At 41.6% G+C, this 1,127,269-nt stretch overlaps 3 protein-coding genes across 6 annotated transcripts; 1 reads left to right on the top strand and 2 right to left on the bottom strand.

Annotated features, from left to right (window-relative positions):
• Window positions 1-8,876: 8,876 nt before the first annotated feature.
• On the bottom strand, window positions 8,877-68,578 carry ppp2r2d (protein phosphatase 2, regulatory subunit B, delta). Of its 3 annotated transcripts, XM_043712588.2 has the most exons (12): window positions 68,221-68,578; window positions 67,955-68,041; window positions 51,145-51,329; window positions 43,388-43,593; window positions 37,038-37,135; window positions 26,576-26,741; window positions 24,323-24,435; window positions 23,320-23,497; window positions 21,958-22,122; window positions 17,501-17,670; window positions 13,650-13,741; window positions 8,877-11,972 (listed from the first exon to the last, which is right to left on the bottom strand). In XM_043712588.2, exons 4-12 carry the CDS (start codon window positions 43,476-43,478, stop codon window positions 11,693-11,695), a joined length of 1,353 nt encoding a protein of 450 aa, XP_043568523.1. In that variant the 5' UTR covers window positions 43,479-43,593; window positions 51,145-51,329; window positions 67,955-68,041; window positions 68,221-68,578; the 3' UTR covers window positions 8,877-11,692. The 3 variants fall into 3 exon arrangements, with proteins under 3 accessions (XP_043568523.1, XP_043568522.1, XP_043568524.1); XM_043712587.2 differs by lacking the exons at window positions 43,388-43,593; window positions 51,145-51,329 and having other exon boundaries at window positions 68,221-68,508; XM_043712589.2 differs by lacking the exons at window positions 51,145-51,329; window positions 68,221-68,578.
• A 247,136-nt stretch (window positions 68,579-315,714) lies between these two features.
• On the bottom strand, window positions 315,715-1,089,224 carry tcerg1l (transcription elongation regulator 1 like). 2 transcript variants are annotated; one of them, XM_043712591.2, is made up of 14 exons: window positions 1,088,793-1,089,224; window positions 1,085,334-1,085,756; window positions 1,067,108-1,067,242; window positions 1,041,225-1,041,414; window positions 992,289-992,483; window positions 933,062-933,205; window positions 605,351-605,427; window positions 603,941-604,029; window positions 547,216-547,370; window positions 496,771-496,837; window positions 464,192-464,327; window positions 434,622-434,711; window positions 425,673-425,791; window positions 315,715-318,440 (listed from the first exon to the last, which is right to left on the bottom strand). In XM_043712591.2, the coding sequence occupies exons 2-14, from the start codon at window positions 1,085,652-1,085,654 to the stop codon at window positions 318,284-318,286; spliced, it is 1,875 nt and encodes a 624-aa protein (XP_043568526.1). In that variant the 5' UTR covers window positions 1,085,655-1,085,756; window positions 1,088,793-1,089,224; the 3' UTR covers window positions 315,715-318,283. The 2 variants fall into 2 exon arrangements, with proteins under 2 accessions (XP_043568526.1, XP_043568527.1); XM_043712592.2 differs by lacking the exon at window positions 1,088,793-1,089,224 and adding an exon at window positions 1,087,903-1,088,514.
• Window positions 442,741-446,348, top strand: LOC148145976 (uncharacterized). The gene is made up of 2 exons (XM_087999247.1): window positions 442,741-442,812; window positions 445,659-446,348. Exons 1-2 carry the CDS (start codon window positions 442,741-442,743, stop codon window positions 446,346-446,348), a joined length of 762 nt encoding a protein of 253 aa, XP_087855373.1.
• Window positions 1,089,225-1,127,269: the final 38,045 nt, after the last annotated feature.

Below are 1,127,269 nucleotides of genomic sequence, written 5' to 3'. Positions count from 1 at the left end.
TCTCATTAAATGGATGAGCAGATTCGATGGGCTGAATGGCCTACTTTGGCTCCTACACCTTACTTGATCTGCCAAGTAGTTGACAGAAGCTGTTTGTCTTCTTAGAAATATTGCATTTAGGTCATTGTCAAAAGGACTTTCTGACCCCCATTTAAAAAAATATCTTCACAGTACTAACTAAAACCCAGCTGCCTTGATTTAAAAAAAAAGTCCAAATTACAGCAATGATAATAACCTATTATACACCCTTATCACAATTTTCAAAAATAACTTTCATGGTAGAAATAAGAGCCTTGCCTACTCACTTCACCTACCTATAGCCCTTGCAGATTTTCAGTGTCCTCTGCACAATTTGCTCTACTACTTATATTAGCAAGATCTACGAACTTTGTATTAGTAGTTGTTTCCTTTCATCCACCCAAAATAGCATCATTCAACAGCTGTGCAGGAGTCTGCAAGCTGTCAGGAGATCTTAGTGAGTTTGAGCAGATTTGTAGCTCAGTTTGAGGTTTTGGATGTTGGTTTGCTCGCTGAGCTGGAAAGTTCATTTCCAGACATTTCGTTACCCTACTAGGTAACATCTTCAGTGGGCCTCAGGTGAAGCAATGCTGAAAAATTCCTGCTTTCTATTTATATGTTTGGTTTTCTTTGGGTTGGTGATGTCATTTCCTGTGGTGATGTTATTTCCTGTGGTGAAGTCACTTCCTGTTAATTTTCTCAGGGAGTGGTAGATGGGATCTAACTCAATGTGTTTGTTGATCGAGTTCTGATTGGAATGCTATGCTTCTAGGAATTCTCATGCATGTCTTTGTTTGGCTGAGAAATCGCCGGACTGTGCTCATTGGGTACCCATTTTCTTTAGGAAGCAATCATCCCAAGACCCACAAATGAAGCTGCATCAGAGCATTATTTCAACGAGCGAACACACTGCAGCACAGAGGAACTACGCAGAGCAGAGGACAATTACCTATACCGTGTATTCAAAAAGAATGGGTACCCAATGAACACAGTCCGCTGATTTCTCAGCAACAAACTCAAACAAGCAGACAAAACATGTCCAGAAACCCTAGCCACTCTCCCCTACCTCAAAGACACCTCGGAAATGACTGCCAGGCTACTCAGACTCCTTGGCATCATGGTAGCCCACAAACACACCAACACACTAAAACAGCAGCTAATGAACTTGGAAGACCCTTTACAGGCAACAAACAAAACTAATGTCATTTACAAAATACCGTGCAAGGACTGTAACAAATACTACATTGGAAAAACAGGCAGAAAACTACCCACCAGGATACATGAACACCAAACAGCTACAAAAAGACATGACACTCTCTCACTAGTATCCTCACATATGAATGAGGATGGACACCACTTCGACTGGGACAACACATCCATCCTAGGACAAGTCAAACAAAGACATGCACGAGAATTCCTAGAAGCATAGCATTCCAATCAGAACTCAATCAACAAACATTGAGTTAGATCCCATCTACCACTCCCTGAGAAAATTAACAGGAAGTGACTTCACCACAGGAAATAACATCACCACAGGAAATGACATCACCAACCCAAAAAAAACAAACGTATAAATAGAAAGCAGGAATTTTCAGCATTGCTTCGCCTGAGGCCCACTGAAGATGTTACCTAGTAGGGTAACGAAACGTCTGGAAATGAACTTTCCAGCTCAGTGAGCAAATCTACATCCTGTCAGCAGATCAAATGCTTTACAAATGTCATAGGCCCAGCCAGTGACACCCACATCCCCTGAGTGAATAAAATATATCAGCTTTTGTAAGCAATAGGAAGCCCAAAAATAAAAATAAAATATTTCTAAATACCAAATTCCCTAGTTCTAAATTGATAGTAGCTTCTGGCAACGATGTGCCATGTTTTGAAGGGTGCTTAGATGGATTCAAAACAACTGAACCAGTGCTGTCTTCAAGTCACCCAGCCCATTTCTCCTTTTTTTTTCTCAAAATAAGACCATTGAACAAATTTGCACTTCATTCAACAAGGATTAGATATTCAGCTGACAGAGGTTACACACAAGCTGAATTAAAGAACGTCTGCTACTGTGAAGTGTTTTGAGGTGCTGTGGCGAGTTCCTAGATTTGGCAAGGACTGTTGTTGCATCCACACAGAAAGGCACATGAAAACTCTAACACATCTATGGCCTATAATTGTAGTTCATTGTGGTTTGCAGTAAGACAGCAAAATGAAGAATGTGCTTCAGAAAGTCTGTACAATGCCCTCTTTCAAGGTGGAATGATATTTCCTCTACCACAATGACAGAAGGGCCAATACACTCAATGTCTCAGTATGCCCAGAGTTACCCGTTGAAGTCCTCACTTGAGTGCTCTGCAGCAGTACTTGTTGCAACATCTCCTCCAATGAGGTGGCTCACAAACCATTCTTTCCCTGTGTCCTGGCTGTAGGTCACACACCTTGTGAATTATTATGTGGGGATCCGAGCCTCCAATGTATATTTGGTACCTACAGCTGAGCTTGTGGCTGCAAGCATCAGAGTTTCATTGTGGCATTGCACTCTACTCCTGCCCTTGGAACTACTATGGCTGGGCAGGTAACAATTCCTGGATGTCTGAAAATAATAACATGGAAGAAGAGAAGTTGGCACAAGGCAAGGGAGGATTGGAAAGGGCTCATGGTTGCAACAATTGCCCTTTGATCATCATACCAAAAACAGTAGAATTATGACCTTTGAGGAATTGACAAAAATATATTGGACAAGGAATAACATAATCCCCAATGTTTGGTGACAAATGCAACGGGCTTTAACACAATTAAAATTGAGATGTTGAGAGCTATCTCTTCTATTAGCCTCCAAACATCAATGGTTATTTAGCCCCTACAAGTCTGTTCCTTCCCATTCTATTGTGCGACACCTTATCCTGAAAGGTGAACAGTGGCAAACGTGTGGTAATGTTTTGGGTGATTTGCAGCGACAGGAGAGTGAGAGGGTAACTGCATTGTAATGTGAGAGGGTAAGGCTTCTGGATGTTAGTTGCAAATCTGGAATGCCAGGAACTTCTGCTGGAGGAGCAATTAAGGTTCAGTGTTTGACCAGCATGAGCATTTGGTGACATGTGAAGTTGAAGCCACATTGCCTAACCTTGTCCACTCACACATGATCAATTCCACTTTTTGTGGCATTCCCTCCTGTAAGAGCTTCTTAAAATGAAGCACTTTGGTGAAGCTTTTCTGAGGATTGGAGTCAAACTATGCTGTATTAACCCCTGCAACATTTTATTAAAATCAAAAATGCAAGCTGTCAGTAGACTGTACTTAACAGTTTCAAATCATGTGTCTGTGGCTACCATGGTGAGATTATTCCAGTTGACACAGAGTTTATCAGCAATTGCAGTTAGTCACCCCAACTCCATTGGAGTCGCAAAATTTCTCAGAATCAGTTTCCTTAGCATGTTATAATTCTTGTACACTAAATATCAAAACTAATCAAATGGGTCAACACTGGCCAGTTCAATAGCTGATGGACACTTCATTCTTAGCAGCATGAGTCAAGTCTCATGGCTGACCCAGTTGTACAGGGGTGGAGGAGAAAGAGTGGAAGAGCAATATCGATAGATTCCATAGTCTGGGAATCAAACAAGAATTCCTGTGGCAGCAAATATAACTCCAAGCAGCTTTGTTGCTTCTCTAGTATCAAGGTCCAGGATATCAAGCAGCTGTTGCAGAACATCTTTCTGGGTAGGGTGAATAGCTAGAAACCTTAGCTCACATTGGTACCAACAATTTAAATAGGAAGAGAGAGGAGTTCCTAAAAGCAGATTTTAAGGAATTAGGAAGGAAATTAACAAGCAGTATCTCAAGAATACTAATCTTAGGACCACTCAGTGTCATGTTCTAGTGAGCATAGGACTAAAAGAATAGATCGATTGAACAAATGGCTGGAGGATTGGTGTGGCAGGATGAGCATCAGATTTCTGAAGCAGTAGGAAAGGTTCTGGAGCAGGTGGGACTCCTACTAGCTCTCCAGGTTGCTCTTTTAAAGGACCGGGGCCAATATCAAATTGCTTTTGCTGACAGACAAGGTTTAAACTAGCTTGTCTGGGGATGGAAACCTGAGGAGTAGCTCAACTTGGAAGGATTAAAGCTCTTAACAGGATCTAGAAAAGTGGCAAGTGAATTTAGAAGGCATGCAAAAGCATTAATAGAGCATGGAACAATCTCAAAAATCAACCTGAATGTATGTCAAGTTATTTAGAAGCACAAATCAAGGTAAATGGACATTATCTCATTGTTGTTACAGAACATGTTTGTAAAGTAATCCAGATAGGGAACTGAATATTCAAGGAAACTCAAGATTTATTGTGGATTTGTGAACCAGAAAGTGAGATGCTGTTGCACTGATAAGGGTTCCCATCAGCAAATATGGAAGGGAGGATTTCAGAAAGGAAAATGTGGAATTTGCTTGGATGGAGCTAAGAATGAGAAAGGGGTACCAAATATTAGTAGGAATTATCTCTAGGCGAAAGGCATGGCAGTGTGGGCATGGTATTAACCAGAGGATTAGAAAAGCATATAACATGGGTAATAAACTTGGGCGATGTCTGTCCACATATAGACTGGGTGAGCTTCAAGAACACTCATGCTGTGGATGATGAGTTTTTTAAAAAGAATGTATTAGGGATTATTTTCTAAAGCAGCATATTGAGAAACTAACTATAGAACATGTTACTTTTGACCTAGTATCTTGGCTGATTAATGATCTAATTGTAAAGCAACCTTTACGAATGAATGACCATAATATGCCAGAATTTTACATTACATTTGAAAGTGATGTGCTTCAATTTGAAGCCAGGGTTTTAAATTTGAACAAAGTTAGTTATGAAGGTATAAGGGGTAAATTGGCTTAGATGATTGGGGAAATACATTAAAGGGTATGTAAGAAAAGGATAGTCTTTAAAGATTTACATTAGTTTACAGCAATTATACTTTCCTTTAAAGAACAAATTCCTCAAAAAGCCAGCCAATTGTATCTAACAAAGCATAAATAGTAAATCAAGAGTTTTCGAACACACCAAAAGAACACCATGAAATGAAAGCAAAAAAAAGTGAGGAATGTCCCGACTTTAACAGGAAGACAATGGTCTACTCCATCAGTCATTGAATTGATATGCCTGGGGCTTGGGGTGCAAAGAGAATTAAGGAGTTAGACTGATGGATTAGTGGGAATGTAGGGAAGTCCAAAGATGATGGGATGACTTGCCTCTTAAACCAGATTGACTTTTCTATTAAACTATATTTTATTTCCACTTAATCATAGTAGTTACGTATAACAACCTTTATATCCTTTAATAACATTATGTGATAGGAGTTATAATTTAAAGTTGTCTAGCTGCAACACCTGTAGGAATGGAGTTCTAGATTTCTAATACACCTTGTGAAATGTTTCCAGGATTAGCTATAATTTAAGGTAATACCACTTTTCTCTGGACCTCTATCATCATGAGAAACTAAAATGGGCCTCACATGCACTCTAGAAGCAGTAGTTACAAATCTCAGGTGTGAATAATATTCCTTACAATTCAGCATTCCTGCCACTCCTACAAAAAGACTCCTGTCCTTTATAACATGCAGGTTACTGGAATAATCCATTTATCACACCTCTCAGCTTGCCACGAGCATTCACTTTTCATTGGAAGCGAAAGGCTACAGACTAAGTGTAAATTAAATTGGCTTATTTCTACATGAAAAAGTAATTCAGTGGCTCATGGCAAGAGTTGCCAATTTTCTATCATTTGTGTCAAAGTAACAGAAATGTGACTTTGCACTGTGTAATTAACTTGTATAGCCAAGTGAAACACTTGTAAACTCACTGACATACTGACAAAGTTTGCTTTTCTTCAGTTGTCTTGAGGGTTATGGTCAAACTGCCAGCTATTACCTTAAACTTGGAACTTCTTCTTGATGCAGGAGCTATACCAAACTTTGCTTTAAGTAGTGAAATTAAATTATTTTGACATTAAAGGTGAAATAGTTCTAGCTCGTTTCAATGTTTTATATTGTCTCGTCACTGATGATATACATAAAATATACACTTTTGACATGAGCAACATTACTCCAATTAAAATTTATCCTAAACAGCTTTCTAAACAAGTAACAAAAATTTGGGAGTTGATCCTTCTAAAAGTGAATAAATATCAGATAACTTAAATGTAAAACTTTACTGGAAAATGGATGACGGGCTCAAAATATTACAATGGCATCAAAATCAAGATTAAGTTTAAAAAAGATTTTAGGTGAATACTCGGAACACTTAGTATGTTGAATTAATGTTAAGCAATGGACAAAAAGAATACTGCATTACATTAACAAAATCGGAAATGGCTGCAAAAACTCAGGAGGTCTGGCAGCATCTGTGGAGAAAAAGTAGAGTTAAAGTCGAGTCCAGTGACCCTTCATCAGAACTAGTTCTGGCTAGGAAAAGGTGATGTATATGCTGAAGACAGGGGATGGCAGTTTGGTGGGTAAAGGAGTGAGGGGATAGGTGAAGACAGAACCCAGAGAGAGAGCACACTTAGGCAAACAAAGTGATGGATGATGGAATGCCAGGGAAGAAGAAAAGCTGGTAATGGGGACCACACTTGGTGAAAATGGGTTGAATGTTCTGAAAACAACTCATGTGATGACAAGTCCTTGAATGTGGGGGTGGTTAAAGGACATTGACTTCTGCCCAAAAATTAATGAACTCTATATTGAGCCCTGAAGGCTGCAGGGTTTCCAAGAAAATGAGATGCTGTTCTTCCAGCTTGTGCTTAACCTTCACTGGAGTACTGCAGTAGACAAATGTTGGCTCGGGAACATAGTGGTGTGTTAAAGTGGCAGATAACTGGGATCTGGGGATCAGTTTTGCAGACAGAACATAGGTTGTTCAGCCGGTGTTTCGTTTCCCTAATGTAGAAGAGACTTTTTCAGATTTCCACAGTTCTTGGTTTTTATTTAGTTCTGCATTTCATTTTGCAAGCCAAAGAACACCATACCTTTTGAACATTTGTTATATTTAAAGCAGACCAAAGAAATATGAATATCATTTTGAATGGCTAATTGGGGAAACATGAGGTTGGTTGCGAATTTTTCAAATCAAAATTTGGCTGTTGAACAAAGACTGGAACATTGTATCAATGATGAGGTAATCCAACAGATTTTACAAAAAATGTGCGACATATTAGACAAAGTGTATTGAGAAGTGTTCTCAAACAGATCCTGAGCAAGATCCATCCTAAGGTTATATAGGATACACAGCACAGCATGCAGGGCATTCGACCCAATATGTTTGTGCTGGCGCTTATGCTCTACTTGAGCTTCATCTAAATCTACAAATCATTACCATCTAATTCCTTTTTACTCAAAAGCTGGTCTACCTTCCACTCTAATGTGTATTTACACCACTATTCTACAGTTTCGATTTCCATTCTTCCCGCATTGCAGAAACAGAATTTTCTTTCCGATTTTTCAATGGGTGATGTATAATGACAGCCTCATGTTGGACTACTTCCCCAAACAGGAAACATTCTTTCTGTATCTACTCTATTGGAACCATACATAATTTTAAGAAACTCTAGGTCATCTCTCAGCTTATAAATATATACCTAACCATATATGCCCACATATTGCTTGTATTATCCATATGAAATCTTCTTCAGATTCTTTCCAGAGTTTCTCTCCATCATTTTTAATGTATGTTAACCAGAACTGCAGAGTATTCCAAGTACAGTCTGACCAAGATTCAACAAGTTTAATGCTACTTGCTTTTCAATTCTAAACCGAAATAAAGCTTAGTGTTTGATTTACTTACTTTTCCAAATGGCCCAGCCATTTCATTGTGTAACTATTAGTAAAGGATGTATTTGCACTGAGGTTCCTTTGTTCTTCTACCCCAGCTTAACTCACTCCATTTCACGTAATCAGCAAAACCTACTGAATTTCACTGGTGTTTTGTTTTTTATTTCAGATTTCTGGTTTCTGCAATACTTGGCTTTTGTAGTAAGTGACATCCCCATTCTTACCAAAATGCATTCTCACAATTATCAGTGTTGAACTTCATTTGTAACTATAACTTTCATTCTGCAGGTTGATGGAAGCCCTTAGTATTGGTTATCTCCTGCAATTTGGCATCATCTGTGCATTTAAAAATTGCATTTTTGATTCCAAAATGAACTGTGAATTGCAGTGAACTTGTTTCATATCTCTGACCAATTTGCAACATGGGGCAAGATTGGCTAACACTGATTTACAGCAGAACCTCCAAGTTAAACCAAGGAAATTCAACTAAATTTCTTAGGGTAAAATAATTGAAAGGAGAACTTAGGACATCAGAAAAGGCTCTTTATAAAATATTTGATATGGCCTTCTGGCTGGGGAAGTTCATTCAGGAGAGATGGCAAGGAAGGTTGCTTTTTTTTTTCCTGGACATACAAGTTAAGTAGTCTGAATGACTAATTTGGTGCAATCTACATTAATTGTAGCACCAATGACCATTACTTTGGCTCCAAAAAGCACTTACACAAAAGTCTACAGTCCTACTTATACCCCAGGAGCAATAACTGACGGCAATAATAAAAATAATAATAATCGGTAAGCACAACAAACACAAATAAAATTATTAGAAGCAAAAGAGAACTCACTTGCCAGATACAACTGGAGTATGCTATTTGTACTATGTATGAGTCATATAGACGATTTAACAGTAATCTTAAAAAGGAATTGGATGAGCATCTCCAAAACGAATATTTGAATTTTGCCATCGCACAAAAATTGCGCAGAGGTCAACAGTATTCTAGTTTCTCACTCTTTAGTGCCTGAAAATATTAAATTCATCTGGAAGAAATTCATTAGCTTAAAAAATGGTTTAGACCATATTTTTGTTTAATGCATTAACATTAACTAGACAAGATGTAGAAAATGCTTTCAAAATAAAATGCTTCACAAAAATGAACTAAAATTGTAAAAGTGAATACAAGATTTGAATATAGTTGGAGATTTAATTACTCTGACATCTGAAACTATGAAATATTTGACATATCAATGAAATAAAGCTTCAAACATTTTTTTTTGATTTCAACATAATGAGAGAGCACTACGTATAAAAATCCGGACGCATGAAATAGCTTTTGTTCAGTAAATTATGAGGTCTAAATGAAATTACATGTTGAAGTAACTAGCTCTGGAGGGATAACTACCCAGTCTGTTAATCTAGTAAGCTGAAAGATAACCAAAGCCAGCATGTTTTGATGAAAAAAGTGAAAGAACAGCCTTTTCATCCTATACTAATTTTGCCAATTTTAATTCCACCTTGACAACTTTGAAACTACAAAACTAATTACTCTCACAAATCTTGTGCCATACATTTTTAAAAAGGATCCATGTACACCTTTAAATTTAAACAGATTTTATACAAACAATTAGAATGTATTAAATAATTCTATGTATAAAAATAAAGAAAAACAATAAAAGGCACATGCAAATTACTGCTTTAGCACATTTGAACTTGTTTTGGCACCAGGTCAAACTTAATGCTCAAGTGCTAAAATGAAGCGCATTTTAAATTGAATATGGCATTATAACTCTTTTACATTAGTAATACAATGTTCCTACGTATATTTTCAAAGCATTTCAACATTCAATAAGTTAGAACACATAAGTTGTAATGAAGTATTAAGAATACCCATCCATGGACAGTAAATTCATTGCAACATTGATTCATACAGTTGTCTGTACACTTCATGCAAATGGACACAGGATCCTTTGAAATTATTGCTTTCAATTTTCTTGGTTTCAAAACTTGTCAGAGTAGTTTATCATTAACACCCTTATATTCTTGCATTATAACCTTTGAAATGCCTAAATATACTGCTAGCTAGTTATTTGGGATTAAATGAAAATGTTGTACATGATATTGAATAATATTTTGACAGAAATTATAGTAAAATGTAGTTTCAAAAGCTACTTCAACAAAGCTGAAATAAATTAAAACAAGAAATTGTATATCACAAGTACTTTCTCTATTAAAGTTTAAACAGTTTCTGACAGAAAACCTTGAGCATGGGGGAATAAAGAAAGAAAATCAAACTTGCAGAGTGAAGAGGGGAAGTAACAGGCTAGCTGTTCTGAAACTAAAAACATGATGGAAAGAAACGAACCAAAACTATTGTGGGAAATGAAAAGCATGCTCACTTGAATGAATGCCCGCTCAAGTTAATGTTATTGCATAAAATTAAGTGAATTCACATCCAGCTGTATTTACACAACTGGGGGTTGGAGTAGAAATAAAACCAAACTGAAGTGATGCACGAATATAAGAGCTGTTCCATTTTTTTTAAACCAAGATTGATTCTTAAATTTTGTATGAGATGCAGAGGCAGAAAAACAGAGGAATAAACAAGGTGTGATCAAAAGATAAATTAGTGCAGGGGATGCTGGAATTAGAATTTAAAACAAGAAATGCTGTAAGTATTCAGCAGGTCAAGCAGCATCTGTATTTAATATTTCAGATCAACCATCTTACATCAGAATGGAGGAAAGTTCATTGACTGGAAACATTAATTTGGTTTCTCTATAGCTCATAAATGTAGCATCAGAGTGTACAGTACAACTTTCCATTGCTCTTCTATTGTGGATGTAACATTGGAGATATTAGGTACATATTCTTTGATCTGAAGAGAACAGTCAGATAGGACATTATCACTATGCAGTAATGAATAATCTGAAATGTATTATGAGATATACGATCACTGCTGATTTTCAGTAATGTCACAGTTTGGAGAAGCGCTCTTCAGATAGTCACTTGCAGGAAGTGTAAGACAACCCATTATCCACTCCACTTCCATTTAAATTGGTTATCTTGATAAACTGAAAAAAATGACTATAAAAATATAATTTATTTTCATAATAATGGAGATCAGTTTTCAGCTCACGTTTGTGAAATGTTGCAAATTGAATTTCTGCCATGCAATAACATCACTTATTCTGCTGTGCAGAAAAAGTGCATCGTGCACCACTTCATGTTAAACTCAAATTATTTAAAGTTAGCTTTCTCAGTACACATTGCAAATTGTATCACAAAGCCACAGTACATACCTTCAGATTTAAAAACATTTTTTCATGATTTTTTTTTACACCAGGAAGTGGTTATAGATACAGTGTGAGTATATGTTATTAAACAAGAAAAAAAATGGCCTCTGACTCTGCTCAAAGCCCACTGAAGTATTCAAACTTAATACACTTGAATCAAAAAGACAGAGGAGGAATGTTTACAGGCAAATTGAAGCACAGCTCATGTTCAGGAAGGCCAAAAATTACACAGCAAGGACAAACCTCATAATGCATTCAACTCTGTGCTTTGTGTTTCACTTCTGGTCTTTTTTTCATAATGCAAAGCTCAGACTTGATTAAGGAAATTGAAGAGAAAGCCATATGTGACCAGCACTGTCCACCCAAGTCTCCTTCTGGTGGGTTTCTCATGTTTAGGGAATCTAGGCCATGGAAAGTAATGTCTTGACTGAAGGCAAAAGTGCATCATCAGCACAAATGAACATGTCAAATCTTCCCTTGTAGACGTACTAATTTTGGAGAACAATATCATTATCTTCAAAGAAAGATTACTAGGTTTACCTGTGCAAAACCTGTCTTGTCCTAAACTAGGCTAATTTTAATTTACTTTGTCCTGGAATATATACAAGTTGTTAGTTGCAGCAACAGCTATGATGTTCTCTTTAGGATGCCAAGCTGTATGCAGAATCTTCTTGTTGAAGTCCAGACTATCGACACTAATTTCATCTTTTCTCCTTTTACCACCTGTACAAACCTTGCGTGGCTTCAAGATGGCACGCGGCTTACTGCTTTCCCTGGATGCTTCAAGTGTGATGTCCCGTTTGGTATTTCTATCAAACATCCGGAAGAAATTGTTGTATGAACCAGTCATGATGGCACTGTTTATAAATAAGAATGTAAATAAGTTCAACATAAATATTCAAAATACAGCATTCAAAAAGAGTGAGATTCAGACCATACTGACGCATGGTCAGGCATTATGACAATTATTGATGTCATTATGGAAGGAAATGCCATTATTAACATCTCTACATAATTTTACTGCCAAGTTATGCAGTAAACAGGATTAGTGAACAAAGCCAAAATTTTACTAGAATTGCAATAAGCAACAGTTTAGATACCATTACATTGCATAAGAAGAATTTGCCTATTTTCCTTATGCATTTCTTGATTTAGACTGGAATTCAGATTCATACTAATAGGGAATTCAGTCTTCTGATTTTGCTAAGAGAACACATAACCTCTCTATAAATGAATTACAGAGCAGTCTGACTTTCAGTGGTATGGCTAAGTTCAATTTGTGTAACAGGAAATGAGCAGTAGCTATGGAAAACCATTAGAACAACAGAATTCATGCAATACTGATTTTTCAATGTTGCATCTGATTACAAACAAATTTATAGCCAAGTGGGAACATTCATATAAACATGAAAATCTTCTCAAAAGAAGGCAACCTAATATTTTGTGCACATCCAAGTACAAATAAATTGCATCACAGCAATACAAGGAATAGAGCAATTAACTTTAACTCACCAGCAACTCCAAACACAAGTACTAAAATAATTGTGTTTCAGATTAAGACAACAATAATTAGTAACAGAATTATGACACAGGGGACAATTACTAGAAGAAATTGTTAAAAGAGGCCAATCGGTCTCTGTGTCACGCTGAGATGTGCAAATCATGGAGATTAGCTGAAAAGGATGATGTTGATAACTTCTAAAGCTAAATTTTCAATAATTTTTGAAAACTGAACTATTGGAATGGTATGTCACTGCATTATGTCATGATTTAGAGAAGCATAACTGTGAAAGTGTTTTTTTTATTTTTCACTGCAAAACTGAGTCACCAGAGGAAACATTAAGGCATTATCTAAAAAGGAGAAGCTGTCTGCACTTCAATAAGGCAGCACCTGTTCAAAACGACAGTACAAGGGAATGGGTCTCTTTATAGAATCATGTCCCTAGGTAATTCGCCTCCATGAATGACAGCAAAAATAACAAGAAAGTTTAAAAAATTAGACATAAAGAACACATTTGTTTGAAAAGGAATTTACAAGTTAGGACACAGCTTAGATCTTACAAATCTCAACATTGCATCAGATTCTTATAAACATGCTCCAAATCAGATTTTACTCTATACACAGATGAATGACAAAAGGTTCAAACTAGCTACTAATTTGGAACAAAACAGCTTTTGAGACTAACACCAATATTTCCATTCGTATAGTACTTTTTCACATGCCTCAAATGTCCCAGATTTTCATAGCAATGGAGGTGAATGTTTGCCAGGTTGAGTAAAGGAAGAATAATGATGAAGTCAGGAGGGAACTCATTATTCTTCTTTCGTAGACAGAATACCCACTGAATGGTTGCACACAGTTAAGTTTAACAATTCATCCAAAGAGCAGAATTTTCTTAGACAACATGAGATCCCAACTGACATTGTACGGATTGTCAACCTAACCTAACTGCTTATGAACTGAGACTTATATCCATGCAAAATTTCTAAATAATTGACAATGAACAGCAGCACATCAATACGTAACCGTTTACCTGTCTGAACCATTCCAGCAGCACTCAAACTTGTCAAAAATGCAATCATTCTCATACAGGGAACAGAGTTTGCTCCGTAGGTACTCATGCACCTGGAAAGTGGGCATCAAAAACAAAGCACAGTCAAAGGAACAGAACTCTAAACAACAAATAGTTTGAATATTGTTGATAAAAAAAAATGCCAAAATTTTTTGTTTTGCACTGAGAGCAAATACTCAAATGTCAAATTTCAAGTGTTCACAACTGTTCATACTACAGATGAAAAAGGGTGTTGACTGGTTGGCAAGTTAACTGACTGGCCAAGGTGTTGTCACTGTTTCCAGTCGTTTGTAATTACTCAACAAGTCAGACTCCAGAATGAAATGTGGCCTGAGAAATCATTTTTTATTGTTATTTTAGTTAACGTGGTAGCCACTCACTAAAACATAAGAGTCTGCAGAGTTTCTTTAACAGAAGTTTATTATACAGAAGTCAAAAAACCCCAAAAACTTTAAAACATTCAAATTATGCTTCAATGTATTTTCCAACACCATCTCTTCACAGCAATTCAAATTCAGATAAATTACATCAATGTTAATTCTATAAATTCTGTGAACTGTGGATGCCTTATGTTAGATTTCCTCAGCACACAATAACCTGCAGATTTCTAACTAAACATTCTTCACCTGGATATTCCACAAACTAAATTTTTCACTTCAGATAACTTATTCCCTTAACAGCTCCAAAAAAAATATTTCTAGGAGAAATAATTTACTTGTTTCTAACTCTAATTGGGTCTCTCTAAACAGCCATAAAAACTTTGAATTTCGAAGTTTCCTAAAGCCAAAAAACTTTGTGATAACTAGATGCCAAAAATCTGAATCAAACAGAAAATCCTGGAGAAATATAGTAGGCCCATCAGCATCAGTGAAGAAAGAAACAGAGTTCGCACTTAGCATCTGATGACAATTTTTCATGTATAAGAGTCATATCATGCTTGTAACATTAACTGTTTCTTCCTCCACATTTGCTGCCAGACCTTCTGAGTTTCTTCAGCACATTTTGTATCTACCTTCGGTAGTTAAAGTACTTGTCATAAACCACTCCCCAGTATAAACAATTTTCCATTAACATTCCAGCTCTCCAATACAGTGAATTAGTTCACTGTTCTGGAAGGATTGTTTGACCCAGTTAATGAATTATAAAACATCCTTCATAAAATTAACAAACTACCATATTCCATTATTTTGAAATCCAATATTCAAAGTTTTATTAAAAACTGCATGCAGTACTCAAAGTGTGGTATAACTATGGCACTGCACAACCGCAGTAAGATATCCCTACTTCTGAACTCAATTCCTTTTGCAAAGGTGGCCAACATACCATTTCCCATCCTAATTGCTTGCTTCACCTGCCTGTGTAATTTCATTGACTAGTGCACATTTTGCAATATATCATTTAAATAATACTTTGTTGTTCACACAGAAGTGTATGAATTCACATTTAACTGCACCTGCCATGCTTTTGTCCACTCAATTTGTCTGAATCACCTTGAATCCCCTTCATGACTCTCAATCCCACCCCACTTTGTCATTAGCAAATGTGGAAATATTATTTTCACTCTGTCAACCAAATCTCAATCTATATCAATGTATTACTCCAATCTTAAATGCTCTAATTTTGCCCACTAACCTCTTTTGAGGGACTGCATCAAAAGTCTTCTGAAAATTCTTCTGGACCACACATTCATGAGTTTTTTCTTACCTATTCTACTAGTTAAATCCTCAAAAGATCTCCAGGAGATTTTGAGCATGACTTGCCTTTCATTTACCCATGCTGGCTTTGTCCAATTCCATTAATGCCTTCCAAGTTTTCTGCTAAAATGTTTTTTATAACAGACTATAGAATCTTCCTCATTACTGAGAGTCTGCAATTCTGTTTTTGTCTGCTTTTTTAAATATAGTGGGATTACATTTACCATACTCTAATCTGTAGGAATTGTGCCAAAGTCCACAATGCCGACTAATGCATCCAATAGTTCCAGGGTCTTTTAGTCTCTGGGTTGCAGATAATCATTCCCTGCTGACTTGACAGCTTTTAACCCCATTTTCTTAATAGGGATTTTATTTGATTTCTCCCTCTCACTAGACGTCCAAACATTTCTGGGATGATATTCTGCCCTCTTTTGTGAAGGCAGAACAAAAAGCGTGTGTTCAATTCTTCTGCATTTCTTTGTGCTTCCCATTAAAATTACCCGAGTTTCTAAATGGCAAGGACAACATTGTCTTTACTAATCTTTTTCTCTTCAAAGATTTAGAAGAACTGACTGTAAAAGCTTTTATGCTCCTTACAATTTTATGCTCAATCTATTTTCATCCATTTTGATTAAACCTCTTGCTGAATTCTAAAATGCTCCCAATCCTTTGTGGTGCTGCTTTTTCTGGCAATTCTATATTTCTCTCTGAATTTCATTCAATCCCTAATCTCTTTCGTAAATCATGGTTGAGCTCCCTTTTCTCTTATTTTTTTAAGTCAGAAGTCACAACACACCAGGTTTAGTCCAACAGGTTTATTTAAAATCACAAGCTTTTGGAGTACTGCTCCTTTGTCAGGTAAAGTGACTTCACGAACGATAAAGCAGCGTTTGTGATTTCAAATAACCTGTTGGGACTATAATCTGGTGTCGTGTGACTTCTGACCTGGTCCACCCCAGTCCAACACTGGCATCTCCACACTATTTATTTTTGCACCAGACAGGAATGAATAATTATTCCAATTCTTCGAATTCATGGCACATTCTGTAAATATTAGCCATTGTCTATCATAGTCAACTTTCCAATAAGATTCCCCAACCATTCCTTGCTAATTCGCAACTCAATTTCATTAGTTCCCTTTATTTACATTCAGAACCCTAATTTTGGACTAGTCAAGTTCTTCTTTTCATCTTAAAAAGAACAATACTGTCATTTTGTGGTTGCTATTAGCCAAGGATTCTGCACAATAAGACAATTTATTTTCATTTTACAGAGTCCCCAGTTGAGAATAGTCGATACTCTTTTCTTAGACAAGGAAATTGAAGAACCAATCACTTACAAGTCAGGAAATTTTCCTCCACAACACCATTGCTAGCTGGTTTGTGCAATCGCTACTGAAATCATCCAAGATTACAGGTGTACCTTTATTGAATGCATCTGATTTCTTGTTTAATGCCTTTCCTTACATCTCCACTACTGCGCGGGGGCTGATAGACCATAACCAACATTTTCTGCCCGTTGGTGTTTATTATCACCTCCATCCATCAGCTTTCACATGATTTTACAAACCATTATTCTTTCACACTACTGCATGTATTTCCTCCTTCACTGACAATGCTACCCACCTTTCTCGTTTTGTCTGTCCTTCCTAAATATTGAACACACCAGATGGTTTAGTTCCCATTCTTGGTCTTCCATTAACCATATTGTGAATAATCTGTTTATTATTAGATGTTTATTACAATATGGAATCAGGCCCTTCGGCCCAACAAATCCACACTGACCCTTCGAAGAGTAACCCTCCCAGTCCCATTCCCCTACCCTATATTTACCCCTTACTAATGCACCTAACACTATGGGCAAATTAGCATGGCCAATTCACCTGACTGCACATCTTTGGATTGTGGGAGGAAACCGGAGCACCCAGAGGAAACTCATACAGAGAATGTGCAAATTCCACACAGACAGTCACCCGAGGCGAGAATCGAACCCGGGTCCCTGGCGCTGTGAGGCAGCAGTGCTGAATACTGAGCCACCGTGCCACCCTAATGACTTTTTTAAACCGTGCCTTTAAGTGGGGCAGTACCAAGCATCCAAAAGTCCAACTTAATAACTTACCTGGTAAGTTTCTAGTGGTCGTGTTTCCATATTAACATCCCACACCTTGACAGACAAATAATCTCGTGTCATCATGTATCGACCATTATGGCTGAACTTCACATCTGAAATTGAGGAGATGATTTCGGAAAAAAATGATCGGCTGCTTGGATCTTCTGGTTCTTCAAAAACTGCAAATTGAAGGAAAAGTTAGAAATATGTATATTCTTACCACTAATTAAGTACAATTAAAGCAAGATTTTTTAAAAAAGAGACACAGCTAACTAGATGGAATGTTACAAAGAGTATCAATTGTGAGCAGTTTCAGCAAAATATCTTAAATTAAAATAACATCGTATCACAAAGTACAAAAGAATATAAAAGAAATAAGAGTGTGGTAACCTTTCAGCAAGGTCCTGGCTGACGATTAGTCACCCTCACCACTCGAATGAACTGGATCTGTGCCAGGTGGTGAGGGAACTAACAAGAGTGAAAAATTATTTTGCATCCTCCTAATTCTGTCTGCATTTGTCCACAACAGTACCAGTAAGAGTGGCCATCGCAGGGGTGAAGGCCTATTCATTGATAATAGTTGCATCATGTTGTTTGGCACTATCACAGTGCAAAATGGAACAAATTTCATACTATTATCATAAAGCCAGGGATAAACTCTGGTTCAATGAGAAGTGCAAAAGGGGACTCAAGTGCACCACCAAGCATACCGAAAAATGAGGTCTCAACTTGGTGAGGATACAAAACAGGACTAACAGCATAAGCAAGTGATTAAACTAAGTAATTTCACAACCAATGGCTCAGATCTAAGTTCTGCACTCCTGCCAAATACAGTCCTGAAAGATGGACAGCAATTAAACAACTTGTTGCATGAGGAAGCTCCATAAATTTTCCTTTCCTAAATGGGAAAGCCCAGTACAATATTCAGCACCATTCATGACCTGTCAGGTACCAAAGCAGTCCATTCCCAAATGCTGGCTTGGACTAAAAAGTGGCATGAAACATTCATACCATACAAACTTCAGATAATGTCTAGATGAATACAGCTCTTACAATCCTCAAGCAGCTTCATACCATCCAGGAAAAAAGCAACTGCTTGATTGGTGCCATATTCACAAACACCCATTTCCTCCACCAATGTTCTGTAGCAACAGGGTACATCACCTACAAAATGCACTGCAAAAATATTCACCAAGGTTCCTTACACAGCACGTTCCAAACTCTCAACCACTTCCTTTTAGAAAGACAAAAGCAGCAGATATATAGGAATGCAAGTTCCCCTCCAAGCCATTCACCACTTTGACCTTGAAATATACCGCCATTCCTTCACTGTCGTTGGGTCTAAACCCTGGAATTCCCTCCTGAACTACATTGTGCATTTACCCAGAACACTTATGGAGCAGTTCAAGGAGGCAGCTCATTACCACCTTCTTAGAAGGAACTAGGAACAGAAAATAAATGCTGGCCCAACCAGCAATGGCCAAGTCTCACCCCACAAGTGAACTAAAGACTCCACTCCTAGATTAGGTTAAAAATCACACTACACCAGGTTATAGTCCAACAGGTTTAATTGGAAGCACACTAGCTTTTGAAGTGCTGCTCCTTCATCAGGTGGTTGTGGAGGACACAACTGTAAGGCACAGAATTTATAACGTGATGTAACTGAAATGATACATTGAAAAATACCTTGATTGTCTGTTGAGTCTTTCATCTGTTCGAATACCATGATAGTTTCACTTCTTTCATGGTATTCTACCAGTCTTAAGTCTTATTGCTCTCTCAGGCTGTACCAGATAGTGGAGAAAGTGAGGTCTGCAGATGCTGGAGATCAAAGTTGAAACTTTATTGCTGGAACAGCACAGCAGGTCAGGCAGCATCCAGGGAACAGGAGATTCGACGTTTCGGGCACAGGCCCTTCTTCCTGAAGAAGGGCCTGTGCCCGAAACGTCGAATCTCCTGTTCCCTGGATGCTGCCTGACCTGCTGTGCTGTTCCAGCAATAAAGTTTCAACTGTACCAGATAGTGGTCTCATTTGCTTGGAAAGGATATCCCTACCTTGGTATTCGAACATATGAAAGACTCAACAGACAATCAAGGTATTTTTCAATGTATAATTTCAGATAGATCACACTTTAAATTTTTGCTATAAATTTTGTGCCTTATAATTGTGTCCTCCACAATCACCTGATGAAGGAGCGGCGCTCAGAAAGCTAGTGTGCTTCCAATTAAACCTGTTGGACTATAGTCTGGTGTTGTGATTTTTTAACTTTGTAAACCCCAGTCCAACATCGACATCTCTAAATCATGACTCCTAGACTAGCCCTTTTTTGAGGGCTTCAAAAGTTTGGGTCACAAGATGAGATTTTGGGGCTTGATGTTTGAAACAGCAATGACTACTGTAAAGCAATGACTCTTGATCAATACCCAGAGCTGCACAGCCCCTTTAAATCTTCATGGTTTCATGTTGCTGGGCACACTGAAGCCCAATGCCTGCAACCTCAAAAAGCTTGTGACAAGTTAGCGTGCGTTTCACTTTTTGCCTTTTCATCAACTGCCTCACGAGGATGGTATCAGAGGAAGAGAGTGACGGGGTGAAGGAGCAGCAAAGGCCAAGGCAGTAGAGGGTGGTAGTGAAAGAGGGGTGGGAGGTGACAGGTATGTGGAGGAGGGGATTGAAGATGAATGGGATGAAGAAGCACACACAACTCATTTTACCCCTGTACTCCAAGTGAACTCTCGACGCCACACCCTCTTCTGCCCCTCCCTCCACTAACAAATCCTGAAACCTCCAAATTTGCACACAGGGTCAAGTGGAATCGGAGGCATTAAAATTCAAATCACACCATAAAAAGGTAGGGGTAGCACTGCCAAATCCTTTGATTTTCCATAACGCCCAAATAGTTATCACTCTTGAATATATATGTTAACTATATAACCACAGCATTTCAGTGTAAGAACTCCAAACATTCAGAACCATCAGAATTCTTAATCCTAAGGTGGCTGACCCATTTCAAAAGGCTTTCGAACAGAGTTCTCCACTGGGAAGATGGAAGCGTCTCTTGGCTTTGACCCCATCAAGTCAGAGTGTTTTATACTTTACAATTAGATATTTTGATTTTTCTAAACTCCAGGGTACAATTCATTCAAACTCTCTTCAAAGAGTACTCCTCCAATTCCAGAAACCAATCTGATGAATCTTTATTGAACCATTCTAAGTAGGGATATCCTTTCCAAGCAAAGGAGACCACTATCTGGTACAGCCTGAGAGAGCAATAAGGCTTAAGACTGGTAGAAACTTCACATGCTGAAAAAGACTGGTTGTTTTGGCAGTGTTGATCTGATGTTCTGTCAGGTGGCATAAAGTGTTGGCAGAGAGCCAAAACAGTTTTACTTTTTCATCACAAAATAGCTGCCCACACCTTAGCATTTGCAGTCCTCATCAGCTACTCGAGACCCATTCAGTTGAATAAATATGTCCACTCGAAGAAAGCAGTGATAGGCTTTCGCTATTGATATAAAAAAAGTGTACCTGGTTTCTGAGCAGTTAACTTTGCAACCATTTTCCTGAATAATTTTGATAGCCTATCAGACTAGCAAAAACTGTTATTCATACTTCACGGTTACAGATCATTTGGGAGTTCTGAGCAGACATATGTAGCATATACCCTTCATTATAGGGAATCACATGGTCAAGAATTATTTGGCTGGAATTTGTAAACCATGCATCAGCTTTGGTGTATGACTTGTAGGCAGCTAACATATAATTGGTGCCTTGAAGATCCTTATGCAGAGCTTTTCCTGTGGGGGAATGGGGCTAGAGGCATATTTTAAGAACACAGCACAAATCTGTCATAGCCTCTTACATAGCATATCTTCTGGAGGAACAGCTACTTTGAAATGTTGAAATACATGTTGTCGAATGCTGCTCAGAGGATACTACATGATGCAACCTTGTGCCAGTAGTACAACCTGAGCTAGGAGGTTTTCCGCCAGGAGCCAAATACAAGTTCCACTGAAGAACTGAGTCCTTGCATTTGTAAGACCAAAACTGGGATTCAAGCACAAACTACTTAATAACAAGAAAAGGGACGGTGGAGAAACAAAGGTCCGGTTATACTGACAGCAAGAGAAATAAGGGATCAAAATAATGTCAGCTTTTGGCAGGGTAGCATGTAAGTGTACCATCATTTCGTTTGGCCAGATATTTTTGAGAAGCTAGAAAAGCTAATTTAGTAATGCTTATGCTAAGAGTGTAATAATCAGCTGGGCAAGAGAGAACAGTTAGTAGAAGTTGTATCAAAGGCAATTGTATTATTAAAAATAGAAACATTAAAAATAAAGTGGCCATTAACAGAAGTGCTCAAGAATTGCATTGACCAAAACAAATTATACACTAAAATAAGTCCAGACATTCTTATAGATGAAGTACCTTGTTTCTAACACTTTTCCAGATGATGAATACTCACATTTTGAATGTTTGTCACACAGAGCGCCAGCACGCATATCACATAGTCGTATAGTTCCCTTACTACTACTATAAGCAAATACATTGCATTGATGTGGATGACATTCTGCTGCTGTAATAACTTCTGTCAGCTCTTCCATATTAGCAGGTTTAATATCTACAATGTCTTTAGTAATATTTAAGGAATTTTAAAAAATATAGACAAACATTTAAACATATAATTTTTAACAAGTTCAAAAGTCCAATGTAAATTGTACAGATACAAAATACATCCTCAAAACTTTCAAAATTAGAGGCAGGCTAGATGGGAAGGCAGGAAAATTACTAATGCTCACAACATTGGAATAATCAATGTGCATTTATTATGTTCAAAAGATAAAGAAATTATGAACAGTTAGGTTTCTAGGTACATTGCTGGTCAGGGATAAAATTAAAAAATAAACTAGACTGAATTGAAAGTGGTCTTCATGCATCCACTAAGTATTGTTCTGAGAAACGAACTAGCGAATGGTTGTCACCTATTTTGCAGAACTGAAATAGGCTCAATGTTTACATGTTCTTTTTGTCTGTAAGAAGCAGGGCATGTATGAATATAGGTAGTTTCCAATACAGAAAAATTTGGCACACTGCAATCCCAACAGACAATCCTAAATTGATTATCAGTAAAATTCTTCTCACACCCAGAATTATCCAGCAAATACTATCTAATTACAGAAACATATTTAATGTTGAACCATGTGCTGCAAATTATGCAAATGCGCATTGGTAAGCTTTGGTCTGCCTATCACACAAATGATTAAAGTTGTTTATGAATTTCAGGGCCACTGTGATACTCAAGTGTACGGCATACGTCCCAAATCAAAAAGCATACCTTTTAGGCTGTTGACAAAAGTAATTAAGACATTGATCATACCAAACTCCACTGCTAACCAACGAGCACCCTACCCTCTTGCAGTATAATATTTCCCCCCCCCTCATGAATTGGTATTCTTGCAAATTGTCCTCAAGTGAAATGCAAAAAACTCTGAAAAACTGTGCTGCTTTTAGTAATACTTAAGTTCTGTATTAATAAACAACTATTTGTAACCCATATTATTCAAGACACTTTCAAAAGCAACCATATTAGTAAATTTGACAGGAGGGGGACCAACATTTAAAAGAAAATTTACACATTAGTGAATAATGGTGTCAGATGCAATACTGTTCACAAATCCCAAAACTGGGATTATATTCCTTGTATCTCAAATACTAAACTCAAGGCTCTTTTATTGGGATACCACAAGTGAAAAGTATATTTGGTAAATAGAAACAATACCGAATCAGTCACAATATACTGCAAAGGATTGTTGTTAAAAAAGGATACTAAAACTCCTATCTGTGATTTCTAAGTGCCACAGGTTAATTCTAAGATCATCTGCTGAAAGATAGGTTTCATTGTCACTATTTACTGAAATGGAGTTAATGTGATATGTGTGTGCATTTGCAAATATTCTTCGAGGGCTTGCTTCTACCATCAAATCCATAGGTTTCAATACTGGCACCTATTAAGCAAAAAAGAGAAAAAAAATCATCTTCAAATAGAAAATTAAATATTTCTACTCATTTAGCTACTTTGCATTTTAGAAGTCAGAATTTCAGAAATTTGCTAGCATCTTGCAAAGTACTTTATCACTTTCCTCAACACTCAATACTAAACTCAGGACTATTTTATTGGAATACCATAAAAGAAAGTTAAAATATATTTTATGAATAAAGTTTCAAGAAAGAAAATTCAGTTTACTTTTGATGATTTTGTAACTGATATCTAGTTCATGAGTGAATCAACTTATTGTCAAGTTTGAATTTATTCAGTCTGAATTATTAAGTGTTGACAAATATGACTTAGTCCAATATGGGTGTATAAATGGGTTTAAAAAACAATTGGTCTATATTAAAAATGTTGATTTTAATTAACTAGTTAGGAGATTTGCTCTTTGGGCTTTCATTAATAGTCAATTTTCATACACACTTCAAAAATATCACAACTAGCAACACCTAAGTAAATCATGGATGACCACACCTCAAATCAACCCAGTTTACAAATCACACAACACAAGGTTATAATCCAACCATCTAAAAATTGAGAGACTTAACAATCCAGGTCTTTTTCAATATGTAATTTCAGTTGCATCACTCTGTAAACCTTGGCCATACATTCTGTGTCTTACACTCCACAACCTCCTGATGAAGGAGCAGCGCTCCGAAAGCTACTGCTTCCAAATAAGCCTGTTGGATTATAACCTTATGTTGTGTGATTTTTAACTTTGTACACCCCAGTCCAACACCGGACCCTCCAAATCAAATCAATCCAGTTAGTACTCTCATACCCGTAATGTGGTTATTCTGACAGGATTCCTATATCTTCCGTCTTCTTCCTTCAAGTTATAGCCTTCTGCTCGTTTGTCCCTTTCACTGATCTTCCATAATTTAATAGTTTTATCTGTAAACCATATGTTAAAGCAGAAATTTATATTATTTCCTGAAAATTTCATTCCAGGACAATCTATAATTCAGTAGTTCAAGAATTTCTTTTTCATATGGTTCAACCTGAGAATCAAGGTTAATGACGAGATAGTTTAAAATCTCAAGCAATATCATTTTAGAAACAGTTTAATATCTTCCATCTAAAATGGATATTCATTCTGGAAGAGAGTCTTCCTTGCTGGCTGTAAAAGTACAATATGAATTTAACTTGCGTAATTTCAACTGGTTTAAAAATTAGATTGGGCACATAGCATGGAAGTGTCCTTAAATCAGTGTAAATTGTCAGAGGCCATCAAGTGGGCGGCACGGTGGCACAGTGGTTAGCACTGCTGCCTCGCAGCGCCAGAGACCCGGGTTCAATTCCCGCCTCAGGCGACTGACTGTGTGGAGTTTGCACATTCTCCCCGTGTCTGCGTGGGTTTCCTCCGGGTGCTCCGGTTTCCTCCCACACTCCAAAGATGTGCAAGTCAGGTGAATTGGCCATGCTAAATTGCCCGTAGTGTTAGGTAAAGGGGTAAATGTAGGGGTATGGGTGGGTTACGCTTCGGCGGGTCGGTGTGGACTTGTTGGGCCGAAGGGCCTGTTTCGACACTGTAAATAATCTAATCTAATCTACATCAAAAAAAAAGTGGCTGGCATGAAATGGAGGAAAATTCCATCCACTGTACTGTGCAACTGGAATCTACATTCAAGCATCCAATGCTGGCACAGATTAATTTGACACCTGATGTGTAGGCATTTGATGCGGGCACTGGGTATTTGAAATAGGAAGAGTTAATTCCATAGTACTAACATTCCTTATCCTGATAAATCCACAAGTTGAAGTAATACAATGCAGACCATAAACCTTGATATAATAGTCACCACAACAGTACTTTTTAAAAGTTGGAAAAGAATTATGATCAACATGTTTTTATTTAAAAGAAACAGTATTTTGTTAAATAATCTTCACAGCACCCAAATCCAGCAAAAGAAATGAAATCAAATGAGACAAAAATAGGATAATGAGCAGTATGTCAGCAATTACTAGAGAGTTGATTGAAGTACAGAAATCCTCCAACATCTAAGTCTGCCTTCTCAGGTGGACACAGGAGATTCCATTACATTATTCAAAAGAAAGATTTTCTGACAACATTATGGCCCATATTTAATATTCAACAGCATAAAAAAAACCAGATCACATGGTAATTATCGCATTGTTACAGTCTTTGTTATATGCAATTTAACTGTTACCTTCCGTGCAGCACGATAGTGACTGCACTTCGGTTATTCTTCATTCACAGCAAAGTACTTTGAAATATTCTAAAATAATTGAAGGTACCATATAAGTGCAACATTTCATTTCAAACATGCAAGGTAATTCTACTCACTGTCATTATTTTACTGAAACTACTAATTAATACTTTCAGATAGATTAAAATTAAATAAAATAATTTCTACAAGAAATTCACCTCATGTTTGAATTGTTATTTATTCAGGCCAGACTAAATAATGTTCATTATATAATGCAGTTTTACCTTTGTCTTAGCAAAATTATTCAGTGATAGCATGGTTATAGATTCATCAGTGTAAACATTAAAACTGGTTGTTTTTGTTCATATCACCTTGAATGCTCTCCCTCATCTCTGAACACACTGAAGCTTTATAGGACTTGGTTCTAAATGTGTCAACAACCCTTCAACGTCTTGTACCCAATGTCGATCTTCTTCATGTGAGCAAAGACAGTGTCTGTTGGTGGGTTCTTCAGGCATTATAGTGAAGTTGGATCATGTTGCTGAACACTTACACACATACCTTCTCTTTTAAGACCACTTATTATTAAGGAGAATCCCTGGTAGATGATTGCTATCTTCTCTAACCTAGGGTTCCATTGATAATAACACCCAACACTACTTCTTAGCTAAGTTAACCAGTCATATATAAATTAGGAATACATGGCACATATATTCTATGTAGCACCAATTACACCAGGCCATGAATTTGTTTCATGATCGAATAGATGAAAGTATACCGCTTCTGCTGGCGAACTAAGGTCTATAGAAATATTACCCAAGCAGTATAAAAGACAAATATAATTATGCAAATCGGAAACTCACCATTTGTAGATAATAAGAAATGAGCAGCGTTTTGTTGGGGTAACCACCTGATTTTGTTTATTTTTTCCTCAATTTCTAGACTTTTCAAATAATCAAACTCCGGTTCATGACTCTGAAAGGTACTGTAAACATTATATTCGCCTTTGTGATGAGGTCGGTTTTTACTCTACAAAAAGCAAGAAAGATTATTTGCAGTATAGTATCAAATTAGCTCTATCAATATCAATGCATATTTAGTTTGTTAAATTTACCACAAAAATGTTTCTAATGAAAAGCTCCAATTTACTGACCTTTATACTATACCTGGCTACATGAAGTCCAATATATCTCTACAAAGGCCTAAACAGAATACAACTATGCTAAGCAACACTATTTTCAAATCATTCAAAATTTCCATTTTGAAAGTTACAGAATCAAATAAAGGTGAATTCTCTGATTAAACTATACTTAACTCAAACAGAACATGTATAGTAGATGACTGATAGAAATTAGAAAATCAATGAAAACATTGCAAAATACTGTAATAAATCTTGCATGAAAATTAAGTTCATGATTTTCTGTGGACATCAACATTTTAAATTACTATTGCTTTGCTATGACTGAGATGGACACTGCCTTTCCCCAATTTCACTATTCCACAAGTCACATCAAACGCAAACATTTTATCTGGTTGTGATATGGCCAAATGCATGCTTTTACTACATTAAAAACTCATCAGCCTGATGCTATTATTTCTTGCAAAACAAACTATTTAATGAAATGTCAAAACTAGTTAATATATTTTTATTTCCATCAAACTGAAAATGTTAAATTTTCTAAATAACAAAAAGCACAGACAGTGCAAGGAAAACTGATTTCTCCCTGCAGATTCACCATTTTCTAGGTGGTGGTTTTGGGGGCTGAGGGTAAGGAGGAGGAGGAAGTGATTGTAAAGCTCTTAAAGACAAAATACATTGGTGTCAGCTATTCTAGTGCACACAGCCAGATGTTAATGGGATTTTTGCAATGTAGCTTGCTTCGGAAATATTATTGCTCAGTCTTCCAGTTGCTCCTCAGGAGGAGAATTAAAGTTCAGGCTGAACCAGGGCTCCAGATTATACTCTGAACAATGACATTCAGAAACAGGACAGCTGGGCTGGGAAGTTTGCTTTCTTCACCAGGATGACTATCCACAGAAAAATTTAAACAAAATCTCAAATCAGAAGCTGTACCCAAAGTTGTAAACAAAGGCAGGAACTCAGTAGTTATCACAAGATTTGGGATTTTCAATGAGTTTGCCTTTGTGAAGATTTTAAATAAATGTTAAACCACTTTTCACAGCTATATAAAAACCCTATCTCTTGTATAGGTGACTTATAAGCAAAGCTGGTAGGGGGCTGTCCTTCACTAAGCTGGAGATGAGCCATACATACTCAAGTGCGGTTCGAAGAGGAGGATTCCCAGATGTAAGCTACAATTAGTACCCAAAAGGGTTTGTGCCAATATAGGAGACTGCCAGCTGGGTTATTGTCAGTCTGTGATATTTTTCAGGAACAATGGAGAATATTTTACAAGGTCTACTCCTGGTCACCATTTATCTCAATGAAGTGCTAACAACAGGGAAGACCAATAAAGAGCACATAGATAACTTGGACATAGTCCTTTTGTCCTAGGAGTGCACATTTTAGAAGGGAAAAATGTGTTCCAGGTACCCTAACTATCCTACCTGGGCTACGGAGTTGACAAGAGTGGGTTACACCCATTGGAAGATAAAGTGAGGGTGATCAAAGATGCCCTGGCTCCTATGTCTGTTTCGGAACATAGGCCTTTCCTCAGGCTGGCCAATTATTATGGAAAATTCATACATAATCTTGCCTCTATTCTGGCATTTTTGCATCAACACTTAAAGTGTCAACTTTGGAAATGGTCATGTAGCCAACCCGTAGCTTTCAGGGAAATGAAGAAACAGTTATCATCCTCTAAGGTGTTAATACACTACAATCCCAAACAAGATCTGCTAATGACATATGACGCCTCCTCACATGGCACAGGCTAGTATTAGTGGCCCACTGGACAGGAACAATGTATGCATCCACAATTTTGGCTAATGCAGAGCGCAAACAGACCCAGAAAGGTAGGTTTGGTGGTCATATTTGGAGTTAGCAAGTTCCATCAATACTTTACAAACCTAAATTTGTAATAGCAACACACCAAAAACCTCTGCTAGGTCTTCTTAGAAGAGAGGGCAGTGCCACCCATAGCTTCAGGCCAGGCAGCATCAAGTGGAGAAGTCAATGTTTCGGGTGGACCCTTCCCCAGGGCTAGGGGTGGGTGTAAGGGGAGCTGCAGATGGTGGTGGTGGGGGGGGGAGAGAGAGAGATAGATGAACTCAGGTAGAGGCTATGATCTGCTTGATCAATGGGAGGAAATAATCCAGTTTGTAGCTGGAAGAAGGGTAGATCAGAGGAATGGAAGGGGAGGGGAGGGGCTGGGAAGGGAGTTGGGATACGGGAAGGGAGATTATTTGAAATTGGAGAACTCAATGTTGAATCATCTGGGCTGAAGGCTGTCCAGGTAGAAGATGAGATGCTATTCCTCCAATGTGCAGTCTGATTCGCTGTGACAATGGAGGAGACCAAGGATGTCCATGTCGGAAAGGTAATGGGAAGGCGGTGACTGGAGATCAGGTCGGACCCTGCAGGCCCAGCTGAGACGCTCAGCAAAATATGCCGGATTTACGTTTGGTCTCCCAATGTAGAGAAGACTACATCGGGAGCACAGATTACAGTAAGCAGGTTGGAGGAGAGGCAGATGAGGTGGGTGTGCGCAGGCAGATTTTGTATCTTTTACGGTTGCAGGGAAGGTACCTGGGGGTTTGGGTGAATTGTCGGGAGAATGGCATGAACCAAGTATTGTTAAAGGGAACATCCTTGTGGAAGGCAGAGAGGGGTAGGGAGGGGAAGATGTTCTTGGTGGTGGGGTCTAATTGAAGTTGTCTGTGGTTTCAATTTAATTGCCAATGGACTTTGTGGAGTCATCGCTCAGGTCACTACACATGAAGAAAAAATTTCGGGTACCTTTCTCTGTAACTGTTCCATTTCATTGACCTCACGTGGACTTTGGTAACGGGACAAGAATTAAAGGATCGGTTTAGAGGAACTGTTAAATGGCAAAAGCAGCATCATTAACAACAGCTGCCACCTTTAAAACTTGGGGCAGCGGTTATGATCTGAAACAGTTAACCCCAACATTGAGACCAGAGTAAGGTTTGAGGTGGTATTCTTCAAACTTATGCTGAGCTTCTTCGACGGTCAAGGACCAAGAGTAAAATGGGAGCGACTAGGAATTAAAATAAGAGACAGCTGGATATTCAGAGTCCTCCTTCAGACTGAATAGGAATTGTGGAAGTGGAAATTTCACACTGATTTCCATCATGAGTGGCAAAGAGTGAACAAAACTGTATGCAAAAACTTGAGGAAACATTTGGATTCCTAGCAGATAGGAAGAGTAAGAGGGTAGCCGGTTGCATCTCCTGTACACGTTTGGGAAAGAGAGGGTTGATAGGATGTGGGACTGAGTAGATGACGAGGGAATGGGAAATGCTGAAAGTAAGGAGACTATGAAGATGGTGAAATAGGAAATCAGATCTTTTAATAAACAAAGCCTTTTATGCATGTTACTTCAGGAATGCAATATTACAAATGCCTGCTCTTTCCTAGGTAAATGGGAAGCGCCCAGAAAGATCACTTGATATATGGTCAGTGTACTTAACAATGCCCTTCATCTGTAAATTTTTAGTCTTCATAATTATCATGCCGAACAAATCTCTGATTTTTTTTTTGAAGTGACAAAGGTAGTGGACAGGGGAATGTCAATGGATGACCTACGGGAGGCATGTGATGAAGTCCCACTTAAAAGGTTTTAGAAGCCCATGGAATTCAGGGGAAATTACTGATATGGCTGGGAAATTAAGCTGTAGATGACAAAGTTGGGATAATGGTTAAGAACCCAAAGTGGTAGGATATGGCTACGTAGATGATAGCATAAAAGTACACATATCCACAAAGTGAGAGATTATAGATCAGGTGAATGGGCAAAAGTGTGGCAGACTAAAAAAGTGTAAGGTTTGCATTTTGGGCTAAAAAGGGATAGATCAGAGTATTTTCTAGTTGGTAGCAAGGAAAATACAATAGATGGCCAAACAGACTGGGGAATAAAGATGCCTATATAGTTTTAAAATGCCATTAGCAAGTGCAGGAAATAATTAAGGCAGCAAATGGAACACTGGCCTTTATATGTACAGGGCTACATACTATAAGAATGCAGAAGTTACACTTGCAATCTGATGCAAGCGATGGTGATGCATCGAAGAAAAGGAAAACGATCACGATGGAAACAAAAGTGAAAATAATAAAGCTTTCAGAGAGAGATGAAATGCCAACAAGACCTGGGTTAGACCCCAGTTGGAATACTGTGAGGAGATTTGGGCACTATACTTTAGGAAGGATATATTGGCTTTGGAGGGAGTACAATGTAGGTTTACAAGAATGACAACTGGATTTCAGGGCTTAAGTTATGAGAAGAGATTACACAAATTAAGCCTGTTTTCTCTAGAATTTAGAAAGTTAAGAGTTGATCTAAGTCAAAACATTAACAGGAAAAAATAGCTTTGACAAAGATAAATTATTTCTACCGGTTGGAGATTCTAGGATTAAGGGACAAAGTCTAAATATTTGGGCCACACCATTTAGGAGAATGTGAAAAAGTACTTCTACATACAAAGGGAGTGGTTTGGAACTCTCTTCCACAAATATCCGAGGATGTTGGATCAATTGTTAAAATTAAGAGAGATAGGCAATTTTTCAGTGGTTTGTTGCCCCAAGGGAGAACAGCGCACGCCGTTATCGCTATTTTAAGTCAGATCATGTAAATATTGTTCTGTGCATTCTGATTTTACTTCGTGTGTTTACCTTCGTAATCACGGCTTCAAAGTGTAAATCTGATGCAAGCGATGGTGATGCATCGAAGAAAAGGAAAACGATCACGATGGAAACAAAAGTGAAAATAATAAAGCTTTCAGAGAGAGATGAAATGCCAACAAACATTGGAAAAGCATTAGGTTATAGTCGATCAACAATCAGGCCAATTATAAATGACAAGGGGAAAGTAATGGAGCGTTTAAAAGGCTCTGTCCCAATGAAAGTGACAATTATCACTCAGCAATGCAGTGGCTTAATTATCAAAATGGAAAGGCTATTGGTAATTTGGTTAGAGGATCAAAATCAGCATAATATTCCTATTAGCCTTGGCCTTGTGCAAGAATGCTTTCCTTTTATTGGTCAAGAGTATTGAATACAGGAGTTGGGTGGTCATATTGTGGCTGTACAGGACACTGGTTAGGCCACTTTTGGAATATTGTGTGCAATTCTGGTCTCCTTCGTATTGGAAGGATCTTGTGAAACTTGAGCTATAGGGAGAGGTTGGGGCTGGGGCTGCTTTCCCTGCAGCGTAGGAGGCTGAGGGGTGACTTCATAGAGGTTTATAAAATCATGAGGGGCATGGATAAGCTAAATAGACAAAGTCTTTTCCCTGGGATGGGGAGACCAGAACTAGAGGGCATAGGGTGAGAGAGGAAAGATATGAGAGATCTCTAAGGGGCAACTTTTTCATACACAGGGTGGTGCATGTGTGGAATGGGCTGCCAGAGGAAGTGGTGGAGACTAGTACAATTGCAAAATTTAAAAGGGTGGGTATATGAATAGGAAGGGTTTAAAGGGATACGGGCCGGGTGCTGGCAGGTGAGACTAGATTGGTTGGGATATTTGGATTCGTGGTGCTGGAAGAGCGCAGTTCAGGCAGCATTCGAGGAGCAGTAAAATCGACGTTTCGGGCAAAAGCCCTTCACCAGGAATTAAGGCAGAGAGCCTGAAGGGTGGAGAGATAAGCTCGAGGAGGATGGGGGTGGGGAGAAAGTAGCATAGAGTACAATAGGTGAGTGGGGGAGGGGATGAAGGTGATAGGTCAGGGAGGAGGGTGGAGTGGATAGGTGGAAAAGAAGATAGGCAGGTAGGACAAGTCATGGGGACAGTGCTGAGCTGGAAGTTTGGAACTAGGGTGAGGTGGGGGAAGGGGAAATGAGGAAACTGTTGAAGTCCACATTGATGCCCTGGGGTTGAAGTGTTTCGAGGCAGAAGATGAAGCGTTCTTCCTCCAGGCGTCTAGTGGTGAGGGAGCAGTGGGGAAGGAGGCCCAGGACCTCCATCTCCTCGGCAGAGTGGGAGGGGGAGTTGAAATGTTGGGCCTCAGGGCGGCGTGGTTGATTGGTGTCCTGGAGATGTTCCCTAAAGCGCTCTGCTAGGAGGCGTCCAGTCTCCCCAATGTAGAGGAGACCGCATCGGGAGCAATGGATACAATAAATTTTATTGGTGGATGTGCAGGTAAAACTTTGATGGATGTGGAAGGCTCCTTTAGGGCCTTGGATGGAGGTGAGGGAGGTGGTGTGGGCGCTGGTTTTGCAATTCCTGTGGTGGCAGGGGAAGGTGCCAAGATGGGAGGGTGGGTTGTAGGGGGGCGTGGACCTGACCAGGTAGTCACGGAGGGAACGGTCTTTGCAGAAGGCGGAAAGTGGTGGGGAGGGAAATATATCCCTGGTGGTGGGGTCTTTTTGGAGGTGGCGGAAATGTTGGCGGATGATTTGGTTTATGCGAAGGTTGGTAGGGTGGAAGGTGAGCACCAGGGGCACTCTGTCCTTGTTACGGTTGGAGGGGTGGGGTCTGAGGGCGGAGGTGCGGGATGTGGACGAGATGCGTTGGAGGCCATCTGGTAAATTGCGGTCTCTAAAGAAGGAGGCCTATCCACTCCACCCTCCTCCCTGACCGATCATCTTCATCCCCTCCCCCACTCACCTATTGTACTCTATGCCACTTTCTCCCCACCCCCACCCTCCTCTAGCTTATCTTTCCACCCTTCAGGCTCTCAGCCTTTATTCCGGAAGGGCTTTTGCCCGAAACGTCGATTTTACTGCTCCTCATATGCTGCCTGAACTGCTGTGCTCTTCCAGCATCACTAATCCAGAATCTGGTTTCCAGCATCTGCAGTCATTGTTTTTACCTGGTTGGGATATTTGGACGAGTTGGACCGAAGGGTCTGTTTCCATGCTGTACATCTCTATGATTCTAAAAGTCGCAAAGCCTTTTCATTGATTTTAAAGCTACACATGCAGCAAGTGAAGGTGCTTGTGATGAAGAATTTATTGGAAATAGGGGTTGGTTCAACCATTTCAAAGGGAGAGTAAATTTACACAATATTAAAGTGCAAGATAAAGCAGTGAGTGCCAATGTTAGTGCTACGGAGAGAGTTTCCTGAAATGTTGAATAAAATTATTGAGGGGGGAGGTGACATGCCTGAGCAAATATTTATTGTAGATGAGACTAGCTTATTTTGGAAAAAAATGCCTGAAAGGACATTCATTTCAAAAGAGGAAAAAAAATGCTCCAGGACATAAGGCATCTAAGGATAGGCTAACGTTATTGCTTGGTGGTAATGCATCTGGGGATTGCAAGCTTAAGCCTATACTTGTGTATCGCTCCCTAAATCAGAGGGCACTTGGGAGAATCTTCGAGGCATCTCTGCCCATTATTTGGAAGGCAAACACAAAGGCTTGGGTAACAAAGCTCTCATTGAAGATTGGTTCCTGAACATTTTTGTTCCTGCTGCTGAATGCTATTGCTTGGTCAAGCAGATTCCTTTCAAAATTCTCCTTGTATTTGACAATGCCCCCAGACATCCAAGCACTTTAGATGACCTTACCCCAATGTAAATGCCATCTTTTTACCACCCAACACCATATTACTACTTCAGCCAATGGATTAGGGAATCATAGCCTCCTTTAAGGCTTACTATTTACGCTGGACCTGCTCACAAGCAGTCAGGGCTACCCAAGATGATGCAATGACCTTAAAGGAGTTCTGGAGGAATTACAACATTGCAGGTTCATGGGAGGAAGTGAAGAATAAAGGAGTCAGGAACAAATTGTGCCCCCAATTCACGCAGATGGTTTTAAAGTGTTTACAGCTGAGGACATCGCCAAAGCCAGGCAGGTTGTGGATGATATTGGTAACAATCAACTGCAGTTCGACATCAATGAAGGTGATGTCTTGGACTTGCTTGAATCCCATGTCGAAGAACTGACCAATGAGGACCTTATGGAGCTGGAGCAGTGGATGATACTATTTGAGGAAGACGACTAGGACAGGGAAACCCCAGAACCCAAGAAGATTTTGACAAAGGAGTTAGCTGAAGCTTTTCATCTCTTTAAAAAAAAGGGATGATAAAGTTAGAGGAGCAAGATCCTAATGCAGACAGGTTCATCAAAAGTTTACCAGATAGTTACCAATGGATTCAGCTGCTACAAGGCCATTTATAATGAGAAAAAGAAAGGCCCTGTTCAAGCCACCCTTGATGTTTACTTTCAGAAATGACTTCAGAAGTACTCCCCCACTCTCCAGCAGCAGAAACAGACCCTCACTCTCCAGCACCAGAACCATCATCCAATTAATAAAGTCATCTTTAATTATTAATTAAGGCCCCAACCGGTATGCAAGGCATCAATTGGAATGAGATCAAGTGTTAACCTTTAATCATTATCTTTTCTAAACTTTAAAAAATGTTTTTTTAAAATGTTTTTATACCTATACACAAAGACACATTCTCAATTATAAATACTGTAGTGTAGTTACATTTATTATTATATTTAAAATGTTTTCGGTAAAATATACACCAAGACAAACATTTGACTAATTAACACTAGATGTGAACCGTACGTAATTGTTCTGACTTACATACAAATTAGACTTACAAACAGCCTTAAAAACGGAACTCGTTCGTAGGCCGGGGAATTCCTGCATAATACTTGAAACAATCGCACTAAAAAGATTCATTGAGCTATTTAACATGGATTCATAACTTGATGCCAAGTATGCTATCCCCAAACTTGAAACAGTAGAACTTTAAATATTCCCTGACATCACTTTGACCCTTGAGCGAACCTAAGTAACATTTTAGCTATTTGTTCCAGGCACTATCAATATGCAAACACTAACACTGTACAATTAGACTAATCCAAGAATATTGCAAAAATAATTGTGCCTAAAGAGTGTCTTGCGAACAGTATAATTTCCTCGATCAAACATAAGCACCTTCGACTTCGATATTCTGTGCTGATTTGTCACTTCAAAATCCCTGCTGTTTTGCTTTGGACAGCTCAATGTATAATAATTTTTTTGAGTCATGTCTAAAGCACCAGTTAATTGTTTCCCAGGCATTTCTTGTCTACTACCACTGCACCAATCCTGCTATTGGCTATGACATTCAGATCTGGAAAACAAAAGCCATCATTCTCATTACTTCTGTAAGTCTTTCTGTTGCATAAACACTGGCACCCTGCATTTCAATAATCTTGAAAAGCCACAATCATTAATTTCTCCATCCTTTCTAACACTGCAATTAGTCTGATGGACATTGTCTACCACTGCTTAGATTCTCTTCAGTAAAGATGCAACCTGTAACCACATTCCACTTCAATATTCCACTGGTCATTAGGTACAGATTTAGAGAACATTACTGGGTAGTCACATCCTAACTACTACTCTCCATACAATTAACTCAGATTGAGACTCTATGAAAAACAAAACTTAGTTTCCAATCTTCACCTTTGCTGCTATCATGTGAACCTTCTGACAGCCAGATACCAAAGTAGGAAACCAGAGAAGAATGTAACATTAAGTTTTCCTTCTTCCAAACTAATACCCAGAATCTTAGAAATCTCGCATATGAGCTCAAAGTTCTTTAATGCCTTCCAGCTATAGCTCCTTAACATTAAATATTAATGATAGAATTAATATACCATTAACAGAGAAGACACAAGTAGCATCATTTCAGAGTTGACATAATTTATGCAAGATGATCAACTGAATGCAGAAGTTAGTGTGGTAGAAGTTGAGATCACAAATAATCCCCGTGGGGCTACTGAGAACGAGGGGTAAGATTTATAGTGTTAGTGTACAAACTGTGATAGGATCGCAAGCCATCAACCACCGTTGATTGTGAAATTCACAATTCTGCCTTGTGAATCAAACTAGCATTATTTGCATTGCCAATGCACCAGAAGCTTCAGCTGATATCAGCAGCCTCCACAGTATTTTTTTTTAAGCTGAAACATTCTGACTAAGCATGCTTCGAGTATCATGAATTCAGTAATACATAATGTTGCAGTTGAAACCACAATTCAATATGGAAGTTTATACAAACACAAAAGCTGACACTTAAAATGTATGTTAAAGCAGCAAAGCATGACACAAAACACTGAATAACATCATTCGCCATCTTTCCGAAGATACAACCACTTACTTTACTAGTCAACATTAACTACTGATTTTAGTTACTAAGATTGGGTTTTAGTGCCAAGTGCAAATTCAGTACCAACCTCTTGCTCCCGTTGAAAGATAACAACTCTGCCACCTTTATCCCCAGTCGCTAACAAGTCTCCAGAGTAGTTGAATTCAACAGTTGAAATGATATCCGCTGTAACAAGAGAACAGGAAAAAAAAAACTTAGCACTGAATTTTTTTCTTTCAAGAAAATCAGGAAATTTAAATTTTGGTGGTTTCAGGTGAAGCTTGAAAACAAATGAAAAATATCAAATGATTAGCTTCTAGTAGGAGCAAAAGAAAATTTATACTTTGGGAAATCATAAATATGCAATATTTTCCATTTACATTGATTTTTCAACAAACTTCAGGAAATACAGATTTGCAATATTGATCTCATTTCTGTTGTGAACCTTGCTATACGCAAATGATTAAATGAACTTCTTTACGTGACAGTGACTGCTCTTCAAAGCTAAATGACTAAAGTGCTGGATCACCCTGGCACTCAAACTGAGTCAAGCAGAATTAGTTAATGACAGAAAAATACACAATTCTACAGATAGCTACACAAACCACTACATAAGAAAGTGATTTTAAAAAATTTATAGTTTACAGATTGGAGAGATCATGTGCTTTCTTTTATACCCAGTGTACTGGCGCACTCAAAATGAACCATCCCTCTAGAAATACGGAACAGTCATGTCAAGGTCATTTGGCCCATCTGGTAGGGAGGTTAAAAACCAAATGCAACTAGAGAAAATGTGATGGTTAATTATTAATTAGGGTATAATTGGATAAGCAATTGACTGGGTACAACCTTTGAGCCATGAGGTCTGGGTTCAAGTCCTATCTGCTCCAGAATTATGCAATAATATCTCTGAACAGATTAATTAGAAAATATACAACTGGGTGAGCAAATGACCCGATATAGATATTGAGTTGGGGGTGGATGAAGGTGGTGTGGTTCAGTGGTCATGTCCCTACTATGATTTAGCAGACCAGTTTCAAGTCTCATTCGCAGTAGAGGTGTACAGTAACATCTCTTAACAGGCTTATCTGAAAATATCTAGATACAGGGGATTTAGGGAGTAATCAATGTGGCTGGAGTTTGTGGCTTGAAGGAAATAAAACTGACCAGGAAAGTATTTTCTGACCTCTAACTAGCATTTAACCTTTATCATTTAACACCTATGTCAGCTGCTTCAAAGCATCGAAGATGGTGAGAGTGCATGGGAGACGAGAGAGGAGAATAGGTAGAATACAATAAACACAAGAGTATGTCAAACATCAAGTAAATGAAAAAAAGGTGGCTTATGTTACCTGTTTTATTAACAAGTGATTTTTATTCAACATATTTTGATTATTTAAGTTTAATTTCTTTAATCATATAGGGATTGCATCACTCATTGACACTTATGTAATGTTTGGAAAAACATAAATCGTATAAACTCCTAGAATGTGCTCTAATTAATTGCCCTTCACTAGTGGGATCCCACAACAGAACAATCAGTAAACTGCAATTACAATGAAATTTCACAAAAAATGTAGTAACATTTTAAATAATTATTAAAATCCCATTCTTTATCACTACTACAATCCCTACTACCCAGCGAACTGATTATACTCTCCAAAAGATCGATTTCACCTGTTCAGACTATTAACTCCTGAAAATGAATCAAATGGTGCAATGACCACACCTTACCTTTCAATTTGTGACAACTCGTCCTCAATTTTAATCTCATGAACCAAATGTCTTTAGTGCACTAATGCTTTCACAAGACAAACTGTTCTCACAATTCTGTTCATGCCCCCTTCTGCAAACGTTCACACACATACCAACAAGAAAATAACTGAATATTTGTGCTTCACGATCAATAATTTGACCACTCAAAACAAATCAGGTAGAATATTTTGTAGTTATATACACTATGCTTTATAGGCTCACAAAGAAAATGATACTTTCACGAGAGTTGAATTTAAAAGAAAAATTGCAATGTTCGCCTGAAGGAAATACCTTTTCTTGAAGGGGATTCTAACAGCCTTTGTAATTTAAGTAATGAAAATAGCCTCACTTCCACATGTAGTTCCACCACAACTTACATGGCAGAGATTACGATCACAACTCACAACAGCAATCCATTTAATCAGATAACAACTCTCAACATGAATGCAAATACATTGCTATCTTCCTGTGCATAAGCAGGGTCTCAACTTGATATGTAGTAGAAACAAAACAATCATAAGCTGATCCAAGTGTCTTAAAATAAAATTAACTGAAGACACACTTTCTGCAGTAATGAGAAACTCCAAAACTCTTTATGGGATTAAGAATATTTAATGAGAAACTAATCAAAACACTTTTTTTAAACAGTAAGAAAGCAACTATACTTCCCTCACTGAAATTCCACTGCTTCCCTTCCGATCACCCCACAGCATGGCGGCTCAGTGCTTAGCACTGCTGCGTCACAGAAACCCTGTGACTGCCTGGGTTTCCTCCAGATACTCTGGTTTCCTCCCACAATCCAAAGATGTGCAAGTTCGGTGGATTGGCTCTGCTAAATTGTCCAGTGTCCTGGCATCTGAAGGTTAGCTGCATTAGATATGGGAATTGCAGGGTTACATGGAATATGTAGGGGGTGGGTCTGGGTAAAATGCTCTTTGGAGGGTCAGTATAGACTTGATGAGGCAAATGGCCTGTTTCCACACTTTAGGGATTCCATGATCCTATCGCAGGAAATAGCAGCCTGTATTTTAAGCTCAATGTGAATGCTACCACCAAGTTTCAGTTTTCTCTCATTTCATAATTTTGTTTACTGAGAGACTGGGGTTCGCTATTTGTAAGAAATTTAACTGGATTATTGGTCTGTTACTTTATGCTGTTACTGCAATACACAAGGTCTATAAAAAGCTTGAGTGAATTTCATGATAACAAAAGCATCGAAATACCCCAGTTCATGAACAATGAATAATGAAAGCATTCCACATGAATATTCAGACAGCATTCATTTCATGGATAGGACCCCAACACTGAACGCTCAAATCCTCATTTGGGACCACACTAAAGTCAAACTCCTGTTTTGGATTCAAATTCACAGAATATGGTATATGCAGATAGAGGAGTCTCTAACTGGTGAAAATCATTTGAACTTGCTGCACTTGCATAAGCATGTACTTATAATTTGAGCCACTTCTGAGGTCCATTTCAAAACATGGGGCAGAACTTTTTATTTAAAGAGCAAGCATGGAGATGAGCCTAAAGTCAGAATGTACCTCTGCTTGTGAGTGGGTTGGGTTTTCCATTCGATTATGTCCTTCTCAGGTGCATTTGTGGGTAAAATGCTAAATTTTATGGGCAGGAGGTTGTGAAGCCCTCCAGGACCATTTGGACTTCCAACACCTGGTTGCCACGTTTAAAAGGTAACTGAAAACACTTCATTCTCTGCAATCCAGAAACATCACTTAATATTTGTTCATCACCCCATCACCCGAAAAGCAGCAACAAGCATTAGCCATGTCTTGGCAACGTATCGAGAAGTGAAAGCAAGTTCTTCCCCTATTAGCATTCATGACAGGCTCAAGAGAACTAATCTCTCGAGCTGCAAAAAGGTGAATGATCTGCCGTGTTCTACAAGGGTATGTACTACTAATACTCAATTTCATATGCACCAATGTGGGTAAACATTGGAAGGTTGCCAGTGCAGAGGGAAAATGGTGCTAGGCAACTCCATCAGATGCCTCATGTATAATTTATTAGTGAGTTTTGAGGAGATGTGTAGCTCAGGTTGAGGCTCTGGATGTAGGTCTGCTTGCTGAGCTGAAAGGTTAGTTTTCAGACATTTAGCCACCATATAAGGTAACATCTTCAGTGAGCCTCCAAATGAAGCACTGGTGGTGTAGCCCGCTTTCTATTTATGTTTGAGTTTCCTAGGGTTGATAATGTCATTTCCTGTGGTAACACCATTTTCTGTTCTTTGTCGTATCCTTCCATATGGATGAGGAAGGATACCACTTCGACTGGGACAACACATCCATCCGAGGACAAGCCAAACAGAGACATGCATGAGAATTCCTACAAGCATGGCATTCCAACTGGAACTCCATCAGCAAACATGTTGATTTGGATCCCATTTACCACCCTGAGAAAAAGAACAAGAAATGACATCACCATAGGAAATGACATCACCGAAAATGACATCACCAACCCTAGGAAACTCGAACATATAAAACAGAAAGCGGACTACACAACCAGTGCTTCATTCGGAGACTCACTTAAGATGTTACCTAATATGATGTCGAAAATCTGAAAACGAACCTTCCAGCTCAGCGAGCTAACCTACATTCACAATCAATCATTGCTGTGTTATGTCACCGCAGCTACCAATACATCTGCCAAGGTTCACACTTAAAACATGAAAGGAACTTTAACACTCAGCAGCTCACAACGTCAGATTACTGATTTTTCATTACAATAAGGAGAATGTACATATCTGATAGCTTTTAAAAAACGTATGGGAAAAAGACAAAAATGGCGTTTTGAGTTAAGCCCTCTTTAGCAGGTTTGCTTGTATCAGCAGTAAGGCTGCCTCAGGCATCACCCTAAAGCACAGAGTGATTTAACAACCAGCTAGCCTGTACATGACTGACACTTCTAAGGAGCTGATCAACATGGAGGGCTTCACTCCTAACACAAGCAGTGGTGATGTTCCTACCTCTGTGCCAGAAGGCCAAGGTTCACGTCTCACCAGATGTGGAGTTGTTCCAATAATATGTCTGAGCAGGTTGACTAGAATAACTATATGCAAAGAAATGTTTGGTTATGAAGGAGCTAAATCCATGAAGTTTGTATGCACTGGAGCTTCAATGAAGAAATCTGCACTGCCAGCTACAAGCCTCATACATAGAATCAAATTTGCGAACCACGTGCTTTTTGTTCTTGGCAAACAAAATGACACCCATAAACACAACCGCAGCAGATTGGGTGTTCATGAGTATTCATGACATAGTAACAAATGCGAATCAGGATTCTAACTATGAGGTTGGGAAAATGTCCTGCTTGAAGAATGCACTAACCTAATAGCAAAACATTAATCAGCTGTCAGGGACCTTATTTTTTTCCTCCTGTCCACCCTCCCTCCTAAAAGCTCTGGATGGGCACAAAAAACTCCTCCCCATACTGCTCAAATTTGAAACAAAATATTAATAAAAACAAAGACCAGTTTAATGATTCACAATAAATATATATGCATGTATTGGCTTGCCTCAGTTGTGAACATCCTGCATTCAATTTCAGGGCTATAATTTATAGGCAAGCAAAAATTTCCTTCTGCAATATTGTTCATCAAAACAATGGAATCCAGTAAGCAACATTTAAAGTATCACAGGAGAGCAAGCTCCAGACTCACACTTACTGACAGCTGTGAAGCAGAATGCAAGGAGTTTAAATGGAGATTAAACATGCAGGTTTATAATACTGGCAATAACAGAATTATTTTTTCATCACTTCGTTCAAATAATTTTCCAAATTTGATGCTTAGATAGAAGCTGAAGCCTTTTGGTAAAGTGAGAAGATAAATTTAAAATGCATGCAATTCATAGACATTTTATTCTCAAAAGACCTGATGAATGCGAAGCACCTGCATGCATTTTCATTACCTTATACAGACATTTCAACATACTCCAAGTGTATCGAGTGCATACAAGCCTGATCACAATATTTTGTTTACATATTTGTTGCTAGTAATCTTTACTTGCCAAAAGCCAATGATATCTACTTTGTACTACATATCCCTGGTAAACTCTTACTTACAGTAGGAATTGATACAAGAAAATTGATAAACTTATAGCTACTGGCACTAAAATTCACCAAGTAATCCAAGTAATATTATCTACATTAATGCTTATTAAAAGAATAAAGAGGATTGTCGCTACTTCAAATGATCAAAAGCAGTAGTTAAAATAAAAATCAAACTGCCAAAATGGTGAAGTTAAGGAATTGAAATTAATTTATATGTCATTTTCTGGTGAGAAGTATATCTTAAATAATTAATAAAGCAATTTGTTTTGCAGTAAGAGAAATAGGTCATATATACGAAGTCTCTCAATTGAGAGCACAACATTTAGCATTTACAACATATATTGAAAAGAGGTAAACCCATGCAACTCAAAAGCAAGTGAAAAATCATGAAAATATTAACTACCAAAAACACGATCCAAGTAAAGTTTAAATTGTAATAATACAGCTGAATGAGATTCTCTTCTGCAGACTTCCCCTTTGATATGCAATTTGGGGAAGCAGCATGCTGCAGAACCTATGGGAATGGAAGTTTAAAAATCCGCACAAAATCTTAACATATAGTTATGAATTCTCAAGATGCTAGGATTTGAATCCTTGGTATATATTTCATACCTTGATCAAAAGATGATGTTGACATCAGTGAATTAGTACCAGAGGTAGAAGTCTTAAACACCTGAGAGAAATTGCAAGGAAAGCATTTCATCTTCTGCAGTATGCAAATGCAGCTTTAATTTCCTCATTTGACACTTCCACAATCCAAATGGCTGAGCACCCTCGTCTTTTACAAGATTTCCTTTTGCTATAGATTTTCCAGATGCCTGCATTGCATAGAACAGTCAAATGTTTTAGATCAGAAAGAATAGGCACGAGACGGATGGACTCTGCATTTAAACATGACAGCGCAGGCCTCATACGCTATTCTTAAGTTGCTGTTAACACATTGTATTAAGAGCTGTCCATTTCATTGCCAACAATTTAAAATAAAACCAATGCAACTGTCACCTTGATAAACAATCAAATCCTAGCTTGGCATTAGAACAAATTCTTATGAATTAAGCAAAATTCAACTGCGTTTGACAATAATCCAAAATGAAACCTAAATTTTGCTTCATCTTGCAAGCTATTAGTATTTAAAGTGCAGCACTGATTTTCCAATTCAACTCAGCAGCATGACAGTGTCCAATCAAAAGATACTAAGCATAAGCATTTTTTTGGGAATACTGCAGCGTGTTTGCTCTCAGGACATGGTAAGCAACCAAGGTCAGGTGCTCAGTAAATTATCCTTCAGCCAACCACAGTCCATTTCACAAATGCACAACTGATAAGTCAAATGATTTAAATTTTCCATTTTTAAATTTAACTACAGTGCTTATATGTGCATTTTACAACTTCTGTTGAAGTCTGCAGTCAAAATGATAGTTATATTTTCCTTTCAATATTTATTATCTTTTTGAAGAGAAATCAGATATCAAAACTAGCGCATGATCACATAATCCGCTCACATTTTCTGACTTCGCTTATAAAGTGTGTGCATATGTGAACATGGCAGTGATGGGTGATTGGGTTCAGAGTGGGGATGGGAAGGAAGAGTGGAAATACAAAAGGAAAATAGAACACTATTCAGTAGCTAAGCATCTTTTTCAGTCCCCCCCCAGCTATTAGGAGGTACAGTACACCACTCAAAATATATACACTTGAAACACTTACATCAACCAATAAAGTAAAAAGCAACATCTATTTTGAGCAATTTCGAAGTTGCCAGCTGTAGTGTCAAGTCTTTTGTTTTTACTTACTCACTCACAGATCTCACTTTCTTCTCTGCTATTCAACAGCACTGTCCATTACATGAAATTTGTTTTCAATATTTACTTGTGTTGATTAATTACTTTTCACTGACAAGAAGCAATGATACAAAGCACATTTGGCAGGAATCTTGCTCCTCTCCACTGCATTCGAACATTTTGTCTCCTCATAAATTGATGACCATCCTTCGAGAATGTTATGCTTGAATTGCTTAAAACAAGTCTCCCCTTCCTACCACAGTACTGAAACAACAAAATCTCAAAATTACATCATATGGGAACACAACACAAATAACATGACTTTCCTCCTCAACCTGTGTGCAGCCTTCAAATGAGCGACTACATCATCCTGCTTCAAAGCCTCTTTCAGCTGGGAAGGGCTGTGTTTAGCTGGCTCCATTCTTAGCCAGCTAAGTGTAGCCAGTAAATTATCTGTAACAACTTCTTTCCCCACTCACCCCAATTTACCTCTGTGTTTCCCAGTATCCATCTCTGATATGATCTTCCTCTCCTGTCAATCGGGGTCAGTTTGGCAAAGTTAGTTGCAATGCAGAGAGATGCCAACCAGCATGGGTTCAATTCAGCTGAGGTTACCATGAAGGACTCTCCTTCCCAACCTCTCCCCTCAGAGTTGTGGTGACCCTCAAGTTAAACCATTATCAGTTATCTCTCTGACAGAGCAGAGCCCTATGGTTGCCTGGAAAATGGTGATTTTACCTTTAAGGCCCTACAAGCACATATATGCTTTCCTTCACAAAGTAGTTATTCTCCTGTTTGAGGTTTTGGTGGCAACATCTATACCAGCCCCCCAGGACTACTTTTTCTTTCTTCCAGGAGAAAGTGAGGACTGCAGATGCTAGAGATCAGAGTTGAGAGTATGGTGCTTGAAAAGTAGGTGCTTTTCAGATCAGCAGGTCAGGCAGCATCTGAGGTGCAGGAGAATCGACATCCTGGGCATAAGCCCTTCGTCAGGGCTTCATTCCTGAGGAAGGGCACCTGCCCAAACTGTCAATTCTCCTCTCCTCGAATGCTGCCTGACCTGCTATGCTTTTCCAGCACGACATTTCTTAATTCCATCCAAAGTAACTAATCGTGAAGCCTATTCCCCATCATTATAGAACTAATTTTTTTTTTACAAAAAACTACTAAGAAGTTGGAAATCACATACAAACAAAAGAACGTTTGAAGTACTCAATATGCCTGGCAGAGTTTGTGGAAAGACAAACAGAATTAACTGAAACTTGAGAGATTTTCTCTCTCCAACAATACTGCCAAGCTTGCTGAGTGCTTCTGGCATGTTCTCCTTTGCAACTGACCGTTACAGGTCTACTTTGTCCTCTGAAGACCAACAACGTTCTAATTATTTACATTGGGGGTTAACCAGCATCTTGAGACCTCTACCACAAAGCTTCAATGTCAACCAACCTGTAACACTTGTAGCATACATTTCTCTATGCTATAGTAGGTAAACCTATCTTTATTTTGCTAGAGGGAGAGAGGGAGAGAGAGAGAGAGAGAGAAAAAAAGAGAGAGAGAGAGAGAGAGAGAGAGAGAGAGTGAGAGTGAGTGTGTGTTGGTGAACACATTTAGAGTTCATCTGGGAACACACCTTAATTTTCCAGCGTTTATTAGTAGCATACAATGTGCCTAAGTGTGAGCAGATATTCAACTGTCCAACAAGGCTTTGTGGTTGTTCAGCCAAATCCAGAAGGAGAACCCAGTGCTATCAGAGCACTGCTATGCACAGTCCCCATGAAATTTTATGATTTTCCTTTTGTTTTACAGAAGCAGAATTTTCAAAACACGTAATAAAAATATTCTAATCTAAAACCTTCGGAAAATTACAAAGGACATCACGTTTCAATTATACATCTTAAGCAACAAACAAGAATGCTGTTAGGTGCAAAGAAATATCAATACAAAAAAAAGACAAGAAAAATTGGAGTGGTTTTTGGAGATGAATTTTGAATGAGATCTTTTAAATATTTATCATCAATAGCGGTTAGGTAGAACAGATTGCTTCCAATGATCAAGGGAGCTATAAAGGCATAAATAAAAGAGTAATTCAAAAGATTTAGTACAAACAGCAAGGAATTCCAACTGTCCATATCTGCCTCCATCAATGCAATGACCCCACCACAAAGGCTGTGGTGTACACAACTTGACTTAATGATTAGATATACCCACAATTTGTATTCAACTGCACAGAAAAAAAAAGGATGCATAGATACTGCTTTGAATAAGACTGCTGCTCATATGGAGGCTAAACATTAATACAAAGTAATTAGGTCAAAGAATGCCTTGGGTTGGGACTTCTATGTAATTATAGTACAAATAAATGCTCTGCTTAGACTTTTAAGTTGAAAAATAATGCTTTGACACTTCAAACAAAGATAACTATTCAAAGTTAGAGTCATTAATACAGATCAGAGAAATTTATTGTTACAAATACACATTATTCTGGGAGGTACAAAGAATAGGAGCGTATCCCTTGGCCCTTTGAGCCTGAACATCTGAAACTCAACATTTAGCAACTCGATGATAGGGTTTGTGTTCCCACAAAAAGGCATTTCCTCAGCCACACTTTCTTCAAAATGCCAAAGGACTCAGGTTTTTAAATGTGTGACTTATTAGTGCAAGCAAAGCAGTAAAACAGCACATCATATAATCCTATAAATAAGAATATCCAATTTCAACCCACTTCTGAAATACAGTAGTATTCAAATTTTTAATATATTAAAATTAATCTCCTTTGGCACAAAACATGAAGAATTGAGATGAAATGTAACATGCACATCAGGCAGAATTAAAAGTGAGCAAGATAAAACAGGCAAGAATAATAGATAGGGAGGAAATCTGAAAAAAAAATCATTGTTTTGGAAGTTGGGGGAGGACAGGAAAAGGGTGAAAAAAGAAAAATTCTTCAAGGGAGGCGGTTGTCAGGAAAGGAGAGAGATTGGGGTAGTAAGTGAGTGAGAAAGATGGAACTACTTTTAAGGAGAGAGGATACAGTGACGAGAAGAGTCCTTCAAAGACTACCTGTTATTTGTATAGTCATTGTTCATTTAACACTAACAGAAGGAGGACATATCCAACAAAATATTGTGGGGTAGTGCCAGGCATCCATAGTTGTGATTGAAGTCAGGAGATAGCATATTACCCATACAAAAATTTGAATGAACACCAGCATTAGACCCTGGTTTCATTATCTGACTTCTTCATTGGTAGTCTCTTGCTTCACTTGTCTCTGCTGAATAAGCTTCCTCATTTTCCCTTTCATCTCAACCCTACCATTCCATAAACTCACTCTAACAATACTTATAACTGCCACTGTGCCTGTCTCTGCATTTAATTAACTTTTGTGATCAACATACTCTGCAGACAGAGGAGCGATTCAGCTATGAAGGACTAGATATGTTGAAGATGCTTTCCCTCGAGTAGAGGCGGCCAAGGGAGTAGCACCTGAATGAAGCATACAAGGTTATGAAGGCACTGATAGGGAGAAATCATTCCCCTTAGTAGAGGGGCCAAAACTAAAGGGCAGAGTTTTAAGGCAAAGAGCAAAAGATTTAAGGAAAAAGATTTTCATCCTCTGAAACCCTGTCTAAAAAGGGTGGGAGAGCATACAAGGTTACAGGTCAAGCGCTAGAAAATTTGATGACAGAAGATGTGCAATGGCTAACATGGACACAGTAGATCTTTTATCATACTGTAAAACCACAAAACATGGTGGATGAAGTAAAAGTCCGCTCAAGTGCCAAATTTGTATTTTGATTTAAAACAGGCGAAGGAATTTTGTTTTTCATTTGTGGATATGGGCATTGTTGACTTGCCAGCATTTATTGCTCATCCCTAGTAGCCCTTGAGAAGATGGTGTCACACTGTTTTCTTCAACTGCTGCAGTCCACATGCTACGGGCTGATACACTGCCTTAGGGAAGGAATTCAAGGATTTTGACCCAGCGACAGAAATGAAATGGCAATATATTTCCGAGTCAGGATCGTGAGTGACTTGGAGGAGAGCTTGCAGGTAGTGGTGTTCCTTATATCTGCTGCCCTTATTCTTCTAGATGGATGTAGTCGTAAGGTTTGGAAGATGTTGTCTAAGGATCTTTGGTGAATTTCTGCAGTGCATCTTGTAGATACTACACACTGCTGCTAATGAGCATCAGTGTTGGAAGGAGTGCATGTATTACCAATCAAGCAAGCTGCTTTGTTCTGGATGATGTCAAGCTAGTGGAGTGTTGCTGGGAACGCGCCCACCCAGATAAGTGGGGAGCATTCATCACAGTCCTGACTTGTGCCTTGTAAATGATGGACAGAGTTTGGGGAGTCAGGAGAGGAGTTACTTTCTGCAGTATTCCTAGCCTCTGACTTGCTCTTGTAGCCAGTGTTTGTGGGGAGTCCAGTTGAGTTTCTGGTCAATTGTAATCCCTTACGATGTTGATAGTGGGAGATTCAGTGATGATAACATGACAGAATGTCAACAGCTATTAGTTAGGTTGTTTCTTATTGGAGATGGTCATTGCCTATCACAAAAACTCATGAGTTTAAGTTATTTTCTCACATTTCATTTCAGTGTCCTTCCTGAATCCAGATTTTCCCTTCTGATTCCAGTGCTCATCCTTAATGCTCCCAAACCTTAGATTAAATTCCTGATTTCATGATCAATATGGTCAATCCCTTATCCACTCCCATCCCACCCAGCCTTCTGGACTTCCCACCCACAAAATAAGAGCAAACCACAAGTCCCTTCGCATTGTTTATTGATTTACAACTGTGAAGTGTCTATCTTAGGGCCTGATTTACAGTTCTCATTTAGTACTCTTCGCAAGCTTGAATCTCTAATGTAGTGGCACAGTAGCATGAATTGCATACTTTGAATACTCTCTAATCAGTAATATTACAGCCATAACACACATGGAGGAGGGCAAGTTCAATTGAGACATTCAAGAGGGCATTGGACAATTATCTTCAGAAAAATCAGGACAGTGACATGAAGAGGACACTTGAAAAGCTGGTACAACACAGTGGACTAAATGGTTTCCTTTGGTGCTGCAAGACTTCTGTGATAGCTGTTGGATTTACCTGTTGCTTTTATTATCTGTCTTGTATCTTTCCTGGCTGCGACTCTCAGGAACTAAATATTTGCAAAAGCCAAACTAATTTTTTTTTTCACTTCTAATACATTAAATAATTAGATGGTCGAAATGCCAAAATCCTTTCTGAAAATTCAGTGTTAAGAAACCAGTTTAGGTAAAGCTCTAAATCATACAACAAAGGCGAGGGGAAGGATCCTTTAGTGGCATACTGGGATCTCAGTGCCAAAATAACACACCTCGATCACAGAAGAAGCGGTATCAGACAAAGTGATACTAAAATGGCCTTAGCTACTTTCGGACCATGTGATACCATTCTTCACCACCAAATTCTCATCTGCCAGCAACCTCCTCTAACCCATTCAAAGCTCCTTTTGTACATTGGGTAGCCTCCTTGAGAAGTTTGTCTTTTGTTGCAAAATGACAAATACTGGAAAAAGTTATAATAACCAACACATGCAGATTGACCTGCTCTGTGCTTTCAATGGTTATTTTTAGTTAGTTTAATCTTGAAATAATTTAGCACGTAACAAAGTACATCAGAAAATTCTGTGCTATGAATCTTTATTCATTAAAATGGAAATATGCAATTAAACAACCTTTAATTTCAAAAACAGACAAAACATTCCTCTCAACTATGCAATTAGAATTTAGTCATTCATGGTCTTCAAATGAAGAAATATTCATGAATATTTACAGCTCAAATATTTCAGAATCTTAAAATAACTGTACATTTAAAAATATTAATTTGGCAATTCGGTGTGGAATTGAATTTGCAGCCAAAAATTTGCAGCTGACTGTTTTGAAGAAAATGTACATTAGCTGTACTGGTGAACTTAAGTGTAGTCTATGAGTGCTTATGATAAAATAAAGTATATAATAAACTTAGATTTAAAAAGTGTGAATTCAATGAGTCTCTGGAGGAGAAAGCTCTCAAACCATGACAAAGACACATTTGGTATCAACAGGCCAATATGGAGATTGCATGCTGGAATTCCCTAAATGACACACACAGTAAGAAATGGTCTTCAACTGGAGATGAAGATTTCCCACATGATCTTTTGCTTTTGAAACCGGCTGAGCACTGAATCATTATGAAGTCCACTGTAACAAACATTTATTAATATCCTTTAAAAAAAACTTTAATTCTCAAATTTTCCAGTGTACAAAAGGTCCTTTTATAATAAAGGGTTTGAATGATTCAATTGTTTCAAAAGTGGCAATGTTTTACAATGCTTATTGGCTTAAAAGGCTTTATGCAAAGTAGTTGAGGACAAGCTATAGCTGTGGTCCATTCATAGGAGAAACCAGAATGTGTTTTTGACATTTACAGCCATCTTGAATACCAGAGTTCACCATTCACTTTGATTCAGTAGGTTTTCTGCATCCATGAACAAGGCAACAACATTACACACCAAACCAATACTAAAAGATATAAGCCTCAAATATTTATAATACCAATTACCTACCATTTACAAAACTTGCTTAAGATGCAAGTAACTGCTTTTCATGAAAATGTGTCAATTTTATTCTTTGAATGTCTGTCAGTTTCTTCTTCCGAATTGTTAAGACTTCAGGACCACTCAGGAAGTATTTGAGGGCATCTGAGCATGGGTACTCTTCAGGGAAGAGGAGTTCTAGGACTTCAGTTGGGCTGCAGTAAAAACCAAAAACCGCGGTCAAGGCCCAAGACAACCCGTGAACAATGCCACAGGAGATTGACTACAACATATACGACATTAAACACACTTAACTGAAACATGCCCAAAAGAACTGAAGTTAATACATTGTTTAGTCATCCTTTGTATACAGATCTAATGACCATAAAAATTTAGTTCAGTGTAATAGAAATATCAGTATTCCTGAAAGAAAAAATAATCAATGTACAAAAGACAGGCTTTGGAAGTCCTTGGAACACAAGATCTTTTGTAACAGAAAAGGCCAGATATATAAAACTTTTCCCACTAACACCCTAACTCTCAAAAGTTTCTCTTGCATTATTACTTCACTTATAATTTTCCATGCATTTTGTTAACTTTGATAATGCAAATACAATGAAAACAATTCCTGAAGTGTGGGTCTGCTTATAGGCTTAGTTAAATGTAATGAAAAAAATATTTTTAAGCACATTCAAGAATGGTGCTGATGGACTTTCAACTAAGCAGTTATAAAAAATGCATTAAAACAGAAATAAATAGGAAGTATGCATCACAAATTATATTGCTTTTAAGTCAATGAATTTATCCCAAGTTACTCATTAAGTCTTCAGTTGGAAAAATGAATATTGTTTCAAATATGATGATACTTAAAAATTTAATTACAAAATACATCTTTCATATTTTGTGATTATTGAAAAGAGATGGAAACAGTCACTGAGAACTCACACATTAAAAGTTTACGTTTCATGCCTTAATGTGAATTGTGTCCCCCAACTTCTAAAATCATTCTCTCACACACAACCATCTAGCCACAGGGTTAAACACAGAAAAATACTCAAAAACCTGCAGTTAGGCAGCATTTGTGGAGAGAGAGGGAGGGGGAGAGGGAGAGAAAGAGAAATAAATCAGTAGTTAAATGGTTCAAGTTTGTGACATTCGTTAGAGCTGGGAAGAACTTAGAGATGCAATAGATTTTGAGCTTAGAGGATGGGTGGAACAAAGAAAAGAAAGTTGTTAACGTGTGATATCAAGGAAGACAGAGCAATTCAAATGACAGAAAAAGTTTAATCCTCTAGGATCAAAAGGAATGGTGATGGGTCAAGAATAAAAATGTATCAAGACACGTCTAGAGCATGTGCGCTACTAACTGAAAGAAATAAAATACAAAACAAGCAAAGGAAACAGACAGGGACGGAAGTTTACAGTCTGACATTGATGAACTCAGTACTGAATGCAGAAGGCTATACATGCGTCTGAAAAACGGCGTGCAGTCCTTGAAGTTTACATTGAGCCTCACAGTATGCAGAGGACTGAAACAGCAGCACTGTGAGCAAGTTGAAGAATTAGAACAGGCCACCATAAAGCTCAGAATCACATCTGCACTCAGAACGACAATGTTTTGCAAAGCGATCAGCAAAGCTCCATTTGGTCTCCCCAGTGTAGCAGAAACTATATTTGCAATAGTAGATAAAGTAGATTAAATTGAAAGAAATACATAAATTGGCACCTGACCTGTACAGTGCATTTGGGGACTTGGGTGACCAGAGTAGGTGAAAAGGCAAGTGTTACATATGCATTTGCAAGGAAAGGTGATGGGGGAAATGACTCAATTGGGAAGAGTGCAGCAATAACTGAAGCCTACAATTCCACAAGTGTGTAACTAACTAATTAAACCACAAATAAACAATTCCTGATTGACTACATTTCAAGACAAAAATGTAATTCAAACCAGGTTCCATTATAAACAAGAATTGCCTATTCATTGTAAATACACATTCTTTCGCAAATTGCCAAAAAAAATTATGAATTCACTATTTGACTTAATAGGCCTTTAAAACCTCAAACATACTCCCATTCACAAATAAGACAAACATTTCTGACACAATATTATGGGCTGAGAAACAGAAAAGGAAAACACACCAAAAAAAGGAGAGTGTTATTTCGCAGTTCTTTTGATGTGAGCAAAGATGACAAGATATTGTCTGTAGAGAAATGGATGATCTTTGATTCAATTGCCATTCAGGTTGTTCTAGATCTTTTGTCATATCAGAGTTTCTTTTTTAAAGAGTTTGTAAACAGTTTTTTCTTGTCTTTTCACTCAGAGATACATGGGACACTCCTTGTTTGTAGGCTGATGGATATCTGAAACAAACAGCAGCAGGAGCAATCTGAAGACTGCTACGGAGGTGTTTTTCCTTTTCCTTGGCTGAGAAACTAATAGTGCCACTTGCACAGTTGACAAGTAGGCGAAAGTGAGGACTGCAGATGCTGAAGATTAGAGTTGAGAGAGTGTGGTGCTGGAAAAGCACAGGTCAGGCAGCATCCAAGGAGGAACGTCAACATTTCAGGAATTTTGCCCAAAACATTGACTCTCCTGCACGGTTGACAAGTAACTGAGTCCAGGGTTTACCTGGCCAGTCCTACTGACGTGGGAGAGCTACTAGTGGTGATTTTTGTCCTTGTTAGTACCTTGGGCACTGCACCAAAGCAGCTAAATCTGCATCCAAGCCTGGCCAACAGACAACCAACATTTTCATTTTGGAGACCCCTGGATGACCCTGGTGGAGCTCAGGCAGTATCTGGTGGCAACCTTTGCTCAGGACGATCTCTCTTGCTTCCCATAATATTATGCCATCCTGTACTATTGTTTGGTCTCTCTGGGTCCAGAAAAGTTTCAGTTCTGGTGGTGGCGGCCTTCTGGTTTCCCCCATCACCATCAGCTGAGTGTTTTGCCAGGTCCAAAGACTGATACTGTCAGCTATGATTGCAAATGTGTCCAGAAAATGTAAAACTATATGGTCTCTTTGCATGGTAATACTACTGGTGGTGTTTCTGCCAGTGGGAGGCAGCTCAATGCATCCACATTTACTACTTGGACTCCTGGAGAGTGCTCCAACTTGTAACTTTATGCACTTAGCCTGGAGCTGTTGGCTATACAGCCTTATCATTTTAAGGAGAACTGGCAGGGTATTGTGATATGTTATATTACAAATTTACGTCTGTAAAATATTGGTGGAACTTCCTGACTCCTAATATGACTGCCAAAACTTCCTTCTCTATCTGATCGTATTTACGCTTTGAATTAGCCAAAGTCCTGGCTGCATAAGTTATTGGTGCTCCTTTCCGTTGGGCCACCTAAGAGTTAATTCTATATGGGGAGTCATTGTATGCCAATACTAGATCTTGCTTGGGATCACAGTGTGCCAACACCTCAGAGGATGATAGCTGTTTCATCACTTCCCTAAAGGCTTGGCTACAAGGTCATTTCAATTACAGATGTAAGAGTGCCAGGAAGGAGGCCAGGTTATTTAACATTCCATAATAACACACCAGCCCAAGACAAGACTTGAGCTCTGGGAGCTGGGGCACCTTTGACTGCCCTCACTTTAAACTTCCAACAGGTGTAACCTGCTCTTGTCGACCCTGTAGCCCAAGTGGACAGTTGGGGGACCTGCAATTCATTTTACCTTCTTAGTTGTTTATTCCAGGCATGCATACGCCTAAGGATTATCCAAGTTCTAAATGCTCCTTATTGGTCTTCCCGGTTATCAGCATGTCATTTAGGTAGGTGGAGACTTGGTGTAGACCTTGCAAAATGTTCACCATTGTCTGCTGAAAGTTGCACTGGCTGACGATAACCCAAGTGGCATTCTTGTATATTGGCACAACCCTTATGGGTATTAATTGTAACATTCATCTGGGAATCATCGAACCACAACTGCAAGTATGCATAGCTCATGTCCAGCTTTGTGAGGGTTAACCCCACTGCTGGGTTTGTGTATAGCTCCTCCATGTGAGGGTTTAGGTATTTATCCAGCTGCAAGAAATAGTTTACCATTTGTTTAATGCTCCCACAAAGGTGAACTGACCCAATGGACTTCAAAACTGATATGAGCAGTGCTGCCCATTCTGCAAACTGGATTGGTTTGATGATTCCTTAGCTTTCCAGCCTTCTGATTTCTGCCTCAACTTTTGCTCAAGGCAAGCGGCACTGGGCAGTTTGTAGAATTGCTTCCAGGTCAACATGCATGGTGGCCTTGGCTCCTTTGATAAGTCCCTTGACCTTGTGGAAATCAAAATAGGACTTCACTCAAGCAGCCATTTTCTAAATCGAAAAATGCTGTGCTAATCTAGGTGAATCTCTCTCAACCAATCGTGCCACATCAAGGTTGGGTCTGAGTGTGTTATGATAAGTGGTAACTGAACCAGCTGTTCCTTTTAAGAGATCGGAACAGATGTCGCACAGTTAAGTCAGTAAAGGTTCCTTAGTATAGGTTCTCAGTCTAGCTAAGGTCTTGTGCAAACTTCAGGGTTGGAATCCAGACAAATTTTGTTAAAGATTAGTTCTTCAATCACAATAGGTCATGCCAGTATCAACCTCTGTTAGAACCAGGTAGCCAAACTGGTTCTGATTTGGATGTTACTAAGCAATTTAACTATTCCAAACCAGATGTATGTGGACTTTCCAGGATATGTACTCTCCTGGATACTGACTTATGAGTCCTTCTTACTCGATTTAGGCTTAGTAGGACTCTATTGCTATCTCAAGTCCACATAATAACAGCAACTACAATGGCTTGCTGGCTCAGACCTTGGAAGAAAATCATAACCGTTTGGCTGAGGCTTGGCTTTGTTTTGGGATTTTGCTCTGGGCTGACCTAGAGTCCCTCTGTTCAGGACACGCCCTGAGAGAGGCTGTGCAATTGCCTTCACTCAAGTGGTGTTTCCCAAGATCAGCCAGACTGACAAAGGTGTTCCCTTCCATTAGAATACCCTGCAACTCATATGTTCCACTTGCCAAATTTACCAATAATAAAGTCAGTTGCACAACGTGTTTGAAGACCAACTGGACTTCAGCTAGTAGGCACTTTTGCATGATCACATCATCAATCCCACATACTAAGCAGTCCCGCAACATCTCTTTAATGGTTAAACCAAAGTCACAGTTGTCTTTAACCCAGTCGGCAATTCTGATAAATTCCCTTGGTTCTCAAGTTGGTGAGTGAAAACAATAGCGTTTCAGAATTAGAGACAGCTTGGGGTCATAATATTCCTTAACGAAATCTGTCAACTCTTGCAAGGTTTTAGTATTTGGTGCCTCAGGAAAAGGTAGGCTCCTAATAAATGAAAAAAGCTGCAAATCCACAAGCTGTCAGAATCACTTGATGCTTTTCATCGACTCCAATGTTGTGTGCCCAGAAAAAATAACATTCTTTCTATATATTGGGCCCAGTCTTCCAGGGCAGGGTTGAATAAGACATGCTTCCCAAGTAACAGCATGATGCGAGAAATGCTTATCCCAACTCAAAGATGACTGTTGCGAGCGAGTTTCTTCGGGAACATGCTCCCACTATCATTATCACTGAAATAACTTCAGAGGTTGGTACGCCATCACCAAGTCACTATTTATTTAGACATGATCAGTCTTTGATTCTGATCCAGCTGTGTCAGAATGTATGACACTCCTATCTGCCACACAGGGCTCTCTGATTGGACCAGATTAACTCTAATCAGGGAACTCCTATGAGGTTCACCTCGCTGACCTTGTTACAATCACTACACCATCACTTGATGTATTCATATCCTGGCAAACTACCCGTCAAGAGTGGCCCAATTCTCCTCGACCTCTTTCAGAATTAAATAAAACAATTTACCTTTGGAGCTGCATTTTTCCTGTGTGTTTACTGTACAGCAATGAAATAAAACAATGGCTTGCCAATGCAGACAATTCATGGATATAAAGTCCTTTGAAAATAACGTACCCTATTTCTATTAATCTGGTGTGTTTAGTAACCGTTTACTTAGAAAGAAAATATTTGAAGTACCAACTAGATAGACCTTATTTTCCCTCACTTTGGATTGTGATTGGAGTATAGCAACAAAAGTACAAATCATTCCAAAAAAAAGTAGAGGGAACAGAAATAAAACTCAAAATGATAATATTAAGCAGCATTTTATGACAAAGCATAGTCAATCTCTGATTCAAATGCAATCTTTACTCACAATTTTGTGGAATTTCCAGTGTTTCCTGAGGGACCTACGAAATTTATGTACTAAGATTAAAACATTTAATCTTAATGAAAAGGGGGTTCAGTGCTCAAATGAAATTGACAACATTTTGATCCCCAGAGAACAAAAGCACTAACGGAATACCAAAGAACTAAGAAAATCCAAGATGCAAGGAACTAAATGCATAACAGCAATAAACGTTTGAAAACCTCTGAGCCAGACAGGACAGAAAGTTAAATATGGTGCAGAATAAACACTTCAGCAAGTAAAGTCAAATGACTTAAGCTGCCAAAGTCATTATGTCTGTGATGTTCCTGAGGACAACAATGCAATATGTTCGTCCTTATATTGGAAAATATATGCGTCTTACCATGGTTTAAAGAAAAATAAAATTAATCTTCTCTCATTCATTAAAGTACTACAAATATTTTGAAAAGCCCTAACCCTAAATCAAAACCTGCACAGAATCAAATAGACCCAGCAAATTATGACAAACTGTTGTATACTGGGCACTTTCACACTTTGATATGGCTGATATTCCATACAATTATTAATAGACTGTACTTCGGGACTGAGCTCGGATTACTAGCAGTTTATGACGTGATAACTGTAACACATGCAAGTCAAAGTTTCTGTACTTTTGTTAACATAGGAGACAAGTTGCAGTCACCTACATTTTAAGTATAAACAACTTTTCTAATCATCTTAATTCACATTTCAAAATTCACTCAAATGCAAACCTGAATGAACAGCCATTACAAAAGAACATTCACACAAATGTATAAGTTTAAACAGATGTGCACTTATGGCTCCATTTCAGCAAACGAAACTGCCTCATTCACTTACTTACCAGTGTATGCATTCAAAACTGGAATACAGAAAGTTTGAAGTGTAATCATATGCAAAAGATTCTCTGCTAGTCATTAATTTGCAGCTGTCTTAATGTCACTTTAATACAAGATATAACAGATTTTTAATGGCATAAAACCTCTCAGCAATATATTCACAACTTTAATCAGACTTGATGCAATAATCTGGCTAAACAGCCTTTTAAAAAAAACATGCAACCATCACAGACTCTTTCCATGGTGAGAGACTTAATCCATAGGTAGCTGAATCAAAGATCAGAAATATTATCAAACTTAATCAGAGTGCATGCTGAGTTAGCTGGTCACAGCCAAGACAGAATGGAATTTAAAACAATTATCAGGACAACTAGATCAAGGAGAAAAGAACTTGCCAAGATTCATTTCTTATAGTAGGCTGTGTGTGTGGAGATCAGGCAAGTAGAGGGTTGGATTTGACTATGATAACACATGCATAAATTATTTGCTAGGTTGGCATTTAGTGGAGAGGTTCATACCTTACCTAAATCAAAGACTGCAGAAGTTTATCACATTAAAAGATTCAATTACTTTAGGAAAAATGGAAACCTGTCAAAGTCAGCTTAAGAAAAAAAATTCATTTGATTAACAGTTTGTGATTATTGAAAATGTCGGTGGAAAGTTAAAACTGTAATAAACAAGTTTTCAAATGCAACAGCATTATGTCATTTACCCACTGTTGTCATATGCCGTATTTTCTTTTTCCAACTGATTATATTAACTACTGCAACTTTTGCAAACTAAAAGATGTAGCAGTAGCAAATGAGATCACCTGTATGCTGAATCTTTAAAATATCTATCTGCTTTGGGATATATGTTTTTTAAAAAAACAGATACATGGTTCTGCAACATCACTGGTATTAAGGAACTTTACTACTAAAACAGGGATTCACTTTTGCCAATGACCTCCCAGATTATGAACTGCAAAGGAAATACTCGCAGCTGAGATTTTTTTCCCCCTCCAACTCAAATTTTGAACAGTTGGCTACTTCATACAGCAAGTGTCAAATCTTGATATACAATGTGCTGTTTTGTTTGGCTTTAAAGTACAGATCAGGCAGCCAATACTAATGCTTCTACTGTGGATGTTGCAAGTTTATTTTGTATTTTCTATTAGAACGAGAAGGTCATAGTTGACACACAAGTAGAAGAATTCCATTTGAGCTTTACTTTTCAATGTCTTATAGACAGAGGTTGACTGTCAACATTATGTGATTGCACCGAACTCTAGCATGAAATAACTCAAGGCTAGTTTTATAATTTGTGTAAGTTGACAATAGAGTTGATTCAGATCATAAACACTGCTTACATTGAATATACCCACTAGTGTGGTGGGTCTCATCTGTCATTCAGAGGGGAACACTCATTCTGGGAAACCATCGCTGTACTCCCTCCACAGCCAGCACATCATTCCACAGATACAGAGAGCCCAAGCTGCACACACAATACTCCAGGGTGTGGTCTCACCCTGTACAACTGCAGCAAGACATCTCTGCTCCTGGACTGGTCTGGTAGATGGAGTAGAATGTTGGTAAATGTAAGGCCATCCAGTTTGGAAGCAAAAATAATAGGGCAGGGTATTATTTAAATTGTGAAAGACTGCAGTGTTGTTGTTGTGCAGGCAGACTTAGGAGTACTCATACGTGAATTGCTAAAAGTTGATTTGCAGGTGCAATAGGTAATCAGGAAGGCAAATGGAATATTGGCTTTCATTACTCGAGGGACTGAATTTAAGAGGGAGGTTCTGCTGCATCTGTAGTAGCGTGCGCAGTTCTGCTCTCCTTACTTGAGGAGGACCTACTGGTTTTGGAGGCAGTGCAGAGGAGGTTAACCAGGTTGATTCCGGAGATGAGGGAGTTACCCTTTGAGGAGAGATTTGGTCACCTAGGACTGTACTTGCTGGAATTTAGAAGAATGAGATGGGGATCTTATAGAAAGATAAAATTATGAAAGGTATGGATAAAATAGAGGCAGGAAAGTTGTTTCTGCTGGTAAGTGAGACTAGGATTAGGGGACAGTAGATTTAGGACAGAGGCAAGGAGGAACTGCTTTTCCCAGAGAGTAATAAATCTATGGAATTTTCCATCCAACGAAGCAGTAGAAGCAGCTTCAGTAAATATATACAAGACAATCTTGGATGGTTTTTGCATGGAAGGGGAATTAAGGGTTACGCAGATAATGCAGGTATGAGGAGCTGAGACAATGAATAGATTAGCCATGACCTTAAATGAATGGCGGAGCAGGCTTGACTGGCCAAATGGCCTACTCCTGCTTCAATTAAGATGAAACTATGAGTTACATAATTGAGTAACATTAAGAAGGTATTTCAGTGCTAGTACATCCCAGCAACTGGCTGATCAAATCAAACACTACATTCCTTCAGCTGTTCGTACCAGGCACAGCAAACAATATGTGAAAAACCCAAACTGAAACTTCTATTGTTAAATATACTTTTGAAATTGGGCAGCACTTGCTGAGAGTGCCAAGTATATACAAACAACCAATTTATGATGATCACTCAAGCTCAGAACATTGTTCACTTATGTTTGATGGAAGCACTTGTTCATTTGCAGGCACATTTCTTTCTGCAAACAAAAAGGAACAGTTTAAACCTTGTGCCTTTTTGAATCACCAGGGAGCTTCGGAACCTAAAATTACATATTGTTTGCTCTCTAGTTATGGTGTGCCAGTGTCAACTTATTACAAGTCAGTACTGATTCATTCTATAGTACAGACTGATTTTTATAAATTTATTTGCTAATGGGATGTGGGCAATTACTGCACTTCATTAATTGAATAAGGGTAGTTGAGAGTCAAATATGTTTCTGTTGGTCTGAAGTCACATGTAGGACCAGGTAAAGACAGCCAATTTCCTTCCCTAAAGGGCATTAGCAAACCAGATATCTTTTAATAATAGACATGAGGCTAGCTTTTCCAAACAGATTGTTATTGAACTCAAATTTCACCATCCTCTATGATGCGATTCAAACCCATGCCCACAGGACATTAGCCTGGGGCTCTGGATTACCAATCCAGTGACTCTAATCCACTACACAATCACCTACCCATAAATTGATTGTTTGAAATTTGGAAGTGTTTGTCCTATGAGTGAAAGTTGAAAAGTTGCACTCAATTTGTCACCCTTTACAGCAACACAAGTTCTGCAGTATCAAACAACTATACGTACATTGATACAAATTTTGACCATACTGAGATACTGCTGCTCTATTGGAACCTCACTCTTTTTGGATGAGACATAAACTCATGCAAGTATAAATTACAATAACAATTTGAACAGCAGGGGAGCAAGCCCAGTGGCCTGATCAAAACCCAATTTGCAATCAAAATTACAAAACCCCATTTAACCATCATCACTTGCTGTCTGTGGATCCTGGTGTTCAAATCAGGTGAAGGGTTTCCTTGTCATGGTGTGACAATCAATTAAGTATTTCTGAAATTTAGTTGAAGTTTTGGGGTGTGCTAAGGTTGTGAAACAAGCAAAATAAATGCAGTTGTTTTTTTTTTTAATTTGGCTTGGTTTTTTTTTCCCCAAAAAATTCTAGATATTTTCATAATTAAAATGTGGATACACACATTTACCATAGACAAGATTGTTAGGTGCTGGTACAATTACAACCATTTAAAAAGGCATCTGGATGGGTTTATGAATAGGAAGTGTTGAGAGGGATGGGGCCTAATGCTGGCAAGTGGGACTAGAGCAGGTTAGGATATCTGGCCAGCATAGAAAAGTTGGACCGAAGGGTCTGTTTACATGTTGAACATCTCAGAGTCTATACACATTAGTGCAAAACAATAATTTTCTAGTTTTTTTTCCTTGTGTTCAGATGAATTGTCATGTGCACCAAATATAAAGTAAATCTGGATGCAGACCATCAGCAGAAATAGAAGGAAAATCAGATGCTTCTTTTAAAAAGTTACCATAGATATGGAAGGAAGAATATCATCTCAAACCCACAAACTGCTAGATTTGCAGTATTTAATTTTATATTCATCATGCTGGTATTTAAAAACTTACAACCTCACATTTAAGTTCAATGCCATAACCACTCCAAATGTCAGACAAGAGATGATGCATTTGCTGGATTTTATAATATAGATGATACTTTTGTCATTGGACAGAAGACAAGTTCTATGGGTAGCGACAGCCCAAGTCAAGAGAAAAATTGTTCCAAATTGACAAGATCAAGTTCAAACGAACCAAGCAGCATTGCCTTTTCAGTTGACAGTAAGCATAAAAACAAAAAGGTTTCCTTTTCTAAACAGCTGAGTTCCCCACCACCCACTTAAAACTGTTGTGAATAATGAGGATAAAAGCTCACTAATTTCTTCAGAATAAGACAGGGTTAAAAGTGTCAATAAATTTGGAAAGTTTAACTCTTGTAAGCTGGAAGATGAACAACAGGCAAACTAAATCATGAAATTTATGAATACTGAAAGGGAAAAACCACATTTAGACATTGAGGTGGAGAGAATTATGCCAAAGAAAAAGAATTTCTGGAGGCTGAATGACTCTTTTGAAAATACTTTGCTTTCTTCCTACAGATGCTGACATGCCTGAAGTTCTCCAGATATGTCTTTACTTTGTCAAATATCTTTACAATGGTTCCTCCTTTAATAATTCTGCAAACTTTGCTCAGCAGAACAACTAGAACAGTGATAGTAACTGGTCCACAATTCTTCCTAACTGTAAAATTTTCTTCTGCTAGCTATTCTTCCCTGGCTTGCTACTTCCTGTCCAAATGCACAAATGTAAAATTTAGTCATTCATTCTACTAATGTGCAAGAATCAAACTTTGACCTTTTGCACACTGTTCAGTTGGAAAATTTCACCAATTTGATGACCTGTGGGGGGTCAAGAACTAGAGGGCATAGGCTTAGGGTGAGAGGGCAAAGATATTTTTTTTAAAAAGAGACCTCTGGGGCAACTTTTTCACGGAGGGTGCTAAGTGTACGGAATGAGCTACCAGAGGAAGTGGTGGAAGCTAGTACAATTACAACATTTAAAAGGCATCTGGATGGGTATATGAATAGGAAGGGTTGAGAGGGAAATGGGCCAGGTACTGGCAGGTGGGACTAGATTGGGTTGGGATAGCTGGTTGGTATAGACGAGTTGGACTGAAGGGTCTGTTTCTGTGCTGTACATCTCTATGACCTACGCAAGACACAAAAATATGGCAATTCTTCAATCTTACTTATATTTTTAAAAATGGACCATGTCCAGATGCACTGGAGGACATTCACTTAATTCACCTAACATCTCAAAACAGGATAAGCCGGGGGTCTGCTGATTACTGGTTATCTAATAGCTGAAACCACTGATTTAAAAAAGCATGCAAGATGCGTGTGCCATTTCGAAGGGCAATATTTACTGTTGATAGATTTCTCAGTCAGGATTTCCTGATGCACAGGGTACCTTTATATCATTTGCCTGGACAATTACAGCTTGCAGAGAACAACACTGAACACCCTGAATGGTGCCTTTCCAAACCGCAAAACAGTAACTCCATGTGGATCTCAATGGGGATATTCATCAGAATGGTGTGAGGTAGAGAGGGGCACTTGCAGGTGGCTGTATAGTCCCCAGTCATTTTCTGGAATTGTCCTATGTGGTAAAAATAACAAATTTAGCATGTGCTTTTCAAGAAAGATTTGGGAGTGCTGCAGAGCATTAACGTCGATAGTCTAATGCAGTCTTCTCTGTGCAGTTGGTGAAGGAATGGATATTAAAGTGATGAAACAGGTGTTAATTAAGTGGGTTGCACTGTTTTAGATATGATAGGCTTCCAGAGTTTTGCCAGAACAGCACTTATTGAAGCAAACAGAGTATTCTATCACACTTGTGATTTGTCAATCACGGAGAGGCTTTGTGAAATCAGGAGTTGAATGACTTGAAACAGACAACCCAGCACGACGTATTCAGCAGGTTGTGACACTTGAGAACGTGAAAGAAACTACAAATGTGAGGTCTTTCTTACAAGGTAACATTAAATTTTCTTCCTACCCAATGCCAGCACACAATCTTATTTAAATTTGGCTTTCCCACTTAGCAGAAAAGACAGTAAACAAACTCATCCAAACAGCAACAGTTACACAACAAATCAGCTGCAATAGACTGCAAAAGAAGAAGTTTTATATAACAAAATTACTGGAAGATTTATTAAGATTGTAACATTGTACATCACCTCAGCTTTTCTCAGATTAGAATCATCAAGAATACCTGAATACTTGACTTTCATTACCTTCCACAGTAATGCACTGAAAACAGTTTTTTAAACAATAAACTTATGAATTATCATAAGTGAACTGAATAAATTGAGAAATATTTAAAAAGCACAATAATTTCACCTTAGTCAATGTCAATTTCTATTAAACTCACTCCCCTTAATATTTCTATGCTTCACAGTGGTTAAGCAGTAAATAATGTATTGTTACAACTTAGCAATCAAGTCATACAAATGTCAAACGTGTTCTTCAGAAAAAAAAGTGCTCATAAATCTTTCATCTTTCAATTCAAATACTAGCTGAACAGTCCACATAAAACAATAGATCGCAAAGTCAGAGAAGTATTTAGCTCAGAAATCATATTACATTAAATGCATAAAAACAAATTCTAGGATTTGAGAAGATTTATAGCTCAGGTTGTAAGTTCGCTTGCTGACCTGGTAGGTTTATTGTCAGACATGGTGTCACCATGCTCAATAACATCGGTGAGCCTCCAGTGAAACACTGGTGTTTTTCTCACTTTCTATTTGTGTTTTAGTCTGTTATGGTGGGTGATATCATTTCTGGCTTTTTTTCTCAGTTTGGTAAATGAGGTCCAAATCGATGTGTTTATTGATGGTGTGCCAGTTTGAATGCCATGCTTCTAGAACTTCCCGTGTGTCTTTGTTTATCTTGTCTTAGGATGGATGTGTTGTTCCAGTCGAAGTGGTATCCTTCTTAAGTCTGTATGTAAGGGTACTAGTGTGTTGGTAGATTTGTGGGCTACCATGATGCCAAGGGAACAGAGTAGCCTGGTCGTCATCTCAGAGATGTCTTTGATGTATGGGTAGAGTCTCTGAGTGTGTTGTCTCTTCTTGTTTGGGTTTGTTGTTTAAAAATCAGTGTGGTCGGTGCTTATTGTGTACCCGTTGTATAGGTATTTTTCTTCTGCTGCTCAAAGTTCCTGGGTGCTGCAGTGTGTTGTAGCCCGTTTAAATAATGTCCTGATGTAGCTCAGTTTGTGGGTGTTGGGATGATTGCTCCTGTAGTTGAGTAGACAGGGAAGCAACACAAAGAGCAGATAGTGGAAAGGGAGGTCTGCAGATGCTGGAGATCAGAGTCGAGAATGTGGTGCTGGAAAAGCACAGCAGATCAAGCAGCATCCAAGGAGCAGAATTGATGTTTCGGGCATAAGCCCTTTTCTGATGAAGGCCTTATGCCCGAAATGTCAATTCTGCTGCTGCTCGGATGCTGCCTGACGTGCTGTGCTTTTCCAGCACCACATTCTCAACACAGAACAGATACTCAACTACAGGAACAATCATCCCAAGACCCGCAAACGGAGCTGCATCAGGCCATTATTTAAATGGGCCACAACATAGCGCAGCACCCAGGAACAATGGACAGAAGAAAAATACCTATACAACATATTTTAGAACAACGGGTACCCAATAAGCACAGTCTGCTGATTCTGAAACAACAAACTCAAACAAGACACAACACACCCAGAGACTCTAGCCACATGACCATACAAAGACATCTCGTAGACGAGGACCAGACTACTCTGACCCCTTGGCATCATGGTAACCCTCAAACCTACCAACACACAAACTGCTACTGATGAACCTGAAGGACGCTGTACCAACAGCCAGCAAAATGAATGTCATATATAAAATACCCTAAAAAGGACTGTAACAAACATTACATTGGACAAACAAGCAGGAAACTAGCTACCAGCATACACTAGCACCAACTAGCCACCAAAAGACATAACCAACTATGAGTATCCTAACACAGAGAAGGAGGACATAACTTCAACTGGGACAACACATCCACCTAGGACAGGCTAAGCCAGGACACGCACGTGAATTCCTAGAGGTCTGGATTTCAAACTGGTACTCCATCAATAAACACAGATTTGGACCCCATTTACCAACTTCAAAAAGAACCGGAAGTGATATCACCCAACATAACAGAGCAAGACACATAAATACAAAATGGGAAAGAACACCAGTGCTTCACTGGAGGCTCACTGATTATGTTACCGAGCATGATGACCAAACATCTAAAGAACAAACCTACCAGCTCAGCAAGCAAACTTACAACCACAAATTCGAGGAAGCAATTTAGTAACAGTAATTTGTTCCGAGGTGCAGAGATTTTTACAACTTTTGAGATTTACTATATCCAAACTCTCATTGAATTACTGCTTGGGGATTTCTGTACAGTATTGCTGATCATATGGAGTAATCATAGGTTACGTAAATCAGAATTTTTATGTGGTCTTTTAACTGATGCAATGAGTTACAACTATATATCTATTTTCAGTGATTTCTTACATTTTCCTCTTTGCCTATTATCAGCAACAATAAGTAAATAGTATGATTAATTTCACTATTTCAAACAATGCATTCTAACTAAAATAACATCTTGTACATAGCACATTATCCAGTGCATGGCCACTCATCTTGCTTTTAACAACAGATTCAAACTGAGGTCCGCAAGCAAACAAAAATATTGCATTGTAGATTTTGTTAATTTGCTTAAAGTTGTAGAAAGATCTGAAGCCTCCAATTTAAAACCATGCTTATGATGCAATATCTACCCTGCTGCAGAAAACTCTCTCTTAGTATTGTAACTTAAGTGGAATCCCGCTGCTTTTGAACGAATTAATTTAGATTATCAGCTATGCATACAGGGAATAAAATGCTAAAATTACCTTCGATAATTAGATGACTACACAACATTTGCAATAAAGCATGTTCATTGTTTTTGATGGCATTAAGAGAGCTGCCTTATGATCAGCCTATTTGAAATATTGGACATATTTATTTAAGCACAAAAGTGCATTTGTGAAAATAGCCGCCGGCGTATAAGCGACCTTGCAGCAAAAATCCCAAACGACAAATCTATAAATTGGCCGCTTCAAAACGCTCGGCTTTCAAAATATCGTGCGGATGAAAGCGCCAGAAATTCCAAACGAGGCTATGAACATACTGAAAGCATTTGCAGCTCGACGTTTGTTCCGAGTAGCTCCCGGGAACACTGTACCTATTTTTAGCATTCCCCCTCGGGACTGAATAAGTAGATGAGACGGGGCAGGTCACACTTCGGTTCAAATCGTTTCCCCTTCCTCCTGCAACACCAAAGCCCGGCCCTGAGTCCAAGGGCGGCACACCACATCTGCGGCAGCAAGTTTCATCCTGCCCGCTGCTTGGACACAGAGAGAGAAACCTCGGGGTCTGTGTAGACTCGGTCAGCAGGCACAGCCCCCAGAGCACACTGAATGGGATCACATAGTGTGTGTGTGAGAGAGAGAGAGAGAGAGACAGATGACCGGCGTGGGCACGACCGCCTTCTCTCCGGGATGTAAAGACTAGGACACAGACATCACACTACCCCCGCCCGAGGGGGTGGGGAAAGGTGAAGGGCCATTCTCTGCGCAATCCCCTCCCGACCCAGCCCCTCACCCCCACAGGGCCCAGGGCCAGGCCGGCGCCGCTCACCTTCAGCCACATCCTCGTCCACGGCACCTTTCACCTGGGAGAAACACCACTGCAGGTCGTTAGCGCCGCCGCCGACTACACCGACTCCTGCAAAGTAAACCAAACGGAAATCGTTAAAGAAGCAGCAGCAGCAGGAGGAGGAAGAGGTCGGGGAGTAGGAGGAGGAGGTCGGGGAGTGGGAGGATCCGAACATTCCCGCCCGCCGCCGGGACACCACTTCCTGGGGAAAGGAGACATGAAGCCTCCATCCCTTAACCCCCACTCACCCGCCATGCCTTCCTGATTAAGGCGATTGCATTTGCCGGCCCTCACCCCCGGGGCAGAGGCGAGCGGGGGCCCTGATCCGCCCCGCGAATCTCAGCCGCGTCCAACCGTCAGCGGGAGGCCAAGATGGCGGACATGGCGAGGCAGCATGGTGCCGCGACGTCACGGGACGCGCTCGTCATCGTCGCCGCGAGAGCGCGCGCACGCGCCACCAGCTCCTGAAAGGAGCAGCGTCAGAGGACACAGGCTGTACTCTTGGCGCAGTCTGCTGCCAGTCTCTTAAAGGGGCAGCACCACAGTGCACTGCAAGTTGCAAGCTACTTAAATGGGTAACATAAGAGTGTGCAGGAATTATGTGTTGCAAGCCCTTCATGGCAGCATCAGGGCAATAGGCACAAGGACAGCATATGCTGCATTGCATGCTGCAAGCTCCTGAAGGTGCAGTGCCAGAGTGCACAGGAGGCACTTCCAAAACCCCGTGAAATGGTAGCATCAGACTGAGAGGCACCCATGCAGACAGCACTTACAGTATCTTGCATGCAGCCAAGTATCTTGGCTGCAGTATCTTGGCAATTAGAACGCAATCTGTTCTTAACTGTATTGAACACTGCCAATTTACTTCTCATGAGGCAGAACTTAGAGCATTCGGTGCAGATGGCCTTTAAAGGACAGCTTTAGTACAATGGACAGACGAGCAATGCTTTACTGTAATAGAAACAGAAAAAGCTAGAGAAACTATCTGTCAGCAGAAAGAGAAATAGAGTTAAGACTTTGTGATGATGCTGCTACTTTAACAAGTTTAAGTTGTCTTGGTCTTTTTTCAGAGGGGTCATAAATGCAGAGATACCATTGTCTGGTTTGGATGGGTTTTAGGGCAAATTTGATTAGAGCTAACAGATTGTGAATTAGGCAAAAGGTTTTCAAGTTTCAGGAAAAAACTTGTACAATGAAAGGGGAGTGGCTAGGTCTCCCAGCTCAGCTTTACTGAGAGTTGGTTTGATATTAATGGTCTGGCAGTTCCATGCTGATCCTCTCTCTCTCTCTCTCTCTGGATCTCTCCAAGAACCTGTGTTTGATTTTACCTTTTTTTTTGGGAATGTTGCAAGTATTTGGAAGAGCATCATTAAGTTGAGATAGAGTCAATTGTGTTTTTAAATAGTTATGTTATTCTAAATTCAGTTTTCTTTTGTTCATGTGTAAATGAATACTGTTTTGTTTAAAACAGAGTGGTTGAGCCAGCTGCATCACTCCTGGAATATCCACTATGCATCTACTCGAAACAACTAAAAAAGTTAAGGTCTGGGCTACCTTCTTGAAATGTTTTGAGGGGATCTGGCCTGGTCCACAACAATTTCAAGTCTGATATGATTCAGAAGTGCACTTTCTGCATTGAACTGCCAGACTCTTAAAAGGGCAGCTTTAGGACAATTGGCACACAGGCAGCACACAAATCACTGCACGCTGCAAGTCTCTTTACAGATTGCTTTGTTGAATGCAGAGAACTATTATTGTACACTATAGTCTTTCAGAGTTTCAAGGCAGTTTTCTTATTACTTTAAAATGTCAAGGACCCAAAACCACAGTTTCTTTGAGCTGTGGATAACATAGTTGCAACTAAGGAACAGTACCCTTAATGTATCTGAATAAAGTGGACTGTATCCAAAACTAGGAGATAGTGAGGACTGCAGATGCTGGAGATTCAGAGTTGAAAAGCATGATGCTGGAAAAGCAGGTCAGGCAGCATCCAAAGAGCAGAAGAGTCAACATTTCAGGCATAAGCCCTTCATCAGGAATATACAAAATCTTGTAGCAATGGGAAGGTGAAGAATCAACTTTTGAAAAGTGTAAGAACAGTAGCCATCATCCCACCCTCCTATTAGAAAGAGACATGACTGTAGTGGTTTGATCTGGGAGTCAATTCAGACAAGGTTAAGAGGTTAGAACCTTCATGGTAATCTCAGCCAATTCAAGAATTGAATCCATTTTGATGTTGGTATTATCGTGCATCACAGCCATCCAGTCTACTGAGCAAACCTTCAGAATCTAGAAAAAAATCCCTGCCTTTATGGATAGCATATGTGGGACAGCAGTAGAATGGATGTAGTTGAGGTAACATGAATATTAATCCCTTTCAGAACTATTATCTTATGTAACTAAGGGCATTTGAAGGATATTATTCAGCTAGAAGACAGAAACAGGGGAATATATTACGGGGAACAAAGAAATGGCAGAAGAATTGAATTGGTACTTCAGATCTGTGTTCACTGGGGAAGACACAAGCAATCTCCCTGAGGTAACAGTGGCTGAAGGACCTGAACTTAAGGGAATTTATATTTGCCAGGAATTGGTGTTGGAGAGACTGTTAGGTCTGAAGGTTGATAAGTCCCCGGGACCTGATGATCTACATCCCAGGGTACTGAAGGAGGTGGCTCGAGAAATTGTGGATGCGTTGGTGATTATTTTCCAGAGTTCGATAGATTCGGGATCAGTTCCTGCGGATTGGAGGGTGGCTAATGTTGTACCACTTTTTAAGAAAGGTGGGAAAGAGAAAGCAGGAAATTATAGACCAGTTAGTCTGACCTCAGTGGTGGGAAAGATGCTGGAGTCTATTATAAAGGATGAAATTACGACATATCTGGATAGTAGTAACAGGATAGGTCAGAGACAGCATGGAGTTATGAAGGGGAAAATCATGCTTGACTAATCTGGAATTTTTTGAGGATGTAACTCTGAAGATGGACGAGGGAGATACAGTAGATGTAGTGTACCTGGACTTTCAGAAAGCTTTTGATAAAGTCCCACATAGGAGGTTAGTGAGCAAAATTAGGGCGCATGGTATTGGGGGCAAAGTACTAACTTGGATTGAAAGTTGGTTGGCTGACAGGAAACAAAGAGTAGTGATAAACGGCTCCATTTCGGAATGGCAGGCAGTGACCAGTGGGATACCGCAGGGATCAATGCTGGGACCGCAGCTTTTTACAATATATGTTAATGATATAGAAGATGGTATTAGTAATAACATTAGCAAATTTGCTGATGATACTAAGCTGGGTGGCAGGGTGAAATGTGAGGAGGATGTTAGGAGATTACAGGATAACCTAGACAGGTTAGGTGAGTGGTCAGATGCATGGCAGATGCAGTTTAATGTGGATAATTGTATGGTTATCCACTTTGGTGGCAAGAACAGGAAGGCAGATTACTACCTAAATGGAATCAATTTAGGTAAAGGGGCAGTACAAAGAGATCTGGGTGTTGTACACCAGTTAATGAAGGTAAGCATGCAGGGACAGCAGGTAGTGAAGAAGGCTAATAGCATGCTAGCCTTCATAACAAGAGGGATTGAGTATAGAAGCAAAGAGGTTCTTCTGCAGCTGTACAGGGCCCTGGTGAGACCACACGTGGAGTATTGTGTGCAGTTCTGGCCTCCAAATTTGAGGAAAGACATTCTGGCTATTGAGGGAGTGCAACGTAGGTTCACGAGGTCAATTTCTGGAATGGCAGGACTACCTTATGCTGAAAGACTGGAGCGACTGGGCTTGTATACCCTTGAGTTTAGAAGACTGAGAGGGGATCTGATTGAGACATATTAGATTATTAAAGGATTGGACCCTCTGGAGGCAGGAAACATGTTTCCGCTGATGGGTGAGTGCCGAACCAGAGGACATAGCTTAAAAATATGGGGTAGACCATTTAGGATAGAGATGAGGAGAAACTTCTTCACCCAGAGAATGGTGGCTGTGTGGAATGCTCTGCCCCAGAGGGCAGTGGAGGCCCAGTCTCTGGATTCATTTAAGAAAGAGTTGGATAGAGCTCTCAAGGATAGTGGAATCAAGGGTTATGGAGATAAGGCAGGAACAGGATACTGATTAAGGATGATCAGCCATGATCATATCGAATGGTGGTGCAGGCTCGAAGGGCAGAATGGCCTACTCCTGCACCTATTGTCTGTTGTCGAGAGAGGGTTCAGGAGAGACTTACCAGGATGTTAGCAGGTATGGAACTTTTGAGCTATGAAGACAGACTGGAACTTTTTTCACGGAGGAGGTTGAGAGGTGGCCTTCAAGAGGTTTATAAAATCATGAGGGGGTATAGATATGGTTAATGGTAGGTGTCTGTTCCCAAGGATGGGGAATTTTAAGACCACAGGGGCATATTTTTAAGGTGAGAGGAGAGAGATTTAAAAAAAAAGACATGGGGGCAAATGTTTTTCAAAGCATGGTTCGTGTGTGGTATGAACTCTGAGGAAGTGGTGCATTTGAGCACAGTTACAATGTTTAAAAAACATTTAGATAATTTTATGAATAGGAAAGATTTGGATCAGTATTTACTGTGGAAAAGGATATGGAAGATATAGACTGTAGGGAAATAGATGGTGACATCTTGCAAAATGTCCAGATTACAGAGGAGGAAGTGCTGGGTGTCTTGAAACGGTTAAAGGTGGATATATCCCCAGGACCTGATCAGGTATACCCGAGAACTCTGTGGGAAGCTAGAGAAGTGATTGCTGGGCCTCTTGCTGAGATATTTGTATCATCGATAGTCACAGGTGAGGTGCCGGAAGACTGGAGGTTGGCAAACGTGGTGCCACTGTTTAAGAAGGGTGGTAAGGACAAGCCAGGGAACTATAGACCAGTGAGCCTGACCTCGGTGGTGGGCAAGTTGTTGGAGGGAATCCTGAGGGACAGGATGTACACGTATTTGGAAAGGCAAGGACTGATTCGGGATAGTCAGCATGGCTTTGTGCATGGGAAATCATGTTTCACAAACTTGATTGAGTTTTTTGAAGAAGTAACAAAGAAGATTGATGAGGGCAGAGCAATAGGTGTGATCTATATGGACTTCAGTAAGGCGTTCGACAACGTTCCCCATGGGAGACTGGTTAGCAAGGTTAGATCTCATGGAATACAGGGAGAACTAGCCATTTGGATACAGAACTGACTCAAAGGTAGAAGACAGAGGGTGTTGGTGGAGGGTTGTTTTTCAGACTGGAGGCCTGTGACTAGTGGAGTGCCACAAGGATCGGTACTGGGCCCTCTACTTTTTGTCCTTTACATAAATTATTTGGATGCGAGCATAAGAGGTACAGTTAGTAAGTTTGCAGATGACACCAAAATTGGAGGTGTAGTGGACAGCGAAGAGGGTTACCTCAGATTACATCAGGATCTTGATCAGATGGGCCAATGGGCTGAGAAGTGGCAGATGGAGTTTAATTCAGATAAATGCGAGGAGCTGCATTTTGGGAAAACAAATCTTTGCAGGACTTATACACTTAATGGTAAGGTCCTAGGGAGTGCTGCTGAACAAAGAGACCTTGGAGTGCAGGTTCATAGCTCCTTGAAAGTGGAGTCGCAGTAGATAGGATAGTGAAGAAGGCGTTTGGTATGCTTTCCTTTATTGGTCAGAGTATTGAGTACAGGAGTTGGGAGGTCATGTTGCGGCTGTACAGGACATTGGTTAGGCCACTGTTGGAATATTGCATGCAATTCTGGTCTCCTTCCTATTGGAAAGATGTTGTGAAACTTGAAAGGGTTCAGAAAAGATTTACAAGGATGTTTCCAGGGTTGGAGGATCTGAGCTACAGGGAGAGGCTGAACAGGCTGAGGCTGTTTTCCCTGGAGCGTTGGAGGCTGAGGGGTGACCTTATCGAGGTTTACAAAATTATGAAGGGCATGGATAGGATAAATAGGCAAAGTCTTTTACCTGGGGTTGTGGAGTCCAGAACTAGAGGGCATCGGTTTAGGGTGAGAGGGGAAAGATATAAAGGAGACCTAAGGGGCAACTTTTTCATGCTGAGGGTGGTACGTGTATGGAATGAGCTGCCAGAGGATGTGGTGGAGGCTGGTACAATTACAACATTTAAGAGGCATTTGGATGGATATATAAATCGGAAGGGTTTGGAGGGATATGGGCCGGGTGCTGGCAGGTGGTACTAGATTGGGTTGGGATATCTGGTCGGCATGGACGGGTTGGACCGAAGGGTCTGTTTCCATGCTGTACATCTCTATGACTCTATGTGTATGGGCCAGGAGCAGGTTAATTTGGGGTTATAAAAGCCCTCCTGATGAAAAGCCCTCCTGATGAAGGGTTTTTGCCCGAAACGTCGATTTCGAAGCTCCTTGGATGCTGCCTGAACTGCTGTGTTCTTCCAGCACCACTCATCCATAATTTGGGGTTATGTTCAGCATGGTCTGGTTGGATTGCAGGGTCTATTTCTGTGCTGTATGACTATGACTTGAAGGGTAAAAGATTCAAAATGCATACTGAGAGAATAAAGACCATTTCAGCTGTAATTACTACTGTACTAATTATTAAATGCCCATTTTACATTTATGCGTATATGCACATTGGTTGAAAGTTGTAAAAGAATTTGCCCTAGTGCTTTGTGCAATCAACATTTTTATATTATGGCTGCTTTGCTGTGGTTTCATTTGCTTGTTTTTGGTTAAATTTCAAAAATTCAGTCACTTTATTTTATAATCACAGATGGAATACATGAGTTTCATCAGGATTATTGTTGAGCTGCTAGCAAGTTGTGTTCTCTGGTCAATTAGTTTTTAAAAGTTGACATTAATGTAGGATTGATACACTTAAGAAGAGAGGGAGGAAATATGTTTTAGATAAAATTCCAGAACATTTTCTCAGAAGATTGTATTAGTTGCAACCCGTGACAGTTTACTTTTTCCATGTTGTTATAGAAAGAGGGAATGGATGACTGGTAACACCTCTGCGCCAGGACGCCTGAGTTTAGGTCCCACCATTCAAAAGCTTTTTCTTAGTATCTCTGGACAGGTTGATTTAAAATATCTGTAATAACTGTGGATATATCATCGCAGTATTGAAGTGTATTCAAAAACATTTTATAAATTCCACAGTCGTACCCAGGAACATCAGTTTCTCATACCCTTTGTCGATATAACATAGCCTGTGTTAGCCAAGATTTTCAAAACAATAGAATTTGAATGTATACATGCAATAAGTGTGGCTTAATATTTAGTGATATCTTTATGTTTATTTTTTGATGTCCTGCCTCCAATCAAAATGGAAAATACTGACTGACCCATCTGAACATACTTTATCTTTTTTCTTCTCCCAATGGTTATAAATTTGGAAAATTCTTTGGAAGCTGGTTATTCAAGCTGCAATTACACTTTCTTGACAATGCAATTTTGATTCTCCATAGAGTCTTGAATATTGCTTGTATTCTGCATCATGTGTATATGAGTAGTACCATGGCTACTGCAATTGCATTAATCCACCAATGTCACAGCTAATAGCAATAATAATAGAAACATTTTCCCAATATATCTTTGTAATGCTATTTATTATTGAGGTACTAGCAACCACCTTAATACAAGCTCACTTTTGATCTGATCCATTGCAAAACAAGGAACTAAAATTTAGGGTGTTTGGAGAAACTCTTAATATCATAAGAACTAGGAATTGATTTGACACGTCAAATGTGTTCTGACATTCAAAGAGATCATGGCTAATCTGATAATCCTTAACTCACCATGCAGCCTTTCCCTATAACCCTTGATTCCCTTATTATCATCAGAGAAGAAATTCATCCTCATCATGGCCTTAAATGGGTAACTCCTTATTCTGAGATTATGCTCTCTATTCCTAGACGATCTCAAGAGGAAACAAATCAAACTCTCCAAGAATCTTGTATCTTTAAGTGAGGTCACCCCTCAGATTTTTGAACTCTAATGAGTACAGGCTCAGCCTACTCCTACTCAACCTCCCCTCATGAGAAAATCCTCCACACCAGGGATCAACCTAGTGAACTTTCTCTTGGCTGCATAATTTTCCTTAGAATACTGTGAATAGTTTTGGTCTTCTTATCTAAGTGTGATCTACCTATAATTTAACAGTGTGAGATTACTGACAAAATTGACAGCAATAGTATGAGACAACAGTTCATCACCTTCAAGGACCAACAGAATTGGGCAATAAATACTAGTCCAGCCAGTGTTGCATACATCCATGATTGTATAGAAAAAGATTTTTATACACCATTTCCTTTCAAACAAAAGCCAGTATTATATTTTCCTTCTCTGTCATAATATTCAGATCCTCTGTTCTTCCTGCCAATGTGTATGATCTCACATTATATTCCATCTGTCAAGTTTTTGTTCACTCTCTAGCCTGACTATATCCCTTTATTAACTTTCAGAGTCATCATCACCACTTGCCCTCCCACTTATTTTTGTGTTACTGCAGACTTGGCAATACTATATTCACTTCCCTCATCAAAATCATCAATATACATTGTAAATAATTGTGGCCCCAGCAGTGATCATTTTTTAAAATCCTCTAGTTACAGGTTACCCCACTGAAAATGTCCCCTTTATAACAATTGTCTGTCTTCTATTAGTTAATCAATCAGTCTTTTATCCATGTTAATACACTTTCCCAATACAATGGGGTCTTATTAGGTAGCCTTATTTCTGGTACTTTATTGGATGTGTTTTGGAAATCCATATATATCACTAGTTCTGTTATCTATTCAACTTGTTACCTGCTCAAAATATTTGAAAACATTTGTCAGGCATGATTTCCACTTCTTGAAACCATACTTTATTTAATAAATGCTCAGTTATTACATCCTTTAAATAGACACTAACATTTTCACAATGACAGTTGTTATGTTAATTTGCCCCTAGTTTTCTGAATTTTTTTGTTTACCTCCTTTTTGGAATAAGAGTTTTACAAAGAGGATGGTGGTAGAGGATTGTTTTTCAGATTGGTGGCACACAGTGGTATTCCACAGTAATTGATACTGGATATACTTTTGTTTGTCATATTTACAAATGATTTGAATGAGAATATAGGAGACATGGTTAGTAAGTTTGCAGATGGCACTAAAATTGGTGGTAACGTAAGGAAGGTTGGCTAAGATTACAAAGAGGTTTTGACCAGTTGGGTCATTGGGCTAAGGAGTGGCAGATGAACTTAATTTGGATAAATGCAAGGTACTGCATTTTGCTAAAACAAACACAGACAGGACATATTCAGTTATTGGTAGGGCCTTCAGTAATGTTGTAGAATAGAGAGACCTAGGTGTGTAGGTACATAATTCTTTGAAATTTTGCATCATGGGTAACCAGGGTGGTTAAGATGGTGTTTAGCATGCTTACCTTTATTACTCAGATCTTGGAGTATAGGAGTTGGGACATCATTTTGAGGTTGTACAGGATGTTGGTGAGGCCTCTTCTGGAGTAGTGTGTTCTGTTCTTGTCACCCTGATATAGGAAGGATATTGTAAAATTGGAGAGGGTTCAGAAAAGATTTACCAGGATGTTGCCAGGAATGGAGGGCTTGACTTATAAAAATAGGCTATGGGCTTTTTTTCCCCCTTGAGTCTAGAGGTTTGAGGGGTGACTTTATAGACATATATAATCACAGGGGGTATAGTTAAGGATTGATAGCAAGAGTCTTTTCCTAAGGGTGGAGGAGATCAAAAGTAGGGAGCATGTTTTCAAGTTGAGGAGAAAGTTTTAAAAAGGACATAAGGGGAAACATTTTTACACAGTGTGGTTCGTGTGTGGAATGAGCTGCCAGAGGAAGCGATGGATGCAGGTACAGTTACAACATTTAAACAACATACGAATAAGTAAATGAATAGGAAAGGTTGGGAGGGACATGGGCCAAATGCAGGCAAGTGGCACTAGTTTGGGAACATGGTCAGTGTGGACTAGTTGGACTGAAGGGTTTGTTTCCGTGCTGTATTATGCTATGACTCTATGACAGTTTTCAATCCTCTGAGGGCTTTCCCAAATCTAAGAATTCTTGAAAGATTATTACCAGTGCATCTACTATCTATCTACTTCCTTTAATATCCTTGGATGCAATCAGGTCCAGAGAACTTAGGCCTTTATCCTCATTAATTTCCTTAGTACTTTTTGATTAGTGATAGTTATTGTATTTATTTAGTCATCATCCCTTTTCTTCTTTATTATGTTGGAATGCTATTAGTATTTGGAATGCTATTAGTAACTTCCATCATGAAAACTAAGGCAAAATACTATTCATTTCCTCTGTAATTTCCTGGTTTCCCATTTTTACTTCCAAAATTTCATTCTGTCTCTTTTTTATGCAGCTAAAGAAGCTCTTACTATTCATTTTCACGTCACTTGCTAGTTTACCGTCAAAGTTTATTTTCTCCCTTTGGTTGGTTTTTAAAATTTTAATTTATCATAGGATCTCTACAATGTGGATGGAAATGTGTTGCTGGAAAAGCGCAGCAGGTCAGGCAGCATCTAGGGAACAGGAGAATCGACGTTTCGGGCATTAGCCCTTCTTCAGGAATGAGGAAAGTTGGTCCAGCAGGCTAAGATAAAAGATAGGGAAGAGGGACTTGGGGGAGGAGTGTCGGAAATGTGTTAGGTGGAAAGAGGTCAAGGTGAGGGTGATAGGTCAGACTGGAGTGGGGGCGGAGAGGTCGGGAAGAAGATTGCAGGTTAGGAAGGCGGTGCTGAATTTGATGGATTTGACTGAGACAGGCTGGGGGGAGAGGGAATGAGGAAACTGGTGAAATCCGAGTTCATCCCTTGTGGTTGGAGGGTTCCTAGCCTTCACCAACACCTTCCACCCCGACCTCAAATTCACCTGGACAGTCTCAGATTCCTCCCTCCCCTTCCTCGACCTTTCTATTTCTATCTCAGGCGACCGAATCAACACGGACATCTACTACAAACCAACCGACTCCCACAGCTACCTGGACTACACCACCTCCCATCCTGCCCCCTGTAAAAACGCCATCCCATTCTCCCAATTCCTTCGACTCCGCCGCATCTGCTCCCAGGAGGACCAGTTCCAAAAACGCACATCCCAGATGGCCTCCTTCTTCAAGGATCGCAATTTCCCCCCCGACGTGGTCGACGATGCCCTCCACCGCATCTCTTCCACTTCCCGATCCTCCGCCCTTGAACCCCGCCCCTCCAACCGCCACCAGGACAGAACCCCACTGGTCCTCACATACCACCCCACTAACCTCCATGTATAGCGCATCATCCGCCGTCATTTCCGCCACCTCCAAACGGACCCCACCACCAAGGATACATTTCCCTCCCCTCCCCTATCAGCATTCCGTAAAGACCACTCCCTCCGTGACTCCCTCGTCAGATCCACACCCCCCACCAACCCAACCTCCACTCCCGGCACCTTCCCCTGCAACCGCAGGAGGTGCAAGACTTGCGCCCACACCTCCCCCCTCACCTCCCTCCAACGCCCCAAAGGAAACTTCCATATCCGCCACAGATTCACCTGTACCTCCACACATATCATCTATTGCATCCTTTGCACCCGATGTGGCCTCCTCTATATTGGGGAGACAGGCCGCCTACTTGCGGAGCGTTTCAGAGAACACCTCTGGGACACCCGGACCAACCAACCCAACCACCCTGTAGCTCAACATTTCAATTCCCCCTCCCACTCCACCAAGGATATGCAGGTCTTTGGACTCCTCCATCGTCAGACCACAGCGAAACGACGATTGGAGGAAGAACGCCTCATCTTCCGGCTAGGAACCCTCCAACCACAAGGGATGAACTTGGATTTCACCAGTTTCCTCATTCCCCCTCCCCCCAGCCTGTCTCAGTCAAATCCATCAAATTCAGCACCACCTTCCTAACCTGCAATCTTCTTCCCGACCTCTCCGCCCCCACCCCAGTCTGACCTATCACCCTCACCTTGACCTCTTTCCATCTATCACATTTCCGATGCCCCTCCCACAAGTCCCTCCTCCCTATCTTTTATCTTAGCCTGCTGGACCAACTTTCCTCATTCCTGAAGAAGGGCTAATGCCCGAAACGTCGATTCTCCTGTTCCCTAGATGCTGCCTGACCTGCTGCGCTTTTCCAGCAACACATTTCCATCTCTGATCTCCAGCATCTGCAGACCTCACTTTCTCTCTACAATGTGAAAACAGGCCATTCAGCCCAACATGTCCACACTGAGCCTCCGAAGACCATCCCACCCAGACCCACCTTGTCCATGCAATATCCATGGCCAGTCCCCTAAGACACACATCCCTGGACACTATGGGTGATTTAGCATGGCCAATCCACCTAACCTGCACATTTTCGGACTGTGGGAGGAAACCGATACACCCAGAGGAAACCCATGCAGACACTGGGATGATGTGTAAACTCAATAGAGAATTGAGATCCAAGGCTAGAATTGAACCTGAGTCCCTGGTGCTGTAAGGCAGCAGTGTTAACCGCTGAGTTGCCATGAGGCCTGATATCTTCTGGCTTACCACTAATCTTTGCCATGTTGCTTCTTAAAAGTCTGTCTGCGTTCCATGACTATCTCTTCTGCTAAACTCCTTTCTCAGTCCACTCCAGCCAACTCTGCCCTCATTCCCTTACAATCATCTTTATTTAAGTTTAACACAAGCATTTCTTACTCATTTTTCACCCACAAACTGAATGTAAACTTGTAAGTTATGATCACTGTTTCCTATGAGATCTTTTAGTCTGTGAACATTTTATAGCCTGCCTCATTACAGATGATCAGATACAAAACAGCATTTCTCTGGTTGAATCCACAACATATTCTAGGAAACTGTTGCAAATACACTCCATGAATTCTTCATTGTGCCTCCCTCTGTCAATTTGATTTTCCCAATCTACAAAAATATTAAAGTCACCAATGATTAATGTACTGTCTTTTTATGGGCCAACATTGTCTTCTGATTTATTTTCTTTTATATAAGACCGCTACTCTTCGGGACCGATAGATTACACCCATCAGTGTCTTTTTCCTATTGTTTTTACTTATCTCCACCCATGTGGATGTTATTCTTTCCCACCTGAGACAATTTCTTGCTATTCAGTGTTATATTAACAAAGGTACTTTGTTTTTCTGAGGGCCCTGTACTTGTCCAGGGACATAGTACCTCATCTGGATATGTCCTCAGGATTCAAAAATGTGTGACCATCCTAATTTATAATTAATTCAAAAAGTACATAGAATTTATGATTTGTTTAAAAAATTATAACAGTTTGAAACATTCAAAGTGACATACAATGATTTTTTTTCCCTTCCTACATTACTATAATGAAGGCCAACACTTTCTTTTCTCCCCCAGTCCAGTGTGTTGCTTCCAGCTTCTCCATATTTGCTCTGAAAATGTATTGCTCTAACTTTCTGCCTTCTTTCCTCTCCATTCATTTACCCTTATATTCTTATCCATTCTCTCCCCTTTATTACTATCTTTTCTTGACTCTTCATTCCCCCACATTCTTTCTTTCACTGCTATCCATTCCCCTCTTGTTCCTTGACATCCCTAGATTGAAATACATATTTCATAGTTACAACATCAAAACAGGCCATTCAGTGCAACCAGTCTATATAAATCACAATACAAACAGAAAGTGCTGGAGAAACTTGACTTGTCTGGGAGTATCTGCAAAGAGAGAAGCAGAGTTAACAGTTCAAGTCCTGTGATGGATCATCAGACTATGTATATCTAAGTGTTTAGATCTATTTAAGTATTCATTTTCCAAGTAAAAGAAAACAAATAATTTCCACCTCCACCTATCCAATCTAACCTTGAATGTGATGTTGCACTAACCTCAAATATTAACCGCAGATTGAATCCCAAAGCCTCAAAACTCTTCATGCAAACACGTTTTTCCTTCCCTTTGCTCTAAATATTTTAGATTTAACCTTGTGGCCAATGGTCAAAAGTACAAGGAACAGATTTTTTTCACGTTCATTAGCTAATCTGTTCACAGTAGAAAACTCTTCATTTGTATTTCCTCATACCGGACAATATTTTAGCCAATCCGTGGTGTATTTATCCTCGATATAAGCTGGCAATTCACAACTCAGTAACTAGGGGTCACAATTTGAAGATTGTCAGTAAGAGAGCTTGGAGTGATATGAAGAGAAACTTCCTTACTAAGAGAGTTGATAGGATTTGGAATGTGCTGTTTGGGAGAGTGGTGGAGGCAGGTTTCATATGAGGTTTCAAAAGAGAGCTGGAAATATGTTTGACAGTGATGAAACAGAGGGTTGTGGAGATAGGGCTGGAGAATCGGACTAGCTGGGTAACTCTTGAGAGCCAGTACAGACACGATGGGTCGAATGGCTTCCTGCTGTACTGTAAATTCTCTTATTATGAGATTGCTTTTGATAGGATGTGAGACTTAGAGACACTAATATCTGACAGCACTCCCTTTTCAAATTCGTTCCTCAGCCAATACCAACTGAAAGCACTGTTTGATAGACACAAAATGGATGCCATGGTTGTGAACAAAATAACAGGCTAAGCGAATGAATTGTGAAGAAGAAAAAAAATCACTTGTAGACTTTCTGAATGCAGCTCTAATGAAAGAGCCACAGTTTAATCTTCATTTCATGAATAAGCCATGTCTCACCCAATACAGGTATTTTTCTGATGTAGTAATAAGGAACCCACAAAAGAACTGAACTGTAATAAAAAAACTAGCAATTAAGAAAAATAACGATTATCATCTATTCTTATTGCTGTATAATTATACCAAATCATTAACTAATTCCACAGGAACTGTTTCAAGATTTTTAACATGATTGTAGGGTGTGCCTGATGTATTAATTTGTATCAAAACAAAAATCAAAAGATTATCCGTACATTTTAGGCTGGAATAATTGTTTAGTCCACTATTGCAGTGTTCCTATTTCTAATAAAAATTCCTATTTCCTACAGAAATCTACAACTAAATACGAATAAAGATAGAAAAGAAAAATAATTTAACTCACTTCTTGTTCTATTTCCTGCAGTTATGAAATATCTCCTCACCAGTGCCCTTCTACTTCAGAACATTGGGGCTGATTTTTCACCAGGTGCCCTGCTGGTTTTTATTTTTGGCATGAAAAGCAGAACCAAAATCAATGACACCAGAATTATGGTGTCTACCATCTTCCAACTATTATTTGGTGAATTGCATTTATGGTACTTGAATGACTCATCAAATGAAACAGCTCATGAGGAGGCCAAATCAAGAAAGTACCAATACTGGCAATTAGTCCAACTACTCTACAAAGCCAGATTACAAAGAACAAGCTAGAACCTGATCTTTATGTGCTCTCCAAGCTTTTGTTTGTAGCAAACTCATAGCAATCATACACCTACTAACCCAACCTATAGTTTTAGTCTGCTGTTATAACAACGAGGACCAGTAAACTTCCAATTAATGCCTACCACATGAATGAAAGCAAATTCTCAATTATTAAACAATCATTTCTCTTCTAATTAAAAATCACACAATACCAGGTTATTGTCCAACAGATTTAATTACAAGCACTATCTTTCAGAGCGCTGATCCTTCAGGTGATTGAAGGAGCAGCGTTCTGAAAACTAGTGTGCTGCCAGTTAAACCTGTTGGACTATAAACTGGTGTGTGATTTTTAACTTTGTACACCCCAGTCCAACACTGGCATCTCCAAATCATAACTTCTCTTCTACTTATTCTGAATGGTTGTTAAAATGTTTTCCATCAACTATTTGTACAATTCCCTTGTGAAGGATGTTAAAGAAACTGCTTTCCCTTTCAGGAAGTGAATTCTGTACTGTAATGATTCGTCACAAAAGGCAGAATCTATTAGGGGCCTGAATCACATGGGCTATGTCAGATTTATGGTAGGTTTGAGTGAGATAACAGGTTAGGCCTATCACAATGTTGGGAGCAGCTTGCTGCATGTTTTAGACCATAACACAATAAGACACAGGAATAGAGTTAGGCTATTCAGCCCATTGAGTCTGATATGTTTATCAATCTCATTGTCATGCCTTCTCACTGTAACCTTTACCAATCAAGAGAATATCTATCTCTGTCCTATGCATTTGCCAAGCAATGAGTTGAGATTCTCATCAGGTAGTAGTAAGTTGCCAATTACAGGAGATCATTGCTTGTTGGATGCCTTATTAAAGCACAACTCGCTTTATTCTTATTCTGTTTCCCTTCTTAAAAATATGTCAAACAAGGGAGGCATCAAGAATTCTCGATATGCAAGTCAGAGCATGTATCTGATGAATTCAGCGCACTGCTCAATGTGACCAGCCTCCATGTTGCTCAGCACCACATAGCACCACAGGTAAAGATCAAGGAGCATCAGCTACATGCAACCTTTGTTCACTGACATTGGCATCTGACATTTGCCAGCCTCTCATTATCCCTATGCAGGCCACTTAGGAAGCACTGATCTACATTGCAGACTGCACCAGTGAGTAGTTTTGAAAGGCAGACTCAAGAACCCTTTGTCAAGACAGGCACCCAGCTCACAAATTAGACCCGAGGCTGCATCTCAAGGTTACTCATTTGCTCTCTTAGCACCATCTCGGGTAGTCGAGAGTGCAGTGCTGGAAAAGCGCAGCAGGTAAGGCAGCATCCAAGAAGCAGGAGAATCGGCGTTTCAGGCAAGAGCCCTTCATTAGGAATGACACTCATTCCTGATGAAGGGCTCTTGCTTGAAACATCGATTCTCCTGCTTCTTGGATGCTGCCTTACCTGCTGTGTTTTTCTAGCACCACACTCTTGACTCTGATTTCCAGCATCTGCAGTCCTCACTTTCTCCATCTCAGGTAGTGCCTACCTGTATGCTCACATCATCCATACCTTGCCTTGCGATATCTGTTGGGAAGTCGGCACTCTGGTCAGAGCTAAAGACTATCGATACTACCATGTTAGCATGCTCTTTTGTGAAGATATACACACACAAAAACAGCTGGCTTGTCATGAAGGAACAGTCTTGGAGAGTGGAGGGATGGGGACGGGGACACATCTTGCTGTATAGCACATCGAGATATCAATCTCAAAGCTGCAGCATGTACCAGCTGCCTGCTTGGAGAATACACTGCACAATTATTCTATAAAATCCCCTGTTGGAAAGTGGATGGGGGCGAGTCTTCAATCCGATTAAAGTGTGGACGGCGGCAGTGGGTGATGTTTGTGAGGGAGTTCCAGTACTGATTGTCACAGGCACAGTGTGCACACAGACAAGGAGCTTCTCCATGGTCAGTCAGCTGCTCGAGCCATTCAGGGTCATGGGATCTTGTCCAATTGCAGTCCATTAAATAAGGTCATCACCTGCAGTCAGCGGAATTGTGAATTTTCTGTCGGGAAGCTGCAAACATAATGGTCACAGGGTTTGGTCATTCATGTCTCAAGGCTGTTTTAATCATAAGGAGAAAGTGAGGTCTGCAGATGCTTGAGATCAGAGCTGGAAATGTGTTGCTGGAAAAGCGCAGCAGGTCAGGCAGCATCCAGGGAACAGGAGAATCGACGTTTCAGGCATAAGCCCTTCTTCAGGAATGAGGAAAGTTTGTCCAGCAGGCTAAGATAAAAGGTGGGGAGGAGGGACTTGGGGGAGGGGCGTCGGAAATGTGATAGGGGGAAAGAGGTCAAGGTGAAGGTGATAGGTCAGACTGGGGTGGGGGCGGAGAGGTCGGGAAGAAGATTGCAGGTTAGGAAGGCGGTCCTGAATTCGATGGATTTGACTGAGACAGGGTGGGGGGAGGGGAAATGAGGAAACTGGTGAAATCCGAGTTCATCCCTTGTGGTTGGAGGGTTCCTAGGCGGAAGATGAGGCGTTCTTCCTCCAACCGTCGTTTTGTTGTGGTCTGACGATGGAGGAGTCCAAAGACCTGCATATCCTTGGTGGAGTGGGAGGGGGAATTGAAATGTTGAGCCACAGGGTGGTTGGGTTGGTTGGTCCGGGTGTCCCAGAGGAGTTCTCTGAAACGCTCCCGCTCCTCCGCCCTTGAGCCCCGCCCCTCCAACCGCCACCAGGACAGAACCCCACTGGTCCTCACCTACCACCCCACCAATCTCCATGTACAGCGCATCATCCGCCGTCATTTCCGCTACCTCCAAACGGACCCCACCACCAAGGATATATTTCCCGCCCCTCCCCTATCAGCATTCCGTAAAGACCCCTCCCTCCGTGACTCCCTCGTCAGATCCACACCCCCCACCAACCCAACCTCCACTCCCGGCACCTTCCCCTGCAACCGCAGGAGGTGCAAGACTTGCGCCCACATCTCCCCCCTCACCTCCCTCCAAGGCCCCAAAGGAAACTTCCATATCCGCCACAGATTCACCTGCACCTCCACACACATCATCTATTGCATCCTCTGCACCCGATGTGGCCTCCTCTATATTGGGGAGACAGGCCGGATACTTGCGGAGCGTTTCAGAGAACACCTCTGGGACACCCGGACCAACCAACCCAACCACCCTGTGGCTCAACATTTCAATTCCCCCTCCCACTCCACCAAGGATATGCAGGTCTTTGGACTCCTCCATCGTCAGACCACAACAAAACGACGGTTGGAGGAAGAACGCCTCATCTTCCGCCTAGGAACCCTCCAACCACAAGGGATGAACTCGGATTTCACCAGTTTCCTCATTTCCCCTCCCCCCACCCTGTCTCAGTCAAATCCATCGAATTCAGGACCGCCTTCCTAACCTGCAATCTTCTTCCCGACCTCTCCGCCCCCACCCCAGTCTGACCTATCACCCTCACCTTGACCTCTTTCCATCTATCACATTTCCGACGCCCCTCCCCCAAGTCCCTCCTCCCCACCTTTTATCTTAGCCTGCTGGACAAACTTTCCTCATTCCTGAAGAAGGGCTTATGCCCGAAACGTCGATTCTCCTGTTCCCTGGATGCTGCCTGACCTGCTGCGCTTTTCCAGCAACACATTTCCAGCTCTGTTTTAATCATAAGAATCATAGAAGCATTACAGTGTGGATGCAGGCTATTCGGCCCATCAAGTCCACACCGACCCTCCGAAGAGCACCTCACCCAGAGTCACCCCCAACTCTAACCCTGTAACCATGCATTTCGCATGGCTAATCCAGCTAACCCACATATCCCTGGACACTATGGGCAATTTAGCATAGCCAATCCACCTAGCCTGCACATCTTTGGACTGTGGGAAGAAATCAGAGCACCCAGAGGAAACCCACACAGATATGGGGAGAATGTGCAAACTTCACACAAACAGTTGCCTGAGAGTGGATTCGAAACTGGGTCTCTGGCACTGTGAGGCAGCAGCACTAACCATTGCTTTTTGAAGTCGGTCAGAGGTATGAGGTGAACACAGTCCTGAAATTCTATCCATGAATCATTGAGGAGAACCCAGAGTTGGGGGGCTTATAGGGGCAGCAGGAGAATCACTGCCAAAGGGTGTGGAGATGTGAGGCTGGATTGGGAGGGGTGGAATGCGTAGGGTGGCAGAGGCATGAGTAGAGGTGGGGACAAGGATGGTGACAGGGGAAATTTAAGGTAAGCGGGGGACATGTGAAACAGAAGTGGAGGGCATGCTAGGCTCTAGAAGGCATAAGGTTAGAAGTAAGTTATTCAGCCCATCGAGTTTACTCTGCCACTCAATGAGATCATGGCTGATCGATTAATCCTCAACTCCACTTTCTTGAGTTTTCCCCATAGCCTTTGATTCTCTTACTAATTGGAAATATCAGCCTTCAAAATACTTAATGACCCAAACTCTATAGGCCTCTGTGGAAAACAATTCCAGGGATTCACAATCCTCTGAGAGAAGAAATTCTTCTTTACCTCTGGTTTAAACGTGCGACTACGTATTCTGAGGGAATGTGGGATTTGTTGTCAGTGACCACCTCCATGTTCTCTTCTGGGGACAGGGGGCAGTTGCGTAGAAGAGCAGTGTAGACATTGTTAAGGTTTAATGTTGGGGTTGGGTCTCCACAAGATAGGGATGGGTGAAAATCTGCTGTTGGTGTTAAAAGTGTACATGGAGACTCTGGGGAGTAGAGCCCCTTACTGATGATATCCACCGTGATCTATATTCACTGCCATCACTTGCTATTGTCTAGATGTGAGATGTAACTGGAATCAGGATGGGATAATTCCCAGGGTGGAATTATTGTCAGTTTTACGGATGGATGTGCAGGATCCATATCACAAGACATTGAAGGGGAAACTACATGAAGCATGTGTTTGTAAACTGCAGCTACAGTTAATATGAATGAATGAATTATTTATTATCACAGATATCTAGGGAGATACAGTGAGAAGTGTTCTGTCGCCACAATCTGGTGCCATTTTAAGGGACAAAAAAATAAAAAGGAAGTACGTAAATAGAGTTCATCTTCATCGGTCAGGGTCCCAGACATAGCTCCAGGATGCAAGCAAAATCTCTGCAAGGTCCCTGCTCAAGGCCTACCCCAACTAGGAGTCCCCACTGCATTACTGTAGTTGATGCTTTATCGCCAATTCCAAGAGTCCATGCATTGGGCCTACGAAGCCAGGAGTTCCCACTCTGGTCATTGCCGACACCGCTCCGGCCTCCCTGTGATATCAGGAATGTGAAGAAAAAGAGAAAAGATGAGAAAAAAAGAAAATGCAGCCAGCTTGGGGCAGACCGGCCTATTGTGTCTGTACTTTTATCTTGAATGGCAGGGCTCACTCGCTCCTCGATGTTGCACTATCCATTCGCTTCTGTTCCGCTGCTGCCACACATTTTCTGGAGGCCAGGGGCAGTCACAACCTCCCCCTGATGCTGAGAGATTCCTGTATCACACATCCTGTATCACACAGCATGGAATCAGATGCTGTGTTTGGGAGCAGGACATGGCACAATGGATTAGGATGACTGTTCATGTGGATATTAAGAACCAGAAATCTCCCCTGACACTGAGAGGCTCCTGTTTCAAACAACATATTGGAATCAGATGCTATCATTTCTTCATCCAATTTCAATGCACACAGAGTGAATGTGCTTCCGTATCAAATGCTGGACAAAGGTAGATTACACCATGCCATTAGAGCCTGCAATTCCATTACTATCATCTCAGTGATGCAGGAGTTAGTGGAAATAACCTGAAGGGATATAAATGAATCATTTCCAATGGTACTGTGTAATGAGGGGAATGTCGCTGCGTCATATATCATGAAAGTATGACAATGGGCTCTCCTGAATTCAATAACTTTCATGGTTGATGTAGCTCTGAGATGGGAAGGGGGTCAGAGTATCAAGGCGTTACTTTTTGATGTAGTTTATTGGTTACTCAGCTGACGTGGCACCTTCACCAAGTTGTTGCACATGCTGTGACTAGGGCAGTACTGCAGCCGACAATAGGACTTCTGAAGCTGTGGTTCTGCTGCCTGAAGCAGACTCGGTGGCCTCTGGTATAGTTCAGACAGAGTGCATTGCTCTACCTTGGCATGCTATGTTCAGCACAACTGAAGCAGGCAGTGAGACAGTTGTGACACATGCTGAGGAACTGGGGGAACAGGAGCAGTCTTCTGAGGAGGAAGACAAGGACATTGAGGAGGAGAAAGGTCTCCTTGTGCAAAAACTGAGCTCAGCTGTTTTGTGCACTAAGGAGCAGACAGAACCCATAGTATTAAGTGTTTGGAGCGGGCAGCTTTCTTGAAATGTTCACGAGAGATTTGGATGTCAATATGTCAATGGTCCTATAAGGGCAGTGCAGAGCTGGATTTAATTCTGGGGAATAAAGCCTGACAGAAGTTCAAGGTGACAGTGGGGAACATTTTAGTGATAGCCACCTCAACACTGAATGTCTTAAGTTTGTTATGGAAAAGTAGAAAAATTATCTGCAAAAAAAACAGTTTTCGATTGGGGTAGGGCAGATTGAATTAAAATAAGAGAGGATATGGCACAAATAGACTGGGAACAGCTACTTGAGGGTAAACCCACAGCAGAACAGTGGGAGGTGTTCAAAACCAGGGGGAATACAGGCCCAACATGTTCCCTTTCGGGTGAAATGTAGAAGCAACAAGCCCACAGAATCCTGGATGTCCAAGAATATTCAGGACTGAATAAAAAATAAAAGAAAGATGCATAACAAGTACAAAGGGAGCAAAACAACAGAGATCCTAGAGGAATATTGGAAGTACAGGGGGGGCTCAAGAAAGCAATTGGGAGAACAAAGAGGGGGCATGAAAAATATTGATGGGCAAAATTAGGGAGAATCCCACGATATTCCATGTCAAAGGGAAGAGAATAACTAGGGAAAGAATAGGACTTATTAAGGACAAGAAGGCAATCTGGTAGGATGTTGATAGAGTGTTTAATGAGTAGTTCACTTCTGTCTTGACTGAGGAGAAGGTGGATGCAAATACAGATGGACTGTGAAGTTTTTGAGCTGATTGATTGAGAGTGAAGAGTTCTTGGAGGTTTTGGCAGATTTAAAAGGAGACAAATCTCCAGGTCTGGATGAGTTGAATCCCAGGCTGTTATGAAAAATGATGGAGGAAATTACAAGAGCTCTGACCTCAGTTTTTAAAACATCTCTGGCCACAGGGAAGATGCCAGAAGACTGAAGGACAGCAAATGCCATTCCACTTTTCAAGAAACGTGATAGAAAGACCAGTGAGCCTCACATCAGTCTTATGGAAACTATTGGAGAAAATAGTGAAGGAGAAAATTAATCTCCATTGAGACAGACAAAGTTTGATCATGGATAATCAGCATGGCTTTGTTGGAGGGAGGTCATGCCTGACAAATCTGGTGGGAAGTTTTCAAGGAAGTGACCAAGTGTTTGGATGAGAGTAGGGCATTTTATATGGATTTCAGCAAGACATTTGACAAGGCCCCACTTGGGAAACTGATAAAGAAGGTGAAAGTTCATCAGATCCAGGCTAACTTGACAAGATGAATACAAAATTGAGGATGGTGGTTACAGGCTGTTTGATTGAAGCTCAGTGTGCAGTGGCATACCATAGACATCAGTGCTGGGTTCCTTATTGTTTGCGATATTCTAATCTGACATAGATGAGAATGTGAGAGGGACGATAAGTAAGTTTGTGAATGACACAAAGATTGGCTTGTGATTGACAGGAGGAAGGTGTGAGGTTATAGGAGAATATACAGTCAGATTAGGAGCTCAATAGCTGATGGAATTTACCCCTGATAAACATGAGATGCTGCACTTTGGAAGAACAAACAAGGAAATACCCAATGAATGGCAAGACACTAGAAAGCTCAGAGGTTCAGAGGAATCTTGGATTGCTTGCCCACAAATCCCTGAACACGGCAGGACAAGTTACTTGGGATGCTTGCCTTTCTAAGTCATGGCATTGATTATAAGAGAAGGGAGGCCATATTGGAGCTGTACAAAACTTAGGTTAGGCCACAGTGGAGTACTGCGTTCATTCTGGTCTCCACACTATAAGAAGAATGTAAGTGTACCGGAGAGAGTGCAAAAAAGCTTAACCAGGATATTGTCTGGAGAGGATGAAGCGTTTTAGCTATGAAAAAGGTTGGATGAGCTTGGGTTGATTTCTTTGGAATAGAAAGGTTGAGGGTGGAGCCTGACAGAGGTGTGTAAAATTACTGACATGGTGAATATAAGTCAACTGTTCCCCTTAGTTTGAAGGGTCACTAACAAGGTGGCATAATTTTAATGAGGAAGGTTTAGAAGGGATATGAGGAAAAATCTTTTCACTCAGAGGGTGATGGGTATCTGAAATGCACTGCTGGGAGGGCAATTGAAGTGGGAAACCTTACAATCTTTAAAGAATACTTGGATGATAACTTGATGTGTCATTACATTCAAGGCTCAGAGCCTAGTGCAGGAAGGTGGGACGGATGTAGGTGGCAGCGTATTTTTGATGGTGTAGACCCAATGGGCCACTCTGTACTGTACGATTATATGATAGTATGATTCTAATTTGAAGGCTCTTTAATTAAAAAGGCTCTTGTTTTTTCAATGTTTTTAATACTATGAAGTTAAATTCAACCTCCAGGCAAGTACTCTGAACTTAGTTCTAGGTTTTCAAAATTGATCTTTCCATGAGATGGTCATTTGGCAGAAAGTCTAACTCATGAGTAATCTGGCTTTGTGCTTCTTATTGGAAAACTTTGAGGAAGCTGAAAAGAAATAATAATACAACCAAACTTCAAATCGTTTCTAAAACAATGTGGTTGGCCCTGCAACTTGCCAGTTCAGAAACAGAACATTTTACAAAGATTATTTCCACAGTAAGGAAAAAGATTAGACTTTTTACTGAGTCTTTGGACTGAATTTTCAAAGTCAGATTGGGATAATTTTCAGGTCTTTACCCTACACCACAACTGCATTCCTCATGCAGCACTATTTTGAATGTAAATGCACTAACTGGGCTGGATGCAATGGCCCCTAAAATAACTCCATGAAGGCTGGTGTCACCAAGTCACCCTTTATTTACATGTGAATAGTCATGACTCTGATCCAGCTAGTGCACAGCCAGCTCCTAGAGTGAACAGTACCTCTGACACTCCTGTTTATATCTGCCAGCCAGGTTGGACCAGGTTAACAGCCCCAATCAGGGAACTCATATTCTATGCGATCCACCTGGCTGACATTGCTCCAATTACTACAGCTGATTAGATTAGATTAGATTACTTACAGTGTGGAAACAGGCCCTTCTGCCCAACAAGTCCACACCGACCCGCCGAAGCGCAACCCACCCATACCCTTACATTTACCCCTTTAACCTAACACTACGGGCAATTTAGCATGGCCAATTCACCTGACCCGCACATTTTTGGATTGTGGGAGGAAACCGGAGCACCCGGAGGAAACCCACGCAGACACGGGGAGAATGTGCAAACTCCACACGGTCAGTCGCCTGAGTCGGGAATTGAACCCGGGTCTCTGGCGCTGTGAGGCAGCAGTGCTAACCACTGTGCCACCGTGCCGCCCCTAAACTCCACACAGAGAGTTGCCTGAGGCGGGAATTGAACCCGGGTCTCAGGCGCTGTGAGGCAGCAGTGCTATCCACTGTGCCACCGTGCCGCCCGTGCTGCTTGTGGACCACTGCAGTAAAAGAAGATTGAAGCCATAATAGGGTCTGCTGCTGCCTTGCCAGAGAGAGCAGGCAGTATCTAGATTGCCAGACAGCAGTGTTAATGCCTAAAAGGTACACATATGTCCAAATGAGAAGTAATGCTCAGAATCCAATGATATAAGATACCCTGTGTCCCATTCTGCTCACCACCAAGAAATCTTTAATTCGGGCTACCTTGAACCTAATAACTGTGCACTAATATGCACTAGACTGCTCATGTTCAATGAAGTCACTACTATAAATTGCATTCTTATCTTAGTAGTGCTCTTGTGGTGCAATGGTAGTGTCCCTATCTCTGAGCTAGAAGGCCTGGGCCATGACCCATCTGCACTGAAAGTGTGACATAATACATTTGAAGAGATTGTTTAATTTTCATTCCTTATCCTTTTTGCTCCATTAACAACTCCTCAAGGAGCGTAATGGACTGTTAACAAGAACCAATTACTTCCCCCACCACCATACCTTTGAAAATTGGAACATGTCCCAGAGCTGTTAGGATGCAGAGAGACCTTCAATGATTCTTAAATCACACCCATATCTGTTCCTGACCCCACTGACATTTGAAAGTCTGGCTCTTTAACTTTGAAAGCAGCCTTGTTTAATATTCAGACTTTAATATTTGACTCTCCTCTCTGATTGGTTACCTTAGATTAAATAAGATTTGACAGTATTTAGCCTTAAAGGGTTTCATACCAGCTGTTAACTATAAATTCCGCTGAGTCATTCAAGAAGTTGTGGGCGGCATGGTGGCACAGTGGTTAGCACTGCTGCCTCACAACGCCAGAGACCTGGGTTCAATTCCCGCCTCAGGCGACTGACTGTGTGGAGTTTGCACATTCTCCCCGTGTCTGCGTGGGTTTCCTCCGGAGGCTCCGGTTTCCTCCCATGCTCCAAAGATGTGCAGGTTAGGTGAATTGGCCATGCTAAATTGCCCGTAGTGTTAAGTGCAGGGGTATATGTACGGGAATGGGTCTGAGTGGGTGCGCTTTGGCGGATCGGTGTGGACTTGTTGGGCTGAAGGGCTTGTTTCCACATTGTAAGTAATCTAATCTAAACAGAAAAGGAGAATTCCTGGGATAGTCATGCAACATTTGTGGAGTTGTAGATGAGGGAATGTCATTAATGAAGCAGCTAAGGATTTGAATCTCGGATGTTACTCTGAGGAACTCCTGCAGCAATATCCGAGGCTTAGGAAAATGTATTTGAACAACTTCAGATATTTTCCTTTGTATTAGTTCTGATACCAGCTACTAATGTGATTTAGAAACCGATGAACATAAATGGGTGATTCAGGACAGTTTGCATATCCTGACTGGTAAAAATCTTAACTCCAACTATTCACTTTGATTTGAAACTTATTACCTCACTTAAGAAAACATTATCAATACCAGTTTTGGAATTTTCAATTTATCTAACCTCAGCAATATTTTCCTAATTATTTCACTTTTTTGATACTGTATTTGATTGCATGATGCCTTGATGTCAGTATGATCAGCACAGTTATTGGCAATGCAGATGAAATTACTACGTAACATTATAAATCACACCATAATTCCTTACAAGGAATTTGTCTACTGATATTGTATCTTATTTTCTTACTGCATAAATGTGAAAATGTGTGCTTAGCAAGGAGGGACATGGTGGCTCAGTGGTTAGCATTGCTGCGTCACATCACCAGGACCTGGGTTCAATTCCTGCCTTGGGTGACTGTCGGTGTGGAATTTGCACGTTTTCCCTGTGTCTGTGTGGGTTTCTCCCACAACCCAAAGATGTGCAGGTCAGATGAATTGGCCATGCTAAATTGTCCATAGAGTTTGGTGTATTAGTCAATGGTAAATATAGGGTAGGGGAGTGGGTCTGGGTGGGTTACTCTTCAGAGGGTCGGTATGGACTTGTTTGGCCGAAGGAATCAATGCTACCTAAACACCCATCTCTGCAAAAGAGAATAATGACTTTCATCAAGTAAACACTTCAAAATTACTTTTGTAACATCGAACCTCAGAATAATAGAATATTACAGCAGAGAATTCAATGATTCAGTGCTCAAAATTCCTCTGATATTCTTTCTTCCCACTTACCTCTTCCTATTTCAACTTTAACTTAACCGTTGATGCAATCTAAGTTTAACACAAAAATATTTAATCTCAAATTGTAATTACGTGTTTCAAAGACCACCATTCAAAATGTGTTAAATCATTTCTCCGTTTATCTCCAAGGTTTGAATCCCACCATGGCAGATGTTGGAATTTGAATTTAAGAATAATAATAAAATCTGGAATTAAGAGTTTAATGATGACCACAAATACATTGCCAATTGACAGAAAAATCCACCTGGTTCACAAAAGTCCTTTAGGGAAGGAAACTGCCATCCTTACCTGGTCTGGTCTACATGTGACTCCAGGCCCACAACAATGTGGTTGATTCTTAACTGCCCTCTGGATAATTAGGGATGGGCAATAAATGCTGGCCTCAGCAGAAACACCCACATCCGTGAGTGAATAAAAAAAGGATGGGAAATATTTTTAATTGTTATGAATATTTCACACAATTGATAAATTGGTTATTTATGATTTTATTGAGGATAAAAAGGTTACCACTTTTTTTGCATCAACTATTATTGATGCTAATGCAAGATTTGCAGGGAAAATTTCCCTCCCCTTTTCTTTTCTTCCTTCTCTCATACACAGATATATAAAAATACAAGTCCCATTAAAGTTGCTCAAGCAAGTATTTGGCCATATTTCACCTTTTTAATTGCATTTTAGCATGAAGGCACAATAATAGATGATACAGTTTTGGTTAGTGTGTGTTAATTATGATATTTTAATGAAATGGTCATTGGCATTTCGTCTTTAATCCATTCCCTAGTATAAAACAGATTTGCTCTCAAATGAATTGTATTTGCTCATGAGTAAGGAGAATAGATGGGAGGAAAACAGAAGAATGAATATAAATCAAGCTGATGCACTGATGGAGGCAGCTTTTTTTTCAAAGACCACTATTCACTCTTAATATTTAAACTTATAAATTTATAAATAATTTAACAGGTTATATTAAGCTATTGTAATAAATGCATAATTTTGAGTTTTCACAAGAACAATTTAGTGGGATAGATCCATTAGCAGGTCATAGTTGATACAAATTCCTTGAGACACAATTGTGTCAAAATTGAGCAAGAAGACATGAAGATTTTATTATCTAAGACTGGAGTAAGTAAGTGCAATATGCTATTTGGAAGCTCATTGTGAACCAACTCCAAATGTATAAATTGATGCAAATTGCTGTATGGGCAATATACAAAATTGGACATCTGGAGCCTTTTCAGGGTAGTGTGTGGCAGGAGGAGTCCTGACTCCTCTGAATAATTCCATACTTGACTTAGGTCTTCTGAATTTAATCAAACATCAGAAAATGGCTAATTATCCTTCATTAAATTAAATTGTATAAAACGAGAAAAATGTTATTAAACAAACATTTCTCCATGAAAATAGACTTGAAAGTATTGAAGTAGAAACTAGTATATAGATGAGAAAATGGTTCAAGGCAGCCATGCATGTGGGAAGGTGTGCATTAGGGGTAATATATAGTGGCACAGTGGTTAGCACTCTAGCCTCACAGTGCCAGAGGCAGTAATTTGATTCCAGCCCTCAAGTCTGTGGGAGCTTGCACATTTTTCCAGTGTCTGCCTGGGTTTCTACCGGATGCTCCAGTTTCCTCCCACAGTCCAAAGATATACAGGTTAGGTGGATTATGGGTAGATGCAGGGATAGGGTGGGGAGGAGGTAGTTCTGGGTGGGATGCCCTTTGGAGAGGCAGTACAGACTGTGTGGGCCAAGCAGCCTCTATTTGCATTGTAGGGATTCTGTGATTCACTTTTGAGAGTCACACCCCACTCCACATATTTAGCTCAAACTATAGATTTGATCCTTCATTACAGCACTGAGGAACCATTGTCAGATGTGCACCTTTTGGCTGAGATGTTAAACTGAGGCCTCATCTTTATACTCATGTATCACTTTTCTGGTGGGGCTATATAGAAAATGTAGTGTCTTTTCATAGCAAACTAGGGGTACTTGCCTGTCACAAGCTAACATCTGTATTAATTGAGTGGAGCATATAGGGCAACTCTGATGATGTATGCCACCAATAATAAAAGGCTCACTATTTTTGAGGGATTGCTACTCGTTGTGTGTAATTGTGAATTCAATGAAGGGCAAGGAACTGAGTCGTCCTATTGCTCCCCATTAATGAAATTGGCTGTGTTTTGGGATCTTGGAAGCAAGGCTTTTAGTTACAAATCTGCGCCATTTTGCCCTTACTTCTTTTGGAAGTGCAGTTTGGTGATGTATTACAAAACATTCATTATAAATTATTGTTTCCAACTCCCAAGGAGTTGTGTCAAATCCCTCACTACTGTCCCATTTTCAGTATTGACACAAACTTTCTTTAGTTTCAGCGAACAAGTGTGAGGCAATGGGACCAGGTGAAGAAAAAAAACATAAATGATGAAATGACCGGAGAGAAATCACCAACTAGGCAAAGTCTACAGATGTAATTGAATCCCAACTGCAATTTTAACTTTTACCTTGACAGGAAAGAAGAAAAGACACAAAGGAAGAGAGTCTATGGCTGGATCAGGCCTAAACATATAGTTTTTAACTTTACTTGGTACCATTCACTGGGACCCATAAGGAGCTATGCCCCACAATGAAATCCTAGGCCTCCCTTGCCATAGGCCTCCTTGTTCCTGGCTGTGTAGTAGTGAGTATAAGAAAGGCTATGAATGCAGTTGTCATGGAATGTTGTTGAAACAAAGGGCAAACCTGAGAGTTTGGTGAGTCTGGGAGTATGGGGAGAATGGAAAAGAGAAGCTGATTTCATTGTCTAATTTCGACAGCCTCTGTGAGATCAGAAATTGAAAAATTACAGGAGGGCAACAGAGAGCCAACTGTGTACTGAGAGCTGGGGAAGAAACCAGTTGGTGAGTAACTGGTAAATTATTCTATTTATTTTCATATTAATAAGCAGTTTATAAAATTAAGATGCACCAGGTCAGCTCAACCAAATGGAATGTACATCCTGCGGTATTAGGAGTCATCTATCATAATGTATAAAAAGAACTACATATAATAATAATCAGCATAGATTTGTACTTTGGAAATTGTGTTTAACAAACCTGTTGGAATTTTATGAGGATGTTACTAACAAAGTTGATAAAGGGGAGTCAATGGACATTAAACCACATGGAATATTCCAGTATGCATTAAGGATTTGCTAACTACTAAAAATAGAGCGTAAGAATAAATAGGCCAGTTGCCTATTGGCAGGCTGTGATTAATGGGGTACCATAGGGTCAGAATTGTGTTCCAACTGTTCACAGTGTATATCAATGATTAGGACATGGGGACTAAATGTAATATTTCCAAGTTCCCAATGACACAAAACTAGGTGGGAATGTGTTTTGTGAGGATAAACAGCAGTTTAAAGAGGACTTGGACAGGTTAAGTGAGTGGTCAAATACATGGCAGATGGAAGAGAATATGATGCCATCCACTTTGAAGGGACAAACAAATGTCTGGAGTATTTCTTAAATGGCTAGACATTAGACAGTCTACTTGTACAAAGCAAACTTGATGCCCATGTCATAAGTCGCTGAAAACTAAACACAGAGGCACAGCAAGCAATTATGAAAGCTAAAGGCATGTTAGCTTTTATCACAAAAGGATCTGAGCACAGGAGTAGTGAAGTCTTTTTTTAATTGTATGGAGCTTTGTTTAGATTACACCTGGAGCACTCTGTGCAATTTTGCAACCCCCCAAGAAGCGGGTAATTGTCATACAGTGAGTGCAATAAAGGTCCACCAGACTTGTTCCAGGGGTGTAGGACTGTCCTTTGAACAAAGATTTGCAACTGGACTTATATTTTCTTGAGTTTCATTTCCATGTTCCACCTTCTGAGTGCTTTTCCAGTTCTTTTTGGTCCTTTTCCTGGCTCCCTGCAGTCTAGAATTACACTCTGAATGTCTAGTCAGCTTCTGCTTTCTGTTTTCACAGAAGGGCAGCTGATTAAATGTAATTCTGCTGTAACCTGTGAGTTGAGATCTCCCGGGCCCCACTCTATTGTGATCAGGAATAGTTGGTACTTACCTCTCTGAATGGGGGCCCTATTCCTAGGCCAGGTTAAAATCTAACTGCATATCTCTTACCAATTTGGCATTTAGAAGGTCAATTGATATTCAATAATTTTATTGATCAAAAGACTTCCACATTGTGAACTGAACAGAAAATTTAAATATTTTTTGATATTTGGGGAATGTTTGGTATCTTAGATATTGGTCTCCATGTAAATTGAAGTAAATATATTAAACTTTATTCTTGATAGCTAATTATTCATTTCTCAACATCTCTCAAGTATTAGCTATGCATACATCATTCTGCTTAATACAACTTTACTGCACCACCTGCAGGTCAATATTATTAGCATCGTCAGTGCTGAGGTTTATATTGTACAAAAATGTTCTATTGAAGAATATCCACACAAGACTAAAAAATGTCTTTGTTTAATTTGCATGACTGACAAAAGGCATGCAAAGAAATCTACGTTCATATTAATTCAACACAGGACAAGACCCACAGACAATGGCTTCCTGTTTGAGTTGGATGCACAAGACTACACAAACAAGCTTCATTGCCAATTGAACATATTACAAACACATTCAAATACTAAGCATTCACATTTCAGTTTGAATAAATGTATATTGTGTGGTTAGTGCAAACTTTGATCATTTATCTTTTGGATAGAAATATACAAATAGAAGTTCTTACAGGTGCGATTATGCAAAACAAAAAAAATCTGAGTGATGAACCTCAACTCTGTAGATAATCAACAGCCCAGACCTTCTGGTCTCTGAATCATCAGAGACTGAACATATGAAGTTTGTGACACCCTGATTCCATGGGAATTGTCCAGGTGGACCAGAGAAGCTTCATTAAGCTGATACCAGGTATGGAGGGACTGGATTGAAGGATCTGTTTCCGTGCCGTGCATCTCGATGACTCTAAGTTGGGCCTGTGCTCCTTGGAATTTAGAAGAATGAGTGGCAGCTTTATTGAAACATTTAAGATACTTATGGGGTTAATGACCAGAGGGCATATTCTCAGAATATGGGATTGGAAATTTGAGATGAGGAGCAATTTCTTCTCTCAGAGGGCAGTGAATCTCTGGAATTCTTTACCAGAGAGCACTGCTGAAGATGGGACACTCAGTGTACCCAAGCTTGAGATAGACAGATTTTTAAACAGTGAGGGCATCAAAGAATATGAGGAAAAGGAAAGCAGAGTGCAGGATTATGATTTCATTGAATGATGGAGCAGACTCAACGGGCAGAATGGCCTGCTTCTGCTCCTGCGTCTTATTGTCTTAAGTTTGAAATTCTGATGGACAATTTCTTTTCTGAGTGTTTAGTTTTGAGATTGTTTTGCATTGTTATTCACTGAAAATAATTGTGTACAACTTTTACAAAGAAAGCCAAGCTACTCGTTAGACATTAGATACAGACCGTCTCAGTTGATCCTATAAAGCGAAGTACTTTATACGCTCCAGCATGCTCTTAGATTTATTGAGGACGTAGGAATATGACATCAGCCAACAACCCAGCTTGAACCTGCATGCATAGGTAATTGTCCCTTTAGAGAATTTGGGTCAGCTGGAGTCAGTGTGACTGGCTCCCAAAGCAGGCTAAAGATAGCCATGGGCAGATAATGAGTGTGGCATTACAGGAGACCGACCTCTGTTCACTGGGATATCATCCCAGCACTTAATGATTATTGAGCCCCTTAACCCTTACCCCTCATCTTGCACCTCTCACCTACACCTATACTCCCCTCTACAACCATGCCATATTTTCTATCCCCTTAATATCCCCATGTTCCTCTTAATCCTCCATACCCACTCACTCAGTATCCACTATTGAAAGAGGTCATGAGTCTTAAAAAACAATGGGAAGTCTTTAAAATGCTCTTGGAATAAATAAAATCATCCATTCAAACCTTACTTGAATAAAAATTCTTTTGGAGGTTCATGATTCTGTAAAATAATTATTTAGCAATGCTAAAGGTTGTCGTGGTTGCGGGTATGTTCGCCAAGCTGGGAAGTTGTCTAGGTGACATCTTCAGTGCTTTGGAGCCTCCTGTGAAGCGCTGCAGTGCTGTGTCTTCTGGAATTTATTTGATTCCATACAACTAAACACCACTACCAGCTGTCCCTAGTAGCCATGCAAACAGATGACAGGGGCCACAAATTCGACTGGGACAAACAACAATCATAGGACAACCTAAACAAAGGACAGCCAGACAATTCCCTGGTGCTTCCAGTAGCCAGATCTGGTTGTTCCTTGTAGTGGCTGGTATATTGGGTACAGGTCAATGTGTTTGTTGATAGAGTCTGTGGATGAGTGGCATGCTTCTAGGAATTGTCTGGCTGTCCTTTGTTTAGGTTGTCCTATGATTGTTATGTTGTCCCAGTCGAATTTGTGGTCCCTGTCATCTGTGTGTATGGCTACTAGGGACAGCTGATAGTGGTGTTTAGTGGCTAGTTGGTGTTTGTAGATGCAGATTGTTAGTTGTCTGCCTGTTTGCCCCATATAGTGTTTTGTGCAGACTTTGCATGGAATCTTGTCAATTATGTTAGTCTTGCACATGATGGGTATAGGATCTTTTGTTCTGGTGAGTTGTTGTCTGAGCGTGGCCGCTGGTTTATGGGCTGTCACGAATCCCAGTGATTGGAGAAGTCTAGCTGTCAGTTTTGAGATGTTTTTTGAAATAAGATAGCGTGACTAGTGAATTAGGTTGTGGCATGTCCTTGTCATGCTGTTTGTCTGTTTGGCATCTGCGGCTGATGTTGTGTGGATATCCATTCTTGGTGAATACTCTGTACAGGTGTTCTTCATCTTCTTTTCATAGGTTTGGAGTGCTGCATTGTGTTGTAGCCCTTTTGAGCAGGGTCATAATACAGCTCCTCTTGTGTGTGTTCTGGTAGTTGCTGTTGTACATGACCTGGTCAGTGTGTGGCTTTTATGTACACGTTTGTGGTACATTCACCGTTCTCTGTTCTTTCTACCGTCACATCCAGGAATGGGAATTGATTGCTGGCTTCCTCCTCTCACCTAAATCTGATCCCCGTGAGTATGATGTCATTGATCCGGTGTGTGTTCTCGATGTCTGTGCTTTTGATGATAACAAAAGTGTCATCTATATATCTGATCCAGAGTTTCAGTTGGATTTGTGGGAGAGCTCTTTGTTCCAGTTTTTGCATCACTGCTTATGCTATGAGCCCAGAGATGGGTGTGTCCATAGGTGATCCATTGGTCTGTTCATAATATTTGAATGTGAAGTGTGTCATCAAGCACAGGTCTAATAGATTGAGTATGCAGTCCTAGTTGATAGGTTCTCCGTCATGTTGTCTGTTCTGCCTGTCCAGGAGGTTGGCTTTTGTCTCTCTGGCTAGAGTTTTGTCAATTAAAGTGAACAGTGCCATTACATCAAAGGAGACCATTGCTTCATCCTTGTCTATGTTTATGTTCTTGATGTTGTCTAGGAATTCCTGTGATGACTGTATGGAGTATTTGGATCCACTGATAAGATGTCTTAGTTTTTGTTGGAATTCTTTTGCCAGTTTATGCCGTGGCATTCCCAGTACTGCTACAATATGTCTAAGTGGTATGTCTGAATTGTGTACTTTGGCTAATCGGTAAAATCTTGGAGTGATGTTGCTCTCTGGTTTAATCATTTGTAGGTCAATCCTGGTTATTAATCCTTTGTTTTGAAGGTTCCAGAGTGTGTTGTTTATTCTAATGGTTAGCTGTGGTGTGGAGTCAAACTCCCTCTGTAGGTGCATGTCCATATCTGCAAGTAGTTTCTCAGCTTTCTGAACATATTTGGTCTTGTCTGTGATCACCATCATTCTGCCCGTGTCCGCTGGTACTATGCTTATGTTCTTGTCACTTTTGAGTGTTTTGAGTGCTCATTCACTCAAACTATCTGTATCTCTTTGCTGATTCCTCATGCCCTCATAACAGCATGCATCCTCAACTATATCATCAGCAAATGTGGATACAATAACTTCTGGCCCTTCCTCCAAATCATGAAGTTAGATGGGAAATAATTGAGGCTGTGGGACTTATCCATGTGGCACTCTGCTAGTTATATCTCTTCAAACTGAAAAAAGACTCATTAATTCCAATTCTTTATCTTCTGTGTGTTAACCAATCCTCACTCCATGCTAGTACGTCACATTCAATATGATGAGCTCATGCTTGATTAATCTAATTGTTTTTTAATCAATTAAAAGAGAAGAGTGAATATGGTGCTTGTTTTTTTCTATGGATTTTAAGAAGGTTTTTGGTAAAATACAACATTAAATGCATATTAAAAAGATTGAACCTAATGGAATAATGAGGATTACTGCCCAATTGGATTTGAAAAACTGGCTTGAAGACAGAAAACCATGAGTCATGGCAAATGGTTGTTTTTCAGATTGGAGGATGTTAGATATTGCTGTTTCTCAAGGGTCCGTGCTAGGGCCATTGCATTTTTTTTGCTGTATATAAATGACTGGAATATTGGAATATAGAGTGGCTTTCAAAATGTGCCAATTTTGAATAGCAAAAAAAGGGTGACTTGGTGGCTCAGTGGTTAGCACTGCTGCCTCACAGCACCAGGGACCCAAGTTCGATCCCTGCCTCGGGCAATTGTCTGTGTGGAGTTTGCACATTCTCCCTGTGTCTGCGTGGGTTTCCTCCGGGTGCTCTGGTTTCCTCCCACAATCCAAAGATGTACAGGCCAGGTGAATTTGTCATGCTAAATTGCCCATAGTGTTAGGTGCATTAGTCAGGGGTGAATATAGGGTAGGGGAATGGTCTGGGTGGGTTACTTGTGGACTTGTTTGGCCAAATGGCTCGTTTCCATACTGTAGGGAATCTAATCTAATTATATCTACTTTGGAAGAGTGGCAAACAATGAACATGGCACAAATTGCCTGTTAATGTCAAAGAGAAGCCAATAGATTTTACTTACAAGTGACAAATGGAATCTAAATATGAAGAAGTGGGAAGAAGGAATTGAAATAGGCAGTATAGACTTAATGGTATAGATCTAAAGAATGTACAGGAACTGGTGAACTGGGGTGAATTGACCTTTGAACGTGAAGGGACATATTGAGAGTGTGGTTAGTGAAGTACTTGGCATCTTGTGTTTTACAAATTGAGGTGTTGAATACAAAGCCGTGACATTATGCTGAATCTTTAAAAAGTTCTGTTTGGACCATAATTAGAACAGCATGTCCCATTTTCATCACCACATTTTAGGAAGGATGTGAGAGTCATGAGGGGTGCAAAGTGAATGAGCAGAATTATTGGAATTCTTTCCTCAAGAGGGCTGTGAGAATTCAATCGTCGAAAATGTTCAAGGCAGGGATCAATGGATTTCTAGATACTAATGACATCAAGCAATATGGGATAGTATGAGAAAATGGCATTGAGGTTAATGATCAGTTATCATCTGGAATGGTGGAGCAGGCTTGAAGGGTTGAATGACCTAGTGCTGCTGCTACTGCATTCTGTATGAAACCCGCTGGCAGCTAATAATCCTGACTATTCATTTCTTTACTTCTCTAATTTTTTTTGACTCTTAACATTTGATCTTAAGTATCTACACCTCAGTATCTTTTTCCCTAACATGGTGCTGTAATGCAGCAACTGTAAACTTTTCTCTGTACTCATTTGAGTACATGTGATAATAAATTCAATTCAATTCAATGCAGCACGTACTGGTCTGAAAAAACCTGTTCATCAAATACGAATGCCTTCCCACCACAGCCACAGCTTTCACATGCAACCCCATTGCCACTAATGCACAGAGAGCATTGGATTTTTCACAATAAAATTTCATGTGTAAATACTGCGCATGAAATTAATTCCACTTTACTCATGTACGCATCATCATTATTTGTTGAGGCGAGCTTCGTCAAGGAGCTGATTGCAGTGGCACACCTCATGGATGACACGTATTGACAGTCACATGAAGTTAGGACCATTTCCTTCACTTTGGAAGAAGCAGAATCTTCGCTAGTATTGAATGATGTGAACATTGGCAAGAAAGTTGGGAACTCATGACAGATAGAAAAATGAGGAGATTTTTGATGTCAAGAGCAAGAATCCAAGTGTTGAATGTTGAGATGAGATTGTCACTAGTGAACAATAAGAGACCTGTTTGTATGCATTTATGTGCATTAACATCCTTATCATTACAACATCTGCCTCAGTTATATATAGGTTCTTATTCTCCCAACCCCTCACACAAATACTAGATTATAACATGAAAATCAAAGCAAATACCTGATGGTGCAGCTTGCTGCTTACTCTTCTAGATCTCCAACAGTGACCTCAGGATATGATCCATAGAGACCAACAGTATGTAACTCCTTCTGCAGAAACTTAATTCCTCATTGGCACAGTGGGTTGCCAATTACCACCTGTCCAACATATTCAGAGCGAATAAAATGAACCGTGCAGGGACAATTGCAAATTGTAACCACTTGACTGGGTGCACAGCAGGGCTTTAAAGATGGTGCAGATGCCAGGAATCCCAGGAGGTCCTGGTAGTGGCCAGTACTTTTGCCTGTTGCCTGTGAAAGTGTACAACAAGCAGGCCACCATAGTGGCCTGGTGCCCACAAAATGAAGTGAATTTAGGAAGTTGCATAAGAAAATTTGCTCAGGTTCATGAAGTGAAGCCTTCCATGAAACTTGCTAGAAATGTCTTATAGCCAATTTTCAGCCAAAGAGATTTTTGTTCATTCCTTTTTGAACATTCATATTAATGTCTTAGGTTGTACACTTGTAAATATTGTTACCCTTGTAAAATTGGTCAGCCGTTTCTCTAATGAATTGTAAAGGACATTAGTCAAGATTACATTTCATGAGAATAATTGAACTGGCATAGACTGAGTAAAGTGATGGAAGTTGTCATCAACAGCACTATCAAGCAGCATTTGCTTAGCGATAACTTACTTACTGATGCCCAGTTTGGAATCTGCCAAGGCCACTCAGCTCTTAACCTCACCCAGCGGTGACGTGAGAGTGACAGCCCTTGACATCAAGGTTGAATATGACTAATTGTGGCATCAAGGAAACCTGGTGAAAATGGAGACAACAGGAATTGGACGAAAGCTCTCCAATGTGAAGTGACACTTGGCACATAGGAAGATGGCTGTAGATGTTGGCGATCAGTCATCTCAGCTCCAGGACTGTGCAGGAATTCCGCAGTATAGTGTCCTAGGCCCAACCACCTTTATCTACTTCATCAATGACCTCTTTCCATCATAAAGTCAGAGTTGGGAATGTTTGCTGATGATTGCACAATGTTCAGCACCATTTGCAACTCCTTGGATACTGAAACAGTCAAATTCAAATGTAGCACAATCAGGACAATATCTGGGTTTGGGCAGAAAGGTGACAAGTTACATTCACACCACACAAATGCCAGGCAAAATGCATCTCGAAAAAGAGAAAATCTAACCATTACTCCTTGACATTCAATGCCATTACATCACAGAATCCTTACCTTATAACAATGTGGGGGTTACCATTGACCAGACTCTGAACATTTAAGTATCTGTTACAAGAGCAGATCAAAGGCTAGAAATCCTGCAATGAGTAATTCACCTCCAGACTCCTCAATGCTGCCCATTAATCATAAGGCTTGAGGAATTGATGGAATATCCAAGACAACATCCCAGACAAAGTAGCCCATTTGATTGGCACCATATGCACAAGCATCCACTGCCCGTACCAGTGATGCTCAGCAGCAGCAGTGTGTACCATTTTCAAGATGCATTGTAGAAATTCACTAAAGTTCCTTCGACAGCACCTTCAAAGCCCATAAAAACCTTCAACTCGAAGGACTAGGGCAATATATACACGGACACATTCCCATCTAAACCAGTCATCATCTGATTTGAAAATATATTGCCATTCCTTCATTGTTGCTGTTGAATGAGGGAGGGAAGGAAAGAGCAGGGGTGCCTGGAAGACAGGTAACGTAGCTCAATTATTCAAGAAGAGATAAACCAGGAAACTGCAGGCCAGTAAATCCAACCTCTGTGGTGGGAAAACTTTGGGAAGCAATTTTGAGGGACAGATTTAATTTGCATTTGGAGAAGCAGAGATTAATCAAGAACAGTCAGCATAGTTTTGTTAAGGAAGTAACTTGGTTGTATTTCTCAAAGAGTTGACTAGGATAATGCTTTTGATGTAGTTGGATGCCAGTAAGGCTTTTGATAAGGTCCCACATGGGAGACTGATAGCAAATGTAAGAGCCCATGGGATCCAAGGTAAATTTGATCCACAACGAGAGAGTGGCAGGAAGCAGAGGGTGATCTTTGAGAGGTGTTTTCTCAATGGAAGTCTGTGTCCAGTGGAGTCTCACAGGGGTCAGCTTTGGGGCCCATACTGCTTGTGGTTTATGTAAATGATTTAGACCTGAATCTAGGAGGGTTGATCAGTATGCTGATAAACATTTGGTGGGTTTTAAATCATGGAGAGGTTAGCCTCATCCTACAAGAGGGTACAGTTAGATGGGATGATCAGTGGCAAATGGAATTCAATCTAGATAAGTGTGAGGTTAGGCAGAAGAAACAAGACAAGGGAATACACAATGAATAGTAGGACCCTGGGAAACACAGTGGATCAGAGGGACATCATTGTGCTTGTACACCAGTCCTTTAAGGTATCAGGACAGGTGAGCAAAGTGGTTAAAATAGCAAATGGTATACTTGTCTTTATTAATTGAGGCATAGAGGTTAAGAGCAGAGAGTTTATGCTGGACCTGTATAAAATATTGATTGGGTATTGTGTGCAGCTCTGGAATGGACATTAAAGGAGGGATGTGATTGTACTGGAGAAGATTTTCCAGAATGTTGGCTGGACTGGAGAGAAGTTGGACAGCCTGGGATTGTCTTCCTGAGAGCAGAGGAGATTGAGAAGGGATATGATTGAGACAGATAAAATTATGAGGGAAATGAATTGAATAGACAGGAAGAAACCTTCCCCCTCGATAGAGGAATCAATGACCTGGCGGCATTGATTTAAGGTTTAAAGGAGGTGCAAAGATAAACTTTTTCACCCAGAGTGTGGTGGGAATCTGCAACTGTATGGTAGAGGCAAAATCCCTGATAATATTTAAGAAGTATTTAGATATGCACTTGGGATGCCAAGGCATACAAGGCTTGGCACAATTGGTGGAAAGTGGGATTAGAATATTTAGATTGTTATTTCTGACCAACACAAACATGATGGGCCAAAGGGTCTTTTTCTATGCTGTAAACCTCAATAATTCTATGACTGTAAAATCCTGGATATCCCTTATAGACAGCATTGTGGGTCTACCAACAGCAAACCGACTTCAGTGTTTCAAGATGTCAGCGCAACCATCACCTTCTCAAGGGCAACTAGGGATGGACAATAACTGATGGCATTGCTGGTGCTGCCCACATAGCAAGAGAAACTAGGAGCAGGAGTAGGCCATTCAATCCTTCGAGCCTGCTCCACCACTCATTCTGATCATGGTTGGTCCTCTGTGTCAATGCCACATTTTGCTTTCTCTCCATACACCTTGCTGGGGTTCTTCAGCTCACACAGAGAGACTGCAATAAAACTGACCTTCTTGAAGCAGAGAAGAATCAAAGGATTGCTGTGGTGCAAAAAGAGGCCATTCGGCCATTGTGTCTGTACTAGCTCTCCAGTGAGCATGACAGCTTGATGCTATTCGCCTGCCTTTTCTCCACTACCCTTCCCTATGAGTGAATAAAAAAAAATTCTCATGATTTTGTGCATGAAGAATAGTTCTGTTAGGAGGATTAAAAGTTAAAAATATGATAGTAGACTGTAGGTTTAATTATCAGCTTTGTAGGGCAGCATAGTGGCTCAGTGGTTAGCACTGCTGCCTCACAGCACCAGGGTCCCAGGTTCGATTCCAGCCTTGAGTGACTGTCTGTGTGGAGTTTGCACATTCTTCCCGTGTCTGCGTGGGTTTCCTTCGGGTGCTCTGGTTTCCTGCCACAGTCCAAAGATGTGCAGGTCAGGTGAATTGGCCATGCTAATGTTAGGTGCATTAGTCAGAGGGAAATAGGTCTGGGTGGGTTACTCTTCGGAGGGTCGGTGTGGACTTGTTGGGCCTAAAGGCCCGTTTCCACACTGTAGGGAATCTAATCTGAAGAGCACACACAAAGACAGATATTGTTTGATAACAGACAAATCTCAAGACTTGTGATCCAATATAATGTTGAAATCAGCCTGCTGCCACATGTAATGGAAACACCTCACTGCTTCAATAATTTTGTGAAACAATTCTTACATGAATCAGAATTATGCATGAACTGTTTCTGTCAGTTAGGTTGAAAGTATAATGTGCTTTTTTAATTGCATTCACTTATTTTGAAATCAAGCCAGTCTGCATCAAAAGGACACAAAATGAGTTCCAAGTTCAACATTTGTTTTAAAAACAATCTTTTATAAAAGCCACATTTGCAGAATAAAACGATCATGGGTGGAATCTTCTTCGCCTCTAAAAGATTGAGATAATGAGAAGTCAATTGGGAAAAAATGGCAAGAATGAAAATTGGGATTGTTGATGTTGAGGCATAAAGGACAGATTTTCCATCCAAGGTTTTACCAGTGAGATGAGAATCTCGCTATCGAGCAACAAGAAACCTATTTGCATGCATTAACATCTCATTATATTACCTGCTAATTTATATGCAGTTTATTCCTTTCCCAGGCAGTGGAGAGGAAGTACATGGCAACAATTTCTGACATGGAAGTCTGATTGGATATCTTGTGACTGTGACTCATTCGCACTTTCTTCAGGCATTCACGTTGGCTATTGTTCCTCAACACCTCAGTGCCTGCCTTCACCCTCAGTCCATAGACATGAGCATTGGCAAGGCACTAGCCTCACCATATCAACTGAGTACCCTTGGCATTCATTTATAATAAAGTTCACCACTTTAATACTGCATTTCCGAGCTCTCCCAACATCTTATATCTTGCTGCTAGCCTACATTCCACACAGGGACAAGCACGCATCTCATACATTTGAATAGGGTACCTCTCAGGGTTGAAGCTTGCTTTCTTGGCATTCACTCACTTTGTGCGTATTTAGATGCTCAGAGCATCTCTGCCTTGCTTTGACTTTTAATGCAGAGAGATACCCAAGCAGCTTGCCATGTTTGGCAGCAATGAGCAGTCAAGGAAGACTAGCTTCAATCAGGTTGGGTTGGTCCTTCGAGATTCAGGTAAGGTGCGGAAGTGACCTGAATGAGTGAACAGGAAGCACAGAAGACAGGAAGGGTTTGTAGTTTGAGGAGATGGGATGGATGACAGCAGTTTAGGAAAGATGCCGCATGAAATATTGAGTGTAGTAAAGTATGAGCTTTGGTGGGACATGGGTGCTGTAGCAGAGTTAGACTGAATGTGAGATATTGACACTTACATTTGGAAAGTGCAGAAGATTGCTAACTTAAGGCATTACTGCAAGATCCCCCAGACTGTGGACACCACATTGACCTGAGTGGCTACTTCACAACAGTCAGCAATGTCTGGCATTGTGTGCGGCAGAACTTTAAATATGTCACTCACAGTGAACCAGAAAATCCTGACTCCAACAAGCATTTAACTGCTGCTGAGAGTAAGGTAGTATAAGAGCGGTGCTATAGGGGTGTGGGGTGTCCTTGATGAATTGGAAAATTGTGAGAGATAGCACGATGAAACTCAGACAGCAACCCACCTTGAAACTCCCCATGATTGGCAATTAGGTAAAATTAACCCCAAATTTCTTATGTGCTTCTGTCTTATGCACCAGAGGGTGCCAATAATTGGGAGAAATACTACACTTGAGTGCAAATTATATAATTCCATGTTATAAATTAATCAGGCATCATAAATCATGGAACAATTTTTATAAATTAAAATTCTGTACTTTTGAAAAATTTGACTGTACATATAATTAGAATTTAAATAGGTATTTTAGCCATCATCTAAGAAACTATTATTCTCGTATCAAGCTTTCTTTTCCTGCAATCTGACAATTATACAATTGTACAATTCTGTTGTCACATTGTACTGAAAACCTTTCTCTAGCTTGAAAACTAATGCTGAATACCACATACAAAAACACTTAGTAATTCTCAGTGTTTTAGATGATAGAATATATGGTTGCTAACGTCGAAGTGTAGATAAGATCCATTTCAAAATTATGTGTTTAGTGTTGGATTACATTACCGATCATCTTGTTTCATCACAATTAGTGTCAGCCTAAAAGTTTGTTAGAGGTACGTGCTAAGAGGTTTTACATCAAAGTTCCTTTACCTCCTTTTTCATGGAAATTTTAATCTCTTTCAAATGAGTTAACAGCTCCATTACAAGAGTGAAGAAAAAAGTCGCATGAACATGCGAGGGGCTTGAAAACTGATGCTGAGAATAATTTAACTGGTATTTAACTTTGCTATTTTTTTTACTGTCAAGAAAGATCCTGGTTAATTACAACTCCTGATACACTCTATTAGTTTAGTTACACATGTTTGGTGATTTCTGAGTCCAATTATTCATTAGTTGCCTATTGGTTATTTGCTTACATTTTTTCCAGGATATATTTATGTCTACTTCAGTCACCTTCTTGGAAGATAACTGTGGTTCTAAACAGACATTTATAGAATTAATCATTTGTTTTTGCCCTGCAGCATTGATGTTTGTAATGGATTTATTGAATAAAATCTATAATGTATTATCATTTTTATTACTGAAACCTGTGGGGAACTAAACTGCCTGTGTCTCTTTACATCATTGTGCCTATAACAAGATCAAATAACTTTTATAACAAGCAAAACATTTACTCAAAAACTTGTCTTAATGTGGATGACATAAAATAAGATTTTGTGTTGTAGTTTAACAACTCCATCCCAATCTCAGTTAAATCAAACAAGACATTTCCAGAGCACAGGCTACAGATTTGCTAGTGCGATTAGACAGAATTGTAGTTCAAAGTTACACCCTCACAGTCCTAGCTGGCTCCAAAGCATAAATGCCTGAGGGCTGGTGAAGCCTGCACCTAGGCCTCTAGAATCTGATTGTCATAAAACTCACAGAAAGGAAGAGGTACAAAACATACAAAAATAACAGGGAAGATATAATCTTACAATGTGCAGATACCATTTTAAATGAATGAATTTGATTGGAGCCATCATTCAACAAGCAAGATAATGAGGCAGTGTTTTAATTGTAGCAGGTAATTTATTGCCCAGATTTTCACTCCAAAACAACCTATCTTACAATTTAGTGGCAAGAAAGTGCTTGTTGTAATTAGAAGGATACTTGTAATATGCAATCCAGGATCTTTAGGAAACTAGATTAATTTCAGGATGCATTTATGTGAAAGATATATGTTTCAGTTTCTGAAAATGCTTCTCAATTTGAGTGACCTAACTGCTTTGCACCCAGTGAACAGTGTTGTGTATAAATACTCACAAGTGAAATGGAAGGATTCAGAATGCCAGTCAGTATTAATAGGTACAGCTCAGTAATTTCCTTCCGATTGAAGTAAAGCTTGCAGAAGCAGACTTCTTGGGAATTGTGCCTGCACCTACAGACATAAGGGTAGAGACGAGTGCACACTCCACCTCTAGTGTGAAAGCACTAATCTTGCTTTTCTCTTTGAATCATTACCTCTGTTTACCAAAATACACAGAAAATGTAAGGACAAGCGATTGATGTCTGTATTCTGATTTCTTGTTGGATCACCTTATATTGCAACTTTCAGAAAACTACAAATAGAAAAAGCAGGCAAAAGTAATCATCAGATATGTGTGAAGCTGTGAAAAACAAATGTAGCAAAATTGATGCAAAAACAAAAAATCGGCAAGCAAAATTATGGCACGTCAACATTTCTTTAAGAATTCAATATCTTGAGTTTTCTGGCTGGCTTTATTTTAGTGTTAACCTTTACAGCCTGCTGGAAAGTTGTGTTAATCAGAAAATCCAAATTAAACACGCAAAGGACAAGAACATCAATTCACTTGTTTCACATTGGGTTTTGCGGAACAAACCATTTCTAGCGAAGACAGCTGGACAGTCCAAACTTCAGGAATTGTAAAATGGAATTTTAAGCATAAGGGTAGCAGATTTAAAACAGAGTTGAGGAGAACTTACTTCTCACAAAAGGTCATGAATCTGTGAAATTCACTACCCTAGAGTACGGTGGATGCTGGCACACTGAGTACATTTATGGAGGAGGTAGACAGATTTTAATCAATAATGGATTGAAAGGTTATAGAGAGCAGGCAGCAAAGTGAAGGTGAGGCTAAGATGAGATCAGCTATGGTCATATCATATTGGCAGAACAAAGCTGACAGACTAAATTGCTTACTTCTATCCCTCGTTCTTTTGTGAAAAGCAAAACATGGTGGAAATCTGAAACAAAAACAGCAAATGCGAGACAAACTCAGTAGGTCAGGCATCATTTGTGGAGAGAGAAACCATGTTAACATTTTGATCTCAATCACTCTTCTTTGGGAACTGAGAAATGATGGTTATCATACTATTGGAAAAGGGGGAGGAGGAGCAAATGAAACAGATGTTGGAGGTGCCCAAAACAAAAGACAAAGGGAGTGCAAATAGTGGTAAAGGAGGGATTGAGATGAAAAATAGGCATTAATGATAAGTTTGACCTAGGAAGACCTGCTCCTGATCCAGCCTTATAATACTAGGTAATCTCAAATAACTTGTCTTGTGCATAATTCTCTCAATCTATTGCAGGATTAATTCTGGTAAAGTTTCCATAACAGGTTGACTTTTCATTAATTAAAATAATTTAAAGGAATGCTATAGATTATTCATTTACTTTTGTCTCAATTCAATACTCCTAATTATAACAGTTAATACAGACTAGGAATATTAGTATATTTTGACATTATTTTTAATATAAAATCTACTGTTTACTAATATTCCTTTGCAGTTTAGAAGATGGGAACTTTTAAAATTATTTAAAGCTAAGACTATTCTCTTTACATTTCTTTCAACATTAGAATACATGTAGAACATTGCTATAATTTCAATATAATTTTTACACATTAAAGTGTTATTCAGAAACAGTAAAGCATTATTGGTTGATAAATGTGTTTAATTAAAGTTTGTGATATGGTTTTTGTGAGTCATTCATATAAATGTCACCACTGTTAACACGGATATGTTCTGTCCTTGCAATGTCCCATGGATGCAGTGATGGACATATTATCTTTAACAGGGTGTTCATATATGATAAGCTAAAACGTATATTAGTTTTGTAACATAAAAATTAGATAACATCGTACTGAAGGATTCAATAGATTTTTATTACAATTCTTGGTATCTACATAAAGTAAAGTCACAGACACTTGCTTATCTGGGTCAAGCTAAACAACTTGAATGTGACCTGAAGCATGTTTTCCTCATTGTGTTACGCCAAGAGGGAGACTGAGATCTTTGTACGATGAGATCACATGCTATGATATCATGACCATCTTTCTTAAAGGTATATTGCATGTTAGCTATTAGGAACATCATAACAATTTGTCTTTAACACTTCTATAAAATTACAATATTTGGAACAAAAAATTATTTGTCAGTTTGGAGTGATGAATAAAAGTAGATTCAGTGTTAAAAAACTTCTTCTTGTCCAGAACCTTACAGTATTTTCATTAATAACAATTGATTGTAGTTATGACATAATCTAATTGTTTTTCACCCAAGGTTACCACTTATTGAACAATGTTGACATATTAATTTACACTATGATGCAACTAAGTAAAAAGCTAAAAGAAAACATGTTTAAAAAGTCAATTATTTTCAATGTTTGTTCTGTAAAGAATATCAGATCCTGAAAAGTGAGTAGTTTGCAATTTGGCTATGCTACAGATTAAGAGAATTAGACTGTTTATATTCAATATCTAATCCAATTAGGTTGTTGTTGTTTCCACTCATAATTGACTGAGCTTCTTAGCAGCATCCATGGGTTAATGCTTTTAAATCTCCAAGTTATTAGCTGGAAAATTAGCTGAATATCGTTGATCTTTGCACTCCTTGAATTATTTATACCCTTTGAGATCTTGCAGCAGAGAAACTTAAATGCTTTGCATGAAACAGCCAAATGCAAGGATGATAAAGAGATGCCAGTTCAGCAGCATCAGGGTTGATTTAAAACAATGAAATAAAAGGATTGATTCAACAGTAGCTATCTCACATTTGTGATAATGCACTCCAACTCTCTGTCTAATGCTGTATCTCAGTTACATAGTAGTCAACCCACTGATGAAATAGATATAAAAGAACATTACTTTCCCTATCCAAAGTTAAAAATCACACAACACCAGGTTATAGTCCAACAGGTTTAATTAGAAGCACACTAGCTTTCGGAGCGACGCTCCTTCAACAGGCGATAGTGGAGGGCTCGATCATCCACGCTGAATGATTGAGTTAATGTGTGTTGGCAGTGGTGCAAAAAAGTTCTTGGATTGCTCTTGCTTATGCTCTCAGGGATAGGCAAGTATTAAAGAAGGAAAATAGTTATTAGTAGTTTTAACTTTGAATTTTGATGAACTATAAGAGCAGGTTTTATTTCTGTTCACCCTGTTTTTTTAAGTACCCATTATGCATTAACTACTAAATTCATAACTTAGGCTTGATTTCAAAGTGGTTCCTATGAACTGTTGTGCCATGCAGTTTCTTCATTGATGGAGAGCACATTATTTTGGTTGCTGATACTTCACTGAAGCAAGAAGAGCTGCAGTAAGCACATTTATCTTCTACATATTGTATTGGCATCAATGCAGATGCTATAAAGAAATATACAGGATAGCTGTATATAGGTGGCAACACTGGTACTGATGGAAACCATTGTCATCGACGTTCAGAGGAATTGAATGGCAATTAAGGGTTGTTTGGAGAAATGGGGTAAGCAGGAAGTGCAGTGTTTATAAAATGTCCCACTTTAACTATGGTTTTGGCTTGTTTTTAAGATTAATTGTAGATTACCATGATTTAAGTATGCCTGGAGGCACAAAATCTGAGACTGATAAGTTTTACTGGATCATGTACACACTTTCAGTGAAGGTGTGGAGTGCACTGACTGTCATATGATAATGTGTAATAAGATGGTTCAAGCACAATGGTGAAGGGATACAACTTCTTGGGATGACATTGGAAATCTGTTGGAGGAAATACAGTGAAGGAGTGACGATATCTGTGGGAAACGAAGAATTCACAGAGTCAGCTATTATGGCGGCTATAGGAGAGAGTGTGATGTCCTAGTCGTATTATCACTGGTCTGTTGATCCACAGACCCAGGGAATGATCTAGTTTTGAACCTCACCATGGCAAGTGATGGAATTTGACTTCTGTAAATATCTGGAACTAAGGGTCCAATAATTGTCAGGAAAACCCATCTAGTTTGCTACTGCCCTTTAGGGAAGGAAACTGCTATTCATATCTGGCCTATGTGTGACTCCAGACCATTGCAATGTGGTTGACTCCTATCTGCCCTCTAGGCAATAAATGCTAACCTAGCCAGCGATGCCTTCATCCTGTGAATGAATATGTTCTTGTTCCGATTATATAGTTTACAACATTCGGACAGATTTCTAGCGAATCTGGTTCTGTCACTCTCAATCTTGTTACCTTAAGGCCTTCACTTCTTCCCTGTTATGTTTTACTGAGCATGCAAGTATTAGAGAAACACTTTGCAAAATATTTTTAATATATCCTGATATTAGCACTTGGAATTTAACACAACCCCAGATGCTAATAAAAAGAATAAAGTAACTATATAATTATTAAAGTTTGCATGTTAAAGATCAACATATGGTGCATTATGTATCAAATACATATTTATGTATCAAATAATGTTACATGTACATGAAAATCCATTTTTAAAACTACTTTATAAAATGCTATGATTTAATTTTTTTTTAATCAACCTGTTCAGAGGTGTAATTTCGCATTTCTGGATGAGGTGTGAATTGTGCTCAGGCCTCCTGGGTTCTGCAAGAGTCCCAGTGCTATTATTTTATGTACTTACCAGGCTTAATGACATTCATAAATATGCATGTTGTGACACAGTTCCTTAGAATCTGATTTGACAGGTCAGTATGGGCCCTCCCTGGATTTGATCTTAGAGAGGAAGCTCACTGTCATCATCATTTTCCAACCTTTGCCTGTGAAGAGAAGACCCCCTTGCATGAGAATTCTTCTGGAATACTGTGTCCAGTTCTGGGCCCCCAGTTATAGGAAAGATACAACTAAGCTGGAGAGGGTTCAGAAGATATTTACCAGGATGTTGTCAGGTATGAAAGGTTTGAGTTATAAAAAAAGGCTGGATAGACTAGAACTTCTTTCACTGAAGCATAGGAGGTTGAGACGTGACCTTATAGAGGTTTATAAAATCATGATGGGTATAGATAGGGTTAATGGTAGTTGTCTTTTCCCTAGATTGGGGGTTTTAAGACTGGGAAACATTTTTATGATGAGAGGAGAGAGATTTTAAAAAGACCTAGGGGCTAATTTCTTTACACAGTGAGTGGTTCACCTAAGGAAGTGGTGGATGTGCGTACAATTACAATGTTTAAGACACTTGGATAGGTATATGGATAGGAAAGGTTTGGAGGGATATAGGCCAGGAACAGGCAGGAGGGGACTAGTTTGGTTTGCGATTATGTTCAGCATGGACTGGTTGGACCGAAGAGTTTGTTTCCATGTTGTATGATTCTATGACTCAATGACTTAGATTTCTCTCATTTCAAAGGCTGTGGAGTTGCAGATCAGGAGATTGCAAGGCTCCACTGCAGAAGGAGGGAAAGTGGTTGAAGGGCAACCAAGAGCTAAGCTGCAAAGCCAATACAAAAGAAAAGAATGGCAATAGAGGATGGGAAAGGGGAAACTGACTAGAAGAACAGTGAACTTACTAGGCAGTAGGTAGTAGTGATTCATTGAGCATGGGGGGGAGGTGAAGCTGTCTTTGGAAGATCAGTGAACATCGCGTGCAGGAAATGAAGCTGTGATTGAGTATGAGGTCATGAATGAGTCACTACAGAAATTTTCAGAACTCTGGAGAGACTGTAGATCATGGCACAAAATTGCTGCTCGCAGTTATGATTTCACAATGTACTGATGTGGGCTGTTTCCTATGGAAGAAATGCTATTCCAGTATCTGCAGTGACATTTAATGTCCTTTAATGTATTACACTGCATGGGATTAATATGATTTTATTTCTTGTGATTCCATTTGCTGATTCTGCTACACTACTTTGGACAGTGACCCATAGTTTGAGAACTGTTGTGTTAGAGGCTCCTATCTGAGTGAAACTGGAGCTTTGATTGGCAAAATAAATTGTCCAATTGAAATGAGAATATGAATGGGGCTCAAGTCATTCAGAAATGATTTTAACTGTGTGACTATCCAATTGCATGGAAAAATTGATTTAAAATCAGTCCCATTTGCGTATCAAGTCAGTTTTCCTTTAATTATTATGTAAAATACCATGCAAACATTTCTGTCTTTGTTTATACTCTTGAAAATATTGTACAATATGTCCAGATGGACAGTTTGTGGAATCTCCACTTTCTCATCATAGAGGTTAACATCACCAATAATACTAATGTGTGTGCATTGAACAAACTCGCTGCAGAATCGAGTTGCTGCAAACATAGGTAGGCCAACAGGCAAGACATCTAGATCTATGCACACTCCTTATTGTGCAAATGGGCCTCACAGTATTCCTGCAACTAATTCACCATGACCGCAAGTAAGAGACAATGTGTGAGGAATTCTGCTGACAATCAATTTGAGGGCATTTACGTGCACTGGAGGCTACATATAGCAATACACAGGGCCTTGCTCTTTACAGATAGAGAGAACACGTACATGAACTGAGCCTATTTCAACTCAACAAAATAAAGTGACAGCCATTTGCTGGTTCATTTCTTAGAGAATGCCCTGACTAATCTGAATCAACCTGCCTTGTTTAAAATTTAACAAAGCCCTGCTGTTAACCATTAATCATCATTATTGGGTGCACTCTCCAGAGCAATGTCTCGATCAATCAGAGTCTACTTGCCAAACATCGGTCACTGCTCATGCAGCATAAATGTTGGTTTTCACAGTGAATTTGTACTCTCGCAAAATATCCTGATGGCACAAGACAAAAACCTTCAACAAAATACATCTTTTTTTCCCAGTGATAGCCAAGTGGAGTTGCTAAGAAAATGAAGCCTCGGATTCTCGAACAATGTTTTGTCTCCCTTCCCTTGTGCCAGTGATACATATCCTTAATCGATTTTCAGCAGTAATCTGGTAATTCTCTTGATCATATCTCATACCAGATTAAAGAAAGTTTAATCGCTGGATTCTGGAAGGCATCTTTGCAAACTCCTTTGTGTTCTATAAAGCGATCAATGGCTTGTGGACAGTTTCAATACAGACGAGATGGTCTAAGATGTACTAAGAGAATTTTTTTTACATGCCCAGGGTACTGATAGAAATGTTTTTTCAATGATTACACAACTTTGTTCCTGTATGAGTTCTGGAAACATAGTAGACCACCATCCAATCCCATAACCGAATCTGAAATCAGATTGCTCCTGGATCCGTGATACGTTCACCACCATATAATTGGAAGGCAAGGAATTTCATTAAAATTAGCGTGTCTTTATTTGAAAAAAAAGTTTGCTATTCATGCTTCATCCAAACCACCTGACCTTGTTGCAAAAATTACCCAAGAGGTTTATTCAGCCAGTCTAAATGGAGTGAGTACTTTCCCACCTGGTTCAAATGGTGGAAATGTCTAGATAGCTCCCGTCTTTTGCAGTTTTACCATAATCCCTATTGCCTCAACCACATGACCCAAAACATTATCCATCTCATTGTCATTGTGTGTCAACATAACATTCTGTAACTTTCTCAAACCCCACCTCACCCTGTCATCATATTGTGCTCAAGTTGATTCATAGGTGAAAATGTCACCCATGTGGCATGTGATGCCTTCCATAACTTTGAGCATATTAGACGTCATTCATTGAAAGATCTCAGGTGCGGGCATGAGGCTAAAGGACAGGTGGTTAAGACAATAACATCCAGATGATGTTGTGAGCATGGTTAGCAGCTTGGCTACCTCATCCAGAGAAAACTTCCAGAAGTCATTGTTCACCTTCAGTTTGGTGAGAAGTTGAGATCTATGTGTTAGCCACAGATTGGTCCAGTAATTGGGTTAGCCTTGAAATACTTCCACTGATACTTTCCACTCCTGTATAAGTTCTTCCCTTCTCTGTGTAAATTGCAGTGTTGGTCTTGTCTTTCACCTACTGTTTTGTACTGCTGCTGGGATTGACTTTTGCACTGACTTGCTGCTTATCTGTAGTTCTGAGGGTCTAGTCACCAATTGTCACTATCTGGTAAGATTAGGTCTACATTCAGGTGAGTAAACATTGACAGGCTTTAATAAATATAATTATGTGTAAAGGAAATTGATAGAAAACATTGTCTGTAACCTGACAGACATAGTCTCCACTTGCATATGATCCTACACCACTATGACATGTCTCCTTACCCACATGCAGAGCAGCTAGTTTTAATTCAAAGGTACAGTTAGACCTTATACTCTACTCAAAATGCTCCTCAAATTTCCTCTATACTCCTGTTACTTCTTTTTTCTCACTTCTCCTTTGAATATTCTAAACACACAATTGTATTTTCCACTCAAAAACGGTCAAATGGCTATTTTTTCTGCTCCATCTTACTCTGACACTATTATCATCTGGGGAGGTCTGGATTTGTTTGAATATGTCTGTACTTTGACTAAACTCAAACTATTGTCTCTTTGAAGACATTTATGACTGAGCACTTTACAGCCTCTGAACTCAACATTTAGTTCAATGATAGCAAATCATCGTCTGTCTCCCTTTATTGTTTTGTGTTTCATTATTGGTTTGTTTTGTTTCTCTCATTTTTCTTACTTTCTTTACTTTGCATTTGGATAATACTGTCCTGTATTGTGCACCTCCTCTCATGCTTTTTTAAGTCACTCACTACTGCTCCTTTTGGTTTTGCGCCATGAAATCCTTTCATGTTTAATCTCTCCTGACCTCCACCTGCTCACAGATGCTCCATTTTATTCTTCTTCATATCACCCCCTTCACTTGTACAAAATTTAACATTTCCATCTTTTTCCAACACTCTGATGTGGGTTTGAAAGGTTTACTCTGTTTTTTTACCTCTCCATAGATACCCAAGTAAATATCCAGCTGAGTATTTCCAGCATTTTCTACTTTAATGTCGGATTCTCGCATCCACAGTGTTTTTTCACATTGCTGTTTGTGGATCCTTGCTGTGAACAGATTGACTGCTGTTTCCCTACATTAAGACAGTGATTACATTTCAAAACATATTTCATTAGATGTAAAGTGCTTTGGGACATGCTGAGGTTATGACAGGCACTATATAAATGCAAATTATTTTATTTCTTTCATGCTAACATTCCTCGGAGTGTTTTGCCGCTGTGCTCTTGATTCAGTGAACAGCTTGCAGGCCTCCCATTGCCTTTATTAAATGGGTGCTGAAAGCCTGCAAGCTGTTTGTTGAAGGAATCCACCACATAATGGCAAGCTGCCATTTTCCAGGACTTGCATTCTGACGTATATTTCAAGTTGATAAATTATGTGTTGTACTTGGTGCATATTTTCCCTTGCTGTTTGCTGCTGTTTACCTTCAACTCAACACAGCTTTTGGTGCACATCTCCCCATATTGCATTTTTATTAGCAACCTGCTTATTTGTATGCCTCAAAGAATTTATGACCACAGCCCTGTCCACTGGCCCTGTGCTGAAACTGGTGTCTGAAGAAGTACCACTACCGATGGTGAGTTAGGTTTCTTAATAAAAATGTTTATAGAATGTGGGCATCAGTGGATAAGCCAGCATTTATTGCCCATGTGTAACTGTCCTGGGGAAAGTGGCAGTAAGCTTCCTTCTCAAGCTGCTGCAATAGTTGGAATGTAGCGATGTTAGGAATACAGTGCCAGGAATTCAATATAGCAACAGTGAAAGAATGATGATTTAATTCCACAACAGGATGGAATGTGGCTTGGAGGAGACATTGCAGCTGGTGGTACTCTCCTTACATCTGCTATCCATGTCTCTAAATGGTAGACGTTGCAGATTTGGATGGTGGTGTCTAAACAGTGTCAGTGAGTTATTACAGTGGTGCTCACAGATAGTACACAGTGCCTACCAGTATGTGTGGGTGGCAGATGGGTTGAAGGTGATGCATGGGGTGCTGATCAATTGGGTTGCTTTGTTCTGGATGATGTTGAACTTCTGGAGTGTTGTTGAAGCTGCACCCATCCAGGAAGATGAGGAAAATTCCATTACATTCCTGTACCATAACACCTAGGCTCAACCAATGTTGGCTTTAAATGAATGAGTAGCATGACAATTCACTTCAATGTTGACTTTAATTGCAGCAGACAATGCTCCACATTTTATCTCTAGTAGATAACACATCTTGTACTTGGATTTACCCTGGGTCACATGACATAATTCTTGCATTGAGACTCCAGACACATGCTGTGCCAGACCCAATCATTTTAAACTGCTTCATTAATGACCTTCCCTCCATTATAATGACCTTCCCTCCCTCCACATTAGAAGTGGGATTGTTCACTGATGATTGTACAATATTCAGCAGATATTGGACAGGCATTGAGGAGACGGGGGTGAGATATGCACTGCAAAATGTCTAGTCTCTGAACTGCTCTTATAGTCCCTCTATTTATGTAGCTGGTCCAGTTCTGTTTCTGATGATTCGTAATGCTCAGGATGTTATGGGTTCAGTAATGGTAATGCCATTGAATGTTGAGGAATATTGGTTCGGTCCTCTCTTTTTGGAAATTATCATTGCCTGGCATTTATATGATACAAATGTTGCTTGTCACTGGTCAGCCCAAAGTTTAGTCTAGGTCTTGCTGTATATCGACACAGGTTGCGTTAGTGTCTAAAGGGGTGTTAATGGTGCTGAGTATTGTGCAATCATCCACAAACAAACCCACTTTTAATCTTATGGTGGAGGGAATGTCATTGATGAAGCAGCTGAAGGTGATTGGGTCGAGTACAGCAAGTGTCTGGAGTCTCATGTGACCCTAGGCAAACCCAAATAAATGATGTGCCATCTACTGCAGATAAAATATGGAGCATTTTCTATTGCAGTTAAAACCAATATTGAAGTGAATTGTCATGCTGCTAATTCACTAAAGCCAACATTGGTGGCATTTATCGGAGAAAACCTGCATTGATACACCAATGCATCAAGTGATATTGTTCCCTTTCTGTCCCTTCTGCAGTCCTTCCAAGTGCCCAGATGAGAGTGTCATGTTTTTTATGCTGACAGATGGTGTCCTTGTCCATCCACCTTCTTGTTTTATCCAATCTGCCTTTTAGACTTGAATGGGGACAGATCCTGAGCTGGTATTAAACAGCATGAAGAGGGCCATCAACGTTTTCTCAAACTGATCCTCTAGTTGTCAAGCAGTGATGAGAACTTTCTGTAAGTTGCATCCCAAGGTCCCAGTTGTGGCAAACAAAGTTTTGTCAAGAAAGAATGCGCCATGTCTATAATCCTTGGCAACTGTGCAATAGGCTGCTTTGTAATTGCCTCTGTAATTTTTATTAGGAGGGAATATAATTGAGCATTCCATAAAATTTACCATTTTGTAGCAAGTGTGATAGGATAATCAGGGAGCACTCAATTCATTTGTGGAAATGAGTTGGTAAAAAATATGCCAAAGATGCATATACTATAGAAATTCTATCTCTTTAAAACTCACCAAATTAGTGTTGCAGCTTCAGGCACTTAGGTTTCAGATGGGAATGATGCTGCTTATTAATTGTGGGCTGAAGTATGGGCTAAAGTGCTTGCTATATAATACAGATTTTGTAAAAAATTTAACAGACACCTGTTAGACTCTCACACTTTTGTTTTCAGTGTGACAAACCCTTTAGACATTTACACCCATGAATGATACAGTAAGGAATCAGCTTTCATAGGTTCAGTCACTTCCTACAATTTTTGATTCATGTGGTTCTGTTAAGAATATTTTGCTCCTTCCCAAAATTGTCACTTTCTTGAGGAGAACCACTTCCAGTAAAGGTTTCAGATTTACTGAAGGGGGCAGTCTGGGAACTTCTTCCAACCACATTCTAATACCTCTGGCTTCTAAACAAGCTGCTACTTCTCATTAAGGTTATAAGATTAAGGGGTTTTGAGGTATAAAAGACACCTTCTGAAAAATTCAAAATTATCTTTTCTTAATTCATAACAAAGGTCCTCAGCTGTGCTGGACTGACGGGAACGAATAGCCAATATTCATGAATTATAAGAATATAAGAATTATAGTAGGGTTATAATATATAATGTATTATTTTTATAAATTCTTAAAAATTACGTAGCAAAGGCAGCACAGAAGTTTCTTATCCTTCAAAGTTCAGGATCCCTTTAGAAATCCCAGCACAGAAAATGACTTTATTCTTACTTCTGAAGTGAAATTGTTCTGAAATTCCCAGAATTATTAACAGAAGTGGTAGCAAAACTGTGCCATGAAAGAACTTGAGTTTCCAAATTCTGAGGGCTGTGCATTCCTCAATCGGAAATGGTTCAGGTTCACTTTTTTCATTGGCTTAAACTAAATCATCAGGAGTTATCTCACCTCCAATAACTAGAGGCATGTCTACTAAATAAATGACATCACTAAACTGGGATTTGAGGTTTGTCCTCATGTCCCTGTAAACTGTTTGAATGGTAGCGTTTGGGGCCTGGCTTTGCTGCTCCTCTCCCTTGTAAAATTGCTGTCTCTTGTATATAGCTGTAAATGTAACTGTTTGTTGTAAACTGTTTTTGTAATTTGTTTAATAAAATAAATGACATCACTATCCCCTAAGCCTACTGAGCTAACATTTCAAGGTGTGAAAAAACGAAACCTCTTTTTAGATATAGACAGTTGAATAAACAATATTGCATCCTCTTACCAATAATGAGTACTGATAAGAAAATACTTATTTTTAGAAGCATTTACCTTGCACTCATCAGGACATTTGCAAAAATAACAATATAAAGGGGAACAATATTCAAGACTATTAGAAAAGTGCTGATTGGTTGGCAATTGGATTGCGATTGGTTAAGGTAATGCTATGGAGAATGCATCACTGTCAGTTAACTGCCACAATTTGTTGAAATTTGAAACACCTTGACTCTGGAATGAACCAGAGAATGGCTGCTGCCTACTTTGTTAAGTTCGGACAGATGTAATATGTATATTTGTTATGTCCACAAAGAACAGGGTCTTGTGTCTTAATGTATTTCAAATTTGCACAGAAAGGGAACCAAAGAAATAAATAATGTCAATGATCTTAGTTCTTCTTTCTTCAAAGTATCTTTCAACAAACTGAAACTTAAACTGAAGGAAAAGTGATTCTTTACGAAAAAAAGAAACAAAAGTTTAAATTTCCAGTAACAACATATTTTACAGCCATAGGTAAATTCTTAAAGAGATGGAATGTTACAACCTCAGAAATCATTAATCAACTTAAAAAAAACAGAATTCTGCAATCTATTTCAATTTCTGATAAATGATCCTTATTTTCAGTTACACTAATTGTAAAATATAATTGTGTACAGAATTAAACAAACACCAATTTTAAAACCTCATGCAGGTGGTTTTGCTATAACATGACAGCTGTGTTCCTCTGCAACCTCGTGCTATCGAAAATTGTGCTCTGGAAAGTTGTGACAGAAAATCACGCTGTGGAAGATCGATAATAGAAAATCATTATACCCATTCAGTAGAAAGTTCACCTGATCCAAACAGCATCCACAATTTGTCAATCGCATTATAGCCAATTTGTGCTAATGAAATGCGCATTAGAACAAAATAGCCTGTACAAAAGTAGGCCTTGGAGTTTAAAGAATATTTAGGTTACACAGACACCGGCTCCCAGACTTACAAAGAACTCAGAGGCAAAGAAATTACCCCTCAATAAAATACACACCCAATCACAAACGCAAGATGCAATTTTCCTTTTCCCACAGCATTGTAAAGCTCGATAGACTTTCCAACTTCCTCTAATTATTTCTATTTAAATTATGATTAAAATCAGCAAAACTTGGAAAAGACAGCAGTGATCGAACTTGTCTTCTACATTATAATATAAAACTCCAGAATGGACAGCATCATCATTTTACTGGCTTTTACTGATTTTTTTTTCTGGGCTTCTGAACTCCTGACATCCCACCCTTCTACCTTTTCATTGCTCACTGAACTGTGCAAAGAGATGGTTTAAATAACACAAGTTAGCTGACCCCATGCGATACAGAAAGATTGGACTATCAGTCTGGTAATATTGGTAGGCACAATACCAATCAGAAGTGCATGCTTATTGGATTAACTAGAGTCATAGGGCCATATAACACTAAAACCAGCCCTTTGGCCCAACATGTCCATGCTGATCAGGTTTCCTAAATGGTACTGGTCCCATTTGTCTGATTTTGGCCCATATCCCTCTAAACCTCTCCTATCTGTGTACCTATTCAAATGTCTTTTAAATGTTGTAATTGTACCTGCCCCTACCACGTTCTCTGGCAGCTCATTCCATATATGCACCACCCCATGTGTGAAAAGGTTTCCCTCAAGTCCATTTTAAATCTTTGCCCTCTCAAAGTAAAGCTATTTCCTCTTGTTTGGACTCCCCTACCCTGGGGAAAATACCTTGGCTATTTACCTTACCTATGTCCCTCATGATTTTATAAACTGCCATAAGGTCACCCATCATCCTCCCATGCTCCAGGGGAAAGAAGTTCTAACCTATCCAACCTCTACTTATAGATCAAACCTTTCAGTCTTGGTAACTAAAATTGTCCTTAATATTACTGGAAGAGATAATTTTAATAAAATACCAATATTCTAGGCTGGAATTGATAACCATGATGATTCACACTTAACTTCTTGTCCTAACTTTCTCTTGTTATTCCTTATTCTTTGGAAGCAGGAAGTATAAGTGAACATTCTATAGATTATGAGACCCCTAAGATGATGATGTTTGTGCTTGAATGAGTGTATGGATGCTCATGGATAATGCTGTCATGAATCATCTTCACTGGTTTGAATAACTTAACTTTAAGCTTTATTTGAGAGATTAGACGGTAGATAATATATCTGTTTGACTTTGTTCTGGTCACAGATTCTTGCCTCACAACTGGTAGATGCGTGAACTGTCTTGTCTCTTAAATGTTAAGTTCTTAATTAATGAATTCCACTTGTATCTTTTTCAACAAGATGAAGAATAACTTTGGCATTTACCAGCATGACAAAGCTCTCTCAGACATCCAACATATACAGCCAGCTTGAAGATAACGCAACAAGACAAATTATATGCTAAAGATTTAGAAGTATCAAGTTTTCTGAAGAAAAACACTGCTTTCTTGTGAAACCATTTCGCTAAACTGGATGAGAGAAAAACATTAAAGTTTGGAAGGCCAATATATTGAATATTTGTCCCCGCATTCCATAAAACAATGAGGGTTGTTGAATCTTCCCTGTTAACCGTACAATCTGACTACTTAGTGATAGATCTGTTATTTTGAAACCAACAGCGATTCCAAAGGGCTTTCTGAGGAGTGCAGCAATAGCTTTACTGACAACTCCCCCTCACCAGACCCAAGGCAGGGAGAGAGCAATGGGTAAAAACAGAAAATTTCCTAAGCAATTATAAAATGAGAGAAAGCAAAATTATAGGCCAAACAAACAGGTTTGAGGGAAGTCTCGCATAAGAAGACCAATACTGCAAAGACAGTCAAATTTCAAAGAACAAATGACCATGATAAGTGAAAAGTTTCACCTATAAGGGGAACAATTTGGTAAAATGGAGAAACATAGAACCTGGGAGAAGAAATAAGTCATTCAGTCCTTCAAGCCCGTTCTGCTATTCAATATGATCATGACTTCACCTTAATGGCTATGCATTAATACCATATTTCTGTTTTCTCCCCATACCCCTTGATGCCTTTAAAATCTCACAAGTTACAGTAAATCTTCTGTATATGTGAAATCAAGAATCACAATTTGACTACCTGTGCCAAAAAATAGTATAAACAAAATTCAACCTCAGCGGGCAAAACTTGCATATTCATGATTTTTAGCTTATTTTTAATGATCGCTGCATTCTCGAGTTTTATCATTCACGGAAGTTCTCAGGAATGGAACTCTCACTGATATGGAGGAATCACTGTATCCCTCCTTTTCTTGAATATATTCAGTGAGTTGGATTCCACAGCTTTCTGTTTAGAAAATTCCACAGGGTTGCTACCCTTTGAGTGAAGGTATTCTTCCTCATCAGTTCTGAATGATCTACCCTGTATCCTGACACTGTGTTTCCTGGTTCTAGACTCCACAGCCAGAGATAATATCCTTCCTGTATCTAGTCTGTGCAACCCTGTTATAATTTTATATGTTTCAATCAGATCCCTTTTTATCCTTCTAAGCTCTAGTGAATTCAGGTCCAGTCAAACCAATTTCTCTTCACAGGACAGTACTGCCATTCACAGTATCAGCCAAGCGAACTTCTATAGCTCTCTCTCTATGGCAAGTATATCCTTTCTTAGGTAGGGAGAACAAAAGCAGCACATAATATTCCAAGTATAGTCTCACCAAGGCCTGTGTAACTGCAATCAGACATCTGAAGGCAGAAGTGGGGACTGCAGATGCTGGAGATTAGAGTCAAGATTAAAGTGCTGCTGGAAAAGCACAGCATGTCAGACAGCATCCAAGGATCAGAAAAAAAATCGACATTTCAGGCAAAAGCTCATTCCTGATGAAGGGCTTTTAGCCACATTGTACTGTATCTGCCATGTGTTTTCCCATTCATCCAACTTGTTTAAATCACCTTTAGGTTTTGTTGCCTCCTCTTTGCAGCTTATAATTTTGTGTCATCAACAAACTTGGAAATGTTGCATTTACTTCCCTCATCTAGTTCATTTATATGTATCATTAATAACTGAGATCTAAGCACAGATCCCCCTTGTGGTATCCTTTTTGTCACTGCCTGTTACTCAGAAAAAAAAAATTATTTTCCCAGTCCCTGTTCCTATTTGTCAATCAATTCATTATCCATGCCAATATATCACTCCCTATTCCATGAGCTTTAATTTTTCCTACTGGCCTTAACAAAAGCCTGCTGAAAATCCAAATACTTCACATCCACTGGTTTGCTCTTATTTATTCTACATCCTTAAAAAAATTTGTTAGGTACAATTTGTATTTCATCATCTAATTCTGGCTTTATCCAATTCCATTGTTGCTTTACAAATGTTCTACATAGAACATAGAACAGCACAGCACAGTAACAGGCCTTTCAGTCCTCTATGCCTGTGCTGTCCATGATGCTATTCTAACGTAATCCCATCTGACTTCATTTGGTCTGTATCTATCTATTCCCTGCTGTTCATCTTTTGGTCTAAATGTGTCTTAAAACATTGCTATCATTTCTACTGCTACCACCTTCCCTGGCAGGTATTTCCAGGCGCCACTCATCCATCACTTGGCTTGCATATCAACTTTAAACTGTTCTTCTCTCACATTAAACCTATGCATTTGACATTTCCACCCTGGTAAAAAGACTCTGACTATCCACTCTGTCCATGCTCTCATAATTTTATATGCTTGTATCAGGTCACCCCGCAGCAAAAACAATCCAAGTTTGTCCAACCTCCCCTTACAGCTAATACACTCCAATCTAGGCAAATCTCTTTTGCACCCTATCAAAAGCCTCTACATGCTTCCTACAGTGTGGTGACCAGAACTGCACACAATACTTCAAAGGTGACAAAAGTAAAGTTTTATACAGCTGCACCTTGACTTGCTAACTTTTATATTCAATGTCCCAACCAAAAGCAAGCATGCTGTATGCCTTCTTTACCAACTTATCCACTTGCAGGAATGATGATGCTGTACCCCAGGATCCCTCTATATCATTGCTCTGAGCTGTCCTGTAATTTACTGTATACATTCCCATTGCATTTGACCTCTCAAAATGCATTAGCTTACATTTGTCCAGATTAAATTCCATCTGCCATTTTTCCACTCAACTTTCCAATTGATCTTTATCCTCCAGCAGCCTTTGACAACCTTTCTCACCATCCACAACTCTACCAATTTTTTTGTCTTCTGTAAACTTATGAATCAGACCACGCATGTTTTTGTCCAAATCATTTATATATATATTATATGCAACAGAGGTCCCAGCACTGATCCTTGCAGAACACAACTGGCCACAGACCGTCAGTCAGAAGAATGCCCCTCCACAACTATCCTCTGTCTTTTATCATCAAACCAATTTAGCATCCAACTTACCAACTCAGAGTGGAACCCATGTGACTTATTCTTCTGGATCAGCCTACCATGAGAGATCTAATCAAATGCTTTATAAAGTCCAAGTAGATTTCATCCACTGCCCTACCCTCATCATATTCATCGCTTCCTTGAAAAGCTCAATCAAATTTGTGAGATAAGACCTCTCCCACACGAAGCAATCCTGACTTGCACGGTGGCACAGTGGTTAGCACTGCTGCCTCACAGCGCCAGAGACCCGGGTTCAATTCCTGCCTCAGGCGACTGACTGTTTGGAGTTTGCACATTCTCCCCGTGCCTGCGTGGGTTTCCTCCGGGTGCTCCGGTTTCCTCCCACAGTCCAAAGATGTGCAGGTCAGGTGAATTGGCCATGCTAAATTGCCCGTAGTGTTAGGTAAGGGGTAAATGTAGGGGTATGGGTGGTTTGCGCTTTGGCGGGGCGGTGTGGACTTGTTGGGCCGAAGGGCCTGTTTCCACACTGTAAAGTAATCTAAAGTAATCTAATCTAATCTTCTCCAATAAGCCCATTCTTTTCCGAATGCAAATTAATCATGTTCCTCAGAATCTTCTCCAATAGTTTCTCTACCACTGGCTCACTGGTCTTTAATTTCCTGGCATATCCCTGTTGCTCTTCTTAAACAAAGGAACAACATTGGATATTGTGGCTAGACAAAAATACAAAGATCTCCTTCTGGCCCCAGCAATATCCTGCATTGCTTCCCTCAGTATCCTGGGAAATGATCCCATCAGGCACTGGGGACCTACCTACAGTAATGTTTTTCACGACACCCTGCTTCTTAATAGCGACATACCTACAATGTCAGCATAACCCTTCTTAATCTTCTTTGTCCTTCTTCTTGGCGAATACTAATGCAAAGTACTCATTAAGCCACCCCCACCCAATCTAATTTCTTCAGTTCCTGCCTAATACTGTTATAATCAGCTTTCCCCAAGTTTAGCAGTTTCACTTGAGGACCAGTCTAATCATTATCCATAACTATTTTACAACTTATGGAATTATGATCAGTGTTCCCAAAAAGCTTCACCACTGAAACTTGGATCAACCGCCAGTCGTTTCCCAATACAAACTCTATTATGGCTCCTTCCCAGGTCAGACAATCTCCATATTGTTTCAAAATGCCCTTCTGGATGCCCCTCACAAATTCTGTTCCATCTAAGCCCCAGCACCTAAGGGAATCCAAGCCAATATTGGGAGTTAAAATCACCCACTACAATAAACCTGTTGTATTTTACATTTTTCTACTTTTTTAAAATAATAGATTAGCATTTTCATGACTACTGATATTCAGATAACATGTCTGTAACTGTCTGCATTTTCTCTCCCTCCCTTTTTAAATACTAGGGTTACATTTGCCATCCTTCAATCTGTTGGAACTGTAGCAGGTCCACAGAATTTTTGTTACCCATCAATGCATCCAATATTTCCAGCGTCAGTTCCTCAATCCTCTGTGATTTAGTTCCAGCCCTAGTGATTGTCAGTTCTTAACCCCATTCATTTCCCCACCACATTTCTTACTAATATAGATTTCTGTCAATTCATCCTTCTCACTAAGATCTTTGGCTCCCTAACATTTCTGGGAGGTTATTTGTGCTTTTTGTGAAGACAGAACTTAAGTATGTGTTTAACTCTTCTGTCAATTCTTTTGATCTAGACATTATCATTGTGTTTAATTTTATAATTATAATTTCCCAAGTTCCTGATTACAAGGTACCTAGATTTGTTTGTACTAATTTTCTTCCTTTCACATATTTATAGATACTTTTACAGTCAGTTTCTATGCTCCCTGCAATTCTACTCTCAAGACTCTATTTTTCCTTTGGAGTTGCTGAATTCCAAAAGCTCTCAATTCTCAGGCTTGCTGTTTTTTGAGCAATTTTATATGTTTTCTGTTTGGATCTAATTCTACCTCAAATATTCTTTGTAAATCATGATTGAGCAACCTTTAATCTTTTGTGTTTGTGCCAGACAGAAATGAATAATTGTTGTAATTCATGTACATTTCCTTTAAATATGAACCATTGCCTATCCCTCGACAGTCCCCAGGGTTCCCCAATTCATCCTTGCCAATTCAATTTATTTAGATTCCGGACCCTAGTTTCAGATTCGACTACTTTTCTCCCCATTTACATGAAGAATTCTACTCTGTATGATTGATCTTCTGCAAGTAACCTCACAAAGGAGATTATTGGATATATTTCTTTTCAGATAAAATTAGCTCCCATATTCAGACAAGCTTTTAAAAGTTTCAAGCTTCTCAGTGAATGATGGGGAGTGTAAGTGAGATCTTGGGTGAGTGGGTGGGTGATGGATGAGTGAGCCGGCAAGTCTGTAGTTGAGTGAATGAGTGCGTGAGGGAGTGAGTAGGTGAGTGAGTAGGTGGATGAATAGCTGAATGAGTGAGCAGTTAGGTTAGGTCAGGTTGGGAGTTGTCGTCAGTGAGAAAGTTAGGTTGACTTTGGGTAGAGGAATGGGTAAGGGTTGGTTGTGATCTTCAGTTCAGTTACACTGGCTGAACGCTGTGAGAAAAGGTATCGACTGATGTAACATTTCCAGGACAATCTAGAAGGTAAGTCACACTTATCTGGCCCAAATCTCTGAAGAGCTTAGTGTTGTTGGATGAAATATCAAAGAGGAGTCAGCTCTGTGTTCAGCCCTACAAGTGATCTTTATTCCAAGCTCTTTTACCACATATGTGGGAGAGGCCAGAGGCATGTCAAATCTGGTTTTCACATGAGGCTCGGTTCGCCTCTTAATAACACCCAGATCAGAGGAGAGGTCAATGACACTTAGGGACAACCTTTTCACGCAGAGGGTGGTGCATGTATGGAGTGAGCTGCCAGAGGAGGTTGTGGAGGCTGGTACAAATATAATATTTAAAAGATATCTGGATAGGTATATGAATAGGAAGGGTTTAGAGGGATATGGACCAAATGCTGGCAAATGGGACTAGATTAATTTAGTATTTATGGTTGGCATGGATGAGTTGGACTGAAGGGTCTGTTTCCATGCTATACATCTCTATGAGTCTAAGACTCCATGGTCTCATTGTTAGCCACATCCCCTAATCTAATCATCCAATCCCGTAAACTCACAATCTATAATGGACAATTCTATGGACAGTCCTAAATCCTCCCATAATCTCATGATGTTTACCAGATACATCCATCATCTGTCTTTTGGATTTTTCAATGCATCTGACAGTTAATCTCCTGCCCAGTCATTGTCAGCTGTACCACATTATTTGCCAACAACCTAAATACTTGCTTATCACTGAAGACTCTTGCAAATTCTCTACCAAATTTAGTACATAATATTAGGAAGTATATTAATTTCTACCAATTGTTGTAAAGACTTTAAAATCAAGTGATATATATATAGTGAATATATGGTGACTACAATTCTGTGATACAGCTAATAAATTGGGAACATCACCTCTCTCATTTCAAACTGAGAGATTAAGCAAACTGTCCCTCTGACTTGCAGTTGCCATTACAACCCCTGTTATTTGCATCTGTAAGTGAGTTTTAACCAGAGTTTAGTTCTTGAGTGAATCTTTACTGTTTCCATTCTAAACACTTTCCATTACCATTTTCTTTTCTTAATAGAAAGCATTTAACTAAATTCCACTGATGAGGATGAAATTCAATCACTTTACAATTTTACCAGGTTTTAAAATGAAACTTATTTAGATTCGGCTAATAACTAGTGAACATAACCGCATCTTCACTCTGCTGTTGTAATCTGTCTCTGGAACTCTTCCCTTGATCTTTGCATGTAAAAATCTGCACTTTAAGGTGCAGTTGTTTATCTCTCCTCTTTTGTTCTCTTAAAGCTTATCTGTTACAATATTTATTGCTCCATCTTCCCTCCCAGTGAGGGGGCATCTTTTAATGTCTCCAGTTGACTGCTTATAAAATTCAATTAAATCTCTGCATGGATGCTTTTGAATTGCATTTCCCAATACTCATACTGATTATTATATAATGACAATTACCTAAAGAGGCTAAATTATTGTGGGATTATGTTTTTTTACTAAATTGCAAAATTGGGACTTTGGCTTATCTAGGCCTTTCAAAAATGCCCCTTAATAAAATGCTTCTGGTTGTAGAACTGCCTGTTTGCAGATACCAAATAAGTTCCCTTATGTTTCTTCTCACCAGGACCCTTTCATGACCCTCATGGGAGCTTTCATTATCTTATCCAATAACATGGATGGAGGCCACAAGTCTGGCTGTGAACATTTGCTTTATGTAGCCGCCAACACCTTTTGTCCATCTTGTGTCAGGTAAAAAAAACCCAGGCGGCCATCTTGTCAACTTTAGTCATGGGCTGCTATAACATTCATATCACAGACTGTTGTAGAAGGTCTAAGGAAGTGGAAATCATCCACTTGGGAGTTTAACTTTGCCAGGGTTGGGCACTTGAATTAAAAGCAAAACAAAATAAAAGTTCAAACACTCAAAAACATTTGCCTATCATTGAACTGAAAGAAGACATTATGTGTCATGTCTTCAGATTGCGGTATCGAACTAAGTGTGGATTTACTGCAACTGCAATTCACCACGTGACCTCTCTATTCACTTTGCCAATAAAATAACCGCAGCTGAGAGAGCAAGTTCTTGCAAGATGCAAAATTTTGGCCATTATTATAGAACCTAAAAAAAAATCTGGGGCAGGCCTGACATATGTAACACCTGTAATAAAACCATTGTAGGAGCATTTGCAAAAGAAGCGTTAATTTTTTTGATGATCCAGATCTTTCTTAATAGAGTTAAAAATCACACAACACCAGGTTATAGTCCAACAGGTTTAATTGGAAGCACACTAGCTTTCGGAGCGACGCTCCTTCATCAGGTGATAGTGGAGGACACAATTCTAAGGCACAGAATTTATAGCAAAAATTTACAGTTCGGTACCCATAGGGAGGGCCTCAACCGGGACCTTGGGTTCATGTCACATTACAGGTGACCACCATTGCACTATACACACACACACACACACACATGATCTCACACACACACACGGACACACATATACACAGACACGCACACAGACACTCACACACACCCTTACAGGCACACGCACTCCGACACTCACACAGGCATCCTCTCAGAGACCTAGACCACTCTACACTCACACATATATACTGTCTCTCACAGACACTCACAACCCCCCACCCCAGACATGCACACACACTCCCACACTCACACATGCACCCCATCACAGACTTAAGACACTCTACACTCACTACACACACATATACACTCTCTCTCACACTCACAACCCCCAACCCAGACAGACAGACACACACAGATAAACAAAGACCCAAATCAATCTAAATATCATGGCGTAGTCTGAAAACACAGAGGGCTAACACCTTCAACATATTGTCTAGCTAACATCCATTGTTACAGCTAACCTGAGAATGCAATTTAAAAAAAGGTTTTGTGATCTACACATGAAAGAAGTGAAACTATCATGGTATTTGAACAGATGAAAGATTCAACAGACAATCAAGATATTTTTCAATGTATAATTTCAGTTACATCACACTGTAAATTTTTGCTATAAATTCTGTGCCTTAGAATTGTGTCCTCCACTATCAGCTGATGAAGGAGCATCGCTCCGAACACAGTCCAACACAGGCATCTCCAAATCATTTCTTAATAGAGTTTGTTTCATAGAAGCACTGCACTGAATAGGATGCTTCAGATTAAAGACAATAGATGGCAGTGTAGAGACATTAAAGATATCTCATCTTCCATGTTGAATGTGAAATTGCAAAGTTCCTCCTCTTTATGCTAGTTATATGTTACCGAGGGGAAAAAATATCTGCTGATTACTTTAAATAATTGATAACAAAGTAATACTTTAATCTGTACACTAACACCACAGTGCATTTGCAGGTATTTAAATCAACTTTTTTCTACAATCAATTTTTCCATTTGAAATTATGAAACAAAAACCCTGCATAAAATATAGGCTCAAATCTTCCAATCAATGTCACAACAACTGTGTTCGATGCTCATCAGACAGAATACTGAACCTAATATGTTTAAATATGTCCACCTTTCAACACTACAGAAATAACTCCCCAAATGCAGGAACACACTCAAAGGGTACAGATAAAAACCAGTGCAGAAGATTCACCCCTTCATACAGCATGGGTTGATATCAGGTAAGTTTAAATGTCCAGTGTAACTATAGTGACAGGGTGGAATGAGTGAATGTGTGGAGTGATAGGGTGTATTGATGGGTGAGAAAGTAGATGAATTCAATGGGAAGGATGGCAGCTGAGTGAAGTGATAAATGGGTAGCGAGAGGTGAGAGTGATGGCAAAGGGGTAACATGATAGGTTGGAAGGGTCGCAGATGATAGAGTAGTAGGTGGATATGGTAACAGAGGGGTAGGCTTTTAGGGTGGCAGGTGGATGAGGTGAGTAGGTGGATGAGTGATTAGGTGGATGGGGGGAGTGGAATCTGACAGACTAATAAGGTTGTGGACAATGGTCGCTGCTGGAAGTGCAAGCATGATATCAGTTTAAGTGTGGAACCTTCAGTGCTAGGTATGGAGGTCTTCTGTTGTGGGAGGCTAGACACATGCTGGGGTATGGGGTTTGGGATGTGTGGGCATCTGCTGGCAAGGCTAAATGAGGAGACCTTGGTAAAGGTGGTGACTGATTAGGAGGTCTTCCTCACCCAAAGTACAAGAAGCATGAGTTGCCAGGCTTTCCTCAGTCCCTGAGGCTTCTGACCTCAAAATAGGGGCTGGGCAGGAAGCAGCACTTACATTTGTCAATTGGGCAGCATGTAGATAAGAACTGGAGAGGCAGGATAGATCCATGTGGGATACTAGTCTTTAACATGTGGGAGGGAAAAGTCAATCTATTGCAGGTGATTCTCTCTGGCTGAGACAGGATTGTTAAGAATGGAACCAAATAAACACAGTCCTACATGACGGATGGTGTGGGGAGAAGCTGAAGTAGGACTCTGGCCAGCTATGTTAAAGGTTGCTGATAGATTGAGAAGGATGAGCAGGGATCATTTATCTTTGCAACAGCCACATACAAAAGTTGGCTCACAATTTGCATTTTTCCCAAATCCTTTAAATCACTTTGTGTGTTCTGTTTTTATAAGTTCAAAAGTTTCAGCAATTGCTTCATGATTTTTTTTAAAGAGATATAATTGAAAATGACCATTACAAAAGTTCATTGTGTGGTTTGAGATTCAAATTCCAATACAGTGATGAGGGCCTATGCTGCAGTAATTTCAATGAGATGTTGTTCATGTGGTGTATTTCATATCGATCTGTGATTTTGTATATCTTAAATGATTTTTTTTAAGAGTTTGGATTTTCAGCTAGTGGCATGTGAGTATTGATATATTTGTGTGACAGGGTTGAATAATGAACGAGGAGAAAGTGAGGACTTCCTGAAGAAGGGCTTATGCCCGAAACGTCGATTCTCCTGTTCCTTGGATGCTGCCCGACCTGCTGCGCTTTTCCAGCAACACATTTTCAGCTGTGAATAATGAACGAGGTCAGTCTATCCTGAACTATGATTTGAAGCCAGCGTATATCAGAGCACAGAAGACTCAAAACCTCCTGGAGTTTTTATGATGAGGTTTTATCATAAAAGAGAGACAACTTTGAAAGACATTAGTTTGAAAATAATCAAGGAACAATGTTAACATAAAAGTTCCCAGAGACTGAGAAGTTTTAGAATAGTTTGAAGAAGTCTTGACTGGCTTCAGATGCAAGAATAGTTTTTTTTTCGAGAAGAAGGAGATAGTTCAGAGTTGTTAAGGATTGAGTTACCTCAGTGAAGGAGTTTTTTTAAAACTTCCAGACCAGGAGTATTTAGAGTCAGAGAGTCAAAGAGATGTATAGCATGGAAACAGACCCTTCGGTCCAACTTGTCCATGCCGACCAAATATCCCAACCCAATCTCGTCCTACCTGCCAGCACCTGGCCCATATCCCTCCAAATCCTTCCTATTCATATACCCATCCAGATGCCTTTTAAGTGTTGCAATTGTACCAGCCTCCACCACATCCTCTGGCAGCTCATTCCATACATGTACCACCCTCTGCGTGAAAAAAGTTGCCCCTTAGGTCTCTTTTATATCTTTCCCCTCTCACCCTAAACCTATGCCCTCTAGTTCTGGATTCCCACTCAGGGAAGAGACCTTTTCCATTTATCCTATCCATGCCTCTCATGATTTTATAAGCCTCTATAACATCATCCCTCAGCCTCCAACGCTCCAGGGAAAACAGCCTATTCAACTTCTCCCTATAGCTCAAATCCTTCAACTCTGGCAACATCATTGTAAATCCTTTCTGAACCCTTTCAAGTTTCACAACATCCTTCCGATAGGAAGGAGACCAGAATTGCACGTAATATTCCAAAAGTGGCCTAACCAATGTCCTTTACAGCCGTAAAATGACCTCGCAACTCCTGTGCTGAATACTCTGACCCAGAAAGGAAAGCATACCAAACACCTTCTTCACTATTCTATCTACCTGCGACTCTACTTTCAAGGAGATATGAGCCTGCACTCCAAGGTCTCTTTATTCAGCAATACTCCATAGGACCTTACCATTAAGTGTATAAGTCCTGCTAAGATTTGCTTTCTCAAAATGCAGCAGCTCGCATTTATCTAAATTAAATTTCATTTGCCAATTCTCAGCCCATTGGCTCATCTAATCAAGATCCTGTATAATCTGAGGTAACCTTCTTCGCTGAGAAAAAACTGAGGACTGCAGATGCTGGAGATCAGAGCTGAAAATGTGTTGCTGGAAAAGTGCAGCAGGTCAGGCAGCATCCAAGGAGCAGGAGAATCGACGTTTCGGGCATAAGCCCTTCTTCCTGAAGAAGGGCTTATGCCCAAAACGTCGATTCTCCTGTTCCTTGGATGCTGCCTGACCTGCTGCGCTTTTCCAGCAACACATTTTCAGCTCTAACCTTCTTCGCTGTCCACTACACCATCAATTTTGGTGTCATCTGCAAACTTACTAACTATACCTCTTATGCTCACATCCAAATCATTTATATAGGTGATGAAAAGTAGTGGAGCCAGCACCGATCTTTGTGGCAAACCACTGTCCTCAGGCCTCCAATCTGAAAACCAACCCTCCACCACCATCTTCTGTCTTCTACCTTTGAGCCAGTTCTGTATCCAAATGGCTAGTTCTCCCTGTAATTCATGAGATCTAACCTTGCTAACCAGTCTCCCATGGGGAGCCTTGTTGAACACCTTACTGAAGTCCAAATAGATCATGTCCATCTCACCTGTGAAAATCTAAGATTTAAGTTTTGTGATTATTCAGTGGAAAAGGCTTCATTGCTCATAAGGCTGGAATTGAGATTAAACAGTTAAGTCAAATAAAAGATTTGAAGGAAGGAATTTCTTTGGATGAACTGTAAACTAATCGTATTGGGCTGCAGACGAGATTTTGTTTGTCCATGTGTTTCAAAATCTTTCAAATTGTATTATATGTGGATAGCTTGATTTGCTTCACTTTATTTTTATTCCAAATAAGTTTTTATTCTTAAGGAATGAAAAATAATTTTAAAATGGAGGTGGGCACCCTGATGACAAGAATAACTGCCCATGGTGATTGGCTGAAAGGGTTCAGACAGGTGATTGGCACAGCAGAGATTAGATATGCATTAATTTGTACTGTACTTGGATGTTATTCAGTGCTCCAAAACATAAAACAAAATCCCTTTGTATCAATAGTATTAGTAAATAAAATTGAAAAACTTTTTTGTCGATGTGAATATGCTAATAAGAAAGTGATCAGCACAAAGCACAGCTGTTTAAAATTCTTGCATTCATTAAGACAATACATTAGAAAGAAAATATGTTGATGAATTTGGCACTATCTAGTGATCTGCAAAAATAATGGATCCTTTCTGTATTATCATTTTAGGTGCAATTAGTGACTAATTGCACAAATATGTGGTTCTGTAAATCATTGAAAGTTATTCTGGCTTGTCTCTCTTATGTTTAAGTACAAAGGCTATCACAGCAAAGCAGCTCTAATATGAGCAGCTGTGGATACCATTTTTCATAGTAATTAATTCTGCATTTTAATTAGATCATTATCAGAAGAAATTATGCTTTATCCACATCAATCAGAAATACATATTAAATGCATTAACAGCTTTCACCATCCTCACATGCCAGGTCGCATTTCAAAAGTAGCAAAACATAACTACCATGTGCAGGTAAAAACAATACATGCGCAGCAAGGGTGTGTTAACATAAGAAAATGTTTTCTTGAAAGAAAAGTAATGAATGCTGGAAACACTCAGTAAATGAGGGAGAATTGGAGGCATATGCAACAGAGTGCAACCTTTCATCAAAACTGAAAGAGAGATTTAACAGTTTCTAAGCAAGGTCAGAGCAAGGAACAATGGGGTATGGATGACAGGGGGATCAGGTTTGAAGGTTAAAAACAAGAGAATGATCTCTGAGATGAGGTAGGATAGGAGGGTTTAAATGACAAAAGGGATGATGGTGCAGGTTGACTGGGAATATGGGACAAGCAAGAAAGGAAAGGATCCATCCAGATGAGGTGTAAATGCTCATAGAAGAACTTATACAATGATCTTTTGTCCAAGCAAATGAGAGCAGTGATGAACTAACGTTATTGAATTTAGTGTCAAGGCTGAACTGTACCTAATTGCAAAAGAGCACATGGAAGATGTTGGTGGAAAAGAGCTGATGTTAGGGGCATTGGAAAAGAGTACCAGTAAATTGTCAATTTACAATGCACAAAGTTGGGTGGAAAGGAAGATGGAGAATGTTCCATCACACTGCAGCTGCCAAAAATGTTGAAGGATGATCCATTGAATGTGGAAGCTGATGGAGTGGGAGATGAAAGACCAAGGAATGAAAGCAGAATAGCAAGGAATAGGATGGACCTGATGAAGGATCCTCAACCACACTTGAGAGGACTTCTCAGTTGAGGCAAAAAAAGGACAAATTGGAAGCACTGATGTGGAAGGTGACCTTCTTTAAGTAGATGCAACAGAGATGAGGTAATTGTGATGAATGAAATACAATCCTATGGAAACATGACAGAAAGAATTTTAGTCAATGCAGCTGAGACTAAATAGTAGTAGATAGTCTATCCCAGAAATGGAGATGAGGATGTCCAAAATGGAAGAGGAAAATCAGAATGAATGCTAAGGACAGAGGCTTGGAAATGAGAAGCAAAGTTGATTAAGTTTCCAGTTCAGGATGAGACCAAGAAATCACCTAAAATGGTCATCAATATACCAGTAGCGTGGATGAGGGAAGTGAGATGGATAGGACTGGGGCAGAGACTGCTTCCCTTATCCTATTGTAAGACATAGCTATGACCCATAGGGGCTTCAATAGTAAATCAAGCTATATGGAAGAAATTAGAGGAGTTCAAGAGAAAGTTATTCAATGTAACAGCCTGTCCAGTCAAACAGAGTAGAGTGGTGGGAAGGAAAAGAAATCTCTCCTTGCAGAGGTTGGGGGTTAAAAGACATGGACTGAGGCCAAGAAATTGTAAACAGTGATAGTGGCAGATAGCGCTAAAAAGCTGTTGTCATATGTCAGAATAGACTAGACAAGAAAACCAATGGTTGAGGTAGGAAGAAATAATTTCCATGGGGTGGAAACTAGCTGAAATAATGGGTCTACCCAGGTAGTTTGTTTCTGAACAAAAAAACAAAGAACCCCCTGAGGATACTGGAGATCTGAAACAAAAAAAAAGAAATTGCTGGTGAAATTCAACAGAACTGGCAGCATCTGTGGGGAGAAAGCTGGGGCAACGTTTTGAGTCTGATGACTCTTTATCTTAACTGTTAGCAGCTCAGAAACAGTGGTATATATGCTGAAGATGAGGTGAAGGAGAGGGTTTGTAGGGGGAGAGGTGAACCAATAGATGAAGACAGAGCCTAGACAGATTTATGAAAGAGGTAGGCAGTTGAGGGGATTATTCATAACAGGCCAAGATAGAAGAGAATCTGAATAAGAGGTAAGGAGAGTAGCAGAGAATGGACATGGTCTGCTGAAAGATTTTCCTGCTCCTCAGATGCTGCCTGACCTGCTGTGCTTTTCCAGCACCACTCTAATCTTGAAAGCAAGCCATGTCATGGCAGAATCAGGGTTGTGAGGGTGGGCAATGAAAAATGGAAGGATGGAATAAAACTCTAAAGTTCTTGAACTCAATGTTGAGTCATTGAGTCTGCAGGGTTCCCAAGCAGAAAATGAGATGCCGTTCTTCGAATTTCCAGTTGCCTGCCACTTCAACACAACACTGCATTCCTGGCTAACATTTCTGTTGCAGGCCTACTGCAGTGTTCCACTGAGCCTCAGTACAAGCTTGAAGAACAGCACCTCATATGCCTTGCATTGGCTTTTGTGTATGTGGCATCCACCTCCACCTTCTAGAGCTGCTGACTGGCCATGGCTTCAGGCCTTCAATAGGCTTCCTGCCCCAGGAACCTGCCTGGCAGATAATTAGGAGCTTATCAGTGGACACCTTGATGATGAGCCTGAACTCAGGGCCCACATATGGTCCCAATGTCAGGCTCTTGGTGCCCAAGAGAAGGTTCAACTCGTATACCACGTTCTTTCTCCACAGATGCTACCTGACCTATTACATATTATCAGCATTTTTCGTCTTTTTAAAAATGATTTCCAGCACATGCGGTTTTTTTAAACATTTCATTATGTAGCCGATGAAAAGTCTGTAGGATGGCTTTAACAATTTAATTTCAAGCATCTGGAAGGGAAGAATTTGACAATGCTTTTCAGTAGATGTAACAAATGTACGTACTATACAGATATTACCTGAGGCTTCCTGCAGTGAAGATAATTCAGAATTCCCTGATGTGAAGTCAACATAATATGTATACATTAACATTTACTAAACAGCTGAGTCACACTTCCTTTATGGCTGCAAAATTTAACTATTTGAAATTCTTACAAACACTAATGGCAAGTCTCAAGTAGCCAATATAACTGCTTAAATGAGAATAATTCAAAACGGTATTATCATTACAGGAAGAAAGCATTGATAATGAATATGCATCACATCTTACAAGTGCTGCTCACACTCTTAAAAGGAATCTCAAAAGTGGTAGAGAAGGTTCAGAAGCTTCTTTTAAAATTGACTTGCAGCCTGTGAATAAAGACTCTGTTGCATTTCAGAGAAATATCTGTGGAATACAAAGGATAAAGTCAAGTTGACTCGCGTTCACTGAGGAGATTTTGTGATTTATTGATTAAGCTGCTGAATGAAGAATTTTGTGGAAGATTACAATGTTATCTCAGTGCTGAGGAAAAGGTGTCAGAAACATCCCAAGCAATTGCTGCCAGAAAACCAGAGACATATGGATAAATGTTGAAAATTTCCTTGCCTTAGTGTGTTTCATATTCTTTCTGAATTATTTTTGCTTTTCCAATCAAGGACAAGAGAAGGGCTATGAGACTACAAAATTTATACTACAGGTCATCAAAAGATGGAAAGGAGGTCAAAGAGTAGATTTGAAAGTAAGTTGAAGAAAATGCAAGAACTTTGGAGTAACAATAACAGAAATATAAATTAATCTAAGTAGGTTGACAGAAATTTCCAAAATGTGCACAACTGAACATTCCTCCAATTCCAGCTTAATGTGGAAGCACATAGTGCTGCATCTACCTTTGAAAATTGCAGTGGGACAAGTGAAGTATGTTTCAACAGGAGAATATGTTGGAAAAATGATGGTATGTTTTATGTAGTTATGGAAAATGATGAAGAAAATTCAAAAGTAAAAAGATGCATCAAGAGGAGGGCTAATTTCAATAATTTAAAAGTGATCTGATAATTTGAAATCAAAGATTAGATAAAACAGTAAAAGAGCAATGGGAACTTGTAAAGAAGAGAAAGATGCTAATGTTACAGTAAAGGAGAATGAAGTAGGGAAATTGGATAGGATAAAAATGGATGAAGAATGGCAGCATTCAAAGGAGGAAACTCACCCAGTCTGAATGGAATTCATTCCTAGGTTACTGACAGCTGACAATGGCCATGATTTCCAATAGTGCTTGGAATTGGGAGTGTGTCAGAGGATGAGGGCATTGAAAATGATGCTCTCCTGTTCAAAAAAAAGGAAGAGGGTTAAAACCAGCATCTACAGTCAATTTGTGAACAGTGACATTCCATAAACAGCAATGTGATGATGAGCACTTACTTTGTATTTTTCTTTCAATTGATCAATGTTTGAAGAATAAATATCGGTCAAGAGTTCAATACGATTGTGGGCAGGTAGTCAGACTGAGTGATTGGGTTTCACTGTGTGTAATTGGGGGACTCAGTGCAATATGATGGGGAGAGAAAGTGAGGACTTGCAGATGTTGGAGATCAATGTCGAGAGTATGGTGCTGGAAAAACACAGCTGGTCAGGCAGCATCCGAGGAGTAGGAGAATCGACGTCTCAGGCAGAAACCCTTCATCACGAATGAGGATTCTCATCTCCTGATGAAGACCTTATGCCTGAAATGTCAATTCTCCTACTCCTTGGATGCTGCCTGACCTGATATGAAACGAGGGTTTAGTGAGGAGGAATGAGGTAGATGCATGTGGGATCAGCGTGTGTGTGTAAGTGATTGGGAGTTAGCATGAGTGATTGGGAATTAATATAAGTGATTATAGGGTGTCTGTGTGAGTGATTAGGGATGTCAAGTATGGATGATTATATTGCAGGTTAGTATGAGCGATTGAGGGTTAATGTGAGTGATTGAGGGTTAATGCGAGTGATTGGGGGTGTAAATGTGGATGCTTGAGGGTTAATTTGTGTGATTGTGGTGTGTCAGTGTGGGGTGTCAGTGTGGATGAATGTTGGGGTATTAGTTTTATAGTTGACTGGAGTTAACATATTTAATTGCTCTCATGTTTCCTTATTAACTATTATGGTAAATAAGTTAGAATCCTCTGAAGCCAACAACTCTACCTTTGATTTGTGGACTTTTTCAGAAGGATACAGAAGGATAAACGAATACAAAACCTTGGAATAAAAATGCTTAGAAATGAACACAGTTGTCATACTAGGCCTCCATTTTGAAAACCACACGTCAAGCAAGTATGTCTTATTTACTAGTTTTACTGCTTTTCTCTTTTATATAACCATCCTTTGGAATTTCAGGATTCCAAGAGGTCTTTCAGAATGTGTCCACTCTCTGACTATTCAGAAATCAGAAGATCTTGGTCGATCTGGATGTTTAAAGAAGAATAAACTTGTGCATTCTTGTTTACAAATACAGGTTCCAAAGGTGAAAAGAAATGCAGAAATAATGCAGAAGCAAGTGCCTTCCTGCGTCTAACTCCCACTGAGAACATTTGAATGCCTTCATGTAGACATTTCCACCTAAATATTAAGGGAAATGCATTGCCATCTCCAATAAATTAAAGACAGGGGAATTAATTAGAATTATTTGATAAATATTAACAATAAGGGTTGTAAAAAATCTCTATCACAGATTGGGTGTGAAATGGCAAAGGCTACCAATTTAAATAATGCTAGCCAAAATATATATCTATAGGTTCCTCACATCAGGATGGGAATTAGTACCTTGCTCATCATTCTGGTAAGATAATGAAACAGTAACAGTTACAAAGTGAGAATAAAATCATCTCATATGGAGATGAAATTGCTAGTGTAATGCTTCTGAGCTAGATGCAGAAGAACCTCTAGTTTGGTAAAAAGTTGTAGTATTTTTTTAAAAAATTCTCATTGAACACAAACAACAGCAGACACCATCACTCATAAAGGTTTGGCAAATTCAAAGTCAACCCTTTCTGACAGCTTTGAGAAGCAGACAACTTTGAAGTGAAGTTTAGAATTTCTGACTTGTTTAACCAAAGGCTGTGAATGTAATAATGTGAATGTAAAGTCTAAGCACTAATGAGAATTTCAAAAATGCATGAAAATGTACCTGCTATCATTGCAACAGTAATATTTCTGCAGACAAAAATGAACCAATTACTATGATAGTGAAAGTACAGGACATAGTAATAATGTGCAAGAACTTCCCTTCCCCCATCTTGCTCCACCCACTATCAGCTAAAAGTTGGAAAGTAAGTCACAAATTCCCTGTGCCAGGAAGTAGGCAGAGGTAGACTTGTTTCATAATGATAACATGATAGAAATTTTAAAATTAAAGGTGAATTGATCAAAGTTATCAAAAATGAAAAAGAACAGGTAGGTTACGTCGGAAGTTCAAGATTAAGGGAACCAGTTTCATGATGACACATCAGGCATATTTGTTTAAAGGGGCTCTGTTAACTGTACAGCTGGTTTGTAATGTAGAGTGATGCTAACCGTGTGGGTTCAATTCCGACACTGGCTGAGTTTACCAAGAAGGACTCTCCTTCTCAACCTCTCCCTCACCTGTGGCATTGTGACCCTTAGGTTAAACCTTCACCAGTTGTTTCAGTCTAATGAGGGAGCAGCTCTATGGTCTTGTAAGACAATGGTAACTTTACCTTTATTTGTTTAAAACAAAGATTGCAAGCCAGGCCTGGCAACTTTGTGGAATAGAATTAACTGACTTTTGAAAGATTCACCATGTGAACCCCTGCAATGTGGAACCTTGTGGGGTGCCAAGGAAGTTTCAAAGAGAAAGACTTCAAATGCAAAGATGTAAGGCAACTTAATACCTCTGCTCAGCAAGAAAACACCTCCTATGGGTTATATTCCAGACTATGGAGAACACCTAAGAGACATGTTTGTGTTTTACCCTTCCTGGAACATTTTAAAAAAGGGGGTTAATAAAAAGATCTGCAACCTATTCTGTATGTGTTAGTGAGCTAATGTGCTAGGGTAGTCTAGTGAGCTGCGAAGGTTACAGATTGAATACTATTAAACACCTTGCATCGCGGTTAAAAAGAAAAACAACTAGCTCTGAATGTTGGAAAGTATAAAGAATTTCAGGTAATCTACAAAGCCAAGACTGCTATTCGACCAAGATCAATGTAACGGGTGTCACCCAATGTCACAGAGAGCAAAGATAAACAGCAATAGTTGGAAATGAATGTACTGCTTATATCCATTTTGAAGTATAAAAGAGGGTTGGATCCATATGTCTTATTCGCATTTTTACAGCTTTATTTGCTCTGATAAATGGTCACAATATACCAGCATCTACACTTCTTGAACAACTCAGACACTAATCTGTGTATCTTTTTTTGGACTTGTTTCTCATTTCTCATCTGAGTGTTGAATTATTATTCCTTCTCATGTTCAGTAACTCTTAACCCCCTCTTTTTTCTCAAGAGTGACTTTAAATTGGCTACTTTTTAAACATATAGTCTGGCGGAAAGGTTTCAAATTGGGGAACCTCACCTCAGATTGCTCATAATCATAAATTAATAGTTATAGCTAGACCATTTGGGATTGAATTGATCAAACTCTTGCACAGACAGAGGGTAGTAGAAATCTGGGATTCTCTTTGACAATGAGGAATTGAGACTACATGCAATGTTAATCTTATGAGTTGATTGATTTTATATCTGATCAAATGTTTAAAATGTATGAAGCAAAGATAGCTACATGGACTTTGAAAGAAGTGTTACAAAGCAGAAAGATGCCATTTGGTCCATCGTGCCTGCACTGACTCTCCAAATGAGCACCACGACTTGGTTTCCAGTTTTCTCCGTGCCCTTGCGCATTGTTTTTGGATAAATAATCATCCTCCGAAATACCTGCCTCCACTATACTTCAAGGCATTCTAGGCTGAACCACCTGTGTGAAAAGCTTTATTTCTCACTTTGCATTTGCTTCTTTTGCAAATCACTTTAAATTGTTTTAATCCTTTTGTCCTAAACAGTTTTGTCCTATCTATTCTATTGAGCTCTATCATGATTTTGAAAACTTCTATCTGATGTCCTCTTACCCTTCTCTCTAAGGAAAACAGTCCCAACCTTTCCAATCTACCTGATAATGGAGGTTTCTCACCCCTGCATACATGCATAAATCTTCTGCACTCTCTCCAATGTGTTCACATCTTTCCTATAATGTTGCATCCAGAACTGTTGTCAATACTCTATGCAAAGTCTAAAAATGTCTTATACAAGTTCATTTTCATCTCCTTGCTCTTGTACGCTATGTCCTATTAATAGTACCCATGACACTGTTGGATTTAGTAACTGCTCTCACCTCCTGTCCTACTACCTTCAATTATATATGCGCATACACATACACTCCCTCTAGCCCTGCACCTCTTTTGAACAATATCCTTTATGTTATATTGTCTTTCCATGCTCTTCCTGCTAAAATGCTTCTCTGCACATTTCTTGCACTGGGAATAATTGGAGATTACTACAGTTGAGGTCCTGCTTAACAATTTTCCACCTATCTCCCTAAATTCTGATTGCAAGACCACATCTTCCTTCCTACCTATGTAATTGATATCAGCATAGTCCATGACCTTGTCATAGTCATTGAGCTGTACAACATGGAAACAGACCCTTTGGTCTAACCTGTCCATGCCGACCAGATATCCCAACCCAATCTAGTCCCACCTGCCAGCACCCAGTCCATTTCCCTCCAAACCCTTCCTATTCATATACCCATTCAGATGCCTTTTAAATGTTGCAATGTACTAGCCTCCACCACTTCCTCTGGCAGCTCATTCCAAACACGTACCACCCTCTGCATGAAAATGTTGCCCCTTAGGTCTCTTTTCTATCTTTCCTCTCTCACCCTAAAACTATGCCCTCTAGTTCTGGACTCCCCCAACCCTCCAGCTGTTTACATTATTCCAGAAGAACCTCTGCAGTCTCTGTGTGACATCTTTGTTCCTCCCACCAAGGATGCGACAAACCATCCTGAAGTCACACAAAAAGGCCCATCTGTTCTCCAGCTAATGAAATCCCTAATCACAGTTGCTTTGTCTTTTTTTTCCCTCTCCTCAGTTGACCTGCTTGTGGTGTCACAAACGTAACTGTTACACTCCCTTAGAACATAGAACATAGAACATAGAACAATACAGCACAGAACAGGCCCTTCGGCCCACGATGTTGTGCCGAACTTCTAACCTAGATTAAGTACCCATCCATGTACCTATCCAAATGCCGCTTAAAGGTCGCCAATGATTCCGACTCTACCACTCCCACGGGCAGCGCATTCCATGCCCCCACCACTCTCTGGGTAAAGAACCCACCCCTGACATCTCCCCTATACCTTCCACCCTTCACCTTAAATTTATGTCCCCTTGTAACACTCTGTTGTACCCGGGGAAAAAGTTTCTGACTGTCTACTCTATCTATTCCTCTGATCATCTTATAAACCTCTATCAAGTCACCCCTCATCCTTCGCCGTTCCAACGAAAAAAGGCCGAGAACTCTCAACCTATCCTCGTACGACTTCCTCTCCATTCCAGGCAACATCCTGGTAAATCTTCTCTGCACCCTCTCCAAAGCTTCCACATCTTTCCTAAAGTGAGGCGACCAGAACTGCACACAGTACTCCAACTGTGGCCTAACCAAAGTCCTGTACAGCTGCAACATCACTTCATGACTCTTGAATTCAATCCCTCTGCTAATGAATGATAATACTCCATAGGCCTTCTTACAAACTCTATCCACCTGAGTGGCAACCTTCAAAGATCTATGTACATAGACCCCAAGATCCCTCTGTTCCTCCACCTGACTAAGAACCCTACCATTAACCCTGTATTCCGCATTCTTATTTGTTCTTCCAAAATGGACAACCTCACACTTGGCAGGGTTGAACTCCATCTGCCACTCCTCAGCCCAGCTCTGCATCATACCTAAGTCCCTCTGCAGCCGACAACAGCCCTCCTCACTGTCCACAACTCCACCTATCTTCGTATCATCTGCAAATTTACTGACCTACCCTTCGACTCCCTCATCTAAGTCATTAATAAAAATTACAAACAGCAGAGGACCCAGAACTGATCCCTGCGGAACTCCACTTGTAACTGGGCTCCAGGCTGAATATTTACCATCTACCACCACTCTCTGCCTTTGACCGGTTAGCCAGTTTTCTATCCAATTGGCCAAATTTCCCTCTATCCCATGCCTCCTGACTTTCCGCATAAGCCTACCATGGGGAACCTTATCAAATGCCTTACTAAAATCCATGTACACTACATCCACTGCTCTTCCCTCATCCACATGCTTGGTCACCTCCTCGAAGAATTCAATAAGACTTGTAAGGCAAGACCTACCCTTCACAAATCCGTGCTGGCTGTCCCTAATCAAGCAGTGTCTTTCCAGATACTCATAAATCCTATCCCTCAGTACCCTTTCCATTACTTTGCCTACCACAGAAGTAAGACTAACAGGCCTGTAATTCCCGGGGTTATCCCTATTCCCTTTTTTGAACAGGGGCACAACATTCGCTACTCTCCAGTCCCCTGGTACCACCCCCGTTGCCAGTGAAGACGAGAAGATCATTGCCAACGGTACTGCAATTTCCTCTCTTGCTTCCCACATAATCCTAGGATATATCCCGTCAGGCCCGGGGGACTTGTCTATCCTCAAGTTGTTCAAAATGTCCAACACATCTTCCTTCCTAACAGGTATCTCTTCTAGCTTACCAGTCCATTTCACACTCTCCTCTTCTACAATACGGTCCCTCTCGTTCGTAAATACTGAAGAGAAGTACTTGTTCAAGGCCTCTCCTATCTCTTCCGACTCAATACACAGTCTCCCACTACTGTCCTTGATCGGACCTACCGTCGTTCTCGTCATTCTCAGGTTTCTCACATACGCATAAAATGCCTTGGGGTTATCCTTGATCCTATCCGCCAACGATTTTTCATGCCCTCTCTTAGCTCTCCTAATCCCTTTCTTCAGGTCCCTTCTGGCTATCCTGTATCCCTCCACTGCTCTGTCTGAATCCTGTTTCCTCAACCTTATGTAAGCCTCCTTCTTCCTCTTTACCAGACATTCAACCTCTCTCATCAACCAAGGCTCCCTCACACGACCATTTCTTTCCTGCCTGATAGGTACATACATATCATGGACACGTCGTATCTGCTCTTTGAAAAAGTTCCACATTTCCACCACATCCTTCCCTGACAGCCTATGCTCCCAACGTATGCTCCTCAAATCCTGCCTTACAGCATCGTAATTTCCCTTCCCCCAATTATAAAATCTACCTTGTTGTGCGCACCTATCTCTCTCCATAACCAAGGTGAAAGTCACAGAATTGTGGTCACCATCACCAAAATGTTCACCCACTAACAAGCCCACCACTTGTCCCGGTTCATTACCGAGTACCAAATCCAATATGGCCTCCCCTCTGGTTGGACAATCTACATACTGCGTTAGAAAAGCTTCCTGGACACACTGCACAAACACCGCCCCATCCAATCTACTTGATCTAAAGAGCTTCCAATCAATATTTGGGAAGTTGAAGTCGCCCATGACTACGACCCTGTGGCTTCTGCACCTTTCCAAAATCTGTTTCCCAATCTGTTTCTCCACATCTCTGCTGCTATTGGGGGGCCTATAGTAAACACCCAACAAGGTGACTGCACCTTTCCTATTTCTGACTTCAGCCCATGCTACCTCCAGAGGCAGATCCCCCTCAAACTTCCTTTCTGCAGCCAGAGGAACCAGCTTGCAAAACAGAAAATCGATTTGTGAGTGGGACCTCCGGGGACTCCTGCATTACTTACCTGTTTCTCTTGGAGTGCCTGGTGGTCACTCCTTTCCTTTCTGCCTTAAGATCCTTAAACTGTGGTGTGATCATCTCTCTGAACATACAATCCGAATAACTCTCAGCCTTGAGGATGTGCCACAATGACTCCATTCGCTGCTCAAGCTGCATTAGCTGGAGCTCAGGTTTCTGCAGCTGGCAGCACCCTCTCCTCATGTGGCTTTCTTGGACAATGGCAGGATCCATAACTTGCTATTCATTACAGACTGATTCAGGGAGACAGTAAAAACAGCATAAATTGTTTATAGCCCACAAGCTCTTGCAGAAGTGCAAACATTAATGGTTAAATAATGATTCACACCAATTCCCCTCCCGCAAATAACGTTTTATTTTAAAATTTTTTAAAAAGCCATTTTTTCCTCCTTATCTGTTTCATGTATTCCTTCTTCCACCAGCACCTAAAGTATTGAGTTAATGTGGCAGATTTCCTCTACATTCAATTTGTTTCTTTCTCTATTAATTAAGTTCTGTTCACAAGAAAACAGTCAATGGTAAAACATGAAGGAATGTTTAGGATATCTTGGCCTGTACATTAAAACATTGTGGGTGGCACAGTGGCACAGAGGTTAGCACTGCTGCCTCACAGCGCCAGAGACCCGGGTTCAATTCCCACCTCAGGCGACTGACTGTGTGGAGTTTGCACATTCTCCCCGTGTCTGCGTGGGTTTCCTCCGGGTGCTCCGGTTTCCTCCCACAGTCCAAAGATGTGCAGGTCAGGTGAATTGGCCATGCTAAATTGTCCGTAGTGTTAGGTAAGGGGTAAATGTAGGGGTATGGGTGGTTTGCACTTTGGCGGGTCGGTGTGGACTTGTTGGGCCGAAGGGTCTGTTTCCACACTGTAAAGTAATCTAATCTAATAATTTAGTAAGATGACTGATGGCTGGTGTAAAGAAAAAATTGTTCTGAGTATTTTGAAAGCACATCTGCTGATGTGAAAGCTGAAAATCTAAATTCTTTATTTTTTAATATATCTCTAACAAACATTGAAATGGTTATCAACAGAAATTTCATTGAAATTGCAAAGAAATGATAGTAGGCCCACACAAATGCAATGACATCAACTTTGTATTCTTAGAGCCTGAGACATGCTTTGTGCTAATATCTTTGTGTGTCTACTAATAACCCTTAAAATTGGATGGTACATTTCCAGAATGCCCTTGATGTCACCTCACTGTAAGTATCAAGCAGTTTTTGGTTAGTTACAGATTCTGTATTCATTCATCATGTGCAGATAACATTTGTGAGTATAGCTGAGCTACAGGAAGATTGTATCATTATCTGATAGAAGTGGTGATTGTGCAAAAGCAAAAGCAAACACACACATGCTGTGCTATTTAAAACTTCAGGAGAGCAGTCTAGTGTAGCACTCAAACAAGCACAACGACTGTCTCTTGTGATTTACGTTCACACAATGTTACATGTGGCAGTGATTGAAATATTCATTTTATGCACCACATCATTCCGAATACCTTTTTCCACTTTGTGCAAGATCTTGCAAGTAATTTAGCGCATGTAAATAGTGCAATATTAATTAAATTCTCAAGGGGAACAAAACCCCAAGAAGAATCATGTCAGTTTCACATTATAAGCAGGTTGTTGCTATGCAATGCACCATCTGAAGCTGCAAGTTAACTGTTTTCATTGCAGGTTAATTATACCTTATAGATTATAACGGTTACTAAAATAAATTATGCTTTAGGTACAGACCCGAAGGAAATATTTAAAAACAATGGTGAAGCTTTGAAAACTTCGTGTGAAAAATATTTGAAAACCAGTTCAAACAATTTGTTTAGGCCAGCTATTTGAATATCTCAAAGGTAAAATCAGTATTCGGAATAACAGCATTCCTAAATTAAGTGCACTCCAAAGAACAGTTACTGAATCACGAACAGTTATGTATTATAGCAGGAGACCAGTAGGATCCAGAAAGAATTGTAGCCTCACAATTCTAAAAATGAGAAAGGAAAGCAAAGCTACTAATGGTAAAAATCAGAAAGAAAACAGCAGTAAATTCTGGAAATAAACAACATACCCACTTATATATTAAGGACATCGGTCTCGCCTGCAATTTGGAGAGCCTTCATTAAGGAAGATCCACTGAATTACATTTGCATTAGTCACTTCACCAGCAAATGAGGCAGCCAGAGAACCTACTATTCAGGAAGCCTGAAAAGGAAGCCCTTTGAGATTTTCCAGTTGGTTCCCAGGGAAAGGAGCCATTATTTAAAGGCCAATTGGCGATCAAGGGAGCAGCATTGGGAACATGGATTCCCCAAGGATTTAGAATGCCAGAGGCGCACATCTCACTCCTTGAAAAATGCTGGCTGACCATAGGTAGCCAGCTCGTCATTGCTCAAGGGCGCCACTGGGAGATATGGCAGCCACTGGCAATGCATCCATGGGAGACCCAGTATTATTGAAGCACCTGACAACAAGGGTCACAGAGAGGATGTTTCTGGCTGAGGCTTGTGGGGAGAGATGAATGGGCAAAGGAATGGCTTTCAACCAGCTTCTCCCCACCACCGCACCTCCCCCCTCCCCATTTCCAATGCCATATCCCTTGATCAGACGTTGTGCCTTTAAATGAGGGCCCTTTTCCTTGGAAACCCACTGGAAAATCCAGAAGGGCTTCCTTTTCAGGCTTCCTGAATAGCGTGTTCCCTGCCTGCTTCTGGCTGAATAGTAGCCCTAATCCTAGCTGTAAAAGCAGCAGGAAACTCAGTGCATTAGTAAGCTGATTGGTTTTAATGAAATGACCTTTGAAAGTGATTCTGTGTTTAGGTTCAGTCTTTGGTTTAATAATCTTATGCCTAATCTCTCTATTTCATGGTATGTGTCACATTTAGAATAGTAATGTGCAATCATATTTAGATCTGCAGAAATTCTGCAAGCATGAATTTCTGGATATTTGATTTCAATGCTCCAAAACATTGTCGATCTTAAGTCTAGATCTTTAGCGATGCTTATATGGGTTTCCCAGACGACCTATAGAGACATTCTTTGAGAGCTGTCTTTCCAAGACTTCCCACCCAAAATGATGAAGAACACGACTAATTTATTTGACTAAATATGGGTGAATAATTCAACTCAAAACACAGAATTGCATTCACAACATATTTCCTGTGAATTTAATCTTTGTAATTATGGGTTCGACAGACATTTCTGTGTCCCTGAAGTCCAATGATTTTAAATGCATTGAATGAAGATCTAAAGACCAAAAGACCAGAAAGCCAATGCAGTCAATTATAGGAATTTGTATTTTTTTCAAAGAAAAAAGCCCTCAAGAAGCTGTCAGCCATTTTATAATAACTCCATTAAATAATTTTGTAATTTCCCAAATTTACCTAATCCTTGGTCATTTCTCCTTTCCCTTAGTTACCAAAGGAACATTTCAATTGAACTTCAATAGAAAAGATATTTCCAACTTACGTCGCTAATTTGTTTTAATGTTTTCCTTCTGTGGAGATATTCAATTCTGGTGATGGCAATGCCACAGTTAGCAGGGTGTTTTAAATCCTGAAAATCTGGCAGCTTTGTCTGCTGCAAATGTTGTAAATTTGTGTATGAACGCAATTTGTATGTTAATTTAGCAATCTGTTCAGATTCCAAGTTAGTATTTTCCAGATCAATCTCACACTGGTTTTTAAATTTTAAAATGCATTGAGATTCTCCAAGACAACATCAGCTTTCCACTCCCTGTCCTAACCTTATTCAAGCCATGCAGAAAACAATATTTCTGCTCAAATCCTTCCCAAGTTTTCTTTTTAACCTGAAAGATCTAAATTGCCTGTAACATTCAGACAAAACCTGCATGGATCCAATTCAATATTGTTCAATGTAGCTAGAGCAACAATATCCACCACAATTATGTTTTGACATTTTATTGAACCAGCAGATAGCTTTCATGTCAAGGCTAGATAGCCAGGTATGGACATTGTTTCACCAAAATAGAACAAACAGCACGATTTTCTTCAAAATGAGAATACCTTGGCACACAATTAAAAATTAAAATTTGATTATTACACACAGTTGGAGTAAATCAGGATGGTGACTATTAATTTTTTTCACGATTGCCAATAGTTTAAATTGTTGAATTGAATTGAATTAAATTGAAATAAATTTATTGTCATGTGTACCGAGCAATGCAGGCAAATCACAGAGTTATGATTTGGAGTAGCATAGATAAGTAAATAATAGGCAAACAGTGGCAAAAACAAAAACACAGGTACAGGAGCATGTTAAGAGTTTGTGAGTCCATTCAGTATTCTAACAACAGTAGGGTAGAAACTGTTTCAAAACCGGCTGGTGCGTGTTTTCAGGTTTCTGCACCTTGTTTGGCTTTGGCTGTTAATGAGCCAATTATGTTTTTGCTTAGCTACTTCCTTTTTAATAATAGCCATTTCTCCCCTTGAATGTATTTTAAAAATGTTCAGCTCCTTCCCAATCTTCACATCCACTTGACTTCCAAATGAGTCACCTTATTTGCTCAAGAACACTATTTTCAATTATTAGCTGGAATTTATTTCTGAGATCGTTTCATTTGAAACATTTTTTGTGATTTCAGCTTATAAGTGAATAGTTTCACATGGGGTTAGCACTTGCCTATGCACAACATAAATCAGGATAAATATTTAAGGAGCAAATTCAAAATTTGTAACAATTTTTAAAAAATACATCCAATTTAAAATAGCGGATTAAATTGTGATGCAGGCTGTTGGAGTTGCTGGTTTCATCAAATCTTACTCTGAGTCAACAAAAGTAAGTTTTATAATGCATAACAGAGCCTTTAAGCTGCTAACAAAGCTCCTTAAATGATTACAATATGTTTCACTGGAGTGCATAATTTGTGCTGGGCATGAAAGTTCATAATTTGTACAGAAATGCAAGGTTCGGTAATTAATGGTGCCATCCACAGTTTCATAAAGAATAAATTTTCAATATAGAGAAAGAAACAATGATAAGTGGAAAGCAAGGTATTGAATGCGAAATGCGAAAGAAGATACATGACCTTAAGAGAAGTGTGAAAATGGTTAAAATTATCATCAGAAAGCTGTGATGGTCTATTTGTACCATGAGTATTTATCATGTGTATAGCTATATCCCATCAACGTTATTTTTAGCCTTACTTTCTGCTGCAGGAAACTTCCACCACCCAGGAGAGCTAAAACCCACCTAGCTTTTAACCTTCTTATGATCATGAAATGCCAATACTGCCAATATATTATTGAGTAGAGTGCTGCCCCCACTATCTTTTCTCACAAGGTCTACAGAGCCTACTTGTTCGAAAGTGGTGGAAGAAAACCACTAGAAAGTCTAATGAGAAGAGACTTTTGCTTTCAAAGGCATCGTTTATTGCATGTTAGCAGTCTGGTGCAAGTTACATTCATAAGATAGAGGGTCTCATAGCATGTGGTAGTATCTCTACATCTGGAGTAAAAAGATCTGGATTGAAGTCCAACCTGTTTCAATGGTACGTTGTAACATGTAAGAACAGGTTTACCAAAAATTCTACAGTAATAAGATAGACTTTGTTATGAAAACTATAAGGAACCCAGATGATAGGTCTATCTTCCTGTAGCAGCAGAAACTTTGATTAAAAAAATTGGCATAAATCTGGAAAAACAATGGTGCCATTGCCAATCCTTGAGGATATTGATGACAAGTCTTCCTTCAGCCCAAAAGTATACATCAAACTTGACTCTGTTTCCTATCACTCAGCCATTTTTGTATCTAACTTGCTAATGTCCTTTTTATTCCATGAGTTGTAACATTCTTTTGGCATCACAGTATTGAACACCTTTTGGAAATCCATGCACACCACATCAACAGAATTACCCTCAACAATTCTCTTGGCTCCCTTTTCAAAGAATTCTATCAAGTTAGTTCAACAAACTTTCCATTAAGAAATCCATTCCATCTCTTCCATTATAAGCCAATTTTTCCATATGGCTATAAATTCAATCCTGAATGATTATTTCTAGAAGTTTCCACATCATCAAATTTAAACTGCCTGTAATGGTCAGGTTTATCCTTACCAACTTTGAACAATATACAATGTTTGCAATTCTCCAGCTCTCCGGCACCACTTCTAAATCTAGGGAAAGTTTAAGTATTGGATCTAGAGACCCTGTCTTTTCCATTCTCATTCCTTCCATACACTTGGATGCATTTCATTGAGTCCAGCCCTGTAACAATTCTCTGATTCTGTGATTATACCTTGGCAGATAGCTATAGATAACTATACCATGGCAGTTTTATTTTCAGCCTTGCTTTTTACTGCAAGTAACTTCCACCATCCATGCAGAGCTAAAGACATACCCCTGGAATAAAACTTCAAAGGAAGCAGTTGTTACCCAGGTCATGGTGATAAAGAAGGAAACTTGATTAGAAGAGTAATTGAACATTGATAAGAAGGACGTGTTGGATTAATGAATCCAAGCAATGAAGGTATAGTCATTGTGTGCTGAAGGGCGCAAAGAGCCCCTCAATACGGGAAGATATATTGACTCAGATACTCCAATCAGAGTCATAAACCCGATTTCCAACCCTGATCAAATTAAAATGTAGCCACTTCCTTTTAGATGTTTACTACCAGGTCAGGAGCCCTTTTTAATGAATCTGTCCAGAAATCCAGCTGTGAGGAAAATTTTCATAGATACCACATTGTTTTGCAGAAGCTGTATCCTGTGGTTTAAATATCCCTCAGCACAATCATCCACTTTGAAAGCTCCTTTGAAAGGATAAGAATGTAAGGTACATATGGGGTTAGTGTGCGGTCAAGCAAGGGATTAGGCTGTCAGGTGGATAGGGTGCTAAGTAAGTAGGACATCAGTCAGTGTTGGTGTTCTTGGTGTGTATGTGTTGAAAAGTTAGTTGGCATGAAGTGTGTCAACTTCATTAATGTTGTGAAGGCGCTTTCTTTCCCTAAAAGAAATTAACAAATTAGATGGGTTTCGATGCCCCCTGTCTCTAGCACTTATCAATATATCCTGTTTCTAGAAGCAAAAGAAAATAACTTGAAGCACAGTTCAATGAAATCTCATGCCATGAGATTGTTGTGGTTGTTGGAGGTCAGTCATTTCAGCTCCGGGGCATCTCCACAAGAGTTCTTCAGTGTAGTGTCCTAGGACCGATCATCTTTAGTTGCTTCATAATCTTCTGATGATTTTCCCTCCATCATGAGGTCAGAAGTGGGGATATTTACCAATGATTTCACCATGTTCAGCACTATTTGCAATTCTTCAGATACTGAAGAGTTCAAATGCAAAAAGATTGGGACAATCTCCAGGCTTGGGCTGCAAATGGCAAGTAACATTCACACCATACAAATGCCAAGCAATGACTATCTCCAATAAGAGACAATCTAACCACTGCCTCTTGACATTCAATAGTGTTACCATCACTGAGTCACCCATTATCAATATTCTGGGGTTACCATTGATCAGAAATTCAAGTGTACTTGCCAGATAACCACAATGGTTACAAGAACTGGTCAGATGCTAAGAAAACTGCAGCATATATTTCATGTCCTGACCTCCTAAAGTCTGTCCACCATCTACAAGACACAAGTCAGGAGCATGATGGAATACTCCCCACTTGCCTGTTTGGGTGCAGCTTCAACAACACCCAAGAAGCTTGATGCCATTCAAGGCAAAGCAGCCAGCTTGAAAGGCACCACATCCATAAACACTCACACCCTCCACCACTGACGCTCAGTAACAGCAGTGTGTACTATCTGCAAGGTGCACTACAGAAACTTAACAAAGATCCTCAAATAACACCTTCAAAACCCACAGCCACTTCCATCTAGAAGGACAAGGACAGCAGATATACAGGAACACCACCATCTTAAAGTTTCCCTCCAAAACACTCACTATCCTGACATGGAAATATATTGCCGTTCCTTCACTGTCACTGAGTTAACGTCTTGTAATTCCCTCCTTAAGAGCATTATGGGTCCACCTTCAGCACATATCTGAAGCAGTTCAAGAAAGCAGCTCACCACCAGCTTCTCGAGGGCAACTGGGAACAGGCAATAAATGCTGGACCAGCCAGCAATGCCCATATTCCAAGAGTGAATAAAAGTAAAGCTGCATGGAAAATACAAGCAAAGGCTCAAAAGCATCAATTTTAAAGGGACTTTCAAACAGCTTTCTGGTTGGATGAGGGGGCTGGCTCACTCGGAGGGTGAGTCAGACCTGCATGGGCTGAGGGCATTGACTCTGGGGGGTGTTGTCCAGATTGGGAATGGGAGAGGTGGTCCAAGAGCTGTTGGACCTGGATTATCAGGATCCAGAGGGCATAGTGGGTTAGGGAGGTGTAGTAGGGAGACTTTCAGGTGATCAATTAATAGTTACCCAGGAACTCTAACTTTTCCTTGTAACTATTAATTTGCTTTTGTTGGAATCTTGTGACTGTCATGGGCTCCTTCGCAGAACTCTGGAGGCAGGGAAATTGCCCACAGGAATCTTCAATTTTCTGGGCAGTTCCCATAGAATCTGCTGTGTCTGGGATTCAGCATGGTCCTGATGTGCAGTTCTAGAAAACACTACTCCAACAATTATCTCGCGATTGGAATGTCGCGGCTAATGCGTCCATGTATTCTGGAACCTATCTTGAAATGGGAAATATTATTTTGCATCAAAATAAGGAAGAGGGTTCAATATGGCAGTTGAGTTATGTAAAAGGTGTAAGATAAATATCAGTTTAAAAGCAAAATTAGAAATAAGTAAGCTAGTATCTGCAAAATAAAGTGATCTCAAAGCTGTTTGATTGCTGTGAAAACCAAAATGCTTCACTAATGTCCTCTGAGTCTCGGATAATCAGGAAGATGCAGGGAATCATGGAAAGACAGCTTTATCTGTACTGTTATTTCAAGTTACCAAATTATACAATTAATTAAACTTAGTTCTTCTTAACTGTAATAAAAAGTGACTGAATGCAAAATCATTGATTTAGTTCTTTTTAAGTTTTTTATCACAGTGTAAAAAAGGTAAAGTACCCCACCTCAAAGTCTTTTTCTGAAAACAGAAAACTTAGTGCAAACACGATTCACAGGTCTTTTGTAATGCTCATTAATGTTTTCCTGGAAAGAGCCTCTTAAGGGTGAAATACCTGCTGCAATATATTGTGTGTTAATGTTGATGGAATCCTACAAGCTTTGAGACACTAGGTGTCACTTGAACAGAGTCTGAACTAACAACAGAAACACATCCTGCCATTGTGATGGTAGGCACACGCTGTTACTTCAGTACTCTGTTTGAGCATAGAGTAGTGAATTGAAATCCCTGTATCCCTCATTAATTGCGATCCTGTTCCAACTTGTCCAGCACTGAAGCTGGTAATTATCACATTTTGGATTGCTGTTCACGGTCAAACAGAAACAACAGGGTGAGCATCCGTTTGAGAAGCATCTGAACACATTCAATCTGATTCTTCTCAACCCCATTGAGAGATGCTGCTTCATCAGAAGTTCAGGGCTGGAGTTTTATCTTTGAGATGCCTAGTGGGAGCTGAAATTTTTTTTGACTCTGCAGACCTTGATAGAAAGTGCTCTGTAAAACCAACTTTTCATTCAGGAATTGGTGGTATGAGGGGAAAAGGGATGCAGGATGGAATCAGGGATATCGCAGAAGCAGATCTGAGGTGAACACAGGTGCAATTAAGTATGGAGACAGTCATCAAAAGGCCCGTCTGAGTTCGCTGGGACTTCATCTCACTCATTTACTTGTAATTTAGGCCCTCTAGACCTTGTCCCACCCTTACCCATATTAGCTCATGCCCTCTCATCCATTCCGAATGGCTTTCATATCTTCCATACTAAATCATTGTAATTCAATTTTCATTTGACCATTATGTTACAAAATGTTTTGCCAGATACAGTTAAGGCTGCATTCTCCATCCAGTCTGTTGGAAGAACAATCTGCTGAGTTTGAAACTGTAAACGGGACAATACTGAATGCTTACTAAATTGTGCCCGAAGCTTTTCATTTAAAATTTAGGACTGCAAGATAAGAACCTTATCGGTCATTTGTGGAATTTGGAAGGGTGAAAGAAATGTGGTGAGATCAGTGATTTAGATCACACAAGTTAGAGAAAACAAGAATGAAGATGGAAGGGAAATTTTGATCATGGAAGAATTTAGAAAGAACATTCCTGCAAACCTTAAGACTAATTAAAAATTAGAAAAGCAGCAGTTCTGGCAAATAAATGCTTGAGGGACATTGGCTCAGTGTGGTCAGGTGGGACTAGTTTAGTTTGGGATTATGGTCGGTATGAACTGGTTGAATCAAAATGTCTGTTTCCATGTTGTGTGACTCTGACTCTAGAAGGCACAGGTTTAAGGTAAGAGGGGAAAGATTTAAAAGGCATATGGGGGGAACCTTTTTTACACAAAGGCTGATGCATGTATGGAACAAGCTGCCAGAGGAGATGGTAGAGGTGGGTACAATGTTTACATTTTAAAGCCATTTGAAGAGGAACAGGGATAAGAAAGGTTGTCTGGGCCAAACGCAGGCAAATGGGACTAGTTTATTTTTGGAAAACTTGTTAACATGAATGAATTGGGCCAAAAGGCCCCGGTATGCTGAATGCCTCTATGACTCTATAGCTATGGTGTCTTGCATAATTACAGGAGTTGAGATGATCATTTGATATCGATAGGGAAATTGGAGGAATAGGAAATCGATGGTTGGAATAGTTATCAAATGTAGGGAACAAACAGAAGAATGCCAAAGTAATAACAGAGTAAAACTAGCACCAGGAAGTGATATAAAATGATATGAAGAGATTAACTTACTTCCATGAACTCGGATTTCACCAGTTTCCTCATTTCCCCTCCCCCCAGCCTGTCTCAGTCAAATTCAGCACCGCCTTCCTAACCTGCAATCTTCTTCCCGACCTCTCCGCCCCCACCCCAGTCTGACCTATCACCCTCACCTTGACCTCTTTCCACCTATCACATTTCCAACGCCCCTCCCCCAAGTCCCTCCTCCCTATTTTTTATCTTAGCCTGCTGGACCAACTTTCCTCATTCCTGAAGAAGGGCTAATGCCCGAAACGTCGATTCTCCAGTTCCCTAGATGCTGCCTGACCTGCTGCGCTTTTCCAGCAACACATTTCCATCTCTGATCTCCAGCATCTGCAGACCTCACTTTCTCATCAAAGATTTCAAACTACTGCGAATCCTCTTACAAGGATGCCTTCCTTGAAGAAGCTCTCTTTCTCCCTCTACAAAGGTTTCAGTGAGTCCCTCTCTCACTGCACCCCCCAGGTCATCTCCTCTGCACAGAAGCTCTTCAGCCACATTCTCAAACAGACTCGCTACCACAGCCACATCTCTTTCCTCAGCACCTGCCTACGGAACCGACTGATCCCACACGGACTCCGGACTACGTTCCGACCAACAAAACTTGGACCCAACCAGGACAACCAGTACCTACAACAAATCCGAAGCCTCCAGCAACAGACCTCCCTCCAGATCCTCCGCTCCACGCTTGCAGCCATGCGCCGCTATCTACATTCCCTGCAACTCGACCTACCCCAGCTCAGGACAACACTCTCACAGACCTGCAAAGGACCTCTACTATTCTTAATCCACAGAAGGATCCATAAACTAACAAACAGTTCTTCCTAGCCATATCGGAAATCAAAGACAGTAAGTACCAAGAACTTCATGTACTTACCCCCACACTCCGGATTCCTCAACTGTTCCAGAATCTTCCATCGGCCTCCGAAATCAGTCTGGCGCCATTATGTACGCGGCCGCTACATCGCCCGCTGCAATACCTGCCGCCGACGATGACGTCACCTCTGCCCCCACCGACCTCGCAGACTCCGCGATCGCCGCCCAGACAACCGCCTCCGCGATCGCCATGAAGACAATCGCCGGCAGATTCGCGACCTCCGCGGCTATGGGGAATAACTCTGTCTCTGCGGTCGCCGCAGCCACTTCCGCCCCCACTGACGTCACTAACGCCGCATGTGTCTCCGCCCCCACGCCGATCTCCACGCCTAACCCCGCCCCCCGGCGAATTCCGTCACCTCGCCTAACCCCGCCCCTTCGCCGATCTCCGACTTCATGCCTAACCCCGCCCCCACGCCCATCCCCGTCACCACGTCTAACCCCGCCCCTTCGCCTATCGCCATCACCACGCCCGACCCCGCCCCCACGCCGATCTCAGTCCCCGCCCCCAGACCTAACCCCGCCCCCACACTCAGCTCCAGCCCCACACCAGGTCCTAGCTCCCAGCCCTGCCGTGTTTTCACCATCCCTCCAGACCTACCCCTCTCTGAGGATGAAAGATCAGTCCTCAGCAGAGGCCTCACCTTCATTCCCCTACGCTCCCGGATTGATGAATTCAACACGCAGCGTGACATCGAACAATTCTTCCGCCGTCTTCGCCTCCGTGCCTACTTCTTTAACCAAGACTCCCGCCCACCCTCTGACGACCCCTTCTCCCGCCTCCAACACACACCATCCACCTGGACACCCCGTGCTGGCCTCCTACCTGCCCTCGACCTCTGCATAGCCAACTGCCGCCGCGATATTAACCGCCACCTGAACTCCCCCACCCCTCTCACCCACTCCAACCTCTCACCCTCGGAACGCGCAGCCCTCCACTCACTCCGTTGCAACCCCAACCTCACTATCAAACCAGCAGACAAGGGAGGCGCGGTAGTAGTTTGGCGCACCGACCTCTACACCGCTGAGGCCAAACGCCAGCTCGCAGATACCTCCTCCTACTGCCCCCTTGACCATGACCCCACCCCCCACCACCAAACCATCATCTCCCAGACCGTCCATAACCTCATCACCTCGGGGGATCTCCCATCCACCGCCTCCAACCTCATAGTCCCACAACCCCGCACCTCCCGCTTCTACCTCCTGCCCAAAATCCACAAACCTGACTGCCCCGGCCGACCCATTGTCTCCGCCTGCTCCTGCCCCACCGAACTCATCTCCGCATACCTTGACACCGTCCTGTCCCCCTTAGTCCAAGAACTCCCCACCTACGTTCGGGACACCACCCATGCCCTCCACCTGCTCCATGATTTTCGCTTCCCCGGTCCCCAACGCCTTATTTTCACCATGGACATCCAGTCCCTGTACACATCCATCCCCCATCACGAAGGACTCAAAGCCCTCCGCTTGTTTCTTTCCCGCCGTACCGACCAGTACCCTTCCACAGACACCCTCCTTCGACTGACTGAACTGGTCCTCACCCTGAACAACTTCTCTTTCCAATCCTCCCACTTCCTCCAAACGAAAGGAGTAGCCATGGGCACCCGCATGGGCCCCAGCTATGCCTGCCTCTTCTTAGGATATGTGGAACAATCCATCTTCCGCAACTACACTGGCCCCACCCCCCACCTTTTCCTCCGCTACATCGATGACTGTATCGGCGCCGCCTCGTGCTCCCACGAGGAGGTTGAACAGTTCATCCACTTCACCAACACCTTCCACCCCGACCTCAAATTCACCTGGACAGTCTCAGATTCCTCCCTCCCCTTCCTCGACCTTTCTATTTCTATCTCAGGCGACCGAATCAACACGGACATCTACTACAAACCAACTGACTCCCACAGCTACCTGGACTACACCTCCTCCCATCCTGCCCCCTGTAAAAATGCCATCCCATTCTCCCAATTCCTTCGACTCCGCCGCATCTGCTCCCAGGAGGACCAGTTCCAAAAACGCACATCCCAGATGGCCTCCTTCTTCAAGGACCGCAATTTCCCCCCCGACGTGGTCGACGATGCCCTCCACCGCATCTCTTCCACTTCCCGCTCCTCCGCCCTTGAGCCCCGCCCCTCCAACCGCCACCAGGACAGAACCCCACTGGTCCTCACCTACCACCCCACTAACCTCCATGTACAGCGCATCATCCGCCGCCATTTCCGCCACCTCCAAACGGACCCCACCACCAAGGATATATTTCCCTCCCCTCCCCTATCAGCATTCCGTAAAGACCACTCCCTCCGTGACTCCCTCGTCAGATCCACACCCCCCACCAACCCAACCTCCACTCCCGGCACCTTCCCCTGCAACCGCAGGAGGTGCAAGACTTGCGCCCACACCACCCCCCTCACCTCCCTCCAAGGCCCCAAAGGAAACTTCCATATCCGCCACAGATTCACCTGTACCTGCACACATATCATCTATTGCATCCTTTGCACCCGATGTGGCCTCCTCTATATTGGGGAGACGGGCCGCCTACTTGCGGAGCGTTTCAGAGAACACCTCTGGGACACCCGGACCAACCAACCCAACCACCCTGTAGCTCAACATTTCAATTCCCCCTCCCACTCCACCAAGGATATGCAGGTCTTTGGACTCCTCCATCGTCAGACCACAGCGAAACGACGGTTGGAGGAAGAACGCCTCATCTTCCGGCTAGGAACCCTCCAACCACAAGGGATGAACTCGGATTTCACCAGTTTCCTCATTTCCCCTCCCCCCAGCCTGTCTCAGTCAAATTCAGCACCGCCTTCCTAACCTACAATCTTCTTCCCGACCTCTCCGCCCCCACCCCAGTCTGACCTATCACCTTCACCTTGACCTCTTTCCACCTATCACATTTCCGACGCCCCTCCCCCAAGTCCCTCCTCCCTATCTTTTATCTTAGCCTGCTGGACCAACTTTCCTCATTCCTGAAGAAGGGCTAATGCCCGAAATGTCGATTCTCCTGTTCCCTAGATGCTGCCTGACCTGCTGCGCTTTTCCAGCAACACATTTCCATCTTCCATTGTAATAAGACTGGACATAATAAATGGAAATGCTGGTAGTGAAATGGGAGACTGTTTGTAGCACTGGCAATAACTAAGTGATATTCAGTAAAGGGGACATCAGGAAGGGAAATAAGTATTTAAACTGCAGTGTGGTGTGGAGAGAGCATGTTTCCTTGGAATGTACTAAAAATAGAGAGTTGGATCAAGACACATCAATTAACAAGGAGAATCAGATCACAGGTGGTCTTTTTTTGTAATATTTTATGGGACATGGGCATTACTGGCTGGTCAGCATTTATTTTCTGTCCCCAGTTGTCCTTGAGAAGATGGCAGTGAACTGCCTTCTGGAAATGCTGTATTGTAGATGGATCCACTATGCCCCTAAGGAGAGAATTCCAGGATTTTTACCCAGCAACAGAGAAGAAACAGCGATAGAGTTCCAAGTCAGGATTTGTGCCTTGTAGATGGTGGACAGACTTTGGGGAGTCGGGCATGAGTTACTCACCGCAGTATTCCTAGCCTCTGACCTACTCATGTAGCCAATGTGTTTACGTTGTTACGACACGGGGTAAACTGTCCTGCTTAATTTAAACCAGCTACACAGAAAAGATTTATCCCATGCAGTAATCTCTGAAAATTTGGGAGGCCAAGAGCTATTTAAATTAAAAATTAACAACTTTATTTCTTCAAGTATAACAGAGAATAATTAACTAACAACTATTTACAACTCCTTCCTTTAACCTATCTTTTACTTTCCCCTCTACAATACCAGTCCAATAATAATCCTGATTAAGATTTACAAAACAAAACTTCTTATCTCAAAACTAGACAGCTTTTGGTTCTTCTCTGTATTCCTGTCTTCTTTTCTTCTTGGGAATTCTGCTTCACAGGTTACTGATTGATAAAGGTACCTTTAAGAGAGCTATTTTTCAGACAGTCTTTACATGCTGGTGGCATAGCAGTTCTCCTCCCAACTGCTCAATTTTCCCTGGTCTTATACCCACAAAACGTTAGATTGTATCATTGGTTTTTAAGATTATCAATATATTCAATTCAAACTTGATTGGAGGTTGATATTTTTTGGGGTATGATTTAAACTAATTAGCCTAATTCAAATCTGTTTTTGTCTCTAGGCAACCATCCACACTAACTCCTCAACCAAAAGGTTACATTATATCTTTTTTCAGAACACTTGGCACTGTCAGGTAATTCTCTTTTAACTCTTTTTTAGGTACATACAGTCACATCTTCACAACAATGTGGTCAGTCCAGTTGAGTTTCTGATCAATTGATCAATGGTAAGCCCCCAGGATGTTAATTGTGGTGGTTCAATGATAGTAACACCATTTAGGTGTGGTGGCTAGATTGTCTCTTATTGGTGATGGTCATAGCCTGGCATTTGTGTAGCATGAATGTTACTTGCCACTCTTTGAATAAGAAAGCCTTTCCTCATCTCAGATCTAAATGGTCTACCCTGTATTATTCTGAGACTGTGCCCCCTGGTTCTAGACTCCACAACCATGAAAAATTTCTTCCCTGCATTTACTCTGTCCACCTCTGTAGGCATTTAATATGTTTCAATCAGATCCCCTTTCATACTTCTAAACTCAAGTGAATACAGATCCAGTTCAACAATTTTTCAACATACAATAATATTGTCATCCCCAGTAATCAGCTTAGTGACTCTCCACACACTCCCTCTTTGGTAAATATATCCTTTCTTAGGTGGGGAGACCAAAACTGCGTGCAATAGCCCAGTGCAGTTTCAACACCCTATATTACTGCTGTAATACATCCCTACTTCTGAATTCAAATCCTTTTGCAATGAAGGCCAATATACCAATTGCCTTCCCAATTACTTGCTGTACCTGTCTGGGTACTTTCATCACCTGGTCACAAGGACATCCAGATCTCTTTGTGCATTCACACTTCCCAATATATCATCATTTAAATAATTCTCTTAGTTTCTGTTTGTCATAGAATCATAGAGATGTACAGCATGGAAACAGACCCTTTGATCCAATTCGTCCATGCTGACCAGATATCCCAACCCAATCTAGTCCCACCTGCCAGCACCCGGCCCATATCCCTCTGAGCCCTTCCTATTCATATACCCAATCAAATGCCTCTTAAATATTGCAATTATACCAGCCTCCACCACTTCCTCTGGCAGCTCATTCCATACATGTACCACCCTCTGTGTGAAAACGTTACCCCTTCAGTCTCTTATGTACATTTCCTCACTCACCCTAAACCTATGCTCTCTAGTTCTGGACTCCCCAATCCAGGGAAGAGATTTTGTCTATTTATCCTATCCATGCCCCTCATGATTTTGTAAACCTCTATAAGGTCGCCCCTCAGCCTCCGATGCTCCAGGGAAAACAGCCCAGTCTACGCAACCTTTCCCTATAGCTCAGATCCTCCAAACCTGGCAACATCCTTGTAAATCTTTTCTGAACCCTTTCAAGTTTCACTACATCCTTCTGATAGGAAGGAGACTAGAATTGCATGCAATATTCCAAAACTGGCCTAACCAATGTCCTGTACAGCCGCAACATGACCTCCCAACGCCTGTACTCAATGCTCTGACCAATAATGGAAAGCATACCAAACACCTTCTTCACTATCCTATCTACCTGCGACTCCACTTTCAAGGAGCTATGAACCTGCACTCTAAGGTCTCTTTGTTCAGCAACACTCCCTAGGACCTTACCAGTAAGTGTATAAGTCCTGCTAAAATTTGCTTTCCCAAAATGCAGCACCCCACATTTATCTAATTTAAACTCCATCTGCACTTCTCAGCCCATTGGCCCATCTGATTTCTTCACCATGCCCTGAATTTATCTACCTTCCCTGTTAGGCCTCTTGCATTGAACTTAATGCAGTTTACTTTAACAGTCCAACTTGTTCTACGTTTTGTCCCTGCCTGCCCTCATTGTTTGAATCATTCCCTTTCTCAACTGTACCAGTCTCAGATTGATCTCTTTCCTCATTACCTCCCTGGGTCTGAGTCCCCCATCTTACCAGTTTAAATCCTCCTGAGCAGCTCTCGCAAATCTCCCTGCTAGTATATTATTTCCCTTCCAATTTAGGTGCAATCCGTCCTTCTTGTACAAGTCACTTCTACCCCAGAAGAGATTCCAATGATCCAAAAATGTGAATCCGTCCTCCATACACCAGACCCTCAGCCATGCATTCATCTGTTCTATCCTCCTATTCCTGCCCTCACTATCTCATAGCACCGGGAGTAATCCAGATATTACTACTCTCGAGGCCCTCCTTTTTAAGGTCCTGCCTAAATCTCTATATTCTCCCTTCAGAATTTCATCCTGTAATTGCTTCCAATGTGCACAAAGACCACCTATTGGTCTCTCTCCCCCTTGAGAACGTTCTGCACCCTCTCTGAGACATCCTTGATCCTGGCACCAGGGAGGCGACACACCATTCTGATTTTTCACTGCTGGCCACAGAAATATCTGTCTGTGCCAAGGACAAGAGAGTCCCCAAACACAATTGATCTCTTGGAACCCGATGTATCCCCTTATTGCATTACAGCCAGTCTCAGTACCAGAAATATGGCTGTTCATACTACATTCCCCTGAGAATCCATCATCCCCTACATCTTCCAAAACAACATACTTGATTGAAATGGGGATAGCCACAGAAGACTCCTGCATTACCTCCCTATCTCTCTTACATTTCCTGGAGTTAACCATCTATGTGACTGTATCTGTGACTTTTCTCCTTTCCTATAACTACCATTCATCACCTCCCCTTACTCTTGTAAATTCCTCATTGCCTCTAACTGTCTCTCCTACCGATCTATTCGATTTATTGCAGATGTAATTCTCAGTGACAAGTAAACTTTCTATAAACTCTCACGTCCGATGAGAAGAGCTTATCACTCTACTAAGGCCATTTTTACTTCTTTCAATCTACAGACCCAGAAAATATCACTGTCGTATTCCTCACAAAACACTGCTCTAGGCTAACTAAATACTTATGGCTTGTATTTTTAAGTTTAATCAAGAGACATATCTCAATAAAACATATAATCAAGAAAGAACCCATTCTACTCACTACTGCATACTGACTGTAAGACCACACTTAAAAATATTCACTTATCTGTTTCTGTGCTGTGACCTCTCCCAAACAGGCTCCTCCAAGATTAGTTGTGAATTTCACTGTTTGTTAATTTTCCCAGACGCACTTCAATGTCCAGCGATACATGAATTCAAACTGCAAAGGCAGTAACTGTGCAGGTTCACACTGATGTATACAATTTAACATTTAGCCATGTTATGCTACATCTGCCATGTGTTTAACCACTCGCTCAACCTGTCGAAATCACCTTGGTACCTGCTTGCATCTTCATCACAGCTTGCAATCTCACACTGTTTTCTGTCAAGAGCAAACAGCGTTGCATTTATCTCCCTCATCCAGGTCATTTATACACATCATGAATAGTTGAGCTCCAGGCATTGATGTTTGCCTGCCACTCCTACTCTTTGTTTTCTGTCTTTCAGCCAATTATAGATAAAGCACTAACCAAAGCGTGAAGAATGCATGTTCTAATTCTCGAAATGAGAGGTGGTGCTGATCATTCAGAAAATTGATATTGTTGGGGCTCTGGCTTGCATCAGGGCTCAAACATTGAAGAGATGAGATATCTTTATACAGTGTCTAACTCCTTCTATGACATTGCATTTCTCCTCATTCCACAATTTCTTTTAAGATTCTGTTCCAAATTACAAACTGCAGATGACATAAGCAAGCAGATCTTACTTTCTCCACTCCCCTTCATAACCATGACCTTACCTTTGTGCCTTTTTCCATTCAGGTGCCCAGGAAGTGAAACCTGCTCAATCAATGGAGGAAGAGCCAAGACACCATAATGATGAAGATATCCGGTCAATGATTTCAGACTAGAAGCTATCAAGTCTGATACGTGACACTCTATGTAATTTAGAGGATAGCATCGAGATGAGATTCACTGTCATGAGGCACAAGTGGGCTGCAGTCTGGATAATAGCTACCAACTCATTAGAGGAAGAGGTCACTCATGACTTCTGCTGCAGAGGAATCAAAAGAGAATTTTGATCAGCTGGATGTGTACACACTGAAATGCTTGGTACATTTGGAAACTAGCCAGATAATTTATTGTTGAGGAGCATCTGAGTACCCAGCAAGAATGTGGCATAGGGCTTTGCATAGAGCTTCAAGATCATTCTTTCTAGCATGGAACTGGTAGCAAAACCCATCTGCACATCTGCATTCCCACCATCATACATCACCGCTGAAGGCCACTGTTGAATTTCCTTTGCCAGTCAGGAGTGGAAATTCAATCTGCTGAAAAGAAGGACCTAAGGAGCTTCCAAGAAATGACAGCAGCCTAGCAATCTGTCCTCAAACAGATTAGTGGGGTTAATGCAGCTCCAGAGTGTGATAGTGGCACAAGGGGAGGGAAGCATTATCCTTCGTACCCTTTGTTTATTCCTGTCAACTAGCTGACTCAGATCACTGTTACTCATTCCAAAATGGTACTGGCCCTCTAGACCTGGACTTGCTGTGGTCTTTCCATTCCCTCTCTCTCCTACCAATCAAATTCAGCAACTGTCTATAGTTTTGAACTGAAAGGCATCAGCCTTTCACCAGCCACTGGGGAACACTTGGACGACATGCAAGGAAATGCAATTAGTTTCATCTGACATGTCTTCATGAACATAGCTGATTTAGAATGTAGACCTTATGCTAATTTTTTATTTTCACATTGCATGCCATAGGACACTGGATGACCCATGGCAAGCAGATGGTAAGAAGCGTGGGACCTTTGGTGAATAGGAAATTATTCAGTGGTGTGACACTTGAATTAGATCTTCTAGTAAAACTGAAGTAGTAAAGATTTTCTCAGTTGCAACATCTTCACTTCTTCAACCTACTTTGCCTCCTTCTATTCATCATCTTCCTTTTCCTCCTGCTCATCTTCTGCTCCTCAGTTTTACAGCTGCTTGGAAATGCCAGCAGCTTTTTCCTCAGATTTGGCAAGCTTCCTCAGCATGTGGCAATCCCCCACAGGCAATGGAATTGTTATTTCAAGATGTCAATAACCTATTCTAATAGGCTTTCTTGCAGTATTCTGACTCTTGTTGTCTTCCAGATGTGTATATGAGTGTGGCATGTGAACTGGATTCTGGGTTTTAAAAACAGAGACATAGATTAGTATGCGAGTGCCAGACAATGATAATCTTCCACAGGAGGCAATCTCAAATCCTTAATATTAAATGCCCCACAAACAATATTTTGGGGCATACATTGATTAGCACCTTAACTGAACCAGCTATATAAATACTGTAGCAATAAGAACAGGTCAGGGATTGTATTTCTGAGACATGTAATTCACCTTTTGACTCCCAAAGCTGTCCGTAAAGCTTAACATTCAGGTTAAGATTGGGATAGAATACACATCATTTGTTTGAACGAGTGCATATCCAATACTGCACAAGTTGCTTGAAACCATCCAGAACAAAGTAGCCCACTTGACTTTTATTCCAGTTTAAACCAACTTAAACCTTCATTCTGTCCAGTTCAGGCACATAGTGGCAGCAGAGTACATTATCCACAAGGTGTATTTTGGCAACAAACCCAAACAAGTTCCAAGGACAACACCTTTCAAAGTCAGGACCTCTGTAAAGTAACCATGAGTAACCACTTGAAGCACTTCCTAATTATAGAGGTCAGAGCCACCGGATGGTTGTCATTGAGGTATGCTCATGATTTTTCTTTGACACTGGGATGATGGTGGTCTTCTTGAAGCAGGTGGGGACTTCAGATCTTCGTAAGGAAAGGTTGAAGATGTCTGCCAATACTCATACCAAGCTAGTTTGCATAAGATCTGTGTGCATGGCTGGGGACTCCATCTGGGCCAATCGCTTTCTTTCCTGGCTTTGAATAAGGTCTCCTTGGAAAGGATGAAAAGCAATTCTCTCTGATAGCTGCAAGGCCCCCAAGTCTTAAGCAATTAATTTTTGCTACTTTCAACTTGCTGTTGGGTTTTAATCTCACACAGAAACATAGAAAATAAGTGCAGGAGTTGGCCATTTGGCCCTTTGAGCCTGCCCCCACCATTCAATATGATCATGGCTAATCGTACAATCTCCCTATACCCCTTGACGTCCAGCTCCCTCTTGAGTATATCTAATGACCTGGCCCTAACAGTTTTCTGTGGGAGAGAATTCCACGGGTTCACAACTCTCTGAGTGAAGAGACCTGAATTGCTTTTCCCTTATCCTTCGACTGTGACACCTTGTTGTGGACTTCCCCAACAATGGGGACATTCTTCTTGCATCTAGCCTGTCCAGTGCCATCAGTATTTTATATTTCTATGAGATCCCCCCTCATTCTTCTAAATTCCAGTGAATACAAGCCCAGTCAAAGTAGCCTTTTCCATGTTAGTCCTGCCATCTTGGGATCCAGTCTGGTGAACCTTCACTGGAATATCCTTTCTGACGAAACTGTTCAAATGTTGATACTAATTGCCAATTCATCAATAGCTTCAGAGAGTCTGAAAAAAAAGGCTGGGGTAGTTATGGAATACAGAGTTGAGAATGTGGTGCTGGAAAAGCACAGCTGGTCGGGCAACATCTGAGGAGCAAGAGAATCGACATTTCGGGCAAAAGCCCTTCATCAGTTATAAAACGCAGACTGCTTTTTTAAAAATTGTAGTTATAGCATGCTGTTGAAACAAGACAGAAATAAATATTTCTTCCATCTAGCTTGTTCTGTACTTGCCCTTGAAAATGCCTGATTTTGCATTTGAATCTAAATATGTATATGCATGTTTCTTATTCATATGGGGCAGATCAAATCAAAGTTCACATTGAATTTTTTATACTGCTGCTTTGAACCATATCATATCTACATGTATAAGAAAGCCTTTCATCTTTAGTTAGACTTTTAAAACAAAATAGTTTTTCTACCAGCTTCACATGGTGTACCAAATGCAAAAACTGCTTCCCTGCTGTAAAATGTCATGCATATTGCCTCCAGGCCCTTCCTATCAACTGTGACTTTACTTCTTCTGAGGTCTGCACAAAACTCCTGAAGCAGCTAAAATAATAAAAGGTGCAAGTCACTACCATTCATCAGTATAGCATTGATTACTGAGAATAAGAAGTTGTCAAAGTGATCACATCAGACAAATACTGGCCTTCTTTTTCTGCCCTTCTGAAGTAAGCTCTATAGACTCAGTCTGTTCTGCCAGTTTTAAATCAAACTGGAGAACTGATTCCTGCAAAACTCATGAAAATTAGGTCATTAGAGTAGCTGAAAAATACTTTCCTTTCAATTTAACACATATCATTGTCACTTAGGTCAAAATCCTTACGATCAGAACCTGGTTTTCTGTTTCATGGAGAAGAATTTTAATATCGACTTGAATCAATTCCTTTTAGCCCTCCACTCACCCCTTTTATAATTTTTGATAACAAGCTTGGTCCCTGTGAATAGCCCCCAGGATACTCCTATCCATCAATCAGTGAACTCCCTATGAGACTTGTATAGCTTAGGGAGCATACTGAATATATTTAAATGTGATCTGACATGTTGGAAGCAATAACACAAAGATCTTTGCTTAGAATTCAATGCAAGGGTCCCAAAGGTCTAGATTTTTGACTGGATGACAATTTCGCAGAATGGATGCATGTTCTTTAGAAAATACCACCAATTTTCATTCCATTAATTTCAAGGATGCACAATTTGGTCTAGCAGCATTATTGCCCTGTTGGTGATTAGATTAGATTAGATTACCTACAGTGTGGAAACAGGCCCTTCGGCCCAATGAAGTCTACACAATGCATACTTGTGCTGCATAATTATAGAACTTGCAGTGCAAATACACACTATGGATCTGTTTCACTGTTTTACCTCCTGGTACGCAAGTAAGATGCTTTCTAACATCTTTTGAATTTATATGAACATTTCTTTCTCCTCAACTTTCACAACTGAGTGAAGAAGTAATTTTGTTAGAAAAGCTTTAATATTCCTTTATTCTAACATTAAATTATACATTCTCCTAATGTAAATAAGCACTAACAAATAGTAAAGAAATATAGATGAGGTAAAAACAACGACTGCAGATCTGGAAACCAGATTCTGGATTAGTGGTGCTGGAAGAGCACAGCAGTTCAGGCAGCATCCAAGGAGCAGCGAAATCGACGTTTTGGGCAAAAGCCCTTCATCAGGAATAAAGAAATATAGATGTCTTGTCTCCCTTGTGTTGTTGAGGTCACTTTCCTTTTTGAACAACACTGCCACAAACATTCCATTTGCTCTAATGTTATTGAGTGAAAGCTAAAGCTTGTGAAATATTAATGCAACTGATGGAGTCATAAGCATCTTTTCAAAAATTTACTCTCAATTCCTGTATGCACGCAAACAACTGGGTCATCAACAATAACCTGTTCTACTTCAAGATTCATGAATATGCTTGCCCCTGTTGAAAGATGAATCCTCACTACTGTCATTGTGTTGTATCAATTATCTGGTAGATTTGCTGTAACCATCCTGTTTCCTGGTAAGGGCCTAGATTATCTGCTTGATATTGTGTGGGTAAAAACAATGACTGCAGATGCTGGAAACCAGAGTCCAGATCCACCCCTCACATCATCGCTGATGTCACACGCTCAGTGACTTCCGCCCCCCCCCACTGCCATGTTTGCCACCACTTCCGCCCCCACCAACGCCACTCACCTGCATTTTGCTGACACGACCCCACAAATCCCACTGTCACTATCCCCGCCACCTCCCAGAACCCTGAGGGGAACACCACCCCTGCTAATGACTCTACCCCCATTCCCCCCACCACCACACTCACTCCAGTTACAGGCTCCGCCCCCCACTCCCAGCTCCACACCCACACCAGATTCCCAGTTCCCAGCCCTGCTGAGTTTTCACCATCCCTCCAGACCTCCCCCTCACTGAGGACGAACGATCAGTCCTCAGCAAAGGACTCACCTTCATCCCCCTCCGTCCACGCATCAATGAATTTTAATACACGCCGTGACGTCGAACACTTCTTCCGCCGCCTCCACCTCCGAGCTTACTTTCACAATCAGGACTCCCGCCCACCTTCCGAGTACCCCTTCGCCCACCTCCAACACACTCCATCCACCTGGACACCCCGTGCTGGCCTATGACCCGCCCTCGACCTCTTCATTTCCAACTGCCGCAGGGAGATTAAACGCCTCAACCTGTCTACCCCCCTCCCCTACTCCAACCTCTCACCCTCACAACGCACAGCCCTCCAATCCCTCTGCTCCAAACCCAACCTCACCATCAAGCCAGCGGATAAAGGGGGTGCAGTAGTAGTCTGGCGCACTGACCTCTACACCGCTGAAGCCAAAAGCCAACTCGATGACACCTCTTTCTACTGCCCCCTCAACCATGACCTCACCCCCCATCACCAAACCATCATCTCCCAGACCATACAGAACCTCATCACCTCAGGAGATTGCCCACCCACAGCCTCCAACTTCGTAGTCCGGGACCCCGCACTGCCCGGTTCTACCTCCTTCCCAAGATCCACAAGCCTGACCACCCTGACCGATCCATTGTCTCAGCATGCTCCTGCCCCACTGAACTCATTTCTACCTACTTTGACACTGTCCTATCCCCCCCTAGTCCAGGAACTCCCCACACATGTTCGAGACACCACTCACGCCCTCCACCTCCTCCAAGACTTCCATTTCCCCGGCCCCCAATGCCTCATCTTCACCATGGATATCCAATCCCTCTACACCTCCATCCGCCATGACCAGGACCTCCAAGCCCTCCGTTTCTTCCTCTCCGAACGCCCCCAACAGTACCTTTCCACCGACACTCTCATTCGTCTGGCCGAACTGATCCTTACCCTTAACAATTTCTCCTTCGAATCCTCCCACTTCCTCCAGACCAAAGCGGTATCCATGGGCACCCGTATGGGCCCCATCTATGCCTGTCTCTTTGTTAGCTACATAGAACAGTCCATCTTCCGTAATTACACCGGCACCACTCCCCACCTCTTCCTCCACTACATTGATGACTGCATTGGCGCCACCTCGTGCTACCGTGAGGAGGTTGAGCAATTCATCAACTTCACCAACACATTCCACCCTGACCTTAAATTTACCTGGACCATCTCTGATACTTCGCTCTCCTTCCTGGACCTCTCCATCTCCATTAATGATGACCGACTTGACACTGACATTTTTTACAAACCCACCGACTCCCACAGCTACCTGGATTACACCTCTTCCCACCCTACCTCCTGCAAAAATACCATCCCGTATTCCCAATTTCTCCGCCTCTGCTGTATCTGCTCCCAGGAGGACCAGTTCCACCACAGAACACACCAGATGGCCTCCTTCTTTAGAGACCGCAATTTCCCTTCCCACATGGTTAAAGATGCCCTCCAATGCATCTCGCCCACATCCCGCATCTCCACCCTCAGATCCCACCCCTCCAACCGTAACAAGGACAGAACGTCCCTGGTGCTCACCTTCCACCCTACCAACCTTCGCATAAACCAAATCATCCACCGACATTTCCACCACCTCCAAATGGACACCACCACCAGGGATATATTTCCCTTCCCACCCCTTTCCTCCTTCCGCAACGACTGTTCCCTCCGTGACTACCTGGTCAGGTCCACGCCCCCCTACAACCCACCCTCCCATCCTGGCACCTTCCTCTGCCACTAGAGGAATTGCAAAACCTGCACCCACACCTCCTCCCTCACCTCTATCCAAGGCCCTAAAGGAGCCTTCCACATCCATCAAAGCTTTACCTGAACATCCACCAATATCATTTATTGTATCCGTTGTTCCCGATGCAGTCTCCTCTACATTAGGGAGACTGGACGCCTCCTAGCAGAGTGCTTTAGGGAACATCTCTGGGACACCTGCACCAATCAACCACAACATCCTGTGGCCCAACTTTTCAACTCCCCCTCCCACTCTGCCGAGGAGATGGAGGTCCTGGGCCTCCTTCGCCGCCACTCCCTCACCACCAGACGCCTGGAGGAAGAACACCTCATCTTCCGCCTCGCAACACTTCAACCCCAGGGCATCAATGTGGACTTCAACAGTTTCCTCATTTCCCCTTCCCCCACCTCAGCCCAGTTCCAAACTTCCAGCTCAGCCCTGTCCCCATGACTTGCCCTACCTGCCTATCTTCTTTTCTACCTATTTACTCCGTTCACTCCACCCTCCCCCAACCTATCACCTTCATCCCCTCCCCCACTCACCTATTGTACTCTATGCTACTTTCTCCCCATCCCCACCCTCCTCTCACTTATCTCTCCACCCTTCAGGTTCTCTGCCTGTATTCCTGATGAAGGGCCTTTGCCCAAAACGTCGATTTACTGCTTCTCGAATGCTGCCTGACCTGCTGTGCTTTTCCAGCACTATTCTAATCTAGACTCTGGTTTCCAGTATCTGCAGTCATTGTTTTTACCTAGATTAGAGTGGTGCTGGAGAAGCACAGCAGTTCAGGCAGCATTCGAGGATCAGTAAAATCGACGTTTCGGGCAAAAGCCCTTGGGAAAGCCATACCACTTATTTTTCTCAAGAGAAAAGTATGTTGTCTTAAACAAGTTGTAGTTAGAATAGAATAGAAATAACACTCAGGTATAAGTTATACTGATGTGATGGACATTGTTACAGAGACTATGAGGAAAAGCCAGACAGTAGGTCTTTCTCCTTCAAGATCCTAAGTTGTTCTCCCTGCAAATCCATATGACATCATCATAGAGGGTGGTGCTCAAGGCATCCCTCAAAATTAACTCTTCCAGATCCTTACACCTTATGTAACAATCATCTCCCAAATTTGTTCAAGTTTTCCCTGAACCTCTCGGTTTAAATTTTTCCAAATAGCTTTAAATCCCTGCCACAGTGATAGATCAGCCCTTACGAAAGTTACAACTGATTTCCTCCCTGTGACTGTCTTAATGGCACATTATCCTTGCAAGTTCTACATCTCCAGCTCATTTCAGTCTTTGACATGGTTGATCGTAATTCTGTCACTTCATTGAAGCTGAGTGAAATGACCTTTATGTCATTTCAAAATTACATATCAGATGGTATTAGGAGCATCTTCCGTATTGCAACAAAGTTTCTATGTGTCCCACCCCTGTAGGACGATATCACTCAGACCTCTCCACCTTCGACCTTGACTCTTTTAGTGGCCCGTTGACAAATTGGTAATGTACGAAATGTATTGTGCTTTGCACCTTGGACATAAACAGAAATGAAATATATCAGGCTCCAGTGTGAATGGGACATTATCACAAAGATTTTGAAATGACACAAACTTTCTATTTCTGTGTAGCCACAGGCTTCACTAATAGCAGACAGCACAGAAAGTAATCTGCATACATACAATCAAATACTGAACAATTGATCACAACACAAAGAACTCTCCAATTTAAACATTCTGCAAAAACTGGTGAAGTAGTTTTGGTCACAGTATATCCAGCCAAGTCAAAACTGAGTCTAGTGGTTTTCTTAATCCACACCAATAGTTTGCAAAAGGCATTTCAATTGTGTATCTAAAGTCATTGTCTCACAACTCCTGCTACAGCTCTTTGTTCTGTGATAGACAGCAATTTGTCCTCTGCCCTTTGCAGGGTCTTGGTTCAAGTACTTTCTCCACATTTTCCACATTCTAACAGTTTATGCTAAAATGCAAGTACTATAAATTGACACTCGATGGGTAACAGTGGATCAGCAGGCAGCACAGGGGACCTCTACCCATGATATCTTGATAGCTCAGCACTCACTTCCTTTGCTACACTACCATCAAATGCAAATGTACTGCACCCTGTGGTTCTTTATCCACATTAATGTTTCAGGCATTAATGTTGTCGATCTCTCAATCATTGCGTATGCCAGTATGAATGACAATACAATACAAAGTACTGTTTGCTATTTTGTTATGCACTGTTTTACTATTGGCCTGTGAAGAAAAGAAACATAATCTTCTCAGCAACTTGTCAATTTAATTCATTCCTTTTCAGTACACAAGATGCATGGTATCCATCAGCACTTCATAAATATAATATAGAGATGGAAATTATTGTAAATGTTTTAATGCATTGTGATATCATAAATATGTTTAAAGCAATGTGTCTGCGGAGATCCAAGATGGTGGGGATCCAGTAGGTCTGCCCTGCGGAGATCCAGTGTCTCGGGCAGCGCATCGTGGAGGTGGAGCAGTGGCTTCCAAAACCGTGCCAGGTGGGGTCCAGGCCCTGGAATGCCAGGTACAAGCTTTAGTAGAGCAGGCCGACGACCTCAAAAATTGAGGCAGTCAGAAGAACATCCGTCTGATTGGGCTGCTGGAACAGGTGGAAGAAGGCCAGCTAGTCAGATTTTTGGAGCAATGGCTCCGGCAATTTTTGAGGCTGGAAGTTGGAGCGGGCTGGGTGCGGGTCACGTGGGCCCACCGGGTCGCAGTGCGCAGGCCCGGGTTGGACCAGCACTCCCGCCTAATCCTAGTGCGACTCCAGCACTACAGAGATAAGCAAGCGGTGCTGAAAACTTCCAGAGCACAGGGGAAGGATCCACAGGCCCTGATATACATGGGATCAAGAATTATGTTTTTCCAAGACTTTTCTGCGGCCGTGATCTGCAAGAGAAAGGCCTTTGATGAGGTAAAGAGGAGGATGAGGGGCTTGAATATTCAGTACTCTGTAAGATATCCGGAAAAGGCAAAGGACTTCCTGGGCACCTTAAAATAGACTGGCTGGCTCAAATAATATGGGCATTAGTGTTCACTTTGTTTTCTCTGGGGTTTGCCTGGTTTACTGGTTTGTTCTTTTAATATGTAGGGGTCCCCTTTTTCTTTTACTCTCTCTTCTCCCCTTTCATTGTCTTTTGTTTTTCTATCATTCCCTTTTCTTTTTTCTCTCCTGGTATGGGATGGGGGTGTGTGGTTTGGACGGTGGAGGGGCGAGTTTTTTTTACCAGGATTCCCTCGGGTCAAAGTATGGATGGGACGGGCTGAATGCCCACTTCTAATTTTCTTGCTATAAGATACATGTAATTTCTTTTACTTTGCTTTGCCTGGGTTTGGGGTGTGGCTTCAGCTAGAAGGAGCCATGGAGGGGTAAGTGGGTAGTGTGAGTGCCCCCTGTGGGAAAGGGGGAAAGTCTCCTCTTATTTGTTTGATATGTTGGTTCATTTTCGAAGCAGCTATTAGACATTTTGATTTGGTGGTTTTTGTAGTTGTATTCTCAAGTTTATACTGTTTTCAATTGGCGCTACAAGCAGAGTTCTTCCTCCCGGGTGGGTGGAGCACAGATGGTTCTGGACGGCTAATAGTTCATTTAAATGGTGCACCTGGAATATTAAGGGGAGTCATACGAGAAAGAAGATATTTTCAAGCCTTAGAAAAGAAAGGGTAGATGTAGCCTTGCTGCAATAATCACATCAAACCGGTAAGTAACATTTAAAGTTACAGCAGGGAGGATTTGGCTTGGTGTTTTTCTCATCTTTTAATTCTAAAAGCAGAGGAGTTGCTATACTCATCCAGAAGAATATCTCATTTCAGCTGTTAGACCAAATTAAGGACAAATATGGGTGGTTTCTGATCCTTAAAGCTTTAATACATGGAGAGGAATACAGGATTTTGAATGTGTACTACCCCCGGCACACCCACTCAAATCTTCAACAGATGCACTTTCCAGGTTGATGGCCCTTGGATCGCATCATATTATTATAGGGGGAGACTTAACTGTCTTATGGACTGCAAAGTGGATAGGATGCCTAGGGATCTTGCGGGCATATCCCCGCAATCCAGGTAACTGGTGGACCTGAACAGGGAGCTGGGGTTGGTAGATATGTGTAGATGTCTTCACCCTGAGGGTATGGATTTCACCTTTCTCTCAAACTCACATATATCCTACACTAGGATTGACATGCTTTTTGATCCATTGGCCTTTTTGAATTCGGTGCTGTCCTGTAGGATTGGGAACATAGCCATTTCTGATCATGTGGCAGGTTAAGGTCGGTGGTGATGGGACAGGCTTGTGGCATTGGTGCATGGATCCTTTCCTCCTGAAGGATAACAGTTTTACTGAGTATTGTTCATGGGAATTTAACATTTTTTGGGACATTAATTTGGGTAAGGCAAGTCCATTGGAATTCTGGGAAACTGCCAAGATCTATGCAAGGGGTTTGATTATTTCTTACTCGGCGACTCAGAACCAGCAGAGGAGAGAGCATCAGCGTATGCTCGAGGCCCAGCTGAAGGCAGCTGAGACAGCATACTTTGACAGACTGTCTGCGACCAAGTTGCAATAGATTCCAGCCCTCAGGGCTACTCTGAATGCTGCGCTCACCCAGACAACAAAGAGGGAATTTTCCTTTGCAAAACAGAGGTTATTCAAGTATGGTGATAAACCAGGTAGACATCTGGTGTACCTGGCCAGAAAGAAGATTGCCCCCTAGTCTATCACATCCATCAGATAATGTGCTGGTACTCTTACTTGCGATTTCAATAAGATTAACTTGGCATTCAGGAAATTCTACTCTGAGTTGTACCGGTTGGAGGGCTGTGAGGACAGATTGGCGAATACGGAGTCCTTTTTTAAGACCTTGGACCTCCCAGGTGTTACTTCACAGCAGGTGTCTCTTTTGAATGCCCCTCTGATAATCTAAGAGATACAGGAGGCGGTGAGGCAGCTCCAGAGTGGTAAAGAGCCTGGCCCAGATGGATTTCAGAGCGAGCTTTATAAGGCATTTATAAACATGCTGGCTGGGCCAATGTTGGTTATGTACAATTAATCGTACAGTCAGGACTGCTTCCCATCCTCTCTGAGAGAAACAAATATCTCCCTTATTCTGAAGAGAGGGAAAGCCCCAGAGGACTGTACTTCGTACAGGCCCATATTGCTATTAAATATGGATTTTAAAATTTTGTTGAAAATGCTGGCGTTGAGGTTGGAGAAGGTCTTGCCTTTCATCGTAAAAGAGGACCAGACAGGTTTTATTCAGGGTTGCAGGTCTTCTAACAACATTAGAAGAGTACTAAATATGGTTCAGGAATGCCAGCAATGGTCGATTCCAGGCTTGGTAGTCTCCCTGCATGCAGAGTAAGTATTTGACCGGGTGAAGTGGTCATACCTCTTCTATGTCCTGGAACGGTTTGGCCTTGGTGGGGTCTTTGCCAGGTGGGTGGCAGTGTTATATAGTGACCCTAAAGCAGCTGTTCTCACTAATGGTATAAGGTCTGACAATTTTAGAATTCACAAAGGCAGCCGACAAGGGTGTCCCCTTTCATCGTTAGTATTTACATTAGTGATTGAGCCATTGGCAGAGGTTATCCAGAGGGACCACAATGTAATTGCCCCAGAGGTAGGATCAGGAGGGCTTAAGATCACCCTGTATGCAGATGGTGTTCTTCTCTTTCTAACTGACCCAATGATATCTGTGCCCCATTTAATACAAATGATTGATCTATTTGGTTCTTTCTTGGGGTATAAAATCAATTTTATGAAGTCAGAGGCCATGCCTGTATGGGGTTTTGTCAGAGTACCTGATCTTAGGGATGGAATCCTATTCCTTTCCAGGTGGTCACAGGGAGGTTTCCTGTATTTAGGCATTTTTATCACCCTGGCCTTTGATGAATTATATAAAGCTAACTGTGCAGTTGCTAGAGAAGATAAGACAGGACCTTCAGCGCTGGGAGGATCTTCCGATATCCTGGTTGGGTAGAATAGCTCTGGACATAATAAATGTTCTTCCTCGTTTATCATATCCCATGTGAATGCTCCCTCTGATGTGCCTGGGCGAGCACTACAGAGGCTTAACAGTTGACTCGGTTCTTTCATCTGGTGTCTTATTAAGCTTGCCAAATTGCAGCTTTTGTGTGGACTTGCCAGATTTTAAGAAATATCAATTAAGTTTCCAATTTCCTATGTGGCTGATTGACCACAGATCCTGGCAAGCCCAATCTGGCTGGACTTGAAGGTCTCCCAGGCAAAATGCCCCCTCATTAATTTGTTGTTTATGGACAAGATGTGGACTGTAATGAAGCATTGCAGAAATCTGATTGGCCTTAAAACGGTTAAAGCCTGGAGAATGATGCTGCAAAGTGAGGGCAATTTACAAAAAACTTCCCCGTTTACTCCCATAGTAGGAATGTTAAGGTTCTGGCTAGGATCAATGGATTCTGGCTTTTGGCTCTGGGAGTCTAGAGGAGTTTCCTGTTTGGGAGATTTATTGGAGGGGGAGGTCATGATGTCTTTTGAGCAGTTGAGCCAGAAATATGAACTATCTCAGAAGGACCTCTTTCACTACTTTCAGATTAGGGACTTTACAGAAAAAGACTACATTAATGTAAGTCCCTATAGGTCGGATGTGAAGAGGAGAGTACTTCAGTCCACGGGCGCTCTCTCGGTCAGCATCCTCTATCATTTATTAGGAGGTAGTATCTCGAAGGACATTGAAGGGCTGTGCGAGATTTGGACTCAGGAATTGAGGCTGGAGATCTTGTCAGAGACGTGGAAGGATATTTTGGAGAGCATAAGGAAGATTTTGATTTGCAGTAGGATGCAGGCTATGCAAATGCATTGGGCTTATTAGGCACCAGAGCAGCTTGCTAAATTTAAGACAGGAGTGTCTCCAATGTGCCCCAAATGTAAAACAGATGTTGGTACTCTTACTCATGCCACAAGCTTTGTAGATATTGGGGCACGGTAGCCAGTGTCTTGGAAGGGATCTTGGGAACCGAGGTCTAGGTAGATCTGGTGTCACTCCTCTTGGTCTGCTGAATCTCCTCTCTTTTGCCATGCATGGGAAGAACCTGTTTAATATTCTTTCATTTTGTGCGAGGAAGAACATTCTGAGGAGTTGGGTGTCGGAAAATCCCCCAGGAATCTCGGGGTGGCATGGGTTAGTTATGGAGCACATTTGCTCACAAGTATGGTGCACCAGAAAACAGAACTCTTCTATAGGACGTGGCTACCCTTTTTTGAACTATATAGATGTAGGCTTGTCGCCTATATTGGTCAGGGCCTTTGTGTAGTTGCAAGGGCTGTATCTGGCAGGCCGGGAGCCCCTGGGAGGAGGAACTCCGAATAACTACAGGTATGCCAACTGATGGTCCCGGTGAGGAGGAGCTTGGTGGTGAATGTTGTAACTTAATTTAGATTAATTTGGCTTGGTTCAACTCAGTTTAATTGAGTTTTTTAAATTTAATTATTTATTGAATTATAGTATGGGTGTTTTTCTCATTTTTTTCTTTTCTTTTAAACTGACTGTGGAGTAGATTAGTAATTTATTTACTGTTATTGCTGTTATAAGATTGTTATACTATTTCATAGTAATTTTATAATTTTGTAAAAACTTCAAATCTTTTTCTCAATAAAAATATTTACCAAAAAAAAACAATGTGTCCCCTATGGTTATAAGTATTGCAGTTTTACTGACAGCACAGCTGGATTTTTGAAAAGTATGTTATTTGTTGCATAAAAGTTAATTTATCAAATGAAAAGGGTATGATTGAAAGTAACCTGTAATTGGTCAGGTTAGTTCCATTAATGGAAGACAAACTGAAATCAGTCAAATGCTATGACCTTCGGGTTGTCACCAATGCAATTGCTTATAAAAGATAGTGGGGCAAGGGAGAGTGGTTTATTGAGATTAAATCTCCCAGCCTGCATGTGAAACTTAGTATCAAGGGGGAACTAAAATCAAAGCGTTTTTCTCCAGTCCACTGCTATTTTCAAGACAGACCGCTGACTCAGACAGGAACCTTGCATGCTTACATGAATTGATGTCCTATTACTTAGCTGGGGGTCATACAGTAGCTGTCATGTCTTACAAATGGATCCAATTGCTGAATGGAAGGTATAAAACCAGACAATCCAAGAATGACTTCTTTCAAAAAGCTGAATGTTATGTGATCCTCTGCAGATATCCACTAGTCTCTGGCTACCATTTGTCCCCACTGTCTGTCTTCTGCTAGTCAACCAATCCTCTATCCATGCCAGTACCTTTCCCTCGCATCATGGGCACTTATCCTATTTAGCAGCCTCCTTGTGCAACACCTTGTCAAAGATAGATCATACCCACTGGCTCTCCTTTGTCTAACTTGCTTGTTATCTCCTCAAATAATTCTAACAGATCTCTCAGGTATGACCTCCCCTTGAGAAAGCTCTATTTTACCACACAGTTCCAAGTATTCCACAATTTCATCTTTAATAATAGACTCTAAAGTCTTACCAACAACTGTCAGGCTAACTGACTTATAATTTCATGGCTTTGGCCTCCCTCCCTTCTTAAGAAGGGCTGTTACATTGGGCTATTTTCCAGTCCTCTCAGACCTCCCATGATTGCAGTAATTCCTGAGAGATCACCACACAATACCTTCACAATTTCTTCAGCCATCTCCTTCAAAATCTGGGGATATAGTCCATCCTGCCTGGGTGATTTAAACATCTTCAGACCTTTCAGCTTTCAAAGCATGTTGGCCTTCGTGGTGGCCAATATACTCAACTCTGCCCCCTGACTCTTGAAATTCTGGCATGCTACTGGTGTCTTCCACTATGAAGATTGATGGAAAGTACATATTCAGTTCCTCCACCATTTCTTTTTTCCTCCATTACTACTTCTCCAGCCGGCTCCTTACAAACCCCAACATTGATACTCTACACCTACCTACCCCAATAGTGACCTCTAATACCTCCCCCGACTCTATCCATGATGCCTAAGACTGACTGTGGAGCACTCTCTGGGTTATATTGATACGGTCTTCCTGTTTGTGACTGTTCTAAGTGAGACCAACCATGCACCAGCCCCTATATTGTGCATGGATACTACAGGTCGTTCTGCTATAATGTACATATCATTAACACAAATTGGCTATAACGTGATTGACGAATTGTGGGCAATGTTTGGATAAGGCAAACTTTCTACTGAACCGAGTATAGCGATCTTCTAAAGCGATTTTCTACAGCATGATTTTCTATTTCAGTTCCCCATAGTGCAATTTCTATAGCACGAGGTTGCAGAATAATGCAACTGTTGCATTATAGCAGAATGACCTGTACTGTTGGCTGATTGCACCAGGATCTTCTGAATGACAGAGTCCTTCTTGACATGACTGACTCCCTGTCCCTTTGACTTAGAGACATAGCCATCCGGTTGATGCACATGCAGCTGTCTAAGCTGCTAGCATGTGCTGTAGGTTTGAGATTGATGCAGCACTGTGCAGTGCACCAACATGTCCAACTCTTTGACTATGACTGCTGTCAGCATGATAAGCTGCCTGACTTTGTGGCAGCACTTAGCAGCAAGGAAAACCATTCAACTGTGCTAGAAGCACCAAGGCACAGAAGGCAAGGCAGGGCAACGTTGATGTGATCACTTAGGTAAGTCCTAAATAAGTAAGCGCTAAGAGGGCAAGTAAGTAACTCAGAGATGCAACATGGTTCAATCAATGAGATGTGTACTTGTCTTTATGTGTAAAGTGTCCTCATAGCTGCATTTCTGTGATAGTTGCTGGTGTGCCCTAAAGTGCAGCATTACAGTGCAAAAATGTCCTGTAAGTGGATTAGAAATGTGCAATGATAGTGTGGAAAGGCGTGGGAATGTCAGATGCCAGTGTCCACTGACATGGGGGATTATGCAACCACTTCCCATGGTTCATGCCCTGAGACCTTGGTGATTGCTGAGCAAGATAGAGAGCTGGAGGACCAAGCCATCAGCTGGAGTTGCCGGATATGTCAGGAATTCTCAGCATCCAGTTTCTATCTGGTATGCGGTAGATTAACACCCTGTATATTAATGAGACAAGATTTGGTGGTAATGAGGGAGACAGTGAATGATAATCCCTCTTAATAGGCCCCTCAATGCTCTCTAGTGAGAATCTCATCTTGGTATCCAGAACTGGGTTGGGAAATGTGACTTGATGCTCCATACGCTGCAATGCAATTCTCTCAGTATTCTCACCAATGCCCATATCATTCAGGGCCTGGGAAGATTTATATACCTGTATTATGTCTCACTGACCAGAACTAGTATAATTGTGGTCCGAGTATAGCATAGTACAATTTAAACATAAGATCCTCAAGTTGGTGTTGACTATATAATGAAGCACTTCATTCTGTTGATCACCACTTCACATTGATAGTTTGTACTTGTGCATTTTGTTGACATTCATGCACCTGCACATGAATTTGGAAGGGATAATGCAACTTTAGCTGATTTATAGCAAGTTAAAGCACACTGGACATGTCACTCCCTCCAGTCAGGAGCAATAGAACCGGAGTACCAGGTGACAGTGACAAGTTACTGGCCAAGTAACATACAAGTTTATAATTCAAGGTATCTCAGAGCTGCATTGGTGGAGAAGGAGACCATGTGGCCCATCAAGTTAATACTGGCTCTCTGAGCAATTGAACTTAGTCCCAGTTACCTGCATTCCCCCCATAGTTTGTTTCTATTTGAATAATCATCCAATGATCTTCTGAATGCCTAAACCGAACCTGCCTCCACCACACTTCCAAACAGGGCATTCCTAATCCTAACCACTTGCTGTGTGGAAAACGTTTCTTCTCGCCTCATGTTTATTTTGGTTGAAAAACATCGTAAAACTGTGCTCTCAGGTTCTCTAAACTTTTATGAGCAAGGACAGTTCCCCCTAGGTACTTGGTTCAAACCCTTCATTATTTTGAAAATGTCTATCAAATTTCTTTTCCATTTCCTATCCAAGGAAAAGTGTAACAATTTCTCTAATCTTCACTCATGACTGAAGTGTCTCGTCCCTGGAACCATTCTTGTGTACTGTTTGTATATTCATATCCTTCTGGTGCCCAGAACTATAATCAAAAGTCCAGCTGAAGTCTCCATCTGGCAGCAAAGGCATGGGACAAAGTGTGAGGGGAAACAGGGGTGGTCACACTGTGGTTCTAAATGGCCATACGTGGCTGAAGAAACGTGTAGGTCCTGCATCTTCTTCATAGGGTGGGTCTTTTGGTACATGCTATCAATAAAGAACACCTCAGGAACATGAGGATCGTTGGTCAGCACATCAAGTAACATGCAGTACTGTCATCCTATGCCTTCCATTGCTTCATTTTCTGACCCTATTGAGTATTGTATTTCGTAAAATACACAAACCTCATTCAACTTCACCTTTAGTTATTTCAACCACACATGAACGACTTGTCCTGCAAATTTTGTTATTATGCAATACTTGCACTTGTAATTTGGTAGTGCTCAAAAGTGGATAAATGGAGTTGATTTGATTGGATTGTTGCACAGGGTAGAGGGGAGAAAGTAAGGACTGTGGATGCTAGAGATCAGAGTCAAGAAGTGTGGCGCTGGAAAAGCACAGCAGGGCAGGCAGCATCCGAGGATCAGGAGAGTCAACATTTTGAGCATAAGCCCTTCATCAGGAAAGGGTAGAGGGCTGAATGGACTACACCTGTTCCAATATTCTTTGCAAACTGTTAGATTTCACTGCATCCAGTAGGGTAGCATCATCTGTGAGTTCACATTTACCGCAATAGCTAACATAGATTGGAAACAAAATTACTACACCATATTAACAGCAACAATGGATTAATTTTGTTGATTCCTATCAGTCATTCTGTGGCAGTTGAGGTGAGGCACTGGATAAATTGGAACCAGACTGATGAGGCTCTTGTTTTCAAAAATAGTCTCAGGCAGTTACATAGTAGCAAAAGGAGAAGAAATGTCAGCTAATTAATTGGATTAAAATTGAGATCTACCTGTATAATGATCCAGTGAAGAGAAGAAAATGGGTTTTCAGGATTCTTACATTTTTACAGATTGCATCTTTGTTTCCTTTGAGGATACGGCACCCCAGGTACTTTGCATGAAAAAAAACTCTTTAAAAGTTCCTAACCGAAAGTCTATTAATAAAGCTTAAGATGTTTGTGTTTCATGTTTATAAATTCAGAACAGAGAGAGAAATATTTTGAGGGTAGGAAGCATTTTTTAGCTACAGGCTATTTCATATGTAAAAAGCTCTTGTGCCATTTTAACAAAGAAAAGTATTGAATTTGTCTCCTGGGATGTCCTAATTAATTGTCTTTTCTAAACCAACAGCACAGAAATAGATAACTCAATAATTATCTTTTTTTTTGGGGATGTTGGTATACAACAATGAGCTGCTGCTTTTGACGTCACTAACAATTGTGATTACACTCAAAACAAAAACATTTAATTGGCTGTGAAGTATTTTGGGACATCCAAAGTACATTAAGTAAGTTTCATGAATGAAAGACTTTTACAGAAATATTAAATTATATAAAGAAACATAGAAATAGACCTTTGGTCCAACCCAGTTTCGATTCATATCTACTCAATATAAAAGTAAGCAGTTGCAGTCACAGTTACTTCATCCTGTTCCGAGTCCTTCATCTTCTGATACAGGAAGAATTTTTATAGAATCCCTGCAGTGCAGAAAAGAGACCATTCTCCTACCATGACAAAACTACATATCCCTGGATACAACAGGGAATTTTTAGCATAGCTGGTCCACCTAACCAACACATCTTCAGATGGAAACCCACACAGACATGAGGAGAGCATGTAAACTCCACACAGGCAGTTATCTAAGGCTAGGATTGAATCTGGGCCCCTGGTGCTGTGAGGCACCAGTGCTAACCACTGTGCTATCCAATCAATTGTAATCACACTTCTCCATCAGAGTAGGATGCTTGTACAATTATGCAAGTATGTTACAACAGAGACTGCATTTCCAAGTATTTAATTGTGAAGCATTTTGGGACATCCTGAGATTAAGATATTGTATAAATGGTGCACAACAAAAATATTTTCATTAAATTGCATTCCCATTTCTACTTAATTGTTGACCCCCCGCTATCCTAACTATGTTAAAAATCATACAACACCAGGTTATAGTCCAACATGTTTAATTGGAAGCACACTAGCTTTTGGAGCGACGCTCCTTCATCAGGTGATAGTGGAGGGCTCGATCGTAACACAGAATTTATAGCAAAAATTTGCAGTGTGATGTAACTGAAATTATACATTGAAAAATTGACTGTCTGTTAAGCCTTTCATCTGTTAGAATACAGTGATGGTTTCACTTCTTTCATGTGTAAATCACAAAACCTTTTTTCTAAAGTTGCATTCTCGGGTTAGCTGTTAACAATGGTGATAGCTAGACAATATGTTGAAGGTGTTAGCCCCCTGTGTTCTCTGTCTATGACCTGAGGTTTAGATTGATTCTAATCTAAAAAGTGAGATAACAGAGTTTTACATAAATTCATGCAGTTTTGAGCTCAGAGTTCTACATGAATGTATGCAGTTTTTGAGGAAAGTGCAATGTAACTCTGCAAATACAAATTCACTCCACAAAATATATGTGTGCATGTGGGTCTTTGTCTGCCTGTGTGTGTGTGTCTGTCTGGGGTGGGGGTTGTGAGTGTGGGAAAGTGTGTATATGTGTGTGTAATGAATGCAGAGTGTCTTAAGTCTGAAGGGGTGCATGTGTGAGTGTGGGAATGTGCGTGTCTATAAGGGTGTGTGTGGGTGTCTGTGTGTGCGTCTGTGTGTACCTGTGTCCGTGTGTATGTGAGAGTGTGTGTGTGTAGTGCAATGGTGATCACCTGTAATGTGGCATGAACCCAAGGTCCCGGTTGAGGCCCTCCCTATGGGTACCGAACTTATCAGCCTCTGCTCGGCCACTTTCCTCTGCTGCCTGTCCCGAAGTCCACCTTGGAGGATGGTCACCCGAAGGTCCGAGGCTGAATGTCCTGGAAAGCTAGTGTGATTCCCATTAAACCTGTTGGACTATAACCTAGTGTTGTGTGACTTTTAACTTTGTACACCCCAGTTCAACACCGGCATCTTCAAATCATATCTTAACTACGTCCTTTTTTAAAAAGCCAGGCAACGTTTCTGTTTTGTTCAGCTGGCCAGTGGATTGTAATTCAGGCTCAACTATTAAAATCCCCCAGAGCCTGCAATGGAGAGACACTGTTGGGAAGGTCAAAGTGAGGACGGCAGATGCTGGAAACCAGAGTTTAGATTAGAGTGGTGCTGGAAAAGTACAGCAGGTCAGACAGCATCCGAGGAGCAGGAAAGTCGATGTTTCGGGCAAAAACTCTTCATCAGGAAAGGAGCTAAAAGGGCTTTTGCCCAAACTGTCAATTTTCCTGCTCCTCGGATGCTGCCTGACCTGCTGTGCTTTTCCCGCACCACTCTAATCTAAAAACTGTTGGGAAGGCCATCAGCTTTCAGAATGCAGGAATCTAAGTAAGTTCAAATCCATCCCATCATTTTTGCCTCAGCCACTAACCCTGGAAATGAATCCCACAGATTCACAACTTCCTGTGTAAAGGCACAGCCACTAAAATACTAAAATATTGATTTGGAGGTGCTGGTGTTGAACTGGGGTGTACAAAGTTAAAAAATCACACAACACCAGTTTATAGTTTCCAAATAAACCTGTTAGACTATAACCTGGTGTGGGGAGATTTTTAACTAAAATACTGCTTGATGAAAGAGTCCTGAACACACTTTAGGAATTCTAATCCCTTTTCTCCACATACATAGTCATATAGCATGGAAACAGATGCTTCGGTTCAACTCATCCATGCCGACCAGATATCCTAAATTAATCTCGTCCCATTTGCCAGCATTTGGCTCATATCCCTCTAAACCCTCCCTATTCATGTACCCATCCAGATGCATTTTAAATGTTGTAACTGCACCAGTCTCCATCACTTCCTCTGGCAGTTCATTCCATACTCACAACAACCTCTGTGTGAAAATGTTGCCCTTTAGGTCACTTGTAAACCTTTTCCCTCTCACTGTAAACCTGTGCCCTCTAGTTTTGGACTCCCCCAACCCAGTGAAAAGACCTTATCTATTTGCCCTATCGATGCCCTTCATGATTTTATGAGGGGCAATCCAGGGAAAAAAAAGCCCCAGCCTACTCAGCATCTCTCTGTAGCTCAAACCCTCCAATCTTGGCAACATCCTGTAAATCTTTTCTGAATCCTTTCAAGTTTCATAACACTCTCCCATAACAGGGAGACCTGCACGGCCACTTTTGGTCATGGCTGACAATGGGTTACATCCTCCCTGTTCTAGCTTCCTCCTTCCCTGAAACAATATCACTTGTGACTGAAGAGACCAATACTGGAGTGACAGTCCTGGTCACAAAGGTCACACCTTTATGTGATCGTTGATCTGCTAGAGCTGGTGCACTCCTTCCTGTGTGTCCATTTGTCTGCTGCAGCACTCATCAGGGAGACCAGATCTTTGCTACTCCAATTAAAAAGTGATCATTTAAAATGTCCGAGAATATACTTTATGATATCTCTACTCAGCCCCAAAATCTGATAGCTGACTTCTTTCCTGATCTTTGCATTATTTGAAGGGCTGGAATACACCTAACTTATGTAATAGGCTATGTTTCATCTTTGAAATTTATTGCTTCTGTCAGTACTATTTCCCTACTTAAATATAATTTTGACAGTATGTAGTCCTCTTGTTTTATTAATATTGCCACTCTGCCTTCCTTTGTAGTTTTTGTTTCTCCTCAATATATTATGCCCTGATGAGGTTTGTTTTCTTCTTTTGTCCATTTTTTGGTTAGTTGGTGTAACTTTGTCCACCCTTTAAGCATGGAGGAGCTTAAAAATGTGTTGCTGGAAAAGCGCAGCAGATCAGGCAGCATCCAAGGAACAGGACAATCGATGTTTCGGGCATAAGCCCTTTGTCAGGAATGAGGAAAGTGCGTCCAGCAGGCTAAGATAAAAGGTAGGAAGAAGGGACTTGGAGAAGGGGCACTGGGAATACGATAGGTGGAAGAAGGTTAAGGTGAGGGTGATAGGCCGGAGAGGGGGTGGGTACGGAGAGGTCGGGAAGAAGATTGCAGGTCAAGAAGGCGGTCCTGAGTCTGAGGGTTGGGACTGAGAAAAGGTGGGGGGAGGGGAAATGAGAAAGCTGGAGAAATCTGCATTCATCTCTTGTGGTTGGAGGGTTCCTAGGTGGAAGATGAGGCGCTCTTCCTCCAGGCATCGTGTTGCCATGGTCTGGCGATGGAGGAGACCAAGGACCTGCATGTCCTTGGCGGAGTGGAAGGGGGAGTTAAAGTGTTCAGCCACGGGGCGGTTGGGTTGGTTGGTGCGGGTGTCCCAGAGGTGTTCTCTGAAATGTTCCACATGTAGGCAGCCTGTCTCCCCAATGTATAGGAGGCCACATCGGGTGCAGCGGATGCAGTAAATGATGTGTGTGGAGGTGCAGGTGAATTTCTGACGGATATGGAAGGATCCCTTGGGCCCTTGGAGGGAAGTGAGGGGGGAGGTGTGGGCGCAAGTTTTGCATTTCTTGTGGTTGCAGGGGAAGATGCCGGGAGTGGAGGTTGGGTTGGTGGGGGGTGTACCTGACGAGGGAGTCACGGAGGGAATGGTCTTTCTGGAATGCTGATAGGGGTGGGGAGGGAAATATATCCTTGGTGGTGGGGTCTGTTTGGAGGTGGCGGAAATGACGAAGGATGATACGATGTATCTGGAGGTTGGTGGGGAGGAAGGTGAGGACCAGTGGGGTTCTGTCCTGGTGGCGATTGGAGGGGCGGGGCTCAAGGGCGGAGGAGCGGGAAGTGGAGGAGATGTGGTGGAGAGCATCGTCAACCATGTCTGGGGGGATATTGCGGTCTTTGAAGAAGGAGGCTATCTGGTTTGTTCGGTATTGGAATTGGTCCTCCTGGGAGCAGATGCGGCGAAGGCGAAGGAATTGGGAATATGTGATGGCATTTTTACAGGGGGTAGGGTGGGAGGAGGTGTAATCTAGGTAGCTGTGGGAGTCAGTTGGTTTATAGTAAATGTCCGTGTTGAGTCGGTCGCCCGAGATAGAAATGGAGAGGTCTAGGAACGGGAGGGAGGAGTCTGAGACAGTCCAGGTAAATTTGAGGTCGGGGTGGAAGGTGTTAGTAAAGTGGATGAAGTGTTCAACCTCCTCGTGGGAACACGAGGTAGCGCCAATACAGTCATCGATGTAGCGGAGGAAAAGGTGGGGGGTGGTGCCAGTGTAGCTGCGGAAGATGGACTGTTCCATATATCCAACGAAGAGGCAGGCATAGCTGGGGCCCATGCGGGTGCCCATGGCTACTCCTCTGGTTTGAAGGAAGTGGGAGGATTGGAAAGAGAAGTTGTTCAGGGTGAGGACCAGTTCAGTCAGTCGAAGGAGGGTGTCAGTGGAAGGGTACTGGTTGATTCGGCGGGAAAGGAAGAAGCGGAGGGCTTTGAGGCCTTCGTGATGGGGGATGGAGGTGTATAATAACAGAACCAGAACTGCCCTTTGATATATGGACAATTTCACAGTCATCCTCAGAGTCGCTGTATTCAGTAAAACATATCTAGCAGGGCGGCCCCTGCTTTCAGCTTCTATGACGGCTGTTATGCAATTCACCAACTTGTAGACCATTCCTTCAAACTCCTCCACTATCTTTGGACATTTCCTAGCAGCTTCAAACAGCAGCATAGTCTAAATCAGCCAGCTAACATCTGAGAGATTCAGAAGGTGAACCAACACCACACCGAGATGCCAAGATCTTTACCAATATACTGCACCAATTGCATTTTCCTCCCCTAAAGTCTGGCACTGTAGATAAAGTTATGTAAAAAATATTTAACTTTGAAAGAAAATATCCATTCCTTATTGTTAAGTTGATCAGGGCCAGAAAGCATAATGACATCCAATCACATTCAATCAGTTACAATGTCACATGTCACAAAAAGAAGCTCATCCATTGTTTGTAGACTTTTAGTCTTTATGCACTGGCACATAAATTTTAACATATTAATGTATAAAATGCCAAACATTCCCAGCTGTATAAAAAAGATAAGGAAACAAGAAAGGTTTGCTTTTCCACAATATATTATCACATTTCTCAGAAACGTCTAACGAGTTGCAAAAGCAATCAATTACTTTGATGTACAGTGACTTGTATTATGTAGGCAAAAATTATACTGACATAATAATGAGCAAACTCTTACATATCACCTGAATATGGCTGACCAGTTGGCATTCTACTTAATATAAGCTTCCCAGAAATTACAAAATATAAACCATGAATTAAAAAGTGCTAAATTTTGTGTCTAAATATTTATTTTGATGTTGTGAGGTGCATTTTCTGTGGGAGATGAAAGAAAGCAGTGAATATTTCTAGTTCACATCTAAAGTTATTGATGGGATTGGAAATGAAAGTGACTGCAGCTGTGGTTTTTCCCACTGATCAAGATTTCCACTTTCTGAACTGCCTGTGTTATTCACCTGTCCATAGATATACACATGCTGTCCTTGGACAGTGTTGGACAGGTTCACTGACAGAAGAGATTGTTTCAGGAGGTCATCTCACCTGACTTAGCCAGTCTGGATTAACATCACAGAGACAGTCAGTGCTACTGGCTTGTACCAAATAACTAGAGATCACAGCAAGACAAAACTCAATAATCTCCTAAACACCACAAGGGTGAGTGGCACCATCTTCTCACTGCTAGCTCACATTCACAGGTACATCACTCAATTAAATAGCATCTCATGAAGTCTTCCCTTTGGACTGCAAACCTGAACATCATAAGCCTGATATGAACGTGAATGTTACTTGGCGCTTGTCAGGCCAAGCCTAAAAGTTGTCTAGACCCTATTACATTTGAGCATGGACTGCTTCAGATTATGAGGAGTCACGAATATTGCTGAAAATCATGCAACCTTTGGCAAGCATCCCCCCTTCTGACCTTATGATGGAGGGAAGGTCATTGATGAAGCAGCTGGAGATAATTGAGCCTAGGACACTACCCTGAGGAACTCCTGCAGTGATGGCCTGGAGATGAGATAACTGACCTCCAACAACTATTACCATCTTCCTACGTGCCAGGTGTGACTCCAACCAGCAGATACTTTGCCCCAATTCCAATCGATTCCAGGCTTGATAGGGTTCCTTGAAGCCACACTTAAGCACATGCAGCTTTGATCTAAAGGGCTATAGGATGAGGCTGAATAGGTTAGGCTGCTTTCCCTGGAGCATCGGAGGTTGAGGGGTGACCTTATAGAGACTTATAAAATTATGAAGGGCATGGATAAGATAAATAGACAAGGTTTTTTCCGTGGGGTATGGATGTCCAAAGCTAGAGGGTATAGGTTTAAAGTGAGAGAAGAAAGATTTAAAAAGGACCTCAGGGGCAACCTTTTCACGCAGAGTGTGATGTGTGAATAGAATGAACTGCCAGGGGAAGTGGTGGAGGCTGGTACAATTCCAACATTTAAAGGGCACCTGTTTGGATATATGAATGGGAATGGTTCAAAGGGATATGGACCAAGTGCTGGCAAAAGGGACTAGATTAATTTGGGATATCTGGTTGGCAGAGTTGGACCAAAGGTTCTGTTTCTGTGCTGTATATCTCTATGACTCTATGACTGTCACTCTCACTTCATCTCTCGAATTCAGGTTTTTTTGTCCACGTTTGAACCAAGGCTGTAATGAGAACACAATCTGGGCGTGACTGATTATCGCTGAGCAGGCACTACTTGATAACATTGTTGATGACATCTTCATAACCTTACTGATGATTGACCATAGAATGATTGGGGGTAATTTGCCAGGCAGGTTTTGCCCTACTTTTTGTTTACAGGACATACCTGGGTAATTTTCCACATTTTCAGGTAGATGTCAGTGTTGTATCTGTACTGGAATAGCTTGTCTATGGGAGTGCAAAGTTCTGGAGTATATGTCTTCAGTACTATTGCCAGAATGTTGTCAGGGCACATAGCCTTTGCAGCATCCAGTGCTTCCAACTTTTTCTTGATATCATGTGGAGTGAATCAAATTGACTGAAGACTGGTATCTGTAATGATGGGGACCACTGGAGGAGGCCGAGATGGATTGGTTGATTGCACAATTGATTTTCAGATCAATATGCAAAGTTTAGACATTACATTTGCTGCTGTGACTTTCAAGCTCTGCCTGTGACCCATGAAATACCTTTAATACTTTGCATACTTTATTCTATAGTGCTGTCTCTGCCCTGATGACCCCTCAATCTCTCCTCGCCTCAGCTGAGCGCCATCACGTGACCATTCATGTTGCTGTTTTACCATCCTTAACTTCTGAGGTGCTGATGGCCTTGCTGTCTCTGCACCTTTCCCCAAATGGAAGTCAGAGGGACAATGATTTGTCTTGACCTCTGATGTCTGAAACTATCCATTATTCACTCTTTCAAGCAGCTCCCAGCCCTTTATATTCAATAGCTTTCTGTGACTGTGGCCATTCACTAAGCCGTCCAAAACAATCAGACCAATCCCCCTTAGACCTGAGCTGCCTGCAGCCTGGACATACCAAGAACTAACCTTAAACCTCCTTCAGACTATGTGTGAAACCCTCTCTCCTCCCCCACCCTGTATGGCCCACTCTTGAAATGAGTTTTCAGACATCCTTGACCGAATGATCAGTAAGACTTGAACTGATTTTTTTTTAGATTGCCTGACTGACCATGGCTTAATTTCTGGATGGAAACAGCAAGGGTTGCTGTTGGGCCAACCTGCCTAATTGGCTGTGGACAATTCCTATCTCCTCCCTCACCAACCTGGCTCATAGACTCATGGACTGACTGTAGTAGGACCCTCGAGTGCCTTCATCATGCACTCCACAAAACATGCCTCCTGTTTTCCTTTCTCACACCACCACACTCTTGATGCACATGCAGTGTGTTTGTTGCATGTGCTGCAGCTGCATGCATCGCCTCTGATGCTGATGCAACACCATGCTGTTCAGTGACATGTGTTCTTCCCCTTTTACATTGATTCTTCACTGTTTCCTAAGGACACAAGCTCTTGCCTTGCCATCAGCTCTAAAGTGTCACCTGAGAGTTGTTGTCTGAATCCTCAGCCCTGAAGTGCCACTTGAGAAACTGATGTTGGTGCATTGCTGTAGCCCAGTTGGATGCAGCAATGGCCCATGCGACACTGTAAGTTTGCCAACATGAAGATGTTTATTGCTGTTGTTGCAGTTATGGTGAAGATGAGGAGCATTGTGAAGGTTGTCATTGGATACAGTGAATGTTGTGCACTCACCTCGATTGGAGGTAGATGGCCCACATTAGCAAGTACACACTTGTATATGCTATTGGGTTTCTGAAGTATTGATTTAGAAGGAGAAGTTAATTCGAGTCAGTAAGGAATTACTGAGATGTAACTGCTTATATATAGGCTTTTTGCCACCTTCAGTGAAGGAGGATTTAATTGCAAAAGTTTGAATGTGATTTTGGATTCTCGCTCAATGAACTTATTACCATGTCAACTATCCCTAATTAGTCCTTGCCTTTCCATGTACATGTAAATTCTATCCTTCAGGATTCCCTCCAACAACTTGCCCACCACCGGTGCCAGGCTCACCGGTTTACAGTTCCCTGGCTTTTCCTTACCAACTTTCTTAAATAGTGGCACCACTTCAGCCATCTTCCTGTCTTCTGGCACTTCGCCTATGGCTATTGATAATACAAATTGCCAAAATATTTTTTGTTTTACCAAATCCAATTTATTTTTCATCATCAGATTTTATGTTCAATCATTGTCCTCATCCATTTCTCCGTCTCTAATCACTGAATTGTACTTTATTTTATTTACACTTGGTTGGCTCTCAATTTGAGACCTGTATCTTTGCCCACACTCTCCTGCCTAGCGTGTGACTCTCAGATGCTGAATTTCTGACAATGATTCATTTTTTATTTCAAACGTAAGTAGAAATAAATCATATTTTGACGTTACATTATTCTTCATTATTTACAAATGCACTCAAGGGTCTTCTGTTTAATTTGGTGACATTTGTAAAGTGAGCCAATTGTTTCATATGTCATTAAACAAAGTCAGCACTCAACATGGGGAGATTTGCTGGCACTATCCTCATTATGTGTAGGGAGCTAAAGGAGCCAGCTTGGGCTTCTGTGGGAAAAGAAAACCACTTACTAATCTAGCTGGGAAGATGATTTGATTGCACGCTAACAAGTTCATTGAATGTTAGCAACTAGTTACTGACTACATTGATATGATAGAGATTATTCTAGAAAGTTAAAAATCACACAACACCAGGTTATAGTCCAACAGGTTTATGTGGAAGCACTAGCTTTCGGAGTGAAGGTAGACATGACAATCAAACAAATTTAAAGGCTTTGAGCATTAATGCTCAAAGCATTCAGAACTAGGTAGACAAACTGATGGGATTCTGTCGAGGGAAATCAAGGTCAAAAGGATGTGAAACTAGTTAAGGGGGGGTACAGATGCTCAGCAGAAGTTAAAGTAACAGGACAGAGAGTTTGGTAAGGGTTAGGAATCAAACTTCAGACACAGCAGACAAAATAACAACAATGAGAAGGGGTCAGTCAATGCAGGACTGAGGGTAGTGGACTTAAATGCACACGGTATATGAAATAAGGTAAATGAGCTTGAAGTGCACATTGAAATTGACAGTTACAATGCTTTGGGTATTACAGAGACATAGCTGCAAGTGGATCAGGGCTAGGAACTAAATAGGTGATGGATTCTCAGGGGAAGGTAGCACGAACAGCCATGTTTCTGGTATTGAGACTGGCTGTAATACAATGAGGGGTATGTTGGGTTCCAAGAGATCAATTGTGTTAGGGGACTCTCTAGTTCGAGGCACAGACAGATGTTTTTTTGGCCAGAAACAAAAATTCAGAATGGTATGTTGCCTCCCTGGTGCCAGCATCAAAAGGGTCTCAGAGAGGATGCAGAATGGTCTCAAGGGGGAGAGAGCCCAGCAAGAGGTCATTGTACCCATTGGAACCAACGACATAGGAAGGGAAAAGGTTGAGATGCTGAAGGGAGAATACAAAGAGTTAGGCAGGAATTTAAAAAGGAGATCCTTGAGAGTAGTAATATCTGGATTACTCCCGGTGCTACGAGCTAGTGAGGATAGGAATAGGAGGATAGAGCAGATGAATGCATGGCCGAGGAGCTGGTATATGGGAGAAGGATCGACATTGGAATCTCTTCTGGGGTAGAAGTGACCTGTACAAGCAGGATGGATTGCACCTAAATTGGAAGGGGATTAATATACTGGCAGGGAGATTTGCTAGAGCAGCTTGGGAGGATTTAAACTAGTAAGGTGGGGGTTGAGACCCAGGGAGACAGTGAGGAAAGAGATCAATCTGAGACTGGTACAGTTGAGAAAAGAAGTAAGCAAACAGGGCAGGCAGAGACAAAGCAGAGAACAAGGTAGGACTCATAAAATAAACTGCATTTATTTCAATGCAAGGGGCCGGAAGGCAGATGAACTCAGGGCATGGTTAGGAATATGGGACTGGGATGTCATAGCAATTACAGAAACGTGGCTCAAGGATGGAGAGCACTGGCTTAATGTTCCAGGATACAAATTCTACAGGAAGGACAGAAAGGGAGGCAAGAGAAAGAGTGGAGTTTTTGATACGGGATAGCATTACAGCTGTATTTAGGGAGGATATTCCCAGAAATCCATTCAGCGAAGTTATTTGGGTGGAACTGAGAAATAAGAAAGGGATGATCACCTTATTGGGGTTGCATTATAGACCCCCAAGTAGTCAGAGTGAAATTGAGAAACAAATTTGTAAGGAGATTTCAATTATCTGTAAGAATAATAAGGTGGTTATGGTAGGGAATTTTAACTTTCCAAACATAGACTGGGACTGCCATAGTGTTAAGGGTTTAGATGGAGAGGAATTTGTTAAGCATGTCCAAGAAAACTTTCTGATTCAGCATGTGGATGTACCGACTAGAGAAGGTGCAAAACCTGACCTACTCTTGGGAAATAAGGCAGGGCAGGTGACAGAGGTGTCAACGGGGGAGCACTTTGGGGTCAGCGACCATAATTCTATTAGTTTTAAAATAATGATGGAAAAGGATAGACCAGATCAAAAAGATGAAGTTCTAAATTGGAGAAAGGCCAATTTTGACAGCATTAGGCAAGAACTTTCGAAAGCTGATTGGAGGCAGATGTTCACAGGTAAAGGGACGGCTGGAAAATGGGAAGCCTTCAGAAATGAGATAACAAGAGTCCAGAGACAGTATATTCCTATCAGGGTGAAAGGAAAGGCTGGTAGGTATAGGGAATGCTGGATGACTAAAGAAATTGAGGGTTTGGTTAAGAAAAAGAAGGAAGCATATGTCAGGTATAGACAGGATAGATCAAGTGAATCCTTAGAAGAGTATAAAGGCAGTAGGAATATACTTAAGAGGGAAATCAGGAGGGCAAAAAGGGGACATGAGATAGCTTTGGCAGATAGAGTTAAGGAAAATCGAAAGGGTTTCTACAAATGCATTAAGGACAAAGGGTAACGAGGGAGAGAATAGGGCCCCTCAAAGATCAGCAAGGCGGCCTTTGTGTGGAGCTGCAGGAGATGGGGGAGATACTAAACAAGTATTTTGCATCAGTGTTGACTGTGGATTAGGACATGGAAGATATAAAATGTATGGAAAGAGATGGTGACATCTTGAAAAATGTCCATATTATAGGGGAGGAAATGCTGGATGTCTTGAAACGCATAAAAGTTGGTAAATCCGCAGCACTTGATCAAGTGTACCCTAGAACTCTGCAGAAGCTAGGGAACTGATTGCTGTGCCTCTTACTGCGATATTTGTATCATCGATAGTCACAGTTGTGGTGCTGGAACCTTGGAGGTTGGCTAACATGGTGCCACTGTTTAAGAAGGGTGGTAAAGACAAGCCAAGGAACTATAGACCAGTGAGTCTGATGTCATTGGTGGGCAAGTTGTTGGAGGGAATCCTGAGGGACAGGTTGTACATGTATTTGGAAAGAAAAGGACTCATTAGGCATAGTCAACATGGCTTTGTGCATGGGAAATCATGTCTCACAAACTTGATTGAGTTTTTTGAAGAAGTAACAAAGAGGATTGATGAGGGTAGAGCAGTAGATGTGATCTATATGGACTTCAGTAAGGCGTTCGATAAGGTTCCCCATGGGAGACTGATTAACAAGGTTAGATCTCATGGAATACAGCGAGCACTAGCCATTTGGATACAGAATTGGCTCAAAGGAAAAAGACAGAGGGTGGTGATGGACGGTTGTTTTTCAGATTAGAGGCCTGTGACCAGTAGAGTGCCACAAGGATCGGTGCTGGGTCCACTACTTTTCATCATTTACATAAATGATTTGGATGTGAGCTTAAGAGGTACAGTTAGTAAGTTTGCAGATGACACCAAAATTGGTGGCGAAGTGGACAGCAAAGAAGGTTACTTTGGATTACAATGAGATCTTGATCAGATGGGCCAATGGGCTGAGGAGTGGCAGATGGAGTTTAATTCAGATAAAGGGCTAGAATACAAAAGCAGGGATTTACTGCTGAGGCTGTATAAGACTCTGGTCAGACTACATTTGAAATATTGTGAGCAGTTTTATGCCTGGATGTTGCCTGGACTCAACGATCTGAGTTGGAGGGAGAGGTTGGACAAGCTTCGATGTTTTTCCTTAGGGTATTGGAGATTGAGGAGGGACCTCATAGAGTTATATAAGATTATGAGAGGCATAGCTAGGGTGAATACACTCAGTCTTTTTCTCAAAGAATGTACTGGACTTGGACGGGGCGCAGAGGAGGTTTACAAGAATGATCCTGGGGATGAAAGACTTGCTATATGAGGAGTGGTTGAGGATTCTGGGTCTGCACACAATGGAGTTTCAAAGGAGGAAGGGGGAATCCTCATTGAAACTTATAGAATACTACGAGGCCTGGATAGAACGACCATGGAGAAGATGTTTCCATTTGTAGGAGAGATTAGGACCTGAGGGCAGAGCCTTAGAGTAAAGGCACTACTCTTTAGAATGGATATAAGGAGGATCTTCTTCATCTAGAGGGTGGTGAATCTATGGATCATATTGGCACTGATGGCAGTGGAGCCCAAGTTACTGAGTGTATTAAAGACAGAGATGAAGAGATTCTTGATTAGTAAGGAGATCAAGGGTTGCAGGGAGAAAGCAGAAGATTGGGGTTGAGACATTTATCAGTCATGTTTGAATGGTGGACAGACTCAGTGGGCTGAATGGCCTAATTCTGCTCCAATATTTTATGACTTTATTATCACCTGCAAATTATCTCTGGTGCCCTCCTTGTGTCACCAACATTTGCCATTTGGCAACTGTTTCATGTGTCCATGTGCATTGATAGCATTCAGTGCTACTCTTAATTAATTCCGTCAACCCTTAAATAGCTCTGTTTTTTTCAGACTACTTGTTTGTTACTGAGAACTTAGGATCCTGTTAAACCTGTGTTAACTCAGCATGCCGTATATGGTATTTCCTGTGTAGCATGAGACCTCATTTAATGGTATCACACTGGTAACTAGCCTTCTGCAAATATAACAACTCTCTCTATGAGGAAAGAGAAGTCATAAAATTCATCAAGGTCTTGACTCATGCCTCAGCTGACTCTATAATCAATGTAGTGTATTGCAAATAAGAAGGCTTTGGTCTTAGAGTCATCGAGACCGGCACGGAGACAGGCTCTTTGACCCAAACTGGACTATGCTGACCAAAATGCCCATCTATGTTAACGCCATTTCCCTGCACTTGGCCCATATCCTTCTAATCCTTTCCTATCCCTGTATTTATCCAAATTCCTTTTAAATGTGGTTAATGTACCTGCCTCAACCACTTCCGCTGGCAGGTCATTCATATATGCCATATCTGAACTTCTGCTTCTCAACAATCTATCAAAGAATTGCAATAAGCCATCAACTGCCTATATTAGGTAAGTGTGATCACAAACCCCTGAAAATCAGCAATGTCCAGTCTTGCCTGAGTCTTAAACCCTGAGAAGACAAAACTATTTGTTCTTTAAGGTCTCGCCCCATTTTTCAATTTCTTGATGGTCATTTATTTTCCTATTGCTGGAGCCCCCTCCAGCCTTACAACATCTGTGAAACTCTTGCTTCCTCTTGCACTGGCCCTTGCAAATCCCCACCCCATACTTACTTTTATCCCTGTACTTAGTGAACACCACCAAAAACAACACATACAAACACGCTTTCTTGGATTTATGACTGACAGTCCTGACATTGGCTGTCTAGTATTGTCAGGAACTTGCTTTCTCCACTACTTCACTTCATGTATTCCTATAGCACAATCCCTTAAAACTCACATCATTATTCAAAATGTAGACCAGTCCTTCTAATAGCTCCTTCTTTGACTCTGCATCTACATTTATCTGATTACACCTCTATGAGATGCTGGATGTTCTCCTCTGTTAGTGGCACTATATAAAGTCATCTCGGTGTGAAAATAGATCTGTGCAAAGCCAATTGTCAGTTCAAACTTGAAGTCCACTTTCAGATACAATTAATGATCTTTAATTTACCAATGTTAAATAGATTTAAAAAATTACGTCGTTGTAAGAAAGTTTGCATTAAACATAAGTTACTTTTTATCATAACAATCACAGTAAAATTCAGATAGTAATGCAACTTCTTATTTGTTGTTGATGAATTCCTTACACTATGCAATATTGGAATTAATTTAAAAGCTACTGAATTACCTGGCAGATGTTCTTAGACAAATAGATTGCTTTAAACAAACTGTATCTCTGCAGCATTACAGAGAGCTGGGCGTTCTTTCACTGTGGGAAAACTAGTCATTATTCATGCACTGTGAAATACACACAGATTTTGTCTGTTCCTTGTGAAGGAACCACCTTAACTGTTAGGCACTGAGCCAACCTATTCCCTTCACACTGAGCTGAAAATGTGTTGCTGGAAAAGCGCAGCAGGTCAGGCAGCATCCAAGGAGCAGGAGAATCAACGTTTCGGGCATGAGCCCTTCTTCAGGAATGAGGAAAGTGTGTCCAGCAGGCTAAGATAAAAGGTAGGGAGGAGGGACTTGGGGGAGGGGCATTGGAAATGTGATAGGTGGAAGGAGGTCAAGGTGAGGGTGATAGGCCGGAGTGGGGGTGGGGGCGGAGAGGTCAGGAAGAAGATTGCAGGTTAGGAAGGCGGTACTGAGTTCGAGGGATTTGACTGAGAAAAGGTGGGGGGAGGGGAAATGAGGAAACTGGAGAAATCTGAGTTCAGCCCTTGTGGTTGGATGGTTCCTAGGCAGAAGATGAGGCGCTCTTCCTCCAACCGTCGTGTTGTTATGGTCTGGCGATGGAGGAGTCCAAGGACCTGCATGTCCTTGGTGGAGTAGGAGGGGGAGTTGAAGTGTTGAGCCACGGGGTGGTTGGTTGGTTGGTTCGGGTGTCCCAGAGGTGTTCTCTGAAACATTCCACAAATAGGCGGCCTGTCTCCCCAATATAGAGGAGGCTACATCAGTGCAGCGGATGCAATAGATGATGTGTGTGGAGGTGCAGGTGAATTTGTGGCGGATATGGAAGGATCCCTTGGGGTCTTGGAGGGAAATAAGGGGGGAGGTGTGGGCGCAGGTTTTGCATTTCTTGCGGTTGCAGGGGAAGGTGCCGGGAGTGGAGGGGTGTGGACTTGACGAGGGAGTCACAGAGGGAGTGGTCTTTTCGGAACGCTGATAGGGGTGGGGAGGGAAATATATCCCTGGTGGTAGGGTCTGTTTGGAGGTGGCGGAAATGACGACGGATGATACGATGTATATGGAGGTTAGTGGGGTGGTAGGTGAGGACCAGTGGGGTTCTGTCCTGGAGACAATTGGAGGGGCGGGGCTCAAGGGCGGAGGAGCGGGAAGTGGAGGAGATGCGGTGGAGGGCATCGTCGATCACGTCTGGGGGGAAATTGCGGTCTTTGAAGTTACAAGGTATCTTGGATGGTTCATCTATCTGATTGTATTTTTAGAATCTACTATGTCTTGTTGATTTTATTCATTGCATTGTTACAATATTTGGTGATTTATTTGGAAAATTCAGATTTATTGCAAAGCTCCAAGATGATGGTATGAAGAGACTTGAATACCTTTCACATTTAAAGGTTCCATGTAGTTCTGCATTGGCATTAAACAAAGTTATTTATAATTGCTTTTATAATTGTTCACGGGTGCCACTAAACAGCCAGCAGTTATTGACCATCTGTAATTGTGCAGAAGACAGTTAAAAGTCAAGCACATTGCTGTGGGTCTGGAGTCACATGTAGACTAGACCAGGTAAGGATGGCAGATTTCTTCCCCTATCGGAGATTTACCTATAATGCCTGAGATGTCCAATTCATATGGCATATACTTCATGCACAAGTCTTATACAGTTCCAATGAACGTTGATAAAAAACAGGAAAAAGTACTCGAGGGTCTTACAATTCCAGTGCTAAAGTGACAGATAAAAGACCACTCAGTATCAGAGCACTTTCTGACTTTAAGCCTTGCAGAATACAACAAGAAGCTTCTCTGGACTAGCTCAAACACTGTGAGGCTTGAGAGGCTAAGCAAGTATGAAAGTACTTAAGAGTTTAAAACCTGCAGCTGATATTTAGAGGGATTAATTCATTTTTTTTCACAAAGGAATAAGAACTTGCTACATGTCAGTTCCACATCAACTGAAGCCTTTTGGATTTTTTTTCTTTTAACTAAAAGTGCAGCACAGTTACCCTTTTGGGTTGTTGCTGGATTTTCCTCTGCAATGAAGTGAGCATATAGCTGCATGGGAGGAGCTGTCAAAGTGCTCACTGTCTTCATCTTCCAGGAATAATAGGCAAACCAGTTCCCAGCATCAGGATAGATGTCAAAGTAAAGCCAGCTACATTGCACTGTGTCAAGCAACCTTCACAGGACTATTGTTTTAAATATCAAATAGCATTATCACATTCTATTTTCCAAGCTTGACATGTGTGCTCACAATGAGCAAGACATTCTGTTCTACTGCCACATAAAATCTATATAGTCATCACTTGACTACTTAGAAAGCAAACTCCATGAATCAAGCTTAGCCATCCATCAACTCTGCACTGCATGTTCACTTACTGGCAAACAAGTTGAAACTCACTCCACTCTGAGCTTTGCAAACAGGAAACATCACAGAATTTTCCTGAGAGGTATAATTGAACTTATGGGAGTTTGTTTTGGGGAATGGGGCTTGTTGGAGGGCAGTAGGCTGGTGTGCTATCCTAATTTTGAAGCTGCTGCTCCATCTGTTCAATTTTCTGGTTACCCGTGCTACCTGGTTCTGCAGCAGGTTCACTGGGGTTCCTGGTCAGGCCTGAAGCACATTCAGGACAGCTACACAACTCTGTTTGTAATCAATCCCTGCTCTGCAGTGCCAATGTCTGGGTAGATGTCACTGCAAGAAAAGTCACCTTTGGGTTTTATATGATTTTCCACCTAGCCCTGTACAATCTTCACCTTCCAGAGGACAAGTTGAATATCAGGGCTAAGATATTCTTCAGAAGCAATGGAAGAGGATCAAGAGGCAGAAATAGGTACATTCAGAACAGAGAGGTGTGAACCTGCATATTAATGTTTAATGTTCCAGGAAGCATAACATTGCTGCATTCTCTTACACAAATTGAGGTATATGCTTCCATCAGATTTACTTAGATTGCCGAAATAGGATTTCATTGCTAAGTCAGAATACACATCATTGCAATACAATGTTTCACATTTTGGTTCATCGCATTTTCACAACCTTCGCATTTGGTCAGCTGATCACTATTTTGAACAATGAGCAAGTAACACTACAATGTAACAAAGAGGTGACAAAGCACTGTGTAGCATAAACCAGAATCCTTGGGAGAACTACTAAAATTGACATTGGAATCTCTCTTATACTACTGCTCTGCAATTGCTCCTGGAACTGCCACTCAAATGTTGCCTGCATATTTTTGATTCATCCAAAATTGATGGAATCAAAAGTGGGATATTATTTAAAACGAGACAGATTGCAGAATGTGGCAATACAGAGGGATCTGGCTACATAAATAAGAAAAAGTCAGCATATTGTTATAGCATGTAACTAGGAACACAAGTGGTATGTTGACCTTTATTGCAAGGGGAATGGAGTATAAATGTAGAAAAATTATGCTAAAACTGCACATGGTACTGGTGAGATCACACGGAGAGTAATGTGCGCTGTTGTGACCACCTTATTTAAGGAAGGATATTGGAAGCAGTTCAGGTGAAGGACACTAGGCTGATTCCTCGAATGAGGGGTTTCTGATGGGGGACGGTTGACCGGGTTGGGTCACACAAGTTGGACATCATCCATCAGTGCTGTCTACATAAGATCTTGAGCATCACATGGAGAGGCATCATCACCAACATGGATGTGGTAAAGAGGCTTATCAGAGATATCCATGGGACATTGTGACAGAGAGAGATGATTGATATTGGCAAGACACATATTTTGCCTCTTTGATGTACATTGTGCCGGAGTTGTAGTCCAGCGGTTGCCACAAGACTCATAAAGATGATTCAATGAGGTACATTTAAGGAGGATCCTTAAAATGAGAGATTTCAAATAAGCAGGGCCGATGGTGGGAATCTTGCTGCCTATTGTCCTGTGCAGGACCAGAGGAACTAAATCCAATTCTGAGTATGTTTGCCATTCCACTCACGGTGTGGCACAACTTCAGAAGACTGCAACAATATATTGTATTCTTTTCTTAACATTTTAGCCAGGGAAATTTGGATTAGTGACCTCTCCAAGCAATGTTTAGTGACGTGTTTCCTACTTCTCCTACTCACTTGTGTTAGTTGATCAACCTATACATTATTACTATGTCAATTCCTCAAAACAGAAATTTTTGTATTGAGCTTTGCGTAAGGAGATGCATTTTGACCATTCTCTGGCAAAGGAACCTCTTCCAAATTCCATATTAGATTAATTAGTGAATGTCCTATATTTATGAACTCTGATTATTGTCCCCCTAGCAAGTGAAAACATTTTATTTGCATGTAACCTATTGACTCCTGCTGTGATCATAATAATTTCTTCAGGCCACTCCTTAGTTTTCTTTTCTCAAGAGAATAAAGTCCTGTCTGTTATCTCTTTCCCAATAGGTTTAAACTCGGTTCTGGCATTATTCTAGTAACTTTTTGTTGTACCTCATTCGATGCCTCTATATTCTTTCTGTAATATGGAGTCCAGAACTGTTCAATATTCCAAAGGTGATCTAATCAAGGGTCTATACAATTGTTATGCAATTTGTCAGGTTATTGAACATTTTTCTAATTGGCACTCACATTATCTGGATGTTGCTATTGGCATTAATCCTTTGGTCCATCTCCTACTGTATTCTTCTTCATCCAATTTTGGACATTTCAGAGGCTTGCCATCAAGCAGCATTGTCTGCTTTGTTTGAATCCCTGCAGCAAAATCTCATGGTTGCCAGTAACAAAACAAGAGTCTACTCCACTCCCATCCTTCCCATCACAACCTTCCCTCCACGTCACATCCCCATCTACCTCGACATGATATTCTAGAGAAGGCAAGATAAACATTCACAAAATCAGAATTGCAAATCAACTTGTCACAATACTCACACACCCACCATAATTTTGTCATGTGCAACATAAAGACTTCTTCCTGTATGATGGCATGTTCAAACGTGGGATGAAATGTGCACCCAGGGCCTGAGTACTCTATGCAAAATATCTGAATGTGGAAACACAGGCAGGTACACTGAGGCAGAACAAATTTGGGTATACAGCCAAAGGAACTTAGGTTCTTGTGATCAACACTAAGAAATTTTGTTTAACAGCAATAGTAACAGGTTAACTTGAGCAGCTTCACTCCACTGTAATTTATCAACCCTGCATGAGGAGCCCTACAGCAATGTCACTGAGTAATGAGAGGTTACTCCACTTGTCACACCAAATAGGGAATATTATCTAACTTCCAATGTCAGACTGATACTTTATTTAACAAAGGTTAGATAAGGCTGGGGGAGGGTATGACATATAGAATAACCTAATTATCCCACAGCCTTTTTATCTCTTAAATGAAGTGACATAAATTTAAACCTCCTGGTGTGAATATAATTTGATTTGGCACAAATTTTTGACAGAAATTTCTTATTGTGAGTTTCATGCTGATAATGTGGGGATGAAAGACATCTTAAGCTTTGTTTTATATTGGTACATAGGTAAAGAACTCTACATGATTTTTTTAAATGACAGATTTCTTTCCACAGTAAATTAATTATGGATTCCAGATTTAGAGCCCTTCATTGGAGTTTACAATAAAAAAACTAAAATAAAAACATGCAATTATTAGTTAGTAGTCATCTGAAATGGCACAGATTGGGTACCAATGACATCTCTTTTCTTTAAGCCTATTAAACACTCTCTTTAGTGATGGTAAAATTTTACAGTCAGATACAAAACTAACCTCTCTGTGATGAAACTATTCAGAAAGGGAATTTGGTGCAGAAGAAATTTGAAGGTACATATCTTTTAAAAAATGTTTTTGTCATTCCCTGTGGGCCAGGACAAATGAGAAGGCAGAATCTGTCATCTTTGTTTCTGAACACAAGTATTGCACCTTTCCCATCAACTCCATTCATCTCTCTGGCAACTATCTGGAGATTTGACCAGACTAATTGCCATCTTGATGTTATTTTGGACCCAAAGGAAGTTTTCAATAGGTATCGCGGCTGACACTAAGACTACATCCACCTCCATAACATCATCCAACATGGCTCTTACCTCCACCCTTCTGCAGCTGAAACCCCTATCCATCTCTTGACTTGACTATTGCAGCACATTCTTGACTGGCCTCCTACATTCTATCTTCTGTAAACTTGTGGTCATCCAAAACTCTGCTGTCCGTATTCTTCCTTACAGCAAGGCCCTCTCACATATCACTCCTGTGCTGCTGACCCGTGTTTGACCCTGGTCAAACAACTTAGTGATTTTAAGATTCTTAAGCATGTTTTCAAATCCCTTCTACTTTTGCAAACTTATCCATAACCACACTCTCATCACATTCCAATGCCCCCCTCTGAAATAGCTGTGCTCATCTAATTCTGCTCAGTTGTGCATCCACCTTTGGTAATGTGTCTCCAGCTGCTTAGGTCTGAAGCTTTGCAATTCCCTCCTTCAAACTTTCTACATCTCTAACTCACTTGGGATCCTTTAAGATACTCTGTAAAGTCCACCTTGTTGGCAAAGCTTTAGGTCAGTAACTCTAATGTTACCTAATTAGGTTTGCTGTCTCACGTTGCTTTGGATTGCTCTTATGCATTGGGACATCTTATTTCATTAACCGGTGACAAAAATGTAAATTTGTCATAATAAACTGAACCTTGAGGTTTTGCACTGAAAGACATTAACATTCGCCTGGCAGCAAATCATCTCTATAGCAACAGTGTGAGGTCGAGGAATTATTAACTTCTGGGCCTCAATGGCAAAGTCTCCTTTCCAAAAGCAGTCAGAGACTAACACGTGGAAGGAGGCCACCAGCAGGAATTGAAGGAACAGTCAACACCAGTGATAAGATGGATGAAATGTAAACATTTTAAGAAACATTTTATATATTATCAGCTAAAAGGTCCAGACAATCATATCAAGGGTATCTTTGCCATTGGCATATGTCAGTTGTGGAGATGAAGAAGAACTGAAAGATAGGATTGATCACTGACTCCAACTAAATGATGTGTTATGAATCAATCAGATACTCTGGCAACTACAGTCTGGAAAACCTGGTGCCATTTAAATCTGTTACTGATCACTTATTTTTGAAAGAGTCAAAAAAAAACTGCAGATACTGGAATCCAAGGGAGACAAGCAGGAGGCTGGAAGAACAAAAAGCTAGGCTTATATAAAAAAAAGGATTACACCCGAAACGTTGACTTCTCCACCTCCTTATGCTGCTTGGCTTGCTGTGTTCTTCCAGCCTCCTGCTTGTCTGCTTAGAGCAACAGAAAGATCATGTTCCTTTTGTAAGTGTACAAAAACCTACATTACAGATGTGCTAGTTCAATCAATTTCAGTCTCTTGGGTTACTTATTGAAATTCTGCTTCTCTAGTAAAGAGGACTTTGCGTTTGCTTGAACAGTTAGGCAGAAATTGTAAAAGAAAAGAAACAGAATATAAATAGAAGACAAAGACCTCCCAGTTTCACTTTCTTGCTTCCAGTTTGTAACACAGCACTACATCAAAACGCCTCCATCGATTTTTAGTCCCGCACCCTGTCAAAATTGATTTTTTTCATTTCACCACATCAGTAACCATTACCTCCCTCCACTATTAGTACTGCAGACAGGCATTACCTGCCCACCTCTACTGGATCCATGAGCTTCCAGAGTATTAGTTATTTATCTTTATCCTCTTTATTGGGTTATTCCATACTTTGATAGTCTACAATGCAATGTTTATCTCTGAGTAAATGCCACCATTCATGGAACTATGATTTTGAATCGTTGGCCTCATTACGAACTCACTTGATGGGAGGGAAAGGATTGAAGGGTGAGTTAAATTTTGAAATGGGATAAATATCTCAAACTGGATGCATATCCTCAGGTGGCAGCAAGCTGATTGTGTGTGAGAGACGGCAGGAGACTTCACTAACATAGCAACGCAGAGCTGAATCTTAAGCTTTTTGGCTAAATGTCGGTTTTGTTGCGTTTCACGGTAGGTTTCTTGCCATGAGGCCTATAGAAAGCTCTCACTGCATCTTACCAACCTCACCTCATTAATTAACTACCCCACTCTTATGGTGTCACTCTAATCCAATTTACAGTCCTGCTATACTCGCTGTTCCCAGAACAACTGGATATTCAATGAAAATCTGGAGTCCCTGGCACCCATGCCAGCTTAAAAGACCACTGTGCACCCAGACAGGCATTAGCAATCTCTTCTTGCCCCTCACCAGTAACAATGCCATAGTAGCCTGAAACCCATGTGGCTGACACTCCATTGCACATACAACACCATTCTCTCATCCTCATCACTGTTTAAATATTAGGCCACAGAGTTCACTGGCCCATAGCTGCAACATGTCTAAACCTCTTCTCAGTCAATGCTGCTCTTAGTCCCCAGTGTTCACTGTGGAACCACACTGTATCATTGTCCAACAGGGGACCGTCACATACCAGAAAGTAATCAGACAGTTTTATTTACACCCAGCAACAGTGAACACAAACAAATGAATAGTGGCTGCAGTTTGCCTGCAAAATGCAATCCAAAAGCAGACATTTTGACCAATGACTATTTGACAATTGATGATGATTTGCTGCAAATCAGTGGCAATCTGGCCTGTCGTGACTGGTGTGGCTGAGTTCTGTAATCCCAAGGCGAGCTTCATCCTCCCCTAGTATCCTTGTCCAGCTTCATGGAAGAGAGCTCCCATTCCACCAGTTGCTAGGCACTCAGCACAACACCTCGTTGCAAACTTCAAATGTGCAGAATACAGCTCACCGGGATGATGTGGTGTGCTCTGCTGAGACTGTACTGGAGGTACTCATTCCCTCAACTGCATCTTCAGTAACTCCATACTCTGGACCACCATAGCTTTGGTGAAAGCATGTATTATGGACCAGGCCAGACTCCTCAAAATATTTTAAGAAGGTGGCTTAGACTCTAACTTTTTCTTATTCTTTCTTTAAAGGTGGATGTGAAGTACGTGTTCCTGGTGCGATGCAACTTGTCAAATCTCTCGGCTTTAAGCAAAATTTATTTAAACACTACTGTTAAAATAGGAACCAAAGAAAGCCATATTTAGAATAACTATTGGAAAACTTAACCGAATACTTGTTACAATAGCTTAACTAATTAACTGGTCCAATATCATAACATCCAATAAATACACTCCTTGGCAAAAAGGTAAATTCAAAGACAGATTCTTACAGGCAGGAGGGAACAATATCCAGACAGAGATTTCAGAGAATGTCAGTTAGGAATCATTTAATTAAACTTGCAACCTTTCTGGTACTCAAAACATCTTATGACTGCTACAGCTAAACAAAAACTCGGAAGCCTGAACCGAGAGAACTGGCCACTCCCCTTCCATTGTACAATTGTACAACTGTTTTAAAAACTTGAAAGGCCTCCTCTGATTGTTGACTTAAGGCAGTCTCGCATAGCTATTTCAGCACCTCTGCCTTTACAACCTCTCTTCAAAGAAAAACAGGACATAAATAACCTTTTTAAAGTGACAGCATTGTCACAATGGACAGTATTTTATCTGTACTCTGGGGCTGGGGTTGCTGAGCAATGGTTCTAATTTTCTTCCTGAAGTCAATGCTATGATCTGTATTCTGATGCCAATCACTGTGTGTGGTACCTGGGGTTACTGCATGTGTGCACAGCCTTGCAGCTTCGGGGGAATGCGAGTCATGAGCCATGATCTTCATGAGATTAAATTTACTTCTTAACCTCTTGACGTAATGTATTCCATAACCTGACAATGCCACACTTGGAAAAAGTAATCCGACTGAGCTTCTGCTATTTTTAATCTCCTTCGAACTAATCTACTAATCTATAATCGAACATGTATTGAGTGTAAGTAAATATGTGAACATAAAATCTTGAGCGCATATTATCCAGATTTGTGAGCAGTCCCTCAAAGCTACTTACCAAGAACACTGTACTGCTATTAGTTTATATATAAATTGATTAGATTCTCTACAGTATGGAAACAGGCCATTCAGCCCATCAAGTCCACACCAACCTTCTGAAGAGTAACCTACCCAGACCCTTTCCCCTAACTAATACACCGAACACTATGGGCAATTTAGCACAGCCAATTCACTTGGCCTGCGGGACGAAACCAGAGCACCCAGAGGAAACCCATGCTGCCACAGGGAGAATGTGCAAACTTCACACAGACAGTCATCTGAGGCTGGAATTGAATCTGGGTCCCTGGCACTATGAGGCAGCAGTGCTAACCTCTAGCTGCTGCGCTACCCCTGACCAAACAAGCAATTGACTGCACTCTGAGGTATAGCTGCAGAACATAACATCCTATCTTAAATGACAAGTTGCTTTCGAAAGATGCAGGCAATCCATAGTTCATCGGTGATGCTGGATGTTGTCATCCAAAATATTGGATCTCTTCTAACTTCTGCACTCATGGCGCAGCATTAGTTTTTATGTCAGTCAAGAGCCACAGCTCTAGTGCCCTGGTCAGGAAAAAATGGAAACCATTTGTACTTCGATATTTTTTTTGTCATATGCTATGTAGGTTATTTTAAGTTATTGAATTCACTGATATATTGATTTCATGCCCAGGTGAGGAAAAATAATCACTTTTGAAATCTCCTCATTTGGTTAATCGGGTGAAGGAATTTTGATGCCTAGTGTGTAGTGACTAGGTAATTCCAGAATAGTTTTGTTTGAGTTTGTGGAATAGCACACATTCCTTATCTGAAGACACCACTGATCAAATAATCATTTCATTTGTCACCAGATTTCTTGCATATTACATACTACCTAATTTTGACAGTGTCCCTGCTGACTGTATCTATGGAAAGAGCACCCAATTCCAGCTTCTCAAAAACCACGTTAGGGAACTGGAGCTGGATGAACTTTGGATCATTCGGGAGACAGAGAGGGTTATTGCGAGGAATTACAGGGAGGTAGTCACAAGTTAGGTATAAGAAGAAGGTAGATGGGTTATCGTCAGGGGATGGAAAGGGAATCAGCAGGCAGTGCAGGGATCTTCTGTGGCCATTTGCCTCAACGACAAATATACCATTTTTGATACTGTTGGGAGGGAATGACTTAGCAGGGGTAAGCAATGGGGCACAAGTCTCAGGCACAGAGTCTATCCCTGTGGCTCAGAAGGGAAGGAGGAAGAGGAGTCGAGCATTAGTCATTGGGGACTCGATAGTTAGGGGGACAGATAGGAGGTTCTGTGGGAATGAGAGAGACTCATGGTTGGTGTGTGCCTCCCAGATGCCCAGAGTTCGTGATGTCTCTGATCGTGTTTTCAGGATCCTTGAGGGGGAGGGGGAGCAGCCCCAATTCGTGGTCCACGTAGGCACCAACGACATAGTTGGGAAAAGGGATGGGGATTTAAGGCTGAAATTCAGGGAGCTAGGGTGGAAGCTTAGAGCTAGAACAAACAGAGTTGTTATCTCTGATTTGTTGCCCATGCCACATGCTAACGAGGTGAGGAATAGGGAGAAAGATGAATTGAACATGTGGCTACAGGGATGGTGCAGGAGGGAGGGTTTTGGACACCTGGATAATTGGGGCTCTTTCTGGGGTAGGTGGGACCTCTACAAACAGGATAGCCTTCACCTGAACCAGGGGTGTACCAATATCCTGGGGGAATATTTTCTAATGCTCTTTGGGAGGGTTTAAATTAATTCAGCAGGGGGCTGGAAACCTAAATTGTAGTTCGAGGATACAGGAGATTGAGAGTAGTGAGGTCAGAACTAAGGTTTCAAGGTTGTAAGACGGCACCAGCAAGCAAGAAGATGGTTTGAAGTGTGTCTATTTTGACAGCAGGAGCATCCAGAATAAGGTAGCATGGGTTGGTATCTGGGACTTCGATATTGTGTCCATTTCGGAGACATGGATAGAACAGAGATAGGAATGGTTGTTGCAGGTTCTGGGATTTAGATGTTTCAGTGAGAACAGAGAAGATGGTAAAAGGGGGTGGGTGGATGTTAATCAAGGACTGTATTATGATTGCAGAAAGCACATTTGAGGATTTATCTACTGAGGTAGTATGGGCTGAGGTTAGAATCAGGAAAGGAGAGGTCACACTGATGGGAGTTTTCTCTTGACCTCTGAAAACTTCCAGAGATGTAGAGAAAAGGACAGCAAAGATGATTCTGGATAGGAGCAAGAGTTACATTGTAGTTGTTATGGGTCTTTAACTTTCCAAATATTGACTGGAAATACTATAGTTGGAGTAATTTAGATGGGTCAATTTTTGTCCAATGTGTGCAGGAAGGTTTCCTGACACAGTACGTAGACAGGCCAACAAGGGGTAAAGCCACATTGGATTTGGTACTGTGTAATGAACCTGGCCAGGTGTTAGATTTGGAGGTAGGTGAGCACTTTGGTGATAGTGACCACAATTAGGTTATGTTTACTTTAGTGATGGAAAGGAATAGGTATACACTGGAGGGCAAGAGCTACAGCTGCAGGAAGGTTTATGTTAGGATGAGATGAGATAGCTCAGTTAGGGCCCTTGAGAGTTACAAGTTAGTCAGGTAAGACCTAAAGAGAAAGCTAAGAAGAGCCAGTAGGGGTCATGAGAAGTCATTGGCGGATAGGATCAGGAAAAACCCTAAGGTTTTCTATAGGTATATCAGGAATAAAAGAATGGCTAGAGTAAGTTTAGTGCTGAAAATGTGTTGCTGGAAAAGTGCAGCAGGTCAGGCAGCATCCGAAGAGCAGGAGAATTGATGTTTCGGGCATAAGCCCTTCTTCAGGAATTCAGGCTCATGCTCGAAATGTCGATTCTCCTGCTCCTTGGGTGCTGCCTGACCTGCTGTGCTTTTCCAGCAACACATTTTCAGCTCTGATCTCCAGCATCTGCAGTCCTCACTTTCTCCTAGAGTAAGTTAGTGCCAATCAAGGATAGTAGTGGGAAATTGTGTGTGGAGTCAGCGGAGATAGGGGAAACGCTAAGTGAATATTTTCACCAGTATTCACACTAGAAAAAGACAATGTTGTCGAGGAGACTATTGGGAGACAGGCCATTACACTAGATGGGATTGAGGTTCACAAAGAAGAGGTGTTAGCAATTCTGTAAAGTGTGAACATTGATAAGTCCCCTGGGTTGGATCAGATTTACCTCGATTCTCTGGGAAGCCAGGGAGGAGATTGCAGAGACTTTGGCTTTGATCTTTATGTCGTCATTGGTTTCAGAAATAGTGCCAGAAGACTGGAAGATAGTAAATGTTGTTCCCTTGTTCAAGAAGGGGAGTAGAGACAATCCTGGTAATTATAGAAATGTGAGCCTTACGCTGGTTGTGGATAAAGTGTTGGAAAAGACTATAAGAGATAAGATTTATAATCATCTAGAAATGAATAAGTTGATTGGGGATAGTCAACATGGTTTTGTGAAGGATAGGTCAAGCCTCACAAACCTCATTGAGTGCTTTGAGAAGGAGACCAAATAGGTGGATGAGGATAAAGTGATTGATGTGGTTTGTATGGATTTCAGTAAGGCGTTTGGTAAGATTCCCCACCTTAGGCCATTGCACAATATATGGAGGCATGGGATTGAGGGTTTTTTTTAGCAGTTTGGATCAGAAATTGGCTAGCTGAAATAAGACAGAGGGTGGTGATTGATGGGGAAAGTTCATCCTGGCGTTCAGTTACTAGTGGTGTACCGCAAGCATGTGTTTTGGGGCCACTGCAGTTTGTCAATTTATAAATGATCTGGATGAGGATGTAGAAGTATGGGTTAGTAAATTTGCGAATGACACTAAGGTCGGTAGAGTTGTGGGTAGTGCTGAAGGATGTTGTAGGTTACAGAAGGACATATATAAGCTGAAGAGCTGAGCTGAGAGGTGGCAAATCAAGTTTAATGTGGGAATGTGTGAGGTGATTCACTTTGAAAGGAGTAACAGGAATGCAGAGTACTGGGCAAATGGTACGATTCTTAGTAGTGTAGAAAAGCAGAGAGAGCTCGGTGTCTGTGTACATAGATCCCTGAAAGTTGCTACCCAGGTTAATAGGGTTGTTAAGAAGACGCTTGGAGTGTTGCGTACAGTTCTGGTCACCACATTATAGAAAGGATGTGGAAACTTTGGAATGCTTTCAGAGGATGATGCCTGGTGTAGAAGGAAGATCTTATGAGGAAAGGCTGAGGGACTTGAGGCTGTTTTCATTAGAGAGAAGGTTGAAAGCTGACTTAATTGAGACATATAAGATAATCAGAGGGTTAGATAGGGTGGACAGTGAGAGCCTTTATGCTCAATGGTGATGGCTAGCACGAGGAGACATGGCTTTAATTTGAGAGGTGATAGATATAGGACAGATTTCAGAGGTAGTTTCTTTACTCAGAGAGTAGTAGAGGTGTGGAACGCACTGCCTGCAACAGTAGTAGACTCGACAACTTTAAAGGCATTTAAATGGTCGTTTGATAAACAGATGGATGAGAATGTAATAGTCTAGGTTAGATGGGCTTCAGATTGATTTCACAGGTTGGTGCAACACCGAGGGCTGAAGGGACTGTACTGCACTGTAAAGTTCCATGTTCTTTAATATCAGTTTCTTTCATAACTACTTAAAATGAGGTCAGAAGTCACGTGGCACCAGATTATAATCCCATGGGTTTATTTGAAATTACAAGCTTTCAGAGCGCTACTCCTTTGTCAGATGAAAGGAAGAGGAGCACACATGCACACAACTTGTAGGCAGAAAAATCAAAAAAATCATAAACACGGTGTGAGTGGAGTGTTGACAGGTTGAATAATAAGTCGCTGCAGGTGATTAAAAGTGTCAGACAGTGTGAGTAAAGTGCTAACAGCTGAATATTAAGTGAAGGGATGAAGTATAATGTGACTAATCGAGGCAGAGAGATAATTACAAAAAATTAAAGATAAGGTGCTGTTGGAAACAAACCAGATGGCTAGAATAGCATGCTAGGTATAAGAGTCACAAACTGAGGGTCTAACCAAAGTAACAGTAATCCAAAACTGGACAAACCAATTAAGGTAGAGAGATTATACCACGTTATCAAGGTGATGGTGTCAACACAGGACAGTAAGGAAGATTTTGCAGACACAGAACAGTGCGGTGGAGCTACATGAAGTGTGACATGAACCCAAGAAGTGTGACATGAACCCAAGATCACAGTTGAGGCCATCTTCATGGGTATGGCACTTGGCTATCAGTTTCTGCTCAGTGATTCTACGTTGTTGTATAAGGTAATGGACATAGTGCAACAATCACCAGACAGGAATGTTCCCTCCCAATTGGGGAACACTTCAGCGGTCAAGGATACTTAGCCTCTGATCTTCGGGTAAGCATTCTCCAAGGTGGCCTTCGAGATACACCATAACGTAACTGTTGAAGGAATGGTAATGCATTTCCAAGTCCTAAGGGGAAATGATGATTTAGTGGTATTGTCACTACACTGTTAATCCAGACACCTAGTAATGTTCTGGTGATGTGGGTTTGAATCCTGCCATGGCAGATAGTGGAATTTTAATATCTGGATTTTGGAATCAAATGATGACCATTAAACTATTGTTGACTATTGTTGACTGTTGGAAAAACTCATCTGGTTCACTAATGTCCTCCAGAGAAAGAAACTGCTATCTTTACCTGGTCATAGAGTCATAGAGATGTACAGCATGGAAACTGACCCTTCAGTTCAACCCGTCCACGCTGACCAGATATACCAATCCAATCTAGTCCCACCTGCCAGCACCGGACCATATCCCTCCAAACCCTTCCTATTCATATACCCATCCAAATGCCTCTTAAATGTTGCAATTGTACCAGCCACCACCACATCCTCTGGCAGCTCATTCTATACACATACCACCCTCTGTGTGAAAAAGTTGCCCCTGAGGTCTCTTTTATATCTTTCCCCTCTCACCCTAAACGTATGCCCTCTAGATCTGGACTCCCTGATCCCAGGGAAAAGACTTTGTCTATTTATCCTATCCATGCCCCTCATAATTTTTTAAACCTCTATAAGGTCACTCCTCAGCCTCCGATGCTCCAGGGAAAACAGCCCCAGCCTTTCAGCCGCTCCCTATAGCTCAAATCCTCCAACCCTGGCAATATCCTTGTAAATCTTTTCTGAACCCTTTCAAGTTTCACAAAATCTTTCTGATAGGAAGGAGACCAGAATTGTACACAATATTCCAACAGTGGCCTAACCAATATCCTGTGCAGCCGCAACATGACCTCCCAACTCCTGTACTCAATACTCTGACCAATATAGGAAAGCATACCAAATGCCTTCTTCACTATCCTATCTACCTGCGACTCCACTTTCAAGGAGCTATGAACCTGCACTCCAAGATCTCTTTATTCAGCAACACTCCCTAGGACCTTATCATCAAGTGTATAAGTCCTGCTAAGATTTGCTTTCTCAAAATGCAGCACCTCGTATTTATCTGAATTAAACTCCATCTGCCACTTCTCAGCCCATTGGCCCATCTGATCAAGATCCTGGTGCAATCTGAGGTAACCCTCTTCGCTGTCCACTACACCTCCAATTTTGGTGTCATCTGCAAACTTACTAACTGTACCTCTTACGCTTGTATCCAAATCATTTATGTAAATGACAAAAAGTGTAGGACCCAGCACCGATCCTTGTGGCACTCCACTGGTCTGAAAAACAATCCTCCACCACCACCCTCCGTCTTCTACTTTTGAGCCAGTTCTGTATCCAAATGGCTAGTTTTCCCTGTATTCCATGAGATCTAACCTTGTTAATCAGTCCCCCATGGGGAACCTTGTCGAACACCTTACTGAAGTCCATATAGATCACATCTACTGCTCTGCCCTCATCAATCTTCTTTGTTACTTCTTCAAAAAACTCAATCAAATTTGTGAGACATGATTTCCCACACACAAAGCCATGTTGACTATCCCTAATCAGTCCTTGCCTTTCCAAATACATGTACATCCTGTCCCTCAGGATTCCCTCCAACAACTTGCCCACCACCGAGGTCAGGCTCACTGGTCTATAGTTTCCTGGCTTGTCCTTACCACCCTTCTTAAACAGTGGCACCACGTTTGCCAACCTCCAGTTTTCTGGCACCTCACCTGTGCCTATTGATGATACAAATATCTCAGTAAGAGGCCCAGCAATCACTTCTCTAGTTTCCCACAGAGTTCTCGGGTACACCTGATCAGGTCCTGGGGATTCATCCACCTTTAACCATTTCAAGACATTCAGCACTTTCTCCTCTGTAATCTGGACATTTTGCAAGATGTCACCATCTCTTTCCCTACAGTCTAAATCTTCCATATCCTTTTCCACAGTAAATACTGATGCAAAATATTCATTTAGTATCTCCCCCATTTTCTGTGGCTCCACACAAAGGCAGCCTTGCTGATCTTTGAGGGGCCCTATTCTCTCTTTGAGGGACCCTTTTGTCCTTAATATATTTGTAAAAACCCTTTGGATTCTCCTTAATTCTATTTGCCAAAGCTATCTCATGTCCCCTTTTTGCCCTCCTGATTTCCCTCTTAAGTATACTCCTACTTCCTTTATACTCTTCTAAGGATTCACTCGATCTATCCTGTCCGTACCTTACATATGCTTCTTTCTTTTTCTTATCCAAACCCTCAATTTCTTTAGTCATCCAGCATTCACTATACCTACCAGCCTTCCCTTTCACCCTGATAGGAATATTCTTTCTCTGGATTCTTGTTATCTCATTTCTGAAGGCTTCCCATTTTCCAGCCGTCCCTTTACCTGCGAAAATCTGCCTCCAAACAGCTTTCGCAAGTTCTTGTCTAATACTGTCAAAATTGGCCTTTCTCCAATTTAGAACTTCAACTTTTAGATCTGGTCTATCCTTTTCCATCGTGATTTTAAATCAAATAGAATTATGGTCGCTGGCCTCAAAGTGCTCCCCCACTGACACCTCAGTCACCTGCCCTGCCTTATATCCCAAGAGTAGGTCAAGTTTTGCACCTTCTCTCGTAGGTACATCCACATACTGAATCAGAAAATTGTCTTGTACACACTTAAGAAATTCCTCTCCATCTAAACCTTTAACACTATGGCAGTCCCAGTCAATGTTTGGAAAGTTAAAATCCCCTACCATAACTACCCTATTATTCCTACAGATAGCTGAGATCTCCTTACAAGTTTGTTTCTCAATTTCCCTCTGATTATAAGGGGTCTATAATACAATCCCAATAAGATGATCATCCCTTTCTTATTTCTCAGTTCCATGCAAATAACTTCCCTGGATGTATTTCTGGAATATCCTCACTCAGCACAGCTGCAATGCTATCCCTTATCAAAAACGCCACTGCCCCTACTCTCTTGCCTTCCTTTCTATCCTTCCTGTAGTATTTGTATCCTGGAACATTAAGTTGCCAGTCCTGCCCATCCCTGAGCCATATTTCTATAATTGCTATGATATCCCAGTCCCATGTTGCTAACCATGCCCTGAGTTCATCTGCCTTCCCTGTTAGGCCCTTTGCATTGAAATAAATGCAGTATAATTTATTAGTCCTCCCTTGTCCCTGCCTGCCCTGACTGTTTGATTCACTTCTGTTCTCAACTGTACCAGTCTCAGATTGATCTCTTTCCTCACTATCTCCCTGGGTCCCACCCCCCCACCTTACTAGTTTAAATCCTCCCGATTAGTTCTAGCAAATTTCCCTGCTATTATATTAGTCCCCTTGCAACTTAGGTGCAATCCGTCCTTCTTGTACAGGTCACTTCTTCCCCTAAAGAGATTCCAATGATCCAAAAATGTGAATCCTTCTCCCATACATCAGCTCCTCAGCCATGTATTCATCTGCTCTGGCCTACATGTAACCCCAGACCCACAGCAACGTGAGTGACTCTTAACTGCCCTCTGGGCAATTAAGGATGGGTAATAAATACTGGCCTAGCCAGTGACACCCTAATCCTACAAGTTAAATTTTAAAATATCAAGATGCTGTGTGTCTTGCAAGGTGATTTGCAGCGCATGGTGTCCCCATGTACCTGCTGCTCCTGCCCTTTTAAATAATACATACAAACATAAGAACTCAGAGATTAAGTCAGCCACTCAGTCCCTTGAATCTGCTCCACTATTCAATCTACAGTGTGGTTGATGTGAATGCTCTAAGTTCCTGCCTATCTTCTTATGATCTTCACTTTTTTTTAAATATCAAGAATCAATTTATTTCTGCTTTAAACATTTTCACCCCTTTGAAGGAAGAGAGTTGCAGTTCTCGTGTTTCAACACCAAGTGTTTAGTTAGCTTGAATGGCTGATTTGTAATGCAGAGTGATACCAACAGCATAAGTTCAATTCCTGCATCAATTGAGGTTATTATGCAGGGCTCTCCTTCTCAGCCTCTCCCCTTGTCTGAGGCATGATGACTCTTAGGTTAAATGACCACCAGTTGCCTCCCACTTGACTGGCTTTATCTTTACCATTACATTAACAAGATGCATTGTAGCAAACACATAACTTTTGCCTTATAAATAGAGGGAAAAGTCTGGCAAATCATCAGGTGAGTAACTCACTGAGAGATATCAAACATGTGACCTGTTCTTGTAGCCACAGTATTTCTGTGATTGTTCCAGTTATTGGTGACTCACAAGGACATTGATGCTGGCTGTCAAAATGAGGTTATGAGCTTCAATAATAGTAATTTAATTGAACATCAACAGGAAATTATTCAATTCAACACAGACTGCTTCAGCATCTGTGGAATTGTGAATTGAAGTGGACATTGCTGTTATGGTCATAGGAAACATGAACTACCGATATTTAACTTATATCAAATGATTTTAATATCTGAGGCTTTCATGGACAAAAATGATTTCTGGAGAGGATAAATACAGACCTAAAATGGCTGCTGTGATCACCTGGTCACAGATTCCAACATGTCCTAAGAGCCCATGTGGAAATTACTGAAATCCACCTCCCTAAATTTACAATTTCATCCAAAAATTGTGAAGAAAAATCATTAAATCAGCATCAAGAAATCATGCATGCATAGTCAGTTCATAGATTGGGCGTTGAAAAGCTGGTTGTGGAACATTCAGTTTTGAAAGGCAATGGAGCTAGACTTGGAAATATGAAAATGAATCATCTTTTAGTTGCTTGTTTGGCAGTGCTGCAGGAGAAGATTATGGATTCATAAGAACAGAAACGATAAGACTTGATGTCTGTCTTGCTGTTTCTAACAACCTGGGAGGTCAGTGCCTAGAGAAAAAGCAACTTAAGAAGGCAATAATTCATTGAAAATGCCAGAATTGTACACATTGAAATATTGCTGAGGACCAACACAACAGCCAAGGAGCTACAGACTCAGGTTTTACTTTTGTAATTCAAGGATTCTTGTACTAACCCACTCCCCCACCCCTTTGTCTCAACTTATTACTTGTGTTTGTGCATGCTTTTGTTGTTTTCTTTTGGATTAGTAATAATTTTTTATTTAAGAACATCTGGTAATTGACTCTTCCATTTCTTAGCGAATAATATTTTAACTGAAGTGTCACAGTTGATTGCTAAAAAGGAAATGCAAGTTATGAGCTATAAATGAGTGAGAGGAGTTCAGTAGGTAGAAGCCAACTTCCCTTGCACTTGCCTGGTCACAACATTATGCAATCATCAGCAAACATTCCAATTTTTGACTCTACGTGGAGAGAAGATCATTGGTAAAACAGAATCATCAATGGTTCTCTGACACTGTAATTGGGAACTCCTGTAGCAATGTCTTGAAGCTGAGATGATTGGTCATTAACAACCACAACCACCATCTTTTATGCCATGATTCCAATCAGTTTTCTCCTGATTCGCATTGATTTCAATTTTACTAGCATGCTTTAATTTTACATTGAGTCAAATAGTGCCTTGATGTCAAGCAGAGTCATTTGAATCTCTGAAATTTAACTCTTTTATCTATGGATGGAGCAAAGGCTGTAAAGAGCTTGAAGTGGTCCTTGTCAGCACTTATTGGTAACTACATGGCGATTGATTGCACAGTTGACGCCACGTTCTGCCATTTTTATGATGATTGAGAGTGGATAGATGAGGAAGTAATTGGCTGGATTGCAGCTGTTTTGCTTTTTGTGAACAGCACAGACGCGGACAATTTTGCAATTTGTTGGGTAGATGGCAGTGTTGTAGCTGCACTGGAATAGTTCAGCTTGAAGTGTAGCCATATCTGGAGCAAAGGAACCTTCAGCACAACAGCCAGGATGTTGTTAGAATGTCTAATGGGCTCAACTCCTTGATATTACATAAAGTAAATCAAATTGGCTGAAGATTGGCATCTGTGATGGCACAGACCTCAGGAAGAGGCTGAGATAAATCATTCACCAGGTGCTGCTGGCCAAAGATAGTTGCAAAGTTAGCATTGCTGACTGGTTGTTTGTTTTTGCCTGTGAGGCTTCTCTTATCATTATCCTGAGAATGTCATCATAATAGCCTAGCAACCAGTGAGATGGCAGGTCTTGCAACAACATGATTTGGATTTATTTCCTCATCCTTTAGATTACATTTAATTTGCACCAAGACCTACTGGAAATGCAACTTGATAACATCACAGTGATTTCATTGTCACAATGGGACCTTGTGAACATTGACTCCAATACAGCATATCTCCTTAACTAATTAAATTTCAGGATGAAAAGAAACCTAGCAAATGATAGAGGAAAAGTGTAGAGCACCTGAGAGAAATTAGATACAGAAAGAGAAAGTGAAGAGAGGAAGAGAATAGATAAATATAGTGATAAAGAGACAGAAAGGAAAAGTAAGAAAATGATTAAAAAGAACATGCAGAAGAAGAGTGCACTGTAATCCAGTTGCATTTGATAATTGCTGTATCATCTTGAAGAGGTTCTTAGAATAGTAGGATAAATGCGAGAAGTATAGATCCTTCTCTGCAACCTGTAACATTTTAGAACATAGAACATTACAGCACAGTACAGGCCCTTCAGCCCTCGATGTTGTACCGACCTGTGGAACCAATCTGAAGCCCATCTAACTTACACTATTCCATTCCCGTCCACATGCCTATCCAATGACCATTTAAATGCCCTTAAAATTGGCGAGGCTACTACTGCTGCAGGCAGTACGTTCCACCCCCCCTACTAATCTGAGTAAAGAAATTACCTCTGACATCAGTCCTATATCTATCACAATGATATATTTGATGTTAAACTATCCAACCACAAGTATAATTTCATTGCAGTGACAAATATAGCAGATGTCTTCCAAAAGGTCAGTTTTTGTTGTCTATATATTGCATATACAACATTTGCAATGTAAAAGCTTTCTCGTGAACATTTAAAAAAGTGAAGCTATTTAAAATTGAAGTTTGACTTAATGTAGGGCTAAAAATGACATGAAGCTTGAGAAATGTGATTAGCCCATGCCTTCTGATGTAGGGAGTGCTGAAACTTCATATTGCCTGGTCATTTAAATTATTGCAGCAAGCCTGAGCACAAGATCAAAATCATGAGGGCTAGCATGAGTTACAGCTCACATGCAGCAAGTATGTTGCAACTTTGAAAGGGGAGGTACATTGTAGCACTGAAGCAGATGCTGGAGCTCAAACTGAAGGTGATTCTAATCTGGGCAATAGTCCCACTGCATTGGAGGCTTTAGTGCAAGTGGTAGAAAGCAGGATACATGTGATTGATTCACCGTTCCACATAACATTTATAAACACAGTTGGCTATGGTGGTCAATTGACTAACCCAAAAGAAATGGATGCAATGACATAAAAAGTTCAATAATCTGACTGACTGGTTTCTCAAAGAAATCCAAATGATTCATACTTCTGAATGCCCAATCAATTTTTTGCCCTTAAAATTATAGCATTCCAACAATAAGAAGAATGTGAATGGAATAACTTCAAAAAATGCTGCAAAGCCAGATAAAGAAAAGGACTAAAAATCTCTAGAACATGTCACTATCTGCTGGAATTCATTCTACAGCTTTATCTGTCCTCTTTCTGGATTGGTTTCTTGTTGAGTTTCATGTTATGGATCAAAATCATTTAGAATAATTTAGAAGTTCCTTAAGACATAATGACCTGCCCCAAATGATGGTGGTGTTTATAGCACAGATTTGGAAGTTCGAAGAACATCACCCCCCACCCTCACCCCCACCCCCACCCCCACCTCCACCTCCACCCCGAGCTGATTTCAATGGACAAGCTCATAGTGATGTTTAAATGAAGTTAACATTAACATGAATAGGAAAAGCTGTGGAGCCAAAATGAGGAGTCACACTGTTGAATTAAGGCAAAGGGTGAAGGATTAAGGCAACTAAATGAGATAATTGACATACTGGATGCTGGACTTTACCCAGAGTTAAAGTGGTGATAGAGATATTTATCCTATTCTATTAATATGCACATTTGCATTTTTTTAACATTTTTGTCAAGTGAAAGTTACCACTGTTTCAAAACTGTGTCATCTTCAGATGATTGGAAAGAATCTAAAGAGCTTTGGTACACTATTTTCTATAAAGCAGTTTATATTATACAATATACTTCACAATTTTAATGATAAAATTTAAATCATGTATTGCATACTTTTATTTAGAATACATTTTTATGATATAGTACTTTTACATTCTCTTCATGCATCAGAATGTCATGGATGTAGGAAAATGAAACAGCCAAGCATAAATGGTATCTTCAGGAAGAACCTTCCCACTTTTAAAACAACTGTAAAGTCTTGAAATAAGAAAGGAAAGAAAATTCAGAATGATATTGAAGCACACAAGATGTGTGGAAACATGGGGTGCTCTATCCCCTCATGGACAAGGGACAGAAGAAGTGTGCATCATTTATAAGGTATGCTGCAGAAATTCTCCAAAGCTCCTTAGGCAGCACATTCCAAACCCTTGATCACTGCCAAGGTCAAGGTCAGCAGATACATGGGAACACTTCCACCTGCAAATCCCCTTCGAAGCCAATCACCATCCTGACTTAGAAATATATCTCCCTTTAGTAATGTGGGTTAACATGCTGGAATTCCCTCCTTAATGGCATGTGGGTGTACCCAGCACATGAACTGCAGTGATTCTAGAAGGCAATTCACCAGCACCTTCTCAAAGTCAACTAGGAATGGATAGGTGAGGTTAATCTAGGGAAATATATTGGCTGATTGGACTGACTGCCATTGTAGATATGCTATGTTACTTCATATTATTCGATCTTGAGTAACTCTCATTTATATTTGAGAGACAGACAAATTGGAACAGTTTAGCAGTTAAATAGCTTTTGTTAAAGGCAAGAAGCTGGCTTACCTTAATTATTGAAAATTATCTTATTGTTTGGTCATTTCAAAGTTCATAAAGTATTGACTCAGATTAGTGAGAAATCCAATAAATAAAAATCAAAAACTATAAATTGGAAAATGCTTTGAAGAAATTGTTAATTAAACATAATAACATCTTAAAATAGGTTGTTTTCTGACAAATACACCAGTACATAAATCTACTGAGAATTGGAAGCTGCAACTTACTTATCACCAGTAAAATATAAATGTTACATTGTTGTCGCTTGACTGTCTCATTAACACATAACAGAATCCTGTAAGTTATGCAGAGCTCTTTACACAGTCACGAAGTTAAACATGTCTGATTGCCGTCAAACCACAGAAAGTCAAGAGTGAAAGTTTTATATAAGTCTTTAAACTGTGCTAAAAATTGGTGTAAGCCTCCTTTCAGTTGCTTAGTTAAGTGCAGAAAGAAGTAGCAAGTATGATAGCTTTGTTACTATCTTGGCAGAAATCTCACTCATTATCACCGTAATGCTCCATAATGTGATTTCATGCACTTTGCTTTTACTCCAAGACTTCAGCCTCTCCACAAACATACAACATATTCCTATATCAGAAAAGCGGCAGATGGTGGGTGTCTCACTGGAGCCTTAGACAGACTTTCTTGTTTCTGTTTGATTTTATTCCCTGCAAATACCAATGTATGTTGAGATAAAAAAAGACACTAAAGGAACCATACCAATACGGGTTTTTTTTTAGCTAGTGGCAAAACAGGTAAATAGACAATGTGATACGAACGTTATTACTGTATTAAACAAAATCAGTGACCAATATGCTGAATATCAAAGGTCATGCAATGGCTTTATCATTTATCCCCATGGATTGGAATGCCTTTCGAACAATGAGGTCTCTCTTGCAGTCAAAACCTGAACGTAGCTCATTTATATAAGCGAGTTATCTCAGTCTAACACAAAGATGTTCTCTTTCCAATGGCACTTATAATAAAAACTGAAATATCAAATTTTGTTATGAATTGTACATGCACACAGAGAGAAATGATAAACAATTACTGTGTTTGGGCACAGAATTGGGCTTTGTCGTGTTGTATCAAGTATTATTTCTGAAAGACTTAATGTTCAAGAGTGCATTGAACTCCAGCCAATCAGATGATGTCATACGTCTTCAGTGAGGAAAGGAGATGTCTAGCTCAAGGTGATATGTGGGTCATCATGTCGCTGATCATCCTAAGTATTATTTCTGATGAGCCAATGTATCTTGTACCTACTGCTATCATGAAATAACTTATACCAAGTTTTGTTATGAGGAACACTTGTAGGTACTTGTGTTCCCATGTATCTGTTATCATGTTCTTCTGGGTGCTTGAGACTGTAAGCTTGAAAGATATTGTTGGAGGAGGCTTGATAAGTAGCTGCAATGTATCTTGTATATGTTGCAGACTGCTACCACTATGTGTTGTTGGTGGAGAAAGTGAATGAAGCGATGAATAGATTGTTGATTAAATAGAGGTAAACGTCGATTTCGCTGCTCCTTGGATGCTGCCTGAACTGCTGTGCTCTTCCAGCACCACTAATCCAGAATCTGGTTTCCAACATCTGCAGGCATTGTTTTTACCTCGTTGATTTTAACCCTACTGCGAATTCTCTTGCAAGGATGCCTGCCTTGAAGAAGTTTTCCTCCTCTCTCGACAAGAATCTCAGGGAGTCCCTCTCCCACTGCAACTCCCAGGTCATTTCCTCTGCCCTGAAGCTCTTCAACCATGTCGTGAAACAAACTCACTACCACAGCCACATTTGCTTCCTCAGTGCCTGCCTCCGTAACCAACTCATCCCACACAGACTCCGGACCACCTTTAAACCAGCAGAGTTCGGACTCGAACAGGACAAACAGTACAGACTACAGATTCAAAAACACTAGCAGCAGTTCTCCTTCAAGATCCTCCACTCCACGCTTGCAGCAATGCGCCGGCACCTAACATCTCTACAGTCATCCCTGCCTCAGCTGAGGGCCACACTCTCTCAGAATTGCAAAGGACTCACTCTGTACTGCATCCTCAGGAGAATTCATACTCTCAACAAACAGTATTTCAATTCCATCTCAAACATCAAAAACTGTAAGTACAACAAACTTTTATCTACCCACTTCCATAACCAGCGCTCCTCAAACATTCCAGAAGATACCCCTGGCCTCAGAATCTACTCAGACACCATTAGCCATGTGTCTGATGCAGCTGCCACCCCCACGCTGATTGATGATGTCACTTCTGCCCCCATCATGGCCACTCCCACAACCACTTCCACCCCTCACAATTCCTCCTGCATCACACGTGACATCACTTCCGCCCCTCACATCATCGCTGATGCCACATGCTCAGTGACTTCCGCCACCACTACTGCCATGGTCACCACCACTTCCGCCCCCACCAGCGCCACTCAAGTGCATTCTGCTGACACGCCCCCCACAGACCCCACTGTCACTCTCTCCACCCCCCACAGAACCCCGAGGGGAATACTACCCCTGCTCATGACTCCACCCCCATTCCCCCCACCATCACACCCACTCCAGTTACAGGTTCCGCCCCCACTCCCAGCTTTACACCCACACCAGATCCCAGCTCCCAGCCCTGCTGAGTTTTCACCATCCCTCCAGACCTCCCCTTCACTGAGGACGAACGATCAGTCCTCAGCAAAGGACTCACCTTCATCCCCCTCCGTCCACGCATCAATGAATTTAATACACGCCGTGACGTCGAACAATTCTTCCGTCGCCTCCGCCTCCGAGCTTACTTTCACAATGAGGATTCCCGCCCACCTTCCGAGGACCCCTTCGCCCACCTCCAACACACTGCATCCACCTGGACACCCCGCGCTGGCCTATTACCTGCCCTCGACCTCTTCATTTCCAACTGCCGCCAGGACATTTACCGCCTCAACCTGTCTACCCCCCTCCCCCACTCCAACCTCTCACCCTCACAACGTGCAGCCCTCCAAACCCTCTGCTCCAATCCCAACCTCACCATCAAGCCAGCGGATAAAGGGGGTGCAGTGGTAGTCTGGCGCACTGACCTCTACACCACTGAAGCCAAACACCAACTCGAGGATACCTCTTCCTACTGCCCCCTTGACCATGACCCCACCCCCCATCACCAAACCATCATCTCCCAGACCATACAGAACCTCATCACCTCAGGAGATCTCCCACTCATAGCTTCCAACCTCATAGTCTGGGAACCCCGCACTGCCCGGTTCTACCTCCTTCCCAAGATCCACAAGTCTGACCATTGTCTCAGCATGCTCCTGCCCCACTGAACTCATCTCTACCTACCTCGACATTGTCCTATCCCCACTAGTCCAGGAACTCCCCACATACATTCGAGACACCACCCACGCCCTCCACCTCCTCAAAGACTTCTGTTTACCCGGCCCCCAACACCTCATTTTCACCATGGATATCCAATCCCTCTACACCTCCATCCGCCATGACCAGGGCCTCCAAGCCCTCCGTTTTTTCCTCTCCAGACGTCCCCAACTGTACCCTTCCACTGACACTTTCATTCGTTTGGCCGAACTGGTCCTCACTCTTAACAATTTCGCCTTTGAATCCTCCCACTTCCTCCAGACCAAAGGGGTAGCCATGGGCCCCAGCTATGCCTGTCTCTTTGTTGGCTATGTAGAACAGTTGATCTTCGGTAATTACACCTGCACCACTCCCCACCTCTTCCTCCGCTACATTGATGACTGTATTGGCGCCACCTTGTGCTCCCGCGAGGAGGCTGAGCAATTCATCAACTTCACCAACACATTCCACCCTGACCTTAAATTTACCTGGACCATCCCTGACACCTCCCTCCCCTTCCTCGACCTCTCCATCTCCATTAATGACAACCGACTTGACACTGACATTTTTTACAAACCCACCGACTCCCACAGCTACCTGGATTACACCTCTTCCCACCCTACATCTTGCAAAAATGCCATCCCGTATTCCCAATTCCTCCGCCTCCGCCGTATCTGCTCCCAGGAGGACCAGTTCCACCACAGAACACACCAGATGGCCTCCTTCTTTAGAGACCGCAATTTCCCTTCCCACGTGGTTAAAGATGCCCTCCAATGCATCTCGTCCACATCCCGCACCTCCGCCCTCAGACCCCACCCCTCCAACCAGAGCAAGGACAGAACGCCCCTGGTACTCACCTTCCACCCTACCAACCTTCGCATAAACCAAATCATCTGCCGACATTTCCGCCACCTCCAAAAAGACCCCACCACCAGGGATATATTTCCCTCCCCACCCCTTTCCGCCTTGCGCGCAAAGACCGTTCCCTCCGTGACTACCTGGTCAGGTCCACGCACCCCTACAACCCACCCTCCCGTCTTGGCACTTTCTCCTGCCACTACAGGAATTGTAAAACCTGCGCCCACACCTCCTCCCTCACCTCTATCCAAGGCCCTAAAGGAGCTTTCCACATCCATCAAAGATTTACTTGCACATCCACTAATATCATTTATTGTATCCGTTGCTCCCGATGCAGTCTCCTCTACATTGGGGAGACTGGGCGCCTCCTAGCAGAGCGCTTTAGGGAACATCTCTGGGACACCCGCACCAATCAACCACACTGCCCCGTGGCCCAACATTTCAACTCTCCCTCCCACTCTGCCGAGGACATGGAGTTCCTGGGCCTCCTTCACCGCCGCTCCCTCACCACCAGACGCCTGGAGGAAGAACACCTCATCTTCCGCCTTGGAACACTTCAACCCCAGGGCATCAATGTGGACTTCAACAGCTTCCTCATTTCCCCTTCCCCCACCTCACCCTAGTTCCAAACTTCCAGCTCTGCACTGTCCCCATGATTTGTCCGGACTTGTCCTACCTGCCTGTCTCCTTTTCCACCTATCCACTCCACCTTCTCCTCCCTGACCTATCAGCTTCATCCCCTCCCCCATCCACCCATTGTACTCTATGCTACTTTCTCCCCACCCCCACCCTCCTCTAGCTTATCTCTCCACTCTTCAGGCTCACTGCCTTTATTCCTGATGAAGGGCTTTTGCCCGAAACGTCAATTTTGCTGCTCCTTGGATGTTGCCTGAACTGCTGTGCTCTTCCAGCACCACTAATCCAGATGTTGATTAAATAGACTGTTTTGTCCAAGATGATTGAGCTTCTTTAATGTTGTTGTAGCTCCACGATCCAGGGAGGTGATTCAGTAGGAGTAGACAGGCTGTGAGGATTACGTAGTTGAGTAACTTTCTGTAAAATTCCTTGCCTCTAACCTTGCTTTTGCAACCAGAGTATTATATGAGTGATCTCGTTTCTGGTCAATAGTAACCTGAAGAATGTTAAGAGTGGAAGACCTAACAGTGGAAATGTGATTAAATATCAAAGGATAATGCTTAGATCTCTAACTATTTGGAGTGAACACTCCCCCAGCACCCTCGCTTAACTTTGCATACCTGATGAAAATATGTCAAGCAACATGATGAACTACCACTAGCACTATTTAAAATAATTATTGACTACAGATATGTTAGTTGATTTCTCTTGGCTATTGCAATGATTGCACAATTATTCAGTCCTTTCCACACATCTTCCAAGTTGCAAAATGGTTCTACAGATGTGATGTGGCAGATGCTAAAAGAACTTCTACTAATTTCAAGGATTCTACTCTAATCAGTTTCTCCAAACATCAATATAGTAGTAGACATTCCCCTTTGAATACAACAATGAGAAAACACCATGCAGAGCAGGCAAGTCAACATCCGAGGGAGGAGAAGGTGTAGGACACCCCTGATAGGAAACCATCCCCTTTATTTGCTATTTATGACATTCAGGGAGAAATTCTCCCTTCTGAAGCTCAGTGAGGAGCAACTTGTGTAATGTGTGAGCTTCAGTGAAGATGTCTTCATTGAAATTTGCCACTTTATTGCTACAGTCACTCTGCAACCCCTGAGCAGGCCAAGGGCAGCACTATGAATGGCTATGACTGTAATAGTGTAATGTTTTTGCACCTGGACTTTTTCAGGCTGAAGATATTTTTAAAATCTTGTGGTTTGCCACCTAATATTGTGTAAAGGAAGTCACTGACGCTCCCTGCAAAAAAGAAAACTAACTATGTGTAATTATCTTTTGCTAGAGACCAACAGGTTACAGAGTCAAAGAGCTGTACAACATGAAAACAGACCCTCCAGTCCAGCTCGCCATGCCGACCAGATGTGCTAAATAAATCCAGTCCCATTTGCCAGCATTTGGCCCATGTCCCTCTAAGCCCTTCCTATTCATAGGCCCATGCAGATACATTTTAACTGTTGTAATTGGACAGCCTCCACCACTTCCTCTGGTGGTGCATCCCATGCACACATCATCCTCTGCATGAAAACATTTAAAATGTCCCTGTTAAACCTTTCCCCTCTCACTTTAAACCGATGCCATCTAGTTTTGGACTTTGCTATCCTGCCGAAAGGACCTTAGCTATTCATCCTATCTATGCCCTTCATGATTTTACAAACTTCTATAAAGTCACCCCCTCAGCCTCCAGAATAAACACGTGGCCTTGCTCAGATTGCAAGCTTCCTAAAGAGTAGGGTACAGGCAAAAAAAAAACACAGATGTTATTTTGTGGACACTACATGTCAGCTCTACTGTACTCCAGAGGTAAAAGATTTTGTCAGAGTCTAGACTGTGTATGATCAATGGTTGTGAAATGTGCAGGTCAATGTATAATATTCTGACAGCAGTGAAATTACTCCTGCTCCATGTGATCTGAGTGTCCTTCTGAATTTGAGCAACTAAGGCAAACCAAAGGGTGACTATTGAATGCCAGTGAAATCACTGATGAATCTTGTATACAAACCATATACTGAAGCACGTTCTCCCCGTGTCTGCGTGGGTTTCCTCCGGGTGCTCCGGTTTCCTCCCACAGTCCAAAAATGTGCAGGTTAGGTGAATTGGCCATGCTAAATTGCCCGTAGCGTTAGGTGAAGGGGTAAATGTAGGTGAATGGGTCTGGGTGGGTTGCGCTTTGGCGGGTCGGTGTGGACTTGTTGGGCCGAAGGGCCTGTTTCCACACTGTAAATAATCTAATCTTATCTAATCTAAACATGTGTACGGTGAAAGACATGCTACCATATGTATGGCAATAGATCAGACACCTGGTATAAAACAGCTAAAACAACACTTCTCCTACATGGACCAGCTTGGAGGAGTCCGTGCTGATTAGGTCTCAAGGTTTATGTTGTATGTTGCACTATCTTGGCATCATAAAAGAACAGCACTCACCCTGTAAGGTGTTCAACTCAAAGGAGGGCAGAGTGAGGAAATAGCCTATTCAGCACCTCATTTGCATTAACAAATAAGTCTAAGTGTAATTCCAGCAATGGCAGCTTGAATGTTTTTTCAAAAGTTTCACCGCAATCCTTCACCCTGTCACTGACCACTACAGTGTCCACTTGGCCACACTGGCAAAATTGGAGAACCCACATTTCAAACTATAATTAAATGAAATCAATCCACTTTGTACACAAGCATAAACTAGTTATTTTGGACATTTTCTTACTGTCTGCCTTCTGGATGCTTTTGCCTGTTTTGCTGCTGTAATATTTTTAGTACTTTATTAGCTGCAGCTTGGTTTGTGGAAGGTGTTTGACATGCTGAGCAAGGCACAGTGGAAGGACTTGGGGATGATTTTAAGGTTAAAAGGTTTGGTTTAGACTGAAATTTATGAGAGGACAAATTGTTGGACTGCAGTGACACCTTGCACGTTCCTGGGGGCAGTGGTGGGAAATAGCATTTGATGATGTATTCATTGACCATAATCACTCATGTGAGATCATTAAACTTCTTGCAATACTGCATCCAGGTGCTCAGGGCTTGACTCTTCACTTTGACCTTCACAGCTCTCAGTGCCTTTGGCATGTCTGGAGGGCTTTCCAGTCCAATGAGGAATTGGTACATCTCTCCAACATTCCATCACATCCAGAAAGACATCCAGCGCAGAGTCTGAAACACTTGGCATTCACTTTCTTTCCTGTAGCATTCCATGTTATTTACTAGCATAGAATCACTTTCTGCTTGACACTAACTACGTAACTAGCCACAATGCACCTTCTCTTTAAGCTGTTCAGGTGAATTTTTGTGGTGCTCAGATGTTATATTATTTGCCCCCTACCGATGCATTTGCAAATAATGTATTGGCTTATTGAAATCATTATAATAAAGCAGCACTAAATTGATGCTTTATCTGTGCTTCAATCAATTGCACAGGTTAATCATGCAGCGTATTCCCTCACTGTAATCAGGGCTATTCAATTTAGACACCCTTTGTATTTCCATCTTGAGCACTTCCCAACCTGAATCCAGGATTATAAAGGACACAGGTCTATAGAATTATTTTTATTGAACTTTCTTGCTAATGGGTCACATTGAGACATTAATTAAATAGCTTCTTGTTGTGCGAAGGTTTATAATTATGATTCTCTGCAGGGGATTAAAAATGACAAAGTCTTAAATGCCTCATAAAAATGCTGAGAATTCTTTTGTAAATAGTTTTCTTTTAACCTTACTGGAATGCTGAACCATTTTATAGAAAAACTTAACCGTACTTAGTTTCCGCTATAATTGCTAACTCAGAATTCTACTGGACTGGTTGTGTATTGGAAATGATTAAATCATCAAACTGTAAGAACACATGTTGTCCCACCCTGAACACAAGAATAAAACCTACAATTTCCGAACCCGGTGTGCTTATCTGATTATATGTTTCTTGTGAGTTATTCATTTTTTCTAGTGCATTTGAGGATTGGGGTTTTGCAGCTAACCATTCTAATTGTGATTCTCCAAAGTAGGTAAATTGGGAGACAACTGTTGGTAGAACTATTTGGCTCCAGTAGGAGGGAGGCTGGGATAAACAGAGGCAGAAATAATCTCCTCAAAATGTTGGGGAACCAAGAGTCTAGTGAGGTGGAGGAATTGAAAGAAATGAGTATTAGTAAGAAAATGATGTTGGGGAAATTAAGGGGGTTAAAGGATATAAAATCACTAAGGCCTGATACTCTACAGCTGAAAATGTGTTTCTGGAAAGCGCAGCAGGTCAGGCAGCATCCAAGGAGTAGAAGAATCGATGTTTTGGGCATGAGCCCTTCTTCAGGATTCCTGAAGAAGGGCTCATGCCCGAAACGTCGATTCTCCTGCTCCTTGGATGCTGCCTGACCTGCTGCGCTTTTCCAGCAACACATTTTCAGCTCTGATCTCCAGCATCTGCAGTCCTCACTTTCTCCTGATACTCTACAGCCACAGTATTAAAGGAAGTAGCCTTAGAAATATTGGATACATTGGTGGTTATCTGGAGTAGTTGCTATAACTGGGAGGTGACAAATATTATCCCATTATTTAAAACAGGAGGGAGAGAGAAACAGAGAACTACACACTGGCTAGACTAATTTGAGTGGTGAGGAAAATGTTGGAGCCTATTATAAAAAAAACGATGACAGAACATTCGGAAAGCATTAACAGGGCTGGATAAAGTCAGCATGGGTTTAGGAAGGGCAAATCATGCTTAACAATCTGCCAGAGATTTTAGCGGAACAGATAAGGGAGAGCTAATGGATGTGAGGTGTTTGGATTTTCAGAATGCTTTTGACCATGTCTCTCAGAAGAAGTTAGTGGGTAAAATTAAAATACATGAGATAGAGGCTAATATAGTGGCACGCATCAAGAATTAATTAACAGACAAGAAACAGGGAGTTGGAATTCCAAGTGGCAGGCAGTAATTACTGGGCCCCGGCTGTTCACTATATATAAAAGCGACCTGGATAAGGGAGTCAAATACAACAGTTCCAAGTTTGCTGATGACACAAAACTGGGTAAGATTCAGTTGTGGAGAAGACATTTAGACAAGTTGAATGAGTGGGCAAACCCATGGCAGATGTAGCACAATGTTGCTAAATGTGAAGTTACACTCAATGGTGTTAGAAACAGAAAGGATAAGTATTATTTAAATAGTGAAATATTGAGAAGTATGGATATACAAAGGAGTGTATGCACGTCAATGAAAGCACCCAGACAGATGCAGAAAGCAAACTGGGAAGGCAAGTAGTATATTGAACCTCATTGCACGAAGGTTTGAGTTCAGAAGTAGGAATATCTTACTGCAGTTATACAGGAGCTTAGTGAGACCACATCTGGAATGTTGCTTGCGGTTTTGGCCTCACTACTCAAGAAAGGTTATACTTGCCATAGGGAGAGTGCAGTGAAAATTGGGGTCGACAGGATAATCATATATGGAGAGATTGGTGCAGTTGGGGCTATATTCACTGGAGTTTGGAAAGATGTGAGAAAATCTGATTTCAAACAGGATTGGACAGATTAGATGCAGGGAAGATGTTTTCCCTGTTTGTGGAGTTTTCCCACCGCAGAAGACTATGGAGGTCAAGTCACTGAATATATTCAAGAAAGATACAAAACCAGGAAAATACAAACCAGGAGCAGGATTTGGCCATTCAGTTCCTCAGGCCTTATCCACCACTCAATATGATCATGACTGATCCATTATCTCAGTGTCGTATTTCTGGTTTCTCCCCATAACCCTTCATGCCTTTAATATCTAAAATGTATCAAAGTTGCAGCCCTAGAACTTGGCAAGGCGAGAGATGTGAGGTCAGAATTTCAGTAGGAAATGGAAGTCAGGGGATCTCTCACTGTTATGAGCCTACCTCTTACCCAGTAGTGCATGGTGCACTATTTTCAACCAGCTGAGGCAGGGACATTCTGGAGTTAGGCCTACTACTGGAGGTGAAAGTGAGGGCTGCAGATGCTAGAGATCAGAGCTGAAAATGTGTTGCTGGAAAAGCGCAGCAGGTCAGGCAGCATCCAATGAACAGGAGAATCGACGTTTCGGGCATAAGCCCTTCTACTACTGGAGGTGGCTGGGTTAAAGGCGCAGTTTTTTTGGATGCGATCAGCTTAGTTCTGAGATAATTGTAAGGCCTCATAATCCTCACCCTCTAAAGTCTCCCTTCACCCAGTATCCACTATAAACAGAACTCACAATTCTTTTCATAAGATTGGAATGACATTAAGAAGCTAATACATTTGTCAGAATAATCAAACAAAAATTGAGTATTTTGCAAAATAGGGTTAATCTTTTATCACCTTAAAAATTGTGAAAACGAGCAAACATTACTTCAGCAATGATTTAATAAAAGTATCCTTTTACCAGCTCACAAATTTATCAAAATCAACGAACTCACACTCCCTTAACAGCTGTGTCAACAACTTCTGCTATGCAAAATAACTGAGGAGCTGGGAATCAGCCAAGCATTTAAAATGAAATTCTATTAAGCAACTGTATCAACTGTTGCAAGTCAGCCAACCATTTATAATAGGATTTCGCAGTATCAACAAACTCTCCTGAGGACAACACATTAAATCCTTTGAAGACAGACGGAATTTGAGCTATCTATTGTAAATTTGAAATGCAACCAAACAGATGACTAATTTTAACTTCAAAGTAGAAGAAATCAAGGTTATGAGGTGTCAGAGAGAAAATGAAAATAAAAACTGTGAAGAATAAATTTAAGTAAGGAGGCTAGTGTCATTCTGAACATTTAAGACAGCCACTTTATATTCCTTCCCAGACATAAACATTTCATTATTGACACTTATCCTTCCCTTCTCTTTATAAGTGTAAGGGCTGCCCATGGTTCTTAACATAAAATGGCTGTCCGTGGTTTTTAGTTGACACAAAAATGGCCAAAGAAGATAGTTAGCTGAAGCAGTAATTTTCACAGTCAGAATCATGGCCTTCATACTTATAGCAATCAGATAAGATATAAAGCCTCTTGTAAAAATCACACTACGTGATGTTGTTATGAAGAAGCAAAAATGTAGTCACTGCTGACATAGAGATGATTTTGATAAGAGACATCTGTGAGAAGTACCACTAGAAGCCTCTCTCCACCTCACCCCACCCCCACTCCCCTCCCCATTCCCTTGCAAGCTGATTCAGAGTTTGCTATTTATTTTGGGATAGAAGGTGAAAAGCTGGACTCACATGAGTTAAGATCCTTTAGGATTGTAATCACACATACAATTACAGATACACAGGCAGATGCATTAGTAAATAATGGAGTTTTAAATGTGGTGGATATTAAGGAATTTAACTGAGTTCCTGTGGATAGACAGCCTTAGGCAGTAGGGAGAAATCCCCAGCAGTATTGGAATCTGGTTGAATAAGATGCATTGTGAAAGCTAAGGATAGGGATAAGGATGTCTGATAAACATAATGAGATCATGGCAAGATCTATAATGGCCCATCAACTCATCATGCACATGATTGACCTGATTGGATGTGTATGTAATCAATGAACAGCACGATCAGTTTGCAGTTGTAAACACTCAGGTGGGATGAACCCATATGTAAAGAAGTTTATGTCTTTCCTTTGTTCAATGAAGAAGATTTTGAGCCCCCTGAGGTTTTCTTCCCACTGGGGTAACATCGATAAACTCTCTGATACTGGAGTGGACTCCAGTGTCGAGTGTTTCATTTAGTCATTCCGCACCACATGATTAGAAATGGATTTCATAGTTATACAGTGCAGAATAGTGCTATATCGAATAGAAAATGTACTCTAAGGCATCTGAAAACCTACCCACTTTTAAAATACTCTTCTTTCCCTTGACAACTTGCCAGTTGCCAAAGGTAGCAATGAGGCAAGCAGAGTGTTTAATGATTGCCACTCTTTTCAAATAAAAGTCCAATCATCACTCATCAGATTCAGAACATTCATAACTTATGCTGTAGTTCATGATGGCATATGAAGTTAGCAGCAACTTTTGTATTTACATTTCATTAGATTGCTGACTCCAAATTATGTTAACCTATGGTTCATGAAATCGTTGTGCTGATGCACTTCACTCCCAACACAGGCCCAGCAAAATCAAAATTGTGGAAGATCTAAAATACTCACTTCTACAATGTTGTCAACACTTCCAAGAAAGCAGAGGAGAACACCAATGCCCGGCAAGGCTGTTTACTCACTTCCTTTTCCTCTCACAACTGCGTGGCCAACTTTGCTCTAACTACATTTAAAAGTTTGCTGATGACACCACCGTAGTGGGTCAGATTTTAAACAAGCTGACAGAGTACAGGAAAGAGATAGATAGATTAGTGGAATGGTGTAAAGACATCAATGTCTCCCTCAATATTACCAAAATGAAGGAACTGGTCATCAATGTCAGGAAGCAGAGTGGAAGATGCACCCCTGACTGTATCAATGGCGCTGAGGTGAAGGTGTTTCGAGAGCATCAAGTTCCTAGTAATAAATATCACCAATGATCTATCCTGTTCCCTCCATGTCAATGCTACAGTCAAGCAAGTACATCAACACATTTACTTCCTTAGAAATCTAAGGAAATACAGTATATCCAAAATGAGGAGAAAGTGAGGTCTGCAGATGCTGGAGATCAGAGCTGAAAATGTGTTGCTGGAAAAGCGCAGCAGGTCAGGCAGCATCCAGGGAACAGGAGAATCGATGTTTCGGGCATAAGCCCTTCTTCAGGAATGCTATATCGAAGAAGGGCTTCCTGAAGAAGCCCTGAAGAAGGGCTTATGCCCGAAACGTCGATTTTCCTCTTCCCTGGATGCTGCCTGACCTGCTGCGCTTTTCCAGCAACACATTTTCAACTCTATATCCACAATGACTCTTACCAATTTTTATAGATGCATCTTAGAAAGCATTCTATCCAGATGCATCACAGCTCGGTCTGGCAAGTGCTATGCCCAAGCCCAAAAGAAATTCTAGAGAGATGTGAGCATAGCCTCATCACGAATACCAGTTTCCCATCCACTGACTCCATTTACACTTCCTGCTGCCTCAGGAAAGCAGCCAACATCATCAAAGATCCATCCCACTCCAGTTATACTCTCTCCTACCCTCTTCCATTGGGCAGAAGTTACAAAAATTTGAAAACACGTATCAACAGATTCAAGAACAGATTATTACTTGATGTTAGACTTTTTAATGGACCTCTCATATATTAGAGTTAATCTTTCTCTGCACCTTCTCTGTAGCTGTAACACTATAGTCTGCATTCAGTTCTTGATGTACATATGTAAGGTATATTTGCCTGGATAGTATGCAAAACAATAATTTTCACTGTATCACTGTATATTTGACAATAATAAATCAAATCAAAACCAAAATCAAAATTTGGGTCCTGTCCATCATTCCTGAAATTCACATCATGCCCTTTGACCCTATGTGGGGTCAGGAGAATCAAGCCCATTGAGATGTTATTGATATTAATGACAGCACCTCAGCTGAACAATTTCTGCCTGGCCAGTGGGCAGATGTAGAAGGGCATATTGCAAGGTTGTGGGACTGGTCACAATTAGGGTCCATCAGTATAGGGTGTTGTAGAAATTTCAGAACCAACCTTATGAATCGCGAAGTCCAAAATTTTCCTTGAGGCCTGGGGAAAAGGGTACTTGCTCTTCCTAGCCTAAGATCTTGCAAGACGTTTTGCAGATACTTCAAGTCTGTTATGGGGAAACCAAAACTCAGACCTCCCCTCTGAGGTGCAGTTAAGCTAATGCATGTGACTTTTGAATGTTAATTAGGCTGACTTTCATAGCAGCCATGTTGATGGCTGAGTGTGTTTTTAAAATAATTTATCAAGTGGGTATGGGAATGAATTCCCCAGATATTGTAATCTTCCTGACTCTGTTGGAGAAGGGGTATAAAATTAAACCATTAATGTTTCTCATAGGTGATACACATCAACTAAAACCTACTCCTAAGAAAAGACAGTACCGTGAAAGCTAACATGTTGAAAAGGTGATGATGTCTTGAGAATTATCTATCTTTGCTGATTCTGTTTAATTGGTAATAGGTAAGGATAAGTCTGCATGAGACTTGCTTATAATCTCAGCTGAGTGACTCTGTGCTCATAAATTGTTTGTTTGCTCCTGGCTACAGGGTAATCTTCCATTAAAAGGTTCCTGTCCTGGATAGGAGTTCATTAATGAAACACCATAAAAAATAAATGACTTTACAATAAAATGTTTCCCTATATAACACAGCACAGGTACATAATATGTTCAGCTTACTTAGACAAAACACATCTATCACAGTTTGCTAAGTCAGTCACACTCAGAATAATTTTAATTCTGGAGGTAGTAAATTCAACCTTCACAACTCACAAAATGAGGATTCCTCTTACTTGCCCCAAATTTTGCATGAATTAGCCCCAGAACACTAGGGCCCAGAAGGGCATTTCCAAATTCAGTTCCAGGCTTTGAGAGTAAGGACTGGATTCTTCTCTTTGAGCAGATTTTGACAGGGGAGTTTTTTGCCCATTCCCTGCTCTGGAGCTGGTGGCTGATTCTGAAGAATCTTTGGCTCTTTTTAGATCCCAAAAGCTTTTTCAATGGTTGCTTTAAGAGTGCTGCAGTGACACCAAAGGAGGAGACAGAGAACTTTCAAGAGGCAGTAGCAACTTCAGTGTGCTCTTCACAGAGACCCCAGGCTCCTCTTGGTTAGTGCTGATGACAATGGGAGGGAGAAGGAACCATTATATGTCCCACTCCAATCATTTCCTAACCTCAGGATTATTAACTACGTTTCTTGAAGTCTATTTTTAACATGGCAGCCCTCAGAAGCAAATACTAAGTTGATAATCTTAGGAGAAATCCACTGGGCCCCGGCCATAGCCTGTCTCAATGCATTCCATCCCATCATTATTTACTGACAGTGGATATATAAGGAGAAACTGAACACAAGTAATTTGGGCAGGGAAAGCCTGGTCAGACAGAAAGATGGGGCTGATTTACAGTTCAAATTTTCCACTTATTCCCTGTTTCTTTTGGGCAGAACTTGCAGAGCAAAATCCGATCCTCGTAATAATAGGATTCACAAAGCAGGTGTCTTTTATATATAGTATCTGGACAGCACCAATCCTACTTCTGGGTGGTGAAGAATGGACTTGATCTGGATCTCTAGTCAGCAAATTGCTACTTCTTCTCACTAATGCCATGTGTTCCATCAAGAGCTTCCTCCCGGAGCTAGCCAACTGACTCCCCTCCAGTATATACATTGCCACTTGTGACATAGTTTGGTGGGAGGTGCTGGACTAGCTTTTGGTAGCAGCAAAACATGTTACCCAGCATTATTGATTAGGCAGTTTACAATGTTCTCCAAATGCTGCGGTGCATTGGAAAATATGGCAGTATGGGGGAAGAATAAATCCGCAAATGTAATGACCTTAAGTCTGAAGCAAAGCAGATTCCTCTAACATTATTATCTATTCTCAATGTTACTTTACCCAAACCCCTTACACAGCAACCCCTTCACTTACCTCACACACTCACCTTTCCACAGTAGCTTCCCAGTGGTTTGAACTGAAATATGGTGGAAAGTACGGTAGTGAGTGAGGTTGAAAGGTTAGGGTGATGGGTGTTTGAAGGCTAGTGTGGCAGGTGGGTGAGGGGCTAATGTACCAGATTGATGTGCGGTTAGTGTGCCAAGTGAGTGAGGGGTAACACATCCAGATAAGTGAATGATTGCCCAGGGTAGTTTGAGGGGGATTTGACTGAAGATGCTTGGCGCAATGGAAGCTATTGGTTTAAATACTAGAGGTTGAGGCAAATCTGGAGTGATCAGGGAGGGATGATGTCAGTGTTGGCAGTGTGGGAGAGGTGCCACGTCCAGTGGGGGTGTGGCAGTCAGGCTAGAATGAGGGTTGGTGCCAGGTTGGGATGATGGGAACTCTAGTTGGATGAGGGTATGAGGAAGTGGGTCCAGAGGGGGTTTCAGTTGTGAGGAGGGTTCTCAGGTCAGGGTATGTCAGGAGTTGAAGAGTATCATTAGGGATGTCAATAATGAGCTGTGCTGTTTAATGGTTACCCAGGAGTTAGAATGGGTTTCAATCCTCTAACCGTCTAAGTGGGTCAAGACCTTCAATACTCACCCTGAGGTGGTTATTCAAAGGACTCCAGATGAAGAGGAATTGCTAGATGAAAATTTTGATTTGCTGATCAATTTGGACTCAACCGCAGTGATATTTCCACATAGTTCCAACAGACAACCCTAGCCTACACCACAGAAACTGTTATCTGACCACTGGAAATTCCCAGCTGTTGATGTGCAAGATTGTGTGTCCTGAGTAGGAAACATGTTCCTGCTGCTACCCAATCTGACAGCTCATGGGGAGACAATGGTCTAATGGTGCTTTTGTAGCCTATTAATCCAGAAACTCAGTTCTGTGGATCCCGGTTAAAATCTAGCTGTAGCAGATATTGGAATTTGAATTCAATAAGGAATCTAGAATTAAGGATCTGATTAGAATTGAATATTATTTATTATCACACGTACTCAAGTGTGGAAGTATAGGAGTACAGTGAAAAGTTACAGTGTCGCTCCAGATGCCGCCATTTCAGGTACAAGGTACGCAGGTACAGATCGTAGGTAAATAATGTAAAAATAAAGGGAAAAAGAAAGGAAAAAAGTTACATTGCTTACTATTGTTCATAGTACAAGTTAGAAAAATGAGAATGAAGTTAAAAAGATATATATTGCAGTCTTTCAGTAGATCAGTGCAGGGGGCTTTCACTTGTGGTCTGCCTGGACTCACAAGCTGCTGACCACCCACATCGATCCCAGTCCAACAACCCACCCCCTCTGCGTTCAGGGTGCGAGCTCTGCTCCATGCTTTCAGCCCACTCTACCTCAGGAGAGAACACCAGGAGGAGAAAAAGGGAAAAAAGAGATGAAAATGGGAAATAAACAGAAAGAGTGAAGGAGTCTGGTTGGACTGTCCTATTCGATTGCCATCTTGACATATGATGATGATCATGAAACCATTGTTGATTGTTGGAAAAACCCATCTGGTTCACTGATGTTCTTCAGAGAAATAAATCTGTCGTCCTCACCTGGTCTGGCCTGCATGTGACTCCAGACCCACAGCAATGTGGTTGACTCTTAATTGTCGTCTGAACAATTAGGGATGGGCAATAAATGCTGACCTAGCCAGAGACATCCACATCCCATGAGTGAATTTTAAAAAAGCACCAACTCTAAGTAAATTTCACAAAGTAGAAGGAGGTCCACTCATTACAACCAGTTATTTCTGGTGCTCCTGATTTAAAAGTACTATCTGGAGAACATTTTTTTAATGTTCAAAATAAGAAAAATGTAAGTGATTTTCAACTACCATTATTAAGGTAAAAATAATTGCCAGCAAGGCATTGATGTTGTTCTTTCAAAAGGTCATACAAACAGAAACAAGTGTGAAAATGAGAAAACCCCATCATATGGACATGCAACAGATAGATTAGGAGTAGGAATTTGCCATTCAGCCCCTTGTGCCTACATTTAATAGGATCATGGCCTTTCTGATCATAACCTTAAATATCCATTCTTTTCTACCCCAATAACATTCCAACCTCTTGCTTGCCAAGAATCTATCCACCTTGGCTTTAAAAATAGTAAAGGACTTGCTATGTCTCCAGCTTTATAGGAAATGAGATCCAAAGCCTGTTCATCAGGCTTGTTGTTACTGTTTTATCATTATGATAATTTTATTTCCTTATGAAAAATCCTGCAAAAAATTCTCTCTAAGTCCCAAAACTTGATGAGCAAATAATTCACTGTTTGTCAACATTGACCAATTGTCACGACTGCCATTCCATGGAGTATCAGGGTTATTTACAGATTAAAGAATTAGCTAAGGCATTCATAAGGTGACATCATGGGGGTATCCGGGCAGCACAGTGGCACAGTGGTTAGCACTTCTACCTCACAGTGTCAGAGGTGGGTTCAATTCCTCTGACTGTCTGAGTGGAGTTTGCACATTCTCCCGTGTCTACGTGTGTTTCCTCCGGGTGCTCTGGTTTCCTCCCACAGTCCAAAAATGTGCAGGTTAGGTGAATTGGCCATGCAAAATTTCCAACAGTGTTAGGTGAAGGGGTAAATGTAGGGGAATAGGTCTGGGAGGGTTGGTGTGGACTTGTTGGGCCAAAGAGTCTATTTCCACACTATAAGTAATCTAATCTAAGTCTACCAATTGTGGTGTTCACTTGGGAAAGGTAGTCAAAGGAATGCTGCCAGAAATTGTATTGGCTGTAGTTTTAGCAAATAAAGAAGAAGCCTCCAGGAGATGAACAACACCCAGAATTAATTAGAAATGAAATAATCATTTACCTTAAATAAAGTATGGAAACATTACTGATACATTTTGAAGTGAACTTTTACATTTCTGCAGCATAAGGCAAAATTAACAGAAAGCAAGATTAAATCTTTATTTTGGTGACAAATTGGAAAAGCACACTTACTGGGATATTTTTGTAATGATTTAAATCAAGATTACAAGTTTACAAAGTAGTTCATATTTAGAACAATGATTATGTATATAGGCAAGTTGAAAAATCAGCAGGACTTAAGGGAATACAACATTTTAAAATGTATTGGAGTTCTAATTACTGCCAATTTGAGACAAAAGTGCCAAACGTATTAAAATGATGTTAATCACAGTCAGAAAGAATTGTGGTAAATACATTTTACTGTAGCAGTTTGGAACAGAACCTACTCTTCACCAAAATGAAAACAGAAATTTCTGAAGAAATTCAGCAGGGTCTAGCAGCATTTGTGGAGAGGAAAAACAGTTAACATGCGGGTCCAGTGATCCTTTGTTGAAACAGAAAGCAGCTGGGAAAAGATGGTATTTATGCTGATGATGGGGTGGGGGTGTGGCAGTGCTGAAATAAAGGAGTGAGATGGAGAAATGGAGACAGTGCCCAGAAACAGAGAAAAGGAAGCAGAGAAGAGGATTGTTGAGAGTAAGCCAGGGAATAAGTAAATGCTGCCTGGATGCTTAAAGGAAGTATGAATAGTTGAAAGCGCTGTGAACAAATCATGCAGAATAGGACCTGGGAATCTGGGGATGTGAATGAACATAGAGGACAGTACTCTGACATGGGTAGAGAATTGGTTTGCAGACAGGATACAAAGAGTAGGAGTAAATTAGTCTTTTTGTTTCCAGGATCCAGGGGTCACAGGTCGCAGGTCAAAGATATAGGGTGGACCATTTCAGACTGAGATGATGAGCAAATTATTCACCTGGAGAATGGTGAGCCAAAGAGACTGTCTTACAATGTCTCCTTTATATGTGTAAAGAGAACAAATTATTAACAAAAGAACTGCATCTATTATTCAGTAAAGTGGTTTGGAAAATTGATGCTGAAATTTATCAAAGTTTATGCTGAAGTTTCTGGAAGTTTACTTGGAAGCACATGCAGAACCTTCCCATTGAGAAGTGAAAATGCAAAATAATTTGGACTCAGTGGATAATGTTCAATGTTTGTAGTTGCACACTATACACTGGCAGAAGAGACAAAGTTGGTATCTTGTAAAGTTTCTGAGAGATAGGAATACTTTGGATTGCACCTTCTGTGCTGTTCCTAGGGGAAGAGGAAGACCTCCTTCTGCATCACCCCTGTTCTGCCATGTCTGGGACAAATGTCAGAAACTATGCAGGGCCATTCCAGACTGACAAGGCCTTGTGGGGGTACACAGCAGCCCTTAAAGATGGTGTAGGTATAAGGGACCTTGGGGAATTGTGGAACTCCGATTATAGCAGATTGTTCTGGAAAGGATATGTGGTAAGATGGGGCCAGAATTGGATCAAGGGACACCACAGAAATAGAGTAGATAGTTAATGAAGCAAGTTTGGTAAGATACACCAAGAAAGCCTATTTACACAGCATGTTGAAAATTCCTCCAAAAAGCTCAACATAACTTGGACTTAGCCAAAAAAAACTTCAGTTTCTTTCAGCCCTCTGTCTTTGTGTCTCTGTCAACCTAGAAGTCAATGTTCAGGGAAAGCCAACTTCGGATTGCAACCATTCACTGAGAATTCAAGATCTACAAACTTTGCCAGCACTGCAGAATACAAGTTAACTATTGAACAACTGGCCTCAGGATTAAAATCTGATACTTCAAACAATCTAAAAGCTTTAAATTGCAATTAACTTCTCACTTTTCAACATATCCACCCCATGTTTTAAGCTTAATACCTATGTTTGTATGTGTATTTGATGTTTTGTTTATACTATTTTTATGGAGTTATTAGGTAATAAAATTCTGCTTACTTTCACTCAAAAAGCAATGTAATGTAGCTTTTTAATTTTGATCTAGTTAATTATATTTTATTTGAAATGTGATAGCTGCATGCCATAAGGAAGAAATTAAAAATATTTTTTTGTGACCAAAAGGGCTATAAAAAGAGGGAGAAGCTGGTTTCCTTTGTTCCTTGGTTGTAACAAATTGAATGTAGGAGTGTAATGCTATAGAATTTATTGCATTGCACAGCATGGATTGAATAATCTAGGTTCTCTGGAAACATGGTAATATTTGGAATTTCCAATTGTGAAAAGGATATTTTAGCTAAAGGGTTGTTCATCACTCCTACAAGAATCTTGCTCATCCATCCTTGTGGTGCTCTACAAACCTGGTGCTCTAATATAAGTTTGTCTTAAGGCGAAATTACTTTGTGTCAATTTAACATGAGCTACACTTGATTTATTTTCATTCCTGAATAGTTAGGTGAATTATAAAAGTGAAAGATTCCTGCCAGTCACACCTTGTAGGTTTTAATTTAAATACTAATGTGTGTTCTTATTTTAAACCAGATGTAAATTTATCTGAATTCAAGAAGGAGCTAGATATCGTTCTCAGGGCTAAAGGAATCAGAGGATATGGGGACAAAGCAGAAATTTGAAAGGTCACTTTCTTTTTTCTCAGATCTCCTCTAACCCACTTAGTCTTAGACATGTCTGCCATAGGGACTAGATTCTTATGATCTTCCCTGCCTATGCCTCCATAATTTTGCATCTGATCCCCGCTCAGCCTTCTCTATTCCAAGGAAAACCAACCCAGCCTATATAGTTTCTCCTCATGACTGAGACTTCTCATCCCAGGCAACATCCTGGTGAATCTCCTCTGCACCCTCTCCTGTGCAATCAGATCCTTCCAATAGTATGGTGACTATACTGTACTCAGTACTCATTCCTCAGTACTCCCTAGGCAATTACGACTCATTTTGCAAATCCTTCCTTTATTAGAGCTCCCAAAATGCATCATCTTGTAATTATCAGGATTAAGTTCCATTTGCCATTGCTCTACTCAATTTACCAGCTGAACAATATCAGACTGCAGCCTGAGACCATCCCTCTCACTATCTACAACACCAATTTGTGTGCCACATGAAAACTTACTAATTATACCTTCAACATTCACATCCAAGTCATTAATACTTAACAAACAACAAGGGTCTCGGCACTGGTCCCTGTTTTATTTGCTACTCACAGCTTCCAATTCCAAAACAACCCCCCATCTATTTGGAAGCCAATTTTTGATCCAGTTTGCCAACCCACCTTGGATCCCATGGGCCCTTGCCTTTTGGATAAGCCTTTCATGTGGGACCTGCACTATTCTTATCAGTATATTTAGTTACCTTTCAAAAAACTCCATTAAATTAGTCAGACAGGATCTCCCTCTAACAAATCCATGCTGACTATCCCTGATCAATTCTTGCCTTTTCAAGTGTTGATGAATCCTGTCCCTCAGGATTTTTTCCAATAGCTTTCTGAGCACTAATGTCAGACTAACTGGTCTGTAATTATCTGGCCTATCCCTGCTGCCCTTCTTGAACAAAGAAACCACATTAGCTATACACTATCTATCTGGCACTGTGGCCTGTGAGGTGTTGAATATCTCTGCCCAGCAATCTCTTCCATTGCCTCCTATGGCAACCTGGGATATATCTCACCAGGTCCTGGAGATTTATACGCCGTATCATCACTGAAACCATCTAATACCATCTCCTTATTAATCTTAACATGTACTAGAAACTCACCATTCCATCTGAAATCCCTGGCTATAAAATCTTTCTGCTCTGTGAATACAGGTGAGAAATATTCATTTAAGACCTCAACCATATCTGCTGGCTCCATGCACAGGTTGCCCCTTTGGTCTCTAATAGGTCCCATTCTTTCCTCTTACTCTTAATGTATTTATAAAAGGCTTTAGGGTTTTCCTCAATCCCATCTGTCAAAGATAGTTTGTGGACCCTTTTTGCTTTCCACATTTCCCTTTTAAGTAACATCTTATATTTCCTATACATTTGAAGGGCTTTGCCTGCTTTTAATGTGCTGTACCTGAGATATGTTTCCTTCTTTTTGTTTACCAAACTTGCGATGTTCCTTGACATCCTGGGTTCCATGAACTTGTTGCCCTTTTCTTCATTCTTAGAGGAACACACTGGGCCTGAATTCTCATGATACTACTTTTAAAAGAGTCTCATTTTTCAAATGTAGACATAGCTGTTCTCAGTTTATATTTGTATTGTCCTGTCTAATGATAATGAAATTAGCCTTGTCCAATTTGGACACTACTATCTTTATTCCTTTCCATACTGATCTTGAAGCTTACAGATTGTCCACTGAAACTTCAATCACCTTATCAACTTAATTCACCAGAATTAGGTCTAGCATTGCCCCATCAATAGTAGGGCTACCTATGTAGTGGCACAACAAGAGCTTTAAAAGTTCCATGCTATCTAATCCTTTCACACTAAGTTAATCCCAGTTAATGATGGCAAAGTTGACATTCCCTCTAACTATAACCCTGTATCTCTCACATCTTTCTGTGATTTACTTACACACAGGCTCCTCTATCTCCCTCTGACTGTTAGGACGCCTGTAGTATTGTCCCAGTTGAGTAAACACCCCTCTTATTTATAAGCTCTTTCCAGGTGGCTTCATTTGAAGACCTTTCTAAGACATCCTCTCTCATTACGGCAGTGATGGGTTCCTTTATCAATAATGCAATGTCCCCACCTGTCTTACATTGTCACCATCCCCTCCTCCCTCACTACCGTCAGGCCTGTGAATGAATCAGAAGTAGCTATGTTTGAGGTAGGTAGGAAAGGATCCTGTGATGAACCAGCAAGGAGTTCATTATTCCTCCTTGACCAAATCATTCTAAACAATTATTGGATGTAAAACAATCAATCACCTTCAGACATGGATTCACTCTCACCATTTTCTAGTGCTGAAATGTCAATGATGTGTAATATTTACAATAGTCCTTTAATTTCCAGATTCTTGAGATTGTTCATCTGTCTGTCATCTAAAACAGACAAGTGTACAAATTAGGAATAGGAGTAGGACATTCAGCCCCTCAAGCATGCTCCACTATTCAATAATATCATGGTTGATCTCATTACTCCATATTTCCAACTACCCCAATAGCATTGCACCTCTCATTCATCAGAAATCTAACTACCTCTGCTTTAAAACTGCTTCCCTTGCTTTTTCAGGAGAGAAGTTCAGAAGGCTCACAACCACCTTGTCTCTGTCTCAGCCAATTAGAAGGATAGCATTTCTGTTCCTGATAAAATCAGAAGCTTCACTGATGCAATAAATAAAGTTTGGAGTATGAGAAACTTGACTTTATTAAATTTATGTATAGCCTTTTTGAAGAAAGTCCAACTGCGAAGTACAGTAGCTGACAATGTAGAAGGCAAAATAACTTCTCCTAAGCAGGCTATCTTATTTTGAGAAGTATTAAAACTGTTTAGTATGGGCTCATTTATTCAGAAAAGTTCAGGTCAGACCTCAAGGTGATTCTTCAAAAGTAGCTATGTTCAGGTAGAAAAAAACACCAGTGATGTGCAAAGAATGAGTTAATCAAGCAGTATTTATATACAATACATATATGATGATTCGGCTCTTAGCATCTATGCCAGGGATTGCTTTAGATCCAACTTTCCAGGACAGTCTCAACTATATAGGACTATTGAGGTGACAGCAACATCACAGCATACCTCAAAGGTTCATCTGCACATTCATTTAACCCTATCACTATATCGCCACCCAAATACATTTTCCATTTCCATATTTCTTCCAGAAACTTTTTTCCAAACATATCATTAACTGAAAATGTTCCCACTTAATTGAAATTGTTTCCAGCCCTGGAATCTCCCCACAATGTTTGCTGTTCCAAGATTCAACTGTTGTGGCCTCACCGTTCTCTCAAATCTTGTCATTTGAAATAACGTAGAAAAGTGATGGTGCTATACATTGACTCAAATGATGCTTTCATTCTGAAATTAATTCATAACTTATTCCAGACGTTATGATTCTGAAAAAAAATAGTTCATCTCTGGGGGTTTTTTTAGTATCAAAACTGTTGGCCATGTCCCCAAAGGATACCAATTCCTTTTGACTGGACTTGGAATCATCTTATTTCTTTTATGATCTCTCATGTTAAAAAGTTCATTTGACAATGAAAACACATGAGAAACGGTTAATGGGTTGAAGTGGTCCTTTACATGAGCAGTATATTGATACATTGAGCTTTTTGCACTTTACTCATGGGTTGAGGAAGAAGAGATGACTGAATCATCAGCAAGAAAGTAGAGCATTGGTTTACGTCTTCAAAAGACTTGTACAAGGAATTATTGACAAAAATCTTTGCTGTTGGGACTATTGGGATCACAACTTCAGTTGACGGAAACATCTGGAAGAGAAATACAGTGTGAGATGAGTGTGACTTTTGTCTGCTAACAGTTCTGACAGAATCCCCAGAAAACTAGATGAAGTTGATGAATCTGCAGGACATTCATACAAAAATAGGTTATCATTCTATCTGTTAACTACTGTTGATGGACTTCCCTGCAAATGTGGAGTTTGTTGCTCTCTATGATTCCTCACTATGTATAAGATTTCAACATGCTCCCGTTGCTTGTCTTTGATTGAAAAAAGCTTATTGTGACTACTCTGCAGAGTTGAAGGCATTGATACTTCTATCACAACATAAATAACCTTTTTCTTCATTCATTTATTGGACGTGAGTGTCACTGGCCAGGTCAACGTTTATTACCTGCCCCTAATTTCCCAGAGGTAGTTTTGTCAACCACATTGTTGGGGATCTGGGGTCACATGTAGGCCAGACCAGGTAACGACAGCAGTTTTTTTCTCTAAGGGACATTAGTGAACAAGATGGGCTTTTCCAACAATCTACAATGGATTCATGGGTCATCATCAGCCTCCTAATTCCAGATACTTATTGAATTTAAATTCCACCCTCTGCCATGGCAGGATTTGAATCCGGGTCCCCAGAACATGACCAGGGCCTCAGGGTTAATAGTTTAGCAGTAACGCTACTAGCCCATCATCTCCCCCCTAACTTGTTGTTTGATCTTCAATTGTTTGTCACATAACTTAGCAGTAGGCAGAGGATTCTGCTCATCCCACTCTAAAGGAAAGTCAGAAGGATTTTGAAGAACTACATTAATGCCTGGAGAAAGACACCATAGAGCTTTCTTATTGAAAAGCTGAAACTGTGCCTGATAGTGGCACATTCTCTGGTTCACCCACTGGATGTTTCTTCCCTCCAGGGATTTCAAAAGAAATAGATTCATCCTCAATGCATGATGGATGAACTTTATCATGAGGCTGACAAACTCTGAGAAAAGCTGATGCAATTCTTGTCAATAAAAATCACCCAGACTTCTCAGAATAAAACTTCAGTTGTCTGGAAAAGGTAAGATAAATGTTGACAAAATCTCTTGATTCAAAAGTGTGTGCATTCCTGAGGAGATTATGACTATCCCTAAGGAAATGGAATGTAGCCATCAGTATGGAGTGTCCAATACCAATTGTAGAAGACCTCGTTGTATGCTAGCATGCTACTCAATCTGTTCTGATTCTGTAAGACATAAATAACCTCAGTAATAGCTTTACCATTTGTGGCTAAGTGCTGCTGAAAAAAAACCTTTAACTGGAAGAGGTTTGCTTCTTTGACCTTGGATTCTGCTATCTGATGGTTAAGGGTTTATACTCGATGGTACTTTCTAAGATATCAGTTAGAACCATAATGGTTGCTCCTGAGCTCAGATAATATTTAGGATTGGAATTTTTGATTTTAAGCTAACTGATCAGCTCCTGCCAATGATTTTCACTAGACAAAGAAAGAGTCTAATTTCCATGCTCTCTACACTTTGGTTAATTTGTTCGGATTCTTCGTTAATCGTTGACTTTAAGCAATAATGTTGAATTATAAAATTATTGAAAATGACTGATTCTAAAGAATCACTGAATCACAGAAGAAGTGTAATGTGCCTGCAGCTGCATAATTTTGTCACCTGCATTACAATCTGGCACCATAAAACCAGCACTTCTAACCAGGTCTTCCTGCCTTTTCCCCAACTTTAGATGGCTTCTTGTTGGATGGAGGGGACATTGTTCGATCTAACCAATTGAGCCCCAGAGAAGCACTGTATCACATTTCAGTTTTGCATTCTTTGCTCATCTTGCCTCTCATGCTCTAAAATTAAGTCTTCTTCAGACCGGAAAAAAAATCAGAATGCTTTTTCTTGACAACTAGGACCATTTTAAATAAAATCATTCTTCAGTGTGCTGTAAGTGTGTGAACTAACCAATCTATACACATCATTAAGAAGGTTGCTTTCCAATTCTCCCAGCTTCTGGAATCACTGGTTAAACTGATATACTCAATAATGAGGTTCTTCGTGGGGCTAAAATAGTGGTAACCATTGCAAAAACTGACTGAAGATCTCATAAGATTTCTTTAAACCATCTGATAAGGACATCATCCACACTGGGGCCCACTGCATATAAGGAAGTATTGGCCTAGAGCAATTGCTGCTGCTTATGGAGGTCATAAGCTGTACTATCCCTGGGCAAGTGTATCTTCTGCAACTCCCAACAGAAGGCATCAGAAGGCTGTGGAAGGTGTGTAGAAGTTGCTTAGCAGGCATGGACTTAAGGGCACAGTCCTCACTTCAGCTACGTTTTCAACTTAAAACACTCGGAAATTCTTCTCAGGATTTTTGCCATGATGTTTTGCCTTCAGATTCTGTTGAGGAAAGCATCATCCCCAACATGTTGGTCTCTACAACATGTTTTAATGTTGCTTCATCTGTTAATGTAAACTCAGGGAAGACCTCAAGGCATTTCTTGAAACAGTATTTGTGCATATTGTATTTATGATGATCTAGTTGATCTGGCTGGAGCAGTTCTAGTTCCAATCATCTAGCAGAGTCTCCATCATATTACTCTATCATAATACTGTGATCAGAGAACATAAAATATTAAACACAGAACGTTATAGTGCAGTGCAGGCCCTTCGGCCCTCCATGTTGTGTCAACCTGTGAAACCAATCTGAAGCCCATCTAACCTACTCAATTCCATTTGCGTTCATATGACAATCCAATGACCATTTAAATACCCTTAAATTTGGCGAGTCTACTATTGTGTAGATTAGAGTGGTGCTGGAAAAGCACAGCAGATCAGGCAATATCCGAGGAGCAGAAAAATCGACGTTTCGGGCAAAAGTCCTGCTCCTCAGATGCTGCCTGACCTGTTGTGCTTTTCCAGCACCACTCTAATCTAACTCTGGTTTCCAACATCTGCAGTCTTTGTTTTTACCAAGTCTACTATTGTTGCAGGCAATGCGTTCCATCACCCCTACTACTCTCTGAGTAAAGAAACTACCTCTGACATCTGTCCTATATCTATCACTCCTCAATTTAAAGTTACGCCCTCTTATGCTAGCCATCACCATCTGAGGAAAAAGGGTCTCACTGTCCACCCTATCTAACCCTCTGATTACCCGTATGTCTCAATCAAGTCACCTCTCAACCTTCTTCTCTCCTGATTTAATTGATATATAAAATCAGTTATGTCACTGCATACCTCAAAGCCTCATCTGCTCATACACTGAAGCCCATCTCTTACATTGGAAAGAACCTTTCTGGACTCCCTGTAGCAATGGATTTAGATCTTGTTAATCAACCTGTTCAAACATGTTGCAGCTCATGCTTGCAACAAATGAAACTTTAACTCTGTCCCTCTGGCCGGGGGCAGACTACCATTGTGCTACAATAGCCCTTGTAAATCAATGTATGACTGCCTTAATTGAAATAACATTTTACTTCACTGTATTTTATAGTTAGTGGTCAGCAGAGAAACAATAACCAGCACCTACACTTCCCTGACTTAAGATTCCCCGTATCTGAAACTGCAAAGTCAGATTTCAGACGTTCTCTGGGTAGTAATAAGAGTAACTAATTCAATCAAAGCACAAAAAAATCCATAATAACAATAAATATATGTAAACTTGTATCTTACTGAAAGATTTTAGCAGAAAATCAAGATATTTCCCAGAAGAAGCATGTGGGTGTGGGCAGTGTGTTTTTCTGCTGAGTTTAATGACAGGCTGTGGTAACAAATTTTTTGACTCTTACCTGGCTGTAGTCATTCTGCGGCTCGATTGTGGCCAGAGTTAAACTTTTGACATTTGGAAAGCAGCAAGGACATAGTGCAAAAAAAGTCAAAACGAAGGAGGAATGAAATGGAGATCAGAAAGTTGAGATGAAGGGGGAGGGAAGATTACAAAGGCCCAGGAAGGGAAGAACAGTGGTGGGGCAGGGTGTGGAAAGCATCCATTATGTCTCTGAGGGGATTGGGGAAGGTGGGAAATTGGATAGCGGATTAGGAGAATAATGTAACATAAGCATCACAAGCAGGAATAGACAATTCAGCCTCTTCAGGAATTTAACCCACCTTTCTAATCAAACTGCTCAAACACATTATGACATACTCCTGGAACAGGTGGGACTTGAACCCAATCCAGGGCAGGGACACTACCACTGTTCCACAATCACGACTGATCTGGTCTCAGTCTCTCCTTCACATTCCTACCGACTACTCATTACCTTCAACCCATTTCTAATTAATAATTTGACGATCTGCTCCTTATACCCCAATGTGTTCTGGGGTAATGAATTCCACAGACTGACAACTCTTTGAGAGAAGTAAGTCCTCCTCGTCTCTGTTTTAGATCTGCCACCCGTTAGCCAAAAACTATGACTAGATTATCTCACACGGGGAAGTATCTGCTTTACAGTTACATTGTCAATCCCCTTTTAACATCTTAAATACCTCAATTAGATTTCCTCTCATACTTTTAAACTCAAGCAAATACAGACCTAATCTGCTCAATCCCCTCATTAGATGCTGATTTTGATTGGAATGCAGTGTGGAATGTGGTCCATTTGTTGCAATGGGTGAGGAGAGTTGAGGGAGAGCATGCCTTCTCCAGCATAGCTATACCAGTTCCGATAAGGCACTTACGTTCCTCAGGTTTTACAGGCTTAGTGTTTGAAATGGAGGTAAAAGCTGAGTCACAAAGCTTCATTAAAATATTTAAAGGAGGGACTTTCCGGCTGATAACAGGTTGCCTTCTCTCTGCTCCCCTGTCTGTTAAAATTGACAGCGGCTGAGTTCAAAATCGGTCGGATTTGAGGTTAGCATTACAACAGCACCAACCTGCCTGTTTTTAGAACTGGAAATATCCCCAGTGTATATGTTTTGAACCAAATACCTGCATTGTAGGCAACACCCCTAGTTTGTTTGAATAATGCCAAAAAAAAACAAATGGGTGATAAACTAAACGCCAAAAAGAACAAGTGGAGTATATTGATTTTCAGTGACTTTGAAGGAAGAACTTGCATTCCTTTAATCATTCTTCAAATCTTTGGGATCTCTTTTAAGCAATTTTGCAACTAATAAATTAAAGGCTGAGAGACAATTGTAGAGTGCAGGATATTGAGGTTGTGTGGTCCAGAAAGACGTGGACCAGCTAAATATTCTGCCCTGCCAAAGGTCACATGATTCACAAGAGGACAACATTTGGTAGGCTAGGGGATGTAGATGTGAGTAACCCATGTCTTTAAAAAGCTCCTTAGTGCAAGGTGAAGAATAATTCATTACAAATGCATCAAAATCACAGCTGTGCTAAATTACTTTTGAGATAGTTAATTTCCTGCAACATTACCTACCTTGTGATTTAATTTTACCATGTCACTACTGCTGCTTTACATTCAGGTCCTTACACCTCCAAATTTGCTTGTTACAAAACAATGTTAGCTGTCCTCATGAAATTCTCATTGTTACAATGAAGATTTCTTGTTTATTAGTTTTTTTAATGAAGTGATGAACATATTCAACATCTTCAGTACTTCTGATTTTAGTACAAATACCAGGCAGAGAAAATTATTTTCAAATGTGCAGTAAATGGCTTTAAACAATATAATAACCATTACTGACATGACTTCTAATTTGTAATAAATGCTACCTCATTATGCTATTTTAAAATTGCATTTGTCACCCCTCACTGAGGTAGCCTGCTGGAAATTGAGCCTTGTTATTTCCCGAGTCATCATGTAAGTTAAATATTTTATGAAGTATGCGAAGTTCCTTAATTTACCTAATTTCCAGATCATGATTGATAGAAAGCACAGAAAAGGGTTGTATTGAACAAGAGATATTATTTATTACAAGTAATTAGACTCTAGCTACAGATAAATAGTGAGAAAACATCAGCATATAACACAACTAAATAAAATTGTAACCCCTTTATAAACTCTCCCCTTATAGACTGTCCCTAACGCACAGATGGACAGGCAGAGAAAATTGATCATTGGGCTCAGGGGAAGTCTGGAAAGACCGGTTCAGTAGTCTTTGTTCCTAGGTTCTGTGGTTGAGAGATCTTCATGATTCTTCTGCTGATCACCAAATTGCTTCATTTGCCTTTCTCTGAATGATTGCACATATTGAGAAGAGACACAAGGTGCCCAGTCCATTTCTAAAATAAAGTTTCTGACTTATCAGATAGAATTCATAATATACACCAACTGTTTCAGGAAAGATAAACTGATTTTCTTTAGTTTTATAGTGAGGTTTGAAGACAGAGTTTATAGAGATTGTACCCGAGCTGGGGAGAAACTGAAAACTTCTCTCTCTCTCTCTCTCTCTCTGTAACTTGTTCCCAGCTCCAAGCTGTTCAGTTATTTGACAGCAATCTCACGGTTGTTGGCAGGCAAAAAAAGACATTGTCATTGATAACTGGATGCTAGTCCATAGACCAATCAATTTCTTTTCATCATCAAAAGCTGTTTCTATGCAACCTCAGCTACAAATGTTCTGCAACTCAAAATTCAATTACTATTTACTCAAGTAATTGTTTACACAATGCCTGACATAACTGTCAGGTTACTTGCTATTGAAAATATACAGCCACTCTTTCCGATGCTGATTCTAAAATAGCTCTTTCACATTTCAGTCCACGTTCTTTTTTTGATAGAAGACACAAAGCAAAAATAGACATACTCTTTACAGATTGCAAACAAAACTACAACCATCCTTAATGCTCTTCATTTGAAACCATATTGCTAATTGTCCTAGCTGTGCTCCTGGACAATGGTTGGATCTACATATCAAGAAGTAAAAGGGCAGAAACTTGGATCACCAAGTCTGCCATTTCTTAACATATCTCTGAGCCTTCCTGGGACTCTAAATCTAACCTGAACCTCTGTTAAAGTACATTTATATTGACTTATTGTAAAGATTGGGAAAATAATCTGTCTAGGTCACTCATCTGCTTCACCTAATCAAACATTGATGGATAGTCAGGTCAGAAACACTTCAGCAATTTCACACCAAGGTCTCTCCACATTAGTCTCCTATTGATAAGAGTGACTGTGGGAGTTCCAGATCAGATTGAAGAATTACAGTTGAGAAATTGCCTTCCTGCTTTCCCATCAGCCCACAATTTTTTAATGTATATTTTGTTAAAGTCAAGCCCTTTCAGGTGGGAGTAAAGAATCACCCCAGGAATTATTACTAACATCCTTGTCAATCTTTATCATTCAATCAGCATCACAAAACAAGACTATTCTGTCATTATTTGAGGGAGCCAACAGTTCACAAATTGGATACGAATTTTTTTTAACATTAACAACAGTGAATATACTTCAAAAGTACTTTAATTGATTGACCATGTAAAGTTCTGTGTTACAGAATGTATTTCATAATTGCAAGTTCTTAAAAATTTCTTTCAATTGAGACCTACATGAACAAAGAGTGAAAATCCATGTAATTCAAAGGCCGTGTGGGAGTAAGATATTTCATGTGCTCTATTCCTATGATTTTCTGGTTTGAATGAAGCATAAATATCAGCCTTAATTTTTCTTTGTGCAAAACCAGGTAATGTTGCAATTTAACATATAATGATGAATTGGATGTATCCTGTCCCATCAACACAATTTTCTTCTTCCTCTTAGAAGTTATTTTTGGTTAGCAGACTGTTGAGAGAAAGACTTCTCCAAATTTAAGTTACTCAACAGTAACTTCACAACTATTAAAATAACTGAAGCTTCTGTCATATTTTTCCTTTGCTGGAATAAGCTATTATGTGTAATTGAATGTTGCATTTAACGTGTAGTAATGTGTTCCACACTAAGACTTTATCATGTCAATTTGAAAGTTTGCCAGAATTGAGCAATATTAAGCTAGTGCAAACTTAACAACTCTGTGGGATACAGTGAATGTCTAAGAATTATAACCAGATTCCTGATGAAGTGCTTTTGACCGAAGCATTGAGTTTCCTGCTCCTCGGATGCTGCCTGACTTACTGTGCTTTTCCAGCACCACTCTGATCTAAACTCAGAACTATAACCAACAGTTCTGTTTATCTAAATATTTAGCTGTAACTTTACAAGTATATATCTGACAAGACTTTTTGACAAAATACTGCAAAGGACCCATATTGTATCTAGGTATACAGAGCTGTGTTATAAATTCTATTGTTCCATAACAACCAAATATTAATATTTTGTTTGTATGTTTGCATTTTCATATTTTGATATCTAATCTGACAACCAAAGTAAAAGTTTGCATAGTTGAGTTTCTTTCTAGGGTGGCTGATTGTAGCACTGACAGAACATAGAACATAAAACAATACAGCATAGAACAGGCCCTTCAGCCCTCAATGTTGCTCCGATCTGTGACCTAAGCACCTTTGTTTTATATTGTGTTTATATTTGCAAAATACTTTAATACATAGAAGCAAACTTCCTTCTTAAGCAACCAGACACAACAACATAACAAAACCTGACAATCAAAGTAGATTTAGGCACACGATGCTCTTAATTTCCTAGTCATTTTGCAATCACCAATGGTATTCAATGAGGATGTGCACTTTCATCAGCCCCTTGTCATCTATTCCATAAAATGAGGCAAGCCACTTGGACATTGGCATTCATGACTAATACTGTACTTCGAGGAAACTTCAACTGAACATCAGCCTCAATAAATACCACAGATTCTGTATATTGCATTGTTTGTAAATGAACAGTATTCTAAAGATATATATTCAGGTGCCTTTACTGAATTATTTTGCACAGCAACAAAAAAGGCGCCTGTTGAAGAAAGAAAAAAACACCTGAATGCACAAAAGTAGAAATGATCATTTTGGTTCCAGCATTCAAAACCTAACATAGGAAGCATCTATCAATCAGTCTGATGAATGGACTAATAACAAACCGCCACAGCCGAGCAGATTACTGACCCTGCACAGCACAATACTAATAATATCAAATTAGTAAATGAACATGTCATAATAAATGACGATATGTTATCCTAGATCGGATCACACTTTGACCAGAGATGGGGGAGGTGTGGGATTAGGGTCATGAGAAAACTTAAAATAGAAGATTGTTATAATTAGTGCCCTTACGCACAAATGTGGAAGATAGATGTGCTACCGTTATCATGTTTGACAGCATCAGAATTTTTACCTTCAACACTTGAGATCCTTCAAGCACAGTACGTGGCAAGCAGAGTTAGCAGTTACAGAATCATTCAGTACACAATGTGGCTGTGCTGCACTGGTCAGAACAGATCACTCATGTGGCAACTTCTGTATGCCAAAAGGATATTGAACACTGAGTTTGAACAGATCCAATAGAAGCAAAGTACACAGCAATACAAGGGCACACTCTATCACAGCTTCATCTTATTCAACAACATTGCAGACAGCTGGAGAAGCTTGCTTCTGATCATAAGGTTGTGAGCAGTGGTACTTCTCAATATTGTCTAACTTGGGCACCAGGAGAGTAATATTCTGAGGAAATCGTGAGACCATGAATAATATGAGAGCAGCAGTCCGTCTAATTAGAAGACATTAAAAGGAGGAAATATTCAACAATATGGAAGACTTCTTCTTAGATTTGAGGAGGCTAAGGGGTGGCCTGTGAATTATTTTACAGGATTGACAGAGAGAAAATGCTTCTACTTGTGGGTGAAACCAAAACTTGGAAACATGTATACAAGATAGTCACTTAATCCAAAAGGAAATTCAGGAAAAATTTCTTAACCCAGGGATTGGTTAGAACAGGTGAAAGCTTAGGTGCATTAAGAGGAAGGTGAAGGTGATTTTGAGGTGCAGTGAATAGCGTGTGAGTCTCTGAATGCAGAAGCTCCATTCTAGGACATAATGAGCATAGAAGGTGTGCTCATAATGTAGCCAAAATAAGTTTATTATCAATCTTTAAACTCTACCAAATATGTCTTTGACAAGTAGTAAGAATGAGAACATTCACAACTTGACTCAAACTGTAGCCTCTGGTGACAGACTGGTTGCCTGTTCCTGGAAAACTGGCTATGGAAACATTTATAGGAATTTGATTGTCTGTCTCAAATGTCACCGGACCTGAGATGGAAAGAAAAATAAAGAAAGAAAATAAAAACGTGATGGAGAATATGAAGTAAAAATATGAAATGTGAGAAAATGAGAATTGAAGAAGTTGCTGATAGATGTAGATGACGAAGGATAGAGAGAGAGTCATATAAAACATGAATAAGGACATAAAGTTGTTGAGATGAAGACTTGTTTCGATTCTGTGAATTCAATGCCATTCTATGTAAAAATCTAGACCAGAGGCAGAACAAATTAGATGCTGAGTAAAGCTGTTTTTACACTGCCAAGTATGCAGGAGAGCACACTCTTCTCATATTAGCACTGACCTAATCAGTATTGACATCAAGATTCATTGAACCCAAACATTCTCTGACTATTATTAACTACAGTAGTGCCAGGCTCCACCCAAGGAAAGAGGAACCTCTTCCATAGATCCTGCAAGAATATGTGGTAAACTACTGGCCCCTGCCCCCACTGACTTTCATTGTCTGGGAATTGAGAAACTTTTGTATTGATTCTGGGAAATCCAGGTCACAGCCTATAGCTAAACTCCCAGGAGGGCACTGCCTCTGCCAATCAGCTGACCAGCAGGCCTGATTTCATTCATGCCCCTAGAGAAGGGGTCAGGAAGTCTGCAAATCTATCTCATGATTCTTTACACATGCATTTATGCTAGTGATGTGTTGCACAGGCTGCCAAGTTTCACCTTCCTTCTCTTTGGTTTCATGATGACCTTTAACAATCAATGGTCCTGGTTTCTGACCTATCCCCTTCCAGGATATTTTTTAAATGGCAAAAGGCACGATATTGTTTGCTCCAGAAAACTCTCATCAATCTGGAAAGTCAGGCTCATATCCTGCAACCAAATGTTAGTTGTTTACAATATATTTTAGAGAACATTGCTGAGAAAAAGACACATTTTATGGGTGGCACGGTGGCTCAGTGGTTAGTACTACTGCCTCACAGCATCAGGGACCTGGCTTCACCTCCAGCCTCAGGCGACTGTCTGTGTGGAGTTTGCATACTCTCCCCGTGTCTATGTGGGTTTCCTCCAGGTGCTCCGGTTTCCTCCCACAATTCAAAGATGTGCAGGTTAGGTGAATTGGCCAGCCTAAATTGCACATAGTGTTCAGGGATGTGTAGGTTAGGTGCATTAGTCAGGAGTAAATATATGGTAGGGAAATGGGTTTGGGTGAGTTACTCTTCAGAGGGTTGGTGTGGACTTGTTGGACCGAAGGGCCTGTTTCCACACTCTGGGGATTCTAATTCTAATTCTAAAAAATTCTATTTTGTTGAAGCTTCAATGGAAGAGGGTGCTAATTAATTGCCAAATGAATTCTGGTTGAGGTATGCAATGGAGAATGCACAAATAATGACGAATGACAGTTAACTGCCAGTTTGGGTTTAAATTATAAACCTTTCAGTTTGTGGTTCATTTGCTGGTTCATTTTTAGAGGGTAATGTCCTGACCAATCAGTGTAAACCTGCCTTGTTTAAAATTTAACCAAAGCCTCAGAGTTACCTGCCAATCAACATTAATTGGTGCATTTTTCACGGTAACACCTTTATCAATTAGAGTTCCCTGGACAACAAATCAACACTCTTTTCTCAAGCAGTACACATGCTTTGAATTGATATTCTGGTGAATTGTTTTGGTGAGTGCAAGAGAAAAGCATCTACAAAATGTATACTTTTCCAGAAATACACAATTATGTATGACCAACTTACTTTACTTACAATAATCTAGAGGTCCAGAGGGGCACGAGAATGCCACTGGTTCCCACCTCAAATGAGCTTAAGCCTCCCTTCCCCAACATCTAAACTCAGAAGTACTACCCAACCGTCCAAATCCCTCCACCTGGGGATGGTGAGCATTGCAAATGCTGTGAAGTCAGAGTCGATACAGCATGGAGCTGGAAAAAGCACAACAGGTCAAGCAGCATCAGAGGGGCAGAAGAGCCAACATCCCAACTGGAAACATCGACTCTCCTGTTCCTCTGATGTTGCTTGACCTGCAGTGTTTTTTCCAGCTCCACGTATCCTCCACCTTCCTGATCGATAATATCACCCAACTATCACACACCAAGCCTGGTCACCCAGTAACGCACTCCCCCAACCTTCTATTTTTCCCCTCCCCTTCCTTACTTAACAGGGGGAGTATTACAACATCGGCAACTCTCCCATTATGAATGCTACACTGTTAGTCAATTGTCTGATACTTGCTGCAACTTCCCAGCTCAGTAAAAATATGATCCACGGCTCTCAGAATTTGCAACAATCTAAATGTTGCTTCTTCTCCCTTGCTCACAAAAGGTAAGTGTGATCTCATTTCTCAGTAAACCTGTTTGTTTCTAATCATTCATTGCACAATATTACTCGCTACTTGCCATGAATTCATCCAGAATTATCAAGGCCCACATTTCCGACCAGTTTGGAAATAAATCAAGTAGTTAAGTGCATTAGGAGCTGGTGAACAGAAAGCATCAATCCAATCTCAACAATATCCCACTGGAAATCTGCTCAAGGGCTCTCCAGTTCAGTTGTCTTAACTTCAGAGAGAGATAATACCTCTCTGGCTGTTCAGAGTTTAATCGGAGAAAGTGAGGAACTGCAGATGCTGGAGATCAGAGTGCTGGAAAAGCACAGCCAAGGAGCAGGGGAGTTGACATTTTAGGCATAAGCCCTCCATCAGCCCTTCACCTGATGAAGGGTTTATGCTCGAAACATTGACTCTCCTGCTCCTCGAATGCTCTCGGCCCAGCTGTGCTGTTCAGAGTTGACACAAATCTTACAATTAAGGCAGGTGATTCTGCATAATCTTGAGACAGTTCTCAATGGTAGCATTTCTTCTGATTCTACTGGACCTTTTTCTCTGCATCTGTTAAGGTTGCTCAACAAACTTTAATCAGTTTGCTGGAGTCATTAATCATTCTACTTTTAAAACAATGATGAAGAATGTCCTTTCACAGGTAGAAATCCAAAGGTGCTAGAATCACTTGGAAAGCACTTCATGGTAATCCTAAACAGATTGAAAATGAAATTCAGATGAGAATGATTTCAGGAATTGTAGTTATACAAGAGTTCAAATGACCTCATTCGGATTATCAAGTATTTCCAGTGACATTTGAAATTCACTAGAGATGGTTCTTGTTCTAAGCAGATCTGGTGTTGTCACATATCTTGCAACTATGATTATTTCAAATGCTAAGGACACTATTCTTATTGCTGTAGTGTTTTAACTTTCATATAAATTAATGCAATGGATTTAGATAGAGCCATAGAGTCATAGAGATGTACAGCACAGAAACAGACCCTTCGGTCCAACTCATCCATGCCGACCAGATATCCCAACCTAATCTAGTCCCATTTGCCAGCACTTGGCCCATATCCCTCTAAACCCTTCCTATTCATATATCCATCCAGATGCCTTTTAAATGTTGCATTTGTACCAGTCTCCACCACTTCTTCTGGCAGCTTATTCCATAAACACACCTCGCTGTGAGAAAATGTTGCCCCTTAGGTCACTTTTATATCTTTCCCCTCTCACCCTAAACTTATGCCCTCTAGCTCTGGACTCCCCCACCCCAGGGAAAAGTCTATTTATCCTATTCATGCCCCTCATGATTTTACAAACCACTATAAGGTCACTCCTCAGCCTCCAACGTTCCAGGGAAAACAGCCCCAGCCTATTCAGCCTCTTCCTATAGCTCAAATCCTCCAACCCTGGCAACGTCCTTATAAATCTTTTCTGAACCCTTTCAAGTTTCACAACATCCTTTCGATAGGAAGGAGGCCAGAATTGCACGCAACATTCCAAAAGTGGCCTAACCAATGTCCTGTACAGCCACAACATGACCTCTCAACTCAATACTCTGACCAATAAAGGAAAGGTTACAAACACTTTCTTCACTATCCTATCTACCTGCGACTCTACTTTCAAGGAGCTATGAACCTGCACTCCAAGATCTCTGTTCAGCAACAGTCCCTCGGGCCTTACCAGTAACTGTATAAGTGCCGCTAAGATTTGCTTTCCCAAAATGCAGCACCTCGCATTTATCTAAATTAAACTCCATCTGCCACTCCTCAGCCCATTGGCCCATCTGATCAAGATCCTATTGAAATCTGAGGTAAGCTTCTTCGCTGTTCACTACACCTCCAATTTTGGTGTCATCTGTAAACTTATTAACTGTACCTCCTATATTCACATTTATATAAATGACAAAAAGTAGTGGACCCAGTACCGATCCTTGTGGCACACCACTGGTCACAGGCCTCCAGTCTGAAAAACAACCCTCTACCACCACCTTCTGTCTTCTACCCTCGAGCCAGTGCAGTATCCAAATGGCTAGTTCACCATGTATTCCATGAGATCTAACCTTGCTCACCAATCTCCCATGGGGAACCTTGTCAAACATCTTACTGAAGTCCATATAGATCACGTCTACCGGTCTGCTCTCATCAATCCTCTTTGTTACTTCTTCAAAAATCTCCATCAAGTTCACGAGACATGATTTCCCACACATAAAGACAAGTTGACTATCCCTAATCAGTCCTTGCCTTTCCAAATATATGTAAATCCTATCCCTCAGGATTCCCTCCAACAACTTGCTCACCACCGACATCAAACTCACTGGTCTATAGTTCTTGGCTTATCGTTAACACCTTTCTTAAATAGTGGCATCATGTTAGTCAACCTCTCGTCATCCAGCACCTAACCTGGGACTATTTATGATACAAATATCACAGCAAGGGGCCCAGCAATCACTTCCCTAGCTTTCCACAGAATTCTACAGTGCACCTGATGAAGTCTTGGGAATTTATCCACCTTTAAGACATCCAGCACCGCCTCCTCTGTAATATGGACATTTTTCAGGATGTCACCATCTATTTCCCTCCATTCTATATCTTCCATATCCTTTTCCCCCATCTTCTGGCTCCACACATGGGTCACCTTGCTGATCTTTGAGAGGCCCGGTTCTTTCACTAGTTACCCTTTTGTCCTTAAAGTATTTGTAAAAGCCTTTTGGATTCTCCTTAACCCTATTTGCCAAAGCTATCTCATCTCCCCTTTTTGCTCTCCTGATTTCCCTCTTAAGTATATTTCTACTGCCTTTATACCTGTCTGAGGATTCACTCGATCTGTCCTGTCGATACCTGACATATGCTTCATTCTCTTTCTTAACCAAATTCTCAATTTCTCTCATTCCCTACACCACTAGCCTTTCCTTTCACCCTAACAGGAATATACTGTCTCTGGATTCTCATTATCTAATTTCTGAAGGCTTCCCATTTTCCAGCGTCTCTTTACCTGCGAACATCTGCTCCCAATCAGCTTTTGAAACTTATTGCCTAATACGGTCAAAATTAGCCATCTTCAAATTTAGAACTTCAACTTTAAGATCTGGTCTATCCTTTTTCATCACTAATTTAAAACTAATAAACTTATGGTCGCTGGCCCCCAAGTGCTCCCCCACTGACACCTCAGTCACCTGCCCAGCCTTATTTCCCAAGAATAGGTCAGGTTTTGCACCTTCTCTAGTAGGTACATCCACATACTGAATCAGAAAATTTTCTTGTACACACTTAACAAATTCCTCCCCATCTAAGCCCTTAACACTATGGCAGTCCAGTGTATGTATGAAAAGTTAAAATCCTCTACCATAACCACCTTATTATTCTTACAGATAACTGAAATGGGCGGCACGGTGGCACAGTGGTTAGCACTGCTGCCTCACAGCGCCAGAGACCCGGGTTCAATTCCCGCCTCAGGCGAATGACTGTGTGGAGTTTGCACATTCTCCCCGTGTCTGCGTGGGTTTCCTCCAGGTGCTCTGGTTTCCTCCCACAGTCCAAAGACCTGCAGGTCAGGTGAATTGGCCACACTAAATTGCCCGTAGTGTTAGGTAAGGGGTATGGGTGGGTTGTGCTTCGGCGGGTCGGTTTGGACTTGTTGGGCCGAAGGGCCTGTTTCCACACTGTAAGTAATCTAATCTAATCATATGAAATCTCCTTTCAAATTTGTTTCTCAATTTCCTGCTGACTATTAAGGGGTCTGTAATACAATCCCAATAAGGTGATTATCCCTTTCTTATTTTTCAGTTCCATGCAAATAACTTCCCTGGATGTATTTCCAGGAATATCCTCCCTCAGCACAGCTGTAATGCTAACCCTTATCAAAAACGCCACTCCCCATCCTCTCTTGCCTCCCTTTCTATCCTTCCTGTAGCATTTGTATCCTGGAACATTAAGCTGCCAGTCCTGCCCATCTCTGAGCCAGGGTTCTGTAATTGCTATGATATCCCAGTCCCATGTTCCTAACCATGCCCTGAGTTCATCTGCCTTCCCTGTTAGGCCCCTTGCATTGAAATAAATGCAGTTTAATTTATCAGTCCTAACTTGTTCTCTGCTTTGTCCCTGCCTGCCCTGACTGACTCGCTTCTTTTCTCAACTGTACCAGTCTCAGATTGATCTCTTTCCTTACCATCTCCATGGGTCCCACCCCTTCCCCCCCCACCCCCGACCTTATTAGTTTAAGTCTTCCTGAGCAGTTCTAGCAAATTTCCCTGCCAGTATATTCGTCCCCTTTCAATTCAGGTGCAATCCGTCCTTCTTGTGCAGGTCACTTCAATCCCAGAAGAGATTCCAATGATCCAAAAATGTGAATCCTTCTCCCACACACCAGCTCCTCAGCCACACATTCATCTGTTCTATCCCCTTATTCCTACCTTCACTAGCTCGTAGCACTGGGAGTAATCCAGATATTACTACCCTCAAGGACTTCCTTTTTAAATTCCTGCCTAACTCTCTGTATTCTCCCTTCAGAATCTCATCCTTTTCCCTCCTTTGCTATTGGTTCCAATGTGTACAATGACCTCCTGCTGGTCCCTCTCTCCTTTGAGAACATTCTGCACCCTCTCTGAGACATCCTTGATCCTGGCACCAGGAAGGCAACACAAAATTTTGATTTTTCACTGCTGGCCACAGAAATGTCTGTCTGTGCCTCTGACTAGAGAGTCCCTTAACACAATTGATAGCTGGAAACCCAACATACCATTCATTATATTAGACCCAGTCTCAATACCAGAAACTCAGTTGTTTGTGCTACATTCCCCTGAGAATCCATCAGCCCCTACATTTTCCAAAACAGTACACTTGTTTGAGATGGGGATAGCCACAGGACAGTACTGCACTACCTGCCTACTGCTCCAACCTTTCGTGAAGTTAACCAATCTACATGACTGTATCTGCCAACTTTTCTCCCTTGCCATAACTGCTATCCATCACACCTCCTTCCTCTTGCAAATTCCTCATTATCTCTAATTGTTGCTCCAACTGATCCATTAGATCTGATAGGATTCACAACCAATGATATTTGTTGCAGATATAATCCTCAGTAACACATAAACGCTCGCTGAACACCCACATCTGACAAGAAGAGCAAATCACTCTACTAAAGGCCATTTTTGCTCCTTCTAATCTACACAGCCAGAAAGTAGCACTGTCTTATTGCTCTACAAAACACTGCTGCAGGCCAACTTAATACTTATGGCTTATATTTTTAAAATGCAATCAAGAGACAGATCTCAATAAAAACATAAAATCAAGCAAGAACCCACTCTACTTGGTATTGTGGATTTACAGCAAGGCTACACTTAAAGTTATACACTGATCAGTTTCTGTGCTGTGACCTCTCTCAAACAGGTTCCTCCAAGGTCAGTTGTGAATTTTGCTGTTTTGTTAAGTTTTCCTTGATGAACTCCGATGTTCAACAATACATGAATCCAAACAGCAAAGGCAGTAACTTTGCAGAATCACATTACAATTCTCACTTGCAGAAAACATTGACCAACTCCTGGAGATGTCATCTTTGGAGCATCCAGTAAAAATTATCGTTCAGCAACGGCAATTATTCTATATGCTCCTAATAAACCATCAAACATCTGCGTGACTTTATATTGAATATATTTGCTTTATAATATAGAATTATATGGGGCAGTTATTTATAAACATTTCATTATTCTTTCATTGCTATGTAGTATTAACACATTCATGAAAGGAAGAAAAATCACCAAGATAACCATAAGCCATGTATAAAATGGAAGAATGCAATCCATTTCCTCCCATGTTAACAACACTGAATAACTTCAATGTTTGTTGAAGATTCATCTCGACTCAAAACATTAGTTTGCTGTCACCATGGATGCTGCCTGACCCCCTGCGATCTCCACCATTCATTGCTTTCAGTATAGGTTCCAACATCCACAGTAGTTTGTTCCTACTTCAGTAATTGCCAAGATGAGAAATATGTGAATGTAATGCAATGCAGACATTTTGTCAGCATGACCCAGAGGTAAAACTCTATTGTTCTGAGAAATTATTCTCAGAAAGTTATAAAACATAGCAAAACAGGCATTGTTCCTCATGAACCAGGATTCGGGATGAGTTTAAGTATCATTTTTTGTCTTTGTTTTTCCTTGTACAATTACAGAAGCACCTCAATTATCTGAATCTCGATTATCTGAACATCGAATTATCAAAAGAAGATTTCAAGGTCCTGCAAAAGCGTTAGATCAAAGAGGTAAGTGTAAGCAGTTTACCTGTACTGATGAGGATGTGAACACGCTGGCAAAAACAAAGAAACCCAAACAGCTCAAGCTAGCAACTGGATATTTTTTAAGTAAGGGTTGTTACACAGCCCTTTTCAAAAGTAAGCGTTTTACAGTAATCCCGGCAATTTACTGGGTCATTCATTTAAAAACAAGGCTCAAGTATGTAAACGCGTGCACGAGGCAGGACTTCCATCTTTCTGTTGCAAGACTGAATTCCCAGAAACTGATATTGTGAATGGTTGCGATTGTAGAAGCTGTTCAGGACCTTGTTTAATGCTGGGATTAGATTTCTCATTTTAACCTGTAATTTGCAGACTACAAAGACTAGTTTGTTTGAATGGCAGACTCATTAAAATTATACATTTAAACAAATTCTCTGGTAGAGTACAGCATTAGATCAGTATTGCTTCCCCTGTTTGAGTTAAAATCAATTATCCGAATAATCAATCATCCAAACAAAATAGTGCCCGCCCATCTTGATCAGATAATCAAGGTTCCTCTCTGGTTACCTGGGAAGAGCCCTTTGGTTGGATCAAAATCCTGAAACTCCCTTCCTAGTAGCATTGTGGGTGGGCTTACATCAAATGGACTGGAGCAGTTCAAGAATATAGCCTACCACCACCTTCTTAAGGTCAACTAGGGATGGGCAATAAATGCTGGCCAAGCTAGTGAAACCCACATCCCTTAAATGAATAAAACAACATTGTTTTGGACCAATAAAGCTATTTTTCTTAATGTTCTCATATTTTGATCATCGCAATATATTACTACCTTATAATGTTTAAATATTTATGCACTTTAATTTTGCTTCACCATAGTCACAACACAGACATGGCTATGAACAAAACATCTCAGACAAAAAAAAAATTTCCAACTGGAAATTTTGCAGAATTCACTCAGAATAGGCATAACTGAAGGAAAGTATAATTGTATTTTAACCGCAAATTGTGTCCAGCACAAATCAAGCTTCCATGATCTTTTGTGCTAATTTAAATGTCATTGCAGTCGAAGCAGACCCTATTCACAAATCATGCCATGGCCCCAGTACCATCTAATCACCACTGGCAGTTTCCATTAATTGCACTCGTCTGTAGGCCTTTCAGGGGGTTACAAAAATAAGCTGGATTTCTAACAAGAACAGAAGAAATAGGAGCTGAAGTTGATGATACAGCTCGTTTAGTACAATTGTGGTCGATATTAGTCTTTAACTCCACTTTCCTGCCAGCTCCTCATATCACTTGATGTACTCTGATAGCAAAAGTCTGTCTAAAACTCAGTCTTAAATTTACAGTTGGTTCTATTATAACTCGCTTTGCTTCAATGCTAATTGGTTATAATGCGATTGACGAATTTAGATCATTATTTGTAGAAGCAAGAACTTTCCTTTCCTGTCTCATTGGTTTAAATGGTACTGCTATTACACGATTTTCTGAAAATGCAGGATCACACAGGATTGGAACTATCGCTCTGTGTCAGAACAGACTGTACTGCTGCCTCACAGTGCCAGAGACCCGGGTACAATTCCCGCCTCAGGCGACTGACTGTGTGGAGTTTGCACATTCTCCCTGTGTCTGCTTGGGGTTCCTCCGGGTGCTCCGGTTTCCTCCCACAGTCCAAAGATGTGCAGGTCAGGTGAATTGGCCATGCTAAATTGTCCGTAGTATTAGGTAATTGGGTAAATGTAGGGGTATGGGTGGGTTGAGCTTCGGCGGGTCGGTGTGGACTTGTTGGGCCGAAGGGCCTGTTTCCACACTGTAAGTAATCTAAGAATTATGGAACAATCAGGGGCAGGGAATTCCAATGATTCAAAATCTTTTGGATGAAATAATTTCTCCTCATCTCAGTCCTCAGTAATTAGACTCACGTGCTAATCTTAGGTTCCATGTTTTAAATTTCCTGTCCAAGGGATCACTGTAGTGAACCTCTACACTTTAAAGTTTATCAATATAATACGTTCATTTAAAAAGGTTTTGGACTTCTTCTTAAAAAGGCCCAAATAAGTTTTTCTTAACAGTACACAACAATCTCAAGAGAAAATAGCTCTGTATATTTTCCAGGGTGATTTTCAGTCATTGGACATTGGATTATTCACAGGTGATAGATTAATGCCTTGGCTAAAAATGCATACATTTTGTGAAAATCTCATTTTTGGCTGGTCTTCAAAACATAAGGAATATACTTTAAATCAAGGACTGTTTTTTTTAAAAAGTGAATAATATTTCATAGGCAGGATTTGCATTTGGCAAGATGCAAGTAGATTTCAGGGCAAACATGAAAAACATTTGCAAACTTTGTACAGCTTGTGCTGAAATTGTGAAATATAATCAAAACAGAAACTCTGCCCTATCATACTTATTTATCTCTTAATGCAAGTCTGCATGCTGGATAACTTGGAAATTGGGTAGTTAACCGTTCTTAAAGGGTCATCGCAAGCTATAAAAAGTTCTGTGTTTTGGGGTCTCATTTTGAAACGGGGGCTGAAATCTTAATTTGGATTAATGAATTAAAGATAAATAAAGATCCACTTCTCCAGGCATATTCATTCTTCTTTTGTAGAAATCATTTTCCTTTTGTAGCAAATTGTGTGCATACAACCCAATCTAGTGGGGGAACTAATAAGGTAACACATTGTACAGAATAGTTCAATTTGCAAAGAAAATAATCAATAGAAAACTCTACAGACTCACTTATAAAGTAATGACAGGTGGAAAAAGCTGATTGGGACAGATGGCTACTAATGTCTTCCTGAATGTGTTTAACTTAAATACTAAACCAGCACACAACCTGAAAGAAGAATGAGGACCAGCTCAGGGTATGGCACGAGGAGTTGGGTCTAGATCCATGGTTATCGATGCAAGCAGGAGATTGGTGAGACTTGGACCAAAGTGCCACTATCTAGCAAGGATCTTTCCAATATTTCTATTCATCCTAACACTGATCCATATAGTACAATGGGGACTGCTTCTGCAAGTCTGGCAAAAGACACATAGAAAGCCTCACCTTCTTACTTTTCTTTAAAGTTTTATGTCGGAGATGATAAATCTTTTCATTTTCTCAAGATGAGAAGACTAGTGAAATCATAACACTGATCTTGGAGCTTCACAGTACATCGCATCAAGTATTCTGCTGCTGTTTGCAAAGCTTCGAGCGCTTTAGAAAATGTTACAAAATTTATTTAGAAGTTAAACTGGGTGATTGACAATTCACAGCCTCAGGGAAATAGGTCAAGAGCTGCAAAAGAGAAAAGTTGCCACATTAAAGACACGAGTTCATACGATTGGAGATAAGGTATTAGTATGGATGAATGATTAAGACTAATGATTCTTTTTTACATTGGCAAGATATAACTATTGGAGGGCCACTAGGCTCAAAGCTAGGGCCTCAATTACTGACTATCTATATTAATAACCTAGACGAGGGGCATCTTATTATATCCTCTTTTACTAAACACACAAAAATAGGTGGAAGAGCATGTTTTGATGAGGACATAAGAAATCTGCAAGGGGACATCAGTTGAGTGGGCAAAAACCTAGCACATGGAGCTTAAGGCAGAAAAGTATGAAGTCATGCACTTAGGTAGGATGTATCAAAAGACAGACTATTATGTGAATGGAGAAAGACTCTAAAATAGAACAGCGCAGAGAGATTTGTGTGTTCTTTTGCACAAAACTCAGAAAGCTTGCATGCAGTTGTAGCAATTAATTAAGAAAGCAAATGGAATTTTAGCCTTTATTGCTGAGGATTGGATTTTAAAAACAGGGAACGCTTATTCCGACTGTACAGGATATTTGGTGAGACCACATGTGTAGAAATGTGTACAGTTTTAGTCCTCATATTTAAGAAAGGATATATTAACACTGGAGGCTGTTCAAAAGAGATTCATTTAATTGATTCCTGAGATGAAGGTGTGGCATATCAAGAATGGCTAAACAATTTAGATTTATTCACGAGAGATTAGGAGAATGAGGGATGACCTTATTGAAACATGCAAGGCACTGAGGCGGCTTGACAGAGTAGATGTTGAAAAGATGTTTCCAGTAGTGGGTAAATCTTGAACTAGGGGATACAGATGCAGAATATGTTGAGTTAGACAAGACCTTCTTCTCCAAGAATGTAGAAAGTATCTGGAGAGTTATGGAGCTAAATTACAGAAAGCATTGAAAGTTGAGGTAGGCAGCTTTCGAGGCCTGGGACAGGTCAACCATGATCTTATTGAATGGTGAGGCAGGCTGAATGGCCTACTCCTGCTCTTATGTCATAGGTTCTTACCATGTTGACTGGAAGAACAATGGCTTGTTAGAATAATGAGCATGACTACAGTCAGGAGCGATAAAAGAGCAGAAAGGATTTTCCGCATCCATCGTATTGATCATGAGAAACCTGCAGTAAATAGCAGGGTGTATGTAGAAGTGATTCCAGCATTCCTAAACTTCTACGTAAGGGAGTTATGGATATAATGAAAAGGGAAGTAAAATATTCACAGCCATCTCTACTGGAATCATTAAACACAGGGAAAAGCAACAACATGCTTCAAGAGCGCTGAAGCTGACATCTCTGAGAACTCCCGTATCAGTGATGCTGGTTCACAATGTATTATCTGGGTTCTAAAGTGGACAAAACCAAGAACAACCTTACATTTGATCTGTATTTTTATATTCTGTGGATTAAGAAAGGAAGACCATAGTTTTAGTGTCATTTTTGAGCTCTGTGAGTGGTCACTGATTGTCTGGAGGTTTGTTTTTATGCATTTAAATAAAGCTTTTAAATAAAGCTGGAGATGAATAGTTCAGTCTTATAGAAAGCAAGGAAAGAAGAGAAAAAAAAGGCTAGCAACAAGGTTTTGTATGACATGGGGAGACAAAGATACAAAGAGGGTTTTTTTTTAATATAAAGTATTATGTCCAAGTTTAGGGAACAGGCTGGTTTATTTCAGAGAAAGAAGTGAGTCAGTCAGAAAGAATAGGCCTGTACCAGTGGCAGTGCAGTTAAGCAGTCTCCAAAACATTCCGGGTCAGAGGAAAGACTCCTCAGTACCTTCAAATTTGTAAGAGCAAACTTCGAGAAAAAGAAAGCTTAACGTATCAGAGAGGAAGTCATCCTACAAGCTTGTTAAATATTTAAGGTTAAGGAACACATGATAAGGAGTATGTGAGCTGTGTTCGCAGTCGAATTGTCTCAGAAAGAAATATTAACTAAAGAAATTGCTCTGAATTATTGCAGAAATTTGCTTAGAAAAATCTGATTATTGCTGTGCAAACTGAACAGGGAACTCTAAATTGGAAACAAGCTGACCCTTTCACAGGGGTTTGAATGGCTGAAAGCTTGTATTAAAGATAAGGTTGATTTTTTTTTCCTGATATTCATAATATGATTGTTTAAACCAGTTCTTACATTTTGTAAATTGGGCTGTGCTTTTGTTCCATTCATATGCATTCAACTTTGATATTGTTTTGTTAAAAGTACATTAACAGACTCTTGTGAATAAATACAATGTCTGAATACTACAGTAAGCAAATTGCAAAAATAAAGTCTATTGTCTATCAAGCCAGGTTTCCCTCTGGGAAATGACTTATCCAGTTTTACAATCAATTGGGATCACATTGGTATCTGCTCCTGCCAAATGTGATCGAAAAGAACAATGTAGTACTCAACTGTTTAAGATTTGTTATGTTTGCCTGCTGACTCTTCATTTTTCTGGGGCTGTTCGTCGTGATTTATGGGAAAGAATCTAAAATCAAGCATCAAGTTGAGGTTTGTATCTGTTGCAGACAGTTTAGAAGCACTAGAAGTCAAACTCTTATTCAGACATAGAAATTAGTATCAATCAACATATCTTTTATAGGTGTACAACACAACAGTTAAAAAATCACACAACACCAGGTTATAGTCCAACAGGTTTATTTGGAAGCAATAGTTTTCAGAGCACTGCTCCTTCATCAGGTGGTTGCAGAGTATGGGATCGTAAGACACAGAATTTATAGCAAAAGTTTACAGTGTGATGTAACTGAAATTATATATTGAAAAAGACCTGGATTGTTTGTTAAGTCTCTCATCTTTTAGAATGAACATGTTGGTTTTTGTTCTTTCATATGTAAATCGCAGGACATTTAAAAGTTACATTCTCAAGTGAACATTAACAATTTCAGGGACGCAAGATGGCACCGGCAAGCAAGAAGTTGGTTTCAACGCCAGGAGCATCCGGAATAAGGTGGGTGAACTTGCAGCATGGGTTGGTACCTGGGACTTTGACGTTGTGGCTATTTTGGAGACATGGATAGAGCAGGGACAGGAATGGTTGTTGCAGGTTCCAGGATTTAGATGTTTCCGTAAGAACAGAGAAGATGGTAAAAGAGGGGGAGGTGTGGCATTGTTGGTCAAGGACAGTATTGCAGTTGCAGAAAGGATGTTTGGGGACTCATCAACTGAGGTAGTATGGTCTGAGGTTAGAAACAGAAAAGGAGAGGTCACCCTGTTGGGAGTTTTCTATAGGCCTCCGAATAGTTCCAGAGATGTAGAGGAAAGGATAGCAAAGATGATTCTCAATAGAAGTGAGAGAGACAGGGTAGTTGTCATGGGGGACTTCAAGTTTCCAAATATTGACTGGGAAAACTATAGTACAAGTGTTTTATCTGGTGTGTGCAGGAGGGCTTCCTGACACAGTATGTAGACATACCAACAAGGGGCGAGCCACATTAGAAGAAAGTGAGGACTGCAGATGCTGGAGATCAGAGCTGAAAGATGTGTTGCTAGAAATGCGCAACAGGTCAGGCAGCATCCAAGGAGCAGGAGAATCGACGTTTCGGGCATAAGCTCTTCTTCAGGAATGAGGAGGGTGTGCCAAACAGGCTAAGATAAAAGGTAGGGAGGAGGGACTTGGGGGAGTGGCGTTGGGAATGCGATAGGTGGAAGGAGGTTAAGGTGAGGGTGATAGGCCGGAGACGGGGTTGGGGGGTTGGGGCGGAGAGGTTGGGAAGAAGATTGCAGATCAAGAAGGTGGTGCTGAGTCCAAGGGTTGGGACTGAGAAAAGGTGGGGGGGGGAGGGGAAATGAGGAAGCTGGAGAAATCTGCATTCATCCCTTGTGGTTGGAGGGTTCCTAGGCGGAAGATGGGGCACTCTTCCTCCAGGCGTCGTGTTGCCATGGACTGGTGATGGAGGAGGCCAAGGACCTGCATGTCCTTGGCGGAGTGGGAGGGGGAGTTAAAGTGTTCAGCCACGGGACGGTTGGGTTGGTTAGTGCGGGTGTCCCAGAGGTGTTCCCTGAAACGTTTCGCAAGTAGGCGGCCTGTCTCTCCAATGTATAGGAGGCCACATCGGGTGCAGTGGATGCAGTAAATGATGTGTGTGGAGGTGTAGGTGAATTTGTGACAGATATGGAAGGATCCCTTGGGGCCTTGGAGGGAAGTGAGGGGGAAGGTGTGAGCGCAAGTTTTGCATTTCTTGCGGTTGCAGGGGAAGGTGCCAGGAGTGGAGGTTGGGTTGGTGAGGAGTGTGGACTTGACGAGGGAGTCGTGGAGGGAGTGGTCTTTCTGGAATGATGATAGGGGAGGGGAAGGAAATATATCCTTGGAGGTGGGGTCTGTTTGGAGGTGGCAGAAATGACAAAGGATGATACGATGTATCTGGAGGTTGGTGGGATGGTAGGTGAGGACCAGTGGGGTTCTGTCCTGGTGGCGATTGGAGGGGCGGGGTTCAAGGGCAGAGGAGCGGGAAGTGGAAGAGATGAGGTGGAGAGCATCATCAACCACGTCCGAGGGGAAATTGTGGTCTTTGAAGAAGGAGGCCATCTGGGTTGTTCAGTATTGGAATTGGTCCCCCTGGGAGCAGATGCGGCAGAGGCGAAGGAATTGGGAATATGGGATGGCGTTTTTACAGGGGGCAGGGTGGGAGAAGCCACATTAGATTTGGTACTGGGCAATGAGCCCGGCCAGGTGTTAGACTTGGAAGTAGCTGATCACAATTCTGTTCTGTTTACTTTAGTGATAGAAAGGGAGAGGTGTATACCACTAGGCAAGAGTTACAGTTGGGCGAAAGGCAATTACAATGCGATTAGGCAAGATTTAGGAAGCATAGAATGGGGAAGGGAACTGCAGGGGATGGGCACATTAGAAATGTGGAGCTTATTCAAGGAAAAGCTTCTGTGTGTCCTAGATAAGTATGTACCTGTCAGGCAGGGAGGAAGCTGTAGAGCGCTGGAGCCGTGGTTTATGAAGGAAGTGGAATCTCTGGTCAAGAGGAAGAAGGCTTATGTTAGGATGAGATGTGAAGGCTCAGTTAGGGTGCTTAAGGGTTACAAGGTAGCCAGGAAAGATCTAAAGAGAGAGCTCAGAAGAGCCAGGAGGAGACATGAGAAGTTGTTGGCAGATAGGATCAGGGTAAACCCTAAGGCTCTAGCAGTCCTTGTTTTTATCTAAACCCTAAGGCTTTCTAAGGAATAAAAGAATGACGAGAGTAAAATTAGGGTCAATCAAGGATAGTAGTGGGAAGTTGTGTGTGGAGTCAGAGGAGATGGGGGAACACTAAATGAACATTTCACGACAGCATTCACTCTAGAAAACGACAATGTTGTCGAGGAGAATACTGAGATACAGGCTACTAGACTAGGTGGGATTGAGGTTCACAAGGAAGAGGTATTAGAAATCCTGCAGAGTGTGAAAATAGATATGTCCCCTAGGCCAGATGGGATTTATCCTAGGACCCTCTGGGAAGCCAGGGAGGAGATTGTCGAGCCTTTGGCATTGATCTTTAAATCATCATTGTCTACAGGAATAGTGCCAGAAGACTGGAGGATAGCAAATGTGGTTCCCCTGTTCAAGAAGAGGAGTAAAGACAACCCTGGTAATTATAGACCAGTGAGCCTTACTTCAGTTGTTGGTAAAGTGTTGGAAAAGGTTATAAGAGATAGGATTTATAATCATCTAGAAAAGAATAATTTGGTTAGGGATAGTCAGCACGGTTTTGTGAAGGATAGGTCGTGCTTCACAAAACTTATTGAGTTCTTTGACCAAACAGGTAGATGAGAGTAAACCGGTTGATGTGGTGTATATGGATTTCAGCAAGGTGTTCGATAAGGTTCCCCACAGTAGGCTATTGTACAAAATGTGGAGGAATGGGATTGTGGGAGATATAGCAATTTGGATCAGTAATTGGCTTGCTGAAAGAAGACAGAGGGTAGTGGTTGATGGGAAATGTTCATCCTGGAGTCCAGTTACCAGTGGTGTACCGCAAGGGTTGGTGTTGGGTCCACTGCTGTTTGTCATTTTTATAAACGACCTGGATGAGGGCGTAGAAGGGTGGGTTAGTAAATTTGCAGACGACACTACGGTCGGTGGAGTTGTGGATAGTGACGAAGGATGCTGTAGGTTACAGAGAGACATCGATAAGCTGAGAGGTGGCAAATGGAGTTTAATACAGAGAAATATGAGGTGATTCACTTTGGTCGGACTAACCGGAATGCAAAGTACTGGGCTAATAGTAAGATTTTTGGTAGTGTAGATGAGCAGAGAGATCTCAGTGTCCAGGTACACAGATCCTTGAAAGTTGCCACCCAGGTTGACAGGGTTGTTAAGAAGGCAGACAGTGTTTTAGCTTTTATTTACTGAGGGATCGAGTTCCGGAACCATGAGGTTATGTTGCAGCTGTACAAAACTCTGGTGCGGCCGCACTTGGAGTATTGTGTACAGTTCTGGTCACCACATTATAAGAAGGATGTGGAAGCTTTGGAAAGGGTGCAGAGGAGATTTATTAGGATGTTGCCTGGTATGGAGGGAAGGTCTTATGAGGAAAGGCTGAGGGACTTGAGGCTGTTTTCGTTGGAGAGAAGAAGGTTGAGAGGTGACTTAATAGAGACGTGTAAGATAATCAAGTATGGTGATGGCGAGCATGAGGGGCATAGCTTTAAATTGAGGGGTGATAGACATAGTACAGATGTCAGAGGTAGTTTCTTTACTCAGAGAGTAGGAAGGGTATGGAATGCTTTGCCTGCATCGGTAGTAGATTGGCCAACTTTAAGTACATTTAAGTCGTCATTGGACAAGCATATGGACGTACATGGAATAGTGTAGGTTAGATGGGCTTCAGATTGGTATGACAGGTTGATGCAACATCGAGGGCTGAAGGGCCTGTACTGCGCTGTAATGTTCTATTTTCTATGTTCTAATTGGTGTCACATTGGCCCAGATAATGCATTTAACATGTGAGCTGCCCTGTGGGAGACTGCCTGTGCCACAATGGTCAGACTGATTCTAATCTAAAAAAATGGATTTACAGAATCTTACATGGATTCATGTAGTTTCTGAGTAAAGTAAAATATAATTCTACAAGTATTTATTGGGTATTGTTAGTTTAAGGAACAAAGTGCTCATACAGGATTAAACAATGGAAGGAATATCATTGTGAGCTTTCAAAAACAATGCGAACTCACAGAATATGATAATCACTTAAAATTGTTCTGAAAAATGATGATCCATTCTAATAGCTTTGACATACATTTGTTGCCTTTGTCATTTTCCAATGACTTTGTAACTCCATGGTGTCCTCTTCATCCTGCTCCATGATCCCTTCCTTTTCGATGGTGTGTTATGGACCAGGCCAGACCTCCTCAAAAATGATGATGTTATCTAGTATGGTGATGAAACGTCTGAAATCGAACCTTACAGCTCAGCGAGCAAACTTACATCCAGCTCCTCAAAACATTTCAAGAAAGTAGCCCAGACCCTAAATTTGCTAGCTGTTTTAACAGGCGTAACGTGGATATTTCAGAGGGATACAGCTGGTCAAACCACTTAGTTTTAAGTAAAACATAATTTATTTGCAAGATTACTAAATGAAATACAAACAAAAGAGAACGGAATGCCAAATAATTTTATCTGTCTGAAAACACAACAGATTATCCCAAATCAATGATGCTGTTCTAAATACTCGCAACAATCCCCACAAAAATGTAAAATCAAACAAAGGGTCTTACAGGAGAGATGCAGAGAGAGAGAGAGTACCAGCATGAACCTGCTTAGAGTCATAGAGTCTGGTTAGATTAGATTACTTACAGTGTGGAAACAGGCCCTTCGGCCCAACAAGTCCACACCGACCCGCCGAAGCTCAACCCAACCATTCCCTACATTTATCCCTTTACCTAACACTACGGGCCATTTAGCATGGGCAATTCACCTGACTTGCACATCTTTGGACTGTGGGAGGAAACCGGAGCACCCAGAGGAAACCCACGCAGACACGGGGTGAATGTGCAAACTCCACACAGTCAGTCGCCTGAGTCGGGAATTGAACCCAGGTCTCTGGTGCTGTGAGGCAGCAGTGCTAACCACTGTGCCACCGTGCCGCCCATGAGTCATAGAGATGTACAGCATGGAAACAGACCCTTTGGTCCAACTTGTCCATCCTGACCAGATACCCTAACCTAATCTAGTCCCATTTGCCAGCATTTGGCCCATATCCCTCTAAACCCTTCCTATTCATATACCCATCCAGATGCCTTTTAAATGTTGTCATTGTACCAACCCCCACCACTTCCTCTGGCAGCTCATTCCATACATGCATCACACTCTGCATGAAAAAGTTGCCCCTTGGGTCCCTTTTAAATTTTTCCCCTCTCACTCTAAATCTATACCCTCTAGTTCTGGGCTTCCCTATCCCAGGGAAAATACTTTGTCTATTTATCCTATCCATGCTCCTTATGATTTTATAAACCTCTGTAAGGTCACCGCTCAGCCTCCAGGGAAAATAGCCCCAGCCTATTCAACCTCTCCCTATAGCTCAAATTTCCAACCCTGACAACATTCTTGCAAATCTTTGTTGAACCCTTTCTGGTTTTACAACATCCTTCCAATTGGAAGGAGTCCAGAATTGCACACAATATTCCAAAAGTGGCCTAACCAATATCCTGTACAGCCACATAATGACCTCCCAACTCCTATACTCAATGCTTTGACCAATAAAGAAAAGCATAGCAAACATTTTTTCACTATCCTATCTACCTGTGATTCCACTTTCAAGGAACTATGATCTTGCACTCCAAGGTCTCTTTGTTCAGCTCCCCAGGACCTTACTATTATGTCTATAAGTCCTGCTCTGATTTGCCTTTCCAAAATTCAGCACCACATATTTACCTAGATTAAACTCCATCTGCCACTCCTCAGCCCATTGGCCCATTTGATTAAGATCCTGTTGTATTCTGAGGTATCCCTTCTTCACTGTCCATCTTTGGGTCCAGCAGACTCAAACACTATCTGACTGCTTTCAATGAATAGCCAGACTACCAAAACCAAATCAAACCAGAGAAAAGCTGAGCTGGGAGGACAGGCCATTCCCCTTTTTATCCCACTTGTACAATAAAACTTGAAAGTCTTTTGCCTGAGACAGAATCTGTTAGCTTTTATCAAATTGGCCTTAAACCCTGTCGAAACCCAGACTTTTCAGGATCTTTGTTTTTACGACCTCCTGGAAAAAGACCAAGGACAACATAACCTTGTTAAAGGAACGGCTTCATCACACCTTCACCCTTCAAAGAAATCCATCAATATTCAATGATGGCTTCATTTTTAAAGCCCTTAATGCTAAATGGTTAGTACTCTACAACACCCATATACATTACATTGAAAGGAATCATGCAAACATGCACTACTACATTTTGTTTTAGTCTGTTTATTCCTGCCACCGAACGCCTTTGTTTGTCATTTAAGTCTTGACAATACGTCGGCAATCATGTTTTCATGTTCTGCCACCTGCACAATTGTCAAACTGAATGGCCGTAAACAACAAGCTCCATCTAAACAATCTGGCATTTTTGTCCTTAAATTTTCCCACAAACCTCAATGGGTTATGATCAGGGTAGATGATTGTCTCAGATACGTTACTGTTAACATAAACATTGAAATGCTGTAATGCCAAAACCAAGCACAAAGTCTCCTTCTCAACTGTCAAATATTTCTGCTGATGAATACTCGATTTCCTAGAAAAATTCCCGATAGGTCTTTTTATCTTCTCGTCATCTTCTTGTAAGAGCACAACACCAACACCCACATCACTCGTATCGATTGAATGGCTTTGTGTAATTAGGTGTGGCTAACATTGGTGCAATGGGTAACACAGCGTTCAGGCTGTCAAAAGCCGTCTGACAGCCCGCTGTCCACTGAAACCTCTTGCCTTTCTTTAGCAATTCAGTGAGTGCAGCAGCCACACTGCTAAAATTTGGAATGAATTTTCAATAAAATCCATTCAATCCCAGGAAGCGTAATACTGCTTTCTTTGTCGGTGGTATGGGAAACTCCCCAAATAACTTTGTTGTTGCATCCTGTGGGGCCATTTGTCTGTGTCCATCAACAAGGCTCAGGTAAGCGACTTGGGCTTGGCAAATTCACTTTTAGCCAGGTTTATCAGCAAGCCTGCCTTCTGAAGTCAATTGAACAAATCTGACAAATGTTGCAAATGTTCCTTCCATGTGTGATAAAAATCACCAGGTTCACTTCATGGAGCTCAATATTTTTGACTAAAACTTGCTCTGCCTCAAACACAGCTGCTTCTCTCCCTTGGTAGGCATTCCTGCAGCACTGGTGCCACTCCAGTGTAAAGGCAAAAGGTGGCCATGTACATGGGCTACAATAATCAGACCATTTACATGGGCTACAATAGTCAGGCCATTTACATGGGCTACAAAGCTGGTTCCTTACCACCACATCTAATTAGATGGGGTTCCTAAAAGCACCAATTAAGATGCTAACTCCACAAGGTCCTGTGGCACAGTCAACCTGTCCCTACGATTGGGCCAGAAGATCTGGGTTGAAGTTCCACCGCACATTGATTAAAAAGAAGTTGCCTCTGGAAGACTGCATCTGATGTCCTGACTATCATTTGTTCCTGAGCCAAACCTTTTCCAACATTCAGACTGGCAGACAAATGGCAAATTTCAATCTATTAATTATTACTCAGAATTAATACAACTGGCTGTTCTTGGCAGGTTAGTTAAGATATAAACAACAGCAGCTTTCTTAGAGGATCTATAACATATTAAAATATGCCACAGGAAGTCACTGCTGAATCCATTGGAGCCAATGACTTGTTTATCTGTACCTGGCTCTGTGTTGGTCATCAGACACAGTAATTGGAGCAGTGTGTACCATGACAATTAATATATATGATAGTACTTCTGCAGAACATCCTATGAATGATGATCTTTTAGGAGTATGGATCATGTTCTGTTTAGCTAAACAAACTAAAATCAAGTTTAGGGAGCTCACTTCCACTATGTGCGGTGCAGCTCACTTATCTGAACCAGTCTTCTGGTAAACTGATGCCCTGTTAATTCCACTTTTACCTTCACAGATTTTGCCATACATGCTGAGTATTACAAACATTTCTCCTTTCAGTTCAGATTGTCAGTATCTGCTTTTTGCTTCTGCATTCTTGGTGTGATATGTTGGTACATGTATTTGACTTAATCTGAACAAGGATAGTTTGTACCATGCAATATATGTGCCTGAAGTGAACTTTGGTTCATCAATGGAATTTACATAGATTTTTGTAATGAACTGAGAGTGGGAAGAAATATTAAGAGGTAGATAGAACATGGAATGACTTGCTGGGAATGTGGTTGAAGTAGAGCATCTTCACCTTTTAAGAGAAATTTGAATAAATAGCTGAAGTAGAGGAGGATGATAGAGGAGAATGTAGAGCTGTGTGATTAGTTTTAGATTATTCCAGCAAAGAAACAGTACAAATGTGATGGGCTGAATAGCCTTTTCATGTACTGTAAATTTCTGAAGCTCAATGGTTCTGTGAGTGATTAGGATGATACCTAGTGAGGAAGAGTGAACGTCTTTTAATGGTTAATTTGAAATATCACTTCTCATCACACCTGCATTTCATACATAGGAGCGAGTTGTAATAGACATGTACAACTTTTAAGAGGAGTTCTAATTATGAAACAAATCCCAAACACTCAGAACAGATATTAAGAAAAATGATAAAAATCTGTACTGCAACAGTTGCTGCTTAGCGACAGCCTAGCTCGGTGACTCCTGACAGTGAAATGCATATGGCATAACTATCATGCTATTGTTAAATATCAGACACATGAGAGCCTGTTGGAAGACGTGTGGCTATGCTTTTCAAATACTCATCAAAGGCTTAGAAAAAAAGTGAACGTGACTGTACTGCATATCCAGCTAATCCAGTTTATGTATGGTGAGCTGTGTTCTTTTATTTGATTAGCAATTTTCTTTCCTCTTGTCTTTATGAAATCTTTAACCTTCTTAAAGATTGTGTTGCATGATATTTCCTCTGTTCTGTATTAAATACTTGAAGGTCCATCACATTCAATCAATATGAATTTCCTCAGTTGTAGTCCCAATTGGTTATCAAAGAATTTGCAGAAACCCTGGATACATTGAATAATAACTACAGGAAACTCTATTGTAGCAATCAGTACAATTTGCAATCTGGACTGGGAGCCCACTACAAATACTAATGGAATGACTGCCAAGTCAGCAGGTACAAGGAAAATTTGGATAAGCAGTAGTGTATGGTCAGTACAATGTGAGGATGAAAAATGTTGTTGCCTCCATTTAGTCTCATCTGAGAATTGTTCTAATAAAAATAATTTCTGGCAAAAGTAAAAGATTGTTTTTTAAAGAACCTAACAAATGGGAGTAAGCCATATTGCCCCTCAAGCCTGCATGTTCATTCAATAAAATGATAGCTGATCTGATTTTGACCTGAACTCCATTTTTCTGTTTTTCTATTATTACCTCCATTCTAGCTCAAAGCTCTTCTCTATTTCAGACTTGAATATTCAATGAAAAGGCAGTACTGCTTTTGAAGTAAAAGAAATCCAAGGATTAATGACCATTTCAATGAAAATCCTTCCTCCTCATCTCAAGCTCAAATGGGAGAGTAACTCTTCGTAACTCTGTTCCGTTGTTCTCTAAACCCCCACAAAGATGAAACATCCTAACAGTATCTATCCCGTCAAACCATTTGTTTCTACTTTTGAATTTTGAAATAATTTTTTGTTTCAATAAGATTACTTCTCATTCTCATAAATTCCAATAAGTATTGGCCCAAACTGTTCCTAGTAAAACAACTCCTTCATCCCAGGAATTAATATAGTGAACCTACTCTGGACAGCATCCAGTGTAAATTTAGCCCCCTCGAAGGAGAACAAAAGAGTATTTAGTATTACAGCGGTTTTCTCACCCATCCAGTTGTAGAAATCACCTCTGATTTTTATACTTCATCCCCTTGGGATAACAGCCAATTCAAGTCCCTAATTTCTTGCAGTCCCTGAATGCCAAATTTTGTGTTTCATATACAACAATACCCAGATCGCTATGTGCCACACTGTGCTGCAGTTTCTTTAAATAATTTGTTCTGTTTTATTCTTCCTATCAAAGTTTCAATCTCATATTTTCTTAAACCAAGATGAATCTTCTGGCCACTCACTTAACTTCAAAGAATGTGGTACTGGAAAAGCACAGCCGGTCAGGCAGCATCCGAAGAGCAGGAGAATCGACATTTCAGGCATAAGCCCTTCATCAGGTTGATTCTCCTGCTCCTCGGATGCTGCTTGACCAGCTGTGCTTTTCCACTGCCACACTCTTCAACTCTGATCTCCAGCATCTTGAGTCCTCACTTTCTCCCACTCACTTAACTTATCCGCTTTATATCCTCCTCACAATTTACTTTCTCAATTCTCTTTGTAGCATTAACAAACTTGGCTGCAAATTAATTTATACTTATAAATAATTGAGGTCCAGCACCGATTCTTTTGACACACCATTAGTTACAGCTTGTCACCCTGAGAGAGACTAATTTCTATTAGCTAATTCTCTCTCTTGCACAGTAACGTTGCCTTGTCAAAAGGCTTTTGGAAATCGACCAATCTCTCTTTATTCCCATCACTTGTTAAATACACAAACAACTCACACGTGCATATTAGCTACTAGAATGCTAATAAAAGCCTTAATAAAGATAGTCAAGAGCAAATTATGCAAATTTATAGGCTCATTAAAAACAACTTCTGTAAATTGCTGGAGAGGGTGTAGAGAAGGCTCGCTAATAATATTAAAATGACTATTGGATTCCAGGTCATACTTATCAAACTTGCCTCATAAGGAGGTTTTGAAAGATCTATGGGAAAGTATGAGATACAAAGACTTTAGCATCTCCTGCTTCCAAAGCTATGAAGCTGCTTTAAGACATGGATGTAACTCCACATCAGCTGACAAGATGGATATATTTCTAGTTCCTTTCAGGCTGTTTTCAATGGTATTTATCAGATCAATCTATCTCCGTACACCATTCATTGTCAGTCAAGACCAAGGAATAGATTATGGGCTGGGTGCTGGCAGGTGGGACTGGATTGGTTTGGGATATCTGGTCGGCATGAGTTGGACCGAAGGGTCTATTTCCGTGCTGTACATCTCTATGACTCTACGATTACAGCTCCTATGAGGATCATGTATAAATAAATGATTTCAGCTAGGTGGCTAATTTTTAAAGTTAATGAATCAGATGGTTGTAAGAATCATGAGTTTCCCCAATTTTCTGAGTTCTTTTCACATCCTCAATGGATTTTATCATCTGGTCGAGAGGGCTCATGAAAATTCTTATGTTTCTGCCCTCTTTCCTTCTCCCATTTCCCAGATCCAGAAAGGGTTCTCCTTGTGCTTCTTTACCAGCCTCACTTGGCATATCGTCTTCTGTCAGTTAGGGATGGAGTAGAGGGACATCATATAGTTGAGATGGGAAATAAGCTGGGAATATAATTAAATGATGGTCAGGCAGGAGGAAGGTGAATTGTTAACCACTGTACCTATTTCATACATAAAATCTACCTTTACCAGTGTGATACTATTAAACATGTAGTCTTGTCTTCTTTTAACAGTCAGAAGGAAATGTTCTCTTCATAACAACTTGGCCTACTTTTCCATGGCATTCAAAGTCTGTTCTTATTCTCTCTGCTCTCTCAGTGCAAGTAAATGAGATGTCTTTCGTTCTGATACTAATGGACAAAATGCCACATTTGGGGTCAGAGATGGTTAAAGTCAGAAAAGCTTTAATACTAGCATATAGATGTAATTCAAACTTTGATGTCTTGTTAAGCCTTACAATTTCTTGATGCCTCTCAAAATCCCTCTTTTCCTCTTTCTCTAAGTCCCTAAACTTCTCTCTTTTTATATATCAATCAGCAAGGCTCATTTATTGAAGCATGATTCTGAAAAGAGGAAATATATGTGGCTGCAACCATTGCCTGGTACCTGGTAAGTACCTGGCAAAAGCAGCTCATGACCAACTTGAAACAACTGTGTTGCTTCTGACCAAACTGTATCTCGAGGTATGATCCATGAACACAAGCTGCATGCTCTCCATCTCCACAGATATTGGCTTCTGTCATGTGCCAATATTTCATGGCCATCATGCACCCTTTCTATTATACTAGCAGGTGGCTAAAGAAACATAGATCTGCATGGCAGGGATCATTTAGTGGGCATGGACAAGCACCCAGCTTCCAGATTGGACCAGCTAGCATCTCAGGGTTGTTCGTTTGCACACATAGTGCTCACTCACTTAACGCCTACCTCCATGCCCGCAGTATCCATGCCTTGCCTTTCCTTGCCATACCTGTTAGTGCTTTGAAGTTTCAGCCAGATCCAAAGGCTATCTGTACTGCCACATTGAGATGTTCCTTAGTGCAGACACACATGCAGACTGCTTTGTATACTTGACAGTAGGGATCTTGATGAATAGCATACTGATATATCATAACAACATCTACAACAGGTACCAACTGCCTGTGGAACAAACACACTGCATGAGTATTCAATTAACTGGACATGTCAGAAGCTATTTGGGTCAGTCCTCAGTCTATTCAGGTAGGGGAGGGAAGGGGAAATGCAGGGGTGGGGGTGCTGCTCTTGCTGAAGAGGGTCTGGTACCGTCAGTCATGGGCAAAGTCTGCACACATCCCAGAGGCTTAGACATGATCAGTTGTCCACTTGGCACACTCATGGTCAGGGGATCTATCCATTACAGTTTGGAGAGTAGGCAGCAGTCAGTCCTGTAGGGTTATCACAAGCAGTAAATGGAATCACATATCATTAGTCGGGGAGCTTCAAAGACTGCAGTCTAGTATCTGGTCAGTCACGTCAAGTTGCTTAAGATCTGGGATGATTCCAGTCTTGGGGTCCCTGGATTTAATATTGCCTATGCGTCAACCAGGACCGTGTGGAGCAGACAATGGAGTGATTAAAAATGTGATTCCACTGCTTAAACCAGTCTGCAGGCAAAGTGTGCACTGTCATCCTGTTGTGCTGCGCTCTGCATAATTGGAGCAGGCAACAAGGTGGTGTGTTGGGCGCTGGGGTACTGAGGGAATAGGAGCAGTATTCTGAGGAGGAGAAGGAGGAGGAGGAGAAGGAAGTAATTTGGAAGGAAGAAGTTCTCCTTGACAGAGCTCAGCTATATTGGGTGCGAGAAGCCACACAGAAACTCCTAGACACTTACTTCCAATAAGCTAAGAGCTGAGTGCAGCAGACGATCATGGACTGTCGCAAGTTCATTGTTCATGATACGGAAATATGCATTGCATTGTTGGGGCAAACTCCAACCTCTGTTAATTGTTTTTGCATTTGGTTTTGCTGACTGTAAATAAAAGTTCATGTGTGGGATTATCCAATTGCTTGCCTGTATGTGGTATTCCCGTTCTGGGCATTGACAAGATGCACGTCTACAATGGGCACTGACCATAGGGTGGTACTGAATTAGAGAGGGTGTTCAGATGGGATATAATGTGTAGTGTGGTGATTAAACAATGACGAGAGTGAGAGAATGGGGTTTTCTGTGTGAACGAATGTCAGCCATGATGTCTATAGTGGGCCAAATGCCCTACCCCTACGCTATACTGTTCTATGTGCTGTGAACAATGTGGCTTTGGGGCTGCTGTGTTATTACACTGAAAGTGATGGACAGCACTGGATTGTCAACACTTGTCCAAGTGCACAATGGCCTTTCAAAGATGGCATGGTGCAAGGATACAGTCTTTTGGTAGATATCCGTTGGCTAGTAAGTTGTTCTGGAAATGGCATGTTGTGAGATGGGGATGGAATCAGACATGACAAGTGTTATGCCACGGCGTAGGTAGAAAATGAGGGATTTTGTAATATAAAACTCACTGGGCCTCACCACAAACATCCCTCCACACAGCTCACACAGCCAAAAAAATGTAAGATTCAGTTTCATTTTTTTTTCCCTGTGTCAGTCCTTGCCTCACCATTATCTCCTGGAAAACATAGGGCAGACAGCACATCACATTTCACACAAAGAAACAAGAAGGAGACAGGTGGAAGAAAGTAGAAAGGAACAGTTCTGAAGAACAGTCTCATCAGGCTTGAAGCATTAACTCTGTTTCTATCTCCACAGCTGCTGCCATATACTGTTGTTTGTTTAAGATACTAAAGAATTTGGTGAGTCATGGATGTTTTGATATCTCTGCAGTTCCAGTCTTCTCCTGTGAAGGCATGGGCACCTTTTTGATAGGGGGTGAGAATTCAGATGTTAGGCACCCTCCCACCATAAGGACTTGTTTTGCTTTATTAAGGACTGTCTTCTCCTGTAATGTTAAAAATCACACAACACCAGGTTATAGTCCAACAGGTTTATTTGGAAGTACAAGCTTCCTTCACATCATTCTCCTGTAATGACAGAAAAGGGCTGGGGTTGGCATGACTTATAGCTCTGCTGCATGTGGGAGAAAGGTGGTATCAAAGATATGAGGAGGCAGTGCAAAGGACATGCAGGTTGAATCATGCTAGAGGTTTGGAGGGAATGACAGTGAGCGCATGCAATAGTGAGAGCAGCAGAGCATGAGCTTTTGTGGGAGAGATGGAGTTAGTGCGACGTGGCAGAGTGAATAGTGTGGAACTGATTCTGGAAGCGTGGCACTGCTGGTTGTTCCTCCACAGCCTGGAGCTGGCATTTACTCAGGTCGTAATCTGGGACCGAACTGGCAGAGTCTGGAGGCAGAGCCTCCTGTGCTAGTCCCCCATGAGGGAGAATCGCTGTGCCAACTTCCCCTTTTCTGACGTATTCCAACTCTACTTTTCAACGAGCAGGAATGTTTTGGAATGTCAGCACTCGTACAAGCCTCATAAAGGGACGTTGATTATTTGGCATATAACTGTTGAGTGGCAAGTTGTGGGAATGGCGCGTGCTAAGATGGAAGTTGGAAGTGAGAGGCATTATATGTGTGTGTTTAGTAATTAACAAGAAAACATTGGTAAGATACACTGATAAAACTCACTCAGCTCTCCAAAAAAAAGTCCAGGCAGCTCAGCCTAAGACAAAAACAGTAAAAATCATTCCATTCACTCTAGTTTTCATTCCAGCAGTGCTGAAAGTATTCTGGATTAAATACATGCAATCTATAAATTAATGGCAGTTAAAATTAGAAGACTGTTTCCAGCATTTACACTTTATATTGGCCCAAATCTTCCAAGAGTGGCAATGGCCAATGTATTGGTGCTTTGGATCTTACATTTTTCCAGGATGATCAAGTTCCATATCTCCCGGACTTCCAATCCCAGTTTCTACAGAAATGCAGACAAAGGACATGAAATCGGAGCCCTTCTTTGCTGCACTTTCTTGTCAGTGCAAACAAAAAAAAGCACCACCCTTTTTATTCTGTTAGTTGTTGCATTCTGCTGAGCTCACCAGTGAACAGTTTTAAACATTAAGTAGCTTTTCATTGTGTTCCTCACCAGGTGAGGAAAGTTGACAAGGGGTTAGAGGGGGTGAAGTAAATGGGTAGGATGGCAGATGATGAAAGTGGCAGGGTGGGTAGGCAGTGAGTGGGTTGGTGGATTTGAGGGTGGTTGTGTTGCAAGGCCAGAGTTGTCAGGTCGGGTCCTAAGTGGGGTTGGGCACGTGGGGTTCTTAGAAGCTGAAGGGATTTGGAGAGTCGGGGGTTAATCAGAGAGGTTGGGAGAGAGGTCAGGGAGGGTGATCAGGAGCATGAGTCAGTGGGTTTAAGGGTTAGTTAGAGGCCTTCAGAGTGGTTAGTGACATAGGTACCAGGAATTAACCATGGTTTAAATCTGTCTAGTATCTTTTGGTAAATCATTCAGCAAAATAAATTAGAACTGACCTGTCTTTTTGACTCTAAATCAGGGTCAGAAGGAGAGTCCCAGGGATCAGTGGAATTGCCTGTTTGAAATGCAAACTTGCTGGGCAATTCCTACACAATTAATGCATCTGAGGGGTCCCAACGTGTGTCTTTATGCAAGTCTGGTCTCAGACTCTCCAGACCCTGAAAGATCAGGACCAATATGTCCAAATGATTGTTATTGAACCAGTATTTTGCTAAGTTGTGGTATAACTATTCTCATTTTGTATTCTACTGCTCTAACAATATATCCTACCTTGCATTTTGATACTATTTTAAATTATTTCAGTTCGTTGTCTGGACATTGAAACTGACATTTCTATTATTGTCAAGTACTGTACAAAATCTCCCTCCCAGAATTAATTCAATTCTATTATTTATTATAGACTTTTGTCTCACATTTTTAATCTATTTATGAGATAGCACATTTATCTGTTACAATGAATTTGTCATTTGACTTGCCAATTGAATGACTAACCTAAGATATTGTACAGATCTTTCATCCACAGATGGCAACATTGAATGTGTTCTTCCTTTATGTGGTGTACTTTTTCAGAAGCATTCTGAAGCTTAAAAATAAGTTCAATTAAAGCTGAGACTATTGTTCACTTAATCTGAAACTTCAAGGACCTTTATTAAGCAGATGTGTTAATTACAATTACCAATTAACAATACTATTTTAATAAACCAATATCTTGGAATGATAATATTTTACAGTGGTCACATAATGTGTGAAACAAGCACAACTTTTCTGTTAATGTACAGTAATCATCGCAGTTTTGAATACGTGTGCACAGTGCATTGGCATCACCAGCAGATTCATCATTGTACCAGAATCTATGAGTGGACCATCATCATGGGTAAACTGCAACAAATAATCAAATGGAGGAGAAACAACAAAATATGGGGCCCTCCATGGATTCTGCTTCACATTTGGAAAGAGAGAGAACTCATGGCCAATTTTAGGAATATGACAAATGTCATTATCTTAAAGAAGCAAAATAAATCTTACTGTAAAAATGATTGGAATATGTTCCCCTTGTTCATAGCAGAGAAAATCCTCACACACATTCTCCTGAATCACCCATTTCCCATGGCTGACGAGATTCTGCCAAAATACAGTGTAGCTTTCAACCTTACAGAGATGTGGTCTCTGTTGCCAGACAAACCTAAGAAAAATGTCAAGAACAACCCCAGAAACTCTTCATTGACCTGACCAAAAGATTTCATTCAGTAAATTGTCTGATTTTTCTCCAGAGATTTTAATGTTCAAGGAACGTCTTCACAACCCTGCGGCTGCATCATGCTAATGTGAGTACAACCATCTTAGGGACATTTGAAACAGGCACCGTCAAAACTCAGTCTGGTGTCAAGGCAGCTTTATGACAGTATCCCTACTACTCACAGTCTGCCTGATGGGAGTCTTCAGAGCACAACCTAGCCAAATTCGAACTTTAGGCTCAAATTGAGGGACAGCCGATGATAACAACAACTTATTGGTTCCACTTCAAGTTATAATCTGGATTTGTTTTATTTACTCATTCAGCAGAAATAGTTTAAGTACTTAAGGATATGCTTTGCCAGTTAGATCACTTTGGATGCAGCAGATAAACATTCTTTGTACTATGGTGGAAGACACTTGTTCATAAAGGGAAGGAGCCTTTTATTACCTCAAGAGCAAGCACCAGGATGTGGCTGCAGAGCAATGATAATTATGTATTTACGAGATATTGATATGGAGCTGCAGAAATCCTGTGATAAGTTGCTATAGGATAATATTACTTTACTTATGGCTTGTAAAGCATGTGACTTTGATCTGCTGAATGCAAGATCACTATAAAAGTACATTATGGTGCACAAATCACACCTTGCATATATTTTTTGTTCCATCCTCTGACACCATTTCACCATTTAAAATTTATGAAGGAAATAAAAGATTAACTGGTGTTCATCAATTTATTTATCTCTCAGCTATCCAGCAAACATGCTATCATTTCAAGGTAGAGGTTCACAAAGTATATCAATTCTCAAATGCAGATTCCACATTGTGATTCAGTTTGTCTTTGAGATTTTTAAAATTCATTGATGGGTGGGAGCCTTCAGTGAACTGGCCAGCATTTACTCTGTTATGGACCATGCCAGACCCCCTCAAAACATTTCAAGAAGATAGCCCAGACCCTAACTTTGCAAGTTGTTTTAAACAGGTGTAAGGTGGATATTACAAGAGTGATACAGCTGGTCAAACTTCTCAGTTTTAAACAAAACTGAATTTATTTACAGACTACTGAATGAAACACAAACAAAAGAAAACAGGATTAGAATAACAACTATTTGAAAACTTGACCAGCAAGATATCTCCCACAACTTAACAAAGAGCTGTTGCAATTTTCTACAACATGCTATAAAAATGCCCCTTGGCAAAATGATAAATGCAAACATAGGTTCTTGGAGGAGAGAAGTCAGAGAGACTTCACTCCAGCAGCTATTTCTCTAGGTCCCCAGATAAAATTAAATCAAACTAGAGAAAAAAGAATGATCTGGGAGAACTGGTCCCTACCCTTTTAGTGTACAGCCTTTTAAAAAAAAACTCTAAAGTCTCCTCTGTTTTGTTGCCTTAGGCAGTATCTGTTAGCCATTAAAAAAAGTAGCCAGTTTGGCACCTCTGCCTTTACGACCCCTCTTGAAAAACAACCAAAACCATAGGCAAAATGACCATGTTAAAGAAGCAGCATTGTCACAATTCTCCAACCCTAATTGCCCCTGAGATGGTCACAGTGACCATCTTCTTGAACTACTGCAGTCTATTTGGTATGGGTACATACACAAAGAATAACAGGGGAAAATTTCAGGATTTTGACCCAGAGATAGTGACGCAGCAGTAATATGTTTCAAAGTCCAGATGGTGAGGAACTTGCAGGTTGTGATGGTGCTCCCATATAACTGATGCCCTTGTTCTTCTTGATAGTAAAGGTTGTGGATTTGGAAGTTGCCACCTTTGTATTTCTGTGAATTTCTGTTGTGTAACAGCTACACAATACTGCTATCAGTTGTGGAAGGAAGTGAATATTTGTGGATGTGATACCACTCAAGTTAACTGCTTTTCCTTAAATACTACTAAGCTTCTTAAGTACTGTTGGAGCTGCATTCATCCAGGCAAGTAGGGAGTATTGCATCACATTCCTGATTCATGCCTTATAAATGCTGGACAGGCTTTGTGGGGACAGGAGGTGAATTACTCGCTGCAGGGTTCCTATCCTCTGTTCTTGTGCCACATTATTAAAGGTCATTTCTAAGTTTGGTCAATGGTAACATCTGGGATGTTGATGGTGGAGGAAGTCAGCAATTGTAATGCAACTAAATCTCAATGGCTAGATTCTCTCTTGTTGGAGGTGGTCTTTACCTGACACTTCTGCAGTGCGGATGTTACTTGCTAGTTGTCAGCCTCAGCTCAGACATTGTCCGGGTCATGCTGTGTTTGGATATGGACTGTATCCAAGGAGAAGCAAACAGTGCTGAATGTTGTGCAACCATAAATGATTATCCTCACTTTCCCTGTGAGATGACAGATTTATTCACTTTCTTTTAAGTAAACAGTCAAGTTGTTGCTCCAGCAATAATACTCTTCTAATTTAATTGATTTAACCAAATTAAATCCCATATTGTTCAAAATACACATTTCACTGAAATGCTGTGCCTGAGGTGACTTGCCTGAAATCAGTAAATTTCTTTTTCACTTCTTTGATGATGTAAATACGAAATGCAATAGCATTTCATCTCACACAGAAAGTTATTGTTGTTGTGTGCCAGCCTTCCCCTAAAATGAATATTTGCTATCATGACATCATGAAACGCACTTAGAAAAAAAAAGCATTACATTTTCAATACTAACATAACTAATGTAACAATTTCACCCTCTTCATGAATATCAGAATCTAGCATGATTAAAACTATAAATATGTCAGTCATTTTTTTGATGGATTTTTACTTTGTTTATTGTTTTTATGCACTTCACATTTACATGGTGAATCTTTTCCGAAGAATGATATTCACCACAATTCTGCTTGAATCTTTCCGAATTATCTAAGATTACGAGGCACGTATTGAGTCATCAGCAAAACTAACACTCCAGAGTCTTCTGTTTAAACCTTTGCTGATCTGTGTCAAAGGACAACAGTTTTGGTACTTATGTGTGTTCTTGTAAATTGAATGTATTACAATTTGTGCAATGCTCATTAAATCTAAGTGATTATAGTTTGATATGCTTTAGTAATGTAATTCTATTCAAATATCTTCCAGACATAAAATCAATAATGGTTATGTGACTCAAATTTCAGGAGAGCAAGAGATTAGATATTGCAAACTGAATTCAGATGTGGACCAATAAAGTGAAAAAGGTGCGATGGAAGTAGTATAAGATCCAGCTAGAACAAATAACTTCTAGTCCATTTTATAAAACTCAATTGTTATGTCCAAACACAAGGAGCAGGCTGTAGGTGCTACAAAGTGAAAATGTAAGTGACTCAGATTACCGCAATATTCCTTTGCAGAACCACTTGTGAAAGTGGCAACACAAGTGGACAAGGTGGTCAAGAAGGCACATGGCAAACAGTTGGCTCTGACATAACACAATAGTTCCATTCCCGTTCAATCTTGCGTTATAAGAAAACTGTGTAATCGCTGCGCCACTTAAACTAATGGATCAGAATTGCATTATAGCCAGTACAGGAAAGGAAAGTTTGAGTTCTGCAAATAACGGTCTGAATTCTTCAATTGCATTAAAGCCAATTCATGTTGAAGAAACATGTGCTATAGCAGAACCGATGGTATATGCCATCATCGGTCAGGGCAGAGGGTATAAAAATTGGCAAGTCATCTTGCAGCTGTACTGACTTAGTTAGGCCACATTTAGAATATTGTGTACAGTTCTGGTCACCATGCAACCAACAAGATGTGGAAGCTTTGGAGAGGGTATTGAAACAGTTTGCCAGGATGTTGCCTGGTTTGGAAGCTATTAACTACAAGGAGAGACTGCACAAACCTGGTTTTTTTCACTTGAATGTTGACGGGTGAGGAGTAACCAGATAGAAGTTTCACAATTATGAGAGGCATAAAAAGAATGGATAGTGCAGATTTTTTTTTCCTCTAGAGTAGTAATGTTGATTATGAGGGGACATATGTTTACGGTAAAAAGGCAAAGTTTAAAGGAGTTGTGAGAGGCAATTTGATTTTTACACAGAGGGTGGTAAACGCCTGGAATGCCAGAGGATGTGGTGAAGACAATAACAATGTTTAAGAGTCATCTTGACAGATATATGAATAAACAAAGAATATAGAGGCAAAAAGGTTTTTTGTTTTGAAAAACATCATATGTCGGTACACTCCTGGTGGGCCGAAGGGTCTGTTCCTGTGATTTACTATGCTTTATTCTTTGGCCACACAGTAAACTTGCACAGAGCAGTATTTCATAGTTGAGTACCACCAACCTGCTGAACAATTGAAGTGGGTTCGTGGTCAATGTTGCTGGCTCAATCAGCAGCATCAGCAACACAACCAGGGGCAAGTCAGGAACCTGAAGATTCCTCAACATGGGGAGATCCTCATGAAGATCAGTAATTTTTTTAAAAATTATGTTTCCAAGGGCAGTGAGCACCACTGTTCAGAGGAAAGCTCAACAAGCTGAGTCTTTGAGTCATTGGTCATTTTTCCCAAATTGGCTGCTTGCCTCCGGTTGTTGGACAGCTGATGTAATGTCCTTGCTATCACTGGGAAACTTCCCCAGTACCCTGACTGTGCCAGGAAACCATCGACGGTGCTGTCTTGACACTAATTCCCTGCATTTTTGACACCAATTCCATTGTCCCAGAGCTGGTGTAATCCCAGCCAGAATTATCGAGTCACTTAATAGTGCTTCAGAAACAATACACATTCCTCTTATTCAGATCTGAGGTCCATGGTGCAATAAATCAACAGATCTTTACAAATTCATGTCCTAGTCTGACAAAAGATACAGCAACACTCAATTAATAATGATTAACATCCGACTGATTTGAAACAACAGCACTGAGTGTGAGAAGCAGAGAAAGACACTTTAGCATTTGCTAAGAATTGATTGCTTTAGAAAGAAGTAAACTGAAAACTGGTCTTGACATGGAGAATACTGCCAATCCTGCAAAATTGAGAAAAGACTGATTGTCCGAGCCAATGATTGTCTGACAAACTGCGTTCTCTCAAGCACTGTACATGTGAACCCAGGAGACCAATAAATACCATCTTGTGTCAACAAAATTAATTGACTTTATACTAAGTTAAGGACAATCTTGTTTAACTTATTAGACTGGAACTAGCTGCCTGCATTAAACCCAATGTTCATGGTAATATGGTGTTGTGAACAATAATTTAGTAAATGGCAGCTAGTCTTCAGTTATCCTCAAGAAATCCAATGTTGTTGTTGAGAGAAATTGAATCCTGACACTATTATATTCAAGAATTCAATTTACTGCTATTGTAAGAACACAATAAATGGTTTTCTAATGCTAACATACTAGATGTCCAATACACTGCAATCTTCATAAAGAACCATTATTTCTGCCGATGCTAGTCAATCAATGATCTGGAGTCTTTAATTAAAGCTGAACCAGAGTTTTATTTAGAGTTATAGAATCATACAGTACAGAAGCCTTTCGGCTCATTGAATCTGTACTGCCAAAAATACACTACTACCTACATTAGTCCCACTTTACTGCACTCGGCCCACAGCTCTGCATTTTATCACACTTCAAGAATTCGTTCAAGTTTAGAGGTAGTTATTATGATTGGGATCCAGGTAAAAACATAAATATAACCCAGGTTTTATCAGGGATTTAAGTTGATTGATCGATTTGGGTGGAGGATGCAAGTATGTACCCTTTGCCTCCTCTTCATAGGGGCTACTGTCCAATGACTGAATCTAGATTTGAACAGTGTTATCTGCAGAAAGCTGGGCCTGTATTAAAGGAAGCTGCAATAGATTATAAGTGGTAGCGTACAGGTAGCTGAGAGCTCATCCCTGCTCTCTCGCTAACTGGTCTTTGCAGCCAAAGAGAGATTCTCATAGATCACCAACTGATTTAGCAGAAGTAGCACTGTAACAAGACAGTCACTGTAGAAATTCAGTCTTTTCATCGAAGAACAAGACTCTCCTTCAGTTATCACAAGCTCAGAGGATTACTGCATTATTTCACTGAAACTTCAAAAGTTTCAAAATTAATGGTCCCACCACCTTTGTGCATATTCCAGGATGTGCCGTCTTGCTAAATGTTGCACAGTAGGAAGATGTATTACAATTTTAATCAGATGAACGTATATATGTTAATAGAGACAGATCTTAGAAACCATCATGGTGAAGAGGCAAACATTCCAGCCAAAAGTCTTCCTTTCTTGTATCTCTAGTTGTTTTTCTTGTCTCAGTGGCTGTTGGCTCCCCAGTGCTGTATTTGATGGTAAAATCCTTTCTAATGTTGTCTATACATGACAGTGAAAATAATAGTTTATACTATTTCATTGGCTGGCCTGTTCTGCAGTTATCAAAGATAACCTTTTGGAGGATCAGAAATCAAAAACAAAACTTCAATTGCACAAGCAGCATAACTTTTAAATTATTTGTGGTTATTTTCAAATATTTGAAGTAACATGCTGTGTGAAACTACTTAATTCAATAGTTTGATCCGAATCACTAAGCAATGCATTACATACTTAATGCCACACAACCAGAATGGAGACAATTTTACTTCCAGCATAGTCAGTAAACTGACTTTGCCTAGCCAGCTGTGTTACTCTGCTTTCAGTTCCATTGAAAGGAATGATAAGGAAAATCGGTCTGGTCATGTAACAAAAACAGATGTTGCCAGAGACATTTAGCCGACCTGGGAGCATCTGTGGGGACAGAGTTAATGTTTTGAGTCCAGTGATTCTTCGTCATCAGTCATCAGTCTTGAAACGTTCATTTTGTTTTCTCTCCACAGATGGTGCCAGACCTGCTGAGTTTCTCCAGCAATTTCTGATTTGTTTCAGATCCCCAGCATCCTCAGTCCTTTGTTTTATTTGGTTATGTGATGGGTGACTGCTCCTCAACAATCAGTTTATAGCCCACACTGAACATTCATGTTATTCCCAAAATTATTTCTTACATCAAAATAGATTGGCTGCATCCTTCAGAGGTGGCAAGCATCACTCATGCTAGTTTTTTGATCAGAATGACAATAAAGCCATTTTAAGTGGTGTCCATTTAGCTACGACTGGCCCAAACTGTTGAATAAGGACAGGTTGACATAAATGTACTAAAGTCGAGAGTGTGGTGCTGGAAAAGCACAGCAGGTCAGGCAGCATCCGAGGAGCAGGACACTCTCGACTCTAATCTCCAACATCTGTAGTCCTCACTTTAGCATAGCATAAATGTACTAAATATAGGTTGACTTGAAAATTTTCTCATGCAGCATCAGTAAATCACAAACTCTGGGCTAGACTGCAGCTACTGATAACAGTCCAATTTGACTATGTTTAGTGTCTTGACAGAAATGATTGAAGTTTATATATACTGCTCTGAGTTATCAGTTTGAGACCAGTGTTCATAATGATGTACTGAAGCTGTGCTTCCTGGAAAATGTATTTGGTGTAGATTCAGATTATTTTCCCATCTCATTTTCACCAAGTCAGAGCCTACACCATTTTGTTGGCATGATGGCTACCTGTTGGGAGGCATTACTACCTGGTTTCTTGAAACATTAATGCAGCAGTTAACCCACTGAACTAAATCCATTCTACGTGTCCTGAATCACAAATTATATAAGATTGCATGCAACTTGGTGAAGGTACTGGGTGACAAACACATTACATCCAACGGGGAGTGCCTGCTGTCCTTTGATCCACTTCCCATCCCAGACCCATCTCTACCATTCCACTTCTGTTGCATTTGTTAGATTCCTTCATCATACTTACATGGCATATGACGTAGCGATGATCCCCTTGTCTCACAGCTTCCTTGGAAATTTCACAAGTGACCAGCATTCACCTCCTTTTAATTTATTACCTCAAATTCCTAACAATGTTAGATTAGCTAACACCAATTGTCTGTTGCACTCTGCCTTTGATCAACATTTGACAAACAAGCATGTTCATTTTGCATACATTACAAATGTGTGAATAAATGTTTATAAATGAAATGTAACTGGAGTTATTGAAACACATCATTCATGCATTTGTTCTGACAATTTCCCAATATCCTGCAGATGTGAATTTCATGCTTTTGTCCATTAAAGTGACACTGACTCTGCAAATATTTCTGAATACACAGGGTGATACATTTCAACAAGTACAAAAGGGACAAACCAACAGTTTGTGGTTAACTAGAAAAGTTAGAAAATTCATCAAACTTAAAGAAAAAGCATTTCATAGCACGATAGGCAAGTGGCAGGTCAGAAGATTAGACAGGATATAAGAAGCAAAGAATAATTACAAAAATTAATAGGGATGGAAAATAAAGTACAAAAGAAATGAAACAAAAGATAGTAAGAGTTCTATAAGCACATTTAAAAAGTAAATAATTAACAAAATGAATGTTGGTCCAATAGAAGGTGAGTCTGGAGAATCGATAATGCAAAGCAAAGAAATGGGAGATGAATTAAAGAGATATTTTGCATTAATCATTACTATATATGATATATCCCTACATAGGTAATATTCCCAAAGGAGCTATAAATAAGGAAATGAAGGAGACAGAGAAACTCAGGAAAATTACAATCACGAAGAAGAAGAAATGAGTAAATTCTAACAGGAGTCAGAAAGCAGGCGGAAATGAGAAATTTTCTGTTTGGCAAGTTGTAATGAGTGGTGTACAGTATACAAGAACAGTGCTTGGATTTCAATTGTTTACAATATGTATAAATGACTTAGATGAAGGGATAGAATGGTATGAATGTATAAAAAACGGAAACTGCTGGAGAAATTCTGTGACTATTGGACTCAAAATATTAATTCTGCTTTCTCTCCATTGATGCTGCCAGGCCTGCTGAGTTCTCCAGCAATTTCTATTTTGTTTCAGATTTTCAAAATCAGCAATTCTTTATTTTAGTATAAATGTATAGATTTTCTGATGGCACAAAGGAAAGTGAATTGTGAAGAGGACATAGATGACAAAAAAATTATTGATAGATTGGGTGAGTGGGAAAAAATCTGGAAGATGGAGCATAATATGGAAAAATGTGAAATTGTCAATGTTGTTAGGAAGAATAGAAAACATTTTATCTAAATCTATCAATAGATATTTCTGGGCCCTGAGATGCAAAATGATCTGGGTGTCTTTGTGTATGTATCACAGGATACAGAGAGTGATTAGGAAAATTTATGGTGAGGGGAATTGAATACAAACGTATAAAAGTTACACTTTAGTTATACAGGGCACTGGCGAGGTCACATTGAGAGTATTGTGCACGGTATGGTTCATCTTATTTAGGAAGGAAGACAAATTCTTTGGAAGCAATTCAGAGAAGATTTGTCAGACTAACACAAATGGGGTTGTCTTATGAGGAACAGTTGGACAAGCAATGCTTATATCCACGGGAACTTAGAAAAGTAAGAAACTACTTGACTGAAGTGTATCAAATCCTGTAGGTCATTAACAGGGTAGTTGTAGAGAGAATGCTTCTCTGAGAGAGTTGTGAGTCTTTGGAACTCTTTTCCTGAAAAAGATGTTAGAAGCAGAGTCTTTGAGTATTTTAAGGAGAGCAAGGGGTAGCAACATTATCAGGGATACATGGGAATGTGGACTTGATATTACAATCAGATCAACCATGATCATATTAAGCTGTGAAGCTGAATGACCAACTTGGATTTCACCTCATCTACTGTGTCCGTTCCTCTCGATGTGGTCTCCTCTACATTGGGGAGACAGGATGTGAACTTGCGGAGCATTTCAGGGAACATCTCTGGGACACATGCACCAAACAATCCCATCACCCTGTGGCTGACCACTTTGACTTCCTCAAGGACATGCAAGTTCTGGGCCTTCTCCATCGCCAAATCCAAACCATCAGACAACTGGAGGAAGAATGCCTCATCTTCCACCTTGAGACCCTACAACCACACTGTATCAACGTTGATCTCACCAGTTTCCAACTCTCTGCTGTCCCCACCTCAGCCTAGATCCAACCCTCCAACTTGGTACCGTCCTCTTGACTTGTCGTATCTTCCTTCCTATCTATCTGCTCCACCTTCCCCACCAACCTGTCACAATTGCCCCCACCTGCATCTACCTATCGCCTTCCCAGCTACCTTCCCCCCAGCTTCACACACTCCACCTATTTATCTCTCAGCCCCCTTCTTGCCCCACACATCCCCTCCTACTGATCTCTCAGCCCTCGTCCCCTCCCACATTCCTGATGAAGGGCTCATGCCCGAAACGTTGATTCTCCTATTCCTCGGATGCTGCCTGACCTGCTGAGCTTTTCCAGTGCCACACGTTTTAGACTCTGACTCTCCAACGTCTTAAATCCTCATTTTCTCCTTGAGGACTAGAGGGCCTAATATCTTATAACACAACTGGAACAATATCCCAGAGACCTGAGGCAGCCTTCTAACCTGCCCTTTCAATGCCTGACAGCCCCCGAGGTTACGTCGTGCCTCCAGGGTCAAAGAACCTGTTTTGTAAAAAAAAATCACAAATGTCAGCAATTTTTTAACAAAGTGGTTGGGAAACATCTTGAGTTGCCAGTCTTGGTAGTAAAAATTGAGGCTGTAGAATAAATGTGCAAAACAAATCTGGTCCCTCGAATTTCAGGTTCCCTCCTCTCCTACCTATGGCTTTTCATGAAAGCCTTGCCCAAAACTCAGGACAATACATATAAAGTGTAGTGATTGGAATGAGGTCATCACACAGTATGAGTGTCCTGATCGGGCCTGTTAATTGGGTCCAATTAGGGAGCCCTGGTTGACAGGTATAAACAGGAGTGTCTACGTTAGGGCCCGGGTGTCCTTGGAGAAGGAGCACGCGGTGTCGACCAACACCCTGGAGTTGTTCAGGGAGAGGTGGGCGCCGCAGGGAGTGGAGTGCATTATTTCTCCCTCCAATTCTATTTTGATTTAGTCCCTACCCTCCCCTTCACTGTTTTGATCACACAGCACTGCCCTTTGATGTGAAGGGCAGTGCTTGTCACGGGCCACCCGGGTGTTTTCCTATCTGTCTGGTGGTGGAAATTGAATAAAGATTCGTGCACTTTGTGTCTTCCACTGTGTCTCCCACCTCCACACACACACCATGGGTGCTGGGAAAAAAAAAAGGGAAAAAAGATAAACAGGAGTGTCTGCTCCCTCTAGAGCTAGCTGGGTCAGTGTCATGTACTATGCATGTGTAAATAAAGAGTAACTTGGTGGTGGGATGCTGGCCTTCATGGAGCTATTTCATAAGGATGCAGCTGAAACAAATGGTAGTAATGTTAGGAGGACTCAGAGTTTGTCAAATACATCAACCAGCAGGTCACCAAAGGCTATCATTTTACTGATTGAACTTCAGATGAAATCTTAAACTTCAATTAATTGAAGAAATTGGATTTTTGACAGCAAAGCATATATTGATTTTCCTCAGGATGATAACATTTTTATATTAATATTTATTGAGTTTGTTAACGTGGATTACAGTCGGTAATGAAATATGGCTGAGGATGACAGGTAGATCAGAAGACAACTTCTTGAAAATGAGTCCCTTCTTAATGCCTATATTTCAGTATAAACAATCAATCAATATGCTGTGATCAATTCCACATGACTAGAATGGAGTCATTGCTTGTAAAATACTTCCTGTTAAGTAACCTGTTATCCTGGTCTTCATTGGGCAGCATTATCTTGAAATCAGTCATTGGATTCATCATTCCCATTCCATTGCTACGCTGACTGAGGCATATTCCAGCCAGCAAGTATCAAGTGAAATCCCCACTTGAGGATCTGGGAGCAGAACAGTTTAACTTGGGGCACTCATCACCAATATTGCTTTGTTGCTAATTTCCAGCCATTGATTTTCACTTAACAGCTCAGATTGTCCATCTTGTTTCCTCAGTAACACACAATTTGTTCCAGTGAAACACTTATCAAAGAGTAAAATAAATGTTAATAAGACTAACTATCAGATTCTTATACCATCTTCTGTTAAGTAGAATATGGTTTGTTCAATGGAACGGCCTTGCAATATTTCTGGTGTGCTGGACTAACCCTGACAATTGAACAGGAGGTAATCCTGAAAAGTTAATTTAGTGCAACAAATTCTTAAATAATGCAAGACTGCAATTTGGGGGTTTAATCCAGAAGAATTGTTACTTGAAAATGTTATTTTTGTGAGTGAACCCATGGAAAGCGACTGGCCCAGATGGAGTCCCCGGCTGTGTGCTAAGATCCTGCGCACACCAGCTGGCAGGAGTATTTGCTGATATTGCTAATCTCTCCTTACTACAATCTGAAGTCCCCACCTACTTCAAGAAGACCATCCCAGTACCAAAAAAAACCTCACGCAGCGTGCCTCAATGACTACTGTCCAGTGACTCTGACCTGCATAATTATAAATTACACAACACCAAATTATAACTTTGTCTACCCCAGTCCACATCGGCACCTCCTCATCATGGCTTCATAATTATGAGCTGCTTTGACCGGCTAGTCATGGCTCATTTCAACTCTAGCCTCTCAGCTTGCCTTGATCCGCTACAATTTGCGTATCATCGCAACAACTCCACGGGAGATACCAACTTCCTTCCCCTACACTCATCCCTGGAACATCTGAATAATAAGAATACCTACGTCTGCCTTTAACACTATAATTCCAACCAAAGTAATCTCCAAACTCTGAGACCTAGATCTCTGCTCTGTCCTCTGCAACTAGATCCTGACTCCCTGACCTGCAGACTGCAATCAGTGAGAATAGGCAAGAACTGCTCCATGGTAATCCCTAACACTAGCACCCTACAAGGCTGCTTACTCAGCTCTTTACTATACTCCCTGTACATACATGACTGTGTAGCCCAACTTCATCATAACTCCATCTATAACTTTGCTGACAACACCACCATTATGGGCTGGATTTCAAACAATAACGAGACGGAATACAGAAAAGAGATAGAGTACTTGGTGGCATTGTGTAAAGATAACAATCTCACCCTCAACATTAGCAAAATGAAAGAGTTGGTCATTGACTTCAGGTAGCAAGGCGGAAGGCATGCCCCTAACTACACCAGTGGAGCAGAAGTGGAGGTGGTTGAGAACGTAAGTACCTAGGAGTGACAATCACCAACAATTTGGCCTTGTCCATCAACGTTGATGCTATGGTTAAGCACAATGTCTCTACTTCATCAGGAGGCTAAGAAAACTCAGCCTGCCCATAAAGACTCTTCTCAGCTTTTATAGATGCACCTTAGAAATCATTCTATCTGGATGCATCATGGCTTGGCATAGCAACTGTTTTGCCCAGGACTGTAAGAAACTGCAGATAGATGTGTGAACACAGCCCAGTACATCATGCAATCCAGCCTTCCTTCCATTGTCTCCATGGGTCCCAGGTTCGATTCCAGCCTCGGGCGACTGTCTGTGCGGAGTTTGCACATTCTCCCCGTGTCTGTGTGGGTTTCCTCTGGTACTCCGATTTCCTCCCACAGTCCAAAGATGTGCAGGTTAGGTGAATTGGTCATACTAAGTTGCCCATAGTGTTAGGTGCATTAGTCAGAGGGAAATGGGTCTGGGTGGGTTACTCTTCAGAGGGTCGGTGTGGACTGGTTGGACTGTAGGGAATCTAATCTAATCAAGTCTAATCTATAGTTCTTCCTGCCTTGGGAAGGCAGCCAACATCATCAAGCATGCCTCCCACCCTGGTTATAATCTCTTTCAAACTCTTCTATTAGGCAGAAGATACAAAAGCTAAAACACACAGACCACCAGAATAACTTCTTCCCCACTGTTATTAGACTTCTGAATGGACCTTTAAAATTTAATATTGACGTTGTTCTTTGTGCACCTGCTCTGTAGCTGTAACACTCTATTCTTCAATTCGTTCTATGACCTTTCTGCACTTTGTGTGGTGTGATCTGCCTGTATTGCACACAAAACAAAACTTTTTACTGTACCTAGGTGCATGACAATAATAAATCAATTTTTAAAATTATTTGGTATACATTTACAAAGTGATTACAATACTCATTAGCAAAGCATATTAATGTAGATTGTTAAATTTGTGGTTTGATTATTTTGGGATGTTTAAGGTGAGAAATGTCAACATTAAGCATGACCATCTTGGAAATGGTACTGTTTGGATACAAAGCAGAGCTTCTTTCCTTGGCTTTGGACTTCCACTTCAGTGTCATTCCAGATGGATATCATACAGCTCCATGCAGAGTCTCCAACTTTATTCTTAGGTTGCCCATAAATTGAATGCTCGTGCTCATGCCCAAAACTTTTGTAAAGCTGGGACACATTCATTATGATGCAATTTTGGATATCTTGAAATCATTACAGTATTATCTATTTCCATATTCATTGAGTGCAATCGTTACAACTAGTGTCAACTTACACTGAATCAAAAGCATTTTTGTAAAGTGTGGGGTTGGCATTTTCATATTAAGCAGGGTTGGGGTCTCAATGCCTGGATAATTTCCAAGAATATGCCACCTTACCACCATCCCATCATTCTTGTGATGCTGTTTTGAAATGGTAAAGTCCTAATAAAGCTAAAGGCAAATTTATTGTCCAATTAACATGGCCATGATTCAACAGTTACTTTTGAACTCTGTGCTAGGAAACAGGTCTAGTATTAAGAGTGGTTAGTGATGGCAAACACCAGGAGGTGAGCTGCATGAAGAAGGATGAAGAAGTGGAAACAAAATAATGAATGGGAACAGAGGTAAAGATAGGCCACAAGGACCCAATCTGATAATCTCCAATGCCTTCATCTCTATCGATGCAAAATACTATCATACTGCATTAATTTTCCCATTCCTCTGGTCTCACATAGCCAATTTGAGTGCCAATTTTAAGCTACTGCTAATGGATAGCTCTAAATTTCTATTCCTATCTGTCCCTGTCTTTCAAGTTCTGTTGTTACGAAAATATAAACAAGGAACAAGACGAGGCCACCTGACCCTTTGAGCCTGTTCCATCATTCAACAAAATCATGGATGATCTGATTTTAACCTCAACTCTATGTTCCCGCATACCTCCCATAAACTTTCATCCCATTGACACTCAAGAATATATTCAACTTGGCCTTGAAAATATTTAAACATTAGCCTTTCTAGCCTTTCCTCACAAGGCAGTCCACTTATTCCAGGTATTAGCTTAGTGGATCTTCCTTGAATTGCTTCCAATACATTAACATCCTTCTGTAAGTAGGATGACTAGTACTGTATTCAGCACTCGAGATGCAGTCTCACCAAGGCCCTGTATAACTAAAGCATAACCTTCCTATTGTTGCACTCAGTTCTCCTTACAATAAAACATAACTTGCATTAGCTTTCCTGATCACTTGCTGTACCTACATATTAACCTTCTGTGAGTCATGCAGTAGGACACCCAGATCTCTCTGCGTCTCAGAACTCTGCAAACACTCACCATTTAGATACTCTGCTTCTTTTCTATTCTTTCTTCAAAAATTGACTATTTCATACTTTTCTACATTATAATGTATTCGCTAAATCTTTAGCCACTGACTGAAACAACCCATATCCCTTTGTAGGCTTTTGTCTCCTTCACATCTAGCTTTGTGTCATCAGCAAATTTAGCTATGATACCTTTGATCCCTTCATCCTAAACACTTATCTAAATTGTGAAACATTGAGGCCCCTGCACTGATCACTCAGCACTTGTGACATCCTGCCAGCCTGAAAAGCACTCATTTATTCCTACTCATTGCTTCCTATTAGCCAGCTAGGGGAGGTGATGGCCTAATGGTATAATTGCTTGATCCAGGTAATATTCTGGGGACCGGGGTTTGAATCCCACCATGGCAGATGATGGAATTTGAATTCAATATACATGAAAAATCTAGAATTAGGAATCTAATAATGATCATGAGTCAATTGTTGGGGGAAAAACACAGCTGATTCATTCATGCCCTTTAAGCAAAGAAACTGCCATCCTTACCTAGTCTGGCTTATGTGTGACTCTCAGTTGGACTCTGGGCAATTAGGGATGGGCAATAAACACTGGCCTAGCCAGCAACATTCACATCCACGAATGAATTTTAAAAAAACTAATCTTCTATCCATGTCATCTCCAACACCATGAGCTTTTATTTTCCAGAAGAACTAGATTCACAAACCTAGATGGACATTGGTACCAATCAACAGGAGACGATATAGTGAGCATTGGTTTGGAAGGTCAAATGAAGACAAGCAGTAAGTTCATGGAGATGAAGAATCTGAGGTCTGGACTCTCTTCTCTGCAAAGGAGCTTCTGAAGTAGACAGATCAATAGAATAATTTGTCTTTGCCAAATGCTGCAAGGTAACTAATTGCAACTGGATATATCCTACCAACTGGCTTTAAATTTTTTAAAATTCAGTCATGGGATAAGGGTGTCACTGGTTCAGCCAGCATTTTATGCCCATCCTTAACTGCCCAGAATCAACTATGTGGATGTGGGTCTGGAATGTAGGCCAGCTCAAGAAAGGACTTCTGCATCCTTGTACTCTTGTTGTCTAGATATATGGGCCAGCATTCCAATAGCTTCCTAATTATTTTCGGCACCAGTAGCACATTTGTACAAAATCTTTATGCATGTTAAAAATAGCTAGACATTTTCTAGAATTACTCACTGACCTTCTTAATTTTGGCAGTTGAAAATAATATTAGGTTTCTTTTCCCCAATTGAGTGGTATTACCATGATTAAAATTTTATATTCACCAGTGGCACAGTGTATTTCCTTAATTTGTCCTGAGGATGGTGGTAAAATGTTCGTTACCATTGCTTTTACTTGGTTTGGAGAAAGAGTCCTTCAACACTCATTTTTATTCAAACTTGAGTCCACAATAAGTGAAAATGGCTGATCAGCACCAATGAAGATTCCAATCAACTACTGATTCATTCATTTTCCCCACAGGATAATCTGTATCATGTAGAAGTGTATTCAGATCAATTATAGCAGGATAGAAGACATAACCTTCGGCACCCTAATTCCTTGGGTATTAAGGCCGCTTTTCTTTCAGATAAATCAAATCAAGCATTAAGTTCTTAAGTGTACAGCTTACCTGCAACTCTTAAAACAGCTAATAACCCTTAACATTCTATCTGCTATTGAGGAAAGTACATAGAGAAGTCAGTATTTTTTCTAATTGTCCTTAAGAAAAGTCTTCTATAATTATTGCAAATACTTTTGGTGCACCTCCCCCCGGGTTGCCATCAAAGCATTTAACTGGCAGACAACCCACTTCACATGGAATTGTAAGTGACCTCAGATTATGCTCAGATATGTTCAACTCCCTGTGTCTCAGGGTAGCTTTGTGAATGCCTGTTCCAGTACTGATCTACTCAACTTTAGTCGATATGAAATTCAAGCTCTGAATTCATAATTATGTTGCAATTTGGTGAACAAAATGCAGTGATTTATTATATATTCACATCTGGATAAGCACTGCACTTGGACAGACATTTGTGATTTTTATATTTTTGACAGTTCTTCCACTGATTTAGCACTAAACAAAAACTGCTTTTCTTCCCATTGTTGATGTCAAAAAGCATTGGTTCCTAAAAAAAAAGAACTGTACACACTGGGATGGTCCAGACAGATCAATATTTTCAATGTTTATACCACTTCATAAGAAATTATTTCAACACCACCTCCTGGTATAATACTTAAGTCAGCTTCACCCCATTTGTCATCAGTTCCCAATAAGGAATGGATGGCTTGCATATTACTATATCCTATGGGGAGGAGAAAGTGAGGACTGCAGATGCTGGAGATCAGAGCTAAAAATGTGTTGCTGGAAAAGCGCAGCAGGTCAGGCAGCATCCAAAGAACAGGAGAATCGACGTTTCGGGGACTCCTATGGGGACTCCTGCTCAAGGTATATCTGAGTCCCACAGGAGTTTGCAAAACTGTGAGAAATGATAAAACTCACGGAATAGCTTTGCAATTTCAGCCCTAAATAGTTATACTGTATGTTGAAGTTATCAAAACAGATTTCCCACAATACTTATTATAGCAACATTTTTTCAACACATCTGAAGCATAAACATCCTGATGTTTCATGTGATTAATTTCTTAGGATGTTAGGGTGAATTCATGTAGAATTATATCAATGAGAGGACAGACTTTTCTTTGGCAGAAATAGCATCTATAGTCATTAGATTTCTTAATTTCAGCCATTATTTTGTCTACTTTAAACAGAGTATTTCCTGTTTACATTTTTAAGATGAATTAATTCTTTTAACCTTCTTTCCACATTCGCATTTAAATTCATGCAAGATCTGGTCAATGATGTCATTTAAAGAAAAAAATCCTTTCACTTCCCAAGGGAAAATTGGTTTAAAAAAAAAACTACAATTCTTGAACACAAACAAGTAATTTTACTGGATGTCCATTTTACAAGACAAGTTGAGTCAGTGAGGTTCATTTGCAATTTTTACTGTTATTTTCACTTGGGGATGTTATAAATGACAATATTATTATTTGTAATGTTGGTGGATGCTGTATTGTTAAACATTTAGTGGAAATTAAGTGCTTTTGATAAATAATATCTTGGAATAAAACTGTGATATATTTATTAATGAAAAATTGTGGATTATGTACATACTTTCAAAAGAAGTCACTGAACTTATTAAATGATAAATATAATGGAAATTGGTATTCCTTGTGATAAAATTAAAATACTGATTAATTTTTTTAGATGGTTGCAAAAGCTACTCAGGTGTTGTCTGAAGTCATTATACTACAAATCTGTACTGGAAATGGATTACTTTACCACAAGCACAGTTTAAAATCATCACATTATAAAAAGCCAAATTTTAGAACGTTCAGTCTCGTCTAATGCTTTAAACATCAAGCTAGCACTACTAATTAGGCACTCTGCACTTCATGAGCAATAACTCACTAGAAGCAAAACAAATAAAGAGCATACATTAATTAAATAGTTTGTTATACTGCATGGTTTTCAACCTTTCCATCACTGTTTTCATACACTAATAAAAATACAGAATACATAACTGAACTAAACTTACCATATCATTTTCTTAAATACTGCAATTATAATTTTAAAAGTGCAATTTAATAAGCTGGTACTACTGGCAGAACCTATTCCTGCCCCACTGTTAGTGTGACTGGACGAATACTGCCACATTTGTCTCGATATTCAGCAGCAAAGTTATCTGTTTGTGAGTTTACTGCTAAGAACTGAAGGCCCTATTTTTGCTTTTTAGAACTAGCTTTGTTAAAATATAAAACAATAACTAAAATAATGGCGTTCAAATCATGTCACATTATATTAATGCCTAAAAACACAATATTCTCAATCATAATTTGCAATCTCTGCTAGTTTAGAGGTAAAAATTTATGTGGATGTCACTATTATCACCACAATCTGCAGAGAATAATTCTACACTAAAGTGCCAGTACACTAATTTTGTACACTAGTTATTCACACTGTCATCTGAAGGTCAGTGGGTTTAATCATTAACGAATGAAATTTCTTCCATCCTAAAAGAGAGCATTTTCAATATCATGGAGCTAATTCACTGTTACAGTGTACTGATTCTGAACAATTGATGAGTATTCACAGAAATTAAATGACATTCTCTACACTTAGCTTAATTGACAAGAAAAAACGTGATAGTTGTGCTTTAAATAACAATACAACTTTAGTAGAAAGTCAACACCGATGTTAATGTTTATAATGGAGGCGTGAACTGGTATTACCTGCAACTTTAAATTCAAAATATTATCTTGAGTTGTAAATGTTTTCATAATGTAATTAGCCAAAGACCACACAGAAAGGACTGTCTGAATTCCTTATTCAACAATTCTGTCACAGCAGCTCAGTTTGTTCAGTGAAGCTTTAATAGAGCTTTATCTGATTTTCCTCAGTCGAATCCTGTTTTCTTTGTCCCTCTTTTTGAGAATATTTATGAATTGATTGAAGAAGTGTTCTTGATCTTTCCTTTTTTGCACCAGTCTAAATCGATGATCCCTTCCATATTTTTCTGCAAACTCCTGGAAAATGGATCTTGACAAGAAAGACAAGAAACATAAAATGGTGAGCACAAAGCATCAAACCTATGAACTCACTTGGTAAGGCACAAAAAAAAGCTGCTGTTGGCTCACATTTTTGAAGGTTTGTATGAAAGAATTTGCTTTAGAAGGTGAAGACTGTTACCAAAGGGCTGTATTAAATAGACTGAGGAAGACAAAGAAAGCTTTAATCTTTTCCAGTGAAGCAAATTGCGATGAACACTATAACAGAGTGACAGTGAGAACCATTTTATTTTTTCGTGGGTTAGGATTATTCAAAGCTTTGTATACTGTCCTTAGCATTTTCTAAGGAATGGAATAGTACTCATTCGATTTTATATTTCTTTGAAAAAATAAACTCAGTAGATTGGTATATTGACTAGTCTACATGGACAATAGAAAGTATTGTCATCATACATACTTGAAATGTGACAATATTCCAGAAGATAGTAGTCGTGTCCTTGCAAACTATAGCAACCATCGACCAGGGATGAATTATAAGTCTGTCATGCGTGGTTGGATGAATCATGTTAGAATGATACAAATCTGACAGAACAGATGGAAACTCTCAAAACAAACACACCATCCCATAAAAGCGCAATCCTAATCTGCCATTCAAAAACTAAACTGTTGTTGGCTTTGAAACAAATTTAATATCACTACTGTACCTTGAAAGCTTACTCACAATTTTTGCCCAGTTATGTTATAGGCTGAGCCACATCAAAATATGAAAAATTAATGCATTTGAATCAGATTCTTCAGTACACTATTTGATTAGAGGTACAGTATAATCATTTAATAGAACAGTATCCCCTGTTCTAGGGAGCTCAATGTAATGTGCGTTATGTGTACCTCCCAAAGCATTGCTCATTGTAACTTTGAAGCTATATTTGTTCTCAGTTAATTATTAATCTGACCAGCAGGGATTATGGGAAAGGAAGGTGTAGGGTGCAGAAACAAGAACAAAGTTATATTTCAGACTTTTACAGTTGGAAATAAGTATCTGCTAATAAGTGAAATGAGAATGGTAACCCTGATGAATGCAAATTACAGAACTGCAACATTAATCTGGACAGGGTCACACAAAGAGGCCTTAACTGTCAGAGGGATGAGCACCGGCTGGTTAAATGCATATATCAAGAAAGTCATATATTGGCTTTAACCAATTGAAAAGCACACAGGAAACAAATCATCAACAGCAAAATGTTAAAAGAAGACCAGAGAGAAAAGTAAAATGGATTGTGAAAAATGTCAAGCCAATGTGGGAAGAGGAATTGATTCTCCAAGAATTGACAAAATTTATGTTGTTACTAATCAATGTGAAGAAAGTATAACTGGAGAAACTAATGGGGCCTTCACATGTGATTGATACCCAGAACACTCCTCATGTCATTACTTCTCAATTTGTTTAAACCAATAAGAACTATTAAATAAAGGGATAGAAGTCAGGATCTGAAGCTCAGCAATCTAACCCGATTAAATCTTCATCAAACAGATTGCTGAAAAGATCAAGCATCATGCCCTTTAATGTCTTGTCAACACATGATTCAGTTTGAAAATTAGGCATTGAACACAATGTGTGTAAATTTCTCTTCCCTGGAAGTGGTGAGAGAAGACTTGAGAAGAGGAAATAAAGGGTGAGTTGGCCCTCAAGAGTTACTCATCCCCTTTTTACTGCCTCACTAATTCGATGCTGAATGCCAAGATCCCATTGGGGCAATTAAGGAGCATACCTGGTTGATTAACAGCCACCTAGGGGCTTCAGCTTGCCATTGGTGAGATTACCTACCTACACTTCAGGTCAGAAAAGTGACTGGTTTCTTGGGTGAGAATACAGGGTGACCTGTCTGATGAGTTTGGCCTCTATTTGCTCCAATCTGGGGTGATGGGGCAATCAGTGCATGGATAGAAAGGCAAATATTTGGCCTCTGAAAGCCACCACTACACGTTTGCCACCAACCTTCCTGCTGCTCTTCTGAAACTACTCCACAGAGGCCAGTATCGTGTCATCAAGTCACCCTTTATTCATACAAGGCAAATCCCTGACACTGATTCAGCTCCCTCAAAGCCAGCTCTCAGAGTGAACAAAGCCTTTGACACTCCCATTCTCTTTTTTCTTTTATTTTTCTTTTTTTTTAGTGCTTATTTTATCCCCAGCACCCATGGGACACTCCCATTCTATATTTTTTTTTCTTTTACACAAAGTGCACGAATCTTTATTCAAATTCCACCACCAGGAAGATAGGAAAACACCCGGGTGGCCAGTGACAAACACTGCCCTTCATCTCCTCTTTATATTTTTTTTTACAAAGTGCACGAATCTTTAACACACTCCCATTCTATTTATATTTTATTAAACAAATTACAAACAAACAGTTTACAAAAAACATTTACAGCTGTACATAAGAGACAGCAATGTTACAAGGGAGAGGAGCAGCAAAGCTAGGCCCCAAACCCTACCGTTCAACCATTTTACAGGGAGAGGAGGACAAACCTCAAATCCCAGTTCCACATATGACAAGACAGTGACAATGACATTTGTACATTAGACAATACCGTTACATGCAAAAGTGCAGACAATACAGACCCAGCAAGCCCCCGCCCCTCCCACCTTCCGACTACTCTAAGGCAGCCCGCCCCTACCCACCTTCCGGTTCTCGGTCCACCCCATGCCCCTTCCAGTTCTCGGTCCGCCCTGACACACCTTTCGACCACCTCTAGGACAGCCCGCCCTGGTACCCGCCCAGGGTGACAGCAGTCAGGACGGCCTACACACTCCCATTCTAATCTGTCAACCAGATTAACAGGACGGCCTACACACTCCCATTCTAATCTGTCAACCCTGATTGGACCAGATTAACAGGCCCAATTAGAGAACTGATATTCTATGATGTCCACCTGGCTGACCTTGTTAGAATCACTACACCTCTCTCCTTGATCCCCTTTTCACAAGAAATGAAAGAAAATAATTTATCATCCTGCCACTGAATCTGCTAAAGACCAGGCCTTGACAGTAGGCCTTTCGATATCTAAAAGCTGCTTACCTGTGGCTAGCCATCATGTGATGTTGGACCTCACTACAGTGGCCTTTGATAAGCCATGCCATTCACTGGTCAGCTCTTAACAAGCTGTTTGGCCCATGATCCAGTGGGTTTCCTTGGTGCTGCAGGTAGCGAGTTAGTTGCTATGGAATACGACCACTCCAAGTCTTAGATGGGAAAATGGAAACTCCTGGCCTATATCCTCATATTTAAGGCCAAACAGAGAGGAATTTCAAGTCACTGCACTGACCTTTCTTTTAACCAAGGTTATTTAGCTGAGGAACCACAAACCAATAAACTCGAGCGCACCCAAAACTCCAAAAGGACTTAAACCAAATTGTGTTTACTCATCATTCCTGGATTTGCTGACCTACACTTGTTGCCTAGAACATTTAAGTTTTAAAATTGCCCATTTTGCCATTCAGATCCCTCTGTATTCACTTCTCTTCATAACTGTTCATATCTCCCAGCGTTTCTGCACCTCTAAGATGCTGTGTTTCTCCAATTCTTTTATGCATTTTTATTTCACTCTGGGTCATCGCTGGAAGTTTTGCTTCAGCTGTGTACACTCTCTCTGGAATTGATTCTGACACCTCACTCTTCTCTGCAACTACTCTATAAAACATACCTTTTTGACCAAGCTTTTGATCAGCAGTTTCAATGTCTCGTTCTTTGACCTAATGTCAATTTTGTCTACATCCTGTGAAGTGTCTTTTGATATTTTCCTGAGTTGCTTTAGACTTAGAGGCTTTCTTGTGTCTAATCACACATGAGACAGACAAAGCCTGTGCTTATGTCTGTTTCCAAAGCTAGTTCTTTTTCTTAGAACAGGATACCAGCCTTTCACCAGAGGTGATAGCTTGAGGGACATTACTCCACGTCAGGCATGACTGACCAAGTGTCTCTCCTGCTCTTACCACCTTCTCCAGATAAAGTGGAACTATTTACAGGATGATAGTCTAGCTGTTTGGCTATCTGTTAGTGCTGACGATGGCAGTATCACTGCAGAGTGGCCACATCCAGGAGTCACTGAAGAAACCCTGCTGCAGAGAGCTCAGCTGCCACCAGTTTAGACACTGTTCTTGAATTCGATGGGTGACGAACATAGTTCGTCTTTGTCACTGCAGGAAAAGAAGGCTCAAAACAGTAAGGAAAGGCAGTGTTTTTGTTTCTTAACACCTTTATACAGGAATTATTGAAATTGCATGGCCCCTGCGCAGGGGCTGAAATTATGGGACAGCTTCAGCAGCCAGTGTGGATCATAGTCAGTGTGGTGGCTGCCACGAGGTCTGCTGGTGACATTTTCTAATCAATCTGCTCAGGAATGTTATTACACACCTCTGAAGCAGGTGGAATTTGAAACCAGAACTCCTTGCCCAGATGTAGGGATACTACCACTGCACCAAAAGCACCATTATCGTAATGTTGTAAGCTTCCAACAATGGCCATCCAAACTGCGGACCAGCAGCTCATTAGTGTCAATGGCAGTAATGGCTACAGCTCGAACTATACCTGGATGATGCACTTGATAAAGGAGCAGCACTCCAAAAGCTTGTGAGTTTAAGTAAACCTGTTGGACTATAACCTGGTGTAGTGTGACTTCTAACTTTGGATGATGAAGGGCATTGGTGGCTGTATACCTTCCACAGTAGGTGCGGACTTGATGTTTCGAGGCCATTTAAGCAGCATCCGGTGAATGGTGTGTGGATGACTAAAAGCAGTTGTAGCAATGCCACGGGAGGTCCAAAGGGTGCCAAGAAGAGACTCTCTTCTGAGGAGCTAAATATTCCAGGATACAGGACTTTATTTTTAAAGGCTGACAATGGACAAAAGTATGGAGGCAATATATGTCTGACAATATATGATGATGCAAGGACAGCAATGAGGAAAGATGTAGTCCAGAAGATAAGGAATTAAAATTAGTAATTGTGAAAACAGGTAGAACTAAAGAGATAACAATGGAGTAGTTTATGGATCTCTGAGTAGCAGCTAAACTATTGGACAGAGTATTAATCAAGAAAGAATGGGAATTCGTAACAAGGGATTTTAATAATCATTGGGATCTTTAATCTCCACATAGACCAGACACATCAAATTTGGAGGACAAGTTAATTGACTATATTCAAAACAGTTTCCTGGGACCAGCCAAGGGACAGGCTATTTTAGATTTTGCCATGTCTAAAGAAACAGGTTTAATTAATATTCTTGCAGTAAAGGATCCTATATGGAGCATAGCGATCATAACATAACAGTGTCAGCTGGAGCTCAGTTGGCAGCACTGTTGCCTTTGAGTCAGAAGGTATGTGTTTAAGTTCCACACTGCAACTGCACCACAGGGACCTGAACACAAGAATCAAGCTGACACTGTAGTCCAATGCTGATCGAATACTTCAGTCAAAGGTGCAATCTTTTAGAAGAGTTGTTATAGTGAGGCCCCATTTTTCCTTCACGTGAACATAAAGATCCCAAAATACTGTTTAATAGAAGAGCAAGAAATTATTTCCAGTGGCTTGATGAATATTTATTCCTCAATCAATATTACAAAAACACACTGTTCATTCATTATTAAATTGATGGGTCTGCAAGTATACTGTGCAAAATTAACTTCCATATTGATAGTTTATATCTAATCTAAAAGTGTTAGCTATAAAAAAAAGTAATGCCCTTGTTATGTGCAGGAATTTTGGCAATTAATTTTACACAATAAGCTCTCAGAATAATCAAAAGTGCTTCATCAGCAGTAGGATCTCTGGTGATTGTGAAAGGTGCTACATAAATAGAACCTAAGGGGCAACCTTTTCACGCAGAGGGTAGTGGGTATATGGAATGAGCTGCCAAAGGAAGTGATGGAGGCTGGTACAATTACAACATTTAAAAGGCATCTGGATGGGTATATGGTTATGAAGTGCTTAGAGGGATATGGGCCAAGTGCTGGCAAATGGGACTAGATTAGGTTAGGATTTCTGGTCGACATGGACGTGTTGGACTGAAGGGTCTGTTTCTGTGCTGTGCATCTGTACGACTCTAAGTTATTTTTAATGGAATTTCATTCTGAGCTTGAGAGGGATCTACTTAGCCTTGGAATTGCAGTCCTAAACTTCAATGAAATTAATTACATTGGTATGAGAGTTAATTTGGCACTCACTGAGAAATGAAACAATTACATCTGCCCTGGGTTGAAGGATTGTAACAGTGTTCATAACACCTAAAACAGGGAACTGTGGGCTAGTAAGCCCAATAGAGTTGAATGAACAATGCTGGTGTCCATTGTTATTGAGGCTGGATATAGTCACAAAGAAAATCACAATATGATTAGGCAGAGTCCAAAATGGTTTTATGAAAGGGAAATTACATTTGATACTTCATTTGTTTTTTGAGGATTCATTTATAAGAGAGATAAAGGGATTTAGTAAGATACCACAGAAAACATTGTTGCATAAAATAAGGGCTCCTGGAATTGGGGATAATGTATTATCAATAGACGATTGATTAAAAGACAGAGAGCTGACAGTAGGAGTAAAGGGGTCATTTTCAGTTGACAGGATAATACTGGTGTGGTGTCCCAATCTATAATAATGATTTAAATAAAGGTGGAAGTGTAATGCCATCCAAGTTTGCTGACCATGCAAACCTAGTGAGAAAGAAAATGATGACGAGAGCACAAAGAGGCTGCAAGGTCACAATGACAGATTAAGTTAATGCACAAGAAAGGTGGCCAATGGAGTATAATGTAAGTTATTCATTTTGCTGGAAAAACTACAGTTTTAAATCTTGTTCAGAGGGATCTAAATATCCTTGCCCACAAAAATAGATGAATTTAACATATATGTAGCAAGACATATGTGTTGGTCTTTCTTGGAAGGAGTTTAAGGTAAGGAGAATAAGGTACTGGCTACAAGGATAGTGCAACAAATACACAGTAGAATGGTTCCTGGGAATGTTAATGTAGATGACAATAGATTGAACGAATGTACCTACATATTCCAGCGTTTAGAAGAAGGTTTAGAAACATGAGAGGCCTTAACAGGGGAAATGTGAAAAAGCTGTATTCCCTTGCTAGAAAATCTAGGACTAGGGAGCATGACTTCAGGATAAGGAGTCAGTCCTTGGGAGTGAGATGAGAAGTTTGTTTTCCCCCACATGGATGATATTTACTCATTGGAATTCTCTACCCTCCTCGGCTGCTCATCTATTGATTGTTTTCAAGGCGGATTTTAAGAAAGTAAGGGGAAATGGGGCTCAGGCAGACAAATAAAGCTGAAGTCTATGGTCAGGGTCAGCCATGATTCTATTGAATGAGAAAACTCTCCTATTTCTGAAGGCAAAAAGAAACGTTATTAAATTAGATTATTCTTTTTATTTATCTGGGGCTGACAATCTGGATTCTATTTTCTGTTCAATGGTTAGAATCTACCTGACAAATTGTATGTTTGACTGGTGCTCAGGGTGACAAACTTCAAATGTCAATTGTGTCTCTCCACAGATGCTATCAGACATGCTGAAGGGTTTTCAGAATTTTCTGTTTTGTTTCAGAAGTCCAAAACCCATTCACAACATTTTGCCATTCCTCCCAATTTTTGGGCGGGTGGGGGAGGGGGTTTGAAGAAGGTGCCAAATAAACATTTTGGGTCCACTTACTCCACCAAAGAAATCAGTTTTGATCCAAGTAAGATCGAGGGCCTTAACAAGTATCAACACTACAGAATAAAGAGGATCTGCAATGTCTTGGATAAGGGATAGCATTACTGCTGTACTTATGGAAGATTTCCCAAATAAATCCAGGGAAGTTATTTGGATGGAACTGAGAAATAAGAAAGGGATGATCACCTTATTGGGATTGTATTATAGATCCCCTAATAGTCAGCGAGAAATTGAGAAGAAAATTTGTAAGGAGATTTCAGCTATCTGTAAGAATAATAGGGTAGCCATGGTAGGGGATTTTAACTTTCTAAACATAGACTGGGACTGGCATTGTGTTAATGGTTTAGATGGAGAGGAATTTATTAAGTGTGTACAAGAAAATTTTCTGATTCAGGATGTGGATGTACCCACTAGAGAAGGTGCAAAATCTGACCTACTCTTGGGAAATAAGGCAAGGCAGGTGACTGAGGTGTCAGTGGGGAGCATTTTGGGGCCAGCGATTATAACTCTATTTGCTTTAAAATAGTGTTGGAGAAGGATAGACCAGATCTAAAAGTTGAATTTCTGAAATGGAAGAAGGCTTATTTTGACTGTCTTTGGCAAGAACTTTCAAAAGCTGACTGGGGGGCAGATGTTTGCAGGTAAAGGAATGGCTGGAAAATTGGAGTCCTGAGATAGAATATTCCTGTTAGGGTGAAAGGAAAGGCTGATAGGTGTAGAGAATGCTGGATGACTAAGAAATTTGAGGTCATGGTTAAGAAAAAAAAGGAAGCATATGTCAGACATAGACAGGAGAGATCGAGAGAATCCTTAGAAGAGTATAAAGAGAGTAGGAGTACACTTTAGAGCAGGAAAATCGACGTTTCAGGCAAAAGCCACACCCACTCCAGTTACAGACTCTGCCCCTACTCCCAGCTCCACACCCAAACTAGATCCCAGCTCCCAGCCCTGCTGAGTTTTCACCATCCCTCCAGACCTCCTCCTCACTGAGGACGAACGATCAGTCCTCAGCAAAGGATTCACCTTCATCCCCCTCCGTCCACGCATCAATGAATTTAATATGCGTTGTGACGTCGAACACTTCTTCTGCCGCCTCCGAGCTTACTTTCACAATCAGGAATCCCGCCCACCTTCCGAAGACCCCTTCGCCCACCTCCAACACACTCCATCCACCTGGACACCCCGTGCTGGCCTATTACCAGCCCTCGACCTCTTCATTTCCAACTGCCGCCGGGAGATTAACCACCTCAACCTGTCTACCCCCCTCCCCCACTCCAACCTCTAACCCTCACAACGCGCTGCCCTCCACTCCCACTGATCCAATCCCGACCTCACCATCAAGCCAACAGTTAAAAGGGGTGCAGTGGTAGTCTGGCGCACTGACCTCTACACCGCTGAAGCCGGATGCCAACTCGAGGACACCTCCTCCTACCGCCCCCTTGAACATGACCCCACCCCATCACCAAACCATCATCTCCCAGACCATACGCCAGATGGCCTCCTTCTTTCGAGACCACAATTTCCCTTCCCACGTGGTTAAAGATGCCCTCCAATGCATCTCGTTCACATCCCGCACCTCCGCCCTCAGACCCCACCCTTCAACCGTAACAAGGACAGAACCCCCCTGGTGCTCACCTTCCACCCTACCAACCTTCGCATAAACCAAATCATCCGCTGACATTTCCGTTACCTCCAAACAGACCCCACCACCAGGGATATATTTCCCTCCCCACCCCTTTCCGCCTTCCGCAAAGACCGTTCCTTCCATGACTACCTGGTCAGGTCCACACCCCCCTACAACCCACCTTCCCATCTGGCACCTACCACTGCCACCACAGGAATTGCAAATCCTGCGCCCACACCTCCTCCCTCACCTCCATTCAAGGCCCTAAAGGAGCCTTCCACATCTATCAAAGTTTTACCTGCACATCCACCAACGTCATTTATTGCGCCCATTGCTCCCGATGCAGTCTTCTCTACATTGGGGAGACTGGATGGCTCCTAGCAGAGTGCTTTAGGGAACATCACTGGGACACCCGCACCAATCAATCACATCGCCCTGTGGCCCAACATTTCAACTCCCCCACCCACTCAGCCGAGGACATGGAGGTCCTGGGCTGCCTTCACCGCCGCTCCCTCACCACCCGACGCCTGGAGGAAGAACGCCTCATCTTCTACCTCGGAACGCTTCAACCCCAAGGCATCAATGTGGACTTCACCAGTTTCCTCATTTCCCCTCCCCCCACCTTATCCCAGTTCCAAACTTCCAGCTCAGCACTGTCCCCATGACTTGTCCTACCTGCCTATCTTCCTTTCCACCTATCCGCTCCACCCTCCTCTCGATCTATCACCTTCATCCCCACCCCCATTCACCCATTGTACTCTTTGCTACCTTCCCCTACCCTCCTTCCCGACCTATCATCTTCATCCCCACCCCCATTCACCTATTGTACTCAATGCTACTTTCTCCCCACCCCCACCCTCCTCTCATTTATCTCTCCACCCTTCAGGCTCTCTGCCTGTATTTCTGATGAAGGGCTTTTGCCCGAAATGTCGATTTTCCTGCTCCTTCAATGCTGCCTGAACTGTTATGCTTTTCCAGCACCACTCTAATCCAGAATCTGGTTTCCAGCATCTGCAGTCATTGTTTTTACCTCGTACACTTTAGAGGAAAATCAGGAGGTCAAAAAGAGCTTTGAGATCGCTTTGGCAAATAGGGGTAAGGAGAATCCAAAGGATTTTTATAAATACATTAAGGGCAAAAGGGTAACTAAGGAGAGAATAGAGCCCCTCAAAGATCAGCAAGGCAGCCTATTTGTGACGCTGCAGGAGATGAGGGAGATACTAAATGAGTATTTTGCATCAGTGTTTTTTGTGGAGATGGACATGGAAGATATAGAATGTGGGGAAATAGATGGTGACAATTTGGAAAATATCCATATTACAGAGGAGGAGGTGTTGGATGTCTTGAAACACATAAAAGTGGATAAATCCCCAGAATCTGATCAGGTGTACCCTAGAACTTTGTGGGAAGGTAGGGAAGTGATTGCTGGGCCCCTTACTGAGATATTTGTATCATCGATAGTCACAGGTGAGGTGCCGGAAGACTGGAGGTTGACTTACGTGGTGCCACTATTTAAGAATGGTGGGAGGAATAAGCCAGGAACTATAGACCAGTGAGCCTGACAGACATTGTTGGTGGACAAGTTGCTGGAGGGAATCTTGAGGCACAGGATTTATATGTATTTGGAAAGGCAAGGACTGAATAGGTATTGTCAACATGGCTTTGAGCAGGGGAAATCATGTCTCACAAACTTGATTGAGTTTTTTGAAGAAGTAACAAAGAGGATTGATGAGGGCAGAGCAGTGGACGTGATCTATATGGATTTCAGTAAGCCGTTCGACAAGGTTCCCCATGGGAGACTGATTAGAAAGGTTAGATCTCATGGAACAGAGGGAGAACTAGCCATTTGGATACATAACTGGCTCAAAGGTAGAAGACAGAGGGAGGTAGTGGAGGGTTGTTTTCAGACTGGAGGCCTGTGACCAGTGGAGTGCCACAAGGATCGGTGCTGGGACCACTACTTGTCAGCACTTATATCAATACTTTGAATGTGAGCTCAAGAGGTATAGTTACTAAGTTTGAAGATCACACCAAAATTGTAGTGGACCAGCAAAGAAGGTTACTACCAGATCTTGACCAGATGGGACAATGGGCTGAGGAGTGGCAGATGGAGTTTAATTTAGATAAATGTGAGGTGCTGCATTTTGGAGAAGCAAATCAGAGGAGGATCTATACACTTAATAGTAAGGTCCTCGGGAGTGTTACTGAATAAAGAGATCTTGGAGTGCAGGTTCATAGTTTCTTGAAATTAGAATCGCAGGTGGATAGAATAGTGAAGAAGGCATTTGATATGCTTTTCTTCATTGGTCAGAGCATTGAGTATAAGAGTTGAATGGTCATACTGCAGCTGTACAGGATAATGGTTCAGCTACTTTTGGGATATTGTATGCAGTTCTGGTCTCCATCCTATCAGGAGGATGTTGTGAAACTTGAAAGGGTTCAGAAAAGATTTACAAAGATGTTGCCAGGGTTGGAGGATTTGAGCTGTAGGGAGAGGCTGAGTAGGCTGGGGCTGTTTCCCTGGAGTGTCGGAGGTTGAGGGGTGACCTTAAAGACGCTTATAAAATCATGAGGGATAAATTGACAAAGTCTTTTCCCGGGGGTGGGCAAGTCCAGCACTAGAAGACATAAGTTTAGGGTGAGAGTGGAAGGGTATAATAGAGACCTAAGGGGCAACGTTTTATTGCACAAGGTGGTGCATGTATAGAATGAGCTGCCAGAGGAAGTTGTGGAGGCTGGGTGGATATATGATGAGGAAGAGTTAAGAGGGATATTGGCCAAGTGGTGGCAAATGGGACTAGATTACTTTAGGATATCTGGTAGGGATGGACAAGTTGGACTGAAGGGTCTGTTTCCATGCTGTACATCTCTATGACTCTATGACTCTATTGCCTCATTTCCTCTTGCTGCATGTCCCAACAAATTCACTGACAAGTTATCTCCTCCGATAGATTTGTAATAAGGGGACATTCCTTACGGGTGGCAAGACAATCGCCAATACATCATTGAGAATCTCACTAAGTCTTGCCAACAAAATATTGCCAACTGCAATACTATGAGCCCAGGAAAACCATGATTCTTGAAGTGGATGCATCACAGCACGACCTCAGTGCATTTATTTTGCAAGCCAAAAACCTTTTGCCTTTAGTTCAATAAACCTATCATCTGCGGAAGCCAACTACTCTAATATAAAGTGTGAGACATTAGCTCCGTAATTTGGAATTATGCTGTTTCACACCTACTTATTGGCAAGAAATTCACCATTGAAACAGATCATGAACCATTAAAATGATATATTACAAACTGAAATGAGTGGCCCAGGAGGCTTACATCTGACATATTGAGCAAATTACCAACCGTACAGACAGCAAAATACTTCCCTTGATCTGATCATTGATGCCCTCAACATCAAACTTCCTAAATTATGCAATGGGCCCAGTTTGTACAAAATCATTCAGTAAGACTGAGTCGTGTGTTTTCAAGCCCAACTTCTACTGTCCAAAACTCCAACAGGGGAACAACATTGGAAACAATATGATAAAATTCTGAAGAAATTGTTTTGGCAAATAAAGTTTACATCTCGCTTTCTCAAAAGTGTGAAAAAGGGATTGAGCCATCACTTAAGAAAACGAGTAGCAAGATTTTTATTTTTTTTTAAATGTTGAATTAATTTTCTTGTATTTTTTTGGTCACAATTTAGTAAACTGCTATATCACACAATAACAGGAAAACCTGTAAATAATACGCTTTCCTTAAACTTAACGGTCTTTATTATACAGCTATCTAATGCGCATGTTACTGTATTGTGGTACATTCAGCAAAGAAGAGAGCTTTACATTAATGCATGTAAACATTGATTCAACCTTCCCTCGTATTGGAAAAGAAGTTGAAACCCCACCAATGTCTGCTGCTTCTGGGATATTTAACAAACTCCCACACAAAAGTGTACATAGTTAAGTATATAGTAGTGATGGAGAAAGGTCATTCATCGTACTTTTCATCAGAAGCACACTGGATACTCAGTAATGCCAGCACATCACTAGCTCCAGTTTTACCAAGGCCTTGCATAAGACCATGTAAAATTAGAACCCCTCCGCAAGGTGCAAAGGATTGCTGGGCAGTTGATTCATTCCATGCTATGGTTCTACGAACCTTCTATGAACTTGTTGAAAAGGCACCTCTGTCACAATCCAGCCCTAAAACCAGGCAGTCCTGCTCGCTGCTGAATATACTGAAATCCTGCTTGGAGCTTGCCTGCCTGATACAATAATTGCAGGAATCTGCTGGATCAGTTTCACGGGAAAGGTTCATCCCCTCGTGCCAGTGGACAGCACGGTGGCACAGTGGTTAGCACTGCTGCCTCACAGCGCCAGAAATCCGGGTTCAATTCCCGCCTCAAGTGACTCTCTGTGTGGAGTTTGCACATTCTCCTCGTGTCTGCGTGGGTTTCCTCCCACAGTCCAAAAATGTGCAGGTTAGGTGATTTGGCCATCATAAATTGCCCGTAGTGTTAGGTGAAGGGGTAAATGTAGGGAAATGGGTCTGGGTGGGTTGCGCTTCGGCGGATCGGTGTGGACTTGTTGGGCCGAAGGGCCTGTTTCCACACTGTAAGTAATCTAATCTAAACTCCAAGAGTAAAGCTGCCACTGAGAAAATAAATAATGGAACGGCCCACTGCCAAGTACATAAGTACTGAGGTGACATTAGTAAAATATTAACAACTGTGAAATAAATATCTGCAAATAATGAATAACGTAAACTAAATTTAAGAAAAGATGAAAGTGAATTTATCAGTAGTACACAGCAGCTTTCAAGAATCACTGATTGCCTAGGGTTATCAGGTTTGACTTGGAGTATCAAAGAATTAAAGACTGACCTCCAGGACCCCATGGAAAGCAATCAAGGAACTAAAGCTTAGAGAAGTTTTGTAAATTGTTGTTCAATTTTTTTTCAATTGTTATGGTGGGTGATTAAAATTGAATAATAATTAAGAATCATTGAATGAGGTGATGAAGAATTTGGTTATGTTCCAATTGGATTGGGAAGATGATACATGGTGGGCAGAGATCCCTTCCAGCATCTGTGGAGAGAGTGCAGAGCTAACACTTTAGGTCCAGTGACCCTTCAGAACTGTTCTGAAGAAGGGCCACTGGACATGAAATATTAACTGTTCTTCCTCTCCACAGATGTTGCCAGACCTGTTGAATTTCTCCAGCTATTTCTGATTTTGTATTAGATCTCCAGCACCAGAGTTCTTTATTTTATTCACTTCTGGTACAGTGCTCATCAAGAATTGTCAATTTTAATGACCTCATATTGTGCTGTGGGCAATATTGTGGACGGTGGACTTTGACACTGTGTGCTGTTAGATACTAGTCCTTGTTGTCACATTGCTGCCTTCAGGTGAAGGCTGTGGGTCACGTTCTGCCTTTGTCTTCCCCATGACCACAATATTGTTAGCAATGTAAATACAACTGAGTACATTCTCAATAATCTATCCAGGTGCAGTTGAAATGTATTTTGTCTAATTGATTGCTCAAGTTGCAACTGCCAAAAACTGTTGCATCCAAATACAGTCCTAAATATTCTTGGGATTCTTTAGCTAAATGGGCAGACTAATATTCATGTTTCACACTCAGCTTTGAAAAGAATCTTGCTGGAGAAAATTTCAGAGCTTCAACATTTTTCAAGAGAAAGGCTGAGGTACCGGTCATTGAGGCACACGCATGCAGTGATATTTCTCTTTAAAATACATGTGCTGGAGCTACACCAATCTTCGTGTGGTTCACTTTCCAAATTAAACTATTTCACTTCAACTTGTTCAGTGCCACATAAAGCTTCTCTTGAGTGTGCAAACTGCATTTCTTTGGAGGATCATTACGTGGACTTGCATCGATACAATACTATCTCTGTCTAGGTAAAGACATTTGAACTATTGGCTGATTGCACTGTATCAAATGTCATTTGTCCAGCACAATGCACATGCGTTGATCTCATGAACTGTGACTGACCTGAGGTAGGCAGCTTTGCCACTGCTGAACTGTTGATATCTATGAAACAGAAAACTTCAGAAAGCCAAGTGAGTATGCACAGCGGCTCTACAGTGTGATTCTGCTGGGAAGCAGTGATCCATCAAATGCTGTACGGAGCTCTCTCATCAGCTGTACCATAAAGTGCCACTTTCTAAAGTACATGTTTGTTAGAAATTGTGCTGGTAATATGTTGGTGTTAGCTGCCACATTGATTTTAGCTTTCTGAGTGTGTTGTCCTAGTTTTTCAGGAGATGGGATGTTAATGTTTCTAAAACCTCTGATCACCTTATATTGTTTCTATACTGGTTCTTGTCTTAGAAGATCCCAAGAATAGAGTTCTAAACATCTTCCTTGCTGTTAGCAATCAGCGGCTTCATATAATTAAAACATCCTATATATCAATGAATTTAGGGTGTAGGTTTGCTCGCTGAGCTGTAGGTTTGATATCCAGATGTTTCATTACCTGGCTATGGAACATCATCAGTGGTGACCTCCAAGGGAAGTGAAACTGTTGTCTCCTGCTTTCTCTTTATATGTTTGTCCTGGATGGGGTTCCTGGGGTTTGTGGTGATGTCATTTCCTGTTCGTTTTCTGAGGGGTTGATAGATGGTATCTAAATCTATGTGTTTGTTTATGGCGTTGTGGTTGGATCTAGATACCATCTATCAACCCCTCAGAAAATGAATAGGAAATGACATCACCACAAACCCCAGGAACCCCATCCAGGACAAACATATAAATAGGAAGCAGGAGACAACAGCTTCGCTTTACATGGAGGTCGCCACTGATGATGTTACCTAGGCAGGTAATGAAACGTCTGGATATCAAATCTACAGCTCAGTGAGCAAACCTACACCCTAAACCTCAACCTGAGCTACAAACCTTCACAAACATTGCAAAAATTTCAATGAACAATCAGGAATATCCAGAAAAGACCTAAATGGTTCTTAAAGATCTGTGCAAGATAAAAATAATTTAGGATTAACCGTGTTATATAGACAGTAACCCCAAATGTCTACTGACCGGTACAACATTGAGATTCCCAGAAGGCATACAATAAAGTGCCGCATCTCAGGCTATTGTAGGAAGTGAAAGCTCATGGTTTCAAGATAAAGATTGATAGAAGATTGTTTGGCTCATATGAAGCACAAAGTAGGCATAAATACATCTTTTTAAAGTTGGCAAGATGTAAGAAAAATGCCACAGGGTTCATTGCTGGGACCTCAAACTGTTTCAAATTTATATAAACTACTTAGATGAAGGGACAGGAGGTGTGGTTGCCAAATTTGCTAATAACATAAATATAGTTTGGAATGTAATTATTTTCTAATCAAACTGTTCAGAGATGTTATCTCACAATGCTGTGAAGAAGACAAAAAGCTAATAGATACATTAAATGGGTAGACAAACATCTGTCTAATGAAGTATATTATCTAAATAGTGAGAAATTGCTGAGCTCTGAGCTGCAGAATGACTTATGTATCTGAGTGCCTGAATTATAGAAGGCCAGGATGTAGATTCAGAAAGTAATTAATGAAGCTCATATCATGCCATTATTTACAGTGAAGGGAATTGAGTCCAAAGGTTGGGCACTGGTAACAGCACATCAGAACATGACTTATAGATTTATAGTCATAGAGATGTATAGCATGGAAACAGACCCTTTGGGTCCAACTCATCTGTGCTGACCAGATAAACTAAATTAATTTAGTCCCCTTTGCCAGCATTTGGTCCATAGCCCTCTAAACCTTTTCTATTCATACACCCATCCAGATGTCTTTTAAAATGTTTGGAATTGTACCAGCCTCCACCATTTCCTCTGGCAGCTTATTCCATACAAGCACCACTCTCTATGTGAAAAAGTTGCCCCTTGGGTAGTTTCTCCAATCCTCTAATATACATGCTGACCCTTCTCATCAATGGATGGCCCTCATCCTTCACTTCACTTGGAGATCATGCAATCTTTTTTCTTACTCTGTCATCTCAGAAGGAAAAGCCAGTAAAACCGGTGAATGAAACGTAGATGGAGTTGTATTTTGATAAATGTGAGGAAATGCATTTTGGTAATGCAAATCAGGGTAGGCATTTGAATTAATGGGAGGGCCCTGGGGATTGTTGCTACCCAAAAGAGACTCAAGGGTGCAGGTACACTGTTTCTTGAAACTGAAATGGCATGAGGAAAGGGTGGTGAAGAAGGTGTTTGGCATGCTTGCCTTCATTGGCCATAAATTGAGTCCAGGAGTTGGGATGTTCTGTTGCAGCTGGAGAGGAAGTTGGTGAGGCCACTTTTAGAATACTGCATACAATAGTGGTCACCCTTATATAAGAAAGCTGTTGCTAAACTTGAGAGGGTGCAGAAAAAGATTTACAAGGATATTGCTGGGACTGGAAGATTTGAGTTATAGGAAGAGGCTGAATAGACTGTAGCTTTTTTCTCTGGAGCATCGGAGACTGAGGCTTGATCTTATAGAGGTTTATAAAATCATGTGGGGTATAGAGAGGGTGAATAGTCAAGGTTTTTTTTACATAGGGTGGGGGAGTCTAAAGCTAGAGGCCATGGTTTAAGCTGAGAGAGTAAGGATTTAAGAAGGACATGAGAGGCAACTTGTTCATGCAGCGGGTGGTGTGTGAACAAAACCAAATGCCAGAGGAAGTGGTGAAGGCTTGTACAATTCCATTTAAAATTCACCTGAATGGGTACATGAATAGGAAGAGTTTAGAGGGATATGGGCCAAATGTAGGCAAATGAGACTAGGTCAGATTAAGATGTCATCTTGGTGTGAACAAGTTGGACTGAAGGGTCCACTGCTGTGCTGTACATCTCTATGAATCTATGATTTTATATGGTCCAATTGGTCCAATAAAATCCAATACTTCAAAATGGAGCTCCAGAATGACCAATACCTTCATTTCTAAAGATTTTTTAAAACTAGCTTTTACTTCCAGGATTTCTGGAGTTGCAGAAATGTGGAATTTTTATAATGCAGAAGGAGACCATTTGGCCCATCCCTATGCACCACCGAAAAATTCTTCATATCTTTTTGAGGCATTCACCTTGCAATTCATGCTCCGTATTGGGTTTGATTTCCTTCCCCCTTGTTCAATGTATTTTCATGGTCCCTTCCTCCCAATAAATTCTCATCTACTAAAGTCCACCCTGCAAATGAAACTTTATCGGAAGATTGCATTTAACACCATTTGCAATACCATAGGAGCTAGGCAGAGTACTTTGTACAGCATTGGTCTCCTTATTTAAGGAAGGACATTAGTATGTTGGGTGCAGTTCGGAAAAAGGTTGCAAAGCTATTATAAAACAAAGAACTGCAGGTGCTAGAGATCTGTAACAAACAGAAACAGAAATTGCTGGAGAAACTCAGCAGGTCTGGCATCATCTGTGGAGAGAAAACAGAGTTAAGGTTTGAGTCTGGTGACCTTTCTTCAATTTTTAAAACAGAATGACCTAAAATTTTCATTAAAAGTGAGCACAATAATCTGGTCATTGAAAGCTGCATCATCACAAGAAAATAAAATTAATTTTCAGTCTTTGGAGTGAGGTTGACTTAAGGAGACAGTTTGTGTTCAGAACATTATTCCCATCTTTATTTACTCCTCTGCTTTCCATTCACACTAAGCATATAAATGATGAGCAATTCTCTGATTTCATCTAGTATCAATGTTATTAATTACTTTAGGTTACTTCCTGGAACTTGTAGCTTAGCTTGCAGCCATATCTTTGAAGCCTCATACCTAATCCACTTCTTAGTAATCAGATTTGATGACAGTGATGTGATATGTGAAGAAACTCTCTAATTGCTGTAGTAATAGCTAACCACCTTTAGTCCAACCCCTCCAGCACTTACGATCTAGTCAATTTTCTGATAACTTTGATGCATTGCACTATCCTCTGAACAGCAGATCAAATTTATTATTGGTATTCCAATTACACATCTGATATATATTGCTTATTCTGTACACCTCTATCACATGAAGCATTGCATTTTACTGTTAGTCTCAAGGGTGACATATAAATACTTTAAAAAGTTTATGTCACAGTTGCTAATGATTTTCTCAAATTCTGTAATGCTGAACAACAACACGTTATAACTATAAACGTACAGAGTATGTAAATGACTGTAAAGAAAGAGAGAGCATAGCATCCAATACCAAATTTCTTTGAATGCTACAAATTAACTTGAGAAATCAATGAAAGAAAACTGAGCAATTTAACTATAGAAAATCCTTTTGAATATCCTTTCATGTTGCTTTCTTCACTAAACTGTGTACTTTATCCATGTAATTCTGTATATAATTGCATCACAAACAAAATTCACAAGCATAATGCTATCTATGCAACTATATTTTATATGATTTGCTAGTCATGGGTTTCTTGTCAAATTTCTGCTCATATATGAATTATTGCCTGAAACTCTCTGAAATTCCCAGAGTCACCACCTTAATTGAGGAAACTGGCAAGTTATTGGTCTAAGTGGTCACTAGCATTGAGAAGGTCTAGAATAATACTCCCAAATGTTTTCTCATCGAGATCCTATTTTGAACGTTGAAAATTATTTGATCCCAGAGTGATGTGATGTTGTGTAAGGATCTGAAAGGAGTACTGTTGAGGAATGCATTAAGCACTGCCCAATTATGGTGACATCTCATGCACTTGAGCAAGAGAACAGCATTGGACCACAAAGGAGTAAGGCTGCTAATATCAAGGTTCCCCTCATTATTTCAGTAACAAAGTCTATTACAATGATGTAACTTGTACCTAGTTGCTGTCATGCATATAATCGAAATCTTGTTGAAGAGAAGAGTCTCTTCTCGTTAGACTACGAAGTGTTTTTCCCCTTGCACATTTGACCACCTAGGCCCTGTGGATCCAATTAGCCCTTACTCCATTGATGAACTGTGTTGAGGATGCATCGGCTATAGTGTGGTGTTCTAGAGCTGTGGGCATGGAGAGGGGATTGGGGGGAGGGAGAGTAGATTTGTAAGAGTGAAGGGTTCAGAGATTTGCAAGAGTGAAGTGGGGATGGGAGATTTGAGTGGGAAGTGTGAGATTGAGCATAATAGCAAGTATTTAGATTGCAAAGTTTACAAAAACACTCTACCTTTTCAAAGTTTATTTTGCAGCAGAAATCAGGCCCAGGTGATGCTTGTTAGGCAGTGCCTACTAATAGAAATGAAATGCAAGGACTTACAGAGACCTTGATAGCCTTTGCTGCCCCAGAGCTTGCAGTTCAAAGGTTGCATCTCATTGCCCCACCAAGAGGTCCTGATCCACATTTGGGAAGAGTATGGTGCTGGAAAAGCACAGGAGGTCAGGCAGCATCCGAGAAGCAGGAGAATCTAAGTTTCAGAAATTTTCATGTACATACCTACTTGACCATTCCAGAACCTTCTCCTGGCCTCTGGAACTGCTGTAACACCATTAGCCACATGGCTACTCCAGCCACAACCACTGCGGCAAATTATGACATCACTTCCAACCCCGCTGCCCCACAGTCCGCAGCCACTGCCAACCATTCTGCTTCCGTGACCATCGTCCAGATAACTACTTCCTCGATCACCGGGAAAATGACCACCTCCACAATCACCGGGAAGACGACCACCTCCGTGATCACCGGGAAGACTGCCACCTCCGCAATCACCGGGAAGACGACCACCTCCGCAATCACCGGGAAGATGGCCACCTCCGCAATCACCGAGAAGACGACCACTTCCGCAATCACCGGGAAGACGACCACTTCCGCAATCACCAGGAAGACGACTACCTCCACGATAACTGGGAAGATGACCACTTCCACAACCACCAGGAAGGCAACCACCTCTTCAATCACTGGGAAGATGAGCACCTCCGCGATCACCGGGAAGGTGACAACCCCCACAACCACCGGGAAGGCAACCACCTCCTCAATCACTGGGAAGATGAGCACCTCCGCGATCACCGGGAAGGTGACAACCCCCACAACCACCGGGAAGGCAACCACCTCCTCAATCACTGGGAAGATGAGCACCTCCGCGATCACCAGGAAGGTGACAACCCCCACAACCACCGGGAAGGCAACCACCTCCTCAATCACTGGGAAGATGAGCACCTCCGCGATCACCAGGAAGGTGACAACCTCCTCGATCACCGGGAAGACTGCCACCTCCGCAATCACCGGGAAGACGACCACCTCCTCGATCACTGGGAAGATGAACACCTCCACGATAACTGGGAAGGTGACCACCTCCGCGATCACCGGGAAGGTGACAACCTCCTCGATCACCGGGAAGGTGACCTCCTCTGTGACCACCGCTGCTAGATCCACCGCCACCGGCACTGACATGATATATTAACCTGATGAAGGGTTTATGCCCAAAATGTTGATTCTTCTCCTCCCCAGATGCTGCCTGACCTGCTGTGCTTTTCCAGCACCACACTCTCAACTCTGATCTCCAGCATCTGCAGTCCTCGCTTTCTCCACATTTGGGAAAGTATGATCTAGAAGTTGGTCATTCACAGTGTGTGTCAGGACACGTGGACTATAAACTCCATCCATTAATAGTAAATTACTAGGATGCCAACATCTCTGAGTTAATAAATGTTCAAAAACTTAAGTAACCAGTATTTGTTTTTGCAAATTGCTGTCACGCACAGAAATGCCTCACTTTCGAAATAATTTTCCCTCTTTTGGCTTATCTTTAAAACAATTCTGAAAATCTAGATGATTTCCTCAGAAGTGAGTGTTACTCTGAAGTTATCAGTTCTAAACAAGAAACCTCATGGTACCCTGGCAGCAAGCTATTATGTAAGTCAAATCAGTGATCATGTTTCAAGATTAACTTTTAAACTGAATGTTCGATATATTTATGTCCCAAAGAGAATATGTAAGTGCATAGCTACTGCAAATCTTTTATTTTCTCTTGATTTCAGTTAGGTTTGTTTCCTGGTCAATATAGCTGACTGGCAGCAAATAGCCTACACCATGATATAATAGCATCTGCAATCTTAAATCCTTTGAAAAATCAGAAGCGATAAGCAAAACATCGCAGCAAGTTAATACCTATTGGCACAAGTTCTCTGTTCCAGTTCTCTGAGTTTGCTACAATTATTAAGATTTCGGTCAGTAAAGATTTGTAGAAAGTGGGGGTTGTGGGAATGGGTTCTGATACCAAATCCAAGAAAATGCCAAATATATAAAATGCAGAAAAAAAATGAGGTTGCAAGGAAGAGAACTATTAGTAATAACATTTAAAGAGTTACTTGGGAATAAGTTGAATGGTAAGGAACAATGAGAGAAATTCTATGCTGGTGGTTTCCAGATGTAAGACTTGTACTTGTCTTTCAGTTGTGACTGGAGAGGTAGGCGAAGTAGAGAAAGCATCAAAGAAGAAAATAAGTTGTTCACAGACGGAGCAAGAAGAAGAAAAGAATCCATGCAGGAGGCCTCATCTACATGAGGGTGTTCTTCAACGAATCCAGAAACTCACCTAATCCATTTATACTTTATTAATGTTGTGGAGGTGCCTGTGTTGGACTGAGGTGGACAAAGTTAAATACCACACAACACCAGGTTATAGTCGTTGTGGACTTGTTGAGTCAAGTGACCTGTTTCCATACTGTAGGGATTCTATGATAGGTCCAACAGGTTTATTTGAAAGTACGAGCTTTCGGAGTGCTGCTCCTTCATCAGTCTTAACCTTTGTAGTTGTATCTCACTATTGATTGCAGCACTGAAAGCTACATCAGTGTAGGTGGTGGCACCATATAGAAGTCCGCTATCCTGGCAAAGCCACGTGCATTGTTCTTGCTGCTTCACCTTGCTCAGTGTGAACACAATGAGCTCTCTCTCCTGGCAATGAAGGATCTGTCCCCTTGCCAATGCAGCAGGGGTACTGTAGACATTTGTTTCAGCTTAGAAAGATCCTAACATAAGAAACTCCTTCATCAGGAGCACCGCTCCAAAAGCTAGTGCTTCCAAATAAACCTGTTGGACTATAACCTGGTGTTGTGTGACATTGTACTCCATTAAGGAAGTGCTCAGAAAACTTTGCCACACCTTGCAACCAGACTTCAGACTCAGGGAGAGCGAGAAGAGCTGCCAGTGATTATGAAGGTAACTGTGGCCATGAGTTTCTTCATGTTAGGATCTTTCTAAGCTGGAACAAAGGTCTACAGTACCAATATTTTTCAGCTTGCCTTCCCCTGATGCATTGGCAAGGGGACAGATCCTTCGTTGCCAGGAGAGAGAGCTCATTGTGTTCACACTGAGCAAGGTGGAGCAGCAAGAATAATGCATGTGGCTTTGCCAGGATAGCGGACTTCTATATGGTGCCACCGCCTACACTGACGTGGCTTTCAGTGCTGCAATCAATAGTGAGATACAATTACAAAGGTTAAGACTCAATGATTGTATGGTTGATTGTTGATTTAATATGTCAGGCAGGGATCACATGTTCAATGCTGAAATGAGATGCATCAAAGAGCAGAATATTGCAGTGTTCATGTAATAACTCTGCCATTTCGACTGGTGAAATAACAGCAACTGCAAAATAACAATTTTATACCAACCTGGACAAACCATCCAGTATTCCATACAAACCTCAAAAGCCTGCCTTGTGGATTCATCTGCCTGTACAAACCTCTAGTGCGGCTGCACTTGGAGTACTGCGTACACTTCTGGTCGCCGCATTATAGGAAGGATGTGGCAGCATTGGAAAGGGTGCAGGGAAGATTTACCAGAATATTGCTGGGTATGGAGGGAAGGTCTAAGGAGGAAAGGCTGAGGTACTTGAGGCTGCTTTCGTTAAGAGAGAAGGTTGTGAGGTGACTTAATAGAGGCATACAAGATGATCAGAGGATTAGATAGAGTGGACAGTGAGAGCCTTTTTCCTCAGATGGTGATGGCTAACACGAAGGGACATAGCTTTAAATAGAGGGGTGATGGATGTAGGACAGATGTCAGAGGTAGGTTCTTTACTCAGAGAGTAGTAGGGATGTGGAATGTTCTGCCTGCAACAGTAGATCACTTGCCAACTTTAAGGGCATTTAAAAAGTCATTGGATAATTATATGGATGACAATGGAATAGTGTAGGTTATATGGGCTTCAGATTGGTTTCACAGGTTGGCACAACATAGAGAGCTGAAGGGCCTGTTCGATGTTCTATATTGTTCTATCTTCTATGTTTAGTGCTCCAATGCAGTTCTACTCTGGTGATTGCAGCAAGGCTGGTGGGTAACTACAGTACTGCCTTTCAGTGGGGAAAACTGCAGATAGTCTTACTGGAAACCTTGAGCAAGTTGCACCCTTAAAAGCCTGGCCTCAGACTGCAACACTTTATCTAGTGATAGCTAATGGGAACAGGGATGCTCTCATTCTGAGAGAGGACAATAGCTTTGAGTTTCATGAGGTGCAGCACCTCAGCCATCCTAGCAATCTACCAGAGGGGTTGCTGATCTGCTGTGAGATATCGAGAGCCTCTGTGATGATAACATTACATGGCATCAGGCTGAGTTCTTGTGACCTTAGTCTGAGGGTTTACTGCAGCACTCAGGCATTGCCTGATTTCTGCTTTAACTACAATGAAAGCTGAGATACTGGCCATCCGATATTGCGTCAACATTCTCATGGATTTCACTTCCAGTCCTTCCTGGAAAGGGTGGACTCCAAGTTTTGCCCAAAGCCCAATACCAAGATTCTGCCAAGCTCTTTGACAGAGGCAGTTCCACCAATACATTAAGCTTCTCCATGATGAGAATTTAGGAGTCATGATTAGTAAGTTTGGGGTTGACATTAAAATTGATGGTATAGTCGACAATAAAGGAAGTTATCTAAGATTACAAAGAGATCTTGATCAATTCAGCCAATGGGCTGATAAATGGCAGATAGTTTAATTTGGATAAATGCAAAGTATTGCATTTGATAAAACAAAAAAGGGCAGGACTTATGCAGTTAATGGTAGGGGCCAGCGTAGTGTTGCAGAACTGAGAGACCTAAAGGGTCTGGTATATAGTTCTCTGAAATTTGCATCACAGATAGACAGGGTGGCTAAGAAGGTGTTCAGCATGCTTGTCTTCATTGCTCAGACCATTGAGTGTAGAGTTAGGACATCATAGTCAGGTTGTACAGATGAGGGCACTTTTGAATACTGTATACATTCTGGCTGCTCTGCTATAGGAAGGACATTGTTAAATTGGAGAGGGTTCAAAGAAGATTTGCCAAGATCTTCATGGGACTGTAGGGTTTAATTTATAAGGATAGGTTGGCACTTTTTTTTACTGGAATGTAGCGGGTTGAGGGATGATCCTGTAGAGGTTTATAAAATCATGAGGGGCATAGATAAGGTGATTAGCAAAGGTTTTTTCTCTAGGGTCAGCAAGTTCAAAATGAGGGGGCATATTTTTAAAGTGCGAGGACAAAGATTTAAAAGGGACCCAAGTGGCAACGTTTTCACACAGAGGGTGGTTTATATGTGGAATAATCTGTCAGAGGAAGTGATAGATGCGGGTACAGTTATAACATCTAAAAGATATTTGGATTGATACACGAATAGGAAAGGTTAGAGAAATAGGGGCCAAACGCAGGCAAGTGGAACTAGTTTAGTTTAGGAAAATTGGTTGGCATGGACAAATTGGATCGAAGGGTCTGTTTTCATGCTGTATGCCTCAATGTGCATACATCCATCATCTCTCTTCTCTCCAACTCCTCATCTCCGTCCTCTGCAGTAGAACTTGTGCACAATCTTGTCCTCCAGAGAACTGGCACTCACTCTTCCCTCACCACCATGGCTACAGGCCACTTGTACCAGGTCACTCACTGTAACTGTGGTACACATATGTACCGTGCCAGTATCTAAGAAGTAATAGTATTTCTCCATTATCAATGTCCTGCAACACTTGGCCTTCAAGCCCTTACACTCCTACCTGCGCATGTGGCATTTGTTCTTAGTACCTGAACAGCCAAAGACAGGAAGCTCAGATTATAGTGAAGGAATGATGCAGGGGGTTGGAAGACAGGGCACTAAGGAAATGACTATTGAGTAATTCGTAGCTTCCAGGTTATATGGTGAGGAGAAGTGTCAGAAGAAGGTGGTTGAGGTAAAAACACCTTTAGTGATGACCACCCCAATGAGCCGGTCTCAGCTTACCTGATACTTAAACCTTAAACTAAGCTTCTGTTGCCTTTCTACTGTCCTATCCCTATGCATTCCTGGCTCTTGAATAAACTTTAACTCATCCAAAACTCCATTGACCACCTCACTCTTTAACATCATGTTTGATGCACTGGCTTCCAGTCAAGAATGGCTCAATTACAAATGATACGTCGGTGAAATGGATTTCAAAAATTATATATTTCATTGTCTGAGAGAAATGGTGACTTCAACAGAGAATACAGATTGTAACTCAAATAAAGCATTCATCAGTATGCGTCAGTACCAAAGAAAATAGTCCATGATAGCCATTATCTCCATAACAAGATCTTAAAATGTGTTTGGAATATTTTCCATGGATTGTAAATTGTGTTAATTTTCATAATTAATTTCAGGTTCCATATCCCAATAAAAGAGGGAATTTACCTGGCATTGTCAGCAAATGTACACATGAAAACAAATTTAAATTTAAAGAAATGCAACATGTAATTTCAGAATTCACAAGGCAATCATTAATATTGAAATGAATTTTTACTCAGATATTTTAACCATTTTCAAAACACCTAAATTGAAGTTTGTTAATATGATTAGATGTCTTCACACACCAAAATTTGTCACATTCAGACCAGACAGCCTCAATTCATTAAGGTTTCAGATGAGATAGTTGGAATTGTTAAGCTCAAAGGTAAAGAGGGATGAACTGACTCCCCTTCTTTACTCACCCATGGTTGGCTGCCACAAAGTTCACTTTAAAATGATCCCTTCTATTGTAGACTTCTTTCACCCAGGTCACATTAACTTATGTTTTGAAAGCCAAATTTACCAGACCTTGTGGCGTTCATAAGAAGCATGAGTTTACTTCATGACTAACGCAACAGACATACAAAGAGAGTCAAATAGGTGGTGAATTGAAAGAGAGAAAAGCTTTAAGAAAAGGTTACATGGATCAGCCTCTGAATTGTTTGTGAAGAGCAGATAATTGAACGTTGCAGCTATTGCAGTGAAGGTGACTGGTAGTGTTGTTGATAGGTTTCATGATCCTTAGTTTTGTAGATTGGTTTAGATTTGATTGTTCTGCTTCATTTCAACAATAATTGAATTCCAACATTCAAGTTTCAAAAGAGACTTTTTGGTGACCTATTTGAGAGAGTGCAACATCAGGGTAACTAGGGGATAGTTCTTTGACTGTGACCTTTCTGAGAAAGAAAAGCTCCATGAGAAGGATGCATTATCTGTGGATAACTATGGAAGGTAAGGTTGGCATCAAGCTGAAGAAAAGAAATGTACAATGCTGCAAAAAATAGTGATAGAACAGATGATTGGAAAAGTTTCAAAATCCAACAAAAGCAACATTCTAACAATACTACTGAAGACTTGTGTACAGAACCTGCCACTCCTCTAGCCAAGCTGTTCCAGTACAGTTACAACACAATGTGGAAATCTGCCCAGGTATATCCTGTATACAAAATGCAGGACAAATCCAACTCATTCAATTACCACCCTATCAGTCTATTCTCAATTGTAAGTAAAGTGATGGAAGGTGTCATCAATAGTGCTGACATATTGTTGTGCTGTAACTGTATTGGAACAGGTTGGCAAGGGGAGTGGCAATTTCTGGACACAAGTCTTCAGTACTATTGTCAGAATGTTGTTTTTGCTGGATTTTGAAACTTGCCCTATCTTCTGCAGCATTGTACGTTTCGTTTCTTCAGTTTGATACCAACCTTACCTTCCAGTTATCCACAGATAATGCATCCTTCTCGTGGAGCTTTGCTTTCACAATAGTGCTGTCAAGCAGCATCTACTCAGCAATAACCTGCTCAGTGATGTCCAATTTGGGTTCTGCCAGGACCACTCAGCTGCTGACCTCATTACAGCTTTGGTTCAAACATGGACAAAAGAGCTGGATTTCAGAGGTGAGGTGAGACTGGTAGCCCATGACATCCAGACTGCATTTGACAGAGTATAGCATCAAGGACCCCCAGTGGGAATCAGGGGGCAAACACTCCACTGGGTAGAGCCATACCTAGCACATAGGAAGATGGTTGTGGTTATTAGAGGTCAGCTATCTCATCCCAAGGACACCTCTGCAGAAGTTCCTCAGACTAGTGTCCTGGAACCCAACCGTCTTCTGCTGCTCCATCATAAGGTCAGAATGGGAATGTTTGCCAATGATTGCACAATGTTCAGCACCGTCATGGCTCCTCAGATAATGAAGCAGTCAAAATTTAAATCCAACAGGATCTGGACAATATCCAGGTTTGGACTGACAAATGGCAAATAATTGTTGCACCACATAAATATCAGATAATGACCACCTCCAATAAGAGAAAATCTAATCACCGCCCGATGGCATTCAATGGTGTTACTATCACTGAATAATCAACTATCAACTTCTTGGGGGTTACCATTGATCAAAAGCTCAACTGGACTCACTACATAAACACAATAGGTACAATAATAGGTCAGAGACTAGGATTACTTTGGCAAGTAACTCACCTCTTATCTCCCCAAAGCTCCATTGCCATCAAGGCACAAGTCAGGAGTATGATGGAATATTCCCCACTTGCCTGGATGGGTGCAACTCCAACATCACTGAAGAAGCTTGACACCACCCTGAACAAAGTAGCCTGTGAGTTTGGTACAACATCCATAAGCATTGACTCCATCCACCACCAATGCTCAGTAGCAGTAGTATGTACTATGTATGAGTACAGTCTGTAGAAATTCACTAAAGGTCCTCAAACAACACCTTTCAAACTCATGAGCAATTCCATCTTGACAAAGGCAGCAGATACATGGGAACACCGCCACCTTCAAGTTCCCTTCCAAGCCACTCACCATTTTGACTTGGAAATATGTCGCCATTCCTTCACTGTCGGGTCAAAATCCTGGGATTCCCTCCCTGAGGACATTTCACAGGGCAGCACAGCACCACCTTCTAAAGGGCAACTAGGGACAGGCAATAAATGCTGGCCAGCCAATGACACTCACATGCCACAAATGTATAAATAAAAAAAAGACTTAATGATGGAGAAAGTGAAATATTAGATATAACAATCAACAATTACATAAATAGAGAATAAATGCTTCTGCAAGTATATATATATAAAGACATTTATAGCAAAAATAAGCATTGGTCCCTTAGAAGATGAGACAAGAACATTTATATAAGGAAACTAGGAAAGTGAAGAGAGTTTCAACTAGCAACTTGTATAAAAATCATCCCAAGATTAAAGGAAAATCAGAAGGAAGGACTTAGGAAGATCATGAAAACTTGAGAAAAAGTACCTGGAAATCTTATAAGACTAAAGATTCACAAGTACCCCACAAGGATCGGTGCTGGGTCCACTACTTTTCGTCATTTATATAAATGATTTGGATGTGAGCATAAGAAGTATAGTTAGTAAGTTTGCTGATGACACCAAAATTGAAGGTGTAGTGGACAGCGAAGAAGGTTACCTCAAATTACAATGGGATCTCAATCAGATGGGCCAATGGGCTAAGAAGTGGCAGATGGAGTTTAATTCAGATAAATGCGAGGTGCTGCATTTTGGTAAAGCAAACCTTAGCAGGACTTATACACTTAATGGTAAGGTCCTAGAGACTGTTGCTGAACAAAGAGACCTTGGAGTGCAGGTTCATAGCTCCTTGAAAGTGGAGTTGCAGGTAGATAGGATAGTGAAGAAGGTGCTTGGTATGCTTTCCTTTATTGGTCAGAGTTTTGAGTCCAGGAGTTGGGAAGTCATGTTGCAGCTATACAGGACATTGGTTAGGCCACTGTTGGAATATCATGTGCAATTCTGGTCTCCTTCTTATCGGAAAGATGTTGTGAAACTTGAAAGGGTTCAGAAAAGATTTACAAGGATGTTGCCATGGTTGGAGGATTTGGAGCAGGAGTGGGCCATCTGGCCCTTTGAGCCAGCTCTGCCATTCAGTAAGTTCATGGCTGATCTTTTTGTGGACTTAGCTCCACTTACCCGCATTCTCACAATTTCCCTTAATTCCTTTATTGTTCAAAAAAAATCTATCTTAGTTTTAAAAACATCTACTAAAGTTTTGTCAACTACTTCCCTGGGCAGGGAATTCTATAGATTCACAATCCTCTGGATGAAGAAGTTCCTTCTCAATTCAGTCTTAAATCTGCTCCCCCTAATTTTGAGGCTTTGCCCTCTGCCACCTGCAGTGGAAACATCCTCTCTACTTTTATCTTATCTATTCCCTTCATAATTTATGTGTTTCTATAAGATCTCCCTTCATTCTTCTAAATTCCAATGAATATAATCCTAGTCTACTCAATCTCTCCTCATAAGCCAAGCCCCTCAACTCTGGAATCAACCTCATGAACCTCCTTTGCACCCTCTCTAGTGCCAGTACATCCCTTCTCATGTAAGGAGATCACAACTGCTCACAGTACTTCGGGTGTGGCCTCACCAGCACCTTGTACATCTGCAACATAACTTCTCTGCTTTTAAACTCAATCCCTTTAGCAATGAAGGACAAAATTCCATTTGCCTCCTAATTCCTAACGCAGACCAACTCTCTGTGACTCATTAAAATAAAATTTCAGGTCTGGGCTATGTTCTTGATATATTTGAAGGAGGTTTTGTCTGATCCATAACACAGTACAGAGGGATCTGGGTGTAATTGTACATAAATCATAAAGTAAGCATGAAGGTTCAAATGGTAACTAGTAAGGCAAGTGGAATATTGGCCAGGGAGATGACAACTGCCTTGGACCTAATGTGATGGTTGGTGAATGATAGTGGATCAAGGCGATCTTGGAGGCTGGCAATGATGTGTACCATTACCAGCCTTTGAAACCTATCAGAGCCACTGGGCAGTACTCGCTAAGACAGGCTGCTTGATTTTTCTATGGCACCATGATGATAACGGTCTCCTTGAAGCAGATGGGAATCTCACATCGGAGTAAGGAGAGGTTAAAGATGTCTGCAAATGCTCCTGCCAGTTGGTGTGTGCAGGATCTGAATGCATGGAGGACTCTTTCCGCCTAGTCGCTTTCTGTGCTTTAACCCTGACATATGCCGAACTGACATCTGTGGCGGTGACTGCGGGTACAGGTGCACCTGAGGATGTTGGGGCAAGTGACATCATTTCACTGACCTTCTTTTCAAAATGAGTGTACATTGAGTTCATTGGGAAGGGATGCATTGTTGTCAATTCTACTCGATTTTACTTTGTTGCCCAGTATACAAGTGTCACATCAGTGGTTCCTTGACCTTTCCTGCAATCAGACCGACTAGTTGAATAGGATCCTAATTGAAATGCTGCACTGAGTAGTTCAAAAGGATTTTGGTGAAGATTTTGTTAGAAATGAAGAGGAATGAGATTCTTTTATGATTACTGAAGAATAATGAGTTCCTTTCTGAGCATACTGGTGGATAACAGAAATGTCTTTGTATTCTTGCAGGGTAGTTCCTGGCTCTCACATAAACTTTAATAACTCAATGAGCTTCTTCACCAAGAATTGGCCTCTGGCCTTGTGGAGATTTATCACTCAACAGCATTTGATTGAATTGTCATTTCTAATAGCATGTAGGGAGCCAACATAAGAACAGTTAAAGGCAACCTATGCAGCTCATTGATTGCTTCTTCTTTGACACATAAAGGCTAATTGAGAATGTTATCAAAGTGTTCTGCATATTCTTCTCAAGTATGGGCTTTTTCAGTGTTGGCCTATTGAAGATTGGTGATAAATCAATAGACTGGAGCCTGTTGGCAGATTTCACATCTCTCCTGATCTCTGTAGTCTGCCTATGGCTTTCTAGTGTCTTGCATCTCTCTGACCTCATACTGGAGAATTATCTGAATGTTTTGGTCAGCACCTTGTTGATTAATGATGACTGCTGTTGAGGTAAAACCTCTAGAGGCAATGCCTCTCCTGGTGTTTGGATTACTTCATTGTTTTCATCAAACTAATCTTGATGCTTACGCCAGGGAACTATAGAGCAATGAAGCACGCTACATCCCTGGATATTTCTCAGTCATCCTCAGTGCAGTAAGGCTGCATTGTCACTAAACACAGACAACTCTCAATCTCTTGGTTAAACCTTCATGTCCTGGGGTCATCTTGGGGCAGAGATCTTTCATGTTTAGGTTTGAACTGATGAGATTGTGGTCAACCTAGCATTCAGTGCCACATGTGATGCTTGTTACATATACATCCTGACATCCCTCTACTTGGTAATAACATCGGCGAAAGTGAGGACTGCAGATGCTGGAGATTAGAGTCAAGATTAGAGTGGTGCTGGAAATGCAAAGCAGGTCAGGCAGCATCTGATGCTGCTTGATAATAACAGAGCTGTTTCAATGCCAATATATGGAACAGGGCTTTTTCAAGATGTCTTGATCCAGTTAGAGAGTGGAAAACTGTTGGCAACTAAGACTACACTTCAGCACAAATTTTCAGCAAGAAGAAGCCACTGCAGTTACAATGGCCAACACCATTTTTATTCTGGTGTCCCTCTGCATTCTCTTGCACAGCAGAGGAGACAGGGTCATTGAATTTCAAGGCCAAGTTGGACAGACACTTGATCTGTAAAAGAGCCTGGTGAAGGGCTCCTGTCTGAAATGTCGATTCTTCTGCTCCTCAGATGCTGCATGACCTGCTGTGCTTTTCCAGCACCACACACTCTCGACTCATTGCTGATGTTGTCCATTGTAAAGTGCAGTCACGGCCATCACTTTCAAAGTGTGATAAGAAAACGGATGTGTCAGTACCAGAGTGGGTGGAGTCCATGACACTTTCATGGGCAAAAGCATGGAATCCATGTTTGTTGGATGCTAGGACACTGAAGGCACAAATGCATGGAACAGGCAATTGCAAATCCCAGCTACATTTAATTTGTGACCATTTCATCACCCATTTGCTATGCATGTGGTGTGAGGGTGCTTGGGGTTAGAAGCTGGTCATTGGCGATTTGCACCATGCCATTGGTGTTCGCACATTGAAAAATGGCATCCCAATGACATTGGAAGTAAGCAGCAATGACATTAAGAAAGGCCAATGCTGACCAAAGGTGCTGCAAGGATGCTATAGGAACTGCACACAATGACTTTGTTATCTGTCATTTAAGTGTAATAGTAGTCTGCACTGAAAGCTGTGAGAAAGTGAATGGTTCGTGTCAGTCTTCGATGGAAGGGGTCTCAGTGTGCAGCAGCCACTCCTTTTTTAATGAAAAAGTGTTGTCTCTCAGTCAGCATTGCACTTTCATCAAGTTGCTGCACGTTGAGGCTGAAATTAGATGGATGATGGAGACATGTCCCTCATCATTGGGACACTGTCTGCCTCACTGTATGGACAAATGTGCACAGCTCTCATCTGCAGGGCATGCCACTCAATGACATTCCTGAGATCTAAGAACTCCTTATGCTCCTTGTGCTCCCAATGTAGGTCAGTCCCACTGAGTGCCTGATACCCTGCTGCTGGTGGCATGTTGGTCACTCGGGCAAACTACACAAAAAGGACCAGGGCAACAGCAAGATCAGGAGCAGCAGCAGGTGAGTGCAGATGATGAAGAACATCCAGCTTAGAGGCAAGATACTGTCACAGAATCCCTCAGGATGTGTGGGGCACCCAGGTCAGTCCTGACTCCATTTCCTTGAGATGAGCGAGGTGCAGGTTCCAAATATCCCAGGACATCTGTGGTGGAACTGTGTGACATGCTGGAAGCCTACAGCAATAGGAGTACATCTCTGGCAGCCTACAGCAATAGGAGTACATCTCTGGCAGCCTACAGCAATAGGAGTACATCTCTGGCAGCTGTGAAAGTGTCAGTGACTTTGAACTTCTATGTGAGTAGTTCAAAGTCTCACAGGTGTGGGATCTCTCAGCCATACATCCATCTGTGCAAGATCTCACTGGTTCACCTCTTTTCCGCATGCTGAGATCACTGCTGCAGTCAGGAACATAGTGATCTAGGATCACTGCTACCATGTTCTAGAGATGATGGCCCATTACCCTGGGCAGTGCCATAACTGCTAAACCCTGCAGCAGTCTTGTGCACTTGGCATTTTTTGCTTTCCGAGGTTGGTTATTGGGGACTATGGTCCAACCCCTGACTGATGAGTAGCACAGGTATAATGTCAGCTATGCATTGACAAGGGCAGTGGTGGAGCAGAGTGTACAGCTGTTAATATGTGATCCTGCTGCTTGGACGAGCTTGGGGTGGTCCTCCAGAATAGTTCTGACAGTGTGCAACATTATCTTGCAGCCTGGCCCAGTCCATGAGTTGTGTTTGTGCTCCTGATCGTAAAGTATCCTGCCTGAGGTGAAGCATAGAAGTACAGAAACATCCTCCAAGTGATTCAAAGATGTGCCATGAGGGTTCCTAGAGACTGGCAGATGCTCATGTCTGTGGATGTGAGGTGCATGTGGTTGGTGCCCTTGGAGCGTGCCCGAAATGTTGTTGCTCAGTGTTTAACATGAAGGCTCTTTGTAGCAAGCAAAATGTTGAACCATCAGGTGCTCACTCTGGCTTCCATGTTGAGTTTTCCCAATGGCTAATTGTTACAGCGCGTTTGGTAAGATTGCAACCAGTGGCAAGCTGGGCTGTTAACAAGCTGTTTAACAAGCAATAAAGAGTGTCAATTGGGAGCTTGCTGCCCCTTAGAGAGAATCTCGCCACTTTATCTGAGGAAAATAAGGACGTTGTGGCTAGATGATCTCGATTTCAGGATGACCACTTGCCCATTATATCAATCACCTCATTACAGACTATTTCGCTCTGAGCCTGGTAAGATTCCATCCAGAGATCTCCTGTTTGTGTAATATTGTAAGAAATGTGCTGGCTAATCAGCAGACTTCAATCGAAATAAAAATTGTAAGAGATTTAAAATGGGCTGTTGAGAGTCAAGATTTCCATCTTCAATAATTTAAACTGACATGGTGTTGGAATAGGCATCTAAGTGCTGCATTTGAGATTTGAATGCTATGATAAAGTGACTGCAGTAACTGAAAGCTTGCACTAATTTAAATGCAAATTTATGATTCTATTAATTCTATATCATGTTTCATATCTGATGAAACTTTCATTTGCTCAAAACATCTGACTAAAGGTATACAGAATCTCTTTTCCTATTCCACTAATCCACAGAATCCAAACCTCAACCTATTGCCTCAATCCCTTCACCTATATCTTCTCACTGAAAGTATAGATACATCAAAATGCAATTTTACTATAAATATATGCAACTAAAATGTTCAATTACTTCAGCTGGAAATTGAATTCTGTTGAGGCTCTTCAGTATTTTTACCAATAGTCAGGATTTGGCTTCCATGCAAAGTACTTTCCACAATGTATCAATGCAATTAATGTATTGTAACAGCGTATCGTTGAAACAATTTTGAATTCCAGTGCAAAGTTGCTGAAGTAAAATTTAAGCAATTTAAAAGTACTTGATAAACTCCTCTCACAGTTGTTTTGCTTGAGTTGCACGATAACAGAAGTCTGTTGTGTTTCCAGTAGCACACAGCCACAAAGTTCTTTTTTCATGGTTACAGCATGATATAGATCCTGGAGAAAGATTGCTCGTTCATCCGTCATGCTTCAGTTTAAGCAAGTATCAATATTAAACTAAAGGCAGTGGCACAACTGTGCCTCACTACAATTTTTACCCATCCCTGAAGTTACAAAGACTCTTTGTAAGATAAATAAGCAGAAACAAATTTCAATATTATGACATAATATCTGCTGTTGCTTACAGGTACCAGTGAATATTTTTTTTGAAATTGAATCTCTTATATGGTTATGAAATTCTGATGCAGACTCTGCAGGAACCAGTGCACAATATCAGCAGTAACTCTGACTTTCTTTCATGTATGAATGAAATTAGAGGAAGGAAGATACAGCAGCATGAATGATTCAAACTTCTCATACATAATTTTTCAAATTTCCATTAAAACCAATTGTTGTGTATTTCATCTCTTGAATTGACATTACAAATTCTTCAAGTCCCATTGTTTTGTTCCACGATAATGTCCAATTCATGCTGAAGTGTTCTTCATTCACCTATCACTCTATCCTGATGTCACTTTTCGGTGTGCCTAGCAACTACCTGAGGTCAGCAAAGGGCTCAGTTCGAATTAACTAAGGCTCTTTGATTAACTTTGGGCCCAAATTACTAACTTGGTTTGGCTGCTAGGAGATTGCAATGTACAAGTTTTAACTGGCATTTTAGTCTTGAGCTGATTAACCAGTGATCCTTAACATTATTGCTGTAGGCTGTTTGGAAAAGGGCACCAATTCACAACTGGCTCGAGTTATTCGCAAGGATGAAATTACTTCAGTCCTTAACTTTCTCCAGTGGAGTGCACTTTCTCTGTATGCTGCCAAATCATGCGGATGTTAGGGCACTAAGGAATTCAGATCTCTCTATATTTCATTTCAAGTGAACATAAATTGGACAATCAGAGATGTATGTGTTGCCTGTTGTGCCCTTTTGGGGTTGGGTTGTTAAATAAAATAAACACCAAAAAAAAAGTGTGATTTTAAAATGAAAGGATTAAATATATTTCTTAACTAATCATTAGTACATGTTGCTTTTAACATGAAGTAGGGGGAAAGACTTTAACAAACAATATTTACTTGGAAATTCCTTTAGTATTGCTGTGGAAAAGGGAGACCGCTTCCAGGTACAAACAATGACATCAAGCTTTTCTTTATTCTGCTGTGTGTGTGAAATCATACGGCAAGTATCCCCAACCATGTATCATTTATGAACAGTTCATGAATAACAATTTCATTTTCACTCATGGGTTGCTCAAAACTCTATAAATAAAGTGGAGTCCAGAAAGGGAAGAGAATTGGTAGAGAGGTCAGGCACAGTCTGAAGCCAAAGATAAGATTCTTGGACCACTCATCCTCTTTGTATATAATGTAGAACATTTGTTCAAATGTCTCCCTGGTGGCTTCGGGGCTGCTTGTAGCTGAACATCCCATGCTGACTACTTTGCTTGCACCTAAAAACAGATGATGATAGGATGAAAATCACTCAGGAAACATCAGTACCAACTTAGCACTTGTTGGCAGTCCATTTCTACTTTGGGGCAGTCTGCAATGTAGACCGTCAGGTGCTCCAACCAAGAACAGATAAAAGGTGGGTGGATCTCATGTGCAAAACCAATTGGGGTCAGATATGGAAGACACCATTCATGATGCAATTTTCCTAACTCTCCATGTTGTTCCTGATTCTGCTCACAAAACAAGTTATCTGAATTGGCACTTAAAGGCATCAGCAGCTTCTCTTGCATAAATGTTCTTTGATAAGATGCCAGATAATAAACTTGCCAGCATAGTTGAGGTACATAGAATAAAGGGACATAGCGACATGGATACAATGTTAACTGAGTGACATGAGTCATATATTCAAGGTGAATAGTTGTTTTTCAGATGGGAGGTTAGTATACAGATGGGTTTGCCAGAGATTATCACAAAGATCTCTGCTTTGCTTGGTGTTTATTAATAAACTAGTCTTGGATGTCCACAGCAAAATTTGAAAACATGACGAGGATTTATAGACTTCAAGAGACGTAGAAATGCTGATGGTTGGGAAACTCACAACAGATTAAATTTAATAGTCAGGTCAATGAGGGGAAGGAAAATAATATAAATGGTACGATTCTAAAATGGATACAAGAACAGAGAGACCTGCTAGTATATGCGTGCAAATAATTGAAAGGGGCAGGGCAGGTCAGAGAAGTTGTTAAACAGAGATTTTGGACTTTCAAAAGAAAGGCATTGCATATAAAACACAAGGAAAAACACCGGTTTGGCCTCAACTTGATATTGTGGGTAATCGTGAGTGGCGCTTTTGGAAGAATGTGGATGTTTTAACATTTGTGCTGAAAAGATTTAGAAGAATGGTTTTTAAATTAATTCATGCGAGTAAATCGATGAAGCTGGGGTTTGCACCTTAACAAAGACAGGTGAAGTAGATATTTGTTAGAAATGTTTAATATCATGGTGGGGTCTTGGCAAATAATTAGGGGTGTTGTTGATCGTGAAGAGTGTGGTCTCTGGCTACGTCTGATATTCAGCTGGTAAACTGGGCAGGGCAATGGCAGATGGATTTAATCCTGAGAAGTGCAAGGTGATACATTTTGGGCAGCCTAATAAAGGAAAGATATACACATAAATGATAGATCTGTTGGGAATACTAAGGAAGAAAAGGACCTTGGTGTACAAGTCCATAGACTCCTGAAGATGTCAGTATAGGTACACAGGGAATGTTTGCCTTCATTAGCAAGGGTGCAGGATATAGGAGCAAGGAAGCCTTGTTGCAACTTTATAAAACATTGGTGAGGCCACAGATGGAATTCAGTAAGCAGTTCTGGTTGCCACACTATAGGAAGGAAGTTATTGCACTGGAGAGGGTGCAGAGGAGATTCACCAGGATATGACCTAAGATGGGATAGTCTCATTTATGAAGAGAGACTGGATAAGCTGAGTTTGTTTTCCTTGGAGCATAGGAGGTTGCGGTGGTCTGATTGAAGTATAAGAAATTATGAGAGTATAGACAGTGTAGGTGGTGAGAATCTTTTCCCTATGTTAGATGTGTCTAAGACTAGACAGCATAAGCTGAAGGTAAGGAGTGAGTAGTTTAGAGAAAGGTGAGAGAAAAGATTCACCCAAATAGTGGTAGAATTTTAGAACACATTGTCTCAAAGGGTGGTGGAGGCAGCTACTCTTGCAATATTTAAGAATTATCTCAATCAGTGTTTAAAATGCCAGGGCATAGCAAGCTATGGACTACGTGCATAGATTAGTGTAGTTTGGTGTTTGTTTGTCTGTTTCTATGCTGTGTGACTCTATGATGCCGCCCTGACTTGAGGAGAAGTTAGATGCATTATATTAAATTTAATAGTTTACTGACTGCAATTAAACAATACATTTATGAACTTCTCATTTCTCTGGATGTTACTAATCATCAAGCATAGATTTACACTTATTGTTTGCATGAATTAGGATAAATTAAATATCCGTATTTAATTTAATTAATTTATACTTTGTTGGAATAAACCTCTCAACATTAGATTAAAATCGTATTACATTTATTAATAAAATGCTTAATTAAGCTCACATAAATACTATACTCAGTTAAATCAAGAATAAATGAATTAAAATATAATCTGAATTTATTTTCATTGTCGTCATGTAAATATAAAATGGAGAAGTGGAGGAGACATTTTTGGAGATCATGTGGAAAAAATAAGAGATAATTTAAGGGAAATCTTACTTTTGAATTAAAGTTGAGTCATTAATTTTCTTCCTCCACCAGAGTCACATCCTGACAATAATGCTTAGCTTTATGCTAACATCACTGCCTTGCTCGTTACTCTAACTGACTGTTATTTGCCTCTGAGATGTACAATATCTCCCTCAGTGGCTGCAGGCTGTTTTGAAGTAGTAACTGCTCTGGTGTATTTTCTGTACTCTGTCCTAATCAGTGAGCTGTCTTTAGAGAATGTGATTAGCACTGGAAGGCTGCTGATTCAATCTAGATTACATGCAGTCATGAAAATAGCATGTCGCTATGCTGATTCCCAATTGGTAACATATAAAACACTTTTATATTTAATCCCAGTGCAATAGTCCATTGAATATTAAAACTGCAATTTTCTTAAAACTTCAATTACCCCATTTTGTATTTACATGACGACAATGAAGATAAATCCAGATTATGTTTTAATTCATTCGTTCTTGATTTATCGGAGTATAAAATTACAAGGGCTATAATTAAGCATTTTATTAATAAATGTAATGAGGTTATAATCTAATATGTTGAGGATTATGCTGGCAAGCTATAAATTAATTTAATTAAATATGTATATTTAATTAAACCAAATAAATGCAAACTACAAGTGCAAACCTTTACTTGGTGATTAGTAACATAAAGAGAAATGAAACGTTCATAAAAATATTGTTTAATAGCAGTCAATAAGTTTTTAAATTTAATTTAAATTTAATTTAATAAATCAACAAAGTTTGTATTATGCTTACTTTACTGATGAGAATATATAAAATATATTCTTGGTTGAACTATATGCTGCAAACTCCTTTACTAACTCCTTTCTCCCTGCTGTTTCTCATCTATATGTTACCCCCTTGACAAGATCATCCAAAGATATAGCATTAGTTTTCACATGACAGTACCCAGATCTGCTTCACTGCCATTTCTCACAATTTCTCCAATTGTTGCTCAATGATCAGACTATTTATTTATCACCCAGTGCTCGATGAGCAGGAGTTTCCTCCACTTAAGTACAGGTAAAACTGAAACTGTTATTTTTGATCCTTGCTTCAAACAGCAACTATTGATTCCACCCCTCTCCCTGGTAATAAACTGAGATTAAGATTGTTCTCAAACTGGGTGTCACATTTGATCCTGAGATGATCTTCCAACCTGATGCATGAATATATTCATGACATCCCTAAGATTGCCTTTTTGTATCTCGGTAATATTATTCAATTTTTTTCATATCTCACTGCTTTGCTGCCGCTGATCTTGTTACCTCAACATTTGATTATTGTATTCCATTACATTTCTGACTCATCTCCCACATTTTGACCTCTAAACTTGAGATCATCCAAAGCACACAACAATGATGTTTTAAATACAATGATGTTTCATTCTGATGAAAGGTCACCGATCTGAAGAAGTCCTCATGATTTTGATCCCTCAATGTTGGGGTGAAATGAGAGGGCAGAATCTTTTTGGGGTTGAGATCTCCCTCACAGCCAGTGAGTGAGTTGGCCTGCCTCTTCAAGTTAAACCAAATGCCAAATAGGAAGTGGCAAGGATAGTGACAGATACTTCTCTGGAATTGAGACGCTGGGGCTTGAAGTCCCTCCTACAAAGGCCTGCCAGTCAATCAGAGACCAGTAACTCTTGTACTCAGCAGTGCCACTGAGGAACCTGTGTGGCTGCTGTCAGAAAGGATCAAGTCCTTCCATCTCCACACCCCAGAGAGACCCATGGTTACAGATGATGTGGGGAGGAGGGGTCTTACAGGGTTCATAAGAAGCAAGTTAGATCAGGAGTAGAGAATGGCTCTCATCAGGACTCCTCTTACTGAAGTATTTTGCCATGATAAGACACTGTATTTGATCAAGGCATTTTACCCAATTTCTCTCCTCTCCCTGAGGTAACAATCAGTCTGCATAGTTTGACCTTGACGTTGTGCATGCCACATCATAAGAAGTGGGCTTACCACCAGGCTAATCTTAGTGATGGCAGCTTGATGCTCTTAAGTGCTTCTTAATTAGCAAAGTAAAGATTTTAACAGGATGCAAAGGTCAATTGAGAAGGTGGAATGCATCGCCTCCAAGTGACGGTGCACAATTAATTGAGCCGTTCAGTCGAGCATTAGATGATTATTGAAATAGAACCAATATTCAGAGCTATGGGGAAAAGGCAGGAGAATGGCACTGAGCCATAATGCTGACTGACAGAGCTGGAGTATACACAATGGACTCAATAGACTCCTTCCACACTGTAACCATTTGGAGATTCTGTGATGTGACTTCTGCCCAGATCGTTACTTGAGTGGAAGTGGGAACTGGCGTGTTCGGATACACCACCACCTTGCCCATTTTAAATCCCTTCCTCAACTCCAAGCTTGCAACCAGTGAGAACAGAAATCTTTCTCCAAAGGGACACAGTGACCAGGTGTGCCTTTTCCACAAACTGGCAAATGAATGGGAGTAGGGCAGCGTTTCCATTCAATTAAGGATGATGGACAAGCTCTTGTAGCTGGGGAGCCAGTTAGACACCTTCCAGACTGGAATTAGCAGCTGCCAGCTGTTACTCAGTTAAGATCGACGGAGACACAGAGAGAGAGAGAGAGAGAGACTGCCTTCATCTTGAGATATCCTCTCTGCAATTTTTATAAGTATTAAATTAAATTGAAAAATGTCCTCATATGTCAGCTTCCCAACACCTGGCAATTTTTAATACAGATTCAAAATTTTAAATGTATAATTCCAAAAAAGTGTTATATTTATACAATTGATTTGAGTGTGATTCTGACTGTTATATATTAACCACCTCAAAAATATTGTAAGTTCTCTGATATTCCATATTAGCGGTAGATTCTGAAAACATTCACAATTTTGCAACAAATGTTAATCAGAGCAATGCTTTCCTGTTGTCCCTTGTACGATAAACTGGGCCAGATGAATGATACAATGGAGAATACTTTAAGTTCAAAATTATGTGCAACTTAAAAACATTGAAATATTGGTCATCATGTTAGTGAAATAAACATTTACAAAGGTCGGAAGATGCAGGAGAATGGAAAGATATTTTAAGCTTCTTGGTGACACCCTAACTACATTTACAGTATATTACTGCCTCCTCATCTAAACATGGATTGCAGTTCAATTATTAAACAATACCTTATGTTGAGGAAGCAGTTATCGTTGTTGAGATTAACAGTCAGCAACTTCAGCTGTGAACGGTTGTGATGCTATGATTTATGAATCTCTCAGGTCAGATGTTCAGTTTATCGATGATTGCCTGACTTAGATGGCCACTGTCACAAAACAAAATCTTGTGCTGATCCAATAGTACGTGGCTGAAGAAGAACAGGGATTCTTTAAAAATAGATTTGTGCCTCTCCTGTGCAATAGGATTCACAACCAAGAACATCAATAGTTATACTATTACTGTCAGATTGAATAATATTCATGGTTCCAAAGCCAGAATGAGAAAGTGAATCATGAGCAAAGACAGAAATTCATTATGCATTTGAATTGATCACAGAATCCGTACAGTATGGAAGCAGGCCGTTCCTCCATCGAATCCACACTGACCCTTTACCTAATCCCTGTAATCCTGCATTTTCCATGGCTAATCAACCTGCACATCGGACACTGTGGGCAATTTAGCATGGCCAATCCACCAAACCTGCACATCTTTGGACTGTGGGAGGAAACAGGAGCACCAGGAGGAAAACCACACAGACATGGGGAGAATGTGCAAACTTCACACAGACTGTCGCCCGAGGGTGGAGTCAAACCCAGGCCACCGGAGGGTGGAGTCACACCCAGGCAAGGCAGCAGTGCTAACCACTGAGCCACTGTATGTCATAATTCTAGAAGACTGGGAAACAAGAACAGAAGCAACATGCACAGCAGCCACTAACCAAATAAGTTAGGCCAAAAAGGTGACCGATAAGATCTTGTTGGAGGTACAAGAGATACTACGTTTAAATACAGAATCCATGTCCCAGAGGTCAGAAGTCTAGGGGCTTAGGAACAAACAGTACTGAAGGAGAAAGAAAATTAATTAGAGTTCCTAGCTAAATTACTGTTTGGAAGTGAGATTAAAAGCTGAGAAACAGAATCTGATGAAGTGGGAAGCTCAGGAAAGATTGGCAGAGCACAAAGACAAAAGAAAATCCAGTTATTTAACTGAATTAAATAGAGAATTTGGCAGCAAAACTTGGTTTCTCTGGATTCCTGCCCTTTGCCTCCATTCAATCAGAAATTCTAATTGAAGTTGGGATGGGTGTATTATAGCTATGTGTTCCTTGTTTTAGGATATTTAGATAGTTATAAAAGAAAAGGGTGAAGAAGAGGGTTAAAATGTTTTCCATCCATAAAAATTCTCATATGGTTAGCTTCTCATATAGTTACTTGAACTCAAATTCCTACTGCCTAGTTTTGCATGTCGAATCATGTTTATACCTATTGACAGAGGTGAAAAGGTAAGTGTCTACTGGGACAATACTAGGTTCATATGGCCCGCATCAGCCTTGATTAGCAGCCTACTGAGGAGAAAGAATCCTGCATTGACACCCAGCTAAGAGTTAAATAGTAAGATGACAGTGCAGAAGAACACAGACAGTGCCAAAAGAATTGGATGGTAACATAGAAAGGATAGGTGGGCTCTCTAATTCACATAGCAGAGTATCTAGGAGGAGTACAACCCCAAAATTAAAACCAGCCTCCTTTCATCTACTGCACTGTGATATACATTGAAGCAGTAAGTACCTCAGATGAGAGGGTAAGAATGTGAACAAACCTCATCACCGTTCAAAGTGGAGGTTGTTTCAAAGGTGCCAAGTCAGTCTACCAAATCCTGTCATGATGCAGACATTAAAAAGAAGAGCTGTATGAGACTTTGAACGTTAACGCTGTTTCTCTCTCCACAGATGCTGCTGGACTTGCTGAGTTTCTCCTGCAACATTCTATGTTTGCTTCTAGTATCTGCACTATTTTGATTTTATTTGAATGTCTAAAAACCTTGATTTTTCCAAAGAGGAGCTACGAGAGAGACGCATTGAGGTAATCATCACACTTACACCCGAAAAAGCCTTTAGAAAGGATCGGTTGGTAAAATTATTATTGACGCAGTACTTGAGAATGAAGCATGAAGCCATATGACAGGCAAACAACAATACATGCTTTATGTGCAGCCAACGCTATCGCTGCAGGCACTAATCTGAAGTGTGAAAGTTCATTTTGGCTTTTGGAAATTTTTTACCTGGTATATACCAATAGTCCAGCAGTGGCAGGACTTCTATTATGCGCAGATCTCAGTACAGTGCATCAATTTGCGAGATCTAAACCACAGCCAATGAGGCAGAATGGAACACAAGTGACACAATCAAATCAATCAATAATCTGTGAGAATATGAGTTTGATACGAAATATAAGCCAGGTATCTAGATCCTTCTATCTGACACATTGAGCAGTATACCCAACCCAAGATATTCCTCTTGATCTACATGTTGACGCTCTTGATTATAAAGTTGAAGATATTCTCAAGGTTGATCTGTTACACTGTGGCCAGAATAAATGATCGCAGTTACAATCAACAACTGCAGAAGTTGAGTACTCAAGGAGATCATTATCCAAGAACACTCTGATAGTATTAAAGAACTACCTGATAAGATTTGAGCATTTTGGCTATACAGCAACAAGATTACTGTATCATGACAAGTCATTTTCAAACACAACCTCATCCTAATATCAAAAGCATTATATCATGCTATGTTCATATTGCATCAGGTACTCATGGGTATTGAATGCACAAGATAGCCAGCATTGGACTCTGTGTGCGGTCCAGGGATGAATCGGGATATTCATTGACTCTTGAATTAATGTGAAGCATGCCAAACATATTGACCCCAGCAGCAAAGAGAGATTTTACATTCACTCAATGTTCCATCTGTCCTTGAACAAAAGTTGTAACAGACAAAGTCACCTTGCATGGGAAGATTAAATCCATGTGACAGATTGCTCTTTAAATTTCCCACACTGGATGATTTACCATCACAACAAGTTTAAACCTTGTTGACACAATGAGCATTCTTTTCAGTTTATTCAGAGTCCTGGATCAGATGGTGTCAACAGAGCACAATACACAGGCAAAACATTTCGAGACAATTGCACTAAGTAGGGAATGACCCATAAGCATGTTCAAACAGCTAACAGAACATTTGGTGTGTATTATCAAATCAAGGCACATTAAATGTCATGCAACGATTTAAGATTTTAGTACTGTATCATTACATTTTCATGCAACATCAATGGAGAAGGGGCTACCATCTCAAGCACAATTTCTGTTCAGAAGGAAAGAGCAAATGACCTTTTCCTGTGTAACTATTCCAAGGCATAAGATATTCTTCTTCAAAGACAGAAGAGAAATAAAGAGATACATGATGAGTGAGCAAGTACAGAAATAGCAAAACTGTGCACTGGGGAGAGAGTGTGAGTTAGAAAAACAAATACAAACACTTGGATACCAGAAAAGGTTTCTCAAAAAACCAGCCCAGATCATACAAAGTATTTCAATATTGTACTTAGATTTCCAGAAGGTTTGTGATAATATGTTACAAAGGTTCAAAGGCTACAATAACTGAATAATAACTAGAATATGACAGAAAACTGGCCAGAAATTTTAAAAGACAATTAGAGGTTTGATAAATATTTGAAAAAAGAAACAAGCAAACAAAGTTAGCATCAGTCCTAAAGAAAATGAGGTTGGGGGAAAATGGAAAATATGAAAATGGCAGATGAATTGAACAGACATTTTGCATCAGTCTTCACTACAGAGGATCAAAGTGGAATCTCAAAAGCAGTATTAGATCAGAAAATTGAAGGGAGGAAGACCATGGGATAAATTGTTGGAGCAGTGGGCTGACAAGTATCTGGATTCTGATGGATTTGATTCCCAGGGTTTAAAAGAAGTGACTATGAGATAGCTGATGCATTAATTTTAATTTTCTAAAACACCCTTGATTCAGATATGGTGCCTTTGGATTAGAAAATGTTGACTATAACTTCTTTATTCAAAAAGATAGGAAGATAGAAAGTAGGAAGGTACAGGTCAGTTCACTTAACACCTGTCATAAGAAAATGTTAGAGGCTGTAATTAACGCTATTAATTTCAGGCTTTTAGGTTGAAGGTTATAGGCAGAGTCAACATGGTTTTGTGAAAGGGGAATTATGTTTGAATCATCTATTGGAGATATTTGAGAAGGTACCATTTATTGTGCATAAAAGGGAACTGGTTAATGTACTGTATTTAGATTTCCAGAAGGCCAGACAATGTGTCACACCAATGACTATTATGGAAAATAAAAGCTCATGTTGTTGGGGTACCATGCTGACATGTCTAACCTTCCTGAAGAAGGGCTTATGCCCGAAATGTCGATTCTCCTGCTCCTTGGATGCTGCCTGACCTGCTGCGCTTTTCCAGCAACACATTTTCAGCTCTGATCTCTAGCATCTGCAGTCCTCACTTTCTCCATGTCTAACAGGAAGCAAGGAATTGGTATAAATGGGTCTTTTTTGGGTTGGCAAAAAATAATGAGTAATGTGCCACAGGGATCAGTGTTGGGACCTCAACATTTTACAATCCAATCAGCCAATTAAACAGCAGAGCAGGTTTGAAGGGCTGAGTGGCCTACTCCTACTCTTTATTTAAAAAAAACCCATCAGGTTAAAATCCCTGACACAGAAGTTCTTACAAGGTTCCTTAAACCTGTTCTTGAGAGCATATTTATCAGAGCTCAGCTGGGTCAGCTGTGTGTCTCATAGAGAGGATTTCTGTATAGCAGAGGCTAACCTTTACAGGCAGCTGAACATAGTAACATAGTACCATAGGATGCCCAACATGGATATAAGGATATTCCAAAAACTAATCTCAATGCCTATAACTTGGACCCCACTATGCCTGTAAAGAAAAATAACAGAGGCAACTAGAGAAGTGATTGCCATCAACCAATTTCAACATTTGAGGAAAACCAAGGACAAGTGAAAGCACTACAAAGACAGTGTACTCGCTCATCCCTCTAATAGTGACTAAAAGCTATACCTGCAATTCAAACTGCAAATCAAGGTTTGGTTTAACATCACATATGAGACAACAACAAACTAGTTGGTGAACAGCTGGTCTCTGTGCTGACCTTCCATCTATCCAAATGATGTGAGAATCCATATAGTGATGCAAAGGAAACAAAGGAAATACATCCTACAATGCATTCCCCTTCATTTGCAATTGCATTGTCTACAGATGCACTGGAGCATCTTATCAAGGCTTTTGTTTTAAACAGCACCCACCAATCTGCAATATCTACTACTTACAAACAAACTCACCACCATTGTCTCCGGAGTATTGAGAATTCGATAATAAACACTGGCTTTGCAAGTGCTATGTACAACCTACAATTGTGTAAGATAAAATAACTGTGCACTAGCAATACTAAGCATAATTTTCATTTAATTACCACTGTAATCCAGCATTTAGGCGGATTTAACTTTTTAAAAGATCCTTTAAGCAAGTTTATTACAATGCTTTCAGGGAGGTGGCCTAACTGGAAGACGGCAGTAGTTAAAATTATCCTTTAGCATTTCAGTCTGACACTTCAGAGCCACTCATAATTCAGCAAGAGATTACAATGAAGTTTACTCCCTGTCCACTACCCAGCAAGAACCTTTACAGTTTTATTGATGACTGTGGATGCCTGCTCACAATCTGTAACATTGCTAACCCCAGGGTATTCAATACAGCCAGGCATACATTTACCTCTACATCTCTGCTTGCAAAAGGTATCCACTGGAACTTGTTAGCTGTTTTGCCAAGTATTGCACTTAACCTTCTTCTATAGTTCCAAATCTTTTCTTTGTATGTTCATTGTTTAGTGGCAGGCTCGCCAACCTGTTGTGCCAGAGAAAGCTGATTTTAAATTAACATTCATCATGCCAGGAACTGAAGGGACATTGGAAAACTGAAATAAGTTAGAAAATAATAGAATCCCTACAGTGAAAGCAGGCCATTCATTCTATCAAGTCCACACTGACCCACCAAGGACATTCCACCCAGACCCACTCCCTGTAACCCTGCAATTCCCATGGCTAATTCTACCCTCCCTGCACACTATAGGAAACTTAGCATGGCCAATCAACTTAACCTGCACACTTTTGGACTGTGGGAGGAAACCAGAGCACTCAAAGCAAACCCACACAGACATGGCAAGAATGTGCAAACTCCACACAGCAGCCTGAGTGTAGAATTGAACCTGTGACCCTACTATTATGAGGTAGCACTTCTAACCATTGAGCTACAGAAACATTGGTCAATACCATTTTGGCAATAGTTTTCTGGATGTCCAAATTATTTTAAATAAAGTGTGAATTTGCTACAACATTCACAAATAGCTTTGGTCACTATTAGGAATATATATTGCCAAGGATTGAGAACAATTTCATAGATGTCTTCCTTTTTTATGAGTGTACACACCAATTGTTGATGACTCAGTGCCATCTATATACATCACACCACAAAAGAAAACTCCTTTTAAAACTTACACAGTTTTATTGTGAACTCACTCATCTTTAATGGCAAATGTTGAGCGAATTACTGTATCAGTCCTGTCATTTCCATTAAAAATATTGATCTGAACTTTGTAACAATATTCACTTGTGAAATCTTCTGAATTCATGGAGCAATGAGAAGTCGTAATAGGAATTTCACTTATCTTCTCAGAGGATGATTGTTTAAAATGATAAAATGAAGCTTCTCCTCAAATACCATCACTTGCTGACAAAGTGACAGGAGCTTGTGATTTTGGAAAAATAGAATTTCTCAGAATGTGATCCTATTACCAGATTGTTATTCATGGAAAAGGAGACATAATTTAAAGAAGACTTTCACTGACTGTCCCAAAGATTCTAGGCTGCAACAATTACCTAACTATTGTGAGATGATGCTAAAAACCAGGAATAAATTCAGAAAATGTAGGAAATGCTTGTCAATTCCATCAGAAGTTCTGATGAAAAGCCATAGACTTCTGTTTTTCTCTTCACAGATGCTGCCAGACCTGATAATTGTGACAGCATACTCTCTGGTCTAACAGGAATTTGACCCCCTGGTTTCTTCATACAGTACGGAACCGTGAACATTGACTTGCCTAAAATCTAAAGACGCATTACCAAGAAGTTTTGGATACCAATCAAGGCAAAGAAGGTAGTACAATTTTGGAGATTATTCACAGCATTAATACTTTAAATTTATTATAAACGTTATTAGGGACAAGCAGTATTATTGTAATTGTACAGAACTTAATGGGATTACACCTGGAGTACTCCATAAAACAAAGGCTACAGTTACCTTACAGTGAGTGCACAATGTGTCACGAGATCGATTCTTGGGAAATGGGAGGATTTACATTTGTGAAGAGATTGAGCAGACCAGGTCTATTGTCCATAGAATTTGTAAAAATGAGAGGAGATCTCACCAAAACAAATAAAATTCTTGAAGAAACTGACACGGTTGTCCTGATCCTCCTCATCAACACCTAATGCCTGCATTTGAAAAGGTTGTTAGATAACGGCCCTACTTGGAAACGTTCTCGTTTGTCTTTTTGTAGCATTTTTACTGGCATCCTGACAGAGGTCACATAACCCAATACAAACTGGAAACTGAACCAGGGAATTATCTGGATAAATTTGCTTCTCAAGAAGTGGCTCATGGATGCCACAGTGGTTAGCACTGCTGCATCGCAGTGCAAGTGACCTGGGTTCAATTCCAGCCTTGGGTGACTGTCTGTGTGGAGTTTGCACATTCTCCCTGTGGCTGCATGGGTTTCCTCCCACAGACCAAAGATGTGCAGGTTGGGTGAATTAGCCATGTTAAATTGTCCATAACCTACACAGGGCTGTATAAATTTGGAGCATTAGTCACAGGAAATGTAAAGTAATAGGGTAGGGGAATATGTCTGGGTGGGATACTCTTCAGACAATTGGTGTGGACTTGTTGGGCCAAATGTTCCATAGTGTAGGGATTCTATGAATGAATTAACATTTATACTGAGTACCTACGTGCTATCCTGTGAACAGACTTTTTTTTCATTTGTAAGGAGTGGATTTCCATGGCAAAGCCTGCATTTACTACCATCTCTAATGGAGAAGCACAAGGAGGTAGCAGTGAGACACCTTCTTGTTAACATAAAGTGGTGTGCTATTAAGAAGGGAGTTCCAGGATCTTGATCAAATGAGAATGGATGACAATATATTTCCAAATGAGCATAGTATGTGGCTTGGGTTTAAGTAGGCTGGGAACTAGTAGAGATCACACTTTGGAAAATGCTGTTGAACAAGAGAATGCTGCAGCCACTGTATGCTGTGAAGAAAATTAATATTTAAGGTTGTGGATTTGGTGACTATCAAGCAGAGGCACTTTGTCTTGGATGGTGTTGAGTGTTGTTGGAATTGCACTCATTCAAGCAACTGGAGAATACTCCAACACACACATGACTTGTGCCTTGTTGTAATTGGAAAGAACTTTGTAGTATTTCGTAATCAGGAAGTGAATTACTCACCTCAGAATTCTCAGAGTTTAGCCTGTTCTTGTAGCCACAGTGGCTGGTCTAGTTAAGTCAACCATGACCCTTAGAATCTTTTTAATAGGGGATTCAATCAAAGTAAGGTCACTGAATATCAAGGGGAGGTGATTATATCCTTTATTTTGAAGATGGTCCACAAGCAGTTTACTATTCCAGTATAGTGTATAATTTGTTAGGGTTGACTGCACAATCCTGTTTTCACTGTGGAAATGGTTCTGCAAACCTACACTCTTTACTATGGCTGAAGGATTCATAAATCAAAGAATTGGGGCTCTAATGTGGTGATTCTATCACTGATCTAAGCTGAAGGAGAGCACAATTTCTCTGAAATCAATGTGGAATAACATTTTCTACTGTGCACTCTGGCAGAACATTCTGGTGTATTTCCACTGCCTCTCCAATGTGGTTCTAGTGGAAGGACCTGGAATTTGGTTTGATTCTGGATGTACAGTGCATTAGTTTACATTGGGATTTCTTACTGGCCCATGTAAAGAATGCAAATTGGCTTCAATGCCTCTCCACCTTGGTGCCAAATTATGACAGACCAGATATCAGTGACATCAAAAAGTGAAGTTAGAGGCAGCTCCTCACAGCTTGGGACTTTAGTATTTGCAGGAAGCATGGAGAATGGGATGTTGAATGATACAAAGCTAAGTGACCTTCAGATGGGTGTAAGGAAGCCTGACTGTGACATTTTAAACAAACGCAGTTTGCATCCCAAAGAAAGGTAAGAATTAGAATCCCTACTGTGTGGAAGCAGGCCCTTCGGCCCAGCATGTCCACACCAACCCTCCAAAGAGTATCCCACCCAGACCCATTTCCCCTACATTTATCCCTGACACATGCACCTAACTGACAAATCCCTGAGCACTATAAGCAAGTCAGCACAGCCGATTCACCTAACTTGCACATCTTTGGACTGTGGTAGGAAACCGGAGCAAATCCACGCAGACATGGGGAGTGTGGGCAAATTCCACACAGACAGTTGCTGAGGCTGGAATCAAACCTAGGTCTTTAGTGCTGTGAGGCAGTAGTGCTAACCACTGAGCCACCGTGCCACCCAATGATTATAGAATCCCTACTGTGTGGAAACAGGTCATAAAAACAAGCTCTGACATCAACAAGGTACCAGGGTTCCTTTCAACGTGAGGAAAATGAACACTGGACATGTGCCCAATAGTAGCATGGCTACTGCTTATAAGATATTCTCCTACTTATTTATTTAGTTCTTTTCACAACAACTGAAGAATTCAAAGTGCTTCATTTTAAAGTCTCACAACTGTCGTCATTGTTGTAATATAGGAAAATGCAGCGTTAATTTGTGTTTAGATGCTCACAGACTGCAATGTGACAATGTCTGGAAAATTTGTTGAGGGATAAATACAGGCAGGCTACTGGGATCTTTCACACGGATCCAGTTTAACATCTTATCTGGAAGATATCACCACCTTAAACAGTGCAATACTCCCTCAGCTATACATTGGGTTATTAGCTTTGAGTTACGTACTCAAGCCCAGAAATGGGATTTGAATATAAAAACTGTTTGATTGGGAAGCAGGTATGTTACCAACATAGGTAAAAACAATGACTGCAGATGCTGGAAACCAGATTCTGGATTAGTGGTGCTGGAAGAGCACAGCAATTCAGGCAGCATCCGAGGACAGGCAAATATTGCAGTATTAAAATCTCAAGTTTTTATTGCAATAATAATCCTGGATACTGAGCAGTTGGGACCTGAAATGAGATGGCTATGCTAACAGCACAAAAAACATTTTTGAAAATATCATCCATGTGTTAGTCAAGGTCAAAACACAACAGCAATCAGCAGGGGCTGGATATAATGCGATACAGCATGGTTAACACAACAATACTTTGAAGACATCAGTTTCAGTTCACAAGAAACTGGAAAGAGTGACAGTCAATTAGTAGCTGACAGACATTCTCCTTCTGCAGCCTGATTGTTGTTTGCAATGATACATAGTGGTCTGCAAATTCATTGCTGTCTAAGCATTCTACAACCTTATTGTAATTATTAAGCATGAGGTCTCATACCCAGACAGAATTAAAGGTCATAAATCTAATCTATTTTACTAAACGTGAATAATGGCATGCAGATATTTCAAATATGACCAATAACCTCAAAGGAGGAAGTGAAAAAGTCAAGATGCAATGTGTGTATGCCAATTTTAAGCTCTTTCATACATAAATTGGTAAACTGAACTGTATGTTTTAGAATTAATTAAAACCACTTCCAAATAAACAAGTACAGATTCCAGCTAGATTTTGATCCTGTTTTAAAGGAAGATGTTCTGTAGACAGTGAAGGCTCAACATGTTAGAGAAAGAGCCTGTCCATGATCCCAATAGTTGAACTGCAACAATTTAACACTGGAAGAAATGTTAATGCATTTACAGTCATAACCCAGCCAGATACCTTTTAAATGTTGCAATTGTACCAGCCTCCATCACTTCCTCTGGCAGCTTATTCCATCCACGCACTACTCTCTGCATGAAAAAGTTGCCCCCCTTAGGTCCCTTTTAAATTTTTCCCCTCTCACTCTAAACCTATGCCATCTAGTACTGGACTCCCCCATCCCAAGGAAAAGCCCTTGGCTATTCACCAAACCCATGCCCCTTATGATTGTATAAACATCTATAAGGTCACCCCTCAACCTCTTATGCTCCAGGGAAAGCAGCCCAGTCTATTCAGCCTCTCCCCATAGCTAGAATTCTCCAAACCTGGCAACATCCTTGTAAATCTGAGACTTCTGACTTTATCTTGATAGGGACCAGCTGTGACCAGTCAGTGGGTGTGTGAGGGGTGGCAAGGCTACCTGGCAGATATTTCTTACCCTTCCCACCAAACTCGATCTTCAAATAAGTTGGTGAGAGAGTGTAAAATCCAGCCTCAAATCCTATTTAAAATCAATGAAAAAGAGTCATTTACAAGGGCCTGATTATGCACTAAAAAGTAATGGTGAAGGTTCAACGCTCATTATTCTTTAACAGTAAAGTTTAGAGTAACCTCAAGTGACTGTGTATACACAGTTAGACATGGAAACCAAGAATCTTTCCTGCCCCTACAGAAGGCTAACATACTCGCATTGCCCTGGAAGATTCAACATTCAAATACATAGAAGGGTGTGTAATAGCTATACCTGTGTGATAAATACCCATTGAATTCAACAACAAAAACCTTAGCGCTTGTCTATTCCAGACAAAATTAAATGTTAATGCACAATAATGACAAGCTTTAAAGGCAGAATTTCTGTTGAGAGTAAAAGCCAAACAATTTCCAGACACTAAAACACAACTTTGCCAAGGATGGAATTCCATTGCTTCTGTCTTTAATTATTGATGGAGATTATTTTTTTCTCCCCTTTTTATCTTTTTTAATCTCACCTTTCCTATTTTATTTGGCTTTCCATATCTGAGTTTGCATTGAATTGAATATTCTAACTGATGCTTCCTCAGACTCAGATTCTGCACATCTCAGTAAAGCTTCTTCAATCTGATATGTTCAAGGTTACTTGCCCTGTTCACTGGAGTCTCAGATTCCCTGCACACTATTTCTGCAGTTATGTTCTATTTGAAAAACAGTAGGTCATAACTTTCTGATATTAAGCTCCTCTAATATTTAAGAGCATATATTATATAATTTGATATATGACTCAACAAATTTACAATCTATTATCAATAACAAACAAGACTTTTATACTGAGTTTTTATCTTGAATAATATACATGTTGTTATATTTGCAGTTATAATATAGTAGCATTCAGTTTGTAATTGTTTAGCCTATATCTAACCTACAAAGAAAAGGAATAAATATTAGCAATGTAATGAATACCAAGATATGTCTTTTGACTGGATTATTTAAACAAACCATTGCAATCAAAAATAAAGCATATGCTTACAGATCATAATGAGCATTAGTTTTTGCTTTTTTGGGTTATGTCACATGTGTAACTAAACAATCATACATATACCTGAACAAAGAAATGCAGAAATTCTTGGGTTTTCATAACAATCTCCCAGTTCGAGGATCATTTACTATATTCCATTAAACCCTGACAAAATGTCAAAGACAACCAACTAGGACCAGCTACAAAATAACTGACTGCAGTAATGGATCTGAGGCACAACTCACATAATTTGCATGAGTCCTGTATTCATGCAAAAACAGATTTAGAATTGTATTAATTCACTAGGTGCCTTATTCTATGTGATCATGAGGTTCAGTGCATTCAAAATGATGCATGACACTTCTTTATTTCCATGTAGTTTCTTTGGAAGAAAATGGGATTGGCTGTAACTCTGTATTCAGACAGTTAAAATCGCTGTTATTCAGCACCCAAACATCTAGAATTCTCATGCAACCAGCCAAAAATTTCAAAGAAAATTTACCATTTTTGTACAGATTCTTTAAAAACATGCATTTGAATGAGGCATGCCAATTTCTGATGCACATTTGTTCACCTGTTTCCAGAATTTCCAGAATCCAGCAAGTAAATTAAACTGTCCTTTTGATATTTAGTTTTAAGATTTTTTTAAATTTAAAGAATACTAGATTGAACTGTATTGAATTTCAATAAGAATATTTCTCATGCATCCAGGAGATTCATTTAACCAGGTAACACCATTCCTTGTATGTTCTGGATGACAGGACCAAAAGAGGGAGAATACTGCATGAGGTGGGTGGTGAAAGGAGCTTCATTCTAGTTCGCTGAGCACTCTTTGGGTTCTAATAAGGTTAAGATTACATACTGGGGAGAACAGAACTTCTGATAGCTACTAACAAAGTGAGTCGGAAATGTTCTTTTTGTGTGGGAAAGTCAATTGTAAGAAAATGTAATTGAAACATGTTTTGCCCAATTAAATAAAATCAAAGTACTGTGGATGCTGGACATTAGAAATAAAAACTAGAAATAGAAACTCTGTAAAGAGTTAACATTTTGAGTCCAATATGACTCCTCTTTAGAACACTTCAGTTTGGGAGAAGTCATATTGGTCTTGAAATGCCATCTATGTTCTGTCTCCAACATACTGCTGAGTTTTTCCAGCACTTAATGATTTTTATTTTGTGCTCTTCCCATTGTTACCTCAGAATTGCATGCAGTGCTGAGTTGTTATATTACATTGCTGACACATGGCCATTCCTGTTAAAGACAATGAGGTAAATAGTTGCAGCCATCCCAAATGAAAAGACAGGTTGGTAAAGAAAAGGTCTAACCCTTAAAATGTTTATGTTTACAAAAAGCAGCTACTCATAGACTTATATTCAATGATTATTCATTTATGTCAATTCTAAAGTTATTTACATTGAAATGCTATTATGTATAAATATCCTTCTCCTGGTTTGCCATAATTGCATAGCATCAAGAGACCGGCATGATTTAAGGACTATATGTACAATGCATTTGCATAGACTGATGTGAATAATAAGGCATGAGAACAGTTGTGTACATATTTGGTAACTTGGATAACTCAATATATACATGATAATGAACGTTATCATCTGCTTTGTACAAAAGGGGGAAATATTTGGATTGAAACGCAATAATGTACAAATGTCTCTCCTGGTCATGTGATCATGAGGCACATACACCATGGACAAACATCTTAAGCTCACTTCAATAAAGTCCTCATGTTGAATACACTGCCGAGTTGTGCACTTAAACCAGTTGTAGCATCGTAGGTGGTCTAATTATTTGGAGAAAGGAACAACCATGTTTCTAAAACTGCCCCATGTTAAGGAGTACTGAAAAAGTGAACTAACGTTGGTAAGTAAAAATAACATCCGGTAGAGTTTTATGTCCTTACTCCTTCTGGCAGTTAAATAAAGCTGTAAAATGGAGGGAGTTATTCACTGGTTGCAGGCATTAATGGGAAGATGGATACTGCGAATGGCTAGTGCTACTTAACTGCAGGCTGCATCTCCTAAAGAGGAATGCAAAGAATTGTGATAGTTTTATCAAAAAATCATCTGGGCTGTGTTTCTTTTGGCAATGACTGAACATCTGAATATTTGAACAGGTTTTCAAATAATGCTCTGGAGGTTTTGTTGTAAACATTGGAAAGGAGAAAAATACCTCATAACTATAGAGGACAGGAAGTCCTCTGAATCTATACTTATAACACTCACTGGCACACATTTTCAGTTAGGAGGCGTTGCATCACAGTAAGCAGCAGGAAAGTCCTCAATGAGGAAAAATGCATGTGCGTGTTTATATCCAATTAACAGGATGATATGGGAAGAAGCATTGCTAAAGCCAGAGTCAGCGGCAGAGTTGGAGAGGTGACTGATCAGAGTATCTGCTTATACTCGATCCTCTTTCTCTTGTTCCAATTGCCCTCATTCCTGAATCTCTTCTGACTTGTATAAGTATATACTTCTTACATTCTCCTCTGCCCTTCTTCATTACACACACCTCAGAACTGGAACCCTCCTAGTTAATGGAGGAAGTGAGAGTAATGATGAATACACACTGTGACTTGATTTTAAACTAACAGCCACTGTTATGTAATGACACTTTATGTATTTTAAAAGCTTAGACAGAAGAAGGATTTGCACAGAGACAAGTTTGGTCAGGTGATAGGGGAGAGCAGATAGCACAGCTGCCAACTTGCCAGAATGGAAGTTTGCATCGTAGTTCTGTTGAAAGATATAGTGAACAGTACTTTCGGTGTCAGAATGAACCTTACCTCTTTAATTTGTTTCCCATCTAAATGGAGGAGATTGTAAATACACTTAACATAATTAAAGAAATTCCAAAGAAGAAAGTGACCTTTTCCAGGTCACTTTCCACTTTCCACTTCACCTTAGTACAATGGTGACAAATGTTTGTGTGTGCCTTTGTTGTTCTGTACAATGAGCAGGGAGCCAGTGTCAGTTCAGCTTAGTCTGCAAGGATAGGTGACCTCCACAACAAAATACTTTATTTTTAATTCCATAAGGATCAACGTTAGATTGTTTGCTCACTGTGGCACAGTGGTTAGCACTGCTGCCTCACAGCGCCAGAGACCCGGGTTCAATTCCCGCCTCAGGCGACTGACTGTGTGGAGTTTGCACATTCTCCCCGTGTCTGCGTGGGTTTCCTCCGGGTGCTCCGGTTTCCTCCCACAGTCCAAAGATGTGCAGGTCAGGTGAATTGGCCATGGTAAATTGCCCGTAGTGTTAGGTAAGGGGTAGATGTAGGAGTATGGGTGGGTTGCGCTTCGGCAGGGCGGTGTGGTCTTGTTGGGCCGAAGGGCCTGTTTCCACACTGTAAGTAATCTAATCTAATCTAAAAAAAAAGTTCGGATGTACTTAAACTGCACTGTCTCATTACAGTGGTTATCATGTATAGTAAGCAAATCAGGTTGGTATGAATTACGGTGCCTACTATGTGCTTTGGGACTGGAATACACTATGATTTTCTGTCTGCCACCATTCTGGTCCCATCAGGTGGAGACCAGAAAAACATATCACATCAATGTGCATTAACCATTTGTGCAAAATCTATTGACTTTGCTCATTGAATACTTCACAAAAAACAACCTTATTGATTTTTAAAATATTTTTGCTTTTAGTGATTTTTGGTTGTAATCTCCTCATGAAATGGTCTTAAGTAAGCTTTAATTCGGTCCTTAAAAGTTGCTTCCATTTAGCCTTAATTCAATACTTTTATTATCCTTGCCTCATGAAGAGTAAATATTAATCAGAAGACCACAATATTAAAACAAATGAAAACCTCACAATTCCGTCATTCACAATGATTCCATAACTCTTCCCCAACTATACTCAACGATCATTAATCACCTATTTTGTAAATAGTATTAGGACTTTCAAACCTTTAGTCTGTTTTAAACTATTGATCCCTTGTCTTCTGTCATAGTTGAAGTTGAGATGCTGTTGTTGATTTAATTTTTCATTGATATCATTGAAAAATTCCATTTAAATCATGCAGGCAATGGTCCTTCCTGCACCAACAGTATCAAGGTAAGTTTACATAGCTTGAATTAGCTCATCACAAATTAAACTTGCCTCTTACATAAAATATTGTAGGTCTGTTCCAAAGAAGTCATACTGGTCTTGAAACATTAATTCTGTTTCTCTATCAAAAGATGCTGCCTGCCCTTTGAGTTTCTCCAGCACTTTCAGTTTTCATTTCAAATATTTAATGGTTCAATTAAATGTTCCATCTTAGCCTTCTCCTCTACAGGGAAAATATTCCAACTTCTCCAATTTGTCTTTACAACTGAACTTGCTCATCTTTGGAAACACGCTCATAAAGCTCGATCACATATTGTCCAATGCAGTCACTTCTTTTTATTGAAATGCAGTGCCCAGAATTGGTGGCCACAATACCCCAGCTGAAGTCTGACCAGAGTCATTTGTAAGTTCAGCATAACCTCCTTGCTCTTGTACTTTAGAAAAGGACAATTTATAAGTTTGTGGGTGATGCAAAACTTGGAAGCCTTGTAAACTGCGCTGAGATCAATGCAGAAATCCAAAAGTGCATTGAAAAGTTGGCGAAATGGGCTAGGGGAAGTTCAGCATGGAGAAATACAAAGTGATCCATTTTGGTAGAAAGAACATGGAGAGCCAGTGCCTCATAGAAGTTTGTAAGATTGTGAATGGCATGGATAGGCTTTTTCCCAGGTTGGAGGGGTCAATTACTAAGCGACACAGGTTCAAAGTGCCGGGGAGAAAGTTTAAAAGAGATGTGCAAGATAAATGTTTCACACAAGGGGTGGTGAGTGCCTGGAATGAGTTGCCAGAGGAGGTGGTGGAAGTAGACACAATAGCATCAAACAAAACATACCTGGATGAATACATGAATGGGAAAGGAATAGAGGGACACGGATCCTGTAAGTGAAGACAGTTTTAGGATGGAAGGGCAAAGTATATCAGCGAAAGCTTGGAGGGCTGAGGGGCTGTTCCTGTGCTGTATTGTACTTTGTTCTTCTTTAAGTCCTTATTAAGATTAATAAAGTCTGAAATACTGCATATTTAATTAATTGCTCTCTCCACATGTCCTGCCACCTTGCATGATGTAAGCATAACCGGGTCTCTCTTCCTCTATGCACCCTTTAGAGTCATACCAGTGCAATGGCTCTCCATGTTCTTTCTATAAAAATGTTGGGCTGTATCTGTGGACAGACAGTAAATGTTTAAGGTCAGTGACCTGCATCACAACTGGGAAAAGTTAGAAATATAATTTGTTAAATGGGGTCAGTGGAAAAAGAGTAAAAGGGACAGGCGCTGGTAGAGGGGCGAAAGGAGATTAAATGGCAAGAATTTTCTGTTGTCTTGAGAGATGTGGCAGTAGCTAGAAACATGGCAAGAATGAAAAAAAATTGAATTCCCAATGTCAAGAAAACAGTTTCTGATTGAGCATTCCATCCAGAATCAATGGGTCACTGTGTGACACCTTGCTACAACAATAACACATCTCTAGCATGAACCAATAACTTCTGTGGAAAATACACTGCATGTGCTTCAACCAAATGGCCCATGTCTGAAAGTCAAGAGGGACCCAGTCCTTGGTGGAGTGAATGGACAGCAGGGGCTAAAGTCAGGCAGGGGCTGCCACTACAGTCAGTCAATGGGATCTGCTGATGCTACAATGTTGGCCCAGTCCAAAGCAGAAGCAGTATTTATTACTCATCCCTAAATACCCTTAAAGTGGATGTTAGTCAACCACTTTCTTGAACGACAGAAGGCATTGTGTCTTAGTTCAACAATGTGGCTTGTTAAGTCATTTTCAAAACAGGTATGCATTGTATTTAAGTCATGTCTCTGTTAATGCCATCATACATGCATCATTCCATGCTGCAAATCAATTGCAATGCCTGGAATTCACAAATTTATTATACTGTTATACAACAAGCTTTGATGTCGATACAAGGTCAGACCCACTTTACCATTTCTGCTATGTTTCTCAATCTGATCCCTGCAAAGATTGGTACACTTGAACCTTACTCGTGTTCATGTCTGTTTGTCATCTGGTCTCAATGTTTTTCCTTTTTCCAATTTGTAAACCTATTATTTCAGCAGTCATCATAAAAGTTAGAGATATTATTAAAATACACAAATTTCAACAATTTATCTGTCTTTTAGACCCAGTTTGACTGAAAGCCTGGATCAAGTATTTTTTGTACTTAACAAGAATTACTTTTTTTAAACAAATAAATAGATTTTAGCTATAAATAAACAATGGGAACCACCTACATATAACTAATCATTAAATGCCTTTATAAAATTCCCTCTCTACACACACATACAAACAGACACAACCAAAAAGGGTAAAAACAATGACTGCAGATGTTGGAAACCAGATTCTGGATTAGTAGTGCTGGAAGAGCACAGCAGTTCAGGCAGCATTAGAGGAGCAGCAAAATCGACGTTTTGGGCAAAAGCCGTTCATCAGGAATAAAGGCAGAGAGCCTGAAGCGTGGAGAGATAAGCTAGAGGAGGGTGGGAGTGGGGAGAGAGTAGCATAGAGTACAATAGGTGAGTGGGGGAGGGGATGAAGGTGATAGGTCAGAGAGGAGGGTGGAGTGGATAGGTGGAAAAGAAGATAGGCAGGTAGGACAAGTCATGGGGACAGTGCTGAGCTGGAAGTTTGGAACTAGGGTGTGGTGGGGGAAGGGGAAATGAAACTGTTGAAGTCCACATTGACGCCCTGGGGTTGAAGTGTTCCAAGGTGGAAGATGAGGCGTTCTTCCTCCAGGCGTCTGGTGGTGAGGGAGCGACGGTGAAGGAGGCCCAGGACCTCCATGTCCTCGGCAGAGTGGGAGGGGGAGATGAAATGTTGGGCCACAGGGCGGTGTGGTTGATTGGTGCGGGTGTCCCGGAGATGTTCCCTAAAGTGCTCTGCTAGGAGGTGTCCAGTCTCCCCAATGTAGAGGAGACCACATCGGGAGCAACGGATGCAATAAATGATATTGGTGGATGTGCAGGTAAAACTTTGATGGATGTGGAAGGCTCCTTTAGGGCCTTGGATGGAGGTGAGGGAGGAGGTGTGGGTGCAGGTTTTGCAGTTTCTGCGGTGGCAGGGGAAGGTGCCAGGATGGGAGGGTGGGTTGTAGGGGGGCATGGACCTGACCAGGTAGTCACGGAGGGAATGGTCTTTGCGGAAGGCGGAAAGGGGTGGGGAGGGAAATATATCCCTGGTAGTGGGGTCTGTTTGGAGGTGGCGGAAATGTTGGCAGATGATTTAGTTTATGCGAAGGTTGGTAGGGTGGAAGGTGAGCACCAGGGGTGTTCTGGGTAGGGTGGAAGGGCCCCTGGTGCTCACCTTCCACCCTAACAACCTTCGCATAAACCAAATCATCTGCCGACATTTCCGCCACCTCCAAACAGACCCCACCATCAGGGATATATTTCCCTCCCCACCCCTTTCCACCTTATGCAAAGACCGTTCCCTCCGTGACTACCTGGTCAGGTCCACGCCCCCCTACAACCCACCCTCCCATCCTGGCACCTTCCTCCGGATGCTGCCTGAACTGCTGTGCTCTTCCAGCACCATTAATCCAAAAACAACCAAAAAGGGACCAAGGGAAAGACTGAGAAAGCAGTTCACTGTCCACAGGGTCACTGAAATGATCCTTCTGGCTGTCAGGACTTGCAGCAACTTGACATTCCTTCTCCAGGTACTTTCACTTGCTTGCACGAGGCAAAGTATGAATGGAACACACTAATTCTGTCTGTTACTTATCAGTTAAAAGTCACAGCTCACAGCAATTGATGAGGGAAATAAACTGGCTTTCTTCAGACTTGACGTGGTGTTTACTACAAAGAAAGGACAGCTCCTTCCTTCTGGAAGTATGATGCCTTCTGCCTAAACATTCACACCCACAAGCTGTTCAGCTTTTCTGTCTGGGAGCCAGTCATATAATTGTTGGTAGTTAGGTGGCCTTTGTCATCAACAAGAGGTCACCATTCCACAGACCAATCGGTTACTAGCTGAATCTCCATTTGTATACACTCCTTGCTCCAGCCTGTCTGCAACTGGACAACTCCCCCCACCCCACTGCTTGAACAAACAGCAATGTAAACAGTACTTACAATGAGGTCAGGTAACTTGCTTTTAATAAATGCAGCAATCTTTGGTTTTTGAAACAGACCTTTCTTGTTTTAGTCAACAATCAAAAATGCAAAAAAATCAAAAAAAAGACTTGGTCTTTACAGATCATCTAGTTCCGTCAATCATATACTGTTTGGTATGCAAGTACTGTGTTGTAGCTTCATCTGGTTGACACCCCATTTTTAGGTCAGTCTGGTGCAGTTCCTGCGTGTCCTGCATTTTTTTACTGAACCAGAATTGATTTCCTTGCTTGATGATGATAGCAGACGAACACACATTGCCATAGACTTTTTTATACTCTGCCTATGCTAAGTATTTTATAGCACATTCATTGCTTTAGTTGTGCTATATGAATCTCAATAACACACTGACAGCAAATCACTCAGGTAAAAGTTGCTGCATCACTGTCTCTATTCCCTTTTTTCACAGTATTTTGCCAGTCAAATGGGAGTAACTGTGTGGGAGTGACAACACAACAGCTTGTCCAAGTTAAAAGTCTCTAGGCACAGATTCTTGCCATGAGCAAATGTTGTCCTCATTCCAAGAGGCTACCAAACACAATGCAGCAAGATAAATGGTCTGCAGAGTAGCAGCTGAAAATTCACCCAGCAGCAACATGGATTTGCATTTGCCAACAGAGCAAAATCATTTTTCTTGCGATGCAACATTTATAGAGCTCAGATCCTGATGAAACATAATTTCTTTTTGATTGGTAAGCAATTACATTTCAAGAGATAAAAAGTTATGATTTATTAAATATTTGCTTTCACTGTTCAGAATGAGGCCATTTTGAATCCATGAACTGCACTCTCATTAGAGAGCATTATCACATTCCAAAATGTGAAAGGATATTATTTGTAATCACACAGCATTTGACAACTCCGTCTAAAAGGGTACTTAGCATAAACTTTCACTTTTGATGAATGTTTATCTTTGGGACATGTTGAAGAAAGCAGCCAATTTATTGTTCATGTGTTAAGAATTCTAAAGTTTGCCAGAAGCATCACTGGTAAAGAAACGCACGATTCTGATCATGAGGAATGAGAACTGCAGGGAAACAATGGTTCGCATCAGCAGTTCCGGTGATCATTTCTTTAAAATTGGTTCAGACAATTTGATCTGGATATTCCGATAGCAAGACAGCAGTCTTTTCTGGGTGTGGGTCGTTGTATAACAGACTCTGCATGTATTGACTGGGAAATTGAAGATTACACTTGGAACCTCCCAAATGTATCCATTTAAATTGGAGCAATCGGAGAGTTCAGTTATAGTTAACTAGAAGATCACTCAGGAAAAATTGGAATATTAAATTCCAAGACTAACGCCTGAGTAACTATTAAAAAGACTCCAACAAACTTTATCTCCCCTAGACCACAAGCACCAACTCAGAGTCGAACCCTTGTCTCTGACAGCACACTTCCCGTCCCTGACATTCTCTGGGACCTGACATGAGAGGTTCAAACTCTATGAACATGGTCTCACACTCCATCACCACCACCTCATTCACCATCGCTCTGACTGCCCCCATTCTCCCAATGACCTGCCTCCCCTTCCCCTATCGCCCTCACTGCCCCCATTCCCCCATCGCCCTCACTGCCCCCTTCTGCTATCACCCTCACTGCCCCCTTCTGCTATTGCCCACACTGCCCCCATCCCCGATCGCACTCACTGCCCCCTTCTACTATTGCCCACACTGCCTCATTCCCCCATTCCCTGACTGCCCCAACTCCCCCATCGCCTTCACTGTCCCCATCCCCCCATTGCCCTCATTGCCCCCATCCCCCCAATCGCCCTCATTACCCCATCCCTCCATGATGGGCGGCACGGTGGCACAGTGGTTAGCACTGCTGCCTCACAGCGCCAGAGACCCGGGTTCAATTCCCGCCTCAGGCGACTGTGTGGAGTTTGCACGTTCTCCCCATGTCTGTGTGGGTTTCCTCCGGGTGCTCCAGTTTCCTCCCACAGTCCAAAGATGTGCAGGTCAGGTGAATTGGCCATGCTAAATTGCCCGTAGTGTTAGGTAAGGGGTAAATGTAGGGGTATGGGTGGGTCGCGCTTCGGCGGGGCGGTGTGGACTTGTTGGGCCGAAGGGCCTTTTTCCACACTGTAAGTAATCTAATCCAATCACCCTCATTGCCCCCATCCCCCCATCACCCTCACTTCCCCAATCCCCCCATCGCCCTCATTGCCCCCATCTCCCCCATCGCCCTCAGTGCCCCCATCCCCCTATCACCCTCAGTGCGCCCATCCCCCCATCACCCTCATAGCCCCCATCCCCCCAATTTCCCTCACTGGCCCCATCTCCCCATCACCCTCACTGCCCCCATCCCCCCATCGCCCTCAGTGTCCCCATCCCCCATCACCCTCACTGCCCCCACCCCCCATCCCCCTCACTGCCCCCATCCCCCCAATCTCCCTCATTGCCCCCATCCCCACCATCACCCTCACTTCCCCCATCCCCCATCACCCTCATTGCCCCACCCCCCATTGCCCTCACTGTCCCCATCCCCCCATCATTCTCACGGTCCCCATCCCCCCATCACCCTCACTGCCCCCATCCCTCCATCGCTCTCACGGTCCCCATCCCCCCATCACCCTCACTGCCCCATCCCCCCCATCGTCCTCACTGCCCCATCCCCCATTGCCCCCATTGCCCTCACTGCCCCCACCCCCCACACCCCTCACTGCCCCCATCCTCCCATCCACCTCACTGACCCATCCCCCGATCCTTCACACTGCCCCCATCCCCCTCACTGCCCCATCCACCAATCGCCCTCACTGCTCCCATCCACCCATCCCCCTCACTGCCCCCATCCCCAATCGCCCTCATTGCCCCCATCCCCCTCACTGCCCCCATCCCCCCATTGCCTTCATTGCCCCCATCCCCATCCCCCATCGCCCTCACTGCCCCCATCCCCCTCACTGCCCCCATCCCCCTCACTGCCCACATTCACCCATCGCCTTCACTGCCCACATCCCCCATCGCCCCATCGCCCTCACTGCCCCCTTCCCTCCATCGCCCTGATTGCCCCCACCCCTCCCAATCACCCTCATTGCCCCCATCCCCCAATTGCCCTCATTGCCCCGTCCCCCCATCGCCCTCACTTCCCCATCCCCCCCATCACCCTCACTGCCCCCCTCCCCCCATCTCCCCCAATCGCCCTCATTGCCCCATCCCCGCATCGCCCTCACTGCCCCATCCCCCATCGCCCTCACTGCCCCCATCCCCCCATTGCCCTCATTGCCCCATCCCCTATCCCCCTCACTGCCCCCATCACCCTCACTGCCCCCATCGCCCCATCGCCCCCACTGCCATCTCTGCCCCCATCCCCCATCGCCCTCACTGCCCCATCCCCCATCGCCCTCACTGCCCTTCCCTCGTTCACCCCAACTTCCCCCTTACCCCATCACCCGTATCGCTCCTTACCCCCTACACCTTGAAATCAGCTCTTTGGAAACTTTGAGCATTCAAAAAAAATCAAAGTGATAAAAAACCAATTAAGACGACTTCAAGCTGCTGTGAGAGAACGCATCTCTGAAAAACTAAAGATTAAAGTCACGTTTTCACATCAGCAAATTATATATTGTCTAAATATAGAGGAACAACTGACAGAGATTACTGTTTTTAATGAAGATCTTTTTGAAAAAAGGCGAATTTGCCTGATTTTTGGATGTGTAAATGCACTGATGGATTAGTTTTTATTCAGCTTCTTTTTTAAAAAATAACTAGTTGCTGAGAGAAAGACGCAGGTGAATGCCAATGACTTGCTTGGCAAACTTTCCATTCATCTATCCTTCTTCTCCAGTTCTGTGGCTGAAGGCAAGTCCTTGACAATTATTTCTCTCATCATAACAAAGTGCCTGTGAATTTTACAGCAGGTAGGGCAAGGAGGCAGACTGAGTCCACTTCAGCAGGGACAGGAATTGAACCCTGCACTGATCGCATCAATATTGTTAGCTTTAACCCAGCATCACCCTCCCACTGCTTTATTGGCAGTGGCGACACATTAATATCACACCAAAACACATCATCAGTTCACTTGAGATAACAATGTGAAATTAATGGATTGCTCCTCTGGCTTTCCCAACGAAAAAAAGTAATAACATTTTCTGATTTCTTTTTGGATTTCAGCGGATATTTTCTAACTTCAAGTATCTGGAGTATTTTCCAGCTTTATTCATTGATTTGACACAAAATGGTGAGGTTGGCAGTATAACAGCAAATTTACATAACCGAATTAGATGCAAAGTGATTTCAAATTTGTACCAACATTAAACATGCAGCATAAATCTAACTTGAGACTCCATTTCAACAATAAATGGGGTGTAAATGCAGTACAAAATGTTGGATTGATCCTCTTGGATGCTTTTAAAATTTCTATGACAATCAATTTGAGTGTTTAGAGAGGGTGAATTTAAATTTTACTTGCTAGGGTTTATTGCAGGACAAGTAAATTGAGAACATCATTTGGCCAGTTTCTTTTTGCCATTCTCCCAATAAGGCAGACAAAAAGCACACACATGTGGGCGGCACGGTGGCAGTGGGCAGCACGGTGGCGGAATGGGTAAATGTAGGGGAATGGGTCAGGGTGGGTTGCGCTTCGGTGGGTCAGTGTGGACTTGTTGGGCCGAAGGGCCTGTTTCCACACTGTAAGTAATCTAATCTAATCTAATCAAACAAACATTTCCGTTTGAAGTCTGTCACGCGGGATAACACTGATGTGCCACTGGCAGGAACGAATGCCAGAAACATTTTAAATGCTGAATGTTGCAGTTCTATTCCCCATAGGAAAGGCAGTGGCACAATGCTGGTGTCACTAGACTAATATTCTGGGGACATGGGTTCAAATGCCATCATTGTACACGGTAAAATTTGAATTCAACAAAAAATCTGTAGTCATAAAAAACAATCTGGTTTGCAAATGCCCTTCAGCAAAGACAAGTCTGTCATCCTTACCTGGTCAGGCCTACATGTGACTTCAGGTTGACACTTAACTCCTGGCTTAGAGAGCTAATCAGGGACATTCCATCAAGGTGAGGGAACAGGTCAATTTAAACAGCCAAGATAAGCATTCTTACTTATCTTGGCCCACAAGCAAAACTGGAAAGGCACTCATGTATTCAATGCAGCAATTTATTGACCAGGGGTTTGTTACAGTGCACAAGAAGACTATTGTGTTTGTATCAATGCTCCAATGAGTATTGTCTTGTGCTTTGACCAGTTTATGTATTAAAACTACTTTACCCAAGCGCACTTGTCGATAAAGCAAATAATAGGCTATAGAATTCAGTTTGCAGTTCAACTTGATTGTATTAACAAAATATTCCTTATTAGAAACACTGGGTGAGCATTTGCCCAATTCCCACAATATTTACTCTCTCTGTCTCTTTAGCTCTATCCATCTGAGAAAGGATATTACCCTCAATGACCCACATGCTTGAGCTGGGCAGTCAGAATCTCCTTCATCTCTGATGTAGAGCTGGCTCTCTTCCATGAAGGTGGATCTTGCAGGTCAGGGCAGATCTTCTCCAGGGACTTCTTGGATTGCCATACGGTCTTATGTCATGAATCTTGCTGTGGGTCTTTGCTGGGGGGATGGCTTCCAGGTGTATGTTTGTATCCTCCTTGCCCCAGACCTTCCAGAATGTTCTATGGCCTTTGGCCAATAAGGTCATGAGCAGGATTCAAATCATCCAATGGGGTTGTGCCAGTCCTTCACTCTTGCTATGCCAGGGAGATGGAAAGTGCACCATGCTCAGATACTGGCTGGAAGTCAAGATGGCAAAAAGGCTGATTGAAACTTCTCCAACACACAACCCTCTGTATGGTTGTAACTGGTTTCCCCTTTGTGACCTCTTTGACCTTGGCTTGTACTGTTCTCTGTGCTGATAACTGCTTGCTGCTGTTTATTTGAGTTTGGCCAATCTTCTGTCAAGCCCAATTTCTCTGGCTGTGGATCACATGAGCAATTTACTTTAATAGAGATTACAGAATTTAGTGCATTATTATCCTGGATGATCGTAATATTGGACATGTCAGATCTTAGAGTGAAACGTGGTTTGATAGATTATGTTTTATTTTTATGGTTTGGTTACCATGGGGATCACTGAACATATTCATATGAGGCTACAAAGATACTTTTAACAAAACATCCTAAGTTTATTACACAAAATGAATTTTTAAAAGAAAACTAAGTTATGCCTGTACAAGTCAATTTGAAAAGATCTCATCTTAAACAGCAAAAAGACACAATTCTTTTCCCAGCATTATGTTTATAAACATTCATTCCCAAGAAGTATCAATCCCTTCTTCACTTTAAGATTTCTGACTTTCTGCACATTCATGAGATGCAGTTTTTCCTGCCTCTAGATCATAACTCAACTTTGTAAACGTTCAGCAATTAACTTCCCAGGTCGCTGATTGGGTCAATTCAGGTTAATCCTCTTGTTTTATTGGAAAGGCTACCTTTATTCCACTGTCCTAAATGACTTCTGACCTTTCACAAAAAAAGTCACCTTAACAGAAATGGAAACTAAAATCTCTCTGCCGGACCTGCTGAGTTTCTCCAGCATCCCATGTATTTGTTTCGGATTTCCAGCATCCACAGTATTTTGCCTTATCAGAGATGAGGAAAAATGTTTTTTTCTTTCAGAGGAACATCAGTCTGTGGAATTCTGTTCCCAGAAACCACTGAAGGCAGGATCAGACAGGCAAAGTCAGACGGAGTTTTGATAGACAAGAGAGTCAAAGGTTATGGGAGGCTGTCGGGAAAGTGGAGTTGCAACAACTATCAGATGAAATAGAATTTTATTGAATGGTGAATTAGTTTAAATGGGCTAGACAGCTTATATCTGCTTCTAAATCCTGCATTTCTCTGTTCATTATATTATCTTCTATGAAGGTTAGATGCTTGGTTAGGTTAAGGTTTGGAGGTGCCAGTGTTGGACTGGGGTGCACAAAATTAAAAATCACACAACAACAGGTTATAGTCCGATAGGTTTATTTGGAAGCACTAGCTTTCGGAGCGTTAGTGCTACAACCACCTGATGAAGGAGCAGCGCCTCGAAAGCTACTGCGTCCAAATAAACCTGTTGGACTATAACCTGGTGTTGTGTGATTTTTAACTTTGGTTAGGTTAAAACTTTTATTTTAAAAAATGCATATTTAACTTAAATTTTTACATCCCACCCACTTTTGGTCATTAGAAATTCCTTGTCTAATGAGGTAAATAAAGATTTTTTAAAATAGTGCTGGCTTAAGCTCAGTAGTTATTTTGTCTTACATTCTAAGATAGTCGACTCGTGTGCTTGGATCTATCTAACTAAATGAGGAAATTTAGCTTCACAAACTGGTTGCTAAAGCAAAAGCAAAATACTGAGCACCCTGGAAATCAGAAACAAAAATCTGAAGAAGAAACCTACTTGGCTGGGAATGCTGATATTGTCTTCCTCTCTCCATAGATGTACAGCATAGAGTCATAGAGATGTACAGCACGGAAACAGACCTTTCGGTCTAACCAGTCCATGCCAACCAGATGTCCTAGCCTAATCGAGTCCTATTTGCCAGCACTTAGCCCATATCCCTCCAAACCCTTTCCATTCACATGCCCATCCAGATGCCTTTAAATGTTGTCACTGTACCAGCTTCCACCAGTTCCTCTGGCAGCTCATTCCATACACACACCACCCTCTGTGTGAAACAATTGCCACTTAGGACCCTTTTAAATTTTTCCCCTCTCACCCTAAACCTATGCCTTCTAGTTCTGGACTCCCCCATCCCAGGGAAAGATCTTCTCTATTTACCCCTCATGATTTTATAAACCTTTATAAGGTCACCCCTCAGCCTCAGACGCTCCATGGAAAACAGCCCCAGCCTATTCAGCTTCTCCCTATAGCTCAAATCCTCCAACCCTGGCAACATCTTTGTGAATCTTTTCTGAACCCTTCCAAGTGTCATAACATCCTTTCGATAGTGAGCATTTCCAGCTCATCTTTGATTTTATCACTAATCAACCAACTTTTGCTTCTGAGCAGTATCTGACCATAAAATAGGAAAGTGATTCCTCCAAGCAGTGGTCATGTTCTTACATTCCAGCATTGATTAACTGTCTTGGTGCTGACCAACTATAGTTTCACCTTTATCCGTTGTGATGGAAGGGCCATACTGACTGCTAAATGTGTGGTTTAATTTGCTTCAGTCACATTTCTTTTGAATGACAGGTCATGTTTGGCTAACCAACCAATTCCAACACACCAAACACATTTCACCCTATCATGTGCCTTTTCCATTGCGTTTGCTATTCATTCAGGGATCAAGCCATTTATGGATCATTTCTTTTACATTAATTCACTTTGCTCCACCATAAGTTAGAATTAGTTTTTCTTTTCTGTAGGTCCTAGTTTTGACCAGTTCAGATAATGGGGTACCACATATTAATTGGGGTTTATGGGTTGGGGTGGGGCAGGGATTAAAATTGGAAACATTTAACCTGGGTGTTGTCTACATTTCCATTTTTTTTACCAGGATCACTGCCCAGAAGACAGGCTGAGTAAAATTTAGTTCACAGGCATTCTAGAACAAACTATGGTACCAGGTAAAGAGCCTGAATCTGGGAGCGTAGCAGCAGCTGTGGTTTGTGGGTGCCTGATCCAATGATGGGGTTCGGGCCAGGGCTCTGATAGCATAATCTCAAGGAGTATTTGTATTGGGAGGTGGGGAGAATGTCCAATGCAAGGAACTAAGGAACAGGGTGTCCCCCACTTATGAACATCTGACTTATGAATGGTTGTATTTACAGATCCACCATCCAAACATTTCTTGTTTTTAAACCATCCTGCATTTTGTTCTAACCTGTGGACAAATCAACTTGCAAACATACTCCAGAACACAGCAAGCTAGGGATCGCCTGTAACTTGGGAACTGTGGAGACAGATTGCAGCTGTTCTGGCCTACAAGCTGAACTATTGGACCTTGTGCCGAAAAGGACAAATAATCTGCTGTGCATAGGTCGGGTAATTACTACTGTCTACTGAAAGCTTCATGACCTGATGAGTAAAAGGAACTAACACTCAGCAGTTCATGCACTTCCAGCTCACTGACCTTTCAGCTTATTTGTGAGAACTGACAGATTTGATGGCCTTTGCATGAGTCAAGGTCACAATCACAAAAGCTATCTTCAAGATGAACACCTCAAAGGAATATCAGGCACTCACATCATATAAGCTTTATTGATTTCCATCAATTCTCGCTCTTTGACAACCTTTCAGTCAGAACCATTTTAACTCATATATTCCCCCACACCACAGTATGCTTACAGGAACTCACGTGGACAATCATCACTGTGGGGATTCACAGCTCTGATCTGTACCCATGCTACTGCATCGTAATGCTTCTTTCCTTCTGCAGAAGGATGCGCAAAATAACTGTGAGACAATGGTAGGGGGATGCCAGAGATCAGGCTCCTCACCCACTTTGAGGAACAGACTGCTGAGGGCTGGCAGGCAAACAAGAAAAAATGTGCCTATGCTTAAGGGGAAATTGGATACTTATAGCTATTTCATGAATAAAGCTTCCCAGTGGCCACTTGCACCTGCACATCAAGTAGCAAACTCTTAATAAAACCCTGCATAAGGATGACTTGGAGATGCCTGTGTTGGACTGGAGTATACAAAGTTTTAAATCACACAACACCAGGTTATAGCCAACAGGTTTATTTGGAAACACTAGCTTTTGGAGCGCTGCTCCTTCGTCAGGTGTTTATGGAATATGAGATACTCCACAACCACCTGATGAAGGAGCAGCGCTCCGAAAGCTAGTGCTTCCAAATAAACCTGTTGGCTATAACCTGGTGTTGTGTGATATACTCCACAACTACCTGATGAAGGACTAGTGCTCCTAAAGCTAGTGCTTCCACATAAACCTGTAGGATTATAACCTGGTGTTGTGTGATTTTTAATTGGGTAAGGATGGTGGCTTATCACACTAATAGACATTCATGTTTTTCTCTGCCTAATCTCAAGTCAAGATGAAGAGAACCAAAAAAACCCCCAGCTTCATTTCTAACAGCTCCCCACGACACACCCCTGAGGAGAAACAACTGGGTTCTCTGGAGGAAGGACTGTAAAGACATTCCAGTCGAGAGTGTGGTGCTGAAAAAGCACAGCAGGTCAGGCAGCATCTGAGGAGCGGGAAAATCGACATTTTAGGCCAAAGCCCCAGGAGTGTAAAGACATTCCACCTCATCCTCCTCCATTGAAGACCCGTACATCAGGTGACAATCACCTGATGAAGGAGCGTCGCTCGGAAAACTAGTGTGCTTCCAATTAAACCTGTTGGACTATAACCTGGTGTTGTGTGATTTTTAACATTGCAGACCCATACATCTTGGTGGGTAATGTATCTAATGTAGGCTTGGTTAACAATCTGGTGAGCACAGTACTGACATACAACTGAGGCCTAGTAGAGGAAGAAATGATCTTTGACATTAGAGGACTGATGCTGAACCCAGTACTGGGGAGAGAGAGCAGCGCAATGTCACTGGACTAGTCATCCAGCGCACTAATGATTGTGGGTATGTGGTAGAATTTCAATTCACTTAACATAGCTGGAATTGAAAACTAGTCTCAGGAATGAATCTATCACTGCTGTCATAAAAACCTACCTGGATGACTTGTTTCCTATTGGGAGAAGAAATCTGCTGTTCTTTCCTCATCTGATCTTTAGGTGACTGCAGATACACAGTAATGTGGTTGATGCTAATTGTCCTCTGAAGGAATCCAACAAATCTTTTAGTTCAAGTCCAATAATTACCTTGCCAGCAAAATCCATATCCCATGAAAGAAAGTGAAAAAAGAATGACACCCACTCCTCCCCACACTCCCCCCCCCCCCCCCCCCCCCCCCCCCCCGCCCCCATTAAGGAGCTGATGCAGTAAGATGACAGCCCGCCGCTCCCCCACCCCCACTAAGGAGCTGATGCAGTAAGATGACAGCCCGCCGCTCCCCCACCCCCACTCCCATTAAGGAGCTGATGTAGTAAGATGACCCACACCCCCACTGAGGAGCTGATGTAGAAAGATGACACACACACCCCGCTCCCCCACCCCCACCCTCATTAAGGAGCTGATGCAGAAAGATGACACCCCTCCGCTCCCCCACCCCCACCCTCATTAAGGAGCTGATGCAGAGGCAAGCAGCAGAATTTCCACCAGTGGTGTCAGAGATCATTCACAGACTGGGAGCAGAGGGAGTGAAGTCAGCTCACATTCTAGCTGATGTTGCAGCTCCAGGATACAAGCACATTGCAGCCTCCATGAACCAGTTGGTGGAGAATAGTCAGGATCTGGTATGCACCCAGTTTACCTCTCCATCACTCAGTTCGTGGATGCTTTCATTCATTATTGCAAAGACAGGGGCTAGAGGAACACTGACCTCCTTCCAGGTCCCCCATTCCTTCAAAGAGAGAGGCAGCTGCCACAGTTCACAACATGGGGGAGCAGCATCAGACTGGCACTCAGAAATTGTCAGCTATTTTTCCTATGTTACACTCAGTCTCTTCATCCAAGTCATTAATATAGATTGTAAGTAGTTGAGGATCTGGCACTGATCCCTGTGATGTGCCATTAGTTATACTGTGCCAACCTGAAAATGAGTCATTAATCCTGACTCTCTGTTTTCTATTAGTTAGCCAAAACTCCAACCTTGCAAATATATTACCTCCCACACTATGGATTCTTGCCTTGCACAGACATTGTTAATGTGGGACCTTATCAAATGCAATTGGAAAAATCCAAATGCAGTACATGTACTGGTTTCCCTTAGCCACCCTGTTTGTTACATCCTCGAAAAACTCGAATAAACTTGTTAGACAGAATTTTGCCTTTACAAGAACCCATTTATATTTCTTGCTTGGGTTATAATTTTCTGAAAAGTCCTGCTCCCTGAATAATGGAGACCAGCAGTTTCTCAAATGTGTGTCATAAAATTACCACCTCTAGGTGGCACAGGGAGTACAGAGGCTCAGAAATTCCACCCAGCACTGCTATGTCACTGTCAAATGGCAGATGTAGTTGCCTTCCAACCAGAAAGTTAACCTACTTAGCCAGCCATCAGGTGTTCAGTGAACCATGAGTGAAGTCCCCAATGCTGACAGCACTCCCCATCACCAATTCACTCTTCCCCACAACTAAATTCAGCCTGGAGTTCATGAGGAGCTTCCCAGGTGTAATGCTCAATGGTCAGTATTAATTTCCTGGCCTTTTCTTCCACTCTTGGATTCTCAGATCCAGGCTCCCTTGGACATACAGAATTTCGGTCTCAGTAGAGCCAACTGCACATGCTCAGTCAGTGATGTCACTACACATAAAACATAACGTCATTGATCGCGCTACACTGACCCATTGGGCCATAGGATGTCTGTTGCCAGTAACTGATAATACTGGGCCTGTTTGAGCAGGCGGCTATTTTGACAGCCACTTTGTGTTTAGACCAATTATTCCATCTTCCCAATGACAAATGTTAGACTAACTGGCCCATGGCTTTCTGTCTTCTTTTTTATGCTCACCTCCACCTCTCCATGCCTAAATAAAGGTTGCTGTTAGTGTTGCAGTGAATTGACATCTACATCTACTTTGGTGGCGAGCTGCATAGAAATAGGCCCACTGAGATCACTGGTCTCATTAAAATGATCCCGGCCTACTGATGGAAACCAATCTATGAAGACATGCAGATTCCTAAGAGAGAAAAGATTTCTTAAAAACACATTGCTAGGTCCAGTCTGACGTTTACTGAGGGTTGCTGACTTCCATTGACACTGCTGCTGAGCAAGATCACCACCTTGTTCAAGCTTGCACCAGAAACTCCATTATCATCATGCTGTAGTACAGGGCTAAATATAAATTTACATTCCTTGTGGTCAGAATCATCTGTGGAAAATGTTGGCCCAAATAACATAATCATAACTTTGATCCTTAAAACCAATGCTGACAGTATGAAATCCATAATTAACCATTCCAGTCACTAACATAGTTCAAAAAAAAGGAAACCTATGTAGAATTAGTAATGAGGCCAAGTGAAATGTTCACACAAGGTGGAGGTCTCTATCCTATGGGCATGTATAAATGAACAGATATGATTTGTATTGGGATATCTATATGAATATTTCATGTACCAAGGATGGAAAATACATGGGCCTTTATCTTTAGAAGGTCCAAGTTTCTCCTACACTACAACGTGAAATGGATGGAACCAAGCTTCTCTCACTCAGTGGAAATGACAATCAAATATTAGGGCCAATGAAGTGGGAAGCCGGCGTTGGCAAATCCTTTTCGATATAAATGGCCCACAAGGTAACAACTTTACTCCAGGAGACTGGGGTGTGATCACATCCTGAAGTTCAGTGCTGGTGCAATGTCAAACAGGCAGGCTGCATGTCCCAGTGATTGTCTTATTGAATCAAATGATACGTTCCTGTGGTTGTTTGTAATCGGCAGATTACAGAATGTACTCAACAAGGCTGCAAATAAGAAACACTAAACAAAACTTTGACTGCAGTACTCTGAGATGTGAGCCTGTGATTACAGTATTGCTGAGCAATTCTGAGTGCAGTAATAGCTAGACTAATGATCAGTTTAAGATAATCAGTCAAGCTCATTATGTGCTACAGTCATGCTCGCTTGAAGCAGCACACATTCATATATAGGGACTAGTTCTCTGCAACTGAAAGGAATAGGTTCAAGCCTTGCGCCTTTTTCAAATTATCCAGGAGTTTGGAGTGCCTATAGTTCCTTGGTGTTGTTTCCATGGTAACTTCTTAGCCAGAGTTGACTTACCAGCATCATTTTCCCCAATTTATGGGTTTTACATTTGACATCCTTGTATTGCTCTGGTGAGTGCAAAAAAAAAGCTTTAGTCTGTTTATATCTTAACTACATGTTTGGGATCCGACAACCGCAATTTGTTTACCTCAGGAGCTGAACTCCTCTTTTCAATGGATATTCTGTAAGCTCAAAAGAGCCCACGCCAAAATAACATTAGTACAACTCAAGTTGGAGATAATTAAACCACACCAGATAACAACATAAATTTGGGACAGCATAAAGAAATTATATGTGTTGAATTTCTTCCCCATTAAAACAGCTTAAGCACAATGAGGCAGATATATATATATCCCACGTTTCTAAAATCACCATTATTTATGAATGAATATAATAATGATTCAAACATATTTCATGCTGGAATAAAGGACCAAATACTTTAATCAACTGAAGGTCCCCTATTCAGGCATAAAATATGCTGCAATGCTCATTATTACCATAATAATACTGCAGGGAAGACATTTCAAAGCAATTACTGAGATTTTTGATGTGATCTAATGGTACTTAAAAAGCATCATTCCTACAGATGCCATATGCAGTTTACTTGGGTGTATAAGTTGTAAACATTACAAATATAACAGCACATCCTGAGAACTGATGGCTATGAATTTGTCATACAGAACATTAAAATGAACGACTGCTTAGTAATGAAGTAATCTTGGCTGTTCACCCATAAATCTCAATCTCATTTGTTTCTTTAGCCAGCTGATTTTCATTTTTTACCTTTCTTTAATCCCATAACTTTCACAATTTTTCCACAAAGAATACCTTTTCTAATGCTACATTTAACAATGTAATGTTTTAATTTTTCAAATTCAGCTCTCCCCCAGGTGTCATTAGTCCAATTTCAGCACACTCGAAATGGAACTCTTCATGTTCATATCTTTTGAGCATAATGAACTGACATCCCCTTAAAAGTAACTCCCTTTCATGTTCCTTCTGCACCACCAACCATTCCCTTCATCAGAATCCTCACCCGTTTTTTAAGGCTAATTGTAGCAATTTTCAGTCCCAGTGATTAATAGTGATCAAACAAAATGAAAATCCCCATAACAAAATGGAAATAAAATATATATGTGCAATATTTTTGTATTTATTAGCATGTAGCAATTGTAACGAGGTCAGCTAAACGGACTTCATAGAATATGAGTTTCCTGATTGGGGCTGTTAATCTGGTCCAATCAGGGAGCCCTGGCTGGCAGACATAAACAGGAGTGTCAGACATCTTGTTCACTCTGAGAGCTGGCTCTGAGGGAGCTGGTTCAGTGTCAAGGACTCTCCACGTGTAAATAAAGGGTGACTTGGTGATGGGATACTGGTTTTAGTGGAATTATCTCAAGGTGATGAGAGAAAAGCACACTCCTGAAGAAATTCACTTGCAACAGTTGTCTTTGAGTTGGGCTAAGCATTTCTGGCATCATGTCATTATTTGGGAAGCTTGACTCATTTGATCCTGCCAGGAAAGACTGGGCCCAGTATGTAGAAAGAATATGTTTTGTTTTCAGGTAAATGACATTGAGGCAGATGAAAACAATAAGTAATTCTCCTGACAGCGTGTGGACCTGTCATCTTTTTGGTTATTAGGAGCCTAACTTTCCATGAGGCACCAGACACTAAAATCTTTCAAGAATTGATGGATTTAGTTAAGAAATATTATGACCCCAATTCTCCTCTGATTCGAGAAGCTATCTTTTTTACTCGGCAATTACAATCCGTATTGGAATTTTTGACTAGGTTAAGATGACTGGCAGAGGTATGTGACTATGGTTTAACCCTTAAGGAAATGCTGAAAGATCATTTGGTGTGTGGGATTAATGCTACAACCATGCAAAAGCACCTATTAGCTGAAGCCCAACTGGACATTAACAGACATTCCAACTGGCTTTATAATTGGAAAATGCGGGAAGTGGAGCATAGGAGTTGCAGGGTATTCAAATGGAAGTGGATACCCTCACAGTCTGATTGAGTCTGTGGAACAACAGTTGAGTGAAGGCAATTGCATAACTGAATAGACGGACTCTAGGTCAGCCCAAACCAAAACCGCAAAACAAAGCCAAGCCTTGGCCAAACAGTTAAACTTTTCTTCAAGATCTGGGCAGGAATGCCATTATAGTTGCTGTCAGTTTGCAGACATAAGACAGCAAGAGACCTCTATTAAAGCTAACCTGAGTATGGAAACTCATAGGCTAGTTTCTAGGAGAGTGCATACCCTGAAAGGTCCACTTACATCTGGTTTGGAATAGTTAAGTTGTATAGCAATGTCCAAATCCAAACCAATCAAAATAAACGTGTGGTTAAGTGTCACCCAGTTCTAATGGAGGTCGATACAGCCTGGCTCTTTCAGTGATTGCAGAACCAGTCTTTAACAAAATTCACTCTGGACTCCAACCCTGAAGTTGCGCAAGACCTCGGGCAGGCTGAGAACCTATATGAGGGAGCCCCTACAGATTAAGGTGACAACTTCAGTTGTGGTGTCTTATGAGAAGCAGCTAGTTCAGTTCCCACTGATTGTAGTAAAAGGCTTGGGTCCAAGCCTGATGGGGCAAAATTGATCGAGAGAGATTCACCTAGATTGGCTCCATATTTTTCAATTAGAAAATGGCTGCCTGAGTGAAGTCCTAATCAAATACTTGGAAGTCTTTCAGGAAGAAATAGGGACAATCGAAGGAGCAAAGGCCTCTTTGCAAGTTGACCGGGAAGCAATTCCATGATTCTGCAAAGCCCATACAGAGGCATTTGTCTCACAGGCAAAAGCAGAGGCAGACATCTGAGGGTTGGAAAGTTTGCAGAACGAGCAGCACCGGTTGCATCAATTGTGAAGCTCCAAGAGTCAGTTTGCCTTTGTGAGGATTTTAAACAGTAAAGTGCCAATAAATAACCAACCCCTTAGCTAGAGGATGTAAGTACAAAGCTGGAAGGAGGTCTATCCTTCACAAAGCTGAACATGAGCCATCTGTACTTGCAATTGCAGTTAGATGAAGATTCCCAGAAGTATGCTACAATTAATACCCATAAGGGTTTGTACCAATATCCGAGATTGCCATTGGGGTATCATCAGCCTCTGCCATTTTCCAGTGGATGATACAGATCATTTTACAAGGTCTACCCCAGGTCATCATTTATCTGGATGATGTGCTAGTAACAGGGAAGACCACAAGGGGCACTTAGAGAACTTGGACATATCCTTAAAAGAACATCCCAGGGAAATTATGTTTAGTGGACATAATTAGAGTCAGGAAGTTCCACCAAAAACTTTGTGAACATAAATTTGTAATAATAACAGATTACAACCCCCTGCTAGGTCTATTAAAAAGGACAAGACATTGCCACTCATACCTTCAGGCCAACTTTGGCAACGCACTCAAGTACTAAGTGTGTATAATTACAAGTTGGAACACAAGTTGGAGGCCAAATAGCAAATGCGGATGCATTGAGTCATCTCCTGCTGCCAGATACACCACTGGTGGTACCAGCAGAGGAAGAGTCTGTAATGGTTTTAAATTTTCTGGACACCCTTCCAGTCACAGCTGACAACATCAGACTTTGAAGCAGAAAGATCTGATCCTGGCAAAACAGAAACCACTGCTGGTGATGGGGGGAATGCAAGGACCATCACAACCAAATTGAAACCTTTTTGGACTGGGAGAGACCACATCATAGTAAAGAATGGCATATTATTATGGCGAGCAAGAGTGAGTGTCCTGAACAAAGGTCCCCACAAGATACAGGTTGAACTCCACCAGAGTCATTCAAGGGTATCTAAAATGAAGATGTCGGTGAGAAGATATGTCTCTTGGCCAGGCTTGGATTCATACATAGCTGCATTAGTGGGGCAGTGCCTCAAGTACCAACAAGGACAAAATTACCGCCAGTAGCTCCCCCACATATGTGGGAATAGCCAGGTAAATCCTGGACTCAGTTACACGCTGACTATGCAGGTCCTTTCATGCGATCTATGTTCTTAATCATTGTGGACACCCACTCAAAGTGGCTGGATGTGAATAGAGTTCATTTGTCAAACACTGGGAGACAATAGAAAAACTACTCGCATCTTTTGCAATGCACAGACTCCCGGAAGTATTGTTTACAGATAATGGACCATTGTTTACCAGCAGTAAGTTTGACTATTTCCTGAACTTGTATGGTATTCATCATATAAGTTCAGCTCCATACCATCCATCATACAACCTGGTGTTATGTGATTTTTAACTGTGTAAATAAAGGGTGACTTGGTGATGGGATACCTGCGTCTGTGGAGTTATTCCAAGTGTGTTGACCCTTTTTCTGAATGTTGACCTTATTTGGCCAAACAGATGTTGAAATGTTTGTCAGAGATGCTTGCTGACTTACATATCAGTGGGTAGTGAAACAGGAAAGGATACCCAATTAAACATCAAGCCCAAGCCACCAACAGCAAAGCAAGTGAAAAAGTTTCCCTCGTTCATACATTCAGGTCTAGGTCAGGCCTATCACTGTTCTTGCAGCAAACACCAAAGTAAGAAGTGCAATTGCGATAATAAACAACATCCAAATATTTGCCGACTATTTGAATTAAGCATTTTCACTTCTGTCACAGGTGATCAACCGCAATGTGGGGGAATCAGTAGAACCTTACATAGTCTGACCTACTTAATGGTGCACACAGGACCACAGGATTAGGAAATGGATCCTACTGGGGGCAGCAAGGACCTCAACCTAAGAATAGAACCACCTTGATTACAACCTGAGTCATGAGCAAATTTTACATGGGGTAATTCGGATCAGAAGCTGAATGTCTGGCTCAAAGAGTGGTGTGTGTGAAATAAGTTTATATTCATGATACACTATCATCAGTACTGTGGATAGAGGGAGCTGTACCATTGGCATGGTCTTCATCTGAACTTCACTGGGAGCAGTGACCTAGCATGTTATATAACTGTTGAGAGGTTTTAAACTGATGGGGGGTGGGGGTGGGTAGGAGTGGGGAGGCTACATGGAGGAAAATTTGAAAAGTCAAAGAGAAAAGACATGGCCTTCGTGCAAGGTACTGATATAGGTAATAATCAGAATGTGATAGGAAGGGACAAATTGCACAAACATAAGAATGCATCACAGATTAGACAGTGTGTGGAAAAATGGCTTTAGACTAACAGACAGTAAGGAGGATACTGGTGAAGGCAGATTTAGAAATCCAATGGTAACAGTAGAGGCAATATGAAGGTGTATCTTTGTGGGTAAAACCAAGCTGTTTGTGAAAGGGAAGGACAGTGTTTAATGGCATAAGTCCATTAGAAAATGAGGTGAATGCAGGGAATGATATTTTTTAAAAAAACTGAAGTCACTTTATCTCTACATGTGAAACATCTGCAGTAAGAATGCTGAACTAATGACACCAATAGAGGTTCAGAGCTAATCACCATTATAAGGTAACCAAGCGGAATACACCAGGCTACACATTTTGAAAAGGTAGATGAAATGGAAAATGAAGAGCGGTCACCTGAAAATATAACAAATTGAAACAAGATTCTGAAGCGCTGTGACAGAGTAGACATTGAAAGGTTGTTTCCACTGGCTGGGGAATCTAAAACCAGTGGGGTAGGCCTGGGGAACAATGTCACAATAAGGAGATGGTCCTCTATGACAGAAGTTAGGACAAACACCTTCACTCAAAGAGTTACAAATCTTTGGGATTCTCTACCCCAGAAGGTTTTTGATTCTTCACCACTGAATATATTTAAGGTTGAGATGGATAGGTTTGCCGTCTCTCGATGGATATGGGAAGTAGGTGGGAAAGTAGAATTGAGGTTCATGGTATGTATCATCATACTCATTTACAGAGCAGTCTTGGTGTGTCATGTGACCTGCTCCTGCACCAATCTCACGTGTCCTTATGCATCTCTTCATTCTTCTTAAACTATTTGCAGGTTTTTAGATGGTTGACCACACCCTCCTCCACTAATGCCAATCCCCCTCACCATCCAGTTGGGTAGGAAGCAATTTGACTATTTCCATTCTCATATACCGGTATCTAAATGTGCGAAGAATTCTGCGTGCATGTGTCTCTTCATGGTTACCTCTAGAGTTTTCCAAGGATTTATCCTTGCCTCCCTCCTACTTCTCATTTAAGCACTACTGTTTCATGACATCATTGGAAACACATCAGGTTCCACATGAAGAGTGAAAACACCTAGTTGGATCTCATCATCGCTTCTTGCAATTCTGCCACATACCTGCGATTTATGTCACCACTCACCTGTAAGTCAATACTGAACAAGCAGAAATTTCCTCCAATATTCAGTCTTCAGTTCCTGGCATAAGTCCAATCCCCAGAGAGAAACTGCATCTTTCTCTTAAATTACTGCCTAAGGCTGAACCAAAACATTTGCAACTTCACCTTCCATTTGACCCAGTGATGAGCTTCCAACTACATACTTGCTCCAGAATCAAGACCACGTACACTAATTTCATGCACCTAGACTCCAACCGCAGCTTATTTTCTGATGGTAATCTAATCTATACCTTTGTTACCTGGGTCTGGCTGAGAATGAGGTGTTTGTTGTGGGGATCGGGGTTAAGGGTGGGGAAAGGTAGAGGCAATCTGGTCTTGGCAGCTTGGCGGGCAGAGTTGGGTTTGGGATAGACGTCGTCAGCTCCGTTGGAGTCAAGGGAAGTAGTCATTGGTTACGGGTTTCTAAGGAGTCAGGCTAAGGTCAGAGGTCAAGTCTGGAGGGGGCAGATCTCAGGCCCAGTGGGTGAAGTTGGCAACGGTGCTGGGTGTAGGGTCGAACTCAGTGGGAGTAGTCGGAGAGTTTTATAGCTAGCCAGGAGTTAGGGGGAATAGGTTTTAATTCTTTTAACATTTCCTTGCTCGCTATTTAGATAAGTCAGTTGGAGCTATGTAAAGTCTCCAACTCAAGCTCAGTATTGGGAACACTTTTCAGGTGATTGTCTATTGGAAGGTTCAGCTTCCAGGACAATTCTGGCAGTGTGGGTTGCATCAAGAGTTGTAGTATTGGGACTTCTGCATAATCTGAACGCATAATTCCTGTCTTCAGCCCCCTTCACATAGCAACAATTATCTTTCTATTGAAGGATTTGGTCTTGTGTCGTCAGACCAGCTTCACCGTAGCTTTAGAATTCTGACCTCTCTAGCTTCATCTGCTCCTTGATGACTTTGTTTAAAACTGACCTCTTTCCTAACACTGCACTCTAATGTTGCTTCCCATTCTGTATGATAGCCTTCTGGGAAATACCCTGGGACATGTTACCACGTTAAAAGTGCTGTAATAATGTAAAGTTATTGTTGTCTCTTTGAACTACTTAAATTGCGAGTGTCATAAATCGGGCAGCTTATTGGATAAAAGCCCTTCCTTGATCTGGGAAATTTAATGCAGCTGTGTTCATTTTCTTTTCAGAGTTGAACCTGCCTTGGATATTTCTCTTGAGTTTCAGTGCTGTAATTAACTTTTTCTCTCTGCCCAAGGCTACATTCATCACCATTGCTTCTTAACTACAACAGAGCAACAAATAGACTACTGTGCTGCTGACAAAATAACTCAAGTTCTGGTTCTTAAAAGTCTCAGTTCAAGGATAAAATGAAACACATATTGCCTACAGGATCAGGCATCAAGGTGACTCAAAAGTTATAAGGATTGATTCTGTGTTCTTCTGCTCCTGGTGGAGAGACACGTTCATGAGGAGTGTGTGTGTGTTCTCCCTTTGAGGCTGATTTCAGAATGAAATGGCCGAATATTTTATTTCACCATGAGGAGTTTGATGGCTGACGGTGGGGCGGGGGGAACATTTAATCAGGTGGAAGGGTGCTCGGTGGGAGCCCTGGCAACTTCCCACCTCCAACTTGGTTAATGCCCATCTGACTGCCTCATCCCGTAGCTGTTGGCAAGACGTGCTGGTCCTTTCCACAAAGAGGTGACTCAGTCTAGCCAGTGGGTATTGCCTCCACAATGATTAGCCCAAAGTTACAGAAGACTCATAAAACTGCACGTGAGTTACAGTCCAACTATTATTCAAACTTCCCTCTATAAGAACAGTGATGCCTTCTTTAATGTTTAAAATACAGCAGGCTAACAATCTTATCTAAAACAGTTCAGCACAGGAAATGTTTATTTAGCTTAAGTACAGTGAGCACGATGCATAATCATCCTGTACCCAGTCCTACTGAGGCAGACAATAAGCATCTCTTATTCTAAACAAGTCTGACCCCTTTGCTGACTGGATGTACATTGAAACATGGGCCCAGAAGCCTCAGTGGTTTACACTTATTTCAGCTGGTTTGCAGATTTTAAAGACAGTCTGTCCTATTTAAAAGTGAAGCTGCCATCTTCTTACAGGATTCATTGCAACTGCCTGAGGAGGCAAAAACACAGAAATTGGAGCAAAACCAAAAAAAAAGCTTTCTGATGTGACACTGCAGGCATTATGACAGGCACTGGAAAGGAGGAAGAAAATGTTTTTGCAAGGGGTCAAAGCAGATCCTGAGGAGGGAGTGAAAGTAGTTGACCAGAGAGGTCAATTATTGGAGTCTAATTTTCAGAACCTAGCAGCACGGCTGCAAGAAATACACTGATCATATACATGTGGTCAAAGTCAGAGAATGCACCTCGACATGTCTTCACCCAATCAATGAACCTCTCAAAATGTTCAAAGCACCACAGCTCCATCATTCTTTCATCAGGCTAGCAACCAGAGTAACAACCTCATATTTTGAAATTCCATCTTGCACCCACACTTTCCAAGGTTTCCAGCTTCAGACCTACCTCTCACTGCTTTCATGTATCTCTAGCCTTCCTGCTATGACAGGGACATCAATCGAACATAATGCAACAACACCTAGTGACATTCCTCCGTCTGTCATGTGGGACAAGGTGTCACACACCAGGAGGAAGTTGAGCAGAACCAGAGGAAAATAGATCGGCCTCTATCACCTGAACCTTTTGGAGGGAACTGCTTTGAACCATGGTCAAGCAGTGATGGAGGCCATTTCATACGGTATCATTGAGAACAATCAGGATCACAGTGTATTCCTGCCTTAGCATCTTCTCAAATCCCACCTCCACTTCACTCAGCTAATTGGAATTATCTGAAAGCTGTATGTGGTATGACCATGGTCTTTTCGTTGTCCATTCCAACACCATTCAATCACCCCAAAAATGTCCTTCTGCACTTCTGCTCTCTGATATTGAATAATTGCTGTAACCAGCCATTGCAATTGCATGAAGAAGGGTGACAGTATTAGCAAACATCTAATGTAGAAGCAATCAATTTACCAACGTACAACCATGTCGCAGGCAATAATGTGGACAATGGCAGTGTATGTGATGATTCACTATGCCTTCGTGGGTTGCAACAAAGTATGGTCAATTCGACAGCTCTCTGGAGATCTGCTGCAGGGGGAATGATGATGCGGGCTTAAATTTTCCTGATGGAAATGATAGAGTCATAGAGTCATGCAGCATGGAAACAGACCCTTCAGTCCAACTAGTCCATGCCGACCATGTTCTCAAACCAAACGAGTCCCACTTGCCTGTGTTTGGTCCAAATCCTTCCAAACATTTTCTATTCAATGTCTTTTAAATGTTGAGACTGTACCCACATCCTCCACTTCCTCTGGCAGTTCATTCCACACACGAACCACTCTCTGTGTAAAAAGGTGCCCCTCATGTCCTTTTTAAATCTTTCTCCTCTCACCTTAAAAAATATGCCGCCCAGTTTTGAACTCCCCCACCCGAGGGAAAGGATCCTTGCTATTTACCTTCTCTATGCCCTTCATGATTTTATAAAAGTCTCTATAAGGTGACCTCTATAAAGCCACCCCTCAACCTCCTACGGTTCAAAGAAACAAGTCCTAGACTATCCAGCTTCTTCCTCTAACTCAAACCTTCTGGTCCTGAGAACATCCTGGTGAATCTTTTCTGTACCTTCTCCAGTTTAGTCATATCTTTCCTAAAGTAGCCTCACCAACATCTGTACAATCACAACATGATGTCTCAACTCCAATACTCAAAGGTCTGAGCAATGAAGGTAAGTGTTCTAAATGCCTTCTTAACCACTGCCTACATGTGACGCAAGTTTCAAAGAATAATGTGCCTGAACCACGAGGTCTCTCTATTCTTCAACATTACCCAGGGCTCTTCCATTAATTGTATAAGTCCTGCCCTTGCTTGTTTTACCAAAATGTAATACCTCTCATTTATCCAAATTAAACTCCATCTACCATGCCTCAGCCCATTGACCCAATTGATCTAAATCCCTTTGTAATCTTAGATAACCTTCTTCACTGACAACTATACCACTGATTTTGGTGTCATTGCAAATGTACAAACTATGACTCCTAAATTCTCAACCAAATTGTTGACATAATGATAACCAAAAGTGGACTCAGTGCCAATCCCTGTGGAACACCCACTGGTCTCAGGCCTCCAGTCAAAAAACAACCCTCCACAACCATTATCTGAATCCTACTGTCAAACTAATTTTGTATCCAATTGACAAGCTCTCCCTGAATCTCATGTGATCAAACTTTACTAATTAGTCTACCATGTGGAACCTTGTAAAATACTTTACTGAAGTCCATGTAAGCAACATCTACTGCTCTTCTCTCATCAATCTTTTTTGGTTACTTTCTCAAAAAAACTCAATCAAGTTTATGAGACACGATTTCCCTTGCACAATTCCATTCTGACTCTCCTTAATCAGTCCTTGCCTCTCCAAATGCATGTAAATCCTATCTTTCAGAATCATTTCCAATAGTTTACTCACCACTGAGAGAGAAGCCTGATGGTCATGCACACTGAGATGTTTGGTGTTTCAGCAGGCAGGTCTACCTGATAACATGCTATCACTGTCAAGGATAAACGAGGATTTCCATTCCAGTGTGGCTCAGAGCATTGTGTGGAGATGTACCACAGAGATCTGTTCCTTATTGCTGAATCACACAGTACAGAAGAGGCCCTTCCACCTATTAAGTCTGCACCGTCAAAGCTGCACTTCATCGACACTAGTCCCACTTTCAAGCTCTAGTCCTGCAGCCTGAATTTTATAACATTTCAAGTTCTTGTCCAAGTATTTTTTAAGGATTGTGGAGTTTGCCACCTCAACTCCCCTCCCAGGAAGTCCAGATCTCCTGTCACTTTCTGGGTTGAATCATGTTTTCTCAATTTCCTTTCACCTTAAATGTATGTCTGCTTGTTCTTGACCGTTTGACAAAGGGGAACAGCTGCTTTCTATTCACCGTGTTCACACCAATATTATACACCAATCTGTTCATATCCCTGTAACCTTCTTTCTCACTGTCAATCACCCAGCCAATGTTCTTGTCATCTGCAAACTCATTCACCATCACCTCAACACTCTCGTCTACATTGTTTATATATATCACAAACAATAAGGGACCTAGCACCAATCTCTGTGGTACACCACTGGACACTGGCCTCCAGTCACACAAACAGCTGTCAACCACCAGCCTCTGCCTTCTGCCAATAAGCCGATTTTGGATCCAACTTGCCAAATTACCCAGGATCCCCTGTGCTTTTTTTTAACCTTATCTTTCACTGTCCCACATGGGACCTGTCAAAGGCTTTGTTAAAATCTATATAAACTACATTAATTGCCCTTCCCTTCATGCACACACATGGTCCAATTCGAAAAAGTCAACCGGGGATTTTAGGTATTTTAGTGGGGGGGGGGTTGGGAGAGGGTGCAGTTGGCAGGGATGGTAAGTGAGTTCACAGATGACATGGATTGACAGAGTAGTTGACAGTGAGGAAGAGAGGAAGACAGTCACAGGACGATATAAATGGATTGGTCAGACAGGCGGTGGCAGATTGATTTTAACCCTGCTAAGTAAACTGTCTGCCAAAATCCAGTTTCAAACAACAGCATTACTATTTTGTTCAACCAAGAGGACTACGAATTTCATTGGAATTTATCGTGATAAATAAATGAAGCAGCTGTCATGTCAAAAACAAAGACTTTGAAGGGATGGGGCAGCCTGAGGAATGAATGAACAAATAATCTTTGGAGACCTTCAGCATCAAACAGCTTGTGCTGAAACTATGCAAAGCTGACTAGGCTGGTTAGACAAAGTAATAAACATGGAACTAAATACAGTGAAAATGAAGTTGGCTTGCTATAATCTACGTTATGTTGATTTTACCATCATTATGGTTAATGTGCCAAAAAATAGTTGATGCATGTCACCACCAGGATGATAATGCCATCTGTCACTGTTGGAGAAAAAAATTCAACAACTACATAATCCTTGTGGCCGCTGTTATTCTCACAAGCTATTGCCAGTACCCTGTAACAGAATTCATGGTTGAACTGCAAAAAACAATCAAATGGATGAGAAACGATAATATTGATGGCTTCTATGATATTCCAATTGAGATCTTCAAAGCTTTTGGTCTTTTTTTATTCTATCCTGTGATGTGTCATCACTAGTGAGGGCAGCATTCGTTTCTTATTCTTAATTGTTCCTGACAACACTTAAGAGTCCAATACATGGGTTCAGGTCAGGAGTCATACGTAGACCAGACCAGATAAAATAGCAGATTTACTTCTTCAAAGAAAGGATGTTACCAAAGCAGATGGATTTTTATAAAAATCAATAATAACTGCATGGTACTAGTTTCCAATTAATGAATGCAAATTGTATTCAATGTTCTTTCCCAATGCTCTCACCCCAATCATCACAGGGGCTGCTTTCATCATAGCCAATCCATTTTCACCCACCGATACATCCATGATCAATTTTTCTTACTCTCCAGTTCACCATTACCCATTCCTTTGTCTGCCTAACTACTGTTCTCATTCTCTGGGTTCCACCTCCAGCTATCATTCACTTCCTCCCCCTGTCCCTTTCTCCTTCCTCACCCTAGATTTCTAGCATAAATACAACCTGTTCTTGCTACCATCAGTTCTGAAGAAGAGTCAATGGGCTTAAAACATTAACTCTGCATAGATGCTGAGTGATCTGCTAAGCTATTTCTGTTTTTTGTTAATCCTTCTGAAGCCTTAAGTACTGACACAGTCCATTTCCAAATGTAGCAAGACCTGGTAATAATCCAGGCTTGGACTACAATTGCTTTATGATGGTACAAGTGCAACTTCCTTGAACTGGAGATCTGAATCAGGAGTATTAGAATCCCTACAGTGTGGAAACAGGCCCTTTCACAATGACCCTCCGAAGAGTAAGTCACCCAGACCCATTCCCCTAACCTATATTTATCCCTGACTAATGCACCTAACCGACACATCCCTGAAGACTATGGGCAACTTAACATGGCCAATCAACCTAATCTGCATACCTCTGGACTGTGGGAGCACCTAGAGAAAACCCACGCAGACATGGGGAGGCACCTGGAGAAAACCCATGCAGATACGGGGAGAATGTGCAAACTCCACACGGACAGTCGCCCGGGGCTAGAATTGAACATGGGTCTCTGGCGCTATGAGGCAGCAGTACTAACCACTGAGTCAGCATGCTGCCCAGACACTTTCAAAACAGACACCTTCAAAATCCAGATCATGATCAAGAAAGGCTATGTGAAAGCCCCCTTACTAATGGTTAGTCATTCAAGGTCAAGAAAGAAAGACAGTGACATTTGTTCAATGCTCCTCCCATTGAATTGGGAGGATTGGCTGGAAGCATTATTGGTGGAATGTCTTGGCTTATTTGTTGCTGAATCACAGCTCAAGTTTTAATGTAATACAGGACTGCTGTATATACAAGGACATTAGTTGAATTGGGAAATCTTTGTTGTCAAACACTCACTGCCATAGGTCATAGAAAAGATTGAAAGAACAGCTGATAGCGTGTTGGATCTACTCATTATAGTGGTCTTTTGACAGAGGTCACTTCCAGCAAATGGAAGTGGTTAACATAAATAGGAAGTGGAAAATTCAGCCGATAATTAGATTGATATTAATGTTTTGTTTAGCAGTTCAAACACGGTCTCAGTTTCTTGTGCACAGAATTGAAGAGATCAAAGTGTATCAGTCCTAATTACTACCCAGATAGAAAACTCTTTAACCTCAGTTGTCTCTGTGCCAAAACCAACTGACTACCATAGTTAGACATGACCTCTAGTTTGCTGATGACTGCAGGATCATTGTTCACTCAGTATCAGAATAGCAAGCTACCCTTTAAAGACACACCTTCTCTCTTTGAAGTACAGCACTATTGACATTAATGATGAGATGTTTGTTACCAATCATTCAAGACAACGAACAACTAATCCATGAAGTTACATACACTTTGAGCCATAATGTCTTAATGATGAAGCACAGCAGCACTAGCACTGCCAATGATATTGAATCGTTGACTGACACCATGGAACACAGATTCTGACATGGCACAAATATTTATCTTTAATCTTTAAAGGCATAGCTACATTGTGGGCAAACATTGCACCAAGTTGTAGTGTTGAGCTTAAAAATGATATCATCAAATGAGACCATTAAGGGTTAATGGTTATGGGCTAACTGGATGAGCAATTGAAACAAAATGGAAAATTACATGAAAACAGTCATGATCTAAAAAAAAAGCCAGTTTTGGCTGGGAGGTAACCGCATAACCTTGACTGGCTGTGGAAGCCATTTTTAATGTAATTAAAATGGAGGCTGGAGATGCTTTCACCTTATCTTCTGTATAATGGAATGTTTGGAGAAGTACTGATGTAGTACAAAATGGTGATACAGCACACAACCAGAACAGTATTAATGTCAGGGACTCTGTCTCACTTCATTGGATTTTCCCCATCAGACTTGGTTCTTGAGACTGAGGACACGGAATCTGAGATAGAGCTCCAAGTGCCAGCCATCCAAAGTCCTCAGCATCAAGGCAAGGCGGTGAGACCCATTAGTTTGCATACATACATATTAAGTAGTTCAGGTAAATAGATTCGCTCACTGGTTCATATACACATTAATTTTATTGTTTGCTATGAACTGAAGTGCACACGTCTTCTTGTAATCATTTTGTTTGAACTTTAAAGAACCCGTTATATATTTTCAGTCTAACAATATACCAGTACACTATTATTTTTAATGTACAGGTATTAGAGTGTAAAGAGTCCTTAATATTATAGAGTCATACAGGACAGAAACAGACCAATTGGTCCAACTTGTCCATGCCGACCAAGTTTCCCAAATAAAACTAGTTCTATTTGCCTGCATTTGGCCCAAATCCCTCAAAACACTTCTGAAATGTTGTCACAGTTGTAATGCAGGAAATGCAGAAACCAATTTGTGCCAAGTAAAGTAGCCAGAATTATACACTTTGAACGTTGCACAAGATGCCAATAAATGGGGCACTGTTAGCAGTGAGAAAGAGGAAGCTATTCCATTAGGATGGAATCCCCTAAAAGCAGGCTGGAATCAATACCCTAACAAATGAAACAGCTGGTACAGTAGACAGGGCTTTAACAGGAGTGATAGTTCAGTAAGGGTACAAAGTCAAGGCTGGAGAATAACAATGAGTAAAATCAAATAAATTGGTTGGGGGTAGTGTCAGAGAGTTTAATAACGGTTATAGGGCAGTGGTCTTTAAAGTCATATGAATAAAGATTAGTAATGTTAAAATTATTGGTGCCAAATCTGACTCTACAAGTCATTGTAATGATATGCAGTAAACCCTTGGTATCCACCAGTTCACAACTTGTGAGTTCCAGCCACGCCAAAAAGTAAGTAGCAACAAAATTCAACAAGTGCAGGCAAACTCATGCAGCTGGGATTTTTAACCCATTTTTAATGGGCTCTACACTTGCAAATTTCATTATTTGTGGGTTTTCTCAGAAGAGGAACCCTTATACATATGGAGAAATGACTGTAGATGAAATAACAGCACAATTAAATAGTAGGGGTATAATCCAGTAGTTGTGACTGAGATGTAGTCGCAGAGTAACTTTTTCAAATATCAAAAATGCCACCAACAGAAAAACAAGCAAAGCAAGACTGTGTCTCACTGCATGCTGAAAAGCTGCAGAGAAAGGTTGGGCCAGTCATTATGGCTTGACATATCACTAAAATCTGAGAATCTACAAGATCATGTAGACAATGACAACACTGCAAAGTCTTAGTTTTGACTTGGAGATGCCAGTGTTGGACTGGGGTGTACAAAGTTAAAAATCACACAACACCAGGTTATTGTCCAACAGGTTTAATTAGAAGCACTAGCTTTCGGAGCGCCGCTCCTTCATCAAGTGGTTGTGGAGTACACAATTGTAAGGCACAGAATTTATAGCAAGAGTTTACAGTGTGATGTAACTGAAATTGTACATTGAAAAATACCTTGATTGTTTGTTGAGTCTTTCATCTGTTCGAATACCATGATAGATTCACTTCTTTCATATGTAAATCACATAACGTTTTTTAAAAGTTACATTCTCAAGTTAACTGTAACAATTGGTGTTAGCCAGATAATGTTGAAAGTGTTAGCCCCCACACATAAATCCACATACACACATATACATATACGTTTGTGGGTGAATTTGAACTTGCAGAGTTACATTGTACTTTGCTCAAAACCTGCATGAATTCATGTAAGACTCTGTTAACTCACTTTTTAGATTAGAATCAGTCTAAACATTATGGCACAGACAGAGAACACAGGGAGCTAACACCTTCAACATTATCTGGCTAACACCAATTGTTACAGTTAACCTGAGAATGTAACTTTTAAAAAAAAGTTTTGTGATTTACATGTGAAAGAAGTGAAACTCTCATGGTATTCGATCAGATGAGAAACTTAACAGACAATCAAGGTATTTCTCAATGTATAATTTCAGTTACATCATACTGTAAACTTTTGCTATAAATTCTGTGTCTTACAGTTGTGTCCTCCACAACCACCTGATGAAGGAGCGGTGCTCCGAAAGCTAGTGCTTCCAATTAAACTTGTTGGACTATAACCTGGTGTTGTGTGATTTTTAGCATCGTCCTAGAACCCAGAACATTACAGCACAGTACAGGCCCTTCAGCCCTCGATGTTGTGCCGACCTGTGAAACCAATCTGAAGCCCATCTAACTTACACTATTCCATTCTCGTCCATGTGCCTATCCAATGACCATTTAAATGTCCTTAAAGTTGGCGAGTCTACTACTGTTGCAGACAGTGCGTTCCATGCCCCTACTACTCTCTGTGTAAACAGAATATGTTAAACAAAGTTGTGTTCAGGCTTCCAAGGTCTTTGTAAACAAATAAATTCAAGAAAAGTGTCAAGAGCAACACCAGAATTCTTCACTGCATTCAGTGAACTAAGCAAAGGATTTGATTCAGTAAATCATGAGGCTTTGTCTATTGTTCGGTAAAGATTTGTTTGTCCGAGAAATTTCATTGTAATCTTAAAACTGCTTCATGATGATATTACTATAACTTTTATTTGTTAAAAATTTACTTTATTTATAAAAAGTCTTTACGTACATACACAGATACTAAAGCAATTCTATACAGTCTTTGCGTATCAAGAAAAACAAACATTGGAATTTGACAATTCCTCTGATTGCAAAAACAAAAGGCATTTCTTACTCATGCAGGACACTACTTACACACGTGGAGGCAATGAGAGGGTCTGTTAATTATGATTCTTAAAGGCAAAGAACAGAGAACCTCAGATGTAGAGTAACTAAAGTAGCTGCAAATAACCTTACCCAAGACTTTGTCTTTGAGCTTACACAACAGTATCCTTGCACATGGTGGGAAAATTCTGTGTACTTACATGATTCTGAATGAATAGCTTGGACAACTCTGATACCCTGCTTGGAAGGCAGCAGTCTGTCAGGCCAAACCAAAGCTGGGTTTGGAGCAGAACCTTCAAAGTTGTTTGCATCCAGAGGAGCCAACCTTTTCACATCATTCTGTGGATTTATACATGCAGTGCTCCCAGTAGCAGTTTCCAGACTTTGTCCTGGCCACTTGGTGGGTAGCCTGGACCAATATAAGATGTGATGGATTTCTGACGTGGAATTAACATCCATGAACTACACAGCATGTTGCACGCTCAGCTGAAAAATAAGCCCTTTGTGATCAAACTGCAAGTTTACGCTCTTTAGCTGACGGGAGACACCTGGCAACCATCAGATTCATGATTTTCCTAGGGGCTGTACGGAAGTATTAGCTGTGCCTAGCAGTAACCCTTTGTCCACCAAATTCTTGTGATCTTATTTCTCGCTCATTTGTGGAAGGCTGCAGTGAGGACCATAAGATCATAAGTCATAGGAGTGGAAGTAAGGTTATTTGGCCCATCAAGTCTACTCCGCTATTTAATCGTGGCTGATGGGCATTTCAACTCCATTTATCTGCCCTTAATTCCTTGCGAGATCAAGAATTTATCAATCTCTGCCTTGAAGACATGTAACACCCTGGCCTCCACTGTGCTCCATGGCAATGAATTCCACAGGCAAAAACCAAGGTGTTGGTATCAATATGACTCACTTTCATAGCTGGTAAAAGGGAATTAAATACACAGCATTGGTCTCTTGGTTGTGCCTTATAATGCACCACAATTTAGACTTCACTGTCCAATCTTACTGCACCAGCTGATTTCTAATGCAACAGTTTTCCAGAATCTGTACTAGAACAGCACTGTGGAATTAAAACTCAAATCCACAAAAAAACCATAATTTTCCAGACCTGCTTATTCATTCATGTAATGTGGGCATCATTTATCACTCATCCATAATTGCCCAGAAGGCAATTAGGAGTCAACCACCTTGCTGTGTGTCTGGAATCACAGGTAGGCTAGACCACGAGAAGATAGCAGATTATCTTCCTTAAGAAGACATTAATGAATTAGTGTGGGTTTTCCCTGACAATCGAGATTATTATTGAATTCAAATTCCACCATCTGCCATGAACTTGGTTTTGAAACCAGGTCCCCAGCATATCACTTGGCTATCTCAATTACTCGTGTAACAATAATACTACTTGGCTATTACCTTCCTCCATTGTCAACATTAGAAAAACCCACATCAAAATGCAGTATTAAGCAATGTAAATCAAGATATAAATGATATAGCAAGACAAAAATTAGTTTTAGCTTTGCAACCCAAAATCATTCTTCAAAAGCATGAACATTGTGTTCACGTTGATGGGCTACTGAACCAAATGACAGAATGAGTACAAGAAAACTAGATTAATTTTTCACCTCGTTACCCATAACATGCATCAGCTGACTTTCTGATTTTATCCTGTCATTTAGCTTTAGCAGTCAAATAGATGATACATAGGAACAAGAGAAACAAATGATTTGATCACACACTTTGTACCCAATATATTAGGTACTGAGTCAGATTATCAAGACAATGGATATGAATGCAACTTTATTCAATCATTTTCTCAATGTGACATCATATTAATTTCTATTTATTCATTCAACTGTTTCAAAGTTATTATGCAATTTTCCTTGTGAAAAGACTTCCAATGCATTTGTCTGTGCTTTATGGAGACATTTTGTTGTATATATGGAGTGTTTGCACATAATCGGATGAGCTTCGTTTTGTTTGTTTAAGTGGCTTGCAAGCACAGTCACATGTTTATTCCTGTAAATTACAGACTACCAATTTCAAAAATCAGAATACAGTCAGAATCAAAGTATATCCTTATATTTGTATTATTTAACATTAATAATATTCAAATCAGATCTATGTTCAGTCTACTAAGTTTCCATTGCAGTGTGAGTGAGTTATAATGCAGGCCTAATGGCAGGAATTTTATGAGTGAGTTTCAGTGTTGACAGCAGGTCAAAACAGCTGAAACTCCCAGCATGATTTGGAGCAGCAGGAACTCACGAATATATTAATCTGAGTCTACTCTTCAGCAGATGGGAAATCCTGTGAGACAGAATGGTTTGCCATTTAAATATACTAAATAACTCAGAATTCTGACTTCAAGTCGAATGTGCACAGGTTTCTCAGGCTCATAGGACTCACGTGGGATAACAAGGCAGATGATAACAGAAATGAACAGAGTTGAGAAATTGATGGGCAAGAAAGGCTTTGAAAATGGAAATATGCTTCCTGGCTTAAGTGAGAGGCTTTTGCTAATAAAGCTTTAGGTGTGCTTTCCAGGACATTGATGGTCATTGCTGCTCCCTTAAAGTATTTTGCCTTTGATTAGCACTTCCCAGTTGTCAGCCTTTGCAGCAGAATGGGAGTCTGCAAGAATAACACTGACAGCAGCATTCTTTTCAACCACCAGCTACTGCAGAGAATATAAGGCTCAGGAGGCGATAACCGCAATGCAAGGTAATACAGACAGAACATAATCACCTTGGCCATTACTGAACACAGTGTATCAGGAAGGTTATTGATATGTGTAACTTCCTCAAAGCTCAGGTGATAGTGGTTATCTAAATCACCAATTGTCATGAACCAGACCAAACCCCTTCAAATTATACTAAGAAGATACCCTCGACCTGAACTTATTCTAATTTTAAATGTAAGTGTAAGGTATTGCATTCCAGATACAAATTAATTGGTCAGACTACTCAACTTTAAGCAAAACACATTTTGTTTTACTTTACAGTTAAAATACAGACAAAATAAAATAATTGGCTTAACTGTCACTCTATTGAAATGTTTAACAAAATACACCTCTTATAGTCACTAGACTTATTGTCACTAAATAAACAAAGAGCATGTCAGAGGGTAGGAATACTGCAGCAAGTAACTCACCTCCTGATTCCCCAAAGCCTGTTCACCATCTACAAGGCACAAGTCAGGAGTGTGATACAATATTCCTCACTTGCCTGGATGGGTACAGCTCCAACACTCAAAAAACTTGACATTATCCAGGACAAAGCAGCTTGCCTGACTAGCACCACCACATCCACAAGTATCCATTCCTTCCATCACTGATGCTCAGTAGCAGCAATGTGCACTATCTACAAGATGCATTGCAGAAGTTCATCAAAGATTCTTATACAGCACTTTGCAAATCCATGACTACTTCCATCTAGAAGGACATGGTCAGCAGATATATGGGACCACCACCACCAGCAAGTTCCTCTCCAAGCCACTCTCCATCCTGACTTGGAAATATATCTCTGTTCCTTCACTGTCACTGGATCAAAATCTTGGAATTCTCTCCCGAAGGGTGTTGTGGGTCAATATACTGCACGTGGACTGCAGCAATTCAAGAAGGCAGTACATCATCACCTTCTCAAGGGAAACTAGAGACAGGCAACAAATACTGGCCAGTCAGCAATGCCCACATCCCACAAGTGAATATAAATAAAGATTACATAGAGAAAGTTGAAAGTTCATGTTCCAGTCCAACTTCATGAGCACACAATCCAGGTTGACATTTCTGTGCACTCCCAAGGATGTGCTGCACTGAATAACAGAAATGGTATTGTATGCAATAATTATCCCTAAGTCAGTATTGTGAAACACATTATCTGGTTATCTATCTCATTGTTGTTTGTAAGACAGTGCTTGATGTAAATCAAAATTCAAGCGTAGCTTTAGCTAAGCAGTACTTTGGATCCTGAATCCTGAAAGATGCTATAAAAACACAAGATCAATTTAATTTTAAAAAATCCTTAAGGCAGTCCTAAATATCTCCTTTAACACAGCTGCAAACTCTCCAGTGTAAAATGATGAGATTGTGCTGATTAGTAGAACAAAATATCCTCAAAACATTTCTTGGATACATAACTTTGACTAGAAATTAATCAGAACTGGAAGCATGCCATCCACCATATTGGGAAAATAATTCTCCCAGTTCCACTGTGGTGCAGAAGACGAATATTTGCCTCTCACCTCAGCTCAATCACAATTGCCCAAACCCTCCTAATCACCATCCATGGATAGCTGACTGTGACAGAGTGGACATAAAGTCAATTACACTTTGTTGACCCAATGCCTGGAGATGCCAGAAATTGTCCACAACTTGCCTGTCTCATTGAAATGTAGGCTGTGTACCTCCATATAGGGTGTGCCTCAGATTTACCAGTTCTGGTGCAGGGGAAACTCCTTCAATCTAATTTCTTGGGGTTTAGGTGAGATGGGAAAGGTTAATGAAAGGCTCTTGCCCAAAACATCGATTCTCCCGCTCCTCAGATGCTGCCTGACCTGCTGTGCTTTTCCAGTGGCACACTCTCAACTCTGATCTCCAGCACCTGCAGTCCTCACTTTCTCCATGCTTATGCCACAGTACTAGCAACTTAGGGACCAGGCCTAATCCTCTCAGGACAAAAGATTCCAGTCATTCTATGGCAGCTGCTGGAATTTAAATTCTATAAATCTGATTAATTTAAAAGATCCAGAGTTGAAAAGTGGTATCAAAATTGGTAAGTGTTAAACTATTACTGATTGTTATAAACACCCATCTGGTTCATTCATGTTTGAGAAAGAAAATTGATCACCCTTGCCTGGTCTAGCTTACATGTGATTCCAGATGCACAGGAATACAGCGAACTTTCAACTGCTCTCAGGACAATTAAAGACGAAGAAGTAACGCTGACCTTGCCAGCAATACCTACATCCCATGAGCAAATAAAGTATATTTGGCAGAAAGAGCTAAACAATAGTCAATTCATCACTTTTATTGTTTACCAGATTGTAGAGATTAATCATTCATGCTCTGTTTAGTGCAGTGCACTCTCCTGAAGTTTAGCTGGAACACTTTCTGCATATAATTTAACAGCATTATAACAGGTACAATTTGCTCTAACTGTATTCCATTACTTTCGAAATATTGTATTTACCATGATGAGCACTGGGAAATGCATCAATTTTCTTCTTTGGGTGGATAATAAGGACTTTTGTAAAACAAACTAAACATAAGCAGCAAGCAAACAAACAAAGCACTACGGATGCTGTAAATCCGAAACAAAATCAGAAATTGCAGGAAAACCTCAGCAAATCTGGCAGTATCTGTGGAGAGAAAGCAGAGTTAACGTTTCAGATTCCGTGACCTCTTCTTCAGAATGGTTCTGAAGAAGGGTCACTTGACCCAAAACATTCACTCTGCTTTCTCTCCACAGATACTACCTGATCTGATGAGTTTTTCCAACCATTTCTGATTTCATTAAACATAAGTAGCTTTCTTCACGATCAACTGAATTCACAACAGGTGCTCAATGCAAAGAGAATCTAGTACACTCATTAGCACATGGCACACTGTTAAATTCTAAATTTCATGTAAGTTTTCTCTTAATTTGATCAAATATATAGAGGGAGCACTTTATTCTGTACAACTATTATTCACTTACTAAAGAATACCCTTTGGTGGTTCTTGCGGTGCAGTGGTAACAATGAATTTAACAATGTGCCATGTGCTGATGAGTGTATTCTGGTGGTGTACTAGATTCTATTTTCATTGAGCACCTATTGTGAATTCAGTTTACATTGATGGTGAGGAAAGCTACTTATGTTTAGTGAAATCAGAAATGGCTGGAAAAACTCAATAGATGCAGTGGTAGTGTTCCTAATTCTGAGCTAGGGTAAAGTCCCACCTGTTGTGATGTGTGATACCATCTACTAACAGGTTGTTTAGAAAATATCTATAACAGAATTAGATAATGAACAAAGGTGAATGTATCAAGTTCTAGAAACAGATTTGCAGGGCTGAGATATTTGTGCCAATCAGAAGCTGAAAGGGTACAACACAATCTGTTATTCTACAAAAGATCTGTCAGAAAGGTAAACAAATTCTTGTGCACACTGTTTGGTACTTAGAATGTATTTTATTGAGAAAGAACCCCTAAAGCCCATAGATTTCTCATATGTAACAAAATCCATAATGTTGTTTTGTTGTTGCTTCAAACACAAATTATTCATGCAATGGTACAGGATATTTTTATGTGAACACCTCAGGCACAATAATAAATCATCATTTTCTAGAACACTGTACACTCGAACTTAACTCATGCATACTATCACACATAAGAGGAAACATGATGACACATTCTAATTAGGTTCTATATGCTGAAGTCTTTGAAATAAGCCAAATAAAAAATATCTAAATCACAGGAAGCAGCAATTCGATCATCAACCAGTTTCATAAACTAAGTCTCCGTCATGAATACTGTATTTGTCAGCTCAGGTCTCTGAAAGCTAAATCTGCTGTGTAGCTTTGCATTAGATTTCCTGAGAATGTAATACAGAGGCAAACGATTGATTTATTGATTTTGCTTTACAAATATGATGTATACTCGCATTATAATGATATGCAGAATGTCATTAATGCAAGCATAATGTCTTGAAATGCTTTGATTACAGCTGTGTAATCTATTAAGAATTAATTTCTGATAATCCTGCAGTGATTAATTACATAATTTTAAATTTGCAGTGAGGATATCAACATATATCAAGAGGGTATTATATGGCCTACGGCACAACTATGGAAAATGTTCCATCTGTATACACCTCCTTTCTATATGTCTTTTATTCCTATTGTTTCTGTAATATCTGTCACACATTCATAACAACTTTGCATACCATAAATTCTGATATCTATATTTATAATAACAGCTGCCCTGGCAAACATGCTATACAGTAAGTACTCTGTCCTTCCTGACATCATAGCTCCTCATTATGTTTCTTAAGCTCCTCAGCTAAAATGGGACTGAAATACACCATCATGCTCAGATTCAATGATCTCTTGGTCTTTGATCCAAATCTATGAAGGGTACATTTATCCATGACCAAGTGTATGTAATGGCATGGAAGATCAATTGTTTTAAATGAAACATTTGGATTCATAACGAGCTTTTATAGTTCCAAAGATGATCAACCTGGTATCTTCCCAGCAGCTTTACGAACAAAAAGAGGAGTAAATAGTTCTGCATTTGGGACCTGCTGCAATAAAGCATTAGTATTTGGCATCACTAAGGATATTCAGGATGATGGTGTGTTCTAACTCTCACCAATCTCTTCCTGCTGTAATGGCATCATAAGAAACTCAGATGGCGCCATGGTGGGTCTTTTGCCCTCCACCTCAACTCCAGAATTTACTTTCTCATGTTAACCTTTTAGGTTCCATGGTACTGACACTTGGTCAGCCACAGCAGGAGGTGGAGAGGGAGAGAGAGAGTTGCATCAGATTTCTAAGGAAGATGTACTGCCACTTGGTTTAACACATGCTGCCACTGAGGCTAGTCTAGAGCCAGCATATACACCTGGTAAATCACCAGGATTGATTAGGCTGCAGCCAGACCAGCAGAAAGGACAGCACACCAGAAACCAAGAGCAGACATGTGTACTGCTGCAAGTGACTCAGAAGAGGACTGAAGCAGGGAAGAAAGCTGATGAAGATGCTCAGCAAGATTCTTGGAGCATTAGCTGGCATGGGAACCAGCACCTTGTCATGAAAATAAAACAAAGAATGGCAGATGCTAAGGATTTGAAACATAGAGAAATCACTGAACTCAAAACATAAACTCTGTTGTCTCCCCACAGATGCTGCCAGACATGCTGAGTTCCTCCAGCAATTTCTGCTCTTGTCTCAACCTCTTGACATTGCCAAGAAACATGGAGGATTCTAGATGCAATAAGGAAAGGAGACAATTCAAATCTTGGACTCCTCTGTGGAGGTGATAGCTAACTCCTTGATACCATATGAGGTCCTCCTGTGATACAGCACAAAGTCGTAGGCCAATATTTAAGTGTGAAAAGGAGCTCAGGAGATCTATGCTTGCTGTCATGATTAGATTAGATTAGATTACTTACAGTGTGGAAACAGGCCCTTCGGCCCAACAAGTCCACGCCGACCCGCTGAAGCGTAACCCACCCATACCCCTACATTTACCCCTTACCTAACACTACGGGCAATTTAGCATGGCCAATTCACCTGACCTGCACATCTTTGTGACTGTGGGAGGAAACCGGAGCACCCGGAGGAAACCCACGCAGACACGGGGAGAACGTGCAAACTCCACACAGTCAGTCGCCTGAGGCGGGAATTGAACCCGGGTCTCTGACGCTGCGAGGCAGCAGTGCTAACCACTGTACCACCGTGCCGCCCACACGCCGCACCGTGCCGCTGCTGGTTCAGGTAACTGTCATCATGTCTGCATCGTTCATGTGTAAAGGCTATGGTCTTTGTTCCCAAGCAGCCACACACAGGTTGTTCTTGAAGTTGCAAGCATGATGCAGTGGCTGACATACCTTAACATGAGGACAATGTGCCTTCTGCCAGGATAGCAGGTATTCATCATACGCTCCACTGTGCATACGCTCCATTGTCAGAAATGAGAAGGGGAGGTATGGAGAGTGCTACATGATCACATCTGCACAAATGATGGCAGTTCTGCATCATAGGGATCCAGGAGGTTTGCCAAAACCACACATACATTCTCATTCTACCTCTTCCCGTTGTGGGGAAAAATGATAGATTCACTTCCCCTGGTGTAGCTGACCTTTAATACCCAGTGAATGGAGAGATGGATGGTGTACTGGGAGATGTTGGACATGTTGATCATGCCCATCTGATAAGATCCAAATGCATAGAAGTTTAATATCACTGTGGTCTCTATGGCTACTAGCCCTGTGCAAGGTTGCAACTAATGTTTAGGGTGATGGCATGGTTCTGTGACTAACTGGACTTGTGTCACCTCAGTTTCTCTTGGATTAGATAGAAATATGTGTGCTCTTAAAAACCATTGGCCAATATGTGTAGAGGCCTTAACATCCTCCCACTCGATGAACATACCCTTCTCTGCAGCCTCCTCTCTAATTCTCAATCCTATTGAGACCCACAGAAACTGCTGTGCCAGAGTTGGCTAAATGAATCCTCTGGCCTGAATGAATGCAAGCAGCCGCTCACAAGAAAGGCTCTAATAGCAAGTCACTGGCAACTCTTCCAAAACCTTTGCCAGAGCAGAACTAAGTTAAAAGCAGATCACTTGCAAGTTGATGACAAACCTTTAAAAAACATGAGTCAGGAATCAATCATGCTACTGAATGCCTGTTCGGGTCTGAGTGATTAACACAAGCATTCAGTGTGCACTCTGACAATGCTGCCCCTTTAACAAGGTTATTTTGACCTTGGGCTTTTTATAAGAGAGCTTGTAAAGGCAGATGTGCCGAAATGTCTGGGCAAGAGCCTAGTTTAACAATGGCAGGTAGTGGTCAGTTCTCCCAGTTCAGGTTTTTTCAAGTTTCTTTTAGTTGCAACACTGTCCAGAGAAAGGTTCCAAGCTTCGGCAGATGATTCTTGATTGGCTTCTCTCTCTGCAATCGCTCCTGCCTCTTTGAACCTGTCTACCTTTTGCCAAGAGGTGTGTTTATGGTATGTTGCGGGGATTGGACCAGCTCCTTAGTTAAGTTGCTATATCGAGTCAGTTGGGTTTTCAAATAGTTAAGTTATTCTAAATTATGTTTTCGTTTGCTTGTGTTTCAACTGTAGTGTTTAAATAAACTCCGTTTTGCTTAATGCTGAGTGGTTTGACCAGTTGCATTACACCTGAGATATCCATTTCACTTCTGCCTTTAAAATAAGAAAAGTTAGGGTCTGGGCTACCTTCTCAACATATTTTGATGGGGCCTGGCCTGGTCCATAGCAACACACAGAGATCAATTTTCTGACATGTGAATGAAATCAGCTGGAATAGCCAGGTCTCACAATGGGACCTCTCCTTCAGCTTCCAGTGCATGTGCAGTATATACATATGAGCTCTTATCAGAGCATGTGGAGTCACACTGGAAGTGGTTGAAGCCTTCTGTTTCAGGTTTCTGTCATAACACCACCAGCAGCACTAGTGCAATTTCCCAAGCTAAGATTTCAAAAACTTTAAATATGGTTTGGATTTTTAAAAATAGAATTTAGTGTAGGATTAGTAGTAAAACTAGCATTTCTTAATTTAGTTACAATCACACAAAGTATATTCTTTGATTAATCTAATATTTGATTCTTCTGCTTAATAGCAGCCAGATTTCAGGAGAAAGTGATGACTGCAGATCAGAGTCGAGAATGTAGTGCTGGAAAAGCACAGCAGGTCAGGCAGCGTCTGAGGAGCAGGAGAATCAATGTTTTGGGCATAAGCCCTTCATCAGGAATGGTTCCTAATGAAGGGCTTATACCCGAAACGTCCTTTCTCTTGCTCCTCAGATGCTGCCTGATCTGCTGTGTTTTTCCAGCACCACACTCTCAACTCTGCAGCCAGATCTTGGCAAGATAACACCATGTGATTTACCTCAGCCGATATTGACAAAGAAATGCACGATGGGATTGTGAAGAGTGAAGTTAATAATGTTTTAGGGGTTTCGGCTACGAGGCCAGTCAAACAAATTATCTCTCATATCCGAACCATGAAAATTGAGATTTGCTTCTCAAGAGTGGCAGATGTAGCTGGCAAGTGAATCATGTCTGGATTGAAACGGAAGTAGGACAGTTCAAGAAAAACACGGTATTACTGGAAGTTAAATAATTTATGATGTCCAATCTACTCATCCATTTTTGTTTTTGCATTTTTTTCTTCAATTATCCCAAATTTCATATTGTAGTTTGTTCTGTCAACTTGAACTTTTTCTGCAAGTTCAACAAGTTCAGGAGTGGTATCCCCTCCCACTTCTGTGATATTTGTGACATGGTTCACTGGGATCTATAATCTAATTGTTGAACACAAAGATGAATTTCAATTTATTGGAAACGGAGGCTTGCCAACGCAAACATACTTTTGCAGACATCACAAGTACACAGTACTAGGAACTAGCATGACTTGAAGCATCCATCTAATCTTATTAACACCAAGAGAACTGCGGATACTGTATAAATCAGAAACAAAAACAGAAATTGCTGGAAAAGCTCAGCAGGTCTGGCAGCATCTGTGAAGAGAAATCAAGAGTTAAAATTTCGAGGAAGGATCACCGGACCTGAAACATTAACTCTTGATTTATCTTCACAGATGCTGCCAGACCTGCTGAGCTTTTCCAGCAATTTCTGTTTGTGTGCCTAATCTTATAGTTTGTAATGGAAGTCCTCAAGATGGAGTTCATGTACTCTCTAGCTATTATGTGAGAAATGCAGGTGAGCACAGTGAATTCAGCAGGTGCTTACTTGCCACCTACCCACCCACTCTTAACTCCTGCACAATTGTACTAACGGCTGGTGCAATGACCTGTCCATCAGTGTGCCAATTTAGACCCTTAAGTAGGTAATTAATGCCAACCATAGGACGTCATCCTGCCTCTGCTTCAACTTCTGTGTGTGGGCTGGGACAGGGATTACTCCTTAATGAGCCCAGTGAGTCCATCAAAGTTCATACCAAACAAAAACAACATGCATGAGATTTGGAATTTAACAATGTAACATGCTGATGAGAGTATTCTGGTGGTGTAGTATATTGTATTTTCATTGAGAACCCATTGTTAATCCAGTTTACATTGATGAGAGGCTCCCACTGCTGTAAAGCATGCCAGCTCATTAGTTTGTGGTTTTGTACTTTGAGAATTCAACAGACTTTTCTGATCTATTGTGCCAAGGTTGATCCTCTCCTCTGAGGGTTGTTCTGTGTTGCTTCCAAATTCTGGGTTCATTCACCATCTGAATGGTTTTCTCGAGGTGAGAGACTTTTTTGACCACAGTAAATCTGACAAAGACTCATCAGCAATTCCTAAAATAATTTTGTCTCTTATGAATTCTGACTTAAAGTCATCACACTTTACTCCTCTGCTGAGATCATTAAGAAAGAACAAATAAGGATACCCCTGGATGCTGACCTCTTCTATTAAATCTCGCTCTTTCACAAATGTTATTAGTTTTGAGGTTGAAGTAATTATCAAAGGCTTTGATTACCTTTAATCATCAATACAATATTCAATTACATTTCAAACTATATGTTGGATTATCTTCCTGAAAGCAAGATGTTAGTTCACTGAGGAAAGCAAGATAGCTATTTTCCTGGTGGAAGAGATAATTCATAGTTAAATTAAGAAATTGAAATTACCATGTTCTGTATATGGCATTTAGAAATATCGTACCTGGGAGTGAGTTTGGATTCTTCTAGAAGTTTTCTAAATTCTTCTTTGGCCTGAAGAAGTTTGTTCTTTTTCTCTTTATATTCTTCTTTTATTCTTGCTTTGATAAACTGTTCAAAAATCTTTAGTTTAAAAGGAATGTAACATGAGTTGTAAGCTAAAGGCCAGACACAGTGTTTTCTAATTCAATACATGTCAGAAACGTTAATTTGATAATTTATGATGTTACTAAAATAATCAATAATTAAATGAGTATTAATTATAGAAAGCAATTTTAATTGAAGCATTATTTTTATGAACTACAAAGATATTTTCATTGCTCTTGTAGTTGCTCGCAGCATACATATGTCATTTCTGACTGAATCATATATATTGTAACTTTATTTGATATTAACTTTCTCCCTGATTTTTAACCTGCCAAAATACACCAGCTTCTGATTTAATTCATATGAAATACATTTATTGGATATCTACATAAAAGTCCTCAATGTGCATACGAATGACCCCCCTGTAATGAAAGCAAAGGAGTAGCATAGAAAAAGTATGTCATTTTAAACAAATGTATTATCAGGAAACAATTACCAGATTATGGAAACTAAATCACTCTTGACATTGACCACATAATTAATGGTTATTTTGTTTACAATGTGGCTTGGTATCCATTGATGGCATTGATTTTGTAATCCAATATACCCTACAGTGCGCTATATGCACTCTGTTTAACTTACTTTATTCAGACTTAGCCTGTCAATAGGTGAATGGCTGAGAAGAGGAGACTCCATGATAGACTTTGAAAGGATTAATGGACTGCATGGCTCTTCCTTACTCACTGATTTCTTATGGTCTTATTGTTATAATAAAATTCAGAATGACAATTAAAATCAAAACATGATCAAGATGTAACAGCCAAAGAATAATACACTAGTATAGTCCAGTTTTTATATAGATTATAGAACATTCTAAAAAAAATGGTCAATTTAGATTGTCATGAGGAGCACATTGTTCTAATAGGCTCACTCCTATGTTGCATTGAGTTTTTTTGGAGGAATTCTCACCGTGAGATTTTCTCTACATGTCTTAGCAAACTCACCAGATTAACTATCTACCCTGCCCCTATAGTGTCCCTCTCATCTTATTCTATCCTTATCCTACCCATGTACTGTAGCTGGAACAATTCACATGGCTGGGATATCTCAGAACTGACTTGCATTCTTTGCAGTAATGTCATCTTTTTGTGCACCTGGACACGCACTGTCAGTGTGGAGCTAACTGCACAGCTCCTGACATTTACCCCAGACATAGCAAAAAAGGGAAATCTGGCATGTTGCTTTGCCAGGAGGGACTGGTAGGTCACATTGAATGAGACTCAATCTTCCTTTCTGCACCACCTACTCACTCACTCAGGATATCTCCCCACCTGTACCAAAAAAGGCAAGTCAGGGATCAAGCATCCAGGTAAGTTCAGGGTGTGAAAAGATGTCATCAAGGTAACTGTGAGAGTTATTGAGTTGATTGTGGATAACCCAGCTGCAGAAATAGAAACAGTAAAAGGGAAAAGTCAGAAATGGACCAGTTGAAGGTGAGAGAGGGATGGAAATTGGAAGCCAAACTGACAAACTCTTCCATTCGGGATGAGAACAGGAAGCAGCACCGATGACATCATTGGTCTATCAGAGAAACAGTTGTGGGTTGGGGCCCTGAGTAGGACTGGAACAAGGAATGTTCAATACACCCCACAAAGAGACAGGTGTAACTGGGATCCATGAAGGCACTCATAGCCATATCCTTGATGGGTCATGGAGCATGCCTTAAGATTTGGTCCTTAGTGTTCCTAGTTGCCCTCACGAATGTGATGGTGAGCTGCCTTCTTGAATTGTTGCAGATTTGATGTTGGTAGACCCACAATACTATAAGGAAGGGAATTCAGGACTTTGACCCAGTGACACTGAAGGAATGGTGATATACGTTCATGATGGGGAGGTTCCCATGTTGGACTGGCATGGACAAAGTTAAAAATCACGCAACACCAGGTTATAGTCCAACCAGGTTTATTTGGAAGCACTAGCTTTTCAAGCACTGTTCCTCTGTCAGGTAGCTAGTGGGGCAGGATATTGACAAAAAAGCAGCGCTCCGGAAGCTAGTACTTCCAAATAGACCTGTTGGACTATAACCTGCTGATATATTTCCAAGCCAGAATAGTGTGCAGCTTGGATGGGAACTTGATGGTACTGGTGTTCTCATATATTTGCTGCCTGTGTCCTTCTAAATACTAGTGGTAATGGATTTGTGCTATCTGAGGAGTTTGGTGATGTTCTGCACTGCATCTTGAGGATAATATCTACTGCTGCTACTGAGCGTCGGAGGGGAAGGGAGTGGCTATTTCAAGATGCTGTGCCAATCGACTGAGCTGCTGTATCCTGGATAGTGTCAACTGGGAGCAGCACCCATCTAGGCATATGGGGAGTATTCCATCATGTTCCTGACTTGTGCCTTGTAGATGATGGACAGGCATTGGGGAGATAGGAGGTGAGTTACTTGCTGCAGAACTCCTAAACTCTGTTATTTTATTATTGCCAGAAGAACTTATCAATACTTATTGATATATCTAACCAACTGTTCAAAGATGTTATTACACATCTCTAGGGCAGATGGCAGTGAACTGGGCTTCCTGACTCAGAGGCAGGGACACGACCACTGCAACCAAAGAGTACTTGTACATTTAGGAGAAAGTGAGGACTGCAGATGCTGGAGATCAAAGTCAAAAGGTGTGGCACTAGAAAAGCACAGCAGGTCAGGCAGCATCTGAGAAGCAGGAAACATCAACTCTCCTGCTCCTCAGATGCTGTCTGACCTGCTGTGCTTTTCCAGCACCACACTTTGACTACTTGTACACTGAGCTCAGTTCAGTTTCTGGACACTGGTCACCCCAGAATATTGACAGCAGGGAATTCAGTAATGATCATGCCACTAAATTTCAAAGGTGATAGTTAAATTCTGTCTTGTTAGAGATGGTCAGTGCCTGGCACTTGTATGACATGAAGTTTAACTGGCACTTGACTGCCCAAACCTGGATATCTTCAGTAATGGTGCTATCATGCTCCTCTTGAAGTCTCCCACTTACAGTCCGTTCTGCACGCATGCTACCCTCAGTACTTCCTCAGTGTGCTGTTCAACATGGAGGAGGGCTGAGTCACCAGCTGAGGGGATGCAATACATGATCATCAGTAGAATGTTTTCTTGCCCATGTTTGACCTGCTGCCTTGAGTCATCATGGGGTCCAGAGTCAATGTTGAAGACATCTAGCACAGTTCCCTCCTAAATGTGTACCACTGTATTGCCACCTCTCCTTGGTCTAGAGTGTGGTGCTGGAAAAGCACAGCAGGTCAGGCAGCATCCGAGGACCAGGAGAATCGACATTTCAGGCATAAGGAATGAAAGACTTATGCCTGAAACTTCAATTTTCTTGCTCCTCGGATGCTGCTTGACCTTCTGTGCTTTTCCAGCACCACACTCTCGATTCTGATCTCCAGTAACTGCTGTCATCAATTTCTCTAACTCTCCTTGGTCCATCCTGCTGATGGGACTAGACATAGCCAGGGATGGTGGTGATGGTAGTGTCTGGAACATTGTCTGAAAGACGACTTGAGTATGACTATGTCAGGCTGTTACTTGACCAGTCTGTGAGACATCTCCTAATGTTGGAATTAGACCCCAGATGTTAGTAAGGATGATTTTGCAGGGTTACCAGGGCTTTGTTTGCTGCTGTTGTTTCTGTTGCCTTAGTCAGTTATGGCCAGGTGGTCCATTAGATTTTATTCTTTTTTTACTTTCTCGACATATGATACAATTGAATGGTTTTCTGGGTCGTTTCAGATAACTGTCAAGAGTCAATGCATTTCTGTGGATATGGAATCATATTTAAGCCAGACCACGGAGAGAGGCAGTTTCCATCCATAACTGCTACTTGCAACATGGTGTTTTTAATGGCAATCAACGATGGTTTCATGGTCATCATTAAAATTTTAATTCCAGTCACTTTATTCAAAATCTGCCATCTGATTTCAGACCCAGGTTTTCAGAATGGATGGATCTTTGGATCAGTAAAACAGAAATTGCTGGGAAAAATGAAGATTTTCAAGAAGGGTCACTACATATGAAATGTTAAATCTGTTATAGAATCATAGAGTCATAGAGATGTATAGCATGTAAACAGACCCTTCGGTCCAACCCATCCATGCCGACCAGATACCCCAACCCAATCTAGTCCTACCTGCCAGCGCCCAGCCCATATCCCTCCAAACCCTTCCTATTCATATACCCATCCAAATGCCTCTTAAATGTTGTGATTGTACCAGCCTCCACTACTTCCTCTGGCAGCTCATTCCATAAATGTACCACCCTCTGTGTGAAAAAGTTGCTCCTTAAGTCTCTTTTATATCTTTCCCCTCTCACCCTAAACCTATGCTCTCTAGTTCTGGACTCCCCGACCCCAGGGAAATGACTTTGCCTATTTACCCTATCCATGCCCCTCATAATTTTGTAAACCTCGATAAGGTCGCCCCTCAGCCTCCGACGCTCCATGGAAAACAGCCCCAGCCTGTTCAACCTCTCCCTATAGCTCAAATCCTCCAACCCTGGCAACATCCTTGTAAATCTTTTCTGAACCATTTCAAGTTTCACAACATCTTTCCGATAGGAAGGAGACCAGAATTGCATTAATTTCCCAACAGTGGCCTAACCAATGTCCTGTACAGCCGCAACATGACCTCCCAACTCCTGTACTCAATACTCTGACCAATAAAGGAAAGCATACCAAACACCTTCTTCACTATCCTATCTACCTGTGACTCCACTTTCAAGGAGCTGTGAACCTGCACTCCAAGGTCTCTTTGTTCAGCAACACTCCCTAGGACCTTACCATTAAGTGTATATGTCCTGCTAAGATTTACTTTCCCAAAATGCAGCCCCTCGCACTTATCTGAATCAAACTCCATCTGCCACTTCTCAGCCTATTGGCCCATCTGGTCAAGATCCTATTGTCATCTGAGGTAACCCTCTTCGCTGTCCACTACACCTCCAATTTTGGTGTCACCTGCAAACTTACTAACTGTACCTCTTATACTCGCATCCAAATCATTTATGTAAATGACAAAAAGTAGAGGGCCCAGCACCGATCCTTGTGGCACTCCACTGGTCACAGGCCTCCAGTCTGAAAAACAACCCTCCACCACCACCCTCTGTCTTCTACCTTTGAACCAGTTCTTTATCCAAATGGCTAGTTCCACCTGTATTCCATGAGATCTAACCTTAGCAATTTCTGTTTTGTTTCTGATTTCCAGCATATGCAGTTTTTTCTTTCCCCGTCTGGATTGCCAGTCCAGCAACAATACCACGAGGTCATTGATTGGCCTGGTCCTTTTGATTTGTAGGTTATATTAAGCACATGACCGCAGGATTCTGTTCACACATAGGACAGAGCAGGAGAGGGCTCTTGTGGTTCCGTGATCAATGAAAACATTGGTGTGCATTGTAGAAAATAAGTCAGATCCAGTCTAAAGGGTATTTACAAACCAGATGGGATTTTTACAACCATGCTTTCATGATCATTCTTAGACTTTTAATTCCAGACTTTTGAAAATTATGTTCAAACTCCACCATTTGCCTCTGAGCCAGGAAGCCTGGGTCCAAGTGCAGAGGTGTGTAATAACATTTCTGAACAGGCTGATTGGAAAATATCTACAGGCCAGACCAAGAGAAGGTAACAGACATCCTTCCCTTAAGGACAGCAGTGAACTGGATTGGTAATTGCAATAATCCAGTTATTTTAGGGTCAGCATAAATGATATGAGATCTTTATTCAGTCTTTTAGATTAACTACTTAAATTCCTCACTTGGAATGTTGTAATTCAAACTCAAGTCTCCGTATTATTCATCCAGCTACCTGAATTATGTTTTCTGGTGCTGTCTTCCCTCACATATGAAAAAGAGCTGAGATCCTAATAGTGATCTTCTGCAACATTTGAGCAGTCTGAAAAATGATATTTTAAATCTTGCATTGACCTAACCTAGCTCACGGTAACAACACCCTCACTACTGTGATGTACTGCACTTTTTGTGCAAAGCTACAATAATTCTTGCCATAATCCAGGTCGTTCAGGTCCCTATAAGCACAATTTGTTCAATGAAATTATTTAAAGTTTAACAATATTTGGAACCAGGTAACTCGGGACAGCCATAGTCCCCCTGATTTGGGAATTCAAAGGTTGCAATAAACAAATATAAATAAAATATGAAAAAGATGGCAATTGGGAAGGCCAAGTAGGATCACAAGGTAAAGGTTCATCATTAATTAAAATAAAACAATCCATGTAATATCATCAGTCGAGAAGAACTGAGTTTTAAACGGATAGACCCTGATTTTGCATGGCAAATAATAACAAAGCAACAGTGTTCTGCTTTACTGTGGAACCAATCGTACAGCAACATTTTGGTGAGCACACACAGACTTAAATGTGCAAATTCACAAGTTGTGGTCCATGTTCTCCTGCTCCTCCACAGGCTCCTACAACAGTACTACCTCAATGATAGACTGAAGATTCATGAAAGATTGCATCACTTACCTGCAGGTTTTCCATTAAAGAATATTAGGGTTGATTCATTCAGATTTCAGTGAATTTTTAATGTCACAGTAAGTCATAATTATTGCCTATTAACCTTTCTCTCTCCATGAAAGCTTACTTTTTACAAACGTGAAGTCACACCTCTTCAGAATTATTTAGTATTGGAGGTGCTACAAAACATAAAAAATGTAAATATTTTGTTCTTATTTCACCAAAGTGGTGGCAGGCTTGGAGAAGGAGGTGATGGAGATAGGTTACATCATGACGGGCAAGGCACGATGGAAGCAATGGAGAATGAGTCGAACAAATGCTGTAGTTATCATTCTTTTGACCCTGTGTGAGCTGTGTGGGTCTTGAAAATCACTGGAAACTCATCATTAGGGGGAGCAACACGTTTGGTTGATAGAGCATCTGTTTCACTTCAACTATGCCTCTCCAGCAGTGGATATGCAGAAACAAGGGCTTCTGTTCTGCTGAATCTGTGAGAGGGTTACAGCCATCAACAGCACTTTATCCAGCACACCCTCCACAAGTGAAGATATCCTTGCACAGTGAGCACTCTCATATCATGTATGTAGAATAGGAGGCAACAGCTTGTGACCAGGACCAGGTAGTGGAGATTGTGAAAGATGTGGCCACTCCCTCTTGGAGGATGAGGATTGGCCTCACTGTGCTCAGCTCTGTGCAGGTAGTGAGCTTCAGTTAACAACAGCAAAGTGGTAGATCTTAAAATGAAAGCCTGAAATGTGACAGCATCTGCCTGAGTTTCCAAAAGACCATTTGCTCTGGTTGTGATTGGTTTGCCACCCTGTCTGTGGCACATGATCTTAACAAGGTAAGGTATCAGGAGTTAAGTGTCTTTACAGCACTGTTTGAGAGTGCTTTCTCTCAGGCCAACAAGCTACCCAATCTGCTCTCCTCGGGGATTAAAGAGGACCAGCCTCCCCATCTTCATGGCTCTCTGATCCTTCCGACCCATAATCTGCTTGCACACCTCTATGATCAGACCAACACTATTACCAGAGCCCTCACTATCATCTGCTACACTCCATTCCCCACCTTCCAAAACAGCACATTCTGACCCCCAACCACTAACTCACTCTTTCTCCTCCCCATGGTCTTGCTCATGTCCCCTCTCAGTCTGCCGTCCCCCACCAAATCCCTGACAGTAATCTCCTCTACTCTAGGTAATGGGGCTGCCTGTCAGTCCGAAGCCCTTCAGAAGCGATTTTCCTGATGATCTCTTCTAACCTATAACTTCCAGGTTTTGTTCCCTACCCTAACATCTCTCCCAGCCCGCCCTGTACTATTATTCCAAGGTAACATTGGAGTTTACATGTTTAGATAAAGATTCTTCAGTCAGATTGATTGAATAGGCACATAGTTGCGTGCAGTGCTCTTGCTGTTACTGCAAACTGAGGACAAGTCTTAGCTCAAAGACTTGCAAAAAGCTTGAGGGCAGTTGCCAGTTTGACAAACAATGAGAGATGCTCCTTTGTCACCGTCCACAACATTTGTGCCATATATTTCTTCAGAAATTAACCTGAGTAAAATGATGATTGTAATCTTTTGTCTCTCTCTCTGGATCCGTTATCGCAAGATATTTCTGTAACATGTATTTCAGAGCGAAACTCTCCATGGGTTGCATTCTTTTCCAATCTGTAGATTGGAACTGCTCTAGTCAACACAAACCTAACTATGGTTATCATTAACTCCCCATAAGTAGGCACAATTTAAATAGAATAAGTCTAAAACTCTTTCCGGTTTAAAATGGAAAATTCTAGTGCCATGTTGCAATCTATCTATTAAGTCAACCTGGTCAAAATAAGCATAACTCACCTATGCACTGCTACTAAGTTTAAGTGATATATAACTTGGCTACTCAGTTATGTTCTTCTAAGTGACAATCAAGTGCTTGAACTAATGTGTCATTTTACCATAAATAATTTATAAAACTTCTTGAAGTTTAACTTATTTGGTTAAACATTATAAGTTTAAAACAAGACAACCACTCTGAAACAACTGCCTGTTGTTTCAAAATAACTAATTATTAAAAGAAACAAATTAATGACAGTGCTTTAAGGAATTGATGTCAGTACAAGGTTTAATTTACAATTGCTCAACTACTGTTGTAATGTAAGCTTCATCCATTTGCATCTTCCTCTTTATGAGAATATTTGTAAAAAACAGGAACCTTCTTAGATCACTTTTGGTTGTTTTGTTTGCTTCATAGAACATTTGCCCATTTATAAAATATTTACTTCCTCATTAAAGATTTATCTCACTTGTTTAAACATATTTCTGGGCATTTAATGCTGATAAAAAGAAATACCTGTTTACGTTCCTCAGGGTTTAAAAGGAGATAACGAGGGTCAAACACTATTTTATGCAGCTCCTTTTCCCAAGTAGAAAATGCAGAGACCTGAAAAAAAAATTAAACAGGTTTATCTTTTATCTGGCAGAGTGCTTCCGAATGACATCACAATTCTGCAGTATTTGTAACTCATTCACCAGAATTTGGCAACACTGTTACAGAAAAGGGCAGTGCATTCCATTCAGAAGGAACGCAACAAACAGGATACATTAAGAAAAGTTCCTTTGTACTGTGAGGCATTAATGGATTATTCATAGGTATAGGACTAACGCAAAGGTAGCAATTATCTTCCAATCTAACCACAACCATTCCAAGGATGATGCAACATCAGCATGAGAGCAAAGTAAAAGCAATTAACTCCAGTACAAATCTGAGATACATCACTGCCTTGAACTGCAGTTCAGCTACCGTTACTATTTGTAATAACTCAAAGACATGCTTTTATTACACTTGTGAGAGTTTATTTCTGGTAAATAGGTAAAAAGAACAGTAAGTTCCCATTATAAAATTGTGAATATTACTGTAAAAAGACACATTTTGTTGAAGCTTTTCATCTTAACTCATCAGGACAGATCACAATAAATACTATGCTATATGAGAAGCGAGTGCTGTTCGATTGGAAATGGACTCTGACTGGTTGAAACACTAGTATGGAGAATATATCAGTTAGATGATGAATGACAGTGAACTGCCATTCCTTGTTCAAATTTCAAACCAGGCAGGTTGACTGATTGGTCAATGCATTGTTGTTGAAATTAATTAGAGAATTGCTGTTGAGTTGACGTACGTGGAATTTGAGTTCATCTTCTTTTTGTCTACAAATAACAGGGCTCTGTGTATTAATATATGCATTTTCAAGTATTTGCAAGCATGCTATTCTGTGAACCTGACTGACATGCTATATTGTTAGTCAGCTTAATTCTTAGCAAATTCAGGATTATTCAGCAAACATTGTCTAATTGCAGAATCACATGTGATATGAATATTGGTTTTCCTTTACATTGATATTTCCTGGAAATATTTTTATTCAGCAATACTGAGATTTTATGATTGGATTAGCATTTTACTGTCTGTAAATATTAGCTGTCTGCACTTGCCAGAATTATCAGAACTAGTTGGCTTCAATTGTCCACAGTTTTAGAAGCAATGGTCAGTTGTGCATTTGGATTCTCACAATTCCACCTGAAGTGGATCAAATAACATTGGATGTGTAATGTTAAACCCAAAGCCTTAACTTGCAAATGCTCAGATTGTTCATATTAACATTGCTTGGTGTGACAATTTTGTATTCATTAACCCATGCAGCAACATCATTCTGTACAGTTCCATCTAAATCACTCAGTCATGAGATTCAAACACATCAAACAGCAAATAACATGAGCATAAAAAGGATGGAGTTGCTTGGGGTTCTGGCCAGATCTTAATGCTTAGAGGTTACAAACTGAATACTTCTGCCCTATGAACCTGCCTCTCATATTCTTGTGTTGTATTTCTTAACAGGTTTACCACTCTCATGCCGATTGGTAAGTGACGTGGGTTCAACTTACTTTACTAGAATATCACAAACAAGTTTACTTAACAGACAAATTGATAACTTGCAGTTACAGAGCAACTAATATGCACATCCTCAGAGCACTGCTGCTTGGTGTCCTCATGGTACTGGTCATGTGGTGTCATCCTGGCCCTTCATTCATTAGTGTACTCAGCTCTTAAACAATAATACAACAGTCACAACCAGAGTAATAGAATAAGACAATAAAATCTTCCAAATCAAAGGATCAGTAAATGTTGGCTTTACCTGCACCGAACTACATCTTCTACTAGTGGAATTTCAGCTGACTATATTTGAAAGCACTGCAGTGATACATTCATCAAAACTTCACAGCTCAGGCTATTGACAACATTCTGTGAAGTATGCATAATCTGTATTTCAATCATATAGGACCAATTTCAATAAAACTTTAGCAATAATAGCTAAAATATATGAGTCAATATGCGATAGATGTATATGGACTGCCCCTTTTCACTTCCTTCTTAATGACTTAAATAAAACACTTTATTTTTTGAAGTAACAAACAATCTCCATTTTTCCTAAAATAAAAGCAGTCCTCCAGAATCAGAGTAAAGCCCTCGGTTGTTAACTACTTTTCTCTGGTTGATGCATTTCAAGGGATGAGGATACTTCTGTTTGCTTGGTGAGAAGAGTGATTGTTTAATGTAGAATATTGGAATATAGTATCCATTTTGCAAATATTTATAACCTGTCAATCAAGAGAACAATTGAGGAAAATTCAACCATGTTTAAGATTAATCATGTCTCTCAGTAAATACCTGTGCTCGCTTTGGAATTAAGCAAATTGAAAGACACATGAACTATGTAAGTTTGCATTTCTATTTGATTAACCCAATTTTCCAATACTGCAGTGCTGTATCCAAAGAGCCATTGTTTAAATGTCTCTGTATCTTGTTATAAATTGTTTCAAATTGACAATGGAAATCCTTTTAAAGTATGCTTTTCAGTCTTTGGGTCCCTTGATGACATTAATCTTCTTCCAAATGTGTCAATAAGAAAGTGTTAGGGTTCAGCTAGATTAATGCTCTCAATTATTTTGTTTGCTTCTCTATACCTGACGGACTTTATTTGGCATCTACACTGAACAATGAATTCTAGGCACTGTGTCCTGTTAGTCCGGGGCATAATATGTCAGCTGGCTAACATCTTTGTCATCCCAGTGATTATTAAAATCAACTAACTTTTATATCATAAGTTAATTCTGTAATCCAGCTCACCCTGTAGGCCTGCAATGCCGTAGCGCTTTTTATAACTAGCCCACATTTGCCTTTTGATTGTTGCTCTTACTTAGAAGTTTGTCACAGAATACAGTAAACAAGCAGTTTCGTGCAAATCTGAAACATATTTTAAAGTTTACTTTAAGGGCTTCCATTAAAATTGTTACATTTTCTGGGTCCAACAATAACATTCTTACTAGCTTCTAAGTTTTTGCAATATGAAGGAGTAAGCAGCAAATTGCAAAAGAATATTGATCTAGTGAGTGGACAGAATAATGTAAAAATTGCATGAAGCAGCACATAAGATTACAAGTTTGAAGTACAGTCAGAAAGGACTCACATTCACGACCGGGGATACAGTTTTAAAATATTGTATACTTAATTCAGAAGGATGTTTTGTATCTCATTGATTCAGCTACCAGTTCAATTTAGTAGGGGTCATTGAAAATTTATGCTGGTGGATTTCACATTGGGAGAGACACAATGGCTACAATATAAGCCATCACTAGCTTGGCCCAGAAGGTAGTTAAGAGTCAACTACATTGCTATGGGTCGAGAGTCACACACAGTCCAGACCAAGTTACGTTGGCAGATATCCTTCTCTAAAAATCATTAGTGAAACAGAGGAACATTTTCCTGACAATTGGGAATGGTCATCATTAGACTCTCAATTGAATTCAAATTCCACCTCCTGCCATGGCAGGATTTGAATCTGGGTCTCTAGGACACTGTTTGGGTCTCTGGATTAACAGGCCAGCAATAATACCACTAGACTGCCACCTGCCTTTTTGAAACAGAAAGTCTGTCAGAGGCTTTCATTGAGGTGAGGAAGTTAGAAACGCCAGTGTTAGAAGATCCCTTGGTTAAAACAAGTGAATGAAACATCAATGATAGTACACCCATTCTTCATTTTATATCATTATGCAAAAACAGATAAATGAATTAACTAAGCAAATTTAATCATACCTGTTGCTCTGTATGTTCATTACCTGTTAAACAAGGCAACTTAATGATTCACATCAAGCCTTACCTTAACAATTGTCTGCACAGTTTGCCTTCACAGATTGAAAGAAGAGGGCATAAAAAGGAATGCTGTTACTCCATCTTGAGTTGTATTACAAGATGATGTGGGCCATCCTGAGTCCATTTATGGGAGCTATTGACACTTCTGAAACAGAACTTGAACTTTGGAATTTCTAACAAACTGAAAACTTCTAAATATCTGGATATTTCTATTTCAACTGTTATGTAGCTATTTTATTATCAACTATGTAAAACATACAAAAAGGTTTAAATGTTATCATGCCTGTCATATCTTGTCAATAGTAATAGTAGTTTAACACAATGGTTCAAAATTTCTGAAAGATGTAAAATCTTGAGGAATAACAAGACATAGCATTTAGAATCCCTAACGTGCAAAAAGAGGCCATTTGACCCATTGAGTCTGCACCAACTTTCTGAAAAGCATTCCACCAAAACCCAGCCCCTGTAACCACCACAACTAACCCATCTAGCTACACACTGTGCATAATTTAGCATTGCCAATCCACCTAACTTATAGATTTGTTGATTGTGGGAGGAAACCAAAACACACCATAGAAACCTAAATACACAGGGAGAACATGCAAACTCCACACAAACAGTCAGCTGAGGCTGGGATTGAACCTATGTCATTAGTGCTGTGAGGCAGCCATGCTAACCACTGAGCCACTCACTTACACAGCACTTTGACAGCAATAAACATTCCAACATGCTTCAGAAAAGAGTTATTAAATAGAATTTGACACTAAGCCATGTGATAAAATGTCAACACAGATGACCAACAGATTTATGGAGCTTTTGTTAAATGATGAAAGTTGTGTAGAGAGGCTGAGAGATGAAGGGAGGGAATTGCAGACCTTAAGGTAAAGGCAATTGAAGGAATGGTCGCCAATGTAATCATTAATATCAGGAATACATGACATACTAGAAATGGAGGAAAGCAGACAACCTGAAGCACTGTAGGGCTGGAGGAGTTCACAGGAAAAGGCTGGAACCAGACCATGGAAATACTTTAAAAAGCAGATGAAACATTTGTAAAGCATGGAGCCAAGAGATCTCAGCCAGCATATGGGAGCTGAGGGAATAGGACAATGTGAAATGGATTACAGAATATTAGCTAAAGTTTAGAAGGTGCTAGCTATGAAGAGAGTTTGAGCAGGTTAGGATTATTTTCATTAGTAAAAAGGAGATGGGGGGGGGGGGGAACCTGGTTAAGGTCTACAAAATCAAGAAGGATATAGACAGGGTGGATAGAGATAAGCTTTTTCTAGGCTGAGGAATTCAAAAATGAGAGGTCACATGTTCAAGGTGAGAGGAGAAAAGTTTAAAGTGGATACACGCAGAAAGTACTTAACACAGAGGGTGGTAAATGCTGAGAACGTGTTGCCAGCAGACGTAGTACAGGCAGGCACGGTAGATTCATTTAAGGTGCGTCTGGACAGATGCACGAGTATGTAGGGACCGGATGGATACAGATCCTTAGGAATTGGGCGATAGGTTTAGACAGTGGATTTGGATCGGAACAGGCTTGGAGGGCTGAAGGGCCTTTGTTCGTTGTTTAAATTCGGGTGAGGTGGAAGATGGGAGGCAAATCAAGATATAATAATGGTGTGGAGCAGCTTATCTTGGGGTTATTATAACTGCAATTTGCAAAAAGTCAGGTTTAATCTTAAACAACTGCTAGGTAGAGGGAAGGATTTAGTGGCAAGGGAGGCGTGTTTGTGACAAGAGACTGCATATTGGCCTTCCTAATGTTGAGTTGAAGGAAATTTCTGCTCATCCAGTATTATAAGTTAGACATGCAATAAGAAATTGATTACAGTAATGGATTAATGTGAGGCAGTGGCTAGTTAGAGCTTGGTGCAAACAGCAAATCTGTAAAATCTGATCTGATCTTTTCAGGTGACGGGGAGCAGGATATAGTCTAGAAATAGGAGGGACCAAGGATCGATGCTGGTGAACTCCAAGTTTAATGGTGCCCAAATAGGAAGAGAAGCTCTCAAAGGTAAAGCTCTAGCTCCAACTGGATGGATAAGAATAGAACTGGACAAATGCAGTCTTATCCAGGTGAATGGAAGCTAGGTTTTTCAATAAAATGATGCAGCTAACAGAAACAAAGGCTTCAGAAAGAGCAAAAAGGACACAAAGCATTGCTTATCATGTTTATCATCAAGTAAGATGTAATTTGTAACTTTTATAAGGGTTATTTCAGCGTTTAACCTATCATTGGATAGATTAATAGAATTTCAGGGAAGCTCAGCATGATTTTATGATATGCAAAGGCTTGGGAGAGGTAAGGAAGATTGGAAATGTAGCAACAGCTTGCAAAGACAGAAGAATCAATTGAGGTTTCTTAAAGATTATTGAGGATGGCAGATATGAAGAAATGGCAATACTTAAGAAGGGAGACACACGAAGAATATCAGGTAATGTGGAGTCCAAAAACAATAGTTCAATGATCAGCTGTTTGCTGAGAATGTTGTTCATGAGACAGGAAATAATGCAGAAATGAGAGAAGAATGTGTTTCAAGGTGAGGGCAGGCTGGAAGGAAAGTTCAGGCTGGTGGAATAGTACAAGGAAGATGGACCTGAGCACATGATGTTAAATCTGAGTGAAAAGGAAGCCTTTGAACTCCTTGTACATGTTGGAGGAGCCGCTGATTCAAGGTGGTTTCGAGTGGTGAACAGCAACTAAGGAATTAACCTTGCATTCTCAGTATTCTCTTGGAATAACAAACAGTTTTTGTGAAGTGGAATAGGTCCAATACAGCAGGACCCAAAATTTCTTCTATCATTTTGTCAGATTTGGTAATAGATGACTAGCTGACCGCTCCCTTATATTCACTCTGTGACCCTTAGACCTATGGAATTGAGATAAATGCTGCATGAGAGAATGACCAAGGGACAAGAAATTAAGATTTTATTGGGGAACAGGCAACAGGAGGTCAGAGTCTGATTGAACATTTTGGTAGCTGCAGAATTGACAAGGTGAATGGTGGACTAAACCCAATAATTGAGAATTTGAAAGCAGTTCTTGGAAATGCTTTGTTTCAGGAATAGAGTAAGCTGGTTTGGATGCAGAAGTGCGCTTGATACAGGGAACAGGGTCAGTGTGGGTGGTCATGAATATGTCTTGGGAAATTTATATGGAAGGAGAGATTTAGGGATGATAGTGGCATAATATTGGGCCTCTTGCAATTCAAAACTTGGTTGCAGAATCATAATTTATTTCCTAATGTTAAGAACATAATTTCTGTAGATCTCTTCATAGTTTCCCAATAGACTGACCATTGCCACATTTTTTAGAAGCTGGGAAGGTTCTGCTCTAAGTCCCAAAGTCACCAAGGGCCCTAAGTTGTTTGGTGTTGTGGGCTAAAGTAATGAAGAAATCTCTTTTTTTTTCATTACATATAGGACTGTGGTATGGAAAAACTATTTTGATACAGAGTTTAGAACGTATGAACAAGGTGAGATATTTGGGAGAAGAAATGAATAGAAAAATAGACAGTAAGATCAACTGTGAGGTTGTGAAGAAAGACATTAGTGTTCTCTACAGAGACTGCCTTATAGATTTAGTGTTATGGGAAGGGAAATCGTAATCAAATAAACTAATTGAATAAAAGTACATTTTAGAGTCTGGGAGTCATTTTGGCCCATGGAGATCGTGTATATTGATACAATATAGATTAGACCAGAAGATGTAAAGCAGATGCACTGTAAACCTTAGGGCACATGGTTGGAATTGTCATGCAGTTTCTGTACCAGTGCATTGCTAGAGCTCTTGGAAATAAACCGTGTAAATATGTAAATGTTTCTGAGCTGCACTGTGTCACTGTCCCCAACAAATGTATGGCAAATACAGAGACACTTCTTAAGAAAATTTCTTAAACTACTTTTTCTCAATTTGAGTGCAGCATCTAGAACTGTGCTGGTTAACAACTGGTGGGAATGGAGGGGAGCAGCGGCTTTGCCTAATAAAGGTTCAGATGGGAAGGCTGCCATTTCATGGAAGGGCCGTCCTGCACCAGTCCAGGGAGGGGACAAGAAGGCACAGTTGAGTCAGAGATTCCATGAGCTATAGATTGGATAAAGGCAGAGGAGAGCATCCGGTTGCTCTGATGGGCCACCCAGAGGAGTGTGTCAGTCTGGCCACCTGAGTTGTAATTGCTAATTACTTCCCTGAGATCTCTCAATCTTCGAGTGGTTTCAGCAGCACCCACCTCTCACAATACTCAGCCCATTTAGGATGGCCACCTCTGAGAAAGCTGCTGAGCTGATTCCAATGCCAGTGAGTGTCGGCTCGAGCTTACGCATCTGGGTACCAAAGCCAATGGAAAAATCCTGCTTGAGGACACCAAAATAAATTAAGCTGGAGCGTCACTGATGAGGGATATCATCAACACGACAACACTGCAGGAGAGCACCTTGATTCTCTAACCTGAAGCAAGTTCCATTTTTTGGCAGAGTGAAGTTTGATGAGAAATGCTCATGTTTGGAAATGGGAAAATACATGTTTGCAATATGCAGTCCCAAGCCCATTTATTTATGATTACTCTCAATAATGAGACACGTTGATATTAAAAAAAAATGCATTGGCTACATCTCTTCAACAAATTCTGCACAGAAAATTGCACACTAAGAAATAATCCAATTCTTTTCCCATCAGAATGCAAAAGATATGCTACATATTATATTGAGGAAACTTTGCAATCTTCCCAAAAATACATTGTTCTAGTTCAATTGCTATGAAATCTATCAGAAACTGGATAATTCATTTACTTTTATTAGGACACCTGATTTATTTTTAATTGCCTATCCCATCTGATTTAATTGTGTCATCTGTACAATCCAGTTTGAAAAATCAATGCAGATCCCTGCGCGACAAAAGCAGATACAAATCTCTCTGACTGTGGGTAATTATGTGGATCAATTCAGACTTTAGTTCCTGTTTTAAACCACACAAAAGCTGGATAACCCAAATGCAGGAACTGTTATTTGTCATTCAAAATATTTTCTCGTGTATAGATCAATGAAACTGTCCACAATGAATGTATTAAAAAAAAGCAGGGATCCTGGAAATCGGAAATAATGTGGTGCCATGGAATTGAAAGCATGGATGACCTTGCTCTCTTGAGCGGAATTCTTTCCCACAACCGACCCTCAACCATGAGCTTGGAACAATTTTCTAATTGGTTCCATCATATAATTAATATCTAAAGCCAGTCCTCCAATATACAATAGCATAGGTGAAAATAAGGGGCAGAATATCATATCGCATCTTGTGATGCAATGGTAAGATCCCTGCCTCTGAACCGGGAGGCCTGGGTTCAACTTTCACATATCCCAGACATATGTAAGAACATTTCCGAACAGGTTGGTTGAAATATTTATCCTCCATGTTTCTGGAGACATGCACAGTCATTTTAGAAGGCAGGGGATGACTTAAGATGGGTTGCTGGGGGTGGTGTTGGTTTAGGACCCAAAGACATTGTGGCAATATGTTCTCAGGGGATTTTGGAAATGCCTTGCTCCAAAACTCCCCTCTGCCTTGCCCTCTTTGCCTCCAGCAACCCAGGAGGAAGAGAGTGCAGTCATATCCGTTCAGCTCCAAAGCCAGAAGACGATGGCCAACCACATCTTCAAAGTCATCAGGGCATATCACTCCAGCTGCAGATGTTGGGCTTGCACCTAGATATAATGGGAGGAACAGAAAGGAAGAAACTTTTGACAGTTCTATCGGTGACATGGGTGTTCAATCTTTGTATATAATCTGCACTACCTTCATTTGCATAGTTGTAACAACTGTTGCAGACTTATTCTCCCAATAAGACATGAGAAAGCGGTGGAACATCTTCAACAAGTAAAGGATGTTCTGAAGAAGAGTCATAACAGACTGGAATAGTTAACCGTGTTCCTCTCTCCACAGATGCTGCCATTCCTGCTGAGCTTCTCATGCATTATCCGTGTTTGTTTCAGATTTCTGGCATCCACTGGATTTTAACGTTAACTAAAAGGACATGCTCTTAACGGGTTTTGAGAAGATTTGTAGCTCAGATTGAGGCTCTGGATTTCTGTAGTTCAGTATTTTCAGCGAGCAAATCAACATCCAGAACTTCAATCTGAATTACAAATCTTCTCAAAACTCGCAAACACCTCTGGGTGCAATACGCTAAAACTGGCCCAAAAATGGGAAACCAATGCCATCCGACAGAGCACCACCCGCGAACAGCTGTACTTCCTGCACGAATGCTTAAAGAAATAGGGACTATCTAAATGTCTTAAATACAAACCTCCCCTTAACAGCTCACTAGCCAAAAGAATAGCAGAGCACAATGGCAGCAAAATGCTTAGAGAAATGATTAATGATGCCCACAACAGACTCAGTAAATACAACCAGGAAATTTCATACCAAAAACCTTTACTCATCAATGCAACAGACCATGAATGGACAGACACAGTACAACAAACCATAGACATTAGACGGCAACAAACACAGAAAATGAAAAAAACTAGACCTGCAGAAAAAAACCCGACAAACTTACACAAAATAGCAACACAGACAACACAGAAGCATAGATAAGAAAGTTATCTGACCAACCTTTAACAGACACTGAAAAAGCCATTTTAGTAAGAGGATTAGATTACAACTTCCAGGATGCGGATAAGAAAGATTTCTTAGCGGCATTGGAAAAAACACTAAAAGACAATCAACTCACAGACGAAACCCAGCAAACCATCAGACAGACAATCACACCAACATTAAGCAGGAAAAAGGAAGGAAACACATTCAATACACAAGGAAGGAAAGCATTAGAAAGACTAAAAAAATGATAAAAACATTGTTATCCTACCTGCAGACAAAAGATGCTTGACAGTCATTTGAAATCAAAGAGATTACAGTGAGAAAGTGAACGTACTACTTGCAGATATCAACACTTACCAACAAGTGGCAATAGGCCTGTACCACAATTAGAGAACTAAATCACAGCCCTACTCAAAAAATTTCAGAAATCTGGAGAAATAAATAAGACCGACTTCCAAAAAATGAAATCATACGGATCCAACCCACCATGCTTTTATGGATTACTCAAAATTCACAAACCAGGAGCCCCCCTCAGACCCATAGTTTCACTACCTGGAACACCAACTTACTGATTGGCCAAGGAGCTACAGCAAAGACGAAAACACTTAGTAGAAGACTCACGCCACTCCATCCACTCCACCCAAGAATTCCTGAAGACCATCAAAGACACCAAGATAGAAGAGGATGAAATAATGGTCTCCTTTGATGTAACAGCCCTGTTCACATCCATCAACATCAACCTGGCTAAGAAAACACTGACTTTATTATTAGAAGAACCAAAGACACATCTACCAAACACCACCAACTTCATCAGCAAGGACAGTATTGTCAAGCTAGTGGGTCTATGCCTTACCACCCACTTCACCTTCAACAACAAAACCTTTAAACAAACCAACAGAACACCCTTGGGATCTCCAATATCAGGGTTATTAGCAGAGGCAGTAGTGCAGAGACTCAAACAAACAGTTCTGCCAACCATCCAACCCAAACTTTGGGTCCGCTACATGGATGACACCTTTGTCATCACTAAACGAAACAAATTAGAGGAAATTTTCAAGACCATAAATAATACACTTACTGGCATAAAATTCACTAAACAGGAGGAAAACAACAACAAACTGCCATTCCTAGATGTTGCAGTAGAGCGAACAGCCAATGGGAAACTTCAAAGCACCGTCCACAGGAAAACAATGCATTCGGACCAAATACTGAGCTACAGAAGCAATCATCCCAGCACCTACAAACAAAGCTGCATTAGAACATTGTTTTAACAAGCCACCACACACTGCAGCACAGACAAAGTATGCAGAGCAGAGGAAAATCACCTGTATAGTGTATTCAAAAAGAACAGGTACCCAATGAACACAATCTGCTGATTTCTCAACAACAAACCCCAACAAGCAGACAAAACACGTTCAGAAACCCGAGCCACTCTCCCCTACATCAAAAACATCTTGGAAATGACTGCCAGACTACACAGACATCTTAGCATCATGGTAGCCCACAAACCCACCAACACACTGAAACAGCAGCTAATGAACTTGGAAGTCCCTATACAGACAACAAGCAAAACTAATGTCATTTACAAAATACCACTCAAGAATTGTAACAAACACTACATTGGACAAACAGGCAGAAAACTAGCCACCAGGATACATGAACATCAGCCAGCCATAAAAAGACATGACCCATTCTCACTCGTATCCTTACATACAGATGAGGAAGGACACCACTTCGATTGGGACAACACATCCATCCTAGGACAAGCCAGAGACTTGCACAAGAATTCCTAGAAACACGGCATTCCAACTAGAACTGTATCAACAAACACATTGACTTGGATCCCATTTACCACTCCCTGAGAAAAAGAACAGGAAATGACATCATCACAATAAATGACATAACCACAGGAAATGTCATCACCATCCCAAGGAAACCCAAGCACATAAATAGAAAGTGGGCCATGTCACCAGTGCTTCATCCAGAGACTGACTGATGATGTTACCTAACATGGTGACAAAACATCTGAAAATGAACCTTCCAGCCAAGCGAGTAAACCTACATGCAGGACATGGTCTGTTTTAATCGCACACCTCAAACCTATTTCAAAATTAGGAAACAGAGACTAGAGAGAACCCCATCGACTGGAAAGCATACACTAATAAAATGACACCAGGTTATAGTCCAACAGGTTCAATTGGAAGCACACTAGCTTTCGGAGCGACGCTCCTTCATCACCTGATGAAGGAGCGTTGCTCTGAAAGCTAGTGTACTTCCAATTAAACCTGTAGGACTATAACCTAGTGTTGTGTGATTTTTAACTTTGTACACCCCAGTCCAACACTGGCATCTCCAAATCATGACTAATAAAATGGGCATTGTTGTCAATGTGCTCCAATTTAATTGTGAGGAGTCTGAGGGTAATGGTAAGGCTTGGACCAAAGCCTAGAATTGTAATCCTTGAACTGACAATGGCAGTACTCACTTACTGACGAGAGTTTACCCTCGCCCCATTAAGCTTGTCTCCAGTTTCCCTTTAACACACTCCCATGCTCTTCACCCACATGCAGTGCATTTGCTGTGTAAGCTGTAGCCACATGCACCATGTCTAACAATGATGTAGTCCTGTGCCTTCCAGCAACATGCAACCTTCTTTTCACACTGGGACTTCACTGTTTCCTAAGCCACATGCTCGGGACCTGCTGTCAGCACTAAAGTGTCCCTCTCAGCCACAAGCAGTCTCATATGCCTGCACCAAAGTCCTATTCTGTGACAAAAGCTCTGCCTGACCTTGTCTGACCAGTAAAAAATTCTCCAGTTGGGATGAGCAACACTCAAGGACATATCCTGCCTTAGCCCACATGGAGACACCTGCCTGTGGAGATTGCAGTGAAAGAAAAAAGAAAGACAAATGAGATGGTTTCCATAGAGACTTCCAAAGCTATGTACTCATGTGGACTGAAGGTTGAGTAGGGAAGTTGAGGAGAAAGTGAGGTCTGCAGATGCTGGAGATCAGAGCTGAAAATGTGTTGCTGGAAAAGTGCAGCAGGTCAGGCAGCTTCCAGGGAACAGGAGAATCGACGTTTCAGGCATAAGCCCTTCTTCAGGAATGCCCGAAATGTCGATTCTCCTGTTCCCTGAGTAGGGAAGTTGCCAGGTACATGTATAGTTTCTGCATTGTTTATCTTAGTTGGGCAGAAATTAATTGAGATTGGTAAGTTAATTCCAACGAATGGTGTAATTAATGAGATGTATGGATTTAGAGTTCTTCTCACCTGATGCTGTGAAAGTCATTTCCCAATCTAACGAGGAAGGACTGAATTGTGGAAGATTAACTTAATGGGTGGGCATCTGATTTTTTTTTACTCTTTTCCAATTAATTTGTCATGCACCATTATTCTCACCACTGTAGGGAGTAGAAAATTATGTCCTGTGAGCTGATTTATCTTGGTTGGGGATCTAAAACACTTGGGAAAACCCTCAAGATAAGAGGTCAGTCATTTAGGTCTGATAAGAGGAGAACTTTCTTTACACAGAATGTTGTGAAATTACTTTAAGTTCTTCAATATTATTAACTTGCTTATCTATTATTTTTGGTATGTCATTTGTGTCTTATACTGTAAAAGTAGACATAAAATATATTGTTCAATATTTCTGCCATTACTTTATTACCAAGAAGAATATATTTTATCATTTCCCTCAGGAACAAATATCTATTTTAGTTTCTCTGTTTTTTGATATGCCCATAGAATCTCTTGCAATCTGTTTAATTGTCTTGGATAGATTGCTCTCATGTTTAACTTTACTTTTTATCAACTTTTGGTGTCCTTTTGCTAGTTTCTAAAACACACTCCATCTTGAGGTTTATAGCTATTTTTCATATCATCTTATCATCTTTAGTACTTTCTTCAGTTACCCAAGATGGAACTTTCTTGAGGAGTTTAGTTTTTTAACGTAATGGAATCTTGTTAAACACAGAGTTATTCCCTTAAATATTTCCCATTGTTCATTTATTGCCTTACATTGTAGACTATTTTTCCAATTAACATTCGTCAGATTTCTCCTCATATTCACATGATTTACTTTGTTTGAAGTTAAGATTCTTAATATTGGTGGTTTCACATTGGACCTCCCTCAAATTCTGCCAAAAATAATATTGTAGCATTGATAAAGTAATTAAGTTGTCCAAGTACATTTCAATGAGCTTCTGGACTAACTGTAGCCTTTACTCTAACACCACAAATAAACCTCATGCAGAGCATATAATGGGCATGGATTCACTTTTGCCTGTTTTATGAACCCACTGGAACTGAACTTGATAATACCTTACATTGATATTTATGTGTGCTATGAAGTCTCTTTTTTTTTGTACTTCCAAGACAAAGATAATTGAAAGGGACTTAGCTGTTCACAACATTATACCTTTTCATCATTTTTGCAAGGTCAGGTAAAAACATTCATGCTTCTTCTCAACCCACGAAACTCTTTCATCCTCCTGCTTCCCCTGAGATCCATTCCATACTCTGTAGCCTTTAACAGTCCATACATACCAATCATCCTCACTTTCATCTGGATGATTTTCTGCTGTATCTGGCTGGCACAAGTTCACAGCTCAATGTTAACAATTAAATGAGGCCGAGCCCAAATGTAGTTTGGGTTCATTGTCTGTGACCGTGGGCAGCCATAGGTGCCCAGTTTAGGTCAGGTTTGATAATCTCCTATTTTTGTAGAATGAAGAAGAAAGAATTGTTGATAGACTGAAGAATGCAGACAGTGATGATAAGGAGGAGAAAGGTATTGATGAGTTTATATTCATGAAATGTTGTTTGCTGAGTTTAAAAACATGTGAAAATTAGGTAGCAAACACAGGGGAAAACATCACACATCTGAGGATTACTTCAGCAATGTAACAGAAAGTGAATTATCAAGGGATATTGAAATACAGTAATATCAACACACCTTCTGTAAAACAGCAAGAGATACTTGTGAATCCATAACTTACCAAGTTTTTGTTTGATCTGTAAAGTGTTGACATGTATATTAATACTTAACTTTTCAACAGATGGTATATTCTCCTCATGGCCACATAAACATATCAGGATATTTTTGTATTCCTCAGTATGACATTCAGTAAGCATGCTCACTAATGACCAGAAAAACCAATGACACCAGTGACATATATTTTGAAACATCAACTATGTCTAGGTGTTTACCCGTCAGTTTTTGGCATAGCTCTTATTTATTTGGCATTACATTGGGAATTGAATTTTCTCTTTATTACTCAGCTCCATAACTGGTATTTTCAGACCCCAGAACACTCAGATTTTCTTTCTAAAACGTTTGACATGAATTGAGATGTTGTTTGGTGACAACTTAAAATCAAACAACAAGAGGAGTACGGTGAAATATATTACTGCTCCAGTAATCCGGAGACTCAGATTGATGATCTGGAGACATGAGTACAAATTTCACTGGGGAATTTAAATTCAGTTATGCAAATGTGGAAGTAAGTGTTGGCATGAGTATTGCTGGCAATGGAACTACAGAATTGTTTTCAAAAGCCATCTGGCTCACTAATGTCTTTTAGAGAAGGAAATCTGCCCTCCTTACCTGGTTTAGACTATATGTGACTTGACTGAGGACAACATTGTTAACTCTTGATAAAGCTTAAACTGCAGGATTGTGCAACAACCTTCAACTCCTTGCACAGGCCATAAAGAGTTTGGTCTATTTAAGTTACTGTTTGCACAGCCATGCGAAAAACGCAATTAATTAAAAGGGCTGCACAGTTAAATAAATCACTGGAGCACTCCAAAATAAAAGTACAAATGTTGCTCTTTATGGCCCTCTTAAAATTTCTGGCAGTAAACCGTGACAAAAGGTCTATAAAGAATCACGGGGGCTCTTCTGGTGCAGTGGAAGTTTCCCTACCTCAGAATGAAAGGACCTGGGTTTAAGTCCCACCAACTCCAGAGGGGTGTTGCAATACTTCTGAACAGTTTGACTAAAAATATCTGTAATAAGAATTAATTCAGATCAACTACCACCAACAACTCAAAAATCAGATTTGACAAAGCCATAACAGTCACTCCTAACAAAATCTTGCTCGACAGCAGATGGGAATGTTTGATTAAAATTGGGAGAGCTGCCCCGCAAACTGATTTTTGTTTTCTTTCATTTGCATGGGTGTCAACATGCAAATAGTTATAGTTTGGTGTCAACAGGTAGAAATCTGTACAGTGGCTTCAGTTGATATGTGTAAATGGTTGTGAGGCCACCAGCAATACATCTCCCAGTGGGAAAGGTTCTATATATGGGCAGTACTCTGACTGGATGGCCACAGTCAAATTTGAGCTCTTCCTCATGTTCCATTTGTGGAGGAAGTGGCCATGTCTTGCCCAGTATTTCTATATAAGGTTGAAACCCCGGACTTCACCGCTCAACCAGCTATCAGGTCATGATTGATGATGCTTACAGTTGAGAGTTGAGGCTGTTATCAGTTTGTAGATTGTGCAGTATGTTTCAATGGGGAATACTGGATTTCTGATTAACGTGTGGGATTTCTTTTGAGGCCACATGTTAATGGGAGTGCTTTTTATAGCTGCCATCAGCAATGCTCTTTGAGAGGATGTTTTTGCGGATATCAGGAGGTTCAATATGTGCCAGCACAGGAAGACACACAAACTGTGCTGGGTGCAACATTTGAGGAATATACTCATGATTTCCTGGAGTTAGATAGCTACCATGTTTCTGTGATGGTCCTGAGTCAAGTAAAGCAGCAGTACTCGGTTTCATAGACCGGGGCAACTGAAGTATAGTGTGTAGAGTGGTATCTACTAATTTCAACTTGAGATACATTCTGAAGGCGAGGGATCAATGTAAAGAGTGACTCCTTGGTACTTTGAGTTGTGGGTGAATGGTCGGCCAATGAACTGATTAAGAAATTCTTTCCTGGTTGTTGAGTTGTTCTGATTATGAAATGGGTGAAAGGTGACCTGGTTAGTTTACTCTGTTTCTCTCTGCACAAATGTTGTTAGCATAGATGTCCAGCACCAACAATGGCTCAATAACCCCACTATTAATTGATCTGGTTGCATTTTGATTTAGTTGGTCATCTGTACCTTGTAAGGTGGTAAGGAAGGGAAACACTTGCTTGACTTTATTGTCACCAATCTACACATGTCATATATGCAACTATCTGTGACGTTACTCGTAGGAGTGACTATGCATCGTTCTTGGGAAGCTTAATTCTCACTTTCCCGCTGAGGATAGCAAAGTCGCTACATGTTCCAACACATTACTCACCCTACCATTCCCATCAAGTAGGTGACCAACACAGGTTCAATACGTATGTCATGAACAACACCAGATGCACTTAAAAATTAGCTGTAAGAGGAAGCTGTAACAGGAATAGAAGATTTTCTTATTTCCAAACTTGTGTGCAGCAAATCATTTTGTTTCCCAGACCAATACTACTTTCTCTGCCAGGGCAGCTAACTTGGAGAGTGAAAGCAAACAAATCACAAAAAAATGATTCTCTCCTTTTTCATTTCTTCCCCTCACCAACTGAATAGGTGCTGATTAAACATAGAATTTGCACTATAGCTTGTCTAAATGTAAAATGTGAAGAAAAAAATACACAAAATTGCCTCTATCAACAAGCTCCATCAACAGGAAGGAACAAAAGCTTTATTTTGATGCTTTGCATTGTCTTAAAAAAAGACAGCCACATTTATGATTACAAAGGTTTATCACAGCATTACTAATCTAAGCCCAGGTGTTCAATGCATCATACAGTTAATGGAGCTGAAACACAACAGCTTTGATCCCTTTTCTCATTTATCCCTTTATGTGAAGCTTGCTCAGGAATGGAATATGCCTCATTAGCCTTTTCAAAGGATTCATTTGTCTGTCTACACATTAGAAATATCATGCTATAAGGGAACATGACAAAGGTCTGGCTTAAAGCACTCAAACAACCTAGCTGCTTTGGAAAGTGAATGTTTCTATCTGTTAGATGTTGGTAGATTCATAAGTATTCCTGAAAATTTACTATTCTGTTCATGATGAATTTTAAAACAAATCACACTCCGTACTCTCACTACCTGTCCATAAACAGATTATGATTTAATTTTTCTTCTTTTTATTTTAAACAGTCAAGGCTTTTGCTCCCAGTTCTTCTGTTGGTGGATTCTGACTTTGCAAGGACCATAACAACACTGTGGTAAAGTTAAGTCAGAGGTAGTGTTTAGTTCATACACTCCTAGTTGTGAAGGAACTTTTGCAATGCAAGTACGCCTACAAACATACAAGGCAATATAGAATCAGAACAAATAAAGAATCATTCAATTAGTAATGATTTAAATGCAATTTATCAATCTCCTTGCTTTTAAGATGGAGCCTAAGTGGCTGAAGTTTAGTTTGCAATCTGGCATTCCTTTGTGAGGGTGGGTTTATTGACTAGCCAGCAGTTGAGGAGTTTTAGATTAGATTACTTACAGTGTGGAAACAGGCCCTTCGGCCCAACAAGTCCACACCGACCTGCCGAAGCGCAACCCACCCATTCCCCTACATTTACCCCTTTTACCTAACACTACGGGCAATTTAGCATGGCCAATTCACCTAACCTGCATATCTTTGGACTGTGGGAGGAAACCGGAGCACCTGGAGGTAACCCACGCAGACACGGGGAGAATGTGCAAACTCCACACAGACAGTTGCCTGAGTCAGGAATTGAACCCGGGTCTCTGGCGCTGTGAGGCAGCAGTGCTAACCACTGTGCCACCGTGCTGCCCGAGTTGTAGGCTGTTTCTTTTTCTCTTTAAAAATCTCTTTCAATATCTCCTAAAGAAGTTTAGGATGGAATGTGACTTGTTTTGGTGATGGGTTTTTTTACTCGTAGAATGCACAAGATGGCTGCTTTTTTAGAGCAGTGTCATTTTGTTTGCACACAAGAGTTAGGGCTGTTGGTTTTGTCTGTGGGTGTGGTATGGAGCAGTGCTGCTTTTTCAAAATTGTACAAACACAAAGGCAGTTGGGTTCACCCCTGTATGAGTCATGTTATTGAGCATTGTAGAAGAAAAGAAACTATTATAATCAAGATAACAGCTTGCATTGCAGATAGCTAACTGACTATGGCTCGTTCCAGGGGTTAAGTGGATAGTCATTAACATATCTTCTTGTAACATGGGTATAATTTGCAATTCAATTGTGTTAGGGTTTTACTTGGATGCAATCATTTCTTCAGCCATTTCTGACAGAATATTTGCATTTCAGATCCATGAGCAGATACCTGAGTGTTTATTGTCTGGCTGTTGTTAACTTAGAGAAAGTTCTGGAAGGTTGCTGTTTACAATCACCACTGTTGAGCTGTTTCCTTTGTTGTTAAGAACAGAACAGCAGAGGGATGTATTAATTTTTTTTGCTCCTTCTGTGGCACGTTTTGTCATGAGGAAAGAAAATTAATTCTACTTTTCTTTCACATATGTTCAATAAAAAGAAGAAAAACAGAAAGAGATATCCCCTGATTCTCTCATTCACTCAAGAAAATCAAATGCACCCATTTAGTTATTTGAAGCACTTGAATGTCACCATCGCAGATAAGGATTTTTATTCTGGGGATTGGGAGGGGCAGGATGGTAGGGGGTGGAGGTATATTAATTTCAGAATTCTGTGGAGATCTTGTTCTTTGGGAAACTGAACTGCAAAGCCCATGCTCAGTTTGGCTGCAGATAAGAGTCTTCATGGGATTTGTGTTTAATTCAGCAATCGTATTGAACTGTAATGATGGCTGTCACAAAGATGGTCAAACCTTAGTAAAGTTAGTTTGCCTAGTCCTGTTGCTTTGAGTAAGGGTCTGCTGAAACCTGTCCCCATTTTGATTGGGTTACCCCTGCATTCAGGTGGCTGTCTACCCCCTCTTCTGTACTGCACTGTGGCTTTTCAACTGAGTGAGGCATCTCCTTCATTCATCTTGTCTGTCTGGGAGAAGGCTCTCGGCAGCCTGATATCTTGTTCAGCCAGATAAAGATATAGGCTCTCTCTCATTTCAAAAGTGGATGAGATTCCAAACTCTGCTTGGTTTGGGCATTTTCTGAGTCCCTAGCAAATTCTGGAAAGGGGACACCAGCTGACCACTCTTGCTGGATATCCCCCGATCTTTGCTCCTTCAGCTTTATTGTCCTTGGCTTCTTTTGGTCCGAGCTTAGCCCTTTTAATTTCTGAGGTTTTTACCCTGGCTTATTCTATCCCTTCAGGAAACTGCTGCCCCCTGCAGGGCCACGGAAGCTTATCCAGCTTTCTGTATCTCTGCAGAACCTTGCTGAAGCTCTGAAGAAGGGTCACTCGACCCGAAACATTAGTTTGCTTTCTTTCCACAGATTATGCCAGATATGTTGAGTTTTCTGTTGTGATTTTGCTGACGTAGTTCATTTTGCACAACTCCTTTCCTTTCTCTGGCAGCAGAGTGGAATATCTTTTACTCAATGGGTCTCTTTTTGCCATATAAAGTATTTTCTGAAGGTAAGTTATTGCTGGTGTCTCAATGTAAGAAACAGTTGGCAAGGCAAATACATACATCTATGTGACAGACTTTCCTTTACATTTATAATATTTAGAGATTTTTAAAATTAATAAGTAAACAGGAATGTAATCCATCTGGATCTGAATCAAGTTAACTCAAATATTATGTAATTAGTCTTTGCTATAATTTTTGACATCTGCAATTTCTTTTGCCTCTGAGTTGATGGATTGTAAAAGCAGTTATTTTATATATATAAAATTATTTTTCATCATGTATACATAGGTGTCAAGAGCTGGTTTGGAGTGAAAGACTAGTAGCAGCCATGTAAATGAAAGTTCCCATTAGATGATTATTGGAACAGAAACAATGTAAAAGGGAACAAGAAGAAGGCAGGAGAACAGTATTAAGTTGTAAAGGTCATTTTGAACATCAATACAAACAAGATAGGCCATAAGGCCTCCTTTAGCAACATAATGCTTTTGGAAATCTATCACTCACTGTGTGACCACCTCAAAATTCTGGATAGTCTGTGGTGTCAATGCACAATGAACTGAAGCAGCTTTTACCTGATAATGGGAGGAATTCTAAAAGGAAGCCTTAGCACGGATGTTTGCAAGGTTAAAAGGCACATTAGCATGTGTAGCCAATCCATCATGCCTGTGACACTCAGGCACATGTTAGCTTGTTCACTTCTTTTATTGTATTAAAATAATTGGAAGAATCTATGTAAGGAATATAACTTAGCTAGTAAAATGATTAGCAGTAATCAGTAGGTTAAATGCACTTTTGTTAGCCTATGTTGTTGGCTGTGCTTTTATGTATCTACACTTTACAATTGGTGGCGGGTGCAGAACATTGAAATCAAAGTAAAAGCAGTACATTAGCCTGACTTAATCCCTATCACTTAGACAGGAATCATGAATATAATGATATGTTGGTAAATGCCAGGTGCTGCATTGCCACGGTTTAATGTATGAGTGTGAATAATCTGTTACTTAAGGACAAAACAAAGCAGTTGCACATCATGGTGACACTGATGTGATACTTTCAAATTTTATTCAATTTGGAAACAGTTGGTTCAAAGGTGCTTTCCACTTGCCAGCTCAAGAGCTGAGTATTCTCTTAACTTGAAGACATCTCCAGTTAATAATGGGAGGATCATTCTGAATGAGGTTCATTCATTTCTTAATATTTACGTTGAATGGCAAGGGGGCCCTAGTAAGAAACATTAACAGTGAAACAGAGAGAGGCACGACAGTGCACGATGAAGAGTGTCCAGTCGAAAGTGGTAGACAGATAAAGCTATTAGTGTTAAAAATGGTAAAAAGATAAAAGCAAAGGTATTACACTGTTTAATGCTGGGATTCAAAGATTAGGAGAGGTAACTGAGTCAAGAGATAAACAAGTTTCAATACTTACTAAGTAGTGCACAGAAGTTAGTGAGCAGCTAGTCACAGTCAGGGAAGAGCCAGGTGATTTCATACACTTGGGGTGACCAGGACTGCCATGACATTGAAACAGCATCATGCAAAGAGCAAAACATGAATTATGACCTACAGGCATTGCAATATGAATATCTGGTGGACATCTGACTGTGCATAATAGTTACAGTGGCTCTTATCAGCACACTTCCTCAGAATGGGGATGGAATGGGAGAGTGGCAAGTAGTGCAATTATGTAGAAATAATGTGATCTGGTGAGGTTCCAAAGGCTTCACTTCATTCTGAAAGTTAACTTTCTTTCATTATATTTGTTATCTTTGCAGCCACTTGCAAAGACACATGAAGAAATAGGTTACAATTAACGTGCTATTTTATCATTTCAATTGTGTTTGGTAAATAAAATATAGGCTTGATTTAAATTAGAATGACTGAATTAATTACCTTAGTATTTGTTTATTAAATTCACAGAGTCACAGAAATGTTACAGAACTTTGGAGGCCATTCAGCCTATCATGCCTTCACTAGCTTGTTAAATGAGCATCATCATCTGGTGCCAATCTCCTGCTTTTTTCCCAAATCCTTACAGATTATTTTTTATTCAAATAACGATCAATTTTCTCTTGAATGCATCAATTGAACCTGCCTCCACCGCACTTCCACTTACTGAGTGAAAATGTTTATCCTCACTTCACCCTTACCTGTTTTGCACATCACTTTAAATCTGTGCCCTCTTGGTTTTTGATTTTCCTATCTATTCTAATAAATCCACTCGTGATTTTGAAAACCTCCAACAGATCTCCTCTTGGCCTCTGCTCTCCTAGGAGAATCGTTCCAATATTCTTCAATCTACTCAAATCAATTAAAAATTTTGAGCAATACAATACAAACCGTAATTCTGTTTGCTACATACTGTCTAACATCTCTAGTTCGGAAAATAAGACTAGGTCAGAAGTCGTATGATATCAGACTATAGTCTAACAGGTTTGTTTGACATCACAAGCTTTCAGAGCGCTGCTCCTTCATGAGGTGGAGTGACAAGAGCTCCACATAATGAAACAGCAGTAATTTCAAGTAAACCTGTTGGACTATAACCTGGCGTCATGTGACGTCTCACTTTGTCCACCCCATTCCAACACCAGCACCTCCACATCATGAATATGAGGCTGTCAGACAAGTGATTGGCAATTTTTGGAATTTCGGACAAAACCAAGCAGTCAGTTACTTGAAGTGATTCTGATTTTATAATTAGCAAAGTGGCTTTAGATTGTGTGACAAGAAGGAAAAGGATTAGCGAATGCTACTTTTGTCAAACTGTATTATAACAGACTAAAGAAACTTGCAATTACATTGTACCATAGTTTTGTTTCAAAAGATGTTTGGGTTTGTGGTTGTATTGCTAATTTGCCTTCTAACGAAGAAGTTGTGTTTTTATGGACAACTGCTTTCATTTAATTTTACCAATTAGCAACTTTTATTTTGCTGAAAGGCAAATTCATATAATTGGTATCAATAAGATAAATTAATTGATGTTTCAAATACTTAACAAAAGAAGTTTAAGTACCTGAAATTTAAGAAAATTGTTAATATTCTTTTGGAGTGGTCTTTCTAAACTTGTAATTATATCCCTATGTGATTTCTTGACCATGAGGAGAGACAATCTTTCTAAAAGCATTCCCTTTCTCATTCTATTAATCAATAGATTGATCCAAGGTAATTAGTTTGAATAATAGCCAGGCAGCCTCCTTTGGTAACGTCACTCACTGGCCCAATAACCACACCTCCTCAAGCCACAGTCTCTGCCCCCACCTCGAACTCCAGCCCCACTCCAGGTCCTAGCTCGCATCCCTCCCCAAACACCAGCCCCACTCCAGGTCCTAGCTCCCATCCCTCCTCAAACACCAGCCCCACTCCAAGTCCTCGCTACCATCCCTCCCTGAACTCCAGCCCAACCCCAGATCCTAGCTCCCATCCCTCCTTGAACACCAGCCCCACTCCCGGTCCTAGTTCCCATCCCTCCTCGAACACCAGCCCCACTCCAGGTCCTCGCTACCATCCCATCCTGAACTCCAGCCCAACCCCAGATCCTCGCTACCATCCCTCCCCGAACTCCAGCCCCACTCCAGGTCCTAGCTCCCATCCCTCCCCAAACACCAGCCCCACTCCAGGTCCTAGCTCCCATCCCTCCTCAAACACCAGCCCCACTCCAGGTCCTCGCTACCATCCCTCCTCGAACACCAGCCCCACTCCAGGTCCTAGCTCCCATTCCTCCTCGAACTCCAGTCCCACTCCAGGTCCTCGTTACCATCCCTCCTCGAACTCCAGCCCCACCACAGGTCCCAGCTCCCATCCCTCCTCGAACTCCAGCCCCAGTCCAGGTCCTAGCTCCCATTCCTCCTCGAACTCCAGCCCCACTCCAGGTCCTCGTTACCATCCCTCCCCGAACTCCAGCCCCACTCCAGGTCCTAGCTCCCATTCCTCCTCGAACACCAGCCCCACTCCAGGTCCTAGCTTCCATCCCTCCTATAACACCAGCCCCACTCCAGGTCCACACTACGATCCCTCCTTGAACACCAGCCCCACTCCAGGTCCTCGCTACCATCCCTCCCTGAACTCCAGCCCAACCCCAGAGCCTAGCTCCCATCCCTCCTTGAACACCAGCCCCACTCCCGGTCATAGTTCCCATCCCTCCTCGAACACCAGCCCCACTCCAGATCCTCGCTACCATCCCATCCTGAACTCCAGCCCAACCCCAGATCCTCGCTACCATCCCTCCCCGAACTCCAGCCCCACTCCAGGTCCAAGCTCCCATCCCTCCCCGAACACCAGCCCCAGTCCATGTCCCAGCTCCCATCCCTCCTCGAACTCCAGCCCCACTCCAGGTCCTAGCTCCCATCCCTCCTCAAACTCCAGCCCCACTCCAGGTCCTCGCTCCCAAACCTCCTCGAACCCCAGCCCCAGTCCAGGTCCTCCCTCCCATCCGTGCTGTGCCTTCAACGTTCCCCCAGTCCTCAGTAAAGGGCACCTTTAAATGTCTGTGTTCCCAGATTAGTGAGGTCAACACACGCTGCGACCTTGAATGTTTCTTGCTCCGCCTCCGTGCCTACCTTTACAACCAAGACACCCACTCTCCCACCGAGGATTCCTTCTCCCACTTCCGACACACCCCATCCATCTGGACACCCCATGCTGGCCTGCTACCCGCCCTTGACCTCTTCATTTCAAACTGCTGCCATGACGTCAACTGCCTCAACCTGTCCAACTGCCTCACCCATTCCAACCTTTCACCCTCACAACACGCAGCCTTCCACTCTCTCCGCTCCAACCCTAACCTCACCATCAAACCAGCAGATAAAGGGGGTGAGTGGTAGTTTGGCGCACTGACCTCTGCATCGCTGAAGCCAGGCGCCAACTTGAAGATACCTCCTCCTACCGCCCCCTCGAACATGACCTCACCACCCCCCCATCTCCCAGACGACACCCAACCTCATCACCTCAGGGGATTTCCCACCCACAGCTTCCAATCTCACAGTTCAGGAACCCCTGCACTGCCCGATTCTACCTCCTACCCAAGATCTATAAGCCTGACTACCCCGGCCGACCCATCATCTCAACCTGCTCCTGTCCCACCGAACTCAGCTCCACCTACCTCAAGACTGTCCTACCCTGATCCAGGAACTCCCCATATTGTTTGGGACACTACCCACGCCCTTCACCTCCTCCAAGACTTCCATTTCCCCAGCCCCCAATGCGTCATCCTCACCATGGACACCCACACCCTGTACACCTCCATCCGCCATGACCAAGGCCTCCAAGCTCTCCGTTTCTTTCTCTCCTGATGTCCCATCAGTACCCTTCCACTGACATCCTTTTTGTTTGACTGAATTGGTCCTCACCCTCAACAATGTCTCTTTCCACTCCTCCCACTCCCTTCCGTGGATACCCTCATGGCCGCCAGCTATGTCTGTCTTTTTCTCAGCTACATGGAACAGTCTATCTTCCGGAGTTACACTGGCACCATTCCCCATCTTTTCCTCCGCTACATTGATGACTGCGTTGGCGCCACCTCGTGCTCCCACCAGGAGGTCCAACAGTTCATCAACTTCACCAACACATTCCACCCCGACCTTAAATTCACCTAGACCATCTCTGACACCTCCCTCCCCTTCCTAGAACCTCTCCATCTCCATCCACAACGACAGCCTCAACACTAACATTTTTTACAAACCCACTGACTCCCACAGCTACCTGGATTACCTCCTCCCACCCTACCTCCTGCAAAATGCCATTGCGATTTCCCAATTTCTCAGCCTTTGCCGCATCTGCTCCCAGGAGGACCAATTCCACCATAGAACACACCAGATGACCTCCTTCTTTAAAGACCAAAATTTCCCCTCCCACGTGGTTGAAGATGCCCTCCAATGCATCTCATCCATGTCCTGCACCTCTGCCCTCAAACCCTACCCTCCAACCGCAACAAGGACAGACCCCTCCCCCCGGTCCTCACCTTCCACCCCACCAACCTGTGCATAAATCACATCATTCGCTGACATTTCCTCCATCTACAAATGTACCCCACCACCAGAGATATATTTCCTTCCCCAACCCTATCTGCTTTCCGCAAAGACCGTTCCCTCCACGTCAGATCTACGCCCCCTAACAAGCCGCCGTCCTCTCCTGGCATCATCCTCTGCCACCGCAGGAATTGCAAAACCTGTGCCCACACCTCCCCCCTTACGCTTGTCCAAGGCCCTAAAGGAGCCTTCCACATCTATCAAAGTTTCACCCGAGCTTCCACATGTCATTTACTGTATCTGTTGCTCCTGATGCGGTCTCCTCTACATTGTGGAGACTGGATACCTTCTCGCAGAACATCTCCGGGACACCCGCATCAATCAACCCCACCACCCCGTGGCCGAACATCATAACTTCCCTTCCCACTCTGCCGAGGACATGCAGATCCTGGGCCTCCTCCATAGCCACTCCCTCACCACCCAATGCCTGGAGGAAGAATGCCTTATCTTCTGCCTCAAGACTCTTCAACCCCAGGGCATCAATGTGGACTTCACCAGTTTCCTCATTTCCCTGGCCCCCCACCTTACCCCAGTTCCAACCTTCTAACTCAGCACCATCCTCATGACCTGTCCCATCTGTCAATCTTCCTTCCCACCTATCTGCTTCACCCTCCTCTCTGACCTATCACCTTCACCCCCACCTCTATCCACCTATTGCACTCTCAGCTACCTTCTCCCCAGCCCCATTCCCCTTCCATTTATCTCTCCACCCCCGAGGCTCCCAGCCTCATTCTTGATGAAGGGCTTTGGCCCGAAATGTTGATTTTCCTGCTTCTCAGATGCTGCCTGACCTGCTGTGCTTTTCCAGCAACACACTCTCAACTCTGATCTCCAGCATTTGCAGACCTCCCTGTCGCTTAAGCATAAAACTTCAGCCTTAGTAATTTGCTGAAGCCCTCAAAACTGAGGTGACATGTCTTAATGGCATTGCTGACTTTGGCGAACCTTCTTCAGAAGCACCTGTCTTACATTTCCAAGGTTTACTCGGGCAATATCACATCCATTCAAAACAAAAAGCAATTAAGAGAGAAGATGCCCAGAGCATCTGTAAGTATGAGTAGCTGAAAATAATGGCAAAAAAAAACCAAGCCAGCACATCTCATCAGAAGTAACAGAATTAACTGCTTTGGGCTAAGAAGCTTAGTGACCTGAAACACAGGATCCAGTCTTGTCCCAAGCAACCAGGAAGCATCAATCTTATGTCCAAATAGAGAAGACATTTTCTACTGATGTGTTACAGTGTTGGTGTTGGTACATTAGCTGGAGAGACTCATTACCCAGTTCTGCGCCATTATGCTTACTCAACAACAGAACATCACCTGCTAAGTATGGCAATGCAGACAATGTCTCATGATAAGCAATAAATTGACTGAGGATTTTCTGAGAACAATTATGATTCCATAACCACCTTGTTAACCCCTCAACAGCAGTACCAGATAATGGAATTGCTAAGTCATGAACTGTTACAGGTTCACCTGCATCTCTTACCAATACAGATGAGATGTATTGACCACAAAACCCGACCAGGGACACTTCCCAAGAACATATGCAGGATCATAACTGTTGAACAGTTGTGGAAATTAGATAAATATGGTTTAAATATGATGCCTCTCCCACTAATTGTTGTTGGCAACTCCTGGAGGACAGCTTGTATAAAAGTTTTTCTTTTGATTTGAATCATGAAGCAACATATTGAAACATGAACAGCTATTGAGTATCGCCACTCAAATTATTGATGGAGGCACTGCCATAGTTGAATTTGACCTGCCTGATTTATCTAGCTTGGCAGTTAACTGTCAATCATTATCTATTTGGTGCATTTTCTATGGTAACTTCTCCACCAGTCAGAGTGTATTTGTCAGGCAACAAGCACTTTCTTCTCAAAGAGTATAAAATGGTGGGTTCCCTTTGCATTGGGATTTCTTGTGAATCTCCTTGATGAATGCAAATCAAAAGGCTTTGAAAAAAAAGGCCTTTTTTTCAACAATATCAAGTTCTGAGCTATCCAACAACAACAGCAAACATTGTTTTAACCAGCACCTTATGAACTGGCACTCTTGATAAATCAACAAAAATGATCTACCTCAAATACTGTGGAGTTTACTGCATTATTCTGTCCAATTATTATAGTTTTTTAACTTATTTACCTCAATGTAAATATAGTTGTTGTTGAGTCAAATAGCTATATGCAATATCAACATTCGATTCAACTTCAAGTCAATTTCTCCTGAAATGCCACAATCTATTGCGATGTCTGAGTGGTTAGTAGAAGGTACCAGTGAAATGGTTCTCTGCTGATAAGTTTTATTTAAGGCAAAGTTGTACCATTATTTAAGAGATTTATGCTATAAATATAGTATAACAGTGACATGTAGATGCCCCTGCATTCTCTCTCTATTACTTAGAATGTGCCTTTACATTGATTATGAGGATCTCTTGATTATCCAGAATATTTGATCAATTTGCACATTCCTGGTCTCATAGGTGCTGGATAACAAAAAGGTTTGCTGGACTTGCAAATGGTTTATGATTGAATTAACAGATTAGTGAAAGAAATTGCTTTTCTGTGCTCTTCTTACCCCTCTCTCCAGAAGCATATCCCGGAAATGATTTATACGTTCTTCTAACGGGACCATAGTCCGGTGTGGAGTATTTTCCAAACTTTTTCCATTCATTTCTTCCTTTGCTGAATTAGCAATCTCTGGCTGTTCAGTTCTTTAAAAAGAATTTTAGTACATTGATTTCATTTAATGGTAAGAAGGATGCTTGGATTTTGTGCTTTTAGAGACAATAACAAATTGGAATCTTGTCAGTTTCCATGCACTACAGGAAACATTTGTCCAACAGAGTTTCATTGACTTCAATGTTGGAATCCATACCAATCACAACTTGCTCATTTCATGCTAAACAATCACCTAGTCTTCTGGGCTGAAAGATCTAAAAAAAAAGTTGCAATTTCAAACAGACCATAGCGAGCCAATGGCATTTCAATGATATGAACCTACTTTACCATAGGTAAGCAACAGGCTTGCACTCTTTTTGCCAGGAGTAGTATCTTTAAAGATCTCTTAAAAAAAAATCCTAATCCTCAAAAAGTAAAATTGCTCTTCATTCTTTGTGCAGGACAGTGAAAAGTATGAGACATCAGTTGTGTGCAGTACTGTGTGAGTTTGCCAGTTTTCCAACCCTTCAGGACTGCCCTGGAATATCCAGGAATTAAAGACTGATTTTCAGGACATGATTGCATACAACCCAGATGAGAAAAATGCACTAATAAATTGTGGGTGTTTTAAAATTCTCTGAATACTTTCATTTATTAGTTATAAAAATATCTGACATGGGGAAAAAATAGCTGTTTGGATTATCCTCATTTCACAATCAGCTAATGAAGAGTTTATTCATTTTCTGATTAGTGTGATCAGCCAATGCAACATTCTTTGTCTTTTCCAAATGAAACAAAACCTCCCAGCTGTTTTCATCCCCCTCAGCCACATCTGAAAAATCTTTCCCAATAAAACAAGGCCCCAACAGGTATCAGATGATACAGGTAGTTGATGGTAAAGGTTCATCTTGGAGTGCAGTTACTAGCGGTGTTCCGCAAGGATCTGTTTTGGGACCATTGCTGTTTGTCATTTTTATAAATGACCTGGAGGAGGGGCTAGAAGGTTGGGTGAGCAAGTTTGTGGATGATATGAAAGTCGGTGGAGTTGTTGATAGTGAGGAAGGATGTGTCAGGTTACAGCGGGATATAGATAAGTTGCAGAACTGGGCAGAAAGGTGGCAAATGGAGTTCAATGTAGATAAGTGTGAGGTGATTCACTTTGGTAAGAGTAACAAAAAGACGGGGTACTGGGCTAATGGTCGGATACTTGGTAGTGTGGATGAGCAGAGGGATCTTGGTGTCCATGTACACAGATCTCTGAAAATTGCCACCCAGGTAAATAGTGCGGTGAAGAAGGCATATGGTGTACTGGCTTTTATTGGTCGAGGAATTGAGTTCCGGAGCCCTGAGGTCATGTTGCAGTTGTATAAGACTCTGGTGCGGCCGCATCTGGAGTACTGTGTGCAGTTTTGGTCGCCATACTATAGGAAGGATGTGGAGGCACTGGAACGGGTGCAGAGGAGGTTTACCAGGATGTTGCCTGGTATGGTAGGAAGATCGTATGAGGAAAGGCTGAGGCACTTGGGGCTGTTTTCATTGGAGAAAAGAAGGTTTAGGGGTGACTTGATAGAGGTGTACAAGATGATTAGGGATTTAGATAGGGTTGACCATGAGAACCATTTTCCACGTATGGAGTCAGCTATTACGAGGGGGCATAGCTTTAAATTAAGGGGTGGTAGGTATAGGACAGATGTTAGGGGTAGATTCTTTACTCAGCGAGTCGTGAGTTCATGGAATGCCCTGCCAGTAGCAGTGGTGGACTCTCCCTCTTTATGGGCATTTAAGCGGGCATTGGATAGGCATATGGAGGATAGTGGGCTAGTGTAGGTGAAGTGGGCTTGGATCGGTGCAACATCGAGGGCCAAAGGGCCTGTACTGCGCTGTATTTTTCTATGTTCTAGAAGTTCTATGTTCTAGAAAGCAGCAACTGTCAGTCCACATTCTTGTTATGGATATACTGGAAATGTGGAATAGAGGTCATAACGGAGTAAACTGCCTCTCGTACCTGTTAATTGCTTTCTGTCTTTTTAGCATTTAGCAGTTCTCCACATATGGAGCATGTTTTAAATTTTGTTGGAAAATATAGCCATTAGGTTATTAGATTAAATAGAAAAACAGTAAATTAGTGATAATCAATTTCTAAATTAAAGATGCGACCAGAAGCAGGCAAGTTGAAACCATGGTGATATCATAATATGCTAACTATCTTTAATAACAGATACTATGTATTCGTAAAACTACAGAATAGGGCTTGTGCCAATAAGCTTCGCAAAATTGTAGCATCTTTATGCATTATGTATCTTTGTACCATTTCAATTCAACATAATGAAACTTCATGACAGTGTCACTATATGAGGAAATTTTCTTCATTTATAACAGTTGTCTTGAGATTCATTACAGAAAATCTAACCAAGATAATGTGTAACAGTTTCAAATCCTGCTGGATTTTCAGTTTCAGATCCAAAAATACCACTTTATACACGATAGAGAAGTGCATTCTTACATTCCTATGGCTGAGCATTGAATTGTCTACGAAAAAAATACTCTGGAAACATCATCCAATTTAAGGTTGAGATCCCCATACACCTGCGTAAAGATGCAGGGTGAAATCTTATTGAGACAATAAGGGTCTAAGCCGCTGGATGGACAGTCAACAAGATACCTATGCTACCTCTTTGGAAGAAGGACAACTGCACTGTGTGCCATTCAGGCACTTAACTGGTCAATAGAGGGTCCTCGACAATCAAAGAATGGAGTGCTACCTATTGAGAGCTGTCAGCCAATCAGATGCTGGTAGCCTTTCAGCAGTGCCTCCAGGGGGTGATGGTAGCTGCTGTTGATGCTACACCAAGCCATGGCCTCACGCTGAGGAGGCTCTCAGGCATGGGTGAGGGTCACAGGGTGAGGGTGGAGCTCATTAGGGAACAGAGTTACTCTTAAATGGAGAGTGTGGCTTTTATCAGACCCCTCTTATCAATGCTGGAACCCTGAAACAGGCACACAAAGCAGCTTTGAATGAGACCTGCCTGGAAGCCCCTGAAGCAAGGGTATGCTATTCGTTCGTCCTACTCCGTCCTGGATCAATATGCTGGGTCACTATTACTCCACTGCTGGGTCAATATCAAGGTAATGATGAAGCTGTTGAGTGGTTATGTCCACTTAAATATCACAAATAACTGTGGGATGGGAATCAAAAGTGTGGTCCTGGAAAAGCACAGCCGGTCAGGCAGCATCCAAGGAGCAGGAGATTTGACATTTCAGGCATGAGCCCATCATTAGGAATGAGGCTTGTGGGCGAGGGGCTGAGAGATAAATGGTAGGGGAGTGGGGTTGGGGGAAAAGTAGCTGAGAATGCAATAGGTAGATGAAGGTGAAGGAGAAGGAGAAGGTGATAGGTTGGAAAGGAGGGTGGAGCAGATAGATGGGAAAGGTGATGGACAGGTCAAGAGGGCAGTGCCGCATTGGAGGCTTGTGACTAGTATAATTTGGGGAAGAGAAATGAGGAAACTGGTGAGATCCACAATGATCTCATGTGGTTGCAGGGTGCCAAGGCGGAATATGAGACGCTCTTCCTCCAGGCGTTGGGTGGTTAGGATTTGGCTATGGAGGAGATCCAGGACCTGCATGTCTTTGGCAGAATTGGAGGGCAAGTTGAAGTGTTCAGGCACGGGTGGTGGGGTTGGTTGGTGCAGGTGTCCCAGAGATGTTCTCTGAAACGATCTGCAAGTTGGCGTCCTATCTCCCTGATGTAGAGGAGGCCACATCGGGTGCAACGGATACAGTAGATAACATTGGTGGAGGTACAGGCAAATTTCTGTCTGATGTGGAAGGATCCTTTGGGGCTTTGGATGGAGATGAGGTGGCAAGTGTGGGCACAGATTTGCACTTCCTGTGTTGGCTGGGGAAGGTGCCAGGAATGAAGTATGGGCTGGTGTTGGGGGGGAGGGGAGGGGAGGGGGGAGGGGAATGTGGATCTGACAAGGGAGTAGCGAAGGGTATGGTCTCTCCGGAATGCAGATAGGGGTGGGGAGGGAAATATATCTCTGGTGATGGAGTCCATTTGTACATGATGGAAGTGTTGGAATATGTTGCAATGTATATGGAGGTTGGTGGGGTGGAAGATGAGGACCGGGGGGGATTCTGCCCTTTCTGCATTGTGGGGTGGGGTTCATGGGCGGAGGTGCGGGAAGTGGACGAAATGCACTGGAGGTCATTGTCGACTAGGTAGGAGGGGAAACTACGATCTTGGGAGGCCATATGGGATTTTCTAAAATGGAATTGGCCATCCTGGGAACAGATGCGGCAGAGATGGAGGAATTGGGAATAACGGATGGCGTTTTTACAGGAGGTAGGGTAGGAAGGTCATCCATGAGCCTCCACATTTACTCCATCCCTCCTGATGAAATGCACCCCTTCTGACACCAAACCTGCCACTGGGAAGATTTTACCTGCACTTAACCTGTGAACACTGTTGAAGCATACGGTCATGAGAGATCAACCTCAGTTTGTGAAAAATACCCATGAAACTGCCTGTACAACTAATACTAATTATATGACTACTAATTCCAAACTTATATGAATAGCTGTAAAAGCTTTTGTTGTTAATATTCATTACATCAGCAAATCTATGACATTCTTAAAACTTGACCTCATCAAACTCTAAATTGGGCAAGCATTTTAATTAAGTGCTCCATTCTATTGCAGTAACTCATTATGTAGAGGAAATAAATGCTTCCTGCACTCCACAGGCATCTAATTCAACAAATGTTCTGTGCAATTAAAACGTAGTTTTGGTCAGAGGGCAGGTTAAGATACTTAAGATGAGAAGTGTTATCCATAACAATACAAAGCTAATGTTTAATTCATTACCAGACTACCTCTGGTCATCAAGATGCTTTCAGCACCACACTGGGTCAGATTATTGTCAAATTGTTTTCATTAATTTATGACAGTTTTCATTTCTTGAAAATCTGTCATTGTCCAGAATCTACATTTTAAACAAAATGATAGACAACTCGAACATTCAATTTCTCATCCAAAACAATGCAAACACAAAAGCATTTTGAAGTGATTTTATTTTCTTGAAACAAATATAGACTTTGGAAATGGTAAGTACATGTGAAGCAAATTTTGGTTGATTAGCTAGTTTTAATGGTGCATTTTATGATGTTGCCTCTTTTCAATTTATCTGTAAAGATTACATTGGTTTACCCTGGTGGCATTAACATGGAACATACTTTTTCTTTTAGTTTTAGGAGGCATAATTAATGAAAGCAACTTATAAAAGATATTCTGATTGTAATACCTGTGAACTGTCAACAATTCTCACCACTTCTGTATGCCAAACTGCCATTATGTGATCACCTTTAAATGCCTCACCCGTTAAACTTACCAAAACTTTTACCAAACTCTAAATTGGGCAAGCATTTTAATTGAGTGCTCCATTCTACTGCAGTAACTCATTATGTAGAGGAAATAAATGCTTCCTGCACTCCACAGGCATCTAATTCAACAAATGTTGAGGGGTGGCACGGTGGCTCGGTGGCTCGCACTGCTGCCTCACAGCACCAGCGTCCCAGGTTCTATTCCATCCTTGGGCAGACTGTCTGTGTGGAGTTTGCACATTCTCCCCGTGTCTGTGTGGTTTTCCTCTTACAATCCCAAGATGTGTGGGCCAGGTGAATTGGTCATGCTAAATTGCCCATAGTGTTAGGTGCATTAGTCAGAGGGAAATGGGTCAGGATGTGTCACTCTTCGGAGGGTTGGAGTGGACTGGTTGAGCCGAAGGGCCTGTTTCCACACTGTAGGGAATCTAATCTTAAAAAAAATGCAGACTGGAGATGTCGATGAGACTAAAATATAAACTGCTGCATTAGATATTTCTGATTGACAAATCCTGATTAGAAATTAAAAAGGAATGGGTTGTGAAGTATCAAAGAGGTCTTTACTGACATTCCCCAAGGGCTAGCACTGTGTCATTATGAATTCTTAGCTAAATTTCAAACAGTGAATTATCTCAGGAGACAGTTCCGACTTGACATTTGATTGACAGCTTAAAAAGTCTTTGATTTGGGGTCTGAAGAGAAGTTTGTTTTCTTTTCAAGTGATTAACCAGTTGAGGAAATTTAGAAATTTTATGTGAGTTTTATGTTTGGGCATTTTTAAAAATACATTAGACCTCTTCCTATCTTGTGTGTTTTTTTCATTTCACCATCTTGGATTCTGGGCGAATGGTGACATAATTTGCATCAAGGGTACAAGGCACCAGAAGGGGCTGATTGGGACCAAGGTCTACTATTGAAACGATGAGTTGCCATGTAGTTTAAGGTGTCATGGTGGGGGGAGCATAAATTGGACCGGAGTTGAAATGATGCATTTGAGGGCCATAGGTTGTTGATGGAGGGGGAAGGTGTTGGTGAAGGGGGAGGTGTTGGTGGAGGGGGGAGGTGTTGTTGGAGGGGGGAGGTATTGGTTGAGGGGGGAGGTGTTGGTTGAGGGGGGAGGTGTTGGTGGAGGGGGGAGGTGATGTTGGAGGCAGGAGGCGTTGGTGGAGGTGGGGAGGTGTTGGTGGAGGGGGTAGGTGTTGGTGGAGGGGGGAGTTGTTGGTGAAGGGGGAGGTGTTGGTGGAGGGGGTAGGTGTTGGTGGAGGGGGGGAGGTGGTGAGGGGGGAGGTGTTGGTGGAGGCGGGGAGGTATTGGTGGAGGGGGGAGGTGTTGGTGGAGGCGGGGAGGTGTTGGTGGAGGGGGGAGGTGTTGGTGGAGGCGGGAAGGTATTGGTGGAGGGGGGAGGTGATGGTGGAAGGGGAGGTGTTGTTGGAGGCGGGTGATGTTGGTGGAGGAGGGAGGTGTTGTTGGAGGTGGGGAGGTGTTGTGGGAGGTGGGGAGGTGTTGGTGGAGGGGGGAGAGCTGTTGATGGAGGCGGGGATGTGTTGGTGGAGGGGAGAGGTGTTGGTGGAGGGGGAGAGGTGTTGGTGGAGGGGGAGAGGTGTTGGTGGAGGGGGAGGTGTTGGTGGAGGGGGGAGGTGTTGGTGGAGGGGGAGAGGTGTTGGTGGAGGGGGAGAGGTGTTGGTGGAGGGGGAGGTGTTGGTTGAGGGGGGAGGTGTTGGTGGAGGGGGGAGAGCTGTTGATGGAGGGGGGAGGTGTTGTTTGAGGGGGGAGGTGTTGGTGGAGGGGGAGGTGTTGGTGGAGGGGGAGAGGTGTTGGTGGAGGGGGAGGTGTTGGTGGAGGGGGAGAGGTGTTGGTGGAGGGGGGAGGTGTTGGTGGAGGGGGAGGTGTTGGTGGAGGGGGGAGGTGTTGGTGGAGGGGGGAGGTGTTGGTGGAGGGGGGAGGTGTTGGTGGAGGGGGGAGGTATTGGTTGAGGGGGGAGGTGTTGGTTGAGGGGGGAGGTGTTGGTGGAGGGGGGAGGTGTTGGTGGAGGGGGGGAGGTGTTGGTGGAGGGGGAGGTGTTGGTTGAGGGGGGAGGTGTTGGTGGAGGGGGAGAGCTGTTGATGGAGGGGGGAGGTGTTGGTGGAGGGGGGAGAGCTGTTGATGGAGGGGGGAGGTGTTGGTGGAGGGGGAGGTGTTGGTTGAGGGGGGAGGTGTTGGTGGAGGGGGGAGGTGTTGGTGGAGGGGGAGGTGTTGGTTGAGGGGGGAGGTGTTGGTGGAGGGGGGAGGTGTTGGTGGAGGGGGAGGTGTTGGTTGAGGGGGGAGGTGTTGGTGGAGGGGGAGGTGTTGGTGGAGGGGGGAGGTGTTGGTGGAGGGGAGAGGTGTTGGTTGAGGGGGAGGTGTTGGTTGAGGGGGGAGGTGTTGGTGGAGGGGGGTGGTGTTGGTGGAGGGGGAGGTGTTGGTTGAGGGGGGAGGTGTTGGTGGAGGGGAGAGATGTTGGTTGAGGGGGAGGTGTTGGTTGAGGGGGGAGGTGTTGGTGGAGGGGGGAGGTGTTGGTGGAGGGGGGAGGTGTTGGTGGAGGGGGGAGGTGTTGGTGGAGGGGGGTGGTGTTGGTGGAGGGGGAGGTGTTGGTTGAGGGGGGAGGTGTTGGTTGAGGGGGGAGGTGTTGGTGGAGGGGGGTGGTGTTGGTGGAGGGGGAGGTGTTGGTTGAGGGGGGAGGTGTTGGTGGAGGGGAGAGGTGTTGGTTGAGGGGGAGGTGTTGGTTGAGGGGGGAGGTGTTGGTGGAGGGGGGAGGTGTTGGTGGAGGGGGGAGGTGTTGGTGGAGGGGGGAGGTGTTGGTGGAGGGGGAGAGGTGTTGGTGGAGGGGGGAGGTGTTGGTGGAGGGGGGAGGTGTTGGTGGAGGGGAGGTGTTGGTGGAGGGGGGAGGTGTTGGTTGAGGGGGAGGTGTTGGTGGAGGGGGAGGTGTTGGTTGAGGGGGGAGGTGTTGGTGGAGGGGGGAGGTGTTGGTGGAGGGGGAGGTGTTGGTTGAGGGGGGAGGTGTTGGTGGAGGGGAGAGGTGTTGGTTGAGGGGGAGGTGTTGGTTGAGGGGTGAGGTGTGGTTGGAGGGGGGAGGTGTTGGTGGAGGGGGAGGTGTTGGTGGAGGGGGAGAGGTGTTGGTGGAGGGGGGAGGTGTTGGTTGAGGGGGGAGGTGTTGGTGGAGGGGGGAGGTGTTGGTTGAGGGGGAGGTGTTGGTTGAGGGGGGAGGTGTTGGTGGAGGGGTGAGTTGTTGGTGGAGGGGGAGAGGTGTTGGTGGAGGGGGAGAGGTGTTGGTTGAGGGGGAGGTGTTGGTTGAGGGGGGAGGTGTTGGTGGAGGCGGGGATGTGTTGGTGGAGGGGGGAGGTGTTGGTTGAGGGGGGAGGTGTTGGTGGAGGGGGGAGGTGTTGGTTGAGGGGGGAGGTGTTGGTGGAGGGGGGGAGATGTTGGTGGAGGGGGGTGGTGTTGGTGGAGGGGGAGATGTGTTGGTGGAGGGGGGAGGTGTTGTTTGAGGGGGGAGGTGTTGGTGGAGGGGGGAGGTGTTGGTGGAGCGGGGAGGTGTTGGTTGAGGGGGGAGGTGTTGGTGGAGGGGGGAGATGTTGGTGGAGGGGGGTGGTGTTGGTGGAGGGTGGGAGGTGTTGGTGGAGGGGGGAGGTGTTGGTGGAGGGGGGAGGTGTTGGTTGAGGGGGGAGGTGTTGGTGGAGGGGGGAGGTGTTGGTTGAGGGGGGAGGTGTTGGTGGAGGGGGGAGATGTTGGTGGAGGGGGGTGGTGTTGGTGGAGGGGGAGAGGTGTTGGTGGAGGGGGGAGGTGTTGGTGGAGGGGGGAGGTGTTGGTGGAGGGGGGAGGTGTTGGTGGAGGGGGGAGGTGTTGGTCGAGGCAGGGAGGTGTTGGTGGAGGGGGGAGGTATTGGTGGAGGGGGGAGGTGTTGGTGGAGGCGGGGAGATATTGGATGAGGGACTAGAGCTGTTGGTGGAGGTGGGGAGGTGTTGGTGAAGGGGGAGGTGTTGGTGGAGGGGGGAGGTGTTGGTGGAGGGGGAGGTGTTGGTTGAGGGGGGAGGTGTTGGTTGAGGGGGGAGGTGTTGGTGAAGGGGGAGGTGTTGGTCGAGGCAGGGAGGTGTTGGTGGAGGCGGGGCGGTGTTGGTGGAGGTGGGGAGGTGTTGGTGAAGGGGGAGGTGTTGGTGGAGGGGGGAGGTGTTGGTGGAGGGGGAGGTGTTGGTGGAGGGGGGAGGTGTTGGTTGAGGGGGGAGGTGTTGGTTGAGGGGGGAGGTGTTGGTGAAGGGGGAGGTGTTGGTCGAGGCAGGGAGGTGTTGGTGGAGGGGGGAGGTGTTGGTGGAGGTGGGGAGGTGTTGGTGGAGGCGGGGACTTGTTGGTGGAGGGGGGAGGTGTTGGTGGACGGGGGAGGTGTTGGTTGAGGGGGAAGCTGTTGGTGTAGGTTGGGAGGTGTTGGTGGAGGCGGGGAGGTGTTGGTGGAGGGGGGAGGTGTTGGTTGAGGGGGAAGCTGTTGGTGTAGGTTGGGAGGTGTTGGTGGAGGCGGGGAGGTGTTGGTGGAGGGGGGAGGTGTTGGTTGAGGGGGAAGCTGTTGGTGTAGGTTGGGAGGTGTTGGTGGAGGCGGGGAGGTGTTGGTGGAGGGGGGAGGTGTTGATGGAGGGGACAGGTGTTGGTGGAGGGGGAAGGTGTTGGTGGAGGGGAGGGGTGTTGGTGGAGGGGGGAGGTGTTGGTGGAGGGGGGAGGTGTTGGTGGAGGGGGAGGTGTTGGTTGAGGGGGGAGGTGTTGGTGGAGGGGGGAGGTGTTGGTGGAGGGGGAGGTGTTGTTTGAGGGGGGAGGTGTTGGTGGAGGGGAGAGGTGTTGGTTGAGGGGGAGGTGTTGGTTGAGGGGGGAGGTGTTGGTGGAGGGGGGAGGTGTTGGTGGAGGGGGAGGTGTTGGTTGAGGGGGGAGGTGTTGGTGGAGGGGGGAGGTGTTGGTGGAGGGGGGAGGTGTTGGTGGAGGGGGAGAGGTGTTGGTGGAGGGGGAGAGGTGTTGGTGGAGGGGGAGAGGTGTTGGTTGGGGGGAGGTGTTGGTTGAGGGGGGAGGTGTTGGTGGAGGGGGAGAGGTGTTGGTGGAGGGGGAGAGGTGTTGGTGGAGGGGGAGAGGTGTTGGTTGAGGGGGGAGGTGTTGGTGGAGGGGGGAGAGCTGTTGATGGAGGCGGGGATGTGTTGGTGGAGGGGGGAGGTGTTGGTTGAGGGGGGAGGTGTTGGTGGAGGGGGGAGGTGTTGGATGAGGGGGGAGGTGTTGGTGGAGGGGGGGAGATGTTGGTGGAGGGGGGTGGTGTTGTTGGAGGGGGAGAGGTGTTGGTGGAGGGGGGAGGTGTTGTTTGAGGGGGGAGGTGTTGGTGGAGGGGGGAGGTGTTGGTGGAGCGGGGAGGTGTTGGTTGAGGGGGGAGGTGTTGGTGGAGGGGGGAGATGTTGGTGGAGGGGGGTGGTGTTGGTGGAGGGCGGGAGGTGTTGGTGGAGGGGGGAGGTGTTGGTGGAGGGGGGAGGTGTTGGTGGAGGGGGGAGGTGTTGGTTGTGGGGGGAGGTGTTGGTGGAGGGGGGAGGTGTTGGTTGAGGGGGGAGGTGTTGGTGGAGGGGGGAGATGTTGGTGGAGGGGTGTGGTGTTGGTGGAGGGGGAGAGGTGTTGGTGGAGGGGGGAGGTGTTGGTGGAGGGGGGAGGTGTTGGTGGAGGGGGGAGGTGTTGGTTGAGGGGGGAGGTGTTGGTGGAGGGGGAGGTGTTGTTGAGGGGGGAGGTGTTGGTGGAGGGGGGAGGTGTTGGTCGAGGCAGGGAGGTGTTGGTGGAGGGGGGAGGTATTGGTGGAGGGGGGAGGTGTTGGTGGAGGCGGGGAGATATTGGAGGAGGGACTAGAGCTGTTGGTGGAGGTGGGGAGGTGTTGGTGAAGGGGGAGGTGTTGGTGGAGGGGGGAGGTGTTGGTGGAGGGGGAGGTGTTGGTGGAGGGGGGAGGTGTTGGTTGAGGGGGGAGGTGTTGGTTGAGGGGGGAGGTGTTGGTGAAGGGGGAGGTGTTGGTCGAGGCAGGGAGGTGTTGGTGGAGGCGGGGCGGTGTTGGTGGAGGTGGGGAGGTGTTGGTGAAGGGGGAGGTGTTGGTGGAGGGGGGAGGTGTTGGTGGAGGGGGAGGTGTTGGTGGAGGGGGGAGGTGTTGGTTGAGGGGGGAGGTGTTGGTTGAGGGGGGAGGTGTTGGTGAAGGGGGAGGTGTTGGTCGAGGCAGGGAGGTGTTGGTGGAGGGGGGAGGTGTTGGTGGAGGTGGGGAGGTGTTGGTGGAGGCGGGGACTTGTTGGTGGAGGCGAGGAGGTGTTGGTGGACGGGGGAGGTGTTGATGGAGGGGGCAGGTGTTGGTGGAGGGGGAAGGTGTTGGTGTTGGCAGGGAGGTGTTTGTGGAGGCGGGGCGGTGTTGGTGGAGGTGGGGAGGTGTTGGTGGAGGGGGGAGGTGTTGGTGGAGGGGGAGGTGTTGGTGGAGGGGGGAGGTGTTGGTTGAGGGGGGAGGTGTTGGTTGAGGGGGGAGGTGTTGGTGAAGGGGGAGGTGTTGGTCGAGGCAGGGAGGTGTTGGTGGAGGGGGGAGGTGTTGGTGGAGGTGGGGAGGTGTTGGTGGAGGCGGGGACTTGTTGGTGGAGGCGAGGAGGTGTTGGTGGACGGGGAAGGTGTTGATGGAGGGGGCAGGTGTTGGTGGAGGGGGAAGGTGTTGGTGTTGGCAGGGAGGTGTTTGTGGAGGCGGGGCGGTGTTGGTGGAGGCGGGGAGGTGTTGGTGAAGGGGGGAGGTGTTGGTGGAGGGGGGAGGTGTTGGTGGAGGTGGGGAGGTGTTGGTGGAGGGGGGAGGTGTTGGTGGAGGTGGGGAGGTGTTGGTGGAGGTGGGGAGGTGTTGGTGCAGGGGGGAGGTGTTGGTGGAGGGGGGAGGTGTTGGTGGAGGGGGGAGGTGTTAGTGGAGGGGGGAGGTGTTGGTGGAGGCGGGGTGGTGTTGGTTGAGGGGGAGGTGTTGGTGGAGGGGAAGGTGTTGGTGGAGGGGGGAGGTGTTGGTGGAGGCGGGGAGGTGTTGGTTGAGGGGGAGGTGTTGGTGGAGGTGGGGAGGTGTTGGTGGAGGCGGGGAGGTGTTGGTGGAGGAGGAGGTGTTGGTGGAGGGGATGGTGTTGGTGGAGGCGGGGAGGTGTTGGTGGAGGCGGGGAGGTGTTGGTGGAGGGGGGTGTTGTTGGTGGAGGTGGGGAGGTGTTGGTGGAGGCGGGGAGGTGTTGGTGGAGGTGGGGTGGTGTTGGTGGAGGGGGAGGTGTTGGTGGAGGGGGGAGGTGTTGGTGGAGGGGGAGGTGTTGGTGGAGGGGGGAGGTGTTGGTGGAGGTGGGGAGGTGTTGGTGGAGGCGGGGAGGTGTTGGTGGAGGTGGGGTGGTGTTGGTGGAGGGGGAGGTGTTGGTGGAGGGGGGAGGTGTTGGTGGAGGTGGGGAGGTGTTGGTGGAGGGGGGAGGTGTTGGTGGAGGGGGGAGGTGTTGGTGGAGGCGGGGTGGTGTTGGTTGAGGGGGAGGTGTTGGTGGAGGGCAATGTGTTGGTGGAGGGGGGAGGTGTTGGTGGAGGCGGGGAGGTGTTGGTTGAGGGGGAGGTGTTGGTGGAGGTGGGGAGGTGTTGGTGGAGGGGGGAGGTGTTGGTGGAGGAGGAGGTGTTGGTGGAGGGGAAGGTGTTGGTGGAGGCGGGGAGGTGTTGGTGGAGGTGGGGAGGTGTTGGTGGAGGGGGGAGGTGTTGGTGGAGGGGGGAGTTCTTGTTGGAGGTGGGGAGGTGTTGGTGGAGGGGGGAGGTGTTGGTGGAGGCGGAGAGGTGTTGGTGGAGGTGGGGAGGTGTTGGTGGAGGGTGGAGGTGTTGGTGGAGGCGGGGAGGTGTTGGTGGAGGTGGGGAGATGTTGGTGGAGGTGGGGTGGTGTTGGTGGAGGGGGAGGTGTTGGTGGAGGGGGGAGGTGTTGGTGGAGGGGGGAGGTGTTGGTGGAGGGGAGAGGTGTTGGTGGAGGGGGGAGGTGTTGGTTGAGGGGGGAGGTGTTGGTGGAGGGGGAGGTGTTGGTTGAGGGGGGAGGTGGTGGAGGGGGGAGGTGTTGGTGGAGGGGGAGGTGTTGGTTGAGGGGGGAGGTGTTGGTGGAGGGGAGAGGTGTTGGTTGAGGGGGAGGTGTTGGTTGAGGGGGGAGGTGTTGGTGGAGGGGGGAGGTGTTGGTGGAGGGGGAGGTGTTGGTGGAGGGGGAGAGGTGTTGGTGGAGGGGGGAGGTGTTGGTGGAGGGGGAGGTGTTGGTTGAGGGGGGAGGTGTTGGTGGAGGGGGGAGGTGTTGGTGGAGGGGGGAGGTGTTGGTTGAGGGGGAGGTGTTGGTTGAGGGGGGAGGTGTTGTTGGAGGGGTGAGGTGTTGGTGGAGGGGGAGAGGTGTTGGTTGAGGGGGAGGTGTTGGTTGAGGGGGGAGGTGTTGGTGGAGGCGGGGATGTGTTGGTGGAGGGGGGAGGTGTTGGTTGAGGGGGGAGGTGTTGGTGGAGGGGGGAGGTGTTGGTTGAGGGGGGAGGTGTTGGTGGAGGGGGGGAGATGTTGGTGGAGGGGGGTGGTGTTGGTGGAGGGGGAGTGGTGTTGGTGGAGGGGGGAGGTGTTGTTTGAGGGGGGAGGTGTTGGTGGAGGGGGGAGGTGTTGGTGGAGCGGGGAGGTGTTGGTTGAGGGGGGAGGTGTTGGTGGAGGGGGGAGATGTTGGTGGAGGGGGGTGGTGTTGGTGGAGGGCGGGAGGTGTTGGTGGAGGGGGGAGGTGTTGGTGGAGGGGGAGGTGTTGGTTGAGGGGGGAGGTGTTGGTGGAGGGGGGAGGTGTTGGTTGAGGGGGGAGGTGTTGGTGGAGGGGGGAGATGTTGGTGGAGGGGGGTGGTGTTGGTGGAGGGGGAGAGGTGTTGGTGGAGGGGGGAGGTGTTGGTGGAGGGGGGAGGTGTTGGTGGAGGGGGGAGGTGTTGGTTGAGGGGGGAGGTGTTGGTGGAGGGGGGAGGTGTTGGTCGAGGCAGGGAGGTGTTGGTGGAGGGGGGAGGTATTGGTGGAGGGGGGAGGTGTTGGTGGAGGCGGGGAGATATTGGATGAGGGACTAGAGCTGTTGGTGGAGGTGGGGAGGTGTTGGTGAAGGGGGAGGTGTTGGTGGAGGGGGGAGGTGTTGGTGGAGGGGGAGGTGTTGGTGGAGGGGGGAGGTGTTGGTTGAGGGGGGAGGTGTTGGTTGAGGGGGGAGGTGTTGGTGAAGGGGGAGGTGTTGGTCGAGGCAGGGAGGTGTTGGTGGAGGCGGGGCGGTGTTGGTGGAGGTGGGGAGGTGTTGGTGAAGGGGGAGGTGTTGGTGGAGAGGGGAGGTGTTGGTGGAGGGGGAGGTGTTGGTGGAGGGGGGAGGTGTTGGTTGAGGGGGGAGGTGTTGGTTGAGGGGGGAGGTGTTGGTGAAGGGGGAGGTGTTGGTCGAGGCAGGGAGGTGTTGGTGGAGGGGGGAGGTGTTGGTGGAGGTGGGGAGGTGTTGGTGGAGGCGGGGACTTGTTGGTGGAGGCGAGGAGGTGTTGGTGGAGGGGGAAGCTGTTGGTGTAGGTTGGGAGGTGTTGGTGGAGGCGGGGAGGTGTTGGTGGAGGGGGGAGGTGTTGATGGAGGGGGCAGGTGTTGGTGGAGGGGGAAGGTGTTGGTGGAGGGGGGAGGTGTTGGTGGAGGGGAGGGGTGTTGGTGGAGGGGGGAGGTGTTGGTGGAGGGGGGAGGTGTTGGTGGAGGGGAAGGAGTTGGTTGAGGGGGGAGGTGTTGGTGGAGGGGGAGGTGTTGGTTGAGGGGGGAGGTGTTGGTGGAGGGGGGAGGTGTTGGTGGAGGGGGAGGTGTTGGTTGAGGGGGGAGGTGTTGGTGGAGGGGAGAGGTGTTGGTTGAGGGGGAGGTGTTGGTTGAGGGGGGAGGTGTTGGTGGAGGGGGGAGGTGTTGGTGGAGGGGGAGGTGTTGGTTGAGGGGGGAGGTGTTGGTGGAGGGGGGAGGTGTTGGTGGAGGGGGAGAGGTGTTGGTGGAGGGGGAGAGGTGTTGGTGGAGGGGGAGAGGCGTTGGTTGAGGGGGAGGTGTTGGTTGAGGGGGGAGGTGTTGGTGGAGGGGGGAGGTGTTGGTGGAGGGGGAGAGGTGTTGGTGGAGGGGGAGAGGTGTTGGTTGAGGGGGGAGGTGTTGGTGGAGGGGGGAGAGCTGTTGATGGCGGCGGGGATGTGTTGGTGGAGGGGGGAGGTGTTGGTTGAGGGGGGAGGTGTTGGTGGAGGGGGGAGGTGTTGGATGAGGGGGGAGGTGTTGGTGGAGGGGGGGAGATGTTGGTGGAGGGGGGTGGTGTTGTTGGAGGGGGAGAGGTGTTGGTGGAGGGGGGAGGTGTTGTTTGAGGGGGGAGGTGTTGGTGGAGGGGGGAGGTGTTGGTGGAGCGGGGAGGTGTTGGTTGAGGGGGGAGGTGTTGGTGGAGGGGGGAGATGTTGGTGGAGGGCGGGAGGTGTTGGTGGAGAGGGGAGGTGTTGGTGGAGGGGGGAGGTGTTGGTGGAGGGGGGAGGTGTTGGTTGAGGGGGGAGGTGTTGGTGGAGGGGGGAGGTGTTGGTTGAGGGGGGAGGTGTTGGTGGAGGGGGGAGATGTTGGTGGAGGGGTGTGGTGTTGGTGGAGGGGGAGAGGTGTGGTGGAGGGGGGAGGTGTTGGTGGAGGGGGGAGGTGTTGGTGGAGGGGGGAGGTGTTGGTTGAGGGGGGAGGTGTTGGTGGAGGGGGAGGTGTTGGTTGAGGGGGGAGGTGTTGGTGGAGGGGGGAGGTGTTGGTCGAGGCAGGGAGGTGTTGGTGGAGGGGGGAGGTATTGGTGGAGGGGGGAGGTGTTGGTGGAGGCGGGGAGATATTGAATGAGGGACTAGAGCTGTTGGTGGAGGTGGGGAGGTGTTGGTGAAGGGGGAGGTGTTGGTGGAGGGGGGAGGTGCTGGTGGAGGGGGAGGTGTTGGTGGAAGGGGGAGGTGTTGGTTGAGGGGGGAGGTGTTGGTTGAGGGGGGAGGTGTTGGTGAAGGGGGAGGTGTTGGTCGAGGCAGGGAGGTGTTGGTGGAGGCGGGGCGGTGTTGGTGGAGGTGGGGAGGTGTTGGTGAAGGGGGAGGTGTTGGTGGAGGGGGGAGGTGTTGGTGGAGGGGGAGGTGTTGGTGGAGGGGGGAGGTGTTGGTTGAGGGGGGAGGTGTTGGTTGAGGGGGGAGGTGTTGGTGAAGGGGGAGGTGTTGGTCGAGGCAGGGAGGTGTTGGTGGAGGGGGGAGGTGTTGGTGGAGGTGGGGAGGTGTTGGTGGAGGCGGGGACTTGTTGGTGGAGGCGAGGAGGTGTTGGTGGACGGGGGAGGTGTTGGTTGAGGGGGAAGCTGTTGGTATAGGTTGGGAGGTGTTGGTGGAGGGGGGAGGTGTTGATGGAGGGGGCAGGTGTTGGTGGAGGGGGAAGGTGTTGGTGCTGGCAGGGAGGTGTTTGTGGAGGCGGGGCGGTGTTGGTGGAGGTGGGGAGGTGTTGGTGGAGGTGGGGAGGTGTTGGTGGATGGGAGAGGTGTTGGTGGAGGGGGGAGGTGTTGGTGGAGGGGGGAGGTGTTGGTGGAGGCGGGGTGGTGTTGGTGGAGGGGGAGGTGTTGGTGGAGGGGGCAGGTGTTGGTGGAGGGGGAAGGTGTTGGTGTTGGCAGGGAGGTGTTTGTGGAGGCGGGGCGGTGTTGGTGGAGGTGGGGAGGTGTTGGTGGAGGTGGGGAGGTGTTGGTGGATGGGAGAGGTGTTGATGGAGGGGGCAGGTGTTGGTGTTGGCAGGGAGGTGTTTGTGGAGGCGGGGCGGTGTTGGTGGAGGTGGGGAGGTGTTGGTGGAGGTGGGGAGGTGTTGGTGGATGGGAGAGGTGTTGGTGGAGGGGGGAGGTGTTGGTGGAGGGGGGAGGTGTTGGTGGAGGGGGGTGTTGTTGGTGGAGGTGGGGAGGTGTTGGTGGAGGCGGGGAGGTGTTGGTGGAGGTGGGGTGGTGTTGGTGGAGGGGGAGGTGTTGGTGGAGGGGGGAGGTGTTGGTGGAGGGGGGAGGTGTTGGTGGAGGTGGGGAGGTGTTGGTGGAGGTGGGGAGGTGTTGGTGGAGGTGGGGAGGTGTTGGTGGAGGTGGGGTGGTGTTGGTGGAGGGGGAGGTGTTGGTGGAGGGGGGAGGTGTTGGTGGAGGTGGGGAGGTGTTGGTGGAGGGGGGAGGTGTTGGTGGAGGGGGAGGTGTTGGTGGAGGGGGGAGGTGTTGGTGGAGGTGGGGAGGTGTTGGTGGAGGGGGGAGGTGTTGGTGGAGGGGGGAGGTGTTGGTGGAGGGGGAGGTGTTGGTGGAGGGGGGAGGTGTTGGTGGAGGTGGGGAGGTGTTGGTGGAGGGGGGAGGTGTTGGTGGAGGCGGGGTGGTGTTGGTTGAGGGGGAGGTGTTGGTGGAGGGCAATGTGTTGGTGGAGGGGGGAGGTGTTGGTGGAGGCGGGGAGGTGTTGGTTGAGGGGGAGGTGTTGGTGGAGGTGGGGAGGTGTTGGTGGAGGGGGGAGGTGTTGGTGGAGGAGGAGGTGTTGGTGGAGGGGAAGGTGTTGGTGGAGGCGGGGAGGTGTTGGTGGAGGTGGGGAGGTGTTGGTGGAGGGGGGAGGTGTTGGTGGAGGGGGGAGTTCTTGTTGGAGGTGGGGAGGTGTTGGTGGAGGGGGGAGGTGTTGGTGGAGGCGGAGAGGTGTTGGTGGAGGTGGGGAGGTGTTGGTGGAGGGTGGAGGTGTTGGTGGAGGCGGGGAGGTGTTGGTGGAGGTGGGGAGATGTTGGTGGAGGTGGGGTGGTGTTGGTGGAGGGGGAGGTGTTGGTGGAGGGGGGAGGTGTTGGTGGAGGGGGGAGGTGTTGGTGGAGGGGAGAGGTGTTGGTGGAGGGGGGAGGTGTTGGTTGAGGGGGGAGGTGTTGGTGGAGGGGGAGGTGTTGGTTGAGGGGGGAGGTGGTGGAGGGGGGAGGTGTTGGTGGAGGGGGAGGTGTTGGTTGAGGGGGGAGGTGTTGGTGGAGGGGAGAGGTGTTGGTTGAGGGGGAGGTGTTGGTTGAGGGGGGAGGTGTTGGTGGAGGGGGGAGGTGTTGGTGGAGGGGGAGGTGTTGGTGGAGGGGGAGAGGTGTTGGTGGAGGGGGGAGGTGTTGGTGGAGGGGGAGGTGTTGGTTGAGGGGGGAGGTGTTGGTGGAGGGGGGAGGTGTTGGTGGAGGGGGGAGGTGTTGGTTGAGGGGGAGGTGTTGGTTGAGGGGGGAGGTGTTGTTGGAGGGGTGAGGTGTTGGTGGAGGGGGAGAGGTGTTGGTTGAGGGGGAGGTGTTGGTTGAGGGGGGAGGTGTTGGTGGAGGCGGGGATGTGTTGGTGGAGGGGGGAGGTGTTGGTTGAGGGGGGAGGTGTTGGTGGAGGGGGGAGGTGTTGGTTGAGGGGGGAGGTGTTGGTGGAGGGGGGGAGATGTTGGTGGAGGGGGGTGGTGTTGGTGGAGGGGGAGTGGTGTTGGTGGAGGGGGGAGGTGTTGTTTGAGGGGGGAGGTGTTGGTGGAGGGGGGAGGTGTTGGTGGAGCGGGGAGGTGTTGGTTGAGGGGGGAGGTGTTGGTGGAGGGGGGAGATGTTGGTGGAGGGGGGTGGTGTTGGTGGAGGGCGGGAGGTGTTGGTGGAGGGGGGAGGTGTTGGTGGAGGGGGAGGTGTTGGTTGAGGGGGGAGGTGTTGGTGGAGGGGGGAGGTGTTGGTTGAGGGGGGAGGTGTTGGTGGAGGGGGGAGATGTTGGTGGAGGGGGGTGGTGTTGGTGGAGGGGGAGAGGTGTTGGTGGAGGGGGGAGGTGTTGGTGGAGGGGGGAGGTGTTGGTGGAGGGGGGAGGTGTTGGTTGAGGGGGGAGGTGTTGGTGGAGGGGGGAGGTGTTGGTCGAGGCAGGGAGGTGTTGGTGGAGGGGGGAGGTATTGGTGGAGGGGGGAGGTGTTGGTGGAGGCGGGGAGATATTGGATGAGGGACTAGAGCTGTTGGTGGAGGTGGGGAGGTGTTGGTGAAGGGGGAGGTGTTGGTGGAGGGGGGAGGTGTTGGTGGAGGGGGAGGTGTTGGTGGAGGGGGGAGGTGTTGGTTGAGGGGGGAGGTGTTGGTTGAGGGGGGAGGTGTTGGTGAAGGGGGAGGTGTTGGTCGAGGCAGGGAGGTGTTGGTGGAGGCGGGGCGGTGTTGGTGGAGGTGGGGAGGTGTTGGTGAAGGGGGAGGTGTTGGTGGAGAGGGGAGGTGTTGGTGGAGGGGGAGGTGTTGGTGGAGGGGGGAGGTGTTGGTTGAGGGGGGAGGTGTTGGTTGAGGGGGGAGGTGTTGGTGAAGGGGGAGGTGTTGTTCGAGGCAGGGAGGTGTTGGTGGAGGGGGGAGGTGTTGGTGGAGGTGGGGAGGTGTTGGTGGAGGCGGGGACTTGTTGGTGGAGGCGAGGAGGTGTTGGTGGAGGGGGAAGCTGTTGGTGTAGGTTGGGAGGTGTTGGTGGAGGCGGGGAGGTGTTGGTGGAGGGGGGAGGTGTTGATGGAGGGGGCAGGTGTTGGTGGAGGGGGAAGGTGTTGGTGGAGGGGGGAGGTGTTGGTGGAGGGGAGGGGTGTTGGTGGAGGGGGGAGGTGTTGGTGGAGGGGGGAGGTGTTGGTGGAGGGGGAGGAGTTGGTTGAGGGGGGAGGTGTTGGTGGAGGGGGAGGTGTTGGTTGAGGGGGGAGGTGTTGGTGGAGGGGGGAGGTGTTGGTGGAGGGGGAGGTGTTGGTTGAGGGGGGAGGTGTTGGTGGAGGGGAGAGGTGTTGGTTGAGGGGGAGGTGTTGGTTGAGGGGGGAGGTGTTGGTGGAGGGGGGAGGTGTTGGTGGAGGGGGAGGTGTTGGTTGAGGGGGGAGGTGTTGGTGGAGGGGGGAGGTGTTGGTGGAGGGGGAGAGGTGTTGGTGGAGGGGGAGAGGTGTTGGTGGAGGGGGAGAGGCGTTGGTTGAGGGGGAGGTGTTGGTTGAGGGGGGAGGTGTTGGTGGAGGGGGGAGGTGTTGGTGGAGGGGGAGAGGTGTTGGTGGAGGGGGAGAGGTGTTGGTTGAGGGGGGAGGTGTTGGTGGAGGGGGGAGAGCTGTTGATGGCGGCGGGGATGTGTTGGTGGAGGGGGGAGGTGTTGGTTGAGGGGGGAGGTGTTGGTGGAGGGGGGAGGTGTTGGATGAGGGGGGAGGTGTTGGTGGAGGGGGGGAGATGTTGGTGGAGGGGGGTGGTGTTGTTGGAGGGGGAGAGGTGTTGGTGGAGGGGGGAGGTGTTGTTTGAGGGGGGAGGTGTTGGTGGAGGGGGGAGGTGTTGGTGGAGCGGGGAGGTGTTGGTTGAGGGGGGAGGTGTTGGTGGAGGGGGGAGATGTTGGTGGAGGGCGGGAGGTGTTGGTGGAGAGGGGAGGTGTTGGTGGAGGGGGGAGGTGTTGGTGGAGGGGGGAGGTGTTGGTTGAGGGGGGAGGTGTTGGTGGAGGGGGGAGGTGTTGGTTGAGGGGGGAGGTGTTGGTGGAGGGGGGAGATGTTGGTGGAGGGGTGTGGTGTTGGTGGAGGGGGAGAGGTGTGGTGGAGGGGGGAGGTGTTGGTGGAGGGGGGAGGTGTTGGTGGAGGGGGGAGGTGTTGGTTGAGGGGGGAGGTGTTGGTGGAGGGGGAGGTGTTGGTTGAGGGGGGAGGTGTTGGTGGAGGGGGGAGGTGTTGGTCGAGGCAGGGAGGTGTTGGTGGAGGGGGGAGGTATTGGTGGAGGGGGGAGGTGTTGGTGGAGGCGGGGAGATATTGAATGAGGGACTAGAGCTGTTGGTGGAGGTGGGGAGGTGTTGGTGAAGGGGGAGGTGTTGGTGGAGGGGGGAGGTGCTGGTGGAGGGGGAGGTGTTGGTGGAAGGGGGAGGTGTTGGTTGAGGGGGGAGGTGTTGGTTGAGGGGGGAGGTGTTGGTGAAGGGGGAGGTGTTGGTCGAGGCAGGGAGGTGTTGGTGGAGGCGGGGCGGTGTTGGTGGAGGTGGGGAGGTGTTGGTGAAGGGGGAGGTGTTGGTGGAGGGGGGAGGTGTTGGTGGAGGGGGAGGTGTTGGTGGAGGGGGGAGGTGTTGGTTGAGGGGGGAGGTGTTGGTTGAGGGGGGAGGTGTTGGTGAAGGGGGAGGTGTTGGTCGAGGCAGGGAGGTGTTGGTGGAGGGGGGAGGTGTTGGTGGAGGTGGGGAGGTGTTGGTGGAGGCGGGGACTTGTTGGTGGAGGCGAGGAGGTGTTGGTGGACGGGGGAGGTGTTGGTTGAGGGGGAAGCTGTTGGTATAGGTTGGGAGGTGTTGGTGGAGGGGGGAGGTGTTGATGGAGGGGGCAGGTGTTGGTGGAGGGGGAAGGTGTTGGTGCTGGCAGGGAGGTGTTTGTGGAGGCGGGGCGGTGTTGGTGGAGGTGGGGAGGTGTTGGTGGAGGTGGGGAGGTGTTGGTGGATGGGAGAGGTGTTGGTGGAGGGGGGAGGTGTTGGTGGAGGGGGGAGGTGTTGGTGGAGGCGGGGTGGTGTTGGTGGAGGGGGAGGTGTTGGTGGAGGGGGCAGGTGTTGGTGGAGGGGGAAGGTGTTGGTGTTGGCAGGGAGGTGTTTGTGGAGGCGGGGCGGTGTTGGTGGAGGTGGGGAGGTGTTGGTGGAGGTGGGGAGGTGTTGGTGGATGGGAGAGGTGTTGATGGAGGGGGCAGGTGTTGGTGGAGGGGGAAGGTGTTGGTGTTGGCAGGGAGGTGTTTGTGGAGGCGGGGCGGTGTTGGTGGAGGTGGGGAGGTGTTGGTGGAGGTGGGGAGGTGTTGGTGGATGGGAGAGGTGTTGGTGGAGGGGGGAGGTGTTGGTGGAGGGGGGAGGTGTTGGTGGAGGGGGGTGTTGTTGGTGGAGGTGGTGAGGTGTTGGTGGAGGCGGGGAGGTGTTGGTGGAGGTGGGGTGGTGTTGGTGGAGGGGGAGGTGTTGGTGGAGGGGGGAGGTGTTGGTGGAGGGGGGAGGTGTTGGTGGAGGTGGGGAGGTGTTGGTGGAGGTGGGGAGGTGTTGGTGGAGGTGGGGAGGTGTTGGTGGAGGTGGGGTGGTGTTGGTGGAGGGGGAGGTGTTGGTGGAGGGGGGAGGTGTTGGTGGAGGTGGGGAGGTGTTGGTGGAGGGGGGAGGTGTTGGTGGAGGGGGCAGGTGTTGGTGGAGCGGGGAGGTGTTGGTGGAGGGGGGAGGTGTTGGTGGAGGCGGGGTGGTGTTGGTTGAGGGGGAGGTGTTGGTGGAGGGCAATGTGTTGGTGGAGGGGGGAGGTGTTGGTGGAGGCGGGGAGGTGTTGGTTGAGGGGGAGGTGTTGGTGGAGGTGGGGAGGTGTTGGTGGAGGGGGGAGGTGTTGGTGGAGGAGGAGGTGTTGGTGGAGGGGAAGGTGTTGGTGGAGGCGGGGAGGTGTTGGTGGAGGGGGGAGGTGTTGGTGGAGGGGGGAGTTCTTGTTGGAGGTGGGGAGGTGTTGGTGGAGGGGGGAGGTGTTGGTGGAGGCGGAGAGGTGTTGGTGGAGGTGGGGAGGTGTTGGTGGAGGGTGGAGGTGTTGGTGGAGGCGGGGAGGTGTTGGTGGAGGTGGGGAGGTGTTGGTGGAGGGGGGAGTTCTTGTTGGAGGTGGGGAGGTGTTGGTGGAGGCGGAGAGGTGTTGGTGGAGGTGGGGAGATGTTGGTGGAGGTGGGGTGGTGTTGGTGGAGGGGGAGGTGTTGGTGGAGGGGGGAGGTGTTGGTGGAGGCGGGGAGGTGTTGGTGGAGGTGGGGAGGTGTTGGTGGAGGTGGGGTGGTGTTGGTGGAGGGGGAGGTGTTGGTGGAGGGGGGGAGGTGTTGGTGGAGGTGGGGAGGTGTTGGTGGAGGGGGGAGTTCTTGTTGGAGGTGGGGAGGTGTTGGTGGAGGCGGAGAGGTGTTGGTGGAGGCGGAGAGGTGTTGGTGGAGGGGGGAGGTGTTGGTGGAGGGTGGAGGTGTTGGTGGAGGCGGGGAGGTGTTGGTGGAGGCGGAGAGGTGTTGGTGGAGGGGGGAGGTGTTGGTGGAGGTCGGGAGGTGTTGGTGGAGGCGGAGAGGTGTTGGTGGAGGCGGAGAGGTGTTGGTGGAGGTGGGGAGGTGTTGGTGGAGGGGGAGAGGTGTTGGTGGAGGCGGAGAGGTGTTGGTGGAGGGGGGAGGTGTTGGTGGAGGGGGGAGGTGTTGGTGGAGGTGGGGAGGTGTTGGTGGAGGGGGGAGGTGTTGGTGGAGGTGGGGAGGTGTTGGTGTAGGCGGGGAGGTGTTGGTGGAGGTGGGGAGGGTTTGGTTGAGGGGGAAGGTGTTGGTTGAGGGGGAAGGTGTTGGTGGAGGGTGGAGGTGTTGGTGGAGGTGGGGAGGTGTTGGTGGAGGAGGGGAGGTGTTGGTGGAGGTGGAGGGTGTTGGTTTAGGGGGGTGTTGTTGGTGGAGGGGGGAGGTGTTGGTGGAGGTGGGAGGCGTTGGTGGTGGTGGGAAGGTGTTGGTGTAGGCAGGGAGGTGTTGGTGGAGGGGGGAGGTGTTGGTGTAGGCAGGGAGGTGTTTGTGGAGGCGGGGCGGTGTTGGTGGAGGTGGGGAGGTGTTGGTGGAGGTGGGGAGGTGTTGGTGGATGGGAGAGGTGTTGGTGGAGGGGGGAGGTGTTGGTGGAGGGGGGAGGTGTTGGTGGAGGCGGGGTGGTGTTGGTGGAGGGGGAGGTGTTGGTGGAGGGGGCAGGTGTTGGTGGAGGGGGAAGGTGTTGGTGTTGGCAGGGAGGTGTTTGTGGAGGCGGGGCGGTGTTGGTGGAGGTGGGGAGGTGTTGGTGGAGGTGGGGAGGTGTTGGTGGATGGGAGAGGTGTTGATGGAGGGGGCAGGTGTTGGTGGAGGGGGAAGGTGTTGGTGTTGGCAGGGAGGTGTTTGTGGAGGCGGGGCGGTGTTGGTGGAGGTGGGGAGGTGTTGGTGGAGGTGGGGAGGTGTTGGTGGATGGGAGAGGTGTTGGTGGAGGGGGGAGGTGTTGGTGGAGGGGGGAGGTGTTGGTGGAGGGGGGTGTTGTTGGTGGAGGTGGGGAGGTGTTGGTGGAGGCGGGGAGGTGTTGGTGGAGGTGGGGTGGTGTTGGTGGAGGGGGAGGTGTTGGTGGAGGGGGGAGGTGTTGGTGGAGGGGGGAGGTGTTGGTGGAGGTGGGGAGGTGTTGGTGGAGGTGGGGAGGTGTTGGTGGAGGTGGGGAGGTGTTGGTGGAGGTGGGGTGGTGTTGGTGGAGGGGGAGGTGTTGGTGGAGGGGGGAGGTGTTGGTGGAGGTGGGGAGGTGTTGGTGGAGGGGGGAGGTGTTGGTGGAGGGGGGAGGTGTTGGTGGAGCGGGGAGGTGTTGGTGGAGGGGGGAGGTGTTGGTGGAGGCGGGGTGGTGTTGGTTGAGGGGGAGGTGTTGGTGGAGGGCAATGTGTTGGTGGAGGGGGGAGGTGTTGGTGGAGGCGGGGAGGTGTTGGTTGAGGGGGAGGTGTTGGTGGAGGTGGGGAGGTGTTGGTGGAGGGGGGAGGTGTTGGTGGAGGAGGAGGTGTTGGTGGAGGGGAAGGTGTTGGTGGAGGCGGGGAGGTGTTGGTGGAGGGGGGAGGTGTTGGTGGAGGGGGGAGTTCTTGTTGGAGGTGGGGAGGTGTTGGTGGAGGGGGGAGGTGTTGGTGGAGGCGGAGAGGTGTTGGTGGAGGTGGGGAGGTGTTGGTGGAGGGTGGAGGTGTTGGTGGAGGCGGGGAGGTGTTGGTGGAGGTGGGGAGGTGTTGGTGGAGGGGGGAGTTCTTGTTGGAGGTGGGGAGGTGTTGGTGGAGGCGGAGAGGTGTTGGTGGAGGTGGGGAGATGTTGGTGGAGGTGGGGTGGTGTTGGTGGAGGGGGAGGTGTTGGTGGAGGGGGGAGGTGTTGGTGGAGGCGGGGAGGTGTTGGTGGAGGTGGGGTGTTGGTGGAGGTGGGGTGGTGTTGGTGGAGGGGGAGGTGTTGGTGGAGGGGGGGAGGTGTTGGTGGAGGTGGGGAGGTGTTGGTGGAGGGGGGAGTTCTTGTTGGAGGTGGGGAGGTGTTGGTGGAGGCGGAGAGGTGTTGGTGGAGGCGGAGAGGTGTTGGTGGAGGGGGGAGGTGTTGGTGGAGGGTGGAGGTGTTGGTGGAGGCGGGGAGGTGTTGGTGGAGGCGGAGAGGTGTTGGTGGAGGGTGGAGGTGTTGGTGGAGGCGGGGAGGTGTTGGTGGAGGCGGAGAGGTGTTGGTGGAGGGGGGAGGTGTTGGTGGAGGTCGGGAGGTGTTGGTGGAGGCGGAGAGGTGTTGGTGGAGGCGGAGAGGTGTTGGTGGAGGGGGGAGGTGTTGGTGGAGGGGGGAGGTGTTGGTGGAGGTGGGGAGGTGTTGGTGGAGGGGGGAGGTGTTGGTGGAGGTGGGGAGGTGTTGGTGTAGGCGGGGAGGTGTTGGTGGAGGTGGGGAGGGTTTGGTTGAGGGGGAAGGTGTTGGTTGAGGGGGAAGGTGTTGGTGGAGGGTGGAGGTGTTGGTGGAGGTGGGGAGGTGTTGGTGGAGGCGGGGAGGTGTTGGTGGAGGTGGAGGGTGTTGGTTTAGGGGGGTGTTGTTGGTGGAGGGGGGAGGTGTTGGTGGAGGTGGGAGGCGTTGGTGGTGGTGGGAAGGTGTTGGTGTAGGCAGGGAGGTGTTGGTGGAGGGGGGAGGTGTTGGTGTAGGCGGGGAGGTGTTGGTGGAGGAGGGAGGTGTTGGTTGAGGGGGAGGGTGTTGGTTGAGGGGGGTGTTGTTGGTCGAGGGGGGAGGTGTTGGTGGAGGTGGGAGGTGTTGGTGGAGGTGGGGAGGTGTTGGTGGAGGTGGGAGGTGTTGGTGTAGGCGGGGAGGTGTTGGTGGAGCGGGGAGGTGTTGGTTGAGGGGGAGGGTGTTGGTTGAGGGGGGTGTTGTTGGTGGAGGGGGGAGGTGTTGGTGGAAGCAGGGAGATTTTGGTGGAGGGGGAGGTGTTGGTTGAGAGGGAGGGTGTTGGTTGAGGGGGAGGGTGTTGGTGGAGGCAGGGAGGTGTTGGTGGAGGCGGGGAGGTGTTGGTGGAGGTGGGGAGGTGTTGGTGGAGGTGGGGAGGTGTTGGTGGAGGTGGGGAGGTGTTGGTGGAGGTGGGGAGGTGTTGGTGGAGGTGGGGAGGTGTTGGTGGAGGTGGGGTGGTGTTGGTGGAGGGGGAGGTGTTGGTGGAGGGGGGAGGTGTTGGTGGAGGTGGGGAGGTGTTGGTGGAGGGGGGAGGTGTTGGTGGAGGGGGGAGGTGTTGGTGGAGCGGGGAGGTGTTGGTGGAGGGGGGAGGTGTTGGTGGAGGCGGGGTGGTGTTGGTTGAGGGGGAGGTGTTGGTGGAGGGCAATGTGTTGGTGGAGGGGGGAGGTGTTGGTGGAGGCGGGGAGGTGTTGGTTGAGGGGGAGGTGTTGGTGGAGGTGGGGAGGTGTTGGTGGAGGGGGGAGGTGTTGGTGGAGGAGGAGGTGTTGGTGGAGGGGAAGGTGTTGGTGGAGGCGGGGAGGTGTTGGTGGAGGGGGGAGGTGTTGGTGGAGGGGGGAGTTCTTGTTGGAGGTGGGGAGGTGTTGGTGGAGGTGGGGAGGTGTTGGTGGATGGGAGAGGTGTTGATGGAGGGGGCAGGTGTTGGTGGAGGGGGAAGGTGTTGGTGTTGGCAGGGAGGTGTTTGTGGAGGCGGGGCGGTGTTGGTGGAGGTGGGGAGGTGTTGGTGGAGGTGGGGAGGTGTTGGTGGATGGGAGAGGTGTTGGTGGAGGGGGGAGGTGTTGGTGGAGGGGGGAGGTGTTGGTGGAGGGGGGTGTTGTTGGTGGAGGTGGGGAGGTGTTGGTGGAGGCGGGGAGGTGTTGGTGGAGGTGGGGTGGTGTTGGTGGAGGGGGAGGTGTTGGTGGAGGGGGGAGGTGTTGGTGGAGGGGGGAGGTGTTGGTGGAGGTGGGGAGGTGTTGGTGGAGGTGGGGAGGTGTTGGTGGAGGTGGGGAGGTGTTGGTGGAGGTGGGGTGGTGTTGGTGGAGGGGGAGGTGTTGGTGGAGGGGGGAGGTGTTGGTGGAGGTGGGGAGGTGTTGGTGGAGGGGGGAGGTGTTGGTGGAGGGGGAGGTGTTGGTGGAGGGGGGAGGTGTTGGTGGAGGTGGGGAGGTGTTGGTGGAGGGGGGAGGTGTTGGTGGAGGGGGGAGGTGTTGGTGGAGGGCAATGTGTTGGTGGAGGGGGGAGGTGTTGGTGGAGGCGGGGAGGTGTTGGTTGAGGGGGAGGTGTTGGTGGAGGTGGGGAGGTGTTGGTGGAGGGGGGAGGTGTTGGTGGAGGAGGAGGTGTTGGTGGAGGGGAAGGTGTTGGTGGAGGCGGGGAGGTGTTGGTGGAGGGGGGAGGTGTTGGTGGAGGGGGGAGTTCTTGTTGGAGGTGGGGAGGTGTTGGTGGAGGGGGGAGGTGTTGGTGGAGGCGGAGAGGTGTTGGTGGAGGTGGGGAGGTGTTGGTGGAGGGTGGAGGTGTTGGTGGAGGCGGGGAGGTGTTGGTGGAGGTGGGGAGGTGTTGGTGGAGGGGGGAGTTCTTGTTGGAGGTGGGGAGGTGTTGGTGGAGGCGGAGAGGTGTTGGTGGAGGTGGGGAGATGTTGGTGGAGGTGGGGTGGTGTTGGTGGAGGGGGAGGTGTTGGTGGAGGGGGGAGGTGTTGGTGGAGGCGGGGAGGTGTTGGTGGAGGTGGGGTGTTGGTGGAGGTGGGGTGGTGTTGGTGGAGGGGGAGGTGTTGGTGGAGGGGGGGAGGTGTTGGTGGAGGTGGGGAGGTGTTGGTGGAGGGGGGAGTTCTTGTTGGAGGTGGGGAGGTGTTGGTGGAGGCGGAGAGGTGTTGGTGGAGGCGGAGAGGTGTTGGTGGAGGGGGGAGGTGTTGGTGGAGGGTGGAGGTGTTGGTGGAGGCGGGGAGGTGTTGGTGGAGGCGGAGAGGTGTTGGTGGAGGGTGGAGGTGTTGGTGGAGGCGGGGAGGTGTTGGTGGAGGCGGAGAGGTGTTGGTGGAGGGGGGAGGTGTTGGTGGAGGTCGGGAGGTGTTGGTGGAGGCGGAGAGGTGTTGGTGGAGGCGGAGAGGTGTTGGTGGAGGGGGGAGGTGTTGGTGGAGGGGGGAGGTGTTGGTGGAGGTGGGGAGGTGTTGGTGGAGGGGGGAGGTGTTGGTGGAGGTGGGGAGGTGTTGGTGTAGGCGGGGAGGTGTTGGTGGAGGTGGGGAGGGTTTGGTTGAGGGGGAAGGTGTTGGTTGAGGGGGAAGGTGTTGGTGGAGGGTGGAGGTGTTGGTGGAGGTGGGGAGGTGTTGGTGGAGGCGGGGAGGTGTTGGTGGAGGTGGAGGGTGTTGGTTTAGGGGGGTGTTGTTGGTGGAGGGGGGAGGTGTTGGTGGAGGTGGGAGGCGTTGGTGGTGGTGGGAAGGTGTTGGTGTAGGCAGGGAGGTGTTGGTGGAGGGGGGAGGTGTTGGTGTAGGCGGGGAGGTGTTGGTGGAGGAGGGAGGTGTTGGTTGAGGGGGAGGGTGTTGGTTGAGGGGGGTGTTGTTGGTCGAGGGGGGAGGTGTTGGTGGAGGTTGGAGGTGTTGGTGGAGGTGGGGAGGTGTTGGTGGAGGTGGGAGGTGTTGGTGTAGGCGGGAAGGTGTTGGTGGAGCGGGGAGGTGTTGGTTGAGGGGGAGGGTGTTGGTTGAGGGGGGTGTTGTTGGTGGAGGGGGGAGGTGTTGGTGGAAGCAGGGAGATTTTGGTGGAGGGGGAGGTGTTGGTTGAGAGGGAGGGTGTTGGTTGAGGGGGAGGGTGTTGGTGGAGGCAGGGAGGTGTTGGTGGAGGCGGGGAGGTGTTGGTGGAGGTGGGGAGGTGTTGGTGGAGGTGGGGAGGTGTTGGTGGAGGTGGGGAGGTGTTGGTGGAGGTGGGGAGGTGTTGGTGGAGGTGGGGTGGTGTTGGTGGAGGGGGAGGTGTTGGTGGAGGGGGGAGGTGTTGGTGGAGGTGGGGAGGTGTTGGTGGAGGGGGGAGGTGTTGGTGGAGGGGGGAGGTGTTGGTGGAGCGGGGAGGTGTTGGTGGAGGGGGGAGGTGTTGGTGGAGGCGGGGTGGTGTTGGTTGAGGGGGAGGTGTTGGTGGAGGGCAATGTGTTGGTGGAGGGGGGAGGTGTTGGTGGAGGCGGGGAGGTGTTGGTTGAGGGGGAGGTGTTGGTGGAGGTGGGGAGGTGTTGGTGGAGGGGGGAGGTGTTGGTGGAGGAGGAGGTGTTGGTGGAGGGGAAGGTGTTGGTGGAGGCGGGGAGGTGTTGGTGGAGGGGGGAGGTGTTGGTGGAGGGGGGAGTTCTTGTTGGAGGTGGGGAGGTGTTGGTGGAGGGGGGAGGTGTTGGTGGAGGCGGAGAGGTGTTGGTGGAGGTGGGGAGGTGTTGGTGGAGGGTGGAGGTGTTGGTGGAGGCGGGGAGGTGTTGGTGGAGGGGGGAGTTCTTGTTGGAGGTGGGGAGGTGTTGGTGGAGGCGGAGAGGTGTTGGTGGAGGTGGGGAGATGTTGGTGGAGGTGGGGTGGTGTTGGTGGAGGGGGAGGTGTTGGTGGAGGGGGGAGGTGTTGGTGGAGGCGGGGAGGTGTTGGTGGAGGTGGGGAGGTGTTGGTGGAGGTGGGGTGGTGTTGGTGGAGGGGGAGGTGTTGGTGGAGGGGGGGAGGTGTTGGTGGAGGTGGGGAGGTGTTGGTGGAGGGGGGAGTTCTTGTTGGAGGTGGGGAGGTGTTGGTGGAGGCGGAGAGGTGTTGGTGGAGGCGGAGAGGTGTTGGTGGAGGGGGGAGGTGTTGGTGGAGGGTGGAGGTGTTGGTGGAGGCGGGGAGGTGTTGGTGGAGGCGGAGAGGTGTTGGTGGAGGGGGGAGGTGTTGGTGGAGGGGGGAGGTGTTGGTGGAGGTGGGGAGGTGTTGGTGGAGGGGGGAGGTGTTGGTGGAGGTGGGGAGGTGTTGGTGTAGGCGGGGAGGTGTTGGTGGAGGTGGGGAGGGTTTGGTTGAGGGGGAAGGTGTTGGTTGAGGGGGAAGGTGTTGGTGGAGGGTGGAGGTGTTGGTGGAGGTGGGGAGGTGTTGGTGGAGGCGGGGAGGTGTTGGTGGAGGTGGAGGGTGTTGGTTTAGGGGGGTGTTGTTGGTGGAGGGGGGAGGTGTTGGTGGAGGTGGGAGGCGTTGGTGGTGGTGGGAAGGTGTTGGTGTAGGCAGGGAGGTGTTGGTGGAGGGGGGAGGTGTTGGTGTAGGCGGGGAGGTGTTGGTGGAGGAGGGAGGTGTTGGTTGAGGGGGAGGGTGTTGGTTGAGGGGGGTGTTGTTGGTCGAGGGGGGAGGTGTTGGTGGAGGTGGGAGGTGTTGGTGGAGGTGGGGAGGTGTTGGTGGAGGTGGGAGGTGTTGGTGTAGGCGGGGAGGTGTTGGTGGAGCGGGGAGGTGTTGGTTGAGGGGGAGGGTGTTGGTTGAGGGGGGTGTTGTTGGTGGAGGGGGGAGGTGTTGGTGGAAGCAGGGAGATTTTGGTGGAGGGGGAGGTGTTGGTTGAGAGGGAGGGTGTTGGTTGAGGGGGAGGGTGTTGGTGGAGGCAGGGAGGTGTTGGTGGAGGGGGATGTGTTGGTTGAGGGGGAGGGTGTTGGTGGAGGCGGGGAGGTGCATGAGGGCTAGAAGGTCGAAGAATTCCTAGAACAACTGGGACCAAATTCCCACAGTCCAAGGTATGCGTTCTCACCAGCCCGCCACAGCAGCTGCCCACACTCTGCTTTCAGAGTCAGTCTGTCTGATGCTACTCTGCCTCTGGATCCAGCCCTCTGAATGAAAGCTGCACATTTTGGGGTACTTTTTCCCCGAGGTGGGTCTGGCAGGACATGAACTTTCCTGACTTGAACTATCTTCTTCAGTGCCCAAGTTCCACCCGATAAAATCGGTTTTGTAAGTCATACTTAATTCTATTTTTCTAATCTCAGGAAAAATGAAAGGTACATAAGTATTCCATGAACTATACGCTGTTTTTTTGCCTGGGAGCATTCCCATTAGGACTGTCAAAAAACTGCCCTGACACACTTATTGGCTAGATTTTCATAAAGGATGCAGGATCCCAATGGCAAGACTAAACAGGAGTCCTGAGCCCCTATCTGCAGTGGTGGGACAAACTAAGCAGTTTCGTTGGATGCAGTCTCCTGATTGCTTGTCCAATTAAAGAAGCAGATGGACTCATAGTGCCCTTGGCATGACCAGAGCACCATCAGCTCTGAGGCCGCAGTTATGAGATAGTGCGACTATAGCAGAGCAAGAACTGAGAGGATACGACAGAGGGATATATGAAAAAATAATAAAATCAGAGGGACTAAGCAGGCAGTTTCATTCAAATGGCCGAATAAAGTTCCAGGGTTGGCCCTCTATATCTGTGACCGCAGATTGAACTCCATTTTTTGGGGCATGGACTACCAAGCTCTAATGGCTCCGAGACAGTCATGAGGTCATCTTCATAAAGATATCAGCTTCGCCAAATGGCAGGAAGCAACTCTGCCACCAGTAAAATGCCGATGTGGCCAGAGAACTGACCCTATTTAAAATGGATGCCTGCAATTTAGTGGGCAGTCATTGGGAAACTTGCTCAACATTTGGAATATACTGGCAAGTTGTCTTGACACAGCTCCCCAGCCTCAGTATTTATATTACTGCCCAACTCCTACCCTCTGCTTCCCAGCCTGACATTCCAGGATTGAGACAATTCAGCCCTTATGAGCAAGCTGAAGATGTGATAGAATTAAAATAGTAACTTGCCCAAGCACAACACAGAATCATAGAAACCCTACGGTGAGGAAAAGAGGCCATTTGGCCCAACGAGTCGTAATCGACCCTCTGTAAAGCATCCCGCTCTTCCCCTGTAGCCCCACATTCACCATAGTTAACCCACCTTGCTTATGCATCCCAGGACACGATGGGCAATTTAGCACTGTCAATCTAGCTAGCCTACACATCTTTGGTTGGAAATGGAAACACCCAGAGAAAACCCAAGCAGACAAAGTGAGAATGTGCAAACTCCACACAGAGGCTGTAGTACGGATGTGCTTGTCACATATTTCAATGTTAAAACCCTCAACCAATAGATTAAATATAAATAATTGTTATTGCAAATCATATTTATGTATAAGTTCATTTGAAATTTTTCAAATGAATAAGAATGTGCTATTTTAGAAAACAGCTTAATAAACAAAATTAGATATTGTGCATTTACAGAGCAGGTTGTACAGTAAAAATAAAGAAAACAACGTACAAATAATATCTATCAATACAAACAAAATAACTGACGTACTTGTTTCTCTTTGTTTTCAAAAGGTGTTCCTCATTTGCCTCCTCTTGATTAGAAGTTTCATCTTTTGCTAATGAAGTAGAACAATTCAAATTACATATTTTGATTATGTCAGAGTTCATTTTTAAGGAGACCATTATAATAATTAATGCAAATTTTTGATAGACTATAATTACACATATATTTAAGACAATATTGTTTTACACTTGATAATCTCTCAAGTAAAGAACATGAGATTAGTCGCAAAATAGATTTTAAAATTATCCATCGATGGTGGGCAAGTTGTTGGAGGGAATCCAGAGGGGCACGATGTACATGTATTTGGAAAGGCAAGGACTGATTAAGGATAGTCAACATGGCTTTGTGCGTGGGAAATCATGCCTCACAAACTTGATTGAGTTTTTTGGAGTTATTTTTCCTTCGAAAAGAGGATTGATCAGGTCAGAGCGATGGACGTGATCTATATGGACTTCAATAAGGCGTTCGACAAGGTTCCCCATGGGAGACTGGTTAGCAAGGTTAGATCTCATGGAATACTGGGAGAACTAGCCATTTGGATACAGAACTGGCTCAAAGGTAGAAGACAGAGGATGGTGGTGGTGGAGGGTTGTTTTTCAGACTGGAGGCCTGTGACCAGTGGATCGGTGCTGGGTCCACTACTTTTTGTCATTTATATAAATGATTTGGACGTGAGCATAAGAGGTATAGTTAGTAAGTTTGCAGATGACACCAAAATTGGAGGTGTAATGAACAGCGGAGAAGTTTACTTCAGATTACAACAGGATCTTAATCAGATGGGCCAATGGGCTAAGAAATGGCAGATGGAGTTTAATTTAGATAAATGCGAGTTACTGCATTTTGGAAAAGCAAATCTCAGCAGGACTTATGTACTTAATGATAAGTTCATAGGGAGTGTTGCTGAAAGAAGAGACCTTGGAGTGCAGGTTCATAGCTCCTTGAAAGTGGAGTCGGAGGTAGATAGGATAGTGAAGAAGGTATTTGGTATGCTTTCTTTTATTGGTCAGAGTATTGAATCCAGGAGTTAGACATCATGTTGCAGCTGTACAGGACATTGATTAAGCTACTTTTGGAATATTGCATGCAATTCTGGTCTCCTTCCTATCAGAAGGATGTTGTGAAACTTGAAAGGGTTCAGAAAAGATTTACAAGGGTGTTGCCAGGGAAGCAGGATTTGAGCTATAGGGAGAGCTTGAATAGGCTGAGGCTGTTTTCCCTGGAGGGTCGGAGGCTGAGGGGTGACCTTATAGAGGTTTATAAAATCATGAGGGGCATGGATAGGACAAATGGACAAGTCTCTTTCCTGGGGTGGGGGAGTCCAGAACTAGAGGCCATAGGTTTAGGGTGAGAGGGGAAAGATATAAACGAGACCTAAGGGGCAACTTTTTCACACAGAGGATGGTATGTGTATGAAATTAGCTGCCAGAAGAAGTGGTGGAGGCTGGTACAATTGCAACATTTAAAAGGCATCTGGATGGGTACGTGAATAGGGAGGGTTTTGGAGGGATATGGGCCAGGTGCTGGCAGGTGGGACTAGATTGGGTTGGGATATCTGGTCGGCATGGTCAAGGTGGACCGAAGAGTCTGTTTCTGTGCTGTACATCTCTATGACTCTAAACATCTGAGAGCTTGATCCAGAATGCATGCTACTTTGTACAGATCTCGTACCAGACCTCCATTTGACCACTTGGAACCAAAATACTTGAGAAAAAATATAAGAACTAGGAACAGCAATAGACAATTCAGGCCCTTGAGCCTGCTCCACCATTTCGTACAATCATGGCTGATCTCACCTTGACTCAACTCCATTTTCCTCTTGACTCCTCATAACGTTTTAACCCATTATTAATTAAAAATGTCTATTTTTTCCTTAAATTTACTCCGTGTCCCAGCATCCACCACTTTCTGGTGTAGTGAATTCCACAGATTCATGGCTTTTTGAGAGAAGTATTTTCTCCTCTTTCCTACCCCTTATCCTAAAACTATGATCACCCATTCTAGACTGCTTCACAAGAGGAAACATCCTTTCCACATCTACTTTGTCAATCCTCTTTTGCATTTTACGGACCTCAATTCGATGTCCTCTCGTTCTTCTAAACTTCAGGGAGACCAGACCGAAGCTGGTCAATCTCTCTTCATGAGACAAACCCCTCACCTCGGGAATCAATTTGGTGAACCTCTTCTGAACTGCCTCCAATGCAACTACAACCCTCCTCAAAACTGTATACAATACTCCAGATGCAGTTTCACTAATTCCTGACACAGTTGCTGAAACATTTCCCTACTTTTATACTCTATTCCTTTAGCAATAAATACCAAAATTCTATTACGTAGATTAGAATCCTGACAGTGCAGAAAGAGGCCATTCTGCCCATCAGGTTTACGCTGATTCTCCAAAGAGCATCCCACGCACACCAGTCCCCTACCCTATCCTCATAACCCCAAGTTTATCATGTCTAATGAGCCTAGCCCACATACCACTGGACATTATGGATAACTTAGCACAGCCAATCCACCTAACCTGCACAACTTTGGACAGTGGGAGAAACCAGAACACCTGACAGAAACCCACACAGACATGGGGAGAACGGACAACTACCACATTGTCACCCGAGGTTGGAATCAAACCCAGCTCAGTGGCATTGTGAGGCAGTGAGTCACTAAGCAACCTTGCCTTCCTTATTACTTGCTTACTAGTTTTCTGCGATTCAAGCACAGATCCCTCTGCTTTTTCCAACTAAAAGGGATAACCCACACTTATCCATGTTAAACTTTATGTGCCAAATATTGGCCTATTCACTTGACCTATTCATATCCATTAGTGAAACTCTTATTTCTTACTGCAACGTACTTTCTATGTATTTTTGTGTAAATTTGGCTATAGCACCTTTTATCCCTGCCTCCATGTCATTAATATAGATGGTAAATATTTGAGCCTGAGGACTAACCCTGTGGCCCCCAAATAGTTACATCATGTCAATCAGGAAGAAGACCCATTTATCCTACATCTCTGCTTTCTGTTGGTCAACTAATCCTTTATCCAAGCTTACAAATTATCCCAAACTCCATACGATTGTGTCTTGTGTATCAATATTTTGTCTGGCTCCTCACCAAATGTCTTCTGCAAGTCCAGATATACTGCATCTACAAGATCCCCATTATCCACTTTGCTTGTTACATATTTGAAGAACTTGAGCAAATTAGTCAAGCATGATTTACCCTTCATAAAACCATGCTGGCTCTGATGGATTGTGTTTTGACTTTTTAAATGTCCTGTTATTACTTCCTTAATTATCGATTCTAACAATTTTCTAAATGATAGATTTTAAATTAGCTAGTTTCCTACTTGTACCTCCCTCCCTTTTTGAATAAGGCTATTATATTCACATGAAAACGTTTTCGCATCCAGGGAATGCAACTGGTGGATTCACTGTGTGTGTTGCCACTTCCTTTAAGAGCTTAGGATGTAGGCTACCAGGCCCTGAGGACTCAGCTGCCTTCAATCCCAATTGTTTGGTGAGTAATTTTACCTTGCGTGATGATAATTGTTCTCAGTTTTGTGGGCACTCACTGCAATAGGAGGGGATCTATGTCAAGAAGCAAGGCTGAAAGGCCGGAAAATACGATCTCACAGGTTATAGTCACAGTCCTAAGATACCCTATGGGTGTTAGAATTCCCTGCCACAGGAAAAGTATAGGCAGGCTGTTGAGATGTACCAAAAATGGTTCAGGGGTTCACGGTCCCTCTCCAGAGGAACTGTTCTCTTAACAATTCAACAAACCCTGGAAGGATCAGTGCTGGAGTGTGAATCAGTGTGATTCTCCCAATGCCCTGAATTAAATCCTTATTTCCATCCTCTTCATTAAATTGAAAATTGATACAGGTTCATTTCTAACGCTTTATTAATGTCAGCATTTACTGCGCAGTATATTTCACGAGTGTATTAACCCACTTTCAATAATCCTTGCTGAATTTCCCTAACGTTCACCATTCTCAATGTAAGTTAGGAAGACATCCTGAAGGAGTGCCATATAGGAGTTCAGAGAGAGCCCGTAGAAATGTCAGGAGTTGGTAAGTCAGCATTTGCTGACAAATATTAGCAATTACCAAGTCTGTTGTCACTATTCACATTTGACTGTTAATTCATTTCCAGAGCCTACTTTCTACATTCAATTTCACTTACCTGTTTTACAGTTTTGGATGTTTTGTTTCTATCCTTCCAATGCCAGTGAAAACATTTTAAGGGTACTTTCAGATTTAGCAACAGATACCTTCTTGGTTTAAAGTGGTCGTACTATTGTCAATTTGTTGCCATCTTTTGAAATCGTGAGGATAAAAATTGGATCACTTCAAATGAACATGTATATACAGAAGAACCTCGATTATCTGGCATTCAAGTATCCAAATAATGGATTATCTGGCAAGATGTCAAGGTTCTGATGTTTGGCTAAACTACGTTATCCGATATTCGATTATCTGTAATTCTCCCCGCTCGTGTCCTTCGGATAATCGAGGTTCATCTGTCTACTCTCAGCAGAAGATTTGAATGATGTTAAGATAGATTTCAACTTCCCTCCCACTTTGAAGCAAAGGCAGATTCTTCCCTGACTACCACCCATAACATCCTCAGGGACGTGGCTGAAAACCTTGGAGAAGGGGGATAGTTCCCCTCATCGTAGTCATCTTCCACATGCAGCACACAGATAACTCAGAATGAAAACATTGTTGGAATTCAGCAAGACTAGAAGACTATAGGACATCACAGCAGATGTAGACCATCTTAATTTTCTTTTAAGAAAAATGCTTTCACCATCTGAACATGTTACCTCAGAAATCCTGCCACAAATCATCAAGAGAAAGCAGCCGCATCCCACTGCTGACATGGTCAACCCACCAACCCTACTATAATTTGGTCCCAGTGCTTTAAATCACTGGTTCTTTGTGTTGCTGGTATTTCTTCGGCATGCCATAAATCTTTACATCTTCATAGTGTCATAGAAATCTACAGCACAGATAAAGGCTGTACCTGCTGGTCAGAATCAATCACCTAACTATTGTCCACCCCATCATGCATCACTCTGATTGTCTGTTAAAATCAATCCCATAAAATATGGATGCATCATTAATTGCATTATGTTCAGCATATACCTTCTTAGTTTGCAAACAGGCTGCCTGTATCTTTATCCTGGACTTTCACACAGTAATTCTCATTAATAATTCCCTTTATCTTGAATGATATTTCCTCTTTCAATGATTTCCCACTGAGAATAGATTTAATTCCTTAGCAGCTCTTCATCAATTAGTGATTTAAGATCTGGAAGCATTCATTTACATTTCGTTTGCTTTGGCATCTGCTGCTTGTACTAAGACAATTTGTTTAATGCCAGACTGACTATTGTACATGGAAAAATTCCTTATTAATTTTCTTTATTACTTTTGTAAAACTTAATATTTTTAGTGTAATCCTGCAATTATTTTTAGTGAAATACCATTTGTGATCCTTTTGTACACAACGAGATACCTCCACTGTTTACCATTTTCCTTTGAACTTGCAGTTTTCCTGCATACAGTACCTTGGTACATTCTGCACTTTAATGGTTTCATCAGATTTATTTTACTCAGAAGAGCAGAGGTTCTGGAAAGGTACCCTGGGACAATCTGTTTATTGCAACTGTCCAAAAGAATTACTGTCATTTACCTGTTTTTGTAACTTAATATGCAATTGACAATTTTCTCCTTTATCCCAACAGTTTCCACTTTAGGTAAAATGCATGTCACCAAAACATCTTCTGAAAGTTTGATTTTGTATGTTTCCACCAACTTGGTTACAGTTGTGAGGGGCCAGAATATATTATCATTTTAGAACTTGGGTTTTAAAGTTGGGGAGAAATAGATGTATTCATTTTTCAGCTTTGTGAAGTTTATTCAGCTTTACTTTTAAAAAGGCCAGAAAGACATGTAGAATTTTCTTTTCTTGTTCACTTGTGGGCCGTGGGCATCACTGGTGGTCCATATATACTGCCTTTCCTGAATTGCCCGTGAGAAGGTGGTGGTGGTGGTAAGTTGCATTCTTGTGGACCCACAAAGCCTCTAGGGAACGACTTCTGGAATTTGATACAGAAACACTGAAGGAACAGCGATGTATTTCCAAGTCAGGATGGTGAGTGGCTTGGAGGAGAACTTGCAGGTGTTCCCATTTATCAGCTGTGCTTATCCTTCTAGATGGTAGGGGTCACAGGTTTGGAAGGAGGTGTCTGAGGATCTTTGGTGAACTTTTGTATACGTAGATAGTACACACTGTTGCTACTGGTCATCGATGGTGGAGAGAGTGAATATTTGTGGATGTGGTGTCAATCAAGTGGGCTGCTTTGTCCTGGACAGCATTAAGCTTCTTGAGTGTTGTTAGGGCTGCACTCATCCAGGTTAGTGGGGAGTATTCTGTCACACTCCTGACTTGAGCCTTGTAAGTACTGGCCAGGCTTTGGGTAGTCAGGACGTGAGATACTCACTGCAGGATTCTTAGCCTCTGACCTGTGCTTGCAGCTACTGTACTGATTACAACCGGTCCAGTTCAGTCCTTGGTCAATAGTAGTCCCCATCATGCCAATAGTGGGTGTGTCTGTGTTGATAACACCATTCAATGTCAAGAGATGGTGGTTAGATTGCGTATCATCAGAGAAGGCCATTGACTGACATTTGCCTAGCATAAATGTCAGTTGCCACTTTGCAGCCTTGGTCTTGTCTAGTTCTTGCTGCTTTTGGTTAAAAATCACACAATACCAGTTTATAGTCCAACAGGTTTAATTGAAAGCACTGGCTTTCTGAGCGCCGCTCCTTCATCAGGTGGTTGTGGAGGACACAATTGTAAGACACAGAATTTATAGCAAAAGTTTACAGTGTGATGTAACTGAAATTATACATTGAAAAATACCTTGATTGTTTGTTGAGTCTCTCATCTATTTGAATACCATGATAGTTTCACTTCTTTCATATGTAAATCACAAAACCTTTTTAAAAAGTTACCTTCTCAGGTTAACTGTAACTGATGGTGTCAGCCAGATAAGACATTAAGATGTTGAAGGTGTTAGCCTCCTTTCTGCGCCATAATGTTTAGACTGATTCTAATCTAAAAAGTGAGTTAACAGAGTCTTACATGGATTCATGCAGTTTTTGAGCAAAGTACAATGTAACTCTGCAAGTACAAATCCACCCACAAATGTATACGTGTATGCGTGCATGTGGGTTTTTGTGTGCGTGTGTGTGTTTGGGGTGGGGGGTTGTGAGTGTCTGTGAGAGAGAGTGTATGTGTGAGTGTAAAGTGATCTAAGTCTGTGAAAGGATGCAGGTCCAGGACATTCGACCTTGAACCTTCAGGTGACCATCCTCCAAGGCGAGCAGAAAAGGAAAAGTGGCCAAGCAGAGGCTGATAGCTAAGTTCAGTACCCATAGGGAGGGCCTCAACTGGGACCTTGGGTTCATGTCACACTACAGGTGACCACCATTGCACTATACACACACACACACGCACTTCTATATACACACAGATACACGTATATACAGACACTCCTACAGACACACACACTCTGTATCCTCTCACAGACTTAGACCACTTTACACTCACACACACACATATACACTCTCTCTCACAGGCACTTACAACCCCCCACCCCACACACACACACTCCCACACTCACAGATGCATCCTCTCACAGACTTAGACCACTTTACACTCACACACACACATATACACTCTCTCTCACACTCACAACCCCCACCCCAGACACACATACACACATACACAAACCAACATACTCACATACACATATACATTTGTGGGGTGAATTTGAATTTACTTTGCTCAAAAACTGCATGAATCCATGTTAGACTCTGTTAACTCACTTTTTAGATTAGAATCAGTCTAAACATTATGGCACCGACAGGGAACACAGGGGGCTAACACCTTCAACATCTTATCTGGCTGACATCAATATTTACAGTTAACCTGAGAATGTAATTTTTTAAAAAAAGTTTTGTGATTTATATATGAAGGAAGTGAAACTCTCATGGTATTCGAACAGAAGAGAGACTCAACAAACAATCAAGGCATTTTCCAATGTATAATTTCAGTTACATCATACTGTAAACTTTTGCTATAAATTCTGTGTCCTACAATTGTGTACTCCACAACCACCTGATGAAGGAGCGGCGCTCCGAACGCTAGTGTGCTTCCAATTAAATCTGTTGGACTATACCCTGGTGTTGTGTGATTTTTAACTTTGTACATCCCAGTCCAACATTGGCATCTCCAAATCATTGCTGCATTTGGATATGGATTTGAACATTGTGCAATCTCTGGTGAACTTCTCCACTTCTGACTTTACATTGGATTGAAGGCCATTGGTGAAGCGGCTGAAGATGGTTGAGCCTCAGACACTGCCTTGACAAACTTGTGTTCGAACAAACATTTATCAGAAGCAAAGTGACATCAGTGAAAAAACCAGCAGCCCACCTTGGGACATAATTGCTAAGGTATTTGTTGTCATATGTTTTATGACTACCAGAGAAACAGAAAAAGGACCAAAAACAATTGACAATAGAATCATGGTCATCATTAGGCTCTTAATTCCAGGTTCTTATTGCATTCAAATTCCACCACCTGCTGTGATGAGATATGAACCCTGGTCCCCAGAATATTACCTGTATCCTTGGATTAATATTCTACTGATAATATCACTAGGCTTTTACCTCCCTGAAGAGGGTTAATGAGAAGAAAGTTCTAGATGCAGTTGCTCTGAGGATACAGGAGATGAAGACATCCTTTAAAGCTGTTGACGACATAGATTTAGGGAACCCATGTTAAGCAATAGACAGCTGAGTTAGCAGTTTATTTTAATGTTCCCAGGGACAGATATTAACTGAAGAAAATAGCATCAAGTGAATGTTTAGCAATTATCTAAAAAGGAAACCAATCACAGTCATGCCAACAGAGTAAGAAGCTTCAGCATGGAAATAGGTGTGAATTTTCACTGAGGTTCGAGCATCTGTACAGCCATTGCTGAGATAAAATGGAAGAATCTTTCCTTCTGATGTTCAGAATGAAATTGTTCCAATAGTTCTTGTCAGGGTAATATTGTTTGTATTTTTCTTTTTGTAATAAGCTTTTAGATTATCTTGCTGGAAGTTAATTGAGAGCATTTTGTGAATACATTCAGTGACTGTCCTCCATCATAAACAAAGAGAAAGAAAATGTATGGTCTACTCACCCAGTTTCACTCTGGGCTCAGGCTTCATCAATATTATTATCAGTGGGGATCCTAACATTTCACTATCAAAAGAACTTAAATTTGATTTTTAAAATTTACTGAAACTGAAATGATTTCATTGATCACAATAAATGTTTTTATCTCTTCTTTCTTTATACCAGACACAACAATTGTCCAACTTTCAGTGTTAAATTAATGGATTTAAAATTGGTAATTTTTAAAATATTTTGCATTAATGTTATATTTAATCAGGTATAAAAACTTCAACAAATTTTCTTTTCTTTGTACTTTTTGTGGACACAATTCAATGATTCAAGCTTTTAAATTATCATTTATCTCATAAAGAAAATCTCTCATTATCTCACCTTCAAAACACAGGAAAAATTTAATTCACAAAAAAGTTTGCATGAGAAAGAAACCATTGTGAATTTGTGGTTTGAGCAATTTGTATTCCTGGGTGCATTCACAATTGCTTAAACCAAATGTCTATTTATATTGAACAAGCACGGATTGGGTAGTCCACAGTCAAAGGACTCATCCTAGTGCAAGATAATACAGTAATGCAACACGCTGGAACAGTGGTTTACCATTATTCTAGCCAATCTCCAATGGCTTCTCCATCATTTAATTACCGTCCTGCTACACATCTGAACAGACTTATCTTTGTTAACCTAATGAACTTGATAACATTCTTCTGACATGCAAAGGGATCCTTAGAGTTAAGAAAGTGTTACCTGTAGCCTATTGCTTCCAATTTACCCAGGCTGATGTGTCGAAGGGCTCTTTGCTGCTACCCCAACTACTGTATACCTCCTTTCTCTAATTTGATCAGCCAGACATTTAGATCAGCCCCACAGGTGGTGAGGTGGTTGCATTTCTTCTTTAACACTGACAATTCTGTCTCTCTTTCAATAATCCACTCAATCCTATAGTTGCATGGAACCTCATCTCACCGCACTACTGCATTTTCTGAGCTCCCCAAGTGCATCTGCTTACCACCAGCCACACTTGTCCTATCGGAATTATTTAAATTAATTGGCTACAGGATTTCTGACTGGTTGGTTAGCCCTGATTTAAAAGGTTTAAGTCTCACTCCAGCACATTTACAAAACCCCATTGGAAACCCTGGTACTTTCAGGGGTATTGAACATTCTGTCGATATAAAAATAATATTGTTCTTGTAGACAGGACTATACTTTGTACTAGGAGAAAGTGAGGACTGCAGATGCTGGAGATCAGAGCTGAAAATGTGTTGTTGGAAAAGCGCAGCAGGTCAGGCAGCATCCAAGGAACAGGAGAATCGACGTTTCGGGCACAAGCCCTTCTTCAGGAATGAGGAAAGTGTGTCCAGCAGGCTAAGCATACTTTGTACTAAATTAGATTCGACACAGCCACTCTCTTCAATTCTAGTGTATTGGCTACTCAAAGATGTATCACTTGCAAAGTAAGCAAATAACATTTAATGAAGGCTGCTCTTATGGAATGTCATCCTTTACATCAAAATTGCAGCTGACTTCTCTTCATCTTGCGGAAAAGTTGGATAAATTTTCTGCCTGACTCATCAAATCAGGAAATAATTGAGCTCGCAGTTTTTAAATGCCTGTGACGTTTATATGAAATATCGGCTTTGACTGAAGCAATTTGAAAAAAAAACCTCTAAGCAGTGGTAACACGAAACAAAAATTGCAAGCTTTCAGCAGTTTATTTGAAAGAAATGCTTAGCTTTCCACCATTTGTCATGGAGCCCCCTTGAATAGGGTCCATTAGGGAACTTCTATTTTAAAAATGAAGTTATTGTCTACGCTCAATTATTCTGCGAAGGTGTTTGTTAGTCTCCTTAAGCTGTACTACAGCACCATGGTAGTTGCTTTTCCTACATCCTAAACAGGAGCAGGAGGAAGAGGAAAAGATGGAGGCATGTGAGATAAAGCTAAGTTTTAGTAGAAACCATAAGCACAACACAAACATACAAATTTGGAGAAAGCAATGGGCCACTTAGCCCCTTGAACCTGCTCTGCCATTCAATAAGGTCTGGTCTGATCACTGCACATTCCTGCCTATCATGAAACATCAACTGGTGGCATATGTCTTACAACTAGTTAAATAAAGGCACTGTAGATGCCAGACTGTTTGTACAATAAGCCTGTAACATGGTGTCAGAGGTGGAGCTGTGATTGAGTGTGTTGAGGGGCTGAATAGATGCATAGCTACTAAATGACGGATACAGGAATATTCAGAGCTGCTGAGAACTTCTAAAAGCCACTGAATAAGGACAAAGAAGAGACCCACAGCTGAAATATAGGATGAGGCACAATGGTTGCAAAAACTCCTCTCCTAGTGCTGGTCAAAATGAGAGATAATAGGAAACAGAACTGGCAGCTTTTTGATGTGCAATGGCAGAAGTACAAAACTGCAACAGATTTAATTAACAAATTGGAAAGCTATGAATAGCTACACTTTTATCACTGTTGGGGAGAGGCTGTTTCAAAATGCTTTCCCTCTACACCTTTCCAAATAACAGAAATGAAACAGACCATAGAAATTTAGAAAGCCTTAAAGGCAGGCTTTGAATCACAATTGCACACAGCCTATATATGGTTTGTGCTCAATATTAAGTCCCAAGATACCCAAGAGATTGATAGTGTGGTATTGCACACTAAACCATTAACTGTGAAACAGCTCCTAGAGGAGTGCATACAACAATGTGATTACAGATTTAGGATGTTTTCCTGGAGAATATCATCTTGAGATGAATTAGAATGCAAGACAGAACGTCAGCATCTACTGAAGTTCCAGTTGCCCTTAAGGTCACAGAAGAGAAGAGAAAATAATTTGAAAGGAGGGAGGAACAAAAGAAGTGATAACTCTTACAGAATGGATTAGCAGAATGGTAATAGAGAAAAAAAGGTGAAACAGCCCAGAAAGCTCAGAGAATGCATTGACTGAAAGAATCTGAATAAAACTCTGAAGAGATCTCACCAGATCATGCCAACCATCAAAGGAATTTTGTCACAAACAATGAAAATATCTTTACTACACCAAATGGGAAGGATGGGTACTAGAAGCTGGAAGAAAGCATCAGCTGTAACTCCATTCTGGACTCCCTAGCAGGAAAGTACAAGATATTACAACAGATTGTAATGTCTTCCAGATCCAACTTGAAGCAGCAGCTCAACATGGTCTGGAAGTTATCAATCCAGCATAAATAATAAACACAAAGTACCTTGCTGAAACCAAGCAAACTATACAAGTTGCAGCTCTCCGAGTGTTGGTGAAATCAGTAGTGATGAAAGAATGGCCTGAAAGCATCAGGAACTCTCCATGATCACAACATATTGGGCACATAGAGATGAACTGACAGCCCAGGATGGCATGCTGTACAAAGGAAATAGATTTGTTATCTCTAAGCAGTTGAAAAACGAAATGCTAAAGCTTATCTATTCGAGGAACTAAAGAATTGAAGTGAATTTAAGGAAGGCAAGAAATGTGCTTTACTGGCCAGACATGAGCAATTCAATCAAGGACCACAGGGTGGCCCAGTGGCTCAGTGGTTAGCAGTATTGCCTCATAGTACCAGGATCCCAGGTTCGATTCCAGCCTTGGGTGACTGTCTGTGTGGAGTTTGCATGTTCTCCTGTGTATGTGTGGATTTCCTCTAGGTGCTCCGGTTTCCTCCCAGAGTCCAAAGATGTGCAGGTCAGGTGAAGTGGCCATTCTAAATTGCCCATAATTTTAGGTGCTTTAGTCAGAGGGAAATGGATCTGGGTGGGTTACTCTTTGGAGATTTGGTACGGACTTGTTGGGCCAAAGGGCTTGTTTCTATACTGTAGGAAATCTAATCTAATCTAATCACATCTGCATATTACAAGTTTATGTTTTAAAAAAATCTGCTTGAGGTGGTAATCAAGCAGTTTGTCCCCGTTTGAAATCTCCAAACGTCTTCTTAAATGCAACATAACTAAGAACAGTAAGCATTTTTTATAATTTCTCTGCTCACCTCTGCTGTTAATCCTATTATGCAAGGATACTGAAGATCTAGAGGCAGTACTGGAATTTCACTGTAGTGCAATATTAGAAGCATGTTGGAACTGGTGAGTGGTATCTCAGGCTTCTGCTGATGGATCAGCATTCTCCAACTGGCTGCGTTACTAGTGCAGCTTTATCCCGTGTCATAACACATACATGAACAACAACCCCAGGGTCACATAAGTTGTGTTCAAGAAAAATCATCATGGCAAATGGATTGAGGTGCATTACTTAGGCTTACCCCTGGATGTACATGCCAGATCTGACAGCATCAGCTAGGCCCTTTGATAAGACCATTTATCATTCTTCCCAACTGTTCCTCTAGGTCTGAATGACAAGAGATTAAAAAGCATACCTTGTATGGTCCAATTAGTTTGGACGTTGAGATGGATGTAGATGCTCATAGTGTTGTATCCAGCATCGGGTTGCAGTACTGTGTGTTACCTCCTTTAACAGAGATGGTATTGGACTCTGAAATCCCCTGTATCTTCTGTGTTAACGCCTGTCACCTGCTATTTCCATATTTTATTGCTCTGAGACAAAATGAAGGAAGGAAGACCACAGATACGATGATACTGCAAAAGATACTCATGGCTAACAAGTAAACTATCTTGACTGTTCCAGTGATGTCATTTAGTAAACCTGCAAATGAATTGTGGAATCCAAGAAATTGGCAATCTTCTCTCCTAAACGTTAGGTGGGTTGACAGGCCCTGCATCTTCTTTCAGAGGTCACGCAAGTTCAGCACTCCGACATCTGCAGTGTATATCTTTGATCTGGTGAATGAGGTTGTCTGCTTTCTTCAGTGTTGCTATTGCTCCTTTAACAGGTTTATCTTCTCCCTACTGCACAAGGTATTTGCCTCTTCTTTAGCTGTTTTCCACTTACAGTGGAAAGTAGTCTGAGCAGTTTTCGAAGTGTCAGGCAGATACCTACTAGAAGTGATCCAACTGGATGCTTGTCCTTTTTACATAACATCCTAACAAAGAAAGATTAGTTGAGGAATAAGATAGTAAATAGAAAGTACCTGTTAGGATTAGACAAGGAGAATCTGGGCTGATGGTTTTGGGGAAAAAAAGACATAGTTGATTTACTTTCCAGATCCTATTCAAGATAAAGATTCATCAATACATGAATGAAGTACAAGGCTATTTTGAATTTTAGAAGCCAATAATCAGGAACTTACAGGAAGGGCTGTATCTGCCAGCAGAAATCTTAGAATGATTAGTCAAAGGATAAAAATCACAGAACACCATTTTTAACTTAGCCACCCCTGTCCAGCACCTCCACATCATAGATAAAAGATGGTTGGCTTAAATATATTCATATATGTTGATAATATATTGACAAACCTTACAAAGAGAACTTTCAGTAATGGATTGCTAGTGACTGTGCCAGGACAGATTGTCTGTCACAATGAAGAGTGAGATTTTTGACTGAATCCATCAAGGGTTGATTAATGATTTGGAATAGGAAGTCTTATCTCCATGGTAACCAATCATCAGCTGCAGTACCAGAGAAAAAGCCTTTGATGACCACACTATTAATTTGAACAGGAACTGCCGTGGAGCTCAGGCATTAGAAGTACCTTTTAGTTATCAACAACTATTCAAACAGGCCCATGTGTTAGATCTATCAAATCACTATGTTACTGAAAGGCAGAAGAATATTTTCATTCTTCCAGGATATCCCTGAGGAACTTGCCAAGGTTAACAGACACAGTTAATAGTTTCCGAGGATCAAGCATTCATGATTCAACATGGTTTTACATATAGGGTTCTCATTACATGCAAGGTAGATGGAGGAGGTTACGAAGGCAGTAAATATTGGAAAAGGCTCATAAAACTCAGGAGTCCTTATTTTTATCACCAAAGTTACACAGCAATGCCAAAAGCTGCTGCATTAAAAGTTAAGTTCATGATGGGATGATGAATTGAAAAGTCAATTCTGCGCTCACATTGTTAAGATAAGCCTCCACTCATCACAACATTTTACATGGATGTTTAGAAAATCTCAGGCTGCATATCCAAGTTGTGGTGTCTGTATGTGGTAGAGATCATGCCAGCACCAAGCTTGAATGTTGAGCAAATGTTTTCGATATTATTTGCGAGTTTGCTGATAGGGCCATTCTAATAGCACATGGAGCTGTCAGAATGCCAAAGTGTTTGTTGCAGTTCTCAAAATACATGACAGCAGTGGATGAACTATAACTGAAAAGCACCCAGAAAATCTTGGAAGTTTCAATCAGAGGAACCACTAATCAGAAAGAAGTCATCCTGAGGACATGTTCATTAACAAGTCGCAAATGCAAGAGGGAAGCAACCAGCGATTGGAGGAACAGTGACCAGTTGGAAATAGCAACAATGACTTGCTTGCAGGAGGAAGTTTTGTTGCCAAAGTGGGGAGGGGTGTACATGTGGTGAATGAGACTGAAAATGGGGAGGGGAGGGTTGTTCATGAGGGCAAGAAAATTGCAAGGGGATGTTGTAAGTGGGATGTGAGTCTCTTTGGTGAGTTGGGTTTAAGATGAAGACTGCAAGAGAGCTAGGGGACTGGACAAGAAGGCTGCAAGAGGGGTCTGAGGGTGTAAGCTGACCTCAAAGGATGGGAGGCAGTGGAGAAGGAGGCAGCAATTGGGAAAGAGGGAAAAGGCAACGGTAGAGAGGGAAATAGTAAGGTAAAAGACAATGGCTGTGAAGGAAACAATAGTTTTAAATCTGTCAAAAAAGGAATACTTGGTATACTGCAGGTCAGGAAAACCTGAAATCACTGAGGTCAGGAAAACCTGAAATCACTGAGGTGATTTCCTTAAAAATGAATGTGGATGCCTTAGCTTGAGGCTGCATCAGTTCAAAAGTGAGTGCAAATACAGTAAAAATGTATTAAATGCTACTGTATTAAATACTACATCAATTGTTGAACTTACAGCTGAGATTGAGATTGGAAATGCAGTAAAAAATAACTGACTGGTTAAAGTATTCCAGGCTTGTGCTTGTGCAAGGGAACCACATCAGCACAGACCTCACTTCACAGTCTGTAGAAGGTGTATTGAGAGTGATGGCTTTTGTGTCTCAAAAGTTTTGCCAGCTATTTTGAAAATGTATCTAAGAAATTAAAGCCAAAACACAAGGAAAACATTAAGTTTAAAGAAGGGTGATAATTAAGAATATTGATGGATCTTTCTCATTCTATTTCTGGTCAAATCCAACTATCCTGCCTGGCAATACAACTTAAGCCATTGATACTACATGACAAGAGAAGAAAATAAAAGTATCCCTGAAAACCAAAATGTAGCCTCCAAAATCAAAAAAAGTGTGCCTTGAGCAAATCTTAAGTAGAGCCTTCAGGGAAAAATAAAATCCAGCTCTTGCTAAGTTCATCAGTGAAGAGTGGGAGAGAATTTGAGTAATGGTAAAATTTATGGGTCTCTATGAAATTCTTCAGGATATTGTAACTGGAGTGTGACACATCTTTAAAAATTTGCTCATTATCAGTAAGAATATTCATGAGACACCCTCGTTCTGTATTTTAGAACTACACTACTGAAGGTACCGATGTGATTTGGAAAGTACAGTGAAGTGTTCCAGTGCAGTTTGCACTGCAGAATGAGAACATGAATTCATAGATCCAGGTAATGGGGAGAATGTGAAACAAAACCTAATATTTCCAATGTATTTTGCATGGCCAAAAGTGATTCATCTCCTCAAATCATATTCAATCTTCTTCCTACATAAATATCTAAAAGATCTGAACCTCTGGAAGATAAATCAAAACAGGAACTGCACTGGAAATTTGGCCAGCAGGTACTTGGCCTTGAGCAGCCAATAGCTTCCCAAGCTCAAGCATCTTGCATTAATATAACACTTTCCATGATGTCAGGATGTTCTGAAGTGCTTTATAATTATGATACACATTTAAAATGGAATCCCCAAATGAATGTGACAACAGAGCATCCCTCTTTCTTCAAAGAAAACTATAATGCCTCAATATCAATATAACTACACAAATCATTGACCTAATCTATCCAAACTAAAGATTAAGGATTCAATTTTATTAATAAACTGAACACTTTGGGGAGTCTTTTTTAGCTTGTTTCTCATCCTCAGATGTCTACTTGGTGCTTCTGTAGCAATCTAATAAATTTTTTTAGACTTCAGACTTCTTTACTTTGTACATCATAATGAACATGAATCTGAATTCACCATAAAGTGTGCTGTGGCTGAGTGGACCTGTTCATTTCTACACCCCTTCAAGTCCTGTTGAGAAAAGGAGGCATTCTGTTGAATCCGTTCATCTTGCACTCATCAGGAGATGCAGGAACATCAAGTTTCAACACCGTATATTGCAGGATACATATTATGAGATGTTGGGATGCCTCCATCTTGTGGTTTTGGTGTTCCTTACTCAGTTGGCACAGGAGACATGGGTGTCACTTCTTGTGTTATGCTGGATGTCGTGTCACTTGCTGGTGATACTATTGGTGTTGTTTTGCTGGTAAGTAAGGTTGATGATGTTGTTGATGGCCTTTGCTGCTTTTCCAGCACCCACGTGGAGGTCAGATACATGTTGATTTTCCTTTGCTTACCAGTTTCAGCTTCAATAATGTATGGCTTTGGAGTCTTAGCTCCACATGGGTGACTTTGTCCTTTTAACAGCTCAGACTTGGATTTTGCATGTTTGTAGAAATGTTTACTTCTTTCTACTTGTGCAGAGAGATTTTGTCTTCCTTCTGGTCACTCACAGGAAACATCTTGCATACTGGAGTTATCTTAGAATTTCTGCCATTCCACTGCTTTGCAGGAGAATTCATGTAGATTGGACTGACAGGTTCCTCTTCGTGTACTATGATAGGCTGTCTCTTTTAGACTACCCTTCAAGTAGGTTGAAGCTCCGTATGCCAAAAACATGATGAAAATCATTTCAGTTGCAGGATACCACTACAGGAGTTCCTCGGGATAGTGTCCTGGACCCAACAATTTTCAGCTTTCCAATAAGTGGCAAGTTACATTCATGCCACACAGTGCCAGCAAACGACCATCTCCAACAAGAACATATTTGATCATCTCCCCTTGGCATTACCATAATTAAAACCTGTGCTAACAACCACCCAAGGGTCACCATCGACCAGAAACTGAACTGGATCTGTATTAATACAATGGTTACAAGAGCAAGTCAGAAAATAAGAGTCCACTGGTGAATAATACACCTCTTGATTCCCCAAAGCCTGTTCACTATCTACAAGAAGCTTAACATGATCCACAACAAAGCATCCCATCCAGCACCTTCAATTGTCATTCTCTCCCACACTGGTGCAGAGTAGCAATAGTACATACTATCCACAAGCTGCACTACAGAAAATCATCCGAGGCTCCTTTGATAACACCTTTCGAACCAGTGATCTCTATCACTTAAAAGGACAAAGGCAGAAGATTCATGGAACACCACCACCTACATCTTCCCCTTTAAGGCATTCACCATCCAGACTTGGAACAATGTAACCATTACTTTGTTGCCACTGGGTCAATATCCTAGAACTCCCTAACAGCATTGTGGGTGCACCTACATCGCAAGGACTGCAATGGTTCAGTTAGTGGGTTCACTGCAACTTCGAGGGGTAATAGGGATGGATAATGAATGCTGACCTAGCCAGCAATGCCATTTTGACTAAATGAGTAAAATGTGGTTTGAATTATTTACTCATTAAACTTAAAATTCTGTTGCTTCATCAAATGTATTACCTGCTGCTCTTCGTTTGGATAATGATCTTATAAACGTACACAGTCTCATCATTTAATAATGTAACACTCTGAAATATAACAGTTGGGGTTTCCCAGTCTTTACACAGTCTAACAGTATAATCCACAGTCTTGGTTTAAAGTCTCAACCAAATGACAGCACTTGCTCATTACAACAATAAAATGTCAGTAAAGATTTTTTGCTGAAGGCTCTACAAATCTCTAGAGTGGGACTTAAACTCAACCTTCTAATTCAGAGGCAGCAGTTCTACCAATAGAGCCACAAGTGACACAAAACATATGGGGATCCATCTATTCATCATATTCCTCCGATGTTGCAACAGTGCTGATATTTGACAGATAATTACATCTGACCCGCTGATGTGTTAATTTTCTAGTGAATACTGAATATAGCTTATGTCTTTTATGTCAGTCCTTAAACAACAGGACAGAATCATAGAATTGTTACAGATGGAGACCATTTGGCATACCTTGCCTGCACTGGTTCTTCAGACAAACACTATTAATTAGTGCCAATCTCCTGCTAATCTCACTTTTGAAACATCACATAAATATTCCATAGACTTCCACTGCCTGAAAGTATAGAGCTGAAATTCTAGGGATTCTGTTTTTATGGCACAAATGTTGTAGGCACTGAACTAAGAATTGATTGTCAACCACACCAGATGTTGAGAGAGCAGTTCACAACTGCCCTACCTGGCATGTGATTCCCCTCTTCTGGAATGTAGGAATATCATATAGTTATAGTTTTAAGCAACATTTTATTCCGGATAAAAAATAAACAATCCTTTGATCCCAAAGTCTAAGTAACAATGTTCTCACAATACTTTTTGACTTAGTTTTTTATGGTCAAAAAGTGTGGTATTGGAAAAGCTCAACTGGTCAGGGAGCATCCGAGGAGCAGGAGAGTCAACGTATGACAGGCTGTGCTTTTCCAGTGTCACACTTTTTGACTCTGATCCCCAGCATCTGGAGTCCTCACTTTCCCTTAGTTATTTTATGACTAATCTTTCATTTGGAACCTCATCACACATCCTTTGCAAACCCATACATATATTTACCATAATCTCAGTATGTATACACAGATTTCTGCAACTGATTAACTTCAGACAGTAAAGCATAAAAATTCCTTCACAAATCTATCATGATTGGCCTTAACATTCTGCCCTTGCTTTTTAAAGCCTAATTGCAAGTAATAATACAAGCTTAACTCAGTTGGTGCTGGCCTGGCATGTTTTTGTGACCATTTTATATAGCATGAGAAGAAGGTGCTGATTGGTCAGGTTATCATTGGCATGCAGACACAGCAGAAACAGTTAACTGTCAATCTTAATTCACAGTCCAAGCAGATAGATTTTGATTGAGCCATGGGATGCAGCAGAATTTCAAATGCAAACAAGGTCAGCTCCCTAAGATTCACTAACCCACAGATGCCACTCTTCTTCCTCCACTTCATACAATCATAAGATCATAAAACACAGGAGTAAAAGTAGATTATTCGGCTCATCGATTCTGCTTGGCCACTCAATGAGATCATAGCTCACGTAAACATTCCCAACTCCATTTTTCAGCTTTTTCCCCATAATGGGGGAGGCGATGACCTAATGGTATTATTGTTGGACTGTTAATCCTGAGATCCAGATAATGGGGACTTGGCTTTAAATCCTGCCATGGCAGAATTTGAATTCAACAAAAAATAGTTCTGGAATTAGGGGGTGTAATGATGACCATGAATCCATTGTCAAGTGTCGGAAATACCTATCTGGTTCATTAGTGTCATTTAGGGAAGGAAACTGTCATCCTTACCTGGTCTGTCTCCATGTGACTCCAGACCCACAGCAATGTGGTTAACTCTTAACTGTCCTCTGGGCAAATTAGGGATGGACAATAAGTGCTGCCTAGCCAGCGATGCCCACAGCCCATGAATGAAGAATTATTTTTAAAATCTTCGATTATCTTACTATCATAGCCTTGAATATATTTAACAATTCAACATTGACAGCCCTGTGCAGTAAAGAAATCCACAAATTCACTATCTCTGAGAAAAATAAAAATCTTCTCACCTGTCTTCAATGGGTGACCCCTTAATCTGATTCTCTCACGAGGGGAACCAATCTTTCCACATGTATCCTGACAAGCACGCTAAAAATCTTTTATGTTTCAATATAGTTGCTTCTCATTTTGCTAAACTCCAACGAACACAGGCCAAAACTCCTCAACCTCTCCACACAAGAAAATCCCTCCATAACTAAGATCAACCTCATGAAACATGTCTAGACTGCCTCCAATGCCAGTTTATGTTTCATTGGATAAGGGGACTAAAACTGTTCACAGTATTCCAGGGTTGGTCTGATTAGTGTCATTGTCCTTAATTTTACACTGTATTTCTTTTGAAATAAAGGCCAACATTCCACTTGCCTTCCCTATTACCTGTCGAAATTGTATGCTAGCTTTTGTGATTTATCAACTAAGAGAAAGTGAGGACTGCAGATGCTGGAGATCAGAGCTGAAAAATGTGTTGCTGGAAAAGTGCAGCAGGTCAGGCAGCATCCAAGGAGCAGGAGAATCGACGTTTCGGGCATAAGGCCCCCTCCCACTCCACCAAGGACATGCAAGTCCTTAGCCTCTTCTATCGCCAGGCCATGGCAACACGACGCCTGGAGGAAGAGTGCCTCATCTTCCACCTAGGAACCCTCCAACCACAAGAGATGAATGCAGATTTCTCCAGCTTTCTCATTTCCCCTCCCCCAACCTTATCTCAGTCCCACCCCTTGGACTCAGCACGGCCTTCTTGACCTGCAATCTTCTCCCCGACCTCTCCGCCCCCACCCCCTGTCCGGCCTATCACCCTTACCTTAACCTCCTTCCACCTATCGCATTCCCAATGCCCCTCCCCCAAGTCCCTCCTCCCTACCTTTTATCTTAGCCTGCTTGGCACACCTTCCTCATTCCTGAAGAAGGGCTTATGCCCGAATCGTCGATTCTCCTGCTCCTTGGATGCTGCCTGACCTGCTGCGCTTTTCCAGCAACACATTATTCAGTTTGTGATTTATCTCCAAGGGCCCTCAAATTCCTCGATGTTGCAGTTTTTATCCATTTAAGTGCAGCTCCTCTATTGTCTGCCAACCACACATTTTTCCCTCATTATATTCTACCAGTTAAGTTTTTATTTGCCCACTTGTTTAACTTTGGTTAGAGACAAAAAAACCCTGCAAATGCTGGAATCCAAGGGAGACAAGCAGGAAGCTGGGTGAACACAGCAAACCAGGCAGCATCAGGAGGTGGAGAAGTCGACATTTTAAGTGTAACCTTTCTTCAGGATTGGGGTTGGGTGTAAGGGGAGCTACAGATAAAGGGGGAGGAGGGGTGGGGATAGGTGAACACGGGCAGAGGGCATCCCTCCCATCGACCAACCAGGTCATACCCTCTACATGTCTTCACCTAACCCCACCTCACCACCATGCCCCCGTCATACCCTTTATCTGCAACTCCCCCCCACACATCCCCAGTCCAGAAGAAGTGTTACACCCGAAACGTTGACTTCTCCACCTCCTGATGCTGCCTGGCTTGCTGAGTTCTTCCAACCTCCTGCTTATCTCACTTGTTTAATCTGTCTACAACCCTCTATAGACTATATATCATCAGCGCCATTTACATTCATACCTATTTTTGTGTCATCCACAAAATTGGCCAGAGAAATTTCACATTCATCATCCAAGTCATTAATATATGTTATAAATAATTATGGCCCCAGTGTTCATTCTTGTGCCATTCCACTGGGTGCAGTACATTATCTTTATGACCCCTTTATCCCAATTTTGTCTTCAATTAGTTAGTCAAATCCTTATCCATGTTGATATATTACCCCCAATACTGTGGGTCTCAGTTTTTTAAGCAGTTTTGTGCGTGTAGCTCTACTTCATCACATTTGGAAATCCAAATACACAACATTTACTGGTTCCCCCTTTATTGGTCCAGCTTGTTAGCGCTTGTTAGGGACGGTCTACATTTGAACCAGACCTGAACCAATGTCCTTGGGGAAGTTTTTGCTACTGCTGTTGGGGAGGTTTTAAACTAATGTGGCAGGGGACTGGGAACCAGAAGAGAAAACAAGTAGGCAGTGAGGTGGAGACTGGAGACTGTAAGAATTATGAAGATAACATTAATAAAGGGAAGAATAGGCAGAGAGCAAGTGAGTGCAAAAGAACTGGTGGCTTGAAATGCATCTACTTTAATGCAAGGAGTATAGTGTGTAAGGCAGATGAACTTAGGCCTTGGATTGGTGCCTGGGATTATGACATTATTGCCATCACAGAGACTTGGTTGAATGAAGGGCATGATGATTGGCAACTAAATGTTCCAGGGTACAGACGCTTCAGACAGGACAGGGAGGGAAGTAAAGGAGAAGGTGGAGTTGAATTGCTGGTCAGGGACGATATCATGGCTGTGCTAAAGGAGGACACTATGGCGGTCTTGGGTAGTGAGGCATTATGGGTGGAGCTGAGAAATAAGAAGGTTGCAGTTACATTGTTAGGGCTGAATTACAGACCTCCCAACAGTGAGCGTGAGGTAGAAGAACAAATAGGTAAACAGATTATGAATAAATGTAGAGGCAATAGGGTGACGGGAGATTTTAATTTTCCCAACATTGACTGGGATACACTTAGCGTCAGAGGTCTGGATGGAGTAGAATTTGTACGAAGAGTCCAGGAGAGTTTTCGAGAGCAGTATGTCAATAGTCCGACAAGGGAAGGGCCATATTTGGCCTGGTACTGGGGAACGAGCCAGGACAAGTGGTAGAAGTTGCAGTGGGGGATTTCTTTAGGAACAATGACCACAATTCTGTAAATTTTAGAATACTCATAGATAAAGAAGAGAGTGGTCCTAATGGAAGAGTACTAAACTGGGCCAAGGTCAATTATTTCAAAATTAGGCAGGACCTGGGAAATTGGACACAGCTATTTGAAGGGAAGTCCACATTTGAGATGTGGGAGGCTTTCAAAGATAGGTTAACGGTAGTGCAGGATAGGCATATCCCATTGAAGGCAAAGGATAGGAAGGGCAAGATTCGTGAACGGTGGATGATAGGAGAAATTGTACGACTAGCCAAGAGGAAAAGGGAAGCGTACATAAGGTCTAGGCAGCTAAGAACAGAACGGGCCCTGGAGGAATATCGGAAGAGTAGGACAAGTCTTAAACGAGGAATCAAGCGGGCTAAAAGGGGTCATGAAATAGTTTTAGTAAGCAGAATTAAGGAAAATCCCAAAGCATTTTATTCTTATATAAGAAGCAAGCGGGTAACAAAAGAAAGGATTGATCCACTAAAAGATAATGAAGAAAGGCTGTGTGCCAAACCTGAGAGAATGGTTGAGATTCTGAACGATTACTTTGCATCAGTGTTCACTGGGGAGAGGAACATGATGAATCTTGAGATTAGAGATAGAAGATTGATTAATCTGGATCACGTTGGCATAAGTAGGGAAAATGTGTTGGGTATGCTAGAGGTTATTAAGATGGACAAATCCCCAATACCGGATGGGATCTATCCCAGGTTGCTGAGGGAGGCGAGAGAGGAAATGGCTGGGGCCCTGACAGATATCTTTGTGGCATCCTTAAAAACAGGTGAGGTGCCGGAGGACTGGAAGGTTGCTCATGTTGTCCCTCTGTACAAGAGGGTAAGTAGGGACATTCCGGGTAACTACACACCAGTGAGCCTGACAGTGGTGGGGAGGTTGCTGGAGAGACTACTGAGAGATAGGATCTATTTACATTTAGAAAAGAATGAGCTTATCAGTGATAGGCAACATGGTTTTGTGAGGGGGAGATCGTGCCTTACCAATTTAATAAGAGTTCTTCAAGGGAGTGACCAAGTTGATAAATTAAGGAAGGGCTGTTAATGTCATATACATGGACTTTAATAAGGCGTTTGATAAGGTTCCCCATTGTAGACGAATGGAGAAAGTGAAGTCACATGGTGTGCAGGGTGTTCTAGCTAGATGGATAAAAAAACTGGTTGAGCAACCGGAGACAGAGAGTAGTAGTTGAAGGAAGTTTCTCGAAATGGAGAAAGGTGACTAGTGGTGTTCCACAGGGGTCAGTATTGGGGCCACTGTTGGTTGTAATATACATAAATGATCTAGAAGAGGGCACTGTTGGTATGATCAGCAAGTTTGCAGATGACACAAAGATTGGTGGAGTAGCAGAAGTCTTAAGGGACTGTCAGAGAATACAGGAGGATATAGATAGACTGGAGAGTTGGGCGGAAAAGTGGCAGATGGCTTTAAATCCAGGCAAATGTGAGGTGATGCATTTAATTCTAGAGCGAATTATAAAATGAATGGAAGAGCCTTGGGAAAAGTTGATGGGCAGAGAGATCTGGGATCGCAGGTCCATCGTACCCTAAAAGTTGCTGCACAGGTGGATAGAGTGGTCAAGAAGGCATATAGTATGCTTGCCTTCATTGGATGGGATATTGAGTATAAGGAGAAAGTGAGGTCTGCAGATGCTGGAGATCAGAGCTGAAAATGTGTTGCTGGAAAAGCGTAGCAGGTCAGGCAGCATCCAGGGAACAGGAGAATCGATGTTTCGGGCATAAGCCCTTCCTGAAGAAGGGCTTATGCCCGAACGTCGATTCTCCTGTTCCCTGGATGCTGCCTGACCTGCTGCGCTTTTCCAGCAACACATTTTCAGCTATTGAGTATAAGAGCTGGCAAGTCATGTTAACAATGTACAGGACATTGGTTCGGCCGCATTTAGAATACTGTGTACAGCTCTGGTCGCCACATTACCAAAAGGATGTGGATGCTTTGGAGAGGGTGCAGAGAAGGTTACGAGGATGTTGCCTGGTATGGAAGGTGCTAGCTATGAAGAGGGGTTGAGTAGGTTAGGTTTATTTTCACTAGAAAAAAGGAGATTGAGGAGGGACCTGATTGAGGTTTACAAAATCATGAAGGGTATTGACAGAGTGGATAGAGACAAGCTTTTTCCCAGGGTGAAGGATTCAGTAACGAGAGGTCATGCTTTCAAGGTGAGAGGTGGAAAGTTTAAGGGGGATACACGCGGCAAATACTTCACACAGAGGGTGGTGGGCATTTGGAACACGTTGCGAGCAGAGGTGGTAGAGGCAGGCACGGTAGATTCATTTAAGATCCGTCTGGACAGATGTATGAGTAGGTGGGGAGCAGAGGGATACAGATGCTTAGGAATTGACCGACAAGTTTAGACAGTACATTTGGATTGGCTCAGGCTTGGAGGGCCAAAGGGCCTGTTCCTGGGCTGTAAATTTTCTTTGTTCTTTGTTCTTTCAGAAATTCTAATAAATTTATCAGGCAAGATTTTCCTTTGAGTGAAATCATGCTGAATCCACTTGGATAATAAAATGTATTTCTAAATGCTCTACTCTTGCATCCTTTATAATAGACACAAAACATTTTTCCAATGATAGATGTTAAGCTAAATGATTTATAGTTACATGTTTTCTTGCCTTCCTGCCTTTTTGAAAAAGAGAATATTGGCAGTTTTCCAATCCTCTGGGACTGCTTCCAAATTTAAGGATTCTTGGGAGATTAATATCAATGTATCCACTATCTTTGTGGCCTTTTCCTTTAATAACCTAGGATGCATCACTTCAGGTCCAGGTAATATATTGGCCTTTAGCCCCATTAGTTTCTTGAGCACCTTTTCTCTAGTCATAGTTATTGCATTTATTTCCTCCCCAACTCTTACCCTTGATTTATTAGTTTTTTGAATGCTATTAGTGTCCTCCACCACTGATTAAAAATAAATTCAACTCCTCTGCCATTTTCTTATGCCCCATTAATATTTCCTGAACCTCATTCTCTAAGTGGTTAATGTTCATATTTTTATATGTTTAAACGTCCTCTGAATGTCCAGTTGTATGTTACTTGCTAGCTTACCATTGGATTTTGCTCCGCATTTATAACTTTTTGGCTTTTAAAACTTGCCTAATGCTCTGGTTACCACTAATCTTTTTCTTCAATATGGATATGCTGCTTAACTTCCTTGGTGAGCAACAGTTTGTTTATCGCCTTCCTAGAATCCTTGTTTCTCAATGGGATATACATTTGTTATGAGTCATGAACTCTTTCCCTAAGCGCCTGTCATTTATTTTAGCACAGTGATTTCTGTCCCAAGTTTCTCACTCTCGAACTGAACACAAAATTCTATGATGTTATGGTCACTGTTTTCTAGAGCAGAGTAAAATACCAGAGGTGAAAATGTGTTGCTGGAAAAGCACAGCAGGTTAGGCAGCATCCAAGGAGCAGGAGAATCGACGTTTCGGGCATGAGCCCTTCTTCAGGAATCCTGAAGAAGGGCTCATGCCCGAAACGTCGATTCTCCTGCACCTTTGATGCTGCCTGACCTGCTGCACTTTTCCAGCAACACATTTTCAGCTCTGATCTCCAGCATCTGCAGTCCTCACTTTCTCCTAAAATACCAGAGGAACATGGTCAGGTTGACTCTCATGTTGAGGGCACAGTAGACTCTCTAGTACTTTTTGAAAGGTTCAAAACAAAATAAAAATGTAGTTATTTCAAAAGGTACGAGAATTTGAACAAAGAATCCAATCAGGATAAATGTAAACAGATTGCAATGTGCATTACAATCCCATATTTTATCAGGACCTGAAATGCGTGGTGGTCCAGTACCATGCTATTCCTCAATTTCTACAGGGAACATGAAATCAAAGCACTGGAAATTTCAGAGGTATAAAGTGGCTTCTTCTGGAATTGTACAGGAGCTACAATGGGAATCCAAAATAGGGAGCTGGATTCTGTAAGAGATTTGTTGTGATTCCAGTGGACCTACCAAGTGAAGTTGATGGCTACGTGCATCAGACAAAAAGATATTGCCCATTTCCCATTATACTGTCAAGGTAAACTGCCCTCACACATTTCTTTATAAGTCTTACTATCACTCTTTCTTAAAATTTCAGTAACAGCTCTTTTATTTGATAATAATCTCCTGTGGGAGGTGAAAACAGAGATAAGATTCTATTTTTGCTAATGTAGTGAAGAAATATTCTGAGCAAATGTTCTGTGATTCCCAAGTGCAATTGTGCGAATGTCCAAGAGATTACTACACAGGAACATTAATTCAACATCTGAACATGTGTTATATTTTAGCAGAAATGACAGTTTCTGCTAAAAATGAAACACAGTGTATTCTAAACAGTAAAGCATTTTGCCTTTGGGTACAGGGGCACACAGTCCCTTTACAAATAGAAAAAGGCATATGGATAGCTTCCTTGTTCTTGACGGGAAATGTAGTTGCTGCAGAACAGGTAAGCAGAGACAGGAAAATTGCATGGTTCATCATCAGCACTGCCCCAGATCTCTATCTTTCAGCAGATTTCTTTCCACTTGTGTTGCAAGCGATGTTTTGTGCTCCATTGGCTCTCACTTTGAGAAATAGCAGCTAACTTTCAATATTACTATGAATGGTGAAGCTTCTTAACTGGATGGGAACATAGACTATGATGTCTTCCTCTGCATGAACTTGCTGCATATTTTGACTGGTCATAATAGGTGATCTGAGCTAGAATGACATCTTCATTGATCGTGTGCAACAGCTACTTTTCTCCCTCTTCCTCCTAAGCCTCTGCACAGGTTTTGATGCAGTCAATACGCAGGCTGAACTAACTCCAAGAAGATCGGTATTCTGTCACCAAGTCACCCTTTATTTACACATGCATAGTACATGACACTGGCACATCTAGCTCACAGCTGGCTCCTAGAGTAAGCATAACCTCTGATATTCCTGTTTATATCTGTCAGCCAGCATTCCTTGATTGGACCTGGTTAACAGCCCCTATCAGGGAACTCATATGATGCCTGAACTTATCCCAATCACTATACAGTCCTCCTCCACTGCTTCTCCCATGTTAACGTCCTTAAGTGGCACCACTCCTGTTACAGTCAGCACTGAAAACACAGTATTCCATTCCTACACTGTTTCTGATTTCTCCCAAGGGTCTCTAAGGAAAGCTGCAACCACGGGCCTATTTTCAGGAGGCAGGCTTATTGATGCTATACAGATCTGACAACCCATGTGATAGGGGATATTAAATTCAGTGGTTATCAGATTCTTATATTTTTGTGCTCCAGTTAAAACCATCATAAAGTCAATCAGCAAATCCAAAGAATCAAGATTGAAACAATAGATTATTGGCTCATTGGTACAGTTTTCAAAACAATAAATAATCTAATCAAAAAGCACTGGAAACATTCAAGTTAGTTCTGATGAAGGGATACTCCTGAAATAGCCAGCTGGTTTTTACCATCCCCTGATTACACATTTGATAGTGGGGCGGGGGAGGATCAGTAAATTCAGTGCACAGCTTTCTGAATGACCTGTCTTTGATTTTACAGTGAGTGGGAAAGACGTTAGGTAGTCCATAGGCCAGCTGCCCGGCTGCTATGAGAAGACCTGTGCCTGAGCCTGGCAGCTTTCACTGAGAGGACATTTATTGAGCAAGAAAGGGAGATACGTAGAATCTATATTAAATCCTTCCACTGACCTCGAGCCCCCCACTCTCTTATCCTGCCTCAAGGATAGGAGGTAATGGAGGAGGACAGTGTAGCGATTGGAATGAGGTCAGGCCTCATATGAGTTCCTTGATAGGGGCTGTTAACCTGGTCCAATCAAGGAGCTCTGGCTGACAGATATAAACAGGAATATCAGAGGTTATGCTTCCTAGTAGGCTGGTATTGCTAATACCCTACACTTACAATCAAGTCCATCCACATCACATGCGAAGGGTGCATGTAATCTCAGCTGTAGGCATACCATAAATCTGGTAAGCACTGCTGGGAATAAAGAGTTAGCAGCCAATCTGACTAACTGGCAGCTTTCTACAGTGGTGCTTCCTTCTCATGGGACCAGAGAGCTTGATCTTGGGAAGTGAACGCTTCTTCCACAATAAGATGTCTGAGGGACAGCTGGCTTTTTGATGGGTGGACCGGGGCTCATTTTAGTTGGGTGGGTGGGGGTTTGCATGGGGGAAGTACTCTGTAAGGTCCAGCCCATTGTTAACTTTCCCTTGTTCACAAATGCGAACCGACCTTTGTGTTTCTGATAATTCATGTTACTTTTCCAGAAATACTCCAGATTACTTTTTATAACAACTTAATCAAATTTCTTCACTGCCTGCTGTACCTGCATGCTTGTTTCATTGACTGGTGTACAAGAACACCCAGATCTCTTTGTACTGCCCCTTTACATAACTAGACTCCATTTAGGTAGTAATCTGCCTTCCTGCTCTTGCCAACCATACATTTATCCACATTAAACTGCATCTGCCATGCATTTGTCCACTCACCTAACCTGTCCAGGTCACCCTGTAATCTCCTAACATCCTCCTCACATTTCACCCTGCCACCCAGTTTGTATCATCAGCAAATTTGCTAATGTTACTATTAATACTATCTTCTATATCATTAATTCATATTGCAAAATGCAGCGGTCCCAGCATTGATCCCTGCGGTACCCCACTGGTCACCGCCTGCTATTCCGAAAGGGAGCCATTTATCACTACTCCTTGTTTCCTGTCAGCCAACCAATTTTCAATCCAAGTTGGTATTTTGCCCTCAATACCATGCGCTCTAATTTTGCTCACTAACCTCCTATGTGGGACTTTATCAAAGGCTTTCTGAAAGTCCAGGTACACTGCATCCACTGGACCTCCCTTGTCCATCTTCAGAGTTACATCCTCAAAAAATTCCAGAAGATTAGTCAAGCATGATTTCCCCTTCATAAATCCATGCTGACTCTGTCCCATCCTGTTACTGCTATCCAGATGTTTCGTAATTTCATCCTTTATAATTGACTCCAGCATCTTTCCCACCACTGAGGTCAGACTAACTGGTCTATAATTTCCTGCTTTCTTTCTCGCTCCATTCTTAAAAAGTGGTACAACATTAGCCACCCCCCAATCCGCAGGAACTGATCCTGAATCTATCGAACTCTGGAAAATAATCATCAACGCATCCATGATTTCTACAGCCACCTCCTTCAGTACCCTGGGACGTAGACCATCAGGCCCTGGGGACTTATCAGCCTTCAGACCTAACAGTCTCTCCAACACCAATTCCTGGCAAATATAAATTCCCTTCAATTCAGGTCCTTCAGCCACTGTTACCTCAGGGAGCTCTGAAGTACCAATTCAACTGAAGTACCAATTGTGGGCGGCACGGTGGCACAGTGGTTAGCACTGCTGCCTCACAGCGCCTGAGACCCGGGTTCAATTCCCGCCTCAGGCGACTGACTGTGTGGAGTTTGCACGTTCTCCCCGTGTCTGCGTGGGTTTCCTCCGGGTGCTCCGGTTTCCTCCCACAGTCCAAAAGATGTGCAGGGTTAGGTGAATTGGCCATGCTAAATTGCCCGTAGTGTTAGGTAAGGGGTAAATGTAGGGGTATGGGTGGGTTTCGCTTCGGCGGGTCGGTGTGGACTTGTTGGGCCGAAGGGCCTGTTTCTACACTGTAATGTAATCTAAAAAATCTAAACTCTTCTGCCATTTCTTTGTTCCCCGTAATATATTTCCCTGTTTCTGTCTTCAAGGGCCCAATTTTAGTCTTAACCATTTTTTTCTCTTTCATATACCTAAAAAAGCTTTTACTATCCTCCTTTATATTTTTGGCCAGTTTACCTTCGTACTTCATTTTTTCTCTGCGTATTTCCTTCTTAGTAATCCTCTGTTGTTCTTTAAAAGCTTCCCAGTCCTCCATTTTCCCACTCATCTTTGCTATGTTATACTTTTTCTCTTTTAATTTTATATGTTTCTTAACTTCCCTCATCAGCCACGGCCACCCTTGCCTCCTCCTAGGATCCTTCTTCCTTTTTTGAATGGAATGAACCTGCATCTTCTGCATTATACCCAGAAATATCTGCCATTGTTCCTCCACGGTCATCCCTGCTAAGGTATTGCACCATTGAACTTTGGCCAGCTCCTCCCTCGTAGCTCCATAGTTCTCTTTATTCAATTGAAATATTGATTGTATCCTCTCCCTCTGAAATTGCAGATTGAAGCTTATTGTATTATGGTCACTACTTCCCAATGGCTCCTTCACTTTGAGGTCCCTGATCAATTCTGGTTCATTGCACAATACCAGATCCAGAATTGCCTTCTCCCTGATAGATTCCAGCACCAGCTGTTCAAAGAATCCATCTTGGAGGCACTCCACAAAGTCTCTTTCTTGAGGTCCAATACCATCCTGATTCTCCCAGTCTACCTGCATGTTAAAATCCCCCATAACAACTTTAGTAACATCTTTGCTACAGGCCAATTTCAGCTCCTTATTCAACTTACACTCTACATCCATACTACTGTTTGGGGGCCTGTAGATAACTCCCAAGAGGGTCTTTCTACCTTTAGAATTTCTCAGCTCTATCCATACTGACTCTACATCCCCTGACTCTAGGTCCCCCCGCGCAAGGGACTGAATCTCATCCCTTACCAACATTGTATAAAATACCTGCACAAACAGATGATGCACCTAGAGGAAAATGTCGCAAGTATGAGTTCCCAACTATATCCATTATCAGACAAACTGTTCAATATTCATGTCACAAAGTGTTTCCTTTTTGCCTGTTTACTGTTGGTTCAAGTTAGGCTCTCTCACAATCTAATAGCACGTTTTTTTCCACTTAATTGGAAGAACAAATACTTTCAAGCTGCAACGTGCAATTGCAAACTAAACATCATAACGGGCTTCCCATTTATAACTATAGATACATTATAAAGCATAAAACCTAGGTGCCTGATTCATTACCGAAGCAGAGAGCTGAATGTTGGTTCAGCAGGTTTTTTTTTCTATTTCAGTATGTCAAGTCTATAGCGGCAATATTTAACTGGCACAGGGGATGGGATTGAAAGCAAGGCCTGACTGGAAAGTGTTACATAACAGGGGTGGCACGGTAGCTCAGTGGTTAGCACTGCTGCCTCACACCACCAGGTCCCAGGTTCGATTCCTTGGGTGACTGTCTGTGTGGAGTTTGCACATTCTCCCTGTGTCTGCGTGGGTTTGCTCTGGTTTCCTCCCACAGTCACAAAGATGTGTAGGTCAGGCGAGTTGGCCATGCTAAATTGTCCGTAGTGTTAGGTCAGAGGAAATGGGAATGGGTGGGTTACTCTTCGGAGAGTCAGTGTGGACTTGTTGGGCCAAAGGGCCTGTTTCCACACTGTAGGTAATCTAGTAAAATAACTCCTTGAAATGAAAACCAGATGTGTTCTGGCCACTGACAAGTAATGGGTGCACAAGCTTGCTTGGTGACTGCAGGCACACAATTAAGTCTGTTATAGGAACAAACTGAATGGTATTTTGAGGAGCTTCCTAGATTTTGCGAGAGGTGTTTGTAGTAATATGAGACCTATTCTCTTCTAAGTGACACCAGCAAGCCGTATTGATCACAACAATGCATAGAAGATGGTAAGAGAGGACATGTTTTCTGCACCTCTGTAGAACCAGGCTCCAATTCCATGTCAGAGTCATAGAGAAGTACAGTACAGAAACAGGCCCTTTGGTCCAACTCATTCATGCTGACCAGATATCCTAAATAAATTTAGTCACAGTTGCCAGCATTTGGCCCATGTATCTCTAAATGTTTCCAATTCATATACCCATCCAGATACCTTTTAAATGTTGCAATTGTACCAGCCTCCACCACTTCCTTTGGCAGCTCATTTTATACATGCACCACCCTCTGCCTGAAAAAGTTGCCCTTAGGTGCTTTTTATATCCTTCTCCTCTCATCCAAAACCTATGCCCTCTAGTTCTGGACTCCCTGACCTCAGGGAAAAGATCTTGTCTATTTACCCTATCCGTGCCCCTCATGATTTTAAAAACCTCTAGAAGGTCATCCTCAGCATCTGACATACCAGGGAAAATAATCCCAGTCCATTTAGCTTCGCATTATAGTTAAACCCTCCAACTCTGACATCATTGGAAATCCTGTCTGAACCCTTTCAACTTTCACAATATACTCCCTATAGGAAGGAGACCAGAATTGAACGCAATATTCCAAAAATATCCTAAGCAATGCCCTGTACAGCCGTAACACGATCTCCCGATTCCTATACACAATGCTCTGACCAATATAAGCAACCTTACCAAGCACCTTCTTGACTATCCTATTTACCTGTGACTCCACTTTCAAGGAACTATGAACCTGTACTGCAAGGTCACTTTGTTCAGCAACATTAAGTGTATAAGTCCTGCCTGATTTGCCTTTCCAAATGCAGCACCTCGTATTTATCTAAATTAAACTCCATCTGCCATTCCTTGGCCCTTTGGCCCATCTGTTCAAAATCCTTTGTACTCTGTGGTAAATGTTTTCGCTGTCCACCACACCTCTAATTTTGGTGCCATCTGCAAACTTCCTAACTATACCTCCTATGTTCACATCCAAATCATTTATATAAATGACAAAAAAAGCAGTGGACCCAGCACCGAATCTTGTGGCACACCTCTTGTCACAGGCCTCCACCCTGAAAAGCAACCCTCCACCACCACCCTCTGTCTTCTACTTTCAAGCCAGTTCTGTATTCAAATAGCTAGTTTTCTTCTATTCCGTGTTATCTAACTTTGCTAACCAGCCTACCATGAGAAACCTTGTTAAATGCCTTACTGAAGTCCATGCAGATCATGTCCACTGCCCTGCCCACATCAGTCCTCTTTGTTACTTCTTCAAAAAACTCAATCACGTTAGTGAGACACGATTTCCCGTGCACAAAGCCATATTGACTATCCCTAATCGGTCCTTGCCTTTCCAAATACATGTAAATCCTATCCCTCAGGATTCCGTCCGACAACTTGCCCACCATCAATGTCAGGCTCAGTGGTCTATTGTTACCTTGGCTTTTCCTTACTACCCTTCTTCAAAAATGGCATCACTTTAGCCAACCTCAGTTTTCCATCACCTCACCTGTGGCTATCGATGTTATAAATATCTCAGCAAGGAGCCCAGTGATCACTTCCCTAACTTCCCATAGAATTCTAGGGTACACCAATCAAGTCCCAGAAATTTATCCACTCTTACGCATTTTAAGACATGCAGCACCTCTTCTTCTGTAATGTGGACACTTTTCAAGTTGTCACCATCTATTTCCCCACATTCCATATCTTCCACATCCCTCTCCACAGTAAACATTGACACAGAATACTCATTTAATATCTCCCCATCTCTTGTGCAGCCATACATAGGCTACCTTGCTGATCTTGGAGGGGCCCTATTATCTCCCTCGTTACCTTTTTGTCTTTAATGTATTGATAAAATCCCTTTGGATTCTCCTTAACCCTATTTGCCAAAGCTATCTTATGTCCCCATTTTTCCCTCCTGGTTTCCATCTAAAGTATACTCCTACTGCCTTTATATTCTAAGGATTCACTCGATTTCTGCTGTCTATACCTGACATATGCTTCCTTATATCCTTGACCAAAATTTCAATTTCTCTAGTCATCCAGCATTCCCTAAACCTACCAGCCTTGCTTTCACTCTAACAAGAATACACTGTCTCTGGACTCTCGTTGACTCATCTTGGAAGACTTTCCATTTTCCAGCCATCCCTCTACCGATGAACATTTGCCCATGAACTTTTGAAAGTTTTTGCCTGGTACCATAAAAATTGGCCTTTCTCCAATTTAAAACTTTAACTTTTAAATCTGGTGTATCCTTTTCCATCACTATTATAAAACTAATAATTATCATCACTTGCCCCAAAGTGCTCCTCCACTGACACCTCGGTCACCTGCCCTGCCATATTTCCCAGGAGAAGTTTTGTACCTTCTTCAGTAGGAACATCCACATATTAATCAGGAAATCATCTTGTACACGCTTGACAAATTTCTCTCCATTCAAGCCTTTAACACTATGGCAGTCCCAGTCAATGTTTAGAAAGTTAAACCCTATTATTCTTATGGATAACTGAGATCTCCTTATAAATTTGTTTCTCAATTTCCTGTGGAATTTAATGCATCTATTTTGTGTAAGTTGTGGGGGTGGACATTGTTGATCTAAGTATTGGGTGGAGATTGGGGTGACTACATACAATCCCAATAAGTTGACCATACCTTTCTTATTTCTCAAGTCCACCCAAATAACTTCCCTGGATGTATTCCCAGAAATATTATTCCTAAATACAACCATAATGTTATCGCTAATCAAAAATGCCACCACTTCCCCACCTCTCTTCCCCTACTTTTGATCTTTTCTATAGCATCTATAGCTTGGAACATTATTCTACCTGCCCTGACTTACTCATTTTTCCAACTGTACAAGTCTCAGTCTGATCAACTTCCTCACTATCTCCCTGAATCCCACCCACAACCCCGCCATCCCACTAGTTTAAATCCACCCAAGCAGCTCAAGCAAATCTCCCTGCCAGTAAATTAGTCCCCTTCCAATTCAGGTGTAATCTGAGGTCACTTGTGCCCCAGAAGACATTCCAAGGATTCAAAAATGTGAATTCTTCTCCCCTGCATCAGCTCATCAGCCATGCTTTAACTTCCTATTCCTGGCACTGGGATTAATCCAGATATTACTGCTCTGATGTCTCTATGACATAAGTCCGTTTGCAGCTGCTCAGTAGCTTTAATAAGAGTAAAGTATAATTCTCTTTACTCTAAATCCCCCCAAATTCTTTTACAGCATCCTTTCTTTTTTATCATTAACATATGATTGTTAACTTTTAACTTTTACTTTCCTCTTGTCCTATCAAAGTCTCTTTTATTTGCGTAACTAATCCCCACCAGCATTCTCTTAAAGGACATCCACGACGAATGTGCTCTCCTGTCACTTCCATGAAGAGTCAACACTTTGATCAAGTGGAATGACTGCTTCTGGCCATGTCTGATCTTTGGACTGTAACACTCAGAAGACTTGAGTCTAGCTGCAGTGAGGATTAATCAAGGAGAAATGGATTTGAACAAGAAGACTCCAGGTCATGAATGATCACAGCCTCTTGAAAAGGAATTAAAGTTATCATTCCCTTTTCTATCTGCTCTCTGATCTGGGATGAGTGTGACACAGGACATACTGACAGCAATTTCTAACTTTTCAGCTTGAACCTTGTTTGATGCACTCTGTCATGTCAGTAAAGTTACTACCCGTGTAGGGATATGCAAGTTTCTCAAACAGATTCAATAAACACCATACATAGTTGGAACACATGGTAGCTCTGTCTCAATTGAATGCACAGTTCCTCAGGTCTTGTTACAAGTCTCAGGATCCCTCATCAAATTTTCAGACAGCAGCAATTCAAACTTTTGGTCTCATTGAATTCCTCACTGCACAGCTCACAGCTGTCACTCAAAACAGAACGGAACAATGGCTGACATGGCTGGTGTCACTCCTTCCCCACAATGTCACAGAGGCTGAGTAAAGGTGTTAATGCTGCCTCATTGCACTCTCACAGCCACCATCCTCTGCTCCATGAATTCACAGCAGTCAGGCTGAGCTGTCCCCACAGGAACAGGAAGGCTGCAGCATGAAGCCATTGTAGTTCTCAGTGATCGAGAGCCAACTTCAGTCCGGCAGTTCTTTCTTAAACATCATTTGCCATGCTGTGGCTCTGTTCCTGTCTCTGGGACACTACGTAGGAGAAATATTACATTGCATGGCAGTGCACAGACAATATCCCAAAGGAAATTCAAGGAGTGGAAGGAGTTAATTATATATTGAACAGGTGGATTTTCTGAACAATAACTGAAGTGACATGACAGTGTATGGTTAAAAAGAGAGGTAATTAATTTGTCATGAAGCATGACACCTTGATTTCAAACTGAATATATAAACCTGGAGTAACATGCTTTTTTGGCTTTGATATTTAAAGAAGAGTATACATATACTACAGGCGGTACAGAGAATATCCATTTGATTTATCTCTGAGTCAAGAGGGTTGTCCTATGTTGAGATGTTAGGCTCATGTTCTTCAGAGTTCAGAAGAATGACAAGGATTATGATTGACACATGCATTACCCTGAAGAGGCTTAACAGGATAAACACAGAGAGCTGTTTTCTTCTAGAACATAGAACATAGAACATAGAAGAATACAGCACAGTACAGGCCCTTTGTCCCTCGATGTTACGCCGATCCAAGCTCACCTAACCTACACTAGCCCACTATCCTCCATATGCCTATCCAATGCCCGCTTAAATGCCCATAAAGAGGGAGAGTCCACCACTGCTACTGGCAGGGCATTCCATAAACTCACGGCTCGCTGAGTAAAGAACCTACCCCTAACATCTGTCCTATACCTACCACCCCTTAATTTAAAGCTATGCCCCCTCGTAATAGCTGACTCCATACGTGGAAAAAGGTTCTCACGGTCAACCCTATCTAAACCCCTAATCATCTTGTACACCTCTATCAAGTCACCCTGAAACCTTCTTTTCTCCAATGAAAACAACCCCAAGTGCCTCAGCCTTTTCTCATACGATCTTCCTACCATACCAGGCAACATCCTGGTAAACCTCCTCCGCACCCGTTCCAGTGCATCCACATCCTTCCTATAGTATGGCGACCAAAACTGCACACAATACTCCAGATGCGGCCGCACCAGAATCTTGTACAACTGCAACATGACCTCAGGACTCCGGAACTCAATTCCTCTACCAATAAAAGCCAGTACGCCATATGCCTTCTTCACCGCACCATTTACCTGGGTGGCAACTTTCAAAGATCTGTGTACATGGACACCAAGATCCCTCTGCTCATCCACACTACCAAGTATCCGACCATTAGCCCAATACCCCATCTTTTTGTTACCAAAGTGAATCACCTCATACTTAGCTACATTGAACTCCATTTGCCACTTTCTGCCCAGTTCTGCAGCTTATCTATATCCCGCTGTAACCTGCCACATCCTTCCTCACTGTCAACAACTCCTCTGACTTTCGTATCATCCGCAAACTTGCTCACCCAACCTTCTAGGCCCTCCTCCAGGTCATTTATAAAAATGACAAACAGCAATGGTCCCAAAACAGATCCTTGAGGAACACCGCTAGTAACGGCACTCCAAGATGAACCTTTACCATCAACTACTACCCTCTGTATTCTTCCAGCCAGCCAATTCCCAATCCAAACCTCCAACTCACCCTCAATGCCATACCTCCGTATTTTTTGAAGTAGGAGAAAGTGAGGTCTGCAGATACTGGAGATCAGAGCTGAAAATGTGTTGCTGGAAAAGCGCAGCAGGTCAGGCAGCATCCAGGGAACAGGAGAATCGACATTTCGGGCATAAGCCCTTCTTCAGGAATGAAGGGCTTATGCCCGAAACGTCGATTCTCCTGTTCCCTGGATGCTGCCTGACTTGCTGCGCTTTTCCAGCAACACATTTTCAGCTATTATTTGAAGTAGCCTACCATGGGGAACCTTATCAAACGCCTTACTTAAATCCATATACACCACATCTACCGCTTTCCCCTCGTCCACCTCCTTAGTCACCTTCTCAAAGAATTCAATAAGGTTTGTGAGGCATGACCTGCCCTTCACAAAACCATATTGACTATCCTTGATCACATTATTCCTATCCAGATGTTCATAAATTCTATCCCTTACAATTCTCTCTAAGACTTTGCCCACAACAGAAGTGAGACTCACCGGCCTATAGTTACGAGGGTTATCCCTACTCCCCTTCTTGAACAAGGGAACCACATTTGCTAGCCTCCAGTCTTCTGGCACTACTCCTGTAGACAACGAGGACAGAAAAATCAAGGCCAATGGCTTTGCAATCTCCTCCCTTGCTTCCCAGAGAATCCTAGGATAAATGCCATCAGGCCCAGGGGACTTATCTATTTTCACCCTTTCCAGAATTTCCAACACCTCTTCCCTACATACCTCAAAGTCATTCATTCTACTTATTTGTGACTCAGTATTCACATCGGCAACAATGTCCTGTTCCTGAGTGAATACTGACGAAAAGTATTCATTCAGTGTCTCCCCAATCTCTTCAGCCTCCACACGCAACTTCCCACTACTATCCTTGACTGGACCTATTCCTACCCGAGTCATTCTTTTATTCCTGACATACCTATAGAAAGCCTTAGGGTTTTCCCTAATCCTACCAACTAAGGACCTTTCATGTCCCCTCCTTGCTGCTCTTAGCTCTCTCTTCAGGTCCTTCCTGGCTACCTTATAACTTTCAATCGCCCCTACTGAACCTTCACGCCTCATCTTTACATAGGCCGCCCTCTTCCATTTAACAAGGGATTCCAATTCCTTATTAAACCACGGCTCCCTCACACGACCCTTTCCTCCCTGCCTGACAGGTACATACTTATCAAGGACACTCAATAGTTGCTCCTTGAACAAGCTCCACATATCAATTACGCCCTTGCCTTGAAGCCTACTTTTCCAAGCCACGCATCCTAAGTCATGCCTCACCGCATCATAATTTCCCTGCCACCAGCTATAACTCTTGCCCTGCAGTGCACACTTATCCCTCTCCATCACTAGAGTAAAAGTCACCGAATTGTGGTCACTGTCCCCAAAGTGCTCACCTACCTCTAATTCTAACACATGGTCTGGTTCGTTACCAAGAACCAAAGTGGGCGGCACGGTGGCTCAGTGGTTAGCATTGCTGCCTCACAGCGCCAGAGACCCGGGTTCAATTCCCGCCTCAGGCGACTCTCTGTGTGGAGTTTGCACGTTCTCCCCGTGTCTGCGTGGGTTTCCTCCAGGTGCTCTGGTTTCCTCCCACAGTCACAAAGATGTGCAGGTTAGGTGAATTGGCCAAGCTAAATTGCCCGTAGTGTTAGGTTAGGGGTAAATGTAGGGGTATGGGTGGGTTGCGCTTTGGCGGGTCGGTGTGGACTTGTTGGGCCGAAGGGCCTGTTTCCACACTGTTATGTAATCTAATCTAATCAAATCCAGTATGGCCTCACCTCTTGTTGGCCTATCTACATATTGTGTCAGGAAACCCTCCTGCACACATTGGACAAACACCGACCCATCTAACGAACTAGAGCTATAGCTTTCCCAATCAATATCAGGAAAGTTTAAGTCCCCCATAACAACCACCCTATTACTTTCACTCTTTTCCTGAATCATCCTCACAATCCTTTCTTCTACGTTTCTAGGACTATTAGGAGGCCTGTAAAAAACTCCTAACAGGGTGACCTCACCTTTCCTATTCCTAACCTCAGCCCAAACTACCTCAATTGGCGAGTCTTCATCCATCGTCCTTTCCACCACTGTAATAGGATCTTTGACAAGCAATGCAACACCTCCCCCTCTTTTACCCCCACCTCTGACCCTACTAAAACATTTAAACCCTGGAACCTGCAACAGCCAATCCTGTCCCTATTCTACCCATGTCTCCGTAATAGCCACAACATCGACGTCCCAGGTACCAACCCACGCTGCAAGTTCACCTACCTTATTTCGTATACTTCTTGCATTGAAGTATACACTCTTCAAGCCACTTTCCTGTTTACAGGCACCCTCCTTTGAGATTGATGCCATGTTCCTAACCTCCCTATACTCCAGGTCCTGCACCCTAAAGCTACAGTCTAGGTTCCCATGCCCCTGCAGAGTTAGTTTAAACCCCCCCCAAGAGCACAAGCAAACCTCCCGCCAAGGATACTGGTGCCCCTCAGGTTCAGGTGTAGACCATCTGTTTATAGAGGTCCCACCTTCCCCAGAAAGAACCCCAGTTATCCAAATACCAGAATCCCTCCCTCCTGCACCATCCCTGTAGCCACGCATTTAACTGTTCTCTTAGTTATCACAGGGGCATAGTTTCAGGATAAGGACGGATCATTCAAGACTGAGATAATAAAACAAATCTTCACAAATAGGGTTGTGAATTTTTGAAATCCTTTACCTCAGCAGTCTGTGGAATGCTCTACTGTTGAAAATACTTGAAGTTGAGATCATCAGCATTGCAAAGCACTAAGGGATATGAGGAGTGGGCAGGAAAGTAGCGCTGAAGTGAAAGATCAGCCACAATCACATTCATTCAAGGAGCAGGCTAGAATGGGCAATCTGATTCACTCCTACTCCTATTGCCTTTGATATTATGATGTTGCAGGAGATGGTTCTCACAGTTGGATCCCAACAATCCAAGGTCTTTCTGAAGACTCCTTATGTGGAAGCTTGGATATCATACAAAAGTTTCCAAATGCCCTCCTCCACTAGATAAGGCGGCACAGTGGCTCAGTGGTTAGTACTGCTGCTTCACAGCACCAGGGTCCCAGGTTCGATTTCAGCCTCGGGCGACTGTCTGTGTGGAGTTTGCACATTCTCCCCGTATCTGTGTGGGTTTCCTCTGGGTGCTCCAGCTTCCTCCCACAGTCCAAAGATGTGCAGGTCAGGTGAATTGGCCATGCTAAATTGCCCGTAGTGCTAGGTGCATTAGTCAGAGGGAAATGGGTCTTTGGGTGGGTTACTCTTTGGAGGGTTGGTGTGGACTGGTTGGGCTGAAGGGCCTGTTTCCACACCGTAGGGAATCTAATTATACATGGAGGCCTGCTCAGTGAAGTGAGGATGTAGTTGGTTTAATATATTTCCAGTGACTTCACCTTTCTATTCAGTTTTATTTGGTTGCCTTCTTGCATGAGATTGGCAACTTGCTGATGCTGGAAATTAAGTCTCAGGTCATCCTGAGATGAGCGCTGCAATGAAAACTGCTTGTTTCTATTGTCATGATTGGATAGAACCAAGAAAGACCCATTTAAAAAGGCAATCAGAAGATGACTTTGGGGGAATGGGATGGTCAAGTGCCAAGAAAATTGAAATTTACCCTTTTTTCCACTTTCTAAGACACAGTGAGCAAATGTTTAACTTCCCCTCGGAGCAGATTGGCAGACAAGCATAAAGTTGGGTCTGATTCTATAGGCCTCACCCAGCCCTTTCATGTGGCTGGTGGAGAAGTTTGAAACCTGATATACCCCAAACCTCCAGCTATTGGTGGGAAAGGAGGAGGCTCTTCCTTTATCAGTCCCCTGGGGTCAGAGACCTTTCCCCACAATCCAGGTTTATCTTCTTTTTCTAGCTGACGTCATGTCATTCTATCCTCAGCCCCCCTCCCCTTCCCCATTCCCCCACTCCCTTCAGAGGCACACTCTATCCCAGCCTGGTCATCAAATCTCTTTAACTTTTCTTCTTGTTCAGCTCCAGCAGTGATCTTCACTGGCAAGGGGATGGAGTCAGGGTACAGCCACTGCTCTCAGTAGAACTAATGGGAGCAGAGAGAGTAACCAGTCGTTAGATTGACCAGTTTCAAATGGTGAAATATGCTTTCTCAGTTGGTGGTGGGTGAGAGGTGCTTGGAGGAAGTGTCAGCTGAGCCACTTAATGACCTCCCATGGGCCACTTGCTGGAGCTTGACATCAACTGGTTGTCTGGTTAAGGGGTTGAAGAGAGAATCCCCAGTCTCTGAAACACCCCCAAAACAAAAGTAAAATATTGTGGATGCTGCTAGAAATTGAAAAGACAGAAAAAAGGAACAGGCACATTCAATAGCATCAGTGAAGTGAAAACAGGGTTAACATTTAATATTGATGACTTTCTATCCTATATCTTTTGCTGACTTTCACAGAAGAGAATTCATGCAGAATATATAAGTCCACTGCTTACATGAACTATTCAATCTGACTCACGGCCAGAAATCTTTAGAACACACGTACACTGAAAGGTTTTATCTTCTTCAGTCCTTTGAAGATAGTGCAGTCAGTCAGTCATGATCAAAGCAACAACTGCACTGATTTCACTCATATTAATCACAATATCACAAAGAGCCCACAGAAAGATGAATATTCCTTGACCAGAATCCAGTTGGTTAAGCCCATCAGTGACTGCAGCAAGTTGACTTGAAACATCACTTGGCTATTTTCATACATATCGCTAGGTATTATTGGCATAAAATACATAAAAGTCTGACATTGTACATGACCAAAGCCTTTGTAAACAATACCTGATTGTACACTGAATGACAGGGAACAATTTACAAAGCAACCTTCCTCTAACACTGTCACATCACAGGAACTGGAACAAAATCAACTGCTTTTCCTTTGATGCAGAGATAAAAGACAGCCAATTCAAAGCTATTCGAAGCAAAAATAAACCAAGACAAATTTTACAACTTGAGACAATATGCAATCCATGTGTAATGGATGACATAAATAGACAACATTTGGTATTCAGCATGTCACAGCCACGGCATGACTGAACTTTACTTGACTGATACAAGTTTTGGTTTGAAAAGTGTGGACCTTTCAACTCTGATCTCCAGCATCTGCAGTCCTCACTTTCTCCGGATACATGTTTTGGGCCTGGCTTTGAGATGCTCTTCTGTTCAGCAACGGGCATATTTGAAACATTTGCAGAATCATTTCTAGACTGCCCAATATCCAACATGCAATATCAAAACCTAGGGATTTTAAAACTTCCTTCAATTAATGAAGAAAACCAAGATGAATTCCAACATTGATATAAGGTCTAACTCATCTGAGTCTAAGGTAGTCTCTGCACTCAAATGTGTCACTAAGATCTATATAGAAATGAATTTGGAATGAGTTAACTGGCTCTTGGTTGTCTCTATTTGAAGTAAACAATGAGTTAAGGTATTCCACAAACTGGCTGTTCTAGCGTGCAGATATCTGATGAATAATTATAGCATCATTTAAAGTCAACATAGCATGAATAATTCCTAAATCTTTTCTGTGATGCAAGAAAAAAAACAAATATCTTGAGATGTATATATACTATATGCATAAATATCATATAAGTTTACATTTTAGCTCATTTACAAAACATTGACTAAGCTCTTTTCAGAGTTTATTATGGTCCACTGCTCTCCTCTCTGGTGTTTTTATTTAAGCATTTGTTTTTCAAGACATGTAATAGTCCCATCTTTGAGGCACATTATATCTGTATTATTACAAACAAAACTTGCCTTAATATATCTTTCAATTATTAGCATGAGCTGTTATTATGAACACACTCTGAGTTGAATCTTTTTCTCTGGCTAAGTATGGGTTATATTGGGCTTTTGTGGAACATTTTTAGCCACAAGGCATAGCAGAATTTCTCACTCATCTCATCATCTACCTACCCCACTCCTATGACATCCCTCTTGTCTCATTCTAGCCCCATTTTACCACATGGCATTCCAGGAACAACTTGGCTCTGAATGGACATCTACTGAAAGACCACCAACCCTGGTGCCAAAGCTATTTTTAAAAACCCTCTGTCCAACTGGACAAGCACCAGCATTCTGAAGTTTCCATTTCAATTTGACAGATTCTGCAGTGGCTGATAATAAAATGCAGACTCTGCAACATGTTATGGTAGATGCTAGTTGAGAGGTCAGGCAAATGAGATAGCTGCCACTCTCTCTAATGTTTTGATTGTGCCTCTGTCTACTCCCAAAGAAGTCTCATGGTGCATTCAGTGTCTTCCTTGGATGACAAGAGAAGAGGAGCTTCTCGTCAAGAGGAAGGAGGAAGCTTACTTAAGGTTGAGGAGGCAAGGATCTGGCACACCTTTAGAGGTTTACAGGGTAACTAGGAAAGAACTCAAAAATGGACTGAGGAGAGCGATGAAGGGGCACAATAAAGCCTTGGTTGGAAGGATTAGGGAAAACCCAAAGACATTCTACACTTACGTGAGGTATAAGAGAATGATCAGAGAGAGGGTAGGGCCGATCAGGGATAGTGGAGGGAACTTGTGCCTGGAGTCTGAAGAAGTAGGGGAGGCCCTAAATGAGTTTTTGCTTCAGTATTCACTAGACAGAGGGACCATATTGATAGTGAGAACATTGTGGAGCAGGTTAATAGGCTTGATCTGATTGATATTAGGAAAGTAGGTGTATGGAAATTCAAGGAAGCATCAAGATTCATAAGTCCTCATGGCCGGACCAGATATGTCCAAGGTTATTACGGGAAGCGAGGAATGAGATTGCTGCATCTCTGGTAATGAACTTTGCATCCTCGCTCTCCACGAGAGTAGTACTGGCTGATTGGAGGGAGGCAAATGTTGTTCCTCTGTTCAAGAAAGGGAATAGGGAAATCCCTGGGAATTACAGACCAGTCAGTCTGATGTCTGTGGTAAGCAAGGTATTGGAAAGGATTCTGAGAGATAGGATTTATGACTATTTGGAAAAACATTGTTTGATTAAAGATAGTCAGCATGACTTTGTGAGAGGCAGGTTATGCCTCACAAGCCTTACTTTGAGGATGTGACAAGATAAGTTGATGAAAATCGAGCAGTGAATGTGGTGTATTTGGATTTCTGTCAGGCATTTGATGAGGTTCCCCACAGTAGGCTCATTCAGAAAGTTAGGAGGTATGGGATACATGGGAATTTGGCTGTCTGGATACAGAATTAGCTGGCTGATAGAAGTCAGCGAGCGGGAGTGAATGAAAAGTATTCTGCCTGGAGATTGGTGACCAGTGTGGTCCCACATGGATCTGTTCTTGGGCCTTTGCTCTTTGTATTTTTATAAATGACTTGCATGAAGAAGTGGAAGGTTAGGTTAGTACATTTGCCAATGACACAAAGGTCGGTGATGTTGTAGAAACTGTCGAGGCTGTTGCAGGTTGCAACAAGACAGTGACAGGATGCAGAACTGGGCTGAGAAGTGGCAGATGGAGTTTAACCTGGATAAGTGCAAAGTGATTCATTTTGGAAGGGCAAATGTGAATGCTGAATACAGGGGTAAAGACAGAATTCTTGGCAGTGTCAAGGAACAGTGGGATCTTGGGATCCACGTACATAGATCCCTCAAAGTTACCACATACGTAGACAGGGTTGTTAAGTAGGCTTGTGGTGTTTTGGCTTTCATCAACAGGAGGATTGAGTTTAAGAGCTGCGAGGTTTTGCCACAGCTCTATAAAACCCTGGTTAGATTAGATTGCTTACAGTGTGGAAACAGGCCCTTCAGCCCAACAAGTCCACACCGACCCTCTGAAGGGCAACCCACCCAGACCCATTCCCCTACATTTACCCCTTCACCTAACACTATGGGGCAATTTAGCATGGCCAATTCACCTAACCTGCACATTTTTGGACTGTGGGAGGAATCCGGAACACCCGGAGGAAACCCACGCAGACACGGGGAGAATGTGCAAACTCCACTCAGACAGTTGCCTTAGGTGGGAATTGAACCCGGATCTCTGGTGCTGTGAGATAGCAGTGCTAACCACTGTGCCACCACACTTGGAATATTGTGTCCAGTTCTGGTCTCCTCATTATAGGAAGGATAAAGATGCTTTAGAGAGAGTGCAGAGGAGATTTACCAGGATGCTGCCTGGATGGGAGGGCATGTCTTATGAAGAGAGGTTGAGTGAGCTAGGAGAGATGAAGGAAGAGAGGTGACATGATAGTGGCGTACAAGCTAATGAGAGGCATGGATAGAGTAGATAGCCAGAGACCTTTCCCAGGGCAGAAATGGCTGTCAAGAAGGGTCATAATTTTAAGGTGATTGGAGGAAGGGATAAGGGAGATGTCAGAGATTGGTTCTTTACGCAGAGAATGGTGGATGCGTAGAATGCACTGCCAGCGATGGTCGTAGAGTCAGTGACATTCGGGACATTTAAGCAACTGCTGGACAAGCACATGGACGGCAGAAAATTGAGGGGTGTGTAGGTTAGGTTGATCTTAGATTAAGATAAATGCTCGGCACAACATCGTGGGCCGAAGGGTCTGTACTGTGTTGTACTGTTCTATGTACTCAAATAATGATACTCCATTTTGATTGGTTGCAACTCAAGGATTCCCATGATTCAAGGGGGAATGTTTGGTCACTTCTGAGAGGTTTTGAGGATACCCATGCAGTTCTCTGCTGTCCTTTGGGAATTTCCTACTATTACTGAGTTCTGAGTGGTATGGTTGCTTCGGGGGTCTGATGCCAGGCAAACAACAATAGGTATTGTCAAGCAGGAATGTTCTTGAGTGCTTGACTTTGCATGCGTGAATTAATGCATAATGCTCTGGGTATAATATTTTTCTTGCACTCCTGTCTGAACAAGTGAAACCAAAAAAAAAACACACTGGAGGTATGAACAATGCAGAACAGCAATATCTTAAACTTTGCCCTCATTAAGTGACCAATTGATAAATGTCTCATTGATGTTACTGCAGCTCTTCAGTTGTGAGTCAGCAGCTCTGGAACTTCAATTTACAACAGACATTCAACAAGCTGTCCTTGTCAGTAAGTGTTAATTGCCTTGAGAGAATAGGTGGCAGTGTTCATTATGAAAGGCTTGAATAAGTTTACAAACACTCAAGCTTCAATTCACCCAACTTGAAATCATTTGAGATTTACACTGCAAGCAAAGCATTTTGAAATGGCCTCTCTATGGATGAGTTATGCTGAGGGGTGAGGCTGGGTCACATTGAGAGGTGAGGGAGGATCATGATGAGGGGTGAGGATGAGTCATGTTGAAGGTGTTTGAGGAGCATTCATAATCTTCAATAAAAGATAAAACAGAATAGTGTCATTTTTACAGCACTTTATGAGTTTGATGTTGCTTTGATAATAGTATTGTACATCATATATGATCAGTTGGAAGCACTCATGGACTGAATTATACCTCATTTCATATTTAGTAATGAAGTTGTCAGTGCTCTATACCAACACAGCCTTAAAACAAAATACCTTGATTATACAACCATATTACCACAACAAAATAAATCTCCCTTCTGGCAGATATTGTACTGATGTAGCAGGAAAATAAATTGTCAGCAGTGCATCTCCAACACTGAATGAATAATCCAACCTGACCCTGAACTCATATCCAAGATTTGGACGTGGTTACACTCTGCTTCACTTCCAGCCAATGAGCTGTTTATCACTTTCAACTGTGTACACATTATTCTCTGCATTAAAAACATTTGTTCTTATTTTAGGTGCTGCCTAGGCAATCAATCAATACTCGGTCCAAAAGTCAGATCGGATAACTTGTAATTTGCGGAAAAGATTTACAAGACTGTTGCCGAGGTTGGAGGTTTTGAGCTATAGGGAGAGGCTGAGGCATTTTTCCTGGAACATTGGAGGCTGAGGGGTGACCTTACAGAGGTTTGTAAAATCATGAGGGGCATTGATAAGGTGAATAGCCAAGGTTTTTTTTTCCCAGAGTAGGGGAATCCAAAACCAGGGAGCATAGTTTTAAGATGAGGGGGAAAAGATAGAAAAGGGACCTAAGGTGCAATTCTTTCACACAGAGGGTTGTGTGTAGATGGAATGAGCTGCCAGACGGAATGGTGGAGGCTGGTACAATTACAGCATTTAAAAGGCATCTGGATGGGTATAAGAATGGAAAGGAGTTAAAGGGATAAGGGGCAAATGCTGTCAAATGGGACTAGATTTATTAGGTCGATACAGACAAGTTGGAACTAAGGGTCTGTTCCGTTCTGTATATCTCTATAAATTGTGTAACTTCTCAGGCTCAATGGTAGCTTGACTAGTTAGTGTGAAGTGGCAAAGAACAAATCATCCCTCATTTTTATCTCTCTGTGTTATAAGCATTATCTGTCTTCTACCTTATACTTTCTTTGGTTGGGTTTTGGCACAGGAAACCACAGTCTCTCTCTTTTTTGCATGCATCAAATGGAAATCAAGTAATCAATGCTGGCAATTTGCACATTCCCCTAGAAATCTGGTAGAACTTTGACATATTTTGATGTACTAAACATTTGATATAGTTGACAGCATGATCACTCTCACTGATGACTGGAATTACATGTATCCACCATGTTGGAATACACAATAAAAGCATGTGCATTGTAAGTGCTTGAAACAGGCCTTAAACCCTTTTGCATATTGATGTAAAGGGTTCATCACCCGCTTGAGGCGCCAACAGCAATATTAGGTTGCATTGAAGTACCTGTTGCCAGTCTTGGCTGCATTCCAGAAAACCAGGTCTAAGTGCAATTTCAAAGGAGACTCTTTAGACCAACAGCAAAAAGAGAAATTAGTTTTAAAAAAACGGCATACCTGAATTTGGCGCGAAAGAGAACCGGCTACCACTTACACCCCTTTGGCCCAGTGATCATGATCTCTTCTAAGCAATCTCAAACTTCCCCAACACAATCACCTGGCTCTTGTTGCCCCCATCATCCATTCCTGCTAAGGAGCGTTTCGGGCTACTGCTGACAAACAGTGGCATGATCTTCATGGCTTCCTTGCTCCTGAGCTTTGTGTGGATCCCCATTAGCTGTCTGCGAATTGCTGACTGGATGACAATGAAACCCAGAAGTCGATATGAGCTGAACTCAGACCTGTCCATTGAGGCTCAGGGGTTTTCTGCGTTCTCTCAGCATGCCCATTTTTTCGGTGCAACTGAATTTATTTTGGCAGCACAAAAATGATATGCAGATGCTGAACTGCTCCAAACAACATGCATTAATGCTGCTGATACTTACATGTCGCCAGTTCTATTTTCCGCTTATGAGGAGGGTCTTGAATAATTTTGCTAATATCACCTCGACCTTCAAGTTCCACAGGTTTTTCCCAGACTGACAGTTGTATTGAGGGGTTGAAGAAAAACACACGGTCATCCCCAGTCCAGACTACACACCTGTGCATACAAGAAATTGTACTGATAAATAATAGACAGATTTATAAGAAATTATATTGATAAAATATTACCAAAGAGATCATACTTTTGATTTCACTGAATGACTCCAGTAAGGTAAATAATTTATCAAAATATAAAGTGCAAGTGAGTATTATGCGTTTTTAGTTCATGTTGAAAATATCGTTTGATTGCATCAGTTTAAGTCAGAGCCTATAAGAGCAATGATTCTGGCATTGGTGACAGAGTAATATGAGATTAAATCACAAAACAACACAATTTAAGTATCCAAAGAAAATTTGCATTTAACAAAATAGGCGTTAGACCTGTTTACAATTTATTTCAACTCAATAATGCTCTTTATTTGTTCTGACAATGCTGCAGTATTTAACACGCATAATCTCGAAGCATAAATTGTGCTGCAAATAGCTTTAAAAGTTGTCATAATTGAAAAGAATATATGTAACAAGAGTCTGATCACGTTATCATTCTGATTTTTTTCATCTCCTCACTCGAAATGAAACATAAATCTCTCTTCAGATCTTTTTACATCACAATCATTCTAAAGTTGAAAGTACAAACATAAAACTGTCTCATTTGTCAGGATGATGTTATAGCCCCCAAATTTAACTGCAGCTGCTCAAAGTGAATGGGGCAGGTCAGGATCGGCTGCCATTGTCACACAGCATTTTCCCTTCTGTTGGAATTCTGCATGGAATTCTTTAGCAGTAAGAATGTTCACTTGGGAAATGGATCCATGGGTAGGTGATGGGGAGGGTCAGAAGAGCAGGGCGGGCCCAGAATAGACGAACATGAGAAAAGATAAATATAGGGGCCACAAAAATCTTCATCAAAAACAAACAGATGCTATTCATTTTTTTCTCAGTAGTGACCTCTTTAAGAATGTCTGGTTAGACAACTCAGTATTTCTCACAATTAGGTGCTCCAAACTATCAGGATGCTTAACTTGACACAAACGAGAAAGAGATACGGAGAGAAAGGGAGATACTGAAAGAGTAAGAGACACCAATACAGAGGTAATAATGGCTACACACTAAATAACTTCATCCATTATGTTATGTAAGCATGGATTTTGGTTCCAGCCAAAAATGAAGGAGGGATAGGAAACAGTCAATAGTGCAGAGATAGAAGAGTGTAGTGGTGATCGGTTAGTGCAATAGAAATGAAGAATGTAGCTGAGTTCAATATCGAATTGATGCCAATGTTAATCAAACTAAGCCAGAGCAGAAAGTAAGAGTTTACTGATATACTGAGAAGCAAAAACTTATAGGGTAGGATAGAAACAAAAGTAGGCCACCAAGCCATGCCTGCCACTCAATTTAACCATCACCGATTACCTTTTACCCATCCCTATATCCCTTTACATTGCAGATAGGAACAGGAGACGGCATTCAGCCCATCAGATCTACCCTGTTATTCAATACGATCATTGCAGATTTAACACTGAGGACAGGAAAACTTGTCTTTTTGTCAACAATATGAAGATTTGCCTCAGCAATAAATGATGCATAGCTTGGAAGCCATAGTGTTGGGCATGAAGTTAATATCAGTGGCCGAGGGATAGGTTTGGACTGGATGATTATAAATGCACAAGTAAAATCTATGCAATTAAGTTATTACTGACAGAGGCATCAATTACAGTCTATCCCTAATTATCCTTGAGAAAATGATGGTTTAATTGCTGCAGTGTGTGTGTGATAGAAGTCCTCCATCAGTCCTGATAGATGTGGAGATCTGGAAGTTTGGTCCAGCAATCAATCTCCAAGCCAGGAAGCAGTGAGATAGAGCATGGATCTTGGAGATACCGTCAAAGAGTTGCAAGTTCCTGCAGTGCATCTTGTCGTTGATATGTTCTGTGGCCACAGTGATGAGGTGGAGGGATGAGTCTTTAAGGATTAGGATGGATGTGCCAGTCAAATGGGCTGTTACACATTGTGTGGTCATAAGCTTCTTGAGTGTGGTTAGAACAGCAGTAAGCCAGGTAAGGACAAATGGTGGGCAGAAGAGCACGGTTGTATGTAGTGAGCAGGGTGTGATATAAACTAAGCGATTGTATGTAGAGAACAGGGAACTGTGTAGTCTGTACAATGTCCCTGCTTTCTACATACAACGGTGTTGTGAGCACAATGTCCCTGCTCTCTACATACAACTGCATTGTCTGTACAACACTCATCGACAGCTATGATTGATTCTTCAACTCAGTCAGGACCATTTGTGATCTAAGAACCCAAGAACTCAATCCACCGAAAGTCAGAATGGAATGAGACTCAAAGACAGAGGGGTAGTGAGCCTTTCAGAATCTCCTCCACCCATTCTTAGTTTTTGATGTCAGTGCACTCGATCAGAGCATGCTACCTGCCACCACCTTAGCACAACCCAATATGAAGCTGAAAGGCCATAATACAGGTGAGAACCAACAAGGCTACCACTTCAGATGGCAGCATCTGTGAAGAGAAGGCAGGTCAATGTTTCAAGTCCAGTGATCTTTCTCCATACAAAGCTCCATACCAACTCACTTTTCCACCATCTTTGCCGCAACACTCCACACCATATCAGTGAAAATCCGCATGGGAGTGGAGGTTCTCCACAGAATGAGTGGGAAAATATTCAACCTGTTCAGAAGCAAGAGCACCTGAACCTCTGTTGTTGAGCTGCAACTGAAAGATGGTGCTTCCATATGAGCACTATCAGAGGACAATCCCAAACAAAATACTAAAATATGGCTTGCATACATGACTACTTCTGCCTCATCTAGAGGGAAAAGATCATACCAAAGGATAACTAAGATGTTGTTAATTCTGACCATCCTCAAGGAAGGATGATTGCAGTCACCATAGAGGAGTACTCTGCTGTCCGCCACAGGAAGATCACTGTAAATATCCCCCTTAATCACCTCCTCCACGCTGCTGAAAAGGTCCTCTCAGATCACAATGCAGGCTCCGGGCATCAAAAGGCACAGGTGACATGATTTTCAAAACATGACAAATGAAACAAGAGTACAGAGAGCAGCAATATCACTAAATGTCCATCTTTGACCTGAGAAAGGCCTTTGACTGGCAAACAGGAGGACCTAGGGAGTGCCTTCCTCAAACTTACTTGTCCCCAGAAATCCATCATGACCCTCTGCATGACATGCAAGCTGTGATCTACACCTCACAGACCCAAGACATGAGCAAGCTAGAGTCAAAGAAGAAGTAAACAAAGAATTGCAGATGCTGGAGATCTGAAACACAAATAGAAGTTGCTGGAGAAACTCAGCAGGACTGGTAGCATCTGCGAAGAGAAGACAGGTTAACGTTTCAAGTCCAGTGATCCTTCTCCATACAAAGCTCTGTCATGGCACCAACTCACTTTTCCACCATCTTTGCCGCAACACTCCACGCCATATCAGTGAAAATTCCCATGGGAGTGGAGGTTCTCCACAGAATCAGTAGGAAAATATTCAACCTATCCAAAACCAAGAGCACTTGAATTTCTGTTGTTGAGCTGCAACTTACAGACGGCGCTTTCATATGAGCACACTCAGAGGACAAGCTCCAGCCTCTCACTGTGGTGGACCTTAGGAGGCAAAGGAGAGAATGGTCTAACCATACAGAAGTCAAAAGCCCTTCACTAACCAACTCCCACTGCACAGGTGTGCACCCCCCCCCCCCAAAAAAGATCTACAATTAGCCACTGGACAATGTGGATCAATTCCCCTACTTTGGGAACCTTCTGTTGTGAGGGAAGATATCAATGAATAAAATCAACATCACCTCTAGTGTGCCAGTGCAGCATTTGGCTGTCTGAGGATCAAAGTCATTTGATTAAGAATGCCTTGAAACTGCACGACATGCATGTGACTTGTCCCTTAGCAGTCATTCATGAATTGAAACCCTGAAGGCACTGTTTTAAAGTACTTTTGCAAAAGAAGCAAATATGAGATGAGAACCTGGAAGTGTCGTGGAGGCAATTTCAGTTGAGGCATTGGATGATTATTTCAAATGAATTGATGTGCAAGGTTGCAGGAAAAGGACATGAAATTGGTACTAAGATATGATGCTTAGAGATCTGGTGCAGTCACAATGGATCACATGGCCTCTTGCTGCACCATAATAATTCTATAATTCACTGCGATTAGTGGAAATTGAAAATAGGTTGTATTGATAGTGGCACAGATATTATTATGTGTTATTGTGGTGCAGGAGCAGTAAGCAAAGCTGCTACAAGTGATTCTCTGTGACAGAGAATAGACTAAAAGGAGGTAATGGGTTTAGAAAATAGAGTACTGACAGTGAAGATGAAGACCGAGTTGATGTCTTGGAGTTGAAATGAATAGTCGAGGGTATGATGCTGGAAAAGCACAGCAGGTCAGGCAGCATCCAAGGAGCAGGAGAATCAATGTTTCGGGCATAAGCCCTTCCTCAGGAAGCCCATTCCTAATGAAGGGCGTATGCCTGAAATGTCGATGCTCCTGCTCCTTGGATGCTGCCTGACTTGTTGTGCTTTTCCAGCACCATACTCTTGACTCTGATCTTCAGCATCTGGAGTCCTCACTTCCTTCCCCCATATGAAAATGATAGCATTTTTCCAGAGGATAGCTAGCACAGCGATAAGACATGAATAGTCGTAGGGATTGGGTAGTTGCAGACTATACCACAGGCTTGAAAGAATAGCTGGTGAGCTTCAAAAAGAGAGAAAAATAGAGTGAGGTGGTTGGGTATCAGGTGGAATGGGCAGTTGCATTGGGAGGGGGTACAAGACAAAATAGGAGAAAAAAGAAGAGAACTTATGATAGCGGTGATGAAATGGATGATGTAGATTTTGAAAGGAAATGTATTCTATCTCATATTTATTATTGTGGATATTGAAGATAAGGAATAATGTAGTAGGGAGATAGGGTGCAAAGGATGAACATAAACAGAAATTTGTGAATTGTTCCTGAATTGTTCTTGATTTCTGAAGGATCACAGAGTAACTCTCAGAGCACCTGGCAATGAAGGTCGAAAAGCATTTTTAAAATAATTTAGATGAAAATACATAATTTGATTGCAGGAAAGCAACACAAGTCATCCCTATCGACATCCGTTATAAAGTATGCAAAGGTGATCCTGTGAATTTATGAATTTTCCAACACACTCCTGCTGTAACTCCAGTGCAGTTCGGTGACATGGTAACAGACTATTTTGAGCTCCAGGGCCTGGGCTTTCCTTATATCAGAGCATGCATGGCAAAGCCTGTCTCTGCATGTTCCAAACAAGACCACTGACATCAGTGACCACATGACTCAGGTGCAGGTATGTGCACGTTTGGAAGTTTCATAGAATCCCTACAGTGTAGAAACAGGCGTTTCGGCCCAACAAGTCCACACTGACCCTCCGAAGAATATCCCACCCAAACTCACTCTCTATAACTCTACATTTACCCCTGACTAATGCACCTCGACTACACATCCCTGAACACTATGGGCAATTTAACATGGCCAATTCACCTGCACATCTTTGGCTTTTGGGAGGAAACCCACGCAGACACTGGGAGAATGTGCACACAAATAAACATCTGATGCTGGAATTGAACCTGAGTCCCTGGTGCTGTGAGGCAACAGTGCTAACCACTGAGCCACCATGCCACCTTCCATATCCTTTACCTAGCTATCTGGCTTGCTGAGTAAAACCAGGTATACAAGCTTCAACAATGGCAATTGTGGGTCAAACCTGGAATTAAGACTGTAATGGTGACAATGAAACTATTGTCAATTGCCAAACATCTGGTTCACTAATAACCTTCAGGGATGGAAATCTGCCATGTGACACCAGACTCACAGCAATGTGGTTGACTCTTAACTTCTTACAGAGAATAAATACTGGCCAAGCCAGCAATGCCCGCATCCCCATGAATGAATAAAACAAAATCTGAAAGTAAGATACTCAAAATAACCTGGACTTTAGAGTCATGGCAATGTAGGGTCATTCATCTGAACTCTGAACTCACTGGGGTCAGCATCAGAGATTTCAGAAGGAGCATGTGCCAGCACTTATTTTAGCAAATTGTTACTGAGTTTTGTTTTGCTCCTGATGTGTTGTTACATTGACCAACTGAATAGTTTTTGCTGATGCCTTTGGAGCCAAATCCTAGTCAAATTACTAGGTTTCTCGAGAGATAAACATAATGGGCAAAGCTGTGAAAAGAATGGAAGTAAATCTCTTTAAAAGAAAACATAATGTACTGGCTTTGGTGATCTGGGAGGGGTGAAAATTTGACACATTGATCCAGATTACATTCTGAAATATTACAGGATTGTGGCAGCGTCAGGGTGGTAAAATGTTTGTGCCCTGTGGTGAAAGTGTAGAGTGTATTATACCTTTAAGAGAGTTGAAAACCTAGCAAGGAATGACAAAGCACAGACAGTCTAAAACATTTTAACAATGTAACACTTGGTGAAAACAAATAGCAGCAGTTGGGTTGCCATAAAACAAAAACAAATTCAAATTTAGCCAATCAGTTGAAATTATGCCCCAAGATACAAAAATCCAAACAAATTTGATTTTAGTCTTTTGATAATATTAAAACCAGTGAAATGGTTTGATGTTTTGGGGTTTGAAATCAGACATTTTGAACAGTCAGGAGGAGAACTCGTAAAGACCAACAAATGTAGACAGCTAGCTGAAGAGGTCTTTGAAAGGTACTTGTCTGTGGGGAGTCTGTGTGGCATAACATCGAGGTTGACCTGGAGAGAATCTACAGAGGAAAATCTACAAAGGAGAATCAGCAAAGCTGACTGGTTTTGAAATGTGATTTTTAAAAAAATCTTAATCGGGATTTCTTTATCAGACTAGCAATGTAGAGTGGGAGGTGAAAGATAGGTTTAAGAGAAAGGAGTTGTAAATAATTGTTGGTTTTAATACTCTCTGTTGGATTTAAAGAATAAAGTTGTTAATATTTACTTTAAACAGTGACCTCTGGGATAATTCTTTGCCTCTGGGATTCTGGATAATCCAAGATGGAGGACGGGAAACATTTCTGGCTGTAACAGCTGCTCCTTTTTTAAGTGTTTTAGGTTCTGGAGGTGATTTCCTCGAATTCCAGGAGCAGCAATTACTGTTTTATATGCTGTTGCATTGTTTTGGAACTTTGGGAAATAAAAGTCAAAACAACAACAGTTTTAAAAGGGAGAACAGACAAAGGAAGCACATGGTGAGGTCAGTGAAAGAGAGAGAGAGAGAGAGAGAAAGAAACGGATACTGCCTTTGCTGTTTGAATTCATGTATCGCTGGACATTGGAGTGTGTCTGGGAAAATGAACAAACAGTGAAATTCACAACTGATCTTGGAGAACTGTTGGGTGTAGTTCACAGCACAGAATCAGATAAGTTAATTGTTCTTTTAAGTGTGGCCTGAAGAAAGTCTGCAGTAGTGAGTAGAGTGGGTTCTTTCTTGATTATATGTTCTTGGAGATATGTCTCTTGATTAAACTTAAAATATAAGCCATAACTATTAATTTAACATGGGGCAGTGTTTTGTATAGGAATTAGATGGTGTTATTTTCTGGGTCTGTAGATTGTGAAGGAGCAAAAATGGCCTTTAGTAGAGTGATTTTTACGTCTTGTCAGATGTGGGAGTTTAAAGAGAATTTAAGGGTTACTGCGGATTATATCTGCAATAAATTCTGGTGGTTGCCAATCTTATCAGACTGAATGGATCAGTTGGAGAGAATTTGCAACAGCAACAGTATGTGATGGATGGCAGTTATAGGAAGGGGGGGGAAGACTCAGATACAGTCATATAGATGGGTTAACTCCAGGAAGGGTAAGAGAGGTAGGCAGCCAGTACAGGAGTCTTTTATGGATATACCCATTTCAAACAAGTATGCTGTTTTGGAAAATGTAGGGGATGATGGATTCTCAGGGGAACATAGCACGAACAGCCAAGTTTCTGGTATTGTGACTGGCTCTAATGCAACGAGGGGTACGTCAGCTTCCAAGAAATCAATTGTGTGAGGGGATTCTCTATCTGAGGTACAGACAGACGTTTCTGTGGCCAGCAGCAAAAAAGCAGAATGGTGTGTTGTTTCCCTGGTGCCAGGATCAAGGATGTCTCAGAGAGGGTGCAGAATGTTCTCACGGGGGAGAAGAGCCAGCAAGAGGTCATTGTCCACATTAGAACCAATGACATAGGAAGGGAAGAGGATGAGATTCTGAAGGGAGATTACAGAGAGTTAGGCAAGAATTTAAAAAGGAGGTCCTCAAGAGTAGTAATATCTGGATTACTCCTGGTGCTACGAGCTAGTGAGGGCAGGAATAGGAGGATAGAATAGATGAATGCATGGCTGAGGAGCTGGTGTATGGGAGAAGGATTCACTTTTTTGCATCATTAGAATCTCTTTTGGGATAGAAGTGACCTGTACAAGAAGGACGGATTGCACCTAAATTGGAATGGGACTAATATACTGGTAGGGAGATTTGCTAGAACTGCTTGGGAGGATTTAAACTAGTAAGGTGGGGGGGTTGGGACCCAGGGAGATAGTGAGGAAAGAGATCAATCTGAGACTGATACAGTTGACAACAGAAGCGTGTCAAACAGTCAGGCCAGGCATAGACAAGGTAGGACTAATAAATTAAACTTCATCTATTTCAACGCAAGGGGCATAATAGGGAAGGCAGATGAACTCCGGGCATGGTTAGGATCATGGGACTGGGATATCATAGCAATTACAAAATCATGGCTCAGGGATTGGCAGAACTGGCAGCTGAATGTTCCAGGATACAAATGCTACAGGAAGGATAGAAAGGGAGGCAAGAGAGGAGGGGGAGTAGCATTTTTGATAAAGGATAGCATTACAGCTGTGCCGAGAGAGGATGTTCCTGGAAATACATCCAGGGAAGTTATTTGGGTAGAACTGAGAAATAAGAAAGGGATGATCACCTTATTGGAATTGTATTATAGACCCCCCAATAGTCAGAGGGAAATTGAGAAACAAACTTGTAAAGAGATCTCAGCTATCTGTAAGAATAATAGGGTGGTTATGGTAGGGAATTTTAACTTTCCAAACATCGAGTGGACTGCCATATTGTTAAGGGTTTAGATGGAGAGGAATTTGTTAAGTGTGTACAAGAAAGGTTTCTGATTCAGTATGCGGATGTACCTACTAGAGAAGGTGCAAAACTTGACCTACTCTTGGGAAATAAGGCAGGGCAAGTGACTGAGGTGTCAGTGAGGGAGCACTTTGGGGCCAGCAATTATAATTGTATTAGATTTAAAATAGTGATGGAGAAGGATAGACCAGATCTAAAAGCTGAAATTCTAAATTGATGAACTGTCGAAAGCTGATTGGGGGCAGATGTTCGCAGGTAAAGGGATGGCTGGAAAATGGGAAATCTTCAGAAATGAGATAATGAGAATCCAGAGACAGTATATTCCTGTTAGGGTGAAAGGAAAGGCTGGTAAGTATAGGAAATGCAAGATGTCTAAAGAAATTCAGGGCTTGGTTTAGAAAAAGAAGGAAGCATATGTAAGGTATAGACAGGATAGATCGAGTGAATCCTTAGAAGAGTATAAAGGAAGTAGGAGTACACTTAAGAGGGAAATCAGGACGGCAAAAAGGGGACATGAGATAACTTTGGCAGGTACAATTAAGGAGAATCCAAAGGGTTTTTACAAATACATTAAGGACAAAAGGGTAACCAGGGAGAGAATAGGGCCCCTCGAAGATCAGCAAGGCGGCCTTTGTAAGGAGCCGTAGAAAATGGGGGAGATACGAAACGAGTATTTTGCATCAGTGTTTACTGTGGAAAAGGATATAGAAGATATGGAATGCATGGAAATAGATGGTGACATCTTGCAAAATGTCCAGATTACAGAGGAGGATGTGCTGGATGTTTTGAAATGCATAAAGGTGGATAAATCCCCAGGACCTGATCAGGTGTATCCTAGAGCTCTGTGAGAAGCTAGAAAAGTGATTGCTGGGCCTCTTGCTGAGATATTTGTATCATCGATAGTCACAGGTGAGGTGCTGGAAGACTGGAGGTTGGCTAACATTGTGCCACTGTCTAAGAAGGGTGGTAAGGACAAACCTGCGAACTATAGACCAGTGAACCTGACCTCGGTGGTGGGCAAGTTGTTGGAGGGAATCCTGAGGGACAGGATGTACATGTATTTGGAAAGGTAAGGACTGATTAGGGATAGTCAACATGGCTTTAAGCGTGGAAAATCATGTCTCACAAACTTGATTGAGTTTTTTGAACAAGTAACAAAGAGGATTGATGAGGGCATGGCGGTAGATGTGATCTGTATGGACTTCAGTAAGGCATTTGACAAGGTTCCCCATAGGAGACTGATTAGCAAAGTTAGATCTCATGGAATACAGGGAGCACTAGCCATTTGGATACAGAACTGGTTCAAAGGTAGAAGACAGAGGGTGGTGGTAGAGGGTTGTTTTTCAGACTGGATGCCTGTGACCAGTGGAGTGCCACAAGAATCGGTGCTGGGCCCTCTACTTCTTGTCATTTACTTAAATTATTTGGATGCGAGCATAAGAGGTACAGTTAGCAAGTTTGCAGATGACACCAACATTGGAGGTGTAATGGACAGCGAAGAGGGTTACCTCAGATTACAACAGGATCTTGACCAGATGGGCCAATGGGCTGAGAAGTGGCAGATGGAGTTTAATTCAGATAAATGCGAGGTGCTGCATTTTGGGAAAGCTAATCTTAGCAGGACTTATACACTAAATGGTAAGGTCCTAGGGAGTGTTGCTGAACAAAGAGACCTTGGAGTGCAGGTTCATAGCTCTTTGAAAGTGGAGTTGCAGGTAGATAGGATAGTGAAGAAGGCATTTGGTATGCTTTCTTTTATTGGTCAGAGTATTGAGTACAGGAGTTGGGAGGTCATGTTGCAGCTGTACAGGACATTGGTTAGGACACTGTTGGAATATTGCATGGTCTCCTTCCTATCGGAAAGATGTTGTGAAACTTGAAATGGTTCAGAAAAGATTTACAAGGATGTTGCCAGGGTTGGAGGATTTGAACTACAGGAAGAAGTTGAACAGGCTGGGGCTGTTTTCCCTGGAGCATTGGAGGCTGAACGGTGGCTTTATAGAGGTTTACAAAATTTTGAGAGGCATGGATAGGATAAATAGACAAAGTCATTTCCCTGGGGTCGGTGAGTCCAGAACTAGAAGGCATAGGTTTAGGGTGAGAGGGGTAAGATATAAAAGAGAGTTAAGGGGCAACTTTTTCATGCAGAGGGTGGAATGATCTGCCAGAGGAAGTGGTGGAGGCTGGTACAATTGCAACATTTAAGAGGCATTTTGATGGGTATATGAATCGGAAGGGTTTGGAGGGATATGGGCCGAGTGCTGGGAGGTGGGACTAGATGGGGTTGGGATATCTGATTGGCATGGACACGTTGGACCAAAGAGTCTGTTTCCAAGCTGTACATCTCTATGACTCTCAAATTTTTACAGATTACAGCACAAGGTGAATCTTTTCTGTGTGGATAATTTAAATTATTAGAGGGTTTATCCCATGTTATAACAGCCTGTACAGTCCCGCTCACCTGGCTGGCCACATTCTTCTTTTCTTTTGTTTGGTTTCTTCATATTTTCATTTCTCTTTTGAATCAAAGTTCACCTATCCTTCTTTGCTGTGGTTGCAGTGGAGGAAGGCGGGTGTGAGTGCTGGCTGTGGTGGCAGCATGGTGGATCTGGATGGCCAGAGTGGCCATGGCTTTATTGAAGGTGTCATCGTCAGTGGGTCTGGTTCATTCCTCCTGGCGGCAGTGTGGCAGTATCAGTGGTGGCTACAGCGGTGGCAGTATAGTGGTACAAGTTTGTTCCTTGTGGCTATGGCAGCAATGTGATGGCTTTGGGTGGCGACGGTTTGAGAGATAGCTTCAACCCCGGCTACCTGGTGGCTCTGTTCTGTCCCATCTTGCTATGCCAGTGATGCAGTTGATTGTGTGTCGGCTTTGGGAGTGGCAGCTTAGTGGATCCAGTCCGAAAATCCTTGATTTGGTGGCCTCAGGGGCCATTTCCATGGCAACATCCTGTAGCCACTCCATAAACCAGGAGCCATGGATGGAACAAGAGATGAACTTTGTCCTAACTTTGTCTCAATTATTTATTTTTATAATTAAAATTAAATGGCACTGAATTGTGGGGTCATGTATATCCATCTTGTAATGCTAAACCTAGTAAATTGATTAAGATTTATACATCACCTGTATTTTCGAATAAAATAGCAATTTATTGTCACTTGGATTTTCATAAAATACAAGTGACAATAAATTGCTCTTCTATTCAGAGATGTCAAGGTAAGGCATGAAGCAACATTGATTACCATCAACTTTGAAGAATGTTACACACAAACATTTGCTGAAACTTTCTTGTACTCAATTTAAATTTGCTACCAAGGGGGCAACTGTAGGGTGGTCAGCCAAGAACATTGAAAATTTCCCACTGACAGAAAACCAGATAGTAAAATGCATTGTTCTTTTCATGTCATCTGAAAATAAGAGAGACCAAAATAAATGACTACATTGTATTCATGGGATTAAGACTGAAACTGAAAATATCACAACGGAGAAACATGATTTACCATAAATTTCGGAGTGGGTTTTTCGGAACCTTGAAGCTATTGAGCAATAATAATGAACTTAGAATGTCATTAAAAATCCAGTTACATCTCATTCAACAAGTTATAGATTTTTCAAGGATTTTTACAGCAGGATTAGAAGCATTAAAGAGTACCTTTACATCAGTAAATCTATTGCTACTTAACTGGAGTCTTCCTTTTTATTCTTTCATTGGATATGAGCATTGCTGACAAGGCCAACATTTATTTTGCCTCTCTAATTGCCTTTCAGAATGTGCTGGCCAGATGCCTTCTTGAACTGCTGCATCCTACAGTGCTGTCACAAATGGAGATCCAGATTGTCACCCAACAACATTGAAGTATTAGCGGTGTATTTGCATGTCAGGGTGATGCTTGAGTTATGGGGAACATGCAATTTGTTCCCATGGGTCTGCCAACCTTCTTCTGTTAAAGTCAGCGGTTTGGAAGCTGCTGTTGAAAGAGCTCAGTGAGTTTCTGGGAGGCCCATAAGCAGCACACTCCAGAGGGAAGCACAAAATTACCAACAGCAACTTCTGGATTGACTACAGGGTTGAACTGTATCCTCCTTTATCCCAAACACACATATTCATCATCTGTTAGGATGAGGTGAAACAGCTCTGCACGAGGTACGAGTTGGAAGAAAAGCAGGCAAAAAAAGGAAAAGGGTTTATATGTAGGAGTTTGAATAAGTTGACTTCTCAGGGTTCCTTTGATTTCCAGTTGCATAGATTGAATTGCTGCCTGTCGCATGGCAATAGAAGATCTCCAGACCAGTTTGGGAAACAAAAGAGAGAGCTCTTTCCCATGTAAACCTCTTTAGAAAATGTCAATTTTCTTCTAACTTTCACTTTTCAGGAGAGACAGAGTTTGTTATTTCAAGCTTTGAGGTCTTTGTCCAACTTCCAAGTCTGTGGCAAAACAGAAACTAAATGTCCAGAGGCTGTTGCTAGGCAATCTTCAGCGGTCCCATTTGAACACTCAGTCTGTTTGTCTAGCATCAAAGGTTTTAAAAACATACGCTAATCTTCCTACTTTGTTGGACACTAATTTTCTAAAGTTATTTGATTTCCCAGTAACAGCATTAACCCATAGCACTCTTCAACTTTTGTTCCAAGAAATGATATAGTAAATCTTTTTCAACCCAGGAATTGTCCAAATTTTCTACTTTCCAATTCTCATAATCCATAGATGTATGTGTTTCTAACATGACCAAAGATTCACAGTGTTCCCAAGAATTTTCCTTTAATTATTAAATTACAGATGACATTTTGTAAAGATTTGTTGGAGAAATAAAGCCAGAATGCATTAGATCTGTGAGAAAATGTAATGATAAACTTGTCACGACCCATTTGAGAATGCACGATATTCAAGCCAGAAACTCCCAGAGTTATCATAAAGTTAAAGATTTAATCAAATTAGTCCAAGTCCCCAATTTTCCTGTCTGACTGAATTCAGGTTAACAGTTTCTATACATAGGAAGAAACATAGGTTTCTATACATAGGAAGAAATTACTATTTATTACAAGTGAATCAATTCTAGTCACAAGCACACAAAATTATGAATTATTAATGCACAACTTTACAAGTTGAAATTCTAAACCCTTTCTTCAACCCCTACATACATTTAGACTGACACAGACAAAACAAACAGGCACGTGGATGTTGTGCATAGAGAAAACAAAACTAGGGGAAGACAACTCAATATCACCTATTGATAGGATTCGATGAGACATCCTTTTCACCTGACAAGTCTTTCTGCTCACTAACTTCTTATTTCTTTCAAGTTATTTTAGTTCTATATGGCAGACACAGAGTAACTGGCACACTAATTGTTCAGTTTTTCAGTCACTGGCTCAAGTCAAGAGATTACAGCAATTGGTGGAGAGAACAGCGGCTGTCTACTGGATTTGGCTACTCCGTTGTCTGGACAGAAAGCAAGATAGAGACCTTTCATCCATTGTAGACCAGAAGGTTTTGCCTCGGTGTTTACACACATACTATAAGTCAGAGAATTGTGGTCATGCTGATGATTCTTGGCCTCATACTTGATCCAAACCAATCAGAAATCTTTCCCTGGGTGATGCTTGCTCTGCAAACACATCCATCTTATCTTACTGCTTGGACAAAGTAACTGTGTCAATAAAACTTGCAATGAGTAACCTGATTGTTAGAAGTACAGCAATTCCCTCCACAGTCCTGGGTTTCAAAGCAGTATGCATTTCCAGAGGAGGAGGGGCCCTCCACCTCCATTGCTCCTGTCCCCCTCTGAAGCTTGGAACTTCATGCTTAGGGAGGTCATCTTAAACCCTTGGCATCTCTGGCTCATCCAGCCACTAACACACCCTTGGGTTGTGTGATCAATAGTCCAGGACCACAGGTTCCATTGTTGGCTCTCTCTAACTCCTTGCTGCAGAACCAGAGAGTTCACTAAGATGAACATGGCTTTGTCAAGGGCAGGTCATGTCTCACAAACCTCACTGAGTTTTTTGAGAAGGTGACCAAGCATGTAGATGAGTGTAGGGCAGTTGACGTGGTATACATAGACTTCACTAAAGCCTTTGATAAGGTTCCACATGGTAGGCTGATGGAGAAAATGCAGAGGCATGGAATTGGGGGTGATTTAGCAGTTTGGATTAGAAACTGGCTTTCTGAAAGAAGGCAACGAGTGGTGGTTGATGGAAAATATTCAGTCTGGAGTCCAGTTACTAGTGGTGTGCCACAATGATTTGTTTTGGGTCTACTAGTGTTTGTTATTTTTATAAATGACTTAGACACAGGCACAGATGGATGGATTAGTAAATTTGCAGATGACACTAAAGTCGGTGGAGTAGTGGACAGCTTGGAGGAATGTTACAGGTTGCAGGGGCACTTGGATAAACTGCAGAATTGGGCTGAGAGGTGGCAAATGGAGTCCAATGCAGCTAAATGTGAGGTGATGCACTTTGGGAAGAATAACAGGAAGACAGAATACTGGGTCAATGGAAAGATTCCTGGTAGTGTGAATGTGCAGAGGGATCTTAGAGTCCATGTGCATAGATCTCTGAAAGTTGCCACCCAGGCGGATAGTGCTGTTAAGAAGGCATACAGTGTGTTAGGTTCATTCGTAGAGGGATTGAGTTCCGGAACCACAATATCATGCTGCAACTATACAAAATGCTGGTGCAGCTACACTTGGAATATTTGTACAGTTCTGGTCACCCCATTACAGGAAGGATGTGGAGGCATTGGAAAAGGTGCAGAGGAGGTTTACCAGGATGTTGCCTGGTCTGGAGGGAAGGTCTTATGAGGAAAGGCTGAGAGACTTGGGTCTGTTCTCATTGGAAAGAAGAAGGCTCAGGGGAGATTTGATAGAGATATACAAGATGATCAGAGGATTAGATAGGGTAGACAGTGAAAGACGTTTTCCTCGGATGATGACGTCAGCTTGTACGAGAGGGCATAACTACAAGTTGAGGGGTGATAGATTTAAGACAGATGTCAGAGGCAGGTTCTTTACGCAGAGAGTGGTCAGGGCGTGGAATGCCCTACATGCTAATGTAGTTAACTCAGCTACATTAGGGAGATAAGCACATGGATGAATTTGGGACAGTGTAGGGGAACGAGCTGAGAATAGTTCACAGGTCGGTGCAACATCGAGGGCCGAAGGGCCTGTTCTGCACTGTATTGTTCTATGTTCTATGTACTATGTTCTATGTAATGTGAGGGAAAGGAAGAAGAAAACCTACTGAGGGACACTTTACTGAAACAGCAGATAATGCTGCAGCTGATTGTGCATTTTGTTTTTATAAATGGCACTGCTTTTCACATTACGTTTGGCTGTTTGTCTCTCTGTGTAACCCCAATGTCATTATTACAGCATCAGTCACCACTTCATGGCTGTAAGTGATGTTTTATGGATGGAGGTCTATGCTAAGAGCTTACTGCATCAACTAGAAGCAAAAGGAACAAGGTGTATACAGGGCTATACAGAGGAACCTCGATTATCCGAACAAAATGGGCGGGCACTATTTCATTCAGATAATTAATTATTCAGTTAATTGATTCAATGCCTTTCCTCTGGGGCTCAGAGCTTTCTGTTAAGTCCACTCCCCGTTCAGGAGACGAGGCAGCAACACACCGTGCGTGAACCCTCACCCACTGCCCGCCCATCCCACCCCTCATCTACCCCCAACACCGTCCAGCATCACCCACGTCCACACACCCACACCCCCCACGACCCCAAACCCGTCCAACACGGCTCCCTGCCACCCCCACCCCTCACTGTCCACCACTGACCCCCACCCGCCCCCATCCCGCCCCCCTCCTGTGCTCCCAATACCATCCAAAACCATCCCTGGTTCACCCCCAACCCTGCCCCTGTGCTGCCCCCTCCAAACCACCCTCCACTTACCCCCACCCTGGCCCGTCTCCTATCCCCAAATCATCCAACACTGCCCCCCACCCACTCCCCCAAACCTGCCCAACATAGCACCCCACAACCCCCGGGTGCCCCCATCCCCCATCTCCAGGGCAGCCGGACTGGACACCAACAACAAGACTGCTGCCGCTGCTGCCTTTTGGCGAGGGTGAGTCTCCAAATAGCGTGTGCGTACACACACACACACACACACACACACACACACACACACACACACACACACACACACACACACACACACACACACACACACACACACACACACACACACACACACACACACACACACACACACACACACACAACACACATACACACACACCGTTTGACTTGCAAAAGATTCCACCTTTGCCATGTACGGGACAATGATGAAGCGATTGTCTAGGGAAGGGCAGGTTTTGGATACACCCCTGTGTAGAACTCCAGGGAAAGTTTGGGAGGAGAGGGAGAGGGCAGGAGGTCAGTCATTTGGAGACCGTGCCTGGGCTCCCATCGATGTCCAGGACTATTCTTGACAGCATTTCAGTAAGCCAAGATCACTTTTAATCACTGTAAACAAAGAATGCCATCAGTGTTGGAAACACATCTTTGATGTAATGTTTCTATCGGGACCTCGAGATCTCCTTCAGATAATCTGATATTTGGATAATTGACATTCAGATAATTGAGGTTCCTCTGTAGATGCTATTGCGATCTTTAGCCTTACTTGTACATCATTGAAATTCTTTCACTGACTCTGTGTTCAAACATGTTCGTTTCAGTGTGTTGTTCAGCAATGTCTCAGGGAGGTGCAACACACAGAGGGGGACAATGCATGAGGATGTCCAGAGATTAGGAACTCTGTATCCTGTGCAGTATTTCCAAATCACCTTTCTAGTAGCCCTTCCTAATAACCCCATAGGCTTCAGACCTCCCCAGGTTCCCACACAATCCATATACATGTGTCTGAACCTGTCCACCTCTCCCACCCAGCTCCTGCATATGATCTAAGTGCCAAGTACAGTCATTCACTCTACCACCAACTGCACCCCCTCCTCCAACAGCCAGATTGCTCTTAATGGTGGATGAACACCTCTTCTGCCCAACCACTTTCCAGGCTATGCTTTACCACATCCCCTGCTTGCAGATGTAGTTACATCCTTTCACAGCTGTCATCACCCTCTTCTCCACTGTTCAGCTCTCAACCCTACTGACTAACTTACAGAGTCTCATTCCCATAGAAACAGTTTCCCTTTCCTCCAATTGCTCCCACTAGTTTCTGTAGTTGGAACCATCTATGCTATGATCCATCCTCTTGAGTAACCCAACTCAACAGCCCTGTATGGACAGTCCCCAACCCATGACAGGTGATTGGGCATTTCCCTGATTGCATTAGCCCTAAGCTCTGGACTGGTCACTATTTAGGCATAGGACTGATCACAAGCTACACCATGGACTTGGCTCAGGACTGCTCCCCTAAGACTTTGAGGCACAGCTGTTTGCTTTGTCCACGTGAAATGTGTTGGTCACATATGCTTTTATCTTCTATAAAAAATAAGTGGGAATAGCACTTCTGTAACCTCCTTATTCATTCAGGTCAAATATTTTTAGTTCATAAAAATGATTTCAATTGAATGTTCTACATTCAATGGAAGTACTTTTCTCGTGACATGACTTCCCTTAAAAGAAGACTTAGAAGATTCACTTCTTAACAACTTTTGCATAGACTACCACCATTCTGGTTGACAGACATTTCTTAATGCAGTCTTTCACAATCAACAATAAAACTGAATAATAATTTCCATGGTATTATGATTGTTATCTTTCAACAGAATAGATATCTTCAACTATAATAATAAGAAACGTACCTACCACTTATATCTTCTGCTAAGACGTAGACAATGTGTAAAATGCTGCATAAACGCCATTTCAATATTTCCAATGATTTGTACTCTTTTATTTTTCATTTTAAATTAATATGATTGATTTGATCTGATTACCTCTCTGAAGTTTCCTGTGACAAATCTGGATTGAGGAAGATTTCCTCTCTGTGCTGGGTGTAAAGCACAAATGAATAAAGAGGGGAAGTTTTATAGGATTCTGAAACAGCTCACATTGCCTATTGTGTTTTTGAATGCCTCAATACCTGTTTTAAAGGTATTAAAAAATGATAATGGATCCATGTCAAATATTTAACAGTTCTCCCTTTACTGTTTCTCATAAATCAAGGAGCATAAAAAAAGCACTTTCACTGTGAGAATTTTACTCTGAATCCTTTTCCAAAGGCACAGGTATCAAGTACAATCTGTTATGAATAACAGGCAGTTTTCAAATGACAGATTAACAACATAAGACATAGGAACAGTAGTTGGCCATTCAGCCCATCAATTCTGCTCCACCATTCAATGAGATCATGGCTGATCCAATAATCCTCAACACCATTTTTCTGCCTTTTTCCTGTGACCCTTGATTCCCTTAATGATTAGAAATCTGACTATCTCAGTCTTGAACATAATTAATGACCAAATCTTAACAGCCTCTGCAGTAAAGAATTCCATTCATTCACTACCCTCTGAGAGAAAAAAGATCGTCCCATCTTTGTCTTAAATGGGTGACCCCTTTCTCTAAGAATATGCCCTCTAGGCCCCAGGCTCTTTCACAAGGGGACACAGTCTGTCCATATCTATCATGTCAAGTCCCCTAAGAACCTTATATGTTTCAATAAGGTCACCTAGCATTCTTCTAAATTCCAATGAGTACAAGCCCAACCAACTGAACTTTTCTTCATAAAATAACTTTCACTATTACCCAGGATCAACATAGTGAACTTTCTCTGGACTGGTTGAAGGTATCTCTCCTTGATTAAGGGAAGCAAATATTGTTCATGGCATTCTAGTGTCTTTTGATTAATGCCCTGGATAGTTAGAGAAACATCCCTATATTTTATACTCTATTCTCTTTGAAATAATGCTCAACATGTCATTTACGTCCACATTACTTGCACACTAGCTTTTTGTGTTTCACATACTAGAACCCTCAAATACCTTGGTGCTACTGCTTTCAGCAGTCTTTAAGTAACGTTCTTCTTATCAAAGTGCATAACCTCACCTTTCCCACATTATAATGCATCTGCCAAGATTTTGCTGACTCACTTAAACTGTTTGTACATCTCTATAGACTTCTTGTGGTATCTTCACTGCCTGCCTTTTTTTGGGGCATTTGCAAACTTGCTGAAAGTACATTTATGACCCTCATGCAAGTCATGAATATACATTGTAAATAATTATAGCCATATCACTGATCCCTGTGGCACTCCGCTAGTTACAGATTGCCATCCCAAAAATATCCCCTTTATCCCAACTCTACCTTCTTTTAGTAAACTAAATCCCTATGCATTGATGGGTGAAATAAAATACATAGTAAAGTAAAAGTCATGAGCAGCTCAGTATTATTAGGGATATGAATGATGTAAAGGTTTAAAGCAGAGAAATCCATAGAGTGGAAAATTATTGTGAGGCTGCATACACACATAATGACAGAGGTCTGAGAGTAGGGAATGGAAGACAGAAAGAATGAACATTTTATCTGTAATAATCCGCAGAGGCCAGTCCATAGATGGTAAATGAGTACTATGGTTATGAACAAAAAGGAGATTCGGAGTCTGTGATTTTTTGAGATAAAATGCAATAGAGCACATAGAACTGCCAAAGATAACTGGGATCTGCACATAGTTTTGGGTCATAACACAATATCTGTCATTACGAGTCAATAAGCCTTTAGATGAGCTCTAGGACACTGAGGTAACTCTCTGCTCAAATTCCTGAAATCAGGAGCTGTACCATCTGACCAATCAGGACATTACATGACATTTAGTGATAGCTTTCGAGAGTATGTTGCTGGAATAGCACAGCTGGTCAGGCAGCATCCAAGGAGCAGGAGAATCGATGTTTTGGGCCAGAGCCCTTTATCAGGAATGTGATAGCTACTTAGAAAGTTGGATATTGAAACTGCAGTGTGATACTATTAGGAAAACAGGTTAACATTCTATTCAGGGAGCATATAGTCATAGAGTCATACAGCATGGAAACATTCAACCAGTCCACATCGACTATGTTCCCAAACTAAACTAGTCCCAACTGCCTAGGCTTGGCCCATAACCTTCCAAACCTCTCCTATTCATGAACTCATCAAAATGTTTTTTAAGCATTGCAACTTTACCTCCATCCAACACTTTCTCTGCTAGTTCATTCCACACATTAACACATGTTAAATCTCTTCTCTCACCTTAAAAAATATGCCACCTGGTATCGAACTCCCCCACCCTAGGGAAAATAAATCCTTATCATTCACCTTATCTATGTCTGTTATGATTTTACAAATCTCAATAAGGTCACCCCTCGACCTCCTACGCTCCAGTGAAACAAATCCCAGCATATCCTATCTACTTCTTTATCTCAAATCCTCCAACCCAGCAACATTCTGGTAAATATTTTCTGAACCCTCTCCAGTTTAATAATATCCTTCCCATATCAGGGCGACCAGAACCGCACACGGTACTCCATAAGAGGCCTCACCAATGTTCTGTACAACCTCAGTGTAATGTCTCAACTCCTACACTCAAAGGTCTGACCAACGAAGGCATATGCTAAGTGCCTCCTTAATCACCCTGTCCATCTCTGATGCAAATTTTAAAGAATTATTAACCTGAACCCCTACGTCTCTCTCTGTTCTACAACACTACCCAGGGCCTTACCATGAATTATATAAGTCTTCTCCTTGTTTATTTTACCAATGCAATTCCTCACACTTATCCAAATTAAACGCATCTGCCACACCTCAGCCCATTGCCCCAAGATCTATTAGTAATCTTAGATAACCTTCTTTACTGACCACTATACCATCAATTTTGGTGTCATCTGCAAATGTACAACTGTGCTTCCCATTTTACCAGCCATATTATTTATATAAATTACAAACAAAAATGGACCCAGTAACTATCCCTGTGGAACACCACTGGGCACAGGTCTTCAGTCAGAAAAGCAACTCTCCACCACCACTCTCTGTTTTTTTAGCTTTGAGTAAGTTTATCCAATTTAACTGTGGTAAATCGTTTGCTTAAGGTTGTATGGATTTGAACAGCTAGGTTTAAATATTTTGTTTGCAGTTAGAACACATGACATACACCAAGTGGCTTGTGATAGGTAGATTGTCTGCGAATGTGTGTAACTTTATTTTATGCAAATAAGTCACAACTATTTGTAACTTGGTGGATAACCTATGAGCTGCTCTCTGCATGCATGTGAATAAGCCACTTATATTTTGAACGAGAACTATTTAATGTTGACTGTGTTATTTAACACTGTCCACTTGGCCTTTCACCATGTTAATACACTACTACCAAAATGATGGGCCTTATCTTATTAAGTGTGGTACCTTATGTGTGGTACACTTATTGAATATCTTCAGGAAATCTAAGCATATTGCATATACTGCTGGTCTTTATCCATCCTACTTGTTACCTCCTGAAAGAGCGATGATAAATTTGTCAGGCATGATTTTCTCTTCAAGAAAGCATGCTGACTCTGCTTGGTTGTACTACATATGTCTAAATGTTCTGCTATTAAATCCTTTACAATAGACTCTAATATTCTTCTCATGACATACGTTAAGCTAACTGGCCTATAGTTTGGCTTCCCCTCTGTTTGATCAAGAGTATTACATTGACAATTTTCCAAATCTCTGCGAATTTTCCCAAATCTAAGGATTCTTTGAAGTGCATTCACTATGTCAGTAGCCTTTCCCTTTAAACTCCTCAGGTGCATGCCATCTGGTCCAGGGGGCTTACCGGCCTTTAGCTGTATTAGTTTCTCTATTATTTTTCCTCTTATGATAGTTATTGTGCTTAATTCTCACCCCACTCCCAAACCCCTTGATTATTTAGTATTTCTGGAAAGTGTGATAACACTTGCAAGGCCAGTGGGGAATCATTAATTAATGGACGTAGGTTTGCTTGCTGAACTGGAAGGTTCATTTCCAGACGTATTATATAAATAGAAAGCAGGAATTATCAGCAGTGCTTCGCCTGAGGCCCACTGAAGATGTTACCTAGTAGGATGCCGAAACGTCTGGAAATGAACCTTCCAGCTCAGCAAGCAAACCGACATCAAGAACCTCAACCTGAGCTACAAATCTTCTCAAAACTCGCTATCATTAATTAATCTCCTTGAGGAGCTTTGAGTCTGAGTTCCCTTGGTAATAGGCAATAGCCTGTGCAGCTAGAACTCACCACCTGAGTTGTATAAGGGAGACCCAAAGGATTGCTTGTGGGACACTGGTAGTGTCACTTACCCCTGGACCAAGAGACCCAGTTCCAAGTCCCACCTGCTTCAGAAGTATATAACAACATCTCTGAATTGGTTGATAGAAAAATAGCTTAATAAAAAATAAGGCAGATCCATGACCATAAGAGGTTTTTCATGTAAATTTTTAATTGGCTAAATGGTGGCAGTTAATAGTTAAAAACAAAAAAAAAGATGCCATGGTGATTTGGTGCTTGAAAAACCATACAGTTGTGTGTAAGACCACTTCTCGATATGAAGAATGAAAGAAAGCAGACCCAATGGAATCTGTGGACCAAGGATACATTGGTTGTGGGCAACGCATCCCCTTTTCAGTTACTTTAAAATTCTTTGTTGCGTTTTTGGTGGCACTTCAGCCCTGCGCTCCTGATCTTTGGGCACCTGGTGCGGAGGGGTGTGGGCAGAACAGAGGACCACCTTTGTGGTCCTGGCCAGGCTGGCTATAAACAGGACCAGGCAGCAGGCTATGGAGACAGTCATATCTGCTGACTGTCTGCCCCTCTTCCTCAGTTGTCATTCTGTCTCGGTGTCTTGGAAAGGGAACAGTGTCCATAAATGCTCTTGATTTAGAGAAGTGGGCAATATTGGAGATACAGTGCTTTATTTCCCCTTCCCATTCGATTTTGATTTAGTCCCTTTCCTCTGTCCCTACCTCTTCCTTACTTTCCTTCTCCTTACCTCCCCCTTGCAGATATTTAATTGGCTACATGGATGATGACTGGTGACGGTTAATAGTTTTTAAAAAAAACAGGAAAAATGTCACAGTTTATGGTGGTGGGAAAGTCGCTCAGTTGGGCATGACAGCACTTCTAGGATGGCATACAATGCCTACAGTATGGAAATAAGCCATTCACTCCAACAAGCCCACACCGACTCTCCAAAGAACATTCCACCCAATCCCCTACACTTACCCCTGACTCATGCACCTAACCAACATGTGCCCATGAACACTACGGGCAATTTAGCATGGCCAATTCACCTAACCTGCACATCTTTGGACTGTGGGAGGAGAGCGGAGCACCCGGAGGAAACCACTCTGGGGGCACAAAAAGAAAAAAAAGAAAAAGAAAGCACACCCAAGCCTCATTTTTGATGTTTTGCTCTGCATGTAAATACCTGAGTAATTTACGGGTGGCAGTTAATAGGTAAAAACCAAGCAAAAAAGTCACATTGATTTTGTGATGGGAAAAATCATTCAGGTGTGTGTAAGAGCACTTCTGAATATGAGGAGAAAAAATAATCAAGCAGTCGACAGACTGTCTGTCCCACATTAGGATTAAGCTATGTATGCACAAGTAGTGGCTCTATTTTGGTGTTCAACAATAAATGGTGTTCCTTTCCAGTCAGGCTTCCTGAGTTATTTACAGAATGCCAATAGAGTCCTCGACTGTGAACAATGAGGTTCATATTAGTTGTTCACTGAGCAGAGTCGATTTATTCAACTCTTCAGCTATTTCCTCGCTCCTCATTATTATTTACGCAGCCCTGTTCTCTAAGAGACTAATGTTCACTGTTCTCTCTCTTTGTATATTTTAAGGAAGCTTTTGAATTAATAAGGATGTACTTCAGTAAAATGAATTCTCTCATCATTGCATCCTATCATTTCATTTGTTTAAAGAAGAAATGTTTTAACAGTCTTTGGCCTTTGGAGCAGAACACCACTGTACATTCTTCAAAGCAGCATGCCCTTCAATCTCCCATGTAATGTCAATAGTTACTACAGATTTTCAATGATTTTATTCCTCTTTGATGCTCAGTATGTGGGAATTAAATATTTGGACCATTGTTTATTTTTAATCCATCAAGATCCAAGCCTGCAGGGAACATGCAAAACACTGTTATTTACATATGAAACAGGTGTGACTTAAATTGGACAACTGGTTGCAAAAATTAAAATCAGTGAAAAATAAAATAGGGTGGGACTCAAAAACTCCATTTTAAACAGAGTTAATCTGTTATTTCCTTTAATGTTTGTACTTCATGCTTAGCATTTGGCAATTCTAGTAACTATCCCTGAGATCTCTGCCTTTGTGATAAAAATTGTCAAAAATAGTAAGTGTCACATTTTAATGAGTATTTACTTCTAAATCTAGAAACATCACAGACATCTAGTAATATTTTGCTTTAAGCTCAAATCATTATAAACTAATAAAAGTCTTTATATGGAGAATTTTAAAGATATATCAGCATGCACACCCTGGCTGGACTTCCCCTTCCTGGACTGACAGAATAATGGCAAACAAGGTAACTACTTAGGGTAAAATGAAAAAAAAAATCAGACTCTTGACCTCCAGAAAAACATATCCAAATTTCCTATCAAATTGTCAATTGCAATTTTAGAATCTCACCCTTGAGTGGTGAGAAGTTTATTTCCATGCACTTGTATTTAATTGAAACCACTACTTATCCTGATACAATACACTTCTAATTCTCCTTTCCCATAGTGAGAAACTAGATAGCTCTAAAGTTGAAGTGGTAAAAAAACAGCAGGTGTCAGGTGACTTGCCTCCTCCATGTGCATTGACATATCTGTAAAGCTTCTGCTGACCACCTACATTCTCTCTACATACAACCGTGTAGTCTATACAATGTCGCTGCTCTCTACATATGACCATATAGACTGTACAATGTACCTGCTCTCTACATAAAACCATGTAGCCTGTACAACATCCCTGCTCTCTGCATACAACCACATAGTCTGTACAATGCCCCTGCGCTGTACATAAAGCTACCTTGTCTGTACAACGTCCCTGCTCTCTACGTAAAACCGTGTCGTGTGCACAATGTCCCTGCTCTCTACATAGAACAACATAGTCTGTACAGCATCCCTGCTCACTACATACAACTACGTATTCTGTACAACATCCCTGCTCACTACATACAACTGCATAGTCTGTACAATGCCCTGCTTACTACATACAACCATGCAGTTTGTACGACATCCCTGCTCTCTACATATAATCACATAGTCTGTATATTTGTGCTCTCTACCTATAACTGCATAGTCTGTGAGGATCTAAAATCTGGATTTAGACTATTGTCAGGAGCAACCATTTAATGCATGCTTTTACTCACTATAAAATGGCTTCTTAATGCAAGTAACATTAAATAACATAACAAAATGGCTTCTAGGAGCAATGGCATCTAACTCCGCTGAAAACTGCACTCCTGAACTAATTGAAAGAAATTAGCAAACAATGTCCTATGCATAGTATGAATTAACTAAGTAAAATATGACATTATTAAAGTATCTTAAATTGACTTTGGAAAGCAGGTGTCCCGGAGATAAAGAAGCGCAAAACAAGTCAGTTCTCAGGAAATATCATTGGCTTAATTTTATGTCTATTTGTCATATCATTTCATTTTATTGGATTAATTTTGCATTTAAGGCTGTTTTGCTTGTTAAGAGACCTATAAAAGTTGTCTGTGTTTTAAGATTGTGCACAGGTCTTCCAGAGCATACAAAGGTGCTTAACCCTTATGTTGCTGGGTAATGTGTGCCCAGCATTGTAATAGATTGTTAAAACTTGCTAAAAGAGACCAATCGTGGGACCAAGAAGCACCTCTTGGGGGTCCAGATTTGCATCTGTACAACGTCCCCACTCACTACATACAACCAAGTAGCCTGTACAACTTCGCTAGCTCTCTACATACAACTGCGTAGTCTGTACAACTTCGCTAGCTCTCTAAATACAACTGCGTAGTCTGTACAAAGTTCCTGCTCACTACATACAACCGGGTAGTTTGTACAAAGTCCCTTCTCAGTACATACAACCATGTAGTTTATACAATGTCCTGCTGTCTACATACGACCATTTAGTTTGTACAACGTCCCTGCTCGCTACATACAACTGCCTAGTTTGTACAATGCTCTGTTCACTACATACAACCACGTAGTCTGCACAACCTTCCTGCTCTCTACATACAACCGCATAGTCTGTATAACACCCTGCTCACAACATACAACCATGTAGTGTGTACAACATCCCTGCTCTCTGCATACAACTGTCTAGTCTGTACAACATCCCTAGCTCTCTATATACAACCACATAGTCTGTACAACGTCTCTGCTCTGTACATACAACTGCACAGTCCGTACAATGTCCCTACTCTCTATAACCAACTCTGTAGTGTTTACAACTCCCTGCTCACTACAGGCAACTGCTTTGTCTGTACAACATCTTCGCTCATTATATGCAACCACTTTTTCTGCACAATATTCCTGCTGCTATCCTTCACCTTCACAGCACGGCATTGGCAAGCTACCACACTATCATTCCTGTCTTTGGACTAACTCGGCCACAACCTCAGGGCGAGCGTAGCTGAACATGTGGGTGCAGAGCTGGTATAGGAAGGAGGGCTTCAGATATGTGGAGAAGGTGGGACCTGTACAAAGAGGATGGATTGCACCTGAACTGGAGGGGCACCAATATCCTGGGTAAGAGTTTGCTAGAGTGCTTTGGGAGGGTTTAACTAGATTGGCAGAAGGATGAGAACCTTGCAGAGTTGCAGATGAAAGGATTGGGTAGGGGGTGAACAGGCAGATGAGCGTGCAATGTGTACATAAGGAAAGATAGACAGTTGGTAGGGTAAGGTTGTCATCCATGTGTTGGGTTGAAGCGCGCCTATTTTAACACAAGAAGTGTCAGGAATTAGGGTGATGAATTTAGAGCATGGATCAATACACGGAGTTACAATGTTGTGGCCATTACGAAGACTTGGATATCACAGGGGCAGGAATGGTTGTTGGATGTTCTGAGATTTAGATGTTTCAAAAGGAATATGGAGGGAGGAAAAAAGAGGGGGACGAGTGGCCTTGCTATTCAGTGATAGTATCACAGCTGCAGAAAGGGAGATTGTCGAGGAGGGTTTGTCTGCAGAATCAGAATGGGTGGAAACAGAAACAGGAAAGGATCAGTCACTTCATTGGGAATTTTCTACAGCCCCCCCCCATAGCATCAGAACCGTGGAGGAGCAGTTTGCGAGACAGATTATGGAAAAGTGCAGAAGTAACAGGGCTGTTCTCATGGATGACTTCAACTTCTTTAATATTGATTGGAACCTCCTTAGTGCAAGTAGTTTGGATGGAGCAGTTTTGTCAGGTGTGTCCAGGAAGGATTCCTGACTCAATATGTATATAGGCTGACTAGGGGGGAAGCCATATTGGATTTGGTGCTTAGCAACGAACCAGGCCAGTTGCCAGATCTCTTGGTGGAAGAACATTTCGGCGATAGTTATCACAACTCCCTGACTTTTACTATAGTCATGGACAGGGATAGGAGAAGATGTTATGGAAAAGTACTTAATTGGGGGAGGTGCAATTACAATGCTATTAGACAGGAACTGTAGAGCATAAATTGGGAATAGATATTTTCAGAGAAATGCATAACAGAATTGTGGAGGTTGTGTAGGGAGCACATCCTGATAGTGCTGGATAGGTTTGTCTCACTGAGGCAAGGAAGGGATGGTAGGTTGAAAGAATTTTGGGTGACAAGGGATGTGGAACATCTAGTCAAGAGGAAGAAGGAAGCTTCTACACTTATGTGAGGGACAAGAGGATGGCCAGAGTGTGGGTAGGAGCGATCAGGGATAGTGGAGAGAACTTGTGACTGGAGTCAGAGGAAGCAGAGGAGGTCCTTAATGAATACTTTGCTTCAGTATTCATTAGTGAGAGAGACCTTGTCATTTGTGAGGACAGCATGAAACAAGCTGATACGCTCGAACAATGTTAAGAAGGAGGATGTGCTGTAAATTTTGAAAAACATGAGGATAGAGTCCCCTGGGCCAGATGGGATATACTCAGGTTTACTACTGGAATTGATGGAAGAGATTGCTGCGCCTTTGGTGATGATCTTTGCATCCTCACTATCCACTGGAGTAGTGCTAGATGATTGGAGGGTGGCAAATGATATTCCCTTGTTCAAGAAAGAGAATAGGAATAATCCTGGGAATTACAGACCAGTCAGTCTTACATCAGTGGTGGGCAAATTATTGGAGAGGATTCTGATAGACATGATTTATGATTATTTGAAAAACCATAGTTTGATTAGAGATAGTCAGCCTGGCTTTGTGAGGGGCAGGTCATGCCTCACAAACCTTATTGAATTCTTTCAGAATGTGACGAAACACATTGATGAAGGTAGAGCAGTGGATGTGGTATGTACGGATTTTAGCAAGACATTTGATAAGGTTCCCCATGTTGGTTCATTTAGAAAGTAAAAAGGCATAGGATACCGGGGAATTAGGCTGTCTGGATGCAGAATTGGCTGGCCCGTAGAAGACAGAAGGTGGTTATTGATGGAAAGTATTCAGCCTGGGGCATGGTGACCAGTGGTGTTCCACAGGGATCAGTTCTGGGACCTCTGCTCTTTGTGATTTTTATAAATGACTTTGATGAGGAAGTGGAAAGGCGATTTAGTAAGATTGCCGATGATAGAAAGGTTGATGGAGTTGTAGATTATGTGGAGGGCTGTTGTAGGTTGCAACGGGACATTGGACAGGATGCAGAGTTGGGTTGAGAAATGGCAAATGGAGTTCAACCTGGAAAGTTTGAAGTGATTCATTTTAGAAGGTCGAATTTGAATGCAGATTACAGTGTTAAAGGCATGAGCTTGGAGTCCACAATCCATAGATCCCTCAAAGTTCCCACCCAGGTTGATAGGGTTGTTAAGAAGGTGTATTGTGTGTTGGCTGTCATTAGCAGAGGGATTGAGGTTAAGAGCCGTGAGGTTATGCTGCTGTTCTGTAGAGTTCTGGTGAGACCACACGTGGAATATTGTGTTCAGATCTGGTCGCCTCATTAGAGGAAGGATGTGGAAGCTTTAGAGCAGGTGCAGAGGAGATTTACTAGGTTGCTGCCTGGACTGGAGGGCATGTGTTATGAAGGAAGGTTGAGGGAACTTGGGCTCTTCTCATTGGAGCAAAGAAGAGTGAGGGGCGACTTGATAGAGGTGTATAGGATGATAACAGGCCTAAATAGAGTGGATAGCCAGAGACATTTTCCCATGGCGGAAATGTCTATCATAAGGGGGGTCATCATTTTAAGTTGATTGGAGGAAGATTTAGGGGAGATGTCCAGAGGTAAGTTCTTTACACAGAGAATGATGGGTATGTATAACGCACTGCCAGCAATGGTAGTAGAGTCAGATGCATTAGGAACATTTAAGCGACTCTTGGATAGGCACACGGATGATAGTATGTAGGTTAGTTTGATCTGAGAGTAGGATAAATGATTGACAGAACATCAAGGGCTGAAGGTCCTGTACTGTTCTATGTTCTTCTAAGTTCTATGTCCAACCATCTATTTTGGGGCAGAAGGAGCCAAAGGAATTCCATGCTTTGTCAGGTTGCCTTGTGCTCGGGGACAGCCACACATCGCATGGGTCCACAGAGTGGCTTATCTTGCTTTTTTAGCACTCACTGATCTTAGCATTCTTTGGAAGCAGTCTGTCTCTGTGAGTGATATTGTTTCCAGTGTACACAGACCTCTGCACTAACTTGGAGACATCCAACCTCTGCCGTTTAGATTGCTTGCTTTTAATACAAAAAGTCTTTAGCGTTGAGTTTCAGGCTGCCAGCCTCTATGGTTCAGATTGCTTTTTGCGACAGAGGAAGAGGCAGGCAGCTTGTAGCAGTAGGCAACATTGAAAAGTCAAGGAATCAGTCAGGCAAGGGGTGGACATGTCTCTGTACAGAACTGTGCCACATCAACATCGGAGCAGCATGGCAAACATACAACATACATATGGTGATGTATGAGAGTCAAAGGGGAAGAGTCCATAATGGATGAATAGGGACTACAATCAGTCAGGGTTATGGCCACAATCACTCAAGGGGCAGATCCAAATACAGTGCAGGAGTTTGGCCATGGTCAGTCAGGGGCTTGATTCGATAAGAACCTGGAGATCCCTGTCTGTCAAGTCTGGGGTTAAGAAATGGCCAGTCTTGAGGCCAGGTGTTGCCAATCCAAGTTTACATGTACAGACAGGATGCTGTTTGTTGTGAGATCTTTCTGGAGGGTGGGTTCTTGCTAGTCTGGGCTATTCGACCAAATAAGTCCAGGCAGTGGCCATAGCCATTATGGGCTGTGTCCAGTGCAAAGTGGGCAGGGTAATAACTCACTTTGAATCCCTCTCAGATGTAATTGCAGTAATCATGCATCCACTGAATATGTAATGCCACCTTTCACTTCATCTGGAGATAGCCTCAAGCAATCCTGAGTATTTCACTGTGCACACAAATTGCCTCCACATCAGCTGAGCTCAGTAAGTATCATGAAAGCAACAAATTTAAAAGTGAAACCTAAGGTTCCCAGTTGGCAATCACATTCCACAGCAAAGTCAACATACTGCTGCTGTCATATCCTCACATTAAAATATAAGTAAGCAAGGACATGGATGTGGTGTGGAAGGGGGTCTTTTTGGGGAGGTTGTTCATATAATGATGCCTTACTGACAGAAAGCTATTATTGATGAGCATATGCACTTTGGTTGTCCACTATACAAATGGATAAGTTCACATATCTCAGAGCTCTTTATCAAGGCATGACAATTACTTCCTTGGCAAGCCTCAATGCCCCACTCTGTGAAGGTACAACATTATGTCCCATTGTTAAGGATGTGAGCGCTTGGGAGTTCCTTCCAAAAATACTGTGTTATCTTTCTGACTTTCACCACGGTTCACAAAGCTCAGACAAGTAATGCAGTTGTTGGAGTCCTTGTGGCCATGTCTTAATCCAAAGATTACAGAAAAGCAGATAGTGACACCAGATTATCAGCAGCTCAGCAAGACATCAGTCTCAATCAATGGCGCAAAGCCTCTACAGAGAGACGGAGGAGAATTAGATGCAACAAAGAGAGGCAGACAAATGATGAGATCCAAGATATTTTATGCCCTCTGTACTTCAACAGTCTGAAAAGCGCAGGCAACAATTAAGGCTGTCCTGCCATTTCATTGTTGATCTACGCCATCTGCAGGTTAAGGACTTGAACTCACAAGGGCTGGGTGGCAATCCCATCCAAGTAGCAGTCAGGGGCACAGCTGCCCTAAATGTTTATGCCAGTTGTACATTACATGGAGCAACTGGGGACCTGTGTGGTATCTCCCAATGCTCCACCAAGCATGTTATCATTGATGTATTTTATCCCAAGCCCACCTCTTCGTATCCTTTTTTCTGTGATGTTAATAGTCAAGCACTAGGGTATTGACATTCTCCAATATTACTGGCTTCTTCCATGTGGAAGGTGCTATTGACAGCATCCACATTGTTTTGAGAGTGCCCCATCATCAAACTGCAATGTTGACCAGAGGAGGCTCTCACGCCCTTAATGTTCAAATAATTTGTGACCATCGGTGACAAATGCTGGAGCTCTGTGCCATGACTTATAATATACCAGAGAACTCACAGTCGCCTTTCAAGATCCTTAATCAGCACAGCAATGGTTTACTGGGAGTTAAGGGCTACTCCCTCCAAATATAGCTCATTACACATTTAAGAACTCCTCAATCCTCAAAGTGTTACATTGCCCTGTAAAAAGAGGCTGAAAATGCGTGGAGACATGAGTATATGACCTAAACAATACATCTAGAGTTGATACTTCTCATTCAGGTCTGAACTGATACAATTGAGCTATCATCAGTTAAAAGCAGTCCCAGTTGTATTTTATTGCCAAAACAAGGGGAAATTTTCAGTCATTTATATGGTGTATATCGATGATTTGTTTTGTGAGTTATGAGTTGGGAGCAGGGAATTTGAAAACATTGTCATTACTGGGTTTAAAGCATAATTCAAGTCTGAAGTGAGGCTTCAGGAGGTTTTAGAAATACAGCACTGATATTGGAAAGGCTAAGTGGGAATAACTGCAAAGTCTTACCTACAGAATGTTAATAGCCTCCAATAAATTGGACTGGATCCTACAACTAAGCAAAAAGCAGACCAGATGAGAAGTTTAATTGGGCAATTAAAATGTTATGCACACAAACTAGACAAGATGCATGCTCTGATGTATTAGAACTAAGCACTGTGTTGAAATATGCTACCATTGGAGAGGTGCTGAAGGCAAAAACAGCATTTGAAAAAACTGAGCTTAGAACAGTGTTCACTCAGACTTCTAGTTCTGGGTTACCTAGGAGGAATGTGATTAGTTATTTTTAGTGATGCCTCACACTCTAATTTTCTCAATGGATTTTAATGTATAGCAGGATTGATAATTTTATTTGGTGGTAATAAAGGACAACTGTTGTCCACTAACCAGGAAAGCAAAACAAAAATAAAATAAAGAGTAGCTAAAATCATCTTGGCTGCAGTGATACTTGCACTGATAGGAATGATAAATGTTTCATATTTTAAAGGAACTCCTCTATAAGGTCCAGTTGGGAAGAAATGCACCTTTGGAGTGCCATATTGATAATCGTTCACTCCGACTCAAAGAAAACTGTTGCAACAGAAGAGGCTGAGATTTGCGCTCTTGAGTATAAAAGACATGTTCAAATGAATGGAAATTTCAAAAACAAAGTTGATTGACAAAAGTAAACAGTTATTAGATTGCTTTTTTTGCTTGTTGTAACAAATTGCTGGATGCCCTACAGCAGGACTAGCTCGTGTTATCATGAAGACTGAAAGCAAAGGAACATTCATGTTGCAATTTTATTGCATTCTTTTTAATGGGGTGCAGTATAGAGTTTGTTAAAGATTGTATAATGAAACAACATATGATGTAACATCAGTTTCTAAAACTTATTGATGATTTTTTTTCTGTTTATCAAAAGAGAGTCTTATGTTAATATCCAATTCTGTGAAGAAGATTCAAGATGCCAAGGAGTTAAAGGTAACAAGGCAAACAGCTGTTGTGAACTAATGAGGTAATTGTTTTAATAATTGAGGTTCTTTTGGCATAGTGGTAACATCCCTACTTCTGAGCCAAAAGGTCTAGGTTCAAGTCCCATTTGTTCCATTGGTGTGTAATAACATCTCTGAATAAGTTGATTAGAAAATATGTTTTCAAAGATAAATCAAGGAAAATCAATCTGATGGTGGCAGGATGCTCTGGGGTGTGATAGTTTGTTTGCTCAAAACTCCTGTGAGGATTTGTCGGATTGGAATCTGTCTGAAAGCTTTTAACTTTAAGTGAACAACAATAGAGAAAGTGAGGACTGCAGATGCTGGAGATCAGAGCTGAAAATGTGTTGCTGGAAAAGCGCAGCAGGTCAGGCAGCATCCAAGGAACAGGAGAATCGACGTTTCGGGCATAAGCCCTTCTTCAGGAATGACCTGCAGATGCTGGAGATCAGAGCTGAAAATGTGTTGCTGGAAAAGCGCAGCAGGTCAGGCAGCATCCAAGGAACACATTTTCAGCTCTGATCTCCAGCATCTGCAGTCCTCACTTTCTTCTCGAAGATTTTAACCTACTCCGAATCCTCTTACAAGGATGCCTTCCTTGAAGAAGCTCTCTTCCTCCCTCTCATTCCTGAAGAAGGGCTTACACGTGAACAACAATGGGCCAGCTCCCTGCACTGAGATAAGATGAGTGATCCAGCATGATGGAAATGGATGCAAGAACAATTAGTGGCTCCTGAATGAACAAGATCATGATGTGGAAGTGCAAGTGTTGGACTGGGGTGGACAAAGTTAAAAATCATACAACATCAGGTTATAGTCCAACAGGTTTATTTGGAAGCACTAGCTTTCAGAGCGCTGCTTCTTCATCAGGTAGCTGTGGAGCAGGATGATAAGACACAGAATCTTTAGGTGGTGAGATGATCCCAGTGACTGAGTAGAGTGTACAGGAAGGGTTAATGATTACACAGGGTGAGGTGGGTGTGAGCTCTTGTGTGGACATGACGCATGCAATATTGAGGGTTATTGTCCAACTGCATTGGTGATATGCATGTGCTATGGCTGAACTAAACTGAGGAATGGCCCTTTTAGGGTGATGTAGAAGAGAGAAGTTGCTGGCTTTTAACCTTGCAGAGCGCAGATCATCATTTACCTTCTTTGTTCACAACTTTCTGACAGGGTCACAGTGACGTCACACTCTGTTAGCTCTCTCCAGGCTGGCGGATAGGGGCATGGCCTCTCTCTGCACTCAACTGAGAAGGCAACTGACACAGTGGTGAGCACTTCTATCCGCATGCCACAAGATTCAGCCAGATATGCACCAACATCTCTCTTGCGTAAGTAATCCAATGAAGAGCAGGACACTCTGAGCCATGGCAGAGCTGACAGCAGTAAACTCGATTACAATCACACTTCAACTACAGACAGGAAGAATTCCCATCCAGTATTCCAGTCAAGTGGACATACATAGACTCGTAAGATTAACTGGAATTTAGATTGAATTTATTCTCTAGATATCTGTCAATATTGTTAACTTGAATAAAAGACTGACACCAATGAGCCTCTTGAATTGGCTACCTTCTAGGACTGGGGAGCCTTTCGGGTATTTCTCTCTGCAAGTCAGGCTGCAGCTCCTGTGTCTCTTTAGTATGCCCACAGAGATGTATAGATATGGTATCAAATGGTGATTTTCAACTTGGTGCTTTGAGCAAGTTATTTGCCATTGGATGTTCTCCCAGAATCTGCGTACTCTGGGCACAACTCTCTGACCATTTCTTTAAATGGACAACCTGAAGTTAGTTTCCTGTGTTTCTGGTGGGAAATGCTTTTATTAGCAGTGTAAATATAGAGATGTACCCCAAATTGCATATTTGCAGATGTGTAACATTTCATGGACAATTCGGGTTATTATGATCCATGCAAGAGAATGCCAAAATTTGAAAATTAGCACAGCAATTTGTTTTGATTCAAGTAGACTCAAATTTTAACTTCTTATGCACAAAGTTCTGCTTCCAAGGGCAAGTCCACATTCCCTTTGAATCATGAGGTGACTTGCAAAATGAGTTGGGATAGTAGGTTGTAGTGTGAACTATGAAACCTTTTGTTCATGTGCTATACTCCTGAGTTAATATTACATGTAATTCTGGTCTCACTGTTATAGGATAGATGTTGTGAAAGGGTTCAGAAAATATTTACAAAGATGTAGCCAGGGTTTGAAAGTTTGAGCTGTAGGGAGAGGCTGAATAGGATGGAATTGTTTTCCCTAAGCATCGGAGGCTGAGGGGTGACCTTATAGAGGTTTATAAAATCATGAGAGGCATGGATAGGATAAGTAGACAAGGTCTTTTCCCTGGGGTGGGTGAGTCCAGAACTAAAGGATTGAAGGTGTGAGGGAAAAGACTTAAAATTGTCCTAAGGGGCAACGTTTTCACGCAGACGGAGGTGTGTCTATGGAATCAGCTGCCAGAGGAAGTGGTGGAGGTTGGTACAATTACAGCATTTAAAAGGCATCTGGATAGGTATATAAATAAGAAAAGTTTAGAGGGATATAAGCCAGTGCTGGTAAATGGGACTAGATTTATTTAGGAATGGACGAGTTGGACCGAAGGGTCTGTTTCCGCACTCTACATCTCTATGTTTCTATAAGTCTAATATCAATTGCCATCTAAGTTCCTGATCTCTTTGACTGAAAGGCAGTTAATTCATTGATAAACTGTGCATTTTATAAACCATACTGACTCATTAATAAAACTACAGCAAATGTAAACACATAGCATGAAATCTTATATGTGTCTGAGTGCCGTGGGCTAGGACAAGTTCTGTGGCAGAATCAGATGAGTCCCATCTCATTGTTGAGAGCAATTCACTCCATCTTTTTATACTTTTGACATGCACCTTTGTGAGTTTCTCATTAGACAGCAGTGCATTACACATTGAGAGGGATTATTGCGTGTTAAACACCTTGTCAACTCGACTCATTAAAAGTAGCTTTCTCCCTTTCCAAACAAGCTCGATGTTGAGAAATTAGAATGCTTACCTGGTGACCTTTTGGTCAGTTAATTTCTCCTGTCTTCCATCCTATGCCAGAATTTCCTCTTGTCCTTGTTTCACCCAGCCCCTGCTTAAAACCTATTGCATCTCTCATTTCTTCCAGTTCTGATGAAAGCTCATGGACCTGAAATGTTAACTCTGTTTTTCTCTCTGTACAAGGAGTTTTTTTTCCAGAATATTCTGTTTCCATTCATGGGATGTGGACATCACTGACAGTGTCAACAAACATTTTCCATCACAAACTGCCCTGCAGAAGATGGTAATGAGCTGCCTTATTGAAATGCTGCATTCTGTAGGGTGCAGGGGCATCCACAATGCTGTTAGGAAGGAAATTCTAAGATTTTCACCCTGTTACAGTGAAAGAACATGATGTAGATCCAAGTCAGGATGGTGTTGGATAGGACATTGTATGCTGTCATACTCCTGTGCTGATGCTACCTTGTCCTTCTAGGTAGTAGAGATTGTGGGTTTAGTAGGTGCTGTTGAAGGAGCCTAAGAGAGTTATTGCAGTGCATTTTGAATATGGTACACACTGCTTCCATGGTGCAATGGTGGTGAAGGGAGTGAATGTTGACGGTGGTGGACGAGGTGACAATCAGGCGGGCTGCTTGTCCTGGATTGTGTCAATCTTCTTAAGTATTATTGTTGCTACAACCATCCAGGCAATTGGACAGGATTTGATCACATTCCTGAATATTTCTATGTAGATTGTGTACAGGCAATGGAGAGATGGGAGGTAATCTTTTTGGCGGAGAATTCCTTGCTGCTGAACTGCACTTGTAGATGGAGTATTATCATGGCTGGTCCAGGTCAGTTTCTGGGAGATGATAATTGTCCTGGGATGTTGATAGTGGATTATGCAGCAATTGTAATGCCACTGAGTGAGAAGTGATGATGGTAGGGTTCTCTGTTGTTGAATAAGGCTCTTGTGCGGCCCAGGCTAGGAATGGAGATATGCACATGGACTGCTTCAGTAAAGAAGTTGGTTCCCATGCCCTTTGATCATTTTACATTCTCATTTTACAAATGTATATTCCTTTCCCTTTCAAATTAAGTTTTATTCTCTATCTCAATGACTAAAACATGGTAAAAAGATCCCATGGTGTTACAGTCCCAATTTTACGATCCTCTTCCTTCATTCTCCTTTGTTCCACCAACAGGAGTGTTTGGTCTAGATTAGATTACTTACAGTGTGGAAACAGGCCCTTTGGCCCAACAAGTCCACACCAACCCGCCGAAGCGTAACCCACCCAGACCCATTCTCCTACATTTACCCCTTCACCTAACACTACGGGCAATTTAGCACGGCCAATTCACCTAACCTGCACATTTTTGGATTGTGGGAGGAAACCGGAGCACCCGGAGGAAACCCACGCAGACACGGGGAGAATGTGCAAACTCCACACAGAGAGTCACCTGAGGCGGGAATTGAACCCGGGTCTCTGGCGCTGTGAGGCAGCAGTGCTAACCACTGTGCCACCGTGCCGCCCACTGTGCCACCGTCTCTATTCTCTAACTTCCCAGTCACCCATCATCTTCAACTGTTTATCCAGAATAAGCTCTCATAGTCTCACTTGCACATTTACTGGGCGGTCCTCTTTCAGTATCACTGTGCTAGGCTGCTGCTGGTAGTAGCATGTAGAACATTCTGGCCCCCACACTCATCCCCAGTCACATTGTCTGCCCCCAACTTGCCATTCTACCATCCTTCCTCCCTGAGCATTCAGATCCCCAATCTCCATTTCTCTCCCAACACACCCTCAAGAACTCCACTCCTCCAATTGTCAGATCTGCCGAACCAGGATTTCAGAGTCACGTGCATGATGCCCAGTCTGTTTTCCTATGAATCCACAGCAGTTCCTACTTGTGCTGTAGCTGCTCTGACCTATGAACTTGATGCACCCATGCAGCATCTCTCTCTGGTACAAATTTCAGGCTGTGCAGCAAATGGTTTAGGGGAGGGGGGGTGGAGAAGCATTTCTTGCCGCATTGCCGTGCATGCACTAATTTGTACTAAAACAAACTTTACTCCTACATTGTAAACAGTTTTACACTTCACTCAACTTTTCTTGTCATTTGAAGGAAGAACGGTTAGAATTAGCCCCTGGAGATAAGAGATGGCAATGTTGAAGGAGTAAGAAACAAGAGATGAAAAATAAAATGGAATTCTAATTCAAGCTTTTTATGTATTATCATGCAAGTCTGTTGGAGATATGATGAATCCTTAACAGTGAACAAGAGCAATTGTTGTGAGAAATAAGATTGTAAGCATAAAAAGAAAATCTTTCTGAGTTGGCGTATAGCTAGATAAATTATGGTACAGAGAAAGATGTTGTTTATAATAATCCCTTTGTTGCTTGGAGATGCTTCATTAAAATATCCCATTTGCACTGCTGTTCACAGTTAATTCCAAATAATGTGGAAAAGACATGAAAATAAATGGCAATGAGCATTTATGATTAAAACAATAATCACAGATGTCTTTCTAAATCTAGCCCCTAGTGCTTATGAGGGACAATTTGCATTTAGTATCTCTGACCCTCCCCATCTGCCATGCATTTCTTTATCTGAGTGCTCTTGTTTGATAGAATAGAATGACGTATAAATGCTCATTTTTTTCACAGCCATCACCATATTGGGCATGAAATAGAAATGCTACAGCTGTTGACATTTCAACAATTTCCACTGATAATGAAAGGCTGCCAAACTAATACAGCCAGTTCTGTAGAAGGGTCACTGCACCCAAAACGTTAAGTCTGATTTCTCTCCACAGATGCTGGCAGACTTGCCAAGATTTTCCAGCCATTTCCGTTTTCGTTATTGTTAATAGAGACTATTAATTGTTTAGGAACAGAAACTTTTAAATTTAGCTTTTTTTTGGAAGAAACATCTACTAAGAAGTATAGAGTGACAAATATTTATCAGTGTAACCTGTGGACTGTGGAAAATGAACTATAATATGTGAATAGGTGTCTCACTTAATCATCACATCAGTGAACTAGGTGTACTGTGCCAATTTCATATATTCTATATATCATCCAATAACAGCAGGTATCTGAAAACTTTCTCGAGAATAATCAGAACTATACATGTTAAGAGCTTTCACCTTTTTTTCCTTTAATCAGTATATGCATTTTCTTCCCTTTATTCAATGTACTGCTGCACTATACAATGCCTTAAATCATTTCTTTAGAATTTTGTTCTCAGCAAGTGTCTATTGTGATGGCCCATGTGATTTTAGGGAATAAAAGAAATATTTTATGTCTGAGTATTGATCCTACTAAAAAGCAGGATTTTCGAGGAGTTGGCTTCTGGTAAAGAACTGGAATCCAATAAATGTGTTTTTAGTTTTAGAGTCTTATGGCTGCCCAGAAATGAAAACACCTCTTTCGAATAAAGTTAATTTTAAATCCAGTGCACTGGCTAAAGAAAATCTAAACCTCTAGTAACTAAAGGAATCCCAACAGCTGAACCAAAGAGACAGAGAAGATTCCAATATTAAAAATATCAGAACCAGGAGAGTTTTGACCCAAGGTGGCTTTCCTTAAGATATTGTATAGGGAGTTGACAATTGTGGGATGATTGGAGTAGGCTAAAAGGAAAAACTTTGCCAAAACTAAGGAAAACACCCAAGTAACCTCAGCCCTTCTACAAATGTTCAAAGACTATTTGGAGTAAATATTTAATCATCCAAGTTGTGACGATTATCTGATTTTGAGTTTTGCAGTTTGTACATTAAATGGATTAGAATTAAATTTAAGTTAGGGAATTAAGTTTAGAACTAACTGTGTTTAGTCTTCCATTATTCTATTGGAACATAAGCTCCTGCTTGCTTGATAGTGCTGACTGATCTTTGCTGCTAATATCACCGTGTTTTATTTGCACAAGCTTAAGAGGTATCAAATGTCTGCAGTTTCAGCTACTGAAACTTTAAAAAGTCTAGGCTTTATAGCCCTGTAATAGAAAAGATTTATTTTAGTAATGACTTTTACACCTCCCACTGTTACTACAGAGTTCATTGCTTCTATCTCTTTAATAGAAAGGGATAATTAGCATAGGAGTACCATAGCCAGGAATAGAGGTTATGTGTGTGTATCTCCAGTTGCAAAACAGAGGTTATCAATGGAGGAGATGGGTCTTCTCCTTGATTTGCTTGCTGTAGTAATTGTTTAATATGGCTCAGTGGCTTGCTTGGTTGCTGCATAGAGCAGTTAAGAAATAACTACGTTGGTGTGATTATGGAGTCACATGAAAATCAAGACAGCATAAGAACGCCAAGATTCCTTTCCAGCTGCCATGATGGGAATTCAATTCAAATTCTCTTAATTATTACTCTCAACTTGTAAACATTTTCCTAGTATAATTGTCTAACTGCCAGACTTGGGGTGCGGGGATGGGAGAGAGGACATGGTGACAGATAATGTAACAGGTAAAGCTAAAAGAGAGGGAAGAAATGGGAATTGGTTCACAATTTGAAAGTGCTGAACTCAATATTAAGTCCAGATGGCTGTGACAGGCCTAGTCTCGAGGTGACATGTTGTTCCTCCAGTTTGCGCTATGAATTCACTGGAACACTGCAGCACACCAAGGACAGACAAGTGGTTATGTCAGCAGGACACTGTGTCAAAATGACCGGCTATGGGAAGGTCAGGGTCACGCTTGCACACAGCCCGGCAAAGTGGCCACCCAGTCTGTGTTTCATTTCTCCAATGTAGGGCAGGCTACACTGGGTGTAGCGAATACAATACACAAGATTGGAGGAGATACAAGTCAAATGCTGCTTCACCTGGAAAGAATGTTTCGGCTTTTGGACGGTGACCGGGGGAGGTGGGGGGGGAGATGAAGGGGCAGGTGTTGTACCTTCTGTGGTTACATGGGAAGTTTGGGGGTAGTGTTGATGTTCATGGAATCAACTCGGTTGTCCGAGAGGGAGTGATCTCTGCGAATTGCAGAGAGGGAGACTGAGGGGAAGATGTGTTTGGTGGTGACGTTCTGCTGGAGTTGTCTGAAATAGTGGAGAATGATCCTTTGAATGTGGAGGCTGGTGGGATGAAAAGTTAGGACAAGGGGGAGCTAATCATGCTCTTGTGAGTGATGGCATTTCGCTTTTTGCATCCAAATGAAGCAGAAATTCTTAAGAATATTCTACAGGAGCATTGTAATCCTGGAATCTCCATCCAGAGACCTCATGAGATTTCTCTGGAGCATCCTCTAAACATCCTCTGACATTAAGATTAGACATGGGGCCATATAATAATTTGCCAGTTTCCAGAGAGTATACCAGATTATAAATTGTTTGACAGGATTTGAATGAAGCCCTGGAAGTGAAATGGACTGGTTTGACTCTTGGAGCAGTGGGCTAGTTTCCAAACCAGCTCACCATCCACCCCACCTAAACATAGATTTAAAATCATTGTCAGAATTATTCGGATATGTTATTGTTCAAGTTTCTGCCTTTGCATGTAAAATTATGATATCATCACACATCTTTTTCAAATACACAATCAAGCTCAATGGCAGCCATGTATTTGTGTTTATTTGACAAAAGAATTTTGTACTTGCTTCTTCTAGGGTAGTTGTTTGGGCAGCACGGTGGCTCAGTGGTTAGCACTGCTATCTTACAGCACAAGGGTCCCAGGTTTGATTCCAGCCTCAGATGACTGTCTATGTGGAATTTGTACATTCTCCCCGTGTCAGCGTGGGTTTCCTCCCACAGTCCAAAGATGTGCAGGTCTGGTGAATCGGTCATGCTAAATTGCCCATAGTGTTAGGTGTGTTGGTCAGAAGGAAATGGGTCTGGGTGGGTTACTCTTTGGAGGGTTAGTTTGGGCTGAAGGACCTGTTTCTACACTGTAGGGAGTCTAATTTAATTTCTCAAAGGATTGTCAACAATTGTAGCGAAAACCCATCTGGTTTATAGCTGTGAACAAATTTGGAAATAGTCTAGCTTGTCATTTAGATCAAAACACTCCAAAATCTCATCTTGAGAATGAAACTAGACAGACAAGTTACATTGACTCGGGCAACAGATTTAGATGAAATAAAATCACAATTAACTCATTCAACAATGAAAAGTTCTCCGCATTAACATAGCACTCAGGTAAAAATTGGGAGAACTGTCCCATAGACTAGTGGTAGAGTCACATCCACAGAATCAGGCAACACTTCATTTTGATGCATGATTGTATTATATGTCAACTGATGTAAGAGTTATATCAGTTCTATAAATGAACAAGTCCGCTTCCAGTGTGAATACTGGCTTGACAGACCAGAAGTTTTATTTTTGCAGTTTGGTAATCTTGATGGTCAGTCAGTGAACATATTCACTGCCAATGTCTGCTTAACCAAAGAACATCAGAATTTATTACACAGGTAAAAACGTGATTTAGTAATTTGAAAATGTCATATCACAAAAGGTTTAAACCTTTTTCCTAGGAATATCTAATAGACACTCAACGTCAATGTCTTAGTTAAGTGAGGAATTCACAACTGTTTCCTTTCAGTGGATATTTGCTCATTTACCGGATGTGAGTCTTTCTGTTACTGTTTCTTCCAGAGACACACAGACAGAGGCTAACTCACTGACCTTTCTCACTGACGTCTGAAATCTGACTCCCTGACAATGCCTGGCTTAATAGGTATTGAGATGTTGTTTCCCTTGTGGGAGAGTCTAGAATCAAAGGCCATCATCTCCGAATAATTGTTGCCAAGTTAGGACAGAGGTGAGGAGGAATTTCTTTTCTCAGAGGATAAGAAATCTGTGGAGTTCCTTACCAATGAAAGCTGTAGATCTTGTTTGTTAAGAATAGTCAAGGCTAAGGCAGACAGATTTTAATCAGAAAGGGAATCAAGATTTATGTGGAAAAGGCAGGCAAGTGGAGTTGAAGATTATCAGATCATCCATGATTTCACTGAATGGTGCAGCAAACCTGATCGACCAAAAGGCCTACTTCTACTCTGCACTTATGGTCAAATTTCATGGTGATAGCCAGAAGTTCCACCGGTGTTGATCAATCCTTCTGAACTGAATATGCTCTGACCTCTGCATCTACCTCTGTCCAGGTTGTAAATATACCCTTCGAAAATACTTCAGCCAGCATATAGGGTGTTCACTGATATCAAAGAATTTCTTGGAAATGTTGTTTTAACACACTGCTGAAAGAAAAAGACCCATTCCTCACCCTTAAGGAACAGTCATCTTCACATAATTAAAAGTAAAAAAATGTTGAGTTTACAAACCAAGTTCCCAAATAATAATAAATAATATAAACATGCATCACATTGGTCTCACCAGCAGGACAAACCAATCACAATGGTGGGACAGTGTTGGACCATCAGTAGGAGTAGCCTGGGAGTCTTCAACGTTGAGTACAGAGTAAATAAATTCACATGGAATCATTGAAATGTGCAAGAAGAACTCTCCTATTGATCAATATCTACTATCCTTCAACAGCCATCCAATTTGAACACCTCTTGGAAGAAACACTGACACTGATAAGCAATGCTCCCTGTACTTTATTTTTGATTACCTGGGCAATTTCTTGAAGTGCTTGACTCCATTAAATTTCTTTTCATGACCTTGAATGCACTTCAATTTGTAAGAGCTACCCTGTGGGCAGACTGCACAGGTACTTGCAGGTTACTGTGAACCAGGTAGTTTAAAGGGGAGATAACTAAGGCAAGGGGCAGACTCTAGAAACACCCCCATTCTCAATAATGATGGGCCACAGCACATCAGTGTAAAAGATAACATGGAAGCATTGACATCCATCAACAAACAGAAATGCTGCATGCACAATCTACTTCAGCTTCCTCTTGAGTCCCCAGCATCACAGGAGCCAGTCTTCAACAAATTAGATTCAGTTCTAAAGAAGAGTCATACTGGACTTGAAACATCAACTCTGTTTCTCTCTCCACAAATGTTGCTAGACCCGATGGATTTCTCCAGCATTCTCTGTGTTTGTTTCAGATTGCCAGCGACTGCTGTAAATCTGGTTTTTATTAACCTGGTTCTATGACTCCTCACTAATGCTGTATAACTAGTGTCGTTAGCCAAGCTGCTCTCGCACATCTACAATATTGACATCTACCCAATAAAGTTGCCCAATGTTTGTTGTCCATAAAAAGTGGAACAAATGTAATTGGCCATTTACTGCTCCACCACTCTATTCTCCATGAGACCATATTTGAACAGTGCTAACAAGTGTCATTTACTCAGCTATAAGTTACTCACTAAATCTCAGTTTACATTCTACCGGTGCCAGTTAGCTCCAGATCTCACTCCCGGCTTGGCGGAAACATGGAAAAAAAAAATTGAATTCTCGTGGTGAGATAAGAACGACCACTCTGGATATCGAGTTAACAGTAAACAAAGTGTGGCATCCAGGAGTCCGAATCTCATTGAAACCAGTGGGAATCGGGGAGGATTCACTACTTGCTGAAGTTATATCTAGCACAAAGATTGATACTTGTAGCTCATAGAGATAAAACATCTCAGCTCCCGGATATCACTGCAGGGGTTCCTCAAATTATTACACTAGGCCCAACCATCTTCAGCTGCCTTAATAATGATTGTCCTACCATCAAACAGAATTTTGGCATTTATTGTCAGAGGAATTGGAAATAAAAATAAGGAAGTCTTGCTGCAACTATACAAGGCATTAATGAGAGTGCAATTGGAGTACTGTGAAACTCAATTTCTGATTCCCACAACTTTTCCACCATCTTGAGAGAACAGATCAGGAGTGTGACAACATATTCCCCACTTGCCTGGATCAGTGCAAGCCCAATAACAAGCAGCTTGATACCATTCATGACTAAAGCCTAATTGGCAGGTCCCCAGTCCACAGCAGAACACTATGGATTTAATATGCATCATTCAGGAGAAGCACTGCAGCAACTTGCCAAGACATTTTTGACAGGAAGTCCCAACCCTACAACTTCTACCACTCAGGCTAAGAGTAGCAGACAGGGGAAAATACCACCACCTGCAACTCCCCTCCAAGCTACACACCACCCTGGCTTGGAAATATTGCTCTGGACTTAGTAGTTTGGTCAAAATCCTGGAACTCCTTACCTAACAGCCGTGCAGATATATGGAACAAACAAATGTAACTCTCACCTGCAACATCCACATCAAGAATGAAAAATAATCAAAATAAACTATTAACTGGCAAAAGCAATAATTATAGTTAGATTTAAAACAAAGAAGAACAAAGAATCTTTACAGCCCAGGAACAGGCCCTCAGCCCTCCAAGTCTGAGCTGATCCAAATCCATTGTCTAAACCTGTCGCCCAATTCCTAAGCATCTGTATCACTCTGCTCCCACCCACTCATGCATCTGTCCAGACGCATCTAAAATGAGTCTACCGTGCCTGCCTCTACTACTTCTGCTGGCAATGCAATCAAGGCACCTTCCACCCTCTGTGTGAAGTACTTGCTGCGTATAACCCCCTTAAACTTTTCACCTCTCACCTTGAAAGCGTGACCGCTCGTTATTGAATCCTTCAGCCTGGGAATAAGCTTGTTTCTATCCACCCTGTCTATACCCTTCATGATTTTGTAGACCTCAGTCAGGTTCCCCCCTCAATCTCTTTTTTTCTAATGAAAACAATCCAACCTACTCAACCTCTCTTCATAGCTAGCACCTTCCATACTAGGCAACATCCTTGTAAACCTTCTCTGCATCCTCTCCAAAGCGTCCACATCCTTTTGATAATGTGGCGACCAGAGCTGTACACAATATTCTAAATGTGGCTGAACCAATGTCCTGTACAATTTTAACATGATCTGCCAGCTCTTATACTCAAATAGAGATTTATCCAAAACTCTCAACATATCTTTAAAATATAATACTTTAAAGCTATTTATGCTGAGTTTGTAACGAGCTCACAGTCCAACCATGTCTTGTACTGAGTCTTTAATTAATTAGCTTGTGGGATGGATGCCTTATTGGAGAAATCGTGTGGCTACAGTAAACCAGGAGACTCATTATTACAGGATGAAATTTCTGCATAAAAATAATGGCTTTAAAACTTATTACATTTAAATGATTTTCCACACAGTTTTGCAGAAATAAAGTTAGTTCTCTACACAGTCAAATTTCCTTGTATTCTGTTTTCCAAATTATCACATTTACTTTGCAGGATATCACTATTAAAAAGAATTGGACACTTTGGACATTATTTTAGTATAGTGGGAATGACTTAAACATGAATATCATGTGCAATAATATTTCTTAGTTACTTGCAGTTTGATCAATTGCTGAAACAATTGCAATTATACACAAAGAAAAATCACATTGAAAAGCAAGACAGGAACCTTTATGGGCTAGACTTTATGGGTTCCCCACATGCCACCAAACAAATCAAGGCTCAGGGGGGAGAGAAGAGGGAGCCTTGGTCAGCAGGCTAGGTGCAGACTGTTGAGGAGGTGAACAGTGGGAGGTTGGAGTGAGGAGATAACTATGGCATGCCCTCCAAGGATCCTATATAGAGACACCCTGTTGAAAGCTGTTGGGCTGGCTACTTGGCATGGCCCATTACTGGGCATGGTGCACATGACATTTTACACATACTATCTTGCTTGCAACTTGCTGCAGGAGAGCCACAAGCTTCACATTTCTTGATGTTAAAGCACATTAAAGTGCTTTTTGAAGAGCCGTTGCAATGTAAAAAATTACATGGAGCATGGTTCCAAATTCAATGAAACTACGGAAAACAGATTTTTGTTAGATGTTGGTTGAGAGAAAAATATTAGTCTTTTCTTCTTCAAAAAGATGCCATCCTTCAAACTGTCTACCAGGCAAATTGCAAGTTAGCTATCATGATGAAATTACTCCTTCCAAAAAGGAAGGCATTTTCCTTTTGCAATGGTTATAAGTTGCTTTCCCTTCACCTTGTTGCTGGATTTATTTCAGCTGGCATTTGTCTTCACTGACAAGTGTGTTCACTAATATCTCCTTTGCTATATAGACAAAGGTTAACGTTAAACTGATTGATGTAGTATTTGCCAAACAGTGACATCTGACAGTATTAAGCACTTCCATGGGACAGGACAATAAACATTATTTGCAAAGCTACCTAACAGAAGTGACAGACAATGTCAGTGGGTGCACTGCTGTTGTGTGATAAAAGGAATTTTTTAAAATTACATAATGGAGCTCCCTGAAAGTTGGTCATCCAATCTATTCAGAGTTTAGGGATTTTAATCTGTAGAGACATATTCAATATCACTTGTCAATGCTTTGCTTTTATGATTTGAATATTGTAAATGTGATCATCTACTACTATATTTATGTATTAGAAACAACTATTCATCAGATGACTTCAAAGAATAAACAGAAAATATGGGAACCAAAAATTCTCAGGATGCAATTCTAACAGTTAAGATAGGATTATGCAAGTTAACCTCACTGGATATGTGGTTAGGGAAATAATTTGAAAGGTGAGTGCAGGTGTTAGTAAAAGACAACATCTGACACGAGCCTGCCTATGCATCTGAAACCCTGCTTCCTGCTGGGGAAAGGAAGGGTACAAATGCTCCTGCCTGTAGAGTCCATCTGGACTCAATATTGAATTCACCAGTTTTCAGGCTTGACCACTTTGTTCTCTGTTCTTACCCCTACCCCGACGCACCAGGCCTAGTTATCACACGGGCTGCCTCCACACACAACTCACTGTCAGCTACTATTAATCCCCATTAACAGCTATTCATTCCCACAGGCTGACCTTTACCCACTTCTTTGTCTGTCCAGCTGCTTTTCTGTCTCTACCTATTGTTTACTCCCATCCCATCTTCTGCAAAAATATCAACTTCTTCCAAACTACCGTCAGTTCTGAAGAAGGGTCACTGGACTCAAAACTCTGATTTCTCTCTACAGATTGTGCCAGACCTGTTGAGTTTTTCCAGTAATTTCTATTATCTAGCGATCTCCTTCATTTCCTTCGTAAGGAGCCTTCAGCAATACTTTTTACAAAAATGTTTCTCTCTCTATGGTTTGAGGGTCTTGGCCTGACAAGGGCTCTTCACAAGGTGGGCGCTCTCTCGTTCACCTGGATGTCAGTATTGGCACTACATTTGCCCATTTCATATATCAAAACAAGTGTTTCACTGAAGTATTACGAAACAAAATGTGGCACAAAGCCACATGATGAAATATTAGATCAGGTGACCAAATGTTTAGTTAAAAAAATGTTGCAAGGAGGGAAGGAGAGGGTTGGGGAAAACTCTACAGCTTAGGGCTGAAACAGAATGCCCCATCACAAGGGTGGACGGATTAAAACCAGAGATACAGAATGGGAAGAGTACCAATGTACTGAAGTGTTGCAGGGCTGGACAAAGTTGCAATGAAGCGGTGAGGTCAGGATGAGAACTTTATAATCGCGGTGTTGTTTAACAGGGAGGCAATGCAGGCCAGGCATTGCAGAAGTCGTGGGAAAGCACAGACCTCTGGAAAGTTAGGATGCTAGAAGTAGTTTATGAGACTGGAAGGTGAGGGTCCTGCCAAGACAGCATTGTAATCATCAGCCTAGAGGTAACAATGGAAGTTCAGCAGCAGTTGGCTGAGGCAGAATTGGAGCCAGGTGATGTTCTGTACATGAATGCAGGAGATCACATTGGTAAAAGTTCATCTTGAGATCAAATATGGTTTGAAGACTGCTAACAGTCTGGCTTAGTGTCCAAAGATTGGCAGGGAGAGGGACAGAGTCAGAGGCTGATGACCAGTGTTTATGGTGAGGACTAAAGACAATAGAGTCATAGAGATGCACAGCATGGAAACAGACCCTTCAATCCAGCTCATCCATGCTGACCAGATATCCTAAGTAAATCTAGTCCCACTTTCCAGCATTTGGCCCATATCCCTCTAAACCCTTCCTATCCATATACACAATCAGATGCCTTTTAAATGGTGTAATTGTACCAGCCTCCACCACTTCCTCTGGTAGCTCATTCTATATACACACACCACACTCTGTGAGAAAAAGTTGCCCATTAGGTCCCTTTTAAATCTTTCCCTTCTCACCCTAAACCTATGCCTTCGAGTTTTGCACCCACCCAGGGAAAAGACCTTGTCTATTTACTCTATCCATGCCTCTCTTTATTTTATAAACCTCTAGAAAGTCACCTCTCAGCCTCCGACACTCCAGAGAAAATATCCCAAATCTATTTAGCTTTTCCCTATAGCTCAAACCCTCCAACTCTGGCAACATCCCTATAGATCTTTTCTGAAGCCGTTCCAGTTTCACAATATCCTTCCTATACCAGGGACTACAGAATTGCATGCAGTATTCCAACAGTGGCCTCAACAATGTCCTGTGCAGCCAAAACGTGATCTCCCAACTCCCATACTCAATGCACTGACCAATAAAAGCAAGCACACCAAAAGCCTTCTTCACCGTCTACGTGCGAATCCACTTTCCAGGAACCAAGAACCTGCACTCCAAGGTCTCTTTGTTCAGCAACACTCCCCAGGACCATTAATTATATAAGTGTTGCCTTGATTTGCTTTTCCAAAATGCAGCACCTCACTTTTTCTAAATTAAACTCCATCTGCCATTACCCAGTCCATTGGCGCATCTGATCAAGATCTCAATGTACTCTGAGGTAACCTTCTTCGCTGTCCACTACACCTTTAATTTTGGTGTCATCTGAAAACTTACTAACTATATCTCCAATGTTCACATACAAATCATTTATATAAATGATGAAAAGCAGTAGACCCAGCACCGATCCTTGTGGAACACCACTGGTCACATGCCTCCAGTCTGAAAAGCAACCCTCCACCACCACCCTCTGTCTTCTATCTTCGAGCTAGTTCTGTATCCAATTAGTTAGTTCTCCCTCTATTCTGTGATTTAACCTTGCTAATCAGTCGACCATGAGGAACCTTGTCATATAGATCACGTCCACTATTCTGCCCTCATCTGTTACTTCTTCAAAAAATTCAGTTAAGTTAGTGAGAAACCAATTCCTACATACAAAGCTACACTAACCAACTCTAGTCAGTCCTTGCCTTTCCAAGTACATGTAATTCCTGTCCCTCAGGATTCCCTCCAACCATATGTCCATTACCAATGTTGGGCTCACTGGTCTGTAGTTCCCTGGCTTTTCCTGACCACCTTTCCTAAATAATGGCACCACATTGGCCAACCTCCAGTCATCGAGGGAATCACTCGATTTTTGCTGTGTATACCTGACATATGCTTCTTTCTTTTTCTTGACCAAAACCTCAATTGCTCTTGTCTTCCAGCATTCTCTACACCTACCAGCCTTGTCCTTCGCCCTAAAAGGAATATACTGTAAGACTATAAGATACAGAAGCAGAAATTAAGTCATTCAGCCCATCAAACTCTGCCAGTCATGGCAACATCTTCCCAACATCCACTCTATCCAGGCCATTCAGTACTCTCTAAGTTTTAATTAGATCCCCCCTCATCCTTCTAAACTCCATCGAATATAAACCCAGAGTCCTCAAACATTCCTCATATGTGAAGCTTTTCAATCCTGGGAACATTCTCATGAATCTCCTCTGAACATGCTCAAGTGCCAGTACATCCTTCCTGAGATATGGGGCCCAAAACTGTGCAAAATACTCCAAATGTAGTTTGACCAGAGTGTTATAGAGCCTCAGAGGTACATCCCTGCTTTTATATTCAAGTCCTCTCAAAATAAATGCCGCCATTGCATTTGCCTTCCTAACTCCTGACTCAACCTGCGAGTTTACCTTGAAAGAATCCTGGACTGGAACTCCCAAGTTTCTTTGCACTTCAGACTTCTGAATTTTCTCCCCATTTAGAAGATAGTCCATGCTTCTATTCTTCTTACCAAAGTGCATGACCTCACACTTCCCCATATTGTCTTCCATTTGTCTCTGGACTCTCGGTATCTCATTTCTGAAGGTTTCCCATTTTCCAGCCGTCCCTTTACGTATGAACATCTGCCCCCAATCAACTTTTGAAAGTTCTTGCCTAATACTGTCAAAATTAGCCTTCCTCCAATTTAGAACTTCAACTTTTAGATCCAGTCTATCCTTTTCCATCATTATTTTAAAACTCATAGAATTGTGGTTGCTGGCCCCAAAGTGCTCTCCCACTGACACCTCAGTCACTTGCCCTGCCTTATTTCCTAAGAGTATGTCAGGTTTTGCTCCTTCTCCAGAAGGTACATCCACATACTGAATCAGAAAATTTTCTTGCACACACTTAACAAATTCCTCTCCATCCACACCCTTAACAGTATGGCAGTCCCAGTCTATGTTTGGAAAGTTAAAATCCCTTACTATAACCACCTTATTGTTCTTACAGATAACAGAGATCTCTTTACAAATTTGTTTCTCAATTTTCTGTGGACTTTCATGCTTCTCTTTTGTCGAAGTTGTGGGGGTAGGTACTGTTTGATCTAGGCATCAGGTGCGTGGTGGAGATCGTGAGGCCTTGCCAAATAGCTCTGGCCAGGAAGAATGGGAGCATGTCTTCCACTTAAGACCTTTATGTAGCTCCTTGAGGGTTCTGTTACATCCCATCATCCACCGGGGTTCAACCCGTAGCCGGCAGGAAACTCACCATGTGAAACAGCTCTTTTACAAGGCATTTCCTATAAGGAATCAAGCATTCCCTACAAGGTCTAGCTGCAGCTTACTGGATAGGTTCCTTGTGCTCAAGCAGTCTGTATGCAATTAATGGACCTGTCATGAGGAAGTGGAGCCCCACAGGAAGGCACGCCCTGCCAATTTGATTGAAATCCACTTGCAGCCCTCGCTGGACTCCCTTTCTTATTATTTATCCCTCACCCCCACTGTCATTTACCTCTCTTCAATCTTCTGATTTGTGATGAAGGTCCCACTGAAATACAAATAGTAGTTACTGTTCTTGCTGGCCCTGCTGTTATTGGAGGGCTGCTGAATTATTATTATCTCAATTCGGGGTAATATTTCCATTCTGCCTCAGGCTTAGTGCAGTGTGCTGCCCAGGTAAATCCCTCATTGCTATAAATTCTGTTGGACTTCCAAAAAATGAACAACGTGAAATTCTCACTGGTTTTCTAGCCAGTGGATGGAACATCCCTAACAGTCACCACATTTTACCCAATGGTTCTGTTCTTTGAAACATTTAACTGGAGGCAATTTCTGTTTATCCAATTCTGCAGTTCTGTCTGAGAAGACAGGGAGAGGCTTGAGAGAAGTGATAGTAAGGTAGGACTGGAAGTCATTAACATACATTTGGATCCTGATGCAAAATTCTTCTTATCACGGTGGGCTAGCATGCAGATGTGAAATAAGAGGAAGCGAGAGAAAAACGATCCTTGGAGGATATGAGAGATACTGCTGCAGGAGCAGGGAGCAAAGGCATTGCAAGACTTTCTCTCTTTATGACCAACCGAGAGCTGTCCCCATCGGCTGGATGGCATGGAGATGTCTTTGAAGAGGATGCTGAACCATTTCAAAGGTGGCAGACAATCAAAGCAGATAAGAAGGGAACACACAAGTGAGCCAGGTAACCTGGAATTGCAGCCAGAGATTCCCAACATAAGGAGTCCATATCCATGAATTTAACCCACCTTAATAATATTTGCCTTATAAAGAGGTTGTGTTGGTTCTGCTACCTAACAATCAGCAGACACTTGGGACCTATGTCACTACTCTAGCATGTTCCATCAATCACGGATGGGCAAATGTAGAGCTTGTGAGAGCCTGATGCCAAAAAGTACTTGTGAAATATTTCACTTTGATAAATTAATATTGAAAATGTGCTCTATGTTCTTGAAGGGAAATGTTGCAGATCAATAACTGGAAACTACAGATTCAATTTATGTAGGCCTTTGTGACCAATGGCCTTTCAAGCAATCAGACTTTGATTTGTGGTTTCTAAGTATAGCTTCAGGCATCACATACAAAAAAAAACTTAGGTCTTTGGCAGAAAGGATATACAAATGTTGCTTTGTGATCATCAAAGGGGAAAAAACATGTTCAGTACTCTCCTTGTGATATTTGTAACAACCATTTAATTCTACTATCCATTTTCTTAAATACTTCAGTGAAGCTAACGTCTTAAATAAAATGCGTCACATTGTTATGGTAACCTGTCATCAACTACACTAGTTCAAATAAACCCATTTAAGTTACAGCTTTTTCGAAAAAAAGGAACAGAATGTAGGCTAATCCAAACAATACTTTATTTGCAATAGTTATGGTTTCTTTTTAACTACAATCCCTATGTTCCTCCTTTAGGCTAAGGTTGCAGTCATATCACACACATGCTTCTCCTACTATAGGTGATGAGAGTGTTCCATCAGCAGAACTGCTTCAGCATCCAATCGTAATCTTGGTAAGTGTATATGACAATGCATTATAGGGTGCGGAACTGCAAGGGACCCAAGTCTGGGCAATTCTCGGGCCTTCAGGCCTGCACTAGTACTAAAAGGCTTGAAATAACTCCACGAAGGTTGGTATTCTGTCACCAAGTCACCCTTTATTTACCACAGTACAAAACACTGATCCAGCTAGCATGGAGCCAGCTTCCAGAGTGAGCAGAAGCCCTGTCACTCCTGTCAGCCAAGACTCCTTGACTGGAACAGGTTAACAGACTGAATCAGGGAAACCATATTCTATAGGATCCTACTGGCTGACACTACTCCAATCACTACAGGGTTCTGCAAAAGGAATCCTAAGCCACAGTCCCTTCCGAGATTTCATAATAACTTGGTTCTGAGATAATGTTTTAAAGTCATCTTATCATAAGAGAATAAAATGTATGACCATGAGTAGACCATTTGACCCATTGTGTTTGCCCTACCATTCAGCTTGATCTTTGCTGATCTGATAATCCTCAATTCCACTTCCCTCCCTTTCCCCATAATCCTTGACTCTCTTGCTGGTTAAAATTCTGTCTGTCACAGCCTTGAATGTACTTAACGGCCCAGCCTCGACAACCCTGTGCAATAAAGAATTCAACAGATTCATTACACTCTGAGAATAAATTCATCCCCAACTCTGTCTTAAATGTGTGAATTTAACCTCTGAGATCATATCATTCAGTTCTGAACTCTCATGAGAGGAAACATTCTCACCTGCAGTGGGTTGTTGAGGCTGGGCCATTAAGTATATTCAAGGCTGAGGTTGGCAGATTTTTAATCAGTAAGAGAATCAAGGATTGTGGGGAAAAGGCAGGAAAGTGAAATACTTTGGAATCAGGTGCTCTGTCAAACATTCATGTCATGGCATTCATGGCCCACATTGTCAGCGTCCTTTAAGTGCTCACTGTATGGGACAGCATGCAAAACTATAATTTGTGAGTGGAGCAAATGGTGCTTGATCACGTTATTAACAACTTGTTCTGTTTCTGATGCTCCCCACATAAGACCATTGGAAACATCATCTATGGATCCAGCACTAACAAAGGTAATCACTGTGGGTCCAATGGTATGAAGGCACAGAGGGGTGAAAAGCCCACCAGCAGCAGCAATTTCCAATCGATGCCAAACAGCGAGTACATGAAGATGTCACATCTAATGGTCTCCTCAGGATGTGCAGTCTATTGTCCTTGATGCCATTTCCTTCAGGTGACTGAGGCGCAGTATTGCTGCAGACTGTGGATGTCCTGGCACATCATCACAGAATTATGTCATTTGCTGGAATGTGACTAGTGACCCGAAGGGGTGGGTTACCATCCCATACTGGTGGTCGTCAAGGTAACAGCCGAACGAAATGTTTACAAATCTGGCTGCTTCCAAGGATCCACTGAGGGCCTATGTGATACCGAGCTTCACTTGGTGTATGGCTGGTTTTTAAATATGGCACCAGAACTGGAAATCTAGGATGATCCCTGCAGTGGTGAATACTTTTACGGTTGGCTTGCCAAAGAGACATGGTGCATTAGGGTTCGTATTTAAAAATGATGTGACTAGGATAAAATTGCATGAGAAAACTTGCTAGGGATCGCAGAGAGAAATCCTCCACAAAACTCTCCAAAGTTAACATGTTGCCCATTTTTGCCAAAATTTAATAAAAAATGAATGCAAAAACATGTCTTTTCTTTCACTCCAAACCTCCTTGTGGCCAAAATTAAATTACCTCAAATCAACACCACTGAATTAGAGATATTAATAAATATTAGTCTCAAATATTATGTAAATATATGCCAACTGTTGAGCAATGAAGTTTAGAAATTTAGGCACATCAGGAACAAACTCAAAAATATGCTACGAAAGAACCAAATTGGCAATTTTGATATCAATGTGGTTAAGATTAGAATTCATTTCATTATTTCAAAGGAATTAGTAACTGGTATTACTTAATGTCAAAATGTGGTTACAAATGAACTTACCAAGGGGAACCTGGTACAGGAGTTGATGCCACAGGCTTGGTCTGATGACGTATTTTTCCTTCCTCACCAACTGCTTTCTTTGATGTGGTCTAAATTTTGAAAAACAGAACTACAACTGAGTTTTTTTTTCCCAAAACTCTTACAACAATAACAACTTACATTTTATAACATTTTTTATCATAATTGTGTTGTGAAGTTGGTTCAAGGATGGAATGAACTAAAATAATAATTTGTTACTTGCAATAGGTTTGTAAATTGGGAGAAAACAATGATCTTTGATAGGGGAAGAACAGGACTTGTGTTTGAGTGAAACCTTTAATTTAAGAAAGACTGCTGTAATGTCAACATTTTAATTTCATTTACATATTCTGATTTGCCACCAACAGATAAATCTGGAGCAATCTGTATGCAGTATTGTGCTATCTTTTAAAGACAACATATTGTTATCTTCTATCTAAATACCTAGCTGAATGCCACTGAGTAATTCATTTAAATGTTTTTACATTGTCATTTTAAAGTCACAATTTTAATTCACGAGAGATAGAAATTTCAGTATTATTAGCCAGATAAATATTAAATGAAACTGATCAAGACTGAATTCAGGACCAACACCAACTCTTCACTTGAATCCCAGTGTAAAAATGCATTTCCTATGCACATGAATCAGTTAAGTGCTGGGCTTCTCACACTGTAAGATGTACAATAAAGCAAACACTTATTAAAAACATGGAATACAAGAGTTCAAGACAGAAGAAATAAAATGTAAAGAGATTTAGCAGTGGGTAACATCTACTACAATGGGAACAAAGTGCAGTTATCCTCTGCTAGTGTCTACATTTCAATGCCTTCCCTACTGTCCCAATCTCCTCTGCACTGGCACTAATCTAACATGAATGCTTCATGCAGAACACCATCTCATGAAAATTACTGTAAGCTGTAGTTGAAAGCAAATTTTTCTCCAGATTAATTTAGTGAGTCCCATTTAGTATCTTCTTGGAGTTCAGCTGTAGCATCTTCATTCTGGTGATATTTTCATCACTCCTATTCTTGGAATATAATTGAAGGAGCGACCCATGATATTTCCACGACAAGTGCAAAAAACATTATAACATTACAGCAGATGAATCTTTGCAGCAATACTGAGCACAGGACTGACAGTGCACCATTTGTAGAGTATTGCAATTTCCAAATTGGCTGCTATCTTACTTATATTAAAACATTGTTTACAGTTCAGCAGTGCTTTGTAGACCATAAGGCACTGTCAATGTTTGGAAATCATGACAGGTGCTATATAAATACAAACCTTTCTTTCCATAATCAACAAAATTCAACAGTTTAACCTGTTTAAAATATTTGATGTCATTTCCATTTAATATTATGTATGAATCAAAAATATAATTGAAAACAAACCTCATCTCCATTCTCATATGATTGAGTCTTCCCTTTTGATCTGGTACAGGATTGTTCACAAGGCTCTTTTTCTTTGCCTATTCACAGAAATAAATAGTTTTGTATTTTAAAGCCAAAATCTGTAACTGTCAACACAAGTTCTTTACAGTTTATAGTTAATATGCATCAAATAACAACTTTTTATAAAGCCTAGGTTTTATATTTATTTAAGCCATATTATAGTAAGACTTTGATATAATTTACATTGTTTCTATTATTTATAGAGTTTTTCACTCTTGCTCAAATCAGCTATTTGTCTTTTAAAAATGTACCATGATCTTTGATTATGTTTTAATTTGAATGCTCCTGTTAGATCCAAAGATGTGCTGTTGAAAATCTTACTTAATTACTGAAACATTGATGGTATAAAATCATGCTTCTGTGATTTTTAAAATAGTTTAAAATATTATTCTGAAACAAAAAAAAACTTTCACATGCAAAGTATATAAAAGCAGCAACAGGTAACTCAAGTGTGCATTTCTAAATTGTGGATCCATGACCTGAGGAATGGATAGCACATGGGACATATATTTATGAATATAGCCAGGTTGTCAGAATTAAAATTTGCTTGATATCGTTAGTAGAATATTCCTACAGAAATTATTTTGGTTAATCTCAATCCAGGTCTTGTTTATACGCAGGTTACAATTATATATTGCTCAGCACAAACCAAATATAAAATCACATCCAAATGAACTGCAGATGCTGTAAATCAGAAACAAAAACAGTAATTGCTGGAAAAGCTCAGCAGGTCTGGCAGCATCTGTGGAGAGAAATCAGAGTTAACATTTTTGGGTCCAGTGACCCTTCCTCTGAACTGTTCCCAGAGAAATTGTGATAATGGATGTATTAAATAGGTCACACGAAAACGTAAATTCAATGCCTACCCTGCAGTGTTTTATACCTAATAGGAAGTCCACTGCTAAATATTTTTAATAGATAAACACCTTCAATAAATTTGTAGAGACTGGAATTTCAGTTGTACCACCCTGAAAGTTTGTACATTTGCACCATAGTGTAAGTTCAGACACACAATTCAATCAGAATGATATATTATCAAGGAATAGTGAACTGTAATTTCACATGACGTAGGAATATTTGTATTTTAGAATTTAGTGGTATTCACAATATCTTCCAATTTGGGATTATCTAAATTTATATACAATATTTCAATGTAAAATTTAAGTCGACACTCATCTAAGTTTATTCAACAAAGATAAAAGATTGTTGAATAAGATATTGCTTATATGAGGAGTGAGGAAATGCATTTGGTCTTTTTTCAGTGCTATTTTCAAAAATAAACTGTGCCATCTTAATAAAGAGTAAGAGATTTGCTTGAAAATCCTTTTAAATATTTTGTGAGATTTATCATCAGTTTTATGTAATACATGATGTGGAATGTACAATTGGGGCTGACTTTTTCCAGAGGTCACACGATACCAGGCTATAGTCCAACAGGTTTATTTAAATTCACAAGCTTTCAGAGCGCTGCTCCTTCGTCAGGTGAAATGAGGAGAAGACACACAGGCACAGGATTTATAATCAGAGAGATCAAAAGATCATACAAATGGTCGTGCAATTCTTTTTTTTTATCTCTCTGATTATAAATCCTGTGCCTGTGTGTCTTCATTTCACCTGACGAAGGAGCGGTGGTCCAAAAGCTTGTGATTACAATAAACCTGTTGGACTATAACCGAGTGTTGTGTGACTTCTGATCTTGCCCACGCCAGTCCAACTTCAGCATCATGCTGACTTTTGGTTCAAACATTGAAAGATATCCATTTCTATATAGGGATCACCTAAAAAAAGCCCACAAATAGTAGTTTATTCCGTAATGTTCACCTGTCATATCAAAAACAATAACAATGATTTTAACTTTATGGAAAAAAATAACTCTCTTTGTGATAGAATTGTAATCACATAAAAGAAAGAAGAAAATTGGCAACAATTGCAACATGTCATGTTTCCTGACACTAACAATAGACTGCCAGGGAGCGATTTAGTTTTGATTTTTATTGTTGACACAACCTTTGCGTGCAGTCAAGATAATCAGAAAGCATGTATTATAGTCATCAAACAATCAAAATGCAAGTAAACAAAATGAACAGCACTATAATTCAAAACCAAATGACAATAATTTAGCTCCTCTTCTTGCTAATTTTTCAAGGTTAACATTAATTCTGTTTATAAAAAGTAAAGGCATAAATTAGAAATCCTAATTGTTTTAGAAAGATATTCTACATCTGCCATACACCTTATTCTTATATTTTTATTGATGAATTTATATTATTCAAACTTTTTCCAAAAGTAATGCAAATACATAATTATTCTTAGTCTGTTCTTTTCTATTCAATATTATTCAGTAACTACATATTTAAAATTATTTTGATGATCGCAATATATATTTTATGTTATCAGCCATTCAGTACATGGTCACAACCCTGTATGAACAGAGAACTGAATTAGATTGATTTCCAGCTATAGTTGTTATTTGGATTGGATAATGATGTGTCATTTTGCTGCTGTGTGGCTAGGGCACAAGTTTACCCAAAATTATTGACCATGAAAATTAACAACTATACATTTTGGAATTTGAATTGAGAATATCAAACACATGAAGATTATATTAATGAAGGAACTTCTTCCTGACGGTCCTACTGAACTCCACGAACTCGTTCCAAGGATGAGTGCTGGATTTTGTTTTTAACTCATATTCCCAGGGTGATGATGGGACTGCCACTCACCTGCTGTAACTATAACCTCATTTTAATTTTGGATCAATCCTCATTTATGCCTTCTTTGTTAGGAAGCCTCAAAGGTGAGACAATTTGAGGGAAACAAAGATGGACAAGAAAGATAGAAAACTAAAAAGCAAAAGTAGAATGCAAAGGAAACAAAGGTTGGCAGAAAATATGGCTAAAGTACAAAAAAAAGGTTAAAAAAAATCTAAATGTATTATATCCAAATACATGACATACTCACAACAAAGTAGTTAAAAAGCAGAAACAAATACTAGGACCAGGAATTGACCACTCGGTCCTCCAAATGAAATGAATCAAATTAAATAACAGTGCAAATATTTGGAGATTTCGACAAGTTGAGTGAGTAGGCTAATCCCTGGCAGATAACCTGGATACATGTGAAGCTGTTCACATCAGTAGGAAAAACAGAATGGCTCCACATTATGTCAGTGGTGATAGATTTGGAGAGGTTAATGTGTAAAGGGACCTGGATGTCATTGTATATTAATCATTGAAAGCAAGCATGCAGGTGCAGAAAAGAGACAGGAAAGCTTCATTTTGCAAGAAGGGTTGTGTTCATGTGCAAGGGATTTCTTACTGAAGCTTTACAAGGCCTTATTGAGAGCTTACCTGGAGAACTGTGTGCAATTTGGTCTCTTAACAGAAGAGATACTTGCCAATAAAGAGAGAATGCAGTGAACATCACCAGGCTGATCCCTGGGAAACAGGTCTGTCATATGGAGAGAGATTTGGTTGACTCGGCCTTTGTGGACTGGAATTTAGAAGCGTGAGAAAGTATCTCTTTGAACAAAGTTCTGTGGGCTGGAGATACTAAATGCAGTGATGATGTTTTCCCTTACTTGGCCTGAGGAAAGGGATTTGTTAGAATTGTCTCAGGATATGAGGTAGTCCATTTCAGACTGAGATGCCAAAAAAGTTCTTCACTCAGAGAATGGTGAATCTGTGGAATGTACTATGAAATAGGATATCAATTCCAAACCACTGAATATATTTAAGAAAGATTTTTAAAGACTAAAGGTAACAAGAGGGCATTGAGCTAGATGATCATCCAAGATCATATTGAATGATGGAATATGCTCAGTGGGACAGATGCCCTGCTCCTGCTTCTATTTATACGTTTTCTATGCTGTTAATGTAATTAAACTAGAATTAAGCCAACACTAGTGAGTGAGGTCAATAGGTACCTCAAATGTAATTTCTTGATTGAATTTTACTGCAATTTATACTCCAATTCAGTGAAAAGCAAACAGTAAATTACAAAAATGCTAATATTCAGAACAGGATGTGCAGAATCTCTAATTTGTGTGCATAGTTATGTTCTGCGGAGATAACACAATTAATAATGATGAAAGTACAACAGTAGTAATTCTTGGAAGGTGTTCAAGAATTGTGTCCCAGAGGTTCAAGACCTGCTATTTACAGTGCATAAAAAATGGGATTTATGACAAATATTTGCTTTTAATGTTAAACTTTATCCTTCACTGCAATAAGCAGATAACCACACAGCTCATTTAACATGTGTGCAATACATCTTTATAACCCAATGCATTTTGCTTCAAAAGGTCTGATAAGGATTAATGAAGATTACTTTTCCTATGCAGTTTTTTGGTGGATATTCTTCTTGAAGTAAATGCCAATTTTGTACACAGTTTCACATCACTAATCATCTGAGGCAGTCATTCCCTTCTTTCTCTTATTTATTTGTACTGAACGATTTTAACAAGTTTCTATTCATAAGTAATCAGTTTGTTGCTTAAGAATTACCGATAGCTTGTATTCTGAAACATAAAGTAAGGCAAAGCTGACTGCAATTAATTTCTGACAATAGAATTTACAAAAGGAATACAAAGGAAACATTTCTTGTACTCCTTTGTGATTTGAAGCAAAATGTGATTCTCATTCTTTGACATTGAGTCATACTGTGGACACAAGTCTGATTCTAGACTATGAACTTCTTTCACTTGGCTGACACTTCAATGCAGCACTGGAGAAGAGCTGCACATTCAGAAATAGCAAGTTTTACAGCGAGTGATTACAGCAAAGTCTGTTGTTTAGGGAAGTGTTAAACTCCCCACGAAAAGAGGTGATCTGTCTAAGAAACTGAGTCACATGCAACACGACAGGTGACCTTCTGAAGGAAAAGCTAAAGATGAATTTCCACTTGTAACTCACCTTTGACACTCATCATAAAACAAAACAATGGGCTGAATTTTCCCAAAATTTGACGAATTGTCAATTTTCCATTAGTCGTCTCATTGAGTCTGAACCCTCTATCCAGGGTGCTGCTCTCTTGCAATATGACACTAAACAGTGGTGGAGGAGCTCATTGCTGTTAGGATTTTACAACCTTCTTGCCGTGGGCACATATTTAATCCCCATCTGGATACCATTTCAGATGCTGCCAGATTGGACTGAAATAGTTTAATGTGCTCTGCTGCTACCTCTCAATCACTCTATCCCTGTCATTGTGCCCACCTTCCACCAAAGCTCACCATCTATCACTCACAACATTGCATGCAGCATTTTTCCCCCAATACTCTTATGCTCGCATCCAAACCATTTATGTAAATGACAAAAAGTAGAGGATCCAACACCAATCCTTGTGGCACTCCACTGGTCACAGGCTTTATTGGTCAGAGTATTGAGTACAGGAGTTGGGAGGTCATGTTGCGGCTGTACAGGACATTGGTTAGGCCACTGTTGGAATATTGTGTGCAATTCTGGTCTCCTTCCTATCGGGAAGATGTTGTGAAACTTGAAAGGGTTCAGAAACGATTTACAAGGATGTTGCCAGGGTTGGAAGATTTGAGCTATAGGGAGAGGCTGAACAGACTGGGACTGTTTTCCCTGGAGCGTCGGAGGCTGAGGGGTGACTTTATAGAGGTTTACAAAATTATGAGGGGCATGAATAGGATAAATAGACAAAGTTTTTCCCTGGGATCAGGGAGTCCAGAACTAGAGGGCATAGGTTTAGGGTGAGAGGGAAAAGATATAAAAGAGACCTAAGGGGCAACGTTTTCATGCAGAGGGTGGTACGTGTATGGAATGAGCTGCCAGAGGAAGTGGTGGAGGCTGGTACAATTGCAACATTTAAGAGGCATTTGGATGGGTATATGATTAGGAAGGGTTTGGAGGGATATGGGCTGGGTGCTGGCAGGTGGGACTAGATTGGGTTGGGATATCTGGTCGGCGTGGACAGGTTGGACCGAAGGGTCTGTTTCCGTGCTGTACATCTCTATGACTCTATGACTCTTACTCAAATCATCTCCCCTAAATTATTAATCATTGCTGCCGACTGAACCTCTTCCTCACTCACTCACTCAGGACACCTCACTTCCTTTCAGCGTTGAGGGTGGACCAGCCCCCGAACTGGCCACAGTCCCCTTACCAGGACAGCTCTTCCTACACTTTCAGACATGGTTATTTGGTTGAAGCACACATAGTGTGTCTGCCACATAGATTGTTGCCACCAGTTGAAAGTGTGATATTGATGTAGACACTGCCATCCACCAACATGCCCAGCTCATTGATTGCCCTTTACTGGGAAACATGGCAACTGCCTGGCTTTCTGTCTACACTAAAATGCAAGGCAAAACAAGACAAAGATGCTGTTAGCATCGAAGTAAATGCTAAGTGAGTGAGCGCAAACAAAGCAAGTTAAGGTTCCTGAGATATGCCCCATTCTGATGAATCCCTGGGCATAATGTACCTTGGCAGTAGCAATATAAGGTATCATTGAAATTAAAAGTGCATTAGTGAAGTGTGGAAGTGTATTATAAATTAGCCCAAGATGTGCAATATTGATGTGGTGAGACTGATACTTTGCTGCATCCAGCCTCTGTGGGCAGGGATGCAGGTGGCTGCTACCATGGTATGTGCTCTGGGATGTTGGGGAACGCATTAGATACACAGGCAAGAGGCCTGGCCTGGCCGAACCAGCTGCTGCTTGGCAATCACTTTGGAAACTGATGCTGTCTAGTTTCTACCAGGTACCTGGGAATATAGCAACCTGCATATCAATGAGGCAAGATTAAGTAATAATGAGATCTTAATGCATGAAAAAAAAGCCTCTCACCACTCACCAGTGAGTTTCTCATCCCACCATTAAAGCTAAAGTGGATAACTGGATCTGTGTTTTCTCAAATCTCATTTTTTCACTCTCACTGTGTTTTCCTCACTTACTTGTCAATGGTCACTCATTCAGAGGCTGGGAAAATTCAGCCCAAAAGAAAAATTTGCCTTGTAGCATCATCAATAGCAGCTTTCAGGTAAGCTCTGGCAAGAAAAAGGGAGAGAATAGGAAGAGGCTAATTAACTGAGCCCATAGGAGGTGGTCACAGTAATTAAGGGTGTGTGATAGCAATTGGGTGGATCGGGATTGAGGGTGTATAAGATCAATGGGATGAGAAATACTAGCTGTTGTGTGATGTCTCACTGTACACCGTGAAGAGACATTATATCATCACTGTATCACAGCCTGTAATCTGAGGATATAAAGGTCTCAGACTCTGACTTTGGATCACTTTTAAAATGACAATTTGCTGGAATCACACTGTTCTGTTGAAATGTAATAGTTTTACATTAGCTCAGACATTTATGTATTGAGAAATATAATGTCTGGATATAATTATTAGTTTTAATAAATGTCTGTTGGATTCTTCAATATGACAATTTCTATACCCAGTTTCTTATAAGGGATATGAACAGAAACATGGCCACATCAGGTAAAATACCTTGTGGGAGGTAAGCCCACATCACCAACTTGTTGGGATCTCAGATCACTCTGGAGTGCTTCTCATACACATGTAGATATTTTCAACAGATCTATCTTTTGGTGGTGGCCTGCAGCAATCTTATTAAGTCTTGATTTTTACCTATTTATTCAGCACCAGGGTAAATGAGTATGGCAGAGAGGGCCTCAAATTGATGTTACGCGATTTTTCTAGATTTGCAAAAGCATTTGTGCTGAACGTCTATTTTATTTCCTGTATGCTGAGTTACAGCAATTCTTTTGATCAAGGTAATTTGATCCCAAATCCACCATGCATAATTGAGTTTCATTTTAACTGGAACAAATGGTAAAACAAAGTCCTCAAAGTGCTATCAAACCAAAGGGCTGCTTTGTCATTAGGGAGCGATGACTAGTGATATATTAACCTAAGGGCCACCATGCCTCAGGCAAGGTGAGAGGTGAAGGGAGTGAGTCATTCACAGTAACCTCAGCTGGTGTGAGAAATCTGCCCACACTGCAGGCACCACTCTGCATCATAAACAAGCCATCCAATCTCCTAAGCTAACTGACTGCCTTCATATACGAATAATGGACAGTGAGATAGTTTTGGGATTAGATGGATAAACAAAACTTTAAACATCAATTTTGTTCCAATTTGTGATTAGTTTTGTTCTCTGGGTTTATATGGAATGAAAAAGACAACACAAATGTAATTTAAAAAATCAATTCTAATTCCAATAGTGGATACCCAGGGACAAAACAGGAGGCAAATTGTCGAATTTGAATTCAAAAACAAATTCTGGAATTACAAGTCTAATAATGACCATGAAATCATTGTTAATTATTGTTAAAAATCCATCTGTTTCACAAATATCTTTTTGGGAAAGAAATTCCCTGTCCTTACCTAGTCTGGCCTACATGTGACTCCAGATCCACAGCAATGTGTTTGACACTTAAATGCCCTCTAAAATGGTCGAACAAGTGACTCAATTGTATCAAACTGTGAAACTTTTTGTTTAAAAGAATAAAACTGAATGGAAGTAGACACCAGAAACAATAATATAAACTCAGCCTTGCTAAACCTGAAAAGTCCTCCTTACTAACATCTGGTGCTAATACCAAAATTAGGAGTGCTGGCTTACAGACTAGTCCAGCTCCAGTTTAACATAATCATACCTGAGGGACAACGTTCCAAGAAACGTCTCTCTCCCAGCAGCAGGACAGATCCAGCAGGGGTAGTGGCACATTAGTATAGGCTAGGAGGAAATTCTCCAGGAGTTCATGATGTCTGTGGCATTAGGTCAAACATGGGCAAGGAAATCTCCTGCTGATTACCATGTACTGGCACTCCCTGGATTGACAAATCAGCACAACTCTATATTGAACCCCACTTGGAGAAAGCACTGAGGATGGCCATTGTACAGAATGTACTCTAGGTTGGGGATTTTAATGTTCATTACCAAATGTGGTTATCACTGCTGAGCAAGCTATTCAAGTCCTAAAGGACATTACTGCCAGGCTGGGCCTGCAGAGGTGGTGGAGGAACCACCAAGAAGGGAAACAATATTTGCTTCGACTATCAGACACAGGAGCAGGCCAATGAGTCTGCTTCATCATTCAAAGTGACCATGATTGATTTGATAATCCTCAATTTCTCTTTCCTGCCTTTTCACCATAATCCTTGACTCCAAGACTGATTAAAAATCTATCTCAGCTTTGGATATACTTAATGACTCAGCCTCTACAGCTCTCTAAGTAAAGATTTCCACAAATTCACTACTCTCTGAGGGAAGAAATTTCTGTTCACCGCTGTCTTAAATGGGCAACTCCTGTGAGATTACGCCCTCTGGTTTCCTTGACTACACATGTGGTAAACAACTTTTCCACACCTAGCCTAGCAGGTCCTCTAAGAATATTGTATGTTTCAATAAGGTTGCCTCTCATTTTCCGATACTCTAATGAGTATAGGCCCAACCTACTCAGCCTGTCCCCATAAGATAGTCCTTATATGCCTGGAATAAACTTGGTGAATCTTCTCTGGATTACCTCCGATGTCAGTATCGAGAGTGTGGTGCTGGAAAAGCACAGCCAAGGAGCCACACTCATCCAGCACCACACTCTGGATTCTGATCTCCAGCATCTGCAGTCCTCACTTTCTGCAATGTCAGTATATCTTTCCCTCGGTAAAGGGACCAGAACCGCTCATAGTATTCCAGCTGTGGTCTGCCAAGTGCCTTGTATAATTTTAACAAGACTTCTCCATTTTTATATTCTTTTCCCTTTGAAAGAAAGACCATTTGCCTTCATTATAACTTACTGAACTTGAACGCATGTAAAACACGTGCACAAGGATTTCCAAATCACCTTTTGACTTCATCCTTATTAATCTGGCTGTCACATATGCATCTGTCCATGATATTATTGGGCCATGTAAAGTCCTTGTGCAGATGAGGTTCTGTCTTTACACTGAGGATGTCCTCCATTATGTTGTGTGGCACTATCACCATGCTAAATGGAACAGGCTTACAGCAGATCTAGCACCTCAAGACTGGGCATCCACTTTTGTTCATCAGCAGCAGCAATATTGTACTCAGACATGAAGCGTAACCTCATGGTTAGGCATTATCCCTCACTCTGATATTACCATCAAGCCTGATGACAAACCTTAGTTCAATAATAAGTACAGGCAAGCATACTAGGAGCAGCACCAGGCATACCCAAAAATGGGATGTCAACTTAGTGTAACTACAACACAGGGATATTTGCACGCCAGCAGCATAATCAGCAGGGGATTGACAGCGATCCCACAAACAACAGATCATATCTAAACTCTGCAGTCCTGCCACAGCCAGTCATGAATGGTCATGGACAATTAAATAACTCACTGGAGGAGAAGAATCTATAACTATCTCCATCCTCAACAATAGGCAAGTCCAGGGCATCAAAGTATAAGATAAGCCTGAAGCATTTTCAACAATCATGGGTGAGGAGTGCCAAGTAGATAATTCATTGTGATCTCTTCAAAGGTACGCAGCATCAGGTGCTTGTCTTCAGCCCTGCCAAGCCTTCAAAATTCTCCTTACCAACATCTGAGGGCTTATGCCACAATTGGGAAAGCTGTCTCAGAGACAAGTCAAGCAACAGCCATACATAGTCATAGAGTCACAGAGTCATAGAGATGTACAGCATGGAAACAGGCCCTTTGGTCCAACCCCGTCCACACCAACCAGATATCCCAACCCAATCTACTCCCACCTGCCAGCATTTGGCCCATATCCCTCCAAACCCTTCATATTCATATAACCATCCAAATGCCTCTGAAATGTTGTAATTGTACCAGCCTCCACCACTTCCTCTGGCAGCTCATTCCACACACATACCACCCTCTGCATGAAAAAGTTGCCCCTTAGGTCTCTTTTATATCTTTCCCATCTCACTCTATGCCCTCTAGTTCTGCACTCCCCACCCTAGGGAAAATACTTTGTCTATTTATCCTATCCATGCCCTTCATAATTTTTTAAACCTTGATAAGGTCACCCTTTAGCCTCCATCACTCCAGGGAAAACAGTCCCAGCCTGTTCAGCCTCTCCCTACAGCTCAAATCTTCCAACCCTGGCAACATCCTTGTAAATCTTTTCTGAACCCTTTCAAGTTTCACAACATCTTTCCAATAGGAAGGAGACCAGAATTGCACGCAATATTCCAACAGTGGCCTAACCAATGTCCTGTACAGCCGCAACATGACCTCCCAACTCCTGTACTCAATACTCTGACCAATAAAAGAAAGCATACCAAACACCTTCTTCACTATCCTATCTACGTACGACTCCACTTTCAAGGAGCTATGAACCTGCACTCAAAAGGTCTCTTTGTTCAGCAACACTCCCTAGGAGGTTACCATTAAATTATGTCCAGGGCTGATTTGCTTTTCCAAAATGCAGCACCTCGCATTTATCTGAATTAAACTCCATCTGCCAATTCTTGGCCCATTGGCCCATCTGGTCCAGATCCTGTTGTAATCTAAGATAACCTTCTTCGCTGTCCACTACACCCCTAATTTTGGTGTCATCTGCAAACTTACTAACTGTAACTCTTATGCTCGCATTCAAATAATTTATGTAAATGACAAAAATTAGAGGACCCAGCACTGATCCTTGTGGCACTCCACTGGTCACAGGCCTCCAGTCTGAAAAACAACCCTCCACCACCACCCTCTGTCTTCTAGCTTTGAGCCAGATCTGTATCCAAATGGCTAATTCTCCCTTTATTCCATGAGACCTAACCTTGCTGACATGGGGAACCTTGTCGAACGCCTTACTGAAGTCTATATAGATCACAAATACCACTCTGCCCTCATCAATCCTCTTTGTTACTTCTTCAAAAATTTCAATCAAGTTTGTGAGACATGATTTCCCATGCACAAAGCCATGTTGACTATCCCTAATCAGTCCTTGTCTTTCCAAATACATGTACATCCTGTCCCTCAGGATTCCCTCCAACAACTTGCCCACAAGTTCCCTGGCTTGTCCTTACTACCCTTCTTAAAGAGTGGCATCACATTAGCCAAGCTCCAGTCTTCTGGCACCTCACCTGTGACTAACAATGATACAAATATCCCAGCAAGAGACCCAGCAATCACTTCTCTGACTTCCCACAGACTTCTTGGGTACACCTGGTCAGGTCCTGGGTATATATCCACCTTTATGCATTTCAAGATATCCAGCACTTCGTCCTCTGTAATATGGACATTTTGCAAGATGTCACCTATTTCGCTACTTTCTACATCTTCCACATCCTTTTCCACAGTAAATACTGATGCAAAATACTTGTTTAGCATCTCTCTCATTTTCTGCGGCTCCACACAAAGGCCGCCTTGCTGATCTTTGAGGGGCCCATACTCATGGGAATCATATCTTACAGACAATGTTTCAGACATCACCAACACCATCCCTGGATATAGCCTTCTCGACTGGCAGGAAACACCCAGCAGAAGTGGCAGCAAAGTGGTGTACAGTCAGGAAGGTGCTGCTGTAGGAATGCTCAACATTGACTCCAGACCCCATAAGGTCTCATTGTTTCAGGTTAAACATGGGCAAGGAAACCTCTCGCTGATAACCATGTACCATCCTCCCTTGGCTGATGAATCAGTACTTCTCCTTGTTGAACAACACTTAAAGGGTGACCGAGGCACAAAATGTATTCTGGGTGGGGGATTTCACCACCAAGGGTGGTTCAGCAGCAGCATTACTGATTGAGCTGGTTGGGTTCTGAAGGATGTAGCTGCTAGGTTGGGTCTGTGACAGGTGAGGTGGGAACCAACAGAAGGGAATAACATACCTGATCCCATCCTCACCTTCATGCAGCTCCAACAATACTCAAGAAGCTCGACACCATCCAGGACAAAGCAACCGGCTGGACTGACATCACATTCACCAGCATCCACTCCGACCACCTCTGAGGCGCAGTAGGAGCAGTGTATATCACCGCCAAGATACACTGCAGAAATTCTGAAAAATGTGTTGCTGGAAAAGCGCAGCAGGTCAGGCAGCATCAAAGGAGCAGGAGAATCGACGTTTCGGGCATAAGCCCTTCTTCAGGAAATTCACCAAGCATCCTTCCACACCCACGACTACTTACATCTGAGAGTTGTGCATGCAGCCCAGTCCACTACAGAAGCCTGCCTTCCTTCTACTAACTCTGTCTATACTTCCCACTGCCTTGGTAAAACAGCCAAAATAATCAAATTCCCCTCTCACCCTGGTTATACTCTCTTGCACCCTCTTCCATTGGGCAGAAGATACAAAAGTTTGAAAACATGTACTGACAGATTTAAGAACTTCTTCCCCATTGTTATCAGACTTATGAAGTACCCTTCATATATTAAAGTTTATCTTTATCTGCACCTTCTCTGTAGCTGTAACACTATATTCTGAATTCTGTTCTAGTATCCTGATGTACTTATGTAAGGTATCATTTGTCTGGCTAGCATGCGAAACAATACTTTTCACTGTATCTCGGTATATGTGACAATAATAAATCAAACCATTCAAAACAATCATTCACAACAGCAGCAGATACATGGGAACACCACCACCTGAAAGTTCTCTTTCAAGCCACTATCCGTCTTGACTTGGAAATATATACCTGTTCTTTTACTGTCATTGGGACAAAATCCTGGAATTCTCTTCCTAAGGTCATTTTGGGTCAACCTACAGCAGGTGGACTGCAGCGGTTCAAGAAGGCAGCTCACTCCCACCTTCTCAAGAGCAACTAGGGACTAGCGATAAAGGCTGGTCTGCCAACGACACTCATGAATTTAGAAAAAATGCACTGCAGAACTTCACTAAGAGTCCTTAGACAGCACCTTCCAAAAGCACAAACACGACCTTCTAGAAGGACAACGGCAGCAGATAAGTTGGAACACTACCACCTACAAGTTACCCTTTATATCACTCATTGACTTGGAAATATATTATTGTATTTTACTGTTATTCAGTAAAAATCCTGGAACTCTCTCCCTAATAGCATTCTAGGTGTACCTATACCAGACAGACAGAAGTCATTCAAGAAGACAGTTCACTAGCACCTTCTCAAGAGGAGCTAGGGATGCACAATAAATGCAGCCCAGTCAGTGACGCCCAAGGCCCCAACAAATGAAGGCCACACCTCTGAATGAATAAGAGAAGCTCCATATTCTTAAGAGCGGGTGTGGTCCAAAAAGCGTTCTGTCAAAGTGCTGTTCTACTGAATCATTTTCATTCAATGATTACAGATGAACTAGATTAGTTCGCCAAATCTTTTTTGTACAAGTCTGAAACTGCATGAGAAATATATAGCTGGAAATGTGTTGCTGGAAAAGCGCAGCAGGTCAGGCAGCATCCAGGGAACAGGAGAATCGACATTTCGGGCATAAGCCCTTCTTCAGGAAGGGCTTATGCCCGAAACGTCGATTCTCCTGTTCCCTGGATGCTGCCTGACCTGCTGCGCTTTTCCAGCAACACATTTCCAGCTCTGATCTCCAGCATCTGCAGACCTCCCTTTCTCCTGAGAAATATATAATAAATATAATCTTGTTTAGATTATGTTTTGAACACCTCAGTTGCAATTTTGTATGAAAGTGAAATAATTTCATATAATTTAAACCTCTTGCAATCTTGCAACTAATATGAGATAACTATTCAGACCTATCACAGCATTTATGGGACTCATGCACTTTCTGTACAGTTTACTGTCAATATCAGTCTTTAAACATATTGGTAATGTATTATCAGAAGCGCCAAATATATCACTTATACTTAAAAGAAAAGCACTGGAGATCCTTAAAGACATTGAGAGCAAAAACCTCTCATATAATTATTGGCTTTTCCAAAGATTGTTTGAATGGAAAATTCTGTGAAGCTTGCTGTAATGTTGCATGCTCTGGCACTTGAAGCTGGCTACACAGAAGGTGATAATGTGCTTCAGAATGAACACGTTTCAAACAAACAAAAGCAGCAGACTGCAAAACTGTAGCCCAATAAAAATGAAAACATGACCTGCTCTCTCAATTCTTTCAAAACACTGCAACTATCACACAGTTGTAGTCCTATTAGATGACAATGCAAAAACCTGGTGACTGAATATCTTTTTATTTTATCATTTTACAGGCTTCCAGTGTAAATTACACGCAACTGAGTTACAGAAGCTCTTCTCAACAACATGGGCAGGATTTTACAGGTGGCAGCAAGAGGGTGACTAGATGCAGCTGACACACAGGGGAGAAGCTTGCACACCACCTGCCCCCGGGACTCTCCCACTTCAGGATGACGTGGTGCTACCCTTGAGAGGTGTCAGCCCATCTGGTCAGCGGCAGCTCTCACAGTTTTGATAGTCATGATGTGGAGATGCCGGTGTTGGACTGGGGTGGACATAGTTAAAAAAAATCACACAACACTAGGTTATATTTGGAAGCACTAGATTTCAGAGCACTGCTCCTTCATCAGGTCACTTGTGGGGCAGGATCATAAGACACAGAATTTATAGCAAAAGATTATAGTGCCATGCAACTGATACGATATATTGAACAACCTAGATTGCTGTTAAGTCTTTAATCTATTAGAATGGGTTGCAGGTTTCGGTTCATTAATATGTAAATCCCAGATCGTCTTTCAATTCACATTCTCAAAATAGCTTAAGGTTTTATGAAAAAAGGTGACATCTCAGCTCAGACAATGCATTAAAGGTGTGAGGTTAGAGTTGAACAGTATCCCGATCTTGAGTCAGACTGGTTCTATTTCCAAAGTAGGGATTTATAAAATATCACATGAATTGATTGCTTGCCTTTACTGCCTGCAGATTGTGTGCTTTTTGAACAAAATAGAATGGATCTGCAAAAATAATTCTGCAAATGCAAATTCACCCCATAGAAGTGCATGTGTGCATGTGAAGGAGAGAGAGAATGTGTAGGTATGTGAGAGAGAGTGAGAGTGTATGCATGTGCATGTGAGTGACTGTGTACATGCTTGGTAGTGTGGTACATTCTATTTTGTTCAAAAAGTGCACAATCTGCAGACAGTCAATCCGAGTGACATTTGATCAACTCTGACTTTGGAAATAGAACCAGCCTGACTCAAGATTGGAATACAGACAGACTCTAGCCTCTCACCTTTAATGCTTTGTCTGAGCTGAGATGCCACCTTTTTTTTTACAAAACCTTAAGTTATCTTGGGAAAACGAATTGAAAGAATTTCTGGGATTTACATGTTAATGAATCGAAACCTGTAAGCCATTCTAAACGATGAAAGAGTTAACAGCAATCTAGGTGTGTTCAATACATCATATCAGTTGCATGACAGTATGATCTTTGGTTATAAATACTTATGATCCTGCCTCACTAGTAACTTAATGAAGGAGCATAACTCCAAAAGCTAATACTTCCAAATAAACCAGTTGGACTGTAACCTGATTTTGAGTTTTGACAGTGTCCATTCAGTAATGGATTCTGTCAGCTCTGCAAGCAGCAACAGGGAGAAGAATGATGGCTTCTGGACATGTGGGGAGGAATCCTTCGGGAATGTGAATGTGGGATTGAAGGGGGAAGGGTAGGTCAGGTTTTGGAAGGCAGGTGCCAAGGAACGGGTGGGGTGGTGAGGAGATGTGTATCTTTATGGGGATATTCCTGATGAACACAGGATTCCAACTGAAACTCCCTTCCTGCCCTGCTTTCAATTTACTGTCAAAAACATACGTTCCATTTCCATTTGAAGGTTTTTTTTTCTTGGGGGAGGGGGGAAATCAGGAACTAAGTGTCATTGTTTCAAAATAAAAGATGGCTCATTTAAGGTAGAGATATCTTTTGTCACAGAAGGTCATGGAGTTTTTGGAATGCTCTTTTGTAAAATGGGGTGGAAGCAGAGCCTTTGAACATTTTAAAGGCAGAGGTTTCTTTAAACAAGGGAATGAAAGGTTATCGGGGATATTTGGGTTCAAGATTCTGAGTGGCCAACACTTGCTTCTAATTCATATGTTCAAGACCTGTTCAGTCCAATAGTGTCATGGCATGGGCAGCATATCACCTTGACAACTAGCTTCCATTATTTATTTAAATAAGGCAGAGAAGCTTTAATCCCTCTAAATCTAATACGTCAGGAAGACTATCATTCAGTATGGTCTATATTATCAACCACGTCAATATGAGTTCGGTAGGGTCTTCAAGTTTGAATTCAAGCCTATCCAAAGGACTATTCCCATATTTTCCTGTCTTTCACTGTATAAAACATGAACATGTCTTGGGTAAGGTTTCTGAAACTGTGATCCTTCCCAAAATTTGAATAACAGAGGCACTGAAACCTTGGGAGGGTGGTGGTGGGGACGGGTGGGAGGGGGGAGGAGGAGGTGGGGGTGTCTGTCATAGGAGTGAACGTTATGAAAAGTTGTGCAGAACTCATCATTCAAGAGCAATACTTTCACAGTGACATCAATGTGAAGGAATGTCTATGACTATGACTGAGTATTCCTTAAAGTGGCCTGATATTTCACTATTTGTCTTGATATACATTTGTTGCACCTCAGGGTGAGGAATAGGCTCCTTCACATGCCGGGTCAATAAATTCCCCAGATTTACACACTGTATTACTGGGCACTGCTCCAGGGTGGGCATCAAAGTGGTGTAACTATGATTTCCTAATATGATTTCCTAATATTTCATATGCCCCCCCCTCGCTTAGGTTTTGCCCAGTAGGCAGGGCCATAAAATCTGGCTGCAAGTATCTGTGGTGCTCCTGTCTTACTTGATTTAGGTAATTGATGTTTCCATAACCAGCTGTCATTTTACTTTACTTTTCAGCATTCGTAATCTCATTACAATTCTTTCTATGCTGAGAATATAGATCCAGTTTTTGCAATCTCTCCAAACAGGACACTCTCCTCAAGGTAGGAATTAGACGGAAGTGGGTACCGCAGATAATGGAGATCCAAGTCAAGATTAGAGTGAACCTGGAAAAGCACAGCAGGTCAGGCAGCATCCAAGGAGCAGGAAAATTGACGCATCAGGAATTCCAAATGAAGGGCTTTTGCCCGAAACGTCAATTTTCCTGCTCCTCAGATGCTGCCTGACCTGCTGTGCTTTTCCAGCACCACTCTAATGTAGGAATTAATCTAGTGAACCCTCTCCACATTTCCTCTGCAGAAAATGTACAAGTTTTACTTCTGCCACACATTTCCACTCATATTTGTGCATTCCTTAGATAAGGAAACCTAAATGGCATATAGATTTATTCCAGGTGCAATCTCACTAAGGTTCTAAACTCTTTACTCCTATTTACAAATCCTCTTGCAAGAAAGGTCAACATACTATTTGCTTTCCTAATTGCTTGCTGCACCTGCATGTTTGCTTATTTAGCAATGTTTTGTGAAATTCTGGAAAAGTTACCTTACCTCATTTACAGAACATGCTAATTAGCAACACAGAAACATCTGAATATATTGCCTATTATCAAATGTGGTAATTAACAATCTATCAAGTTGTCAGTTTATGTTTAACACAAAACTATCAAAATTACCTCAATATGCATGAATGGACACAAACTACATTTGTACTTTTAAGAGTACTGCAATTAAATTCTTTGATGAATTCTTTGTACAAACTGACTCAGCATTATCTACCAAATTCCCTTTGATTCTGCAGAAAACAGTAGATATGATAAACAATGAAGATTATTTGACCTGACATTATAGACATTGTCTCCTTTTTGTCTTATCTAAAGGCCCTGTTTCCATGTGAAAGCATAGGGCATGCAATAACTGGAAAGAGATATCATTTTTTTTTGTTATTTGTCGAAAAATTTAATCAAATGCATTTATGTGTTCACCACGGATAATAACTAGAAGAAACCTTTCCCAATGATGAAACCTTGAAATAATGCAGCTGATTACCTACAATCACCACAGGCATCCATCTACCATGAATAAAGACCGCAAGCTTAAATTAAACCATCAGACAACTGGGCTGATACCAAATACATATGCATTTAAGAAGCTTTCATTTATATATTTTCATTATCAGAGCGATGTAGAGATGATAGTTTCTACATGTGTAACAAGAATTTATTTACTGTGTTGTAAAATATCTGCTCCATGTTTATAACTTTTGCTTCCAGGAACTTGTGCAGTTTATTTGTTTTTCTCTGAGTTCACATCCAGACTTAACCAAGCAAGCAAAGTGAGTACCAAAGTTAACATACACACATAATCAAACATATAACAATTGACTACATTTCACCCTTTCGTTCAACTCAGTATCTTATTTTTTATTAAGCTATCCTAAACAGCAACATGCAGATTGATTTATTCCTTAGAGTTCAGCTTGTTCATTTTGTCCAAGCACAGAAATATATTGAGAAATGGAAATCTCTGATACCCAGATTAAGATCTACAAATTTGAGGTTATTGTTCTGCAAGATCAACTCAGATGCTTTAGCATGTGAGATACCCAACCTCAAGGTTTATTGTTACAGGATGATCTGATCATCTGTAGTTATGTATGTTGATGACCAGATCCTATATGACTAACAATGTCTAGTAAATTGCCACATCTACCACCTCATCAAGAATGAGAATTTCTAATGCTAAGGTACTCTTTATGAGTCTTCTGGTCTTTTTACTTTCACAAGCTAAAGGCAAAATTGATTTCATTTCCCACAAGAAACATTATAAGCCCTCCAGCACTCGAGTACCCATAACAGAGATCTGAAATAAGAAACATCAGTAAGAATAACAATTTTCATGTTTCCGGCATCTCCCAATGACAGAAATTTTAAAATGCAAAGTTCCATTTTTTTCCTCAATATCTTCTTCCACAGGATTTCCAAACTTGTCCTCAAGTCTAATAATTCTAAACTGGCATCAGGCCTTGTTTAGGTACCCAGCCAATTCAATTACCCCATTAGATTTCTCAACTCATCCATTTCAGTTTTGGAAGCCACAGCATCTTTTTGTGACGCTCTACTTTTGGGCGGCAGGTGGCACAGTGGTTAGCACTGCTGCCTCACAGCGCCAGAGACCCGGGTTCAATTCCCGACTCAGGCGACTGACTGTGTGGAGTTTGCACGTTCTCCCCGTGTCTGCGTGGGTTTCCTCCGGGTGCTCCGGTTTCCTCCCACAGTCCAAAGATGTGCGGGTCAGGTGAATTGGCCATGCTAAATTGCCCGTAGTGTTAGGTTAAAGGGGTAAATGTAGGGGTATGGGTGGGTTGCGCTTCGGCGGGTCGGTGTGGACTTGTTGGGCCGAATGGCCTGTTTCCACACTGTAAGTAACCTAATCTAAAAAAAAATCTAATTACTTTGAATAATAGTAATGGGGCTCACATTTTCCATAACATTTTGCTGAAGCTGAAATGACACTTGAGATCCATTCTATTGGATTTCCAACGCAATGTACTTACAAACCTCAGAAGCTTGACTTCCAAATTTGAATTCTGCCTTCATCACATTTATGATAATAGTTTCAAATTCATTGTTCCCAGTCCATAACATGTCACCTGTATGCATCATAAAGATGTCTGATAGCTGTTGTCAATGTCAGTAAAACATGTCAGGCTCTAATGAAGGCAACCCAATTTTAATAAGGCAGACCTTACTGAGAAGTACCAAAATCTATAGGCATCGTTTTAGTCACATACACAGTTCTTATTCCAGATATTTTTAATCAACCTGTTGCAAAATTTTATGACACTCCTCTAGAGAGGGTGCGTCTTGAACTCAGACCTTCTATTCCAGAGGTAGGGACACTACCATACTGCTACAAGAATCCAATTCTCATGTCACTTGCAACCTTTATCGAGCTGGTCTAACCAATTTGTTAACATTGTAACCTCCATTTTTTGCTGTCTTGCTCATTGGCCCTTTGTATATGAATGCTGATATGAAGGAATGCTTTTCTTGGAATTTCTTTAGTGTTTCTGACATTTGTTCTAGTAATGTATGTTTATCTGCAAATTTAACTCTCACCAAAACTAGAAATCTGCCCATACTGATCCATTGACAGAATCCACTAACATAAATACCTGAGAGGGGGACTTCCATCAAATTTCTGCATTTTGCATACAACCTACTGAATTGCATAATACTATCTTCAGTCTTTATAAATTTGCCTCATAATCAATCATACGTCATATTTTTGATATTTATTACCCATGAAAGCAAACAATCCGTCCAAATGTTCATCCATGTTCAAGTTAATAACTTCAATTCTGAAAAAAAAACATTGCTGCTTCAATTGCTTCTGTAAGGAAACTGCCAAGGCCATATCTTGCTTCATCTTTGGTCAACAAGTGCCCCAGATCCATGTTCCACTGGTCATAAGATTCCTTTTTAGGAAATATTGGGTGGGTAATCATACCCACATTTATATTTTGGTTCAACCATCCTCTGCTGCCAGTGTTATATCCCAATACATAATTGTACTTAAATAGAATTCAAGTCTGCACTTTTATATAAGAGCTTTTATATGATTCCTATATCCCCATATTTATACAATCATCCTATCCCTATTGACTCTGAATGAACATATCCACCTCCTGATCCCTCATTCCATTTGGTCTCAGACATTCCTTCAGACAATATTCCATGATAACATCGGATTTGTGATAAATTGAATAAAATTATTCCTGTTTGTGCAAAGGCATTGTTTTCTGGTTTCTTACTGGTTGAGTCCCCTCTATGTTTCTGATACATAACCTGTAGTTAAACAGTTTGCCTTTCTCACTGAAAAGAAATAAATGAGTTGGACCTTCTGAAATACAAGCTTACATTTCAAGAAAATCAAATACATATGTATTTATACAGTATGTCATGGGTGCAATTATACATGCATCAATGGATCACAGTGCCATATTTGCATTGGGAATATAACTCTGAAACAATATATGTGCTTCCTGCTTCACAAGATGCCACCAATGGATAGCAAGGAGGACGTGAATGATGCTGTTAGCATGTAACTAATTATAACTGCAAAATTAATTTTCTTGAAGGCAATTGGCAACCAAAACTCTTTCCCAAATATTAATAGTGCTTACTTTGTTAATGCAGGTACCCAGTAAGCAAACATTAAGGGGAGACATTTGTTGATGCATCAGATTACTCTCTGTATGATGTTTAAATTGTGTTTATTTGTCATGTAAATCTTTACTAACTCCTGTCTCATGGTCTTTAACTTCCATTAATTTACATCATCACCATTAATGTTCATCTGTCAGTCATGCCTATCTTTTTAATACTTAGCAAAAGAAAATGTACTTATTAGAAAAATGCTTCCTCTGTTGAGCTGTTGAGTTTATGACATAAGGTCCTTTCTATTCTAATGTGTCAAAATGCAAGAGAAAAGGTCACCTCTAATGATAGCTATAAGTAATAAGTGAAATATAAGAATTATTATCAATTGACTAAAGAATTTAAAAAGACTCATTAACAGACTCATTAACAGACTTGTAACAGAACGGATCAATAGATAATTCAATGTCTTTGTCACATAATTGATTTTGTCTGCTGGTGAAAATTTTTAATTTGTTCATGTTATACTTCAATGTTAAATTCATTTATTTCTGCATTTAGAAGCCAGCATTACTACTATAACTAATTATGAGGAAACACACTCAATTAGTTTAAGAAAGAGTAGTTCTTCTACCTATCAATAAAAATCTTATGTCTCGCACATGCAATTGGAATCAATAGCAATAAGGTTTATGCAGCACCTTAAACATGGTAAACATGTCAAAGCAATTACAACTGACAAAGGCTAACAGGAGGTACGGGCAGACTACCCAACACATGGTCATATGAGGTGTTAAGTAGACCTTTGAATGTGGAAAAGAGAAAGCAAGGTGAAATGTCTTAGGGAGAGAATCCTATAGGGTATGAATATGCCATCTACTGGCTCTGCCATTGATAGTGATGCAAGGAGAGTGTAAAGAATTAAAAGAATGAAGAGAACAATTTTAGATGTAGGACTCTTAAAGATGTAGTTGCTGAGTAAAGCAATGCAGACTATGTGACAAAAGGCAAGACCTTTTAAAATCAACATGCAAAGTGATGGAGATCCAGTGGAGGGTAGCATATAAAACTATCACATTTGAAGCTGGTTTACTGCAACGTGTTTCAAGGATAGAAACTGCTGGCTCTAATATACACTGTGTCTGCAATACCTGAAGGCGAAATAGGAAGGGCAAGAAAGTCTGACAAGAAAGTCTTTACTTCTGCAAAATGATATGAAAACCACATATGGTTTCCCTCAATATGTCAGAAAATTTGTTCATAAGAAAGTTAAGGCTCAATAGGAAAATAATTTTGCAGCAGCACCAAGTTATATCCCCAGAATTGGAGGGGCCCTTTGAGACTTCAGCAGACTTTCACTTATCATTTTTCAAATTTATCATTGGAAAACAACAGGGGATGGTTTTTCCACTGTTATTCACAGAAAATTACCATTCACTTTTCTGGAAGGCTTGAAATCTAAAACTGTCACTCGTTGAGAAAGTATAGGTGGGTATGCTTCCTCAATTGATAACGCCACATAAAATGACACTGAAGGAGTTCAAAGACAGCAAATAAATCTGAAAAGCTTCAACTGGCAGTTGTACAGAAATTCTGTGCTTTTTGGCTTCTGGAGACAAGTCATTCAGAAGTATTATCATTACAAGATTTTTGTACATCTAATAACAGAAAGTTTGATGTTGACCTTCACATTTTGATACTGTTACTTGGTGTTACTTGATGTTACTTTGGTTGGTTGCAACATATTCTCCATTAGCAGTACTTAATCCTAAATTTAAGTTAATGCACCTCCTGCACTTGTAAACATGCTGGTGGTGAACTGTAATATTACTGCAGGAGGCAGAGTGAGAGGATAATATTGCAGAAGGCTCAAAGCACCTCTACTGACTTCCACAGCAGTGACTGTGTAGGCCTTGATGCAGCTTTGTGCCGAAAGAAAGCAGCAGTATGCAAATGTTGACACCTCTCGATCCCAAATACGAACCCTCTCCTATCTCACACAGGGAGAGCAGAATTCATCTTGCTTCTATTTTCAAGCGTATCACATATGAATACTAGTACCAGCAGTTTCTCCAGATGTTGTTTCTCCATTCAAGAATCATGATCCATTTTCACTTGCACTAGTCTTAACATTTATATCGCATGATTAATTTATAAACAATGTGCTGTTGCATTTCACAAGACAGGAGACTGTCTTTGCATAAAAGTCATTGGTCTGGCAGAGCATCGAATAACGCAAAAAATTCACCATTTGTTATTTCCCCTGTAGGTTGATTTAAATCTACTCTTAATAACTTCTCACCACTTATTGTATTTTGTTCCCAATTTCTCCCAAAACCGCAAGCTAGCATTCATACCTGCTATGTATGTTTCCCATGGGACCAATATTAGATGTTATACCATGTACATGTTCCAATAGTCTGATATGCTATCTTACTGAGAGGCTCATTATTCAGACATATCTAGAGAGAATGTATACACTCTAAAACTATTTTTCTGACTGCCCCCTCATCTATAACATTGTTTTCACCTTTTTGAATTACTAAGGAGCTCAGGAGGCTGTAGCTCTCCAATGCATTTTATATGACAACATCTTGGTCACGCAGAGTCCAACTTGGATGTATTTGTTCTTTTGTATAGGTTGCTACAATTGTTTAAAATTTGGCATTCCTGCATTTTCCCTGAGGTACTTTCCACTGCACTCTTCCATACCCTCAAACCCACACTCCCCAATCCCTTCTCTACTTTGCCATGCCACTGACATTACTCCACACTGCTGTTCATCACTAACTCAAGCTTGATGGTCCTAAGCCTCCATGCAACAGTTTATTTGCCTGCTCCCCCTCCCTTGAGTTGAGGAAGGAAACTTCTGACTTGACATATAACTGCACAAAGCAGAGTTCTGTGCATCACATTTAAATGATCGTGAACCATTTGCCTTGGGACTCGCATGCACCCCTGAGTTCATCTTGACGGTATCTCTTCATTGTAAGCTGTTTCATGTTTATGAATATATATTGGCTGCAAATGTGTTACTTTTAAGACATTTTAAAAACTTTTCTGTATTTTGATTGTGGATTGAAAGGAAAATAACTCTTTTAAAAGGTAAGGATTGCTGCACATTTTAAAAGCAAGTTAACTGGCATTCAGGGTGTTTACATAGCTGTTTCTTCCAGCAATGAGGAAAACCTAGTTACAGATAAGTCGGAGCCAGAGAACTGGCAGCAAGTACCTGATTGTTTTGGGAAATGGTGACTACTTATTGATGAAGAATGACTCCTGTCTGCCACCAGCTCTGAGACTGACTTCCAGGAGGATCAACAACTTGGACATGAAGGGTAAACGGCATTGGATTTCTGGAAGGGAAGGACCTGTTTTTTGCTGGGTGTTCATTTTCCCTGCAAGCTGTGTCTTTTCATCAATAAGTCACAGACCTTTACAATAATGAACCAGTCACCCCGAGCCTCTTGCAAACAAGTGAACGTACTGAGAGAATAGAAATTGAGAAGTAGCGTTCAGATCAGCAAAAAAGATTATCGCAACAAATCCTGTGGATAGCGACCACTGATCTGCTTCCCCAATCTTTCTCTTAGTTCAAAACATTCATGTTTTATTTTGTATCTGTTTGAATCTATCTATATACGTGTACAGAGGAGGAGGTTTTTAAGTGAGTTAGACTTTTAACAAGTAGCACTATGTGTCAACATGTTCATAATTGCTTATCTGCTGTTAGAATCTGTTTATTTGTAATAATTAGTCATTCTTTTTAAATACAGAAACTTGTTTGATGTTTTCTGTCAACCAACATCTAAAATATGGGTAAATTGGGGAATTTTTGCATGCATTTTAATATCTTTAACTTTTGAGACTCTCAAGAAGAGTTGGGCTTGAGTTCAAGCGTGCCACCTCACTGAGGCATAACGTTACACTTGGTGTGACCAGCCCCCTCAGTGAAGTTCCTCAATGTGTTAAGATTCCAGGCAGGATACCTCAAACTGTTCAGTCCTCTGAGTGAGGAACCGAATCCTTAGTCAGTCACCTTCCACTAGATCAGTGATGGGGAACTTGTGGCCTTAAGGCCACATGCAGCTTTCTAGGCCATTGTGTGTGGCCTTTTGAATGAACCCAAATTTTGCAGAACAAATCTTTTATTTGTTATTAATATGTTTTTTTTGTCCTTTATTATTTTTATTTTAATCTTAAAATGATTGTATTTAAAATACCGGAGAGTAAAAGGAAATTCAATGAAATAATCCTCACAGACTGACCACCACAATTAAAAAAATGTGAAGTTTGAAGAATATATAATTGAAATTTCTTGGGTGCAGCCTTATTAGATTACAACTAACATAATGCGGCCTTCCAACATGAAAGGGTTCCCCACCTCTGCACTAGATTGTTCGCAATCTGGTTAATTTTAAAAGAAATCCCTTAAAAGTGCCCTTGGGGGCACTTGCTCCCAGATCAACTTATGTGTTAAGAGGAGCCAATTTAACCAGACTTTCTTGAATAAGCAAAACCAGCAAGTTTATGAAATAATAAATGCAAGAAGAAATCACAATGGAATGCAAAAACCTTATATTTCTAACCTATATGTGAAACTAAAAACACAAAAGTTAACAAAAAATATATGGAAATCTCTGAATCATTTGTGAAGACCGGTCAGTGACTGTTGTAGTGAGTTTCATTGAGAGAATTGACATTGGCAGTTGAACAATCAATTTCAAGAACCTTCCCTTTGTAGGTGCATTGAAAAGGTTTTGTCATGATTCCTTTCCATAAGACAATAATATACAGGAAAAGCATTAGGTCATTCAGTTAATCAAATCTGCTCCACTATTTGATCATGGGCTGATATATTTCTCAACCTCCTTCATCTGCCTTTTCCATGTAACCCTAGATCCCCTTATCAATCAAGAATCTATCTATCTTTGTCTTAAATACCAAGTTGCCCTCTATAACCCTCTGTGGCAATCAATTTCAGAGACTAACCAAAGTCTGCTGAAGAAATTCTTCCTCCTCTCAGTTTTAAAGGTTCATCCCTTCATTCTGAGGCTGTGCGCTTAGGTCTGAGTCTCCTAGTGGAAACATCTTCTCCAAGTCCACCTATCCAGGCGTTTCAGTATTATGGACCCAGAGTCTTTAACTGTTCATCCCATGACAAGCCCTTTATTCCAATTTACATTCTTACAAGACTGCCCTGGACCCCCTCCAACACCTTCCTTAATTACAGAGCCAAACACTGCTCACAAAATTCCAAATGCAGTGTAACCAAAGGCTTATGCAACCCCAGCAGAACATTTCTGCTCTGTCCGCTTGAAACCACGGATAATAAATAGAAGAAACTTTTCCCAATGATGAAACCTTGAAATAATGCAGCTGATTACCTACGATCACCACAGGCATCGATCTACCATGAATTAAGACAGCAAGCTTAAATTAAACCATCAGCTCCAAAAAACTATTGCATAGACATTTCACAAACTTATTTTTTTGAGATCGGCTACCAACCTGATTTTCCCAGTTCACTTGCACGTTGAAGTCCCCCATGATTATTGTAATATTTCTTACATGTCTTTTCTTTCTCCTGATTTATTTTCTGCCCCACATCCTAACTACTGCTGGCACACAACTCCCATCGGGGCCATTGTTTCTTTCTGGCTCCTCAACTCCATCCATACAGTTTCTATGCCTTCTGATTCTACATCACTTCTTTCTATTGATTTAATTTAATTTCTGACTAACAAGGCAGCCTAGTCCTTCGGCCTATTAGCCTGTCCTTTTGATAGGATGAGAATGCTTGGATATTTAAAACCCAGCCCTATTCCTCCTGCAGCCACTCTCTGTGATGCCCTCCACATCTTACCCCAGTTTCAAGCTCAATTACCTTGTTTTGTATACTGCGTGTATTTAACACCTTCAATCCTGTGTCGACTGCTTCTGCTTCTCATTGTTGTCCCATTATCTGTTACACCTGAAGTTTAGATTCCTGACCTTTTCCTTAGTCTTTGTCCTATAACTTATTCTGGAAACTTAAACAACTTCTGCTGAGCCCTCCCTGCCTTTAAATTTCCCATAACTGACCCCACACTCCACTACTTAGTTTAAAGCCCTATCCACAGTCATAGTTATGCGATTTGCCAGGACTCTAGTCCCAGCATGATTCAGGTGGAACCCATCCCACTGAACAGCTCCCTCTTTCCCTAGTACAGGTGCCAATGTCCCATGAATTCAAACTTGTTTCTCCTGCACCAATCTTTAATCTTGTTGACCCTGTGCAAATTTGCTTGTGGCTTAGATTACCACTTTTTTAGTTCTGCTTTCTAATTTAGCTGCTAGCTTCCCTTTTACTTTATCTGCTGAGCAAGAATATTTAATTGGCTGTTCTCAGAGATGTGACCCTCACTGCACATTAGCCTGCATACAAGGATTTCAGGGCTCAGGCTACACACACAGACTAGTGCTGCAGGGAGCATTTATCCTCCAGTTTTGTACATTAACAGAAGGCCAAAACAGAAAACTTCTGCAAGACTTGGCTTTCTAAGGAAAGGAGGAAGATTCTCAGCCATTCATTGTCTCTTTGTCTTTGAGATTTCTTCGTGTGTAACATTCCATGGACCCCACATAGGACCTTGTGGTACAGGTGAGTGAATTTACACCTGCAGTCATTTTTTTGTCTGCATCGAACTTCCTTTAAAAACATATTTTGGAATTAAATGTTAGCAATGGCCATAGGATTCTGATCTATTGTAATGACATAAGTATACACTTGCTATAACTGTCCTGTTGGCTTGACGTTGTGCAAACACATCACTGACTTCTTCTCAGTATCTTTTCCTACTGTCAGGAAATCAAAATGGTGCATCCCGTATAATAAACTCACCCTGCACAGCATATTTCCTGCCCTTGTAATCTCTACAAATGTACCCTACAGAGAAACATTTTAAACAACAACGATATATTTGCATTTGTCTTCTTTTGCTTTGTTATGGTATATCTGAAGTATAGCTACTGATTGATTCAATCTGAGCCCTTTGCAGCATATGGCAGGATGAGGTTCTACAATTCAAACTGCCTCAAGTTCATGAGTGCATATTCCTGCCAAGGAGAGTCAGGCAACTCATTTTGGAAAATCACTTTTGAAGCAATTCCTTTTGATTTTTACTGAAACAAACCCAATTATTTTGGCATAAAATTTCGACAGTAAGCAAACTTGTAAATATTGAAGCTGGGTCATTACAGATGGGACTAATTGATGCAGGTCTCTCATTGCTTGCATGGGGAAAATTATTTGGACTGCCTTAATCTAGTGTGTGTGCGGCCACAGCTCGAAAATGGACGTAATATCACATTCAGTTTTCAACCTCTTTCAGAAAGACAGGGAATGTCTGGTGTATTGTGGAATGATGTCTCAGATTGCCATTATCTCTCTCATAAATGTTCCCAGTTAAGTCATACATTTCCTGAACTCATTCAACTTAATTAACATAGTAGTTGTGAGAGACTCTCCTTGATACAAATACTGTGATGAAAAGATTCTTTTGAAATATTTCTTCAATCATCTTTCTCTTTGGGTAACAACATAAGCAGTGGAGTAGAATTATGGGGACTCTCGATCCTAGGCCCAGAGAACAGTGTCTATTCCCCTGACTATACTATCCCCGATTACAACTACATTTCTCTTTTCTCCTGTCTCTTGCCCCTGCACCATGGTGCTGTGGTCAATTTGTCCATCCTCCCTTCAGCCCCTGCTCTCATCCACTGAAGAATCAAGATTATCATACGTTAGAGAAGCTCAAAGGATGAGGCTTATTTCAGCATAACAAGCAGTGGAGTAGAATTATGGACATTTCAGTATAGAGACAAACTATTTCAGTTATCACAGCTACATCTAACATTGAAGGCATCTACTGCAATCAAACTTCTCCATGTTTATAGCTTTTAATAGTTCTCTCTTTAACTGTACCTAAATAACTATTAATGCAGTGACTGATTCACTTTCAATAGTTGCTTATGCCACAACATTCCATGTTCTAATAATCTTCTGCATGAAAACATTTCTTCCTATCTATCCTTTATAAAATTAGTGAATCCCTGAAAAGCAAACATATTGATACACAAGAATATAAGAAATAGACAACCAAAGAGTGAAAACTTTGAACATTTTTTGTTTGCTCCAATTAGCACACTTCTTAATGACCTATTAGTCTTCTGCAAGAGAATGTTGGAAAGTTCACCAAATTTCCCTCTTGCAAACAGACATTTTTTAACTTTCATTGTGGCTCTCTGAATGGTTGGAAGTGTAATTCTTTCCATAATTTTGATTGAATATTTTTCCTGTTTTTAGTAACAAGGTAAACACTGGCCCAGGGCTTTATTAATCATTTTAACAAAATTGTTAAAGGCAGTTCTAAAATATCACCATCAGTTCAATGTTAGGAACTTTGCTTGGCTCCTTTCTGCCAGTCATAAATTGTGGAGTGCCCCTAGGCAAGAGTTAAAAAAACTTCACAAGTAAAAAGATCATTCTAAGTCACATGATACTACTAAAGCATGACTACTTAACCAAGAAGCTATGACATGAGAACTGTATTGCACCCGAGAGAAAATTTTCTTTGTACATATAAAGAAAATGCCTCTGCACTTCCAAAACTGCAGATAAATGCCTGAGATAAAATTAATTCCTGAAATCACAAAGCCATGATTCAGAAGTAGTGTTGGACTGGGGTGGACAATGTTAAAAATCACAGATAACTAATTCCTGGTGTTGTGTGATTTTTAATTTAAATCATCAAAGCATGCTATATATTTGAACACACCATGATATTGCCTGTTTAGGTGATACATAACAAAGTCTTATGGCTGGTAACAGAACTACCAAACTACATTTTTCAAAAGTCAGGCCAAATAATACTATTTTATATCAACTACAAACTGGTTACTTTCTCGCAAAAAGAAAATCAAATCTGATCAACATTGCTGCAAAACTAAATTATGGAATACTCTTTAATCTTGTTACAATATTCCTCCAGATGTCTGTCTAAGACAGGACATATCAGTCAAAATTAAGTTCCATCATTTTACTATCTGAAATATGCAGCATCAAAGATGATGGAAAAAAATGTAGAAGAGTTTCTGCATTTTGGAGCTATCAAAAATTTGGATGCAGCTGTGTTCAAAATAATATGATTTTAAAAAGTGCTTTACTCCAGTTTCAGTTCAAATTCATTTGCATATTGTCAATGTCAAATACTTGCATGAGCCAGCGCAATCAAGTGGCATTGAAAGTGTAACATTTCAAAAACATTGTGTTCCAAAATATTCCTTCCAAATATTTCAAGCAATAAATTATGTTGTTCAATTAATACAGCAGAAAGCAGGTAGAGGACAAAAATAAGCAACCAACCACGTGTGTGTAAACCAATTGAAAATAACTTCAAAATACAGGCAAAGCCACTTTCTGATGAGTAGTGCCTGGTAAATTAATGTTAAAACACGATTACCAATGACATTAAATCCTAAAGAACCAGCTTCATTTTGAAGGCTTGCAAATAACTGGTAGTTAGCAGAAGCTCCCAATGGTGATTAATTTGTCCTGGACTATGCCCTGCTTTGTAAGCTGGCCTGGCCACTGGCACACTGTTTTCCCAAAATATTGCAGAAACTCAATTTCTTGGTTGTAATTTGAGCATAAATTTTCACTTCCCTTTTCGCACTGGTTTGGAAAACTTCAAATTCCGCAGTATAAACTAGCACATCGACCTGAAGGTCTGGGTCTTATTCATTTAAACGACCAAATAATCTTCCCCAGCTTGAGGAGGAGAATTAATTTTAGGGAATCAGATAATAAATTATTTAAATTAAGTCATTCTCAGAATAGAACTCCCAGAGACATGCAGTGCTGTCACTCCTGGCTCTGCATGGAGCAAATCTTGTTTCACTCAACACCAGGTTACAGTCCAACAGGTTTATTTGGAAGCACTAGCTTTCAGAGCGCTGTTCCTTCATCAGGTGGTAGTAGGAGCAGCGCTCCGAAAGCTAGTGCTTCCAAATAAACCTGTTGGACAATAACCTGGTGTTGTGTGATTTTTTAACTTTGTACACCCCAGCCCAACACTGCCATCTTCAAATCTTGTTTCACTCATTTGATTGACTTTTTTGAAGAAATTCCAAAGAATATTGATGAAGGCAGAGTGTTAGACGTTGTTTATAGAGACTTCAGCAAAATATTTGATAAAGTTCCGCATGGTAGACTGGTTAGTAAGGTTAGATTATATACAGGATCCGGGTGAGCTAGTCAACTGGATACAAAATTGCTTTGAAGGTAGGAGACAGAGGATGGTGATAGAGGGTTGCTTTTCAGACTGGAGGCCTGTGACCATTAGAATGCCACAAGGATCAGTGTTGGGTCCCACTGTTTTTATTGGAATTTATGTAAATGATTTGGACGTGAATATAGGTGGCATGGTTAGTAAGTTTGCAGTTGACAACAAAATATGTGGTGTAGTGGACAATGAAGAAGATTATCTCAGAGTATAACAGGATAATCAGATGGGCCAAAGCATGGCAGATGGAATTTAATTTAATGTGGGGTTTTGCATTTTGGTTGAAGTTTGGTAAGGCAAGCCAGGGCAGGATTTATACACTTAATAGAACATAGAACAGTACAGCATAGTACAGACCCTTCAGCCCTCAATGTTGTGCTGACCTTTTATCCGCCTTGAAGATCAAACTAACCTACATACCCTTCATTTTACTATCATCCATGTGCCTATCCAAGAGTTGCTTAAATGTCCCTAATGTATCTGACTCTACTACCATTGCAGGCAGTGCATCACACGCTCCCACCACACTCTGTGCAAAGAACCTACCTCTGACAACTCCCCTAAACCTTCCTCCAATCATCTTAAAATTATGTCCCCTCATGAGAGCCATTTCCACCCTGGGAAAAAGTCTCTGGCTATTCACTCTATTTACGTCTCTCAACGTCTTGTACATATCTTTTAAGTCATCTCTCATCCTTCTTCGCTCCACTGAGAAAAGCCCTATCTCCCTCAACATTTCTTTGTAAGACATGCCCTCCAGTCCAGGCAGCATCCTGGTAAATCTCCTCTGCATCCTCTCTAAAGTTTCCACATCCTTCTTGTAATGAGGCAACCAGAACTGAACACAATATTCTAAGTGTGGTCTAACCAGGGCTTTATAGAGCTGCAGTATAACCTCGTGGCTCTTAAACTCAATGCCCCTGCTATGAAAGCCAACACATGATACATCTTCTTAACAACCCTATCAACTTGGTTGACAACTTTGAATATCGACCCCAAGATCCCTCTGTTCCTCCACACTGACAAGAATCCTGCCTTTAACCCTATAATCTGCATTCAGATTCGACCTTCCAAAATGGATCACTTCACATATTTGCAGGTTGAACTCCATCTGCCATTTCTCAGCCTAACTCTGCATCCTGTCAAAGTACCACTGCAACCTACAACAGCCCTCCACACTATCCACAGCTCCACCAACCTTTGTGTCATCAGCAACCTTACTAACCCACTCTTCCACTTCCTCATCCACGTCTTTTATAAAAATCACAAAGAGCAGAGGCTCAGAACAGATCCCTGCAGAACACCACTAGTCACCGAGGTCAAGGCTGAATACTTTCCATCGATTCTGTATCCAGACAGCCTAATTTCTCTGTATCCCATGCCTTCTTACTTTCTGAATAAGGTTACCATGATGAACCTTAGCAAACACCTTGCTAAAATCCACGTACATCACATTCACTGCTCCAACTTCATCAATGTGTTTTGTCACATCCTCAAATAACTTAATAAGACTTGTGAGGCATGACCTGCCCCTCAAAAAGCCGTGCTGACGATGTCTAATCAAGCTATGCTTTTACAAATAATCAGAAATCCTGTCTCTCAGAATCAACTCCAATAATTTGCCCATCACCAACGGTCTCTAATTCCCAGAGTTATCCCTACTACCTTTCTTGAACAAGGGGATAACATTTGCCACTCTCCAATCATCTGGTATTACTTCATTATTACAGTGAGGACACAAGTGCTCCCTAAACAACCACCAAGCATCAACTCTAATATGGCCTCCCCACTAGTAGGCCTATCTACATATTGAGTCAGGAATCCTTCCTGGACTCACCTGACAAAATCTGTTCCATCCAATCTATTTGCACTAAGGTTCCGATCAATATTAGGGAAGTTGAAGTCATCCATGACAACAACCCTGCTTTTCTGCACCTTTCCAAAATCTGCCTCCCAATCTACTCCTCCATGTCTCTGCTGCTATTGAGGTCCGTGTAGAAAACTCCCAACAACTATTCCTTTCCTGTTTCTGACTTCCATCCATAATGACTCTGTCAACAAACCCTCCTCGACGACCTCCTTTTCTGCAGCTATTATATTGTCCCTGATTAGCAATGCCACTCCTCCACCTCTTTTATCTCCCTCCCTATTCCTTTTGAAACACCTAAACCCCAGTGCATCCAACAATCATTCCTGCTCCTGTGATATTCAAGTCTCCATAATGGCCACAATATCATAGCTCCAAGTACTGATCTATGCTTTAAGTTCATCAGCATTACTCCTGACACTTCTTGCATTAAAATAGACACACTTAAACCCATCACACTGACTGCAACTTTGCCCTATCAACCATCTAAGCTTCCTCACAGACTCTCTGCATGCTGTATTTGCCTGTTCACCGGCTACCGGCTAAATACAGGTGAGGTGCCAGAGGAGTGGAGGGTTGCTAATGTTATTCCCCTGTACAAGAAGGGTATTCCGGGTAACTGCAGACCAGTGAGCCTGTCGTCGGTGGTGAGAAAGTTGCTGGAGAAGGTACTGAGGGATAGGATCTATTTATATTTAGAAAAGAATGGGCTTATCATTGATAGGCAACATGGTTTTGTGCGGGGAAGATCATGCCTTACCATCTTAATAGAGTTCTTCGAGGAAGTGACCAAGTTGATAGATGAAGGAAGGGCTGTTGATGTCATTTACGTGGACTTTGGTAAGGTGTTTGATAAGGTTCCCCATGGTAGACTACTGGAGAAAGTAAAGTCACATGGTGTGCAGGGTGTTCTAGCTAGGTGGATAAAGAACTGGTTGAGCAACAGGAGGCAGACAGTAGTAGTTGAAGGGAGTTTCTCGAAATGGAGAAAGGTGACCAGTGGTGTTCCACAGGGGTCAGTGTTGGGGTCACTGTTGATTGTAATATACATAAATGATCTGGAAGAGGGCACTGTTGGTATGATCAGCACGTTTGCAGATGACACGAAGATTGGTGGAGTAGCAGAAAGCATAAGGGACTGTCAGGGAATACAAGAGGATATAGATAGACTGGAGAGTTGGGTGGAAAAGTGGCAGATGGTTTTCAATCCAGACAAATGTGAGGTGATGCATTTAGGCAAGTCTAATTCTAGAACGAATTATACAATGAATGGAAGAGCCTTGGGAAAAGTTGATGGGCAGAGAGATCTGGGAGTGCAGGTCCATTGTACCCTGAAGGTTGCTGCACAAGTGAATAGAGTGTCAAGAAGGCATATAGTATGCTTACCTTCATTGGACGGGGTATTGAGTATAAGAGGTGGCAGGTCATGTTAACATTGTACAAGACATTGGTTCAGCCGCATTTAGAATACTGTGTACAGTTCTGGTTGCCACATTACCAAAAGGATGTGGACGCTTTGGAGAAGGTGCAGAGAAGGTTTACAAGGATGTTGCCTGGTATGGAAGGTGCTAGCTATGAAGAGGGGTTGAGGTCAGGTTTATTTTCATTAGAAAAAAGGAGATTGAGGGGGGACCTGATTGAGGTTTACAAAATCATGAAGGGTATAGACAAGGTGGATAGAGACAAGCTTTTTCCCAGGGTGAAGGATTCAGTAAGGAGAGGTCATGCTTTCAAGGTGAGAGGTGGAAAGTTTAAGGGGGATACACGCGGCAAGTACTTCATACAGAGGGTGGTGGGTGTTTGGAATGTTTTGCCAGCAGAGGTGGTAGAGGCAGGCATGGTAGATTCATTTAAGATGCGTCTGGATAAATGCATGAGTAGGTGGGGAGTAGAGGGATACAGATGCTTAGGAATTGACCGACGGGTTTAGACAGTACATTTGGATCGGCTCAGGCTTGGAGGGCTGAAGGGCCTGTACCTGGGCTGTAAACGTTCTTTGTTGTTTACCCATAGGTCTGGCTCCAATCTCATTTAAACCCTCCTGAAGAGCTCTAGAAAACCTCCTGCTCGGGATATAGTACCCCTCAAGTTCAGGTACAACCTGTTAATGGTAGGGCCATGGGAAGTGTTGCCAAAAAAAAAGAGACCTAGGAATGTAGGTGCATAGTTCCTTGAAATTGAAGTCACAGTAGATGGGATAGTGAAGGTGGTGTTTGGCACACTCGTGTTTATTGGTCAGAGTTGGGATGTCATATTGCGGCTGTACAGGACATTGGTGAGGCAGCTTTTAGAATACTCTGTACAATTCTGTTTGCTTTTTGATTGGAAGGATGTTGTTAAACTTGAGACACTGCAGAAATTATTTACAAGGATGTTGCCGGGACTGGAGGGCTTGAGTTATAGGGAGAGGCTGAATACTGGTGCGTTTTTACCCTGGAGCGTCAGAGGCTGAGGGGTGACCATACAGAGATTTACAAAATCATGAGGTGTCTGGATAGGATGAATAGTGAAGGTCTAATTCCTAGAGTTGGATTTGTCCAAAACAAGAGGGCATAGGTTTAAGGTGACAGGGGAAAGATTTAAAAAGACCTCAGTAGTAACTTTTTCACAGAGAATGTGGTGTGAATATGGAACAAGCTGCGGGAGGAAGTGGTGGCAGTGGGTACAATTACAACGTTTAAAAGGCATCTGGGTTTAGAGACATATGCAGCAAATGCTGGAAAATGGGACGTGGTCAGATTGGGATGTCTGGTCGTGCAGACAAGTTAAACTTAAGGGTCTACTGCTGTGCTATATGACTTTATGACTCTGGTTTCAAACCCCACTCCAGGATTTAATGACCAAAAGAAGGTGCATTCATAATGGGGCCAAATTAACAAATAAGTCCCTCCAACATAATGCCAAATGGCTGGTGGTAAGAGTGGAAGAGTTTTTTTTAGGTTATCTATGTGATGGAAATTAGTTAGAGCCTCTGCCAACACTATTCATAGTTCCAAACCACAATGTGCATGCAAAAGAGTTTCCACAGCAACTTGAACTTGAATGAATGGTTGGTATGGGCCAGATTGGTGCCAGCAGCATGGAATCAATCACTGGTCAAATTTGAATGAATTTGCAATCTGCCTCTTTGCCCTACTCCTGGTGAGATCACAGGGCTGTGGGTCAGACCCACCTTCAGGCAGAGAACTCAAGAAGAATTCTCAGAATGTGAATAATGCTGGGAAGACCAGATTTGTTGCCCAATCCTCATGGCCAAGCTGGTAGCTGGTATTTTCGCTGGCCCAGTCATTTCCTGTATATTCTGTTGAAACACACAAAACATTGACAAGGATGTTGCCAGGTTTGGAGGGTTTGAGCTACAGGGAGAGGCTGAATAGGCTGGGGCTATTTTCCCTGGAGCATTGGAGGTGTGACTTTATAGAGGTTTATAAAATCACGAGGGACATAGATATGGTGAACAGGCAAGGTCTTTTCCCCATGGTGGGGATTGCTAAACTAGAGGGCATGGGTTTAAGGTGAGAGAGGAAAGATATAAAAAGGGACCTAAGGGGCAACATTTTTGCACGTGTATAGTAATGAGCTGTCGTAGGAAGTGGTGGAGGCTGGTACAATTACATTTAGAAGGCATCTCGATGGGTATATGAATAGAAAGGGTTTAGAGGGAAAAGGGCCAAATACTAACAAATGGGACCAGATTTATTTGGCTTAAACGAGCTGGACTGAAGTGTCTGTGTCCGTATGTCTCCAGGATTCTATGACTCTATTCTAGGTATTGATCTCTTGCTGTATTGATCTGATCAGATAAAGCACCAATTACATTTTTTAATTGATCCATTGATCAATTCCTGAACTTGGGACTTGTTTTGCTGTTAATTAAAAATCCAACAGTGAATAATTTGGTTGGAAAGAAAGTACAAAAGTTTGAACAAAATGGAAAAGTTCACAAGTTAAAATGATAGAAGTTGTTTTGTTCCAAATTAGATGACCAGAGCCTGAGTTATCTTTGCATACATAGAGTCATAGAGTCATACAGCATGGAAACAGACCCTTCAGTCCAACTCATCCGTGCCAACCAGACATCCCAATCTAACTTAGTCCCTTCAGAAGGGTAACTTTTCCCTCTCACCTTTTATCTTTTTACAACATTGGGAATTTCAGAGAATATCAGTAAATTCCAAGCAATGTAAGAAATGCAACTGAAAACAGCCACATGTTACATACACAGCGCTACATTATACCCAAATTAAACTTAGAAAATGATATTTCTGTTTCCAATAGGTAGAAAAGCCATAAACCTATTTAGGGCAATCTATTTATCTGCTTGATATTTGTAGCTAAATTGTAAACGCAGTTCAAAAGCATACATTTACATTTTTGTACAACTAGCCAACAGTTCCTGGAATTGCTGGAAAACAAGGTGTGGCCACAGATATATTAAGTCACATCTTTATCCTGAAATCCCCATCCAACCTTGTAAGAGGTGGAGCCCCTATTCACCTTATATAAGCTGAGCAGTTTAAGGAGGCAGAAGTATGGACAGGGACTATGAGACAGAGAAATTCATTTGTTATATCCATTTGACAACTGCTACAAGCCCCCACCTAGGTCTTTAAATTGGTGGGCAGAAATGTGTGCCCATTACATGCCAGAGGTGCGACAAAAGCAAGAGCAGTCCATACTTGAAAGAAGTGTTTGTGGGTTCTGCAAAGCAGGTGTGTAATTTTTGTTTGAAGGCACCAATAGAAGCCTGGATTCTGCTGTTGTCAGTCTAGCTGTGTTCAGGAATATACAGGTACTGCTGAGCCACAAGACCGAATGAGAGTCACCTCCCTTCTCCCCTAAAACTCCCCTTTATTTTCCATGGATGGACTTGACCAAGTGACCACTGTCCATCCCCTTGATTGATGTGACCAGACAGCCCCAAGCAAGACATGCCCAGATCCCTGATTGGTGCCTATACATCTTTCCATGCCACTAGGACATGCCACTACCAAGCCATACAGGAGGTCTTGTCCACTCCCTGGACAGCAGAGGGACAGACCCCATGACCAAGGGCCCCACATGGAAGCCTGATCATGCCCAATTTCCTTGACTCATCTGGGAGGCTGCTCTTCACGTATTGTGCTGGAATCCCTCTATCACTGATATATCCCTCCATGTACTTCAGTAAGGACTACTCCTAAGAATTCAAGAGATGGCTACTTGCTTGCTGCACATGTAGTGTGTTTGTCATATAAGCTACAAGAGCCACACAGAGAAGGTGTCAGATTGGTGCAGCACACTGGCATAGACAAGATGTGTATCTCCTTGTCTGATGAGTGATTAGTAGCAAGGCAAGCTGCCTGTCAGTGAGTGTGCTAAATAATATGCAGCTTAGTCCAGTGAGAAATTTGGGTGTCTGTCCCTATACTCAAAACATGCCTGCTGCAGCCTGTTAATCACTGGTGCAGTGTGCAATCCATGTCTGTGCTTCCAGAGGGCACTGGCAGTCAGTAGTAGAAGTGCCAGAGTGATCGTGATGGGTTGGCAGATGGCAATGTCTGTAGAGAAGGAATATATGTGCCTGATGCCTGTTAATAATGCCTGGGGCTGTGGTTTGGTCACAGGCAATATGGAGGTTGTTCAGAGCAAGCATCAAGCTGAAGTCACCAGGTACTCACTTCCTGTTTAACTTCCTGTTGAATTTTCCTGTTGTCTGACTTGTTTGGCGAGTTTGGTAAGGTGGAAGGCTGAATATGACTAGGGTGGGTTGTTGTGTCAACTGAGCGTTTGACAAATATTATTCCCTATCGATTGGCATCTTACCACAGTCTGATGAGAATCTCATCGAGCTGCTTGCGAAAAGCAGAAAAGCCGGAGGAAGATGATCTCAAAGTCAAGATGGGCTTCCCAGGACATCTCATTCACTTCTGTCACACAACTTGCCATAACCCACATCACTCTCTGGCTAGTTTCCTCTTGTTTTCTAATCTTTCCTATTTTCTTTGGCCATTTGTTGCTGTTCTATTAAATTTTTAACAGTAATTAGACAATAACTAGTCTTTAAATAATTAATGCTTAGTTTCCAAAAGCATAAATCCCTTTAAGACCAAAGTAGATGTGATGTACGAGGCCACACCCCCTCAAAGCATTTCAAGAAATTAGCCCAGACCCTAACTTTGCGAGTTGTTTTAAGCAGATGTAATGCAGAAGTGATGTAGTTGGCTCAACCACTTAGTTTTAAACAAAACAGAATTTATTTGCAAGATTACTGAATGAAACACAAACAAATGAGAACAGAATATAGAATAAGTTAACCTATCTGAAAACCCAACAAATATCCCAACTTAGAGTCATAGAGATGTACAGCATGGAAACAGACCCTTTGGTCCAACCCGTCCATGCTGACCAGATATGGCTCTTAAAATTGCTAAAGTGGTTCTGAGGTTTGAAGATGATTCCCAAATTTGCCAAGAAAGTTTAGAAGGAAAGAAAAAGACCTTACTTTTAGAATTAGCAAAGAGGTTAGAATTGGGTTTAACCAAGGACAGAAGTAAAGCTGATACTGTAAGAGGATTACTCAAGCACATAGGTGTGTCAGAGAAACAGAAAAGTGCAGTAGAATTAGAAAAATTAAATTACAATTGAGGAAAATGGAGTTAGAAGATATCTGGTTCGAATGCTCTTTAGAGGGTCGGTGAGGACTTGATGGGGCGAATAGCCTACTTCCACACTGCAGGAATTTCTATAATTCTCTGAAAGCGCTTGAAGTTTCTCATTTTTATTTGACCCTCATTTCCCTCTTTATTTCTGTGAGCATTTTGTTGTACTTTATTTCCCTGTAAAGATAGAAACAAAAAGATGTTTTGAATGCAGAAGTACAACTCAGGTAATTCCCCAACATCATGCTTCTGACTTCTAATGTTTCACTCTTGCATTAGAATTTTTGTTTTCCAGAATGGGCTAGATTCATGCTGCTATGTCCTAAAGCAGACTTGAGGGAGAGGGTACAGGGACCAGCAGGTAAGCAAGCCTGTCTTGGTTTACTGTCAGATCAGTTCATGTTTCATATCACCACACCTCCCTTCATGCCCCACAACTACTCATGTACTACAGACAGAGCTTATGACCCTATAATAATACTGAGATGTCATTGAAGTGTTTAGACAATTAAAAAAGTAATTCAAATTTCAGCTGGAAAAAGAAGTCACTTTTAGACACCCACACAACTGTCAAACAAGCAAACAGCCAATGTAACAACACCCCTTAAAACATCTCACTTCTCATGGTCATTAATCTGTCAAAACAAATAAAAAGCCACTTCACCCTCTTCAAACTATTCCATCTTTTTGTTTGCTGATAAAACTATCAATTAAACAAAGTTTTTTTTCAGCTGTGCCAAAATGCTTTCTGAGTTAAATCTTCTAGTCGGGTTGGGAAATCAACCATGAATTCAATATGGGATTACATTGCATGGCTGAATAAACAGTTATATAGGATTCAATGCAATACCATTGGTCAAGTTGCCGAATCAAATACCACTCATGTATTCCTTTTCTTTTCCCAAAGGATCATTTGGTTTCAAAAAGGAAGTCTGATACCTGTTCAGCATTTTTAAATGTCTTACCTGATTTTGGACTTTAAGTTAATGTAAAACTCAAATCATTGTGGTGTCATACACATATTCAATCCATTTCCCAATCTAATCACACTGACTTTAAAGTCTCCAATGTCTAGGAAATTCTGTATTCGTATACACAAATTCTTGATCAAATATTTGCCAGGGGGAGCTGAGACACTGGTTGTAATAAGTGGGCTTTTATTTCATATGGCAGAGTAATAATTTTATCTTCTTACCCAAACTATAGCCCATAGGATTATCATTTCACTGGTCAGTTTTCTGAGTCTTAGAAAACCTTGTGTTGTTATTGAGTCTCAGGATGAAGTTAAAATTAAATTCCAAACATTCATTAACTTTTCCTAAATAGGTTACTTGCATTAGCAACTAGCGATGTGCCAACAATAATTAAGTGTTCGACTTTGGTGAATAGGTTTTGATGATGCCACATATTGTATCGCCATTAAAAATAGAATGTGGACTGTTGGAATCAAATTGCCCTTGTGATTCACTTTCCTTCAAAGATTAAGTGTATACTTGATTCCAACCTACCTGTACCAGATTTTTCAGGTGAGACATTTTTTTGTTCATCTAGACAGTAATGCTTCAAGGAGTATAGAGGTGTTTTTCCCATTAACCTTGCAAACATTAATGTTTTGCCTAACATCACCAAAATAGATGAAGTTATCAGTTATCACACTTGATCTGTTTGGGACTTTGATACATAGAAGTTGTAAAACAATAGTGGCTATACTTCAAAATAATTCTTTGGCTGGGGCTGCTTTTAAGATATCCTGAGGACACAAAAGATGCTATGTAAATGCAAATTCTTAGGCTTGAAAGTAACTCAGCATTCTATGGACAATGCTAACCAATTTCCTTAATGACAACTTAAACTTTATTTTATGCTCTTTGACCACTCCGATGATTTAATTAGCTAGGGTCAAAAATTAAGTATAGAATACTATAAAAATATTCATCAACAGCTGTGACAACCCAAGAGTTTAGCCATAATTCAGTCTCTATGTTAAAGTTATAGCTTCTATTCTGAGACAGGTATTTCCATTATGGTCATAATTTCTAATTCAATTTATCAATGTAAACTTATTTTTTTGGACAATTGGGAATCAACAAATCTGAGGATATGAGGGGCAGTGAAGCTGAGATAGAAAATTGGCCATATTCTTAGTGAATGGCAGAATGGTTTTGCCAGGCTGTGTAGCTTATTATTATTCCTAGTTTTTTATTGTCTTATCTCATCCTGTAAACACCACCTCTGTTAAATGTGATGCTGCAGTGCATGTGGGAATAATTTCACTATTACAGATTGTCATATCTTTTTGGCTTCCAGATTATTGTTCCATTAATAGTTCAATTAAATTAAACCAAGTTTGCAATAAACATTTAAAAGTTTTAGCTTCATGTTAAAATCTTGATCAACATTACATTTGCAGCTTCTACTAATGAGGCCTCAAATTTTCCAGAATGATCTGCATTATGCATTAATGTCTTATCCTGTCAATCCTGTGGGTAATGCTTTCAGCAACCTGTTCATACAGCAAGTGGGCTGAATTTTGAGTTGAAAACTGAAATTGCTATTTGTACAACAATGTGGCAAATTGCATTTCAGTTTCACTTCAGAACAATGTAGAAATACAATGTAATGAAAATCAGTTCATTAGAGATAATGGAGAATCGTTAGTGTTCTTAAAAACCATTAGTACTGCTTCTTAATGTGTCATACTGCATTAGTAAAACTTTAATTAATTCTATGTTGTGCTGTACAAATTAAACTGTAATTTATTAACTTAACACTTGCAGTGCTGTGGATGAGTTTATTCCTCCAGCTGCTTACACGGCCATATGGGAGGACTCCAGCTCTTACTCATCAATGATTGAATTGATTGTGCACATGATTTGATGATGTCAATCTTGTTCCAAGTCTGACCATTCAATTGTACTAATAAAAAAGGGGTGATGTAATTTATTACTGGCAATGAAATGTGTATAAAAACTTTGCTTGCGTGTCTAAAATTTCAGCAAAGTTAGCAATAAGTTAAGCAAATGGTTTTAAATATTTATGTTTTTAGTTACAATCTGGGGCACAGTACTAAAATAGCTCTTCTTTACATCATAAGTGGAATTCTTCGTGACTATAACTGGGATAAACAAGTATCCAATACAATTAATCATAGCCTCCTCCAATGCCTCCCCTCTGTTTCCCAGTTAGTTAAGCAGCCCTAACTTGGTTCCATTCTTAGCTAAGTGTAATCAGAGAATTACATGTTTCCTTTTCCAATCTTCACTGTGTTACCTCTAAAGTTTCTCAACAACCTAGTCATGGCCTTCTTGAGATTTTCATCTACATACTGCCACTTAAAAACATGCTAACTTCCGCAAGAATTTTGGTAACATTCAGTTCCATCTGATAACTATCCCCTGAGACCACTCTTGATTTGTTACACTGTTTGTCAAACGTCTAATATTTGACAAGCAGAGATGTCCTCCAAGTAGAAGATCAGAAAATCAAAACCGCTGCCTATGGTCCTTGCCGGGAATTGTATTTTGTATCCACCATTTCTATCTTTATTTGGAAATTATCCTTGTTTTCTTAAGCTGAGCAAAACCATTTGCAACTTTGGTGTTTGAGCGGAGTTGAGCTTCCAATCTTATATCTGCCTATTACTGAGACTGCAGGCTGCTCAACTCTAATCTTCCCTCAGTTTCTCTGCTGCCGAACGCTCACACAATCTTAGCTACCTCTTTACTTGATTATTCTAATGTTAACCTGGCCAAACAAACCAACGGCACACCCATGGGATCTCCGCTATCAGGATTCATAGCAGAAGCGGTAACGCAAAGACTAGAACAAACAGCCCTACCAACCATCAAACCAAAAATCTGGGTCCGCTACGTACTTTTGTCATCACAAAACGAAACAAGATAGAAGAGACATTTAACATCATCAACAACACCCTCACAGGCATAAAGTTCACCAAGGAGGAAGAAACCGACAACAAACTCGCATTCCTGGACATCACAGTTGAAAGAAAGGACAACGGAGAACTACAAACCTGCGTATACAGAAAACCGACAAACACTGACCAAATACTTAACTACACCAGCAACCATCCCAACACACACAAACAAAGCTGTATCAGAACACTACTCCAATGAGCCACCACACACTGCAGCACAGACGAACTTCGGAAAACAGAGGAGGACCACCTATACCATGTATTCAAGAAGAACAGATACTCAAAAAACACTGCGCAGATTCCTCAAGAACAAACCACGACAAGCAGACCAAACACAGCCAGAAACCCTAACCACCTTACCATACATCAAAGAAGTTTCAGAAATGACAGCCAGACTACTAAGACCCCTCGGAATCCTAGTAGCACACAAACCCACCAACACTCTGAAACAAAAACTAACAAACTTAAAAGACCCAGTACAACCCATGGACAAAACCAATATCATCTACAAAGTTCCATGCAAGGTCTGCCACCAACACTACGTAGGACAAACAGGAAGAAAGTTAGCCACCAGGATTCATGAACACCAGCTAGCCACAAAAAGACACGACCCTCTCTCCCTCGTAGCCCTACACATGGATGAAAAAAAACACCATTTCGACTGGGACAACACATCTATCCTGGGACAGGCTAAGCAAAGACATGCCAGAGAATTCCTAGAGGCCTGGCACTCCAACCACAACACCATAAACAAACACGTAGATCTAGATGCCATCTATCAACCCCTCAGAAAACGAACAGGAAATGACATCACCACAAACCCCAGGAACCCCATCCAGGAGAAAGATATAAATAGAAAGCAGGAGACAACAGCTTCGCTTCACTTGAGGTCGCCACTGATGATGTTACCTAGCCAGGTAATGAAACGTCTGGATATCAAACCTACAGCTCAGCGAGCAAACCCTAAACCCCTTAACCTGGCCAGCCTCCCCTATTGCCATAAACCAATGCTCATCCGAAATTCTACTGCTTGTGTCTTAACTCACTCCAGTTCACAATTTTATTTAACCCATCGGTGCTGATCTTCAGTAGCTCCTTGGCCCTGAGGACTGGGAGCAGTTTAGATTTCATCAAAGAAGATCAAAGGTATTAAGAGGGACAAAATGCAGTATGAGAGTAAGTTTGCTGGTTACATCCTAACTGATTGCAAAGCTTTATGTTGGTATGTAAAGAGAAAACGATTAGTGAAGACAAATGTAGGTCCCTTATAGTCAGAAACAAGGAAGTTATAATGGGGAACAAAGGGATGGCATACCAATTATAGGCATTTTGTTGTACTGTCTTCACAAAGGAAGGCATAAACAATGTCCCAAAAATTTCATGAAATGCAGGGTCTGTGAGAGGGAGGAATTGTAGGAAATCACTATTAGCAGGGAAATGGTGTAACTCTCAATTTTGAAATCATCTTTATTTTCAAATACATCCATGTCCTCACTCCTCTCTACCTGTGTAACCTCCTCGAACAGGACAAGCCTCTGTGATCTCTGTGGTCCCCCATGCCCTCCTACACATCTTGATTTTAATTACAACGCTACTGATGCTAATGTTTTCCGCTGCCTTGTCCCTAATGCTTTGCATTTCCAAAACGACTGTCCTCTTTAAGAATGTTCCTCAAAATCTAAGTCTGATCACTCTTTGATTTCTCTGTCCATGGCTTAGTGGCAAGAAAAAGAATAATCACCTTGGGATAAATGTGCTCTATAAATCAAAGTTGGTGTTAAAATAAAGATGAACAATGGAGAGCAAAAGTAATTTTTTTTGTTTAATGTTTAGCTAGAATTTAACCTTAAATGTACATAATAGCTACTAAAGTAAGTTATTCTTGGATTACTATTGTTAATATGATGCATTAGGGTGTAGGTTTGCTCACTGAGCTGTAGGTTTGATATCCAGATGTTTCATTACCTGGCTATGTAACATCATCTGTGGCGACCTCCAAGTGAAGCGAAGCTGTTGTCTCCTGCTTTCTATTTATATGTTTGTCCTGGATGGGGTTCCTGTTCGAACAGGAAATGACATCACCACAAACCCCATGAACCCCATCCAGGACAAACATATAAAGAGAAAGCAGGAGACAACAGCTTCGCTTCACTTGGAGGTCGCCACTGATGATGTCTGCATATAGGTTGGGCAAATCAAATTAGCTGTTAAAGAGGAGTACATGCAAGATAGTTTTCTGAATCAATACATTGAGGAATCATCTAGAGAATAAAACATTCTGGACTGGGTAATATGTAATGAAAAACGAATCACAGGCAATTTAGCTTTGCAAGGCCCCTTGGACAAGAATGACCATAATATGATAGAATTCTTCACTAAGTTGGAGAGTGACATGGTTCATTCTGAAACTGGGTTCCCGAATCTAAATAATGGAAGCTATGATATGATGAAACACAAGCTGACTACAATAAATTGAGGAATGTTACTTAAAGAGGAGGTGGTTGATAAAAAATGGCAAATATTTAGAGTGAATGAGGAACTGCAACAATTTTTATTCCTGTCTGGCACAAAAACAAAAGAGGACAAGTGGCTCATCCATGCTAACTAGGATAGAATTATTTCCAAGGACAGGGTATACAAACTGTCTGAAAAGAACAGCAGAACTGAGGACTAGGAGCAGGTTAGGTTTAATCAAAGGAGGTTGAAGGGATTAATTAAGAGAGGTAAATACAGCATGAGAGTAAGTTTGCAGGACACATCCAAACTGATTGTAAAGCTTTACATAGGCATATAAAGAGAAACTGATTAATGAAGATGAATATGGGCCACTTATAGTCAGGAACAGGGAAGTAATACTGGGGAACAAAGGAATGGCAGACCAATTAAAGGCATATTGTTGCACTGCCTTCACAAAGGAGAACACACACAATATCTCAACAACATCATGGAACACAGTTTCCAGTGATGGGAGGAACGGAAGGAGATCAATATAAATCGGGAAATGGTGTTGGAGAGTTGATGCAATTCGTGGCTGACACCTTCCCAGGCCTGATAATCTCTGTTCCAGGGCACCAAAGGAAGTGGCCCAAGAAATAATGGATGCATTGGTGGTTGTTTTTAAGTAGAGAGAAAACTGGGAATTAGAGACTGGCTAGCCTGATAGTATGAAAAATGCAAGAGTTCATTCAGATCGATTTAATAGCACAGTGACAGGGTTTGGGAGATTCAGCTTGAATTTACAAAAAGGAAATCATGCTCCAATAATCTACTGACGTTTTTTGAGAATGTAACTGGTTAAGTTAACAAGGGGGAGCCAGTGGATCTGATTTACTAGGACGTTAAGAAACTTTTTGTTATGATCATAGAAACCCTGTAATGTGGAAACAGGCCATTTGGCTCATCAAGTCCACACTAACTCTCTGAAGAGCATCCCACCTAGACTCACTCCCTGCCCTATCCAAAACTCCCATTACTAATCCACCTAAACTACACATCCCTGAACACTATGGGCATTTTAGCATGGCCAATCTACTGAATTTGCATATCTTTGGACTGCGGGGAGAAACTGGATCGTCCGGAGGAAACCTACGCAGACATGGGCAAATGCACAAACTCCACACAGACAGTTGCTGGAGGCTGGAATGAACCCAGGTTCCTGGCATTGTGAGGCAGCAGTACTAACCACTGAGCCACTGTGTCACCCCATCAGGTCTCACATGTAAAATTAAAGTGCACGGTACTGGAGATAGTAAACTAACATAGATGGAGAACTGGGTGGTAGACAGGAAACCCAGAGTAGGAGTAAACAGGGTCATTTTCTGAGTGGCAGCCAATTCTCCATCTATGTTAGTATACTATCCCCAGAATACCATGCGCTTTAATTTTACGTGTTAATCCCTTACGTGAGAACTGACGGGGTGGCACGGTGGCTCAGTAGTTAGTACTGTGCCAGAGACCTGGGTTTAATTTCAGCCTTGGACAACTGTCTGTATGGTTTGCACAGTGGGGTACTGTAGGGATCAGAGCTTGGAACCCAGCAACTCAAAATATATATTAATGATTTAGGTGAGGGAATTAAATGTAATATCTCCAAGATCGCAGATGACACAAAGCTGGTTGGGATGGTGACCTGTGAGCAGGATGCAGAAATATTTCAGTGTGCTTTGCACAAGTTTAGATTAGATTCCCTACAGTGTGGAAACAGGCCCTTTGACCCAATCAAGTCCACATCGACACTCCAAAGAGTAACCGACCCAGACTAATGCATTTCCCTCTGACTAATGCAGCTAACACTACGGGCAATTTAGCATGGCCAATTCACTTGACCTGCACATCTTTGGACTGTGGGACGAAACTGGAGCACCCGGAGAAAAGCCGCGCAGACACAGGGAGAATGTGCAAACTCCACACAGACAGTCACCCGAGACTGGAATCAAACCTGGGACCTTGGTACTGTGAGTCAGCAGTGCTAACCACTGGTTAAATGCACAGTGGATGATGTATAATGTGGGTAAGTGTGATGTTATCCACCTTAGCAGCAAAACCATGAAGTCAAATTATTATCTGAATAGTGATAGATTGGAAAATGGGGAGGTGCAATAAGACCTGGGTATCTTTAATGCAATTGGACATGGCTTTGGTGAGACCACACTTGGAGGATTGTGTGTAGTTTTCGACTCCTTATCTTGGGAAGGATGTTCTGGCTATGGAGGGAGTACAACAAAGGTTTACCAGACTGATTTTTGGGATAGCAAGAGTGACGTGAAGACAAATTGAATTCATTAGGACGATATTCACTGGAGAGTGTGGGGACTTCATAGAAACATACAAACTTCTAAGAGGACTAGAGAGATTAAATATAGGAAGGCTGTTCCTGGTGACTGGGGAAACTGGAATCAGAGGTCACAGCCCAATGATATGGGGTAGGCCATTTTCGATTGAGTTTAGGAGAAATCTCTTTGCCCAGAGAATGCTGAGCCTGTGGAATTCTCTGCCACCGAAAGCAATTGAGGCCAAAACATTGAATGTTTTTAAGATGGAGATAAACACAGTTCTTAGAGCTTAAGGTCTCAAAGAGTCATAGAGTCATAGAGATGTACAGCATTGAAACAAGTCCATGCCAACCAGATATCCCAACCCAATCTAGTCCCACCTGCCAGCACCCGGCCCATATCTCTCCAATCCCTTCCTATTCATATACCCATCCAAATGCCTCTTAAATGTTGCAATTGTACCAGCCTCCACCACTTCCTCTGGCAGCTCATTCCATACACGTACCACCCTCTGCGTGAAATAGTTGCCACTTAGGTCTCTTTTATATCTTTTCCCTCTCACCCTAAATCTATGCCCTCTAGTGCTAGACTCCCCGACCCCAGGGAAAAGACTTTGTCTATTTATCCTATCCATGCCCCTCATAATTTTGTAAACCTCGATAAGGTCACCCCTCACGCTCCAGGGAAAACAGCCCCAGCCTGTTCAGCCTCTCCCTATAGCTCAGATCCTCCAACCCTGGCAACATCCTTGTAAATCTTTTCTGAACCCTTTCAAGTTTCACAACATCTTTCCGATAGGAAGGAGACCAGAAGTGCATGCGATATTCCAACAGTGTCCTAACCAATGTCCTGTACAGTCGCAACATGACTCCCAACTCCTGTACTCAATACTCTGACCAATAAAGGAAAGCATACCAAACGCCTTCTTCACTATCCTATCTACCTGCGATTCCACTTTCAAGGAGCTATGAACCTGCACTCCAAGGTCTCTTTGTTCAGCAACACTCCCTAGGACCTTACCATTAAGTGCGTAAGTCATGCTAAGATTTGCTTTCCCAAAATGCAGCACCTCACATTTATCTGAAGTAAACTCCATCTGCCAATTCTTGGCCCATTGGCCCATCTGGTCCAGATCCTGTTGTAATCTGAGGTAACCCTCTTCGCTGTCCACTACACCTCCAATTTTGGTGTCATCTGCAAACTTACTAACTGTACCTCTTATGCTCACATCCAAATCATTTATGTAAATGTCAAAAAGTAGAGGGCCCAGCACCAATCCTTGTGGCACTCCACTGGTCACAAGCCTCCAGTCTGAAAAACAACCCTCCACCACCACCCTCTATCTTCTATCTTTGAGCCAATTCTGTATGGAAATGGATAGTTCTCCCTGTATTCCATGAGATCTAACCTTGCTAATCAGTCTCCCATGGGAAACCTTGTCGAACGCCTTACTGAAGTCCATATAAATCACATCTACTGCTCTGCCCTCATCAATCTTCTGTGTTACCTCTTCAAAAAACTCAATCAATTTTGTGAGACATGATTTTCCACGCACAAAGCCATGTTGACTATCCCAAATCAGTCCTTGCCTTTCCAAATACATGTATATCCTGTCCCTCAGGATTTCCTCCAACAACTTGCCCACCACCGAGGTCAGGCTCACTGGTCTATAGTTCCCTGGCTTGTCTTTACCGCCCTTCTTAAACAGTGGCACCACGCTTGCCAACCTCCAGTCTTCTGGCACAAATATCTCAGCAAGAGGCCCAGCAATCACTTCTCTAGCTTCCCACAGAGTTCTCGGGTACACCTGACCAGGTCCTGGGGATTTATCCACCTTTAACTGTTTCAAGACGTCCAGCACTTCCTCCTCTGTAATCTGGACATTTTTCAAGATGTCACCATCTATTTCCCTACAGTCTATATCTTCCATATCCTTTTCTACAGTAAATACTGATGCAAAATATTCATTTAGTATCTCGCCCATTTTCTGTGGCTCACAAAGGCTGCCTTGCTGATCTTTGAGTGGCCCTATTCTCTCCCTAGTTACCCTTTTGTCTTTAATATATTTGTAAAAATGCTTTGGTTTCTCCTTAATTCTATTTGCCAACACTATCTCATGTCCTCGTTTTGCCCTCCTGATTTCCCTCTTAAGTATACTCCTACTTTCTTTATACTCTTCTAAGGATTTACTCGGTCTACCCTGTCTATACCTGACATAAGTTTCCTTCTTTTTCTTAACCAAACCTTCCATTTCTTTAGTCATGCAGCATTCCCTATATCTACCAGCCTTCCCATTCACCCTGACAGGAATATACTTTCTCTGGATTCTTGTTATCTCATTTCTGAAGGCTTCCCATTTTCCAGCCGTCCCTTTACCTGTGAACATCTGCCTCCAATCAGCTTTCGAAAGTTCTTGCCTAATACCGTCAAAATTGGCCTTTCTCCAATTTAGAACTTCAACTTTTAGATCTGGTCTATCCTTTTCCATCACTATTTTAAAACAAATAGAATTATGGTCGCTGGTCCCAAAGTGCTCCCCCACTGACACCTCAGTCACCTGCCCTGCCTTATTTCCCAAGACGATGTCAAGTTTTGCACCTTCTCTAGTCAGTACATCTACATACTGAATAAGAAAATTGTCATGTACACACTTAAGAAATTCCTCTCCATCTGAACCTTTAACACTATGGCAGTCCCAGTCGATGTTTGGAAAGTTAAAATCCCCTACCATAACTACCCTATTATTCTTACAGATAGCTGAGATCTCCTTACAAGTTTGTTTCTCAATTTCCCTCTGACTATTCAGGGATCTATAATATAATCCCAATGAGGTGATCATCCCTTTCTTATTTCTCAGTTCCATCCAAATAGCTTCTCTGGATGTATTTCCGGGAATATCCTCCCTCAGCACAGCTGTGATGTTATCCCTTATCAAAAATGCCACTACCCCTCCTCTCTTGCCTCCCTTTCTATCCTTCCTGTAGCATTTGTATCCTGGAACATTAAACTGCCAGTCCTGCCCATCCCTGAGCCATATTTCTGTAATTGCTATGTTATCCCAGTTCCATGTTCCTAACCATGCTCTGAGTTCATCTGCCTTCCCTGTTAGGCCCTAGCATTGAAATAAATGCAGTTTAATTTATTAGTCCTACCTTGTCCCTGCCTGCCCTGACCTTTTGACTCACTTCTGTTCTCAGCTGTACCCGTTTCAGATTGATCTCTTTCCTCACTATCTCCCTGGGTCCCACCCCCCCACTTTACTAGTTTAAATCCTCCCAAGCAGTTCTAGCAAATTTCCCTGCCAGTATATTAGTCCCCTTCCAATTTAGGTGCAATCCGTCCTTCTTGTACAGGTCACTTCTATCCCAAAAGAGATTCCAATGATCCAAAAAAGTGAATCCTCCTCCCATACACCAGCTCCTCAGCCATGCATTCATCTGCTCTATCCTCCTATTCCTGCCCTCACTAGCTCGTAGCACCAGGAGTAATCCAGATATTACTACCCTTGAGGACTTCCTTTTTAAATTTCTGCCTAACTCTCTGTAATCTTCCTTCAGAATCTCATCCTCTTCCCTTCCTATGTCGTTGGTACCAATATGGAAAATGACCTCCTGCTGGACCCTCTCCCCCGTGAGAACATTCTGCACCCTCTCTGAGACATCCTTGATCCTGGCACCAGGGAAACAACACACCATTCTGCTTTTTCTCTGCTGGCCACAGAAACATCTGTCTGTACCTTGGACTACAGAATGCCCTAACACAATTGATCTCTTGGAAGCCGACGTACCCCTCATTGCATTAGAGCCAGTCTCAATACCAGAAACTTGGCTGTTCGTGCTACGTTCCCCTGAGAATCCATCACACCCTACATTTTCCAAAACAGCATACTTGTTTGAAAAGGGTATATCCATAAAAGACTCCTGTACTAGCTGCCTACCTCTCTTACCCTTCCTGGAGTTAACCCATCTATATGACTGTATCTGAGACTTCCCCCCTCCCTATAACTGCCATCCATCACATAATGTTGCTGTTGCAAATTCCTCATCGCTTCTATCTGTCTCTCCAACTGATCCACTCGATCTGATAAGATTCGCATCCAACAGCATTTATGGCAGATATAATCCACAGTAACCTTTAAACTCCCACATCTGACAAGAAGTACATAAAACTGCAAAGATCATTTTTGCTCCTTCACAATTTACAGACCTAGAAAATAACACTGTTTTATTCCTCTATAAAACACTGCTCCAGGTTAAATTAATAGCTCTGGCTTAAATTTTAAATTTAATCAAAAGACTTACCTCCAAAAACATATAATCAAGAAAGAATCCACTATACTCACTACTGTAGCCTTTCTCTTGGACAGACTTAAAACAACAATTAACTTATCTGATTCTGTGCTGTGAATTTTGCCCAACAGTTCGTCCAAGATGAGTTGTGAATTTCACTGTTTGTTAATTTTCTCAGATGCACTGAAAACAGGAACAGGTTACTGAGTTGGTTGATCAGCCATTACCCTATTGAATAGCACAACAGGCTTAAAGGGACAAATGGCCTACTCCTGCTCCTATGTTTAAATGTTATTGTTTGTTGGCGAGGCAAAAAGATGGCTAAGGCAGCACGGTGACTCAGTGGCTAGCACTACTACCTCCCAGTGCCAGGGACCATGTTTGACTCCAACCTCAGGCGACTGTGTGGAGTTTGCACATTCTCCCCGTGTCTGGGTGCTCTGGTTTCCTCCCACAGTCCAAAAATGTGCAGGTTAGGTGAATTGGCCATGCTAAACTGCCCATGGTTTTCGATGTGTTAGTCAGAAGGAAATGGGTCTGGGTGGGTTACTCTTCGGAGGGTTGGTGTGGACTTGTTGGACTGGAGGGCCTGTTTCTACACTGTAGGTAGTCTAATCTAAGATTTTGCCCGACACTAATAAACCTTGAAAAGGTGGTGATGAGATCCCTTTTGAACTGCTTCATCTGCATGTTGTAAGTGCATTGACATTGCAGTTGGGAAGACATTTCCAAGCTTTTGAACCAAGCGACAGTGAAGAAACAGAGATTTATTTCCTAAACAGCATGGTATGAGGTTTGGAACAAAACTTACAGATGGTGGAGCTCCCATACTGCCTTTGTCCTCCTAGGTGGCAGTGGTCACAAGTTCAGAAACAACAGTTACCACAATACATCTGGTAGATGTTTATGCATTCAAACCCATGCCCTCAGAACATTAGCCTGCATCACCAGTCCAATGACATTAGCACTACTCCATTCCACCCCTGTGGCTGCCTTTGAATATTTTCCTGGCTTCACTGGAACAAATACAGCCTGCATCACAACCCAAGTCAAACAGAATGTAGGAATGGCAGAGGGAAATGAAATCACAAATAAGAGAAGCAACAAGACTATTAAAGACATTGGCAGCCATACAAATAAAAATAATTGGAAAACAAAGGAGTAATTGCCATAGTATCACTGTTCTATCAATTTCATTAGCATGATTTAAAATAGAACGGTTAAAATTTTCACCCTTTTTTGACTATCCTTTGTCCTCCATATGCAATCTAAACAAAATAACAATACTTATTTTTCATTCCAAGTGAAACTGCACTCAGTTCAAGTCAAAACTATAAATGCATTTGAATGTTACAATTAGACTTAGCTCAAGTTAGTTTCCACTTAAAATTTATTAAACAGTCTTTTGCTACCCTTTAAATTAGGACGAGAAAAAGATTGTATCAGGCATTAATATAAACCTTTCTGCAGCACATTATTGGTCTGAAAATTAACTGAAGTGTATCAACCACTCCCTAATCAATTAAATTTAAGCAGCTGCTGTAAAGTGTAAAAGCAACCTAACCATTCTTTTGATAATACGAGGTATTTGCAGCTGTTTTTCTTCAAACAATGCTTGTTTCTGCACTGTACAAGTAATTGCTTCAAGTAGCAAACGTGAAGAGAGGGTTTAGGACTGTGTTCCCTCCAAATTATTTCACTGTTTAAAATTTCTTAGCATGTCCATGCTGAATTCTCCTGGCGCAGAGGTTACAAATTTGCCAATTACAGCTGCCACAAGGAAATCCAATTCTAACTAAGTGTTATATTTTTGGTGAGATTTTTGTGCATTGTAAAATGAAGCATGGGAGAGATCAAATTTGGGCCAGATTTTTCAGGCATTGTCACTGAGCTAACTTATTATTTATGCAATGAAAGGGCTCCACATTTCTGACAGGAGATTCTGATCAGGGCTCCTTCAGAAATGTAGAACCGTCCTTCCACTCCAGATCCCTTGGAGTGCCAGACAGTTGTGAAAAGATAATCAGGCCATCTTTTCTCATAGTTTCCAATTGCGGTATTCTGTGACATAAAGGTCCAGCATCACACACAGATCCTGTGAAAGGGTAAGTACATAAGATGAATGTGTGAGGTGTGAGGAGGCTAGTGTGCCAGGTGATTAGGGTGCCATGCCTGAAGGTGGCAAGAAGGTCAGGTAAGTGATGATGTTTAAGGTTAATTGGGATGCCAAATGCAATGGTGAGAGTAGCGAGTGTTGGGTCTTGTGACTAAGGGTCTTGGATTTCAGGGGAGACAAGACTTCAAGTCCGATGGTGGAGTTTGTTGCATCCTTAGGGGAGAGGGAGGTAAATTCAGGTTCTGGAGGATAAGATTTATGGGAGAGGCGTAATTGGGGTTGGATGTGGTGGTAAGTTAGGGTCAGTTTAATAGTTATTTAGCAGTTAAACTAGATTTTTAATAGCTTAACGTTTCCTGAGTAACTTTTTACTTAATTGCAGCAAAACCTTCCAAATTCTGAGTGAAATAGATACTTCAGGGGGGTTCTGGGTGTAGCAAAATCAATTTCTCAGGCAACTGCCTTAACGCCTGCTATGCTGGGGATCCTGCAGCGGTCCCATGCCTGGCCATCTTAACCGCTGTCTGAAATGGTCTATCGAGCTGCAACAAAGCTGATAGAAAGGGGGGCACCTGGCTTATTCCTTGATACAGGACATGGAAATGGCAAACATAGCCTGTTGACCTTGCAAAGTCATCAATTTCTGTGGGCTGGTGACAAAGTTGGGTGAGTTGTAAGATAGACTAGTGTATCTATAAAACAGGAGCAGGAGGAGGCCATCCAGCCCCTTGATCCTGCTCAACCATTCAATAAGACCATGGTTGATCTTATTGCAACTTCAAATCCACATTCTCCCCCCCCCCCACCCCCGCGCCCCCCCCCCCGCCATCCCTGATAACTTTCCAGCCCCTAGCTTAACAAGAATTGCTCTACTTCTACTGTTCAAATATTCTAGGACTCTGCTTCTATCATGTTTCAGGGAGAGAGTTCCAAGGAACATCAGTTTTCTGAGAGAAGAAAAATCTCATCTCTGTTTTAAATGGGCAATCCCTAATGTTTAAACAGTGGCCTGCACCTCTGGGCTGCCCCAGAAGAAGAAGCATACTTGGTACGTCTGCTGTCAATATCCTTCAGGATTATTTATGTTTCAATACAATCACCCCTTACTCTTCTAAATTCCAACCGCTGCAAGGCTAACCTGTCTAACTGTTCCTCATAAGACATCATGCCCATTCCAAATAATACTTTATTAAACATTCTCTGTCGTCAGTGCATTGACATCATTTCTTAAATACCATGAGAATTCTGTGCATTGTGCTCCAGAGCTGAAAATGTATTGCTGGAAAAGCGCAGCAGGTCAGGCAGCATCCAAGGAGCAGGAGAATCAACGTTTCGGGCATGAGCCCTTCTTCAGGAATGAGGAGAGTGTGCCAAGCGGGCTAAGATAAAAGGTAGGGAGGAGGGACTTGGGGGAGGGCCGTTGGAAATGCGATATGTGGAAGGTGGTTAAAGTGGAGGTGATAGGCCGAAGTGGGGGTGAGGGCGGAGAGGTCAGGAAGAAGATTGCAGGTTAGGAAGGTGGTGCTGAGTTCGAGGGTTGGGACTGAGACAAGGTGGGGGGAGGGGAAATGAGGAAACTGGAGAAATCTGAGTTCATCCCTTGTGGTTGGAGGGTTCCTAGGCGGAAGATGAGGCGCTCTTCCTCCAACCGTCGTGTTGCTATGGTCTGGCGATGGAGGAGTCCAAGGACCTGCATGTCCTTGGTGGAGTGGGAGGGGGAGTTAAAGTGTTGGGCTACGGGGTGGTTGGGTTGGTCGGTCCGGGTGTCCCAGAGGTGTTCTCTAAAATGTTCCGCTAGTAGGCGGCCTGTCTCCCCAATATCGGGTGCAGCGGATGCAGCGGATGCAGTAAATGATGTGTGTGGAGGTGCAGGTGAATTTGTGGTGGATATGGAAGGATCCCTTGGGGCCTTGGAGGGAAGTAAGGGGGGAGGTGTGAACGCAAGTTTTGTATTTCTTGCAGTTACAGGGGAAGGTGCCGGGAGTGGAGGTTGGGTTGGTGGGGGGTGTGGACCTGACGAGGGAGTCACGGAGGGAGTGGTCTTTTCGGAACGCTGATAGGGGTGGGGAGGGAAATATATCCCTGGTGGTGGGGTCTGTTTGGAGGTGGCGGAAATGACGACGGATGATACGATATCTATGGAGGTTGGTGGGGTGGTAGGTGAGGGCCAGTGGGGTTCTGTCCTGGTGGCGATTGGAGGGGCGGGGCTCAAGGGTGCAGGAGCGGGAAGTGGAGGAGAATCGGTGGAGAGCATCGTCGATCACGTCTGGGGAGAAATTGCGGTCTTTGAAGAAGGAGGCCATCTGGGTTGTTTGGTATTGGAACTGGTCCTCCTGGGAGCAGATGCGGCGGAGACGAAGGAATTGGGAATATGGGATGGCGTTTTTACAGGGGGAAGGGTGGGAGGAGGTGTAGTCTAGGTAGCTGTGGGAGTCGGTCGGTTTATAGTAAATGTCGGTTTATAGTAAATATAGCTACCTAGACTACACCTCCCATTCCACCAAGGACATGCAGGTCCTTGGACTCCTCCATCACCAGACCATAGCAACATGACGGCTGGAGGAAGAGCGCCTCATCTTCCGCCTAGGAACCCTCCAACCACAAGGGATGAACTCAGATTTCTCCAGTTTCCTCATTTCCCCTCCCCAGTCCCAACCCTCGAACTCAGCACCACCTTCCTAATCTGCAATCTTCTTCCTGACTTCTCCGCTCCCACCCCCACTCCGGCTTATCACCCTCACCTTAACCTCCTTCCGCCTATCGCATTCCCAACGCCCCTCCCGCAAGTCTCTCCTCCCTACCTTTTATCTTAGCCTGCTTGGCACACTTTCCCCATTCCTGAAGAAGAGCTCATGCCCGAAACGTCGATTCTCCTGCTCCTTGGATACTGCCTGACCTGCTGCGCTTTTCCAGCAACACATTTTCAGCTCTGATCTCCAGCATCTGCAGTCCTCACTTTCTCATTGTACTCCAGATGCCAGTTTACTGGTACCCTGTTTTATTGAAGCATAACCTCCCTACTTTCATATTCAGCTCATCTTGTGATAAATGAAAACATTCTGTTCGATTACCTAATTATTCACTGTAACCGCACACTAACCATTTGTGATTCATGCGTGACGATATGTACATCTCAAATCTCTCACCATTTAGCTTCATTTTGTTCTTCTTGCCAAATGGACAGCTTTATATATTCCCACATTGTACTCCATTTTCCACATCTTTGCCCACTCAAACTATCAATATCTTCTTGTATCCTTGTGTCTTCTTCACAACTTGCTTCCTTACCAATCTTTGTGTCAGCAACAAATCTGGCAACAATACCTTCCATCCCTTCAAGTCAGATTCTAGGATTGATCACAGTGGCACTAGTCAAGCTACAGCCTGAGTCAGTCATAGTCATGGAATCCAACCTTATAGACAATGTCCCATACACCACCATCACTATCCCAGGCGATATCCTGTCCCAGTGACAGGAGAAAATACCAGAGTTGATGGCACATTGGTCTACAGTTGGACACCAACCAGTGCAAGTGACATGGGTGAAGCATGTGCATCCACCTCCTGAGCTCTTCAGCATCACAGATACCAGTCGACAACCAATTTGATTCCCTCCACATAACATCAAAAAACAGCGGAAGACACTGAAACTAAGGCTAAAGCCCCTGACAATGTTCCAGCAAGAGTCCTAAAGACTTGTGCTCTAGGACAAGCTACATCCCTAGCCAAGTTGTTCCAGTGCAGCTGTAGTGCTGGCATCTACCCAGCATTGTGGGGGGGGGGGGGGGGGGGGAGAGAGAGAGAAAGCCCAGGTATGTCTTGTGCACAAAGCAGGATTACTCTATCAGTGTACTCTTGATCACAGTGATGGAAAGTGCTAGCATGCAGCACTGACAAAGTAATAACCTGCTCACTGATGCTCAGCGTAGTTTTTGCAGTGCCACTCATTACTTGAAACTACCTGTTTGCACAGATTATCTGATGCTTGCAAGACAAACCCCACAAAATGGATTCATGATAATTGAGAAAAATGCCATTAAACAAATCAAGGTGAAATTGATGAACATGAATGAACAAAGACTCAGTAATCATACTTTCAAATGTTCCACGTTAAACAACAAGATGAAAAAGTCTTTTCTTTAATCATGAGAATATTAGTCTGTACATCACTAACTTTCCCCATATCCAGGGAATGGAAACCCTGAAGGTCAATACAACTAATTTGCATTTTTTTCCGAGAGAAGTGCACACAACAATGGAATTCCTAAAACACAGGTCTCAGGGCATCTTCAAATTTCTCTGTAATTAAAACAGAATTTATCATATCCAGCTGAATCATAAGGGGACTGAACACCAGAATGCAAAACTGAAAAAACTGATTGAAAACTCCACTGTAACAAAAACAGAACTTGACTTATTGAGTTACTGTAAGCCAGTATGTACTGATGGTTTCACCTTGTTCATTAGAGTTTCAGAAGATGACATATCACAGCACAGTTAAACATTCCTACACTTTGGAAATATGGCAATAATTTCTACTGTACTGCCTCTGTCTCAGAAAAATCAGTGATGCATTAAAAAGCATGAGTCACTTCCTGAACATGATACTACATTAAACTCTGAACAATAATCTCTACTGGAAGCTCAGAAGAACCCTGCGGCAATTTATATTAAAAGAAGCTGTAACTTTCACTGTCACTATCACAGCAGTTGAATTTTCTGAATCAGCATCGACTTTTGGAGCAATCAACTCACAGATCTTAATGACCTTGCTGCTCAGCTTGAACCTCTGTACATGCTGCTTTTGCAAGATATCACAGTAATTCATCCTCAGCTTATAATTTATACTATTGAGATATTAACTCATTTAATTCAGCCCCTCCTGCATTGTTAAACCTGTTGAATCTCTTACCATGTTTTGGAAAAATCAATTACTCGAGCTAACCTAACTGGAGTGGCAAAAATTTGCCGGTGGAAAGCTGAACATATTTTGAATAACTGATCACGGTGAATAATTATAAAATGGGATACACAAATCTCTGAGATTAATATAAAGTAGATGTGTTACAACAGTTGGAATTTAAGACATAATTTTTTTTTTTGATTTCTATCTTGGCGCAGACTCAAATGTAACCTTTCTTGAGAATAAGACAGCAAAGGTGAAGTATGCCTCTTATCGGTATAAGCAAAGTGCCTAGTGCTTGTTTTAGCCATGGCTAATAGATGTTTCTTGCTTCACTTCACCCAATAGGCAGATAATGCATTTCCAGCTTGAAATGTGCACATGCATCCTGTCTGTCACATTATCATAGAATCCATACAGTGTGAAAACAGACCATTGGCCCAATAAGTCCACATGACCCTCTGAAGAGTATCCCACACAGACTCATTCCCCTACCCTATTACTCTACATTTTCCCTGACGAATGCACCTAACCTATACATCCCTGAACACTTTAGCACTGCCAATTCACATAACCTGCACATCTTTGGATGGTGGGAGGAAACCCACACAGACATGGAGAGAATATGCAAACTCCACACAGTCACCCAAGGCTGGAATTGAACCCAGGTCCCTGGCACTATGAGGCAGCAGTGCTCACCACTGAGCCACTTGCCACAATTAGGTCACTGTGGCTTGGCTAATGCCAGAAAATGGGTTTTGCATGGACCAACTTTAATGCCATGTCTAAATGCATACTCAGTGGTTGGAACATAGAATAGTTGAGGTAGGAGAAGCAAAGAGGGGAGAAGAAAAACATTCAAGGTACTTATAGTATATTCATGCTGGATAATGTGACATTTTTCTACAGCAAAGGTGTTCAAGGTAGTGGCCATTATCTCTCTCATATATAATAGTGTCACTCTTGCACAATGAATCTTACTAGCATGTGGCACATCACATGATTTCCACACAATACCCAACTGAATTGTAGGGTTCAGTTTTAACATTCTGACCTGTTTATGGCTGGGAAGATTGGCAGTACATTTGGAACAGCAGACGGTTCAGCAGAACATCGGCCAGTGGCTTGTTAATGCAGCTACATTATTTGCAGCTGATTTGTGGGAACTTTCTGAACCAGTTACAATGAGTGGGCATGGCGATGACCTGTCGCAGTCTGCTGAGTTATTTAAAGGAACCACATGGGATTTAAAATTGTCTTGACTCACATGGGGATACAATGGAGCATGGCAATACCATGCTTCTGGAATGAATCTATTCTCTCTGGATGGCAGGATAAAGGCTGTCTCTGAAAGTAAGCAGGATTAGTGGCAAATGGCTGAAGGGGTCAGCAGCAAGTGCCATGTTCCCGAATACAGGGTCAGGAGACATTCAGTAATCTATTAATGGCAGGGAAGGTAAAGTGACATGGCACATTCACCTAAGTCCTGGTGTGGTTCTAATCCGACATTCCCTTCCCAATCCTTCTCCTGACTTGCATCCCTCATATAAACACAACTTGCTGGCACACCCACTCCTCTCTGTCTAGACTTGTCTTCAGTTTGCCCCTGAACCACTGACACTGAAACTGTGTGAAATTATTCCTCACAAATTTTGTCCATCCATTTCCATCCTTTCATGTCCCAACCTGAACTAGTGACACTGAAAACAAGCTGAAACTGTCGCTCATAAATGTTGTCCTTACGTTTCCAACCTTTGAACACATTCCATTTCTCACACCCATAGTCTTTTCATTCTCTCCTTGCACCTGACTAGAGTACAGAATAGCAGGGAGTGGTATAGAAGTAAAGTTGATTCTCCGCTGTACTCCACTTTGGACCAATGTAGAGGAGCTGCTAGAGGTAAGCCCAGTCTCCATGTGAGTGGCCATTGGAAGCACATGAGTGGCCATTGACCAATTGAGATTGCATGGCATTGATGTAAATAACACCCAGTAAAATAGCATTATAATCCCTTACAAATATTTCAAAATATGATTGGCTTCACAATACTGCAGTCAGAAGCATCTGAAAAATCAGAGACTCAAACATGCAAAATCTTCTTATTTACCCCGTGTTAATAGTGATGTCAAAAATCCAAGTCTTCCTTTTCTCTTCCCAACTTTTATAGACAGCAGTTTGCACAAGACCTGGATACTCATTTCAGGTTGAAAATAGACAAAATCAGGTGCTGATCACACTATTAAAAAAACATTTATTGTCAAAATGGAAATGCTAATTTCAGGCACAATGCAATGTTGAAGACCTAGAGAATAAGAGACAATAGACAATAGACAATAGGTGCAGGAGTAGGCCATTCAGCCCTTCGAGTCTGCACCGCCATTCAACGTGATCATGGCTGATCATTCCTAATCAGTATCCTGTTCCTGCCTTATCTCCATAACCCTTGATTCCACTATCTTTGAGAGCTCTATCCAACTCTTTCTTAAATGAATCCAGAGACTGGGCCTCCACTGCCCTCTGGGGCAGAGCATTCCACACAGCCACCACTCTCTGGGTGAAGAAGTTTCTCCTCATCTCTGTCCTAGATGGTCTACCCCGTATTTTTAAGCTGTGTCCTCTGGTTTGGCACTCACCCATCAGCGGAAACATGTTTCCTGCTGCCAGAGTGTCCAATCCTTTCATAATCTTATACATCTCAATCAGATCCCCTCTCAGTCTTCTAAACTCAAGGGTATACAAGCCCAGTCGCTTCAGTCTTTCAGTGTAAGGTAATCCCGCCATTCCAGGAATTCACCTCGTGAACCTACGCTGCACTCCCTCAATAGCCAGAATGTCTTTCCTCAAATTTGGAGACCAGAACTGCACGCAATACTCCAGGTGTGGTCTCACCAGGGCCCTGTACAGCTGCAGAAGCACCTCTTTGCTTCTATACTCAATTCCTCTTGTTATGAAGGCCAGTATGCTATTAGCCTTCTTCACTACCTGCTGTACCTGCATGCTTGCCTTCATTGACTGGTGTACAAGAACACCCAGATCTCTCTGTACTGCCCCTTTACATAAATTGATTCCATTGAGGATTACCTTCCTGTTCTTGCCACCAAAGTGGATAACCATACATTTATCCACATTAAACTACATCTGCCATGCATCCGCCCACTCACCTAACTTGTCCAGGTCACCCTATAATCTCCTAACATCCTCATCGCATTTCACCCTGCCACCCAGCTATGTATCATCAGCAAATTTGCTAATGTTATTGCTGACACCATCTTCTATATCATTAACATATATTGTAAAAAGCTGCGGTCCCAGCACGGATCCCTGTGGTACCCCACTGGTCACTGCCTGCCATTCTGAAATGGAGCCGTTTATCACTACCCTTTGTTTCCTATCAGCCAACCAATTTTCAATCCAATCTAGTATTTTGCCCCCAATACCATGCACCCTAATTTTACTCACTAACCTCCTGTGTGGGACTTTATCAAAAGCTTTCTGAAAGTCCAGGTACACTACATCTACTGGATCTCCCTCGTCTATCTTCAGAGTTACATCCTCAAAAAATTCAAGAAGATTAGTCAAGCATGATTTCCCCTTCATAAATCCATGCTGGCTCTGTCCTATCCTGTTACTACTATCCAGATGTGCCATAATTTCATCCTTTATAATAGACTCCAGCATCTTTCCCACTACTGAGGTCAGACTAACTGGTCTATAATTTCCTGCTTTCTCTCTCCCACCTTTCTTAAAAAGTGGTATAACCCTCCAATCCTCAGGAACCGACCCCGAATCTATCCAACTCTGGAAAATAATCACCAACGCATCCACAATTTCCCGAGCCACCTCCTTCAGTACCCTGGGATGCAGACCATCAGGCCCCGGAGACTTATCAACCTTCAGACCTAACAGTCTCTCCAACACCAATTCCTGGCAAATATAAATTCCCTTAAGTTCAGGTCCTTCAGCCACTGTTACCTCAGGGAGATTGCTTGTGTCTTCCCCAGTGAACACAGATCTGAAGTACCCATTTAATTCCTCTGCCATTTCTTTGTTCCCCGTAATATATTCCCCTGTTTCTGTCTTCAAGGGCCCAATTTTAGTCCTAACCATTTTTTTGCCTTGCACATACCTAAAAAAGCTTTTACTATCCCTTAAGAAAGGGATTACCTTACAGTGTGCATGGTATTGGGGGCAAAGTACTAGATTGGATTGAAAATTGGTTGGCTGATAGGAAACAAAGGGTAGTGATAATGAACCACTGCAAAAGTTTGAATTGCACCCCCCTCCCAAAAAAAAGGCAAAACAAGGAAAAGAAATAAAGTGCAGAATCATTTTGAAGAGGCAAAGCTCTCAGTAGCTCTCTGGAAAGGCACTGAGAGATCTGTAGTAGCTCCTTCAGGCAGTCCTGCCAAGCATCATGCCAATCAAACACTAACCAGAGAGGGGAGAAATCCTGCCCAGTAAGAGCACCTGGACAATCAGAACCCAACAGATCCTGTATTTGGCAGGGCCATGGCAGGAGATGTGACTGCCACTGGAAGCATATACAGTATTGTGGAGAATCAAGGTGAAAGATTAAAGGAGTTGTGCAGCAGGGTGCTGCAATATTCTGGCATTAGGGATTGCAGGAAAAGAGTATGCAGGATCAGAAGCAATGACAAAGGGATGGCCCTCTGCCCTATATCTAGTCCCTTGAATAAGCACCGAATGCATCCGATCAAGAGAACCAGCTCTCAGCCCACACACATATGAATACAACATGGCAACAAGCTCACTAACTCTGGGATCTTTGTAATATGCATGGGTTGGGTCTTTTAAGTCAACCATAAAAGGACTGAATTGGCTGCAGGTCAGGAAGGTCAACCATGGACCTTCCAGCACTGAACTTCATGGCAACAGAGCAGAAGGGATTTGGCTTTTTAAATAGCTTTCCCACCTCCAAGCCTGTCCTGCCGGGAGTTTGAGATTCCAGTCAAAGAGATAACAGGGCAGCTGTATGAACATCGATCATTCACTGACCTGGGAAAGGAGGGCACCTCTACTTGTTATTAGAAAATCATCTTTTGCCCCAAAAGAACTTGAACGTGCTTGTTGCTGAGAATAAAACAAGCCAGTACAACTACCTATTTTTAAAAAATCACACTTAACTTCAGAACACATTGCAAAAATGGTTCCCAACAAATTACTGGCATTCCATTTAAATAATAGAGATTTTCTACTTCTAATTTAAACAGAAATGCCCAGTAGATAATATTAAGACAACCTTATTTTTAATATCCATCTTAAATTATGGAAGCCACACAACATTTTAATTCATTTCACCCAGATTGGACTCATGAAACATTAACGATTTTGGGCATGACAATTTCTCATGATATCTACTTTGCAAGAACTGACAATTACTTCTGAAGGTTTGGTTATGATCATCTTTTGGCTTCAGAACATTCAGGCATTCCATAATTTATCAAAACAACTACATATTGCATATGACCTGAATGTAAAAGATCCAGATGTCTTACCAATCAAATATCTCCTTCAGATTTATTACCTTGAATTTATATCATGGTTACATGATCTGTAAAACAGTTAACAAATAATGTAATGCTTTGGGCCTGTTGCCTATATTTTTTTAAAAAAGAGAAACTTATTTTCTATGCTTCTATTAGAGCTAAAGGGATCAAAGGATATGGGGTGAAAGCGGGAACAGGGGCATGACTTGGATGATCAACCATAATTGTACTGAATGACAGTGCAGGTTCAAAGAGCTGAATGGCCTATTCCTATTTCCCACATTTCTAATTGAAGAGTAAAGGCCCATAGTTGAAGACACCCATTAGTTTAAAAGCAGAATGAGAGGATTAAATAAATGGAGAAGTAATACACTTGCCTTTATATGTCATCTTTCACATCCCCTGAAAATTCTAATGTGTTCTCTAGCCAATCAATGAAATGTTGTTTTGTAGGCAATTGCAGATGTTAACCTAAGCACACCTGGGTTCCACAAGTAGCATTGTACAAACATATAATTTAAGAGGAGTGGACCATTCTGCCTTTCCTGCTGCTCTGATGTTTGAGAACGTCTAATTATGGCTACTATTTTCCTCTCCCAGCCCCCACACCACCCACCCCCCCCCTTCCCACCCCCAGTAAGTCAGTAATGTGTATAACTCAGCTTTCATCAGTCAGTAACCTATTTAACTCAGCCTTACAAATATCCAATAGCCCCACCTCTAGTGCTCTTTGAGGAACAGAAACCCATAGGCTAACAATCTTTGGAGGAATAAAAAAACCTCATTCCCATCTTAGAAGGGTGACCCCTTTATTTTTAAAATATGTCCCTTAAGTTTTAGTCTCTCTCATAGGCATAAAATCCTTTCAGCATCCACCTGTATGTCCTTCAGGATTTTGTATATGTTTCAAATGATCACCCCTCATTCTTGTGAGCTCTAATGGATATAAACCATTCCTGATGAAGGGCTGAAGCGTTGATTTTCCTGCTCTCCCGGCACCACACTCTCCACTTTAATCTTCAGCATCTGCAGTCCTCACTTTTACCGAGTTAATAAACCCAACCTGCCCAATCTTTCTTCATAAGGCAATCATTTCCACCCAAGAATCAGCCAAATGAAGCTCTTTGGACTGTCTTCAGTGTCTTTTAATCAATTGGGATAAATGACCAGTTAAGCTGTATTGGTGATGTTGGTGGGGGATATGTAATGACAGGAAAACTATTCTATTCCATTTTGAATATTACTGCGGTAAAGTTTACACCAAGGTGAGAATGCTGTGAGGGCCACGTACTAATGTCAAAATATGGCATTTCCAACAATGCAGCACTCCGACACTTAAATGGGAAGTGCACTAAAAGCATTCCAGTTGATTTGGATAATGGAAAGTTTGTGCTTTAAATTTCTGAGAAGTTTTTTTATTTATTATGTTGATGGAAATTAAAAAGTAAACTGTTACTGTTCAGTTCTCCACACTGAAACATTTTCCTGCTTTCTCACTTCTCATTTAGATTTCAAAAGGCAAACCATATTTGACTAACTTGATTTGAGTTCCTTGTGATGAAACACATGGACAAGGTGGAAAAAGGTTGCATGATTGATGTTGAGTATTTGGATTTTCAACAAGTATTTGTTACAGTATCCCATACTAGATTTGACAGCAAAATTGAAGCCCAAAAGATTAAAAGGAAGCAAGATTAAAAAGATGCAGAAATGACGAAAGGATACACAGAACGTAGTAATGAACAATTCTGGTCTGACTGGAAGAAATTTATGCAATGGTATCACCCAGATGTCAATGTGAGCTCTTCTCAATCTATATTCATGACATAGACTATGAGGCATATGGCAAAATTTCAAGGTTGCGGCTGAATTGAAACTTAGAGATCAAGCAAACAGGAAACAGGGCAATGATCCTGATTGAAGTCAGAAACCCTAATCTGAACCTGGCTGGATAAAAGAGAAAAACACTTACTGTGATAAGGCCTCCAATAGCAGGTGGTGGTGGTGAGGGAGGGGAACAAACAGGGGAGATCAAGCAATTGTGCAGACCCTCTCTGAGGGAAAGGGTGTCTTTGGCAAATAGAGGCCTCATGGAGAAATGGACAGATAGAAGATTTCCCCAATCAAACATGAACCACAGGCTTAATTCCTGTAAATACTGTTCAGCTAGGTTCACCATAATTTCCCTCCATGCTTGTTTCGACCTGATGCCAATGAAATAAAGAATCATTGTTTAAAGATCTTTGGCCTGTTTGTGTGTTTACAGTCCATGTTACATTTCCTTTGAAGGAATTATCCATGTAAAAATCTAGCCCAGAAGCCTTCCCAACTGAACTTAGTAACTATTAAACTGAGGTCTCTGAAGTCTCCGACTGAAATTGGGACTTCTTTGGAAGTTTCCAAGACATCTGCATAATCTTGGCATGCAACTTCTATCCACGTTACTGCAATGACTATTTACCTAACAGAAGATCTGTCCCAAAGAAAACAATAAGGAGAATTGTCTGTCTTCAGGACAACAGAGGCAGTGAATTTGGCAAATAAATTATTGGTGACGTTTATACAGACATGTGAAGTGATTTGTTTTAGTTGAAAGAATAAGGAAGAGCCATGTTAATGAAACAATATACATTTAGAAACAATACAAGAATATTAAGTCTTATGTTTGTACTGGTACAAATTTGGGAATCTTGTTAGAAAGGCATCCAGGATCTTTGCCTTTAATAAGTTGAGGCTTACTCAATGATAACTGAAGGGGCCAATCTATAAGTGTCAGGTTCTGCCATTAGCGCCATCAGAGGTGTTGCGCTTAATTCTGGACACAACACATTAGAATGGAAGTCAAGATGGCTTCAGAATGATGGAAAGGAGAATTACAAGTTGGTCACTAATGATAAATTACTTCTGTCATATGGAGCAACTTTAGAAATTGTATTATTCTCCTTGAGAAAGAGAAGCTTAATAGGAATTTTGATAAAGGTGTTTGTTATCTTGAAGGGCTTGATGTTGAGGAAATAAGGGAAAACAGTTTCCAGCAAGCAGAGGACATAGACTCCATGTCGTTGACAAAGAAGCAAAAGGGACATGAGGAATAAAATATCACTTGGGATGTTATTAAGATCTAAAATACATTATTTGATAAGATGAAGCAAATTCAATAATAACTTCCAAAGGAAAATCGCAAAGATCATTGAAGGAACTGAAGCTTCGCATGAATCTTTTCTGCACTCTCTCTCAAGCCTTTTGTATCTTTTCTCCAAACATTCCAGTTGAGGCCACACTGGTGTTCTGCACATGTTTAACATAACCTCCTTGCTTTTGGATTCTATTTCCCTGTTAATAAAGCCCAGGACATTGTATGTTTTATTAACCATGCTCTCAACATTTCCTATCGTCTTCAATGATTTATGCACATGTACATCTCGATGCCACTGCCCCTGTGCACCATTTAGAAATGAACCCTTCATGTACTACTCATGCTCTACTCCATGTATAATCTACCAAAATTAACAGCTTCACATTTCTAGCTATTGCACTTAATTAGCCATTTGCCCTTTTCACCAGCGTGTCCATGTCCTTTTGAAACTTTACAATATCTTCCTCATAGTCAATAATATTTCTGGATTTTGGATCATTTACAACTTTTGAAGTTGCTTTCATGAAGGTCAAAGTCATTTATGTTCCTCGGGGAAAAAAAACTGTATAGCTCGAACATGAACCCTATAATTTCACACTTCTTGTCCAGAAACATTAACCACTGCTCTTTCACCCAGCCAATTCCATATTTCATGTTGCTTGTATCCTTTTAATCCCATGTGGGACAATTTAGACCAAAATTCTGATGTGCAGCACTTTATTAAATGCCTTCTGGAAAGCCACACTGACAAAATCACCCTCATCATCATTCTCTGTCACCCCTGTAAAAAAACTCTAAGAAATAAGTTAAACAACATTTGCCCTTAGGAAATTTGCACTGGTCTTCATTAATGTGTATTTGCTTAATTTTGTTCCAATTATCATTTCTAGAAACATTCACATCACCAAGGGTAATTTAGCTGGTCTGCAGTTGTTAGACCTATCTTTATATTAGCCAGTTTTGAGAAGATTTGTCTTTATATTATTGAGTGAACCATAGTCCTACCAAACCATCAGGTCTCTCATTAGAGAGAGAGAGAGAGAGACGAGTGGTGGTGGTCTAACATTAAGGTCACCATGCCTCAGGCGAGGGGAAAAGTTGAAAAGAAGGATCCTCCATGGTAACCTCAGTGTGTGTGTGTGTGTGAGAGAACTGAGTCTATGTTGTTGGCAGCATTCCATTTTGTCAACCAGCCATCCAGCCAACTGAGCTAAATAAATTTCATTGATGCCATAACACGATTTGAATTGTGAGATGTAGCAAAATCAGTACAATGTACTAGCATGGATTAAAAACAAATCCAACTACTTTTCATAATATGGCTTCTTTCTAAAAGTGATTGAAATGTGTCAACTGGTGCTTAATTTTTCAAAAGAAAAGTAAAGTAATCAATTCAATGGATACTGATTTGCTTAATTGCCCAAACGATTATTGCATGTGTCTTGGAAATATGGTATTATGCTTCCTATTCTTGTCAGTTGTAAGGGGAGAGTGCATGTTACTATTTTTCACTTTAGTCAGAATTAAAAGTAGTTTTGCAACATCAGTCATAAAAAGCTAGTGATAATTTGTTAATACACATTTTTCCCATGTTAATTTGCAACATAAATGTGGATAAATCCCCAGGACCTGATGAGGTGTACCCTAGAACTTTGTGGGAAGCTAGAGAAGTGATTGCTGGGCCCCCTGCGGAGATATTTATACCATCGATAGTCACAGGTGAGGTGGCAGAAGACTGGAGGTTGGCTAACATGGCGCCACTGTTTAAGAAAGGTGGTAAGGACAAGCCAGGAAACTATAGACCAGTGAGCCTGATGTTGGTGGTGGGCAAGTTGTTAAGGGAATCCTGAGGGACAGGATGTACATGTATTTGGAAAGGCAAGGACTGATTAGGCATGGTCAATATGGCTTTGTGCATGGGAAATCATGTCTGACAAACTTGATTGAGTTTTTTGAAAAAACTAACAAAGAGGATTGATGAGGGCAGAGCGGTGGACGTGATCTTCAGTACTTCAGTAAGGTGTTCGACAAGGTTCCCCATGGGAGACTGGTTAGCAAGGTTAGATCTCATGGAATGCAGGGAGAATTAGCATTTGGATACAGAACTGGCTCAAAAGTAGAAGACAGAAGGTGGTGATGGAGGGTTGTTTTTCAGACTGGAGGCCTGTGATCAGTGGAGTGTCATAAGGATCAGTGCTGGGTCCACTACTTTTCGTCATTTATATAAATGATTTGGCTGTAAGCATAAGAGGTATAGTTAGTAAGTTTGCAGATGACACCAAAATTGGAGGTGTATTGGACAGTGAAGAAGGTTACCTCAGATTACAATGGGATCTTGAGCAGATGGGCCAGTGGGCTGAGAAATGGCAGAATGGAGTTTAATTTAGATAAATTTCAGGTGCTGCATTTTGGTAAAGAAAATCTTAGCAGGACGTATACCCTTGATGGTAAGATCCTAGGGAGTGTTACTGAACAAAGAGACCTTAGAGTGCAGGTTCATAGCTCCTTGAAAGTGGAGTCGCAAGTAAATAGTGAAGAAGGCATTTAGTATGCTTCCTTTTATTGGTCAGAGTATTGAGTACAAGAGTTGGGAGGTCATGTTGCGGCAGTATAGGACATTGGTTAGGCCACTTTTGGAATACTACGTGCAATTCTGGTCTCCTTCCTATCGGAAGAATGTTGTGAAACTTGAAAGGATTCAGAAAAGATTTACAAGGATGTTGCCAGGGTTGGAGGATTTGAGCCAAAGGGAGAGGCTGAATAGGCTGGGGCTGTTTTCCCTGGACCGTCGGAGGCTGAGGGGTAACCTTGTAGAGCGGTTAATAAAATCATGAGGGGTATGGATAGGATAATTAGACAAAGTCTTTTCCCTTGAGTGGGGGAGTCGAGAACTAGAGGGCATAGGTTTAGGGTGAGGGGAGAAAGATATAAAAGAGACCTAAGGGGCAAATTTTTCATGCAAAGAGTTGTACGTGTATGGAATGAGCTCTCAGAGGATGTGGTGGAGGCTGGTACAATTGCAACATTTAAGAGGCATTTGGATGGGTATATGAATAGGAAGGGTTTGGAGGGATATGGGCCGAGTGCTGGCAGATGGGACTAGATTGGGTTGGGATATCTGGTCGGCATGGACGAGTTGAACTGAAGGGTCTGCTTCCATGCTGTACATCTCTATGACTCTGTGTGAACTTGTAATTCCGGATTTGCTGAACTCAAGCAAATAGTCAAGTGGATATGATACTGATTTGATTGTCAGTTTGTTGAAGGATATAAAAACTGTGGCACCGAGTACTGTATATACAAAGATATTATCTATAATTAATTATGTTCTTTGGTATATGTAAAAAGCACAAAATGGGATTGCACTCTAAAATATTTGCTAATTTACCTCTTTATTAGGTGGAACTGCAAACTTAAAACACCATATAATATGGAACTCTAAACATTTACTGGGGGTGTCTGTGGCAGAATTACTTATACCTTAATTATACTAAAAAACTACATTAAAAATAAGTACATTCTGTACTGATTCAACAAAGCAAAGCTGTCAAATTCTAGGATAATGCAATGCTCTCCCAAAGCTGCACTTTAAACCCTGTGGGCTATATCCCAAATACTGACTTCTAAGATTAAGCTCAGCATTCCTGAGAGATACAGGGATCAAAGACATGGCTACAGTTATTATACTTAAATCATTTTCTTTCTGTGCCTCTGTCTGTAGATACCTGTCCACTGTTTAAATGATCAATGTTTTTTAATGTGCAATCCCTTGGATTTTTCACATTAAATAACACTTAAGTTGTCTGGATCTCGTCGAATGTTATCAATCTTCTCTGCACTGTTCACCTGGTCACACAGCCCAGCATCATCTGTAAATCTGTTCACATATTTCTGCCAGTACAAAGCTGGTGCAATTTTGATCAGCATCTTCACTCAGCGCTTGACAACACATTATTACTTATTTAAAACCAGTTTAAAATCGATTATGGTACATGTGGAATTGATTGTATTTATGAATTCCCCTGTAACCTAAAACACAGAATAGAGTATCACTTTATGAAGATTCTTCAAACTGGGGATCAAAGAACATAATTTGAATTTTGTTTTTGCTTAAAGCTTATAAAGAAAATAAACTCCAAGATTTTTCCTGAGCCATAAACAGAAGATTTATTTTCCTCTCATTTTCACTAGAAGTTTTTAAATCTTCACTAATTTTTAGGATTCTGGTCACTATTGGTACTTCCCCAAGTATCCATTATTTATGTAACATTTGAGATGCCAGATCCTATTCTCACTTAATGTATACTTCTAAGTTGGGGGCACCAATTTGAGGTGCAAACTAAGAAATTTGATTAGCTAATGCAGGACAGTTGACACCAATTGTAGTATCTCATATGCTTCTTCAGCTGAGATCAATTTTGCAGAGACTGAATAACAAAGCTGGGACCTTTCTGGTCTGAATCCCTTACCTATTTCATGAATAAATTTGCTATCCATCAGATGAATCAATGAAATATGATACAAAAGAATGGACATTGTGAAAGATTGTACAATACATTCGAAGTTTTTTCAAAACACAAGGGAGTGTTGTACAAATCAGTGCCTGGGTTACACAGACAAGCTGACAAGTCACAATAATTGTGCGAAATTCAATTACACAAGGTTTAAATGAAAACAATTAAGCTTTTGCTTCTAGAATAAAGTGAATTGCTAACTTTCTGAAGAGGTGTAACACAGTGACAAGTTTAGTCCACAAATCAAAAATTAATCTGAAATATAGAGACCTAGATGCAGCTGAAATATTTAAAAAGAGGAATAGTTCTTATTGTCAGAAGAATTTATGAAACTGGTCAGATGAAAATATACCAGAGATAACACATAAATTGAATAGTCGAAACAGACTGAGGATAATGGAGGCTAGAACAATAAACCTTTCACCCTGCAGCCCAGCAGTTCCCCCACCCCACGCATCCAGATTTGCATAGGAGACTTATCCAAACCAAATTAAATCATGACATACACTTAAAACAATAGTATTGCAGTAATAGGGGAATTTCTTTCAACCAACAACTAAAATAGTAATGTTCTAATAGATAGCAAAGAAAAGCAGGACTAGTGAATATCGGACAAGATGTTTTTTTTCCCCAAAGTTCCAAAACAATACAACAGCATATAAAACAGTAATTGCTGCCCTGGAATTCGAGGAAATCACCTCCAACACCTAAAATACCTCAAAACAAGGAGCAGCTCTTAGAGCCAGAAATTTTTCCCATCGTCCATCTTGGATTACCCAGAATCCTTGATGGATTACCCAGAATCGAGAACTCTGTGGGAAGCTAGAGAAGTGATTGTTGGGCCTCTTGCTGAGATATTTGTATCATCGATAGTCACAGGTGAGGTGCCGGAAGACTGGAGATTGGCAAGCATGGTGCCACTGTTTAAGAAGGGCAGTAAAGACAAGTCAGGGAACTATAGGCCAGTGAGCCTGACCTCGGTGATGGCAAGTTGTTGGAGTGAATCCTGAGGGACAGGATGTACATGTATTTGGAAAGGCAAGGACTGATTTGGGATAATCAACATGGCTTTGTGCGTGGGAAATCATGTCTCACAAACTTGATTGAGTTTTTGCAGAAGTAACAAAGAAGATTGATGAGTGGTAGGTGTGATCTATATGGACTTCAGCAAGATGTTAGACAAGGTTCCCCATGGGAGACTGATTAGCAAGGTTAGATCTCATGGAATACAGGGAGAACTAGCCATTTGGATACAGAACTGGCTCAAAGGTAGAAGACAGAGGATGGTGGTGGAGGGTTGTTTTTCAGACTGGAGGCCTGTGACTTCGGATGTATTGTACAATCTTTCACAATGTCCATTCTTTTGTATCATATTTCATTGATTCACCTGATGGATAGCAAGTTTATTCAGGAAGTAGGTAAGGGATTCAGACCAGAAGGATCTGTGGCACAAGGATTGGTGCTGGGCCCTCTACCTTTTGTCATTTACATAAATGATTTGGATGCGAGCATAAGAGGTACAGTTAATAAGTTTGCAGGTGATACCAAAATTGGAGGTGTAGTGGACAGTGAAGAGGGTTACCTCAGATTACAACAGGATCTGGACCAGATGGGCCAATGGGCTGAGAAGTGGCAGATGGAGTTTAATTCAGATAAATGCGAGGTGCTGCATTTTGGGAAAGCAAATCTTAGCAGGATTTATACACTTAATGGTAAGGTCCTAGGGAGTGTTGCTGAACAAAGAGACCTTGGAGTGCAGGTTCATAGCTCCCTGAAAGTGGAGTCGCAGGTAGATAGGATAGTGAAGAAGGTGTTTGGTATGCTTTCCTTTATTGGTCAGAGTATTGAGTACAGGAGTTGGGAGGTCATGTTGCGGCTGTACAGGACATTGGTTAGGCCACTGTTGGAATATTGCATGCAATTCTGGTCTCCTTCCTATCAGAAAGATGATGAAAGGGTTCAGAAAAGATTTACAAGGATGTTGCCAGGGTTGGAGGATCTGAGCTACAGGGAGAGGCTGAACAGGCTGGGGCTGTTTTCCCTGGAGCGTCGGAGGCTGAGGGGTGACCTTATAGAGGTTTACAAAATTATAAGGGGCATGGATAGGATAAATGGACAAAGTCTTTTCCCTGGTATCAGGGAATCCAGAACTAGAGGGCATTGGTTTAGGGTGAGAGGGGAAAGATATAAAAGAGACCTAAGGGGCAACATTTTCACGCAGAGGGTGGTACGTGTATGGAATGAGCTGCCAGAGGATGTGGTGGAGGCTGGTACAATTGCAACATTTAAGAGGCATTTGGATGGGTATATGAATAGGAAGGGTTTGGAGGGATATGGGCCGGGTGCTGGCAGGTGGGACTAGATTGGGTTGGGACATCTGGTCGGCATGGACGTGTTGGACCGAAGTGTCTGTTTCCATGCTGTACATCTCTATAACTCTATGTTCTTTGCTTTGTGTCAAAGGCCACAGTGGAGATAGTTTACTGTGGAATGAAATCTTCAAGGTATTTAGAAAGAATATATTTGCAATTCCATTAAACAAACCACACACAGGAAAGTGCAACTTGGAATATTACAAGTGATTATGTAATTATATAAGAGCCAAGTGAGCAGATTTAAGTTATGTTCAACATTATTTAGCCAACAAACACAGAGTTGCTAAGTTTTTCCTGCAGCCTTCAGAAAACAAAGGTAATTACATTAAGACTTTATATTTCAGCAACTGAAACAAACTAGTGAATGGGTGTTTAGATTAGATTCCCTGTAGTATCATTCGGTCTATCAAGTCCACACCAACCCTCCAAAGAGTAATCCACCTAAATCCATTCCCCTACCCTATATTTACTTCTGACTAATGCTCCTAACACTATGGGCAATTTAGCATGGCCAATTCACCTGACCTGCACACCTTTGGATTGTGGGAGGAAACCAGAGTACCCAGAGGAAACCCAGGCAGACACTGGGAGAATGTGCAAACTCCACACAGTCACCTGAGACAGGAAATGAAACCAGGTCCCTGGAGCTGTGAGATAGCAGTGCTAACCACTGAGCCACCGTGCCACCCACAGTGAATTATCCATAGAGCTCTAGCTCGGGCTTGTGTACAAAAATAGTCTGAAAAAGAAAGCCAAAAGTTCTAAAATGAAAGCATAAAGAAGCTCAAAAATGTAACAACATAAGCCAAAATGATGTTATATTTGTGTTTTCACTATGCACATTTGAAGTTCATCATTAGATCATTGGTTTTCCTCTTTCCTGTGAAGCCACTGGACTATTCTTCAGGATGGAATCTCTGATCACTCCATAGCTATTGACCAGCTCAGATCCCAAAGGCAAGGGCATTTGGTGTTGATGCTAAGTGCCTGTCTACTTATGGTATAATGACCTCATTACCCCACTTGTTATGGGTAATGCCTAGTTGATGTTAGTAGCTAACAAGTCAAATCCCTTACAGGAACCTAATTGGATAGGTCCATAATTTAAAAAAAATATTTTGTTAACCAAATAATATTTTTAATAAAACATAGGCATGCAATATTACTGTCTTATTTTTAATAAAAATAAACAAAAATGTATTAATTACAGAAATGAAAATAAACAAGAAAAAGCTCCACTCTATTCCCGTTTAACACAGATTCAATTTTTTTTTTAAACATACAGAAGAAGTAATGCAAGCAGCCTTTATAGATTAAGTAGAGATAACAGCTTTGTATCCAAATTAGTGCATCCTGGTATAGCTTACAAATGTGGTTGTAATTCAAAGAACATCTAGTGCTGCATTTCCAAAAATACCACATATAGCTTATTTCCAAGTAAAACGGACTTCTCAATCTTTAAGATATTGAAGGTCTTGAAGTAATCAAAACTTCAACTCATTTGCTGTAACTGTAAATACCTCCCTCTTAATCATTACAATAATGTTCCTGACTCAGCTTTCGTCCAGTGCTATGCTATCCAATATAGTTTTAATTCCTTTTAGGAAAAAAACAACTTCACTTCTTTTCCACTGACTTTCTCAATATCACAGATTAGAATGAATAATAACTTCCTATTTGAAGATAATTTCATTGCTTTAAACTAATCAGGAATACTGTTTAACACATGTAACTCCATCAAAAAATGTCTCGGAACTTTGGAACTTAATACATGCATCTCTCTTGAACGAATTCCCAGCAATTGAAAGTCAGAGTCTGGAAAGTTCTCCCACTAAGCCCTCTGGGTAACTTCTTGCTTGGAATTATTAGTATTACACTTTTTAAAGGATAATGCTTAACTACAAACACATACACAAACCCATATGTTTAACTTAGAATTCCAATAAATAAAACATGCAATAAACGGCATTAAAGTACATCTCAGAGGTTCACCACCACAGCACCTCAGATTTGCGGCAGCAGGGAAACACTGGTCTGGTACCTTGCTTCAATGCAGCACCACCAAAGGAGCTGGGTTAAAGCATTTAAAAGCTCATGCCAAACTTCAAAATGTGCCCACCACAACAGTATTGAATACAAGTTAACTTTGGCAAGCTTGGCCTCTACTGTAGCTTGAGCATGATGTGAAGTAGCCACTTGATGTTATCCTTCCTTTTGAATCTGATTATAAAACTTTTGCTTATCTTTAAAAAGACTTATGAATCACCAGTGTCAAAGACAGAGAGCTGTGGGAGCCAGATAAATATGTTTCTGTGAAATTATAAGAGAAAAATATAACAGCTGATGCATCTGTTGTCCACAGTGTATGTTCTACCACATTTAGAATATGTGCTCATGTGTAACAGCAATCACAGAGTAACATTTCTTTTCCTCTGGTGTTAGCATGGCTAGAAAACAGAAATAAATGACAAAATGGAAAGAATTGGGAATATGTACATCGATCATTCATGCACTCCAGATTTTCTGCTTTCTCAATGAACAGGATAGCTTGAACTTAACATTGCATGAGCTATCTTTAAAGAAAACATCAATCTGATTTCTCTCCTACATGAGTGAAGTTCTTTCCTGAGTAGAACGGTTACGTTCCATGGAAATTAAATTGGGCACAATGAAGCTTTTTTTCTGAAGATATTATTGTATTGCCTTTTCAAATTTAAGCAGAAATATTTATTGCAGAAGAAAGCATTAAGAAATAATATGTTATGTGATAGTTTAATGCACACAGATTTAAAATGCACCTCACCAGTAAACACATTTAAAAAGATAAATGAAATTTCATACTAATAGACACTAATAATTTGTTAATTCACATTTGAATACATCATTAGAAAGAGATTATACTGTAATTATTTTTAAATTTGCCTTTGGAAAGTCAATGCTTGTGTATCCAACTTCACTATAACGGTAAACTCTTCTTTTCTTCTAAAATACAAATTTTTCTCAATCTATTTTTTTGAGGAAGGAAGAATTTATACTTTTATGGAGGCTTTTATGCAATCAATGTCCTGAATTACTTTATAGCTCAGCAATTCAACTCTGAAGTGCAGTCAGAGTTCAATTAATAAATAAAGCAGACAATTGTTTTTAAGTTATATCCTAATATCTTCAGTAATTCAAAATAGCTCTGAAGTGTGGCGACATATTATGCTTTTAATTGTTTTATTAAATACAAGTGACAATAATTAAATTAATCAATTAACAAGTAACAAAGTTCCACAGACAACAATTTAATTATTTTTGTTCATGGAAGTTTCTGGCTGGGCCAGCATTTTTGCTTATACTTAATTGCCCTAGAAAAAATGGTGGTGAGCTGCCTTCTTTAACTGCTGCAATTCATATGGTGTGGGGACACCCAGATTGTTGTTAGGAAGGGAGATGCAGGAATTTGTCCGCACAGAAATGAAGGAATGGCGTAACTGTTCCACATCTGAGAAGAGAACTTGTTGGTGATAGTATTTCATACATTTGGTACCTTCATCCTACTCGGAGGTAGAGGTTGTGGTTTTGGAAAGTGCATTGGAAGGAGCTTGGCTAAGCTGCTGTGGTGCATCTTTTGAACAGTATGCACTGGTGCATTATACGTCAATGCTGAATGGTATGAATGTTAAAATTATACATTTAACAAGCTGTTTGGAATAGTGTTGAAATGCTTGACTGTTCTTGGTACTGCATCCATCCAAACATGTGGAAGCTATTCATTCACACTCCTGACCTGTGCCTTGTGGACAGGCTTTGGAAAGGTATGAGGTGCATTATTCATTACATAATTTCCAGCTTTGGTACCTGCTGTTGTAGCCACAGTATTTGTGGTGAGTTGAGTTCTGTTTCTGATCACTGTTAAACCTCAGGATGTTGGTAGTGTCAGTAGTGTCATTGCCTATCCTGAGAATATGGTTAGTTTCGCTCTTGTTTGAGGTGTTTACTACTTGGCACTTAGATGGTGAAAATGTAATTTTTCACTTGTCAGCCCAAGCCTGAATGTTATCCAGTTCGGACATGGACATGAACAGGAACAGTTTCAATTCTATTAACTTACATTTTTGATTAATGTCTTACAAATGTACCAACATAAAACTTAAACTGCTCAGTGAGAAGTTTCATCATGAGCAGAAGAATCAGATTTTCAGCCAGGCAGTGAAGATATCATTTTGCCTTCAGAATCAGTTGCTTATCTGAAACTGGCAAATCCATCACACATATAATCGTGATCAAATGACATCAGTTTAGGAGTTAATTTTTAAACATTTTTAGGTTCAGTACACTGTTTCTCAAACAGCAAGTCACTTTAGGTATTACTGTATTTGTAAAGGATTAGTTATTTTTACTATTGTCGTCAAGTAAAACTTGGTTAATGCCATTAAAATGTTCTGCAATGTTCTGCAATTATTGTAATTGTTCTACATTTTTTCAAAAGCAGCCAATTTTAGGCTTCCTATCCATTGTTTTATATTGGTCTTTTATCCACTATAATTGTAAAGAACTATGTAATTTCAAAATAGCTTGTAGCTTTTTACAATTCCAACCCTCAGTACATTGTGGAATATCCACAGAGGGATTTGAAATATATGCAGGGTATTTGATCTCACTGCCCGTCAGAAGGAATGACACAAGTGAGGTAGAGGGGACCATTTAAAGTGGCCGAGGTGGAGTGGAAGGATGAGTGTTATCAGGCCATTTCTGCTCTTGACCATCTTTATGTATGTTAATTTAGACATGGTGCTATCACTGGAGACCACCAGCTGGACTGTACTTTTACATCACTATTGTGACATTTTAAATTTTGAGATTACGTAGACTTATTGGGACTGGCATTGGGAACAAAATCTCAACTGCAGAACCCTGATGGCAGAACCCTAACATCAGAAAATCCAGAGCAGGGATTAGATTTTACATGTTCGCTGGGATAGGATTGGAGGGGGCAGCGGCCTACGCCAGATTGGAGCAGCTAAGGTTGCCTCCGTGATGTGGCACCCAAATGCATACCTACCTGCTGCCACAGGAGTGAGCTTTCCCATTGGGGTTGCTGGTTTGCAGCTGGAAGAAGACACCTACTACCCTTAATAGAGCAAACAATTAGCAGGGGATTCCTGGTAAGGTTACGCTGGAGGGTGAGCAAGTGACGAGGGCAGATTCAGTCTCCCTCAGACTCCTGTGTAGGCACAACATGGCATCCCATTGGAAGAGACAGCCCTAGAATCCCCTGCTGCATGACCAGGACAGCAGAAATCCTGAATCCCTAAAACGTTAAATCTGATGGCAGAACCCTGATTGCAGGACCTTCACCAAACCTCATAGTGTCTCGACTGCAGAATCCCCAATAAGCTGCTTTGTTCTGATTGATGTTGAGTTTCTTCACCATTGTTGGAGTTTCACTCATACAGCTGAGTAGGAAATATTCCATCACACTCCTGATTTGTTGCTTGCAAATGGTGGAGAGTCTTTGAGAGGTCAGATGAGTCACTCACTATAGAATTCCTAACCTCTGACATTTTTTTTAGCCCCTGAGCATATATGATTGACCCAGTTTGGTTTCAGGGAGTCAGCGATGGTAATGCCACTGAATATCAAGGGGAGAATGTCCGATTTTCTTTTGTTGCAGATGGCCATTTCCAGGCAGTTATGTTTTTACTTATTCACCTCTGAGATGTGGGCATCACTGACTGAGCCAGCATTTATTACTATCCCTAGTTCCCTTGAGAAGGTGGTGGTGAGCTGTAAATATTATTTGTCATTTATCATTCGGAGCCTGAGTGTTTTCCAGATATTTCTGTTGCTTAAGGGCATGGATTACTTCAGTATCTGAGTAGTTGAGGATGGTGCTGAAAACTGTGCATTCATGAGAGAACATCTCCATTTCTGACCTTATGATGGCTGATGTTCATTGATGGAGCAACTGAAGATTGTCATACCTAGGACACTACCCTGAAGATCTTCTACAGCAATGTCCTGTAGCTGAGATGATTAATGTCTAGCAACCGCAACTATCTCCCTTTATCCTACGTACGACTCCAACCAAAAGCTGAGTCAGCCCGACAGAATGCAAACTGAGTATCAGTATGCAGATTACTGCTGAATAAATGCCATCTACTAGTACTGGTGACAATCCGTTCTATTACTGTGTTGATGACAGACAATAGACTGATGGGTTATCCATGTGGCTGGATTGATTTTGTCTTGCTTTTTATATTCAGGACATATTTAAGACATTTCCACATTGTCAGGTAGATGCCAATGTTTTAGCTGTACTAGAGCAACTTGGTTAGAGATGTTGCTAGTTCTGGAACACAAGTCTTCAGTATGACTGATGAAGGGCTTACAGCTTTTGCAGTAAGCAGTACCTTTTACGTATTGCTTAATATTATGTGGAGTAAAATGAATTGGTTAAAGGCTGGCATTTGTGTTGTTGGGGACTTCAGGAGAAAACTAAAATCAATCATGCGCTAGGCACTTCTAGCAAAAGATGGATGCAAAGGCATCACTCTTGTCATTTGTTCTGGGCTCTCGAATCATTAAGGATTGCTAAAAAAATTTGTGGGATGTAATGCACCACTGGCTATGCCAGCATTATTTCCCATCCCTAACTGCCCAGAAGGTAGATAAATGTCAATCATATTTTTGTGGGTCTGGAGTCACATGAAGGCAAGACCAGGTGAGAATGGAAGACCTCCTTCCCAAGAGGACATTAATGAGCCAGATGGATTTTCCCAACAATCCACAGTGGACACACAGTCACCATTAGACTAACCTTTCATTCCAGAATGTTATATAATAGAATCCCTACACTGTGGAAGCAGGCCCTTCAGCCTAACAAGTCCACACCCACCCTCTGAAGAGTAATTCATTCAGACCTATTTCCCTATCCTATATTTACCCCTAATTAATGCACCTAACTTACACATCCCTGTACACTAGGAACAATTTAGCATGGCCAATTCACCTAATCTGCACATATTTGGATTGTGGGAGCAAACGCACACAGACACCAGGAGAATGTGCAAACTCCACACAGACAGTTACCTGAGGCTGGAATTGAACCCGTGTACGGGCATTGTGAGGCAGCACTGAGCTATTGTGCCGCCCTATTCAATACTCAACATCTGCCATGGTCGCATTTGAATCCCAGTATATTCTGGAATCCTATCCAGTGACATTAACACTTACCTCCCTTTAATGGGGATTTTAGTGAAAGTTCCTTCTGCAGTTAGTGTTTAATTGTTCACTTATACCTATTGTAAATGGTGTAGAATTTTCACCAGCACCGTTGGTTGCAGGATTGTTGACCTCTCTCTATTGCACACTGTATGCAAATAGTCCTATGTTGTAGCTCTTCTTCAGTTGACACCTCACTTTTTAGGTATACCTGGTATTGTATGCCCTCCTACACTCTTCATCATATTCAATGGGTAAATTCCCCTAGCTTGATGGTAATTCCCCTAGCTGCCTCTGGCTACGGATTTTCATTAAGGAAAATTATTCTGCTGATAATCCACAGTGCCTCGCAGATGCCCAGTTTTGCGTTGCTAGATCAGATCAAAACATATCCCATTTAGCTCTGTGCTATACAGCACATCTACTGAGTTCACTGTTCAAGTGCTGATTAAAGTTATTCTGTGAATGAATGAAAAGAGAAAACTAACATTCAGCCCATCCAACTTGTAATGTCAAGAAATCCCAACTTAGTGCAACTTATTTCAAAGTAATTTACTTCCTCAAAACTCCTTTTAGACCTTTCAGTGCAGACAATACATACTGTGCTAGGTGACAATTTTTTCCACAATTGATAGGCATTTATGATGACATTATCTTAATGTTCTATTCAAGATTTCTCTGGAAAACCAGAACCAATATAAAACCAGTTGAAATGGAAATAATAAAATGATCAAAGCTGCATTGAGGCAGAAAGAATTTGCATTCCAATTGAATTTGTGTTTTTTTTCTGCAATTTGTGTTTCTTACAAAACCAATACATTTGCAAAGTTTGTAGCATTGGAAATGCAGCAGTCAATTTAGACCGGCAAAAGTATAAGGTAATGAAAAAGTCATCTTTTCTTAATTGTATTATTTGATGAATAGGTGTTGGTCTGGACATTGGGGAGAAATCTCTTATTCTTCCTTTGGTTTAATGTCTAATTTAAAAGATGGCTGTTCCTCATCAGTACTGCAATGGCAGCCTAGATTATGAGGACTCTATAGCACAGCTTACATCCACAATATCTTGACTCAGAGGCAAAAGAACTTCTGACAAAAGTCAAGGTGAACACATTTATATGCTGATAAAAGGAAAGCATTGGTTTTTAAATGACTACAAACTAACATTACGATACACTTTATGTAAAATACATCAACAGAAGTGAACTATTTCCTTTGACCTAGTTTTATATATCCTGATGGCTAACAATGATGGCTGTAGGTTACAAAAATTATAAAATGTATTTGTTGAAATATAAAGATACTAATGATGGAGTGTGTTCATTGGTATTCCGACTATCTTGCAATGATTTTACAGCAACAAAAGTCTATCAGATATGCTGTTAAGGTGTATGTGCTTTTTAACCTTGGCCACATTAAAATGCAGTGGATTGCTATAGGTTTGTGATGGCAATTTATTCTTTTTCTGAGAATTCCCAATGCTGTAAAATGTTGCCTTTCATTAAGACAAAAACAAGAAAACAGAATTTGATTAGGATCAAAAAAGAGATTTTGTAGGTAAGAATCCGTCTCAAAGGGGAAACTAATTGGATTCAACACCAAAAGGAGAAAGTGAGGACTGCAGATGCTGGAGATCAGAGCTGAAAATGTGTTGCTGGAAAAGCGCAGCAGGTCAGACAGCATCCAAGGAACAGGAGAATTGACGTTTCGGGCATAAGCCCTTCTTCAGGAATGAGGAAAGTGTGTCCAGCAGGCTAAGATAAAAGGTAGGGAGGAGGGACTTGGGGGAGGGATGTTGGAATTGCGATAGGTGGAGGGAGGTTAAGGTGAGGGTGATCGGCCAGAGTGGGATGGGGGCGGAGAGGTCAGGAAGAAGATTGCAGGTTAGGAAGGCGGTGCTGAGTTCGAGGGATTTGACTGAGACAAGGTGGGGGGGAGGGGAAATGAGGAAACTGGAGAAATCTGAGTTCATCCCTTGTGGTTGGAGGGTTCCCAGGCAGAAGATGAGGCGCTCTTCTTCCAACCGTCGTGTTGCCATGGTCTGGAGATGGAGGAGTCCAAGCACCTGCATGTCCATGGTGGAGTGGGAGGGGGAGTTAAAGTGTTGGGCTACGGAGTGGTTGGGTTGGTTGGTCCGGGTGTCCCAGAGGTGTTCTCTGAAACGTTTCGCAAGTAGGCGGCCCGCCTCCCCAATATAGAGGAGGCAACATCGGGTGCAGCGGATGCAATAGATGATGTGTGTGGAGGTGCAGGTGAATTTGTGGCGGATATGGAAGTGTCCCTTGGGGCCTTGGAGGGAAGTATGGGGGGAGGTGTCGGCGCAAGTTTTGCATTTCTTACGGTTGCAGGGGAAGATGCCGGGAGTGGAGGTTGGGTTGGTGGGGGGTGTGGACCTGACGAGGGAGTCACGGAGGGAGTGGTCTTTTCGGAACGCTGATAGGGGAGGGGAGGGAAATATATCCCTGGTGGTGGGGTCCGTTTGGAGGTGGCAGAAATGACGGCGGGTGATAAGTTGCACATGGAGGTTGGTGGGGTGGTAGGTGAGGACCAGTGGGGTTCTGTCCTGGTGGCGGTTGGAGGGGTGGGGCTCAAGGGCGGAGGAGCAGGAAGTGGAAGAGATGCGGTGGAGGGCATCGTTGACTACGTCTGGCGGGAAATTGCGGTCCTCCTCCTTCTTCAAGGACCGCAATTTCCCGCCAGACGTAGTTGACGATGCCCTCCACCGCATCTCTTCCACATTCCGCTCCTCCGCCCTTGAGCCCCGCCCCTCCAACCGCCACCAGGGTAGAACCCCACTGGTCCTCACCTACCACCCCACCAACCTCCATGTACAACGTATCATCCGCCGTCATTTCCGCCACCTCCAAACAGACCCCACCACCAGGGATATATTTCCCTCCCCTCCCCTATAAGCGTTCCGAAAAGACTACTCCCTCCGTGACTCCCTCGTCAGGTCCACACCCCCCCACCAACCCAACCTCCACTCCCGGCACCTTCCCCTGCAACCGCAAGAAATGCAAAACTTGCGCCCACACCTCCCCCCTTACATCCCTCCAAGGCCCCAAGGGACACTTCCATATCCGCCACAAATTCACCTGCACCTCCACACACATCATCTATTGCATCCGCTGCACCCGATGTTGCCTCCTCTATATTGGGGAGGCGGGCCGCCTACTTGCGGAACGTTTCAGAGAACACCTCTGGGACACCCGGACCAACCAACCCAACCACCCCGTAGCCCAACACTTTAACTCCCCCTCCCACTCCACCAAGGACATGCAGGTGCTTGGACTCCTCCATCGCCAGACCATGGCAACACGACGGTTGGAAGAAGAGCGCCTCATCTTCTGCCTGGGAACCCTCCAACCACAAGGGATGAACTCAGATTTCTCCAGTTTCCTCATTTCCCCTCCCACCACCTTGTCTCAGTCAAATCCATCGAACTCAGCACCGCCTTCCTAACCTGCAATCTTCTTCCTGACCTCTCCGCCCCCACCCCACTCTGGCCGATCACCCTCACCTTAACCTCCCTCCACCTATCGCAATTCCAACGCCCCTACCCCAAGTCCCTCCTCCCTACCTTTTATCTTAGCCTGCTGGACACACTTTCCTCATTCCTGAAGAAGGGTTTATGCCCGAAACGTCGATTCTCCTGTTCCTTGGATGCTGCCTGACCTGCTGCGCTTTTCCAGCAACACATTTTCAGTTCAACACCAAAAGACCTTTATTTGTAAGCAATGAACAATATGAAAAAGGTAGATATTTGAAATAGTATATATATATGTATATATCATAAAAAGGTAGACCACAATTCTGTCCTGTGCAACATGATGGATATTTGGAAAAACAGTGGAGTTAGGGTTAATAGAATTTGTGACACTCTATTTAAAGAAAATTCTTCACATAAATTGAAACAAAAAATGTAAAATGAAATGGTGAGATGTGAAACAGTGAAGGTATGATTGAAACCAACTATTACTTTCACTGTGCATTTGAAAACAATAGCAATGGCTGGAGAATGACCTGAGAAAGGATTTTAATAAACTGGCAAATTGAATGTTAAAAGAATAAACAGGCTATCCAAGAACAAAATAAGAAGATATTGGAAATTCAGACATTTTATTACATATAACACAAATATAGCTAGACATTTAATTATAGGAAAAATATAAATGCAATGGCTCTGAAAATCTGCTACTAGTGCAACTGATGATTTTATGACACACCAGTGAATGAATATGTGCCATCATAGTTGTAAACTATCCCAACTATTCTGCTTAAACTCATTGGAACAATTATTAATAACCAATGCAGCTTTGTTCTAGTATACAAAGCAAATCTAAATGGGAATCAGCCAACATTACCAAACTATGGTTATATTTTGTTTTTTCATTCATGAAAGGGATGTCAGCATTGTTGACTATGCCAGCATTTATTACCCATGCTGAATTACCTTAAGATGGTGGCGGTGAGTTGCCATTCTTGTGCTCTGGGTGTAAGTATACCCAGAGTGGTATTTGCGAAGGAGTTCCAGAAAACTGACCCAGCAGTGAAGGAATGACAATAGAGCTCAAATCAGGATTGTGCATAACTTGGAGGGAAACTCCCAGGAGGTGATTGCTGCAGTGAATCTTGTAGATAACACACACTGCTGTCAAAATCAATATGCATTAAAGTTGGCTGTTGGAAGTATTGAATTTTAAAGTGGCGGATAGGATGCCGAACAAATGGGCTGCTTTTTCCTGGTTGAAATTGAGATTCAGGAATGTTTTTGGAGCCGCACTCATCCAGGCAAGAGGTGAGTACTCCATCACATTCCTGCCTTGAGGTCGATGGACAAAGGCAATGACATGTCAGACGGTGCATTACTGGAAATTCCTAATCTCTAACCATAGGGTGTCTTTGAGGCACACTGTTTTAATCAAAGACAAGGGTAGTTTAGCTGATGTTTTGATTCCTCAGCAGTGGTGAATACTTCAGATGTCCTTTGAATTTTCAGTGTTCTACAGTTTATTTTTAATCAATTGCCACTGCCAATTCTTCATTCTTGAAAAACCAAGACAATAATTTCTCCAGTTGGTTCCAGTCACAAATCCATCATCAAAAGCAATTTCCAGAAATTCAGTTATTTTGTGTATTTCAAAATATGAAATCCATTGTTGCAAGCTTGATAATTATAGGTGTCTTTTATCTTCATAAAACACAGAACTAAAAATCAAACAGTGGATGAGGAATTCTGACTGGGTAGACTAGTTTCCATGTGATTTGAGAAAAATTGTACTTGGAGCTTAGACAATTTTGTTTATTCCACACTGGGTTCATAACGCTTGGCTAACCTGAATAGTCAACTGATTGCTGTTGCCCTTTTAAGTCAACATTTTCTTCTTTCGCAAAACCATCTCTGTCCACTTAAGTTTCCGACATTAAAATCTGGTGATGCAATTCAGAAGTTGTCATATTTTACCACTATTGTGACACTCGTAGCAGTTAGATTGGTGCAGTTGTGTCTGAGGTGAGAAGTTGTCTTTGATGAACTCTGCAACACAAGGGAGGGAAGCAAGAAAATGGCAGCTTGCATGGAGGGTAGGGCCAACAGGAACAAGTCAGGGGCTGGGAGGGTGGCATCTCGGGTCTTGATCTGGGCTTTGAAGAATGGAAGAGGGATAACAGGGACGACAGAGACTGGGATTGAGGGGAGGGGAATTTGATTTGACAGGGGTGTAGACTCATGAGGCGCATTTTTCAAAGGGAATGTCACAGGATCTGAACTTGTTACAAGGTTGGGGTAATGGAGAAGAGGAAGAATCCCCATGTGGAGTGAGGCCAGTTGGGGTGAGTGAAATTTTAAGTGTAACTTACTTTTCGACTCTTCGACTCTGATCCCCGGCATCTGCAGTCCTCACTTTCTCCTAGTTGATGTATCCTTAAGCAAAGATTTGGAATGGGAATCACAACAACAGCAGGAGGAAACAGACACTCTATGTTTTGTAAAATATGCAAAAGACTAGTGGGAAAATTACAGCAACAAACATATAGTCACCCCAGCAAGAGCAATACACAGTAACCATCCACATAAAATGTAAAGGTCACTGGAGAAGCTGAACAAGTCATTACTTAGTGGCTGGATGAACAAATCCCATGGACACAGATTTCCATGTTTTCCTTGTTCACACAGTTCACTTGGTAGAATAGCTATGGCTGTCACATACCCAATATTCTTACAACCTCAGAAGGGGGAGAACAGGCAGCCAAAGACGGCTTTCCAGTCAACAACAGAGACTGCAAGCAGCAGGCAAGAAGTGGTCAGAAGGTCACTGTCCAAGGAAAGGCAGCAGAGAAGGTAGCCGTGGATCTAACAGCTCATTTTCAGGATGCAAATGAACCACACTCATCTTTCAAACCCACAACCTCTTCCACCTAGAAGGACAAGGGCAGCAGATGCATGGAAACACTGCCACACACAAGTTTCCCTCCAAGCCACTCCTCATCCTGAGTTGGAACTCCACCTCTTGGTTAAAATCCTGGAACTCCTTTCTTAACAGCATTGGGGTGTACCTACATCAGACGTATGCCACAAAAGCAACTCACTACTGCCTTCTCAAGGAAAATTAGGCACACCAGTGAAACCCACATCCTGTGAATGAATAAAAGAAAAAAATAAATTCCCTGGAAAGAGCCAGCTACACGTGTGATTCATGAGTAATTCCACTCTCCAAACATGACCTGGATTGACACCAATGGAGAAGAATCATGCAGATCTTGTTTTTGTAGTTCTGTTCACCGAGCTGGGAGTTTGTGTTGCAGACGTTTCGTCCCCTGTCTAGGTGGCATCCTCAGTGCTTGGGAGCCTCCTGTGAAGCGCTTCTGTGATGTTTCCTCCGGCATTTATAGTGATTTGTATCTGCCGCTTCCAGTTGTCAGTTCCAGCTGTCCACTGCAGTGGCCGGTATATTGGGTCCAGATCGATGTACTTATTGACTGAATCTGTGGATGAGTGCCATGCCTCTAGGAATGCCTCTAGGCTCACCCATGTCTGGACTCATAGCAGAAGCAGTAATGCAAAGGTTAGAACAAACAGTCTTACCGCAAATTCAACCCAAACTCTGGGTCAGATATATAGATGACACCTTTGTAATCATTAAAAACACAGAAATAGAGAACACACACCGGATCATCAACGCCACACTCACAGGAATCCGATTCACTAGAGAGGAAGAAAAGGACAACCAACTCCCATTCCTAGACGTGATGGTACAGAGAACACCAAATGGAGAATTCACCACAAAGGTATTCAGGAAAGCCACACACACAGACCAAGTCCTAAACTACAAAAGCAACCACCCCAACACACACAAAAGAAGTTGCATCAAGACACTGTTCAAAAGGGCCACAACACACTGCAGTACACCAGAACTGCAAAAAGAGGAAGAAGAACACCTCTACAATGTATTCGCCAAAAACGGATACCCGTGCAATTTCATCAACAGATGCCTAAGGGAAAGACAACGGAATGAGGACATACCACAACCCAAAGGACTAGCCACACTACCATACATCAAAAACATATCTGAACTGACAGCCAGAGTACTGCGACCACTAGGACTCATAACAGCACACAAACCAGTAGCCACTCTCAGACAACAACTCACCAGAACGAAGGACCCAGTACCCAGCATGAGCAAAACCAATGTAGTGTACAAAATCCCATGCAAGGACTGCACAAAACACTACATAGGACAAACAGGAAGACAGCTAACGATCCGCATCCATGAACACCAACTAGCCACGAAACGACATGACCAGCTATCCTTAGTAGCTACACACTCAGAGATGACAAGCAACATGAGTTCGACTGGGACAACACTACTATTATAGGACAAGCCAAACAGAGAACAGCCAGGGAATTCCTAGAGGCATGGCACTCATCCACAGATTCAATCAATAAGCACATCGACCTGGACCCAATATATCGGCCACTGCAACGGACAGCTGGAACTGACAACCGGAAGCGGCAGGTACAAATCACTATAAATGCCGGAGGAAACATCACAGAAGCGCTTCACAGGAGGCTCCCAAGCACTGAGGATGTCACCTAGACAGGGGACAAAACGTCTGCAACACAAACTCCCAGCTCGGTGAACAGAACCACAACAACGAGCACCCGAGCTACAAATCTTGCCTAAACTTTGAAGATCTTGTTTCTCACACCTCCTGTGACCCACACCTTGGGAGCTCACAGCCTCCTAAGTTTTTCAAAGAGCCTGCGCAGAATGATGATTGAATTGTCTGATCCTAGAGTTTGCAAATTGAGTGTGGGTGAGGTATAAGGATGGTTGGAGATATAAAGATGAAGTAATCCAAAGACGTGCTATATGATTCTGAACAAGTAATTATGGGGTATTATACTTGTGACGTATCCTGAAGGAGGAGAAAGTGAGGGCTGCTGATGAATGGCTTATGCCCAAATCATTGATTATCCTGCTCCTCGGAGACTGCTTGACCAGCTGTGCTTTTCCAGCACCACACTCTCCAACTCTGATCTCTAGCATCTGTAGTCCTCACTTTCTCCTAGTTGATGTATCCTTGAGCAAAGATCTGGAATGGGAATCATAACAACAGCAGGAGGAAAACAGACCCTCGATGTTTTATAAAATATGCAACAGACCCGTGGGAAAATTACAGTAACAAACATATAGTCACCCCAGCAATAGCAATACACAGGAACATGTAAAGAACATTTGTTTCCAAAGTAATGCATCAGTACTTGTTCTTTCCAAGCACAATCTCACACTGTAATAAGCTGTCAAAAAAAAAACCACTCACTATCCATTGACTTGAAATCATCAAGATCCATCTCTAAATCATTGCCATTTATAAGTTGTTCAACATCAGGACTAACCAGTCATCAGTGCATGCTGGTAAAGCTCGCACAAACCATAGATATGTTGGAAGAGTACAGATGTTTAGTTTATGATGCTAACACAACTAAAGCAGAAGAGGATTCTGGTGACAAAGGCCATTCCCTCCAGACCAGGTTGATAAGACTAATGTGGCAACTTTGTAGCACAACACAAAAACACAAAATAACCTAATAATCCACAAGAACCATCTTCAGACGGACCCCTGGTATGTTACAGATGCACATCTGCAGCCTTGAGAGTTTCACAGCAGCACTGCAATACAACCACTCAAGGTTTTATGGATAGTCGGGGAATATTGTACAATGCACAACTTGGTCATGCAATGCTGTAAATCCTGCATCAGGATGACGTGGAGTTGCAGCCCTCCTCCTCAGGTGAGGATGAATGAAATGAACATTAGGAAGAGGAGATGATTGCTTAGGAGCCTTCATTGAGATACAAAGCAGGAATAACTACAATCGTTCACAAGAATGGTCACTGGACTCAAAATGTTAACTGTTTTCTTTCTGCTGCCAGACCTGCTGAGTTTCTCCAGCAATTTGATTTTTTGCTACAGCTCATCTAGAGGTGGGATGGTGCATTGAAGCTCAGTTTTGCAGGAATACTCAGGATTTTCAGATAGTAGATGGTCGTTCTGCAGTGCGACTGAACTTGTGCAAGTGGGATTTAGAATATTGCTTGATGTGGGGATCACCTATCAGTACCTGGAGTTTTCTGGCTCCTGGAATTAACCCACTTTCCTCTATCGGTTGCTCTTCTCCTGACACCAGGGATTTCACAGCTTCAGGAACCCAGACACAGACAACACTGTCACTTGCAACTCTAACTAGTGAGCACTTCAAATTAACTCAAGCTTTTAAACTGTCCGTTTGCAGGGGACAAGTATTCTAAACATAGCTTTGGCTGTAACCCCCTAGAAACTGAATCTAACAGAAATTTATAAGTTATTGTCAGCCATGGTCTGTTTTCAAAAGCTGAACAGTTTGTACATTTATTGTCTCAGATTCATTTTCAGTGTCTCCTGAGAGGTCAAAGTCATCAACTCACAGCTCTTGGAGGTTTCAAATTCCATCAATGTTCCCTCAGTGCTGAGCCCATGATGCCTGTACAGACTTGACCATGTCTCTCTGATTGATGGTAGCTGTATACTCAAAAACTTTCTGTACAATGAACTGGCCACTGGGTCATGACTTCCCGTATGTCCACACGGCCGCAACAGGGATACCTGAAAGCGAAATAAAGTCACTAACATTGACATACACAATGTGTCAGGAAAGACTGTGGTCTGCAGGCTTACTGTTTGGAAGAGGTGAGCAGAAATGGAAAGCTTAGCTAGCCATGTAGAGGTCCCAAAGAGAACGGGTTAGTGAATACTGAACATTCTGATGCTACAGTCTTCCTCTGCAGCAAGTGTGGTAGAGACTGTAGTGATAGAGTGGAGCTCCTGAGCTACACAATATGATGTTTAAAATAAAGTCAATGGCCACCATCAGTATATTCTCCACATCCACTGTTTCCACACTTCATGAACCTGGTGATCCCCATTGTGCACAAAGGGCAAATGAGGGGTGAACATCCTCAAGAGTAAATCGCAGAATTACGGTCAATCTTTTCACCCTCTCTTTGTTCCTCCATTCCTCTATTCTGCATCCCATCCTCTTGTAACTCTTCTTCCTGTGCATGTGCTCATCCCACTGCTACACTTTGTCACTGCTATGGATGGGTCTTCCTCTTCTGGTCTGCTGCGAAGCACATCAAGGGCTGCACGTTCCACAATGATGTTCACAGTTTGGGCATCTGAGGATTGGGAATGCGTTCCCGCGCTGGAAACCTCTGTCAAACATTCACCGAGGAACTGGGGCAGCGGTTTTCTTCAAGTGGGACAATGACATGTTGAAATCTCCACCTGATCTGCTGCTCAGTCACCTCCATTTCCCTGGTCAGTTTCCCAAACTTTAGGAAACTCATGTCGCTCCAGAAATATTTGGATTTACCTTGAGATATGTCAATTAGAGAGCCCAACCACTCTGCCCATTGTCTCCTCTTTCTCTTCCAGAGCTGGTTAACTTCCTACTGGGACTGAAAACCAAGTGAGGAGATGGTGAGTGAAGAAGCAGATTTTATACAAATTATATCCCATAATATCCCCACAAATCTTCAGGAAGTTTGACTATCCTGTGGAAATATCCCGAATGCTTGGCGAGAAGCTCCAGCTGAGAGAACTATTTACTTGATGCTTTGTGGTGTTTGTCTTGGTGGCATAGTAGACAGTGAAGAGGTTTTCTAAGATTACAAAGAGATCTTGATCAATTGGGTCAACGGGCTGAAAAATGGCAAATGGAGTTCAATCTGGATAAATGCGAGGTATTGCATTTTGGTACATCAAAGAAGGGTAGAGTTTATACAATTAATGGTAGGGACTTACATAGGGCTGTAGAGCAGAGGGACCAAGGGGTGCAAGAATATAATTGTTTCAAGTTTGTGTCACATATAGACAGGATGGTTAAAAAGGCATTTGGCACACTTACCTTCATTGCTCAGTCCTTTGAGAAAAGGAGTTGGGACGTAATGCTGAGGACATTGCTGAGGCCTCTTCTGGAATACCGTGTCCAGTTCTGGTTGCCCAGTTATAGGAAGGATATTATTAAGCTGGAGAGGGATCAGAAGACATTTACCAGGATGTTGCTGGGGGTGGAAGGTTTGAGTTATAAAGAAAGGCTGGATAGGCTGGGATATTTTTCACTGGAGCACAGGAGGCTGACAGGTGAGCTGAAAGAAGTTTATAAAATAATGAGAGGTATAGATAGATTTGGTGGTAGTTGTCTTTTCCCTAAGATGGGCAATTTCAAGACGAGGTATATTTTTAAGGTGAAAGGAGAGAGATTTAAATAAGGCGTAGAGGCAATTTCTTTTTAAAGAGGGTGGTTCGCATGCAGAATGAATTTCCTGAGGAAGTGGTAGATGCAGGTACAATTACAACACTTAAAAGACATTTGGGTGGTTACGTGAACAGGAAAGGGCCTGGAGCAGGCAGGTGGAACTAGTTTATTTTGGGATTATGTTCAGCATGGACTGGTTGGACTGAAGGGTCTGTTTCCATGCTGTATGACTCTATGACTCCATTACCTGGGATAAGCTGATATATGAGAAATGGTCACGTCTGAAACACCTACTTGCCTATTCTTCCATTGAAGGTTCACCTGTTTGTTTCCGTCAGAATCTGCTTTCTGCACCACTGAGAATTGTAAGAGGTAATGTCTGTCTCATGCACACACTCATCACCAAAGACTGTCAGCCAGAAGAACTGATGTGCTATTGCATTCTCATCATGAACAAAGTCTCAGAATATGCTGCATCATTCCAGGTCTTTATGTTAATGTGAGGTAGTTTAATTGTCCTTGTGAATTATAATTTCAGCTCAGGCATTCTCCTTGACATTGAGTAAAATGGAAGTGGCAGCAACTTCCCATTGATTAGAGACAACCAAATCAACACACACATAAAGACTGATCACAGCCACTCACCACAGTCCACCAAGTGTCAACAAAATACTGTGCAATATTTAGCCCTTATTGCAAGAGGATTTGAGTACAAGTAGTGAAGTCTAGCCTCAATTATATAGGTGCTTGTTTAGATCACATCTCGAGTACAATGTGTATTTGTGGTCTCTTTATCTCAGGAAGGATATCATTTCTTTAGAGGGAGTGCAACAAAAAGCCACCAGACTTGTCCCCAGGATGGCGAGACAGACCTGTGAAGAGAGAGATTGGGCAAACTAGGCCATAGTTTCAAAGAATGGGAGGTGATCTCACTGATACACAATACTTAAAGGGTCAGACAGGGCAGAAGCAGGTAGATATTTTCCCTGGTTAGGGAGGCTTGAATGAGATACATCTGATGTTTTCTTGACTATCTGCCTGCTTCCCTTCTTCTGACTGATGGTCACCCGTTCCTGCCCTGACTGCACTTGCTTAAGCTTCAGGGTAACCATATCTATGACCTATTCACATAACTCTCTGTCTCATGGATGCACTGCAGTCGCTGATGTTCACGCTCTATAACAGGCATGCTAAGCTGATCAAAAAAGTGGCATCTCCTGCAGACATGGCCATACAGACTGCAGCAGCATCTAAGATTTCCCATAACTGACAGGACTGAGCTTCCCTACCATTGTTTTAGTATAAATGTAATTAGTCTAAATTTAAAACAAGTAAAAGGTTAATTAAGTTTTCTTTTAAAAAGCTAGAACTCATTCAACAATGCAGCTTTAAAATGAACAAACATAACTTAGCCTGTAGCTATCAATTCATTCACTGCTTTGTATTGATGCCATTTTCACCAGCTTTTTTGAATTCCAGTGAAATTCCTGTTTGGGTTTAGCTGATGGTCCACCTCAGCTCCCCCTTCAAGCTTTCATTGGGAAGCTCTTCTGTTGCGGTTCACCACTCGGGTCACTCTGATCTGCTGCTCTGGCTGGCTCCCCCTTGAGTCAAATTAGACAACAGACTAGAAAAATCCTACTCTTACTTATGTTCTGAGTCCCACTCAAGTCCACTCTCCCAGGCCCTTCAAACAAATGCTGATTTTTTTTGCCCCCTCCTTTGAACCTGCTTCACAGTATTGTTGCTGTGCAAATGACTTCCAGCCCACCTCATAGTTAGCATAACTGCTGCACACTCCTCAGCCTCTTGCATGAACAATTGAGTATTGTGAAGCTCCTACTATCAGAAAAGGTCAGAAAAAACAGCTTATTGCCCATCCTACTTGAAGAATGCATACCCCTATCTTAAAATGTAGGGCTGCTCTGCAAAATCTTCCCCACTTACATATGAAGGCTTTATTCAGATTAGACTGCCAATCCATCATTTAATCAGCACCAGATCAACGACATAAGTATGATTTGTTCCAATATTGACATGCCTTCGACTCTGACTCCATCGACTACTCTGCTGCCATTTCAGGTTAAAGATAGCATTAGGAAATCTTGGTTTCCTATTCTGTCCTAAAATAAGCTTTTTATACCAAATCAGCATTAGACAGAAATGGAGCTTTAGTTGTAAAATTAGGGGAGTGGCATATCTATTTTTGTTTTGCCTGGTTAGTGCACTGATGATTAATCACAACTGTACTCTATGTTCCTCAAATAACTTGGCCTGCTGTCTAAGGTCTGAAATTTATTATTTTCAGTTGCTCTAGTAATTCATCAGGAAGAAGCCCATTCACAAAATGAGCTACTTCATCCTCCAGGTTAGTAAGAACTGATAAAATATAACACTTGTTAATTATAACAATTCTAATACGATAATCACAATTTCAAATCGGATTATATATAATAGTGTAATTTAAATTATTAGTTATTTTGGTGTTCACACACACAGATATTAAGGATCCTCTAGGCATTGTTAGAGTTGTGATTTAACAAATAAATATCATACACTGTCCAGAAAGTTGCCTGCCTCAGGGGAACAAATTTTATTTCATTAATCAATCATCAGGAAAAACACATAGTTAGGTATTGATCGCAAGCTTCTTCTTAATTGAGAACAATTTCTCAAACAGATATCCTACAAATGGGATCAGAGAACTGGAAAAAATGCAGCTGCTATATCAGTACCTAAACAAGTAGAGAATGACAATAGGAGAATTTCACATTTTGCCACAACTTTTCCTCAAATATTCCACCAAATAATAAGTCAACATTTCTCTTAGCAAAATAGAGTCAGTTGTCTCTTTTTTACAGTGTAATTATGAAGTCACTTATGAGATCAGAACCATCAAGAATGTGATTTCTATGGTTGTATGTTAGTAATATAACAGTAGTAGACATTCAGTGTATATTAATGATTCTTTAACACTTCCCAAGCAGTTAATTGGCAGCTTGCACGTTAAAACCATAAATGCTCTCAAACCCAGCTGTGTAATGCATTTTGATGAATTTGACTGAATGACAAAATTCTGACATATCTGAAACTTCAGTCATGTTGACACAATCCACAGTAGAGTACAGTCCCAAATACAATCACAATGAATTAAAACTCGATAACCCAAAACCACAGTTGTGAATAAGTTATCAGACATTGCTGCCAAGAATAGGAAATCTAATGGAAGGGTGCTTTTGATAAACCAAAGAAACATACAGCCAGAGAGATTTGCTAGAGGTGCTCAGGAGGAGTGGCACCCAGAGGAATAGTGAGGAAAGAGATCAATCTGAGACTGGTACAGTTGGGAAAGGGAGCAAGTCAGTCAGGACAGGGAGGAACAAAGCAGAGAACAAGGCAGGCCTGATAAATTAAACTGCATTTTTTTTCAATGCAAGAGGCCTAACACGGAAGGCAGATGAACTCAGGGCATGGATAGAAACATGGGACTGGGATATCATATCAATTACAGAAACATGGCTCAGGGACGGTAGCTTAATATTCCTGGATACAAATGTGAAAGGAAGGATAGAAGGGGGAAGGCAAGAGAGGAGGGGAAGTGGCGTTTTTGATAAGGGATAACATTACTGCTATACGTAGGGAGGATATCACTGAGAATACATTCAGGGAATTTATTTGGATGGAACTGAGAAATAAGAAAGGGATGATCACCTTATTGGGATTGGGATATAGATCCCCTAATAGTCAGCTGGAAATTGAGAAACAAATTTGCAATGAGATCTCAGATCTCTGTAATAATCAGTGGTTATGGTAGGGGATTTTAAATTGACAAATGTGTTGCTGGAAAAGCGCAGCAGGTCAGGCAGCATCCAAGGAGCAGGAGAATCGACGTTTCGGGCATAAGCCCTTCTTCAGAAATCCTAGGGGATTTTAAATTTCCAAACATAGACTGGGACTGCCATAGTGTTAAGGGTTTAGATGGAGAGGTATTTGTTAAGTGTTTACGAGAATATTTTCTGATTCAGTATGTAGATGTGCCTACTAGAGAAGGTGCAAAACTTGACCTACTCTTGGGAAATAAGGCAGGGCAGTTGACTGAGGTGTCCGTGGGGGAGCAGCAACCATAATTCTATTAGTTTCAAAATAGTGATGGAAAAGGATAGACCAGATCTAAAAGTTGAAGTGCTAAATTGGAAAAAGGGCAATTTTGATGGTATTAGACAAGAACTTTCAAAAGCTGATTGGGGGCAGATGTTCGCAGGTAAAGGGACAGCTGGAAAATGGGAAGCCTTCAAAAATGAGATAAAGAGAGTCCAGAGAAAGTATATTCCTGTTAGGGTGAAAGGAAAGGCTGGTAGGTGTCGGGAATGCTGGATGACCAGAGAAATTGAGATTTTGGTTAAAAAAAGAAGGAAGCGTATGTCAGGTATAAACAGGAGAGATTGAGTGAATCCTTAAAAGAGTATAAAGGCAGTAGGCGTATACTTAAGAGAGAAATCGGGGGGCAAAAGGGTGACATGAGATAGCTTTGGCAAATAGAGTTAAGGAGAATCCAAAATGTTTTTACAAATACACAATGGACAAAAGATCAGCAAGGCAGCCAATGGGTGGAGCCGCAGAAAATGGGGGAGATACTAAACGAGTATTTTGCATCAGAATGTACTGTGGAGAAGCACGCGGAATATATAAAATGTAGGGAAATAGATAGTAACATCTGGAAAAATGTCCATATTACAGAGGAGGAAGTGCTAGATGTCTTAAACTGCATAAAAGTGGATAAAACCCCAGGACCTGATCAGGTGTACCCTAGAACTCTGTGGGAAGCTAGGGAAGTGATTGCTAGGCCCTTTGCTGAGATAATTATGTCATTGATAGTCACAGGTGAGGTGCCGGAAGACTGGAGGTTGGCTAATGTGGTGCCAATATTTAAGAAAGGTGGTGAGGAAAATCCAGGGAACTATAGACAGTGAGGCTGGTATCGGTGGTGGGCAAGTTGTTTGAGGGAATCCTGAAGGACAGGATTTACATGCATTTAGAAAGGCAAAGACTGTCTAGGGATCTTCAACATGGCTTTGTGTTTGGGAAATCATGTCTCACTAACTTGATTTTCTTGAAGAAGTAACAAAGAGGATTGAGAGGCAGAGCAGTGGACGTGATCTATGTGGATGTCAGTAAGGCGCTCGACAAGATTCACCATGGGAGACTGGTTAGCAAGGTTAGATCTCATGGAATACAGGGAGAACTAGCCATTTGGATATAGAACTGGCTCAAAGATGGAGGACAGAGGGTGGTGATGGAGGGTTGCTTTTCAGACCGGAGGCCTGTGACCAGTGGACTGCCACAAGAATTGGTGCTGGATCCATTAATTTTCACCATTTACATAACTTATTTGGATGTGAACATAGGAGGTATAGTTAGTACGTTTGCAGATGACACCACAATTGGAAGTGTAGTGGACAGCAAAGAAGGTTACCTTCGATTACAATGGGATCTTGATCAGATGGACCAAAGGGCTGAGAAGAGGCAGATGGAATTTAATTCAGACAAATTTCAGGTGCTGCATTTTGGAAAACAAATCTTAGCAGGACTTATGCACTTAATGGTAAGGTCCTTTGTTGCTGAACAAAGAGACCTTGGAGTGCAGGTTCGTAGTTCATTGAAAGTAGAGTCGCAGGTAGATAGGATAGTGAAAATGGTGTTTGGTATGCTCTCCTTTATTGGTCAGAGCATTGGGTATAGCGGTTGGGAGGTCATGTTGTGGCTGTACAGGACATTGGTTAGGCCACTTTTGGAATATTACATGCAATTCTGCTTTCCTTCCTATTGGAAGGATGTTGTGAAACTGGAAAGGGTTCAGAAAAGATTGACAAGGATGTTGCCAGGGTTGAGTTATCGGGAGAGGCAGAAAAAGGCTGGGGCTGTTTTCCCTGGAGGGTTGAAGGCTGAGGGGTGACCTTTTAGAGTTTTATATGATCATGATGGGCATGGAAAGGGTAAATAGACAAGGTTCTTTTTGCCTGGGGTGGGGGAATCCATAACTAGAGGGCATAGGTTTAGGGTGAGAGGGGAAAGATATAAAAGGGACCAAAGGGGAAACTTTTTCACGCAGCGGGTGGTGCGTGTATGGAATGAGCTCCCAGAGGAAGTGGTGGAGGCTGGTACAATTACAGCATTTAAAAGGCATCTAGATGGGTATATGAATAGGAAGACTTTAGAGGGGTATGGGCCAAGTGTTGGCAAATGTGACGAGATTAGGGTAGTTTAACTGGTCAGCATGGATGATTTGGACCAAAGGAACTGTTTCCGTGCTGTATATTTCTATGACTCTATGTGAACTGGTAATTCCAGATTTGCTGAACAAATGCAAACAGTCAAGTTGTCATATTGATTGATCAGAATTGAGTCAGACCATGTTCGAGTTCAAAATTATGGGCAAGTCAACAATTGAGATCTCTCTGTTCAAACCCTGAAAGTCTGGCTAGACCTGTGAGAAATTTAAAAGTACTGGAGACAAATCAAAGGGATGGGAAAAAGGATCACCCACAGTGATTTCCCTTTCAACAATGGCTGGGCTGGATCAATTCAGGACAAGGCACACATCATCTTCACCTGCACGGTAAGTGATGGAAGTGTGGCAGTTGAACACAGATCTATAGTGACAGATGATTGCCTGCAAAATGGTCTTGCCCACATCCTGGATGAATATGCACTCAAGTAAGTTTTAACCCGGACGCAACGGGATTATTATACTAGATCACTTAATGTTTGAAGAAAGAATTAGTAAAGGTGGAAAGCAAAGCAAAGAGTGTGTCACTGCTCTGGCTGCATTACCATGGATGGCACTGACACAAGCTGCTGCTTCTTGAGATTGGAAGATTCAAGAAACCACATTGCTTTGCAAGTGTAAAGACACCACCCACGCAGCATGAGATGAAGAAAACTGTCTGGCTGACCTCCATTTTTGAGATCTGAATCAGAAAAATAGACAAAGTATATTAATGGAAACAAAATAAGGCTTTCAGCATTACAGGCCACTTCCCCTGCACAGAGGCATTGCTAGTCACAAGAGCATCAAGCTGATCTTTTTGTTATGGCCAAGCTCCAGCTAATGGATGTCTAAAAACCCACTACCAAAAGCTACTGATCTGTCAGGTTATACAGGTCATCGAGAAGAAGCAAAACCACAACCCAGTTGTTCCATGTTCATGCTGAAATGCCATGGAAGATGGTAATGGAAGACACAATCATCAACTAGTTTCACACAAATGGGTTTAAGCAGATTATGCAATAACAAGGAGTCTGGGGTGAGAAACAAATCTGAAAAGGAGGCTCTTTTTGCTTGCGGTACAACAGAACATTCAGGTGACGTAAATGTAGGTGCAACTGTAGGGGCAGTACATTCTCCAACTGAGAATACCAATGAGGCTGATGACCCTGAAGGCTCCAATGAATGTCACATTCTGCTTTTTCTGGTCGAAGCTGCCAAGGTGATTGAGATGCACTATGGTTTGACTGCATGTTTTATATATATTCAGGTGAGACTGAAACACTGAGGTTTCAAACCCCTACTCTCCATCATACTCCTGGCAAATGACCAAGCCAATGAGAACAAAATGGGAACCCTCCTCCCTGACCTATCACCTTCATCCCCTCCCCCACTCACCTATTGTACTCTATGCTACTTTCTCCCCACCCCCACCCTCCTCTCATTTATCTCTCCACCCTTCAGGTACTCTGCATGTATTCCTGATGAAGGGCTTTTGCCCAAAACGTCACTTTTCCTGCTCCTTGGATGCTGCCTGAACTGCTGTGCTTTTCCAGCACCTCTAATCCAGAATCTGATTTCCAGCATCTGCAGTCATTGTTTTTACCTAAACTTAAAGTTAGACTTACCTTCCAAAGAGAATTGGTCTGTTTTACAGAGACATGGCTCACCCCTATTATACCTGACTGTGCCTTATAACCTTTCTCATTTCACTGAATGGACCACTTGACGTCCTCAGGCAAGGCAAGGGGCAGGGGGGTCTGCCTACTAATCCACATCTCCTGGTGCCCAGACGTAGAATATCTTACAGTGAAATGTAACCTGCTGCACGGGTTCACCTCCACTATCCTGACAGCAGTCTCCATCCCATCTCATGTGGAAGTGAAGATTGCACTTGATGAAGTGTACAGTGCTACAAACAGTCTTGAGATGGATTACCCCGAAGCCTTGCTCATCATAGCCGCTAACTTCAATCAGGCCAACCTCAAGAATATGCTACCATGTTTCCACCAACATGTTTCCTGGTCCACTAGAGATCCGAACATCTTTGACCATTGCTGCACAATCATCAAAGATGCCTATCACTCCATTCTCTGCTGCATTTTGGAAAATCAGATTACAACACTGTGCTCCTCCTCCCAGCTGACAAGCAGAAATTGAAGCATGAGGACCCATACAGAAAGTAGTGCAGTGTTGGTCTGAGGCAACAGAAGGGCTTCTACAGGGCTGCTCAAAGTTGGTGGACTGTCTACATTCAAGAACTCAGTTGCCAACCAGAAACAATGAATGAACCAGAAGATCCATTCCCTACTGACGTCCAGGTCTGAGGCATTCAAGTCAGGCGCCCCCGGCCTATAACAGGAAATCCAGGTATCACCTTTGCAAGACCATCAGGGATGCCAAGAGAAAATACAAAACTAAGCTTAAGACCCAGACTAACCAGGTATCCTTTGTGGCAAAGCTTTAACAAGGTTAATAGGCTAGAAAGTGAAGCTGAACAGAATCGCAAGTAGTAGCACATCCCTACTCAATAAGCTCAATGCATTCTACAATCGCTGTGAATAGAAGGTCAGTGAAACAATGTCACCTATTCCATTAGCCTCAGACACATGAGTAACCATGATTACCACTGCAGATGTTAGATTGGCCTTCTTAAGGGTGAACCCAAGGAAAACAACTGGGCCCGGTGGTATCGCTGACCGTGCACTCAGATCCTGTGTGGATCAGCTGGCAGGAGTATTCACTGACCTCTCCTTACTATGATCTGAAGTCCCCACCTGCTTCAAGAAGGCCACCTTCAACCCAGTGCCAAAGAAATATCATGCAGCATGCCTCAATGACTACTGCTTGGTAGCTTTCACCTCCATTATTATGAAGTACTTCAAGAGGTTGGTTCCACATCAACTGTAACCTCCCAGATGGCCTTGATCCTATGCACTTTGTCTCTTGGTGCAACAGGTCCACAGCAGATGCCATCTCCTTGGGCCTGCACTCATCCCTGGAACATCTGGACAACAAAGTCAGACCTCTATGTATTGACTACAGCTCCACCTTCAGCACCATAATTCCAAACAGAATCATCTTTAAACTCTGGGATCTAGGTCTCAGCTCCCCACTCTATAACTGGATCCTCGACTTGCTGACCAACAGACTGCGATCTGTAAGGATAGGCAACAATACCTTCTCAACACCAGTGCCCTGCAAGGCTGTGTACACAGCCCCCTACTATCCTCCTCATACATGCACGACTGTGTGATCAAATTCCGCACCAACTCTATTTGCACGTTTGCTGATGACACCATCGTTGTAGGTTGGACCTCAAATGACAACGAGATGGAGTCCAAGAAGGAGACTGAGTGTTTAGCAGCATGGCATGAAGACAACAATCTCTCCTTCAACGTTAGCAAAATGAAGGAGCTGGTCATTGACTTCAGGAAGTGGAGTGGTCGACACACCCTCTTTACATCAATGGTGCTCAGCAATATGTCTTGGTCCACCTACATTGACACCAAAGGGCAGCAATGCCTCTACTTCCTCAGAAGGTTGAAGAAATTCGGCACACCCATAAACACTCTGACAAATTTTTATAAATGCACCACAGAAAGCATCCTATCTGGATGCATCACAGCATGGTATGGCAACTGCTCTTCCCAAGACTGAAAGAAACTACAGCGTTGTAAACACAGCCCAGTCCATCATACGAACCAGTCTTCCATCCACTGACTTCATCCATATTTCCCATGTTGGGGAAGCTACAAACATAACCCGGACCCTTCCCAGCCCAGTTATACTTTCTTCCAATCTCTTCCATCAGGCAGAAGTTACAAGAGTTTGAAAACACATGCAAACAATTTCAAAAACATCTTCTTCCCCACTGTTATCAGACTTTTGAATGGACCTCTTTAATATTAATGTTGATCTCTCTCTGCATCTTCTTGACAGCTGTAATATTCTATCAATTCTGTTACTCTGATGCACTTGTATAGAACAATCTGTTTGTGAAGCACATACAACAATACTTTTCTCACTGTACCTCGGCACATATATCAGTAATAAATCAAATACCATATTCATTCATGGGATGTGGGCATTACTGGCTTGACAACATTTATTGTCAATCTCTAGTTACCCCCTTGAGAAGGTGACAGCGCGATGCCTTCTTGAACCGCTGCAGCCCATGTGCTGCGGAGAGATCCACAATGCCATTAAGGAGGAATTCCAGAAATTTGTTCCAGCAACAATAAAGGAACTATATATTTTCAAGTCAGGATGGTGAGTGGCTTGAAGAGGAATTTTCAGGTGTTCCCATATGTCTACTGTCCATATTCTTCTAGATGGAAGTGGTTGTGGGTTTGGAATGTCCTGTCTAAGGATCTTTGCTGAATTTCTGGACTGTATCTTGTAGATAACATACACTGCTGCTTCTGAGCTTTGGTGGAGGGAATGGATGTTTGTGCCAATGAAATGGGCTGCTTTGTCCTGGATGGTGCCAAGAGTCTTGAGTGTTGTTGGAGCTGCACCCATCAGGCAAGTAGGGAGTATTCTATCACACTCCAGACTTTTGTCAGAGATAACATGGACAGGCTTTGGAAAGTCAGTAGGCAAGTTACAGACAATAACATCAGGGCTAATGAAGGGCTTATGCCTGAAACATCGATTCTCCTGCTCCTCTGATGCTGCCTGACCTGCTGTCCTCTTCCAGCACCATACTCTCGACTCTGATCTCCAGCATCTGCAGTCCTCACTTTCTAATAGGAAGTTGAAGTGTCAACATTATCATAACATCAAAACATTGGATATGAATCTGCAACACAGAAATGAGTAATTGTTTAAAATCTATGCCAAACTATTGTCCCGATGCAGAGAAATGTCAGCAATGATATACCAAAGAAGGCTAACATCATTAACTCGGTCCACAGGAAGCTATGATTGGCTTATTTGGGAACAGGTTTTCATAGAAAGCTTGAAGAGAATGGTTATGTAGTGGCTGAGCAGAATTCCTGGGATATATTCCAAAAGGACTGGTTGATGTACTGGAAAGATAAGATCAAATGGACCAGAGGGCTTTTTGCTCCCCCCGAGCCAAGCTACTAATGGATCATACTAAATGAATCATAGACTCCAGGCTATTAACAGGTACCCAATGTTCTTGGCCACATAGGTGAAGATTTTCAATACAACTGCAACCATTGTGGTGGAGTTAGCAATATGTAAATACTATAGCTATCTCCTCATTCATGTAATTAGAGCATATGTCCCAGTTCAATTATGCAGTTATCTGGCTATATGTTCAAAGGGGACCTAAGAGCATGCAAGGTTAGCATGACTTAAAGCTTGCTTCCAACACTTAAAGGCATCCTGCCCCTCTTAAAAGGAAGGTTCACTGAATACTAGAAGATTGTTGCTAAATAATACTGATGCAAATGTGAACAAAGAATATGAAACATTAGCCTAAGGATATCCCACTCCCCCAGCCCTCACATGTGACACTGGAAACTTTCGTGGCTGAGAAAGACCATGTTTCCACAAAGGATCAGGAGGCCCTCAGCGTAATCTTTTGAACGGAATGAGGGGGGGTGGGGGGGGGGGAGGTCAAAGGGAGATCAATGCTAATGCTGAGGGACTAGCAGCAGGGCTGAAAGGTGTTCACTTACCTCACACACATAGCCAAGTATCTTAGTGAACGTATCTTTATAGCATTTCGCCTGTATATTTTTACAGACATCTATGCAGACATAACCCCTACTGCTGATATGAATAGCAAAGGACAGTTGTAGCAGCAGTGGTCAATGAGGACAAACTGGTTCTGTGCTAAATGCACAAAATTATATTTGAGGCATATTGTTGGTGCAGACTTAATGGGCCGAAGAGCCCCTTCTCAGCTGTATGATTCTCTGTAGAGACCTCAGGACAGCCGCTTTCCAACGAATGAAACGTAAGAAATCATTTAGACTTCTTGTATGTAAAAGGAGAACGCATAAGTATGTGCCATTCTAGTGTTTGGAGAAAGTATAGATTCTGCAAATGATCTTGACTGTTGACATGTTTTGGTTAACACAGGAACAGGTTGTCAGTATTTATGCCAACATAATTCTGTGTCATCATATTGCTTTGGTAGAGTCACAGCCAGCGATGTCGTTGAAAACGCTGGGCTTGCACCAATCTGTTATTATTGACAAATCCAATCACAGATAAAGGCAGACAGACTTTCATATTCTCTGGGGCTTTCTGGTTGGTCATGCTGTTTCCTATCACTTGTATTTTACCAACAAGATAAATATACAGTAGCAGCAAATGTCTGCAATTAACAGTTTCACGTTACAACAAAAGCAAATGCAATGGTTAAAACAAAAACTAAACAAACATTAACCTAAAAATGCAAGATTGAATTAAATAAATTCACGTTTAATCATGGTACGTATTACAGAATACTGTGTAATTGTGTGTTTGTTGTCTGAAGGAAAACAATTTGCAGTAATCCTTGAAGACCTTTGTAGCAGACATATTGAAGAAAAGGGTAAGATTCATGAACCACTCACTGAGATCTTCACAATGCAAGTGAACCAGTTCATCACAACCACCCCAGTCAGCCTGATCACGGCACATAACCATTCCTCTGTCCTACCAAGAAAAGTAACCCTGTTACAGTAGAAACAGGAATAAATGAATGAAAAGCAGAAGTGGGCCATTCAGCCCTTCAAACCTTGATTGCCATTCAACAAGATCATCAGGAGGCTGGAAGAGCACAGCAAGCCAGGCAGCATCAGGAGGTGGAGGACTCAATGTTTTGGGTGTAACGGTTACACCCACCAGCCTCCTGCTTGTCTACCTTGGATTCCAGCATCTGCAGTTTTTTTTGTCCCTATTCAAGAAGATCGTGGCTGACCTACTTGGGTTTTGAAGTCCACATTTCCATGTACCCCAATAACCTTGGATTCCTTTGCATAACAACAATCTACCCACAAATAGAGTATCCTGGAGAAACTTAGCAGGTCTGGGAGCATCTGTGAGAGAGAAACAGAGTTAACATTTCGAGTTCAGTTGAACTGTTCTTCAGTACACTGAGTTATTAACTTATTTTAGTTGTGCACCCCATATGTTCTCTAAACTCCCCTGGTACATTCCTGACCTTGTTCCACAATAACTTCTCCATATGGCTGAAACATTCATGTTCAGTCAGAAAGATCCAACTATTTAATCTGCTTCTAAATATTGTTATAAAACTTCTGAATCTTCACATCTGTTATACTCAACACTTTCAGATCTGTCTAAAAGCACACCTCACTTTACTATGCATGCAAAGAATTTGGACAAATAACAAATAAAGCAATGCAAATGCAGCTTTTACTTTATTAAATCATATTTTCTATGCTTTTATTTTTATTGCTAGCATTTATTTTGTAATATATTCTCAGTGGTTAACCCTCACATTTCTTTGCACTGGAAGAAAATATCCATCAAATCATATGTTGTAGGATCATAGAATCCATATATTTTTAAACTCACCAGCAGAGAAAGGGCTAGCTTAAATGAGGAAAATCCAGGAAAACTATATTTAATCAAACAAGAAAGGCTTTGGATAAACAGTTTTCAATTTGAACATTGTACTCTGAAATCTTTACTTAGTAGAAAGTTGGAAAGGTGTTTTGTGAAGTGGGGCGAGGAGATTAATCTCTTTTGTATTTTTGACACTTACAATATAACCTACACTGTAATCTGATGGAAGTGGGTGTTTGTTCAACATTTTTAGGCAGGTGTTATGTCAGTAAATGCATAAAGATATTAATTTTAAAAACTATTCATTTTTACACTGGATCCTGATGAACTGTTAGGATGACTGTCAATGAGTTCAGAGCCCTTGGCAACTTCAATACAGACTATCAAGCTTCTAGAATTTTCTAAATTATATTGGTTACGGACATCTCCTTGAATGAAATTGCTGACCCTGGATTAGTGGTGCTGGAAGAGCACAGCAGTTCAGGCAGCAAGCGAGGAGCAGTAAAATCGACGTTTCGGGCAAAAGCCTTTCATCAGGAATGAAGGGCTTTTGCCCGAAACATCGATTTCACTGCTCCTCGGATGCTGTCTGAACTGCTGTGCTCTTCCAGCACCACTAATCCAGAATCTGGTTTCTAGCATCTGCAGTCACTGTTTTCCCCTGAAATTCCTGACCAGCAGTCCAAATGAAATTTCACATCGAAGCTTGCTTTGAATCACAGACAGTAGGTTCCGAGACATTGTCTTCAGGTTTACAATATGACAAAGGATAAGGCGGCACAGTGGCTCAGTGGTTAGCACTGCTGCCTCACAGCACCAAGGAGGCGGATTTAATTCCAGCCTCAGGCGACTGTCTGTGTGGAGATTGCACATTCTCCCTGCATCTGCATGGGTTTCCTCCGGATGCTCCAGCTTCTCAGTCCAAACGAAATGAGGGTTAAGTGGATTGGCCGTGCTAAATTTGCCATAGTGTCCGGGGATGTGCAGACTAGATCAGTTAGCCATGGGAAATACAGAAATATAGGGATAGGGTGTAGGGGTGGGTCTGGGTGGGATGCTCTTTGGAGGGTTGGTGTGGACTTGTTGGGTTGAATGGTCTGCTTCCACACTGGGAGTCAATGAAGCTATTGAAATCAGGATTCATAAGTTAAATGTAAAAGACCATCACTCATCTTCTGTGGAATATCGATAGCTTGCTAAAAGACTACCATCATCCTTCTATTGTGCATCAATAGCTATTTAGCATGCAATTGAAACTGGTTCTCTGATACAGAAATCTTTTATCCAAAAAGCCAGAAGAGACCATGTAGTCCGTGGAATGACACTGGCACTACAGTAATTGCAGAGAAAGTCTGTGCCACCTTTATCCATCAAGTATTGTGAGGCTTACATGTGTTTTTTTCAAAAGCCTGATTCCAAATATTCTGATATTTCACACACAAAGAACCTGGACCTTCTGACACAACAGCATAAGAGTCTCTCGACATGATCTGCTTTCACTTTGAAGCAACCCCACAGTTAATCCAGATCTGATGCTATAGTGCAAATCAAATCAATAACAATGCCATACAGGAGGAATTTCTGAAGAGTGCATGAGATGTTTTTTTATGGAACAATGCATTGAGGAACCAACTAGAGAATGGGCCATTCTCAATCGGCTATTGCATCCCAAGAAAGGAAAAATTGACCAACTGGGTGTGCAAGGTCCCTTGGGGAAGAGTGACCAAAATATGACAGAATTCTTCATTAGGGTAGATTGTCACATAGTTTACTCTGGATCTAGAGGCCTGACTCTAAATAAAAGAAACTAGAGTACCTGGTTTGAGGTATGAATAGGCTATGATAAATTGGGGACTGTTACTCAAAGGGCTAATGGTGGATAGGCAATGGCAGACATTTGAAGAGTGCTTGGAGGAACTGCATCAATTGTTTATTCTTGTCTGGCACAAAACAAAACAGGAAAGTTGGCCTGACAACCATAGAGTCCCAACAGTGTGGAAGCAGCCTACTCAGTCCATTAACTCCATGCTGATCCTCCTGAAGAATAGTCCACCCAGACCCACCTGCCTATCCTATCCCTGTAACCCTACATTCCCCATGGCAAATCCACCTAACCTACATATCTATAGACACTACAAGGCAATTTAGCACAGCCAACCTAAGCTGTACATCTTTGGACTGTGGGATGAAACTGGAGCACCCAGAGGAAACCCACACAGACGTGGGGAGAATGTGCAAACTCCACACATAGAGTGGAATCGAACCCAGGTCCTGGGTGCTGTGAGGCAGTATTGTTAGCTACTGAGCCACCATGCTACCAATGGGTAACAAGGAAAATTAAGAATAGTATTTGATCCAAGGAAGGGGCAAATAAACTGACCCAAAAACCCCAGCTGACCTGAGGGACCGGGAGCAGATTTCAGCAAAAGAGAACAAAGGGATTTATTAAGGGGGAGAAAAAATAAGTTTGTGGGCAACATACAAGTTAATTGTAAAAGCTTCTGTAGGTATGTGAAAAGAAAATACATTACTGAATGTAAATATAGGCCCCTTATAATCAGAAATAGGAAAAGTTGTAATGGTGTTTAAAGAGACAGCAGATCATTTAAATAGATAGAGTCATAGAGTCATATAGATGTACAGCATGGAAACAGACCCTTCGGTCCAACCCATCCATGGGACCCAGATATCCCAACCCAATCTAGTCCCACCTGCCAGCACTCGGACTATATCCCTCCAAACCCTTCGTATTCATATACCCATCCAAATGCCTCTTAAGTGTTGCAATTGTACCAGCCTCCACCACATCCTCTGGCAGCTCATTCCATATACGTACCACCCTCTGCATGAAAACGTTGCCCCTTAGGTCTCTTTTATATCTTTTCCCTCTCACCCTAAACCTATGCCCTCTAGTTCTGGACTCTCCGACCCCAGGGAAAAGACTTTGTCCATTTATCCTATCCATGCCCTTCATAATTTTGTAAACCTCTATAAGGTCACCCCTCAGCCTCCAACGCTCCAGAGAAAACAGCCCCAGCCTGTTCAGCCTCTCCCTGTAGTTCAGATCCTCCAACCCTGGCAACATCCTTGTAAATCTTTTCTGAACCCTTTCAAGTTTCACAACATCTTTCTGATAGGAAGGAGACCAGAATTGCACGCAATATTCCAACAGTGGCCTAACCAATGTCCTGTACAGCCACAACATGACCTCCCAACTCCTGTACTCAATACTCTGACCAATAAAGGAAAGCATACCAAACGCCTTCTTCACTATCCTATCTACCTGCGACTCCACTTTCAAGGAGCTATGAACCTGCACTCCAAGGCCTCTTTGTTCAGCAACACTCCCTAGGACCTTACCATTAAGTGTATAAGTCCTGCTAAGATTTGCTTTCCCAAAATGCAGCACCTCGCATTTATCTGAATTAAACTCCATCTGCCATTTGTCAGGCCATTGGCCTATCTGGTCCAGATTCTGTTGTAATCTGAGGTAACCCTCTTCACTGTCCACTGTGCCTCCAATTTTGGTGTCATCTGCAAACTTACTAACTGTACCTTTTATGCTCGCATCCAAATCATTTATGTAAATGACAAAAAGTAGAGGACCCAGCACCGATCCTTGTGGCACTCCACTGGTCACAGGCTTCCAGTCTGAAAAACAACCCTCCACCACCACCCTCCACCAGTTCTGTATCCAAATGGCTAGTTCTCCCTGTATTCCATGAGATCTAACCTTGCTAATCAGTCTCCCATGGGAAACCTTGTCGAACGCCTTACTGAAGTCCAATAGATCACAAATACTGCTCTGCCCTCATCAATCTTCTGTGTTACATCTTCAAAAAACTCAATCTAGTTTGTGAGACATGATTTCCCATGCACAAAGCCATGTTGACTATCCCGAATCAGTCCTTGCCTTGCCAAATACATGTACATCCTGTCACTCAGGATTCACTCCAACAACTTGCCCACCACCGAGGTCAGGCTCACTGGTCTATAGTTCCCTGGCTTGTCTTTACCGCCCTTCTTAAACAGTGGCACCACCTTTGCCAACCTCCAGTCTTCCAGCACCTCACCTGTGACCATCGATGATACAAATATCTCAGCAAAAGGCCCAGCAATCACTTCCCTAGCTTCCCACAGAGTTCTCTGGTACACCTGATCAGGTCCTGGGGATTTATTCACTTCCTCTTCTGTAATCTGGACATTTTGCAAGATGTCACCATCTATTTCCCTACAGTCTATATCTTCCATATCCTTTTCTACAGTAAATACTGATGCAAAATATTCATTTCGTATCTCCCTCATTTTCACAAAGGCCGCCTTGCTGATCTTTGAGGGGCCCTATTCTCTCCCTAGTTACCCTTTTGTCCTTAATATATTTGTAAAAACCCTTTGGATTCTCCTTAATTCTATTTGCCAACACTATCTCATGTCCTCGTTTTGCCCTCCTGATTTCCCTCTTAAGTCTATTCCTACTTTCTTTATACTCTTCTAAGGATTCACTCGATCTATCCTGTCTATACCTGACATAGGCTTCCTTTTTATTCTTAACCAAACCTTCAATTTCTTTAGTCATCCAGCATTCCCTATACCTACCAGCCTTCCCTTTCACCCTGATAGGAATATACTTTCTCTGGATTCTTGTTATCACATTTCTGAAGGCTTCCCATTTTCCAGCCATCCCTTTACCTGTGAACATCTGCCTCCAATCAGCTTTCGAAAGTTCTTGCCTAATACTATCAAAATTGGCCTTTCTCCAATTTAGAACTTCAACTTTTAGATCTGGTCTATCCTTTTCCATCACTGTTTTAAAACAAATAGAATTATGGTCGCTGGTCCCAAAGTGCTCCCCCACTGACACCTCAGTCACCTGACCTGCCTTATTTCCCAAGAGTAGGTCAATTTTTGCACTTTCTCTGGTAGGTACATCTACATACTGAATCAGAAAATTGTCTTGTACACACTTAAGAAATTCCTCTCCATCTAAACCTTTAACACTATGGCAGTCCCAGTCGATGTTTGGAAAGTTAAAATCCCCTACCATAACTACCCTAATATTCTTACAGGTAGCTGAGATCTCCTTACAAGTTTGTTTCTCAATTTCCCTCTGACTGTTGGGGGGTCTGTATTTTGATTCTGCATTCACAAAGGAGGGCACAAATAATATCCCAAAAATACTGTGGCACAGAATTCGATCACACTACTGGCTGGCACTTTGTAGTTGCTCGACATACTTTATAAAATTGTTCAAGGGTCAATTTGATGTGTTACGGAGAGGTAGTGAATTAAAAGGCAAATATTTTTAAGCAACTTCTTCAGAGGTATGGGGACACATGTCTGGAGCAGAGACCTTAACCTGGAGTCTCTGACTCAGAGATAGACGCTACCATGGCAATAAGAAGGCAAATTCTTGGTTCCAATCCATGAAGAAAGGCAAGCATTTTCAAACTCAAAAGTTTCTACCATGACAAAGATACTACAGTCTCAGAGGATGACAGGGCTGCTCTCTTAGAGACAAACAACAGGTGACCAGTTTAATCTGAGGGTCACAATGCCTCAGATGAGGGGTAAGTTTGAGAAGATGGGAACTTCATGGAACCCGTGCAATTGGCATCATTCTGCATTGCAAACTAGCCATCCAGCCAACTCAGCTAACCAACTCCCGTATTAACATCAGATGATAAGATTAAATATCAAACTGTTTTAAATGAAATATCTTCACAAGTAAGTCCCTATTTACAATATTTAAAAAGATGGTAAATGATATCGGGCGGATAGATGCACCATAACTACCTAAGTAAACAAATGGGGAGTGCACTTTTAGACACACTGACATGGTCATGTTCATAAAGTAATAAACACCTGATTTCAAGTGCATACCTAGTCATGTTTTACTTATTGATCTCAGAAGGATTGCTAGGATCTGGTCCCTCTTTTGCATGCTCAGGGTTTATTATGCCATGAGCAAAGAGATTATTTCTTGGTCTTAACCCTGTTTGACATTGTTGCATGCCTTCAGCATGAGTTTCATGGGGGAAGAAAATTCATAAGGACATGTTCATGTTAACTGTTGATTTGGGATGGTGAACAGATTTTGGAGGCCAGAGCTAAGGACAGTGTGGACCACGAAGCAAAGGCTTCATTGGGTGACCAACGAGAGCATTACATGAAGCCCAAGCGGTAGGAGTGGCAGGGAAACACGAGGGCTACATCAGGGCAGCAGCTGACAGCTGGTGGTATCTGTCTTCAGTGTTTCCACACTCTACGGCAAGGCGGTGACTCTGAAAAACAGCATCCTCCTTATTTTTTGCCAGAAACATTTAAGTCTCCTTTGTCTGTCGTGCAATGCCATCTCTCACTGCGCAGTCACCCCTTCTTACATGTCAGGGTGTGAACACAGTCAGAGACCCCACATTACACTACCAACATTTTTGAGCTGCAGTAACCAATATTGTGAAGTGGGTCCTTAAGTAGGCTGATTGCACATCTCACTAGTATGGATTGTTTTCACTGCTGCAAGTTCACCTCCAGGGAAAATGCCAGAAGGTGAGACACATCAGGTGCTAGTAAAGAGTTTTGCAATCAATTTTTAAGTCTCCCTGACTCCAGCACACAGGGCTGAGAAAATCCTGTCCCCGTGTCAGCACCAAGTCCTCCTAAAGTAAGAAAAAATTAGCTGCAGGAAGAATTAGCTGCAGAAGAAACCTTCATAATCATAGACCCAATCAAAATCTACTTAGTTACCTTAGACCACCACCAAATGGTAGGTATGATAGTTTCTCCACACGCACTGGTACAATTGCCTCAGTTTCTCCATACTAGTCTAATTCTGAAATTGCTTCTCCAATTTGCAGCCTTGAATAAACTAAAATTTCTTCCAATTAAACACTGGAAAGACCAAAGACCAAAACAGTCTCAAAGTTGGTGTTCCAGTTGATTGATAGCTGAGCTTCCAATCCATGCCCTCTATATCATTAAGACTGACCTTTAAATCCATCTCTATAAGTAAACATCACAGGTTTGCACTCTCTCAACCCATCTGTTGTTGAACTCCTCATCAAAGCTTTTCTTACCTCAAGATTAAACTATTCTAATATTCTCTTAGTTAACCTCTCATCTTCTATCCTCAAGAAATGTGAACTTATCCGTGACATAGCTTCCCATATTTTTAAACACACTAAGTCCCTTTACAGACATCATGACGTGCTTACTGACCAATACTGACTTCTGGTCAGCCAAAACCTCAATGTTCAAACCCCTCCCTGAATTTACCCATCCCAATCTCTATAATCTTCTCCATAATGAATGAGCATTCCTCAATCCTGCATCTTGTGAACATTTAACTCCAGAGTAACATAGAAAGCTAGCTTGTGGTATAAAAGCAGATAGTAAGAATTTCTACAAGTATTTAATTCAGAAAAGAGCAACTAGAGCTAATGCTGGTCTTTTAGAGAGGAAGGCAAGGAAATGCTGGAAACGTTGCAGAGTTTTTTGGGCTTGGATTCACTGTGGAAAATGACACAAAGATGTCTCAAAATTCAATTGGTGAAAGAGAGAGGGGAACTTAAAACATCAGGAAATACAGTTGATGGGAAAACCTATAGTCCTAAAGACTGCCTCGCCAGATCAGAGGAGCTTTAAAAAGTAGTGGTAGTGATAGTTCATGCTTTGTTTACAATCTTCAATTCTTTCTTAAATTGTGTGTATATGTATACAGTGACAGAGGACTAGAGAACAATTCCCTTGTTTATAGAAGAGTAGATGGATACGGATTATATTCCGACAAACTGCTCATTAGTTCTGGCCACCTTTATACTTTTACTGATTGATTTTCAATTTTGCACAGGGGCGGTTGAAATAAACAGCCAAACAGCAATGTTGGCATTTCAAATGTCAATAGCCATTTGTTTAGATGTTTGCTAACCAACCTGTTCAGACATGTATTATATACTTCTGAAGCGGGTGGGACTTGAATTTGGGCCTCCTGGCTCAGCTGGAGAGAGATTGCTATTGCACCACAAGAGCCATTAGCCATCTGTTTAAAGAACTGAGCTGAATTACACTTTTCTGATAAACATTATTGAGCAATCTGATTTCAAACATGCTGTTGGAAGAGATTGATTTGGCACCTCTCTGTCACTGACAACTATTGTGGCTATAAAAACATAGTAATAGCCAAGATTTTCACTGGTAGAAAAGTTGGCAGTTGTAATGATGCTAATACTTGCAGATTTGCTGTTATTACTGTGTAATACTGATCCAAGGTCTGGCATTTGCAATGTAAATGGGGAAAAAAAGTCACAAACTGCAGTTTGGGATACCCTGATCTGCTAAAGAGTGCATTGCTGCATTCTCCAAAGATGCAGTCAGCACTGACATCAGTAACTCGATGTGAACTTCGACCTTTACCTTCTGTTCTCATTGTAAATAATATGAAAAGGTTGAAAAGTATGAATTCAACTGCGATTTTACGGTTCAGATTTTCATCTGTAAGTCAGGTGTATAGAGCTGAGAAAATGCTGGCTTTGCAAACTGTCTTTTAGAAATGCCAACCTGAATGTCAGGTTTACAGTCCTGGGTGAGTTCTATTTGAAGTTTGAGTGGGAAACCCCAGAAATAGTGAGGAAGATGTTGGGTGGAAGCAGGCTGGGTAGATTTCATCAGAGCTCTGGCATGTGTCCAAAGTTTACACTGAAAGAATAACATATAAAATATCCCTCAAGTCTTCACTCCAAACACTCACCATTTCCATCTACTACACTTTGCCATTACACCTACCATGTCAACTCATCCAGTATCTTCTATTCCCAGATTGCAGGACCTATGTAGCAATGAGCTAAAATAAGACTCTATAAAGTAAAGTTTTATGTATCTATTGCATCCCCCACAATATTGAGGAACCATGCTCATTAATAAAAAAAACTACATTTACATTTCTTCAACTATTTAGTGTCTTGTAACAACAAACATTTCATTCAAGTGCAATATCCAATCTAACGAGAATTGACTCATATCCCCACTTTAAAGAGTCTCCAACCTCTTACATCTGCCAAACGAACTGAGAATGATTGGCACCCGACTGTGTATGATTGTGTAATAAGTAAAGCAGCACTAATCCAGTAAAGAGATTACTCAGACCTATATCAACAGACAAAGTAAGATTCTAACAACATTTTCTTTCAAAACACTCCAGACACTTTTTTCTATTCCAAAGATAACAAGGGTAGAACTTATAAATGCCTTAACATTTCCTTTTGACAATTGCTTTTGATAAGTTTGACAGTTGCTTTTGGCACTTTTGAGAGTTGATTTTGACTAATCTATTGGACAGTTCCAATCAACTTGACAGTTAATGTGTTTTTCCACTTTTGATGCCCACTCATGCCTACTTTTCATAATTTAACTGGGCATTTCATCTCTCCAAAAGGTCACCTGAATTCTCCAAGAAGTGCCCTGGCCGATATTCAAATGAATACCTTACTTCTCCAAAACATACTGTGACATCTAAAGAGATGCACCGAATTCGAAGCTGCTCTTTACATGTCTACTCGGCACACTTTGTGTTTCACACCCATTAACTGCCAAAATCTGATGAGTGGAGGTAGCTCCTGGTTTAAATGGCTAGCTGCCTCTGTGAAATGTATCCCACATGGCTCCTCAACATGGTGAAATTCCAGGTTCATGTTTTGTACTTAAAATATAATCAAGTTTTTATAGTGTGCTAAATAATGATTAGTACTGAAAAAATATATTTAACTCTGATAATATTAGTTTTTGGAATTGTGGAGTATCACTCCCTGAATTGTATAGTCTCAAAAAAAAGCATACATTTTAAAATAACAGAATTTATTTTTAGGTTGATGACATTTCAGCTTCAACCACAGTCCATAGTGAATGACCAGACCGTTATTCCATTCTTTGTTATATTGGATATAGGTTTGCTCGCTGAGCTGGAAGGGTCATTTCCAGACATTTTGTTACCCTACTAGGTAACATCTTCAGTGAGCCTCAGACAAAACAATGCTGAAAATTCATGCTTTCTCTTTATGTGTTTGGGTTTCTTTGGGTTGATGACATCATTTCTTGTGGTGAGGTTATTTCATGTGGTGAAGTCACTTCCTGTTCCTTTTCTCGGGGGTGGTAGATGGGGCCTAACTCGGTGTGTTTGTTGATAGAGTTCCGGTTGGAATACCATGCTTCCAGGAATTCTCGTGCGTGTCTTTGTTTGGCTTGTCCTAGGATGGATGTGTTGTCCCAGTCAAAGTGGTGTCCTTCCTCAGCTGTATGTGAGGGTATTAGTGAGAGAGGGTCACCAGCTAGCCACAAAAAGACATGATCCTCAAACTGAGCTACAAATCTTCTAAAAAATCTTTGTTATATGCTCTATTGTATTCTTTGTTCTGTGAATAAAATCTGAACGCTAATTGATGGCAAATAGAATTAAGAAGAATGCAAATGGTTTTTACAAATACATTAAGGACAAAAGGGTAACTAGGGAGAGAATAGGGCCCCTCAAAGATCAGCAAGGCGGCCTTTGTGTTGAGCCACAGAAAATGGGGAGATACTAAACGAGTTTTTTGCATCAATATTTAATGTGGAAAAGGATATGGAAGATATAGAAAGTAGGGAAATAGATGGTGACACCTTGCAAAATATCCAGATTACAAAGGAGGAAGTGCTGGATGTCTTGAAACACATAAAGGTGGAGAAACCCCCAGGACCTGATCAGGTGTATCCTAGAACTCTGTGGGAAGCTAGGGAAGTGATTGCTGGGCCTCTTGCTGAGATATTTGTATCATCGATAGTCACAGGTGAGGTGCCGGAAGACTGGAGGTTGGCTAACGTGGTGCCACTCTTTAAGAAGGGTAGTAAGGACAAGCCAGGGAACTATAGACCAGTGAGCCTGATGTCGATGTTGGGTAAGTTGTTGGAGGGAATTCTGAGGGACAGGATGTCCATGTATTTGGAAAGGCAAGGACTGATTAGGGATAGTCAACATGGCTTTGTGCGTGGGAAATCATGTCTCACAAACTTGATTGAGTTTTTTGAAGAAGTAACAAAGAAGATTGATGAGGACAGAGCTGTAGATGTGATCTATATGGATTTTAGTAATGCGTTCGACACGGTTCCCCATGGGAGACAGGTTAGCAAGGTTAGATCTCATGGAATACAGGGAGAACTAGCCATTTGGATACAGAACTGGCTCAAAGGTAGAAGACAGAGGGTGGTGGTAGAGGGTTGTTTTTCAGACTGGAGGCCTGTGACCAGTGGAGTGCCACAAGGATTGGTGCTGGGTCCTCTACTTGTTGTCATTTATATAAATGATTTGGATGCGAGCATAAGAAGTATAGTTTGTAAGTTTGCAGGTGACATCAAAATTGGAGGTGTAGTGGACAGCGAAGTAGGTTACCTTAGGTTACAACAGGATCTTGATCAGATGGGCCAATGGGCTGAGAAGTGGCAGGTGGAATTAAGTTCTGATAAATGCGAGGTGCTGCAGTTTGGGAAAGCAAACCTTAGCAGGACTTATACACTTAATGGTAAGGTCCTAGAGAGTGTTGCTGAACAAAGAGACCTTGGAGTGTAGTTTCACAGCTCTTTGAAAGTAGAGTTGCGGGTAGATAGGATAGTGAAGAAGGCATTTGGTATGCTTTCCTTTATTGGTCAGAGTATTGAGTATTGGAGTTGGGAGGTCATGTTGCGACTGTACAGGATGTTGGTTAGGCCACATTTGGAATATTGTGTGCGGTTCTGCTCTACTTCCTGTCAGAAAGATGTTGTAAAACGTGAAAGGGTTCAGAAAAGATTTGCAAGGATGTTGCCAGGGTTGGAGGATTTGAGCTATAGGGGCAGGTTGAGTAGGCTGGGGCTGTTTTCCCTGGAGCGTCGGAGGCTGAGGGGTGACCTATAGAGGTTTAAAAAATTATGAGGGGCATGGATAGGATAAATAGGCAAAGGTTTTTCCCTGGGGTCGGGGAGTCCAGAACTGGAGGGCATAGGTTTAGGGTGAGAGGGAAAAGATATAAAAGGGACCTAAGGGGCAACTTTTTCATGCAGAGGGAGGTACGTGTATGGAATGAGCTACCAGAGGATGTGGTGGAGGCTCGCACAAATGTAACATTTAAAAGACATTTGGGTGGGTATATGAATAGGAAGGGTTTGGAGGGATATGGGCCGGGTGCTGGCAGGCGGGACTAGTTTGGGCTGGAATATCTGGTCGGCATGGACCGAAGGGTCTGTTTCCGTGCTGTACATCTCTATGACTCTATGACACATTTTACTTCCTACTTTGCTGTTGGTGAGAACTCTTCAAACTGATTCGTTGCTCAGCTTGTTTGATAAGTTCACTGTTCTGGCATTCCAGATCTGCTGCCAGAATCAAACTGACATTGTCAAAGGGAAACTTGAAGCTAAAGAGTCTGGTCAATCTCTGTGGAGAGTGTTCTTCAAGATCAGCAACATGTTTGCCTTCATTCCATCTGCAAAATGCAGTTCTGTCAGTCTTGATACTGGTATTCGGGGTCTCGAAAGGGTTTATGGAAGTGGCATGCAAGAGGATTTCCAGCATCCATTGGATCCTTGTTCAAGCAACATTATAAGTTGTTTAGCATACCTGTATTAGAGGAGTAACAAAGACAGCATATATTCTTCAAGATTCATATGATTAGGCCAAGCCTTAACCTTTTTTTTCGATCTAGTGATGCAGTGCTGACATCCCTACCTTTGGGCCAGAAGTTCAAGTACTGTCTCAGGACTTGATCGCCACACAAGGTATATTCATAATGTGTCTAAACAAATTGATCAACAATGTATAAATCCTTCCAATATGCCATGGCAGGTTGTAAGAAAAGAAAATTTCCAGCTCAATCAAAACTATGTGGTAGCTGAAGCACAGCAGTCTTCCCACATTAAAAGATTCTATACAGAGGTTCTGGCCATGAGTAAGTATCATTCTTAATGACTAACACACACACAAACACCTTTTTCACCAACTGGATTAAGTGCTATTGAAAATGTGATGTGAAGAATGTTTGTCATTCTATTAGAGTGTGAGCAGAGTAAGGCACCAATGAAACATAATATACAACCTGTTTAATTGATTCAGTCGGCTTGCCTGAACTAAAAGTGATACCTCAGTTGTGCATTCTGCCTTAAAAAAAACTTAATTTACTGTTAATCTATCAGGTGAGGAGTCAACCATACTGTAGAGGATTACATATGGGGCAAAAAAAAATCAACTGTTAATAATATGATCCATCTTATTTAAAATAACAGGAAATTTTCCTTAATGCAAGATACATTAATATAGCTATTTTGTGTAAAGAAAATGTCCATTTCACATGATTAACTGTTTCTTTAAGGAAGCCGTTACTTTTGGTCAATACCTCACCAGATGTCAGTGTCCACTTTCTCAAAGAGGAATTTAATCACAGATTGAAGAATCTAGAAATATTGCTCTGATTTCATGTCAGCCTCAGACAGTGATGGGATGTGATTCGTTCCAGGACAGGTTTATTTTAAATCCAAAAATAGTAAATAAAAAGATTTTCCAAATAAGGTGTACAACAATTTCTAGATTGCTGATGTTTCTGGGCATTTTGGCGCCATGGGTAATTGAATTGAACTGAATTGAATTGATTGTCATGGGTAACGAGGCACAGTGAAAAGCTTTGTCTTGCGAGCAATACAGGCAGATCACATAGTTAAATAGCATAGATAAGTAAATAATTGGTAAACAGTGGCAAAAACAAAAACATAGGTACAGGCGAATGCTAACAGTTTGTGAGTCCTCAGTATGTAGGTTAGACACCGGCTGGTGTGTGTGTGTGTTCAGGCTTCTGTACCTTCTCCCTGATGGTAGAGGTTGTAGAAAAGCATTGCCAGGGTGGGATGGATCTTTGAGAATGCTGGCAGCCTTTCCTTGACAGCCGGCCTGATAGACGGATTCTATAGATGGGAGGTTGGCCTTTGTGGTTGTCCGGGCCGAGTTCACCACTCTCTGTAACCATCTCCGATCTTGAATGGTACAGTTGCCATACCAGGTAGTGATAAAGAAAATACTATCCTTTTCTGAGCAATACCTGGCTTCAATCTTGGGTTAAAAGTTCTGAATTTTAGTTATGCAAATGGAATACTAGGGATAAGCATAATTAGAATGAACAAACCAGTGAGGAAGCTAATTTTCTTTTTTTTTGAAATTATCACCACATATTAGGAAAGCTTATTTCTTGTTGTAAAGGTACACTTAACTCTAAGCACATCTTTAGATAGGATTTAGCATTCCAATAACCCACAATAAAATCTTAATTTTTTTTGCAAGAAGTTATATTAATCCAGCAAATGGTGATTTGTTACAAATCACTGAGAAATAAATATTTGTTACTTCAATGTACAACTCAAGGTAATCGAGCAAGTCTAGGTTAAAAAGAAACTATAAGTCTCATACAGCTGCTCAACATTTCCCTTCTCCATCTTCCACCTTGGAGTCAGGATTTACTATCCAAATTGATATAATGCTAACTCATGTTTTAACTTTTATACCAAATTGCCTTTCAAATAGGAAAATAGAAATCTAATTTAGTTGCTACATCTCAGAAGTAGTTTTAATTAGCTTTCTGCCTGAAACTGGAAGAAAGGTTATGTTGAAAGTAAATGGTGAAAAAGATATAAATCTTTTGGAATTTCTATTTCATCCTATGTTTCTTACTAACATCACAGAATCATCATCCCTCAGTGTAGAAGTAGGCGATTTGACCCAACAAGACCACATTAACTTTCTCCCTGCATTTCCCGTGTCTAACCCACCTAGCCCTGCATACTATGGGCAATTTAGTATGACCAATCCACCTAACCTGCACAACTTTGGACTGTGGAAAAATCCATGCAGACATAGGGACAACGTGCAAACACCACACAGCCCAAGGCTGGAATTGAACCCAGGCCCCAGACACAATGAGGCAGCAGTACTAACCACTGAGTCACCATGCTGCCTAAAGCCATAATGAGTAACATTTTAATTCCACAAGGTAAAACTTGGGCAAATATTTATTTCAAAGTCTCTGTTTCATGAAACCTCTTTAAAATTACTTTTCCTCTGATGTCCTGTGCTGTATACTCTTTCCCACAAACATGTGAACAGTCTTTTTTCCTTGGGTCTGAATTTTATGGGGGTGAGGCTTTTCTGCCCATCTGCTGGAAGAGAAGTAGCCAGGCTGACTATTGTTCAACAAAGCCTTCAGCTGCAGCCATAAAGCACTCTGAGCGGCCTAAGTGGGAGCATGAACTGCCCTTGAGAACTGCCATCATAGTTGGCCAGCAACTCTGATAGTCCTAAAAGTGTCAGAATTTAGTAACTGGTGCTGCTGGGATGTCAAATAGGCACTATAATGAAATAGAGAACGGATGAGCTCTATTTGTGCCTATTCCAGTTGTCACTGCACAGCACTAATGCTGCTGGGAAGGGGCCGTATTTTACCCTTCCCCAATTTGGATGTGTTTAGGGAAGAGTAGGATAGGATTGACTATGGTATCTGATTCTGTGAAGTCCAAGGGTTTTGCACAAGGAGGAATTGTCCAGCCTGGGGAGTAGGTTGAGAGGTATGGTGGGAAGGGTGGGGCAGTGGAGAGAAAGATCTGAAGAGGGGAACAATGGTCGTTAACATCTGTGCCAAGGGGCACAGGGCATTCTCACAAGCTATGACACTCCCTTTCTGCCCTTTTCAGCAAAGCCATTTTGGCCTTTTGACCCTCACACACATACTGATGTAAACCATATTATGACATGGGCTGTGCAATGTTCATATCAATTGGGCTGTTACCAGTCTCAATTACAAATTATTGCTGCAGATTTAGGTACCTGCCTACCTTCTGCTTTTGTGGGGAGTGGCTCAGAGGATGGACCAGCCCTGCCCACTTCTAGAAATGGGTGTAATCCAGCTTTCTGTAGTGGATCACTGAAAAATGCACAAAAGGAACCTCTCCATTTTGTTGTGGTTCTGATCGCCGAGCTGGAAGTTTTTGTTGCAAACGTTCCGTCCCCTGGCTAGGCGACATCATCAGTGCTTGATGATGTCGCCTAGCCAGGGGACGAAACGTTTGCAACAAAAACTTCCAGCTCGGCGAACAGAACCACAACAACGAGCACCCGAGCTACAAATCTTCGCACAAACTTTGAACCTCTCCATTTTATTTTATAGTACATCAGCTTGGGGAATGAATTGCCACTGTAGAGCACATCGTCATAATTGCCTAAATGAACAACCCAAGCGGAAACATTATATATGACCCTCAGCTTACCATTTCTTGTCATAGCACGTAGATGGCCCATGATTGCATTGATGTTTTAGAATACACATTATGGTTTTGCAATATAACTCTTAGTTTTATGGATTAAGGTTTAACGGTAGAAGATGGGGTAAATGCAATTAAGATAATCTTTGTGTCTATTTACATGTTGTCTTAAGAGGTTAATAACTAGAAATGGAAGGTAATTAAAATGCTCGGCTTACGATGATTGCCAGCACAGCTGAAGAAAGGGCAGCTCAAAAGGTTACCCGTGTTTGTTTAATAAATCAGTATAGAATAAATTGAGCCATAAAACAGTGGGTGGGCTTACTTAGCTCGCGAAATTCTAAATGAAGAATAATTAAGTCAAAATTAGTTTGAAGTTACTTCAAAAGAATCTCTGATCTCACAGAGATGGATAGAGCTTAGGAAGGCCATTGAGTTTTGATCTTTCTGGGTGAGCTTTTTAGGTGCAGTTACCACCTCATGTGATTTGTAGTTCATTGAGAAAAGATAGCTAAATAAATAAGAACTCAGCAGAGTCGTACTGTAAGCAGATTAAAACACTAACTTCATCATGGACTATATGATGGGCAGATGAGGCTTAATCTTGATTTGAATAATGTGAGAGAATAGAAACCGGAAACAATATCTCATTTATAAAGCTCTTAGGAGAATCTACATTGGGCCTCACGCTGTCTAATTGTTAAATAAACTAACAAGGGTTTGATCACAGGAGTAATGAAGTCTTACTGTAGCTGTAACAATGCTTTGGTGGAGACCACACCCAGAGTATTGTGTACAGTTTGGTCACCTTACCTAAGAAAAAAATACACATGCCACAGAAGGAGTGAAGTGAAGGATCACCACTCTGATTCTGGGCTGGCAGCTGTGTTGTATGAGAGAGATTGGGTCAACTAGGCCTGTATTCACTGGCATCTAGAAAGATTAGAAAGAATCGCAATGAAACATATAAATCTCCGACAGGGCTGGACAGACTGGATTCAGCGATGATGCTTTCCCTTGCCAGGAGGTCAAGACAAGGGGTCACAGTCTTAGGGTACAGGATAGGCCATTACAGCCTGAGGGGAAGAAAAATTGCTTCACTCAAAGAATGGTGAACCTGTAGAATTTTCAAGCATAGAAGGATGAGGAGGCCAAGTTACTGAATATATTTAAGAAAAAAATAGATATCTAGAGACTAAAGGTGTCAGGAGTTTGGAGACAGAGCAAGATTACAATTTTAAGATAGAGGATCCTCCGTGGTCATGTCAAGTGGTGAAACAGGCTCAATGGATCAAATGGCCTGCTCCTGCCCCTATTTTCTGTGTTTTCTAGACAACGTTAGCTTGTAAAGTATTAAAAAAAGTAACCAGAGCAAGGGACTGGGGCATCCACATTGCTGTCAATGGATGAAATTGAAACAGTAAGCGGAAAACTGTGTCACAAAGTACAAAGTAGGTATATCAAAGAAGCTGGGTTTCTTTTTTGGCATGTGAATTGATTTGTTTTTGAAGAGAGGCCAAATTTGTATGCATACTGGCTAACTCAAAGATGCATTTACATGGGAATGCAGTCTCCTTGGTTATCATGAATCTCCATTTAAGACAAATTTCTGATGCACTGGAATTGGATTCATCGGGGAATTTACAGTAATTTGAAAATAAATGTTATGGTTTTTTGTGAATTTAGTGGAACTTATAGGCATCACTTGAATATCTTAAGGCATAAATGTAATTTTGACATATTTACATCCCTTTGATCTTGTATATCGATGTAGTGAACATTTAGGAAACTAAAGTCTTTGTTATTATTTCACTGGTGATGGCTTTTCTAGCAAATTCCAGACATGTTAGTGTGCTCTCTATTCTTTGCTTCTATGATTTCATAATATATTCATAGAATCCGTCCAGTGTGGAATGAGACCAGTTGGCCTATGTAGGTTTCAGTTCTAAAACCAAATGGTCTACATGGTCATTCTAAAAGATGAGAGACTTAACAAACAATCCAGGTCTTTTTCAATATATAATTTCAGTTACATCACACTGTAAACATTTGCTATAAATTCTGGGTCTTACAATCTTTTTCTCCACAACCACCTGATGAAGGAGCAGCGCTAGTGCTTCCAAATAAACCTGTTGGACTATAACCTGGTGTTGTGTGATTTTCAACTTTGTACACCCCGGTCTAACATCGGTGACTCCAAATCATGATTCTGCACTGACTCTCCGAAGAGCATTCCACCCAGATCCCTAACTTGTTCCCATAACCCCACATTTCCCATGGCCAATCCATCGAGCTTACATAACCCTGGACACCATGGACAATTTAGCATGGCCAATCGACCTAACCTGCATATCTTCCAGCTATTATTCCTTTAAATGATCTGTTGTTTTGTCTGCTGTATCATTCTTTAATCCATTTGTTGCTCCGCCTTTGCATCATTAATTAATTTGTTAGTGAGACCATAGTTCTATGGACTTACTAATGTTTTTGGTAGCTATGGCTTCACTAATTTATTAATTTATAGATATGTCTTATTGTCAATTTATGTTCACTGATGCTTATCTCACCATTTAATTCACTGGTGTCCATTGTGGTCAACATTAATTTGCCTGTTCTACAAATTTATTAATTCAATGATGCCCATCCAATTATTAATTTGCTGGTATCTGGCTATGAGAACTGCAAACTTTAGTAATTTCTTTTTGTTAGCAAGTTACGAATCATATAATTTGAATTGTTTTCACTGGGCTCAGGTTTCTTGCTGTGACTACAAGATTCAAGATTTTAGTTTATGCGTTTTTTTTATCCCATGCTGAGATAGTGACAACTGTGTTGTTCCTTGCTGTTGGGTACATTATTATTACATTCTTTTATGAACAATGGGCAGATTTTTAAGTCCAAATGGTTCAGGCCTGGAGCATGAGTTAGATCGCTGAAAATAGTCAGTGTTTTGGAAATCTGCCATTATCCTGTCCATTTCTATCTTTCACCTGGGTAGATTCTGGGATGAGCGTAAGCATTTATCAGATCAGCCATTTAAATATCCAATTTAACAATTAATTGAGTCTTCAATTCAGAGTTTTTTAACAATCAGCACAGAGGCTTTGCTGAGCTCAATCACTCACCAAGGGTCAACTATTTGAGAAGCTAAAGTAAGTGTCACATGACAACAAGGGTAATCACTGAGCAAACTAATGGGTCGCTGAAGATGGGTTTAGCCCAGACAGATCTAGAGGCAACCTTCAATATGCATTCTTAAGACCCTTGAGAACGGTAATGGGTGTGCTATAAATCTCCATTCAGAAGGACACTTTTTCCATAGAAATGGTCATCAGTACAAATGGCAGAGACATTGCGACACTCATTGTGAGATAAACTCTTGCAACGTTTTCCCAAATGTGTACACTACCTCTGGAAAGCAAACATGCTATCTGCTGTTGCTTCGGAAATTGTCTTGTTTTTATGGATAATCCCCATGTCTCAGGGTCTGCATCCAACTAAGCAGAGCTTAAAGTGTCCTGCAGCCTTCAAACAGGAGCATTCCATTAAAGTTTCTGTCTCCAGCATTTACTTCTGCTCAACATTGATATGTTCTGCACCCAACCAACCAACTCTACAGGAGTCTGCACTGAGGATGCATTTCTGTGCTGGTGGAGAGCATGAGTAGATGATCAGAGTGCCACCCTCATCTGAGGATTCCTTAGCCTCCTGCTTGTTTGGCTCCTCAGTCACCTCTGAAGGATCCATGAGTGACGATAAACAAATGCAACCAAGATTCTTAGATGCGGATCTCGGAACTTCAGTTAGTGGAGTTAACAATTCAGCTTAAATGACTGGTGTACGCTATGTGGCAGTGTGATATCTAATGCTGTTGTCAGGTTTGTTAGAGACCCCATCTCTCATCACCATTGACCGTTCTAACCTACTGATATTCAATGTATCCTCTCCTCTGCAGCAGTCAGTGATTGTAACTGCACGGTCATCCCTGAAACTGTGCACTCTCTATTCCTGAAATGACAGAAAGCAAAATGTTCTGACAGTGAGAAATAAAAAATGTGGAGATGATGGAGTGAGAACAGTGGTGGAGGGTGAATGGAGTAGATGGGTACAAGTTGAACAAATGAGGCTGTGTGAGTGTTGGATTTGAGGGCATACATTGAGGGAGAAGAATGAATGGAACTGCAAGGTGTGTTGAAATGAGGAATGAAATTTCATAAGGAAGACAAACGTGGAGTGTTAACATCTGAAGTGGATGACACTCATCTTTCCTGCCCTTGTGAGATAATCAAATCTATTATGACACTGTATCCACGTTTTCTGAACCATACTGCCTCAGAGACATCTGCCTGGTTTGTGAGGCAGGCCACATCCTCCTGTCTATATTAAGCATGTTTCTTTGGGCCCTCACAGTAGCAGAGAACTGGGGGGGAGTGTAGCCTTTCCAAATGCACTTTCAATCTTTCCTGTTCCAGCAGCCTTCAGCAACAATGTTGAATGCAGCCATTCTGACTCCTGCTAGAGTCCATTTAAATAGAGATATTTCTAATGTCTGCTGCAGACTGTCATCACTCTGTGATTTAATGGGATCCAGAAATGGGATGCTAAAGCTGTGGCTGAATTAAACTGAGGGTGACACTCTGATCATCCACTGATAAAACAGGCGCCTGACCAGCCTGTCAGCTCCCTGCTACACACAAGATATTTCAAAGCAAATTCCACCTTTGGAAACAAAATTTAGCAACTGCACAGTCCTTGTCATTGTATGCAATACTGTTGAAAGTTGCCTTGTATGTACGAAATTTTTAAACAGTTTGAAAAGCGAGATGATTTTACCAGTAATATTTCCCTGGTGAGCGTTTGTGAAAAGTGGGTTGAATTAAACATGAAAGAAAAAAAAGAGTTTAAAAACTGAAGAAACTAAATTTGAAAAACTACACATTGAGTTTGTGCGGTCATAAATTGAATTAGTCAATATATCAAGTTAAAGAACAATCACTGGACAGAAATCATATACAATTCTTGTCTGTTGTTGAACATTTTTATATGACCAACATTTTGATCCTGCTGCTGCCCTTGTCATCTGTTTCAAACTCATGAGCTGCAAAGCAAGCACATGAACTGATATAATCCCTAGATTCGTTTTATTCTTTGTACTTTAGAATTGACACCGAATATTGAATCAGATCTATCCGCAAATGTCAACAGTCCATAGGTCAAAACATCTACCTAATTGAATCATAAAGTGATAATGGAGACTCAAAAAACTAATAAGAAAAATGTTGTTCAGTTAAAAAAAAATGACTCCAGCCTCATAAATAGCTAGGCTACAAACAGCATTACTCAAGATCTAGAAAAAAAGTAACGACCAGGAAAAATAACAAGTTTTGCCATACATGCAGTAATAGAATGAAATGCACATCACTAAAATGTTCCAGCTTTTTCACAAAACTATACTGAAAGAAAGGAAAAATAAAATACTCACAGTAACATTTTTAAAATGTCAATTCTGAAATAATGCTATGCATTTTTTGGAAAAAGTGCACTATACTCCTATTTCAACATGATTCTTGAGCATCAATCATTCTGTATTGTAAAATGAACTTTCACCATGATATCCAATGCATAGCAGACAATGCAACAAAAAAAACAAACAGCCAGAAATGAAAATTTCAATGTTAAAAATGAACATTTAAACCAGTATGTGACATATCTGTTCATCATTAGACTTAATGCACTAATCCACATATATACAATAGGGGGGTCATTTGAATTATTACATATTTCAATATTAATATGACCAATATAATTTCCCAATACAAAAGGCTGGCCAGACATTTAAGCTAGAAGTTAAATTTCAATGAACAAAAGAGAATACATAAAATAAAAATGTAATACATGTATTTATGTTGTATTGTGAACACATTTCTGAACAATAATACCATTTAGTTGCAGGAACTGTAATGAAGTTCAAAGCATGACTTCTCTTGGTCTCATGGGAGTGATTTGCAGTTTTATGATAGCAGTAGTAAATTTATGACTTAAACGAAAAAGAAAACCAGGTAGGAGTATAAAACTGTCTGCCAGTTCACTATGAGGATCAATTGAAAGGCATCTTCAGGACTGAAGTAGCCATAACACTGAATTCAAAGGAACATTTTAAATGAACAGAGACATAAAACTATTACCACTTTTGAAAGCGTTGCAAAAAGAAGGCGGTACAATATCCCTGCTACATCAAGTAGAAATACAAAAAGACCTTGGATATTAAGGTTCACCATTTTGCTGAGAGTCAGACATTTGCAGTTGACTGAGAGTCTGCCCCGTGACCAGGAAGGCACACTTAAAATAAAGTGTCCAAAATAGGTGTGATGCGAAACTTGAAAAGCTTCAGAAAAGATTTACAAGGATGTTGCCAGGGTTGGAGGATTTGAGTTATAGGGAGAGTTTGAATAGGTTAGCAATGTTTTCCCTGGAGTGTCAGAGGCTTAGGGGTGACCTTTTAGAGGTTTACAAAATCATGAGGGGCATGGATAGGATAAATAGACAAAGTCTTTTCCCTGGAGTTGTGGAGTCCAGAACTAGAGGGCATAGGTTTAGGGTGAGAGGGGAAAAATATAAAAGAGACCTAAGGGACAACTTTTTCACACAGAGGGTGGTATGTGTATGGAATGAGCTGCCAGAGGAAGTGGTGGAGGCTCATCAATTGCAACATTTAAAAGGTATCTGGATGGATAAATGAATAGGATGGATTTGAAGGGATAAGAAATAGGTGCTGGTAGGTGGGACTAGATTGGGGTGGGATATCTGATCGGCATGGACGAGTTGGACCTAAGAGTCTGTTTCCGTGCTGTACATCTCTATGACTCTATGTCAAAAAGATGGCTGTTTCACCATATTTCAGTGTGAAGCATTGATCTCATTAGCATGCAGGCTTGGAGCTGTGGTATCATGGGGCATCAGGCTGGAGCTTCTCTGTAATGAGAGGGCAGGAAATTAACAGGGTCCCACACTGAACTAATTGGTACACAGGGTCAAGGTGAGGATGCACCTAGCTGAGGACAGCATTAGCACACATACTTCAAGGGCTAACAAAATTCCAAATTCTGAGGACCACATTTTGACCCGTCCCTAGAAGTGCCTTTTAGTACGGTGATCAGACCCACTTAATGCCTGGTGCAGACCGAAACAATTGGCATGGTTCCATTTGCAACAGAAACTTATAATTCGGCCTCTACACCAGTCAGACATTGATGTTGCATTTTTTAACAGCCGCACGTCTAATTCAAGTGAGCAGACTATTTGTCTTTACAGGCCTGTGTGAAAACAGTTCTGAGGACTTTGTGTATTATGTGGAGAAGGCCAGGCGATCCCACGATTTTTCATTGACATGTGATTGTCTTAAGGAAGATTACTGCTGCAACATTTCTAATTAATTGTCCAGCACATTGGTGAATAGGTTAACAACTTCAGGTTCTATTTCAAAAAGAAAATCTTCAATTAAAGTTTAAAAAAGGAACAATTTCACACTTGCCACTATCGTTTATGTTTGGGCAGGGTTAGGGCCAAATAAAAGGAGCAGAATATAAAATTTTGTTGTCCATTAGCTTGGCAGAGCTGTGGGGAGAAAGAAAGGGGAACCTAAAATTATTTACCAGCCTCAGTCTGCTAACTCCCATTTCACCTGCTATCCATGTCATCCCAGGAACATTGCCATGTAGTGGTGAAAGACCCTAAAGATTCTCGGCCCACAGCTTGAAGACCTGATGTTTCCAGATATGGAATTCCTCACATTTTCACAGGAGAAGCGAGTTCCACAATGTTTGAGAGTGAGTGAGGACTGGTGGGGCAGTGCTAGACATGGCAGCTACATATCACCCTGAAGCTGACCAGACCCTTGCATGTAGAGATGTTGTCCCAGAGAGGTTGGAGTTGGTGCTCGAGAGGATGAGAATCTGAGAAATTCTTGCACAGTCCAAGAGTGGTGGCTAGGGATAGGTGTGTGTTTGGAAAAAGATTGGAACAGTATCACTCTGCATGGTGAAAATATCTGAGATACAAAAATCTTGTTTCTGTCTTTATCTGCAGCTTTCTGTTTACTGCAATAGGACAATCACTAACTGTGTCCCTCAACACTCAGCAATCTCAATCAGTAGTGGTGCTACTGAGTCACTCTTCATGATAAATATCGAAATCCCTCACACCGAGCATATTCTCCATCCATGCTTTTCCAAAGTGGTGTTCCAGTCCCAATCACGCAAAACAAGTGCCAGATCTGACCATTCCCAACAGATGAGAAATGAACAACCTCCCCGTCAATTACCATTACTGAATCTCCACAACCAACACTTGAAGTTACTACTTACCGGAAAATAAATGTACCCAGCACATAAGTACTGACAAAGCAGATCAAAGGCTGAGAATTCTGATATAAATGAAGTAGAGAGTAAACTCTTATTCCCAAAGTCTGTTCTCTATCTACAAAGCTAAAGTAAGGAGTGTGGTGGAATACTCTCAACTACCTTGGTCAATAAACTTGACACCATTCAGATTAAAGCAGCTGACTTGACTGGCACCCCATGCACCAATCTAAACATTCATTCTCTTCGCTGTCAATGCATGGTGGCAGCAGTGTGTACTATAAACAAAATGCACTGCAGCAACCCATGACTCAGGTGGACCAAAGAAGCAGGCGCATGGGAACACCACCACCTGTAAGTTCCTCTCCACATCACACATCATCCTACCTTGAATGTGAGTATCATTCCTTCACTTTCCCTGGGTCAACACCTTTGAATTCCCCTCCGAATAGCACTGTGAATATACCTACACGGTAAGGACTACAGTGGATCAGGAAGGTGGCTTACCACCAGCTTCTTGGGGGCAGTTAGGAATTGGCAACCTATACTGACCTTTGCTATAAATTCTGTGTCTTACGATCTTATACTCCATAACTACCTGATGAAGGAGTAGTGCTCCGAAAGCTAATGCTTCCAACTAAACCTGTTGGACTATGAATTGGTGTTTTGTGATTTTAACTTCATACTGACCTTGCCTGCAATACTCAGATCTCATGAAACAGATTTTAAAATGTTGGAGGAGTACTGCATTTATCAACTGAAGAAGACAGCCAAACAGCATAAGGTTTGCTTGCCCGTGGGTTACAGTCAATGTTGAAGCCTCCCTGGATACTCTCCACACCCGCTTTACACCAGCTCTAGTGTTTGTACATAGCCTGTGGAATGGTTTACATAGAATTATGTTGAATATACGGCCTGGAAACAGAGCATTCAGCCTATCTAGTCTGTGCTGTAAATCAAAAACAGAAACAGCTGGAAAAGCTCAGAATATCAGTTCTGAGGAAGGGTCACCAAACCCAAAAATGTTAACTCTGATTTCTCTTTACAGATGCTACCAGACCTGCTGAGCATTTCCAGCAACCTTTGTTTTTGTTGCATGTTGTCAATTATGTTCTGCTTGACCCATTTTTCTTCATCTCAATTTACCATCATAACCATCTATCCTGCTCTTTCACATGCCTGTCTCGCTTTATCTTGAATGCATCTTTCATTTCCACCCACTCGCTGTTGCAGCAAATTCTACATTCTCACCACCCTGTGGGTGATGGAGAAGCCTGGGATGCTGGATGAAAGATATGATTTTGTAAGTATGATTACGTCAGTCTTACTTGACTAATCCATGAAACAGCTCTCCACAGGTCTTATCACAGGTCCCCAGATAATATTGATGTGAAATGTGAAGGGTCAATCTGTTGGGTGGTTTGTTAAGCTTCTATTCCGACTCCCACATTTATTTCTGATATCCCCAAGGATCTATCCTTGGTCCCACAATCATTCCTGATGCAGGGCTTATGCCTGAAATGTGGACTCTGCTGCTCCTTGGATGCTGCCTGACCTGCTATGCTTTTCCAGCGTCACACGTTTCGACCCTCAACCCCTCCTATTTGTCAGCTATGTGCTGTCTCTCTACAACTTTACTTGAAAGCAAGAATGTTTGTTTTCACATGTGGAGCACATTCAGTTCTACCCAATATATTCACTTTTTCCTTCTTACTGTTGCTAAATAATTAGATTTATTAATTGGATATCCACTACTGGACAAACAGAATTTCCTCCAATTGAATACTGGGAAGACCGATGCCTGGTTAAGAGGATGCAAAGCAACATGTGTACCATCAATTAGATCATAAACCTCTAAAAAACTATAAACCACACATAATTATGGCTTTACCACATTGATATCTTGCTGTGATGACAAAACTAAAGGAATGTTCCTTTCCAGGACTAATTCGGGTTAAATGTTGGCAAATGGGACTAGGTTGGTTTCAGATATCTGGTCAGCATGGACAAGTTGGACTGAAGGGTCTGTTTCCATGCTGTATGACTCTCTGACTATGACTCTAATTATTTTAATTTAGGCAAAATGTAAGGTCTTTCAAATGCCCTTCGAGTGATTAGTACAAGGGAGAAAAGGATAGAATTCCACCTGGAGCTAAAAATACAATGGATTATCAGGCAATATCCTCCTGAATTCTTTGATTGGGGTTGGCCCAAGATGTACTTTGATGGAAATGTGTTGCTGGAAAAGCGCAGCAGGTCAGGCAGCATCTAGGGAACAGGAGAATCGACGTTTCGGGCATTAGCCCTTCTTCAGGAATGTACTTTGTCTATTTAGAGTTTCAGACCCAAGCTGTCAGAATTCCCAGTTCATGTAATACCAAAGTTTGTTCACTTTTCTTTATCCAGATGGTTAAAGACATACCATTGCTTTTCTTTAATGGCAATAAAGCCATTCTCCTGTCTATGCATTTATATACAGACAGCATTTTTTTCTGCCCTGCAGCAATCATTTTCCCTGTCTGCTTTAGCTCAGTGATTTCCCTGATTGGAATGAATTTTAAAACATATTTTATATCTTCAAAAAAATTGTCAAGTGTGAAACTGTACACTACGCCAGCAAATTCTCAGGCTGGAGTTATGCCCCATGGAGCGCTGAACTCCAGGCAATAATTATGCATTCATTACTTGAGAATTGTGTTGGCATCAGTGGTGGTACTCATTCTGGATGATTCTGGATTGAAAATAATCCATTTCAAGAGTTTGATTTAAAACGTTACCTATGAAAATCTGATAAATAATTGAATTAATTGAGATTACAGTTAGGTGTTCAAATACCAAATGATCAAACATTTACTAATGGACAAGTTCATGGGAAAAGAAAAATCAGGGATATTGGCTTACAGCCTTCTTCATAACCTTATCAGAAAATATATGTTTGGTCTATCTGCTGGTTGTGGTAATTTATTATCAGTAGGAAACTAAAGGTAAAACAATATGTTTTTTCTCATGGTATAAACTCTTAATCAATCAAACTCCATTAACAAACTGGTGCGAAACTGTGATCATTCTTCAGATTTGCTCTGCAATGCTTCATCTCAACATAAATGTGATTTCCTCCCATATGTAAAAGTGCTGAGCTATAAATAATAAAAGCAATCAGAATATAAAGCTGGGTAAGGGCTTGCTGACATATTGTTAATGCCAGAAATGTGCTTGTTAAATTTATTTGCAGAGAAAAGCAAGGCACCTTTCCTAACGGAAAAGATACAAAGAAGATGAGGATGACAGTCTCTTGGATTTAAATTTGCTGTTAGTTTAAAGTGTAACTTTAATGTTCATCTGCGAGCATAAGAGGTACAATTAGTAAGTTTGCAGATGACACCAAAATTGGAGGTGTAGTGGACAGCAAAGAGGGTTACCTCAGATTACAACAGAATCTGGACCAGATGGGTCAATGGGCTGAGAAGTGGCAGATAGAGTTTAATTCAGATAAATGCGAGGTGCTGCATCTTGGGAAAGCTAATCTTAGCGGGACTTATACACTTAATGGTAAGGTCTTAGGGAGTGTTGTTGAACAAAGAGACCTTGGAGTGCAGGTTATAGCTCCTTGAAAGTGGAGTCGCAGGTAGATAGGATAGTGAAGAAGGCGTTTGGTATGCTTTCCTTTATTGGTCAGAGTATTGAGTACAGGAGTTGGGAGGCCATGTTGCGGCTGTACAGGACATTGGTTAGGCCACTGTTGGAATATTGCATGCAATTCTGGTGTCCTTCCTATTGGAAAGATGTTGTGAAACTTGAAAGGGTTCAGAAAAGATTTACAAGGATGTTGCCAGGGTTGGAGGATCTGAACTACAGGGAGAGGCTGAACAGGCTGGGGCTGTTTTCCCTGGAGTGTCGGAGGCTGAGGGGTGACCTTATAGAGGTTTAAAAAATTATGAGAGGTATGGATAGGATAAATAGACAAAGTTTTTTTCCCTGGGGTCGGGGAGTCCAGAACTGGAGGGCATAGGTTTAGGGTGAGAGGGGAAAGATATAAAAGGGACCTAAGGTGCAACTGTTTCACGCAGAGGGTGGTACATGTATGGAATGAGCTGCCAGAGGATGTGGTGGAGGCTGGTACAATTGCAACATTTAAGAGGCATTTGGATGTGTATATGAATAGGAAGGGTTTGGAGGGCTATGGGCCGGGTGCTGGCAGGTGGGACTAGATTGGGTTGGGATATCTGGTCGGCATAGACGGGTTGGACCGAAGGGTCTGCTTCCATGCTGCACATCTCTGTGACTTTTTGTTTATCAATTTCAGCAAAATTGTTACATTGTGATCGCCATCAATGATAGCCTTTTTCATGCTTGCAACCTTCCACTCCAACTTCCATGGTAGTTCTCCTCTGATCTGCAACCTTTCTCACTGCAAGCAGCCCTCAGCTCTCCAAAAGCTCTGCTGGTCATCGTCTTTGAAAAGACTCCTTTATAGACAGTTTAGGATGCAAAACAGGATAAAATCAAGAAGTAATAGCCTCAACTATACCACTAAAGGATTACATTTGAATTGCGCTCAAACGACCTTATGACCAAGCATCCATTAATTATTTTTTATTATTCGTTCATGGGATATGGGCATCAATGGCTGAACCAACATTTCTTGCCCAGCCCTAATTGCTCAAATGCAGTTAAGAATCAATCACATTGCTGCGGGTCTGGAGTCACATGTAGGACAGACCAGATAAGGATGGCAGATTTCCTTCCTTAAAGGACATTAGCGAACCAGATGGGTTTTCCGACAATTGAAAATGGCTTCACAGTCATCATTTGACTCTTATTTCCAGATTATTATTGAATTCAAATTCCTCCATCAGCCACGGTAGGATTTAAACCCAGTTCCCCAGAACATTACCTGGGTCTTTGGATTAATAATCTAGCACTAATACCAGTAGGCCATTGTCTACTCCCTTTAATACCAACTAACTTACCATGTTTGAATGGTGTCAAATGGACATGACGAAACCTAAACTTTAATTTCCACTGTCTATAATTTCTATCCCAAATAATTACTATCACATTACAAGTAACGTTGTGAGCTGAGAAGTGGTATGCTGTAGGCAGACAGTGCACTGACAAGAGAATATTGTTTGCCATCAGTGAAGGTTGTCTCGACTTTTAAGATATTGACTTAGGTTCTTTGCTTCTCTAAACAACCTGAAAGAGCTTAATATTTCAATAATGCTTACCTTTAGTATACACCAAGTTGAATTTGGACCTGTAGTTTGTTCAATTTGTTCTTTATATTTTGTGCATTTATATATAGAATTTTATTTGGATCATATACCCTAACCTTTTCTTACACATTTTTATTCTGCTCTTCTGATTCATTTTAGTTACATATTTTTCTTTTAGCTGTAATGTCTAATGCACAACTTCTACCTATTACACTGCTCTTCTCCCTCTTAGTTGTTTTAAATTATTATTAATGCACTTTCCTACCAAGGGACAACAGAAATATTTTCCATTGATTGAATTCCTTTACAAACCAAAGGGAGGTGGTCAGGTTGTTGGGGGACAATCATCACAAACTTCAGGTATTCCTTCCAGGAATTCTTAGAGGATTAAGCTCTGCTGAATCATTTTCAGTCTTTGTTAGTGACCTTATCTATGTCATAATGTCAGAACCAAGCTGTTCAATTCTCCAGAGTCCTGTCCTTTCAGTGATAATATGATCCATCCAGCCAATGGCAGAACTTTGATAATGCCCACACTTAAACTGATAAATGGAAGTGATATGCGTATCATCAAAGTGCGAGTAATATTCAACTTGGACAAGAGAAAGACTAGCCATCATCTCCGAGCTTGCAATAAGATTTACTTTTCCGTGTTCTCAACTATCAACAACTGAAGTGTTATTCTTGATTAAAAGAAATAAAATATACGAGCTGATTAGAAACTGGCACCACTGAAAATTTCTTGACCTCTTCCAATTGACAAGGTTCATATGATGAATGCAACAGAATCTGATTACCGATGCAGATACAAATAGATTAAACACTATTCGACAATTCCACGACTGCCAACACACGGAAGTATGCTTGACTGGTGCTCTTGCCACTGTGCTTAACAGGCATTCTGTATTCTCATAAGCAGACTCTGGCTCCAGTATGTGCTACCTATGGAATGACTTGGAGGAGCCGGTGTTGGACTGGGGTGTACAAAGTTAAAAAATGCACAGCACTAGGTTATAGTCCAACAGGTTTATTTGGAAGCACTGGCTTTCAGAGTGCTGCCCCTTCATCTGGTGGTTTTGATGAAGAAGCTGTGCTTTAAAAGCTAGTACTTCCAAATAAACCTGTTGGACTATAACCTGGTGTGCAATTTTTAACTCTATCTATGGAATGCATTGAATCAACTCACAGCAGTGAGAAGACAGAAACAAGATCCAAGTTTCCCTGCAGGTAATTAACTGTTTTGAATTGGACATCTGTCAGCACATCTTCACTTTACTTGGACAATATCTTGGAATTTTCTCTCTGATACCATCATGAAAGAACTGTCATTATAAAGAACATAAATATTAATTGGAAGGTCCTTGGTTGTTTTCCATGTGCAATTGGGAGACATAAATGTAGCCAGCATCACCCATATTCATAAGGGCAATTAAGTCAGGTTTGTGCTACACAGGAGGGTTTAAACTAGTAAGGGTGGGTGGGGATGTGAGAACCAAAGTGACAATGAGAAAAGACTGAGGCTGGTACAGTAAATAAGGGGGGGTAAGTTTAATGGTCAAGGCAGACGAGAGCTTGGTGGAGAATGATGCAAGACTGATAATCAAACTGCATTTACTTCAATGTAAGAGGCCTGACAGGTAAGGCACATGAACTCAGGGCATGATCAGGAACATGGGACTGGGATATCATATCTATTACACAAACATGACTGAGGGAAGGACAGGATTGGCAGCTTAATGTTCTGGGATATAGATGCTTTAGGAATTATAGAAAGGGAGGTAAGAGAGGAGGGAGAGTGGTGTTTTTGGTTATAGATAACTATTCTTGGACAATCATCCAATGAAGTTGTATGGGTGGAACTGAGAAATAAGAAAGTGATGATCACCTTGCTGGTTTTGTATTATAGGCCCCCTGCAGTAGTCAAAGACTTGTACAGCATGAAAACAGATCCTTTGGTCCAATTTGTCCAAGCCGACCAGATATCTTAAATTAATCTAGTCTCACTAGCTAGCATTTGGCCATATCCCTCCAAGCCCTTCCTATTCATGTACCCATCCAGATGCCTTTCAATGTTAAAATTATACCAGACTCTACTACTTCACCTGTCAGCTCATTGCAGACATGGCACCATCCTCTGCATGAAAAACTTACCCCCTGTGTCCCTTCTAAATCCCTCTCACTTTAAACCTATGCCCTCTACTTTTGGACTCTCCCACCCCAGGGAAAAGACCTTGGCTATTCACCCTATCCATGATCCTCATGATTTTATACCCCTCTATAAGGTCATCCCTCAGCCTCCAATGCTCCAGGGAAAACAGCCCCACATATTCAGCCTCTCCTTACAGTTCAAACCCTTGAAAAAGGAGTCATAGGTACACATTATTGAGGCCACTTTTTTCGAATACTGAGGAAATATGTTGTTAAACTTGAGAGGATGTAGAATTGATTTAAAGAAGGGTAGCATGCCAATTGAAATGGAAGTAGTGAGGTAATCTCTTGAGGAAAATGTTGCAAAAGTGAAGCAAATTTGTTTATTTTGTACATATCATAACATGTAGGAAGCTGCATTTGATGTCTATGCTCGATTCCACAAAATTAACAACTATGATTGTTTTGGCACACGCATGCTTCTGGATCAGTTTTACATAGTTTACGAATAAGACACATTCCAAATTATACCATCTGATTTCAAATGATGCGCTGTTATTTTTGGAGCGCCACCAAACACAGATTCACTGTCAGAATTTCCTGGTAAGGCAGGATGTATGTATATTTTCAAGCAACACTACATTCCTGAACAAACTGGTGGATTTCCCAATGCGAACACTTCAAATGGCTAAGTAGATAATTAATGTCTTGAAAAGTCTGGCAGGCTCTGTTAACTTGGTTTTTGTCAATTTCCTCAAATGATACTCAACCAGAAAGGCGAATCTTAACAAATAGTCCCAAAGGAGGTTCTTGTTTCTTCACGCTGAATGTGCTAATCAGATGCTCTCCACTTTTTTCATTCCCTGCACATATTCTGTATTATAATCTGTAGGTTCAACCATTAGAATTATAAAATGATTGCAGTATAGAAAGAGGCCATTTGGTATCTCAAGCCTGTACAAAAGCAACTTGGCTAGTTCCATTTCTCAGTCCTACTTCCCTAAAGCTGCAATTTGTTTCCCTGAGGTGCTTAACTAGATTAGATTACGTACAGTGTGGAAACAGGCCCTTTGGCCCAACAAGTCCACACCGCCCCGCCACACACCCATACCCCTACCTTTACCCCTTACCTAACACTACAGGCAATTTAGCATGCCAATTCACCTGGCCTGCACATCTTTGGACTGTGGGAGGAAACCGGAGCACCCGGAGGAAACCCACGCAGACACGGGGAGAATGTGCAAACTCCACACAGTCAGTTGCCTGAGGCGGGAATTGAACCCGGGTCTCTGGCGCTGTGAGGCAGCAGTGCTAACCACTGTGCCACCGTGCCGCCCACGAACAAGTTCTCTTTTGGAAACCAAAAATCAGTTTATCACCACCAATTTTTCTGACAGTGCATTCCAGATCATAACTACCCACTGCATGTCACCTTTAGTTCTTTTGCCAATCACCTTTACGCTTCTGGTTTTGCTCTTCCCCCAATGAGAACATCTACCATACACCTCATAATTTTGACCCATTCTATCTACAGTAAAACTACAATAAGATGAATTTCAGGAGGGCCACCCATAAGTTTGTGTTACATGGAGTTTCAAGATAGCCAAGGATGTCCTTATGTGTCACAATTTGCTTACAACAATTGCATACATCTAAAAGAGAACCCAATGAAAACACAGTAGATGGAAGTCCTTATTTTTCAATCTGTTCACATTTCACAATAGTCCAAATTTGTATGATAAAAAAAAGTGTGGAAAATCTTTGGGAGTTAGCTCTGGAAAAACCTGGTAATCTTTAGCTACTTAGCATGCTGGCCTTGGATGGATGTGATACAGTTTGCCATACTGTCAATGCAGTGAAACATGCTTTATGTGTTCTTGTGCCACAGTGTGAAATTCCAGAGCCTTTACAGCTTCACGACAGAAACAGGCATGTGAACGACCAGACATTCATCAGACTCTTCAGCATCATGAGGCTTCTGTGGTTAAAGAACAGACCTGCTGAGCTTTTCCAGCAATTTTTATTTTCGTTTCTGATTTTGAGCATCTGCAGTTCTTTTGGGTTGCATTTAGTATTTAACTCACTTCTCTTCCAGGCATGCTCACCTTGAAGATGTTCTACTCCTGTCTCCAATAGGATTTCCGCTCCAATCTTTTTCCTTGTCCACCGTCATTAGTTTCATTGTTGCTCCTCGTGTTTTATAAGGTATTTGTCAAAACTCATTTCCACAACCACACCATATTCCTTAGTGACTACCTCTGTCTCAGATTCACCCTATGTGGATTCCAACTCAGTTTCAACCTTTGAACTTTGAATCCAGCCAGGATAACAGGTATCTCCGTGATGTTCAACATTCCACAGACAGCTGGTCTCGCCACATCCTGAGATCCACATTCAGTGCCATGTGTCATCATCTTCCTGCTATAGAAAGGATGTTGTGAAACTTGAAAGGGTTCAGAAAATATTTACAAGGATGTTGCCAGGGTGGGAGGGTTTGAGCACTTGGGAGAGGCTGAATAGGCTGTGGCTTTTTTCTCTGGAGCGTCAGAGGTTGAGGGGTGACCTTATAGAGGATTATAAAATCATGAGGGGCATGGATAGGATAAATAGACAACTTCTGTTCCCTGAGTTGGGAGAATCCAGAACTAGAGGACATAGGTTTAGGGTCAGAGGGTACAGATTTAAAAGGAACTGACGGAGCAACTTTTTCATGCAAAGGGTAGTGCGAGTATAGAATGAGCTGCCAGAGTTAGTGGTGAAGATTAGTACAATCACAGCATTTAAGTGGGATGTGGATGGGTACATGAATACAAAGGGTTTAGAGGGATATGGGCCCAGTGCTGGCAAATGGGACTAAATTTATTTAGGATGCCTTGTCAGCATGGATGAGTTGGACTGAAGGGTCTGTTTCCATACTATACATCTTTATGACTCTATGACTCTATATGCACACTCTCAACCTCTCCCTCCAGCAGCACCGCATCATGCTGGCTCAGAGCTGCACGGCTCCCCAGTTCCACTTTGTCCCCCGGCTCATTGGATGTGCTAACAAGAAACTTTTCTCCTTTACTTCAGACATCAAGACACACAAGATGCAACAACACAGAGATACAGCTTTCTGGTCTCAATATTGCATTCAATAATTTTAGGGCTTCAGCTCTCCCCTGTCTTTACCCCAAACTCCACACACCAGGCCTTGCTATCCCTTGGTCTGCTATTACACACAACCCATAACCAGTAATAGTCCCCATTATTAGCTATTTACCCTCCGAGCCTGATCATTATCCACTCCTTTGTCTGTCCAACTGTTCTTCTCTCTCTTTGGGCTCTATCTCCAGCTACCATTTACTCCTTACCACGTCCCCTCACCCTATTTTCTGTATAAAAGCCAACATTTTCCTTGTCACCATCAGTTCTGAGGAAGGGTCACTGGACCTGAAACATTAACTCTGATTTCTCTCCACAGATGAAGCCAGACCTGCTGAGCTTTTCCAGCAATTTCTGTTTTTGTTTGTAATAAATGCATCCACAATGGTCTCATCTGTCTGTTCTACTATACAGCATATGGTGTCATCTACCTTGGCATAAGTTTCCCTGTTAGTCTTCCTCATTCCTCCATTCCACTATCACCAATTTAATTTTTAAACATTAAAGATCGGCCTGGTAAAAGGTGGCAAAACACTTCAGTTTCATTCAAGTTAAAAATGTCCAATTGCACATACTTATTCAGGATGTGGGTGAGACCATTTTGCAAATTATGTTAAAAAAATCATGCGACACTGCTGGAATAACTGCTGCATTCTTACCCTTTGCTAAATGGAAGATGATGCTGTGCCTTATCTTGAATCACTCCAGCCATTCATTGCTGCAGATGAACTCCTAGTGGTTTAATCTGTTTCAAGGTGACTCCTTATCCTGCAGAACTAGACTGGAGATAAAATGTTGCCTTAAACTACTTCACAATAGGGAGCTATTCTCATCCTCTTCCTTGTTGGAGAGAATCCTTCTTTGTCAGACTGTTCCAAGGTGATCTCCTTGTGTTTCTGAATGATGAACAAACTCAATGATGGAATCTCTCAGTCTTTAGTGATGTTCACTTTATGCTTTACACTATATTTTTTCACTTGCTGTATTAACTTCACTTTGTCTCCAGTCGACAGCTTTAGCTGTGCTTGCAGTTTTCACACTCCAGCATGGCTTAATTCCATCCCTAAGGCATACAAAAAGCATGCATGCATTCAAAATTTTGGAATTTCAGTTTACCAAGTGCATCATTCCATTGGATTTATTAATATGCCAGTGGAAACGACTGACACTATTTCCACAATGTGAGCGGCACGATGGCCCAGTGGTCAGCACTGCTGCCTCGCAGCACCAGGAACCCGGTTTGATCCTAGCCTCGAGTTTGTACATTTTCCCTGTGTCTTTGTGGATTTCCTCTGGGTGCTCCACTTACCCCCCACAATCCAAAGATGTGCAGGTTAGGTAAATTGGCCATGCTAAATTTCCCATAGTGTTTAGGTGTGTTAGTCAGGGGTACAAGAAGAATAATAGCATAGGGAAATGGTCTCAGTGGGTTACTCTTTGGAGTGTTGGTGTGGACTTGTTGGGTAAAATGGCCCATTTCCACACTGTAGTGATTCTATGACCTGGAGTTTTGTGTTTTCCAAACTTGACTCATTACAATTTCATTGAATCTCCTCTGGCTTTATCTTCCCTTCTTTAAGGAGAACAGCCTGAATTTTCCAATCTGCCTGTATCACTGAAGTTCTGCATTGCTAGAACCATTCTCATGTATCTTCTCTGAAGTATTCACATCATTCCTAAAGTATGGTGCCTAGAGTCAGACACAAAACCCCCGCTGAATCCAAGCCATTGTCTCAGAGAGGTTCATCATAACTTTGTTGCTTTTGTACTCAATGCATCTGATTATACAGCCACATGTCTTCTAAATTCATTCTCAATTTTTGAATGAAACATTGGTTAGTCTGCATATGGGCTACTGTAAGCCATTCTACTCACTGCAGTTTGGGAAAAATATGGTTGAAATAGAAAGGGCAGGAGAGGAAATTGATGAGGATTTTGTTCGGACGAAAAAATTAGTTGATGGAAGATTGAATGAGCTAGTTACTTTCCTTGGAACAAAGATGACTGAAGGTTGAAGGTTTACCTAATTGAAGTGTTTCAAGATATGATAGGTTAAGTGGAGTGGATATAAAGGCCCTATTTCTCTTGGTATAGGCATCCATAATCAGGTGGGTTAGATTAGAGGTATGAAGTAGGAGGATTATTGAGAATTTCACGCCGAGAGTTGTGGGAATCTGGAACCCACTGACTGAAAGAATGGTAGAGGCAGAAACCCTCACTACATTGATGACATTTCATATCTAAGTACTTTTTTGATTTACAAGGATCGAGAGTCTTAAAGTGACAATACACTGAATGGTTCATTGTTAAAAATCACACAACACCAGTTTATAGTCTAACAGGTTTAACTGGAAGCACTAGTTTTCAGAGTGCCACTCCTTCATCAGATGAAGGAGTGGCATTCTGAAAGCTAGTGTGCTTCCAATTAAACCTATTGGACTATAACCTGGTGTTGTGTGATTTTTGACTTTGTACACCCCAGTCCAACACCGGCATCTCCAAATCATAGTTCATTGTTGGCCAACATTGACAAATTAGACCATATGAATATTGTTTGTGCTGTAAATTTCAATGAAAACTTTTCTATAGTTCTTAGTTTCTGTATCTGATTAAGAATCACACCCTTTAGTTTATATTGCCTTTCCTCATTCATACTGCCAAAATACACATTTTCTGTGTTAAATTTCATTTAAATGGTGTAGCCCATTAGGCAGTACTGGATTTAGTGCTGTGCAATGAAGCAAACTCGATAAGAGAGCTTAAGGTGAAGGAACCCTTAGGAGGCAGTGATCACAATATGATTGAATTTACTGCACAATTTGAGAGGGAGAAAATAGAATCAGAGGTAATGGTATTACAGCTGAATAAAGGCAACGACAGAGGCATGAGGGAGGAGCTGGGTAGAATTGACAGCAGGAAGGACAGTGGAACAGCAATGGCAGAAGTTTCTGGAAATAAGTCAGGAGACACAACACAAATGCATCCCTAGGAAAAAAGAAGCATGGTACAGAGGGGATGGGACAGTCAGGGATAACATAAAAACAACAGAGAAAGCATATAATGTGGCAAAGGGCAGAGGGAAACCAGAAGATTGGGAAGCTTACAAAAACCAACAGAGGGCAACAAAAAAAAAAGGAGGGAGAAAATTAAGTATGAGGATACGCGAACCAGTAATATAAAGGAAGACTGTAAGAGTTACTTTAGGTATAGAAAGGGCAAAAGAGAGGCAAACGTGAAAATTGGACCACTGGAAAATGACACTGGAGAGATAGTAGTGGGGAAAAAAGAAATGACTGAAGAACTGAATAATTACTTTGCGTCAGTCTTCCCGGTGGAAGACACAAGTAATATCCCAAAAATTCAAGAGAGTGAGGGGGTAGAGCAAGGTATGGTGGAGTCGTGAGTGTGGTACAGAAAAAGTACAGCAGGTCAGGCAGCATCTGAGGAGCAGTAGAGTCGACGTTTCAAGCAAAAGCCCTTCCTGATGAAGGGCTTTTACCCAAAATGTTGACTCTCCTGCTCCTTAGATGCTGCCTGACCTGCTGTGCTTTTCCAGCAGCACACCCTCGACTCTAATCTCCAGCATCTGCCGTCTTCACTTTTGCCTGGGTATGGTGGACACCACCAAGGAGAAGGTGCTAGAAAAACTGAATGGCCTGAAGTTGGATAAATCACCTGGACTTGATGGACTGCAACCCAGAGTTCTAAGGGAGATAGCTGAAGAGATTGTGGAGACATTCATAGTGATCTTTCAGGAATTACTAGAATAAGGTATGTCCCAGAGGACTGAAAAATCAATAATCTGACAAAAGAGAGTGAGGCAAAAGACAGAAAATTACAGACTGATTAGCCTAACCTCGATTGTGGGTAAGGTCCTGAAATCCATTGAGAAGGTGAGATTTCTGAATGCTTGGAAGTGTATGGTAAAATAGGGCAAAGTCAGCATGGTTTCATCAAAGGGTGATCATGTCTGACAAATCTGCTAGAATTCTTTGAAGAAGTAACGAGCAGTTTAGACCAAGGAGAGCCAATTGATATTACCTACCTGAACTTCAAGAAGGCCTCTGATGAGGTGCCACACAGGAGGCTACTGAGTAAGATAATGGCCCATATTGTCAGAGGCAAGGTGCTAGAATGGATAGAAGCTTGGCTTTCCGGCAGAAAGCAGAGAGTGGGGATGAACGGGTCTTTCTCACAATGGCAGTTGGTGACAAGTGGTATTCTGCAAGGCTCAGTTTTGGGAACATACCATTTCACTTTATACATTAACGATCGAGATGAAGAAACTGAGGGAATTTTGGCTACTTTTGCAGACAATACAAAGACAGGTAGAGGGACAGGTAGTATTAAAGAGGTAAAAGGCTGCAGAAACATTTAGACAGGTTAGGAGAGAGGGAAAATAAGTGGCAGATGGAGTACATTGCAGGAAAGTGTGAGGTCATGCACTTTGGGAGAAAGCAGGAGAATGGGGTTGAGAAACTTATCAACCATGATTGAATGGCAGAGCACATTCGATGGGCTGAATCACCTAATTTCTGCTCCTCTGTCTTATAGTCTTATAAGGACTAGGCTGCAAGAACCAGACTTAGAAAGGAGACACATTTATACAGCACAATAAGAAGGTGCTCTTTGAGTTAGCTGTCAGTTAACAGTTCAGTTAATAGTTAACTGTTTCAGAGTCAAAAACAGATATTGCTAGAAAATCTCAGCAAGTCTGTGGAGAGAAATCAGTGTTAATGATAACTCTGATTTCTTTCCACGGATGCTGCCAGACCTAATGAGATTTTTCAGCAATTTCTGTTTGGTTTCAGATTTCCAGCATCCACAGTTCTTTTGGGTTAATTGGCTCACGATCTACTGGCCTGTAAGAACTAAGCAGCTCTTGCTTATCTTTATGCCATCAACAGCCCAAACAAGCAGTATTCTCTTCTTATGCTGTTTAAATCAGTGCTCCTTTTGTCAGGTTTGTTTCTGGCAGTGTACCCCCTGAGGAGTGCAATACTTTTTTTTCTTCTTTTAGCAATGTTTAAGCTCTGTACTTCTAAGTAAATATTTATACTTTAGTGCAATCTGCAAATTTTGAAATTGTGCTCTACACACTCAAATTGAAGTCATTAATCAACATCAAGAAAGGTAGTAATCCAAGGAATTATCATTTCTAACAGCTTTCCCACTATCAAGATTGAACAGTCCAGTATGTAGTTGCTGGGTTTATCCTTGCACCTTTCTTTGAACACATGAGAGGGGATCTTATAGAGATATATAAAATCACGAGGGGTATAGATACAGTTAATGGTAGTTGTCTTTTTACTAGGATAGGGGCGGAGGGGGCGGGGGTGGGGGATTTGAAAACAAGGGGACACATTTTTAAGGTGAGAGGAGAGAAATTTTAAAAAGATATGAGTGACGAATCTTTTACATAAAGGGTGCTTCGTGTGTGGAATGAACTTACTGAGGAAGTGGTGGATGTGGACACAATTACAGTGCTTAAAAGGCACTTAGATAAGTACATCAATAGGAAAGATTTTAAGGGATAGGGGCCAGCAGCAGGCAGGAGGAATTAGTTTAGTCTGGGATTATGTTTACATGGACTGGTTGGACCGAAGGGTCAGTTTTTTTGCTGTATGACTCTATGTAACATTTGCAATTCCGCAGGTCTCTGGCTCCACCATTGTATCCAAACAGGATTAAATCTCACTATAGCATGTCATTACATTCTTCTCTGTCTGTCACAGAGTCATCCAGCATGGAAACAGACCCTTCAGTCCAACCAGTCGATGCCAAATATTATCCTACACTAAACTAGTCCCACATGCTTTTCCTGTTCATGTAACTATCTAAATGTTTTTTAAGTATTGTAATTGTACCAGCATCCACCTCTTCCTCAGGAACTTCATCCAATACGCGAACCATCCTCGCCCATTGTCTTGAAATTCCCCATCTTAGGGAAAAGACAACTATCATCAACTCTATCTGTACCTCTCATTATTTTTAAAACTTCCATCAGGTCTGCTTCTTAATTTACTACCATCAAGTTGAAACAAGCCCAAGTACCAGAATCTCATTTTACCTTTCAAACAATGTTCAAGATTCCTCCAGCACTATAACTGGTTTAAGAGGTGGTAGCAGAGCGATATACAAGTAATAGGGAGTGACCTGTGAATACTCAATGTTGACTCTGAACTCTATGAAGTCTCCCTCAGCTGATGAATCAATACTCTATGTTCAACATGCTGTGGAAGAAACACAGAGGATAGCAAGGGCACAGAAGTATAGTTGAATGGGGACTTCAATGTCTTCTATTAAAAGTGGTTCAGTACTGCCACTACTGGCCAAGAAGAACAATTTCTGAAAGACATAATTATGAGGTTGAGTCTGCAATAGGTGCTCAGAGAACCAATATCATGAAAAGCCTTGCCTTCACCAATCTTTAATTGTATCTGGGTAGAATATCACTAGTATGATTGATAAGTTCACTACACTTGTGGAGATGACAGAACATCACCACACTAAGTTGTGGGGCACTACCAATATGCAAAAGGGGATCAGAATGATCTAGCTAAAATCTGAGCATCTATGAAGTATTGTGAGCTATTGAAAGAAGCATAATTCTACTCCACTACAATCTATGAGCTTTGTAGCCCACTCACTGTGCCATTACATTCAGGCCAGCAGCCTGCCCTGTTGAATAAGGAGTGCAGGAAAACATGGGGAGTGATGGTTCAGGATCATATGCATGCTCAAGATCAGAAGCAGCATCATGTGGAAAGGACACTGTGGTTCTATAGCCAGTCAAACAGCTTAAAGTTCTGTAATCTTGTCACATCCAGTCATGAATTATTGCCAATTAACTAGCTAACGAAAGGGGGAATGATGGAGAAGCACATCAAATAAATGGAAATGACAAGACATCTCGACTTCTTCCTGACTTCAGAAAAACTAGTCTTCAGCTGCTTTGATTCACTCCACATGAGAGAAAGAAACAGCAGAGTATGCTGGAGTATCCTCATCAATGTTCTGTTATGATAGTAATGACATGCACGCCTGAACTGTGCCATGTCTGGAGCTAAGCTGTCTCAGTGCATCCACAGTTCTGACATTAAACTGGAGAAGTTGACATTGGCCTGATTTGCCTAATTCAAAAAAAGCAGGATATATTAAATCTGCTCAACACTGTATCCTATCAGTCAACCTCCAGTCATCAGCAAAGAAATGGAAGGTGTCATGAATGTTATCAATTAATTAACAATGGTATGTACTAATAATCTGTTCATTGACATCCAGTTTGCATTCCAAAATGACCACAATGCACAAGGTCTCATTATGACCCTGCAAAGAATGAAGACAAAAAGGTGAATTGCAGAAATGAGGTGAGAATGGCTGCCCTTGTTGACAGGACAGCATTTGACCTAGTACAGCATCAAGGAGCACAAGGGAAATAGAAATCAATAAAAATTAATCTCTTCACTGACTGGAGTCATATTTCTCACAAACGAAAAAGGTTGCAGATTTTGGAGTGCAGGAAATTGCAGCAGGTGTTCCTCAGGGCAGTCTTCAATTGCTTTATCACTGACAGCACCTCCCAAAACCATGATCTCTAGAAACTAGAAGAACAAAGGGCAGGAGGCATCTGGGATCACTACCACTTCTAAGTTCTCCTCTTAGTCATACATCACAATGACATAAGTAAATATATTATCATTTCTTCACCTGCGTGGTCAAAAACACAGAACTCCCTGCTCATCAGCTCTGTGGGAGTACCTGCAAAATGTGAACTGCAGCACGTCTGAAAAAGCCACTCACCTTCTCAAAGGCAATTAGGTTTGGACAATTAATGTTGGCCTTACCAATGATGCTCACATTTCAGTAATAGCACAACAGTTCTTGTGACCATAAATATATTCTCTAATTTTCCCATTTCTTTAATTTTCCTTCTCATCCTGTCAATTTTAAGATGCATCTGCAGCAACTTATTTCATTACCACTCATCTTTAAGTGTTCAATTTCAATTTTCACATGCACACAATGCCATTGACTATACATAGCAATGAAGCGCTCTACTTTTAGCATAACATTGATTTCATAGAAACAAACACCTCATTATTGATAAATACCTCTCATGAAATTGAAATTCCCTCTTTAATTTCTTCATTGCATTGGCTATCTGATGGCATTTCACGATTGAAGTAAAAAATGTAAATGAGCTCACTGTGTTCCACACTGATCACTCAAAGATCAATGTTAAAAAGGTCTCCTTTTTGATTATATTGCTTTCAGAATGTTAGCATTTATTTTCAATCTATATTCCAAATCTCTCTCCTTCTCAAGTGTCCTTTGCTTTTCTTTTGCAACTAGAACCAGTTTTGGATCACTGTTCATATTTAAGATTGTTTATTGATTTTCTATTGATCTTGAGTTCAATTTCTGACTCATCAACTCTGTTTCTCATAACAAATCCAAAGTACTTGTAAACAAGACAGCACAGTTCAGTTGAAGGACAACTTATGATTGCAGGTAACTCATTGTCAATTCACAAAGCTGCCTGTTGATTCCAGTATTTAATAGTTTTCACGCATTTCCAATCAACCCCATGCTGCAGTTAAAGCCTCCAAAAAATAAATAGCTGTAACTAAAGTGTATTGTCATGGTACCCTCAGCCCAAACAACTCTTTTAAGATCCACGAGCAGCCCCGGTAGATTTATCATGTCGTCTATTTCTTCATTCCACCCCTTCGCCATTCCCACAGGTATTCCTCCCAATTTGTCCCCTTGTTCATTCTGTTCCAAGGTAAAAACAATGACTGCAGATGCTGGAAACCAGATTCTGGATTAGAGTGGTGCTGGAAAAGCACAGCAGTTCAGACAGCATCCAAGGAGTAGGAAAATCGACATTTTGGGCAAAAGCCCTTCATCAGAAATACCGCATTCCTGATGAAGGGCTTTTGCCCGAAACGTCAATTTTCCTGCTCCTTGGATGCTGTCTGAACTGCTGTGCTTTTCCAGCACCACTCTAATCCAGAATCTGGTTTCCAGCATCCGCAGTCATTGTTTTTACCTTGGAAAAGAATGAACAAGGGGACAAATTGACAAATTATCCAGCACCACTCTAATCCATTCTGTTCCAATGCTATCCACTACTCTCATAGTTTCTAATTTCCAAAGGCTAATTATCGCCTTTTCATCATGTACATTAAGTTGTACATGACTCTTCACTGTTCTCTGAAATTGCCTAGAGAGCTGATCCATTCAAGGGCAATTCAGAATAAGCAACAAACTCTAGCTTTGCCAGTGATGCCCATACCATAATCTTAACAGGACGGTGATACAATGGTAATAGTAATCCAGAACCCCAGACTTATGCTCTGGAAATATGGGTTTGAATCCAAGCATGGCAAATGATAAAATGTGCATTTAATAAAATTCTGGAATTAAAAAGCCAACCATGTAACCACTATTTGATTGTAACAAAAACCCATCTCATTTAGTAATACCCTTCAGAGAAGGAAATCTGCCATCCACATTTGGTCTGGCCTATGTGTGACTCGACGCACAATATGGTTGACTCTTAGCTGTCTTCTGAACAATTAAGGATGGGAAATAAATGCTGGCCTAGATAGCAATGTCCACATCCCATGAATGAATGAAGGAACACTTTACAGACTCTATTCTCTCAGTTTTTTCTTCTTTTCTACATCTGTTTTGATGAAGAAACCTGCAATATCAATCCTTCTAATGTGTCTTCCATTTTCTCCACTCAGGATTAATTTCGTTGAGAGGATCCTTTCAGGATCCAAAGCTGGACTGAGGTATCCTGTATTTCTGTGCTCAGTTTCATCTCCCACCTGGAAACACAAGAGTTGCCCTTGTTCACACACCTGCGTTCGCCAGCCTCGGTATTTGTTGAATATGCAGAGATCTCCTCTTCTTTAAAGTGAGCCATACTGGACTTGAACCAGTAACTCTGTTTCTCTCTCCATGCTACCAGGCCAGTTCTTCCAGCATTTCCTACTTTCAAATATCCAGCAGTATTTTGTTTTCATATATTGGATGATGGCTGTGTTAAACAGACCTTTTCAAAACATAGAGTGACTCTGACTTTCTGATTGCCTATAATTTTAACTCTCCACCCCACGCCCAATTGGACCTCTGCCTCTGACACTGTTCTAATTGCAATTTTGTTCTAATTCTGTTTTAATTTTTATCTAAAAAAGTAAGGGCAGCACAATGACTTAGTGGTTAGTACCACTGCCTTCCAGCACCAGGGACCTGGGTTTGATTCCAGCCTCAGGTGACTGTCTGTGTAAGTTTCTGCCAGGTGCTCTGGTTTCCTCCCACAGTCCAAAGATGTGCAGGTTAGGCGGATTGGCCATGCTAAATTGCCTATAGTGTTCAAGGATGTGTAGGTTAGGTGCATTAGCTATGGGAAATGCAGGGATAGAGTAGGGCATGGATCAGGGTGGGATGCTCTCTGGAAGGTTGGTGTGGACTTGTTGGGCTGAATGGCCTGTTTCCAAACTGTGGGGATTCTATTTAAAAATGTACTGATTTGGTTCAGTTGCTCCCTCTCACTAATTCAATGTAATGGAAGATTAAAGAGCAGCACCTTATTTTTCAAGCAGACATCTGGATTTAACATGAATTTCAACAGTTTTGGATCCTGTCAATTTCTTCTATTCTTTCAGATACCATTTCTTGATAATGACTTGGGTTTGGTCATCTTCCAGCTCCTATTAACCCATCTTTTGTTTCCTTTGTTGTCCCATTGCCACTCACTTTTCTCTGGCATCATAATTCCTTTCGCCACATTATTATCTCCTGCCTTTCATCCGATCACAGACCTTTTTGTTCTTTCCTTCATTCCCCTACTTTTCCTGTACTTGTTTAAAATCTGTTACACCTCGTTTTCCAGGGCTGATGAAAGGTCTTTCATCTGAAATGTTCACTGTTCTTCTCTCCATAGATGCTGTCTGACATGCTGAACGTTTCCAATGCATTGTTGGTTTTTCATTCAGATTTCAGAATCCTCCACATCATCCACTTCTGCTGGATTGATTTTTCATATTTCAAACTGTCAAATGTTTTCTCATAAAGCATTTTTTTTTTGCAACTGCCTGTATTATCTTCTCATACCAAACAATGTTCACCGTAAACTTCTGAAATTAATCTGGGCATTAATTAACTCAGTACAGATTTTATTTTCTTTACCAAGATTTTGATGGACTAGGCCACTTAGTGGCTTGACTTGTAAAATTTCTTTCTATTCATACTTTATATTGAAAAGATTTTGCTCTGCAATGTGAGATGGTCATATATGTGGTGAGAGCAGTGGGGAATCTGGCATCTTGATAAACAATGGAGCAATAATCCATTATGTTAACAAATGGAATCACAGAATTGGAAAGGGAAGTAAGAGTGTATGAAGATTAAAAAAAAGACATAAAGACCTCTACAGTTTAAATCACTCCCTAATGAAGCAGAATAGTACAGGTATTAAATCCTACATTTTCTCATTACAGTTTTCCCCCAAATTTTAGTTTGAAATTTTGAGTTGAAATGAAGAAATGGACTTTGAGCAACAGCATGTTTTAAAAGAGAAGAGAACAAAGACTGAAAGGTGAGGGTGAGCAGCCAGAACTCGTGGTCCAAATTAGTGCAAACAACATAGTTAGGAAGAGAGATAAGGTCTTACAAAGGTAGTTTAAAGGGTTAGGTAGGAAGTTGAAAGCAGGACCTCTGGAGTTGTAATCTCAGGCTGTAATCCAGTGAGGCCAGAAATAGAAAGATAATACTGTTGAATGTGGGGCTAAAATGCTGGAGTAGGAGGGAGGGCTTCAGATATCTTGATCATTGGGATTTCTTCCAGGGCAGGTGTGACCTCTGCAAAAAGTACAGGTTGCACTTAAACTGGAGATTTGCTAGTGACACTTGGGACAGTTCAAACCAGTGTGCCAGGGGTGTGGGAACCAGAGCAGTAGGTCAGCACATGGAGAGATTGAGGAGAAGATACAGGTTAGGTCAAGTAAGTCTTATAGGATGAACAGGCAATGCCAAGTTAATGAAAACGGCAGCACTGGTGATCTGAAGTGTACGTATTTTAATGTAAGGATTGCAACAGGGAAAGCACATGATCTTAGATCCTGGATTAGTATATGGAACTGAGTTGTAGCCATTACAGAAACTTGATTGAGAGAAGGGCAGGACTGGCAGCTCAACATTCCGAGGTTTAGATGTTTCAGGTGAGATAGAAGGGGATGTAAAAAGGGTGGGGGAGTTGCATTACTGATTAAGGAGATTGTCACGGCTGCACTAAGACAGGAAATCAAAGAGAGCTCATCCAGCGAGGCCATCTGGGGAGAACTCAGGAATGACAGAGGTACAATTGTTATGATGGGGTTTTACTCTTGGCTCTCCAATAGCCTGTAGGAATAAGGAGCAAATATATAAGATGATCATGGAAAGATCTAAAAACAATAGGGTTGCTCTATTGGGTGATTTTAACTTCCCCAATAATGACTGGGATGTCCTTAAATTCAGGGCTTTGATGGGGCAGCATTTGTTAGCTCTATCCAGGAGAGTTCCTGGAAACAATATGTAAATAACCCAATGAGTAAAGAGGCTGTACTAGACCTTGCATTGGGGAATGATCAAAGTTTCCAGAGCATTCTGGGTCTTGGTAATTGTGTACGTTTTAAGATAGTTATGGATGTAGATGTGACGGGTTCTGGGTTAAGCTGCTGAATTGGGAGAACATAGTGCAGCACAGCACAGAAACAGACCTTTCAATCCATCATGTCTGTGCTGACCATGATGCCATTCTAAACTAATCCCATATCCGTATATTTCCTGCCTGTCCAAATGCCTTTTAAACTTTGCTATTATTTCTGCTTCCAGCACCTCACCTTCAGCACATTTCAGGCACCTCAGCATAAAAAAACTTGCCCCATACACCTCCTTTAAACTTTCCCCCTCTCACTTAAACCTAAGCCTCTCATAATTTTATATAATTCTATCAGGTTAACCCTCAACCTCTGACATTCTACTGAAAACAGTATGAGTTTGTCCAGCCTCTCCTTACAGCGAATAGACTTCTATCCAGCAACATTTTGGTAAACCACTTTTGCACCCTCTCTAAAACCTCCATATCCACTTCCTATTGTGTGGCAACCAGAACTACACACAACACCTCAAGTTAGCCTAAGGAAAAAGTGAAATGAGGGCTTATGCCCCAGATGTCGTTTCTCCTGCTCCTCGGATGCTGCCTGACCTGCTGTGCTTTTCCAGCACCACATTCTTGACTTAAATTAGCCTAACTCAAGTTATGTACAATATTGACTTGCCAACTTTTATAGTCAATGCTTGACCGAAGAAGACAAGCATACCACACATCTTCTTGTATCACTTTACCCACTTATGTTGCCACTTTCCAGGAGTTATGCGCTTGCACCCTAGGATCCCTTTATATATTAATGATCCTAAGGGTCCTACCATTTACTGTGTATTTTCCCCTTGCATTTGACCTCTCAAAATATATCATCTCACATTTTGCTGGATTAAACTCCAACTGCTATTTCTTTGCCCAACTTTCCAACTGGTCTCTACCCCTGCTATATCCTTTGACAGCCTTCCTCGCTATTCACAACTCTGCCAATTTTTGTGTCATCTGCACAAAAATGATTAGTTTTTTACTAATTGGACCATCTACATTTTTTGATTAGATTACATTCACTACAGTGTGGAAACAGGCCCTTGGGTAAGTAACTCCTGCTTATCTACTGCAATGTTAAGATATATTTTGGTTTTTAAATGTTTCCCAGCCTGAGTTTTATACAATTCAGATAATGTGCTTTACCTTCACAGATTTAACTTACTGCTGGAGTCCCCAGTGCCCATTGTTTTACTGACAAACAGCAAATCAGATTTGTTCCCTTCTACCCAACTGTGACAGCTTGTAGTTCACACTGGCTTCTCTGCATGTTTCTCTCCTTCTTCCCGAATGGCTACTTGTTCACCTCTATGTAAATCTTTAAACTGTCGCTACTTCCATCAACTTTTGCTGACTGATATCTGCTTAAACACTTGCAGCTTCTTACTGACTACCTGAACCTTTCTTAAAAAGGAGAAAGTGACAACTGCAGATGCTGGAGTCAGAGTTGAGAGTGTGGTGCTGGAAAAGCACAGCAGGTCCTGGTGAAGGGCGAACGACCGAAACATCGATTCTCCTGCTCCTCGGATGCTGCCTTACCTGCTTTTCCAGCACCACACTCTCGACCCTTGCTTAAAAATGCAAAGCTCTGAAAGTGGTAATTTACTGCTCTGCAAACAAAAAATCTTCATCTTTGTTCAATCCCTTCTGTACACAACATTGCCTACTACTACCAGCATGTTATAATATAATGTGACGTCTTGGTGGGTTGTGGTTAGAATAGATTGCTGTCACCAATCCTCTTTCTTATGCCAGGCTAATTAGCTATTCAGTCATCTGTGGTGGTGGATGAACATCAAATGAGTTTCAGCAGAGAACACTCTTCCTAGAAAGATGTAATTTATTTCGGCACCCTAACCATATAGAGGATGCATCAAATCAAAGGCACATTAAATATTACCAATGCGAGTTGAGCAAGACACGTGTGTCTTCATCAGGAGACCTTGCCAACTCCAATTGATTCTCCACCCAGTTATATGGCAATACTTGACCCAAGGACAATGAGCACAGGGGATCAGTAAGTACAACTTGGGAGTGAGTAAAGACACGGGCAACATAGTTTGGAAGAACTGATGTATGCACCCAGCTAGCAAGAGTAGTCACAATTTGAGGATGTAGCCAGGGATGTTGATGGGCGAATCTGGAGGTATTGACTGTTTTGGAGAGTATAATATTATCAGGCTGTTGTTTGACTAGTTTGTGGAAAAACTATCCCAGGTTTGGCGTAAGGTTTCAGCTGTTAATGAGGAGAGGATTTTTTTGGATCAATTGAGCTGCTTTGATTACACCTGAGACTAATGTCAAAAGGTCTGCTCGCTTTCATTCTTATCACACTCTTTTGTAGTGCACTGCTGCAATTGAGAGGTTTTCTTGATCATTTCAGAACAGTTAAGAGTCAGTGATGTTACTGTAGGTCACATCGAGGGCAGGCTTGGTCAGGACAGTAGGTTTCTTCCTTTAAAGGACATAGAAGAATAAAAAATAAAACAAGAAAGTGCTGGAAATATTTGGCATGTCAGGATCTATGAAGAGAGAAACAAGTAAAATTTCAGTTTGATTACCTGATGAAAGGAATATTTTCAGCATTTTCTGATTTCACTTCAGATTTCCAACATCCACAGCATTTAATGTTGCAAATGTGTTTACAAATAAACTGATAGTTTCATAGTCATCTTAGATTTTTAGTCCAGACATACATATTTAAGTAATGGAATTTAGATTCCTTGACTGTTGTGTTTTGGAATGTGAACTCTTGTCTCCAGGTCACTAGTTAGATTAGATTACTTACAGTGTGGAAACCGGCCCTTCAGCCCAACAAGTCCACACTAACCCTCCGAAGAGCAACCCACTTAGACCCATTCCCCTACACCTAACACTACAGGCAATTTAGCGTGGCCAATTCACCTAACCTGCACATTGTTGGACTGTGGGAGGAAACCAACACAGACACGAGGAGAATGTGCAAACTCCACACAAACAGTTGCCTGAGGTGAGAATTGAACCCGGGTCTCTGGCGCTGTGAGGCAGTAGCGCTAACCATTGTGCCACTGTGCCAAGTGGATTCCTCATCTTGTACCATAACCATGATGTTGCCATGTTCAACACGCAAAAGAAATGTGCACAGAAGTTGTAGTTTATTTTCTTCACACATTGCATTAAGGTCATATCAGCAAGTAGAATAATACCATTTACAGATCTTTCAAAGCTGCAGTGATCAACTTGTGGTGAATAGGACTCATAAATGCTAATACACAGCGGGTAACTAGAAATACCATTAAATCAATTGTCACACACCAGCAGATTCTGTTAATTATCTCACTCATGAATCACATTACCATGGAAACCTTTTATAATTTCTCCAATGCAGACTTTCAATTGTGAAACAAATAACAAAAGGGCCAATGTTAACCCTGACTGCCCAGCAGAACATGAGGACAGAGCAGGTCCAAGAAGTTAGGCACAATCTTGAATTTTTCAGGGTTTCTTTCTGAGTGATGAGTGCTTCTCTTCTCTCTCCCACCTCCAGTTTAGGCTTCTGAGTACCTGCCTCTTCACTCCTGTTGCCAACAGATCTCAGCCTCCTTTGTGCTTCATATGCATTTTCTGCAAAAACCTTGTTGCTGCATTCATTAACACTTTCCACATCATTTTATTGTCCATTTTATGAACATTTGCACGAAAGTGTCTGGCTACCCTATCAGACTGAAGTAGGAATAAGAGACATGCAATCTCCTGGGACCTCGTCTCCTTTTTTCCATTTCTAGGGTGCAATAGAGTTGCAAAGCAAGGTCGGAGGACCTACAAATAAAAGCAAAACACTGTGGATTCTGGAAATCTGAAATGAAAACAGAAAGTGCTGGAAAAACTCATCAGGTCTGGCAGCATCCATAGAGACAAAACAGAGTTAAAGTTTCGAGGCCAGTGTGACTCTTCAGAATGGTGCTGAAAGGGGATGAGTGAAAGAGGATGTGAGAATGGGCAGTTGGGTATGAACATGCCAACATCTTGAATGATTTTGGCCCCACTGCTGGTTACAGTGCAATCATAAATGGCAAGCAGCCTCATTCAATAGGCTGAGGAAATGTGACCATGGCGACTCCTGCTGCTTAGGTGCTGATACTTCTCTTTATGTGCTGGTTTGTTCTTCAAGGGAAAATGAAAGTGGGTAACTAAGTGTGGTGCAACACATTGGCCAATTTGCCTCTTGTGGCTGAGTTGAAAAATGTGTTGCTGGAAAAGCGCAGCAGGTCAGGCAGCATCCAAGGAGCAGGAGGATCGACGTTTCGGGCATAAGCCCTTCTTCAGGAATATGGCTTATTCAGGCTTATGCCCGAAACGTCGATTCTCCTGCTCCTTGGATGCTGCCCGACATGCTGCGCTTTTCCAGCAACACATTTTTCAGCTCTGATCTCCAGCATCTGCAGTCCTCACTTTCCCCTTCTTGTGGCTGGGTAGCTAGTAGTGTTTTAAACAGTAGGTAGGAGACCTGCAGTTGTGTTAAGTGTGTGAGAGTGAAATGAAGCCTTTTATGAACAATTTGATATGAACCTTGATGGGGGAAACTGGTGAAATATGCCACTAATATGCAATTATTGGTCTTGATAAATTGTGTGAGGTCGTTGAATTTCTTTCAGCACTATATTCTAAGCCACTGGGGCTATCATACTGACACTAACCTGCAGGTTTATCTGCTCATATTGCTTCTGTAAGCCTTTTTATCGCACCCTGTGATTCTTTGTTGGTAGGCAATCTCTTTCTTACTCTCCACCTCCTGGCCTCCAATACTAAATCAAAGAACCCTGTTGCCAACTGTCTTTCACATTGCACAAGTCTTGTATCCTTCCTGTGTCTTTCCAAGTTCAAGTGATTTCTACGTGGTAAAGCCAGAAATCACTTGTCCTTACAAGCACACTATTATAGAGACACTTTACATTTAATATTGTTTGAAGGACTTACGTTTCGAAGGATTGTGGAAAAAGAAACTTATTTCAAGTTTACATGTATTTGGAAAGGCAAGGACTGATTTGGGATAGTCAACATGGGTTTGAACATGGCTCACTAACTTGACTGAGTTTTTTTGAAGATGTTACAGTGAGGATTGATGAAGGCAGAGCGGTGGACATAATCTACATGGACCTCCGTTAGGTGCTCAATAAGGTTCCTCATGGTAGACTGGCTAGCTGTGCCAGATCACATGGAATACAGCTATTTGGAAACAGAACTGGATTGAAGATAGAAGACAGAGGATGTTGATGGAGGGTTGTTTTTCAGGCTAGAGGTCTGTGACCAGAGGTGTGCCACAAGGATCTGTGATGGATCCACTGCTTTTTGTCATTTATATAAATGATTTGGATCTGAACATAGGAGGTATAGTTAGTAAGTTTGCAGATGACACCAAAATTGGAGGTGTAGTAGACAGTGAAGAAGGTTACCTCAGAGTACTATGGAATCTTGATCAGAGGGGTCAATGGGCCAAGGAGTGGCAGATGGAGTTCAATTTAGATAAATATGAGGTGCTACATTTTGGAAAGGCAAATCAAGGCAACACTTATATTCCAAATGGTAAGGTCCTGGGGAGTGTTGCTGAACAAAGAAATCTTGGAGTGCAGGTTCATAGTTGCTTGCAAGTGGAGTTGCAAGTAGATAGGAGAGTGAGGAAGGCATTTAGTATGCTTGCTGTGTTGGTCAGTGAATTGAGTATACAAGATGGGAAGTCATGTTTCAGCTGTACAGGACATTGATTTGGCACTCTTGGACGATTGTGTGCAATTCTATAGGAAAGATGTTGTTAAACTTGAAAGTATTCAGTAAAGATTTACAAGGATGTTGCCAGGAGGGTTTGTGCTATAGCGAGAGGCTGAATAGGCTGGGGCATTTTCCCTGCGTGTGTAGCAGGCTGAGGGATGACCTTATAAATGTTTATAAAATCATGAAGGGCATGGATAGGGTGAATAGCCAAGGTCTTTTTCCCAGGTTGGGAGAGTCCAAACTAGAGGGCATAGGTTTAAGATGAGAAGGGAAAGATTTAAAAGGTATCTAAGGGACAAAATTTTTACACAGAGGGTGGTGCATGTATGGAATGAGCTGCCAGGGGAAGTGATGGAAGCTCCTTCAATTACAACACTTAAAAGGCATCTGGAGGATTACTTAAATAGGAAGGGCTTGGAGGGATATGGACCAAATGCTTGCAAATGGGACAAGATTAATTTAGGATATCTGGTAGGCATGGTTGAGTTGGACTGAAGGGTTTGTTTCTATGCTGTACAACTCTATGATTCTAAGTTTTGTGGACTACTGAGAGCAAATTCTTGAAAAGACTTTATTTAACGTCCACACTTAATGGTAAGGTCCTAGGGAGTATTGCTGAACAAAGAGACCTTGGAGTGCAGGTTCATAGCTCCTTGAAAGTGGAGTCGCAGGTAGATAGGATAGTGAAGGCGGCGTTTGGTATGCTTTCCTTCATTGGTCAGAGTATTGAGTACAGGAGTTGGGAGATCATGTTGCGGCTGTACAGGACATTGGTTAGGCCACTGTTGGAATATTGCGTGCAATTCTAGTCTCCTTCCTATTGGAAAGATGTTGTGAAACTTGAAAGGGTTCAGAAAAGATTTACAAGGATGTTGCCAGGGTTGGAGGATTTGAGCTACAGGGAGAGGCTGAACAGGCTGGGGCTGTTTTCCCTGGAGCATCGGAGGCTGAGGGGTGACCTTATAGAGGTTTCCAAAATGATGAGGGACATGGATAGGGTAAATAGGCAAAGTCTTTTCCCTGGGGTCGGAGAGTCCAGAACGAGAGGGCATAGGTTTAGGATGAAAGGGGAAAGATATAAAAGAGACCTAAGGGGCAACCTTTTCACGCAAAGGGTGGTACGTGTATGGAATGAGCTGCCAGAGGAAGTGGTGGAGACTGGTACAATTGCAACATTTAAGAGGCGTTTGGATGGGTATATGAATAGGAAGGGTTTGGAGGGATATGGGCCGGGTGCTGGCAGGTGGGACTAGATTGGGTTGGGATATCTGGCGGCATGGTCGGGTTGGACCAAAGGGTCTGTTTCCATGCTGTACATTTCTATGACTCTATGACTCTATAAATCACATGGCTGGCAATAACAGCTTAGTTTGTTCTGGACGCTGCTGGGAATGTTTTGACTATTAACTGGTTTGAAAAGTTTCTTGTTTTATCTAGCTGAGTTGGAGGGAGCCTGGTAAGAATAAGCTGAGTTGAAGGAAAAGTTGCTAGGACCAATCAGCCCAGCTGACCTTGCCCATTTCTGAAAAGAAGACGTTCTACATCAGTTCAGTGTGAAGACTGTATGTCCTCAGCAAGCTGTATCTCCAACAACTGTTCAGAAACAATTGTGTATGGTTAGTGACTTGGCCACAGCTGACAGAACGAACTTCAACAGAATCCAGAACATCTTACATTTTATTCTTTTGTCCTAAAGAATAATCCATTGGTCAAAGTATTTACTTTTCAGAAAGGCAAACTCTGCAAAGAAAGCAACATATTTTCTCTTCCCTTGAATGATGCATCTGTGTTTTAATTTGTGTTTGTGTATTAGAGATATTTACAGGGATAGGCATTTATGGCTCAATATTACTGACTGCATATGTTAACCAATTATTGAATCTTTATTAATTGAGTCTTATTTTGACAATACAGCCATCACTGTTTTTATCAGAAACCTGGTTGACAGATGTTTTGATTTAAAATCTGATAAAGTATTTAATTTGTCATTTAACTGGTAAAAGTATTTTTTGCAATGCAGACAGTAGTGGGACTACAGCAACAGTCCATTCTTCCAGTCTTGGTCAGAACAACACAAGCATACAAATTTGGAGTAGACGCCAATCAGTCAGTTGCTCTACTATTCAATAAGATCATGACTGATCGGTTTGTGCAGACTGGCCTTAAGTAGCATCGCCACTCCCCCCTTCCAGCAGCACCAATAATTTGCCATATCATGCCCTTGTTATCACCTATCCACACCTTTTCATATCTCTCCGACTACTACATGCATTACAACTTCTTGTTATCTTCGGCCGAAATTTCCAACCTTACCAGGGCAGGGATTAAAGCAATCCCAAATTCTTCTTTCCCAACACAAACTACAGATTGCTGACTCACCAGAGTAATAAAAATTAAATTTACCTCCAATGAAGTCTGAAACGTCACATTTGATTGAGTGTTATAAGAAATTATTACTTTTTTGACATGACAATGATTTAATAACAGCACAGGGAATTCGAATCTGATTGTATGAACGTCTGCAAAGATAGATGAAGGGTTACTCAAAAGGCTATCAAGAATATTGCTGCACAACCGATGTTCAAAATATTCATCAGAAAATTAAATCAAACAAAACTCTCTTTCTATACAAAATGCCTCTTTGCAACCCTACCTCTGATTGAAAAAGATATCTCCGCATTTCCTGTGAATTTAGTTGCAACCTTTTTGTGGTTTTAATTTGGTCACTGAGAGGCTGTGGGGATGAGCACTTAAGATCATACACCAGATTGGGAGTGAATGCTTTTGAAATGGGAGTTGAACAGAAAAATACAAACAGCAAATATGTTGCAGATGGTCTACTATTGATTAATTTCAACAAATCACTGAAACAATCATTTTAGGTCAAACTCTGGAACTGAGTCAATTATTTAAGTGTCTGACTATTTTAACATTTATGTACATTTACACAGTATACATAACATGAACTATTGTAGGAGCACTAGTTGAGGTATAATTCATACACAGAAAAGTAAAAACATCATATATAACAATTTCTCTGGGAAAAAACATCCTTGATTCATGTGAATAGTATTATTTGTGGTGGAAGATGCCACAGAAAAATGAAACACAATTTGACGTGCACAGATAATTTACTTCATAGCTATCCTGTAAAGTGGCATAAGCTTCTATTTAGGAAGCAGGGAGTAGTCATTCAGAAGGTTACACCTAATGAATTAAGGAAGGAGCAATTACCAACCACGTGCCATTGACTTCATCTGCAGAAGATTTCAAGGCTAATTTTGCTGTGGAAGGTGAAACAGTAATGTTGCATGGCACAGCAATTAGAGTGAAACACTGAATGAATGATGAATTTATTGAACCATTATTTATACACACAAACCATGCATAAAATTATTGAACAAATTCTCAGAGACCTCAGGAAATATCAATATCAGAAGCCTCAAAGTATCCTGTCACAGAAATGAAGTTTATAGGATTATTATCATTTGGGACTGTGTTTAATTTAGAAAAAAATGAAGGTTGGGGTGCTGGGTGGAGTTGGGGTGGGGGGAGGGGCGGAATTCTGAAGTATGCCTAAAAAGAGACTTGGGCGATGTGGCTGTGTTTTTTTTCTATATAGATATTTTTATTAGAAATTTAACATTTTTACAAGTTTACAAAAATAAACAAAACTCTCAGATATAAACATTGATATACAATTAGCTCAAATATACAATAGCCAAAATTTAACAAAAAAAAACAAAACAAAAAAAGCCGATAAAAAAGAAAAAAAAACAAACACAACAAACACAACAAACACAACTCTACTAATCTAACCTACAACTAACCAGAGTGTATATTTAAGTCTCTTACATGCTTGGGATGTGTTAGCCTCAGATATAATAAAACACGTATTCAGGCGGGATTCCTCCCCCGAGGGGCCATGGACCAGCCAGGTTTGTAATCTCAATTAAATAAAAGCTCTTGTTAGGATAGCCGAAATATCTGTATTTATGTAATTCAAAAAGGGCTGCCATATTTGATAAAATAATTCGGTCTTTCGGTGCACCATATTTGTAAGGAAGTCAAGGGGAATACATTCCATAATTAGTCTGTGCCAATTTGAAAGTCCAAGGGGGCCCTCAGCCGCCTAGTTCACCAAAATATTTTTCCTTGCACAGAAAGAAAGAATAGAAAATAGTCTCTTCCCGTACGTGTCCAGGGAGGGAAAGTTCGAAAAGCCCAAGAGGAGAGATACAGGGTCCACTTTAATTTCCGTTCCTAAAATTTCTGTCAGGGTACTTGCTACTTTAGTCCAATATCTACGGATCTTATGACAGGTCCATAAGCAATGTACAAGAGTGCCCACCTCTATTTTGCATTTAGGACACATTGGAGATGCTCCTGCCTTAAATTTTGCCAATCGAACCGGTGCTATATGGGCCCTATGAAGTATCTTCAGCTGGATAGCCTGGGTTCTGTTACAAATAGTAATTCTTCTAGCATTTTCCCAAATATCATTCCACGTTTCTGTGGAGATTTCTAGTCCCAGATCCTGATCCCATGTTTTAAGCAGATTATCCATATCTCCCGATACTTCATCATGTAGTAAATGATAAATAGTACTGACGGAAGATACCCCCACTGGTCGTAGGACACTACATTCTCTATCGGATTTATAAAGACTATCTAATAACATAGTCTTCTTCTGTATATAATCTCGAATTTGGAAGTATCGAAAGAGGTCTCCATTGCGTAATCCGAATTTCTGACGCAGCTGTTCGAAAGACATCAGGACCCCATCTTTAAATAGATCCCCTAGACATGAGATACCCCTGGATCTCCAGAGTTTAAAAGTGGCATCTGTTAACCCCGGTTGGAATCCCCATGCTCCCACTATCGGTGCAAAGAGGGATGTTTTATGTGAATTGCCCTCATTTTGCCGCATTATATTCCAAGCCTTGATTGTATTTAGTATTATAGGGTTTTTACAGTGATCTGTAATGATTTTCCTCTTGTCTGAGAATAAAAGTGGGTATTTTACTTGAGAAGCTTCGATGTCCAACCAGATTGATTGTGGATCAGACAAGACCCAATCAGCTATGTAACTTAATAGGGAACTTAACTGATATTTCCTAAAGTCTGGGAAGTCCAATCCTCCCCTTGCCTGTGGAAGCTGTAGCTTCTTCAGCTTAATGAGGGGCCGCCTATGATTCCAGATAAAGAAACCCAGCCAGCCATATAATTTACATAAAGCCGTCCTCGGCAGCATCACCGGAAGCATTCTCATAGGATATAGGAGACGGGGCAGGACATTCATTTTGATTAGTGCTATTCTACCCAACCAGGAAATTGGTAGGTCTCCCCATCGCTGGAGGTCCTGCCTTATCCTTTCCAATAAATATACAAAATTAGCCTTATACAACTGACCAAATACTGGAGTAATAAAAATGCCTAAATATAAGAAGCCCTCCAGGGACCAGCGAAAGGGAAGAAGGGATCCGTCCGCTAAGCGGGGTATCATAGCAAGGCCACCCATTGGCATAGTCTCCGATTTTGAAAAATTAATTTTATAGCCTGAGAATGCACTAAATGTATTAATAACTTGGATTAAGCGAGGTATGGACATCAAAGGGTTACTGAGGAATAGAAGAACATCATCTGCATAAAGGGTAATTTTATGTTTACCTGTACCAATCCTTGGGGCCACTATATTAGGATCAGCTCGTAAAGCTTCTGCTAGTGGTTCAATTATTAGCATGAATAACAATGGCGAGAGGGGACATCCTGACGGCAGCCCCTACCCACACTGAAGCTATCCGAACCTAATCCATTGGTAACCACAACTGCTTTAGGATCACTATACAATGTTGAGACCCATTTGGTAAACACCTGTCCAACGCCAAACCTCTCCAATGTGTAAAACAAATATGACCATTCGACCCTATCAAATGCCTTTTCCGCGTCTAATGAAACCATTACTCCTGGTATCTTTCCCTGATGACAAGCTTGAATCATATTCAGAGCCCTTCTAACATTATTGGATGATCTACGGCCCTTAATAAACCCCGTCTGATCCTCCTTTATAATATGTGGCAGTATCCTTTCTAGTCTCAGTGCTAACGTTTTAGAGAGGATTTTAAAATCTACATTTAGCAAGGATATTCGTCTGTATGATGTACAATCTTCTGGGTCCTTTCCTTTTCTAAGGATAAGAGAGATATTTGCCTCTTTCAGCGAAGGCGGGAGACAGCCCTGACTATATGCATAGCTATACATATCCATAAGTGGGTCAGCCAGTATTTTTGTAAATTCTTTATAGAATTCAGCTTGAAAACCATCTGGGCCCGGCGCCTTATCATTTTGAAGTTGCCTAATTGCATCAACTATTTCTTGGGGTGTAAGAGGAGCATTTAGGACCGATACTTGTTCTGGAGATAGGCCTGGAAAAGTCAAATTTTTAAAAAATGACTGCATCCTCTTCACCCTATCTTCACAATCCTGTGATTTATATAACTTAGAATAAAATTCTCTAAAGATCGCATTAATCTTTTTGTGATCATGAGTCAAAATACCCGTACTTTCCTTGATAGACGTAATAGTCTGAGGGGCCTTTTTTTTCTTTGCAAGAAATGCTAAGTATCTACCCGGTTTGTCGCCATATTCATATAACCTTTGCTTTGCAAATAATATTTCCCTCTTCGCCGTTTGAGTAAGCATAGTGTTTAGAGCTGTCCTAAGAGCTGTAATCCTTTGCAATTTAATAATAGAAGGTCTATCAGTGTATGCTGTTTCAGCCGCTTTTAAGCGGGCTTCAAGCAGACGCTGTTGTTCTCCCTTTAATTTCTTCTGGGTCGCTGAGTAGGAGATGATCAAGCCTCGCGTGTAAGCTTTGATGGTCTCCCACATCATTGACGGGTTGCTAGCTGTACCTGAATTAATTTCTAAAAAAGTTTTAAATTCTTGAGAGAAGTACTTTACAAATTTACTATCTTTCATTAGGAAGGGGTCCATCCGCCAATGCCGAGGGGATGTCCCATTGTTCCTCGCCTTAGTTTCCATATATACAGCAGCGTGGTCAGAAATTGCTATACTACCTATTTTACAGGATGATATGGAATTTAAAAAAATCGAGGGGGCAAAAAACATATCAACTCTGGTATGACATTTATGTGGATTAGAGTAGAAAGAAAAATCTCTACCCTGTGGATGAAGACATCTCCATACATCTACTAATCCTAATTCTTTGTTCAGATCCATCAATTGTCTAGATCTGGGAGATACTCCTGCAGTACTCTTGGGAATCCTATCTATTTCTGGATCCATAATACAATTAAAGTCTCCCCCTATAATTATATGATGGGCACCAAAAGCCATCAATTTTGAAAAGGCTTCCGTTATAAATTTAAAGGGGTGTGCCGGGGGGCAGTACAAATTTAAAATCCCATATTCCTCTCCATTTATGAGGGCTTTAATCAAGATATATCGTCCAGATTCGTCTTTTATTTGCTTTAGGATTTTGAAAGGGAAATTCTTCCGAACAAGAATAACAACTCCCCTGCTTTTTGAGTTAAAAGACGAAAAAAAGGCCTGATCAAATCCGCCCTGTCGTAATTTCAAGTGTTCTTTATCTGACAGGTGTGTCTCCTGTAGGAGAGCTATATCAACTCTTTCCTTCTTAAGATTTGATAATATTTTCTTCCTTTTGACTGGCAAATTACTCCCCTTGACATTCCAGGTGCACCACTTAACCGACTGATCAACCGTAAACCTCTGGACCAATCCGAGACCCCTCGGGAGGGGGAACCCTATCCAGAACATCCCGAGCGTAGAACATGTAAAATTTACAAAAATAAAACCTCTTTAATACACCCACAACAATACAGTAAAAAACTATTTCTAAATAAAAAAAATATAAAACGTATCTAAGTGGAGACTTTCCCCCTTGTTCCCAGGGGGCATCACTTCCTCTCCAAAAGTCCATCATATCCTCTCCCAACCAATGCCCCACCCTTGACCCAGGCACTCCTCAATAAAATGAGGAGAATTCAAATATAATACAAAGCTAGAGTTAACAGTGAGCACCCTACCCCCACCCATACCAACACCTGGGTATATTTGGTAATGTTAATACCATATATAAACATATAACTATAAAATTACCACTTCAACGAATAATAATTAAATATAATAATACAAAATAACAAGGGGAAAACAACCCCGCTCCTAGAGACAGAGGTAAAATTGAATAAGGTAACCACCTCCCCCCACCAACATTAACCAAACCCCCCAGCTTTTATATATATATATATATATACACACACACATATACATACATCCCTCATATATACATAAAATAATAACAGAAAACAACCCCAAGGGGGGGAGAGAAAATCAAATCCCTCTCCCCACCCCCCATGATAATATTAAACAGTAAGGTAAAAGAAAAAAAAAAGGGGGGATATAAACCAAAGCGGGGGGGGAAAGGCAGACCAACATCCATTATGTCTTATAGTTTATCTAAGAGAGTCCAAGAATTCCTTAGCCTTTTCTGGTGATCCAAAGTTATATACGGATCCTTCATGGTTAAAGCGTAACATCGCTGGGTAGCGTAAGGAGTACTGAATATTTAAGTCCCTTAAACGCTTCTTCGCCTCGTCGAATGCCTTCCTCTTTCGAACAAGAGCCGGGGAAAAGTCCTGAAATAGCATGATCTTGGATCCTTTGTAGATCATAGCTTAGGGGTCTTTTCCGAGATTTCTAGAGGTTTCTAGGAGTATCTGCCTCTCCTTGTAGCACTGCAGCCGGAACAGGACCGGGCGTGGGCGCTGGTTCGAGCCGGGCCCGCGTATTGCGACCCGGTAGGCCCATTCCACCCTTACCTGGCCTGATCCAGCTTGCAGATTTAAAAGCTGTGGCAGCCACTGTTCCAGGAATGCTGTAAGCTGGCCTTCCTCTTCCCGTTCGGGAAGGCCCAGCAAACGAATATTTTTTCGACGACCTCGATTATCGAGGTCGTCAATATGATTTTCCAAGGTCCGGACTCGCTGCTCGAGAGTCCGGACCTGATCCACGGCCGATTGAGCGGTATTTTCGGAGGTCGCGGCCTTTAGCTCCGCCCCTCAGACTCGGCGTTCAATTTCTTGAATTTCTCGGTCGTGCTTCTGCAGTGCGGCCGAGAGCGAGTCCCAACGATTTCTGGATTCTGCAATAAAGGCATCGATCTTCGAGTCAAGCTTGGAAATCAATTCTGCAAGGCCTGTTACTGTTGGTGAGTCCCCCGGGCTGGCTGTGGATGCCTCAGCTGCAGCTGGAGAGGGTGGGGGAGGGGTTCCTGCCTGCTGAGAGCTGCGGGCTCCCTTCCCTTTAGTCATTTTAACTTAGGATTAAATTGTTTAAATGTAATATTACACAACTAATTAAATTACACAACTATTATAAATGATTTGGTGAGCGTGGTAGGGGGTGGGTGACCCACTGTACCCAAGTCTTGGGAGGAGCACTATCGACTCAGTCTTGCTGGGTCGCCGCTATCTTGGATCCCTCCGGGCGACGTGGCTGTTAATGACTAAAGAAAGGCTTGGGTTGTTTCATTGGATGGAAGTAGTAGGATATTCACAGTTAGTGACAATGACAGCAGCATCTTAAAGTGGTTATACTCCAAAATTCATATAAGGCTTTGAGAAGGGAAAGGTTTTCTTTCTAGCTCTGAAACAAATGGACAAGGGCAATTTGCTGGGATCCAAGAGGGAGGAGGCACCTGGGCACTGAAGGGGTCTATGGATCATTACGCAAGAATAGGGATGGCACACTTGGATTGAAAAGACTCATTTTGTGAGGATTACAAATGAGGTTGGAAGTTTCACACAATTTGTAGCAAATGAAAAATCTCCAGGAAAAATCCCACCTCTGAAAAGACAGATCTGGAGTTAAAAGTTACCATACTGGGAAATGAATGGATGTTGTTCGTCAGGCAGTAAGTGGTACTTTGGGTTGAATTCTGGAAGATCAAATGACCACTAAGGAACAGTACAAAATGTACCTGTGGAGTGTTTTGTTTTGAATAGATTTAAACGGAAAGATGAAATTTCTATAGTTAAAAGTAAATTGCCCGACAAAAATAAAATTTCGTCAATAGTGCTTTCAACTGTCACAGTAGAAGTTCTAAAATGTGAAATCTTACTATTGCTAAAATGTAACTCTTTAAAGAGGCAAGTTTAATTTCATTGGACTACAGTACCCAGATGAAAATACATATTTTATTCATAACCTGCGCTGAGTTACGCAGGTATATCAAAGAAACTTAACCTTCAGAATTTTGTAATATTCTTCATCTTCTCATTGTAGACTATCAATTACTGTAAACTATCCACCCCAATACTTCTTCAGGAAAACAAAATAAACAGTATTTTACTGACATCCTTCTCTTTTGACCTCCTGCATGCTTCTATATATTTCACAAATGTCTAGCTAAGTATGAACATTGATACCTACATTGGAATGTGCCTGAAAGAACGTTATCTAAGGTTACAAGAGATCTTGATCAATTGGGTCAATGGGCTGAGGAGTGGCAGATAGAGTTTAATTTGGATAAATGAAAGGTATAGCATTTTGGAAAAACAAACAAGGGTAGGACTTTCAGACAATTAAAAGTATGGCTTTGGGTAGTATTGTAGAACAGGTCGATAGGTAGATCCTAGGGGTTCAGGTACATAATTCTTTGAAGTTTGCATCACATGTAGACAGAGTGGTTAAGAAGGCATTTAACATGTCTGCCTTCATTGCTCAAACCTTTGAACACAGGAGTTGGGAAATCATGATGAGGCTGTATGGGATGTTGGTGAGACCTCTTCCGAAATACCATGTCCAGTTCTGGTTGTCCTGCTATAGGAAGCATATTATTAAGCTGGAGAGGGTTCAAAAAAGATTTACCAAAATGTTGCTGGGAATGGACGGTTTCAATTATAAGGAACGGCTGGATAGGCTGAGACGTGTTTCACTGGATCATAGAAGGATGAGGAGTGAACTTATCGGGATTTATAAAATCTTGAGGGGCATAGATTAGGTGAATAGCAAATGTGTTTTCCCTAGGATGAAGGATTTCAAGGCTCAGGCGAATATTTTTAAGGTGAGACGAGAAAAATTTAAAAAGACATGAGGGGCAACATTTTTTGTACACAGATTGAAGTTCCACAGGAAGTGGTGGATGCAGGTACAGTTACAACATTTAAAAGACATTTGGATAAATACATGAATAAGAAATGTTTGGAGGGACATGGGCCAAGCGCAGACAAGGTGGGACTAGTTTAGTTTGGGATTATGGTTGGCATGGACTGGTTGGACCAAAGGGTCTGTTTCCGTGCCATATGACTCTGATTCTTTTGTCATGCAAAGAAAATGCAAAGAGTAAAAGCAGAGTCTTGAAATTAAAAATTAATCAATGGTAAAATCTAATTCTATGTCATTTCAAGAGAGGTCCCTGGAGAATTCCAGAAAGGACGCACTACAGGAAGTCAGGATTGGTTTAACAGCATGATATTCCCAAAACTGGCTTTGTATCAAATGCACTAACTTGGCTAATTAGTCTGACGAAATGGAATGTCACATACAGCAAGAATCATTTACAGCACTTCATTGCTGTACATTTTTTTCTCAGTTTTAACTCCAGCAATTTTCCCTCTCCAGTTACCTTTCTGATTATTCACAAGCATGACCCAGGTTCAAACAATAAGCAGTCCCAAATATCTCAACTGGAACAATCCCAGTATTGTCTTACACAAACACAATTGCAGATATGGGCAGGTAATTTAAGGACAGCTTCTTAAGTGCAGTGCAAAAACCTGGAGAAGTGGAAGAGGAGAAGCAGGAGATCCCTTGTTAGGAAATGGGATCCACCTCTTCCAAAGCTTCCTACACTGGGGTTCTTCATTTCTTTGGTCAAGTTTTGATAGAAAATGTGCACTGTGGTCAAGAAATTGTGGCACAGTAGTTAGCACTGCTGCCTCACAGCGCCTGAGACCCGGGTTCAATTCCTGCCTCAGGCGACTGACTGTGTGGAGTTTGCACATTCTCCCTGTGTCTGCGTGGGTTTCCTCCGGGTGCTCCGATTTCTTCCCACAGTCCAAAGATGTGCAGGTTAGGTGAATTGGCCATGCTAAATTTCCCGTAGTGTTAGGTAAGGGGTAAATGTAGGGGTATGGGTGGGTTGCGCTTTGGTGGGTCGGTGTGGACTTGTTGGTCCGAAGGGCCTATTTCCACGCTGTAATGTAATCTAATCTAATATAATGTTATTGCTGGAGTATGTTTGCTCAAACACAGACTATAAGAATCATTGAGACATTGGCAAGATTGGCAATATTGCAAATGGATAATTCTTTGGTTACTTTTTCATGGTTTTAAATTATTTAAATTGTTAAATTAAAAATGGGTTCCTTTTCAGATAAAGGAAAACCTCCCAATATTGCACCTTTCAAATGACTTAATTGAACCCCATAAATAATCAGGGCTGAGTTGCAAGTTCTTATTGGAAGTTCAAATTCTGAAGTAGGTCCCTTTTGTGATGTCTTATTGATACTGACCGAGAGCAACATCAATTCCATTTGCCATTTGCAGATGTGTAATGTTCAGCCATTGTTCATTCACCTGACATAGGGTCTCCATTGAAAAAAAGCATCAGTATACTCAGGTAATCACATAACTCTTAAAAGAATGGAAAGTAATTTAACAGTTAATGGATTTCTTTCATGAGTAGGATAATTTATTCCTTGATCTTCAAATTTGTGTATGACAATCATTACCATCCCAAGTGACTTTGAGACACCCAGAAAATTATGAAGAAGGCATCTCTATCCCAACTGCATGTTAAAGTCAAGCAAAGGACTTTTCCCTCTTTGATGCTCTACTTATTATTGGATTCCAATATTTTCCCCAGGATATTTAGGGTTTTTAAAGAGTTCACAACTAAATAGTGAACAAAACTTGGCAGCAACATACCTGGATGAATGCCAGGCACTGCACTCAGTACTACGCTGTATAGATGCTAGCTGCACAGTATTTTTGTGTTGTCCCTGATCTGTGCCCATTAGAAGTCTGGCAGCAATTAACAGTGGCATATGATGACCTCAATTTGCAATCATTTGCATTTTATTTAAATAGCAGTGCTCACTTTAGGTGCTTCTAATTGTTTGTGAAATAGAAGTAGGATGGAAAATCAATGATGTGGTGACAGTTTGAAATTTTACTGTTAAGAGTTAGCATCACTTTTTATTTTACATTGCACTTTGCAACATGGTGTATTTTAGGTGCAAGACTCAATAAATTTGCTTTTATGTTTTCAATATTTACCTTTGTAATCAGATTTTGGCAATAGGTCCATATTTTCATTTAATCCATTGTCACAAACAAGTAAATTAAGCAAGTAAATTTTTTGGCAGGCAGAAAAAGAGGTTAATTCATTGAAAAAATGCAAGTTTTCATCTGGAAATCACAGTTAATTGATTTAACATTTTTTTCATGGAATATGGGCACACTGGCAAGATGAGCATTTGTTTCCCACTCATATTTGTTCTGGATGTGAATGACAAGTAAGGATAACGGATTTCCTTCTCTAAAGGACATTAATGAACCAGATTAGATTTTACACGAACTGATGTTCATTGTCATGGTCACCATCACAGAGACCAGCTTTGTTTTATAATTCCAGGTTTATTATTTGAATTTAAATTCTGCATATTAACCCATGTCCCACAGCATTATCCTGAGCCTCTGGATTACTGGATTACAGTGTGTCTCTGTCTCCTCAAGTTTAATAGTTGTGTGCCTTGAAGCCTAGTTTGAGTACAATGTTATTTTCAAATTTCAAATTTCATTGAACAGATTTGGTTCTGTCTTTCTTTGCAAGCAATTTTATTTCAGAGCAGCTGAACAGAGGTTGGCACATAAACAAGGCCTGCTTCACTTTTCAACAGGATAGTGGTTGACCCGACATTCCTCACGTCTACTGTCCTGCCCTTTCCTTATTACCTTGATTCCCCTACTGATCAATAATCCATCTCAGCCTTAAATATACACATTACATACACATCACGGACCCACACTGTGCCAGCTTGATCGTATTAGCTTGCAACATGGCAGATCAAAGGCCCCAAACAGCTTCTATCCAATCCCACTATGAATTCTGATATGAAGGTATGTGGAGTCTTGGGAGTTTCTGTTCCCTATCCTTCAATAGTGATTGGTATATAATCTCACCACGTGAACCCCACCAAACTTTCCATCATCCTTTCAAGCTTTGAGTGGAAGAAGACAATGTATATGTGCTTCTAGGTGCTCCAAAAAATGTAATTTGGGAAGCAATAATTTGCAAGCATGGACCATGTGTTTTATTGAAGATCAAAATGTGATTTGAAAAATAACCAAGTAGTTACTATCTTACCGCAGAATGGCAATCATGAACTGAAATTGGAACTCATTTTAAATGCATAATTTGTGCATTCAAAGAGACAACTTGTCTCCATTATACATGATCTCCAACTATGGGATTACAAAGCTTCTGATAAATGTTCATTTTGGAAGAGAAGTAAACCACTCCTGTATTAACATGAAACTTGCAGAAAACACAAATTATTTCATTTATATCTCAAAATAACTGTCACTCTCTAACCAAAGCAGAAATTATATATCATTAAGGATAAGTAGAAGAATAAATGAAAAATAATGTTTCAACTCTATTATTGTTCATGGCATCGCAATTGACAGCCTACAGTGCACACAAAAACTACCCAGTTTTCCTAAACCGGTGATTGTAAATGTTATCTCTTTTTACCATACAATTTCCAGTCATATCAATTACTGTTGAAGTAATTGCTCTTAAACATATCACATGCCTTGTTATTCTGCTTGCTATATTTTCCATTTGTTTTTAGCTACTGATAATTCTTATTTAACTGCAATGATGCCTGGAAATCACTGTAGATTCAACAAATACCTTTGGAGCGGTCAACACTCTAAAAGCAGTCTTTGACTTTAATGCAAAAACCTTTAAAATTGTACAAAGTTTTATGACATTGTTTTCTTCATAAAACATTAAGTGCCATCAAAAACTATAAAGTCAGATATCTGCTAGGAGAAGTTGATAGATCAACACAATAACTATACTGTGGAGATTACTCTATTGTGCAGTTAATATCTACCACTTGAATGAGACTTTGAAATTCAGTAGTATGGTGATACCATTGGACTCTTCATAATATTTCTTCACTGCCGTACATAATCTTAGTTCTTAGATTTCAAGGTCACATAGCTACAAACTACTTGTTTGCAGGCTGGAAATATCAGGACAAGTCAAAGATGATACATTTTTAATTTCTTTGATAGAAGGATTAAATATATAAACTTATAATGTTCTCAATCACTCCCAAGGCACTCTAAAACACTGGCTAGTGTGTACTATACATTTGACCTAAATGCAACATGGTGTTCTGCATGAGTCCAATTCCAGTGTTGGTTTTTGCTTGTATCTCATTCTTCAAGACCCACATGTCCACATAGATTCCATAAACTGATCACTCCCAACCATACCAGAGCAGATGGCTAGACATGTGTTTTCCAGATGGCCTCATTCTGAGTGCTTGGTTGCGCTCCAGTTGTTAATAGACTCAGTCCTGTGGGCAATGTTGAGGCAGTTTGCAGAGGAGTGGTCAGTTTGGCTGATTGACATCTTATTACCTTGTAATCATCTGAACTTGCTCTGAAGATGATTTTTTTCAATCTTATGTGCTTATTTGGACAAGATAAAGAAGTGGGAAGTGGATTGAAGATTTCCTCAATGTGGCTGTGCCTGTGACTGATTTACAGCTTTATGAGATGGGAGGAGGGTCAAAGGGAGTGCATGTGGGCAGCATGGTGGCACAGTGGTTAGCACTGCTGCCTCACAGTGCCAGAGACCATGGCAGATGGTGGAATTTGAATTCAATAAGAAGAATTCTGGAATTAAGGGTCGACTGATGACCATGAAACCATCGTCAATTGGCGGAAAAACCAATCTGGTTCACTAATGTCACTTAGGGAAGGAAACTGTTATCCTTGTCCGGTCTGGCCTGCATGTGACTCCAGAGCCACAACAATGTGGTTGACTCTCACCTGTCCTCTGAAATGGCCTAGCAAGCCATTTAGTTGGATCAATCGCTCGAAGGTCACAACAAAGAAATGAAACCAGATGGACCACCTGGCATTGACCTTGGAACTGGAAAAGACAAAGGCAAAAACACAAACAGCCCTGTCGACCATGCAAAGTCCTCCTTACCAACATCTGGGGGCTAGTGCCAAAATGGGAGAACTGTCTCACAGACTAGTCAAGCAACAGCCTGACATAGTCATTCTTACAGAATCAAACCTTTCAAATAACGCCCCAGACACCACCATTACCATCCCTGGATATGTCCTATTCCACTGGCTGGACAGACCCAGCAGAGGTGCCGGCACAATGGTATACAGTCATGAGGGAGTTGTGCTGGGAGTCCTTGACATTCACTGATACTGCTCATGGCTTCAGGTTAAATATGGGCAAGGAAACCTCTTACTGGTTACCACGTAATGTCCTCTTTCGGTTGATGGATCAGTATTCCTCCATGTTGACTAACACTTGGAGCAAGCACTGACGGTGGCAAGGGCGCAAAATGTACTCTGTCTGGGGGATTTCTATGTCCACCACCAAGAGTGGCTCAGCAGCAGCAATACTGATCGAGCTGGTCGGGTCCTAAAGGATACAACTGCGAGACTGGGTCTGCAGCAGGTGGTGAAGGAACCAACAAGAGGAAAAAACATAATTGACCTCATCCTTACTAATCTGTTGGCTGCAGTAGCATTTCTCCATGACAGTATAGGTATAAATGATCACTGCTGTGTTCTTGTAGAGACAAAGTCCATCTTCACACTGACAATAACCTCCATCATGTTGTGTGGGACTATCATCATGCTAAATGGGACAGACTTGGAACTGATCTAGCAGCTCAAGACTGGGCACCCATGAGGTGCTGTGGGCCATCAACAGCTGCAGAACTGTACTTCAGCGTAATCTGTAACCTCTTGGCCTGGAATATCCTTCACTCAACCATTACTATCAAGCCAGGGGATAAACCCTGGTTCAATTGAAAGTGCAGGTGGGCATGCCAGGAGCAGTATCAGGTATACCTAAAAATGAGAGGTCAACCTGGTGAAGCTACCAAACAGGACTACTTGCATGCCAAATGGCATAAACAGCAAGTGATAGACAGAGCTAAGCAATCCCACAACCAACAGATCAGATCTAAGCTCTGCAGTCCTTCCACATCCAGTCGTGAATGGTGGTGGACCATTAAACAACTCACTGGAGTAGGAGGCTCCAAAAATATCCCCATCCTCAATGATGGAGGAGCCCAGCACATCAGTGCAAAAGATAAAGCTGATGCATTTGCAACAATCTTCAGTCAGAAGTGTTGAGTGGATGATCCATCTCAGGCTCCTCCAGTGGTCCCCAGCATCACAGATACCATTCTCCAGCCTATTTGATTCCTTCCACGTGATATCAAAAAATGGCTGGACACACTGGTTACTGCAAAGGCAATGGACTCTGATGACATTCTGGCAAAAACACTGAAGACATGTGCTCCAGAACCTGCTGCTCCCCTCGCCAAGCTGTTCCAGTCCAGTTACAACACTGACATCTACCCAACAATGTAGAAGATTGCCCAGGTATATCCAGTACACAAAAAGCAGAACAAATCCAACCTGGCCAATTACTGCCCAATCAGTTTACTCTCCATCATCAGAAAAGTGATGGAAGGGGTCATCAACAATGCTATCAAGCAGCACCTGCTCAGCAACGATCTGCTCAGTGACACACAGTTTGAGTTTCGCCAGGGTCACTCAACTCCTGATTTCATTGCAGTCTTGGTTCAACATGGACAAAAGAGCTGAAGACCAGAGGTGAGGTGAGAGTGACAGCCTTTGACATCAAGGCCGCATTTGACCGAGCATGGCATCAAGGAATCAATGGGCACTGGGGGCAAACACTCCGTTGGTTAGAGTCATATCTGGCAAAAGGAAGATGGTTGTGGTTGTGGAGAGTCAGTCATCTCAGCTCCAGGACGTCTTTGCAGGAGACCCTCAGAGTAGTGTCCGAGGCCCAACAATCCTCAGCTGCTTCATCAATGACCTTCCCTCTGTCATAAGGTCAGAAGTGTGGATGTTCGCTGATGATTGCACAGTGTTCAGCACCATTCACCTCTCTTCAGAAACTGAAGCAGTCCGTGCTCAAATGCAACAAGATCTGGATGATATCCAGGCTGGGGCTGACAAGTGGCAAGTAACATTCGCACCACACAAATGCCAGACAATGACCATCACCAATAAGAGACAATCTTACCACTGCTCCTTGACATTCAACAGTATTACCATCATTGAATCCCCTACTGTCAACATCCTTGGGGTTACCATTGACCAGAAACTCAACTGGACTCACCACATAAACACAGTGGCTATAAGAACAGGTCAGAGACTACAGATACTGCAGCGAGTAACTCACCTCCTGACACCCCAATGTCTATCCACCATCTACAAGGCACAAGACAGAGTATGATGAAATACTTTCCACTTGCCTGGATGGGTGCAGCTCCAACAACACTCAAGAAGCTTGACACCATCCAGGACAAAGCAGCCCACTTGATTGGCACATCTACAAACATTCAATCCCTCCACCACTGGTGCTCAGTAGCAGCAGTGTGTACTATCTACAAGTGCACTGCAGAAATTCACCAGAGATCCTGAGACAGCACCTTCCAAACCCAAGACCACTTCCATCTAGAAGGACAAAGGCAGCAGGTACTTGGGAACACCTGCAGGTTCCCCTCCAAACTACTCACCATTCCTTCATAGTCATTGGGTCAAAATCCTGGAATTCCCTCCCGACTGGCATTTGGGTCAACCCACAGCAAGTGGACTGCAGCTCACTACCACCTTTTAAATGGCAAATGGGGATGGGCAATCAATACTGACAAGCCAGTGATGCCCAAGTCCCACAAATGAATACAAAAAATGTCGCTGCTGATTTCTCAACTCTCTTATCTAACGTCACAGAGTGAAATTCAAATGGTTGAAAATGTTCAATGTTATTCAGCATAAGCGAAAATGGAGAAAAAAGCATGCACTGCATTTATTTATGGGAACATTCAGGGGACAGACTGTTTAGTTATGTTAAACATTAATGACTTGGATGAGGGACGTGGATGTACTTTCACCAAGTTTGCAGATGACACAAAAATAAGTGGGAAGGCAAGTGCTGAGGATGACACAAAGTGTCTGCACAGGGATATAGACACGTTGTGAATGGGCAAAAACTTGGCAGATAAAATATAAGGTAAAATGTGCAGCTACTTCGCACTTCGGCAACAAGAATAAAAGAACTGAATATTATTTAAATGGGGAGAAATTGTAGAAAGCAGAAGTACAGAGGGAGTCAGTCCATGAATCACAAAAAAACTATCATAGAGTCATAGAGACATACAGCATAAAACAACCCCTTCGGTTCAACTCGCCCATGCCTACCAGATATCCTTAATTAATCTAGTCGCATTTGCCAGCATTTGGCCTATATCCCTCTAAACCCTTCCTATTCATGCATCCATCCAGATGCCTTTTAAATGTTGTAATTGTACCAGCCTGCACCACTTCATCTGGCAGCTTGTTCCATATACACATCACCCTCTACATGAAAAAATTGCCACTTAGGTCCCTGTTCAAGCATTCTCCTCTCACCCTAAACCTATGCCCTCTAGTTTTGGCCTTCCTGACCTTGGGGAATAGACCTTGGCTGTTCACCCTATCCATGCCCCTCATGATTTTATAAACTTCAATAAGGTCACCTCTCAGCCTCCAATGCTCCAGGAAAAGTGGCTCCAGCCTATCTATTCAGCCTCTCCTTATAGCTCAAACCCTGCAGCATCATTGTAAATCTTTTCTGAACCCTTTCAAGTTTCATGACATCTTTCCTGCAGCTGGAAGACCAGAATTGCATGTAGTATTCCAAAAGTGGCCTACCAATGTCCTGTACAGCTGCAATATGACCTCCCATCTCCTACACTCAATGCACTGATCAATAAAGGCAAGCATACCAAACTCTTTCTTCACTATCCTATCTACCTGCGACTCCACTTTCAAGGAACTATGAACCTGCACTCCAAGGTCTCTTTGTTTGGCAACACTCCTCATGAGTAGAGCCTGCGTGCTCAGGCAGAAAAGTAACTGACTTCAACCACATCCAATGTTGCTCTAGCGAATTTCCACTTCCGGTTTGTGCTTACGAATCGTATGAGTATGGAAGACAATGGAGGTTGCATTTGGCAGTGTGAGTCACAGGCTCAGCCTGGTAATCAGGGGGGTCTTCCCTAAGCCTCCATGTTCCTTTCTTCTTTGTACACCCTGTCAGACTCATCTCTTCTAAACTTCCACACATGTCTTTCATTTCTGACTTTCTTTCTCAACATTACGGGAAATTGAGAAAAGAACTTGCAAGGAGATCTCAGCTATCTGTTCGAATAATAGGGTGGTTATGGTAGGGGATTATAACTTTTCAAACATAGACTGGGGCTGCCATAGTGTTAAGAGTTCAGATGGAGAGGAATTTGTTAAGTGTGTACAAGACAATTTTCTGATTCAGTATGTGGATGTACCTACGAGAGAAGGTGCAAAACTTGACCTACTCTTGGGAAATAAGGCAGGGCAGGTGACTGAGGTGTCAGTGGGGGAGCACTTTGAGGCCAGCGACCATAATTCTATTAGATTTCAAATAATGATAGAAAAGGATAGACCAGATCTAAAAGTTGAAGTTCTAAATTGGAGAAAGGCCAATTTTGATGGTATTAGGCAAGAACTTTCGAAAGCTGATTGGGGACAGATGTTCGCAGGTAAAAGGATGGCTGGAAAATGGGAAGCCTTCAGGAATGAAATAACGAGAATCCAGAGCAAATATATTCCTGTCAGGGTGAAAGGAAAGGCCGGTCGGTATAGGGAATGCTGGATCAATAAAGAAATTGAGGGTTTGGTTAAGAAAACGAAGGACGCATATGTAAGGTATAGACAGGATAGATTGAGTGAATCCTTAGAAGAATATAAAGAAAGTAGGAGTATACTTAAGAGGGAAATCAGGAGCGCAAAAAGGGGACATGACATAGCTTTGGTAAATAGAATTAAGGAGAATCCAAAGGGATTTTACAAATACATTAAGGACAAAAGGGTAACTAGGGAGAGAATAGGGCCCCTCAAAGATCAGCAAGGCGGCCTTTCTATGGAGTTGCAGAAAATGGGGGAGATACTAAATGAGTATTTTGCATTAGTATTTACTGTGAAAAAGGATATGGATGATATAGACTGTAGGGAAATAGATGGTGACATCTTGCAAAATGTCCACATTACAGTGGAGGAAGTGCTGGATGTCTTGAAACACAGAAAGGTGGATAAATCCCCAGGTCCTGATCAGGTGTACACTAGAAGTCTGTGGGAAGCTAGAGAAGTGAATTGCCGAGCCTCTTGCTGAGATATTTGTATCATCGATAGTCACAGGTGAGGTGCCCGAAGACTGGAGGTTGGCTAAAGTAGTGCCACTGTTTAAGAAGGGTGGTAAGGACAAGTCAGGGAACTATAGACCAGTGAGCCTGACCTTGGTGGTGGGCAAGTTGTTGGAGGGAATCCTGAGGGACAGGATGTACATGTATTTGGAAAGGCAAGGACTGATTAGGGATAGTCAACATGGCTTTGTGCGTGGGAAATCATGTCTCACAAACTTGATTGAGTATTTTCAAGAAGTAACAAAGAGAATTGATGAGAGCAGAGCAGTAGATGTGATCTATATGGACTTCAGTAAGGCATTCGACAAGGTTCCCCATGGGAGACTGATTAGCAAGGTTAGATCTAACAGAATACAGGGAGAACTAGCTATTTGGATACAGAATTGGTTCAAAGGTAGAAGACAGAGGGTGGTAGTGGAGGGTATTTTTCAGACTGGAGGCCTGTGACCAGTGGAGTGCCACAAGGATCGGTGCTGGGTCCTCTGCTTTTTGTCATTTACATAAATGATTTGGATGTCAACATAAGAGGTACAGTTAGTAGGTTTGCAGATGACATGAAAATTGGAGGTGTAGAGGACAGCGAAGAGGGTTACCTCAGATTACAACGGGATCATGACAAAATGGGCCAATGAGCTGAGAAGTGGCAGATGGAGTTTAATTCAGATAAATGCAAGGTGCTGCATTTTGGGAAAGCAAATCTTAGCAAGACTTATACACTTAGTGGTAAGGTCCTGGGACTGTTGCTGAACAAAGAGACCTTGGAGTGCAGGTTCATAGCTCCTTGAAGATGGAGTCGCAGGTGGATAGGATAGTGAAGAAGGCATTTGGTATGCTTTCCTTTATTGGTCAGAGTATTGAGTACAGCAGTTGGGTGGTCATGTTGTGGCTGTACAGGACATTGGTGAGGCCACTGTTGGAATATTGCGTGCAATTCTGGTCTCCTTCCTATCGGAAAGTTGTTGTGAAACTTGAAAGGGTTCAGAAAAGATTTACAAGGATATTGCCAGGGTTGGAGGATTTCAGCTATAGGGAGAGGCTGAACAGGTTGGGGTTGTTTTCCCTGGAGCGTCGGAGGCTGAGCGGTGACCATAAGGTTTACAAAATTATGAGGGGCATGGATAGGGTAAATAGGCAAAGTCTTTTCCCTGGGGTCGGGGAGTCCAGAACTAGACGGTATAGATTTAGGGTGAGAGGGGAAAGATATAAAAGAGACCTAAGGGGCAACGTTTTCACACAGAGGATGGTACGTGTATGGAGTGAGCTGCCAGAGGAAGTGGTGGAGGCTAGTACAATTGCAACATTTAAGAGGCGTTTAGATGGGTATATGAATAGGAAGGGTTTGGAGGGATATGGGCCGGGTGCTGGCAGGTGGGATTAGATTGGGTTGGGATATCTGGGCGTGGACAGGTTGGACCGAAGGGTCTGTTTCCATGCTGTACATTTCTATGACTCTATTACCTCACGAGACCTTCCCCTAAACAGTAGCCAGGCCAACAATTGCTCTGCACTGGCTGCCTGAGAAAAGAATGGCTGTGACCATTGATGACTACCTCCTCTTATAATTACTCATGACAGCTAATGCAATATCTATCATCTCCTCAAGAAGAAATGTTGAGCTCCCACCTTCACAATTATTGTTTCCTCTGCATCCCAGCATTCCACTTCCAATCCCTAGTATAAACTTCCTGTTCTTCCTTCCCACAGCAGAAACTCCTGATAACCTCACTGACTTTCACCAGGCTGAAATCGGCTTAATTTGCACAATTTCTTAATTGCTCCTCATAACTTAACTCTTGATGTCCAGGTATCGTTCCTGTAAACCTACAATCTGACTCTCTGAGGCCAATATATCCTTCTGAAGGTATGGTAGCCCAATCTGCTCATCGTACTCCAAGTGAGATCAAACCAGGGTCTTGCATAACTGCAGCACAACATCTGTATTTTTGTAATCCAGTCCGCTAGATATCAAGGCCACCATTCTATGAGCTTTCTTGATGATTTTTTGCCCTGGTTCTTGACATTTTAAAGATCAATGCACCTAAATCCCCAAGGTCTTTTTGGCCATCTACCATATTTAACTTCATATCATCTAAAAAAATTTGACTACACTTTTTTTAGTCCAAAATGGATAACTTTGCACTTGCTTAATTTTGCCACATCTTCCACTGATTTGCCCATTCAATTAGTGAATCAATACTTATAATTTTGAGTCATCATCAACACCATCTATAATGCTGCATAACTTTGTGTCATCAACAAATTGCCAATGCCCAGATCCTGCCTTTAAATGTTCAGCATTCTTCCCCTTGTCCTATCCCTAATTGTGTTAACTTATTAATAGGTTTCATTTTTGAATACTTGGATTTACTAACAGCGATATTTCCAGTATTGACTTTTTTAAAAAAATGATGTGTAAAGTACAAAGAGAATTGATCAGAAATACTCTGAAATCTCCATAATACAACAAGAATGGAAAAGCTGGACATAATGCCAGAGGAACATTGCCATGTTTAAAGAAGTAGAACTATTTCTGTTATTACATTTTACCTGATTTCAACATTACATTTACCTTGAAGCAAGGCATAAGGGACTTCAATGACACCATTAACTCTATGCTTTATTACTGCGACTATAGCAAGAACTGAAGAATTATTACTGAATATAAAATACAGTATAAGGCAAAATGTATTAAGTGAAACCAGATTTATTTTATTTATATACTGTGAATGTTTATGCATATCAACATGAGGAATGGCAAAGCCATAGGCTCATTGTAGCACCTCCAACTGTTCCTGAACTGATATTAATTAACTCAGCACAAAGAAAAATCAAACTTTTAAACACACTGGCTCGTGTCTCTTGCTAGCCAGCTGTGCCAGACTGCTCCAGCCACCCTGAAATGCTGCAATCTATTGCCAGATAAAAAAAACACTGAACTGCTCAAGATCAGGTAATGTTTTCATTTCGTATTTCCTACAACGGGGTCAGAGCACACAAAAAGTAGCAAACAACAAATGAGTAAACGATTGTTAGGAAATAGAATTAAGGTCAAAGGAAATCACAGTCAAACCATATGCTTTTCAGAGGATACCATTAGTAACGTGGCCAATATCAGTCTCTGGAAAAACAAGAAGTTGGGAATAAGGGTAGACCACTTGGCTGGACAAGCCAGCTCTGCCATTCAATAAGATCAACGATGGTCTAACTGTTTACTCAACTCCAAATTCCTGTTTATCTGGACAACCTTTCACCCACTTTCTTATCAAGAATCTGTCTGCCTCTGCCTTTACAATAAGCTGAGACTCTGCTTCCACTGTCTTTTGAGGAACAAACCTACAAACATTATTGACCCTATATGAGAAAAGCAATTCTCCCCATCCCTATTTTAAATAGATGACAACTTATTTTTAAACAGCGAACCTATGTTCAAGATTCTCCAAGGAAAGGAAACAATCTCTCTGCACCCACTCAATCAAGACCCTCAGGTGCTCTAAAAACAAATACTGTAGTTGCTAGAAATCTGAAATAAAAACAGATTTTGCTGGGGAAACTCAGCACATCTGGCAGAATATGTGACTCGAGAAACAGAGTTAGCTGTTTTAGTCCAATATGATACTTCCCTACAACATACCACTGATTACGTCTTGCTAACCAAAAAAACCCCTCCATGCCTATTCCACCTCCTATTACAATTATTCACAGCACATGTTATTTCTTCACAGAACTTCAATAAAGTGGCCAAACATTGACAGACTCTGTCTGATTACCTTTCCAAATACCCAACTAGTTACAGCTTCAAACATTTACCCAATGACAGGTGTCAAGATAACTAGCCTGTAATTTCTTTGTTTCTGTCTCCCCTCCCGTTTTGAATAAAGGAATTATACAGATTATTGTCCAATCTTAATAGAACCTACCTCAAATCCCAGGAATTTTATAAAATTAAAATTATCAACACTTCAACTATCCCTCTGGCCACTTCTTCAAAAACCTAGATGTAGTCCATCAGGACCCAGGAACTTGTTAACCTGCAGCTCCTGCAATTTTCTCAGTATTACTTCCTTTGTGACTATAATTTTCCAGAGTTGTTCACTCACTTCCATTTTCTGATTTATAGCTATTTCTGGGGTGTTGCTTGTTAAACTCAATTGTGACACAAAATACCTGATCAATACATCTAACAACTTATTTTCTGGTATTAATTGCACAACTTCACTTTCCATAAGGTCAATGATCACTTTGTTAACCTTATCTTTTCAAATATTGGAAGAAACTATGTATTTTTATATTTCTGCAAAAATGCCAGTGGCAGAGATCAATCTCAAACTGATGCCTATTATTAGGAGCCTAAGTTATGAGAAAAAAAGACTGGCAAGAATTAGCTTTTCAATTAAGGAAGGAGGGGCAAGCAGGGTAATCATATGGTGGGATATAACATATGGAAAAAAATGACCTGCAATCCTATTTCAAATACAATTGCAGGACATGGAATAATTTCAGGACTGAAATTGTTCTTTGTCATGCAAAGAGTGAATTGAAGAAAATAATAAAACAATTTACAGTATAGCTAGATGCAACAATATTGAATAGCAGTGAGTTCTAGATTGATGTTTTCAAATGAGACAATTACATTCCTAATCTGGAAGTATCTTGTGATGTGTAACCTTGTCATAAATCTTGTAAGGATGGCTCTGCAAAATAAATGTGTAAATGTTGTGCACATGAACTTCCACGTATGTGTTATCAATTGTGGATGTTAACCATCCTCTTGATAATATTTTTGTACAATAGCACAATTTCATTATCATCAGACCGACATAAGATAGGAACATTTGCCATGTTGGCTTTCAGTATGCAGACAGTAAAAGTAACATTGCACATTATGATAATACAACTGATTGATATTTCAAAAGGAAAGAGACTCAACTTTAGTTGGAAACTAAGATACAGTGTATATTCAGATTTCTGATATGCATTTTTATTGGAGAACTGAAAACCTCTGCTCTATGCTACCTCTACAATATTGGATAAAAATTAAAGGCTATGTAATGTTATTTTTGATGATCAATGATGGTCAAAGCTTAATGAACTCAAATCAGGTGTATCACAGAATCCCAGAAGAATTATGATACAGAAGGAGGTCGCTCAGCCCATCATGTCGACACTAATTCTCTAAATGAGTGTCATGACTTTGTGCCATTCTCTTGCTTTCACCCAACTCTCTTGCAAGTTGTTTCTATTCAACTAATCATCTAATGACTTATTGAATGCTTCAACTGAACTTGCCTCCGAGGAGAAAGTGAGGTCTGCAGATGCTGGAGATCAAAGCTGAAACTTTATTGCTGGAACAGCACAGCAGGTCAGGCAGCATCTAGGGAACAGAAGATTCGACGTTTCGGGCACATGCCCTTCTTCAGGAATGAGCAGAGAGTGTTCAGCAGGAGAAGATAAAAGGTAGGGAGGAGGGACTTGGAGGAGGGGCGTTGGAAATGTGATAGGTGGAAAGAGGTCAAGGTGAGGGTGATAGGTCGGAGTAGGGTGGAGGCGGAGAGGTCAAGAAGAAGACTGCAGGTCAGGAAGGCGGTGCCGGGCTGGAGGGATTCGGCTGAGACAAGATGGGGGGAGGGGGGATGAAGAAACTGGTGAAGTCCAAGTTCATCCCCTGTGGTTGGAGGGTTCCCAGTTGGAAGATAAGACGCTCCTCCTCCGACCGTCGCGTTGTTGTGGTTTGGCGGTGGATGAGTCCAATGACCTGCATATCCTCGGTGGAGTGGGAGGGGGAGTTGAAATGCTGTGCTACAGGGTGATTGGGTTGGTTCGTCCGGGTGGCCCAGAGGTGCTCTCTGAATCGCTCCGCAAGTAGGCGGCCTGTCTCCCCAATATAGAGGAGGCCACACCGGCTGCAGCGGATGCAGTAGATAATGTGGGTGGAGGTGCAGGTGAATCTGTGGCGGATATGGAAGAGTCCTTTGGGGCCTTGGAGAGAAGTGAGGGGGGAGGTGTGGGCGCAAGTGTTGCACCTCCTGCGGTTGCAAGGGAAGGTGCCGGGAGTGGAGGTTGGGTTGGTGGGGGGTATGGATCTGGATCTGACAAGGGAGTCGCGGAGGGAGTGGTCTCTACGGAAAGCTGATAGAGGAGGGGAGGGAAATATATCCTTGGTGGTGGGGTCCGTTTGGAGGTGGCGGAAGTGACGGCGGATGATGCGCTGTACATGGAGATTGGTGGGGTGGTAGGTGAGGACCAGTGGGGTTCTGTCCTGGTGACGGTTGGAGGGGCGGGGCTCAAGGGCGGAGGAGCGGGAAGTGGAGGAGATGCGGTGGAGGGCATCGTCGATCACGTCGGGGAGGAAATTGCGGTCCTTGAAGAAGGAGGCCGTCTGTGTTGTGCGTATTTTGAACTGGTCCTCCTGGGAGCAGATGCGGCGGAGACGAAGGAATTGGGAGAATGGGATGGCGTTTTTACAGGGGGCGGGGTGGGAGGAGGTGTAGTCCAGGTAGCTGTGGGAGTCGGTCGGTTTGTAGTAGATGTCCGTGTTGATTCGGTCGTCTGAGATAGAAACAGAAAGGTCTAGGAAGGGGAGGGAGGAGTCCGAGACTGTCCAGGTGAATTTGAGGTCGGGGTGGAAGGTGTTAGTGTAGTGGATGAACTGTTCAACCTCCTTGTGGGAGCACGAGGTAGCGCCAATACAGTCATCAATGTAGCGGAGGAAAAGATGGGGGGTGGGGCCAGTGTAGTTGCGGAAGATGGATTGTTCCACATACCCTACGAAGAGGCAGGCATAGCTGGGGCCCATGCGGGTGCCCATAGCTACTCCTTTTGTTTGGAGAAAGTGGGAGGATTGGAAAGAAAAGTTGTTCAGGGTGAGGACCAGTTCAGTCAGTCGAAGGAGGGTGTCGGTGGAAGGGTACTGGGTGGTACGGCGGGAAAGGAAGAAGCGGAGTGCTTTGAGTCCTTCGTGATGGGGGATGGAGGTGTACAGGGACTGGATGTCCATGGTGAAGATGAGGCGTTGGGGACCGGGGAAGCGGAAATCCTGGAGGAGGTGGAGGGCGTGGGTGGTGTCACGGACGTAGGTGGGGAGTTCTTGGACTAATGGGGACAGGACCGTGTCGAGGTAGGAGGAGATGAGTTCGGTGGGGCAGGAGCAGGCTGAGACGATGGGTCGTCCGGGGCAGTCAGGTTTGTGGATTTTGGGCAGGAGGTAGAAACGGGCGGTTCGGGGTTGTGGTACTATGAGGTTGGAGGCGGTGGATGGGAGGTCCCCTGAGGTGATGAGGTTATGGATGGTCTGGGAGATAATGGTTTGATGGTGGGGGGTGGGGTCATGGTCAAGGGGGCAGTAGGAGGAGGTATCTGCGAGCTGGCGTTTGGCCAGCTGTACACCTCCATCCCCCATCACGAAGGACTCAAAGCACTCCGCTTCTTCCTTTCCCGCCGTACCACCCAGTACCCTTCCACCGACACCCTGGACAGTCTCGGACTCCTCCCTCCCCTTCCTAGACCTTTCTGTTTCTATCTCAGACGACCGAATCAACACGGACATCTACTACAAACCGACCGACTCCCACAGCTACCTGGACTACACCTCCTCCCACCCCGCCCCCTGTAAAAACGCCATCCCATTCTCCCAATTCCTTCGTCTCCGCCGCATCTGCTCCCAGGAGGACCAGTTCAAAATACGCACAACACAGACGGCCTCCTTCTTCAAGGACCGCAATTTCCCCCCCGACGTGATCGACGATGCCCTCCACCGCATCTCCTCCACTTCCCGCTCCTCCGCCCTTGAGCCCCGCCCCTCCAACCGTCACCAGGACAGAACCCCACTGGTCCTCACCTACCACCCCACCAATCTCCATGTACAGCGCATCATCCGCCGTCACTTCCGCCACCTCCAAACGGACCCCACCACCAAGGATATATTTCCCTCCCCTCCTCTATCAGCTTTCCGTAGAGACCACTCCCTCCGCGACTCCCTTGTCAGATCCAGATCCATACCCCCCACCAACCCAACCTCCACTCCCGGCACCTTCCCTTGCAACCGCAGGAGGTGCAATACTTGCGCCCACACCTCCCCCCTCACTTCTCTCCAAGGCCCCAAAGGAAACTTCCATATCCGCCACAGATTCACCTGCACCTCCACCCACATTATCTACTGCATCCGCTGCAGCCAGTGTGGCCTCCTCTATATTGGGGAGACAGGCCGCCTACTTGCGGAGCGATTCAGAGAGCACCTCTGGGCCACCCGGACGAACCAACCCAATCACCCTGTAGCACAGCATTTCAACTCCCCCTCCCACTCCACCGAGGATATGCAGGTCATTGGACTCATCCACCGCCAAACCACAACAACGCGACGGTCGGAGGAGGAGCGTCTTATCTTCCAACTGGGAACCCTCCAACCACAGGGGATGAACTTGGACTTCACCAGTTTCTTCATCCCCCCTCCCCCCATCTTGTCTCAGCCGAATCCCTCCAGCCCGGCACCGCCTTCCTGACCTGCAGTCTTCTTCTTGACCTCTCCGCCTCCACCCTACTCCGACCTATCACCCTCACCTTGACCTCTTTCCACCTATCACATTTCCAACGCCCCTCCTCCAAGTCCCTCCTCCCTACCTTTTATCTTCTCCTGCTGAACACTCTCTGCTCATTCCTGAAGAAGGGCATGTGCCCGAAACGTCGAATCTTCTGTTCCCTAGATGCTGCCTGACCTGCTGTGCTGTTCCAGCAATAAAGTTTCAGCTTTGAACTTGCCTCCACCACACTCCCACTCACTGCATTTCAGACCTGAGCTGTATAAAAAAGCTTTTTTAAAAAAAATCAGTTTATTTTCAAAATGACTTTAAATCTGTGCCTTCTCATTCTTGATCTTTTTGTGAGTGAGCACAGCTTCTCCCTATTCTCTCTATCCAGCCCCTTCATGATTTTGAAAACTTACATCAGATCTCCTCTTAGTCTTTTTCACTCAAGGAGAACAGAGTCAACCTTTCCAATCTGTCCTCATAACTGAGCCTGGTTTTGCCTGGACCCATTCTTGTAAATCTCTTCTGAAATCTCTCCAATGTCTCCAATTCCTTCCCTCAGAATGGTACCCAGAACTGTGTGCAAAATCCAGAAACGATCTAAGAAGTTCCTTACATTAACTCAGTATAACCTCCTTGTACTTCCACACTATGCCATGATTAATAAAGGTCAGGATACAGTATGCTTTATTAACCACTCTCCACCTGTCCTTCCACCTTCAATGATCTATATACGTTTTGCACCCCTTTAAAATTGCATCCTTTATTTTATGTTATCTGTCAATATTCTTCCTGCCAAGATGTATCACCTCAGATTTTTCAAAACTGAAACTTCATCTGCATCTTCATCGTGGGCGGTACGGTGGCACAGTGGTTAGCACTGCTGCCTCACAGCGCCAGAGACCCGGGTTCAATTCCCGCCTCAGGCGACTGACTGTGTTGAGTTTGCACGTTCTCCCCGTGTCTGCGTGGGTTTCCTCCGGGTGCTCCGGTTTCCTCCCACAGTCACAAAGATGTGCAGGGTCAGGTGAATTGACCATACTAAATTGTCCGTAGTGTTAGGTAAGGGGTAAATGTAGGGGTATGGGTGGGTTTCGCTTCGGCGGGTCGGTGTGGACTTGTTGGGCCGAAGGGCCTGTTTCCACACTGTCATGTAATGTAATGTAATCTATTCCATCATCTTGCTCTTTTGACATTCTTCACTTGACATCCTCATGGTTTATAATGCTTCCAAGCTTTGCATCATCTTCACACTTTGAAATTGTCCCCTGCACACCAACATCTACATCACTAATTTAGGAAGAAAGTTAGGGGCCAAATACCAACACTTGGGGAACTACACTATAAACCATCGTCCATTCAAAAAAGTATCCATGGACCATCAATCTCTGTTTCAAATCAATCAGCCAATTTTATATTCACATTGTTCCTGTCCTTTTTATTTCATAAGCAATAATTTTATTCAAGTCTGTTTTGTGGAACTATATTGCAGACTTGATGGGCCAAACTGCTTACTTTGATTCTACATTGAATGGTATCTGACACCTCTTGATATCCCTGTACACCACATCAACTGCATTACCCTCACAGATCAATACTGTTATCTTTTCAAAAAAAAACTCCAGTCAGTTAATTAATTAAATAGGATTTCTCTTTCAGAAATCCATCAGCTCTTCTTAATGGATCATCTTTTTCCTTATGATTACCAATTCTATCCTGAATAATTGACTCTGGAAGCTTCCCCACCACTGAAATGAAACTGATTGGTTGGTAATTGTTGGGCTTATCCTTCCAACCCTTTTTGAACAAGACTGTGATACTTGCAATTCTCCAGTGTTCTGGCACCTCCTCTGAGTCTAGAGAAGAACTGCAATTTCCTCTTTCACTTTGTTTACTATCCTTGGATATGTCTTATCCAGTCTTGGTGCCTTTAAAATGATTTTAAACTACTTTTTTCCCCAATTACAGTATTCACTGATGGTCCAAACCTAACTGCTCTGGAGAAGTTGGTGGTAAATTGCATTCTTCATCTACTAATGTCCAACACCATGAAGCTTCTCTGAAGGTGTTAGTTAGTCAAGAATTCGAGGATTTTGTCCCAGTATCAAAGAAAGGCCAATGTGTTCAAGTCAAGATAGTATGTGTGATTTGGAGGTAAATTTGCAGATGGTGGTGTTTCCATTTGCTTTAAGCTGTCCTACTTTTCGGCGCTAGAGGTCATGCATTTGAAGAAGCCTTAGAGAGTTGGGGTAGTGCATCTTGTAGCTCGTAAACACTACAGCAACATTGTATCAGTAGTAATGCAAGTGAATGTTCAGTCTGATGTATGGATGCTGACTAATTGATCGGCTTTGTCTGGGGTAGTATTACAGTTGTATTGCATCCAGGAAAATGAAGTATATTCCATCACATCCTTACTTGTACCTTGTGTATAATGGAAATGCTTTGGAACAACAGGAGGCAAACTACATATGACACAATATCAATCCAATCTCCTCTTTAAATCAAAACCATTTATGTTGCTGGTGTCATTGTGTTTCTGGTAAATAATGATTCACCCTCTCCCTAGAATGTTGATAGTGGAGTTTTCAGCAATAATGTCACTTAAAATCAAAGAGATGTGCTTTTATTCTCTTTTGTTTCAAGTCGTCATTGCCTAAGGGTAGTGTCTCATGAATGTTATTTTTCTCTTATCGGACATGCTTGGGTACTGTTCTGGTCTTGCAACATACAGGCATATCCTGTTCGCTTACCTGAGGGGTTGTAAATGCGATATTGAAATGTACGGTGCAAACATCAGCAATATTCCCATTCTGACCTTATGGCGGGTTGGAGACTCTGAAGAAAGATGGTCAGGCCCTGGGCATTACTCTGAGGAACTCATTCAATTATGTACTCAGGCTGAGATAATTGGCCTCTAACAATCACAACCAATGTCCTTTGAGTTTGATAGTGGAGAGACTTCATCACCTTTCCAATAATTTAAACTTTACTAGGTTTCTTTAATGCTTCATGCAGCTAAATACATCCTTTATCTAAAGGGCAATCATTTTAACCAACTCTGAAATTGACTAGTTTTTTCCATATTTTGACCACAGTTTTGATGAAATCTGGAAATGAGTGGCTCTGTTAGAGCCCAAACTGTCCAGCAAGCAGGTTTCTGGTAAGTGCTACTTGAGTACACCTTCCATTCTCTGCGTACACTTTCTATCATTTTGCTCAGGACTGAGAGCAGACTGATCCACAGTAACTGTTCGAATTAGATTTGTCCTCTTATTTGTAGACACAGCACTTATGGATATTTTATCTTATTGCATACATAAAAAAGGCTTCTTGTGGTGCAATGGTAGTGCCTTACCTCCGAGGCTGGGGTTCAAGTCCAATCTGCTCCAGAGAATGTAATAATATCTCTGAACATGTCAATTAGTATATATCTACATGCAAGTGTTGTAACTAACGTGAAATAATTTGGCTAAAGCCTAGCTAGTTTTGAAGCACAAATCTTCAGCACTTCAGCATCCAGTATACTAGGGCCCATAGCCTTTGCTGCATCCAACATGCTCAAATAATTCTTGATACACAAGGATTCAAATCGGAGGAAAACCATGATGGTGGGCACCTTAGGAGGAGACCTAGATGGATCACCTCTGCATCATTTCTGGCTGAGGTCAGTTATAAATATTTCAGTCTTTTTGTTTGCATGCACTTGGGGGGCTCTACCATCATTAATGATGGGAACATTCATGAAATTTCCTCTGCCTGTTAGTTATTTAATTGTATGCTATAATTAACAATTGGATATGAGAGGTTGCAGAGCTTTGATCTGATTGATTGACTATGAAATTGTTAAGTTTCATCTGTATCATGCTGCTTCTCCTGCATGTAGACATGTGACACTGGTCTTGTATCCTCACTGGGTTGGCAATTTATTGTTAGATACATCTGCTCCTTGCTCCTGGCATGCTCCTTTCCACTTCTTTTGAATCATTGTTGATCTACTGGCTTACTGGTATTGGTAGAGTAGAGGATAGCTGGGCTGTTAGTTTGAAGTATATAGATTACAATTTTATTTGCTAATTTTCCACTGTAACTCATTGTTTTCTGCAATGAGATGTGTTCTGAATCTATCCCATGTGACATGGTGGTAGTGCAACATGACACAACAGAGAGTGTCACCAGTGTGAAAATGGGACTGTGTATTTCGGGTGTTGATACTTCCCAATATGCTAGTGAACAGTTGCTTCAGTGACCAATAGACTGGTAAAGACAAGGCCAAGTAAAAGCCTCCCTCATCTTGATTCCCTAAGCATTTTCCATAGTCCCAGCCTGAAAGCTTTGTACTCAGGGGATTTCTTGCAATCCAGAGTCAATGCTGCTTCCTATGCCACCTTATCTCCCTCCCGCCACTCCTACAGACCACTGTGCAGCCATCCCCTGGAACATCTTTTCCTGCCAGTGTACCCAGGGCTTATAATGGAAATGTTTGGGGTATTAACTGGAAGGTATGATTCTGTGAGTGCTACTACATCAAACTGTTTCTTGGCTAGTTTGTGGGATAGCTCTCCTATTTTTGGCACAAGTTTCTTATTGCAAGATGACAGGTTGAATAGAGCAAATATTTTCTGCCTGATAACATAATGAAAATTAAACTGAAAAATGTTGGTCGAACTTTAATTCTGTAAGCCTTCTAAATTTATTTCTACCTGTAATTTTTTGAAGGCAAATTGAAGTTTACTGAACATGGCTACACAAAAAAAACCCAGAACTAACCAAAAAACAATAGACACAGACAAAATAGGAGCTGAAGTAAGTTGCTCAGCCCTTCAAGCCGACTCTTCCATTCATTATAACTATACCTGGTCATCTAGTTCAATGGCCTGTTTTTGCTTTTCCGTCATAACCTTTGATCCCTTTAACCCCTTTGAATCCAAAGATGTGCAAGTTAGATGAATTGGCCATGCTAAATTACCCACAGTGTTCAGGGAGGTGAAGGTTAGGTGCATTAGTTACACAAAGAACAGCTATGTAAGAATCCTACTCATTGACTACAGTTCAGCCTTCAACACTATTATCCCCATCGAGACTGACTATTAAACTTAGTGATCTCGGACTAAGCCCCACTCTCTGCAACTGGATCCTCAGTTTCCTGACCCACAGGCCACAATCAGTGAAGATTGGGGACAATATTCCATCCTCACTAACACTCAAAACTAGAGGCCCCCAAGGCTGCGTACTCAGCCCCCTACTGCACTCATTGTGTACTCATGACTGTGTTGCCAAATATCAGTCTAATGGTATTTACAAATTCGCTGATGTCACCATCATAGTCTGTCAAATCTCAGATGGCAACGAAACAGACTACAGACGGGAGGTGAAATACCCCGAAAAATGGGAACAACCGAGCTCTCAATGCCGGAAAAACTAAGGAACTCATTATTGTTTTTTGGCGGGATGTTACTCATGCCCCCCTACACAATAACAGCACAGAGGTGGAAAGAGTGGAGAGTCTCAAGCTCTTGGGAGTGGTCAGCCACAACAAGCTTTCTTGGACTCTTCATGTGGACGCACAGGCTACAAAGGCCCAACTACATCTCTTCTTCCTCAGGCAGCTGATGAAATTTGGCATGACAACGAATACCTTTGACAACTTTTATAGGTGCGGCATCAAGAGCATTCTGTCTGGATGTATCTCTACCTGGTATGGCAACTGTACCATTCAAGATCGGAGACGGTTACAGAGAGTGGTGAACTCGACCCGGACAACCACAAAGGCCAACCTCCCATCTGCGGAATCCATCTACCAGGCCGGCTGTCAAGGAAAGGCTGCCAGCATTCTCAAAGATCCATCCCACCCTGGCAACGTTTTTCTACAACCTCTACCATCGGGGAGAAGGTCCAGAAGCCTGAACACATGGACCAGCTGGTTTCGAAACAGTTTCTACCCTACTGTTGTTAGAATACTGAATGGACTGACAAACTCTTAGCATTTTCCTGTACCTGTGTTTTGTTTTTGATGCTGTTTACCTATTATTTACTTATCTATGCTATTTAACTCTGTGATCTGCCTGTATTGCTCGCAAGATAAAGCTTTTCACTGTGCCTCGGTACACATAACAATAAATTCAATTCCAATTCAAATTCCAATTCAAATCCAAATTAGTTAGGGGTAAATGTAGAGTAATAGGTTTGGGGAATGGGTCTGGATGGGTTACTCCGGAGTGTTGGTGTGGACTTATTGGGCCGAATGGCCTGTTTCCACACTGTAGGGATTCTATGATACTAATAAATATATCCAACTCCTTATTAATAGCATACAATGTTTCGGTGTTGTTTGCTTTCTGTGGTAGACCAATTCCACTGCCTCATCACTTTTTGGTGAGGAAGTTCCTTTAACATGAGTTTGCATTCTGAGAAATAAGGCAAGCTTAGATAACAATAGTTTTGGTAATAAGGATTTATAGATGTCCCCCAGGGCTGCTGCAAAAATGTTATGAAGATCTCCAACTTTAATTTGTCCTTCAAAATAATGTTTGAAGTAATTTCTTCAAAAATATTCACTTAAGTTTTAATGACCTATGTAAACAAAAACTATCTGCTTCTTAAACATATGGCTTTATTTAAAATTTAACAACTGTTCTTCAATAATGGAAACACCAAGCTTTTATAGAAGTCAATCTGTTTACGGAGCTGAAAATGTGTTGCTGGAAAAGCGCAGCAGGTCAGGCAGCATCCAAGGAACAGGCTGGAAAAACGCAGCAGGTCATTCCTGAAGAAGGGCTTATGCCCGAAACGTCGATTCTCAACACATTTTCAGCTCTGATCTCCAGCATCTGCAGTCCTCACTTTCTCCTCGAAGAATCTGATCCAATTTGTTGACATAGATATCACTTCAGAGTATAGCTTAAATTGCTACTATTTTCAACTTTGTTTATCAGCAATTTAAATCAAGTGTAAAATTATTTCACTCTATACTGCTGAATAATATTCACACACACTGTTACTTTTCACAACATACTGAACAGATAATTCTCAGTTCATCAAGATGCATTATGACTAGGTTTACAATTGCCATGGATCACTGGTTAACATCATATAAGTAATATTCTTTTCATGTGCCTGCAGAAATACAGCTTAATAAGCTGTTTTCTTCACAGAATACTTTAGCAGTATGATGTGTTTGTAATGAGTTAAGATTTTTAAATAGACTCTTTTGCACTTTCTTGGTAGGTGTAACATTGTATCCTGCACTCTGTTACCCTAACGCACTTGTATAATAAGATCTTCCTTTAAAGCGTGCAAGACAACATTTTCAGTGCACCTCGGTAAAAAATCAAATCAAATCAAATACAATACCCAGCTGGATGAATCGAACTGGATCATTAAGCCTTGCATCCATTGCATAGGTACCCCAGGATGTCTTTCGAATCACTGCAATTGAAACTGTGACCTCAGTGCTACAAACTCTCAGGACAAACATCAATGATGGACTGAAAGATGCACACAACAGTTATGGTACCAATCACCAATATTGCCAACACTGACAGAAGGTACACCTGGATTTTTGTTTACGTGACATCTGCAAATATTAATGGATTTATCTTAAAAGTGCTGAGTCTCTGTAATTGAGTATTTTCTGTTGTGCTTTCACATCAACAGCTATTATATGAGTAGTTCAGAAAGCCAAGGGTCAGACTTGATTAGGTACAAAGGGGAAAGTGTGGTAATGGAATTTGGTAAATGATTATAAAAGAGAGAAACAAAGGTGAGAGAAATGTTGAAGTCCTAACACATTAAATCATTGCAACAACAATAATGATGATCTTTGACAAGCCTTGTAAAAGCATCAACGTGAGTATTGTGTCCAATTTCTGGGCACTTACTTTGAGGGTGAATATGATGCTTTCAGAGAGGGCACAGGAAAAGACTTAGGAAAATGGTTCCAGGAAATGAAGGACTTCCGTTACAGGGATTGTTTAGAGAAACTGTTTTGATGGAAGAAAAGGTTGTGAAGAGATTTCATATTGAAGTTCAAAACTATGAGTGACTGAGACAGAGTGGGCAGAGAGAAATTATTCTTGATGGCGGACGAGCCAAAGGGGACATGGGGAAAAGTTTTTTTCTACACTGAGTGATTAGGATCTGGAATAAATTAACTGTAAAAATGGCAAGAGTGGTTTGAATTGTGGCTTTCAAAAGGAAATTGGGAAGCAACTGAAGTGGGAAAAGAAACTTCAGAGCTATGAAGGAAGGTCGGGGGAGTGGGGCAAGCTTCTTGCAGAGAGTCTGCATGGGTTCAACATGCCAAATAGTTGCCTTCAGTGCAGCAGCACATGTCACTGGAGCAACTCATCACTCAGCTGATATCCTGGAATTCCCCAGCATGCCTTGCACCTGTGCCATCTTTGAAAATCCATTGTTTCCTGGACAAGTACGGTCAGTTTGAAGCTGGCCTGCACAGTTCCTTAAAGTTGCCCCAGATGTGGCAGACATGGGGAAATCATCTCTCTTCATGGATAGGAACTTGGTGGTTCTGCTGCACAGGGCAGTGCATAGGCAGGACTTCCTCTTACCCTCAGACCAGCAATGGAGACATGACATCAGAGCATGCCAGCTCAATCTGAAGTTACCATCTAAGTTAGAGCACTCTCAACTGTCTGGAGGAATATCCACCACTGTAGGAAGAAGGTCAATGTCATTCTTTACTCTGTCAGTCTCAGTGTTACCATCTTCTCTCTGAAAGCTCACACTCATTATTTGCTTCTGCACCCACCTTCCTCCAAGGCTCATACTCTACCATTCTCAATCCTGCCTGCAATGTTTTCCCCACTCATCCTCACTCTAAATCTTGACACCTTTAACACTGCACGCCCTCTGCGCTGCCTCCTCACTTGCTTGGGTCACCTCGCCACTGCAACAAGCCTAACGGCTGTGCCACATATTTTAGTCTTCCATAATACCTATCCCTCATGCTATGAAGAAAAATGCTGATGTGCAGTGAGCACTGTGGCAAGCAGTGAAGAGCCCAGAGTTAGAGCCTGATCCAGTCCATGAGATGGGTGCCTGTCGCACAAGTTGCTATAGCCCACCTTGCCCAGATTCCCTTTAGATTCTGTCCAATATTTCACTATTTGCCCAGAGTAAAGTTCAAGGTTTCATTCACTGTTTTAGTGGATGCTTCTCTTTCAATGTTTGTTCCCATTAATGTCATTGTTCATACTGGACCTACAGGTATTCCCATGTCACATGATTATCTCATTCCCAAATCTCCCTTGCTCACTTCAAATGTACCAGGATCCCACAGTTCTCAGTTTCTTAGCTTTCTCTGATCCATCCTTGACCCCCATTGTATAATCAATTCTCCCCTTGCAGCCTTAATTAACAGTGTGACCTATCTTTCCAAACTCCCAAACCCCATCCTCTCACACCCTACTTCACAATACAGGAAGTCTGTTATCACTACTCACCAAATGGCTGATGTACTAAGGAAGATTCAGCAATTTATGGAACTGAATGTATTTCTCCATCCATAGATGGTATTTCCCTGTAGAATACAGCATTTCCTGTTTCCACATTAGGTTTCCAGCATGAATGCATTTTATGATTAGCCAATACTAATAAAATTTCTCAAATAAAACATGGTTTACATATTGTCTTGTTCTTTCATTATCAATTTGGAATAATAACTTGGAGGTGCCAGTGTTGGACTGGAGTGGACAAAATTAAAACTCACACAACACCAGGTTTTAGTCCAACAGGTTTATTTGGAAACACTAGCTTTCGAAGGGCTGCTCCTTCATCAGGTGGTTGTGGAGAATAAGGTAATACAACCCAGAATTTATTGCCAAATGAGTACAGTGTCATGGAGATGTGATGATATATTAAACAATTTTAGATCAAGTCTTTCATTTTTTAGAATGGGATGTGTTGGTTTCTGTTCTTTGATATGTAAATCCTAGAACTTCTTTTAAATTACATTCTCAAAAAAGGTCTACTTATTTTCTAACAATATAAAATGGTAAATCCCACTTTAGAAATAGAACCAGTCTAACTCAATATTGGGACACAGACAGACCTCACACCTTCATGTGTTGTCTGAGCTGAGATGGCACCTATTATTGGAAAAGATATAACTTTTTTGAGAGTGTAAAAGAAGTTCTGGATTTACTTGTCAAAGAACAGAAACCAACACATCCCATTCTTAAAGATAAAAGACTTGATCTAAAATTGCTTAGATTAGATTCCCTACAGTGTGGAAATAGGCCCTTCAGCCCAACCCGCCCTCTGAAGAGTAACCCACCCAAACCCATTTCCCTCTGACTAATGCATCTAACACTATGGGCAATTTAGCATGGCCAATTCACCTGACCTGCACATCTTTAGACTGTGGGCGGAAACTGGAGCACCCAGAGGAAACCCACGCAGACACAGGGAAAATGTGCAAACTCCACACAGACGGTCACCCAAGGCTGGAATCGAACCTGGTACCCTGGTGCTGTGAGGCAGCAGTGCTAACCACTGAGTTTAATGTATCACCACATCTCCATGACACTGTACTCACTTGGCTATAAATTCTGCATCTTATGACCTTATTCTCCACAACCACCTGAGGAAGCAGCAGCACCTTGAAAGCTGGTGCTTCCAAATAAACCTGTTGGACTATAACCTGGTATTGTGTGGTTTTTAAATTTGGAATAAAGCACTTTCAGAGAGATGTATCCACAATGTTGGAAGTTTGTTTTTAAACCCATTGCATAAGCCTAGCAGACAGTTTTATGGATTTAGAAGGAATTCAGGCAGATTGAGATATTGAAAAAAAACACAAAAATGGATCAAATCTGGACATTGATGGCACCATTGGAAAGAAGTGTTTTAGACTTCACACCAGTCCAGAAGCCTGCTGTTCTTCCTTTTCTTTTGATATATTTATTTCACCGGATTAGCTACATGTCCATGTCAACTAAAATAAATGCAATATCTCTACTCTCTCCGAAGTTTCATTAGCCCAGCTCCTACGGTGCATTCACTGTCAAGACTTGATGCACTCCCTATGCTTTCTTCATCAACTTGGAATGCCTCACAGAGTAACTAGCATGAATTATTTCAGACACATTCAGTCTTCTGCAATTATTCACACTCAAGTCCGACTCAAATGTCATTTTCTCACCTTTAAAAGTGGATATTTATTTGGCTCCCCAACGACATTTGCTAGTTCTGCCTTGTGAGGCTGGGCACCAGACAGGAAGACGCTGAAGATTAAAGTTTTAATGAGCGCATATATTCAAAACAACCTTCTAGCATCAGGTTATTAAAATAATCTATGAAAAATATTTAATGTTTGGAAACATTTGACTCTGAATTTACATAACATATCCATTTGCTCTTCAAGTGAAAAATTCTAATTAAAGAAACATAAGGGACAGATCCATCTCTGAGCATTGCCAGAGAAAAAAAAATCTTTTAATGGTATGCTAAGAGCTGATAGAATCACAGAAGATTTTATGGGAGTAATACAATAATAATTGCCATGAAAAAATATGTGATACATTCTGCATTCTTTTTCTAGCTTACAGAACATCTTATCTAGAATGTAAGATAATATGTATCTTATATTTTTAAATGTCAAAATGTGATAGATGCTGTTTGTAAAAAAAAATGCCCTGCATTAGTATACTTTGTGGATCTTATTGTCCAATAATTTAATTTTGTAGAATTGTTTCCTTGACGTTATGAATGGTGTCAATGCCTGTGGCAATAGTGGCCAGTTTATTTTCAGTAGTGTGAAACATTAACAGTGACAAATGGAAAACTAACTCCAATTTTTATTGATGAAAATTTTAATCTTTACACTGGTAGATGTCATAGTTTCCAATGAAGAATAACATATTCCCATCTGGGTCTTTTCTTTCAAAGAGGTTAGGCTCAATTATACAAGCTCAAGACCAGATGTTATTCTAATATATGTGTGTGTATAAAATGTATGCACCTTATATTGTTGAGAAGGTGAAAATACTGATTACTAATGACAAAATGAAATTGCAGTTAATACATCTGTGTGAATTTTGGGTTGACGGTCAAAGGATTTGACTATAAGGGTACCCTTAGTAGATGAGCTGATATCAGCAATTATCTGCAAATATGCAATAAACACAGGAGATTTGAGTTATATTACTGGCTGCTGATTGAATTATGTCTGAGGTCATCAGAGTTTTACATTTTGTAAATGCACACAAGCTTGCTAACTGGTTGTATTTCCTGTTGAGAGAAACATCAGTGTGGTATTTATGGCAGAGAGATGATGTTGTTAATCCTGATTCCTTGATTGGTTCTAAATGCCCATTTGTTTTATGATCGTAGACTATCAACAACAATCAAATCTTTACAAAAAGCATCTCTAGTCTTAACACTGTGTAGTTTACTGCATGATAGCAATTCAGTATAAATTGCATTTGTAAAGTACATAGATACAAAGGCAAGGAAGAAACAGGTGGATACAGATCTGGATTCTATGACAGCATAAGATGTTCTGTCTTATCCCTACCTAAACCAGTAAAATATAACTGGATTAATATGGAGCTTAATGCAATCTCCATCATTAACACTTTCAGAACCAGGATCTTATACAACAGACGGAATTCCACCAACATTAATGTTTTTGCTAAACTTCAGGGGACTGGGTGGTATGTTGATTTGAAAACTTGTCATTCAGCTCTAAAACTGAGGTTCAAATTCAAGCTAGCAAATACTATTAGACCTTTTTGCCTATATGAGGATTCACAAGAAAGCTCATTCCAACCTCACTTGATGTCTAAATATACATCTGGGTGAGATTTGTATGGACAGCCTGCAAAAAAGAGTGATAGAGAATTGGCAGCCTATTTTATACTCCAGGGAGAAAGTGAGGGCTGCAGATGCTGGCGATCAGAGCTGAAAATGTGTTGCTGGAAAAGTGCAGCAGGTCAGGCAGCATCCAAGGAACAGGAGAATCGACGTTTCGGGCATAAGCCCTTTATACTCCACCCAATTTTCCATTGCACTGGCTTCCCAGAGCAGAAAACTGTGTGGAGTCAAATAAGCTGCCAATCATAAATGCCTATTTGCAGTCCCATTCAAGATCAATTTCACCACCATAGAATTTTCACAGCACTTTTATCCAACCTTGCTACTCCAAAGCAACTGATGTAAAGTAATGCCAAATTTCTTTTGGAATGTTTAAGCACATTAGCTACCTAATCTGGTTGAATCATAATATTATTTGGAAAAATCAACAAAAGTGACAATGTTGAGTTTGAGTTTGAGTTCGAGTTTTTAAAGAATGTAATGAGTAATGTGGACAAAGGATATCAGCAGATGAGATGCATTTTGATTTCCAAAGTGCATTTGATTAAGGTGTCATATAAAAGACTCCCACAAAAGATAAGAGCTTTTGGTGTTGGGGGTGATATATTGACATGGGTAGATCATTAGCTGACTAACAGCAGACAGGGACAAAATAAATGGGTGATTTTCAGATTACCATCTATAATGAGTAGTCTATCACAGAGATCAGTGCTGGGCATGAACTATTTATGATCGATATTAATAAACTGGATTAGGGATATAAACTATATTGCAGTCAAACTTGCTATTGATGCAAAATTCTGAGGAGGATACAGAGCATGCATCAGGAAATTGGTGAAGCAATTGGGTAAAAAATGTCCATGGAATATAATCTGAGTTGTTAATTTTGTTAAAAAGATTAGAAATACAAAACATTATTTAAATAAAGAGTAAGTGTAGATTGTTGAAGCACAGAGGGATCTGGGTATTCCTCTACATGAATTACAAAGTTAACATGTCAGGACATCAACAGATTAGGAAGGCAGATGAAACATTGGTCTTTACTGCAAAAAGGGGAGGGGGCATAAAATTATGGGAAATTTGCAACATCTGTACAGATCATTGGTAAGATCAAACCTTGGGTATTGTGCACAGTTTTGTTCTCCTTATTAAGGAAGAAACATATATGCAGTAGCAGCAGCTTGTGGTCAGTTCACTCGGCACTGTCTTATGTGGAAAGGTTAAACAGGTTGGAGTCAAACTCACTGAAAATTAGAAATATCGGATGTAATCTTATTGAGGCATAAGGGCTTTTGTGGGGTTTGACAATGTTTATGCTGGGAGGATGTTATCCCTTGTGGAGGATCTAGAATCAGCAGCATAGTCTTACAATCATGGGTTTCTCATACATGATAGAAATGAGGAAAACTTTCTTCGTACAGAAAGTCATTGGAATGGTGTTTCAGAGAACAGCAGGAGCTATGACATTCAGAGGTGAGTTAGCCTTTTGGTCAACAGGGAAAAATATAGAACAACAGACAGGAAAGTGGATTTAAGGCCACAATCAGGTCAACAATGATCTAATTCCGTAGTGGAGTAGACTTGATGGACCAAAGAGCTTACTCCTGCTCCGATTTATTGATCATTAGATCATGAGAATTGAGAATTACACCTCCATTTTGAAATAAATATAGTTGCAAATATAAACACTTTGCTGTGGTTCTGTTCGCCGAGCTGGAAATTTTTGTTGCAAACGTTTCGTCCCCTATCTAGGTGACATCCTCAGTGCTTGGGAGCCTCCTGTGAAGCGCTTCTGTGGTGTTTCCTCCGGCATTTATAGTGGTCTGTCCCTGCCGCTTCCGGTTGTCAGTTTCAGCTGTCCGCTGTAGTGGCTGGTATATTGGGTCCAGGTTGATGTGTTTGTTGATATACTGGCCACTACTGCGGACAGCTGAAACTGACAAACGGAAGCGCAGGGACAGGCCACTATAAATGCCAGAGGAAACACCACAGAAGCGCTTCACAGGAGGCTCCCAAGCACTGAGGATGTCACCTAGACAGGGGACAAAACGTTTGCAACAAAAATTTCCAGCTCGGCGAACAGAACCACAACAACGAGCACCCGAGCTACAAATCTTCACCCAAACTTTGGATAAACACTTTGCCTGTTTCTGTTCTTTCAGAACATTAAACCAACAGTTATTTGCATCTTCGTACTAATGTGCTAAAATACAAAATATGGTATTGTTTGCTGGTTGGCACAGAGACTTTGGTAGTGTTGCTGTTTGAGTATCAAATATTCATGTAGCAAGATGAGCTGTCCTAAAACAATAAACTACTTGTCTACTCACTGAAATAAATTATTGGTGTTGCTGGCACACATTGCAATGGCAGAAGGCAAACTGGTTGGTTTACTGAAGGTGGCAACAGGTGGCTTTCTTATTCTGCTTCCAAGAAAGAAAATTAAATGGAAGCCATGTCTCAAAATGGCATTCATTAAGTGGGAAAGGCTGATTGCAAAGTAAGACTCTTTGCATGCCAGGAGATATTCAAATTTCTTCCTTCAAAGGTGTGGCTATCTTCAAAGTATTTTACACTGTTGTTTTAGAGTTTTTAATAACAGATTAATGCTTTAATGATTAAAGAGAGGTTGTAATGAAATGGGATATATGATGGTATTGCATTTTCACTGCCTTGCTTACAATCACTGGTTGCAGGTAAGGCAGCAGAATGGTTCTGATATAGTGTGGTCTGCTCTGTCATTTTATTTTATTCATTTGTGGACATGGGTACCGTTAGCTGGCTAGTATTTAATGCCCATCCCTATTTGCCCTAGAGTTCCAAACTTGGGCAGAATTAGGTACCCAAGCTGCATTATATGAAGTTGCTCCAACTGAACTAGATTTGCTCCTTGTGTGCAATATCATTTGTAAAGGAAACATATTGTCATATAAAATAAAGTACTAGTAAAACTGATTTTGCAAATTTAAGCAATTTTGTAAAATGCATAACCACTGTTTTGATACTTATAGTCTATGTTATTCTTAGATAATTAGAATGACTTCTTTGAGTAATTGGCTGTAGCTTAACAATTAATAACCTGAAATTTCCTACCTTAAATCATGATTGCCTGGTGCGTATACTGGAGTCTCATGCTACCACTATTAAAGATCTTTTTGTCATTTGTATTTTTGCCTATTCAACAAGAACAATGGCAATGTTCCAAAAATACCAAAGCTAGTTTATGAACATATGTAGACAGTGTAAAATGTTGAATTCTCAATTCACATGTGTGTTGGTTCAACTAAAACTGAATATGAATCATGAAACAAGCATCTACTGCCGAATTCAACTTTGTCATATCTGTTATGGGTAATTATAGTATGATGGGTGGAAACCCTCTTTTGTTTGCAATTGGTATTAACCATTATATCTTCTTTTGTTGGAACCTATCACCATTCTGTTAGATAAGATCCATTTTTCTTGGTGATATATATACATTGAGATCAGTTTATAAAACCTGCTAGTTAGATAAATCCACGCATAATATCCTGAACTCCTGTACTGTTTGCCAGATACTCAAAAGCTTATGTCTTTATTTGGAGAAATGTATCTGTATATTGTACACTCTGACATGCCATAGTCGTGGGATCTCTGATGCAGTTACTTTCAGTCTAAGCAGCAGTCATTAAATCCACTACATAAATATGGTATGAGAGGTGTGGAGCTGAAATTGTGTGAATTTTCAAATCTGTAAGAGAATTCAGCTAATGTGAGAAACAGGAAGGAAGAATTCGAACAGCAGTCTTAACTTTGAATTGCTGAGTGAGAGACTAAATAGCTGGTGCTGTGGAAACGAAAGGCAATGAGACAGAATTGTAACTCCTTCCAGTCCCAATAACAACAAAATCATGAAGTTACATGGTTGAACAATAAATCCTAATAAATATGAGTAACTCTGTTATCAGTGCTTGGGAAAGGGTGTAGTGATCTGTCTTGCACTCTAGACCTCAATGAGGAGCAGAAAAGCCACAGTGGAGAAATTTTGAAGGTCTTGAAGACACATTTGAACCCTCAACTTATGTTTCTTATTTTATGTCAGAACTCAGGGGAGAGAGCAAATATTGATTTGTATGCAGATGACACAAATCTTGAAGGCAAAATAAACTAGGGGCTACAATTCAAAGGTGGCAGGAGTGCAGAAGCCGGGGCCTAGGTGTATATATGCACAGCTCATTAAAAGTGGCAGGACAGATAGAGAGAGCAGTAAGCAAAGCATACAGTATACTTGGTTTATTAATAAGAGCATTGAGTAAAAGAGTAAGGAGGTGATGTTGAGTTTGAAAAAGGCACTTGTTCCAACCTCACTGGATTATGTACAGGTCTGGGCACCACATTATAGAAAGGATGTGAATGTATTGGAGAAAGTGTAGAAGTGGTTTACAAGAAGGTTCCAAAGATGAGGAACTACAGTTATGAGGACAGACTGAAGAAGTTGGGATTCTTCCTTGGAATGAAAAAGGCTAAGAGGAGATCTGGCAGAGGTTTTCAAAATCAGGAGTGGGCCGAGTAGTTTAGATAGGGAGAAACTGTTCCTGCTCATGAAAGGATCAAGAACATGAGGACATCATTCTAAAATCATCTGTGAAAAGCGCAATGGTGAGGTGAGGAAAAACGTTTTCACTCAGTGAGTAGGTTGGGTATGAATGTATTGCCTGCAAGGATGGTGGGGCTAGGTTGAATTGAAGCATTCAAGCAGGCATTGGATGGCTATTTGGATAAACATAATGTGCAAGGATCATCGGAAAAAAAGCAGGAGTTTGGTACGAGGTAATGAAGCTTATTTAATGAGCTAGTGCAGATATATTGTACTGGTGGCTTCCTTCTGCATCATAAATATTCTGTGATTCTGTAAAGTAAAGGCATTAAGACATCTTGCCTAATCCTGAGTATTTGGACAACTGAAAAAATGATCTTATTAGAGATAGAATTCTTCCAGGTATAAAAAATTCTGCCATGAGAACATAGCTGCTGAAAGAGTAACTTACTCCTAAATAAGCTATTAACACGTGCAGAAGTTCAAAGATTGTCAATCCTCAGCTACAATATATTGATTGGAAAATGGATTAGGTTTCACATTATAATGAGAGACAGTCCAGGCCTAACAAGGAGAAAGTGAGGACTGCAGATGCTGGAGATCAGAGCTGAAAATGTGTTGCTGGAAAAGCACAGCAGGTCAGGGAGCATCCAAGGAACAGGAGAATCGACGTTTCGGGCATGAGCCCTTCTTCAGGAAAGATTCCTGAAGAAGGGCTCATGCCTGAAACGTCGATTCTCCTGTTCCTTGGATGCTGCCTGACCTGCTGTGCTTTTCCAGGCCTAACAAGAACAATATAATGGAAAAAATGTTTATAGAAGGTCCAGCAGAATGATCTAGGCCAGAGGATGAGATGTAAATATTGTGGAGGACACCAACAAAAGAAAAATAAGCAAGTCCAGCATGGAAAAGAAAAATACTCTAACTGCAAAAAGTTGAATAACTTTGCAGGCAAGTACTCAGCTAGAAAGAAGCAAAGGAACCTTTTAATGTAGCTGCTGAAGAGATGTCGGACAATGATCCTGCTGAATCACTCACACCATACACTACATTGGCATCATCAGGTCCAAAGGTGGTATATGGGGGTTTGTGACGGTTAGAAAGTGATGGCTGTAGAAGGAAAGCATTAAGCAAATGTGAAATGCCATATAGACACCAGCAATCATACAACACCTTGAACTTTGTAAAGTGCCTGTAGATAGTGCCACAAAAATGAAGCCCTCAAAGGTAAATTTAAGACAATTTGATGGGAATATACACATTCCAATACAGGAAATGAAACTGAGAACGTCAAGAATGAAGAATTTGCATTCCAAGTAGTGAACATCAAGCAAAATCTATTTGTTTCTGCTGAAGTAAGTCTGAAGTTTGGGTAGGTGATCCTACAGAACAGATTTCTGAAGAGATGTAACTGCATTGACTACTGGGCCATTGACTGAATAGAAATTAAATGGTTACAAAGGTGGTTTTACATGTGTTGGATGCTTTCATGATGACTATTACCTTGAAGTAAATGAGAGTATGAGACCAAAACAGTATGTGAAGAAGGTTTCAAATCATTCTCAAATCCTAATGAAAAATAAGTTACAAGATCTGAAAAAGAAAGAAGTAATTAAGAAAGTGACTACTATCTAATAGTCTATTAGCAGAATGATAGTACTGAAAGAAACTGGAAAGATAAGGGTATAATTCGATACAAAGAATCTCAATAAAGCTTGATTTGGAGATGCCGGTGTTGGACTGGGGTGTACAAAGTGAAAAATCACACAACACCAGGTTATAGTCCAACAGCACCTGATGAAGGAGCGACGCTCCGAAAGCTAGTGTGCTTCCAATTAAACCTGTTGGACTATAACCTGGTGTTGTGTGATTTTTAACTCAATAAAGCTTGGAAGTGATATCATTATACCATGTAAACCATTGAAGAAACTTTTCCATAATTTGTCACTGTAAGAGTATTTACTGCTTTAGAGCTAAAGATAGTTACTGGTATGTGCAAATAGATTAAAGCAGCACTTGTCTTTACTCATTCTGGGTGGCATTTAAGCGATATGGATGGTTTTGCGTGCCACTTAGCATTTCCACTGCTCTGGAAGAGTATCAATATAGGCTGCATGAGACGGCAATTGTGGATGATTTGCTAATCTATTGTTGTGGAGATATGATGAAAAAAAAACCATTTAACACCACAAGAAGAATCTAGTGTAACTGACAGAGAACTCACTAGATGAACCCAAAGAGGAACAAGAAAATACTGCAGTTTAAGATAATTGAAGTCAAGTACATCGATTATGGACTGACAGCAAAACGACTTCATTTGGATCCCGACAAAGTAGAACTGTAGCTTGAATGCAGCAGCCAATTCATATAAAATAGGTGCAACAATTTGTTGCACTGACATATGATCTAGCAATTTTCTTTCTTAATTTGATATCAGAGCACCATCTGCTACTAAAGGTCATGGCTAAAGATATGCAGCAATGTTGAGACACAAAACAAGAAGCAGTCTTCACGACTATCAAACAACAATTGACTGAAGAAATTAAAATGAAATGATGGAAATCCAGATTTTTCATTCGTGACATTGCCAAACTATTAGCAGAGCTGAGCACTGAACAGTCAGTCAGGGGGCAAGCATTCATTGCTTTCGACAAGAATCAGCCCACATGCCAATTTGGGATCTGTGTAAAACAGTTGTCACCTCAATCATATGCAGAGAATATGAATAATCACTTATATTGTCACAACCACAGACATATGCATCCAACTGGAAAAGCTGCTCTGTCACTGCGGATAGCTGATGAGGAAGATGAGATGTCACCAACTGCACAGAATACAGGCTGGCCATCTGACCACAGGTGCAAAGTCTCTAATAAAGGTAATGGCTCCACACCAACACTTACCATGAAAACAACCTAGTTGTGGTAACAATATTCTCCTGTGAAGGAATATTATCCTTGGAACAAGCTGACACCAGACTCACAGCCAACAACATGTACAGATACCACTTGAAGACTTGCACACTTTAAAAATTACATATACAATGCACGTGAAAGGATAGATCAAAGTCAGCGAGACTAGACAAACTTTTTTTGTTAATGCAAGACAACAGTTTTGTTTTAGTTCATGAGTGACAATTTTCTTTAATATGAGTAATAATTAAATGCAAATGATAGTACATGTACTTATTTGTTTCTTTGTTTTGACAAGAGGAATGTTTGAAGTTATACTCTTAACCTGCCAAAACCATGTGACCTCTAATGCTGTTACTTTTAGTTTAATAGTAGCTATTAAAGCTTTCACATGAAACCGGCAGTGCCTCTGTATCCTGTCACGACAAACTCAATGTTGTCCATCAGTTTACTTACCTGGGCTCTAAAATCACTGACAACCTCTCCTTGGACACAGAGATCAACAAGAGAATCGGGAAAGCAGCTTCAACTCTTGCTCACCTCACAACTTGAATATGGACAAATCCCAAGCTGACAGCAAAGACAAAAATGCCAGTCTACAACCCCTGCGTCATAAGCACATTGCTGTACAGCAGTGAAACATCGACTACATATGCCAGACAGGAGAGAAGACCTTCCACTTGAGGAGTATCCGTTGTATCCGGGCAAAACAGTGTCCAACACAGTGGTCCTATCTCACGTTGTCCTTCCCAGCATGTACACTCTGCTCAGGCAGCGGAGACTGCGCTGGCTGGGTCACGTGCATTGCATGGAGGATGGCTGCATTCCAAAGGATATCCTCTGTGGAGAGCTTGCATCCAGGAAGAGACACACTGAGTGCTCCCAACTGCACTACAAGGATGTCTGCGTGAGGGACATGAAGGCACTTGATATCGTTACAGAGTCCCAGGAACGGCTTGCAGCTGACCACCTGAGATGGAGAAGCACCCTGAACCAACACCTCAAAACAGGGGAAAAGTAGTTGATGTGTGCTGCAGCAGACAAGCGGTCATGAAGGAAAAAACACAGCAGCTCCAGCAGGTTAACAACCACAGACAGACATGACTTCTGCTACTAGGACTGTCACTCCAGTGTTGGTCTCTTCAGTCACAAGCAACGTTGCTTCAGGGAAGCAGAAAGCTAGAACAACGAGGATGCAACCCATAGTCAGTCATGACTGAAAGGGGCCTCACTCACACTCATGAAACTATCTTCTTCAGCTGGTATCCAACTGGGAAGGTGATAGAAGTGTGTTTCTTAATATTATATGCAGTAATAAGCTGTGAGCTGGATATCTGGCAGGTTATTTGCAGTGGCCTGAAGAGATCAAAGGGCAATGTTTTGTCTTTACCACCTTGGATAATAATCAAACAGAAGTTTTCATCCCCTATCCATTATGGAAGGCACCTGTTAGTTGTTTCTATGCATGACATATTTTGTTAGATTATCACCCCATGCAACAAGTGGAAAAGAAACATTATATTAAGACTCAATAACATGTGGTACCAGTTCTTGAAGTTGCCTGTAAATAGGGGACATAACTTGAACAATTTGTCAAGGCCTCTGCAACAAAATAGAGAAATCAGAAACAGGTCTCTTTTAACATGTGGTAGTATTGTTTCACACAACGTTGTGCCCTTAGGAGTTTGTCTCCTAAGTTGAAACATGAATGAATGTGGAATCTTTTAATGAAGCTAGGAAATACTCAGGCTTCTTGCAGCTGAATATATGCTTGCATCAAAAGAACAACAAATTTTTCAGGGACCAGGTGGTGAAAAATGTCTGCTCCTTCTCAGGGCCAGAATAACTCAAATAAGCTATCAGAAGGAAAACCTAATTATCTATTTTAAGAGAGTCTTTTCTTTAGTTTCTGCTCCAAATGGTCATTGTGAAACTGGAGTATTTCTTGTAATATCCAATTATATGTCAGAGTTTCACTAAATCAAAAGCTTTATCACATTCCTAATTGACACTGAACTTAGCTGAGTGCAGGCCCTCAAGGCAATACCCTTGCACTATCCAGCTGCATTAGGTCATGTTGAAGCAACTCAGCACTGAGATGCACCTAATCAATCGATGCCTGATAGTACAGAGGGCAGTGTGTTGGATATGAAAAGGAAATGTCATACTTATGAACTTCACACTCCAAATTGAATCAAAAAGTTTCTCAACAATGGAAAAGATCAAACAGAACAACATTTTGTGGAATGACTAGCTACTGATCATTTTTAGACTGCAGAAGTATTTTGATTCTTTGGCTGAAAATCATGTAGAGTTTTGTTTCGTGTCAGAAGTTTGCCTCACTGCAGTGCACTCTTTGTGAAGGCTCCCCATAGAGTCTACACTTTGAGTCCTCCTTCCTTTGTTGCTTCATGTTTTCAACGAGTTCCAAAGTCTTGTGTGTATTCATTCCATTGACTTCATCAGAGATCACAATGAATTTAGCATGTGTATAAAATTGTGAATCTGTCTTTAAAATATCTTATCCATCTGCAATGAAATTCTGGTAATACACATTTTGAAAAATTATTTTTATTTCACACTAAGCTTGAGAATTCATTATTAGAAATTTCTTTAGGGCATAAAGTACAAATCGAGGTAAAGAGTTCAGACGGGGCATGGTGGGAGACAGAAACAAAGTCAGGTGGGAACAAAAACAGCAGCTTTCAGCTCCACTGATGCATTAAGAGCAATTTTCACTGGTGTTTTAAACATGCACAGCTCCATTCATCTTCTAAATGGCCCATGACTTTCAAAGGTGAGTGACCATAGGATGCCATCAATCTGATAGAAATCTGCATCAATGCAGATTTCTATGTGAGGCCCAAGATCTATCACAGATGGCAAACAGCAGAAGCATGATTTTTGGCCCTACTGTACTTTTCTTTAAATGAAGGTATTTCATTTTAAGAAAACAATGTGCACGAACTGCATTTTCAAAGCAATCGGAAGATCTTGAATCATTACTTGATTATCACCCGCATTCTTCTCATCGAGAATTTAACATCTGACAGCAAAATCACATAGCACAAAACTTCTGTTGTGTCAAAGTTGTCAGCAACCCATGGAAAGGAGCAGAGTTAGGGCATGCTACGGCACAAAATCCCAGACAAGCCATTGTTCGACCTCAAGATCTCTCTGTGAAACCCTGCAAGTATAGTTAAATCTGAGAGAAATTTTAAAGTGTTGTCAATTGGAAAAATAAAGTTAATACTGCAACATCATAAGCACATGGGTAGGTAGAACAGTTTTGGATTAGGCCTAACTTCCTAGACATCCCAATGGTCTTAATGACAATGTTTATCTTACTAATGTGACATTTACCGGATTGCATTCATGCAACAACCTACTCTTAGAGGTAGGCCCCTTAGATTTTTTTATTTCAAAAATATACTTCATTCATAAAATATTTTGACGATCTGTACAATTGGTCATGCCATACATATGTAAACATTCCATTCCTTTGCATACAGAGACAGAGTGATCATTCATATATACAGGTCTGTACGATTACTATCCACATATTTAGCAGGGGTGTCTGCGGAGCCCCCTTACTGCGTCGGACCCCTGTGCTTAAGCAGGCAGATGTTACATGGTGGTCTTTCCCCTCCGTGCCTTGGCGGCAGCTGCCCCAAGCTTCAGCGCGTCCCTCAACACGTAGTCCTGGACCTTGGAATGTGCCAGTCTGCAACACTCAGTCGGGGTCAACTCCTTCAGCTGGAAGATCAACAGGTTTCGGACCGCCCAGAGAGCGTCCTTCACTGAGTTGATGGTCCTCCAGGCACAGTTGATGTTCGTCTCGGTGTGCGTCCCGGGGAACAGGCCGTAGAGCACGGAGTCCCGCGTCACAGCGCTGCTCGGGACGAATCTGTGCCAAACACCACTGCATTCCTCTCCAGACTTCTTCTGCGTAGGCACATTCCAGAAGGAGGTGTGTGACAGTCTCATCCCCCCCGCAGCCGCTTCGAGGGCAGCGTGCGGTGCAGCAGAGAGTCCGGGCGTGCATAAAGGATCTCACAGGCAGAGCCCTTCTCACCACCAGCCAAGCCATGTCTTGGTGCTTGTTGGAAAGTTCTGGCAATGACGCATTCTGCCAAATGACTTTGACAATCTGCTCAGGGAACCGCTTGATAGGATCCGCCCTCTCCTTTTCCCGAAGGGTCTCAAGGACACTACGTGCTGACCACTTCCTGACGGACTTGTGGTCAAAGGTGTTTTTCTTCATAAACTTCTCCACGAAGGAGAGGTGATGCAGAATGGTCCAACTACTCGGAGCGTTCTGAGGCAGCGAGGCCAGGCCCATCCTTCGCAACACCGGGGACAGGTAGAACCTCAGTACGTAGTGACACTTGGTGTTTGTGTACCGGGGTTCCATGCTCAGCTTGATGCAACCACACACAAAGGTGGCCATCAGGGTGAGGGTGGCATTGGGTGTATTTTATACCCCACTGCCCAGATCTTTATACATTGAGCCCCTTCGGACCCGGTCCATCTTTGATCTCCACATAAATCGGAAGATGGCCAGAGTGACTGCAGCCGCACAGGTTGTGGGAATAGGCCAGACCTGTGCCACATATAACAGCAATGACAGTGCCTCACACCTGATGACCAGGTTTTTTCCCCGTGATGGAGAGCGACCGTAGCTTCCATCTGCCCAGTTTCTGCCTCACTTTGCTGATATACTCCTCCCAAGACTTGGCGCATGCCCCAGCCCCCCCGAACTAAATACCCAGCACCTTCAGGTGGTCGGTCCTGACGGTGAAGGGGATCGAGGATTGGTCGGCCCAGTTCCCGAAGAGCATGACCTTGCTCTTGCCTCAGTTTACCTTGGCCCCTGAGGCCCGTTTGAACTGGTCACATATGCACATGAGTCTGTGCACGGACAGCGGATCCGAGCAGAAAACGGTGACGTCATCCATGTACAGGGAGGCCTTGACCTGCAGGCCCTGCTGCTAGGAATAGTCACCCCTCTCAGGCTCACATCCTTCCTGATGGAGTCAGAAAATGGCTCTATGCAGCACACAAACAAGGCCGGAGAGAGAGGGCAGCCCTGCCTGACTCCAGATCTGACTGCAAATGTGTTGCTGGAAAAGCGCAGCAGGTCAGGCAGCATCCAAGGAACAGGAGAATCGACATTTCGGGCATAAGCCTTTCTTCAGGAATGAGGAAAGTGTGTCCAGCAGGCTAAGATAAAAGGTAGGGAGGAGGGATTTGGGGGAGGGGCATTGGAAATGCGATAGGTGGAAGGAGGTCAAGGTGAGGGTGATAGGCCGGAGTGGGGTGGGGGCGGAGAGGTCAGGAAGAAGATTGCAGGTTAGGAAGGCGGTGCTGAGTTCGAGGGATTTGACTGAGACAAGGTGGGGGGAGGGGAAATGAAGAAACTGGAGAAATCTGAGTTCATCCCTTGTGGTTGGAGGGTTCCTAGGCAGAAGATGAGGCGCTCTTCCTCCAACCGTTGTGTTGCTATGGTCTGGCGATGGAGGAGTCCAAGGACCTGCATGTCCTTGATGGAGTGGGAGGGGGAGTTGAAGTGTTGAGCCACGGGGTGGTTGGGTTAGTTGGTCCGGGTGTCCCAGAGGTGTTCTCTGAAATGTTCCGCAAGTAGCCGGCCTGTCTCCCCAATATAGAGGAGGCCATATCGGGTGCAACGGATGCAATAGATGATGTATGTGGAGGTGCAGGTGAATTTGTGGTGGATAAGGAAGTATCCCTTGGGGCCTTGGAGGGAAGTAAGGGTGGAGGTGTGGGCGCAAGTTTTGCATTTCTTGCGGTTGCAAGGGAAGGTGCCGGGAGTGGAGGTTGGGTTGGTGGGGGGTGTGGACCTGATGAGGGAGTCTCGGAGGGAGTGGCCTTTTCAGAACGCTGATAGGGGAGGGGAGGGAAATATATCCCTGGTGGTGGGGTCCGTTTGGAGGTGGCGGAAATGACGGCAGATGATACGCTGTACATGGAGGTTGGTGGGGTGGTAGGTGAGGACCAGTGCGGTTCTGTCCTGGTGGTGGTTGGAGGGGCGGGGCTCAAGAGCGGAGGAGCGAGAAGTGGCTCTGATCAGCTCTGATCTCCAGCATCTGCAGTCCTCACTTTCTCCTCCAGATCTGACTGGGAAGCTATCTGATTCCCACCCATTGATTGAGACTGCACTGACAATGTTGGTGTACAGCAGTCTGATCCAATTGCAGATTCCCTCCCCAAAGCCCATTTTGGAGAGAACATCTCTCATATACGTGTGTGATATCCTGTCAAAGGCTTTCTTCTGGTCCAGGCTGATCAGGCAGGTATCCAACCCTCTTTCCTGCATGTAGGCGGTCGTATTCCTGAGGAGTGCGAGATTCTCAGCGATCTTCCTGCCTGGTAAGCACAGGTTTGGTCAGGGTGAATCACCGACCCCAAAGCAGACCTGACCCAGTTGGCGATAATCTTTGACAGAATTTTGTAATCCGCATTCAATAGTGAGATTGGTCTCCAATTTCTGAGTTCCTCCCTCTCCCCCTTCCGCTTGTAGATGAGGGTGATGATGCCTTTCCTCATGGATTCACTCATGGTACCTGCCCGAAGCATACTGACATACACCTCCAGCAGGTCCTGGCCAATCAAGTCCCACAGAGCGGAATAGAGCTCCACCGGTAAGCCGTCACTTCCGGGAGGGGTCGGCCCCTTAGATCCCAATTTAAAAGAAAGAAAGTGGCAGTTTGGTGAAGATCTATCATATAACGTGTTAGGTGTTGTACTTGTACTTTGCCTTTAAGTTCAGATTTAAGGACGAGATGTGTGTACAATGTAACATCTCTGTCTGGCAGTTAGTCTGCTGTGGATCTGCAAACTGCATACATGAATCTATGGAGTTAATCAATTCCTGATGAGGACTTGATTATAAGACAATTAAGGTTAACATATGGTGAACAGCATGCTGATAGGCCTATTGTGATTGAACAGCAACAAGTAAAGTAATTGACATGGAAGCCACACTGTCGACAAATTTAAATCATGTTAAAGTGCATGAGACAACCCTCTTTGCTGTTGCTCCTTACAGCATTGGAAAGTGCTGAAAACACAGCTTTCTGGTAAACTGACAAATCCCTATCCAGCATCCATTCTTACTCTGCTGAGAAAGTCAATTATCAGGGTGTGTGGCAGATTGATAGGAAGCAAGGGAAGCTCAAAGGCTTTCTGTAAGAATGTCCATGAAATTCCTTAATTTAAATTGGAACATAGCGGACCTCCTACCAGAATTTGAACTGTTTAAACATCATTCAGAGCTCTTTGTGTCCGATGCAGATAAAAACAAACAAGCCATTCAGATTTGCTTTGCAATTGAGAATGAAAATCTACACTGACATAACCTATCATAACTAATCGCCAAAGAGCTGTAAGACCCCCAAAAGATATGGACCACAGGAGAAAACTAATTCAGAGTCAAGTCAATTTTCCACATTCATCAACTGGAATTCAAGCAACTTTGACAGACATCTAAAACCTCCATTGGCCACTGTATGAGCAGGTGCAGAGAAAAGACATCATCATGTGATTTTCAGATAAGGAGATAATAAACAGATTTGTTGATTGGCGATTGCATCTATCCGCATGGAAGCTTTCCAAAAAGGATGTAAAACAAATTTAAAAATTCATAGCATCAGAGCTACCGAAGGATTGACACAAATATGAAATGATTCCCACAGGTTGTTGAAGCTTATGGGTACTCAATACAAACTCAGTGACAGTTACAATCACCAGAACATCCAAACATAGCAAGATAGGTGAAAGGTGTGCTCTTCTGCACACACGAAGAAAATGCCCAGCGCTCAATCAATTTAAGGCACATAAAAGAAAAGGCTATTAGCAGAGGTAGTACACTGTAGCGAAGGCTGATGCAATTACAATTTGCTGTGCATTAGATAGACCACATAGGAGGTGGATCTTTGAGCTCCAGTTAAAAACATCTGGTAACCCATCACAGGTATGTACATGAAGTGATCGAACAATCACAAACTACTGATTGCTGGAGATGATCATTGCTTAGTACTTATAATGTTATTTGCCACTTGTCAGCTCAAACCTCGATATTTTCCAAGCCTTGTAGCATTTGGGCATGGACTACTCCAATACCTGAGGAGTCATGATTAGTGCTGAATATTGTGCAGTCATCAGTGAATATCTGCATTTCTGCCCTTCTGACAGAGGCAAGTTCATTGATGAAGCAGCTGAAGATAGTTGGGCTGAGGACAGTACCCTGAGGAATTCCTACAGAGATGTCCTGGAGCTGAGATGACTGACCGTTAACAAACACAACCATCTTCCTCTGTGTCAGGTGTGACTCTCGCCAAAGAAGAGTTTTCCCCCAATTACCATTGATTCCAATTTTGCTTGGGATCTTCAATGCCACACTTGGTCAAATGCGGCCTTGATGTCAAGGACAGTCACTCACTTCACCCCTTCTGAGTTTGAGGAATTAATAATTTCTGTATGCTTTTGACAATTACTTTTGTTTGAGAACAAATTACATTCTTGGAAGAGCAAGATTTAAGTGTAGAGTTTAGCATCCAGGATATTCTGTAGTTAGTTGCATTATTGATCTCTGCAGATTAGTGGAAAGCATGACTACGGAGCTTTAATGTAAGACTTCAAAGCAGGCGGTATTGCTATTTGAATTACTAATGATTCTGATGTATTTATTATGGTCCATCAAGAATTTGATTTGGGTTAATGCTATTCAGATGGTGAGTGAAACAGAAGTCAAGAAGCAACATAGATCAACCCCAACCATGGGAAATGCAAGATTGCAGGCATGGGGTTCATCTGGGTGAGATGCTCTTCGAATGGCTGGTTTAGACTTGATGGGTTGAATGACCTGTTTCCACACTCTAGAGATTCTATGATTCTATTATGATTCTAAGAGGAGGGGATCAACCTTATCACAGGAAATTTGTAGAAACCATTCTCCTCTTAAGTTACAAAACTCTAAAGAAACATGTGAGAAACCAAGAAAGGCAGTAAGCCAAACTACAGATACTAAGCGCCAATGTTAGTGCTGTAGAGCAAGTAAACCTCACAGGCACAAGCAATACCCAGCTGTTAAATAAAAATGTTATATCTTTAAAATAATTAGTCACTATCAGAAGGTGTCAAGAAGCAGAACAGAGGTGCAGAGCTGTAAAAAAAATTAAATAGCTACTCATGCAAAGATATTAATGATATAAAGCAAATCCTATAATAGAAATCAAATGCTTTCCTTGGGGAAATTGGTGATCCAAGCCATTTATTTTGCCAAGAATAGAATTATGTCCATGGACACCTCATTAATTTCAAGCCTAATGCAGGCATCGCTAAATTATCAGTTCATATACCATGCAAGGAGGAAAAGAGGTTACAGTCTACAATTAAATTGCATGTCGAAAGTGTGGTGCTGGAAAAGCACAGCTGGTCAGGCAGTATCAAGGAGCAGAAGAGTTGATGTTTCGGGCAAAAGCCCTTCATCCGCCCTTCCTGATGAAGGACTTTTGCCCGAAACATCGATTCTCCTGCTTCTCGGATGCTGCCTGACCTGCTGTGCTTTTCCAGCACCACACTCTCTACTCTGATCTCCAGCATCTGCAGTCCTCACTTTCTCCTAATTAAATTACATGGTCCAGGAGATCTCAAGGTTAAAATATGCTCGAAACAATTTGATAATACAAGGGAAATAGATAGAAGTGAACATGTGCATACTTCACAATCAAGAACTCTTACTCTTGAACATGAATGTACGCTTTGTACTTAACCATATTCAAATGTCAGAAGCATTTGAACAAGTTTCAATCAACAATGAACTGGCTAAGAAAGAGTCAGTCAGTCATGCCACAATCCTGAGGGAGACACCAGTCATAGAAATACTGGTCAAGGAACAGCCAGTCATGAACTACATAAGAGGGGATGTAATTGGTGAAAGGACAAATAATAAAAGATTTCACAGGTTTCCTTCACTTCCAGTAGAATCCAAACAGAAGGCAGAATCCATTGAGATAGTCTAAGTTGGCATAAGAGAACTCTTTCATACGATCAACAGGATGGGAATTTACATCTGTGAAGAGTTAACAAAAATGTTCTCTATTCCTATCATCACTGAAGATGACAAAAACCAGCAAAGTTTGCAAACTGATACCTATGATTGGAAGGATGAGTAGCATGACCCAATTGTGTTTACTGCTGATTCTTTGAATGAAGTTGTTCAGTCTGCAAAATAACCTGTTGAAAAAATCAGTGAGGCAAATTTGAATTTGATATTTGATACTGAGGAGACAAATTCCAGTGGAACATTTCAATTCTTCATTTCTCAAGGAAGAATAATCAGTACTCGTGATGGGGATTGCACTAGTTAAGCAATAATGATCAAGCAGCATGATGGAGTATGTCAACATTTTAGAATTACCAGTAAAACAAACACAGGGGTAAGTACAAACTTCCAGCCTCATCAAAAGAATTGAAGTAAAGAGTCAACGTAATTCAGCACAGATTGGTCGATGGATTAAAAAGAAAGATTTGTTCACACAAATTGGAGACTGTACTCCATGGATGCCATGGAAGTCACCATTGAGGTGGGACAACCAATGTCCATAGATTCAGAACACCATCAAGAAGACACCATCAAGCCATCTGGTTTTGCGATGCAGGGTACTGCAAAGGAGAAAAATACATGTTTCAACAGAATAACTGTTTTCCATGACAGATATTCATGAGACTAAAAGCTCCCCAGATGATGCTATGGTGCAATTACCTGGTTCAGCAGCCCTCTGTGAAGATAACTCAGGAGATTAGAAATCTTCTACATGATGTAATGCCTGGTTGAGAAGAGACAACATACTCTGCAAACCATCTGCAAAGATAAAACATCTTCCAATTTGTATGGACTTACATATCTCAAACGGTCAAGAACAAAAACAAAGTCAACAGTTGTCGAGCCAAAGATCTACTGATCTTCCAAATCTGGAGAGAATGTGTTCAGAACAGTGAAACCTCCCGACTTGTGATTTGTAAAATCAGAGATATGAGGTGCTGATGGGATAATGGTAAATGTATGGGGAGAGCAACTAAGAATTTCAAAGGGGACAGACTTATCTTCTTTGATCTCCCAATACTCTTCAAGCAATGTCCATCCTACTATCGCAACTTGAACCTGACTGCTATCAAAGAATAAACTATACCTTGTTTAAGAGCCTCTTCTCAATAAGCTACAAGTGGTTTTCCTTTATCATATGACACCAATCAGTCCCTTTAGATCCCAGTCTAAAAGGAGGATGGGACAGAAATCTATCTGATGTATCTTTTGCCAAGGGAATGTTGTGAGAAGCCAGCACATGTAATGCAACAGATATTGTAATATATTATCATGCAACATTTGCTTAAAAGCACTAATGTGATACAAACAAATTTTGTGACCTGTATACTGACTTAAAACACTTAGGAAAGTACTAATGACAAACAGAAACCAGATCACTTGATCAGTAAAATACTGAAATGTCCGATGAAATTCTATTTTTTTGGCTAACCTTCAGTACAATTAAGGCATTGGCTTATCCACTATTACTTTAACTTTCTGTTTGCTGATTAAGTGAAAAGTGAAAAATGACTGATCAACTTATCCAGACACTATTTGACATAGAAAGCTCTGACATTGTGACCCATATGACAAATATATATTCATTATTGATCTGTTAAGTTTCCTTCAATATTGATGCATTCCTTTGCAAAAATAAACAATTATGAAAAGTAATTATTCTACATTTTTAATGACAAGATCAAATTTAAACAGTCAGCTGATAACACCCCTTACACAAGATTTATTTAAGCATAGAATAATATTAGGCTGAAATTTGCCAGAAATCAGTTGAGCAGCAAATTGAGGGATTTTCATGGAAGGTTTCTCCCCACTGAGCCCCAATGTGTTTTCATGTATTTATCTCCTCTATATACAGTGTACCTATGCCTACGTACCATGCCTCTCTGAGACCTGACCCTCACTATCTTTCACTCAGCAGCAGTGGGACCTCTCAGGATTCATTGCACCAACACCTTATTAAAAATGTAATTATGTACCAATCTAAGGCTGCCCTGCACTGTTCCTGTGGCCGAAGAACTGCCCAAAATACTGGACAGAGGCAAGGTGGCTTCCCACTTGACCATCAGGAACCTGGAGAGGAGGGCCATCTTTTTTCCAAAGGATTGGCAGAGGACAGCATGGCATCAGCCAAGTTGCCACTCAGGTCAGTGCTGTTTCCATAGACTGGAAGAACACTCATCAATGCTGCTGCACTTCTCACCTCGTTGTGTGCCACAGTGCATTGCTTGAAATCTACTGCTCTGTATCACTGCTTGCTCCTTCAGGCCTCTGAGTCTGACAACAGACCCCATCAACCTAGAGCACACTGCATGGGCTGTTACCATCCATACTGCTGTCCATCAGCTTCACTACTTTCATCCGGCCCTACAACCTTCTGGGATAAATTTCATTCTTAACCCTATCCTCTGGTGCATCCTTGATATTAATTGCTTCACAATGGCTGTCTCTGTCTTTTTTTCCTTTCAAAGGTGTTCTCTACTACATCCGTGATCAAGTTTTACGACGCTTTAGTGTCAAATATCATTTCAGAATTCTCCACAAAGTATCCTGGGATGTTTTGCTAGGTTAAGGACTCTATATAAATGCAAATTCTTGCTGTCTTTAATACTTAGTATTCAACTGATTGGCTTATATTTTCCTTCAACGATGAGAGCAGTAACATACCCAGCAAATTTACTCATTTAATGCAACATCGTCATTGCTGATAACTTTCTGCTTATTTACCTCAATTGTTAGTTAGGATAAATTACACTGACCATTGTGAAGAATCATTGGCATTCCCTGCAACCTCCCTCCACCCCCTCCCACCACCCCCGCCCCAATGATCCAATAAACACATTAAATTGCAAAACAATGGAAAAGAGGTCAAATGATCTTTTCTCAAAAATTGAAGTGGAACACTAATCCAAAGACCTCAACAATGCAGAAGTGCTGCCATCATTGTGCAGATAGTCAGGAATGTCCGTGCCCATGTGGTCTGATAGTTAAATGTTGTTATTATGTGTGTATAATATAAGAATGCTATAAAAAGTAAGGTTACTATATTGTTAATATCTGGAATTGCCTTACATCAATACATCAAGCTTCACTTGACATTCAAAGCCAGGAATAAATGCCAGACAAACATCTTGGAACACTATTAAACAATTTCTTGCTACATTTCCAACAAGATGTAAGAAGAAGTCATTACCTTCACTCTAAATTCCACAATAAATAGATCTGCCCTTCTGGCACATTCACTCTGACTCATGCACTGGGGATTGCTTCGAACAGGAACTGCAGCTTACTATCAGGAGCTGAATTGCTCATTGCCCTTCTGGATATAATCTTAATGATTTGCTCTAACTTAAAGTTTTAATGCAATAGGTCGGGAAAGAATGGCTGAATTTAATTTTATCAAATGCAGGCAGAGTTCATTTGAGGACTCCAGCAGCAAACTGCTGTAATCCTCTGAATCATATGCTTTATAGTTGAGGAAATAATTCCACTTAGTCAATTTAGTTTAGAAATTTGCACACAACATATACATTGAAAAATATATTCCAAAAATAAGTAAAATGTGTTTCCTTCGCAATTTAAAATAAAAATTGTTTTAACAACTTTACACACACTGACAGAGAGAATTCTCTCCTGAAATTAACACAAAAGACAGATTATAATAATCAATCTAAGTCTTACTACTTCATAAAAAAAAATTGACCTTTAGTAAATGTTTAAAAGCAACAGAGTCAAAATCAGACCAGGATTCAAAACAAATGTTGGTAAGAGGAAGAGCCGCGAAAAAATCTTCAGCATTTTTGACATTGACAATTTACAATAACAGTTACAGCTACATCAACACACATTTACTTTCATTAGAAGCTTTTCTTAGGCAAAATAGATAAGAACAGTCTAGTTACTCTGTACACTTTATGAAGACAAAATAAAATACTATAGATGCTGAAATCTGAAATAAAAACAGAAGGTACTGAGAAACTCATGTAGCATTTATGGAGAAAGAAATAGAGTTAATGCTTTGAATCCAACGGGACTTCTTCAGAACTGAAAGGGATTGGGAAATGGAGGCTTCATACTTTAACACCTTCATTTATTTCTGTTTTATATCTCTATCTCTCTTTTACCACTCTGTCTTTTGCTTTGGGTAGCCTCACGATTTATCCCACTCGGTTCCCTAACCTCGTCCACCAACAGCATTTAAACCAACATTTCCAAGCCACTTTCAATTCTGAAGTCATATTGGTCTCAAAATGTGAAGTCAGTTCATCTCTTCAAAGATGTTGTTAGACCTGCTGAATTTCTTCATTATATTCTGTTCCCATTTCTTTATTAAGTTAATGGATACTAAAATCAGGAGAGCTGTACACCAATTGACCGATATATCGCCCATTTAACAATGCCATCTAAAGTTAAAATTACTTCCAGTAACTTAGGACAAAAGGAAATCAAGTGGAAATTTTTCAACCGTAGAATAATAGACTTGTAGAATAAGTGATTGGATAAACAATGATAACAAACACTGTAAATGGTTTCAAGAGATAATAAAATGTGTTTCTGGAGAACAAATTGGGATGTGAAAGATACGGTGAGAAGGTGAAATTAATCTATCAAATCGTAACAGGTTTATTGGTCCTGCAAGATTCTCCTGTTATTAAAATCTGTACACATTCCCAAGAAACTTTCATTTTGTGATTCTGTGAACTTTATTGACAGACTGCATCTAATAAGACTATTACTATTTCTGTAAGTAATTATTTCTGAGAAGTTAACTGCTTGTAAATTTTGCACAGTCAATTTTCCTTTATCTTGCTCATGATCAAACCTTACTCCCTCTCATATCCCTAAGGACCTTTTTCAGTACATGAAACAAAATTATCCTGTCCAGTGTAGTCAAGAATCTCTCAATTTGCAGGACCAAATGCTTTCCAAGGAATGGGCAGAGCATTTGCACATCCAGCTGAGGAACTACTGAGCACACGTTGCAGTTTTGCAGTAGAAAGAAGATTCTCATATGATCTTTCAGCCCAAAACTATGAAAATGAATCAGTGTGACGGGTACCCACAAAACGTGTCAAGCCCTACTCTGATTGCAGGAAAGGATGGTGGCAGATTGCTGAGGAAACATGACAAGAAACATTTAAAAAAACACTTTTCATTCAAGGTCAGCAGAGCAGTCATTACGCCCTCATGTTAGAAAACATTAACATTACTGCCACTCTCTCAGGCTGGCAGTAGTAGACATATTTCTGCCTTTCGAGACCCAACACGGGGCCAGTCATCCAGGTTGGTGACTAAGAGGCAATCGATTGCATTTGAGTTCATCTTAGAGAGAATGTGCATTCTGTGCAATCCAATTGGCTAGTGTCAAGCACAGAAATCATGCTCATAATATTTACATAAATTTAAAGCAACTGATTCAGTTTAGGGGATGACAAGTTGGAAATAAATGAGTGATATTGGCATATAAATGTTTAACACAATCAAATCAAATTCCTCTCTCTTCCATCCAGCTGAGGGCAACAACACATTTAAAATGAATTAGCTGAGATTCTACTATTTGATGTAACCATAGTCAGGAATTATGTAACATAAGGTTCAGTAATTTTAAAATTGTATATTATGAAAGGCAAGCATAGTAACCAACTGATCCATAAAATTAACATAAAACCAGACCGTACTAGAAAAACTAAACAGGCCTGGCAGCATCTGTAGAGAGGAAAAGGGACATGTTTTGAGACTGATATGATTCTTGCATGTACTTTCTTGAGAAGGGGAAAACAGGAACATTAGCCAGATCATATTTGAGTGCACTTGGAGCATTTTGATTTTATTCCAGTGAAGCGAATTTGCTCTATTTCGTCACCTTATACCCCTGTCAATTTAGAAGCAACCTCTGACTTATTAGTATTGAATGCACATCATTATCGGAAAGCTTCCTCATTCAGAACATGATAATGTTTACTGGATGAATGATTGCATTCCAAATGTTTGGGCCTGAGTGCAGAGATCAGCACCGTGTAACGCTGTAGGCACTGGGACATTTTGTGACTGAAATTCAGGTTGTTTTGCGCAATTATAGGAGTAATGAGGAGCATCCTCAATCTCCTAACGAAATAGGATATTGGCACGAACAATAAATACAATTTGGAAAAATAGTTGTATTTTCACTTTTGTTATTAATCATTTTAGGAAGGAATCACAGCAGGAAATCTAAAGATCAAAAATAACAGAAACAATGAGATCAGTAGTTATATAATTGCTTCAGTGATATATTGATAATTTCAATGAAAAATGACTCTACTTAAAAGAACCATCCAACAGGTGCTAAATAACAGTCGTGGTCTCCAAGGAAATAATAACAGAAATGTTTACTTGGGTTTATGTGCTTTCACTATTAATTTTTCAGTAGAAGCCTGACAGAAGCACTTAGATGACAACAGAATAAATGTGGATTCAATATTTTTTAGGGTTTAGACTACGCTATGCAGTGAGATTACAAAACTCCTCAACAACAAATTCCATTCTGAACAAGCAAATATTCAGTAAATTCATCAATCTAATAGTTATTAGCCTATCATCAGATCCCACAATTCTCAAAAAGACAAATCTTTGGTAAAAAGTAAAAGCAAAGCAAAAGAAAACACAAAGGGGAAACTACTCTCCATTGAATATCAGCTGGTGAATTCACAATAGAGTCAAGATAAATGAAAGGAAATTTTCTTCAATTAAAAGTTGATATTTTGTAAATAAGTTGAAGATATATGGTTTGTTTTTTAGATTCCCTACAGTGTGGAAACAGGCCTTTCGGCCCAACAAGTCCACACTGACCCTCCGAAGAGCAACCCACCCTGACTAGTGTACCTACCACTACGGGCAACTTAGCATGCCCAATTCACCAGGCCTGCACATCTTTGGACTGTGGGAGGAAACCGGAGCACACCCATGCAGACAATGTGCAAACTCCACACAGACAGTTGCCCGAGGCGGAAACTGAACCCGGGTCCCTGGCACTGTGAGACAGCAGTGATAACCACTAAGCCACCATGCTGCCCACATTCAGTACATAAATTTATGATGATAAAGTTAGACTGGAATTATTTATTTGCATCTATAAATTTCAGACTCATAGATTCATTATGTATATAAAACATAACCAGTGCATTATAACGACAAGGACAATGCAACATCCATAATTCATTCTTTTTTCCAATTACATTACCAATTTTTGATTTCTTTACTTTTTTCCTCTTGCACATTGACCTGCAGGTATACATATTTTTCACTTCATTGAGGAATGACATTAAAAGACCAGTTATTTATGCTTTACTATTGCACTAGTTATATAGTTCTGTTGTCAAATGAAAAGAGAAACTATCACTTATTTTCTCATCTGGAGATGATCGCTTTGTAATAGGAATTGTTTTATTAGCTTGAATATTGCCGAATACAAACTTAAATTAATTACTCCTATCTCTGATACAATATGAGTATTTAATATAACAAATACTTCAGTGTTTGAAAGCAAGGTATGCACACCATGCACTCAGAGTCACAGAGATGTACAACACGGAAACAGACCCTTCAGTCCAACTCGTCCATGACGACCAGATATGCCAAGTAAATCTCGTCCCATTTGACTGCGCTTGGCCCATATCCCTCCAAACCCTTCCTATTTATATACCCATCCAGATACCTTTTAAATGTTGTAATTGTACCAGCCTCCACCATTTCCTCTGGCAGCTCACCTTTGCACCACGCACCACACTCGGCATGAAAAATTTGCTCCGTAGGTCTCTTTTAAAACTTTCCTCTCTCCCTTTAAAGCTATACCCTCTAATTTTCGACTCCCCTACCCAAGGAAAAGATTAGATTAGATTACTTACAGTGCGGAAACAGGCCCTTCGGCCCAACAAGTCCACACTGACCCGCCGAAGCGCAACCCACCCATACCCCTACATTTACCCCTTTTAACCTAACACTACGGGCAATTTAGCATGGCCAATTCACCTGACCCGCACATCTTTGTGACTGTGGGAGGAAACCGGAGCACCCGGAGGAAACCCACGCAGACACGGGGAGAATGTGCAAACTCCACACAGTCAGTCGCCTGAGTCGGGAATTGAACCCGGGTCTCTGGCGCTGTGAGGCAGCAGTGCTAACCACTGTGCCACCATGCCGCCCACATCTTATCTATTTACCCTATCCATTCCCCTCTTGATTTTATAAACCTCCAGAAGGTCACCCCTCAGTCTCTGATGCTCCAGGGAAAACAGCCCCAGCCTATTCAACCCCTCCATATAACTCAAACCCTTCAACTTTGGCAACATCCTTGTAAATCTTTTCTGAACCCTTTCAAGTTTCAAAACATCTTTCCTAGAGGAGTGTGACAAGGTTCCAAAAGTGGCCTAACCAATGTCCTCCTGTGTAGATGTAACATGACCTCCTAACTCCTATACTCAGTGCATTGACCAATAAAGGCAAACACACCAATTACCTTCTCCACTATCCTATCTATCTGCAATTCCACTTTCAAGTAACTATGAACCTGAACTCCAAGGTCTCTTTGTTCAGCAACACTCCCCAGGACCTTACCATTAAATGTATAAGTCCTGTCCTGATTTGCCTTTCCAAAAAGCTGTCCCACACATTTATCTAAATTAAACTACATCTGCCACTCCTAGGGCCATTGGCCATCTGATCAAGATCCTGTTGTACACGAGTAACCTTCTTCGCTGTCCATCACACCTCCGATTTCGGTGTCATCTACAAATTTACGAATCATACCTCTTATTTTCACATCCAAATCATTTGTATAAATGACGAAAAGCAGTGGACCCAATACTGATCCTTGTGGAACGCCACTGATCACAGGCCTCCAGTCTGAAAAACAACCCTCCATCACCACTCTCTGTCTTCTACCTTCAAACTAGTCCTGGACCTAAATGGCTAGCTCTCCCTGTTTTCTCTGTGATCTAAACTTGCTAACCAGTCTAATATGAGGAACCTTGCCGAAAACCTTACTGAAGTCCATACAGATGACATCCATCGTTCTGTCCCCATCAATCCTCTTTGTTGCTTCTTAAAATATTCAACCCATTACCTTTTCACATATATACATCTATAATTCAATTGAGTTTCTGCAGCTGATAGATAATAATGACTTTGATTTTGTGGAATGAAATTTAGGAAAAACATTCTTGTGTTCATTGCTAATTCAATGTAAAAATAACACTCCTGTTGTGATGCAATATAACATTGATCATAATTAAAACACTCTTGAAAGCATTTCTTTTCTCATACTCAAACTGCATTTTAAGAAATTGCAATGCATATTATTCATAATCAGAAGGTCCTGGCGATATTAATACTTAGGCTTATGATTAGACTGCTATCTAAAAGCCAAAAGCATTAGATCAAATACTGATTAGATAATTTGCATTATAAATGTTCATTAAACCAAATTTCTGATTTTACTTCCAAGTAAAATAATTATTCAAGACTGCCTTTCAAAAAAACATATTAACTGATTTTCTGCATTATACTGCAGACCATGGTACTACAAGTTCTATGAAGAAGTTAGCACAATACAATTTAATACCAATAACCCACAAGACTAAAAAAAACCAATGGTTTCACAGATATTCAATATAAGAAATCGTTAAGCAATGAATTTCAATTTGCTGCGTTTGCATCACTATTGGAATGACAAGAAAGTGCAAAGCTTTCCCAACGACACCCTATTGTGCCATGGGTTTCTACCATCAATGTCATTTTTTTATGAATAGGAGAGTTTTAATTACATAAATATTCAGATTATTTCTGATCATCTGAACAGCAGGTTGATCGAGGTGCCAGGATTCAGTTAATTTATAGTAGTCTATGTCGCAGCCTTATAGAGTCATACAGCACACTTCCATCCAACCAATCCATGTAGGCATAACCCCAAACTAAACTAGTCCCAACTGCCTGCTCCTGGCCCATATCCCTCCAAATCGTTCCTGTTCATGTACTAATCCAAGTTTGTTTTAAATGTTGTAACTGTGCCCGCGTCCACATCTCAAAGTTGTCCATGATAAAATGGATAGATTTGCAGTGACCACTGGTACCTATGGAGTCTTTGGCACATACCCAGTGTGCAATCCCAGAACGACAGCTGAAAACAAATAAAATAAAAAATGCAACTCAACAAAGAATCAGCAATACAAAAGGGAATGCTACAGTACAGCTGCAAAATGGGTGGTTCGAATTGAAGTCATGTACTGCATACTGCACAATTGTGATCTCTACAAAAGAGACAACAAAGCGAGGGAGTTGCAAGGATGGGTTGGATATAAAAAAATGAAAACAATGAGGCTGGCACAGCTGATTGGTGGGTTCTACCTAAGCAGAAATCATTATATGGAATTTGTCATTGGCTACTCAAGAAAGAAACTGCTTAAAATTTATAAGGACATGATGCATTCTTACATCAAGTTAATCATCAATTGTCACTACATCGAGTGAAGCCGTATAATCATCAAGTAGAATTGTTAACCTTGTTAGAGGAAGCTCTGTCAATTTCAACTTATAATGCAACTGACTTATTGATAAGACAATGGTTCATCCTATGCTAGAAATAGTTTATTCTCCGAGTGCTTCCTTCACTGAGGATGCGCAATGAGGACCTGTTCTATGGTGAGGGTTTGTTGATCGATTTCTAGTAGACTTTACGAAGTACTATCCTAATGGGAGAAGGGTGTGCAGTGACTATCCACCTGTTCTCTGAGAAGGCTTCTAGAGATGGGGTGATCCTTCATGAATATGGAATCAGCTGTGGCTCATTGATAACGCTCCTGAGGCTGTGGATTCAAGTAACACCTGTGAACTGAACCAAAATTCCAGTAATCACTCTCGTGCAGCACTGGAGGAGGAGTGATCAGCTGGGAGGAGTTGGAGACTTATTCAATTTTACCCTTCAACTAACATCACTGAGACAAATCATCTACTCCTTGTGAAATTGCAGGTCGTGGAATGTTTACTGTCTGTGAATAGAGTGCCAAGTTTCACATATTATAACAACATGTCCAAATATAATGAAGGGCACTGAATAAGTGCAATTTATTCATTCTTTCTCTTCTTCAATAAGTTCAAACAAAGTCAGTGAACATATGCTGTTGTAGATGTCTGTGGCTAGTCACCTTCTGCCTCTGCAACTGTCCTTCATGAGTGCTGAATGGCACGGACTGTGGGTTGACCTAAATGTCCCTTCCCAGTTCACTAACTGCTCTTGCCATATTCTTGCTGCTGAGGAGATAAAAAGCATGTTCAGCCAAAGTTGCAGAATAAGATTACAAAGTTGCTAAGGTATCATTGATTAGTGTATCAAGGTCCTTTCCAGAAAATCTCCCAGAAAGGTTTCTAAGGCATCAGTTCTGATTCTCCTAAGAGTGTGTATGAATTGAGGACATCAGGACATTTGGTGGTAGCTCCCTCCCAACTAACCCAAGATGTGTTAAAAGCTTCACTATATGAAGCAGTCAAACAGTAGGGCATAGAAATGGCTAGTGAACTCTCCCATATGAAATCATGATGATTCGCAATGTTTATTCGACATCTTCAATGAACTCAGTTAACTAATGCAGCTCTGAAAACAGACTTCTTTTATTGGCAGTTTTGAATAACTCTGGAAGGTGATATCAAACTAGTTCCTTGGCCAACCTCTCTCTATTTGCCTTTGTGCTTCACTCAGTGCTCTCAGGTTGAACTCCACCTACCCATGGGACAACATATTTAGGCTTATACTTGCCATAGATGGAAAAACTAATGACTCTGAACATGTGCAAACAGAATTTGGAAGAAAATTTATTTTGCAATCTGCAAAACACTGCATCCAAATTTCAGTAACCACTAATATGAATCGATACTTTCTGTTGGCAGAATGTGCAATTCAGATGTTAAATCAGTGCTTTCTGAACTTCTTGCCACTCTGATCCCATATTAAGGCTTTAAAATTGTCATGACCCTTCAGAAGAAGTGCAAGGGTAGGGAGGTTGTGAGTGGGCTGTTTATTAGAGCAGCAGCACAGTTGCTATGACTCTGTTGAAATTCCACAGAGGACTTTGTTGCCTCAGCATTTAGGATCTCAAGCCTCAGCTTTAGACGCCACTTGGGGCCATGACCTCCATGTTAGGGAGCCCTGTGATATTGATTGAGTTAAGTGAAAATGGTAGATTGGAAACTAGCCTGTTGATCTGAGTGTGACATCTACAAAGCCCAGAGTCAGTTTTCTCACAAATGAGTGGACCCCTCCAATTATCAGCCTTTCCCTTCCATTTTATTTACCTGCAATCATGAAGAAATTGATTATACTTTCCTAAGGCCTTTTATAAATTAGCAACTGCATTTACAACAGCCTCATAAATAGGAATCCTTCTATTTCCATAACTAGATAACATGTGGAGAAAATGTAGGCTAGCACAAGGCTGCATTCAGAAAAAAAAGTCTAACAAAGTCATGTAAGTTACCAGAATATTTACCTAGCCTGTATTTCCTGTAGGCAAAAGAAAACCAAACCCATTCTTTGCCGAGGTATAAGGGAAATACTTTGCTAACTCAAGTGAAAACAACTGAATTTTTGAAACAAAATCACATGAATGAAGGCTATTTTGAACTTAAAGTATAGCAATTATTGATGGGTAGCAAGTCTACGCAGGTTGTGTTATGGTGATGGGTATAACACTCATCATGTTGAGGTCAGGTGTATAAGACATTGGCAATACTTGCGAGAAGGACCATTCATTGTATTTCCCATTGCTGTCAATGACCTGGATATGAGTAAGATACCAAGGTGGAGGTCAACAGAATGCTAGAAAATCGTGAAAATTGTTGATCCAGTTAGGTTTCTGATCGATGATAACTACTAGAATTTTTTTTTGCATGTGTGGGCATTCTGTGATAGTAATGCTGTTGAATGTCATAACAATAGATACTTTCTTGTTGGAGATGGTCATTAGCACTTGAATGGCATAACTATTACTTGCCACTTATCAGCTCATTTCTGAACGCTGTCCAATTCTTGCTGTCTGTGGGCAGTAAATGATGTGTTCTCAGGAATATTTTGAATGAGACCAAATAGTGTAAAATCTTTAGTGAACATCAATACTTCTGACCTTATGTTAGAAGAACATAACTGGTGAAATCGCTCAGGATGACTGAGTCTATAGAACTCTGTCCTCAGGAACACCTGCAGTAATACTCCGGAGTTCAGTTGATGAACTCCAAAGACAGCACAACCATGTTTCTTCACACTATGATCCAGCCAATGGATTCACCGATTCTCATTTAGTTCAAATTTACAAAAATGTCATGATGCCACACTTGGCTAAATGTTGCCTCAATGTTCAAAGCAGTTACTCTCACCTCACCCCTGCAATTCAGTTGTTTTATCCATGTTTGAACCATGGCAGCCATGACCGTTTAATGAGTAATAGTGTTCCTGACAGAACCTAAACTAAGCATCAGTGAGCAGATTGTCGCCATGTAAGTGCTGTTTGTTTGCAGCTACCATCATTTGGCTGATCATTGACAGCAGACTGAAGGGGAAGCAATTGACTAAGTTATATTTTCCATACTTCTACTGGGTAGGATATACTTGGACATTCTTTCATATTGTATTGTTACTGCATGGGAATAGCTCCACTTTAGGGTGTGACTAGTTCTGATGTTGGTGGGGATGAGGTTTAGAGAGAAGAGAGAGAGAAAAAAATGTAACGTACTGGCAGGCAGTGGCAGTGCAGACGAGGGCATTAACACAATTCTCTGCAAAAGAAAGAGCACATGTCTAGACAGCGATGTTGTCTGTCCAATGCCAGGATTCAGGTTATCTGCTCTGGATGGAGAAGAACTTGTAGTAGGAGAGGGGGAATCCAGTGGACATAATCCATATTAGTACCAACAGCACAGGTAAGACTAAGAAATAGGTTCTGGTGAGCAAGGATGAGAAGCTAGGTGCTAAATTGAAAAGCAGAACATTTATGACAATAATCTCTGGATTACCATCTGAGACAAGTGTAAATTGGCATTGGAAAAATAAGATAACAAGAAATGAACATGCAGCCCAAACAGTGGTGTGGGAGAAGGCGGTTCTGATTCACAATGCACTAACATGGGGAAAGTGGCACCTGTACTATCGGGCTGGACTATCTCCTACCCACATTGGCAGCTATTTGCTTTCTCAGGAGTCCTGATGAATTTCATCCTAGGGTCTTAAAAGAGGTTGCTAATGAAATGGTAGATAAATTGTGTTAATTCTGTGAACTTCTCTAGATTCCGGAAACATTCCATCAGACTGGAAAGTCACAAACATAACCCCACTGCACAAGAAGGAATGGAAGCAGAAAACAGGAAATTACAGTTTGTTTGATATCTCTCGTGGGTCTGATAATGGAATCAAATAATTAGGAAGGTTCTCACTGAGTGTTTTGAAAATTTCAAAGAAATCAGGACCAGTCAGCAAGGTTTTATAAAAGGGAAATCATGTTTAACCAATTTATTGAACTGGAGGAGAGCAGAATTGGAAGTGGTATATAAATAAAGTGTGTTGGGGTTTTTATTGAGATGCAAATGCATGGAAATAAATTGGTGGCCACACATTCACTAGATTCTGAAGTCCTTAGTTAAAGTTTGAATGAAAAATTGAGAATTTTCTCCTCTTAAGTCGAGAATCTTATTTTATCATTCTCACTGCATTTTCTGACTTTACTCACCATTATTCACATCAAATGGGCAAGGAGAAAATTCTGTCTTTTATTCTTCCCCATGTTCATGATACATAATCTGGTGATTTAAATTTCCTTTTCACTAAACGTAGTTGATAATAAGTTGAAAAGAGCTGTACCTATTTCCCTGCACTATCTGAAACCAAATGACTTTGGTGTCTGCAGCCTGAAAAAGAATTTTGAAACACGTTCGTTGGAATTATAAATGAGTTTCCATAACCTTTTTATTCCTTGCCATCCACTTAAACCTGGACAAGACTGACAGCCTGCAGGCCACTGAAACTATTGGGATACTGATGATAAGGACTGGGATGTCAATGGACTTTCCACTGTTTGCTATTTTAATTGACATGAAAGAGGTGTAACACAGAGAAGAGGAAAGGAGAGTGAGGCAGCGTGGGAGGAGGGTAATCATAAAATATTAATCTCAAACAAAACCATATCGTCAATGCATATCACGTCATTAGTTCAGTGAGCAGTTATGGGTCAGAAGTGTATTCTTCACCAAAGAGGCAGGGAGTTGTGCTTACTATTAAATGGAGACATCCCTGCAGCCAGGCTAATTTATCTGAACAGCTCTGCCTGTGATCCTCAATGTGACAACCTCAAACATGTTTGATGTGACAAGCTTATTTCAAGTGGCCACTGGGGAATCTGTGTAATATCACCCAGGATGCCATCTGGTAACTGTTACACCTTTTAGGACATCACAGAAATGCAATCAGTTTGAAATGACAGAAAAGCAGTAGCAAGCTCAGGGCACTTCGTTTGCCCAGTTTCCTGAAGGGAAGAATTTAATAGGTGGTGTCCACGTACCATTCCAAATTCCGGCCACCCTCAGCATTCTGAGCAGGAGTGATTACTGCTTGCTAAAGGTCCAGATTGTGTGTGACCATGCATAAAGAATCATTCACATTGTCTTTCAGAATTTTGCCCTCCCTGAACTCTTCATCATAGATAGCTCATGGATAGAAAGCTGGTGAGGGGCATAGATGAACCCTCTTCCTGACAAGCGTAGTGACCCTACTAAAGGTTGCAAGAACAACAATGTCATAAGACATAGGCAATATTTACTTGTGACTCTATAATAGGGAGCACCTCCTGCACTAAGTGTCAGAGCATCAACTGACAATGTTAAAATAAATACAGTAAACCTTTTATTATCCGGTATTGATGGGACCAAGAATATGCCAATTGATCAAACATCCTGGATAATCAAAATGTCCACACAATCAATGTAAAAACACACACTAAGTAATTCAAATGTAACTCTGGGGTGTACATGTTACTGTTATACTTTATTTATAGCATAAATCACCAAAATAATAATGCAATTCTGCCTTAAATAAAACTTAATCAGCAGACAGCCTTTTCGCTTGCACCTCCAACTGACGACTCAGACATCATGGGAGATCACAATATTTGAGGAGGAATTGAATGAACTGTTGACATTTCTTGTGGCCATTAGGTTGAACAACAAGTATATTTACATTGAGGTAAATAGGTTGAAGAACTATAATAATTGGACAGAATAATGCAGTGCACTTTGCAGTATTTGAGGTATATCATTTTTATTGGTTTATCAAAAGTGCCAGCTCATAAAGTTTACTGTAAATCAGTTTGATACAACCTATCAATAAAGTTTTAGTTACACACTTTTATAGCTGTGCAATCCTTAAACACATTTTTGTATGCAATTATCAATTTTGCTCTCGATAAAGCATGCTTCTGATGATTCGTGTAATGATGAATATAGAATTAGGAAATTTCAGCAAATAAGGTTCTCAACTTCCTATGTAGAGTATTGCTTGTGTTATTTGGAGGACATTTTTTAGTAATAAAATTAATTTTTAAAATGTAATTTGAATATATGTTTAATAAAATTGTGCAATCTAATATGGAACTTGTAATGATGACTTTGGGATTAACAGCCTCATTAACTACTCACTGAGCTATCCAGTCTATAAGCATCTTGCACAGAGCCTTAATATCCTGGTTCGAGAGTATAGAGACTCGTTGACATTGTGATCCATTGGATATTAGAAACTGGAATGAATTGTTGCTAACAAATTATGTTTTCCTTTACGGTTGGTTATTTAATGCAATGACATCGATGCCAAGTGTATTACACATATTCCAACATTCAAATTTTGTCCATGCACCAGCTGCTCCACTGTAGCCTGAGTAAGCATATGCACCTGGCCCTGAGACCTCTCTGGCTGGCAGCAGGGGTTATAGTGGAAGATGTATGCCTTTAAAAGAGTTGCCACTGAAATAATTTAAAAATCTATTCATCGCCCATTCACGTATTTGTTGGGCCTAACGAAAAGTAAACTGACTTAAACCTGACAACATAACTATGTTAATTGTAAGATTTTTTGATTACCCTGAGGACATGATAAGGCATTCAATACATGCAAATACTTTATTTCCAGTATTAGATACGAGAAGAGGAAGAACTTCATGGGTCTGCGCTAATGTGCTTTCAGTTGCCATGCCTATGAATGAAAATACTTTATTTTCCTGTATTCATTTAAACTGCTGATATTTTCTCTTGCTTAAGATACTAGAACAACTATGCAATTTGTTTACATAGTAGTTATTGTACGTACGTTGTAGCGTAATTGCATACTGGTGTTGAATGCTTTGGGATCAAGATTTTGTTGACCATAATCACGTAGAAAAGAGCAGAATGGAAATGGATGATTACTCTTGGCATCAATTTTATGCCAGTTTCAACTTTTAATTGAAATGTGTGAAGTACTAGTTAGACTGTTTACAAAATACAACGATGTATCTGTGGAAACACAAATTAAAATTATTACAAATACCAGCTGTCACTGTGATAGTGCATTATAACAGACATTTCCTTTAAACTATGCAGGTGCACGGCCACTCAGCAATCCAGAACATACTGCACAAGAGATAAACAGATGGCACATTAAAATTATTTGAGATTTGCACATGCGCAGATATCCTTCCAACATAAAGGAACTCGCAGTGCAACAAACTGGCCATCCACAGCAAAGAGGCATTAGAGGGAACATGGATCATAACTGATCAGATTGTGTGTTAGAAAGTATATTGTAATTATATTGTAATCAGTCCTGCTACACCCAGTTGTAGTGGATAATTTAACAACTAATGAGAAGAGGGAGCTCCATGAACATCCCCATCCGGAATGATAGCAGAGCCCAGCAGGTCAGTGTAGAAGGACATGGCTGAAGTATTTGCTAACTTCTTTAGTCAGATGCATTAAGTAAATCAGCCATTTTGTATTTTTCGCCTGATGACCCCTGCATTACAAACACCATTTTCAACCAATTCAATTTGGTCCACGTTCTGTCAGGAAACATTTGAGCTCACTGGACAGAGCAAAGGCAATGGAATGGAAAACATTATGGCTGTACGTCCAAACATCCAAATTAGGAGCAGAAGTAGGCCCATTCATTCCCTCACTCCTGTACTGCCATTCAATAAGATCATGGCTAATCTGTGTTTTGAATTCCATTTCCCCATCTATTCCCAATAACCTCTGATTCCCTTGTCAAACAAAGATCTAAACCTAACAAAACCCTTCATTCCTGATGAAAGCCTTATGCCCGAAACATCGATTCTCCTGCTCCTTGGATGCTGCCTGACCTGCTATGCTTTTCCAGCACCACACTCTCGACTCTAGCATAAATCTATGTACCTTTGCTTTAAAAGATGCCATGATGCTGCCTTTATCTTTTGAGGCAAAAAATTCCAAAGTTTTGCAAATTGTGGAGCAAAGAGTTCTACAGAGCCTGAGTCACTCACATTGAGAGGAAGTTGGAAACTGGCTATCTGATTGGAACAAAAACAGAAATTGCTAGTGAAACTCAGCTGGTCTGGCAGCATCTATGGGAAGAAAGCAGAGTTAATTGTTTTACTGCAGTGACTCTTCATGCCAGATTGAAAGTCAGCTGCGCAATAAAGTCAAAAAATTGCTGCAACTGTGTACAAAATGGCTGGAATAAGTTACTTTTTCTTTACTGGGGAGCAAAGTAAAGCCCTTGTATTGTGAGCCCTTCTAGGGGTAATTGCAGCTATCATGCAAGGACTCATTCAGTAATGCCACCCATCTGGCTTCAATTTACACTTCATGGGTAAGAGCATTCAAAAACATGGATTGAACATTATGCCCTAATTAACAACCAGTATTGCATTGCCTCCTTGTCTTGTCAGATGAGCAAGTACAATTTGAATAAGGCATTTAATAGTGGAACCTGAAATTCCCATATCACAACCACATTCCATTGATAATCTAGCAAGCAGTCCCTGCTTAGTGCAAAGTGTCAATTTATGCTATCCTCAATCTTTTGAGTTGCAGAATAGATGTCTCATCATCTATATTATTCAACAATTGAGATCTTCATGAGAACTCCCTTCAATATATGTTGGCAAAACATGTTGTACTGATTGTTAGGGAAGAAGCAGCAGTCAGTGAGACAGTGCATTGACAGTAAGAGGAGCTAAGGTTAGTCAGTATATCACATAGGTTTATGTCATGAAGGCCCTCATGATAACCATTACATTGCCAGAAATCCTGAGGCATCTCCTTTCTACCTTCATATCATTGCTAACCTTTCAGTTTTTCAGAGTGCATGTACACTGCGAAAGATGTTTTGAAATGCTTGAGCATCTTCTAAGCCAGCATTGACCATTCAAAAGGCAGTGTTTTGTGCAGCTATTGTCAGCAGACTTTGATGAAGTGTGGACATTTGAACTTTCCGTTGTACCTATCGAAGCCTTGAATAGCAATGAGCTTCCTTGAAAGCTCATACATAGAATGAACCTTTCATTTTACAGATGTGCGAAATGATGCATGGAGGCCAAGCCCAAGTACATTGCCTGCACATAGCATTTGGCATCAGTTTTGACAATATTACAGTGTAACAACCTGGATGCAGGCCTCAATAGTCAAAAAGTGTGGTGCTGAAAAAGCAAAAATGAAGAGCTAATGCTCGAAACGTCAACTCTCCTGCTTCTTGGATGCTGCCTGACTGGCTGTGCTTTTCCAGGACCACACCTTTTGACTCTGATCTCCTCACTTTTTCCTGCAGTCCTCAACACCTCAGTTCAAAATAATCATGACACCTGACACTATTTGCAGTCAAGGAGTTGGTTGCTTGTGAGACCTGAACAGTGCTTGGCCATTACAACTTCTTTCAACCATGAGATGTTTGCACATCTCTTACCAATGTGACTTCAAATGGTCTGACTGAGAAAAAGATACTGTGGCACATATTTTAAAAGCTATATTTACAAAAATGAAATATATTTACGAAAATGAAAAGTTATTTACAATGGTGCTTGGTTCACCCATGCATCCTCAGTATGTTTTCTTCAACCTCCCATGACATTGAAGTGCTAATTTGAAGGCAGCCTGCTCTGTAGGTTGCCCCTGCTAGTCTGGAAGACTTGGGTGCTGTCACTTAATGTATTTGGACTGAGCAACCCAGGCCTGCTCACAGTATTGAGCCGAGATGAAGGCTCATCCTCCTCGGGTTAAACTGCTGCTGGCTTTGGGATTGCAGTTTGGTTTGGGGATGGTACGAGGGTGGAGGAGGGGGAGGTCTCCTGCACAGAAGCCTCCTTGGGGCACATTGCCACTTCTCTACACAGCATCCAATCACTATATACCTTGCACATTTCAAGTAGTGTATTTTTAACAACCTCAGTCTCCCAACAGCAATTCATCCTCAAATCCTAGCTTGATTATTGATATCAAACCTATTTTCCATTTGACGAAAATGCTGTGTGGTCTTCAATTTTAAATCAGCAGCAAGATTGAATTGAATCGAATTTATTGTCATGTGTACCGAGGCACAGTGAAAAGCTTTGTCTTGTGAGCAATACAGACAGATCACAGAGTTAAATAGCATAGATAAGTAAATAATAGGTAAACAGCGGCAAAAACAAAAACACGGGTGCAGGTGAATGTTCAGAGTTTGTCAGTCCATTCAGTATTCTAACAACAGTAGTATAGAAACTGTTTCGAAACCAGCTGGTGTGTGTGTTCAGGCTTCTGTACCATCTCCCCGATGGTAGAGGTTGTAAAAAAGCATTGCCAGAGTGGGATGGATTTTTGAGAATGCTGACAGCCTTTCTTTGACAGTGGGCCTGGTAGATGGATTCTATAGATGTGAGGTTGGCCTTTGTGATTGACTGGGCTGAGTTCACCACTCTCTGTAACTGTCAATGAAGTTGAATGGTCCAGTTGCCATACCAGGTAGTGATACATCCAGACAGAATGCTCTCAATGCTGCACACATAAAAGGTGACAATGCTAAATTTTATCAACTGCCTGAGGAAGAAGAGATGTTGTTGGGCCTTTGTAACCAGTGCATCCACATGAAGAGTCCAAGAAAGCTTGATGTGAATGACCACTCCCAGGAGTTTGACACTCTCCATTCGTTCCACCTCTGTGTCGGGGGGCATGAGTAACTTCCTGCCAAAAGTCAATAATGAGTTCCTTGGTTTTGCCGGCAGTGAGAGCTAGGTTGTTCTCGGTGCACCGTTTTTCCAGGACTTTCACTTCCTGTCTGTACACTGTTTCGTCGCCATCTGAGATTTGACTGACTATGGTGGTGTCATCTGCAAACTTGTAAATGGCATTAATGTGGTATTTGGCGACACAGTCATGGGTATACAGTGAGTACAATAGGGGCTGAGTACGCACCCCTGGGGGGGGTTCCAGTGTTAAGTGTTAGTGAGGATGAAATATTGTCTCCAATTTTCACTGATTGTGGCCTGTGGGTCAGGAAATTGAGGGTCTAGTTGCAGAGAGTGGGGTTTAGTCCAAGACCACTTAGGTTAGTAATCAGTCTCGAGGGCATAGTAGTGTGGGAATCAAAATTCGTTATCTACATATGAATAATTTTTTTTAGTGCAGTGGCACTGTACCACTTCTCCCACTTACTGCTGCACTGTACCACTTGTCCCATTTACTGCTGCAGAGTGCAGAGAAAGCTTCTCCATTTTTGTTCCAAATGAGTACCAACACTTCTCTTTGATGTGAACATGGACAAGTTGCTCTAATGCTGTCTGCAGCAGTATAGTGTGCTGATGTACAACCCACCATGGGCATCAGCTCTTGCATTAGCAAAGAGACAAAGAGAGCAGGCATAAAGTTATTTGCAGATTAGCAAACATCTGCAAAGTCATTGAAAATAATGAACCACAGAACTGCAGGCTGTAATATGAGCACACAGAAATGCTTTAGTGCTGCAGTGGGTACAGTGAATTTCTGTGGGGATACATCTAGTCAGCAGCTGTCGCTTTACAAGGAAAGCTGTGCAAACCCAGGAGAATTATGCAAACTGTGTTTTGTGCAGTTTTTTTTTCTTTCCCCAAACCTCCAGACTAGAAATTCACCAGTTCTGAGCTTTTGTACTTATCAGTTGGGGTGTAACTTTCTCCCATTTCATCGAACGGAGCACCTTCAAACACGTCCATGTTAATGATATTTTAGAACATAGAACATAGAACATAGAAGAATACAGCGCAGTACAGGCCCTTTGGCCCTCGATGTTGCGCCGATCCAAGACCACCTAACCTATACTAACCCACTATCCTCATATACCTATCCAATGCCCGCTTAAATGCCCATAAAGAGGGAGAGTCCACCACTGCTACTGGCAGGGCATTCCATGAACTTACGACTCGCTGAGTGAAGAACCTACCCCTAACTTCAGTCCTATATCTACCCCCCCTTAATTTAAAGCTATGCCCCCTTGTAATACCCGACTCCATACACGGGAAAAGGTTCACACTGTCAACCCTATCTAACCCCCTAATCATCTTGTACACCTCAATCAAGTCACCCCTAAACGTTCTTTTCTCTAATGAAAACAGCCCCAAGTGTCTCAGTCTTTCCTCATACAATCTTCCTTCCATACCAGGCAACATCCTGGTAAACCTCCTCTGCACCCGTTCCAGTGCCTCCACATCCTTCCTATAGTATGGCGACCAAAACTGCACACAATATTCCAGATGCGGCCGCACCAGAGTCTTATACAACTGCATCATGACCTCAGGACTCCGGAACTCAATTCCTCTACCAATAAAAGCCAATACGCCATATGCCTTCCTCACCGCACTATTTACTTGGGTGGCAACTTTCAGAGATCTGTGTACATGGACACCAAGATCCCTCTGCTCATCCACACTACCAAGTATCCGACCATTAGCCCAGTACCCCATCTTTTTGTTATTCTTCCCAAAGTGAATCACCTCACACTTAGCTACATTGAATTCCATTTGCCACCTTTCTGCCCAGCTCTGCAGCTTCTCTATATCCTGCTGTAACCTGCCACATCCTTCCTCACTGTCAACAACTCCTCCGACTTTCGTATCATCCGCAAACTTGCTCACCCAACCTTCTAACCCCTCTTCCAGGTCATTTATAAAAATGACAAACAGCAATGGTCCCAAAACAGATCCTTGCGGAACACCACTAGTGACGGCACTCCATGAAGAAACTTTGCCATCAACTACTACCCTCTGTCTTCTTCCATCCAGCCAATTCCTAATCCAAACCTCCAACTCACCCTCAATACCATATCTCCGTATTTTCTGCAGTAGCCTACCATGGGGAACCTTATCAAACGCCTTACTAAAATCCATATATACCACCGCTTTCCCCTCATCAACCTCCTTCGTCACCTTTTCAAAGAATTCAATAAGGTTTGTGAGGCACGACCTGCCCTTCACAAAACCATGCTGACTATCCTTGATCACATTATTCCTATCCAGATGTGCATAAATCCTATCCCTTACAATTCTCTCTAAGACTTTGCCCACAACAGAAGTGAGACTCACCGGCCTATAGTTACTAGGGTTATCCCTACTCCCCTTTTTGAACAATAAAAGGTTTAAAAGGTTTTCAGATGTCGGGGTGCCATCCAGTCATCACAACAGGAGCATTTTTTTTTATTCAAGTTTTTAGAGATTTTCTAATCAGCCTGTTTCACAGATGTTATTACACACTTCACGGCAGGTGGGACCCAAACCCAAGCCTCATGACTCAGAGTAGGCACACTACCATTGTACCAAAAGAAGCCTTTAATTCCAGTTTATATACTTTTCATCACGTTTTTATTTGATTAAATCCCCGACTAAGTTACCTGTTGTTCTATTTTAAAGGAACAATTAACAAGCATTGTTTACCAAGGGAGGTGCAACAATAACAAAAAGGAATTGGCGATTCCAGTTTGTAGGGTTTTCCAATCAAATCTGTTCATAGCTGTTATTACATGCAGAAGTTGTTGGATCTTCCACCTCCACCCTAGCCACTCCATGGGCCTGCCACTATGGAGCCAATGGACTAACTATGGCCCACGTCCTGAACAGTAGAGGCATGGACCTGCTGACCACAAACATCCTGACCAGATAGCAGGCCTTGGACAACTCCCTGGACTATAAAACGAGGAAGTTGTAGACGCACTATACCAGGACTCCCTGAATGAAGGCTGTACCCATGGACACATGGCTGTTTGATTTCTGCATGTGCAGAGTGTTTGCTGTATAGTATCAGTAGGGGTCTGGCATAGCTCAAAGTACCCTGCAAGGAATACAACAAATACTACATCAGACAGACAGGCGGGAAAATAGCCACCAGGACACACAAAGACCAACGAGTCAACAAAAGACATGACTAGCTATCACTAGAATCCTTACACACAGACAAAAAAGGACACCACTTCGACTGGGGCAGCACATCCATCCTGGGACAGACTAAACAGAGACACCCATGGGAATTCCTAGGGGCCTGGCATTCAAGCCGGAACTCCACCAATAAACACATTGATTTTGACCCTATCTACCAAGCTCTAAGAAAAATAATCGGAAATGATATTACTCACCGTTCCTGACCAAGACAACAAATAGAAAGTGGGACAGAACACCAGCGCTTCACCGGAGGCTCACTGATGATGTTACCGAGCATGGTGACGAAATGTCTGAGAACAAACCTACCAGCTCAGAGAGCAAACTTACAACTTGAACCTCAACCTGAACTACAAATCTTCTCAAAAATTGGAAATAGTTCTTTGTCATACATCAAGCTGTGTATCTCCTCCCCCATCCCCATCTGAGGACTGCAGCCCACAAGACAAACTGTGTGCTTTTGACAGGTGCCAACTCTGGTTTCTTCTGAGTTTTTAAGACATTGAGCTTGTTTGGTGAGTTTGGTAAGACAGGAGGCTGAATATTTATATGGGGAATTGTGGCATTAACAAGATAATTAACAATGGAGTGAGACCATCTCAACCTCAAATACAGATGCAACTGTATCAACCTTTTGAGTGTTTCTATCACTTGAGGCTTTTATTCTTTTAAAAAGTCTTTTTTTTAATCCAAATATTCTTTTACTATAAAATTTCAAGTGCACATATATAGATCCAATACATAAAATTAGCATATTACATTGGGGAAAAAAAGGTGCCAGCTAACATCTGGAATATACAAGTATCAAATAGGCATGAACTTCTAATACGAACAGAAATCACACAAAACATTCAGAACCACAATAAAACAACAGGTTGGAGTACATTGAAGAGAAACAAGAGAATATGTATTTGCCACATTCCACAGCATTTCCTTTATGGGGAGGACACCTGCATGTGAAAACCTTATGACCACTTTCCCAACAATACAATTCTCAACTCCGGGTACCTTGCTACAGACTGAAAATAAGTCAAATCAAAGCAAAGCAGCTGAAGTGAAAGCATAGAATGCAGTCGGCAGAACAAGGGAAATAACTATTCTTCAAAAGAAAACCTTCAGCACTTCATTTGTTCTCCTACAGGGCAAAACAGAGAGTAGCATGGAAAAGGTGAGCGGACAATGAAAAACTAGCCTCCATACAAGTAAAACAAAACTACAGAATTCTACAATTGCATTTTATCCCAACTACTTAGGATAAAAAAGACCCAGCCTGCTAAAATGTAGCATGTGACTGTACTTGGTGAATTTAAAGAATGTTCCAAGGTATTAGAATGTTGCATGGGACTAAATAATATTAAAATCCCAGCATGCAACTGTATCTCCAACTCAAGAGATTTCATTGGGAATGATTTTGTCAAGTCGTGAATGAGAACTTTGTGGGCGGCACGGTGGCACAGTGGTTAGCACTGCTGCCTCACAGCGCCGGAGACCCGGGTTCAATTCCCGCCTCAGGCGACTGACTGTGTGGAGTTTGCACGTTCTCCCCGTGTCTGCGTGGGTTTCCTCCGGGTGCTCCGGTTTCCTCCCACATCACAAAGATGTGCAGGGTCAGGTGAATTGGCCACACTAAATTGCCCGTAGTGCTAGGTAAGGGGTAAATGTAGGGGTATGGGTGGGTTTCGCTTCGGCGGGTCGGTGTGGACTTGTTGGGCCGAAGGGCCTGTTTCCACACTGTAATCTAATCTAAACTTTGAGGAGCTGAGAAATAGGCGTGAACAGATCATGATTGATGAAGTTGATGTGCTAGAAATTTTGGAAAACATTAAGATTGATAAGCCCCCAGGGCCAGACCAGATTTATCCTAGGTTGCTCCGGGAAGCGATTAGGAGGCTGCTAAACCGCAGGCGAAGATCTTTACTTCCTCAATCTCCACTAGCCGACTCCACTGGAGCCGTACCAGACAATTGGAGGAAGGCAAATGTTGTTCCTCTTTTCAAGAATGGGAATAGGGAAATCCCTGGCAATTGCAGACCAGTCAGTCTTACGTCTGTGGTCAGCAAGGTTTTGGAAAGAATTCTGAGGGATAGCATTTATGACTATTTGGAATAGCATAGCGTGATTAAAGGCAGTCAGCATGGCTTTGTGAGGGGCAGGTCATGCCTCACAAATCTTACTGAGTCCTTTCAGGAGGTGACAAGACAGGTCGATGAAAGTCGAGCAGTGGATGTGGTGTATATGGACTTCAGCAAGGCATTTGATAAGGTTCCCCATGGTAGTCGCATTCATAAAGTCAGGAGGTATGGGGTACAGGGAGATTTGGCTATCTGGATTCTGAATTGTTTGGCTGACAGAAGGCAGAGAGTGGTTGTAGATGGAATGTATTCTGCCTCTAGGTCAGTGGTGAGTGGTGTCCCGCAAGGCTCTGTTCTTAGACCCCTGCTCTTTGTAGTTTTTATAAATGACTTGGATGAGGAGGTTGAGGGGTGGGTTAGTAAATTTGCCAATGACACAAAGGTTGGAGGTGCCGTTGATAGTATCAAGGGCTATTGCAAGCTGAAGCACAACATAGACAGGACGCAGAGCTGGGCTGAGAAATGGCAAATGGAGTTCAACCTAGATAAATGCAAAGTGATGTATTTTGGAAGGTTGAACTTTAATGCTGAATATCGAATTAAAGACAGGATTCTTGACAGTGTGGAGGAACAGAGGGGTCTTGGTGTTCAAGTGTATAGATCCCTCAAAGTTGCCACCCAAGTAGATAGGGTTGTTAAGAAAGCATATGGTGTTTTGGCTTTCATAAACAGGGGGATCAAGTTTAAGAGCCGCGAAATTTTGCTGCAGCTCTACAAGACCCTGGTGAGACCACACTTGGAATATTGTGTCTGGTTCTGGTTGCTCTACTATAGGAAAGATACAGAGGCTTTGGAGAGGGTGCAAAGAAGGTTTACCAGGATGCTGCCTGGACTGGAGGGTTTGTCTTATGAAGAGAGGTTGACTAGGCTCGGACTTTTCTCTCTGGAGAAAAGGAGGAAGACAGGTGACATGATCAAGGTATACAAGATAATGAAAGGCATGGATAGAATCAATAGCCAGAGACCTTTCCCCAGGGCACAACGGGTCATAGTTTTAAGATACTAGGAGGAAGGTATAGAGGAGACGTTAGAGGTAGGTTCTTTACGCAGAGAGTTGTGAATGCATTTTATGCATTACCAGCGGTGGTGGTGGAAGCAGAGTCACTGGGGACATTTAATCGACTGCTGGACATGCACATGGGTAGCAGTGAATTGAGAGGTGCATAGGTTAGGTTATTTTATTTTAGATTAGGAATAATTCTCGTCACAACATCATGGGCGGAAGGGCCTGTTCTGTGCTGTACTTTTCTATGTTCTATGTTTTAAGTCAAGACTGAGCTCTAATCCATATTGCGAACCCAGAAGAATACATGCATGGACAATGGCTGTAATCTTCCTGGAGGTGATCTCCCAAGAAGCTACCTTTAGAGCTGCTGAAAGCAGTGAGGGTAATTAATGTAGGTAGAAGACTCTCCCTGAATAATGATATAAGTATTAAAGATAAACTTGTTTTCATTGTGGAGATTTTATCCCACAGCTCTGCTTTTCTGGCACTTGTGGATTCAGGAGGTCTCAAGGGTCTGGCCACAACCCTTGCTTTGGCCTCAGTCTGTCCATGAGGTGACCTGTTCACCATGAGAAGGTCCTGGTGGTGTCACCAAAGTGACACAGACTGAGCACTTTATTGTGACTAATACGCTATTTGCTGTTGATGATCTGGTCAGATCACATCCCTAGCAAGACTGTTCGGAGGCTGGATTCAAGATTCTCTAACATTGTTCCTTGGACCACCTCCAGATGTGTCTCTGCGGAGAACAGTAAAATTCAATCTGTTGTATGGACAAACAGAGCCAATGTTTTTGGAGGAAAATATTTGCCAAGCAGTGCTCATCAATTTTATTCAAGCACAACAATACAATTAATGGAAATGCCAATTTCATTATTATTAACAATAAAAGCAGAAATTGCAGGAGAAACTCAGCAGCTCTGGCAGCATCTATGCAGAGAAAATGGGGTTAATGTTTCAGTCTCATGATGCTTCACCAGACCTCATCGTAGCTAGGAAAAGGTAGCTTGAAGTATGCTGAAGATAGGGGCTGGAATTAAAGCAGCAGAGAAAGACAGTTAGGCAAACAAATGGATGGTTTGTGGGGGTAGGTAAAGAACAATGAAGATGGTGTTTAAAAATTATTTAATCCGCTATTGAGTCCTGAAGGCTGTAGATTCCCCAAGTGGAAAATGAGATTGCATTGACCTTTGTTGGAACACTGCTGCAGGCTCAAGACAGAGATGTTGGCCAGGGAACATGGTAGTGTGTTAAAGTGACAGGCAACCGAAAGCTCAGGATCAGTTTTGCAGACAGGATGTAGGTGTTCTGCAAAGTAGTTGCCTAGTACGTGTTTTGTCTCCCTAGTGTAGAGGAGACCACATTGTGAACAGCTAATACGGTAGACTACAGTGAGTGATTTGCGGTTAACTTGCTGCTTTATCTGGAAGGTGTGTCAACAGCCTTTGATAGTGAAGAGGGAGGAAGTAAATGGGCAGGTCTTACATGTTTTGTGATTACAAGGGAAGGTGACATAGAGGCTATGGGGAAGTGTTGGGATTCGAGGGGTAAACCAGGGTGTACAGGAGGGAATGGTCCCTGCAGAATGCTGACTAGAGAGGGGAGGGGAATATGTGCCTGCTGATGGCATCCTGCTGGAGGTGGTGGAAATGCTGGCTTATGATCCTTTGCGGAGAAAGTGAGGACTGCAGATGCTGGAGATCAGAGCTGAAAATGTGTTGCTGGAAAAGTGCCATGCATTAATTTCTCTAATCTTATTTGCCCTATGCCAATTTGTACTTTGCTCAGCAAATAAACCACAGATTATTGGTTTTGAGGTTTCACTTCTCCACTGACCAAGCTGAACCTCTTTCTTTGGTCTTTCCACAACGATTGGATCCTTTCCCTCTTGCAATAACGTCTTCTCCAGCCCTCAGCAGATCTCATGAACCATAGCACTGGGAAGGCCGCAAAGCCTTCTGGGTACTTTGCTGTAGAGAAGAGAATCAATCCCCCTCACTATCCTGTTGCCTGCCACCACCACATGCTTTGTTTTGCTCCACTGACTTGATTGGGGTTCTATGGTCAGTTCGCTCATTCATCCTACAGCCTCCATTGTCATGCAAACAGCTGGACAATTACAAAGGCTGAGGCTCCTGCACCTCCCAGTTTCTGTACAGCTTTGAATCTAAGGAATAGAATAGAACTTAAACCACTTATCAGATGCATATCAGTCAACTCCTTCATCCCATCTACTGGGGTAAGAACCTATTCCTACACAGTGAAGAGTCATAAAAAGTAAAGGAGCACATCCTTTCCCCCATTTCCCCCACTCATCCAATTTCCAGCACACTGTTCACAGTCATCAATGCTTAGTCACACTGAAGTACGTATAATTATTCACTTTGGGTCAGTTGAGCCCCACGTGCAGAGAAAAATAGTTTAAGCTAGGTTCCTTCATGACATAACCTCAGTTATTCGCCAGTGGAGATCTTGTATAACCCTGTGAAGAATTTAGATTTTAAACAGTAATTCTTTTGTTGAATGTGAACTACAAATAAATTAGATTTTGAGAAAACAATTAAGGTTTGCTTTACTCTGTCAACACCCAGTACCCTTTTACAAGGTGCATTCATATTGAAGTGGCCTGAGGTAGCAGCCAGCACTTTAGACTGTCTCATTGGGTGCAACTTAATATCACCTGTGCTTCACTCACAACTTTACCAAGACAAAATAGAGTTAGAATGGATGCATCAATTTCAAATCCATGTTGAAATCTCTTCATACATGGCTCATTAACAAGTACTAATTAACATTTGAATTTCACCTCGCATCTCTCTTTTTCCAGTTGTAAAGCTTCTAATCCTCACCTGTCCTGCCTCTCATTTTATTTTTAACACATTCTGCTCTGGGTCGGCTTCCTCCCAATTCAATTCTCCCTCCATCTCTACTGTCCCCTTATTACAGGACAGTGTGTGACATTCTCTTCACCCGAATTGGGGGGTGAGGTTTTTCTAATTTTGTAATTCGGATTTCATAAATGTTATCCCGTGCTGAGCCTTCATATCCAAAGGCTCTTTGTACTGCTCTAAACATGTGGAGATTTTCTCTTCCAAAGTATTTGTTTCCAAAAGCTGCTCGTTCTGCTCTCTGGCACCCCCCCGGTTGTAACTGGTGCCTGAAAGCTATTTCTGAATTCTCCCCTACAATTCGAAACAACTTTAAAATTTCTACCTCCTGTTCCCTCTTCAATATTCTCTTTTTTGATTTATCCTTAAATCTGTAATTCTTAATTAACCCTTCCATTTCATTGCACATATTTATATCAAAGGTACCCTGTCTCGGCCATTTAGTTGGTAAATCCTTATTTCTTCTTTCCCATTTTTCAGAAATTTTTACGATATTGTCTTTTGCAAATGGAACTTTCTTACTCAATATTTCAACTGCAGTCCCTTTGTTCATCCTGACGTATATCACAGTCCAGCTAAGCAATTATCTCTTCTCACGGTTCACTCTGTTATTTTTTTATTTCAAACATATACTTTATTCATAAAATTATTTGGATCTCTTCTGCCTCACTGGTTCACTACATTAAAGTTAACCTATCACATTACAACACCATCACCATCAGTATTAGCTCATCTATCAATGATTTAACTCGCCGATCACTGTGCACTGCCAATATCTGTTGCTGAAACTCTGTAATATGATCTTGTGCATGCATTACAACACTAAATTAGCTACATAACTGCCAAATTAACTTCCATACTTGCTAAGCCATTTCAGAGGGCAACGAAGAGGCTTTAAGCCTGAAATCACATGTAGGCCAGACCAGGTAAAGATGGCAGATTTATTTGTCTAAAGGATATTAATAAACCAAATAGGCATTTGTAACAATAAATGGTTTCATTGTTGCCATTAGACTAACATTTTAATTCCAGATTTTTTTTATTGAATTCAAATTTCACCACCTAGAATGGTTACCATAAAGAGACCCTCACTTCTCGGCTCTTTCCACTTTCTCCGAAGACCCGTACATACACCTGATATCCACGTTTAATAGGCCCCTCCATGTTACCAGGCATCGGCTCCCTCAGCATTTCCTATGTGTGGATAGACCTATAGACCTAGAATGGTGCCCAGAGGAGTCAGACTTAGAGAGGATCAGAAATAGTGTGTTGGGAGTGTTATCAACCAGGCTATTTTAGAAGAAATTGCCTATATTGGACCTGCTCCTCCTGACCTCAGGGTGGACCTATGAGTCAGGAACATCCAGCTGTCCTGCCACAAAATGTCTACGGGCATGGGCCTGTTAATCCATACAGGATGTGCTAGGGGTGCCCAGAGAACCCGAATGGGAAGGGGCAATACCCTATTATAACAAAGGAAGCTGAACAGGAACCTATTGTACAGGTTAGTGTAGAAGGATGGTTAACACTTATAATGATAGATACTGGAGCTATGTGTTTTTGAGTCTAACCGCAATATGCCTCCCGCCTTCCCATGTCGGGTAATTACATTGAGACTATAGGGTTCTCGGGTAAACCATAGTTGATAAGGTTTATAGCTCCAGCAAGTTTACAAATGGACAGTAAAACAGTCGACTTGCCTTTATTAGTCTCCAAGGGGATGCCGATTAATTTGCTAGGTAGGGACACCTTACCTGAAATTAGAATTGAAATTGGAATGTACTCAAAAGGAATTGAGTGTAGAAAGTGAATTCTCGGTTGATATTGCAGGAAGCCAAGAATGCCAATAGATATATTGGCTAGGAGACATAGAGGGTCATATTTGGGAGACTTCGGAAAAATGGAGGAAAGATGTTTTAGCATTACTGCCTGAAGCTAAACCACCCAAGTCTAAATTGCATTGCACAGTGGTAAAGTTCTTAACAACTGAACTTACTAGTTCAGATTATGAGTCTACTTTTATCCAAAGGGTGGTTCAGCTGGTGCTGTAGACTTTGAGGATCAGGCAGGGGTTTGGATGTGTGTGTCATCCGCAGTCACAAGGTATGGTGGAATGGGTTAACGGTGCTTTCAAAGCTAGGTTGAATGAAATTTGTGCAAGTGCCTATCGTAACTGGGTTGATGCGCTGCCGGTGGCACTAATGAGTTACTGTATGCAGACTAGCCGCATGGCTAACTTGATGCTGCATGGAATGCTTACCGGTGGACCCATATAAGTGTCTGAGTGGAGGGGTCCGTCTGACGGGCCTAGCTTGGAGCAATTGGAACTTGAACTTAAGCAGTACATGCAACAGCTAACTATGATAAATAGGTCTATCCACACATAGGAAATGCTGAGAGAGCCGATGCCTGGTAACATGGAGGGGCCTATTAAACGTGTATGTATGGGTCTTCGAAGAAAGTGGAAAGAGCCGAGAAGTGAGGGTCTCTTTATGGTAACCATGGCGCCACCTATTGCTGTTGAAGTGGAGGGTTGATTTACATGGTATCACCTTATTCACTGTACCAGAGTGCTCCCACAGGCACAGATGGACTCCGGGGTTGAGGTAAGCAATTGGATGCAACCAGTCAGATGATGTGGCTGAATAGGCAGGCCTTGGATTGGTTGTTGGCTGAGAAAGGTGGGGTCTGTGTAATGTTTGGGGAACATTGATGTATCTTTGTATCCAATGATACTTGCCCAGAGGGGTCTTTTACTCAGGCAATGGGTAAGCTGTGGAATTTACGGACGGAGCTTAAGGAGAATGCGGGGTCCTGCCATCGGTCTTTTGGCTGTTTGGTAGTTTTTTTGGGTGGATGGGGGGGGGCTTGGTTCGTTAAGATTGGAATTGGTGTGGGTATTGTGTTACTTGTTGTTGTGTTTGTCTTTTGCTGTGCTGTACCTCTTGTTAAATCTTTTTAATGCATCTTGCTGCGCGACAGTTCCCTATGGTTCCAGTGGACTCTGGTCCAGCCCCCACTTCCCCTGCAGGTCTGCCAATCTACTACTATGATCTGATGTCTGCTGCAGTGCTGAAACCTTGTTTGGTTGAAGGCGCCTGAATTGCATGTGTTGTGTGTGCGCTTAGATTGTGCAAGGTTTTTGGGTCTTTTTTCCAGTTCCAGTTATTGTGGGATGAGTTTTTGGCCTGTGGCTCCAGGTGTGGAGCGAGAATCCTTTGAGGTCAGGACCCTGGAAATTGTTGTTGCCCGCTTTTGGGGCTATGCCAATGAATTTGGCCTTTGTGTGTCCAGTCTCGTTGTATTCTTTTCTGTGTGAGACCTGTTGGTCTCAAAGGGAGGAAGTGTATGGAAGTTAATTTGGCAGTTATGTAGCTAACTTAGTGTTGTAATGCATGAACAGGATCATATTAACAGAGCTCCAGTAACAGATAATGGTAGTGCACTGTGATAGGCTAGTTAAATCACTGATAGATGAGCTAATACTGAAGGCAATGGTGTTGTAATGTGATAGGTTAGGTTTAATGTAGTGAACCAGTGAGGCAGAAGTTGATTAGGTTAGGAAGACAAAGCAAGCCAGTATGATTGAGTATGCTAATGTTATCAGATAAACGCGGGAACCTAAGAATGTATAAACTACAGAGAAACAAAGGTCTCATGGGCAGAGAGGGAAGACATTTTCTGGCTGTCACAGCTTTGATTTCGCAAGATTAAAGTTTAATTCTGTGAAGGATTTTCTGTGTCTCCTGGTAAGTTTTTTTACAAAATATTGAGTGATTCTTCTACAACACAAGTCGTTCAGTTCAAAGGCAACAAGAGATGGGTAATAAATGCTGGCCTAGCCAGTGATATCCACATTACATGAATGAATAAAAAGTTAAAATTTCCATTCCTTACAGCTATGGAATGTGAGATGTGATCCACATAAACATAAGTAACAGGGGCACAAGTGGACAACACAGCTTCTTGAAACTACTCTAGTATTCAATAGGATCATGTTCGTTCCTCAACCTCAACTTTACTTGACCACTCAACTACCTTTAAGTCTTAACTTTACTAAACTCAACCTTGAATAAATTGAACTAAGAATCCACAGCCAACAAGAAATTCCACTTACTTGTTGCTCAGCCTTCAATAACTTCTAAGAACATTCCCTCAATGTACTGAGTTCGAAATATCTTCTTGATCCTATTAAGATATCTGCACAAACTCTTCCAATATACCTTGTTACATACCTGCAGTCATTCAATTCTGGTTTCCGATGAATGCTCAAACTCCCCATCACTGATGGCAGAGTAGACTATCAGCTGTATTCTGAACTATTTAAATGAAATCCTCCAACTTGTAACTTTGCTTCCCACTTTTAGAACATAGAACAGTTCAGTACAGGAACAGGTCCTTTGACCTAAGATACTGTGCCAAACATGATGCCAAACTAAACTAATCCCTTCAGCCCATCCACAGTCCATATCCCTCCATTATGTGCTTATTTATGTGCTTATCTAAAAGCTGCTTAAATGCCCCTATCACATCTGCCTCAACTAGTACCCCAGGCAGCTTGCCCCAGGCACGTTCCACTCTCTATGTATCAAACTTGCCCCTCATTTCTCCTTTGATCTTTTCCCCCTTACCTTAAATCTATGCCCTCTAGTATTAGGCATTTCAACTCTAGAAAAAAGATTCTGACCATCAACCTTATCTATGCCTCTCATAATTTAATAAACTTCTATCAGGTCTCCCCTCAAAGAAAACAACCCTAATTTGTCTAGCTTCTCCTTAAAGCTCATACCCTCTAATTGAGGTAGCATCCTGATAAACTTCTTCTGCACCGTCAAGGCCTCCACATTTTTGCTGTAATGTGACAATCAGAATTGAATGCAATACTCTAAGTGCAGCCTGAGCAAAGTTTTATAAAGCTGCAACATCACTTCCTGACTCATGAACTCAACCAATAAAGAAAAGCATGCCATATGCCTTCTTTACCATGCTATCTACTTGTGTGGCCACTTTCAAGGAGATATGGATTAGGACTTCAAGAGCCCTCTGCACATCAATCCTGTTAAGGGTCCTGCCATTAGCTGCATACATTCCCATAACATTTGTTCTCCGAAAGTGCAACACCTCACACTTGCCCGGATTAAATGCCATCTGCCACTTCTCTGCCCATTCCTGCAACTGATCTATATCTCACTGTATCCTTTGACAACCTTCAACACTAATCACACAGCCCAATCTTTGTGTCATCTGCAAACTTACTAACACACCTATTTATATTTTCATCCAAATCATTTATATAAATCACAAACAGCATAAGTGCCAGTACAGATCCCTATAGAACACCACTAGTCATAGATTTCCAGGCAGAAAAAAAAATCCTTCCACCATTACCCTCTGTCTCCTATAGGCAAGCCAATTCTGAATCCAACCAGCCAAGTCATGATAGATCCATTGCATCTTAATTTTCTGGATGAACCTACCATGAGGGACCTTGTTGAAAGCTTTACTATAATCCATGTAAACAACATCCACTGCTGTATCCTCACTGCGCACTTTCATCACCTCCCCAAAGAAAATCAATCAAGTTAGTAAGACATGAATTGCCCTGCACAAAGCTATGCTGACGTTCCTAGTTAGCCGATGCGTTTCCAGATGCGCGTAAATCCTAACGCTAAGAATCTTCTCCAACAGCTCTCAGCCACTGATGTGAGACTCACTAGTCTATAATTTCCTAGATTATCCATATCTCCCTTCTTGAACAGATGAACAACACTGTGGCTTAAAATGATATAAAGATCTTAGTCAATTTTAAGCGCCTTTTGAACCAATATTCTTAAATTCATTTTAGTTACCTCTCTAACTTATTTTTCCTTTACCTTTTGTGGTTCTTCTCTTTAAAGCACCTTAAAATATTCACTATGATAAAGGACTATACAAATGTAACTTGCTATAATTTCAGCACGGTATAATAGATAATTGTTCAAAGTTTCAACATCTCATTAAATAATTGGATCCACACCATAATAATTGACATAATTACAGTTTCTGCATTGGCTTTAATGATTTACCCCATGTTAAACATGAAAAACTGAAAGTAATTTCACGCAAAATTGCCAGTTTCTTCATTGCCGTATGCTAACACTAACCAGATTGAAAATAACCCTCAAAAGCCTAATTAGTAAGTTTAATTGCCAAACACTCTCACACTTCAGTAGCTGTCATTACTTTTAGAATAAGGAAGACAAACTGAAATTCCTGAGAAAAAAGACGGTTCAATGCTTCTGTAATTCTTTTGCTTGTTGATATGCAATAAATACTCTACAATGAGAGCAATCACAAAACTTCCATAAGCATTAATGTGATCTTGGAGTACTTCTAGAGCATTTCAAGTACCACTACATCATTGAGAATGATGTAATTTCTGCAAACGAAACTTGCTGATTCAGCGATGTCATAAATAATTGATCAACTAAGAGATTTACAAGGTTGGGATCAAAAATAGGGCGAGTAATGATTTTTTTCAGGTTGAGTATTTACTTTTAGGTCAGCAACAGAAAAGATTCCCCCAGCAGCAGAATTGAAAGGGCTCATTAGTAATTTGAGTACATTGTTAATTAATTTCTACTGGTTATGTGTGAGCTTGCAGAATTTGATAGTGCATTAAAGTTGCTAAATCACACAAATGGTGTTACATATGCTGAAGATATTGGTTGAAACTTATTAATTATGGTCTGGCTCATTATTCTCCGTCAAGAGGGAGAAGCAAACTTTTTTTTGTGTGGTCCTCTCCTTCCACAACAGGGGCTGTGTTTGAATCTGTTTTTTTATTTTAATCTCTTTATAAGATATAGGTTTCCCCAAATCTGGCTTGTGAAATTTTATTTAAAAATGACCCACAGCAGATTCTTTAGAGTTAAAACAAAGTAGGCCCTCTTGATTCTTTAAAATCCAGAAGAATGGCTTGTAACATTCTCAAATACACAAGGAACTAGGGAATGAGGAAGAGAGGATAAAGAAGAAGAAAATGAAAGATACAGTGATAAATATCTTATAGATTGGAGGTATTGGCATGAATATACACTGAATTGATTCTTGTAAGTCATTATTTAATCATTTCTTATGGTTAAATTTCTATATTTATTTATGTAGGTGCCCAGGTAGAAGTGAATTAGATTCAGAGATTGAGCAATATAATTCTTGCATCCTGGGAGATTAGTTCATTTTTTAGGAGCAATTTTGAATCCTTGCTGAAAATCCATTTTAAGAGATTTTGTGCCCCAGGAGAGTGAGAGCTAAACTTTGTTTCACTGTATTGTCCTCTGGTGTTAGAAGCAGCCTAAATAAGTCAAATTTGTAGAATCACAGAGTTGTATAGTATGGAAATAGATCCTTCGATCCAACTCGTCTGCATTAACCAGATATCCTGAGCTGAGCTACTCCCAATTGCCAGCATTTGGCCCACGTCCCGAGAATTAAAGCTGTTCAAAAACCAGCAGTTTCAGTCATGTGACTCGGGGCTCCCAGGTGAGAAGTCAGTGGACAAGATGGATTTGACATCCTCTCATCAAAAACAATTCGGTGTTTTAAGAGACGACCACATAGGCCATCATTGCTATCTCATTCATAATGCACATCTATACCTTCCTTTGTTTTGAACATGCTGAGCGTGGACAACTCAGCTGTTAGCTTGGCTTAAAAATTTAAATCATACAAGAAGTGTGACCTTTCAGGTGGAATGATATAAGCTTTTCTACCTTCAGTAACTACTGATCCAAACTTATCACAAAATGCGGCCAACTAGCATCATGTACTACTCAAACAAAGTCTCTATTTTTAACTAGATTAAGAGAATGTAAATTTATTTTTAAAACCATATTTTAGGATTCCTCACTTCATACCTCCAAGTATACACATGGGTGATACAGTTGTTACCCTTGTGCTGCTATATGAGATGGTGATGAAGGAAGGTGATAAAGAAGAAAGCCAGCACTTCACAGAGAGAGGGGGAGAAGGAGAAGGGTTTTATCTAATGAAATTTAGGGGAGCTTGTTATTTATCTCCATCTAAACCAAGAGCTTTAAGCATTGTTTGCACTGTATGAAAGAATTGATCACAGAAATCTGCCACATGTAACTAAACTTGAAACCATGGAGGCAGCAAGGATGGTATTGTCAGGAGCTGTGAAGGTGGCTATTATTTTGAACTCTTTATGTCAAAATCCTTTTCGACTGAAATAGGTGATGTCTGTTAACTTCAGTATCAAGAAATTGATACTGAATCAGGGAAAGGGGAGTGGGGTGTTTCCTTGTGCTTCCTTTGATCAGAAAGAAGCAGGCAGAGAAGAGGCACAACTTTACCAAGATACCACTAATGCAAGATTTTGCCGGTTGTGTACCTCAATAGTGAGATGAACCAGAATTCCAAAGGTTACCACTTGTTGAATGTACAATTTGCCTGCTAGTGAATTGTTACTGTCAGCTATGGCTCAGTTAGTAGCAATCTCTGGAGTCAAGTCTCACTCCAGGATTTGAGCACGAAAATTAAGGCTGAGAAAAGTGCAGCACTGAAGAGTAAGAGTAGTTTACATCTGCCTCTGCAAAAATCAAAAAACCCATACAATGTTTCAAAAAACACAACCACTTCCACTGTCCTAGTCCTCAATCAACATCACACAAACAGATCATTATCTCAATATCACATTACCATTTGTGATAGCTTTCTGTGCACAATTGACTATTATATGGATGTGCATTTGCTCGCTGAGCGGGAAGGTTCATTTTCAGATGTTTTGTCTCCATACTAGGTAACATCATCAGTGATCCTCTGTGAAGCACTGGTGGTAATGACCCGCTTTCTATTTATGTGTTTAGATTTCCTTGGGTTGGTGATGTCATTTCCTGTGGTGATGTCATCTCCTATTTCTTTTCTCAGAGGGTGGTAAATGGGGTCTAAGTCGATGTATTTATTGAAAGAGTTCCAGTTGGAATGCCATGCTTCTACGAATTCTCATGTGTGTCTCTGTTTGGTTTGTTTTAGAATGGATGTGTTGTTCCAGTCAAAGTGGTGTCCTTCCTCATCAGTGTGTAAGGATATTAGTGAGAGTGGGTCAATTTTTTTGTGGCTTGTTGATGTTCGTATATCCTGGTGGCTAGTTTTATGCCTGTTTGTCCAAGGTAGTGTTTGCTACAGTTCTTCAAGGTATTTTATAAATTACATTAGTTTTGCTTGTTGTCTGTATAGAGTCTTTCACATACTGTATAAATGTTGTTAAAAAGCCTGTATAATTAAAACTTAAGCAAAAAAACTGGTACTTTGCTTCATTTCCTAAGCTAACTGGATATTCAGCTTACAGTTCTGCTGTATCCAATTTCTTGTCAATTGTTACAGTATTGGACTTTTTGTTAAGACCTTCATCATTTGATGTTTTTTAATCGTGCTTGGTTTGGAATTATGAACTGTGAATCATAGAATCCCTAAGGTGTGGAAAATAGGTCCTTCAGCCCAACAATTCCACACCAACCCTCCAAAGAGTATTCCACCCAAACTCATTCCCCTACATTTATCCCGGACTAATGCATATAACCTACAGGTCCCTGAACACTATGGACAATTTAGCACGGCTAATTCATCTAACCTGCACATCTTTGGACTGTGGGAGGAAACCAGCATACTTGGAGGAACCCCACACAGACATTGGGAGAATGTGCAAACTCCACACAGGCAGTTGCCTGAGGCTGGAATCGAACCCAGGTCCCTGATGTGTTGAGGCAGCAGGGTGAACCACTGAGCCACTGTACTGCCTCAACTATGAGCTGAGAGCTGAAAGCAATTGTGGAATTGTGAGCAGCAACTTGTTTGACAAAAACGAACAAATGAACTTTTATTTGTTCATGAGAAGAGGGCTGAAAGTTAATTGCAGGTTGATTCTGGAGGGGCCTCATGCTGAACCAGATGGATGTTTGGCCATTAACGAGGGTAGTACCTGGGAACTGGTACCAGCAAGTGTGGGCGAAAACATGATGATCAAACAGAGAGAGGGCCAGTTTTTTTTAAAACTGTTTTGAATTGCGGGTTTCAGAGAGAAGGAGTGATGTCACAGGGAAGCTGTGAACTGATTGGCTGGTAGGAATTCTGCAGTAAGTTTGAAAAAGAGCATGCAGAGAAGTTTAGAAATTAATTAGTGCATAAATTTATGTAAATTAATAAAGTAATTAACTTAGTAGAGATGGCTGGGCAGGTGATGTGCTGTAGCTGTATGATGTGGGAGCTGGCTGATCCCGTTATGAATGGCAGAGACCACATCTGCAGCAAATGTCCAAATCAGAGATGATGATCTGGAAACTGAGCTTCATACACTGCAGCACATCCGAGAGGGGGAGAGTTACCTGGATGCTTTGTTTCAGGAGGCAGTCACACTTGGTAGATTAAATAATTCAAATACAGGTAATGTTGAAACTTTATTGCTGGAACAGCACAGCAGGTCAGGCAGCATCCAGGGAACAGGAGATTCGACGTTTCGGGCACAGGCCCTTCTTCAGGACCTGCTTCCTGAAGAAGGGCCTGTGCCCGAAACGTCGAATCTCCTGTTCCCTGGATGCTGCCTGACCTGCTGTGCTGTTCCAGCAATAAAGTTTCAACTTTGATCTCCAGCATCTGCAGACCTCACTTTCTCCTCGAAAATACAGGTAATGGTCAGGGACAACAGGGTGTGATTACAAGTGAGGCAGGTAGGGGAATCCTGAGTGCAGGATTAAAGGAGCCTCAGCTTTAGACCTTATCTAACAGATATTTGATCCTTGCTCCCTGTGTGGATGAGGAAAAGGGCTGTGGGGAGGATGATCCAGCCAACCAGGGCACCATGGTAGAGAAGGTCATTCAGGAGGGGGAAAACAAAAAGACAAGTGATAATTACAGGGGATTCTATAATTAGGGGGACAGATAGTATTGTTTGCAAGCTGGATTGGGAGTCCTGCATGGGCGTTGCCTGCCAAGTGTCATGGTGCAGGACATCTCTGACCGACTTCAAAGAATATTGTAGTGGGAGGGGGAGAATCCAGTTGTTGTGATCCACATTTGGGACTAACAGCATAAGCAAGGCTAGGATTGAGGACCTGTTTGGGAATTATCAAGCATTAGGAATGAAATTAAGGAACAGGTCCTCAAAGGTCATAAGCTCTGCCCGAGCCACATTCAAATTGGCATAGGGATAAGTAACTTAGGGAAGTAAACACGTGGCCAAGAGAGTGGTGTGGGAAAGAGGGGTTCCATTTCATGGGCACTGGCAACAGTTTTGAAACTGGGAGAGGGGCTGGCAGGGGAGCTATACCAATGGGTCAGACTCCACCTGAACTGATCTGGAACCAGTGTTCTATCGAAAAGAATAAATAGGGTGGTCACTAGGACTTTAAACTAGTGAATCGGGGGGGAAGAGAAAGGGAAAATGACAGGAAGTATGATGGTAAATAAAAGGGTAAGCAGCAGGTTAGCATGTGTGCAGGAGAGTTTAAGTATAAGGCAGCCTATGAAAGAAGCAAAAAGGAAGGATAACTCAGGAGATATTATTACAGAGGTTGGAAATCATGAGGATACAAAAGCTGGCATAAGGGTACTTTACTTGAATGCTTGTAGCAGTCGTAACAAGGTCATGAGTAAACATCACAAATCACCCGAGAACTAATCAATGACTCCCACCACAGACTCCGAAAATACAACGGGGAAATTGCGCGCCAAAAACTGTTATTCAAACAAGCAACAAATCGAGAATGGACAGACGCGGTAGAACGAGCCATAAACACCAAACAACGACAAACACAGATAAAGAAAAATCGGGACCTGAAGAAAAACTTGACAAACTCACAAACAAAGACATAACCGATAACACAGGGGCATGGATAAAAAACTTATCAGACCGAACCCTATCAGACACAGAAAAAACGGTACGAGTAAAAGGACTAAATTTCAATTGCCGAGACGCTGACAAGAAGGATTTCCTAGCGGCATTAGAAACCACATTGAAGGACAACAATCTCACAGAAGAAACACAATAAACGATCAGACAGACAGTTGCACCTACTCTGAGCTGAAAGAGGGAAGGAAACAAACTGAATACACAAGAAAAGAAAGCCTTAGAAAACCTCAAAAAAGACAAAAACATCGTTATATTACCTGTAGACAAAGGTCGGCTCACAGTCATCCTGAACAGAAGGGACTACATAGAGAAAGCCAATGCACTACTCGCAGACACCAACACCTACCAACAGGTGGCGCTAGACCCGACCCCACAACTAGGAAACAAAATTACATATCTCCTAAGAAAATTACACAGTTCCGGACAATTAAACAAGATGGAATTCCAGAAAATGCAACCAGACGGGACCAACACCCACGATTCTATGGACTACCAAAAATCCATAAACCAGGAGCCCCCCTCAGACCTATAGTCTCACTACCCGGAACACCAACTTACAGACTGGCCAAAGAACTACACGCAAGACTGAAATACCTAGTGGAAGAGTCACAGCACTCCATCCACTCCACCCAGGAATTCCTAAAAATCATCAAAAACACCAAAATAGAGGAAGACGAAGCAATGATCTCATTCAACGTAACAGCACTGTTCACCTCCATCAACATCGACCTGGCACTTACCACACTTTTAGAAGAGACCATCACACACACCCCAACCACCATCAATCACATTATCAACGAAAACATCATAAAGCTAGTGGACCTGTACCTCACCACCCACTTCACCTTCAACAAGATAATCTACAAACAAACCAACGGCACACCCATGGCATCTCTGCTATCGGGATTCATAGCAGAAGCAGTAATGCAAAGACTAGAACAAACAGCCCTACGAACCATCAAACCAAAAATCTGGGTCCGCTATGTAGATGACACCTTTATCATCACAAAACGAAACAAGATAGAAGAGACATTTAACATCATCAACAACACCCTCACAGGCATAAAGTTCACCAAGGAGGAAGAAACTGACAACAAACTCGCATTCCTAGACGTCACAGTCGAAAGAACGGACAACGGAGAACCACAAACCTACGTATACAGAAAACTGACAAACACTGACCAAATACTTAACTACACCAGCAACCATCCCAACACACACAAACAAAGCTGTATCAGAACACTATTCCAATGAGCCACCACACACTGCAGCACAGACGAATTTCGGAAAACAGAGGAGAACCACCTATACAAAGTATTCAAGAAGAACGCATACTCAAAAAATACAGTCCCCAGATTCCTCAAGAACGAACCACGACAAGCAGACCAAACACAGCCAGAAACCCTAACCACCTTACCATACATCAAAGTAGTCTCAGAAATGACATCCAGACTACTAAGACCCCTCTGAATCCTAGTAGCACACAAACCCACCAACACTCTCAAACAAAACTTAAAAGACCCAGTACAACCCATGGACAAAACCAACGTCATCTACAAAATTCCATGCAAGAACTGCCACAAACACTACGTAGGATAAAGAAGAAAAAAGTTAGCCACCAGGATACACAAACACCAGCTAGCCACAAAAAGACATGACCCTCTCTCCCTCGTAGCCCTACACACAGTGAAAAAAAACACCATTTCAACTGGGACAACACATCTATCCTGGGACAGGCTAAGCAAAGACATGCCAGAGAATTCGTAGAGGCCTGGCACTCCAACCACAACACCATAAACAAACACATAGATCTAGATACCATCTATCAACCCCTCAGAAAACAAACAGGAAATGACATCACCACAAACCCCAGGAACCCCATCCAGGAGAAAGATATAAATAGAAAGCAGGAGACAACAGCTTCACTTCACTTGGAGGTCGCCACTGATGATGTTACCTAGCCAGGTAATGAAACGTCTGGATATCAAACCTACAGCTCAGCGAGCAAGCCTACACCCTAAACCTCAACCTGAGCTACAAACCTTCACAAACCTTGCAAAAATCCCGAATGAATATGATTTAGTCGCCATTACGGATACATGGTTCCAGGTTGGTCACAACTGGGAGTTAAGTATTCAGGGGTATCAGATTATTCGGAACGACAGACAGGAAGAAAAGGGAGGCGGTGTAGCTCAAGGATGACATCAGGGTGGTGTTGATATAGATTCTATGGAGAATAAAGCTGAATCCATTTGCGTAGAAATTAGAAATCTTAAGAAGAAAAAGTCACTGATTGCGTAGTCTATAGGCCACTAAATAATAACACCACATTGGGGCGGGCAATAAACAAAGAAATAACTAACGCCTGCAAAAATGGTACAGCTATTATCATGGGGGATTTTAATCGACATGTTGATTGGGCAAACCAGCTCGGTCAGGGTAAACTTGAGGAGGAGTTTGTTGAGTGTATCCGCGATAGTTTTCTTGAACAGGAAGTATTGGAACCGATGAAGGAGCGAACTATCCTAGATCTGGTCCTCAAAGTTAAGGGAAGCAGATTTAGGACTGAATTGAGAAGGAACTTCTTCACCCAGAGGGTTGTAAATCTATAGAACTCCCTGCCCAGTGAAGTAGTTAACACTACTTCATTAAATGTTTTTAAAGCTAAGATGGATGTTGTTTTGAACAATAAAGGAATTAAGGGATATGGTGAGAGGGTGGGTAAGTGGAGCTGAAGCCATGAAAAGATCAGCCATGATGGCCTACTCCTGCTCCTAGTTCTTATGTTTGGCTAATGAAGATTTGAAAGCTCCTTGCTTAACTTCCCATTATCAGCTAATGGAAGTTCAGTGAAAAGTAACTAAGTCTCATTGAATCTTCCTCAGAGTGAACTGGAAAAGGTAGCATTGATTGATGTCTTCAGAAAAATCAATCAAGAAACAATCATTTGTACCTGTGCAACAACACATCCTGTAAACTGATAAAGTAATCTGGCCAGTTTTGTTATTTTCTTTCATTTAAATATATCTCTTAACTGTTTACTTGTCTGTCCATCTTTTGTGTGACTGTGCGGGCTGAAAACAAAGATTATTGGGTTTAAATCATGCATTAATCAGATTACTTCATTGCTTCACTTTGCCCTGCTAAAGCTCCTGTGCTGTTAATAACTTGTTAAGTCTTTTGTTTAAGCTATGAAACCAGTGTCAACCTTTGATTATTCACCAAGTCTGGTACTGGTTATAAAGTCACAGAGATGTACAGCATGGAAACAGACCCTTCGTCCATGCCGACCAGATATCCCAACCCAATCTAGCACCCAGCCCATATCCCTCCAAACCCTTCCTATTCATATACCCATCCAAATGCCTCTTAAATGTTGCAATTGTACCAGCCTCCACCACATCCTCTGGCAGCTCATTCCATACATGTACCTCTGTGTGAAAAAGTTGCCCCTTAGGTCTCTTTCATATCTTTCCCCTCTCACCCTAAACCTATGCCCTCTAGTTCTGGACTCCCCGACCCCAGGGAAAAGACTTTGTCTATTTATCCCATCCATGCCCCTCATAATTTTATAAACCTCTATAAGGTCACCTCTCAGCCTCCGACGCTCCAGGGAAAACAGCCTCAGCCTGTTCAGCCTCTCCCTGTAGCTCAAATCCTCCAACCCTGGCAACATCCTTGTAAATCTTTTCTGAACCCTTTCAAGTTTCACAACATCTTTCCGATGGGAAGGAGACCAGAATTGCACACAATATTCCAACAATGGCCTAACCAATATCCTGTACAGCCACAACATGACCTCCCAACTCCTGTACTCAATACTCTGACCAATAAAGGAAAGCATACCAAATGCCTTCTTCACTATCCTATCTACCTGCGACTCCACTTTCAAGGAGCTATGAACTTGCACTCCAAGGTCTCTTTGTCCAGCAACACTCCCTCGGACCTTACCATTAAATGTATACATCCTGCTAAGATTTGCTTTCCCAAAATGCAACACCTCGCATTTATCAGAATTAAACTCCATCTGCCACTTCTCAGCCCATAGGCCCACCTGGTCCAGATTCTGTTGTAATCTGAGGTAACCCTCTTCGCTGTCCACTACACCTCCAATTTTGGTGTCATCTGCAAACTTACTAACTGTACCTCTTATGCTCACAACCAAATCATTTATGTAAATAACAAAAAGTGGAGGGCCCAGCACCGATCCTTGTGGCACTCCACTGGTCACAGGCTTCCAGTCAGAAAAACAACCGTCCACCACCACCCTCTTTCTTCTCTATAGGAATCATTGGGGTCGATGGTGTGGTTTATGAGGTATTCTAGTTTTACTGTGCTGCGAAGAGTGAGGTAAGAATTCCAATTTACTTTAGCTTTCTGACTCTGATCCATAATCCTTTACTGTATGTCTTTTAATTTCACAAATTTAATTGGGTTAATAGTTCATAAACTGCAGCACAAATATATTTCAATGAAAAATTTCAGGACAAGTTAAACTTCTGCCTGATATCAACTAAACCTTCCCAGTGTTGTCCAAAAAAACTGTTTCAGGGCCCCAATTTATGTTCAGCACTGTACAGTAAATAAGATATTACCTTGCAGGGTCTGCTGAACCAAAAGTTATTGCTTCATTTACTCTATTCCTCCACAAACTGTGCTCAGCTAAGTGGCATCACAGAGATGTGTTGTTGAGCTCACATAATGGAATGAAATTTTTCATCTGCCTAATAGCTATCCACCTTTTCTACATTATAACACTATGCAGAAGCACTTCATTGGTATTAAACTCATTGCAATGTGATTGGGCTGTGAAAGACACAATACATATGCAAGTCTTTCTTCATTTTAAACATGCCAGGAAAGTTTGTGCTTGTGCACTGAGTTGTAAGTGACTTTGAATGGTGTCATAAGTCATACAATCTCACTTGAAAATTTATATTCCATGTGTACGGTCTCATTCTCCTGAACTACCATTGGAAAATTTAAAAAAAGATGAATATTTGCAAAATCATGATGATGTACCATACTTTGTGAATAATCAATGCTTGACACAGGATTGTACTCAAACAAAAGATGGAACAATTTATTAACAGCACTTTGTTGTAAGGATCAAGAACCAGTCACCACTGATTTAATAAAATCTCCACATGAAGAATGGCAACGTTGGGAAGAATCTTTTTGCACAAGTGGAAATGCACTGTTTGAAAGTGTAATGGAGACAGATTCAGTCCTAACTTAAAAAAAAAAGAATTTGTTCATTATCTGAAGCACAAGCTTTGTGGAATTATAGGAAACTGACAGGGACTGGTATGATGTGACTTACTCTTGTTGGAAGCTACAACTAATCTATGATATCTTTTAAAAGCTCTTTCTGTGGCTTTTATTTCCAGGTCACTGCCTTTTCTGTCTAATAAATGATTTAAACCTAATGCATACTTCGTGGTTTATATTCTGTATGGCTCAGACTTTTATCCCAATCAAATTTGAGAGATTAAAATGCACACAGCTAACTATCATGACACCGAGACAGACAACGAATCAAATCGACATTCCTACCTCTCTATGCATTTACAACACAGTAAAATTAGAATTCCCAATGACCCTCAACATTGAAACCAATGGTTCCTAACTATAGTTTTCAATATGGTGTGTTGAAGAAATGCAATGTTTTTTGTCATGTTCAGAAATGTCACAGATGCCCTGGAGAGGCTGCAGTGCTGGAACAGATCATAGATGACTGCATGTTGGCACTCAGAAACCAAAGGTAAATCTATGGCTAACTGTCAGCATAATGACTAGTGAGTACCATACCCTGCAAGGCTGACCATAAGATCCAGGTCATTAAAATCTTCCTGTATTGCAAATGATTCCAGCAAAACACTCATCATTAATGCTGTCTTCAACCATCTGTGGCAATATTGCAAACATACGTCAGCTCCTCAAGCTAAAATACATTTCAGATATTGTAACTGTCTGTGTTCTGCATTTTTGAAAAAGCCAGGTTATTGGTTTGCCTGTGGTCTCTAAGCAGCAAAAAAATAAAAATTACATTTACTGCATTTACTGCATGACTGGATTCCCTAGAAATCTGAGTGCCACAAACTGCTGCCACAATGGAGCATCAACAGATTAAGTTATTTCCTTATCAGTTAAAGATTACATTTTGTCAATCTTGCAATGTTAATATTATTGTATCTTCTTGCTACTTTCACTGAGTCATTACTCAAGACTTTTGTCTCTCAGCAATAATACCATAAAGAATTATACTATTGAGAGTGAATATTTTTTCTGAATGTATTTATATACTCTCTATTTCAAAATGAATTTTAATGATGCCTTTTTAATTTTATTGTTCAAATTCTTCATTAATTCAATACGTAAGGCTGGAAATATAAAATTGCACGCAGTATATATCTAAAGGTTTGTGACTCAGCGAGTCCACTTCTTTACATACTCGAAAGGTTTATGGCTGTACACCATTGTGAAAGTGATTCAGTATCTAAATTTAATCACTCATCTGCAGGTGTCTTGTTCCCATGTATCTGCAGCCCTTAACTTTCTAGATGGTAGAGTCAGAGCTTCAGAAGATGTTATCAGGGGAGTCTTGGTGTGTTAATGCAATGCGTCCTGCAGATGGGACACACCGCTGTATCTTTGATGAAAGGTGTAAAGCTTGAAGAAATTTGATACAGTACCAATCATGGACAATACTTCGTCCTGGGTGGCATTGAGATTCGAACATTGTTGGAGCTGTACCCATCTGAGCAAATACACACTGTTCCACCAAATCCCTGACTAGTGCCTTGTATACGACAGAAACACATTGGAAGAGAAAAGGTGAGTTACTCACTAAAAAATTCCTGGTGTCTGACCTACTCTTTCAGAAAAAGTATTTATATGGATGGTCCAGTTCAGTTTCTTACCAATGGTAACCCAAAGATGTTGATCATGGGGGATTCAGCACTGGTAAAGTAATTAGACATTGAAAAAACAATGGTTTGATTCTCTCTTGTTTCAGATTGTACATTTGACACAATTCTTACTTATCTATATATTTGTTATCTATATATTGTCCAGGTCATGCCACACCTGGGAATGGATTGCCTCAGTATCTGAGAAGTCAAGAATGGTACTGAAAATTGTGGAACCATCTGGGAACATCCCCATTTCTGACCTTGTGAAGGAAGGAAGATCTTGAAACAACTGAAGTTGGTTTGACCACTATGCTGAAAAATTCTTATGATGATGTCCCCAGACTGAGATGATTTGCCTCCAACAACTACAACCATCTTCCTTTGTGCCAGGTGTGAATCCAACCAGCAGAGTTTTCCCCAGATTCCCACAGACTCAAGCTTTGCTAAGGTTCCTTGATACCGCACTTGATCAAATACAAGTACTTGATATCAACAGCAAGCACTCACACTTCACCGCTGGAGCTCAGATCTTTTGTCCATGTTTGAATCAAGGTTGTAAAGAGGTCAGGAACTAACTGGTCCACTATCATCTAAACTAAGCATCAGTGAGCAGGTCAATCCTTTGCAGCTCCCACTTGACAGGATTGTTGACTACCTCTTCCATCACTTTGCTAATGACTGAGAGTAGACTGACAGGATAGTAATTGGCTGAGTTAGATTTATGTTGTTCTCCATGAACAAGACACAGGTAGCTAGATAGATTTCTGCTAGTTTCTGGATCAGTGGTGCTGGAAGAGCACAGCAATTCAGGCAGCATCCGACGAGCAGCAAAATCGATGTTTTGGGCAAAAGCCCTTCATCAGATTTCTGCTAGTGTTAGAATTGTACTGTACAACTCGAATGGCGAGCATAGCCAATTCTGGAGCACAAGTCTTCAGTACTATTGCTGCAGCGTTGTCATGACCCATTGCTTTTGCAGTATTCACTGGCTTTATTGTTTTTTGGTATCACATAGAATGAAATAAATTGGCTGAAGACTGGCATCTGTGATGTTGAAGGCCTCAGGAGGAGGCTGAGGTTAATCACCCACTCAGCACTTCTGGTTGAAGACTGTTGCAAAAGATCAGTGTTGTCTTTCACAACAATGTGTTGTTGAGCGTTCCTTTCATTGTAGGGATACTTGTACAGCCTCATCTTCCAGTTAGATGTTTAATTGGTCATCATGATTCATGACAGGATGTGGCAAGATTGCACACCTTAGATCTGATTCATTGGTTATTGGATTGCATAGCTTTTTTTTTGCATTATGCTTCCACTGTTTAACATGCAAGTAGGCCTGTGTTGTAGCTTAATCAGATTCACACCTCAAAATTACATATGTATGCTACTGGTATGCCTTCGGGTACTCTTTATTGATCCAGCATTGATTTGCTGCCTGAGTGGTATTGGGTGAGTGGGGGAATATGTGTGAATGTGAGGTGACAGATTGTGTTTGAATACAATTATGGTATTTCTGATGGTCCACAGGACCTCATGGATGACCAATTTGAGTTGTTAGATCTGTTTGAATTCTGTCACATTTAATATGTCAACAAAGCCACACAACACAATATAACAGAATTTCATTTTCTGTTGTACATGGTCGGCACCGCTGAAAGTTAGTATTGAGGCTTTTGAATGTTATGAGAAAGTAGATGGTGTAGCTCACTGACTGTTGGAACAAATGCTAAGTCGGACTATGCTGTAGCACTTTTAGTGGTAATGATAATTGGAGGAATCTTAGTTTTTCAGGAGATTGTAATCTACACATGGCTCAGTCCCTCTACAATGACATTCGGAACATATGAATGCTTGCAAATGTTTATCATGTGTGGATTTATGGTGTGGATAGACCTGATAGAGTTGCGAGGTTGGCAGGGGGTCAGGTCATTGAGTGTACCATATCAAAAGAGTCCACAGTCTTCAACTAATTTGACTCCATCTACTGTTATTTTTGTATTCGAAAACAACACAAGGCAGATTATGAACTGAGAAAATGATCTGCAGGAATTGATGAAAGAGCTGATCTATGTATTCTGCATTGAGAAGGAGAAGCTATGCACATAACTGTAATGGCAGAGTTCCAGTGCTAACAGTGAGATGAGGTCTGAGTGAAGCACGGTTTGACAATCTTTAGCTTCTTAAGAATGAAAAAAACAATCACCATCCGTCACATTCTCGGGAATGCACCAGAGTGGGTGCTATCCTCAAGTACTCTACATTGGAGGTAAATGCAATCATATGGGATCAGCTTTGTATAAAACTTTGCAGAAACCCAGTATTTAACTGCACAGTAATCTTATGGAGCGTACTGAATAATACCAGCTCTCACTACTCCAACTCACTACTACACCCCCGTGTCACAATTGGGAAATTTCCTGAAAGCTATTCCTGTTCTGTCAACCAATCTTCATTCACCCTCATCAGGCCACGCCTGGATATTGTACAGTTATTGCTACAAATGGGCATAGGCTACTTTGTTAATAAAGGAATTATGAAAGATGAAGCTGCTGAAGGTGGTTGGTCCAAGGGCATTGCTTTGAGGTACTCTGTTAAGAAGCTGAGATGACTGGTCTTGAACAAGCACTACCATCTTTCTTTGTATTTGGTTTGGCTCCTGTAAGTGAGGAACTTATTCCCAGTACCCATTAGTGCATCCAGTTTTGGACCACAGGTTTTCATTACTACTGCTAAGAGGTTATTGTTGTCAATAGTCTTTGGTGTTTCCAGTGGCTTCATAAATTTTTCGTACTACTGGCATCTGTGATGATGGAGTAAGTGAGGACTGCAGATGCTGGAGATCAGAGTCAAAGAGCGTGGAGCTGGAAAAGCACAGCCAGTCATGCCTAACCAGCTGTGCTTTTCCATGTGTGATGAAGAGGCCAGCATGAGGAGACTGACGTGGATCATTCTCCAACTACTCTGGGCTGCCATTAGTTGCAAATCCTTCCATTTTGTGTTCTGCAAGCACATTGCTATAACGGATGGTGATGTTCATAAACTCTCTTTTTCTTGTTCAATGGAAGTGGCAAAGCATCCCAAGATCTATCTATAACATGCCCATTTCCAATAATGAGCATGTATTAGTTACTGCAGGATAACACATCTTCATTAAACATACACTTCTCAGGATTGGTTGCTTGGTTTGAAGATGAGGGATATACCAGGCTGTTAGGTTACAGAGATTCTGGTAGAAGAAAATACAGCTGCTGCTGATAGCCCACAATACTGCATTGACAGTCTTGTTGAGATGTTAAATGTGTTCTAGCCAAATTAGCATGACATTAGTGGCACTGAACATAATGGAGGTTACCCTCAGTCTGAAGAGTCATAGAGATCTACAGCACAAAAAAAGCCCGTCAGCCCATTGCATCCGCAACTGTCAAAAATAACCACCAATCTATTCTAATCCCATTATAAGGAGGCCAACCGGTCAGATCCACCGACGTCAAGCCGGTGTTCTTCTCTGACCACTGCCTCCTGCTGGCCGACTGTCACCTACAGGACGAGCAGCGGGCTGGTATGGGAACGTGGAAGCTGAACACAAAGCTGTTGACCCCGGGAAACATTGAGGAGCTCAAGAGGGACTACGCAGGTTGGAGAATCGTGAAGCCCCTCTTTGAGTCCCCCAGCGGACTGGTGGGAAACAGTAAAAGGAAACATCAAGAGGTTCTTCATCCTCAAAGGTGTTCAGGAGGCGAGACAGAGGCGGGGAAAACTGTCCCAGCTCCAGGAAAGTATGCAGAACCTGCTCCTGCTGCAGACGATGGGGAAGGATGTCACGGAGGACCTCAAGGAGGTGAAGGGCCAGCAAGCCTCGCTCTTTGCTTCGGAGGCCTCCAAGATAATCTTCCGGTCCAGGGTCCACTCGGTGGAGCAGGACGAGACGTGCTCACGTTTCTTCTTCCAGAAGGTGCACAAAGAGAGCTCTGTGCTCAGCAGCCTGAAGGAAGAAGATGGCTCAATAACGTCATCTCAGGCTGACGTCATGAGGATCAGTAAATCCTTCTATGCCAGTCTGTATGACGCGAAGCCGACTGACAGCATGGCCTCCCAGTCGTTCCTGTCCTCTATCACAGAGGTCTTAGACGACAGAACACGCGAGAGGCTGGACCAGCCGCTATCTCTGGACGAGCTGACCAAGGCCCCCGAGACCTTCAAAAAGAATAAAACTCCCGGAAGCGACGGCTTACCGGTCGAGCTCTATTCCGCTCTGTGGGACTTGATTGGCCAGGACCTGCTGGAGGTGTATGTCAGTATGCTTTGGGCAGGTACCATGAGTAAATCCATGAGGAAAGGCATCATCACCCTCATCTACAAGCGGAAGGGGGAGAGGGAGGAACTCAAAAATTGGAGACCAATCTCACTGTTGAATGCGGATTACAAAATTCTGTCAAAGGTAATCGCCAACTGGGTCAGGTCTGCTCTGGAGTCGGTGATTCACCCTGACCAAACTTGTGCTGTGCCACGCAGGAAGATCGCTGAGAGTCTCGCGCTCCTCAGGGATACGATCGCCTACGTGCAGGACAGAGGGTTGGACACCTGCCTGATCAGCCTGGACCAGGAGAAAGCCTTTGACAGGATATCACACAGGTATATAGAACATAGAACATAGAACATAGAACATAGAACATAGAACATAGAAGAATACAGCGCAGTACAGGCCCTTTGGCCCTCGATGTTGCACCGATCCAAGCCCACCTAACCTACACTAGCCCACTATCCTCCATATGCCTATCCAATGCACGTTTAAATGCCCATAATGAAGGAGAGTCCACCACTGCTACTGGCAGGGCATTCCATGAACTCACGACTCGCTGAGTAAAGAATCTACACCTAACATCTGTCCTATACCTACCCCCCCTTAATTTAAAGCTTTGCCCCCTTGTAATAGCTGACTCCATACGTGGAAAAAGATTCTCACTGTCGACCCTATCTAAACCCCTAATCATCTTGTACACCTCTATCAAGTCACCCCTAAACCTTCTTTTCATCAATGAAAACAGCCCCAAGTGCCTCAGCCTTTCCTCATACGATCTTCCTACCATACCAGGCAACATCCTGGTAAACCTCCTCTGCACCCGTTCCAGTGCCTCCACATCCTTCCTATAGTATGGGGACCAAAACTGCACACAATACTCCAGATGCGGCCGCACCAGAGTCTTATACAACTGCAACATTACCTCAGTACTCCGGAACTCAATTCCTCTACCAATAAAAGCCAGTACGCCATATGCCTTCTTCACCGCACTATTTACCTGGGTGGCAACTTTCAAAGATTTGTGTACATGGACACCAAGATCTTTCTGCTCATCCACACTACCAAGTATCCGACCGTTAGCCCAGTACCCCATCTTTTTATTACTCTTACCAAAATGAATCACCTCACACTTAGCTACATTGAACTCCATTTGCCACCTTTCTGCCCAGTTCTGCAGCTTATCTATATCCCGCTGTAACCTGCCACATCCTTCCTCACTGTCTACCACTCCTCCGACTTTCGTATCATCGGCAAACTTGCTCACCCAACCTTCTAACCCCTCCTCCAGGTCATTTATAAAAATGACAAACAGCAATGGTCCCAAAACAGATCCTTGCGGAACACCGCTAGGGACAGCACTCCAAGATGAACCTTTGCCATCAACTACTACCCTCTGTCTTCTTCCAGCCAGCCAACTCCTAATCCAAACCTCCAACTCACCCTCAATGCCATACCTCCGTATTTTTTGCAGTAGTCTACCATGGGGAACCTTATCAAATGCCTTACTAAAATCCATATACACCACATCTACTGCTTTCCCCTCGTCCACCTCCTTAGTCACCTTCTCAAAGAATTCAATAAGGTTTGTGAGGCACGACCTGCCCTTCACAAAACCATGCTGACTATCCTTGATCACATTATTCCTATCCAGATGTTCATAAATCCTATCCCTTACAATTCTCTCTAAGATTTTACCCACAACAGAAGTGAGACTCACCGGCCTATAGTTACTAGGGTTATCCCTACTCCCCTTCTTAAACAAGGGAACCACATTTGCTAGCCTCCAATCTTCTGGCACTACTCCTGTAGACAACGAGGACATAAAAATCAAGGCCAATGGCTCTGCAATCTCCTCCCTTGCTTCCCAGAGAATCCTAGGATAAATGCCATCAGGCCCAGGGGACTTATCTATTTTCACCCTTTCCAGGATTTCCAACACCTCTTCTCTACATACCTCAAAGCCATCCATTCTACTTAATTGTGACTCAGTACTCACATTGACAACAATGTCCTGTTCCTGATTGAATACTGACGAAAAGTATTCATTCAGTGTCTCCCCAATCTCTTCAGCCTCCACACGCAACTTCCCACTACTATCCTTGACTAGACCTATTCCTACCCTAGTCATTCTTTTATTCCTGACATACCTATAGAAAGCCTTAGGGTTTTCCCTAATCCTACCGACTAAGGACCTTTCATGTCCCCTCCTTGTTGCTCTTAGCTCTCTCTTCAGGTCCTTCCTGGCTACCTTATAACTCTCAATCGCACCAATTGAACCTTCACGCCTCATCTTTACATAGGCCGCCCTCTTCCATTTAACAAGGGATTCCAATTCCTTATTAAACCACGGCTCCCTCACACGACCCTTTCCTCCCTGCCTGACGGGTACATACTTATCAAGGACACTCAATAGTTGCTCCTTGAACAAGCTCCACATATCAATTACACCCTTGCCTTGAAGCTTACTTTTCCAGGCCACACATCCTAAGTCATGCCTCACCGCATCATAATTTCCCTGCCCCCAGCTATAACTCTTGCCCTGTAGTGCACTCTTATCCCTCTCCATCACTAGAGTAAAAGTCACCGAATTGTGGTCACTGTCCCCAAAGTGCTCACCTACCTCTAATTCTAACACCTGGCCTGGTTCATTACCCAGAACCAAATCCAGTATGGCCTCACCTCTTGTTGGCCTATCTACATATTGTGTCAGGAAACCCTCCTGCACACATTGGACAAACACTGACCCATCTAACGAACTTGAGCTATAGCTTTCCCAATCAATATCAGGAAAGTTAAAGTCCCCCATAACAACCACCCTATTACTTTCACTCTTCTCTTGAATCATCCTCGCAATCCTTTCTTCTACGTTTCTAGGACTATTAGGGGGCCTGTAAAAAACTCCTAACAGGGTGACCTCACCTTTCCTATTCCTAACCTCAGCCCAAACTACCTCTGATGGCGAGTCTTCATCCATCGTCCTTTCCACAGCTGTAATACTATCTTTGACAAGCAATGCCACACCTCCCCCTCTTTTGCCCCCACCTCTGACCCTACTAAAACATTTAAACCCTGTTCTCTCCAAAATGGGCTTTGTGGAGGGAATCTGCAATTGGATCAGACTGCTCTACACCAACATTGTCAGTGCAGTCTCAATCAATGGGTGGGAATCAGATAGCTTCCCAGTCAGATCTGGAGTCAGGCAGGGCTGCCCTCTCTCTCCTGCCTTGTTTGTGTGCTGCATAGAGCCATTTGCTGAGTCCATCAGGAAGGATGCGAGCCTGAGTGGGGTGACTATTCCTGGCAGTGGGGGCCTGCAGGTTAAGGTCTCCCTGTACATGGATGATGTCACCGTTTTCTGCTCGGATCCACTGTCCGTGCACAGATTCATGTGCATATGTGACCAGTTCGAACGGGCCTCGGGGGCCAAGGTAAACCGAGACAAGAGCGAGGCCATGCTCTTCGGGAACTGGGCTGACCAATCCTCGATCCCCTTCACCATCAGGACCGACCACCTGAAGGTGCTGGGTATTTGGTTCGGGGGGGCTGGGGCGTGCGCTAAGTCTTTGGAGGAGCATATCAGCAAAGTGAGGCAGAAACTGGGCAGATGGAAGCTACGGTCGCTCTCCATCGCGGTAAAAAACCTGGTCATCAGGTGTGAGGCACTGTCATTGCTATTATACGTGGCATAGGTCTGGCCTATTCCAAGAACCTGTGCCGCTGCAGTCACCCGGGCCATCTTCCAGTTTATATGGAGGTCAAAGATGGACCGGGTCCGAAGGGACTCGCTGTACAAAGATCTGGGCACCGGGGGAAAAAATACACCCAATGCCACCCTCACCCTGATGGCCACCTTTGTGTGGGCTGCATCAAGCTGTGCGTGGATCCCCGGTACGCAAACACCAAGTGTCACTACGTACTGAGGTTCTACCTGTCCCCGGTGTTATGAAGGATGGGCCTGGCCTCGCTGCCGCGGAATGCTCAAAGTAGTTGGACCGTTCCGTATCACCTGTCCTTCGTGGAGAAGTTTATGAAGAAAAATACCTTTGACCACAAGTCCATCAGGAAGTGGTCAGCACGTAGTGTCCTTGAAACCCTTCGGGAAAAGGAGAGGGCGGATCCTATCGAGCGGTTCCCTGAGCAGACTGTCAAAGCCATTTGGCAGAATGCCTCATCGCCAGAACTTTCCAACAAGCACCAAGACATGGCTTGGCTGGTGGTGAGAAGGGCTCTGCCTGTGAGATCCTTTATGCACGCCCGGACTCTCAGCCGCATTGCACGCTGCCCTCGAAGTGGCTGCGGGGGGGACGAGACTGTCACACACCTCCTTATGGAATGTGCCTACGCAGAAGTAGTCTGGAGAGGAATGCAGTGGCGTTTGTTGAGGTTCGTCCCGAGCAGCGCCATGACGCGGGCCTCCATGCTCTACGGCCTGTTCCCTGGGATGCACACCGAGACGAACATCAACTGTGTCTGGAGGATCATCAATTCGGTGAAGGACGTTCTCTGGGCGGTCCGAAACCTGTTGATCTTCCAGCTGAAGGAGTTGACCCCGACTGAGTGTTGCAGACTGGCACATTCCAAGGTCCAGGACCACGTGTTGAGGGATGCGCTGAAGCTTGGGGCAGCTGCCGCCAAGGCACAGTGGGGAAAGACCACCGTGTAACATCTACCTGCCTAACGAAGAACAGGGGGCCCACGCAGTCATTTGGGCTCTGTTGACGCCTCAGCTAAATATATGGGCATATGATTGAAAAATGTACAGACCTGTATATAAAAATGATAAATTCTGATCTCTGTATGTAAATGTTTACATTTGTATGGCATGACCAACTGTACAGACCATCAAATTATTTTATGAATAAAGTATATTTTGAAATTAAAAAAAATCCCATTTTCCAGCATTCACAATCAAACTTCTTATTGACAATAGGTTGTCAATCCTATCAATACTAACATGGAGAAATTAATCTGTGGCAAGTCATTTGGTGAGAACAGGCTCAAGTTAATGTTTTACCTCATGTTCATTCCCTCAGCAACTTCCAAATGTCCAATTAGTAGTTACATTCTCAAGACTTAGCCAGCTCTATTCAGTAGTAGCATTCTGTGCCCTTTCTACCCTTGGTGCTCCTCCCACGTGGTGCTCAGTCTGGATTAATATTAGTTTATCAGCTAAAGGGCAACTGATAGTAGTCAATAGGAGGTTTTGTCTTCCATGTTTCAACCCGATGCTAACATACATAATGCAGTACATACTCAATGTGGAGGACTCCAATGATTACTTCCTCCTAACTATACACCACTCTGTTTTTTTCCTCTGGTGGGTGTGTCTTGCCAATGGATAGGATATAACCAAAGATGGTGATAAAGGTATCAATAAATTGGAATATACAGTTAAGTCTCAGTAATCATGCCACAAGACTTTCACTGGTTGTCATAAAGATCTATCTGGCTCACTGACATCCCTTATGGAGAGAAATGGGCCATCCTTACCTGGTCTGACTTCCTTGTCACTCCAGATCCAAAGCAATGTAGTGACTCTTAACTGCCCTCTGAGATGGCTGAGGAAGCCACTCAGTTCAAGAGCAATTAGCAATGGTAATAAATGCTTTTCAAGTGACGCACATAATGCATGAAAGAATGAAGCAAGAAATTTAAATTTAGAGAACAGATGGAGGCAATGAAACCAGTGATATCTCTGCTGCTTATTTGTCAGAGCAATTTAGAAGTAATTTCAAAGCATCATTCTTTTAACCCTATATTTTCAATGCTTCAAATATTTGTTCAATTCTTCCCTCAAAGCAGGAAGCAGATTGTATTCCAGTTCATGACCAAATAAACTATGGGACTTAATTTCTCTTTTTAAAACAATGCAACAGCCTAAACCCTGACTCCTCTTAGTATAAAGGTATTCTGCAGTAACTTAACCTCTTATTCACTGCTTCAGTACTTACTTTATATTGATGACCCTTTACCATCATGTGGGACCAATCAATTACAATCAAAACATTTCATAGTTTTAAAATGGTCCATTAGATAGCTATCCCTTCTCTGCTGTAGGCAAATAATCCTCCCATTGCTCATCTCTCCTCATGATTGTAATTTTGCAAGGCAACTCTGGTCTGAAACCCTCCACTCCTCACCAATGGCATCAAGGCCTTTTGACTGCTGTTACAAAAGAAGAGATTTGAAAAATCACCTGAGGAGCATGGTGGAGGAAGTTAAAACAGGACTGTTGTCTAATTTTCTCTCTGACGGTACCCTTGTGATTCTAGAGTATTCACAATTTCTACTTGCATTCCAATATCCAGTTTCATCAGGCAATCAAATAGCTCAGTCAAGAGGGAGCGCCTTCACTCTTCACCTTCATTATCAGCATAAAAAGGAACTTTAACCTGAGGTATGGATTTGGAAAATAAATGATTACAAGAGCAAAAGTCAAGAAAACTGTCTCTTCCTCCCCATGTGTCTACCTATCATGGTCAACACTGAAATCCTGTGTTTGTCTGAAATAGAAGACCACTGGAGTACTGAAGAGGCAAATACTTGAACTGTTGAACTCTGAATCATTCTACAAGACTCAGCAGACTACGTGCTTTGGATTCAAGCTCAGTTGGAAAAGGGATGCTTTCAATACACAGTTCATAATCCATCTCATTTCTCAAATTCTACAGTAGCCTCGACACAACGTCAAACCCTTTACTTCTAAAGCAGCAGGAACTGTTCGAAAACAAGACCAGAAAGTTCACCAGTGGAATAAATAGACGGTTTCTGCTTCACAGACATTGAAGCAAATTCCAGTAAAGCTAAGAAGAATTGCTGAAGAATAGAAGACAGCAAATGTTTTTCCCTTTCACCCTGGATTAATTCCAAAGCTTAAGGCTGCATATTTTCTGCCAATGAACATCAGTGGATGTCAGTTTAGATGCTAGCAATATTTGCCCTAGAGAATAACAAATGAACAATGAGTGTAAGAATTCAGCTGCCTTGGTATCTGCATAATCTTTCCTTTAGTAGTAAATCAAACCTTAGCAGAATTCACTTTCAGATTATTAAAAACTGTGGACTCATAAAATAATTACTTTTGTAGCACTGGGTTATTTTAGGATACGCAATATACAGAAGAACTGACCTTATAGGGAAATGTATATGCTATTTACAGGGAAATGTATGTGCTATTTACAGCATGACTGGGTCATTATCCTCAATTCAGTAAGTTTTTTTTGGCATCTTGCTGCATTATAAATGGGCCAGCTGTTTTAAATTTGCTAGGTTTTACATTTCCCACTTTCTCTATGGCGATGAATTAATCCATAATCAATGCCAGTAAGGAAACACCTTCGCACTGGGCTTTCCGAAACTGCATATAAACATGATGGCTTGATGTTTCCCTCGGACCCCTCCCCCAATTCAGTAATTCTTACTAATTAGGTCCCAACACATTGGCTGGAATTTTATGCGACACAGGTGAAGAAGCCAGAGATGAGGACAAGCTGTGATGGGACAGGAGTGTGTGGGGTTGAGATCCTTTCACCTTCCCCCTTCTGTGTGGGCCCCATCTACTGCTGTTCAATCTTGACCAGAATCTTCTGGAGAAGCTGCTATGCAAACCTTTCTGCCTGACGGAGAGATCAGGAATCACCGAGCTACCCTTGGCCTTTGCTGTCAAATTCCCTTCCCCAGTCACAGTCAGCTTCCCTCTTCTATGCTGATCTTGCCCCACTGTACTTAGCCAACCCTGGACGATCAATTGTCAATCCTCTGAATAGGCCCCCATGCACCATGATAGTGCATATCTTTCCTGATTGGCAGCTGGTCTTGAATGATGAGATATCCATCCCAATATTCGGAGATTCTGGCATTTACCATTGGCTAGAAAGTGAACTGGACCAGTATATAAATACTCTGCTACAAAAGCGGGTCAAAAGCTGGGATTCTGAGGTAAATAACTCGCCTCCTGATTCCCTAAAGCCTGTCCACCATTAGCAAAGCATCAGTCAGGGTTGTGAAGACTATATGAATGCAGCTCCAACACTGCATTCCAGTGAAGCTTGCCACAATCCAGAACAAAGTGGTATGCTTGATAAGCATGCAATCTAACATCTTAATAAGTTCACTGTCTTCACTACCAATGCACAGTGGCAGCAGCATGGACCATCTACAAATACATTGCAGCACTCGCCACAGCTCCCTCACCAGCACCTTTCAAATCTGTGTCCAACTAGAAGGACAAGGGCAGCAAGATGTATGAGAACACCGACACCACCAAGTTCCTCCCTAAGTCACACATACTTCTGACTTAGAAATAGATCAGAATTTCTTCACTGGCACAGCATCGAAATGCAAGAACTCTCTTCCTAACAACACTGTTGTTATAACTATGCCTTCTGGACCATAGCGGTTCAAGAAAACTTATCAACACCATCTTAACACCAGCATGGTGGCACAGGAGTTAGCATTGCTGTCTCACAGCATCAGGGATCCAGATTCGATTTCAGGCAACTGTTTGTGCGGAGTTCTCCCTGTGTCAGCATGAGAGGTGCCACCTCTTTTGAATCAAGTGAATTATTTTAAAAATGATTCCTGCTTCTGTGACATGTAAAGCTGCGTTAACTTTGTTCAGTATTTTCTTTCAATAGAATTAAAGACAAATTGTAAAACTGAAAACATTGGCTATACTGAAATTAAGCAATAAATTCACATGCAATTCAAATCTAAAAATACTGCTCAATGATTCAAAGAGATAGTTTAAATATTTCACCACTGCACAGAAAGAAGTACCACCCTTAAATTTTAGCACCAGACAGGCAGTTGGTTAATTGGTAATCATTAGCCATTTTGGATGCTAGTCAAAAGCCTTGAGAATCGGTCAAGGGGTGGGGGTTCTCTTTTCTTCACAATATAGGCAAGGAAAAGGACTTTAAACTGCTATTTTAAATTGGACCCCCCAGTGAGCCCTTTAAAGACCCTCAGCTTGGTTGACAATGTCTGAAGAAAGTGCCTGAAGCATCTACTGTCATTCACAGACAATGAGGGTGGGAAGCCTTGATTTGTATATGCATTATAGGCCTGAGTACAAACACCGAAGGAGGAACAGGTCATTCAGTCCAGTGTGTTATCTCTCTCAGTCCGTATGCAGCATACATGCTGTCACATGCTTGTAATACCTCCAATATATCACAGCATGTGGCCTGATGGTATAAAATCATAGACAACATCTTAATTTGGGCCCCGTGAAGCATGACACACTGATTAAAGAGTGCTTTTTGTTATCAACAGATAGCTTTGTCTTCACCCAGATACTGAACTCTGATTCTCGTAAATACATGGAGCTATAATACACGTTTATTGAAGTTTGCAGTACAACATTACAGAAGCTAAGATTAGCATCGCTTCATCATTATAAATACTCTGCTAGAAGAAAAGCCCATGTTACAGTGGCAGAACATGGTGGCAGCAAGGTGGTAGCAATGGTAAGCAATCACGACCATTCATAAAAATGTCAAAGTTCTCTGTGACAAACATTTTGAAATCTCAACTGGAAGACAACCAAGGCTTTCAGAGCATTAGGGTCAAGGATTTCAGCACCAAGGTCAAACATGTTTCTTCAGTTTAGTATACATGTTCTCTCAAACTAAAAGCCCAGTCTTTTTTTAAAAAGTAAACAAACTATTAGCCAGCTTTCCAATTTAAATGTAACAAATATAGCAGGCAAAGACTTTTTCTCGCTTAAGTGTAGATCCCTTTGATTAGAAATTGAACTTTTAAAGCACTAACAATCAATTTTCCACAATAAAGAAGCTTATCCATGTGTGGATCTTGTCTCTAATTTGACATTAAGAAAGCAAAGCACCATGTGACCTTATCAGTGCTCTTTGGCTAAAACACAATTTACTGGTACAAATCTGTTAATTAAGGTCTTTATTCATTAAACAGATAGTCTAAAATATATGTTGTGGTTCTGTTTGCCGAGCTGGGAATTTGTGTTGCAGACGTATCGTCCCCTGTCGATGTGACATCCTCAATGCTTGGGAGCCTCCTGTGAAGCGCTTCTGTGATCTTTCCTCCGGCATTTGTAGTGGTTTGAATCTGCCACTTCTGGTTGTCATTTCCAGCTGTCAGTTCCAGTGGCCGGTATATTGGGTCCAGATCGATGTGCTTATTGATGGAATCTGTGGATGAGTGCCATGCCTCTAGGAATTCCCTGGCTGTTCTCTGTTTGGCTTGTCCTATAATAGTAGTGTTGTCCCAGTTGAATTCATGTTGCTTGTCATCTGCGTGTGTGGCTACTAAGGATAGCTGGTCGTGTCATTTCGTGGCTAGTTGGTGTTCATGGATGTGGATCGTTAGCTGTCTTCCTGTTTGTCCTAGGTAGTGTTTTGTGCAGTCCTTGCATGGGATTTTGTACACTACATTGGTTTTGCTCGTGCTGGGTATCGGGTCCTTCGTTCTAGTGAGTTGTTGTCTGAGTGTGGCTGTTGGTTTGTGTGCTGTTATGAGTCCTAGTGGTCGCAGTAGTCTGGCTGTCAGTTCAGAAATGCTCTTGATGTATGGTACTGTGGCTAGTCCTTTGGATTGTGGCATGTCCTCATTCCGTTGTCTTTCCCTTAGGCATCTGTTGATGAAATTGCGCGTGTATCCGTTTTTGGTGAAATATAATAACAATCCAGTAAAGAAACAGTGAAAAATATAGTGGCAATGGAAGCAGAAAGGGGAAAACTAAAGGAGAGAAAAAAAGTAAAATGAAAGAAACAAAACAAAATCTATATAGACTTAACAAAATGATCAACTTTCATTGAACTGTGGAATGAAAACACATAAGAATGGATGGGACAGCCAATAACACCTTTAGTGAATTACAGCTATTCATGCAACAGAGACAGCTTTATTTTACAGACCATGTGAAAAATAATAAATCCTTAAATCAAAAGAAATCTTTAAAAAGTTAGCTGAATGAGCAAAGAGAAAACAGAGATTGAATAATGGGTCATTCTCACTTGGGCTGGCTGTGATCTAGCAACGTCTACTTATTCCATGGAAGAAAGGAAAGATACAAAAAAGATCTCAAAAGGTACTCAAAGATCAGATAAAAGTAAGAATTAACTTCAGACTGCAACATGTTTCACACAAACAGAAACCGCGAAAGTCTATGGACCAGTTTATTGCAAGATTCTGCAACAATGGCATGAGTCTGAATTCTCTGAAGAACTTCCAGTGAGATTTATCAAATTATTAAATACTTCCTCATCAATTAAAACTATGTTTTAAGATTATCTGAACTTTTAACAATCATTAACATTGTGTGTCCAGAAAACATAAGACAACACACCCTAATGGTTGTAGTCAAACACTTACCCTTGTGGTAGCTCAATAATCACTGCCAGGCAACGTGAGAATGACACTTTTATTCATTCTGCTTTTTGCCTATTATCCAATCCTTAATCCATGCCAATAAATTACTTTTTATCCCATGATAAGATCAAGTTATTTTTCAATAAGTAATGTTTTATTTGATGAAATTAATAAGGAATTAAATTATATTCTGTTTAAATGTTAATCAGTTTTGAGAGAGAAGAAACCATATGGTTATGATTTTTATTTCTTGTTTATGGATCAAACTAATGTAAACATACACTGATAAATGTGAAAGTGGTTTGGAAGAGAGAACACGGCTTTTACTTGAAGACATTGTTATATTTTTAAATAGTTTAGTTTTTAGCTTAAAGCATGGAACAGCACAAAGTACATTAAGTTGTATGTCATTTTCAACTTTAATTTGGTTTAGATGTCAACAATTATTACGGAGTCACACATTGTTTGTTTCATTAAAGGATATTAAGAGTTCTTAGGTATATCACTTGAGACATTTATTATGATAATTGTCACAAAGCTGGTCCCCTTTTTCTAAAAGCTGTTCCTTTTCTCAAGGAAACTGTATCCTTGACCTTTTTTCAGAGGGGTCATAAAACACTCCCGGCTCTGATTAGACTGGTTTGGTACAGAGATTAAAGGGTATTGAGAGGCCTTTTTGTTTATATGTAAACAGATGAGACTTCAGGCCAAAGTGGTCATGTTTTAGAAGTGACCTGTATAATGAAAGAGGGATGGTCAGCTTTCTAGCTGGGCAGTTCAGTCCAGAACTAGTTCAGAGTTCAGCTGTGTAGAAACAGTCTCTCTCTCTCCCTCTCACTGTCTCTCTCTTTGCCCTTCTAACTTCAACCTGTAAGCATCTATTCATTTTTTAAAAACTTTTTTTTAAGGGGGTTTGGGTTTGCTTATTTGGACCGTTGTGTATATTCGGAACAGCATAATTAAGTCCAGTTTATTCTGTTCTTTGTGTTTCATTGCGTAATTTTGTGAATAGATTTCTGTATGTTTAAAACCTAGTAATCAACTAAACTAACTTACTTCGCGTAATTCTCACTGTACACATACCGAAACAAATTGCAAATTTATGGTTTGTGTTGCCTGCTTTAGACGGTGTTGAGTGGTCTGGCCTAGTCCATTACATATTGGGGGCTCTTTCTGGGATTTAAACAGCGAGTGGGAGATGCTAGTTTTCTTTATTTTGGGTGTTGGTTTGGTTGGGTAGACAATGCTTGGGATAGCAATGGCTCTTTCAGTCACCAAAGATACTTGCATGTTTCCCTATTTGCTCCTTTTCTGTTCCACTTATCTGATCAAAAAAAGTCTTGGATAACACTATGTGAGCTTCCTTATCTGTGCCTTTTGATCACTCCTGCTTCAACTTGTGCCTCTGTGATCTTGTGATCATTTTCTGGATGTGGATGCGGTGAGTTTGGAAGTTTTACAGAAGTTGAATAAGACCAAACTGTAGGAATTAGCAAGGCAAAAGTGAGGACTGCAGATGCTGGAAACCAGAGTTTAGATTAGAGTGGTGCTGGAAAAGCACAGCAGGTCAGGCAGCATCCGAGGAGCAGGGAAATCGATGTTTCAGGCAAAAGCTCTTCATCAGGAATTAGCAGACCATTTGGGATTGGACCTGCCTGCTTCTGTGAGAAAAGAAGGGATAATAACAGCAGTAGCTCAGCATTTATACTTGCTGGTGAAATCATCAGAATCCATAGAGATGGCAAGAATTCAATTGCATATGAAGCAACTTGAGTAAGAGTTGAGAGATAAGGAACGGGCAGCAAAATTGAAACAGTTTGAGTTATGATTAAAAGAAGAAGCGTGGGAAAAGGAGAGAGCAGCAAAAGAGAAAGAAAAAGAGAGGTTTTGAACTTCAAAAACTGACACTTAAAAAGGAAAGTCAACTTAAAAGGCTGGAGATGAAAGCTTAAGGTAGGCATAGTGAGGAAGAGAGTGAGGATGAGCAAGCCCCTGGTAGTCAGAAGCCCAGTGAGAAACTGCTTAACTATGTTCAAGCATTGCCTACATTTGATGAGAAGGATGTAGAAGCCGTTTTCATATGATTGAAAAAGTGGCTAAAAAAATGCAGTGGCTAGTGGCATTTGTTGATCCAAACAAAACTTGCAGGTAGGGCTAGTAAGGTATTTGCATCATGATCACAGGAGGTATCTGGGGAGTATGAGGAGGTGAAAAAAGCAATTTTAAGTAAAAATGAGCTTGTACCAGAAGCCTATAAACATGTTTCAGGAATCTAAGGAGGAAACCTGATCAAACCTACATTGAGTTTGAAAGGATCAAACAGAGTAATTTCAATAGATGGATAAGAGCTTTAAAAAGCGAGTAAACCTATGATGCCCTTAGAGCGGTAATTATTTTGGAGGAATTCAAACATTCAATGTCTGAAGTAGTGCAAACTCATGTGGAAGAGCAGAGAGTTAAAACAGCAAGGTTAGCAGCTGAAGTGGCTGATGATTATGAGTTGGTCCATAAAACTTGGTTTGGCTTCCAAAATCAATTTTAGTCCATGAGGGATAGAAATTGGGGGCAAAGAGAAATCCTCATGTGGAAAGGGAAAGGTAGATCTCAGTGAAGATCATAAGGATAACTTACCATAGGGTAAAAAGGAAACCCTTGAGGGGGACAAAGAAGTTAAAAAGCTCCGTTGTCTTTGTTGCAATAAAGTGGACCACAAAATCACAGTGTTGGTGGGCTAGGAGAAAGCCAAATGTAGGAAAACCAGACAAGCCTGGAAGTTTTGTTGAACTAGTAACAAAAAGCACAAGGGAAGTTAGACAACTGCCTCAGAGTGTACAAGATGATCAGTAGTTGTTTAAGGAGAAAGTGCCAGATTTGCTTTAAAAATATACATGCAAGGGTAAAGTTTATTCACATAGGCCAGGAGCAGTAGGTAAGGAGGTTACAACATTAAGGGACACAGGATCTTCTCAGTCTGTGATGCTGAAGGATGAGGAGATATGTACTCCTGAAGGACTATTGCCAGAAAAGGTACTGGTAACAGGAATTCATGGTGAGACAATAAGTGCTCAATTATGTAAAGTGAGGCTAGAGAGTTTAGAACCGAGTGGAGAATTTGTGGTAGGAGTACTGGGCAAACTCTCAGCTCCAGGAATACAATTTGTCCATGCAAGTGATATAGCTGATTCACCGGTCTCAGGCACCTTAAGAAATGAAGGATGTGTATCCAGGAATTTTGCCAGATTGTGTGATCACAAGATCACAGAGGCACAAGTTGAAGCAGGAGTGATCAAAAGGCACAGATAAGGAAGCTCACATAGTGTTATCTAAGACTTTTTTTGATCAGATAAGTGGAACAGAAAAGGAGCAAATAGGGAAACATGCAAGTATCTTTAGCTCTGCTAAACTGATTGAGTTACAGCAGAAAGATGAGAACTTAAAACAATTATATCAAAAGACATATAACAAATTATATCTTAAGGAGGAAGCGGAGACCATCACACATTCAAGCTAATGAGAAATGGACAGCAATTCATCAAATTGTTTTGCCATTAGTGTATAGAAAGGAGGTGCTGCAAATGGCGCAAGAGCTACCACTTAGAGGTCATTTAGGGGTGAGGAAAACACAAGCTTAAATATAAAGACATTTTTACTGGCCTGGACTACACAAGTATGTAGTTGAATTGTAGATGTCAGCTAATCGGAAAACCACAAGCAGTAATAAAAACTGCACCTTTAATACCTATTCCAGCATTTGAGGAACCTTTCACAAGAGTCTTGATTAATTGCATAGGTCTCCTACCTCAAACAAAAAGTGAGAATAAGTATTTATTAATAATAATGGAGGTGTTGACTAGATTTCCACAGGCAATCCCATTACGCAACATCACAGCTAAAAGGGTTGTAGAAGAATTACTTAAAATACAGACTATCAATAGAGATCCAATCAGATCAAGGAGGTTATGGATAACCTGGGAATAAAGCAATTCAAATTTACTGCGTACCATCCAGAACCACAGGGTGCACTAGAGAGAGATGGCATCAAACACTAAAGACAATGTTGAGGGCTTCTGGTCAGGATTATCCAGATGATTGGGATAAGGGAGTCCTGTTTGTACTTTTTGCGATCAGAGATACACCAAATGAATCGACCAAATTCAGTCCATTTGAATTAATTTTTGGGTATGAAGTAAGAGAATCAATACTTCAGGTTGAGTAGTCCTTCACATCTCTCCTTCTTAAATAGTGGGGTGACATATGCAACCTTCCAATCTGCAAAAACTATTCCAGATTCCACAAAATTTTGGAACACAACTGCATCCACATGCAATCTATTTTCTAGCCTGTTAAACTGAAAAACTTTCAATGTTCTTGACCAATGATATCGTCAAGATCTGTAACCCCTTTCTCTCCATGTGAGCATTCCATTGTTCCAAACTCAGTCTAAGATTTCGCCTTCCTTTTACCTCATCATTACTGATTAAGCGATCAGTAATTGCTTAAATGAAAAGCTCCTCTTTTCACCTTTAAAAACATTTTCAAAATCTCTCTCCTCAACTCTTCATCTCACTGAAACTGTTGTTTACATGTGTTTTTCAAATGATTAGATTAGATTATATTACAGTGTGGAAACAGGCCCTTCGGCCCAACAAGTCCACACCGACCCGCCGAAGCGAAACCCACCCATACCCCTACATTTACCCCTTACCTAACACTATGGGCAATTTAGTATGGCCAATTCACCTGACCCTGCACATCTTTGGACTGTGGGAGGAAACCGGAGCACCCGGAGGAAACCCACGCAGACACGGGGAGAACGTGCAAACTCCACACAGTCAGTCGCCTGAGGCAGGAATTGAACCCAGGTCTCAGGCGCTGTGAGGCAGCAGTGCTAACCACTGTGCCACCGTGCCACCCATAAATGCCTTGGGATAGTTCTTCATGTTCAAGACACTACGTAAATATGAGCTGTTGTGATCATCAGGAATTACAGTGGAATTTGTCCTGTTAAAAATTAAATGGTAAACATGCATACTAGTGAACTGTGCAGAAGAAATGGTATGATAATTGGTGTTCCAACACCATGCACTCCTGTACCCCATCAGTATTAAAAGAAAATCTTTTGAGATTTGTATCATAGCAACAGAAGGTCAAAGACATTGTAGTACAAATCAAACAATATTGCAAACAGGTTTCTCTGGCTGGTAATCAAATGTATTCAAGCATGTTTTGTTATTCTAAGGAACTGGGATATAAACAAGTAGAGCAGTAATCTATCAGTTCAATATTGCTATGTAGCAAGTTCAGTTTTTCATTTGTTTAATGTTTCTAGCAAAAATGTAAATGTCTTCTTTTGAAGCACATTTGTAGGACAGAAAACACGATTTCTGATGTTATTACATATGTGACTAGCAGAGGAATATTTGTATCATTGCATGGTATCAGAAGTTTATGTTCCACATACCATGGTTCACTAAAATTGCAGGATTTTCAAATCACAATCTAAATAATTTTAACCTACATTTGTTACACTCAATTATTCAAGCTCTGGTAAATTCACAGTGGAAACCATTCAATGAATCATTTTGGCATAACTGAAGACAATAGGAAAGCTGAAGGTCCTTCACAGAGTCAGATATGCTCGCTTCTTCTGAACCTGCCACAATCACCCTCTCTCAATTTTACTTCTGCTCATATATGATTTAAGTAAGTGCCATTTCTGAGGGAACATTGCAAATCCTTTGTCCAATATTATGCCATGTTTAAAGCAACCAATTCATGGATTGTGATGCAAATAGAAGAGCTGAAAAATGTGTTGCTGGAAAAGTGCAACAGGTCAGGCAGCATCCAAGGAACAGGAGAATTGACGTTTCGGGCATAAGGCCTTCTTCAGGAGATCACCAGCATCTGCAGTTCTCACTTTCTCCATGCAAATAGAAGATCATCCCATCCATGGATTGATTCAGTTATCAAACACTAACAAGTGACACAAAGATTGCACAACATGATTGCCCATTATCTGCCTCTGATTAGGGTCTGGGAAAGATGAAATGACAGAAATTCAGACCTACCTATCAATAAATTGTACTGTTAATAGTACACACATAAATGACAGAATCACACCAGCTGAATTATTGAAATGGTGTGATCTGAATCAGACATTTTCATTAGTAAATGATTTCCTAGCAAGGCTTAAAATTCTTATCGATAACACTTCTCATCAGTCATTAACATTTGTGGTTCAGTCACACAGCTATTTTTCTCATGTTTCTTAAAATACCTTTACAACATAAGAACGTAGAACAGTACAGTGCAGTACAAATCCTTTGACCCTCAATGTTGCGCCTGCCTTTTATCCTACTCTAAAATCAAACTAATCTACATATCCTTCATTGTACTATCTTCCATGTGTCAATCCAAGAGTCGCTTAAATGTCCCTAATGTATCTGACTCTACTACCATTGCAGGCAGTGCATTCCATGAATCCATCACTCTGAGTAAAGAACCTACCTCCGACATTTCCCCTAAACCTTCTTCCAATCACCTTGAAATTATGCCCCCTCATTATAGACATTTCTTCCATGGGAAAATGACTCTGGCTATCCACTCTATCTATGCCTCTCAACATCTTGTACACCTCTATCAAGTCACTTCTCATTCTTCTTCACTCCAATGAGAAAAGCCCTAGCTCCCCCAAACTTTCTTCATAAGACATGCCCTCCAGTCCAGGCAGCATCCTGGTAAATCTCCTCTGTACCCACTCTAAAGCTTCCATATCCTTCTGATAATGAGGTGACCATAACTGAAACAATATTCCAAGTGTGATCTAACCAGGGCTCTATAAAGCTGCAGCATAACCTTGTAGCTCTTAAACTCAATGCCCCTGCTAATGAAAGCCAACACACCATACACCTTGTTAACAACCCGATCAACCTGGGTGGCAACTTTGAGGGATCAATGGACATGAACCTCGAAATCCCTCTGTTCCTCCACACTGCCAAGAATCCTGCCTTTAACCCTGTGTTCTGCATTCAAATTCAACCTCCCAAAGTGAACGACTTCACACTTTTCCAGGTTGAACGCCATCTACCAATTATCAGCCTAGTTCTGCATTGTCAATGTCCCATTGCAAACTACAACAACCCTCCACACTATCCACAACTCCACCAACCTTCATGTCATCAGCAAACGTACTAATCCACCCTTCTACTTCCTCATCCAAGTCATTTATAAGAATCACAAAGAATAGAGGTCCCAAAACAGATCCCTGTGGAACACCACTGGTCACCAAGCCCATCACATACCACCCCCTGTCTTCTATTGGCCAGCCAATTCTGCATCCAGACAGACAGGTTTCCCTATATACCATGCATCCTTACTTTCTGAATGAGCCTGCCATGGGGAACTTAGCAAACACCTTGCTAAAATTCATGTACACCACATCCACTGCTCCAACTTCATCAACATATTTTGTCACGTCCTCAAATAACTCAGTAAAGTTTGTGAGGCATGCCCTGCCCCTCACAATGCCATGCTGACTATCTCTAATCATACTATGGTTTTCCAAATAATCATAAATCCTGTCTCTCAGAATCGTGTCCAATATTTCGTCCAACACCGACATCAGACTGACTGGTCTGTATTTCCCAAGATTATCTCTGTTCCTTTTCTTCAACAAGAGAATAACATTTGCCATCCTCCAATCATCTGGCACTACTTGAACTGGCAGTGAAGACATAAAGATCATCGCCAAAGGCGCAGCAACCTTTTCCCTCACTTCCTGTAGTAACCTAAGGTATATCCATCTGGCCCAGGGAATTAATCTATCCATATACATTTTTCAAAATTTTCAGCACATCCTCCCTTCTAACTTCAATCTAATCTAGCATATCAGTCTGCTTCACGCTGTCCTCAGAAACAGTTTAGCATGGGTTCCTATGGGAATCCATGAATCACTTGGTTGTTTCACTTAAGGTAACAATTCTGAGGAACTGAACCATCATGTGAAATGAGGTCTACCTGTCAGTTTTGTAGGTAATTATACTTTAAACTACATAAAGTGATGTTCCCCTTCAATACTTATCAACTACTGCATCCTGCATGGGTGAAGCAAATAGACCACAGTTGCACTCAGCTTCTAATGGGCTCCTATTGCCCAGTTGCATCAAGTAGTAACTTCAACTAACCATCTCTAGGTACTTTCCTCAGTTTTCTTAAGGTTTCTTAAATCCATCACCATCAGTAAAACATGTTTCAATTATTCATTACATCCTGGCCATGCCATTGAAACTGCAAAAATGGTTGCAGGATGCATCTCTTCAAATAGATATTGTTGTATCGGATTGTGTTAACTTACAAAATCATGCAGTCTTTTCTCTTCTGCTGACAAACTAACAGTTCTGTTCTGACCTCAGCGTAGCATTATCACCAAGATGTTAACGCAAGTCTGTCAAATGTACTCAACCACTTGATAATGTCATGGGGTGTGAACCATGTTAGCTGGACCTCATGCTTAAATGGCAATTGAGAGGAGTGACCAGCGGAGTTGACAGCAAGAGTAGGGATGTAGCTTTCAGCAGGTTCCCCCATCTTCCTGATTTTAGATCAATCAGGCACTGAGAGCCTTTAAACAAGAGACAGCCTATCCCCAAGAACAGTGCCCTGAAAGCCCAAGGGGCATCTTATGTAAATTGCCAGTACTTCTCACATAGCAACTGCTCCACTTCCTGCTGTATGAATGCCACAGAAGGATAAGCCCCTTAAATTGGCAATAACTAGCAGCAGGGCTGTGCATAAGATTTCCCGCCACAGACTAATTGAAATGGAGCTGGCAGGCAGCAGCAATCACCAATCTCCTGCCCAATGAAATGTCTCCAAACGTGCAAAGAAGGTAGGTATTCAATTATATTAATGTCTCATTTTTGCTAGGATAATGTAACATTGTTTGCTTACTCAGATATCAACTTTGCATGAAGTTACAACTGCAACTTAAAGCACGTTGCTTTTTATGCTTTTCTTAAAACTTGGACACAGAATTGTGTAGCTATATGTCGTTGCTTCAGTTAATTTAGTATTGGAATAGAACTAAAATCTGAAGCATGGTTTGAAGACAGATAGTCATTGTCATTGTTCAAGTCATGTTATTTTGAGGACATTGCAATTTTCTCAAAAGGGTCTATTTTAAAACAAAATTGTCAGGAAAAACAAGTATTTCTAACTCATATCTCAAGTGTTTATAATAAACTTGCCATAGTATTATCACAGCACTTGGCCTATCCTATATGGTTCTTTAAGAGCACAGATTATATTTGCCTTTGAAGACCTGGGAGCTCTGCAAATGTTGCCTTATGGCTTTTATTGCCCCATTTTCTCTCCCAGAAGTATCGTCTGAGGTGCTCCTTCTCTTAATTCCCGTGTCACAAGTTCTAGGTGGAATTTTCCTCTCTTGCTGATGGTAGGCTTGAAGGTGGATAAAGGACTTTAGTTCAGTAGGTTGGTGTTGCTCCTCATTGTTGTGTTTCCATATTCACCAGATTTGGTTTATGAGTGGGAAGTTCAACCATCACATCCATCTTCCAAATGAAGCTAAAGTGGGTAATTAATTACCACTTTCCCCATCCCAATCATACCAACCAGCTGGAAGTAGGCCTCTCAATGTATGGCATGCTGTAGTGGCTTGTTACCTTTTGAGGGGGTGGGGGTTGTTTCCCCATCAAAGACAATCAACACCAGAGTGGATATTGGAAATAGGGTTTGGGGGCTAATGAAGATCCATCTCTCTGCCCTTGCTTCTAACCTTGCTGACCCCTATCCCCACAATCCCCACCTTCTCCAATTATATACCTGCACTTTGGGAGTGGGACCTCTACTATCCTGAGAGTTGTGGGAGAGAGTTTGGGGGAAGTAATGTGGGCTGGGAAAGAAGAGGTTTGGGGGAGGAAAGAGGAGTAGAAGGGAGAGAAAGTGGGGGCTGGGGAAAGGGGAAGAGGAATGGGGAGGGTTAAGGGGAAGAAGGGTTGGGAAGGGGAACAGGGAAGAGGGGTGGGTTTGGGAAGTGGAAAGACCAGGATTGGGACAGTAATGAGGTCTCCTTCAAGTAATGCCATAGAAGGTCGATAGCAACATTATCTGGATGCAATCTGTCTGCCTCAGCACTGGAAGCCATATTAGCCTCTGTTCACCAACTTCTGGACATACAGTGTGGTGCAGTGCAATAGGGAGTGCTATATTTTGCTTTTCTTTATGATTGTTTCGATTTATAAATAGATAAAGCGGAAGTAGCAAACAAAAACTAAGACATCACAGTGTAATCACAGAGTTGACGCAAATGAATATTACAGTGGAATTTCCAGGTGCACAGTGTGGGTTTCATTGACTAGTGTCACTTAGTTCAGAAGTAAGAGTAAGAGTGAGCCAGCATTCTAGAACAATGAATGAGGTCCCAACGCAGAGCTCAACAATATGGATAAATTTCCATATCTTTAAAGGTAAGCAATGTTTCATTTTATCCACGCACTCATCTGCAAACACTTCAACCTGACAAGCAACAGCTGTGACTCAGCGTAGTTTCCTCCAACTTTCAGGATGTTATGCAGATATTTAAGTGCCTACCTACAATTCTGTGGTATACTTAAACAAAGGCGTTTATTCTATCAAAGTACAAATCCCCAATCTTCATCAGAAAATAATACATGTCAGTCAATGCATCCCAGGGAGTCGCAACATTTTTCATTCCAAAGTAATCAACTCTGACCCATCTCTCTTCAGGGAAAGAGGGAAAGCTGGCACCTGATAGAGCTGATGAAAGCTCTACACAATCTGCAAAGCCCACAGTAAAAATATTACAAAGAGAAATACAAGAGAATTCTCACTAAGCAGACAATTAGAGTGCTGAAATAATGATCAAGCCACAGAAGAGCAATGTTGCTACAAGCTGATGGCCAATCACTGCAGACAGAGAAGATTCAGTTCCCAGTTCTTCCATTGAACTGCAACTGTTCTCTATTACTTTCTATTAGCTGCATTTTCGAGTCACTGAAGAGTCTGCTGAATAGTTCCTCTCCTGAATCATAATGATCCTGATGTGTTTCCATTATATAAACTATTAGGACAACCTTCATTTTTCGGTGAAAATAACCCTGCTATTGAACTATTTCATGAAAGAAATATTAAGTCCACAGCTGAATTCTGTCAATAAGTAAGTTTTAAGTGATTTACAGGGTGTTATTGAGTCTTTAATAAAGGGTGCATCATTAGACTGATTATTTTGCTTCTCATAGACCACATTACATTGCCTGGTTACAGACCACTATTTAGTTAGCAGGCCATAAATGACTTAAAGGAAAATTTGTTAGCACTCTCAACAAACAAAAAAGGAAAATACTCTCCAGCATCAGTTCCAAGATAGACTCAGATATTCAAAAGATATATCTTGTCCTCTGTTTTCTTTTGCTTTACATATGCAACCACACACTATGATTGTCAGATTTGTCAAGGTTGCAAGAAAAGTGCAGCTGTAGTGCTCAAAAAGAAAGCAATGTCATAAACTATCACAAAGTAATCCTAAAGGTAGTATTCTTAATTCTACTCCATTCCTTTGATACTGAAAGCCAGTGGAGGAGAGTGCTTTCCTCAAGGTGTTATGATTTGAGATGCCAATGCTGTTGTTGAATTTACAGCAGCAAGAAATTACAAACACATATTGGAAAGATTTCATTTCAATGTGTCACCAGATATTTAAAATGCTAGATGCTTTAGGACACTAACTCTTTTGTCACCTTCTTTAAAAGAAATGAATGAGACCAAGTTAAAATGGGTGAAAATAATGAGTACAATATTTATCAAGGTTTGTTTTTAGGAGCAGAGGACATGATGTATGATCTGCCCATGCCCAGTGCTATTAAAGCAAATAGCATGAAAAGCTGGTGCTGCATTCTCATTCAAACTCATTGGCACATTGACCAAAGTGAGGCCTCTGCCTCACATGTTGCAACCAGTCTGCTTCTTCGAAGAAGGGGCTGAACTCAATGGAGAAAGCTGCTGCTGGCTGATGGAAGGAGCTGAAGAAAAGTTCCTATGGTAACGCATGGAGAGCTGCAGTCTTCTTGTAAAGGATGATGAGGGAGAAAGGTCATGTTTCAGGAAGCTTCAAAGATAAGCAGTTCTGAAATAAATGAAAACAGATGACCAGGAATATAACATCCAGAACCTGCCCCTCTGACACTGTTATTTCAAGAAGTTCAGTGATCTTACAGGGGACTAGTAAAAGCAAGTGAATTCTTGCAATGGCATCTCATATTCACAACAGCAGCCTGCACAATGATTCCAAAAGCTTTCCAGCTGCATAATTAGCTTATTATCAGCTTACCTGAAAGCTGAATGGCTAGCCATTTAAAATAGTATTGGTGTGGGCAAAGTACTGGATTCTTGTAGCTGAATGTGTTCAGCTTTGAGTGTCAAGCAAGTACGTTCAGTAAACCAGCAGAGTCTAAGTTTGGAGTGAATGTGTTAAATTAACTGGAGCTTCTAGAGTGAGCATGGAATGCTCTCATGAATGTCCTTTCCAATATGGGGTAGACAAATGGGAGGCTGGAAGCAAGCCAGGCAGCACCAGGAGGTGGTGAAGTTGACATTTCAGGTGTAACAATTCTTCAGGGCTGGGGGTGAGTATAAGGGAAGCTGCAGATAAAAGGAGGGAGGAGGTGAAGGAGGGTTTGAGTGAGCAGAGGGGTGGGCTGGTAAGGTAGGGATAGATGAACACAGGTAGAGGGTACAATCTGGTTGGTCAATGGGCAGAATGAATCTGGTTGGTAGCTGGAAGGAAGTGTCGATCAGAGGATTGGAAGGGAGGGGGAGGGGCTGGGAAGGGAGTTGGGGGGTGGGAAGGGAGATTATTTGAAATTAACTCATTGTTGAATCTTCTGGGCTGTAAGCTGCTCTGCTGGAAGATGAGGTGTTGTTCTTCCAATTTGCGGTCTGATTTGCTGTGGCAATGGAGGAGGCCGAGGATGGTCATGTCAGAAAGAGTTTGAGAAGCGGAATTAAGATGGGCGGTGAGTGGGAGGTCCGGTCAGCCCCTACGGGCCTGGCTGAGATGTTCGGTGAAATATGCCCTAAGTTCATGTTTGGTCTCCCCAGTGTAGAGAAAACCACATCAGGAGCACCTGATACAGTAAACTAAGTTGGAGGGGAGGCAGGTGAATCTCTGACTCACATGTAAGGACTATTTGGGGCCCTGAATGGAGATGAGGGAGGCTGTGTGCCAGTGGGTTTTGCATCTTTTACAGTTGCAGAAGAAGGTTCCATGGGTTTCGGGGGGGTTTGGTGGGGAGAATGGTGCGAACCAAGGATTGGTGAAGGTCCTTATGGAAGCAGAGAGGGGAGGGGAGGGGAAGATGTTTGTGGTGCTGGGGTCTAATTGGAATTGGTGATCTAGTTGGTAGCTGGAAGGAAGGGTCGATCGCCACCATCCCACCCCTCCCCCCACCCAAAACTGTCCCCAAACTCCCACTGCCCACACCCCCCACTCCCCTGTTTATCTGCAACTCCCTTTACATCCACCCCCAGTCCTTAAGAAGTGTTACACCCAAAGCGCTGACTTCACCACCTGGCTTGCTGTATTCTTGCAACCTCCTGCTTGTCTACATTGGCTTCCAGCATCTGCAGTTTTTTTTGTCTCTTCCCAGCCTGGGGTTCAATGTATACTGCAGTGGAAGTGCTGCACGCCTCTGACTTCAATAGTGCCACATCCAATAACACGATCGACTCAAGTCTCAGAATTTTCCACTTCTCAAATTTCAAGCACGCAACACTTTACATTAAGAACAGAACTATTTATTAAACCTGAGCCAAATTCTTCAGGAATATTTGATTTGAATATTACTAATAATCATTAAACTATGAAAAAGCAAAATATTTGAATAGTTTTCTAAAACTTTCCTGCAAAATAACAAATTATTCCGCATTGTGTAATGTTTCTTTCACACAATAGGAGCTGGTGATGGATGGTAACGATGACAGGACAAACATAATTGCAGTTAACATGACAACAGTATGAGGGAAAAAGGCTGAAAAATTTGAATAATATTGTACAAAATTGCTGTAAAATAACAAATTATAGTTCATTGTGCAATGTTTCTTTCACACAATAATAGTTTGTGACAGTTAAAATATAATTGCAGTTAACACAACAAGAGCATAGATTTTTCATGGAGTAAGTTCGCATGGTGTGCATCTAAACACTTGTGAAGTGAAGACAAAATCTCTATAAACTTTTCAAGCTTTCATACTTGATCACCCAGTTATTTACTCCATGATGGCATTTCTGAGGCCACGCAGAGTCCTGATAATAGCCCAAAGCAGCAAGCTTGACTAATTCTAAGGAAACCAATTTTCCTTAAGAGGAGAAATTTTCATTTTTAACTTCTTCATGCTTCAGCCAGATCTGTTAGTACTGAGGATCAGTGGTTGCTCAAGATTCCACCTTCCAGCCTCCCACTCGAACTGGTGCCCTGGTTACACTACATATGTCAAATAAAGATGTTTCATTTTTAACCATAGTAGTTGAACTGAAAGCTTTTTAAAATTAGCCTCTACAAACTCACAAAGGTCCAATAATTATATAAATCTTGATAATTCAGTTCTTTGCATTCCAATCAAAAATTCAAGGATAAAAGTTAAAAATCATTCTCAATTTACACATGCATGGGCTAAAAGTCAGACTGAAAACAACTGTAATTAGATTAGATTACTTACAGTGTGGAAACAGGCCCTTCGGCCCATCAAGTCCATACCGACCCGCCGAAGCGCAACCCACCCATACCCCTACATTTACCCCTTACCTAACACTACGAGCAATTTAGCGTGGCCAATTCACCTGACCTGCACATCTTTAGACTGTGGGAGAAAACCGGAGCACCCGGAGGAAACCCACGCAGACATGGGGAGAACGTGCAAACTCCACACAGTCAGTCGCCTGAGGCGGGAATTGAACCCGGGTCTCTGGCGCTGTGAGGCAGCAGTGCTAACCACTGTGCCACCGTGCCACCCACTAATATGTGTTAACAAGACCATATTGTCTTTTTCCATTTACGATAATAGCAAAAGCTATTTGCTTGTTGAAAATTAATTGGCGACAGTATAACTCACAAATTTCACAGGTGTATGCTAGGTATTGCTCAGGTTCACCAATTGTTTCTTGAAGCTAATCTCATACACACCCCATTAACGACACTATTTCCAGCTGGACAGCAAGCGAAGTAATAGCGATAGAAGGGTTATAATACAGAATACTTACGCTGTACACTGTACCCAGAAATAGAATAACTATTGACCTTTTGGATCCAATTCTTTTAATGGAAAAAATAAGCACTCTGCCCAGATGAGGAACAGGTTATGAATACATGAATGAACAGCATGTAATGTTATGTTCTAAACAAAAGTCCTAACATAGACCACTGATTCTAGCTTAATGTTTTCAAAACTTAGTCACTTAGACTGACAGTGCAAACACATTTTACTGCTCCTGAAAAATCCTTGATTGCTTTGTGGCTGAGAGAGAGAGATGTTGACCCACATGTCCCTGTACACTTGGCTCCAGCGAACTGTCAATCACAGAGGGCTTTAGATTGAGCCTCTCCCTTTGAATCATGGAAAGAAACTGTAAGTCCTCATGATTTAATTAATGATGCCAGATGGAACTCTTCAATATTGAATGAACACAATCTCTACTGGAAACCTTAGATGCTCAGCAAAAAATAAATGAAACTCGCTGGACTTTTTCTCATTGTTCACTGCTTCAACATCTCACATAATTAAACAACAATGATGCAGCAAAGGCTAGAAATGAACTCTTGTGCCACCACCCCCACAGCAATCTGCAAATGAGTGATTGTAACGAGCTCAGCTGCCTGGGCCTCATGGAATAGGAGTTCCCTGACTGGGTCAAATTAACATACCCAATCAGGGAGCCCCTGCTGACAGAAAACAAGGAGTGTCAGAGATTCTAGCACGCTCAGAGCTGACTCTGAAGAGGCAGGACTAGAGTCAAGGACTTTTCATATGTCAATAAAGGGTGACTTGGTGATGGGATACCAGCCTGTGTTGAGTTATTTCAAAAACATACAGAGATTTTACCAGCATATTTTATTTGGGCCTCCGTCCTGGTGCATTGAGTCATTTCAATCACTAAATCTTAGATACTCATTACTGGTTACCTACTACTGCCACCACACTGTGGTGGCCAATGTGCACACATCTCCATCAAATCCTTTGGAGGTGGAAACAAGTCTGCTTTCTGATCGAAAACTAATCTCCAACTGTGCTCTCAAGTCCCACCCTCAACATTCTCAAACCCTCTTCTGTGGAACCATAAAGAATATGCATCCTAGTTTTTTTTTTGGAATATTTCTTTATTTTCCACCTTTGATTATCAATTAGTTTTTGTTCTTCTCAAAATCAGTTTTGCTCATTATCTGAAACTGATAAGGATAAAAGTGAATACTGAAGCAAACTTATGCAGCATCCATGCAATCCTTTATCCTCTGCTTAATTTACTGCCTCTTTTAAAAAACATGCTCTGACATGTTGCAATATAATATCAACCTCTTGGGCATTACCTTTTTACCAGAATCTCAACTTGCGAACATAAGAGGTACAGTTAGTAAGTTTGCAGATGACAACAAAATTGGAGGTGTAGTGGATAGCGAAGAGGGTTACCTCAGATTGCAACAGGATCTGGACCAGATGGGCCAATGGGCTGAGAAGTGGCAGACAAGAGTTTAATTCAGATAAATGTGAGATGCTGCATTTTGGGAAAGCAAATCTTAGCAGGACTCATACACTTAATGGTAAGGTCCTAGGGAGTGTTGCTAAACAAAGAGACCTTGGAGTGCAGGTTCATAGCTCCTTGAAAGTGGAGTCACAGGTAGATAGGATAGTGAAGAAGGCGTTTGGTATGCTTTCCTTTATTGGTCAGAGTATTGAGTACAGCAGTTGGAAGGTCATGTTGCAGCTGTACAGGACATTGATTAGGCCACTGTTGGAATATTGCGTGCAATTCTGGTCTCCTTCTTATCGGAAAGATGTTGTGAAACTTGAAAGGGTTCAGAAAAGATTTACAAGGATGTTGCTAGGGTTGGAGGATTTGAGCCATAGGGAGAGGCTGAACAGGCTGGGGCTGTTTTCCTTGGAGCGTCAGAGGCTGAGGGGTGACCTTATAGAGGTTTACAAAATTATGAGGGGCATGGATAAGGGAAATAGGCAAAGTCTTTTCCCTGGAGTGGGGGAGTCCAGAACTAGAGGGCATAGGTTTAGGTTGCGAGGGGAAAGATATAAAAGAGACCTAAGGGGCAACCTTTTCACACAGAGGGTGGTACAAGTATGGAATGAGCTGCCAAGAGGAAGTGGTGGAGGCTGGTACAATTCAAACATTTAAGAGGCATTTGGATGGGTATATATGAATAGGAAGGGTTTGGAGGGATATGGGCCGGGTGCTGGCAGGTGGGACTAGATTGGGTTGGGATATCTGGTCGGTATGGACGGGTTGGACTGAAGGGTCTGTTTCCATGTTGTACATCTCTATGACTCTATGACTCAAGTGAACTTGCTGTATATATATATAGTGGCTATACATCAGGTCAGAGACTAGGTATATTGTGGTGGTAACACACCTCCTGACTCCCCAAAGCCTGTCCATTATCCACAAGGCACAAGTCAGGTGTGTGATGGAAGACTCCCAATTTGCTTGGATGGATACAGTTCCAACAACACTGAAGAGGCTGGCCACCGTCCAGGACAAATCAGGCCACTTGATTGGAACCACACCCTCACGAAGCACTCACTCCACCATTGATGTTCAGTACACATTGCAGCTACTATCTACAAAATACTCTGCAGAAATTCACCAAAGATCCTTCATCTTTCAAATCCATGACCATTTTCATTCAGAAGGACAAGAGCAGCAGACACATGGAATACGGCCACCTGCAGGTTCCCCTCCAAACCCCTCGCCATCCTGTCTTGGATATCACCATTCCTTCACTATCGGTGGGTCAAAATCTGGGAATTCCCTCCCTAAGGACATTGTGGGTCAACCTCGAGCATGTGGACTGCAGTGGTTCAAAAAGGCAGTTCACCATCACCTTTTCAAGAGCAATTGGGGACAGGCAATAAGTACTAGCCCCACCAGAGACGCCTGTGTCCCATAAGTGAATAAATAAATAAAACATGTCTGGGACAGGTCAGACTGGAATTTGAATATGCCCGAAAGGTCAATTCTCCTGTTCCTTGGATGCTGCCTGACCTGCTGCGCTTTTCCAGCAACACATTTCCAGCTCTGATCTCCAGCATCTGCAGTCCTCACTTTCTCCTAGCAGTCATGAAATACCTTCTGTGGCAATCCACTGTGCCAGCCATATTCCAGACTCTGAATGAAAACAAAGGGTGGCTACTGGGCAATAAGGGCTATCTACTGATAACATGCATGTTAAGAGTCTTCTTCACAATTCACACACACAAAATAAGAGTCACAATGGAGCAGATGACTTATGTCTACTGTCCACTGCCCAGACCACTCTGGAAGAGCACTGCACTAGGACTTAACCGTGGACACTTTCTATATGGATTTAATAGAGCCTTTGACAAGTTTTTGCATGGTAGACTGATCAGTAAAGTTAGATCACATAGGATTCAGGGAGACCTCACCAAATGGATACAAAATTGGCTTGATGGTAGGAAACAGTGTGGGGTGAGGAAGATCATTTGTCAGACTGGAGGCCTGTGACCAGTGGTGTTCTGCAGTGATCTGTGCTGGACCCAAAATTGTTTATCATTTATATAAAGATTTGGATGAGAACTTAGGAGGCATGGTTAGTAAGTTTGTGGATGACACCAATATTGGTGGCACAGTCAACAGTGAGGAAAGCTATTGAAGATTACAAAGTGATATTGTACAATTGGGCCAATGGGCTGAGAAGTGGCAGATGGAGTTTAATTTAGATAAACGCTAGGTGTTGCATTTTGTAAAACGAACCATGGCAGTAGTGCTGTGGAACAGAAAGACTGAGGGGTTCACGTTCTTATAGAATCCCTACAATATGGAAACAGGTCACACTGACCCGCTGAAGAGTAACCCACCCAGACCCATTTCCCCTGCTACTCTACATTTATTCCAAACTAATGTACGTAACCTACACATTCCTGAACACGATGGGCAATTTTACCATGGCAAATTCACCAAGCCTGCACATCTTTGGATTGTGGGAGGAAACCAAACCACATGGAAGAAACCTACGCTGATACGGGGAGAATGTACAAACTCCACGCAGACAATCATCTGAGGCTGGAATCAAACCCAGATCCAATGCACTGAGAGCCAGCAGTGCTAACAACTGAGCCACCGTGCCACCCACAGTTCTTTGGAAGTTGCATCATAGGCAGACAAGGTAGTTAAGAACACTTATCATGCTTGCTTTCATTGCTCACACCATTGAGCTCAGGATTTGGGATATCATGTTGCAGTTGTGCAGGATGTTGGTGAGCCAATTTTAGAGTATTGTGCACAGTTCTTGTAGCCCTGCTATTTGGAGGATATTTTTAAGTTTCAGAGGGTTAAGAAAAGATTTACCATGATGTTGCCAGGACTGGAGGGCTTGAGTTATAAGGAGAGGCTAGGAGTTCTTTCAATGGAGTGTAGGAAGTTGAGGGGTGACTTTATAGAAGTTTATTAAATCATGAGGGGCATAGATAAAGTGAATAAAAAAAAAGGTCTTTTCCCTGGGTTGGGGGATTCAGAACTCGGAGGCATATTTTTAAGGTGAGAGGAGAAAGATTTAAAAGGGACCTGAGGGGCATCCTTTTCACACAGAAGTGGTTCGTGTGTGGAATGACTGTCAGAGTTACAAAATTTAAGTGAAATTTGGTTAGGTACGTGAATAGGAAAGGTTTAGAGAGATACAGAACAAATACAGGCAAATGGGGCCAGTTTACTTTGGGAAACTTGTTCAGCATGGATGAGTTGGACCAAGAGGTCCGTTTCAGTGCTGTGTGACTCAATGCAGCATTGCTTCAGAACTGTAACAGCATCTTTCATGCTACAGTATTTTGTCATAAGGGAATGGACATTTCTACCAACTAAATGGCAACGTGTTTAGGAGCAGTAGGAATGGATAAAAACGTGTTACTCACTTGCACAACATCATAAGGTGGTCTAAGAAAACATGGCTCATCATCACCTTTTAAACGATAATCAAGGATACACAAAAGTACTAGTTCTGCCAACAATAACTATTGTGAAATGAGCTGACACAGTGGAGAAGGAAGAGGACAACATTGAAATGCAGATGGAAGAGGAGGATGAACAAGGAGGGAGGCATCTCTTTTCTGTCTTTGCTATTTGTGAAGAACCACACCAGTATCCACGACCCCAATTCCTCACTCATTGACAGTTTCATATTCTTAATTCCTGTCTGTCAAAACTATCACATACACATTTTGGCCACAATTTAAAAAAAAATCAAAAGCCAATTAAAAAAATACTCATTCCAAGCAAATTTATGAATTAACTCCTCCATGTTCATTTCCCAGCCTCCCAATTTGATGAATTGGAACACGTGGCCACCTTGCCTCCTGCCCATCTCCAGCAAATATTTGCCCTGCTTCACACCACAAGCAGAGTCTGAGAGTCATACATCAAGTGATGGTTTGTCTTCTTCAAACTTGTCTTCATCCTCTCATTTCACTCAGGTTGCTCTTTCCCATGGCCAGTCATTATTGATTGCTGTGCTGCAAACTACCTCCAATGATCTCAGTACATCTGATGACCACAAATTACTTTCTTGTTGACGTGGTGTGGGCTAGGTTTAAACAGTGCCAGCAATTTCTTAATTAAGCAATGACATTGAAAGTCTAGTGCAACCACTTAACAATGAAGTCAATGCTGGTTATGTGCAGTGATCCTCACTATAATGGGCAGGAAGCACAAAGTTGGTGTGCTGCTTCCATCATATTGAGCAGACGGGGTACTTGTGTTCAAGAATTAATCCATTTAATGAAGAAATTAACATGTTAATTATTTTAATGATATTCTCATTTAAGTAACAAAGATAAAATGCAGAATTCAAGATCTGAATCATTGCACACTGTATAATGTGGGAGATCATCTAAAATCCTTGAAGTAAGTTGAGTGGCAGACAGCCAAACACCAATATGAATTGCAGACAGTAATAAGCAGTTGAGCCTCATGATATCAACACAATGAACTATCGAAGGAAGGGATATATTTCGTAAGACATAAGCTTATTCTTGCTCAACAAAGATCTTTGCAAAAAGTACCAGTACAGGTTGTACCTTCATTAACTCTCAAGCCCAGCAACATGTGGTACCCACTGTGGCCCAGCACACAGCACTTCCAGTTTACATCGCCTATGTGCCTCATTCCTGACAGTACAGACTTGAAACAAAAACAGAAATTGCTGGAGAAACTCAACAGATCTGCCAGCATCTGTGGAGAGAAAGCAGCGCCAATGACCCTTCGTCGGAACTCGTAGCAGTTAGGAAAATGTGGTATACATGCTGCAGACAGGAATAAGGGGTAAAGGAGTGAGAGCATAGTTGGAGACAGAGCTTAGAGAGAGAGAGAGAGAGAGAAAGACAAAAAAAACCTGCAGATGTTGGAAATCAGAAACAAAAAACTGAAATTGCTGGAAAAACTCAACAGATCTGGCAACATTTGCAGAGAGAAAGCAGACTTAACGTTTCGGGTCTATGACCTTTCTTCAGAACAGTGAGAGAAAGATAGTCAGGCAGACAAAGGGATAGATAATGGTAAAACAGAGAAGGAGAAAAGCTGACAATGGGAACCATAACTGGATGAAAATGGGTTGGCTGTGTTGAAAGAAGTCAGTGTGATGACAGCACCAGGGGTGTGGGGGTGGATGAAGGATATCGAAGGAGGTGTTACAAAGGAAATAATCGCAAGTTACTAAGGGAGTTTACAGGCCAGATTTGCTAACTATTGTATAGGTTGGATCCTCTCCTCACTGTCAGTCACAGAACTCCTCTGGGAGTTGCTGGTATTTCTGAAGCATCTCCTCAAAGTTGTCTTTCTTCAACACTAGTATCTCAATAATTACTTAACTATTCTGATCCCAATGCTCATCTCCTCGGGAATATTGGCAGCCAAGAAGGTGAGAGAGAGAAGATGGACAGTCCACACGCTGGGACATTCTCAGGATCAGGAGATGGCACAGATCAGGAGCCCACAGAAACACATGATCTTCCGTGATCTGACAAATTTGCTGTACTGGCAAAGACCTGGTCTCAAGGTTACTTAATTACAGAGCTATAACCTGCAATAGCCTGTACTACAGAGACATGGATAAATATCTTGGAGTGAAATAAAAATGAGATATACACAGACTAGAGAAACCAATTCAGAAACCCAGGGTTAAGGTCTGAACAGACCTCCTCTAAAGAAAGGTTGAGACAAAGACATCTCAAATCTGTAAAGAAGTTACACTTAGAAAATGAGTATAAACTCCTTGAAACATTTATTTGATTATATATTTTATCTCCAGGTGAATTTGCACATTGTGTTCAGAGCAGAATTGTCATGTCACAACAATCTTTACGTGAACTTTGAGCCAACATTCCTTATTAAGTTGAGACACTGTTAAATACAATTTTTAGTTCTACTAATTAGTTGCCATGCAGAAACGATTCACCTGTCTTCCATTACCCTCTATGTAATATCATTGATTTTTTTAAATAAACATTTCAAAGAAATCATTGAAAGGTTATTGGCTCAAATTAAACTTCAAGGACCCAAAAAACAAATAAGAAAATGCCATAATTCTGAAGTTAGGAATCCATGTGTTGGTTATTGGTCAACTCAGATGAGCTGTTTCTGCTTGACTGTATCTGCAGATATGTTACACCCATAAATAATTTTGTTAGGCTGAAACTGTTATGGATGAGCACATTTCATTAGAGATTTAAGTCTATAGCTCATAACATTGACTAAGATCCTTTAATAAAAACAACTTTGTCACATCTGTTCTGGCGATGCCATCTTCCTCTGGAGTGCCACTGACGTGTCCTACTCTTTCTTCAACCAACGATTCATTCCCAACATGGTTGACAAGTACAACCCACTTCTCACATTTCTGTACTCCTCTTTCCCTCCCTCCTGAACAATTGGAATTCCTTTGCCCTCTTTTTCCACCTCAGCAATCTGCACTTTCCAAAGTTTCATCCTCCATCATTTCCAGCAGGATATCTCCACCAAAAACATCCTCCTCCCACCTCTGCTGTCATTTTTTGCAGAGACCATGCTCTCTGTATGGCATGGTAAGGTGCAATCCTAGGGCTCAGGAATTATTTTGATGAAGAGTGGAGTAAGGGGTTGCAGAGTATGTAATTCTGCCTTTTCACCTCCTCCCTTTCACTGTCCTGGCCCCAAACAGCATTGTATTTGTACATCTTACAATCTGATCTACCATATCCACTGCTCACAATTTGATGAAACCAAATCTAAACCAGACAACCACTTTCCGTAACACTTCTGTTCCCTTAGTAAGAATGCACCTAACCTTCCAGCAACCTGCCACCACCATCCTCACTGTGGTTTTTTTTTTATGTCTTGTTGGCCAATGGTAACCCGCAGAATGGGACTGTGGGGGATTTGGTGATGGTAGTACCCCTGAATGTCAAGGGGCAGTGGTTAGATTGTCTCTTATTGGAGATGGTATTGTCTAACAATTCTGTGGCACAAATGTTACATGCCACTAGTCAGCCCATGTCTGGATATTGTCTAGATATTGCTGCATTTGAACATGGACCGCTTCAGTATCTGTGGAGTCACGAATGATACTGAACATTGCACAATCAGCGAACATCCCCACTTCTTACCTCATGATGGAGAGAAAGTCATTGATGGAGCAGTTGAAGATGGTTGGGCCTAGAACACTACCTGAGGGACCCATGCAAAAATGTCCTGAAGCTGAGATGCTGACTTCCAGGTACCCAGGTACCCATTGATTCCAGTTTTACCAGGACTCCTTGATGCCTCACTCAGTTGAATGTAGCCTTGATGTCAAGGGCTGTCACTCTCACCTCACCTCTGTAATTCAGCTCTTTTGTCCATATTTGAACCAAGGCAGTCATGAGTCTAGGAGCTGAGTGGCCCTGGCAGAACCCAAACTGGGTCTCACTGAGCAGGTTTTGCTGGGCAAGTGCTGCTTCATTGCAATACCAAATGACATCTTCCATCATTTTAATAATAATTCAGTGTGAATTGATGGGATGGTAATTGGCCTGGTTTGATTTGTCCTGCCTTCTATGTACAGGCCATACTTGGGCAATTTCCACATTGTTGGGCAGATGTCAGTGTTATACTTGCTCTGAAAGGGCAAGTTCTGGAGCACCAGCTTTCAGTACTATTGCTGGAATGTATCCGGACCTGTAGCCTCTGAAGTCTCCAGTGCCTCCATACATTTCATATCGCATGGATAACCAAATTGCCTGAAGATTGGCATCTGGGATGTGGGGATCACTGCAGGAGGCTGAGACTGATCGTCCACTCAGTGTTTCTGGCTGAAGATAGCTGTGAGTGCCCTATCTTTTGCACTGATGTGTTGGATTGTTCCATTAGTGAGGTTGGAGATATTTGTGAAATCTCCTCCTCCAGTGAGTGGTTTAATTGTCCACCACCATTCATTACTGGATGTGGCCAGACTGCAGAGCTTAGATTTGATCCGTTGATAATGGGATTGCTTGCTGCTTATGCTGTTTGGCATTCAAGTAGTCCTGGGAGAAAGTGAGGAGTGCAGATGCTGGAGATCAGAGTCAAAAAGTGTGGCACTGGGAAAACACAGCAGGTCAGACAGCATCAGAGGAGCAGAAGGGTTGACGATTTGGGCATAAGCCCTTCATCAGGAACGTGGTGGTCAGGTGAGGGGAGGGAGGTTGTGGGAGGAGGAAGAGGGTTGAGAGATAAATAAGGAGGTGTGGGGAGGGGGAAGGGCTAGCCCAACCCCCCCCCGCCCATTTATCTCTCAGCCTCTTCCCCCCTCCACATTCCTTATACTCAAAACGTCAATTATTCTGCTTCTCAGATGCTGCCTGACCTTCTGTGCTTTTGTAGCACCACACTTTTCAATTCAAGTAGTCCTGTTTGACAGCTTCACCAGTTTGACACCTCATTTTCAGGTATGCCTGCTGCTGCTCCTGGCATGTCCTCCTGTGTTCTCCATTGAACCAGAAATGATCTCTTGGCTTGATGGTAATGGCTGAATGAGGGACATGCTGGGTCATAAGGTTGCAGACTGTGCTGGAATACAATTCTGCTGCTGTTGATGGCCCACTGTGCCTCCTGATGCCCAGTCTTACATTGCAAGATCTGTTTGAAATCTGCCCCAAGTGGCACGATGATAGTGCCACACAATACAATGGAGAGCATTCTCAATGTGAAAAGCAAAACATCATCTCCACAAGTGCTCTGTGGTGGTCACTCTTACCGATACTGCCATGGACAGACTCATCAGCAACCAGCATATCAATAAGGCTGAGGTCAACTCTGTTTTTCCCTCTTGTTGGTTTCCTCACCATCTGTCGCAGACCCAATCTAGCAGCTGTTTCCTTCGGACCCAACTAGCTCAACCAGTCGTGCTGCAGTAAGACCATTCTTTGTGGTGGGCACTGAAATCCTTGTGTCCTTGCCACCCTCAGTGCTTCCTCGAACTTTTGTTCAATATGAAGGAGTGCTGATTCATCAGCCGAGGAAAGATGGTACACGGTAATAAACAGGAAGCTTCTTTATCCATACTTAACCTGAGGCCATGAGACATCATGGAGTCCGAAGTCAATGTGAGAAGTCCCAGAGCAAATCCCTCCTGACTGTATACCATTGTGCCGCCACCTCTTCTGGGTTTGTCATGTAGTGGGACAGGATATATCCAGGGATGGTAACAGTGGTTTCTGGAAGATTGTCTGTAAGATTTGATTCCATGCATATGACTTTGTCAGGCTGTTGCTTGACTAGTCAGTGAGACAGCCCTCCTAATTTGGCACTAGCCTCTGGATGTTAGTACGGAGGACTTTGTCGGGTTGACAGGGCTGTTTCTGCTGTTGTCTATTCCAGTGCCTCGTTCGATGCTAGGTGACTGCCTGGTTTCATTTCTTTGTTGAGACTTCACAGTGATTGACATAACTGAGTGATATGCTTGGCCATTTCAGAGGGTAGTTGAGAGTCAAACATATTGCTATGGGGCTGGAGTCACATGGAGGCCATACCAGGTGAAAATGGCAGATTTCCTACTCTGAAGGACATTAGTGAGCGAGGTGGGGTTTTTCTGACAATTGACAAATTGTCATGGTCATCAGATTATTCCAGAACTTTTTAAAAAATTGGATTTAAAACTGAGTCCCCAGAACATTAGCTGAGTTTCTAGAGTAATAGTCTAGTAATAGGCCATTACCTTGCCAGAGACCCAGAGCCTGTAGAATAAATGAGAAAAAAATTTTAAGAAGTCTATTAAAAAATCTTTAGAACAATTGTATGTTTGTAATGGCACAATGAAATGTATGCTTTGCTAAATATCTTTCTCCTATTTTACCTTGACTGAAGACAGAACTCACATAATAAAATTATTATCCTCATACTCCAGGAAACAAAGTCAGACCGCTTACAGTCTCAGTGGACTGTGTATTATTCATCTCTAATCCATCATGGGCTGATAGATTACTTACTGTGCAATAAAAGATATGCCTACGTTACCAAAATCTGTTCCTACTTTTACTAATATTTGAATTTTAAATCCATCAGCTTCAAACTCAAATAATTACATCTTAGAATTCCTGCGTTGTAGAAAGTAAGGGAATTGTGTATAAACTTAAACCATTACTTGGATAAACTAGGGAAACAGAGCACAGTACCACACCTCCCAAACAATTATTCAGACATATTGCCACTAGACGAAGGAAACAAATGCATAGAGAATTATGCATTCACCAAATTGCTGCTCATGTTTAATCGATCCTAGTAGCTAAGCATAATGTTTAGTTTACAAACTATATTTGACTCATTTTGGTGATAGCCCTTAGAAGTCCGTTTTAGGATTGCTATGTTTTCTGAAAAAAGAACTGTTCCAGGTCTACTGAACACCATTTTCTTTCCTTCAAAAGTCTCCAAAAAGACAAAGTCAAGCAACAGCGATGCCTGAATATTATCCAAGCCACAATGGGGTCGCAAGTATTTCAGACATTCTTGAATTGAACAACTATAGAACATATAATCTTGGAGCAGCAGTAGACAAATCAGCCCTTCAAGCCTGCTCCACCATTCAATAGGATCACAGCAGATTTGTTTCAAATTCCTTATTCCTATCTACCCTCAATTACATTTGATTGCCTTGCCTGATAAGGATCTATTACTGTGGTTGTTGACTTGTTCGCTCATCTGGTAAATTTGTTTGCAGACATTTCATCACTGTACTTGGCAACATCATCAGTGCGCCTCCAGTGAAGTGTTGGTATTCTGTCCCACTTGCTATTTATGTGTCACGGTTTGTTGAGATGGGTGGTGTCATTTCCAGGTTTGTGTCTTGGTGGTTGGTATATGGGGTCTAACTCTATGTGTTTGTTAATGGAGTTCTGGGTCGAGTGCCAGGCCTCTGGGAATTCCTGTGCATGTCTCTGTCCTAGGATGGATACGTAGTCAAATTGGTGTTCTTCTTTGTCCATGTGTATGGACACAAGTGATAGTTGATCATAGCTGTCAGTGGCTAGTTGGTGGTCGAGTACTCCAATGGCTAGTTTTATTCTGGTAGCCCTATTAAATTGATTGTGGCAGTCTTTACATGGCATCTTGTATATAACATTGGTTCTGTTAGGTGTGGGTATGGGATCCGTTGTACTTGTCAGTAGCTGTCGCAGTGTGTTTGTTGGTTTGTGGGCTACCATGATAGCTAGGGGTCAGAGAGGTCTGGTGGTGATTTCTGATGTCCTTGATGCATGCGAGGGTGACCGGTGTATCCAGACATGTCGTGTTTTTGTGTTGTGGTCTGTTGAGTCGGGACCGGTGGACTATGCTATTTGGGTAATGGTTGTTTTTGAAGATGCCACACAGGTGTTCTTCTTTGACTTTGCACCGTTCTGGGGGTACTGCAGTGTGTTGCGGCTTGCTTGAACAATGTTTTAAAGCAGCTCTGTTTGTGGGTAGTTGGGGGACTGTTGTAGTCGAGTACTTGATCTGCATGGCTGGCCTTCCTGTATACGCTGGTCTGGAGCTTACCATTGGCCTTGCATTCAACCACTATATCCAGGAAGGGAAGTCAGTCATTGTTCTCTTCTTTCTTGGTGAATTTTATGCTGGTGACGATGTTGTTTATGAGTTGATGGATTTCTTCCAGTTGAGTACATTTGATAATGACAAAGGTGTCATCCACATGGTGGATCCAAAATTTAGGTGAGATACTGGTTAGGGCTGTCTATTTTAATCTTTGCATTACAGATTCTGCTATTAATCCTGATATCGGTGATCCCATAGGTATTCCATTGATCGGTCTGTATACGTGGCCGTTGAAGGTGAAGTGGGTGGTTAGGCACAGATCAGTATTTTGAGGGTGCTGTCCTGACTGATGGCATTGGTGGTGCAGGGTGTCTGCATTACCGGTCTGTCTAATAGCAAGGCTAGTGTTTCCTTGGCTAGGGAGATGTCGATAGAGGTAAATGGTGCAGTCATGTTGATGAAGATCATCATATTATCTTCATCTATTCTGATGTCCTTGATGATGCTGCGAAATTCTTGGGTGAAATAGATGACATGGGTTGAGCTGTTTATCAACTCTCTTGTTGTAATTCTTTTGCTAGTCTGAATGTCAGTGTACCCAGAAGTGAAACCATTGGTCTGAGGGGGATGTCTGGTTTGACTGCCTTGGGAAGTTCAAAGAAATGGGCTGTGTTGGATCCCTCTGGCTTCATTTTTTGGTAATGAAACAATCAATCAGTCTTATTAATTTCACCGAGGAGAAAGTGAGGACTGCAGATGCTGGAGATCAGAGCTGAAAATGTGTTGCTGGAAAAGCGCAGCAGGTCAGGCAGCATCCAAGGAGCAGGAGAATCGACGCTTCGGGCATAAGCCCTTCTTCAGGCGGTTATTAATTTCACCGCCTTGTGTAGATTTTTCAGGGTAACTATATCAACTATTACTCATGTCCATACACACAATCAAAGAAGGACACCAATTCGACTGGAGCAACGTTTTCATCCTAGGACTGGCCAAATAAAGACATGCACGGGAATTCCTGGCGGCTTGGCACTCAACCGGAACTCCATTAACAAACATGTAGAGTTAGACCCCATATACCAACCAATAAGAAACAAACCTAGAAATGATCACCCCATATACCAACCAATAAGAAACAAACCTGGAAGTTATCATCTCAACACCATTTATGTGTCACCTCAGCAATTTGGGACACATAAATTGCAAGCAGGACAGAACACCAACACTTCACCAAAGGCGCACTGACGATGTTACCTAGTATGGTGATGAAACATCTGCAAACAAATTTACCAGCTCAGCAAACAAGTCAACAAGTACATCCACAACCTGAGTTACAAAGCTTCTGAAGAACTTCAATCTATTTCTGTCTTTTCAATGTTTAATGATTCTGCTTACATCACCTTCTGAGGCAGAGGGTTCCAAATTTGCATGACCTTCTGCAAGAAAAAAAAAGTCTGCTCAGCTGTGTTTGGAGTGACAACTCTTAATTTTAAAACAGTTTTCTTTAGATCTGGACTGATCCTCAAAACAAAACATCCTTTCCACATCGACTTTTTAAAGACCATTCGAGATCTTATACATTTCAATCAAGCCACCTCTCACTCTTCTCCAGTGAAAAGGCGCACAGACTTTCCAAACAATCTTCATGAGGTATCTACTTAATCCAGGTATCAGCCTAATAAACCACCTCTGAACTGCTTCCAGTACATTTACATCTTTCCTTCAAAAAGACCAAAAGCACATACCGTCTTTGAGACATAGTCTCACCCTGCACAATCGAAGCATGTCATCCCTACTTTTATGTCCAATTCCACTCAATCAACCTCTATTATGCGCTGTACCCACGTACTAACCATTCATGACTCATGCATTTTAATACCTAAATCCCTCTGTATCTCCTTTCTCAATCTTCCTGCCAAAGTAAATGACTTCACATTTTCCCACAATATACTGCATTTACTAGATTTTGCCTACCCACTCAACTGACCTATAACCAACTGCAATCACCTTCTCTCCTCTATACAACATACTTTACTACCTATTAAGGTGTCATCTGAATTTTCCTACTGTGCCTTCCACCTGGTACAAGATACAATACAGAGATTCACCAAAGACTCTTAGATAGCACCTACTCACTTCCATCTAGAAGGATGAGGGCAGTTCCAAGCCATTTACTATCCTGACTTGGAATTATATCACCGTTCCTTCAGTATCACTGGACCAAAATATTGGAATTCATTCCTTAGTGGCATTATGTATCTACCTACAGCATGTGGACTGCAGTGGTTTAAGAAGGCAGCTTATCACCACCTTCTCAATGGTAACAAGGATGGACAAGAAATGCTGGCCCAATCAGCAATACTCATGTTCCACGACTAACTAAAAAAAAGGTTGAGAGAACCTCAAATCTATTGGACAATTGCTGAGGCTGACACTCATCTACTCCTACCCTCAGAGTCCTCTTACCTGCTTCATGCAGAGGGGTTTGGAGGTGGCGGAAATGTCGGCGGATGATTTGCTTTATGCGAAGGTCAGTAGGGTGGAAGGTGAGCACCAGGGGCGTTTAGTCCTTGTTACGGTTGGAGGGGTGGGGTCTGAGGGCAGAGGTGCGGGATGTGGACGAGATGAATTGGAGGGCATCTTTAACCACGGGGGAAGTGAAATTGCGGTCTCTAAAGAAGGAGGCTATCTGGTGTGTTCTGTGGTGGAACTGGTCCTCCTGGGAGCAGATACGGCAGAGGAGGTGGAATTGGGAATACGGGATGGCATTTTTGCAGGAGGTAGGGTGGGAAGAGGTGTAATCCAGGTAGCTGTGAGAGTCGGTGGGTTTGTAAAAAATGTTGTTGTCAAGTTGGTCATCGTTAATGGAGATGGAGAGGTCCAGGAAGGGGAGGGAGGTGTCAGAGATGGTCCAGGTAAATTTAAGGTCAGGGTGGAATGTGTTAGTGAAGTTGATGTTAAGGTCAGGGTGGAATGTGTTGGTGAAGTTGATGAATTGCTCAACCTCCTCACAGGAGCACGAGGTGGTGCCAATGCAGTCATCAATGTAGCGGAGGAAGAGGTGGGGAGTGGTGCCAGTGTAATTACGGAAGGTGGACTGTTCTACGTAGCCAACAAAGAGACAGGCATAGCTGGGGCCCATACGGGTGCCCATGCCTACCCCTTTGGTCTGGAGGAAGTGGGAGGATTCGAAGGAGAAATTGTTAAGGATGAGGACCAGTTCGGCTAAATGAATGAGTGTGTCGGTGGAAGGGTACTGATGGGGACATCGGGAAAGGAAGAAACGGAGGGCTTGGAGGCCCTAGTCATGGGGGATGGAGGTGTAGAGGCACTGGATAGACTCCACCCTGACCTTAATACACCAACACATTCCACCCTGACCTTAACATCAACTTCACTAACACATTACACCCTGACCTTAAATTTACCTGGACCATCTCTGACACCTCCCTCCCCTTCCTGGACCTCTCCATCTCCATTAATGACGACCGACTTGACACCAACATTTTTTACAAACCCACCGACTCTCACAGCTACCTGGATTACAACTCTTCCCACTCTATCTCCTGCAAAAATGCCATCCCGTATTCCCAATTCCTCCGCCTCCACCGTATCTGCTCCCAGGAGGACTAGTTCCACCACATGGCCTCTTTTTTAGACACCGCAATTTCCCTTCCCACGTGGTTAAAGATGCCCTCCAACGCATCTTGTCCACATCCGCACCTCCGCCTTCAGACCACACCCCTCCAACCGTAACAAGGACAGAACACCCCTGGTGCTCACCTTCCACCTTACCAACCTTCGCATAAACCAAATCATCCGCCGACATTTCCGCCACCTCCAAACGGACCCCACCACCAAAGATATATTTCCCTCCCCACCACTTTCCGCCTTCCGCAAAGACCGTTCCCTCTGTGACTACCTGGTCAGGTCCACGCCCCCCTATAACCCATCCTCCCGTCTTGGCACCTTCCCCTGCCACCGCAGGAATTGCAAAACCTGTGCCCACACCTCCTCCCTCACCTCCATCCAAGGCCCTAAAGGATCCTTGCACATTCGTCAAAGTTTTACCTGCACGTCCACCAATATCATTTATTGTATCTGTTGCTTCCGATGTAGTCTCCTCTACATTGGGGAGACTGGACACCTCCTGGCAGAGTGCTTTAGGGAACATCTCTGGGACACCCGCACCAATCAACCACACCGCCCTGTGGCCCAACATTTCAACTCCCCCTCCCACTCTGCCGTGGACATGGAGGTCCTGACCCTCCTTCACCGCCGCTCCCTCACCACCCGATGCCTGGAGGAAGAACGCCTCACCTTCCACCTCGGAACACTTCAACCCCAGGGCATCAATGTGAACTTCAACAGTTTCCTCATTTCCCCTTCCCCCACCTCACTCCAGTTCCAAACTTCCAGCTCAGCACTGTCTCCATGACTTGTCCTACCTGCCTATCTTCTTTTCCACCTATCCACTCCATCCTCCTCCCTGACCTATCACCTTTTTCCCCTCCCCCACTCACCTATTGTACTCTATGCTACTTTCCCCCCACCCCCACCCTCCTCTCATTTAGCTCTCCACCCTTCAGGCTCTCTGCCTTTATTCCTGATGAAGGCCCGAAACGTCAATTTTACTGCTCCTCGGATGCTGCCTGAACTGCTGTGCTTTTCCAGCACCACTAATCCAGAATGCTTCATGCGGAGTCACAACCTCCTGCCTCCGACCACTGACAAAATCAAAAGACCCTATCCTCAGTGGTGTGACTCTCTCTTGGTACAATTAACCGAGATAACTTAACCTCTTCCTGGCGTATCACAGTGTCTATAGCTACGCTCGAAGCTCAAACTGAACCAAATCTGCTAGCTTCACCACTTGCTGCAAACAAACTTCTGGTCTGGAAATTGGTTCTGCTATTTTTTACCATTTGGAAAATGGTCACGTGTCAATTTCTCTCCCAGATATTTCAGGAATTTCACTCTGCTTGGTACTAAAGCAGAATGACGAGTTGCAATTTTGCTGCAGTGCAAAAGATCAATTTCTTAATTTCTAATGTATCTTATGTGAGACCCTTTATTTAGTAAGTACACCTCAGACTGATACCCAGATCAATACAGAATAGGCTTTTCAATAAGGCATGTCCCATAAAGTAAAAAAAACACAATTTGTTGTGATACAATCAGGGTCTCAAAAGCCGGCATGAGCAGAAAATATGAATGTCAGTGTAAAAATTAATATCTCCCAACATGCATTCTAATTGTCAGCACAACAAAATACAGATAAAAGACAGAAAACCAATATAAATAAACTGGATGAGCAGGATCAAATAAAAGTTTTGAAGAGCACGTTATAATTGGACAATTTAAATCCATTAAGAACCTATTTCAGAATTTATTTCTAATTCAGATATTTGACACTTGCTCAAATAAACCCATGCTGCTTTTCAATTCCAAATGTCATCACTTTTTATTCACAACTATCTCCTTATGAAAAACAGCTTGTTCATGCAATAATAATGAAGGTGAAGAAAATAACAGGTCTAATAACGGCTCTGGTAGTGAAATTAGCATTTCCATGGTTTTGAAAACTGGAGGTTTGGCAAACTTTACTCGTGAAATCTGCCATGCATTTCAAACAATGGCTCTTCCTTGTGATTTGACATCGCTTTCTTTGTATACCTTCTTCATTACCTTATTAGCTACTTCATCTGTTGTAACCTGTTACATTTTAATACCTTTTAGGCTATTAAAACATTGAATGCTTTTCTGAGTATATCGCCCATTCTAATTGGGTGTAAATAACTCATTCTTTGTTCATTTGTTCATGCCTGCCAATGCGCAAATTCTGATGAATCGACAGCTTTGTTTAATGCATTGGTTTGTTTTAGTTAATGAGCTGAATTTTCCTTTTTATTTGCTTTCCTTTAACGTTTCTTCAGTCCTATAACAGCATAAGAAATGGAAATTATTACTGCACCCAGGAAATGTGGCACCAGAATTTTCTGTGTTTTTAAGTGGCCGGAGATCTTCTCAGCAGCTGTGCAGGTTAGGAAGTTGTAAATGTACTACACATAAATTTTCCTTTTATTTCTTTTAATAGAAGGCAGATTTTGGCCCATAAACTCTGATTCTCCAAAACTCGCAACCAAAAGTCAAGGCTGGTAGCTGAACCTTTGAAATGTGCTCATCAGTAGTCAGATAGTTCTTTTGACATTATTTAGGAATTAATGCTCTCCTTCATTAAACATGTGGATTCAGATGGAAATACTTTCCATTATTTAATGTGACCAAGTTGTCTGTCATTTGCAGAGTCTGCTTCCTGTGGGTAATTCTCTGCACTCATTAATGGCAATTTTGATTTCAAAATAAACCAACGTGTACCACAGCATTTTGCTTCAATATTTAGGGAGCAAAGTTTCTGTCCATTTGCATCAGTAAAACAATCAGTTAGAATGGACCAAACCTGTCCAAAGATTGAAGAATCTTAAACATAAGTGAATAATGCCCAACGCCACTTACCTTTGGAGTTTCCGTGATTATTACCCAGCCTCAAGACTGATTAGTTCCGACTAGACTACACCCACAAAACTGGCCAAAACCCTTACCAAATATGGGGGATTCTGTCAACTGCTATTTGTGACCATGAAAACTTCGATTTTACCAGCACATTTCCTGAACACACTTCAGACACAATTTCTCAAATGCACTGAGTTGAAAATGCTGGTCCTTTGTGTTTCAATACTAATAGAAAATATAGAGCAATAATATCTTAAAATAAAATAATTATGGAAAGCCATGAATTACAAACATTTTTGTATGTAGATAACTTGAATCAGGAAAAGAAATAATGAATACACTTCCAGCAGCAATTAATTTTGTATTGATAAAATCTGTTATTTTCTCCTCACCAAATGCATAGAAATGTATTTATTCATGAACATTCAACATATTTTATTATATAGCATCAGAACTTCAACCTCAACTTTAGCCTCATACATCAGAGTAATTTATTGATTCATTTGAAAGAAAGCAACACATTGTTTACTCCTTGTTGCAGAATGAAAAGATGATCCCTGTGTGTTGCAACAACATTCTGAAACAAAGTCAATAAAATACAACTTTGATGGGGCCAAAAATCTGGCAGTTGCAGGTTCAAAGTCAATGAAAAAGGATATTGAATGAGGAGTATAATCAGTGTTCAATGTCATGCACTAGAAAATAAATGTTTTTGAACAGCATTCAAATCACTACTTGTAGTGAGAGGTTTATTTCAGTTAACCACACTTCATAGAACCCACACCTGGCTGATTTTGTTTTAATTAAAGCTATTTTCCTAATCAAGCCATTCAGAGATTTTATTAGATACCTCAGGGGTAGGTGGGACTCTCAGTCCAGGGGTAGGGATACTACCAGAGTGCTATAAGAGAGCTTTACCCTACTGATTCTTAGCTCCTGATATTTATACAACCAATTCACATCCAATCAACTCAATTAATATATCCATCACCTGTTTCGTCATGCCTTAGACCATACTGATGTTAATACATTCAATCTGTTATTGCCCATTTATGATTGTGCCAAATTTGAACTTTAAACCCAACTGGGCTTCAGATTAGCTGAAGGTTCTCTACAATCTACATAGCTTGTGTGCAAGTTATTCAAAGAGATTGCAGCAACTGAATCTTCATTCTTGAATTTATCAAATCAACCGCAATCCAAATGGTAAATTCTATCCTACTTTCCAGACTAAAAACCAAACTCACTCAAATTCTTTCCTTGCATTGCTTGGCTTAAAAAACATTAAATATCCAGTACAAACAATGCTTATAAAAGACATTTTGAATTATAACGTACATTTGATTCAGTTACATATTCCAATTTTAGTACTCCATTAACTCAGATGCTTAAAAGTATTTTCTGAAATCAAAAAGCTTCTCAAAGTAATATAAGGATAGATTTGGTCTTCACAGTCTGAATGTTAAATATCATAAGGGGAATGACTGAAAATCATATGGGAAGAATCTAAAGGCCTATTTCCAAATTAATGTTATCTTCCATATGTTAAATGGGGTGGCAGTGACTGGGGGGAGAGAGTGGATGTGACAGGATCATGGCTCCAGATTCAGTTCCCATCATCCAATCCTTCAATAAAATTTATACCTTAGCTTTCAGCAAAACCAATGCTTAAAGTCTCAGTAAATAAGACCAGAAAATATCCCACAACTACACTGCTTCACCAATAATATTCAGTTTAGAGCAGGCAACTACTAAAAACTAACTACAGTACATTTAGAGTCATAGGGTCATAGAGATGTACAGCATGGAAACAGACCCTTCAGTCCAACCCGCCCATGCCGACCAGATATCCCAACCCAATCTAATCCCACCTGTCAGCACCCGGACCATATCCCTCCAAACCCTTCCTATTCATATATCCATCCAAATGCCTCTTAAATGTTGCAATTGTACCAGCCTCCACCACTTCCTCTGGCAACTCATTCCATACTTGTACCACCCTCTGTGTGAAATAGTTGCCCCTTAGGTCTCTTTTATATCTTTTCCCTCTCACCCTAAACCTATGCCCTCTAGTCCTGGACTCCCTCACCCCACGGAAAAAGACTTTGTCTATTTATCCTATCCATGCCCCTCATAATTTTGTAAACCTCTATAAGGTCACCTCTCAGCCTCTGACACTCCAGGGAAAACAGCCCCAGCCTGTTCAGCCTCTCAATATAGATCAAATCCTCCAACCCTAGCAACATCCTTGTAAATCTTTTCTGAACCCTTTCAATTTTCACAACATCTTTCCGATAGGAAGGAGACCAGAATTGCACACAATATTCGAACAGTGGTCTAACCAATGTCCTGTACAGCTGCAACATGACCTCCCAATCCCTGTACTCAATACTCTGACCAATAAAGGAAAGCATACCAAACACCTTCACTATCCTATCTACCTGTGACTCCACTGTCAAGGAGCTATGAAGCTGAACTCCAAGGTCTCTTTGTTCAGCAACACTCCCTAGGACCTTACCATTAAGTGTATAAGTCCTGCTAAGATTTGCTTTCCCAAAATGCAGGACCTCACATTTATCTGAATTAAACTCCATCTGCCACATCTTAGCCCATTGGCCCATCTGGTCAAGATCCTGTTGTAATCTGAGGTAACCCTCTTTGCTGTCCACTACACCTTCAATTTTGGTGTCATCTGCAAACTTACTAACTGTACCTCTTATACTCGCATCCAAATCATTTATATAAATGACAAAAAGTAGAGGGCCCAGCACCGATCCTTGTGGCACTCCACTGATCACAGGCCTCCAGTCTGAAAAACAACCCTCCACCACCACCCTATGTCTTCTATCTTTGAGCCAGTTCTGTATCCAAATGGCTAGTTCTCCTTGTATTCCGTGAGATCTAACCTTGCTGAACAGTCTCCCATGAGGAACCTTGTCGAACGCCTTACTGAAGTCCATATAGATCACAAATACTGCTCTGCCCTCATCAATCTTCTGTGTTACTTCTTCAAAAAACTCGATCAAGTTTGTGAGACATGATTTCCCATGCACAAAGCCATGTTGACTATCCCGAATCAGTCCTTGCCTTTCCAAATACATGTACATCCTGTCCCTCAGGATTCCCACCAACAACTTGCTCACCACCGACGTCAGGCTCACTGGTCTATAGTTCCCTGACTTGTCCTTACCACCCTTCTTAAACAGAGACACCACGTTAGCCAACCTCCAGTCTTCAGGCACCTCACCTGTGACTATCGATGATACAAATATCTCAGCAAGAGGCCCAGCAATCACTTCTCTAGCTTCCCACAGAGTTCTAGGGTACACCTCAGGTCCTGGGGATTTATCCACCTTTATTCACTTCAAAACATCCAGCACTTCCTCCTCTGTAATATGGACATTTTGCAAGATGTCACCATCTATTTCCCTACAGTCTAGATCTTCCATATCCTTTTCCACAGTAAATACCGATGCAAAATTTCTGAAAGATCTTTGGTTTCCTTCTTCACTTTCGCTTCCACTGTATTCAGACCCCATAAAAAGTCAGGGTAGTTAATAATCTATTCCAGAGTTGATATAATTAGGCATATCAGGAGAAAATAACAAGATAATTTCATTTCTTCATACCGTACTGCTTTATTCATTTATGCTTAAATTTTCTTGGTACAACATTTTAAAAATCACAATAAAATAAATAATTTACTTTTACAGTGTAGATTACTCAGCATACTTATAAATACCAGAAGTGTTGTAGTTAAATGGGCTCTTGTGAAAGAGGACATGAATCAGGTATGCACTAATATTACAAATATTCCTGACAATTTGCATTAATATCTGGAATCATCATTTATATAATTGCCTTGTGCATTTAAGATTACAATAGCTAGCTTTTAAATCAAACCTCTACTTTAAGGTTTTATTAATCCAAAGCCCGCTTCAGAACTGGATTAGTACAATAGAGTAGACTAATCTCCTTAAGCACTGAGGATTGTCAAAGCCAAATGCAGGGAGAAAAACTGAATGTGAAGAATTATATTGTAGTAATTAAACTTGTCTAATTTCTGGATTACTTAAATAAATGAGTGAAATATCAGTCAGTCCAGCATTCAAATTTATTCCTATGCACCAAATAAACATCAAACAATACAGCAGAAAAAATTACCTGATCACCCTTTTCGTTTCTGTAAAAAAAGTTTTCAAACCCCTGAAACAATTGTTCAGTTTGTGAACAAAATGAAATACAATATTTATTACCAATGTGTAATGTACAGAGTCAGGCAGAACACAATGTTTAACAAGATTATTGCCAAACACACTACTAATGGAATTCCAACCATTATTGTACTTATGTCATTTTGATTTGCTGTACAACTCATTTCCTAAAACATCTTATGGCGCAGTTAACTACTTTTGCTTTTATAGTAATCCATTCTAAAATATGAAAATATATAATCTCTCTTATTTATCATTATTTTTAGATAGTGAATATATGCGCATACATACATGACTAGTTTTCAATGCCATACATCTGGACCCTGCGTTGACATTTCGCATTACTGCCAAAGGTAATAATGTCCCTTGCACATAAACTGGATGATCACTTACCATTATTTAGATTCCTTCCATCAAACTGGGCAACTCTTCTGATGTCACAAATTGCAGGTTGACCACATTTATGTTTACTCGAATCTCTCTGGAGACAATAAATCTGTTTGAGGAAACGAGCATTCGGACAACTGGAGGATGTTGCTAAATTAAATGGAAGAAAATGCAATGTTGAACAAATTATTATGCTTAAGAAAATGATAATGCAACATTGCTGAGTTTTAACAGCAATAAAATTACATTTGTCACAGATATCAGAAATACGTTGTGTGAACCGCTATTTTACACAGGTTACATTATTATAGATTTGCTATGATAGTTTGAGGCGAAATTTTACTGCCCCAGCTGGACCTTTCAGAAGGTTGGGTGGGAGGTCTTAATTGTGTGGAGGGCAACAATGTCCCAAAGGCAGGTTAAAGTTTTGATATTAAGTTCTTTGAATCTTTCCGGTTAGTCAGGCTTCATTGCTGGCAACTTGCATGAATGCCTTGCATTCATTAACATGCCATGAATACTTGCTTACACACCAGCCTGCTGGAATTCCATTCAAGGGTGCAATCTAATTACCCAGAAGCAGAAAACACGTATATTCAAAACCGCAACTATGTACAAGAGAAGTGTCCCTGCAGGGGAAACATCAGTGCTTATAAACTTCTTCACTAACTTAGCTCATTCATAAACAAGAAATCGATTAGTGTTAATGCTAGAATAGAAGGGATGAAGCCTGACCAGGTCAACTGGCTATTAAGAAGTCTCACTCATATGCAGTCTGCTTTCTTGTAGTTAAACCCTTACAATGTAAAAAGTGAATCTTCTGCATGTTCATGAAAAGTTTCAGTTATATGTAGTCTGCCTTCTGCAGAACGACGTTAGTAAGTTGGTGTGGACAGCACATGGTGGGGGAGGGGGTGGGGCGCGGTGGCTCAGTGATTAGCACTGCTGTCTCACAGCACCTGGGACCTGCTTTCGATTCCAGCCTTGGGCGACTGTGTGGTGTTTGCACATTCTCTCCGTGTCTGTGTGGATTTCTTTTGGGTTCACCAGTTTCCTCCCACAGTCCAAAGATGTGCAGGTCAGGTGAATTGGCCATGATAAATTGCCGATCGTGTTCAGGGATGTGTAGGTGATGTGCATTCGTCAAGGGAAATGTAGAATAGAGTAGGGGAATGGGTCTGGGTGGGATACTCCTCAGAGGGTTGGTGTTGAGCCAAATGGCCTGTTTCCACACTGTAGGGATTCAATGAGTTACATTTCTGATGAAGGTCAATGCAGAGAGGTGCGAGGAGGTACATTTTGATGGAAAGAAAATGGCGAGACAACATAAAGAGTACGACTCTAAAGGGTGTAGAGGCAGATAAACCTATCTATGTCTGTCATTAAAGGTGGAAGGACAGATAGAAATAGCAGCTTTTAAACCATACAGAATCCTAGGCTTTACTAAAAGGGTAATGCAGTACTAAAATAAGGAGGTTATGCTGAACTTGTATAAGTCAGTAGTTGGACAGAATGCTCCGATTGAGGTCACAGCGTCATTGAGGTGTACAGCACAGAAAAAGGCCCTTCAACCTATTTGGTCTGCATTGCTAAAAACAACCACTTACTTGTTCTATTAAAAAAGTGAAAGGCTTAATTATTCTAATTACAGTTTCCAGTAGTTGGCCATAGTCTTGTGTGCCTTAACATAAGTGAATATCTAAATGCTTACCACAGAATCACTACAGTGTGGAAACAGGCCCTTCAGCCCAACAGGCCCACACTGACCCTCCAAAGAATAATCCACCCAGACCCATTCAAGGCACCTAATCTGCACATCCCTGAACACTTTGGGCAATTTAGCATGGCCAATACACCTAACCTGCACACCGGTGGATTGTAGGAGGAAACCAGAGCACCCAGACACAGGGAGAATGTGCAAATTTCACACAGACAGCCGCCCAAGGCTAGAATCAAACACAGGTCCCTGGTGCTCTGAGGTAGTAGTGCTAAGCACTGAGCTACTGTGTCATTCTTCAAAATTCCCTGGGTTTTTGCCTCTAGCACTCTTACATGCAGTGTGTTCCAGATTCCAGCACTCTCTGGGTTGAAAAACTGTTTCCTCACCTCCCCTCTAAACCTCCTGTCCCTTACCTTAAATTGATGTCCCCAAACATAATTCCAAACTAAACTAATCCCACCTGTCTGCTCCTGATCCATATCCCTCTAAACCTTTTCCTATTCATTTACTTAGCTAAGTGTCTTTTATACATTATAATTGTACCCACATTAATCACTTTCTCAGGAAGTTCATTCCACACGCGAACAACCCTGTATAAAAAGATTGCCCCTCATGTCTTTTTTAAAATCTCTCTCCTCTCACCTTAAAAATATGCCCCAGTCTTGAAATCACCCATCCTAGAGAAAAGTCACCGACCAGTCACCCCTATCTATACTCCTCCTGATTTTTTAAACCTCTCTAAGGTCAGTTAGTAAGTTTGCAGATGGCACCAAAATTGGAGATGTAGTGAACAGCAAAGTTAAATATGGGTTGCTGCACTTTGGAAAGGCAAAGCAGAGCAGGACCTTTACACTTAATGGTAAGGTCCTGGGGAGTGTTGCTGAACAAAGAGACCTTGGAGTGCAGGGCATAACTCCTTGAAGGTGGAGTCAGTTAGATAGGACAGTGAAGAAGGCGTTTGGGATGTTTGCCTTTATTGGTCAGTGCACTGAGCGCAGGTGTTGGGAGGTCATGTTGCATCTGTGCAGGACATTGGTTCGGCCACTTTTGGAATACTGCGTTCAATTCTGGTCTCCCTGTTTTTGGAAGGATATTGTGAAACTTGAAAGGGTTTGGGAAAGATTTACAAGACTGTTGCCAGGGTTGGAGGGTTTGAGCTACAGGGAGAGGCTGAATAGACTGTGGCACTTTTCACTGAAGCATCGAAAGTTGAAGGGTGACCCTGACAGAGGTTTATAAAATCATGAGGGACATGAATAAGGTAGATAGATATAATGCCTTTTCCCCAGGACAAGGGGAGCTGAAATCTAGAGGGCAAGGTGAGAGGGGAAAGAGCAAGGGGCAACTTTTTCATGCAGAGGGTGGTGCGTGTGTGGAATGAGCTGCCACAGGAAATGGTGGAGGCTGGTACAGTTACAACATTTAAAAGGCATCCAGATGGGTATCAGAATAGGAAGGGCTTAGAGGGATAAGGGCCAAATGCTGGCAAATGGGAACAGATTTATTGAGGATATCTGGTCAGCATGGACAAGTTAGATCAAAGGGTCTGTTTCTGTGCTGTACATCTCTATGAATGAATGACATCTCAACCTCCTACACACCAGTGAGAAAAGTCCCAGCCTTTTATTATTATGCAACTTCCGTACCCGTCAACATCTTGGTAAAGATGTGACACAAGGAAGACAGACTCCTTAAAAAAAATTGACAGAGGCTAGATTTGAGGCCAAATGATTTTGCATGAACATTTTGTGCACAGTCAGAAATATTCACCAATTGTAGTGCAGAAGAATTCCCTGGTCTCTACGGAATTCTCATTTTTTACAAGGTACTTTGATTATCATTGATTCTAATTCAATTTGTTCTCTTTGCACCAATAACCTCGTGTTCAGTTTTCTGGCTAAAGCATCAGTTGAGAGTCACGCTGGATTATGTGTCCCATACTTGTCTGACACAAACCTTTATTTGCAAACAGTATCAACTATCACTAAGTTTGAGGGGCTGAACTACACTTATCGACTGCTGAAACCTAACCACCAAGGTGGTCTGTGCACACTCCAACTTATTCCTCACATTTGTCTCCTGCAGAAATAGAAATAGACATTGGAATGGGTAATTGAGCATTCTGCCCACACTGCTAGATACAAATGGAGATGTGAATTCCCACAGCTGTGGTTGTCCATTTTAACTACTCCAAGCTTAATGCAGCAAGAGGAAGTTAGGAGTTAAAAGGTTCTGATTGAAAGGTGGCCCAATGTTGTCAAAGAGCTAGAACTGATGGAAATCAATGAAGCTTAAAATGTTGTGCACCTGCTATTCCTGCAAGGTGTTCATTCTGAAGGCACTATTTGAACCTCTGACCTCATTGCATGAAAGCCTTTGGTGAAAAGCTCAGATATATCTACTCTCCGAGTTGCATTGAAGGGTCAGTGAGCTGGTGATACACCAGTTCCTGAATGTTATAGCTCCGTTTATGTATTGGCAGAGCAGTAGCACTATGATGCAAACAGTGCAACACTGGCTGCAAGTAAATGACTGAGAGTCACAAGCATATCTGAGGAGCTGTCTGGCACCCATTCTGTGTAGTGTCAAATCTACAATGCTATCTCACAACCACAGGGACATGAAGCATTAAGTAGACAGACTATATAGCCTACTAGTGCACAGAAGAGGTAATGGCCTAGTGTATCATTACTAACCCAGAGACCTTCTTGATGTTTTGGGGACCTGGGTTCAAACCCTACCATGGCAGATAGTGGAATTTGAACTCAATAAAAATCTGCAATTAAAAGTCTAACAATGGCCATACAACCATAATCGATTGATTGTCAAGAAAAACACATCTGGCTCACTGGTGCTTTTTAGGGAAGGAAACTATCATGTGGGCAATCATGGATGGGTACTGAATCCTGGTCTAGCCAGTGGCAGCAAATTCCCACCTAAAATAAAGTTCATTAATCCTCTTGTAGCACTGTCACTCTTAATGTTCCAATGGGCACTGTATCTACCTCAGTCCAAGCTGCCTTGGTCAATTAGAATAGCCTCCTGCAAACAGTACATCTCTTATCTTCTGGAAGACTGGCTGGAGAATGATTAGGAAGGCATCGCTGAAGTTTGGAGCTGTCTTTCGGTAGGAAGTGGAGATCTTCAGAGGTGGGTAGGGGTATTGAGAGTGGTTCAGTGATGCTTCTGGGTTGTAGAGAGTGAAATGCCTGTTCAGGCGCATTTTAAAATATGATGCCTGGAAGTTGAAGCCTAGGAGGCCTGAGCGGGGCTGCAGTACTTTCTGCCTGCCTGCACATTGAAAATTCAGTGTTGCAACTGCAAATACTACATAATGACCTCAGAGAAAAAAAAATGGCCTGGGAAGGCTTGAGCAGAAATCTGTCTCTTTTCTACGTCCGCGTCAACACTTACTCTCATGAAAAGAAAATTCTGCCCATTTTGTGAACCATTATTTTAAATAAGTTATAGATAGAAGGAACAATTGCAAACTATTTTTTAAAAGCCTGATTAGGAAGGTGATCAAAGGTTACAGCAAGAAGGCAGGAGAATGGAGTTGGGAAACATATCAGTTATGATTGAATGGTGGAGTAGACTCCATGAGCCAAATGGCCTAATATATTTTATGATCTTAATTAAGAAGTTCCAATTAATACCTGTCAATGAGTGGAATTTAAAAAAAACAATTATAGGAGGAAGTGAGTTAGGGTGTAAGGTTTTACATTTATCAAAACCAATTGGATGTAAAGCTCTTATTCATTTGGAAATTCAAGAAAGGGCTCTTGTAGCACTGAGCCAGGAGACATGAGTTCAATACCTACCTGCTCCAGAGGTGTGTAATAACAGCGCTAAACAGGTTATTTTAGAAAATATATGGGAAAGTTTCAATATAGTTCCTTGCAGATACATATAGACAGCACCAAGCAGCCACTGATAAATCAATTCAGATAATCTATAAGATGCAGAAAATGAACCAAATGTCATATTGTGTACTCAAGTTTGGGCATGAGGTATATTGATGAGGCAAAAACAACTTTATTCTTTATCTGACCAGTTTGTATGTTGCTTGTTTGAGAAGTATGCCAAGGAGAAAAAATTGATTCTCAGTGCTCTTTTTTTTGATCAGATAAATAGCATTCAATTGATGCAATCATATCGGATTTCCCATAAACATGAGCTAGCTGCAAAATTGAAAATCATTAATTTTGAAATATCCAAAATACCTGCTGGAAACAGGCATCAGACACCATGAATATGTAAATCCCAATCCCAATTCATATTTAACACAGACCATAACAAACAAGAGCAGATGTAGGCCATTCAGCCCATCAATTCTCAACTCCACTTTCCTGCCTTTTCCCCATAACCCCGGAATCCCTTACTGATTAAAAATCTATCTCAGCTTTGAATATACTGTGCTCAATAACCCGGTCTTGACAGTGTTCGGCAGTAAACGAATCCCACAGATTCACAATTCTCTGGGAGAAGAAATTCCTACACGTCTGTTTTAAACATGCAATCTTTACTTTGGATTATGCACTCTTGTTCTGGACTCCCACATGGGGGAGAAAATCTTGCGAATTCCACCTTGTCACGTCCTCTAAGAAAATTATGCATTTCAATAATGCTGTCTTTCATTCTTCTAAATTCAAATGAGTAGAGGCCCTACTTGATCACTATCTGCTGTCAACCTAGTGAACCAGCTCCAGTGTCAGTATAACTTTCCTTAGGTACGGGGCCCATAACCATGTACAGTATTCTCAGCGTCACTTCAGTGCCTCACCAGCTAACCAATGATTTCTTATAACGATTGGTCAAGACCATTAACCGACCAACACACGCACACACACATGAAAAGCAACATAGTATATATGAATTAGGGATACAAACTGTGATTGTCATGTAACAGAGTAAAAACAATGACTGCAGATGCTGGAAACCAGATTTTGGATTAGTGGTGCTGGAAGAGCACAGCAGTTCAGGCAGCATCCGACGAGCAGCAAAATCGACGTTTCGGGCAAAAGCCCTTCATCAGGAATAAAGGCAGAGAGCCTGAAGCATGGAGAGATAAGTGAGAGGAGGGTGGGGGTGGGGAGAAAGTAGCATGGAGTACAACAGGTGAGTGGGGGAGGGGATGAAGGTGATAGGTCAGGGAGGAGGATGGAGTGGATAGGTGGAAAAGAAGATAGGAAGGTTGGAGAAGTCGTGGGGACAGTGCTGAGCTGGAAGTTTGGAACTAGGGTGAGGTGGGGGAAGGGGAAATGAGGAAACTGTTGAAGTCCACATTGATGCCCTGGGGTTGAAGTGTTGCAAGGCGGAAGATGAGGCGTTCTTCCTCCAGGCTTCTGGTGGTGAGGGAGCAGCGGTGAAGGAGGCCCATGACCTCCATGTCCTTGGCAGAGTGGGAGGGGGAGTTGAAATGTTGGGCCACAGGGCGGTGTGGTTGATTGGTGCGGGTGTCCCGGAGATGTTCCCTAAAGTGCTCTGCTAGGAGGCGGCCAGTCTCCCCAATGTAGAGGAGACCACATCGGGAGCAACGGATGCAATAAATGATATTGCTGGATGTGCAGGTAAAACTTTGATGGATGTGGAAGGCTCCTTTAGGGCCTTGGATGGAGGTGAGGGAGTAAGTGTGGGCGCAGGTTTTACAGTTCCTGCGGTGGCAGGGGAAGGTGCCAGGATGGGACAGTGGGTTGTAGGGTGGTGTGGACTTGACCAGGTAGTCATGGAGGGAACAGTCTTTGCGGAAGGCGGAAAGGGATGGGGAGGGAAATATGTCCCTGGTGGTGGGGTCTTTTTGGAGGTGGCAAAAATGTCAGTGGATGATTTGGTTTATGCGAAGGTTTGTAGGGTGGAAGGACGGGCGTTCTGTCCTTTTTACGGTTGGAGGGGTGGGGTCTGAGGGCGGAGGTACGGGATGTGGACGAGATGCGTTGGAGGGCATCTTTAACCACGTGGGAAGGGAAATTGCGGTCTCTAAAGAAGGAGGCCATCTGGTGTGTTCTGTGGTGGAACTGGTCCGCCTGGGAGCAGACACAGCGGAGGCGGAGGAATTGGGAATACGGGATGGCATTTTTGCAAGAGATAGGGTGGGAAGAGGTGTAATCCAGGTAGCTGTGGGAGTCGGTGGGTTTGTAAAAAATGTCAGTGTCAAGTCGGTCATCATTAATGGAGATGGAGAGGTCCAGGAAGGGGAGGGAGGTGTCAGAGATGGTCCAGGTAAATTTAAGGTCAGGGTGGAATGTGTTGGTGAAGTTGATGAATTGCCCAACCTCCTCACGGGAGCACGAGGCGGCGCCAATGCAGTCATCAATGTAGCGGAGAAAGAGGTGGGGAGTGGTGCCGGTGTAATTACGGAATCAGGAGTCCTGATTGGGAAAGTAAGCTCGGAGGCGGAAGCGGAGGAAGAAGTGTTCGACGTCACGGCATGTATTAAAATTCATTGATGCGTGGACAGAGGGGGATGAAGGTGAGTCCTTTGCTGAGGACTGATCGTTTGTCCTCAGTGAGGGGAAGATCTCGAGGGATGGTGAAAACTCGGCAGGGCTGGGAGCTGGGTGTGGGTGTGGAGCTGGGAGTGGGGGCAGAGCCAGTAACTGGAGTGGGTGTGATGGTGGGGGGAATGGGGGTGGAGTCATGAGCAGGGGTGGTGCTCCCCTCAGGGTTCTGGGGGGCAGGGATAGTGACAGTGGGATCTGTGGGGGGCGTGTCAGCAAAATGCACGTGAGTGGCATTGGTGGGGGCCGAAGTGGTGGCAGACACGGCGGTAGGGATGGCGGAAGTCACAGAGCGTGCGACATCAGCGATGATGTGAGGGGCAGAAGTGATGTCACATGTGGTGTATGAGGAATTGTGAGGGGCGGAAGTGGTTGTGGGAGTAGCCATGATGGGGGCAGAAGTGACATCATCAATTAGCGTGGGGGTGGCAGCTGCACCTGCCACATGGCTAATGGAGTCCAAGTAGTTACAGAGGCTGGGGGAATCTTCTGGAATGTTTGAGGAGCACTGGTTATGGAGGTGGGTAGATAAAAGTTTGTTGTACTTACAGTTTTTGATGTTTGAGATGGAGTTGAAATACTGTTTGAATGGACCAGGAATAGTTATGTTATTGTTAATACGTTTAGTGTTGTGCCTTAGATATTCACCAAACATGAACTCAATGCTTTAAATTTTGGAGGATTAACTACCCACTAATGGCATAATCTAACAGTGTAACAATGACACCCCTGGCTTGTGATCTTCACTGCACATTCACTGCACCAAACAAACCCCTTAATCTTCTCAAAGCCAAATGGAGATAACAAGCTGGTGAGATGAGGCAGGATACAAAACGTTTTGTGAAGTTATTTCGCAATTAAACAATAACAATTAGGGGTGGTCTCAACACAACTTGAAGAAAACTGCTAGCAATATTAAGATGCCATAGACAAATGGAATGCTTAGGAACCAATTAAATTGTTATCTGGGACTGATCTGCATATTTATAGAAGATTCTGCTCGCGTGGGACAGGTATTATATGTCAGGATTCTGTGCTCTACGGCCTCTTTCCCTGGATGCACACTGAGACAAACATCGACTGCACCTGGAGGACCATCGACTCAGTGAAAAACACTCTTTGGTCTGCTTTGCTGGTCTTCAAGGAGCAAGGAGTTGACTTTGACCGAGTGTTTCAGACTGAAATATTCCAAGGTCCAGTCTAGCTGCTGAGGGAAAAACTAAAGTTTGAGGCAGCTGCCGCCAAGTCACATTGGGGGAAGACACATCTAACATCTTCAAACCGAAGTACAATGGGGGTCTGTTCAGTAATCGGACCCTCTAGTCTTGTATAAGTAAGGAATATTTTGAGTCTGTCTGTTCTACATATGTAAAGACTGCCTACTGAATCAAACTTCTCTGCTGATTATGTATCTATATAAAGAATTTTATGAAAGTCACCTATGGTCCTTCTTTCCCAGAACCTGACTGTTCAGGTGGTGGAAAGATGTCAGGTATTTCGCTCGGGTCGAGCTGCCTGATTATTTGCCCTCCTTGTCAAGTCCTGCCAACTCCACGGGGAGGGGAAAAACCCATCTCCTACTCCTAGGTTTTGCCAGGCATGAGGTTTAAAATTGTGGCACATAATTGGAAACAATAAAGAATTCTGAACAGTTGCTGGAGAAAATCATAGAGGGCCCACACATGATATTTCAGAGTGCAAGGGAGACAGAACAATTACATACCACTAGGTTCAACATCTGTGTTGGAGAAGTTAACATATTTCTAAGAGAAAATCATGACAGGCATTTAGCATAATACTGAGAAGGAACTTTAAGTGGACATGATGGATTTAATTCAATGCTATGTCTGTGGCCTCATCCACCATCCAAAGAGCAGGTGATAACTTCACCATGACCAATTGCAGGCACAAACAGAGATCTTTCCTCTGTTACAAGTGTCACTATAAACACTATAGGAACAGAGGAACAGTGTCGGTCATTTAGCCCCTTAAGCCTGTTCAATGATAGCATGGCTGATCTGTAGTCTAAGAGTTGAAAATTGTGGTGCTGGAAAAGCGCAGCAGGCCAGGCAGCATCTGAGGACCAGGAGAATCGACGTTTCGGGCATAAGCCATTCTTCAGGAATGAGGCTGGTGTGCCAAGCGGGCTGAGATAAAAGGTGGGTGGGTGGGGGGAGGCACTGGGAATATGATAGGTGGAAGGAGGTGAGGGTGAGGGTGGTAGGCCAGAGAGGGGGTGGGAGCGGAGAGGTTGGGAAGAAGATTGTAGGTCAAGAAGGCGGTGCTGAATCCGGGGGTTCAGACTGAGATAAGATGGAGGAAGGGGAAATGAGGAAGCTGTAGAAATCTACATTCATCCCGTGTGGTTGGAGCGTTCCTAGGCGAAAGATGAGGCACTCTTCCTCCAGGAGTCGTGTGGCCAGGGTCTGGCGATGGAGGAGACCAGGGACCTGCATGTGGTGGAGTGAAAGGGGAAGTTAAAGTGTTCTGCCACGGGGCGGTTGGTTTGGTTGGTGCGGGTGTCCCAGAGGTGTTCCCTGAAATGTTCCGCAAGAAGGCGGCCTGTCTCCCCAGTGTAAAGGAGATCATATTGGGTGCAGCGGACACAGTAAATGATGTGTGTGGAGGTGCAGGTGAATTTGCGATGGATATGGAAGGATCCCTTGGGGCCTTGGAGGGAAGTAAGGGGGGAGGTGTGGGCGCAAGTTTTGCATTTCTTGCGGTTGCAGGGGAAGGTGCTGGGAGTGGAGGTTGGGTTGGTGGGGTGTGTGGACCTGATGAGGGAGTCGCGGAGGGAATGGTCTCTCCGGAACGCTGATAGGGATGGGGAGGGAAATATATCCCTGGTGGTGGGGTCTGTTTGGAGGTGGCGGAAATGACGGAGGATGATATGATGTATCTGGAGGTTGGTGGGGAGCAAGGTGAGGACCAGTGGGGTTCTGTCCTGGTGGTGATTGGAGGGGCGGGGTTCAAGGGCAGAGGTGCGGGAAGTGGAGGAGATGCGGTGGAGAGCATCATCAACCACGTCGGAGGGGAAATTGCGGTCTTTGAAGAAGGAGGCTATTTGGGTATTGGAACTGGTCCTCCTGCGAGCAGATGCGGCGGAGGTGAAGGAATTGGGAATATGGGATGGCGTTTTTACAGGGGGCAGGGTGGGAGGTGGTGTAATCTAGGTAGCTGTGGGAGTCGGTCGGTTTGTAGTAAACGTCTGTGTTGAGTCGGTCACCCGAGATAGGAATGGAGAGGTCTAGGAAGGGGAGGGAGGAGTCTGAGACGGTCCAAGTAAATTTGAGGTCAGGGTGGAAGGTGTTAGTAAAGTGGATGAACTGTTCAACCTCCTCGTGGGAGCACGAGGTAGCGCCAATACAATCATCGATGTAGCGGAGGAAAAGGTGAGGGGTGGTGCCAGTGTAGCTGCGGAAGATGGACTGTTCCACATATCCGACGAAGAGGCAGGCATAGCTGGGGCCCATGCGGGTGCCCATGGCTACTCCTTTGGTTTGGAGGAAGTGGGAGGATTCGAAGGAGAAGTTGTTAAGAGTGAGGACCAATTCAGTCAGTCGAAGGAGGGTGTCAGTGGAAGGGTAGTGGAAGGGAGAGGAAGAAGCAGAGGGCTTGGAGGCCTTCATGATGGCGAATAGAAGTGCATAGGGACTGGATGTCCATCGTGAAGATAAGGCGTTGGGAGCCGGGGAAGCGAAAATCATGGAGGAGGTGGAGGACGTGGGTGGTGTCACAAACGTAGGTGGGGAGTTCTTGGACTAAGGGGCACAGGACAGTGTTGAGGTATGTAGAGATGAGTTCAGTGGGGCAGGAGCAGGCTGAGACAATGGGTCGGCCGGGGCAGTCAGGTTTGTGGATTTTCGGCAGGAGGTAGAAACGGGCGGTGCAGGGTTGTGGGACTATGAGGTTGGAGGCGGTGGATGGGAGATCCCCTGAGGTGATGAGGTTATGGATGGTCTGGGAGATGATGGTTTGGTGGTGGGAGGTGGGGTCATGTTCAAGGAGGCAGTAGGAGGAGGTGTCCGCAAGTTGACATCTAGCTTCAGCAGTGTAAAGATCGGTGCGCCAAACTACCACCACGCCTCCCTTGTCTGCCGATTTGATGGTGAGGTTGGGGTTGGAGCGGAGGGAGTGGAGGGCTGCGTGTTGTGAAGGTGAGGGGTTGGAGTGGGTGAGAGGGGTGCACAGGTTGAGGCGGTCAATGTCACGGCGGCAGTTGGATATGAAGAGATCGAGAGCGGGTAAGAGGCCAGCACGGGGTGTCCAGGTGGATGGGGTGTGTTGGAGGCGGGAGAAGGGGTCGTCAGAGGGTGGGCGAGAATCCTGGTTGAAGAAGTAGACGTGGAGGTGAAGGTGGCGGAAGAAATGCTCGATGTCTAGCCGCGTGTCGAACTCATTGAACCGGGAGCATAGTGGGATGAAGGTGAGGCCTCTGCTGAGGACTGATCGTTCATCCTCAGAGAGAGGGAGGTCTGGAGGGATAGTGAAAATACGGCAGGGCTGGGAGCTAGGACCTGGTGTGGGGCTGGAGCTGGGAGTGGGGGCGGAGTTAGGCATGGGGGCGGAGATCGACGTGGGGGCGGAGATCGACGTGGGGGCGGAGATCAACGTGGGGGTGGCGTAGCGTGCGGTGTGGTCCTTGAGCAAGTGAGTGATGTCACTGGGGGCGGAAGTTGCTGCGGCGACGGCAACTCTGGGGGCAGAAGTGGCTGCGGCAGGCAGAAACGGCGCTGGTCCCGGTGGCCGTGGATCCCGTGGCGGCCACGTATCTGTCAGTGATGGTCTTCCTGGCGATCGTGGAGGCAGTTGTCTGGGCGGCGATCGCGGAGGTTGCATGGTTGGTGGTGGCTGTTGTCCGAGAGGCGGTGGGGGTGTCACTGTTCGCCACGGCGGTGGTGGCTGCAGCGGTCTCGTGGGCAATGGTGCCCGAGCAGTTCCGGAGGTCGCAAGAAGGTTCAGGAACGGTCGAGGAATCGGAGTGTGGGGATGAGTACATGAACATTTTTTGTACTTACTTTCTTTGATGTTTGATATGGCTAGGAAAAAACGTTTGTTCAGTGTATGAATTCTTCGGAGGATGAAGAACAGCAAAGGTCCTTTGCAGGTCTGTGAGAGTGTTGTCCTGAGCTGGGGTAGGGCTGACTGCAGGGAATGTAGGTAGCGGCGCATGGCTGTGAGCGTGGAGCGGAGGATCCGGAGGGAGGTCTGTTGCTGGAGGCTTTGGATTTGTTGTAGGTACTGGTTGTCCTGGTTGGGTCCAAATTGTGTTGGTTTGAATGTAGTCCGGAGTCCATGCGGGGTCAGTCGGGTTCCGTAGGCAGGTGCTGAGGAAAGAGATGTGGCTGTGGTAGCGACTCTGTTTCAGGACGTGGCTGAAGAGCGTCAGGGCAGAGGAGATGACCTGGGGGGTGCAGTGAGAGAGGGACTCACTGACATCCTTTTAGAGGGAGGAGGAGAGCTTCTTCAACGTAGGCATCCTAGCAAGAGGATTCGCAGTAGGTTAAGATCAACTCGGAGAAAATGAGGACTGCAGATGCTAAGAGACCAGAGTGGAAAAGTGTGGTGCTGGAAAAGCACAGCAGGCCAGGCAGCATCCAAGGAGCAGGAGAATCGACGTTTCGGGCATAAGCCCTTCTTCAGGAATGAGGCTGGTGTGCCAAGCAGGCTGAGATAAATGGTGGGGGGAGGGGGGGTGGAGGGGGGGGGGGGGAGTTTGGGGGAGGGGCACTGGGAATACGATAGGTGAGGAGACCAAAGTTGAAAAGTGTGGTGCTGGAAAAGCATCTGCAGTGATCTGTAGTCTAACTCCATATACCAGTCTTTGGCCTCTTATCCCTTAATACCATTGCTTAACAAAAATATATCCAGCTCAGTTTAAAACTGACAACTGATCCAGCATCCACTGACATTTGTGGAAGACAATTCCAAATATCTATCATCCTCCCCATTACAGGAAAAATGCAGAAGAATGGGGTTGAGAAACTTATGAGCCATGATTGAATGGTGGAGCAGACACGATGGGCTGAACAGCCTAATTTCTGCTCCTATGTCTTATGGTCTAAATGCTTCCTGGCATGGCTTCCATGGGTGGCACGGTGGCTCAGTGGTTAGCACTGCTGCCTCACAGCACCAGGATCCCAGGTTTGATTCTAGCCTCGGGCAACTATCTGTGTGGAGTTTGCACGTTCTCCCTGTGTCTGCATGGGTTTCCTCCCACAATCCAAAGATGTGCAGGTCAGGTGAATTGGCAATGCTAAATTGTCTATAGTGTTAGGTGCGTTAGTCAGAGGGAAATGGGTCTGGGTGGATTACTCTTCGGAGGGTCGGTGTGGACTTGTTGGGCCGAAGGGCCTGTTTCCACACTGTAGGGAATCTATTCTTTCCTGAATGCTTCAGCTCTAATTTTTAGACTATGACCCCTAGTTCTCGAATCCCCAACCAGTGAAATAGTCTATCTACTCTGTCTTTTCCTGGCAATACCTGGAGCACTTCAAACAGATCACCACTTTCCTGTCTAGATTTTTGAGAAAATAGTCTTCATTTGCAAAATCTCTCCTCACAATTTAAGCCCATACGTCCACATTGATGTCAATACTGATGACGTCATGTAAATTAGCAACAGACTCAGGAAAATATCCTGGTAAGCCTCTGCAAGCACTTCCAAAAGTATCCACTTGTATGGAACTTATTCAGCAGTTAGGAAGTTAATGTTTCATTGAAAGCTTCCAGAAGAAACTAGCACAGTGGCTTGCATTGCATTTATCAGGACAGAAATTACTGGTGTTATAATCAAATGAATGTCTAATGCAGTCATGTGTCTCATTTTGTCTGATAATTTAATAAAGCTACTAATCTATTCAATATAAATGGACAGAACTTCTCTTAAAATAATGGTTATTAACGTGGTGACAGACCATGTTCTCTGTTCATTTGTTAATATTATCAAATGTAATTTCTTTCCTCTATAGTTGCTTCAGATCATTCCCACTGAGAATTGAGTTTCCTTTACAGCAACTGTAATGACAAAGGTCGTTCTGCCGGGATGATTCAGTCTGCGTGCAGCAGGGTCCACCAATTCTTTCTCATAAAATACACGAGTCCTGGTACCTTGCTTTCAGTTGGCATCAAAGCTGACAATATAAAGCAAAGAACTGTGAATACTGAAGATCTGAGACAAAAAACAGAAATTGCTGGAGAAACTCAGTAGGTCCAGTGGCATCTGTGGCAAGAAAACAGAATTAACATTTTTAGTCTTGTGACCCTTCTTCACAACCTTCCCCTACATACCTTGGTGAATTTAAAAACAGAAAGAATTGACTAAATTGAACAAAAATCAGCAATGCATCAATTTTGGGGAGTTTTGTGGAGGGTTTCTGACTGTGAGCTCCAGCGAGCTGCCTCATGCAATTCTCTGCTACTGACCTCATTTTGCATGTACCACGGCACTGCTCTGACATTATCTTCAGCTCCTCAGTGGTGGGTGTACTGATACCACTAACATTCGACGGCAGGACCTTCCGGGATTTCTGTCACTAGACACCATATTTAAAGCCGAATTGTGCACCAGCTCAAACACTGACAGCCAGCCACAGATAGCCCTACACAGTACATGTAGTGGCACAGCAATTAAAAATGAAAAGCTCTTGAGGGCACTTACGATGCTACAGGTGACACTTCATTGCAAATAGACCCTACCTTTGTAAATTTATTGCTACTTTACATCAGTACCTTGTCTGATTGACTGTGATTGTCACTACAATGAAAAGAATGAACCTACATAGACTACCCATCCTTAGAACCCAGACACTTATTGAACAATATCAAAGGCAAAGAAAAAATCAAACCAAATAAAAAGAGCGTATTTGCTTCTGGTAATAAATAGGGACTGCTTGCCTTTGGAACAGCAACAGGTGTAGTGCCATTGGATGATTACTTCATGTAGTTCAGGTTTATTGGAAGCAGGTATCAATGAAGTCCTGTCTGGCTTCTTACACTAATGCTGCAGCACTAGATTGTGCTGACGGTGATGTTCCTCTTGCTCAAAGTTCTCATCTTCCTCTTCAAAAGACTACGGCTCTTACCCAGTTCTTCAGCTTCCACAACAACCGTTCATTGCACCAGTTGTGTACAGCACATCTTGCAAAGATTATGTGGCACACGCTACCTAGACTATATAGCCAGCAATGTCACCCCTACCACCACACCCCAAACTCTAAAATCCATCAAAGCACCAGGACTTCATCTTCAGAAAGCCAACTGTCTACTCCCCAGTCACCCTTGTGTCAGATTAGGCTTCACTGTACTTTATCTCAATCTCAGAAGTTTGTATGATGCCCTGTACGTGGAGGAAGTCAGCTTTTTTGACAAAGCCTACTGTTCAGACTGCAATACTCACCTCGGTAACATTAATAGCCTTGATAAAGAACAGAACAAAGAACAATAGGCCTTTTCCTGTCCAAGCCTGCACTGACACATATTGAACTTCCACATTAAAACTGTCTTCACTTACAGTATCCGTATCCCTCCATTCCCTTCCTATTCATGTACTCGTCCAGATGTTTCTCAAATGTGAACACACACAATTTACAGTTCAGCATGTCTGTGTGGGTTTCCTCCTAGTACTCCAGTTTCCTCCACAGTCCCACAGGTTAGGTGAATTGGCCATGCTAAATTGCCCATGGTGTTCAGGGATATGTAGGTTAGGTGCATTAGTTGGGGTAAATGTAGAGTAGTAGGGGAATGGATCTGGGTGGGTTACTCTTCAGAGGGTCAGTGTGGACTTGTTGGGCTGAAGGGCCTGTTTCCACACTGTAGGGATTCTCAGATTCTAAGCATTCCAAGCATAGTCCTCTAGACTGTGGTACATACAGGACTCTAGAATGAGGGTCATGGAATGCCTGTACATGTACCTTTGACATAGTGAAACCTAGTGCAATATATACAGCGCAAACCATGTTTGTAAAAACAGCAGGCAATTGTGAGTGCAGTCGGACTGCATATACATTGTACCCCCATCCCAACACGCCATCTAAAATTGCCAGCACTGCATGTAAAAACATCTTGATGAAGGTCCACAGTAAGAAGAAATCAGTTACACATCTGTGAGTTGTCAATGAGACCTCGGACTGATTTTGTGAATTGTACACCACAGATGACATTTAAAAGATTACTTCTGCTTCACAGGGAAGATTTTGATCAGTGATGTGGTCAAGATTGCTGTGGCCAGGAATTGTATTCCACATAGCTAATCTTTGAATGTACTTCAGATGCAGAATTCCATGAATCCAGATGTCTTTAGTCTGTACTGTGTTAGTGTCTGATTCATACAATTACTCCGTGAAGGTCCTCATATTGCTCACAAGTGGAGCCCATGTACTCAGACAGAAAGAAAACAATACATGCCACTCACTCTGGGTGTGGTAGCAGCCATATTTTATTCCCATTTCATATTTGCAATTTGGATGAAGATGGAAGGAAATACAGGTCATACTTAGTGAGTCACAGGCTCAGCTTGTTAGTCTAGATGACCCTGCCAAAATGTCATGCTCCTTTCTGTGTTACACTCCCATCAACCCCATCAATTCGGAGCTTCCACATGTTCACACTCAATTCTTTCATTTAAGTTTTCATCTCCCAACCTCACCCCTGATCCCCAGGGTCTACAATTTAACCATGCCAACAATCTTGGTGTACTGTTGCCCCATCAAAGCCAGGACACAGTCATTGTCGATGACACTGCCCCCTCCAACCCCACACTGCCACCCCCTGACATTAACCTATGTTCTCCAATTCATGAAAGTCTCCCACTCCCAATATTGAGTTGCCCTGTCACAATTATTGATCCCTCAGCTTCACAGCATACTGCTTCTATTCCTCACAACTGACTACCCCATTTTCTCTGACACAATGGGCCCTAATAACCTGTATGGGCTTTTAATGAACAGAACCTCAGGACTGACTGTGGCCCATCCTCTGATTAGCTTGGAAGTACAGTCGCAACAGATGACAGACTAGTCCTCCAAGTGATCTTTGTGCAGATCCCCGACTCATGTATCTCTCTTGCCCTGACAGCACTGAACCAGTTGGATTGACTGTAGCCCATTACTGGGACTCAATGATAAGGAACCACTGACCCTGACCACCCCAAGCTGCTGAATAACTGTCCTAGTCCCTGGACTGAGATAGGATGCTGTCCTTGACTAAGTGTATGGGGACCCCTGCCACAATTGAGGACTACTCCCTTTGGACTTTGAGACATCACTGTTTGGCTGAAGTACATCCAGTGTGTTTGTCATGAAGCTGCTGGCACATGCCATAGGTGTGGCATTGATTGGGCGCATTACCATACAGCATGTTCACTCCCCTTGGCTGATCACTGACTTTATGACTACCCTAAACGACAGGCAAGGTAAGAGTAATGTGATCCTGTCAGCTCTGAATGAGGTAGCAAAGTGATAAAAAGCAAGTCAATGCAAGGGACAGAGTTAGGCACTAAGTGAGTCAGCACTAAGACAGGAAGCAAACAGCCCTGAGGTGCACACTGCTCCAATGCACAAGTTGGGTGCCTGTCCCTATGGGCAAACTGGCCGGCAATAGCATTACAATGAAAGGTACCAGTAGATTCTGCACTGAGTGTACCTACACGAATTGAACTGCAGAGGTTCAAGAAAGAAACTCGCCAACCACTTGTCAGTGACAGCTAGTGAAGAGCAATAAATACTGGCCCAACCAGCCACACCCACATCCTGTGAGTGAATGAATAAATTAAAAATAAACATATAAGACATCTTCAATTTCCAGTAACTTTGCTTCAAGACCGTGCATCATACTGTTTACCCCTCCTTTGCTGATTTTCCCTTTATTTTAAAGTTAGGCAGAGCTTTGGGATGTTTTACTGTATGAAAGATGTTTAGACAGAACATCAAAGGGGCTTTTCCCAATATTTTGGAATACAATTGCCAGAACGCACATGGGAATTCCATTGATGTTATGGTGAAAAATTGGAATGCAGCTTCATAAATTTTATTCTGCAAGATATATTGTTCCTGATGGTGGGCGCCAAACAAAAAGTAAACTCATCTTTTCCTCCCACAAAGAACCAAAAGAATTCTAATTTTCAAAAGAATTATTATGCAGTTTACTGCTCAGCAGCAATGATGAAAAATAATTCGAGTGTTACTCCAAGTTTTACATTCCGTAAATTTGTGATACGATTTATTTGAATTTTCCAGTTAAATTTTCCATTCTCCTGTTCATGTGTTCCACATGCACTTGCTCTCAAATATTTCATAGGAATATTAGAGGTCGTGTAAATTGCTAGAGGAGATGAAAAGCTATTGGGGTGAGTCTGCGATCACACGGTCCCAAGTGAGAATCAGACTTCGATTTTAGGTTAGATAATTCCAAAACAGCGGATTAATCCTACCTCCAATTCGTGCTTCTGAGGTCAAGGGTCAAGAAATATGGTGATGCAGGATCTTCCTAATTAACCAAAGATCTATATTTTAAAATACTCCAACTTGTTGACTTTGATTTACTCAGTGATTGTCTCTTCAATCATAATATATCACAATATCCTGTCAAATTCTTACTGCTAATGTGTCAACTTCTCATGTTTTTTTTCCAACAAATCACTTCGCCCATGCACAAGTCACACGAACAGTCAAAATTCAGCAGAATGTTGTGACATATTATGGTGAAAAGATACTTATTTATATTACAGATACAAAAACAAATTGAAGTGCATTCTGCTTAACTTTTTATTCAATGCTTCTACAATACCAAGCTCTTATAATTAATGGCTGAAGAGAAAAATCTACATGATTTAGAGTCATAGAGTCATAGAGATGTACAGCATGGAAACAGACCCTTCAGTCCAACCCGTCCATGCTGACCAGATGTCCCAACCCAATCTAGTCCCACCTGTCAGCACCCGGCCCATATCCCTCCAAATCCTTCCTATTCATATACCCATCCAAATGCCTCTTAAATGTTGCAATTGTACCACCACTTCCTCTGGCAACTCATTCCATATACGTACCACCCTCTGTGTGAAAAGGTTGCCCCTGAGGTCCCTTTTATATCTTTCCCATCTCACCCTAAAGCTATGCCCTCTAGTTCTGGACTCCCTCACCCCACGGAAAAGACTTTGTCTATTTATCCTATCCATGCCCCTCATAATTTTGTAAACCTCTATAAGGTCACCTCTCAGCCTCTGACGCTCCAGGGAAAACAGCCCCAGCCTGTTCAGCCTCTCCCTATAGGTCAAATCCTCCAACCCTGGCAACATCCTTGTAAATCTTTTCTGAACCCTTTCAAGTTTCACAATATCTTTCTGATAGGAAGGAGACCAGAATTGCACGCAATATTCCAACAGTGGCCTAACCAATGTCCTGTACAGCCGCAACATGACCTCCCAACTCCTGTACTCAATACTCTGACCAATAAAGGAAAGCATACCAAACGCCTTCTTCACTATCCTATCTACCTGCGACTCCACTTTCAAGGAGCTATGAACCTGCACTCCAAGGTCTCTTTGATCAGCAACACTCCCTAGGACCTTACCATTAAGTGTATAAGTCCTGCTAAGATTTGCTTCCCCAAAATGCAGCACCTCACATTTATCTGAATTAAACTCCATCTGCCACTTCTCAGCCCATCGGGTCCAGATCCTGTTGTAATCTGAGGTAACACTCTTTGCTGTCCACTACACCTCCAATTTTAGTGTCATCTGCAAACTTACTAACTGTGCTCGCATCCAAATCATTTATGTAAATAACAAAAAGTAGAGGACCCAGCACTGATCAACTTATATTTAATGGTCAGTCTAAAATTATTCATCACCTTCTATTTAATTTCATAGGGTATATATTACAGTAATATTACTATAGTATTTATCACTGTACTTGCTTCAAATTCACATTACCACAGTTGTCGGTTTAATCTGACCAAAGTGTTAAAGAAAATATTTTCACTAATCAGTCATTTCCCTTTGAGGAAGAATTCCACTCCCACTTCCATCTTAAATGGGAGATTGTCTTATTTTGAAACAGTGTTCCCTAGTCCTAGTAATTCCAGAGCACCCCCTTAGAAACCTATGTTACACCTGTACAAACATCACCATTTAATCTTCTGAACTCCAACGAGTACAGGTTCACCATTCTACACAAGAAACCTCTTCTTGCCTAACCAAACACATGAAACAAAGTTAGTGCTGAGTGAAAACACCTTGACACAGAAAATGTGAGGTGATTTGGCAGATGCTTAAACATCAGTACAGACCATTTCAAGTGAATGGCCTGGTTCAAAGCAGTAGATTTAATTGAACTAATTCCAGATAATTCTATTGATCCCTCTAAAGTTAAGAGCAAGTTATTCAAACCACTGATCAATGGTTAGCTCCATTAAACCCAAGAACTGGCTGAACTCCATATTGAGGGAAAGCAAGAGCACTGTCAACACTTTTATCTAGTAAATGTAGATACAGTGATGGAAGTATTATAGTGTATTTCCTTGTATGCCAATTATTTTGATCTTATCATAGTTAAATTTGCAGATGTCGTGGTTTTCAAATTAGAGTCATAAAGATGTCCAGCATGGAAACAGACCCTTCGGTCCAACCTGTCCATGCCGACCAGATATCCCAACCCAATCTAGTCCCACCTGCCAGAACTCGACCCATATCCCTCCAAACCCTTCCTATTCATATACCCATCCAAATGCCTCTTAAATGTTGCAATTGTACAAGCCTCCACCACATCCTCTGGCAGCTCATTCCACACACGTACCACCCTCTGCATGAAAAAGCTGCCCCTTAGGTATGCACGCCGATGTCCAGCGACACATGAATTCAAAAACAGCAAAGGCAGTAACTGTGCATGTTCTCTCTTTCTCTCTCTCTCTCTCTCTCCCTCTCTCCCCTCCACTGTCCTCACCATGTGTTTCCTTTGTCTGTTCTTCTCCCTTTTAAAACTGTTGTTGTTTTGACTTTTTTTTCCAAAGTTCCAAAACAGTGCAACAGCAGATAAAACAGTAATCGCTGCTCCCGGAATTCAAGGAAATCATCTCCAGTGCCTAAAATACCTCAAAAAAAGGAGCAGCTCTTACAGCCTGAAATGTTTCCTGTCCTCCATCTTGGATTACCCAGAATCCAATCTCTTCTTCTCATACAAAAATACTCATTTTGCATTTACAGAAATTGTGAAGCCAACTCATTTTGAGTCACAGAGTCGTAGAGGTGTACAGCACAGAAGAAGGCTTTTCGGTCCAACTCGTCCATGCTGACCAGATATCCGAGATAAATCTATTACCATTTGCCAGCATTTGGCCCATAATCCTCTCAACCCTTCCTCTTCATATACCCATCTAGATGCCTTTTAAATATTGTAATTGTTCCAGCCTCCACCACTTCCTCTGGCAGCTCACTCCATAAACACACCACACTATGCATGAAAAGATTGTCCCTTAGGTCCCTTTTAAATCTTTCCCCTCTCATTCTAAACCTACACCCTCGAGTTTTGGACTTGGGTAAAAGACCTTGTCTATTTATCCTATCTATGCCCCTCATGATTTTATTGACCTTTATAAGGTCTCATTTCAGCTTCTGATGCTCCAGGGAAAATAGACCCAGCCTATTCAGTCTCTGCCTATAGCTCAAATCCTCCAACCCTGGCAATGTCTGTATAAATATTTTCTGAACACTTTCAAGTTTCACAACATCCACCCTGTAACAGGGAAAGCAGAATTGAACGCAGTATTCCAAAAGTCACCTAATCAATGTCCTGTACAGCTGCAAGATGACCTCCCAACTCTTAGACTCAATGCACTGACCGAAAAAGGGAAACATAACAAATGCCTTGTTCACTATTCAACTATCTGCAACTCCACTTGCAAGGAACTATGAACCTGCACTCCAAGGTCTCATTGTTCAGTAACACTCACCAGGACCTTACCATTAAGTTTATAAGTCTTGCTCTGATTGCCTTTCCAAAATACAGCACCTCACGTTTATCTAAATTAAACTCCATCTGCCTCTCCTTGGCCCACTGGCCCATCTGATCAAGATCCCGTTGTAATCTGAGGTAACCTTCTTCGTTGTTCACTACACCTGCAATTTTGGTGTCATCTGCAAACTTACTAACCATATCTCCTATTTCACATCCAAATCATTTAAATAAATGACAAAAAGCAATGAACCTAGCACTGATCCTTATGGCACACCACTGGGCACAGGCCTCCAGTCTGAGAAGCAACCCTCCACCACCATGCTCTGTCTTCTACCTTCAAGCCAGTTCTGTTTCCAAATGGCTAGTTTTCCAAGTATTCAATGAGATCTAACCTTGCTAATCAGTCTACCATGATGAACTTTATCAAATGCCTTACTGAAGTCCATATAGATCACATCTATTGCTCCGCCTTCATCAATTTTCTTTGTTACCTCTTCAAAAAACTAACCAAATCAGACATGATTTCCCTTACACAAAGCCATGTTGACTATCCCTAATCAGTCCTTGCCTTTCCAAATACATATAACTCCCTCCAACAACTTGCCCACCACCGAGGTCAGGCTCACAGGACTACTGTTCCCTGGCCACCTTTCTTAAATAGTAGCACCACGTTAGCCAACCCCAGTCTTTTGGCACATCACCTGTGGCTGTCAATGATAAAAATATGAAGAGGGCTAAAAGGGGTCATGAAATATTTTTAGCAAACAGGATCAAGGAAAATACAAAAGCCTTTTATTTGTATATAGGAGCAAGAGGATAACCAGAGAAAGGGTTGGCCCACTCAAGGACAAAGAAGGAAAGTTATGCATGGAGTCAGAGAAAATTGGTGAGATTCTTAATGAGTACTTTGCATTGGTATTCACTGAGGAGAGGGACATGACAGATGTTGACATTGGGGATAGATGTTTGATTAATCTAGTTCAAGTCGGCATAAGGAGGGAGGGAGTGAGTGCTGAGTATTCCAATAGGCATTGAGGTGGACAAGTCCCCAGGTTACTGAGGGAAGCAAGAGAGGAAATAGCTGGGGTATCAACAGATATCTTTGCAGCATCCTTGAACTTGGGTGAAGTCCCAGAGGTCTGGAGAATTGTTAATGTTATCCCCTTGTTTAAGAAGGGTAGCAAGGATGATCCAGGTTATAGAGCGTCAGAAGCTGAGATGAGCCTGACGTCAGTGGTAGAGGAGCGGCTGGAGAAGATTCTGAGGTGTAAGATCTATTTACGTTTGGAAGAAAATGGACTAATCAGTGATAGGCAGCAACGTTTTGTGCAGGGAAGGTCATGTCTTACCAACTTAATAGAATTCTTTGAGGAAGCAACAAAGTTGATTCATATACATGGACTTCAGTAAAGTGTTTGATAAAGTTCCCCATGGTAGGTTGATGGAGAAAGTGAAGTTGCATGGGGTCCAGGGTGGATGAGTTGGATAGATAGGGAACTGGCTGGGCAACAGGAGACAGTGAGTAGTAGTGGAAGGAATTTCTCAATATGAAGAACAGTGACTAGTGGTGTTCCAAAGGGACCTGTGTTGGGACCACTGTTGTTTGTGAAATACATAAATGACCTGGAGGAAGGTATAAGTGGTCTGATTAGTATGTTTGCAGATGACATTAAGATTGGTGGAGTAGCAGATAGTGAAGGGGACTGTCAGAGAATGCAGCACAACACTGATGGGTTGGAAAGTTGGGCAGAGAAATGGCAGATGGAGTTCAATCCAGGCAAATGCGAGGTGATGCATTTTGGAAGATCCAATTCAAGAGCGAAATCTACTGTAAATGGAAAAGCCCTGGGGAAAATTGATGTACAGAGGGATCTGGGTGTTCAGGTCCATTGTGCCCTGAAGGTGGCAATGCAGGTCGATAGTGTGGTCAAGAAGGCATATGGCATGCTTTCCTTCATCAGAAAGGGTATTGAGTACAAGAGTTGGGAGGTCATGTTACAGTTGTATAGTTAGTTCGGCCACATTTGGAATACTGCTTACAGTTCTGGTCAAGACATTACCAAAAGGATGTGGATGCTTTGGAAAGGGTGCAGAGGAAGTTCACCAGGATGTTGCCTGGTATGGAGGGCACTAGCTATGAAGAGAGATTGAGTAGATTAGGATTATTTTCATTAGAAAGACAGAGGTTGAAGGGGGACCTGATTGAGGTCTACAAAATCATGTGAGGTACAGACAGGATGGACAGCAAGAAGCTTTTTCCCAGAATTGGGGACTCAATTATTAGGGGTCACGAGTTCAAGGTGAGAGGGGAAAAGTATAAGGGAGATATGCGTGGAAAGTTCTTTATGCAGAGGGTGATGGGTGTCTGGAACATGTTGCCCGCAGAGGTGGTAGAGGGGAGCACGATAGCATCATTTAAGATGTATCTAGACAGATACATGAATGGGCAGGGAAAGAGGAATACAGATCCTTAGAAAATAGATGACAGGTTTAGTTAATGGATCTGGATTGGCACAGGCTTGGAGAGCCGAAGGGCTTGTCCTGTGAAAAAGAAATCTCAGCAAGGGGCCCAGCAATCAATTCTCTAGCATTCCACAAAGTTCAAGGGTACACCTAATCAAGTCCCAGGGGTTTATCCACCTTTATGTGTTTTAAGTAGTCCAGCACCACCTCCTCTGTAATGTGAACATTTTTCAAGATGTCACTATTTTATTTCCCCACATTCTATATCTTCAATGTCCTTCTCCATAGTAAACACTGACACAAAATACTCGTTTAGTATCTACTCCATCTCCTGTGGTTCCACACATAGGTTGCCTTGCTGATCTTTAAGGAGCCCTATTCGCTCCCTAGTTACACTTTTGTCATTAATGTGTTTAGAAAATCTCTTTGGATTCTCTTTAACTTTATTTGCCAAAGCTATCTCATGTCTCCTTTTTGCTCTCCTGATTTACCTCTTAAGTATGCTCCTACTTGTAAGTAAATGCCATACTGTTCCTGGGCACTCATTATGTCATTTCTGAAGCCTTCCCAGTTTTCAGCCATCCCTTAACCTGAAAACATCTGCCCCCAATCAACTTTTGTCAAAATTGGCCTTCCTCCCGATAGACCTAACCTATCCTTTTCAATCATTATTTTAAAATTATTCGAATCATGGTCGCTGGCCCCAAAGTGCTCCCCCATTGACATCTCAGTCACCTGCCCTGCCTTATTTCCAAGAGTAGGTCAAGTTTTCCACATTCTCTAGTAGGAATATCCACATCCTGAATCAGAACATTTTCTTGTATACATTTAACAAATTCATCTCCATCTAAGCCCTTAAGATTATTGCAGGCCTAGTTCTTGGAAAGTTAAAATTCCCTACCCACAACCACTCTCTTATTCTTAGATATAATTGAGATGTCTTTACGAATTTGTTTCTCAATTTCTCACTGACTTGTCAAAAGAAGTTGCTTGAGAAAAAAATGTAAAAGGTATGCTGCAATGGTTGGGAAATATTAGGCTGTAACATGATCAAAAAAGTGGTATAGTCATTTAATTTATCTCGAGAAAAAAAATCGATTTGATCAAATAAGGTAGCAGAGCATTTAAAATAGGTACCTTATTTGCTAGCCTTAAGGCTGAAAACAAAAAATTCTGACTAGAGCCAGAAGCTTTACTTTCTTACAGGATGTGATATAGATATCATCAAAAGCACTTAATGTCACGTCAATGAATTCCTTTAATTAAAAAAAAACTGAATATTCTAGCTTCTGCAGTATTTTCTTTTTGCAGTAAAGGAATATCTGCTTAATAACAAAATTGCAGGATTGCAATTCTAGAATAGACATGGATGAGCAAATGGACAGAAGTGGGTACTGCAGATGCTGGAGATTAGTCAAGATTAGAGTGCTGGAAAAGCACAGCAGGTCAGGCAGCATCTGAGGAGCGCAGGATGAGTAAATATAGAATGATATGGTCAGTGTTCTGCTGAGATCATAATCATATTATACATGGATATTGAAAAGTCAAAATTCAGTCCAGCATTCCTGTTTAATAACCTTCAGGATTTTCATTAAATGCTATTAGCCTCAAATATTTTACATGTTGTTAATGACACCAATAAAAGGGTAAGAAATTTATTTTTAGGAAAAGAGTCAAGGAGTAGATTTAAGGGAGAGAACAGTAGTACCTGATTAGCAAGAACCCGCCTGCAACTTGGCAGACATGGGTGCCAGCTGGGGATAGAGTCGTAGAGTCATAGAGAAGTACAGCATGGAAATAGACCCTTCGGTCCAACCCGTCCATGCCGACCAGATATCCCAACCCAATCTAGTCCCACCTGCCAGCACCCTGTCCATATCCCTCTCAATCCTTCCTATTCATATACCCATCCAAATGCCTCTTAAATGTTGCAATTGTACCAGCCTCCACCACTTCTTCTGGCAGCTCATTCCATACACGTACCACCCTCTGCATGAAAAATTGCCCCTTAGGTCTCTTTTATATCTTTCCCCTCTCACCCTAAACCTATGCCCTCTAGTTCTAGACTCCCCGACCCCAGGGAAAAGATTTTGCCTATTTACCCTATCCATGCCCCTCATCATTTTGTAAACCTCTATGAGGTCACCCCTCATCCTCCGACCCTCCAGGGAAAACAGCCCCAGCCTGTTCAGCCTCTCCCTATAGCTCAAATCCTCCAACCCTGGCAATATCCTTGTAAATCTTTTCTGAACTCTTTCAAGTTTCACAAATCTTTCCGATAGGAAGGAAATCAGAATTTCATGCAATATTCCAACAATGGCCTAACCAATGTCCTGTACAGATGTTGGGTAATCAGCAGCTGAGTGGGAATATGATCGAGGGAATATGATCGAGTGAATATGAGACGGGTGTGCCAAGAGAGTTTATAAATTGAGGAACAAGAGAACAATGCAAATGGTAGATGGCAGAACACTTTACAGGTTTGAGTCATGCCTGGCATAAATGTAAGTGCTTTATTGTTGGAGGTCAACCATCTCAGTCACAAGACATTTCTGCAGGAGGTCCTCAGTGTAGTGATTTGGGCCCCGAATATCTTCATTTGCCTTATCAATGATCTTTCCTCCATCATAGGTTAGTAATGGAGATGTGTGTGTGTGTAACTGCACAATGTTCAGCATCATTCATGACAGTGATGACACAATTGTGATGGAAAATTCTCCCTTGGCCTAATGTCTAGAGTTCCATAACACTCAAGAAGCTTGGAACTTTGCAGGATGAAGCAGGCTGCTTGATTGGCACCTCATCCACCACCATAGCACAGAAGCAACAGTATGCAGCATGTATAGGAGGCACTGTAACAATTCACCAGCACTCCTTTGACAGCATGCAACAAGCTCACAGTCTTTATCACTGAGAAGGACAATGGCAGCAGACACATGGGAGCACCATCCTCTCCAAGTCACACACCATCCTGAAACAGAACTGCATTACTACTTCTCCATGGTTATTGGGTCAGAATCCCGAACTATATTAGAGGTGTATCTAAAGCATTATGACTGTTCTCATGGAACGTGGGCTGCAGAGGTTTAAGAAAGTGGCTCACTTCCACTTTCAAGAGATATTAAGGATGGGTAATCTATACTGGCTTGACCAGTGACAATCACATTTGTGGAATAACTTATTTGAAAACACTTCATTTTTGAGAGAGGAATAAGGGAAAGTTGTAGTTTGCACGTCGGTCTTTCAAACAGATCCAGATTTCCTAGTGGGATATCCAAAAATGACCTTTGGGCTTTGGGCATTTAAAGAAAAGGCCTAAAACTTTCAGGATTTCAATGAGAGGTAAGATACCCTTTTGGAGAGGAAAGTGCCACTTTGCAATGAAAACTGTCAAACTGTCAAGTTCTAAAGTCATTTACATCCCCAAGCTCTTTAAATATTTGAAAGAAGAGCTCTCTGCATTTGAAAGTGATCAGTACTTGTTGCCAGCTAACTTTCATTATAGGATTAGTGCTGCATGACTGATTCTATAACCTATGTTTATTACTGTGGTAAGTTTGTAAGTTCACAATTTGATTAACAGCTTCACAGCTTTGATTGCTCTAAATAAAAATGTGCACTTTTGTAAAGGATTAAGTACTCGAATAGTTTATTAATTTTCATAATGGATTAAGTACTTTGACACATTTGAGTAGTTGTTTTGTTATTTCTCATTTAGGTCTGCAATAGACACTGAGGACGGACATTTTTCTGGCACTGAACAATCGTGGCAATGGCATATCAACTGGGAAAATATGTGGCGATTAGAAAAATAAATGCATGACATCAAGAAAAAACAGATTTTATACTCAACGTTTGACAGCAAGACGTAAATCTTTCCAGTGACTGGTGAGAGACCTATTTCCATGTACTTCCATCTCATTAGTACCTGATCTTGCCTCATTTATATGCAATGTCCCATTTGTCAGAAAGAACTAGTCAGCAACAATTCCTGACATTAAAATCTGAATGGTACCTGGCAACTCCAGATTGCCTCTTACTCCTCCAATTATCCATCTTAACCAGCTGTACCCAACAGCTCAGAGTTACATTCCATGGGCAGCATCCACTTGTAACCCATTATTCACAAAGATTGGCATTGGACACACACCAACCCAACCACATCATCATGGCACATTTCGGGCGAACTTGAAAACACAGTTCAGGATGTCAATGCTGCTTTTTGGAGCACATTAACAACTTACATTGGAATGCTGCATTGAACAGATACTCATCTCATGCATCAGAGCAGGCTGCATCTCAAGTCTCTTGGCTTGCTATCTCAGTGTCACATCTCTAGCATGTGCCGACAACTTACACAGCAAACACTGAATGGCCATCTTTTAAAGTCCAAGGGAAATGGCCCTCAGCCAACATAAAGGGAACAGTCATCAGTTATGGTGTCACTACAGTCAATTAGGGCGCTGTCCAATCCCAGGCTGTGGCTCGGACATGATCAGTCAACCACTTGGGGTAGTCAGAGAGGTGTATAGCCGTGAAGTGGGCCACAGTCAGTCCTACATGTCCATGTTCTGTGAAAGGCTATTCATGTTTGGCTGTGATTGACATGGTGCACAGCTGGGCTTTAAATATAGCGCTGATGGTGGAAATCTCAGGAGGTCCGAGCAGTGGTGAGTACACAATAGCGAGTGCACAATAGTGTGAGTGTGGCACCACAGAGTCACAGTGACATACACAAAGGTGAGCAGAGGTGAACAGTGTGAGATAAATCATTGGAACTCAGAGGGAAACACTCCATGAAACTCCTCTAAATTGTCACTTAGCCAATCTTTGGTAAAATTCAATCCATCCAGTTTTATTTTCTTTAATCTCAGAATGGCTCCTGAGGTCTGTCGATGGTGGTGCCTGGGGATATTGACAAGTGGTGTGGAAAGGGAAAGGGTGATAGGTTTATGGGCTACAAATGGTCATGGGTTGACATGAGTCAACGCTAAGTTGGCATAGGCTTTGTAAAGGGCCTTTGAGGGTGGTGAGAGAAGCATTTGTTGGCAAATAGATTATGAGTGGCCATAGGGAGTAACGGTAAGAGGTGAAGCAGAAGATCACACATGATCGTATACCACTGAATTGCAAAGCAGACTCAAGAGACTGGATAGTACATTGCTGCTCCCATTTCTTCAGCTTTCATTTTTCTGAATACCAGAATGTCAGGATATAATATCAGGTGGAGGACATTTGCAGCTAGCTGGAACAAGATCCACAACAAGGCAAGCTGCCACTTTGGTTTGTTTATTTTGTCTCTTCACAGATTTATATTCTATTTATTGAATATGGGAACTGTTGGAAGGTTTAGCCATCTGATTAGCATCTTGTTGAACTGTCATAATTACTGCTTCTGTGGCCAATGCATCATGTTGTGGGATGGTAACATGGAGCTTCTAGTTCACAGGCAAGGGTGCTACCCATTGAGCCACTGGATCTCCTACCAAGCTTCATCAGTGGCTGTCAAAACTCCTCAGTACTTTTGCCTCTAGATTCTTCACAAGTGCTGCCAGATCTAATTCCTTGGATTTTAATCAGCGACACATAAATGTATGTGAAGAGTGAACGATGGTCTTTTGCCAGGACGAGCAATTACGTCAACATTGCCTTCAATGAAACACATCAGGAGAAGCAGCTGCTCAGATCTGCAGTGCTAGCTGGCTTTATCCATGTGTAAGATGTCAGTGACTACACACGTGGAAGTTGAGCAACCCATTGATTGTTCAATGCTATCTGTTAACTGCAAGGGAGTTCCACTCCATCGATATGCGTCTGGTGGAATACCACAAAGAAGAAATTGGTACACAGGTGCAAAAGCTTCTTGGGAAGCTACCATGCTTTCTCATGATGGTTTAGCTGCTCAGACATCTTCACATCTAATTGTTCAGAGACATAAAATGTGGTTGATGCAGAACCTCTCAGAAACAAGCAAAGACGGCCATCTTACTAACAAATGAGTTTATCAAGAGGTCATCTGATATAGCTGGAGACTTACTTCAGTAAACATCTGGCAGGATCTCAAGGGTGGTTATAGTGAACTGCAAAATGACAGTATTACTTGGCAGAATACCTCACAGCAAAGCATAGAAGATCTTTGAAAGAGCAAAATACCTCACAGCGAAGCATAGAAGATCTTTGAAAGAGCTGGAGGGAAAGGTAGCTGAAGATGAGAAAGGTGGTGCAGACCATGCACTACCATCCCCAGGATATTCTAATTATTGTGAGCTGCTGCTAAGTTGGAAAAGTGTATCCATCTAACAACCACTTGCAAAAGTCACTCTTGCAAACCTCTGTCCCTGTTCCTCCGAATGCTACAAGTACAGAAAGGTGTGTGAGATTTAACTGAAGTGAATATAATTATGCATGATATTTTCACCCATTCCTGTTGGCAAGTAACGTTTCACATATGTCATGTTGAACAGGGAACCCTGCATTGACCAATGGGAGTCTGTGGAAGGGATGTTTGGTTACTTGTCAGACTGGTTTGCATTCATAACAGCAAAATTTTGTTTTAAGCATGGAAGGAGGCCAATAAACTAACCTAGTCTGTGCCAGATGAAAAAAAGCTCTTCAATCTAATTTCACTTTCCAAGTTTTGGTCCACGACACTGTAGTTTATGGTATTTCAGTGGACAACAAAGATTTTTGAAAAAATGTGATGGGGGTTTCTGCCTCCTCAATATTTTCAGATGTTGAGTTCCAGATCTCACTGGGTAAAAACATTTTTCCTCAATTCCCCTTTAATGCCACTGTATAGAACTTTAAATCCATGACCTGGACACAGGTCTTTTTTTATCCATTCTATCTAGATACCTTTTATATACATTTCAATGAGTTCTCCCCTCAATCTCCTTCATTCCAAAGAAAGCAATCCCCATCTATTCAATTTTTCTACAAAGTAAAAGTTGCCAATTCCTGGCAATATCCTCCAAATTATTTTTATATTCGCTCTAGTGCCATCACATACTTCCAGCAGTGTGCTGACAACACTTATGATGTGTGTACAAAACTTACAATATGCCTTACTATTTTAATACAATTTTAAGATAGTCTACCTTGTGTGATACTCAAGGTCCCAACCAATGATGGAAAATATTCTGTAAGCCTCCTTGACCCCTTTAACAATGTCCTATTACCTTCAGGGACCTGCAGACGTGCACTGCAAAGTCCCATTGTTCTCTCACAATCCTCTGAATTCTGCCATTTATTGTGTACTCCCTCACTTATCTTTCTAACCCCAAATACATTATCTTCTAATTTTCCAGATTGAATTTGGTTTCTGCCAACATGAGCAGTCCATTGACATCATCTTGTCTGGATTCTTGTTCTCAAACACACTCCAAATCAGTGCATCAACTGCAAACTTCACACAAGTCTAAATCACTGATACAAACTAAAAGAAAAGGGACCTAGTACTGAGCTCTTCAGAACCCCAATGAAGCATCCACTGACGTCTGCCAATTAATTAATTTTAGATCTAATTTGCTAATTTCCCTTGAGTTCCACACAATAATTTTCAGACCACTCTGCCAAGTGGAACATTGTCAAAGTATTTGGCAAAATTTAAAAAGACAAAATTGCATATTCTAGCCACACTGAATCTCCATATTACCTCTCCAAAAATTTCAAATATATTAGACACCAACTTTCTCTTTACAAATTCGTGATGACTGTCATAAATTAAGTTGTGCCTTTCTAATCGACATTTTTGCTGATCCGCCTGAATTCAACCCAGTAATTTTCCAACTACTGAGGTTAGGTTAATTGACCTGTAATTCTCCAATGTCAACCTTCCTTTATTTACAAATAACTGTGCAAATTTAGCTGTCTTTCAATCCTTCAAGCTCACCAAACTGAACACTTCTTGCCATTACCTCCATTAATTCTTTCCTTTCTTGTAAGCCCAGATACATTTCAGTTAACATGGTATGTTATATACTTTCAAACATAAATTTAACATTTTCTCTCATGTTTCACCATGCAATATTTCACACTCCTTTTATTTATCCATGGTTGTATGCATCATGCTCTATTTTGTGAAAGCAGACATCAAGTGTTAACAGCTATTATCCATCTGCATACAAAAATGTTTTTTAGTCTCTGATCCTAAGCTATGCTTTTGCTCTTTATGCATTTATAAAACACCTTAACGATTTTCATTATGTTATATCCTAGATGAGATCACTGCATTTATGTTGTGATCCCATTAGTAACCTGTTTTTTTGTTGAACAGAGAGAGATCCCAGCTACCTCAGAGAACACAACCACAAGATTTCTGGGTTTTGAATAAAAAACCCAAGTATCTCTATACAAGATTTGAAAAGCAAAAATAAATTTATTATGTACACAAATCATTCTACAACATGCAGAATTAATCTGAACCATGAATTAATCGACAAACTATTCTCAAACAGCATGTAGACTGCACTTTAAATGGCCAATGCTATCAAGACAGATACCAGCCATAAGTTAGTGGTACTATGGGTCACTAAACTTCATTCAAATTTTGTCTTATTTACAAGTATTTATAAATTCACTTTTGATGACCCACCCTTGTAATTTAGTCAAAAGTCACTCCATCATGGACTGTCTCAAAGAGTGCTCACCACAAAATAGGAGTTCACTCTCTCACCTGAGACTGTTTTCCACTGGATTCCCAACACTGTGCTCACAAGTACAATTCCAGTCCTTTTGTAGATGGTTAAGCATCAGTAAACTAAGACTAGCTCAGGGGTTTATCTAAATTCCAATATCTGACAAACACACCAAACAAACACTGCTTAAGGGCCTCTTTCACCCCGACTTTCAGCTGCACTGAACTATCAATAGTTCCCAGGGATTACTCATGACCGAAGTGCCTGCAGTCAGCTAATAGTGGTTCTTGTTCTGCCTGAAGCTACTGGTTTGCTTCAGTTCTCTCTAAACCCCAAACCACTACATACTTCTCCCACACCTAACACACAAAATAAATTGGAACTAGATTATGATGATACGAAGATTGGAAGCTGATTGTTGATGTGATGTGTCGGGCTGTTAACAATCAATAATGAATGTCATTTGGGAACTTGCCAGTGCCTAGCCAGGATCTTGCTTGTGAAAATGGAGAAGAGTTGCTCCTGACATTGAGATGGGCACACATGGCACTTGTTGCCCAATTCTACCACACATCTTGCCATAGCCCACATCTCTTGGACTCCTATAAAATTCCACCTATTGAATTTTACGATTTTTATAAAAATAAGAGGCCTCATGTTCCTTATGGACTCATAAAATGCTTTCCTGCAATCATCATCCTTTCCACCCCTCAAATCAAAATTACTTTCTGTCCACTTTAAGCAAATGCTCTATGTATTGTTTCATGGAATTGTTGTACTTTGTCCCTCTTTCCTTTTGTCCCACATAGATAGGCTGTACGCCATCAGTTCGGTCCTTATTAAGCCCCACCCATCTCCATGATGATGTAACCTGCTCTGTATCGTCCTCCACTTGGTCTTTATGGTTCAGTAGCCACCATTTACAGTTGCTTCTTTGTTCTAATAAAGGAAATACATTTGTACACCTATCTTAGATCACTGAATGCTTCTCATATAATATCACCCTAACTCCCAAGCAATCATCTCTCTGGACTGTCATTTCTACCAGCAGTATAAATAGCATGATTCTAGGTTTTCAGCTCAGCAAGTTCACTTGCTGTTTTATGATCATACTTTTTAAGTGTAATAGATTTTAATGTGCTTCAATTGCTTCTATCCCATTATTTTAGTTAAGTTTTAATTCCTAAATCTTCAAATTACATACTAAACAAGAGGCATGAGCTAGATATTCAACAACGCATGGCAGTATTTCTTCATGGCTTCTTTTAGCTTTCCTAATTTGCTGTTTAATTTCACTCTGCATTTTGTGTACTCCTCTCAGCTTTCTGGTATATTCACCTCTCAGAATCTGGCAGAAACTTACATGTTTTGGTGGTTTTCTTTGATAACTAGATTCAGCAATTCACTTCTTTTTCTCTGTGGGAACATATTTGATTTGAATCCTCTCTATCTCCACCTTGATTGCCTCCCACTGATTTCACTTCAAGAAGCTATTTTCAGGCACTTCTTCAAGTCACATCTCAGCTCAGTGAAATAGGCCTTCCCACAATTACAAAGAAAACTTAAGAGTCTATCTTTGTCCTTTTTCATAAATACATTAAATCTAACTGAATAATAATCAAGTCTCCAAATATGCTCTCCCAATGATACCCTACACATCTACCAGCTTCATTCCCTGAAAAAGTTCTCTTCCTCCCTCTCTCTGATTTGCTATGGACTGTCTGAAAAGGTTCTCTTGAATGCATTTTAAGGATTCTGCATGCTCTATTATTTTTACATTTTTATTCTGATTAACCGTCACCACCACATCATCCAGAATAGTTCGGCAGGAAGCAATAAACATTAGTCAGTCAGTGATGCCTGTGCCCTGTGAAAGTATTTTTTATCATTGTGCTAATTATAATTTGTATTGTTACTGCTCTACTGTTTATTGATTTCTCAGCAATCTTTCAATATTTGCAAATATGCTTCGCCTTGTCCTTTCTATTATTTGGTGCCCTGCAAATATGGGATTACTGTAATATCTCATTTATTATTTGTTTAGCTTCAATCAAGTAGATTCCATCTTTTACCTCACAAGAACATCCCTTCTCTCTACCAATGCAATATTTTCCTTAACTGAGACCACAATCACTCTTCCATTCTTCCCGTTCCTATCTTTCCCTGTTTATTTCTTTTTAGGAATAATATGCATCCAATCCTTTCCTTCTTGAACCAGGATTGAGCTTCCCGTGAATCATATTCCCATTTGGACACTTACACTGGCAGCTCACCAGCCTTTCTCTCCACACTTTTTGTATTTATCTTATTGTACTGCAAATCTAACTGAGACTTCATTGTAATTGTTCTGATCCCACCAAATTCTGTTTAATTTCTAAATTTAATTGTTTTTGCAGTACTCTGTGTTCTTTGCTTCTACATTATAATATTAAATCTTGTTGACCAGCTCCCTGCTGACATCGATTAAAGATTTCGTCATCACTATAGTTCAACTGTCAATAAGGATAACAGCCCCTTACTGTTTAGTGAAAACTTGTGCATGTTAAATAGATTACCCATCTCAGAACTGGTTGCCATTTTTCAGGAATCTGGAATCCCATCTCATCAAGCTCCACGACCAGTAATTTCTACTTTCAGTAATGTGTGGCTCAGTAACGTGAGCTATCCAGCAATGGTTAAGTTTGAAGTCCTTGTGTTTTTTTTTAGAAAAGCTTCCTTCTTAGCTCCTCATGCTCTGACTGCAGGACCACAGCTCTCTTTTTGCTTCCGTTGTTGGTTTTAGCATGGAGCATGACTTTTAGCACTTCACTCTCTCTCACTGCAAAATGTTCAGCACCCTCTCAGTAAATCTTCTATCTGGCACCATTGTTGGCGAACTGCCTCCAGCAAATTCTCACAACTCTAAAGCAGCAGCAAAACAAAATGCACAGTAAAGACAGAGAATGGTGTCAACTTCAGCAGATCAGTTAAATATTAATATTCAAGAACATGTTGTTTTCCTGCAGATAAAGAGCTGTTGGGTAGTTCTGAAACAATTCTATTTACTTTTCAGGTCTGCACCGTTTATTTCCCTCCTCCTAAACACATGATGCACAGCTTTTCCCGATAACAAAACACATTCCTCCGACTTGACATCTTTCAACTCCCAACTTTTTTTAAGCAACTTAGAAGATATATTCTTAATTGACGAAGCATTTATGAGTCAAAAGCAGAAAACACTGGAGAAACATTGCAAGTTTGGCGGCATCTGTGGAAAAACACAGCTAACGTTTCAGGTCCAGTGCCCCCTTTTCAGAACTGACTAGCTAGGCAAACGTGATAAAGAAGCTGAAGAGAGGGGTAGACAATAGGTGGAGATGGAGCCCAGACAGACAGAATGGCAGGTAAAATAATATGCATCCAATCCTTTCTTTCTTGAACCAGGTAAAATGACAAAAGGAAGGATAATGCTGAGCAAGAGAGAAAGAAGAGCTGTTAATGGAGACCATTAATAGGTGAAAATGGGTTGGCAGTTTTGGAAGTAGTCCATATGATGACAAGGTATGAGGGTGGCTAAAGGACATGGAAGAAGGTGCTCAGACCTTAATATTACTGAACTTGATACCTATTGAGTTCTGAAGGCTGCAGAGTCCCCAAGTAGAAAATGAGATGATGTTCTTCCAGCTGATGATGGGCCTTGCTGGACAATTTCTATCTCAGGTTTGCTACAGTTCTCTCTGTCTAGATTCCATTTCCACTTCTCATTTAATCTTTCACATCCACCCCCTTCTTCCCATCATACCCACCCATCTGGCTACTATTCTCAGCATATGTACCTCCTTTTCCTAGCTACAATCAGTTCTGATGAAGGGTTACTGGACCCAAAATGTTAATTCTGTTTTCTCTCCACAGATGCTGCCAGCTAGTTTCCCCAGCTAGGCTGTTTTCACATTTCAGAATTCCAGCATCCATATTTCTTTGTTTTTTGTTTAATACTTATCACTGCTGTTTTGTGTATTCTCTTAATGGCAGAAAATGCAGTTACAGTTAAAAAAAATGTTTTCAATTGCACAGAGAATTTAAAAAGGAGGTTGAATGAAATACTACCTCAAAGTTCACAATTCCTTCTCTGTAATTATTTACTCTTAAACAAAATACTAAACCCAGGAAACAGCACCTTGTATTTTGAAATATTTTGCAACTTGTAAGCTCTTAAACAGCTACTAAATAGAATCAGTATCTCAGAAATACATTTGAAAATGATTATAAATTAACTCAAGATAATATAATTTGTATTATGGCTTAAAGTAGCAAAATGGAGGCACAGTGCACAACTGGTCAGAAACTAGTGAACACATGAGCAATTTAATATAATTGATCTAGTTTTAACAGGATGAGATACATAATTTATCATTGTTATTTATAGCTCACATTATGCAAGTTGTGATTGGAGTAATTACATTTCCTGTGAGATACCATAATCAAAAAGTCCAAGCCATTTTCATGGTCATGCCGTTTTTGAGTACGATTACAAAGTTGACAGTTGGGTCTTGCACTGGAGTGGTAATGTCCCAGGCTCTGGACTAGGATACACAGGTTCAACACTCACATGCCTTAGATGTGTGTTATAACATGTCAAATCAGGTTGATTAGAAATAACTAGAATGTTTCTAGCACTCAGCAACTGATGGTAAATAGCCTACAGGATGCAAAAGACAGGAGGGCTGAAACACAACAGTTCCCAGAAACAAAGCAGGATTCATTTCAAGTGAACAGAAGACCATTTTGGCTTGAGGGGTGGAAAGGGTAATGATTGCAGGGAAGCATTTTGTAAATCCATAAAGAACACAAGGCCCCTTAAAAACCATTTCGTAAAGTTCAATGGGTAGAATTTTATAGGGGTTCAAATGGCATGGGCTAAGGCAAGCTGAGTGGCACATTTGGATGAAAAATGCATTGAAGCCCATCTCAACAATGGGAGAAACTCGCTCCATCTTTTACATATTCCACAAGTGGTGTGGCAAGGTTCTCACTAGGCAGTGGACAGCTGCCTTTTGATAGTCATCACTACTTGTTAAATGTCTTGTTAATAGCCCAAGGCAATTCAAACTAGTCAAACAAGCTGGATGTCAGGAAAGTTCACAGGAAAATCCAGAGTGCACACCCAGGTCACCACTTGTTATGAATTACCTCCCTGTTGGGAAGTGGTCAGAAACATCTCAGGGCATAGTCCGGGGCAACAGCCGCATGCTCTCCACTTCCTCAGATACCTACCAGTCTCTGAGAACTCACATGGCACATGTCTAATCCTTTAACAGGATGTTTGTATAATTAAATGCTGCACTGCCAGTATGTATTCAGTCACAATGAGAATAGCATGCAACCTGTTTGTATTTTGAGAATTGCATTGGAGTCCTATTACTGGCACAGGATCCCAATTTGCTTCTTAAAATAAGGCTGCTATCAGTTTGGGACATTGGCCTTCCACTGAGATTCCCCACCTTATCCCAGATCCAACCTTCCAAATCGGTACCGCCCTCTTGACCTGTCCTACTTGTCCATCATCCATCCCACGTATTGGCTCCACCCATCTCTCTGACGTATCACCTTCATCCACAACTTCATCTACCTATCACATTCCCAGCTACCTTCCCTCTAGCCCCACTCCCCCCTCCCATTTATATCTCAGCCCCCTTGGGCCAACCCCTCATTCCTGATGAAAAGCTTATGCTTGAAACGTCGTCTCTCCTGCTCCTTGGATGCTGCCTGACTGGCTGTGCTTTTCCAGCACCACACTCTTTGACATAGATGAAGTCAGTCATGCTTTACAAACCCAATAAATAATAGGGACCATGGCAGACAAAAAACTTCACATCTTGCTATTACATCTTATGCAGAAGGCTTTAAGAAGATACCATTAAATGCAAGTACAATACTATAACTTGATGAAAAAAGTGTTTACAACATGCCTGAACTATTTTTATAATTGCAACATTTGTTTCAACAAGGGCACAAATGAAATTTGATTTGAAAACTAAAATACTATCACAATTCTCTATTCGCTGAATTTTCATTCCTCCACAGGATATAGGAAGGTTTAGTTAGAGAAAAGAAATCAAATCATCCATATGTTACAAATGATATCAGGCCAAAAAAAGCCTTCCTAAAACAATGTATTTTTTTCAATTTACCAAATCAGGAAGGACACACTTTAGAAATGTTTTATATTATCAGTTTGTTTCCCACAGGCCATAAGCTTCCAATGCATCTGTTCTGGACCTATTTGAGTGATTTTTAAAGGGCCTGGTCATCTAGATTATTAGAATGCACTGATCTGCTGCAAAATCTATGAGTCTCCAGACCCTGTATGGGCCCGATAAAAGGAGTGTTCACAGTAGTCATACAGTGATACATGAAAGCAGAGAGTACTGAAAATATGTTCCAAAGATGATCCTAAGACGTTGGAGGCAGCTGAAGAGGGATCCAGAAGTTCTGTAAATGTTAGCCAGGAAAATAAATCATAGGAGGAGTTCTGGAATAAGGAGGTAACAAGAAAAAGCCAGAAGTTCTGGGATAAAAAAAAAGCAAGAAGGAATTAAAAAGGAAAACAAGGGAACACAAACCTGGAGGAGAGGACAAATCTTTTTGTGGACTGGGTGGAGACTATTAAGAGGGGATCACCAGCTAAGGAACTAAGAAGTTGTTCCAGGCAGTGTGTTCAGGCTCAGAGTAAACTGGGCTGAGAGAAGCCCTGGAAGAGCTGAGAAGGAGTTGAATGTTAGCCAGGGAGTTGGTACCAGAGCACAATCTGATAGATAACATTGCACTTAGTCACAGCAACATTTGGAAGGAGTTAAGAGATGGAGTCTTCCAGAGTGAAGAGAAAAATTCCTCTGGAGTAAGATATTGAGATGATTATGATTCCCACTGACATCTGGGTGGGAAGTGAAATGTTTTATGCTTGACCACAGCTACTGGTGAATTTATTTTTGCCTCATGTTGATTTTACCTTATTTTACCTAGCTATTTTACCTTGTTATTTAAACTTGGCATAGCAAAGTCTAGATTCTAAAACCTCAAGAAACCTTATGGTTTTAATCTATTAGCATGCAAGAATACTAGTGTTGTATCCTGTGCAATTCCCAAAAATCAAGCTGAATAGAGTCATAGAGATGCGCAACCTAATCTAGTCCCATTTGCCAGTATTTAGCCCATATCCCTCCAAACCCTTCCTATTCATATAACCATCTAAATGCCTTTTAAATGTTGCAATTATCCAGCCTTCACTACTGCCTCTGGCAGCCTATTCCATACTCGCACCACCCTCTGCATGTAAAGGTTGCCCCTTAGGTCCCTTTTATATCTTTCCCCTCTCACCCTAAACCTATACTCTCTAGTTCTGGACATTCCCACCCCAGGGAAAAAACTTAATCTATTTATCCTATCCATGCCCCTCGTGATTTAATAAATCTCTATAAGGTCACCCTTCAGCCTCTGACGCTCCAGGAAAAACAGCCCTAACCTATTCAACCTCTCCCTATAGCTCAAAACCCAAGTCTGGTAACATCCTTGTAAATCTTTTCTGAACTCTTTCAAGTTTCACAACATCCTTCCAATAGGAAGGAGACCAGAATTGCACGCAATATTCCGAAAGTGACCTAACCAGTGTCCTGTATAGCTGCAACCTCCCAACTCCTGTACTCAATACTCTGACCAATAAAGGAAAGCATACCAAAAGCCTTCTTCACTATCCTATCTACCTGTGGCTCCAATTTTAAGGAGCTAAGAATCTGCCCTCCAAGGTCCCTTTGTTCAGCAACACTCCCTAGAACATTACCATTATGTGTTTAAGTCCTGCTCTGATTTGCTTTCCCAAAATGCAGCACCTCGCATTTATCTAAATTAAACTCCATCTGCCACTCCTTGGCCCACTGGCCCATCTGGTCAAGATCCTGTTGTAATCTGAGGTAACTTTCTTCGCTGTCCACTACACCTCCAATTTTGGTGTCATCTGTAAACTTACTAACTATACTTCCTATGTTCATATCCAAATCATTTACATAAATGACAAAAAGTAGTGGACCCAGCACCAATCCTTGTGGCACTCCGCTGGTCACAAGCCTCTGTCTTCTACCCTTGAGCCAGTTTATTTGGAAAAGTCCGAATTGTGTCAAGTTTTTGGAAGATTTTGATAACAAGTGTTCTCACCATATCTTAGCCTACGTACCCCATGGCATTTATCACATCTGGTTCCAGCCCCATCTAATATATGCCATTCCTGGAACAACTTGGCACATACAGGATACCCACTGAAAGTCTGACATCCTTTGTGGCTGTACCATCTGTAAAAAGGTTGCTGATCATCCAGAGGAGCACTCATTTTCCAAAGCTGCCATGCTCACTCATGGACAGATTGTGGGGATATCAGAAAGAGAGAAGATGGTACTGATTCCCCGACAGGGACCTGCAGATCCCCATCAAAGGGGCCCTATAAAAGAACTGAGTTCTCTTCTTGGTTAGCTGGCAGAGAAGGCCTAACCACCAAGCCCAGGAATCTGATCTGAAGTCATCCCATAGGTCAGTGCTATGTCCACAGACAGGATGAATGACCAGCAGTGCCAATAAGGAGGTGAGTAACTTTCCCTACTGCATCAGATTAAGTTCCACCATCTTCTCGCTGCTATCTCACACTCACTATCTCGACAACTGCACCTACTTCCCATCAATGCTCATGCTCTGCCACTCTCACTACTGCAAGCAGCATCGTCCCTCACCCATCCTCACGACAGGAAAAGACAACCCATGACATGGCACAGCAAGTCCCTACGGGTTGAGAGGTGCCCACTATTAAGTTTCCCCACCCGTTACAAGGAACAAATCCTGGGGATGATTAGAATTGGTCTCACAGGTATGCTGAGACATGCATGCCCATCAAGCAGCAAGTTAAGTAAGTTAAGAACCACTCTTCATTCCACCTCAACTCTCACATTAATCCCACTGTCAATCTCATCCATTGCATTCCAACTCATACCATGGACTATGATGCCTTCTTTCTCTCTGTCTCTCGTGTCTCGGAGGTAGTGCCAGTATCTCCAAAAGTCTGTGGAGAAAGGCCTGGCTTCCTGTGAAGCCATTTTCTCCACCCTGGAGCACAAGAGTATTGAATCCTCAGAGGAAGTATTGGCACAGCTGTCTCGTTCAGCCACACCGACTCAGATCCTGACATGTGAGTGTGAACATTGGGCTTCAAAGGTGTGACAGCACAATCTGGTGAACATCTCACCATGATAGGTCTACTGCTGGCTGGGCTGAATGGTCTCAGGTCACTGGCGCTCAGAGGACTGCTAGAGACCAAGTACTTGATCAGGCCCAGACAGGAGAGAAGTGTATGGTTGCCCACTAGAGTCTCCAAACAGAAGCCCAGGCAGGACCAGCAGCAACAGATAGGTCTGTGAGGGGCAATGGCCCTTACTGCCCTGATGCTGCAGTAACCCAGCAAATTGGGTGACTGTCTGTCTGCCTCTGCAGACAGGCTGTGATGCAGAGGCAATTCCAGCACCCTCAGGAGAGAGAGGAAGGAGATCTATTGACATCACTTTGGTGGTATGCTGACAATGAATTGGAATTGATTTTGCACTTTTGCACTTTTGTAGAAACATCACTGAGTTTAGCTTACACCTGGTTATTTGTTTCTTTCTGTAGGCCTGGAATGTCTTTATGATAGTATTGGGCATCACATTGCAGCTGCAGACAAATTCCATGGGCTGAGAGCTTGTAACATCATCTAAAAGCAAGAGAAACAATGTGTACACAGGGCTGTAGGTGTGGCTGGCCCTTTAACCACCGCCCCCCATCCCCCCCCCCCCCCCCCCCCCCCACCCCCGAACAACATTCCTATTCTTTCACTGTCCTTGTAGTTGTCAATAAGTTGTTCAGCAATGTATGTGACAACAGGAGCAACACACAAAGGGGGGTCAATGCATATGTACAGTACAGGGGTCTGTGTGCCACATTAGTTTCCTTTAAAAATCTTCCCTTCAGTGGGTATTGCCACTCTCTCCCTTGTCGGCCAAGTCACTTACAATGCCCAATCACAGTGTAATCACAGCCATTTTCTTCCCCCATTCTGCACTTTGATTTACAATATGATGGAAGTCGACAGTGAGCACTCCTTGACCTTTGTCTGCATGTGTCAGTGAGTCCTCTAGGACCCCTCCTGGAAACAATTCCTGTAAACTCCACTGGGATCACACTTCCTCTGCTCCCCAAGCAACCGCCTATTGACGTGAGCCTGCATCTGCCTATCTTTCCTAGTCAGCTCCTTTCCCAGCCCAACTTGACAACTCCAAGTGGAGCCATTCACTGCATTCCCATCCCAGGCTGCTGCTGACTGTGGATGAGTACCTGTTCTAAATAACACTCCCCTTCCCATTCATGTTTACCATATCACCCCTTGCAGATGCTTTTGCTCCCCTTCACAATTCTCATCACCGCTTCTCCCTCAGCATGCAGTCCCCAGTCTCAAAGACTAAACTGCCAAATTTAATTCCAGTGGCAATGCCTACCCTTGCTTGCTAGTGTTTGCAGACGGAGCCAACAGAGTGACCATGGCCCACCCTCTTGACAGCTCTGGATAAGAAGTACCTGATCTCCTGACCATGTTAGCCTAAAGCCTAAACTGGCTGTGATGGAGCTACAAGATTGTCTGTGACTCATTCCCCAGACTTCAGAGGCTCAGGCACCTGACTGAGATCACCTCGACCCAATGCCTAACTGTGGCCAATGCTCTGGGCTGCAATCTGAGACTGTTGCTGACTTATATGCCAGGACCCATGGCTGATGGCTACCTCCATGAAACTCGGTGAGGATCATGCTCCTAAAACTTTGGGACATGGCTGCTTGCTTGGTCCGCATGCAGTGTGTTTGCTGTGGTAACTCAAGCAGCTGTGAGCTTGATGTACTGTCATACAGAAAGATGTACATCCCCTAGACTGAGGACTGTTGGCCAGCAAGCCAAGCTGCCTGGCTGTGTGACTGTGCTAATTGGAACAATAAGACAAAGCAGAATGGGTGCTGCAAGCAAGCAGGTCGCACTGAATGAGGAAGTGCTAAGCAAATTAGGGAGCATCCCTGAGATGTTGCTTGGTCCTGTCTGAGAGCTGGCTTTTGCCCAATGTGCAAAGTGTCCCTTCTGTAGCCTTTCAATGATAGTTGCTGGTGCATCCTGTAATGCAAGTCTATGGTGTGTACTGCGGGTTGGCAGATGCCAAATGCCAATGTCTGCAGACAGGGGAGGGGGTTTTCTGGACATCTAGTTTGTTTGGCAGATTTGCTAAGGTAGAAAGCTAAATGAGGTGAGTTGGCCTGCCAACAAGGTGTTTAACATGCAATTATCCCCAGAATTGGCAACTCTTCACTACCACTTGTGAAAAGCATAAAATATGAAACAAGATGCTCCTGACATTGGAATGGGCCTCATCAGGACTTCTCATCCAGTTCTCTGCCACCAATCTTGCCAAAGCCCACTGCACACAGACCTCAACAAGATTCCACATTTTGACTACTTTAGATAAATGCTATTTATTCCTAAATGGATCATAACCACAGTTGGGGGCCGGCTCCAGAATTGTAACATTAAGAATTAGATTAATACATCTGAGTATAACATGGCATTTGAGAGAATGGTTTTCAAACAAATTATTTCTAACAAATGAATTTTAGTTCATTAAATATGATTATGCACTTCAGATAATAATGTCTGATTATAACCTCCAGGTTTTACCTTCTAATTATACACTATATGATATTATGATACTTGTACACAGACTTATTTTAAAAAGCCAGTAATATTAAAATGATTATATTATTTCAACACGTGAAGTGCAGCTGGGGTGAATACTTTTCAGATGAGATGTACATTAATGAGACTACGTTAATGTCTTGATCTTGTACAGGATATCATTTCAAATTCTGTAAATGACATCAAATCTAGAAGTGTATGAAACACTGAGGATCATGGCTGTCGACTTCAAGAGGACATTGGCAGGCTTATGGACAACAAAAATAAAGTCAGTGCAGTAAACTGTGAAGAGATGTTTTGGTAGGAAGCATGAGCTAAGCTGGGCATATGGAATAACAGATCAGAGACAGGTTCTTATTGTTCTCACACACAGCATTACAGGCCTTAGAAGTAAAAGATCATTTTTCTTGCAGAGTACAGGTAAGTACAGTTAAGACATAGGAGCAGAGAGCTACATTGTCCATGCTATGAGTCTGAACCAAGGAACGTGATACAGTGCTGCAAAATGTTCCATCACCTCACAGATGTTGGAAAGGTCTGTGAATGTCTTGAAGTGCCATTACTTATTAACTGAACCACAAACCTTTTGTAAAGTTCTCACACACACCAAACCTCCAATATATACCAATCAGCAATCAGAACATATAATGTGTCGAATATTAATATGAGCCACCTCACACTCACAGACTTACCATAGCTGCAAGCTTCCTAGCTACATCTCACATCAATGTTCTTCCAGTCTATCAGTCAAATATATTGTACCAAATACTGACACTTCTTACATTCTCTTGCAGGACAGGGTGGTGCAGACAGCAGCAAAGAACCAGATGGGGATAGACACAAGTCGTGGATGCATGTCTTCTTAAAGGGACGGCTGCAAATTATTGGGGCAGCAATAACTGAAGTCAATGCAATCATTATTGCCAAGAGCATTTAGGTTAATTGTACATTCCTTGTATGGACTTTCTGAACTCCCTATTCATTCTCCTCTTAAAATATGATACCATGTACAAGTCCCATATGCTGTAACTATACTGTGTTCCACTCAGCTCTTCCTTACACCAATATCCTCTTCTGAAATCAGGAACTGCTGGCTAGTCAGCAAGTGGTGCCTATGAATGAAGGTCCAGAGGAACAGCATGGAGGAAAAAACAGCTATTTGATCTCACACACAGCAACTAATTTGTATCCAGCCATATTGCACATATCACAGAGATAGGATGAATACATTGGGGGTGGGCAGGGAGGACGGAAATTAATTCCATCCACAGGCATTGGCTGGGAGGCAGAGAGTGCAATAGAACCACGAAGAAAGACCAAAAATCCGCTGCTACCTGTTTTCCCTGACCTCACTCCCATCTACTCTCCAGCCACTTTTGAACAGGTGATATAGCAATGAAGTTTTCTCTGAGAGTGTTAACAAAATTGGTGTGGTCCAAAAAATCAAGTCTGCTGTAAAATTAGTTTTAGATACTGATTACAGTAAACACACAAAAAACCCACGCAAGACTACTTTAAAACATGGCAATTAACATGCGCCACACAGGAAGACAGTGGGAGCATGTATTCTCCCTGTTTTGGCCTTCTTCCAGTTCATGTATATGTCAGTGATATTGAAATAAGGGAAATTTATGGCCATGGAACACAAAAGCAAAGAGGTTTTACTAAATCCATAAAAAGCATTAGTTCAGCTCCAGCTGGAGAACGGTGCAATAGTCTCAGAACTACATTTTAGGAAGGATATAAGGGCTTTGAAAAGGATACAGAAAAGATTTACTAGAATGATTCCAGGGTTGAAGGATTACAGTTACGTGGATATACTGGAAAAGCATAGATTGTTCTCTTTGGAGCAGAAAAGGGCAACATGAGATTTCATAGAGGCATTGAAAATCATCCGATGTTTGATGTAAATAAATAAAGCGCATTTTTTTCTTTGGTTCTGAAGGGTCAGCAATGAAATGGAACAGGTTAAGGTTTTTTGCAGAAGAACCAGAGGCGATATTGGAGAAACCTTTCCTTTTACATCAAATGATTTGGCTTTAAGGTGTCACTATTCAGCAGTAGTATTCAAAAGGGAATTTTATAAATGCTTGAAAGAGAAATAAGCATCGCTCTGATCTTAACTCTTTAATTTCTTAATTGACAGGTTGCTCACATTTCCTTTGATCTTTCTACACATATGCCAGATATAATTCCCTCTCGCTGAGACACAAAAATACACACTAACTCACTGATTCTTTTCTCTTAAATGAAACTTACGTCTTTCCAGCCTGAAGTCTGACAAATGATCAAACTGCCATTCTATTGATATGAAATATAATTATGGACTCTGTCTTCCTGTAGTCATAAATATTTCACTTTGCAAACATTCTACAATTAACTTGTAGGTACCTGATTAAATCAGTTAACTTGATGCTTCTTTGGAAATGATGTCTGAACTTTCTGCTCAAAAATGACTTTCTGACCTCTGGGGCAAAAAAAAAACTTGTCCAGAACTGACCACTGAAGTCCACTTTCCTCAACTTCAAAATGATTATACTTACAAATCTTTGTCTTGGCTGTACTATTCCATAATTCTATAGTTTTCTAATTCATTCCAAAACCATCTCATAACATTTATATCATTACACAGTCTGCTATTTTATAAGTGATTCTCTAAAAGCCTGAGAAATATTCTTGGCAAAAAGTTAATATTCAATTGACAAAACCAAAACACTTCAAAAGGATGCAAAATGAATCAATCCATGAATGACAGAATTTATGACTGATGCCTAAGTAGGTAATCATCATGTATCTTGCTACCAATGCAGAAATATTACCATAAACTAACTAATCTTACTCTTATTTACTACTGTATAACCAAAGAGGGCAATGGTCCTCTGAACCTCTGCAGCTGTGTTCCACTATCAATAACTATGAAAGGAAAATAATGATAAGTTTGCTCGCATGGCATTCTCGCTCACTGACTGGAACATTTTATTACTGCCAGGAAGAACACTACTTCTGATAATTGCCAACTGACACATCTAAATCTTACTGCTAATAATTGCTTGAAATGATCGTAACTGCAATCAGATCAATAATAGAAAATGGCAATAAAATTTAATGTTACTTATCAATTTAACATTAATAATGAAAATAGTATGACCACTTTTCCTCAGTTTTGCATTTGAGGATGACTCAGTTGTCTGCCATGAAGCAGGGATAGAGAGGAAAAAGACTTGTAACTTTGCATCAACCTGGGAATATTAAAGTGAGCTAGATTACATACAAACACACAAGGAAGAAGTGACAATAAAGGCATCTGCCCTATAATTCCCTCCCTGCAGCACTAGGCAATCACCAATCATAAAAGGCGCACAGAATTAAATCTTAGGCCTTGCACAAAGCCTCTCTTAGGGACAAATTGAAAGAACAAGCCAGCAAAGGAAACAGACTTGCAAAAAGGCATATGTTCCCTTTTTATTTGGTCATTCGTTTAGATCTATAGCACTGGAGGCTTTCATACTGGATAGCACCCAAAAACACCAGAGTTGGCAAGTATTGTTCTCAGGTCTGCAGTAATTCAGTTTCAATCCATACGTCTGGCATATGACACTATCAAAGAGCAAATGCATGACTGGGTTGCACTGACTAACTAAGGTTAGTCTTCAAATGTGGGAAAATATCAATATGCAAGGGGGCTGGAAGATTGGGAGAAATTGGGACAGCTATCCAATAGATTAGATTACTTACTGTGTGAAAACAGGCCCTTTGGCCCAACAAGTCCACACCGACCCTCCGAAGAGCAACCCACCCAGACCCATTCCCCTACATTTACCCCCTTCACCTAACACTACGGGCAATTTAGCATGGCCAATTCACCTAACCTGCACATTTTTGAACTGTGGGAGGAAACCCACGCAGACACAGGGAGAATATGCAAACTCCACACAGACTGAGGGGTTGAGGCGGGAATTGAATCCGGGTCTCTGGCGCTGTGAGGCAGTAGTGCTAACCACTGTGCCACCATGCTGCCCCGAGCCTGATATATCTACGCTCATGGAAGTATACCCATGGATAGATCCTGCACTACTGACTGGGCAGACACACCAGATGTGTGGCCCAGAGATGTACAGACAGGAAAGAGTTCCCTGGGAGTCCTCAACATTGATCCCAGGCCCAATGAAGTTTCAAGGCATCACGTCAAACACCACTACTTTCTTCTTCAGGGCAATTAGGGATGAACAATAAATACTGGCTGAGCCTGCAATGTTAATAACCATCCAAAAAAAAAAGAAAATTCTCTGCTCTTATGCGTACCACAACAAAGTTGTAAGATTTAAATAGTTTGCTTTATTCCTTCAAAATTATAAAGGAAGTTAATAGTGAGATGCTGGTGGGAATAGGATGAAATATCGTGCTCTAGAACTAGCCACACTCATTGCCAAGTCTGTTCCAATACAGCAACTTTGGCACCTATGTAACAACATGGAACATTTACCAGGTAATGACCTGAACAAAAAAAAGCAACGCAAATTCAACCTGGCCAATTAACACACCTACGGAGTACTCTTGATCATCAGTAAATTGTATTGTGAACACTGCTATTGAGCCACACTTAGGACTACCAAACCCACTGAGTCTCAATTTAAGATTGCCAACCAAGTCTCCATTCATACACAACCCTTGGCTCCACTTTGTCTGTAACTAGGCTTTACCCACGGCTTGAAATAAACTAGTTGTAAAAAGCACTCAGAGTGAGTGTCAGGTAACTTTCTTCAAGAAAAATTGCAGTGATCCTTCAACAATCCTTGGCTTTTAAACTAGTTCTTTTCCCAGTTCAGTCCACAATCAAAAATACTGGGGGAAAAAAAATGGTCTTTATACTTCCATCTCTCAGCATTCTGTAGTGTCACTCCATTTCAATAACATTCTGCTAATTATGTTACAGCGAATTTTAGATGTTTTTATTTTGAACTTTTACTTTGGACATTAGTAATTAAAGTTGCTGTGAATACAATCTCAGTTGAAAGAAAATGTCAGACTGAGATTCATGACATCCAGGCAATCAGCTTGCTTAATTTCAGGGTAATATATAATGGCCTGTCATACTGTATGTTTATAATATTGAAAATACCTCTTGTAGCACCACCCACTGGAGTAATGGGCACTGCAGACACTTAATGAGTTTCAACAAAGTTCAAACACTACATTTCAAATTTACCATAGAATAGATGGTAGCGAGAAACTTAAAAATATTTGAACTCCATTTTACTTATTTCCACATATATTTTCCCTCTTGTCTTGAGGGGACTGACTCTTGCTGTAGTATGGTTCAGTATGCAGCTCTCTGTTGGCCAAGTGAGGAATCTTAATGAGTGCACTTAGTCACTAGGCATTGTAAAGAATATTATGGACAAGACCAAAATAAGAACAGAAAGTACTGGAGTAACTCAGTTGGCTTGGGAGCATCAATGAAGAGAAAAACAGAATGAATGCAATGAGTGCAATGTGACTTCTGTATAAGAGGAGTGGCATTAACCATGAATCATAAACTGTTTCTCTCTCCACAGATGCTGCCAGGCTACTGAGTTTCTCCAGCGGTTTCTGCCTTTCATATAGATTTCCAGCAACCACAATATTTTGTTTTTGTTTTAATAGCCAGGATCAGCCCTGTTCTCAGTCAGCTTCAGCATGTGCTCACTTCCCTTCTAAGTAACAATCTTCAAGGCAAGTTTTTTTAAAGGTAATGTCGCGCTCGTTAGTTCCTGAGTGAATCAGTTATTGCCCCTCTACTGACCATTTGAATATTGAGTTTGCAAAGTCATGTGAAGTAATTTAGTTATTTGCTGGCCTAGTACAATAAAAAAGATTTGAAAACATTTGAAAAGGGAATAGTAGCTCAGTAGTTAGCACCACTGCCTCATAGCATCAGGGACCTGGGTTCAATTCCACCCTGTGTGGTGTTTATACATTCTCTGTGTCTTCGTAGGTTACTTTCAGATGCTCCAGTTTCCTCTCACAGTCAAAGGGTGTCCAGGCTATGTGGATTAACCATGGGGGATGCAGGGTTACATGGATAAGGTTAGAGGGTGGGACTGGGTGAGAAGATCTTTGAGGGTCGGTTTGGAGACAATGGGCCAAATAGCTTGCTTCCATAATGTAGGGATTCACTGACAGATAATAATATAATTGTGAAGTAGATCAAATATAGAGGACTTTTAATTTCCAAGAGCAAATAAGGGGAAAAAAACGAGAGAGTATAAGAAAAGATTGGCAGTTAAAAATAAAATGATTTCCAAACATTTTAAGTATGATGAAGCAGGGACCTTAAAGGAGATTAAAGCACAAAAGACACTCAGAATATTTTGCAAGAGTCTTTACCAAAGCATATGGTACTCCGATCATAGCCAAAATTAGATAGTTCAGACGTGGGCCGATGAGCCAAGGAGTGGCAGATGGAGTTTAATTCAGATAAATGTGAGGTGCTGCATTTTGGAAAAGCAAATAAGGCCAGGATTTATACAATTAAAGGTAAGGTCCTGGGGAGTGTTACTGAACAAAGAGACATTGAAGTGCAGATTCATAGTTCCTCAAAGCTGGAGTCTGAATAGGAAAGGGAAGAAGGAGTTTAGTCTGCTTTCCTTTATTGGTCAGAGCATTGAGTATGGGAGTTGGGAGGCCATGCTGCAGCTGTACAGCACATTAATTAGCCACTTTTGGAATATTGTGTGCAACTTTGGTCTCCCTCCTATAGGAAGGATATTGTGAAACTTGAAAGGGTTCAGAAACGATTTACAAGAATTTTGCCAGGGTTGGAGGGTTTGAGCCAAAGGGTGAGGCTGAATAGGTTGGGGCTATTTTCCCTGGAGCATCAGAGGCTGAGGGATGACCTTATAGAGGCATATAAAATCATGAGGGGCATGGATAGAGTGAATAGCCAAGGTCTGTTTCCCAGGGTGGGGGAGTTCAAAACTAGAGGGCATAGGTGGAAGGTGAGAGGGGAAAGATATAAAAGGGACCGAAGGGACAACTTTTTCACACAAACAGTGGTGCATGTTTGGAACGAGCTATCAGAGGAAATGATGAAAGCTGTTACACTTACAACATTTAAAGGGCATCTGGATGGGTACATTATTAGGAAGGTTTTCGAGGAATATGGGCCAAGTGCTGGCAAATGGAACTAGATCAATTTAGGGTGTTTGGTCAGCATGGATGAGTTGGACCAAAGGGTCTGTTTCTGTGCTGTACGTCTCTCTGACTCTCTGTGAAGGGTTTACAATTAAGGAAAATGTTTGTAAAAGCTAGGCTGCCTGTATTCAAAGCTGAAAATGTGCTGCTGGAAAAGCGCAGCTGGCTCGTGCCCGAAATGTCGATTCTCCTGCTCCTTGGATGCTGCCTGACCTGCTGCGCTTTTCCAGCAACACATTTTCAGCTGATCTCCAGCATCTCCAGTCCTCACTTTCTCCTGTCTGTATTCAAAATTGGTGATGTACCAGGACTATACACAATGCTGTCCAAGGATACTGATGTAAGAGATAGGAAAATGCAGACACTCATCATTGGTGTCCAATCTTTCTTTGATTAATGAGTGGTGCCAGAATGCTGGAGAATCTGAAATGTAAGACTGCTGTTTAAAAAAGCTGTAAGGATGCACATAGCAAATACTGACCAGCCAGTTCAACCATGCTGCTGAACATGTTTTAAAAACAAACAATAATATCACAATTTAGGCTACTGAATAATTTAGGGGTCCATTGTGTTGAATGTAGCATGGATGGAGGATTGGCTAACTAAAACAGAGTTGGGATGAGGGAAGCATTTACAGGATGGCAATGTGTAATAAATGGAGTGTCACAGAGATCATTACCAGGGACGCAGGTATTTGTAATAAATATTAACTGACACAGAATCTGGAGAGGGATACAGATAGGTTAACTGAGTGGGCAAAAACTTGGTCCATGGAATAGAACATAGAACATAGAACATAGAACAATACAGCACAGAACAGGCCCTTCGGCCCATGATGTTGTGCCGAACTTCTAACCTAGATTAAGTACCCATCCATGTACCTATCCAAATGCCGCTTAAAGGTCGCCAATGATTCCGACTCCACCACTCCCACGGGCAGCGCATTCCATGCCCCCACCACTCTCTGGGTAAAGAACCCACCCCTGACATCTCCCCTATACCTTCCACCCTTCACCTTAAATTTATGTCCCCTTGTAACACTCTGTTGTACCTGGGGAAAACGTTTCTGACTGTCTACTCTATCTATTTTTATGATAGATTAGATTATATTCTCTACAGTTTGGAAACAGGCCCTTCGGCCCAACCAGTCCACACTGACCCTCTGAAGAGTAACCCACCCAGAACCATTTTTCGTCTGACTAATGCACCTAACACCATGGGCAATTTAGCATGGCCAATCCACCTGACCTGCACATCTTTGGACTGTGGGAGGAAACCGGAGCACCCGGAGGAAACCCACGCAGACACGGGGAGAATGTGCAAACTCCACACAGATGGTCACCCAAGGCTAGAATCGAACCTGGGACCCTGGGGCTGTGAGGCAGCAGTGCTAACCACTGAGCCACCGTGCCGCCCAAATACTGATCAGCCAGAATATAATGAGGGAAACTGTGAGGTTATGCACTTTGGAAGGGAGAACATAGGAGCTGAATATTATTCAAAGGAAAAAAAGAATTCAGAAAGCTAAAGCACAGAAGGAACAAACCCTCCAACCCTGGCAAAATTCTTGTAAATCATTTCTGAACCCTTTCAAGTTTCACAATATCCTTCCTATAGGAGGGAGACCAAAGTTGCACACAATATTCCTTGTGCATGAATCACAAAGAGCTAACATACAAGTTCAGCAAGTAATCAGGAACGCAAGTGGATTGTGGGTTTTTATTTCAATGGGAACTGGAGAATAAAAATAGCAAAGTCTTACTGAAACTTCAACAGACCAGTCAGGACACAGCTGGAATACTCTGAACAGTTTTGGTCCCCTTATTTAATGGAAAATATACTGGCATTAGAGACAGTCCAGAGAAAGTTCAACTGATTGATACTGGGTATGGAGGGACTGTGTTATGAGGAGAGGTTGAGTTGGTTGGACTTGTAGTCATTAGAGTTTAGGAGGAGAGGGAAGCCTATTGAAACATATAAAAATTTTAGGGATATTAACAGGGTAGATGGAGTAAAGTGGTTTCCCTTTCTGTGAGAGTCTATGACCAGGATATCTGACAGGTTAATTAGAAATCTTTGAGGAGATAACGAGGGGGGTGTAGAATAGATGCAATATATTTGGATTTCCAAAGAACATTCTGCAGAGTACTCCACATAAGATCAGAGCCCATGGTGTTGGGGATAGTATATTAGTGTGGCTAAATAATAGAAAACAGAGTCGGGCTAATGGGGGCATTTTTAGAATGGAACCTGTAACTATTTGAGTGCCACTGGTCTAGTGCTAGGACCACAATTATTTGCAATATATTTCACGACTTGAAAGACGGAAATATATTAATGCCAAATTCGCAGATGACACAAAAATAGGCATGTGATGAGGGTGACACAAAGAGTCTACAAAGAGATATGGATAAGTTGAGTGGACACTTTCATTGCAGATGGCATTTATTTTCGGTAAATGTGAGGAGAGTTAAGGACCAGAGGGCATAAACTCAGAGTAAGGGGTCAACCATTTAGGATAAAGTTGAAGAGGAATTCCTTCTCTTAGAGAGTAGTGGACCTCTGGAATGCTTTAGCACAGAGAATTGGTTTGGCTTGGTGCTTAAGAAAATTCAAGGCTGAGGTAGACAGATTTTTTTATTAGTAAGGGAATCATGGGTTGAGGGATGAGGAAAGTAGCGTTGAGGATGATCAGATCAGCCATGATAGAGTAGATTCAAGGGGCTGAATGGCCTACTTCTTCAGCTATGTCTAGTGGTCTTATTCAATCATGATTAATCATTTTTTGCACAATTAATTTATGCTGTGTATATTTATAATGCCACAACTTTTAATGTGAATAATTGGTTTACAATACCAAAGGGCACTTGTGCCACAGTGGTAGCATTCCTACATCTGAACCAGGATGCCTGAGTTCAATTCTTTCATGTTCCACAATTGGGTAATAACATCTTTGTCAAGGCTGATTAGAAAAATTCAATAAGCCAATCCTGTCTTTGAAATGTTTTCTTTGCACATGCCAAGGCTGGCTGACACTCTGACATGCATGGTAGATAAAGATTTTAAGGAAATTGCAAAATCTTTACATTCACAAAAGCTCCAATCCACAAATTAATCCCGCTTGAGCTGAAAATTACACTTAGTCTTGATCATACAGGAGAAGTGTGCTATTATTACTAATTTGCTGCCTCATTGTTCATATAAGAAATGTGCTCAAGGTTCAAGACAATATTGAGACCTAATAGGATGCATATCTTACAATGCAGATAAATCCTGGAGGTGCGAGATAATTCCAATAGTGTAAGAAGTAATTGTAGTTCAACATTTTCTACTGGTTGTCCGAGGCATGATATGCATAATATTGGAGCTCATGATTCTTAACTTCATTTGCCTTTGACACTGACTTCATGCAGAAAGTGTTCTAAAATAAGAGCACTGTAAAAAACCTGGAGTAAAGCACAGAAAGATAATGGCATTGTTTTGCGTAATGTTGTGGCTGTTTTCCTCGAAAGGAGACCTTGAAGAACTTGCACAGAAAATCAAGAAGCCTCTGTCACAAGTGTTCCTTCACGCCAGCATCTCATGGCCTGGTCCAATCAATTCCTCTAGGACTTGAATGCGATGTGGCGAACTCTGCTCTTTTCCAATGGCAACCAGATCTGAAGGCAAGTTAAGTAGGTAACATATAAGATCTGCCAAAACAAATTTCTGAGTCAAAGTCCATTACATATGGACCTGGGGTAAAAAGAAACCTGCAGGTGATTTGATTTTGGTTCAAATCAAACAATATTTTTCATTCTCACAGTGAAAGGCAGCTTTTAATTGGCGAGTCTATGTTACTTGTTATCAGACACTTTATCTTCAGTACCTAGCTTACCAGATGTAATATGCTACAAGGCAAACAATCTTTCCTTCCTATCAATTTGCAGCTAAATAAGAATTCACATTTCACACCAATTCAGAAAAAAGATAAAATCAGTTATGCTGAATAGTTTCCATAAAATACTAAATTGCTAACTATATTTATATAAAAAGATAATGATGCGCATAAGTAAGCAGTATTGGTAAGTAATTACATATCCTCAATTCCTATTAGACATTTGGAAAAGAGTCCACAAGCAAAAAAAAATGCAAAAAAAAAAATGGCAGTTATGCTGAATCCTTTCCTGGAATCGAGATCAGGTAATTTTGAGAAAGACATTTCGGGCCAGAATTCAGTGTGAAGCCAACGGTGAGGCTGACAGCACCTGCCATTGTTCATATACAAATCAAATGGCAACTTCAGGCAAGCAAAGAGACTTAGTCAAACATCCCAAAATATGGAAAGTACAAGACATGCCGCACCTCTGTAAACTTTGCCTCCTTATTCCAAGGCACTCAAGGAAATGATGTTTGCGTTTCCATGTAGATACCAACTATACTCACCATAGAAACTTAGGGCTTCTGCATTTCAGCTCACTTGTAATGTTTGAAATGCTTAACCACTGTCAAACAAGCTATAAATATGTGCTTAATTCTGAAAATTAACAGTTGGAAGCGTGGAATCTCATATCTACCTCTCAATGAATATTGTAAGAAAATATCAAATTAATTGGCAATTATCACATTGCTGTTTCTGGGATTTTGCTGACAGCAAAGTAGTCACTGCATCTGCCACATAACAAGGTGACACTTAAAAAAGGTCTTCATTGGCTGTAAAATACTTTGAGACATTCATTATTCATGCAAATTCCTACAAAAATGCAAGTCTTAATTCATTCCTTCAGTTTTTAATTGTTGTACATTTTAAAATATAAAATGTTAACTTCTGGAATTTTAATGTTTTACTTGTTTCTGTTCTTTCCATCTATATCCCTTAATCAAACTTCTTATTTTGCTCTTTATATCTCATTTGACCCGAAATTCAACTAATCTAATTTTCATCTCCTTTTCTCCACATGTACAGATTTAATTTCACAATTCTTCAGATGACTACTACGTTCATTCAGGTCTCAGATGCTTAGTTTTCCTCAGTGTAATATTCTCAAATTCCATTTGCAGGAAGTTGTCATTCAAAAAGGAATTCAAACGTACAAAGGCAAGTCTCACTGATGGCAGATATTTTTAGCTGTCCTGCTGGAGCACCATTTGATTAGTGTTCTCTTACTCAAACAGCCAAATGCTTTTATTCTATCTGCAACACATATTCTTCATAAACAAAAACAGAAATTGCTGGAAACGCTGCGTAGGTCTGACAGCATCTGTAAAGAGAAATCAGAAATAACGCTTTGGGATCCAGTGACCCTTCCTCAGAAAAATTTCTTTTTGAATTACTCAGTTTTGCGGAAGAGTCATATGACCCAAAATGTTAACTCTGATTTCTCCCCACAGAGCTGCTGAGCTTTTCCAGCAATTTCTGTTTTTGTTTCTAATTTCCAGCATCAAAAGTTCTTTTGTTTTTATTCTTCATAAATCCAAACATGTTAGAATTAACATCAGGAAGGGCTCCTGTGGCACAGTGGTAGTGTCTCTACATTTGAGCCAGGAGGTCCTGTTCAAGTCCACCTGCTCTGGACATGTGTAATAGCATCTGTGAACAGGCTAATTGGAAATATCTAGAATTAATACAGAAGCCATGCACCATTATATTACTATGAGCAGAAAAATTGACTTAAAGGTTTAGAGACATCCATGTGGAAGATTGACAGAATGCACTTGAGAGTTACGGATTTACAACACCTAGGGAAAATGCTCTTTGCCTCTAAGTCATCAGCAATATGTTGTCCTTTTTTAATGTTACACTGCTAAATTGTACTGGATTTTGTTTTGCAATTATAAGTATTTTGCTGTCTGGAGATAAAACCAGTGATCACAAATTTCTAACAGGATATAAATGGAAAAAGCATCAGGAAACAGATCAGAGCTAACTTGAATTGGCAATCCCTTCTAGTCATGTATAGCCATATGAAACTTCCCGATAAAAGGAAATTTAGAGAAGACATACACAGAATTAAGCAAACTAATACATGTTAACTTACTTGGAAGATGTGTAGTTAGGAATGGGATTTTGATTGGAGATAGTGTCAGGAGATATGGTTGCATATTTGCAGGAGGCAGTTCTTGTTTTTTTTCTGTTTCAACTGCGACCATTGCTGCTGCTGCTGCTGCCGCTGCTGTCGCTAATACAACTGCCTGATTATTGGTAACCCATTTGAAAGTTGGTTCAGAATCACCTGAGAATAAACCATACACATTTTATATTATATATATCAAAAAGTTGGGTTCAAATTTAATATCCACATAGATCTGAAGGTTACCTTAACAAGTGCAAAATGACTGTTTACATTTTCCAACTATCCTCAAATAAGACATCAACTAATTTATTTTCCTTGCTGGGAAAAATGATGCCAGTACAGACAACAGCCACAATAAAGCAAAACATCATAAAATTATATAGATAAAAACATTTTGCTGAGGTATTTTTAAAATTTCTATATAATCATTATGCTGTTGAGTTCATAAAAACCGGAGATAAAGTGGAGATGACCATCCAGCCTACTAAGCCTGCACTGCCACTCAACAGAGTCTGGGTAAAAACAATGACTGCAGAAGCTGGAAACCAGAGTCTAAATTAGAATGGTGCTGGAAAAGCACAGCAGTTCAGGCAACATCAGAGCAGCAGTAAAATCGACATTTCGGGCAAAAGCCCTTCATCAGGTTTTCCAGCACCACTCTAATCTAGACTCAAAAGAGTCTGCTCAAACTTTTATATCAATTCCATTTTCCTGTCTATCCCCAAATCCCTTACTGATCACAAATCATCAATCCCAATCTTAAAAACCCTCGAGAGCCCACAATCCTTCTAGGTGGAGAATTACAAAGTTCCACAACTCTCTTGATTGAAGCTATTTCATGTCTCAATTCCAAACAAACATCTTAGACTGCAGCAAATAGAAAACCCCTCTCAACATCTGCAATCCCCCAATAATGTTATGTACTTTGATGAGCTCATCTCTCAATCTTCCAAACTCCAAAGAATATTGGCCTATTCTACTCAGTCTTTGCTCATGGAGGTCTCATTCCATAAATGAGTGAATACTAAATGCACCCACTCTATGCCATACCATACCCTTCCTTAGAAAGGACCTGACGGTGCAGTGTCTCTACCTCTATGCCAAAAGTTCTAGGTTTAAGTCCCACCAAAAGTGTGTCATAACGTGCCCATTTAAAATGACTATCCTCCTTTAGGTAAGGAAACCAACACTCTTCACAGTATTCCAGGGGCAGGGTTTTCAGATGTTTGACTTGCCCACATAACCATCTGAATAGTCAGCCGGGAGCATATTCCACCAATCACAGCAGCCTATAGATGAGTGTGCACTCTGGCATAGGTCCCAGTGGCAGCAGTGACCAGGATTGGAAACAAGTCGGAGAAAGTGAGGTCTGCAGATGCTGGAGATCAGAGTCCAGAGTGTGTTGCTGGAAAAAGCACAGCAGGTCAGGCAGCATCCGAGGAGCAAGCAGTGGTCCTTACTGTACTCTTTTACTCATGAAAATTTTGCTGGTTTAAGCCTCAAATAGACTTGTTGCAAACCTGAGGTGACTAAACTTTATGCCCCAACTTTTCTAAATGGACCTTAGTCAATACATGGAAGTATTTTACCAATCATTGGTATTAGGCTAAGTGGCCTTCAATTGCCTAGTTTTTCTCTCATAATTTTCGTGAATAGCTTTGTTGTTTCCCAATCCATAGCAAATATTCTCGTATCTGCAAGTTCTGAAGTTCAAAATCAACATAACCACTTTCAATGTAACATCCCTTAGAGTTCTAGGATGCAGGCCATCAGGCCAATGGGATTGTTCACTTTTATTCCTGTTAATTTCTGCAGAACCTGGTCTTTACTAATTATTTTAAGTTCCTCATTGGATCATTGCTCTTCACAATTTTCAGTAGGTTCTTTGCGTCTATTATTATTGAATAACTTTGTCATTTCCTTTTTCCTCATTAATAATTTGCCCATCTCTGCTTCGAAAGCCCAACAGGAACTTAGAAAATAGGAGCCGGACTCCATTTAGCCCATTGAGCCATCTCCACCATTCAACTAGATCATTAATTTCTGAAATGATAGCCACTGCCTACCTTTTGTCATACCTTTTATCATTGGTCTACCATGGCCACTTTGCTCCTCATACCTTTGTAGTGCCCTTTATTTAAATTTAAGAACTTTGTCCCAGATTGGACTAAATCACTTTCACATTAGTTGCAATATTCTATCATGGCTTAAACACTTTTCCCTAAGGGGTTATTTATAACAAGATCATTAATCAGCCTTTCCTAATGGCACAATGCTGAATCTAAAATAGCCCACTTTCCAATTATTTATTCAATATGTAATTCAAGAAAACATCTTGTATACATTCCAGGATTTCATCCTTCGTAGTACTAGAATAATAAGGTTTACCCAGTCTAAATGCAAATTGAAATCATTCATGTTTGCTTTATTATCCTTGTCACATGGAGTTTTAAGTTCTTAGTTTAAACTGTGCCCTAAATTCCCCATTTTGACTTCCATTTATCCAAACATATACTAAAAAAAAAGTGGTTTTACATTTCCTGCTCAATATTCCCATTCTGTTTTCTTCAATTTTTGGTCCTTTTCTAATTTTAAAACTCTCTCAACCTTTTGACTGACTACTCTTTGTTTCAAAATGTTGCATGTCTCTTTTTACTGTTCCAATATTTAAAATAAACAGAACACTCAATGTAAACAGAGCACTAACGTAAACAGAGGCTATGCAACGGATGAATGGACACCGCACAACAATCAGACAGGAGTGCTTCCCCCCACCCCCAGTCAGAGAACACTTCAGTGGTCCAGGGCATTCGACCTTGGACCTTCAGGTGACCGTCCTCCAAGACAGACTTTGGGACAGGGAACAATGCAAATTGGCTGAGCAGAGGCTGATAGCTAAGTTCGGTACCCATGTGGATGGCCTCAACTGGGACCTTGGGTTCATATCACACTTCAGGTGACCCCACTGCACTACAGGCACACGCAGACACATACACATAGACACAGACAGACGCACACTCACAGACAAACATACACATACAGACATTCCTAGACACACGCACGACTACACACACACTCCTATGGAGTCATACACCCAAGCAGACTCTCTCTCTTACACGAGCTCTCTCTCATATGCTCACACATACACTCCCACACTCTCACGTACACATGCACCCTCTCACAGACTTATATCCTTTTACACTCACACACACAGACACACGTACACATAAATTTGTAGGTGAATTTGTACTTGCAGAATTACATTTTATTTTGCTCAAAAACTGCATGAACCCATATAAGATTCTGTAAATCCACTTGTTAGATTAGAATCAATTTGAACATTGTGGCATGGACAGTCTCACACAGGGCACCTCACACCTTCAATGCATTACCTGGGCTGACATGGCACCAATTGTTAAAGTTCACTTGAGAATGTAACTTTAAAAAACGGTTCTGCAATTTACATATGAAAGAACTGAAACCGACATGTTCATTCTAAAAGGTGAGAGACTTAACAAACAATCCAGGTTTGTTTCAATATATGATTTCAGTTGCATGACACTGTAAACGTTTGTAATAAATTCTGTGTCTTATGATCTTATACTCCACAACCATCTGATGAAGGAGCAGCGTTCCAAAAGTTAATGCTTCCAAATAAATCTGTTGGACCATAACCTGGTGTTGTGTGATTTTTAACTCAGAACACTCAAGTTATTCTTACCAATCTGTTTGCATCAGTAGATTAAAATGAAGTTGTCAACTTAAACAGGATCAGCAAAGCAAAAGTGCCTTTATTTCCATCTATTCAGCCAACTTGTTTACCACATAAATATCTATCAAACTTGAAAAAAATTCCCAAAGGTCTTACTTAAGTAGAACATGTAATTTTACGAAAAAAATACATTACAGCTTCGTGTGGAGATCTGCTAATGTCCTTCTGAAATTCTGAAGGATAACACATTGCAATTGAAGATTTAGCCAGAGTACAGAAAAGCAATTTAATGTTTTATTATATTTACAACCATGGATAATAAAGGATGAAGTGGACTTATAACAATCTTGATAGAAGCATAGCATTGGATTCTTTTTCCACAATTTAAAGCAAGTTGTAAAAGATATTGGATAATTAAGCTATGCAGTGAGAATCATCGAACTTTACCTCATAAAAATATAACAAAGAGCTGTATCTTGGACACTGAAATATTCTTTACTCTGCAATAATAGCAAAGTTGTACAGCTACCTCCCCACAACCTCTCCAAGTCTGGGTCCAGAAACAAGCCTGTGAAGAAATACCCAGTCTTCAGCATGCCACCTCTACCATTTTCCTTGTGAATAAAATTATAGGGCTTTTTTCTCTGCCATTTTCATGTTTAATATCAGTGGTAGGAAAAATAATGGATTCAGAAGTAAAACATGTAGAAACAAAAAAAAAAATCCAATGAACAGTCAGCATGGATTTCAAGAGGGAGATTTTAACTGACCCAAACTTATTGAATTTTTTGAGGAGGTAACAAAGTGACAATAATAATGTAATAGATGCAATTTTTTTCTGAATTTCCAAAATGTCTTCAATAAAATGTTCCATAACAGACTAATGAATCAGATCAGAGAATGTGGTATCAATCAATAAGTGCTAGAATAGATTCCCAGCTGACCTTAAGAAGAAAGGCAGTTAGCAGGAATGAAAGATAGTCTGGCAGAGTGGCAGAAATTGAATGTGGTGTTCCATTGGATCAGTGCTAGAACCACTATACTCACAATGTACATGAATGATTTAGAATCATAGAATCCCTACAATGCAGAAGCAGGCTATTCAACCTATTGAGTCCACACCGAACCTCCAAACAGCATCCCACCCAGACCCAACCCCTCTATCCCCATAAGTCTACATCCACAATCCTGGACACTATGGGAAATTTAGCATGGTCAAGCCACCTAACAAGCATATCTTTGGACTGTGGAAAGAAACCATGGCATCCAAAAAAACTCATGCAGACTCAGGGAGAATGTGCAAACTCAACACAGACAGACTGTCACCTGAGGGTGGAATTGAACCTGGGTCCCTTGGCACTGATAGGCTGTGTCGGTTCTGTCTTCCAAATATGAGAGCTGTTGGTCAGAACAATCCATTGCCTTCAGGAGTAGCATGTAGATCTGATACAGTCTTACACCAGGCTACCATGAATTTTACAGTGCACACAGTGCATTCTGCCAGACCACTGATGTGGACAGTGAGAAGACGCACTATGTTGAATAGTCCAGTTTCTGTACATATCTTCAAAGGGTTTATTGTGTACAGTAGAGCTGTTTTCAAACACAACTTGTCAAACATCAGTCAATGTGTCAGTGTGGTATTTTTGAGTCATTGCACAAAAGGAAATTTCGTGAAGTAATCAGTCACCGAAAATGTGCCTAAAGTATAAAGGCAAACTTTTACTCACAATAATTAAAATAAAAGACAGTAAAGTAGCTGGCTTCATCTCCTGTCTCAACATCAATAAAACATTACAGGTGCTTAAAACTTAGTTCCAGCTGTTAATATTCCAGCTGTTAATATTTAATATATGCAGCAGCCACCTCATGGGCATGACATTTGAGGCTAACCCCATGAGCCTATACAGAAATAAAACTATTGAAACAACAAGTAACCAGAGGACCAAGACAGCAGAACACCAGGTTATAGTGTCAGGCAAACTGATCAGCCTGCACACCTATTTTAGCAAATTATTCATTCAATTTTATATAGTTACATGTACATAGATTCATGGTTACCCAACTGGATGATGCCCATTTTGCCAAACAAGTACATAAAAAGTAATATGAACACCACTATCTACATGACGTTGTATCTTCCTTCTCCCAAACCTGAGACCTTGTCTCTCAGTTCCAATGTTCTCAGAAATTGCACTGGGTTTCAATTTATCTACTCACTGAAAGATATTCAATATTTGAACTGATTAAATAATTCAGCTGACTAGCAACAGTACTGGAGCTACATTGCATTTGATGTTCTACTTGGGTCGTAATTTAACAGTAACTGTATTGAATGAGGACCAAAATGCCTCCAATGTCTATTACATTCAAAATCTAGGTAATACATATTAACATTCAAAGTAACAGTTGCAGAACTTGTTGTGACAATTCCATATACATTTTGATCCTTTAGCAGAGCAGAGGTCAGTTTCATACACCTCAGAGTAAATACTAATATTTCAGTTCTAATGGAAGAGCAACACAAGGCAGCAAATAACTGCTGCACACCTCAGTCTTTCTCTAAAGTTAATTAGTATTTTGATAACACTGTAGATTTCAAAAGGAAAAGAAATGTGACACATTCCATTAGTATTTAAAATGACTTCTGTCGGAATGCAGAGACACAAACTGAAGACAGACTTTCACTGCAAATGTGATATTTGGAATCAAGATGGTTCAATCATCAACCTGGAGAAAAATATTAAAGTGTGAATCATTGAACTATTACCACAGCATTTTGGAGAGGAATGAAGATGTGATCTAAAGCATGAAGGTTTATTCTGAAATGCAACTCAATAAAACCTTGGTAAAGCCACAACCATTGCATTGTGGTGTCACATCATACTACAGAAAATGGAAAAACATTTCAAGACGACTTGCTAGCACTCTTTAAAAAAGGAAATAATTCATCTTACAATCTTGGTCACGGTAAAATTGCACCATAGGGTCTTCAGGCGTTCAACTATGTAACTGCTCCAAATGTCTGATTCCAAGTTGTCACCTACAATGGTTCAGTGAGTAGATAAATTGAATGGTTGTAGGGTCCCTAGATATAGGAGACGTGTCAAATGTTGACTGCCATATTCACAAAGAGCTATACATTTAAACAATTGTCATCCATGTGTATTTTCCACTACATAGCTGGTCGAGGCAATGCTTTGCCTAATATGCATTAATTCAGAGAACAAATGTAGAAAAAACAACTTTGTAATGTTATGACTAGCAAGATGAGGGCGACTATTCAGATTAAATCTAAAGGACCAAGTCTCCATCATGGTACATAATCAGTAGTGGAACATGGAAAACACCAATATCACTGCTCACATCTGCCACATCATATTGTAGTTGTTTTAGTTTAACTCTGTTCTTGGATCAGACACAGGCCCCAAGGCACACCCTGCTGAATATTGTTAAATAAAGTAGTGGCAACGGTTCTTTGAATGGTTAAGAAAATTGCTCAGGCCTGTGAAGCTGCAACATAACCAGTTTCCCTATTGTACCTGCATCAGCGAGAAAGCCCAGATTTATCTACAACTGGAATCAGGAGGGGGATGAGGAAAAAGACAAGTCTCAAACTCCTCGGGCAAGACTGCATGAGAGTGGAAAAATTAACTCTTGCGCCTTGCCTGAATACCCCAGACAATTTACTTATTGATCCATGAGGTATTTTTTTCACTTACATTCCACATTACTCTGTTATTATGATGGGTCTTAGGGGAGGCTGCATCTTGAGTCCAAACTAGTGAAAGCTGTTGGTAATCTTATTTGTGAATATGATGTGGAGGTGCTGGTGTTGGACTGGGATGGACAAAGTTAAAAATCACACAACACCAGGTTATACCCTGACAGGTTTATTTGGAAGCACTAGCTTTCGGGGCGCTGCTCCTTCATCACGTAGCTGTGGAGCAGGACCATAAGATATAGAATTTAAGGCAAAAGATTACATTGTCATGCAATTATACGATATATTGAACAAACCTAGATTGCTGTTAAGTCTTTCATCTTTTAGAATGGATTGCAGGTTCGGTTCATTAATGTGTAAATCCCAGAACTTTTTTTAAGTCACATTCTCAAGATAACTTAAGTTTTATAAAAAAAGGTGAGAAAGAGAGAGTGTGAAAGAGTGTGTGTTTGCATGTATCACGCTTTGTAGAGTGTGTGCATGAATGTGATGGAGTATAAGCCAATGAGAGGGTGTGTGCATTGATGAGAGTGTGTGTATGTGTGTGTTGTGTAGTGGGGTCACCTGTAGTGTGACATGAACCTAAGGTCCCAGTTGAAGTCAACCTCATGGATACTGAACTTGGCTATCAGCCTCTGCCTGGACACTCTGCATTGTTGCATATCCCAAAGTCTGTCTTGGATGATGGTCACCCAAATATCCGAGGCTCAATGTCCTGAACCACTGAAGTAATCCCCGATTGAGAGGGAACATCCCTGTCTGGCGATTGTTGCGCTGTGTCCATTCATCTGCTCGTTTCCCCAAGGTACCATGCCTCAGGGCATCTTTGCCTGCAGCGTATGAGATAGACAATGTTGGCCAAGTCACATGAGTACCTGCCACATACATGGTGGGTGGTGTCCCCACATGTAATGGTGGCATCCACGTCGACACTCTGACGGATCTTGCAGTGGTTGCCATGACAGGGTTGTGGTCGATGTTGACCTGAAGGCTGGGCAGTTTGCTGTGAACAATGGTCTGTTTAAGTTTTGGTGGTTATTTAAAGGCAAGAAGTGGAGGCCTAGAGAAGAGTTTGGTGAGGTGCTCATCGTCATTGATAATGTGTTGCAGGCTGCGAAGAACATGGTGTAGTTTCTCCACTCTCAGGAAGTACTGGACAGCGAAGGGTACCCTATCAGTTGCAACCCATGTCCGACTCCTGAAGAGGCCATTACAGTTTCTCGCTGTGGCACCTTGGAACTGGCGATCAATGAGTTGAGCATCGCACCTTGTTCTTATGCAGGTGTACTTCAGCACCTTCAGGTGTCCGTTATATTCCTTCTCATCTGAACAGAGCTGAGCTGAGCTCGTCTGAGCTGAGATGACACATTTGTTTATAAAACCTTAAGTTATCTCAAGAATATGACTTAAAAGAAGTTCTGGGATTTAAATATTAATGAATCAAAACCTGCAACCCCTCTAAAAGATGAAAGACTTAACAGCAATCTAGGTTTGTTCAATATATCATTTCAGTTGCATGACTCTGTAATCTTTGACTATAAATTCTGTGTCTTATAATCCTGTTCCACAGCTACCTGATAAAGGAACTATGCTCTGAAAGCAAGTATTTCCAAATAAACCTGTTGGACTATAATCTGGGGTTGTGTGATTTTTCACTTTTTAATCACAAATTTTCTAACTTTTTATGTTATAAGGTTTAGCACAATGTTTAATACAGGACCACCACTCTCCACAATCTGTTGCTGTTATGTGCTTTCTTATATCACTGAAGATTTAGGCTGACCATTTACATAATTAGCATTTATACTTTACACAACAAAAATCATCTTAGTGTCAAGTTACAGGGCATAGTGGCATACTGGTAAAGTCATTTGGCTCAGGGAATCAGGGTTAAGAATTCAACTCCATCCATGAAAGCTGGTGGAATTTAAATTCAACTGATAATTCTGGAATTAAAAACTAATCCATTAGACCATTGTTGATTGACATAAAAGCCCATCTGGCCCTGGTGTCCTTTGCCTACTTGTGTCTCCAAATGCCCAATAATTTGGTTGATTCCTAAATGACTGCGAGAGCCAAATGAGTTGTAACAAACCACTATTAAATCTCAAGGGAATGAGACCAGATTTACTATCCATCAGCAACAAGAGAGAAAGCCTATGGGTCTTCCTCAATTTACATGTCACAGATGCATCTGCCCATGACAGTATGGATCAGAGTAACCATTTTACAGTCCCTTGGACACCTTCTACCTTTTTTTGTGTGACACTATCTCCATGTTAATTGGGATAGATTTTGAATAGATCCAGCAACTCAAAACTGGGCATCCATGAGGCTTGAGGTTTGGCTTCAGCACCAGCAGAATTGTACTCCATGACCATTTGCAATTTTACAACCTGGGACGGCCCAGGCCACTCTAATGTTACCATCAAGCCAGCCATCAAACCTGCTCCAGAAAAAGAGTTCACTAAGTGTGCAAGGATCAGCAGCAGGCACACCTAAAGATGAGGTGTTGATCTGATGAAGAAACAATACAGGATTACATGTATATCAAACTGTGTAAAAAGCACGCGATAAACACGGCAAAGTGATCCCGTAACTAATGGATCAGTTCCAAGTTCTGCTATCCTGTAACAGCAAGTGGATAATTAAACAACTCACTGGAGACAAAGACTCCATAAATATCCACATCCTCAATGACAGGGAAACACAGAAACGCAGTGCAAAAGACAACGTTGAAGCAAATGCAACCATCTTCAGCCAGAAGTGACGAGTGGATGATCTATATCAGCTCCCTCCTGAGGTACCCAGTCTCATTGATGTCGCTCTCCAGTTCACTCAATCGTCTATTCAAGAAATGGCTAAGGTCGCTCAATACTGCAAAGGACTTACAACATTCGGGCAACAAATGGAAGGTTTGGGGGCCAACAGCTGCACCTCTAGTGAAGCTGTTCCAGTTCAACAATATTAGCATCTCTCCAGCAATGTGGAAAGTTAAGCCAGTGTTACTTGTCCACACAAAACAGGGCAAATCCAACTCGGAAAAATACTACCTGATCAGACTGCTATTGAGAAGCAGCAAACAATGGAAAGAATCCTGAACAGTACTAACGAGCAACACGTTGTTATTCACCCACAGTTTCGTTCTGCCACAGCCATTTAGCTCCTAACCTAATGACAGTCTTGGTCAAAACATGGACAAAACAGCCAAACTCAAAAATGAAAGTGTGGATGAATAATTTGACATCAACAGCACTGATGTAGTCATGGGATCTAAAAACTCTATCAAACCTGAAATTAATGAGAATCAGGAAGAAGTATCTATCTCAAAAGGAAGATAATTGTCGTCAATCATCTCAGATAAAAAAGTCTTAAAACGTCCAACACAACATTTCAATCTTTCCCCCAACACCATAACTTTGCAGTGATTCAATGCCAGAAAAATTACACCTTTATATCAATACTTACTTTGACTCAACAAATTCTCCTTCATTTCTGTCTTGTGGAGTCTCCATACATGAACACAAAAACAGAAACTATAGACTTTGTCAGAATCTAAGTAAAGAATAGCTCTTTGGCCCCTCAAATCTGTATGGTCAAAAATACACCACTGCGTGCACTAGCCCCTCTTTCCCACACTAGGCCCATAGTCTTGAATGATATGACACTTCAATTGCTCATCTGAGTAGTTTTTAAAGATTGTGAAGTTTCCCACCTCAAACATCCTCCCAGGCAACGTATTCTAGACCCCCATTACCACCTGAGTGAAAATGTTTTTCCGCAAATCCCCTCTAAACCTCCTGCTTTTCATTTCAAGATATGCCCCCTTGTTACTGACTCTTCAACTCAGGGGAGTAGCTGATTTCTACTCACGCAGTTTATGGTCTTCGTAGTCTGAAACACTTCTGTCATGATCCTCTCAAACTTCTCTGCTTCAAAGAAAACAACCTGAACTTATCCAGCCTTGTATAGCTCAAATCCTCCATCCCAGGCAATGTCCTGTTGAATTTCCTATTTAGTCCCACTTCAGTGCAATCAGAGCCTTTTTTTGCACCCTTCGAACATCATCTTCTGCTTCTTGCTACTAATTTTGGAGCTTCTAATGACCTGCAGACAGTGCTGTTCATGAAGTCACACATGCTAAACATTTTGACTTAATCAAAGTACTCAACAGTTAACAGTCAACAAATTGAGTCAACATTTTGCAACCAATTTGATTCACTCCATGTAATATCAAGAAATAGTTAGAGGTATTGGATACGGCAAAGGCTATGGGCCCTCACAATGTTCCAACAATAGTACTGAAGACATCATCTCTGGAACTTGCCAAACCTTAGCCAAACTACAACATTGGAATTGACATGAAGATGTGAAAAATTGCCCAAGTATGTCCTATGCACAAAAAACAGGGCAAATCCAAACCACCCAATTACCATGCCATCAGGCTACTCTCAATCATCAGTAAAGTGATGAAAGGTTAGGTTATGGTTAGCAGGGTTATTGGCATTAAGTATCTCTTGCTTCGCAATAACCTGGTCACTGACACTCAATTTGGCTTTATCAAGGTCACTCCATTAGTCTTAGCTCAAACATGGTCAAAGGAACTGAACCCCAGATGGGAAGTGAGAGCGACTGCCCTGACATCAAGGCCACATTTGACTGAACTTGGCATCAAACAGCCCTAACAAAACTGAATTCAATAGGAATTAAACTCTCTGTTGATTGGAGTCATACCAGGCACAAAGGAAGATGGTTGTGGCTGTTTGAGGCCAGTTACCTCAGCTCCAGGACATTGCTGCATGAATTCTTCTCATTAACCTGCTCAGGCATATTATGACACATATCTGGACGACATGGGACCTGAATGCTACAAGAGCCTCTGTTCCTCAGGGTAATTTTTCTTTTATAATCAACTTGCTCAGAGATGCTTGGTGCTCAGAGGTGGAGACACCACCACGAGAACCCTCGTTCCTCAAGATATTTATTTCACATTTTAAATTTCCTAATATTCGGTGATGCAACTCTGAGCAGGCTCAGAGGCAGGAACCTTACCACTGTACTAAAATAACCCCAGCTCCTCAGGATCTTTTTCTTTCCTTCATCAAATCACTTGCTGTATTTTTCCACCGATTCACCACCACCAGGAAATCGCTTGTGTTCCAACTGATAAATTTGCATGCAAAACCTATTGAGGGTAATGTAGATCTCCAAAGATGAAGGGGTTGGTGTTCCTCAAGGTATTTTATTTCCTTTACTGATAAGCTTGTTCAGAGATGTTATGTCACGCCTCTGGCCTCCTTGCTGAGGCGTAGGAACACTACTCCTGCACCAGAAGGGCCCCTTCTTACTCAGGGTGGTGTCCTAGGCTCAAAGATCTCCAACTGTTTCAATCAGTTAGTGGAATTCTGCCACAGAAGATTGTTGAGGTTCGGCTATTAAGTAAACTCAATGCAGAGATGGACAGATTTGTGATTAGTAAGGGAATCAAAGGGTATGGGTTTAAGGCAGGGATGTGAAGTTCAAGCTTGTCAGATCGATCACGGTCTCACTAAATGGCAAATCAGACTTAGTGGTCTGAATGGTCTATGGTCTTCTCTATCCCGAGGGAACCACAAAATTCCAGCCGAATAATTCAACCTAATTTTTCAGTTTGGTTAAAATCACTTTCAAAACAAATAGAAGCATTATTTGACCCATTCCACTAGGAGATACATTCTCCATTAAACAATGTTTCTTTTACTTTTTAAATATCAACAGCAACCAAATACTGATGAAATAGCCAAATAAACAAGGATGTTGTTTAACCATCAATCAAGCAAAACCGAGCATGTCAGAAATAAAAAAAATTTTGAAACAGACTTAAATGTGAAGCACACCTGAAATAAGGTTTCAAAATTCAATTTAATGATTTTTTTTTTGAGGGGAGAATCAAAGGAACTATAAACCTTGTAGGAAATTAAAGATGAGGAACAGATTTTTTTAAAAATTTCTTCACAGGATGAGGGCGTCACTAGTTAGGCCAGCATTTGTTGCCCATCCCTAATTGCCCAGGGGGCAGATGAGAGTCAACAACATTGCTGTGGGTGTGGACTCACATATAGGCCAGATGAGGAGAGCAGTTTCCTTCCCTAAATGACATTAGTGAACCAGATAGGTTTTCTGACAATCAACTATGGTCTCATAGTCATCAGACTCTGAATTCCAAATCTTTATTGGACTCAAATTTCACTATCTGTCATGATGGGATTTGAACCTCAGTACCCATTACCTGAATGTCTGAATTAACAGTGCACTAGGCCATTGTCTTCCCATTTAGTCTACTATTCTCTCTCAAGGGTGAAGTTAGCAACCAATGCCATTCTAAAACCAAACTGTGAAAACTATAATTTCATACATATAATGTAAGAGCTTCTGTTTTCCCAGGATAAGTGGAACAGCAGCAGCAGCACCAGTGCAAAGGTTGCCATTACAGCACTGCAGTCATAATAGCCCAAGTCAGGGTACTTTTTCAGAATTTGAGCTCCTCATACAGTCTGACCTCCAGAAAGTTAGCAAAAATGTGGGTGGGGAAGGAGGGTGTCAGGAATACCCCCCTCTTTAGCAATTTCCAATTAATATTAATGAACACCAAACCAATACTGCCTGCTAACCTGTGTGGCTGAATTTGTGATGTCTAGACATTTGCCTGGAGGAATCTCTGCAGCTGAAACAAAAACTCATGAAATGCACTGACTGAATTCTTTTACACAGCGAAGGCAGTACGACACGTTTAAGTGAAACATTACTACCGCTATATTGTTCATTTGTCAAAGGAATAGAAATTGTACTTTATTGAACTGAAAATTTATTGCAATATAAAATTAATTTGAGAAAGATTGTTAAACATTGATATACATTTGAAAATTGTAGTATTTTACTGGTTTTAAATGACAAATATTTTATAGTATTCTTGCTAGATTGTGAAATGTATTAGTTTTATTAAATTACATACAGGAAATACTTGGTGCATTCTTATTGTCTCCTTTACTCACTCAGTCACTCTTAAGTACAGGTTGCTTGTAAAGTGAAGTTGGAAAGGCAATTTTTAAAAACAGATTCAAGATTCCTTTGGAAACAAGGGTTTACATCTGAGCAACACAGCCACCCTTCAAATCATACTTCTAAAGAAATGTATTTGGTTTTATTTTTAAAAATCATATGCAATACATCAAAAGATAAGTACATGTCATTTTGAAAGGTTTATCTCAAAGACTATTTTTGTGGGGAAGATTGATTAAATTGCCTCTAATGAAGGTTCAATCCCACTGTGTTCAAAGACTTCACAAAGAGTAAGCTTTTAAAATACAGGATTTTAAAAATGTATACATGATTTTAAAATCATAGATTTGAAACAGCAGCAAAGGAAACTATTCAGCCTCTCTCATGTCTATGCTGGCCCTTCCTAGGAAGAATCTAGCTGGTGGATTTCACTCACTTTCTCCCCATGGCCCAGTTTGTTTTTCCTTTTCCAATAACAATCGAATCCCCTTTGAAATTTCCTGATTCAATGTGCCTCCACAACACACTCAGATAGTGACTTGTAGATCCTAGCCCCTTATGGCATGAGAAAGCTTTTCCATTGTCATTGATCCTTTAAATTATGCTCTCTGGTTTTTGATCCTACTACGAATGGAAATTGTTCCTCCCTATTAATTCTGTCCAGAATCAACATGATTTTGGATACCGCAACCTCTTCCCAACTTTTTTTTTCTAATGAAGTCTTAATTTCTCCAAACTGTCCATATAACTGAAATTCCTCAACTATGGAATGATTCATGTGAAACAGCTAGTCAAAGCATCCTAATAAAAGGAAAACTGAAACAAATGGGTGGAACTGATATGGAAAGATGGGAAAATAAATTGAGTGAGTTGGCTCTGAACAGACACTTGACTCCTTTTACCATCTCACCTGGATTGTGACAGAGTCCAGACCGGGCAGGCCTCATGACAACAGTTACATGAAACCACAAGTGTGACGTTCCAATATAAAAGTCACCAGCTCAGCTTCAGCCACTGAGTAATAGCATCAGTGTAATCAGTGTGTGTATAATATACAATAACATTGGTAAGTACAGGACTCAGGCTGTGACACTTTAGCCTGGTCAGTAAATTTCAAGAGCATGTCCATCTGTGGTATATGTTAAGCGGGTTAACATTGAGAAAAAGACAAACGGCATCAGTGAGTTTTTGGGTGAAATGGTCCATGGGCAATTCTAGCCCTTAAGTATGCAATTAACAGCCATTTAAGAGCTTGAACTCATCTCCTCCCCAATTAACTGTCTTCAGTGCAGTGGCTAGATCGATCAGTATGTCAGGTTGGGTGGGTAGGGGAGGTGGTGTTCAGATGCTCAAATAGGGGGCAAGAGGATGACCTCTGAAAGGCAACTCTTTGCCCTTGCTCCAAACCCCATCCACAGGATGCCAGTGTCGAGAACTGTCATCGACCAAGAAACTCCCCCACGTTTGCTTGTCAGCTCTCAATTAGCTGATTGGTGTGTGACTGTCAAATTATCGCAGCAGTGGGGATAGCATGGTTGTCACCATTTACCACATTCACCCTAACACCTAGTCCAAGAAAGGGACTCTACCCCTTTATGGATGAAAATCTACACTTTTTATATTTTTGAAATGAATAATTTTATGATTCTATTTTTGGCTACTGGCTAATTTTGTAGTACTTTCATTCAAAATGCTCATCAGACACGATTCTTATCATAATTGAAAATTACTGCCCTGAGCTGTAAATTTTAGAAGCATATGTTGGTATATCACCCATGACGGCAAGCCACAACAAATCATGCTCAGGCCATCATTCCTTTATACTTCTTTCATAACACAGAGAATAGATCGCATAATTATCGCCATCTGCTTTTTGATTACCTCACAAATCACTGAGGCACTCAAAGGCTGGATGGTATCTCAACAAAAAACAGAGAAATATGTGCAATGTGAAATATTGTTAGGGGAAAAACTGAAGTACTCAAACTTCATAATTCTGGCTGTATGTCTCTGCCACTAACACTAGATTTTGTCACCTTCTAACAAAAAAACATGTACAATCAGCAGCTGATCTTTTGATGTTCAGTATGATGGTAAGGGGAAGCATCAGTAGATACATTTACTCCAAATGCCCGCCAATTTATTTCCTTAATTGATGTAAATAAAATTAAACTACTCAGTACCAGTTAGAGCAAGGTAACAAATGTTGGTCTCATGCCATAAAAGGATAAAAAAAAAGATGGAATCATGTGGAGTTAAGATTATTAAAACACTTTCTATTTATAGAACTTTTATATTTTGAGTACTTTATAGTATTATAATTCAGACAGACACGAAATGGTAAACTTCCTAACTCACCACATCCATCTCAGGAGTAATTTCTTGAATGACAGGACTGTTATTGCAGAGGGAATATAGCAAAGTGAAGGTTGGCCTGCAACCCCACAAGGTACATCGCACGTAGTCACAGGACTATGGAGTGAGAATGCAGGCTGTTGAAAGGGATCACCTCAATTCTCTGGGCTTTTGTTCAAGTGATTTCCTCATTTTTCAGGTCCTCTAGATCTCATCGCTCACTCCCCAAAACCACTCCCTATGTATAATCCCAAACATCCAAAATGACCCATCTTACCTACTGTAATCAACTTGGACTCTTCACCTAGAGTATCGTCTCATAACATTGATACTAACCCAGGCCTCCCATCCACTCCAATGGCTGATTACCTTCATGTCCTTTCACCAACCCCGACAGCCCTTGAGAACCATCACTGTGAACATGTGCCAGCTCTCTCAACAGCCTTTTCAGCCTAATACTCTCCATATTAATTCACACATCCCATCCACAATGGGCACATGCCAAGCTGAGATAAAATAAAATATTGTCCTCAATATTTGTTACAGTCTTTATTAAATTGAAGAATCAATCCCATTTATGAACATCCATCTCTATTCAAAACATTGCCTCATAAATTGCCTCATAACCTCATATGGATTACAGTTACCATTTATTAATCTCTTTGAGCTATCAGCCAAACTGAACTTTCAACTCGCTGCTGGGATAATTGCAGGTTGTGGAATGCAGTGAAGGATTAGTAACAGCATAATGATAGCTGTTAAGGTGTCCATCCTTCAAGAGCATTCACATCCACTCTAAAAAAAGTACCCACAATGTCAGCTAAGGCCCTTATTATGGTGACAATGGGATCGGTTTGAATTCAGTATCAAGTTCAAATGACTGACCTGATTTCTGGGTTTCCCTCATGTCTAAATCATGCCCTTACCCTACTAATGAATGGGATCTGATGGAAATGAGGGTGGATCTTCATATTCCTGACTCCACTTGATATTTGGAAGGTCCACTGTGTTCTAAAACTCTAAAAATCTAGGCTAGTGAGTAATTGTTAGAAACAAAACAAAAATAAAAAATGAGGCTGACCTTTTGGATTTGAATTGTTGAATTTGTTAAATATTCTGCTTTATTAACAATGATGAACAGTCCAGTCTATTCATGTGTAGCAAAATATGCCTCAACTTGATCATTAGAAGGTCTACAGTATGCAAAGCATGAAATAATACCAGAAAAGGAATCATCAAAAAAAAATTTATATAGGGAAGATTGCAGTTATTTATGAATGGCTGATAAACAACAACAGAATATATCAGTCTGACAGCTTAAAAATGTAGTATTTTTACTATTCACAATTATAGGTTAAAGAAAGGCATAATTTATTATCAGATGAAAACATCTGCCATCTGATTTATGTTGACAGTTTTTTTCCCCCTATATGGTTTTCTTTACAATTATTAGTACAATATGTTACTTGCTCTTATTCAGTTCTATAAATCAAAGCAAAAATTTAAAAAGAATCACTAAACACCTTGCTATTGAATCAGCATTACAGATCAAAATTAATTACAAACAAAAACTAAGTCACCTGTTATTTGAAATTCAGTCCACGTCTTGGCCAATATATGGGTTTCAAAGCTACTTTCAATACAAATCGAAATTAAAGTAAATGGCAAGGAAGTTAAAAAGCCTCGCTGGCTATAATTTATATAGTGTTATGACCCTCAACCAAACATAGGATATTTCAAATCTGAAGGACTTTAATAAAAAATACCACAGCTAAATTATGAAGGAGCATTCACTACTGGAAACCAAAGTAAAGATATTATGCACCTTGAAAATCCTGCCGGCTACATCCATCAAAAATCTAATTCTCAGAGGCTTTCAATCTGGATTCATGCCTGAATTCGCAGTTTAGAGGTGTCTTTTTTTCTATATATTACATAAAGTAATTGGTGCAAATTACTTCAAATGTCTTATCCATCTTTGCGAACCTGTAATTGCATACCAGTTGCCATCTGGTTATTGGAACTTTTCTTACATCCTGAACTGGACGATGTTTTCACTTCAATGTGTCATGCATACACGTAATTTATCAGAAAATCACTTCTTGAAGTAGAATCTTTTCTTATCTGTGTACTATCTGAAAACCAATCTAAACCCACATACACCTAATATAGGCTCATTTCTTGTCAGTATATGCCCTCATTTCTGTGGCTTTTCAGTCATTTTAAAAAACTTACATAGTAGTTTTCATTCCCATTGCTCTACAGAAAAACAATAATTGACCAAAGTAAAAATGTAGTACTCTAAGAAATTTCAAAGGGTGAATGGGGAGATGGCCAACAGGCAAGAGAGACTTTTACTCAGGCGCAGTGTATTGTGCAATTACATTCTGACCTTCATTTCATATTCAAGTGTAGGTAAAGCATCAGATTTCAGCATTAGGTGGTAAGAGGTTCTGGCACCTTCCACATACCATGCTTAAAAAGGTTAGAGACAAAAAAAAAACTGCAGATGCTGAAATCCAAGGTAGACAAGCAGGAGGTTGGAAGAACACAGCAAGTCAGACAATATCAGGAGGTGGAGAAGTCAACATTTCGGTGTAACCCTTCTTCAGGACTGGGAGTTGGTGGAAGGGGAGCTGCAGATAAAGGGGGTGATGGGGCAGGGTGGTGAGGTAGGGATAGGTGAACACAGATAGAGGGTATGACCAGGTTGGTCAAAGGGAGGAATAAACCAATTGGTGACAGGGAGGAGAGGTCAATGAGATGAATGGAAGGCAGGGGAGGGTGAGGGGCTGGAAAGGGAGTTGGGTGATGGGAAGGGAGGTTATTTAAAATTGGAGAACTTAATATTGAGTCCTTTGGGCTGTAGGCTGCCCAGGCGGGAGACGAGGTGTTGACTCTCCAATTTGCGGTTTGATTCGCTGTGGCAATGGAGGCCAAGGATGGTCCCATTTTAATTCCTCTTCACACTCCCTATGCGATATGACCATCCTTGTTCACCTATCCACCCTGCCTCCCACCCCCTTTATCTGCAGCTCCTCTTACAGCCATCCCAGCCCTAAGAAGGGTTACACCTGAAATGTTGACTTGTCCACCTCCTGATACTGTCTGGCATGCTTAAATAGGTATTTGGACAGTACATCACTTCCGACAAGACAAGTCTTTCACACAACCTCTGCTCATCACCCCAAACCATTCCTGGAAATGTTTTGCCTGGTTTCAGACAAGGCCATGGGCTTCAGGGGTGACCCGCACATGTTCTCCTGTAGGCTGGCTGAGAGAAAAAAGATGCACTTTTCAGAATGACGTCAACAGGACTTCATCCAGCATCACCAAGGCAGTCTAGGCCGAAGTGGCTGTAGCAATCAGCATCCATGGTGGCACAAGAAGATGAATAATGTCTTGTGCACTACCAGAGTAACTGTCACCGCTCAGGAATGTCATATACAAGACTGGATGCCATGCATCTCTATCGTATGTCAAATTTACTAACCCACCTCTCAACCTCCTCATCTAAGTCATTTATAAAAACTACAAAGAGCAGAGGCCACAGAACAGAGCCACTCAACACTGACCTCCAGGCAGAATACTTTTCATCTACAACCATTCTTTGCCTTCTGTCAGCCAGCCAATTCTGAATCCAGATAGCCACTGGATTCCTGACTTTATGAATGAGCCTACCATGGGGAACCTTATCAACTGCTTTGCTGAAGTCCATATACACCACATCCACTGCTCAACCTTCATCGACCTGTCTGATCACCTCCTCAAAGAACTCAATAAGATTTGTGAGGCACGACCTGCCCCTCACAAAGCCATGCTGACTGCCTTTAATCACACTGTGCTTTGCCAAATAGTCATATATCCTATCCCTCAGAATCCTTTCCAAAACTTTGCTGATCACAGACGTAAGACTGACTGGTCTGTAATTGCCAGGGATTTCCCGATTACTCTTCTTGAAAAGAGGAACAATATTCGCCTCTTTCCAATCCTCAGGTACGACTCCCATGGAGAGTGAGGAGGCAAATATCCTCGCCAGTGGCTTAGCAACTTCCTTTCTTGCTTCCCAGAACAACCTAGGATAAATCTGGTCTGGCCCTGGGGACTTATCAATCTTAAAGTTTTCCAAAATTTCCAGCACAACAAATTCATCAATCTTGATCTGGTCAAGCCTGTATCCCAGCTCCTCAAAGTTTTCATTCACAACAGGGTTCCTTTCCTTGGTGAAAACCAAAGCAAAAAACGCGTTTAGGGCTTCCCCTATCTGTTCAGACTCCAGGCATAAGTTCCCTCCGCTATCCCCGATCGGCCCTACCTTCTCCCTGATCATTCTCTTATTCCTCACGTATGAACAAAATGCCTTTGGGTTCTCTCCAATCTGTCTTGCCAAGCCTTTTTTGTGCCCCCTCCTGGCTCTCCTCAGTCCATTTCTGAGCTCCTTTCCAGCAAGCCTGTAGTCCTCTGAAGCTGTGCTAGATCCTTGCTTCCTCCACTTTACGTAAGCTGCCTTCTTCCTTTTGATGAAAAGCTCCTCTGTTCTCGTCATCCAAGGTTCTTAATCTTACCTCTTCTTACTTCTCTCAGAGGAACAAATTCATGCAACATCTGCTCCTTAAATAGTCTCCACATGTCTGCTGTGCCCTTTCTGTGGAACAATTGCTCCCAGTCTGTACTTCCCAACTCTGTCTGATAGTATCATAATTTCCTTTTCTCCAATTAAATATCTTCCCTCGATAACTGCTCCTTTCCCTCTCCAATGTGAGGCAGTTGTGATCACTTTCATCAAAGTGTTCTTCCACCACAAGATCTGACACCTGTCCTGGCTCGTTGCCGAGCACCAAATCCAAAATGGCCTCTTCCCTCGTCGGTCTGTCTACATATTGAGTAAGGAAACCCTCCTGAACACACCTGACAAAAACAGCTCCATCCAAACCATCTGCACTTAGGAGGTTCCAGTTGATATTGGGAAAGTTGAAATCACCCATAACAACAACCCTGCCTATGAGTTCTTCAATCTCTCTACTGATATTAGGTGGTCTATAGAAAACCCCCAATGCGGTGGCTGTTCCCTTGCTGTTCCTAACTTCCACCCATACTGACTCAGTAGACAAACCTTCCTCAACAACCTTCATTTCTGTAGTTGTGATGCACTTTCTGATTAGCAATGCTACACCCCTTTCTCTTTCTCCACCCTCCCTGTTCTTTTTAAACTTTCTAAACCGTGGAACATCAAGCAATCATTCCTGCCCCTGTGAAACCCACGTCTCCGTTATGGCCAGAACAATAATACATGCATTATTTCCACTCTCCCAGCTAGTCGGGGCCACCCTTAAAACATAAAAAGAACTACCGCACTCAGTGGCTCATGCACTATCAGCTCAATAGTCTTTTATTGCAGCTATGAGAATGTACATGTCACTGAGCTTCTCACTAAAGGCTTGCAGGGACATGGATACTGCCATGAGATATAGGCTTCAGGATGACTACCTCACATAAATATCAGGCATACGGATCACTTTCAGTATACCATCCTGAGCAATTCTAGCTCTTTGACCACACTGAATCACTTCTCATTCAGAATCCTTTAACTCTTAACTGCCCTCCATATCACATTCATCTTGCCTGGGCAATCATAACTATGAGGACTGACATCTCTATCCATATCAATCAGCCATCCAGTGAAACAGCCTTCAAACAGCTACTACCAGCTGCACATTGAGCATCAGCAAGGTAATGGAACTTGGGAAACAATGGGGCATAGTAACACGAGCAAATTTTAACATATATCTCTACAGCCTCTGGAACAGAAAGTCAAGAAAGGACCAGAAGAGGAAGAGACCCAATTCTCAAGCCTATCTCTACCAGGCCTACAGCCAACATCTCTGAAGAAGTACAACCTCGCTCCTTAAAGGATGTAGCATCAAGGCATTCCACCCCAGCCTCCACCAATGCAAAGACATTCACTTTGGGTTTAAAGAATCTAGAGTATGCTCAGGATCACATACTGGTGATCAGTGCACGTGCAGCTACTAGGGGAAGAAACAGCCATTGGCTCTGACACTCAAGACTGCTGCAGAACAGACCTCTCCTGAATCTAGTACAGATGAGGAGCCTCAGGATTAGGCCATAAATGAGCTGACAGAGTTGAGGAGGTAAGCATTGGGAGATCTGACACAGGTATCAGAGACCTTGCATAGCCCAGTGTGAATGACACAGTACTCTGCCTAAGTTCTATTCTGTGTCTGCAGCATCTGCTTGTCTCCACCAAACATGTGACACCCACCTTCAAGAACCATGTCCAGCTGTCTACATATTGGACCTTCACTCCATGACTCAAGCTATGGTTTCATTCAGTCATTCATTAGCTCAGTAAGATGGGACCAAGAGAGCTTGACCCCCCACCCCTTCCAGATGCTCTAGCCCTCATGGGGTAAAGGTGATTGCACTATGCAAAGACAGGCAGCAGGTACAATACACAGGCATCCAGGAATAAACCTCTCAGGACACTCCAGGGATGCTCTGCTGTACCAGGATGCCTGGTCCAACAAATACCATCTTTCGTTCAGGTCAAAGTTACACCTGCAGCTATGCAACAGATACCCAGCAGGCCCGGACCCTCAAGGACCCATGTGATCAGAGTACATCCACCAACATCTCCTGAAGCAAGGCAGCCAGAGGATTTTGGGAAGGGATCATTACCTATGCTTTTTTGGGGATATGCCTTGTCACTCACGAGCGAAGGCTGGAAAAGATGGGGGTTGGAGCAAGGAAACAATCTAGGAAATTGGAAGTTATGCAAAATATAAGCATTGTGACAGGATAGTGGGAGTACATTTGGAGGAATTGTTCCTTGCATTCACAAACAATTTGGACATTGAGGGAGTGAAACCATTTCCTGTTCATGAACATGGCTGCATGATACCAGGGAGCTCAGAGTGCTATAGATTTCATTATGGTCCCTTGTTCCCAAGGGAACCCAGCAATAGCTGCAAATCCCATGACTCAGATGATGCTGATATCTGGGTCAATGGTGAAAAGGACAAATTGAACCGTTTTCCTGTAAAGGACATTAGTAAAATCATAAAACCACTTGTGGACTGCTGGTTGAGAAATTCCACACAAGTTTCCAATTGAGGTTTAAAAGAAGCCAGTGTCAAGGAATGTCAATACAGTTGTGAGATCTTTAGCCCCACAGGAAAAGTGTTTTCTCCCAAGCCAAAAGTTACAGAATTGCCTGAAGAAAGTGGCAGATGTTGGTGATTGTTTCTCAATCAGACACTCTTTGAAAAGACAGGCACACAAAGAAGAAAAACAGACTGCAGAAAAGCAGAGCAATGCTTAAAACAAAATAAAGCAGCTGAAAAGGGAATTAAAAATTAGAATACAAAACATTGGCAAAATTAGCAAAAAAAAGATAACAGGCAGCTGAGGGGAAAACAAACAATTCCAGTGCGAAAACATGTGTCTCTGCATCACTACTTGCAGGCTAGGAAGGGCAGAAGTGTTGCTTCCAGCCCCCAAACTTACCCCCACCTCAACCTCTTCAGTAGACCATCTCAATTTTTGGCAATTACCACCCAAATAAATTGTGGGCAGAGATTAGACTCAGCATCAAGGTCTGTACTTTGCAAGCCCAGTTCCTGGGGTTTGGACAACCAACTCACTTCCTGGGAATGGGAATTCAGAGAATGCTTCAGAGAAAACCCCATTCCCCTGCCAATATCTACACCCAGCCAGTAAAACAGAGTGTGTCAATGAAGCTGACTTGTGGATGACAAACCTGTCAAAAGCCAAGAGATGCTTGCTATTAAGAAATGAATAAGGTGGGGAACAAGTGTACGATTTCAGATAGCAACATGTTTCCCATGCAAATTCTACACCTTCTGCTATGCATTACATACTTCATCTTTAAAGCAATCAGATCTTTTTTATGTCCTATGTAGTCATTGTTGTTGGTTGTTATCGGATATTAGGAACAAGAGGAGACCATTCAGTCCCTTGTTCCACCATGGCTGATCTAGGTCCTGCTACACATATCCCTTAATATCTTTGCTTAACAAAAATGTATCTCAGATTTAAAACTAACAATTAATCTAGCATCAACTGCCAATTGTGGAACAGAGTTCCAAACCTCAACCATCCTGTGTGTAAAGGTATCTTTCCTGAATAGTCTGGCCCTAATTTTTACACTGTGCTCCCTAATTCTAGAATCCCCAACCAATAAAAATAGTTTATCGATCTACTCAACCCTTTCCTTTTAGTATCTTGAAACCTCAATTAAATCACACCTAACCTTCTCAATTCTAATGAAAACAGGCCAAATCTTTCGTTATGGACCAGACCAAACTCCCTTTAAATATATCAAGAACGTAACCTTAACCCTCATTTTTATCTTATTTAAAAGCAAGTATAAGGTGCTGTGTTCCAAATGTAACTCGATTGGTCACATTACTCAGCTTTAAGCAAATCGCACTTTATTTTTTCATATAGTTAAAACACAAACAAAAGAAAGAAGAACTGTAAGAGAGTGAGAAGGTAAGCGAGAGTGAGAGAGCAAGAGAGCAAAAGCTAGACAGAGAGAGAGAGATTGGGAATGAGGGTAAGAGAAGGCAAACATTTTGTGCAGCGGGGGAGATGTATGGCAGCTTCAAAACCCCAACAACTTCTGAAAACTAAACTAACACCCTGGTTCTCAAAATCTACACAGCAACAGCTACATACTTCTGACATTATGTTCCATGCTGGTTTTAGCAATTTCTGTCTTCATGCCTCAATACAGAAAGCAGCTATGCATGATTATGCCAATTCAGAAAAGTACAAGCTACAATGACACAGTGTGTACACGCAATTTCCCCACAATGCATCGGCACCATCAGCCAAAGGTACATTGGAACATTCCACAGTTTCCACCGAAAAATTTTTCAAAGTTATTTTGAGAAAAGCTAGACAATAAATTGTAAAATATATATTCTGAAAATATTTACAATGGTGGTTTACTTAAAACAGAAACTATACTGACATGAGATTAAAGAATATTGTTACAGCTTTAACTCGGTTTTCTTGAAGATTCATTCAGTTTCAGTAATTCGTGACAGAAAGTTATCTATGTAGATGAATATTTTTCAGGCTATTTGTAGTTTCAACATTATATGTCAAGAGTTAAAATTACAAATCCCTAATATTAACCTTTTTGTCAGTTTGTTTATTTTTTGACAGAGAGCAAAGGAGCAGAGATTGCAGAGCTTCAATTACTATATTTCATCAAATGTCAGCAATTTGAAGCACTGTGTTTTTAAAAGACCCAAGTCAAAACAGGGTCGATATTGGACTTTGTTGCATTCATTTTCAGGTGGTAAATGTGTTTATCACCATGAAATTGGGCCGGTGTCCTAAACTTGAAAGATGTCAGAAATAGATTTGACAACTACTGAATCAAGTGTTTTTACCAGTCAAGAATTCCTGGCAGCCACTGTGAATATGTTAATCAGGGTCAGTTTTAGGATCTCTTCATGAAATTGATTTTTTAAAAATGCTTTCTTGGGATGTCACTGGCAAGACCAGAATTTATTGCCCAAACCTAATTATTCTTGAGCAGGTTGTGATGAGCTGCCTTCTCAAATCACTGCAGTCCATGTGGCAAGCACAATGCTCAGACTTTGACCCAACAACAGTGTACCAACCACTATCTAGTGCCATGTCACATTGGTGTCTGATTTGGAGGAAGCTTACTGTAGTAGCATTCCCATCCATCTGCTGTTATTGTTCGAGGTGATGAAAGTCACCATCTTAAGATTCTGTTCGAGCACCTTGGTAAATTCTTGCAGTGCGCATTGTTTGTCATGCATTGCTGGCATTGTATACAAATCATGGAAGGACTGAATAAGTTGTTGATTAATCTTGCATGGAGTCTGGCAATTCAAATGATATTTCAGCTGCACCTATACAGGCAAATGGAGAGTAATCCATCATAATCCTGACATGTGCCTTGTGGAAAAGTATTAGAGATTTATTTGCGGGCAGTATGGTGGCACAGTGGTTAGCACTGCTGCCTCACAGTGCCAGAGACCCGGGTTCAATTCCCGCCTCAGGCAACTGTCTGCGTAGAGTTTGCGTATTCTCCCCGTGTCTGCGTGGGTTTATTCCGGGTGCTCCGGTTTCCTCCCACAGTCCAAAAATGTGCAGGTTAGGTGAATTGGCCATGCTAAATTGGGTGAAGGGGTAAATGTAGGGGAATGGGTCTGGGTGGTTTGCTCTTCGGAGGGTCGGTGTGGACTTGTTGGGTCAAAGGGCCTGTTTCCACACTGCAAATAATCTAATTTAATTCTCAGCTTCTGGTCTACTCTGGTAGCCACAGTATTTAATGACTGATCCAGGTAAGTTTGTGATCAATGGTAACTTCAAGGTTGCTGAAGGAATTCAGAATGGCAGTGCAATTGAATGCTTAAAGGAAATTTCTTGATTCTCTTTTCTTGGAGATGATCCTTTGTGGACTCTGGAAGTGATTGTATATAAACATAACTTCCTAGATCTTGCCATACACAGAACTAAATACTTCAGTATTTGAAGCATTGTGCATATATCCAGCACGATACAATCAACAGCAAATAACTTCACACTGATGTTATGTTAAAGGGAAATTATTCAGTGAAGCTATTATAATGGTTGGACCAAGGACATTACCATTAGGAATTTCAAAGGCAATGTTCTAAAACTGAGATTTTTGATTTCCAACAACCACAACAATTTTCCTTTGAGCTAAGTTTTACTCCAATCAATATGTTTCCTTCTATTCCCATTAAATTCACATTTGCTTGGGTTCCTTAGTGCCACACTGATGTCAATGTCAGTCTCTCTTGCTATGCCCTAACTGAATGTACTACTGGACAAGTCAGATCCCAGAAGGAGGCCTTGCTTGATCAGCCAAGTGTTTTTTTTTCTTTTGTTTAGTAATTAGTCAGAGACATTCACACAAAACTGCAGATTTTCTTGAACATATAACAGAAGTTTATCACAAAGACAAAATATCCAAAACAATTGAACAATCTCACATCACATGGCAATACAATCTTTCAACTTGATTCTGGACCTATATGTTCCAGAGACTCAAGTCTAGAGAAATTACTTTCCATATCTCAATTCTTAACTGTGCTACTTATCTGAGTTCAACTATTTCTTAGCCAGGGACTATGAAGGCAATCTAACAAGTCTTTTCCAAATCCAAAATGAACTCTTCCAAACATTTAAGAGCATTAACTCTCTGTCCTAATAAGCTACAACTAGATTCTCCTGGTTTGGAAGGTGCACAACTATGCCTCTGCTAAGGGAACTTATTCCTCGAACTGCCTTGGATCTTTCTTCAATGAGACAAGTTAAATTGGCTTCTAAATGCAACCAAGCTGATCTAAGAAAAAAGACTTGATCCAGAACTGAATTTTAAAAAAATATATAAATCTTGCTCATTCTCAAATTTTCTAAATTGAAAACAAATTTAATGGCTACATTTGTTTACTTCTACCCTTTGTAAACATCATACCCTTGGCACCACTGGAGTTACACTTACCCGCACTCTGATACATACTGGATTAGGTCACTCTTCTGGAAGGAATCTCCAACCTTGCTTTTTCTGAAGGAAAGTTTTCATAAAAGTAACCAACAGCTACATGCCACTGTGTTGAAATTCAAATTCCAAAAATAACATTAATATACATAAATTATAAATTTATTGTCAGTCTCACCTCACCTCTGCATTCAACTCTTATGTTCATGTTTACAACAAAACAGTAACCCATGTCTGAAGTTGAATGATCCTTAGGGAACTCAAACTAAGCAAGTTTTTGTTGACTAAATGTTACTTGATAGCACTATCAGCAACAGACTCATGGGAAAGTAATAGGCTCAATTACTCAGCAATATAATCATTCCATCCATTTTTGCCAACTTCCAGCCAGCCCCTGAGGTTGTTTGGCTTTGTGTAAAATTATAACTACAGATTACTGTTTCATTTGCACAGGCATAATCTGCTTATTGAAGCCTGGTTGGGGTTCCAGCTGAGTTGCTCAGTTCTTGACCTCAATACAGCTTTAATCTAAAGATGAACAAAATAGCTGAATTATAGAGCTGAGGTGAGAGTGACTGAACATAATGGTTGCACTTGACTGAACTTGGCCTCAAAGATCCCTAGCAAAACATCACTCATTGTGAATCAGATACAAAATTAACTGCTGGTTGAAGTCTTACTTGACAACAGAGGAGATGGTTGTAGTTGTTCGCAGTCAATCATCTGTATCCCAGGACATCGCTGCAGGAGTTCCTAAATTAGTATCTGAGATCAACTGTGTCATCACTGATCTTCCCTCCATCATAAGCTGAGAAGATATTTGCTGGTGATTATGCATTCCTGTTCAAGAATTTTGATACCATCCAGGACAAAGTAATCCACTAAATAGGCACACCAGCCACCAGATTTAACATGCGCTCCCACCAGCATCAATGCACAGGGGCAGAAGTCTGAATGCAATACAAGACACACTGTAGCAATTCATGAAGGCTCCTTCTAAAACTACAACCACTACTTTCTCTTTAAGATGATATTCATGTCACTCTCAAGACCCTGTTTCGTTGCCTTCCCTAGCTACACTTAAAGTAAGTGGCTTGCATGGCATTTTCAAAGGGAACTTAAGATTGAACCACACTGCTGTAGACCTGGAGTCACATGTACACCAGGCCAGGTAAGGTCTGCAAATTTCCTTCCCTGGAGGTCATTAATGAACTAGATTTTTTAATGGTTCCATGATACAAAAATTGAAATTGCTGGAGAAACTCAGCAGGTCTGGCAACGTCTGTGGAGAGAAAGAAGAAGTTAATGTTTTGAGTCCAGTGACTCTTCTCAAGAGCACTTCTGAACTTTAGAATTTCTGAGATAGGGTCACTGGGGTCAAAACATTAACTTTCTCTCCACAGATCTGCTGAGGGTTTCTGCAGCAATTTCTGTTTTTGTTTCACATCTTCAGCATCCACAGTTCCTCCTTTTATTTTAATGGTTTCTTGGTCATCATAACTGAGAGTGGCCTTCAATTTTGACAATTATTAACAGAATATAAGGTATATAACCTGCCATGGTGAGATTTTCACATGTCCTCAGTAAATTTACCTGGGTTTCTGGATTACTAATCCAGTGACATTATCACAATAGTAACCTGAAAATACTAGCTAGAAGGGCAAGGGCAGATACATGAGACATCATTCCCTGAAAGCTCCTCTCCACGCCATACACCATGCCTGATTTAGGACTTTTTCACTGTTCCTTCACTACCACCCTTTGAGAAAAGGAACAGGAAGTGACTTCACCACAGGAAATGACATCGTCAACCCAAAGAAACCCAAACATATAAATAGAAAGCAGGAATGTTCAGCATTGCTTTGCCTGAGGCCCACTGAAGAGGTTACCTAGTAGGGTAACAAAATGTCTGGAAATAAAACTTGCAGCTCAGCGAGCAAACTTACATCCAATTGCTAAATATGTTGACCTCCTCATCACCACGGCTTCAAGTCAAATCACACTGCTGTAATTTTCTAAATCTTCCAAATGAAAAGGTATTCATAACATCAATCATTACATAGGAAATTACTATTAGGGTTCCCTCCATTATCAAGTGCTAATATGGGAGATAATTGCAACACAATACTGCTACCTAAAATCCTGTGGTAATTTATGAATTTTCTTCACATTAACAAGAAATATTTTGGAATGTCATAAGAATGTCAAATAAGTTCTGTTTCTGGTCCCTTAATCAGCTGAGCCACAGGGAAAACACTCAGACAAACATTTAAACATTTTGATGCATAAAAAAGGTATTGTCATTCAAAGCAAATTTCTATTCAAAGTATTTTATTACAAACTTGCAATTCACTTTGACAATAAATGACAAAACAGTAAATGGATCTATCTGTTTTGCAAGTAAAATACCAACAAATATAATAAGGTAATGGTGAATTGAGCAGTGCAACAATCACTCAAAGGAATCCTGTTTATGTGGATGCCAAGCTCATTTTATTGCTCCGTATCAATTGTTTTGTCACCATTTTGAATGTATTTCCTTCTTAGAAGCATGGACAGAAAAATCAAATAATTTTTTGAATAGATCAGATCTATAGTTACTTGAAATTAGAATAGCTATATCATTGATTAATGGAATACAGACCAAGTCATATCTGACCCAAAAACAGAAATTCCTTGAACCATATGGTTCTCTTAACAGTTAAGTACCTTCCTAGCTCTTCTGTGAGCCTGGAAAAGCAAGAGGGTTGCTCATCACTATAAGCAAACCTACGTCTGATTACTCTTTCACACTACCCCCTGTAATCCAATCTTTCCACATGCTCCCCATCAACCTACATAATGTTATCCACCCCAGCCTATGATAACTCTCACTCCCCTCTTGATTAGTTTCCACTATCTCACTGAGTCAATCTCTACATCCCACTTAGGTTGGGTGGGTGCAAGTCTATTGCAATTTCCAAGATCAAATCTTCCTATCTCAACTATCTTCCTCAGATCGCTATGATTTGGCCCATCAATCACCTCACTGACCCAAACTCCATAATCTACTGCCACAGTCCCCTGAATTTTCCTCCCACATTCTCTTAGGCCTGGCCTCATGTGTCCCATCTCCACCCCCTCCACCACAAACCCCACTTTGAACTATCCACCCATCCCCACTAACTAGCTCAGCTGATTTTTCCATCTCCTATATCACCTGAATTTCCACAATGCCATCCTGATTTACCCTAGCAGTCTTCTACCCACACATTTTCCCTAACGCCCAAAGACAGAACACACCCATGAAAATAAACCCAATAAATAACAACCAATACAGCTGTTAGAGACAGGGGATCTTGTATAACCAACCAATCACACTTCTTTCTTTCGGCCATGATAACCTAAACTCTAAGTCCTTCAGTAGCTCTCAAATTCACAAAGGTTTTTGACAACAAATTAGAAATGAATGTTTCCCAGACTGAGAGCAACTAGTCATTTGGTAGTGTAGAACTTGGGTATTGCAGAGAAAGCCACATTTTGTCTTGGACAAGCATGAAAATTTGTCAGAGTTATCAACGCACAGGGGAAACAACACTATGCTTTATGACAATGGACTATGGATTGATTGGTCCAGGCTTTGCCATGGTGAATGCACTGTTATCATCTACTAAAGGCTGGCATAGCATGCAGAACCAAATCAAAACTAGGGAACAGGTGATGGTTTTATATATTAATGAACTGATAATTTGTTGAAAACTAGGTGCATAAATATGGGGAGCATATAATCAATGTTGTTGTAAATAGTGATGTGTGAGATAGGAATACAACTCTAACAATTGTGACTGCACACTGTCTAATTAGCACTTCAATATCTGGGATTTGACAATGGTGGCAGATGATGATTGCCTGTTGGTAAATCAAGGATTAAGAACTAAACATTATTGAGAAAATTTAGGAAAGATGGCTATATCTAAATGGGAAGTATTGCAATAGGCTTACCCTTTCTGAAAATGAATTGTTTGATATGCAAAGGAAGAAAGATAACGAAAGTATACCACGATAACTGTCATACCCAAGAAGAAACAAGGAATAAGCCAAACAGAGAATGCTGGAGAAGCTCAGCAAGTCTGGCAGCATCTGTGGAGACAGAGACAAAGTTAATGTTTTGAGACTGGAATGACTTCTTCACAACATCACTTTGGACCTGAAACATTAACTCTGTTTCTCTCTGCATGGCTGCTGCCAGATCTGCAGATTTTTTCCAACATTGTTTGCTTCAGATTTCTAGCATCTGAAGTATTTTGCTTTTATTTGAGAATAAGAGATAGCCTTGACAATTATGATGCTATAGCAAGATAAGTCAATGTTTTATTCAGAAATGAATCCTAATGATTTGATTACTGATGAAGCCTTGAGTAAATTAATTTTCACGGACAAAATCTATCTAAAAGATAATTTACTGTTTCTGAAACATAGTCAAATTTAGAATGATTGACAATAACACAATAGAAAAATGCACAACAGAATTCAGTTGATTGTACACAAGATTAAAGAATTTGCAGCTAAAACTTTGTCCATTTGTGTTGGCATTTAAATTATCAGGCTATGTAAAAATATCAAATATAACAGACTTGTTTTGATGGGAGTTAAATCTGCAAAAACACAAATTGTTGGAACAAATATTGGCAGCATTTTTTAAAAAAGATTCTTAAAGCACTCATTTTCAGTTACGAACATGCCACAAATGGGACAATCAGCCATCTGACACAAAATGGAGCCACAATGTTAACAAGACCATTTTTGATACAGATCACAGGAGACTATACAAAACAATAAAACTTGAAGAAGTGAGGACAGAAATGCTTTTGACAATTGTGTGAAGTGAAGACATTGTGGAACATATAATAAAAAACAAACTGAACCTTAGAAATGCCCAATGGGCAGCCTATTGATGTTTAGGAGTAATTCAAAGTACCGTAATGCCATGAACTGCCCCAAACAGAATAACAGTGTTTGAAACTCAGATTAAAAAAAAATGATAGACCAGAGAGAGAGAGACTGGAGACCTGGATCAAAGAGAGGGCAATGTATTGGTCACAAGATGTTTCTGTCCAATGATGAATGTATTAATAGCAGGATCTTTCAATTATACAGTATTCAACCCAAGATGCAAGTCTTCAATGTGCGGAAATGACTCTCCATGTAATAAGAATCAGAACAAAATTAAGGAATTTGAGAGTTTTCTACCCCTGCCCCGGTTTAATATGTAGGGATAATAAGACAGTAAAATCATGAATCATTTCTTAGTCAGCATGGAAGCAGTGAAAAACCATTGTTATGAAGTAGGCCATTGATTTAACAAAAGTGCAGTGGAAACTAGATATAAAAAATAAAACAGTTTATGTATTTGAAAAATTTGAAAAATTGCAATTTATAAAGCACTACCACAATGGGATAAACCTCTCCAATGAAGATATTAAGGACACATCATTGACATGGAGGCAGAAATTTAGAAGACAGGAATAATGGAAGGAATGAAGAAGACAATAACCTTATGGAAGAGTGATTTGGAGATGCCAGTGTTGGACTGGGGTGTACAAAGTTAAAAATCACATAACACCAGGTTATAGTCCAACACGTTTAAGTGGAAGCACACTAGCTTTCGGAGCGACGCTCCTTCATCAGGTGATAGTGGAGGGCTCGATTGTAACAAAGAATTTACAGCAAAAATTTACAGTGTGATGTAACTGAAATTATACATTGAGAAATTGATTGTCTGTTAAGTCTTTCATCTGTTAGAATACAGTGATAGTTTCCCTTCTTTCATGTGTAAATCACAAAACCTTTTTATAAAAGTTGCATTCTCTGATTAGCTGTTAACAATGGTGATAGCTAGACAATATGTTGAAGGTGTTAACCCCCTGTGTTCTCTGACTATGCCATGATGTTTAGCTTGATTCTAATCTAAAAAGTGAAATAACAGATTTTACATAAATTCATGCAGTTTTTGAGCTCAGAGTCCGACATGAATGCATGCAGTTTTTGAGCAAAGTACAATGTAACACTGCAAGTACAAATTCATCCCACAAAATATATGTGTGTATGTGGATCTTTGTCTGTCTGTGTGTGTGTGTGTCTGTCTGGGGTGGGGATTGTGAGTGTGAGAAAGTGTGTGTGTGTGTGTGTGTGTGTGTGTGTGTGTGTGTGTGTGTGTGTGTGTGTGTGTGTGTGTGTGTGTGTGTGTGTGTGTGTGTGTGTATGTGAGTGTGTGTGTGTGTGTGCGCTGAGTATCTTAAGTCTGTGAGGGCGCGCATGTGTGAGTGTGGGAGTGTGTGTGTCTATAAGGGTGTGGGTGGGTGTCTGTGTGTACCTGTGTCCATGTGTATGTGAGAGTGTGTGTGTGTGTGTGTGTAGGAATATCTGTGTGTGTGTGTGTGTGTGTGTAGTGCAATGGTGATCACCTGTAATGTGACATGAACCCAAGGTCCCGGTTGAGACCCTCCCTATGGGTACCGAACTTAGCTATCAGCCTCTGCTCAGCCACTTTTCTCTGCTGCCTGTCCCGAAGTCCACCTTGGAGGATGGTCACCCGAAGGTTCGAGGCTGAATGTCCTGGACCACTGAAGTGTTCCCATTGTACACCAGGTACATTGTACACCAGGTACATTGACAACATTTTCTTCCTCTGGACCCATGGCGAGGAGTCACTGATAAAACTACACAGTGACATCAACAAGTTTCATCCCACATCAAACTCACCATGGACTACTCTCGACAATCTGTCTCATTCTTGGACACATGCGTCTCCATCAAGGATGGACACCTCAGCACCACACTCTACCGCAAACCCACAGACAACCTCATAATGCTACACTTCTCCAGCTTCCACCCAAAACATATTAAAACAGCCATTCCCTATGGACAAGCCCTACGCATACACCGGATCTGCTCAGATGAGGAGGAACATGACGGACACCTGGAAGTACTCAAGGATGCCCTCACAAGAATGGGGTACAATGCTCAACTCATCGATCACCAGTTCCGACGTGCCACAGCAAGGAACCGTAATGACCACCTCAGGAGACAGACACATGCTGCAACTGACAGGGTACCCTTTGTTGTTCAGTACTTCCCAGGAGCTGAAAAATTACGCCATGTTCTTTGTGACCTGCAACACATTATCAATGAGAATGAGCTCACCAAGACCTTCCCCACATCTCCACTACTTCCTTTTAAACAACCGCCAAACCTCAAACATATCATTGGTCGTAGCAAACTGCCCGGCTCTCAGGACAACTCCATACAACTCTGTCACGATGGACGCTGCAAGACGTGTCAGATTGTGGACATAGATACCACTATTATGCCTGGGAAAACCTCCCACCTTGTACATGGCAGGTACTCATGTGACTCAGCCAACATTGTCTATCTTATACGTTGTAGGCAGGGATGCCCAGAGGCATGGTACATTGGGGAAACCAAGCAAAGGCTACGACAACAGATGAATGGGCACCGCACAACAATCAACAGACAGGAGGGTTCCCTCCCAGTTGGGGAACACTTCAGTGGTCCAGGACATTCAGCCTCGGACCTTCGGGTGACCATCCTCCAAGGTGGACTTCGGGACAGGCAGCAGAGAAAAGTGGCTGAGCAGAGGCTGATAGCTGTGTTCGGTACCATAGGGAGGGCCTCAACCGGGACCTTGGGTTCATGTCACATTACAGGTGACCACCATTGCACTACACACACACACATGTTTCTACACACACAGTCTCACATACACATGGACACAAGTACACACAGATGCGCACACAGACACCCACACACACCCTTATAGACACACACACTCCCACATTCACACATGCACCCCCTCACAGACTTAAGACACTCTGCACTCACTATACACACACACACTCACACTCACAACCTCCACCCCAGACAGACAGACACAAACACAGACAGACAAAGACCCACATGCACACATATATTTTGTGGGGTGAATTTGTACTTGCAGAGTTACATTATACTTTGCTCAAAAACTGCATGCATTCATGTAGAACTCTGAGCTCAAAAACTGCATGAATTTATGTAAAACTCTGTTATCTCACTTTTTAGATTAGAATCAAGCTAAACATCAAGGCATAGACAGAGAACACAGGGGGCTAACACCTTCAACATATTGTCTAGCTATCACCATTGTTAACAGCTAACCCGAGAATGCAACTTTTAAAAAAAGGTTTTGTGATTTACACATGAAAGAAGGGAAACTATCACTGTATTCTAACAGATGAAAGGCTTAACAGACAATCAATTTTTCAATGTATAATTTCAGTTACATCACACAGTTACATTGCTACGAACAATGAATGTAATTTCAGTTACATCACACTAAATTTTTGCTGTAAATTCTGTGTTACGATCGAGCCCTCCACTATCACCTGATGAAGGAGCGTCGCTCCGAAAGCTAGTGCGCTTCCAATTAAACGTGTTGGACTATAACCTGGTGTTATTTGATTTTTAACCTTATGGAAGAGAGTAGTGATAGATGAAAGATCTATAATGTATGCCAAAGGACATCATCACAACCTATAGAAAATCTACCTTTAACAAGAAATTTCAATGAGGTGATGGCTATGAATTTAAAGGTGTGTGTTAAAGGCAAACGCAATTTTATAATTTGTAGATGTGGCAACTAGATTTAGTTAGCTGACAATAATACATTGTAAAGGTAAGAAAATCATCATAAATAAGGTAATGTTAATGTGGATTAAGATGAGACTTAGACCACCAACAAAATTCCTCAAAGATAGTGGGTGGAGAAATGGGAGGAATTTGCTAGTGATGAATTTAGAGCCTATGTATGCAAATAAGAACACAATAGTTATGAATACCGCAGCAGAAATCCCTTTTAGTAATGTGGTGTACAAAAAGAATCAAAGTAATGGGTGTGACAGCTCACAAACTTTTAGCAGATCAGCCGCATTGTTAATTATCAACTACACTGGCACAGACTGTTTGTGTTTTGAAGTTTATGATGTTCAAAGGATATACTCTAGATTCAGGTAGAAATCCTAACGTTCCATCAGTAATAGTGAGTGGGCCCCAGCTTGGGGAAAGGACAACAATTAGCTTTACTTTTTTGAGTATTTGAATACTCCCCTTGCAGACAGAAAGGCTAGAAAGTCAAAGTCTAGAAGAAATCAGCAAGTTTAAAATATTATTAAGGCTATGGTTTACTATAAGAGAGGGGCTTAAACAGTAGAGAAGCCTAGGAATGAGCATTGGTAATAATGGAAAGATAATGATTGTATATCACTTTTGGGTATAAATTTCAAAGTTACAGATTCCAAAGAAGTTATAAAGTTACAAGGAACCAGGTATCACTCATGATTATTTATGTGTTGCATAGCTATGAGGAATAGATTGTCACAACAACAGATCATTAGATAAAGGACATACAAGTTCTGAAGATCAAGATGATGATATGACTGAGGAGCAGACTAGGCCATTTGGACCATCAAGCTGCTCTGCCCAGTCCACAAGGTCACAGCTGATAACTCCATTTTCCTGTCGTTTTCCCACAACTTTTTCCCTTAGGGATTAAATATCAGTCTATCTCAACACATTGACACAACCTCTATAGCCCTCGGTGGCAAAGAATTGCATAGATTCACCATTCTCCGAGAAGAGATTCCTCCTCATCTCAGCCTTAAATGGTCAATTCCTTATCCAGATTATACACTCTGGTCCTGAACTCTTCCACAAGGCAAATAACCTCTCCACAAGTACTCCGGCGAGTCCCCAAAAATCTCATATGTTTCAATATTCATTCTTCTAAACTCGCATGAGTACAAGCCCAACCTACAGAACTCTGCTCATAAGAAAAACCCTCCATACCCAGGATCAATCAAGAGATCCTTCTCTGGACTGCCTCCAATGCTTTGAAAAGGGGAACAAAACTATTCACAGTATTCCAGGAGCAGTCTGATTTTTTAGTTTGAGCATGACTTCCCTACTTTTATACTCCATTATCCGTAAAGTAAAAGGCCAACCTTCCACTTGTCTTCTGTACAGACCATTGAATTTATATGTTCGCTTTGTGTGATTCATACATAAGGAACCCCAAATATCTGTGTTGTAGCTTGTTGCAGTCTTTCTCCCTTTACATAACATTCAGCTCCTCTATTCATCCTGCAAAAGTGCATAACTTCACATTACCCCACATTACATTCCATCCACTAGATTTTTGCTCATTCAGTTAACACAGTTATATCCCTTTGTAGTCTGCATCAACCCCATTATTTGCCTCCCAACCTACTTTTGTATTATCTGCAAACTTGGCAGTATTATGTTCATTTAATATGGTAAGTCATATAAGTCATTAATAAATATGGTAAATCATTGTAGCCTCAGTACTGATCGCTGTGGCACTACAATAGTTCCAAATTGACATACTGAAAATGCCCTGCTTATTTTAATTCTGCTTTCTATCTTTCAGGCAATTTTACATCCTTTCTAACATACTACATTCAATAACATGGGCTCTTATCTTGTTAAGAAACCTCATGAGTGGTAACTTATCAATCTTTTTTGAAATCTAAATATATTGCATTTGATGATGCCACTTAATATATATTGCTTGCTCCCTCTTCAAAAGAATTTTACTAAATTGGTTAAGCATGATTTTCCCTTCATAAAACCATGATGGGTCTGCTTTATTTTATGCTGCATTTCTAAATGCTCCAGTATTACACTCTGAATGAATGGCTTCTAACATGAAGACCTATGTAAAGTATCTATCAAACACTTCTGCCATTTCTTTCATCCACATTATTATTTCCCCAGCCTTATTCTCAATGGGCCTATGTTCACTTTGACCTTTCCCTTCCTTTTTACATGACTTGCTAACTTAACCCTCAACGTTTGCTTTCTCCCTCCTCTTTTTGTTTTATTTAATACTTTCTCAATTCTCTGGAGATGTCTAATCTTTGCTACAATGCATTTTTTGTTTTAATTTGATACCATCCTTTACTTGAGTTGAAAAGGGGGGGGGGGGGGGGGGGCGCTGGAAATGTACAGCCGATCAGGCAGCATCCAAGGAGCAAGAGAGTCGACATTTTGGGCATAGGCCCTTCATCAGTGCAAGGGCTACCATCTTCTTTCTGCTATCTCATACTCACTCTGCCACTTTATGTATCCTCCCACCAGACCTCATGCTCTACCATTATTTACTTGCTTGGTTAACCATGATTGGTTGAAATCCTTTCTAGATTCCTTTGTTCTTACAAAGATACATCTATGTTGTAAGTCATGACTTACTTTGTTAAATGTATGCCATTGTTCATCAAGTGACTTTTCCAATAATTCATTTTCAAATCCAGTCCATCCAACTCTGCCTCATTCTTTGTAATTATATTAAAGGTTATTCTTGCATTTACATTTTGTGCAATTGTTTCTAACCCATATTTCTCACTTTCAAACTGAACTCTAAATTCAATATTGTTAAATGTTACTAGCTAATGGATCTTTTATTCTGAGATTATTTATTAAATGTCTCATTATACACTACCAGATCCAAAATACCCTGATTCCTGGTTGAATCCATAACACATTGTTCTCGAAACATGTCCTGAATAAATCTGAGCTGAATCTTACTTTGTTTCAGCAAATTGTCAGTTCTGTTAAGTTTTTTGAAAAGTTTCTTGTCAAGAAACCTAGTGAGATTGCTTGCCATACATTACCAAATTCACCTCAATACCCGTGTCTCCTGAGCCTAAGGTGTTCTTCACTGATTCTAGTCACAACTTACTATGTACCATTTCCAGAACAATTCACCAGTATATCCCAGAAATGGCCAACATTCCTGACAATAGCATCATCTTTAAAAAGACATTGTACACCTGGACAAACTGATAGAATGGAGGAGCCCTGCACATTTGCCCCAGAGAAGACTTTGTGGGCAGGGACTTGGATGATTTGGTAGATGGGATGGTGCCGATGTGGGATTTCCCTCATCGTCTAGGATGAACAGTCGAGCTCTCCATACAACACCATGCCAGCTTGGTTCAAGGTTGTCTGTTCAGCCTCAGCTGTCTGGAAGAATGCACATTCCTGTCAGAAGGAGGTCAATGACCTTCTCCACTCTGTTAGTGCAAGTGCTATCATCATCTCTCTGCTATCTCATACTCACTCTGCCACTGTATATACCCTCCCACCAGGCCTCATGCTATACCATTCTCACTACTGCCTGTAACAATCGCCCTTGCTCACTGTCACCCACCATAACCCAGATAGCACTAACCCTGCATGCCCTACTCACTCGCTTGGGATATCTCCCTATCGACACCAAAGGTAATAGCTATGTTATCTTCATCTTCTGTAATACCTGCTCCTCTCTCATTCCAGGAAGAAGGCATAGGGCATCAAAAAGTCAAGCTGGGGGTGGGCTGGTCAACATTCACCTTCACGTCACTCATAACGAGAGCATCCTGACTCTGACTTACTGTGCTAGGACCCCCTGACTGAAATCTATTGCCCTTGGCTTGACTGAAGACTGCTGACATTCCTGACAAGTTTCCTGACTTTGCATCTGCGCTTACAGAACACCAATATCGCGTTACTAGGAGCCTGGTATTTCTGGCAGAGGGGGGAAAATCACAAAAACTCAAGGTAAGGGATGCTATGAGGATCCAGGTAGTGAGTGAACACTGGGACAGCAAGTGTACAAAATGGTCCAGTCCATGAGCAAGACGCATGTTCCTGGGTGCAGAGTGTCCTTCTCCACCATTATGGTTCAGACCATGATGCAGCATTGAAGTACAGCAGTGTATTGTAAGCGAATCAGAGATACGTTGTGAGAGACTGGCACATGTTCTATCCTAATGTCTGTGGACATGGGGTGCATGCAACTGCTGCCCACAGAGATTACCCCCAAGTTGTTAGGGCTCGGTATCCAAACTTTGAAGCAAGCAGCAAACTTAAGTCACCAAATGCTCACCCTGACTTGCATAGAGAATTCTTGACATATAGTTTGTTTGTGGCATGTGGGAGTGACAAGGTTGTATATTAATGAGGAAAGATGGGCATATTATAAGGTCATTAACTTGCAATAATCCCCATAATTGGCAACTTGCCAATTCCTAGCGGGAATCTCAGCTCAATGCCTGGAACTTACTTAAAACATGCAGCAAGTTGCTCCTGATATCGATATAGGCCTTGGACGTCTGTGCCATTCTGCTACATTTACCACCACTGCCTTGGTTATTCAAGCCCCTATAAGATCCCACTCTGAGAATTCTTCCTTGTGGCCACTTCTGCCGATTTGATATTCCCCAATCGACATGAAGATTAAAGACACTTATGATTAATGTACTGCTTATTTACAAGTCCTCATTATCTCCTGATTTAGTCTGTTCCAGTGTACAGCTACTGTTACAGAACCCACAGACTCCTAACAGCTGTGTCTTTTTCCCCTTGTTATTTGATTTGATTTATTGCATAGTAATCACATGTACCTAACTATAGTCAAAAGGTTCGTTTGCGAGCAGTACAGGCAGATCATAGTAAGCAAAGACATACAGATCATAAGTCACTTTGACAGAGTGATGCATACAAGTTACAATTGTACAGAAGGTGCATGAAACAAAATCAATATTAACAAAATCAACATTATATTAAGTTAGAGAGTCCATTCAACAGAGTAATAATGACAGGAAAGAAGCTGTTCCTGAACCTATTGGTGTGTGTATTCAAGCTTTTGTATCTTTTGCCTAATGGAACTGGTTGTAGGAGAGCATTACTGGATGGAAGGGGTCTTTGGTAATGGTACAGCCTTTCCGTGGCAGCGAGAAATGCAAATGGAGTCCATGGATGGAAGCTTCTGTAATGGTCTGGCCATTTCTTAATTCTGTTCATTCGAATATTACATTTTCCAATCCAAGCTCATTTCTTGTTTTGCATTTATTCTATCTCATACCTACCAAGCTTTCCCTTCTTCCTATCCTTCCAAAAAGTCACATACCTTGAAGACTTAATTCCCAGCTTTGATCTCATTAGTCATCAGTCACAAAGGGCAACTGCCAAAAGTGTGTATGAAAGTCAAACATTTTCTAGAAAGGTTACATTAATGCAATAATTATAAAAGCAAAGCAGGAAAGGCCTCTGGAAAATGAAACAATTGGTTGAGTGTACAGAAAGAGAGGAAAGACGTTAGAGGTTAGGTCCACAGTATGGGAACATATGGTACAAAAATAGGAGGCAAGTAAATGCACTGCAAGCTCAGAGAGTGGCTTTTGAAAGAAATCACAAACCATCAAAAAACATCCTTGTAATAGAAGGAAAAGATCAATAAGAAACATTCCAGAAAGAGCCACAGGGCAAGAGAGAGGTTGTAGTTTAACAATGTTAAGAAATGAAGTACAGGCTAGAAATTGTTTAAGGAGCATAAGCCCATGATCAGGAAATCTTAGTGTCCAGGAACTAACAATTGGTCAAATAATTAAGCAAGAATTACAAAGCTAGAGAGTATTTGGGGTGTTCACAAAGCTACCAAAGAGTGGACAGCCAACCTGACCACATGGGTGGATATGCACCAAAATAGAGTGTCTCTTGACTAAACCAAGGCTGGTATTACAAGGTTTTGAAGAAAAACTAGGGGGTTAAGACATAAGAATAGACTCACTTACAGCAAGAAAAACAATTCTGAAGATTTTTTTGACCTTGTGACCAAAGGAAAATGCTTGTAATGTTGATCAATTGATATGAAAGCTGCATTTCTGCAGAAATATCAACTCAACTCAAATAGTAGTGTTTCTTCACTGTCCAGTTTAGCCACCAAACACACTGAAACCTAGCGAGTTTTGAGGAGATTTGTAGCTCAGGTTGAGGGTCTGGATGTAGGTTTGCTCGCTGAGCTTGAAGGTTCATTTCCAGATGTTTCATCACCATACTAGGTAACCTCTTCAGTGGGCCTCAGGCGAAGTAGTGTACATGATTCTTGCTTTCTATTTATATATTTGGGTTTCTTTGCGTTGGCGATGTTATTGCCACAGGAAATGACATCACCACAGGAAATAACATCACCAACCCAAAGAAACCCACACATATAACTAGAAAGCAAGAAGCATGTACACTGCTTCACCTGAGGCCCACTGAAGAGGTTACCTAGTAGGGTGATGAAACGTCTGGAAATGAACCTCCCAGCTCAACGAGCAAACCTACATCCAGACACTGAAAGTTAAATAAATATCTACATGAGCTAAATTATCTCTCTAAAGTTTGACATTTCTCAGGAAGTTATGTTTTATTTAAAATTGTGCTGTTTCCAGTTTAAAGTAGCCTCTTCTATGTTTTATTGGCATGATGGGGGATGGGGGTGGGAAGACAGCTTTCTGGCATCTTTGTGAAACGCATGTGTGGAGTGGGAGCAATGAGTTTTGAAAACACTGCCATAAATGAGCATACAGTGGAATTTAAAATTGGAATTGAGGTTTCATGAGTTTTTAAATACGTTGTATTGAAAATCAGGCAGAATCATAGAAGTCCCTACACTGTGGAGGCAGGCCATTCAGTCCAATAGGTCCACACCAACCTTTTGAAGAGCATCCCATACAGATCAATCCCCATACTCTATCCTTGTAACCCTGCATTTCACATGGCTAATCCACCTAGCCTACACACACCTGAACACTATGGGCAATTTAGCATGGCCAATCCACCTAACCTGCACATCTTTGGACTATGGAAAGAAACCAATGCACTTGGAGGAAATCCACACAGACACAGGGAGAATGCACAAACTCCATTCAGACAGTCACCTGAGGCTAGAATCAAACCTGGTCCCTAGCACTCTGAGGTGCTAACCACTGTGCCACCCAGGGAGAATGGAGAGAGCCAACTTGTATCAGCAATTTCAGTTGGAAAATATTAGCCCCGTTAGTGTTAGTCAGTGCAGGGTCTCGCAAATAAAAAAGAAGCATTTTCCAAATCTGAAATGGCGGATTTCTGTAATCTAATTAGACAGCTGCATTGGCTGGCCACCCACATAAGGCCACCCAAATTTTGAATTCTTAGAGTTGGGTATGACTGTGAAAATTCGAATGTGGAGTGTTTGATTTTCCAAGATGGCAGCAGCAGCAGCAGGATAGAAAGTCTGTGCCCATACACTCCCAAAGGCTGCATTCTTTTTTTTGCCCTATTTCTTCATTTTTCATTTGCAAAGTGCACCTTTCCTTCTACTCTGTGGCTGTGATGGAGGAAGGTGTTTGTGAGTGCCACCTGCAGAAGCAGCTTGGTGAATGGCCAGAGTGGCCACAGCCTTACCGAAGGCTTCATCATCTGTGGGTCTGATCCATTGCCCCTGGCAGCGGTGCAGCGATAGCGGTACGGTGGTTCTGGTTTGTTCCCATTGGCTATGGCAACAATGTGGTGACTTCGGCCAGAGACGAAAGTGGCGATGGATTGATCACTGGTAGCTCTGGTCTGTCGCTCCCTGCTATGGCGGCGATGCAGTTGCTTCAGTATCTGCTTTGGCTGCGGCAATGTGGTGGGTTAGGTCCAGAAATCCTTGCTTTGGTGGCCTCACAGGCGGCTTCTGCAGTGTCTTCCTATAGCCACTCCATAAAGCCAAGAGCCGTGGAGGGAACTAAAGGTAAACTTTGTCCTAACTGTGTCTCAATTATTTGTTTTCTCTCATAGAGTCATAGAGATGTACAGCATGGAAACAGACCCTTCGGGCCAACCCGTCCATGCCGACCAGATATCCCAACCCAATCTAGTCCCATACGCCAGCACCCGGCCCATATCCTTCCAAACCCTTTTCTCATTTCTGTATTGTGTGACTTGTACTCATCTCATAGTATTTTCACAAATGGAAGACACAATAAATTGCTGTTCTATTCTAAATGCTATTCTATATTATTCAAGCAAACAAAGCATTGAAAAAATAATTGGAGCTTTGTGTTTTGAAATTCCTACCATTGGGTTATGCCAGAGATATGAAAATTGTTTTTATTGTGATGCATCTTATGTGAATCCCTGTGATAGATTCTGAGGTATATGAGGTTAAAAATCACGCAACACCAGGTTATAGTCCAACAGTTTTAATTGTAAGCACTAGCTTTCAGAGCACCGCTCCTTCATCAGGTGGTTGTGGAGGACACAATTGTAAGACACAGAATTTATAGCAAAAATTTACAGTGTGATGTAACTGAAATTATACTTTGAAAAATACCTTGATTGTTTGCTAAGTCTCTTATCTATTAGAATGACCCTGTTAGTTTCACTACTTCCATATGGAAATCACAAAACTTTTTTAAAAAGTTACAGTCTCAAGTTAACTTTAACAATTGGTGTCAGCCCAGATAATGTGTTGAAGGTGTTCGCCCCCTATGTGCTGTTGTCTGTGCCGTAATGTTTGGACTGATTCGAATCTAAAAAATGAGTTAACAGAGTCTTTTTGAGCAAAGTACAATGTAACTCTGCAAGTACAAATTCATGCCACAAACATATATGTCTATGTGGGCTTGTGCACGTATGTGCGTGCGTGTGTATAGGAGTGCCTGTGTGTTTGGTGGGGAGGGGTTGTGAGTGTCTGTGAGAGAGAGTGTATATGTATGTGTGTGTGAGTGGGGGATCTAAGTCTGTGAGGGGTGCATGTGTGAGTGTGGGAATGTGTGTGTCTGTAGGAGTGTGTGTGTGTATCTAGGGTGATGGGTTGTGAGTGTCTGTGAGAGAGTGTATACCTGTGTATGAGTCTAAAGGGGTCTAAGTCTGTGAGAAGGTGCATGTGTGAGTGAGAGTGTGTGTGTGTGTGTAGTGCAATGGTGGTCACCTGTAGTGTGACATGAACCCAAGGTCCCGGTTGAGGCCCTCCCTATGGGTATCGAACTTAGCTATCAGCCTCTGCTTGGCCAGTTTTCGCTGTTGCCTGTCCTAAGGTCCGCCTGGAGAATGGTCACCTGAAGGTCCAAGTTCAAATGTCCTGGACTGCTGAGGTGTTCTCCAACTGGGAGGGAACATTCCTGTCTGTTGATTGTTGTGCGGTGCGGTGCGGTAGCCTCTGCTCAGTTTCACCAATGCAGCATGCCTCAGGGCGTCCTTGCCTGCAGCGTATGAGATAGACAACGTTGGCTGAGTCACAGGAGGACCTGCCACGTACATAGTGAGAGGTGTCCCCATGTGTAATGTGGTATCCATGTCCACAGTCTGACACATCTTGCAGTGCCTACCATGACAGGGTTGTATGGAGTTGTCCTGAAAGCCGGCCAGTTTGCTACGAACAATGATCTGTTTGAGGTTTGGCGGTTGTTTAAAGGTGAGCAGTGGAGGTGTGGGGAAGGTCTTGGCGAGGTGATCATCCTCATTGATAATTTGTTGCAGGCCACGAAGAACATGGTGTATACACACACACACACACACTCTCCCAATGCACCCCAGACACACACACTCTCCAACAGACACATACACACCCACACTCACATGCACCCTCTCACAGACTTAGACCCCTTTACACTCACACACACACACACTCTCTCACAGACACTCACAACCCCCCACCCCAGACACACATACACACGCAATTACATTTGTGGCATGAATTTGCACTTTCAGAGTTACATTGTACTGTGTTCAAAATCTGCATGAATCTATGTAAGGCTCTGTCAACTCATTTTTTAGATTCAAATCAGTCTTAACATTATGGCACAGACAACAGCACATAGGGGGCGAACACCTTCAACACATTATCTGGGCTGACACCAATTGTTAAAGTTAACCTGAGAATGTAACTTTTTAAAAACGTTTTGTGATTTCCAAATGGAAGAAGTGAAACTATCATGGTCATTCCAACAGATGAGAGACTTAACAAACAATCAAGGTATTTTTCAATAATTTCAGTTACATCACACTTTAAACTTTTGCAATAAATTCTGTGTCTTACAATTGTGTCCTCCACAACCACCTGATGAAGGAGCGGCGTTCTGAAAGCTAGTGCTTCCAATTAAACTGTTGGACTATAACCTGGATGTAGATTTGCTCACTGAGCTGAAAGGTTCATTTCCAGATGTTTCATTACCTTACAAAGTAACATCTTCAGTGGACCTCATGCGAAGCAATGCTGAAAATTCCTGCTTTCTATTTATATGTATGGGTTTCTTTGGGTTGGTGATATTATTTCCTGTGGTGAAGTCACTTCCTGTTCCTTTTCTCAGGGGGTGGTAGATGGGGTATAACTCAATGTGTTTGTTGATAGAGTTCTGGTTAGAATGCCATGCTTCTAGGAAAGGAACCTTTCAACTCAGTGAACAAACCTACATCCAAAACCTCAACCTGAGCTACAAATCTTCTCAAAACTCGCTAGGACTATAACCTGGTGTTGTGTGATTTTTAACTTTGTACACCCCAGTCCAACACCAGCATCTTCAAATCATGAGGTGTAGGAGAGTTCATAACCGTTCTTTGTGAAGGGAAATTAAGTATTGCCCTTTAACCAGGAAAGCTGAAAAGACTAGGAGGGTTGTAAAAAGTATCTCAGCAGCAGAAAATCTCACTGTCATTAAGGCGGTAAATACAGCATTTTTTGAGTGAAAATATTGGAAGAAATTCTAAAAAGTGATTTAGCAGTAAGGCCCATTCAATCCTACATAAATAACAACTCTGAAAAGACTGAGGGTTAGATATTGCAGTTTGAAAACAGACAATGGAGAAGGGAGAAACATGCAAATTGAATTGAGTGGATGACAGCAACTGCTTACTTTTCAAGGAAAGCAGAATCTCTAAGAAACACTGCAAGAAGAGTATTTAAAATTTGCATTATACTGGGGAAGTGTTGATGCATTGATGATGTCACTCAACTAACAATCCAGTAGTAATCAAACGCTGACTGAAATAAAAACAAGATTTATGGCTTTATTTTGTCTAACCAGCATTTTAACTTCAGGTATTTGACCAGTTAGATGATAACTAAAAATTAGCTCTCAAACCTTATCTATTTGACTGGAGTACTAACCACAAGACATCTACATTGAGGGACTGAAGGACTACAATGAGATTCACACTCAGTAACAAAAAGGAAGATTGTGCATGGATCTGTTTGATAGATAGGGTTTATAAAGTCTTTAAGATGCATCCAAAAGAACTTTTTAGATGTAAATCAGATACCTAGTGGAATAGAGAGAACAACCCTAAAGCAATACTTATAGTTGTGGCAGGATAATTCAAGAGCGCAGAGGTTCAGGGTTATGAAGGACAAATTACCACAGGTGTCAAGAAGAATTTCTTTGCACAGAATGTACACAGAATGTAGTGCAAAGGTGTTCTAAAGGACAAACAATTGAAAGTATAACAATGAACCAATTTCAAGATGAAACAGTTAAATCCTGGAATGTAAAGGCAGCATATTTGGAATTACAGAAGCATACAAGTTAAATATGTTGAAGGGTCTATTTTGTACGAAATAAATACAGGTGTTTAACACAAAAACAAAGAAGAATAGATGAGTTACATGAACTATTGTAAACATTTTAAGCAGCTCACCAGTTATTGTTTGAGGTGTAACCACAAGGAAGGGTTTGGATCCGGTAGGTGATGCAGGTTTAGTCACTGTTGATAATGCCACTGCTACTTGATTTGCTTTTAAAACAGGTATTTTGTGTCCTTGAAAAAAATTAACTTCCTCTGACTTTCCCCAGGTTGATTCCACAGCAAATGCATTATTGAAATATACCTGTGCACAACAAAAGAGTACATGAATAGACAATTCAGCAGTAAATGCTAGAATTAGTGTGAATAATTATATAGGTCATTCCTTAATATGTGACAGGTAGGAGACAAGCCTAATCATGCCAAGCTCAGGGGAATAAATATAAAATATATCTAAGCTGATCAAACGTTTCAAAGAAGTCAACTGATGTAATATTTACCAAACAACAACACACACAAATAGTTACTTTGCATTATTAAGTACACTTAATTACTGACTAGCATTAAACAAAATAATTCATTAAAATTATGCAGATGTGAGCCAGAAGCAGACTTTGATCTATTTTTGACTCTACGATGGAGGCCAACTTACTGCAGACTAATTAATTATTGATCATACACCAAGTATTTCTGAAACTACTGAACACAAATTTTGTAGTTTTTTGATGTTCAAATCATTCCTACTCATTCAAATTGTACCCTGATTAAAACTATATTATCATATTTGGTTTTGCGTTATTCATTCATAGGTTATTGAAGTTGCTTACAAGACTAGCCTTCATAGTCCATTCCAAACTCAATGTAGACAGATGAAAAAATATCCCATACATTTCTTAGTTGATGTTGTAATATATTTTTTTTCTGCACATTAGTCTTTTGAATTGGCCATCTTTACCTTTCTAAATATTTCCTTTTCAGATATAGTTTCCATGATCCTTTCAAACTATATACAAAGAATCACTAAACCATAAATTGAACTTGGCAGTTATTGATATAAGTCATATAGTAGGACTGTAAAAATCATAGCACAGCTGCTATGCCATTTGCCAGTAATGGCAAAACATCAGGAAACATAAACCCTTCTTCAAAACTGAGATCTGTTTCAACCACAAATCAAATCTATGAAATTAAGATTATAGAAGCCTTTTTGGGATAAACACATAGCAGTTAACACATAGCACAAACACATAGCACATAGTAATCTAATCTAATCTAATCTAATCTAATCAGTTAACAAGTAACCAGTACACACAGATGCTAAAAGGGATGGGAAAGCCACAAAATTACCTTACGACTAAAATCTATTCAAAATAAGAGGAGTAAATGCTGTAAACATATTAAATATACATTTCTGAAGAGTGGAACATGTCAATAACTATAAATGCTTTGTTACATTTTAACATTTTGGGCTTTTTTTAAATTTGTTGGATTAAATAACCTTGCAGACAATGGTTCGCCATTCCACTTCACAATCGAACTGAAAATAATGAATAAAAATATTTTTAACTTGATTTAAAAATGGAAACAATTTGGCATTCAATAAGAGCTGCATCAAAGCAGAAATGCTTCCATTGGATCGGAACAGTAAGTTATTAAAAAGCTTTTATCACAAATAATGTCTCCATCAACCTTTCTGATGCATGATACATATGTATCTGAAGTCACAATGCACTTAAATTCCTCAATTTTAATCTACTATCACAAGCAGAGTTTTCTCGAAAGAACACATTCTGTTAATTAGCTTGATGAAAGCATGTAGATTGTATTATATAACAAAACCAGTCAACAAATTTTAATCACTTAAAAGTCCTTCCATCTAGCTCTTGACTAGTATCACAACAGACAACTTATTATGTCTGTTCCATAATATTTGTTTCACAATAGATTTGAAACTAAATATTTTTCATCTTTAATCCAACATACCCAGACATGTACCCTTTGTAAGCAAGTTATAAGCTGATCTGAGAATATAATTATGGATCGATCACTAAAATCTGATTTTTTAAAAAATAGGATGGATTATGCAGCATGTTAAAACTCAGCTCTTTGTCTTGGCTGAGCCTTATGGAAGAAAGCCCCCCCCCCAAAAAAATGTAAGGGTTAGAATGTGTTATCTTAACAAATAGCAATCCTGGATCTCTATAACTTGATTGAGCTTGACTTAACCTCCAGAGTTCTCAAAGAATTTATATTTTGAAATGTATGTATTTCTTCATCTGCATTCTACTTTTGGCAACATGATCCGAAGACACCCAGCACTACCACTCCTTTCAACTATCTACTTCTAATGTCAACAAACCACTTGTCCCATTCTTTGATTGTTCAACTGGAAGAATTTATGGCCAATGAAAACTCAAAGTCATTTTTGGCCTCCACCAATTCCATACTTTTGGGACCTGTTCAACTATTTAAGGCTGAATGTTTTGAGCAAATTTGGCACTGTAGTCAGCCCAATGCAAAGCTTCACAAAGGCCATTATTTCCACTCCACGACACTGACTTCCTCTGTCCCAGCCATAGCCCAGTTACTAAATTTATACATAACTGTCTCCTTCAGAGGTGACAATTTCAATGTTCTACTAACCAGACTGCCAACCTCTACTCCCTTTAAATAACTGATTCGCTAAAATCACCATAGGAGATTTTATATCCTATTCTGCACTAAATCCTATTCTCTTCATCTCCCCATAATTCCAAGATAAAATCTCTCATCCTCATCCTTGGATCCATGCATAAGCTCTATCTTTGCCAACTATAAAAACCAACATCCACTATCCCCAAATTCACCATGCTTCCAAATCTGGACAATTGTGCTTCCCTCCATCTCTCTCCACCACCCGCTCATTCTCTCCCTTCCTCTCTCTCTCGCCCCCTTCAGGTAACATGCCAGGAGGGCTTTGCTCCAGAGCTGGATGATCTTTATTGGTGGTACATTCATCAAGTCTGCAAGATTCTTCAAAAATATCAAGTTTCATAGTATATTTATACTTCGCGCTTATTTACATTTATCATACTTTATAACATTATTTCTGCCTAATTATTAACATAACATTATTTTGATGGGTTTTCTTGTAAGAATGCATCCTCTCTATTTTAAAGATTTTACCTCTATTTATCTATTGCCCCATGGATTCTCTCATGCATCTTGTTTATTCTTTAAACATCACAAAAGAAGCAGAAGTTGGGAACAGCTTTTCTTTGCCTACCTCATCTAAACCAGTTTGTAATCGTGAAGGCCTCTGCATAAACTCCCCTCAACCTCTTTTGCCCCAAGATCAACTCCAACTTTCCAATCAAACCTCGAATGCTACATTTCCTCATCCTTGAAGCCATTCTAACAGATGTTCTTAGCTTCTTAAGTATTCATACATGCTTCTTAAAGTGTGACAACCAGAATTAGACCTAGCCTGAACTTCACACAAATTCAACACAACTACCCTGTTTTTCTATTCATTGCTTTCATATTTATGAAAACCACATTCTCAAAATGTTTTTCTAACTGCTCATTCAATATATTCTGCAATCTTCAAAAATACACATCGACCTCTAGATCCCCATGGCTTAGTACACTTTTTAGAAGTGTAATCCATTTTGTCTCTGTCATGAAATGGGGTAGACCCTCATGCTTAATTTAAGCCAGCAACACAGAAAAGATTTATCCCATGCAGTAATCTGTGAAAATTCGAGAGGCCAAGAACTATTTAAAATAACAATTAACAATTTTATTTCTAAAATAAAATAGAATAACTAACTAACAACTATTTTCAACTCCTTCCTCTAACCTTCCCTTCTATAATATTAGTCCAATAAAAGTCCCTATTAAGATTTACAAAACAAAACGTCTTATCTCAAAACCAGACAGCTTTCCGTTCTTCTCTGTATTTCTGTCTTCTTTTCTGCTTGTTGGGGATTCTGCTTCACAGGCTATTGATCGATAAAGGTACTTTTAAGAGAGACTTTTTTGGGGCAGTCTTTACATACTGGTGGCTTGGCAGTTCTCCTCTCAACTAAATTTGTACATAACTGTCTCCTTCAGAGGTGACAATTTCAATGTTCTACTGACCAGACTGCCAACCTCTACACTTTAAATAACTGCTTGGCTAAAGCTCTCATCCTATTCTGCACTAAATCCTATTCTCTTCATCTCCCCATAATTCCAAGATAAAATCTCTCATCCTCATCCTTGGATCCATGCATAAGCTCTATCTTCGCCAACTATAAAAGCCAACATCCACTATCCCCAAACTCACCATGCTTCCAAATCTGGACAATTGTGCTTCCCTCCATCTCTCCCCACCTCCCACTCATTCTCCCCCCTTCCCTGGTCTTATATCCCCAAAGCATCAGATTGTGTCATTGGCTTTTAAGATTGTCAATATACTAAGTTCAAACTGGAATGGAGTTTGTTTTCTTTGGGGGAGGTATAATTTTAAGTGATTGGCCTAATTTGAATCTGTTTTTGTCTCCACGCAACCCAGCTAATCTAGCTTTCGACCAAGTGTTACATTGTTAGCTATTGAGAGCACTTGGTGCTGTCAGGTAGTTTTGCTAGCTTTTAACTCTCTTAAAGGTACAGTACATCTACATCTTCATAACAGTCTCTTTATCCCAAGTGCATCACCTCACACTTCTCTGTATTAAATTCAACTAGCCACTGTCTTACATATTGTTAGCTTATCTATGTTCCTTTGCAGTTAATGAGTATCATCCTCATGCTGTGCTACACTACCAAATATAGTATCTTTGTCAATTTTTGTGTATTCCAAACTTACTTTGTATTCTAACATCCAGGTTACTTATGCACATCAGAAAATGCAGTGGTCATGGTGCTAACCAATGGGGGACACCACTATCTACTATCTACTTTTTCCTTTTGTCAGGCAAACAACCAATAATCCAGATTCAGATTTTCAGTCCTTAAGTCTTTAGTTTATTCATGTTCACATAGGCTTCTGTCTTCACTGAGCAACAATTTTGTTAAAATGCTTTTTGCATGTCAAGTGCTTTGGTAAATCTATACAAACACCTTTCACAGTTACTTCAAACAATTAAACCAAATCAGCAAAACATTATATACCTTTCACAAGTCCATGCTGCCCATACTTAATAAACTCCAGCCTCCACAAGTGTTGTTTCATTTTTCTTTGAATTATTCATAAAACATTATCCACCACAGATGTTAAACTGAAAAGCCAGCACTTGCTAGGAATATTCTTCCACCTTTTCTTGAATAAGAGTGTTACATTTGTCACTTTCCAATATTCTGCACCTCCCTTATATAGGACAAAGATGGGATACTAGTCTTTCTGTAAACTCCAACCAGAAGTCCCTTTTGTTATGTTTAAAGGATAAATGATTCATGAAAGCATCCCATGGAAGACTGATAAATAGAGGGAACATCTGCAGCATGATGTTAATAATTACGCAAAAATAATTTAATGAAGTGCGATAAGAAAGATATAAGAGAGACCTAAGGGGCAACTTTTTCACGCAGAGGGTGGTATGTGTATGGAATGAGCTGCCAGAGGATGTGGTGGAGGCTGGTATAATTGCAACATTTAAGGGGCATTTGGATGGGTATATGAATAGGAAGGGTTTGGAGGGATATGGGCCAGCTCTGGTAGGTGGGACTAGATTGGGTTGGGATATCTGGTCGGTATGGACAGGTTGGGCTGAAGGGTCTGTTTCCATGCTGTACATCTCTATGACTCTATGACTCTCTAAGTGTAAATAAATGTAAAGTGTAAATATACAATGAAACTTGACAAAAATGCCATTTTTGAAGAGCCTTGCAGACTTGAGTATACCATCAACAACGATCCCTTAGAAACCTGGGTTGCAAGACATTCAAACAGACAATTTATCTACCTCTAAACATGATCAGCCATTCTGGTATTTCCGACCTATCAATTTTCACTGAGTTATTATTATTTGTCAGGAGTTCAACAGGAACCTTTTGATCAGCTACTAAGACTTTATAAAGCTCTGGTTAGACCCCATTTGGAGTACTGTGTCCAGTTTTGGTCCCCACACCTCAGGAAGGACATACTGGCACTGGAACGTGTCCAGCGGATGATCCCTGGAATGACAGGTCTAACATATGAGGAACGGCTGAGGATACTGGGATTGTATTCGTTGGAGTTTAGAAGATTAAGGGGAGACTTAATAGAAACGTACAAAATAATACATGGCTTGGAAAAGGTGGATGCTAGGAAATTGTTTCAGTTAAACGAGGAGACTAGGACCCGTGGACACAGCCTTAGAATTAGAGGGGGTCATTTCAGAACAGAAATGCGGAGGCATTTCTTCAGCCAGAGAGTGGTGGGCCTGTGGAATTCATTGCCACGGAGTTCAGTGGAAGCCGGGACGCTAAATGTCTTCAAGGCCGAGATTGATAGATTCTTGTTGTCTCGAGGAATTAAGGGCTACGGGGAGAACGCTGGTAAGTGGAGCTGAAATGCACATCGGCCATGATTGAATGGTGGAGTGGACTTGATGGGCCGAATGGCATTATTTCCACTCCTATGTCTTATGGTCTTATGGTCTTATAGCTACAATAATTATATCAGCCGTTTGACTGAAATAGTGGTTCTGGCATTCTTCTGCTGAAAAAAAGTGAACCTTTTGCTAATAACCACTTGTAACAAACCAGATCAATTTCTTCTTGTGATTGGAGCAAGAATAAATAAACCTAGACGAAGCCATCGAAACTAGAAGCAATAGTAGGCCAAGAAAAGCTTGCTTCGCCATTCAATCTGATCACTAACTCAACACCATATTCTTACTTTCATCTCATACTTCTTGATGCTTTTAATGTCGAAAATTGTTTCAATATATTTTTTGAATATATTCAGAGATTTGCCTCAATAGTCTTCTGTGGTAGAGAATTCCACTGGTTCACTGCCCTTTGAGGGAAGAAACGTTTCCTTACCTCAGTCTTAAATGGCCTACCCCGAATCCTGAAGCTGTAACCTCTGGTTCTAGATGCCCGCAAACAGGGAAAACATCCTTCCTACATCTAGAATATCCAGTCATGTTAGAACTTTGTGTTTCTCATCCTTTTAAATTAATCTCTCCTCATATGACTGTCCATTTGAATCAGCTTCGAAAACCTTTGTTGCACTTCCATTACAGTGAGTATGTCCTTTCTTAGGTAGGGAGACCGAATACACCTGCATTCAATGCCATGGGTGTGGTCTCACCTAGACTTTATATAACTACAGTCTAGATTAGAGTGGTGCTGGAAAAGCACAGCAGGTCAGGCAGCATCCGAGGAGCAGGAAATTCGACGTTTCAGGCAAAAGCCCTTCATCAGGAATGAAGGGCGGGAGCCTCTGGGGTGGAGAGATAAATGGGAGGCAGGTGGGGCTCAAGAGAAGGTAGCCAAGAGTACAATAGAGTCATAGAGTCATATGGGTGGATGGAGGTTTTATTTTAGATTACTCACAGTGTGGAAACAGGCCCTTCGGCCCAACAAGTCCACACCGACCCGCCGAAGCGCAACCCACCCATACCCACTCCCCTATATTTACCCCTTCACCTAACACTACGGGCAATTTAGCATGGCCAATTCACCTAACCTGCACATTTTTGGACTGTGGGAGGAAACCCACGCAGACACGGGGAGAATGTGCAAACTCCACACAGTCAGTCGCCTGAGGCGGGAATTGAACCCAGGTCTCTGGCGCTGTGAGGCAGCAGTGCTAACCAGTGTGCCACCGTGCCGCCCACGCGGTGGGGTTGAAGGTGATCGGTCAGAGAGGAGGGTGGAGTGGATAGGTGGGAAGGAAGATTGGCAGATAGGACAGGTCATGAGAATGGTGCTGAGCTGGAAGGTTAGAACTGGGGTAAGGTGGGGGGAGGGGAAATGCGGAAACTGGTGAAGTCCACATCGATGCCCTGGAGTTGAAGTGTTCCAAGTCGGAAGATGAGGTGTTCTTCCTCCATGTGTTGGGTGGTGAGGGAGTGGCAGTGGAGAAGACCCAGGACCTGCATGTCCTCAGCAGAGTGGGAGGGGAGTTGAAATGTTGGGCCACGGGGCAGTGGGATTGATTGGTGCGGGTGTCCCTGAGATGTTCCCTAAAGCGCTCTGTGAGAAGGTGCCCAGTCTCCCCAATGTAAAGGAGACTGCATCGGGAGCAACAGATACAATAAATGACATGTGGCAAAGTGCAGGTGAAACTTTGATGGATGTGGAAGGCTCCTTTGGGGCCTTGGTTGGAGGTGAGGGGTTGAGGTGTGGGCAGAGCTTTTGCAATTCCTGTGGTGGCATGGGAAGGTGCCGGGGGAGGGGGGGGGGGGGGGGCGGGGGGTGGAGGCTGGGTTGTTGGGGATCGTGGACCTCATCAGGTAGTCATGGAGGGAACGGTCTTTGCAGAAAGCAGAAAGGGATGGGGAGGGAAATATATACCTAGTTGGTAGAGTGGAAAGTGAGTACCAGGGGGTTCAGTCCATGTTACAGTTGGAGGGGTGGAGTCTGAGGGTGGAGGTGCAGATGTGGATGAGATGCGTTGGAGGGCATCTTCAACTACATGGGAAGGGAAATTGCGATCTTTAAAGAAGGAGGCCATCTGGTGTGTTCTGTGGTGGAACTGGTCCTCCTGGGAGCAGATAAGGCGGAGGCGGAGGAATTGGGAATACGGGATAGCATTTTGCAAGAGGTAGGGTGGGAAGAGGTGTAATCCAGGTAGCTGTGGGAGTCAGTGCGTTTGTAAAAAATGTCAGTGTCAAGTCAGTCATCATTGATGGAGATGGAGAGGTCCAGGAAGGGGAAGGAGGTGTCAGAGATGGTCCAGATAAATTTAAGGTCAGGGTGGAATGTGTTGGTGAAGTTGATGAACTGCTCAACCTCCTTGCGGAAGCACGAGGAGCAGTCATCAATGTAGTGGAGAAAGAGTTGGGGAGTGGTGCTGGTGTAACTATGGAAGATGGACTGTTCTACGTAGCCAACAAAGAGACAGGCATAGCTGGGGCCCATGTGGGTGCCCATGGCTACTACCCCTTTGGTCTGGATGAAGTGGGAGGATTCAAAGGAGAAATTGTTAAGGGTGAGGACCAGTTCAGCCAAACGAATGAGTGTCAGTGGAAGGATACTGTTGGGGACATCGGGAGAGGAAGAAATGGACGGCTTGGAGGCCCTGGTCATGGCAGATGGAGGTGTAGAGGGATTGAATGTCCATGGTGAAGATGAGGAGTTGGGGGCCGGGAAAATAGAAGGCTTGGTGGAGGTGGAGGGCGTGGGTGGTGTCGCAATGTATTTGGGGAGTTCATGGACTAGGGGGAAAATAGGAGAGTACCGAGGTAGGTGGAGATGAGTTCGGTGGGGCAGGAGCAGGCTGAGACAATGGGTCAGCCAGGGTGGTCAGGCTTGTGGATCTTGGGAAGGAGATAGAATCGGGTGGTGCGGGGTTCCTGGATTATGAGGTTGGAAGCTGTGGCTGGGAGATTTCCTGAGGTGATGAGTTCAGTATGGTCTGGGAAATGGGGGGGATGAGGTCATGCTCGAGGGAGCAGTAGGAGGAGGTGTCTTTGAGTTGTCGCCTGGCTTCAGCGGTGTAGAGGTCAGTCTGCCAAACTACCACTGCACTCTCTTTATCTGCTGGTTTGATGGGAAGGTTGGGATTGGGGCAGAGGAAGTGTTGGGCTGCGCATTGTGGAGGTGAAGGTTGGACTGGGGGAGGGGTGTAGACAGTTTGAGGCGGTTAATGTCTCGGCGGCAGTTGGAAATGAAGAGATCGTGGGCAGGGTGTCCAGGTGGATGGAGTGTGTTGGAGGCGAGTGAAGGGATTCTCGGAAGGTGGGTGGGAGTCCTGAGAGAAAAAGTAAGCTCGGAGGCGGAGGCAGCGGAAGAAGTATTCGATGTCACGACGCGTGTTGAATTCATTGATGCGTGGACGGAGGGCGATAAAGGTAAGGCAAGACACGCTTTTTAATTCAAATCCTCTTGCTATTAAGGCCAACATACCATTTTCCTTCCTAATTGCTTGCTGCACCTGTTTACTTTCATCGGCTGATGTACATGGGCACCCAGATCTCTCCATATATCTATACTTCCCAATATATCGACATTTAAATAGAATCATACAGCATGAATACACTCTGATCGGTCCAACTCGTCCTTGCCAACCAAGTTTCTCCAAATTAATTAGTCCCATTTGCTTGTGTTTGGCCCATATCCTCTAAACCTTTCCTATTCATGTACTTATCCAAATGTCTTTTAAACGTTGTAACTGTACTCGCATATACCACTTCCTCTGGCCGTTCATTCCAGATACAAACCAGGCTCTGTTAAAAAGTTGCCCCTCAGATTCTTTTTAAATTTTTCTCCTTTCACCTTGTGCCCTCTCGTTTTGAACTCCCCTACCCTTTGCTGTTCACCTTATGTATGCCCCTCATGATTTTATAAACCTCAAAAAGGTTATCACTCAACCTCCTATATTCCAGTGAAAAATGTCCCAGCCTATCCAGCCTCTCTCTATTACTCAAACTCTCCAGTCCTGGTAACATCCTCATAATCTTTTCTGAATCCTCTCCAATTTAGTAATATTTGTCCTATAATATTGCCCATTTTTTTCCACACCAAAGTGTATAACTTCACATACAGTTATGTTGTACTGCAGCTGTCAGGTGTGTGCCTACTCACTCAATCTGACCAAGTCATCTTTAGGCCTTCTTGCAGCTGCCTCACAACTCTCAATCCTGCCCATTTTGTGTTGTCAGCAAACATTTGTTTCCAAGGTCATTTATAAAAGTCAGGAACAGTTGGGGCCTGGATCCTTGCAGCACACCACTAGGAGAAAGTGAGGACTGCAGATGCTGGAAATCAGAGCTGAAAAATGTGTTGCTGGAAAAGTGCAGCAGGTCAGGCAGCATCAAAGGAGCAGGAGAATTGACGTTTCGGGCATACACCACTAGTCAATGGCAATCACCCAGAAAAAGATACATTAATTCTCACACTGTTTGTTGTCAGTCAATTAATTCTCAATCCATGCCAATAAGTCCTATGTGCTTAAGTTTTTACCCACTAGCCTCTTGAGTGACCTTGAGTCGCCTTCTGAAAATGCAAATATACCACATTCACTGCTTCTCCCTTATCTATTGTACTACTTACATTCTGAAAAAAGCTCCACTATATTTAATAATCATGATTTGCCATTTATAAACCCATGATGGCTTTGTCCAGTCATATTAATGTTTTCCAAGTTTCTGAGGTCACATCTTTATAACAGATTCTTGCATTTCCCCATGACCGATGTTAGACTGACGGTAACTGTAGTTGTTCATTCTCTCTCTCTCCCTCTTTAAATAGTGTAGTTACATTTGCCACCCAGCAATCTGTAGGAGCCACTGCAGAAGGTCTAGAAATTTGGTGGATACCTACAAATTCATTCAATACCTTCCAGGGCTTTAATACTCTGAAATGTAGATTATCAGGCTCTGGAGATTTGTCAGCCTTTAACCACATTATTTTCCATTGCAATATCTTTTTCACTGATGGTTAGATGTATGACCAGAAATCTGTTTCCTGACCTTAGCCTGCTTTTTTAGTTTTAACGTACTAAGATTCTGGGGAGTGTTGTTGAACAAAGAGATCTTGGGTGCAGGTTCATATTTCCTTGGAAGTAGAATCGTAGGTAGACAGGGTAGGGAAGAAGGCATTTGGTATGCTTGCCTTTATTGGTGAGAGCATCAAGTACAGGAGTTGGGAGGTCATATTGCGGCTGCACAGGATATTAGTTAGGCCACTTTTGGAATACTGCAATTCTGGTCTCTCTGCTATAAGTGAGATGTTGTGAAATTTGAAAAAGATTTATAAGGATGTTGCCAGGGTTGGAGGTTTTGTGCTATAGGGAGAGGCTGGAGTGAGTTTCCCTGGAGTGTCAGAGGCTGAGGGGTGAGAGGTTTATAAAATCAAGCAGGACTTGGACAGGGTGAACAGCCAAGATCTTTATCCCAGAGTAGGGTAGTCTAAACCTGGAAGAAATAGGTTTGAAGTGAGAGGGGAAAGATTTAAAAGGGACCTAAGGGGCAGCTTTTTCACACAGAAGGTGGTGTTTGCTTAGAATAAGCTGCCAGAGGAGGTAATGGAGGCTGGGGCAATTACAACATGTAAAAAGGCATCTAAATGGGTACATGAATAGAGAGGGTTTAGAGGGATATGGGTCAAATGCTGACAAATGGAATTAGAGTAATTTTGGTTATCTGGTCGGCGTGGATGAGTTGGATCTGAAGTATCTGCTCCTGTGCTGTACATCTCTATGACTCTATGATCTATCAAGCACTGGATGAAATGACAGCTTTCTCAAAATAAGAACACAAACTACTTGTCTACGATCAAAGCCTTTCTAAATGACTCCCCTTGCTGACTCCAACCTGCCCCATCCCAGTGCCTGCAAGCCCCTTCTACCAAGAACACCTTTCCTTCCAATCCCCAGGTCATGACCTCATTCTTAGGATCAGCAGTCCCCATTGTGCCACCCCCTCCTCCCAACTCTGAGCACATCCCATATCAGTTGCCCACTCCTCACTCTAACTTCTCTTTCATCAACTCTGAGCTCCAGTGAACCCTCAGATACTGTTCACCACATCCCCAATAATGTTTTAATTCCCATTCTCCAAGCAGATATACTTTGTGTGGTCTTGTCAGTGTCCAGTTCCCTGCCCGACTGAGAGTTCAGTTGGCCATCAGTTTGATATCCAGAGAAGAAAATGATCACCCACTTTAATAACCACTAAAATGACACTGCAACTGAGAAAATACAGAATTGAGGATTCTCTGCAATTTGAATTAGTCAAGTAGTGCCCCTCGTTGCTGATTGAATATTTGTTTCTTTTGGATGTCCAGCATTCTACACTCTTCCTTCACCTTTTTTTAAAATTAATTCAGGGGATGTAGGCTTTGATTACTGTCAGTAGTTATCCCTAGGTGGCCTTGAGAAAGTGATAGTGAGATGTGTTCTTGAACTGCTGCATTTAATTTGGTGTAGGTACACCCACAGCACTGCTAATGAGGGAATTCCAGGATTTTGAGCCAGCAACAATGAAAGAATGAAATAAAGTTCCAATTCAGGATGGTGATCGACTTGGAGATGACCTCGCAGGCGGTGTTCCCATGTTCCTGCTGCCTTTGTTCTTCTCGAGGAGAGAGATCATGGAAGGTGTTGTCTAAACAGCTTTAGTGAACATCTGCATTACACTTACTCACTCAATAGTGATGCAAAGCTGTTATTCCCATTTCCTTACTTTCATTGACAATCTAAATTTTGGCAGCTTTCATGCACTCATTGCTTCTGCCACCTCTTTCCACTCATAATTGTAATTATTTTTGTTCAGTAATTTATTTGCATTACTCTATTTAGGTAATTCTGCAGGAAAAGTATACATTTTTACACTTTATGTAATTTTAAAAAATAATTTCTATGTTATGAATTCAATTTTACACGCTTCTTGTATTGTGTACAAGCTTCTGGTTGATGAAGGGTTAATTCTCAGTGTAGTTGCATGGCTTATGTTATTGAGGGTAAAATCAAAGTCATGTAGTAAGGTGAATTGCAAAAATAAAATTAGGACAAACTTCCAAACTATCTTACCAGTCATTAGCAAAGTGTAGGTTTTGAAATGTTTAGATCAGTGGAATTTGGAGTTATAACTAAAATGACTGCAAGGGTTATGGCGCCCAGAAAATGATAATACAGCAATAAGTTAACAATGTGTTGAAGAAATTCTGTCAAGGTCCATCACCATCGACAAATTGAATAATAAGATCAAAGTATCACAGCAATATTCGTGCACAGCATGAGCCCTGGCTGCAGAGGATGAAAAAAGGACAATGAAAGAGGTTCAATATTGCATACATTTGAAGATGACATAAGGAGAGAAACAAGTACACATTCTACAAGTTGCCTGTAGCGACCAGGATCAATGGGAAACAAGTACCATCTGAATTAGAATACTGCCGACCTTCCTTCTGTTGATTAATAAATTGTCCGAATAATATGGCAAACCTTTCCAAAATTAATTGTTTGCTTCTCAGAGTATCTTTCTATCTGTTTTATCACCCTTTGCCATTCTTTTAATCTCTCCCATTCTGTCAACTGTTTATAAATTTTTGTTTGCTTTCTCTTTTAGTTTTATGGCATCTCTTATCTCCTTGGTTGTCAGAGGAGGTCTTGTCCCTTAGGAACCTAACTGGTTTCATATGACAGAGAATCATTTTTTGAATATCCCTCACTATCTCTTGTTTCAACCAGCAACAGGTCTCTGTTGTAGTGTGTAATATAGACAGTCTAATTTGCACTCTGCTGAAGTCAGCCTTCTCTGTATCTGGAATCTCAATAACTGTTTCACATTTCTCCATTTCCAGCACTGAGCAAACTTAATCACACCATGTTCACGCACGATTAGATTGTTAATTAAATCTTACGCGACTCTCATTATAAACCTAGTATGTTCTACACCCTTGTTGGTACTAGGACATATTGTGAAATAAAAAAAAATATCCTGGACATAATTGAAGTTTTACTAACATTCGGACATATGTTAGTCCATTTATTCAAGTCTACTCCCCATGCAAGTTAAAAATTCCCGATTTAAATCCATGCTGCCTATGCTATTCTTCATATGATCAGAATTTTACAGAATAGAAAGAGGCCTTTGGCAGTGGTCATCAAGCAGGCCTAGTTCCACTTGATCCATATGCCGTAATACTTCAAGTGATCATCAAAATACTCCTTCAATGAAGATAGCAAAGCTTTCTTCAATCCTCTCTAACCATCTTGGACTTGATCTTAAATCTATGCTTCCTGGTTATGATTCCTAAACTAAGGGGAAATGTTTCTTTTTCTTTCTATGCATTATAAGAAATTCGTGCAACAGCTGTGCCATTTTAACTAATGGGGCAAGAATCATGTTATAGCCAATACGGGTAAGGAAAGTTCACATTCTACAAATAATGGTCTAAAGTCTTCAATCGCGTTCAAGCCAAGTTGTGTTGAAGAAACTTACGGGATAACAGAACTGACTGTACACTTTCTCTAGCACAATCAAATGTTTTCTATAGTATGACAATCAGAACTACACTCAGTATTCCAGCTTTGGCCTCACTTAACATAGCCATAGAGTCATACAGTCATAGAGATGTACAGCATGAGAATAGGCCCTTCAGTCCATGCTGACCAGATATCCCAACCCAATCTAGTCCCACCTGCCAGCACCCGGCCCATATCCATCCAAACCCTTCCTATTCTTTTACCCATCCAAACGCCTCTTAAATGTTGCAATTGTACCAGCCTCCACCACTTCCTCTGGCAGCTCATTCCATACACGTACTACCCCCTGTGTGAAAAATATGCCCCTTAGGTCTCTTTTATATCTTTCTCCTCTCACCCTAAACCTATGCCCTCTAGCTCTGGGGAAAAGACTGTCTATTTATCCTATCCATGCCCCTCATAATTTTGTAAACCTCAATAAGGTCACCTCTCAGCCTCCGACGCTCAAGGGAAAACAGTCCCAGCCTGTTCAGCCTCTCCCTATAGCTCAAATCCACCAAACCTGGCAGCATCCTTGTAAATATTTTCTGAACCCTTTCAAGTTTCACAACATCTTTCCGACAGGAATGAGACCAGAATTGCATGCAATATTCCAACAGTGGCCTAAACAATGTCCTGTACAGCCACAACATGACCCCCCAACTCATGTACTCAATACTCTGACCAATAAAGGAAAGCATACCAAACACCTTCTTCACTATCCTATCTATCTGCAACTCCACTTTCAAGGAGCTATGAACCTGCACTCCAAGGTCTTTTTGTTCAGCAACACTCCCTAGGGCCTTATCATTAAGTGTATACGTCCTGCTAAGATTTGGTTTCCCAAAATGCAGCACCTGGCATTTATCTGAATTAAACTCCATCTGCCACTTCTCAGTCCATTGGCCCATCTGGTCAAGATCCTGTTGTAATCTGAGGGAACCCTCTTTGCTGTCCACCACACCTCCAATTTTGGTGTCATCTGCGAACTTATTAACTGTGCCTCTTATGCTCGCATCCAAATCATTTATGTTAATGACAAAAAGTAGAGGACCCAGCACCGATCCTTGTGGCACTCCACTGGTCACAAGCCTCCAGTCTGAAAAACAACCCTCCACCACCACCCTCTGTCTTCTACCTTTGAGCCAGTTCTGTATCCAAATGGCTAGTTCTCCCTGTATTCTGTGAGATCTAACCTTGCTAATCAGTCTCCCATGGGGAACCTTGTTGAATGCCTTACTGAAGTCCATATAAATCACATCTACCATTCTGCCCCCATCAATCCTCTTTGTTACTTGCTCAATAAACTCAATCAAGTTTGTGAGACATGATTTCCCACGCACAAAGCCATGTTGACTATCCATAATCAGTCCTTGCCTTTCCAAATACATGCACGTCCTGTCCCTCAGGATTCCCTCCAACAACTTGCCCAACACGGACGTCAGGCTCACTGGTCTATAGTTCCCTGGCTTGTCCTTTCCACCCTTCTGAGACAGTGGCACCACGTTTGCCAACCTTCAGTCTTCCGGCACCTCACCTGTGACTATCGATGATAAAAATATCTCAGCAAGAGGCCCAGCAATCACTTCTCTAGCATCCCACAGAGTTTTCGGGTACACCTGATCAGGTCCTGGGGATTTATCCACCTTTAACCGTTTCAAGACATCCAGCACTTTCTTCTCTGTAATCTGGACATTTTGCAAGATGTCACCATCTATTTCCCAACAGTCTATATCTTCCGTATCCTTTTCCACAGTAAATACTGATGTAAAAAACATCTTATACAGATTCATCACAACCTCCATCGTCTTGTATTCAATGCCTCAACTAATAATGGAAAGTATTCCAGACACCTTCTTAACTACTTAATCTACATGTCCTGTTGCATTCAAGGATCTGTGGACATGCACAATAAGGTCCTTCCGATCCTCTCTACTAGGAATAACACCACCTGCACATTCCCTTCCAAGCCACTCACCAACCTGACTTGGAAATATATCACAGTTTCTTCTTTGTCACTGGATTAAAATTCTGGAATTCCCATCCTATGGGCAGTGGAGGTCTACTGACAGCATATAGACTGCAATAATTCAAGAAGGTAGCTCACCACCATCTTCTAGAGAGCAACCAGGAATGGTCAATAAATATTAACCCAGTCAGCAACACATAACCTATGAGTGAACAAAAGAAAATTCTTCAGGCTCAACTATTTAGTATGTACTCTCTTGCCTTGTTAGCCTTCCCAAAATGCATCACTTCACACTTTGCAGAATTGAATTCTATTCGCCATTTTTTTCTCTCCAGTCCATTTATATTGTCTTACAATCTAAGACTTTCCGCCTTATTCTTTTACCACATCAATTTTCATGTTATCTATAAACTTACTGACAAAACCTCTCATATTCATGTCGAGATCAATGATATACACTACAAACAGCAAGGGAACCATGAAGTACGTCATTGGCACAGGCTTCCAGTCAAAAAATCACCTTAGACCATCATCCTCTGCTTTTTGCCACTAAGCCAATTTTGGATCCAATTTACCACATCACCCTGCATCACATGAGCTCTTACTTTCTTGATCAGTCTACTATTCAAGTCCTTTTCAAATGCCTCACTGAAGTCGATGTAGACCATCTTCCCTGCATTCTGCTCATCCATATGTTATCTCACCTCCTCAAAAAACTCAATCAAAACAGTCAGACATGATCTCCCTCTGACAAAGTCATGCTGACTGCTTTTCCAAGTGGAGATTAATTCTCTCCCTCCATTTTTTTAACAATAGTTTTGCCTACTACTGATGCTAGACTTACTGGTCGAAACTTCCCTGGTTTACTCCTCCCACCCTTTATGACCACATCAGTGGTCCTCTAGTTCCTTGCACCTCTCCTGTGCCCAGAGAGGATTTGAAAATTCAAATTAGGTGTTACTGTGATCTCTTTCCTGCTTCCTAGAGCAGCTTGGGATACATCGCATCTGGTTCTGGAGATATATTAAACTTTAAGTCTGGTAAAACCATTAAAACCTCCTTTGGTAAATTGTAGTTTGTTCAAGATTATCACATTTCTCTTCCCGGAATTCTATATCTACATTGTTCTTTTCTGAAGTGAATACAGGTGGAACTATTCATATAAAACCTCAGCTCTGTCTTCCAGCTCCATCCACAATCTGCCATTTCAGTCCATGGGGCCCATTCCACCCTGGTTATCCTCTTGCCCCTAAATATTCTTGCAAAATGCCTTACAACCTGCCTCTACTTTTCTCTCCATGCCACCCCTTCCACCCTTCGTTCCCCTCATTTTCTTTTCTTTTTAGAAATCCTGCATTTTTTTACATCTCTCAGACTCCTGGTGTTCTGAGACATCAATATCTACCATAAGCCTCCCCTTTTCTCCTTGTATAATCCTTTACATTCCTTGATATCCAGTATTTTTGGACCTACACTTTATCATAACATCCAAGGCTTTGGGCCAAGTGCTGGAAAGTGGGACTGGTGTAGATTTAGAGTAGCCTTTTTTGTCAGTGCAGACTCAATAGACTGAAGAGCACGTTCTGTACTGTATGATTCTATGTATATGTTTGCCCTGAACTTTCACTACTTTCTTTTTGAAAGACTTCCATTGCTCTTTTCCTGAGTAACTGTTCCAAGTCCACGTTCACCAGATCCTACCTTAGCATATTAAAATCAGTTTTCATCCAGGTTAAAAATTTTGGCCCATTTTGTCTTTTTTTCATGACCACCTTAAATCTTACTAAGTTATGGTCACTGTCACCTGACTGTTCCCCTACTGACACAATCCACTTTCCCAACTTCATTTCCTAACCATAGATCTAGCATTAGCCTGTCTCTTGTTGGACCTGTTAGCTTATAATGCTCTCCTGGATACATTTAAAATTTCAGTGCCTCTAACACCTTGTCCATCTCTGTTAATATTGGCAAAGTTGGAAACCCTTATTTTTCTTACCCTATTATTTTTACACTTCTGAAATTTGCCTAGATATTTTCCCTTCATCTCTTCCCGACTGTTTATTGGTCTATAGTACACTCCCAATGTGATTGCTCCCTTTCTGTTTATGTTCTCAATTGGAACCTCCCAAAAGATTATCCCTTCATGTTGTAGTAATTGATTTTGATCAATAGTTTGACACCACCTCCTCTTTGACAAACCCTTCCCAGTCTCGCCTGAAGATTCTGAGGATGACGTGCCAGTCCAGTCCTTCGCTCAACCATATCTCTGTGATAGTAATATGTTATACTACCACGCGTTAAATCAGCACCTTTGGCTCATCTACATTACTCGCAAGGCTCCTTACAGTAAAATACAAGCCACCCAACCTTGCCAGGTTCTCTTATCTTGATTAGCTCGGCTTTCCTTCCATATGTGTCTGCCCAGCACTCAGTACTGTACTTCCATTCTGTATCTTTTTTCACGACCAAATAAATTCAAACAAATGTCTAATCCTAGCACATATGAACCCTACAACTTTGCACTGCTAAGAGAGGACTTATACATGGTTGCCAATCCAGTCTTAAATCCTTTACGATTCCGGAGTTCCATCCAGATCACCTCCACTATCTGCTTACTCCTCATTATAACCTCTTACCTTAAGCAAATTTGTCTTCAATCATGAAGGATTATTTGCCTCTTCCTCTTCTACTTTTCTTATCATAGACAGCCTAAAACCAGTTGCCTGGTCTCTCCTGCAGTGCCTTATAAGGAGGACTCTTGTCTTTCTTGAAAAGCTGAGAGGATAGTCTGCAGAGAATTATCACTAAACGATGCCTTCCTTCCTGTCACTTTCAGTAGGTTTGCTGTGGAAGGGAGGCGAGCTCTTTAATGGAACAGGTACATTCAAAGGCAGTGGGCTTACTCTCAGAACCAGTAACGGGAAGGTTGCACAAACATCAAAAACACATAAAGCTAAGAACATTGCAGTGTATTTATTGACATCAGTATCTATGAGGGCTGAGGTGAATGAATGCTAGTAGCTCATCTAACAGGCTGCCAGAAACTCAATTAGTGTGATTTGGCACCGTATTCATCACTTCAGTGGCCTCAGCTGTTCCCTCACTGGTTAGTCTTCCTGCCTACTGGCAGTTAATTGAAATCAGGAACAGCATCTCAGTGGAGGTCAGGGCAGTGGAACCTCAAGCCCAGTCAGTAGTGGTTACAGGGTCATACCTTCTAAGTTGAATCTGTGTTTGAAATTCATTCAATTTGTTCTTTCAATGCCTTACATTTGTATAAAGCTTATTTAACCTTCTGCTGCAATGCTTTACTTAACATTTATTATTGCTCAGTCCTGGTCTAATAACATGAGATACATTAGTTTCCTTTGCATTTGAGACGCCATTTCTGACAGTTACTTTACCTCTCTACCTGTTTTTGCATCATCACCTGCACTACCTTTTCCATCTGAACACTTCTCCAATCTACAACTTTAAAGGTTTAGGGATCATCTACCACATTCTTCCCATTAGGACTCTAACCACAGTCCGATTTAAGTAGAGCCAACCCAATAGCATTGTTGATCCATGCCCCATTACCAGTTTTTATCATCCTTTTGAAACATTCACTGAATCTCACATCATTTCATCGGTCACATAATCATCTTCCTAAACTGCTTATCTTTAAGCCAATTTGTAAATGGTTAATAATTTTAGGGTTAAAACTCCAGAGGTCCTATTATTTCATTTAGATGTAGTTCCTGGTATTCTCCAAAAAGGAGCATTTACCTTTCACTACTTTGTTGGTCCCAACATATATCATTATGGCTCAATCTGTCAAACAATGAGGTTGCCAGTACCATGGCTAACTCTCCAACTGCAACCTAAATCAATAAAATCAAAGTATTGTGGTTGTTAGCAATCTGAAATAAACGCAGAAATTGCTGGAGAAACTTAGTAGGTGGACTGGAAATATAAGTAGAGTTAATGTTTCAAGCTATTATGGCCCAATCAATGTCTTATATAAATGTCAAAAATTACGCAACACCAGGTTATAGTCCAACAGGTTTAATTGGAAGCACTAGCTTTCGGAGCGACGCTCCTTCATCACCTGATGAAAGCTAGTGTGCTTCCAATTAAACCTATTGGACTATAACCTGGTGTTGTGTGATTTTTAATTTTGTACACCCCAGTCCAACACCAGCATCTCCAAATCATTATATAAATGTCACCTCATTTCATGGTTTTTATATTAATTGTACTGTAAAAAAACCCCAACATTCAATTTGCTTCTTTATGCTTGATTCTAATGTCATGTCCAGATCTAAAAATGCACACATCTGCACTTTTCAACCATCTCACTTCTTCCATTTTGTTCAGAATGTTATCATATAGGACCCAATTCTTTTGAAGATTCTTTTCCCTCTAAACCATAATCTTCCATATTTTCCTGTAATCAACTGTACCTTCCATGCTTTCACTCACTTCACTGACCTGTTAAAAGGCATTCTATGATAGCTTGGATTCACTCTCATATTGATATCACTCTTTTTTTCATCAGCTTGCATATTGGTTGTATAATCAAACAGAACACAGGTCAATCATAGATTTATGAGCATACTATTAGCCACATCCTGTCAGTCTGAAAAAAACATCCATTTACAACTACCATCTGTTCCAGTCCCTTCATAATCTCAGTCCATATGGCTGCATTCCACATAACATGCTGCATAAATTATTGCATAAACCTTTTACATGGCATCTTATCAAGTGGCTACTCAAAACCCATTCATAAAGCCTTCACCGCATTCCTTTTATCAGTGTACTGTAACATTTCAGAGCCTAAAGTACCCTGTGAAGACCCATTAAAACAGACCTGAGCAGCCTATGATTTTTCCAATGTTCAGTATTCTATTCCTATCATTGATTTCAGGCAGATTTCGCTTTGCTAATAACACGTATATTTCAGTACTAAACCTTGAATGACTCAATTCAAGTCATTCATGACTTGTCAGATAATGCTGATCCTAATGCAAATCCTTACAGGACATCACATCCCACTTTCTACCAGCCTGAGATGCTTCTTTCAATCCCTATCATGTGTTTTCCATTTCATAATCTTTTTCAAGATCTTGTGGTACAGTGGGTAGCAGCCATTAGGTCTGGATTTAAGTATCACTCTGGGACATGATGGTAAATGCGTTCAAAATGTGGCCATACAGGTTGATTTTCAACCTGTAAATCTTCCTAATGCACCTGATGACAGACAATAACAGCTGGTGAGCCTCTTGGTCAGCAATAGTGCAGAAGGCAACAGCAAAGCCGGATGCCACTTGCCCTTATTTTTGTAATAAATGTCTTAAATGACACTTATGTACTTCGACCACATTCACTTGGTTTTTTTTTCTGTTACATAGAATCTAAAATATAAGACAGTCCATTGAGCCCTATATGATCCATGCCAGTGTTTATATTAGGAATTACATTCATTATTAATTGTCAAATTACATAAATTGTCTGATTCGATCAGCTTCCCAACAATGCATGAATGCATTTGCATTCCTGTATTCTATATTTAAATAAGTCAGAAGTTCTTTTGAAAACATTTTGCAAAACATGCAAAAATTCACTAAGGGTGATGGGAGATGTCATTTTATTTCAATTCATTCTCGTATAAATTGAAAGCAACAATATTTTATAAACTGTATGTGTTCACAAGTGCCATTAATTATTCTTCAGGAACAACATCCAGTCAAAGGCTAAACTTATGAAGTAAATGAATATTTAAAAATACTTAGAGCAAAAACGTCAAAGAAATGCTCTGAATGACGATTGTCGGCAACCATGACAAGCTTCCTGGCTTTGTGTCAGTGCTAACAGACAAGCCAAGACAGACAAACTGTGAGCATTGAAGGTCTGGCTTAAGGAGCAAAATGGCAAGTGGAAAGACAAGGCAGGTAAGCTGTGAGCAGAGTCGGAAAAAAATTGAATGCGTGGCAAGAGAGTAAGTGAACAGTCCTGATATGCACATTCCTTGAGCTGGGTGACTGTCCTTGTAGCAGTATTTCAATAGGAGGTTTCTGTGTGGTACGTGTATCGAATGAGCTGCCAAAGGAAGTGGTGGAGGCTGGTACAATTGCAACATTTAAGAGGCATTTTGATGGGTATATAAATAGGAAGGGTTTGGAGGGATATGGGCCGGGAGCTGGCAGGTGGGGCTAGATTGGGTTGGGATATCTGGTCGGCATGGATGGGTTGGACCGAAGGGTCTGTTTCCATGCTGTACATCTCTATGACTCGATGTATACTCCAAAGTGCAGCAAAATATTGTGAGTGGATTTGAGATATTCAGTGATGATACAGCAAGGCTGTTAGATGGCAAGACAGCATACATGCAGCCACTGCACATGAACTATAGGCTGGAGTATCCAAAATGGAGGTTCAATGGATCAAGTGATGAGCTGGAGGCACAGTGTACCTGCTCTGACTTTCATGTTGGGAATTCTTGATGATCAGTTTCTATCTGGGAGGTGAGCAAATGGGAAATGGCATATTAATTTGATAAGATTAGACAGTAATTAGGGATAATGAGTAATCAACCCCATTAACAATCCTATCACTATTTCCTAGTGAGAAGCTCATACTTACATTCAGAACTTGTTTAGAGAATGCAACATTTTGGTCTCAAAGTCAAGATGGGCCTTGCTGGGCTTCTCATCTGATTTTCCCAAATTTTTCACCCATAGCCTATGGCATTCAGAGGCTGGGAAGATTTCTTCTAAATTGTTTATATCTCAAAACTTTGAACAGGAGTTTGAGGAAGCCATTTCACATTGCTATTATACAGTTGCTATGCAAAGAAGATATGCAATTCCAGGAACATCAGACCAAACAACATGCCTCTTCGGTTGTTCATAATAAGCACAGTACAGACTGTACTCAACCAGTGCCGTGCTTCAAAAAACTAAACACAAAATGTCAACTTTTAGATGTAATTCTATGCTTAAGTGGAACTTGGTGATGGCTCGCAATGGTCTAGCATAGAGATGTAATGGCCTCCTGGTATTATTGCTGATAATTAATCCAGAGACCCAGGTAGCGTTGTGGAGACAGATCTGAATTCAGATCCTTCCATGGTAGGTTGTAGAAATTGAAGTCCATTTCTCAAAAAAAAGTATTAATAAGAGGCTAATGATGACCATGAAACCATTGTGGGAAAAACTTGTTTGGTTCATTAATGTCCATTAGTGAATGAAACCGCTGTCTCCACCTGGACTGACCTGGATGTGACTCCAGATCAATAGCAATGTGGTTGACTTGTAACTGCCCTCTGGGCAATTGAGCAATAGGCAATGATGCCCAATGAATAAATAAAAAGACCTGAGTGCATAAAAAGCTACAATAAACAATTTAAAATAATAATTTGAGTGTGTTAGGAGGCTTGTGTACACTTCCTTTCACACTCAGGGACCCATTCTCTGTAAACAAAAGGAATATGTTTGAACCTTGTGCGTGTTTTGGATTAGCTGGACATTTACAGTGCCAATAATTTTTTATTGCTTTCCCCATGGCAACATCTCAACCAATGAGCATTGATTTGTCAACCAATCAACACACTTCTCCTGTACTATGAATTGTTGTGGTTGCTTGAAATTTTTTATTCTGTTTGAAGAGTTAAGTCAAAACTTCAGGAAGACTCATCTCTTTTCAGCAATGTTTCAATTGTTTTAATTAACTTCTCTCTGCTTTACTGCAACTTCAGCAAAAGAAGGAGACAGGACATGGATGATCAGGTTGGGAAGTTAGCCATTTGGGTAGTTTAGATTTGCTCAGGAAATTTTGCTATGATAGAACAAATTAGATGGATTAAGATGGTTAAGATGGATTTGGTCGTGTTAATTAACATGTTGTGCAGTAGCACAAGGGAACATAAGTGCATCAGGTCACATATGTGTGCAATACATGCACTATATTCAATATGATGTTTTCAAATACTTTTCTTTTCCTGCCCTATTCTTAATATACTTTTGTTTTGGAAAGCACAACAGTTCTTCTCTAGGCTATCCATCACTGGTAAAGCTTTTCTCCCTCCACTGACCAAAATGAGACAGGTAACAGTTGCTCCTTATTGGAAACCGGAGGAGAAACAGCAGATCAATATTCTAGCACTGTACTAGTAGGTCAACTCTCAACCTTAATTCAATTCATCAAAACAAAGAAAGTTTTGGAATAAAAAACCTTTGTCCAAATGATGTCAAAAGAGTGCTGGGTTATTTCTGAATCCCTTACAATCTGAACATTAGAATAAGAGTCAATAAATTGATCCAATTGAGGTTTCCTCACTAAAAGACCCATCCTGTATATTTTAGTAATTGTCAATGAGTCAGAAGTTAGATTTAAAGCATTGCAAATAGCAGGAACTCTAAAAAATTTGAATTCTTCAATAAGCAATATAAAGTGAAACTAAGTGCTAAAAACTGAATTATCAGATGACACAAATTAAATAACTGACGTTAATAATTATAATATTAATTAGAAACAATACAAAAGTATTTCAGAACTGAAATTTTCTGCTAATGATTAACTGAAGTTTAAAACTACCAGAGAACTAAATAAACAGTGGACTATAAACAAAAGGTAGAAGATGGGTATTCCCAACAATGCAACCTACTTTGTAGGTCTCTAGAACTTTAAAAGTAACAGCAAAAATCCACACTTTAAATAACGATTATAGAATGTAATATACCAAAGCATTTTATAGGAGCCCTATCAAATAAAATTTCCAGCAGAAATTCATATATCCCAATGCTTCTTCTCTTTTCCAAAAAAGGCCTCTCATTTTAGGTTTGTCATATTTTTACTGGAATGTAAAACATGCGTCAGGTTCCTCAACAACCATTCTGGGATATCAAGAAAACGAGACCTGCATTTTAATAGTGTACTACATCTAGACATTAATCTTACTTTGCAATCGGGCTTCCTTTTTTCTTCCCAACCTTTATTTGACGGTCTCCAGGAGGTGTACATATGTGGAGCTACAGGTATAAAGTCAACTGGTGGAGGAAATCCTACAACTGAAGGATGCATTATGCGGTCCCACTGTAAAAATAACACACAATGTTTGTCACACTTTGCATGCAAGAAAACAAGTTTTATTTATCAGACACAAATTTTAAAATTAGTCCACTTCTTATAGTTTGATTTACTGTATTAAAACAAAAAAAATGTTTATCTAATTACAAGATTACTTAGTTTTGCTGCCTGAAGTGTTTGAACAGAAGTTTTATAGCAGTAATGAAAGTGACCAAGTAAAAATCACTGGAATAAATTCAAAATGGATAAATATAATTTTGTTTGAGATAGACATTTGTAAATTCTGACTGATGAACCATGGGGGAGTTTTTACTTTTACCACTGGGCAGAACATGATCAAGAGCAGACTAGACAATCATCTTACACACCATTCAATTTTTATTTTCATTGTTTTCAGTGGAAATCTGGCAGTGTGTATACCAGACAACTTGGTAAAGTTCGCCCAAAGCAAATTCTAAAATAATTTCCAGCGAACACAGATTCAACAATCTCCGTCCACCTCAATGCACTTCATGCTACATATGTCAGTGAAAGATTAATACTCTAGCACTCCAACTGTTTCTCGGCACAAAAACATAAAAATAACCTTTTATATGTTCTTCATTTCAATATAATTTATTCTATCTATGCGTCAAGAGCAACTGAACTTTTCCTTCTTTGCCATCATAGGGAGCAAAACATACTGGGAGCAACGCAGGCTTAAACACTTCTGAGGAAACTGTGCACAAAGGCCAACTCATACTAAGAGCTGATCAATTTTTCATATTGGAAAGCATTGGGCTTGGATAATGATTGCTTGTATCTGATAGTATTTTGCAAAGGCTAGTGAGCACCACTACACAATCACGATTGATATGCAGCAAGTATAATATTTCAAAGGTTGGGCTAATCTTATTTTAAATGAAACACGAACAAGGACTTTTCAACTAATATTTATTCAGAGCATCCAAAAACCCTGAACATTTTCAAAACGAACAGAAAATTTCCTTTTTACACATTAGATCATTCACTTAAAATTAACAAATCAAGTAGAGCAAAAATATCCTGTGTGAGTCTTACAACCTGCTACAAACCTTGTCCTACTAACCCATTTGCTGCATACACTGTCAACCACGGCTCTGTGGGAAGAACTCTCATCTCAAAGTCAAGATGTTCAAGCTTTACTCAACAACATTCAGTACACAATTGCCAGCACAACACTCAAGACATGCTGGGTTGTCAAAGGTACTTGCTTTTGGATGATACATTAAACCAAGGCCCTTCTGGTCTTACAGGTTGATGTAAAGGTCCCATCATACTATTTTGAAGAAGAGCAGAAGTTTTCTCCTTGATCTCTGACAATTGTTTCTCAATAAAAACAGAATATCTTTTTGCTCTTTTACAAGTGTTTGTGGCACCCTACTACACCCAAACCACCTGTTGCACTTCCCTTTGTGAATCTCTACTTTCTAAGCCTTCGAGAACTCCTTACTCCTGGCAGGGTCATACATTGTCTCCAAGGTTGCGAGGTGATACCGGACGATGCACAGTCAAAAAGTCAGGAAGTAGCTGTCTAAGGTGTCCTCAACATTGACTCTCAGTCCCATGATGTCTCATGGCACCGGGTCAAACATTGACAAGGAAACCTCTACTGATGACCACATTCCACAACCCTACACTCACACCTGCCTCCACAATCTCACATGACATTACCTGTATGAGTGACTAAGTTCCATCTTCACACAAAGAATACTTTCCATCATGTTGACGCACACACACACATATACTCTCTCACAGACATACCCATTTATACTCACACATGCACCCACTCTCTCACAGACACTCACAACCATGCACCCACTCTCTCACAGACACTCACAACCTTCCACCCCCCCCCCCCCCCCCCACACACACACACACACACACACACACACTCACATGCACACATACACATATAAGTTTGTGGGGTGAATGTGTACTTACAGAATTACATTTTACTTCACTCAAAAACTGCATGAATCCACGTAAGGTTCTGTAAATTCTTTTTTTTTAAAGATTAGAATCAGTGTAAACATTGTGACACAGACAGTATCACACAGGGGGAGCTCACACCTTCAATACATTATCTGGGCTGACAGACACCAATTGTTAAAGTTCACTTCAGAATGTAACTTCTAAAAAATGTTTTGTGATTTACATATGAAAGAACTGAAACCAACATGGTCATTCTAACAGATGAGGAACTTAACAAACAATCCAGGTCTTTTCCAATACATAATTTCGGTTACATCACACTGTAAACTTTTGCTATAAATTCTTAGAATGTTATACTCCACAAACACCTGATGGAGGAGCAGTGCTCCAAAAGCTAGTGCTTCCAAGTAAACCTGTTGGACTATATAACCTGGTGTTGTGTGATTTTTAACTTTATACACCTCAGTCCAACACCGGCATCTCCAAATTATGACTTCCATCATGTTGAGGGTATTACCATTGTGCTAAACGGGATGGACTTTAAACAGATCTAGCAACTCAAGATTGGGCCGTCATGAGGTGCTGTGAGCCATTAGCAGTAGAATTGTAATCCAATACAGTTGACAACTGCATGGCCTGGCATATCCACACTTAACCAGTACCATCAAGCTGGGATCAAACCTGGTGTCAACCTGGTGAAGCTATAAAACAGGACTACTTGCATGCCAAGCAACATAACAGCAAGTGACAGAAAGGACTAATTGATTCTACAACCAATAGATCAAATCCAAGCTCTGCAGGCCTGACCAATCTATTGGGAACTAAACAACTCACTGGAGGTGGAGGTTTCACAAATATCACCATCCACATGAACAAGGGAGCCGAGCACTTTAGTGCAAAAGATAAGGCTGAAGCATTTGCTGCAAACTTCAAACAGAATTACCAAATGGAGAATCAATCATGGCCTTCACCAGAGGTGCTCAGCATCACAGATGTCAGTCTTCAGCCAATTTGATTCACTCCACTCGATATTGAGAATAAGTTAGAAGAGCTGGATACAACATTTCAGCAATAGTGGAGTCATAGAATAAGAGAGTCATACAGCATGGAGACAGACCCTTCAGTCCTACTCATCTATGCCAAACAAGTCTCCCAAACTAAATTAATCCCAGTTGCCTGCATTTGGTCTATATCCCCCCAAATGCTCCCTATTCATGTACCTGTTCAAATGTCTTTTAAATGTTGTAACTGTACTTGCATCTACCATTTCATCTGAACTTTATTCCAAAGAGGAACCACACTGTGTGTGGAAAAAGTTGCCTCTCATATCCCTTTTACATCTTTCTCCTCTCATCTTAAAAATATGCTCTCTCGTCTTGAATTTCCCCCACTCTAGGGAAAAGACCCTTGCTATTCAGCTTCTCTATACCCCTCATGATTCTACAAACCTCCATAAGGTGACCCCTCAACCCCATACACTCCAGTCAAAAAGTCCCAGCCTATCCAACCTCTCTTTATAACTCAAACACTCCATTTCCTGAAACATCTTGGTAAATCTTCACTGAAACCTATCCAATTTAATAATATCTTTCCTAAGGCAGCGCGACCAGAACTGTACACAGTACTCCAAGCATGGCTTCACCAATATCCTGTGCAACCTCAAATTGACATCCCAGTCCCAATACTCAATGGTCTGAGCAATGAAGGCAAGCTTGCTACATGTTTTCTTGACCACCCCGTCTACATGTGACACAACTTTTAAAGAACCCGTAGTTTCTCTTTTTGACAACATTATCCAGGACACTATATTTAATTGTATATGTTCTTTTTTAAAATTCACTCATGGGGTGTTACTGTCTGGGCCAGCATTTATTACCCATCCCTAATTGCCCAGAGGGCTGTTAAGAGTCAATCATATTGCTGTGGACCTGGAGTCACATGTAGGCCAGACCAGGTAAGGATGGCAGTTTCCTTCTCTAAAGGATATTAGAGAATCAGATCGGTTTTTCCAATGATCAACAATGGTTTCATGGTTATCATGAGGTTCTTAGTTCTAGATTCTTTTATACTGAATTAGCTGAGTTTCTGGATTAACAGTGATAATATCAATGCCTCCAGAGTCCTGCCCTTGTTTGCTTTCCCAAAAATGCAATACTTTGCATTTATCCAATTAAATGCCATCTACCACTTCTCAGCCCATTGGCTCGATTGATCAAGATCCCTTTGTAATCTTAAATAGCCTTCTTCACTGTCAACTATATCACCAATTTTGGTGTCATCCACAAAATTACTAATCATCCCTCTTAAATTCTCATTCAAATGATTTATATAAAATTGACAAGACCCAGTGAACCCAGCACCAAACCTTGCAGAATATCAATGGTCACAGGCCTCCAGTCTGAAAAATAAACCTCCAACATTACCCTCTGTCTCCTATCATCACGCCAACTGACAAATACAACAAACACACTCTCTCTCCCCCTCCCCCTTCATATCATTGAAGATTTGTGCTGCAGAACTTGCTGCTTCCTTAGCCAAGCTTTTCCAGTACAGTTGCAACACTCACATCTACTCGACAGTGAGGAAAGTTGCCCAGATATGTCCTACACACAAAAAGTAGGACAAATCACATCCAGTTAATTACCACCCCAACAGTCAACCCTCAATCAAGGTGACGGAAGATGTCATCAATTCCATTCCTTCGTTGTTTTAATTTTGCCTCTGTTCTTTCCTTTTGCTTTATTTTCCTTTTCTTTGGCTCTCTGTTTTCTTCTTTTCTGTAATGGGTCGGTTGGCAGTACCAATATGGCAGCGAGAGCGGGCCACATGCGGAGTGGTGGATGTGGCTTCTCCCGGCAACAGGAGGCCGCAGCAGGAGTGAGGACATTCTCCCGGTGACAGGAGGCCAGCGGCAGTTCGGGTCCTGCAGCTGTGGCAGCAGCAGTGAGGTTATCCTCCCGGTGTTCGGGGCCTGTGGCAGTGAGGTTATCCTCCTGGTGTTCGGGGCCTGTAGCTATGGCAGTGAGATTATCCTCCCGGTGTTCGGGGCCTGTAGCTATGGCAGTGAGATTATCCTCCCAGTGTTCAGGTCCTGTGGCAGCAGCAGTGAGGTTATCCTCCCGGTGTTCGGGGCCTGTGGCAGTGAGGTTATCCTGCCGGTGTTTGGGGCCTGTAGCTGTGGCAGTGAGGTTATCCTCCCGGTGTTCGGGGCCTGTGGCAGTGAGGTTATCCTCCCGGTGTTCGGGGCCTGTGGCAGTGAGGTTATCCACCCGGTGTTCAGGGCCTGTGGCAGCAGCAATGAGGTTATCCTCCCGGTGTTCGGGGCCTGTAGCTGTGGCAGTGAGGTTATCCTCCCGGTGTTCGGGGCCTGTAGCTGTGGCAGTGAGGTTATCCTCCCAGTGTTCGGGGCCTGTAGCTGTGGCAGTAAGGTTATCCTCCCGGTGTTCGGGGCCTGTGGCAGTGAGGTTATCCTCCTGGTGTTCGGGGCCTGTAGCTATGGCAGTGAGATTATCCTCCCGGTGTTCAGGGCCTGTGGCAGCAGCAGTGAGGTTATCCTCCCGGTGTTCGGGGCCTGTGGCAGCAGCAGTGAGGTTATTCTCCCAGTGTTCGGGGCCTGTGGCTGTGGCAGTGAGGTTATCCTCCCGGTAATCGGGACCTGTGGCAGTGAGCTTATCCTTCCGGTGTTCAGGGCCTGTAGCTGTGGCAGTGAGGTTATCCTCCCGGTGTTCGTGGCCTGTGGCAGTGGCAGTGAGGTTATCCTTCTGGTGTTCGGGGCCTGTAGCTGTGGCAGTGAGGTTATCCTCTCTTTGCTCGGGGCCTGTAGCTGTGGCAGTGAGGTTATCCTCCCGGTGTTCAGGGCCTATAGCTGTGGCAGTGAGGTTATCCTCCTGGTGTTTGGGGCCTTGGCAGTGAAGTTAACCTTCCGGTGTTTGGGGCCTGTGGCAGTGGCAGTGAGGTTAACCTCCCGGTGTTCAGGGCCTGTGGCAGTGAGGTTATCCTCCCGGTATTCGGGGCCTGTAGTAGCGGTAGTGAGGTTATCCTCCCGGTGTTCGGGGCCTATGGCTGTGTCAGTGAGGTTATCCTTCCAGTGTTTGGGGTCTGTAGATGTGGCACTGAGGTTATCCTCCTGGTGTTCGGGGCCTGTAGCAGCGGTAGTGAGGTTATCCTCCCGGAGTTTGGGGCCTGTGGCAGTGAGGTTATCCTCCCGGTGTTCAGTGCCTGTAGCAGTGGCAGTGAGGTTATCCTCCCAATGTTTGGGGCCTGTGGCAGTGAGGTTATCCTCCCAGTGATCGGGGCCTGTAGCTGTGGCAGTGAGGTTATCCTCCTGGTGTTCGAGGCCTGTGGCAGTGTCAGTGAGGTCATCCTCCTGGTGTTCGGGGCCTGTAGCTGTGGCAGCAGCAGTGAGGTTATCCACCCAGTTTTTGTGAATGACAACGGTAGTAGTGAGGTTGTTTTCCTGGCATCCAGGCCGTCGACAGTGACAAAAAATCTCCTCCTGCGATTGGGGTTGGCAGCCGCTGGCAAGGCAACATCTGCAGCTGGAGCAGGACTCATGGCCCCTAGGCAGCAGACCCAGGGACTCCTGGTTGTGGGACAAGTGTGGGTTCAGCAACACCAGTGAAGTCGCCCCAATGGCGAAGCGATCATGCGTAAATTGAAGGGATTCCTACATTGGTGGGTCTGGTGCAGGCAGCAGCCAGGTGGTAGAAGTTTCTCTTGAGGCTTGGTGCTGGCATGGATGGGGTCAGAAATCCCGATATTCTGAACTTTTTACTTCCTTATTTTTCCAATTTATTCCTATGACCAATAATGCTGAACTATTTATTTATTTTCCAATTATTTTCATTTCCTAAGAATTTGATCTTAAGTATCAGTACCTAGGTACTTTTGTATCTAAGGTTGTGCTGCAATATAGCAACTATAAACTTTGAGTATATGTGACAGTAAAGCTAATTCAACTCAATTCAATTCATGACAGCCTTGGTTCAGACATGGGCAAAAGGGCTGAATTTCAGAGCGACTGCCTTTTACGTCAGTGTCACATTTGACCAGATGTGGCATCAGCAAAACTGAAGACAATGGGATCAGGGGCAAACGCTCTACTGGATGGAGTCATACCTGGCACGTAGGAAGATGGTTATGGCTATTGGAGGCCAGTCATCTCAGCTCCCAGAAGTCTCTAAGAGTTCCTCAGTGTAGTATTTAGGCCTAACCATCTTCAACTGCTTCATCAATGACTTTTCCTCCATCATAAGATCAGAAGTGGGGATGCTCATTGATGACTGCATTATGTTCAGCATTATTTGCAATTTCCCCAATACTGAGACAGTGTATGTCTAAATGCAGTAAGACCTGGATAACATCCAGACTTGGATTGACAAGTAACATTCACGCCACTCAAGTATCAGGCAATGGTCATTTCCAAAAAGTGAAAATCTAACCTTTGACATTATCGTGACAGAGACCCCATTATCAACACCCGAGTGGTTGACAATGACAAGTGATTGAACCAGACCATTCATGTAGGTGGCAACAAGCACAGGTCAAAGGCTAAAAATCTAGCAGTGGTGTATCTCCCTTAGCCTGCCTACCATCACCATGACACCAGTGATGAATGCTCTCTACTTGCCTAGATGAATGCAGCTCCAATAACACTCAAGCAGCTTGATACCATCCAGGACAAAGCAGCTGACTTGATTGGTACAATCACAAATGTAAAATTCCTGCATCACCAATGCTCAGGAACAGCAGTGTATACCATATACAAGATGCACTGCAAAATTCACCCAAGGCTCCTTAGATAGCAACTTTCAAACCCACAACCACTACTATCAAGAAAGACAAAGGTAGCAGACACATGAGTTCATGTTCAAATCACTCACCATCCAGACTTGGAAATAAACGACCATTCCTTCAGTGTTGAGAGGTCAAAATCATGCAAGTCCCATCACCTTGTTAAGGGCAATTAGGGATGGGCAATAAATGTTGGACCAGCCAGCAAAGCCCACTCCTCACGAGAGAATAAAAACTAAAGAACTACAATTACAATGCATGAGTTATCAAAACTTCAACGTGATATCAATGCCCTTGGCCAGACCCTCCTTTGTGTGGACTGACAGCTGAAGAAACAAACACAGGGATACATCTTCAAATAGAACATCCAACTAAACACTAAGGTATTAGAAGGCACAAGAGTCCAAGTAAAAGAAGAATGATGTCTTAGCCCTAAAACTGAGCAATAAAAGAATGGAATTTCAAGTGTTACTCATGACCAGTATGAATATTAAACATTACTTAAAGAAGAGAAGTTGAAGGTTTTCATCTTGCACTCGTCAGAAGTGGGATAGAAGAAACAGATCCGAAAAGAGGAAACACCATTTTACACCAAATGAGAATGCTGATTATGGTTCGGCTATTTTTGGAATATTTTGTGCAATCCTGGACTCCATCCTACAGGAAGGATGTTGTGAAACTTAAAAGGGTTCAGAAAAGATTTATAAGAATGTTGCCAGGGTTGGAAAATTTGAGCTGTAGGGAAACACTGAATAGACTGGGGCTTATTTCCCTGGACCGTCGGAGGCTCAGGGGTGACCTTATAGAGGTTTATAAAATCATGAGGGGCATGGGCAGGGTAAATAGGTAAGGTCTTTTCCCCAGAGTGGGGGAATCCAAAACTATAGGGCATAGGTTTAAGATGAGAGGAGAAAGATTTCAAAGAGACCTAAGGGGCAACTTTTTCATGCAGAGGGTGGTGCATGTATGAAATGAGTTGCCACAGGAACTGGTGGAGACTGGTACGATTACAACATTTAAAAGGCATCTGGATGGGTATATGAACAGGAAGTGTTCAGAAGGATGTGGGCCAAATGCTGGCAAATGGGACTAGATATATACAAGATACCTGGTTGGCATGGACGAGTTGGACTGAAGGGCCTGTTTCCATGCTGTATATCTCTATGCTGGAAATGTGTTGCTGGAAAAGCGCAGCAGGTCAGGCAGCATCCAGGGAACAGGGGAATCGACGTTTCGGGCATAAGCCCTTCTTCAGGAAAGGCCTGAAGAAGGGCTTATGCCCGAAACGTCGATTCTCCTGTTCCCTGGATGCTGCCTGACCTGCTGCGCTTTTCCAGCAACACATTTCCAGCTCTGATCTCCAGCATCTGCAGACCTCACTTTCTCCTGTATATCTCTATGACCTTATGATTGGTTGGACCATAGTAGGCATAGAGATACAGCAAGAACTGTTAACTGTCAATCTTAATTCTCATACAGGACAGGTGGATTCTGATTGGTTATAGCATTATCCTGAGGAATGCAGAAGGGTTTAATTGTAAAACATTTTTGTAAAATGTGACCTCCAAGAGCCAAAGCAAACCTGGCAGAAAAACCAAACATCATAATTCAAGAGGCAGCACTTCAACAACTTAACACTGACATCCAAAGACAAATCCCAGGGTTAAAGGACATATGGTAGAAGGAGAAAGTCTGGGTGAGGTCAGACTGTTAGGGTGGCACAGTAGCTCAGTGGCTCGCACTGCTGACTCCCAGCGGCAGGGATCCAGGTTTGATTTCAGCTTTGGGTGACTGTCTGTGTGGAGTTTGTGCACTCTCCCTGTGTCTGTGCATGTTTTTACTGAGTCCTCTGGTTTTCTCCCACAGTCCAAAGATGTGCAGACTAGGGAGCTTAGCCATAGAAATGCAGGGTTGTGTTGGGTTTTGGCAAGGTGTACTGAGTCTGCTTGGGATGCTCTTTGGAAAGTTGATGCAGACTTGATGGTCTCAATCTGCACTACAGGGATTCTTTGATGTCATGATGTGCAAGCCTTTTTGAAGATATGAGAGTCATCTCTGGACCAAAATCAAACAACAAAATCTTTTCTTCATAGAGTGGTGTCTTGTTTAAGAATGACAATGCTGGAAAGGACGTTTTCAACAACTCTTCAATCATAAATGAATCTTAAGGCCAGTCTCCCATTGTCCTGTGGTAGAATCTATGGATGAAGCGCCAATGATGCAAGCATTGCTACAAATAAACAAATGCAAAGAGAAAAAACACCTTGCAGCCCTAATAGGATTCCAGCTATCTTTAAAGGTGGGTTTTGCTGATGTATAGACTCCACACTCTCATTGTAATAGGTTTTGGAATACTTTGCTTTGACATCAGTTTTCATCTTTTTCTAAATCCTTTGTTAGGATGTGCGCATCACTAGCAAAGCGAGCAGTATTTGTTGCCCTGCCTGAATTGGCCTTGAACTGAGTGGCTTGCTTGGTCATTTCAAAGACCATTTAAGAGTAAAGCACATTGCAGAGGCTCTGAAGTCATAGGTGGGTCAGCCCATTAAAGAATGCCAGCTTTACCTCACCACTATCTTTCTCCATTTTCTATGACCTCGTATATACCATATTGTTTGTCCAATATCCAATACTGCATAAGCAGACGTTTCCTCTAATTAAATACAAAACAAAAAACCACTGTTTTCAGTTTCTGCCACAAACTCTGTTCCTTTGCTACCAACTTCATCCCTCTCATGAGCAACTCTCTGAACTGAATCCCACCCAGCCTTTGTGTCATATTTCACTGAGATGAGCTTGTGACCATACATCCACACTATCACAAAGATTGTTTCTTTCTATTTCATTATCTGACTTCTTCCCTGCCTCCAATCATCGATTGCTAAAATCTTCATCCATGCCTTTGCCATCTCTAGGCCTCACAATTTTAACGCACTACTAGGTGGCCCCTCACATTCCACCCTCTGTAAAACCTTCAACAACTGGCTGCCTTCTTCCTTAGAATAAGTCCCAATCACCCATCAACCTGCTCTCACTGACCATCATTGGCTTCCAGTCAAGTAATCCCTCAATTATAAAATTCCCATCCTTGCTATCAAACTGCTGCATGGTCTTGCCTCTCCTTTTTATTCATTAATCTCCTCCAGCACCACAAATTTCCATTCATTCATTGCAAATCTCCATGCAATCATTTAATCATGGCTTCTTGAGTATCACTGATTCTAATTGCTCCACGCTGGCAGTGACAATAGACAATAGATAATAGACAATAGATGCAGGAGTAGGCCATTCAGTGCTTTTTTCAGCTGCCTTCCTTCAGCTGCCTAAGCCTCAATCTCTGAAATTCCCTTGTTCAAACTCTCCACCTTCCTTTCTCCCTTTCATCCTTTAAAACCTAAAGCTTGAACAAGATTGAGCTTACATTTTGTGTGACTTGTCAAATTTTACTTTATAATACTGTTGTGAGGCACTTGGAACTCTTAATGACACTATGTAAAGTAGAATATCAGACAGGCTACTTAGCCCAACACGTCTGCATCAACCCTCCGAACAGCATCCCACCTGGACCCACACCCCAGCCTATCCCCCAAACCCTATCACTCGACACAACAGGGCAATTTAGCATGGCCAATGCACCTAACCTGCACATCCTTGGACTGTGAGAGGAAACTTCAATACCCAGCAAACACAGGGAGCATGTCAAACTCCACATAGACATTAACCTAAGACTGGAATCAAATGCAGGTCCCTGGCACTGTGAGGCAGTAGTGTTAACCACTATGCCACCGTATCGCCCTGAGCAAGCTATTGGTGTTATTGCTAATTGTTAATGATTTGTTAATGATTTCTGTCCCTCGAACTCTTTTCTCATCTAATCCATTCAGACTTTTTTTTAATATGGGACAGATGGCAAAGCAAGTAGTATTTGTTGGCCTGCCTGAAAGTGTGGCTGATTTAATTTCCTAAAGCAGAAATGTGTGGAGAAGCTGTCTCTAATGTACCAACATTCAGCTTTTACTTCAGCAGGATAAGCTTTGCGTACTAACCAACTCCCAGGAGGAAAGTCGGCAGTTTGCCAAGCCTTGGATTTGCATTTTTTTTTATTTTAAGTTTTAACTGTGACAGTTGGGTCTCAAAAAACCTTGCAAAAAGGCAGAGATCATCATGGGAGTGCAGTCTGCGTGGGAGCAAGAATTACCTCTCAAGAAATATCCCTCCCACACTCCACCATGACCACCACCAGCTCCCCATACCCACACAACCAGAACTCACCCACAACAGAGATCTTCTTTCCCATATAAGAGAACAAAGCCCTTCTCCAAGCCGATCAGAGTCTAACCTTGCTCCTCCCACATGTACCTCACACCCCCACAACCATAATTATGTTTTCTTGTAATTTGTCACAATTGTTTTTTAAACTCTGTTAACTATGATGTGAATTGGCTTTTGCCTTCAAATTTTGAGACTGGATCATTTGTATAATCAGTCACCTTCTCTTACCCCACACTTTTAAATCCATGCCCTTCAAGCTATATATAACCAATTGTCTCTTCCCCTTTCTGTTAGAGAGATGCTAATGGCTGTTTGTGGGCTATGGCTAATTATTTACTGCAGAGTCTCAAAAACATTTCATCTCACCTTTTCCATCAATGCACTAATTGAATTTTGTTATACACACCAATATCAAGGTAATGTGTGACACATTAGAATGAAAAAAGGTATAATTTGCTTCTTTAAAAGTTTACCAAAGTTATAAAAAGAAGAAAATAACTCCCAGCCATTAACAAGGCAACGTGTTCATCCACAAATTGTCAGAGTCACTGAATTCAATTTTAAATTTACCATGATGGCACCCAAATTCTCAACCTCTAAGTTGTAAGTTCAGTACCATAACCATTATTTGAGAGAAGTACTTGTAAATGTTTTAACTGCTAACTTCTGCATTAGCAACTTGACAGAAGAAAAATTGAATGGTGGTGATGCCTCAAGTCAAGGAATTTTTGTTTCAATTTGACAAGATCAAAGTATGAAGAGCTAAGGAGGCATGCCTTTTAAATTGATTAACAGGGGAAATGGTAATTTCTGTTATTTTAGTTTTCTTTACTTAAAACTTTCATGTGTAGTGAAGAAAATACCTTGTCATTAATCAGGCAGAGGTAAAGTGGCCCTGAGAACTTGGAGAGGTGGAGGGTGAGGATCACAATATTCCTGTATATTAAATGAATATTGAAGGGGAAAGGAACCTCTGGGAACTGGGAAAGAAAGCATTGTAGGGAAAAGAGAATGGAATCTCAGGAGTAATGAGAATGCAAGTTAAAGAAAGCTTTGGGAAGTAATGGCATGTATTCCACTTAGTTTTTTTTAAGTAAAAAATTAGTGAATTGTGAAGTAACAAACTGTTTCACCATTTTAGAAGTAAATCATCGAAAAATACGTACAAGAGTAACTGGGGAAATCAGTTCTGTATTTGGATGCATGCAAAATTTAAAAGGTTCCATTAAATAACCTTATAAGAATCTTTGCATTATTGCTTGGGCATCTTGGATAGGAATCCAAAACTTTTCACAAACTCTTGTGTTGTTAATGTCTCTACAAAACCAGATGCAACAGAATGACCATCTCATGGGATTAATTGACCTAAAAATCCTGCACACCAACTCCCTCCTCCTGACTCACTGCCTCCCTGACTAGGGCATCCAACTCGCTGCTTTCTGACTTTTCCATTCGCTGCTTGCTTACAGCTCACAGTCTTCCTCCCCAAAACCTCCCATACTGACAGGAAAGAAGTAAGTGAGCGAGTGAACAGAGAAAATCAACTTTTGAGAGCGAGGTGGCTAATCAGAATGAAGCAAACAGCCAGTAAGAAGGGAAACAGTGAACAGACCACAGGAATGAGAAATGCAGGCATAACTTCGAGCTTCAAGAACTGACACCAGTACATTTCACCTATTCATTCACACCAGTCTTGGTTTTGTCTGCTAATTTCCTGTTGTGCATGAATCTATCAGTTGTTTGTGGGTGGTTTAGAGTGACAGTAAGCCTCACTTAACTCTAGGATATGTGCAGCTTTAATTATTAAGTGTCCAACACTCGATAGATTTTTGTGCAGCCACACGAGCACACAGCAAGGTGGCACAGTGCTCAGTGGCTAGCTGCCTCACAGCACCAGGGATTCAGGTTCGATTCCAACCTCAGGTGACTGTGTGGAGTTTGCACATTCTCCCTGAGTCTGCTTGGGTTTCCGCCGGCTGCTCCAGTTTCCTCCCACAATCCAAAGATGTGCAGGCTAGGTGAATTGGCCATGCTAAATTGCCCACAGTGTTCACAGATGTGTAGGTTAGTTGCATTATTTAGGGGTAAATATAGGGTAGGGGGATGGGTCTAGGTGGGTTACTCTTCAGAGGGTCAGTGTGAACTTGTTGGGCTGAAGGGTCTGTTTTCACAAAAAAAGGAAAAAAAAGCTTAGAGGGAACACTAGCTGAAGTCCAAATTAGATATGTAAATAGTGAAGGAGTAAGTGAGGACTGCAGATGCTGGAGATCAGAGTTGGAAAGTGTGATGCTGGAAAAGCACAGCAGGTCAGGCAGCATCCGAGGAGCAGGAAAGTCGATATTTCGGACATAAGACCTTCAACAGGACATTCCTAATGCATGCCCGAAACGCTGACTCTCCTGCTCATCAAATGCTGCCTGACCAGCTGTGCTTTTCCAGTGCCACACTTTTCGATGGAAATACTGAGCCACAGTGCTCTCAAGATTGAATGTGTTGAACACCACTTTCCAACTTTTGTTAGTGTGGGAGAAGGAAAAACCACTTTACCCACCAACCGCTTGCTTACAGACACTATGGTTGTCTTTAGCCAAAGAGGTAAAAACAATGACTGCAGATGCTGGAAACCAGATTCTGGATTAGAGTGGTGCTGGAAAAGCACAGCAGTTCAGGCAGCATCCGAGGAGCAGGGAAATCGACGTTTCAGGCAAAAGCCTGATGAAGGGCTTTTGCCCGAAACATCGATTTCCCTGCTCCTCAGATACTGCCTGAACTGCTGTGCTTTTCCAGCACCACTTTAGCCAAAGAGGGCCTAACCATAATGCCACTGCTACCTCAAGTTGGCCACACTCAGGGACAGACAGTAAAAATTCCCATTACCTAAGCCCTTACTGACTGAAGGAACATGTTATCTAGATGGCCTGCTAATAAGATCATAATAGCATCGCAGCCTCTGCAGCCCCGAGGGCACTCCCTTTCTCCCCAGGAACCCAGTCACCACAACGCTCACGCAGACTAAATGGCACTAGGATACTGGAGATGAATGCTCACTGCCCTATGAAAATATTGCAGCCAGGATGCTGAATACTAGCACCCATTTCTGTAGATTAACCTCCTGTCGCCATTGTTAACTGACCGATATTGTCGGACTAGCAGCATTGTTCCTGAACTGTGATTGAAACTGTATTGTCTTGTAATTAACATCAATCTCTTGTAACCCTATAAGAACTGACTGTACCTGAAGCTCGGGGAAGAGGGCTTTTGACTCAGCTGTGCAAAGTGCCTGTTTACATGTCTGCAGTCAATCTCTCTTTCCATGATATTGTGAAATAAACCAGTATTCGTTAATTTCAGAAGATCCGCATACAGGCTTTATTTATAATTGGACAAATCTCCAACAGTTAGCCTGAATAAATGCCTTTAATTTCTACTCATTTTATTCCAACTTGCTATCTATTCTGCTATTTGTCCTCTAACTTCATATGCTGCGATCTTAGTCATGATTCTGTATCTTATCAAAGGCCTTTTAAGTTTATTACATTTACACTATCCTGATCTGCTCTTTGTTATGTGTTCAAAAGAATTCAGAAAGACTGTTTTGGCATGACCTTCTCTTTTGAAACTCATGTTTGCTTTTCTTCATGGCATTTTCCATTATATTCTTAAGTAAAAATCCCACTATCTTGCCCATCACTGATATTCTATAAGCCAATTAAGTTCAGGAAATTCTCTCTAGATTTTGGGTGACTCCAAATATTTGCTTTTAATGGTCACTGAGCAATCAGTGTACTTCTTAGTGCAGAATGGGAGACAAGTTTAGTTTCTACCAGAAAATTAGATATTTGTAATTATAGTGCACAGTTGTTGCTCAAATCCCAACACCCACTCACATTTCCCTGTGCTCAACAGATGAAGAACTTTCCATTATCCAAACTTTCTATTCCCAATGCGAAGGATTGCAATAACTACCTTAAGCAATAAAGTACGTTGTGTACTACAAAGTATAGTTTCCACCCATGTTACCTTGCACCCTATTTATCTCCTCACATCCATGTTACTATGAAGAGCTTGTAAATAGCCTAGGTACCATAATACACATTCAACTGAAATTTCATGATGCACCTAGAGCTTCTAGAATAATGTGTCAAAAGTATTGTAAGATAAGCATCTCAGACAATGTATCAACAAAGATGTATGATAAGATGTTAACAAAATATGCCTGTGTTAGCGTAGTTGTCAACATATTAACATCATTTATTTCCAAAAGAACAGTTAGTGTGCAAGGCAGTAAATAGTCCAAATCATTTACATGGTAATAACTAAGACTGAACCTATGATTCAATGTAGATTTTTATCCTAAACTAGAACAAAATGTCTATGCTGAACTATGCTATATTTCTTGCTTCCTAAGTACATTTAAAAATAATTAAATCTGACTGATAGGGGTTTTACAGTTGAGAAATTCTGATGAGCATAAATCACACACGCAAAAGATGAAGCAATTTGTAATTTCAAGTCTCTAAAGGGTGTTATTGTATAAGTCACTGACTCAATCAATACACATTTTTAAAATTACATTTACAAATGGTTAAAGTGCTATAAGCCAAAGCATTGTTGCTTAGATAGGTTTACAACTACAGTGGCAATCATTTTATCATGTAGCATTGAAGCATCACTACAGCAATTATGATGTTCTGAGATATATGCTGCCACAGGAGGAGAAGGCAATGATTAAGCCCATTTTTCATTGTATCATACTTGGAAACTATATCACTATAACACAAAAAATATTTTTCAGAAGTTCAGTGAAAAGTTAAAAGGTACTTCACAAGTTCCTTGTATATCTTTTGTAAAATGGAATCAGTACTACTTAACATTTGTATAATAATATCCCATAATTCCTTTCATGACAACCCAAATCAGGTTTCCTTGAATGATATGTTATATATTTTAGGCTTTGTGTCTGTCAATCTAGTATGTATAACAAAAGTCTATGTACCTTAATTCCCAAATCCTTCAGCTTCATCAGCTGTAAGCTCATATCAAGTTCAGAGTGCATCCTGTTCAATTCAAAACAAATTTCTCTTTATTTATGACCTATTACCAAGCTTTCTTCCTTCCACCTCTCAAGTACCATCATCTCACTCCCACCTTCCATATCACGCCATTCAGAATGATGCATCTCATTTTGTGACCACAGTAGGTTCTAAAATTAAAAACAAAATTTGCTTGAAATACTCAGCATCTGTGGAGAGACCAGAAATGTTAACCTTGGTTCTTTCTACACAGATGCAGCCAGACTTGCTGTGTATTTCCTGCAATTTATGCTTTTATTTCAGATTTCCAGCATCTGTACCATTTTACTTTTAATGTAGATCCTGCCTTACCTTCAGCTTTCCAACTGATCGCTCTTTCAGAAAATCAACTTTAAGATTCTCTTCCTCACCTTCAAATCTTTCCATGACCTTACCTCTCTCTACCTCTGAAATCTAAAGCAATCATATATCCCTATATGCATTTTCCACACTTCCAACACCAGTCTCCTTCTCATTTCTAGTTTCATCCACTTGTCTTATTAGTAGCCTTTGCTTCGGTAATTATAACTCCCACCCCTTGCTCAGCATCCCCACCTGTCACTTCATTCCCTTCCATCTGAAATTTCCAAAAGATCCTTTCTTTCTTTCCCCATGCTTTTCCTCCTTCTAAACTATTGTTCAATGGTCAATCACTGTTCAACATCCTACATGGGAACTCTTGAATCGTCCTTCTTGGGAACAATGTCAATGGTTATTAATAGTTTAGTATCCAACAAGTCACCAGAGAAACTGAACCAATCAATCAAATCAATCATTGTTATTGTTTTCATAAGAGTGATGTTAAAGATATATCATTGTCAATTTTGTAAATAATTTCAGCTTCTGATTTTAAGATGAATTGATGAATGAACAATGGCATATTAACATTGTAGAAGCACATTAAATTCCTTGCACTTTTTTGTGTATCTTGCAGTATTTTCTTAAGAGTATCCTTTTGTTATGGCAGCAAGTTACAGTGGAAGTTACTGTTGTATCACATTCCCTACCTGCATATTTGGACGTGGAAGCTGCAGAACAGCTTGTTCTGGTGGAGAAGGCATCACCATGAAAGGAATGAAAGAATCGTAAGGGACCTGCCATCCCAGTGGCGATTGTAGAAACTCGGGTGGGTTGTGTGGAGAGGCCAGAGGAAGAAGCTGCGGAGGACCAATTATTCTGAAAAGGCCAGGTACATTTGGAGCAGTCCAAATCCAGGGAGGCGGTTCTCCATTCATCTGCCAGATCTGATGTTGTCCTTTTGAACGCGGAATAGGAAGCATTCTACACCTTACATCCCACAGTCCCAGCGTGTTGCCTTTTAGAAACATTGTCAAATGAAGTGCAGAATATATAACAAAGATGGAACAGGGAAGCTGTGCAATGTGACGTGGGAATCAGCGAACATTTGTACAGGTCTACCAGATGTTCATCTAATTTGAGAAAAAGAACATTGTATTATCTGCTGGCTAACAACATTCTTCCAAAGCTCCAGAGCAACAAACACTTTGTAAACAATACTTTCAGTTTCTATGCGTAATTAATTGACACTACTTAATGACACCACGACTTGGTGACAATCAAAGCACACTCCTTTCACTCACATATGTGGATGAAAGCAATAAACAGTACTTTTATAGTAAGAAAATTGTTTGAAAATTCAATAAAAATGCCATCATTCTCATCCCAAAGTGTTCCTCCCCTTCAGTCACAGCAAGCAACAAGTTCAAGCATTTGCTTTTTAGGTTTTGAGACATTATATGCAATTTACAGATGAAGAAGTCGTTTGAACCAGTGATATTTCAAACTACAACCATATTAATAGGACAGATATTCCACTTGGAATCAAAACTTCTATTTTCATCACTGACTGGATTGAAGATACTCACTTCACTTTGGATATCTTCTGTGCTGGGGATTTCTGGATAGGAGCCTCTTATCCTGAATCTTTCCAGAATGCTACAAGTCCAGCAGCAAACGGAATCAAATGTGCAAACTACACCCAATTTTTCAGCAGTCAATATACCACGTTCAGATTTAATTGTCCAGTAGCACAGTCAGCGACTTTGAAAATTGTTCTGAATGGGTAAGTATGCTGTGTGGGCTGAGTGTCAATTAGTTAAGGTGTTAAGGTACTTGGTATGTGGACTGAGTACGTGATAGGGTGGTTTGGTGTCAGATCCATGGGAGGGCAAGAGCATAGAAATCAGGCTGGTAGCTGGGAAGGGATCTGTCTGGCAGTGGGATATGGAATGGTGGAAGAGGGGGGTGTTTAGAGATCAGGCCAACAGTAAAGGGTGTTAGTTCCCCAGGTCAGGTGGGATCAGCCGGTGTCTGTTCCAGGGATATTTCAGGCTGACAGCTGGAGCTGTTGGCTCTGGGGGCTCATTGGTGTGGGATTCAGGGCTGGCAAGGGTACAAATTGGCAGCAGGGGTCATGAGATTAGTAATGTGGTGTCCAGGGACACCAGCCTGTCACATCCAGGTCGGTTCAGCGGTATCTGGGAGGGGTTTGTGGTCATTCCACCAACAGAAAGCAGGAGGAGATGGGTACTCTGCTGAAAAGGACAAGTGTCGGGTCCAACAGGGCAGAGTTCAAGGAAGGGGTCATTTTAACCAGAGTTTAGGCTATTGTTTTCAAATCTAACTTTTCCTGGGTAACTATTAATTTTTAGTGAGTCCAAATCCTCTGATTTTAATTAACATTTTCAGTGGGGTCAAGGGTAAATGCCAACTTCCCAGCTATTTCCCATTGAGTTAGTTGCATGAGGGATTCCACATGATTCCAATATGCAACTCAAGATCCATGTATATTTTTTAAAAAGGATTTTCATCTCCAGTTCAAAATTCAGTGTTTACTGCTGCTTTAGATATTTCAATAACCAGATTTCCATTGAAAGAAATCTTTAAAATGCTTATGGAAACTACATCATCCATAATGCTATGTGCAGACATTAATAGCTTGCCTAATTTCAGTTACACTGCCAATGATACATGGACTGAAGAAAATTAACAATTAAAGTAAACAAACTCAACAAAATAATGGTTCAGAAGGAAACATGGGATGCATTCTGAATTTGTAGACAGTTCATTTGAAAACAATTTACTTTTTGTAAAAAATAAATTGTTTGTTTTCAAACAAACTGTCTTCTAATTCAGCATAAATCTTATGTTTCTTTCTAAAACACTATTTACTTGCAAAATGATGTAGTTATTTTTACTACAAATTCTCACCAAATTTCAGTTATAGTAATCCCAAACCTGTCAAAACAATATCACGTGTACAATGCTACCCTTTACAACTGTTTCAGTTATAACATTCCCATATCTATAGCTCACATCCAATATTATTCTTGCAATACATTCTCAATGACCAGGCGATAAATCTCAATCAAGCCAACTTTGATGTTTTGCATATGCTATTTTTGCAAAAGAATACACATGAGAATTAATAAAATAAGCCAAAGCATAAAGTTGGCAAAATGAAAGCATTGAACTAAATCTTTCAAACAGCCATTAAATAAGATAAATTGCTCACAAAAACATGCAAGAGGTTTAATTCATGAAAAAAAAACTTACTGAGAACGATACAACACAATTTGACATGGAAAATGTTGTTCTTTTCCAGGTAGTTGTACCAGATTTAGTAATAGCCTTTGTCACCAAACCCAACAGCAAGACGTTAATTCCGATTTGAAAGCGCAAATTCTTAGGGGAACAAATCAGTCTGGTACACACATGCGACACAAAGGTTGGTGCTGCCGAGGACTTTTTTTGCAGTATTCCGAGCTGTGCCCATTCGCTCGGTGGAGGAGAGAGCAGCCACAAGACCGCACGCTCTCTCACTGGATCAAACTGACAGCATCCTATCTGGCTGCAAGCAGCTTCGTGACTGCAGTAGAGACAGCTCCGTGCGAGCTTCCCACCAGCACAGCACAGCAGTGTTGCTCTCCTTCCACAACTGAGGCGGGGGCTGGATTTTGGGGAGTGGGGGGAAAGCGAGTGGGTTTTTGTTTTATTTTGGGGACACAGTGAATATGAGACGATCGCCGTGTGAGTGGGGAAGGGGAGGGTGCTGCTGACTCCCATCACCTGGAATCTCCTCTCCTTCCCGGTCGGCGCTCGCTATAAATACAAATCCCCTCACTCACTCACTCACTCACTCACTCACTCACACTCTCTCAGCGTTAACCCGATGCACGGCCCCCACGACAAGTTTCGGACTTGACAGATTTGGGCAGAGCCCCGGCTCTCTTTCGATTCACCGTCCGGCCAAGCCGATCCGTCTGTGGCACTGATGATGAAATGGGGAACTCTTCAAATGTGTGTTTCCCGGGGAGGGGGGGGGGGGGGGGGGTGGTAATGAGGAGGGAGGAAAAAAGTCACCAATATTCAGCAAGAGGACACGCCAACCAGGGTAAAGGGGAATAAGCAAGAAGAAAATAATGGAGCACAACAGAGTTTCTTACCTCGAGCAGGCGTCTTCTCTTCAATCCCATCGAGTTTGTCAAATAAAAGCCGCTTGTCTGGTTCTCGATTTTTGATAATCTTCTCTGTTCCCTGACGGTCACTGTCTCTGAGAGAATTGTGTTAGACTCCTCTTCTACATTCCCCCACCCCGGTCAGTGAAGAGACTCCGGAGCTCAGTGATTGGGGGGGGGGGGGGAAGGTGTGAGTTTGAGGTTGGCTGAGGAGAGACCTCCGGCTCCCGAATTGTCTGAGGGAACACTCTGTTAAACGCGCTGCTTCTCTTAATCGCCCTGTGTGTGTGTGTGTGTGTGTGGCTGGGAGCTCCGGCAGCGCAGCCCCTCACTTCACAGCCAGGGCTGGCGATGTTCCTCCTCAGCTCCTGCCCTTCCCAGAGCCAGCTAAACAACGCCACAGCCAGCAGCCTGACTCAAGTGCCGCTTGCCCGCAAAAAAAATCATCTTGCATTTTCATATACGGTCGTGCTCCAGCAAAGCCTTGCTGCAATTTGGCGAGTGTCACTTCATCTATTCGACTCTATCGCGATAATTAGAAAGGAAAGCGGGTCAGGGCTTTTATTGATGAACTGATTCTGGGAAACAGGTGTACTCAGACAAGCTGCCTTTCACCGGGCTGCACTGACTTGTCGAGTTTGCCATCTATCTCTGACTGGCATCTGTTAACCAGAACTAAAATCGTGGACAGACATTTCCAAATATCCTTTCCCTCGTTGTTTCAATCACTTCTGTTCTTCCAATAGTTGAGAAATGATATTTTTAATGCAATGTAGTTTTAAAAATAAGGGGGGGGGCGGGGTGGTGGTGGTGGGAAGACATTCACAAAGCGAATGATGATGCGAACAGGGTTGTTAAATGAATTTCATGAGCCGTCGACCAAGCACCTCGAGTTTGAGCTGGAAGTCATATCGTATTTTGTAAGCTGCTGCAATAAGCAAGATAATTTGAAGCATTTTATTGTATTACTCAGTTACAAGTACTGGTCAGGAAAGGTATCAGACTACAACAGGCCTAACAGAGAACCCCAAGAAACATGAAACGTTCTGACAGTTCCCTCGGATGATCACATCCTGTGCTTCCCTTGCCAAATTTTCGTTCCTTTTTACCTCTTACATATTGTTAGAATTTTACCAAGCTTAGAGAAAAGCAGTCTTTTCAAACAGCCTGTGTCTTATATGTAGGAAAGTATTAGTGTAATAGTTCCAGTTGCCAGTGAAAGTAACTAATGTACGTGCCTCCCTTATGTATAGATGTCGAGACTTTAAAAAAAATAATAGTATGTTTTGCTAGTATGCTAAAGTCCTAAAACATTAATGCAAATTGACACACTTAAAGGAATCCACTGCTTTATTAGGACAATTGAGATTGCAGTAGAGTTTGGCACTCTGTTATTTGGTGAATTTTAGGTTGACCCGTGTGTTATTTGGTGAATATTAAGTAAATTAGAGTAAATGGCAATTACGCTTTTAATAAAAGGTTCAAAGTAGATTTTAAAGAAAGAGCACACAAATGGGAAGAGCCAAATAAAGCAATGTTTTTTCAGCTATTTACCCCTTGGGCTTTTTACTGTTCACAGCTACAGGGTGGTAAATCACAAAAATAAAGAGTGACATTGCCGTCATGTTCAATAATAAATCCAAACACAGGCAACCAAGGCAAAATATTTTTTTTTGTTGAAATTAAAGTAAATCAATTTACTTGGATATTTCTCTCAGAAAAATGCCATACAAATTGCTTCATGCAAATTTGATTTTTGATTGCTTGAGTCAGAAGATTGCATTAAACTAAAAATGTGATACTATCTCATCAACTGCTTTCAGTTGAATTCCCACATGCTAGCTTTTGGCAGGGCATCCTGACATATATAAATGACTATAGGCCACAGAGAATTCAAAGTAGATATCCTAATACTAGAAAAAGTAAGTACTTTTTCTTTCAAATCAATAATACTATCAGGTAGGAGTCAAAGCAACATTTGTGATAACTACAGACAGTCAGTTGAGATGTAAGGGGAGTAACCTCGCAGATTTAACATTTTCCTGTCTTGACTGCACTGTTTTCTTTGGTGTCTATAATAAGCTTTCTCTAATACTTCAAGCCTTGAACAAAAGGGTTTAAAAATATCCAATTCTGAACATTCTGACAAAGCAATTCATTCAATTCTGGTAGATGATACTTGACACATTGCTGGTAATCGAAAAATTTTTACAGGTTGATATACAATTTGATTTCCAACACAATATCAGCCTTCGTTTATAAGACCAATGGTCACCCATTTTAGGATTTGCAACTCAACAACGTATAGTAGATTTCTCTGATGTTACTACTTGGAGAGACATTACAAGGTCAGAGAATTTCATTAAGTCTTTCTTTCAGATGTCAACTGACTCTTCAGAGATACTAGTGAAGATGTACAGAGACTTCAGAAGAAAAATATGTTAAGTAGAAACACAGTCAGGCTGCATTTTTAAGTAGATTCTTTGGTGTTGGAAATATTCACCACCCACCAAAACTTGACATCAGTTTGTTTTCTTTTAACTTTAATCTTGTTCAAAAATGGTTTTGACATATCAACTTTACAGATAGAACAAGTGGTCACCCACAAAAATGAGCTGTTACTTCTTTTCATAGAGTGCAGATAGTGGCCTTTCAGTTCATCAACTCTACACTGACGCTCGAAAGAGCATTCCACCCAGACCCACCCCTACATTTACCATGGCTAACCCACCTAGCCTGCACAACCCTAGACACTATGGTGCAACTTAGCATGGCCATTCCACCAAAACACATCTTTACAGTGTGGGAGGAAAACGGAGCACCTGGCAGAAACCCACACAGATATGAGGAGAACTTGCAAACTCCATAAGCCAGGAACCCAAGGCTGGAATTGAGCCTGGGTCCTTAGCACTGTAAGGCAGCAGTGCGAAGCACTGTACAACCATGTGTGATTTGATGAAAATCTAATATAAAAATAATAAGATAATTGGTTTTACATCTTATTTGAGGTTACTTCTGACAGCCACTGCCTTCATGCCATATTGATGAATGAATGTCATTCAAGTCTATACTATGTGATTGCCTGTTAATGATAGACTCCAAAGTCCAATAATTGCTATCCTAAATCTACTCCCAAATGTGAATTCTGTGGGGTGCATTTTGATTTGGGAGTGCCAACCAGCACTCATTGAAGGGTGATTGGGCTACCCACCAAAAATACCCACATATATGAGGCTGGATACTTTTAGTGGTCAGGCCTCTTGAACAGAGGATAAGGGAACTGCAAACTCTTAAAGAAAGGAAGCCATTGGAAATAAGACTAAAGACTGGATAGGGTACACAGTGCCAAGATTTTCAGCTGTTGCTCGGTGTGTCCTTTTACAAATTAGAGCACCAACACACTTAAATGCAAAAGGGAATTACTTCAATAAACATGGAATGAAGTGCTGAGCGTGCAGCAAAGCCGACCCCTTCCTGTGGAAATGAGTGCAATGCAGAATGACATTGAATGATCTGACACATTAAATCAAAGCAAAATATACTTCTTGCAATGTCTCCTTCTCTGCCTCACCTTTCACTACTAAATATTATCCCCACCTGGTTATTTTTCTTGAATTATCATTCAACTAGCCTGTAAGACCAAGAGATAGACGAGATATAGAATTAAGCTATTTGGCCCTTTGAGTCTGCTCTACCATTCAATCATAGCATATATGATTCTCAACCTCATTCTTCTACTTTCTCCCATAACCTTTGATCCCCTTACCAATCAAGAACCTATCTATCTCTGTCTTAAATGACTGAATGACTTGGCCTCCTGAATTCCGCAGATTCACCACCATCCAGCTGAAAGAGTTTCTCCTCATCTCTGCTCTAGAATATTGTCTCTTCACTCTGAAGTGCCCTCATGTCCTAGTCTCTCCAAGAGTGGAAATATCTGCTTCGCGTCCACGCTATCCAAGCCTCTCAGTATTCTGTAAGTTTCAGTCAGGTCCCCCCTCATCCTTCTAAACTCCATTGAGTACACACCCAGAGACCTCAACCAATTTTCACAGGTCAAGTCCTTCTTTCCAAGGATCATTCTTGTGAACCTCCTGTGAACTGCCTCCAACACTAGCACATCCTTCCTTAGATATGGGGCCCAAAACTGTTCACAATCTTCCAAAATGTGGTCTGACCAGAGCCTTATACCGCCTCAGCAGTATATCCCTGCTCTTGTGTTCAGGTCCTCTTGAAATAAATGCTAACATTGAATTTGCCTTCACAACTGCCAAATGTTAATTTAAAGAAAATCCTCAAATAGGACTCCCACACCATGGAGGAGAAAGTGAGGATGGCAGATGCTGGAGCTCAGAGTGGAGAGTGTGGTGCTGGAAAAGTGCAGCAGGTCAGGCAGCATCCAAGGAGCAGGAGAATCAATGTTTCAGGCATGAGCCCTTCATCGGGTATGGCTTAAGTCTGAAACATTGATTCTCCTGCTTCTTCTCAGATGTTGCCTGAGCTGCTGTACTTTTCCAGCCCCACACTCTCAACTCCCACACCATGGTCTACTTCAGATTTCCAAAGCCTTTCCCCATTTGGAAAATAATCTATACCGTTATTCTTCCTCCCAAAGTGCATAACTTCACACTTTCTCACATTATATTCCATACTTCTTTGCTCACTCTCCCAGCCTCTGCAAGTCCTTCTGCAGCCTCCCCATATCCTCATCAATAACTATTCCTCTACCTATCTTTGTATCATCTGCAAACTTAGTAACAACACCCTCAGTTCCTTTGTCCAGAATATTTGTGATCCCAACCCCTGTGGAACTCCACTAGTCACTGGCTGCCATCCTGAAAAAGACCCCTTTATCCCCACTCTCTGCCTTCTGCTGGTCAGCCAATCCTGTATCCATGCCAGTACCATGCCCCTAACACCATGGGGTCTTACCGTATTTAACAGCCTATGTGGCATCTTGTCGCAGGCCTTCTGGAAATCTAAATAGATCACATCCATTGGTTCTCCTTTGTCTAACTTGTTGTTACCTCCTCAAAGAATCCTAACAGATTTGTAAGGCATGACTTCCCCTTGACAAAGCCATGCTGACTTAGTCCTATTTTACCATGCACTTCCAAGTACAATGCAGTTTAATCCTTAATAATGGACTCTAAAATCTTACCTTAAATTTACCTGGACCATCTCTGACACCTCCCTCCCCTTCCTGGACCTCTCCATCTACATTAATGACGACTGACTTGACACTGACATTTTTTACAAACACGCCAAACTCCCACAGCTACCTGGATTATACCTCTTCCCACCCTCCCTCCTGCAAAAATGCCATCCCGTATTCCCAATTCCTCCGCCTCCGCTGTATCTGCTTCCAGGAGGACCAGTTCCACCACAGAACACACCAGATGGCCTCCTTCTTTAGAGACCGCAATTTCCCTTCCCACGTGGTTAAAGGTGCCCTCCAATGCATCTCGTCCACATCCCGCACCTTTGCCCTCAGACCCCACCCCTCCAACCATGACAAGGACAGAACGCCCCTGGTGCTCACCTTCCACCCTACCAACCTTCGCATAAACCAAATCATCCGCCGACATTTCCGCCACCTCCAAACAGACCCCACCACCAGGGATATATTTCCCTCCCCACCCCTTTCCACCTTCCACAAAGACCGTTCCCTCCGTGACTACCTGGTCAGGTCCCGCCCCCCTACAACCCACCGTCCCATCCTGGCACCTTCTCCTGCCACCGCAGGAACTGTAAAACCTGCGCCCACACCTCCTCCCTCATCTCCATCCAAGGCCCTCAAGGAGCCTTCCACATCCATCAAAGTTTTACCTGCACATCCACCAATATCATTTATTGTATTCGTTGCTCCCGATGCGGTCTTCTCTATATTGGGGAGACTGGACGCCTCCTAGCAGAGCGCTTTAGGGAACATCGCACCAACCAACCACATGCCCTGTGGCCCAACATTTCAACTCCCCCTCCCACTCTGCCGAGGACATGGAGGTCCTGGGCCTCCTTCACCGCCGCTCCCTCACCACCAGACGCCTGGAGGAAGAACTCCTCATCTTCAACCCGGAACACTTCAACCCCGAGGCATCAATGTGGACTTCAACAGTTTCCTCATTTCCCCTTCCCCACCTCACCCCAGTTCCAGCTCAGCACTGTCCCCATGACCTGTCCTACTTGCCTATCTTCTTTCCCACCTACCCACTCCACCCTCCCCCCGACCTATCACCTTCATCCTCTCCCCCACTCACCTATTGTACTCTATGCCGTATCCCCACCCCCACCCTCCTCTCACTTATCTCTCCACCCTTCAGGCTTTCTGCCTGTATTCCTGATGAAGGGCTTTTGCCTGAAACATCGATTTTACTGCTCCTTGGATGCTGCCTGAACTGCTGTGCTCTTCCAGCATCACTAATCCAGAATCTAAAATCTTACCAATGACCAAGGTCAGGCTAACAGGTCTATAATTTCCCATCTTCTGCCTCCCTTCCTCCTTAGACAGGGGTTTTGCATTAACCCTTTTCCAATCATCTGGGACCTTTCCTGACTCCAATGATTCTTGAAAGATAATCACTAAAGCCTGCACAATCTCCTCAGCTATCCCCTTCAGAACCTTGATGTGTAGTCCATCCAGGCTGGATGATTTATCCACTTTCAGACCTCTCGGCTTCTCCAGCACCTTTTCCTTAGTAAAACAAAAAATGAAGAAGGGTCACCAGACCCAAAATGTGAACTCTGATTTCTGTTCACAGATACTGCTAAGCTTTTCCAGCAACCTCTGTTTTTGTACCTTCTCCTTCACTACACTCAACTCTACACCAAGCCTCTGGATTGCTACTGGTCTCATTTATTGGAAGTTGCTTTTACACTTAGAACAGGAAGATGTTGTGACCAACCACTTCACAGGGCAATCCATGTGTTTACTCATACATAATTCTATACTGCCACTTTTCTGTGGCATCTCCCCATCCTGCACATTGCTTGCTGCTTGCTATGCTTGTCATACACACATCAATATGCATCACACGTTTACAAGCCTTTGATTCAATAAGTTCCCCTTTTTTTAGCCAGACAAGAAATTCCATGTTTGCAGTGACAGAATGAGAACAAGACTTAACTACTTTCAGTTTTTACACCTATGCAACAAAAAAGCCCTGGAGAGTTTGAGCACAAACTTGCCTCAGCACATTAGAAATGGAATGGAACAGCAGAGTCTCCACATGGAATCTTGCCTTTCCCCAGTCCTCAATGTGCTGCCTCTTCAGAATAATGACCAATTTGTCACCACTCCACAGGGTTGAGTTTTTGCCACTAGCTGATCTCTGAATACTGGAAATGACATCTGCAATGCTCACACGCACTTCCAATTGTAAGCAAGTTTAGATGCTTTCTTAATAAATACAGCGCTTCACTGACTCTCACTGATGATGTTACCTAGTCATGGTGATGAAATGTCTGAAAACAAACCATCCAGCTCAGCGAGCTAACTTACATATTTATCATATTTATCATCAATCTGAGCTATAAGTCCTCTCAAAAACTGCAAACACAATGTTAGTCAGCAACATACAGATCAGACAGATTATAGAATCCCGACAGTGTAGAAAGACGCCATTTGGCTCACTGAGTCTGCACAGACCTTCAAAAGACCATCCCACCCAGACCCCTCCCCAATCACCGTATTTTCTATGGCTAATCCACCTAACCTACCCATCCCTGGACACTGTGAACAATGTAGCATGACCAATCCACCTAAACTGCACTTCTTTGGACTGTAGGAGGAAATTGGAGCTTCTAGAGGAAACCCACGCAGATGAGGGGAGAATGTCCAAGTTCCACATAGACAATTGGCCAAGGCTGGAATCAGTCCAGGTTCCCTGCTTTGAGACACCGATATCAATCAGTGTGAAATGCTGACCAATGCTGCCATATTTAAAGATGATCATTTCATACATATCAACAGCATATTAAATCGCATGAAGCATACCTTTTTCCTGACTGTCACCATTCAAAGGAACAGTGGACTACTCACAGGCTAATTATTTCTTCTGAATGTGAACACAATTGGATTATAGTGCAGTATAGTGGTTAGCACTGCTGCCTCATAGTACCAGGGACCTGTATTCAATTCCAGCCTTGGATGACTGCCTGTATGGAGTTTGCATGTTCTTTCTGTGCTTGCATGAGTTCTCTCTGGCCACTCTGTTTTTTCCTACAGTTCAAAGATGTGCAAATTAGATGGACTGGCCATGCTAAATTGTCTAGGCGAAAGTGAGTACTGCAGACACTGGAGATTACAGTCAAGAGTGTGATGCTGGAAAAGCACAGCAGGTCAGGCAGCATCCGAGGAGCAGGAAAAACGATGTTTCAGGCAAAAACCTTTCATCCTGCTGTGCTTTTCCAGCACCGCACTCTTGACGCTAGATTGTCTGTCGTGTCGAAGGAGGTACAGGCTGGGTGGATTAGGCATGGTAAATGTGGGGTCACAGGGTTAGGGTGAGGAGCTAGGTCTGTGTGGGATGCTCTTCAGGAGTTCACTTTTAGGACTGAATGGCCTCTTTCTGCACTGTAGGGATTCTATGAATATAAATGCACTACAATTGTACAATGTTGGAATTTGCTTAAAGATTCAATTCCATACATGGAATGGTCCAGCTGGTGCAGAAATACTGCTCTATTTATTTAAATTTGATTTTGAACCAAATTACTTCCAGGGACTTGATACGGCTTGCTCTTGGAATTCAGCATGATAGGAAGAATGAACAGAGGCCTCAGAGTACAAGAACATTGTGAGGAGAGGAGGGTAGGGAGAAGGACCCTTAGCATCAGAACATAAGAGGAGGAGCAGGCTGTTCAGCCCCCTGTGCCTGTATTGCCATTCTAGATCATGGATGGTAATCTACCTGGATACCACTTTCTTGCAATATCGAAAATCCCTTGGTATCATTAGTCTTCTAGGGTAGAGATTACCAAAGTTTCACTAGCCTCAACAAGCAATGATCAGATCTGATGAACTGGTGAACATAAAATTATTGGTAAGAGGATGATGGAAGTGTAGAGAATTCAGCAGCAGATAAGGCTGGTGGTATGCTGGGTATGATATATAATTTGAAAATGAACTTATTCACTTTGACAACTCTTGTAAGATTACTAAACCTGTTCCTACACTGCATCGCTGTTCTTACAATATTCATGTTTGCTTCCATTTCTTTCTGGTGAATTCCTTTAATACCTCAGTAGATTACGTAGAACATAGAAAAGTACAGCACAGAGCAGGTCCTTAGGCCCACAATGTTGTGCCGACACTTAATCCAAATATAAAATATAGTAACTTAACCTACACACCCCTCAACTCACTGCTATCCATGTGCATGTTCAGCAGTTGCTTAAGTGTCCCCAATGATTCTGCTTCCACCACCACAGCTGGCAACGCATTCACAACTCTCTGCATAAAGAACCTACCTCTGACGTCTCCTTTATACCTTCCCCCTAATATCTTCAAACTATGACTTCTCGTACCAGTCAATCCTCCCCTGGGGAAAAGTCTCTGGCTATTGACTCTATCTATTCCTCTCATTATTTTGTACACTTTGATCAGGTCTCCACTCTTCCTCCTTCTCTCCAGAGAGAAAAGTCTGAGCTTATTCAACCTTTTTTCATAAGGCAAGCCCTCCAGTCCAGGCAGCATCCTGGTAAACCTTCTTTGCACCCTCTCCAAAGCCTCTGTATCTTTCCTATAGTAGGGCGACCAGAGCAGGACACAATATTCCAAGTGTGGTCTCACCAGGGTCTTGTAGAGCTGCAGCAAAACCTCACGGCTCTTAAACTCGATCCCCCTGTTTATGAAAGCCAAAACACCATATGCATTCTTAACAACCCTATCCACTTGGGTGGCAATTTTGAGGGATCTATGTACTTGCACATCCAGATTTCTCTGTTCCTCCACACTGCCAAGAATCCTGCCTTTATTCAGCATTCGAGTTCGACCTTCCAAAATGCATCACTTTGCATTTATCCAGGTTGAACTCCATTTGCCATTTCTCAGCCCAGCTCTGCATCCTATCTATGTCACACTGCAGCCTGCAGTAGCCCTCTATACTATCGACAACACCTCCAACCTTTGTGTCATCTGCAAATTTACTAACCCACCCCTCAACCTCCTTATCCAAGTCATTTATAAAAACTACAAAGAACAGAGGCCCAAGAACAGAGCCCTGCAGGACCCCACTCAACATTGTCTTCCAGGCAGAATACTTTCCATCTAAAACCACTCTCTGCCTTCTGTCAGCCAGCCAATTCTGAATCCAGATAGCCAAATCTCCCTGTATCCCATACTTCCTGACTTTATGAATGGCCCTACCATGGAGAACCCAATCAAGTGCCTTGCTGAAATCCATATACACCACATCCACTGCTCAACCATCATCGACCTGTCTTGACACCTCCTCAAAGAACTCAATAAGATTTGCGAGGCATGACCTGCCCCTCACAAAGCCTAACTGACTACCTTTAATCACACTGTGCTTTGCCAAATAGCCATATATCCTATCCCTCAGAATTCTTTCCACAACTTTGCTGACCACAGACGTGAGACTGACTGGTCTGTAATTGCCAGGGATTTCCCTTTTATCCTTCTTGAAAAGTGGAACAACATTCACCTCCTTCCAATCCTCCGGTACGACTCCCGTGGAGGGCGAAGAGCCAGCGGCTTAGCAACCTCCTTTCTCGCCTCCCAGAGCAGCCTAGGACAAATCTGGTCTGGCCCTGGAGACTTATCAATCTTAATGTTTTCCGTTTCTCCTTTCTATCTTTTCTTCCAAAATCTAAACACATTGGTAATCACTCTTTCATATGTTTAATCACTGCTCAAAATATTATAGCACTAATTCAGTTTGAAAAATGACATTTTTTGCAGCCAAAATGCACTATCCCTTTAAGAGATGCAGACCACCCTTGTGTAACAGTAGCCTCTTGTAATGTCATGTCCCCTTTTATTGCATACAGTTTTGGATGTTTCTACTCACCATCCTCTTCCATCAATAATATAACAGAAACAGCTTCAATTTTATTTCAGATTTTCTATCTCCTACAAGACTCTTCAAGTCCAGAAAATTGCATAACAACTTCTCCCACACATGGAAAGTCTGTTGGAGAAACTACGATATATACTCGAGTATAAATCGATCCCATGGAAAAATCAACCCCCTATTTTTGGTCATACAATCTGGAGTTTTCCATATATCTCATGTAAAAGTCAACCCCAGTTCTTCACAGATAACAGATCAACATTTTATGAGTCAGCACCTGCCCGTTGTGCTCCACTCCGGCTTTTCAGTCTGCTGACCATACCATTCCATGCCACGTCTTCCAGTCCGCCAGCTGTCACGCTCCACTCCTGCTGTTCGGAATTACTGTAATTCTTGTGTTTCTTTTCTTTATTAGTTTAGACATCAATTGGGCTTCTACTAACGATACGGTGTGAATTTTGACAGCGATGAATCTCAACCCCTCTAATGTGGTATCCCTGGAATAGTCAATCCCATAATTTTAACCTTAAAAAGTCGTCAAAAACCTTCAACTATAGAGGAATTTTGATCACTGGAAGGACAGGGGCAGAGAGTATTTTGTTCGGTTAATCGAACACCAGATAATCGATACCAGATAACATAGTTAGCCAGGCACGGGACCTTGCAATCTTGTTTGGATAATCTGAAATTCGGTTAATCGAATGCCAGATAATCGAGGTTCTGCTGTAATATTCAAATATATGCAGCATGTGTAGATCTACTTACACTTTATGGTATTGGTAACTGGAATATGATACGACAGCACCATTCTACCATAGCAGGCAGAACAGAGATAGTTATTTTGCAGATAAGTATTCATAATGGCCATAATTCTTTTGTCTTTTGCTGTTTATTATTTTATATAGAGATCTATCACTTGTTTGTCCATTTTGTCCATTCATACCAAGCATGAATTTCCCTTCGAAAACAATACTCATGTAATAGTAGACCCCCTAATTTCAGCTTATAAAAACCATCTAAAAAATTCCACTTTTACACAAGTATATATGGTGATAAATTCCTACTAAGACAGAGCTACTTACCTGAATGAAACTTTCAAGCACACTCCAAAAATACTCTCAATTTGCAATGATATCCAGGTTTCATTGTGAATTCTGCTCTTAATCATAGTCCTGCCAAATCACCTGCACATTGCAATAAGATTTCATCTACAGGAAATGATAGGACCCCTGTTTAAATAGTTTATACCAATCGGCATAAAGAGGGCCTTATGTTGCAGTTGTCCTGTCACTTTATCTGAGCCAAGAGACCTGGGTTCAACTCATACACGCTCCAGAAGTGTGTAATAATATCTAAACAGGTTGACTAGTAAAATATCTGTACCAGCTGGAGGCCTCAACCTACCCCAATCCTAAGTAGAGATGGTATGTCCTCCTCACAAGCCTAAATGGGATGGTAAATAAACTGATAGAATTTTTAAATTATTTATGATCTCCAGAGTAGATGAAAATAGGCTCCAGTGAAAAAAGAATTATTGTTAAAGAAAGATTTAGCTGAAAAATGTATGCATTTTTTTTCGAATAGCTTTGTTTAATACACAACAATTCAGCCAGTCTCTGAAAGTGAAATATATTTTAATGTTTTGGTTTTGATCCTCCATCAGAATATATCACAGTTTCGATATATATTTCTATTATTGGTTGACCTGCTGTGAATTTTCAGTACTTTATTTCAGATTATCGGCACTTATGAATTTTTCTCTTTTCTTTTATGTACATATGTTGGCCACTTGTATCCGTTTACATAATGTACAACAAAAAAACCCACTGACAATGTCACCTATTCCAATGCTCAAAGACATTATATTAAATAGGACAGAAAACTAGCATCAGCTGGAGTTTCTAATCACTGACTTTTCACCCTTTTAAATTTAACTTTATTTTTGCTAACAATTTGGTATTAGCTTAACACTCTCTTGCTCATTAATACCAATTGAGAGCTTGTTCAAGGCTACCAAATCTAACTAGAAATATACTCTTCAGTGAGTGGTGGCACAGTTGACTCAGTGGTTAGCTCTGCAGCCTCACAGCACCAGGACCCTGGGTTTGAATTCTATTTTGGGCAATTGTGTGGAGTTCTCCCCGTGTCTGCGTGGGGTTACACTCAGTGCTCCAGTTCCCTCCAACAATCCAAAGATGTGCAGGTTAGGTGAATTGGCCATGTTAAATTGCCCCATATTGTTCAGGGATGTGTAGCTTAGGTGCCTTAGTCAGGAGTAAATGTCACGTATTAGGGTAGGGGAGTGGGTCTGGGTGGGTTACTCTTCACAGGGTTGGTGTGGACTTGGGCCAAATGGCCTGTTTCCACACTGTAGGGATTCTATGAAAACTTGCAATGACATCCTGCAATTTATTTTGTCCCACTGCCTTTCCTTGTAGCCCAGAAATGTTTTGCCCTTTGGGTATTTATCCAATTTCCTTTTGAATGTCACAATTGTTGGTATTTTGCTAATCAACCTGTTCAGAGAGATGCTGTTACAACACAACTCTGGAGTGAGATGGGACTTGTACCTTGGCCTCATGGACAGAGGTAGGGACACTACCACTGCACCTCAAGAGACATCCCTATGCCACAATTGTATCAGCTCTGAGGCAATGCATTGCGCTAATGACACTTACCATTTGTTGCATAAGATAACTTTTCTCTTTCAACCTCTGAACTCTGATTCATGACCATCCAATGGGAAACATTTCTTATCAGCAAGTCTGTCTGAGACACTCATGATTTTTGACATCTCTGTCCTTGAATTGGGGACATCTCAAATTTCCTCTTAAACATCTCTCAGGAGAACAACAACTTCTCTAGTCTATCCACAAAACTGAAGTCTGTCATCCCACCCAGTATCTTGACTATCTACTCTTTCATCAGATTCTTCCTCGGTCAAAACACAAAGCGTTCAGTTGATACCTTGTACATGGCCTCTTACTCTTCACATAAATTCTTTTTCTGTTCCCCATCAACCCAGTCCTCTTCCTATACCCTTATTGTTTAGCAGCCTGTAGAATACTTTTGAATTCCTTTTTTGTTAACCATATCCACACCATCTCTTTCAAGCAGTTGCAGCTATAGTCTGTTTGCCAATATTTCATTCCAGTTTAACATGGACAGATCCATTCTCATCCCACTGAAGCTGTCCCTCATTCTTTTTACTTTTACTCTTGATTGTTCCTTTAACCTGAAACCCATGTTGCTATAATCACTGTTCATCAAGTGTTCCCCTACTGACATTAATTCATTTGATCCAACTGGCTCCCAGAACCACATCTAGCACTGCCTCCTTCCTCATTGGATTGAAAACTTAATGGTCAATCAAAATCTCATGAAGGCCTATCCCCATCTATAGTTGAATAATTAAAATCTCTCCTCTTATCCTCAACTATATATTTAATATTTCTGAATAATTTGCCCACAGATTTGCTCCTTGTATTTGCTGCTAGTAGTATTATATAGAATACACCCAGAAATATAATGATACATCTATTGCTTTTTAAATGTTACTGAATATATTGTCTCTGCTTGAACCTTCCAGGACATTCAGTTCTCCAGCATTGTAATATTGCCTTATATCTGCCCTCTGCCATTTATTTTCTTCAATATTTTTCCTAAACATTTCTATTCAGAATTATTTTCATCCACTCTGCCTTGTTTTGAGTCACCAATGTTACATTCTTGTGAATTGGTCTTCATTTGCAGCTCACCAACCATATTTATCACAATCGATGTGTTCAAATACATGCTTTGCAAACCTCACTTAGACTGCACTGCATTTTTGTTTTATCTGACCTGACCTAATACTTTACTGATTCTTATTCTAGTGCTTCTTAATCTCCCAATTTTTTAAGCACCTCATTTCTCTTTTCTGCCAATGTAGTCTCGCCCTCTCTAAAAGCATTACCAATGAGGTAATCTTTTATATGTACCAATGTTTTCAGAATTGGTACTGATCTCCCAGAAATCTAAAGTGCTCCTCCTGCACTATTTCAGTCACACTGCTCTTTCTGTTTCTTTTCCTACATATTCTATCAAACACTGCTAGGAGAAAAGATAAACTGCAAATCTGGAGGCAATTTGTAAAGACCTGCAAGGTCTATAGAGTGAATATGTTCACTAGTAAATGGAGCCAGAATTCAACCAGTTAGCTGTTCAGTGACATTCTTGACCTTGCTTATTAGTCTCCTTTCTACGTTCCTAAATTCTGCCCGCTGGGCTTCGTGTCTTTGTGTACCTGTGTTGTTGATGCTGATGTTCACCACAATCTCTGGTTGTTCACCTTCTCTTCTTCTCAATATACTTTGCAGCGGCTCAGTAGTATCCTTCAGTCTGGCACCAAGGAAGCAACACTCCATCCTGGAATCACTTTTGTGCTCCATCCTGCACTGACATGATTGCTCACCTAACTACAGAATTCTCTTTCCCATTTCTTTTCCATATTCTTCCTGTCTTCCAGTACAGCTGAGCCACCTGAGATACTATGTTCTTTGTCTTCAGCTACAGTTCTGGGGAACCATAACCCTCATCATTATTTAGAACTGAATGTCATCTGGAGAAGGAGGCACACTCAGGAGCTTTCTGTATTACTTTATGGTCCTCCTTGTCTGTCCGGCACTTACCTCTTCCCTTTCTGCCAGCATAACCTTAGGTTGTGGATGGTCACCTCTAGAAACATGCTTTGCACATATCTACCTGTCTAATGGATGTAGCAGAGTGATTTTAACACTAACTCAAGTTCCAAAACCCTAAGCAACAAGGTGCTTTAGCTGATGATACGTCCTGAACCCTTGGTTGTCCAGGGCATCAGAAATATCCTGGATTTCCCATGTGGAGCAGGATGTATTTTTTCAGGAATAAGGAACCCTGTTATATAGCTGTCTATCAGACTATAAATTAATTTGAAATATTTAAATGCAAGACTTTAATAAATACTCACCAGTTAGTGTTTTCTTTGTGTTATGGTGTTATGACTTTATCTGCAAATACTTTACTCAGCTATTATTATACTACCACTGGAGGCAGGTACATAATTATAAATTAAGAACCCTTTAATGTCACTATCCCTTATTTAATATTAACTTTATTCCCTAGACCTGATTCATTTAACACTGATTATAATTAGGATAAATTAAGTAATAAATAACATATAAAATACACAAAGTTAAACATTGTGTACTTTTTCAAATTGGCTTAATTTTAAGTTATATATAAATGAATAATTTAGTTTGCATTATAAGGAGACTAAATTAAATGTTGCCCTGAAGATTCACCCTTATATGATTCCCTGCGTAGCAGCATCACACAAGAATGCAATTTTCTTTTCCCAGATAAGACAGGTTCTTGCTCTTTATACTGCTTCATTCCCAGCCTCACACTTTACACAACACTGTTGATTTATTTTTCAAAATTGCTCAACTCCTAGATTAACTATTTGCATCATTGCTCTCCCAGCCTAAGCCTGCTACTGTTATTTCTCAGTTTCTTGTTTCACTCCTCAATTGGCAAATTGATCTGCAGTTGTTTCCTTATCCTCTTATTGGTGCTGTTTATTCCCCCAGTTTGGTTTACGTTATCCCTAAAACTTGGTTTTCCCTAAGTAAACACGTTTCTTGTAGGACTGGTTTCTGAGGTTACCACAGTTCTACATTTAATGGTTGTTACTGAGCAATTTCTGACATAATTTCACCTCTACGGACCAAACACAGTCAGCATGTTTTTTTCAATTCATGGAACCTGAATTTTTTTGTACCAATGCGTGCTATAATTTTCAAAGTCCTGATGCCTCTGTATTTAATATACATCTTCTAAGTGATCTGCAGTATTGTTTTGATATTAAAAATTGTATTTTTATTCATCACTTCCTATGCAAAATTATGGTTTTACCCTGGGCCAAATAGTATATTCTGCTCAGAAATACCAATAAAATAAAGGATGACATTCCTGGGACAGTTAAAAATCACACAACACCAGGTTATAATCCAACAGGTTTAATTGGAAGCACACTAGCGTTCAGAGCGCCGCTCCTTCATCAGGTGATTTTTAACTTTATACACCCCAGTCCAACACCGACACCTCCAAGTCATTCCTGTGAAAGACTGGTTGAGGTTTTATTTGAAACATTAAACATCTACACCATCAGGTGGATGTTAAAGACCCATGCCACAGTTTCAAAGAAGAATCTCGGTATATGCAGCCAATCTGGCCCATTCTTAGCTTTTATTCAATATTACAAAAACAGATTATCTGGTCATTGCCACATTGCTGTTTGGGGAGGTTTGCTGTGTAAGTTTGCTGCCACTTTTCTTACAATTGATTACACTTCAAAATTACTTATTTGGCTGTAAAGTACTTTGGAATGTTCCAACATCATGTAGGGTACTTTCTGTGTAAGGACTCTTGTGTCTTTAAATAGCTTCCTTAGTCTGTACACTGTAATCTACTTTTACTTTCTTTGCTTTCTGAGAAGGTAGGTACCACATACTGAGAGTTGTGAAGATGCTAGATTGAAGTTTAAACATAATTAGGATGTTCTGCCTCTAACTGCTCACAACCATAATAGAGTAATGTCAATCTCAGAAGCTTGCTGCAATGAACCGCAACAGCTCATGGATCCAAAGGGCATTCCATTAACATTGGTGGTTGGCTTGTTTTTTTCACAAAAGACTACTGTCAATATAAGTACCAACTGGTAAATTCTGACCTCTGACACTCTTTACACTGCTAGAGGCCACAGTTTCATGAGGTGTGCTCATTTACTACGGTTCACAATTATGCTTCAGTATGAGCTTAGAGACATCCTGTTACAAGATAGTCTGCAGTATGAGTAGAAGTGGAATCTCAAAGCTGCCTGCATTTCTCATGTTCAGATATCACAGCTGGAATGCAAGCATCATCTAAACACTTTATTTATCATCTCAAACATTTGGCTGCATTTTTTACTTCAGACACATTTTGATCAGTTTGCTCACAACCTGAGGCACAGGCTGCTTTGGAACATCTGAACATTTCCTCATGAATTTCATTGCAGAACCAAAGTAATTGGATGCACGCATATATTGACAACTTTTATTCATTTAACTGTGTAGAAGAGCAATGCGGCCTTCAGGTTAAAAGAGATTTATATCACAGCATATCCTAGGCAGCTTCTGAGTAACTAAAGTTCCGGATTAATAATTCTACCTTTCATAAGGTCCCAAGGTCAGTGATCTATGTTCACTGTGAAGTGGGTGAGGTGCTGGCTATAGTGTTGAATAAATCGGGATTACCGAAGTTCATCACGCACATCTTAAGAACGTAACAAAATGAAAACTAGGAGGAGGATGGGAAATTCAACCCATCCATTGCCATTTGAGTTTCGTTGCCATTTGATACCATCATGGTTGATGTCAAGTTCATCTTAACTCCACCCTTCTGCCTGTTCTCCATAATCCTTCAACCCATTACTAATTAAAAGTCTGACTATCTCCACCATAAGTTTACCCAGCATCCCAGCATCCACCACATTGTGCCGTAGTGAACTCCACAGATTCACAACCATTTGAGAGAAGTAATTTCTTCTCATCTGTGTTTTAAACCTGCTACCCTTTAACCTAAAACTATGAATTCTCATTCTAGATTGCCCCACATGAGGAAACATTCTTTCAACATCTACCTTGTCAATCCCTTTCGCATCTTAGATACTTCAGTTAGAGCTCCTTGCCTTCTTCTAAAGTCCATAGACTGCATAGGCCTAAGCTGCTCAATTTCTCTTCATAACATCTCTGGAATCAATCTAGTGAATGTCCCCTGAACTGCCTCCAGTATAATTATATGAGTTTGATTTATTGTTGTCACACATACCACAATACAGTGAAAAGTGTTGTTTTGAGTGCTATACAGGCAGATCATACAGTTCTGCATCAGGTAGCAGAATGGAGTGCAGGATTCAGTGTTACTGCCACAGAGAAGGTGCATAGAGAGAGATCAGAATCAACATTTGAGAGGTCTGTTCAAAAGTCTGATAACAATGGAGAAGAAGCAGTTCTTGAATCTGTGTGTTTAAACCTTTATATCTTCTGCCCGACGGAACAGGGCCGAAGTGAGCATAACCGGGCTGGGAGGGGTCTTTGATTATTTTGGTTGCTTTCCCGAGGCAGCGGGAAGTATAAATGGAGTCATATCCCTCCTCAAGTAAGGGGACCAGAATTGTATACAATTCTCCAGGTGTAGTGGTGTACCAGAAACATAAAGTATTGCCCACTTCATCTCTGAAAATTCCATGGAAACAAAAAGGGATGGAGTCAATGCAATTCTGAATGTGCAATCATGACAACTCATAGTGAAGAAGGTCTCACTGTTGGTGGCTATTGGCTGTGATACTTGTCATAGATGTAAAATGCTCAGCATTTGGCATGTACTTTCTGAGGACTGCCAATGATACACCTCAAGTGTCTTTAGACCTGAATATTTCTCTTGGTCAATAGGCTCCAACAGATTGGCATCTTTTCATGATTCTTCCTCCAACTACCTCTTCCTATTTTGTTAATGTGCTTTTGTATTACAGGTCAATTTAACCTAGAAGATAAAACAATTAATTTTTAATAAGTCTTGATGAAAAGGGGTTCAAAGTTCAAGTTTTATTCATATGAGTAAGGGAAGGATAGCAGTTTGTCATCCCAGAACAAATTCCCTTAATACCCTGTCTAAGATTATATATGAGGCTCATAAATTCAGTAATGCCATCATTAACACACATTGCAAATGGTTGTGCATAAAGCTTTTGCACAGTGCAAACTGTAAAACTACCAGATAGTCTCGATCAATAAAGTTTATTTTTGTTGTTCATACAATTTTTATTTATTAAAGTACTCAATAAACCTTCACAATGTGTGCTGGTACCATATCATTGATTGCAAACAAAATTCACTAATCACGTTTTAATAGGTTGACTTCATATAGAAACAGATATTTACACTAGCCACAGGTTATTTTATTTAATCCTGTTATCTGCTGTCATTTACATACCAAATCTTTATAAGTATACACTGCCCTGTATACTTTTGACTTGAGATTGTATTTATAAATGTAATCATTAAAATACTTTTCCCACAGTCTAGACTTCAATGGACAAAACATGGAACCTGAATGTTGCTTCATGGAGGGCATATTAATGCTTGGTCTTGGGTTACTGACTCCAACCGACCCAAAAGATATTTGTAGTTCAAACAATAACCTGTCAAATGAAATGAGCTTTGTGGTACCGATCTGCAACATATTAGAATTATGGTTTCCTCTGCTGTGTTACGCTTCTGTAGAAAGTAGATGTTAAGTCACCCTAGAAAAGTGTAAAGTCTGTATTATGACAAGTAAATCAGCTGACTAAATAGCCAGAATTCTCATTAATGCCAAAAGGGCATGGCATTTCAGAGGATTCAGATGAGAAATGAGATGGGATAGCATACAAGGGAACACTGTTGGCATGCAGATGCGTGTAGTATTGGGTGCATTGGTTGGCCTGCCAGGAAATATCCTGTCACTGTTAGGGAACATGGAGGAGTCAGGCTCTAAGTTGGCAGAGAGTACAGTGCACGGTTTTCCCTCTTTGCAGCCCCACTCAATCTTCCTGTCATTGCTGCAGCAGTGCCTCTGTTATGGCTTTTGTGTGTGTGCCGACAAGGAACCTAATCCTCTACCATCCCTGTAAGGATGCAGCAACATAGGAAACTCAGGAATTCCCTCCCAGCTCTTTAAATAACATTAGTGCAGGGCCCACCTTCCAGCAAATTGCTTATTGATTACAGAGTCAGCTACTTATTCTCTGCCAGTGCTTGATGTTGCCCAAATTAGCAATTCTGGCATTACATCAGCCAGTAATGCCACCTGGCATCAAGATGGCTTCAGATCAAACCCTTCTAGTGCATACCGGGGAAACCTGTGTGTGCATCATTCTCAGAGAACAGAAGCAAAGAAGTTAGATTAACATACTAGGTTAAAATAATATGAAATACCAGCTCCATTTCAACAGGAATGTTGTGTTGAGTTCTGGGATTTATATACTTTATAAAGAATAAGAAGGCATTGAAGAGGGTACAGAAAATATTTGTGAGTACTCCCAGGGATGAAGAACTTCAGCTAAATAGCAAGATTGGAGTTCAAACCAGTCTCCTTAGAGAAGAGAAGATTGAGAGGAGATTTGACTGAGGTATTTAAAATTCATGAGTGGTTTGGATCAAGCAAGTAAGGAGAAACTGAATCCATTGATGCAAGGCTCGAGAATAAGAGGGCACAGATTTAAGATGATTGACAAAAGAATCACCAGTGGCATGAGAAAAGGCAATCTTTTTCAGCCGGCACTTGGTTCAGAGCTGAAATGTACTATCGACATGTATGGTGGAGCCAGGGTCAATCAAAATTTTCAAAAGTGCATTTGGTCATTATCTAAAAAAGAAAGAAAAAGCTGCAAAGTGACAGGGAAAAATAAGGGGATTTTACAACAGAAATTATGGGCTGAATGGCATATTCTGTCCTGTAACTACACTATGGTTCTCTTCACAAAATGCCGCCCATGCCGTGCAGAGGCTGTAGTTTAGGAAAGTTTTGGTTGCTCCTGCTGGGCTCAGAACACACCATTTGCTCCCAGTTCTGGGGCATACAATTACAGACCACTTGAGCTGAAAACTCAGAGGACAATGGGGCAAATGAAAGAAAGAAGACAAGTAAAGAGAAAGAGAAAATTATTAGTACTGGGGCCTCAGCTATTGACAACTTTACAATTTTGCCACAAATGTGCAGGACTTTGGTGTGACCACACTTGAAATACTGTTCTCAGTTTTGATTTCCACCTTAAAGGAAGTCGCTTATTAATTTAAAAATCACACAACACCAGGTTATAGTCCAACAGGTTTAATTGGAAGCAAACTAGCTTTCGGAGCAACGCTCCTTCATTAGATTATTGTCCTGATTGTCCACAATCACCTGATGAAGGAGCGTCGCTCCGAAAGCTAGTGTGCTTCCAATTAAACCTGTTGGACTATAACCTGGTGTTGTGTGATTTTTAACTTTGTACACCCCAGTCCAACACCAGCATCTCCGAATCATAGCTTATTAATGACATTGATAAAGAAAGATAAGGAGTGAAGGTAAAAGTCAAGTCAGCCTCATATTTTAACAGATTAGACTCCATCCACCAAAGATTGCCCACTCACTTAAACCAATCATATTCCTTTGTAGACAATTTATACCATGCTCATAACTTTTTTTTTTACTGTCATTATATCATATGCAAATTTTGGCTGCAATGCTCTCAGATTCTTCATCCAAGTCAGTAATGTAAATCTTAAATAGTTACAGTCCCAGCACTAATCCTTGTAGCATTCAGTTAGTTTGCTAACCTGAAGAGAGTGAATAATAGACATGATTTTGTTGTCAATGCAGTAAGGTGGGAAAGTAAGCTGTGAGAAGGACAGAACTAGTCTGCAGAGACATAGAGATAAGTTGACTTGAGTGGACAACAAGTCGGTACACGGATAATAGTTTGGAGGAAATGTGAATTTTTAAGGATCCTACATTGTGGAAACAGGCCATTTGTCCCAATAAGTCCACACTGACCCTCTGAAAAGTATCCCACGCAGACCCATTTCCCCAACCCTATTACTTTGCATTTCCATGACTAATGCACCTAACCTACAAATCTGTGATGAGTATTGGCAATTTAGCACGGCTAATTCACCTAACCTGCACATCGTTTGACTGTGGGAGGAAGCCAGAGCATCCGGAGAAAACCCATGCAGACACAGGGAGAATGTGCAAACTTCACACAGACAGTCGCTTGAGGCTAGAATTGAACCCAGATCCCTTGTGCTGTTAGGCAGCAGTGCTAACCACTGAACCACCATGTTGCCCTAAAGTTATTCACCTTGATAATAAGATTAGCAAATAGTTAGGAAAGTTACTGGCCTTTATTGCAAAGAGAGTGGAATATTAGAATAAGGCAATTTTGCCACAAATAGAGTCACAGTCATAGAGATGTACAGCACAGAAACAGACCCTTCAGTCCAACCTGTCCATGCCAACCAGATATCCCAACCCAATCTAGTCCCACCTACCAGCACCTGGCTTATATCCCTCCAAATCCTTCCTCTTCATATACCCATCCAAATGCCTTTTAAACGTTGCAATTGCACTAGCCTCCACCACTTCCTCTGGCAGCTCATTCTAGGACTTTGGTGTGACCACACTTGAAATACTGTGCTCAGTTTTGAGTTCCATGGTGAAGGAAGGATATACTTATCTTGGAGGCAGGACAGCAACTGGTCCATACTGTGATGTGAGAGCTCTGTCATGGTTGCTGTGATGTGAGAGCTCTGTCATGATGAGAGACTGAGTAATTGGGGTCTGTATTCTCTGGAATTTAGAAGAATGGGAAGTGCAAACCTGTCATTGAAACAAACAAGATTCTGAGGGGATTTAACAGGATGGATGTTGAGGTGTTGCTTCACTTTGCTGGAGACTCAACATTAAGAATCAACTACTTACAAGGAGATTATCAGAAATTTCTTCACTCAGAAGGTTGTGAAACTTTGGAATCGTCAACATTAGAGGACTAGAAATGGCTGCTGCTTAGTATTTTCAAGGCTGGGATGTTTGATCTTTCAGGGAATCAAGGGATCTTTCAGGGATATGCAATGGGGCAAATTAAAGAAAGAAGACAAGTAGAGAGAAAGAGAAAATCATTAGTACTGGGGCCTCAGCTATTGACAACTTTACAATTTTGCCACAAATGTGCAGGACTTTGGTGTGACTGCACTTGAAATAATGTGCTCAGTTTTGATTTCCAGCTTAAAGGAAGTAGCTTATTAATGACATTGACAAAGAAAGATAAGGAGTGAAGGTAGAAGTCAAGTCAGCTTCATATTTTAACAGGGCATGATAGTGGAGTCAAGCTCAATGATGATCGTATTGAATTATAGACTATGCTCAACAAGTCACATGTCCACATTTCTTGAGTTATATTTGAAATTTCTACCGATATGTCTTTGCCCCTCTATCTTCTCCTTTCTTTAAACAGAGTTTTGATCATCTGACCTAACAGACCGGATTTTCTAAGGACTTGTAATCGCATGCAAATCACCATTCAGTCTGTCTAGTTAATGCAGGAAGAGAGCTTCGTGGTTTTGAAAGGAGATACTGACCAGGACTCCTTCAGAAATGTGGAGTCGTACTTCCATTCTAACAGTACTTTTGTAGTGTAGAATCACGCAAGGCAAACCATGCCTCCGTCTCACATTAGTTAGCTGCCATAATCTGAGATTTACACGTCTTGACAGTCACCTTGACAGCTGCTGTCAAAGGGCAGGTACATGAGGGAAGTAAGATGTTAGAGTGCTGGGAGGGTAAGGGGCCAGATGAGTAGTGTGCCAGGTAGGCTGGGTGCCAGATTAAATAGGTTGCTTGGGTTCCAGTTAAGTAGGATGCCAGCTGAGGAAGGTTAGGGTGCTAGGTGGGTAGGATACTAAGTGGGAAAGAAATGGGGTGCCAGGGAGCCAGGTTACAAGGCCAGGGATGTGGTGTCTTGTTTAGGGTAGGTCAAAGTGGGTGGGAGGAGAGATATTACATTTTGGAAGTTCTGGTCTGGTGGCAGGGGGTTAGGTCAGGACCAGCAGGGATTGGAGTTGTGGGTGGATTCAGATCGGGTTCAGTGTGACCAAGGGTTAGAAATTTAGACCGGCCTGAATTAGCACAGATCCCGGGAGTATGGGTGGTGTAGGCAGCAGGGTTCAATCAGGCTCACAGTGTTGGGGATGAAGGTTAGGTCCAACAGAGAGTTTAGAGGCTAGTGCAAGTGGTGCAGAGGGGGTAAGTGGTGACTATGACAGATGGTGGGCCCACAGTGGAGCAGGGATAGTGGGGGATGCAGGGGAATCCCTGGGAATACCCCAGGTCAGGATTTGGATGCTGTAACGGGTCTGAGGGCTATAGTCTGGAGTGTAGTTAGGAGGTGGTAAAAGTTACTTGGGAGCTAGGCTATGTATTTAATAGTCCAGAGTGTGATGCTGGAAAAGCACAGCAGGTCAGGCAGAATTCAAGGAGCAGAAAATTGACATTTCAGGCAAAAGCCCTTCATCAGGAATGAGCTCATTTGTGATGAAGGGCTTTTGCCCGAAACGTCGATTTTCCTGTTCCTCGGATGCTGCCTGACCTGCTGTGCTTTTCCAGCACTGCACTCTCGACTCTAATCTCCAGTATCTGCAGTCCTCACCTTCCTGTATGTATTACTAAGTAGACTAACTTCTCATGAATATCGATTTCATTTCATTTCATTGGAACACTCCAAATATTCTGGCTGAATTCAAAACTTTCAGAAGGTTTTAGGTTCTAGAGCAATTTCCCAGCAGAATCTTCAATTTCCAGGGCAATACTTTCACAATCTCTTATGAAGGGGACTCTGTGGGCAACTATTGCCATTATTCCCAATACCATCTTTTCCATGTGGATGTGCATATGCAGCCATAGTTTCCATCACTGGTTAACTGCTGCTGGTGTCTATAATAGGCCACCTTCTACAGCAAAAGAGTAGCAAGTGTGTCAGTGAGTATGGTGTCTTGAACATGATGTTGTATCTGCTGTAGTTGAATAGTTAACAGTGACTGCAATCTGAGATAAGACTATGTGGAATCCAGCAGTGTTAATTGTGTGAGGGTGAGATGAAATATATGAATCTGAGGTTACAGTATTGTGAATTGAGATTTTTGGCATTTGAGTTAAAAGAGACGTGTTAAATGTGAGAACGACCTTAACCATTCATGTGAGGTCATTAAACCCCCTTTGGTATACATCCATGTTCTCAAAGCTATATGGTTGGTGCAAACCAATGCTATTGCAAATCCCACTGCTTACTCAACAACGTGGAACAAGGACTTCTCTTTTGAGAAGCTCTCTCTCTGTGTAAGTCAGCTGTTGTACTATTCCTCCTGCTTTCTCCAGAAGTTCTGGTTTATTTCAAGTCACCTTGCCCCTCTTACAATCAGAGTATATCTTGCCTTTAAGAGGTGCAGTACAGCTTGACACAGTGCAGGATAGCTTTATGTTGTGCTTGCCTTACATGAGTGAGTCCTCTGCTGAGGCATGTAGTACCAAAGTAGTGTGCTCTGTGCTGAGCTGCACACCACAACAATGGAAAATATGTGTCTGCAAGAGGTTAGTGTGCTGCCTAGATCACTCTGAACTGGAGCAGGGTAATTGTATTCCACAATTCCTATGTACCACTTCAGGAACTATCCAATTGTGTCTCCAACAAATTTGAATTGGTGACAGTTAGATTCACTACTACATTTCAGTAATCCATAACCACCATTGACTGCAGTCAGGTGCTAATTCCACAAAATGATTTCTTGTGGGAATTCCTGCATTTCTAATATGTGGTTCACTGTTAAATAAAAACAAGAAATATAAAACAACAAAAGGCATCACTCATGTACAGTTTTCAACTTCGAGAGCTAATGTTTTTTCTGTAATATCTTCAATGCTGCAAAATTAATTATTAATTCTTGTTAAAAGCACATTTAATAGGAAATCTCTTCTACTCAAAGTGATAACTTCCACACTTTAGGGAAAAGGCAGACAAATTAATTTAATTGACGTCATATGGCAGGTGTATCTATGCATTTTCTTTGTGGGCTATCAAGGTGTACAGTCCAGCATCCTGAAGTGACGTACCAAGTTTACATGCATTTGGTGATAAACAATTGATCTCCTTTCCAAATACTCCCTGTTGAAGAAATGTGAGAATTCATCACATTCACAAGTGAGTAAGTTACCTGCTTGAGAAATTAACAGTTTAGTCTACGCAGAATAGTATTAACACAGATTATATAATCTTAGCATTAATTATCTGCAATAGTCATAACCGAAGGAATTTCATTTTACTACTCAGATTGTAATTTCATTCAATCCAGACATGATTACAGTTTGCAAAAAGTATATTTTTTATAACTGTTAGCTACGTGTCTCAAACTATAAAATTACCTTTTGTATCTCCCATATGGATTTCTTTGCACCTTCATCAAAATGCTATTCTACAACACTCAATTTAACAATATTGTGTCTAAACTGCTTTACACACATAGTTTTTGAACCTTGCCCAATGATCTCAGATCCAATTTTCTTCTATTTTGAGAGCCATCACTCAGCCTTGATAAAGTGATTATAATAGCAGCAGGGAATTCTCATATGGACAGTTGAGTGTTAAGATACAAATGCGAATATCTGTAAAGCTATCATAATAAGACTTATGAATACAGTCTATGCCTTTTGCTCCACTATAGAATAATTTGTAACTCAAGTCTCACACAGGAGATTCCTCAATATTATTCTTGGTGCATGTTCTCCATTTACCCTCTACACTGGAACTTGCCAGTCATAACCATTCAGCACAACTACTCTGATGGATATAAATACAACCTCCAGAGTTTTTGCTGTGGTGATCCAGAGCTGTTGACCAGTTGAACTTTTTTGACTCAGAGACAATCACTTAACATTGAGCCAATGATCACTTTTTTGAGTGGTAAGTATATCAGAAAATGCTTAACAACTGTTATTGAACGTATTCTAGTTTGCTGGGGCCATGTGAACTGGGCTTTGAAATCTTTAGTTAATGACTTAAGTATGTAATTTGTATCACTAAATTTAAAAAATAACTCTGGATGTAATAAGGACCAACTAAAAGGGATCCATTCAATATATAAAACTACTATTTTAGAATGTAAGCTGCAAAACTATTAATTTTGTTGTATTTAAATTCATGTTACCATTTTGAACCAATCAAAATAAATATTCAGACCAACTAATATGTTTCAAAAATGTATTTAGGTCACCTAAGTTAGCACCAGTAACTTTTGTTTATTAACCTTTAGGAAAGATAGAAAAGAGGTAAGAGAGGAGGATGGGTGGCATTTTTGATTAAGGAATACCTTACTGATGTAACTAGGGAAGATTGTTATGAAGGTGTAAGGGATACTGTACCTTTAAGAGAGTTAAAAGCTCGCAAAACTACCTGACACAGCACCAAATGTTCTGAACAAGGTAACAATGTAACATTTGGTTGAACAGCTAGAGGAGCTGGGTTGCCTGGGTACAAAAACAAATTAAAATTCAGCCAATCAGTTTAAATTATGCCCTAAAATACCAAAATCCAATCGAGTTTGAATTTAGTATTTTGACAATATGAACACCAATGAAACAATCCGATGCGTTGGGGTTTAAAAACCAGAAAAATATTGAACAGTTGGAGGAGAACTGCCAAAAGACGAACAAATGTAGGCTGCTAGTGAGAACTCTCTGAGAGATACCTGTCTAGAGAAGGAGTTTGTACAGAGAAAAAAGCATTGACACCCACCTGGAGAGCGAATCTACAGAGGAAGATACAAAGAAAAGATTCGAAGCTAGCTGGTTTTGAAATTTGAATTTTTCGGTAAATCTTAATCGAGGGTTTTATCGGATTAGTATTGTAAAGGGGAAAGTAAAAGATAGGTTAGAGAAAGGAGTTGTAAACAATTGTTAATTAATTATTCTCTGTTAGACTTTAAAAAATAAAGTTGTTAACTTTTACTTTAAATAGTGACTTTTGGGAATAGTTCTTTATCTCTCGAATTTTACCAGATTATACCATGGGTTAAATCATTTCTGTGATGCAGGTTTAAATTCACAAGGGGCATTTCCCCCGTGTTGTAACAAGATATTTCCGAAAAATCGTTCAGTGAAAATATATGGTTGGAAATTACAAATAAGAAAGGAAAAATCACTTTGATGGGATTGTACTATAGGCCCCGAATGGTAAGAGGGAAATTGAGAAACAAATATGTAGGGAGATCTCAGATATATGTAAGCATAATAAGGTTGTAATAATAGAGGATTTTCATTTGTCAGACACTGACCGGGGCTGCCATAGTGTTAAAGGTTTGGATGGTGAAGGATTTATCAAATGTGTTCAAGAAAATCTTGTTTATTAATATGTGGATATTCCTACTAGAGAACAAGCAAAACTAGACCTTCTTTTGGGCAATGAGCCAGGGCAGGTGACTGAAGTAAAAGGTTAAAAGACACTTGGATAGATACATGAATAGGAGGGGTATGGGCCAAGAGCAGGCAGGTGGGATTTGTTTGGTTTAAGATTATGTTTGGCATGGACTGTTTCAACCAAAGTTGACTCTAAGTCTGTTGCACAATAATGATAAAATGCATTTCGGTTTCAAGTTCACAGGGATTTCCTATCTCAGGTGAATCAGTTTACTTTAATTCTTCTTTAACTAAAATAATCTTGCCATAATTGCAAATTAATCATGTTGAATCATTTTATTTCCATTTCTCCTCAGGCTTAAGATTAATTAAAGCTCTGACATTAGAATAAATTGATATAGTAGGAGGAAGGACTGCGGAGACTGAAGTTTGAACAAAAGCAATTGTAAGGAGCCAAAGTAAATTGGCCAGAGTTGGGTAGAAAACTGTCAGTTATTATTTTAAATATTTTATTTATCATAATGACTTCTTTGTTATTTAGCAGAAAATGTTTGTGTGAATCACTTAGCTCTCCTGAACTTTTCTTTGTTACATGCTTTCCATTACTCTTTCACATAAAATTAACATGCAAACCTAAATCTGCCAAATAGATAGTTGAGAAGCTTCTCGAATCAAATTGCCATAAAATTGCCTTTTCATGTTATATCATAGCTAACTTACAGTATATCATATGTGACAAGTAGCTATTATATACAAGATGAATGAACATAAATAATTTTCAGTATCATTAAATGTTCATGAATAGATACTGATATTCTTTCCTAATAGTATGAGTATGATTGTGACACAGTGTTTGTTACAAAATGTGTCTACTAATATGCGTAAGAGTCATTAATTTATAATTATAAACTTTGTGAATTGTTAAAAAAAAGAATTTGCAATGTATCAAAAATTTACTTCCTAAGAGCAATATCACTTTTGTGCTTTAATTTAGATTTCATTTTCATGGACAGGATTTCGACATCACTGGCTAAGCCATCATTTATTGCCCATTTCTAATTGCTCAGAGGACAGTTCAGAGTCAATCGCATTGCTGTGAGTCTGAAGTCACATCTAGACCAGGTAAGTGTAGCATTTCCTTCACTAAAGGACATTAATGAACCAAATCGATTTTTACAGTCAATGGTCCTCATTAGACTTTTCATTCCAGATTTTTTTTTCAAAAAATTGAGTTCAAACTCCACCACCTGCCACAGCAGGATTCGAACCCAGGAAATTACCTGAGTTTCTGAATTAATAGCCTGGTGATAGTATCACTCAGCCATTGCCTTCCTTATGGAAACTTGTGCAGGAAAGGACAAAAAATAAGAATAAATTAATGTTAACATCATTCCATTCAAACAGGCAGTTAAAACTGATTGGGTGATTTGAAGTCACGTAGTCTGCTGCCTTCTGTTTTACCCTGTACTTCTAAGCAATCTTCAAGGATCTATAGATGATAGTTAAATACACATATTGAATCCAATTATATCACTGGGCCTTATCTTGGAGCTTCCATGGGGAACATATGTGACTTTCTCATGAGGTGAAGACAGTAAGTGTCAGATTTAGGATTATTGCTGAGTTCCAAGAGGAGCTAAAGTAATCATCTGGAAAAGACAAAAATGGTTTAGACTTCCCTTCCCCCATTTCCTCTGATAGGAGAGTGCAGAACAGCATAGCATAAAGTTAAATGAAAACAAGGCCATTTAGGATTAATGTCAGGAAACCCTTCTTTGCACAGTGCCTACTGAAGATTTGACAATCTTGTCCCAAGAAATGTGACCCGAGGGCAAATGAAAAATTCTGAACTGAACTTATATACTTCTGCTCGGTAAGGCTTGTTAAGAATATTGAAACAAATTGGGTACATTGAGTGAAGATATCATAACTGAAGTGAATGATAGAATAAATTCAAGAGTTGAAAACTTGTACCTTTAAAATAGATTATGTAACATATTGCTGTTTGTTTTCTACTTTAAAATTGTCAGAGTGAAATTTACTGGTATACTTTTCATAAGATGTGACCCCCACTATTTAAATCTAGCCTGTCCGTGATTTTTAGGAGAACTGCATCATAATTGTAAAGTAAATAATTAATTCTCAACATTTTCATTGAACACTTCTGCCAAAAAATGGATATTGTTACAAAATGCAAGGCCTGTTTTAGTTATCATCTCTGGCTCAATTGTCTTCCATGTGTCCTAAACTTCCAAATATAACTGAATAATATTATAATCCAGATGTGTAATGATAGGGCCAATTTATAATTTGCTCCACATATTTTGGGAGAAACTGCGCTGTATAATAACCATTGTTCGGGTGTTCTGTGGCCTTTTAATGGTGGATAATATGCCAGATGTGTAAGCATAATTCTGACAATAAGTTTGCCAGATGCCATCTTATTAAACAGATCTATATGAGCACACTTAACAATCACTAATAGCATGCAATGCAGCCAGTTTATGATGGCAATTGGTGTACAAAGTTGATTTGATACCAAGGTTGCCACTTTTGAACACTTTGCACACAGTGTGAAGAACCTCATAGCCATAGGACATGAAGGAATCATGGACCAATTGCACCATAGTTCCTGGTTGCTATTATGATTACAGATGTTTACAGAGCTTTCACACATTTGAGAAACATTTCCATCATTCACAGGTAATGATTTGGCTGCTTTATGAATTACATTTTCATTCATTTATAAACTTGCATCAAAGCAAGTTTCTTCCTAACGTGTGTCAGCTGGTAGATTTTCTTCTTGGATTTGAGTGTGACTGGAAGAGTGAGCTAGACATCTGCTGGAAGAGTAAGTGGAAGAAGAATTCTCAGCAGAAAGCCAAGTCCACAGAGTGTCTTTGGGGAGTAACTTTCTTGCCTCAATTTCAACAAAGACCACTGATTGAAAGGACTGTTTTTGACTAATAAGCTAATGGCTGAAATTGGTCAGCAGATATAAGTTGAAAGATGCATATAGGGACCTCTTTGAATTCCAACTCACAAGCAACCTATTAACTGTTCAGGAGTTTAACCTTCCCATGGGCAATTGCTCAACATTTGGAAACTTCTGAGAAAGTCAATGCATTGAATTTAGGCTCACAAGCTACAGATGATTCTGATGTGTTTACTTTAATAGTTATCCAGGTAAACTTTTAAAAAAAACTGTTCTAACATCTGAGTAATTACAAAACAACTCACCCAATTCCCCATTGAATTGTTCCCCAACCCATTCAGTCACACTGACCCCCATCCAAATCATTCACATTGACACCCCTCCCCATGGATTTGAAACCCCCTGAACCTGGCTCTGCATCCGACCACCCTCTTGTGGTCTGAAGTGAGCCCCACCGCAGATTTCCCCAAAGCTCAGGGCACACATCTGTCCTCCCCACACCCAAATGTCACACCTTGCCTCCCTCTGGACCTGATCTGACGTGACCCTGCAACACTAAGCAGTTAATGAAGGCAGCTCACCACCAGCCTCTCAAGAGGAAGTAGGAATGTTGGCCTAGCCAGTGATTCCCATATTGCATGAACAAGTTTTTAAAACTTTTGAGCTTCTCCACCCTTTTTCCTTTTATGCTTACTTTGAATTCTGGATTTATTTCATTTGCTGCTTCAATAGTTGTTTACTCTATGTCCTAATTGAGTTTTTCTACAAGAGGATTATTACTGCCATTTATTTCTGAAAGGACTGGTGCACTGCATGATTTGCAGCTCACTCTTGACTGCACTCTGCATCACCAGCTACTTTTGCAGTTGGTTGTTGTCTTTGCTGTGCATCCCCAGTTATATTTGCTGCTCTGTCATTTTCTCTAGCATCATGTGAGTTCAAACTGATATTTCTTCAGCTGCTCCTGCTGAGTCAGATTTGTTGCATATGCAAGTTGTTCCAGGTTTTCCTGTAAACCGGCAGAGGGTGCCAAATATTTAGTTCATCAAGTTTACTTTCGTTATCATGTCGCACTTGATTCATGTTTGTGAGCTGAACAGAGGTACTCCCTAAAGACTTCATTATCTTCAAGCTATATTGTCAAGTTTTGATTTATCCTGGGCTCTTTATTCAATCCTTTCTTCTTGAATTTTCATTTTTCTCCCACAACAGGGAGCTGAGAATTTAACTCCACTATTTCAGAAGGAAGTAAAGTGTTCTGTTCTTTCATATTCAGTTCTGTGAGTGGTTTTTGAATAGTCTGCTGTAATTGTTGATCTGTCTCCAGTTTGACTTATTCCATGGATTGTGTGAAATGCAAGTTCTCTTCATGGTGATATACCTGCAACTGATCCAGGAATGTGTACAATGTAGACCATCTGCTGATTGTACTTGCACTCAAGCACAGTTGATTCGGGAAATGTGTTAGTTATTCGTGACATTGAGCTGCTTGCTGAAGTGTCCAAACAAGGACCAGTGTGGGTGATGCATGTAGAAAGCATTAAAAGAACTAGGAGCACTAGTTTAATGTTCAACCTTCTGTACCATTAATGATTGAAGGTTATCAGTATACTGTGATCTCTATGCTTAGTTTGAAGGATTATACAATTTCCCCCTCTCTTTCATATGGAACCTCAAGTGTTTCTCTAACCTTTCAGTCACCATTCTCAGGACACTTTAGCGAAAGCAAACATCAAATTGCTTTATTTTACAGACAGAGAACCCTTACTTTTGGGTAGTATAGCATTGAAATAAATAATAGCTTCCATAGATTTCGTTGGCATTTGCCTTGCAAACTGCCAGGGCCTTTGTTGACATTTTCTCAGCAGGCCATACAGTTGACCGACCTTTACATTTTCTTTTTCTCTTTCTTTGTTACTTATGAAGGTGACATGGAAAGGGTATGCTATCCTTCTACATTTTTCCCATTTGATGAAGGAATAGGGTAGAAATAAAGCCAACTATTCAGCTCATTCCAATAACAGTCGATGTGGAAGACCATTTGAAGCTAAAAGTAAAAATAATTTAATTATTGTCGCCAGTGATTGTGTATTCATTGAGGGCTCTTGAGGCCATAAGACCCAGATTCAAGTCCTAATTGCTTTGGAGTTGTGTCATATTGTATCTGAACAGGTTGATTAAAAATATTTATGAACATATATTCACCATTTCTCAATAATAAATAAACCTCTTGTCCCAGCAGTGCCTGAGTTTTAATCTTATATAAACTTGCTATAATTTAAAAATGCCATTCCAATTGAACTCTTTCCCAACTCATCGATAAATAATTAAAACTTTCTGAAATGCATTGATTAGTTTCAATAAAGCATTGTGTCTTTCTTTAGCACATGTAGGAAGCCTTGCCTTTCAATTGTCAGTTTGGTCACTAGATTTTTCAAAACAACTTACTTGTGAAGTAATTGAAAATATACTGTAGGGCATCTCACAAAGTAATTTTTATGCTCTTTTCAGTCAATTGGTGCCTGTGCTTTGGACAGTTTGAACAGTTTATGTATTAAAACCACTTTACCCAAGTGCTCTTGTCAGTGATACGAACAAAGGGACACAGAATTCAGTTTGCAGTGTGAGCATTTCCTAAATTCTCCAAAATTTACTTTCTCTCTAGTTATAGGCATTTCAGAAGGAATATAATCGCAATAATCTACCTGTTTGAGCTATGCCATTGAAATTTCTTTCCTCTCCAATGAAGGGCTCGTGTATTTCCATGGAGTTAGTCTTGCAGGTCAAGGCAGATCCTCTTCTGGGTCTTCTTGGGTTGCGCCGAGTTCTCTGCTCTGCGTCTTGCTGTAAACCTCCCCTGTGAATCTTTGCTGAGCTTTCACTGAATGTTCTGTGGTTTTCGTCCAATTGGGTCATAAGTTGGGCTCAAATCATTCAATAGGGTTGTGCTAACGTCATTCATTGTTGCCATGCCAGGATGTGTAAAATACACATACTCAAGCAGTCAGGATGGCGGAACATCTAATCAATACCTCTCCAATACACAACCCTTGGGCTGGTTATAACTGGCCCCCTTGAACATTTGTAACCTCTTTGATCTTGGGTTCCACTGTTATATGTAGTTGATAGCTGCTGGCTGTTGCTTAGTTGGCAAACATTCAGGTTCAATTTCCCCCGCTGTAGATTGATTTAGAATGTTCAATTTTGGGCCCATGGTCACTTGGTCATACAATTATTAAGACAAATTCTCTGAGTATTTTCGATATCTAGTATGAAAGTGAGTCTCTAAATTGTAATTGCTTCACTTAAATTATACTTTCCGTACTGACTAGATTCGATCATATAGAATGAAATAAAATAAATAACTAACTTAATAATATATCCAAGACTTTCTCTGAATAAAGGTTTACCATGATCACTGTTTCTAATGGAATCACATTATTGCTCCTTTCGAATAGAAAAGCTATCTGACATACTTATAATGCTATTAATATAGTGACCGGAGGAAATCATTTCTCATGTCACAACCTAAGAACCTAAATTGTTATTAATGTCTGTTAGTTGCTTATAAATTGAATTCTAACATGCAAGGAATATCTTGCCTTTTTTTCTTAATGATTACTGTTTATTAAAACATGCATTAGCTTAATTTTTAACATGCAAGTACATGCTTTGCTGCCCTCAATGGGTAGAGAATAGAACTAAGTTACATTAGCTGTAGTTATAAATTTGTTTTTAAAAAATGCCATTTACTTTGTCCCATGCACACAGACCAAAGCAGTGCCAAATATTCACCAAAGTATTAGAAGATCATTGTATTATGAAGACAGAGTGTTTCTGTTGTGACAAGACTCATTAGAGTTTAGAAGAATTGGGGGATCTGTTAGAAACTTACAAAATTCCTAAAGGACTAGACAGGATAAATGCAGGAAGTCCAGAACCAGGGTCACAGTTTAAGGATATGTGGTAGGTCATTTAGCATGGTATGTGGCTCAGTGGTTAGCATTGCTGCCTCACAGCACCAGGGATCTGAGTTTGATTCCAGCCTCAAGTGTCCGTCTGTGTGGAGTTTGCATGTGTCCCTGTGTCTGCATGGTTTCTGCCAGGTTCTCTGATTTCCTCACACAAATCAACGGTATGCAGGTTAGATGGATTGGCCATATTGAAATTATCAGAAGTGTTTAGAGATGTGTGGGCTAGGTGGATTAGCCATGGCAAATGTGGGATTATGGGATATAGCTGGGGTCTGAGTGGGATGCTCTTCAGAAGGTGGGTCTGGACTTAATGGGCCAAATGGCCTTCTATCACACCGTAGCAATTTAGGACTGAGAAGAGGAGAAATTTCTTTACCCAGAGAGTGGTATGCTGATGGATTTCTCTGCCCCAGAAAGTTCTTGACGGCAAAACTTTGAATGTTTTCAAGGAGTGAGATATAGTTCAAAGGGTTAAGAGGATCAAAATGTATATGGCTATTGAGTTGAATGATCAGCATGATCAATTTGAATGATGGAACAAGCTTGAAGGGCCAAAAGTCCTACTCCAGCTTTTATTTTCTATGTTTTTCGTAGTAAGGTACAAAATAATACTATAAAAGTTAAAACAGCCCATTTCTACAGCCATTAGTAGTAACAACTAATTAAATTGTAATCTTCAGTATGTTATGTATTCTCATTTGTTGACTTTGTTGCATGACTAACGTGTCAAAATTTATCAAGTTAATGCCTATGCCATTAGAAAGCATGCTGGTACTATTATGTTCAGTTCCCTCTGAAGGAAAAATGTAGATTTGTTGAACATTTTACATTTTGGCTAGAAAACACCCAAGTTACAAATGGTTCACATAGTGCAAAAGTCTTGAGTATTATTACAATTATGTCAGAAAATCAATGAAAGATGATACAATATTGTACCTTTTGTATCATGACCTTTCCCTGCTCAGTAGTGCAGGCCATGACAGCCATTTTCACAGCTTTTGTGCAATAAAGCTATAAATTTCTGTATAAACATTTTGCTGCAAGATTAAAGAAGACTGCCAAAATTGGCTACATACAACATGGTTTTGATGCCTATCTGCCAGCATCAGGAGAATGGGCTTTATTGATTTTGCTGAGGCAAGCGCTTCTTCTAATTTCCAAAATTTCTGTCAATTGAGAAGGTCCTTTCAGGCAATTGGTTAGGAGGTGCAAAATTGACCAGGGTAGCAACTTCTGAAGTCCTGCACAACATCATTGATGAGAGCAGACACTTGTTTTATAATTGAGCCTTACTGGAGGAGAATTGCAATTGACAAGACAAAATGTAAGCTGATTGCCTATAAATGTACATCAATGGTTAACTTATGAACGCCATTATTCTACTTTGGAACTCTTCGAGAGCTGTGGGCTCATCAGATTTCCCATCTAATGACTCATTGTACCTCCCTCAATTTGTTGTAAATATTGCACTTTTAAAGCAGTTGTTCTCTTTGGTGGACTGGAAACATACTGCTGCACAGAAGCTAAATGCCACTGGGATCGACATAATGATGGAAAGAGCTGACCCCATCCTAGAAATGATCTGAGAGCACTTTTTTTGGTGCTATTTTGGACTGCAGAGAAATAGGTCTCCTTTGATTCACACAGGTAGATTTGGTGAGATGTACAAATTCAGATTGTCAGAAACTGATAAGAGAAACCAAACTGTCAGACGTATTGATAAATCTGAAGATTTTGAACCTAAAGGAAAATGCTATTTTCATGCTGAGTATTGATTCTTTTTCAAGGAATTCCCATTCTCACAATTTCATTGGAGACACTTATAGTAATGCAGCAAACAACTGCAAGGAGAACCTTTCTAGAAAGAGAAAGCTTTAGCAAAACTGCAGAAACACACAGGGAAATAGGATGTGGCAAATATTAAATACAAAAGGAAACAAATTATCACTGCAAAATGAACACAATTCACTACCAATTTGACTGATGTTGCTTTAAAGAGTGTGTAAAGAAAGCTTTGCCTACAGAAATGTATGTATTCATTTTCTTTGATTGAGGTTCATGCTTGGGCAGAGTTTCACTGAATGCACTTTAATTAAGTGGGTAATGTTATTCAAACAATTATACAATTTAAATGAGGCTTCCTCCCCACCTGACAATAACAGAATTGGGCTAAGTTGTCTTTGATACCATGAGCTGCTAGCAAAGCCACAGAAACTAAATGCGAAGACAACTCTTCCATTATGTTTTGCAGAGAATGGACGTATTTAAATTGCTAATGTCTTATACCTGGTTTTAAAAAAAGTTTGATAATGACAATAAATAGCAAAGTAAAAATAAATGCTCCTTCAATTTCTCCCTGGGATAGCTTTGACCTGACAACAGAAATGCACCTTTTCCAGGAGAAAATGAAACTAAATATTTCTGAATCTATTGTGCTATTTGCAGTCTGCAGTTACTGCTGTTATGAAGTTATTATTGCAG

Source organism: Chiloscyllium plagiosum, unplaced genomic scaffold, assembly GCF_037043375.1.
Source record: "Chiloscyllium plagiosum isolate Xiang-an unplaced genomic scaffold, Cpla_swu_hap1 HiC_scaffold_22, whole genome shotgun sequence".
Taxonomy (NCBI): domain Eukaryota; kingdom Metazoa; phylum Chordata; class Chondrichthyes; order Orectolobiformes; family Hemiscylliidae; genus Chiloscyllium; species Chiloscyllium plagiosum.
The sequence above is the reverse complement of the archived record's forward strand: the minus strand, read 5'-3'. Positions and strand labels throughout refer to the sequence as shown.

Coding starts and splice junctions, on each gene's coding strand:
- ppp2r2d (XM_043712587.2), bottom strand. Junction 13,742..17,500: donor GACCACTAGAAACTTACCAG/GTAAGTTATTAA, acceptor CCCACTTTCCAG/GTGCATGAGTACCTACGGAG. Junction 11,973..13,649: donor TGCTGGAATGGTTCAGACAG/GTAAACGGTTAC, acceptor ATTTATAAACAG/TGCCATCATGACTGGTTCAT.
- LOC148145976 (XM_087999247.1), top strand. CDS start 442,741: ATGGCCACCTCTGAGAAAGCTGCTGAGCTGATTCCAATGCCAGTGAGT. Junction 442,813..445,658: donor GCTCGAGCTTACGCATCTGG/GTACCAAAGCCA, acceptor TGATTGGCCAAG/GAGCTACAGCAAAGACGAAA.
- tcerg1l (XM_043712591.2), bottom strand. CDS start 1,085,654: ATGTTTCTAAAAGGCAACACGCTGGGACTGTGGGATGTAAGGTGTAGA. Junction 1,041,415..1,067,107: donor AAAGGAAGCCCGATTGCAAA/GTAAGATTAATG, acceptor TGTTGTGCACAG/GTATATTTCAATAATGCATT. Junction 496,838..547,215: donor GAAAATAGAACTGGCGACAT/GTAAGTATCAGC, acceptor CTACTTCATTAG/CAAAAGATGAAACTTCTAAT.